This window comes from Homo sapiens, chromosome 6, assembly GCF_000001405.40.
Source record: "Homo sapiens chromosome 6, GRCh38.p14 Primary Assembly".
Classification (NCBI taxonomy): Eukaryota; Metazoa; Chordata; class Mammalia; order Primates; family Hominidae; genus Homo; species Homo sapiens.
Window position 1 is genome coordinate 68,582,464 of NC_000006.12, and position 1,065,895 is coordinate 69,648,358.

Genomic DNA, 1,065,895 nt, shown 5'->3' on the forward strand with positions numbered 1-1,065,895 from the left:
TGGCTGGATTGGCTGTATATATAAAAATTAATTAAAGGAATTATGTGGAATATAAGAAATATGCCTATTATTAAATATATTAAAATAAATTTATTAAAATATTTTTAAATATTTGTAAGTGTTAATACACTGACATATTCACATACCCTCAAATTTTTCCTTTATCTTACTTTCATTTATGTATATAGAATGAGAACATTGATAATAACTATGACTGTTGAAAGTTACAAAAAAGTTTAAATAACTTTAGCAGAAACTATTTCAAAAGTAAATTAAATACAAAAAGTTAAATTAAATTTGAACATTGTGAAAACATTTCAGAGCAAATTCTAATAACTGGGCATATGGTTTTCTCTGCTATTATGTTTGTTTCTTAACGTAGAAGGAAAGATTAAGACAGTTTCAGAGGCACATGAAATATAAAAGATTTACTTTAGGAATGAAATATTGCTTTAAAATAATTGAACTTGCAATTTCATTTCCTTAAATTTCTAGCTCCCAACTAAATATTTTAATTTATTAGTTGTTTATCTTTAATCATAACTTTATCCTTATATACCAGACATTTAGAATTTTTTAATGATTTTATACTTTTTTAATATGGGGGGATTTTATTTTATATACCAAGAAAAGTGCTAATTAAGTAAGTCTGGTTTTTAGGTTTCTGTGAGCACAAGTATCCCATAGTTGTGTGTGTATGTACATGTACCTGTGGTGTTTCTCCTTGTTTGTATGTAATCTTTAAATCCAACTTCTGGTTAGCTTTGAAATGAATGAAGAGGTATACTATATACTAATCTGTTCCTTTTTACAAGCCCAAAGCACAGCTGCTGTTGTGGAAGTAAAAGCTCTCACTGTGAGATCGGTGTGTCCAGGACGTGACTCCTACTGGGTAGCAGGGTTAGTTGGTTGATGATGTGTGTGAGAGATTTTCCCCTTCTGCCAACAGAGCTTCACATGGATTTCTTTTTTCTAAAACTAAACATATTATCAAAGACAATGACCTTCACAGATGGAGACAGACTTGCTTTTCAGTAAGGGACTGACAGCAGTGATAATTCCCTGACAGAATTTGTAAGCAAACTTATGAAAAATATGCCTGTGTTGGCAATCCAATAAAATAAAATTAACCAATTAACCTGTTATTTTGTTCACTATTGCTGCTTTAACATGTTACTACAAACATTGATGTGTTAAACAACACAAGCTTATTATATCACAGTTCTGGAGGTCAGAAGTCTGACACAAGTCTCACCGAGCTAAAATCAAGTCATCATTGGGCTTCAACAGAGCTCTGTTCCTCTGTAGAAGTACTGGATAGATCTCTTTCTTTGCCTTTCCCAGCTTCTAGAGGATGCCTGCATTCCTAGGCTTGTAGTCCCCCTTCCTCCATCTTCAAAGCTAACAAAATGTAATCTAGCCCTTTCCACATCGTTTCGCTTGGCACTCTTCCATAGGCATATCTCTGCTAACTCTTCTGCTGCCCTCTTCTGTGTCCTTTCCATCTTCCACTCCTAAGATCTTCTCTCTCTAATACATTGGGCCCACCTTAATAACCCAGACTAATCTCCCTGTCCCATGGTTAGCTGATTGGCATCTGTAATTTCACTTGTAACCTCAATTCCACTGTGCAGTGTCACTTAACATATTCAAAGCTGGGGATTGGTACATGAGTATCTTCAGGGTGCCATTATTCTGCCTCTGCTATGTAGCAGAAACTGATATTTCAGGAGACGTATAATACCTGCTCAAAAAAAGTTAATCTTCATCAATATTTAATTATTGTATTTACTTGTTAATTAATCAAATTTTATTTTAGAATCTTAACTGGAGGGTAACTGATATGCAGTACAAAGAAAATAAGCGTGTGATTTCCTCACTCTCTTAAGATCTACTGCCTACAGCAAGTTCCTACCAAAACAAAATAAAACAAAAAGAAATTCTATAAATGATTGCTATGTATCTTTACGTTTAATTTTGGAAAAATGATATGAAGTTTATAACTGATAAATGCTATTAAAATATTTCCTGATGTATTCATCAAATTTTGCTAGAATTTTACAAGGACCTTGTATCCTTCCCCCTACCACTACTGTCTCTCATATTCCAACTTATCTTCCACACTGCTCGTGAAATTATTTTCTTAAAAAGAAAATTCTATCATGCCACCTTTTTTTCTTACATTTGCCTTTTACTGCTGGATTTCTCAACTTGCCCTAATAGAGCCCAATGGAGAAAGAAACATGTGCTAATAACATATTCTCAAGGTAAGCTTATAAAGGTGTTTCTCTTTCAAACACTTCCATTCACTGAAAGCAAACAGCTTATAATGAATCTGTAAGTTGATAAATACCCATCTTGTTCTTTATTACAGTAATTAGCATGGCATGTAAGATCGGCAGAATGAATCACTTTTCTGTTTTAAATTATAAATATCTCCTAACATATCTGTGTCCCTTTCAAGGCAAAGGGTGAATTGGAGTAGACACTGTTATCTGACTCTGGTATGTATTTCCGCACCTGTCATTAAAACATGGCATATAGCATGATGCCTCAGCTTGGGAATAAGAATACCTGAATTTTAGTTAAGGTTCTGCCACTACCTATTTCTGTAATGATAAACAAATTGCTAACTTGTTCTTATTTATATAATAGGAATAATAATAGCACTCACCTCATAAGGTTCTATTCATAAGTAAAATAACATTTGCAAGATATAAAGTGAAGGGAAGTGGGGAGGGGGGATAAAGTAGGGATGATTAATGCGTACAAGAATGTAGTTAGATAGACCGAATACAATCCAGTATTTGACAGTACAACATGGTAGCTATAGTCAACAATAAGTTATTTTATATTTTAAAACAACTGTAAGAGTGGTATTGGACTGTCCCTAACACAAAAGAATAATAAATGCTTGAGGGGATGTATACCCCAATTACCCTAATGTGCTTATTATATATTGTATGCTTATATCAAAACATGACATATACTCCATATATATATATATACACATATATATATACACCTATTATGCACCTATATGATATAGTTTGTATATGTGTCCCTGCCAAAATCTCATGTTAAATTGTAATCCTCAGTATTGGAGGTGTGGCCTGGTGGGAGGTGATTGGAGCATGGGGTGGATTTCTTATAGATGGTTTAGCACTATTCCCTTGGAACTGTCCTTAGTGAGTGAGTTTTTGCAAGATCTGGTCATTTCAAAGTGTGTGGTCCTCCTCCCCACTCTCTCTCACTTGCTCCTGCTTTCCCCATGTGATGTGCCTATTGCCCCTTCACCTTCCATCATAATTGTAAAGTTTCCTAAGGCCTCCTTAGAAGCTGAGCAGGTGCCAGCACCATGCTTTCTGTAAAGCCTGCAGAACTGTGAGCCAATTAAACCTCTTTTTAAAATGAATGGCCCAATCTCAAGTATTTATTTATAGCGATGCAAGAATGGCCTTATACAGCACAATAAAAATGTAAATATATATATATATATATATACACACACACATACAGTGCCGGCTGGGCGCAGTGGCTCATGCCTGTAATCCCAGCGCTCTGGGAGGCCAAGGCAGGTGGATCACAAGGTCAGGAGTTTGAGACCAGCCTGGCCAATATGGTGAAACTCCGTCTCTACTAAAAATACAAAAATTAGCCAGGTGTGGTGTTGGGCACCTATAGTCCCAGCTACTTGAGAGGCTGAGGCAGGAGAATCACTTGAAGCCAGGAGGCAGAGGTGGCAGTGAGCCGAGGTCGTGCCACTGCACTCCAGCCTGGGTGACAGAGCGAGACTCTGTCTCAAAAACAAACAAACAAACAAGAATATATATATATATGTGTATATGTATGTATATATATGTGTGTATATATATATACACTCACTGTATATATATATATATACTCACTATATACACTATATATATATTCACTGTATATATATATATATATATACATAGTGCCTTTATCAAGGATTTTTTTTCGAGTTTCATGGATGAACCAACAAACAAATTAATACATGATGAAATGAACAATATTGACAAACTTTTAGCTAGATTACTAAAAAAAGAGACAAGACTCAAATAAATAAAATCAGAAATGAAAAAGAAGATATAACAACTAAGACAACAGAAATACAAAGAGACTGTTATAAAAAATTACTTGCAAACAAATTCGATAAGCTACATGAAATGGCTACATTCCTAGACACATACAACCTACCAAGCCTGAATCATAAAGAAATGGAAAACCCAAACAGATCAATAATGAGAAAGGAGATTGAATCAGTAAGAAAAATCTCCCATCAAAGAAAAGCCTAGACCTTATTTCTTCACTACTGAATTTTATCAACTTAGAGAATACTCAATCTAATAAAAATTATTCTCACCTCCTTCCAAAAAAGTGAAAAGAATGCTTCCAAACTCATTTTAGGAGGCCAACATCACCCTGATACCAAAGCCAGAAAAGGGTACTACAAAAAAAGAAAATTACAGACCAAATTCCCTTATGAATATAGATGCAAAAACATAACAAGATACTAACAAACTTAATTCAACAGCACATTGAAAGAATCATTCACCACATTAAAGTGGGATTAATTCCAAGGATGCAATGATTGGTCAACCTGTGCAAATATATAAATGTGATATACCACATTAACATAATGAAGGACAAAATGTATGACAATTTAAATGGATACCGATAAAACATTTAAGCATTTAACAAAATTCAACATATTTTATGATAATAACTCTCAGAAAGGTATGTATAAAAAGAATGTACCTCAACATAATGTTATATATGACAAACCCACAGCTAACATCACACTCAGTGGTAAAAAGTTGAAACCATTTTTTTCTAAGATCAAGACAAGGATGCTCACTCTTGCCACATCTAATCAACATAATATTGGAGGTCTTAGCTATAACAATGAAGTGAGAGAAAAAATAAAAGGCACGAGGAAGTTAAATTGTTGCTGTTCACAGAATTCACCAAAAAACAATTAAAACTAATAAATGAATTGAGTAAAGTTTCAGGATGTGAAAATGAGTAGCATTTCTATACCTAAGAGTGAACTATATTAAAAAAAGAAATTTAAAAATTACATTTACAATGGCTTCAAAAAATGATATAATTATGAATAGATTGCAATCTAAAAATCTTTAGCATAATAAAGAAAATGATCAACAAAGTGGAAACACAACTTACAGAATGAGAGTAAAGTTTACAAACTATACATCTGATGAGGGCTAATACCCAAATTACATAAGGAACTTAAATAGCTCAATAGCCAGGAAATAACCCTATTAAGAAATGGGCAAAGGACTTGAAAAGACTTTTGTCAAAAATATACGCAAATAGCAAGCAGATATATGAAAAAAACGCTTAACATCATTAATCATCAGGAAAATGCTAACAAAAAGCATAATGAGATATTACCTCACATTTGTGAAAATGGTTTTTATCAAAAAAACAAAAGATAACAAGTGTTGGTAAGAATGTAGAGAAAACAGAACACTGCTCTGTTTTCAATGCATTGTTGGTAATAATATTAGTATGGCCATTGTGAAAAAGCAATATAAAGGTTTTCTCAAAAAAAAAAATAGGATTACCATGTGATCCAGCAATGCCACTACTAGATATACAGTCATCCCTCAGTATCTGTGGATATTTGATTCTGAGATCCCCATGGATACTAAAATATACAGATATTCAAGTCCCTTATAAACATGATATAATATTTGCATATAACCTGAACACATATTTTCACATACTTTAATGATCTCTAGATTACTTATAATACCTAACACAATGTAAATGTTATGTAAATAGTTGTTATACTCTATTGTTTAGGGAATAATGACAAGAAAGAAACGTCTGTATGAATTTAGTGCAGACACAATTATCTTTTTTTCTGAATATTTTCTTTTTTTCCAACCTTTATTGTAGGTTCCTGGGTGGAAGTGCAGGTTTGTTATATGGGTAAGTTGCAGGTCATGGGGATCTGTTGTACAGATAATTTTATCACCCAGGTAATAAGCATAGTGCCTGATCGGTAGCTTTTTGATCCTCACCTTCCTCCCACCCTCCACCCACAACTAGGCCGCAGTGTCTATTATTTCTTTCTTTGTGTGAATGTGTACTCAATGTTTAGCTCCCACTAATAAGTGAGAGCATGTAGTATTTGGTTTTATGTTCCTGTGTTAATTTGGTTAGGATAATGGCCTCCAGTTTCATTCATGTTTCTGCACAGGACATCGTCTCATTCTTTTTTTATGGTTGTATAGTAATCCATGGTGTATATATATCAGGTTTTCTTTATCCAGTTCACCATTGATGGGCAATTACATTGATTCCATGTCTTTGCTGTAATGAATAGCACTGCAGTGAACATTTGTGTACATGTGTCTTCATGGTAGAATGATTTGTATTCCACTGAAAATAAATCCCAGTAATGGGATTTATGGGTCAAATGGAAATTCTGTTTTAAGTTCTTTGAGAACCGTCCAATGTGCTTTCCACAGTGGCTGAACTAGTTTACATTCTACCAGCAGTATATAAATATTTCCTTTTCTAGACAACCTCGTCAGCATTTTTTTTCTGTTTTGACTTTTTAATAATAGCCATTCTGACTAGTATGAGATGGTATCTCATTGTGATCTTGATTTGCATTCTTTTAATGATTAGTGATGTTGAGTATCACTTTATATGCATTTTGGCCATACGTATGTCTTCTTTTAAGCGGTATTTGTTCATGTCTTTTGCCCATTTTTTAATAGAATTGTTTGTTTGTTGCTTGTTGATTTGTTTAAGTTTCTTATAGATTCTGGATATTAGATCTTTGTTGGATGCATACTTTGAAAATATTTTTTCCATTCTGTAGCTTGTCTGCTTACTCTGTTGATAGTTTCTTTTGCTGTGCAGAAGCTCTTTAGTCATTAAAGTCCCATTTGTCAATGTTTGTTTTTGTGACAATTGTTTTTGGTGTTTTTGTCATGAAATTATTGCCAAGGCATATGCCCAAAATGGTATTCCCTAGGTTTACTTCTAGGATTCTTACAGTTTTAGACTATATATTTAAGTCTTTAATCAATCTTGAGTTGATTTTTGTATATGGTAAAAGGAAAGAGCCTGGTTTCAATCATTTGCATATGGTTAGCCAGTTTTCCCAGCAACATTTAATAAGGAATCTGTATTAGTCCATTCTCATGCTGCTGTGAAGAAATACCTGAGACTGGGTAATTTACGAAGGAAATGGGTTTAATTGACTCATAAATCCACAGGCCTGGAGAGGCCTCAGGAAACGTACAATCATGGCGGAAGGGGAGTCAAACATCATTTTTCACATGGCAGCAGCGGAAGTGCCAAACACAAGGGGGAAAAGCCATCATATCTTGTGAGAGGTCACTCACTATCACAAGCACAGCATGAGAGTTACCACCCCCACGATTAAATTACCTCCCACCAAGTCCCTCCCATGACATGTGGAGATTGTGGTAACCACAATTCAAGATGAGATTTGGGTGGAGACACAGCCAAACCAAACTATTTCACCCTTGGCCCTTCCCAAATCTCATGTCCTCACATTTCAAACATAATCATGCCCTTCCAACAGTCCCCCAAAGTCTTAACTCATTCGATCATTAACTCAAAAGTCCAAGTCCAAAGTCTCATCTGACACAAGGCAAGTCCCTTCCACTTATGAGCCTGTAAAATCACAAGCAAGTTAGTTACTTCCTAGATACAAAGGGGTACAGACATTGGGTAAATACACCCATTCCAAATGGGAGAAATTGACCAAAACAAAGGCCATGCAACTCCAAAATCCAATAGGGAAGTCACTAAACCTTAAAGTTCCAAAATTATTTCCTTTGATTCCATGTCACACATCCAGATCACACAGATGCAAGAGGTGGGGTCGCACAGCCTTGGGCAGCTCTGCCCCTGTGGCTTTGCAGGGTAAAGCTCCCCTCCTGGCTGCTTTCGCAGCCTGGTGTTGAGTGTCTGTGGCTTTTCCAGGTGCACAGTGCAAGCTGTTGGTGGATCTACCATTCTGGGGTCTGGAGGATGGTGGCCTTCTTCTCACAGCTCCAGTAGGCAGTGCCCCAGTAGGGACTCTGTGCGGGGGCTTGGACCCCACATTTCCCTCCTGCACTCCCCTAGCAGAGGTTCTTAATGAGGGCTCTGCCCCTGCAGCAAACTTCTGCTTGGACCTCTGGGCATTTCCACACATCTTCTGAAATCTAGGTGGAGGTTCCCAAACATCAATTCTTGACTTCTGTGTACACACAGGCCCAACAACACATGTAAACCACCAAGGCTTGGGTCTTGCACCCTCTGAAGCAATAGCCTAAGCTGTACTTGGCCCCTTTTAGCCACGGCTGGATCTGAAGCAGCTGAGACACAAGGCACCATGTCCCAAGGCTGCGTAGAGAAAGGGGGCCTTGGGTCCTGTCCATGAAGCCATTTTTCCCCACAGGCCTTCAGGCCTGTGATGGGAGGGACTTCTGTGAAAACCCCCAACATTCCCTGGAGACATTTTTCCCATTGTCTTGGTGATTAACGTTCAGCTCATCATTACTTATGCAAATTTCTGCAGCCAGCTTAAATTTCTGTCTAGAAAATGGGGTTTTATTTTCTGTCATATTGTCAGACTGCAAATTTTTCAATCATTATGCTCTGCCTCCTCTCGAATGATTTGCCACTTAGAAATTTCTCCTGCCAGATACCCCAAATCATCTCTCTGACGTTCAAAGTTAGATCTCTAGGGCAGGGGCAAAATGCTGCCAGTCTCTTCACATAGCAAGAGTGACCTTTATTCCAGTTCAAGAAAAGTTCCTCATCTTCATCTGAGACCACCTCAGCCTGGACATCTTTGTCCACATCATTATCTGCATTTTGGTCAAAGCCATTCAACAAGTCTCTAGGAATTTCCAAACTTTCCCACATCTTCCTGTCTTCTAAGCCTTCCAAGTCTCTAGTAAGTTCCAAACTTTCCCAGATTTGCCTGTCTTCTTCTGAGCCCTCCAAATGGTTCCAACCTCTGCCTGTTACACAGTTCCCAAATTATTTCCACATTTTCAAGTATCTTTACAGCTGTGCCCCACTCTGTGGTACAAATTTATGGTATTAGTTTGTTCTCATACTATGAAGAAATACCTGAGACTGGGTAATTTATAAAGGAAAGAGGTTTAATTGACTCACAGTTCCACAGTACTGGGGAGGCCTCAGGAAACTTACAATCATAGTGGAAGGGGAAGCAAACACATTCTTCTTTGCATGGTGACAGCAAGGAAAAATGTTGAGTAAAATGGGAGAAAGCCACTTATAAAACCATGGGATCTTGTGAGAATTCACTCACTATCATGAGAACAGCATGAGAGTAACCACCCCCATGATTAAATTACCTCCAACCAAGTCCTTCCCATGACACATGGGGATTATGGGAACTATTACTCAGTATGAGATTTGGGTAGAAACATGACCAAACTGTATCAGAATCCATTCCCCATTGCTTGTTTTTGTGACTTGGTTGAAGATTAAATGGCTGTAGGTTAGTGGCTTTATTTCTGTGTTCTATAATCTGTTTCATTAGTCTGTTTGATTTTGCATGAATCCATACTCTTTTGTTTACTGTAGCCTTGTAGTGTAGTTTGAAGTCAGATAGTGTAATAGCTTTGTCTTTTGTTTGTTTGCTTTGGATTTTGTTTTTTGTTTTTGATTTTGATATTTGTTTTTGTTTTTGCTTAGAAGTGCTTTGGCCATTTAGGCTCTTTTTTGGTTCAGTATGAATTCGAGACTAGTTTTTTTTTTCTAATTCTGTGAAAAACTGGGAGTTTGATAGGAATAGCATTGAATCTTTAAATTCTTTGGGGCAGTATGGCCATTGTAACAATATTGATTCTTCCTGTCCATGTGCATGGGATGTTTTTCTATTTGTTTGTGGTATATCTGATTTCTTTCATCAGTGGTTTTTAAATCTAGTTGTGGTGATCTTTCAGCTCCCTTGTTAGTACTCTAGGTATTTTATTCTATTTTTTTGTGGCTATCATAAGTGGGACTGTGTTCTTGACATGGCTCTCAGCTTGGATGCTGTTGGTGTATAGAAATGCTACTGATTTTTGTACACTGATTTTGTATCCTGAAACTTTCCTGAAGTTTTTTTCAAATCTAGGGGCTTTTGGGCAGAGACTGGGGTTTTGTAGGCATAAAATTATGTCCTTGGCAAAGAGAGATAGGTTGACTTCCTCTCTTCCTATTCGGATGCCTTTTATATTTTATCTTGCCTGATTGCTCTGTCTAGGACTTCCAGTACTATGTTAAATAGAATAGACAAGTGGGCATCCTTGTCTTATTCCAGTTCTTAAGGGGAATGTTTCCAGCTTTTCCCCGTTCAGTATAATGTTGGCTGTGGGTTTCTCATAGATGGCTCTTATTATTTTGAGGTATGTTCCTTCAATGCCTAGTTTCTTGAGGGTTTTTAATGTAAAGGGATATTTAATTTAATCAAACTCTTTCATGCATCTGTAGAGAAAATCATGTGGTTTTTATTTTTAGTTCTGTTTATGTGATGAATTACATTTATTGATTTGCATATGTTGAGCCAACCATGCATTCCAGGTATAAAGCCTACTTGATTGTACTGAATTAGCTTTTTGATGTGCTGTTGGATTCAGTTTGCTAGTATTCTGTTAAGAAATTTTGCATATATGTTTCTCAGGAATACTGGCCTGAAGTTTTCCTTTTTGGTTGTGACTTTGCCAGGTTTTGGTATCAGAATAATGCTGCTTACATAGAATGAGTTAGGGAGGAGTTCCCCTTTCTTAATTTTTGGAATAATTTCAGTAGGCTTAGTACCAGTTATTTTTTATATGTCTGGTAGAGTTTGGCTCTGAATCCATATGTCCCAGGGATTTTCTGGTTCATCACTAATTCAATTTTAGAACTAGTTATTAGTCCATACAGGGTTTTAATTTCTCATTTTTGTAAATTGATTTTGTATCCTGAAACATTACTGAAGTTATTTATCAGATCTATGAGCTTTTAGGAAGAAACTAAGGAGTTTTATAGCTATAAAATCATATATTTGGCAAAGATAGATAGTTTAACTTCCTCTCAATCTTGGAAGGTTTAATCTTGGGATTGAATCTTGATTCAGTCTTGAGAGGTTGCATGTTTCCAGGAATTTATTCATTTCTTCTAGGTTTTCTAGTTTCTGTTCAAAGAAGTGTTTGTAATAGCCTCTGAGGATTTTTTTGTTTTTATTTTTGTTTTTGGTATTTTTGTGATGATGTCACCTTTATCAATTCTAATTGTTTTTATTTGGATCTTCTTTTTTTTCTTTATCAATTTAGCTAGCAATTTATCAAACTTATTTATTCTTTGGGAGAAACAACTTTTGGTTTTCTTGATCCGTTATATGTTTTTTCTCATCTTAATTTGATTCAGTTCAGCTCAGCTCTGATTTCAGTTATTCACTTTTTTCTGATAGCTGTGAAGTACTTTGGTTTGACTTATTTTTCTAGTTCCTCTAGGTGAGATATTAGATTCTTAATTTGAGATACTTCTTAACTTTTTGATATGGGCACTTAACACTATAAACTTTCCTCTTAACACTGCCTTAGCTGGGTCCCAGAGATTCTGATATCTTGTATCTTTGTTTTCATTAGTTTCAAATAATTTATTGATTTCAGACTTAATTTTATTATTTACACAGAAATCATTCAGGAGCTGGTTTTGTAATTTCCATGTAATCCTATGGTTTTGAGTATCTTCTTAGTATTGATTTTTATTTTTATTGCACTGTGGTCCAAGACTGTAGTTGGTATAATTTTATTTTTTTTAATTTGTTGAGAACTGTTTTATGGCTGATCATGTGGTTGATTTTAGGTTATGTGTCACATGCAGAAGACAAGAATATGTATTGTTGTTGTTGGGTGGAGTGTTCTGTAGGTATCTGTTAGGACCATTTGGTCAAGTGTCAAGTTCATGTCCTAAATATCTTTGTTAGATTTCTGCCTTGATGATCTGTCTAGTATTGTCAGCATGGTGTTGAAGTCTTCTACTATTATTGTGTGGTTATCTAAATACCTTTGTAGGTCTCTAAGAACTTGCTTTATGAATCTGGTGCTCCTGTGTTGGGTGCATATACATTTAGGATTGTTAAGTCTTTTTTTTTATTTATTATTATACTTTAAGTTCTGGGGTACATGTGCACAACGTGCAGGTTTGTTACATAGGTATACATGTGCTATGTTGGTTTCCTGTGCCCATCAACTCATCATTTACATTAGGTATGTCTCCTAATGCTATCCCTCCCCCAGCCCTCCACCCCCTTACAGGCCCTGGTGTGTGATGTTCCCCTCCCTGTGTCCATGTATTCTCATTGTTCAACTCTCACTTATGAGTGAGAACATGTGGTGTTTGGTTTTCTGTTCTTGTGTTACTTTGCTGAGAATGATGGTTTCCAGTTTCATCCATGTCCCTACAAAGGACATGAACTCATCCTTTTTTGTGGATGCATAGTATTTCATGGTGTATATGTGTCATTTTCTTTATCCAGTCTATCATTGATGGGCATTTGGGTTGATTCCAAGACTTTGCTACTGTGAACAGTGCTGCAATAAACATACGTGTGCATGTGTCTTTATAGTAGAATGATTTTTAATCCTTTGGGTATATACCCAGTAACAGTATTGCTGAGTCAAATGGTATTTCTATTTCTAGATCCTTGAGGAGTCGCCACACTGTCTTCCACGATGGTTGAACTAATTTACACTCCCACCAACAGTGTAAAAGTGTTCCTATTTCTCCACATCTTCTCCAGCATCTGTTGTTTCCTGACTTTTTTTTTTTTTTTTTTTTTTCTGAGATGGAGTCTTGCTCTGTCACCCAGGCTGGAGTGCAGTGGCACAATCTCAGCTCACTGCAAGCTCTGCCTCCCAGGTTCATGCCATTCTCCTGCCTCAGCTTCCCGAGTAGCTGGAACTGCAGGCACCCACCACCGTGCCCGGCTAATTTTTTTGTATTTTTAGTAGAGACGGGGTTTCACCATGGTCTCAATCTCCTGACCTTGTGATCCGCCCGCCTCGGCCTCCCAAAGTGCTAAGATTACAGGCATGAGCCACTGTGCCCGGCCTTTCCTGACTTTTTAATGATGCCCATTCTAACTGGTGTGAGATGGTGTCTCATTGTGGTTTTGATTTGCATTTCTCTAATGATCAGAGATGATGAGCTTTTTTTCACACGTTTGTTGGCTGTATAAATGTCTTCTTTTGAGAAGTGTCTGTTCATATCCTTTGCCCACTTTTTGATGGGGTTGTTTGCTTTTTTCTTATGAATTTGTTTAAGGTTCTTTGTAGATTCTGGATATTAGCCTTTTGTCAGATGGATAGATTGCAAAAATTTTCTCCCATTCTGTAGGTTGCCTGTTCACTCTGCTGATAGTTTGTTTTGCTGTGCAGAAGCTCTTTAGTTTAATTAGATCCCATTTGTCTATTTGGGCTTTTGTTGCCATTACTTTTGCTGTTTTAGTCATGAGGTATTTGCCCATGCCTATGTCCTAAATGGTATTGCTTAGGTTTTCTTCTAGGGTTTTTATGGTTGTAGGTCTTACATTTAAGTCTTTGATCCACTTTGAGTTAATTTTTGTGTAAGGCGTAAGGAAGGGATACGGTTTCAGCTTTCTGCTTATGGCTAGCCAGTTTTCTCAACACCATTTATTAAATAGGGAATCTTTTCCCCAGTGCTTGTTTTTGTCAGGTTTGTCAAAGATCAGATGGTTGTAGGTGTGTGGTGTTATTTCTGAGATCTCTGTTCTGTTGCATTGGTCTGTATCTCTGTTTTGGTACCAGTACCATGCTGTTTTGGTTACTGAAGCCTCGTAGTATAGTTTGAAGTCAGTTAGTGTGATGCCTCCAGATTTGTTCTTTTTGCTTAAGATTGTCTTGAATATATAGGCTCTTCATCCCCATCAAGCTACCACTGACTTTCTTCACAGAATTGGAAAAAACTACTTTAAATTTCATATGTTAAGTCTTTTTACATTGAACCCTTTATCATTATGTAATGTCCTTCTTTGTCTTTTTTGATCATTGTTGTTTCAAAGTCTGTTTTGTTTGAAATTAGTATAGAAACACCTGCTCTTTTTTGTTTTCCATTTGCCAGGTAGATTTTTCTCCATCCCTTTAGTTTGAGTCTATGGGCTTCATTGCATGTGACATGAGTCTCTTGAAGACAACATAGAGTTGGGTCTTGGTTCGTTATCCAGCTTGCGACTCTGTGACTTTTAAGTGGGGCATTTAGCCCATTAATGTTCAAAGTTGGTGTGGATTTGGCCCTGTCATTATTTTTTTAGCTGGTTATTTTGCAGACTTGATTGTATATTTGCTTTATGGGGTCAATGGCTTATGTACTTAAGTGTGTTTTTGTGGTAGCTAACAGTGGTCTTTCATTTCCATGTTTAGCACTCCATTATGGACCTCTTATAAGGCATGTCCAGTGGTAATAAATTTCCTTAGCATTTCTTTGTCTGAAAAAGGTCTGATTTCTCCTTCACTTTTGAAGATTAGTTTGGCTGGATGTGAAATTCTTGGTTGGAATTTCTCTTTTTTAAGAATGTTGACTATAGACCCTCAATCTCTTCTAGTTTGTGCTGTTTTTGGTGAAAGGTACACTGTTAGTCTAATGGAATTCTGTTTGTAGGTGATGTGCCTCTTCTCTCTAACAGCTTTTAATACATTTTTTCTTTAACATGGACCTTGGAGATGACCATGTGTCTTGAAGATGGTCATCTTGTATAGTATCTCTGCATTTCCTGAATTTGAAAGTCAGCCTCTTTATTGAGGTTGGGGAAATTTTTGTGGACAGTATCCTCAAATATGTTTTACAAGTTTCTTGCTTTTTGTTCCTCTATTTCAGGAACATCAATGAGTCCTAAGTTTGGTCTCTTTACATAAACTCACATTTCTTGGAGGTTTTGTTCATTCTTTTTAATTCTTTGCTTTTTATTCTGACTCGGTTCATTAAAAGAACTGGACTTCAAGCTCTGAGATTCTTTCCTCAACATGTTCTATTCTGTTGTTAATCCTTCTGATTGTCTAATGAAATTCTTGTAGTGAGCTTTCAATGTATCAGTTCAGTCTGGTTCTTTCTTAAAATTACTATTTAATCTTTCGGCTTTTGTACTGTTTTACTGGATTTCTTAAATCCCTTGGATTGAGTTTTGAAATTCTCCTGAATCTCGATGATCTTCCTTCTTATTTATATTCTAAATTCTACACATGTTTTTTCAGCCATTTCTGTCTGGTTAAAAACCATTGCTGGGGAAATAGTATGGTCACTTGTAGGTAAGAAGACACTCTGGCTTTTTGAGTTGTCAGCATTATTATCTTGTTTCTTTCTTATTGTGGGGTGTGGGGGAGTGGGGCTGATGTTATTTTAATCTTTGAAGTAGCTGTTCTTTCTATAGGGTTTTTGATTTTATATTTTTTCACGACCTTGATGGGTTAACTGTGTTATAAGGTGGGTTCAGATGACAGGCTTCATTTCTGGAAGAGTGCAGGAGTCCAAGGCTCGGTTCAGCACTCCTGGGTTACATATTCTAATCCTACAGGGCTGGTACTATGCCCACGGCTTTGTTCTCCGGACACTTGTGGTTAAACACCTGCTGCCCTATAGTGGCTAGTGTTTTTCTGTTCCACTGGCAACAACATTCCAATAGGGAGGTGTTCCCACTTTTTGCTTTAGATTTCTTCCAAGATTATTGAAATGACCTTCAACATTCTGGTCTTCTCATTCATTTCTTATAGAAACCATGTTCCTGAAGTTTTTCTGCATCACATCTCTATAGAGAATCTTCTGAGAAAAATTAATCAAATACTAGTCCTCCTCACCAAAGTTCACTGCCGCAACTTCAAAGTCCACTGAGTCCTCAATGTCCTTGCAGAAGTTCCAGAAATTAGGATCCCTGGGAACCATTTTGGCAAGTCCCTCCCATGCTTCCTCTGCAAAGAACTGCAGGGCACAGGGCAATGGAGGCTGTGGCAGAACCACTTGGGCCTCCCAAACTGAAGAAGAAGAAGGAGCAGTGGAAACTGACCAAGCAATAGAATTCTGAATATTTTCAATCTGCAATTGGTTGAAACCATAGATGTGGAAACCACAATCTGCAATTGGTTGAAAAAACAGATATGGAAATCATGGTTACAGAGGGCCAACTCTACCAAAAGGATATCAGTATGTCAAAGAAATGTCTCCTTTTATATGTTCATTGCAACATTATTCACAATAGCCAAGGTATGGAAATAACCAAGGCTCCCATCAAGGATGAATAAATGTAAAACTGTGGCATTTATGTGCAATGTAAAGAACATTAAATTAGCCTTTAAAAAGAGTAAAATTCTGTCATTTCCAACAACATGGATGAACCTGAAGGACATTATATTAAGGTAAATATACAGTGTGCAGAAAGACAAGTACTGCATGATCTCACTTGTCTGTGAAATCTTAAAATGTTGAGTCATGAAAGTATAAAGTAGAATAGTAGTTAACAGAAGTGGTGATGGGGAGTGAATGGAAGGCACAGACAGAGAAAGGGGGCAAAGGTTCAGTTAGAAGAAAAAATTTCTAGTGATCTATTGCATAGCTGGTGACTATAGTTAATAATAATATATTACATATTTTAAACTTGTGAAAAGAGTAGATTGTAAATATTCTCACCACAAAAAACGATGGATATTTGAGGTGACAGATATGTTAATTCACCTAACTTGATCAATCTACAATGTATGTGTTATTTCAATATCACATTGTACCCCATAAATATATATAATTATTATCTGTCAAATAAAATCAAGCAATTAAAAAAAAAAGAAGCCAGAGGAAATGAATACATATATTGGCATAGTTCAGAACCAAGGCTCTCTATGTGAGAGAAAGACATAGATAAGGGATGTAGGAAAGAAAGAAGCCTGTGAATGGTTTTGGACTTTGAAATTCCAACATGAATACAAGGCTTTCTTAGCTCTGATCACTGAAAGGGCCTAGAAGCAATACCAATGAACATTCAGTGCCCATGTTTTGGTTACCTATCACTAAACAGGAGGACAAGAGGAAAATTACTTGAGAAATGGTAGAGTCCCGGACTGGTTTCTGAAAAGTGCAAGTTAAAGTAAGCCCGGAATACATTTTGGGCATGTAGTAGCAAGGAAATACTCTAAACCTGAAGAGGAAATATCACAGGACCAGAAGACAGCTTAAAGGAGTTTCTTCTGATGGCCCAATCTAAAGCATCAAAAATAATAATTATATCAATGAAATATTACAAACTGAATGTGTGTGTATGTACATGCTTATATGCAGACATTTGTGCAAGTGCTTGTGTGTGTGTGTGTTTTAGGAAAAGCTGTTTTTCTAAAAAAGAATCATGTATAATTAATGTAGAAGGAATGATGGATTAAAAATTATCTCTTGGAAATCACAGAAGTAATCATTGATGTAGAAAGAAATCATCAGCTGATGCAAAAACTAATTGTTGGGAAACAAGATATTCACATAGTCTCCATGATTTCTTATTAATATATTATTTATTAAAAATACAAAAAGATATGTCAACAATCAAGAAATCTGCCAGATGCCTCATTCAAGCCTTCGAAATTAAAAACTTCCAATATTAGAACACATCGACACTTTCTGCTGCCTCCAATGACACTGAGAAAGACACATCACCTGTTTAATTTTATTCCCCAAAATATTTAACTTGATATGATAATAAAATGTAATGACGAGGTACTATGATGGTTAATATTGAGTGTCAACTAGATTGGATTGAAGAATGCAAAGTATTGAGTGAGTCTGTAAGGGTGTTTTCTTTTTTTTTTTTTAGTTTTTTTTTTTAATTATACTTTAAGTTTTATGGTACATGTGCACAATGTGCAGGTTAGTTACATATGTATACATGTGCCATGCTGGTGGGCTGCACCCATTAACTCGTCATTTAGCATTAGGTGTATCTCCTAATGCTATCCCTCCCCACTCGCCCCACCCCACAACAGTCCCCAGAGTGTGATGTTCCCCTTCCTGTGTCCATGTGTTCTCATTGTTCAATTACCATCTATGAGTGAGAACATGCAGTGTTTGGTTTTTTGTCCTTGCAATAGTTTGCTGAGAATGATGGTTTCCAGCGTCATCTATGTCCCTACAAAGGACATGAACTCATCATTTTCTATGGCTGCATAGTATTCCATGGTGTATATGTGCCACATTTTCTTAATCCAGTCTATCATTGTTGGACATTTGGGTTGGTTCCAAGTCTTAGCTATTGTGAATAGTGCCACAATAAACATACGTGTGCATGTGTCTTTATAGCAGCATGATTTATAGTCCTTTGGGTATATACCCAGTAATGGGATGGCTGGGTCAAATGGTATTTCTAGTTCTAGATCCCTGAGGAATCGCCACACAGACTTCCACAATGGTTGAACTAGTTTACAGTCCCACCAACAGTGTAAAAGTGTTCCTATTTCTCCACATCCTCTCCAGCACCTGTTGTTTCCTGACTTTTTAATGATTGCCATTCTAACTGGTGTGAGATGGTATGTGATTGTGGTTTTGATTTGCATTTCTCTGATGGCCAGTGATGATGAGCGTTTCTTCATGTGTCTTTTGTCTGCATAAATGTCTTCTTTTGAGAAGTGTCTGTTCATATCTTTGCCCACTTTTTGATGGGGTTGTTTGTTTTTTTTCTTGTAAATTTGTTTGAGTTCATTGTAGATTCTGGATATTAGCCCTTTGTCAGATGAGTAGGTTGCAGAAATTTTCTCCCATTTTGTGGGTTGCCTGTTCACTCTGATGGTAGTTTCTTTTGCTGTGCAGAAGCTCTTTAGTTTAATTAGATCCCATTTGTCAATTTTGTCTTTTGTTGCCATTGCTTTTGGTGTTTTAGACATGAAGCCCTTGCCCATGCCTATGACCTGAATGGTAATGCCTAGGTTTTCTTCTAGGGTTTTTATGGTTTTAGGTCTAACGTTTAAGTCTTTAATCCATCTTGAATTAATTTTTGTATAAGGTGTAAGGAAGGGATCCAGTTTCTGAATTAATTTTTGTATAAGGTATAAGGAAGGGATCCAGTTTCAGCTTTCTACATATGGCTATCTAGTTTTCCCAGCACCATTTATTAAATAGGGAATCCTTTCCCCATTGCTTGTTTTTGTCAAGTTTGTCAAAGATCAGATAGTTGTAGATATGCGGCGTTATTTCTGAGTGCTCTGTTCTGTTCCATTGATGTATATCTCTGTTTTGGTACCAGTGCCATGCTGTTTTGGTTACTGTAGCCTTGTAGTATAGTTTGAAGTCAGGTAGCGTGATGCCTCCAGCTTTGTTCTTTTGGCTTAGGATTGACTTGGTGATGCAGGCTCTTTTTTGGTTCCATATGAACTTTAAAGTAGTTTTTTCCAATTCTGTGAAGAAAGTCATTGGTAGCTTGATGGGGATGGCATTGAATCTATAAATTACCTTGGGCAGTATGGCCATTTTCACGATATTGATTCTTCCTACCCATGAGCATGGAATTTTCTTCCATTTGTTTGTATCCTCTTTTATTTCGTTGAGCAGTGGTTTGTAGTTCTCCTTGAAGAGGTCCTACACGTCCCTTGTAAGTTGGATTCCTAGGTATTTTATTCTCTTTGAAGCAATTGTGAATGGAAGTTCACTCATGATTTGGCTCTCTGTTTGTCTGTTATTGGTGTATAAGAATGCTTGTGATTTTTGTACATTGATTTTGTATCCTGAGACTGCTGAAGTTGCTTATCAGCTTAAGGAGATTTTGGGCTGAGACGATGGGGTTTTCTAGATATACAATCATGTCGTCTGCAAACAGGGACAATTTGACTTCCTCTTTTCCTAATTGAATACCTTTATTTCCTTCTCCTGCTTAATTGCCCTGGCCAGAACTTCCAACACTATGTTGAATAGCTTACCAACCAAAAAGAGTCCAGGACCAGATGGATTCACAGCTGAATTCTACCAGAGGTACAAGGAGGAACTGGTACCATTCCTTCTGAAACTATTCCAATCAATAGAAAAAGAGGGAATCCTCCCTAACTCATTTTATGAGGCCAGCATCATCCTGATACCAAAGCCAGGCAGAGACACAACCAAATAGACCAATATCCTTGATTAACATTGATGCAAAAATCCTCAATAAAATACTGGCAAACCAAATCCAGCAGCACATCAAAAAACTTATCCACCATGATTAAGTGGGCTTCATCCCTGGGATGCAAGGCTGGTTCAATATACGCAAATCAATAAATGTAATCCAGCATATAAACAGAACCAAAGACAAAAACCACATGATTATCTCAATAGATGCAGAAAAGGCCTTTGACAAAAGTCAACAACCCTTCATGCTAAAAACTCTCAATAAATTAGGTATTGATGGGATGTATCTCAAAATCATAAGAGCTATCTATGACAAACCCACAGCCAATATCATACTGAACGGGCAAAAACTGGAAGCATTCCCTTTGAAAACTGGCACAAGACAGGGATGCCCTCTCTCACCACTCCTATTCAACATAGTGTGAGGGTGTTTTCAAAGGTGATTAACATTTCCGTCAATGGGCTGGGAAGGCAGATCCATCCTTAACTTGGGTGGGCACTATCTAATCAGCTGCTAGTGAGGCCAGGATACAAAGCAGGCAGAAAAAAAAATGTAAAAGCCGCAGTCTAGGAGGCTAGACTGGCTTAGCCTCCTAGCTTACATCTTGCTCCCGTGCTGGATGCTTCCTGCCCTCAAACACCAGACTCCAAGTTCTTCAGCTTTGGGACTGAGACTGGATTCCTTGCTCTTCAGTTTGCAGACAGCCTGTTGTGGCACCTTTTAATCATGTGAGTTAATACTGCTTAATAAATTCCGCTTGAAACTGTATATGTGTGTGTATATATATGTATACATACCATATATACAGAGGAAATATATATAAAGGATAAATATGATATATAAAGGATAAATATGATATATATATCCTATTAGTTCTGTTCCTCTAGAGAACCCTCACTAATACAGATTTTGGGAGCAGGAGTGGTTCTAGAGGAACAGAATATTAAGGATGGAGTATTTTCATTGGTTTTGGGGTTTCTGGAGTTGGCTGCTTAATATGATTAGACCCAAAAAAAGCTAAGGACTCTACTTCCAATAGCATGGAGAACACTGATAGTCCTTGGCATGAACTGTTTAAAGAGTTATGCAAAATAAATGCATTTGACAGTCTTGATTCACTGCTCATGAGAGGCAAGGAGTTTTGTGACTCTATACATAATACCTTTGACTTTACGTGGAAAGCCAAGGAACATAATGAAGTTGGTTGGTTGCTCCTAAGTTCACTGGACAAAGTGAGGAAAGAAAATTATGAACTCAGGGATTCTATCTCCTGGCTTCAGAAGCAGATACTGAGCCTCAAATCTGCTAAGATTGCCCTGAGGGAAAGTCTTATCACCTGTAGAGAAAGAGCTGAAATTGTGAAAAAAAAAAACAGACACAAGCTCTTATCGTGTGAGTGGCTAACCTGCAAGAAAAGGTGCATGCTCAGCCTCATCAGTTGTCTACTATTAAAGTGAAGGCATTGATTGGAAAAGAATGGGACCCTGCAACTTGGAATGGGGATGTGTGGGAGGGCCCTGATGAAGCTGTGGACACTGAGCTTGTAAATTCTGATGAAACTTATTTTTGCCAGAAGAAACAGCTTTCCCATGCCTAGTAGTAGCAACCACCCCTCCCAGACCTATGCTGCCATCAGCTTTTCCACCTTTGTCTGAGGGTATAAACCCTGTGCTGCCCGAGACAACAGTGGTGGCCTCCCCTGAGGCAGTTGCCAGGCAAGACAATGTTGATTCTCCACAGGACCCACCCCCAACAGCCCTGTTTGCTTCTAGACCTATAACTAGACTAAAGTCCCAAATTTAATGTTGCAGCTTGAGGAGTTAAAAAAATGTCCTAATAGTTTATTTGCTTGTCTAGCTGAAATATGGATTAAATGGTGTCTCACTGCGAGTGAGCTTAAAATGCCTGATTTCCCTTGCTTTAATGTAGAGAAAGGGATGCAAAGGCTTAGGGATGTTGGGACATTGGAGTGGATTAGTCACTTTAGACCTATTCATCCCAGCTGGGAGGGTCCAGATGATATACCCTTGACCAGTGCTTTGCAAAATAGATTTGTGAGGGCAACACCTGCATTTTTGAAGAGCCCTGTAATTGCTTTTATCTGTGCGTCAGATCCAACCATGGGGACCACGGTCACACAACTACAAAATTTAAATACAATGGGGCTGGTCAAGGTAGCTTATGCCTATAATCTCAGCAGTTTGGGAGGATGAGGTGGGCAGATCATTTAAGATCAGGAGTTTGAGACCAGCCTGGCAATATGGTGAAACCTCATTTCTACTAAAAATACAAAAATTAGCCAGCCATGGTGGTGGGTGCCTATAATCCCAGCTACTTGGGAGGCTGAGGCAGGAGAATCACTTGAACCTGGGAGATGGAGTGCAAGTTGCAGTGATCCGAGATCACACCACTCCACTCAAGCCTGGGTGACAGATTGAGACTTTGTCTCAAAAACAATAATAATAATAATAATAATAATAATAATAAATAAATACATACAATGGGAATAATTGGATTCCTAGGTGGCAGGGGCCAAGTGGCGTCACTCAACAGTCAACGGCAAGGTGGTTGTAGCTACCATAATGGACAGCATAGGCAAAGCAGCAATCAGAATGGTTTGACTCTTGTAGAGCTCTGGCATTGACTAATTAATCATGGTGTTCCTAGAAGTGAAATTGATAGGATGCCTGTTGCATTTCTACTTAATTTATATAAGCAGAAAACTTTCAGGTTGAATGGAAAAAAAGACTAATTTGAATTATAAAACAGAGTATAATGGCCTCTCAGTCAGTTTCCAGACTTTAGCCAGTTTACAGACCCAGAACCCCTTGAATGAAGGGGAGGCCGGGGTCCTCTTGAGGAAGGACCCCCTATAGTACCGACAATTTATGCTGTTAATCTTTCTTCCTTCCCCAAGAAGACCTCCAGCCTTTTACCAGGGTAACTGTGCACTGGGAAAAGGGAAATGATCAGACATTATGGGGACTGCCATACACTGGCTATGAGCTGACATTGATTTCAAGGGACCCAAAACATCACTGTGGTCCTCCAGTTAAAATTGGGCTTATGGAGGTCAGGTAATTAATGGAGTTTTAGCTCAGGTCCAACTTACAGTGGGTCCAGTGGGTCCCAGACTCATCTTATGGTCATTTCCTCAGTGCCAGAATGCATAATTAGCATAGAAATACTTAGCAGGTGGCAGAACCCCCACATTGACCCCTTGACTGGTAGAGTGAGGGCTATTATGGTGGGAAAGGCCAAATAGAAGCCATCAGAGCTGCCTCTACCTGGAAAACTAGTAAATCAAAAGCAAGATTGCATCCCTGGAGGGATTGTGGAGATTAGTGCCACCATCAACGACTTTAAAGACACAAGGGTGGTGAGTTCAACCACATCCCCATTCAACTCTCCTATTTGGCCTGTACAGAAGAGAGATGGATCTTGGAGAATGTCAGAGGACTATCATAAGCTTAACCAAGTTGTGACTCCAACTGCAGCTGCTATATGAGATGTGGTTTCATTGCTTGAGCAAATTAACACATTTCCTGGTACCTGGTATGCAGCCATTGACTTAACAAATGCCTTTTCCTCCATTCCTGACCATAAGGCCTGCCAGAAGCAATTTGCCTTCTGCTAGCAAGGCCAGCAATGTACCTTTACTGTCCTACCTCAGGGGTGTATCAACTCTCCAGCTTTGTGTCACAATCTTATTCAGAGAGGCCTTGGTTGCTTTTCACTTCCGCAAGATATCAAGCTGATCCATTACATTGATGACATTATGCTGACTGGATCATTGAGCAAGAAGTAGCAAACACACTGGACTGACTGGTGAGACATTTGTGTGCCAGAGGATAGGAAATAAATTTGACTAAAATTCAGGGACCCTCTACTTCAGCAAAATTTTTAGGGGTCCAGTGGTGTAGGGCCTGTTAAGAGATTTCTTCTAAGGTGAAGGATAAGTTGCTGCATTTGGTCCCTCCTACAACCAAGAAAAAGGTACAATGCCTACTGGGCCTATTTGGTTTTTGGAGGCAACATACTCCTCATTTGGTTGTGTTACTCTAGCCTGTTTATCAAGTGAACTGAAAGGCTTCCAGTTTTGAATGGGGTCCAGAATGAGAGAAGGCTCCACCACATGTCCAGGCTGCTATGCAAGCTGCTCTGTCACTGGGGTCATATGACCCAGCAGATCCAATGGTGTGTGAGGTGTCAGTGGCAGATAAGGATGCTGTTTGGAGCCTTTGGCAGGCCCCCCATAGGTGAATCACAGCGGCGGCCTCTAGGATTTTGAAGCATGGCCCTGCCATCTTCTGCAGATAACTACTCTGCTTTTGAAAGACAGCTCCCGGCCTGTTACTGGGCTTTGATTGAAACTGAATATTTGAATATGGGTCATCAAGCCACCTGAACTGCCTATCATGAACTGGGTGCTTTCTGACCAATGTAGCCATAAAGTGGGTCATGCACAGCAGCGTTCCATCATCAAATGGAAGTGGTATATACGTGATTGGGCTCGAGCAGGTCCTGAGGGCACAAGTAAGTTACATGAGGAAGTGGCTCAAATGCCCCTGGTCTCTGCGCCTGTTACCCTGCCTTCTCTTCCCCAGTCTTCACCAATGGTCTCATAGGGAGTTCCCTATGATCAGAAGGCAGAGAAAGAGAATGCTAGAGCCTGATTCACAGATGGTTCTGCACAATATGCAGGCACCACCTGAAAGTAGACAGCTGCAGCACTACAGTCCCTTTCTAGGACATCCCTGAAGGAGAGCAGCGAAGGGAAGTCTTCCCAGTGGGCAGAATGTCGAGCAGCACACTTTGCATGGGAGGAGAAATGGCCAGATGTGTGATTATACACTGATTAATGGGCTTTAGCCAATGGTTTGACTGGATGGTTAGGGACTTGGAAGAAGCATGATTGGAAAATTGATAACAAAGAAATTTGGGGAAGAGGTATGAGGATGAACTTCTCTGAGTGGTCAAAAACTATGAAGATATTCATATCCCAAGTGAGTGCTCACCAACGGGTGACCTCAGCAGAGGAGGATTTTAATAATCAAGTGGATAGGATAACTGGATCTGTGGATACCACTCAGCCTCTTTCCCCAACTACCCCTGCCATTGCCTAATGGGCCCATGAACAAAGCGGCCATAGTGGCAACTGTGGAGGTTATGCATGGGCTCAGCAACATGGACTTCCACTCACCAAGCTGAACCAGCTACGGCCACTGCTGAGTTTGCCAATTTGCTCAATTTGCCAGCACCAGAGACCAACATTGAGCCCTCGATATGACACCATTCCTTGGGGTGGTCAGCCAGCTACTTAGTGGCAGGTTGATTATATTGAACCTCTTCCATCATGGAAAGGGCAGAGGTTTGTCCTCTCTGGAATAGACACTTACTCTGGATATGAGTTTGCCTATCCTACACAAAATGCTTCTGCTAAGACTACCATCTGTGGACTCATGGGATGCCTTATCCACCATTATGGTATTCCACACAGCATTGCCTCTGACCAAGGCACTCATTTTACAGCTAAAGAAGTACAACAGTGAGCTCATGCTCATGGAATTCACTGGTCTTACCATGTTCCTCATCCTTCTGAAGAAGCTGGATAGTTAGAGCAGTGGAATAGCCTTTTGAAGTCACAATTGCAATGCCAACTAGGCGACAATACTTTGCAGGACTGGGGCAAAGTTCTCCAGAAGGCCATGTATGCTCTGAATCAACCTCCAATATATGATACTGTATCTCCCATAGCCAGGATTCACAGGTCCAGGAATCAAGGGATGAAAGTGGAAGTGGCACCATTCATGATCACCCCTAGTGATCCACTAGCAAATTTTTGCTTCCTGTTTCCATGAAATTATGTTCTACTGGCCTAGAGGTTGTAGTATCAGATGGAGGAAGGCTGCTACCAGGAGACACAACAATCATTCCATTAAACTGGAAGTTAAGATTGCCACCTGGACACTTTGGGCTCCTTCTACCTTTAAGTCAACAGGCTAAGAAAGGAATTACAGTGTTGGCTGCGGTGATTGACCCAGGCTATCAAGATGAAATCAGTCTACTACTCCACAGTGGAGGTAAGGAAGAGTACTCATGGAATACAGGAGATCCCTTAGGGTTGCTCTTAGTATTACCATGCCCTGTGATTAAGGTCAATGGGAAACTACAACAGCCCAATCTAGGCAGGGCTACAAATGACCCAGACCCTTCAGGAATGAAGATTTGGGTCACTCCACCAGGAAAAAAAAACCACAACCTGCTTGCTAAAGGCAAAGGGAATACAGAACAGGTGGTAGAAGGTAGTAATCAATACCAGCTATGACCACGTGACCAGCTGCAGAAACGAGGATTATAAATGTCATGAGTATTTCCTCCTTCTTTTGTTAAAAACATGTTTGTGCATGTATACACTTGTACTTAAAACAGCTTCATTTTATTTTCTTCTTCCTTTATCATGTGACATAAGATTTATTTATTTCACTTCAGCACTTAAGTATTGTTAACTTTATGGAATAGCATTTGATTGGGGATTGGTGCATTTCTGGTTGTACAAAGGAGAGTTGTATTAAGTTTGATGTAATTATGACATTATTGTCTTTATTTGAAGGTGATGTATGATCTCTGGAGATGTGCATGGGTTCAAGTTGACAAGAGGCAGACTTGTAATGGTTAATACTGAGTGTCAACTTGATTGGATTGAAGGATGCAAAGTATTGATCCTGACTGTGTCTGTGAGGGTACTGTCAAAGGTGATTAACATTTTAGTCAGTGGGCTGGGGGAGGCTGACCCATCCTTAAATCTGCACGGGAACCATCTAATCAGCTGCCAGTGAGGCTAGGATATAAAGCAGGCAAAAAAAAAAAAAAAATGTGAAAAGGCTAGACTGGCTTAGCCTCCCAGCCTACATCTTTCTCCTGTGCTGGATGCTTCCTGCCCTTGAACATCAGTCTCCAAGTTCCTCAGCTTTGGGACTCGAACTGGCTTCCTTGCTCCTTAGCTTGTAGACAGCCTATTGTGGGAATTTGTGATCGTTTGAATTAATAATACTTAATAAATTCCTTTATATCCTATTAGTTCTTTCCCTCTAGAGAAGCCTAATACAGGTCGTATTCAGACAAATTCAAGTATCAGACAAATGGTCTGAAATTTTTGAAAAATATCAACACCAACATCATGAAAGGCATAAATGGAAGGGAGTGGCTCTTCCAGATAAAAGGAGACTACACCTAAATTCTATGCTTTATATATCACTGAAGTCTGAATGTTTTATAAAAGTTATGAAGAACATTATTAGGAAATTTAATTTTTTCTCAAAATAAACTATATCTTACTGTATTATTATTAATTTCTTTTGGTTATTGTGGTGGAGTTATAGGACTACATTTCTCACCACTACTAAGTATTTTATGTTGTGTTTGTGAATTATTACAGTTCTGTCATTTTCTCAATGTGATCAATAAGCAAGCATTTATTTAGGGCCACAAGGGGATTCTGGGGCTTAATGACAAATCACAATAATTCAGAATTATATACCAAAAAATGGCAAATTCTATGGTATGACAAGTGCTTTTATATATATATACACACATATGCATGTCACTGGATATATGTGTGTGTGTGTGTGTGTGTGTGTGTGTGTGTGTGTGTGTATCTCACTGGAGATTCTATTAAAAGGCAGATTCTGATTTGGTGGGTTAGCAGTGGAGCCTGAGAGTCTGCATAATGTACTATGGGCCCTTGGATCGCCAGTTTAATAGCAAGGAGTACAGACTGAAAGAGCTCTAACATAAATAAATTATAAAGAATTGGAGTAGTTAAGAAAGCCTTCATAGAATAAAAGAATCTTGATATTTTTACTTTTTTCAAAAATGAAGGGGCAAGGTGTAAGACAGAAAGTTATAATAACTGTTCATTTCTTCATTCTTTACCTCGTGTATCTTCTCAGCAGCTGGCATGTAAAAGACACTATGTGCAACAGTGAGGGCAGTGTTTTGATTCATTTTAGTGTCTCTCACAGTGTTTTATATAAAAGATGAGTTCAGTGAATATATTTATTGAACCCAATTTAATTTATGGCTAGGGAATAACCTGGAAAGGGAATTAGAGAGAGAAATTATCATGATGCATTTGTGGGTTGGTAAAATAAATAGTTCCAACTCCAGAGAAGCTTAATGTGCCTGGAAGGAGAGGGTGAAAAAAGATTATGAAACGTCTTGAAACAATAACAGAGAAGTGCGCATTTTGTGTAGTTGAAGTTTTCTAAATTGCGAAATAAGATTCTAAAAATAATGTTATAGGACATTTATTCTGGCAACAAAAAACAGTCTTGATTGGAGAGGTGCAAAGTAGCCAATGGGAACCTGCAGCATAATCCAGAGCACCTGGCTCTCCTAATTTACCAGTCTTCTGGCTTCAATCATTTCCTTTGCCATTTTCTTTTTGGTCTATATCAAAGATTGAGGAAACTAAGTGTCTTCTAATTCCAGGACACTAGGTCATTAGTAAAGATGAGACCTTGGTCATCTTTTTTCTTTGTCCATATCAAAGCTCTTATATGCATAGCTGATATATTTTTAACCTTTTACAACTATCTTTTAAAATCAACTTCTTGTCTGAATTGTTGATAAAAATTCAAGCTGGGCAATTATTGAGGCTAGCCTTTTAGTTACAAACATTTAAAATCCTCCATGGGTTACATTTAAACCTGTTAGTAAATATTCACATGCAGATTGTGAATAATTTCTTCCTCTCCATGTTTGCATTTTCCTTTTCTGAACATTGTCTTTTGATGAACCAAATTGTTTTTAAGAATAATTTATCCACTTTTTATCCATACCCAATAAAATATTGGAAATTGTCTAGAGACTTTGGAAAGGAAAATACAGATCCTTCCCTAACAACCCTCAGAAGGAACCAACCTTGCCAACACCTTGATTTGAATTTGTATGCTTCAGAACTGTGAGATGATAAAGTTCTGTCTGTAAGCCACCTAGTTTGTTTTCCTTTGTTACTGCAGCCCTAGCAAACAATAAAATACAATTTGTGTGCATAAAAGAAAATAATGACCTAGAGAGATTAATTAACTCATCCAGGGGAATACATCCAATGATATCAGAACTTGTTCTCAAACTCATTTATCTCTGATTGTGAAGGCCTTGCCCTTAACCACTGTACTACATTGAAGAAGTGTAAATAGTTAATAAACACATGAAAATAAGTTAATCCTCACTAAATGATATTTTAAGAAATGATTTGTCTTAATTTCATATCAATAGAAAACTATTTAAATACTAACTACTGCTTGGTAGATGGTTTATTAAATTGATCACTATCTCTTATTGTTATTTAGAGTAGAAATTAACACAGACTCATTTATGGCATTTGATAAGTTGGCAATATAAATATATGAAAGTCCTTAGACATGTTTATCATTTTCACTCAGAAAGGACTTATTTTTAAATATCAGTAGAACTGGGTAAAAAGTTTATCACTGCAATATGGTTACTAGTACCAAAGTACTGAAAACATTCAAAATGATCACACATAGCGGAAGGTTTAAACAGATTATAGCACATTCATATGATGGAATTTTATGTGGCCATTAAAATGAAGATGTAGAAAAAAGTTTTTAAAGAAATACCAAATATATATATTTTTAAATGTTATTGGTAGAAAGTTTTAATTTTCATGAAAGAAGTGAGAAATATATAGTAAGATTTAACAGATGTTAAATTTTACAGTTTGAAATTTTCTAAATTGGGGAATAAGATTTTAAAAGTAATGTTTTAGGACAATTATTTATTTATTATTTAGTCTCAAAGATTATTATATCAAAAAATAACACTCAACGGATAGCTTTAAGAACATTCACACCACTCTCCTTTTTTCTGTCCTCCTTTTCTGGTGGTAAACCCTATCTTGAAACTGTTATGTTTGTTTTCTGTGTTGTATATATAAAATAATTTTGAATTTTAGGATTACATAAATGGTTTCATACTCTAGTATCAGCTTTTCTATTCAATTGCTTTCAAGTTGAAAGGCAAAATATATCACTTCAATGAAGCATTTAAATTTTCTTTTCCACTTAAGAAAGTATGTTACAAAATATATACAGGATGATACAACTGTGTACATATATTCTCATGTATTTATGCATAGGCAACAATATGAATAATTGTAAACAAAAATCTTATTTTGTTTAGTTCTGAATATTTTCTTCTTCAAACTATGAACTGTTCATATTTTTTAAAAACAAACATTCCTTGTGAAATTATATATATACATATATATGTAATTTCTGTTCACAACTCTAAAGAATCTCATTCATAAATCAAGAAATATGCAACATGAAGAAATTATTCACCCATTACTATTCTGTAGAAGAAAGTGATGCCTAAATTTTAGTCTCCAAAATAAACTTTAATTTATAAGCTGAAGTGATTTAAACATATATGAAACCTGTATCACCATATATCATCATAATTTATTTGTGGAAATAAGTTAAAAATGGGACACATTAGTCCACTAAAGAAATAGTTATAAAGAGAAACAAAATGTTCAAGTAAATATAAGGAAAGTATGGGCAAACCTAAAAAGTAATGTATAGTTAAGAGAAAATGACATTAAACATCTGACTTTATTAATAAGATAGTAAAATGTTTCAAAAGTGTCAACCCATGAACAGAGACTTGGAATAAGAAAATAAAATGATTTTAATTATCATGGTGTTTATTGAAATAAGATAGTGAGTTATCTGATAAATCCCAGAAACCTCTCATTTGTGTGGTAAAATGTAACACAATGGCCTGAGAAGAGCCTGCAACAGCTCAAGGAGTCTAGACGGCAGCTTTTAGGGCACAGAGCACAGTGGTGCCCTGGAGGACAAGGACAGTTTTTTTGTTTGTTTGGAAGCTCAGTGTTGGGCCACATAGTTCTCTCTGACTGTATCTTCCATCAACTCCCCTTTTCGTTCAAACTTTCTTGTACCAAAAACACAGTAAGCAAATGTCTATCTAGCTCATGCCTTGGCACTTATTATCTCTACCATTTCAAATACCTCTGGCTTCAGATACAAGACGGATTGAATTCCTTATGGTGAAGCAGGTTCACTGTGCCCCAGTATCAATTCCAGAGGAGGACTGTAAACACCTCACCAATACCATGGACTGGTTTTAATTCACTTGTGTGAGTTCAGTGGAACAGCACTCATACAAACAAGTTAAGTGAAGCAACTTCTCACTCACAGAGAAGTAGTAGGGGACAGTAAAAGCCTAAGACTAATGGCCAGCTGTTCAGGAAGGCTGTCCAGGGCAGATGGAGTCTTTTCTGCATGTGTCTCACATTGTGCTGCAGGTGAGAGACCCTGAAAACATTCCTCGCTGGGTTTTACACCCCAGAGTACCTTATGCATTGGGCTAAATTGTTCTGGGGGTACAGGAACAGAGCTTGGGCTCTTCCAGCCACTTCCCCTTATCTCAGGATGTTGCATCCACAGCATATTCTACAGTTATTCTACCAACTTCAAGGAAGAAAAAGGGTGGGGAGCCTGGTCAGCCAAGGTCACACAGAAACTGTCCTGCACTCACTACTTTGGGTCTCTTCTCAAAGACCACAGAGGCCTTTCTTGACCACTTGTAAAAAACAGCTGACCCCACCTTCTCCGTCACTCTCTACTCCTCTACGTGGGTTTACTCATAATCATAGCACTTAGCACCACATGGCATATGCATCTAGAGATCTGAGAACTTTTCTATTCTGTTCATTGCTGTATCACAGGACCTAAAATAATGCTTGGAACATAATGGATGCTAAACAAATATTATCAAATCAGTGGTGAATGTATAGGGTATAATAAAGGGAATGGAATTCTAAGTTAGATTTCAGTCTATTTGGAGCCTATCCATAGATCCCATGCTAAAGTGTCTCTTTTCCGAAAACAGGTATATTCTTTCCTATTAAAACATTGTATTTGGAATTTTTAATTATCTAGTAAAATAAAACAATTTAAAACATTTAAAATTTCGTATGTCTTCCAATGATCTCTAAACTATAAAAATGCAATTTGCATTTTATATTTTCAAGAGGATTTATAAATAGGACACATTTTTCCTAGTGTTAAATTACAAATTTATGAAAATATTAAATTAAGAATAATGTAGAGTCAGTGTTTATAAGAATTAGAATGTGGACAAAAACTAGCGAATGGACTGTAGTAACAGAAAAGGATGAATGACCTGGTTTACCTTCCTCAAAAGTAAATGCTATTTCAAATTATCTTATAAAAGACTTTATTATGGTATATTTTACAAATCAGTCTAAAGGACTTGTCAGCAGGAACAGGAATAATGAGTTTTCTTCAGATTACAATGAAAATATACCTAATGGAATTTACTATCTGAGGGGTCAAATAAACATAAGTTGTCAGGAGAGAAGGAAAAGGAAAGAAAGTCTCTATGTGCTATCTCTATCATGTCCATCTCAGACATTTGGCTAAAAGACAGAGTAACTTAGGCATATGTGGAACACTTGCTTGGTGATGAAATTAGGCTTCAGATTTCCAACAGTGTTGGATTCAGTGTGCTAGTTTCCAGCCTACTCTGCCTGCAGAATTTTCCATGTAAGGCTTTGTGGACCCTATAGCTTCTGTCACAAGTACTTAACTCTGGCTTGTAGCTCCAAAACAGCCATAAATAACATATAAGTGACTGGGCATGGCTGTGATCTGCTACAGTTATTTACACAAATATGTTGCTGGTCAGATTTGGCCCAAGTTTGCTAATTCCTAATCTATAAACCGGGAATAATAATGCTGTTCTTGTTTGTTTGTTTGTTTGTGTTTCACAGAGTTGATATAAGTGATCAAATACATGTGAAACGACTACTTCATAAACTATAAATTGTGAAACTCTAACATGATGTTCATTAGTATAAATGATGTTGTAACCTTAGACTTCATTACATGAGATATTTTTATGTTGAAACAATATTATGCTTCAGTACCACAGAAAATAACTTGACTTGCTTTCATGAGATCCCTGATTCTAAAATCTGTTCTATAATATCAGAATACAGAAATCTGGACTTCTAAATTTATCTTTGAGTAAAACTTTGATGCTTCAGTTATGGAGAGTATATGAAACAAACACATCACTGTATTTTATTTGGTTAATGAAAATCAATAAAAATGTAGGATTAAATTATAAGGAAAATAAAATTGATGACATAAAATTAATGATGTAAAGGATGACATACTTTTTTACTGTGCTACCTTAAGGAGATAGAATGTTCTGAAATGAATTTCCATCAAGTACTAAGAGATGATGCTATCCATTTAAATAGATTTTAATTCATTCTAAATTATAATTGAAATACAAAGCACACAAGATGACCACATTAAAGAGTCATTGTTGAGCAAGATGGAGCTTGATGGCAGTTTTGCTGTCTGCTTGGGAATGCTGAGCAGAGACAATGGCATTTCTGCTAGAAAATCTGGGAGAGCACATTTTATGGACATCTCTGAGGAGCAATTAAACTAACTGAATTCAATTAAAAATTGGCTTTAAACCAAGAGGATATGAACTTAGCCAGGAGAATAGAGTGATGTATTAAAAAAAAAATGAAAAACCCTAGACTTGGAGGCAAGATGTAGAGGATTGCACTGATTCTTTCAGATGCTATCTACAATAAGATTGTGTTATTGCTATAATAGCAAATCATTTTAATAAGCAAAGACCTTTAGGAATAATTTCCAGATCACTGCTTCAAGAGCTGAACTAAGGAGATGAGTATGAACGTAGCCAAAGTATTTAGTTTTGGAAATGGCTTTTGCACCATTTAAGTTATTCTCTCTTTCTGGTTACAATTTCTTTAACAGATGCTAGATATACCTTAATCTTTCTATATAATACATAGAAAACTACCTATAGTTTTCTAAGTTAATTATTTTGATTCAGTTTAATACCATAATTAATGTTTTCCTTGTCTGACTGCTCTTTGCATTAGCCTTGTCAAGATACACATAGTATAAATATGCAGTTGACCTGTGATCAACATGGGTTTGAACTGTGCAGATCCGTTTATATGCAGATGTTTTTTCAATAAATATATCGAAAGAATTTTTGGAGATTTGTGACAATTTGAAAAAAAACTCAGATGAACCATGCAGTCTAGAAATACCAAAAACAGTAAGAAAAACGTATGTCATTAATGCATAAAATATATGTAAATACTAGTCTATATGTTAATCAAGTGTGTATATAATCTGTAAAGATTCTAGTCAACAGTAGGTTATATTAGTAGTTAAGATTTGGGGCATCAAAAGTAATGTATGGATTTTTCACTGCTCTTGTGTCAGTGCCCCTAACCTGCACATTGTTTAGGGGTCCAATTGTATAAGAAACAGTAATCTATGAAGACTATCCCCAGAAGACTGTCCTCCTATTATAAACATTTAGATGCATGAGTAACAAGAATTACAAATTATCTTCTTTTTATGTGAAATTTACTACTAAATAATGGTTTGGACATCTAAAACCATGAAATGGAGAGTGTGTGTTTCTTACTAGATATTTTTAATTTATCTATTAAATAAATGCTAATGCTTGAGTTTGAACATGTGGACCCAGTAGAAATGCTTGTTTCTAGGATGGTTAATAATAAACTATCTGGTTTCATATTATTTGTAAAAATATTATTAAAATAATATAAATAATTATTTGTTAGAATTAATTGCTAGATATATTAAAGAGATACTGTGTATAGAAAAATGGTGTTACCACCGTTTATTGCTAATTGTAGTAGCAATAAAATATATTACTCACTAATGTGAACCATGAATTGTGTTAGCATTTTAGTTGCATTTTTTTCACTTATACATCATAATAAGTTTAGGAAGTAGGTGGTATTATTATTTCCATTTTATATTTAAGGAAACTGACTATGATTGGCTGGGATGGTAATCAGTACTAATACTCCTTACGATTAATTCCACAACAACTGTCCAATGTGAGGACTATTTATCCCACTCCACCTTACTGTTGAAGAAATCAAGTTTCAATAAAAGTTAAAAACCTTAAATGAGTAAGTGGTAATACTACAAATTAAACCCAGGATTCTAATTTCGGAATTAACCCTCTTAGCCAAGATGATACGCAAAATATAATCAGCAATATCAATACCAATGTTGATATTGATTTATTTATGCAGTATTTAAATTAATTATAGCTGGCGCCATAACGTTTCTCAGGGAGGAAATAAATATCTTTGGAAAAATGCATTAGTGGGTTGCTTGGCAGTGTGATTTGATGACAGAGGTACAAGGATTACAAGAGAAGATAAAATAAATTTTTGCTCATTTTTTCCTGGAGGAAATGAGAAGAAATTGGAGAAAAGAATATGGAAAAGAAAAAGGGCTATAATTAAAGAAAATTTTAGGAACATGAATGTCTAATGTGCAATGTCAAATTGTGTGTTGAGGGGTTTGTAATTTCCACAAGTATGAAATTGGGTTTTTTAAGCATTCTTATTAAGATATCAGGAGACATAGAGAACTCCTATTAATATCATTATCTATCTATCTATCTATCAACATCATCATCTAGATAGAAATGGAATGCTTATGTTAAAAAGAAAGAGTAAATTAAAGTGTCAAATTTGTCAAATGGATGATATAGGAATTTGATCAAAATTTAGGTTTGTTAAACCTAGAATCTGGTTCCATTTCACATTCCAACAGACATGAGGAAAATATACAAGTTGGAAAGAAACCTCTTTTGATATATTATTCCAGATCTTATATGCTGTTTAGGTATCAACATCAATTTTCTTTACCTAACAGGAGAGCTGATCTGATTCTAAAATTTCTATTGAATTCTAATGGAATTTCACAATTTTTTATGAACTCCATGGGCATAGATGTGAGAATTTGATGTCTTTGCTACATAGTGATTATTTACAGAGACTCAGAAGAATAAGATGTATTTGTCCCACAACATGTATAATCTTCTCTCCCAAAGTTTCCAGTCCTGTTTTCTTTTTGCATTAAAGTAATTGACAGAATCCACAAATTTTAGGAAATGAAAATACTGGTAGTTGTAACAAATTAACTCTTACACATAATAACTGCCTAGAAAGAATGTTGCAATTTAGTAACACATAGTAATGATCCTAGAACACCACTTAACACATTTTGAAACTTCAGTGCCTAATAACAGCTATAGAGTTTAACCTTAAATTTTAATTTTTATGATCTAAGTTTTTAATGATGATTACAATCTGCTCTTTACTGTAAGCACATGACAGAAATTTAATTTTCTAATTACTTGAGACTTACTACAGAAACACTCAATTATACTGCCAAAGTCATATGCTGTAAGTGTTTTTCAGAAGGTTAAAAGTAGTCTGACATTAGCTAGAAATGTTCACCTCAGAATAAAACTTTACATTCAATGCCTCTTTCAGCAAACTTTTAATCATGTAGATTGAAATAAACATGAAATTGTTATAGTTAACACATGTCTTGACTCCATTATTTTGCCACTCTTGAGAATTAAGGTGATTACTATTAAATAATCAAGAATGAAAAGTAGGTTTACAGATTCCAGTACTACTTTCTCATTTCTGTGAGTACTTTGATATTTAATAGATATTTTGAGTTTATTATTTCTATTTTCACAGAAAGAAATCAAATTTTGAATTTAAAATTCTAACATTTTTCCTGAATTATGGGCTAATTTTTCATTACCCAAGTTTGATTAAATAAAATTCTTTGACATAATTCGGGATATATCTGAATGCTGGTTTTATATGTCACTTATAACTAGGCATTATATTCAGAAATAAGGACAGATTTGTGTTTTAAATGTTACTTGTAAAATCATAAATCAACCCTATCATATACATAATATCTTTGAAATCAATTTAAACATGTTCAGAACTTACAGATAACCAGTCAGACTCCTGGTTATCTCTAAGTTCTGAAAAGTTCTCATAAAAGTTAGTGCCTCAAGACAACTGCTTAATGCATATATATATATATGCTCTTTTTAACTTTGCTGAGTGCTTGATATATTTGATAAGGCAAGTAGTGTCTAGGCTAAATGAAATGAAATGAAGTAGTGTCTAGACCATTGTTACTATGTGAAATATAGAACCATTTTCTTTCACTCCGCTCAGTGCTATCTCCAATATTTCAGATCAAAACTTTCCTTTGCCTTAAGAACAGGAGCTTTTCGTATTTGTCTTTACTTCCTCTGTGTTTAACCCAGAGTCATACGATATGCTTGTCAACAGCACTAATAGTTACCACTTCTTAAAGTTCCTTTGACTTCTGCCACTGTATTTGGCATTTCCTATGTTATTCTTAATCTTTATATTAATAATATAAAATAAGCAGTATTATCCTAATAATTCTTTTTTAAAAAATACTAAAATTTGGTGTAAAATGATTTGTCCAAGTCTACAAAGTCATAGGAGGCTGGGTCAGAATTCAAACTTTGGTCTGTCTCAAAAGCGATACTGCTTCACTACTGTGTTTTGGTTGTCTTTGCACTGTGGGCCATGATAATCTCCTTTGAGATTTCACATATGGCATATGTGCTGCTGGAACAAAAGCATAACACATATTCTTCTTAAATGAATGCATTAATAACATTTTATTAGTTCTATGAATAGCTCTTTCACTTCCATGAAGTCCATTTATAATTTTAATTAATTAATTTCAAAGGAATTAGATTGCCTCCCTGAGTATTCAATTGTACTCATCAACACTTCCAGTGGTTATAAGATGTTTGATCAACTCTCTATCTGGGCCAAGATAAGACAAGGTAATCAGAGTGGCTTCATATCAATTGAAGGGTGCCTACTATAAGCAGTTCTAATGCAAGTCCCAGGAAATAATGCCTATATCTTAACAAATAAGAAAAGATAATACAGCATAAATTTGTTCAAGTAATCTAATATAATGATTAAAAAAAGTACTCCAGAGAAAAAAATAAATAATTATCTCACTTAGGAATTTAAAGAAAAATATATCAAATATAAATGGTTTTGAAAATGTGAAAAAGTAACAGACCATCAAAACCTGGATTCTCATTTCAACTTGGTCATTACCTCTCTGGGTAATCCTGGGCTGTTCACTCTTGGTGACTTGTGTCTCAGTTTCCTTATCTATAAACCAAGGACCTGAAAGCATATCATTTCTCAAACTTGTCTGATCATAGGAATCACATGTGGTTATAGTTAAAAATATAAGCCTAAAAAGCCGAAAGAATCAGAATCCTCGTGGAAGGATGTCAGGGTGTGCATATTTTAGTAAACACACCAGTTTACACTGATGATGGAACAAGTTCAAGAAACACAGCAGTAAATTGTTGCTATAGAATGATAGAGAGTGGATAAATGGAATGATTCATCATTGCCAATATTTGGGCTTAATTTAGATTATTTTTCCTAATTTATAAGTTAGTTTTGAAAAAATTGGCTTGGTATATATTTCGTTGTTACCAAGGGCCCTGAAATGAGGACAGCATGCAAAATGAAATTCTGAGTCAAATTAAAATACAGTTGCATGTGTGAAACATGAAATTCTTCCTCTTTTATGCCTCCAGTTATTCAGAAGGTAACATTTGTTCAATGAGGATACTTCATTCGTAGCCTATGGGGAAACTGAATAAACTGATCTGGAGCTGCATTTTCTTATCTTAATGACAGATTAAAGTGAAGGTTTTATTATTTCTAATTCAGTTTGATTCAAGAGAGGCACAAAGGGAAAAGGATTAATAAAATGCATGTTGAATCCCTTTCCCTTTCCTATAACAAAGATGTGAAGATGCATTCAGATAATTGATATCAAATTACCAGTTTGTTTTTCTTTTTAAGTCACTGAGTAATTGCTTTATAGTTAATGTCCTAAGGATTAAGATGTCACCTGAGTGTTATGCCCGCAATCCGGGCAGCATCAACTTCGCAATAATACTTAATGGGCTCTAGGACATAAAGAAATTATTTCAGATGTTGACATTGAAAGAGCCAATTAAGTAGGTCAGATGGCTTTAAAATAAAGAACTTTTTGAGAAGCTATTTACCAATTTTCCCCTTAGGAAAAGCAATTAAGATCATAGAAAGACAGTGTTAATATAGAAATGACGAATCTGCTTGAGATTTAATCTTCAATAGTAAAATCAAAGAAAAACCTACTATAAAATTGTCTTCTCCATAATTGAGACTGTCAAATTCTCCATAGTATTAAAAATTAGGCATATATAAAAAGGACTTTGGTAAACAAATTTCCCCCCAAAAGGCTTGAAATTTTTGATAAAACATTTTATCTTAGGCCAGGCACGGTCTCTCATGCCTGTATTCCCAGCAATTTGGAAGGCCAAGGCAGGTGGATCACGAGGTCAGGAGTTCAAGCCCAGCCTGGCCAAGATAGTGAAGCCCCGTCTCTACTAAAAATACAAAAATTAGCCAGGCGTGTTGGCGGGCACCTGTAATCCCAGCTACTCAGGAGGCTGAGGCAGAGAATTGCTCGAACCTGGGAGGCGGAGGTTGCAGTGAGCCGAGATCACTCCACTGTACTCCATCCTGGCCCACAGGGTAAGACTCTGTCTCAGAAAAAAAAAAAAAAAAAAAAAAAAAAAACTTCAAGAAATTTTGTTTAAATATTAAAAGAAAATAAATTTCTGAAAATGCATAATATATATAAATCTTATTAATTATGATGAAAATAATACAAGTCATTTGTATCAGTAGAAACCCTTATTCTAAGATTTTTTAAAAAAAGGATATTAGAATGAGAGAAGCCCACATAAAGAAGGATAAAACAAGTAAAAAATTTCAAATGTGTAAAAATAACAGGAAGTGTGAAAAAAGTTCTGCCTTCATGGCACAGAATGTTTAATGATATAAGAAAACAGGAGGAAACATAACTCAGTTCCTGCTTTGATTCCATCTTCAATCAAAAAAGAATTATTTTTCACTTTGAAAGCATGGACCAACAATGTTTAAAAGTAAAATAATACCCAAGAAATCAAGAAAATGAAAGAATCCTTAGGTATGTTATCATTTTTTCAAATGTCCTGGTCTAGAAAAATTACATCACAGTATACTTAAAGAAAGTATAAGTGTTCTTATTAAAGTATTTCCAACTACGTTTGAAAAATCTTGGAAAATAGGTGGACACAGGAAACAAATAGTAGTAGGTGATAAATACGGGCTTTATTTTAAATGGGAAAAGGGGCTGAATTCTAGAAATCGTGCTTTATTAAATTTAATAAACTTTAAATTTAATAGTGGTCTCTGTAAAAATTATGGAATATGTTACAGAATAGGTGGTTTGTGAATTTATAGAAAACAAAATGGGGATAAATAGAAACCAGCCTGGCTATACTAAGAAATAATACTATTAATCTAACAACTACTGCTAGGGATGTCACAGAGCAGAATGTTGTAAGCATAGTACATATGCTTCTTCTTCTTACAAGGTATTTGAAATAATCTCTCATGTTCCTGAAGAAAGGAAAGATAAATATGGATTGTTTGATTAAATAACATTCTATAACAACTAAAAGGATCTCAATTAGTGAGCTAGAAAAACAATATTTATCAAGTGCTGTCCAAAGGCTGATATTATGGGATAAGATAATATTCCTGCCCTCTAGAAGTTTGCATTATAATGGAGAAATGTTTCTAGTTGTATGTCACTGACACTATGTTGAAACAGTGGCCACTGACTTGGAAATCACTTCAGATATGCAGATGTCATTGATTATGGAATAATACCTAACATATTGAATGATAGAATCCAGCAAGAAGATGTCAATGAACAGAGTGTACACCACATATCACACATTCTTTAATATTCCTTTCATTGAGAATGGTGACTACATTAAGAACTAGTGATTTTTCAGCTCTCTCCCTCCCAGCCCAGCCCCCCTCCACCAGCACCTTGAAGCTGAACAAGCTTAGTGACTGTTTGACTAAGAATAATGTCAGACATGAATCTGTACCAATTTACAGACCTAGGTCTTAAGACACTGACAGATTTCTTTTCCTACATTTTCGAACACTGACTTATGAAAGACAGCTGCAATGCTGTGTGGAAGAGCAAGCAGCCCTATAGAATGGCCTGTGTAAAGAGGTACTACATCCCCTGTGTTACGGCTCCTACTGAGCCCCCAGCCAATAGCTAGTGCCAAATGCCAGTCACAGGTGGAGCTATCTTGGACATGGACCCTTCACACCCAGTTTATTCAAGATGACCCTGAAAGACAGTGTCAAAAGACAAGCTATTCCAACAGAAAAGGACTCCCCAGATTGCATATTTGTGAGACAAATAAATTGTTATTTTCTGTCGCCATGTTTTGTGTGTGTCTCTCTGTGTGTGTCTCTCTCTCCCTTCTCTCTCTCTCTTGCACACTGTCTCTCAAGCACACACACACACACACACATTTAAGATCACAAATTCAATTGTATAAAGTAATAAACACTTAATTCTAAATATAAATAAATATCTAGATCAACGTATTTTAACTAACTGTCACTTGAATATGAACCAGCAGTGCATACAGCAGATTCACTAACAGAGACTCTTATCCAGATCCAGTCATTCTCCTTATACCTAACCATTGACACATTCTATTAATTTTGCCTCCAAAGGTCTCTTGGACACTTCTCTTCTTCATCCATACTGATGCCACCATTTTCACTTATGTAACAGTTTCCTGACTTGAATCTTCACATTCACTCTTACCTCTCTCAAATCGCTCCTCCGACTGAAATGAAAATTAGTTGTTAAAATGTGTAAATCTGAGTTAGTCTCTGTTTACAATCCTTTCAATCATATTATTATTATTACAAAGACTCACTGATTTTTTTTTTTTCCCTGAGATGTAGTTTTGCTCTTGTCGCCCATGCTGGCATGCAATGGCGCAATCTCAGCTCACTGCAACCTCCGCCTCCAGAGTACAAGTGATTCTCCTGCCTCAGCCTCCCGAGTAGCTGGGATTACAGGTGCCCACCACCAAGACCAGCTGATTTTTTATATTTTTAGTAGAGACGGCGTTTCACCATGTTGGCCAGGCTGGTCTCGAACTCCTGACATCAGGTGATTCACCTGCCTCAGCCTCCCAAAGTGCTAGGATTACAGGCGTGAGCCACCGTGCCCGGCCAAGACTCACTGATTTTTATCCTAATATTTAGCAAACAATTTATCAGAAATGTTGTCAATTGCCACTGACCTCTTTGTCCTTTTTATTCCCTCACCTTAACTTTCTTTACCTAGAATGTGTTCCACTTCCTTCTGCCTCAATTTTTTTGTACACTCTGTTCCCTTTGATGAGCATGACTAAATTTCATTAGTATCCTTCGAATTGCTGGTCAACCGTTACGTATTCAGGTAAATAAATGTTCTCTGCCCTTCCATACTAGGTCATCCCCTCTGTTCCCACAAACAAGACTCCACACCTCTCACAACTTCCTTTGTCTCTTCTCTGAGACATTTGACACACTTGCCATTAATAATTATCTGGTGGCTTGCTGTTCATTGGCTCTCACTACAAATACAAGGCATTCATCAGAAGGGCAGGGACTCTGTGTTGTCGTTTCAGTTTCCCAAACACCTTACAACTATCTTATATGGTGTAAGTGCTTATTAATTATGTGTTAAATATGTAAATGATCAGTTGACTTCAGGGATTTGAAAGCCTTATTCTCCTCATATGAGACATTCATCATTATAAATTCACAGTTTGGCTACATAGATGCTCCCTGTTTATTTCTCTGGATTGAAGAAATAAGGGTATTACAACCATGCTGAGCAGCTGAAATCTGGAGTATTTTGTTTAATTGTGGCATCAAAGAACTGTGACAAGCTAAGATCAATTGAAAACAGTCATAAAGATGAAAAGTCTGGAGACCATGTCACCTGAGAAATTTCTCAGGAAATCAGGAATTTGGTACAGGGAAGAGAGAACTCTAGCTGAGTTGTTATGCAGGAATACGTGAGCTGTTGGAATAGATATTTCTCCAATGGACACAACTAATACCCATATATAAGATTTACCATGTTGTTCAACCCATTTATTCACTAAAGACCTAGGAAGCACTCACCATGTGTCTTGCACTACTTTAGGCAGGAGTTTGTAATGATGGAGCTAACACACTCATAAAAAACAAAAAGATGAAGACCAATTAAATAAAAATTGGTAACTAGTATAAAACAGATAGGCCCCAGTGTGTGATGTTACCATCCCTGTGTCCATGTGTTCTCCTTGTTCAACTCCCACTTATGAGTGAGAACATGCACACGTATATATCTATGTAACAAACCTGCACGTTTGCACATGTATCCCAGAACTTAAAGTATATACCTGAGTAAAAAAACAAAACAAAGCAGATAAGTACCTTGAAAGAGAACATAAGGAGAGATCACCATAGATTGGGTGGTTAAAAAAAAAAATTAAAAAGCTCCAAAAAGGGAATTTTCAAGATGAAATCTGAGGCATGAGAAGCGGGCAGGTCAGGCCTATAAAGTTTCTCCTAGCAGTAGAAAAGGGGAAGTGTATTCCAGGTAGAATAATTCTGACATTGGAAGATTGTAAGGAGATAAAAATGTAGCGTCCTCGTGACTTAGAAAAAGGTGAATGTAGCTTGGGCATTATATGTAAGCAGAAGTGTGACACAAGATGAAGTTAGAGAGAGGAGCGAGAATCAGATGAGGTAGGGCACTGTCGGTCACGATTAAAAGTTTGGATTTTATTATTTGTGCTACGTGAGAAGTACCTGGAATTAAAATGTTTTTCCATTTGATTTTAAAGGGATACGTTTTTGAAGTATAACTTATTAGAGATAGATTAACAAAGAATATTGAATGCCAGGTAGAATAGACTAAGCAAAAACTACGTACATCACACACACACACACACAAAAGATAACAGTGAAAAAAGAAACAACTGGTTAGGTTTGAGATCTATGTATTGCAGTTATATCATGAGCTGAATTGTGCCCATCTCTGCACACCCCAACCCCATTTGAAGAGGCAGCAAGATGGCAGCCATGTGCAAGCCAGAGAAAGAGGCCCCAGAGGAACCAATCCAATATGGACCTTGATTTTAGACATCTAGCCTCCAAAACTGAAAAAAAATAAATTTCTGTTGCTTAAACCACCCACATTGTGGAATTTTATTATGGCAGCCCTAGGAAACTTCTACAAAGTGGAACAGGCAATATTTGTCAAGGGATTAGATGTAGAGTGATAGAAAATTAGCAGCAGGTATCATTCCCATGTTTGCCAATGGAATAACTAGGTGGATAGGGATGCCATTTCCTGAAACAGAAAGACTGAGGGAAGAGCACATTTCTTTGGAGTAATCAGGAATTTTTCTTCAATTACCCCAAATCTGAGATGACTGTGAGGCATATTTAGTAGAGATATAAATCACGGCAGCTGATTATTTAAAAATCTAGAGCTCAGAGGAGATATCTTTGTTAAAGGAATATACATGGGGTGTCTATTCATATATGTGTATGCATGTATGTACATATACATACTCATTAGGGAGTGGATTATTCACTCCCTATTATTCAATATTAGGGAGTGGATTAGATCACCGAAGGGGAGGTGGTAGAGAAATAAGGGAAGTACATCCAACACTTATCTCTAAAGCAGTCAGCATTTCAAGTTAATGTGGAAGAAGAACAAGCAAAAGACACTGAGAAGTGTCTCAGTGTCTTCACAGTGATCAGTGATGTAAAAGTACATCTGGGAGAGTATGATAAAACAGAAACAAAAATAGAAGTGGTTTCCAAAAGGAGGGCATTGCATTTAAAATGCTGCTGAAAGTTAGAGTAAGATGAGAAAAACATTTATCCCTTTAACTTGGCATCATGAAGGTCTTTAGTGATTTTTGACAAGATTTTTTTCAGTGGAATTGTGGGGGTGGAAGCCAGAATGGATTGAGATGAGAAATGAGAGGGAGTCAGGAAGTGAACTGAATGTGATTGCTTTTTAAAAAAAGATTCATTATGAAGTGTATCTGAGAAACAGGTTGTTGATCAGAAGTTTTTAGACAGGTAGTATTGCTATAAAATATGTATGCTGATGGAAGTGGTCCAGGAGAGAGGGAGAGATTATTGGTGTGAGAGCCAATAGAAGTAATATCCAAGTTACCTGTGGAGGGGATGGCTCTTAGATAAGAGCAGTATCTCCCTGGAGATAGGAAGACAGGAGAAAATGGGTGAAGGTACAATCAGTTTAATGAATATAAGATATTTTCCATCTAATCACATCTGTTTTATAAATAATGAATGAAAAAAGGTTATCACTTATCATTCAAGAGTTGAGGAGAAGCATTTTTAATAATCAGAGAAAAGTTACAAAATATTCATAGGGTGTAATAAGAGAGGGAGCTTATAAGTAACAGTCTGTGTGGTGAGATCATGAGAACCTGGTGACTATAACTTTACAGGGACATCTAACTGCCTGAGGGTGTGAATTTCTTCAGTAATGCTCTGCTGCATGGGTCCTGGATCAGGAAGGGCAGTTGTTCATCACAGTAAACGTGGTGATCCAGCCAGAAAAATGTTAAATAGCTGAAGACTGTTGTAAGTAAATTATTATAACAATGGGCGTGGAATCCATGGGATATACATTAGTTACCTATATTTGCATAACAAATTATCCCCAAATTTAGCAGTTGGAAGCCAAACATTCCTGATTTATAGTGTCTGTAGGTCAGGAATCCAGAAGCAGCTTAGCTGCTTGATTCTGGCTCAAGCCTGTCATGTAGTGGCAACCAGGATGTTGGCTGGGCTGCAGTCCTCTCAAGACTTGAATGAGGAAGCTTCCACTTCTGAGCTCACTCATGTGTCTTTTGACAGGCCTCAGAAGGCCAAACTCACATGGACTTCTCTATTTAGGGCTGTATGACAACATGGCACCTGGCTTACTGGCAAACAAATGCTCTAAGGAAGAGTAAAGGAGCTCCCAAGATGGAAAACACAGTCATTTTATATCTTAACATCCCATTGCTACTACCATATTCTGTTTGATAAAAGCAAATTTCTAAATCTAGCCCACATTCAAGAGAGAGACAATTACACAAGGACACACATATCAGGAAGTAGGGATCATTTGGGTCCATGTTAGAGGCTGCTTACCACAGGGTATAAGGAGGAAAGTGAAGATAAGAGCAGAAATTGGTGGGAATCACTAATAATAAAAAAAAGACCTGAATTTTGTGAAAGACTTGATTCCATGTGGTTACTTAGGAGGTGAGTTTATAAAAGCAGAAGGTTGTAATTGGAGAATTGAAACATTAAATTTTAAATACTGGAAGCAGTTTAGTCACTGGTTAGACTTTTTAGTTAAAGACCATAGGGAACCTAGAACTAGAAATACCATTTGACCCAGCCATCCCATTACTGGGTATATACCCAAAGGACTATAAATCATGCTGCTATAAAGACACATGCACACGTATGTTTATTGCGGCACTATTCACAATAGCAAAGACTTGGAACCAACCCAAATGTCCAACAATGATAGACTGGATTAAGAAAATGTGGCACATATACACCATGGAATACTATGCAGCCATAAAAAAGGATGAGTTCATGTCCTTTGTATGGACATGGATGAAATTGGAAATCATCATTCTCAGTAAACTACCACAAGAACAAAAAACCAAACACCGCATATTCTCACTCATAGGTGGGAATTGAACAATGAGAACACATGGACACAGGAAGGGGAACATCACACTCTGGGGCCTGTTATGGGGTGGGGGGAGCGGGGAGGGATAGCATTAGGAGATATACCTAATGCTAGATGACGAGTTAGTGGGTGCAGAACACCAGCATGGCACATGTATACACATGTAACTAACCTGCACATTGTGCACATGTAACCTAAAACTTAAAGTATAATAATTAAAAAAATAAAAGGAGGCCGGGCGCGGTGGCTCACGCCTGTAATCCCAGCACTTTGGGAGGCCGAGGCGGGCGGATCACGAGGTCAGGAGATCGAGACCATCCCGGCTAAAACGGTGAAACCCCGTCTCTACTAAAAATACAAAAAATTAGCCGGGCGTAGTGGCGGGCGCCTGTAGTCCCAGCTACTTGGGAGGCTGAGGCAGGAGAATGGCGTGAACCCGGGAGGCGGAGCTTGCAGTGAGCCGAGATCCCGCCACTGCACTCCAGCCTGGGCGACAGAGCGAGACTCCGTCTCAAAAAAAAAAAAAAAAAAAAAAAAAAAAAAAAAAAAAATACATAAATAAATAAATAAATAAATAAATAAAAGGAAATACACATATGCAAAAATAAAACATAAAAAAAAAAGACCATAGGGAAATGTGGATGAACTAGTAGGGAAACACACAGACACACACACACAGAAATAGAATGGAGAAGCTAGTATGTCAGGATAAGACATCTGCATGGGAGCTGAAGTCATGAGAAGAGGAATGGAAGTCAGGTAGACAGGAAAACTGCCAGCCAGCAGCTAAAAGATTCCATGAATGGAAACTATAACCTGGAGGAAGAGGTAAAGCTGCAAAGGCAGATGCCTTGGTCTCTACAGAAAGGTGAGCATGAAACTGAAATAAGGAGTACATATTTGAAACCAAAGGGGAGACTAAGGATACTGATTCTGCCACTGACCCATTTAATCAGGGTATGGAAGCAGCAGACATATAAATTGCATCTGTTTGACACGGTTGGAAGAGATGCCATGTCTTCATAAAAGAGCAGGCTTCAGTCAAGGAAGTGGGTAGAGAATATTCTTCCTCTTGTTTGTTGGTATAAAAAAGCATGGAGATCCAGAAGGCAAAATGAGAGAATCTGCCAGGAAGAGAAATGGTAGAGATAAGTGGATCAGAATTGGTAGAAACAGGACTGAACATGAATAAATGTTCAGAAATAATAGGTAGTCCATAGACTTCAATACCTGGTGTTGATAAAGCTCAGCAGATGTGCTGTTCCTGGCAGCCTTAGTTATTGTCATCATTAATGATAAAGTGGGACTTCTGTCAAAGAAAAAAATTATCAGAGTGGGAGAGGAATAAAAATGGAAAGGACTGTCTGTACCTCAGAAGATGATAGCAAGGGAGAAAGGCAAAGCTAGTAAAACTATGGAGGTTTTCAAAATTGTGATAGAATAGAGAGGCATTTCCAACCTGTGAGTGGGAAAATTGTGATTCTTTCTAGTCTAGGATTTAATTGCATTTTTCTCTCACTGCTTCCATTTCTTGTGAGACACCTTCTGTTATTTAGACTATGTCAGGAAGAGCCTTAGACATTATTCAATCAAGCTCTTTTCTGTGAGATAACTGAAGTCCAGAGAATTCATAGCTTCTTGTCCTTAATGAGGTATATACTTAGTGTCAGTTTCGTGAGTAAAAATGAAGAATCTTGATTTCTAGTATAATTGAAATTTCAGGGATTAAAGATAATGGTGTAAGTATAGTAACTTTATATGAGAAAATAACTAGCTGAAAAAGGTCAAATTTGGGGGTGAATGTATGTTCGATTGCAAACCCATATTTTGAGGTTTTAAAGTCCATATTTTCCAAGATACTTCTACAGCACACAAATATGACATTATGTGTTACCTACTTACAGCATTTCCTTAATATCACCAATGAAATCTTGAAAATTGATGGCCAAAAGTATTTACCGACTTTTTTTTAACTTGTATCGTTGTATAGGGAAATAATGATAAAAAATGGAAACCTGATGCAACTGGGATTTTTGTAACCTTGACTTTGCCTAGCATGGAATAGGACTACACTTGAACTAACCCAGGATAGCTGTTCTATGACATCTCCCTTAACCCCAAGTCTATCCCTTTATTTTTTAGTACTTCAATGTACTTTCTATTCTGGGATGTCCAAGTAGAAAATGACCAATTTGTTTTTTTACATAGAGACTAGAGGATATACAGCTTGGTTTCTGAGAGACTTCCTTTTTTAATAATAATAAAATAATGATAATAAACAGGAGACAGAGGAGAAGAAGTTGTTTAACTTTATAGTAAATATGCTAATATTAAGGATAAGTTCTCATAACAATGTAATCTTGTAATATTTTGATCATTTAATTAACATTCCAAAGCTTTGTGTATGTGTGTGTATATATATGTGTGTGTATATATGTATGTGTGTACATATATATGTGTATATATATATGTGTGCATATATATATATGGGAGATACTAAATACTAAATACTAAAAACTAAATACTAATACTAAATACTAAAAAATTAAGGCATATTTAACAAGAAATAACCTACAAACCTATCCATGCTTCTTAAAGCCTTACTGAAAATAACAAGTCACAGAGTTTAGAATGTGGTAATACAGTAATATCAGAAAAACTATGACAGAAAGAAGGAAAGAGAAAATACTTTCTAAAATTGAGTAAACATATTCTAGAAACATTCTTATTTGAGTATGAGAATTCTGCAAATGATACTGAATTTTAAGCAATGATCCTGGATTATAGGGTTATTCTCAAAGTGGAGGGACTAAACTTAGCACATACAGACAAAAAGATGAAACAGAAATAAATCACACTTATAACCTCATCATTCCAAAGTAATCTTAATAAAATAATAGCAGGAGAGATAAATTTGAAAGGCTTTAATATTAGATACCTGGGTCAATTTAAAATGCCATACCAGACTATATTTTGATGTGCTAACACTGACCTCTCAATAGTTCTTCTGTAAATCATCAAGGAAACTTATGTAATAATCAATTTATACAATTAATGTGGTAGTTTTGGAATTAAATGCATTACCTTATAAAAGAGAAATACAAAGCAATGTAGTGAAACTTCCCAAGCAAATATATGTGTATCAACTGAAATACACATATACATATCATATACATATATATACACACACGTGTATGTGTACTTACAAATAATGCGTGCATACATATACATATGTATGTATAAAATATGTGTATATGTGTTTATATATGTAAACATAAATATAGACATAGACTTGTGAAAGAGACCAATGAAAGCAGATAATTATAATTTGAAATGGTGATTTTAATATGTATTCAGTCATAAAAGTGGACCAACATCAATAGAAAGGAAAGGACAGAGAGCTGAGGGTGTGTAAACTGCTGCTCTCTTTTTGCTGTTGGGTCAACATGTCAGCAATGCTTTCATATGGAGCAGCTTGCAGACATGAAACAAGGTGGTTCCTCCTTTCTTTGCCTTTGGATTGTGCTGTTGTTAGTGTCCAGAGACCAGACTGTCCATATAGGGTTCTTTTTGTGATTCTTTATTATAATCCCCTGAGGAAGTCAGACGAGCCTGGGGTTACTGGAGACAGTGTCTTGCTTGGCGTAGTTATCATCCACAAATCATCTGCTATAAATATATCTCAGAAGGATCATCATCAGGCCAGCTCAGTAGCCTGCAATTTATGAAGGTTATGAGAAACAATGTGAAGGGTGAAGCGCTTTATTAAGGGTGGCTTTCTTTTCTGACCCTGCCCTGACTTCTACTTGAATATAAATGATCCTGGGAGTAAGTGAACCTTTCCATTTAGGATTTAGGCTTTTAAATTGTCCCTTTCAGCTGTTATTCTTATGCCACTGTGTCATGACTTTAAGAATTTCTAAGAAACATCAAAATCAGTGTTACAAGATAATATGAGAAATCACTAGATGCAAAATAGAGGTATAACTGAACCTCACATTACATTCTTTCCTTTTTATGTATAAACCATCCAAAGCATTTTTTCCTCCGTTTTTATTCCACATCTGTCATGCTTTTTTTTCCTCTGGATAAAGTAACAGAACTGACCAAATTGCCTTGCGAAAATCATAATTACGATCTCTAGGGAAGTTGAAATAAATAAAATGTTTTTCTCCTTTGTGTTGCTCAATGTTCTTTGTTTTTAAAAGAAAATGTGTTGCTTAAACGGTGTTTCAAAATTTGTTCTGGACATAAACCCTAATTATTTCCTTTTAACATTTCCTTAAATGAATAAAAAATATTGTAAAGAACCAAAATGACACAAAACCAAAATGCCACCCAGGCTGCTCTCTTGCCGGTGATTTGTTACTGGGAAAATAGTTAAAGCCTGCTGGGGAATTATTAACTGTTTCCCCTTACAGTGTTTATCCCAGGCATTCGTTTAAGACGGGAAAGCCTTGAAGAGGGTCACTCTATTAATATGCATTAAGAAGTAAAGGACCAATTTTAATATTTCAAACAACTCCAGTGGATAACAGACCATAAACTTCCTGTTTTCACTATCAATCTCTTTTAAAATGGTGTTCTTGGCTATCCATAATCGCCCCAGGGGAGAGAAACAAGCGGAGGAAAAAAATGCAAGAGTGAGGGGAACAAATGATGGAAAATTGCTTTATTCAACTTCACCTGCCGCTCGAGAAACTCACCCTTACGAAGATTCCAGCACTTTATATGAATTACCCATTATGGTTTCCTCCCACCACATCACTGCACTATTTTAGCACTTGTTTTGCAAACCACCAACTGCGTTTACAAGTAGAAACATAATCAGGAGGCGAATGACCTTTTGTAGCATGTATCTGAAGCTGGTTTATCAGACACTTCGTCAGCCAACTGTCCAGGAGGCAAAATGACTATCTATGATGATAGATAGACAGACAGATAGATAGTTAGATTAAAAGGTGGGGAAACATCCCTTTTCCCTTTTTCCTTTCTATATAATCTGGTTTTTTCTCTTCACCCCTTTTCTCGCTTCTTCCCACCCCGTCCCCAAACCTGTTACTAGGGAAACTTGAAAAAGAATCAGATACATTAAGACTACAAAACGAAACAAAAGTTTAGACCCCGAAACCATGATTCCATTGCCAAGCACAAAGCAATGCAAGAGCCCAACGTCGGTCGCCGCACCGCGATCCTGACAAAGCCTGTATGGAGCCAGAACAAATAAGATGTTAATTGCAGCCTCGCAGAGAAAAAAATACTATTGTTCCAGCCAGAGACACTCAGCAGCTCGGTAGCTGGGATGTGCCCCCTCCGCTGCGGACTGGATCAATTCTGAATCCCGGTACTGAAATGACAGCTCTCTGGCTGCGACAGGTCTGCGCTGAAAGAAAGAGAAAGACGATCAAGTCCAGCATTCACTTCCCACCCTTCAGAGTCGCCTTCCCATCCTCCGCACCCCCCTGCCTCGCCTCCCAGTGAGTTTCTCTTACAGTTGGTCGCCGCCAGCCCCAGCGGTGGGAACTGAGGATGCAAAAACCTCCCAGACGCAGAAAATACCGCTTTCGGGACGTGCTTGGGTTTGAGTAGCCGTGACGTGCAGGCGAACCGCGGCCCTGGCTGGAGCTCCGTGGAGCCCCCCTCCCGCCAGCCTCTCCCCCGCCCTCCCGCCGGGACTCCCTCCTCTCCCACCCCGCGGCTCCCTTCGCCTTCTCTCTCACACACCCGCCCGCGCCCCCGGCAGGCAGAACTCCAGGAAGTCGCAGCGGCCGCGCCGCGCGAGCCGAGCCTCTGGCGGGCGGCGGGGCGCACCGCAGCTGTGCATAAGAAGGGCGCGCGGCACCCGGGACGCGCGCGCACACGAGCACGCGGGAGGCCGCCGCGCGGACGCGCTCCCGGGACACGCGCACCCCCCGCGCGCGCGCCCAAGGGAGAGCGAGCACTGCGCGCCGGCGCGCACACCCGAGACAGAGCTTTACTATCTCGCTCCCTCTCGCGCCTCCCTCCTCGCTGGGCATTCAAACAGCTTTCCGACATCACCAGCCAAGGATTTTTTTCCCCGCTCTCCTTAGTCGCCGTCCGTCCATCAGTACCTGCAGGGGGGAGGAGGAGGAGGGAGGAAAGCGGAAAGAGGAAAAAGCATAAGCTTGAGCCTTCCGATCCGACCACGAATACTCCTGTAATAAACCCACCGCCCCAACAAATCTGCCATAGCAGCCGCCGCCGCCGCCGGTCACTTCTCGTCTCAGCGCTTTCTTTGCTTCTTGGTTTGTTGGGGGTAGCTTTTATGAAACAAATCTTTGCTATTAAGCCACTTACATTTTGGGGGGTTCCTTAGAGTCTCCCTTGGGGGGGCTTCTCCCTCCCTTTAGCCCCCCTCGGTTTGGAGGTTGGATTCAGTTGGATACGGCGCAAGGTTCTGGGCTCCTGCTGGCTTTTTTTTCCTCTCTCTCATCGACCCCCCTTTGGTTCCCACCCCCCACCTTTTGCTTTTCGTATGTATGCATTTTTAAAAATAAATCCTGATTTTGGAAGCTGAGCCGGGGAAAATGGGCAACGGTGATTGGGACCGAAGGGGAGTCTCTCCGTCACTGTTGCTGGGACGCGTGCCTGTGCTGGTGTCTTAGAGCAAGAGCCTCCCTGAGCTTTCGGAGTGGAAGGTAAGGAAGGGGGTCCAGGGGTCACCTTTTCTCTGCCGGGGGTCGCCACCGTGGAGCTTTGGGCTTAATGTTTGAGAAGGGAGGAAAATGAAAGGAAAGGCTGTTGCTGGCGGATGGGGAGGCTGTGAGCAGATCCGACTGTCTGCATTTACTTAAACGCCGCAGTTGAAAAGTTAGAGAAGTCTGGTTTTCAAGAGATGTGCTGGGTCAGAAGGAATAAGCGGAGAGACCTAGAAAATCTGGCAGTTTTGTGTGATTGGGGTAATTTTATGAGGGGAAAATTTTAGGTTAAAAGGAAGTTAAGAGAAGGCAGTGGGTCTTCTATTGGGGGGAAAAATCTGTGGAGTGATGGCGCCGTCTATGTTCGACTAAACTAAAGTGTCACCCAGAAAATCAGTTTTGAGAATAGCTAAACTCAATGCTGGTTTGCTTCTCAGCAAGAGATAAATAAATAAATAAATAAATAAATAAATAAATAAAACATCCTTGACACCTCCGTGGCCAGCCTTTGCCCCCGCCCCCACCCCTTCTTTAAGAGGGAAACACGGCTTTTTGAACGGGCCCTGCAGTCCAAAGGGGGGTGAGGGTAATGATTTATTTTTTATTATTTAGAACAAAATAAGACTGTGTACTCCAGACTGATTAAAAATAAAGAGCATTATATTGAGTGCGCTCTCTTGAGCAGGCATTAAAGTGAATTCAGAGCTATTTCCTCACTCTCTGATCATTGATGAGCACGGCATTGCAGACATGCACTGTCAAATAAATGAAAGCAAAAGTACCAATTTCATTAGGAAAAGACATACGACCTCTTTTTGAGTTCCTGATTATAAAATGAAGTCCCCTTTCATGGATGGAATTCCTAATTTAGACACTTATTGTCACATTGGCTCTCAACGCCTACACTCTATCCTGAAGAACACTGCGCAGACCTGCATTGCCTGCAAAGTGCAACACCAAAAAAAAAAAAAAAAAAAGGAAATTATTTCCAGAATTTCTTACAACTTTCTCTGTTTTTTTTTAACCTTTAAATGCTCATTGGCTTTATTTTCTCATGAAGAAAATGCATTATTCATTGAGCTATTTGCTTGAAACAGAGAACACTGTTTTGATGGTCCCAGCAGTTCTGATGTTATTTTAAACTGCTGCTATATAGAGATTTAGAGTTGGGGCTGTGTTTGCCTATATCAAGACATAGAATTTGAATTATAATCTGGAAAATGCAGATCTATCTTCAGGGACTTCGGTCACTGGATTTGGTGTGCATGCGTTGGTGTGTGTTATGCAATGGGAAGGAAGAGGGTTTTATCCTTTGATTCAGAGAAGACCCAGGCAAAGGCATGAAAACTCTTAACTATCTATATGTCTGTATGTCTGTCTCTGTTTACAGAACAGTGGAAGAGACTGCAGCCTAAAGACTTTTAAAATTAACTTGGCATCACTTTTATCAGCTCAAAGGCTAAACAAACAAACAAAAGCAGTGTCATTTATTCTAAGAAATAACTTCTTAAAGGTTAAAGCTGAAAAATATTCAAGTTATTTTTGGATAACAACTTACAGAGGTAAATATAACCAAGGACTACTTTATTATCCAAAGCCAGGGTTAAAATTAAAAAAGAAAAGAAAAGAAAAGAGGAGCTTTGGAGTTGTTGTTGGAAAGGGAGCAATTTAATAATTGAAATCTGCTAGGAACAAAAATGTTAATGTATTTTATTACCATGTGTAAGCCTTAAATTACAGTTGATAAGATAATTTTTCAAAAATTAAAAGACTGAAACCAGCTCAATTACTATGGTTCTGGATTTTTTTTTTTTTTAACTGATATCACCTTTGGATACAGATACTAATACAGTGATCCACTTTATGTATCCCAAAAGGGCATGTCACATTGAAATGACTGCCCTAAATCCTGGTTCTCAATGGTGATGTTGAACAACAAGTCTTCCCTATGTATTTATCCATCTATGCCCTTTCTCAAATGATGGTTTTAAAATTAACTAATCCACATGAATGCCCATGTTTTTGCAAAGGAATTTCTGAGCAGTTCACATGGTGGCCCCTGCAAAGGCAAGTGGGGCATTTGGGAGATGATGTTCCATCTGTAATAAATTATTATTTGTGCTTTTAAAATTGTGGCCATAATTTATCATCATTACTTTTCACGTTTAAGAGGAGAGAAATAATGTGATGACAGCTGTTCCCAGATTATCAGATTAGATTTTGTATGATAGTGTTTACCGCAGAGGACAGAGAGAGAAAAGGTTGTATAGACTATAGACTGATTAATACTATTTCGACAATTAACATTTACATTATGACGTTTTAAAACTCCATGTTTTCCCTTTTCATTCGATAGAATGATAATGGACGTGGAGGATATCCTAGTAGATAAGTTAGGGCATTCCTATTAATAATCTATTAAATGTTATTTTTAAATTGAATGTTGCGAATTTGACCATTGTGAATGGCCACATGAGGGCGCTGTTCACACAGCAACAGATAATTTTCCTGTGTTATAAAATAAAAATTACCTGCCCTTCTTTTAAAAAGGGCTTTTTACTGAAATCTTGAAAACAGCTGGCTGTAATATTGAAAGGAGTTTATTTTCTCAATGCACGTAGACTCCTACTTGCATTTTACTTTCATTGCCATTTTTACAGGCCAAATGACATAGGATGAAGGCTGTTCGTAACCTGCTGATTTATATATTTTCCACCTATCTCCTGGTTATGTTTGGATTTAATGCTGCCCAAGACTTCTGGTGTTCAACTTTGGTGAAGGGAGTCATTTATGGATCGTATTCTGTAAGTGAAATGTTTCCTAAAAACTTTACAAACTGCACTTGGACGCTGGAAAATCCAGATCCAACCAAATATAGCATTTACCTGAAATTTTCCAAAAAGGACCTTAGCTGCTCTAACTTTTCACTCCTGGCTTATCAGTTTGATCATTTTTCCCATGAAAAAATAAAGGATCTTTTAAGAAAGAATCATTCTATAATGCAACTCTGCAATTCCAAGAATGCTTTCGTTTTTCTACAGTATGATAAAAATTTTATTCAAATACGTCGAGTATTTCCAACTAATTTCCCAGGATTACAGAAAAAAGGGGAAGAAGATCAGAAATCTTTTTTTGAGTTTTTGGTATTGAACAAGGTCAGCCCAAGCCAGTTTGGTTGCCATGTATTATGTACTTGGTTGGAGAGCTGCTTAAAATCAGAAAATGGGAGAACAGAATCATGTGGGATCATGTATACAAAATGCACCTGCCCTCAGCATTTGGGAGAGTGGGGGATCGACGACCAGTCGCTGATTTTGTTAAATAACGTGGTGTTACCCCTGAATGAGCAGACAGAGGGCTGCCTGACCCAGGAGCTGCAAACCACCCAAGTCTGCAATCTTACCAGGGAGGCCAAGCGACCACCCAAAGAAGGTAAGTGCCAAAGAGAGGGGAAGGTGAGCGGGGGAGCACTTTTGGGGGATGGAGTTAAAACGTGCTGTTTCAACACACAGGCCTAATTATTTATCCTTTATTGTCACTTTTTGATTCATTTGATTTGTGCTATTCACTGATAAAGGTCTCTTGAGCTAGTTTTAGGTTTCAAGGTTTTAGAGAGGGCGGTGAGGACTGGATAGCTCAGCAGCATGCGCTGGAAGTGAGGGTGGAATTTTCAGGAGAAAGATGCAGAAACCTAGAGCCAGCATGCACTAGAGATTGGTGAGGAGGGAGAGGGGTTTCTTTATTCAGGCTGCAGCCCCTCATGGTGACACACACACGCCCCACATGTGAAGTGGATTTATAGACATCTCCCTTCTGTTCCAGCCCAGCAAAACGTCCACTTTACTTCCTCTCTCCTATCCCCACGGAGTCCTTCCCTCTCACTCCCCACCCATTTCCAGGTCTGATCTTGGGGCATCTTGACTAAAAGGTAGTGCAAACTTAATAGTTTGCCTGTTTGGACCAAATGACTTCCTGACACATGAAGGCAGGTGTACCCCCCTTCTCCCCTGGTCTGGAATTTTATTTGAGGTGCTTGCGCAAAAATCTCGCACGCTTGCTCTTTCTTGGGTCAGAAGGAACTCACTAGAAGCGCAAACTCTCCAGGTCTTTTGGTTCTGGAGTCACCTGAGGACGGGGTGGAGGGGTGCAATGAAAACACATAGTGATCCTTTAAGACCCCATCCTCCTCTTGAGAGTGAATTTTTGCCTTTATCTTCTTAGTCCCCGGTTGACGTACACGAAGAGAGGGAATGTCTCAGAGCTAGCTGGGGGAAAGGAGGGGGAGGAAGTGCAACGGAAATGCGGAAGAAAAAGAAAGTACAGGAATGATTTATAGTTTTCACCCAATCCCCAGTGGGGGAGCTACCAGAGGATTTGAGATTGTGATTATGTTTAATAATGCAAGACAGCGTGACATATTTTGAGAAAATGACTTTTGTTGTTTGGAAGGTTAATGGATGTTGTGTTCCACTCCTTTAAGGACACTGCTGATACATATTAGTTCTTGCTTCCCAATCCTGAAACCAGAGAGTGTGTTGATTTCTTATGCAGGAAATGTTTTCTGATTGCCACAAAGATCCCAGTCTGTGGAAAGGGACAGCCAAACTCCAGTCGCCAAGCTCCAGTCCCTCTTTCCTTTTCCTCAACCAACAGAAGTTGTCTTTGTGGCCAATATAAAATTGACACGTTGTTGGAGAATTTTCTTTAAGTGTAGCCAAGGCTTTGTAAGGGGAAGTGGAGGGATGGAGAACCGAAATAGCCTAATGCTATTTCTCTGCTGGCTGCAATTTAAGGGATGGGAATTATGGAAGAGCAATGGTAGGAGAGGAAAAGACCTGTTAGAAAATGAATGCAGACTAATGGCAGTGAGAGAGGGGTGAAAACCTTAAAGATTTCTGCAGGTCAGTGTTTCACTATCAGCTGTGACTGAAGAAAACAAAGTGGTTTTAAATTACAGGAGTTATTTTCTGTAGTAAAAAATCCCAGAGAAGCATTTGCAACTGCAGGGATGGTATTTAACACCATTTAAAACTAATTAGTGTCCCCTAGAATAAGAAGCTACAGTACACACAAAAAATGTGATGTTACAAACTGGCTAATAAACCATTAACATAGGAAGCTGGTTTTTGTTTGTTTTACTGTTGTTTTAATACAGTTTAGAAAATCTGTTTCTTCAATGGTTAAATTGAGTACTGACGACAGTGGAGAGTGAATTCAGTGTCACAACTCTTTTATATGAAAGGTGGTAAGTGACAAAAACAAAGTTGTTGTGTGTGCATTAAGCATGATTTTCAAAGATTTTTTGATCATGATCCCGAGATGTGGGTTAAGATAATGCTGGGATTTACAGAAGCTACTAGATAGCCATTTGTTTTGTAAGTGAAGACAAATAAGAGTGATTTTAGACAGCAGATGTATAAATCATGGGAGACAAATTGTATATTGTCATTAATTCACTGGCAAAATGAAAAAGAAATACCTTCACTGACAAATATACTTACATTTAAAGTGCAGTATGATGTTAATAGAGTTGAACTAGAAAAAGTTTGTATCATAGGGGAACAACATATGCTATGTCAGTAAAAGCACATAGTCTCTATTCTGTACATTCTGAATTTGTGTTCTTTGTTTAGGTATTCTGAGTTCAGAAAGGTAAGGATAAGTAATTACTGATGACACATTTGTAGGTGATGTATTTGTTAAGTAATTCTTACAAAATACATGTACCACTCTTTACCCCAGTTAAATAATCTCTTTTTGGCTAGGCTACATTGTAGGAAAGGAATGTGAAAATCTATTGACCTTTGATTTAATCAAATTTAAGCAAAGTATATTCTATCTTCAATATTTGATATTATGATATATAAAATACTAATAAATAATTATTTAATACCATTTTAAATAAACTACCATATAATGACATAGAGCTTGAGGTTAATCATTACATATAGCTGTACTAATCATATCTCATTTTATTCCAGAGTGTTATTTTATATGATAACATGAAATTCCAGCTTTTAAAATTGGGTTTTAAAAATTCCACTTATATTTTATATTACTTGGTGTTTTCCATTTCCTATTAAAAAAGGTTGTCTCTTAAGTCAGCAGAGGAATAAATACAAGATTACTCTCCTTTGACTCCCATTTTATTCACTAATAAATACTGACTCAGAAGGCCTGCCTTGAGTAGAAATATCTTCAACATGTATTGTACCATAGAAGTGGCACAAATTTGAAGAGTCTTCACACTTAGTAGATGTGATTCCAGATTGTTTTGTGTAATACTGATGGTGATGGCAAAGATATATCAAATGTTGAATATTGTGAGTGTGTCCACTGGTATTATGACATAATATTTGGTATTTAGTATTGAAAAACAATAGACTCTCAGGAGTGGGATGCCTACTTTGAGATAGGATTTATGCTAGAACCTTCTTTAATAATATATTCATGTACTGAAAAATTTCATAGCCAGAAAAGAACGGCAAGAAAACTATTGCTGTTTTTAGTGACACCAACAATTACAGATGTTATCTTGAATATATCATACAAAGTAAATTATTTGACTAATGCTTCATTAAAGTATTACATTTGAGTACATTTTTAAAATTTCTTGTTTAAGATCATATTTGACATATTTGGGGGTATCATGTGATTATAGAAACTCAGTTATTTCCCTAATTTTTATATGAAATTGTGAAAGCCAACTAAGTTAACAAAATGAAGCCTTTTTTTTTTTTCCAAATAAAAATGTCTTATTTCAGGCAGCTTTTTAAAAACCTCTTAACATATAATGGCTATAACTTAAAAAAAAAAACTCAAATAACATTATGGTTTACCAGTTTTTAGGTACAAGTCAGGAGAAAGACTGGTATTTATTAACAAAGTCATCTTTAATTGTCCTGAGGTCTTTACTATAGTTTATAGGACTCTTTTGCTGAAGATAATTCTGGACTATATAGCTGAGATATAAAATGTGGAATAAAAATATCTTATTTCTTACCACTTCATTTATAATAAATGATTAAAACAGTTTTGGCAGAAAAATTCTACACCAGGATATCTAAATCACATAATAAGCCTTAATGGAATCTTTGTTTCTTACTGACATCAATGGTGCTACTTATGTGAAAGGAAATTGGGATCTCTGTATAGATTCCAGGAAATCTGAACACACACACTCATTTGTCTTTCTACTCTGCCTTTGCTAATCCTTGATATTCTACTCCCCAAAGGAAGTCTCACCATAGGCCTGTGTAGACTTTAGTTCATGCCTGCGTGTGTATGTGTTGTCATTTTTAGGGACATATTTGCAATCTAATGTGATTTGAGTCTATGTCAGTTTAATTGTCCCCATTTCTTTTTACCTTTGTTCTGTTTGCCCTCAGATAACTTTAGGAGTCATCATTCACCTTTCTCTTTACACTCTTCATCTTCCTTTTTTTTTTTTTTTTTTTTTTCGTATGTCACTGCCAGGATGCCATACTCTATCAGAATGCAGAACGATTTACTGAATCTGTTGTTCCTTGAAGAAACAGCCTGACAGTTTGCCCTGTCCCTGTGCTGGATCCCACAGACCTTTGCACATACTGTACTTCTTTTCTAGCATTCACCATATTGCAGCGTGATTTTACATCAATATTTTCATCTCGGCTGGTCGCAGTGTCTTGCACCTGTAATCCCAGCACTTTGGGAGGCCGAAGCGGGTGGACCATGAGGTCAGGACTTCAAGACCAGCCTGGCCAAGATGGTGAAACCACCTTCTCTACTAAAAATACAAAAATTAGCCAGGCATGGTGGTGGCAGCCTGTAATCCCAGCTACTTGGGAGGCCGAGGTAGAGAATTGCTTGAACCCTGGAGGCAGAGGTTACAGTGAGCCGAGATCGCACCACTGCACTCCAGCCTGGGTGACAGAGCAAGACTCTATCAGAAAAAAAAAAAAAAATTCCATCTAACTCTACCAGACTGAGTTCTTCAAGTAAAATAAAAACAATAAACAAACAAACAAACAACAAACAAAAAAAAAACCCTGAGGCTTTCAATTATCCAGCACACTCTGAACATGGTTTTAGTAAATATTGGTTGAAATGAATGTGAAATAAATGAAACAAAAAAACTCAATAGGAAAGACAGCAATAAATAGGTTACAGTAAAAAAAAACAGAAGTACATGACTTTGGGAAAGCATCTACCTTTTACTTACACCTTTATTAGGGGAAGATTGCTATTATTTTTATAATTTCCAATTTTATTAATGCATTATTGATGTCAGTTCCTGATCTCCAAGGTGTTATTTTAAAAGTTTTTAAAATAACAAGGACTTACTAACAAATATTCTTAATTATTTATATGTTTATTTTAAAATGTCAATGATAAATAGAACTTGCTATGTATGCCCATCTAGAAAAAAAATGGTAAGAAAATTAGCCATTTTCTATCTCTTTATTTGACTTCATTTCTCTCTCTGTTTCTCTTTTCTGGCCCTAGCATTACTTGTACAGTAATGACATTTTGCAAATCCTCTCCTCCACACTTTGAAGATAAACATAAGCTGTCTTTCCAAGAAATAGAAAAGACTATTTATACATCAGTTTCAGTGTTACTGTTATTCACTCTTGATTATGATCTATGTTAGTGATGGAATATTATTAAAATTATAGGCCCGGTCAAGTATAACAAAATGCCACAATTATTCCGTTTGCCATCTTAGAATTTCACCAATTAAGGAGTAGTTCATGTATGTAGCAATTAAAGAAAGAAAACTCCATTACATGGTAGCATATTTTTTGTAGACAATAGATTTAACATATTAAGAGGGGTGCGAACACTTAAGTGCATTTGTTTGTATGTATACAATGTATACACACATGTGCCAACATATGTGTTTCAGAGGATTTTTACAACAGCTGTAGATTAATGTACTTCAAGTTCATTTTCTATCAAAATCGAGATAGGAATTTTACTTCTCTTAAAATCCAGCTTTTTGCATGTTTTCTTTTACTTCCTTTCCTGACAGAAGCAATTTTATTGTTAAGCTGATTTTTTCCATATATCTAATTTATAAATCATAGTTTTTCTTTAGGCTCAGTCTGGTATGTATTACCTATAAAAGCAGTCCGGCCCTTGGAAAAGAAATCAGTGTTCATTTAAAAATAAGATTTTGTAATTTTTTTTTTCTAAATTGTATATATTGGGTTTTAAGATCATGAACCAAAGAGAGCTGAGTTTTAATTTGCTGTTCCTTATAATGGCTACTACTCTATATTATCACTTTCTTCTTTTCAGAGTAGGCTAGTAATGCTTATTTCTCAGGGTACAGGAGGATAGGAAATGACATCATGTATGAAAAAAATTAATAAAATTAATGACTTGGAATATTTCAGTTCCTGTCAGTGCCTGTGGAAATTTCTTCCCGATTCAATTAACTAATAAGAAATCAGAGATAATACTTTTTTCTAGGTGTGTCACTTCCTTGAAATGAGAAGCATGATTTGGTATAAGAAAAACTTTGGTCCCTAAAATGACTCAGCCACTTAGTAGCACCTTTGACAAGTGACTGAGCTTGACTAATTAATAAACTGAGAATAATACCTACTGCAATGGAGTGTCATACTAAATGAGATTGCTTGTATGCTCAAGTTATGTTAGGCCCTCGATAAATGTCAGTGCTCTTTTCTTTTTTCTTTTTTGAGACGGAGTTGCATTCTTGTTGCCTAAGCTGGAGTGCCATGGCGTGATCTAGGCTCACTGCAACCTCCGCTTCCAGAGTTCAAGCGATTCTCCTGCCTCAGACTCCTGAGTAGCTGGGATTACAGGTGTGCACCACCACACCTGGCTAATTTTTTGTATTTTTAGTAGAAACGGGGTTTCACCATGTTAGCCAGGCTGGTCTCAAACTCCTGACCTCAGGTGATCCACCTGCCTCGGCCTCCCAAGTGCTAGGATTACAGGCAGGAGCCACCGTGGCCAGCCCAGTGCCCTTTTCTTTTCCCTCAAACTCCCTTCTTCAGTTTCTGGTAGATCAAAACAATTTCTGATTAAAACTCACATTCTATTTCAGACATATCTATATTCTTATGCAATTTTCTCATAAAATATTAAAAATTGTTTATCATTTGTATAAAATAAAATTACCCAGACATGATGACCTGTGTCCAGGATGGAAAAAGTTAACATTGAAAATGATAGACTTCCAGCTGGGCGTAGTGGTTCATGCCTGTAATCCCAGCACTTTGGGAGGCCGAGGCGGGTGGATCACGTGAGGTCAGGAGTTTGGCACCAGCCTGGCCAACATGATGAAACCCTGTCTCTACTAAGAATACAAAAATTAGCCAGGCGTGGTGGGGCATGCCTGCAATCCCGACTTCTCAGGAGGCTGAGGCAGGAGAACAGCTTGAACCCAGGAGGAGGAGGTTGCAGTGAGCAGAGATCGGGCCACTGCACTCCAGCCTGGCCAACAAGAGCGAAACTCTGTCAAAAAAAAAAAAAAAAAAGAAAAAAGAAAAAAAGATGGACTTCCAAGTGCTGGGGAATTGATAAAAATAAATAAATACAAATGATAACACTGAATTTTCATACTACTTCATATGTTTTTATTTGTTGTTTTGTTTGTTTGTTTTTTACCTTTCATAAAACTTGTGTATACAGGACTGGAGAACATTTTATTTTATTTTTTGTTTTGTTTTTGGGTAAGGAGAATGGCAAGGAAGAGAAGAAGTGACTTGAGTAACTATGTGATGCTACATAGCAGTTATATGGGTCTGCAAAGTTTTGAGAACCATTTGAAACTTTTAATTGTGTAAGAGTGTGTGTGTTGTGGAGAGGAAGGGTTGGTAACATTGGTTTAAAAACATATCTTCTCTGGTATTTTTATTATTATGCAAACATTTATTTATTTACTGATTAGGAATCTACTGAGTGCTTGATGTTTTGTGCATGGAATTCTTAATGAGTATAATCCTGGGGACCAGAGAAGGGAATTTGGGTTGGAAACTTTAAGAAGGATTTCCGTATTTCATGTGTGTATGGTTGAAAATATGAATGAACAAAGCAAAATTGAAATAAAAGAATACTGTTAATAATGAAGTTGTTGAGTGTGGAAGGTGTAGTAGCTCTCTAGAATGAGACCTGCATACATTAAGCATGGATTTCTTATAACCTCTTATCGTAATTGAAATAAATTTTCACTGAGGTATTTTTCATTATGTTTAAAACTGCTTATGTTTCTTTGTGAAGTAGAATTTTATTTAAGTATTATGTTTACACTTGAAACAGTTATAATTTTTCTATATATTTTTCATTATACGATGTCATTATATGGTATTTAATGTATCTAGTACCCAACCCTTTAAATTTTATTTTTGTACATTAATGTACATTAATATAAAATATTCTCTTCAAATCAGCACAGTTTTGGAAACTTTGTTTTTATTCTTATTTTTGGCTATAAACCATAGAGAATTGATAATCAATAATGATTTAGAGTGCCACTTAATTATTTGAACTTGACTATGAATTTAGAGCATTTAACAAAGGATCATAAAGCCATAGAGATATGTGTCTGTTTTGTATTAGATGAAGAACAGGTAACATCTCAATACCTTTGTGTTGATGAAGGCATGACTAATAATACACGACTTAGATCAAGATAGTGGTGTGTGCATCATCCTGGGCCTGGAAAGCTGTCCTTTGAATATCATTGCTGATCGGCAGCAAAGCTATTTAAGTTAAATGATTTCCGACTATTTTAATCTTTGCTGGATTCTGCAAAATGAGGTTTATGTTTTGAGATCTATTTTGAAAAGAAATTATCTTGAAATGCTAGTCCATATTTAAACACTTGGAAAAAAGGATGACTTAGCTGGAATTTCATTCAGTGAATTCTGATAAGTTATTAGAGACCAATGATCCCGAATATCCCCCCACAATGCTTACATAATTAGATACTAAAAAAAATCAAAAATGGTTAGCATCAATTTGAGAATTCTGATATTTTCATAAGGTAAAATTTAAAAATATCATCTATGAGACTCTATGAAATGCCACAGGCTCTACATTCAATTATCTTTCAACTATCCTCCAGGAATTTTGTGCACTTGCAGAGAATGACCTAGCTACACGGCTGTAAAAGTTTAATAAAGTATTTCTAGTGTGTATGGAAAATTCAATAAGTAACAAATGCACTAAATACATGAGCATGTAGCTGATTAACTCAAAATTAACTGAATGAATAGGAGCCTTCCTGAAATTTTAAATGTTTGCTGATGTGCATTTTTCCTATAACCAGTCCCTATCACACAATGATGATGCCTGAGGCATGTTATAAAATATGAAGGTAAAATGGTTACTGTTTGGTTTCTGTTTCTATCATGTAAAATGAAATAATTTACCTGCTAACTTAATCCTGGATAAATATTTTCTCAAATTATTTCTACTAAAAAACAAGTTTATTTGGGGAGTGTGAGTTTTTTTGTTTTTTTTTTCGAAAGAGAGCAAATATGGGCATGAGAAAGACATTGGAACGCTGATGGATCCAGATTGCAATATTTAGGATGTAGCAAATGTACTCAGACGTTAATGCTTAAAAATCATTAAGAAAATTGTGGAGTCAACCACGGAAGATTATGTAGGTAGAATTACTTCTTAACAACAGTTATGTTAAGGTAATAGAAATGTCACAGAAACATTTGCTTTCCTGGGTGGTTCATACTAGATGAGTAGTACACAATATTCATTTCATGACATTTCTCCTGGTGTTCCTTCTTTTTAAGGTGATTTTTAAAATTTTGATAATTTTTTTTTAAATTTCTATATTTATGTACCTAAACACTAATAATTTGTTCTCCAATAAGATGCATTTTTAAAGAGAATCTTTACATATCACCCTTAAGAAAATAAAGAACTAAAGCATTTAAATAAAGATTTCATAAATACAAAGAATATAATAACACCTATCATTCAGAAAATGCTTTCTAGTTTGCAAAGTTCTATTGCACATATTGTTTTGTATGGGCAATAACTGTGTCAGTTACATATTATCTGCCCCATTGAAGTGTCAATTATGCAGAATACTCTAAAAATCATGGTCTTTCTTTTTAAATAATTTTACTACAAATCAGATCAAATGAAAAGCTAAAGAATTTCAGAGCTATAAATTTTCTCACTCCCTCTTATGTCTGGAGTACTTTTGAAACTGAATCACAAATATTCAGACTTATAAAGATCTTTCAACACTATTTAGTCCAAATCTTACCTGATTAATGGAACCCTAATCTACAAATATGTAATGGGACCATCATTTCAGATAAGCATAACTCTTTTGGAATACACATTCAACAACATCTCTATAAGATAAAAGATGAACAGTCTAATTGACTGTCTAAATGACTATTTGATAAATCTAATCATTAAAATTACCTGATATTTATTCAGGACAATAATCAGACATTGTCTGATTGACATACTACTTAATGTAGACTAGTGTCTACAAATTAAAGCTTTCATTCATTAGATTTTTTGTACTATTTTGTATACATAATTTAAACAAATATGAGATAGGTCTCAAAAAAACGATTGATTTTTAGTCTAAGATTATTAAATTTAAAGAGCATGTATTTCAACTTCAGAGTCTGTATAGATTTACTAAGACAATCTATCTTGGATTTTTACTTTATTATCATTGTCTGGGGAAATCTATGTTTTGGAGAAATAATGTGCATTCTTGGTTACCTTGTGATACATTGAGAAATAGCATTGAAGGTGAGAAATGAGCAAAGTCAGGGTGTCTCTTTTTCTGGGCTTCTCGCCTTGCATTGCTGTGGGTTGGCTGCATGCCCCTGTCCTCTGTTGAAGGTTACAGCTTCTGTCAGGTGACCTCCCTCTTTGATGCTCTGGTGACCACGCGCCTTACTCCTTTAAGCCTATGGGCAGTAATGGCTCCCCACTGTTTCTAGCTCTGGGCACTGAACTATCTTTCCTTGCTTACTCAAAGCACTATTCATGCTGTTGTACTTGCTTCTCATAATACCTTGAGAACAACAGGTTTCTTACTGGGACCCTGACTAACACCAAGGTGTATAGTTGAGTTAGTGAGGTGATTTCAGAGTATATATAAAATAAATCGGAAATCAGTGTTTTATATTGTGGTCCTTCCATTTAATGTACTAAAGGTCTTATGTAATAATTATCCCTTTTGCAGATGGGCGCACAGAGTAGCGCAAGTGTACAGAGAAATAAATAACAATGAAGTATTGAAAATTAAAATATCAATATGTGTTTGTCTTAATAACTCTTCTTTGAGTTTAGGCCCTCTAGGTTTTTTTCGGTATTTATCTGTTGGTTTTTTTTTAATTGCATCACAATTTTTAAAAATTGCATAATACACATACGTTCATATACATCATACATAATATTTATTTTCAGTATTGATGAGACAATGGAACATTTGCACTGCCCTAGATGTTCAAAGAAATTTGTGTGAGCTGACAAAAACAAATTACTTCAAGGCTCCCATATAAAACATAAAAATTCCTGACAGATTAAGAATTTAGTCTAATTTTATATCATTTTAAAAATGGAAAGATGAAAATAAAAATAGAATTTTGGTTGCTGTTCAAGTTTCATTTTGCCTGTTGATCTCACTGTCTCAAAACAAAACAAAAACAAAACACATACACAAAATGTATTTTTGTGTATCTTCTTCGTTTTATTCCGGAAAACAATCAAGGCAACTAAGTTTTCCTTTATAATTTCATAAGGAAAATTACAGCTTTTTATTTTTCCTTTTTGTTTGTCCATTTGTTGCTTTTCACATCAAGAAAGGAGCCTGAGAGGAAAAGAAGTAACTGAAAAAAAATTAAAAGGCTGACTTTTCTTCTAGACTTCTATTGAAACAGCTTTATGATTTTTTTTGAATAGGCAATGCAAAACAGATATTTTATGTCTGCTGGATGTTTTTGGAAATACTTCTTATGTTTACTACTTATAAAAATTGTAATGTAAAAAGAGGGCAACTTGGGAAGACAAAAATCTGTTTACTTTATATAATCTTTCCACATAAATCTGGCAAACTTTCAAAGATCTGCCTCTGCACTGTAGACTGAGAAATGTCAGTTTATTTTGGCTTCCAAGAGAGGTCAGCTTCCTTTACAGATATGTCAGCCTGTGGTCAGTTCTCTTTGGCTGGCCTTGGTTTTTGCAACTTAAAGGGCAAACTGTATATTTTTTAAGTGCTGCTTGAGAAATTAGCCAATTGCAATGGCCATTTTATTTTTCAACAGGCTTTGCTTTCAAATGTGATGAAGTAAACAGCCGTGGAGCAGCATCATTTCACTTCCAAGAAAGAGAACATTTTAATACTTTAGCTTGTAGTATATTAAAAATCTACTCTTTTAAAAACATATGAGTTCTTTCTGTTTAGTGGTTTCCCTGGAATTTTCTAATGATCATACTTTGGTGTTCAATTGATAATAAAGGGTCACAAATGAATTCTAGGTATAATAAATATTACATGTGCTTGCCTCTGGCCTCTGTGTTCTGAGACCACAGAAACCACAAATATGGAGCAGTGGGAGTTTAGGAGAGCAGAAGTTGATCCACTAAATAAAGAACTGATTTAGGCAAAAGAAATAAGTAAATGGTAGGATGTGAATTAATACAACATTATCTCCCCTTAGCAGTGGAACCTTTTTTTCTAAATGGAAGCCAATATATAAGAGCCTTTTAAAAACAGAGCTGCTTTGGATGAAGTGGGCAGAAAGCCTAAAGCCGTGCCTAATTAGTCTCTCCTTTCTTCCTATATTGGTAGGAGAGGCAACTCCTCTTGAAAAACCACTGCAGAACTATAAATCAGTGTCTCCATATGTAGCCACATACAAGAAATTAATGTTTTAAACTTCCTTCCATTGAAAACTAATGTTTTCAATTTTATGGTCACCAAGTATGTGTAAGGACTGTCAGTTTGTTCCTACTGTGTTTTGCTTAGAACAAAATTCATAATTTATCTAGGATCCTATGGCCTGCATATCTATCTGTGCTTAATTTTTTTCCATACTCTGCTCTTCCCCACACAACCCAATAATTGAGTTTGCCTGAGTCTAACTCCCACCCCTTATGCAAGTCTTCAGCTTTCTCTATGGTGCTTCTCAGGTATCTTCAATGCCTGCTGGGTAGCGTCCGATAAGCGTTCTCTGTCACTTCTCTACCATGCCTCACCCTGTCTGGTAGGCATTTGCAATCTCCTGCCAGGACTCAGTGTCTCTGCTTTTGCTTAGCACAGACCTTAGTGTCATGAAGGCAAGCTGTCTTTAAGCCAGCAGTGAGACTCCCGCTTTCCCACTCTATGTCACACTTGTGAAATAACAGATCTGCTCATGACCGACCTCTTGCTCCTGGAACATAAACACTTTCTTCAGACTCTGTCTGGAGCGAGTTTGTCCTGAGGCCCCCTGTTGGACATCAAGACAGGCACCACATTTCTCCATCTTTCTCTCTGGTCATCTGAACTCCAGACCTCTTCCACCCTGGGCTCCCAAACAAAAATCCTCCTGCAAATTAGCTTACTCCAATCATGTGTTTTTCTCACATACTAGTTTAATTAGATAAATATGAATATTTATTTAGAATCCTTTAAAATTTTTAAGTACAATTGATAAATATTCAGAAGGCTTAATTTTAAATCTTTATAAATGTAATACATTTGGGTGGTATTCATTCTGCCTCTCCTTTATTGTTTTGATAACCCTCAAATATTTCAGTTTCAAACTCAAGTTTCTTGGAATAAGCTGAAGTTATTAGAGCAATAATAATTATGCTTAATTCCTTTGGTGTTTACACATAATGAATATCCTTAACCGAAGACATGTTAATAAAATAGCAACAAAAAGCTTATTAGCATTGACATTACTTAGATATCAGTAGATAATTGAGATGTCATGAATGTTTTTCACCAAATTGTTACAGACTCCTACCATTCTGGGTTTCTGTAGGAATTGTGTTACTGGCCTACTAATGGTTGTTTGGGGTTATATGATTGGCTCTGGCTAATGAGTTGTGAGCAAAAGTGACATTGCTCACTTCTGATCTGAGTCATTTTATTGCTGGAGTAAGACTGTGAAAGTGTCTTTGTTTCTAGCATGGATACCTGTACCTAAAGAGAAGGGGCTCCTCTCTCAGCTGAGTTCTTAAGTGACTAAAATGAGAAGAGCCTCTGCTCTAAGCCTTTGCCTGTCTATGATGACTGTGAGGCATGAGCAAGGAATAAAACTTCCTTTTTTGAGACGCTGAGAAGTTAGGGGTTGGTGGTGTCACTACAGCCTAATCTATCCTATTCTGACATATCTATAATGTCCAGTTGAGGTGGATTGGGGAACAGTTGTGGTGTGCTAAAACGTGATTAGTTACATTGGTGATGTGTTCTGTAATCCAGATGTAATAAGGTGATGGGCATGTCAGTAAATGATATTTTGGGGGAAGAATGTATGCACATATTCCACATTGTACTCTGAGGTAGCTGCATATATTACTAGCAAAGCACTCTAGAACCCATTTTAGGTATGATTTATCAAAAATGATCTTGTTTTAGCCTACTTAAAATTAATAAATACTAAAATAAGTACAGTAATTGTATATTTTTATAGGAGACTATTCTTTCAACATTTAAAGATACTCGAGTTTTTCTTTATTTTAAAACTACATTAGAGAGAAGGTTCTGTGGTCCTTTGTTGAACCATGATTGTTACAGAACTAAGAGAAAAACATTTATTCTAGCATGGTGGTTTTGCTGAAAGGTAAGAACTTGTCCTGTTCTCTTTTTGTCCTTCCTTTCCTTCCTGCCTATCTTCCTTCCTTTTCTTCTCTTGTATTCTTTCGTCTTTTCTCTCTTCTATTTCTCTCACAGCCCCTCCCTCCCTCTCTCCCTCTCTTCCTCCTTTGTTATTTTACTCCTTTTTTTTGATACATAGGCTATAATTTATAAATGTTGGTCTATAGGTTGGACATTGAAATAATTTGCACGGAATCTGTTATTAATATACATGTAAGTGTTTGGTAAACAAATATTTCTACAATAGGTCATGAGGAACTTGTAATCACTTAGTAAGCACTGCTTCATTAATCTTAACAATTTTCTTGTGAGGTTAATTGTGTAACAATAATTAACATCCCCTTTGAGTAGGTGGGCTTTTGTCACACTGAGAAGTATTCTTATCTCCCCTCAGAGGCGGGAGAGGAAAAGTAGGCTGTTGTAAACTTTAAATAAGACTCTGTGAGTTACTTAGTGGGGAGGAAATAATTCTTCCCAATGTGAGTGGTATGCTGGCAAGCTTTGTTCTACGTGGCTGTGCCTTCCATTTAATTTCCTGGCTTTCTTATTCTCAAGAAGTTTGGATTATGATATGCTCATTAATTATAAAACAGACTTCAGTAGTCAGAGAATAGTACACATAGGCCATTGAGCAAGTAGGAAATTAAAACAAAATGAAAAAATAAACACTTTCTGCTTTTTTTTTCTTCTTATGTATTGTGAAGAAAATCCAGGGATGGAGTGAATTATCAGTTTAGTTCCCACCTTTGTATATCTGATCTGTCACACACAAATCCACATATACACTTATATGTGAATATATGGCATTAAATGCTCACAAGCAGTCTATGCATATATTATTTGAAAAGATAATCATTTTTCAATAGTTTGAGAATATATTCCCTGTTAAACTGAATTTACTAACTAAATATTTACTAAATATACTCTTAACCAGGGTGATTTATGAGATCATAGGAATAACAAAGAATAAAAATACCTTCTGCAAAGGAAGCTTTAAATTTTAATTTGATTTGTTTGAAAATTCACATGAAGTCTTTGTAATCAATACATTCAGATCAGTATTCTACGAATCTTTCTGCATGTCAGAAATTAAAATTTTATTTAGGATTGAAGAGTAAATCATTTGCCAAGTAGGTTTCTAAAAGTGAAAACAAATGTCAGTTTCAAAAAAGAACAATTTAGTTTTACATTTCTGAGGAAGTCACATATATTATGTATTAATAAATTAACAGTCTCACATTCTCTTTGATCATTGATTGTTTCTTGGCAGTTTGTTACATACTAGATTCTACACATCTCACAGCTATAAATTCAGTACCAGAATTTAGGGAGATAATTTTAATGTAAAACAAAGATTGTTGTAAGAGACAACATGTCATAGTGTTTAAGGGTCAGACTCCCTGGGTTCCAGTCCCAATTTCCAGCTCTGTGGCATTGACACTTTTACACACTTCTCTAAACATCAGGGTTTTGTTTTGTTTCGTTTTTTTGTTGTTTCTGTTTTCTGTGAAGTGGTGATGATTTTAGTGAAATAATTGGAAGACTGAATGAGGTAATGCATGTAAAATACTTAGCATAATGTTTGGACTGTGTAGTAAAGGCTCAATAAATGTTAAATTCCATTAATTGGGTAATCCTGGAACTCTTCACTGCAATTAGAATTCTTTATTACAACAAATAAAATTTTGATTCATCATAAAAAGTAATCAATTTCTTTAATGGACCTCAGAGAAATTAAAATGCCTCCTGGACTGTTAAGTCCTCAGAAATGTATTGCATCTTTAATTCTTTATTTCCTCTGAATACTCATGCACATGAGAAAAAATTTCTAAGTTAAGACATGTCTATTCTCCTTTAGTCCTCATTTCAAATATCAACCACTGTTTACAGTATCACCACTTTTTCCTTTTAAAATGGACTAATCAGTTTTATTTAGAGATTGTTTGACAAAGGGTGATTGCCCCAAATGATGGTTTCCTGAAGACCAGGATATACCAACCAAGAAAAGGCAAGTATATTTTGTCCACCTAAGTAACTTCTTCTTCTGTGTATTTTTCTGCAAATATGGATGTTCCTTTGGACTAGTCCTTTCTCAATCATATTGAAGTTTAAATATATTTACTTTAATTGGTAAAATCAACTTAAAAATCTCTATTCTGATTTTTTCCTAAGGATTGGTATGCATGTTAAAAGTAACCAAAGTATAATTTATGTCTTGGCCTGTATTGAATGCCTTTTTCCTCCTGAGCAGAGTCAATTGAAAAATATCTTGCTTGCTGCCTCCATTTTTAACATTTATTCTTAGGCTTAATGTAGGAAACTAGCAATAAAATATAAATCCATATTCTATTTTTTAAAAGATCATACTGTTTTATTTTCAATTTTATGAAACTTTTACTTTTAGATATTACAAACAAGAGAATTAGAAATGTGACGTTAGACTTTTAACTCTCTGTAGTCCTTTGTATTTAGGAGAGAATTTGGATTAGAAAACCACCTTCTGGAGGAGATTTTGACATTACTGTGTGAGCAAATTCAGGCAAGTCACATAATCTCTTAGAGAGAACTTCAGTTTGCTCAGTTATAAAGATCAAAATAATCATCTGTAACACACTGGATTATATGGAAAGTGTAATATACACGAAATCTATTTAGAAAAGTGAAAACCAGCATGCAAAAATGTTGTTGTAATTATTATTATTGCCAACATAAACTTGTAAATTTGTTCACATTTATTAGTTTAGTTCATTGGCCTGTATGTATGTGAAATAATGGTCCAGTCCTTTGATGATAAATATCACAAATTGTTGGATAGATTTGCTGGGTTTGACATTTTAAATTAAGACTCTGATATTCTGTTAGGAAAACATTTATTTCTTTGGTTTTTCTTTTTACTTTCTATATCACTGGAAGCAATGAGTTTCGGCTTCATATTCACATATTTCAGAGTTCCACTCCCAACCCTGCTTTCCACTAGTATGACCTTTGGCAGTTTGCTTCACAGTTTGGTTCATAGAAAATATGAACTTTATTTTCTGCATCTGCAAAATAGAAATCATATCTATTCTTTCTTAATATAGTCTGTACCAAAAGCAATATTAAGATTAATGCACAAATAATGCAGAAGTGGGAAGTTCTCTTAATTCAGGTTTTTTAAGTAATCTAAAACGTTGTTTTAGGCTGCCCATAGAAAATGAAGTATAATGACTTCGATTTTATTCAATTCCAGTTTTACTCATCTGTAGATGAAGATCAGAAATATAATGAGTTGCTTTATAATAGGCTTCCACTCTTACATCAATCAGACAAGCAGCCTAAAAATAAACACATCCTTTCTGTCCTTGTGTTTCCTGGGAAAGTCAAGAGTTAGCATTAAAGGAAAATGAGTACAAATGAAGATTTATCAAAAAATTTCCCCAAGTGCTAAAAACAAAAATGGTCTGGGAGATATTGTAGTTTTACAGAACTATTTGTTTTCTGTAGGGGGCAAAGGCTATATATAAATAAGCCTAGGTCTCAGTGCCATGTCATGTAACTAAGAATTAAATGTATTAGTCTTTAAAGAATGCAAATGAGGTAAATTTTACATCAGTAAAAATTTTTAAACAGACGAAAATATGGAAACGTGTTAACAGAGCTTCAAAATTTTATGCTATGTTTTTGAATCAGTCTTGAAAATACTACAGATTGGTGTCTGTCCTCCTCTGCAGGTGATAGGTGGGACTATTTCAGAGGACAAATGTGATCAAGCAGCTGGCCATGGTTTTGTTCTGATGGGATTACTCAGCAAATTTAGTAGATAAACTAAACATTTTCCTATTACTTTCTACTTAAAATACTTACTCAACTTGTAAAGGGTTTTATCAAACCTTAGACTTTGTAAACACTTTTAAAAACACTCAGTTTTGTGCCTTTGAACAAGTGTAGCAAAATTAATAGGTGAATCTATATGCAAATTTGTATAGATCTTTGCTTAATTCAGGTAATATCAGCCTAATATATCTATTTTGATTAATTATGTATTTGATTAATTAAACACAACTGGCATTGCACAACTTAACCCCAAATGTATAAACTTTTCTGTTAACCTGGCATCTATGGGAAATGGCTATTTTAGTAATCCGTTAATGGAAATTTACCATCTGTAGTAGATATTTTGAGAATTCAAATGGAACAAACAACAGACTACTAAGCCCATACTTTGTATTTATTTATTTGTGTATTTCATAATCACAATACTAATGAATTATTCCTGTGTGTCAGATAAAATTTTAAATATTAACTCTTTCATTCTTCCTAAGAGCCCCATGAGATAGCTGTTATTATTACTTTTGTTTTCTGGATGAAAAGACTGAGACACAGAAAAGTTAAGTGACTTGCATAGTATCACATTGAGAAGAGGCAGAGCTGAATTCAAGTTCATTCTCTGAGCCCTTACACTATACCACCACTCTGTAAAGATACATATAACACAATATTAGTTAAAAACTCAAAAAGAACTTAGCTTATCCCATGTTTTGTAACTATAGGACGTTTCAAATAGAAAAATATATGTATTTTAAATCCTGCAAAGTACATCTCCAGATATGCTTAGTGGCCTCTGTCTGGTAATGTTTCTTCCACCTAGTGTTTTCCAAGCTATAGCCTGCATGTATCCTCACTAATAAAAGGACTTTCTTCTTTAACCAAGCCTATTGCTCAAAGAATTCTGCAATCTCATCTCTCCCAGGAAACCTCCAAGTGATAAAAAATGGAGTATTGATTTCGACCTGCTATGAGACATGCAAAGTTTACTTTTTACTCACTAATACAAAGTTTTTTGGATTGCTACATTTTAAATTAGTATACATATTTATTTAGATATAAGTTTAGTCTATGTTTAACATTTTGTTTTAGAAAAATTTAAATGTCTTAGGTTACAGGGGCATAGATGTTAAAGGCTTTGCTGTTTAATTACCTTGAACTTTACTTAGCACCATATTAACACAACGAGCTGCTTAATCTTTTCTGTAATTATGATTATAGAAGATCAAAATAAAACTAGAATTACAATTATCTTTTAATGATTTTAAGTTGGTAAGATGTCATTTCTACTAGACAAAAATAATTTATAGTTAGATTAAGCATCTCTAGTACCAGAAGATACAGGATACCTGTAAAAGAAAGAGAGGTGAAAAGTTCATTCCCTGGCTTAGAGAATATTTTATTTAATTTTTGTCTTTAAAATAATTTTCATAAGTTCTTTTGTAACTCTCAACTTTTATTTACCTGAGAACCAAAAATAAATATCCTATTAGAAAAAAATAAATCCTGATCCATTCTAACTAAAATAATTTTTTTGTGCTATTTTCTTAATTGTGGTAACACTCAATTACTGAAAATCAAGCTGATGCAATTTTTTTTAAATGATAAGTGATTCAATGTTTTGGGGATGTGACAGTTTCCTCAGAGGAACTAATCAAAACAAAATTATTTTTCTTGATAAAAAACAGCTACTTCATTTTTTCTAAAAAAAAAAGACAATTCAGAGAACTTATGTAGGTCATTGTCAGTAAAAAAATAGGAAGGAGAAAATATAACAAAATTAATTATCTGTAAAGTACATAAGATGATTTAAAGTTTCCTTTTTTTCTTATTTATTTTGTTTTCTTGAATTTATTTCATATTTATATATGCGAAGAAGCATATTTCCCCATAAATATATTTAGAATGACTTTTATTGATTTTTTAATGTAATTTGTAACTATTACATTTATATTACAACACAAATATATATCCTGTCATCTCTAATATGAATTATTTTTATATGTTATCTTTTTAAAAGTTGTATTTAAATTACTCCAGAATTCTTATATCATGCGAATTATGTGAAAGGACTTTAGGTACACGATTAAAAATATTCTAGCATTTGCATAATTTAACAGATTAAGAAGAAGAATTTAGAAAACCATTCTAGGGCAATTTACTTGTTTTGAACATCTGGTTAACACCTGGAGTAATGAAACTTAACACAGCAGTAACCATCTTTTACACTGATCCTCCATGCACACACAATTGCTAGGAAGGATTAACTACTATTAATTCTTGCTTTCTTTTGCCATAGTGATTTTCCTTGAAAAACAAATTGAGAATCCTTTACTGTAGAATAGCTGAAATTTATATGCATAATATGAATATCACTGATTAAAACCATACTTCAATTTAATATAAATGTGACAAAGAAAGCCGGTTCTTGAAGTTAATACAGATAATTATGATAGAATGTCCTTGAAATTCGTATAAGCACATTTTAGGCAATAAACAATATTATAGTAATAGCCAATGTCATATTCAGCAGAAATTAATGTTGAGTTGACTAGATAAAGACTAGGCTCACAACTTTTCAGATGTTTAATATATTTTTAGATTATATATTTTATAATATATTTCATATAAGTACAGTATTAAAATATATTTTAATATTATGTGTTTTTACCTTTTTTAGTGAATCTTTTTTATGTATCACTTCCTTTTTTTTTCATTTAGTATGTTGATACTTTGGGATACTTTCAATGGAAGGTGTTAAATGAGCCTGCATTCTCAGATCGCAGGGAAAAAAGTTACTTTTCTAAGTTAATTTTAAAAATGAATAATCATTATACACACAATTACCTTGTGTAGGCCATACCAGAAGTTAATGATGTGAATTCTCCTTTCAAGGTACAAATGATTCAGAGCCACTCAAATTGATATTCCATCCTTTTAAAATTTTACTTCCATATATCCAAATTTCTAGGTATATTGTAGGCTTATTTAATAGAATGACAATAAAGATAAGATTGAAACACTTGTAAAGTAAACCATGATGGACTTCTTTTAAAATGTCTCATCTCTAGCTAAATGCTTCAATTACATAGCAAGGGATGTTGTTTTATAATTACTCTTACACAGTAATTCCAATTTTTAAGATCTTATCAACAAATAGGATTGAGTTTTGCCATAAGTTTCTTGTCTTCAGCAAAACGTTAATTTAACTCATGCTATGTTACAATAGTTGTGGATGGCAGGCATGTACACAATTTATATGAAATAAGCTGGATAAATGGCTGTCAGAAAATCATGATTCTTAGTGTTTTCCTTCTTCTTAGTCTAAAATCATTTTGCAAAAATTATGTATTTGTATGTATTTATTTATAAATATATAATTACTAACATATATAAAGCATCACAGTGAAGTAGTATACTATGAGTTCAATGATTTTATATACAAAAAAATGTTTTTTGGACCTTAATTTTTCAAGAAGTGCCTCTAGGTATAGTATTACATGAGATAGTAATGGCAAACAGGATTTATTTGTATATTATATTATTAGCCTTCAAGTCAGAGCCACTGAATATAAATAGGGAATATATTTAATAAATACCCAAAATGAGAAGATTATTTAAGGTTTTTGCCATTATTGGGAAGAAACAAACATTATAGGTGGCCAAAATATATATATATATGTGTGTGTGTGTGTGTGTGTATATATATATATATATGTGTGTGTGTGTGTGTGTGTGTATATATATGTGTATACATATATATATGTGTGTATACATATATATGTGTGTGTATATATATGTGTATACATATATATATGTGTGTATACATATATATGTGTGTATATATATGTGTATACATATATATATGTGTGTATACATATATATGTGTGTATACATATATATATGTGTATACATATATATATATATATATATATATATATATATAGTTATGACCTATGGCTATTTGGATTTAGATTGGACTTTCAATGATTGGCAGGAATATAATTTGAGTGAAAGAAACAGCTTTAAATAAAGCTAAATAAATAAATACAGGCTAGGCGCTTTTGATTTTAATCTAATGGTAGTGGGGGAACTTCAGAAGGAATTTGTGATCAGGGTGGAGGGAGACAGGCAAATAGTTATCATGAAGGAGGTAGAGGTTGAGTGAAATTTAAGCTAGCAAAATTAGACTATCTGGGAAGGGGAATAGGGAACCAGATGCCTTAATGGGACCATGATGAGGCTTCTGCAGTAATCCAAAAATAAATTGATTACAACAGAAGTAATTGAAAAACAATGATGAAAAGCAGTGTGATCAGTTTGAGACATTTAAAGTGACAAGGGATCATAAATTTTTTAAACAAAGTACCAGAGGGAAATAAAAGGCTTCACTTTTGATGATTGTGATATTGGCACAAGTCAGGAATTTGCAAAGGGGAGCTGGTTCAAGTCGAGCCAAGTATGGTGCAGAAATGATGAGTGTGAGGTTTTGGCAGATAATTAAATTGGCAATGTCCTGTGTAAAAACAAATAGAATTTGATATTATAGCTCTGTCACTTAATGGCTATGGATTTACCACATAACAAATTAACAAATCTGAGCAGCTTAGAATAGTCCTTTTCATGTAATTTTAGTGCTTACTAATTTTGGGGAAAATATGAAACCATTGGAGAGGGGAGTCTAAGTTAATTTTCAGAGGTAAATTTATTTTACATTATCAATAAGAAAAATAATCTAAGATAAAGAGAGAATTTAAGTGAAGTTCCCAGGATAGGGCGAGATTTTGGGTATTATTCCAATTTAGTCAAATATTGAAAAGAAAAATCAGAATACTGAGGCTTAAGTAAGGAATGTTTTGTGAATAATTAAAGCTGTGGTCACAGGTCATGCGTTTTAGAAGTTGTATTAAAAATTATAAAAAAATTTCTTTCAATATCTGTTAAACAATTGCTTTAGGAGTCTGAGTTAAAGATAAAAGTTGTATTCTAGTGTCCGTACACAAAAGTGATAAATGAGTATATCTCAAAACAGTATTAGAATATAAAATTCATCTGCTATAGAAACTTTAGAACACAATGTATCATCTATAAAAATATTATTTGTAGCTTTAAAAATCAGTTATGCATATATGTTAATGTTATCCCAAGAGAATCATGAAAATAGTATTTAGTGCCTTTCTTTATTGACTCGATTTGACAAATTAACTACAAAACCACTATTTTGGAACTACTCACTTCTAAGGAAAATGGGAAGACAAAAAAAATTAACTCCCAAGGTTTCCAGAATTGCTATTATTTATATTATAATATATAGTATAAGTTTTTTTCTGATATTATATAAACTTTTTGGTTAAATAGATAATAACTTTCTAGTAAACCCATTACGTCAGCTTTCAACAATGTTATATGGAAGTCAGCTTTCAACAATATTATATGGAAAAGTAAATCGAAATACATAAGATAAACATTTAAACAACTTTTATTTTATTTTGACTTACCTCTGTTATTTCAATTCATTTTCCTAAAGTTTCATAAATAAATACAAAGAAGACTAAATTTTGAGTAAGAATTTTCATTGCATTTGTAAACAATAAATTATAGTTTGTGTTCATCATATAATTTTTAGTACTCTGCTCCATTAGACCCATTTTGAAAAGTTGTTGGAAGTGCTTCCTGATTTTTGAATCAAGCTTTCATTTAGATTTTAAAAATGTGTGATTTACCAAATTTGCATAATAAATCATATAAAATACAAAATTATATTCTAGTACTTGAAAAATATTTATATTTTATTAATTATTTTTGGAGTTTTAAACTTGAGATTAATAGGATAAAAATATACATTTGAATTTATGCAACCAATTTTGTACCTTTTTAAATTGTGTATATTTGCTTAGATCTGCCATTACTATCCATGTGTGTTTTGCCCATAGAAGGCAATGCATTGTAGAACTTCAGGGTTAATATGAAAGAAATATTTTGCTTTAAAGAATCGCCTGCTTCAATTTTTGCCTTCATTCCTTAGGAGCCATGAATAGAAACTTTTGAAGCTTTGAATAGAAATAATTTTAAAGTGGCAGAAATTCTACAACTATCAATGAGCAAGTTGCCTTGATTTCATCATGACTTAAATATGAAAAGCCGAAGAGAGCATTTGGCTTTCTACTGTTTCTTCTTCATCTAGAAACTTCGTTATTAAATATGTGAAAGTCAAATATGATTCAAGTATTTTAGCGTGCTACACATTGTGATCTTTAGAGTTACATTATCTATAAATTACAAGTAGCCCAACTAAAACATCTGCAGTGTGGTATTTTTGTGCAATTTAATTTTCACTAAAAGCATGAGAGTCAATAGGAAAGTCACCATCAGCAAAATTGAATTCAGAAATTTCATTCATGGGATAAAAGGATTATTTTAAAATGAGTCGAATATGCTGAATGATATTTGTCGTTTTTAAAATGATAAGTGTTCTCATTTGTCTTAATTTACTTTTATTTCTCATAGCATCCTACATTTTTAGAACGTAATAAATAATTTTAAGCACATTTTTTATGGTAACATCATTACTGAAAGCTGATGTACCCTCATTCTCAAATACCGATTTTTTTTTAGTAGTATGAAAATGTTTGAGATGTGTTTGATATTATATTTAGGATAAAATATTGTTAGAGATTGAATGTTTTTGCCATCCTTCAAATTCATATGTTGAAATCCTAATGCTAATGTGATGATATTTGGAGCTGGGGACTTTGGGTCACAATTAGTTCATGAGAATGGAACTTTCGTGAATGAGATTATTGCCCTTACAAGAAGAGGTCAAAGAGCTCGCAAGTTCTCTTTCTGCCATGTGAGTCATAAAGAAGTCAATGGCTAAGAACATGGAAGAGGGTCCTCACCAGAACCTGACTATGCTGACAACCTGATCTCAGACTTCTGGCTCCCAGAACTATGAGAAATACATTTCCTTTGTTTATCAGCCACCAAGGCTATTGTGCTCTGTTACACCTGCCCAAACTGACTAAGATAGATACCTCTGAATCCTACTATTTTTATGCTCTTCTGGCCTATATAAGAAAGTTGTGCAGAGAGTTAAGCGTGCCCAGGGATTCACAGTGGTAGAATGATGATTTGAACCCAGGCTGTCTCCAGAGCCTTCACCACTGTACTTTACTGCCTCCAAATATTTGTCTGAAATATTGCATAAGGGAGGGTGAAGGGGGCTTTTGGAGGGAAGTGAGCACAAGGAGAGTGTGGCTGACAGTGAGTGGACTGCAGCAGCTTCCATCAGAGTTTAGTCTTATACACATTCTTACTCAATCTTTGGGTGGGAGCTCATCTCTCAGTTTTTGGTGTTCATGTACTGTGTATGTAATTGGATTCGATTCTTTAAGTCACGAGATCTCTCCCCTCCCACCTTCACCAGGCTTCACCTTCAGCCTTCTTTACTGGCCAAGATACTTTAGGGAATGCTGTCCTTCTTGAAAGGTGAAGAGTGAAGGACCACTCTTTATCATCACTTCTCATTTCATGGTATTTTGTAGGTTCTCGGTGCTCTACACGTTCAGAGAAACTTCTCTAGTAACAAACTATAGAAATGATCCCTGAAAGTATAGTCTTGGTATTTTGTAGGTTCTGTAGTTTGTGTTTTGGGGTCATGGTATTTTCATTTCTTTGCTGTAAATGGATAGTTTTTCTTTCTCTTTATATTTGTTTTGTTGTGCCAATTGGGTTTCAAGAGTTGGAAGAAAAGATAAAAAAGATGCTAATTCTTTGAAGTATTTAATTGGAGTCCAAAATATATTCCTCAAAATAATTTTATCTAAATTAACATTATCGGACCTTAGGTATTTTGGTATAACTTGAATATCTCTGGAGGAAAACAACAACAACAATAACAGTGCCTATTGCACAGAGCTCTGTTGGGGTTTAATGGAGCTGACCAACATATGCAAAGTGTTTAGACAAGTACCACATACCATGATAGTTACACGATAATGTTAAACTATCATGAACATCATCATTGCTAATTGGGGCTTCATTTTTCTAATATTAAATATGTTTTTGCTTGGATATCTCTTTAAATTCTTCAAATTAATAACTATAAATACTTTATTCTGAATATACTAATTAGGGAAATAAAATATTTCCAATAATTTATACTTATGATTTGGATTATAAGTTAACACCTTTGTATTCATGTACAGAGCTCTTATGTTAAATACTATAGTAATATAAATGTATATCACATAAACATCCTATATTAGTGTCTAAATTTTGTAATCCCAAGATTAGCAGTGCAGTATGATCTCTTAGAAGTTTATCTAACATCAAATGATAAATAAACATAATATTTGGTTTTATATAGTGACATTTAACTATTTTGGTGTGCATTCCATTTGGAATATATTCATGGGATTTATTTACCTCTGACCTTAGGCGAGACACTTCCTATCTTTGAGTGTCATGTTCTTCATTAATAAATATCTCATAGACAAGATCTCGAATCACAAACTAGCAGACCTGAGTCTACCTGAAGAAACATTTTGATGTATTAGCTCAGTGTTTAAGGCATGTTTGAAACTTAAATGCTTTCAGTCAGGGCATGGTGTCACTAGTTCCTTCAGTCTCTGCCACTCAGAATTAGCTCATGTGTAGCCACTTCATACATTTATGCTAGTTGTGTGACCACGGAAGGAATTTGAGATTTTGGCTCTTGACCTATATCTCTATGTTCTCTTCCACCATTAAAGTTGTCTATTCATGTGACTGTTCCCATTTAGAAGAGAGTTGAACAAATGGGTCCTTTTTCAATCCACTTGTCCCTATCATTACACTTTTTGATGGATACCTGTAATTGTCCTAGTCCCCTCAGAAGAAATGCTTTCTTCTGTTCTGTTGACACGCAAGTTAGTCATAGGTCCCAGAGAATAACATTGTGGTTTTTGTAAATGCTCATTGTAAAGTCTATCAAGATATTTTGAGAAAAATTTTATTCTTAATTTCTCTGAAATTAAGAATTATAAATAAAGTAGCAAATTAAAATTCTACCTTATCGTCTAATTTTGTCATTAACTATTTTTATTTCTTCTTAGAATAATTTTTGAAAACTTATTAATGTCATAACTAGAACTTATTTTGAACTTAATAAATGTAGTTGGATGACTTACCCTAAAAAAAGAAATGATAAATGACCTTGATAAGAAATACATGGAATTTTAGTGGCCAATGATTGAGATAATGGGATAATTTAAAGGAAAGTGTTTTGTACTCTCTGAAAAAAAGTATCATATCCAAATTAATGTGGTTATTTTTAGTTCTCTACAAATATGAAGTTGACCCACTATTCTTAGTATTAATAATACTACTTGGAAAATTGTAGTTGTCATTCAGTAGTTGTAATGGATTACTGTATAGTCAAACTGCATTATAAACCATGCCAGAATATATAGAATTATATTATATATAGAACATAGAGCTGGTACTTTTTTAAACTTTAGGGGAAAATGTAATGTAACTTTTATAAAATATAAAGATCAAACTGGTATCATTGGCTAAGTTCAACTTATAATCATAATTGTAGAATGATTAGAAACACTCCCATTACTTAAAAGGAAGGAACTTGTAAGATTTACAAGTGATTATTTGTTCATAGTGCAATTCAGCTAGAAATTTAATGTTATAGATTTAAGCAAAACCATCAAAGCTACCTGGTGGTTTCACAGTTCTACTAAACCTGGATGTGCATGCTAAAATGCTAATTCATAGGTCTTCCCCTGCTTAGTGTCTATAGTTCTGTGTCTTCTCTTTAACCTAATATTATAATCTTGAAAGAAATTTTAGGAATGATTCCAGTCTGAATTTATATCCGTAGAACCTGAGAAAGTCAAACAATTTTTAGAATAATATGTGTTTCAGATAAATATTTACATCAGTATAATAAATAGTTCATTCATAAGAACAAAATTTCATAACTAACTTTCTTCCAGGAAAACAGAAATTTCTGAGACTCCAAGGTTTTTTTATACCTAGGATCCCAAGCTGCATGTTGTTATTTTTGCCATATTCTATTTGTCAAAATAACTATTATAACAAGGCCAGCCCAGATTCAAGAGTCAGTGAAACAGAGCTGTAAAATTTTCTTGCCATGTTTTCAATTAACTATATCATGTGATATACTTTGGCCACTGGTACACTGAAAAATGTCTGCGACTAGGGCTAGTGTTCTGGAAAATAAGAGACCACAGGAGAGAGGCCCCACATTTAGAACAATCCCAGCTACACTGAACAATTCCAGCCACACCAGCCTCGGACCTACATATATGACCATCCAGCCCTAGCAGAACATCCTGGGGATCAGAACCACCGAGCCAAGCCACATAACCTTGTGAAACTATAAATGTTGATTGTTTAAGCTACTAAGTACCATGTAGTATAAGCTAACTGATGATAATCCCCTTTCCTGCAAGTTAGAGAACAGGAAGTTACCATGTAGAATATTGGTTCCAAACTGTAGCAGCTGCTAGAGCCAAAAAACTGAAGCCTCATGCTAAATCTTTTCATAAGCATCAATAGTGGAATGATCCCCCAAAGGACAAAATGCTTTCATGGCCATCTTTATGGCAGAAAAAACATCTCTCTTTCAAATCTTGTATAACAGTGTCTAATAAGCTGAAACTAAATCACATCCGGAACCCTACCGACAGGGAAGTCTGCAAAATGTAGATTTTAGCCCTTCAAAATTGACAGCACAGGAATTCATATTAGGAAGCTATAATAGACAGTGAGCTCCAATCCATCATATCTGCTATAATCAGCACAAGTTCTTTTTCCTTTGGTAATTGTATTCATTTTTATGGATTTTGAGGATATAATTTCCTATCAGTTTAATGAAGAAATATGTCAAAACTCATATTCATAGTTTTTTAGATATAGGAAATAATTTATTTTCAAATTGTGAACTAATTAACTTGTATGCCAAGAAAGATGGTGTTTATTCTCTAGGACCAGAGTTCCCTGTAATTTTCTTAAGTTTGGAATGGTGGGAAATGCTCTTCTTTCCAGTCTTCATCCTCATCGCCTGCTAGCTTACTGTTACCACTTTTTAATGCTTTAAGGCCCATATATAAGCTATTACCTTTACTAGAACCTCGAGTTTCTTTTCTCTCTACCTCCAAAGTATAATTAACACATACCCATCTTTCACTTCTTACCCTAAGTATCACTTTCTGGAAGAGACTTCTCCGGACTCCCCCAAAGTTGATCAGGTTCTCTTGTTACAATAAGGAAAACTTTATAAAGTAATCATCCCGTAGCATTGTATATTTCTTCCTGTGGTCTGGTGAATAAGAGATGTCTAAATTAATTTTAGGATGGGAACACCTAACAAAGGAGCTAGCACTGAGAAAATATTTGTGAATGTATGTATGTATTTATTTTTATAATTTTTAAAAAAATGTGTGAGCGCATGGTAGGTGTATATATTTATGGGATTTATGGAATACATGAGATGTTTCCACAGGCATGCTATGTGAAATAAGGACGTCATGGAGAATGAGGCATCCATCCCCTCAAGCATTTATCCTTTGAGGTACAAACAATTCAATTACACTCTTTTAGTTTTTTAAAAATGTACAATGAAATTATTATTGACTACAATTACCCTGTTGTGCTATTTTATAGCACAACATCTGTTCTATTTCTTATTCATTTGTTCTAACTATTTCTTTTGTACCCATTAGCCATCCGCATCTACCCCTCAATCCCCCACTACCCTTCCCTGCCTCTGGTAACCATCCTTTTACTCTCTATGTCCGTGAGTTCAATTGTTTTGATTTTTAGATCCCACAAATAAGTGAGAACATGCCATGTTTGTCTTTCTGTGCTGAGCTTATTTCACATAACATAATGATCTCCAGTCTCACCCACGTTGTTGTAAATGACAGGATCCCAGTTTTTTATGGATGAATAATACTCCATTGTGTGTGTGTGTGTGTGTGTGTGTGTGTGTGTGTGTGTGTGTGTGTATACCAAATTTTCTTTATCCATTCATTTTTTTGATGGCCACTTAGGTTGCTTCCAAATCTTAGCTATTATAAACAGTCCTGCAACAAACATAGGAGTGCTGATATCTCTTCGATGTATTGATTTCCTTTCTTTTGGGTATATACCCAACAGTGAATATGGTAGCTCAATTTTTAGATTTTTACAGAACATCCAAACTGTTGTCCATAGTGGTTTTACAAACTTACATTCCCACCCACAGTGTATGAGACTTCCATTTCCTCCACATCCTTGCTAGCTGTTGTTATTGTCTCTTTTTGATATAAGCCATTTTAACTGGGGTGAGATTATATCTCATTGTAGTTTTGATTTGCATTTATCTGATGATCAGTGATGTTGAGCACATTTTAGTATGTCTGTTTGCCATTTGTGTTCTTTCTTTTGAGAAATGTCTATTCAAATCTTTTGCCCATTTTTTGATTGGGTTATTGGATTTTTTTCTTATATAGTTGTTTGAGTTCCTTATATATTCTGGTTATTAATCCCTTGTCAGATGGGTAGTTTGTAAATATCTTCTCCCACTCTGTGAATTGTCTCTTTACTTCATTGATTGTATCCTTTGATGTGCAGAAGCTTTTTCAACTGGATGTGAGCCCATTTATTTTGCCTTGGTTGCCTGTGCTTGTAGGGTCTTGCTCAAGAAACTTTTCACTCAGACCAGTGGCCACAAGATTTTCCCCAGTGTTTTCTTGTAGTAGTTTCATAGTTTGAGGTCTTAGATTTAAGTCTTTCATTCATTTTGATTTGATTTTTATACTTGATGAGAGACAGGGATCTAGTGTTGTTGTTCTGCATATGGATATCCAGTTTTCCCAGTAACATTTTTTGAAAAGACTGTCTTTTTTCTCCAATGGATGTTTTTGGCAACTTTGTTGAAAATGAGTTCAGTATAGGTGTGTGGGTTCTCTCTTCTGTTCCATGAGTCTATGTTTCTGTTTTTTATGCCAGTACCATGCTGTTTTGGTGACTATAGCCCTGTAGCATAATTTGAAGTCAGGTAATGTGATTCTTCCAGTTTTGTTCTTTTTGCTTAGGATAGCTTTAGCTTTTCTGGGTCTTTTGTGGTTCCATACAAATTTTTGGATCTTTTTTCTATTTCTGTAAAGAATGTCATTGGTATTTTGATAGGGATTTCATTGAATCTGTGGATTGCTTTGAGTAGTATGGACATTTTAACAATACTGATTCCTTCCATCCATGAACATTGAATATTTTTCAATTTTTTTGGTGTCCTCTTTAATTTCTTTCATCAATATTTTATAGTTTTTTTATGGAGATCTTTCACTTCCTTGGTTATGTTAATTCCTAAGTATTTAATTTGATGTGTGGTTATTGTAAATGGGATTACTTTTTAAATTTATTTTTCAGATTGTTCACTGTCGGTATGTAAAAATGCTACTAAATTTTGTATGTTGATGTTGTATCCTGCATCTTTACTGAATTTTTATCAGTTCTAATTGTTTTCTGGGGGAATCTAGGTTTTCCTAAATATAAGATTATATCATCTGTAAACATGGATAATTTGACTTCTCCCTTTCCAATTTGGATGTCCTGTGTTTCTTTCTCTTGTCGGATTGCTCTAGGTAGGACTTCTAATACTATGTTGAATAACAGTGGTGACAGTGGGAAACCTTGTTGTTTTCCAAGTCTTAGGGGAAAGGCTTTCAGTTTTTCCCCATTCAATATGATACTAGCTGTGGGTCTGTCATATATCACCTTTACTGTGTTAAGGCATATTCCTTCTATCTCAAGTTTTCTGAGGGTTTTTATCATGAAGGGATTTCGAACTTTATCAAATGCTTCTTTCAGCATCAATTAAAATGATCATATGGCTTTTATCTTTTATTTTCTTGTTATGATGTATCATATTGAGTGATTTGCATATGTTGAATCATCTTTCTGTCCCAGGAATAAATCCCACTTAGTCATGATGAATGCTCTTTTTAATGTATTGTTGAATTTGATTTGCTAAGATTTTGTTGAGGATTTTTCCATCAATAGTCATCAGAGATATTGGCCTGTAGGTTTTTGTTTTGTTTTGTTTTGATGCGTCTTTGTCTGATTTTGGCATTAGGGTAATACTGGCCACATAGAATAAGTTTGAAAGTATTTCCTCCTCCTCTCTTGTTCAGAATAGTTTGAGTAGGATTGGTATTAGGTCTTCTTTAAGTATTTGGTAGAATTCAGAAGTAAAGCCATGAGTCCCAGGATTTTCTTTACTGGGAGATTTTTAATAATTGCTTCGATCTTGTTGTTTATTATTGGTCTGTTCAGGTATTGGATTTCTTTCTTGTTCAATCTTGGTAGGTTGTATGCATCTAGGAATTTGCCATTTATTCTAAATTTCCCAGTTTATAGTCATTTAGTTGCTCATAGTAGTCACTAATGATCTTTTGAATTTCTGCAGTATCAATTATAATGTCTTTTTTCATCTCTGATTTTATTTATTTGAATCCTCTCTCTTTTTTTTTCTTAGTCTGGCTAAAAGTTTGTAAATTTGTTTAACTTTCCAAAAATCCAACTTTATGTTTGCTTGATCTTTTGTATTACTTTCTTCATTTCAATTCCATTTGTTTCTGATCTGATCTTTATTATTTCTTTTCTTCTACTAATTTTTGGTTTGATTTGCTCTTACTTTTCTGATTCTTTTTTTAATGCATCACTAACCGGTTTATTTGATGTTTTTCTTCTTTTTTGATGCATGCACTTGTAGCTGTAACTTTCCCTCTGAGTACTGCTTTTGCTGTATCTCATTGGTTTTTATATGTTATGTTTCCACTAACAGTTGTTTCAAGAAATTTTTACTGAGAAAATATTTAATAAAATTTAACTTAATGAATGGATAAGGCCCTTTTATATTCCAAGAAATATCTTCATATTTACCTTTGGTAGCAAAGATCACAGGGCTGCCTGGTATACAGGAGTGCGCAATATCTGGGTTGAGCTTACCTTGAAATGAGATTACTGTCTACTGCAGAGTTTGATAGTTAAGATTATGTGTCAAGTTGGCTAGTACATGGTACCCAGGTTTTGGTCAAACACTAGTCTAGATGTTGCTGGGAAGGTATTTTTTTAAATGTAATTAATATTTAAGTTAGTAGACTTTCATTAAAGCAGATTACTCTCCATAATATGGGTAGGCATCATCCAGTCAGTTGAAGCCTTCTGAGAAAAGACTAAGGTCTCCTCGCAAAAAAGTACTTCTGCTTCCAGATTGTCTTTGAACTGGAGCTGCAATATCAACTCTTCCCTGCATCTTCAGACCACAGGAATGCCCTGCAGATTTTACACTTGCTAGCCTCCACAATTATGTGAGCCAAAATTCCTTAAACTGAATCTCTCTCTCTCTCTCTCTCAGTAGGTGTGTGTGTATACGTATGTGTTTGTTTGCATCTGTCTGTGTGTATGTTTGTGTATGTTAGGTGCAATAATAATTAAATGACAAGAACGATTAAAGTCACCTTCAAGGGTTCGAATGGGTATAAAAATAACTGAAAATAAGTAGAGATTCTTATCCTTGGTAGATAAGTTCCCTCATTTCCCTTTCTGACTAATAGACAGCATAGAAGGAAGAGAGGGAAGTAACCTACCAAGTTCAAGAATCTTTATTTACTACTAGTTATTTACTTCTCATACAAACCCTGGGAAGTAAGTTTAATTACTATTGCCATTTAACAGGAGAAAAACTCACTCCCAGAAAAGATAATATGTACAGCAGTGTGTGGTATGAAGCAATGCTGAAAACTCAGTGTTATCAGTCTCCATAACCTCTGTTATTCTCAGATTATCTTGCTACCTGCTGTTTGTGAGAGGAATTGTTTGACTATCCTTGTATTAGCTAGAAAGAGAGAGCAGTGTGTTCCTGAAATAAAAGAGACTCTGGAAACTAGAAGAGGGCAAAAGATAAAACCTTAACATGTTATTGGAAACCTACATAATTGTCACTGGGGTTTTACTAGCAATCTTTATCCTGCTACTTCCCTTAATTTCAGAGATGATAAAACAATTTCCCTGGCTTTTTTTTCAGGGCTTTTTTCCAGACCCTTATTTTTTGTTACCCATTAGTGAACTTGGGAAGGTTTTTATTTCTAAATTTAGTGCCTAATTCTCCTGAAGCAGGTTTCACATTTGGATATTTCATTAAGATTGTCCTGGGACAAATCTTTGTCCTTCAAATGCAGAGGGAATAGGGACTATTTACTTCCTATTCTGCTATCTCTATGTGCCTTTGAGTGAGAACAATTACTGGAAGAGTTGCCAAAATTATAGTAAATTTAAGGAAATTTAAAATAATTAGATTTCTTATACTATAAAATAAGGGACAGCCTTCAAAGTCCAAAGCCAAAGTCATTTCTAAAGATCTCTATTATTTAGAAGTTCCCTGGAAAGCATCTCACACCTATTTTTAGAATCATAGGATATGATGACCTTAAGACACTATACTAGAGGCAATTTATCTGAGGCTGTCTGAGTGGTTGGCATCTTATACAGTTAGAGAGAGAAAGGATTTTCTGATGTTAATAGTGTGCTTTCTTTGATTGATTTTTGTTTGGAATGCTGTCAAAATATTTTAGGTAATAACATGAATTAGTTGCAACGTAACATGATTTTAAAAGCTAAAAAAATTTTAGACGGCATGAAACATTGTAAGACAATAGAAGGGAATTTTTTTGCCACAAATAGTGATAAAAATATTATACATTAAAAATGCAACCACTTTTACACAAACATGCATAAATAAATGTACTAGATGTCACAGGGGAAATTCAAATGAAAATCTTATTTTTCTATTTTTGAGATGTTTACCACTTATTAGGCGTGACAAAGCAAATACAAAGGAAATGTTAGAAGAACTAGAATTTAATCACAGCTTGAAAGAGCTATAAATACGGTACTACTCTTGGTTTATCATGCAAAGGGAAAATCGATTTCAAGTCCAGGTGACCTATGAGCTATACCTTGAAGGACATTTTGTATTTCAACATGTTTAGATGTGCTGAAACTCTTCCAGAAAGAGGTGCAGTCTATAGAGATGCAAAGAACAAAAGGAAGAAGAGAACGGCATTCATTTGAAGCCAACACAAAAGCAGTAGCTGAAATAATTTTTCCAGAGTGCCACAGCAGTTAAGTAAAAGAGGCAAAATTTAATTCAAAATGTTTCTAGTTCCAAATCGTATGTTTTTCTAAAACTGTATTGGGAGAGCAGAGGAACATACTCAGCGTTCATAGGTTCTACCTGGAGTATAGGGTGTGGATCAGTGTAAAATATAAGATAGGGAAGTTAAAGATTATGTTTTGGACCCTGGTTCAGGGGATGTCCTTACTGTGTCTAACTGATGTGTTTCAGGCTCTTCCTTCAATATGTATTGCGAATAGTGAGATTTATTACACAGTCCTAACATTGATGCAGTTTAGTTGCTTGTGGATGGTGTTGTCAGGAAAAAAGGTAATATTTTCTTCTGAACTCATGGTTAGAAAGGGCAGGAGAAGCTGGAAGTAAGATATCCTCCATCCTCCTTAGACATATTTACATCACCTCTTCCAGGTTTGCATATTGCTTACAATCAATACAGAGAAGAGAAAACAAAGGAAATATGTGATAAGTTGATAAATTACTGCTACAAAATTTAAATTCTGGCCCTAAAGCAATAACAAAGTAGAACATAGTGAAACAAGTACACAAAAGATTTAAAACTGGGGATACAGAAGTTCCAAAGCAAGGAGAAAAAAGGAAATTATTATAACTGGACTTAAAATTCAAAAAAATGGTATTTAGAACTAAGAAATTAATTTGAGTGAAATTAATGTTAGAATAAAAATAAAATTGAAATCAACATGAGGGAAGAGTCTAAAGCATGCATATATGATTGAAAGAGCAAGACAACTCACAGGAAAAGCTAAAAATCAAGTAGAAGCAAGATTTTGACTGGAAAGAAGCAGCACGAGTGAATGGATGGAAATGAAAAAAAGATCTACAGAGATATCCACTGCAAGAGGAGTTTTCATCGCCAGGGCACCAGCTTCTCCAGTTACCTTCCCCTGTAAGTGGGACCACAGGCCTTCCTGTGGAAGAGCCCTCAGTGACTAAGCAGCATACTCTGCTTTTCTCATTTCTCCCTAGTGGCGAAGCTTCAGACAGGGTCTTCAGTCATTCTCTTATTTGGAAACTTCTCCCAATCATCAAAACCCCAAATGAGTAGAAATTGAAGAATCCGCTTTTTATGAAACCACTGCTACTCTAATCTTTTTATTCTTGTATTTTTCTAATTACATATATCACTATTTACCTCCATTTTGTCTTTCACTTACAATACTATTTGCTTTTCTTTGCCTCATTTTAACATTTGGATAAAAAATTATTTGTATGTATTTACACAAAGTGCTTCAACTTAAATAGTACTGTTCTTTAAAAGAGAGAATGAGGCCTGGCGTGGTGGCTCACGCTTGTAATCCCAGCACTTTGGGAGGCTGAGACGGGCGGATCACGAGGTCAGGAGATGGAGACCATCCTGGCTAACATCACGAAACCCCGTCTCCACTAAAAGTACAAAATATTAGCTGGGCGTGGTGGCGCGTGCCTGTAATCCCGCTACTCAGGAGGCTAAGGCGAGATAATGGCTTGAACCGGGGAGTGGGAGGTTGCAGTGAGCCCAGCTCGCACCACTGCACTCCAGCCTGGCGACAGAGAGAGACTCTGTCTCAAAAAAAAAAAAAAAAAAAAAAGAAAAGGAGAGAGAGAGAATGAAGTTGACTTCAAAAATTTGGTTGGTTGTTTCTTAAACGAAAGCCTGCCATTTTTGTGGATGGTATTATCGTTCCAGAATGCTAATGCAATAACGACATTGCAATGAAGCTAATTCATAGCCAGAGAACTGCTGTTTAAGCGACTATGTTGTGAATCTCTTTCAAACTACATTTTTATGCACGTTGTTTTTGTTTCCTAATATTTCTATGGTCTTGCATTTCCAGCTAGACTGTGTAATCCCTTAGGACAGGGACAGTATATTTTATGTCCTTCATAGCTCTTTGTAGAGTGCTAAGTAAAATGACTTTTTAATGAATGTGTGGTGAATTAATGATACAGTTCTTATGTGCATATAACAGGACTCATGTGGCACCTCTAAGTTACCAAGGGTTTCAAGTTAACCTGCAGTTAAACGAAAGTGACTAGCTTCTTGAAAAAAATAAGCTTTTTCTAAATTCTAATAGTCCCTAATCAAATTTGCAAAACAGACAAGCAAAAAATAAAAAAACAAAAAATGAATAAAACACAGTTACTCAGGAGCCAGCCATTTCAGAATATTGTTTATTCAATTGCATTTTGCTGATTTATTCCAGAAATCTTAAAGAATTCCTGTGTAGTGCACATCTTTTCATTTTGACAGAGATATACATAAAGAGTAAGGATTCCATACATTACTATTTGGCAAGAATACGTACTATATTGGCGAGGTTCCGTTGTTTATTTTATTCAGATATTTGTATTTCTTAAAAGGCTTACATGGAATACTGTGTGTATTATGTAAAACTGAAAGTTCATTCTTCATGCTGCATATGGTTTTCTTTTCCTAACTAGTAAAAGATGTACTGTCCTCAGTGCATTTATACTGGCTCTGGTTCAATGCAAATCTTTGATAACTTAGTTTTCTTAAGAGTTATTTTAAGTTGTTTACTTCTTGTCACTGCAGACTAGCTTAGAATCTGCTTCTTGGGATCTCACTACTTTGCCATTATACAGTCTTTCTTTCCCCCAACTTGAATGTTTCAATGGATCATTCAGAATTTATTTATAAATAGTATCATAGGAATTTTTTTCTTTTTTTTCTTTTTTTCTTTTTTTTTTTTTTTTTGACAGGTCTCACTCTGTTGTTCAAGCTGGAATGCAGTGGCATGATTTCAGCTCACTGCAACCTCTGCCTCCTAGGTTCAAGGGATTCTTTCACCTCTGCCTCCTGAGTAGCTGGGACGACAGACGCGCACCAACACACTGGGCGAATTTTTGTAGTTTTTGGCAGAGAAGGAGTTTCACCATGTTGGTCAGGCTGGTCTCAAACTCCTGATCTCATGATCCAACACAGGGCTAATTTTTGTAATTTTTCATAGAGAGGGAGTTTCGCCATTTTGGCCAGGCTGGTCTTGAACTTCTGACCTCAAGTGATCTACCGGCAAAAGTGAGGAATTTTTAAAGGACTTTCAAGTTATGATCAAGTGGGTGCTACATGAAAAAGACATCCAAATTTTCTTCATTTACTTTATTCATGAATTTTTTTTTAATTTGATGAGATATCACCCTGTAAAAATAACCATCTTGATAATCCATTCATTAATAAAACCTTAGAAACTGCCACATTTCTTTAGATTATGTTAAGTCAAAAGACAGGCCAAAGTATCTGTGCTCTCTAATGATCTTGGTCTTTATTTTCTTCACCAATTTAAAATACACTTTCAGGGCCTGGGTACTGTGGCTCATGCTTGTAATCCCAGCTCTTTGGGAGGCCAAGGAGAGACTCTGTCTCAAATAAATAAATGAATGAATAAATAAAGCACTAGGCCAGCGTTTCCATAAGACAACATATGCAGCCTTATCCATCAGTATTAATGAATCCATCCATTTAAAACCTCAGTCTATACTGACCACAGTGGCTTTGATAAAAACAGGAAGGTCAACATTATTTTCAAGTGAGAAAAAATAAACAACAATCAACCTGAGGAGGCATAGCCTTCTCCATTTATCACAAGTCCCACCCTTCCCGGAAAGTATGATGCAGAGACCTTGTCCACCCCTTCAGCCCCTATAAACTGTTGAGCTTGTGATCCTTGCTTTAGAACATATAAAAGACAGGTGGATAGAATGAAAAACTGTGAGGGGTAATAGCTGACTTCATTCAGAATATGGGTGTAATCAAAGGAAGGTTGGATGAAGTAAATGATCTGAAATTGAGGAATATATCCAGGTTTAGATCATTTAAAGAATTCCTGCCTTTGGATCTAACAGCCAGTTTTGCATCTATTTGTGTGTGTGTGTGTGTGAATTGCTCATATTCATGTAATTTCACTTTGATTTTTGTTACGTAAGATTGATCGTATTGTTATAAAAATAATAACACTGTATTGATTCCAGGATTCAGTGAAACTCTTGAATTTAATAATTAAAATAATAATGCTAATAGTAGTAATAACAATATCAGAGAAACATTATAATGATAATAAAACATTTCAAAAAGGATATTACTTCAAGTTGTCCAATGACTTACCTGACATGTTTTGAAGTTATGCACACAAATACAAATGGTGGCTTTTTGTAATTCAATTTAAAAAATTTCTTATCCTATTTTACTGAGTTATTCTGATTTTTACATTCTATAAATTATTTCTCTTTCAGATATCTATCCTAGAATTCTCTAATTTCTAAATTATATAGGAGTCATTTGCATAAAATTCAATATTTGTTAGATATAAAAATATTCAAGTCTAGACAAAAAAAATCAAAATCAATTGTGCACTAGTTTGGGTAATGTTTGCTGCTGTAATAAACCCCAAACTGAACACAATAGAACTTTATTTCTTGCTCATGTAACAGTTCAGTGAACGTGCTCCTGCTTTGTGGGTGGCTTTTCTTCATTGGGTGGTGCAAGGATTCAGATTTCTTCCTTGTGGATCTGCACCCTTAAGGGACATAGGGTCTCTTGAATTCAAGTAGAGAAAGGGGAACGCTTGCACAGAAGGCACACTGGCTCATTTTGGAATGGAAGAGCCACTTCTGCTCACAATTTCATTGGCAAAAGTAGTCACATGGCCACACCTAGACACAAAGAGTATTGGTAAATAAAGTCCCTGGCTAGGTAGCTGCTTTTCAGGAAAAAAAAAATACATGAAAGGAGAAGCACAAATTTTGGTGGGCAACGTGCCATCCACCACAGGCAGTCTTATCTGCCAGCATTAATGAATCATTCCATTTGAAATCTCAGTCTATATTGAGGTTTAGACTGAGGTGGCTTAGGAAAAATAAGTGGCTCTGATAAGCAGGGCCATCTTTTTTTTTAATAGAGAAACAAGTAAACCAAAATACACTTTAGTGATATGTTCAATAGAAAAGCATCATTTAAAAATTAATGTAGTATATTTTTCCTATAGAGAAATAATTGAGAACAGTAAACACTTAAAAAATAGTCAAATAACAAAAAATGCTTTTCATAGGTTGCTATGGTCTGAATATAACCTCTTAAAATTCACATGTTGAAGTCCTAATCCCAACGGAAGGTATTAGGAGGTAGTGCCTTCAGGAAGTGATTAGGTGATGACAGTGGGATTAGCGCCCTTACAAAAGTGGACTGAGAGAGACTCCCTGTCCCTTTCACTATGTGAGGACATAGTGAGAAGGTGTTGTCTATGAACCAGAAAGTTGGTTCTTGCCAAAGAAAGGATCTACCTCGAAGTTAGATTTCTAGCCTCCAGAACTGTGAGAAATAAATTTCTGTCATGAATAAACAACCCAGTGTGTGATATTTGTTATGGTAGCCTTAACGGACTAAGACACAAGTATATTGTTGTCAGGTAAGTGTAGGAGGAGGAAAGAAGAATGCAACTAGAAGGAAAAAAAAACCAATACATTAAGGAACAGAAAAAAAAAGAAGAAAGCAGAAAAGATAGAGGCAGTAAAAATAGATCCGTACAAAGTAAGCAGCAGGGCAAGAGAGAGGAGAAAGAGACCAGTAGTGCACAGGGTAGAGAGAGGCAGGTTTTGAAGTGTGTGCTGAAAGGTAGGCCCAGCTATGCACTTTGGTAACGGCCTTTAGAGCATTTTGGACTCTTCATCTATTTGAACTGTGGTAGAGCTGGTTAACCTTGCTGAGAGCTCTTCAACCCCTTTAATCCCAAAGTCTTTGAGGCTCCACTCTGAATGGAATAACTAGAACAACCCAACAGGATAGAATTTAATTTCTAAACCTGGCTATCAGCAACCAGAAGAGCTACATGATATCAGTGGCAATTGGTCTTATAGTTAGTTCATTCTTCCTTTGAGGCATACATTCAGATAAGTAGGTAAATCATACACATGTATATAAAATAGGTAAATAATATATAAGTATTAAGATCTCTATTGGACTTGGAAATTAGATTAGTTTTAGAGCAGCATTAAACAAATACTCAAAAATCTGTCATAAATGTACTTAACTAACTAGCTTTTAAAGAAAAAACTGGATTGTGTGCCTCCATGTCTTAGTCTATTTTGTGTTGTTATAAAGGAATACTGGAGGTTGAGTAATTTATAAAGAAAATAAATTTATTTGGCTCACAGTCTGCAAGCTGTACCAGAAGCATGATATAAGTATCTCTTTTTGGTAAGGGCCTCAAGAAGCTTTCATCATGGAGGAAGGCTAAGGGGAATAGGCAGAAAGAAGAGGGCAAAGGAGAGTGAGCAAAGAGGTGTGTCACCTTTTTGAATAACCAGCTCTAACTAATAGAGCTAGAATGCACTCATTATGGTGGAGAGGACACCAAGCCATTCATGAAAAACTTCCCTTACAACCCAAATACCTCCCACTAGACTGCACCTTCAACATCATTGGGCATCAAATTTCAAAATAGGTTTTTGAGGGGACAAATATCCAAACTATATCATGCCACTTTATTTTATTTTATTTTGTTTTGTAGAGACAGCATCTCCCTTTGTTTCCCAGGTTGGGCTCAAGTGATTCTCCCACCTCAGCCCCCCATGCAGCTAGGACTACAAGCATGTGCCACCACATCTGGCCAATCTTTCTCATTTTTGTAGAGATGGGGTCTCGCGATGTTGCTCAGTCTGGTCTCAAACTTCCGGCCTCAAGAAGTCCTTTCACCATGGCCTCCCAAAGTGCTGAGATTACAGCAGTTAGTCACCACACCTGGCTCCATTGTGCCACTTTTAACTAAAAGGCACTTTTTTCTCAATATTTATATTCTCTTTCTTTTCAAACTACTAATCCAGGATTAGATAACTAGACTAGACTTAGACAAGTCTCTACACAAGCAAATCATAACAACATCAAAAACAACAAAAATTAGATTATAATAGGACTAGGCACTAGGTTAGTGTACTTTAGAATTTATTTTCATTTAATCCAACAGAGATTCAATAGCTGTTCATTCCAAATTTGATATCCATAAGTATATTTTTAAACTTAACCTAGGAACCTGTGCATTTTACTCTGTCTGGTATGACAACGGGATTAAAGTGTTGGCTCTAGTTGAGTAGGGAATGGGCAACAATACTATAAGTAAAGAGCAATGTGAGACAGACAGGTCAAATAATAGGAAGTTACTGGGTGATTTAGTTAGCCAGACAAGGGAGGTTCCACTGTCATGGTTGACCATGAATCCAGGATCCAAGGAAGAAGTCACTGGCCACTGCAATTGGGGAACCAGTTGCAGATGAGTGTCTTCCCACTCTACATTTACAGCTGAATCTTTCTTTCCAAAACCCACTGTGGGTCAGATATACCCTCACTGAATTTTAACTGTATTTTACAAGAATCAGGTAATATTTCAAACAATTTGAAAATAAAGCATTATTTCAAGTGTACAACTAACCCAGTCTGTTTTTACTTGAAGTAATTTTAGCTTATTTTGTTTTACCTCCAAATAGAGAATACCCTATTTGAAGATAAAAGCTGTTGTATAAATATAAAGCAAGATAACAATCAGGGTAGCCTGAAGGTTGAAATCGAACCAAAGAAAATAAATTCAGAACAACAAATTACTGTAATACTTTTATTTAATTTGATAACTTTCAATCATATAATGCACTGCACAAGTTATTTGGCAAGAACAAAAATAGTGTAGAAACTCATATCTTACCATATATCAAATTAAGTTTCAGAAATATTGTTAGTTAAAAGAAATAAAAAATTATAATTCTTCGTAAAATTTATCAGACTATGCTGTTAGCAGCAATAGCACTATTTATCATGAAAGTCAAAGGAAGGGACCATAATGAAATAACTATATTTGACTCCACACAATTAAAAATTTTGTATAACAAACACCACAAATAAAATGACAGAGGACACATAAGGAGTTGATGCAATGTTTTCTTTTTCTTTCACTTTTTTTTTTCTTTTTTTTTTGAGATGGAGTCTCCCTCTTGACGCCCAGGCTGGAGTGTTGTGGCACAATCTCAGCTCACTGCAACCTCTGCTTCCCGGGTTCAAGTGATTCTCCTGCCTCAGCCTCCCAAGTAGCTGGGATTATAGGCACCTACCACCACGCCTGACTAATTTTTGTATTCTTAGTAGTGACAGGGTTTTGCCATTCACTGTGTTGGCGAGGCTGGTCTTGAACTCCTGACCTCAGGTGATCCAACCACCTTGGCCTCCCAAAGTGCTGGGATTATAGGCATGAGCCACCGCGCCTGGCCAATTCAGTGTTTTCTTAAAAAAATAAATAAATATTTTTAAATAAAAATAGTTGATATTGGTTAGATTAATATACACATTGCTGGAAACATGTAAAGTTGGGTACATGTACCTATACATTTTTAAATAAATTGATTCATAATTCTGTTTTCAAGAATTTATTAAGCAAAAGTAATCTGAGATATTGATAAAGATTTACATGGTGCTAGTATTTATAATACCCTATTCTAGAAACTAAGCACCCAAACATCTGGCAATAATTAAATTATGATATCATAAGATAAGATGATACAGCCATAAAACAAAAATATTTTCAAAAATTTTGTTGATTTGGAAAATTTGTTTGCATCATTATTATTAAATTTTTAAAAGTTGGCTTACAAAAATTATATGTACTAAAAGCAACTAGTGCAGTGATTGTTTTAGACAATGGAATTATGAGTAATATTTTCCCTTTACATGTTTTCTATTTAATTTTTCTACAATATGTATTGCTTTATATTAAGGAAATGTTTATATGAAGAATATTTGATGGGCCACTGGAATCAAGATGAATTTTGTGGCCTATGAGCTGAGATTGCGTCAATATTGCCAGGTCTTTGGCTTCCATTTTTCCTGAGATGTAGGACTAATGGAAGATTGTGAGCAGAGAAGTGACGTCTGATTTAAGTTTATAAATACCTGCTAATAGTTTCCTTCATTATACCTTTACGGCAGTGTCCCTCTGTCTTTGCAAATGCCCCATATAAGGCATAGCAAATGCAGTGGCCTGCTTGGACCAAGCAGATACTTAAGTGGATAAACAGTGACAGATGTAAGTGCATAGGACTACCTACACTATGTGGCTGGTAGGAACACTAATAAACTATCTGAAGAGGACATCTGCTTCTCAGCTCCTCATGACTTCTGTCATTTAGAAATGTGGGCAAGTATTTCCTGACTTGATATGTTATTAAGAAAAACTGGAAATATAGATTTTTTATTAATTTTAAATTTTCTGAAATATGCGGCAACAGACACGGTATAAATCTAGCTTGGAATGTTAGTTTTCAATCTTTCTCTTGTTCTCAGTCATAGTGTCCTAGAATTTGTAATGTTCCTGTATAGTCTTGATAGCTCTCATGTCTGCCCTCTGGTTGTCCCTGTCACTCTGGATTTAATCTACTTGGTTTATCTACCTTGTCAGTCTTACATATTGATCTGAATGTTATTTATTTTTTTCCTGAGTCTACACAATGCCTTTCCTAGACATTTACTTCTTAGTTTTCATTCTATTGCATTGTTACAGTTTAAACTATACTTTTTTAAAGCTCAATTTCCATCTTTTTATAATAATCTTGCTAACTCAGAGGCAAACAAGTTACAAAAGATGTATTTTTTAGACAACACTTAAAAAATACAGAATTTGACCATTTCTTGAGATTTAATCTTACATTTTATAATGGGGTCACTGAAATCTGAATTGACATGTCTGGCCTACTTTTAATTAGGCCCTCTTTTAATATAACCTTTATTAAGAGGAACTTGATTTCCATTGGGAGAAAAATGAGTGCAATGTGATATAAAAATTGCAACTATGAGAGATTCTAATGTTAATGTAGGGAAAATTTCCAGAGAAATTTTGAGGATGTGTTTATGATATACTAGCTATACATAAATAGATTATTTTTAAAAATAGAACTGGAGCCATATATCATAAATTCATCTAATTTAATTTATAAATTATTACTAGTCACTCAAATCACCATATATTCCTGAAATCAAGTAATATTTAGACTTGGCTCCTGAGTATCATAAGAGCATGGGGTAACATGATGGACAAACTCGGTGGGTAAAATACTCAAAGAAAAAGGAGAGTATGCTTCATTTTCTTACTCTTCTCAACCCTAAATATTGGTACCATTTACCTTCAGGGAAAGACTCAACAGACCCTGGGAAACTCAGACTAAAAGTTTTCAACATATTTAAACATTGAATATCTCTAACAGAAAGCTGAATTTGCATTTCTGTGAAATTCATTGATTAGTTGTACCATACACAGACAGAGGTAGAGTTTCCAATCAACTTATTCATGTTTTACTCCTAAATAAGTTAAGGAATACCCATAAAATTAAGAATTTAAATAAAAGAGGTTAAAACTACCCTAAAAATGAAGATTTTCAGGGTGCCAAAGATAAATTTAAAGAAGTTATAAATTATTGTCCTGAATTAAATGTAATTGTATATTGTATCTCTGAAACAAAAAGTGAATTATATATTTTTAAAACTCAGAGAACAAGAGAGAACTTTGAGAAATTAAAAATATGAGAGCCAAAATAAAAGTTCAGTATATGAGGTGGAAATAGAAAATTTAAAGCAATAGAACATAGAAAAAATAGAAAGACAGACAATGGGGAAGGAAAGAACCAAAAATTAAAGTTCTTTAATATAAGGCAAATTCTGTGTTATTGTGCTGACTCAAACTTGAGAAAGTTATTCATTTTTATGTAGCAGATATGAAAGAACCACAAAAGTCTGTGGAAGAAAGGGAATTAAAAAAATAAAAATATACTTTGGGAGGCCGAGGCAGGTAGATCATGAGGTCAGGAGTTCAAGACCAGCCTGACCAAGATGGTGAAACCCCGTCTCTACTAAAAAAAATACAAAAAAGAAAAAAAAAAATTAGCCGGGCATGGTGGCACGCGCCTGTAATCCCAGCTACTCTGGAGGCTGAGGCAGAGAATTGCTTAAATCTGGAGGGGCGGAGGTTGCAGTGAGCCAAGATGGCGCCACTGCACTCCAGCCTGGGCGACAGAGCGAGACTCTGTCTCAAAATATATATATACTTTATTTCTCAACATAAGCTTCCTAAAGTGTAAGACGCTTTTGTAAGTGATGATACCAGTCCATTCCTACAGAACTGAGTGTTCTCGGGACTTAACCATGTCAATATAATCTTTTTACATTACTAACTGAAGAAAATATGTGTCCTTTAAAGGCTTTCTTAAGATTAGGAAGCAAAAAGAAGTCAGAAGGAGCCAAAGAAGGATTGTAAGGTGGACACCTGAAGATTTCCCATCAAACTCTTGCAAAATTGCCCTTATTTGATGACAGTAATGAGCAGAAGCATTGTTGTGTGGAGAAGGAGTCTCTGGTGAAGCTTTCCTGGATATTTTTTCTGCTAAACCTTTGGCTAAGTTTCTCAAAACACTTTCAAAATAAGCAGATACGATTTTTCTTTGGCCCTCTAAAAAGTCAATGACAAAATGCCTTGACCATCCTTAAAAACTGTTGCCATGACCTTTGCTCTTGACTGATCCATTTTTGCTTTGACTGGATCACTTCTACCTCTTGGTGGCCATTGCTTTGATTGTGCTTTGTTTTCAGGGTCATACTGGTAAAGCCATGATTATCTCCTGTTACAATTTTTTTTGCAGAGAAGCTTCAGGATCCTGATCCTACTTGTTTAAAATTTCCATTTAAAGCTCTGCTCTTTTCCATAGCTGATCTGGCCACAGTGGTTTTAGCACACATCAGTGGAGTTTGCTCAACTTTACTTTCTCAGTCAAAATCGGGTAAGCTGAACCAACTGAGATATCTAAGATACTGGCTGTTGTTGGTGCTGTCAATTGTCAGTCTTTCTCATTTAGGGCACGAACAAGATTAATTTTTCCTCACAAATCAATGTGGTTGGTTTCATTTTGAACATCACATCATCTTCTCCTTTCTTAAAATAAGTCATTTGTTTGTAAGCTGCTAATTTCTTTGGGGCATTGTCAACATTAACTTTTCATAAGGCATCAGTGATTTCAGATAATATATTGTCTCATTAAAAAGATTCTAGTTCTCAAGAAGGTATAACCTGACAATCTAAAAAGCTATTATATGAATTTTAAAGTGATTTTTAAAAATATGCTTTTTGAAAAACGTGCATTCAGTGACTTTAAGTAGTTTTGGGATATATATTTTTATTTACACACACATTTTGCCATATGTATATGGATCTTCTATGTATCATATATGGATATATACATTTATGATATATATCATATTTTTTCTCATATATAGAGAAAATATCTATATACATGTGGTAGAATTTCTAACAAAGCCTAAATATATTTTTAAAGTTCCTAAATATCAGGTTTGATTCAGAGAAAAAGATTCCATTATTAGTGTTATGAAGAAAGACATTTAAATTTCATATCACGTATTTTTCTTTTGAAAGTTTTATATATATAAATGTACACACATGCTCATATTTTATATACATGATCTTCAAAAAGTTCATAGAAAATATATGTTATGAAAAAACTATGCATGGATTTGCAATGTTTTTGCACCAAAATAAGCTTATAATAATTTATTATAACATGTCTGAACAGGATCTGGTTTGAGGCACCAAGAAGGCTAAGGTATCAGTTTTCAGGTATATGCGATGCATATTTTGCCATGTATGTTTGTGTCTAAATTTTGGAAATGAGCTAGGTATCTTCTTTTCAAATAAAAAAAATTGTGGCCATACTTGTTTCTATTGCCTTACATGAATTAAGCACATAATTAGCCAGCATTCATTCATTCACTCATTCATTCATGAATAATCAACAAACACTTACTGTGTATTTATTATGTACCATTCACTAGGAGCGTCACCTTTCAGAGGAAAAAAACAGAAATGTAACTCACACAGATAAATGTACAACTAACAATTCTGATAAGATCTGTGAGGGAAAAAAAGAAAGTGCTATGAGAATGAAAATGTACTTTAATATACTTTGTTTTCATGTGAAAAATACCTGCAAGTTCCCAAGATTATTTTTCTCCAGTGTTAGTATGCATAAAATGAGTTTTCTGTGGTACATTAGTCACTAAGGTACACTAGGTTTTAGTAGAAGAACAATATAATTTTTCACCATTCCTGCCAAACACATTCAGAAAGAGAGAAATATAATGTTATCTCTATGTGGCCCTTGAGGAAATTGAGTCAAAAGGAGATTGAGTAACCTGTCCAAAAAAATTAAGTCATGGAAGCTGGAGCTCTTTACATCCAGGCACTGTTTATAAGATCAAGTTGTCATGGTTGGCTTAAGATGGAGAAAGAACCTAAGAAACACAATGCCAACCCCATCATTCTGCAGATAATAAAATTGAGGTCAAGTGTCTTGCCCACTGCCACAAAAGTGCTGAAGCTTAATTAGCATGCAGGTGACTTGGTTCTGAGTCCCCTGTTCTTTTCACTCTGACATATGCCATGATCGATAAATTTAACATTAGTTTCAGCCTAATGTTTAAAGATTTTATTTTCTCTTTTAACTTAAATATTCTATATTCTAAGATATTATAATTTCCCCTCCACCAACCTAAACTTAGTTGAGTTGAATACTTGATATTTGCCCAAACATCAAGCATCTAGAGAAGATTCTACAAAACCCAAATATAAAGAATCCAAAACTCACCTTCACCACAACTGGATCTCAAATTACCCACGGCCATTGTTTAGCCACTCAGTAGGAGGGGAGAATGTAACAGGGATAACGTTTTCTTGGAAAGAGACAATGGTCTTTATTAATTATAACTGAAATATCTCATTTGTGTAAATTTTACAAAAATGAATTATCATGTAAACATATTTATTAGGTCCCCTCCCAGGGCCTTGGGAGTCCTCTGCAAGGGAAAGGTCCTGAAGCTTAAGCTTTGTTGACTTCACAGGAAATGAACCTCTTGTTTCTGAAAGCTTAGAATCAAATTTAGAACGCACCTTTAACAACAGACCACAGGACTTGATTGGAATGGATTTCTGAAGTCTAACATTTTCTCTGGCATTATTTAATCCTTGCATTAATGATTCCCCATTGTCCTAATCATTTCTTATTTTACTCTGTCAGATTATAGATTTCTTCCAAAAATGCCTTGTATTGGAGTTCCACCAAGACACAGATGACACCCTCCAAGGGTTTACCTGAGGAAACCCTTAGAGGGTGACTTAACTCTGACCATACGTCTGTAAATAGCCGTTTAAGGATAAGGACCTTTTACAGAGGTATGGTCAGAGTTAAGGGTGAAGTGCCCAAGGAAAAGCAACAGTGGGAAGTTGTCAGCTACCCAATGCCTGAAGAAGCAAGTGGAGAAAACTATGGTATCTGAGCTTGAAGAGAGCTCAGGGTCCTAAAGGGCAGGGTTGGGGGAGGGTAGGTGTCATTAGAGTCAAGGCACTGAGGCAGGCAGGCAGAGGACTAAGAACTCCCTCAGACCCCACCACTTCAAACTCCTGTTGGAGCCTCCTGACTCTGGTTGCTGCTAATATGAGCTAGGGGCCAAGGAACTTTAGATGGTGCAGTTCATAGGGTACAAAGCAGAGCAGAGAATGGCAGACCGCAAATCTAATGAGGGGAACAAACCAAGATTAACCGGCTCAGGCCTGAATACCCTTAAAATAAGGTCTAGAATAATGTAGATTACTATTTAAATACCTGGGTACAGGTTTATATTAATATTTAAAATTATGAGAATCTCTTTATCAGTAATTCAAACTCCATGAAAAAGAGAGCAAAATTGACATAGATTTTTGGTTGGTTGGTTGATTTTATTGTTTCTTCTGTTTTGTTTGTTTGTTTGTTTTTGTTTTTTTTATGATGAACCAAAAGAAAAAAAAACAACTTTTAAAAGCCGATAAGGAGCTGTTAATTTATGTAGTCATGTAATACTTACGAATTTATTACTAAATATATTTGTGAAGGGGACACATTATCAAAGGTGGATGAATTGTAATTTAAGTACCAAATACCTTATTCTGAAACAAAAGTTCAGAACAGTTTTCTTGACCCCAACATTTTCAAGCCTGCTGAGATTGTTTTGCCTGTCTCTTCACATATTTTGTCATTCTGGTCATTATACTCACAACTCCTGCATCAATAACTTCCTGGAAACCACTTTCTCTTTAGCCTTCTTAGCACAGTCCTTGTCCATTGTGTCTGTGGTTATAGGTGTAAGTGGGTGTGAAATTGAAGCACTTGGACTCCTGGATTGAAGCTGTGATGCAAACTCTCACTCAGGCAGTGAGCAAGTAGGGTTGTCTGCTTTCCTTTTCTGTCTTAGGTCATTGAATGTACAATCCTCTATGCAGTGAGTGATTAATGCAGATACAAAGCTTAGCCTTTACGTGCTACTGAGCTGCTGAGAACAATTTATAGGACTAACTACAACTCTAATGTGTGTGCAGGAAGTTTTTCCCTAAAAAGACTTGGAAATATTACAACGTACCTTTGTAGTTTGGGTGCTTTTGAGGCATGGAAACACAGACTAAAATATATTTAGGGATACAAGTTTCCCCCTTTCAAAATTTGTCACAGTAGGAGAAATGCCCTTTTTGTCACATAATAATAGATTTGCTATTGTCAGAATGAATGTATTCTGCCCCACTAGTATGATCTCCATGAACAGGATCAAATTTCTGTATATTTTAGATTTACAGAGAAACTAAGAAGATTAGTTTGCATTTCTTGCCCCTGACTACTATCCATTCTCCTGGGGTTATGGAAAGAACACAAAGTTTGACTTAGAAAACTTTGGGTTTAATTCACTTTACTAGTTTTATGAAATTGCTTAACCTCTAAGCCTAGCTTTCCTCATCTGTAAAACCTCAGCCATAAGAGATTGGATAACAGCTACCTACTATAAGGATTAAGTACAATTATATGGGTTAAACCTCTAATCTGGTATATAGTATATGACCATCACCCCAAATCCAACAGTTCTCATCTTTCATTTTATGCCATGCTTTATTATTTTATGTTTATTTTCCCATTTATTTCGTAGAGAACACATTTTGGGTTGCAGTTTTGTTAAGGAAAGGAAAAGACTATACAAATAACTTTTAAGGAATTCTAATAATCATTTCATTAAATCGGGCCAGTATTTTTTTTCTGACAACTGAACACTTTATCCAACAGTGCAACATTATTTTACACATATTAGGAAATTGATGATTGCCAAAAATACTTTTAACTGATTTTGTTTCATTTTTTGTTACTTCAGGACAAAAGTTAAAATGCATATAGGATCAAGTATAATTATTTGTCCATTTCAGTTCTAGGGGAATCAGTTGAATATTTGAATGGATCTTAACAAAACTGAATGTACTTTATAGAGTACATGACTTTTTTTCTTAATTAACTATCTGAATTGTGATAGACGTTGTGGTAAGTTTCTCATCATGTTTTCTTGCTTTTCTCTGAAATAGCTGCTGACTTTGTAAGAGTGCTAAGTCACAGCTGCATGAATATTCAATAGCCTTGAAACAAGGACCAGGCATTTGGTCGATTGATAGATGAATGTGTAGTGTCTGAGTTTTATTCCTCTCAGGGAAATTTTGAAATTGATGTGGCTATGGCTAGCGGCAACTTATATGCACTATTTGAAGCTCATTTATTACCTACTATCTCAGTTGAATCCTCTGATTGAAAATAGTGTATTTAAAATTATGATTTACTATGCAACAATCTAAATGTAACTGATTTTAAATGCATTGACTTTTGTTGTCACTATCTTAACCAACAATTTTAGATATGATTTAAGGATAATATATTATTTAATTCACATTTTCACATTCTTAAAATAAATTTTTTCAGTACATATGAGCATCAGGTCACTGATTAATTCAGTACCTAGCTACAATAGGTGCTAATGTTCACCACTAAGTAATAATTATAAGCATTTGTTAAAGTACCAATTTCTATTTCTACTCTACTTGTGAGTACTATCCTAATCCTTAATTAGAAGGACAATTATATATATATATATATATGTATGTATGCAATCGAGATACTTAATATATAGCCTCCATTGGATATCTGGATTGCTTAATAAATTTCAAATACATTTTATTAACAGGTACTAATGAAATCAGTGAAAGAAGCTTGTTTTTCATTCACAAATTGTTAGTATATTGAAGATTTACAAAAGAATGGCCATGTGTACACATTTTTTACTACTGTGCACATATATACTCATCTGCAAAAACCATTATGGATCAATTGCAGTACTTAGACATCACAATTATAAATGGAGGATTTTAATAATTATTTATAAAAATAATTTCAAATGTATTCCCTAGAAAATTTAGGATAAACATTTTCTAACATTTGAATCAACTATGCAAAATCACTTGCAATCAGTTTTTAGAGCCCATTAACTTTGATGTCATTTCAAATGCTGTTTACATATGGAATAACTACTTTGATTATCCCCTAGGAAGTTAATTTCGTGTTTAAAGCAATGAAATCTTCTTTCTTCCATATTTAAAATTACAAAAAAAGTAAAGAATAACAACACAGCAAGTGAGGATGCTGAACAAATATAAGTCATCTTGCTCAAAGTATATTTACTCTTTGATCTTGAACTCTTCCTTTTTATAATTTTTTCCCTAATTTTAAAAAGTGAGACAATGCATTTAAATTTCTGTATGCTACACCGTTTCTTCACCTTGGTTTAAAACAGAAAATATACCAGGGGTTACTTAAACCTGTACTCTAGGTACCCAAAGGCCCATGAAATACACATTTACTAGCAATGTTCAATAACCTCCAATAGGCAATATTAGTCTCAAACAACCACTTTAAAATATCCCTAAGGCTTCCTTTGCTGGTTTGATTTTAGCATTAATGTTGTACAAGTTATTTATATAATATAAAATTATATTTCTTCATCTGTAAAATTGAATTAATAATATCTTTTATTTGGTTTTATTGTAAGGATCAAATGGACATATAGAGAGGCAGATATAGATATAAACAGATATAAGATACATAGCTAGATAGATGATAGATATTAGCTGGCTACACAAATGCTATATACATGATAGATATAGATACAGATTCGTAAACATATGGTATTGTAACTATTATGGTTATATTATAATATATATTATAAATATTACCACTTATTTCAAATTTAAAACTAACCAATGAAATACAAATTATATTTTGATTTCATTGAATTGTCTTGCAATTTAGAACACTTTGGAACTGAATGTTTTTTATGTGGTTGGTAGTGTGGAAAACTGGGAAAGGTCAATTAAAACACAGAAATGCAAGGTTTAGAGAACGTTTAAATGAGGTAGCAATGAGGAATTGCTGTGTTGTGTTACAGTAATTTTGAAATTGATAGAATTTTGAAACTTGATATCACTGTTTTAAAAGTTTGCCTTTTAACTCCTACTCCTATTTTGACGGGTGGGAAAATAATTTTTCCTACAGCACAGGGGTTGTAAAGAGAAATGAAAATGGTAGCTACTAGTGTACACTCCTTAAAAATGTCAACAATGAAATAATGTTTTTAGAAGGCCTCTTAAAAATCAAAGCTTGAAAACATATACTAAAAAAGAAAGGTGGTTAGTGGGGCTTCTCTGATGACTCAGCTCCATAGAATCAATTTAAGGAAACTCAAGTTGAAAGCAAAGTGTCCTCAGTTTTAAAGGTAAGTGTGAGCTTAAGAAAGAAAATGATAGTGGGAAAATTGTTAAAGTCAAATAGTTTCTAATAAAATGTCTACTCATTTGTGGGTTCAGTGTATGCAGTTTTTTCTTGTATGTCCCTGTAATTCCAACTCTGGGTTTTAGGCTTATGAAAATTAACTACACAACCAACCAAATGAAATGAGTGAAATAAACTGTCAGGCCTGAGGTCTGACTATCTATTGACGCATACCGCAGTGTATCATGAATGTAGTGAAGAAAACTTTGCATTGGTATGTTTTTAAGCGATGGTCTTCAGTATTTAAGAATTTCAAATTTTTGAAAAGATAGTGGTAGAACCTTCCATATTATTCTATATGAACCAGTTAACTGGACCATGGCATATCCTGACTCCTTACAAAGAATTTTGGAGTTTCATAAAACTAAGTAATGCAAGGTATCTCATTCTCTTAGTGTTTCTTTTCTGTGATGTATATTGGTCTTTGATTTTCATGCATATTTATGAATTACCAAAACAATATTTTTCATTCTGAACTTATGATATCAGCAGGACTGGATGTTCTATACTAATTGACAAATTAGATGCATATTAATCACCAGGAACACATGGTGGCATCTACCCCCAAATTTGGAAAGCACTCAAAAGTGTCATTTGCAAATTTAGGACTGTTGACAAAATGGGCAGTTTTTCTTTATAGGAGGCATGATGCCAGGGGCCTAGTGAATTGACATATTGCACCTTATTATAAGAAAGTATACAGAGGATGAATATAATTTTATTTCCTAACTTGGTTAATAAGATGTATAGATCCATTTAGAACCACCAGCCATCCATTTGAGTGGCAGAAACCTAACTTAAGTGAATTTTTTTATATCCACCCCCACCACTATACTGAGATTTATCGAAGTTTGAGAGGGTAACTAGTATCAAGGCACTGGTATGGGAGTGAGGTGGGGGGAGGTGTGTATGAAAGGGCTAATTCACCTTGTTTTTTTAGTCTTCTGACTACACACACAGATGTCTGCTGAGATGTCCATTATCCCATGTGGCCCTCAATTATTTTTCCTATTGTTTACCTCAGAGGCATGCTGTGTTCCTCTCCTCCTGATCCCTTAAACTCTGGTGCTCTGTCCCTTTTTTGATGGTCATTCTCTTGTCTCCAGCCTACATTAGGAAAAGGAAATGAGTATTTTGAACTTTCCTAACTCCCAATAACTGCTCCTGTCCCTCATCTCTAGATTCTATCCCTTCACCACTATCTTCTTGCTCCCTAGGCCAGGGTTCCTGTCTTTGGAGAAAGCATCAGTCTTTTTAAACACCATTCTCCCAAGCATTGTGGTTAATACCTTGGACTTCTTTTTATGTCTCTATGGGTTTAGGGTTTTAGAAATCAAAGTCAGCAATACTCATCCTTTTCTGTATTGGGCCATTTTATATCCCCTCTTACGAGGTAATAGGCATCGTATAGTCTATTTTCAGTGATATCTAATAAAACTTGTGATGATGGAAATAGCTACATGTGGCAACTGAGCACCTGAAGTGTGGCTAATGTGACTGAGAGAGTGAAGTTTTAATTATATTCAGTTTTAATTATTTTAATTTAAATGGCTACATGTGGCTAGTGGCTGCAGTATGAGATAGCACAGATAGCTGCTTGAATGTAGAGAAATGACAAAGGGGAGCAATATGATAAAGGTGAGGCTTTTAAAAAATGGCTATAATTGAAAAATATCATCCAGTCCTGAAATCATATCAGAGAATTTCTTTTGACATCTGTATAGCATGCCAAAATTGAATTGAAATTACCATAACTCAAATTGCCTTAAAAAAATTGTCCCTCCTTCTGAGTGTAATTTCTTCTTGCACTCATTTACCACTAATGGGAGACAGGTAGCAGGGAGAAAAGAGGGGAACAAATCTAAACTTTCAGCAAAAGGCCTCTTCTGAGTAGATTACCAGTCTCTTATGCTAGTGTTTGCTTTCTCATTCCAAGATGGCGTCAGGATGTAAAAGAAAGCCTAGGAACATGTCTTCTTGTGATGGGGAAGGGCCCCCTGGATTGTGTGACATTTCCTCGGTTTCTTTTGGTCTCCTAAAGACTGGGACCGGACATGAGTGATGTCTGGGTAACTTCTTAACTACTGTTAAGAGTCCACAGCGAGTGAGACTTGCAGTCTATTCTTGGTGGGTCTTGCTGTTGCTGTCCTCTCCCAATCTGACTGCTACCTTGATGGGATCAAAATGCTGGCTCTGTCATACAACACATATAGGGATGACTGAGCCCAAATAGACAATCTCGGTGTCATTTTTCAGTGCTTTTGACCCTACAGAGGTAAAATAACTGCGTGTGACACATTAAATGTTGTGAGGCAAAGGAGCTGGATTCTCAGATGTTCTTGGCTTCCCCCATTTGCATATCTAGGATTTTTGTTGTGGATTTTCTTAGCGCCTTCCTGTATTTGGCTGCGACCCAAAGGGGGTAGTCTCTTTTCAGGTTCTGTTTATCTGAATCTCCCCTTCCTCCTCTCTGAAGGCTTTCCATTCGTCTTCTTGCCTGGCCAGAACTTCTCTGAAATCCCGTTATCAATGGTTTACAGTAAGCTTTTGTGATCCGAATTAGCCAAGATTAACACTTAATATTTAGAGGGAACTTTTGGAATTTCTCATTTTCTCTTTAAGTAAATCTTGGCACTTAAGATTATTGTGTCGCTGTGGAATCAAATGCTTATTTTGGAAATTAAAAGCTGAATGTATTTTTTTTTACTCTCTACTTTTCTGCATTAAAGATACAAAGGCCTATATAATAATGTTAATAAAGCCATCTATAAGTTGGATTTTAAATTTTTATAGTTTCCTGTATTTTTGAAAATTGACATTTGCCACTTTTCTTCTAAAAATTAAAAAAAAAACCTATGGGATTTTGCACAACCTAATTTGGAAGTAAAATCAAAATCACAACTGAATTAACGAAAGTTTTTGGATAAGGAAATTCCTGAACTTGATGTATTATTATTCTGACATGGAGGAAAATGTTCCTTATGAGCTCCTTCTAGGACATTTACATTTATAATATAATAAGAATAATTTTTTTCACATTATATGACAAATTTATATAATTTTTTCTAATGATTACCAGTAATTAAATGTCAGTTTCTAACTTGGCTCCAAATAGTTAAATTTTAAACTATTTTAACAATCATAAAGTGTTCAGGTCCTTTAGTCAAGGACAATTAACCATTTATTTTTATATTACAGGAGGTCAACATGAAGCAAATTTAGACAAATTGTAGTTAACTTTGCATAAGCATTTTCTTTAAAGAAAATCTGTAAACTCCAGACTACTTTGATTAATTTAAAAACCTTTCGTCCTCCTGTAAATTGATTCCATTGTGCAAATGTCTTGTACTGTGGTACTTCTTACTCTTAGAGAATTGTCACCTGTGCTATTCAGTCAGCTCAGTCAGTGAGAATAAAAAGACCTCAGAGAACCACAAAGAATTCTAAGAAGATGCTCTCTCTCTCTCAGGAACTGTGTGTTGGATGGATCAAACCTTGAAATCAAAATGTTCAACTTTGAGTTTATGTTAAAAAGAAAGCTTCCCATATTAATGTCTAGAAATAAGTTTTACACTGTTCTCTCTTGGAAGGGCATTATTTTTGCATTTTGTTGACAAAAGCAAATTTCATAAATAACTGTTTCATTTCAATTAACCAGTTTCTTTGGGATTTATTTTAAGATGGACTTCTTAAAGTAAGGCTTTTGATATTTTTAAACTTAGAAATTTGTATATATGGCCTGCTTTGATCATCATTGTTGATCAATGCTTATAATACTAGTCTAAGTGGCAAATGAATTTTTCTCTTCGAGCATGTAAACTCATTTATATACTTGTTCTTTTAAAAAAAATACATGGAATGCCTTTTTGTGCTGGATTTCTTTGTTCTCTCTTCTATTGCAGGAGGTTAAGCTTTTCATAGTAACATTTTTAGTGTTGACTCATACTACTTATCTTAATAATTTCAATCAGTCTAATGGAGTGACCTAGCTACTTGGTTCTGTATAATGATGATTCCTGTCTAGAAATCATCCTCAGACTTCCTTGTCTTCTCTTTTAGTGAAACAAACTGTACAGCACTGTCACTCATTTTAATAGGGGCAATGTCATTGCTTGCCACCTGTTATTTAATCTTTAGGATTTGGCAAAACAGACACCTTTCTTTTTATTCCACATTGCCCTGTTTACCAGATATAGGACTAGCTCTTTGCTGTTGAAGACTTTCAAAGGATTTGCATTTAGAGGAACTTGAGGTTGAATTCTGACTCCATCAATTAATAGTCAAATAATGTTGTACAAGTTATTTATATAATATAAAATTATATTTCTTCATCTGTAAAATTGAATTAATAATATCTTTTATTTGGTTTTATTGTAAGGATCAAATGGACATATAGAGAGGCAGATATAGATATAAACAGATATAAGATACATAGCTAGATAGATGATAGATATTAGCTGGCTACACAAATGCTATATACATGATAGATATAGATACAGATTCATAAACATATGGTATTGTAACTATTATGGTTATAATATATATTATAAATATTACCACTTATTTCAAATTTAAAACTAACCAATGAAATACAAATTATATTTTGATTTCATTGAATTGTCTTGCAATTTAGAACACTTTGGAACTGAATGTTTTTTATGTGGTTGGTAGTGCGGAAAACTGGGAAAGGTCAATTAAAACACAGAAATGCAAGGTTTAGAGAATGTTTAAATGAGGTAGTGCTCATTTAAGAATGTGTAAGATTGTAACACAAAAATAGAAACCAATGAGGAGGCACCAACAAGTAAGCACTTAAATCATACCATAAAGAATGGGAATGAGTTTTTCAAAATAAATAGGAACTCTTGATTCTTAGGAAGGTTCGTGTATTAATTGCTTAATTTTTTCAGTTTATTTTATTTGAGATTATTACATTCATTTTGTTCTATCTTTTAAATTTATTTTATCTCAGTGACATCATTGTATGTCTGCTGTATGACAAGCACAAAAGCATCATTCTTACCTTTATGAGAGTTAGTAATGAGCACAGGAGCCTTTAAAAAATGAACCTGGTAATTTAAAGAGAACATGGTTATTGATAATGAGATTAAAATGTGGTTTAGTGAGAGGGTGCTAGGAAAGCAAATAGAAAAGATATTTATTCCAGCCTGTGGATTTGAGGAAGATCTGCTAAATAGACGGTGTTGTGATCTGCTTTTTGTGATTTCTATGAAAGACACAGGTAATAGTCACAGGTAATGGAAGGATCAAATATGCTATCTTAGATGTGTTGATTGAAAATCTCTAATAGGTAGGTCTAGGCATATAGATTATTTGTACAAATTTTCCCAGGTGATTTTAATTTTTATCTATGATTCCTTTTACTTCAACACAGATTTATCTAACTTTTGTATAATTTTTCCCTGGAGGAAAATTAATAAAATGAATATTAAAATATTATTTTAAAATGAATCATTTATTTATACTGAAAACATTCCCTTAGCTTCTACATATTTTGGATCACAAATTGTGAAACACCCACTTCTACAATATGAATGGACATTAACTCTTCTGTATTTAACAACAATTAGAGAAACTTGTTCTTTGAATAATCACTTTACATTTTGCAGATACTTCAGGCCAATAAATTTGACCAGATGGGTGCATCTATTTGTGTAAATTACTCCTATTGAGAGAAAAACTAGCACGTAAATGAGGCAATTCTAAAGAGTAAATCCAGCTAATGTGTTCCTAGAATTTTTCAGAGATCAGTATTTCAAAGATCTTTATAAAATAAAACAGAAATAATTCTTGGGATGTATTAATTTGTTTTGAATACTGGCAGAAGGGGAGAAACTTTCACAGCTTGGGTGACAAATTTTTTAATATTTTGAGACATATTTATGAGAAACTAAAAATATTATCTGTAATAGTTGTTGGTACTTGATTGATTACATTTATTTCTACTCAGACAATCTCTTCTTTTAACATCTGATAGGTTCCTTTGCATTAAGAGAATCTCCCATTTGAGACCCAAATCAGGCCTGAGGGCATGGGCAAAAATCACAAACAGAATACAAATACCCAGAGCTCTTAGAGTGACATAATAAGCTGGGGAAATTTGATTGCGCATCACCACCGAGAGCAGTTCGACCAATTAGTGTGCTGGAGCATGCCCATTATGAACAACAGTCCTAGGGACCTCTTTCCCTTCACCCAAGCAGTAGGTGGGGGGCATGGACAAATAGAAGACAACCCTGCCTTTAGAGGGAGGTGTAGTAAGGGATTCAAGCAAAGGGCAGTCGTCCACACTGATATTTCTCAGGTACCTCCTATTTTCAAAGACATCTTCACTCCTAACTGTGTGACTCAAATCATTCCTTTATCATAGAATAGTGAAGATATATAATAACCATATTAGGGAATCTGTAAAACATATAAATGCACACACACAAACTCCTCCAGGGTCGAGAGGAGAAAAAGGGGTAAAAGAACAGGTAAATAAACACCATGTGGTCTTCACCTTAATGCAAATTTTGATACTTATACAAATAATGCAAAAACACATTCAGGTGCCTAGGTGGACCAGGGCAAAGGGAGGGACAGGGTCTTGAATAGGACTTTAATGTGGACACAGGGCAGAAGTTTCAAATCCAAACAAGAAATCTTTAAGAAGGCATTAAATAAGTATGCTATCAAATATTTATACTCCTTAAGGGCAAACATTACATTTTTTTTCCCTTGAGTAGATCTACTTTATTTTCAAAACACCTTTTTTTTTCTCACTGCAATCAATATAAGAGGAGGTTAAAAAGGAAATCTATAAACGGTTGGAATCAATTTAGCATTATCTGATCATAGAAAAGGGATTTGGAAAGTATAAATGAGATCTGCTGTAATTTTTCTCCTCTAACTTCTGCCATTAAAACAATACCAAATATAGTCAGTGTTATTTTATTTGTAATGTGTTTTCCCTTTATCCATCATAATTAAACAATTTCAGTATAGAAAAGACAAATAGAAACCCCTTTACAACTAACTTGTTAGTTGTCATGGAATTGAGGAAATTTTAGGTCTTTTTCTTCCTTGTAACTAAGGTAAAGAACCATCATTCTCAGCAAACTATCGCAAGGACAAAAAGCCAAACACCGCATGTTCTCACTCACAGGTGGGAATTGAACAATGAGAACACTTGGACACAAGAAGGGGAACATCACACACCGGGGCCTGTCGTAGGGTGGGGGGAGGGGGGAGGGATAGCATTAGGAGATATACCTAATGTAAATGATGAGTTAACGGGTGCAGCAAACCAACATGGCACATGTATACATATGTAACAAACCTGCACGTTGTGCACATGTACCCTAGAACTTGAAGTATAATAAAGAATAAAATAATTTAAAAAACTATAAAAAAATTTGTTTTGTAGATTTAGTCAAGGAATTTCATAGAACACATGAAAGACTTAAGTATCCTAATGAATATCTTTGATTCTATGCCGAAATTAGAGTAAATTTAATTTTAAATTATAAAAAGCACTTCAAAATGATTAGAATAATCAATGAAAGTTGCCACTATGAAACTGTCATTTATTTTTGTCAGCAAGAAAACGGCTTCTGACTAAATCTCGCAGTGTTGAAAATGGTACAATAGTAAAGCCAATAAATCAATTCCATTGCCTCGATATTTCATAGCCACTGACTGAAACATAGCCTCAGATTATTGTTTGGGACTGGGCTGACAAACAAGCATGACTCACTGTTAGTTCCCTCCATCCTTTCCAACAGTAGACATCAATCATTAGTCAGGCCTTCTTCCTCACCTGGTCCAAATGAGAATCCAGTCACACTCAATACAGGGCTCCAGGCTGTCACTACCAATTGATCTGAGTTAATATGTAACACGAAACCTATTCACCTTCTTGTGATGTATATATCTTTACAAGATAATTTAATCAGAGGAGAAAAGTTTGCATTTGCAAGTTGGTGTGGCTATTATTATAGCTCCTCCTCATGTCAGATTCATAGAGCAGCTTCTTGAAAACTTGCTTCTTTTATTAAATCTCATTTTTTGCCACATCTTGGTTCAAGGCTCTTTTGATTGATGGCTTGCAAAACAACAGGACCAAAACAGGTTCATTTTTCTTCTGTGCAGTGAAAAACATTTAAATTGGCTCTTCATTATTGTTGTTCTGCCTCAAAGAAGAAACTCAGAAATTTCCCACATCAAATGGCACAGTCGTAACACACCAGGAAACATCTTCCTTTTTAATATTTATCCACTATCCTAATTACTCTTTAAAGATAGAAGTGATGTTTATAAACATATGAAGATTTTAGATTTTTTTGGTGATTTATTTCAAGCTACGGGATACAGGAGTTATTGGACAAGCACAGTTTATTCTGGTTTGGCAGGTGTATTAGGCTGTTCTTGCTCTGCTATAAAGAAATACTGGAGATGAGGTAATCCATAAGAAAAAGAGGAGTAAGTGACTCTTGGATCTGCAAGCCCTACAGGAAGTATAGCAACATCTGCTTCTGGGGAGACTTCAGGAAGTTTCCAATCATGGTGGAAGACAAAGAGGGAGCAGGCATGTCACATGGCAAGAACAGGAGCGAGAAAGAGAGAGAGAGAGAGAGAGAGGAGAGGGAGGGAAGTACTACACTTTTTTAAATGACTAGATCTCATAAGTCACTCACTTTTGCAAAAATAGCACCAAGGGGATGGTACTAAACCATTCATGAGAAATCTGTCCCCATGATCCAATTATCTCCCACCAGTACCCACTTCCAACATTGGGGAATATATTTCAAAGTGAGATTTGGTGGGGACACAGATCCAAACCGTATCAGCAGGATTGATAAATTGCTTATGAGTCTGCAAAATTAAATTGGAAATATAGTCTTTGACTGCATTAATTCAATATATCAAATTATTTTTAGACTTCTTATTGACTTAAGTGTCAGTGAGACAGCCTACAGGGATCAGTTTCGCTGCTCTACAGAGTAAAGCAGGAAGGAGATAGGAAAGGATTCAAGGCCAAAAAGACAGAGAACTCAGCACTCTAATTATTTTCCTTTCAAATATTAGAGCCCCCTAATATTTCAGTTCTATTAATAAAAATGAACAGAAAAATGAGAGACTCTACAGTCAGCCAAGATAAAATAATCAATAAAAATCTTACGGTAATATTTTGGTCTTTTGGAACCACTCACAGTAGTTTCTGTTTTTCTGATCAGACCCTGGCTGATACATTCGACTGAAATATAAAATATGTAGGATTTGCTTTTGTTTTCTGGATACATATGTATGTGGCTAGAACTTGTACAGAATTCATGTGACTTTTGGCCATTATTGCAGGGTATTTAAAATAGACCTATGTTTTTCTAAATATTTTAAATTTGGCATTTTGGCTATTCAATATTGTTAACTTATGTTAAAATGCATCAGATATAAGATGCATTGATGGGTGGTTGGAAAGATTAATGAAGGATAGGTATTAACCAACAAGTATGGTAAAATGTTAGTAGTAAAATCAAGGTGATGGGTATATAACTGTTTACTGTAAAATAACTTCAACTCTACTGTATGTTTTAAAGCGGCCATAATGTTGAACAAATTAAATTTTGTGGATTTCAAAACAATCTTTTTTATCACTCAGAATTAATAATTTAGAGTTATAAATTAATATTTTTGCTTCCCTTAATTTGGTAAAAATTGAAAAGCAAGCTTAAATACAACATAAACACTCTCCCATAAGCTACTACCATTGTGTGGGTCAAAGAAGTATAATTTTGAAATTTTGAGCGTATCAATTTATAGTCATAAAGGTCAGATTCAGACTTGAATTTAACTATATATATGTTTCTATAATTTATACAATAATTCTACTCCAGAAGAATTATTTTTCAACACTGATTTTGTAAATTAAATTATGGCTCTACATAGGGAATTTTCTTTTTTCAAAGATTTAATTCATATGTTTACAAAATACCTAAAATATTAAATAAAAAGAACCCCATTCATTAAGATTTTTTTTGTTTGTTTGTTTTTGAGACAGAGTCTCGCTCTGTTGCCCAGCCTGGAGTGCAGTGGCGCAATCTCAGCTCACTGCAACCTCCGCCTCCCGGATTCAAGCAATTCTCCTGCCTCAGCCTCCTGAGTAGCTGGGATTACAGGCGCCCGCCACCATGCCCAGCTAATTTTTGTATTTTTAGTAGAGACGGGGTTTCATCGTGTTGGTCAGGATAGTCTCGAACTCCTGACCTCAAGCAGTCCTCCTGCCTCAGCCTCCAAAAGTACTGGGATTACAGGTGTGAGCCACTGTGCCCGGCCATTAAAATTAGTATATTGTCATTGATAGATGTTTCTGCAAAATTTAATTTTAAATGTCATCTTTGTATTTAAAGGGGGCTTTAGCATGAAGCTTACTAGTGAAAAGTTGTCAATATATTAGTCCCTAATACATGTTTATGACCTATTTGATTATACAGCATTTTACCATTGAATAACATTTTGACATTTTAAACATAAATTATTATGAAACACTGTGTACATTTAATTTGAAGGTTGTCCAAATTTATTATAAAATATGAGAAAGAAAACTGGACTATTGAGCAAAGCATGATGTTATTGAAGCATCTAGGCTTATTAACCTAAAATACTGTATCTTTGTTGTTTTAACAGTTTTGCTCTGCTTTTAGATTTGGGGCACTTAGAGAATAATGCCAACCTGATTATCATTCTCAAGTGAGCTTTCAAGAGTTCATTAAAAGTTAAGAAGAGAACAGCATGCTCTGGGAAGCAGCTATTTTTAACAGCAACAAATTTGAATTCACCTACTTTAAAGCTTTTTGCTGTTTTTAGAAAATATTTCTATCAATAACTTTGAGATTAGAAGTCTATTAAGGTCACAGTTCACAGTCTCATAACACAATATTCTGATATTTTCCCCTTCTGACTGAATTCATGAGAACCAAATTATTTTACTTAAGAGGAGCCTACATAAATAAGCAGAGTGTACATATTTGCTCTAAAAAGAAAACAAACAAGAACTTTGAAATGTCCAGTTTAATTGGAGTCCACAGGTATGTATAATTATGCTTTGATTTGATAAATCAGTGCTAAATAATCTGTGAAAACCTTGCTTTGTGGCAAAGGGCTCCTTTTAGCAGGTAAAGCTTGAAATTCCATCAATGAAAGTAAAATCCTGTATCATTAGGTATAGTTTTGTGTCAAATCTAAATGAAACAAACAGTCTTTGAAAGCTATAACATCTGGTTAGTAATTTAGCTATATCACAAACAATATTTTTAATTACGCTTTAAACATATCAGTCTCTATTTATTATAATTAAATATTTAGAGAAATACTGGGAAAATATTTTTTAAATTACAAAATGCATTTATAAATAGTTACCAGAGAAAAGAAAGCTACATTTTTGAAATGTTGTATTTAAAACAAATCACAGATTTTTGTTTTTCTAGAATGTTCTTGCTTCCTTTTTATTTGTCCAGCTACTATTTATTATTAGGCACCAACTTTGTAGTCATTCCCTTCCCTCTAGCTCATTACCCTAAACATGAAGAGTAGCCTAGCTATGTCATATTTTCAAATACAGCATTCTGTAACACTCAATATAATGTTTGCTTGTATGTTTTCTCCACTAGAATTTAAGCTCAAAGAGTGTAGGGACTGTGATTTCTCCAGTGCTTATCCATTGCTATTTGTGTTTTCAATTGCACAGAGTAAATGCTCAATAAATTGGAATACTTGACTTAAGTTCTGAAGCCTCTCTTCTCTAAAAGTCATTGTAATGTAAATCAGCATTTCAGTGGTCTTGAAAGGGAGATAACGCATTTCAGGATCTCCTCCTTTCCTTTTTAATATAAATGTGTGTTTGTTTGAAGAATCATGATGGAATCAAACAATCTAGGCTTCTAACTCTGTGTCTCACTCTGTGTCTGTCAGTGCCCCCGACCACACACCTTCAGAACCAGATGGACATGTGAAGGGTTTAATTGAAGAGAGTTTAACGAAAGGGTTATTTAAAGGTGTGGGCAGTGCTAAGTGGACTAATCTGAGATACGGAAACATTCAGGGACTAGCGCTGAAGAAATAATAGAGCTAGACTGTAGTTAAAGTGACAAGCACAGATTTTATTTAGGAGCTACTGCAATAGTGGAAAAGATACTTCAGCATAGTCCTGGAGTCAGTTCAAAATACAGCATGGGCAAGTGAGAAGTTACATCCAGACAGAAGGGTGGGAGTCAGTAGATAGAAAATTACAAAGAGGAAACATCAGGGGTGAGGAGTGATTCTGGCTAACCCAGCTTGACAGGATTCTTAGTGAAGGCAGGCCACGGTGATCAGATATCATCTAAAGGATGATGGTGGATGAGGAAGTTGATCAAATATTGAGGTGATCAAATACTGAAGTGGGGGGCATTCTCTCTAAACTGACAGGGTTTTTGCTAAAATTAGATGATGCAAAGGTTGTCACAGAGGTTGAAAGGTCTAGATGTAGTTGAGAAAAGCGTTCAGAGGAGGCTTGAGTAGAGTTTGGTCAAGGATAGAGTCTTTTTCACTAGCAAGAATGAGAAGCTGTTATCACCCCCAAAGGAGCAAAGAGAAGAAGGAACATTATAGGGTCTGGGACTTAGAGGAAAGCAGTCACTGCTAAAATTTTGACCCAGCAATGATGGAGCTGGCTGGGGTGGGGAAGACTAGGGACTGAAAAATAAGTACCTCAATTTGCCATAAAAGATATGGTGATGTGATTAAAGCAGCACACATTCCTTTTGGTGAACATAGGATTTTACTATACCTAGGCTATAAGAAAAAGCTTGTTACGAATAATGGAGGTGACCGTATGTGTATGGCACATATGTGCATCTGCATGTTTGTGTTGTTTCTGTAGCAGCAGCATGACTTGAGCACCAGCTCTGAGCCACGCTGCCTGTGTTCATATTCTGGCTCTGCCACTTACTAGCAATGTGACCTTGGGCAAGTTACTTAATATTTCTATGCATTAATTCTACATCTATGCAATGGGGATAATGGTATTGTCTGCTGTAGAATAGTATGAGACATACAAGTTCTGAGAATAAGTTTGGGACTTAATGAGAACTAATTAAATGTTAGTGTTACTACAGGCATATGTAATAATTTTTTTCCCAGTGCATATATAATATTGTAGTCTACCCATAGCTAGTCGTTTATAATTAAGATTGTTTTGATGGAGGCTGGGCGTGGTGGCTCACGCCTATAATCCCAGCACTTTGGGAGGCCGAGGCAAGCAGCTCACCAGATCAGGAGATGGAGACCATCCTGGCTAACACAGCGAAACCCCGTCTCTACTAAAAATACAAAAAATTAGCCGGGCATGGTGGCGGGTACCTGTAGACCAAGCTACTTGGGAGGCTGAGGCAGGACAATGGTGTGAACCCAGGCGGCGGAGTTTGCAGTGAGCCAAGATTGCACCACGGCACTCCAGCCTGGGCAACAGAGCCAGACTCCATCTCAAAAAAAAAAAAAAAAAAAAGATTGTTTTGATGGAAGGATTTGCTGACAATGACTATATCAGTGACAAAACAGATTTAAAAGTCATCTTTTCATTTTCGTATGGTCTATTTGGACTGATTGTCTAATGGATTATCTTGAAATTGGCCTCCAAATAGGCTGAAATCTAGTTTAAATCACATCTGCTTGAATTGTTGTGCTCTTAGATACGTTCCTTCTCAGCAGCACATCTGGATTCATCCAGGTACTTAAGAAACTCCTTTTCGGCAATATGTCCTGTTCTAGTGAGGTAAAACCATTTGTGTCTATCTGTGTTTGTGTGTGTATTTGGAAGGGAAAATATTCCCAATATATGCCATTTATTAGTATAAAATTATAGCCAATGAAAAAATGAGTTTATTTTTACCTATGTATTAGTTGCTTACATTTAACATAATTGACATAATCCAATCAAATGGGCTAAAGATTAAAATACAGTTTTCTGTATTTGTGAGATTAATTGAATAATTATACTTATAAATTATTGAGAAATAATCTTTGTTCTTATTAAAATAAGTTCATCAATTCACAGTAATCACAATATGAAGTAAATTGATGGATAAAATTGAGTGAATTATTTTAGAAAGAACTCCAGTAGTGTAAGAACTGTTAAGAAATTAGTTATTATCATTCCCCCTACTTTTCCTTTATTAGAAAACCAGTCTCTGCTCAGAGACTCAAGAGGGAAGGCATAGGTACAGCACTAACACAAGGAAGGACAATTAGACTAAGTCCATTAGCTTTGTAGAACTGAACGGGAAAGTCAGTGCCTCAGGGGCAAAGTTCCTGTGCAAGAGGATGGCTAAGCAGAGACACAAGAAAGTAAAGTCACAGAGAGACACAGACAAGCACCCCAGCAAGCTTGACGATTAACCAAGAGCAAAAAAGACAAAGACTATCTGGAGAATTTCCACTTATTCTGAGGCAGAATTTCAATTTGTACACTTAGGGTCCATGAAATTTTCAGGTAACAGACTTTTTGTATTTGAGCCAGGGCTGACCCATACATTCCTTGGCCAGAGGCAATTTTGACTTTGTGGTTTCTTGCTTCCAATAAAAATAATAATAATAAAATTATATTGTAGTGACATTAGTATAAAGAGAGATATAACCCAAGCTATATTATGTTCAACTTTTTAGTGAAGCAAAAGGTTCAAAATGTCCAGAACATTTTCTTCTTTTGATTTCACAAGAAATTAAAGCATTTCTAAAGACCTCAAAATGTATCTGGGGTCCTGGACCCTGTGCCTCCCACTGTGCCCAGTGGCTAAATTGGCCTTGACTTAGCCTTCTTTGAAAGCATTTCTATTCCCTGTCCTCGAGTAATCCTTACCTAAGAAAAATGACATTCTCCAGTGAAATTTCCTAAAGGGCCCAGTTCAAAGATACATAAAATCTGTAAAATTAACAGAAGTTTGAAACATGTCACGTGGTTAGATTTTTTAAAAACAAAACCGAAGACGTCCAATTAAATAGATCTAACATTTAAAAGTTCCTAACCACTGACGTCTGTGCTAAATATTGTTTAAAAATGTTTTGAATTATTTCAAGAGTAGCTAATTAAGAAGAAAATATCTTACTGTTGATCCATGTCAGATTTAAAGCTTCCTTTGATTTCATTTTTAAAATAGTTTTACTGAAAATTAAGTGAATATTTCATACTTGCAAATAGTATCTAAGGAAATTCTGAAAATGAGCTTTTGTTTTGATTTTCATTAATGTCGACACCTATTACCAATCTGTACCTAATGTCACTTTTTTTTTAACTTAATAACATTGAAATCAGAAAAAAAATCATTATATCTCACTAGGCACAATCACTGGGATTTTGATGAAAGGAAATGCATTTCTCATGCAGTCTTTTAGTAAGGATTTGTTTAAAATGCGGGTTGTTCTACTTTAAAGCTCAATGCTCTGGACATTTTGAACCTTTTACTGCATTAACTGCATTCATTCTAAAATACCTTTCAATTTAAAACAGAAGATAATTGTAATACCTTGAAGCAAATGAGATGTTATTGCAATAATTAAATCCAAAATGAGATGCAGATACTTTAGACCTGCTGCTATTTCAGCTATTTAATAGCGAATAGCTTTTCCATTGGTCACACTGATTTCTTTCTTTTCCGGTTGAGATGGAGTGCTGCATACTAATCATATTCTAATGCATTTTACAAGAGGTAAAATGTGTATTAAGCTCTATCACACTATTTTAAATTAATATAACTTTGCAAAAATTATAATACTTAAATGACATGATGTTTTCATCCCTCACAAAAATGCATCAGATTTAAGAAAATAATTTTACATAACAATAGGTAACTTGAATACTAAGTGGTTTTTCCACTAATGAATTTGCCAGAGGAATCAGGGGGCTTTTCTTATTAGTTTTCTCAAGCTTCAGAAACTTTCAGTGTTTAAACTGTGCCTCAACATTTCAGCTGGAGGTGTGGAGCTTGTCCATGTGATTGAATATGTGAATGGCTATACTGAGAGAACAAAGCAACTATTTTTTTCAAATAGTGTCATTTTTTTCTCTGGAAGGAATATCATTTCCATCAAGGACATAGCTCATAAATTAAAATATTAAACCAGAATACATTATTTATGTCAAACTACGTATGCAAAAGGACGTTTCTGTTTATAGAAATAACCTAAATATCATATTTCTCTTGAAGAACAACTTCTAGTAGATGTATTTCTCTCTTGGTGAAATAATTACGTGCTTCAGTGTTTGAGAAGCTGAAAACCACTACATTTTTGGCTGCCCCTCTTAGCCCTTGCCTGTGGCATTCCTTACTGCTCTTCTCTCCCCTTTTTCTTTAAATCTTACTTTAAAATAATGGTAATAGCTGACACATGTTAACACATATTGAGCACTTACTGGGCACTGGAGTAATCTGAGGTCCTGGAGCTAGTCTGTGGACAGCAAATGTGCACCTAGGTGGTCCAGCTCCAGAGCTCATGCTCTTAACTTCTCCCCATCAGGGGGCTACAGAGGCTGGCAAGTGGGGAGGATGGATAATGCTTTTGTAGAAAAGTGTTCTGAATATAACTTTTAACCTGAGATCTTAACAAAAGAATCATTCCCTGTAAGCCCTTTTTTTATCTGGTTCTCTGAATGTTATTACTTACTTCCACTCTAACTCTGGTGCTGTGGGTTTCTGTTTTCCTTCCCTCCGGCTCACCAGGCTCCCACCTCTTCTGCTGCAGCTCTTATTTTGGGTAGTTCTCACTCTTCTGCTCCTGCCTTTATTACTAATTTTTTTGTATTGACATTGGCATTTCTTAATGACAAATGCCATCTGTTATTTGGGTTTATCTGGTCTCTCTCCTGGCTGCAGATGTGCTTTTGCTGAGTGTTTAAAGAAGTCGGCTTCTGTTTCCTACATCTAAACTATTTTCATAATATTTCTAGTTTAAGACAGACCCTTCTCTCCTCCTGACACAATGACCTTGAGGGAATGAACTGGAATCAGTACCAATGCACCAGCCTGGCCTCTGCAGTGTATATCTCTACTCTGGCCTTCCTAAAAGGGATTCCTTTGTAGAAACTACTGATGATTAGCAGGTCACCCTGGCTCCAACCCTGATTTCAGAGCCTTAGATTTGGGGATTCCTATTAGCCCAGTGTTTCTCATCATTTCTTTGCCTTAGGTTCAGCTGGCATCTTTACGGGAATTGAACTCCTAGAGGTGTGTAGTCCACAGTTTTAAATCTCCCTGTGTTCTTGACTCCCACGGAAGTTTTCTTTCTGGGACCCCTTTTATTCCTTCTTTCCTCCCATTTCTTGAAATAATCAAAAGACTTTGGTGGGGAAATGTTCCCTTTAAAAGGGAAAAACTTTCTAGTTCCCTTGATCCCTTTTCACCCTTCAAACTCTACTGTGAAATTAACCCCAGCAAGTCTCCATTATGTATCAGTACATTCTTTGTTTTTCTACCCAGGCCAGCTCTCTCCCTGCCAGTTCTCTGCATCCTCATGGAACGAGGGCAATTGATGCTATCTTTATCTTTCCAGATCTCGGATTCATAAGCCAAGACCTTATTTCTTTTCTCCTACCAAGAGCGTGACCTGCTTGATTTTTCTCTTCTCTCTTTTACAGTTATTATAAAATTGTCTTGAATTCCTATTCCTTCCAGAATGCTGGAAAACTGATTTCCAATCTCTATTTTTACAAAGAAGTTTTCAAAAACAATATCTATTTTGCACAAGTGATTATGGCTAATTCATAAGAAAACAAACAGAATTTACGAACTTAGCAAATGTTGAGAATTATGAAAATGCCAGAAAAAAACATTTATATGCAGTTCTCTGAAGTCTTAATTCAAAATGAAATAGGAGCTAGGTTTGCTTTCTAGTATGCCTTTGGAAATTGTCCCTACCTTGACTTTCTGCATAAATGGTCCTCTGCCAACATCCGTGTTTTGTTTTGTTTTTCTTTGTTGGTTTTTGGCTGAAGAATCAGCTAGCCCAACAAAGCTAATTACATTTTAACTTCAGCAAAACTGAGGTTGACTTGACTGCTGGGTCTGCTGTTAGCCCATCCCTTCAAAAGCATGCTTGATGGTCCATTTCTCTTTCATTCTGTATAGATAAGATTGATTCATTCATACTCATGGCTTCAATCATCACTCAGTTTATATCTGCACAGTCATCACATTACTCAAATAAACATGTTTCTTACTCCTTAGCAAGATAATCATAATTAGCATGAAAATTTATCAACATACCTAAGCTCTATGTCAGTGACAATATCTTACCTAATGAGGTAAGACTGGGAGGTGTTACTTTTAGCAGAATGTACTTCATTATGAAGGCATAGGTTTAATGGGAATGTATCTTAAGGATTCTGTCTGTTCTTGCCTTGAAATATTAGGCTATGGAAACAAAAGATAACTCCAGGGTAAATATTTTTAAAAAGTAAGAATTAAATCTCCAAAAATAATGACTGAGGGCAAAATATTATTAATAAATTTATTGAATTTCAAAGTGCACTAAAATTTTTATGAAACAGGAGTTGGACAGAGGCTTAATTTATGCGTATAACATCATTTTGCAACTTATCTGAGTTCAGCAGAGATAAAATTCCTTTCATAAATAAAGAGGCGGCAATTTTTGGTGACTGAAAAAAAGGCAAAGGGCACAGCTATATTAGCAATTTTGGTCTTGATCGACACCACAGGCATTCAGTAGCTACTATTTCAAATTCATTTTAAACTCTTTTTTGCATTTTAATAGTTTTGCTTCTAACACTAGAATGCAAATGTGAATTTTTGCCTCTAGCGTGTTTTATTGCTACCTTGTCAAAATCACTAGAAATCTATATTATTCTAACACTACATTACATTTTTCAGAAATCAGAAGGAGAAATAATGTATGAGTAAAGTCAGAGGGTATGAAAAGATGTTTTGTGAAAAAAGGGACAGAAAAAAATGTAGAAATATAGGAGGAAGGACTAATAAATGGGAGACATAGGAGAGAGACAAAGAAAAACAGAGGGAAAAATATGAGAGAGGGGTTTGGTAAATTATGATCATGGATGTTGAGACCAGTTGAATGGATTTTGCTTTCCCTGTTTACTTAGATAATAAACACTTTCAATTTTTATCACTGTTGTTGGGAATACTCACTGTTTAGTAGTTAAGGATACTTCTTGCTTACTTGAAAGTAGTGTGACAGCTTTAGTTTTCAGAGTTCAAAGTTTTGCTTTCTTAAAAATAAACCTTATTAGATACTGATAATTTTACTAATTAATAAAATAATTTTTTTTATAAATTCATTTTGGAACTTTATAGATTTTGGTCAATTTAGTAGATGTGTTTAAATGCCTCTTTGACATTCAAATATTGACAGCAATTTTTTATTTATACAGCAGAATATTTAATGCTGCCTTGTTCTGAAATAGCTGAAGGTTATACTTTGAATCAGCAGATTTTTTTACTTCTCAGCCTTTTCTTTCAGATAAAACTTAGGTTTATGATCTAATTAGGGATACCATATGGTGTCATCAACAATAACACAATGACACCATGATGGAAATAAAATGGCTGAGAGATCAATGGATTAGGCACTTTTCCATGATTTCCAATTTTTGTGAACAAATTATTCAGATAATGTTCTTCTGAATCAAATAATCAAAGCATCTGCCATTTGTTTACTTGCTCTCATTGAAAATGCTTCATATCTGGACGATTCCAACTTCCATTTTTTTCTGATTTCCTGGAGTTGATGCTTCTTAATTCTTAGGCATAGTTTATATGGTCACAAAATCATTCCCAGACTGAGCATTGGAACCATTCTGTCCACTAGAACTTGATTTCTGCCTCCATCTTTGCTTCTCAGTCTGCCACTCTTTCCCTTTCTGACTATACATTGCTTTCTGAATCAACTGGAACTTTCATAACTCTATCTAACATTTTTATTTGCTTTTCCAACTTTAATTACACTTCCCTTTCTCATGTTATTTTTCCAGTGGTACCTTTCTTGTTAATAGATTGCCCTCTTTTTGCCCCTACATTGTAACCTCCCATCTAGTATCTTTTCTTTAGACTGAACACTCCAACAGTAGCGAAGTATAACTCCTCTCCTTTCATTTACTCACAACTCTCTCTATCTTTAAACCCAAGCTACAATTTTAGTTTTACATCTATGAATTTGAAATTAATATTTATTATCCCATGATAATTTATCTATTTATATGTATAGTTATGAAAGAATTTTATATAATCATTATATAGATCTTACAGATTTATTATCAAATTTAAATTATAACAATCTTTGGATTAAAATAATTGTTTATACATTATATATTATGCATTAAAATTATATATGGCATTTTATAGAAAAGGATTAGTATGGAATAACTTTATTCATGAGAAGGACAGTAAATAGTTGATGTTCTAAAAGAGTATTTTTTGGCAACATACAATCCAAGCACTTTGTACTCATTTTTTTAACTATAAAATGTAAGCTGTTAATTGCTTGAAAACTTTTATAAAATACTTGCATGCCTTTGTGGTATTAATTTGTACTTCAGACTTGAATCTCTGATAGCTTTTTGAATTTCAAAAGAAATCACTACTTATATATTATTTTAAAAACTTGTTGAGCTTTCATCAGGGTAGTCTGACAACCTAAGCAACATTTTAGTTCCAAAAAACAAAAACATATCAAAGAGACCATATCCAAAACAATAAGGAGATTTTTAATTAGTCAAATTTTTTTTTGTCACCATATGGTGACAGTGGGATGGCTGATGTGCAGGTGTGCACTAACCACAGCTAGGCTCATCTATTTATTTTGCCTAATAGCCGATCTGGAAAATAATGATGAAAAATATTGAGGAGGTAGAAAAAACACAGCTTGATTGAATATTCTGTGTACCACAAAACATTGGTGTATTGAAACATTGTGTTGAAAGTTGTTTTCAATCTAAAAAGTATATGTAATGAAGATAAAGGGAAAAATACTGAAGGGTTTGTAAAATGGTAAACTTGTGAGAGAATAAATTTTATAATTTGATATATGGTATATCTCAGGAATAACAGTGATTCATTTTCAACAGACTGGGAAATATAAAAGGCATTTGATTTTTATCTTAAAATATCTGCTAGTTTAATATAGTCAATGCTTAAAAATATATAGACTTTGGAATTACATCTGGAATTCCTTTTCTTTTCTGACACTTTGAGCTTTGTAACCCTTGGGAATTAAGTTCTCTGAGATTAAGTTACAGATGAGATTAAGTGATCTCATCTGTAAAAAAAGGTTACTATAATCCATGTCACATTTGAGGTTGTGAGGAGAATCAAATGAGTTAGTGCACATCAATTGTACTAGCAAAGAACACTACAGTGCATAGTAGTTATATTTATCATCATTACAGCTTTGCATTAAAAATAGCTTTGATTCATGACAAAACACAAAAGACTTTGAAACTATTTCTTTCATGGCAGAGGGCAGGTAGTACAGCAAAACTATAGTCTGATAAGAAAATAATTGGAAAGTACATTAATATTAATAACCATTATGGTTCTATATATTGAAATTGCATCAGAGACTTGACTGGATCGCTGAGGAGTATAATAGTTTCTATAAGCCTCTCGGTAGTAGCCCTCCAGATTGTGTAACGCACGTCTGCACTTTATTTTTATCCTGCTTCTGTCTGTCTCATTATAGGGGCTTGTGAAGAAGGTTTACTGAGGTTATATCAAATACCAAGTATCTGTGATATCTTTTCACTTATATTTTCTGTTTGCTCCTCACAATAATACTCTTCACTCAGCAATATTAGACCCTTTTCAATAAATGAGCAAGAGGAATGGAGAAGGGCATGACTTTGCCATAGTCATGTGTACCAATAAGTGATGTACCCATACTAGAGCCAAGGTTTTTCTCATTGCCTAGCTCATTCTCCCACTAATCTTCCATGATATTTCAAAGATTGTTATTTGTCCATATTTCAAAGTTTTGAAAGGAGGGAAAGAAATTGTTTAGTAAATGTATGGGCAATTAATATACTTTGTTTAAATCATTCCATTAGTTGCTTTACATACATGCTAATTCTTATCCTAACTTTATAAATCAGCCATTTTATTTTCCCTTGTGTCTATTAGGGTTCCATCGGCTACAATTAACAGAAAAGAATTAAACTCACAATGGTATAATAAAAAAGGAAACAATTTTACATAACAATGTGCCCCAAAATAAGAGCAGAAATGACTATTGAGCCCACAAATTGCAGGAACCACTACACTCTTTCTTGGAGTAGGTGTATTGGGGTGTATGCATCTGGTGGCGGGGGAATGCTGACCACCCTTGAGATTTAACCTGTCTAAACGTCAAAAAAATGCCAAATATTTGACTTACATTGTCTTATCAAGACTGGCATTATATAGATTAAATAAAGAAGAAATTGAACTTCAGCTATGTCAAATGAGTTATTCAAGGTTATACAAATCATAATTGGTAAACTGGGCATTCAAATCCAAGCTTTTCTAATTTAAATAAAATCTGTAGTTTCTTCAGTGACCACATTGCTTTTTTCATGTAAATGTCTGGGAATACCTGGAGTTGATCCATTCAGCTGCTTTAATTAAAATATAGGGTAGGTGTTCATGTGTTCATTTTATGTGGAGATTTATTTATTTATTTGGACAATATTTATAAGTGCAATCTAATTGGAAAGATTGAATTGTTATTATCCTGCCTGATTCTTGCAACTTCTTAGCATGTCCATGATCAAGAAAGAACCTTGAAGATATTAAAGTTCTCTTCAACTGTGGGCCCATGTTTTACTGGTTCTGTAATATAGACTGTATTTTCCATATTTATTTGGACCCGCTAAAATTTGCATCACAGCTCATTTTTTTTTTTTTTCCTAGAGTTGTAGGGGAGCAACTCAGAGCAACCCACAGAGCTAGCATTTCTTTCCAACTTTGCTTTCAGGAATATCACAGTAGTAGCTTGAAATCACCAGTGGTAGGAGTATTTACACCATAGATATTGACAAACACTGCAAATAAGAGCTCTCTCCTTCTTCCCTTGCCCACTTCTTACCTTCTGCCCTGAAAGAGCTAATTGTTAAACTTTTTTGAGTTCATCATTGCTCTTAATTCTTTTACCAGGAAGCTTGCTGACATATTTAGGTGATTTGTGGAGAGTCTGCATCCAGGCAAAATGTTTTATCCTCCTGTTCCCTAGAGATAAGCTCTGACTTCTGAAAATGATTTAGTTTCTATGAGCCTGTAAATTTAAGATTCAAATATTTTTTCTTTATTATAGGATTTATTAATATTCTCATGTTCTTTATTTTCCATGAAGAGACATTGTGATAAAGCCGGCTTTCTTCATTTCTCACGTAGGAGCTTATCTTTCTACATGGGATATTCGGCAGTTTTCAAGTTCTACTCAAGAATGTTTTGTTGAAATGGCCCTCTCTTTCAAAAAGTACCACTACATTTTATAACATATTTATCAATAAATTGCTTCAATTTGCCTTGAACAACCTTTCAGTAAAGGCCAGTTTTTAAGGGAAAATTTTACTTCTGCCGTATCAACAGTTTTAAGTGTTAAACATGCACAGTTCTTATAAAGGTTCTTATAGCAATATATCTATATATAATTCATAGCATTTTATAATAATTCCAAATTTAGAGCCACAGTTATAGATGCTAATGTCCCCAATTCAAATTATATTCAATAAAAGCCTTGGCATTAAAAACGATATGTTTTAGAATGTTACATCATAACAAATTTTAATCTAAAAATGTTGTAGGTGTCCAAAATGAGGAAAATAAAATGAAAGTTATTTTATAGAAAGTCTTCCTAAATGGGTAAAATAAACATGAGATTTTGTGTAGATAAGTGCAAGGTGATGCATTTAGGGAAAAGTGATTCTACTTATAAGGCAGTTGGCTCCAAGAGAGCTCCTGTACTGGGAAAGCGCTGGAAGCACCATTTTTTTTTAAGAATTTCATGTACTTCTATTGATTCAAGTGTTCTTCATATCACTAGCCATATTTAATAAAGATATAAAAATTAAACTAAATATTTCTTAAATTTTATAAATTAATAAAACATTATTTTCTATCTACCATGTTATGTAAGCTTTGTTAATGTGTCTCAAGAAAAAAATATGGAGAAATTTCAGTGGACAGATGATTTGTTCTAGAAAATGTGAGGGCAAGGATGTGAGTGAGAACAATGAAAAGAAATTGTATATTTTATTTCAGAAAGCTGAGGCCTGGTAGAAAGAATAACTGATGGATAAAATCTCAATGTTGAAACGATATAATGAACACAATCTATTCACTGAGTTGAAATAGGATAGAATGGGGAGGAACTTCTTGAAATCATATTAAACAGTAAATACAAAACTTCTAAAACCTTTTCTTGAAGAAGGGATAAAGTTTCAAAATGGGCTCAAAATCATTCTAACATTGTTCAGCCTTTCTTAAATGTTTTGCCTATTTTAAATGTTCAAACTCTTTACTTTCTCTTAAATTATTAAGGAAGGGTGTTTAGGGATGTTTTAAAAAACCATGGATGTGAGTGGTTCACAAATGTTCGTGTGTTCAGAGTCATAACAATGTTTGCTCAAAATGGAGACTTTTAAGCCCTACGACAGATCTACTGAATTAGAATTTTTGCAGATTGGAGCCCAGGAATCTAAATTTTAACAAATACCAGAGATGATATAGCTAAGCCATGGACCACTTAGAGAATTACCGCTTTTTGTTGATGTCAAGAAAAAACATCCTAGGATAGTTTTACAAAACATGACTGCCTCCTACTAACATATGTTCTAGTGCCTCTGTCAGCTCCACTTAGAGTGATCTGCCACTGACTCATTGAACAAGTCTTATGTTGTTACGCCTTTTGTATTTTCTCAAGTTGTTCCCTCTTGCTGAAATTCCCTTCTCTCCATATTTACTTATTGAGGTCATATTCATTTCTCAAGACCCATTTTATGTCTCATCTCTTCTGGGAAATCTTCCTCAGTACTCAGTCAAAATCTGTCTCTCAACCCTGTGTTTCCATAAGACTTTGCACGTACAGCATTTATCACAGTATACCTTGTACTTATACGGAGTTATTTTACCTACTGTGTAAGTGCTAATCTATCAGCTAGAGCAAGAGGTTGGCAAATTATGGTCTGCAGGCAAAACCTGGCCCACTGCCTGTTTTGTAAATAGTGTCTTATGGGAACACAGCCACGTCTATTTGATGACACATTGTTTAAGGCTGCCTTTGCGCTGTAACAGCAGAGTTGAGTAGTGATGACAGGGACAAATGGTCCTCAAAGCCTAAAATATTTACCATCTGGTTCTTTAGAGTTTGCTAGCCTCTGAACTAAAATGTGTGGTGTATTGTGTCCTAATTATGTACTAGCACTTAATAGAATGTTTTGTAGAGAGTTGGTACTCTTATAAGTTATATAAAGTAATTGGTGAAAGGATGAAGAATGAGTTGGAAATATATGTTTATTATGCCAACAGGGTAAATATAAACTCTTTTTCTATTCCTGCCTTAGTTGGTTTTTAAGTCCGTGTCCCTGATGTTATTAGTGCTTCAATAGAACCTTCTGTGATGATCTGTATCTATACTGTATTCTGTATCTATGCTGTCCAGTGCAATAGCCACTAGGCCTATATGGCTATGGAACATTTTAGGTATGACTAGTGTGACCGAATAATTGAATGTTAACTTTATTGAATTTTAATTAATATAAAGTTAGTTAAAATTTTGTAGTTAGTGACCACCATATTGGACAATGTAGATAGGGGCACAAATAATTACACCTCAAAACGAACAGCATACAATGAGAGTGAGAGCGTAAGATAAATTAATTTAAGTCATATTATAAATTCTATAAGAGAACTCTGATGCCTCTGTTTAATTAACAGTTACACATTGGAAAGATACTCTTTGTGATCCCTAGTTGTGTTTTGGCTAAGCGCTCAATGTTTAGATGTGAAGAAATTAGAAACCAGTTCCAAAAATTAGAAAAGCTCTTACAGATACAATTTCTCTTCTCCTATTTTCTTTTTTTTTCTTTTGAATCTATAGGAATCACAAAAACCTTTTTTTTAGTGGTCTTTCAACATTTCATTGATGATTTGGCATCAATTCAAAGAGCAAATGATACCAAGATAAAGTGAAAAAAAGGAAATTAGAAACACCCATTGCTTCACATAGAAATTCTATGTGTGAGTATGTATATGCTGAGGTTGGGCATGGGGGAGTGATAAGGGTCAGAAAGAAGAGAGAGAGACTGATTGACAGCTTTGGGTGCATTATCACTGGTAGTGATGAAAAGGAGGGCTTTCATGTTTCAACAACTCATTTAGGTAATTACCATTGTTCCACTTGCGTTTACTGAAATTTCATTAAACTTCTTTGTGCATATGAACATATTTGATATGAATCCTACAGCCGTGGAAAGTGCAAAATCAAGGAATCAACTATGAATTGATATGTTTAAGCCTATGGACCTGCTTTGGGGAAGAGAGTAGAGACCTAGCTTGCATATGATGAAATGGAGTAGTTTTTCTGGAAGTTGATTTTTCTGGTTCTTCAACTGCTAAACTAGAATGTATCCATAGTAGAAAGAGGTGGCTTCTTTAGCATCAACTGCTAAGACAGCCCTAAATTCATATGCCTGGTATAAATCCATGGCACACCTCCCTGATCTGCAAGAACACCCCTCAGGCTATGCATTTCTTTTTCATAATTGTATTTTTTTCTTATGACTAACCTTGGGCTTTTTAATTTTACCTGATTCGAGTTCAATAAAAATGTTGAAGAGGCAAGTACTCAGTGAAATTTGTATCAGAAACTCTAACCTCTGGAAGGGAAGTATGACTTATCAAAGATACAAGTGAGATTAATTGATTATGTTAATGCAGTCTCTTTATTCAAGGTGAGAAATGAGTGTTAGAATACTGAATCTATTACCATTTATAAAACCAAGTGCATTCTTTGCATAGAATAAAGTACAATATCTCAAATCAAGAAAAAATGAAAAAAGAAAAGAAATGACCATATGTGTTTTATTTTAGTCCTGCACTCTCTTCTTCCCACGGTTACCATAAGAATCCCACTGAATTTATGGGAAACACTCGCCTGACTTCTCCATGCTGCTGTAGACAGTGACACACACAGGGTGGAAGGAAGTTGTTTCTGCTGTTACCTTTCAGAGTCTGCAGAGCAATAAAATACCAGGTTAGATGATTATAATGATTGTTGTCTTCTTGTCACAGATAATCATTTTAATACAATGTTTAAGCTTTCTGAAAGTTTTTTGTTCTTCAAAATGGGCGAGATATACACCTAAATGGATGTGGAGAAATAGGAACACATTTACACTGTTGGTGGGACTGTAAACTAGTTCAACCATTGTGGAAGACAGTGTGGCGATTCCTCAGGGATCTAGAACTAGAAATACCATTTGACCCAGCCATTCCATTACTGGGTATATACCGAAAGGAATATAAATCATGCTGCTGTAAAGATACACGCACACATATGTTTATTGTGGCACCACTCACAATAGCAAAGACTTGGAACCAACCCAAATGTCCAACAATGATAGACTGGATTAAGAAAATGTGGCACATATACACCATGGAATACTATGCAGCCATAAAAAAGGATGAGTTCACGTCCTTTGTAGGGACATGGATGAAGCTGGAAACCATTATTCTCAGCAAACTATCACAAGGACAAAAAACCAAACACTGCGTGTTCTCACTCATAGGTGGGAATTGAACAAAGAGAACACTTGGACACAGGAAGGGGAACATCACACACTGGGGCCTGTTGTGGGGTGGGGGCAGGGGGGAGGGATAGTATTAGGAGATATACCTAATGTAAATGACGAGTTAATGGGTGCAGCACACCAACGTGGCACATGTATATATATGTAACAAACCTGCACGTTGTGCACATGTACCCTAGAACTTAAAGTATAATAAATATATATATATATATATATATATATATAAATTATCATCTCAACTTCAATAAGCTATAGATGTATGTATTTATAATAAAGCGCTCTGGTCTCCCCTAAATTATCTTAGCAGAGGAAAGGAAAGGAAAGCTCTACTTTAAATGGGTATATATGCCCAACAAGGTGGCAATCCCTAGTATTCAGTAAATTCTTCTTTCCCAATATAAAGATTTTTAAATAAGAGAAGGGAGAACAAGACAATAAAAATAAATGTTTAGAAATGTGGATTAAGCATCTTTTTAATGTATGATATTTAATTTATTAATGCAACTACACAATAAGTTTTCATTAATCATTTTTTCATTTGCATTTTATGAAACAATTTTCTTCATTCTTCTTATATATATATTCTACAGTTGTGTCTACATTATTCATGTTTTTTTAGTTATCTAACACAGATTTACAATATAATCATTTCCTACTAAATCATTAAAAATTTAGCACTTTTGAAATCTATGTATGATTTTATTCCAAGCCACCCATATGAATTTCCACAAAGTAAATATTTTTAAAAATTGATCTTGTGGTGTTTGGTTTTCTGTTCCTATGTTAGTTTGCTGAGAATGATGGTACACCACATGTTCTCACTCATAAGTGGGAATTGAACAATGAGAACACATGGACACAGGGAGGGGAACATCACACACTGGGGCCTGTTGCGGGGCGGGGGTTGTGTAGGGGAGAGATAGCATTAGGAGAAATACCTAATGTAGATGATGGGTTGATGGGTGCAGCAAACTACCATGGCACGTGTACGTCTATGTGACAAACCTGCACTTTCTGCACATGTATCCCAGGACTTTAAAGTATAATAATAATTTAAAAATTGATCTTGAGGTATATATTTGTGGCTGCCACAAAACTTCACTGACGCTTAAAAGATGAAGTTATATACCACCTTGGATATTGAGTCAATTTGTGTTAAATTTATTTCTTTTTCTTTTTTTTTTTTAACTGAATCTATCAGGTTACTTCTTTTTCCAAAACCATCATTTCTTCAGTACCTTTCAATTAGATATGTGTTCCTAAAAAGCACTTTATTTTTTTTAAATAATGTGATTACAGACTGTCCCGTAACATGAGACATGTGTGAAGACCCAAATAGAAATCAACTCTTTTTTTCCTAAAGGATATTTTAGACAGTGACTTCATTTTGTCTATATTTAATTATTATATAGGGTAATGTTCATTTTAAAATCAGATGAAGAGAACAAGCAAACAAACAAACAAACAAAAAAGGCAAAAAAATGAGAGGTTCCAAGGAGAAAAATACATTCAGCAAAAAGCCCACAAAGTCATGGTACACTCTGGAGGGACACTGTAGGGTTTTTTTACAGGCATTCTTTTGGTGAACTTGCCTGTTGGACATGGCTATATTCATATCACAATGTTTAAAGATAGTAAACATTCTGTCATATAGTGACTTCAGTTTGTTCTGATTTTCTGCCAAGCTAAGCAAACCTCTGATAATTTAGCTTTTCATGTAATTTATTTATGAAAACATAATATGAAGATGTGACTTGTAAAAGATAATGTGCCACATGGAGTCAGTTCTTAGATCAGCTGGACCCTACATTTTCCTCTATGCTTTTCTCTTTTATCTATTTTTCTCAGGTCAGGTGGTTCTTCTTTAACTGGTATCTTCTATCTTCAGCTGTTAATGGATTCAGTGAAATCACAGCCAAGGTTAGCCAATGTGGGAGACAATTGACCTCTTTAAGATAACTTTTTATGACTTCTGTCTTACCTGGTAAGCGACAGTTCGATAGGTTAGCTCACAGAGGGCAATCTTATTTCCCACTTGCACTAAGAGTCTATAATCCCTGAAGATGAGTGGTTATAAATTTTTTCTGCCTCACATAAAAAATTGTGTTAATTACATATAGAGAAGGAAGTCAAATGCTGTTGGTTCTGTAGGTTTTCCCAGGGGTGAGGATAATTTATCATCTATCAGCACTATGGATTGGATATACCTTGGGGCTAAGACATATTTGTAGAATTGCTGAGATAGAATACGACGTATAGTTTCAAATATTAGTATTTACTATTTTTTTCTAAAGACATTCTTTCAATACCTATTGCCTCACATTGTACTATGTGGAGACTATATAAAGAAGTATAAATCAAGTTGGTCGCCACTACAAACGGTGGTTCTCAACTGGAGATTATTTTGCCCCCAGCGGACATTTGTCAATGCTTGATAACATATTTGAGTGTCAGTATCTAAGAGGTTTGTACTGACATCTGTTATCATCTAGTGAGATTTAAGGATGTTGCTAATTATTTTACAATGCACAGGACAACCTTCCACATCAAAGAAATATACAGCTCAACAGTGTTACAGTTGAAAAACATTTACCTAGATGTTAAGACAAATGTAAATAAATTTTAGCATGACCGCAGGGTCTCTAATAAAAGTATACATGAAATATTAAAAAAAAAAACAACCTCAGTGGAAAGATTGTTTTTATACCATTGATTTTTAAATTTTATATGGTGCTTGTTATGTACTGGTCCAGAAATGTTGAAGTCCTGATAAATACTTTCCAGGGTCATGTAGAGGTCACGTTATCACATTAGAAGTCCTTTTAGCCATATTGCACAGATGCCAAATTCCTAACAAGAAACAGACTTTAACTGTAACATGGAGAATATGAAACTAAATAAGAGATTCTATGGACTGTTACTGACTTTTGGGAATGGCCAACATATAGGTCAATTGCAGGTCAGTTTCTATATTTCAATAGTTTATTGTCCTAGGAAGAAAGTTCTAATTTAATAAATTATTGCTTATGGTGAAAACAAACATTTCTGCTTCTTGGAGACTAGCAGCATCTTTTATAATTTAAGAAAAGCCCACAAAATTTGTATTAGAAGTAAAAAGAAAAATAAAATTTTAATCTGAATTCCTATGTAAAAAATAAAAGAGTTCACTACTGACTATGTTTCTTTGATTTTTAGAGATGTGATTCTGACAGTCTAAGCACAAAAACCCATATTTTTTTTTTTTTTGGTAAAAACTCACTTTTCCTGAAGATTCCTTATAAAGAGACCTTCCCATTCTTTTCTACTGATTTAACTTTTATCATTGGAAAAAGAAAATCCAAGAACCATTTACTTAATTCATCAAGCAAATGCTTAAAGCGGTGTGTTGGGGCACTGGGAATATAAATGAGAGCAAGACATGGTCTGTGCATTTGACAGAAATATTGTTACAAAGTTTATAACAAAGGCATGTTTGCAACTAGCGTACACACCAGAATTTCTAGAACTGTCTTAATGTTTATAATCTGGTCTGTTTTTTTCCGCAAATATATGTATATTTATTAGACCTGTGGGAATGCTACTGGGAGTCATAGAATTGCACCACCAACCACATTTGGGGGTATGAGAAGGCTTCACAGATTAGAAAAGCATTGGTATAGTCTAGGCGGAAGAGATGGGACATTCAAAGTCATTTTGTAGCGTGAGCATGCATCACATGTTTCTTAAAGAATAAACCTGTGCTCATCCCCTGGTTTGTTGGAGGAACAATGGGAGCCAGATGTGGGGCTTCAGTCTAGAATTTGAAGGATGTTAGAGGATATATTGAGAATTTTAGGATTTATCCCACATATAATATAGATCCCTAAATGTTTAAGGCAGTGAGAATCACATGATTAGATTTTTGTTGTAGAAAGAGAATCCAGGCAATAACCCTGAAAATTGGTTTGATAGAAGAAAACTAGAATGATAGAAGCTAATTAGGAGGCTAGTGCAGTAGTCCACATGCCAAAGATATGAAATAAGCCAGAAGATGATATTACCCAGAATGAGATGTATTCATACAACATTTCCACCACAAATCAAAAGGTATTGATGACCAGTTTGATGTCAGAGGTGAGGAAAACAAGAACTTGAGAATGATGCCATGGTTTTAGCCTGAGTAACATGGAGGTTGCTGAGTACACTGAAGAACTGTTTTGGGAGCAGGTGGTATTTAGTTGCCTGTACAATATTTAGGGAGCATAAAAAACTGATCTTATCTCAGGAGAGAGGTTAGAGTGAAAATCAAGATTTGAGCATTATTAGCAACTGCAAGTGGTGGTTGTGATTCTGAGGGTGGATGAGTCAACACTAGCACAGATCACAGAGTGAACAAGGGGGACCATTGACAGATGTTTAAAGGAGGGCCTAGGAAAAGGAGCCAAGAGCCTGAAATTAAATTTAATTAATTAAGGAAATACAGAGAGCTCCCAAGGGATTGTTGTCTTGGTAGTCAAGATTAAAATAGAGGAAGGGTGGAGGTGAACAACAGTGTCCAATTTTGCAGAACATAAAGGCTATTAAAGAGGTCTATGGATTTGGCAATGAGGAAGCTAATAATATTATTGGCTATAAAATTCCCCATATAATTTCTAGATAGACACCAGTTCATGCAGTTAAGTAAGTGTTGGAGGGTTACTGTTTACTTTAAATTTAGTTCTAGTGAAGATTATCTATCAAATATTGTATGCTGGAAAATTTTCTTCCATTATCTTTTTTCTGATCACATGACATTTTTTCATCTAAAAGTATATAAACCTGTGTAAAAACTCACTTATACCAGGGATATAAAAAGCAACTTTAGAGATTATCTTCTCTGCCTTCTCAATTCAGAGAGGAAGAAATTAAAATTAGAAAAGTTGTGCCTTTCTCAAGATGTGCACACAGTCAGTTGCAAAACCAAATTTGGGATTGATCTCCTGATTCCTGGTCTGATATGTTATCCATTACTCCATGAACAGAAAGATAGAGGTCATTTCTATGCAGAGAAAAACAAATGAGCTGTGTCATTGCAGAAATGTTCTGCATGGTTTGCTGCCATCTGTCTTAAAGCTCAATCTGGACTCCTAGGAATTGGGACTGCTGAGCTGCATTTAGATGGACCATGTGGACAGGGCACAGAAAATCCTTTATTTGGAGGGCTTGGTTATTTCCCTATATGGAAAATAAAGGATACAAAATATTTATGACAAGATTAAGAGCCTAGAGCTATAGAATTTTTGAGATCTGACATCCTGTTTTGTAAGATTCTGGCCCTACATGTCTTTTTGTTAGACTTGCTGTATTTTATGTTTGTTAAAACACAGTTGGAGAACAACAGTAAACATTGCTTTTGGAAGAAGAAAATTATAAAGCAGACAGGGCACTGGAATGGAAGTCACTATATTCTAACCCCAACTGTGATATATTATGTGCTTTTGGATGCTGCACACTCTGGGGGCTGCAGTTTCCTCATTGGATAAAATCAATGTTGGAAACTAAGATCTCTTGAAGCTCCCTGAAGATTTGCTCAGTCAACTTCACATGGCTTTTTGAAATTTAATACCTTTAATCAGAAATGCTCTCCCAGGTTACCTTAAGTCCTCTTGTCCAATATCCGTGTGGTAGCCCCTGTAAGCATTTGGGTTTGTGATCCCTGATATCCAGTTCCTTTTCAGCTTTGTCATTCAATGATGCTACAACAGAAGGATTCAGTGTTAGTAGCTTTGTGGAGCAAAGTTTTCAAAGTATTGATTTATTCTGTTGAAATTGTGAAAACAAAGGCCTTAAAGCTGTATCTGTGCAACAAAAATCTAATATAAACTCAGAATTCTTCTCTAGGCATATTGTTTGTTGTGGTAATGATATAGTTGAAAACTTTTGGAAAAATAATTTAAGACTAGAAATTAGGAATTCTTCAGGTTAAAGAAACATATGTCATTGAATGTAATTAAGGTTATATGAAGATTATCAGAAAAATTGCACCAAAATGTGATCAATAATAGCTTTTTCTTGGTTGATTGTTTCTAAGCATCCTTTCCAAATTATGTCAATACTGTTCTGCAAAGTTTGGAGAAAAACTAAAAGATGTATACCAAGAAATCCATGCTGGTACATTGTAATTTAACCTCCTATTTTTCCTGAAAAGTCACTCTTTAGACTAAAAAAAAGTTCATCATTGTGAGGCATCACTACAGTTTTATAATTTTTTTCACTGAGTCTTTCTCAATTTAATATTAAAGGGCTTTTAAGATTTATCCTCCATGTGAAATTTGGGGCTTTATATTCTATAGGCCTTTCTTGAAAATCCAAATTTCATATGAAAAACTAGAAAACTGATGTTGGGAATTATTTGTGTGAATTCAGTGAAGTGTACCAGTTGACAGCAAGTCATTCTGGGTGATATAATCGTTCTCATCCTCAATCAGCTGACATAAAACAATTCTTTGGAGTCCAATTGAACTCCTTCACCAGAGATGACTGTTGAACTTTTAATAGTTTCTGAAAATAAAATAATCAAGCATTTATTTCTCAGGAGCTTAATATAAATTTCTTCTGTTTTATTTTATCTAGGCATTTTTATTGAATTGTACTTGATTTGATTTTCTGACTCTTCTATGAGAATGGCTTTTTACTTGTAAGTTTCACTCAAATTGACATTTTGATAGTATAACACATTAATGAAATTCCTAGAACAGAGGCTATGTTCTTTGAAAAAAAATATTGACAGAGTACACTAAAGGGACATTTTAAAGTGCATTTGATTTCTTTTGCAGCTTGATAACATATTTGGTGATGTTTGGTAGCTCCCAAAGCTATACTTTCCAGTAACATGTCCAGATGAGATTTGACAATGTTGCAATACATCTTTCCATATCTAGATTTATGTATGCAAATTAAGTTCTTGGCAGTCTATGAAAACCACAAAACTCTTATCTCCCAGCCTAACAAAAAAAAAAGAAAAAGCACTTTTTGAAATAGCGAAGGAATCTCTTCCACAGCTACTGGAGTTTCCAGACCACACAGAGACTAATTTCCTTTAAAAACTATTTTTAAAAACACTCGTGCACACATATAAACATTTTTCTGGCACTGTTTTCTAGGCTTTCTTCTAAATTACACACACACAAACACACACACGTAATATGTAGGCATGTGTGCGTATAGATATATATACAGATGTAGATATAGATATCTTTATTTCATTCATCCTGATAACATCCTTATGATGTAGGGACTATCATTAGCCCTTTTTTGCAGATGAAGAAATCAATAAACACAAAGGTTAAGTAATTGCCTAAAGTCAAACAATCAGCAAGGAAAGGCAGAACCAGAGTTCAACAAAACATCATGGCTCCAGGATCCCGGAACCTTGCCAATAAACTGTATTATGTGGCCTTGATTTTAATAGGGAAAATATGATGTCAGAATGTATTGCCCATTCAGACTGTATATTTATCAGAAGTTCTTACTTAAGCCAAAATTCTTCAATGTGATTTTTTTTTTATTTAGAAGCATACATATACCTTTCCTTTTTCCACTTGTTAAAATCTAAGATAAGCCACTCTAACATAGGCAAAGAAATTAGAGGACATAAGATAGAATAATACAAACATTAAATTGGTAAGCAAATTGATAACATTTTTGTATTCTTATCAGGTTAATAAAAAGCATAATTAAAACGGAGATATAAGTCATCTCACAGGAGTTCTCATCCCTCTGCCCTGTTGCCCTTCTCTGGGCTGTGTGCTTAGATGGTAGAGCTACTGTGAAAGCTTTCCTTGGTAGCTTTCCTGATGTTACCAATGCTAAATCTAGAAGTCGATACCAGAAATACCCCTGGATAAGTAGTTAGGAAAATATGAGTTCTTTTTGGAAAGTGCAATCCTGGACATAAAATTCTTTCTAAATGTACCTTGACTATAGTACAGAAATGATATGCCATCTGATCCATCATCAAGATAAACAGAAAGAGTGCTACATCTCTTGCTGGAGAGCTTGATGAATACTGTGGCTGTAAAGTCAGAGCATGACGAGTCAGAATGATCAGTATGGATCAGATCCGGAGAGATTTCTCTTGCCCCATAGATCCATAGCCTGAATTTTACATGGTATATTGGTGCTCTAAGGCAGGCAATTAAGGGCGCTAAGCCACTTTTGGGTCCTATAAGAATCCCCAAGAATCTCTTTCCCAGGCTATTTACAGATTCAGGGCCAAAATTTCGATTATTGCTGGGTGGTTGTTGCAATTACTGTTGCTATTATGGTGACACTTTTCAGAACACTTATATCAGTGCTGTGCTGAGGGAAGCATAGTCAGATAATGGCTTTCTCTATGCTTTATTGATTCCCCATTTACAAAGACACATTTTTTTCCTATATTCTTACACTGTAGATCCTACTTCTGGACACCAAAAATCTCTTCGGCCAAGTTATAAACTGGCAAAGTACTCTTATGAGCTCTGGAGATACAAAGATGAATAAGAAACTAGCTTTGCCTTTGAGAAGCTTATAATCTGGTGGAAAAGGATGCTTGAAAAAAATAGTGTTTTGGAAATAAGGCTGTATTTTATTCAATCTGCTTACTTGCTGGTCTCCATAATTAAATAGAAAAATGTTGGAAAATAGGATAAAGGTCTTACTCATTTTTATATTTCCAGTACACATAGAAATCTGTTCAAAACTTAATCAGATGAATACTTAAATTCTTATATTTAGTTAAATGTACAGTAAATTAATATTTAAATTTTAGTGGATTTATATCCATAAACAATTATGTGACCTCATATAAGTACTTTCAGTTTTCTAGAACCATCATAAGAGGTTGATGAACCATCGTAAGAGGGAAAACAAAATAAATCCAATAAGGGGAATAACACTTTATGTATGTATAATATTTATTAATATTCTCAGTGCTATACAGAATCTAAAAACCATGAAACCTCATTCCTTCAGAAATTTGCATTTTAAGATGGAATTATGACACAAATCCAGGAAACATCTAATAAAGTTGATGACTCAGGCACTGTGGAGCCAGAAGAAAGAATGAGAAAATATGGGCACATAAATATTGAAATGATACACACGGATAAATTCATATGCAATTGACTCTTAACTATTAAAGAGTTGTGAATTATAGAGTATTTTTTCATTTTCCCCATGTTACTTCTTGCTTTTTGGTCGTTGCTAGGCTCATTCTTCTTGCAGTTACAGCAGAATAAAAGGAAACCAAAGACGGTAAAACTCAAGAGTCAATTCCATAATTTTCAACAACTCAGTTATAAAGAGATGTAGTCAGGGAAAACACTAAAACTAATGGTTTAAATGAGACTTTTAAATTATATGTAGCTTTCATTCATGCATGAGTATCCCAGTTTTCAATTAGCCAAAACTCTGTAGTTAGCTTTTATTTCAGACGTTAATCTACAGATTGAGAAAGTGCGCTGCTCTCTAGCACTGATGCCTGCTTGGATATCAAACACTGGCTTTCAGGGTTACATTCAGAAATGGAGGAAAAGAACTTAATTATTCAGAAAGTGAAAGAAAGCTTATTTGGGGAGAAAACAAAAAGAAATAAGGACTGCAGCCAAGCAACAAGCAAGTCTAATGTGTTTGAGTAGGTTTGAGAAAATATAGGAAAGAAATGCAAAAGATATATAAGTTCTTTCTTTCAACTATATTATAGGTTAAAGAAATTGAAGAATAATAATGATAATAGGACATATATAACTTACTATTTGGTAAATAATTCTATATCTAATTATTTTACCATGAAGAATGTTTACCTATAGATATCTTAATCCTCGTGTTACGGATTTAATACAGGTCAATTATATATTGTAAACATTTTTTTTCCAAAAAGTATTGATTTAAATTATTTATGTTCAATTCATTTACAAAAAAAATACATTGTAAGTTAATAAAGTAACAGAAACGAATACATAACAAGCTGAATTTCCAAATGTCAAAATGAGTACATAAAAAGTTACAAAAAAGCCCGTAGTTTCAAAATATAATTTTAGAATATGATCCAGAATGCTGATGGTTTTATTTAAAAGTTTGACATTTAGAATATAAATGTTTTCAAATATGATATACTTCAAATAAATATGTTTTTTTCACTTTTTAATAATATGATGTATCATTAATGGTCAAGCTCCTGTTTTATACTTCTGCTTTTTGCATTAGTCACAAACATAGTTTAAAACAGACAATGACATATGCCTAAACCAAAATATTTTTACTCATAATAAAATAATAAATCATATAATCTTAGTCACTGTTTTAGTGTAAGATTATATTTCACTCCAAGGATAAGAAAGAAATGATATATTTAGATATTAGTGATTTATAGACATGTGAATCATATTGTTACTGTACAAAAATGTATAATTGTTTTGTAAAGTAATGGGCTTGAATAAATTAAGAAATCTAAACATTTAAATATATACATTGATATACATTTATGCACATATATACATATGTCTTAAGGTTTGAGGTTGTTTTTTCTATTATTTTTTAAAAGGGTAAAGAAATGTGCAGTAGTACCTGCATGAGTATATTTAACTTATCTACTCATGAACATAATGCATGAATTAATTTTATTATTACATCTTATAATAATGAAATAACTCCTTATTAAATAATTGGTCATTTTAAACAATTTACTAGTCTTTAAAATTTTGTTCAGTGTAACTACTTAAAAATATTTTAAATATTGAACTATATTTTTAACTTTTAAGTTAAGGGGTACAAGTGCAAGTTTATTACATAGATAAACTGTGGCATGGGAGTTTGTTAGAGATTATTTCATTGCCCAAGTATTAAGCCTCATACCCATTAGCTATTTTTCTTGATCCTCTCCCTTCTCCCACCCTCCAAATACCACATGTTCTCACTTACCTATATGGAAGTTAAATGGTGAGAACACATAGAAACATAGAGGGGAACAACACACACTGAACTATTTATAAAGGAAAATTGTTTTGGTTATAAAAGCTATACAATTTGAAATTCAGAAATAAAGAAGATACAAACCCATTCCCTCATATCATTTGGCCATTGTTAAAATTATGGTATGGTATTGAAGATATGGTGAGAAACAGGAAGCCTGAGAAATGGTATGAAGAATTGGAAAACGGAAGTTTGGGATGACTTTGCAGAGCATTCAGCTGAGGTGGAACAATAGTCAGTTTAAAGTGCCTGAGATCGTTCTGCAAGGTGAAGGAGACCGTGAGACTCCACCCTCACTGTGTAGCAGAATCTTTGTGAAACCTGCAGACTCCTATCATGATATTGGGATTTCCATATTCTGTGGTGAGTCTTACGCAGGTATATTATCTAAAGGCACTCGGGTACTTTTAATGTATAGTCAGGATTAAGAACAATTATTCATAGTTCTCAAACTTTGAGCAGCATCAAATTTTCCTAGAGGGCTTGTTAAAGGTCCCTGGACCCCACTCCAGAGTTTCTGATCCAGTAAGATTGGAGCTGGACCAAGATTTTTTATTTCTAATGTCATCCAGCTCATGATGATGCTGTTGACTTGGGAACCAAACTCTGAGAACCACTATTTACCACCATCTTTATAATAATTTTGATTTTACAGTATGGAGATTTCTCAGAGAACTAAAAATAGAACTACTGTTCCACCTGGCAATTCCACTACTGTGTATCTACCTAAAGGAAAGGAAGTCAGTTTCCCAAAAAGACATCTGTATTTGTATATTTATTACAGCCTAAGTGCATATCAGTGGTGGATTGGATAAAGAAAATTATATCTATATATATATAAAATATATATATATAGGAATATGTATATATTCCATATATATTCCTATATATATAGGAATACTATGCAGTCATAAAAAAGAATGACATCGTGTCCTTTGCAACGTAGATGCAGCCTGAGGCCATTATCCTAAGTAAAATAATTCAGAAAAGTAAATAAAACACTGCATGTTCTCACTTATACAGTGTGAGCTAAACAATGGATATAAATAAAGATGGAAATAATAGACAGTGGGGACTTCAAAAAGGGGGAAGAAGGGAGGAAAGCATTGAAAACCTACCTTTTGAGTACTATATTCATTCCTGGGGAAATGCGTTCACTAGAAGCCCAAACCTCAACATTAGACAATATAACCATGTAACAAATCTGCACATGTACCTTACAGAGAGTAGAATGATGGATACCAGAGCTGGGAAGGCTAGTGGGGTTTGGAGGGCAGTGAGGATGGTTAGTGGGTACAAAAATAGAAAGAGTGAATAAGACCTACTAGTTGATAGCACAATAGGGTGACTATAGTCAATAAAAACATAATTTTATATTTTACAATAACTTAAAGAACGTAAGAATGTACATGTAAAATGTAATGTACGTGTAAGAATGTACATGACAAGAATGTAATGTTGGATTTTTTTGTAACTCAAAGGTTAAATGCTTGAGGGGATGAATACCCCATTCGCCACGATGTGCATTATTTCACATTGCATGCCTGTATCAAAACATCTCATAGACCCCAGAAATGTATATACCTGCTACGTATGCCTAAAAAAGTTTAAAAATAATAAAATATATTGAAAGAACAAAGAATGTTAATTTTAAGGTACAAGAGAATGTTGTTCAGCAACTATGGTATTTTTTTTCAAATCCTTTATGGAAAAATTTGGTATCATAAATATGTAAACATACATTTGAAGACAAAACAAAACTTATAGAAATATTTTCATACTATAAATAAAACTGTAGGGTTTTGTTTCCTTCATGAGACATGAGAAAGAAGGAACAATGAATTATGCCATATGTTAGAGGAATGTAGAATACAGGTGGAAAGGAGCAAGGACATCTCCCTTGCCTCTCCCAGGTAGGGTGAATTTGAACATTTTATTTTTTTAACATTCCTTTTCCACTTTTCCTTTCTGAGCACTGCAAACGTAAAGATTATCTTCTGTCAGCTTCTTCCTATTCATAACTAGGGATTTTTCCTTTTATCATAATGATGTGGTTCAATCTTGGGCATGCATATAATGGGAAAACACAGGAAACAAACATTGAATTTGAGGTCATGAATCTCAGAAAGAGCCGTCTGTATATTTAAATTTTACCCAGGGTGATGTAAATGTAGAAGAAAAACATATTGTGTAAAAACATTGAGAAGTATTGTGAACACTGGGAGGATGGTAATGAAAATGAGGAGAGGAGAATCTAAACCAATTACAAGGGCACTCCAGAAGGAAGCTACTAGGCAAAGTAGTTAGTGTGTCTCTTAGAAACAACAAAGAAAAATGAAGATAATTCTGAACTATCCTTTTAATGAAACATTTGGAAGAATGATAAACTCTTGAAAGAGTTTAAAGGAATGTGGTGTCATTCAGATGTGACAATTAAACTGATTTAATGAAAAGTAGGAGATCAGTTTGTGAGGTCATCTGAAAGGACCTCCTACTGAAAGAGTTTAACTTGGGTTTCTACTAGGGATTTCAGCACTTGAAGGAATAAAGTGAAGTGATAAAAACATAGAGATGACACAGGGTCAAATAATACTATGAAAATATGGAATACTAGTGCAAAGATTGAAGAAAATTTCTAATATTATAATAGCTTATGTCACTGACCATAATTTAAAAGCTATGTATTATTGTATTCTACATATATAAATATGTATTTTTATTTTTTTACTTGTAATGAGAAACCAAAGCTTTTAAATTAGGAGTCAATGACATAAGCATGATCAAAAATATTGTCGAATGAATGAATAATTAAGTTAAATTCCAGAATGAAGGTTACTTAAAATATAAAATACAAATAATTTAATCTAAGACATACGTGAAAAAATATGTTTGCCTATTTTCTGAAAGTTTCATCAGTGCTTGGAATAGCTAACATATTTTTAATTTTCTACAATAGAGAATAAAGTGATGATACAATTGAGAGGAATTAAATTGAATTAGAATTATATACTGTGTAAATATATATGATAGATAAGAATATAGGAAATCATTTACAAATTAGAAATAGAAAAGATATCTATTAATTTATTATGCAAGTATTTGGAAAGTACCAGAAAGATGATGTTGATTTAAGAATATAGTTGTGCTCATATATTGATAAATTTAAATTTGTCAAATTAAACTGATTAAAATTTTTGGAACTTTTTAGCATTCTAAGTTTTGAGGTTATAATGAAATTATGAGGAAAATGCTTTTAAACTGAATAACCCAGGGATTGTCTTTTTACCATGCTTGTGTGAGATCATTATTCCATGGACGCTTATGGCATTAGACTGAATTGATTTTATAGAGAAAAAGAACTCAAGATTGCATAAGCCCATATTAGCAGCAAATTCCTAATATCTAAGTTTCTTTCTGTCTTAAAATAGATGAATTTTTCCATTTCGATGAAAGGTTTTGGATGAAAAGATTTTGCAGTCTTTATAGAGCAGCAATCACTGAGTGCTACAAAATATTTTATTACATTTTTTTGCCTTGAATTTTGCATTATGGGTAAAGAACTGTGTGACTTAAAATAGCTTACCAATCTTTCAGGAAGTTAGAAAATATTTCATTGTTGTTGATTTAGAGACTGAGTCTTGTTCTGTTGCCCAGTTTGGAATGCAGTGGTATGATCATGGCTCACTGTAGCCTCAAGTTCCTGGGCTCAGGAGATCCCTCCTGCTTCAGCCTCTCCTGTAGCTGGGACTATAGGCACTTGCCAACATGACTGGCTAATTAAAAAAAAAAAAAAATTTATAGAGATAGGGTCTCTCTTTGTTGCCCAGGCTAATCTCAAACTCCTGGGCTCAAGCTATCCACCCGGCTCAGCCTCTCCAGTGCTAGAACTAGAGGCGTGATCCGCCATGCCCAGCCAGAAAATAATTCTTTAAAAATTTTACAACATAATTAACATTGAATATCTCTATTGTAATAAAATATAATAAACTGTATTAAGTGGCACTCTACTTATCTGCAATTGCTGATGTCAGTTGACAGCAAGGTTTGTTTTCCCACAGTGTGAGTGTCTCTACTAATTAGACTTAATTAAATGCAGATATATTACTGTTCTGTGTAAGATTTCAATGAGGACTTTGAGAAAAAGATCTCTGGATGGATAACAGAGAGAGACTGAAGCTGGAAAGCCTTGAAAAGTCCCCAAAACAAGACTAAGAAGCTTTTAGAGGACTTGTGCACTTAGAGATGACCAAAAGAGAATGAAGATTAAATTTTGCAAAAATAAAATGCTAAATATTGAATAAATAATTTTAGTTGCTTAGTTAATATAGTATCTTACAATTTTTCTATGTTCCTAAGGGAAGCAGGAACATATTTAAAATTATTATTTTTACATTTTTTAATACAGAAAAGTTTATCCCAGTACCTAGAAGCTGGGTCACTAATAATGACAACTATTAGTCACTACTAATAGTTGCTTTATTTTCTGTCAGTTTTTCTCTCTTTTTTAACAACTTGAATTAGTCATGTTTAGTATTTTAATATGTTACACCTTTTGATAAGGATATTTTCCCTCAATAAGTTGTAATAAACATTTTCCCATATAGTAGCAAATATTACTTACGGCTATGTTTTAATCTGTGAGAAAAGTATAATTTGCTTAAATTTTATTTGTGGTCATTTTTAGTAATGTTCCAGTATTATAAAAATGTTAAGAATAAATGTTTTCATGCTTAAATTTGTATATGCATCTTAGATTATTATTGCTCATCAGTGGAGTTACTGTATTAAGAGTTATGAATCAAGTATAAGAATTGTATCAAATAATTGTCCCTCTGCCAGGAGCCAGCTCTCCACATCCTTCATAGCACTGAGTATTTTGTGGTTTGTTATTTAGTAGGGAAAAAAGACATTCTTTTTTTGCATTTATTTAATTACTAGTGATGTTGCACATTTTTTCACATGTTTAAGGGATGTGTATAATTTTTCAATGGTATTTTTGTCATTACTTGATGTAAACCTCCATTTTGAATATAAGAACATTGTTTCTCAATAATAAGTGTTTTGATTCCTTTGAGCTGGAATCAGAATTGAAGTTCAGGTCTTCAGACTCCAAAATTGCAAGTTCTTGCCACTTGTTCCCCCATACAATAAGAATATTATTATCAAGCACTAAATAGACAACAAGAAGTGGAGTGACTGTAGAGACCCAAGATTGGAAAGTGGGTTCAGGAGAACTGTGGGCCCTGGAATAAGACAGTCCAAACATAAATTGTCCATGTTCCTTTATGAGCTTGTAATCTCGTCGTTCTCAATGATTACAAATCAGCTCAGCTTCCTATAAATGACTCTTCCAAAGGAAAGCCAAAAAAAAGGTTAGACTGAAAGTCTTCAACAATAAATATTTACTGAATTCTTCCTACCGGGCAGGTACTACTTCAGGGCCTAAGAGCACAACAAAGTAGCCAAGAAATACCTGCTTTATGAGAGTTCAGGGTTTAGTGGGTGAGGCCAAAAATAAATATGTTAATCAATTAAATCTATGCGTATAATCACAGTTGGTGAAGTGTTATGAAGAAAAATAAAGGAGAAAGGGAAAGGTGTTGCTAGGGAGAATGGACAAGTTTGACTAAAGTGATCAAGAAAGACCTTACTAAGAAGAAATTGAGAGCAAAGATCTGAAAGGGAATAAGGATGAGCCATGCTAATGTTTTGGGATAAGGGTTCTCATCAGAAGAAATGGCAAATGCAAATACATAAAACAAAAGCATTGCTGGGAATTTGGAGGAAATGCAGGAAAGCCATTGTGGCAAACTCAGGAAGCCATTGAGGCTTGTGCAAACTGATAGCAGATGAGATCTCAGTGGTGAGGAGAGAGAGAGCACTTGTATTACCTTGCAGGCCAGTATGAGGACTTTGGCTGTCTCTCTGAGCAAAATGGGGACTGACTGGAGGATTTTCTGTCAAAGAGTGACATTATCTGACATACATTTTAAATGGCCCATAGACTGAGAACAGCTGGGGGACAAAGCTAGAAGCAGGGAGATGAATTAGGGGGGAAATAAGTTGGGAGGCTATTTCTATAACCTAGGGGTGAAAATGACAGTGGACTGAACAAAGGTGATAATTTTGGCTAGAGGGAGAAGGTCGTGAAGATAATGAGAAATTATTTGAGTCTGGCTATGTTTTGAGGGAAGAACCAACAAGATTTCCTAAAGTATAAAATATGAAAATAAGAGTTATCAACAAAACTGACGTTAAGGTTTTTGGCATGAGCAATTTTAAGAATGGAGTTATTTTCTGAGATGAGGAAAAAACAAATTTTGCAGGAAGATTACTAGTTTGATTTGGGTCAAAGTAAGTCTGTGATGTATATTTCACATTCAAATAAAAAGTTTCAGAGGGATGTCCAAATAAAGATTAAAATATGGGAGCTGTCAGTGGATATTTACAGTTACAAAATTGTATAATCTTACCAAGAAAGTGATTGTAAATAGAGAAGGGGTCTGAGGATTATGATCTGGGTCACTCCAACAGATTGGGGACATGAAGAGGATACAGGAAAGGAGACTAACATGAACTGGTCAGTAAGGTAAAACACTAAGAATGTGATACCTTATATGTCAAGTAAAAGGAACAGGTGCAAGCAAATGTTTCAAATTCTGCTATTGGTCAACTAAAATGAGGACCAATCATTGACTACTGACTTAGAAACGTAGCGATCATTGATGATGACCTTACCAACAATACTTTACCTCTGGTGCAATTTTAAAAGGTAGAAGGCTGAATGACCTGAATGGATTGGATTTAAGGGTAAATACGAAGAAAGGGATCGGAAGCAATGAGTAAGGAAAGATCTTTGTAGGAATTTTGTTGGAAAAAAGAACTGGCAAATTAATTGTATATTGGCAAGGTATGTGTGGTCAAGTGAGGGTTTTGTTTAGTTTTAGTTGGGAGAAAGTTTTTCATGTTTTTATATGCTTACTAGAATTTCTGCAGAAATTGAAAAATGATTACATAGGAAACAAAGAGAATAAGAGCTTGTCTTTAGGTAGGTAAGAGGGGATGGGGCCTGATGCACAATTGGAGGGATTTTCTTCAGATAGCAGAATGAAGGGAGATGAGAGAAGTCAGAGTGCACAGGTCTAGATGCAGGTAGGTGATAGACATGATGGTGAGAGCCTTTGGCAACTCTGTTCTATTTGTTTACATTTTTTGAGAATAAACAGCTGAGAGTGAGGATAGCAGGTGTTTAAGATATGGAAAGAGAGGAGAAGTGAAATAGTTGACCAGAAAAGAGAGTTAATCTGATTTATTTTCTAAAAAGAAAATTACTGTGGTACTAAATGAAATCTACAGAATGTTTACATATTCAAATTGTAGGTTAATTATGAACACACATCAAGCCATCACATAGTTAGCTGTAGAGTTTAAGCCATCAATAGTCATTTAGTTTCATTATCTCACTTGTTTGGTTTTAATTAACTTTCTATGTTTTTGTTTAACTTTGTGTACTATTAGTATCGAAAGGTTGTAGCTTGTTAATAGAGATGCTTATTTAGCATTTTCAAGTGAAAAACAACATTAATAACAGGTACAACATTATTATTAATAATAATAATGCCAATTATTCAGAAGTGGCAGGTCTATACAAAACTCTCTGACACTCTATTTTATCAGTTATTTTATACTTGATTAGGCTTATATAACATTTTCTACTTCTGCAATTTTCTGATAATTAATAAAGAATTTCCTTTACACAAATCTCAGGCTTTATTTTAGGGAATGGAAGTCTGTGCTACTAAAAATTGCATAGTGTTGTGTGTCTGGGCAGGCTTTTCAAAGACCTCTGTTATCACTTATATCCAAAGTGATAAGTCTGGGCGTGGTGGCATAGGCCATAACTCCAGAACTTTGGGAGGCTAAGGCAGCAAGATCGCTTGAGCCCAGGAGTTGGAGACCAGCCTGGGCAATATAGTGAGACCTGGTCTCTATAAAGAAAAGAAAATGTGATAAATAGGAAACAAATATCAATAAGAAGCAAGTAAATATTCTTATGGGTAATTAGAGCATCTTTAAGAAAAAAACATCAATTTGTATCAATAACCTTGGATGAGAATATGGTAGAAGGGTAGATTTTGGACTAGATACAACTGTTTATTAAAAAAATTCCAATTTGGCTACTAAGAATGAAGCATATATTTCATAGGAATCATGTCCTTGTATGGGCCACAATGTCAGTGTTAATTTTTACATGTTATTATAATATATGCATGCAATGGTTTTAAAATTGTCCCTTAACAATATTATGTGTTAGTAAAACATAATATTTATTTATCCATTATGTTGTGCAAAACTACCTTTGGTGTATCTATAGAAGGATGTCAGAAATACTTTATAGGATTTAAATTGGGGCAAAACCGTTTGTTTCATTTCTTCTATTCCCTTAACAAAGATAAAGTGAGTTTGTTTGAACTGGAACATAGTTAAGTGTTGATAGGCCATGTCAGTCTTCTGTATGAACTCCTCACCCCCACCAACTTCCTGTTTCTCTGAAGTGCATGCATACAGTGATATATGTTTTGGTTTTCTAAGAAGGGAAAGGAAGCAGAAGAATACAGAATGAGCTTGTGAGTTTTGAAACTTTGGGACAAACATGGAAGTTGGTGAAAAACCATTTGTCAGTTTGCTTGACAGGAAAAAAAAATGAAACAAATGCATGCATGGACACAAAATGGTGTATCTAGTGTCTGCATAGGGCTTCCTATGTGCTAGGCACTATTACAAGTGTTTACATTTGTTAACACATTTAATTCTCATGAAACTACCACAACAAAAACTATTTTTATCCACATCTTACAGATTATGAAACTAAGGCACCCGGAGATAAAGTAACCTCCTAAAGGTCAAAGGTCACATAGCTATCAAATGTGAGAGCTGGTATTTGAATACAAGCAGTCTGGCTTTTTTTAAATTTTTTTTAATATTTTATTTTTGAGACAGGGCCTGGCTCTGTTGCCCAGGCTGGAGTGCAGTGCTGTGATCATGCCATCATGGCTCAACTGCAACCTCCACCTCGCCAGCTCAAGCCATCCTCCAACCTGAGCCTCCCGAGTAGCTGGGACTACAGACATGTGCCACTATGCCCAGATAAACTTTTGTAGTTTTTGCAGAGGCAGGGTTTCACTGTATTGCCCACGCTGGTCTTAAACTCCTGAGCTCAAGTGATCCTCCCACCTCACCCTCGCAAAGTTCTGAGACTACAGGCTTGAGCACTGTGCCTGCCCTGGCCTTCTTAACCACTGTTTGTTACCTTTTCTATCATAAGTATAGAAGAGTAATCTAATATCAAACTGGCTGATTAAGGTGACAGGTTGAATTATTGTCATCAGTTTTTTACAACCTAAACATTTTTGCTTCTGATGAAATGTTCTTTAAAAATTCTTTTCAGCATTCCTTTTTGCATTCTTCTTCTTATAACGTTTTAGCTAAATATGCAAATTCATTATCATTCACGAGTTCACATGTTGTTTAAGTAGGAAGGACCACATGGGAAAATTCATAAAAACTTTGAACACAAGTTTCTGTGTTAAAAATGCAAAGAACTGAATGTTCATATATCTTTTGTTTGAAGAATTTAGCTTAAAATATGAAGAAAACTACATGGAAACACTTTCCCTGAAATAAGTTAAAATTGTGATGTCATTCACTGACTATTATTGCTTTGCCACTGACTTCTGAAGAAATCCTAGGAGATAAATTGCTTGTGGTGTTTTCTCCCCAGTCTTATCACAAGTCATTGCTAATGAGTGGCTTCTTCATGATGTAAACTAGTTTCAAATTCAGCATATATTGTAATTCTTCCAGTTCTCATTAAGCACACTGTTTATATATTATGTCTCAACATAAATATATGAATGGAAATTTAATCCTTTCTATGACAGGTCATACACATTTTAAAGGAACTCTTATAGTTTTTTTTTTCTTTCTCTGGGTCTTGACTCTGACAGAGGGGAAAAAGAAAAATAAAAGCACTATCTATATTAATCATTCTCAGGAATAAGGCTGATTCTTTGAAAAGTGAGTTGTTATAGTTGAAAGGACAGGTTTAAAATTTGGATTAGAAATTGAAACCTGACTCCTCTGCTTCCCACATCTGCACCACCCAAAGAAGTCACTTACTCTCAATAAACAGAGAATAATAAATGCCTACCACATAGATTTTCTGTGAAGGTTAAGTTAGAATAAAGGAGAGGTGAATATTTCACCACAGTATTTGGCACTAAGCAGGGAATCACTAAATGTTAAATCATCCTAAAATATTAATTGAAGTCTTAAGAAATAATGTGATAATAAAGTAGCCACGTAAACTTCTAGATATTGTTTTTCCTCAAAAAGGAAAATAAACTAAATGGTGTGAACATTAAAACATCTATTAATATTTTATATAGTGGGATACATGTAATTTTAATATATTTTTTATAATTTTCTATTTTTTCCTAAATTTTATGTAATAAAGATGTATTTCTTGTATCTTTTTAAGCAACTATTTTTTCACCCCTGTTTGGAGTTCTATAGTACTTGTGTTTATTCTTACAGCTCAGTTTACCAGATATGACTAGGCATGCGTATACGTTTTCTGATATATCTAGGCTGGATTTCGTGAGCTCTTTCAGTCTATAGAATCACATTTCTTTAGCTCAGAAATTTGCTTCAATTAAATATTTAATTATAGATTCTTTCTCTGTTCCTTCTTTTATTGTTATTCCTATTACTTGGGTATGAGGTCACCTGAATATATCTGCCAAGTCTCATCTTTTCTCTCATGTTTTCCTTCTCTTCTGGATCATTCAGGCTACTGATTAAGATCTCAGCAATGACTGTGCTCACCTTCAATATATCTTCTGATTTCCTAAGTTGAGACATCTGAATCTTCTACTTGTTTTTTTTTTTGTGTGTGTGTGTATATCCAGAAATTCTTGTTAGTGGTAGATTTGAAAATGTTTAAGTGCTCCATTTTTTTTTTCTGTTCGGGAAGTTTCCTGACTTTCCAAATAGTTTGATAACCCATGTTTTCTTAGACATGTGTTCTATTTTTTGAGGCTGAACTTTCCTTCACTATTAATTGTGTGAGTGTATATATGCATGTTTGTATCTTCTTAAGTCAGCTCTGGTAAAGTTGTTGGGTTACACTAGACATAGACATTCTGAAAAGAGATAAGGAAATTCACTAAAAAGGAAATAGAAATTCCCCAAAATATGAGAAATAAAACTGACACTCAGAACTTGCCAGAAAAATGCAAATTAAAATGAAACTTAATTTTACACCAACAAGTAAATTTCTGTTGAGAAATTAAGAGAACTAAATAACAGAATTGTAGCAGTTTTGCAGAAACTGTTAATTCTGTTATATTGTTAATTTTGTAATTTATGTTAATTAAATAACAGAAATTAAGAATCATAGCGCTAATGTGTAGGGAACAGAGGACTGCTTAGAAACTGCTGGTGGAAGTGAGAATGGTTAGAGCCCTCCTCCTTTTTTTGTGAAACAATCTGGAGTCTATTAAAATTTAAAACACAATATATGTATATATGTATATATATTTTATTTGTAGAGTATCATACACTCATGGAAAAATGACAGGTTGTTTTCATGGGTAAAAGGTTTGTACATGAGTGAAATTTGACAAGTAGTGTTGGAAAGAGATGGGGAAGAATAGAGCTAAGAATGAAGGAAAAGAAGAAAACACACATTTTATTTTATCTTGAAGGCTTCTATTTTACTAATTGCATTTATAATACAAAAACAGAACTTTTTTTAATGAATAAATATATCAAATAAAAAACAGAGAGGATGTGAAGAAATAGGAATGCTTTACACTGTTGATGGGAGTGTAAATTAGTTCAACCATTGTGGAAGACAGTGTGGCAATTCCTCAAGGATCTAGAACTAGAAATCCCATTTGACCCAGCAATCCCATTACTGGATATATAACCAAAGGATTATAAATCATTCTACTATGAAGACACATGTATACATATGTTTATTGCAGCACTATTTACAATAGCAAAGACTTGGAACCAGACCAAAAGCCCATCATTGATAGACTGGGTAAAGAAAATGTGGCACACATACACCGTGGAATACTATGCAGCCATAAAAAATGATGAGTTCATGTCCTTTGCAGAGACATGGATGAAGCTGGAAACCATCATTCTCAGCAAACTATCACAAAAACAGAAAACCAAACACCACATGTTCTCACTCATAAGTGGGAGTTGAACAATGAGAACACATGGACACAGGAAGGTGAACATCACACACCAGGGCCTGTTGGGGGATATGGGGTTAGGGAAGGGATAACATTAGGAGAAATGCCTAATGTAGGTTGTGGGTTGATGAGTGCAGCAAACCACCATGGCACGTGTATACCTATGTAACAAAACTACACGTTCTGCACATGTACCCCAGAACTTGAAGTATAATTTTAAAAAATAGGAATAAACAAAGAGAAATATAAAAAGAACCCAATCTGAAAATCTAAGTAAAGCAATTTTGTAACAAAGCAGGAATAGGCCTCAAATACAATAAAAAAGATGGAAAGTGCCCCAGGTCTCCTATTACCTATAGCCTGTGGGTGAGTGGTTACACTATCTAAAAATCACTATGCTCCAGCAATCCCACTTTTGGATACACTACCAGAATAATTGAAAGCAGAGTTCTGAGGAGATATTTGCACATCCATGTTCACAGCAGCACTATTCACTGTAGCCAAGAGGTAGAAGCAACCTAAATGCCCATTGACCATTGACAGAAGAATAAACAAATTGTGGTGTATACATACAATGGAATATTTTTCAGCCTTAAAAATGAAGTAAATTCTGTCATAAGCAACAACATGGATGAAGCCTGAGGACATTATGCTAAGTGAAATAAGCCAGTCACAAAAATATATTGTATGATTCCACTTATATGAGGTATCCAAAGTAGTCAAATTTATAGCAACAGAAACAATGGTGGTTACCAGGGAATGGGGAAATAGGGAAGAGAGGAGTTGTTTAATGAGTATAGAGTTTCAGATTTGCAAGATGAAAAAGTTATGAACATCTGTTTCCCAACAATGTGAATGTAACATTTAAAAATAATTAGTAAAGTTTGTTATGTGTTTTTTACCTGAATTAAAAAATATTCTCAGTAGATATTCTGTTCTCCCTTCTGATCTTCATGAATTATATATATATGTCATATATGTAATCTTATTTATTTTGAAATAAATGTATTTTCTTATTTATATTGTATATTAATATGTATATTTGTATATTTAGAAATGAATTTAGAATGTACATATATGTGTATATATCCCCCCACACACATATTTAGTTATGGCTTTCCCTTTGATGTGAGCTTATCATTTATTTTGTTCTGTAGCTGACCTTTTCCACTTCACAATATAACACAGCTTTCCTTCCATGTCTCCTTATTGCGATTTGTAATAATGATACTGTTGATGATGATAACTTTACAATTATTGAAACCATAGTATTTGCCAGACACTGTTTCCTATTATTTTATTGATGGGCATATTTATTGCAAAATTGCTACAGTAAACAACTGTAAAAATTTTCTCATGGATGTATTTCTATGAGTAGAATTCTGCATCACAGATATGAACATTTACATTTTTTCCCATTTTTAAATGTTAGTGCTGCCAAATTAGCCTCCATAGAGCTTGAAAATATCCTTTCTGGTATACTCTTGCCAACGTTGCCTAATATAAATTTAAATAATTTATCTAAAAATTTTAAAATGTTTACTAATGTAATTTTTAATATATCACATTACTATTTTAATTTTTCTTTCTTCAATTCCTAGTGAGGTGAGAAGCTTTTCTTATGTTCATAGGTGATTTGTATGTTTTCTGACTACCTCTTGTTTGTATCCTTAATTTACTTATCCCTTTTTAAGTTATTATTTTCTTCTTATTGATTCACAAGAGCCCTTTCTATAACTATGTTTAGGAAGTATCTCACTATAAAAATGTTTATAATTTTTATATAATCAAATAAACTGGAATTTGTTTGAAATACATGATACTACATCATAATTAGAATCCTGTTTCTCATATCTTAATAGAATTCATCCCATTGTGACTTGTGACATGGCTGTTCTCTCAATGACCCTTTGTTTTTCTCTTTGCTCTTTCTCTTTTAATTTGTTCTCCTTTTTCACTCTCCATTTCTAATAGGGCCTTTTCTTATTTATCCTTGAGCTTTCCCTCTTCCCCTTGTCCCTGGTCTGTAGTTTTTCTCGGTCTCTCCAAAAACATTCACTTGATTTCTTTAGTAATTTTTTGGAGTCTCTAATCCTTTTAAACTAACATTTTTTTATTTTATTTAATATTGTTTGGAGATAATTTGATTTCTACATCCTCTAAATATTTCATTTCATGTTCTTAGTCCCATAGTCCATTTGCTTTCCCTTGTGGTTTTTTGTATTTGCTTAGTTATTGGGTTATTGTGTCTTTTGGACAGAATACATCCATCATAAAAGCAGCAGGCTCACAGTCATCTTACAGCTTCCATAAGTCACTACCTTGTTAAGGCAGCCTGCAGTAGTGAAGGCTTACACAGAATTAAGGTGAGGATGATAAGAGTCAGTGAGCCCCTTGGAAACTAGGAAATAAAATTACCTTCATTGAATTAAATTATATAATCACATGTAATGCATGAAATTATATATTCATTACAGGAAAAATATGCCTTAGATATAAAAATATTTCCCCTGAATAAAAAACAGTTTGGCTAAGACCATTTTCTTTCAGGCTATTAGCCTATCTGAATTAAGACTCAAGCTATATGGACAAAAGAATAGGCTTGTGTGTAAGCGGCCCTATGTGTTGCTTCTCAGAGAGCAATGAATCATCCATTAATGCATTGTCAGCAGCAAAGGTAGTGAAATCACTCAATACCAAACAGTTATATAGCATTCATATTTGTGGCAGAGTTTGTGCTAATGGATCAATTGATAAAGAACTTTTTATTACAGTCTGCAATCAGATAGCATGCTTAATTATTTTTTCCATCCATTTGAACCTATAGAATACATTCTCAAGTCCTGAAGCAATCTCCTAGACTTGACTCAGAATCTGAACATACTATTTCCATATACTTAGCATAATTCATCTAAGTACTTTAAGTGGAATCATTTCAGCCAATTGCATTTGCAAATTTGGCACTAAACATAGAGTAAGGAAGAAGATTGATATGAAAGTGTGAAATGGAAGAATCTTTGAATAGTTTATAGGAGATTATGACATCTAGAAAAAGTCAGAATTACCTAGTTGAGAGTTTTCTTGGGAACAAAATGCCCACAGCCCTTAAGTTATCATTTGGCAAAAATTCTCATTAGCAGTTGTATTAGTCGGTTTTCATGCTGCTGATAGAGACATACCCGTGACTTGGAAGAAAAAGAGGTTTAATTGGACTTACAGTTCCATATGGCTTGGGGGGGCCTCAGAATCATGGCGGGAGGTGAAAGGCACTTCTTACATGGTGGCAGCAAGAGAAAATGAGGAAGAAGCAAAAGTGGAAACCCAGATAAACACATCAGATCTCATGAGACTTATTCACTATCACGAGAATAGCATGGAAAAGACTGGCCTCCATGATTCAGTTGCCTCCCATTGGGTCCCTCCCACACACATGAGAATTCTGGGAGATACAATTCAAGTTGAGATTTGGGTGGGGACACAGCCAAGCAGTATCATTCCACCCCTAGCCCCTCTAAATCTCATGTCCTCACTTTTCAAAATCAATTATGCCTTCCCAACAGTCCCATAAAGTCTTAACTCATTTCAGCATTAACCCAAAAGTCCACAGTCCAAAGTCTCATCTGAGACAAGGCAAGTCCCTTCTGCCTATGAGCCTGTAAAATCAAAAGGAAGCTAGTTACTTCCTAGATATAATGGCGGTACAGGTATTTGTCAAATATAGCCATTCCAAATGGGAGAAATTGGTCAAAACAAAGGGGTTACAGAGTTCATGCAAGTCTGAAATCCAGCAGGGCAGTCAAATTTTAAAGCTCCAAAACAATCTCCATTGAGTCCAGGTCTCACATCCAGGTCACACTGGTGCAAGAGGTGGGTTCCCATGGTCTTGGGCAGCTCTGACCCTGTGGCTTTGCGTGGTACAGCCTCCCTCTTGGCTCCTTTCATGGGCTGGCATTGAGTGTCTGTGGCTTTTCCAGGTGCATGGTGCAAGGAGTCAGTGGATCTACCATTCTGGACCCTGGAGGATGGTGGCCCTCTTCTCACAGCTTCACTAGGCAGTGCCCCAGTAGGGCCTCTGTGTGGGGGCTCTCACCCCACATTTCCCTTCCACAATGCCCTAGCAGAGGTTCTCCATGAGGACCCCGCCCCTGCAACAAACTTTTCCCTGGGCATCCAGGCGTTTCCACACATCTTCTGAAATCTAGGTGGAGGTTCCCAAACTTCAATTCTTAACATCTGTGCATCCACAGGCCCAATGCCACATGTAAGCCACCAAGGCTTAGGGCCTCCACCCTCTGAAGCCACAGCCCAAGCTGTACATTGGCCCCTTTCAGCCATGGCTGGAGAGGCTGGGACACAGGGCAACATGTCCCCAGGCTACACACAGCACAGGGACCCTGGGCCCAGCTCATGAAACCACTTTTTCCTCCTGGGCCTCTTGGTCTATGATGGGAGGGGCTGCCATGAAGGTCTCTGACATGGCCTGGAGACATTTTCCCTGTGGTCCTGGGAATTAACATTAGGCTCTTTGCTACTTATGCAAATTTCTGCAGCCAGCTTGAATTTATCCCAGAAAATGGGTTTTTCTTTTCTGTCGCATAGTCAGGCTGTAAATTTTCCAAACTTTTATGCTCTGCTTCCCTTAGCTCTCCTTGCTCCTCAGCTTGCAGGCAGCCTATTGTGGGACCTTGTGATCATATAAGTTAATACTTAATAAACTCCCCTTTATATATATATATATGTGTGTGTGTGTGTGTGTGTGTGTGTGTGTGTGTGTGTATAATTAATTCTGTCCCTCTAAGAGAACCCTAATATATCAGTATTTGTATTTTATTGACAGTATTGCATGTAAATTTGTCCCATATTCTAATGTTGAATAAAAATGGTTTCAAATAACTGTATCATGATTAAGTTTTATGTGTGTGCATCTGTCCAATTACTCTGGCTGTCAAGAAAATAGTTATTAAATTTCATAAATCACCATAGTTTAATCACTATGATTGCCTATTCTAACATTTTCTCAGCAATAATCATAATACTGTTGCAGGATACACTTAAAAAAAGAACACCATTGCATTCTAAAGCAAGGATTGTGACTACTGAAGAGGAAGTCAAAATAGTCTGTATCTGGCATGTTAGGCAGAATTCTTATACGTCAATAAGTATATTGATGGTCATATTGATGACACTACAATAATGTAGGATCTTGAATTGTAATCTGAATCTATAAAATATTACATTGTTTATAACAAATGAGTTAACAATTTAATGTGGTCTTATTCATGGATAATAGGTAACCCACGTGTAACCTCTCTATGTTAATCAGAATATTTAGTTAGTGAACATCCATTTTGTGACCGTCCTTGATAATTGAAAAAAATACATTAGAATATCAACAGCTATATTATGAAACTGGGTGTATTGCAATTCAGCAATTAACATTGCTGCCATAAATATCAGTATCCACATATTTTGTAGTAGGAATAAAAAGTATTGCTCAAGAAAAGTAGTAAGTTTTAGAACATGATATATTTAAGTTAGTATTAAATCACAAGCTTTTCATTAAACACTTAGTTTTCTTGGGATCACTGAATTTTTATAAAAGCTTCATATGTTCTAAAATAACTGGGAATGTTTCAGCATACAATTACAATCTATGTGACTCGGGGATAGGGTGAATTTTCAGAAAAGGGCTAATCAAAATAGGACATATGTATTACTGACTGCAACAAGAATGATTTTGTATTGCTGGGGGTTTAGACTCCATGAAAAAAATGAACCTATTAATTTGAATAGGTTAGCTCTTTTTGCATGTTATCAAATGTAGTTCATCTATATATTTGCACTGAAGCAAAATATTAAGAAGTAATGGCTGATTAAATTTTAATTTTATTTTTGCCTACAACTTTGTTAGTAAATATTTTTTCTTTTTCTGCCATTTGCTAACTGTTTATTCTGCAAAGACTTCTATCCATGTCTGCTTTATTTTTAATGAGCTCTTTCGCTGTGTGTTTTGAAACCTACCATTGGCCAGTGAGGGTGAGGTGGGGACAGTGAGGGTGCTGGCTGAGGATGGGTGGTATGGGTTAGTGAAAGATGGGCATAATGTCATCCAGAAAAGTTTTAAAGCACATAACCAAATATTACAGACTTCAGTTATTAGCCTTTAATTCCTAAACAACCATTGTCTAAGTTACAACATGCCCAACTTCAGGAAGCTAGTCCTCTTTTAGGTTTATTTGTTCCTATGTATATCTGGGAGTCCCAAGGAGATCTTACCTTTTTTGCCCATCTGTCCTAAGCTTAGCCTATTGTTCCACTCTTCTGGGCTTCGTCTTCTATCCCTTGAGTGCAGGTTTCCTCTTCCAGGACACTTCTCCTCCACTTGTACTGCTGCTTCTGCAAATGTGGATGCAGGTTACCTGGTATCTCTCTGAGAATAGCTAAGTCCAGGCTCTACTACCTAACAGTACTTACTGAAAATGTCAGGCACAGACAAGAATGATTAAACTCATTTCTAGATATAACTGCTCTCATGCTTCATAACACAAAACTCCTCACTGGGTTCCTCACTGAGTTCTTATAGTTTAGACTTCTACCGTGTTTCATGGGCCAATTTATCCCTCTCGGTAAGAATATTCTTAACCAGGTCACTCGCAAACAGAATTTATGCCCACCTACCCTTTTCCCCCAACCCACTGTCCTTAATATGCTGAGTCCACACAGAGGAAAACAAGTTTCCATCTTATCTCCTTCTTTCCCAGTCACAGTTCAGTCTTCAAGTTAAATAAAATGAAATGAAATAAAACATCAGAGATGAAAGTTCATGGAGGAAGAGAGAACTCTATTTAAAAATTATTATTATGCAAATGGTTGTCTCTTAGCTATTATAATACATTTACATAATCAAAATCTTATTAAAATTTTCCCCATACCAAGGGAGCATTTTGCCCTCAAATAATTCAAAGGCAACCTGTAGAGAAATAAGAAAAGCTGATGTATTTTTAAAAATCCGTATACTATCCTCACACCCTCATCTATTTGTAGCCATCATAATTGTCAAAATTGGAATCCATTCAGTGCTAAAAAAATCCTGTTTCATGTCTATTGAGAACACAAACGCAAGGGGGCATACTGTAATTATTTTAATTAATAAGCATATGTGGTTATTTATTGAGCATAAAATTTGGGTGTGATACAACTATAAGCCCTCCATCTGTGTAATGTAATGTGCCCTGAGGATGTGATATAGTGATATTAATAACTGGGAACTCATTTTTATTTCCTTTAATTTTGTATCAATTCATTTCAGTTATCATTAGCTTACTATTCATCCCACATCAACTTATGTATGATACTGTGGGGGAAAAAAGGCATTTATAAGAAAAGCTTTTTAGCTTTTTGGAAACCTATGATTTAATTGGTAAAATTTAGGCATAAAAATTTGAGGTGATTTGTAAGCAATATATAAACAAATGCAAGAAAATGCACTTTAGGTATTACAAGAAATCAAAATTGAAATATGGAACTTAGTTACTTGGTTAAGATAGTATAGGAATTGATTTGGCCCAATAATGGTGATGGATTTCAGTTGTGGCAGAATATTCTTTTTTTTTTTTTTTTTTGAGACAGAATTTTGCTCTTGTCACCCACATTGGAGTGCAATGGTGCAATCTCAGCTCACTGCAACCTCCACCTCCCGGGTTCCAGCGATTCTTCTGCCTCGGCCTCCTGAGTATCTGAGATTACAGGCGTGCACCACCATGCCTGGCCAATTTTATATTTTTAGTAGAGATGTTTCACCATGTTGCCCAGACTGGTCTCGATCTCCTGAACTCAGGTGATCCACCTGCCTCGGCCTCCCAAAGTGCTGGGATTACAGGCGCGAGCCACTGTACCTGGCTAGTTGTGGTAGGATATTCTTGAAATATGAAGGCATACATTAGCAAGACTAAGAAGTACATAGACTGAATCAAGACAAATGTTTGAAATGAGAAGGTGGGTCCAGTTGATGTACACTCTTGAGTGTCAAGCTGAGCTGTTGGGGTTAAGTTCAAGAGGCAATGTTGTAAATTCTTGCTCCAGAGAGTGTTGGCATGTACATTACATATTTGGTTAAATGTTTGATTGATAGAAAGTTTTTTATGGGTAAATGTTGGTATACACTTGTGAGATATTTCAGTGATGGGAAAAATTGTAAGCAAACTAACTTCAAAAATTCAAGCAGACCTTGGGTCATAGAAGAATAGGGTCAGCTTTGAAAATCATTAAGAGATGGCTGAGGGAAAGTGAAGGAGTTTGTTCTGTTTTAACTTAACAAGCATTTGAGGTAGGGTACATGAAGCAGAGGTACCTGTGGAAGATGTTAATGACATGAGCCTGAATATAGGACACCACATCATCAGCATTTCCATCAAAAACAAGAAGAGCTGCTATGGAAAAGGTACCACCCTAGGCGATAGGGATAGTGTGGTATAATACACTATCCATGATTTTCAGGGAGAACAGAATTCATACACAAGAATATCAATGAATCTGTAATACTTAACTTGCCAAGTAAGTGTCAAATTTGGGCATCTATTCTCCATAGGAGATTGATTAGAAAGTCCTTCAGACAAAATTGGACTTCAGATGAGCCTTTAAGGAAAGTGGAAAAAGGGAAAAGAGGAAATTATCTAAGTCTCTTGGGTGTCTGCAAATAGCTAACGCCACAAGAATTAAGCCGCGAAGTAGTAGGTCATCAGATTGACAAGGGAGGCAAAGCAATTTGGAATTAGTCTCTCTGGCAAAGGATGCCTATGGAATATTTCTGAACATAAGGCTGATGTGAAAACAGTTATTTTGGGGAGTCATGGTCAAGTTCGCACTATGTAACAGGAAGGTAGAAACTAGGGGCGGTCAGGGGAGTTACTGCATCATTATAATATTCTAGGTGTGTTCTTTAATAGAGAGGGGCAAGTAACGGGAATATGAAGAACGTGACAGACTGAAAGGTGTCAGAAAAATAATGTCAGTAACTGACTGGAAGTGAGAGAGGCAAAAGTAAAGAAAAATTATTTTTTCCTAACCTGTTTGTTTTTGTGACATTGACAAAAATAAAGCAGCCTGGTGCTGGTTGGGGACGCTGGGTGTATTCGCAGGACACCATGACCAATTTGGTTTGAGGTCCTGGAAGAATACCCAGTTGAAATTTTTTTTCTAGACTATTGATATGCAATTTTTGAAGGCACAAAGTCATTTTAAAATGGACTTTTAGAAATTAAATCATTTGAAATAGTAGGACATGGGGATCTGGAAAGGCTGTACTATCCGTCTGAGGTAACACCTAGAAATATGAAGTGAATATAAATCCAGAGGGTGAGTTCTGTAAAAGAGCGGGTCCCTGTGGGGAGAGCTTAGTGCTACATTGTGATTTGGGTCCCTCATTTAGTTAGCAAGCAAGATTAACTTTTCTCCAAAGTTGAAGACTAAATCTAAGGATAAAAAATGTAGAAACTGCTTTCAAGTACAATGCATATTTGATCTTCATGTTTATCATGAGTTAGGCAGGATAGTGTTATTCCCCTGTTAGATTAGGAAAATTAGACTTTTGTTAGTCTCTGAACACTTTCCTTTCATGCCAGGCCTCTGGTCATAGCAGGGGAATTTTAGAAACCAAGAAATCAGAGGGGCAGGGAGTTTCAATAAAGGGGATCACCAAGTGTAACTGAAAATCAAAAAGAAGATAAACTTCCCTCTCTCTTGTTTACTATCATAACATGCTGTGCTTGTATTACTACACCATTAATAGCTCTGCCTTTTGATTGTTTCCTCTATGCTGGTGGATTCTGAAAACACACATTGTATATTATTTGTATTATTTTCTTGTTTTAACATAGCACCTGATAGGTGGTCAGTATATTTGTATTGAATGTTCATTACCAGGTGTTCTCCAGCAGAATTGGAAATAAGTGTGTAAAATACAAAATGTAGATTCTGAGCTCAGAAACTCATAAACTAAGTCTAGATGGGACTCCCTCCATTTAATATGTGCTTACATGTGGAAGTCATGGGTGGAGAATAAGGAAATTTAAAAAAAAAAACAGCATTAGAAAGGTTGAAGATATCAACATGTATGCTCTCACTGAGAATTTAGAGAAGACTGAAGTCTAACCCTTGCACAATATTCTGGAGTGACAGGGCTGTGGGATGAAAAAGGAAGCCATGGGGGAATTTCTTGAGCAAGGACACTCAGCCAGATGGACAAGCAATACTGTTGTTAGAGGAATACTAGACAAGCCAAGTATAACAGTGTCAAATGGAAGGAATATACTGAGAACTTGGGATGGGTGCATGTCTGCATAAATTTGTGTTTGCATGTGCAACCACATGTGCTTGTGGTTGAGCAAATCTATAAACACAACTTAATTTAGGCACAAACTAATGGAAGCAGAAGCCAGTTCAAAGGCATTAATGAAAGTAAAGCTGAGAGTCCTGGAATGGCTTCAGGGATGAGCAGCAGGATCAAATACATTTTGAGAAGAGATGATTATCTTCCCTCCAGAATATTTATAGATATGATTGTTTAAAGACATGAAGGAAGGAGCTAGGCAAGTAAAACAGCAAATATGCTGACATCAATGAGGATGATAAGTGAAAGGACCCCTGTCTCCAGAGGAGGTTGGAGGGGAGGTCCAGTGTCCGGACAGTTTTGACCTGACTGGGCAGGAAGAAGTGCCTCTATTTTTGGACATTAGAGAGAAGGATAAGAGCTAGTATGGATTCTGAAGTGAAGTGCAGTGCTATGAGCGTGCTCACAATCAATTTGATGGTTCTTCTGGATTTGTCTTGGGGAATTAGGAGGTAAGGCCACCTGTCGAGAATGAAGTTGACATAGACCTGAAAAAAAGAAAGGTCAGTTGAGAATAGTCACTCTATGGAAGGTGAACAATAAAAATGAATCAAGATGATGAGAGTTTGAAGGGAGTCAGAGATCAACCCAGGGGACTGTAACATTCTGTATTTGAAGGAAGCAGGGAAGAAACCACAAAGTGGGGAAGATTCAAAGTATTTATGACAGAAGATAGAGGAGCAAGAACTGAATGCTTTGGGTGCCAGGAAGTGGAGAGTCTCAAACACACGGGAAATATTTTCTTAGGAATATACTTGGGACATTTGCCTTGTAAAATTGCACCTAAGACTTCATGTTTTCTGATTAACAGTGTTTTGTTATTTTATCTCAACCTTCTTTGAAGACATGGTACATTTGTCTAGCTTTAAACAAAATACTTTTTTTTCCAAAATAAGCATATTTAAGGAAGATAATTCTTAGGTAGAGGAAAAAATGCTTCTGCCTTTTTCCAGGCCCTATTAGGAAGAGCTTTTAGAAAACATTGATATATGTGTTCTCTAAGTCTAGAGTTCTGATTAATGGGCACATTGGCATGTTTCTGCTTCCTTCACCTGCTAGCTAACTCGGCTGTGGGAAATTTCTTCAGGTCAAATTAAGGGTAGAAGACAAGAGTATAATGCCCCAGGAGACGGCTGTATATAACTTCCACTTAAATGCCACCAATGAAAAAATTGCCTTGGTATAATTTAAAGCATTTGTTTAAGAAGAGAGTAACTTTATAATTGAATAACGCTGCTTCCTTCCTATCAACCCCATGGGTATGAGAGTTAAGAACTAAAACAATTTAATAAGATAATATTTCAAGTGCATACCGTTCTTCCTTTTTCATACACAGAGCACTTTGAATCCAAGGGGGAACTGTGTGTGCACAGGCAATATAAAAAGCTAGGCTTGTGGAAGAAAGTGGTTGCCTAAATCCAAATGCATAGTATGAAATAGAAGCATGGGCTTCTTATTTTTGAAAATCTGTTTGATAAAATGACGATGGATTATTTTCCTGTAGTGCAGGTGCTCACTTTACTGCAGGCTATATTCAATACCAAAAAAAATGACGCGGGGCATGCCTGGGCTTCCTGTGCTACACAGAGACCAGATGGGAGCTCAGGGTTATTTTGTTTATCATACAGCCTCCAATGTTGGAGGAAGTTGCTGTGAGGAACAGAGACTATTTAATTCCAAAACTCTTGGTATTCTAATAGTTGCAGATACTCTGACTGCTTCTGCACAGAACACATTTTTACATTTATGGAGTGATTAAAATTGTTTACGTATAGTGTTTCCCCCAGTGTGATAATGGACATTTAATCACATAACATGTGCCTTCCATTTGTGAAATATCATGTAACATTCAGCAGAGTTGGCAGTGCTGTTACCAGATTCATTTCTCATGTCTGTGGCACTCCTTCACTTCCTCTAAATAGTGGTTACATGTCTTTCAGATCTTCCCAAATCCTCATACTCTCTATTCCACACTTCTGCTTTCCCTTTCTCTGAAAAATTAGAAACCATTTGTTGATAATTACTTCAACTTCCCTCCAATTTGGTTATAAATTTCCTTTATTCATCCCTCCTGTTCTTTTCTGTTCTTTTCTCTATCAGGAGCACTCAACTCCTTTCTGAGCATAAGCTTTTTTGACCAGGTCTCTGTCCTGCACTTAATATCCCTGTTTTCCACCTGTCCAGATATGTGAAAATCATGTCTCCTAAATTCCCTCTTGCTGTGTTTTGCTCACCAGCTAACACCACCCTCAATTTTATATAGATTAGCCATCTGGTGGTACTTTGAAACGAGATTGATTTAATTTTTGGACACTGTGCTTTTTTTGCTAAACATAACCTGTGAAGTCAGTGTCTAAATCCTGGCAGTTCCCTTTTCACAACCTTATTTGTCTGACTGACTTTTAGTTTAAGATTTATTTTCTACCAGACTATTGATTTGATAATAAAATACCTTTACCTTCCGTTTTTATTTTTTTGTCCAACTTATCTACCAGTGCTTTTAATGACACAGTTTCATTTCTTCAGTGCTGTGTCCCTTCATTTCCTATGTCTCCTGAAATTTTCTCTTCACTTTCTTATAATTCTTTTTCTGCAAGTCCCAAAGATGCTTGAGACTTTTATAGCATAATAAGCAAAACAGAAAAAAAATTTAAAACCTTACTTTAGTTTTGCTTTTCTCTTTCAAAATAATACCCATATCTTATTGTGTCCCTAGAAAACTCCTGAGGGCTTACCACCAATGTTTCAGCCCCTTGCAGCCTGGCTTCTATAGTCACCACTATGGAAACTATTCTCTAGCATTACCATTGACCTTTAAAATTACTGATTTCAGTATCTATTCACAGTATTTATATTACTTATTGCTTGATTCTACTTAAAGCTTTGATCAGAAACTCCTTATTACATCCTCTTGCCTTTTAGAGTGTGTCCCTTCCCTGTCGCTAATGGGAAGCACCACAGTGAAAGTCTAAATATATCAGCTAGGAAGCCTTACAGACCTACCTTCCTGTTCTGGCCTCTGATAGGATATAACCTTAGGGGAGCTGTTTAATTCTTTTAAGCCTCATTTATTCATCTGTGGGAGACAAATTCTCCTCACAAATTTGCTGTTAAGATTAGAGGTAATGAATATTAATGTTTAACACATTTTTGGTACATATGAAGAGCTCAATAAACAGCTATTTCCACAAAAGTTTCTAATATCACCGACTCCACTATCACCACTATCATCCCATCGTCATGGCCATTACCATCACTCACCACCAGAATCATTATCATCATCATCTCCTTCATTTTGGATCATCAAGGTTGTCTCTAGTCCTGTTTTTACTATTTCTTGTTCTACCTCATCTGTTTCCATTAACAGTAAGAAAACAATTCTAACAAACACAGTATCGACAAAGTTTCATTGTGTCCCTTTCTTTGTAAAAATTTCCAGTTGTACTGCATTTCCTCCTAATATGTCATTTGTGTCGTCTATGATTTTGTCTTATCTTCTAGTGTATTCCCCCATGTGTCCTATGGTTAAGTCCCAGGATATCACATACATTCACATTTCTTGATCACAGTTATTTGCCAGTGCAGAAAAATGTTCTATACACATGCAGTCCAGCTGAATTATTATCTCCTTCTTGAAGTCATTTTTATAGCCCCTAGTTGAAATGAATGATTAAATATTCCTCCCATAGTGCCCATTAAGCACTTTTTATAGCATATGGCATTTATGTTGTTCAGCTTTGTAGTATAACAAATTGCTTCTATGTCTGTCTGACCACCCTTCTCCCAATCCTAAAAACTGCTTTAGGATAACTACATTGTTTCATTCCTTTTTGAATTACAACCAGCTTTGTTCCTCAAAAGGGTGATTCCTGAGATTGGCAGTTTTATACATCCATGCATACAAACACACACAATTTCAAGAGCACTTACATTTAGCAGGTGTCCAGAATACGAAATGGTAGGCCATGAACTCTAGAGGGCTTGAAAAGCCTTCAAAGATCACCTCATCGGAAGAGGCTACCCATGATAAAGTATTTTAAAGCAAGCAACCTCCCTTGATAATCTCATTGCTTATGAGAAAATAGTAGATATTAAATTATAGAAGACATGGGATATTTAAATATGCTTTAATGGTTTGTGGCCTATTTATTATTATATAGAGTGTATACATAGCCATTCACTACCAATAAAAAGCATTTATTTTTCCATATATTTGAGGCAAATGAAAAGAAAATATAATCAACATATTCCAAATTATTTAAACTAATTTGCTATTCATTTATCAGTTCAAAAGCATTTACATAGTTTTGAGAACTTTTTTCTTTTAAATATTTTATTCAGTTCTTGAAAGATTATTTTACATATATTGCCTAACAAAATATGTGCTTCTCACTAATTATATCTGTTAATTCTTTTGTTTTAGTTCACTATTAATTCCTATCTTGGTCTCTTTATTTTTAATACAGATGCTATGTGTGTAACTTTAAGCCATTGCATTCCTTATTCTAGAAATTGCCCTTACATTCTCACATGGCCTGATTTTATATAAAATTGAGGTCATGTATTCTTCATATCAAATTGGTTCTTTTTTAATGCAAGATATTTCAAATAAAAGTTTCCTTAATGTGAATGTTTCTTAAACTCAAATAAAACTTAAATATAGAATATTTCTTGTGTTAATGAAAATCTTTCCAATATGTAAAAATGAAATTTCTTTCAAAAACAAGAAAGAAACTAAGCCAATTGAGAGGTAAAAAAATGAAAACTATAGATGAAGAAAATGGATGTTAATAGCATAAATTATTTCATTGGCATTACCATATATTGTAAAATTTGACCTAACAAAATCTCATAGATTTTTATTCATTAAATAAAATAATATCTTAATTGTTTGAAGTTATTTTAGTTCAGTTTGGGTATGATACTATATTTTTGGTTTTATTCTGGCCAATGTACCCTTAACTTGGAAAATTACATTTAATTACATAATTTGCTAGTTTGACCTATTTCTTTTATATCTTAAAAGCATAAGCAGATACAAGCAATTCAGTACTTCTGATCATTGTATAATTTACATTATGGTCAGCATTGCATAATGAAAATCACTTATTCGTTGCAAATGATGGTAGTTCCTTATGCAATCAAAGATGGAGGTAAACATTTAGAATGTGAATTATTTCTGAAAATGACAAACACATACACATACACACATACACACAACTCAAGGACATTTCTCCCCTAGGGGTGGTTGTCATATACTTCAGTAATGCAGATTAAATTTCTAGTAGCTAGTTGGATAGAGCTTTTCCTATCAGGGAAGCTAAAATTCATTAAAAACTAATTAGAAATGTATGGGAGGTTAATTTTCCACGTTAAGCCTTATGAAAGTGAGATAAGTAATTCATAAAGTATCAAAGGATTGCTCTGACCAGAACCAAAGAAAATGACATTACCAAGTATTGTTTCCTGATAAATCACAGAAGCTATGAAAACAAGACAAGGCAAAAACTCAGGTTCAACTCATCTTGCTTTTTGTCAGAGGAAAACAACAAACGTAATGTCTACACAATTCTATTAAATGGTGGTTCCTGGCAAAGAATCTGTGAAGTAGCAGCTGTCCACACAGGTGGACTGCCTCCATTTTAGTATTCTAGCTAGAGAAAATCATGCCATTTGCCAGAATACATTTACCCTCAGCAAAACGTCACTGGGTATGAATTCTAGCTAGATTCAATGTCCAATTACTGAGCCCACCACAGGACACTATAATAGCAGCATGTCCAGTTCTCTGAATAAATTTGTCAGCTGCATTCAACATGCAATTTAGATATGTGGCATATAGTGGAAACCAAAAGGAAATATTCAAATACTATAATTTTTCCTTTTGCTAAACTTATAATTTCTAAAATACATTGGTATCATTTTTAATGTTGTCTTCCAGTTAAATGGCTTGGGTTATTTCCATGCTGGAAAAATTAAGTTGATTCTGTTGATATCCTTTCCTGCTGCCTCCTCCAGCGGATGTTCTCACTCCTCCCTGGTGATCCTAAGAAACAGGACAGCTGCTGACGGTAGTAAACAGCAGTACAATTCCTGCAGTCCCAATTCGGATCACATACCCTGTTAAGGCAGGAACTCCCCACCTCCAAGTCTCCAGGTGAAAGGCAACAAGGAGAGAGGGAGAAATAATAGATAGTATGTAGACAGTGCCCTAAATATTTTCAAACAAGCACACTTGGATTTACATATTTATATAAATGACCTAAACTTCTTTATTTGTCCCTTTCTTTTGACTCACCTAGGTTTTCAGTTGGTAACTCCTTGCAGGCAGTCTCAGGCGTGACTAGTTAATTCCATGGTGCTACTTTGAACCTAAATTAGGCTTCTACAGTTACTACATATTTCTTTGTATGTGTCAGTGTAGCACAGGTTGTGCTTTGGTGTCCTCTGCAGGCTTGTTCAGTGTCGATGTGGTGCTTGCTTGGTTGACTTCAGTGAGTGCACAGAGTATTATGCTGCTACGTTCCAAAATATGCAGGCGCCAGACATGTATTTTCTCTTTTATTATATAGGCTGTAGGTGATGTTACATAAACCTGTTTTCTCATGCCCCGTTTCTTTAGATTCTGCTTTTTTGTTGTTGTTGTTTCAAACTTGTTTGTCCTCTGATCAAGTCTAAGGTTTTTAAACAGGACAATGCAAATATGTTTTACTATTAGGTTTTCTACTCATCATTACACTGTGTTCAAAAATGGTAATTGAAAATGGAAAATGGAAAATTGTTATGAGACCAATTAGATAATGTGCATGTCAAGTTCAAGTTTAACTGAGAAGTGTTGTATGTGACCATTATATTGTCTAGTATTTTCTATAAGAATGGCAGATTTTTATTCATATCAATCATATAATGATTTAAACCATATTATTACATTTAAAATCTACCTTAAGGTAAAATGAAAGTTTCGTGTAGTGAATATATACAAATATTCAGATATCAAAGAGATTTACAATGTCCCTGAATGGTAAAACTGAATAATTGTACAAATATTGTTTCTTTCCAAGGTATTTTATAGTTTTAATGCAGTATTTTAAAGGTCATCTTTTTCCACTCTTTTCTCCACCATCTCATCTTCTGTCTTGTTCAATCCCTTCTCTTTTCCCCCTTCTTTTTCTCCCTAACTTTCTCTTCTTTTCTCCTCATTCTCTCTCTCAGTTTTCTGATCCCCTTTTTAAGAGCTTTGTAATCTGGAGTTAAATGAAAATGTTAACAGGTGAAAATAACTTATATATTTTGTTAAAATAAGTGAGTAACGATGAGCAATTTGATTGACTAAGAGCTAAATCTTACTGTGAACTCACAGTAATTAAATTAGCAATTTACAGATAAAGCATCAAAATAAGACAAAATAGACATAAGTCCAACCATGAATATATATATATAGAGAGAGAGAGAGTGATAGAGGTGACCAAATAAATTAGTGAAACAAAGAATTGTTGAATAAATAGGACTAGTAAATTAATTATTTGAAAAGGTAAAAGAAAGTAAATTAAAACAATAAAATAAGTCATAAACATATTTGCTTAAATTATAAATGTCATACGATACTTAAGGTCAAGTAGCAAGGTCCTCATAAAAATAACTGATAAGTGGAACCTAAATAAAATTGTCAAAAAATTAGACTCATAATCATAAAAAGTAAAATAAGAATTATAGTAATAACAATAGCACCTATCATTTGCTGAAATTCTACATTCTCTCAAAAAACCTGCTAAGTGAATTATTTATAATAGCACACGTAACCATCTATTAATCACATTACTCTGTAAACTTCAAGGGAGGGACATAGGGTTTAAAGATTTAAAGTAATTTATTAAACTCAGAGTCAGAATTTAAAACTTAGCCTGACTCCATACATTCATTTAAAACATTCCTTGTTTGTGGTCATTTAGGTTGTTTTAATTAATTAATACTATAACAACTAGTTGATATTTCTGATACTCACAAACATACACATACATGTGTTCATTTAGGAGATAAATTTTTCTTTTTTGAGATGGAGTCTGGCTCTGTCACCCAGGCTGGAGTGCAATGGCACGATCTTGGCTCATTGCAACCTCTGCCTCACAGGGTCAAGCGATTCTCCTGCCTCAGCTTCTCGAGTACATGGGATTACAGGCGCCCACCATAATGCCTAGCTAATTTTTATATTTTTGTAGAGATGAGGTTTCACCATGTTGGCCAAGCTGGTCTTGAACTCCTGACCTCAGGTGATCCGCCCGCCTTGGCCTCCCAAAGTGCTGGGGTTACAGGCATCAGCCACTGTGCCTGGCCACTTCTTTTAACTGTTATACTTTAATCATTGAAAAAGACATGCTACTCCTATTTTATTCATTTAATGTCACCTTGGTAGGCATTCATATTGCTTATTGATTTTTCCCCTATTACAAATAAGTTAACATGAAATTTTAATATACCTATGTTTTGCTCATATTAAAGGCTGGTAGAATTACTGAATGATAAGGGATGCACATTTTAAATGTTAACTAGATGTTATCAGAAGTGATGGCGGGTATTTCTATCTTGTTTCTGAATTTAAAGGTAATGCATCTGAAGATTGACCATTAAGGATAATCACACTTTATATTTTTTTGTTTTAGAAGAGTTGCTATTTTTCTTTACTTGAAGAAATTTTCTTTTTTTATGTAATATTTTTAGACATGAGGCCGGTGCGGTGGCGGTGGTGGTGGCTCACACCTGTAATCCCAGGACTTTGGGAGGCCGAGGCAGGCTGATTGCTTGAGCCCAGGAGCTCAAGGCCAGCCTGGGCAACATGGTGAAACACTGCCTCTACCAAAACTACAAAAATTAACCTGGTGTGTTGGAGTGTGTCTGTAGTCCCAGCTACTCAGGAGGCTGAGACAGGAGGATCACTTGAGCCTGAGAGCCAGAGGTTGCAGTGAGCTGAAATGCACCACTGCACTCCAGCCTGGGTGACAAGTTGGGACCCTGCCTCAAATACATACATAAATAAATAAAATTTTTAGACATGAAATAGGCATTGGACTTTATCAAATTTTTGTCCACAATTACTCTCTCATGCGATCTCGACCATCAGTATTTAATGTTCTTGCCAAGATCTGGTTCTATTAAATGAGATTCCAGGACAAGTACAGACAGGAAATGCCAGAGTTTTGGAGAATATGAAGATACTGTTAGAAAAAAGAAATAAAGAATATGATGATTGATACCATTGATACACAGGATACCAAACTGACCATGACTACTATAAAAAATGAAGATGAAAAGAATAAAGAAGTATGTATGATCTTCTCAAGGAAATCAAAGGAACTTAGAACTGAAGCATCAAAATCCACTCAGCAAAAGACTGAAAGTGACCACTTTGGCTCAGGTGAACAGGAGATATCAGACTGCTCGAGCAGACTCTGAAAGTGAGCATGAAGTTTGAAAACCAGAATCATAAATAAAGACCGGATTATCAAGAGGAACCACAAAAGCAGCACCAGTAAAAGAAAATATAATAATGCACCATGTCTCAATGAAGATGAGAGTTTCACAGGAAGTGTGAAGATAGAGATGGAAGCCTTTTAAAATTGTCCTTTAAAATTATATTCTTTTTTATTTAATAGTTATCCTCATGTCAAAAATTTCTCAAATAATTTAATTTTCATCAGGATTGTGATTAGATTTGAATTCATTGATTAACTTAAATCAATTAATATCTTGAAATGTTTCAACATGGTGCGTGGCCTCGTTTATTTATGTCTTCTTTTATGTCCTTCAATGGAAATGATAGAAATGTGTAACTTCATTAACAAAGTGTTTCATATTTTGGTAAAGTTTATTTTGGAATATCTTAGGAAATGTTACTCTTTAATTTGCCTGCTAAAATTTTGATTTGGTAACTGCTGATATAATGTAATGTTACTGAATTTAGCATGTTGGCCTTCAATCCAGCAACTTCTTGCCTCTTAATAATTCTCAGAGTTTGTCTATAGATTCTCAGGGTTCATGTGAAGACCATAAATGTCTGTTTCCTGAATAATGTTTTAATTTTGAGTGTGCTTTATGACTTTTATGTTCTTTCTTTATTTTTACTATCTTTTTGCCCTCATTGGACCTCTTTATAATGTTGAATAGCAAAATCAATAGCAAATATTAATGTATTCAATTATGAAATGTTTATAAAATTATACCAATTATGGATGATGTTTATTTCAGGTCTGTCTGTTTTGTGAAGCAGAAAACAATGTTTAATTTTAAGGAAGTTACTTTCTACCCCTAATTTTTAAAATATTTTGTAGTCATGCATAGGCATTAAAGATCATCAAAGACATTTTATCCGCCTATTAACACCGATCGCATTTTCTGTTCTTTATGTGATGAAATTACATTGGTAGATTTTTCTAAATTTAGATCATCATTGCAAAAACCTTTCTTGTCCTGTATATATTCTTATAGACACACACACACACACACACACACACACACACACACACACCTGGAGCAGAGGGTTAATTATGCTTCTTAGTTCATAGTGTGCTATAATTATTGATCCCTGCAAGGGTCTTGTCTTATTATATTCATCTTTATTTATAAGTTTGAAAAGCTTATAATTTTATTCCCATGTGATACTATGCCTAGTCCTAAGATCAAAGTTATACTAATATCATAAAATTGGACAGTTTTGCCTCTTTTCCTATAGTATGAAATAGTGTGTATAAGATGAAGAATATCTATTTCATGAAATTATGAAAAATCCCTACAAAAGCTCCCGGACTAGGTAACTGTTTTTATTCTTGGTCAATTTTGGTAAGTTATGTATTTCTATATATTTACATGTGTCTGAAAAAAATGTTTTATTTATTCAGTTTTTTGAAATTTTTTGGTATACCTTAATAATAGCTTGTCTATTCTAAAATCACAAATTTATATGCCATTATATTCATTTCACATTTTTCGTATCATGCGTGGATGTATTTAATTTTTATATGGTCTTGCCAGATTTCTTTTAGGTCTTTTCCAAAAAGCAGTAAATTATTTTGGTTGGCCACCTCAATTGTGGTTTTTGTTGATAATTTCTGTTTCATTTATTTATGTATTTCTCTTAATTGTTACTTTTTCTTAAACTTCTTGTGTTAATTCTGTTTTTCTTTTTTAGCTTATTTCATTGAATGCTCAGATTATTTATTTTCAATGTTGCATGTTTTCTACTAAATGATTTTTATTTTTTGGTTAAACATTTCACTGTAGGTACTATACTAGTTCCTTCATACGTAGTATGAACTTTTTCAAGGACCATACGTATATTGACCACTGTTTTACAGAGGTTATGTCGGTTTATACACTCAATAGTTCTATTTATGAAAGTGAATGACTTTTACTACCACTTTATTTTTAGATCTTGAATTGCAGATCTTATGAACAATTTTAATTTAGTGGATAAAAATGGCATATTATTTTTGCTTTAATGTGATTGCTAAGACTTCCTAGATGAGGCTATTTTGAATATAATTTTATATTTACTTGATTTATGTTTTCTTGATTGTTTTAATAAAACATTTCCTTAAAAACTATTGTAAACATGTATACTAAATGATTCCAATTAGTTGTAATCTTACAACTTTTTTACTTCTTGTCCCACTCTTCATGAGAATTTACTAGTCAAACTTGAATAAACTTCAAAAGCTATAGCCATGAAAAATCATCTTTATAAAAAAGTTGCAGCTTATTTATGCTGCAAATATATAGTATCTGTATATGATTAAAAACACAACTAGTTATGTAGAGATTAAATCACAATGAAATTTGTTTATGAGACAATAATTCATTTGTAACATACTGGTTTTTCATCCATGGTTCTCAAAAAAAATTGTTATTACACTCTTTTTTGGAATTGCATATACATTTTGACTAGTCATGGTCGTATTTTCTCATGTCAGATTAAGTAAATTTTCTCTATATTTTTTATATACTTTATAACTCCAGACTTCCATTAAAATAAGCGTTCTTTTAAAGTGCTTTCATTTTAACTCCTTAATTGTATATTTCTAGAGGTATAAATCATTTGTATAAGTATCTTTATATTATTGATATAGAAATAGAGTAGGCCAAATCAATTTTTTAAGTTTTGTGAATTAGAATGTTCTTCCAAAGCAGGAATCTGCAAGTTAAGAAATTCCAGGGATTAAGAGCTACACAATTTTTTCTTTTAAAATAATACTGGCAAGCCGAATCCAGCAGCACATCAAAAAGCTTATCCACCATGATCAAGTCAGCTTTATCTCTGGGATGCAAGGCTGGTTCAACATATGCAAATCATTAAACATAATCCGTAACATAAACAGAACCAATGACAAAAACTACATGATTATCTTATTAGATGGAGAAAATGTCTTTGATATAATTCAACACCCCTTCATGCTAAAAACTCTTAATAAACTAGGTATTGATGGATCGTATCTCAAAATAATAAGAGCTATTTATGACACACCCGTAGCCAATATCATATTGAATGGGCAAAAGCTGGAAGCATTCCCTTTGAAAACTGGCACAAGACAAAGATGCCATCTCTCACCACTCCTGTTCAACATAGTATTGGAAGTTCCGACCAGGGCAATCAGGCAAGAGAAAGAAATAAAGGGTCTTCAAATAGGAAGAGAGGAAGTCAAATTGTCTCTGTTTGCAATGACATGATTCTATGTTTGTAAAACCCCATCGTCTCAGCCCCAAGTCTCCTTAAGCTGATAAGCAACTTCAGCAAAGTCTCAGGATACGAAATCAGTGTGCAAAAATCACAAGCATCCCTATACACCAATGTTAGATAAACAGAGAGCCAAATCATAAGTGAACTCCCATTCAAATTGCTAAAAAGAGAATAAAATGCCTAGGAATAAAACTTACAAGGGATGTGAAGGACCTCTTCAATAAGAACTACAAACCACTGCTCAAGGAAATAAGAGAAGACACAAACAAATGGAAAAAACATTCTATTCTCATGCATAGGAAGAATCAATGTTGTGAAAGTGGCCATACTGCCCAAAGTAATTTATAGATTCAATGATATCCCCATCAAGCTACCACTGACTTTCTTCACAGGATTAGAAAAGTCTACTTTAAATTTCATATGGAACCAGAAAAGAGCCCATATAGCCAAGACAATCCTAGACAAAAAGAACAAATCTGGAGGCATCACGCAACCTGACTTCAAACTATACTATAAGACAACAGTAACCAAAACAGCATGGTACTGTTACCAAAACAGATATCTAGACCAAGGGAACAGAAGAGAGGCCTCAGAAAAACACCACACACCTACAACCATCTGATCTTTGACAAACCTGACAAAAACAAACAATGGGGGAAAGGAATCCCTACTTAATAATTGGTGTTGGGATAACAGGCTAGCCATATGCAGAAAACTGAAACTGGACCCCTTCCTTACACCTTACACAAAAATTAACTCAAGATGGATTAAAGATGTAAATGCAAGACCTAAAATCATAAAAACCCTAGAAGAAAACCTAGGCAATATCATTCAGGACATAGGCATGGGCAAAGGCTTCACGACTAAAACACCAAAAGCAATGGCAACAAAAGCCAAAATTGACAAATGGGATCTAATTAAACTAAAGAGCTTCTGGACAGCAAAACAAACTATCATCAGGGTGAACAGGAAACCTACAGAATGGGAGAAAGTTTTTGCAATCTATCCATCTGACAAAGGGCTAATGTCCAGAATCTACAAGGAACTTAAACAAATTTACAAGAAAAAAAAAAACTCATCAAAAAGTGGGCAAAGGATATGAACAGACACTTCTCAAAAGAAGACATTTATGCAGCCAACAAACATACGAAAAAAAAGCTCATCAACACTGGTCATTAGAGAAATGCAAATCAAAGCCACAATGAGATACCATCCCATGCCAGTTAGAATGGTGATCATTAAAAAGTCAGGAAACAAGAGATGCTGGAGAGGATGTGGAGAAATAGGAATGCTTTTACACTGTTGGTGGGAATGTAAATTAGTTTAACCATTGTGGAAGACAGTGTGGTGATTCCTCAAGGATCTAGAACCAGAAATACCATTTGAACCAGCAGTCCCATCACTGGGTATGCACCCAAAGGATGATAAATCATTCTACTATAAAGACATATGCACATGTGTGTTTATTGCAGCACTATTCACAATAGCAAAGAGTTGGAACCAACCCAAATGCCCATCAATGATAGACTGGATAAATAAAATATGGCACATATACACCATAGAATACTATGCAGCCATAAAAAAGATGAGTTCATGTCCTTTGTGGGGACATGGATGAAGCTGGAAACCATCATTCTCAGTAGACTAACACAGGAACAGAAAACCAAACACCGCTTGTTCTCACTCATAAGTCGGAGTTGAACAATGAGAACACATGGACACAGGGAGGGGAACATTACACACTGGAGCCTGTTGGAGGTTGGGGGGTTAGGGGAGGGATAACATTAGGAGAAATACCTAATGTAGGTGATGGGTTGATGGGTGCAGCAAAGCACCATGCCACGTGTATACCTATGTAAGAAGTCTGCACCTTCTGCACACATATCCCAAAACTTAAAGTACACACACACAAAATAAATAAGTCTTTATTCTGATTAAAAATTTGAGATTCTTTAAGTTAAAAGTTTTAATCTTTTTTATTTCTTCCTAAACGAAGTTCTGAGAGAAAAATTGAAATTATTTTTATTAACTTTTTTCAAAAAATAATAGATATCAATCAGGTAAGAACTCATATCTAAACTCTGTCTCCTCTTAGTCAAAATGGGATAAGTTGAGGATTTAACACTGATGAATTTTCCAAATTGTTCATGACTTCCTGTTGAAATTAACTGAAGCTCAATTATTTAAAACATGGCATGGCATATTGTTATGCTTCCAATATTTTGAATTACTCTGGCTATCTTCATTTTCAACTGACAACCACTGTCTTTTATTATCTTAATAGAAAGAGAAAAAGAAATCTGTGTACTTTGTTTTCTGGTGTTTTATACACAAACCTCAGTAATTGGATTCTGATACTCCATTCTCAGTTTTATCCCAGGGCTCTTATTGATTATTTGGCCAGTGAGATAGGCACTCTGGAAGGAATACATTAAGGGAACAACAACACAGTCTGATAAGTGGTTGCCAAAATCACTGGTGTTGCAATTTTGGTAATGTACATCTCTGTCTTGAGATATAAGGTTGGGAATATGCAGACCCTCTTCTCGTCACTTTGCACATTATTTGTTGCCTTTCTGCATCTCATTAGCATCTGAAACCTAATGTGTGCCAAAAACACAAAGGCAACTAAAACTTTTGATAGAACAATTGGGAGACATGTCTGTTTTTTGTTTGATCCACACTACTGACACCATATCCACCAGCAATCTAGATGAAATAATTAATTTTCTCCTCATTCAGAGATTCTGTTACTCAAATGGGTTGGTGATTATTTTCAAGGAATACTTATACTCTGTTCTTTCTATCATTCAGACCTCTTCATTGTGTCCTAAAAGTAAGAGGTAAGGGTTTGTCCTCAGTTTTAAGAATATAGCATAGTATTATTTTTAGATCTTATTTTATTCTAACTAGAAGAGTAATTATAAATAAGAGGAAACTGAAATTCTAGAAATTTGAGGTTTGAGGTGGGGCTAATGCTGGATCCCATAGATTGTGATCCCTGAGAATTGGCACAGATAGTGGCTTCATGAGGAGAATTGAGTCCCACAGTCAGACACACCTGACTGCACATCCTTAATCTTTTGTTTTGTGACATTAGGGAATTCCTCATTTATTCAGAAAATATTTATGAGTTCCTTATTAGGCACTAAAAGTTAGTATCTCTGAGCTGCCTCTTAGCATTATTATCAATTTGGAAAAGTGGTATTGTGTAATGTGACTGGCACATGGCTGGCTGTTGGTAAATGCAATTTCTTTCTCTTAGTTCATGAATCCTATGTGAAGGTTCTCTCACCGAAATCAAATGATGAGTGCATCCATTAGTGGCTCATATTGCATTATGTTAATATTTAATTTTAAATTTTTGCTATGTAAACTTTTATTTTCATTATGGAATGTTTCAAATTCCATGACAAATTTGGGGACTACAAAAACAAAATTATTGAATGCACAGTGTTTTCTTCTTTTTTTTCATAAGAAGTTGAAAAGGGAACAATAATAAAAATTGAAGACCCAATGTGTGCACATAATTAAAGTTGACTCACCATTTATCAAACATCTATAAAGTGTTACAGACCATGCTATGTGTGCTAGGGAATATATACACACACACACACACACACACACACATATATGTATACACACACATACATATGTTTGCTCATATATAGAATTACCTTCTAATTGAAGAGATTTAAATGACATGTTAGCTGATCCCCTTTTAAAGACAATAGTCATATTCATTCATTTAATGAATATTTATTACCTACTGTGAGTCATACACACATTGTTCTAAATACTGACAATACAGCAGTAATGAAACAAAGTCCCAGTGCTCAGTGAGATTACATTCTAAAAAGGAGAGAGAAATAGGAAGCAAGCAAACAAGCAAGTTAGCAATATCATGTAATTTCAAATGTCATGAAGAAAAATATAGCAGCATTAAGGAGAAACAGAATGACATGTCCTGGGGGTGTTAGGTTAGATAGTGTGGGTAGGGAAGGGGTTTTCTGATCATCTTCTGTCTGACCTGCAAGGGGAAGGAAAGGTTGCAGAACAGAGAAAATATATAGAACTTGAGGGGAAATCGGTGGTTTTCCAGGTTCAATTGCAATCAGCCCGCACAGCATTTTGAGTGTTTGATAAGCAATGTGACCTTCTCTGGAAGTGGGAAGGCATTAACACCTCTACAGCTCTGCTTGTCACTTGCTTCTATTTATTAGAAGAGGACTACTTTGAGGAGAAGTTGTACTTTAACAATGGAATATTGCTTTACCAGCACTTAGTAGGAGGAATTGGAATGCAAAGAACCTAAACCAGGTAATCAGTTAGGAAGCTATGGCAATATCCTAGGGAAAGAGTAGTGAGATTGAAATGGAGAAGACTGCTGTGAAGTATTGCAGATGCAAAACTGAAAAGGCCTAGCAATTGATTGGGTGCACAAGGAAAGGTAGGTGATAGGGATAAAGAATGGGAGGGCTAGAGGTGAAACTTAGAACCTGGGTAAGTGAAGGGATGGTGAAGCCATTTAGGGAAATACAGAAGATGGATGGATAAGTAGATTTCAGAAATGGAGTCAGGTAATTTCAGATTTGAATTTTTGAGGTATTCATAGGACTCTGCTTGAGATGTTGTATGAGTCTCCTGAAACTGCGGATTGGGTTTTGGAAGGCTCTGTGAAATTCCAGTTGCAGATTTGGAAGCAAATATGTTCAGCTTTAAAAAAGCATCTGAGACTTATGCCTTAAAAAAGAACAAACTTGCCAGTAATGAAATACCATACCAGTAATCAATTCTGAGAAAAGTCTTATTTTGCCAGTACTCTAATGAGAAAAGTCAAGACATTTGAAACAGATTCAAGCTAAAGTATCATAAACATCTCGACACAAATTACTAATATTAATTACAAACACTACAGAAATAGCCTTTATACCTTGTAAAAACAAACAAACAGGCCAGGTGTGGTAGTTCATGCCTGTAATTCCAGCACTTTGGAAGGCCGAGGTGGGCACATCACTTGAGCCCAGGAGTTTAAGACCACCCTGGGCAACATGGTGAAAACCTATTTCTAAAAACAAACAAACAAACAAACAAACAAACAAAAAAAAAAAAATATATATATATATATATATATATATATATATATATATACATACACACACAAAAATAAAAAATAAAAATAAAATAGACAGGCATGGTAGTACACGCCTTTAGTCCTAGCTACTTGGGAGTCTGAGGTGGGAGGATCACCTGAGCCCAGGAGGTCGAGGCTGCAGTGAGCTATGATTGCTCCATTGCACTCCAGCCTGGAAACAGAGTGAGGATCTGTCTTAAACAAACAAACAAACATATTCTACAAACATTGCCTGTCTTATTTTTTCTCAGCCACAACTTATAGGTTCAATATTACTTTTTCATTTAACAAAGAAGTTGGGGTTTAAAGAAACTAGGCAATTTTCTAATGTTGCCCAATTTGTAAGTGGCAGAGCCAGGACACAAATCCAGCTCTTCTCACTGCTGTTTAACAGAATGAATGCAGATTCTTTCTTCTACCCTGTACTATGTGCGCAAAATTTATACAGTCCTAAAGAGCCCCAACTATCTGAATGAAGAGACATCAGTAAAACTAGTAAGAACTTGTAATGATACTCAGTTCATAAACCTTGAGAGAACCCATTATTAGTGCGTAGTGAGATAATTTGTGTTCATTCATGCATTCATTAATTCAACATTTATTAAACATCTACTAAGTGTTGGCCACTGTACTAACACTAGAGATTTAAAAATGTGATTAAGATAGAAATTTATGCTCTCTCCATTTGTCTGATGTTCAATGAAAGACACAAACAACTAAACAGGTAGTTACAAATACTGTGTAATAAGTTGTTGTGGAAAGTACATTGTGCTATGAGAACTCAGGAATAAGACATAGTCCAGATTTGGAGGATCAGGAAAGACCTCCATGGGAAGAGATGTATAAGCTAAGACTAGAAATGGGACCTGGAAATAAAACTTGGGCTCATTACGGTAGCAGCAAGACCTGGAGACTTAGATGTAAGATAGAAGAAGAAAGGCTCCTTGAGAAGCTTAAGGAGACTTAGATGTAAGATAGAGGGAAAAAGAAAGCCTCCTGGAGAAGCTTAAGGAGGGGCATGGGATGCATAATGGGCAAGGTGGGGCTGTCCATGTATTAACTAAGAGGAGAGCTGGAAAAGACGATGAAGGGCCTTGACATCTAAATTACACACAAACATGTAAAATTACATGCAATGTATTTTCTTTGCAAAGAAGACAGAGTGATGTCTAATATATTTCAGATTTCTGTCATAAAAGCATTTTAAAAGTTCATAAAACTTAGTATTTAAAATGTTATTTTTTTTTTTAGAAAATTACCTTGTGTGAACTTAGGTATTCCTGAATAAATGAGGCTTTCCTGTGATTCCTCATATTATCAAGTCTTTGGTTCTAAGAAAGGAACAAAGGTAGTGTAGGAAGCAGGAAAAAATTTGATTAAATAATTTTAATAATCTATTTTATGCAACCTAATGTCTTTTTAGGCAGATAATACTGAATCTTCCACTATGCCTATTTTTTTTTTTTTTTTTGGTGGGGGGAATATGAAATTCCTAAAGTTTTCACGGTATTTTCTAATAATGGTCTTCTTGGAGTTGTTCCAGGAATATATGTGTTTAGCTTTAATAACCCCCAAATGAAACTAGGTTAAATTCCCCTCAGTTTTGCTTTTGTAATTACACATATTTTCAGGTACTTTTTATTACAGGAAACCTATTATGGATAGTAGGTATTAGCATGCTGCCTTTTTATATTTATTGCTTTTTTCTTTCTTTTTTCTTTATTTAGTGATCTTTCTGTTCAGAAGAAGGTAATGCTTCAGTTACTTATTTGTTTCTAAAAAACATCCAAAAGATTTGAAATAGAATAGGAGGCCTGGGAATCCATTCCATTTGGCTTCCAAAATATGTTATTATAAAACACTAATTTTCATGTGAATGGAGTTTAAAACAGTAAGATTCTATCAATAAGTCTATCACAGAAATAAACACATTTCTAGCAAAAAAAAATACTCAGGATTCAACAGATGTATTTCAGCCACTATGCAGAATACTGCTCTATAAATATGCTTTCGTCCTGCAAGGTTTTGGAAGGAGGAGTTCTGGAAGACAACATTTTATTGAGGCAAAAGGCATTCTAGTTGTTTAAAAGACTAACCTAGGCAGGGCATAAAGAAAGGTGAATGGCTCCTGCCTGTGGCCTTAGAGTGAAGATAAGAAGAACCTTTCTTGTGAGGATTAAATAAGTTCCATCAAACCCTTACTTCCATAGCTCTGACAAGCTGCTTGTTAAAAAAAAAAAAAAAAGTCTTTTAATGTTAGTTTTCTTGTGACTACCCACTTCAACTCCAGTCTGCATTTCCCAGTGGCTCCTGGCATGGGAGGAGTCAATGGGAGTCAAGATGAAAAAGGACCCAGGCAGGAAAAGTTAACATGAGTGAACACTACCGGCTAGCTAAGGAACAGCAAATGTGGCTGCCCCGTGCACCAAGGGCCATGTGTGATCCCCAGGCTGCTGTGGGTCACTAGACGTGGTTATAGAGAGTGAGAACTGGACAGTGTCTTTTTTCAGGGAGAAGACAAGATTAAGGCAGGAATGTCAATTTCTCTGTGCAAGACTTCCAGATAGCAGCTGGCCAGAAAATGTTTTCATGCCATACTTCCAAAGAGGGGCCCAAATCTCATGCTTGTCCTTTATATCCAAGGTTAAATGAGTTAATACTTATAAAGCACTCAGAATGGTGACTGGCCTAGGGTAGGAACCCTGCAACTGATTCAAAAGTTTCTTCTCTGAGATTTCAAAACAACAGGTAAGAATAGCAAGACTCCATTTTGTGTTTTACGTCTCCTTTTATCTGACCCAGTCACAGGCTTCTTTGCTTCAGTCAACACAAATTATGACCTAGCCATGAGAAATTTCCCCTCTTCTCCTCCTTAATTCATTTTGAATCCAGGCAGCCTGGCTGCCAAAAGTATTTTTCTTTTTCTTTGTCTTTTTTGGTTCTTTCTTTTTTAGAAAAACATCCAACTGATTTACTATAAAGCCATTGTATTCATATAGCATTAATTAAATACTACATTGTGTTTTTGTTGCTTTTAGAGGTATCACAAATAAGAATTTGGGGAGTCGATGTAGAATTGTGCTGTGTCATTTCAGCATCCATTAAGGTGACTGAGAATTTTCCTTACATGCTTTTAGTGCGTAGAATGAATATTCTGTCATGATCCAGAGACTGTGACAAACATAGGCTCTGTTTCTGCAACAGCTTCTGCTTATCCTACTTCCCTAATATATTGGCCATTTCACTGCTTAATAGCACTCAATTTTTAGCTAGGTATGAAAATTAATGAGGTAAGGGACTGAGAATTGCCACTTTATTTCTGGTCAGAGACTCTAATAAGAGCCTTAGTTCAAAAAGTCATGATATTAAAAGAAATCCTTGCAAATTTAATTCAGACATAGACGTAGACAACTGTGGTGGGGTTACATATGATGATTCTCAGAAATAGAATAAAGTTTCATATGCCTTGTGGCTGAGGAATAAACTAGGAACCTGAAGTCTGTGGCATGAATGGGGTATGACCCCTCTGGTTTTCCTTCAGTCCTTTTATTCCATAATTTGAATGCATAATTTCACATGTATTTATTCAGAAATATGTGCACCCAGACTACTTTCTGCTAAATGCAGACTCCCACTCTTAAACATTGGTGAGAGAAGCCTGCTAACTGACATTTGCAATTTCAGGATGGCACCGTGTGGGAGAGAGAACTGCCAATCATTTCTGCCAACATCACTCTCAGAGGGAGTCTAAACGGAGCTAGCATGGTCCAATTAAAAGAAGCAATTATGAATAATGGAAAGTAAACAAATCTAAGAAAAATGATATTGCAGATTATAGTGGGTATTCACAATGAAAAGCTGTAGTCTGTGTCACCTTTGTTTCTAAAGCTATTAATCTTCTTTAATTTTCTTGAAGATTTTTACATGAAATAATCAAAAAGGAATCCTTAAACCTCATTTCATAACTAAGCAAAATTCACCTTAGTAGAATAATTTAAAAGCTCTTTACAGATCTTTAATTAGGTCAAATTTTTACGTGGTCTTTGGGTTAGGAAAAATGTATAAACTATTATACTATGACCCATTTAGCTGCTTGATTATAGAAAATATTGTAAAACAGCCCTTTTAAAAAACTGATTTAATATACAATGTGCAAGATTTGCTTCTGTGGTATAATACAATCCAACTTTCATAATTTGAAGTTTGATAAGCTGCATCTTGATGCCTTCCCCTGTGTGCAAGGAATATAGAACCCCGCACTGTAATAGCATGTAAGTGTGTGTTCTTGTCTCTGAAAGCACAGTGATATAACCTTTTGCCATTGCCAACAAGCATCATGTTAAATTAATTGACCTTGGTTCACTTGCACTATGATGCAATTAGCAATTATCTTCAAACGTCAACATTTTGGTTACATATCCTAAATAGAAAAAGATGCCTGACCCAAAATTCTGCTAGGAATGTAGAAATATATTTTTTTTGGCAAATTATTTTTCCTGCTGTGAATATCTCTATACTTTGGTTATGCAAGATAAATTTGTATTAGAGAGCCAAAGTAAAAACCCATATTAACGACCAGTAATAACCAGAATGATCAGGGATAAAAGGCACAGGTGTAAGGGAAAAATATCTTTGGACACATAGAAAGTTATAGTGAATGGCTAAAATAAATATGCCCTTCTTTAGTACTAAAAAAAATTGCTAATGGGACCAAAGGGATTAGGAAGCAATCAATTGATCTCTCTGGGATCTAAAAAAAAAAAAAAAAAAAACGACTACTAAACATGAGCAGATATGCTAATATATATCTGTGGAAAATATTTTAAATGATCTCTCAAAGGTGTTTTAAGCTGACTCCCAACTGAGAAGAGATGAAGGTCCAGAGAATTCATGCATAGACATGTACACAGGGTCTGCCACAAAAATACCGATTTGATAGCTGATGGCAAGTTTTGTTTCAGCTGATGTTTGAAACATGCTGGAAAATGCAATCTTGCTAAGCAAGGAAAGCAAAACCATCCCGATCTAGTAAGCTAGAACATCCTTTAAGCAATGAACCAACAAAGCCTGTTGATGCCAATGTAGCATTAAGTTTCAGTATGTAAAAGACTACAAATGTTGACTCTACTTATTCTTGTCTATGGAACTGGCCTTTTAGCCAGTCACAGACATCACATCAGGCATCCTGAAGTAGATGCTATTTCATTAGCATCACTTTCTGCCAGCAAATGACATTGTCTTGGAGCAGAGCCAGACTACAGGCATGAGCAATGTGTTAGAGATTCTGGACTGGATTTCTCCAGGGAATGGGTAAGGTTATCTAGTCTAGTACATGGTGAAGGCTGCTATAAGTGACAAGTGGAAAAGCTTCATATACCTTATGTTGTTGGAAAAACTAGATCTTTAAAATCTCTTTATATCAATTCTTTATAGCTTGTTCATGTACATGTACACATTATCTCTTAATTCTACCAGCAATGTATTGTCATGCCCACTTTCCAAATGCAAAAGTTAAGACAATTCCTCGCTATGAAACACAGGTATATTTAGAATACTAAACAAATGCAGATAGTGACTATAACCACAAACTTGAACACACTGTATGTTTTGTAGATGTGTTTTCAACTCTTCCAGTGTCATGTAGCACAGACTTGTTAGTCATCGGCATAATTTTAATTCAGGCAGTTCCAATTGTTTGCTTTTTTCTGAACTTTGCAGAGCACTTGTGATGAGTTTTTACAAAACACCTACACTACATTTCTCACTGAGCCAACCTGCGTGTTTGTCAGTTTTTCCCATTGCAGAAAATACCAGAACTATATACTTATATATCCAAAATACTACCTCTCTCCAGTCCCCATTTTCCCCCATTCTGATGCAGGATTGCCATCTGGTGGAGCACAGAAGGCACTTCTGGTTTGGACTTAACCCAAACAGTATGATCATTGTTTCTCAGTTAGGCTTCCAAGGATCAGTGTAGCAAATGGGAACCCTGTTTCTGGTCACAAATGAAGATGAGCCAACCGTGAAAAAATAAGCCAATGGTAATGCAGCAAACAGTCACTGGGAGCTGCAGCGATTTTAGTGGGTGATGACTTGGCAAGAAGAAATCACCTACTCTCAGCTAAAGAAGAGATCACCCACTTTATTAACAATGATTTTTTAAAATTATATACACGTACATATTACGTGTGTGTGTATACACACACACACTCACACATATATACATAACAGAGGCATGATACTGCCCATATATGGCTGCCTGGGCAACATTAAGTCTCCAGACATTTTGTATTGTATATATGTATATATTATGTGTGTGTGTGTGTGTGTGTGTGTGTGTGTAACAGAGAAGGTAAATAAAATCACAATTAAAACAAAGTGGCCTTAGAAAGCTATAGCAGATGTAGCAGAGTTATCTTTCCCCCCTCATTCTCCCCACAAACATGCCCCTTCCCTAGAGTCCTGAAGAGAAGCACACAGTTTCCATATGATGCTGCCTGGGCAACATGGGGTCACTGAAGATCTGGAAGCCCTGTTACAGACAGAGATTATGTAACCATTGCAGAAGACTTACACTGACATACCATAAACCACTACTGCAGGGAGGATTTAACAACGTTTGGCATATCAAATCATCAGTGGAAAGAAGGCAGGTCTTAGTAGTATGTCTGCCTCCGACTTTCTAGCTTTCAGAAAGAATGGAGCTTTTCATATGCCAAGCACTGTGCCAAATTAATCTAGGCTAATCACAGACATTAAACATTAGGTGTTATTTTTTAAATCTGAGGCTTAGAGAGAGGCTAAGAATTTTCTGAGAGTCACACAGCATTTATTCATGCTACAGATGATGTGCTCCTGACAATGTTTTACATACAATGGAGGAAATGAGAGAGAAAGAGAGTGTACTGACTTCTTTATTTCCCTACTTCTTATTCTAGCTATTCCTGTGTGATGGGAAGAATGTTTCAGCAGGAAATAAAACCACAGAAGAAACACTTTTTTTATCCTACAGAGAAGTTTCCCTAAGAGTGTATTTTTCTTTGAAAATAATGACTTTCAGCTTGAAGAATTCCATTTAATCAGAGAAAAGTATACATATATTTGTTCCCATCTAAAGAAAGTGAAAACTGGTTGTTTTACATTGCATAGCCCCTTTTCACTGTTAGATCTTAGAATAAGAAATCATCCTGAGTAACTGCAGGGATATTCATACTCCGAGTGGAATCCCCTTTAATAGATTTAGAAGTTCATTCCCTAACAGCTGCATCATTGAGAATGAAACTGCTATTTGTCCCACTATTTTCTTCTTTGTCTAGTCTCAGACAAGCTATACATGTAACCCAAGAGGAGATATAATGGGACGGTGACCAGTGCCTCATGGTTAATTCATAGATACGTTGTTTGTTATTTTGAAAACTGATCTGTGGAGGATTTGGTAACTAGTTGTCTTTGTATGTTCATCAGAGATGACTAAACCTTCAAGCAGAAGTGTTTAGGTTATTTGAAACTCATGGCCAAATGAGGAAAGGATTAGAAAAGAAGATAGAGCATCTCCCAAAGGAAGTCAGGAGGAAAATATTACAATCAATCCAATGCATACCGCTTGAGAGTACATGTTTGTGGAGTGATTAAGAAATGGATGAGCACCTTATTTATATAGCCATGTAAGAACTCCATTTTCAGTTTCACGTAGACAGTCCTTACGAGGCTATAAACTTTGTACTTCAACTTCTTAATAGATTATTTCTGGTGTGCTAAGCACAAGGGTTTTTTTTAACTTTTTATTTTGAAATAATTTTAGATTATCCAGAAGTTGTAAAAATAGTACAGAGTTCCCTTGTATTCTTCACCCAGTTTCCCCCAATGGTAACTAACCTTACATAACCAGAATATATTATCAAAACAAGGAAATTGTCAGTGGTACACATCTATTAACTACAGACTTTATTTGGATTTCACAATTATGTAGCTTCTTAAAAAATGTTATTTAAAATGTCTTAATCACTGTCTTGATTAATTATTTTATTCTGTTTTAGATAGCTGCTTTATATCTCAAGTCAGAACTAAAAATATTACTTGAAAATTGGATGTCTTAAGCGAAGCTTTTATGTTTCATTTTGTTTTGTTTTATCCTCAAGTTGATAATATAACCTGCAACTGCATGAATTCGTGTACAGTTTAATGTGATTGCTCATCTGCAAAATTAAAACTTGAAGCAAAGTCTAGGTTGGCTGTCTTCCAAGTAGTTTCTTGTCTTCAGCGAAATCATAATTTTCACCATTTATATCAGGATCTTCTGACTTATGAGGTCATAAAATTTCTGCTATGCCAAACGCAGTTTTCTCTTGGACTTTGTGTTTCCCTTTAATCTGCCATGTAAATTACAGGCATGGTGTCATTGGAAGACCTTGTTATCTTTTAGCACATTGCTACTTTAGACCAGTGAAGCTAACTTGTTCCTTCACAATTAAAAATATGAAGAACAAAAAAAGTATTTGTGTAATAATTTATAGTTTCAAAATGCTTTTATCTGCAGGATGCTCCTTGATCTTACACAACCCTTTGAAAAAGAGAAAGCTAATAATTTTGTCCCTACTTAAACTTTGTGGGCTCCTAAGAGTAAAGGTCTCATTCATTCATTTAAAAAACTGGATTCAGCTGGGAAGATATATTCATACCAGATAAATCAATAGAGGAAATTTAATATGGATAATTTAATATGATGATTACAATTAGATAAAATAGCTCAAAAAAACAGGCAGGGGAGGGTGAGGCAAACTTAAGGTTAACCACCAACAGAAGCTGCCTACCTGCTTAGAGCTGGAGGGACAAAGAGAAAAGTGGGGCTCCTGGATCCCAAGAAGCTGAGGTACCTTGTTAGATGAGCGCCTCCCACTCACCCAACCTAGCTGGAAGCCTAAAAGCCAGGGAGCCAAGAAAACATAGCTTCAGTGTACCACCATAGGGTATTACAAGCGAAAGAAGGGAAGTGTAGGTAATAAACCTCAGTTCAAATGTGCCAATCATGTTGTGCCAGGTATACTCTTTTTTTTATTTTATTTTTATTATACTTTAAGTTTTAGGGTACATGTGCACAATGTGCAGGTTTGTTACATATGTATACATGTGCCATGTTGGTGTGCTGCACCCATTAACTCGTCATTTAGCATTAGGTATATCTCCTAATGCTATCCCTCCCCCCTCCCCCCACCCCACAACAGTCCCTGGTGTGTGATGTTCCCCTTCCTGTGTCCATGTGTTCTCTTTGTTCAATTCCCACCTATGAGTGAGAACATGTGGTGTTTGGTTTTTTTGTCCTTGTGATAGTTTGCTGAGAATGATGGTTTCCAGCGTCATCTATGTCCCTACAAAGGACATGAACTCATCATTTTTTATGGCTGCATAGTATTCCATGGTGTATATGTGCCACATTTTCTTAATCCAGTCTATCATTGTTGGACATTTGAGTTGGTTCCAAGTCTTTGCTATTGTGAATAGTGCCGCAATAAACATACATGTGCATGTGTCTTTATAGCTGCATGATTTATAATCCTTTGTGTATATACCCAGAAATGGGATGGCTGGGTCAAATGATATTTCTAGTTCTAGATCCCTGAGGAATCGCCACACTGACTTCCACAATGGTTGAACTAGTTTACAGTCCCACCAACAGTGCAGAAGTGTTCCTATTTCTCCACATCCTCTCCAGCACCTGTTGTTTCCTGTCTTTTTAATGATCTCCACTCTAACTGGTGTGAGATGGTATTTCATTGTGGTTTTGATTTGCATTTCTCTGATGGCCAGTGATGATGAGCATTTTTTCATGTGTTTTTTGGCTGCATAAATGTCTTCTTTTGAGAAGTGTCTGTTCATATCCTTCGCCCACTTTTTGATGGGGTTGTTTGTTTTTTTTCTTGTAAATTTGTTTGAGTTCATTGTAGATTCTGGATATTAGCCCTTTGTCAGATGAGTAAGTATACTCATTTTTATAGACATACCAAGTGATAACATATGAAATGAGATGAAATGAACGTTAACTCCGCTGTGGAAAAATTGTCATTTTTAAAGAGGTGACCATCATGTAAACAACAACCACTGCCATTATTGCCGCTGCTAATGCTTAGATTTACTACCAGCTAATATTTATGGAGTAATAATTATATGGCAGGAACTGTAATACATTGTTTAAATATAGTTTATTATTTAACCCTCTGAGTCCGGTTTGTTACTCCTATTTTACAGATGATAAAATTGAGACTTTTAAAACTTAAGTATAGTGCCCACGGTGACAAGGTTGAACAGCCAAGATTCTGATATAGACCATCTGTCTCTAAAACCATGCTCCTAACACTGCCCTATATTGCCTCCCTAAATATATATATATATATAACATACATATATATAATATATATATAATATACATATAATTAATTCTAAAACTTACATGTATATATGTAAGTTTTAGAATTAATTATATGTCTAGGCTATACTGCAGTAGCCAATTCCTTCCAGGGAAAGGGGAAACTATAGAAGAGACAACACTACCCTCAAGTTGAACTTGAAATATGAGACTCTCTCTAGGTAAACAAAAAGACAAGGGCATAAGGGCAGAATATCAGTATCAACACTGTATGTTATTTTCTAAGAGCTTGGGAAGCGTGGCTATCTAGCTGAAGGTAATTCAGATCTGTTGGAGGGATAGTATGGGAGGGGGAATTTTCATAAGAGAAAAGCCTAGGAAGACAATCAGAAGGCACATCATAGTCAAGAGATATAAATAATTCACACTCAAGAAAATGGGAAGCTGTTGATGATGGTGTGCTATGGAGAGTCCTAATCAGTTTTGTTTTTGAAATAATACCCAACCTGCAGAATTAGGTCACTATTATGACATGTTTGTAGAGTGCATGATCATTGTTTAGGAAACTGGATGAATGCCAGAAGGATGCCCTGAAAAAATGGATGGGAGTTTAAATGTTACCTTCGTGTAGTAGATGTACCATCAGCTGCATCTGACCTCTTACTATTCTTTAACTTCTCAGTTACTGCAAATCAGTGTTCTTAATAAGAGACTGGAGATATTTGAGAGGAAGATTTTTCTATAAATGCTTGATTGGAGCCCTTTATTCATTTGGCTCAAAATTAAGACAATGATATCTGAATAAATGTAGTTCTATAATTATATACTTTATTATAAAACTTTCACATATATTTTCACATATGATACTCAAATAACCTTATGAATTTAGTAGCATAGCTGTTTTTTGCTACAATTTGAATATGAGAAAAGAGAGCAGTAGAAAGGTGAAACTGTTGCCGTAAGTCTACTAAATGGCAGAGCCAAGACCTCAAGTGGGCCTCTTGTGCAAACCACTGTTACTTTTACACTTGATTTAGCCAAAAGGCTGAGAAGCGATACCAGTGTTACTTTTTTCTATGCTCACATATCACCTTGATCTGAGACAAATTATCTCTCATTGTTTTGTCACAATTATGTGATATACTTTTATTTAAAGAATTAAACTGCTATATAATTCCTATTCAAATTTTCTATATGCTATTATATTTTCCTTGTATATCTACATACTCTTTTATTACTTCACAGTATAAACTTTCTCATGTATATACTTTTTTTCACTAGCAATTGTCTACATCTCAAAAATTTCACCTGTCAAGTGTATAAATTTCCTCAGTAAATAAAAAGCTGCTGAATATTTTTATATGAGCTTTAAACTTAGCTTCACCTTGTTTCCATTATGCTGCAAGGTGCTTTAAAGGTAGAAATGCATTTCTGGTCTGCTCACAAACAGATGAAAAATTATTTTCCTGCCTTCTTTGATTTTACTTTCTCGTATGCACTCATTTGAGTTATATCTCATCTGTGTTAAAATGGAGGTAGCTGTATATCAGCAAAGTAGAAAGAATTCTTGATACTAAAGTAGTACATTTCCTTGCCTTGTTTTCTTTTCCTTCATAGAGTTTAGTAGTGTTCATTTTATTTATTTGAATGTCAAAATTCTCAGATTACTGCCAAATATTGTGATTATAGCAGTTTAGGTGAATAAAAACAAGTAATGGCTGAATTTAATTATGGATAATAACCATATGAGAAAGGGATGAAAGAACCCCTGAATCTCCTAGAGCTTCATCATCACTATTTATTTTGCAAAATAATTATTTAGAATTAATGAGCTTATATCAGAATTGATGTATGACTGATTTTACTTTATTTTTTAAAATTTTATTATTATTGTACTTTAAGTTTTAGGGTACATGTGCACAACGTGCAGGTTTGTTACATATGTATGCATGGGCCATGTCGGTGTGCTGCACCCATTAACTCGTCATTTAGCATTAGATATATCTCCTAATGCTATCCCTCCCCCCTCCCCCCACCCCACAACAGTCCCTGGTGTGTGATGTTCCCCTTCCTATGTCCATGTGTTCTCTTTGTTCAATTCCCACCTATGAGTGAGAACATGCGGTGTTTGGTTTTTTGTCCTTGTGATAGTTTGCTGAGAATGATGGTTTCCAGCTTCATCCATGTCCCTACAAAGGACATGAACTCATCATTTTTTATGGCTGCATAGTATTCCATGGTGTATATGTGCCACATTTTGTTAATCCAGTCTATCGTTGTTGGACATTTGAGTTGGTTCCAAGTCTTTGCTATTGTGAATAGTGCCGCTATAAACATACATATGCATGTGTCTTTATAGGCACATAATTTATAATCCTTTGTGTATATACACAGTAATGGGATGGCTGGGTCAAATGCTATTTCTAGTTCTAGATCCCTGAGAAATCGCCACACCAACTTCCACAATGGTTGAAATGGTTTACAGTCCCACCAACAGCATAAAAGTGTTCCTATATCTCTACATCCTCTCCAGCACCTGTTGTTTCCTGACTTTTTAATGATCGCCATTCTAACTGGTGTGAGATGGTATCTCATTGTGATTTTGATTTGCATTTCTCTGATGGCCAGTGATGATGAGCATTTTTTCATGTGTTTTTTGGCTGCATAAATGTCTTCTTTTGAGAAGTGTCTGTTCATATCCTTTGCCCACTTTTTGATGGGGTTGTTTTTTTCTTGTAAATTTGTTTGAGTTCATTGTAGATTCTGGATATTAGCCCGTTGTCAGATGAGTAGGTTGCAAAAATTTTCTCCGATTCTGTAGGTTGCCTGTTCACTCTAATGGTAGTTTCTTTTGCTGTGCAGAAGCTCTTTAGTTTAATTAGATCCCATTTGTCAATTTTCGCTTTTGTTGCCATTGCTTTTGGTGTTTTAGACATGAAGTCCTTGCCCATGCCTATGTCCTGAATGGTATTGCCTAGGTTTTTTTCTAGGGTTTTTATGGTTTGAGGTCTAACATTTAAGTCTTTAATCCATCTTGAATTAATTTTTGTATAAGGTGTAAAGAAGGGATCCAGTTTCAGCTTTCTACATATGGCTAGCCAGTTTTCCCAGCACCATTTATTAAATAGGGAATCCTTTCCCCATTTCTTGTTTTTGTCAGGTTTGTCAAAGATCAGATAGTTGTAGATATGCAGCGTTATTTCTGAGGGCTCTGTTCTGTTCCATTGGTCTATATCTCTGTTTTGGTACCAGTACCATGCTGTTTTGGTTACTGTAGCCTTGTAGTATAGTTTGAATTCAGGTAGCATGATGCCTCCAGCTTTGTTCTTTTGGCTTAGGATTGACTTGGTGATGCAGGCTCTTTTTTGGTTCCATATGAACTTTAAAGTAGTTTTTTCCAATTCTGTGAAGAAAGTCATTGGTAGCTTGATGGGGATGGCATTGAATCTATAAATTACCTTGGGCAGTATGGCCATTTTCACGATATTGATTCTTCCTACCCATGAGCATGGAATTTTCTTCCATTTGTTTGTATCCTCTTTTATTTCATTGAGCAGTGGTTTGTAGTTCTCCTTGAAGAGGTTCTTCACATCCCTTGTAAGTTGGATTCCTAGGTATTTTATTCTCTTTGAGGCAATTGTGAATGGGCGTTCACTCATGATTTGGCTCTCTGTTTGTCTGTTATTGATGTATAAGAATGCTTGTGATTTTTGCACATTGATTTTGTATCCTGAGACTTTGCTGAAGTTCTTATCAGCTTGAGGAGATTTTGGGCTGAGATGATGGCGTTTTCTAGATATACAATCATGTAATCTGCAAACAGGGACAATTTGACTTCCTCTTTTCCTAATTGAATACCCTTTATTTCCTTCTCCTGCATGATTGCCCTGGCCAGAACTTCCAACACTATGTTGAATAGGAGTGGTGAGAGAGGGCATCCCTGTCTTGTGCCAGTTTTCAAAGGGAATGCTTCCAGTTTTTGCCCATTCAGTATGATATTGGCTGTGGGTTTGTCATAGATCGCTCTTATTATTTTGAGATACATCTCATCAATACCTAATTGATTGAGGGTTTTTAGCATGAAGCGTTGTTGAATTTTGTCACAGGCCTTTTCTGCATCTATTGAGATAATCATGTGTTTTTTGTCTTTAGTTCTGTTTATGTGTTGGATTACATTTATTGATTTGCGTATTTTGAACCAGCCTTGCATCCCAGGGATGAAGCCCACTTAATCATGGTGGATAAGCTTTTTGATGTGCTGCCGGATTCGGTTTGCCAGTATTTTACTGAGGATTTTTGCATCGATGTTCATCAAGAATATTGGTCTAAAATTCTGTTTTTTGGTTGTGTCTCTGCCAGTCTTTGGTATCAGGATGATGCTGGCCTCATAAAATGAGTTAGGGAGGATTCCCTCTTTTTCTATTGATTGGAATAGTTTCAGAAAGAATGCTACCAGCTCCTATTTGTACCTCTGGTAGAAATCGGCTGTGAATCCATCTGGTCCTGGACTTTTTTTGGTTGGTAAGCTATTGATTATTGCCTCAATTTCAGAGCCTGTTATTGGTCTATTCAGAGATTCAACTTCTTCCTGGTTTAGTCTTGGGAGGATATATGTGTGGAGGAATTTATCCATTTCCTCTAGATTTTCTAGTTTATTTGCATAGAGGTGTTTATAGTATTCTCTGATGGTAGTTTGTATTTCTGTGGGATTGGTGGTGATATCCCCTTTATCATTTTTTATTGCGTCTATTTGATTTTTCTCTCTTTTCTTCTTTATTAGTCTTGCCAGCAGTCTATCAATTTTGTTGATCTTTTCAAAAAACCAGCTCCTGGATTCATTAATTTTTTGAAGGGTTTTTTGTGTCTCTATTTCCTTCGGTTCTGCTCTGATCTTAATTATTTCTTGCCTTCTGCTAGCTTTTGAATGTGTTTGCTCTTGCTTTTCTAGTTCTTTTAATTGTGATGTTAGGGTGTCAATTTTAGATCTTTCCTGCTTTCTCTTGTGGGCATTTAGTGCTATAAATTTCCTTCTTCACACAGCTTTGAATGTGTCCCAGAGATTCTGGTATGTTGTGTCTTTGTTCTCGTTGGTTTCAAAGAACATCTTTATTTCTGCCTTCATTTCATTATTTACTCAGTAGTCATTCAGGAACAGGTTGTTGAGTTTCCATGTAGTTGAGCAGTTTTGAGTGAGTTTCTTAATCCTGAGTTCTAGTTTGATTGCACTGTGGTCTGAGAGACAGTTTGTTATAATTTCTGTTCTTTTACATTTCCTGAGGAGTGCTTTACTCCAACTATGTGGTCCGTTTTGGAGTAGGTGTGGTGTGGTGCCGAAAAGAATGTATATTCTGTTGATTTGGGGTGGAGAGTTCTAGAGATGTCTATTAGGTCCGCTTGGCGCAGAGCTGAGTTCAATTCCTGGGTATCCTTGTTAACTTTCTGTCTCTTTGATCTGTCTAACGTTGACAATGGGGTGTTAAAGTCTCCCATTATTAATGTGTGGGAGTCTAAGTCTCTTTGTAGGTCACTAAGGACTTGCTTTATGAATCTGGGTGCTCCTGTATTGGGTGCATATACATATAGGATAGTTAGCTCTTCTTGTTGAATTGATCCCTTTACCATTATGTAATGGCCTTCTTTGTCTCTTTTGAACTTTGTTGGTTTAAAGTCTGTTTTAGCAGAGACTGGGATTGCAAACCCTGCCTTTTTTTGTTTTCCATTTGCTTGGTAGATCTTCCTCCATCCCTTTATTTTGAGCCTATGTGTGTCTCTGCACGTGAGATGGGTTTCCTGAATACAGCACACTGATGGGTCTTGACTCTTTATCCAATTTGCCAGTCTGTGTCTTTTAATTGGAGCATTTAGCCCATTTACATTTAAAGTTAATATTGTTATGTGTGAATTTGATCCTGTCATTATGATGTTAGCTGGTTATTTTGCTCGTTAGTTGATGCAGTTTCTTCCTAGCCTTGATGGTCTTTACAATTTGGCATGTTTTTGCAGTGGCTGGTACCAGTTGATCCTTTCCATGTTTAGTGCTTCCTTCAGGAGCTCTTTTAGGGCAGGCCTGGTGGTGACAAAATCTCTCAGCATTTGCTTGTCTGTAAAGTATTTTATTTCTCCTTCACTTATGAAGCTTAGTTTGGCTAGATATGAAATTCTGGGTTGAAAATTCTTTTCTTTAAGAATGTTGAATATTGGTCCCCACACTCTTCTGGCTTGTAGAGTTTCTGCGGAGAGATCAGCTGTTAGTCTGATGAGCTTCCCTTTGTGGGTAATCCGACCTTTCTCTCTGGCTGCCCTTAACATTTTTTCCTTCATTTCAACTGGTGAATCTGACAATTATGTGTCTTTGAGTTGCTCTTCTCGATGAGTATCTTTGTGGCATTCTCTGTATTTTCTGAATCTGAATGTTGGCCTGCCTTGCTAGATTGGGGAAGTTCTCCTGGATAATATCCTGCAGAGTGTTTTCCAACTTGGTTCCATTCTCCCCATCACTTTCAGGTACACCAATCAGACATAGATTTGGTCTTTTCACATAGTCCCATATTTCTTGGAGGCTTTGTTCATTTCTTTTTATTCTTGTTTCTCTAAACTTCTCTTCTCGCTGCATTTCATTAATTTCGTCTTCCATTGCTGATACCCTTTCTTCCAGTTGATCGCATCGGCTATTGAGGCTTCTGCATTTGTCACGTAGCTCTTATGCCTTGGTTTTCAGCTCCATCAGGTCCTTTAAGGACTTCTCTGCATTGGTTATTCTAGTTATCTGGTCGTCTAATTTTTTTTCAAAGCTTTTAACTTCTTTGCCATTCATTCGAATTTCCTCCTGTAGCTCAGAGTAGTTTGATCATCTGAAGCCTTCTTCTCTCAACTTGTCAAAGTCATTTTCCTTATCACCAGGGTATCCTTGTTTCTGCCCAACAGAGACAAAATTGCTAGCACAGCGTCCGAGATCAAACTGCAAGGCAGCAGGGAGGCTGGGGGAGGGGTGCCCGCCATTGTTGAGTTAGTTGTTTGTTTAGGTAAACAAAGTGGCCTAATCAAGGAGGCCTGCCTGCCTCTGTAGGCTCCACCTCTGGGGGCAGTTCACAGACAAACAAAAAGACAGCACTAACCTCTGCAGACTTAAATGTCCCTCTCTGACAGCTTTGAAGAGAGTGGTGGTTCTCCCAGCACGCAGCTTGAGATCTGAGAACGGGCAGACTGCCTCCTCAAGTGGGTCCCTGACCCCCGAGTAGCCTAACTGGGAGGCACCCCCGAGTAGGGGCAGACTGACACCTCACATGGCCAGGTACTCCTCTGAGACAAAACTTCCAGAGGAACGATCAGGCAGCAGCATCTGCGGTTCACCAATATCTGCTGTTCTGCAGCCACCACTGCAGATACCCAGGTAAACAGGGTCTGGAGTGGACCTCTAGCAAACTCCAACAGACCTGCAGCTGAGGATCCTGTCTGTTAGAAGGAAAACTAACAAACAGAAAGGACATCCACACCAAAAACCCATCTGTACGTCACCATCATCAAAGACCAATGGTAGATAAAACCACAAAGATGGGAAAAAAACAGAGCAGAAAAACCGGAAACTCTAAAAATCAGAGTGCCTCTCCTCCTCCAAAGGAACGCAGCTCCTCACCATTTATGACTGATTTTTAAAATATCTTATATTGCCACTGTGCCCGTAATTTCAGCTACTTGGGAGACTGAGGAGAGGATCGCTTGAGGCCGGGAGTTTGAGACCATCCTGGGCAGCACAGTGAGACCACATCTCTTAAAAAAAAAAAAAAAAAGTCTTGTATCTTTAAGTGACAAATTACATACTTAAGTGACAAGTATCCTTAAAACAACTTATGTCTTTACCTTCTGAGTTTCCTTAGCAATATCTTTCTCTAACTTATCAGTAGGGTTTTATTCAGAAAAAAATGTTAAAATTATCAGTATAATCATTCTAAAGGTAATATTCATTTATGTCCTCTCACACCTGTGCCCATATGCACGTAATTACAGAGTGATTCATGACCATGCAAGTGAATATTAGAAAATGTTGCTTTTAAAACAAGTATAAAAGTGTGTGTTCATACAATATAGGTATATGCTACATAAGTATAATAACTATATGCATTATAGAAGTGTGAAGAAAATTAGTGGAACGTTTCTTTTATTGCTTTTTATTTTTGCTCTTTTTCTTGTTGTTTCTGTGGAACTTGACTGTTTAGGAAAATTCAATTTCCTCCTGGGAAAAAAAAATTCGGTGCTGGTTATTGCAGAGACACTGCAGATTGTCTTAATCGGCAAACTAGAACTTCACTTCTAACTGTGTAATTTTAACTTTCAATGGTTTGCTGACTTTGAAGGAGGAAACTATGCCTCATTTGCCATATATGTAAAAGTGTGACCACATCTTCACCCTCTAAAAAGATCTTCTTGAAGATAAATTAAAATATAATCCACAAGAGATGTTGATGAGCAAGGTAAAGGTATTATTCAAATTATGTATTTGAAATTATATTATGTTTAAATAAAGTAAATTAAAAATCAGTTCAATGTGACAATATAGAACATTTTGGCCAAGCCAAAAATATAATAATGGTTGTAGGCAAATCTAAGTTGTGGCTTGGCAAGCATGAAAAGACAAGTTCTAGGGATGAAATCAGAGTCCAAAATCTATGAAGGTTAATGCAGGATTGAACAAGTGGTCAGCCAGGGCAGTGTCAGTATAACCTGTAGTTTATCCAGAGAAAAAATCTTTGTTAAGAAAAAAATTGGTAAAAAGATGGAGATTGCTTTCCTCTTTTTACCATCTCTATGTTTTAGAATCTTGACTAGAACAGTTAAAATACAGTGCTCCTACACCAGGTTTCTCTATAGATTGTTTTACTCACAAATTTCAAAAGCTAACTGTATTTGTGAGAATGACTGATGAATTCTGCAATTCATAAAGAAGTCTAGGTATAGACATCTTTAATGGTCAGGAATCCACTTGTGTCTTCCTCACTGAGGAACTAGCATGACACTAACCTAAAAGTAGAAAAGTCAAACCGAACAGTAGAGAAGTCATCTGGTTAAAGATTCTAACAAGCATTTAGCATTGCTCCTGTCCTATGAGCATTAATGCTTGGCCTTGTTTCAGGGCCATTATTGCTAAATAACAGTAGGTACTTAGTTTCTTGCTTAAGAGGCCTTTAAATTCTGAGTAAGGCCTTGGTTTTCCTTCTCTTACAAGTGCTTGTGGCCCTATGACTCTGCAGGCTTCCCTGTCTCTGAGCTGAATTCCTTCATGTTGGTATTTGTGTTGTCCTGGAACATACTTCAGGAACATATTTCCTCCTTCAATCTACAATCTATTTACTCTGCACTATCAGCATTTCCTTTCACTGTCAAGAGATGTGGCATTTTCAATCCTATTTGTAAAAACCAGTTGTTTTAATATACGGAGTCTAAATTGTAATTTTGTCTCTGTTGGGCAGAAACAAGGATACCCTGGTGATACTTATTTTTTATCAACAGTAAACAGCCTTCCCGCCGATGTCCCCAACTCTTATACTTCAGATACTGGAGCAAATGTCCAGGATTACTCCATGGACACTGTGTAATATTTACATGATCTACAGTCTCAGCAAAGTTAACCCCTGGTCATACACAGTTGTTTAACTTCAGGAAGCATATTTCTGGCCATTTTTGATAGCTACTTCATTTTACTGTTTGTTTGTCTGTTTTTTCGGCACTTCCTGTCATCAAGCATTCAGAATTATTTCTGGTACTTTTTTTTTCATTTTCTTTATGTCAGGGAATTAAAATGTTTAGCTTTTTGATTCAGTTTGCGATCCTGATAAACCTAGGGCAAGACATTGCAGGCACATAATTGTAACTAAGTAGACTGAAATAGCACAAGTTCGTGTACATGTCCTGTAAACTGTTCGTGCATCTCAGGGTTACGCTGGCATATTAATTCCACCTTTGTAAGTTCATATCTAGATTTTCACCTTTAAAATATTCTGCTTGTTACTGTAACTTAACAAACCAACAGATCACACATTTTGTCCATGTACTCAATGCTTTACCAAGTAATGCTATTCTACATCTTTTGTATTCTTCCTGTGTGTGCATGTGTGTATGTGTATTACACATATTATTTATAGCTACAGATCATATCTTTATATCCTTTCTAGTGTGAATTATTTTGTCTTTGTGGATGAACTTGTTTTTATGACATTCATAATTTTCTTCAAGGTTATATTCTATAATGTATCTATTTATTATTATTATTTTTTAAGACGAGTCTCACTTTGTCACCTAGGCTAGAGTGCAGTGGCACGATCTCAGCTCACTGCAACCTCTGCCTCCTGGGTTTAAGTGATTCTCCTGCTTCAGCCTCTCAAGTAGCTGGAAATACAGGCGCGTGCCACCATGCTCGGCTAATTTTTTTATTTTTAATAGAGACAGGGTTTACCCCTGTTGGCCAGATTGGTCTCAAACTCCTGACCTCATATGATCTGGCTGCCTGCTCCTCCCAAAATACTGGGATTACAGGCATAAGCCACCACGCCCAGCGTATATTTAAAATTTTTAATTGGATAAAATTATCACCCCATTTACAGATTATATAAGTTACAAACTCAGTCATCATTGAAGCATTTTTTGTATTAAATCTGCAAACTGTATATATTTAACATATTATTTATTACCCTTACATCTGTGACAAAAAGAGACTTTCCACTGCTGCTTTCTCAAGATGCATGTAAAGCTGTCTCATTAGAACTCTAAATGTTAAAAATTTCCTGTGCAATTTTGGACTTGTATGTGTGAAGCAGTATTTCAGCTCAAATATGTGCTTTCATACTGTCTATAATATAACCAAATCAACATTGGAGCTCGTAGTAAATAAATTGCTTATGTATATTAGCACATTTTATGTATCCCTTAAAATTTGGAAATGATACAAAGCTATAGCCAGAGCAATCATGTAAATCCAAATATAATCCTTTATAGGGAGAGCCATGTGATGTTAAGCTCTTCTTAATATTTTGAATATATATATATATAAAATACACACTTTACATATATGCATATATACATAATTCATACTAGTCTCTAAATGCAGAAAAATAAAATATAAGAATTATTAAAGCTATGGAATCAATTTGAAATGCAAGCCAATTCATTTTGCTCTTCTGCGATCTGAGATGAAACTGGGGGAAGAAATTTATGCTGTGGTAATAACTGTAACATATTGAGCTTATATTATATACCACTTTATATGCCTACCTAGTTAATATTCACAACAACCCTTTGAAGTATTATTGTTATTCCCACTTTACATATAAAGGAATTAAGTAATTTACCCAAGATATGACAATTACCACCTTTACAATCTGGTACTCTATTTTAGTTGCTTTATTCCCTTTGTAGTTTCAAAGGAAATTAGAGTTACAGTATAATAGACAGAATCAGGGTTTTGAAATTAATCTTTTCTGAGAGATTGGTATGCAGAAAGGATTTTGGAAGTATTTGACTTATGTCACTTATATCCAGTCTGATCTTGTCCTGTATATGACTATTTACTGTGGTCAGTTTAAAAGTTTCAGTACCAGGCAAAGGTGGAGTCCTAAGATGGCAAAACACTCTATTTCCTCCTGCAATCTGCATAGATAAATCAGAGTATTTTTGATGAATTTACTGGAGAAGTTCTATATAAATTTTTATAAATACTATTATTTTTAACCATAATTGTTTTTGCCAATTTTGAGATGATCTAAAATACACACTAATGCCATATATACACAGGAGAGCCCAAGTAATGAGGCTTTTAATTAAAACTTACATTAAAGTGAAAGTGAGCACATACATAGCATTTAGGAATCCATGTCCCCAGCAGTCCATGTGGTCAGTGATATTAGCTATGTGCTGGCATTTCATGTATATGTCACTGGAAACTTATCACTTTAATAATCACAAATCTTCAGTCTTGTAATTAGTGTCTGGCATTTCTAAAAAAAAAGAAGAAAAAATAGAAAATTAAAGTTATCTTTGATAAACTATAGGTAAATGAAATTATTCTAAAGAAAAACTGTATCTTGAAATAAAAGAAAATATGTATTATAGAAAAGCACAGAAATCTCAGACAAAAGTGATCTTTTCCTTTTAAATAAAGATTGATTACACATTCAGGAAGCTAAAGGTTACTATGAAAAACACAGGAACAATTGCAGATTTCTCCTTAACATAATCAGATGCAAGTGTACAGTGATAAAAATGCAAATCTTAAGGTGCTCTTAGCTGCTAGAGGTCAAATCAATGTTTTTCCTCAAATCAAAACATCAGAATTTTCCCTCAGTCAAGTTTTAATTTTTAAAAGTTGAATATTTATGGGGACTCTAAAAGCAGAAATTGTCAGAAGTCTTTGAAAAAAGGTTAAGCTAAGTAAGAAGTAAACACCGAATGTTCATGAATGGGATTGAAGGTCACCTTGAATTTAAAATGCAAAGCATCCTGAGGAGGAAGTTTGTACTTTTGTCAGATTTTGAACAAAGGCCACAATTTCTTAATAATTATTTCCCTAGAACAGCATTTGTTTCATTTTAAAAAGTTTTTTAAAATCTGTCTATGAGCTTGACTGGCTTGCAGACTTCATACTTACTGTGTCTTAATGATTTTATATATAAATTCATGGAATCTTAGACTCGTAAAATTTCAGGTTCCAGCTTTGTGAATCTTTTCTGTTTTGCTGCAAAATAAATGATAACCCTGTGCTTAAGAATCATTGATGTGAAAGAACAAAAAAAGCTTTAGAACCAAGTATATTTTAGTTCAAATATTTCTCTGCAACTTGGTTTTTGAATTTCATCCTTTGCCTGTAACAAAGAAATTAGTACATCACAGAAATGTATTGAATTATATGAAAATAATATATATCTATAAACCACCTGGCATCTAGATCGAGCTCTATATTGATCCAAAGTATTCCATTCTGTGTTTTACCACTTTATCAACATATTTTTTTATATACTGTACTGACTGGAATCTGCCTAAATGTCATTTTTTCTCCAGTGGTTCTATTTTGAAGCCTTGTATTAATATATTATATGTCTAAACCCTCTTCTACCTAACAATTTCTCCATTCTTTCTGAATATTCTGGGGTTACAAGTATCCTCATTATCTTTGTCATTCTTTTGAGATATTCACATTTTATGCCAGAGTCTCTATAGTCATTCTGCCACCAGTCTTTCGAAGTGATTTCTGACAATTTACTATTTTGTCTCAAAACTTCAGTTAAAGCACTTTCTGAATACAGATCTTCTAGGAATATGTTTGCCCATCTTTGAGGTTCACTGCCTAGGTCTCTGTTATCTTGGTGACAGTGCTAAAATTATGACCCAAGTTCCGAAATCTGTGCAATGCAATGTTTGCTTCTAAAACTTCTGGTGCAATCAGTCCGGGAACTGTAACAACTTAGGCACAATTCTTTCTGGAAATGAAATAAAATAGAATGAGTTTGGCAGACCACAGGTTGAAACTTCTTAGGCGCCTATTGATAAGTAGCCTTTGTGGAGGAAAATGTCAGTATAGGAGAAAAAGACTAAAAGACTCAGGTATACTTGTCTCTGTGTTGTATATCCTACTTTGCAAAATGAAAGGAAGAGAATCTCAGAGGTCCTGGTAAAGCTATTTGAAAATGCTTCCAGAGACATGAAGTGTATTTGTTTTCCTAATTTCCTAAGGATTAGTGGTGGTGGGAGAGGGCATTCTATGGTTAAAATGTCTACATTTCCTTATCACAAGGCATAGCTAGCAGCAAAAGTAAGCCATGACACGGAACTGAAGGAGCCATGATGAAAATTCCTTCTGTTTTTCATCCCTGTATTCATTCATTCTGCACCCATGCTTTAAGTACCTTGCGTGGGTCAATCACGCTGATAGTAGCTTCTGGTTCAGAGAAGAGGAGAACACGACTCCTGCCCCCTAGCAGTTCACTGCCCAGTGAGAGGAGACAAACAAATGATCTGTGGACAACAAACCACATGCAGAAATATTTAATTCTGTCTAGGACAGTAAGAGAAAGCTTTTTTGGAATTTGTTTTATTTGAGTCTCAGCAGGTAAAGAATGGAGACAGGATAAGGCATTTGAAGCCAAAAAAAAAAAAAGGATGTACTTGAAGAAGGTAGAGAGAGAGATGCTGGCACACCTTGAAACCTGTCCGCCATCCAGCCCAGGTGGAGGGCAGGGCACTTAATCCTAGTAGCAGCATCTTTGGAAAGTAGGGAAGTCCAGAGTCATTTTTCCATCTTACAGAAGAGAGAGTGGAGGTTCAGAGTACTTAAGGGTTAGGCCTGGAAGCTCCTATTTAAGGAGCTAAATCACTGACCTTGAACTGAAGGCTTCCAGCTTCTGGTCTAGGGATTTAACCACCTCACCAAATGCTTCTTTTTTCTTTGGCTATGTAGAGACAAAAAGAGACAAGACGTCATCCCCTTCATTAAGTCCTCTCCTCAGATTTTTATTTTTCTTTTTTCTCCTCAGATTTTTATTTTTCAAAAGTCATGTGTGGTTTTACCTTTGTTGGACAGTAGATCTTAAGTAGGGAAACTAAAACCATATAATAATTCTTTTGCTTTATTAGTAAATCATGTTAAAGTATTTCAGTTTGACTCGTTCTAACTAGTTACCAATGAATATAGCTGTGGGCATTTTCTATTCTTGTCATGCTTTCATTCCTCCAACTTATACTTTTTTATTGTGACACTCCTATTGTTCAAATTTCTAATTTGAAGGAATTCATTACCAGATGAGTTTTAAAATGAAAGAATATCTTCCTGCTATCCTCTCCTCAGCAATAAAATTATTTTTCAAATCAGAGGATAAAGGACTTAAGTAAAATTTAAAATAAACTTATGAAAACAGTTGGTTTATTGAAAAGCAACTAGCCTATATGTAACATAGTTTATAGAAGTGTATTTTAATTCAGTTTGGCAAATATTCATGTATTCATAAGCCTTCTATGTGCCAAGTCTGTTCTGTATCTTCATTTAAAGTATTAAGAGATGAATAAACACTGTGCCCTTCTTTAAGGAGTTATCAGGTTAGTAGGGGAGTCAAATATGTGAGCTAATGCAATGGAATACTAAATACAGAATGCAACAGTAGAAGCACATTTAAAACGTAAAGCTGTTTGGTTTTCTGTTCTTGTGATAGTTGGGTGTTGAACTATGAGAACACATGGACACAGGGAGGGGAACATCACACAGTGGGGCCTGTCAGGGGGTGGGGGGCTAGACGAGGGATAGCATTAGGAGAAATACCTAATGTAGGTGACAGGTTGATGGGTGCAGCAAACCACCATGGCACATGTATACCTATGTAACAAAACTGCACGTTCTGCACGTGTACCCCAGAACTTAAAGTATAGTAAGAACAAAACATAGAGATGACACTGAAGAGACAGTGACTCAGTCTGGAGAGTAAAGAAATGTTTTCTGAAGAAGGAAATGTCAAAGCTGTGACTGCAAAGGAGTTTTCCAGAAGAAGCAAGTTAGTGGGTTCAGGCTACTCACAGTAAAAATACATTGAGGGGGACATGCCGTGGATCTCCCAGAAAAGCTGAAGTCCTTCAACCATATTATAGAAGCTTCACGAGTGAAAGGACAATGGGCAGAGGTAAGGTTGAGGACCCTGGCAAGGTTATGGGTGAAAAGACAGCAAACTGATTGCTTAGATTTCACCCTCTGGGCTACAGAAGACAGTGAAAGGTTTAAAGGAGGAGAGATATTTGAACAGACTTATATAATAGAAAACATAAATACCTTTTCGTTTAAAGAATAGATTGGTGAATAGAGGGAGGGGAGGGAGTACACATTTAGATAAGGAAGACAAGATAGGAAATAAGTACAAAAAAAAGATAATAAAATATTAAAATACAGATCTGCATACACTCACAAGCATAAACAACATTACACTGTAACAGTGCCATAAGGAAGGGAAGAAAAAGTTATTTAGGAGGGAGAAACACTAAAAGTTATTGGCTCATTGGATTTGAGTAGTGAGAAACACAGAATCTTATATTTCTTCCCAGTTTCATAAAAAGTGGTACCACCTACCATAGCAGGGAATAAAGAAGACAGAAGTTTGGGGAGAAAGAGTTATTCATTCATTCATCAAAAATGTTATTATTTACTATATTCCAATTTTTTTAAGTACTGTGTATACAAAACATAAAACAAGTTCTCTGTTCTTAGATACAAAAATGTTATTATTTACTATATTCCAATTTTTTTAAGTACTGTATCTACAAAACATAAAAAAAAGTTACCTGTCCTTAGGTAGTGTACATTCTATAAAGGAAATCAGATCAGATATAACAAGAACATATAATCTTAGGTGGTGTGAGGTGCTATGGAGAAAACTAAAGCACATGAGGAAATAGATAAAGGCCATGGTTAAAAAAGATCCCTGTGAGAAGGTGATACTTAATTGAAGAAATAAATGATGCAGATGTTCATATGATGATCCGGAAGAAAAATGTTCTAAACAGAGAGAAAAATAACTATGCACACCATGAAATAGGAATAATCTTAGCATGCAGTAGAAAGGGCCAAAGTGTGAAAATAGGGTAGAGGAGTGATAGGAAATGAGTTTCAGAGAGGTAGGAAGTGACCTTGAAATTCCTGTTTTATGCCATTTGAGATGGAAACCCTGATAAGTTTCCTGACTATCAGAGTGACAAAGTCTGATTTATGTTTTTAAAAGATCATGCTGTCTGTTGAGTTTATAGAACCATGTGTAGTAGGTAAGAGTGTACCCAGAGAGACTTGAAAAACCACTGCAGCGGTTTATGAGGGATATCATGGTGTCTTGGACTAGGAAGATAGTGAGGAATTGAAGAGTGGTTAAATTCAGTATATATCTCACTATACAGATGTATAGATTGATTAGTTTCAGTGTACAGAAAAAGAAGAGGCAAGGAGGATTAATAAATTTTGGGCCTGAGCAATTGAAGTATGGGAAGAGCAAAGTTCTGGAGGAATATGGGGAAGAACAAATCAAAAAGTTGTTTTTGGATATCTTATGCTTGTGATACATTTTGGACATTCACATAAAGATGTCTGTCAGATGTGTGTTTGACTGTCTTCCTCTGGAGTTATGAGAGAGTTCAGGCTGGAGCTATGAACCTGGGAATCATCAGCATATATTTAGATGAGATCTCCTAGACTAGAGGAAGACATAAGATGGAGAAGGAGCAGAGAGGTGTTGAGACTGAAGGTATACTACAAAAATATTCAGGACAAGGAGGTCACTAGCAAAGGAGAAGGGGAATAAACTGGAAGAGATTGCAGGGGAAATCCTATCTGTGAATTTCAGTGACATAAATGGTAATAGAAAGAGGGTCAACTATGTTAGTTGCTGCCTAAGGTCGTGTAGGCTAAGTATTGAGATTTTTCTGGGTTTTAAAAATTAACAGCATTCTGCCTCTGAATGAACTAGTTCACAAATTAGGAGTTAAGATGCATACCGATGAAATTGTTATACAAAAATAAAAGCATTAATATTATGACTTAAGACAGGTACAAACAGCTGCTGTGGGAGCACAGAGAAGGAGAGAAGTCTATCTAAATGGGAGGAGGAAGGTAACAAAGAAAGCAGGTAGCCAACTTCAGAGCCAGGGTGCCCTTGAACAAGTAGCTTTGCTTGTACCTTATAAACTGTTTAATATAAAAACTTTATTCTAAGACATAAAAGAAAGAGATTGCATGATCATGAGATGATGTCCAAATTTAATTTCTCCAGCTCCATTGGCCTATGTTTGTAGGCTTAATTAATATGTACAGCATTTATTTCACTGTTCAACCTGCTTGATGCTCATATATATAATGGAAAAACTTAGTCCTCCTCCTCTGTCCTGTGTTGTTTCTAGAAGTTTCAACAACAAACTTTCCTTGAATCTTCTGTTCTTAATAGAAATGTTTCTCTTTCCTACTTAGTGTCATCCTTTACTCTTAGAGGCTGTAAGTATCTCTTTCATTCAGTTTGGGATTACAGCCTCTTTTTCAACAGACTTGAAACCCAGAAAAAAGAGAGTCTCTATCCTGTCCTTTCCATTTTTTAGTTCCCCAACACTTCTTAAATCCCATATCCAGGCTGGGCGCAGTGGCTCATGCCTGTAATCCCAGCACTATGGGAGGCCGAGGTGGGCAGATCACTTGAGGTCAGGAGTTTCAGACCAGCCTGGTCAACATAGCGAAACCCCATCTCTACTAAAAATACAAAAAAATGGCTGGGTGTGGTGGCAGGTGCCTGTAATCCCAGCTTCTTGGGAGGCTGAGGCAAGAGAATCGTTTGAACGCGGGAGGCAGAGGTTACGGTGAGCTGAGATCCTGCCATTGCACTCCAGCCTGGGCAACAAGAGCGAAACTCCATCTAAAAAAATAAAAATAAAAACAAAAATAAAATAAATAATAAATCCTATATCCAGATACCAAGAGCTCAGTGCTCTCCTCTTCCTTATTAAACAAATGGAAACTCCTATGAAATGCATAAATGAAGGCTACTCGTCTCCAGTATGTTCCACTAGCTTGACAAGTATGTACAGACATGGCTGAACTGCAGAAATGGACAAAGCCTAGATTAAACTGACCTCTTTCCCACATAGACTGTGGGACTTATGAGACTTAGAGGAGATTGAAAGCACATAATATTGAAGCTGACCCCAAAAAATTGTATCATAGAACCTTCTGCAACAAAAAAGAAATATTCTAACTCCCTTATTCTTCATTTGAAGAAACTGAAATAATATAATTTCAATGGATACACCCAAGGGCACAGAGCTCAATTTTGTAGAACTCAGACATAAACCCAAGACTCTCAAATCCCAGGCTATTTCCTTTTCCAATAGAGTAAAATAAATGCACATATGCGTGTGTGTGTGTGTGTGTGTGTGTGTGTATGTGTGTGTGTGTACCACAGTAACTGAATTTTGAATACAGTCTAATTCTTTCCATTGAGTAGGTGGATTAATTTTATTATACTCTTGGAAACAAGAGCAGGATTTGAGATGGGAAGCAAACACTATAACATGTTGGCAATATAAAATGTTATATTATAGATATAGAAAGAAAAGTACAATACTAGGCTAATTTATCTTTGTGTTTCCAGTGTAAAGTTTATTCACTGGTGTGATGTAGAAGCAATAGTTTTGACTACACCTGCTTAGAGAATAGGGAACTCAATAAATATTGGTACAGAGTATAAACTCAATATTTAATTTCTGAATATTCATGAATCTTGTGAAGAATAGCATGGTATAACAAACTTCAAAGTGTATGTGTTTACTGAAACAATTGGTCAGTTGAAATGCAAAACCAATTAAGCTAATCACTTGCTTAATGAATCCATTTAAACAGTTGAACTCATGGTCATGTGTAGATAAATTGTGTTAAGTTTTTAGAACTTCTTTATCTACACAATGCCATGGATTCATCATGGGAACCCAAGGAATTAGATTTTCCAGGTAAGTGGTTAGATAAATACAGTCTTCACCAATCCAATCTTGGTTTTGTATTTTTGCCAGTTGTTTTTGTAAACATTCCAATTAATTCAATTCCTTTATTAAAGTTATTAACAACATTCTATTTACAGAATGGATTTCAAACCTCTTCATATGGCATTTAAGGTCCTTGTCATCTACCTCGACTTATCTTTCCAATGTTGTCACTGGCCCCTGTCCCTCATTATCTTTTCTAGCTATATGCTTTGTGTTTCTTGTTTTTAATATTATACTATATACCATATATTGAATAACTACCTCAAATTTCTATTGTCTGTATATATGACACATTTTCTCATCCCTGGACCTTTCTTTAAGTTTATTTATCTTACTGGATTGCCCTTCTAATCCTTCTCTACTGGTTTGATGACTTCTTCAAAGACCCAGATCAAATGTCAACTAATGTAACAATCCAAGAGCTGGGCATGGGCTTCACAATTCATAATTTCTGTATTTACAGGACCCTCCAGGCTATCCACCTGTTCCTTTTCCTCTCCAGAGTTCCATATTTTTTGCATTCTCCAAAGGAGACAATTCAAATCTCACCATTTTTTTCAACCCTCCAATCCTACCACTGTTACCTATAATTCAACAGGCTCACTGAAACCAGCCTGTTAACTGTATAATCTACTCAGTGGAATTGCTCAACCTCCAAATATATCCACGTCTTCACTCCAGCTTTCCTCTCCCACAAAGAAGTATCACCTTACAAATCTTCTACCCATGTTCTTTTCACATTCCCTTCCCAATCTAGACTTTTGCCATATGTTTCTCATACCTTTGACTCTTCTTTTTCACTATCCTCTTCTTGTCAGCCTACAATATACTTGGTTTTATAATTTCCATTTTACATAACATTTTCCAATATTCCTGCCTTTTCCTCAAACCAATGCCATGTTGCTCATTGCTTGCTTTTTATTATCTAAACAAATCTGTGGGTTCGTCAGTTGATGCACATGCCCTTGCTTCATTTCTATTTACCTTCAGTTCAATACATTTAAGTGTTAACTTCCACTGCACTACGGAAATGGTTCTGAAGTCCAAATCGATTATTTTTCTTTGTCTGAATCAATGGTATTTTTATCTTCATTCTCATTATCTTCACTTTTATCCAACATTCAATACCATTGAACATTTGCTCTTTCATGAAATATTGCTCACACTTGATTTTAAGGATATGGATCATCCAGTACCTTCTCCACTTTTTTGACTGATTGCCTGTTTCCTAGGAGCTCAAGGTCTAATTGGAGAATAGATCCAATCATTTCACTCTCTTTGTGAAGTATTCTCAGTAGCTTCCCATTGCCTGTGATAAACTCCATGGCCCTTCACAGTCTTAATAGAATCCAACTTTTGCATAACTTTTGTAGTAACTACACCAGAAGGCCTTCAAAATGTCATGCACATTTATACCTTCGGGCCTTGGATTATGCTGTTGCCCTCTGTCTGTAATGCTTTTTTACACTTTTCATCTTGAGAAAGTCATGCTTATCCTGCAAATTATCTCCCAAATGTCAATCTGCTGTGTCATTTGCTTTCCCTAATTGTGACATGGAGAATTAGTAACTGCTTCTTGTGTTGCCTTTGCACCTTGTATGTGTCCTATAAGTTTTCAGTAGTACATGCAATGCATTAGAAGTATTTTTTTTAAAAATTCTCTATTTCTTATTACACTACTTGTTCAGTTATGTTAGTCTATATTAATTAATCTTTACATTCACAGTTCTCAGCATATTATAAGTAATCACTAATTATTAATTCATTTGATAAGATTCTGTCCTCCATGAAAGTTCTTTGGTGAGAGAAATTCTGTAATATTTCTCTATCATGTGAACCTGGAAAATAATGAAAGAAATTGAATAAATAATTATTTTTGCAATTTAAATGTTGAATTTGCACTTATGAGGAGAAAAATGTAGACTTTTCTTCTTGTGATTACTAAAACAAAATTAAATATTTAAATCAATATTTAAAATATTACAGTTCTTCAACATTTATTTTATATATCAGATCATTCAAATTCAATTAATGCTTGTTAGAGCTCCATTTTTTCATATTTCATGGTATCTCTGACTTTTCTTTGGTTTCCCACAGTATTTTTTTAATTGTATTTTTATTTATTTATTTATTTTTTTGACAGGGCTTCACTCTGTTACCCGGGCTGGAGTGCAGTGGCATAATCATAGTTGACTGCATCCTCCAACTCCTGGGCTCAAACAATCCTCCCACCTCAGCCTCCGAAGTACTTGGGACAACAGACATGCACCATCATACCCGGCTATTTTATTTTACTTTTTCATGGTAGAGACAAGGTCTCACTAGGCTGCCCAGGCTGGTATCTATCTAATTCCCGGCCTAAAGTGATCCGACTGTCTGCTTTGGCCTCCCAAATTATTGGGATTACAGGTGTGAGCCACTGTGCTCAGCCATTCTAATGTTATTTTAACATATTTAAACCACAGTTCTGAAAATAATGCCATCTTTAGATGAATCTGTACTACAAAGACATTACAAAATATCATGTGAACATTTTATAAGTTCTTAATCTCCCCCAAATATTGATTACTCATCTGGTAGTCCATTACTCTTCTCAGTCTATTTTTACATTATTTACTTTATTGAGCTTCATCCTGCTTAGTGAATAAAATTGAATGGTTCAGTGAGCCCATTATGAGTCGAACTTTGTCTTATTTTACCTTAATCCATAAAAGAATCTCCTATCTCTCAAAGGAAATTCTGGTATTCTTCTGATCCACTTAAGGCTTTTGAGACCAGAGATGAAAGATCCAATATCTACAGCTCTTGAACTGTCAGAGAGGGTGTGTGGAGCCTGCATTCACCAACCAGGTCATACTGTTCAGTTGGCAGGGATGATACTTTATATGGCACATAAGGCTTGCTAATATCCCAGAGCCTACCATAATGGCTGTATGTTATAGGTGTTTATAAATGAATGAACAATACCTATAGTATTTATATGTCACACTTAAACTTATTCCATTATATTTCCTATGTAGTTTTAGGATTATAAGGGTGTTTGCAAATAAATGTTTAATATTTGATACAACACAATGTATTAAAAAGTTAAGATGCATGAATTTTTAACTCCCAAGAATTTATTTTTGTCTTAAAATATATATACAGTCATTATAGCATTGCCTGGAGGCATAACATACCATGTGATTGCACTTGTTAACTTTTAATCTGAATACTGTGGCTCACGTAGTCACAGCCAACATTCTCCCTTTGTAGTCAATAGGGATCTCACTCATTTACCAGATGTTTAGAAATAAACAACTATTGAATGTGTGAAATTCAGGCAAGAAGGTAAATGGTTTGATTAAGATGGTTTGATAATATTTTTAAAATACAAAGCAAACAAGATAAAAACAATAACCTCTAATAATTCCAGAATGTAGTAAGTCACTGAGATTTACTCTTCATGCTCCATTCCAGATAACTTTTATAACACTAAGCTGAAATCTTAACATATCTTACAATTTTGTATTCTGTGTATTCACATATTGCCAGACAGAATTGTCTCAGTTGTTAAAATATTTTAAATTCTTTTTAATGGTTATATAATGGTCTAGAGATTTGACAGTCTAAAATTTACATAATACTCTGATTATTATTCACTTATTTATTGAAAAACATTTCTTGAGTTAATTATAAAGCTATAAATCAGCAAGCAATTGAATTAAAAAGAAAAAGTACTTATAATTCCCCTTCTCAGAGACAATAACTGTTAATATGTTGAAGCATCTCTTGAACATTTTAAATATCTAGCTATTTTTCTTTCTGATTTTTATATAAATATGTGAATATAAATATATATTAAGTAAATATTTTAATGTGACCGTATAACACATAATAAGAATATGTATTTTACAATGAGAAATTTTATTAAAAGTATATATGACACTCTTCTTAAATATACAGTAGAGTTATCTGCATGGTATTACCTTTTTGGACTGTTGGAATATATACCATAATTTTAGAGTAGTTCCTATACTCAACTTTTAGAATATATTTACTTTGTTGCAGTTTTAGCAATGCTACCATAAGCATTCATATTGTTACACAGTTGCCTTGTCAGAAACCTCGGATAAATTCTTAAACATGTGTTAAAGGTATGCATATCTTTAAGGCTTTGATACGTATGGGCTGGATAACTTCAAGAAAAGGTTATGCAAAGTTATATTGCCAACAGCAATGATGTAACACAACTTAACTTTTAAAAATATTTTTGAAGTACTTATTTGCATGAATTACCGAATTTGTAAACCGGTTACAAAATATCTTATTCAAGTAAAGCCCAATTTTAGTTATAGGGAATGTGAGATAATGGTTTTATTGAATATATTCCTTCTATATCACATTAAAATGGATGTTAATTTTTCTTTTTCTTTTTTCTTTTTTCTTTTTTTTTTTTTTTTTTTTGAGACAGAGTCTCGCTATCGCCCAGGTTGGAGTGCAGTGTGGCGCGATCTCAGCTCACTGCAGGCTCCGCCCCGCGGGGTTCACGCCATTCTCCTACCTCAGCCTCCCGAGTAGCTGGGACTACAGGCGCCCCCCACCTTGCCCGGGTAATTTTGTTTGTATTTTTAGTAGAGACGGGGTTTCACCGTGTTAGCCAGGATGGTCTCGATCTCCTGACCTCGTGATTTCCCCGCCTCAGCCTCCCAAAGTGCTGAGATTACAGGCGTGAGCCACCGCGCCTGGCCGGATGTTAATTTTTGTTAACACGACAGTGATGAGTGATATGTTTTCTGCTTGTCACTTGATCATAAATTCCAACATAAAAATAGAAGCAGTACGATAATGATACATAGGCAGTCTCATTCCAATTATCAGTAGCTTACAGATATACTTATTTCAAATTAAGCATTTGAAAATGTTTACATATATTATACTTAAGTGAGAACTAAAAAAACTGTGAAAAAATACTTTTCTTATTTTTTTCTAGGAGATACTATGCCACTTTATAAGTAGAACCACAGAGAATAGCTCAGTTGGTTAAATTTATCATCAGTTAGTTAATACTGTAGAGAATTTAATGAACTGGGAGATAAGAAAACATTTATTACGTATTTAAATCCCATTTGGTTTTCCTAACTTAATTTTTTTCCCAGGGTGTCTCACTTCAGAGATGACTTTCCTAACTTTAATATCTTTTTACAATAACTTTGTTATGCCTTTAAGAAAGGACTAAAATATTTGTAAAATTAGTTCAATAGGAATATTTCCAGGTCAAATGGATCCAATTTCCTCTTACTCCTGAAAAAATAAAGACAAATAAAATTATTTTTATTTTACAATGGATAAATCTTCTTACACAATAGATTGTTCCTTTTTTTATTTTACAATAGATAAATGTTCCTACACAATAGATTCTGATCTGGTATTTAGTGATGTCAAATGTATAATCAATAAGAGAAGTAATATCATCATCATGTTTTGGTAATATCATCCACCACCTTATCAGCTGAATACAAAGTAGTGATTTTTCTTCTCCCTCAGATACCATCGGAACAGTTCTCGGACTCACAGGCTTGTTACCTCTTTACTCCAATAAGAAGGGGGAAAAAAGCAAACCTCACTTTTCAAGACCTTTTTTTTTTTTTTGCTACCTCTAACTATACATTTACTATGTTTCAGTTATTTTCAAATCTAATCCATTTTCAATACACTACCAATTGTATATTTTTTCATAAAACTGATTTGTACATAAATAGTATGCTATGAATGGATAAAATGGAAACACCAAATTAAATTTCAGATATAATCATTACACATTTCATACTATCTCTTAGAATGTTTTGAAAAATCCAAGAAATACTACACAAGATAACTCATAGCAAGTACATTCTGTATATATTCAATGGTAGATATCATAAGGAAAGAAGAGGAGGAGAGAAAAAAGGAGGAGGAAAAAAGGGGGAGAGAGTGAGTGGGAGAAAGAAAAATAAAGATTACTAAGTGAATGAAGGCCTTTGCATAACCAGCTGTTATCAGAAAAGTATCTACCATGGTCAGAAGACCACCTGTAAAAGAGTAACACTGCGTGTTGTTAAAAGTAGATTTCTGCATATTGCCTCATATATACCAAGTCAGAGTCCTTTGGGATGGGGCTCAGGGATCTGTATTCTTCAGTAGCAACAAAGATGAATTTTGTGCCCCCTGAAATTTAAAATATATTAAAGTGTAAAGTTATTTGAACATTCCAAACCCTGGCCTGATTTTTTTAATTGTGCTGGTTTAAAAAAAATTTTTTTGCATTATGGATTGTCATTAAAGATTATGAAGTATATACATTCTGAGAGCATTCTAAATAAATAAACGTTTCTAGAGCACACATTGGAAAGCAAAACCTGCAGAGGACGTACTCACTCTGTTCTGTTCACTGCTGTTGAAAGGTGCATTTGTTTTTCTTACAGAGTATTTTTTTCAGAGATAATGTGATGAAGGTTCAAGTAATAAAATAATTAAGGTGCATAGGTATAACCTTTCTGTAAATTACTGAAGCACACAAATTATTTTGAGAATTTGAATACCAAAAAGTTTGCATGCCAACATATTTACTATAAATCTATCGATGTTGGAATGTATTTTGCCCAGGCAAATATTGCAAGTACAATCTAAATAATAGACAATGGTGGCTGATTTGATTATTGTTAATAGTGGTTTTCCTAAAATTATAAAAAGCATGTATCTTGGGACATGCTTTCTTTATGTCTTCTGAGATTATAAACATGTTTCTCTACTTACATAGTTTAAATAAGATTTTTGTCTAGTGAAAAACTTAGCATAGGAAAAGCAAGACATGAGTTCACAATCCCCAAGGTCAAGTACTGATTTTGTATTTCCTTCATTTTAAAAAATTGCCAATATTGATGAAAAAGTGATTAATTATTAATGAAAAAACACAGGTCCTGTGGATCTCTTTTTAACATGTGCATTTTAATTTGTGGTAAAAACATATTAGTCTCTGCCTTTTTTCTCTCCAATACGTAAAGCTGAATTACAACACAAGTATATTATGCAAATCAAGACAGTTCTTTCCAAGTCACTGAAAATTTAATGTCAGAAAATACATATTTTAGCATACATTATTTAGTGAAAAGTTCATTTTTACTTTTCTGCAAAAGTGCTCTAAGCTTTGGAGTAAGAGCATTTTGTGGGTTCCTGGTAATACCATATGTTTTAGAGGTTTTAACTTCCTCATGGGTATCCAAAGATGTTAATATTTGACTTTTCCTGACATTTCACTGATTTCATTTTCTTACTGTTGCTGTTGTTGCTGCCTTTGTTATTATATATGAACATAAATGGGAAATTGCTCAGTTGATAAGTGATCAACAGCTACTTTACTCCTGGTATTGACCAGGAGTGGCTGCTTTGGGAAGCTGTGATTCCTTTCGGAAGTGAGATATGTCATAATCCTTAAAAATGGAATAAAGTCTATAATTTAAAGTATTCCACAAATCCTTCTGGAAACAATCACCACCAACCCCAACCCAAATGAGAACCATTGCCCTGGACACTATCAACAATGGCCAGACCTTTGGTGAACTACCTATCCTGGACAAGGCCTACCACAAAGTAGGTGCTTTTCAAAATATGGTTCAGTCGTTGTTGAGGCTGAGCGAACAGATGAAATAGTAGAAAACCACTGTGGTGAAACTTAGGAGGCTGGCTTCTAGTCAGCAATGTCAGTAACTTCTTTGAATCAGAGGAAGTCAACGGATCTTTCCAGGTCTTAGTTTTCTCCTTTGAGAAGTGGTTTGAGGTAGACGATTTTGAGTGTTCTTTATGGTTGCACAATGCATGAGATAAGAAAAATACAAAATACATGGTGGTGAGATAGACAACAATTAGGTCACAATGAGGTTAAAAGTAAATAAAAATGAAAAAGCATAATTAGAAAAATAATATAAAAAAGTGAAATATGAAGCATGTTTGGGGTAGAAAGAAAATTATTAGAGCAAGAAAAATAGGAAAAATAATTATGAGTGTATCTTTAAAACACAAGGCAATGGACACTGGTAGAAGGATTTGGTAAAAATAAAAAGTAGCAGTATTATTTGCTAAACTTGCAAGTAATTAGGAAATACATTTTTAAATGATATAAAATGATATAAAGTGATATAAAAACTCATCTGCTTTATGAATTTGAAACATGCTTTTTGATTATTTAACATAAAGAACAACTATGTGGCTTCATTGTTAAAAATTGTTTACCCTATGGTTTTATGAGGAGATATATATATATATAGTCTTCCAAAGTTGATTAAAAACATACAAACCCATTGTACTTCAGAGTCAATTGATTTTAATGCCTGAACATACCCACTATACACTACCTTGATATTGACTTAATATCTATTTCTACTTCTATTTTTTAAGCCACAGTTTTTATCATTATGGTAATCATTTGAGATGACATTTTAATTCTTAGGCACTTGTTTTTTCTGTATAAATCCATTGAGATTTCTACATGCATATTCAAACAAACAAAAGTACCTAAGTTTATATATAACATAAGCAATATGATAACAAAAATAAGGTTTATATTTCATGTTATTTTATTTTTATTACTTAACATTGCACTATTCTGTCAGGCCAAATTAATGAGGTAGATGATTCTTGGGGTTCGTTTGTTTGTTTGTTTGAGACAGAGTCTCACTCTGCTGCCCAGGCTGGAGTGCGGTGGGATGATCTCGGCTCATTGCAGCCTCTGCCTCCCATGTTCAAGCAATTCTTCTACTTCAACCTCCCAAGTAGCTGGAATTACAGGCATACACCACCATGCCTGGCTAATTTTTTGTATTTTTAGTAGAGACAGGGTTTCACCATGTTGGCCAGGCTGGTCTCAAACTCCTGGTCTCAAATGATCCACCCGCTTTGGGCTCTCAGAGTGCTGGGATTACAGGCATCAGCCACCGTGACCAGCCGAGGTGGATGATTCTTAAAGCAAATACAGAACATCTGAATGGACATGTACTTTCTAGATGTCGTGGGAGAAGTGTCATATGATAGAGAGATATAGATAGATACATATACACTTATATACACACAATTAATACATTTTTAAATATATGAAAATGTGATCAAACCAGAAAATACCCTAAAGATTTAGTGAGGTAGAGAACACAGAGTTTTTAGTTGTAGTAGATGAAGACAAGACTATAATGCCACATTAGAATTATTTAACCAGAACTTTTATGATTCTCAGAATTTGAACAGGGTCACAGAGGTGCAAAGAGAAAGGCATGAGTAAAAGCCTAAGTTTGTGGTATGTAATGTGTTCTTAGGAGACACTGAGTCGATGAGTAGATTAACCTGATTACTGCAGAGGCCTAATATAAGAAGTGTATATGTGGGTGTGACCCATTTATAAAGAGCTTGAAATGCCAGGCTAAGATAGTTTGAAATTTATCCTGTAGGTGGTAGAGAGGTGATGGATAATAGAAATATTTACATTATTCATTGTGATTAAGGATAGTTTAATATATCTTTTTTTTTATTTCTGAGTTAACATTTTTAAAGGAAACCCACTTTTGAATATGTGTATTTCAGGGAGCTTAAGTACTTTTTTACATTAGATAATTATATGACTTGCCAATTGTAACAGAAGAATTTAAGTGTTTTAATAATACTTTATAGATAATAGTAACACTCTCTTAGTTATGTATCCATTGTGCCTTGCTAATGTTACCATTTCCTGTGGGGATGACTGTACTAGACAGTGATATATATAAAATGTGAGGACTTATTCTCACAACAGTTTGATTTATTAGGTGATTAACTGTGAATGTTGCTTCTACTAATGTACAAAGATTGCTACTGTAAGTTCTTTTTTTTTTCTTTTTCTTATACTTTAAATTCTGGGGTACATGTGCAGAACGTGCAGGTTTGTTACATAGTTATACACGTGCCATGGTGGTTTGCTGCACCCATCAACCCGTCATCTACATTAGGTATTTCTCCTAATGCTATCCCTCCCCTAGCCCCCCAACCCCCCACAGGCCCCAGTGTGTGATGTTCCCCTCCCTGTGTCCATGTGTTCTCATTGTTAAACTCCCAGTTATGAGTGAGAACATGTGGTATTTGGTTTTCTGTCTTTGTGTTAGTTTGCTGAGAATGATGGTTTGAACTTTAGGAATTTTAATGTTCTTTGAATCTGATATGGTTTGGCTGTGTCCCTTTTCAAATCTCAACGTGAAGTGTATCTCCCAGAATTCCCACGTGTTGTGGGAGGGACCCAGGGGGAGGTCATTGAATCATGGGGGCCTGTCTTTCCCATGCTATTCTTGTGATAGTAAATAAGTCTCACGAGATCTAATGGGTTTATCAGCGGTTTCCACTTTTGCCTCTTCCTCATTCTCTCTTGTGGCTGCCATGTAAGAAGTGCCTTTGACCCTCTGCCATGATTGTGAGGCCTCCCCAGCCATTTGGAACTGTAAGTCAAATTAAACCTCCTTTGCTTCCCAGTCTCAGGTATGTCTTTATCAGTAGCATGAAAACGGACTGATACAGAATCCTCAAGATCTCACACTATTTTTGTACTCACTGGGCTACATTGGGCTTGCAAGTGTTAGCTAAATACGTTAATAGTAACAGTAACAAACCAGCTTTAAAAAATAACATATTAGACCTAATATTACCTGTAGCAAGTATGTAGGCTCACATTAACTTAGAGCATGCAGGAACAGTGAAAGGAATTTGACTTATTATGAATAATGGAATGCTTTTTTTTTTTTAAGTTTTAGGGTACATGTGCACAACGTGCAGGTTTGTTACATATGTATACGTGTGCCATGTTGGTGTGCCGCACCCATTAACTTGTCATTTAGCATTAGGTATATCTCCTAATGCTATCCCTCCCCACTCCCCTCATCCCACAACAGGCCCCGGTGTGTGATGTTCCCCTTCCTGTGTCCATGTGTTCTCATTGTTCGATTCCCACCTGTGAGTGAGAACATGCAGTGTTTGGTTTTTTGTCCTTGCGATAGTTTGCTGAGAATGATGGTTTCCAGCTTCATCTATGTCCCTACAAAGGACATGAACTCATCCTTTTTTATGGCTGCATAGTATTCCATGGTGTATATGTGCCACATTTTCTTAATCCAGTCTATCATTGTTGGACATTTGGGTTCATTCTAAGTCTTTGCTATTGTGAATAGTGCCACAATAAACCTACGTGTGCATGTGTCTTTATAGCAGCATGATTTATAATCCTTTGGGTATATACCCAGTAATGGGATGGCTGGGTCAAATGGTATTTCTACTTCTAGATCCCTGAGGAATCGCCACACTGACTTCCACAATGGTTGAACTAGTTTACAGTCCCACCAACAGTGTAGAAGTGTTCCTATTTCTCCACATCCTCTCCGGCACCTGTTGTTTCCTGACTTTTTAATGATTGCCATTCTAACTGGTGTGAGATGGTATCTCATTGTGCTTTTGATTTGCATTTCTCTGATGGCCAGTGATGATGAGCATCTTTTCATGTGTCTTTTGGCTGCATAAATGTCTTCTTTTGAGAAGTGTCTGTTCATATCCTTCACCCACTTTTTGATGGTGTTGTTTGTTTTTTTCTTGTAAATTTGTTTGTAGATTCTGGATATTAGCCCTTTGTCAGATGAGTAGACTGCAAAAAGTTTCTCCCATTCTGTAGGTTGCCTGTTCACTCTGATGGTAGTTTCTTTTGCTGTGCAGAAGCTCTTCAGTTTAATTAGATCCCATTTGTCAATTTTGGCTTTTGTTGCCATTGCTTTTGGTGTTTTATACATGAAGTCCTTGCCCATGCCTATGTCCTGAGGCCAGCAACATTCTGATACCAAAGCCTGGCAGAGACACAACAAAACAAGAGAATTTTAGACCAATATCCCTGATGAACATCGATGCAAAAATCCTTAATAAAATACTGGCAAACCGAATCCAGCAGCACATCAAAAAGCTTATCCACCTTGATCAAGTGGGCTTCATCCCTGGGATGCAAGGCTGTTTCAACATACGAAAATCAATAAATGTAATCCAGCATATAATCAGAACCAACGACAAAAACCACATGATTATCTCAATAGATGCAGAAAAGGCCTTTGACAAAATTCAACAACTCTTCATGCTAAAAACTCTCAATAAATTCGGTATTGATGGGACGTATCTCAAAATAATAAGAGCTATCTATGTCAAACCCACAGCCAATATCATACTTGAATGGGCAAAAACTGGAAGCATTCCCCTTGAAAACTGACACAAGACAGGGATGCCCTCTCTCACCACTCCTATTCAACATCGTGTTGGGAGTTCTGGCCAGGGCAATCAGGCAGGAATGCTTTGTTTCAAGGCAGTTAGTTTCCCAGTCCTTCGCGGCTCCTACTCAGCTGCTTTCTTTGAGTGTTCAATGGGGAGTTTAAATAAGAATTTAAACTGCAGTTCTAAACCTTTTCCTTTGTTTATAGTACTCACAAACTAAATACTGAATCTCAAAAGATGGCCTTATTTAGTTTTGAATTCTTATATAAGGTAATTACAGTATTGACGTGATTAGTCAGCAGGCTGAAGTTGTCAAAGTAAACCAAAATTGTCTAACATTTATGAAAGAAGTCAAACAGTCTTTTGGTAAATTTATTGAGTTAGATTCTCTAGGAGGCCCTTATTATTAACATCCCAAAGGGAGAATTTATTATCTTAATATAATTTTTGATAATCCAGGTATACTTTTAGTAGTGAACATTCAACTTTCAAGATAACCAGAGTAATTTGATTTGACCATCAAAAATTGTGTGTGTGTGTGTGTGTGTGTGTGTGTGTGTGTGTGCATGTAGATCTCATTTGATGTAATAGTTACACAAAAACTATTTCTGAATTTTGAAACTCAGCCAAAGCAAAAAATCATTGGCCTTCAATACATTTTACATACACAATTGCACGAAATAAATTTATATTAAAGATAAACAAAAATATTCAACATAATTTTAATATTTGCATTGCTTTAGGATTCATTCAGGATATTTCAGCTTCTTTTTTTTATTTGTTGGGACATATGTATTTTTGATTTTACACTGGTTTTAATAAAACTTTATATCTTAAATGAAAATCCTCAGTAGTATAGGCAGATATGGGGAAGGTATCTTACAACATACTTTCTTCTGTCTTTAGTTTTCAAAGGTCCCAAAGAAATCAAACAAGCATCCACTCCTGGAAGAAGAATGGAATTAAGTTAAAGATCAAATAAAATTAAATACAGTGGACAAAAACTTCTATTTGGAAGAATAAAAATTAGTTGATATTATATGAAAGGGAAATAATATTATTTTGTTAATTTCAAATTTAAAAATAAATTACGTTTACTTTGAATAATTAATATAAGCACTGATCCGTATATGAGATACACTGAATCTGAAACCTACAAATATTTAGTTTGGAACAAGTAGCCAATGCTTATTGGAATAAAAATTATCATTATTTATTATCATGAAAATGATTAAGAATCTGTACTGAGTTATGACACTGTTAAATGTAGAGTTATTAGAAAATATAACTGAGTATTTATAACTAATTATATAAAATTGATTTGTAATTAGCTCTACAGGGGTGCAAAAATAATTTCTGCAATATTAATGACAACTAGATTAAAGAGAAGAGCTTTTTTCTCCTTATTCTAATTAGTTTGGTAGTTTGATTTACAAGTTCTTATTTATGAAACAAATATAAATTTATCTTTCTCTAAATGCCTTTGGCTCCCAAGCTACCTTTTCTAATAGATGTTTGATTCCTTCTCTTTACTTTGCCTTAAAATTATTAATGTAGTCACACTGGCTCCCAAGCTACCTTTTCTAATACACTAGATGTTTGATTCCTTCTCTTTACTTTGCCTTAAAATTATTAATATAGTCACACAAAGGTTATAATTAATGAGAAAAAGAAAAAAAATAAGAAACAAGCAAATGAAAACCTGGATCCAATCCTAAGTAAATGGGCAAATCAGGAAATCTTTGTGCTTTTAAAATTCCTTTTAATGGATTCTATTCCATTTTGTCTCTCCAGACTTCTTGCTGGGAATCCACTAATCTAATATAAATCTACTAGGTGCTATTCTCCCAACTATTACTTGGGAAATATGTAGAGAAAATGTCCTGTCATAAACAGACTTGTTAAGCCAACCCCCAGGTTTAATCTTCACAACATTTGGTATTTTTTATAATATAAACTTGTATTTCATGCCCTTCTTCCCTGCTAGACCAAAATTCCTGAGTGTAGAAACATCTGTTATTGGCCTCTGTATTCCTCAGGGACTTACTCAGCACCAGCACCCTATGCCTGGCCATTGCTGGTATTTTATAAATACAAGTGTTTGTAGAATGAATGTGTAGAAGAAAAACTCTGTATCCTGCTTGACATAAATACCAATAATCAAGGGCCTGTTTTATCAATTCTGAATTAATTAATAGTGAAAAGGTATTTATTATTCCCTTTTGTCCATGTATATATATATATATATATATATATATATATATATATATATATATATATATATAATTTCTGACTGTTTCTTTTAAAAGGCATGACTTTAAGGCATGAGTTTTATTACTTATGATATTCATTAGATATCTAGTTTTTTTTCACATCTAAGCACTCTTTACCACCTGGTACTCCTGTAAAGTATAAAAGCCTGTTTAATGGTTTAATGTAGTATGCCACTAGAATGCTAAAATAGTACTTTTCAGTGAAAGTGTTACAAGCACTCATGCATAGAACATATCTAGTGAAACCCCAGCAACAACCAAATGCCTCTGTAAAAGCAGTCTTGTAATAATCTGTAAGGTTGTTGTAAGATTTGGTAAAAATATCTATGATAGTACCAAGCACCCATGATAAGCCCTCAATAAATTATAGCTATCATTGTATTTCTTACTGTTTTTCAAGCCAAATTGCATTTGTGAGTAGCGTAGGGGCAACTAAAAACAGTGGTATTGTACATGTAGAAAACTTGTATGGTAGAATTTTGAGAAAAAATTAATGATCTCTTTTCACCATTTTTCTTGCCAGCTTCTTGCTCATTTCTGTAAAATAACTTGTGTTCATAGTTTACATATTTAGTGTTGTGATTTGCATCATTTTAGAAACACTTGATTGACGAAATTGAGAAATACATCTGTAAGTTGTGGTGAAATGGGATAGAAGTGAAAGTGAGTTACTTTGTTTTTTGTGTTTTTTCAAGCCACCAAAGTTCAGTGAATAAAGTGGCTTTAGGTTCTTGTAGCTGGGACCAAATCCATCTCAGTTTGCTATATTAGCTGAGAAGCTCAAAGAACACAGGCTGGTAGAGCAGAAAGAATGTAAACCACATGCATGGTTCTATGTGCGCACCGCCTTCTCCACCTGTAGACTCTCCTTTAATTATGCGGGAAAACAAGCCATAGACTTGAGAGTTAGATACAGTTTATTTGCTTGCACTTTTAACGTCACTATACTTTCATAAGGATGCTCATTGCCCACCTCCATTAATGAGGATTGAGGGATCCCAGAGCTGAAAGCATTTAGCACTATGCCTGGCACACAGCAGATCCTCAAGATCTGCTTTCCTTCCTTTCCCCTTCCCAACCCTCCATCCAGTCTGGTGTGATATATGAAAGCAATGTTGAAGAATGAAACAGCTTGGTGTGGTAAGAAATACTGAGAAGGAAATTTTCATTTAGATTTAGTGGTTTAACTAGCATGAATTTTTATTGGAAAGGGGGAAAAAAGGTGCTATTCTGGCTGTATCTTACTAGCAATATAATCTTGTGCCCTCAAAAGTTTTCTGAATCTCATTTTTTCTCCCACAAAAATGTGGTTTTAATTATTTATCACATGCAGCTCTAATTATGTACAGTTCCAAAATGAACTATCCAAGCTTCTTATCCTTAGATAGTCCCAAAGAAATGTTATTATATTTTGCCAATACAAAAATCTGAAATACAGAAAATTCAAGGACGAGAAAGCAACTCTATTTTCTATTTAATCTTGTAGTCTTTCTCTCTTTCAAATTCAGAAAGAAAAGCAACTCCCTGAGGAAAGATCAATTTCAAAGGAATCTTCAGTATTTCTATGAAAGATTGATAAGTACATGTTTCACTGTGTAACATTTGAACTGAAAGGAACAATGCACATGGCAGATGCTTCTTTAACTTGAAATTTTACAGCTGTCATCTGTTGCAGCAACAATGGTTAAATGAATGGAATATTGTTTATTCCACGGAGAAAATTATCCAGCCTTTAGTATATAAATACACCTTTTATTTTTTCACCTTTATATATGAAAGCAATGATATGCACCTATCCTCATTTATAACTAGTTGCTTGTTAGTTAGATGTATCCTCCATCACACTCACACACCCCTTTAATAATCTGGTTCTCACCCTTTTCACTCCATTGAAACTGCCCATTCTTATTGCAGCCACCATCTGACTGCCTGACCATTTCTCATCGCTCTCCTCCTCAATCTCTCTGCACTATTTGGTATGTTTTATGGCACCTTTCCACCATACACATGTTCTTGAACTCCTCTGTACTATCTTGCATTGCCCCTCCATTCTGTGTCTTCTTTATTAGCCTGCCTTTCTTCTTTTGTCTGCAACTAGATTACATGCTCAGATGAGTGCTCTCTTTCAAACTCCCTTGATTCATTCATTCCCATAAATTGAGTACGATTGATACCTCTAGGGACATGAATCTCAAATCTCTATATGTAGGACTGACATCTTACATATATATGCAGCTGCTGCGGAGTATTTCTTCCTGGAAGTACCAGTGCACACCTCAAAGTCCAAAGTTCCAAGGCAAAACTTACTATTTCCCCATGGAAATGTACTTCTTCTTTTATTCTCACCCTGTTGATAGATAATAGTTAAAATTGATAAAAATAGATAAGAAATAGATAAAATTGTATACAGATAAACAAAATAGATAAAAGAGTTAAATTAAAAAACAACCACTTTGTAAATCTTCTCTTTTATTTTGCTGTTCGTCTGCTTTGTGCTGTGGAAGTTTCATCCATGATTTTTTTAAAAGTTACATCTTATTTCCCCGAATATCATCAAATACTTTTATTTCCATTAGCCTGAGCTATTTTAAATAACCTTATCATTGGTTCCACATAATCTCTTTTTCTATCCCAATCTTGCCTATGTCTCTGCCCAAGTAGACTTACTAAATATTCGTACTGATTGTATTTTTTCCTCAAAGTAGCTTCCATTGCCTTCTGCATCGACCTGGTACCCAAGGCCCTCCACAGAAACACTCTGATCTACCTTCTACTGGGTACTCACCTCCATATTACCTGTATTTAGACCAATTAACTTGATTACATCTATACATATCTCACTGCACTTGCTCATGTTTTCTCTCTTTACAAAACTCTCCTTCCACTGTTATAATTTATTAAAATAATTTTCTTTCTCCCTCCCTCTCTCCAGCACTTTCTGCCTTTCTTTCTACCTTCATTACACTAATTTTTCTTTTGTTAATTTAGTTTTTCTTTAATTTTTAAGAGTATATAGTAGACATATACGTATATGTATTTATGGGGAATATGCAATGTTTTGATACAGATGGAGAATGTGTAACGGTCACACCAGGGTAAGTGAGATATCCATCACCTCAAGCATTTACCATTTCTTTGTATTAAGGACATTCAAATTGCACTCTTTTAGTTATTTTGAAATATACAATAAATTATTTTGACTATAGTCATCCTGTTGTGAATATCAAATACTAGCTCTTATTTATTCTATCTAAATATATTTTTGTAGCCATTAACCATCCCCGCTTCTCTCTCCCTCCACCGTCCTTCCCAGCCTCTGGTAACCATCATTCTACTCTCTATCTCAGTAAGTTCGTTTTAGTTTTTAGCTCCCACAAATGAGTAAGAGTATGCATGCATGTATATTTTTACTTGCTACTTGTCCGCTTATTTAACAAACTTTTTTAGAATCTTTTGTGTGCCTGGAATAGTTCTGGATACTGAGAATAGAATAGAATGTTATAACAAAACAAAGACCATGTCCTATTGTCCCTCTGGTCTAGACAAAGAGACAGATAATATTCAAAAAGTCATATACACTGTGTCAGTAACATGAAGTACAGAAAAGAGCACAAAGCCGTCCTTGACAGGTCTGGTCTGTTATTCAAGGCCCCCTTCAAATGTCACCTTCCTTAGGAGTTTCTTACCAATCGTTTACCCAGGATGTAAATTTTGTACCTTAATAAAAATGAAACTTCAGAAAACAAGGATTTTTGCCAGTTTGTTTTCATATAAGCCAAATACCTTAATAACAGGACATAGAAAATACTTTATAAATATTAATCAAATAAACAACTTTGAAGCTCTTACTTCTTTGTTTTTACCATGTCTTGCAGCAGTTATATTATTGCTTTTCATATTCTATGTTTATTTGCATAATTATTTTTATCATCACTTCAGTCTAAAAACAGCAAAAAGTCAGGGATTTTACATAAGCGTAAATTACTTTACATAAGTACAATGTAGATTTTACTTTTTCTTCTATCCTTGCAATGCTTATTCCACTGTACACTACTCTCACTTATCAAACAGAATAAGCAACATACATTCAAAGACATCCTAATTAATATACATATTGCTTAAGTGCTAATGTTAGTCAAAAGTTGTCTCTAATTGACACTGGTCTCATTTTGCCACTTGGTAACATATTTTGCAGTGGCATTCCTTAATGGCCTCACTTGTTTATTATTTGTTTCTATAAAAAAAAAATTTGAGTTTTGAGTGAAATGGATCATGCGTATAATTTGCCTCTTTTTTTTTTAGTCTTTCTTGCATAGTGTCATATAAATCTGAAGGGCTTGGAAAAGAATTTTTAATTTTAATAAACTCATCTGGTAGCAAAGCTGCATTGTTCTATTTAAACTTTTGTGGTATTAATTAATTTATTTACACATTTCTTACATGTATTTTATTAAGAAATAAAAGGATTTAGTTCCATGATGCAACTGGAAATTTGCAAAACCAAATATAATACTACTTAAAATGTGTATTATACATAGTATGCGTTTGACACTGTTATTCAGAAGGATATTAATTCATTTAATATTTTACAAAATCCACGGAGGTAGGTACTATTATTATTTGTATTTACGTAAGAAGAACCTGAAGCATCCAGAGTTTATATAAATTGTCCTAAGTTATACAGCTAGTAGGTAAGAGTTGGTACAATCAAATTCAGTAAGCCTAGGCCCAAATTCAGTGCCCTCAAGACTGTTGCTCTACTGTTCCTCCTAGATATGTATGTGCCTATGAAATGAGTAAAAAGAAAGCGGATGACATTCGGAAAATAAAGAGAAGACAGACTAATCTCAAATATGTTCCTACAAATATAAAACAATTTAATATATAGCTTTTTATGTAGGCAATCCCATAACTCCAAAAGTGAAGAATAATAAAATTATTGAGAAGGCCTAAAAATAGGAAATTAGGGTGAAAGGAAAATAACTATTTATAATTTGATGCATACAGGTCTAGATTTTATCAAAACACAGTGATCAAAAGCAGTCTGGTGAGAATCTATTTCTGTTTTGGCTACATCCTCCTTTTCTCATATTTTGTTCCACTTGAAATACCTATTATTTTATATATTTGAGATGCATTGTCATAGTAAGAGTAGCTTAAAAGCTGTCTTCAAATAGAGTTATTGTGTTCTCTGAAGGCCAGTATTCCTATTGTTTAGCACCTTTTCTTATTAGAATTCAAAAGCTACCATTCAAGGTCCACCTGATATCTATTTGAATCACCAAATCTCACATAGCAAAGGACTATAGCTCAACATTCAGATTTTTAAAAATCTTTCATGTAAAGCTTCAGTTTTAAAGCCTTTTACTATAGCTTCAGAAACTCTGTAGTGATCTTAAGAAATAGAAATCGTCATTCAAAAATTTTATGAGCCACTTCATTTTAGATTCGGGATTCAATGATTCTCTAGTCATGAATGTTAGTGGCAATTTCCAAAGGCTTTGCTGCAATTCAGTTAAGAATCTTTGGAAGAATATTTTCCTTTTACATCCTACAAGCTAGAGATTAATTTCCAAGCTAAAGAATGTGTCATTTCACTTCTAGGAATGTAGATGGCAGAAATAAACATAAAGCACAAGAAGTTTCAAGCACAAAGATGATTGCTACTTTCAAATAATTCACAGCAGCAGAAGACATCTACACAGGAAAGGAAGGAAAATTTTGTACATTCACACTGTGGAATATTATGTAGCCACTAAAAGATGCTTGGTAAAGGTACTAATAATGTTAATTGAAAGGTTTAGAACAAAGAAATTCTATAGTCAGTAGGATCATGATATTTAAAAAATTGGGCATAGGAAAAAATAAAACAAGGCTAGTAGGAACACTTGTCATACTTTTCTGTACATTTGCTATTTTTATATTTTGAATGAGAAAACAATGCTTTTATGATAGAAAAATTGAATTTACTTAAAAAAATGTAAAAATGTTACAACAAGGTTTCCCATCATATGTTTTGGGAACTGACAGACTAGATGGTAAGTAGATACATAGATAGATACATATATTGATTGATCAATAACTAAATAGATACTAATATTCTATTATTTATTATAACAATGTAAATGCTTACTAAGGTAATGCAGAAGATAATATGTTTTATTTCCTTCATGTTTCAGACATAAAACATGATAAATACGAATGATATTTTTCTGTCATGGATGTTTTTTCCATTTGCTCATGGAAAGATGTCTTAGAACTGTTCTATTTTGGTTAATAATCAAGTCAGTGACTAACAATCTTGATGCAAAATGACTCATGCATGATATACTCTGTTAGATGGTGCTAGTAGATGGTTCAAAAGATACTTAGAATATGGGGGTCATGTTATAAAATAATAAATGAAGTTCAATAGCTTTATTAAGCTAAATAATCATTGCTTCTTGCATAAAAATTCTTCCTTCAAGTTAAAAGTGTCATCGGTGAATATCTATAAACTTTGTCTGGTTTGTATAAAAATGTCATAGTAATTATCTCATTGTTGAATAATAATTTAGTTAAGTATTCCATTCCGTTATTTTTTCTGAGAACTTCAGTTTTTATTTATTCTTCAACAATTTTTAACATTGCCCTGGTATGCTGAAGATTTACTGCTACGTGCATCGCTGTGGAATTCTTCATATTTGTCTCACTTGTGCTTACTCTTGTCTGGTTAGTGATTCCTGAATCTGAGGCATGTCCTTCATCAATTCTGGGAAATTTTATCTATTTTCACTTTGAATATGTCCCAGGTGCATTGTATCTATTTTATGACCATGAAACTTATATTAGATCTAGATGAGACTTATTCTATTTGCCATGTCTCTTAAACTTTTATTTCTATTTCTTTATATCTCTGTGAAGAGTTTTGATTTAGTTTTGTCTTTTAGGTCAGTACTCTTCATGTCAGATCTAATCCACTGTTTTTACCATCAATTGCATTTTAAATTATAATGATTATGTTTCACTTTCTATAAAATATTACAGTTATCTTTACTAAGGTATAATTTACATAAATATATAATGTATTTAGATATATTTACATATAAATACATACATATTTACATAAAATTAATTTCAGTGACTTCAAGGGTACAATTCATCGGATATTTATATATTTCCTATACATATAATATATATTATACATATTTCATGATTATACATATAATATAGCACAATATGCAATATATGTAATACATATGTATAATCATGCAATATTATATATCATAATATATAATATATTATATATGTGTTATATATTATAAATATATATGTGTAATCATGCAACCACCACCACAGTCTTTGAAAATATTTGTATCTGTTCTTCTGGGAATTTTTCCCCCTAATCTTCTGTCTCATCTTTTTTTATAGTATCTTGTTGCTTTCACATATTTACATTTATTTTATGTATTCTATCATTTAAAAATATTTATGTTATAATGTGCATCCAGTAAATCTATAATCTGAACCTCCTTTTTCTTTTTGAGACAGAGTATCACTCTGTCGCCCAAGCTGGAGTGCAGTGGCGCGATCTCCCTCACGGCAACCTCCGCCTCCCGGGTTCAAAGAAATTCTCCTGTGTCAGCCTCAGGAGTAGCTGGGACTTCAGGTGCATGCCACCACATCCGGCTAATTTTCTTTTTGTATTTTTAGTAGAGACGGGGTTTCACCATGGTTAGGCTGGCTTCGAATTCCTGACGTCAGGTGATCAACCCGCCTCTGCCTCCTGAAGTGCTGAGATTACAGACTTGAGCCACTGTGCCCCGCCAATCTGAGCCTCTTATGGTCTACTTATGCTTTAATTTTTTTTTCGTAAATTAATCTCATGGTTGCTTCTCTCCTTGAATGTTTTGTACATATGTACTGTGTCTGCATATTTTTGCACATTTTCATCTGTGACAATTCTGTATGGCCTTTATTGTAGGTATGTCCTTCAAGAGAAGATTGGCATTTGCTTTTGCTAGATAACTCACAGGTACCCAAGAACACTTAAAAGTTTGTATTATGTAATGTTTCACACATAAACAGAATTTTCATTTATCTATATAAGGGAATGCATACATATATGCATATGTGTCATGTGTAAGTAAAACAATAAAATAAATGCCTCTTCGATACCGACAGATTAAGAAACAGAACTTTAGATGAACACTGATATGGTTAGGCTTCGTGTCCCCACCCAGATCTCATATTGAATTGTAATCCCTATAATCCCCATAATCCCTATGTGTCAAGGGAGAGACCAGGTGGAGGTAGTTGAATCATGGGGGTGGTTTCCCCCATGCTGTTCTCATGATAGTGAGTGAGTTCTCACGAGATCTGATGGTTTTATATGGGGCTCTTTCCCCTTCACTGGGCACTTCTTCCTCCTGCTGCCTTGTGAAGAAAGTGCCTTGCTACCCCTTTGCTTTCCGCAATGATTGTAAGTTTTCTGAGGCCTCCTTAGCCATGCGGAACTGTGAATCAATTAAACCTTTTTCCTTTATAAATTACCCAGACTCAGCAGCTCTCTACAGCAGTGTGAGAATGGACAAATACAACCACTTTTTACAATAACTTCTTAGGACCTAACTATCCACTCTGGTGTTCAGTTTCCTCCCCATTTTTTTTTTTTGTACCTGAAAATATTTCTTTTGAATAAATCATGCATTTCTTTATATATTCAGCAGATATATTTTGAATACTGACTAGGTGTCAGACATGATTCTAAGTGCTAGGAACACAAAAGTGAGCGAAACAGACAAAACCTCCTGCTCTTAGAAAGTCTCCATTTTAGTAGGGGCAAGATAACAATTAAAAGGAATAAGTAATGCATTTAGTATACCAAATGGGAATCAATGCTACAGGGGAATAAATAAGGAAAAGAGTATAGAGAGTGTCGGTATGGGCAGAAAGTACACCTTGAAATGGGAATTCGAGGAAGGCTTCACTGAGAAGAAAGAATTGAAGAAGGTGACCAGTGAAGTTGTGTGGAAGCTGGGAACAGTAAAAACAAATGCCCTGAAGTGTTAGGGTATAGATAAATAAAAGCAAGGGAGTCTGCTTGGCTGGAGCAGAGTGATCATGGTGAGAGGAGCTCAGAGCTATAACAAGGGTGTACTATGTAGGCACTGGAAGAAATTTGGCTTTTACTCCAAGTGGAACTGGAAGCCTTTGGAATGCTTCCAGAATAGAAGTGATGTCATCTGACTTATGTTTTAAATAGATCAATCTGGATGTTGTGTTGAGATAGACTGGAATTGGTCAAAGATAAAGCAGGGACACCCCAGGAGGCTATTATAGCAACCTAGATGACAAAGGGTAGTGGTTTTCATCAGAACAATAGCAGTGGAAGTGACAGGAAGTGGTCAGGTCAGATTCTGGAAGTATTTTTAAGGTAAAGAATACAGGACTTGTTAATGGATTGTATGTGGGTGTGAAATAGAAGAGTCAAGAATGACTACATTGTTTTGGCCTGAACAACTGCAAGGATAGATTTAATATGAACTGAGAGAGACTAGGATGGCCAGAACTTGGAGAGGTCAGTTTTGAGATGTCAGTTTGGAGATGCCTATTAAACATCCTAGTGTAGGTTTCAAACAGAAAGGTAGTTCCAAGGGAGGGCAGGACTGGAGATATAAATTTGAGTGGCATAAGCGTATTGATTTTATTTTAAGAGTTGACACCTGACAAGCTCCCCAAAGTAGTGAGTAAGAATATAAAAGAGATAAATTGTAGGGATTGAGTCCTAGGGAGCTCTATATTGCGAGATTTGGGAGATGACAGAAAGCCAGAAAGGCAGATTGATATTGAACAGCCCTTTAATTAGGAGAACAACATGTTAAGTGTGGTGTCCTGGAAGTTATGAAAATTATGGAGTGATCAAGTGCCCTAAGTGGTACTGATAGTATCAATTAAGATGAAGACTGTAATTTGACTGCAAAAAGGGCAGGAAAGGCTCAATGGAGTAGGTTCAGGAGATAATGGGAAGAAAGGAAGTGATTTTTTAAAAAAATAATAATAATAAATGAGCAATGGGGCCATCGGTAGGTAGGGGAGCAGCGATAAAAGAGATTTTTTTTTTCAGATGGTAAACATAACAGCAGTTTGTAGAGGGAAAAATCTGAAGAGAGAGAAAAACTGATAATATGGGAGAGAGAAAAGAGAACTGCTGGGATTTTGCTCCGGAATAGATGAGAAAGGATGAGATCTAATGTGTTATAAGTGGAGGAGCTAGTCTTTGTTAAGTGCCAAGAGAGCTTAGGATTTAAAAGGATGTTTATCTTCAGGGTTTTTTTTGGGGGGGAGGGGGTTCTATAGTTGTGGTTTGGGCTTTTAGGGGTATGATGTCTACAAGATGGTCAGAAGTGGCTATTTTCACAAATGTAGTGCATCATCTTTGTTAGTGTAGCCCAAAAGGCCTGCATAATCTAGCCCCTTTCTCTATGGCTGAGCCACAGTGGCCTTTCAGTTACTGAAAGTCCACTCCTACTCATCACAGGGCCTTTGCACATGCTCTTACACTCGTGTCCAATGGAACTTACCCCATGGTTTCCTTCAGGCCTTCATAGCACTTCTCACAGATCCAAGTTTCCCTTTATTTTGAGTTCATCTGATTAGGATCCATCTTTACCATTAGGACTTAATCTCTTAGGGCTGGAACCAAGTCACTTAAAAATGCACAAAACGCACATAGTATACACTGAGTAGCTACGTGACATTCATTGTTTTATGAATTGATAAGCCTATTATGAACTAAAAACATTTTTCAGTGTATTTAACTTAGAGTTATGTGGTACAAAGTAAATAATACAGGTGCCTTTTTTTTTTCCTCAATTTGGCTGCCTAAGTGCAATACATTAAGAAGGTTATTGCCATAATTTTACTGTGCTGGCTGGATAACATATTTTAGTAAGTAGAATGTAATCTCAATATGCCAGTAAGTAGTTTTGCCTCTGAAGAAGATGTTCTAGCACATTTTCCAAAAAGGACAAAATGTGTTCATACAGAAAATGTTATTTAGACATTCAAAACTAAGCTTCAATTTGGGAACCTTTAATGGTGATTCTATAGCTTTGAGAGAGCACTACCTCAAATATTTATAATATTTACTCACCAAAATAAAATGTTCACTGGTCTCTAAAAGTGTTTAGGGTAGTGTGTTGAGGCTGATGATTAAGGTTGGTCAGGGATGTGGGAGAAGAGGTTGGATATCAAAATTAAAAAACAAATTGAACTGGAAACTCCATGTACATACAAATATACATATAAACAAAGAAAATAGTAAAACAATGTGGCTAATATTTTCTTGACACTTAGAAGCCAGGAGACTTTCAACACTAATTAAAACCTAGGAACATAAGCTACTCAATCAAATTAGGAATTAAATTAAATGTATGATTTGGTTCTGATTCTTGCTACCTGGGTGATTATCAAAAGGGTTTTAAATCATATAGACCTTAATTCCATAACCACGGGATAGAGTCTGTAGTATTCTTTTACATATGCCCACTGTATGACTGGAGTTTATGAGACAGAAATATAAAATAGCATATTAATTTTCACAGAAGGAAATTAGCTATTATCTTATAATTTTTAAAATTTTCCATCAGTTAAATATGCTGCCTTGAGTCTCATAATATCCTGTTAGCTAATGATTCAAGTATCCCATATCTCAGAGAAAACAAATCAGGTTGTTTTTTTTTTAATAGCTGTTTAAGTAACTTTTTTTTTTTTTTTTTTTTTTTTTTGAGATGGTGTCTTGCTCTGTTGCCCAGGCTGGAGTGTAGTGGCACAATCTCGGCTCACTGAAACCTCTGCCTCCTGGATTCAAGCAATTCTCCTGCCTCAGCCTCCCCAGTAACTGGGATTACAGGCTCCCGCCACCATGCCCAGCTAATTTTTTTTTATTTTTAGTAGAGACGGAGTTTCAACATATTGGCCAGGCTGATCTCAAACTCCTGACCTCAAATGATCCACCCACCTCGGCTTCCCACAGTGTTGGGAATACAAGCATGAGCCACCGCACCCAGGCATGTTTAACTAAATAACTTATAAATAACTGTTGTGTTATTAGATCATTGCTGTAGAACCAAAGCAAAATTAAGTCCTAACAGTTTTTAGCATCAAATAAGTGGAGAATTTTCTGATACAAAGTCAAGAAAATGAAGGAATTAAGGTGGCATGAAGGGTTACATAAAACTACTTAGATTCCTAATGCAATACTTTGAATTATTAAATATATTTTTAACAAAACCATATTATTACTCAAGGTCCTGATTTTTATAAATGTAAAACAAAAAATTTACAAATACATTTAGAAATTTCAGGTAATTATTTTTCTTTGGATCTGCTTTTGAATTGAAGCATAATTAAAACTGTTTGCTTAAAAATCAAATTATTCAGGTTATTGATTTTTCCACATTTATCTAAAATGACTATCATGTAACAGGAGTTCTATTTTCACTTTGATTATAATAGAAAATGCTCTAAATGGAATTTACTATTATTAGAAGAGGAAATAAAATAATCTCATATAAGATAGAACATAATGATAAAAATGAGTGTTTGAAATAGATAGCTGTATCTGCTATTCAGACATACCAAGTATACTAAATTATCAGTGAGTAGAAATATACTTTGTTTAAGGGAGGCAATAAACAGCTAAGATTTTACAATCAAAACAGATGTAAAAAGCACCATCCAAGTTTTCACTTTCAAAAAAATAGTGGTAGCTGAGGCTTATTTTAAGAAAAGTCTTGATTTCTTATGAATCATAAGTATTTCCATAATCAGGGACTGTTAACGGTCTCCATTAGCAAGTATTATTTTTGACATTTTCAGATCTCTGATGGTATCAGATCTGGAAATATCTTGCCTTTTACTGTCACATGGACAATAAAATGCTAGATCAAGGGGAAGAAAAGAAGAAAATTTCAAAGTAAGCAAAGTTTCATATTCAGAAATGGAATTTATAATGTGAACCACCTTTTTCTGTAACCAAGATCTCTCAATTCCAACAAATTCACTGTCCAAAAGCAATATATAGAACTTGGAATTTCTGTCCTAGTTCTTTCTTCTATATATTATTTGCATTCAGACGTTTGGCAATAATGTTTTTTAGTTTAAATTAAAATAACTAGTATATTACTATTTGGAAAAGTAAATTCCTTTTCTGAACTTTTCTTAATTTCACTGGCATTTTTTATTGTAACTGGCCAGAAATGATATATTTTAAAATACCATGAAACTGAAAATGTCAGGAATTGATTATCCAGCAGAAGAAGTCAAGGTTATGAGAGAGGAAACTAAGTTGATATAAAATTAGTAATGAAAATATGGGCTTTTACTACTTGATTATATTCATTTTATCCATCTGTACAAAGGCATGGAAGATGAAAGATCGTAGTGAGCCGAGGGTGGTAATCTTTACTCTGGAGCATGGGTCAGGGAGTGGGGAGGGAAATAAGGGACAGTGCTAAAATCATGGTCTGCCACCTAATTTCGAAGTTTTGGGAAAACCCCACCTGCCACACACACTGTACTAAAGAATTTGGAAGTCATCAAAACATGTATGGCAGAACAACTTAAAAAAAAAAAAAGAGAATGCTGAAAACAAATGGGTATAACGTGATCTAACCTACATTTAATGCTGAATTTTAATAACATTATAGAAGGTGAATTGAGAAAGGAATCCTGGAAATACAGACAAAGTGGGAAACTCCTGCAATAATCTGTGTGAAAGATGACAAAGTGCTGCATTACGGTAGGGAAAGGAATACAAGAAGGGGCACATTTGACAAAGCTATAGAGACACAATAAAAAACGTGGTGATGAACTAGATATGAGTACAAAAGACAGAAAAGAAGTCAAAGAAGAGCCCAAGGCTACTCACTTAGGCGGCGGGAAAATGGTGAATGCAAAGGTGGAGAAGATTAAAAAAAAAAAAAAAAAAAAAAGCTGATTTTACTGGTTTTGGACATGCTGAATTTGAAGTATTCCAGATTTTTATGGACTTTTTAGGTGGAAAAGTCTTTCAGCAGTTGAGAAAAGGAGTGTAGAGCTTAAAAGAGAAGACTGAGTTGTATTTATCAGATTTCTCAGAACAGTTGTTTTCTCCCTATGAGATATAGAAGTCTGTTTGGTTGGGGTTTCACAGTCATTCAACTTAGCTAGTTTTGAGCACGGGGTAGTGAATGAGAACTCTGAGAGAGAGCTTGTGGGTGAGGAAACAAGATGATCGAGTGTGGAACCTTAGGAAACTCATCATCTGAGGTTGCCAGGAGAGGTAGTAAGAAAACCAGAATGGAGTGGACACCTGGAAGTCAACGTGGAAATAGTTTTAAGAAGGAAATAGTCAAAAGGATTAGATTCTCCAGAAAGTCAAATGAAATGAGAAATAAGTTGTGCCCCCAAAGTTTGGGAACATAGTTATATCTTGAATTACATCCTCTGCCTTAAATAGCATTTTCATCCTTCCTTCATTAGAGTGGCAAAATCTGTTTCAGATCACTCCTAAATTTGTAGTTTCATAATATGTAACTCTTTTGACTCACACGACAATGATCCGAGCCCAAATGGACATGCAGACTTAATGATGGCATTGTTAATAGCATCGTGTGTTATCACTAAGTATCAACTTAACAGCTACCTTTTCTTTTAAGTTCCAACATTAGGAGTTTAAATAAGACTACTTCATTTTAATTACTTGTACATATTTTAAAGCATACATTCTGAATTGAACTTTGTATCCAAAGCGTGAATAATCTAGTAGGATTAGACAAAATTAATATAAAACTCTTAAGATTGTTGACATAAACATACTTGTGTAGAAAGACATTCAGAAAGTATTATTAAATAATATTAAGATGTTTAAATCTAACACAATTCTTAAAAATAAATGTGCTTCTATAAACCTGAGAAAGGTATAATGTTGATTTGTCTCTGTTTATTTAAAAAGTATGTCATAGTCTTAGTAAAGACACTTATCATTTTTTTCTTTGCTTCATAATTATTTGACTACTCATTTCACCTCCTCGACTAGACTCTTAATTTCCATAGTAAGAGGGTTCATGCTCATTTCTGAGTTTCCCACATTAATTTGCCTCTAGACCCAAAGTCTAAAATTAAAGATATAGTGAAATATTTTCCCAGTAAATCATATCAACAAAGATGATACGTTACTGCCTTAATTATAACAGCATGCATTTTCATTTTTCAATGTATCTTTTTTATCTAATTTTTTCATTGCATCATTGTTATTAGATTGGTTGGAGTATGATACTAGAAAGATCAATTAAGGGTTCAAATTCTATGTGGGACTTTTACTTGTCTTTCTCATGGCCACAAATTCACTCTCCACTTTGGCCATATTTGCAGCTGTGCAATATTGGTTAAAAATAAAAGAGAGTGGGTGGACAGAAGTAGAAATATTATATGAATTCATTTATATCTCTGGAAAATAAGTTTGGAGAACACTATCTGTTCTGTCTGAATCAGAAGCATGCTTGTTCTAAAGGAACAGCACAACATTTACTTCTGCCTGCCTGGAAATCTGAAATTTCTGTTGATGATCCTCCCATTTTGACATGTTAGCATCTGCCCACTGTGTACTTTTCTGTGTGCTATTACCAGCAGTGTGCTCAGAAATATGATCAGCCCATTTAAGACAAGGTTGTTGCAGGAAGACTTTTTAAAAGACCTGTTCCTTTCAAAGGTTCATGATTTTAAACCAAAATAACCACATCCATTCTTTATAGGAAAGATCATATGTATACAATTGACAATGTCAAGATACCTTAATGTTTCTTGATTTCATTTCATACATGTAACTGTTCATGGTGAATTATTTTAATAAAGTTATTTTTAAATAATACAGATTATTTCATCCAAGATAGAACAAGCATTTTTTATTAAAAAGAATCTTAATGTATTATATATAAAATAAGATAGAAAAAATTATGTGACTAGGAGAGAAGATATTACAAATATTATAGTTCTTTAATGTTATACTATTCTTGGTAATATAAAAGCTTTTTGGTATCAGAGCAACACAATATATCGAGTCCTTCAGTTTGTGGCTTTGGTCAAGTTTAAAATTTGAAAATCGAATCATTGAACTAAAATGTTATTACACTGTTCATATTATCAAGCAGTTAAAAAGAAAATCAATTTCCTTATTGTTTTAACTGGATAAGTATTCTTATATTAAAGAATGAAGTATTTGAACTTAGAATCTTCATTATCTTCTTGTTTTACTGAGATCAGTAAACCAATTAGCTACATATAATTTAACATACTAAAACAATAAAATTCATTAATATTTTGCAAATTTGTTTAAAATAGAAAAAAGTTGCTATTTTCTTAACAATCACCACTAAGGGCAATTCATAACTTACACATCATTTAACCCTATATTACAGGCAAAACATTCATAATGATTACATCCAAAAATAATCCAAACAAATATATTTTTCTGGAATTAGAAAAGATAAAATGATGGAGATTAAAATGTCAATTTGTTTGCTGTGATAATCAAGTTAAGAGGAAAATATTTTCCTTTGTTATAAAGTGTAAACTCTATACAGGAAGGTTTTTTTTTTCCTTTGCTCTCTGCAGTGTCCTCAGCACCAAGCACAGTGCTTACATATGTGAGTAATTTATAAAAATTTTTAAATGAATGAAACATGAATCTGATAATCTGGAAACCAACTTCTGTTTATAAATCAACATAATTGTGCTATGCAAAGAAAAATAACATGCAAACCTAGTCTAAATGGTAAACTCTTTTATATCATTCTGTGCAACTCTGCAATTTTTCAGTCTATATAATACCCAAAATCACATGACATCATGTCAGTTTCTTGAGGTTCCCAATGCTGTGCTGCACGTAATTCTTACTGTATAAAGCTCAAAATTTACATCAGCAAGAGTGTATGTGTGGATCAGCACAAGGCTAATAACCCTGTAAGAATAGTTACTTAAACTTTATGGTCTCCTAAGTAGAGAACAATGCTGTAATCCAGAAAAAATGGGATATTATTAAGAGAATAATGGTACTATGCTTAGAATTTCATGTGTGTTTATATAATTTTCTATAAAAAATCTAAAATATAAGTGATTTAAGGTAGTTTGATGATTCCCCTCTGTGACGAGTTGAGCTAAATTCAAAATTATAGAACAAAGCAACTTAAAAAAATAGCCACTTTTTGTGAAGGATCAGAAATCTAGAAGATTGCAGCCAAGTTTAAATTCTTTAGGAGAAAATTTCAACTCGATATTTCTCCAGCCTTTAAATTTTGAGTTAGTTTTGCTGGGTTTATTTGTGGATACTCCATCTGTTCAGTGCTGAGACGGGCTGGAAGAATATATTATGGATGGCCACTGACTCCAAACTGATGAGTCACTAAAGCAAGAAAGTACGAGGATCATGACTGAATTCAGCAGGACATGTGAATATACTGTTTATAAAGTAGAGTTCAAGATTTCGCTTTGAAGAATCTGGGTCAGACCCCAAGCCTTTAAGTTTCGGTCAAATTGAATGTAAGTATTTTTTTTTTCCTCAAACTAAGTTACTACCTAGTATAATTGAAAATATGTGAGTTAAAAAAAATCCAAGCATTTAAAAACTATAGAACGTATTTATTTATATAATATCAATTCATAAAATATTTGACATACACTATTAGAGGAGAATTGTAGGAGAAAGTTTTTTTGTCAGAAAATATTTTTGTCAGTTTCAGAACACATTAAACTTTGACCTTACACAATGGGACTTCAAGATATGTTTGGGTGTTATGTTTGCTAAAATAAGGAGGCATTATTTTAAATACTTTCCATATATTCGCTGCATTCTGGTGGGGAGGCTTTGCTGAACCTCACAGAGGGTCTAGGCGATTTGACTTGTCATGATTACACCAACACTGTTTTCCTTATTTGGCTTGAATTTATATCACTGGAATATTTGAAGTAGTTGATCGTCTTCTTTTTGTGGAGTTTGTAGTTAGACAAAATATATGCAAATGATGTGTGCTGCTTCCTTGTTCTCTTATTTGTATAATAAAGAATTATGTGTATTTTTTTCAATTATCCTAGAAAAAAATTTATCCTAAATGCAAATGCAAACAGTCTACATGACTTATTAAGGAACTAAGTTACACCCCAAACTCACATAAACATGATATATGTTCCTATTATCTTTTTTTCCTTTTCATTTTTACCCTGACTCTTCCAGCTCAAATTTCATCTCTTGTGTTTTCCTTTTGGAGCCCTTACATGTTTTTTTTAGAGTTCTTAGATTAGAGAGGTCACAACATCTATAATTTAGATTCTTAAGGAATCTATTTATAGTTTTGTCTGCTTTACAGTATAATTTTTCTGTTATGGATTCTTCAACTGGTTTTTTTCTCATATTTTTCTTGTAGCATTGTTTTTTGCTTTGATTTTGGTTAAAAGCAGATTTCCTTCTGAATATCACTCATTGTTTAGTGGATTATTTATTTTCCCGGTCCCAGCAATTTTTTGAAGAACAATGTTGGGATATAAGCTAGTGGGCTATTAGCTGGTGGATCCTGGGACTAGGCCTATATCAAGACCTCCACTCTACAAGGAGACCACCTCTACTCTTGGCTAGCGGATCTGCTTGGCTAACATGCTTTGCATTTCTAACACTCTGCATATCACCAGTTCTGAACATTGCACTTCTTTTCTCTAGTATATCGAAAACACAGCTGCTGAGTTGACTTTTGCTCTTCCATGTGGCAAACTAAAAGCCTGAGTTGTATTAGAAATGCCATGAAGCTCTTTCTCACTTGGCCCCAACCTCCCTGCTACCCTTTGATAAATGACTCTGGAATCTAGTGCACTCCTGCCCACACACCTAGATCTTGTCTTTCTAGGCAAGGGGCGCTGGTGTGGCACTGAAGAGTGTATGTTACCTGAGAGATGCATTGGAATGGGTTCACTCTTTACTTCTTCCCTGCACCATTTTTTCTGCTTTCCGTAATCTGTTTTCCTAGATTGTGGTTCAGGGTTTTAGCTGTTTTTTAGTTTCAGCAAAGATGGAGAAAACTCCTTATTTCCTGCATTTGTATTCTTGTTGGTTAGTTTCAGAAAGAAGATTCAAGCAGAGACAGTCTTACTTCAGCATCTTCAACTTGAGGTTCCACATTACATTCAAATGTGGTCAGTGCCCTCTGAAATTCTGATGAGCTGTCTGCTGCAAGTATGGATAGATGTTTAATCTGGTATGGAAAAACGGCATTGCCCTGTTCATTGTAGAGAGCAACAACACATAATTTCTTATCTCCCTGCCATATATCTTACTTAGAAGTGAAACGTTGGCTGGGTGCAGTGGCTCAAACCTGTAACCCCCAATACTTTAGGAGGCTGAGGCAGATGGTTTGCCTGAGCCCAGAAGTTTGAGACCAGCGTGAGCAACATAGTGAGACTCCATCTCTATTTTATTTTTTTTAAAGAGTGAAATGTGAAGGTGGAATGAAGTTATTCATGAAAATATGATGCATGGAACTTCAGAATTCATTTGTATTTGATAATGAATTTAAGGTATTAAAAATCCATATGCCTTCAAAAAAGTAACCTGCCTTTTGAGGATCTTAATTTACAGAATATGAAAAACTGTTTAGCTTTTTCTTTCTCCAATTCTCCACTCATCAGTCTAACCTCTAGCCCTCTCAATGGGCTCTGTCCTACTCAAATATTTTTGATAGAAAGAAATATATTAATTTATTAAATCATGCACACCCCAAACCAGGAACTGCATACAAAACAAAAACTAAAGAGCTTTTCTCTGTAAGTAACTTGCTGGCTGTTAGGCTTACCTGAAGTATAGGAAATAATTAAATCTGGGTTCATAAACCTGCTGCTTTTGATACTTGCTATATTATGAGATGTGTGAGACTATAAGAATAAATAAAGATGCTAACAATTTGTACTATCAATATAATGTAAAAAGTGAAAAGTCAACAATAGTTGATATATTCTTCCATTACAATTAATTTTTATGCTATAAATTTATTTTACATTAATCATAGCTATAATTGTTATTTGTGCAACTGTTCAAATATCTTTATAGATAATATGGAAAAATTCATTTGCCATTTGTATGATATAACATAGATAAATGTAAAGATTTCTGTAGAGTATATATCCTTTAAAGCAAAAGATTTTATCAATAAAAAGTTTCATTTGCTCTTTTTAAAGACTTGAAATAAGATAGAAAGTGATTTGTATCATTCAGGGATCATTGACATACCTAGCTGAAGAAATAGATATGGGCTTAAAGATGATCTTTCCAATAAGAGATTATAGTCTTTCTCACTTGGAAAATTGGTTTGTTGATCTGGAGGGGAATGGGGGGCTATTTCATGGTTTCTGAAGGCCAAGATTCCCTCTGAGTGGATTTATCGTTTGAGCCACCTGTGTACTTAGACTCCCACTCACTTTCTTCAAGGAGAATCCTGCTGTCTATGGATTTAGCCAGGTTTAAAATATATTTATAGTAGGAACTACCAAACATTATCTCAAGCTGAGCTATAAGAAAGCCCATCAAAGTTAACTTCCAAGGCATTCTGATAGTTATGCCTTGATTCTGGATCTTGATTTTCCCACACTTCTGTTTTCCTTTTTATGTGGAAAAAAAAATCAGAGGAAAACTCAGTATTCAGAAAGAAAAAATGTACAGGAAAATACCAGCCTGGACAATGATAGGTAAAGGAATGCCAGGAACTCTGCCAACTGCTACCAGGATGACAGAATCTAGCTTCAGAATCCAGTTGCTGGAGGCTTTCTCTTAAAAGAGCTTAATAGAACCTTCATGCATTATCAACGCTCATTTCCCAATGTCTCCTCAAATGAGGAATTAATGTTAACAGATCAGAGGGACACCCAAAACTGACTAGATGAGCTTACTGTGACTGTCCTCCCTTTGTAGCTCATTTATAAACTGTAAAACTCGCAGTAATATAGCTCCTGAGGTTATATGCAGCAATTTACCTCATTTTCTTTTCTCACTCATAATATAGTATTAAAAAGAAACAAAGAAACAAAAAACAAACTTCTATTCCTGAATTTAGCTGGATTTACTTTGCTTCCCCTTTGTGCTTCCCATTCCACCATTGCGTCATTTTTCAAATACTACAAATTCAGATTAGATGTCATGACAAGTGATACTATAATTAATTTATTTGGTAAACTGTGTTGTTAGCAAAATAAATTGTTGTAGCAAAGTCAAATGGGATGCTAGAAAGCACATTGGTTTAAGTAGGTGTTGGGATCCTAAGTTCAGAGTTTTAGAGCTGTTATTTATTTAGTGACTTAGTTTATACAAATTGCTTTACCTCTCCATGCTTGATATGCTGATATGCAAAGTGGATATGCTGTTTCAGCTAAATTCAAGTGTTGTTTTGGAGATTATTTCATGTGTCAGTTTGCATTTATTTGTTTTTCTTCTGATTCATTTCAGAATCTTTTTGAAGTGGCTTACAGACACATAAAATATAAACAGACAATTAAAACAAAATTAAGTCAAGACAAACACTAAACTAATAGTGAAGCCAAATTGGCTTTCAGTTCCAAGTCAACACAAAAACACAAAAAGAAAAACTAAACTGGTTACATGACCTGAGAGGAACACATTTGCCCTCTCTCTATCTCTCTTTCTCTCTCTCTTCCTTCCTCTCTCTCTGTCTCTCTGTCACACACACACACACACACACACACACACATTCCCACATACACACATTAGACCTTCCTATAACAAGTCATTAAGTTGTCTAAATTAGAAATGTGGTCCTCATTGTGAGCTGCTATAGAAATGCAGATATCTTTTCTGTCATCTTCTCTTAGGAATTGCAACAACATCTAGCTTCTCACAAAATCAGGTAAAGTTGTGTTCCTCTGCCATTCCTCTGCTCCAGTGTTGTAATATATTTTAATCAAAATGTATCTAAAACTATGAACTTCAAAATACATAGCTTCTCATATGGTGACTTCATTATGTAGTGTCAAAAGAGCCGTATGCCAAAAGGCCAATTTTACCATTTCTATGTGGACAATGCTTACTTTTCTGGGAAGGTTTGCTCCATCATTCTCCCAAGTATCCAGAGATAAGACTTTTTGATGACCAAACTTTACATAGATGTCACCTTATAGGAACAAATTTCCAAACTCCTATTGGCCATGTGGACTCTGTCTGTACCTAGCCTTACACTTCTGCTCCTCACTGGCCATTAGAAAAGCAAATGGAGGGAGATGGAGAAAGATAGCCAAACAAAAGCCTCTACTGATCATCCTCCTTGCAGAACCACCAAATGTAACACCTATTTACACAAAAAAGAGCCCTTCATAAGAAGCAGAAATCAGATGAGCAATTATAGTACCTGGTTTTAAGTTCATATTACTGAAAAAGGCACTGAAGACAGCAGGAAAGACAGTCTTGAATTGCCCATGCCAACCCTCCCCTGTCTTATGGCAGCTGCAGTGGGGCATGGAAACAAAATCTTGTATGCATAGGGGAGGGAGAGCACAGTGATTGTGGGATGTTGCATTAAAGCTTAGTCCTTTCCTTTTACAGTGGAAAGCAACACCAGACAGAAATTGGCAGGTGCCCATAGAAGCAGCATTTAGAACAGACCTACCCAGAGGGGAATCGCCCATCCCAATGGTCAGAACGTGAGTTCTGGCAAAACTCACCACCACAGGCTAATACTCTGGGATTCTAAATAAAATTGAAAGGCATTCTAGGCCACAAAGACTGCAACTCCTAAGCAATTCCTAGAGCTGTTCCAGGCTCAGAGCAAGTGTATTTGGGGGACACGTGAACTAGTAAGACACCAAGCTGGGGTGGCCAAAGATGTTGCAGCTCTGAAAGAGACTCCTTTCTTTTTTCTGTAGAAGGAGAGGGAAGAGTAAAGAGGACTTTGTCTTGCAACTTAGATACTACATCAGGCCACAGTGGGGCAGTGGAGTAAGGCACTGGGCAGTCTTTTTTTTTTTTTTTTTTTTTTTTTTTTTTTTTTTTTTTGAGACAAGGTCTTTCTCTGTCACCTAGGCTGGAGTGCAGTGGCACAATCACCTCTCACTGCAACTTCTGCCTCCTGGGCCTAGGCTCAAGTGATCCTTCCACCTCAACCTCTCAAGTAGCTCGGACAGCCTGCCCCAAGGGCCTGTGCTGGTGGCTGCCATGGGGAGACTCCTCTGCTTTTGGAAATGGGAGGGAAAGACCTTGTCTTGTGGGTTGGGTGTCAGCTCAGCTGCAGGTTAATAGAGAACCAGGTAGATTCAAGAGGTAGGGAGGATCACAAAAACAAACAAACAAACAAACAAAACAGAAATTAATAACAAAAAGGCAGGAGTAAATCCTTACTTATGAATAATAACATTGAATGTAGATGGACTAAACTCTCCAATCGAAAGACATAGAGTAGACAAATGGATAAAAAACAAGACCTAATGATCTGTTGCCCACAAGAAATACACTACACCTGTAATTAAACACATAGACTGAAAATAAAGGGATAGAAAAGATATTTCATGCCAACGGAAACCAAAAATGAGCAGTAGCTATACTTACATCAGAAAAAGTAGATTTCAAGACAAAAGCTATTAAATGAGTCAAAGAAGATCATTAGATAATGATAAAAGGGATAATTCATCCAGATGATATATCAACTGCAAATATATATGTACCGAACACTGAAGCACCCCAATATAGAAAACAAATATTATTAGAACTAAAGGGAGATACAGACCCCAATACAATAATAGCTGGAGATTTCAACAACACATTTTCAGTTTTGGACAGGTCATCCAGTCAGGAAATTAATAAAGAAACATCAGATTTACTCTTCATGATAGAACACATGGACCTAATAGATATTTACAGATCATTTCATCTAGCAGCTACAGAATGCACATTCTTTTCCTCAGCACATGGATTATTCTCAAGGATAGACTATATGTTAAGCCACAAAACAAGTCTGGAGACATTCAAAAAATTTGAAATAATATCAGGTACCTTCTCTGGCCACAATGGAATAAAACTATCAATAGAAATAAATAACAAGAGGAATTTTTCAAACTATACAAGCTCATGGAAATTAAACAATATGCTCCTGAATGACCAGTGAATCAATGGAGAAATTAAGAAGAGAATTTAAAAATCTCTTTAAACAAATGGTAATGGAAACACAACATACCAAAATCTATGGGATATAGCGAAGCAGCACTAAGAGGAGAGTTTATAGTTCTGAGTGCCTACATCAAAAAAGTAGAAAAACTTCAAATAAACAACCTGATGATGCATCTTGAAGAACTAGGAGAGGAAGAGAAAGCCAAACCCAGAATTAATAGAAGAAAAGAAGTAATAAAGACTCACGAAAGGAAAGACTTCACATGTTCTCACTTATTTGTGGGAACTGAAAATTAAAACAATTGAACAAATGTAGATAGAAAATAGAAAGATGGTTAACAGAGGCTAGGAAGGGTAGTGAGGGTGTGTGTGTGGCAAGGAGTGGGATTGCTTAATTGGTACAAAAAATAGGAAAAACAAATGACACCTAGTATTTTAGCACAACAGGATGTCTATAGTCAATAATAATTTAATTGTATATTTTAGAGTAACTGAAAGAGTATAATTGGATTTTTTGCAACACAAAAGATAAATGCTTGAGGAAGTGGATACCCTATTTACCATGATGTAATTATCATACATTCCATGCCTATATCAAAGTATTTCATTTAACATATAACTATATACATCTACTAAGTACCCACAAAAATTAAAAATCAAAAATTTAAAAATTAATTAAATTGAAATGAAGAAAATAATACAAAAATCAATGAACCAAAAAGTGAGTTCTTTGAAAAGATAAATAAAATTGACAAACTTTTAGCCAGGCTAACTAAAAAAAATCCAAATAAATAAAATTAGAGATGAAAAAAGGAGACAATACAACTGATACTATAAAATTCAAAACATCATTAGAGGCTAATGTTAGGAACTATATAACTATACACCTATAAATTGGAAGACCTAGAAGAAATGAATAAATTCCTAGACACATGCAGCCTATCAAAATTGAAATATGAAGAAATCCAAAACCTGAATAGATTAAGTAACCAGATCAAGGCCATAAGAAAAGGCCTCCCAGGAAAGTAAAACCCTCAACTCAATGGCTTCATTACTGCATTTTACAAAACATTTAAAGAAGAAGTAATATTGATCCTACTCAAACTAGTTTTGCAAAATAGAGGAGGAGAGAATACTCTCATACTCATTCTGTGATGCCAGTATTACCCTGATACCAAAGCCAGGCAAAGACATATCAAAAAAAAGAAAACTACAGACCAATATCCCTGATCAACATTAATGTCAAAATCCTCAACAAAATACTCGCAAACAATACACTCAACAATACATTAGAAAGATCATTCATCATCACCAAGTGGGATTTATCTCAGGGATGCAAGGATAGTTCAATGTATGCAAATCAATCAATATGAAACATCATATAAACAGAATGAAGGACAAAGCCTATATGATCATTTCAATCGATGCTGAAAAAAGCATTTGATAAAATTCAATATCACTTTATGGTAAAAAACATAAAAAAAGCTGGGTGTAGAAAGAATGTACCTCAACACAATAAAAGCCATATACAACAACAAAAAAAAAAACAGGAAATGTCGTACTGAATGGGGAAAAACTGAAAGCCTTTCCTCTAAGATCTGAAACATGATAAGGATGCGCACTTTCACTACTGTCATTCAATATAGTACTGGAAGTCCTATCTAGAGCAATCAGAAAAGAGAAAGAAATGGCATCCAAATTGGAAGGGAAGGAGTCAAGTTATCCTTGTTTGCATATTATATGATTTTATATTTCAAAAAACCCAAAGAGTCTACCAAAAACTATTAGAGATAATAAACAAATTTAGTAAAGTTGCAGGATACAAAGTCAACATATAAAAATCATTAATATTTCTATATGCCAACAACAAACAATCTGAAAAAGAAACCAAACAGTAATTCCAGTTATAATAGCTACAAATAAAATTAAATGCCTAGAAATTAACATAAGGAAGTGAAAGATCTCTACAATGAAAACTATAAAACATTGATGAAAGAAATTGAAGATGACCCTAACAAATGGAAAGATATTCCATGTTCATGGATTGGAAGAATCGATATTGTTTAAATATCTATATTTTCCAAAGCAATCTATAGATTCAAAGTGATCTGTGTCAAAATACCAATGACAATATTCATAGAAATAGAAAAAAAAAATCCTAAAATGTGTATGGAACAACAAAAGACTCAGAATAGCCAAAGCTGTCCTGAGCAAAAAGAATAAAACTGGAGGAATCACATTACCTGACTTCAAATTAAACTACAGAGCTATAGTAACCAAAACAGCATGGTGCTCACATAAAAACAGACACATAGACCAATAGAACAAAATAGACAACTCAGAAACAAATCCATACACCTACAGTGAAATCCTTGATAACACAGCTGCCAAGAATGTACATTGGGGAAAAACTATCTCTTCAATAAATGGTGCTGGGAAAACTGGCTATCCATAGGCAGAAGAATAAAACTAGATTCCTATCTCTCACATATACAAATATCAAATGCAAATGGATTGAAGACTTAAACCTAAGACCTCAAACTATGAAACTACTACAAGAAAACATTGGGGAAACCCTCTGGGACATTGGTCTGGGCAAAGATTTCTTGAATAATACCCCACAAGTAGAGGCAACCAAAGCAAAAATGGACAAATGGTATTACATGAAGTTAAATGATTCAGTACAGCAAAAGAAACAATCAACAAAATGAAGAGACAACTCACAGAATGAAAAAAAGAAAAATATTTGCAAACTAACCATCTCACAAATGATTAATAACTAGAAAAAAGAGCTCAAACAACTCTATAAGAAAAAAAATCCAATAGTCCAATTTAAAAATGGGTAAAAGATATGAATAAACATTTATCAAAAGACAAAATACAAAGACATCCATTATGAGAGAAATGTGAATGAAAGCTGCAATGAGATATTATCTCACACAAGTTAAATGGCTTTTATCTAAAAGACAGGTAATCACAAATGCTAGTAAGGATGTGGAGAAAAGGGAACCATCCTGAACTGTTGGTGGGAATGTAAAGTAGTATGATCACTATGGAGAGCAGTGTGGAGGTTTCTCTAAAATAATAGAAGTACCCACTGCTAGGTGTATACCCAAAAGTAATCAGGATATGGAGGAGATATTTGCACTCTTATGTTTATTGCATTACTCTTCAAATAGCCAAGATTGGGAAGCAACCTATGTGTCCCATCAGCAGACAAAAATGGATAAAGAAAATTTGGTACATGCACAAAATGGAGTATTATTCAGCCATAAAAAAGAGTGAGACGATGTCATTTGCAACAACAGGAATGGAACTGGAGGTCATTAGGTTAAATGAAATGTCAGGCACAGAAAAACAAACTTCACATGTTCTCATTTATCTGTGAAAGTTAAAAATCAAAACAAATGAACTCATGAAACCACAGAGTAGAATTATGGTTACCAGAGTCTGGGAAGGGTAGTGGGAGGTGGGGAGGGAAGTGGAGATGGCTAATGCATACAAAAAAATAGAAATAATGGATAAGATCTGGTATTTGATGGAAAAACAGGGTGACTACAGTCAATAATAATTTCATTATACATTTGAAGTAACTAAAGACTGTAACACAAGAAAGGGTTAAATACTTGAGGTAAATGGATATCACACTTAGCATGATGTGACTATTATACACTGTATGCCTGTATCAACATATCTCATGTTCCTCATAAATATATAGATCTATTATGTACTGATAAAAATTAAAAAGAAAGAGTGGAAGACACAGAAGATAAAACCATTTGATGATAGAGGCAGAGATTGGAGTGATGCATCTATAAGTCAAGGAACACCAAGCACAGTGACAGCCCCAGAACCTGGAGAGAGGCATGGGACAGATTATTCTTCCAGAGCTTGCTGAAAGACCAGCCCTGGGGAAATGCTGATTTCTGATGTCTGGCTTCTGTAACTGTGTGATATGGTTTGGCTGTGTCCCCATCCAAATCTGAACTTGAATTGTATCTCCCAGAATTCCCACGTGTTGTGGGAAGGACCTAGGGGGAAGTAATTGAATCATGGGAGTAGGTCTTTCTCATGCTATTCTTGTGATAGTGAATAAGTGTCACGAGATCTGATGGGTTTATCAGGTGTTTCTGCTTTTGCTTCTTCCTCATCCTTTCTTGCTGCCACCATGTAAGAAGTGCCTTTCACCCTCTGCCATGATTGTAAGACCTCCCCAGCCATGTGAAACTGTAAGTCCAATTAAACTTCTTTTTGTTCCCAGTTTCAGGCATGTCTTTATCAGCATTGTGAAAATGAAATACTACAGTAAATTTATACCAGTAGAGTGGGGTGCTGCTGAAAAGATACCCCAAAATGTGGAACTGACTTTGGAACTGGGTAACAGGAAGAGGTTGGAATGATTTCGAGGGCTCAGAAGAAGACAGGAAAATGTGGGAAAGTTTAGAACTTCCTAGAGACTTGTTGAATGTTTTTGACCAAAATGCTGATAATGATATGAAAAGTAAGGTCCAGGCTGAAGCAGTCTCAGATGGAGATGAAGAACCTCTCGGAAGCTAGAGTAAAGGTGACTCTTGCTATGTTTTAGCAAATAAACTGGCAGCATTTTGCCCCTGCCCTAGAGATCTGTGGAACTTTGAACTTGAAAGAGATGATTTAGGGTATCCAGTGGAAGGAATTTCTAAGCAGCAAAGCATTCAAGAGGTGACTTGGGTACTGTTAAATGCATTCAGTTTTATAAGGGAAGTAGAGCATAAAAATTTGGAAAATTTGCATCCTATGTGATAAAAAATAAAAGCCCATTTTTCTGGGGAGAAATTCAAGCTGGCTGCAGAAATTTGCATAAATAGCAAGGAGCCTAATCTTACTCCCCAAGATTATGGGGAAAATGTTCAGGCCATGTCAGAGACCTTCAAGGCAGCCCTTCCATCACAGGCCCAGATGCCCAGGAGGAAAAAATGATTTCATGGGCAAGGCCCAGGGGCCCCATGCTGTATGAAGCCCAGGGATTTGGTGTCCTGTGTCCCAGCCTCTCCAGCCATGGCTGAAAGGGGTCAATGTACAGTTCAGGCTGTGGCTTCAGAGGGTGGAAGCCCAAAACCTTGGCAGCTTCCATGTGCTGTTGAGCCTGCAGGGGCACAGAAGTCAAGAATTGAGGTTTGGGAAGCTCCACCTAGATTTCAGAAGATGTTTGGAAATGCCTGGATGCCCAGGCAAAAATTGCTGCATGGGTGGGGCTTTCATGGAGAACCTCTGCTAGGACAATGTGGAAGGGAAATGTAGGGTCAGAGCCCTCACACAGAGTCCCTACTGGGGCACTGCCTAGTGGAGCTGTGAGAAGAAGCCCACCATCTGTCAGACCCCAGAATGGTAGATCCGCTTGCACCATGCACCTAGAAAAGCCACAGACACTCAATGCCAGCCTGTGAAAGCAGACAGGAGGGAGGCTGTACCATGCAAAGCCACAAGGCTGGAGCTGCCCAAGACCATGGGAACCCACCTCTTGCATCAGCATGACCTGGATGTGAGACGTGGAGTCAAAGGTGATCATTTTGGAGCTTTCAATTAGACTGTCCCACTGGATTTCTGACTTGCATGGGCCCTGTAACCCCTTTATTTTGGCCAATTTCTCCCATTTGGAATGGCTGTATTTACCCAATACCCATACCCCTATTGTATCTAGGAAGTAACTAGCTTTCTTTTGACTTCACAGGCTCATAGGTGGAAGGGACTTGCCTTGTCTTAGATAAGACTTTGGACTGTGGACTTTTAGGTTAATGCTGAAATTAGTTAAGACTTTGGGGGAATGTTGGGAAGGCATGATTGGTTTTAAAATGTGAGGACATGAGATTTGGTGGGGCCAGGGGTGGAAATACATTGTTTGGCTGTGTCCACATCCAAATCTCATCTTGAATTGTATCTCCCAGAATTCCCACATGTTGTGGATGGGACCTAGTGGGAGGTGATTGAATCATTGTTGCCGGTTTTTCTCATGCTATTCTCATGATAGTGAATAAGTCTCACAAGATCTAATGGGTTTATCAGGGGTTTCCACTTTTGCTTCTTCCTCTTTCTCTGTTGCTGCTGCCATGTAAGAAGTGTCTTTTCGCCCTCTGCCATGATTATGAGACCTCCCCAGCCATGTGGAACTGTAAGTCAAATTAACCTCCTTTTCTTCCCAGTCTCGGGTATGTCTTTATCAGCGGCATAAAAACGGACTAATACACTGTTAAAGAATAAAGTTATGTTGTTTTGTTGTTAAAAGAGGTGGGGTCGGGGAAAGAAGAGGAAAAGCAAATGAAATCAAAAGGAGTAAGTAAAATGTAGAAAGTAAGTTCAGAAGGAAGTAGTAGAAGATTGTTTTTTGAAAAGAAGGAAGGGAGACACAAAGGAAAGGAAGGAAAAAAAAGAATAGAAAAAAAGAAGAAAGTGATATCAACTAAGTACAAATTTATGAACCTGAGTCATACAACTGAGAAATTAAATCTAAAAAAAGACGTCAACATAAAATCATTTCTACAAATCTAAGATTTAAACTAAGTAGAATTAATATTTGTTAATCAAGCATAAAATTAAAATCAGTCACTTAATAAAAATAAAAACAGTTTATAATTTTAAAAGGATTAAAAACTTTTAAACATAAAAATAAGAAATTGTGACTATTAAAAAGTCACTTTTAAAAAAACAATGAAGAGGTAATAGTAAAAGCATAAATCTTTCATACTGGTTATTCAGTCCAATGATCTATTAATTTTATCTTGCACTCTGGTAATAATACATGAATAAAACACAATCTATTATCCCTATTAATAGCAACAATAGCAACTTCCCATCTACAAATCAAAGGGGAAATGCTAATCTTTGCTCTTAAGAAATGCTAACTAAGAAACTAAGAAGCTAGGTAAAACTCAAATTTTGAGTGTTTTCATTTAAAATGAGCTTTTAATTAACATACTTTGACTTGGGAGTGAAAAGTCATACAAAAAGCAAGTGGCTATGATTCTGCATTAATCTAACAAACTAGCTTTTGGGTGTTCTATTTAGTTTTTTAAAATATCTCTTCTTTCTCAGACCAATCACATATTTTTACTATGTTTTACATAATTCTATTTAAATATGTTTAGCATTTTGTGTTATTAAGTCTAAATTCTAAAATTTCTAAATTTTATAATTTCTAAATCAATAGAGCAAAGGAAAATTTTGACAGAGGAACAAGTAACGTAAGCATTGTTTTTGTTTCTTTTGTCAAAATTGGTTCACCTTATAAGTCGTTATTCTCTCAGGTACAGTCCTATCAAAATTTAACAAAACCTAAAAAATATTTCATTTATACTGACATTAAAAATTTTCCTAAGGCGGCATTAGCATTCGTTGAATTTTCCATTGATTTTTTAACATTGACAATTCAAAGACTAACTTAATTTTTAATGTATCTTCTCAGTTAATAAAAACACCATTCCTGAAATTGGAAGGAATAAAGGAGGAAACAAAAGAGTACATATAAGATTGATTAATTTTTTAGGAAAGGTTAAATGCTCACCCAGACTTGGATGATGGCTGAAATGTTTGAGTTGTTTATTCGGAAGGTTTTGAAAAGGAATAATATTTGCCTTAATCGCTAGGTGAGAAATGGTTCTTGAATCATGAAAAGAGATATAAGAAAACATCAGTTTCCTTCAATAATCATTCCCAGTGAAAGTACTTCCTAATATATTTGTATTAATACGTTTAAATATATATGTGTCTGCTTGAAGGGTTTGCAGTAAAGTCTAAGGAATGACCACAATGTAGACTAGCATCTAAGCTACACATTTAAGTTAAATTCTAATTTACAATTCAAAAAAAAAATCACTGAAAATTTAAGTAATCTCTTATGTAGGAGAGGAAATATTGAGGGAAGAATAAAATGCATGCACATAAGTGTTAAACACTGAAATTATCTAAATCAAACTTGTGAAGTTCAATTAGTATTCAGCTACTGAAAATAAGATTATTACACCTTTTTAACACACTTGCTTCCAATTTTTAAAGAAATATATTTTATTGTTTTAGGCAAAATTGCATATCCTTAAAGAATACAAATAATACTGAAAATTAAAGATGAAAATTCAAATTCTACCACTCTCAAACTCTCATTTTTAGCATTAGCTGGACACTATCTCACCCAAGTCTCAATGTCACAATTCACCTCTCTATGCAAATATACAGATAGAACTTCCATCTGTATCTTCTAACTTCTTAGATAGATGTTTGGATGGATAGCTGGATGGAAATAATTTATAATAGGGGAACCATAGTATAGAAGTTTTTTTCAATCAAATGTGTCAACTTTAGTTTCATTTGAACTTCATAGCAGAAAATAAACCAATAAGCTTAAAGAAAAAGTGAGAAGATAATATAAAAATCTTTTACAATAGAATGATTTTTTAAATCACCTTCTTCAATTTTAACTTTATTGGATTCCTGTTTAAAATATGTGTGATATTTTACACATATTTAAAATATGTGTAATAGTGGTATTACCACTTTTACATCTCTTCATTTTAATAAGGCATGTTATCGTTTACATTGCTCATGTTTAAAACATTCACATTTTGTTCTGTAACCTCAGGTCCCATAGTTTTTTTATTAATAGTTATGTATATAACTGGATTCAGTGTGCCTCACCATTTCATTTTACCATGGATTCTCGATTGCTCTGTGTTTTTTTTAATTTATCTTTTAATTGGACATACTTGATGCTCAAGCTTTTTTACTTTTTTACTCAAGAAGGGCACCTGAGTATAGTTATCTTAATTCATTCTTTTTTGATAGCACCTATAGCCTTTATCTCTGAATAACATCTTGAATGGTGATAGAATTATTGGGTTACATTTTTGTTACTTTAGAGGGTGCAGACGTTGTTTTATCACCTCTTGCATTGTATGTTGGAAATGTCTGCAGCTACCCTCATGTTTTCTCTCCTGTTAGGTGACACTTTGTGGGAGGGTTGTGGGGATCTGAATAGTCAATAGGTTGAGTAGGCCATGTCTTATTGTTGACTATGTCAAGTTTACTTGAAATTGTATACTTCTGATGTTCAGATTAAGTTACTTATTTGGGAAAATAATATTATAGATTCAACATGCATCTTCTCCTACGTTTGTTGAGTCTCTACTTCACAGACATGAATTATTGTTATGCTGTATTACCTAGTCTCACTTCCATATCTACTTGTTTTTCTTTAATCATTTTAATCCTCTTCATTTACAATGAAGCAGCATTCATTATATAAACCTCAACATTTTTAACAATATCACTTATTTGATTTCTAGTCAAGTCAATTTTGTTTTCACTATTTCTGAATTATATATTGTTACATAATGGTGGAATATTGATCCTCAACTTGTGTTCATAAGTCTGATAGACATTTTAATCATGTGTACTTGTTTCTCACATTTGAGCTCATTTTTGAAGAATTTACATTCTCAATGTGTTATTTAATAATATGAAATAATTGTGAGTAATTCCATTCTGTTCCATCAGTTACTTTTCTTCCATTTTGGACACTTGGCTTTGCTTCCTTTCTTTGATCATTTTGGGAGTTCTATAAAGTTCTATCTGCTCTGATAAAACATGGGTAACGTGTTTAGCCTCTTCCTACTATACCTGATACCAGTTAATTTTTCTTTCAAGGCTGCAGTTTGAGCTGCATGCATATTTTCTTTCTCTTCTCTCTTTGCCTCCTTCTGTCTCTCTCTCTTTCTCTCTGTTTCTCTGCCTCTCTAGCTGTCTTTCTCTCTAGTTTTCAAATATTATAGTATCGTCTTTCCTTTTCTGGACACTGTTGGTAATATTTTTCTTTTTACATGACAATTTTTGCTCATTTTCCTAGGTATCACTTAGGAAAATTCTAATACTATGAAGATATTTTAGCTATTTTAACCAAGAAGTAACTATTTAATCTTTAAAGTTCTGCATATACATTATCAAATGATTATCCAAACATCACATGTAATTTTTAATGATCATTACATTATTGAGATAATTATGCTGCATAAACTATGGCATTTAGGAATAGAGAGAGATTTGTTAAATGATACAAAATTACCCTGATCTGATCACTACAAATTATAAATATCAAAACATCATTATTTACCCCATGAATATGTACAAGTCTTATTTGTAAAATTTAAAAGAATCCTACGGTTTTTCAATCTATCATTTTAAATTTAATCTTTCAATCTTTAGTGATAGAAAGTTTATCATATTGTATCGGGATATTCTTTAAATATATTCCTGAACTACTTTTCTTGTGATTATTTCAAGTAGGTAAAATGACTTTTGGAAAGTTTCAGGAGGATAAATAAAAGTTACACTAAAGATATAGATTTCACGGAGACGGTGATATTTCTGATATTCTTGACTGATTCATGAAATCATAGGCAATTTATTTGCATTGTGCAATGAGCCAAGTTTTATTATATGAGAAAGACACAAAAAAAGTTTTAAATCTCTTTATATATTATTCATTTCAACGTTGTTTACTATAACCTATTGTAGGTTTATAAGTCCTTGCACTTTATTCCAGTTGTTACTATGCTTCCTCCCAAATACATTTACAATTTATATTTCCTCTTTCTTTGTAGAATTTAGATATTAAAAATTATTTATCAAATACCACATACTTACAAATACGTTTTAATCATGAGTGTCCAGATTTATCCATTTATCTTAATGTAGCCTTGAATGCTGTATAAAAAAAGATTTATGCTTCATGTCTTTTATTCTTAATTAGTAAGGGCTCCACAGATGAAAGCATTTTTGTAATTGGGCTCAGAAGTGTTTAAATTGCTAAATTAGCATATATTGAATACATTAAGTAACATTGAAAAATTATAAATACATGGTAATAGACCTCTAACAAAAATGCTCAAATTATTTTATATGATTAGTACAAAACTGTATTATTATACACACAATAACTTGTATATCGTTAAAGAGTATAGACAAACACTTTAGCTATAGCTGAAAAGCTCATAGAGGCCACCTGAAATTGTTTTATCCCAGAGGTAAACAAATGTATTTTGGCTTCATTAAACATTTTGATATTTAAAAAAAGCTCCACCATTTGTGCCAACACTATCAGTGGCATCTTTTTAATAGGATCCTTCTAGGAGGAAGAAAAAAGCTATATAAGCATATTCTATCTTTCTTATAAATGCTCAACATTTTTTCTTTTAAAAAATTGTAGTCTTCAGTGCTGCACACTGTAACAATGCAGGCTGTCAAAGACTAGATAACTAATTTAGTTGGAAATGAATTAATGCTGTCCTCATCTCACATTAATTTTGTTAGAATTTTGTTTTAAGTAGAAAATATTGGCTCTGAGTATGGAATAATGAGTTACTTCTTTAGACTCAATAGACTAAAATGCCAGGAATGGAAACAATGTCACCTTTGTGACTAGAATACTAAATGATGAGCCATATATACTGCTCAGCAGCAAAAATGTCCTCAGTGCAGACTTGATCCATTTGACCAAGGTCAGCATTTAATTTCATACCTGAAATATCATATAGTTTACATTGTATGTATTCTAGAGCCTAGATTTTATTCCATGAAATTCTCATTCATTAGTGTCTGTAATTTATTTTTACCCATGAGTAAAGCTTTAATCTTTTATGCAATCATGACAAGCCAAAGCAGAACAAATTATGATATATCTTTGTACAATAATATCTGACAGAAATTGCCCACAGTAAATATAAAGAAAAATGCATTCAGAAAAAACCAATTAACATCTTATAATTGAGTAAAGATTTCATAACCTGTATTGTTTTCAAAAGATTTTAAAGCTTGATACTTAATAACCATAAGTTGAAATAAATGAATGGTTTCATTCATTTTGTGGCAAACCATTTAATAATGCTTTTCATCCTGTAGTGATTCTTAGCTGTCTAGGTAAAAACAGGTTTTCATTACTGGAGAAAATATGAAATCTGAAATGTTATTACACAGAGAAGAAAACATGTAGGTATTGAGAAAACAATTAGAATTTTAACTATTTCTGTCCATATTTTGATTAAGAATATAACTGTATAGGATATATTATACATAGCTCTCTAAGGGGTGCAACATTATTTATCTGCTCAATCTGGGAATATTTTCAGAATTTGTCCATTTGAAATCTATCTGTTTAAAATGTCTTTGGTAGTAACTGAAGAAGTTGTTCTAACTTACTCAGACTTGCAAAAAAAAAGTAAAACCTAAAAAGATGTGAGAATGATTGAAATCACATGTCAAATGTATGGTTTACAATTTATTAGAAAGTTCACTTAAACATGAATAAGGGTAACATAGATTATCAATATTATGGTTTTAATTTTACTTCCAATCTTTCACTACAAAGGAAGCACTAAAATCCTTAACCATGCATGTGCGAAGGGAATTTTCTTTGACCCAGTCCTGTACAGATCTTTTATTAATCATCTTAATTCTTAATTCTGCACTGCCTGCTCATTTCTTGCTGTGATTGTTTTGTAGTGATCTATATAAAAATGGCTACTACCTCCTATCCAGACACAGTCTCAGGATTTTGTGTCGTTGTTTTTGTCTTTTGTTGATCAAAGGCTCTATGTGCACAGGCTCCATCCACTCTCTTTCTAAAGCATTTGTCATTTCCTTCCATTAGGTAATCTCTGCAGTTCTCTGGCTATGGCTGTTAAATATCTGGAATTAGTTTATCTATATTGAGTTTGCCTCATTGCAGGTTCAAGAGCTTGGCTTTACTGTTAAATAGGAAGAATAACATCAAGAGATTTATTATATAGCATGGTTTCTATAATTAATAATGATATATTGTATTTTAGAGAAATGCTAAGAAGGTGGATGTATTCTCGCCACAAAAATGATAACTATGTGAGATAATGTACTTGTTAATTAGCTAGATTTAACCATTCTACAATGTATATGTACTTTCAAATATCATGTAATACACAATAAATAGATGCGATTGTATATATAAATTTTAAAAATCTAAAAAATTTTTTTTTGGAAAAAAGCTTGTCTTTTTTTTGGAGCTTTGCTAGTTGGTGCAAACAAGTGACCAGCCTATAAAAAACTGTCCTCATCTTAGCAAAGGGTTTGGCCATAGAGAAAAGAAATGTCCTCCCTGTGCCAGCATTTTACAGATTTAGTGTCTGAACTTCTAGATCTTATCCACTGAATACCTCACTCTAATCATTCTCTGCACCTCTGACTCTAGGGCACAGATTTCTCTCTGTGTTTTCCTTGCCTTGCCTTTCTGCCTTGATACCTGATGCCACAGTCTATCCACCTTGGACCCCAGCTGCAGACTTCAGAGTCTCTCCCAGCATTGCCTTTATCTCTCTGGGATGCTGGCCAAAGATATTCATGGAGATCCTATGGAGTATTACTACTGCTGCTTAATCCTGCCCCAAAAACCCATCCCTGCACCTGCTCCTACATGCAGCTTCTTACCACTCCTTGTCTTTGCCTAAGGAGTCAGACCTAGGCACGACAGCTTTTATCAGGAAGGAACCTGCATCCAAACTGACTTGAAAAGAGCTTCTTCCAGGCCTAAGTCTTTTGCTGCATTTTGCATTATTACATTGTCCCTTTATGAAAATCAAGTATTCTGTTTTACTCTTTTTTGCCTGTTTCTTAGTAGATATCAACTCCAAATATCTTTTAATATCTACAGCAATGGTGATTGTTTCCCAGGCCTTTTAAAGACAATAAAAACTCTGATGTTGAATACTTGCAAATAGCAAATATAGCCTCAAGTTATAGTGTCTTCAAATAGTTTCCTGTCCACTGTCCTTATGACAGTCTACCAAGACATGAGCTTTGTGATCCATAAAATTAATTTAAACACTTTAGGGGAAAAAACTAATAGCATTAATTTAATTTAATTTAATTTAATGTAATCATGTGTTGACATAATTTCTAACAATGAATTTCTAGGTAAAATATTTATACTGTTATATAATATATGTGATTTATTAAAATATATATAACACTAAAATATATCCTTTGATATTATTAAATATTTTAATACCTCACTTTGCACCAGTATTAAACAAAATCATTTTTGTAACACATGTTAGATGATTAAAAAACTTTACTCTTCAAAGAACAATAGAAAATCATTAAATTATAACTCATAGATTTAATTGTATTGCCCAATATTAAGAATGTACTGGATTAGTAATAATTCTAGTCCAGGGGGCACTGACTCATGCCTGTAATCCTAGCATTTCAGAAGGCCACGGCAGGAAGATCGCTTGAGTCCAGGAGTTCGAGGTCAGCCTGGGCAACAATAGTGAGACCCCCATCTCTACAAAAATTTTCTTTAAAAATTAGGCAGTGATATGGTTTGGCTCTGTGACCCCACCCAAATCTCATCTTGCAGCTCCCATAATTCCCAGAACAAGGTGAGAGATGGTTGAATCATGGGGGTGGGTCTTTCCCATGCTGTTCTCATGATAGTGAATGGGTCTTACAAGATCTGATGTTTTTAAAAATGGGAGTAGACCTGCATAAGCTTTCTTCACCTGCTGCCATCCACATAAGTTGAGACTTGCTCCTCCTTGCCTTCCACCATGATTGTGAGGCTTCCCCAGCCACATGGGACTGTGAATTCTCCATTAACCCTCTTTCTTTTGTAAATTGCCCAGTCTCAGGTATGTCTTTATCAGCAGTGTGAAAACGGACTAATACAGTAAATTGGTACCAGTAGAGTGGGGCATTGGTGAAAAGATACCTGAAAATGTGGAAGTGACTTTGGAACTGGGTAACAGGCATAGGTTTGAACAGTTGGGAGGACTCAGAAAATGAGAAGAGGTTGGAAAGTTTGGAACTCCCTAGAGACTTGTTGAATGTTTTTGACCAAAATTCTGATAGTTATATGAACAATAGGGTCCAGGTTGAGGTGGTCTCAGGTGGAGATGCAGAACTTTTTGGGAACTGGAGCAAAGGTGACTCTTGTTATGTTTCAGCAAATAGACTGGTGGCACTTTGCTCCTGCCCTAGAGATTTATGGAACTTTGAACTTGAGAGAGATAATTTAGAATACCTGGCAGAAGAAATTTCTAAACAGCAAAGCATTCAATAGGTGACTTGGAGGCTGTTAAATGCATTCAGTTTTAAAAGGGAAACAGCGTATTTGCAGCCTATGTGATAGAAAATAAAATCCCATTTTCTGGGGAGAAATTCAAGCTAGCTGCAGAAATTAGCATAAGTAATGAGGAGCTGAATGTTAATCCCCAAAACAATGGGGAAAATGTCTCCAGGGCATGTCAGAGGTCTTGACAGCAGCCCTTCCCATCACAGGCCCAGAGGCCTAGGAGGAAAAGATGATTTCATGGGCCAGGCCCTGGGCTCTCCTGCTCTGTGCAGACTGCAGACTTGGTATCCTGCATTCCAGAAGCTCCAGCCATGCCTAAAAGAAGCCAAGGTACAGCTTGGGTTTTGGCTTCAAAGGGTGGAAGTCCAAGGTATTGGCAGCTTCCATGGGGTGTTGAGCCTGCAAGGGCACAGAAGTCAACTATTGAGGTTGGGGAACCTCCACCTAGATTTCAAAAGATGTATGGAAATGCCGGATGACCAGGCAGAAGTTTGCTGCATTGGGGGCCCCTCATGGAGAACCTCTGCTAGGGCAGTGTGGAAGGGAAATGTGGGGTTGGAGCCCCCACACAGAGTCCCTACTGTAGCACTGCCTAGTGGAGCTGTGAGAAGAGGGCCACTGTCCTCCAGACCCCTGAATGGTAGATCCACTGACAGCTTGCATTGTGCACCTGAAAAAGCTGCAGACACTCAATGCCAACCCATGAGAGCAGCTGGGAGGGAGGCTATACCCTGCAAAACCACAGGAGCAGACTGCCCAAGACTATGTGAACCTGCCTCTTGCATCAGTTTGACCTGAATGTAAGACATGGAGTCAAAGGTGATCATTTTGGAGCTTTAAGAGTTGACTGTCCTGCTGGATTTCATACTTGCATGGGCCCTGTAATCCCTTTGTTTTGGCCAATGTCTCCCATTTGGAATGGCTGCATTTAGGCAATGTCTCTGTACCTGCATTGTATCTAGGAAGTAACTAATTTTCTTTTTATTTTACAGACTCATAGGCAGAAGGGACTTGTCTCAGATGAGACTTTGGACTGTGGACTTTTTGAATTAATGCTGAAATGAGCTGAGACTTTGGGGGACTGTTGGGAAGGCATGATTGGTTTTGAAATGTGAAGATGTGAGATTTGGGAGGAGCCAGGGGCAGAATTATATGATCTGACTCTGTGTCCCCACCCAAATCTCATCTTGTAGCTCCCATAATTTCCACTTGTTGTGGGAGAGACCCAGTGGGAGATGATTGAATTATGTGGGTGGGTCTTTCTTGTGCTATTCTCATGATACTTAATGGGTCTCATGAGATCTGATGGTTTTAAAAATGGGAGTTACCCTGCAAAAGCTCTCTGCCTCCTGCCATCCATATAAGATGTGACTTGCTCCTCCTTGCCTTCCACCATGATTGTGAGGCTTCCTCATCCATGTTGAACTGTGAGTTCTCCATTAACCCTCTTTTGTAAATTGCCAAGTTTTTGGTATGTCTTTATCAGCAATGTGAAAATGGACTAATACAGTCAGGCATGATGTTTCATACCTGCAGTCCCAGCTATGTGAAAGCTAAGGTGGAAGATTTGCTCAAAACCTGGCCAGGCACTGTGGCTCACGCCTGTAATCCCAGCACTTTGGGAGGCCAAGGCGGGTGGATCACAAGGTCAGGAGTTCAAGATCAGTCTGGCCAACATAGAGAAACCCCATCTCTACTGAAAATACAAAAAATTAGCCAGGTGTGGTGGTGTGTGCCTGTAATCCCAGCTACTCGAGAGGCTAAGGCAGGAGAATTGTGTGAACTCAGGAGGTGGAGGTTGCAGTGAGCTGAGATGGAGCCATTGCACTTTAGCCCAGGTGACAGTGCAACACTCCAAAAAAAAAAAAAAAACACCTGAGGTTGAGGCTGCAGTGAGCCATGATCATGTCACTGCACTCCAGACTGAGTGACAGAGTGAGACCCTGACTCAAAAAAAAAAAAAAAAAAACACAGCATAAATACAATTTTACAGTATTCACCCAACTAAAAAGTACATCAGGGAACACAGCCATTTAGAGCCATTACCTTTGATAAGAGAATGGCTTGGGGCTTGCACCCTCTGAAGCAATAGCCTGAGCTCTACATTGACCCCTTTCAGCTGCAGATGGGACACAGGGCATCAAGTCCCTAGACTGCACACAGTGTGGGAGGCCCTGGGCCTGGCCAACAAAACCATTGTTTTCTCCTGACCCTTTGGGCCTGTAATGGTTGGGGCTGCTGTGAAGATCTCTCACATGCCCTTGAGACATTTTCCTCATTGTTTTGGAGATTAGCATTTGGCTCCTTATTACTTATGCAAATTTATGTAGCCAGCTTGAATTTCTCCCCAGAAAATGGGATTTTATTTTCTACTACATCATCAAGCTGTAAGTTTGCAAACTTTTGTGCTCTGTCACCCTTTGAATGCCTTGCTGATTAGAATTTTCTTCCACCAGATATACTAAATTATCTTTCTCAAGTTCCAAGTTCCACAGATCTCTAGGTCAGGGCAATATGCTGCCAGTCTCTTTGTATAGCAAGCATGATCTTTACTCCAGTTCCCAACAAATTCCCCATCTCCATCTGAGACCACCTCAGCCTGTTATTGTCCATATCACTATCAGCATTTTGGTCAAAGTAATTCAACAAATCTCTAGGGAGTTTCAAACTTTCCCACATCTTCCTGTCTTCTGAGTCCTCTGAACTGTTCCAACCTCTGCCTGTTACCCAGTTCCAAAGTCTCATCCACATTTTTGGGTATCTTTTCAGCAACACCCCACTCCTGGTACCAATTTACTGTATTCGTCTGTTCTCACACTGCTAGTAAACATGTACCTGAGACTGGGTAATTTATAAAGAAAAGTTTAATGGACTTACACTTTGACATTGCTTGAGAGGCCTCACAATTATGGCTAAAGACAAAGGAATAGCAAAGGGATGTCTTACATGGTGGCAGGCAAGAGAGAACTTGTGTAGGGGACCTCCCCTTTATAAAACCTTCAGATCTTGTGAGACTTATTTGCTACCATGAGAACAGCATGGGAAAGACCCACCCCTAGGATTCAATTATCTCCCACCAGGTCCCTCCCATGACACATGGGAATTATGGGAGCTACAATTCAAGATGAGATTTGGATGGGGACACAGCCAAACCATATCAGTGTTTATTGAGTAGCTATGATAGGCCAATAATTCTCAAACATTTTGGTCTCATAAATTATTGAGGAGCCCCAATATTTTGTTGTTTACATAGATAATATCTATTAATAGAAATGCAATTGAGAAAATATAGAAATATGAAATAATTCATTTAAAAATAAAATAATTATTCCATAACATAATAGTAACTATAGGTATTTTATGAAAAATAACTATGTATATTTTCCAAAATAAAATATATAATGAGAATACTGGCATTGTTTTACATTTTTGCAAATACCTTTAGTGTCTGTTTATATGGAAGACAGATATATTTCTGTATCTGCTTCTGTATTCAGTATGTTGTGTTATGCTGTTCTATATATGCATAAAAAGAAAATCAAGCCTCACACAGATATATATATAGTTCAAAAGGGGAAGAATCTTTATTTTATTTTATTTTACTTTTTATGGATTCAGGGGTTACATGTGCAGATTTGTTACATGGATATATTGTCCAATAGTGACATCTGGGCTTCTAGTGTACCCATCACTTGAATAATGAATATTGTACCCAATAGTTGATTTTTCAACTCTAATACTCTTCCCACTCTCCCATTCTGGAGCCCCAGTGTATATTACTTCCCTCTCTAAGTACATGTGTTCTCATTCTTTTGCTCCCACTTATAAATGAGGATAAATGATAATTGATTTCCTGTTTCTGAATTATTTCACTTAGGATAATGGCCTCCCACTCCATCCATGTTGCTGCAAAAGCCATGATTTCATTCTTTTTTATGGCTACATAGTATTCCATGGTGTATACCATATATATATGCCACATATTCTTTATCCAGTCTTTCACTGATAGACACTTAGGTTGATTTCATGACTTTGCTATTGTGTATTGTGCTGCTATAAACATAAGAGTGCAAGTGTCTTTTTGATATGACAATTTTTTTTCCTGTGGGGAGATACCCAGCAGTGGGATTCCTGGGTCAAATGGTAGTTCTATTATTCTCTGAGAAATCTCTATACTGTTTTCCAAAGAACTTGTACTGATATATAGCAAAAGGGAAGAGTTTTTTAAATATGCTTTTTTTTTAAGAGCAGTGGATATTATTGGGGCTACTCTAAAACTCAACCAGTGGTAGTTTGTTAAAAGTTAGTTACAAAGTGGAATATGAAGCCATATTGACACACATTTCAGACTCATTGCATTTAAACTCATCGATCTATCTTGCACCACAGATGGATCTTATTTTTCACCTCATGGACCCTGGAGAGAGTCTTGAATTTCTCAAGAGATTCCTGGGCCACTGTCTGAGAACCACTGTGCTAGTCATTGCTTTTGCAAAACAAAACACAGCATGAAATAAACCCTATTATCCTCAGTTTGCAGATATGAATTCCACTCTAGTAGAGTGGATATTTCCTGGCCTCTATAATCCACCTGGCCTAGGTTTGCAACCCAACTTCACTATTTACCATCTGTCTAATTAAAATATTCTGGGAGGGCACGGTGGCTCACGCCTGTGATCCCAGCACTTTGGGAGGCCGAGGCAGGCAGATCACAAGGTCAGGAGACTGAGACCACGGTGAAACCCCGTCTCTACTAAAAATACAAAAAAATTAGCCGGGCGTGGTGGCGGGCACCTGTAGTCCCAGCTGCTCGGGAGGTGGAGGCAGGAGAATGGCGTGAACCCGGGAGGTGGAGCTTGCAGTGAGCCGAGATCGCGCCACTGCACTCCAGCCTGGGCAACAGAGCGAGACTCCATCTCCAAAAAAAAAATAAATAAATAAATTCTACACACTTGTCAGTATACAACAGTTATGCAAATATGCAAATCTGTACTATTTTATTTTCAAGAGACCATAGCAAAATTAACTGCCTTCAGTTTCCAAATTGTAGGTTATTCTTTTTGGATGGAGTCCTGTCTTCAATGACCATTAGTCTAACATAATTGTTAGAATTAAGTAATCTTGGAGTCAAATGTTATCTGTTCAAATTTATGTCATTTTCTGTCTGTGCAACCATAGCATGCTACTTACCTCTCTGTGCTTCAGTGTCCTCATGAACTAGATAAAGTTGTGAGAATTAAATGGGGGTAATATATGCAAAGTGCTTAGAACAGTGTCTGACATTTTATAAGAGCTAGATTAGTTTATGGTATTTTTAACCATTATTGTCATTATCATTACTATCTATCCTACTGTTCTTGCCCACTCTTGCTTCTCGGGAGCAAGTCAGACACTGTCCTGTCCTGGATCCCAACTTCAGAGCTCTTATTTCAAACTTTCCAACTCATCCTGTGGAAACTTTCCTCACTATGTTTAAAGAGGAGGAGGGACCCCCCCCCCCACCCCAATTCAGCAATGCTTTCTCCTTATGGGCATAAAGACTCACCATTACTCCTTTCAAAGAAGTCTTCACAAACCTCCTCTTTTCCAAAATCTGACCATCTTTGATATCTTTGATGTAGTCAAAAGTTGTGACATTAATTTTTGTTATTGTTTCTTCATAAAATCTGTCTATGGGGAGATGTCTCTCACTCACATTGGTATCTGCAATCTATCTGACCTACACCATGGGTGCACCAGAATGGGAAGTGTTTCATCCTTAATGTTTCATTACACAAGCAATAACAGTTCAGGAGGAAGTGCTTATGTACAGCAAGTGGTACAGACTCTTCACAAACATACTCTCCTGCAATCTTCATAGTGATTTTGTGAAGAAGGTACTATATTTTACAGAGTTGGGGTCAGGGGGACCAAGTCTCAGGGAGATTAACTTGCCACAGATCTTACCAAGTATCAAAATGTGACAATGTCCTTAGCTAAGTTTACTTAGTTTTATGTATTAAATTTCTTTTCCCTTATTTTCTTCACTTTTACTTTTAGTTTAAAGGTCTGATATATATGAGAGATTGTTCATAAAACAATGATCCCTGCTTCCCTTTCTTTTCCACTAAGGCTATCACTTTTACTTCTTTTGGATGATTGTTTTAGCATTTATCTTCTTCATATTACATATTTCTATTGCTTCCTCTTGATTACCAGTTTTAATAATGGTTTCTTAAATTCCCACCACAAATGATCAAGATTTTTGTCTCTTTTCTTTCCCTTCCCCTTCCAATTGTCGTCAATAGAATTGAGTTATAACTTTGGTATAGGTAAGTGCTAAGCATTTGCATTACTAACATTATGAAAATGCTATTCACAGCTATGATTATTTTTCCTTTTATGTACTACTTTTTGTTTTCCCTGAAGTTAATAATTACTATATTTTTTGTTTCTTTAGTTTTGTGCATACTTACCAATATTTCAGTCCCAAAGTGTTTGCCACTTATCTAAATGTTCTCATAAGACATTCTATATGTATGTGTAAATAAAGGAGTAGTTTCCTTTTCATTAATTTTAGCACTCTATTTGCCATCTATTTGGATTTTCAGAGATACTTTATGTTATTCAAATTCCTGAGTACAGACAAAAGAAATGGTCAAATATATTAGAGAAATTCTTAGTAAAGTTACCATATATATGAAGTAATATGGACCATAGTGTTTCTCATCACATATTGACTGCAATTAAGTTTAAGTTAATTGACAATACTTTAGCAATTATAATAAGATAAATTATAATGTGTTTGGGGTAAAACTGATACATTTTATTAAAATAATCATTTAGTATGATTTTAATAAATAATTTATTAAAATATCATTTATTATGAATCATACTTCTTGATATTCAATAAAATTTACAAATCCTTTTTAAATGATATCCAATCAGTTTGCAAACTCACACATTTTGAAAAACTGTATGTCCAAGTACAGTACATAAAAGGCATTTATTGATGAATACACTTAAAAATATACATATGAACACACTAAAATTAAACTCTCAGCTTTTAGACTACTTAGAGAATGGCTTTTATTGGATAGCTAAGTTTTCCAAATGGCTGATGATTATTGCCTGTAAGCTCAGAAATCAGCCTTACTTAGGCTCTCTCAATATCCGTTACATTAAATCATGCCTTTCTTAAAAGGTCATACCCTTTTTTAAAAACACCTAATGAATTGCAATTAATATCCCGGGGATATTTGTGGGATAAAGCGATAAGTAAATGGCATATGCATTATACTAAATTATTGCATTTATTCTAGATCTCTCTGCTATTGGAGTTGTGTCTTTTTCCTAATTAGATTTTCTTTCAGGGTACCAAAGATCATTATAATTCAGTATTTATACCCCTATCAATTCTTCTTTTTTATAATTTATTTCTTCTCTTCAATTACAGGCTTTATACCATCTTATCAAAATTATTTGATCAGGGAAAAAACAAATATTTCAGATATGATGCAGTCTTATATGAATAAAGTTCACCAAGTTTAGTGCATGGATTTGTAATACTTATTGGACTGCCCAGAATATATTTTACTTAATTTCTTGATATGGCTATATCTATGCACAGTTAAGTTATGGCACTTATAGTTGCCATATAAGTGATGTGTTAGCAACTGCTAGTTCTAATAATCCCCTGTATATCCTCTCCTGTAATAAAGGAACTTTCATTTTGAGCTGAGGTCACGGTGGCCAGGAAGTTGCAGCAAATTGACTAAGTTCTGGGCAATGAGTTGGAGGAAAAGTGTGCCATTTTCAGGCCATAGTCTTAAAGGAAGAAGTGTAGTTTTTCTGCTCCTCTCTAAAACCTGTTGCTTGGATCTCAGACATTCTTGGATAGGAAGAGAATGAGAGCCACACCCTAGGGATGATGGAGCAGAAAGCTGGCAACGGAGTCACTGAACTGAAGACAAAATAAACGACTCCTTTTGTGTAACCCCCTGTTATTTGGAGGTCTATGTTATGTTTCTGCTAATTGATACTAATTACTACAAGAAAATAGCTAATTGTGTGAAAACAGCATCTCCTTTGCTCAAGTTACTGGCCAGTTCATTTGTTCTGGGAGCTCCTGGGTTGAGCTAAAATCCCTAGTATATTAATCCCACCTGAAAATTCTGGGGCTTGAAGCATTAGTGTTTTCTGAAGATAGTTGGTTGTCTCTAGGTTATTAATTTGTAAGACATTATAAATGTAGCAAGTAGTATCTGAATAGATTGTTGATTACAGCAGGGCCATTTTTCTCAGTCTTCTAAGGTTTACACTCCACCTGAAAGACTATACTATATCTCTTAAATTCTCGTTGTTTTGACCTGTTGAAGAATTTGAAGGAATGATGAAATTGCCTGCTTTCTATACTGAAGGCTAACTCTTGGTCTGCAAATTTATTTGTATCTCTGGTTCTAGCTTCCTCTTGTCCAGACATATATTCAAAAATATAATAAAATAAATACCAACAGAAACCTGAGTCTTGTTTCACCCCCAGTTTATGAGGAGTTTCAAAACATATTTTGCTCATCCTCAGACCCTCTCCTATCCCCCATTAATATTTTGGATATAATATACATTTTTTTTCTGTGATTTTGATAATGAAAAGTCCAGTTCTGATAAAAATTTAATCCCAATTGATTAAAATTACATTTTCTCTTTTTTCCCAAGCACAAACTTATCCAAGGCTGAGGGATCTGAAGTTATAAGGGAAGGGAAGGATCTGTCTTTCTTGCCTCACCTCTCTCTTCAGGGTTACCTTCTCTGCAAGGTGAAGAAGAAATCCTGATTCTCTCATGGGGTACATAGGTGCATGCTTTGAAGGGTCCTGTGGGATCTTCCTGCTCAGTTACCTAGTGTGAAAGTTCAAGATCATACTAAAACATTAGCCCTCAGCCATCTTCAGCCCTCATCATGGGTGGAACACTCCATGCTGTAACTGCAGGGGTCCCTTTATCTGGTGGACAGCTCTTTTGGGTGGACTATCAGCAGAATGATTCAAGTTCTCCATTCTCAAAATTCTCATGGCCATGGAAACTCATTCATTTTCCTGTACTGAATGCTGGGTATGTGTGTGGTTTAGTCCTGCACCTTCTGTCTACCTTCCTGCTGTCTCTCTGCAATTCCCTTTTTGCTCAGAGACCTAAGCCAAATCAGTAAAACTATTACCCAAGCAGATATCCAATGAAGCAACAGAACAATAGCCTTCTTCCTCCTTTCCACCATGGCCAGGAGAAGAAATTGCGTCTTACCAGTAACAAAATTTTCACAAGACATATGATTCTTACACTACCTCTGTTTTTCACCCATATATTTGCTAGACAGAGATCAGAGTGGTTCTGTAATCTCTTGAGACTCAGAGAACAATGAGGGAGGGATCTGATCCCAATTATGGGTGCCTCACTTCAGAAGGTGGGTTACTTAAAACTTCTTTGTGTCAGAATTTGGCACTAAGTCCCACTCAGCAAGTCACATGGTTTGGCTCTGTGTCCCCACCCAAATCTCATGTCAAACTGTAATCCCCACATGTCTAGGGAGGGACCTGGTAGGAGGTGACTGGATCATGGGGCCAGTTTCTCCCCTCCTGTTCTCATGATAGTGAGTGAGTTCTCAATGAGATATGATGGTTCAAAAGTGTGTGGCAATTCCCCCCTTGCTCCCTTTCTTTCTCCTGCTGCCATGTAAGACATGCCTTGCTTCCCCTTCACCTTCTGCCATGATTGCTAGTTTCCTGAGGCCTCTCCAGCCATGCAGAACTTAGCACTTTTTCTTTATAAATTACCCAGTCTCAGTTAGTGCTTTATAGCAGTGTGAAAATGGATTAATACAGAAAAGTGGTACCACGAGAGTGGGTCACTGCTATAAAGATACCTCAAAATGTGGAAGCGACTTTGGAACTGGATAACAGGAAGAGTTTGGAACAGTTTGGAGGGCTCAGAAGAAGAAAGGAAGATGAGTGAAAGTTTGGAATTTCCTAGAGACTTGTTGAATGGTTTTGACCAAAATGCTAATAATGGTATGGACAATGAAGTCCAGACTGAGATAGTCTCAGATGGAGATTAGGAATTTATTGGGAACTGGAGCAAAGGTCACTCTTGCTTTGCTTTAGCAAAAAGATTGGCAGCGTTGTCTCTGCTCTAGGGATCTGTGGAACTTTGAACTTACAGGAGATGATTTAGAGTATCGGGCAGGAGAAACTTCCAAGTAAAAAAGCATTCAAGATGTAATATGGCTGCTCCTAATAGTATATAGTCTTATGCATTCACAAAGAGATGGTCTGAAATTGGAACTTATGTTCAAAAGCAGAGTATAAAAGTTTGAAAAATTTGCAGACTGACCATGTGGTAGAAAAGAAAAACCTATTTTATGGGGAGAAATTCAAGCCAGCTGGAGAAATTTGCATAAGTAAAGAGGAGCCAAATGTTAAGACAATGGGAAAAATGTCTCCAGGGCATTTCAGAGCTCTTCATGGCAGCTCTTCCCATCACAGACCTGGAGGCCTAGGAAGGAAAAATGGTTTTGTAGGCTAGTCCCAGGGTGCTGCTTCTCTGTGCAGTCTCAGGACATGGCACCCTGCATCCTAGCTGCTCCAGCTTCAGCCATGGCTAAAAGGGGGAAGGTACAGCTCAGGCTGTGGCTTCAGGGGGTTCCAGCCCCATGCCTTGGTGGCTTCCATGTGGTGTTGAGCCTGCTGGTGCACAGAAGGCAAGAGTTTAGGAAACTTCACTTAGATTTCAGAGGATGTATGGAAACACCTGGATATCCAGGCAGATGTCTGCTTCAGGAGTGGAGCCCTCATGGAGAACCTCTACTAGGGCAATGTAGAGAGGAAATGTGGGGTTGGAGCCCCCACACAGAGTCCCACTGTGGCACTGCATAGTGGAGCTATACAAAGAAGCCACCATTCTCCAGACCCCAGAATGGTAGGTCCACAGACAGTTTGTACTGTGCTCCTGGAAAAGCCACAGACACTCAACACAGCCCATGAAAGCAGCCGGGAGGGAGGCTGTAGCCTGCAAAGCCACAGGGGTGGAGCTGCCCAAGGCTTTGGGAGGCCAATCTTTGTATCCGCATGTCCTGTATGTGAGACATGACGTCAAAGGAGATTATTTTGGAGCTTTAAGATTTAATGACTGTCCTGCTGGGTTTCAGACTTGCAAGGGGCCTGTAGACCATTGCTTTTGGCCAATTTCTCCCTTTTGCAATGGCAGCATTTACCCAGCGCCTGTACTCCCACTGTTTCTTGGAAGTAACTAACTTGCTTTTGATTTTACAGGCTCATAGGCCAAAAGGACTTGCCTTGTCTCAGATGAGACTTTGGACTTTTGGGTTAATGCTAGGATGAGTTAAGACTATAAGGGACTGTTGGGAAGGCATGATTGTGTTTTGAAATGTGAGAAGGACATGAGATTTGAGAGGTACTAGGGGTAAAATGATATGATTTGGCTCTGTGTCCCCACCCAAATCTCATGTTTAATTATAATCCCCATATGTCAGGGAAGGGACATGGTAGGAAGTGACTGGATCATGGGGGAGGTTTCCCCTATGCAGTTCTGGTGAGAGTGAGTTAGTTCTATGAGATCTAATGGTTTAAAAGTGTGTGTCATCCCCCACTTGCTCTGTCTCTCCTGGTACCACGTAAGGTGTGTCTTTCTTCCCATTCACCTTCCGCCATGATTGTAAGTTTCTGAGGCCTCCCCAGCCATGTAAAAGTGTGAGTCAATTAAACCTCTTTTCTTTATACATTACCCAATCCCAATCTTCTTTATAGCAATGTGAAAATAAAGTAATGTAACATGTTGTTATCTTTAGGAAGATTTTTGTGCTAGGAACCACAAACCATTTTATATATAACACTATAATTTTTTAACCAAATCCACAAAACTGGTTTAAGCAACTATACAGTAGTTTCACAACATACATTTAAAGCAAACATTTATTTTTCTTTGCTCCCAAAATACCTATTTTGAAGGGAGCATAAAATAATGCTATTTATAGATTTTATTTTGGGAAAAAATCTAGTTTTAGGAATTGTCATAACCTTGATAACTATTATTATCTTTCTCTGAGATGCTTTGAATAAATATTATGATACACATTTGTGCAATATTTCTGTGTAGACATATGCCAGATGTGTGATGACAAGCTGCCTTGTAATACAATAATACAAACTCCTGGAAGTGTTGGAACCAAAAAGTATTTAACATGCTGAATATGATTCTGGAAATAGGACTTCCAGATAATGATGTGTGTGTGTGTGTGTGTGTGTGTGTGTGAGTGTGTGTGTTTAAACTTAATCTTAGCATCCTATCCAGCTTTAAAATTCTGTGCTTTTGTTTTGTTGATGCTCCCTCAAAGCAAAATGAATACTTTCCAGGAGATGCCAATGAAATTAATGAGTTTAACCTCAAAGATTTTATCCTTCTCAGCAGTCAACTGGAAGCTAAAGTACATTAGAGAGAAATTAATTACAAGATGCTTGCATTTCAATTATTCTGCATTTATCACTGCAATTATTCCATGCATCTATCACTTTCTAAATATAGGAAACTAAAACCAAAGACTCCCAAGTTTTTAATCCCTTCAGAAATGTAAATAGCCTCTGGTTGATATAGAAACTTTTTAATGTATTTACAATTTTAACTATGACTAAAGCCATAGTTAAAATTATTTATAGAGATTTTCTAAAATAAGAAATTCAAGGAATATCTTTAGTTGTTTTGAGTAAGCCAAATGTATGGTTCAAATTTAGAGTGATAATTATATCTACAGAAGCTTAAATTTTCTGGACAGAAAAACCTAGGAGAGAAATCATGCAAGAACATCAAAGATGAGTTCAAGCATTTATGATGCAAATAATGCTGACAAATTTTAGCAAGCAACATTTGTAGAGCCAAATTAGTTAATTCAAATCATAAATACAATATAAGAGCAAATGTCTATTCCTAAGATAAAATGAGAAAAAGTCTATGTTTCCAATTTATTTGTAGTTATGGACTCTCACATATGAAAAATTAAAAGTGTTATTTTAAATTCCAGTTTTATGTGAGGCCTGCATACATACATAACTTTGAATAAAAGGCAACATTCTTTTATTTGCAGGGGAGGGGGGCGGGTGGCGGGGAGACAGAGTCTCACTCGCTCACTCGGTCACCCAGGCTGGAGTGCAGTGGCACAATCTTGGCTTGCTGCAATCTCCACCTCCCAGGTTCAAGTGATTCTCTTGCCTCAGCCTCTCCAGTAGCTGGGATTATAGGCACAGGCCACCATGCCTGGCTAATTTTTGTATTTTTAGTAGAGACGGGATTTCACCATGTTGGCTAGACTTGTCTCGAACTCTTGATCTCAAGTAGTCCGCCTGCCTTGGCCTCCCCAAGTGCTGGGATTACAGGTGTGAGCCACTGTGCCCAGCCGAAAGGCAACATTCTTATAATGTGGAAGCCAAACTTATCTTTCCTAATATAGTTAGCCACATGATTTTTACTGAATATCCTATATCAGAAACCAGTAGCATTATTTCGCATGAAGACTGGCTGTTAGATATACTGCTACATGGATATTATAGATGAGTAATAGGGCAATGACTCTGAAAAAATTCTTAGAACTCATCTGGTTGAGAAGTCACCAACTGGTGGCTCAGGAGCCGCATTAAATCACAGTTGTACTTGGACTATTTAGTATTTTAATCATTTGGAAATTTTACATAGAATTCTTTATTATCAGCATGTCTTGAAAAATCAAGAGGAGCTTGGAAATACATTGGTCTTATCTAGCCATTAGTTGTTTTTTCATCAAGTTTCCACAGCTCCTATTATCCTTTTTATCTCAGACCGTTTGCTAAATTTATTTACTACCCTCATAGCATCCAAAGACATTTGAGCTTTTGACCCTTGAGTTAATCCATCTTTCACAGGTGAAAACATTGAGTCATTATTGATCCCCCGAGTTATCCGACAATGAAGTGTAGTGGTTAAAGTGTTGTCTCTGGAGTCAGTCTGCATGGGTTCAAATCCCAGCTTAGCCACTTGCCCACTCTGTGATTCAGAGCAAGTTATTGAACATTTCTGAGATTTAGTTTCCTCATGTTTAATATGAGGAGAGAAATAATACCTGCCTCGTTGGGTTTCATGAGGCTAGACCAGTAAATATCTGTGATGTGTTTAGAAGAATGCCTGGCAAATTTTACACTCAGTCTGATTGCTATGTTATTAAACCACTCTTTAGAAGGTGAGATGCAGAGTAGCCTGCTCAAAGGATAGGTCCTTCTGTGGCTTGACACTAATCTAGCTTCTGCTTATAGAGCCCTATTCATTTAATTCTTCATTTCTTTCTAAGTGTTTGAGTGAAAGTCCCTGCAACTTCGGCTTTTGTAAACTTACCCTTCTCTTGGACAACATGGTCTTGAATATGAGGAATGTACTAAGGCGGATGGAAAAGTCAGTCCCAGCATATAAAAGATCAGAGACAGAAATGATAAAAAAAGAATTGTTTTATTCTTATGAACAACTTTACTTCTTTAAGAACTTGTGCAGATAGAAAAAGCATTTAAGATTTCCATCCTCAGTTGTCTATTACAAGGAGGATGAAGAATTTATTTTTTTCCATTTATATTTGAAAAATGCTTAATTAACATTAACATTTTGAGAAGCTAGAAACAGATGACTGAGGGGAAATAGGGGTAAAGTGTGAAGACTTGCATTAATTCCCTTTCAAAATATTATTTAACTTAGGCAAATTTAATGGTCTCGTTTAGAATTGTGCTGATTGCATGGGGGAATAAAGATTCCCTTTTTCTGATTGTTCATATAATCAATTTTGTACTCATTAAAAAAACTCCTTGTGAATATAAACAAGCATTTATAGCATGTTTTTCTTGTTGATAAGCTTATTTGCCACAAAGTTTAACATGTGTGTTCCCAAATGTCCTTTTTCCATAATTTGTATTTTAAGTTGACTTGACTCCCTGCACCAACTAGGAAGCTCTCTTTCTCTAAAAACATTCTTCCATTTGAAGTTTTTAATAAAGGATTAAGAGAGTTATTCACTTGCATTAGTCTATTTTCTGACAAAAAGGGCTTTAAAGTCATACATAAAAAGAAATATTGAGCATATGTCTTAATCATTAATGACATTAATGAGGGTAATAATTTATTATCCTCTAATCAAATTAAATGTTTTATCTCCCTAAAATCTACCTAAAGGCGAGAAAGAACATTTTTGTGGAATGAATAATATTTCATTGGAGTTAAGTCTATTCTTTCTTTGATTAGGTTTATTTCTTCATAAGGTCATCTTTGATACTTAAACTTTTGCTAAAATTTTGTGTAACAAATATTTTTTCATTGATATGACTGTCTTACGGTTTTTGTGATTAAGTTATAAATTAATTTTCTCTTGCTGTAACTTTCAAATAAATAAAGTGTGTAAACAGACATGTAAGACTTTGAGATTTGGAGAGCAGTTGGAAGGATGGAAAGTGTACCATAATTCCAAATATTGTACAGGCAATGTTTACAGTATTTGCAACAGCTAATTACTCCTGTCAGGTTGTAGAAAATGATAATTTTTTTGAAGACAAGTCTTTGCCAGCCTTAGTTAGCATTTGTTTGCCTGCAGAAATACTGTGTAGTGACTTGGCTACCTGTTGTATTTATTTTACATAATGCAATAGCTAAGTTTTTATTAAGAAGAAAAATAGAAAATATGGGGAAAGTGAAGATAAAAATTGTCAAAAAAGGTATTATTTGATGAGGAAAAAACAACTAAAAGTGATTTTTAAAAAGGAAACGTATAAGAAGAAAAACCAGAAATTGAACAATTTGTTGAAGAGCTGGTAGTAATTTTTAAAATGTTTCATCTTTCTTCAATTCCCTTAAGTAATAGTGTTATTAAATTCTCCAGATGAGAGTTTGCCAGGATTTAATGTTTGTATGCAGTATACACCAAAATGATTGGCCCTTGTGAATGGGTTTATTAGTTCTGTGATTTCTTTTATCTCATTTGAATTCAGTATATAATTACTGAAATAACACATCCACAAAAACTGTAGTACAAGCTTGTTTTACGGTTTATGTGGCTATCTTTGCCTTTAAATGTAACCCTAAATAAGACTTCAAATAAACTGCCTAGTGCTTAGCTGCTCTGAACAGGAAAGACATAGTAGTTCTGGGTTCTGTGTCAGTGGCCCATTTGGAGACACCTGGAAAATATCTAGTTAAAATTTTAATGTATTTTTTTGTTGCTGATCAAGCTCAAACACTCTAGGACCATTTTACAAAATAACAACAAAATGCCAGATAAAGTGGAGAGGAGAGAAATGTATTGAATATTTGGCTGTTTAGATTCATTAATGTAGAGTGGCTACATTCTTCTCCAAGTTCCACAAACCCAAAAACCACACACGTTCCTCTCTGTAACTTAGCAATTGGAACATGTGATGGTTTTAGGAAAACAGCATTGCTGAAACCCAAAACTGAGATAGCCATTTATGAATTAAGAGTTTGCAATTACTAAAATTGTAACAAATCCTTCAAGATGTCTTAAAATAGGTGGTATTAATATGTAATATGATAAACATGCTAGCATTGTATAATTCCAAGCCAGTCTCAGCAAAAGCAATGGATGACACTCATTTCTAAATAGCAGGTGAACATACTCTGGTTTTAGGTTTGGCTACTTCCTGTGAGATTGCAGTTTGGATTACGGCCATATTTCATGTATTTTTCTCCCTGAAAGCTAATGAAAGTCCCCTGGATGTAATGCCATTAATCCCTGGGGAAGAAATAACTGGGGCAAAATTTAATATAACAGATGTGATTTCTATAAGTGCTAGTGATAAGATAGGAGGCAGTGCATTAGCAAAAAGGACTAGATAAGGAAAATTAAAAATGGTGAGTAAAGATTCTGCTTATCCTGAGGGAAATTTCATGATTAACCAATGCCTTCAATTGTTATTTTCAATGATATAAAGTAATAATATGTAACATTCAACCTTAAATTATTGACTATGAATTCCAACAATGAAAAGTGTACGATATCATTACAAGATGATCTAAGTTTCTTCTCCAGTATTGACAATATATTCATTCTTGGGGTGAGGGATTAAGAAGGAAAGTAAAATTATGATAACTTCATTTTACTAGGAGTTTGTATTAAATATTTAAAATGCTTATATTACATATCCCTAAAGGTAATTCTGTATGCCTGGATGAACATTTTATTTTATAAAAAAATTAGCATATATTCTTTCTTCTCTCCAGATTAGTTAACATAACTCAGAAAATCCTAAATATTAAATGAAAGCTCTAAATTTATATTAGTTGTTAAATAGTATAATTATAATGATTGAACACTGAAGATCTCTGGATGCTAATATTCCACACATTACAGTATGTGCCAACTCTAAAATTTGACTTTTAGACTTTTAGGAATTTTTATGATATATATTTTTCACACCGTATGACACTGTTGATAGTATTAGGATTTTCTAAAATGATGGGATAATTTTACCTATGATAAATGCTACCATTTATAAATGTGATTTCGGTATGCATGAAATGCACGATTTTGCATATTACTGCTGTAACTATTATCTTAAAATATGACCTTCTGGGAAATAACATGTTATGACCTTATAATTTATTATTACATTCACAGGTAACTCCTCAAGTATCTAGGCTTGACTGTTATAATTATACATTCTTCATAACTATGAATTTTGAATTATGGGTTAAGAATTATGAATTATAGACTCAAACACACTTTAAAACATTCTTTTATCAAAGGGCATTTAGTGTGGCTGACACTCTGGCCTTTTAGAAGTTAATAATAAATAAAATTGTCATTGTTTCCTGAATTAGCTTTAAGTGAATCCATGTGTTAAGCTTCAAATTTGGTAAAATGCTATTTTACTAAATAGCATTTTTGAAAATCTTATTTATATAGCTTAAAGAAAAACCATATGACTTTAAGAAAACTAAGACCAATGTTAATATTTTAGTAGCTTAAACATATAGTGCTGGATACTGTCAGAATTCCATACATGGAATTCAAGTAAAGCCACTACTAATTAATTTTAAACACTGATGACTGTGTATCAAACTCTTCGCTATTTTCATGGAATTTGCAACTAGATTGTTCAGTTAAGCAGTCTATATATGAATATCTTTATAATTTTAAAATCATGATTCACAGAGTAAAATTTTGGGTATTTGGCTCTTCAAAAACCTGAATTTAAAGAGTGCTCTAGTAGTAGGGCAAATGCTCTGGGTGCAGATAGCTGTGCCTCACTGATATCCCCTCAATGCCTTAATGACAATCCACCACAAGCATCAGTTTGGGTAAAAATGAAGCATTTACTTTCTTTCTTTCTTTCCTCCTTCCTTCCTTCCTTCCTTTCTTTCCTTCTTTCTTTCTTCTTTCATTTCTTTCTCCTTCCTTCCTTCCTTCCTTTCTTTCCTTCTTTCTTTCTTCTTTCATTTCTTTCTCCTTCCTTCCTTCCTTCCTTCCTTCCTTCCTTCCTTCCTTCCTTCCTTCCCCCGGCCCCTCTCCTTCCCCCTTCCTCTCCCCCTCCCTCTGCCCTCCCCTCCCCTCCCCTCCCTTCCCCTCCCCTCCCCTTACCTTTCCTTTCCCGAAACAAAATTATGAATAGAATGTTGGGTCTTAACTTCCTTTCATATAAATACTTGCCTAAATCAGCTGATATATTTGGTAAGGTTAAAAGGGAAGCATGAAAGTGAGCCATTGCAGATAGAAACAGATGTTTTCCCCTAGCTAATTACTAATAATGTGATCTTAAGATCACATCTAGCAACAAATGCACATGCCTAGTTAAAACTATAAGAAATAGTTTAAATTTTAGTACTGGACTTTTCTTATTCCTGATGTATGACTATTATTTACTGAGATTTTATTTTGTTTCATTATGCTGACACAGTATTACTAGGATAACGGCATTATTATTGCCATTTTAAGGATAAGGAAATGAGAACGGTAACCAGGCCTTGTAGATCCCAAAGTATTACAGTATTTTAAATATCAACTATATTTACAATATTTTAATCACATAAAAAAAATAAAAACAAATGACCTTACTTCAAGTAAATAATTTTGGTGTTAAGAAGTGACACCTTTTCCTGAGAATGTATTATTAGAGAGGAATTTTAATTTTTTAAAAAACTTACATAGAATGAGAAGGAGAAAGCCTATTAATGTATACCATATTTCCCCCATATGATTATAAGTGCTGTTGTCATCCATATACTGTATGTTTAAGATTAATTGTTAGTGTTTTCAATTTAATGCTAAAGCATAAACTAGAATGAATCTTAGTGGGAGTTACTTGGAATATAAATATTAATTTTTATTATAAAACATTTATATTCATATATAATTCGGCTACTCTTAATTTTAAATATAAATAATTTAAATACTTATTCAATCAATAAATATGTATTAAGGATACCAATCAGACAGACACAGTCTCAGCTCTTAAGGAACGTCCTGTCTAGTTATTACTATACACATATACAAGATGACTTACAGGTAAAAAGATGTCAGACAGAAATGTGAACTGCTGCCTTGTGAAGGACTCCCTACGGGAGCTGTGTCTTGGTGGGATAGATGGAGCCTTCTTTCTAAGTATTGAAACTGAAGCGTATTAGTCAACAAAGAGATGATCAGGCTGTGATTAATAGACTCATTTAAACTAAACTCATAAGACCAAAGCACAGAAGTGAAAGCAGTATTTTGTTGATTTCTGAAAGGTGACACTAGTCCACGCTTTCATAGAAAGTGCCTGGGACTTGAAATTATTACTAGAAGATTTTGCTAAATATATAGTCGCAGCAAAAAGGATTGCTAGATTGTGTGAATGGATGGATAGTTTACTTTTCTTATAGGAAATCAGCTCTAGTCTATTCCTAGAATGGCTTTTTTGACCAAAATATTTTGTTTTCCATATATTGTTAGTCTTTATGGTCAATGATGAATAAACAGTGCTAAATACTTTCTTTTTATGGATGTACCAAAAGCAACATTTCAATTCATTAAGTAAACAGTTACATTTATGTATTGTCTTTCTCTGGTTACATCCTAGTCAACTTGATTAGAACTGGGTATTTATCTTCTGCAAAATATTTACAAACTGTTATGTATTTTTAGCATATGGCCATGTTTTCTTTTTATTGATGGTTTTAACTAGTTTACAGGTATGGCTCTTACTGATTTTTTTCAAAATTATAAATATTTTGTACACACCCATAATGCATTGAAAAAACTAGGGCTCAAGTGGCTATATGTTAATTTTAAATGTTTAATCAGCAAATAAATACTTCAAACATTTTATTTTGAAACACATCTTATAAATCATCTTTTTAAGTTTTATTACTAGTATTAGTATTATTTTGATCCACATATCTCTTGACTTTTTTCTTTTAAGTCCTTGATAAAATATTCATTAATTACTTAATGGGTAGCCTTTATAGTTCCCTTCAGAAAATATTCAGCAAGATAAATTTATGTGTAAATTAATGGGTAAAATTATATGATTGGATTCTTTATAAATAATCTACGTACTTTTTTTTTGTTTCTAGACATTATTAGTCTATACCCAACTTTAACCTTTAGGTGGCAGCATTTGAGAACAGTTATAGATACTTGCCACCATTTAGAAAAACAAGATGAATAGTGTATATGTTCAAAATAAAGAATTTAGGATTTTTTTTTTATTTAGACTCAGAACAATCGCTTATCAAGCACTGCACTATCTCATAATTTGTAACATTAAGAAGTATTTTCATATTCACATAAGGCTACTTTAGGTTTATAAAAAGTCCATCATTTGCATGGCCATTTGTTCACAGTTATACTTTCATTGAAGGCAGGGGTTCTTCCAAATGGATATTCCTAAAGGACCTTTGTTCTCAGCACATCTCCAATTTTAATGGATCTGGGCTAATTAGACATATCTGAAAATCTTTTCTAAAGTATTGAAAACAAAGACATTATCTTTCTTCTTGCAATTTATTGGTTTAAAAATACTTTACATTTATGTATAGTGAGAGATGAAAGGGCAAGTACAATATAAAACCAATTTATATCAAGGACTTTTTTTAATAGTCCATCTTAGTTGCTAACTAGAATAATCATCACAAAAGATACATTTTGCTGAATAACTGACCGATTAGTCTGATCTATCACTCCTATCTTGTTTTCTTTTTTTAAAAAATGAGGTCAACCAATTTTGCTTCACTAGCCAAGTACCTAATCAAGATCAGGCCATATATGAATAACTTCATTAAGATATATAATCAAGGCTAGAATCTATTATGTTTAATGGAATATGAGTGCTTAACTTTTACAGAGACTCATGTCAGCTTTTCTACAACTATAATTCCTGTTGCTGTATGATTAACTTTTTCATTATATTAAACTTAAAATTACTTTCTTTTATTTTTCTCTATTTGGATTTTAATATAGTTAAATAAATCTTTTAGGATAACTTTTTAAAATACTTCTTTTTCTTTTTATTGAAAAATGTTCCAATATTTTTATCCTGATTTCAGTTCAGAGGATTTTATTTTGTGTTTACTTCATTATTATAAGAAAGACATAAAATTTCAAATAACTTATTTAAAACCATGTTTATATATAGCTGATCCTAAAGACTAATGTGTATTTGTTCATTTTGGCCCTATAAAATATTAAATAGTTTTGCTAAGGAAAGTATTTGCAGTGATTTTTACTGATGGCAAAATTGTAAAAAAAAAAATTAATACCTAGTTATCATTTAAATAATTTATATTTTAGACAGGATCCAAAGTATACAACATGCTTTGTGTTTTAGACATTTGTGTTTGTGCTATTTACATTAAGAAAACTTGATCAGTATCTATAAACATCCTTTCCCTATAGAGAAATGGATAATCTGTTAATTTGTGTTGTAAAAGTCATGTAGTTCCATGAAGACAGTATCCAAAAGTATGGGTACTCTGTGACCATTTCAGTTTTTGTCACATTTTTCTATTTGCCTGAATCCCTCAAAATGGCATGTATGTCCATTTTCACACTACTGATAAAAACATACCTGAGACTGGGCAATTTACAAAAGAAAGAGGTTTAACTGGACTTACAGTTCCATGTGGCTGGGGAAGCCTCACAATCATGATGGAAGGCAAAGAGGAGCAAGTCATGCCTTACATGGATGGCAGCAGGCAAAGAGAGAGCTTGTGCAAGGAAACTCTCATTTTTAAAACCATCATATCTCGTGAGACTTACTCACTATCAGGAGAACAGCACAGGAAAGACCTGTGCCCATGATTCAAGCATCTCCCACCGGCTCTCTTTCACAGTGCATGGGAATTATGGAAGCTACAAGATGAGATTTGGGTGGGGACACAGAGCCAAACCATATCATGGCATAAGCAAGATAAATGATTTATTGACCAATTAACTGAAATTTTTAGAGGCTTGAATGTCTGGAAATAGGTGCTCCAATAATGTCAGAAGTCTGATTCTCCATTTCTCTTTTCTGCTTTACTTTTTGTCGCTTTTTTTTTTTTTTTTTTTTTTTGACAGAGTCTCGCTCTATCCCCCAGGCTGGAGTGCAGTGGCAGGATCTCGGCTCACTGCAAGCTCCGCCTCCCAGGTTCACACCATTCTGCTGCGTCAGCCTCCCCAGTAGCTGGGACTGCAGGTGCCCACCACCACGCCTGGCTAATTTTTTGTATATTTTTTTGTATTTTTAGTAGAGACGGGGTTTCACCGTGTTAGCCAGGATGGTTTCGATCTCCTGACCTCGTGATCCGCCCACCTCGGCCTCCCAAAGTGCTGGGATTACAGGCGTGAGCCACCGCGCCTGGCCTACTTTTTGTTGCTTTTTATTCTCAGTAAATGTTTTCCCCCAACTGGTAGCAAAAAAGGTTTCCACCACTCCTGACCAGCATGCCTGATAGAAAAAAAGCATGTGTGTGTGCATCTTTCTAGTGGTCTTGGGGAAAGTTTCAGGGAGAACTTTCTTTGTTGCAACATGAGTCACACCCCCATACCTGAGCTTATCATTTTAGGAAGTGCACTCTGGTCTGTGATTTTTCAGATCAAATTGCTTAGATCCCAGTTCCAACCAAGGAGGGCAGAGTTACTATAAGCCTCATGCCTTGACAGACATTTTAGCTGATGCCTCATCCAAGTCATTTGGCAGCATCAGTTGATCTTTATGTTCAAAAAGATTCTGAACAAATGAATCAAAGCAGATATGAGGCTTTCACTCTTTCCACTAGCACTTTAACCCAGACCAATTGCATCAAAATGTGTCTATATGGCAGCCAAATAAATTGTGAGACATAAACCAATTTTAATAAAATAGAATTTTGTGTGTCATGACACCTTGATAATAATAGCGAGACATGGTCAGATTGCTTGCGAATTGTTTAAAGTGGAGAGATTACTGAATCAGGAGACAATCCTGACTTCTGACTTCGGATAAGGCAGCCACTGCCTGGGATAAGGGGAGTGTACTGCAGAGAACTGGCTGATGGCTTTTGGTCAGTCAGCTGGGCAAGGGTGAATCAGAATTACAGTCTGCCTCCATCTGCTAGTAATTCCTGCAGTTAAAGCCAGGCATGACAAGTTGCAGTGTTACAGATGGCCTATGGTATCAGTTTCAAATAAATAGCTTCCTTCCTTTCCTATACAACTATATGCTACTGTCACTTTAATAAAGGAAATAACATGCAAGTCAAATTTGTTTCTTAAGTGTAAAAACTCTTAGACTGACAAAACTTCTTTTGCAATAAGTTTAAAAAATTACCTTTTTTGCCATCCCACCCTCCAAAACATCCCTCTCCATTCCATCTAGCAACACTCCTATTCAAGCTTGCTGGATGTGCTGTGAATCCTGAGGGACTCCTGAAGCTAATTCATACTACAGCGTAAATAACTTCTGGGTCAATGCTCCCCAAGGGGTTTGTACTTTATAAGGAAGTCATTTATGGAAGGTGCCAGAGGGAACTTTGCAATTGAACTTTGCAATTCAAATGAAAGGTGGGGCTTTTTTCCACAGAGCATCTCCAGGAAAAAAGCCAACAGAGCTATTGTCCCCCAAAACAAATTAATATATATAGTTCATTCACAAATTCATTCTACAAATATTGGCTGCCTATCATATTCTAGTCATTGTTGATGTTTTTCTTTTTCTCATATAAATGTATTTCTTACTTTAAAAAAGAGGCCAAGGAATATAAAGGAATATAAAGCTAATAAAAAATTCAGCCCTATTTGTATAAATTTTACAAGTCATTAAAAAGTCGGTGAGAAAAATTTTATTTTTTATGTTTTTTTAAGTGGTCATTTGTTGGTTGGAAACTATGATTAGAAACAGTTTTCCCTCTTTGCCAGGTAAGTACTATGCTCTAGGAGGGCTAATAGGATGGTTATATTGCCTAGTGAAGAGATCTGGGGCAAGCAGCTTAACCCAGGTATACCCCCAGGTTTTAAACTACCATTCCTTATAAAGTTTTTTTTTTTCAAATAAATACTATACATTGGATATTTTACATATTTAGCATCAAATCCACAGTTATGTGACTGATAAAATACAAATCTTGCCTCCTTCTCATATTTTCCGTGTGTTGCAGAGTGATCTCTCTCAAATGCCAACCTATTTATTAAGTCTTGTATCTGATTTTCCACCTTCAATATATGCCTTTTTTCCACATTTAGTACAATGCTGGCATGTAGTAGATGCCCAGTTTGTAGATATTGAGTAGCTGAACTATATTCAATTCAGTATATATTCCCTGAATATACATTGGCATGCAAGGCAGTGTACTCACGAGTACACGGATGACTAAGACACATTCTTTCTCTTCTTGTAGTTTTGCATTTAGTAAGTGTGGATATTTGGGGATAAGTCATGACAAAAATCCTAATAAAAGCCAACCATTCAAGCCAAAGAGAGTCAGTCGGGAACAAGTGGCTATGGGAATTTAGTCTCTGACACCAGAAATCATAGCCTCTCAGAAATTACAGTTCACTGTGGAACACTTTAGTGTTTTGGAAGGTAGCTCTGTCTTTCAATGGCTAGCTTTTAATCAGCTTTTTGAAATAAATGAATAAAACACCCTTTGTTTCATTTATGTGTGTGCTTCAGTTTAAAGTAGTAAAAACAATGATCATATTCATCTGTTCCATACAAGAGTCGACAAAATATTGGATACATATTTAAGTATTACCATAATTATAGTTTTTATTTCATTAGGCAACTTACATCGAGATTTTTATGTACACAGGTCTGTGACTATAATAATCCATTCCTAATTGCTTATGTGGAATCTATGAATCCTTCCTTGTACAGTATTTTGTTCTCCTAGGTGTTGATAAACTAGAGCCGTTAGCAAGCTTTTATGTTCTCTTAAAGGTTATTTGACTTTGATTTAGAAATGTTACATTCCCATTCATTTCATGAATATTCTCTAATGCTTTTTCTAAACCTGGGACATAATATGGATCTTACTTCTACAGAAAATTATGGAGATTATCAGTAATTGCTCTATTACAACCACAAGGAAAAATATATTTAGATTGTAGAGTCCCAAGGTATTTCAAAAACATACTTTGAAGTAGTGACTCAATATTGGTAATGTATGTAGTTTGCATACAAATAATAAGTATTATACTTTCATGTATAACATTTAAACCACAGGATACTGAAGTTCTCATTTCCTGTTGGGAATTTTCCATGTGAATATAGGACTGTTCCTCTATCTGAAGAGCTAGAGATTTCCCTTTTATCATATTGAGCATACAATGAAATGATCATGTTTTGATTTTTTTAATTATCATCTCAAAGGTTTTAAAAGAATTATATGCTTCCTTTACATTGCATTATCTGATTCTATCCAGTGATAATGTCCTATATAGTTATCTCTCTAAATTGAAGGTGACTGAATGGGATGATTTTCTTTTTTGTAGTGGCTCCTAGACTCCTCCCTTAAGTCCTGGCATGCAAGTCCTCAATCATAACTGATACCAATTATTTCAGGGTATTCTCTGTGGCAGTACAGATTTCCTCCTCTTCCCTACTTTTATTATAAACAGTTTATACAACACCTAAAAAGCCCTTCTGAAATAATGTGATATGAAAGAGTCCCTTAATGGTTATTTCCCTGGAAGACCAACTAGGTAAGCACATAGTCCCATTTACTACCACTTCTATTACTAGTTTTTTTTTTGTTTTGTTTTGTTTTTTGAGACAGAGTCTTGGTCTGTCGCCCAGGCTGGAGTGCAGTGGTGCGATCTCTGCTTACTGCAAGCTCTGCTTCCTGGGTTCACGCCATTCTCCTGCCTCAGCCTCCGGAGTAGCTGGGACTACAGGTGCCCGCCACAATTACCAGCTAATTTTTTTGTATTTTTAGTAGAGACAGGGTTTCACTGTGTTAGCCAGGATGGTCTAGCTAAAGGATTGTAAATACACCAATCAGCACCCTGTCTATCTCAAGGTTTGTAAAGGCACCAATCAGTGCTCTGTGTCTAATCTGGTGAGGACTTGGAGAACTTTTGTCTAGCTAGAGGATTGTAAATGCACCAATTAGCACCCTGTCAAAACGGACCAATCAGCGCTCTGTAAAATGGACCAATCAGCTCTCTGTAAAATGGACCAACCAGCTCTCTGTAAAATGGGCCAATCAGCAGGATGTGGGTGGGGTCAGATAAGGGAATAAAAGCAGGCTGCAGCACCAGCTGCGGCAATCAGGTTGCGTCTCCTTCCACGTTGTAGGAGCTTTGTTTATTTGCTCTTTGCAATAAATCTTGTTGCTTCTCGCTCATTGGGTCTGTACTGCCTTTATGAGCTGTAACACTCACCACAAAGGTCTGCAGCTTCACTCTTGAGGTCAGCGAGACCACGAACTCACTGGGAGGAGTGAACAACTCTGGACTGGAGGAATGAACAACTCCAGAGGCACTGCCTTAAAAGCTGTAACACTCACCGCAAAGGTCTGCACCTTCACTCCTGAAGCCAGCGAGACCACGAACCCACCAGAAGGAAGAAACTCTGAACATGTTTGAACATGAGAAGGAACAAACGCCGGACACGTCACCTTTATAGAACTGTAACACTCACCGCCAGGGTCTGCGGCTTCATTCTTGAAGTCGGTGAGACAAAGAACCCACCAATTCTGGACACAGAAATACTGAGGCAAGATAGTTACAACTATATGTATCTCATCAATTTAATTAAAATTGGAATTAATAAGGCTTGAACTTAATAATTTAAGGGTACTTCCAAGGTTGCTGTCCTGTCAATGGATATTTGTTTGATGGTGTGAACAAGAAAGCAGAATTAAAAGATATTTTAAAAAATGATTTGACTAGAATTCAGAGTGCTTTGTTTGGCACTAAATGTGACACCTGAGCTCCTTCTCTCTCTTGCGAATGAGATCATGGCTTTGGTTTCCATGATTTCCAAGGTTCATTTATTTTTTAAATCGACTTACTTTTAGATTCAATATAGGCTTTAACATATACTCTTTCACTTCCTTAGTAGGTACTTTATGAGCACTTCGTTCATGTAAGGCACAGTGCCAGGCACGGGGATGTGTCAGGAGAGTGAAGAGCTCCTTTGCTCATGGGCTCAGGGTTTGGGGGAGACAAACATTACATAATTACACAAATAAATAGAAACTGTGATAAGCGCTGCAAAGACATCATGGAGGGTGTCAGGAGATAAAATAATAGATTGACCTAAATTGGATTGAGAGTGAGAACATGTCTCTCAGAGAGTAAGAGCTTTAGGCTGAAACCCGGGGAGTGAGAAAAAATTAGTTGAAAAATAAAGCATAAGTTAGTATTTCAGGCAGAGGAAAAAGTTAACAGAAAACCCCTGAGACATGAAATCACCCAGAGTTTAGGACATGGTCTGAGATGAGGTTGGAGACAGTGGGCAGAAACTACATCATGGGAAGCCTGAGGTCAGAGTAGGGGCTTTTATCCTAGATACAACGAAAATCTGGCAGTGAAAGAGATAGAGAAAAACAGGTAGGTGTGGGGAGGAGTTGTGCGCAATACACAAAACATAAGATGCTGAATGGGTGAGAGGTTTGGCTTTCTTCATTTTTGTGTTTTGTAAAAATTTGGCCTTTTTGGAAAGGTCAGATTCTTGGGAGATAATTTCAGACAACAGTACATGTGGAATTTGAGCATCTTGAAAATGTTTTTTAAAAGGCTTCCTATACCTCCTAGAAGTACTCATACATCAATTTGAAGATCACTGATATAAAACCCAGTACCTAATCTTAGGAAGTTGGTAATATAGGTAGAGAGATAAGTCACAAGCATATGAAAAGTTAATCATAAAATATTTAAATAACAGTTCAATACAATAATAAACTATAATAAGCAAAGTGTATGAAATTGCCATGTTTAATTGCTTAATTAATTGTGCAGAAAATGATTGGTCAGAGGTCCCCAGTGGTCAGGGCATTTTTTGGGGATCTTATAAAACTGGGAGAATTTGAATGGTCTGAAGGAAGGATTTGTGATATTTCAAGACTAACAGTAATATTTATTGAGGGAGAAAATTGAAAGATGTTTTTGAGTGCCTACAATTTGGTGAAATGATTAGAAGATAGTTTGATTACAAAGAGTATGGAATGCGACCTTCTCCAGGTTAATTTTTTTAATTAAAAATTTTAAATAATATTAATTGAACATATTATGTATTTATGGGGTACAATGTGATGTTTTAACATATGTTTACATTTGTGGAATGATTAAGTCAAACTAATTGACGAAAATCTATCACCACACATACTTGTTTCTTTGTGGTGAAAACATTTAAAATCCTTTTAGTAGTTTTGAAATAGACAGTATATATTTATCACATGCTCAGTAAAATGGCGAGGCACAGAAGGACAAATGCTGCATGATCTCACTTGTATGTAGATTCTTAAAGTGTTGAACTCATGGAAGTAGAGTACAATGGTGGCTACCAGAAGCCAGGAGTAGGGGATTGGATACAGAAAGGGGAGATATTGATCAAAGATACAAAATTTCAGTTAGCCTTCAGAAATTGTACTACACTTTGTGGGTCCTGGGTATCCACTGTAGACTTTGGAGTAGGGAAATACTAGGATAAAATTGACATGTTAAACGTATCCAGGGAAAACCTGACAAAGGGATTTGAAAGAGGAAATGGTCAAATTTAGAGGCTTAGAGTCAAAATCCTAGACTAAGGCAATAAATAGCTTATGTAATGGATATGAAAATGGAAAGAAGGAAGGAATATTTTTGAAACGTCCAGTGAAAATAAAACAACACAAAACAAAAAGACAAGATTGGGTAATTATTTGGATATAGACCCTCAAGGAAAAGTGAAGAGTCCTAGAAAACAATTTTGTGCCCTATAAACGTTAGGAATGGTTTTTGTGATTATTTAATCAATTTGCTTGTTACAGTAATAGTAGTGTTAGCAGTGGAAATCTCAGAACCAGGAGCTGAAAGTACCTGTATCTCCACTGTTGTCAAATTCTGGTATTTAGACTTGCTTGTACTTGCAAGCTGGTGTTTACCTTGCTGGACATTATTTAGTCACTCTCATTAACCAATATTTTACCTAAAGTACAGTACTCATTACCAAACCTAAAGTATAGTACTCATTACTTAGTGACCAAACTTCTTTAATGTAATTCTTCATATGTCTCTCTTCTAACAGGAGCAACTTGGGCAATAATGACCCCCATTAATGCTGTAACTTTTCTCTATCCAGAAAGTAAAAGTAGAAAATTAGCAGAAATATGGACTGTCTCACATATACTTCTTCTTTTTATTCACTAACAGCTTTCCAATATCATAGATACACCTAAGCACAGTTCATTCCCAAACAATGAAGTATAATACATAACCTCCAACCAGAATATTGTCTTGTTTACTTTTTAGGCAATGTTTCAAAGTGCTGTTTAAATACATATTTTAGCAAAATGAACCCAGATTCAGAAAACTAAAGAGCAAAAATAATTAGATTAAGAAATCATCCTTAACTGTAACATTCAAATAGAACCATTGTTCATGTTTTACCACATATCCTCTCAGCTTATTTTCTCTGTGTATACATAAAATATCACTTTTGTTATGGAAATGAGATTTTATGTCTAAAAATATAATCGCTTTATATGTACTGTTCTGTGACCTGCTTTTTCAATTCATTATTTCTGTGAATGTCTCCTGAATTAATAATTGTAGAATAACATCATCCCTATAACTTCAATGAAAGTTCTAGTAACCTTCTGGTTTTGTAAGTCTGGGTGGTTTGCAATATTTTATATTATAAATACAATTATCTAATAATATTTGCATACTCACCTAAAAAGATATAGGAATATTTTATAACTCTGTTGTAAATATATATATATACACACACACACACACATACATATATGTGGGTATTAACGCAATTCTTTATCACCTTAGAGTAAGTTTCTAAAAGCGATATTGTTAGTTCAAAGTTGTGCAGCTTTAAGATTTAAAAATATTTTCAAATTGCCTTATATAGTTCCATTTTTTCTCCCCCCAACAGGATATGTAAACACCCATCCCCTCACTCTTTCAACAATAGAAAAAATGGGCTTAACCATTGATACGTATCCTTGCAGTCTATTAGCTAGTACATGATATCTTTTGAGTTTTGGCTTGCATTTGAGGGGGAATTACTTGTAGGTAAACATTATTTTATGTGTATTGGTTTTTTATGTTTTTACTTTTTGAACTGCCTGTTCACATTCTTGGCACATTTTCCACCAGAGAGGTCAAACTAATTTCTTAAGTACTATTTTCCGGTTAGCAGACAACATAACGAGTTTCAACAGCTTATTAAAATAGTGGAGTTTCTTACATCTGCTATTATAATGGAAAAAAATTTCTGTGCCATGATAAAAAATCAAGATGCTAAATATCTAGTGTTGTCTAACTTTAATATTTCCAATTTGACTTAACTCTTTGTTTAATATCTGTTTTACTTAAAATGAGTGATAACATTTATCAACATTGTCTTATGTAATTTATTTTTTTATGAGGATTATATTTTTAAAAACACCTAAAATATATTAAAGGGAAGTGTATACAACAAAATATTTCTTGTGAAAGCCAAAAGTTAAGTGGCTGCCCTATATTGCCACTAAAGGTGAACCTTATTTTCAACTGTATCAGATATGTGGCACAATGTGGAAAATTTCCAAGTTCGTTATGAACAATCATAAAACCCAAAATCCCCACTCACACACTTGATGGCTGACAAGAGCTGAGTTTTCACCCTTCTCATATTGGTGCTCCTTTCCAAGTATTGTGCTTTCTGCCAAAGTAATGCTTTTTCATTTTAGTACAAAATCTTAGTTACTTAAAGAGTATAAAAACCTATTCCTCTCATAGCTAGAGGCTTATGTGAAAAGTAAAGGATGAGGGACAATTTGAGATTGACAATGGGAGATCAGATTGCAGTGGAGCTCATGGAACAATCAAGTTAGAGTCCTCAAGAGAGGGTAGGAAGAAAATGTTTATGCACAGCACTGATAATCACCATTCCCAAATGTCTACAGAAGATCCATGACAACAGTGACTTATTAATGCAGTTCAATAAATGTTTTCTTATATTTATAATAAGAGATACGGTAATAGCATTAAATAATTTGTTTCGTAATGGACGGTTGAATTCATTCTTGTATTTTTCCCATATAATTGTGGAAGAGAGAGAAATCACAAGTGTCTGTGCATTTGATCATATAGACTTGAATTGTCCTATAGGATAAAATTGATATTGTGGTCACATTCATTTATTCAATTTATGTTTATTTATCACCAGCATTTTCAGTTCCTTTTTTGGGTAATAGATACACACACACACACACACACACACACACACACATAAAAAAAACTCCTGCCCTCCAGCTACCTTCTAATGAAAGAGATTGGTAACAAATATATAATTATGGAATATAATGAGAGATAATAAATGCAATGAATAAAAATTATGGCACAATAAGGAGATAGGGAAATGGAGGCTTATTATATAGGGTGGTCATTGAAGAAGACTATGAGGAAATGACATTTAAGTATGGTCCTGGGGGACCTATGCAGCAATCTAGAGTTAAGAGTATTAAAGGCAGAGGGAAAGACAAATGGGGTGGTCCTGAGACAGGAATGTGCTTGGTCCTCAGCATGTTCAAGGGTTATTTAGAAACTTATGTCACTTCTTTACTTTTCTATTTTGATTTTTTTCAAAGTTAACACTCAAATCCATTAATTGACTCAGATGGCTAGAAAGTGGGAAACATAAAAGTTATGTTCACTGATGTATTTGCTTTCAGACATACTTGTGTTTTGTCATGTTAGAAAGTACTTAAAGACAAAGGCTGTAAGAGGTGGATGTCAGAGGAAAGACAGGATCAATCAAGATAGGTAGAATAGTGACACAAAAGTATAAATTGTTTTTGTAGAAATTTTAAGAATAACATTTCAGTGGTGTTACTAATAATTTGTAACAATGACTAAACAAATTCACATTGGTTTACGTCTCCAAATATTGAAATTCAGACTTCATTTAATTCAGCATTTTGTTTGCCATGATTGAAGTTATGACTGAAAAAAACAAGGTAGCATCTTAGAACAATATTGCTTCCAAAAGTTGTGTCCACATTTGGTTCCTGAATTTTGTTGATGGCTGATCAACCTGAGACTATGAGCTTGTACAGTGGCACCTAATGAAATTGGTAATATGTCCACATTTTAGATTATATTTCATTTGTTGCTCCAGTCTGACATTAAAATAAATATTCCTTTTTTTTCTTTTCTCTTTTATTTTTTTTTTTTTGAGACGGCTTCTCGCTCTGTCCCCCGGGCTGGAGTGCAGTGGTGCAATCTCAGCTCACTGCAAGCTCCGCCTCCTGGGTTCACACCATTCTCCTGTGTCAGCCTCCTGAGTACCTGGGACTACAGGTGTCCGCCACCACGCCTGGCTAATTTTTTGTATTTTTAGTAGAGATGGGGTTTCACTGTGTTAGCCAGGATATTCTCGATCTCCTGACCTCGTGATCCACCTGCCTCGGCCTCCCAAAGTGCTGGGATTACAGGCGTGAGCCACCATGCCTGGCCTAAGTAAATATTCTTAAACGAGCAATAGTGACCACAGAGAATGGGTTTGTTGATAACATTTGCAAGATTAACCAAAAATTGTGAAGTACAACTTTCATATTCCTTTGTAACTACATATATATTTTACATATATCATTATATAGGTATATAAAAAGTAGTGAGTACTGTTGTAAAACTCTATACATGGCCAACAATTAATTTTGAATTTCAAAATATTTCAAATGATTTCTCAAAAGTATATGCAAATAACAAAATGTCAATATTTTCTGTACATTGTATGATTACCCGATGAAGGTATTTTCTACTTGAAATACCTTTTAATAAAGTACCAAGAAAACCACAAAGCACTTAATGCATCAAAGATGTTATCTTATCTGTTCTTCACTTTGAAAGCCATACTTCATCTTGAGCTAAAGAATTTGAGAATTGAAATCTTGGCAGAGGTTAACTTACAGGTAAGTACAATCACTTGAGAATTTTACTCATGATGTTCAATTTAAATCCTTCAAATACTGTTGCCCTAACAAAATAGAACATTTTATGCTTCTTTCCACAGGTAAGAGCAATCCATCTGAGGGACTACAACGTGACTGAAGACCTCTGTCCCAAACTTTTTTAAAGGAACTTTGTTATACCACAGTTTAGCAATCTTTAGAAAGATGTTACACTTATTTTGATATCCAGATAAATCAAGAGAGAGTATTTCCTTATAGCTGCAATGAAATCTGTAATGAATTTGTGGTTATTTGTTTATTTTACTTAATTAAACACATATGCCAATTGTTGCAAGGGATATAAATTTGTGTACACTATTCTTGATCTTAGAGGTTAACAGGTACAAGACATTAATAAAATCTGTGATGCAGGGTGGATAGTTGTAAACTCAAAAAACAAATACATAAAAGGAAGAGGCAGAGAGAGAGATTTTTAAAAATGCACTAAGAATTAATGAAAGAAAATGCCTAGTATTGAATCTCAAAGATGACCTCATAGAACATGTAGCATCATAAATGCCATAAATGGATCTTAAAGGAGAGTTATGACAATCATAGAGGGAGGTGGAAAGTTTAGCAGGCGAAAGAAAGATAGTATAAGCTAACTTGAGGATGGAAATGCATGGGGCAGCTTTTTGGAATAGCAAATGAACTAAATGTAGGAATAGTGTATTAGTCCGTTTTCATGCTGTTGATAAGGACTTACCTGAGACTGGGAAGAAAAAGAAGTTTAGTGGACTTACAGTTCCACATGTCTTGGGAGGCCTCATAATTGTGGCAGAGGACAAGGAGGAGCAAGTCATGTCTTACATGGATGGCAGCAGGCAAAGAGAGAATTTGTGCAGGGAAACTCCTGTTTTTAAAATTATCAGATCTTGTGAGACTTACTCACTATTACAAGAACAGCACGGGAAAGCCCAGTCTCCATGATTCAGTTATCTCTCACTAGGTCCCTCCCGCAACACGTGGGAATTATGGGAGCTACGAGATGAGGTTTGGGTGGGGACACAGAGCCAAACCATATCAAATAGGGAACAGTAAAATTAGAAATCCAACATTATTTTATCATAATACTGGGAAAGCAGTATGTATATTTGAGGACCTTGATTTAAACTTAAGACTAATGTAACAATGCTGGTCTGGAATGAATTTTATTAAGGAAATTATAAGAAAAGGCTAGACAAGAATTAACTAGGTAAATTTAAAAATGAAAAGTATGTGAGACATTATGATGGTAGATTATGTATGATCAAACAACTTAATGAATGTCTGAGTCAGAAGGAAGGAGTCAGATGACTTCAAGCTGGTGACTAAGAGACTAGTAGTGCCATTAATGAAAATAGAGGGTTCAGGTTTAGTTAATACTCATGAGGAAAACAAAACACTTATGAGTGTCTTGAATTTAACCCACCTTCATAATAGCTCTATGAAGTTGTTCAACTGGCTCCTGAAAAGCTGTGTCTGGAGTGGAGGAAGAGGAGAGGGAGATGCTGAAGGGAAAGGAATTAGAGAAGTGGTCATAGAATAGTCAGGAAAGTGAGGAATGAAGATGACAGAGCCAAGATCAATCTTCCAGCTGGTAGTTACTGCAGAAGGGTGGAGGAGCCGAAGAGTGGAGACCAAGAAGATATGGGTGATCTGCTAGAGCAGCACTGTTCAGGAATATGTCCCTGCACTGATGAAAATGTTCTGTCCATACTGTCCAGTCTGGTTTCCAGCAATCACATGTGACTATTGAGGAACTATATTTTTTATTTTATGGAATTTTAGTTAGTTTAAATTTAAATACCCTCCTGCAGCTAGTGGCTACAGAATTGATAAATGCAGCTATAGAGAATTTTAAAACACCTTTGTCTCACTGAAATCAATTTTCCACTCAGCCATCAAGTGTCATCTCTAAACTATAGTTTGGAACATCTCCTTCTGCTTAAAACTCTCCAGTGGCTTTTCATTGTTGAGGAGTAGGATCCAAACTACTGAAGCATAGCAATAACAAAGCATCTCCAGCCTCACTCCATCCATCTGAAGCCCTAGCCACAGCAGCCTCTGAGTTTCCCCAACAGGCTGAACCTTTTCCTGGTCAAGGCCTTTGTGTTCTTGTTCTTGCTTTTCATCTTTCAGGCCTCCAGTTAAGTGTCACTCCTCAGAGAGGTCTTCCTTGAGCCCCTTATGTAAATTAGCCAGCTCATTGCTATTAGTCTCCAACTCAACACTCAATTTATTTCCTTTATGGTATAGATCATAATTTCTATTTATTTATTTATTTTCCTTGGCCTCCACCACTGGATTGTAAACTCCCTAAGAGCAGGGATCATGTGTGTCTTAACATTTCTCATACCTCTCAGAGGGCCTGGGTTGTGCAATAAATATTGGCTGGGTGTTGATAAATACCAATACGAATATGTAACTACTAAGCAGAAGTTTCCATAAGCAAGTTTGTTGTTATCAGTATATTTCGGCAAAAAAACACTCGGAGAAACTTATATAGACAAATTGGCAAAATATATACCTCAAAAAGTTTATTAAGACAGAAGAAACTGAAATAGTATCAGTTGAAAGATGCAATTTGGATAGTACTTAATGGGGAAGAAAGTTACATAATTTTTGTACTTTATAAAGCCTCAAGTAGAGTCCCCAGCCTCTCAAGTTCCACCTGACTTCTATCTACACCAGAGGAATAATTTATTTCTTAGCTGCTTCTCTAATGCCTGCCTTAGTTTTATTCTTTGGACCTCTATGACCCTTGAAAACATTGGAAAATTTTTGCTCAGGGTATTTTCTGGAATTTCAGTAACAATATGAAATTAACATCATTATCATTACTATATAGAAAACAAAATCAAACAAAACTCTCAGATTGGCAGTTTATTAGAGAAAGAGAAAGGATCTGTTATTGCTTGGAAATGCAGGAAAAATAAAGACTATTACCCAGAAAATAGTTGTTTATTTTCATAGAGTTTGTGAAATAAAGCAGCTGGCCTATCAAATTGCTTTCATTACCTAAGTAAGCAGAAAGTGATACTTTTAATAAAATTGTATTTCACTAGGAATGAAATTGATGGTGCAATATTTTTAGGTTTTTAAAATAAAAGACCTTGTCTGAGACATATCTTTAAAGTTAAATATAAAAAGAATTATATATGAAAGCCAGTATTTTTCCTTAGCATTCAAAATGAGGGTACATACCTACTGATAAAGAAAAAAAAGAAAGCCTGTCTCCAGGACAACCAACTCTTTTTTTTTTTTTCCTTCAGTGTTATGCTTTCTGTCCCACTGCTATGAATGATTTAAAAAGAAAAAAGAAACAAAGAGGAGGAAAGAGAAAAAAAGGACAATAGAAAGGAACACACTATAAGTATTATGCTTTTATGAAACAAAGCGAGCATATTTTAACCTCAAAGGTATCAGTTTAATTAATGCTAACTTATTTCCAAATATAAGTTAAAAATTACATTCCATGTACTTAAGTTTTTTGCCAATATATAGTTTTTGTAAATATTAAGGCCCTGGAAAATAACATTGGAATTTATAAACAGATTATAATTCTAACCCTAACTTTATTCAAATACTGTACTTATATACCTTTCTTCCTCAAATACTTAATCTGGTATTTAACTTCATCACTCTCAAAGTCAGTTTGAAAAGCATAAAATTTCTTAAATGAGCATAGATGATATATGTATCAATAACATGGTTTATTTTTAGATGATATATTTTAATAATATAAAGTTAATCTTTAACTATAAAAAGTAATCCTGCTACAGTTTTCTCCAAATGTAGATAATCTTATGAATAATACTATGAAATAACATTTATTTCAAAATCCTTTTTTAATTACTTCATCATCACGTAGAATTAAGCATAGTTGTTCCATGACCCATTGCTTGGCACATGGTATCTATTGAATTTGATAACAATAATACATCCCCATGTAGGAATACATTGCTTCCTGACCAATGCTCCACATTTAGAAAAAGCAAAATGGTGCTTTATTTTAGCTTCTAAATGATAAGATGGATATAAAATATGGGCATATTGTATGAACTGTGTAAAGTTCTGCTGGTTTAATTGTTGAACTTCCAGAACATCTGTTCTGCAGAATATTCCTGTTCTATATGAGTTACAAGGTATATGTCAATTTCTTTCTAGACTATGCCTCTTTAGATAGAAGATGTGAGAAAATCAAAAACAGATAACTCCAAAATGCTGAAAATTATGGAATGAGCCCTCAAAAGACTGCACTTTGTTCCCTTTATCTGCCTCCCTTGCCCAAAGGAGTATAGTAGAAAGTAGATAATTACCTTATGAACTCATGTTATATACACAGGTGGATTGGTTAGTATAGAAAAAAAATTGCATTCATGGCCTGTGAAATTCAGATGAAGTACTTATTTAGATAACTCCATCAAAACACTAACTCTTTCTGATCTCAGAAATTTAAATGAGTCTAAGGAACATGCGGTGAGCCCAGTAATTTTGGCATAAACATTTCACTTAAAATCATGAGTTAAGATACAAGCTTGATTTGTTACTTCAAATAACTATTAATCCTCTTGCTATGTGAATGAGCTATTTTTTTAAAATTCAGTGTTCAGTGTTTATAATCAGACAAGATCCCATTATCAGTAGGTAATCCCTAACTAACTGCATGCTTTTGGTTATCAAAAAGCATCATAGTTGAAAAAAAAAGTCTGCTTTTGTCAAAATCAAAATCTCATAGATAAAAGCAGTTAGTGGAGAAAATTATTAAGTGGTATTAAATATACTTTTTAAACACAATAAATAAAAATTCTAGAACGTATTCTTTTCTGAAGATGATATTCATTAGTATAATAATCCTTCCCCAGATTTAACTTTCTTTTGCTATCTCCTTCAGTAGTTCAATATTGTACTGGTTTCATAAGCTGCTGAATCTGCTGAGACTAATTTTTTTTTTTTTTTAGTTCAATGCTGTGAAGAGTACACTTCCTGTTGAAGTCTTTGAAACAAGTCACACTGACTTGAAATATAATGTATTTAGCACTTGTATTTTTCTTTGCTTTATTTTTGCAAGTCTTGAAAAACATGTATTTAGTGTACAGGATTTTGCAAAATTTTGTGATGACATCTTTCTAGGACTGGGGTTCTAGCCATACACCAAGAGGGTGGAATTGAACAAATCTGTTTGTGCACTATTTCATAGACTGACCATGTGCTGTGTAGAACAGTATTTGTCATATGCTCTGATTAAAGAGGAATAAACTCTCTTACATGAAAATATTTCATATCTTGAAACATGAGTATATAAATATAAATACCTACAGTCTTGAAACTTGATATTAGTGAGGGATTACTGTATTATACAGTGTGCCAATTGTTCAGATCAATGTTTTCCAATGTTTCCTGATGAGCAAAATCACCAAATAACTTTTTTAAAGTACAGAATGTTAAGACTTATAGCAGATCAATAAATGCCTAGGAATGGAAACTGGGAATTCACATAGTGTTTTTTTTTCCTCCTGAATTGTCATTATTGTGTATATTCTTGAAGAAATAACTTATTTTTTTTAAGTTGATCTGCACTAGCAGACAAAAACATATAAAATATCAAAGTATTAACTGTTAAAAACAAAATTTATGATTATTTATTATTAAAAATATGGAGTAGAGAGTGAGAGGCAAAGCAAAAAACAGTGGTATTTCTTTGTGTGGGTTACAATTTCACATGGGGAAATTAAAATTTTGATAAGAACACAAGCCAGAAATGAAGTTAGCAATCACTTTTTGTGCTGTTAAAAAGTAATGAAACTGCTTCCTTTAAGAAGAACATACACACTTGGTAAGGAGTAGGAGGATAGGAATTTAGGTACAAGTAGTACTTGAAAGTTAGACTTCTCTTAGAACTTGTTGACCTGACAGCTAATAATCACGTTAGGTTTTGAAAAATATATGTAAGAGAACTGGAGATTTTATAATAGTTTCTGTCTGTCCTCTATGCCCTGATACATACTACTATGTAGAGGGAATACCAAATGAAAAATCCAAAGGACCTGGGGACCTGGATCAGAGATTGTCAGGAAGGGATGCAAAAGTTTCTCTTCTCTCTACTCAATATAAGACTATTCTCAGTTATTATTTTTTATAGAGGAGAAAAATAGCTGAAAATTTTCAAAAGTGGCTACTTTAAAGTTATGAAGTAATTAGAAAATGCCGAGAATTTTGCTTTAGTAAAAATCCAGTTCTTCTCTTTTTGATTGACTGTAACTTTTCTGAACTACAAACTTTCTGTTACATTAAGCATAATTGCAAAGGTAAAATCTGGTAGATATGTTAGTTTCACTGATGCAAAGCTGTTTCTTGCTTGAGAAGCAGAAAGCGTATGGGGAAAGGAAAGAATCAATTAGGGGAAAGAGAAAGGAGTTGGAGGTTGAACATAATGTTATACTAGGAATTTTAAAGAAAAGTAGCATTCTAAATCATCGCCTATCCAATTTGATCATCAAAGATAAAAATACCTGTCTACTGGGCTAGACACCTTCATTCTGTTGCCACTCACAATAATACTCTTTCCAGGGAGAATTATTTCTAACACCTGATTTGTAGAATCAGAGCCTATAACTTTAAACAGACTAACCTAATTCCCATAGTATTTGAAAACCAGTAAATCTCTTGGCCCCTCGCTACACACAAAAGCCACTCCCAGCAGCTCCTCTGGGGGTTACAAGATCAATCTTAGACTTCAATCTCAGTCCTATTGTAGTCATGCTAAGGCACACTTAGGGATAAACCAAACAACTGATCCAAATCGGTGTTCATGTAGCTGGTGGGAGAGTGGTTAGATAAAGGGAAGATATTGCAGAAAGGAGAAGGGATGAAGATAATTTTATTGTGAAACAACACTTCAGGTTTTATTTGTCTAATACAAGAAATACAGAGAGGTTTGGGTGTGGTGACTTAGGCCTGCAATGCCAGCATTTTGGGAAGTCAAGGCAGGCAGATTACTTGAGCCCAGGAATTCAAGGCTGCAGTGAGCCATGACAGCGCCACTTGTATTCCAGCCTGGGCAACAGAGGTTATTTCGTCTTAAAAGAAAAAGAAGGAAAGGAAGAAGGAAAGAAAGAAAGAGAGAGAGAGGGAGGGAGGGAGGGAGAAAGGAAGGAAGGATTGAAGGAAGGGAGGGAGGGAGGGAGGAAAGGGAGGGAGGGATGGAGGAAGGGAGGGAGGGAAGAGGAAGGAAGGAAGGGAGGGAGGAAAGAGGAAAGAGGGAAGGAAGGAAGGAAGGAAAGAAAGAGAAACAAGAAAGAAGGAAGGGAGGGATAGGGGAGGGCAGGAAGAGGAAGGAAGGGAGGGAGGGAGGAAAGAGGAAAGAGGGAAGGAAGGAACGAAGGAAAGAAAGAAGGGAAAAAGAAAGAGAAACAGAAAGAAGAAAGAAGGAAGGGAGGGAGGGATAGGGGAGGGCAGGAAGAGGAAGGAAGGGAGGGAGGAAAAGGGAGGGAGGAAGGAAGGAAGGAAGGGGGAAAGAGAAACAGAAAGAAAGAAGAAAAGGAAGGAAGGAGAGAAAAAGAGAAAGAAAGAAGAAAACAAAAGAAAAAAGAAAGAAAGAAAGAAAGAAAAAAGAAAAGCAGGAAAACACATTATTATTAGGATTCTCCAGAGAAACAGAAACAAATATATATATATAATATAATAATAATTATATATAATATTACATATTATATATATAATAAAAATGTATATATATAGAGAGAGAGGGAGAGACAGAGAGAGAGACAGAGAAAGAGAGGTTTATTATAGGAATTGTCTCATAGGATTATGGAGGCCAAAAATTTCAGAATATGCTATCTGCAAGGTGGAGAACCAGGAAAGCCTGTGGTGTACTTCAGACCAAATCCCAAGGCCTGAGAACTTGGGGGGCCACTGGTGTAAGTCTGGAAATCCAAAATCCTGAGAACCTGGAGCTCTGATGTCTAAGGGCAGGAGAAGATGGATGGATGTCCTAGCTCCAGAAGACTGTAAATCTGCTTCTCCTTCCCCTTTTTGTTTCAGCTAAGCCCTCAATGAATTGGATAATGCCCACTCGAATTGGTGAGGGAAAATCTCTTTACTCAGTTTACTGATTTAAATGCTAATCTCTTCTGGAAATTCCCTCACAGACACACCCAGAAATAATGTTTCGCCAACTATCTGAGTTTTCCTTAATCCAGGCAAGCTCATAGTAAAATTTACGATCACAACATTATAGCAAAACTTCAGAGTATTTGCTTTGAGAGAAAAGGTATTCCTGGCACTATTTTAAAAATAATGGAGTTAGAACATGACTCCCCAACCCTTAGACATGGACTTCACATAGTGAATTTCTTCCAAAGAGTACAGTGTGGAAAAGGGGAAAGTAGAATAACTTTGCAGTCGAGAAATCAGTCAAATGCCAACTAAAACAGGTAACTAAGCTATCAACAGGGATAATTCATGTTCATTACATGTACCCTTGATGTGATGTGATGAGAATGATCTTCCTCCCAAAATCCATAACCTCAATCTAATCATGAGTAAAATATTAGGCAAATTCCAGTTGAGAAAATACATGACTAGTGCACCTCAAAACCATTAAAGTCATCAAAATGAATGACAGTCTAAAATTTGTCACAACAAGATTTAGAAGACATGAATACTAAATCTAATGTGATAACTTTATTGAGATATTAGAACAGAAAAAGGACATTGCGGAAAGTCTAAGAAAATCTAAAAACAGTATGGGCTTCAGTTAATAATATCAATATTGGTTTATTAGTTGTGACAAATATACCATAGTAATGTAAGATGTTAACATTAGAGGAAACTGCTTGTAGGTTATATGGGAACTTTTTGTACGATTTTCTCAACTTTTATGTGAATGTAAGACTAATCTAAAATTTCAAAAAATTTAAAAAATTAGTTGACAACTACCAACAAATTAATATCGAAAGCCTTTGGAAATAGTTTTGACAGCTAGAACTATTTCTTAGATAAATTATTTTGCCATTCTTTTTTTTATTATACTTTAAATTTTAGGGTACATGTGCACATTGTGCAGGTTAGTTACATATGTATACATGTGCCATGCTGGTGCACTGCACCCACTAACTCATCATCTAGCATTAGGTATATCTCCCACTGCTATCCCTCCCCCCTCCCCCCACCCCACAACAGTCCCCAGAGTGTGATATTCCCCTTCCTGTGTCCATGTGATCTCATTGTTCAGTTCCCACCTATGAGTGAGAATATGTGGTGTTTGGTTTTTTGTTCTTGTGATAGTTTACTGAGAATTATGTTTTCCAATTTCATCCATGTCCCTACAAAAGACATGAACTCATCATTTTTTATGGCTGCATAGTATTCCATGGTGTATATGTGCCACATTTTCTTAATTCAGTCTAGCCATTCTTATATAGTTGTTATCATATTTATATACCAAACTGTAGGCCAAATGGACTAAAACATTAAATATTAATTAAATATTGCAATAATAAGAATATATATTATGTCTCAGCAGAGAATTTTTCTAAGGTTTAATGTGGTAAAAAAATAATAAAAATTACTAAACAATGTGTTAGATAACTCTATTAAAATTTTTAAATACATAAAGAACTCTAATGAATTCATATTTTAAAATCAGGCGTTCAGTAGCTGACTGAGAAAAAGGCATGAGTAATATACCTGAGAGTAAACAACAAGCAAAAAATACTTACATTTTACCTTGAGGGTAATCAATAAATTTTTTTAATGAGACATTAAAGACACTGTCTTGTACACAGTAGTTTCTCAGTAAATAGCAGTTAAATGTATTGACTATGTGTATGCATACATGTATAATTATATATAAGTATACATTTAGAAATATGTAATAATAGGATGACAGTCAAATGAATATACTCTTATATTGTTGGTGGCAGTGGAAAAACATGATAGCAATCTGAAAACAATTACTAAAACTATAAAAATGACCATTTATTTTGATCTGTTACCTTATTTCTGAGAATGTGCTTACATACAGTTGTTATATATTGCTGCATAACCAGAAGCACAGGTCTGTAGAGATTCAAAGGCTATAAGTAAATAGTTGGCTAGATATTCAGGGGCTCATAGGGAACATGACAGGGAAAGTAGCCACAAGGAGGCCTGGGGAAAAGATATGTGGATAGACCTCTCCAAATAGGCAGCTATCTGAAGATATCTGAAGATATCTAGCTCATCAAAGATTGACTTCAGCAGAAAAAGAGCATTTTATTAAACAAGTAGATAGGATGACCCATTCTGTGAATTTCAGTCAGTGTCCTTCCCCAGCCACTCCTGTCATTGCCCACTGAGCTCATGAACAAAGTACCATGGTGACAAGGATGGAGGTTACACATTGATCAGCAATATGAACTCATTGACAGCAATCTGGCTGCATCTATTGCTGAGTGCCCCATTTACCAGCCTCAGAGACCAACACTGGGCCCGTGATGCAGCACTAGTCCCCTGGAGCATCAACCAATTGAACCATTTCCATCATAGAAGGAACAGTGCTTCTCCTTACTGAAATATATACTTACTCTGTATATGAATTTGCCTTCCCTCCCTACAATGCTTCTGCAAAAACTATCATCTGTTGATTTATACAATGACTTATTTTGATATTTCAAGGATAATAACTTCTAACCAAAAAATTCATTTCCCAGGAAATAAAACATGCTAATAGTTCCATGCTCATGGAATTATTGTTCTTACCATGAGCCCTACTTCTTTTCCCAAGTCTATATTAGTTGTTTATATCTAAATAACAAATTACCTCAAATTTAGCAGTAAATAATAACAAGCATTTATTATCTCAGTTTCTATAAGCCAAAAGTAAAGTTCCTAACTTAGCTGCATACCTCTGCTTCAAGGCCTTTCAAGAGGTTGCCTTTGGCCAGAATATGGTCTTATCTCAAGACTCAGCTGATGTTAGTGGGTGGAGGGGGGTGGGGTTCTACTTCCAGGCACACTCATGTTGTTATATGCAGGCCCTGGCTCCTTGCAACATGGGCCTCTCCATAGTGCCTCAGAACATGATAGCTGGCTTTTTCCGGGACAAATAATTCAAGAGACAGTTAGAGAGAACATTCAAGTCAGAAGAATCCACAGTCTTTTTATAACCCAATCATCATTACCTCTGCAATACTCTTTTTGGTACAAGTGAGTCACTAAACCCAGATGCTAAATCCAGGGGATTCACACAGGGTGTGAATGTCAGGATGTGGAGGTCATTGGGAACCATCTTAGACACTGTTTATTTGCTACACTAAGTAAATTTTAACAATTAAAATATTTCTTTTGTCATTATCTATAGTACCAGTGTATAATTTTAACAACTTAAATGAGAAACAGTAAGGAAAAAAGTCATACATTAAAATATTAGATAAAAAGTCCTTAAAATAGCTATATATACTACATGGCATAATGAAAAATTCTTGTAAAATAATCTTAAACAGAAAAGCAGAGAACAAAATTATGCAAATACAGACATAACAATGAATACTAGTAGGGAAGACGCAAAAAGTAAAGCAATGTTGTCAAGGTAGCATGATATAGTTAAGATTTGTTTTTTTCAAAAATGTTTAATATTGTTTTTAAAACATTTGTACATTTTTTAAATGGGAGAAGTGGTGACATTGGCAATATTTAATTTATATTTTTTAGCTGGAAGCCGTCTTGTTCTCAATAAATGAATTTGTGTTAAGAACTATTATGAAATGGGCATGACAGAGTATGGATCACTCACTCCAAACCTTTTATCACTAGTGGCATTAGGTTTTTAATAATATCATCTTGGTGTATAGAATGCACAATTTTGTACCTTATGTTTTATATATATTCTGAAACCAGTGTGTGAATAACGAGGTATTCACACTGTTACTTCTGATTCAAAATGGCAGGTCAGCCATACATATTGAACTATTTTATTCAATGAAAATTGTGTCTGTTATCACACTAAAAGTTGTACTAACAATAGAGACGTTCTCTGAAACATTTTTAAGACAATAAATCAAGCCATCTGTAGTAATTTTTTTTTCTGCTTAGGGAATGATTATTAACACATGGTAGTGTCAAGTGATTTTCATTTATCTTTCATTACGCAAGAAACAGTAGACTAGAAACTGATTTCTTCATTATGAATCAATAATTAAGGAATATTGACTGCTGTCCTCTATTATGCTAGAAAAATTTTAAAATGCCCCTAAATAAATATAGAATAAGAGGATTTAAAGAAAAACTTAACAGGTAAGATACTATTAGTTCAGATTTCAACACTAAAGTTGTGATTAATATAGTTGGTTGTTTGATATTGAAAAAGGCCATAAAAAAGCCAATAATTAAGGCCTTATAGGGACTATAACTAGCTATAAAAGTGAAAAAAATACATGTAACCACATATAATCATGTGATTCTGTTTGCATTTGTATGATAAACTGAAAAAAAGCTTTACCTAATGATCTTGACACTAGCACTGTTAACTTAAACTCTGCATGACTGAGTAGACTAAAAGGACTAGACACTGATTAAAAGTCTTTCTCACCTCACATATATGATTTTGACATAATTTTTAAATTGATTAATATCACGTTTTATTTCATTGCAACTTCTCTGGTTTCTGTGAAAAGTCTCTGATTATGGAATGTAGAAACAAATATCAATCCACCTGTTTTTGTATGTATGAATTGATTACAGGCATAGACTATTTAAAATGAGACTCCTCTAGATATGTAGAACATGTAATTTAATCTAGGACAAAGTTTAATAAACTAGCTGGTCCATGATTTACACTTTTGACTTGAGCTCACTAGCAGCAAGCATGCTGATCAAACAATAAAACAAATCTTTTGTGAAAAGAAGGTAGATTATTTAGGTAGGCAAGGTGCAACTCTGTAAATAACAGTCAATGACGGGACAAAATTAAACATTTCAGGATATAAAATTATGAATAGGAGATCATGCATTATTGTATCTCTAAATCTCTTATTACTTAAAATTGAGAAATATCAAAATGACCTATTTTAAATAAAATACCATTATAAAAACCCGACCTCATATTTCTTAATGAATAGAAAAAGATTACAAATTTAGTGATAATATTTCAAAATATTATAGCTTAACCAACACATATTTATTTGTCTCAGGATATATTTAGTTTTCCAGATATCAGATGAAAACATAAATGAACTAATAACACAATATCCCATCAGAATTTTTTAAATATAAAATTTTGCTTATACTTGCAACTGAATTGCTGCTATTTGGAACTCAAATGAAAATATTGCCTATAATGCTTATAATATCTGTAACACTTATAACACTCTAAGAGCAGTAGCAGGCCTGCTCCTGTGCCTAACTGCTGTCATCTTAGACACAACCACCTCTGATGCTTTCTAATTACTAACCTTAAGAGAAAATGGGGCCAGGAGCAGTGGTCATGCCTGAAATCCCATCGCTTTGAGTGGGAAGCCGAGGTGAGAGGATCGCTTGAGGCCAGGAGAGACCAACCTGGGCAACATAGTGACACCCTGTCTATTAAAAAAATAGCCAAGTGAGGTGGTGCATGCCCATAATCTCAGCTACTCAAGAGGATGAGGCAGGAGGATTACTTGAGCCCAGGAGGTTTAGGCTGCAGTAAACTGAGTGTGCCATTACACTCAAGCCAGGTGAGAAAGCAAGACAATATGAAAAAAAAAAAAAAAGGGGAGAAGAAGAGAGAGTAAACAAGGAAGGGAGGGAAGGAGGGAAGGAGGGAAGGAGGGAAGGAGGGAGGGCTGGAGGGCGGGAGGAAGGAAGGAAGGAAGGAAGGGAGGGAGGGAGGAAGGAAGGAAGGAAGGGTGAAAGGGAGGTATTTGGGCATGAAAATATTCAAATTTGTAAAGGCTATAAACTTAACAGCAGGCTACTGTACTGTAGGCAATTGTAACACAGTGGCAAGTATTTGTGTATCTAAACACACCTAAACATAGAAAAAGTAATGCATTGCACTATGTAATGACATATGTCATTACAACCCTGACAATATTGCTAAGTGACATGAATTTTTCAGTTATAATCTTATGGGACCACTGTCATATATGTGGACCTCATTTAACATCATTATGTTGCATATGACTGTATGTTGACTACACACTTTGCTACTTCTCTCGTTTGGCTTTGCTACAAAGACGTAACCAATTTTAAAAGTTGATGTAATTCTTTGGAGACATTTCTATGTTTTTAGAAACATTACATATGTTTTTAGTGAAGGTCTAAATAAATGGAATCATTGCTGATTATCTGATACTATTCATTTGAAAATTTACCTTGGTGATTCTTCCAGGCCAATACACATAAATCTGACTCATACTTTAATCCATTTAAAAGGTTTTATATTTGGATATTATAATTTATGTAATTATTGCTTATTGGTAGATACTTAGGTTGTTTCCATGGAGATGCTTCTAACCATGGGCATCCAGGAATCCATTGGTTTGATTTTCTCCTTTCATATCTCTCTCATGATCTTGTTTCAAATGCTGAAACTAGCTCACAAAGGCATTCCTTCAATAAACACCCAATCTAATGAAGCTTTATTATGATTTTCATCACTTCAGTGGTTGTAGGACTTTCAAAAATGAAAATCTTTCTTCTTTCTTAATTTAACATGGAGCATGTTTATGCAATTGATTATGTTACTTGGGCATTGAATTTTACTCCATTTTTAAAGATGAATATGGCCACCGTGTGTGGACTGCCAACTTGGCTCATACTGGACAAAATCACAATGAAGAAAATGTATGTCTAGATTGTTGGGACTGTTACCTATATCTCATATTATCTGGCCAATATGTAGCATTATTGCATAAGTATTATATAACGATCTGTTTTAATAGTCCCCAAAAGTATATCCAAACCCATGTTGTGGTTTATTTGAGTTCTATTCCTAAAGAACAATTATTCAGGGTACACATATAAGGTCACCTAATCAATTCTGAAGTTTGCTTCGTTCGTGATAGGCTAATCCTTTTTCCAGCTGACATGAACTTCACAAAGCCTCCTTCCGAGCCTCTGGTGTGAAGAATAATTAATAAGTTAATTCTATTTCTTACTATATGAGACATCTCTTTATTTTCTATCCATCGGGATTGAGAAAAAACACTTCCTTTATTATGAACTAAAATTATAAAGTTACTTGCAAATAGATGTATTTTGTAGCAAATAGGCTATGATCTATTTTAATCACAATAGCAATGACAATTCTAGCAGGCGTCCCTTTCTGCTTGGTTGGTCAAGCAGTCAATTACCTGTGTCCTACTTCAAAGCTTACCTGCTGCAGGCTGGTCCATGACCTCCATCTTCAATTTTATCATTCTACAGCTCTAAGTAGAAATGGGATCATCCCCACGTCTCCTTGCTTCACAGCAGTTCGTTGATTGTCTTCAAACTGTAAATTAGTTTTGCAAATTAGGTTAAAAAGTTCCCAAATATTCACTCTACTCTTCCCTCTAGCTATTGTCCCAGTTTTCTCTCTTCTTTCATAGGGTTGTAGAAGGAAGGAACCTGACCACTGCCTCAGTTTTCTCACAACCTACTTTCTCCTCAAATACACAAATCTAGTTTCCCTCTCTATATTCTAGAGAGAATGTCCTGACCACCAATTTTGTTAAAAAAAAAGTTTCCTGCTTGACTTTTAGAATTACTGTATAATCCTTGTGGATAATCTTCAAAAGATAATGAATTATAAAGATAACATAAACTATAGCCTCATAGAAATAAATACCACAAGTTTCTTTTTTTTTTCTTTTTGGTTCTTTTCACTGTCTTTATAAATGTAGCAGGAGCTTTTTTGATTGCCATTAAAATATTTTGGAAAATGTTACTCAAATGTGGCATTAATTTCATTATTAGTAGTTGTTCCTTAATTTCTAATTCTTCAGTATATATGGTATATATTGGTATATAGCATATATATTGTTGCTTGTGGCCTACAAGCAAGAAGGTATACCACATATATTGGAGGTATACCATATATATTGTTGGTATACCATATATATTGAAGGTATACCATGTATATTGAAGGTATACCATATATATTGTTGCTTGTAGCCTACAAGCAAGAAGGTATACCATATATATTGGAGATTTTTCAATATATATTTAATCATACATCATTGACCATGTGCCATAGTGTTTTTAATCAGATAGATTCCAAAAAGTAGACTTACTGGGTCAAAGAATGTTGGAAATTTTAAAGTTGCTAATAAAAATGGTCAAATTGTTAAAAGACACATTTTACATAATTTAGAATCCAATTGCATTCTGAGTGCTCATTTTATGACTCTCTTAAAAGTATTGTTTATGTTTTAGACTTTTGCTAATCTGATAGATAAAAATAATTATTGCTATTGCAGTTTATGTTATTTGAATGGTTAATGGAATGAGCATGTTTATTAGTTATTGTTATAGGTTTGTCTGTTAATTTTGTATTCATGCAACTTTGCTGCAAATATTTTTCCTGGTTTGTTGTTAAACTTTAAATTTTATTCATAATGTTTCTGATGAGCAAAATCTTTTTATAATGTACTAGAAGCTTTCGACAGTAAAATCTATCACATCTATTAATATTTGCTTCTGTACTGTCTCTTCACATTTTTTGCCTTCACTATTTTCCTTTTTATCCTGCCACTTAACTGTGAGACATTAGGCAAGTTTATTCATCTTTCTAAACCTCAAATGAAAATAATATATATACAAAAGGATAACAGTAAGGAGTAAATAATATTCTGAAGCACTCAGCAGCATCTGACTCACTCAGTAATTCGGATTCAAATTTATAGTTATGCTCCCAATAGCTTTAGCATATTTATTTTTAAATTCACTGCTGGTCTTATACTTTGTTTTTACTAAATTTTTAGAAATTATTGTTTATAATTTATTATTGATATAGCAAAGCTGTTAATTTGAGTATTTTAGCACATATTCAGACACAATGAAATTATTAATTCTACTGGTTTTAAAATTGAGCTTTTATAACTTTATTGTCTACACATTTAAATGATTTGTTTCTTTTTTCATTGTTTGTTGTATAAATTCTTTGATTCTTATTCTGTTGGATCTACTTCCAAACCAGTGTGAAAGAATTATTGTTATAATGAGCATCCTTGATTTGTACTTTTTACTTCTGAGAATGCCTTTAGAGTTTCATCACTAAATTTGATAGAACTATGAGTTCGAGACATTTGTTATTTTTTCTAATTTTTTTAGGGATTCCTATTGTAAAATAATTTTAATTAAGTAGAGTTGATACATTTCAGACTTTACCAGGTTTATAGAAATTATATTTCTCTCAATGATTTCCCAATGTTAATACCTATCTTAATTCCTTGAATGGACCCTGTTTTTAGTTGTAAGCAATTTATCTTTCATGCACTAGTAATTTTATCCTAGTATTTTACTTAGTATTTTCAGATAAGTTATTTTGCCTTATGGTTATTTTTAACCATGTTTGCCAGATGTTGCTCTCTGTGTTGTCTTAATTTTCTAAAACACACTAGGTAGCTTTTCATCCTTTCCATTTCTGTAACATTTTATATGTATCAAGAAAGAACTTTAATATAAAAAATTTAAAAACAAACCCTTCAATGTCTATGAGTTTTGTCCTCATTTGTATATAGTTCTTTAATATTTTCTATTTCTTCTTTATTGAACAATGAAATATTTCTCCTGTTTCTTGCATTACCTTATCTTTTATGTTACATAAAGTTCGATGAGATCTTAATATTAATGTTTACAATAATATCAACTTTAATATTAAAGACAATAAATTATTTAATTAACTATTGCTGTCTTAATTTCTACATGGATTTTTATCTCTTCATTGAATTTGCTACAGTTTTTCTGCTACTCTCAAAAAGAAACATCTATTGGCATTATTGATCGATGACCAATTCTAAGGTTTCTTTTTTTCTAATTAACTTATTTCTTCTTTTATCTTTTTGGAAATGGTTTGATATTTAAGGGTCCACAATGACTACCTTGTCTCCAAATCTAGTAACCTTCTGAACGCCTAAGAGCATTTCTCTTATTCCTTGAATATGTCTCAGCTAGACCTCTCTGGTGAAACACTCTCCTAGTTTTTCTGTCTACTTTCACTATTCCTCTTCACCTGATTTCAAACTTCTTGTTTTCTCTCCTAATCTCAAAAGTGGGCTTTCTCCAAAAGCAGCCTGTAGGTCTTATTTGCTTTGTAGACCCTATCCAACCTCACCCAATCACAGTCAAAAGTCAGTAAGCCTATATCATCATATTGACAGTCTTAGTCTGTATTTCTAACTATAGGCTGAATATTTCCATTAAGAAGTTAAACTCTCAAAGTGAATTTGAACTCAAAGTGAAGTCACAAGCTTTCAAAACAAAGCCCTTGTTGTGACTTCCGTATTGCTATATAATTTCTATTATTTCTATATATTTTTATCTTGAAGTTATAAAAATCCTCATTCACTTCCCTGAGCTTCAGAAACTAATCCACTTCTGTATTTGTAGTTCACATGGTCTCACCTAAGCATCTCCTCTCTTCCGTATCTGACATCAGCCGAGCTGACAAGCAAGCCTTGTGGTTAAATGGACATCCAATCAGAAAAGTTTCAGTCTCCCTTAAATATATAAGTGATTCTCCTGAGACCCCCTCTTTTTCTTCTTTTGGATGAAATCCTGTCAATATCCTATTTGGGATGACCAATAAATGGTGCCCTTTTTTCCTTGGAAGACATTGGAGATTTTAATTAAGTAAAATTTCTTGAATGATGAAATCTTTGCACTATTAGGTAATGTGTGTTAACAGGTTCTCAAGAAAACCAAATAACATCTTGTTATATGTGCTTCCTCACAAAACACAGTCCAAAACTTGGAAGATAATGTTACTAATAATTTTTTTGGTAGTGGAGTTGGTGGACACATAATATATTTTTTCTAGCATTTTATATTTTCTATTATGAACTTGAATTACTTTTATATGAGAAAACAACACCCTGCCTGTGTGTATTTACTTTTAGTATCGTAGGACAAACAACATTGCTTTTAACACAAACATACTTAATTTTCAATCTGAGCTCTCTAATATACAGTGTAACTAGACACTATTACTTTATCTTCTACTTCCTCATCTCTACATTGGTGAAGAAATAAAAAGGTTTATTCCACAGAAATGTAAATAAGGCAACAAATTTTATCCTTCTACTAAGGCATAGTGGCATAGTCAGAGCTCATGAAATGTTGTTGTCACTTCAGAACAAAAGGAAGAAAATGTTGACAGACCTCTCTGTGACTTCTGAGTTTAATTTTATATGATCATTTGATAGTAACTTTGTCATGCATTTTTAGATATCGCTTCTTTGTCGGTCTCAGAGTGGGACTTAAATGGTTCCTATCACTCTTTTCCAAACAATCTACTGCTTGAAGCCTAAAAATATCCTTCTGTAGGTAGATGCAGTATGAAATTTAAAGGGTAACCCAGTCTATCATTGTTGGACATTTGGGTTGGTTCCAAGTCTTTGCTATTGTGAATAGTGCCACAATAAACATACGTGTGCATGTCTTTATAGCAGCATGATTTATAATCCTTTGGGTATATACCCAGTAATGGGATGGCTGGGTCAAATGGTATTTCTAGTTCTAGATCCCTGAGGAATCGCCACGCTGTCTTCCACCATGGTTGAAGTAGTTTACAGTCCCACCAACAGTGTAAAAGTGTTCCTGTTTCTCCACATCCTCTCCAGCACCTGTTGTTTCCTGACTTTTTAATGATTGCCATTCTAACTGGTGTGAGATGGTATCTCATTGTGGTTTTGATTTGCAATTCTCTGATGGCCAGTGATGATGAGCATTTTTTCATGTGTCTTTTGGCTGCATAAATATCTTCTTTTGAGAAGTGTCTGTTCATAGCCTTCACCCATTTGTCGATGGGGTTGTTTGTTTTTTTCTTGTTAATTTGTTTGAGTTCATTGTAGATTCTGGATGTTAGCCCTTTGTCAGTTGAGTAGATTGCAAAAATGTTCTCCCATTCTGTAGGTTGCCTGTTCACTCTGATGGTAGTTTCTTTTGCTGTGCAGAAGCTCTTTAGTTTAATTAGATCCCATTTGTCAATTTTGGCTTTTGTTGCCATTGCTTTTGGTGTTTTAGACATGAAGTCCTTGCCCATGCCTATGTCTGAATGGTATTGCCTAGGTTTTCTTCTAGGGTTTTTATGGTTTTAGGTCTAACATTTAAGTCTTTAATCCATCTTGAATTAATTTTTGTATAAGGTGTAAGGAAGGGATCCAGTTTCAGCTTTCTACATATGGCTATCCAGTTTTCCCAGCACCATTTATTAAATAGGGAATCCTTTGCCCATTTCTTGTTTTTGTCATGTTTGTCAAAGATCAGATAGTTGTAGATATGTGGCATTATTTCTGAGGGCTCTGTTCTGTTCCATTGATCTATATCTCTGTTTTGGTACCAGTACCATGCTGTTTTGGTTACTGTAGCCTTGTAGTATAGTTTGAAGTCAAGTAGCGTGATGCCTCCAGCTTTGTTCTTTTGGCTTAGGATTGACTTGGCAATGTGGGCTCTTTTTTGGTTCCATATGAACTTTAAAGTAGTTTTTTCCAATTCTGTTAAGAAAGTCATTCATAGCTTGATGGGGATGGCATTGAAACTATAAATTACCTTGGGCAGTATGGCCATTTTCATGATATTGATTCTTCCTACCCATGAGCATGGAATGTTCTTCATGTGGCACATATACACCATGGAACTATGCAGCCATAAAAAATGATGAGTTCATGTCTTTGTAGGGACATGGATGAAGCTGGAAACCATCATTCTCAGCAAACTATAGCAAGGACAAAAAACCAAACACTGCATGTTCTCATTCATAGGTGGGAATTGAACAATGGGAAAACATGGACACAGGAAGGGGAACATCACACACCGGGGCCTGTTGTGGGGTGGGGGGAGGGGGGAGGGCTAGCATTAGGAGATATACCTAATGTTAAATAACGAGTTAATGGGTGCAGCACAACAACATGGCACATGTATACGTATGTAACAAACCTGCACGTTGTGCACATGTACCCTAAAGCTTAAAGTATAATTTAAAAAAAAAAGGAAATTTTGAGGGTAAAGCCACAGGTCAAGACAGCAAACCACAAATCTAATTTAAATGCCTGAGTCATTAAATTCAGTGTGATGCTCTGGATACCAGCATGCTATGCCCTCTGTCTATATAGGAGGCTGTGTGTGAGAAAGAGAGGTTTAACAATTAAAAAGAAAGTGCACATTTAGAAGGTATCAAACCTGATTCAGCAGTGTTACAAAAGGGACGTGAAACTTAACATTTATGTTTAATTTGGGCATTTAACTCTACTACTTTCCATGGTCTTTGCAAAAATAAGTTTAAGGCTGGCAATTACTTTTTTAGCTCATGATGTCTTTTCATTTGGAAATTCATTTCTGGGAAAGTTTGAAAGTTGGCTTTTTGGAAAATTACTTTTTTTTTTTTTTTGCTACACAAAGGTCATTCCTAAATGTCAAACATCATTTGGTAGTTGTTTCTGTTTTTTTTTTTAATGTCTGGAAGGATATCTTTTGAGACTTGTTTTTGAGGTCAATCTAGTGTTTAAGGGAAGTGGAAAATTCTGATCTGTGAAACTACTGGGTTTGAGAAAAACATAGAGCACTGTTACACAGAAAAATAAAGTATTTGTATGATTCAGTTGTGACCTTTTTGAATGATTAACAGATTGCAAGCCTGGTAAAAGAGTTCAGTTCTTTCTCAGCCATTTACTAAGAATAATTGAGTACTGTTGTGAGAATTTTATTCTTTTATTAAGCTTGGATTCAGAAAACCTTTAGGGTCTATAGAGGACACCAAAATTAATGCCTTTCAGTCTCAGTAATTTGTGGAATGAATATATAAATTACTGATTTTTTTTTCTGTGCCTCTTCCAGAATGAATCTACTGTGGCCTAATATTAACACTTATTAATGCTTCATTAATAATGTATATTCATCTTCTTTTTTTATTATTTTATTTTATTTTATTTTATTTTATTGTTATTATACTTTAAGTTTTAGGGTACATGTGCACAATGTGCAGGTTAGTTACATATGTATACATGTGCCATGCTGGTGTGCTGCACTCATTAACTCATCATTTAGCATTAGGTATATCTCCTAATGCTATCCCTCCCCGCTCCCTCCACCCCACAACAGTCCCCAGAGTGTGATGCTCCCCTTCCTGTGTCCATGTGTTCCCATTGTTCAATTCCCACCTATGAGTGAGAACATGTGGTGTTTGGTGTTTTGTCCTTGCGATAGTTTACTGAGAATGATGATTTCCAATTTCATCCATGTCCCTACAAAGGACATGAACTCATCATTTTTTATGGCTGCATAGTATTCCATGTTGTATATGTGCCACATTTGCTTAATCCAGTGCCTCACTCGGGAAACACAAGGGGTCAGGGAGTTCCCTTTCCTAGTCAAAGAAAGGGGTGACAGACGGCACCTGGAAAATCAGGTCACTCCCACCCTAATACTGCGCTTTTCCGATGGGCTTAAAAAACGGCGCACCAGGAGATTATATCCTCCACCTGGCTCGGAGGGTCCTACGCCCATGGAATCTCACTGATTGCTAGCACAGCAGTCTAAGATCAAACTGCAAGGCGGCAGCGAGGCTGGGGGAGGGGCACCTGCCATTGCCCAGGCTTGCTTAGGTAAATAAAGCAGCCAGGAAGCTCCAACAGCTCAAGGAGGCCTGCCTGCCTCTGTAGGCTCCACCTCTGGGGGCAGGGCACTGACAAACAAAAAGACAGCAGTAACCTCAGCAGACTTAAATGTCCCTGTCTGACAGCTCTGAAGAGAGCAGTGGTTTTCCAAGCACAGATGGATATCTGAGAATGGGCAGACTGCCTCCTCAAGTGGGTCCCTGACCCCTGACCCCCGAGCAGCCTAACTGGGAGGCACCCCCCAGTAAGGGCAGACTGACACCTCACACGGCCGGGTACTCCTCTGAGACAAAACTTCCAGAGGAACGATAAGACAGCAACATTCGTGGTTCACGAAAATCCGCTGTTCTGCAGCCACCGCTGCTGATACAGGCAGACAGGGTCTGGAGTGGACCTCTAGCAAACTCCAACAGACCTGCAGCTGAGGGTCCTGTCTGTTAGAAGGAAAACTAACAAACAGAAAGGACATCCACACCAAAAACCCATCTGTACATCACCATCATCAAAGACCAAAAGTAGATAAAACCACAAAGATGGGGAAAAAACAGAGCAGAAAACCTGGAAACTCTAAAAATCAGAGTGCCTCTCCTCCTCCAAAGGAACACAGTTCCTCACCAGCAACGGAACAAAGCTGGACGGAAAATGACTTTGACGAGTTGAGAGAAGAAGGCTTCAGACGATCAAACTACTCCGAACTACAGGAGGAAATTCAAATCAAAGGCAAAGAAGTTAAAAACTTTGAAAAAAAATTAGGTGAATGTATAACTAGAATAACCAATACAGAGAAGTGCTTAAAGGAGCTGATGGAGCTGAAAGCCAAGGCTCAAGAACTACGTGAAGAATGCAGAAGCCTCAGGAGCCGATGCGATCAACTGGAAGAAAGGGTATCAGTGATGGAAGATGAAATGAAGGAAATGAAGCGAGAAGGGAAGTTTAGAGAAAAAAGAATAAAAAGAAACGAACAAAGCCTCCAAGAAATATGGGACTATGTGAAAAGACCAAATCTACGTCTGATTGGTGTACCTGAAAGTGATGTGGAGAATGGAACCAAGTTGGAAAACACTCTGCAGGATATTATCCAGGAGAACTTCCCCAATCTAGCAAGGCAGGCCAACATTCAGATTCAGGAAATACAGAGAATGCCACAAAGATACTCCTCGAGAAGAGCAACTCCAAGACACATAATTGTCAGATTCACCAAAGTTGAAATGAAGGAAAAAATGTTAAGGGCAGCCAGAGAGAAAGGTCGGGTTACCCACAAAGGGAAGCCCATCAGACTAACAGCGGATCTCTCGGCAGAAACTCTACAAGCCAGAAGAGTGTGGAGGCCAATATTCAACATTCTTAAAGAAAAGAATTTTCAACCCAGAATTTCATATCCAGCCAAACTAAGCTTCGTACGTGAAGGAGAAATAAAATACTTTACAGACAAGCAAATGCTGAGAGATTTTGTCACCACCAGGCCTGCCCTAAAGGAGCTCCTGAAGGAAGCACTAAACATGGAAAGGAACAACCAGTACCAGCCACTGCAAAATCATGCCAAATTGTAAAGACCATCGAGGCTAGGAAGAAACTGCATGAACTAACAAGCAAAATAACCAGCTAACATCATAATGACAGGATCAAATTCATCTTATTTATGTTCCATAAAAGAAATTTTGGTAGAGGCAAAATTTCAAAGGTATGTGGTTGTTAAGGGTGAAAATGTTAGAGAGGAAGCAGTATGATACCTTACTCATCATTAAAGTGATTCTACCTCATGTTAATGACTCCATAGGATTACATTCTTTTTAAATGTATCTTAATATCAATTCACATTGTGAGGCACTTAATCTAGCATATTTTGCTTCCCATAGAGTATCAAATAAAATCTACAAAACAGTTGAAAGGAACTGACAGCTAAGATTATAAAAACCCAGAGCATATATTTGCCTGATTCTCTGTTAATCATATTTGAGCCTTGCTACCATAATTAACACCATGAAGAGATGTCTGCAAATTTAGAAAAGTAAAGGATACAAAGGACATAAAATTAGTTATAATTTGAAAGAAATCTTAGTGGTCTTATTAACTATATGTCCTTATACTTGAGAGCATGACTTGGCCATCAATTTGACGCAATTTTTTTTGAGTCCCAGATCCAGCACATATTAGCTACGTAATGATGGACAAGTAACATAACCTCTTGAAACCTCATCAGCTTCATAAGTAAAATGAGAATAATAATAGGACCTAACTCATCCAGTTAGGCACTTAAATAAAGTGCCTATTTCATTGGAAAGAATTCCAGCCACATGGCAGGATGGGCTGATATTAATAGACCCAGAGCTGTTAAAAATTCATTAAAATGTTGGATAAAATGTAATGACAGAAAAAATGAGCCAAGCCCAAAAGAAAGGGAAATGTATAGGTGTTCATAAAATACAACAGGAACAATAAAAGACAAAATATTAAGGGTACGCTGGATGATCTTAATTATTTTAGACAGCTATATGCTCTAAATGGCTAAGAATTGGGATCTAAGTGTTGTTGCGTAGACAGGAGAGTGTCCTCGGCCTTTGTAGTTTTGGAGAACTAAAAGCAATCCAACTATAGAAAGTCTGAGGCTTCAGAAAGCTGCCCCATCTATCAGCAGAGATCTAGTAAAACTACTCAGTGGCCTGGGAAACAGTGAGAAGAAAGCTTGCCTTCTGTCTGGAGCTTTGAGTGGGAGGGGAAAAAAAAAACTACCCAAGAAAAAAAACAAACACTGGCACATACCGCACAGGTGTATGGTGTGAATTTATGCTGTCATGATTCAGTAACCTAAAACCAAAGAATTTACTGCTATGGAAGTTGTGGAAGGACTTTTACAGTCAGGCATTATATGAGTTTCACAGGGGAAAAGTACTGGGCAAAATGAACACTCAATAGAAATAAAATTAAATAAAAAATATAAAGAAAAATAAATTAAAGAAGGAAACAGAAAAATATGCAGAAGAAGCAGCAGATGCAACACAAGGAGCAAACCAAGAACTAGGAAAAAACCACCTTAAATAAACTGTGAAGGAGATATGTTTAAAGTTACTTTCCTAAGGAGTTGAAATCATTTTAAAACTATGAATAAGAAAGAATGAATAAGTAAAAATAGAATAAACATGAGCAGATTAAGAAAAACAGGACTACTAAAAATTAAACATACAATTACTAAAATTAAAAATTCTGTAGATGGGATAAACACTAATGTAAAAGGAAATGTTTGTGAATTGGAAGATATATCTGAGGAAATCACCTAGAATAAAGTGAGTAAAGTTAATATTATGAGATTGTTCAATGAAAATAATCTTTCTCCTTCCCCTCTCTCTCCTCTCTCTTTCTTTTCTCTCACCCTTCCAAAGTACTTTTCAGTTGCTTACCAGGCAAAAGATACAGTAATGGACAGTTAATATTCCTACTCCTGTGAAGCTCACAGTTCAGTGGTTTGGTGGATACAGCAATTTATTAAAACAAATGAACAAAAACCAAACAAAACACAGGTTGATGAGTTCTTTGCAAATAATTAAAATTTGGTCTTACGAAATCACTGTATAAGTACTTTGTATTTGATAGTCGGGAAGGGTCTCTTGAAAGGGGTGAAATTTTAGGTTAGATAAGAATGACAAGACAATCTGTCAAGCACAATTAGTTTTTCAGTTGAAAAAAATCAATTCGTGCAGAGGAGAAATGAGCTATGCATGTTGCAGAAACGAAAAGGAGGCCAGTATGGTTAGAGCATGGTATGAAAGATGCAAGATGGTCTTGAAGGTGTAGGCTGGGGCAGATTCTACTGGGCTTTTTCATACGAGACAGGGTAAAGAGTTTGGATTCTATTCTAAATACTGAGAAGTCATAAAAGGACTTTATATATGTTTTACCTTGTAAAGGATCTGTCCCTGTGCTATGTGGAGAATTCTCAGCAGCAGAAATGCTGGGGGTTGGGCGGTGGTATGATGTGAGCAGTTAGGAGACCATTACATTGGTCCAAGTGATAGAGGCTACTGGGATTTGGACTGGAGTGGTAGAGGCATCAGCTCTACCACTGATTTTACAGATTTGGAAAAGCTTTGGATAGGGATATGATGGGAATTTAAAATTGACAGGACATGGAGTTGGGAGAAAGATAAGAATCACAGTCAATTCCAGGAATCATAGATAAATCCATGTAAGAATTATGTCTACAATATTCATTAGTCACACAGCCACCATTTAAGCACTTCCAGTGATCAAAGGCTTGGTAGGTACCTCGTGTGGCCACTCATTCCTTTTCATGCATCCCAAATCATTAGAAAGTTCTTCCTATGGATTTGACCTACTTTTCCTTATAAACAATATAGTTGCCTAAACAATATAGTTGATTTATTTGTAATCTTTCTTCTACATGATAAGTTTCTAAATATTTGAAGATAATTACTATTTTTTTTCCTGAAGTTTTCTTGTTTCAAGTTAAAAAATCTCAGTTCCTGATTTCTGTTAGAATCTATGTGTATGTAGCTTAGGGTACTAATAACTCAATATTGAAGTTTGATTGTTTGGATTTGTCCTAGTTTTCTTACTGGATTTTATTCTCTAAAGTGCCTTATCCATTGGGCACTCAAAAATTATTTCCAAAATAAAAATTAAACTAATCTCTTTTTTTGAAACAATCTTCACTCTCCTTCTCACCTTTTTAATGTTCTGAGCACCTTTCTTTGCACACATTTTACTTTATCAATATGCCTCTTAAAAAATAAAGACCACTACTAATTGATATGCAATTCAAAAGTTCTGAATTCCATGCTTCAAAAATGCAATCAAAAATTAAATTTAGGTTTGGTATAGCTATCTTACAATGTTGACTCATTAAACTTTGGTTATCAAATAACCAATGCAATCATTTTAATATAACTTATTTTAAGTCAATTGTATCCCCACTAGGAGGATATACTCTTATACAATTTTCTGCCAAAGAAATAATAATCTACAGAATATACAGATTCATAGAGGGATTTTAATTACTGGAAAAATGTCAGGTAAAACATTTTTTTAAGAAACTAAAACACAATGGAAAACATTTTTCCTTCAGAGAAGCAAAATTGTAATGACTTCTACTTACTTCTTGATGAAAAAGTTCATTATAATTGGATAATTAGTGCTAATGTCTCCTGTAAAGGTTGGGATGTTGGGGGAAGAAAAACCTGTTAAGATGGAATAGGGAATAATTTGACATGTAAGAGATGCCGTCCCTAACCCCCTTGCCCATCCTTGGCCACTTGGTCACCAGCCTTGTAGAAGCACAGTCATATGATGATGAGCAAACTATTCTGGACTCCTTGCTAGATCATGTTAGTGTTCTCATATTGTTCTGAAAATACAAAATCACTGGAAGGACCATGTTTAATGGATATTACTAATATGCAATACCCAGATACAAGTAAAAGAATGTGAATTTATAACCCTAGCATTGTCATCAAGGTGCTCCCAAATTCTCTAGCCTTCCAAGAACTTATCTTTAATTTAGTATAAATTTTTAAACACACACTTGGCTTACCTTTAACATAATTTAGAGCTAGAAATTCAACATCCTCTTAATATTTCTAAAGATTCTTTGAGGCAGGGGTTGCATACATTTCTGCCTGTCCACTCATCCACTTATTTCATCCGTATTATCAATAACTGCTTTGCATTTTCCTTCTGGGGCTATTTTCTTTATTCTGTCTCCCTTTTCAACCTCAACATGAAACCAAGCTTTTTTTTCTTTAATCCCTTCCTTTTAAGTATCTCTAATGCAGGTTAAGTAGGCATTTAATAAAAGTTGGATGGAGTAGAGAGGGATTATATTTTACCGCAGCGTAGTATTTATTTCTATCTAAATATCACTATTATTAATAATTTATTTTTCAATTCCTTCCACAATGAATTTTTCAGTTTTTTTCCTCTGGTCTCATTTTCCCACCATTTTTCTGGACATGTCTTTTTTTATTCCTCTCCCAAGACTTCTTAGCCTCACTCTCCTTCTCTATTGTCCACAGTGAGCCTCACCTTCTCTCTCTGGAAGCCTCAGTAAACTTTAATTATTACTCTGCAATTATGTAAAGTATATGTCTATTCTATAGCCAGTAACTTTTCAAGCCGGCGTCCTATCTTTATATAACCAAATGGGTTCAGCACAATATTTTGATAAGCCTAAAACAGCTTTCTGCAGTATTTCTGCTCAAATTATTTTTAATTTTATATTTATTTATTCATCAAATATTTATTTTGGGCACTGTGTGTTTGTTAAAAAGAAATGCGAAATGTACAGCAAGGAGTAGGGTCTCCTAAGGGAAATGATTATTTCTTTTAATAAATGCTGTTAGCAAAATATTTATGAGGCACTTAGTGTAGGTGGCCTGCAAAATGTATATTGGCCGATGAGAGTGAGAGGGTGACAGTTATTTGCCTAAAAGCCATACCTGATCCTGTAGGAATGAGTGAGATTTCTGGGGAAGAGAATGTTGAGGCAGAACCTAAGGGAAAAACTCACATTTAGAGGATGAAGAGTCACTAAGGCAATGAAAGAGACAGAAAAGCAGAAAAAAGGAGGAAGAAAATTAAAATCCTGTCAGCCTTGAAAGCCAAGGAAGGTGAGCATTTCAAGAACGGTTGTGGGATGGGGAGGGCGGGATAATGTCAAATCCTGAAAGAATCATGATGAACGTGACAGTTCTTAAAAGGCAATTGACTTTCAAGAGAGCAGTTTCATTCAAGGCAGGAGGTTTGAAGTCAGATTATCTGACATTATTGGGTGAGTGGGAAGAGAGGAATTAGAGGATACTCTTTTGAGAGGTTTCTGTAACAAGAAAGTATTGTTCAGAGAATGAAATGGGAAATTATATATTTTGCAGTTACCCTTTATTAATCAAGAATCAGGGGCTCAATTATCATAGAGAAAATTATTGGAATGTGAGGGGGTTGAGATGGAAGCAGAGTACAGCTGGCGGTAACTCAGAGCATCCAAAACAAACGTGGAAGAAAATAAATTAGAAAGTTAGCTAAGGAGGAAAACATTCAATGTGCTCTGCTAGATAGCTGGTCCTTGTACTGAAGGGGAACACAGAGTACCAAGTAAACGAAATGAAAAACACGAATATCTAGACACACTGATAAAATTTCAAAGCTCCAAAGATAAAAAGTCCTAAAAAGCGGGGGCCAGGTGCGGTGGCTCACGCCTGTAATCCTATCACTTTGGGAGGCCGAGGCAGGTGGATCACCTGAGGTCAGGAGTTCCACACCATCCTGGCTAACATGGTGAAACCCCATTTCTACTAAAAATACAAAAAATTAGCCGGGCGTGGTGGTGGGCTCTGTGGTCCCAGCTACTCCGGAGGCTGAGGCAGGAGAATGACGTGAACCCGGGAGGCGGAGCTTGCAGTGAGCCGAGATCCGCCATTGCACTCCAGCCTCGGCGACAGAGACTCTGTATCAAAAAAAAAAAAAAAAAAAAAAAAAGTCCTAAAAATCTTCCAGGTATAGAAGTCGTTCTCTTATAAGAAGACTCGTGGGCAACACTGGATACTACGAGTGAGTAGAGAAGTATCTTCAAAGTTTAATGAGAAAAAAAACTTAACCCTAAATTTCTAAGGCTTGCCAGACTAACGTTCAAGCGTGTCAGGGTGAGGTAAATCAACTTTGGCCCATTCTCTGTGAAAGAATATATTGAACAAAATGATAAATGAATCCAAAAAAGAAGACAAATGAAGAAACTAAAAAAAAATCTAATAGTTAAATCTAAATTATTAAAGCACAATGTACAAATGTAATGGTTTGGTAATACATGACAAATGGATGTAAAGGAAGAAAGGGAAGTGATAGCAGACCCAAATTATTGTCTTGGTTGGAAAAGCCTATAGATGCTGATTAATTAAAGAGATTGACAGATTTTTAAAAATACGCTTTATGTATATGTAAAAAATTAGGGTATAACACTTTTAAATAATTAAATTAGGATATCTCGAGAAAAAAGTAGCAATGGCAATTCCTATCAATCCAAAAAAAATTAGGAAAAGGCAAAAAATAAACAGCAAGAAAACATGGTAAAGACAAACTCTAAAATAAGACAGAAGAGAAATGTTCAACATCGTAATAAATATAATAAATGTGAGTGGGTTTAATTCCCTATTAAAAGGAAGAGGGTCAGATGGGATTTTTAAAATCCGACTATATATGTTATGTAAAAGATACATGCTTGAAGCAAAATGACACTAAGGGGCTGAAAATAAAATACAGAAAAAGATGTAGCAGACAAGTGTATCAACAAGGCAGGAATAATAATATCAGACAAAATTGGAGTAACATGAAAAGCACAAATCAGAATGAAGAGAGATGTTGTATGTTGATAGAAATCAAATAGATTCAGATGAAGAAGAGTTAACGTCTGCCCTGCCAACACTACGTGTACTGAAATATGTCAGGATTAAACACTAAACACTTCGGTGGGGGGTGTGGAATGTGGCAATATCTAACAAAATTTAAATTGTGATTCCTCACAGCAAAACCACTTTAGGAGACCCTCTTCAAGTAGAAAAATCTTTGAAGACAACATATATGTCTAGCAATAGGGAAATATAAGGGAATGATGTAGTTCAAGTACATTTATATCTTCTTGGGCAGTTTTAAAAAATAAAAATAATAAAATATATAATATAAGAATAGAAGGATAGACTGATAAAGGACAGATATTATCTTCTGAGGTATAGAGAGACTAGATTGGTTCATAACAAAAAAAAATCTATTAAAATTAAAAAGAGAGAAAACTGTAAGCATAATACAAAGACCAGTAAGACCGCAATATCGTTTGTGTCGTAGTGACGTGGCTTTTGTGTCCACAGTTTTAATTTAAATGGTGCTTTAAAACAAATTTTGTGGAATAATAAAATGGATGAGATACGCACTTGGTTTTATATGAAGTACTCTATGAATGAAAAACTAAATTAAAAGTTAGTTATAAGAGAAATGTATATATAACTACTGCTAACCTTCCTAAAGCACTGGCTTGTTAATTTAATTTTCATTCAATATTTCATAAGCCTTTTATATCAGACTAGGGATAACAATAATGTTTTTCTATGAAAAACAAGATTTTTGTCTGCTATGTTCACAGCTACATCTCCAGTGCTGAGAATCCTGTGTGGAATGTAATGGGTGCTCATTTAATGTTTGTTGAATGAGTGAAATGTATTCATTCCCAAATGCCTTTGATAAAATTCCCCCTTATAAAAAAATTTCTGTCTCATGTGGATGCCAGCTACAGCATAGATGTACTTTTTAAAATAAGTATTAGGCAATCTGAGATTTCACATGCAAGGTAAACCTTGATTTAATGCTTAGATGTGGATCGAAATAACTTCAACCTTGAATGATTTGAGAAAATGTCTTGAGGAAACGAAACAACTCTTATGTTACTCAGACTCGTGCATGTGCACACATTCGTGTACAGACCTGTTCATCGAGCTTGACCAGGTCTTCTACAACTCTTGGTCTGCTGGGAGATAGCCTATATGTTCATGAATCAACTTTCAATCTGAGAAAAAAATGTAATTTTAGAGTATAAGGAGACCTTAGAGATCATGTTCCCGGTATCTCCTTTTGCAGGAGGAGGAAACAGGTGCAGGGAATTTAAGGCGTGATGCCCTGAAGTATGAGCTGCATCTCCTGATTGCTTATTTATTTTTCCACCCCTCCACGTTGAGCCTTAACCTTCATCCCAGTTAAAATGGTCTTAACTATCTTTAGTATGTAAAGCACAGCTTTGAAAATGCTAATTATTTGTAGATCTCTCTATAGAATACCACTTGTCCCTTAGTATAATAACGACTGATGAAAACAAGCTCAAAGATTAGTTAATTGATTAAAGGAATTTTTACGTAGTAGAAAAATACTGAAAATATTTTCCATGATCTTAGTTCATTTCTGAAAAATAAGCTAAAAGGTTAAGGGAATAGTTAAGATGGAATTAGAGTTATTTTAGAAATTATAAACGCTATATACATGTCTTAGTAGAATCATTCTTATTAAGAAAGTCAGGTTTGATACTTTTCATTAAATGTGTATAAAAGATACTATTTTAAGTTAAAACTTTTTGTAATAAACTAAAATATAGTGGTAGATAAATGGTAAAACATGACCAGAACTACTTTGGTATTTCTAGATTCTCTTTTAATAAAGCATTTTTATATCAATATAATAGGTAAAGTAAAAATATGTAAAAGACAGAAGAAACCCTTCTCCCTTACCTCCACGTACAAAAAGTAAGCCTTGAGATCTTTCAACTCAATTGATTGTAATTCAAGTACAATAAAGATGTACCAGAATTACCTAAATACCAGTGTTTTATGAAAAAAGAAGACATTTCATACTCCACTTATATTTTTTTGGTCAAGCAACCATTAATCAAATCTTTAACCTTCAATTGTAGGGTAGCATTTATTTTGTGCTAATAATATATTAATAATGTACCAATAGTAGTACTATAAAATAATGTACAAATTATTTTATGGAATATTTTAAGTTATTTCAGTAAATATGTATACAGTGATATTGCTTTAAGTTAAATTATTCTACACTGCACTGTTATAATAAATGATAATGAGCTTTGGTGAATTTAAAAGTACAATACTGGACTTTTAAGAGAATTGTCCATCCTTTTGGTAGCCCCTATTAAAATCTTCTCTGAAGACAGAGTGTGCATGTCAGAAAGTTTGGCAGAAAAGCAACCAAGCCATGTTCTAGTTTGGAAAATATAGAAATAACCATCCAGGGACAATTCAGTTTACTTTCTTATATTTCTGACTTTCTAAGATCTTGTCAAGAAACACATTAGCAACAAGGTTATTACAATTGTATGCTGTAAGAGTTTTAGTCTGCTGTAAAGGTGTTAACAATTATAGTAAATCATCTTATTTTGCCACTGGTATGCTAATGTGCTAAATTAAGGTCTGAAACAAATCGACAACAAAAAATATCCAACTGCTAGTACTACTGAAAGTAGAATTGTATTTGTCGTTTATGTGCTTCTCATCACCAACAAATAAAACATATTTTTAAGCAAACTATTACTGCTGATTTATAAGAATTCAGTAGTTGTCTCAGAAAGAGATATTAACATTCAATTGCATAATGGATAAGAAATAACAAATAATTCCTGCCTGATTACACACATTGATGAATTCTTGCATGGAAGAGTGTGTCCAGCTTACTAACATTTCCTGGATGGCAAACAGAATAAATATAAAAATAATGATTTAAGGGTTTATCCTCTGAATTTCCTGGAAACATTCTCATAAAATATTTCATTACATAATCTTCAAACAAATGTTTGAGGAGTTCCAAAAGAAAATCTATTATATGTAATTATTTCATCATTTTTACTTGGAGTAATGTTAAATAAATACAGCATTATTGTCTAAATATACCGAATATATTTGGTAATCACTTCTACAAAATGTTATAAGTAACATAATGTAACAACATTGAAAACTCTTGAACATTTTTAACTTTTCTATAAACATATTAGCAGTGTGCCCTTTGACTATTTCATGTTTTATCCATTTTTAGAAGTGCCCTAAAATTACTCATTTGCTTAACAGAGTTACGCCCAGCTACCCAACGAAATCATTTCTGTCGAAGTATTTCGGAAAGCAAGTTTCATTTTGTTACTGTAAGAAATAGCATTTTGGGCCCTGTAGCCACATATCTAGCTTTGGGAATGGAACCAAGAAATAATAAGAAAGAGCATCAGTTAATCTCTTAAATGTTAATGATATATTTATCAGATTTCTACTATTTTTAATATTGATTAATCTTATTTTATGTAAATATATCCCAATATTTATTAATTTATTATATAACTGTCATTATTGAATTTTGTAGAAGTTTTCTTCCCTCATCTATTGTGTTTTTTATGGTTCTATGGGGAAATGAAATTAGTATATTTATAATCAGTAGTAAAATATCCGTTTAAAAATTGTATTCAGTTCATGCTAACTGTAGAAATGTTTTTGATTATATAAACTCCAGTCTTTTCTCCTATCCTCTCTATCTTTTCACAGAACACTTGGCTATATAGGTACTAAAAAATATCAAATGAGAGAATACAATTTTTAAATCTGATAACATTTTTAAACACTATTAAAATCAAGGCAAACTCTTACAAATTAGAAAGATACCAAAATCCTGACAATCTGGGCTGCTCTTCACTATCAAAATATCTCCCAACTACAGTATGCAGGAAATATTTTCATGCAAAGTCACTGTGCCACTTCTGTTTCTAAATGACCAAATTTAATAATTTATATTCCTGCCTAAATATGAGCCTATAAGGCATTAAATCTAATAACATTTTTCAGAAAATATATGGGTGCTTCTCAACAGAATTTACTTGCCTACCATACCTTAAGCCAGTCAGATGATGGAATCTTTCACCTGTCAGCAAATCATATTTTAATATTCTTTCTTGTTAGGTTGTGATAAATGAGATACCACTTCTAATGTAAGATTGTATGGCTTGAAAGATTTAATTGTATTTCTCTTTGGCGACATATTAAAAGATTATTTTTATTTTCTCTTTGGAGACAAATTAGCAAGTCATTGTAGTTGAGGGCATTCCAGTATTTAGGAAATTTATATAAAAAATGAGTCTCAAATGTAGCTCAATAATATTTTGATTATAATAGTTTTATATATTTCAAAGGATCAGGCCATGTATAATGGATTTCCTTGAACTATGAGCTTTAGAATATCAGAAGCCATTTCTGATTCATCTTTATAACTTTGGTTCCTAAGACACTAATTAATAAATGTTTATTTAAAAAATAAAGCTTTGTTTCAGGACAGTGACACTTAATTTTCAAATGAAGCAGTATTTCAATTATTTTAATAATAACCTGAATATTTATGGATAATAACCTTATTGACAGCAGGAATTTTGACCATCATAATCATACATAACTAATTTTCAAGTACTTCACAGATAATTTTGTTTTTCTCCCCATTGAACTAAGCAAGTTAAAGAAATGGTTCTCGACATCTAGAAACTTGCACTTTGGAGAAACAATTCCTAATGCAAAATTTGTTTGTTTGATAAATAAATATTGAACTTCAGTTATGTCCAAAGCAGGAGGTGATTTTAAAATTCATAAGTAAAACTTCCTTTTCCTTAGAAGTTTTTAATCTGCTAGGAAGAGTAAGACAATCTAATAATTATAATGAAAGTCCATTTTTAATTCAAAGCCAAGAAAAATGGAAGTTAAGGAAGGCAGAGGTTGTTTATGTTTAGTTAATGAGGAGACAGTTCATGGAGGTGGTGCCATTTGAATTAGGCTTGGTGAGAGATTTACTTGCAGGCATCACTAGAAAAGCAGGTGTTTTAAGTTTAGGAAAATGTAAGAAACGGTGCAGTGGTTTTACGAATCCCATAGCAACAAGTAGTCCACTTTGGCCACACAATGTAAGTAGGACGTAACTCAAAAAGTTTATTGAGAAGCAATAATGGCCTAGGTGAGGATGACTTCAGTGGACACGTAAACAAAAGATAACTAACAATGTGAAGTAGTATTTCCATTGCTAGATAGATTACAGTAATGACTCTTATCTCCTCATCTATCGATGTGCTTGTCTGTATGTTTAAAAATACACATGGTAAAATAAGAAACGGATATGTGTTTGTGTTTTAACTTTTTAATGAATTCGATTTCACATTATTATGACCTTTAATTTCCAGACAAAAACTTTATAACTGATAATTGACTATCAAAAGTCAAATTTTAAGTCTATTTGTTTTTTAATGATCTACTTACATATTCCTGGATGGGGGAAGAAATGACATAAAATTGTACTGAAGGAAATTATTTTTAAAATTTTTCTTTCATGTAACTTTGATTGTATCTGACTTCCAGAGCCTATTGCTTTTTAGCAAGAAGCACAGTGAAAGATTGAGAAAATGTGCCTAAACATGGCAGTCATCTCTAATCATTTGGGTTTTATACATGAACATAGTTATTTACCCACCACTTCATTGATAACATCAACATAAAGATATAGGAAATAACCCTGTATATTCATAAACCATGTACCATGTGTACATACATAATGTTATGCTATACATTATTTCATTTGATTTCATAACTTGCTTTCCATTGCTTTCACCAAAGCAGATCATCTTTTTATTTGGTTATGTTCTTTTTCTCGTGTAACTAATGTAATATATTATCTTTGCCAACTAAGAATCATTTGAATATGAATCAACCACCCATGAAGAATTTATATTATTCAGAAAGCCTACTATGCTAAAAGTTTACCTCAACCCACATTCACCACATAAAATAATAGCAAAAATAATTGGTTTTTCCTAAGTTTGGATGATCCAATTGGCCTAAATTTTTATTAAAAGTGAAGAAGATAATGCCATCTTGAAAGACAGCACAAATGTTTTTAAAATACCCCATTGCAAGGTATGGAGAGAACCATAACATTATCTGTTAAATCTTACTGTTAATAGCAACTCTAAAACAAAGAAGATTTTTATTTTGAAACATGGGACGTAAACTTTGGCAGAAGAAACACACTTGGTTAGGTAATAGTTTATATATTTCAATTACAAATTTGAATTAAGTCTAGAACAATGGATGTGGAATATTCAAAAAAATACCACCATAGTGTTGTTTTCCCATCTGAAAAAAAAGAATGAATTTTTAATATCTTCTCTCTTATGAGGAATTTAGTTACATCAGGACCTCATATTAATTCTTATTTTTTCAAAATAATTTTTCAGATACATTATATTGTTGTACAACAATAATCAACAATTCCAATTCAAACTTCTGATTATGTAATAAGTTTGTAATCAAGTTCATAAACTATTGAAGAATTTCTTATCGCAAATATTGTGACATGATAAACTATCAGCACTAGTATTCATATAACATTGATTATTGATAAGTGGAAATAACTACGGTGTAGGATATTGAAATTTAATTTCTAGGATATTGAAATTTAATTTGCATTACACATATTTTAAGAGATGTAAATCACATTCCAACTAACAATATAAAATGATTTACTTAAATTCGTTCTATTCTTTAAAAAAATGAACACTTCAACTTGTTTTAAACTTAAGAAAGTGTTAAAAATTGAATGTGACACTTTTAAAATCATCCCAAGGCTGGCCATGGTGGCTCCTACCTGCAATCCCAACAATTTGGGAAGCAGAGGTGGGAGGATCCCTTGAGGCCAGGAGTTTGAGATCAGTCTGGGAAAGATAGTGAGACCTGCTCCAACAACAACAACAAAAACTAAAATTAGCTAGGCATGGTGGATGGTGCTTGTTGTCTTAGCTACTTGGGAGGCTGAGGCAAGGGAGAGGATCACTTGAGCCCAGGCGTTCAAGTTTACAGTGAGCTATGATTGCACCACTGCACTTCAGCCTGGGTGACAGACCAAGACCCACGGACATACTCAGACCTTCTAAATTTCAAGTTCATAGTCTCTATTAAAAATAAACCATTTTCCTTAGAAGAGAGATTTCAGCCTATTATCATGCTGCCACTGAGTTGAAGAATTACCTTCTACCAGAACAGGTTATACAGTTATTTACTACATAATTAATTTGTAGGCATGAAATAATCTTTTCAGCATTCTTTGCCTGCTCAGTGCCAAAATTACCTTAGTGTGAGCATCAGAGCCCCCAGATGACTTATGTAAACCTGTACTCTGACATAAATGCTGAAAACAATAGACATACCCGCAACTTAAAATACAAATTCAAGAGGAAATAAGGTGAAGCATACTGTTGATAAAAAATTACTACTAAATTCCGGTGCTATTTCATATCCAGAAACATTCTAATTGCATATAATATTTGAAAATATTGGATAGTCAGTCTAGATATAAAATTCCTAAATTGTTCATTTTCAAAATTGTTAAATGAGTGATTAGATACTTCTTATGGCCTGGCAAAACATGGTTTAGACACCACATACAGCACACATAACTGAATGGAATGAAAGGATGTTGGCGGTAATGGAAAATAGTGATGGATTTTACAAGGTCAAACCCACTGACATTTTGTTATTGATAAGCAGAATCAGCTACAGTGTAGGATATTGCCGAATTCTAAGCAAATGAATTTTTAAAATATATTACATAGAAGCTATTCTTTTACATTTTCTGCCTTGGATATTTTCTCACCTGACAAAAACAAACACACATTTAGATTTCTCAGATTTCTCAGAGGATGTTCTTTTGAGTAGATTATCTGTAAAAAATTTCTGACACATCAGTCAGGTGTCATGGTTTAATTTTTATGTGAGGATTTGGTAGGACAGATGAAAATGTGTGCTAGTCTTTTCTCCTTCCATACAAGAATTGGTAGAATTAGTGCTTACAAGATACACAGCTTAATTACACTATCTGCAGTGTCACTGGAACACACTTCACCCAGTCATCTTTGTCATGTTTAAGAGACCTGGACTTAAGGGCCTAGTAGTTTTCTTGATGTAAAAGATAGCAGCACAATTTCTTGCCCCTCAGTATTCCCTTCCCATATCTAAACTCCTATGAGACAGAACCAACAACTATTCCATATATTAGGCTCTGATTTTAGTAAAACCACTTTTCAGTCACAGTTCAATAAGCACAGATCTCTTGCAGAATTCTAAGAATATGAATTTTTAAAAATATGTTATATGGAAGGTATTCTTTTACTCAACTAATTTTTTTCTTTCTTCCATTTGTTCCCGAATTAGTACCAGACATTTTTTTTCTGCCTTTCTTGAAAGTTCTACTATCAAATAATCAAATAACAGAAGGCTAGAAACAATAAATTTTATAAATATAACTTTTAAAAGAGAAAATATTCTCTTACATGTGATTAGAAAAGGGGGGAGGAATTAATTGGGGCAGGGAAGGAAATAATGAGAATGAACAATGCCACTATATTCCATGAGCCTTTGAGAACACCAAGGGCAACCTCATCTTTGGATGAAAAAAAAAAAAAAGGTAGTCTATTAAGTGACTGGGTTTACCTTAGAAAATATAAGTTACAGGACTGAGTAATCTAGTAACAAGAAAACTGCTGACAAACTTCTGGGGGTGATTGTTGTTTAGCAAAGAAGCAGATGCAACTAAGTCAGGATTCTCTCTCTAAAAAAACAACAGTTAACACTGTGGTTGTATTTTTTTCTTATGTGTTACTTCAAAACCTTATCAGAAAAGAGTACAGTATCTCTGTTAAGTTCACTTAAAATCTGTTGTGTCATTTTATTGACTATTACTGTTTTTTGAAATCTTGTTCATGTTTATAGGTTTTCTGACTTGAGTTTAGAGATATTCCAAGCAGATTAGCCTAGCAAGTTTAGAATTGTGAATTTAATAATTATCTTCTAGGTATGTATAGGAACATATTGCATGAGACAGTAATGTAATTTGTGAGAAATGTCTACACACAAGCTTTCATATACCTTTATTCTGTCTTTAGAATTTGGAATGATGGGAGATCATACAATTAAAAGTCAGCGACCTCGATCTGTTCATGAAAAAAGGGTCCCTCAGGAACAAGCTGATGCTGCTAAATTTATGGCACAAACTGGTAATACGTTAGTTACATTTTTCTATTTATTGTTGTTAATTTAATGAAACCACTGCATGTTTTCATAATCTTTTGCTGCACATTTGTCAGTTTTTGGAGCTGATATTTTTTCGAGCCATTTTTTTTGTCACCAGTTAAAGTCCATAAATAAAGTAGCTGTGAATTGAAAAGTGCACAAAAATTATGTAAGAATTATTTTGCTTTCAGTATGGGACATTTAGGATTTACATAGTAGCATTTATGCTAATTAACTACTTAAAATGTATCATTAAACTTTTAAAGAAAGACAGCCAAAGTTATTTCTTCAATAATTGATTGACATAAGACTTTCAAAAATTAGAACTTTAAATGACTCTAGACAATGAAATTTATTTTAACAATATTGAATATATTGAATTTTTTCAAGTATGATCCTACTTGTATTAATTATTGTTAAAATGCACAGAAAATATAAACTTTTAAAAAATTTAATAATTTTTATTTGAAAAGAGTTTTGTTATATAAGCTAAATAATAAAAAGTTGAAAGTGTTAAGTAAGGTGTAACACACTCCATCTAATTAAATACCAACCTAAACTGACTTTCTACTTTATAAAATGTTTAATTCTAAATTAATTAGATTACTTTTAAAAACCTCCCTCCAAATATATCTGTAAATATTTGGAGTATGTATAATTTATGCCCATTATTTAGTTACAGAATTTGAACTAATATATGTATTCATATTTTTTCTTATCACAATAAATGGTCTAATTTCATCTGAGTACATTGCATGTAGTACATCCTTAAAAAGTGTTTCAACTTTGTTATGTAAATTTTCAATTGTCACCTTTATTTTGGGAAATTGAAAGCTAACAGTTTTATCTATGTCTTAAAAAATTGTATACATCTCAATGTTTTGCCATTAATACAGAAGTTTCAAGTACATGACCAGTTTCCTGACATGACATTTAGACTGATAGTGATGAAATTCCCCCAAGAAATGAATATTTCCTTCAGTTCACATGTTCTTAAGATAATAGTTTTTAGAACAGTAGATCTGAATCTACAGTATAAAAATGCAAATATTGTTAATGAGTTTTGCTCTTAATAAGGGGTGAGTAGAAGATTTTGATACATTAGTTGAGTTGTAAGGAGGTCAAATTTTCAGAACAAGAAGTTTAAAATAAATTTTACAAGGATTCACTTTTAGTTTTTTTGAGATATATATTGCAACCAAATACAGAAATGTAGAAACTTGCTTATCTGGATCCCTTTTTGTGCACTTTCTTGTTTAAGAAAAATTGATTTTTATTTTTACTATTTGTTTGAACAAGTCTAAAAGTGCATTATCAGGTTTAGGCAAATTTCCAAATTTCTAAATGTATTTCTCTCCTTTACAGGGAGCAAAAAGTCTCAACCACTGAGCAGAGATTAGAGACATTAAGTCAAGGCACACGGGCATGGGCTGACTACTCATCTTTGTCGGCACCATCTAATGGGGGCATTTCTGCAAGATTAAAAAAGGTGTATTTTATTTGTGCAAAAGAGATGGCAGGCATTGGTTTACTGAAGTTCCTAAAAATTGGAGTCAATAGGAAGTGAAATGGAAAATGATAGTTTTAAATTTCCAATAGCGTAACATGATTAGTTTATGTGTAAATATTATGCAATTTAGCCAAAAGTTTTTGTACAAGTTTTTTTTATTTGTCTGTGACATAGTTCAATTCACAGTTTTCAGCCAAAACCCTTTTGGTAAATTCAAATTTCAAGGAACATTGTGTTTTCCTAGTAAGGAATTACTAATTTCAAAATGATGAATAATAAATATTTATTCTTTTATTTTAACCAAATATAGTATAGACAAACATAAATACATGTATAAGACTTTTAACAGAAGACAATTATAATGTGAAAAAGAGAAGAATATTTTTCCTTAAATATTTTCCTAGATTATACTTTTTTAAGGTGTTAAGGTAGTCTGAATAAATACAGGTAAGTGTCACACAATAAAATTTTACAAAAATTAAGCTTTACTTATAAAAGTGTTCCCTGTATTTGTCTTTAAGCCAGAAAAAAGACTGTAACATATAAATAATATAAAATTTGTTAACAGTAATTTGAGAACAAAGAATAAGGCAAAAACATACATTTAAATAATAATAAAAGACAATATATTTTTATATTAATCATGGAGAAAAAAGCAAAGGCTATCACACTTTAATATTTAAGAATTACTTCTCAAAATGAGTAAACTGGCCTCTTCAATCAATATGATCAGTAAAAGATTGTAATTAAAAGCAATCTTTCTACAGAGTGATAAAGTGAGTGTGACTTTTTTAAAAAGAGTAACATTTGATAAAGTAGCATAGTTTGGATATAAATGATGGTGCTCTAATAGCCTATCATGCAATCTTTATTTATTATTAAGGAATATAAAATTAAATGATATCATATAATATATATATTTAATATAGACATCTAAATTAAATGCCAATAAGATGGCTTAAGATATCCTAGTTACATTTTCTTATGCTTAAGCATCATAGTCATCAATTAATTTATAAACATGTTTAGAAAAGCAGTCTTTCATTACCGTGAGGAAAATAGCCTAAATTTGGACTATGTAGCATTTTATCTAAAATTTTAAAAAATAAAATTAGGCTGGGTGCAGTGGCTCATGCCTGCAATCCTAGCACTTTGTCATTTACAAGGCGGGTGAATTACCTGAGGTGGGAGTTCAAGACCAGCCTGACCATCATGGTGAAACCCCGTCTCTACTAAAAATACGAAAAATTAGCTGGGTGTGGTGGCGCACACCTGTAATCTCAGCTACTCAGGAGGCTGAGGCAGTAGAATCTCTTGAATCAAGGAGGCAGAGGTTGCAGTGAGCCAAGATCACACCATTGCACTTCAGCCTGGACTATAGAGTGAGACTTCGTCTCAATAAGTAAATAAATGAATAAATAAATAAAATTAAAAGTACATTTCTAATTTCATGACTTTAAGATAATAGCAAAAGTTTATATTAATATTTTGTTCATAATTTAAAATGCATTCTCACATATTATCTCACTCAATCTTCACAGATTTTGAAGTAAATATAATATTCATTTTATCGAAGACATTCAAAGAAATAAAATGACTTTCTCAAGGTCACAGAGCTATTATTCAGTAGATTTCCATCAATCACAGGTCTTCTGACTTTAATTGCAATGCTTTTCCAGTTTCCTTTTGTGTTTCATGCTAGACTAAAGAGCTTTTAGTTCATACTATCTCCAAAGATACATATATTAAAAACAGTATACTTTGTCTTATAGTTTACTATTTTAATGTCATTGAATATTTTTAACATCTTTCTTATAATGTATATTAGTTATTCTCACAATGGCCTAATGTGCTTGACTAGAATGTTCTTCATACTTTTATAAATAAGGAAGTGGCAGCAGGGAAAAAAGAAGTATTTAGTGGAAATGTCACTGAAACTATGGGATTTGAGTTATAACAAGAACATTTTGATAGGTAGGCCACTATTTCACTGGCAAAATTTTAATTCAAAATCTGAAAGCCAATGTTTTATTTATTTACTTAGTTTATTTTTGATCAATGAAGAGAGAGGAAGAGTGACAAGACCAATTCTGAGCATTCATTATCAAACTCTCATGATCCAGTCACCACTGCTTAGCCTGTTCAGCATCATTGCAGTATCATACATTCAGAAGCAACCCAAATGTTTAAATACTTGTACGAAAGTAATTTAAATATAGGGCTTGATCTGAATTCACTGCTCAGTTTAGTTAAATTATGTTTTCTGTCATTATGACAGTGCAAGAGGAAAAGGACTGCTTTTATGGTAAAATAGAACTAATTTTATTCATAACCTTTATCATTTCACTTATAGAATCCACATTGTTCATAATTTTCTGACTTTTAATTAATAACATGCAACCATAATATTTATACCTCACTTAATCTCATCATAGTTCAGAACATCATTTTAAAAAGTGTATTATATTTTCCCTAACTTCAGCTTAAATTTTCTATTGCTAAATTTACATGCACATATACACATATATGTGGATTTTTTAACTATTATCCTTCTATTTGGTTTATAGAATAATGATTTTCAATCTTGATAGAGTATTCTTTAATGTAAAAGAACAAATTATGAAGCATGGCTTTAACTGTTATTCAAATAGTCATCCAAGGACATTTTTATGAAATTAGCAATATATAAATTTGTGAAGAAAAAAATTCTGAATTGATGAAGGGTTATCTATACATTATTTTCAAGTCACATTGATCACAACACTGAAAAGCAGTCCCATTTGATGTAATCTGTCATCCCAGTTACTATTGTCTGTGCCCTTACAATATATGTCCAGTTATAAACAGATGGTCATCTATGCCTCTTGGTGCATGATGCAGAACAATATAAGAGCAAATGCGTCATAATGGTACTACTCAAAGTGTGGTTAGTGGATCAGTGTTTGTCCGCAAACTGGCCGTTATGGTCTCTCAAAGGAATAAGCAGTTTACATCAGAATGTAAAACCAACTACTTCATCAAGCACAGGTTTTATTTAAGCTGACATTTCATTTTTAGAACAAATTTCTCACTGAGAAAATCTGTGTGTTGAATTACATTCTGGCCCAAACTCCTTCTTCCCTAGAGCACTAGTTTGTGGACCAGCTGCCTTGAGTAGCACTGCAAATAATTTTCAAGTCATTTACTAACTCTCTAGAAAACGATGGACAAATACATGATCATATTCTATCCTTTGAATTCTATTCCAAAGGCAAATTATAAACAGAAACATAAAATATTGTTAAATTGCTCTTTGATCTACTAATCAGTGATACAAAGTTTTCAGAAACATTTCACCTACAAATTTTTTTTCAATGACTAAATGGTTAACTTAAGTAGTTAACTGCTAGCAGCTAAATGATCCAGTGTGACTTTGGAGAAAACAACTGCAAATTTTCCAATCAATTTTTAAAATTCATCCTGAACATGATGCCATGACAGAAGTGTATTTCGTTGGTCATAGAAATGTTTGACTTTTGAGTCTCCTTGAGACATAATAAAAGAAATTCGACATAGTTTTATTGAGATGCTAACTCCAAGAAAATTAATGAATTTAGACATTCATTAGCTTTTTAGAACTCCATTTTAAATAAATTTTAATTCCATATCAAATTAATGAAAATTATCAAGAAATTTTTCTTTATTTTGAGTTAAAAAATCACTACTCTAGATCATAGGTGAAATTGTTAGCAGAAGGATTTAAATAAATTACCACAAAATAAACAGCTATCATAGTATGAAAAAGTAGGAACTGCACTAGTAATAAACTATAAATATCAGTACTCAATACAATATAAATTAGATGCGTCCAAGCTCCCAGGTTTCCACATCATCTAGCATTAGAAAGGGTGTTATGCAATAAAGGACTAAGGAGGAACACATCAATATATTCCTGCCGCCAAAGCCATAGAGTAAGCTTAGAAATATATTTTGCTTCCTTTTCCATCAAAATACAAAGTCTTAGATTAATTTGAAGAGAATCACCTCAACAAATAGTCACATTGAAAAATGCTCATTAGTTCCTTCATAGTGTCCATGGTACAGTGTAATTTGTGAAGAGTATTTTGCTAATAAGGTTATGGCAAAACTTGGTGTTTGCATCAGCATTATATGCATTCGTCTTTAAACTTCATTTTCTCTGAAATGTTTTCATGTACCTTTTGATGTATGGTCATATTTTTACATTTAAATTATTCTTGCATGTCATAATGTCAGTTTGGTATAATGCTTACTAGATGAATACTTAAGACAGTATTTCATGTTTATTTGTTGTCTTGCACGCAGGTGAATCTGGTGTGGAAGAGTGGTCCCAGTGGAGCACATGTTCGGTTACTTGTGGTCAAGGGTCGCAGGTGCGAACCAGAACTTGTGTATCACCTTACGGGACACACTGCAGCGGCCCATTAAGAGAATCAAGGGTTTGCAATAACACTGCCCTCTGTCCAGGTAGTGTTAGCAGCAACTACAACTGTGGATGTTATTGAATTGTGTCATGCTACGCATTTGGAACGATTTGTTATTTTCATATGAAACGGGTATAGGCATTTTGATTAGAGTGGATAAGTGTAATTATTATTCAACTGTAATATTTTAAGATGTCTGTGATTATTTCTGCTTTTAAAGCAGTCAGCAAATTAGGTAAATGGCTCCTTTCTTCACTGCAAATATCAGTTTCTAATCTGTGTGTATCTACTTCTAATAATATTTAAGGTTCAATTATCTTTCTGTGTTTTAGATGGTGAAAATGTTCAATTGAATGCTTGAGGAAAAATGTAATCTGCCTACATACTAAAAATATAATGTATATTCATGGCTTAAGGCAGTGGTTGACATAGTCTGTCAGGCAGTCAGCAGTTTTTCTATCACTTATCTGACCCTATCAAAGAAAAGAGTGTCCCTGACCAAATAACTTCTTGGTATTTTATTTCATTAAAGTAACTTTCATCATCAGAGGTATCCGCTGCTTTGTAAACTTAAATTAAACTTAATGAAGAGAGAGAGAGAGAGAGAGAGATCTTTAATGTTAAATGAAGCATAACAATAGCATGCCCACTTAGTGTCAGATTTTCCATGTTACATCACAATTTTGTTCTTCAGTTGATGCACGCATGCATATTATAGACATTTCTCCCTCCCAGACTACAGACTTTCATGTAAAAATAAGTAATAATAGGACTCTGGGCTTTGTTTCCAGAAGTTCAAAGCACATGATGTTGTGAATCTCCAGATTTATCTTTTTGTCTAACCATTTATGTGGTGGATGGGTGACTATAAACATATTGACAGCTGCAGTTGACAGTGGACTTGCATTCACAGCCTTTCCAGGGACCTCCAAAAGGGGATGGGTGTAAAGAAAGTGACTTGCACTGCGGCAGCCTTTCATCTGCTAGCTTGTGCTTAGAAGTTTCTCATTAAGTTCCATTTCTAGAGATGGCTGACTCCACAGTTGCTAAAAGCAAGAATAGAGAGTGGGTGGCACGGAGTAAGAACAGGAATAATGTCAGTTTTCCAGCAGAATATGCAAAGGGGTCCATTAAAAGACAGTCTGAGAGAGTTGTTAATGGGTGTAGAGTTTCAGATTTGCAAAATGAAAAAGTCTGAATATCTGTTTCACAACATTATGAATATAGGTAATACTACTAAGCTGTACACTAAAAATTGATTAGATGGTAAATTTTACATTATATGCTTTTTATCACAATAAAAAAGGACAGTGTGGAGGAAATAAAAAGTAAAGAGAGTGGTGGGCAGAAGGTGGAGGAATGATGCAATGAGGTGGGCGATCCCTTTAGAATAGAATTGGGAGGTTAACAAAGCAGTAGATGAAGTAGAATTAAAAGCTAAGCAGGGCAGAAAACTGAAACCTATGAGGAAAGAAAGGCAGAATTAACTGGCAAAGAGTAATAATTGCCACTAAGAACAAGAAAAATCAGTGAGGCTCAGTGGAAATCAAACTAGAGCAAGAAAAAAGCATGAAGTAAAAACAAAAAAAGATTCACAAGAAAAAATGTTTAAGGAGTTTGTGAAAGGGGGAAGATGAAAAATATGATTAAAAACAGAATTCATAGAGCAGACAGATTCTAGGTACATTTGGCAACAGAAGAAAAACAAGTAGAAGTAAGGACCAGGGGATTCTATTTTATTTTATTTTTTAAACTGGCAGGTAACATGTATGTTTTTATCTTGTATAACATGATATTTTGAGGTATATATATATATATATATATATATATATATGTTGTGAAATGGTTAAATCTAACTAATTAACAAATATATTACTGCATATAGTTATCATTTTTGTGCTGAGAACATTTAACATCCACTCTCTCTACATTTTTTAAGAATGCAATATATAGTCATTAACCATAGTCACCATGCGGTATAATAGATCTCTTGAATTTATTCCTCCTAGATAACTGTGATTACATATCATTTGACCAACATGTTTTAGAAATGAAATCTTCATACCACAAGGGTAGATACTTATTTTCATTTGGGTGTGGGTACAGTGGGTTTTCTGGGAAGAATACTTAAAACTGTTCCCTACTTACAGTATTGAAATAAGGAGATCCAGGATCAAGTTTTATGTCCTTGACAATGAGAAAAATGTCAATAAAGAATTATGCTGTACTTGAAATATAAATTTATCTAATCAGCCTGTGTTTGAATAGCCAAGACCCTTTCAACATACAGGGATAGTATTATGGCAAATGGATCTCCAAATGTGAGTCTGAGTGGATTGGAAAGTGTTCTCAAAAATTTTCCATTCAGAGTCTACTTCCCAGCCACTAGTTATGCACATTTATAAGGATGACATATGAAAGTTGCCTTCCTTCTACCAGAGACCACTGATTAATGCCTTCACAGAGAACATCTGTGGTGGGATCAGAGCGCTTCTCCCCCACAGAACTGCCAAATCCACCTTTGCACTGTGTCCGATGTCCAGAAGGCTAATATTCCATAACTTAAAGATTTTTAAATTAAAGTTTTTCGTCCCCATTTATGCCTGAGGTAGCAATTTTTTGAATTTGAAAAATCAGATCTTGGTGATGACCTTGAGCAGTAGAATATAAATAACTCCCACATGCTTAGTGTTCCAATAATGGAACACTAGGCATAAGTGACTCAAACCTTTTACCCTTACACCTACAGAACTGCATACCAATTACTAGCCCCTCTTCACCTTTATATGCATGAAGTCTTTTTCCTTCTAAATTTGATTAAGTAGTACCATTGAGAAGAAGTTTATCTTTTAATCATTGTTTTAGTTCAGAATGTTGAAGTAAAGAAAATGAGAAAAGTTTTATTTATTTTTAATTTTCCAAACATAAAGGATAATTTAGCAAACTAAAAATATAGAATAAGTGCCCCACTATAAGAATTGGAATTTTTTCATCTGGTTATGGTATTTGTTATGAAATATTTTGTGCTCAAATATTTTATGTTATTATTTGTTGTGCAGGTAAATATGTACTTACTTTGCAATCTAACATATCCTGAAAATAGTGACAAAAAGTGACTTTTTAAAATGTAATGTTTTAAACAATAGAAATGTCTTCCTAAAATAATAAATTCCTAAGAATAAAATTAACTCAGAAATCAGTAACTGATTTGTCACATTTTGGACACTCAAATGTATTTGGCATTTAATTAATGAAAATGACACAATAAATGAACAAATTGAATATTAAAGTCACTTTCCACAAAATGTGTGGAGTTATAGAATTAGAAGTTATATTTATTTGTACTATAAAATCTAATCAATAGTGTTATAAATTAGTGACCATTCACCCATATTCAAATTTCAGAAGTCTGCCTTAATTAAATTATGCAATATGTTACTTCAATATGGATCCTAAGGTATTTGACATTTAGCAGAATTTTTGCTTTGACATTGTACTCTCTTCAAAAGCCTTTATTACTCAAAGTAAAAAACAATGGACATAAACAAAGAAAATTGAGAAAAATAGAGCGCTACTTTCAATAGCACAATTTATTGCCCTAGTTGAATTTTATGGTTTATTCCAGGGCTTCTCAACCTCATTACTACTGACATTTTGACCCCAATAAGTCTTTGTTGGGGGAGTCCATCCTGTGTATTTTTTTAATGTTTAACAGCATACCTGGCCTTTACTCATTAGATGCCAGTAGCCCCCCGCTTTCCCCCAAGTTGTGACAACCAAATATGTCTCTAGTCATTGCCAAATGTCACCTGGGGAACAAAACTGCCACTGGCTGAGAGCCACTGGTGTACTCTTTATGTACTTTAATCCTGTAGCAGAAGTTTCTGCAGGCTAAGGAATGCTTTTGAACTTTTTTTTTTTTTTTTTTTTTGCTAAATGTATAGTTCTTATATTCATTTATTTCTTAAAAAATAAAACCTAGCCGGGTGCGGTGGCTCACGCCTGTAATCCCAGCACTTTGGGAGGCGGAGGCAGGAGGATCACCTGAAGTAGAGACCAGCCTGGCTAACATGGTGAAACCCCGTCTCCAGTAAAAATACAAAAATTAGCCAGACGTGGTGCCGCGCGCCTGTAATCCCGGCTAGTCAGGAGGCTGAGGCACGAGAATCACTTGAACCTGAGAGGCAGAGATTGCAGTGAGCCGAGATCGTGCCACTGCACTCCAGCCTGGGCGAGAGTGAGACTCCGTCTCAAAATAAAATAAATAAAATGAAACCTTTCACTTATTTTATGTACAGCTCAATCTAAATCACGAGAAAATTTATATATGTTTGTTTCAAAATATGGTTGAATATATTTTGTGTATGGCATATTCTTCATTTCGTCTCTAGTTATCACAAAAAGACATATAATAATACAGCTAATGCCTAAGCTAAGGAGGAAAACTATAAAAATGAAGGAATTTCATTTAAATATATTGGTTTTATTAGGATCATTTTAAATGAACTAGACCATTTATAGATTCTCATGTTTTGCTGCAAAATTAAAAAATATATAACAATTTGCCATTAAAATAAAAATGTCTAATCTTTAACATTGGTCTTATGAATAGCATCTATAAACATTATGTGGAATGTGCTATAATTTTCTACTAACTCAATAGTATCTAAAATAACATTGTTAGTGATTTGTATCCTTGTCAAATGAAAAAAAATCTTTTTTAAAATGATGTGAATGAGCCATGAACTTTTACCGTGTAGCCATAAAGACTGTTAGAAAGTATTAAGTAAGATTAATTTTCTGAAGATTCCAGTTTCATAATTTAACTAAGCCATCAAGGTTAATCAACATTTTTTGAGATTCATGGAGGAAAATATGCCAATTTAGCATCTTCCTTTTTTTCTGGGATTGTGCAATATAGAACAGTATGATTTGACAGAAAAAAAAAATGAGCGGAAGCAGCAATATGAATTTTACATAGCATCATTAACTTTTTATATAGGAGGAGAAAATAGGAGGAGAAAAGGTTTTTAAAATAGGAGGAGAAAAGGTTTTTAAAATTGGAGGAGAAAAGGTTGTTTTAGGAGAAATATTGGTAATTTGAAATAAATGCAATAGTTTATAAAAATATTCATTTAATATGCCAAAATATATTAATGTAAGTACTTTTAAACTATTTTGCCATAATTGATCATATATACATATATGAATATTTATATATGTGGGTAGTATATGCATCTTTTATATATATTTAATTTTATTAGAGCTAAATATAGACTTACTTTTATATATATATATATATCAATGGATATAAATTGGCTTTTGTTTTCCCAAAATTTTATGGGAAAAAAGTAAAACATCATATTTTTTGTCACCCTCTTTTTTTTTCCTACATATTATTTTAAAACTATATTTCCCAACAAGGTTCTCAGAATCTTAAAGAGATTTACATTGAATATTTCTATTGGCTGTTTTTTCAATATTTAAACATCCTATCACAACTAACTTAGGCAAATAAATAACACCAATAGAAAGGGATGGGGTATCTCACAATTAAGGTATACTATGTGTGTTTCTAAAGTAACAACTTGCTAAGCATACATATGAAGAAAATTCTAGATGTATTATATTTACTTGCGTATTTCATCTGCCACTTTTTATGAACCTGGGCTTACCCTTACCAATGTTAAAGAAAAAAATGAACTTTTTGGGGAGTCATTTTCCTCTATAAATTTCTACTCTCCTTAATCATATCTGTGGGTGTCATATCAAACATCTGGCCTTTTGAACTTCTAAGAGTATAGCAAGACTAGAGGTCCAACATCAAGACAGGAGCTTTTGAACAAAAAAGCACATTTTTTCTCATTCCTTTTTATTGATGTTGTCTATTAGGGTGCTATTATGTATTGTCTCAAGTATTAAGAATTAGGATGAGAGTGGTGATTTGACCATGCAGGGAAGGGATCAAACACTGAATATTTTTTTTTTTGGAAGATGGAGTCTTGCTGTGTTGCCCAGGCTGGAGTGCAGTGGCATGATCTCACTTCACTGCAGCCCCCACCTTCCAGATTCAAGGGATTCTCCTGCCTCAGCCTCCTGAGCATCTGGGACTACAGGCACACAACACCATGCCCAGCTAATTTTTGTAGCTTTAGTAGAGATGGTGTTTCACTATTTTGGCCAGGCTGGCCTTGAACTCCTGACCTCAGGTGATCTGCCCATCTTGGCCTCTGAAAGCACTGGGATTACATGCATGAGCCACCACGCCCAGCCTAAATACTGAATCTTCATGGTCTTTTGCAAAATATAACAATACTTATTCACAGTGGTTATTCTGAAAGAACACAAATTATGTTATTTAAGATCAATTGTGAATTCATTGTAGTAGTATGTTTGAAGAATTGATATATTCATATTTATGTTAAGCATAATTATTTTCTTTAGAAATTTATATAAATTAGTTAAATTTCCAGTTCTATCAAGTTGTTAGAGGAGGAAAAGCATCTTCTGGTTTCATCGTCATTAGAAAGAGATTATCGTATTTTCCATTCATTTTGAAACAGGGCAAAGAGGAATATTTTATTTGAGTAGACACTCTGTTTGAAATTCTTTTTATTCAAAATATGGTAACTTTAAACCCACATTTTTAAATGGCAAAAAATCTATTTTCTAAAATGTGATGTTAAAAGTTAATATGCACTCTCAATTTTCAGATTTTTTAAAATTTTCTAATATAATAGAAGTCATTAATCCCAAAATTTTATAAATGTTAGGAGAATTATGTTGGGCCTTGGCTATCTAAATAAAAACTGAACTCTAGGAGATTATCTCTGTTATAAGAGATTTAGTTTTCTATATTACTAGTTGATATTACTTCAACTTAAAAATAATTTGTGACTGTTTTACCATAAGGGAGAGAGGTGCATTTCCATTAAACACAAGGAAAGGTTTAAAATTTATGACATGAATTACTGTTCAAATGTAGAAAAAAGCACATGCAATTTTTCATTATTTTAACGAATTTTTAAATTAATAATTGTATTTTATAAAAAATAAGAATGTTATCTCAACTGAGTTTTAACATATCTTTACATTTGTCTATTTAATGAGTTTTGCTTTTTAATTATAAAGAAAATGATCTTTGATTTTACTGCTCTGCTTTTGTTGTTGAAGCTTCTTTGCTTTATTACAGTACACGGAGTATGGGAGGAATGGTCACCATGGAGTTTATGTTCATTTACATGTGGTCGAGGCCAAAGAACAAGAACAAGGTCATGCACACCTCCTCAGTATGGAGGAAGGCCGTGTGAAGGACCTGAAACACATCATAAGCCTTGTAATATTGCTCTTTGCCCAGGTGAGCCTATTCTGCATTTGGTTATGTTTGCATTATGTGCTTTTTATATGATTCCTAGTGTACACAAGAAATATTAAGAGTACAACCTTCATTCAGTCACGTTGGGAAATGTGTCCTTTTCATTGTATCTTGCCTAAAACTGGGTACTTTTCTTGATTCTATCATATGTAGTATTGTAGAATATGTCCTTTAGTGTCAATCAACATTTACCTTTATTATATTTCTACAAATGTGTATATTAATATTTTTCACTAAGACTTTTATCTGCACTTGCTTTTTCCTTCTGGGAAAATTACAAGGAATCCTAAAGACTTGAGATTAATTATTGCCTTCACACTGGAACTAGGGAGATCTGATTTAGAGCCAGTTCTTCCTATGTTATTCTCTTACACTTATTCAATTAGGGAGTGGCAATGTACCACTGACCATGTGCTAGGGAATCAGACTTTCTAGATCTCTTGCTGGATGCATAAAATGGCTAAATTGTAAACAATTTACAATCTTTATGGGATTATGAAGTCTATACAGTCTGTTCTTAGAGTGTATTTATGTTATCTTAAATTTTTAATTTTAAATTTAAATTTTAAAATTTTTCTTTCCTTTAAAATGTTTCTATTCTATTTTATCTATCCTTGATAATTAATTTCACCCATTATGCTAGAGGGAAGCCTTCACAATGCTGTCATTTAGTTTATTCCAACATCAAACAAATTCCTCCAAAATAAATAAGAATAATGTCCAGCTTCAAAGGACTTACAAGTTATAGAAGAAAATACACACACATAGATGATATAATCTCTCAGGGTTAGCAAAGACACATTTTAAAGAAAGAGATAGACATGAATGGATAATTGCAAAGGCTAAGATGGCAAAGATCAGTATAAGTAATCGCTCTCTTCTTGGGGAGATTTTCTCATTAGCCCATTTAGTCACATATTCTGCATGCAAGCAACATAGCTGGGATCCCAGTACTGTTGTCCTCCAAACATATCCTGAAACTCACCCTCAGTCCCACTGACCGTTTAAATACCCCCAAGTTAATGTCCTGAACTATGAAGCAATGCTTCAAAGTCCTTCTGGAAGTTTTAAATATATAAAACGTGAAGAATATGAAAAACAATCCAATGTGTAGATATGCAAAAGTCATCTAACAAACTTAATTGTTCCCTTCAGAGAAGGACTACTAGGTTCCTGTACTTAATGACTAGAATTAAAGATGAAGGCAAATAATTATAATTACATTATTTTACTGACTAATATAAATATTTCCTAAAATTTTATTAATTCTGTGAATTATGAGTGTAACTTATGAGTTAATATTCATACAATTATGAATATTAGATGGTCAAAACCATGATTACTTATTTGTTAACCAGTACTAGAAAATCTATTTATGAGATCAGTAACATTCTGTCTTATTTCTCTCTCTATAAACACACAGGCAGGCAGACACACACATATGTAGTGATGCCTTGTGCTTTCAACAAAGATTTGGAAAAATTTATACTTTTTAAATTTTTTTCAATGCTGAGCTGTAACATTTACATAGAATCAAATATAGTTTACTCTTATTTGTCCATGAAGTGCAAAGAAATAGACAATATGGAGAAATAAAAGACAAGAACTAACTATAGAAACTTTTTAAATACTTTTTTGTTACTTCTTTTATGTCAGCTGGACTTCATAAATACAAACATAAAAATGGCATTGATTGGTTAAAATATTGTGAACCAAGTTTCTCATAGTCTACTTTCCATTAACTTTTCTAGGAGCAAAATCCTTAGATATCAGTAGAGAGGCTATGTTACAGTTCAGATGTGAAAACTTATTTTCTTAAGTTGATATGGTTGTGGAACTTTATCACTCAAGTAGTAACACAAGTTTTTAAGCTACTTGGATATTAGTGGTATTATCTTATCATTGGAAGCACTCTAAGTCCAATAAAATCAGATGGCTTTCTTTCATGTAGGTCCTTTGTTTTTGTGCATTATGACTATATTATTTGTAAATGTAGCCTAGCTCATAGTCTCTCATAAGTGAACATATGGGCATATCCTTGAGTACTTAAACGTATCATGTGCCATTTCTGACTTCCGTTGTTTTCATTCTTGAATTTAGTTGCATCATAAAAGATGTAGAATTCTTATCACATTGTATCCCTATGAACTTAGTATCTGAAAGTGAACTCTAATAACTAGGATTTTTTTAAGTTTCCAGGCTGTGCCAAAAAAATCGACGTTATGATTTTAAAATATGTAGGTTTATTTGGTGGAAACATTTGAAATTCTCTTTAGAACTCATCATCTTATAGCTGAACTCAGGCACCTTCACTGGGTATGAAAGCATCATCAACTATCAATGAGATGTAAGGCACTGCTGAGAAGTATATATAGTCCCTGATTTCAAAAGTTTTCCTTTCCATTCAGAAGATTCAGACATAAGCATATGCAAAGTTGAATGCACTTCTGAAAACCTCATATAAATACGCTAGCTTCAATGAAAGATGGTAACTTGAGGATTCAGTGGTTTCAGGCAACATTTTTTCTAACCATACTACATGATATCCCTAAGCTATCATATTAAAGAATAAAGCTATGATAGGTACATCAGCAGTGAAGAATGTAGATCAGGACCTGCACTAGAGTGTGGACAAGAGGAGGACAGAAGAAACATGTAAAACCACAAACTGTGTCTCCCACTACTCACTACTTTTGCAGGATTTGACGGGGTGGGCTGTGGTAATAATGGGCAGTGACATTTTTGTGTGGGATAATGTTAAAGCATTATAGTCGTAAAGCTTCCTGCTTTTAATAAACTGCATGAAACCACTCTAGCGAAATAGACACTATGTAGGAATGACATGCATTGTTTGTATCAAACAATGAAATACTTTTATGTATTCAGAGTTTGATATATACCTATAAGTAGATAATATGCTATCAGATTCCTTGCTGAGTCAATGCACAACTTCCTCCCACTTCTTTTGAGGTGAGAGAAAACCATTGCCTGGGATCCATATAAGGAGGAAGGAAAATGAAGGTATAGTATTTCCTAGTGTGAGTTGTTAGTTACTAATTTGCATCCCCTGTCTGAGAACAGGGGGCTGATACTAATGAAGCAAGACAGGCAAGAGGCATAGAGCAACAAAAGGAATTTCCTGGCTCATAAACATAACGTGGTCTATTCCTTCTTTTGTAATCTATACTAATAATTAAAATATTATGGAAAGGTGCATGTTTGTGTGTGTATGTGTGTGTTCAGTGGTCTTTGTGGTCTGTTTTACTTATCTCACCAAAGTTCTGGTGGTCCAAACTATGTTTTCTATTTTCTCTGAATTTTCATTGTAGTCATTAATTGATAATTGACTTCTTAATGGTCAATTCTCAATTAATAATTTACATATTTGAGGATAAATAAATTTTCTTTTATTTCCTGTTTCTCTCTCCATGCAACTCTATATATACCTGGTGGAAACAAGAAAAATTACTATTAAGTGGACTTTCTTGACATGAACATATCCAAATTTCTAATATCCCAAAATTTAAAGGACATTTTCTATGTCTGTTTCATAATACATTGATATGATGGAGGAAAGTGATCTTGGACTTTTGCAAGAGAACACATATTTAAATTTAGATTTTTACCTTTTAATATAATTGTGTCACTCATCTAATCTTCAGTTTATTCATCTGTAAAATGGGGACAATAGTAATACCCACTTCATAGGATGGGTATTACTATTGTAATGCTATTGTAATACTATTGTAATGGGGTGGACTTTGTGAGATGCTGTAAAGTAGAGAACCTGATAGGGAGCAAATACTGTGAAAGTATTAGAAGTAGTATGTTAACGCCCTTCAACCAAAGTTCATCAGAATCACACCTGTAGCTGACCTAGCTGAATTTGTTACTCTTGAGAGTGAGGGGAAACTAACATAGGGAACTGTGGGGATCTCAGCAATGGAGTGTTTGAATTACTTAAGGGATTTGAGCTTGTGTTAAGTGATTTGGCAGAGGGTTTAAGGAAGCGAGCGGCCTTTGTTCTGAACCGGATGCTGTTCGGAAGGTGTGACAATTCTATGGTTGGATAATAAACCTTAATAAATCATCTAGGTGAAGGGAAGACCAGCCATAATTGGTAAAGAAATAGCAGTCACTATATTAGCTGAGAAAGAAGAATATTTGGTACTTTGTGAGTTGCACTGTGACCTTGTTTTTGTCTTTTAAGTGTCATCGTATGCTACTGATGTTTTCTGATATGGTTTAGGTCTAACTAGAGATAACAGTTTTTCTGTGAGCATCAGGCAAGCTGCTAATTAGGTCTAGCTGTAAGTGTCTTTTTATGGTGATTCCCCCTCTACGGTGATTTGATCACTTTAGAACCCTCTGTCCTTAATGGTCTTGATTTTTATTAATATTTAACAGGAGAAAAGTGTCGCACATAATGGAAAGTTGCATTTTCCAGTATGACTGCCATTAAAATTATATAGATATATATACCCAAAATAAAATTTATATAACCATTTCCAAAATTAAACACTTCGGGGAACATAAAAAGCTTAAGATCTTAGTTAAAAGCCTGAAGTTTTATGCTAATTTTCTTTATAGCTTTTTACTTTATAGTAATATTTTCCCCTAGTCAGTAGTTGAATATTAGAGGAGCTAATGATTTAAGTTTAGTTCTTACTGTTTTCAGCGTGGACACTTCTCAATCTGATATGTTTCCATGCAGTAGAGTATAAATAATATAGGGGACAAGGATAAATAGTAATTGAGTGACAGATTAAAGACTAAAATAAATGAAAGTTCTATTGGTAAATAAGTCTTCATTTGTATACTGACATATATATATAAATGGATTTAATTATATGATTCAGTGGGAAAAAAAGTGGTGTGTTATTCAGAAGATATGGATTAAAGTTCAGTCACAATCCTTAATTAAAATATTTACTTGGGCAATTTATATACTCTATTTTCCAATTTCCTTTTTTATGAAATGGAGTCAGTATTAATTACCCCTCTATATTACAGGATTGACATATTATTATAATTAGGTAGAAATACTTTGAATAGTAAAAAATCGATGTAGAGGATTTTTTAATGATTTATATGAATATATTACTTTAAAATTAAGAGATTTTGGAAGAAATAGGTCAAATAAACTAGGAGTATTATGATAATTATTGAGCTCTACTGTCTTAGTCATAGACTCAAAGGGATTCTTCTCCCAGGTTTTTGCTAGGAAGAAATACCCTCATACAAGCTGTGTCAGTCTGTTGAGCTGAGCAGTGTCACACCCGTCAAGCTGCATTTGAGAAATGCTTTCCTGGGAGCCCAAACCCTGCCAGAGGGATGCTGCCATGTTGCAGATTCCAGATATATTTCCTACTCTTACAAACTCTAAGAAGAGAGAAAGAATCACCTAAGAGTAGGGCCTCATAAACAGGTAGACCCAAATATTTCTGTTATATAGAGCGAGAGGCTTCAGTCTGCTATGAACCTAAAATTTTGGTCTACAGCATCTATGGGAGGATGCCCTGCCCTCAGTCTCTCTGCAGGGTGCCCTTCTGGTGAAGACAGTGAATGGAAAGATTCTCAACATTTGCTGGAACTTGGTTCAAAGGTCCCTGATTGTGTTTGCATGAGGTTGTTATAATTTGTAACTCAAATACTGCCTCATTAACCTGTTCTTTAATTGATATGGATTTTATCTTCTTAGCCTTCTAGCCTGTTGTATGACAATTATATTTGTTTTATGTCATTTTAGATTTTGGGCATTATTCCAGTGCTTTTTCAGTTCTTAGCTTAAAAGATTTTTAAATTAATTGTGTCTTTATTAATTTTGGCTTGCTTTCTTTTACCATTTAATATTTTTTTCTCATTCAAACTTTAACTTATCAACTTTTTTATCCTTCTTAGCCTTACCATTATCATTTGTTTATATTTTAATTCTAATTTTTAAAAATGATGTTGCATTTTTATTTTCCTTCTATGTAGTTTAGTATAAAATGGCAAATGGAAGACAGATTTTTGCTTCTCAACATATGCCCAAAGCAAGAGGTTGTACTCTGTTTTTTTAGAGACAGGGTCTTGCTCTGTTACCCAGGCTGGAGTGCAGTGGCATGATTTTATCTCATTGTACCTGGGAATCCTGGGCTCAAGCATCCTCCCACCTCAGCCTCTTGAGTAGCTGAGACTACAGGTGCGCAATACCATACCCAACTAACTTTATTTTTTATTTTTGTAGCAACACGGTCCCACTGTATTTCCCAAGTTGATCTTAAACTTATACCTCCAACTGCAAGTGCTTCTGATGAGAAAGAAGAGAAATTGAAACAGCCTAAGAAAGTGTTGATTCTGACCTGGCTACATATGAGAGAAGAAATTATGTATTCTAGTTCATTGTTTATTAAATGGTGTTCTATGAATTAAAAAAGAAGTTAGGTATTACATTTCAATTAAATTTGAGAAGTAAATTTTTAAACAAAGGTTATTTATTGCAGTACTCGCTGCTTTGTGTCTAAAATGGCATTCCAAATTTAACCTCAAAAAGATAGAAATTTTGATTTAAGGGCTATAGACACCCAGATTGTTGAACACTAGTCTAACCCAGTTCAATAAAATGATCAACCCTTTACCTATTTGATTAAGCCAAAATCCTAAAAGTCAACCTTAATTTTCTATTTTTCTGCACCCTACCACAAACCTGCCAGCTCTACATCCAGAAAACATTGTAAATTCATCCATGTTTTTTCTATGCCCACTGATGCCACCATAATTCAAGCCACCATCAGCTCTCTCTGGACTACATACAGTATAGTCCTCCAATATTTCACAGTACGCATTCTTGCCCCTGTACCATCCGTTCTACACAAAACCACAATATTAGGTTTTAAAATGTAAATTCTATCTTATCACTTCTTTTCTTTAAAATCTTTTCATACTTTGCATCTTCCCTGGTCGCATGGCCTATAGGGCCCTATAAGATCTGGCTTCTGCACAGCATCTGAACCCATCTCTTTCCACCTCTCCTTTTCCAGGATCCCCACAAGCCCCAGTCTTCTCTCTGTTCCTGAACACAGATCTTCACATGCCAACAGATATTTTACATGTAAAAGATTTTTTATTGCCAAAAATGAGACATTGTTTAATTTTTAATTTTTCTTTTCAGTGTTATTCTGGATTTTAAAAAAAATATTAGTGAATTTATTTTACAGTCCTCAGCCCCATAACATTTCTGGAAACACTAATGTCATTTTATTGAATAAGAAAAAAGTGGAGGTCAGGGAGGCTTTGGGGAGGTGGAAATTAAGAGTTGGCTCTGTCCAGTGATTCAGACTCAGCTCTAATATCGTCGTCTCCTGAGACTGCCTGAGCACTCCCTATCACATCGCCCTCTTTATCACGTTGTCTTCATAACACCTCTAGTGAAACGCTCTGGTTTATTCATTTACTCGTTTATCATCTGCCCCCACTACAGCCCCCAGACTACATGTTCATAAGAGCAGAGCTCAGCCAGTCCTTATCACCACAGCTCCCCCGTGGCGCAGTTGAGCAATGCCAATCACAGACTAAATTTTCTATAAATCTTTACTCCTGTGTGTGTTACGAGACTCCAGGAGGGATTGTGGAGTGTTTACGTTTTCCCAGCTTACCAGGGAACTCTTTTCTGACAGAATGCTGAGATGTGAATCAGTTTTCAATAGAAAGACAGTTTCAGAAAGAAAGCTTTGAGGTATTTTTAAATTCGTAGGTTTGCAATGACCCTGAGAGGTCCCTCTTACAAATATTGGAAGTAAGCCATACACAAGGAGCAGGCATTGAGTGGGGAGAGACATTGATTGTCTCTACTACCTCGCTGCTGAGCCCGGTAAAAAGTCAAGCCTGCCTGCAGGGTTGAAGGAGAAGCAGCTTCCTCACCACTTTAGCTCCCCAGTTAAACATCAGATAACAAGAAAAAAGCTGTTCCTTCACATCTTGGAGAACCTAGATGAGTGTTTATAAAAAAAGAAATAGAGATATATAATATGATAAATTGTTTTTATTTTTACATTTCTCTACATTTATCCCTAAAAGATAATGCACAAATTCTATCTGGAAATGCTTAAATATCCAAAACAGAACTCTTAATTTCTACCCCCCCAAAGCCTCCCTGTTCTCTATTTTTTTCTCATTCAGTAAAATGACACTAGTGTTTCTAGAAGTGTTATGGGGCTGCGGCCCATAAAACAAATCCATTAATAATTTTTTTTAATCCAGAATATCACTGAAAAGAAAAACTTAAAAATAAAACAATGTCTCATATTTGACACTAAAAATTATATATATACATAAAATGTCTGTTGTCTGTATATATGTATGTGTGTGTATATATTACATGTGTGTTTATATATATATAGTCTGTTGTCTAGTTTTTTAAGTTAAATTTATATATTCATCTCCTACCTGACTTTTCAATTATCTATTTTCTCAATGATTTGGACTTGACACACTAAAGAAATATTAGGCCTTTCCTCTTTTGTTTTTCATATCCAATGAGTTATTTTGTCAAGCCAATTCCTTCATAATAGTGCAATTACACCAACATGGCACACATATACATATGTAACAAACCTGCACGTTGTGCACATGTACTCTAGAACTTAAAGTATAATAAAAAAAAATTAAAAAGCTTGCAAAAAAAAGTGCAATTAATTTTCAAAAAGGATCTTTTGGTTCTCAGTGTAAAATAAAATCGCAAAAAATGCCCACTTGATGTATCTTCAATTTCATTATTTTCTCTGTTACTGACTTTGTGAACAAAACTGACCCCATCTAAAATACATGTTTTGTTGATGTTTATGGTAGCGTTGAACCTCAAATTGCTCCTCAGATTTCTAATATTAACACTCTTAAGCTTTAACATTAACACAGAATATGTACATGGTTAGAAAGGATTGAACAACTATAACTACAAATATATGAATTTAAAGTCTCAAAACATTTTATTATTATTGATGCAGTCTTATTTCAGTAAAAGCCTGAGGAGCAAAACACTTCACAAATAGATGTTCTCATTCTTCCTAATATCATCTCAGCAAGGTCCTTCCTAATTCTTCATAGAAATACAGTCCCCTGCCAAATTATCTTCTCTCTGATTTCGACATTTGACTTGCACATTCTAGATGCCACACTTTGCTAGACACTCTTATTCTCTCTTTGCCAGAAAACATATAACTATTGCATTCATAATAAATCATACTCAAAATTTACCTTAAAGCAGAATACTTAAGGACATCACATAGTCCTTTATTCTAGTCACTCAGCACTAAGATTAGCTTAGCAGCACCTAATTCACCTTTGTTAATGTGCTGCTTTCTTTCTGAATGTTCTCAATAATGTGGATAACTGTACATCCTTTTGCCAAATAGATTGTAAGGTGTAGGGCATGAATCTCTTTTTATAAACCCTTCTCAGAATGCTTAGGATGGTGAGGCTTCATACTGCAAGCTCAATAAATGTTATCTTTGAATAGAAAAATTCTGAAATGAAAAATGCACTCATGTTTAAAGCCAAAATAGAGGGGAAATAGATAATTTATAATATCCTATTGCTTCACTAGAATTTTCTTTTTAGTCTGGAAAATAGACTACATAACCAATATGATTGTATCAGGCACTTGTAATAAAGTGAGATGCTAAAATTACATTAATGGAATGATTAAATTGGCATTTTGTGATTTTTAATCTCATAAAGGGTTTATTAAGTACAGCTGGATGCCTGTTAAACAATCTCTTTTTAATACCTACATGTAAGGCTTGAAGTTAGATTGAAAGTACTTATTATATTCTGCCAGGCTTTCTTGTTTATTTGGATGGATTTTCATAGCACCATTAGCTTATTTTGAAACTTTAGATTTGTGGTGAATTCTCTTTCACCTGTGATCAAATTGACTAAGAACAATGAACTGATCTTGGAAAAAAGTAGACATCCACAGACTGATGCATTTATAACCTTTACATGCTAGTTTGCACATTCTAATCTAGAAAGTATTTTTGGTTAAATCCTTTGTTTATTTCTATTTTGTGGCATATGGGATTGTGCCTTTGTCAATGCTGACTTTGTCTAAATTGTCCATAACTCACCACTCTGTGTCTATTATAATTACATCCCCAGTAGATGCAGTATGTCCTCTGAAAGCCTAAATACTTCATGTTTCATGTTAAGATGGTATTGTCTTTAAACATTTATTTATTTATTTATTCATTTGCATGCAGAATGTCCTAAATTATAAAATTTTTGAGGTTAGGATTTATATTCTTTTATTTCTGTGTATCTTGTTAACACCTATCACAGTGTCTGATGACTAATAGATTCTCAAAATTATTTGAATGAATTAATACATGAATCTCAATTTGAATCTCCCAAAGATAAATCAAGCTGAACAGTCTATATTACATTCCAGTCATCAGAAAACAGCCATCTAAGAGTCACCTGGATCCTCTCTTTGCATCAGCTCCCATGGCCAGTTCTTCAGTTTCTTCTTACCACCCGTTCCTAGTAACTTTCTAATCTCTCCAAGACACTGCATCTGCACTGCCTCATCATCACAGCTCAGATCCTTCCCAACTTCTGTAATTTGTTCTCAATCCTACACTAGATCTGATCATAGTATTATGGTATTATGTATTATTTAAATCGTTCAATGGCTTTTTTTTTTTTTTGAGACGGAGTCTTGCTCTGTCCCCCAGGCTGGAGTGCAGTGACACAATCTTGGCTCACTGCAAGCTCCACCTCCCGGGTTCACACCATTCTCCTGCCTCAGCCTCCCGGAGTAGCTAGGACTACAGGCGCCCGCCACCATACCCGGCTAATTTTTTTGTATTTTCAGTAGAGACGGGGTTTCACCGTGTTAGCCAGAATGGTCTCGATCTCCTGACCTTTTGATCCGCCTGCCTCAGCCTCCCAAAGTGCTGCGATTACAGGCGTGTTCAATGGCTTCTTAAACACCTGAGAATAATATCCAAAATCCTTAACACAGCTGATGAAAGTTTTTCATAATCTAGCCTCTCTCTTTTTTAAAACTTCTGCAATCTCTCCTCACTCAGCACTCTAGATGCCTTTCACAATGACCTTCATCCAGTTCCTGGAAATGCCCATGATTCTTCTTCCAAAGATCTTTGTATATTCCTCTGCATGGAACATACCTTTATCCTAAGTATGTTCTCTTTATCCTTCAAGGCTTGCCTGAAGCCTCGGTTTGTCAAGAAAGACTCTCTGGACCTTCCAAAGTCTTATCTCACAATGTCCTGAAACTATCCTTTGCAACACTGCCATGTAATTGATTTATCTAGCATGTAATTCATGGTTTATTTCTAGGGGTTCTTTCTCTAAAATATGAGCTCGATAAGGTCTTGCTCAGTATTTAGTTTGTTCACTATTTCATGTACCCCATCTCCTAGCACAATGTATTGCATCTTTGAGTGATCAATAAATATTTTTGAAGAAATAAGTGAATCAAAAGATATACTGGAGGCCAGGCATAGTGGCTCACGCCTGTAATCCCAGCACTTTGGGAGGCCAAGGCAGGTGGATCACCTAAGGTTAGGAGTTTGAGACCAGCCTGACCAACATGGTAAAACCCTGTCTCTACTAAAAATACAAAAATTATTTTGGGGTGTGGTGACAGGCACCTGTAATTCCAACTACTCAGGAGGCTGAGGCAAGAGAACTGCTTGAACCTGGGAGGCAGAGGTTGTAGTCAGCTGGGATCATGCCGTTACACTCCAGCCTGGACAACAGAGCAAGACTCCATCTCCAAATGAAAAAAAAAAAGATATGCTGGATATATAAAATAAAATAAAAGTGGGAAAATAAGGTAATAATATTTGGGGAGTTAATAAAATCTCATGCTGGTGTGACCTTCCATTGTATTCATTCATAGTCCATTGATTGGGGTTCATCTTCAAGGGTGGTTTTACCAGGTACTTTCTGTACAGCTTGTCCTATTGGAAGATATCCTCATGCTGTCTCTTTTTCTGCTTTGGTAGTTGATGGACAGTGGCAAGAGTGGAGTTCGTGGAGCCAGTGCTCAGTAACGTGCTCGAATGGGACTCAGCAGAGAAGCCGGCAGTGCACTGCAGCTGCCCATGGAGGCTCCGAATGCAGAGGGCCATGGGCAGAAAGCAGAGAGTGCTATAACCCTGAATGTACAGGTAGGGCTTGATTCCTGCATATCATGGGCACTCGTACCATGTAAAGGGCACATTATAAAATGTGTCAGAACTATGCCAGAGGGTCATGAAAGAAGATAATCATTATATATATATGTGTGTGTGTGTGTGTGTGTGTGTGTATACATGTATTTATTAATGAAGCCGATTATACCAGAATTTATTCTAATGTATGCCATGCTAATAAAGTAATAAAATTCAGGAGATGAACTACGAATACATTTGAGGAAGTTTAGCACTGAGCTTGCACTTTTTACACTTTTTTACACTGTTCTTCGCAATGCTCTATATTTGACCTGTAAGTTAAATATTTGAATAAGGTTTATTCACAGTAGTAGATTAACAAAAATGGAAGGGGTAGTAACATTCTCAGATTTTAAAATTTTTAAAGGAGTGTGTGGTAGATGACTGACATTGACCATGAAACATTTCTTTCAGCCAATGGTCAATGGAATCAGTGGGGTCATTGGAGTGGTTGTTCCAAGTCCTGTGATGGCGGCTGGGAAAGGCGAATAAGGACCTGTCAGGGTGCAGTGATAACAGGGCAGCAATGTGAAGGAACGGGCGAAGAAGTGAGAAGATGCAATGAGCAGCGATGCCCTGGTGAGAATGAACCCAAATTATCCCAAAAGAAACATTTCATAACGTGAAAAAAAAAAGATTTAAAAATATTGTCATTGGTTAAGGGTCATATTCCTCAACTAAAGAACTACTAATGATAGGTGGCAATTTACTTGTTTCTGTACTATGTGGGGCATCCCCTGTTTATGTGTCATAGAATCGTTCCATGTGAAATATTTGTTTGTGGAGATTACAAAACAAGTTGCCTTAGGATATATATACTGGAAATGTAAAGACATAAGAAATGAATGAGAAGATAAAGAAGTGTCGCTGACATTCAGATGCTTTTAAGTTCTGTTGCTAATTACTCTGACCTTGATGTGTGACCTTGATTATCTACATTTACTTGCGTTTGCCCCATTTTTCATTGGCAAAGGAAATTCCTATGAGGAATGCATTTTAAAATGAAAGTATAAAGTCTTAATTGCTAATGAAAAAATGAAAGTCCTGCTACATTAAAAGATTTTACATATAAGCAGAGAAAATAATGAAAGGTCAGAAACTGCCCAGATTATACAGCACATATTTTACAGGATCATTTAGAACAAAAACTCCTTCCTAATCATGTGTACCTTCCATTAAAATATTATTGACACACTGAGGACTCAATAAGTAAGTGAAAGTCAGGATTTTAGAATGAGATCCTAAGAAAAATATTATAAGTATACTAAAGATGTGATAGGACAGAATTTTAAAATTTGACAATATAGTGCCAACGTGCTGAACCTAGAGAATTTGAAGACCCACTTAGAATCCTGTTGCTGCTAGTAACTCTGTGAGCAAGCTGACTGATCTCTCTGGCTGTCTGATTCCTGGGGGTACAGTGAGTACAGCTGGTTGTGAGATCTTTGAGGTTCCTTTTCAGTTCAGAATGCTATGAATTTCTGCCTTTATCTCACATGATTGTTTCAACTTAGAAGAACCAAGGTATTCTAAGAGCTATCCAGGAGTCAAAGCTTTGTATTTTTCCAAAGTTAGTATTATAAAGACTTCTCACAGTACAACACTAAGAATAACAACAGAACTGGATTTTAAGAGTAACAATATGTCAGTTGGAGTTTTGTGGGGGCTTAAAAAAGATCGAAAATTAGGGCCAGGCATGTTGGCTCATACCTGTAATCCCAGCACTTTGGGAGGCTGAGGCAGATAAATCACCTGAGGTCAGGAGTTCGAGACCAGCCTGGCCAACGTGGCGAAACCCCGTCTCTACTAAAAATACAAAAATTAGCCGGCCGTGGTGGCATGCACCTGTAATCCCAGCTACGCAGGAGGCTGAGGAAGGAGAATAGCTTGAACCCAGGAGGTGGAGGTTGCAGTTAGCCGAGATTGCACCACTGCACTGCAGCCTGCGTGACAGAGCAAGACTCTGTCTCGAAAAAAAAAAATCTAAAATTACTTTTGTTAATTCTTAACACCATATGAATTCAATATGATAAAAAGTAACCAGCATGCAGGGTTGTTAAGAGGATGATACCTATTCAGATTACCACTGTGAAATTCTTCCAGTGCTGCGTAAGAAGAATTAAGATGTATTAAACAAAAACATTTATTTTGCCTAGGGAGAAATTTCACAGAATAGTAAGCATAATTAAATCAACCCCTTCAATATTTGATGTTATCTAAACCAGTCTGGGCATACCACAGTTCTTAACTGGTCTTTTAAAATTGTCTTTCATCTGCACATATAGAGCCAAGATAGTACTGCTGCAATCAAATTTACAGAGATTGCCACCTGCTGTTTGAAAAACATTTTACAGATCTATTTATGAAAAAGATAGTGTACCTTATTTGCCGGGCTTGTTTGCTGGCTTTCATGACTTAAGGCAGGTTAAAAAAATATCACATAAAACTAAAAAAAAAATTATATACACTACACATTTTTGTTATTATTAACATTTTCATTTTACTCTTTTCAATTATATGAGATGAAAATAACCATAAATTACTTACAAGCATATAGATACCGTTTTCATAATTAAAAAGAATTCTTGAATCAGCTAAATAATTTAAACATCACTACTTATACAGGGGCAAAGAAAAATAGTGTGTGTGTGTGTGTGTGTGTGTGTGTGTGTGTGTGTGTGTACATATACACCAAGCTTTTGAATATATCCTTGTCTGGTGCATTTATATAAACAAAAATTGCATTGTCCATCAGAAATTGTGTGTGACTGTTAATTTCAAAAATACCTCTGCTTTCTTAGAGAATTTTTTTAATTTACAAAAGGGGTTTTTCTTTCATATTAATTATTTAACTTTTTATGTGCAGTCACATCATCCCCAAATTATTTTATCAAGTTTTTGATAACTGTTTTCCATATTGTACTTGATTTATATACTGGAGTTCCAACTCTGTTCAATGTCCTCTCTGTAGTCAATGTGTATTACTGTTGTGATTATGAGTATAGCGTTCCTAATTTCAGCCATTATATTGCTTCAAATTTACACACTGACAATATAAATTGAGAAAACTTTCAAATTACCATAACATTTTTCTAAGGCATCTTTGTCTTTGTGTTAACAACAAAGCTTCAACAATTTTTTTAAACAATATGCTTTTTCTAGTATTATTTTTAGTCTATTCATTCTTAATTTTTCTTCAAGTTGCTGAAAACAACTACTGTTTATTTTATACTTCACTTAATTTGGAGTCAAAACAAATTAATCAAGTTTACTAAGAGGCCTTTTGTTGTCAGGAAGGAGAAATATATATGAACATCTTTGTTTGAATAATTAATGAAAATAATGATTAATCATCTGGATCTAATCTAAAGCTGTTATGATGTCTACTGAAAATGAAAAATAAAACTATTTTCCCCTCAAGATTAGGATATTTCTTTGCTGGTAGATAGATTAAATAAAAGTATTAAAAGTGTCATCATTGATGACAAAAAATGTATTTCTTTTGTTTTCATAAAAAATAATTGTAGAAATAAGAAAACATTTTTTAAAAATAATGCTAGTTGGGCTATAGAATAGCTACAGGGAAGATAATAAGTGGTCCAATTTTTAAATTGGTCAGACTCACCAGATAATGGTTTCATTTATCTCAATCTCATTGTGTATCCTCAGGCTTTGAAGGTTAAAATGGTAGGATGGTAATAGCTCCCCTAATTTTATTAATTGCTACAATGTCATACATAATATTTTTTAGGTTTTTAGTTTGATTTTCACCCCAATATTCCCCTGGTTAATAATATTCAGAAAGCAAGTGTTACTGCTGGACTGTCCTAAGTTTACATTCTAGCTTCGTAGGAACCACTTTGCCCTGCTCCCAGGAGAAGGGCTTGCTACTTCTATAACTCCAATTCTAGGATCATTACTCTTTAGTCATTAACTGCTAAGTTGGAACCTACCATTTACAAGTAAAAATTACACTTTATTTATACATAAAATTTCGTTCTTGGAACCACAGCTGCTTTGTCTGTAAGTGGTGGGTGAGGCCTCCAGGTTAAATGTGCTGATAAACACTTGTGAAGTAAGTCAGCCATATCATAAATGTATACAATATTAGCAACTTAGACCAGAAATGTAGGAATTATTGTGATGTTTATCTATAAATATTCATACTAAAGGAGGGCAGCCGTAGTGTTGGTAATGCAAAATTTGTCTTGAACACTGTAATACACTTGTATTAGGATTTGGTGCCCTATAATATAGCGAATGTGATCCCCATCCCCACCCTGCTTACGAAAAATGTGATTCTGGAAGTGACGGTTCCTTATTTGTATAAGGTTGCTCTCCAACAGGATTATGCCTCCTCTGGAGACCAGGAGAGTCTTCCTTTGGTCTCTAAGTAATTGTCTTTTAACTTAGCTTCAGTAGGAAAGAAGAACAAAGCTTGCCTACTTTGCACTCCTATCTTCTTTTGAGTGCCTCCCTCATTGTCCAAAGCAGTGCTTCCCAAACTTCAGTGTACATAGGAATCATCCAGAGAGCTTGTTAAAACACAGATTCCTGAGCCAGACCCCACCAGCCATTCTGACTCAGTAGGTCTTGAATGAGCCTGAGAATCTGCATTTTTATGAAGGTCTCAGGTGATGCTGAAGATGCTGGTCTGCAAATCATCCTTTCAGTTGCACTAACTTATAGTAAAAATAATAATGATAAGGTGATAAAATTAACAAAGAAGTGGAATACAGTCCTCTACCTCTGTTCCACTGGAGAAAGTTGAAATATCACCTCAACAAAATTGCAAAATTTTATTTTTTTCATCCTTTTTCATAAACGATGAGGGATTCTTTCTGGAATTGGTTGATAATGAAAACACAATTCATTTTGAATGCCTCTAGCCAACTCATGTTTCAGCCAAAATAAGATCTCTTTACAGCAGTCATTTAAAGAAAAATAGGACTATTAACTAGCTGTTGTGCACAAAGAAAGATGGTTTAGTCATTATCCAACTCTCAGTTCTCCAATCCTCATTTTTCCTCTACCACGAAGAGCAGGAGAAACAACTTGGGTATCATTTGAACAAGTCTGATGTAAAACCAGGCACTGCCAGGACACAGATCTGCAGTCCTGATGTTGTCAGCCCCAGCATCTCTCTTCCTGAGCAGTATATTTTCCCTGCCTCTTATCCCCCACAGGTATTAGCTAATTAGCTAATATATACACATACACTTATAAAATACTTGGTGTGGGGATGGTGTCATGGAGGAAGATGAGGTCTTAGCTCACTTTGACTTATTTTCTCCTCAGGTTCCAGTTAGTAGAATAGTGAACTAATCACTACTGATACAAATATTTTTGTCTTTGAGACAAATTTAACAAGTTAGATTCTTCTAAACTAAACTCTTGAACCACTCAATTTTAAGACTGAATGTAATCATTATTAGAAACCCAAATATGTCAGCATAAAATTTACATTTCTTTTCTAAAGAGAAAATACACTACTCCATAATGAAATATTTGCATACAAATTGACACCTGCTTTACCTTGTTCATTTCAAACCAAGTTTAATTAAGCACAAACAGTACTTTTTAAAGCTCCTATTTCATTGGAATTTATATTATTTAATTAAGCACAAATAGTACTTTTTAAAGCTCCTATTCCTTTGGAATTTATATTATTTTCTGCTTTCAGATATTATCTGTATACTCTTTAAGGAATTATGTTATTACCTGTTGCATTCTTCAAAAGGTTAAAGCAAGTTTTGACTGCATATTTTTGGGAATAGCAAATTAGGCCCTACTCAAGTGTCCATACCAGTTGTTAACCTAAAACCAGCCACTGAGTTTAATGGTGACAGTAGGTGGCACTAGGTATTGACTTCTTTAATATTAAATGTTCTATTTGTTCTTGCCAAGTCACTTCAGATAAATAGTAAAAAGCAGGAAAATGAATTAGAACTTGAAGATATCCCATAGATGAGAGAGACCACCTGTTGCTTTTAATAAATACCTAAAATAGTATCCAATCTTCTCAAAAAGGATGAGTTTTACCACCTATTTTAGTCTACAGTTCTGCAGCAAATCAAGCTGAGTTGTATGGGCAGACTTGGGGAAGAACCGCTGAGATCTAAAAGAATTAATAACAGATAGTACTACTGTGGCTACAGTATGTATACCAGATGCCCATTATTCAAACCTGTTGCTATGGAGATAATTATTGTCATAATTCATTTTATCAGATTTTCTTCAGATGAGACTTTGATCAGACTCTTACAGTTTCTGCCATGAATTGCTTAAAAAGCAATTTTCTGTAATCTTATATTACCCTACCTTGTTCAATTTAGAAATATTTAGCAACATGCTGATCATTCTCAAATTGAAAAGAAAAATTTAAGCACCACCTTTTACTATTTTTTTATTTATTCTTTTCATCCCTTATTGTTTTTCTGGGAAAAAATAAACTTTAGGAACTGTTTAACAATTATTTTAAATTAAGAGATTTAAAATTACTTTTAAACCTTTTTTGAGCTTAATGTTTACCAAGACACTAAATCTGAATATTGGTCTTTGATGTTTCTCATCAACACTTATTTTTCTCACCTTGTGTATCCTGACATATGAATGACCTAAGACTGCCCCAGCACTCTTCTCTTTTGTTGATCTCTCTCTCATCAACTATAGCCTCTGTGAGCAACACCCATGAATGTACCTTTATGTCTAATCACTCACAAAAACCTGATAAAGCTTTCCTACCTGGGACTCAATTCAGACTCTGGGTAACTGGGGGAAACTTTTCTTTGATCACCAGATCCTCTGTGTCATCTGGAGTGATTCCTCATTCTAGCAATCCCTGTTCCAGATGGAGTCCATCATGGTATTTCTCTCAGTGGCCCTGCTTTCACTTCCTCCTGCCACCAGCTTCCAGTAAGGGAGGAGCAGTGCAGCAGGAAGAGCCTGAACTATGGAGTCCAACAAAGTACCGACTTGGGCCTTGGTGTCCTCATTTATAAAATAGGGATAATAATATGTGCTGCAGAAGATTATTTCAAGGATGAAATGCTGGAGCTAATTAGGATCATCAAGTGGCAGTTCATGTACTCTGTTACCCATATTATGACAACACCTGCCTTCTCTAATCTCTTCCACACAGATTTATCTGATTATTCTCTCTTCTTTATAGCCTTGTTCTTATGACTTGCTTTCTCAAAAACTTCTGTGGCTTTTCATTACTGGCCAAATTTCATCCTACTGGGATCCTTGAGATTCTAATATTTCTATCAGCTTCAATAGCTTTCCAATGTTATCTCATCCTACTCATTTATGATATATATTTTAATATACATTTGTTCATATGTGATAGAATCAAGCAGATGCAGCCTCTGGTTTCTGAATACAGGGGTGCATATTCTCCCCTTATGGTGCTGTTTGCACTGTTATTCACTTGGGCTCCCCTAATGTCCCTGTCCCCTCTCTTATCCTCATCTGTTGATAGGGGAGAATTTGGGAGCCCATCCATTAAGAGATGTCTGCTCTCCTAATAATTCTTTCTCCCACAATCTCATAAGTGTTCTTTCTTCTTTGAACCCCTATAAATTTGTTTGATATTTCCTTATTATATAGTATTATTATTATATGATTATATCTGTTGAAATTCCAGCTTATTGCAGATGAACTATCTGTTCTCAGCCTTCTGAATCCCTGATTCTTCACTGAGCCTAGTTAAATATAATAGGTCAAGCCCTTTTGAATGTTTTTATTTCATATGATAAAAGCTATAACTAATGAAAACATTTATATAAAAGCATATGAATAAAAAGTTTGCAATGACTCTGATGTTAGTGTCTTACATTTCATGGCCTTTCAGTGTTTCAAAAGTCTGTTCAATGGACTGATTTACTGGAAGAACATTTCTATCACATATATGATTTTTTATATTGTAGTTATAAATTGTGGTATGATTCATCTTTCTTTGGAAATAAGTAATTGAGATATGGGAGGTAGGAAAAATATATGTTTCTATAGCGAGTTGTTCAGTTTCCCCAAATCTCAGCCCAGCTTATTATTTTAAGCCAGAGCTTCTCAAGGCAGTTCTACCCTGTCATGGGAGGATTTGTCCCAGCTGTGCCCAAATAGTGGTTCCTAAAGCCTCAGAGCAACTGACAAGGCAGGAGACTGTGGCTAGTGGTCTCCAGTCTTCAGTAGCCTTGCCTACTTCTCCCAGTGTGCCTCCAAATACTATCATTTCTACATATGCTATGACCTAGAGAAGGCTAAGACTCACTGTCGTCTTTGGCTGTTCCTAAGGTAATACAGAAACTTAGTAAACGTAACTTTCCAGCAAAATGTTGAGCATACCCCAGTATAAAATTCAGTATAACTAAAAGTTAGTAAATAGCTTTTTAGAGTTATTCCTCAAAGTTAGTTAGCTAATTTTTTAATTAACTTTGTTATCAGGTTGAAACTAGAGTGACCTTGTCTGCTAAGTTTAAATATAAAATTATGCAATAATAATACAGAATTTGCTTATGAGTAAGTATATATAACACTGTCCACCAGGTACTTAAACAATCTGCAATATATACCATTTGCTAATAAATTGAAAGTTCATGGTTTGCTAACTTCCAGACTTAAAAACAAATATTTGCAAAATGTATAAATAACTTGTTTACCACCATAACAATAAAAAGACTCCTCTGCTTAGAGAAGAGGTAAACTTCTCTGAGAATGGACTCAACTATTTGATTGACCATAGGTCCATCATCTCTTAGCTTAGTGGCCTCAGGCTAAACACTAAACACTTTCTGTCTTGACTTCCTCATGTTTAAAATGAGAATAACAATTCTGTTCACAAGGTTATAAGAATTCTGTGAATTAAAATATATAACACAGTAAGAACAATAACTCATAATGTTATGTAAATATTGCTGATATAATTGTATGTTGTTTCCATTTGAGACAGATTAAAACCATTTCCTATATGAGGAATGCTGTTATGAAACACACTTCATAAACACTCTTCTTTTTCCCACAGACCTTAGCAGCAGCATGAATTCTTCACATGAGTAGGTACCACCTTGGAAATTAGAGCTGTAAGTCATTGAGCACAGACACTGGATCCGTCTTATTTTCCTCTGCATCCTCCAGCACAGGGAATTCCCCAAACACAAGAATTCATGAATTGCCAACAAGCGAATTTTGAAATGTGGGTTCTTGAGTAGTACATGTTTTTTTTTTGTGTGTGTGTATATCAGCTCTATAGTTTAGAATCAATTTCTTTTTAATGCTGAAATTCTAGCATATGGGGTAAAAACTAATTTTCCACACAAAATTGATTTAAGCCCTGTATCATTTCTGCTCTTTTTAAGAGACAGAAAATCAGTTTGAATAGACAGATTAACAGCTAATCACTAGGTAATTGCTACCTTACTTTAAGGGGCATGCTAACTACATACTTGTGACTTCAAGTATAGTTGTATCTTACAAATGGATTTTTATATCTTTGCACTAGTAAGAGCAAACAGTGAGATCTTTGAGCTGATGAACAAAGTTACTATTCCTTTTAGCTAAGGCATACAAAGAGAGAATCCTTCCTATTGCTGCACAATCGTATGCTTTTATGTTCAGTCTAGAGAGCAGCCTCAGCTAGTTTATTTTCTAATTTACAAAACACACACAAGTGCCATTAAACAGAAAAAATAATTAAAACAAATCTCTATCTCTAGCTTGTTTTCTTCTGGAGCTTGGATTCCATCATATATATCAATTAACTTTTTTATAATACCTGTATGTGCCTAGATATGTCAAACTCAAAACTATTTTCGGCATCTCCTCTCCCAAGTCATCTCTTCCTCACATGTTGTAGTTCAGGGTCTCGCTAGCACATAAGATATCCTTCCTGGAAACCTGAGTTCTGTGTTTTATTTCTTTATCCTCCTCACCTCTTACATACAATCAGCCATAGTGCTGAGCCCATTCTACCTCCTAAATAAATTTTGAATTAATCTACATCCTATGATTCTTCATCCCTTCCCTAATTACATCATTTAGATTGTGGTAGGCCTCCCTGTCTTCAGCTCTCTTTCTTTCAACCCTTTCTCCAAACTGCAGGCATAGCAAGCATTTAAAACATTGTCATAAATTTCCCTTGCCCCTAATATAAAGTCAAGATCCTTGCTTACCTCATCATATATTACCCCTCCTCCTGCTGAATCACCCACCTCTACTTATCCCCAACTTTACACTTTACCCTTTCTGAAACGGTCACCTTCTTGGTTATTCCCAGTTCTCTTTGCTCCCTGGATTTTCCCACATGTGGTTCCCAGGACACACTCTCCCCTTCTTCATTGGTGGAAGTCCTGCTTCTCCTTTACACCTCAACCTGGACATCCCTCTGGAAATCTTCCACTGACACACTCTTCCCTAAGGTACTCCCAGAGCAGCCAGGGCTTCTCAGCTTAGAGTGGGCATCCTGTGTACTGTAATTCCTCAAATTATCATCTTTATGACCATTTTAGGAGTCAAGAGACATCGACTATTCTTACTTAGCCTTTTCTATGTGTAGTATTTAACAAGGTGACTGGGATATGCTGGGTGCCCAGTAAATATTTGTTGAATGAATGAATTCTATAAGTGGCACTGAGAAGTACCTAGAAAGATCCCACTACTGGGGAATTCATAAAGATGAGATGGCAGAAAATCAATTGTTATTTTAATGTCTAAAGCTATTTTGCTTTTGGTATAAGCATAAATCGACCTATTTTCTGAGATAGACTCTTCAAAGAATGCCAAGTCACCTTTGATAAAATAGTTAAAGCAGCTGTACCGTTTGACATTACTACTAAAAAGCTGAAAACCCTGGACCAGTTTGCACCTGTGAATCTATGATTTCCCCTGCCATCTTCCTTTTTAAAAATAATAATAATTTGTGTAGTGGATTTCTGTCTCCAAGAAGCACAATGAATCCAAGGCTTCATAAATTTACTGTGGAACAAAACAAAAAGTTGTTGACATCTCTAGGTTTAAAAAATTATTGACTTTTGCTTTTCATTTTGTTTGGCTGTTTGTAGGCAGACCAAACTGATAGTCATTAAGAAGATAAAATTCAGTAATAGAAAGATGTGGTTGGTCAAAGGAAAACAACTATTTAATCAGCTTCTTCCTGAACCAGAGTGAGGATGTGTGTAGGGCACATTGGGGGATTCTAAAAAATGGTCCTATAGGATCTTAGTAAGTCAGATATAGCCCTCCAAGGCCAAACTTAGTCATTACATGATACCCTGGAAACATCTTTTGACTAATTTTTAAGGTAACTGTAGTAGCTAACCTCCCTATCTTTCTGCTCCTAACTGGACACGGCTATCTACTGCTAGAGGATCCACCCCCCACCTCCACCCCCGCCCCACACACAACGTCTACAGTATTTTTGCAAAATCATCTTCATTCTCTGCGATCTTAAGAAATAGGGTAATTCAAAAACAGATCTAGCCAAAAGAGAAAAATAAATCAGCTAAAAACATGTATAGATGTTACAAGGTGACAGGAAAGTGCTTTGGAGAAAGATAAAGGAGAGGAAGGGGTGGGAGTGTTTGAGGGGCAGTCAGTGGGGTCTGAGAATGTGAGGTTTGAGAAAAGATTGAAGGCGGGAAAGACATGAGTCATGCAGACATGTTTGAGGGGGAGGAAGCGGGGGATAGTCAAAGCAGAAAGAACCTGCACACAAGCTCTGAGGTTGCAGTCGGCCTGTAGTACTGAAGAAGGGTGGAGAAGGCCTGTGCAGCTGGTGGGAAGCTGTGACAGTGGAGCAAGGAAGAGGAGAGGTAAGCTGTAACTGATGCTAGTTTAATCATTAAACATTGTACTTGCATGAAGAGAGGACGTTTTATTTTTCCCCAACTATTTGCCTTAAAAAAAAAATGAAGCATTGACTTATTTCACATATTTACTCTTACTCCCCACCTTGATTTTGAACCCATCAGATTCCGCAGCCGGCCCAGTAAACATTTCACCCTACTGGCTCACTAGTGCCATCTAGTGGCTAAGGTTTGCAATGACCACATTTTCTAACTACACATTTGACCGTGGGGGAGGGGCAGGGAGCAACGAAGTACCTTTTGCCAGAATAATACTAAGTGTGAAAAACTTTCTGATACCCCGACAGGGAAATGAAGAAGTTCATGATACAAATTGAATCTTCGTTTTCTTATGTCACGACTGAATCAGGAAATCTAGTATTCAACTATAGCAACAGGTTTTATTAAATGTGTTTCAAAGTTCACCAATGGAACTAAAGGAAATTTGAATTTCAAAGCATTGAAAACCAAAAAGATAGTACAAGTGAAGCAAAAGTGAAAGATTATAAATGAAGAGATAATGAGGGAGATAATAAACAGAAGTGGGATGTATGGATGGAGCAAAAAGAATAATCAAATATGACAGTCAGATTAGATTAACTATTGCCATGTCATTATTAAAAACGGACGAGTCGTTGTATCTAGAATTCAATTATGTAATAACCTATTCATGATGTATTTTTTGAACTTTAACATTTGTCCTAATTCTCCTTCTTTTAGTATTCTATAATAGTTTTTGGTTGGCATTTATAGAAACATGAATATCATTTATTACACTACTGTCCAACATAGTTGTTATTTCAATTTAAATGTACATTAACTAAAATCAAATAAAATCCAAAATTCACTTCTCAATTGCACTAGCCACATTTTCCTAGCACCTACCATACTGAACAGTGAAAATATAAAACATTTCTATCATTGAAAAAATTTTATTGGACAGTGCTGGTATGTTATTTCCCCAGTAAAAGTGATTTCTTTAATGAAAGTGTTTTGAACACATACTGTATACTAGATACCACTGTAGTTCATTACAACAGATTAAAAAGATAAAGTAAAACCTGGCTAGTCTAAAAAGCAACACTGGGGAATTGGGGAGGTTCACAGATATAACCAAGTATTTTCAATCTGTTGTGAGAAGGGCTATAATATTCATATATTCAATAACTGAGATATTAGGAAAGAGTTATTGGAGAATACATCATTTAAGCAGCATTTTAAGGATAAATAGGAATTTTACCCCTCAAAATAAGAATATCCATGGGTTTCACATCTGTGGATTGAACCAACCACAGATCAAAAATATTCAGGAAAATTAACTGTGTGGCTGCTGCATAGGAGAGTAAATATGAGCCGTGATGGGAATGGTAGGCTACAGCCCTTATGAGCAGGGCCTTTGGATCACACTAAGCACAGCTATCTTAGTTCTTTCTGTGTTATCCTGTCAGTACTGGAGAAGCATGGGAGGGTTTTAAGCAGAAAATTGTGGGATTAAACTTTATCTTAGAGATTACTCTTTTGATGTGGCATGAAAATTGGATTAAGGGGGCAGATGGAGGAGAACAGTACCACTTACTACCCAGCTCCTCAACTCAGAAAGCAAGCATCATCCTTGACCCCTTTGTCTTCCTAAATTCTCACATAGTTTTGTCTACCTCTTCAATTTACCTTGTATCCACCAATTTTTCTCATCTTTAGTCTAATCATCCTACCTAAAGCCATCAATGTTTCAGGGTTGAAGCACTGCACTGGTCTCCTCCACGGCATTGGCCATCTATTCTACCCACAGAAGGCAAACTATCTTAAAATTTAAAATTGAATCATTTCACTTTTTTAGAACCCTTCAATGGCTGCCCATGTGGCCCTATAGGCTCTAATCATGGCCTCTCTCACCAGACCATTACTCTATACTTGGTCTTACTCTTCTCCTTCCAGCCCTGCTGAACTCGATGCCCCAAGCTCTTCCTTGCTTCAAGGCCTTTGCACAAATTGTTTCCTCTGCCTGGAGCATTTATTGTACCGCACACTGCCAGTTTTAATTATATGTCACTTTCTCCAGGAAGCCTTCCTTGATTCTTCAGTTTTTAGGTTAAAATAGCACCCTGTACTTACTATTTGAAGTGCTCATCATAATTGTACTCAAGTAATTTTTTGTTTCACCTTGCCTCCTCCCTTTGACTAAAAGAATGTCTAGGCAGACTACTTTTCTTTTCTTCTTTCTTTTTTTTTTTTTAAATGGAATCTTGATCTGTCACCCAGGCTGGAGTGCAGTGACACGATCTTGGCTCACTGCAAACCCTGCCTCCCGGGTTCAAGCAATTCTTCTGCTTCAGCACCTGTAGCTGGGATCTTCCTCCTTCTGCTTCAGCACCTGTAGCAGGGACTACAGGTGCACGCCACCACACCCAGCTAATTGTTGTATTTTTAGTAGAGATGGGGTTTCATCAGGCTGGTCTTGAACTCCTGACCTCATGATCTGCCCGCCTTGGCCTCCCAAAGTGCTGGGATTACAGGCATGAGCCACTGTGCCTGTCCCAGACTGCATTTCTTATGCACCATTGGTTCTTCTAAAGCAGGGCCTAGCACCATGTTACATTAACAGGGCCTAGCTCTAGCACATATTAGGTAAAAATGTAGCCTAGCACATGTTAGTGCTAGCACAGGTCCTAGGACACAGGCCCAACACATGTGAGGTAAGTGCATGAAATAACCAATGAGGTTGTTCCCCTAATTTAACCAGGACAGAATGAATGCCTGGGTGAGTGGTGGAGGTAAAATCATGGAAGGTTAAGAGTAAGATAAGGATGACTAGAAGATGGATCCAATGGTTTTAGTTACGGGAACAAGATTGTAGTACCATTAGCAGAGTTAGGAATTTCAAGGAGAGGAAACAAGCAGCATTGTGGAGAATAATACTGGGAATTGAAGTGTGAGCAGCTTCACCTGAGATTTCTTTGGAATAGCCAAGTAAAAAATGCCACTCAGAAACTGGCTACGCCAGCCTAAACCCAAGAAAGATACCTGAACCAAAGAAACACATATAGTTGGCCGTCAGTATTCATGGGTTTCATCTCTGTGGATTGAACCAACCACAAATCAAATATTCAGAAAAAAATGACGTCTGTATTGAACATGTACAAAGTTTTTTCTAGTCATTATTTCCTAAACAATACAGTATAGCAACTATTTATATAGCATTTACATTGAGTTAAATATTATAAATAGTATATAGATGATGTCTTATGGTACAGTCATACCTTGGTTCCAGGACCCTGTGTCTACTAAAATCCTGTCTACTCAATGCCTGCAGACCACCCTGCAGAATCTGTGTGTTGGAAAAGTCTGCCCTTCTTAGATGCAGGTCTCACATCTTGCCAATATCGTATTTTCAATAAGTGTTTAGTTGAAAAAAATCCACATATAAGTGGACCCATGCAGCTCAAACCTGTGTTGTTCAAGGATTAACTGTGTACAGGAGGAAGAGCGTAGGTTTCAAATACTATACCATTTTATATCAGGGAGTTGAGCATCAGTGAATTTTGGTATCTGCAGGAGATCCTGGTACAAATCCCCCATAGATGACAGGGATGACTGTATGTGTTCCTAATACATAGTGGAAGTAGAAGGCATGTGTCCAGGCATGACTGCCATATAACAAGCGAAGTGTGGGATCAGAAACCAACTGATTACATACTTATTGAGGCTCCAACATTTACTAACTTTTCTTCTTTTCCACCGCTTCCCCTTCATTGGCATTAATCTGGGCACCACGAGTTTCATAGCAGTACCTTCCCTCACCACTGTCTGGTCTCTGGGCTTTGCCTTTTCTTCCTGACGCTGCTGCTGCTCTCCCTAGGAGACACTTCCAAGGACCTCTGTGGCCCGCTGGTGGGAGGCAGGATGGGGCAGCAGGGCCAGGAGCATGTGCTCTCCAAAGGGTGGGGCACAGATGCAACAGGCAGTGAAGTAGCTCTGGCTTACTAACCTTTGGGACCAGTGTGGGAATGTGTGGTTATTGGTGCTTCACTACTGGTGGCTGCTGTATCTCTTAGTTTATTTTCCTGTTGTTTCTATTCCCAAGATATTGAAGGAGTTAGCCCTACCTAGTGGCTGCCCCTACCCTCACTTGAGTTGTAGATTTTTTTGTGATTAGTTTTATTTTATTATTTTATATTTTTGATTTATGATAGGTCCTCTCCTACTCATCACCACCATTCCCAAGCCAAACTGTGACAAATCCAGTTCTTGTGTCCTGGGAAAGGGCCTTGCCAACCTCAGCACAGCTCTCCTGCCCCATTTAACAGCCCAGGTGCTTTGATGGAGCCAGGAGGGCATGGCCAGGCTCCCGAATGGGGAGGGTTTGGAGCACCTGGCAAAATGACTCCTCCCCATCCAACCTCCCCCTCCTGCACTCAGTTTCTCCTCTGGATTCAATATGTAATAAAGTTTGGAATTTGAAGAAGAAAAGTAGTTCATTTGCTTCTCTGTGCTTCTGTTTTCCCATGTGATAAATAAGGATCATAGTCACCTCTAACTCATAGGTGCTAACTCGTAGGTGGTTGGGAGAGAGCAAATGTGTCCATGCATGTAAAACTCTCCAAAAGGGCTTAATAAATACTAATATGATTATATTACTATTATTAATATGCTTGAAATTATCCAAGAAAAACACCTAACGTAAGGAAGAAGTAAGGTATGAATGATTCTGAGAAGGACACAAAGAATGAGACAAAGAAAGAATGCTCTGAGGGGTTGGTGGAGGAGTGTTGGAGAATGGCTTAAGATGCTGAAGAAAGTATTTCCAAGAAGGTGAGAAAAGTCAAAATATAGTGGTACAGACAAGGCCCAGACTGTGTGAGACTAAGATGAGGTTTGTTGGTAGATCATTGGTAAGGTTAGGAGGAGACAGCTTATGAAAGTGGGGCTGGTGAAGGTTGAATTAACTGCTAAACCCTCCACCAAGCAAAGAGGACACAAATTGAAAACATTGCCTATGTGTTTTAATGGGAACATGGAATAAATAAATGAATATATATTTACATATACTCAGAGGGAGAGGACTATCTTAAACAATTCAAGGTCATGAAGAGTATATGTGGGAAAAGAAAAGGAAGATGACTGAGGAGTGTGGATTCTAGGATCCAGTCCTGCTGACACCTCCACCAGCTCTGTCTCCTTAGACAAGCTTCCTCTTTTTGGGCCTTGGTGCCTTCATCTGTAAAGAGGAAGGAGTTGGAATAGTTGATCTTCAGTGACACTGTCAGCTTTGTAATACCCATGTGTTCAAACCATTCATCTTATCTTGGGTAATTATTTTTTAAATATTATTTCAAGATTTAATTTGTCAACTTGTATTCTTCCCCTACTGATAACTATAAGGTAATTTAATGAGTTCGTAAATTCTGAAATGGAATTGGTATCAGTAGAATGATGATTATCATGGATTAAATATTATATTATTCTGCAAGGAAGATGTTTCTCCCAAGAAATCACACTCCTGTGTTTATTTAGGTACTTAGTATTTTAAGATCCTCACTTATTTATCAAGGTATTTATAAAACATATATTCATTTATTTATTTATTCAATTTTGAGCAACTTCATGTGGCAAACACACCATTAGGTACAAGTGATACAGAGGTGAGTAGACCCAAACAAGATCCCTAGCAAATAGTGAAGACTGATATATGAACATGTAAATGACAATTTTGTATGAAAAGCACAACAGTGTGTGTGTCTAGAGAAGGGACTAATATTCTTTCACATGGGAGCAAGATGTCACTTTTAACACAATATAGATAGACCTCATTCTTTCACTACTATTTTGCATTTCATTATATTACAGTTAAACATCTGTTATTTTTGAAGTTATTTTTAATTTTCTTGCTCAATAATTAAATTGAAATTTTGAATATAATATGACAAAAAGATCAAATTGGTATATTTTTACTGCTATCATTGCTTTTAGTTGAAGAGGTAAAAAGTTACGTATTTTTACTCTTTATGCTTATTTATTTTTAACATTTAATAGTTAATAATTTTAATGTGCCTTTTTGTTTGTTGGAAGTCACTTTTTTGTATAACATCCTAAAATATTATAAATATTTTTATTGATATGCCTGAATATGTTCAACTTGTAGGCAAATCCAAATGACCTCTATAAATAGTCTACACAGTAAGCAGTTCAAAAAGAAATTACAATTCTGTAAATACTTTGTAGATACTAAAAGGAAATCTGATGGGTTTTTATGTATGTTTATGCCACTAACATTTCAGTAAACAATATACATTAAAGCAAATGAAAGAGCCTGTGCATGGTGGCTCAATTCTATAATCCTGGCACTTTGGGAGAAGCTCAAGATGAGCCTGGCAACATAAGGAGACCCTTTCTCTACGTAGAATTAAAACAAAAAATCGGCCAGATGTGGCAACACACGTCTGTAGTCCTAGTTACTCAAGAGACTAAGGAGGGAGGATGGCTTGAGCCCAGTAGTTTGCGGCTGCACAGTGAGCTAGGATCATGCCAGTGCACTCCAGCCTGGGCAACAGAGTGAGACCCCATCTCTAAAAAAAAGAAAGAAAAAAAAAGAAAACTAAAGAGCTCTGCAGTTAGAGAGGTGCCTTTGACAATTGTTTATTGCCAAAATTTTTTAAACACTACTGACATTCAAGTCCCTTTGTTTAAAATTGCAGCACCTTATGAAATATGCCCTGAGGATTATCTGATGTCGATGGTGTGGAAAAGAACTCCAGCAGGCGACTTGGCATTCAATCAATGTCCCCTGAATGCCACAGGTACAGTAGGATGACCCACCCAAACCCTAGTGATAATCCCCATCCAAGAACAGCATGCAGTGTTGGTTTATGAAGTCATGTTTTTGTCTTATATCCATAAATAAGTCTGTCCAATAAGCAAATAATGAAACAATTTTAGTAAAGTGCTTCATAAATGAAGCCAATGAAGAGATATAGAAAATATTGCTGGTGTAATTGTTTCTCAGTGTGACTAATATGCATTATAAAAATAATCAAAATATCAATTTCATGTGCATGTTTTTTAAAGAAAAAAAGTACAAACTTAATTTTTAGCCTGATTCCCAGCTAAGTGTGATGCCTTCAAACATCCCTATTATAAAGCTTCTCTCTGTTCTTTGTGACACACAGGCACCACTAGCAGACGCTGCTCTCTCAGTCTTCATGGAGTGGCCTTCTGGGAACAGCCGAGCTTTGCAAGATGCATATCAAATGAGTACAGACACTTGCAGCATTCAGTAGGTGCAAAGCCAGCTTTAGTACTTGCTCTGTTTATTTTTTGCTAATGATCACTGTGTGAGAATTTAACCTTCTGCTGTACAATCAAATCAGTAACATCTCTAAAAAAGAAATGCCTGAAGGAGAAAGCAATGTGATAGAAAGCTAATTTTTATAGGTCAGTGCTAAATTGTTTTGTTCCTAGGACTTGGGTTTTTATGGATCCTGCTATTTAAATGAAAGAACCCTTTGTCTAGTGGGGGAAAGGCCTGAGCAAAATCTGTTATTCAGTTTTACCTATAAAAGTTAAACATATGCATTATGGTTGGCTTAAGTCTGTGTTAAATACTTATTTTAAAATATCATACATTTTAAAATTAAATTATTTAAATTTGCAGTAGTTGGACAGTGATAAAGCTGTGTCACTTAGCTATCAAATTTCTCACTGCAGTTTGAGATTAAGACATTAAAATAAATGACAGTGTTATTGCACCAGAGAAACTTAATTACTCCCAAAAGATTACATGGGCCAAATTTTCCAAAAAATAGCTCTTCTTTTCCCACATATCATTGACTTATTCACAGAGTATGATGCATGAATATTTTGAGCATAGTTACATTTTGCTTGGTATTTTACAAGTACAAGTCATTGTCATTACTGCAGACTGTTGTCATTTCATCCTGACAGTCAACAGGGCCTCCATACATGAATAAACACTGTAGGGTGTAGAACAAAATATGAACATGAGCCAACTGGGAAGTTTAATCTTGGCAGGAGTGATGTTTACTTAAATGCCTTTATGTTTTGTTGTGCTTATATTTTCTTTTACTGTTCTTACTGTCACTCAAAAATATACATAACTTTTGTAAGAATCCTAAAGAGTATTCTTGCTTGTGGATGGAGAAATAGCTTATACAATAACAACCCCTATCAACTAATAGAATTAGTATTTGTTTCATTATCAGAAAAAGAAAAGCATTTTTTTAAAATCTGAAAGTCAAATTCTGTACAGCATGTTTCCTTATGAAACTTGGAGTTAAATTTATCATTATTTAACTATCTGGAGAATTATTTCTGTCATTATATATACTTATGTATATCTATATACAGTTGACCCTTGAATAATGTGGCCGTTAGGGGCGCCAACACCCAGGGCAGTCGAAAATCCATATGTAACTTTTGACTCCCTTCACATTTACTAATAGCCTGTTCTTGACCAGTAAGGAAGGCTCACCGATAACAAAAACAGTTTATTAACACATATTCCATATGTTACATATATTTTGTACTGTATTTTTACAATAAAGTAAGCTAGAGAAAAGAAAATGTTATTAAGAAAGTCATAAAGAAGATAAATTATATTTGCTTGAATAGTGGAAGTGGATTATTATAAAAGTCTTCATCCTCATTATCTTTAGGCTGAGAAGGAGAAAGAGGAGGGGTTGGTCTTGCAGGCTCAGGAGTGGCAGAGGCAATACAAAATCTGCATGTAAGTGGACTGCACAGTTCAAACCTGTGTTGTTCAAGGGCCATTGCTACAGATATGTGTATAGCAGTAATTGATGATTATTTGGCTATATACAGCCTTATTTCTGTTGTAAATATATACTTACAATATAGAAAAATATATATTTTTTTATATTTATCACATAAACATAAAGTTTTATATTTATATATCATATAATATGCATTATATTGATATAAATTCAAAAATAGAAATATAAATAAGATTTTATATTTATATATTATATGCAGATATATAAATATAAATATACACATGTATTTTTTATAGTCTTTTTTTGTTTCTATTTAGAGACAAAAATATATATAAGTGAGGGAATATAACATATAGCTTAGCTTCATAATATAAAATGTAAGAATATGAAATATAAAGCTTCTTTTATTAATAGCTGTCAATAACTCAGACCATTATATTTCAAAATTAGGTATAAGTAAAAATGTATAAATTAAATTTTAATGGATTTTTTTTTCTAATTTTAGTCATTAGACTTTGTTTAATTATATCCATATTCAGTTCTTGTTCAGTCGTGGTGATGAATGGGAATAATTACAGGGATTAAGTAAATAACAGAGCAATCTTTACAAATTTGCTAAGAATTAATAGTATCACTTTTGTTGCAGAAAATTTTCACTTTCCAAATGTACTGTTTTGTACTGCAACATTTAAATGGGGTTTCATTCTTGAGTGCAGGCCATCTGATAATGGATTAAGATAGATACACTCAGTGAAATAGAAGAAATGAAATCTCAAAGTGTGAATCCTGTTGAAATTATTCAGTCAATAATTGACAGCAAATATGAATATGCCCTTGTTGACTTGGGTACAATTATCAGGTGCATGATCTTGTATAGTAAAAAGCTGCCTCTGTTTATTCGGCTCCTACATAGTACTAGGCACTAGGCTGGAAACTTTCATAAATGAATCCCAGTCCTCACAAGAATCTGCAAGATGGGTGTCCATGCCGCAGTTTACATAAAAAGAATCTGAATATCTGTCGGGGAGCAGTCACTTCAGTGAGGTAAAGAGTGAAAAGTATGCCCTAGGCGCAATTGTTCCAAAACCTAATCTCTTTTCTTTAGGCCATTCAACCTTCTGAACTTTTGATATGAAATCATCTGTCTTATACTCTATTGCTGGGAGCAGTATTTTCTGCTTACATGTTCTTAGGAAAAGTCATATGATCACACTCAAGTCTTAGCTTGCTATTTACAAAATGGAATTGGTTCCATCATCTTAGCACCTGTGGAAGTTTTGGAATGGAACAAATGAGATATGTGGAATAATCATACATTGTGAAAGAGTTGTGTAACAATGGGCATTAATATTTCTGGGTTCAGAAAATTGATTTTGAGTTTAAAGTATTGTTTCAATAAGAATAAAATTTTGGAACTCAACATATTGTTAATTTGAGCTGTACCTGTAGAAAAGTATAGATAAATTAGATATGGATAGATGGTTGGATAGGTAGGTAGGTAGGTAGATAGATACATAGATAGATAGGTAGGTAGATACACAGATAGATGATAGAGATAAGATAGATGTTGCATATATTTTGGCATATGAATTATGCTTAAATACATGTATGAAATATACACACACATTTGTACATGCATACATACACAAATCTAGGGCTTGCCTAAAGAGCATGATCTTTTTACATGTTCAGTAAAGTATAGAATGAATGAATGTATGCTTTCAATAATGCTTATGTCACACATCAGCCTCATCATCCACACTCTGCATACTCAATTGGAAACAGAAATGAGATCAACATTTCTGCATAGGCTTACTCATTCTGTTGCTTTGCTAAGTCATGCTTTGTCTAAGTAGCAAAACTGGATAGTATTTGTGATATAGAACATTTGAGACTTCCTCAAATTCTTAAATTAGTTTGGAGACTGTGCATTTTTCTCCTCTAGTAGAGTTTATCATTTCAACATTTAATCCTTGAGAGATTTCATTTCCTTACCCTTCTATATTCTAAAAGTTCATTCAATAATAATTAATTATAATCTACTGTAGAAAAATATTTAAAATAGGGAGCTCTATGTTTTCCAACTATTTGAAACATAGATTACAATATATGTGTATACCTACTTTATAAATATATAGCAATCACCTAAATTTGAAATGAAATTTTATCATTAATAAACATTAGTTGTGTATGTTCTATGAACTCTCAATTATAAACCAGTTGAGGTAAACAAAAGGGCCATCAATAAGTTTAAGATATAAAATCACTAATCTGTCATGTTGGACATTTGGTTTTTTTCTTTTTTTGTAAATCTTCATTGCTATAGTCCTAACATAATACTAAGCATATACTATTAATAAATATTTCAAAGATTTTTGAGTAAAGCACGACTTTGCTACTTTTCTTATAAGTAGAAGGATACTAGCAGCTGGAGAGTTCTGAGAAGGTGATACACCAGACTTAATGTTTATGCATGTTAACCACATGAAAGGAACAAGTATAAGCCTTCATGTGCAATTTCTCCAGCCCCCAAATACCTAGAAATGTGTAGTGATTGGTGACATCACTTTATGAAATTATTCGGCCATTGTATAACAATTTCAATTAGTTAATACTTATGAAGTTTATTTGGAAGCCTTATAAGATGCAAAGTTAGACACTATCATATCAATGTTGTTTTTTAAAAAAGACACAAATACACTTATCCAATTAAATAAAATTGAGAATATGAGAACAAAGTGCTAAACGTTGTGAGATTCTTGGAAAGTTTAAATTTTTAATATGTTAATGTTTCATTTGATACTCTGGAGTATTTTTTGAATTGTATACCAGAAAAAGTAAACATAATTGCAGAATTCTTGAAAAATAGGCACAGGAGTCAAATAAATTAACAATATCATTTCTTATTACTTATAAGCTATTTGGAGAACATGACTAAATATTGTAGTCCAGTGGGCCAGCCTACACTTGAACAAATAGACTTATTTTGTCTTTGGTATATGTGAACAATCACAGGCAACATTCTCTTTCTCTCTCTCTTCTCTCTCCTCTTCCTCCTCTTCCTCTCTTTTACATACATACAAACACACACCTGGGGAGACAAGCTGTGTGTAATTGGCAGAATGTATGCCCCTGTAGGTAGACAAATCTAAAGCAAAGGGAGTTGATCCAAGCATACCAATGCTTTCTCCTAAATTTATTGGACAGGTATATCACTCCTCCTTCCCTGGAGATGAGTGAGTGATGAAGATGGAGAAAGGCTAAAGATACTACTCTAATGGAAGCTCTTCCATAGGGAAATATGAAGAGTTAGGTATAAATATCCCCTTTTAGGTTATTGTTCCTTAAAACTCTGTTTCTATGATTCAAATCTTCATTAAACAAACAAATACAAATGTTGGAGTGATTATTTAGTCATCTTTACCTAACATTTTTTACAGATGTTAAAGAACTTGAATCCCATTTAAGGACTTTATTTCTCCTACTTTCCTCTACTCTTATGGGTAGTTTATTAGAACAGATAGCTGGAGCTACAGACAGAGAGACCAAGAGAGACAAAGAAACTGAGACAAAGAGAAAGAGACAGAAAGTAGGAGAATATTTGCTTTCCTTTTTTCTCCCTACTTTCTCTCAAGTTAATGCAACAAAACTCCTCACATATCACACTTTTTTGGTCACCATCTGATTGCACAAATGCTCAGCACATTGCCTAAAAGACGATAACACATTTTATTACTTCAGCTTATTTGGGGGAAGAAAACAAAACAATACCATCATAGGTCTCGTTTACAACAAATATGTATTGAGCTAAAAAGTATGCCTGTCTTATTGTTTCTTCAATGAGCAATTAAGAAACCAGTAAACAAATGCCGAGGTTCAGCTGGTCATAGGAACTAGCAGATGGATTTAATTTTCAAGTATTCACCAATTAGGTGGGAGTGAGTGAGCCTGTGAGACAGGAGTTACCTGTTCTGCAAATTCTATGTAATATAATAAGGCTGGAACGTGACAAGTCATGGAAAAGCAGGGAGCACCTAAATCAGTAGTTCTTAATCCTGACAACATTATTATCACATGGAAGTTCTTAACCCTGAATCAATAAGAAAGTCACTCCAGACCAATTAAACAGGATTGTTACCAGACCGTAGTACACATTCAGTAACTGTTATTATTATTACTAATTATAACATTGATTTTTGCATCCATATACATGTATTTCTAACTACATGGTCCTCTCATGAAATCATGTGGACAACTTAGTACTCAAGACATAGCATTTTACTGCCTTTTAATTCTTGTCACCACGCTCCAAAATGTTGTGAGTACTCACTTACGGAATTCAAATAATCATTGCAGAACCCAACAATAACAAGGAAAAGTTAGAGTATTGCTCTCTCTAAAATGGGCAGAAGTCTCTTTATTTTATTCAGAACCTATCTGTTAGAATTTTGAGATCTGAGTTCAGCTCCACAGTTATGGAGTTTTTAACATGTGGTCTTGAATAAAATTATGTGTTCACTGTGTTTACAGCAAATAGTAATAGCTCATATTTATTGAAGCTGATGGGAAACAAACAAACTTGGAAGGGAGGTGTTACTTAAATCTTTCTTTTCTAAGCAATTCATATGTCAGAGTTTACAACATATTTCAGAAGTTCCTAATGAGTTTTCCATTATGCCTGTAAAACTTTCAATTGTATTGACTTTATGTATTGTATTATAAGTCTAGAACAGGGCTGGTGAACTGCTTCTATAAGAACAAGATAGTAAATACTTTAGACTTTACATGCCATATGGCTTATGTTGCAACTATTCAACTCTGCTTTGTAGTACAAGAGCACAGCTACAGACAGTAAATAACAAATGGGCATGGCTGTGTTTCAGCAAAACTTATACAAAAACAAGCAATGGGTTGGATTTGGCCTGCAGGCTGTAGTTTACTGACTCCTAGTCTAGAATACACTTTGTTTCTGTTTTTAAGATCACAACACTTTTGGGGTTCTCCAAAGAATGGACAATACCTATTTTGTTATTTATTTATTTATTTATTTATTTATTTATTTATTTATTTATTTATTTTAGACAGAGTCTCACTCTATTGCCCAGGCTAGAGTGCAATGGTGCGATCTCGGCTCACTGCAACCTCTGCCTCCCAGGTTCAAGCGATCAAGCGATTCTCCTGCCTCAGCCTCCTGAGTAGCTGGGATTACAGGCGCCTGCCACCACGCCGGGCTAATTTTTGTATTTTCAGTAGAAACGGGTTTTCATCATGTTGGCCGGGCTGGTCTTGAACTCCTGACCTCATGATCTGCCTGCCTCAGCCTCCCAAAGTACATTTATAACTCTAAGATCTGCATAATCTGTGAGTCTACTTTGCTTTTCTTTTTGTCTGTCGTATCTCCTGGCCACTTTTCATATCCGGTAATATTTTATTGAATGTCAGACATTGCATAAAATAAACATATGGGTTTCAAATCATACTGGCTAATGTATCCCAAAAAGTATCCTTCCTTTCCTTAGCTATTCAAATACAGTGAGGAGTTGATACTTTAATTCATTCGGAAATTGATCTGGGTCAGGGCTGTTTTGCACTTTTAATAAGACTATATCTGCTTAGGCTGCCTTTCTCCATGATGTTTGTAGAGCCTATATGTGCCCATCCTGTCAGCTCTGAGAGACAGAGGGAGATTCAGCTCAGCCTTCAGAAGTTGCTAGTTCCATGTTCTAGCTTTCTGCCCAAGCAACTTCAAAATCTATCAACTGTCTTGAGGGTGAGACCAGCTGGGTGCTTAACACTGGACTCTTCCCTAAGTTCCCAAAGCTCTTAAAGGAAAGGGAAAATTGCAATTCTGCATTTAAGAAGTCTTCATCCTATCTCCTCAGCTTTTTACACAGGGCAGAAGCTCAGCAAATGTTTCACGAGAAAAAAAATCTCAGCAGGATTTTTAGGGCCCCTCAAATTTTCACTATATTTTTCCATCTCTGGCCAACCAAATTATATTCATTTATCTTTCTACCCGAGAGGTGCTCTGCCTCACCCGTGCTTGACCCTCAATTCTTACCCAGAATTAAGAAACTTTCGCAGGAGAAAAAGAAATGAATTAAATATTTGGCTTACCTCAGAAAAGATCTCTACTTTCTGGAAATTTAGTTCATCTCATTCTCACTACTTACATAGCTCTCTGATGTCCTTGAAAGTGTCATTTTTGTAATTTATGTGAGTTTTTCTAGTTGCAATGACAAAATCATTGGTCTTATATAAGTGAGACATTATCCCAAACCAGTAAATTTAAATTGTATTATAAAAAAGAAAAATAATCTTTAGTCACATATGATTGTGTTCCCTTGGAAATTTTAAGGAAGCCTAATATGTATATGAAATATCTCTAATAAATATACTTTTTTTCTATTTTTAACCTTATAACTTACTACTGATTATATCACTAAAAGCTGAGGAGATTTTTAAGCTTCTCCCAAAGTATGCCTTTAGTGTGGCTTGGAGGATAAATGTTAGAGTCAGTTTTAGGCATTGAAACTTTTTGAAGTGTCTTCACGGCCATACCACTCTGAATGGGCCTGATCTTGTCTGAAAGTTTTTGAAGTGAAACTTATTTATAGGATAGAATATAATTGTATAGTATATAACATATATATAGTATATATATAATTGTATAGTATAATTGTAATTGAATATAATTGTATAGAAAAGTATATTTAGACTAATACCAAAGGGAAAAAAATTACAAAAGAAACTATACTGTGTTATTCAATCATTTATGTATCCATTCATCTACCCATTAATTCATTATACAAATAATCATTGACCTTTAACTATGTGCCAAGTAGAGCTCAAGGACCTGGAGAAGCAACTTGAATGTAACACACAATAAATTCAATGTAAATATAAATAGACAGGAGATGCGATTAAAAATAATTACAAATTCTTATATGTTAAAGGAAATTAGCAGGGTGCCAACATACAGAATAATGTTTGGAAACGACTTCAGATTAAAATAAAATAAAATAAAAAACAGTGAGGTCTCTCTATTTCTTCTTAGAAATAACATTTAATACTGTGACCTGAAAGATGAGATGAATGCATGAGATAAACATGTAAACGGTAGAGAGAATGACTATGTCAGGAAATGACAGCACATTCCATGTAGCGAAAATAACATATGGAAATACCTTGAGGTCTTTAAGAAAGCAAAAAGATCTACTGGCCAGAGGTAGTAAGCAAGAAGAGAGTGTCATGACATGAGGCTGGAGAGAGCTGTGCCTTAAGGCCTTTGCTAGGAGTTTGGATTTAATACTAAGTGCAATGGGAATGCATTGAGAAGAGGGATGGTTTGATTAGATCTAATTAAAGAGGGTCATATGAGGTTTCTATGGAGGATAGACCATAGGGTGGCAGGACTGGAAACTTTGAAACCTGCTGCAGTAATCCAGACGAGAGATGATGGTGTCTTTTATTAAGGTTAGTAATCACATTTGGCTGGTTATAATGTCATTTTTCTGAGGCAGGGAAGGCAGGGCCATGAGGAATAATTTGGGACAGATGAGGTTTTGGGTTGTCAAAGGTTGTTTCTATTAAATCTGGAGAATGTAATTGGATATGGGAGTCGGAAACTCAGATTCTAATTTCTGGACAGGAAATAATTTTGGAAGTCATCAACACAAAGAACAGGAGATTAGGAAGTAAAAAATGGTTGTGTATTTATCCCTTTCTAAATTTTGATAATGAATGAGAGCAGAAGAATAGGGTAGTAGTTAGGAGGATGTGTAAGGCCAAAAAAGGGTTTTGTATTATTTTGTTTTGTTTTAAATGAGAAATATTATAACATTTTTATATGTTAAAATAAATGATCCAGTAAAAATTTAGAAGAGAAACATGAAAAATTAAAGAAAACCCAAGAAGGCAAAAAGAAATGTTAGCCATAGCAAAAGTCAAAAAATTCACTTTGGTAGGAAAAAAGATACTTTCTCCTTTATAACCAGAGGAAAGCAGATGGGAAAGATGAATACAGTGAAAAGAGCTTAGTGGGTTTTGTGTGGGAGAGATTATGGGGTTTTCATCTGATGGATTTTTTTTTTCTCCATTTAGTATGAGGCAGGATCATTAGCTAAGAGTGAGGATTTAGGAGGAAATGTGTGTCTTTCCAAGAGAGATGAAAAGGTATAAAACAGTAATTTCCAGAAGGTTGAAAATAAGCCTATTAGAGAAATATAATAGGATTAGCAGGCTGCATTGTACAACCTGAAGTCTGAAATACAGAATTTAGAGTATAGCTGTCAGTTTAGTTATGATTTTTCTCCAACAAAGTTGAGCTACTTGTATGCAGGTGCAGGGAAGGTATTTGTTAAAGCCTTGCTATTCAGAATGTTTTCTGAGGACCAGAAGTGTCCGCAGCACCTGAGAGCTTGTTAGAAATGTAGCATCTTAGACTGCCCCAGACTTACGTTATCAGAATCAGCAACTTTGAAAAGTGCTCTTTGTGATTCACTGCACATTAAAGTTTGAGAAACACTGTGGTAGATTTTATCCAGCGTTGATATTTTGATGAATCAATCCATTGGCATTAGAGAGAGGCAAAGAAGTAAAATGACTGTTAGTTAGCATCATACCATCACAAAACATATTATATTAGGTGATATCTGATTTTCCTCTTCTGGGCATATGGGAGGATTGTACTTCCTCACCCCCTTGATGTTAGGTACCTATGTGACTAGTTCTGGTCAATTGGTTGTGCATGGAGGTGACCATTGCCATGTCAGGCCTGAGAGTGTCATTCATTGCCATTGCAAGGTCTTTTATCCTCCATCATCTCAAGCCCTTGAAGGACTGTAATAAACAGAGCCTCCCTGATGATGTGGGTTGCATATGCGGTGTGATAAATATTCCTTTGTGGCTTTCAGGTACTGAGATTTTGAAGTAGTTAGTACAGCATAATCTATCCTATTCTGACTGGTGTACAATCCCTAGAACCAGAAAAGTCAAGTAATGGAAATAGAATTGAGAAATCTACAGAGAAACATCATGTTACTTAGTGCTCTGCTTCTGATTGGGGAGGTTTCTAAAAGCTTGGGCACCAGTCTGTGGCCACTATACTGTTTTGAGCTCACAGAGCATGCTCTAGTTCCATCTGCTGGCTCAAAATATTTATGAGAACATCTAGATTTGTTTGATGTTTAGAAAAGACGTCTCACCTACATATGTCCTTTGCTCAGGATTGCAGTTTTGTCAAATTCTAGCCAAAAACTCTGAAATTAAAGCTATTCCTTGTTTATATTGGATAGGCAAATTTACTATGCTCTCATTCTTATTTTGGAAATTTCAGGTTTTACAGCAAAATATGCACAGTTTATACCTGACTCAATTTTCTCCATGGCTCAGTTTATTCCCAACAATAATTTTCAGTTCTCAAATTCATGCTGTCCAATCTCTCACTTCAGATATTCCTCAGACAAGAAACTGGGATATCTGAAGCACTTTTGGCCAAATGCTGTTCAACACACCATTCTGAGTTCTATGTGATACCTACATGATTCATGCAGTGAAATTCTGGACCAAATCTGCCCTATCATATCGTCTCCAGACAATGATTTTATTTTCAGACTTGATGTTTCCACTTTAGGGCAACTCTGAGATGAACACAAACTCTTCGTATCAAACATAGGGAAAATTAAGAAATATTCATTTACCAGAACTAAGGGTATACCTTCTTTTTCACATAGAATAATCTCTATATTTCCTGGAGACTTCAGGTAGATTTATAAATAATCAAATGCCATTGTCCAATGAGTGACTTTGGTCTTAGGAAATTACAGATTATGAACTAAATTAAAAGATGTATATTTAGATTGTTGCTTTATGAAAAAAGCTCTATGTATAATTATCTTTTAATTGAAGCCACTTAGAACTGTGAAAGCCTTTAACATACCTTGCAGATGGGCTGTAGGAGTTGATGCTGAAAATAATATATAAATATGTGATGTTTAAAATGTATCATTTGCACAGAGCAACTATGATAAACCTTTTTTTAATATTCACACAATAGCGGCAACTGTGGCTGGCAGTAGGAGGCTTGAAATGAAAAGAATAAGGTTATTTCAGAAACACACCTACTCTTTAAACCATGACCCTCTCCACATCTCTCTATAAAAAGAACAAGGAGGCTTAATCCAGAACTCTGAAGAGCAACTATTTTTAGACTCATTTTTCCCCCTTTCACTGTTGATCTTCTCAATAGTAGTAAATATGAATGACACAGAAACTTTTAAGACTTGTCCTTTGGAGCAATAATGCTCACAGTGTTGCAATGTGAGCAAGCATAATCACTGATAATTATAATTTTAAAAGGAAATATGAAAATTACAAAAAACCTTTCTGAATTATTTCCATGATTAAATTACAATAATCAAAACATGCTACCCAAAGGAAATGGAGTCCTTAAGGTAACCTTGGGTTTTATTCAACCTCCACTTGAGTAAAACTACCTACAAAATCTTCTATAGGTATTGGTAAATGGCTTTAGAAACGGTTACACATTATATTCCATAAAAACAACTACTACTCAAATAATTTTCAATACCTCAAGAGTCCGGTAAGTTGTTTCATGTCTTTTGTTTCTTCATATGAAAAAGATTGAATTTCTCCTTAACGCAAACATGGTTGATAATGATTTTTAAATATTCTGGACAGATTAAACATACGAACACATTTAAATATTGTCAAAATGCTTATTTTGACAATTTCTAATGAAAGCACCATATAAAACCTGAGTGAAGCATATAGTATTAGTTAAGCACATGAACTAAGGATCAGACTGCCTGGGCTCAAATCTCCATAGTCACTACTTAGGAGCTATGCAATCCTGGAGAATGCAGTTAACCTTACTAAGTCTCCACTCCTTCATCTGTAAATGTGAATCATTATGGCACCTCCAAGGATTGTTTTAAAGCTCAAGTGAGGTACCCCTTATAAAACATGTAGTCTCATGCTTGCGATATAATCAGAATGATAAATGATTGTTGTTATTATTTTCTAAAGGTAGCAAGTATATAACTGTAGATGTCTAAAATTTCTGAATTCATTTGCCTACTTATATTAATTGGATATAGTTTACAAAGCAATTCTGTCAGGAAGTGTAAAAGTTCTCCAATTATTACATATTTCTTTGTTTTGAATAATTATGGACTACTGCTTTTACCTTGCCAACATTTGTGGATTATAGTTGAAAGTAAAATAAAATCCTCCTGTAGTTTTAGTTCAATTCAGCAAGCCCTTTGAACAGGTACTTTTGTGTGTCACATAGCGTTTTAGAGATTATAGTGGAAACAAAGATGAAGAAGAAACTACAGGCTCTTTAGGAGTTTATGGTCTAGTGGAATGGATAAGATAACAACACAAACACTATAGTAATATAAGATACAGCAAGATTACTTCTATGAGCCTGAAAATAGAGATCATATCATGATTGCAGTTATCCAAAAAGAATTCGTGAAGGAGAAAAGAGAGAGAACAATTTAATGAGAGGATTTTGGGAGAGCATTTAAAGTGACAGAATAGCATGAGTCAGGGAGCAAAGACAGAATCCATGATTATTGCAGGGAGAAGTGGTGAGAAATTTAGACAGATTGTTACTAGGGTACTTGTAGTAGTCGTAATAGAACAGTGGGGTGAACCAAGCTGACCATTATAGATCATAATGACTTCTGCATAAACTATAGGAAGTATATATTTTCAAATATTGACTTATAGCTTCTCTCAAAAGAAAGACCTAGGAATCCTTAGGTATTGGAAATTAACGCAGGGGGATATCAAAGCCAGAACTGTAGGAAAAAGCTATTGGAGTGTTAGATCATACATAAGCCTTGGCTGCTGGAAGCTGAGGTCCTAAAGCCTTTGTGAGGATGCTAACGACACCTCTCACACAAGCAGCGATGCCCTTCCAAGCCTCCAGCAATGACCCAGCACTGTATTGCTGCTCTAGCCTCATGAAGTAGAAAAACCCTATGCATTCTCAGGCCTGCAATGTGTCTAAGAAATTTGTAATTCATACAGAGTTTCTTGGAGAAGAGGAAATAAATTGCCTTTCAGAAATGGAAACTCCTAGTCTGAACCAAGAACAGATGGAATTAACATCAAAAGTTGCATAAATTGATTCAGGACCAGTGAACTGCCTGAAGGCTCCACACCCAGAGAAATGCACTCAAAAGCATCTCTAACAACTGTTTCACAAACCAGGCACTTGGGGCTCCCAAAAGATAAATATATCCCATTGAATATAAGTTTACAATAATTATAAATATCATGAAGCAAAACATTATGAAGAAGAATCAGCAAATGCAGGAATCAGGAGACTCAGCAAAACAAGAAATTTAAAAGAATAGGAAATATTTTTAAAACTATAATATATTGTTTAAAATCGTTAAGACATGAAAGAACAGAAATAATTAAAATCATTAAGATGTGAAAGAACAGTTAAATAATTAAAGAATATGAAAAACTTTAAACAGAACTTCTATAAGTAAAATATTGTCATTGAAATTAATGAATAGAATAAATAGCCAATTAGATTCAGTTGAAGAAAGATTCAACCTTCTGGAAGTTAAGTACTGAAGACCTATACCAGGATCCATCTCGTGTCTATAGGAAAAGGATGGAGATGAGAAACACTATATAGCTAGCATTTCGAGAAATTGGATCTTGAATTTGGGAGAAGAGGAAACAGTCACTGAATGTCCACTTTTAACCTCTATTTTTATATTAACCCATCATAATAACAACGTGATTATTTTCTCCTTTTTACAGATAAATGAAATAATCCTAGGAGAGAGTTAAATAATTTTTTCCAATGGTTCTTTGTAATAAGTAGTAGAACCACAATTTAAATCTAGGTTTTATTATTACAACTGCTACTTAGACATGACATACTAACAAGATTTCCAGAAAGCATACTTTGTAGGTAACTGGAAATTTTAATTTAAAACTTAAAAAGTTGTTGGGCTCAAACCAAATTTTGTACCTCTGATATTGATTTTGAAGAGAACCAGGGAGAAAACAGTAGTTGAAAGGAAGTAGCAATAAGAGAAGTTGATATTTAAATAAGATATATGATATCAGGCAATTTTTTTTTGAGAGAGAAATATTGAAGAAGGGATTGGATGGGATTCAAAACCTTAGAAATAACCATAGAATTAAACCATAGAGATGACAACAAAGGAGGAGAAGTAGAATGCAAATAAAGGACAGTTTGAAACAAGGAAGAGGTAAGATGAGCAAACCCATTTATTCTCAACTTCATAATCCAGAAAGAAAAAAGGGAAAACAATCTAGCAGATAAACCTGGACATGTCATTCTAGGAAATAGGTAGTGAAAGGGTAGACATAAGGCAAAAAAAAGAGAACTCTTCACAGTATGCATGTGTTGTGGATAGAAGATCAAGAACTGGGAAATTGTCTTTCAACTAAATACGTTCTGGACAGAAACGTATGTTATTCAAACATTCTTTATACCCTGTATAAAGACAACGAATAGTCTCACCAGTGTGTAAAAATATTACAAGGTAGTTGTCCCGAGTGCTTTTCACCTACAATGCCAGGAAGGATGCTAATCAGTGCCAATTGTTAGAGCTGGTGTTGTCATCTGGGCACCTGTTTGCTAAGAGCTGGACTGACAACAACTCATTCTACATAAGCCTTCTAAGCAGCTGTCAGATGGCAATGACGTTAATTTACTACTGACTTGGGCCAGATTTGATGCTGACCCAGACGTGACAGACTGGCTTTCCTATTAGTTGAGCCATCCAGTGCCTTCTGTAACTATTTTTATTGCAAACAGAAAGCATGTCTAAATGTTTTATTTCTCAAGATTCAATTCTATGTTGTGATGTTTTTGTTTGAGGATATCTGTACAAGTTAAATCCCTCACAGGCACAGGTATGGGTTGCCAAAATAATAGAGAAAGGGCTGATTTGAGGCAGTCAGACATTAATTATTTACCGTGGCAACCATTGCTACATTCCATTCCTAATGGAGAACAATTTAGTCTTCTGCAGCTTTGAGTATCACAGCTGTGATTTGCATTGCCAGCACAAAACTGAGGACTGAATTTCATGACTTTTTTTAGGTTAGACTCTATTACCTTCATTTCTCTTCAAAACTTTCCTCACCCTTCATGCATATCCTGAGACACCCCTGTGCCTAATGTTATTGAGGAAGAGCAAAAGGACAAGTGCAGCTAGAGCACCAGACGTTTTTCAGCTCAGAAGCAGCACTACCTCTTTAAGTCAGGTAGTGTGTTTGTCTCATGCTATTTGTTACCAGTGTTTCCTATGGACTATGTTCATGAGTAAGTTACATCTTTCAAGTGTGCCTAACTTAATCCTATGACCTAACAACCTAAGCATAGATGGAAGTTGATTCAATAACCCATTCATTCCTTTAACTCATTCATTCAGTATGTTGAATAAGGTTCTAGATAATGGGAATAAAATAATAAACAAAACCTCCTCCTTCAGAAGGCTTATATTAATATTTTAATGGCACAGGCAGAAAAATGAAAAAAACAAGAAATAGAAGGCACAATGGCAGGTAAGGTTGAGCCTGATAAAGTCTGGGAGATGACTGAGAATGACACGGACTCCATTTTAGGTAGGAAGTCAGGTAAGACCTTTCTGAGAAGGCGACAAAAAGCATGTGAATGCTTGTGGAAAGACTATTCAAGGCCCCCGCCATCCCCTCGCTCCCACAAAAAAAAAAAAAGCAAGACAAAGGCCCTGAGATATGCATTTTCCTAATGTTATTGAGGAAGAGCAAAAAGACAAGTGCCACTAGAGCACAGCAAATGGCGGGGAACGGGGAAGAACTCCGCAGAAACTAGAGCATGTAGGGCACACAGACCTTGGGAAAGCAAGATGCTTTCGTGTATGCTCTAGCTTCTGCTAATTATCTTAGGCTTGTGTGGGTTGAATTGTGTTAAGAAAATTACTTTTAAAACATTTTTAATATATAGATCTATTTTTCAAATCTCAGAGGAAACATGGTAAGCTGAGTGTCCAATGAACTCAATTACATAAATAATAAGCTGCAAAGTTGAAACACAAACCTAGGCACACCTGGCTCTAAAGCCCATTCCATTATATTGCACCACAAAGGTGTACTTAGGGCATAACAACTGAATTCACTGCAACAAAATTTTGCTATGCTGTTTGCTAAGACTGTGAATAAGGCAGGGAGACTACCCTCAAGTTTCAGAAAGACTATTGGGACAGAAAAATAAGCAGATAATCACCATTCTCTGTGATAAAAGTCATGTCTGTATAAAAGATAACAAGAGAAGGCTTTGATTAACTCTGTTTAGTTATTTAGAAGAACAAGAACTAAATATGAGTGGTTTTTAAAGAAGAGACCATGGAAGAAAAGAGGGTAGAATATCTATTGTGAAAATCTGAAGTCATGAAACGCATGACCTGAACAGAAAATTGCAAATAATTACCAGTAGTTTAGAAGCAGCACTGGAGTTCAGCCTGGTGGTACAGCCTGGTACAAAGTAGAAACCAGCTGGCTTCTACTTTGAGGGTTCATGTCCTTCTTATTGGCCAGTGCCGTGTCTCTTTCATGAATAAATACGTAAATATCACTCCATTACCAGACAATTAGCACTGACACTACAGAGATAGGTAAAAGCCAGATTACTGATGCCGTGTCAGTCATTTGGGTTTTAGTCCATGGTTGATGGCAGCTACCAAAGAGAGATGAAAAGGAATGAAAGAATAGGGAGAAGTACCTAAATATGTTATGACTTTTAGCATAACACAATGGAAATAAAGTATGTCTCTAAAGATTTTATTTTACCAAAATTGTTTTAGACATCTTTACAGAAAAAGAAAAGTAAAATATATGAGATTTCAACACTTTCTGAAATATAATACTTAGAAAATTTATACTTTTTTGATTAGATCAGATTGATTGCCATACTTTAAAAGATTTGTTGGCACAGTTCTTGATGGGAAATTGGTAATTGCAATTAATGTACTTTAACCTTCCTATTTCACTATTTCTCTGGCCTGTTAATTATTGATTATTTCATTTTTTTTTAGTTAATTTTATACAAATTTAGCAAAGAAAAGGTACAGATTAAACTTTTAGTAAACAAGTAAAAGTATAATGGATTCCTGCTATTTCTTTACCTTCTCTTACCTTACTATTCTTTCGCATTATAAGATGTTTTTCCTCCCTTGAACTGTACAACAAGCAAATATAAGAATTGGCAGCACATTTCTCTGACCATCAAACTAATTTAAGCTTTGCATTTTAATAGTTCATTCTGTTGCTGAAGACCCAGCAGAGAGTTTTCAATTGTTTTTGCTGTTTTTTTTTAAAAAAAAAGCTAAAGCAATCTGGTTTTCAATCATGTCATAGTAAATCTCCAAAGTTTAAAGATATTTTAAGTAAATTTGTGCTGCTAATAACTTTCTTTGCTGCTCTATAGAGATGTGTTCATTTTAAGAGGTAAGGCAAAAGTTAATAAGCTCAGCTTGTTGGTAAAAATGGCTATTTTTGAAGTGTTTATAATCTCCCATCTCTGATCACACCTTACTAAACAGTCCCCCATGTTTACCACATGCTAAAGTATTTTTGATTTTTACTCCAATTAAGAACCTAAATTAATACACATTTTCCCAAATGTGTTGAATTGTGTGTTCTAACTAGAAATGGCAAGTTTGTCAAGCCTGCCGAAAAGTATACACTCATTAATTCTTGCATGCTGGATGTTTATCCATCTGAGTATGGGATACACACAATTTACAGTTTTCAAATCCTCCCAAGCATTGCAAGGCTATTTTAAGTTAATTGAGCAATTTTAAATAAAGTTGTTTGATGAAGTTATTCAGATAAATGGTAATGAAGATTCTGATGTTTGCTCTGTTCTTTTGACCATCACAGATTAAAGAGCACCTTGCTAAGGGGCAGCGAATGCTGGCAGGTGATGGAATGTCCCAGGTGACCAAGACACTGTTGGATTTAACTCAGAGAAAAAATTTCTATGCAGGCGATCTTCTGATGTCTGTGGAGATCCTGAGAAATGTGACAGACACATTTAAAAGGGCAAGTTACATCCCTGCATCTGATGGTGTCCAGGTAAGGGAGACAAGTTCGTGAAGGAAAGGGCTAGTGAAGATGCAATCAGTTTTTGGTCCCACGAAGCCAGTGCAGCCGTCTTGGAGGCGGACTGGAGGAAGATAATGCTCATCCAAGTTATGCTTAGTGTGAGCTCTGGAAATGACCTCAGTTCCCTTAGTCATTCTCCACCTCAATGTCCTCGCCCATAAAATGCATATATTACACCTCAAGGAGATACTGAATGAGAACCTGTATGAAGTGCTTTGAGCCCCCAGATAAAAGGCACTATAGCAAATTCAAGGTGGTATCATGGATATTTTATTCCCACATTTAATATACCATCTTGACATAGGAGACTATTAAAAATGCATTAAGCATAATGAAAACACATTAACTGTAACATGCAAAAAAACATAGTTTAAAGTTTGTTTAGGATTTTGCTATTAGTGGGGGAAAAACATATTTAATTTTATCAAACTATTCCCTGAAAATATAAGGCAAATAGAAAATTGTTCTAGCTAAGAAAATACGAAATTCAATAACTTCTCACAGCATATTTTTCTTGTTTTGGAAGACTTTTAGAACAACATCATTTATTTCCATAATAAAGTTTAAGTACTCACCCAATGTCAGTATTGCCTTTGCCATTAAAACAAAGCTTATTGAATGGCAAACAAAGCATATTTAATGCAACTACAGTTTGCGTTTCAGATTAACTCTTTTTATGCTGTAGATTCAAAGGTACTTCTACAAAGACTGCTGAGTTCATTTCTGCATTTTCAGCATAATGTTCTTACTGCATCTCTGCATAAAGTTCATTAAAATAAAGATTTGGCAAAACTCCCAGATTAGGTTTTGTGTTCCTTCAGCCTACTCTAAATTTGTAAGTTTATTGGTATTTCCCTTGGAAAATACAGGATTTGTTTTGTTTTGTTTTGTTTTGTTTTGTTTTGTTTTAATTAGCTATTGAAGGAAAGAGGAAAACAAGACTTTTTAGAATCATGGAGTCTTTCATAAATAATACTGACACCCTAATTTGTATAGAGGTACATATATTGCTAAAATCATATGCATATACTGCTGAAAGAAACTGCTACGAGAATTATTGGTGCTGAATTCTATATTAAATCACCACTGTCCGTATTTAAAATTATAATTGTAAAAGTACATTGCCTGGAGTGGATGGAAGATTATTATCTTTTGAACATTTCAAAGATGCTTTTCTCTTACAAAGATGAAACACTTTTTTTCCTAAGTTTTAAATGTTAATAAAGTAACCAAGTACTTTTCCCTGCAGTTCTGAAATGCTTCTATTAATATTTACATTAAAAATAGCATTTAAAGTCTTTGACACAAAATATAAGTTGTGATTTCAAAAAAATTCTCATAAACTCTGTTCACAGTTGAAACATTAGGTAAAGTACTCCATGAAATAATCTCTAACTCTCAAAAGTGTAGGGCTTCAAAATTCTTATGTGTGCAAGTTCAAGAAATTAATGTGACCAGTTTATATTTAGAACATATTTTGACTGAGCTACTTATTTGTGTGCATAAATTCAATGAAAAATTCCATTAACCAGTTGCTTAGTCATTGACATTAGCTGGTTTGACTTAAATAGAGCAATTTGGCTAATTATCTTGTTTCATTTTAGTCTAGTCAGAAATAGGTTTCTCTCTTTCCATCCTACTTCATCAAAGGAAGTATACACAAAGTCCTAAGCACGTTGGTGTCCTCGTCATTGCCTCACAAATGGCAGCTGCATTTTCCTATGTCATTAACTTTACTGTTGTCTTTTGGGGCATCTGGAATGCCCTCCTTATCTGAAATTCCTTCCTCTCCCATCTCTGCCTGTCATAATTCTAGCTCAACTCTGGTAAGTCTTTCTGAACTCCAGATGACCAACCCCCACCTTTATCTGAAAATGATTTTTCTCTTATCTGAAATTTCAAAGAATTTTTATCTCTTGTATTCTACTTCCCACAATTTTATACAAAGAATTTGCAAATATTTACTGTCTTCTTTACTTGATTATAAACTCTGGTTTATAATCTTCATCAATATTCTTTGAACTTCACGTTACTTTAGTTTTTGCCATGTCCAAGGGCTCTGGGCATTTCTAATTGGCTAGCAACTCAGGATTAATGTGGCATAAACTAATCTTAATTCCAAGTTTTCTTGCATTTCTCCACTTTTTAAAAATAGAATTAGTAGTCCCTAGCTAGAATTGAAATGCCATCTTGACTTTTTCCTTTTCTCTTTTCTCTTGGGTCTGCCTACTTAATGCCTCTTTCATCCATTCTTTCCTCTCTCTTTCCACTACTGTCATCCAGGTCAGCCTCTAATTACCTCAGCCTACATGATTTCTGTGGCCTCTTCCTTTTGATCCTCCCTCGCCTGTTTACCTACATCCCTAGCAATGTTATATACTGTGGTACTATAATTTATCATAGAACAGCTCTGATTATGTCACTGTCTACTCAAAAACCTTTGGTAGAGCTTCAAGTCTTCCCGAATGACAACTTGAAGTCATTATACTGCCTCCTAGTACACTCCACATATGTAGGTTACCTACCTTTCCAGCCTCATGTGTGGATTACTCTTTCTCCTCACAGACCAGCCACTTGAGGTAAATGAACCACTTCCTGATTCCTGAAAGCACTGTATGTTCTTGGCTCTGGGTCTTTGCTTCCTCTGTGTTTTCAGACCGGCTTCGTCTATCTCAATCTGCTGTTGAAGTTCTCAGGTCTTATGGGCCTGTGAACTCCAAGAGCATTTCCTCTTCTGCATCTCATCATATCTTGTAGTATCAGCACTAATTAGCAAATCTTCGGAAAAAAAGACATGTTTCTGATCCATCTTTGGACCCTAGCCAAGTGCCAGCCCACCTCCTGCAAATAAGATTTCACATAGAATCCTGTCTATAGAAGATGTTCAACAAATGTTTGTTGAATGTATTAACAACAAAAGTAGTGGTAATAATCACAGAGGTATCCATGAACTTTTTTCATCCTTTTTCCAGTAGAAAATGATGAGAAAAGATAAAAGAGAAATTAAGTAAAATTAAAGGGAATATATTCTTTTAAATGTAGTTATGTGCAAGGTATTTTATTAAAAATGGCTGGTAATGTTGTACTCAATTAAAAACTTGATTGGATATTTTGATGAAAGAGACATAGAATTGTCTACTATATACTAACTACTACAGACAGAATAGCTTATATTAGCAAGATCATAGGAAAAGTTTGGATATCTGGTTAGTAAATTATTGGAATGTACTCCAATAAACATACACAGGCACATACAAATATGTGCATATGCATATACTTTTTTCTATTGAAAATCAAATGAATTAAACCATGAAGACCTTGAAAACTTTTGAAGGCCTTTAATATGGCTGTGATGATATTGTGAATTAAACCAGGCGCAGTGGCTCATGTCTGTAATCACAGCACTTTGGGAGGTCAAGGCAGGCTGATCCCTTGAGGTCAGGAGTTTGAGACCAGCCTGGACAACATGGTGAAACCCTGTTGCTACTAAAAATACAAAAAAAAAAAAAAAAAAAAAGCAGTGCATGGTAGTGCATGCCTGTAATTCTAGCTACTCGGGAGCCTGAGGCGGTATCTCTTGAACCCGGGAATCGGAGGTCTCAGTGAGCTGAGATCACACCACTGCACTCCGGCCTGGGTGACAGAGTGACACTCTGTCTTAAATAAATAAATAAATAAATAAATAAATAAATAAAATTATGAATTAGGATCATAAGAATTGGCCTGATTCCTCCCAACACATGAGGTCCTTAAGTTAAAATGACTCCTGTTTTTAATTGTCATTATTATTTCTAAAAGGTAACTTATTTTTTGGCCTATGGAGGAAACTCATTCATGAAAAATTTAATTCAGCAGGGTTTCTAAATACCACTAAGACACTTTGTTCTTGTATTTGTATATAAAAACATTTATTTTTTATATTATCTACCTCTGTTCAGTAATAGTAATTCAGAATGTGAGAGATTTATGTAAGTATTTTAACTAACAAATCCATAGAATTGTATGAACCCTTAAAATTTCAAATTATATAAGTTATTATTGTTGTCATCTCCTAAATCAATTCACAACAAACCTATTTTTAAACGTTAGTACAATATTCTTCTTTCATTGCTTTAACATGTAGCTTGACAACTTCATAAATCAGAATATTGTATTCACCTTAAGAAATTAATAAAATTGTGAAGTTAATCTTTCCCCAGATTATTCACCTTACTGAGGGACAGCATTAAAATCACATGAGCCACTGCAGTTTAAGTTCTTGGAGTTAATGTCCTCTTTTACTAAGAGCAATAATTTGCTGCCATTGACAATGGAGAAAAGAAGAAGCAACATCTATAACCCCTACATTTTTCTTAAACCAAAAAAGTGTATAGCTTTTCCTTATTCCATCCTGATTATCCTGTGAAGATAATTAGAACTTATCAAAGTAAAAGAGTATCACTTCTATTTAGTTAAAAAAATATGCATGGCTGAATCCCAAAAGTATCACATTACTAAATCAACACCAAATTCCATTAAAATGGGCACAGTTACTTCAGTAAGGAACATGGGTTAACTACCAGCAAAGCTGTTTCCCTTCATTCATTACTCTGTCTGTGTGTAGCCACTTAACTCTTTGGCAACTGTTGCATACTATGATTAAGTCCATATCAAAGCCTATATATGATACCCATTGTTTATTTTTGATGCCAAAACTGAAATAGATCAGTAAAAAGAGAAAAAACAAAGGAAATAATTTATGACATTATCACCATTTTCAACTAGCCACTCACTAGATCTCTAAGAGGAGAAGTGAATGCAACATATGCAGCTGTACCCCGAAGAGGTGGTGCAGAGGCTTTGTCTGGTCAGCTGTCGGGTCATAAGATGAAGCTCCCTCTAAGATCCTATTCTTTCCTAAAAGTACCCATCTTTGGATACAACTATAAAACTGTATTTTATCCTGGCTTAGACAATATCACCTATAATATACACCTTTATTTGTGCCCTGTATGTAAGAAAAGCTGCTGTGTGTATACCTGTGACAATACTAAGCTGTCTTTCATTTTAAGTCCCAACCTTGATTTATGAGATGTTAAAATTGTAAAAACCTCATACAATAAAAATGTGCTTATATGTTTTGGAATGATAAGCCACAGTAATAATTTTATTTTGGAAAACTAGTAGAACATATTTCAAAAACTTTTCCCTTCAAGCATATTCTTTTCCAAACCTTTGGACTGTCATAACTCCAAGACTATTCATTAAAGCCATGTGGTATAGCTTTCCCTTTTCTTTTTTTTTTTTTTTTGAGATGGAGTCTCGCACTGTCGCCCAGGCTGGAGATCAGTGGCGAGATCTTCGCTCACTGCAAGCTCTGCCTCCCGGGTTCACGCCATTCTCCTGCCTCAGCCTCCCGAGTAGCTGGGGCTACAGACGCCCGCCACCACGCCCCGCTAATTTTTTGTATTTTTAGTAGAGATGGGGTTTCACCGTGTTAGCCAGGATGGTCTCCATCTCCTGACCTCGTGATCTGCCCGCCTCAACCTCCCAAAGTTCTGGGATTACAGGCGTGAGCCACTGCGCCCAGCCAGATTTCCCTTTTCTCATCTGACTTATGTTTCTTTAAGATCCAGCTTAAAGATATCTTTTGTTGTTGTTGTTCTCAAAAGTCTCACCAAATCCCAGGCAGATTAAATTTTTTTCTACTTCTGTGGGCTTTTGAAATCTTGTAAACATCCGTACTACAGAACTTTCACACACAACATCATAATTATTGTTGCTAGGTCTGCCTTCAGCAATATTTTTTAAGCTCTTTGAGAGATTATTTTGTCCCTAGGGCTTAGCTTGGTACTTGAAGCATGTAGACACTCAAATATTTGTTGATATAATTAATGAATAACTAAGGGTAATATAATAATGTTTGAGGAACTTACATTGTTTCACAAAATATTAGAAAACTGCTCTGAATATCTAATTCAGAGGAAAAAAAGAAAAAAAAATACTTGTTCATTTACTTTTTTTTCACCACTGAAATAATTCATTCTGAATCTTATTCTATCAGTAGAGGATTGAGTTGGCACTGCTTGCTCCAGAAACTTTAAGACTTAATAAAATTTAATCAGACATATTTAAAATCAAATTTCAGCCTGTCCAGCTATCTTAGTATCTTCAGGCATGTTACTTAATCTTTGTCTACCTTATTTCTTAGTTTCTGTAAAAAAAAGAAACAAAGAAGGGATAATAGTCAATTCATTGTTTGTGATAGGTATAGTCTATAACATTACAGCAGACACTGAATTAACAAATACTGAACCATTGCTCCAAAGGGAAATACAGGATTAGGTCCCTTTGAGAATCTGGTCACAACATTTTCATCAACCAATCAAAATGACTTTGTTTTATGTGCGTTTCAGTTAAAATACACCTTATTTAATGTATGTTGTTGATGCACTAACATTGAACTCATAGCCGACAGCACTTTATCTCATGCCTAAACAAGGTTTATCTAACATACTTATTTTCTATGTAAGGTATAGGATAACTTTGTTGTGCTTAAGATCACTAGATACTACTTCAGCACCATTCTGGGCTCATTTTAAGCAGTGAAATCAACAAAACAAAAAGCCCCAAAAGTATGAAACATGTGGCAATAAAAAGATCTGAAATGTATACTTGGTTATAATATAAGGGTTAAAACAAAAAGGCAGAACATCATCATGTTAGACCTCAGCTAGAAAAGTGCACATTGGCCAACTCAAAATTTTTACCACTTTGTGCATGTCCACAGTTGGCTATGATGGTGCTGTGCATTTTAGTTTCAATATTACAAATAAATTTTAACACATAGGTCGATTCAGAAATATAAAATCTGTGAATCATGAAGATTAACTGTTATCCATTTTTCAGGGATATGGTGAGGCTCAGAAATATATAACAGTCCATACATAATATTTGTTTATTACTTGGCACATAGTAAGTACCACATAATACCATTATTGCTAGTATTTTAATTACCAACATAGAAGAAAAACATGAGCCTTGGCCTCAAGCTGCTTATGATATCATTGAAGAAAAAAAAATAACTTGAATGAGGCTATACTGGAGTGATATAAGTATAGCATGTTCCACTTCTATGAATTTTCGAAAGAGGTCTGAACAACAGCAGTAAGTAAAGATGTCATGGTAGAATTAGAACTTAAGATAGAATCTGGAGAAGCAAGTTAGGTACAGAAATACTCAATAATTAAACTATGCAGTCAAAAGTACAGAAATAGTGTAAGAATGGCATGTCCATTAGAAAAACCTTCCTGTCTTTATGATCTGCATTTTCCACCATTCATCCTACTTTGGAAAATATTTTGGAAAATAGGGTGCATGGTGGAAAATGCAGATCATAAAGGCAGGAAAGTTGAGGCCACATAAAAGAGTTTGAACTTGATTCTCTATAAACAGATTTACTAAATATAAAGATTATTTTTAGAAAGATGGTCTGAAAAGGTAAATAACATGGATTGGTGAGTAGAGAAAGAGTGGGGAAGGAGGGGGAATAAGCCCATGGAGGTGCTATGGCAGTGACCTAGATATGAGAAAAGAAGAGAGCGTGTCTTAGTGACAGTGGGTCAGAAAAGAGGAAAGAAACATCTTCATGGAAGGAAAGAAAGGCCCTTGAAACAGTTTAGATTTGGGGGACAAAGAAAGAAAATATTGGAAAAAATACACACATAGAAATGTCCACAGGTCCTCACAGTGTACTGTGTTCCTGAAACTCATCTGAATGCAAGGACCAGTCTCTACCCAGGCATGTTCCTACTCATTGATCACACTTCTGTGGACCTAACAGAAGATCAGTGTTTTCCCAATGTTTTTGACTGTGACTTGCTGTAAAACACACAGTTACATTAACATGCAGTTGAAAACTAGAGTTTTCCAAAATAATATTTACCTCACTCTGTGTAATAATACACTCTGGTATTCTCCATTATTTTTTATTTCATTAAGAAAAATTAATCATGACCTTGAAACAGGTCATTACTCAACATTGGAAAGCTACTTGTTTATCTGATACATCCGCTAGGTTTAAGAAATTTGTTTCTCAATAGCTGAGATTAAATAGGAAGCTCTAACCTTAGTTTTCTGATTTCTTTTTTAAGTTCAGACTATATTCTAAACGAATGATCAGAGGTAGGTGATCAAGGAATTAAATTGAAAGCAGAAGTAGTAATTTCAACAAAACCAAGCATCTTTTATCTTTTTTTTTTTTTTTTTGATGGAGTTTTGCTCTGTCGCCAGGCTGGAGTACAGTGGCATGATCTCGGCTCACTGCAACCTCCGCCTCCCTGGTTCAAGCGATTCTCCTGCCTCAGCCTTTTGAATAGCTGGGACTACAGGTGCATACCACCACGCCTGGCTAATTTTTGTATTTTTAATAGACAAGGGATTTCGCCATGTTGGCCACGATGGTCTTGATCTCCTGACCTCATGATCCACCCACCTTGGCCTCCCAAAGTGCTGGGATTATAGGCATGAACCACTGCGCCCAGCCAAATCTTTTATCTTAAAACACTTGATGAGCAAGCAGATATGTTGCACCATGGATTACTCCCATGCTGATTATCAATAGATTAAGTCACTTGGTGAAGACCTTGGAGTATGGTTTCTCCATTGGTTTTAATGCCAGACACTATTGGCTTTTTTATATTAAAAATTGGGTTGATAAATTTGGAAGCAACTATTAATATGATAATATAATACCCTCATATAATGATAGGCCTCATCTGTAGAGGTAGTATAATTTTGTTGACTAAATAAGATCTGGGAAGGCTTTTCTGGGTTGGAATTACAGTACAACTCTAGCCTTCAAGACACAACCTGATACCTTGAGATCCTCTGCTCAAGAGGCATTGTGTAACCAGAAAGGCTAATAATTTTCTCAAACATCAGTAAGGGAGATAGGGAATGGAAGCAGGGGAGTAGGGTGTGATGAGTAAGAGTACTTGCTCTGACCTTCAAGATGTGGCTTTAACACTTGTTAGCTCTGTGATCCAAGACAAGTTATTCAACCACTCTATGCCTCAATTTTCTATTCAACAATATGGGATAATAGTACTTACCTTATAGGATTCATGTGAGGGTTAAACTTTCTATGTCAAGTACTTACTCAGTACCTGACACCTGGTAGGTCTCAAGAAATGTGGCTATTATTATCATCCAACAAGACAAAAATGGAACAAAAATTTACAGTCCTTAGAGCACAGGTAGCTACTGCCAATGCAGATATGTAATTGGTATCTCTCCTGCCAAGAAAGAAAGGTTGAATGTTTCTCATGGAACCACCTAAGGGAGTGTGGGCACTGCTTTTTTTATTTTTTATTTTTTTCACTTATTATGGAAGAAAAGGGCAGGGAATGTATCAGGGAAAATGGAAACAAAAAAAAGCAGCACTCATCTTTAAGGTCAGCACTGAAGGGCCATTTTGTAGTTAGAGAGCAAGGGGATAAGAAAAATTGCTTCAATCAATAGCCAGGATGCCTGGCTCAGTAGAAAATAAGCCAGGTACAGGACAGTAGCTCCCAGCCAACAATCACTCCAAGTCATCTAAATGGCTGCTGTTTTCAATGCTTAACAGCCTGAGAAGATTTCCTATTGTTTCTCTGTGGTATAGAAAGCCTAACATAACTAGCATCACTTCCTAGATAATATTTAAACCCCGCCCTTATTGTAAACATGACAATAAGAAATTTAATGGCAAATAACTTTCTTAAGTGGGTGAAATATGAAGCAATAGATCTTGCTTCACAACCCAACATGGTTAAATCCTACCGTGAACGAATCTGGAAGATAACTGGTAACTGAGGGGAACTAACAAGCTCCATAGAAGAGCCCGGAGTATGCAACACAACCACGTAGGAAGAGGAAGAGAGGTAAAGTAGTTTTAAGAATGTATGAAGTGCAATGTATCAGCTGGTAAATGCCATGTGCAGTAAATAAATTAGTTTGGTCGAGTTTTTAAAAAATACAATAAAACATGAGACTGCTAGTTTTACCTTTTCCGAAGCTCCTATTATTTTCTTCAGAGTCAAGAAAATATTGAGATTTGCATTAGTAAAAGTTACAGATGGTTTTATGTTGTGATTCCATTTATTATCAAATATTCTACTGTTTTAAAAAGTTTTTATTGAAGAATGTTTTGGTTTATTAGGGCTACCATAACAAATACCACAAACTGAGTGACTTAAACAACAAACATTTATTTTCTCACAGTTCTGGAGGCTAGATCTCCAAGATCGAGGTCACGACAGGTTTGGTTTCTCATGAGGCCTCTCTCTTTGGCTTGTAGATGGCTGCCTTCTCTCTCTGTCTTTTACACATGGTCTTTTTCTCTACACACTTGCATCCCTGGTGTCTCTCTGTGTGTTCTAATATCCTCTTCTTTTTTTTTTTTCTTTATCTTTTATTATACTTTAAGTTCTAGGGTACATGTGCACAACGTGCAGGTTTGTTACGTATGTATACATGTGCCATGTTGGTGTGCTGCACCCATTAACTAGTCATTTACATTAGGTGTTTCTCCTAATGCTATCCCTCCCCCCTCCCCCGACCCCATGACAGGCCCTGGTGTGTGATGTTCCCCACCCTGTGTCCAAGTGTTCTCATTGTTCAGTTCCCACCTATGAGTGAGAACATGCGGTGTTAAGGACACCAGTCAGATTAGATTAGGGCCCACCCTGATTCACTCTTTCTAACTTAATTTCCTTTTTAACAGCCCTATGTCCAAAGACAATCACATCTGAGCTACTGGGTACTAGGACTTTAACATAACGATTTTGGGGTTGGGGGGTGCTGAGATATAGTGAGCCTATAACAAGGAATCTTGAAGGACTATGAGAATTTTCTTTTATTGAAGGGGTCTGTGTCAGTCATCTTTCTTCAGGACTGGACCTGCTGTGACTACTGCCTGTAGTCTTGTAAGGGTCTAAACTTGTGATGTGTGCAGGCTTCTCTCACATGGTGGCCCTTAAGTGTATCAGCCAGGCCTACCAAACTTGAGGGATCACTCATTACCTTATTCCTCACTTAAGAAACATCTCCTTTCTGAACATGATGATGATTTTGTCACACTGAGTTATGATATTTTTATAACATTGGGTGTTCTCCCAGGCTGTCTCTGGGGAAAAAATCATATTTAATGGTGTTAGTATCATTAACTATTTTTACCTTTCATTTTTAAAAGGGGACTGTAGGCAATACTGAGCTCATGCCCCAAAGCACTAAAGATTGGATGACTTATTCTTTCCACTTAGCTTCATCCCATCTAGTATACCTCACAGCAGAATTACTCTGTTGCCTCTTGTTGGAGTCCTTGATCCTAAAGGTAACTCAGAGGTACTGAGAGCGTTGTATAAAAAATTCCCCATCTGAGCTATTCTGAGACTCCACAAGTTAAACTCTCTTACATCATGGCAAAGCAATGAGATTAGTATGAAAGACAATGATTCCTGGAACAATGTTCTTACGCAGTTTTCACAATGAGTCAGAGCTATAAGAAGTCTTTTTTAAAATGTGTTCTTAAAGACTTTTTTCACATGGTCTTTTGTGACCACGTGACTATTACAGGCGTACGCCACCATTCCCGGCCGACCTAGTGAGTATTAGGATATATTAGTTTCAATTATCTGTTCTCACATTCCTTTTGGTCTGGCAGGTTGCAGTGGGAAAGCAAGGACAGACCAGCCCTGCCATCAGAAGCCCTCTGAATACCACTGTCAGGTCAGGTCATCTGGCCTGCTGCAGACCCCACTATTGACCTTGATATCCTTGTCCTTCAGATGTCGCCCTATCTTTTGTCTTCCAGTTTTCCAGTGGCTCAGATTTTTGACTCTAGATCATATTCTTCTTATGCCTTGGTTTCTGAAACCTGCTAGATGGCATCCTGTATTATAATATTCTGCCTTTCTGAATCCTTGTTAGTTTTCAGTTGCCAGTGCTCAATTGATGTGCTGCTTGGATAAACATTCTGGATAAAAGGTCTCAACCATGGTATTGGGCCTCTTGGTCTTGCTTGATTAGGAGTTATTTTGCTTATTCACCTATTACCAAAAAAGTACCTAGAGCACTCTTTAGAGATTACTTACTATTTTTTTTTAAGAGCAAACTCAAGATGATTTCCATAATAATGTTGTTCTTACTTAATTTCATTTCAGTATACTTTCTTGACTAGAATAGGATACTATGAGGTAGAGTTGAAGCCATACACAGGGAATCTGTGATCCCTACTTTAATCTATAATATGGATGTATTCATGGTTTTATGTATCATGCATGCAAATGTTATCAGCCAAGTGCATCAGGGGAAAAAAAAACGAGATCTACTATTAGGTTGATGCAAAAGTAATTGCAGTTTTTAATGGAAAAAAAACCCGCATTTACTTTTGCACCAACCTATACACTGTATTTTGAACACTCTTTGGATTTTTACCTAGTTAAAAGAATGGTCTGTCTCCTCTGGATTAATCTCAGCAGTGGAGAGTCTTTTTTTTTTTCTTTTTTTTTTAAGATGGAGTCTCGCTCTGTCACCCAGGCTGGAGTGCAGTGGCATGATCTTGGCTCACTGTAACCTATGCTTCCTGAGTTCACGCAATTCTCCTGCCTTAGCCTCCTAAGTAGCTGGGATTATAGGTGTGCACCACCATGCCTAGCTAATTTTTTTTTATTTTTAGTAGAGACCGAGTTTCACCATGTTGGCCAGGCTGGTCTTGAACTCCTGACCTCAGGAGATCCACCCACCTAGGCTTTCCAAAGTGCTGGGATGTAAAATTTATATTATTCTGTTACCTGTCTTTCCTGCTTTCTTTCTTACTTCGTCATCTTTTTTTTATTTATTTCTCTTCTTATGAATTTACCTTCAATGTTTTAACCATGACTTCATCCCACTCAGCTCTAGTCATGATAATCTTAAATTTTTTTTTGACTGAAAAGCCTCCAGTTTAATTATTCACAAATTTTTACCTCTTGAGCTATAGGCTTGTAGTTAAACCTGCCCACTGGGTCTCTTTTCTTAGCTATGTTGTTGATCCCTCGTACTCAATTTGAACAAAACAAAGTTCACTTTCTTTTCTCAACACTGCTGCTTCTTATGTGGTAGCATGGCTAACTCATCATTCTCAGCTACCTGGGCTAAGAACGAAAGGCTGACTTTTGATTCTGTGCTTCTCCTCCCATGCAATCTGTCGTCATGTCATTTCTCTAAACCAAGCTGCCATCATCTTTGGCCTCAATAATTAAGACAAACTGAATTCTAACCTTCCTGTTTTTACTCTTACTCTCCTATACTTTATTTTCCACTCAGTGGCCAAAACTAGACTTTGATTTTTAATACAACTCATGTAATAGAACCACTGTGGGATCAAAGCCTCACTTTACCTGACCCCTGTGTATCATTTTCACCCTCTATTAATATTTTCATCCCTTCACCTCACCCAGCCCCCTCTTCAACTCTAGTTACGTTATCTTTCTTTCTGTTTCTCAAACTTGTTCAGACTGTCATTTACCCAGGGAATTTGAACATTCTCTTCCCTTTTCTTCTGGAACTCTCTTCCTCAGGTCTTTGTGTGGCTGTCTCTTTATTATTCTGGTCTCAGTTCAAATGTGACCTTCTTAGAAAGTTCTTTCCTGATGACTATCTAATCTAAAGTAATCTCTCTCTCTCTCTCTCTCTCTCTCTCACACACACACACACACACACACACACACACACACCCTGCTGACCTATTCAGTCTATTCCTATAACCTATTTTGTTTTCGTGTCACTGTCTCAGTCCATTTGTGATGCTATAACAAAATACCTGAGACTGGTTAATTGGTAACGAATAAAAATATATTTCCCACAGTTCTGGAGGCTGGAAAGTCCAACATCAAGGCACTGGTGGCAGGTTCAGTTGTCTAGTGATAGCTGCTCTCTGCTTTCAAGCTGGTCCCTTGTTGCTGCATCCTCTAAGAGGTGAGGAACCCTGCGTCCTAACATAGTGGAAAACAGAAGGGTGTGTTAGCCAAACACCGCAGGAAGCTTCTTTTATAAGGGCAGTAATTCCATTTGCAAGAGAGGAGCCCTCAATGGCATAATTACATTTTAAAGGCCCCAACTCTTAATAACATTACATTGTCAACAGCTGAATTTTGGAGGCATCATATTCAAACTGCTGCAATCACTGTCTGAAATCATCCTTTTAAATGTATTTGCTTACTTTTTCTTCTCTTTACCCACTAGAGCATAAATTCAACGAGGGAAGTAACCCTCATATGTCTTGTTCACTATCATATTCACAGCACTTAGAACAGAACAGCCAAATATAGAGAAGGCATTCAATGACTACTACTTGAATAAAGAAATACATTTCTGCTTAAGTATTTAGTATACCTTTCCTCGTTTTTTCATTTGCACATCCACTGTTCTCCTTTAGGCCTTAATAATCACTATTTTGGACTATTGATAATGATTTCTAGTGATGCCCTTTCTTCATTCTTTTTTCTTGCCAAAGCTCCCTGACTTTACTGTCTGGCTGATATTTTTATAACTTTCTTTATACCATTCCTTTGCTGAACAAAGCAGCACTTGTACTACCAAATGCATCTTGCCAGGAGCAGGGTAAGGGTAGTGATGCATAGGGAGAGTTCCTTGTGTTTGGCATAGGATGAACTGGGTTTTTGAAGTTCGTGGGTTTATGGAAGAAGAGGCCCATTCCTTGCTTGTTGCTGCATGTGAGTTTAAGGACCAGGGTTGAATATCCACAGCTGCTTCCTGTAGTCCTACAACTTCTCAAAAGTATGTATTTGTGCTCAAGGATGATGTTGAGTCTTCAAATGCTGTTGAAAATAAGAAGAGTTCGATCCCATATTTACTCAAGATAACTAGTTTTCTTATCTGTAAAAATAAGTGTCATCTCTTATTCCCTGGACATAAGGAGAGCCCTGGTAACATTAAAATCATCACTGGAAGAGGAGGGTGTTGAATCAAAAAAGAGGCAGGAAATTAGGTATAAACTATTTATTGTTTTCTATTAAAAAAAATCCATGAATGCTTAGCCCATTTCCTTACACACAGTGGGCATGTAATTCATCAGTTTTAAATAGTTGAGTATTTACATGCTGCTGTGCCTGATGTTGTACACTGGGGGCACAAGAGTGAACAAAATAGAAATAACTTGATTATAAACTAGTAGAGGAAAAAACCCTAAACCAATCATCATACAAATAAACCATAACCTTAAAATCCTATATACTTCCAAAAAAGGTCACACAGTACCACGAGAAAAAGAAAATATCAGACTGTATAACTGGGGAGGGGGGAGTGATGATCTCATAAGGCCTTTTGAGGAAATTGCATGTAAATCTGGACATAAAGGATAATAAAAGGTTGTCTGAGTATAGAACAGAAAGAATAGCAGTCCAAGAAAGCAAACAGCATGTAAACAGTTCTACAGGCAGGGCAGAAAAGAGTGTGGGATGCATGAAGAAGTCTAATGAACTTGGAGTACAAATAGAGTATGGGGCAGGATAGCATAAGATAAAGTTGGAGAGACAGGAAGTGGCTGGATCACATATGGCCTTGCAGCCATCAACTAGTTGATCTCTAGGTTGGGGATCAATGATCTATCCTATGTTATGCATCCTTATCCTAATGGCTTATCCCTGCTTCCTTGTTTGTTAAGCCTTTCTGTAGTTCACCCTATATTTCTAGTCAGAGTCACTGTAATTCTTTTAAACCTTCAGATCTACCTTACTAAATCTGACTCTTAGGGCTTGTCTTTGTCCCTTGATGTCCAACCACTTTGCTACTGGTTAAGATGGAGGAGAGCACATTTCCTGTGGCTGAAATTGCTAGCCTAATCTACAACTCTATTTCCATGGAAATAGGAATTCAGCAAAAGCAAAATGCTAAGACATATTTTAGTATATTTATAAAAAATTGTATATAATCCATGAGAAATCTGCCAAGTGGATGCCAGTCAAAAGTAAAAACAGAATTTTTTATTGCTTTCCATAAAATAAAGTGTCCTTTTTGTCTCGTATAGCCAAATCTAGGGCCTCTACTTTGAATGCCACAGAAGGATTTATGCTTATTTTTATAGCATACATTTATTGCCCTGATTTTTGTAATACTTCCGGCAAAGAAAGAATGATCATGCCTCTTTGACCTTTGTGTACCACAACCATTCACCATAATGCCTCTCACATAGTAGGTATCTAATACTAACTTCCCTGAAACCCTCTCCCACCAGAGCACATTCTTAGAAAGAAGAGACTTCTGCTGAACAAATTATGTTCCCCAGAGTTAGTAGTGAATCAGTTCTGTTCTGTACATATTGTTGAGAGAGGAAGAGACATTAAAGAGGATAGAGGAGAATGCTACTGGTTGTGAAAGGCTGTATCAGAATTATAGGTGCGTATTTGCCATAATGCGGCAATGAATACAAATCATGCAGCCAGTCATAAAAAAATATATAACATAAAGGGAATAAAATCATAAAGTTGCCATATATCAAGCACTTGCCATGCATCAGATACTGTGTTAAGAATTAACTCCAAGCTTCACGATAGCTCTGCTAGGTAGCTATTATTACTCTTGTATTACAGATTCAAGATATAAAGCATAGGTGGGCAACATCTGCCCATAACCATACAGTTAATAATTGATGGGGAAAATGTTAAACTGGGTCTGCCTCGTTCAAACTCCAAACAGTTCAGATTCTGCCAAGGACACTCAATTTTTCAAATCAGTCTAGGTCATGGAGATCAAGGCTGACTAAAAAAAAAAAAAAAAATCAAAAAACAAAAAAAAGCAAAAAAATGAGACAAAAACTTACTGTAAGGTGTTGACCTTTTTATTTTAGGGATTGACATAAGTGACCTAATCCATAAATCATCAAAAGAGAACTATTATCACCATTAATGGAGTTTTAAAAGAACACTGGCAAGTAGTGGCTCTGCTACCACAGAAGCAGCTTCATACTTTGAAAAATTCAATCATGCGGCCTGAAATGTCATGAGTCTCCTCTTCAAAGTGCTGTTCTGTTAGGTTTGGTTCTATTTATCAGTCTGATAGTTTAGTAAATGTCAAAGTGAATATATATTCAGTATGTATTAGTATGTGTATATATACATATATATGTGTGTGTGTGTGTGTGTGTGTGTGTGTGTGTATATATATATTCTATATGTGTGAGACAAGTTAGAGCAAGGCCAGCTGAAAGAAATGGTGCTAAATCTTTTTAGGAAAGCTGAGGCGCAAAATGTGGCACATGTACGCTATGGAATATTATGCAGCCATTAAAAAGAATGAAATCATGCCCTGTGCTGCAACATGGATGCAGCTGGAGGCCATTATCCTAAGCAAATTAATGCAGGAACAGAAAACCAAATACTGCATGTTCTCACTTATAAGTGGGAGCTAAATATTGGGTACTCATGCACATAAAAATGGCAAAAATAGACACTGGGGACTAATAGAGTGGGGAGGGAGGGAAGGAGAGGGGAAGGAGCTACAAACCTAACTACTGGCTACTGTGCTTAGTACCTAGGTGATGGAATCATTCATACTCCAAACCTCAGCATCACACAATAAACCCAGGTAACACACCTGCACATGTATCCCCTGAATCTAAAATTAAAGTTGGAAAAATAAAGAAAAAAGAAAGAGAAGCTGAGATATACTGACTTTGCAACTTAAATTTTGTTTTAAATTTAGGACTTTATTAAATATCTGCTATGAGCAAGTCATTATATACACTGAGGATACACTGATGAACAAGAAAGACTTAGTCTCACCATAAATGCTGCCCCACTGCTTGAGACATTCAGACTTAGCTCACTGTGCCCCTACATGGATTTCATTAGTCAGGGCGCTACTACTGATTATTCCAAAGTCTAATCAATAGTGAGAACAAATAACTTTATTCTGTACTGCCTTCCCACTCCGATTTAGTAAAGCCACATTTGTTGGCCTTGAAGAAGAGTACAGAATGCTTGAAGAATAGTACAAAATGCTATGTTTGGTTGGCCCAACATGTATTTTAATAATTTGTGTTTTTTATGTGTGCCCTTTGGTGATTTAAAAAAAGAACTGAACTCTGAATTTATTGTCTTCATCAAGGAATTTTGTGTATGCAGTGGCCTTCATGTACAGCAAGGAGTCACCGACCCACTGTCAGCAAAACATGCTTTGTGAAATGTTTTTTTTTGTTTTTGTTTTGTTTTGTTTTGTTTTCAGAAATGGAGATGCAGTTGCACAAATTGCTTCCTGTTCTCTTGGTGTCTCTTGTTAGCAGCAGCATGCATTTTGTATGAAAGCTGGCAGGGGTTAGAATGCAGACCGAGGTCATGGACCTCAGCACAGCTAACTGGCATGTACAGGGATAAAACCTGCAACTTTTGCCTCATTAGCACCATGTCCCCTACTGAGTTAACCAGTCACAGGCAATTGGAGAACTCTGAAGGTTAATTCTTTCTGACCATAGGTAGAGTTAGAGCTCAATGGACTAAGCCCTTCAAATGTTAACACTTCAAGCAGGAAATTTTAAGTGGAAAAAAATGGCTGGTAGTACAAAAAGGCTGAAAGAATTGAAAAACGGGTCTAAAACAGACTTGCAGGTTTTTTAAGAGTTGCATAAAATATTCTGTAACTTTTATAGAGGTTATGACTCAAACCGTGTTTCAACCATGTGATTGCCAGGTACTATTAAAACAAATAGCACAAATAGGGCAATTAAATATAGATACTAACAGCTTCAAACCACAAGAGAAGAGGAAATTAAGCAGCTTTGTTTTTCATTTAATAGCACCCAGGTGAGCTTCTTTGAAATTAGTGCAAATGCCTGTTTTGAGAAGCTGGATAGGGAGGAAGACTGATGAGACTAACAAGTTATGATTATTTCTGCCCTCAAGGGAGTCCTGGTCCAAGTTAATGTATCAGTATGAAGTAGTGCTACTGCTGACCTACACACAGACAGTCAGACGAGATGGGTTCTGAGAACACAGCCAAGCCACCACTGCCTATGCAACTTAAGATAAACGTCATGCCTTCCCTTTACACTTCTCAGGTCTCCTGTGACCCCCAAGTCACAGCTCGCCTTCAAAGGCACGCTGGTTGTTCTCTCCTGGTTCCTGTGTCTTGATGGCACAGTGTAGTGTGAAGGGAAAGAAAAGTCTCTCTCTGGTAAAAATCCTTCATGTGTGAAATGAGCACTTGCAAAATAGGACTGAACAGAGCCCTGCTCTCTGTCAATGTGTCCATTGTGAATGGAATATGAACATCAAAATGACCTTCCTGCATGAAAGAAAAACCAGAAACCAATGGGCACTGCTAGGCGAAGATAAAGCCAATAGGTCTTTAACAGTTAGAGACAAGAATGATGGCAAGGATGTTATATGTCTATTCATTCTCCCATGTTGGCTTGCTGGCAAAAGGCAGAGGAGTAAAGAGTAATAATTTGAAAACCTGCTCTTAGCATGTGTGATATGTCAGGAACTTAGAAACTTTTATTTAATATTTGCAATTGGTAGTTGTAAAAGTATAATGGCCAGGAAGGGCAGAGTCAAGATTTCAACTGAGGGAGCCTGTCTTGCCTCCACTTTGCCTATAGTCTTACTAGGGTGTTCTTTGAAACAACATTGCAATAACAACCACAACTCACAATTTAACAGGACAACTTGTAATGAAACAAATACAGATGACTTTCATTACAGACGGGATCAAACTTACTTGTATGGAATAATTACACAATGACATTACAGAGTGGAATATAGATACTATAATGGAACAAATAATTTTGAGTGAAAGTGTTTTCCCTATTCTGACCTCCTCTGAGAGTACAAAAATGAAGGTATATGAAAATCCTAGAATTACGGTTCTGTAAAAGGATCCTCAGTGATCTTCTAGAATACTATGTTAGGGTCATAAAGCAATATTGCAAAGTGCTTATACCTTTACCACGTAGTCAACCCAAATGGGTGTTATTAAAAAGTATAATTCTCTCATGTAATATTAAATCTTTTATCTAATTTAATTTACAGAACTTCTTTCAAATAGTTAGCAACCTTCTAGATGAAGAAAACAAGGAAAAATGGGAAGATGCACAACAGGTAAGGTTAGGGTTATTTCAGAACTTGAAGTTGGCAAAACAAAGTGTAAAAAATATGTGACTAAATTAATGGCTTGCTATTTCAGGAAAACAAGATATTTTTAAGTCAGTCTAGGTTATATCCTAGTAATTTTTGAGGAAACAAATGATCGTTACCATACCAGTCTGGAAGGAATATTTATACATGTGAAAAAAAGCTGTGCAAGTTTAAGCAACTTAAAACCTTAAGGATTTAATGTGTAATAATTATATACCTAACCAATAAGTTCCTTTTTTTTTTCTGTAGACCATGGGAAAAACAGCACATCTAAAAGTACATATTTCAAATGAAAGTATGGAGCTTTGACTAGTAAAACCATTTGCATTTACTACAATGCTACATATAATATGGATCACAGAGACAGTGATTTTGATTCAAAGCCAAGAATTGTAAAAATCAGGCCTCACCAAAAATTATGTTATGATTTTTTAAAAATCTTTTTGTTATGCTTTATCAGTGTAGCAAGTAACCTTGTTGGTTTAGATATTGTTTATAAATGCTTTGCATAGCCATTTGTGGTATCCTAACTGATAAGACAGTGACTAATTTGTTTTCCTCTGAATTACAGGAAAAGTGGGTTAGAAGTCTAGAAAGAGAGAAAAATTATGGTTTAAAAAATTAAATGTAAATTTAGTTTAACTGGATGTCAAACTTCTTTAGGTTTTCTATTTGACTCTTGTTAAAAATAAGACAATCTTGAAAAAAAAAGAATGAACATTTACTGAGGTTCGGGTTTTCCCTTTATAATCATATTCTGGGTCTTCAGGAGTAAAGCATGCCTTTTATCCTATTGTGACAGGAGCTCTAAAAATAGTCCAGTGTGGGGCTGCCTCATTATTAGATATAAATTTCATGCATCTGGACATAGCCAGAAAAAAAAACCCTTATTTTAATACTTTAAATCTATTTTTTTCTACCAATTTGAGTTACATATTTGTCCTTGGCTTTCTTCTAGAGGACAGCCTCATTCACTCACTGTAAGAAGATGGTGTCTTTCCTTAGAATACAGCTGCAGAGGCTAAGTACATCTTTCTAGGCTGCTAGAGACTATTAATTATGGATATATTAAGAAGAAATATGTAATATCCTATCTAAAACAAGACTGCAATTTATCAGATGCTGTTATTTACTGTGAGGTCCCAACTTTAACAAATAATGAATGGTGGCAGAACTTCTTGTCAATGAAAAATCCTGAATTCATAATCCATCTATTTCCTTGAGATTTTGAGTTAGCTATATTCTTATATTTAAAATATTTTTTCCAATAATAATGATCCTTAATGCTGTTTTTGAAATAACGATTTGAAGCTGAAAAAACAAAAACAACCCTGTTCTGCAGCTTTTACTAAAAGGCGGTGTCATAAATGCAGCCGTGTGGTGAATGGGTCTCTTGAGTTTGTGGCACAAACGGTGAACTTTGTGGAAATAGATGCTGTTTAAAATCTATCAAAGATAATCCTTGTGAGTCTCCTTATTTTTGAGTAATAGCCTCAACAAAAGTAAATGTAGAACAGACCTCTGTGTACGTTTGGAAAATGAGCTGAGTAAAATGGTGGCTATTGACATTGGAAGTTTTTTGCAAACAAAATTTACTCTTTCGAATAGTCATTTCAGAATTTGTTACCCATCAGTTCCAGTTATGAAGGATAAAACTATGTTTAGATAAAGCATCCTACTAAAAATGTAGTCTACTAAAGTTAAAAAAAAAAACTACATTCTATAGAGCACCACTTTACACCCTACCCATATGGCTGGAGTTAACAAGTCCGGTTTAGTCAAGACAAGTCATTTTAGTCATGTATTATGTTTGATATTTCGTCATTACATTGAAAATTCATATGTCTCTAGAGCAAGAGTGAGCAAACTGCAGCCAGTGAGCCAAATCCAGCTTGAGGCTTATTTTGTTAATCATATTTTGGAATATAGCCACACCCATTCATTTACCTATAATCTATATACGGTCGTTTTGGTGCGACAAGGAAAGAGTTGCATTTACAATAGAGACTTCATGTCCTGCAAAGCCTAAAATGTTTACTATATGCAAACAGAAAAAGTTTGCCAACCTTTTATAACCTGCTCTATAGCATTTGACTACACTTGGAGAAATATAATTAAAAACAAAATCTTTAGCCAACCTAAAAAATCTCTCCACCAAGGTAGAAGGGAAAAAAAACACATTCATTATTTAATAATCAGTAAACCAGAATGTAATGTGCATCATAGCCAATCCACTGCGATTACAAAGACCCTATTACATAGCCAAACAGTGTCCTCAAGGTAAACGGTAACTAGTTCTGAAGAGAACTTAAGAGCACCCTTTGTCACGCATAATTCATCCTAAATTCACTTGGTAATTGGCAGTGACCATCTTGTTACTTAATTGGCCTTATTCAAAGAAAAAATAACCTCCTTATATCTTTATGACTGGAAGTAATTTTGCCACTTGAAGCAAAATTCAAGAGGCCTCTGAAGTTAGGCTTCTACCTTTCACAGAAACTGAGAAAGAGGAGCACTATCTTTTTGTATATTTACCTCTCAAAGAGAGACATTCCTGGATCTTTAAGCTTGTAGGAGACTATTTAGCTTTTAAATAAATTGACATGCATTGCAAAGAGAAAAAGTGCTTACAATTACTAGTTTTCCAAAAGTAAATGTTCTTAGAAAAGGGAGAAGAGAGTGGGGTTGAGGGAGGGAGAGACTCTTCCCTTATTTTCAACACAAAAAAATAAGCCTCTTATTTTACTTTGTATTTATTACACTACACATACTCATATACATATGCACCTACACAAAGATAAGGGGAAAATACAGTAGTAGCAGGAAGCCTTGGTGATAACAAAAATCTTAGGCACATTCTTGAAAGTGGGATGATGGGCTTTCGAAATTCATGTTTAATGACTGAAAATGAAGCTAAGAGACAGGTTTTATCTCCCAAATCTTTCTAAAGTTAAAAATTGGAACTATCTCAGTTATACATGTCTAAGTCTAATATCCATCATTCATGTCTTCAAGTATATGTGAGTAAATATACTGTAGATACTGCCTGATTTTTAGACGGGCACAACCGCAAGCCCCTTTGAAATACACATGTGCCTGCTATCCCTTTCAGCTCTGACTATATGCTTTTCTATTATTCAGAATGCCTTTTCGTCTTCTGCACTAGTCTTTGCGATTACAAAGCAGCTAGAACTCTCTAATCCACTTAATTTTTCATGGCTAGAAAATGCAGTGGTGCTGAATGGCCACAAGAAATTAACCTGACTTCAAAAGATTTTCTGCTCTAAAGTGGTTATATAATGCAGGATGACTTTATAAGCTTTATGGGTTATACACATGAAAATTCATGTGACATTTTCAATAGCCTTTATGTTCCAAACACTATGAACTATTGACACAATCAGGTTGCCAAATAAAAAAACACTCGTCCATTTGTACTGTATGAGGTGCCATGATGTTGAAAAAATCACTTGGACCATGGAGGCAGATGGTCCTCTAGGTAGGCAGGTAGATAAGTAGGTAGATGGATAGATGGATAGATGCATAGATGGACAGTTAGGTAGATACTGCTTAGCCACTATTAAAGATACAATATGGCCTTAGGTATGCTGTTTAACCTTCTTGAGGTCTTGCTTCTTCTTGCCTAAAATATGGACAATAATCCCATAAGTGTGTTTTGTATTTGTACATGTAAAGCACATGCACTAGGGCTATTAATATTATTGTAATCCTAAAATTATTACCATTATTCTTACAGTGGGCATTATAATTATTAAACAATAAATGTTTCTCTGAAGATATTTATTATTATGCAATAACTTAATAGTTTGTAAATATCTTCATGGTGGCAATATTAACTCTTTTTCCTCTTGTGTTCCTCATATAGATGCCAAGCTAAACATGTAAAGAGCCCAATTTCAGTGTTCTATGTTTTGTTAAGTGATGAAAAGAGTTCATCAAAAGAAAAGTCGTCTATTTTTTGAGGAGACAATCTGTTAGATATTTTGAGTTTCCTTAGATTTATGAGGGATTAATCACTACATCATATTACTTCCAAAGTTCCTCCAATGTGACACCTGATGTCATTCTCAACTATTAATTTAAAAAATACAGCTATTGGCAGCTGTAGATTTTTTTGAAGTGAAACAAAGCTCATTTGTGATTTCATGTAGTTTAAAAAAATTCAGTTATATATGCCATTGTATGTATAGATTTTTTATTCCTTCTAACCTTTGCTTATTTTTCTAGATTTATCCAGGGTCAATAGAGTTAATGCAGGTGATTGAAGATTTTATACACATTGTTGGAATGGGGATGATGGACTTTCAGAATTCATACTTAATGACTGGAAATGTAGGTAAGAAATAGGATTTTCCCCCAAAATCTTTCTGAAATAAAAAAAAATTGCAAGTATCTACACCATACGTTTCCAAGTATAATATTCATTATTCATATGTTTAACTGCATGTGAGCAAATATATTTCTAATACTTGGTATCTGACTTTTAGATGGGCCTAAACACATTGCATTATATATATGTACGCGTATATTTGTATTTATCTTCATGCATTTGTATGATTGCTTGTAGGCCTATTTTTGTGTATCTTTACATGTATATGTAGGATAATATGTATTTATTTTTTCATTCTGCCAAATGCTCATTGCTATCTAATCTAGTTATGAATGTGTGTGTGTGTATACACACTAGTAATTTTGAAAAACAACATATTAGTCTTTATGATCTTCCGTACATTGTTCTTGAGGATGCCGAGTTACTTTCTCACTGATTGTCCCAGGCAGGAGCTGAATCTGTGTGTGGTAGAACACTTGAGAATAACTTCCAGGGTTAAGATGATGGTGCAACTGCTGCCAATGCAGTTTTTCTGAATATGTTCCAGTACACAGTGGATCTCTCAGGTCCCTCTGTAGTGGATTCTGTAATGCAACAACCATTATATTAACCAAATGACACACTTCTCTTTGTGGTTAAAAATTAACAAGCACAAAGAAATAGCCTTCTTAGTGATACACATTGAATTGATGTAGGCTTACAGTTTTCTCATTTCTTTAAAGCTTCTTCTGATAATGTTACTGTGATTCAGAATTATTTTCTTTCATTTGTCATACTTTAATACTCTTAACATAAAAACCACTGAACCATAGATAGAAATGTGTTTAAATAAAGATATTTTGCCCTATATTCGTATTCACAGATATTTATGCTTTAGTTTCTGGATTAGGAAGAGACCTACTTTGGTGGGAGAATTAACTAGGGAAGTTCAGCTGGTAGAGAACATAATTTTTTTTTATGATTAAGGCTGTTGGTGGTTCATTTTATACTTAATTTCTTCTGAAGGTCCCTAAGTCCTGCAGAGACTGATTTTATCCTAGGATATCTTCCACCAGGGTGACCTCAGATTACAATAGGTTATAGTTAACTACTGGTAATATTCTTCACTTGAGGAAAGTCTATGTAATGGATAGTTCAAACGTCTGGAGACATTTTGGAGCCCATATATCCTCTTCATCCAGCACAGGCCTTAATCAGAGAGTTTAACATCTTAATGCATCTTCTGAGCCTATTGGAGGGCCCACACTTTTCTCCAGAGTGGGTGTCCAGCAGCTTGTGCCAGTTCAGTAATGGAGGAAGCTGTACCTTCTTATGGACAATTAGAGTAAAAAGAGACAAAAGATGGTATCTTTGTTGAACGATGAATTCAGAAATCAGAGAAATTCCCAATTAAATGTCCATTATAAAAGTGGCTGGGCAGATAAAGGAAAGAAAGTCCATAGGAACGGTATAACATGTCTGTGGAAAAGGTTTAGCAATCACAGCTATGAGTTTTAAGGCACGTGGAAGGAATCTAGCAAGATTCCAGGGATGCTAGTCACCCAAGCCGGAACCACTTTCCTAAGGGAAGGAAATGAGTTATGAAGGGTCTTGGGGCAGATTGGACAATTGGTAAAGTAATTTATGAGTTAAAATGAGATAGAAAAACAGAGAACTATTGTTTTCTTCTTCTTGTTGTAAATGTTAACATCTAATCCTAAAAGGTATTGCTAATTAAAAGAATGCTCAGATCAATACATGGCATTTGTGCAGAATGTGTTTGGAATAAAAACTATAACAAACAAAGCCAATCTCAGAGTCTAGCAAACTTAAATTGGATTTAAACTTAAATTTGGATTTGTGTTTCAGAATCACAGCGTATCACATTCTCTATAGCTGTATTATTTGCTGTAAAAATTTCATAAATGTCCATAAATTACAATCATTTATTCATCTTTACCTTTCTTTGACTCACCAAGCTTGTATATTTGAAAATATTGTGTATTTTTTTGCAATAAGATTATGTTATCTAGGTTTACCTTCTTCCCTTAAATGTTATTAAACTGTAAGAGGTATATTAAGCATAACTCAAAGCAGTCGAATGCTGCAAATAAAGTCAATATCATCCTATATCATTGTCCATCTTGCCTGAGGATAGTGTGATTGTTCTGCCTTCTGATTGTTTATATAGCAACAATTATCCATATTAAAAGTTATGTTCTGTGAGTAAAAATTCTAAACATTATTTATACTGACTACCCAAAAGACATCTGATTTGTTGTTGATTTCCTCAAATGCTAGCTCAGGGACTGACTGACACTGTAGTTTGGTGACTAGAACTGAGGGTTATGCGCCATAGTATTCAGGAGTTTTCCAAATTGTATACACTAGTATCAAATTAAGTAATATGAATAATGATCTCTTACTATTAATACTTTTTATGTTATCCAATTTGATACTATATATGTAAAACATTATAATGTTTTGTCTGATATTTCCAATGTTTTTGAGCATGGACATAAATAGAGACTATTTTATAGTAGAAAGTTGTGAAACATGTGAATTGGCCCTCATTCTGTCTTACATTCTAAGTCCAAATATTAATTATCCAACAGTCTGCTCATTATATTGAGCAGACATATATGCACAAACACAGGCATGCACTCAGCATGTGAGAAATGAATAGAGACTGAGTAACTAAGAAAGTTTGTTCCTTATGGCCATTTTCTTTAGAATGTGTTGGATTAAGACTACTTAAAGAACTTCAAAAATCATAATGTATTTTAGAGAGATTATAAATTATTTTTTCATAAAGTCTATATGTATAGCTGCCTCACTTTTCTGACTATAGATAGTACACTCCTGAAGGAAGAAGGAGTTGAACAGTCAAATATGAATGCCAAAATGACCATGCAATTTAATAAAAGACTCTCAGAACTAATAGATTATTTTATTTCAACTTTAAATATAGTTTCAGCATTTCTGTTTTCTAGTTACTGGATTAGATAGAATGGGTTGGAAGCAGAAGCAGTGCTATTAGAGGCACATGTATAGCAAATAGAATAGATGAAATGCTGGAACAATAATAACAAAGAAATACTTTTTCCTTACTGTCATTTCCTAAAGAAATGACACCTCATGTCTCACCTTTGAGAGCATTAGTTCTAAGACTTAGGACGATAATTTATATTTAAAAGCATGGCCTTAATTCATCAAGATAAGAGTTCCTAGAATCTGATTAAAATCTCAGAAAAGGAGTGACATATTTTAGAAAGACTTTCTTCAAAAATAGTTCAAATGAAAAAGTTCGAAGCTTCTTTTTTTCTGAAAAATCTCCCTGTCTATATTGGCTTTTGATAAATGAAATGCTCTTATATGATAAAAAATTCTATGAACATTTTGGTATATATGTGTGCATGTACATTTTTATAGGGAGCATGTTCATAGCTTTGATCTTTTTCTTAAAAGATTTATGATCTCAAAACGTTTAGCAGAGGTTTGGAAAAAAACAGTCTACAAACAAAGATTTCAAACCAATGAATTTATAAAATAATCAAGCTTCAATATAATATTTAGTTTTCATTTTTAAATATGTATATGACATCTAAAATAAACACATGAAAGTTATAATGCATGAGTTAATGAGCATTTACTAAAGACTAAATGCTCTGCTAAATAGTTTAATTACTATATAAATGTATGAATGAATGTGTATGAAAGATTTCAATTTTCAATATGCCTCTTTTTAAAAAAAATTATATTTGAAATGTTTTAACTATCTGCATAGGTAAGTGGTTTTTGTTTTAGGAAAAGCATGTGACTTTTTCAATATATCAATAATTTTAAAAATGTATTAGTATCAATTAGGTCTGGAGGGCCATATCTTTATATTATTTAATATGAGATATTTTTAAAAAGTTATTTTTTCAACAAGACAGAAAGTTATTTTTCAATGAAAATATTATTTGAAGATTTATTTCAACTTGTTTTCTATACTTTTCCTCTAAACATTTTTCCTTAAGGACCTTGCAATCCTATTTCTCTTATTATCTTTCTGAAGCTCCTATTTGAAAAGCCTTCCAGAAACTCTAATTGCCAAATAAATCTACTCCCATTTTTCATCCTTCACATCCTTTGTGCTTTGCTAACCACTCTTTCTTGATACTGTTCATTCCTTTAAAAATTTTACATTAACTACAGTGTAAAATATACTCAAAGGATAAATCTAAACTCATGGCTTGAAAGTATTTGGATTTCTTTTGCGGTAATAGCATAAAACAAATAACATGAAGCCCTGAAAAGGATAAAAGTACATTATTTTGAGGTCCAGCTGTTTGCAGTTCCAAATACAAAATGGAGTGTATGAGATCTGACATGACTAGAATGACAAGGCAAGGGAATGGGACTATATTGTTCTAACGATTTGTCCAAAGTTACAGTGATGATTTATAGTTTTGGTTATATTTTCAGTTATATATTTTTATATATTTTTCACAATAGCTTCATATAGCATATTACATTTGCTTTTATTGATAAGAATATCCTATTCTTTAGAAATTAATTGTATTAGTTTAGAACCTAGAACTAGAATTGCATTCATTGAACTGAATTCAAGGAAGATCAGTGATGTGTCACATGTTACTCTCCCATTGACTATGTTCAAGCAAAAACAAAAATAATTTTTCTCTTACTGTAAGCAAAGCCTTTGCTGAATGACTCAGGTCATTAAAATAAATGTCTAATCTTCTAGCCTGCAAGAAAATTGCGGTCTAGTTGTAGACAGAAAAGAATTACATAAATAAATAAACATCAAATACACTTTGATATGTGTCACATAAGCCAAATGTTAGTGCTTTATTCCAGGAGATGTTGTTCTGTATAAGGATCAAGAAAAACTTCTTAGAGAAGGAAGCATTTAATGTAGACTTTGAAGAATGGCTGGATTATTGATAAGTCAACATAAAGAAGAGTGAATAGCAAATAGATGGTTACAGTCCAGAACATTCTTTTAGCAAAGATGATATAGAGATGTCAAAGTTGAAATTGTGCTTGGGGAAAAAAATGGCCTATTTTAATAGAAGCACATATGTATAGAAGTGAAGGAAGTAAAATCAAATTGGAAAGGCATGTTGATTCATGGTTCTGAATTCTAAAGATAATAGGGAGTCACTGAATCTTTACCTGACAAGAGTTGTGCTTTGGTAGAACATATGTAAGATGAGAAAATAGAATTGATTGAAGTTGGGAAACACCATCAACACAGTGAGTCCAAATGTAGATAGAAGGCTTTTAATAGTAATTCATGCAGGAGACAATGAAGACAGGAATTGCTGGTGGTAAGAATAGGAACTGACATGTGGGTATGAATTTGAGAGTCTGTCTGAGGCTAGAATTGATAGGATTCCATAACTGACTGGGGTGTGAGAGATAGTGGAGGGATTGATATTATGTTTATTCAACATAAATTTGTGAGTATTTTTGACATATTAATATTTAGACAAGTATAGCCCCCAAGTGAAAAAAATAAAATGAGAACTTGGATTTTATTAGAGGAGTCAAATCTATAAATACACATTTGGTAATCAACTACATAAAAGTGATAGTTGAAGTCATAAAAGTTTTTTTCAATTATCAATACAATAATAAAATAGAAGAGACGTAAGGTGATATCTACGTTAAAAACAAAGAATCAAAGTTGGTGTCAGAGTAATAATGATTAGAGGTAGTAGGTATAAGGAGTTCCAGGACAAGACAGTATAAAATCAGTGTCTTATAATAAAATGGAGAGAACGTTTCAAATTGATCGCTCTACTTAATATCAACTGCTAATAAAGTTCAGTGTCTTAAGTTAAGATAAACTTTATGGGATTCTCAATTCTGTAACATGAAAATTCTCAAGGAAAAGTGCAGACACAGTGAACAGGACCTAAATGTTCAAGCTCTTTATGTGGTTTCAATGGATTACACCCATAAAATTTTGATACAGTAATCTTTATGAATTTACTTTAGATAGATGAATGTTGCTACACCCACTTACAGCTATTTCACAACTGTTCCTTAGGAATTATTTGATGCTGAAAATATCAAATAAGAAGGGAATGGTTTTAGGCTAAATAAGATCTTCAAATACAGAATGCTATAATTATTAGTTGTTAGGAATTTCAAAAGTTCTGCTGATATATAAACCCTAACAGATACAAGAATCTAAAACATATCAATTTAGTTATCCAGTAATCCAATAAGGCTAGTGCCTTGAAAGCATTAAAGTAAGATATTTTTCTTTGAAAAGGTAAATATTACTGTGTCTTCTTGGTTTAGAAAATATTAAATATTAAGGCGACCGGGCACGGTGGCTCACGCCTGTAATCCCAGCACTTTGGGAGGCCGAGGCAGGCGGATCATGAGGTCAGGAGATCGAGACCATCCTGGCTAACATGGCGAAACACCGTCTCTACTAAAAATACAAAAAATTAGCCGGGCGTGGTGGCGGGCACCTGTAGTCCCAGCTACTTGGGAGGCTGAGGTAGGAGAATAGCGTGAACCCGGCAGGCTGAGCTTGCAGTGAGCCGAGATCGCGCCACTGCACTCCAGCCTGGGCGACAGAGCGAGACTCCGTCTCAAAAAAAAAAAAAAAAAATAAAAAATAATAAAATAAAATAAATATTAAGTTTGTCAGGATGAAAATTCATAGTTGATGTTTTCTGAAATTGAATCCAAATTCAACCTGAAAAATGGTGTGATACAATGTTGACATCTCCTTTCTCTGTGCAATGCCTTTTCATCAGCACCAAACCTATGTTCTTTCTTATATTCACTGGCAAACTTGATAATTTCATTGGTAGAATATCTTGTTCTTTAATAGAGAAACCAACTTTCAGTCTGACAATATTATTCTAAAATATAGTGGCTTCTCTTTCTAGGCTTTATTTTCCTTTGTGTCGCTGCTTAGTTTTGTGATTCACACATCCCCATCTCTTGTTTGACTTCCTTTCATTAAAAATGAGACACTTGTAGTCTGTTGACATCACGCCTGAAAAATACACAATTTAACTTTTTTTTTTTTTTTTGGTATGTTTATTTGTGGCACCTGACGTCAGTTCAGTCAGCTAGATTTGAGTCTGAATGTGCTAAGTTCTATCTCTGCCTTCTGGCTCTTTACCACCCTTGCTAAACACCTGAAGCTAGTGGGTATTTTTCTGTAGGTCAGGAAAAAAAATACAACAAAAAATATCTGTTTCTTTATTGTGCTAACATACTGGTTTCCTGAGAAAACAAGTAGTTCAAACATAGTTTTAAACTTTGATATGCAGCTGTAGAGTTCTTTGATTGCTTCTCATTTCATAGAAATTATCTCATGGTATTTACTAGGATCCTCTAATTCCACATGGTTGGGGTGGAAGCACTGGGGAGGGTGACATTGTGAAAGGCTATATCAGACCCTGTTAGGAGCAAACAAGACAAACTGCCCAGGTGTGTAATGGGCTTTCTTGCACACAACTGAACCCCAGGTTGAGGTGCTTCCTAGTGCTAGTATAATAGATTGGTAATGATTCATGGATTTAACCAGCTTTAAGAGGTCTCAGACAATTATTCAGTAAATATCTGCCATGTTTTGTCCTAGAAGATGTCTCAGTGAATGAATTAGACAAACCTCTTGCTCTCATGGAATTTATGTTTTGTGGTAGAGATACAGATGTCAAACCATGCCATCAAACATGCCCAGTGGTTATAATCGTTAAAAGAGGAATGAAGCAGTCGACAGGGTGAGTGGTTAACGAGTCAAGAGAGCAGTGTCATTTCAGGGAGGATGACCAGGGAGGGCCTTTCATCTGCAAAGCGGTATTTGAATATAGAACTGAACCTTTAGAGCATGAGATGCAGTGATATGTAGGGGCAGAACACTTCAGACAGAAGAAACAATAAGTAAGCAGAAAGGCCATGATTCACCCATGTGCTTCATATATTAGAGGAACTGGGGAAAACCACTAGTGCTGGAATAGCTGAGGGAGGAGCAGTGGGAGGAAATGAAGTCAGAAAGGGAGAGGGAAGTGAAGCTAAAAGGTATTTGTCTGAGGTCTGAAAGGAATGCAAAATGCTTAACAAGTATTTGTCACTTACCTAAGGGGATACATCCTAAGAAATGCATCCTTAGACTATTTTGTTTTGCGAACATCATAGAATGTACTTCCACAAACCTAGATGGTATAGCCTATTACACGTCTAGGCTACAGGGTATAGCCTATTGCTCCTAGGCTACAAACCTACACAACATGTTACTGTATTGAATACTGTAGGCAACTGTAACACAAGGGTAAATACTTGTGTGCCTAAACGTAGATAAGCTGTAGTACAAATTTGGTATAAAATATTAAAAATGGTACACCCGCATAGAGCACTTACAATGAATGGAGCGTACAGGACTTAAAGTTGCTCTGCATGAGTCAGTGAGTGAGTGGTGAGTGAGTGTGAGGGTGTAGGAAATTACTATTCACTGTTGTAGACTTTATAAACACTGTACTCATAAGCTACACTAAATTTATTAAAAAAATATTTTTCTCCAAAAATAAATTAACTTCAGCTAACTGCAACTCTTTTACTTTATAAACTTTTTTTTAACTTTTGGACTCTTGTAATAATACATTGCCTAAAGCACAAACATATTGTACAGCTGTAAAAATATTTTCTTTCTTTATGTATTTATTCTATAAAACTTTTTTCTATTTTTAATTTTTAAATTTTAGATTTTTAGTTTTTTTTTTGGTAAACCCAAGACATGAATTCACACATTAGCCTAGGCCGTACCCAGGGTCAGGATCATCAATGTCACTGTCTTCCCCTTCAGATCATGTCCACCTGAAAGGTCCTCAGGGGAAATAACATGCATGGAGCTGGCATCTCCTATGATAACACTATTTTCTTCCAGAATACCTCCTGAGGGACTTGCCTGAGGCTGTTTTACAGTTAACTTTTTTCTTAAATAGGAGTACACCCTAAAATAATGGTAAAATGTACAGTATAGTAAATACTAAGCAATAGAAATTTTTCAGCTGCATTATAATTTTATGTGACTACCATCATATAAAGGGTCCACAGGTGACCAAAACATCATGTGGCGCATGATTATCATCTGATGTAGGTACTAAAAGGATCATTCTGACTATGAGGTGGAGATATTATAATAGACTATTTGGCGCTTGAGTGAAAACAGGAAGAGCAGTGCTGTGCTTACTCAGGTGGGAGAACAGAGGTTTGGGTCAAGTGACAGTGGAAATAGTGAAAAGGGGTCAGATGCTGAAGATATTTTAGTTGTTGATCTGAAAGAGCTTACCAGTAGGTAGAAATAGAGTGTGGAAGAAGGAGAGCACTCAAGGAAATATATCCACTGCATCTCCAAGAATCCAACTACAGAAGCAAGACAGATTTATATCAAAAATTTACTTTGGCAGCTATTCGAATGCCTGTAAAGTTTAGAATTCAAAGCAGTCTTATTTTGGCTTTTTAAAAATATGTTATCCTTCCTAACTCCAACCCAAATCCTTGCTCCTGTGGTTTGAGCCCATTTGATTTTTACTATTCTCAAGGAGACTGAGCAATTTTATCCTCAGAAGCCATCAGCATTCTGTCATCATCCCACCATACAAATCCTTGGGCAAAAGCCAGAATGAAATTGTTCATTAAAATGACTTTGTAACTCATATTGAGTTGCCAGCTAACAAATGAAATAATTCCTACTTTCCCTACCACTTTTGTGTGACTTTTTTAATTGGAAGGTCCAGGAGCCTTTAGAATAGAACTCTTAAGGCTCAACCAAGTCCAGCAAGAAACTAGTCAGCTCCATTCTTTTGAAAGCTGTTTTCGGTTTTTTTGTTTGTTTGTTTTTGTTTTTAATAAAAACGTAAAAATAAGAATACCATAGAAGTTTCTTATCTAAGTTGGAAATATATTTGCAAAACATCTTCATCTCTACAGCTTTACAAATGTTATGTGTAATAGAACTAGTCTCATAGTTATAACCCTGGACTTTAATGTCGAAAACACTGATCATGTTATGATGTTTCAATTTATTAGTAGGGCTGCATTCTTTTAGAAGTTAACTGCTGTGAAAAAAAGAGTAATATAATATTTCTAAATTTATCTTATCTGTTTTATACACCCATGCTAAGACACAACTATTCATGGTGTCACTATTAAATAATGCTTCTTGTCCCTGAGAAACTTGAAAACGTTGTCAATACTCTTTCTTGTTGTGAGTAACCCAAATGCTCTAAACTTTCTATATTATCACATATTATGCCAATTTCTAGCCTTAAACTTCTGAACTTCCTTCACAAGTACCATTTGAGTACAACATAAAGAAAGATATTTTTATTTGTTTTTTCCCCTTTTATTCCTCAAGCTTTCTAAGAAAAGTTTTGTTACAGCATCATTAATATTTCATAGCATGCCCCAAATTAATGTTTTCACAAATATTCATGATACTATTTACTCCTCACAACCTTTCTGCCTGGGTGAGAGGGGTACCCACATAATTTGTCCTACATCAGTGCCTCCCATTCAGAGTGGGTGCATTTTTTTCCCCTTTACATCTTGGTAATTGAAAGTCAAAGATTTGTTTCATTTTCTTGCTCAGCCAACCACATTCTAACCTACTTCTGTTATATAATGAACTTCAGTGTAATTTTTTTATTATGTGACTCTAGGGAAATCATACTCATCTGTTCTATATTTCTACATCAAGGTAAAATGACTCCTGACCATTTGTTTTCTTTTGTGCTAATATTCTTCATATGTATCCACTTTATTTGAAAATTTGAAACTTTTTTTGGCTAATTACACAAGTTATGCTTTCATAAATCTTTTATACCATATCTTAGATCATGAAAAAGTGAACTTATTTGTTACTCCTTCAGTCTCCATCCCTTCAGCAACTGTTTAGGAGAGAGGGCATAAATAGAGGGCCAAACCTTTCATTCTAAGGCACATAATTTCTTTTGAATTTTTTATTTACTAAGAAAATACTCATAGTCTAAAGAAACCTAAGGAGGTCACATAGAATTAGGTTGCAAACGTATGATATATAGAATGCACATTAATGTGGAGCAGCATTGGGAAAATCAATAGGAAAAGTGGAGGAAAAGCTGACTTCTGCTGTAGCTGTACAATGTATGAGAAAAGAGCTTAAGGACTGAAGAATGAAATGACTATAACAGAGATAGTGATGGTGAAGGAGTGTGCTTGAGTAGTATATCTTTCTATACTGGACATGAATTGTGAAAGCTGTCCTCAAATAGAAAACCATAACTTCAAAAATTAAGATTTCCTATAATAATACAGGCCAAGAATTCTAGTTTCTTACATGTTAACACATAGAACTTAAACAAATTTACAAGAAAAGAACAAACAACCCCATCAAAAAGTGGGCAAAGGATATGAACAGACACTTCTCAAGAGAAAAAATTTATGAAGCCAACAAACATATATATATATATATGATATATAGAATGCACACACACACACACACACACACACACATATATATATAGCTCATCATCACTGGTCATAAGAGAGGTGCAAATCAAAACCACAATGAGATACCATCCCATGCCAGTTAGAATGGCAATCATTAAAAAGTCAGGAAACAACAGATGCTGGAGAGGATGTGGAGAAATAGGAACACTTTTACACTGTTCGTGGGAGTGTAAATTAGTTCAACCATTGTGGAAGACAGTGTGGTGATTCCTCAAGGACCTAGAACCAGAAATACCACTTGACCCAGCAATCCCATTGCTAGGTATATACCCAAAGGATTATAAATCATTTTACTATAAAGACACATGCACACATATGTTTATTGCAGCACTATTCACAATAGCAAAGACTTGGAACCAACCCAAATGCCCATCAGTGATAGACTGGATAAAGAAAATGTGGCATATATACAACCATGGAATACTGTGCAGCCATAAAAAAGGATGAGTTCATGTTCTTTGCAGGGACATGGATGAAGCTGGAAACCATCATTCTTAGCAAACTAACACAAGAACAGAAAATCAAACACCGCATGTTCTCACTCATAGGTAGGAGTTGAACAATGAGAACACATGGACACAGGGAGGGGAACATCACACACCAGGGCCTGTCAGGGGAGTGGGGGGCTAGGGGAGGGAATAACATTAGGAGAAATACCTAATGTAGATGATGGGTTGATGGGTGCAGCAAACCACCATGGCACATGTATACCTATGTAACAAACCTGCACGTCCTGCACATGTATTGCAGAACTTAAAGTATAATAAAGCAAAACAAAACAAAACACATAGACATAGCCACAAACATTTTGGGTTTGAGTTTTCTTTTCTTTTTCCTCTTCTCTTCTCTTCTCTTCTCTCTCTGTCTCTCTCTCAAGAATTCTAGAGTTTCTTACGAGTTAACACGTAGACTTAGCCACAAACATTTTGGGTTTTAATTTTCTTTTCTTTTCTTTTTTTCTTTTCTTTTCTTTTCTTTTCTTTTCTTTTCTTTCTTTTCCTTTCTTTTCTTTTCTTTTTTTTTTCCTCTTCTCTTCTCTCTTCTCTTCTCTTCTCTTCTCTTCTCTTCTCTTCTCTTCTCTTCTCTTCTCTTCTCTTCTCTTCTCTTCTCTTCTCTCTCTTCTCTCTGTCTCTCTCTCTCAAGAATTCTAGAGTTTCAGCCAGGCTTGGTGGCTTATGGCTGTAATCCCAGCACTTTGGGAGGCCGAGGCGGGCGGATCATGAGGTCAGGAGATCGAGACCATCCTGGCTAACACGGTGAAACCCAGTCTCTACTAAAAATACAAAAATTTAACCGGGCGCAGTGGTTGGGGGCCTGTAGTCCCAGCTACTCGGGAGGCTGAGGCAGGAGAATGATGTGAACCCGGGATGCAGAGCTTGCAGTGAGCCGAGATCATGCCACTGCACTCCAGCCTGGGCGACAGAGCAAGACTCCATCTCAAAAAAAAAAAAAAAATTCTAGAGTTTCTTACATGTTAACATGTAGACCTAGCCACAAACATTTTGAATTTGAGTTGTCTCTTTCTTTCTTTCTTTCTTTCTTTCTTTCTTTTTCTTTCTTTCTTTTCTTCCTCTGTCTCTGTCTCTCTTTCTTTCTTCTCTTTCCTTTCTTTCCTTTTTTTCTTTTCCTTTCTTTCTTTTTTTATTTTTTTGAGACAGGTTCTTAATTTGTCACTCAGGCTGGAGTGCAGTGGCATGACTTCAGCTCACTACAACCTCCACCTCCTGGGCTCAAGTGATACTCCTGCCTCAGCTTTTTGAGTAGCTGGGACTACAGTCATGCGCCACCACGCCAGGCTAATTTTGGTATTTTTGGTAGAGACTGGGTTGCCATGTTGCCCAGGTTAGTCTCGAACTCCTGGACTCAAGAGATCTCCCACCTTGGCCTCCAAAAGTGTTGGGATTACAGATGTGAGCGACTGTTCTGGCAGTTTTCTTTATTCTCTATGAAGAGCTTGAATTTCTACAAAAAAAGTTTTTGATGACCTGTGTGCCCTAGGGAAGGTATAAAGAGAAGTGTTGCGTAAAGGGGTTGGTGGTTTGCCTCAGTTCAAGAGATCTTCAGAGGACTTTAACTAGGAAAATTTTCTTAAAAATAGGATTGAGCAAAAAGACTGTTTGGGAAACTAGGTGGCAAGTGGCTTTCTATTTCCCTGGAGACCTTGTATATGAAAGATCTTGGAATTATAGGTCTTCCCCAGTTGACTTCATTGTTATTTCCGAGATAAACTCCTTCAAAATCTGGTAGAGTCACACCAATAACATAAATGGGAAGGTGAAATCTAAAGTCAATTGAAAACAAATTTTGAATTTTATAAAATATTACTTCTGATTTTTATTGGTTTTGTATTGCAATGATTTGAAATTAGTAAAGTTATCACGCTATATGCCTTCTTTTCAATTTTGCTCTACAAATGAACTAGAAGGATGCTGCTGTGAGTTTGTGTAAATATAAAAAACAATCCCAGTTTAACTGTTTCTATGGCAATAATTGCTCATCTCTATGGAAATAGTGGTCTGCCTATTTAACAATAACCCGTGAAGAGAAAAGAGGTATTGACTCCCTTTAACAAATTTTCATTCTTTTTCTATTTCATTTCACCTTTTCAAAAATCTTATTTTGTTTGGTTATACCAAGAAATCTGGACTAAATTATTCCTTTCCTCCTTTGCTTCCTTCACTGAATTCCAAATAAATAAGTATTCATGTGAATTTGAAAACTAAAAATTCTGGCTCAGATTGAAGACTGTGCTTTTATGTCAGTGCAAATAGGGATGCCCTTTTGTATCTTTTAAAACATGCTAGCTTTGGAGTTAGACATCTGGCTGCAAACCTTGACTATACCATGACTAACTAGCCTTCTGGAAGTTATCTCTCCTGTATAGTTGTCAAGATTAAAGGTAACATATATTTAGCACATACAAACACAAGGCCAAATATGGGCTGTGCTACTGATTTGATATGTGACTTTGGTTACTGAGTAGCCACTCAGTCCCTTGCAGCCACAGTCCACTCCTCTAGGGAACTTGCAGAGTTCCTACTTAAGTTTAGTATCCTACATTTTAAAAAATATATAAATATTATACTTATTGTGTACTTTACAAAGAAGACCCAGATCTCAGACTTCTAGGCAGATATTATGACCAATCTAGAAAACAATATGTGCTGTCTAGCTGTTTTATGGTTGTCTTCTGTGGTGTAATGGCAGTTAGGGCCCATGAAGATTTCAATGGCATTTGGCATTTTGCTATCTTAAAAAGCTATTCTTCTTTGTAGTTATTTGTCATTAGTCAGATCCTAGCTCTCTTGAATGATTCATACAAATAAATAGTTTCTGCTTTAATTTTGTATTTTTTTCCTTAACATATACTCCATCAACTATCATCTGCAAAATTTCGCCAATTATCTCTATAAATGCATCAAATAATTATGTAGTATTGCTACATTCTCTGAAATTTATAAATGAATTAGTTCATTTTTATCCTTAACTGAAGTCTTTTGAATAGTCAAAAATATTTTCATTCTTTTGCAATGCAATTAAATTTTCCATATGAACAGCTTTAACTTTAGAAATATAAATAATTTCTTATATGGCTAGTTTAGCATATTTTTTTAATTTGGTCTTTTGTTTTGACATGTGGCATATGTACATGAGAGAGCAGGTACAAATGTGTTTTTGTGTGTTTATCTTCTAAAATATTTATCAGTGTTTGAACCAGATATGCAGTTGTTTTAGATATCGTTAAAATTCATACTACAGGCTTAAGGAAAAGTTAGGTGGCTTTTTTCAAAGTTACATTAAAGAATGAAGATACGTTTTAATGAAAGTTAAACTGAATTGAGAATCCTACAATAACAAGATTTAAGGGGTTTATAATTGTCTATACTGGACAGTACTGTATTGAAGGCATAGCTGATGACTACAAAGTAGAAGCGAACTGTTCACAAGGGAGTGATTTATATTGGATAATAGGTTATATTCCCAAATATATATTCTGAATTCAGACAAAACCTGACTCATTGAATTTATTAACAGGGTTCTCAAATGAAGTGGGAATACATAATTGAGACTAAGATACTAAAGCATTTTCTTTATTACTATAAAATGTTTAGTAAGCATCTTCAATATCCATTTAGCTATAGTTTTCCTCTTTGAAATATGAACCTTCCTCCTTTTGAAGAATCTGTACTTTTTATTACAGAGTCTGACCTTCCTCTCTACTTTCTACATAGTCACCTTTTGCTTTTTCCAAATTAATTCCCTGATTGTTTGTCTTTTAATTTTCCCTAACTCCAAATACTTACCTTATTGCCCCCAAATAACATCTATAGTATTTAAAATGTATTCTGAAAATCTAAAATATCTTTAAAATCACAGAATTTTAGAAATATGGAATATTTATTTTTAAATAATTTCTTAACAGAGAAGCAAATGTATTATTTTGTAATATAATTTAGACTACATAGGTGAAACAAAATTATAATTGGTTGATATGCTCTTTTTAGCTATATAAAATTTATATAGCTATAAATTTATTTTATACTACATATAATTATATAAATTATATAGCTATATATTTTATAAATTATAGCTATATATAAATTATAACTATATATTTATATAGCTATAAATATATAACTATATGGTGAGAGACAGAGAGAGAGACAGAGAGGAAGACAGAGAGAGAGTGAGAGAGAGAACAACAGTACATTAACTTAGAAAGGGATAGTTTAATAATGAGAGGATGGTTTTAAAAGGAGTCAAAACCATCACTCATTTAGTGTTAGTGGAACTCAATTAGTGTTCACTGGTAAATTTTATATAGTTAAAAAGAGCATAACTATATAAAGTGAAATAGAACACTCAATTTGATCATAGAGTGTGTGTTTGTGGGGTTGGAGAGTAAGCTATTGTTTGTTTGAGGATTTGTTTGTTTAATAATCCAAAGACCAAAATTATTTTCTGAACTTTAGTGTCCTTAATAGTCTATTGCTTCATATGGGAAAGACATGATGTTTTCAAATATAGAGTTGATGTGTTAATTTTATTAGTCATCATCCTTTGTTTATAATTCCAATGATAAACTCATGAATTTCTACTATAATACCATTAAGATATGTTTTTGCTTCTTTATGATCCAAAATTAGTCTATAAAATATAATTAATTGTGCCTGGTTCAGAGTGTGTTGTGGCATCAAATGAGGTAATTCGCTGGTATGAGGATTTAAATGCTTAGTAAATGGTGTCTTCTATTGCTGCTATTGCCCCTTTTCTCTCTTCAAAAAATTACATTTGGTTAGGCACACATACTTCAGTTCTCCCTATTTTGAAAAAGGTATAGGACCTATGGGTTTTTTGCTTTTTTTGTTTGTTTTTGTTTTATTTTAGTAAGATGAAGTAAGTATCTACAGATCCATAAACAAGCCAGGACCTGATATAATAATTAGTCAAGAGAGGAGTTGGTTGAAATGAAAGACTGAAAGTATGACTGAAGAGTAATTGTTAATGTAAAAGGTCAAGAGCTAACATAGAGGAAGAAGTTAGAGACCAGGATGGGGAGACCCTGAAAAGGATTTCTTATTTTATACAAGTATAACGGGAAACCTGGGAGTAACATGATTCAATTTATACTTAAAACCTATGCTGACTGCATTGTGGAGAATGAATAGGAAAGGCACAACAATGGAAGCAGGGAACATAGTGAGTTGTTTTAATTTAGATAGGGTCTGATGGCCTAATGTGTGACAGTCAAGGTGGGCATGAGAAGACAACTTTAAGCTATGTTTTAGAAGTGAAACTGTAAGTACAATGATGAATTGGATTCAAGAAGTGAGGACATAGATATGTCAAGGGTAACACTGATTTCTGGCTTGAGTAAAGTCGATAGAGGTGCTATTTATGGAAATGGGAAAGATTACACAGGGAATGCATATTTTGATGAAGAGTGGGTGGAAATCCAGAGTTAAGCTTTGGATACATCACATTTGAGATGCCTGAAGAAATTCAATGAAAAAGTCCAAGTAGACAGTTTAGTATTAGGTCTGGAGTTAAGAAGAAAATGTCTTATCCCTATTATGGCCATACTTAAGATACTGTGTGAAGTATGTCTTTCACTACATTGTAATCTCTTTAAATGCAAGGACTCTTTCTTTCTCAATTTCGGATCTTCCACAGCATTTTATACAAGGCAGAGAATGGTTAAAGTGAAGAATAAAAAAGAGTTGGCATGAATTGAATCTGTGTACAAGGAGTGAGTTAACTGCCTCCAACTTAATCCTAATGAAAGGTTACTGATTTTTACAGATGGTCAAAGTGAACAGCAATTAAATGACTTGCCAAAGTTCACAAAGTAAATGGAAAACTAGTCCTGGTTGACTCCAGGGCACAAATTGATCATATTAAACTCACTGCCTCTAATTAAGCCCTTGTTAAACCTCATCTATTAAAAAAAATGTGGACAGTTATTGCACCAAACTCACTATATGCTAAGATCTTAGCACGTAACAATATACAGAAAAATGCCTATCCTTTTGGAATTTAAAGTCTAGCGTGGGAGGCAGAAAATGAGTAAGTCTATGTAAAAAAAAAATTACATAATAGAGAGAAATGGGGGCTTGGATATCTTTATATGGGGTAGTTAGGACAGACCAAGCTAAGGAAAAAATAATTTAGCGGAGACCCATGGATAAGTACAAGGAAAGAATGTTCTAGTTAGAAAGAAAAAGCCCTGTGGTAGAAAAGATCTGTGCATCTTAGTCATGGTCACCAAACAAGACAGCCATGCATAATGTGACCGCAGAGACGTACAGAGCCAAGCCATGCAGAGCTTTGTAGGTCAAGGCATAAAATTTGGATTTTTTTCTAGGAGCGCTGGCCAGCCATTGAATTATTTCAAGTAAGAAAAAGTCATAATCTGCTTTATATTTAAGAATGGTTTATGAGAGAAAGAATTTAGGGGCAGGAGTAGAATAAAGAAAGCCAGTCAGACAGCTCTTAAATTAATTCAGTTGAGAGATTCTGGTGGCTTTTGGCAGGTTATGGTATGGAGACAGAGGGAAATGCAGTGATTGGAGACATGTTCCAGAAATGACAGCAAGAAGACATGTTGATGGGTGGGTTGTAGGGGGCGAAAATATCAATAGTAAAGAATGACCCCCAGATGTGTGGTTTGAATGTCTGAGTACATGGTGGCACCTTCTAGTAAGATGGGAAAGACTGCAGAAGAAAGTGCTTTGGTAGTGGAAAATAAAGGATTCTAATTAGTAAACGTTTGTTGAATTAAAGAATCTCAATATTGGCTTTGCTTATATGATTAAATACCATATTTCCTTGCATGATCATTTATTTATGAATTGTCTGTGGCTGCCTTCACATCATAATTGCAGAGTTAGGTAGTTGCAACAGAAGCCTGATAGCCCACAAAACTGAAAATATTTCTGTTTTAGCTCATTGTAGAAAGGAGTTTGTCAACTCATGCTATAGAGCATGATTTAAACCTAAAACTAATTTTAGAGTGTGTTTTTCATTTTTTGAATCCAATGGCTGTTCTTCATTCTATATAATCCTTATAAAGCCTTTGACTTCTTATAAAACCATCCTCTCATTATTAAACTATCCCTTTCTAAGTTAATGTGGTGTTGTTGTTCTCTCTCTCTCTCTCTCTCTGCCTGTCTCTCTTTCTGTCTCTCACCATTTATTTTGGTGGTATCTTTCCCTATTTATTTCCCTTTATCCTCTAAAAGTGGGTCTTTCCTAAGTTCTTGCTCTATTGTGTCATTTTCTCAATATCTTCATAGCTTCCCACCTGACTTCTTTTAGGTGTCGGCACAAATGTCAGCTTACATGAAAAGCTTTCTCTATTTAGTATAGCTTCCCAAGCCAAATCCATCATTGTCTTTCATTTATCATTACTGACCTTCTATCTCATTTTGTTTATTTGTTCCTTGTCTGTGTCTCCCCAAATACTATGCCAGTCCATGAGGATGGAGACTTTTTTCACAGGTGTATTTGTTCATTTGTTAAATTCTTAATTGCTAGGATAGCCCAAGGAATACTGTAGGGGCTCAATAGAGGTTTGTTGGATAAATACATGTATAGAATGAATTCTTCTGTCTACAATGATCTCTTTTCCTTTGTTAAGTTATAACAGTTTTCATTGCCACTGCTCTTCTGGGAATGAGTGATTTGCTGTCTTGGGAAGCCCTTGTATTTTTGCCTCCTGTTGTTTTTTGCCTGCATTGGTGCCTAACTCCTCTTAGATTCCTGATTTATTTCTCTAATAAGGTTTGAACAACCTTGAGTATCAAATATGATATCATGAATACACAGACACACACACACACACACACACCACAGTGAGTTAATAATGCTGTATATACACAAGCTCTTTGTTTTGTACTTGGTTTATTATCATCTAATGCTCTTTCCTCTGCAGGAATGCTGTTCTTAGTCTTACTTTCTGAGGAAAGAGGGGGAATTTATTTCCTAAGGCATTTCCCATATTGATTTGTTTTTAATCTTCAGAGAAACATACAAAAATGAATTCTACCACATTTTATTTTGTGTTCATGTTTGGATTGAAATCATGAATTACTTGTGTAAAGAAGATGAACATTTACAAGGATCTGTTTCTAAAAGACCATAAAACTTACTCTTCTTGAAAACTAAAAGGAAGGTGCTATAATCACCTTACATTTCCCCATTATATTATGTGTAGCATAAAAAGAATAAGCATTCAATAGATAACAAAATAAGTGACAAAACTAAGAAGTCTTAAATGATATTTCTCTTTAAAGAATAATTATCATCTTCAAAAATAGCCTGTTCAAGGTTCAGTAGTTCCTTCTTATGTAAGGTTTTGCTTTACCTGGTTTCAATTACCCACTATCAACTGTAATCTGAAAATATTAAATGAAAATATTCCAGAAATAAACAATTTATAAGTTTTAAGTTGTGTGCCATTGAGTAGCATGATGAAATTTCATGCCATCTCACTCTATCCTGCCCCAAATGTGAATCATCCCTTTGATTGGCATGCCCACACTGTCTATTCTATGCCCCCATTAGTCACTTAGTAGCCAGCATGTTTATCAGATTGACTGTCAAGGTATAGCAGTACTTGTGTAAAACCCTTATTTTACTTAATAATGGCTCCAAAGAGTAGTGATACTGGCAATTGGATATGCCAAAGAGAAAGAACAAAGTACTTATTTTAAGGAAAAAAGTTAAAGTTTCCAAGGTAATAAGGAAAGAAAAAAAAAAAAACATATGTTTAGTTTGCTAAGATCTATGATAAGAATGAATCTTTTATCCTTGAAGTTGTGAAGAAGAAAAAAGAAATTTTATATATATAGTTTGGTACTATCCATGGTTTTGGAGATCCACTGAAGATCTTGGAACATATCCTCTGTGGATAAGGGGAGGGCTACCGTATGTCTAAGATGATGTAGGCAAGCTTTTTCTGTAAAGGGATAGATAGTAAATATCTTAGGATTTATGGGCCACATAGTCTCCATTGCAATTACTCAACTCTGCCATTGTAGCATGAAAGTAGACAGGAACAACATTGTCAATCTAAATAACAAAAAGAGAGAGGCTCTCTACAATAAAAATATTTATTCATGAATGGGCATTGCAATGAGAATTAGCATGCCATAGTAAACTATGTGCATATTCAGAATAGGAAAGGAAGATAATGGTTTTTAAAGGAAAAATGAGGAAGATTACATAATTGTTTTTTTCTTTTTTTTTTTTTTTTTGAGACGGAGTCTTGCTCTGTTGCCCAGGCTGGAGTGCAGTGGTGCAATCTCGGCTCACTGCAAGCTCTGCCTCCCAGGTTTACACCATTCTCCTGCCTTAGCCTCCCGAGTAGCTGGGACTACAGGCGCGTGCCACCACACCCAGCTAATTTTTGTATTTTTAATAAAGATGGGGTTTCACTGTGTCAGCCAGGATGGTCTCGATCTCCTGACATCGTGATCCGCCCGCCTCGGCCTCCCAAAGTGCTGGGATTACAGGTGTGAGCCACCATGCCCGGCCCTACATAATCGTTTTGAGATAATTATATTTATATATGAGGATCAATAATGAGAGTGGTGCCAGTCTGAGGTTAGACAGACAGTTGCTGGGTAGCTATTGTTGCAGCAGCATATTTTTGTGTAAAGTCTTAGTGACCTTTGTGTAAGGTTGTGGGTTTTGTAGGCTTTTGTGATTCTTCTTCTTATCAGGCATTTATGCATCAGAATCCTGTCTTCATCGCTTTCCCCCACTCTATTGTCAGGTTTTTGCCTTCCTTCCTTTCTCTGTCTCTTTCTTTCTTTCTTTCTTTCTTTCTTTCTTTCTTTCTTTCTTTCTTTCTTTCTTTCTTTCTTTCTTTCCTTCTCTCTCTTTCTTTCCTTCACGCAGGTGACTCCATTTCGATTTAGACAACTTTCACAATATGTAAGTGAATAGGTGTGGCTGCATGCCAATAAAACTTACAAGAGTTGGGTATATGGCTCTGGATTCACCCTGTATACCAACATTATTAAATGCTGAGAAAGTAGGAGTGGCCTGAGAGGAAGCCGAGGGAGTCCTCAATGGAGAGCACTGAAGTCTAGCAAAGAGCCCTTGAGCAAAAGGCAAAAATGTGCCCCACTACCCAGAGATGCCCAGGCTTTGAAATGACTGATGGACAAAAAAAAAAAAAAAAAAAAAAAAAAAAAAAAAACAAACAAGAATTTGAAGTTGATGAGTCACAAATAATTTACAAGTTTATTTACCATTTCTATGCTAAAAGGAATATGCAAAATAGCTAAGTAAAGTTTCTATATACATATTACATTATTAAAAACTAACAAGTTCAAAAATGAACACATAAAATGCTACATAGTTACTTTCTTGACTGGCCTTTTAGTCTGTGTACTTTTGAGTATCAAAGAATCTTTCTCTTTAAAAATTAAGTATAAACTCCTAAGGTGAAGAATGTTTCCCATCTAAAGCTCTGTGTGAGGATACTTCTGGAACTTGGAGATCTTAACCTATGTAATGGTGATGGTGGAGATCGAGCTGTTAGAACTCTCTCGGGCACTGTGGTCCTTGGAGATGCCCTCCTAAGCTGCTTTGTTTCCAGGGAAGTGATGGCTACATGTTACTCTCCAGCAATCCTATTCTTTTTCTCTGTCCTGAACATTTCAATCCCAGCCTTTTGGGAAAGAGATAATAATAGATGAGGAGAGTAGGGTGCAGAGGACTAGTAGAAATGTCTGTGTAGATAACTGAATGTTTCTTATAGATCACTGTTGCAAAATCCTAAAATACGATTTTTCATAGACATAAAGATTGTGCTAGGCAAATTAAACTGAGCATATATATATTTCCCCTTTTGATAACCACCACTCTTTACTGGTATAGTTATGATCTCCTGATTGATAAGTGAGAATTTTATTTCTCAGATGAAATCATTATGTCTGTCTTTTATACATAGTAGAAAATGTTACGAGGCAAAATAAATTTGCTGTCAATTTGATACATAAAATCACATTGCACCACACAGTGCAAAATCACAGTGTGCCTCCTCATTTGTAAAATGAGCATCTTGATAATAATGATAAAGATGTTGCTAATAAAGATAGCTCGTAGGAATTTTTTTTTTGAGAGTCTCACTCTGTAGCCCAGGCTGGAGAGCAGTAGTACAATCACAGCAGCCTTGACCTCCAGGGCTCAAGGGATCCACCCGCCTCAGCCTCCCTAGTAGGCTGTGTGTGCTGTGTGTGCAAAGCTATGCCTGACAAATATATATGGGGTCTCACTATGTTGCCCAGGCTGGACTTGAACTCCTGGGCTCAAGGGATCCTCCTGCCTTGGCCTCCCAACATGTGAGGATTACAGATGTGAGCCACCATGCCTGGCCATGATGTTTTAAATGTTAACTAAGTGATATAATTTGGCCATGTTCCCACCCAAATCTCATTTTGAACTGTAGTTCTCATAATCCCCATGTGTCCTGGGAGGGGCCAGGTGGAGATAATTGTAGCATGGGAGTGGTTCACCCCATCTTGTTCTCGTGATAATTAATTGGTTCTCATGAGATCTGATGATTTTATAAAGGACTTCCCCATTCACTGGGCATTCATTTCTCTCTCTGCTGCCACGTGAAGAAGGACATGCATGTTTGCTTCCCTTTCTGCCATGATTGTAAGTTTCCTGAAGCTTCCATGGCCCTGCAGAACTGACAGTCAATTAAACCTCTTTTCTTTATAAATTACCCAGTGTCAGGCAGTTCTTTATTGCAACACGAGAACAGCCTAATACACTAAGATATCGTGTGTAAAGCATTTGGCCAAATGCTGTGCTAGGAACAGTGCCTAGCACAGAGGAGGCATTTGGTAAATACTGTTGAATGAAGTAAGAAATGAATGAAGATTACCAGACTCATACAAGCGTTCAATAGATGTTAGCTATCCTTCCCTTCCCTTCCAGATGCCTTTAGTATTTTACAAGGTACTTAGCATTGCTATGTAAATATATAAGTCATGTTTTAAAAAGAAATTGTTAATGCCAAGGGGGTAATGCTACATGTAGATTCAGTTCAGTCCCTGTGTGCTTGGTATGGATACACTAACAAAACAAATAGATGCTTTTCTAACACACTGAGGCAATGCATCGTTCTCTCCTGACCCTATATTTTTCTTACAGAATTTCAAAACAGTACAGGTGACCATCTAGTGATATTGAGTCATGTTTTCCACAAGCAATTCCATTTTGATAACTGGGCAATTTTCTACTATTGATGAGACAAGGTTCCATTTGTAAGTTGTTCCCTCTGTATCAACATGAAAAATGATGCAAACTTCAAATATATTGAAAACATCAGTATAAGGCCACAATAAAAAGGACAGTTTTTAAGACAGCCTTTAAAGTTATTTTGTATCCCCTTCAACATTTGTTTATGGTGATGAGGTGCCATTGCGTGAGTGTTTCCTTTAATCAACTGAGTGCTGTGGAACTTGAGTTACTGCGTTTACCACTTAGTCTGATGCTTAAATGCAATCCTTTTGAAATGCTCTTTGCAGTTTATGGTCTTGGCTGCAGTGGAAATACTGAATTTGACATTCTTGATGCAGTGATTCTCTCACTCTATTGAGGCAAGATATTTTTTTAACCTGGCTGATCTTGTGTTCCCAAATAAGGCAGCCCCTTCCCTCTGGCAGATTCTATAAGAAAGAAAAAAGAAGAGACAAGAAAAGAAGGAAGGAGAAAGAAAGAAGAAAGAGAGAAAGAAAGGGAAAGAAAAGGAAAGGAAGAAAGAGAGAAAGAAAGAAAGAAAGAAAGAAAGAAAGAAAGAAAGAAAGAGAAAGAAAAGAAGATTAAGTAAAAAGGAACCCTTATGTAACTCCCAGGTGGTACATTTCAGTACTAAAGGAGAAGCTCTATTTATTTTTAGTGCAGTTCCTGCCTTTTGTTATATGAATATAATCAACATAAGTTTTGAATATATAATCTCATGCCTAGGATCACTGAAGGACAACCAAAAAATAATGTATGCTACATAGTCAAATATGTTATAATGATGTGGACATACTGTGGGGTAGTTCTCTTGGATTTGATAACTGGAAAACCTGCTCCAGTAATAATAGACAACAGTGACATGGGACCATTCAAGCACCAAACACTGTTCTAGGTGAACTATTCTCAGCTCTTGATAGTAACATTTTTACTCTCCAACAGCTCAGTGAGGTAGATAGATAATATTGTTCTCATGTTACAGAAAAAGACATTGAGACACAGAGAGTTTAGGCAATTTGCTCAGTCGCACAACTTATAAGATGAACATGGAATTTATCTTTCAAGCTGAAACTTTTGAGACTGATAGAGGATGCTATAAATAAGTATACAAAGCAGCAGGAGTAATTAGCCGGGCGTGGTGGCGGGCGCCTGTAGTCCCAGCTACTCCGGAGACTGGGGGAGGAGAATGGCGTGAACCCGGAAGGCGGAGCTTGCAGTGAGGTGAGATGGCGCCAGTGCATTCCAGCCTGGGCGACAGAGCGAGACTCCGTCTCAAAAAAACAAAAACAAAAACAAAAACAAAGCAGCAGGAGTAAACCAGAACAGATCTGTAAAATCTAGGATAAATGCTTACCCTAAAAAATCAGGGATTTGAATATTGGATCCAGATCATAAGTCTGTGTGAGCTACTCTAGTGACCACTGTTCTTATATTTTGGTCTTTGTCCAATTTGCTCATCCCTACAGCCTTCATCCCTCCACCCTTACATTCTCGCTCCTAGACTTTTTCTTTCACATGCCTTCCATTCTTCTCTGTAATGCAACTGATGCATCAAATTACCTCCAGTTTGTATGTGAACCACTCACAACCAGGATGAATAAGACAGACTCCTCATCCTCCAGGACCTCAATACAGCCAAAGGGCCAAAATTTCATTATTTCCCTCAGGGAAAAGGTTAGAATTATTATCCTGCTTTGATGTATCAAAGAAGTGCTCATTGGTTACCAAGAAAAACAGCTCATGTGCTTTTAAACCTATCTGCAAAAATTCCCTATGCTTTCTGATGAACAAAAATCTATACTGAACCTGAATCGTTTGAAAGTTTGGCCAATAAAAGACATGATGCTCTTAAAGGAATTTTATGCTGCCTATCCAAATTCAAAATGAAAGTATTAAAATTGCAAAATGGAAGTGCAGCTGGTTTTTCTCTAAGGTTTATCAGTGATGAGTCACCTATTTTTATTGCATAAGAAATCAAATCAAGTGTTGTAATGAAAACACGATACAGTGAATTTAGGATAATTCTTGTAGCACTCAAGATGTGCGTATTTGTTCAGGGACACTGAGTCCTTTGAGATTTATTTTAAGTACTTTAATATTCTGTAAGAAAGGCTTTTTTTCAATGTTTGAAGAAAGCTGCCCCATCTTCTAAACACCCACAATGACTGGTTTTAATTCAGGAATTGTTACAGAAGCAGGATATATAGATTATGCACTTATGCTTTTTATTTATGTCCCTTTATCAGCATGAGGCACATATTTACTTACATGTAGTTTAAGGCATTACGTTTTTAAATCTTACCTCTTTTGTATTCACTTAACATATGAGCTTCCTATTTCCCTAAAGATGTTAACAGCATCAAAATTTTACCTGAGTGTTTTGACAGTTAAACTCTGAAGAAGGAAAGGGATTGAAGGTCGGATTGTTCTAGTGTCTTGTACAAGAACTGGAAAAAGAAGTAAAAGTCATCTATAAATTACCTTTGCTACATGGAAATAGGTTTTCTCATCTATTACTAAGGGATCATAAAGAACCACATTGCTATTTTAGACATCTGCCTATCTAGCGTAGAGGTAAATATGTATAACTTTAAATTTCATATTTGTAAAAACATGTATATTGATAATTTCACAGATATAATTTGAATCTCATCAGTGTATGAAAGTATATACTTTTCATAATGGATTTATTGAAAGATTCATACTACTTTAAGAACTATTTTGCTAAGAGAGTAGATTTTAAGTGTTCTCACCACACAAAAAATGAAAAGTATGTGAGGTAGTGCTTATGCTATTAGCTCAAATTAGCTATACCACAATGTATACATATTTTAAAACAACATGCTTTACATGATAATTATACACTATTTTGATTTTCTAATTAAAAATAAAATGAAATAAAATACCTTAAGAAACAGACATATTTCAGGATCTTAGTTACCATCCATGCAGACATCTCAAACCACTTAGAATGTGTACATACTTATAATAGTAAAAACCTCCATTACATTCCTACTGTAGTTAATAAATACGTGTTTATTTTTGTGCACTTCTCACACTGAAAACTATGCAATTTAAGGGACTTATTGCATAAATTAGTGACCCTAATTGATTTTTCCATTCCTTTAATCTAGACTATGTTCAAAAGTACAGTCTAATTTATATAATCATAATTTAACAGCTAACGTACCTCTAATTGAAGAATGAGTGTATTTCATAAAGTAAGACCCATGCATGTACAACTATATCAATTTATGGATTTATGAATATGGTATTAGACGAGCATTTATTATGAGTAAAGTGATGTATGGTTCATACAGAATATCATCCACTGGTTATGCCTTTCTGTTTGTTTTTTGTTTTCCATCTAATGTGTATAGAGACAGAGAAATTATTAGACCTCAGGGTCGAATAATGTATCTTTTATTCTCTTTTATAATAGAAACTAATTGTATGGCAGTCAGAAAATCTTTATTTCTTTTCAGCAGTTTTTGGAGCAAAGAAGTGAAATAACTTTCCTCTAAACCCCAAGACATCAAAAGTTAGAGTTAAGGCATATAACAGTAGATACACGTGATTCTACACATTGAATAATGCTTAGAGGACTCAAGAAAGAATGTCCTACTAACTTGCTGACCTGCTCATCTATATACAGCAGGGATTTGGACCCTGCAGGAGAGATGAACTGGATTATTTATGGACAGCAAAAAGTATATTGTTTTAAAATTTAAAGAAACTATGTTAGAGCTGGTATCCCGAAACAGCATTTAACATCTATAATTTATTTATGTGTTACCCAGTATCTTCTTTCTTTTAACATTACTTACAAAGTACTTTTTAAAGCTTAGTATGTCATATTAGAGGATAAATGAAATACCATCCTATGCTGATAATGGAATGACTAATCACCTGAAAGAACTTTAATAAAGTACAATTTCACTAATGTGATATACTAATACATAACCAATTTAATTTGAAACTAAGTAGTGCAGTAATATATTTATACAACTAATATTGTTAAATTCTTAATTTTCATCCTCCTGATTTAAATTACAAATTTTTAAATGAAATTCACTTATGAGGAGTGTAATGAATTATTTATTTATTTTGAGACGCAGTCTTGCTCTGTTGCCCAGGCTGGAGTGCACTGGCCTGATCTCAGCTCACTGCAAGCTCCACCTCCCGGGTTCACACCATTCTTCTGCCTCAGCCTCCCGAGTAGCTGGGACTACAGATGCCCACCACCACGCCCGGCTAAAATTTTTTGTATTTTTAGTAGAGATGGGGTTTCACCATGTTAGCCAGGATGGTCTCGATCTCCTGACCTCGTGATCCACCCACCTCAGCCTCCCAAAGTGCTGGGATTACAGGCGTGAGCCACCGCACCCAGCCAATGAATTTTTACTTTAGCTTTTCAATTGCAATAGCTTTTACAATTGTCTGCATCATGTTTCCATATAAGTTCTCCAAGGGACACTTGAAAATATGATATAGAACAAGTGTGGACCTATCCAAAAGTTTTACAAATTACACTTCATTATTGAAAATGCTTATAATCTAGACATGCTGGAGTATTTATCATCATAGTTTTATTACACATTATAAATTTATATGTAATATAAATTTGTATATAACTATTAAATATAATAAAATATATTAAAGTATTACTAAACTTATCATTCATACATTTTCTGATATGTATTATAATATTTATTGGTATTAAGGACACAATTCTCTGTTTATATAATATATATTTATACACACACATTTTTACTTTCAATTTTAGAGAGAAGTTTTAAGAATTATTATTAATCTATTTGATCACTATTTCTACATATTATTTTGGTTTTGCAACTCTGACATTATTGGTACCTTTATTATATAGATTCTGACAGTTCTATCTCCCAAAGTAATATGGCTTTGTTCTCCATTTCTTCAGAGTACCCTATCTAATCCATGAAAAGTTTGTTCCAAAGACAATGTTCAAATGAAAATGCAGAAAATTTCTTCTTAAGACAAAATTCAGGTTTAAATGCAAATTTCAATCCATTAGTTCAAGTCTGTTAATCAGAATGTTTTTAAAAAATACAGTATGAGTTTCTAACAATTAAAATGGAGACCAACCATGAACAATCAATATAGCAGTGCCTGTTAATACTCTCAGAATATCCACTCCATTATTGACCACCATTGTATGATACCCACTGAAAGCAACAAAAACTAAGACTGATAAGTAAAATTCAGCAACTTTAATGAGAAATTTTGTCTAATAAGACATAAGTTATTTTGTTGCTCTGATAAATACAATTTTGACTTGAAATTTTATTTTGAATATACTGCAAGATTTACCTTGATCAACACTGATTACACTAAAATGTAAAGCAAGTTTAATTGAAATTATTATTTCTTTTTTAATAGTGGCTAGTATTCAGAAGCTTCCTGCAGCCTCTGTTCTAACAGACATCAACTTTCCAATGAAAGGACGGAAGGGAATGGTTGACTGGGCAAGAAACTCAGAAGATAGGGTAGTAATTCCAAAAAGCATTTTCACTCCGGTGTCATCAAAAGGTAAATATCTGAAATAATATGAGCTTGAACAAGACATTTTTGATAAGGTCATTTAATTAGAAATTAGGTATAAATCTTCATACATTAAACAGTTTAGAAATAGTCTGTAATCATTATTTTAAACTAATTTTCTAAATATGGACAACTTATTCTCGGTTTCAGAGTCTCTGAAAATTTACTGAAGAAAACAGTCTATTACAGTATGAAAAATATACAAGTGCAAATTATCGACCTGAGTTTGACATGGTCAAGTTTCAATATTCATGGTTTTATACCCGTATAAAGCATGTGGACTAATATTTTACCTTTAGCTATTGAAATGTGTTGTATTTTCCATGCAATGTCATTTTTATTTCTGCCTCATTAAAATTTGCTTCGGTTTGAAGATATTATTTTGGCATACAAAAACAAATTTAATACCTGGATGATAAAATAATCAGTACAACAAGCCCCCACGACACAAGTTTACCTGTGTAACAAACCGGCACATGTACTCCTGAACTTAAAGTTTAAAAGAAAACAAATTTGAGAAAAAATTAAGTTTTTAGAACATTTTTAATAGCCTTTAAAATTAATGGCTCCTTTCAAAAGTGACATCGTACTCACTTTTGCAGATGTCGACCTTAAAAGGTAAAAATCCAAAAGAGAATTGGCTCTCTTTTCTGATATCGTTGGGAAATTAAACTCTTAAATGGAGACTAAGGCAGCTTCTTGTCTCAACCTGGTAAAGGAAGTTTCCTTCGTGATGCAAAACTATAGAAAACACATCTTTGAGAGCTACCATTAATGTGCATGGTTAGGAATGCATTTCTTTTTACCAGGCTTTATCTTTGCCTAAGGAAGTACTGGAATTATCTTGTAATTAGCAGATTAAAGTTTTATAAGACATAGTATTTTCTTGCTGTTTGCTAATACTTCAAAATTTATTCTTTCTAGAATTAGATGAATCATCTGTATTTGTTCTTGGCGCAGTCCTATACAAAAACTTAGATCTAATTTTGCCCACTTTGAGGTAAGCTACAAAGTAATAAACTGTTGTAATTTTGTAAATTATTCCAAAATGTGATTATAGCTCATTCTATAAAAATAGTCAAACAAGCTGTGGTAATATGAAGGGATTTTTCTTAAATGAAATAGAAAATACAAATTTAATGAACAGGCTATTAGCAATTATGCATTTCAAAACAACTAGAAAAGATAATTTTGGTGTCTGACTGTAGCCCTGCAAATTCTTTTGTAACTGATAATGCCTTGCCTTGATACTGAAAGAAAAAAGAAAAGAAAAGAAAAATCACAAGTGTCTATAATAGAATGGGTCATTGTAAAATTGATCTGTCTTCTCCCTTTAGTTGTACTTAATGGTACTGTTCATCAACATGACGTGAAATTAAAGGAGTGTCATGATGACTGGGAAAACATGGTATTGTTTATTTGCACAAGATCTTAGTTTGCTTTGAAATAAATTTTCAATTACAGTTACATTTTTTTAAAAAATGCTGCTGTTTATTTAGAGGACTATTTCTGGAAGAAATCTATTAATTTCTTTCCTCCCAGATATTAAAAGCAATTACAAATAGTAATTCTACCAAAACTAACTTATTTGCTTTACTGTCTTATCTACTATACCAAATCTCACAGAAAACATCATTCACATCTACTTGGATTGTGATGTTATCACTCATAGTGACCTGTTTCTCCACATCACCTCGTTTTGGAAGATAGAGATAAAGTTGTTTTAGTTAAATACGATCACAGTTGGACTTCTTTGTTATACCCTCATAAATAAAGCTTTACATTTTTGGAGAGGAAAGAATATAAATGATGTGTGCAGTTATACTGCGGACAAAACAAATAGTCTAATAAATAAAAACAATTAGAGTTCAGTGCAGATGAAAAAAAAATCACCCAAGGAAGCAGCAGTGATTAGGCTTGAATCTTTAGAGAAAATCTTTCTACGTGAAGCACGTTATTAATATAGGTGGAGAGTCATCCAGAGCCCCTGTGGTTGTCATGCAGGGTCTCCTTCAACCATAGAGACAGCCATGGGAAGCTGAAATTTATTTACCTCCCTTCTCCTCTGAATAGAATTTAGACTTCCTCAATTTGGATCTATTTGTGTTTGTGTTTTGCTAAGAAAAAAGTTTGAAAACAAAAAAGTCTACTCTCAGCTTTTCCAGTGGTTTTATTAAAACTCATTGGTATTTACAGTTACTCACAGATAAAATTTAGTCATAGTTACACTGCCTATATCTTTGTGTTTGATGTTGAGGAGAGGTATGCTAAAGTTAAAAATGTTCAGATAATCAAAGTTAGTCACTTATTTCAACAGGGAATTCGTTTATATAAAGCTTATATTTTAAGAACTCTAGACACTAACTTAAAATCAGGTGACTTGTGTTTTCATTTCAATTAAACATGTTGAGAATTTTATAAACTTGTCCAGTCACTCAGTAATTGTGTGCCTTCAGTTCAACTTTAAAATAGAAATGTATTTATGTGCTACATTCTCCCTATTTGCTCTTGAGATACATAGTGAATACAAATGAAATATTCAACATAAATTTTTTAGATTAGTTTCCCTCCTAGATGTCCAGCAATGTTGCATTATGATAATCTTGTTCCATATAATCTCATAGCACTCACTCACCTACACAAATGAAGTCAGGTTATTCCAAGTTTTATAAATGTATGCAGTCAATATAATTGGAAATTTCCTCAGGAAATTTCCCAAGGGATCCCAGCCTTTTTTGTAAAATGAAAAAGAAACATTTAATTAGTGTTTCAACTTAAAAAAAATTTCATGACAGAGGCAGTTTGTCTCTTACAGCTTCTGGATAGATTAATGGATACATTATGGATGATTTAATGGATATAGTAGAGACTAGTCTTATGGACTGGCTCCCCTGATGCCACGTGTAACATAAAGGGATTCAGATAGACCACTGGGCAAGTCACTGACTTTTTTTAATAAGTAAAATGTGGTAATTGAACTTAAAATTTTTTTCACCTTCAGAAATTATATTTTCATTGCAGAAAGTTTCTACATATTCTTTAGATTGAAGTCCTTAATAACCTCTGTATAAGAATTACAAATTTGTTTACCTGTACATTCTTTGTATCCATAAAGTAATTTAGTAAATGTCTATAGGACAACTAAATAGTGCTTAGATCATTGACCAGATATAAGGACAATAGAATGCTCAGGATGAAATATTTGTTAAGTACTCTTAGAAAGGTGAAGTACTAGTGTTTACTTCTCATTTTCTTTTATCTCTTAAAGTAACATAATGTGACCACTAAGTACCCTCGAGCTTGTTTTTCTCCTTTTCAAAACATTCTTCCAGAAAGTCTAATGAGTAACTGCACCAATTATAGGTCTGCTAAATGAAAATATACTTCTTAATGAACAAGGGTGATTCTTTTTTCTACAGTCACTCAGCAAATATTTACTGAGCAGCGTCCCTGCTAACAGTACTGTATTAATTCTTTTAAACTTCCCCTGCTATCGCAACTCTCAGAACAGTTCTTAATAAATGGTCAAGGATTTTTTTCTGTAATAATTAATTTTCTTTTTTTTTGAGACGGAGTCTCGCTCTGTTGCCCAGGCTGGAGTGCAGTGGCGCGATCTCCGCTCACTGCAAGATCTCCCGGGTTCACACCATTCTCCTGCCTCAGCCTCCTGAATAGCTGGGACTTCAGGCGCCCACCACCACGCCGGGCTAATTTTGTATTTTTAGTAGGGATGGGGTTTCACCATGTTAGCCAGGATGGCCTTGATTTTCTGACCTCGTGATCTGCCCGCCTCGGCCTCCCAAAGTGCTGAGATTGCAGGCATGAGCCACCGCAGTAATAATTAATTTTTCTATCTGATAAAATATCGTATATAAGACATCTTTAAAAATAAGGCACACAGAAGTTTAATGTTTGTACTATGAAAATATTTTAGGACCAGAGGATTAAAAGATGTGTATTTTGTAATTTTACTATATGTTTGTGTGAATTGAACTCAATAGGAAAGATCTTCTTATTCAACATAAAAAGTACAAATTCATTCTATGTGTTCAGTTATTTACAAAGTTTTATAAAATATATTCCTTGTTGAGGATTTTACTAATTATCTGTTGAAATATGTGAAGCCACGTTTGTTATACACAGAAATAATAAGAGTAGTTTTGCTGTTAGGTTTCCAGAAATGGTATATTTTGGTATAATAATTTTCATAATTTTTCTCATAGAGACTATGAAGGAGGACTTGCTGTAATGCTTTGAATAAATATAGTTTAGAAATTGTCCTTCATACAAAGACAAAAATAATTTTGCATGTTGACTCTCTCTTTTATTGAGATATTTCTCTTCTTCTCTTAGCCCTAATATACATTCAACTGTCCCTTGAGCTGCAATTTTTATTTTACTATTCAATTGTCTTCCCTTTTAAAGTTAAGTAGGTTCAGATTGTTACTTCAACTGAAGGAAATATGCTTCAGATGAAGTCCATACTAAATATGTGTTATTCTCAGCCTCTCAACTTCCTTCTTCAGAATAATTTCTTATAGATAGAAAATATGGATGGGCCAGGCATGGTGGCTCACGCCTGTAATCCCAGCACTTTGGGAGGCCGAGGCGGGTGGATGACTTGAGGTCATGCATTCAAGACCAGCCTGGCCAACATGGTGAAACCCCGTCTTTACTAAAAATACAAAAATTAGCCGTGCATGGTGGTGTGTGCCTGTAGTCCCAGATACTTGGGAGGCTTAGGTGGTAGAATCACTCGAATCTCAGAGGTGGAGGTTGCAGTGAGCAGAGATCCCACCATTGCCCTCCAGCACTGGGTGACAGAGCAAGATTCCATAAAAAAAAATGTATAGAACCATAGGATATTAATGCTGTAAGGTCTTTTAGGGTTTAGTGTGAGCTAGAACTCTCATTTTATAGATAAGAGAACTGAGATCCTTATCGCTTAGGTGACCTGCCTAAGATTATATGTCCATTAGGTAACTGAGTTATAATACAACTTATCTTGTTTGCTAAAACCAGGACTCTTCTACTATATCTCATTCCCTCTATTCTGTTACTATTTATTATTTTAAGCAATACAAACCATAGACTTCCATGATAGCACATGAGTATATCTGTATCCATTGCAGAAAATCTTGTAAGAGCCAGAGTGGGTGGCTATGTGTGGGCAGTTTCAGGGAGCACTGGGGCTGGCCTGGTGGCCCCAGCCCAGGCTGTCAATACCAAGGCTTGAGTTTGTCACACCTCCCATTCCCCCTTGACCACTTATGTGCATGTCCAGCCCAGTTCAGAGGGTCCTTTGAGAGAGTGAGATATTGACACACAGACCACATTCACATTAAGGAATTAGAAAACATCCATATCTTGGCAAGCTCGTAAACTGCTCTGAGAATTTTAACTTACTTTTATAGCATTTTTGGAGGCCAATTTGGCAATACCAAGAGCCTTAAAAGTGCTTTGTCATTGATATAGCAATTCTACTTCTAAGAATTTATTTTAAGGAAATAATCTCTAAGGAAATAGAAAAGTATATCCAAGTATACCCTCAAGCCAAGAAATCAATAAATGGTTATAAACAATCATTTGTCTGATTCATTTAATAAGTTCAGCTTCCAATTTTGTGGGAAAGCCATGAAAGTTCTGAGTATGTGAGCAGTATGTCGTTATCCTGTTAAGACATGAAAAATGTAGTCCCTTAAAAAATGCATCTTATGTAATGATTAACATTAAAGACATTATAAAAGAACTAATAAAATTATATGTAAATTCCACTATAGTGGAATAAAGGAAAATACAGATGAATGAAAACTAAAGTGTCTTCATAAACCAAAAGTTATTACAAAATTATTTTTAAAGAAAGGAACAAATTTCAATAATGCAAAAATCAAATGAATTTCTTGTCAAGTACACTAACCTAATTAAGATAAATGAGGCTGAAATTTTTATATATTCAGGAAATTGAACTCATTTGAATTCCTAATGCTATAGAAATTAAAAATGAATAGAAAAATAATATTGGAAATAATAGAAAATTGAAGACATAATCACTTTTACACAAATGCACGCTGAAAGCAATCAACCTGAAGCAGTCAGCTCTCTCCAGAGCTCATGTCCTTAGGTTTAGGACCTAAACTTTGAATCTTCCTTTTTAATTCTCACTTTGCAATGGAATATTCTAGTTTTGTGACGTTCTGTACCTTTTTAGAATGTCTTCTCATGAAAACATTAGAAATTTAAATTATCTATGGAAATAACAAATTGGCGTAGCTTATAGTATAAAATATTGTGGTGTTACTTAGTGCGTTATTTTTTAAAATCTCGGTTTAGTTTGGTCAGATATTTTAAAAGTGAATGTAAATCTCTGATCACTTGGCATTTTTAAAATTCTAGATTCTACATATCTTAGCAACCTACAGTGAAATTCTAACTCCTTTCAAGCTTTAAGTAAACCCAATCCTACTTTGTAGCAGCTGTCAACTGATTTTAGTTTTAAAAACAAAGATATTCAGCTTTAAAATTTTGATAAAGTACCCAAATTCCCATACTATATGAAATCATCTGTTTTATTTTGGTCTTATTTAAATTGGTCTATTCACTTAAAACATTTATGAAAGTTTCATTTTTGAAGCTACATGAACTATAAATCTAAAAATGGAAAAGGACTATAGTAACTTTACTAACTTCCATTAAACCCATAACATCTTTTTGTTGTATCTTATCTGGCAATACTGTATGTGTGCTATTAGTTCTGCCATCTCCTCCATTGGTGATTTTTCTATAACTGCATTACATTTTTTATTGTGTTAAAAAAACATAAAATTTACCATAATAACTATTTTTAGTGTACAGTACAATGTTAACTATATGCACTTGTGTAACATCTCTAGAAACTTTTCATCTTGCAAAATTAAGACTATACACATTAAAGCACAACTCCCCTTTTCCCACTCCCTCTGACCCTTAGCAACTATCATTCTATTTTCTGATTCTGAGTGTGACTGCTTTAAATACCTCATGTAAGTGGAATCATGCAGTATTCATCTTTTTGTGATTGATTTATTTCAATTAGCACAATATCCTTTGGGTTCATTTGTCTTGTAGCATATGATAAGTTTTTTTTCTTTTTATACGGCTGAAGAATATTTCATTGTTTATGTATATACCACATTTTCTTCATCCATTCTTCCATTGATGGACAATCAGCTTGCTTCCACCTCTTGGCAATTGTCAATTACACATGATGAACATGGGTGTTCAAATATTTCTTTGAGATCTTTCTTTCAATTCTTTTGGACATATACTCAGAAGAGAGATCATTGGATTATTTTTTGTTTTTTCAGAAACTGCCTACCGTATTCCAAAGCAGCTGCACCATTTCACATTCCCACCAACATTGCATCAGGGTTCCAATTTTCCCACATCCTTGTCAACATTTGTTATGTTGTTTTTTTGTTTTTGTTTTTTTTTGTTTTGCTTTGTTTTGTTTTGTTTTGTTTTGTGCACACAGTCTCGCTCTGTTGCACAGGCTAGAGTGCAGTGGTACAGATCTCAGCTCACTGCAACCTCTACCTCTCCAGTTCAAGCAATTCTCCTACCTCAGCCTCCCAAGTAGCAGAGATTACAGATGTGTACTATCACGCCTGGCTAATTTTTGTATTTTTAATAGAGATGAGATTTCCCCATGTTGGCCAGGCTGGTCTCAAACTCCTGGCCTCATGAGATCGCCACCCTCGGCCTCTCAAAGTGCTGAGATTACAGACATGAGCCACCCCGCCCAGCCTGTCTTTTGTTTTTTAATAATGGTTATCCTAGTGGGTGTGAGGTGATAACCCATTGTAGTTTTGATTTGCATTTCTCTTATGATTAGTGATGTAGAGCATCTTTTTATATCCTTGTTGTCCATTTGCGTACCTTCTTTGGAAAAAATGTCTATTCAAGTCTTTTGCCCATATTTTAATTTGATAATTTGGTTTGGGTTTTTGTTGTCAAGTTTAGGAGTTATTTATATATTCTGGATGTTAACCTCTTATCAGATACATAGTTTGCAAATATTTTCTCCCTTTTCATAGGTGGCCTTTTCATTCTACTCACTGTTTTCTTTCCTGCACAAAAGTTACTTTGTTTTGTTTTTTAATTTGATGAAGTCCTATTTGCTCATTTTAGCTTTTCTTCCCTGTACTTTTGGTGTCATCTCCAAGTTCAATGATTTGAATGTATTTCTCTATGTTTTCTTTTAAAAGTTTTATAGTTTCTAGTCTTATGTTTACATCTTAATCCATTTTATGTTGTTTTTTATATGGTGTAGGCACATGGATATCCAGTTTTTCCAACACTGTTTGTTGAAGAGATTATCCTTTTCTCATTGTGTAGCCTTAGCACCCTTGTCGAGGATCATTTGACCATATACATGAGGATTTATTTCTGTGTACTCTATTCTGTTCTGTTGGTCTATATGTCTGTCTTGACACCAGTACCATACTTTAAAAATAATCATTACTGTAGCTTTGTAATATAGCTTGAAAATAGAGAATACCTTTCTTTCTTAAGACTGCTCCAGCTGTCAAGAATTCTTTGAGATTTTATGTGAATTTTATATTTTTTTCCATTTCTGCAAAAATACCATTTGGATAGATTGCTTTGGGTAATATGGACATTTTAACCATATTAAGTCATCTAATTCATGGACACAGGATTTCCTTCCATTTATCTGTCTCTTCCTTCATTTTTTTCAGAAATGTTTTATAGTTTTCAATGTATAACTCTTTCCTCCTTAAGTTTACTCATATTTTATTTATTTTGATGCTTTTTAAATGGGATTCTTTTATTAATTTCCTTTTAGATTGTTCATTGATAATGTATGGAAACAATTGATTTTTGTGCGTTAATTTTCTTGCATTCTGCAACTTCACTGAATTTGTTCTTTAATTATAACAAGATTTTTAATGTGTGTCTGTGTGTAATCTTTAGGGTTTACTACATATAAAGTCATGTCATCTATGAACAGAGGTAATTTTACCTCTTCCTTTCCCATTTGGATGCCTTTTATTTCTTTTTCTTACCTAATTGCTGTTTGTAGGACTTCTAGTACTATGTTGAATAAAACTGGCAAGAGAGGGCATTTTTGTCTTATTTCTGATCTTAGGGGAAAAACTTTCAGGGTTTTTTTGTTTTGTTTTGTTTTGTTTGTTTTACCATAAAGTGTGATATTAGATGTGGGTTTTGCATATAAGACCTTTGCTATGTTGAGATAATTTCTTCATATTCCTGGTTCATTAAGCGATTTTATCATGAAAGGGTGTCGAATTTTGTCACATGCTTTTTAAAAATCAATTGAGACAGTCATGCAGTTTTTGATCTTCATTCTGTAAATGTGATGTATTACACTGATTGATTCTCATTTGTGGAAACATCTTTGCATTTCAGAAATAAATCTCTCTTGGTCATGATATATAAACTTTTTAACATGCTGCTGAATTTGGTTTGCTAGCATTTTGTTGAGGATTTTTGCATCAATATTTATTAAGGATATTTGTCTGTAGTTTTCCTTTTTTTTATATATAGTATCTTTGTCTGATTTCAGTATCCAGGTAATACTGGCCTCCTATAATGGGTTTAAAAGTGCTCTCTGCTTTAATTTTTTGGAAGACTTTGAGAATGAGTTGTGTTTATTCTTCTTTAAATGTATCATAGAATTCTCTAGTGAAGACTTCTGGTCCTCTAGACTTTTGTTGAGAGGTTTTTGATTATTGATTCAATCGCTTTACTAGTTATGGGTCTATTCAGAAATAAAATTTCTGCATGCTTCAGTCTTGGTGTGTTATATTTTTTCTTAAAATCTGTCTATTTCTTTTAGGTTATCTTGTATGTTGACATATAATTAATTGTTCATAGCTGTCTCTTATGATACTATTTACTTCAGTGCCATCAGTTGTGATGTCTCCTCCTTTTTTTCTGGTTTTTGTTATTTGAGTCTTCTCTCTTTCTTTTCACTTACTCTTTTTAAAAAGGGTTTGTCAATTTTGTATATTTTTTCTCCAAAAATCAACTCTTAGTTTTGTTGATTTTTACATGGGTTTGCTATTTTCTATTCTGTATATTTCAGCTCTAATCTTTATTATTATCTTTCTTCATTAACTTTGGGTTTAGTTTATGCCTCTTTTTCAAGTTCTCTGAAGTATAAAGTCAGGTTTTGATTTGAGATCTTTCTTCTTTTTTAATGTAGGTGTTTACTGCTATAAACTTCCCTCTTAGTACCTTTTTGCTGCCTCACATATGTTATGTGGTATGTTGTATTTTCATTTTCACTTGTCTCATGATATTTTCCAATATTTCTTGTGATTTCTTCTTTGATCCGCTGGTTGTTCAAAAGTGTGCTGTTTGATTTCTACATATTTCTCAATTTTTCAGTGTTTTTCTTAGTATTGAGTTCTAGTTTTATTCCATTGTAGTCGGAAAAGATACTTGGTAAGATTTCACTCTTCTTCAATTTGTTAAGGTTTGTTTTGTGGCTTAACATGTGGTCTATCCTGGAAAATTTTCTGTCTGCCCTTGAGAAGAATGTGTATTCTGCTGTTGTTGTATGGAGTGTTCTGCATGTGCCTGTTAGGTCCAATTCATCTATAATGTTATTCATGTCATCTGTTTTCTTATTAATTTTCTGTCTAGGTAATCTATCTAGTTAATCTGTCTAGTTATTAAAAATGGGATATTAAAATATCCCATTATATTGTTACTATTTATTTCTTTCCTCAATTATTTCAATGTTTGCTTCACATGTTTGGGTGCTATGACATTAGGTGCACATATATTTATAATTGTTATACCTCCCCAGAGAATCAACCATTTTATCATTACATTGTGTCTTTTTTTGTCTCTTGAAACAGTTTTTGACTTGAAGTCTATTTTGTTTGATATAAGTGTAGCCAACCTCATTCTCTTTTGGTTATCTTTTACATAGGATGTTTTATCCATACTTTTACTTTCAGTCTATGGATGCCCTTATATACAAAGTGAGTCTGTTGTAGACAACTGAATTGTATTTTTAATCACTTTTTATACTCTCTTTAAGATATGGTTCATGTGCCTTTAACTTCTTAAGACTCTGCAAAAAAATGTGAAGATTAAGTTGGGTTACCTTTGAATGATTAATTCTATATATTTTGAAATGTTTTATATATCAACGAGCATAAATCTCAAGGACAGAAAATAATTTTATTATTTGAGTCATGAAATCCATTTGGCTGTCAGATCTGCTTTTCTAGCAGTGAATGCAAATGTGCAGCCAGCCAGGGAGCATTAGCAGATCACAAAGCCTGACATGGCATATCAGAAGCCAGCTATTCACTTGTGCAAATTAGAATAAATTGATGGAATAAATTAAAGACAATTTTGTACACTATACACTTTTTGAAAAGGAAGCCATTGCATAATGTAAATTTGCTTATTTATTTTCCTTTATTAGGCATTTAATACCATGATATTGGCATTACATTTTAAATCAACTTGTTAAAATTTTGACATTTTTGTTTAGTATTTGCTTATTAAACAAAACACTCAAACATGTTTTAAGTATTAAAATGTTCCAAAGAATAATACGAATGAGGACATATAAATGATAGATAAAAATCTTGCTCTCATTGAGCTTATTATCATATGGAAAAAGACATGCGTAGAATTGATGGATGCTTTCGTAGAGGTAGGTGCACGTTACTGTATTGGGGCACAAGGTGTCAGGGATTCACATGAATGGTATTAGCACACTGATATGCATGAATAAATTGACACATATCTCTTCTCAAATATATTCTAAATATATTAAAACATACACACATTTTCTTTCTCTCTCTCTCTTTCTCTGTCTCTCTCTCTCTTTCTCTCTCTCTCTCTCTCTCTCTCTCTCTCCTCCTCTGTCTCTCCTTCTCTCTCAGCAAAAGCCATAGGGTTGATTCTGTCCTCTAGGGAACTTCTCCACCAGGCCAGATGAGCAGCTGATGAACCTAACACAGTGTAATATACCCTGCAGAAGGCAACTTATTGTAGCTACTTTGCTCCTTACAGACCAGCCATTCAGGGCCAAAGTCTCCACATTCCCAAACACACAGGGAGCTTCATAAATATCTTGACAAAATTGCAATCTTCTTTATAGGATACCCACATCTGTGTTTGTTTTCCAGTAATGTATCCATTCATGGAACTTAAACATAATAGAGATACCTTTCTAATATAATAATTTAATAATAATTAAAATTGGTAATCATTGGGTTTTATTAAAAGCCGGTAACTAGGATTATAAAGAGAACCAGAATAAAGAGACAAATGGAATTTGAGTGAAGCATCAATATTTTTGTTTTGCAAAACCAAACCAGAACTTAAACATATTCAGGCTAATCCAAAAAAGGAACTTACATCTGTCTGTTCAGGACTGATTCTTCTCTGGGAGAAATGTTCATAATTTCTCTGGTAATGACAGGTGGATATTTCCCCTAACTCTAAGCTGTATACACCATTCTCTGGGAGGCCTGCCAGCTGTGCTAATATGATCAACCACCCAGGATCACCTCTCAACTTTGTCAATTTCTCTATTCTCACTTGGTTCCCTGATCACTTTTACTCACAGAAAAACATGGAAGAATAATTTGGCAAAAGAAGCTTGACATTTAGAGCTTAGTTTTCTGTCCTTCAAAATGTACTGTACCTTCAATTGACTCATTTATCATTTAATGAAAAAAAAAAAAGACTGTTAACCAGCTCTCTCTGTCTGCAACAATCTTCCTCTTAACAAAAACAAAATAGACTTATGCTTTGTTGTTTTTAACTCTTTACTCTTAGGCTGAATAGCTTCCTGAGTGTTTAAAAAAGTGTCATTTGACATTACTGCATACATGAGAAATGCACTTAAAAATGTTAACCCATGCGAAACAGGTGTATAGTTCCTCTGCTACTAGATATAGTAAATTCCTCCAACCACGGAATAACTCCGCATTTTTTTCTGATGAAATCTTGTGCCAAAAACCACCTCATTAGAGAAAAACAAATCTCAAAAAAAGCTAGGTTCAGCATGGTTCCACCGTATCAGAACTATATGACTTAAATGGTACAATCACTTTAGAAAACAATATGGGAGTAACATAAAATTAAGTATGCCTTTACAGCATAATCAAGGAATTCCACTCTCAGATATTCACCTTAGACATATGAAAATATATATCCATACATAAAATGTGTATGGTAATTATTTATAATAGCCAAATATCATTAGCTATTATTTCTAAAGGCTAAAAATCAGAAATAACCTAAAGGTTTTAACCTAATTGATAAATACATCAATAAATTGTGCTGTATTTGTACCATACAATATTACTCAACTGTAAAAGGAAACAAAATAGATGAATCTCAAAAATGTTATGCTAAATGAATTAAGTTAAAATTAAAACAGCAGCATGTCCGTGGTTGCCTGGGAGCATGGAAGGGTAGGGGATGAAATACAAAGGGACTTGAGAAAACTGTTTAGGGTAAGGGATTGTTTGTCTATGTTAAATGTGGTGGTACTTACATGGTAGTATATTATCCAAAGAATTAAACTATGTACTTAAAATTGTGAGTTTTATCTGTAAATACTACCTCAAAAAACAAAAAAGGAGAAAAAAATTAAATGATTTTGTCATTGATACCTAATGTGAATTCTCCAGAATAGTACATGACCGATGGAAGAGCATGTGGTTTATTATTTCACAATTCCAAACAGGAATATATTCACACATAAACACACACTCAAGTGTGTTATGAGTAAAATTAAATCATCTTTAAATCTCTAAATACTAGATGATCTGCAGCATTTTACATATTTTGTGTGAAAACCTACATATACTAGAAAAAGTTGGTTCAGTTTTATGTTTATATTGGTAGATAATTTCTTGTAAACTATAGATATGATTTTCTTAAAATAACTTAAACTTCTTTGTAAATGAAATATCTTGGTAAGATATTTCAGGCAAAATGTCTTTCTTAGATTGAGAGTATTGAGATCAAGCAGTGGCCTGTCAATCTCTATTGTCGAAATAAATTATGGTCAATAATTAGCAACAGCATTTATTTCTATTTAAACTCTGTTTGCTCTAATGTTACTCCACATTGCAATTATTTATTGTAATGTGTTTTGGGATAATCCATAAAACACCAAGACAGCACATTGCAATAAGAGTATTTGATCTCCGAGAGAACAAAACTCTTAGGTCCTCCTTGATATAAATGAATTATATTCATTTAAATATTGTCTGAAGGTTTGAATTCACAATCCATATCTCTTGTAGGTGAATCAGATTTAAGTAATCAAAAGCTTATCAGTGCTGTTGCTTTCTCATATTTTCTGCATCTAAAATGGTAAAATGGCCTTTTCTCCCTAAGTTTTCTGTTCCACATAAGGTTTCTTTACAGCAGTAAAATGTGTCTTTCCATGAATAATACTACGATTTATGTTTTTGCTTTGGATGCATTTATTTGAAACCATCCCAAAATGTATTGAGCAGTAGGAATTTATACTTTTCAGCACTCATTTCTCCTTTTAATTATAATTACTCTGTTGCAGAAATTATACTGTCATTAATTCCAAAATCATCGTGGTCACAATAAGGCCTGAACCCAAAACAACCGATTCGTTTCTGGAGATAGAACTAGCTCATTTGGCTAATGTAAGTACCATCCACTGGGCACTGACTTGCTTATGGAATTACCTTTCTAACAGTCATTCTTTCAACTGATAACACCAGAATACATTTTCTAGACTTTTATAGTTGCAAATATATTAACTTGTTATGAGTATGTGTATTATAAAGAAACAGAATGATTATTCTATGCTTTTTTCATGATAAAATTCTCTTCAATTTATCCAAATGAGTATATGTATTATAAAGAAACAAAGAATGGTTATTCTATGCTTTTTTCATGATAAAATTCTCTTCAATTTATCCAAATAATAGTTAATAAATCATTTATCAGTGCACACATCTTTACCAAGCTTTGTGCTAGGCACTGGAGAAGATGAGGTGAGTAAAAGCCTGTTAACTGTAGTGGTGCTTACATGGTAGTATACAATTATCCAAAGCATTAAACTATATACTTAAAATTGGTGAGTTTTATCTTTAAATAAAACTTGATCTCACTATGTGGTAGGAAAGAAAAAATTTAAGTTGCATGCCACAGTAAAAGTTATAAACAGTGCAGAGGGGAATGATTAATTCAGAGGAAGGGGGTGCTGGGTGGAGTGGGTAGCGTGTAGAAATACTAAGTCAAGGATCAGGGAAGGCTTATTATAACTACCTAGGTGATCGCATTGTCTAAATCAAAATCTTTCATCTCAGAATGAAAAGAACCCATTCTTAAATCTATCCAACTGCAGCTGAAATGCTTCAGATTTTGTTCAGTCCTCTGTACAAATTTTCAATGTCTACTTATTATTTAAATATTCACTTCAAATACTTAAATCATTGAAGTGGAGGAGCAAGGAAAGTGATCCCTATGAAAGTCTTCCTTATTGTACTTTCATAGTTCCTGTATTAAAATAAGTCAGTTTCATGATTTACTTGTACATATTTTTATCCTTGCAAAGTTTTTATGAAGTTGACCTTTCTTTACATTGAAAAAAAAATAAAGGAAAAAGTGATTAAGTCATTATCCCAAGCCCATATAGTTAGTGAATGACATAGCATAATTTAAACTCACATTCTTTTGGCTGTAAAATTTGTGTATTTTCTACTATTGTGTAGTTTCTGATTTCCTGAAAAAAATCAGCCTTAGTTTTATAGAAAAATGATAATCACCTTTTCTGTGAATCACTTTTTCTAAGATGAGCCAGGCTTCCTGGATTATTTAATAAAAATTTCAAATCTCTCTGCAATAACTTTCAAAGATCATTTGATATTTAAACTATTTAACTTTAAACTATTCTAAATAGTTTAACTATTTAAACTATTTAACTTTAAACTATTCTAAATAGTTTAACTATTTAAACTATTTAAACTATTAGTTAATATTTAAACTATTAGGTGTTTTCCTGCTTTTGTCAAAATGTGACCATACTAGTTCTATCTAACCTTAAGAACGTGTTTTAGTTCTACAATATCTACCTCCTCATACCTTAGTATAGCCCTCATCTCTTCACTGCACTGAGAACTGGGAGACATTTTTAACTTCTGAACATTTGCTTTTGAATAAAGAATTTGTGTATTCAAAATTTTTTACAAAAATATATGTTTTTATTGTTTTTCTACAGTTACAAGTATTGGGAGAATGTAGTAAGAGATTAATTCTCTGTATCAGATTATAGAATTACTGAAGAAGCACCCAGTATCAGAATGTGTACTCTGTTTCTTATGCAGAGAACAGTTGTGCAAATGAATCACGAGACTTTGATAAAGATGAAATCATTATTTAGAACTTAAAGGACATGTTAAAGGAAGCTTTTTTAATAAATTAAAAAAGAGTAGTCTCAAAAATAGTGTTGAAATAGTCTCACTATTTGAGTATAATAAAACTATTTGAAATGAACGTATTTAAGCTTTGAGTCTGTCTTTTATGTTCTGGAAATGTGTTTTGTCAGCTGATTTACAGAAGATATAAACCATGTACTAAAAATATTTTCTACATATGGAAAACAAAGAACATAGTCAACAAATTTTATTAAGCACCAGCTAGTACTGGAATGACAATGAAAGTCAGCATGTAAGAATGATGAGATAATTATCAGAAGTCACTTAGAATTAATTGTGTCTTTCAGTATTTTGAGTAAGTGAATTGACCAGGTTCCCACGAGAATATATCTCCACTCTAGAAAGCCCATGTTTAAAATGTATGTATACATGTAGAAATCTGTTACAAAAAAGTGGATGGGGAGAGGAGAATAGAAAGAGGAACAATTTTATGCTAGAGAAGAAAAAGTCTCTAGGCGCTCTTGTTTGGAATCTGCCCGCCGTGCACATCGTGCCTCTTCTCAGAGGCTCCTCCAGTTACTGACCACACAACTGAGCCTCTCTGGGCTGCTCTGGACTCTTTTATTTAAAATATCCATCTCACTGTTGTCTGTACAATATATACAGCCCTTCTACTTTAGTGTTTTGAATTTCTAAAGCTTATTGTATTTACATTTATTTTATTGCTAAAATTAGATTTTGTGAAATACTTTGGGAAGTATTACTGTTCACTAAGGGAGGGAATATGTGGTTTATTTATTGAATATCATAATATTATTACCAGTCTTATAAAGATATATTCTATGTACTGAGATTAGTTTATTTCCATTGAAGAGAAGACAAAAAAGATCTATTTTGAAATATAATGTTAGCTGAAATGTGAAGAAAAAATATATCTTAAATATGCAGACTGAAATTTATTAGAACAAGCCTGAACTTCATGTATATATATACACACACACACACACACACACACACACACACACATATGTACATATATTCAGTTGGCCCTCAGTATCTGCATCCGTGGATTCAACCAACCACAGATCAAAAATATTTGGAAAAAAATGAAAAATAACAGTATAACAATAAAAATACAAATGTAAAAATATAGTATAAAAACTATTTACATAGTATTTACACTGTATTATGGTATTAGGTCTTGTAAGCAATTTAGAGATGATTTCAAGTATACAACAGAATGTGCATAGGTTATATGCAAATATATATAAGATACTTGAGCATCCATGGATTTTGGTATCTGCAAGGGGTTCTGGAACCAACCCCCTGTGGATGACAAGAGACAACTAATACAAACACACCCATCCCCCCACCTCCAACCTTCACACATATACATCCACATATATATATTAATATATAGTTATATATATGCATGTATACACATATACATGCCCATATTTGTTGCCTTCAAATTTTTTTAGAAATGACACATCTCTAATATCAAATCTGTCTACTTTCACTTATTTTCTTATATCAAAAATATCCGTTATACTTTCAGGAAAGAATAACTTCAAAATTACATTTTATTAAAATGCCATGTGAAAAAAAAAAGGAAGAATGGGAATTAATAGTTACAGTGAGTTATAGTGAGTTAACAGGAAAAGCCTGTTAACATTTTCTTTTAAAAATGTGTCTCAGAAAGCTTTTTAACAAATAGCATTTACAATATGTTAAATATAATAAGGCTCTTGGGAACTGATAGGAATAGGTAATAAAATATGGAACCTAGCAATTCCAAATTCTGTTTAGCAAAGCCAATTGCAGCTTTAACCAGATTAGTCATTAATTAGTAAGACACTATTCTTAGTTCAGTTTTTCAGGCTGATGGCTTCATTGTCATGACCTATAAAGTTAGGGTATATGGTCTTTAGTGCTTAAGCATAACAATTAATTGCTTTAAAGAAATATCAAATTTTTTTCTCCCTCCAAAAATTTGTTTTTTATATCACTTAAGAGTGACATTTATACTCATCAAATTTTTAGATCCTATAATGCATAAGGAAAGTTAATCATCTTATTGAAAATAATTCTTGAGGGCCAATGAGTGCAATGAGTAGATCCCTATGTAGACAAACACATATGCTATTAGGATCCCTTGTGTCTGACAGGTCTGGGCCTACTGTGACTTTCCAAGGTGAATAACATCTTTATCTTTAAAGATGAGTCAGAAGAAAAAGAAGGTAAAATGCATTTTAGTTATCTCATGCTCTATCAACTTTGCAAGCCTGAAAATGCATACTTTTTCCAAATGAAGTCTTCATGTAGTTCCATTTCAAATGGAAAGATAGAGTGGACCATACCAGCCTGCAGTCTCATCTTGGCTTTTAAATTTTTTTTCCTCTGGGCATCAACTCCAAATGGTATAGGTAGGGTACTGCTGCTTTCAGGGTTGAGATAAATGCGTTATGTTTGTAGTTCTCAAATTGATCTAATGAAAATTTGGGCTTGTAGGTTTTGTTTTCTTTGCCATATTTGCGTGCATTCTAATAGCATGAAGCTAACAAATTAAGAAATTTGTTTTATGTGTATAAACCAATTTTAAATGAAAATTAACCATGACCCTATGACCTTTGTAAATCATAGTGGAAAACACAGTGACAACTGTAACGAATATGCTTGTTATCATTAGATAAGCATGAGAAACAATGAAAAGAAATTCCAACATTCATCAGTGGGTATTTTCATGAATATAAAGGTTAATAACCTAAGGATTTAAAAATCACTTGGCAAAACTTTGAAAAGTTCAGTGTGTGCATCCGTAATTTTCACAAAGGGCTGTTTGATATGCCTTTACTTTTTGAATTACTTTTCTGCCCTAGCTTTATCCATTTGGAAGTGGTTTCTGATATTTTGTCTGTTTACAGTTCTTGGTAACTTTTATGGAGAGTCTTGAAATGCTACTAGACAAGGAGATTAAAGGCTCTTCCAACAACTGAAATTGAGATAGAAATTGCTCTCTGGCTACATTTTTGGTTATAGCCTAAATTTCTTCAGTAGACATCCTTCTCATGTTTCAAATTTAGTTTATTGTTAATTATAATACATAATTGATATTCTTTAAAAACACTTTAGTATGATTGTGCTATTGTTGGAGCAGGGGGTCAGCAAACTTTTTTAGATAAGAGTCAGATCGTAAAGAATTTCAGACATGAGAGCCATAATGGCTTCTGTCACATCCACTGAAATATGGTGTTATAATCTGAAAGCAGCCATTGACAATATGAACCGATAGGTGTGGCTGTATTTCAATAAAAAGTAACTTACAACAGATGGCAGGTCAGATTTGGCTCATGGGCTATTGTCAACCCCTGTGTGATACGCAGAATAGTGACTCCTCCAAAGACGTCCACATCCTAATCCCCAGAATCTATGACTGTGCTGTGTTACAAGCCAAAAGGGATGTTTGTGTGAGTACATGTCAAAACGCATATGTGTGTTACATGTCTCTGCTATAACCCCATATAATTAGTATTAGGACATATCATTATATTGCTTTTGGACGTAAAAGAAAAAGACATAGGCTATATATTGTACCTATATAAAATCTAGTTATTTAATTAATCTATTTCTTTATTAAAGTTATTTGCTACTTTAATTAATATTAAATACTTGCACAGTTTTAACTCTAGAAGACCCATTTGCTTGCTGAGAGGTACACCAGACTTTGTGCAGCCATTATTGGAAATGATGTGATCACATGCAGGTAGGACACTCTGAGACATATATGTGGAGGCAATGATTTTCTTTGAAGCATATACATGTAAAAACGTCCTGATGATGGTTCTGCTTTTTACTGCTTCCCATATGACAAGTGGAAAGTATTCCTCTGGAAATAATGCAGGTTAGTGATATATCTCAGAAATTAGAGAAGCAAGCTGTCATCACATCTATAAAAATAGTGTCATGTGGTTAATGTGGGCTACTAACTGTATAGCAGAAGTGATATTAAATATGTGCCCTCTCCTTGTATTCCAATCAAATAGCTGCCAACTTTCTGTGAATAGCTATGTAACATAGATGGGACTCATTCTAATTAAAACAGTATTCTACATTTCTCACTTCAGTGGCCTTCATGTAATTCTGCTTTAGCTAAAGCCAATTTTTTTTTCATTCCATCTTAGTTTGTCTAGTTTTCAATGTGATGAGAATCCTCATAAAATCCATCCAAATTATCTACATCTCCAGCTTCCTAACAAATAAGAGTACAGTATTGTATTCTCAATGTGTCTTTTAAGGCTTTAGGTACACAGCAGCTGTCCCTTAAAAACTGAACATAAGACCCAGACTTAGCTCCTTCTAAGTATCATTTAAAATACTAAAATATGGAACAGTACTTATCATAACTTTGAGAACATATTGGAGAAGAACATCCAGGAGATTACTTCCTGTTGAGTTTTATATTGTATTTTTTCACTGCCTCATCCCCTTGCATGGTGTTTTACTCTTTAAGGGACTGTAGAACTGTTCATATGTTAAAAGACATGACACTGAAATGGGTCCCTCTCACTGATCAACTATTAGCGGACTGTGATGGATTTGACTGTGGAAAAATTTACGTCTACTAATGTCTTGCTTCCCTTAGCAATTCCTGAGATGTTTTTAATGTGTCCTTCTGAAGTATCATTAAAATTATGGGGAGGCTGAGGCGGGTGGATCATGAGGTCAGGAGTTCAAGACCAGCCTGGCCAAGAGGGTGAAACCCCGTCTCTACTAAAAATACAAAAAAAAAAAAAAAAAAAAAAAAAAAATTATCCGGACGCAGTGGCAGATTACTGTAATCCCAGCTATTCAGAAGGCTGAGGCAGGAGAATCGCTTGAACTCAGAGGACAGAGGTTGCAGTGAGCCAAGATTGTGCCACTGCACTCCAGGCTGGGTGACAGAGTGAGACTCTCTCATTAAAAAAAAAAAAAAAAAAAGAAAGAAAGAAAAGAAAAAAATTTATGAACAAAATATGAATTAGTCTTTTGCAGATCCAGTTAGGCAAATTGGAAATATTCTTGAGGAATCTCCAAAATCTATTTGGGTAGTTATATACAATAATAACAATCTTTAGTAGGGAAAGAGAGAGAGGATAAACTTAGCAAAATCCAGGTCATTTTAAAGTAATGCCTTGCCATCTAAAATTTAGGAAATTAAAGAGAGACAATACAGTGTCAGTTGAAGAGTCTTTCTCCCATTCACTCAACAGATCAAATGTCCAACTCACTGAACGATGTGACAGAAAAATTCATTCTGTAACATCTGACTCAGAGCACTGGAAATGTTCAAATAATTATGATGAAGTCACTGCCCTTCTTCATGCCCTTAGCTGCCTTGCCTATTTACTTGCTGTGCCTCCACTGAAAAGAGATTATTTTGTTTCAAGGAGGCTGTGAAAGGTACAAAAAAGTTCTGAAGTTTGAAGATTAGTAGTTTATTATGGCATATAACCACCAAGCATTCAAAAATCTGAATAAAAAATAGAGTAACCACTTTATTTCTTTTTTTAAGCAATTGTATTTGTAGTTTACAAATAATAATTGTATTGATCTGTGGGGTACAATGAGAGGTTTTGATATATGTTTACAATATAGGATTCTTAAATCAGGGTAATGAACAAATCCATCGCCTCACAAAGTTTCAGTAGATGCATGGGAGGAATATGCTTTAATGATCTATTGCACAGAATGGTGACTAAAATAAATAATAATGCATTGTGTATTTCAAAATTACTGAGTAGGTTTAAATGTTTTCAGCATGTTATTTCTGCCATGTGTATCATGAGCAGTGATTCTCTAAATTTGATGTGAAAAAAAATTATGGAGAGGCAAGAGTGCCATTATTAAAATGCAGATTTCTAGGTTTAGCCTCAACCTTAACATTCCTATAGCCAATGAATCTACATTTTCAGTATGCATCCCAGTTTATTCTGAAGTAGGTCTAGAGAAAACACTGTGAAAACATCATTAATATATCAAGAGTGTGATTAAGGTAGCATATGCATTGAATGTATTGAAAATTTAAAACACCAAGGAAAGTTTAAAGAAACTTGGTCATTTGTATTGTGACATTATTGTTATCTTTTCTGTAACCAACTTGTTTCAGATCTCTGCTCAAAGATAATCTTGCTGATGAAGCTTTCTTAATAGACAAAAGTACTATCCACTCTATTTTCCTAGTTGTACCTAGTCGTACCTCTCTCTCTCTGCCCTTCACTATGGTGAAATACATGAGGCAGGGACTTAGTTTTGCTCATCCTTGTATCACAGTGCCTTGAATGGTTCTTGGAATGTAATAGATGTTTAGTAAATGAATGCAGAATGGTTGCAGAATGGTTAGACTTGTTGTGATCATCTGCCTGCTCTCTCTTCTGACTTCTGCACTTTGTGAGGGTAATATAACATAGTTGAGTATTTCCTTAAAAAGACTTAGAAGAGAGTTTTGAAAGAATAAAATGAATTTCTAGAATCATTAAAAGTGAGGGCTAGAAAAGATGTCCAAATAACCTATTTTATAAATAAGAAAACAAAAGTTATGCAGTTCAACAAAAGAGAACTATCCATTGGAATGCTTTGGCAAAGCTAGTGATATATTCTACTGTCAAGTAAATATATTTGTTTGGTTGACGTTGGAACAGAGGAGAGAAGTAAAAGAAAATAGTGAAGTCACTCAAGAGTGGTATGTAGAACATCTATGGCAATTAGAAATTTGAGCAGTGGTGCATTTTTTAAATGCTTAAAAGTGAGTAAATAGAAACATGTAGAGTTCAGCTAGAGTTTTGAATGGAGCCAAGAGTGGCAGTTTTTGTTTGTTTGTTTTGCCAAAAACATGTTTGTCAAGAATATAATTTCCTTTTCTTTAGTTTCCAAATATGTGCAGTATTACCATTTTGTATGTCAACAAATACTATTTATTGATAGTTTGGTAAATTAATCTTCTTTAACCCATCTGTCTTGTTTACCTGAGAATTTTTGTTTTCTTAGTTTACTGCATTTGTTAAAACTACTTCTACAGATTAGTACTTAGCTTCTCTCTTTTCCTCTCACCGTGTCATTACATTTTGTTATATTGGGCTACTTCTCATTATTGATTTTCTGTAAATTCTTCATAACAGATCTTGTAGCAGAGTCCCTTTGAGAAAAGTAACTGAAAATTATAACAAATATTTTACAGGTACTTACTCAGCAAAACCTTTTAGCCAGCTTTGTTTTTTTTAATATTTAGAATCCATTCATCATTGGTTGCTTTGTTTTCCGTGTCACATTCTTATTATTTAAGTGACTAGTCTATTTAGGTACTAAGTTTTCTCTCATTTGTTTGTTCAGCTTATTTTTCTAAACTTCAAATGTTCGAACTATTGACCTTAGCTCACAGTCTCACATATTGGTGACTATACTAGAATAAATGTTTATTGTATACATCCCAGAATGTGTAGTGAAACTTAAGATTGAATGATGCATTTTGGAACCTATAATAATGCTCACATGTATGGTGTTTAAATTTTCATAACCACAAAAAGAAAGAGAAGCATGCAGCAGGATCTAAGAAGTAAGGGGTGAAGAACATGGAGAATAAAACTGAATGTTGACAAAGTCATGGAAAAAGATTAGAAGAAGCATTTCTCGTTTTGAAACCTTTTTTGAAGAATAAATCAGTTTCTTCAGGGTGATAAAAAGGAAAGAAGTATCCAAACAATTAAGTTTATGTGTTCTTTTCTAATTTTTTTTTTGTTGTGGCTTACTGTGAACAATCATTGTGAAATATTAAGCCTATAGTCCGTATCTTATATTAGTTTATATAAAGATTTAACTTAATCTACATTATACATCATTAAAATCAGCCAATTAGATTTAATGGATCTGTTATCTCAAGTTCCTCAGCTGCACTTGGTTTCTATATCCTTGAAATGCATACTCCCATACTCTTCACTGTGATGTTACAAGGATAATTTGTTTTCTATAAGGTTCTCTGAGCTCCTTTGAACAAAGCACTAGGTAAATATAGCATAACTTTATGACAGCATTTTGGCTATGCTGAGGATTTATCAGAAAGTCACAAGCTATATGAAAAATTCAGGTAAGACTGGACAGGATCTTATAAGATAGAGAAGAAACCAATTTAATACACCATTCCCCTTTCCTTCCATGGAACATCTGGATCTATGCCGTCTGTGAGAACCAGATAAGAACCCATTTCTTCTATGAAACTTGTGCTGACTAGCATAGGCCATGACACTCCATTCCCCCATTTGTCCTTTACTCAGTAAACTATGGCTAGTGATATTTATGTAAGCATTTTGCTTGGATTGTTACAGGAACATTCCATGTCTATGTTCCTCATCTACTTCTATAGGACTATGACCTTTTTTCAGGAAAGACAGTGTTATTATACTGTAGGAGCATAGTGTAGGGAGATATGAGCATTCCCTAACAAGTAAGACCCCACCTCATCAAAGGGCAGAAGCTGCAGGGAGGTAAGAAGTGCCCGGCAGGAGAGGCTCCAAGAGATGTGACTACCAGTGGGGCCCAGCAAGGGAGTCTCCTGAGAATCCACCCAAGTGCTGGTGATGTTGTAGAACTTTTTCCTTAGTTCAGCTAAGAGCCGGGTTCTTGTTACATGGCCATGAGAGATTAGGCTTGCAGACACTTTGAAGGGTGAGAAAAAAAAATGGAATTTACTGGGAAAAGAGGGGATGAAAATGAAACAGGGGCCCTCGGCAAAGCCAGAGTCCTGCTAGCTGGCTTCCCCCTGGCAGACTGAATTCCAGTTTCCACCCCAGGAGAGAAGGGGCCAGGCTCCTCCCCTGCAAATGTTGTGAACCTCCCAAGGCTCACCCAACTGCACATTCCTTATACTGCACAGGCCTTGGAAGTTCTGTCAGGGAGCCCTTCCCACCTGGCTGTCTCAGTGAGAAGAGTCAACTTAAATCATAAAATAGGGCCAGACTGCTCAGAGCTGACTTTGGACGTTAGTGGGCAGGTGAAAACCTTTTGCCTCCTTTACCTCCCCTCCCTCACCCCTCTACCACCCTGGCCACTGGCAGAGTCATGGCCGACCTCCGCCCCAGTCTTTCATCTGGAGGAGAGAAGATGATCTGACATTCAATCAGGTTCTGTGTTTTGATTATTTGTAACAGATCATTTTCAATTGCTAATGACATGACAATCGTGATTTAATGTGACCACCAAAGTCTATTATTTAAGAGTGGCTCAAAACTTCGGAGGTTTATTTTCAATTTATGACTAAATTTCCATCCAGAAGCAAGAAAAAGATCATTTTTTACTAAATAAATTTTAAAGGAAGAATGGGAAACAAAAACAAATGCATTTTCTGATTGCTTAAAAAAAAAAAGTAAGATACCTTGGATATGTGGCCTTTCAGGGAATTTTTAGAATAACTGGGATGCTGCAATATTGGAGTTAGTCATGTACCAATTAAAATGAATAATATGTAAGGTTTGAGTGAATTTCATACATTTTAGAACAGTAAGCTTACTATTTATTTCTAGCAAAAATTTAGAATGGACCTATCAGACAGCATTTACAAAGGCACACCTCCAAAAGAGCTTCTCTGGACTTTCAAAGATGTTGCTTTCCCAGATACACTCCAGTGATTGTCTATATGTAGACAACACTGAAGCCTGAGGGCTGGGTCATAGCTTGCTGGCAATGAGGTACGGTGTCCACCTGTGGAAGGAAGGCAGTGGCCTGTTTCAGGACTGTACTTTTTTTTTTTTTTTTTTTTTGAGACAGAGTCTTGCTCTGTCGCCCAGGCTGGAGTGCAGTGGCACGATCTCGGCTCACTCACTGCAAGCTCCACCTCCTGGGTTGACGACATTCTCCTGCCTCAGCCTCCAGAGTAGCTGGGACTACAGGCGCCTGCCACCACGTCCTGCTAATTTTTTTGTATTTTTAGTACAGACGGGGTTTCACTGTGTTAGCCAGGATGGTCTCAATCTCCTGACCTCGTGATCTGCCCTCCTTGGCCTCCCAAAGTGCTGGGATTACAGGCGTGAGCCACTGCGCCCGGCCTCAGGACTGTATCTTTTAACTGCCTTGGTCTGTTTATTATTATCAATGACCAGGTTGGATGAAGGCATAGATAATCATGTTTGTTTGTTTAATCCTGTAATGACACAAAACTTAAAAGCAATACTGAATGGGTGGGATGCCAAAATCAGGATTTTAAAAGCTCAGCAGAGATTGCAGTGTATGAGTAATACCTATCTAGCTCAGGAAGAGTCTACCCAAATATCTAATACAATCTTAGTTTGCATTATTAGGAAGAGAGCACCTGATTTGGAGAGGTAGTGGTACTGCTTTGCTGTGCACAAGTCAGACACAAGTGAATGATTTCCCTAAATACACTTTAAAAGTGTATGCTCCAGGAAATTAGTCATGTGGAGGATGAGAGAACTTGAAACCAACAGTATATGTTTAATGGATAAGAGAAGACTCTTCAGGCATATGACAGAATCTGTAGAAACATGTATCTAAATACATTAGAACTCTTCAAAACAGAAGCACATTGAATAATGCAGTGTGAAAAATCCATGGTGTTATCTTGAAGGTCACGGCAGGTACTCAATTCATAATTATTGAAGTAAATTTAAAATCTAGCATTTTCACTTAAAATTTCATTAGACATTATCCTATACAACCATGATATGCTAATTAAGAGGATATTGCAAGTTGACAAACTCCAGAAATGAACATCTCTTATCTCTAGGAAACATCAACTAGAGGCTGAAGAGGAGGTAGTGGTGGTGATTATACATGTGCATAATATAGGATATTTCACTGTGATTTCAATATTGTGAATACTGTAATCTTAAAGAAAGTAATCTAGCAACTAATGTTTTAGAGACATAAGTATAAAATCAAAATCGTCAAAATATGGACTTATGGTGTATGAGAGCCTTGCTTTTAACTTCCAGCAAAACTAAATACAAGTTAGAGTATTTGGAATAAAGATATTGTTTTCATAGAACTTTATAAAATGAGTCACTAAATCTATGAGAAACGAAATGCAAATTTCTTATAAATAATTAAAAAGAAATCATTAAAGTATTTCTTACCACAAGATAAGAAATCTTCCATTCTGTTTCTATTTCACATAATCCCTCAATCTTTTTATATATGTACTCAAGATATATGCATTCTTTCTCTGCTTTTTTTTTAGGGTACTTTGAATCCCTATTGTGTATTGTGGGATGACTCCAAAACGTAAGTGACAGATGTTTTCCTACATTACTTTGGGCTAAATTTTCAAAGCACATTAAGTTAGTTCAGCTGCCTGCTAGTTAACAGGAATATAAGTCAGTGGGATGTTGCATTCAGAGAAAAAAAAATCCTCTTTTTGAATCTTCAGGACAGCATGATGAATGTGTTTGTGTGTAATGATGCCATCAGGTTACATCTCAAGATAGTATTGCATTACCTACTGTGTAAGGCACATTGCAATGTGAATTCCATGAGGAATTTTTAAAAGCTCTGATATTTTAGAATTGATAGAAGCTCGAATGCCATCTTAACATCTTGTCCTAGTAATTCAGCTTAGCATTGCAGAATAAAATAGCAAGATCTATGGTCATTTAGCCAATATATTACTCACATGACCTTGAATCTATTATCAGAGTAATGCAATATTTATATGGTCCCTCCAAATTGTTTTGTGATAAAAACATTGAGTGACATTTAATTTTTTATTTGTATATTTTTGAATTCAGGCAGAAAAAATAATTGCACTAAATAAGTATGAGTAATTCTTCCATGTTATTTTTTTGTTTGTAGAAGTAATTGCAATATATCTAATCAAAATCACCTTTATTTTATTGATAATCCTGAGATTTTGATGTCTCAAAGAGCAGGAAAATCTGTAGTTAAGTCTTGGTTAGACTCCTATACTTTAAATACTTGTGTAGCTTATAACTTTTATTTTTTTGCTTGGTTTGATTTTGCATGAGGGGAGATAAATATCAATCAATCCCAAAAGTAATCCCACTCTATATATGCTGTCAGATGAAGCACCATATTGTTGGACTGTATGTATTCTAAGAATTTTCCTGGTGTTCTTCACCCCTGATATGATCTACATCTGAGGTTTTGTGATGCTACTTGTTTCTCACCAGAGAGTCTAGAAGAGGAGCATTTTTAGAATCTCTAGGAAAAGATTGAAACCTCGGACAATTTTCTCAGTCCTAGGATGCTGATATAATTTAAATTACAATTAATATTAAACATACTCTTTTGCTATAGGTTCTCATACTCTGGGTATCCTTTACTACTAGTCCAGTACAATAGTTAAGTACAGAGAATTCCAACTTGCCCTGTTGATAACATGAGCTGGATAGCCTTACTGATGTCATTATTATTTTTTTCTTTTTGGAACTTTACAGACAAATCCATGATAGTAAAATTTTTGCAAGCTTTCTCTCTCTACCAATAGCCAGAGAAGAATTTGGTGGTATAATCTAAGCTGCACTTAATATGTTATATAGCCAAGGGAAAAATAAAATGCTATAAAAATCTAGTTGAATGTTTTCGGCCCAAGAAACATGTGCTATCTTGAACTCCTGATTTTAGTTTCCATATCTCTGTGAATAATAAGCAACTTTGACTTAGTTTTATTATTATTATTTTTTTTTACTGGGTAGAATCTGCTTCTTTGTTGATCTAAACGGGGGAAAGTGTTAGTTATTCCAAAAGCCCCTTAAGACTATTAAAGGGACACTGCAACAAGAGATAGTTCCTTATTTTGTGCCTCCTGTTGGCTACTTTTCATAGACAGTATAAGGTGTTAAGTTGAATTTATCAAACTATTGGTTTCTGAGGTTAGCATTCACCTGAGGAATCAATCACACCTCCCTAACATCTGCTGATGACATGACTCTTATCTGTCACGAAGAATGTCTCAGCTTTACAACATTCAGCTTCTAAGTTGTCCTTGAAGAAAACTATCCAGGGAGAGGAAATGTGTTTAGTTGTCTTTCAAAGAAGATAATCTCAAGGGATTGGTGTAGTTCATGTTTTCTTGATGTATCCGAAAAGTGATCAAAAACCTTCCCATTGTGACAGAACTTCTTTCCCATCACAGTTTTCGCTAGATTGTTTCATTATTAAAAGTGTTTTTCTGGGTGAGCTTTAAACAATGAAGGTTAAGGCAACTTTATTTCCTTTCTTCACATTTGTTCTTCTATTTTGACTATATTTATATATACACAATAGTTTTATTGATGTAATCATATTGAATTTGAATATAGGTCCTCTAAATATAATTAATAGTGAAGAGATACTGCTACTTCTTTTTATACAGAAAACGGCTGTCTTAAATATTTTCAAGATTGCAGTAATAAAGTTCAAATTAGAAGTTGTGCTTTAATTTTGGTTTATCAAGTTGCTGTTATTTTTAATTTTTAAAAATTGATTTTTAATTACAAAAGCAATGCACGAGTATTTTTTACTTGTAAAACTTTAAGGCAGAACTGTTAATGTAAAGAGCCCCACTGATCATCACCATCTTGGGCCTCCACATCCACCCATATCTCTAAGATCATTCCTATTTACATTTTGTTGTTCATAATCTCATATATCCATTTATACATTGACGTGTATTCATTCATAGACATTCACACTATTTTTAAATAAATGTTTTCATATTGTATGAACACTTGACAATCTCAATTTTAAATTCAACAAATATCTTGGAAAATTTATTTTACACTACCTATATTTCATTCCTCGTATCTGCTGCATTGTATAGGTATATCAAAGTTGATTTACTATTCTCTATATTGATGACTATTGGCATGATTTCTAATTAATTTTAGTCTCTAAACTGTGCTTCTGTGTATCTCCTTGTACATCTCTCCCTGAGGATATCTCTGCTCACATAATCCAAAATGTTGCCCTGTTGTTCTCTTTATATAACCCCGTTTGATACTTTCACAGCATGCATTCCTTTTTCTTATTTTCGTTTGGTTACCACCTGTCTTCCTCACTAGAAAATAAGCACCATAAAAGAAATACTTTGTCTTTCTTATTCATCACTGCACTGTTGGTGCCTACTATACCTGCATATAAGATACATTCGATAAATATTTATTGGCTACTTTGGTAAAAGAATGAATGTTTGCATGTTTCGTAGGTACATTTTCTATCTAAGAATTATTCCCATCTCTATTTGATTTTATCAGTTGATAAATATTTCTAGCAATTATTAGAGCTAACATTGGAAATTTGATGGAAGAATGTTTCAGCTTGTTAAATAGTAAGATCCATTATAAACAATTAATTTTATTTCCAAGGGTAATCTATTACCCAGATTATCTCAAACAAAGGCATTTTATTTTACTATCATTAGACAAAACATCTTTAGACAATTTAGAAACATATTTGTTTTGTTCTGGCTCACTAATTAACAAGATATTGAAAATGCTTCATTGTATGTGACAGATGAAATAAATTCAAAGTGATTTTCTCACTTCAGACATAGGCTTATTGTAAATCGGAGAATATTTTTTATTCAATAGATGCAGAAAAGACCTTCGATAAAATTCAACACCCCTTCATGCTAAAAACTCTGGATAAACTAAGTATTGATGGAACATATCTCAAAATAATAAGAACTATTTATGGCAAACCTACAGCCAATATCATACTGAATGGGCAAAAGCTAGAAGCATTCCCTTTGAAAACTGGCACAAGACAAGGATGCCCTCTCTCACCACTCCTATTCAACGTAGTATTGGAAGTTCTGGCCAGGGCAATCAGGCAAGGGAAAGAAATAAAGGGTATGCGACTAGGAAAAGAGGAAGTTATATGTTCTTTTAAAGTGGCTTACAAAGTTATCATTTGAGTGATTGGTAATTTGCACATTCTTTGAGCTACTCTAAATTTGGATTTTGAGTATTAGATCATGCGTGGTGACTACATTTCCTGGAAAACCTATAATCCCTCCCTTAAATTAGCCTGTGGTCTTTCTCTACAGATCTTGTAACCATCCATCTAATACTCTCAAGTCTGTGAAGGACTACGTTTGTTTTCAGAAAGTGTTTCGTTAATCCATTTGTAATTTATTTACCTATCTTGTTGTTGAAAACAAAAGCTTCTAAGGACTAGACTTCCCTATTTTTTCTTCATTTCAAATTGATTTATTGGAGTTGGGAGTAGCAACAGTCACATCTTGACTGAGACTGACACTGGCTTGTTTTCTCTCAAAGTTAAGTAATTGAATTGAACTAATTTCTCTCCTTTGCTTCCATTATCCTTATTTATTCATAACCAGAATATCTTTCTCTCCCTTTGTCATTCATCCTGGAAGTCAAAATTTCATTTACCTCACAGTATAACTCCTAGCAAATATAAAACTAACACTTCAACCTCATCTTCTTATTTCAGGGAAGTTGACATCATTTTCTTTGCTCTGTGAATGATTGATATATCTATACATTAGGAAGACACAATATTATATGCCTTAAGAAAAATATGTTCCTCTTAGAAATTTTAAATACTTATACAAAGTGTTACTATTATTGGATAGCCAACCTTTCCCTGCAGGGAATAACCAAATGATAAAGCTCTTTTATATGGCTCTGTTCAAACTGGGATAGAGTGGGACCAAACTAAGATGAACAGAAAATAATCTTCTTATAAGTATGATACAGGAGCAAAAAGAACAAGAAAGAGGTCTTGTTGGAGACTTCATTTAAGCAATTAAGAAATAAACCAAGAATAGTAACCACGTAAAACAGCAATATCATGGTCTCATTGTTTGGAGAGAAATGTGGAAACATCTTCTACAGACTCATAATTACCTAATTGAAGCCTTTTCGTGAGCAGCAATGAAAAAAAAAAGTCTGTATTAAAAATATTTAACAATGTATAGCCATCATTCCAGTAGAAAACTATTTCTAGAATTTCCTGGTGATTCAATTAACCATAGACAGGAATTGAAAACTATTTAACTTCAAGAAGTTATGTTACCTTTGTAGCACAGGTTGGTCTGTTTAGTACATGTTAACATGTAACTGATTACATTATTACAGTCGATACTTTAGTAAGAAATCACAATTGTATGACAAACGTATGATGTTCAGTCTTCTAAATTAACATTGTTATGTGCAGTCTGTATGTCCAATATATGTTCTAGGTGCCAGCATGTTCCATTTTACTGGATAGTTCCTAAGGTCTTGTAGTTGTTCTTTTCTGTAGTTAGAAGGGTAAAAGAATAACTAATTTTGGCTGACACTTGTAACCTTGCCTCAGTAGGTATATTCGTAGTCAGTATGTTGCAGAACTGCAGAAGCAGATAAGTTAAATTTTTGGAATTTGCATCTAAGATGTTAAAATTCCATAGAACTTTCCATTATCCATTCAGGTCCAATCATTAATTCTCTAATATTATAAAACTATGTTATGCTTTTTGTCCCTTGATTATATTCACACTGAAAATACTGAAAATACTAGACCTTTACATTATCAAAATACTAGTCCTTATAAAGTAAAATTTACCTGATCTCCAAAAAATGAAATTTATATTATAGTCAAAGATGCTAATGCCAAACTTTAGAATGGTTCTTGGTTTTCAAATTTATTGTGGATAAAATGTTTGCTTCTGTTTGCAAAGCAACCCTGCTCTTCTAGAAATATTACAAAAAGCAATAGAAAAAATTTAATTTTCTAAGAAAATAGAAATACAATTAAAGATTTATTGGTGAGAAACTAAATGAAACTTTTACTTTTTGCTTTTCTGTTTATACTATACATTATTTTTTGAAGTTTTTTCATATTCACAATTGTGTGTTTTCTCATAAAGCCATTATAATTCAGCTTTCTTCAGGTAAATTTTTCTTTTTAATTTCTTAAAATTTAAAAAATTATCTTAGAATGTTTTAAGTTACATCATAGATTTTATGATTTTAAATCTTAAATGCTTAGTTTCTTAAAGGTGTATTATTAAATTTGTTAGCACATAAGCAATTCTTTTTTAACTGATAACGTTTACATAAATGCTTCTAATATTATTAGCAACCCATTATGTCCATTAGCGTGAGCTATAAGGTTCAAGAAATGCTGCATCATGCCCTCAACACAAATTCTCTGGTCTAACATTAGGAATCAAATGGCATCATGTATTTTTCATTGTAATTCTCACCTTGTCCATCTAACATTGGGGTTTGCACACTACAACCTGTGTCACAAATACAGACTGCTGCATGTTTTTGTAAATAAAATTTTATCAGACACAGTCATTCTTATTTGTTTATGTATTGTCTATTGCTTCTTTGGTACTACAACTGCAAAGTTGAGTCACAACAGAAATCATAATGTCTGCAACTCCTAAAATATTTACTATTTAGTCTTTTATAGAAAAAAAAATTGCCAGCCTCTGCCCCAAACAGTGCTTTCCAGCACTTTTTATATCTTGGCACACAGAAAATATTGATTATACATCATATTGAAGTAAATGAATGAAATATTTGCAAGCAGGGTAAGGGTAGGATGTCCAAGGCTAGAGAGGATCAATATCTCCATTAGTTCTGGAAATTCTCTCACTTTTTGAAATATAGATTCACCCATAATTTGTCTCATTCTCATCTGTAATACCGAATAATATTGTTTCCTATCCTTTTCATCTCATAACCTCTCTTCCATAGTTCTACTTTTTTCCCCTCTCAGTTATCTATTTTAACTTACTTTCAGTTCATTAATTCTCTCTTCAGTTTTGTCTAACCAGTTATTTAATTATCCATAGAGTTTTAAATTTGGGTTATCGTCATTTTTTATTTCTAGAGTTTCCATTTAATTACTTTTGATCTGGTAAATTACTTTCTAGGTTTTTCTTTTATGCATATTTTTGTAATCTGTTGTATTTCTTTTAATGTATTAAGCATAGTTATTTTGTAATCTGTGGCTGACATGTCTTATATTTGAAACTTTTGGGGTTTGTTTCTGCTCTCTTTTATTTCTTCCAATTCTCACTCATTGTACTTTATCTCTTAGTGTGCTAGGTTATGTCATGTTAATTGTCCTTAACAAACTATTGGTGAGAATTCTTTGAGGCCAAGGATAAAAGTGCATTCCTCCAAAAACAATTCGTATTTGCCTCTGCTTATTACTTGTTGATATTGCATTAACCTAGGATCCCTTAAGCTAAATAGAGTCTAGAGGTTCCCTGCATCACTCAAGTGTTGTGAACCCAAGCTGCAAATCCTAGCTGGATCGTTGTCACATTTTTCCACATATAGTTCAGAATTTATAGAAATATTCAAATGGGAAAGTTGATCTGAAAAAAATCTTATTGCTGGAAATTGGAAATTTAAATCCATATCTCCTCATATGTATAGTTCTTGAGTAATACATCTCACATCTCACAGCATGCCTGTAGAGAGTGCTGCCCTAAAAAGCTTTGTGTATATATCTTTTATAATCCTTATATTTTCCGCTTTATTTTGTAGCAATTTGATATTTCTTTTTAGACTAAAGTATTTGAGGACTAGAAGTGTGTCACATTCATTTTTGTAAATTATACTTTGTTTACTGAAGAGATTTGCAACTAGTTATCAGTAATGTGTTCATTCATTTGACAAATGTTTCTTGAGAACCTATTATTTGTTCTGCTGTTTAAGGTGTCTGGCACATATATCAGTGAATAAACAAAAATAACTTTTTTATGAGACTTAGATGTGGGAGGGGCTGGGGGATGAGAAGGATATAAACATGATAGATATACAAATTATGTAATGTGTTAAAGGGTAAGAATTTCATGGGTGGATAGATCAAGATGAGAATAAGTAATGCCATTTAATTCAATTGACTTTTTCATATTCCTTTGACTGACTTACTCCAAGATTCCACCATTCATTTTTACAATTAATGTTTACTTAGCAAGCATCGAAAATGTGTAAAGGATCCAGGATCCATCTCCAGCTTTCATGAGCCACCTAATTAACTGTTACTTTTTTTTTTTTTTTTTTTTTGAGACAGAGTCTCGCTCTGTCACCAAGGCTGGAGTGCAGTGGCACGATCTCGGCTCACTGCAATCTCTGCCTTCCAGGTTCCAGCGATTCTCCTGCCTCAGCCTCCTGATTAGCTGAGATTACAGGTACATGCCACGACACCCAGCTAATTTTTGCATTTTTAGTATAGACGCAGTTTCACCATGTTGGCCAGTCTGGTCTCAAAGACCTGACCTCAAGTGATTCACCCACCTCGGCCTCCCAAAGTGCTGGGATTACAGGCATGAGCCACTATGCCTGGTCTTAATTAACTGTTACTTTTGGTCATTGAGTTCTCTGTCCATTTCAGCTAGCTTTCCTCTAGTGTTTGATCTTTCATCTTTTGTCTGCTGTCTGCTTTTCCCTCTGGCCCCACGGTGATTGTTATCCCAACTATCCAGTTAAATTATATAATGCTTGAGAAGAGGTAGATATAAACTATGACATGAAAACTAAATATTTTCTGAAATTAAGATAGCTAAGAATTCTGGCCAAAGAGATCTTTATTTATTACAAAAGAAAGAAAAACCAAGGAGCCATGTGTGTTAAAACAAAACAAAGCAAACTACCAAATGTGTAGAATCTACTCTCTGATATTAATTTTCTAGCATGGTAATAAAATTCAGAAATGAAAACTGGCTTTGTTCATAGGTATTTCTAAATCCAAAACATTGCCAGTGATATCTAGATTACTATTTCCTATAGTCTATTATTTAGCATATGAATAATGATCTGGAAAGACAACAATTTTAAAATAAATAATATTTTTCAAAATTCCTCTCTATAGTTTACTGAAAATCTTATAGGAGATAGGGGCTTTCAGTTTGTCAGTAAACATTTTCTATCTATTTGAGGTTATGAAATTGAAAATTTGCATCAAATTTTTAATTAGTAATATGAAATAAAGTATGATAATAAAAATAATTGCAATATATCTCATCACTCTAAGCTCCAGATTACTGAAAACATCAAAATGGGCATAATATTGCCTATGGCATGGAGGTGAATGATAAGAATCAACAAAAAAGTTCTCTAACAATGCTTGGTCCAGTGACTAAAGTATGGGAGGTGCTCAATAAAGGTTTGGGGTATGCATGAGTTGTTTGGAAGTTGTTTGGTATGCATGAGTGGCTTGTGAAAGAATCTACCAAGGAAGGATAGTTATTCCTATTCTCTTGTTTGAAAAATGGGTCTTAGGTATCTTGAAAAGTTATTTTTTAAAGGTATCATATACTTTGGGAAGAATTTCCAGAGTGTAAAGGAAAAAAAATACCCTCGGTGAAAATATTGCGAAAGATGCCAACCAGAAGATTCCTACGTGTCATAGGAAGCTCTCATCAGTGTCTCTACTGTGTGAAATGTACACTTTGCCTCATCCATTTCTCCTTATTCTCAGAAAGTCATTGAAGTCGGTTTTGAAAGTATTTACTTAAACAAAGTGCTCTAAAAATCAATAATAGCAAAACTTGGAATTCATCCCATATTTCTCACCAATTTAGACTGTTCTCAGGGACTCTGGGATGATTTCAGGAGACCTTTACACAAGAATTTTAAAGTAAAATTATGTTATTAATATATTAATGGGTATAGTATTAATAAGAGCAACACAGAGCTGGCTGGTAAGGATAGGCCCCTGGGTAACCTCTCTTAATTTTCTAATGTCTGTGGTTCTATTTTGAAAAGACTTTATATTGCTGAGAATTTATATTAGGTAATTTTAGCACTGTATTTTTCCAGTCATTTGAATGACTCAGACTAATTTTTTTTTTCTATTTTAGCTTTTATAAACAAAAGACTGGACATTTTCCTTAATATTTAATTTGATATTTCCTTTTCTTATTTTAAACCCCCAATTCAGAATTGCTCACTTGTACTATAGTTAATAACCATTTTGCAGGTTTGGTGTTCCTCAGTAATTAAAGGTACCTAACATTGACTGTTTTAGACATTATTAACAAGCAATCTATTATGAATTTTCAAATATCTCCTAAAATTCTTACTAATATATTTATCTAATTATTTAAAATATAGATTTGAATGAACATCGGTAAAGATAAGATAAATTTAAAGAAAATTATTTTAAGGTTTGGTAATAAATATACAGGTTATTAATCCAACTTTGGAGACCATTGAGGAAAAGTAATAGAATAAAAATGCATGTATCAATAATGATTTTGATTAAAAAAAGAAACCTTCTGTTTAATGATTTTCATTTGATATAATGGACATAAGTAATTATACTTGAGGGTTGTAAATCAAGCAATAATATTTTAAAATTTATATTTGGAGTCAAATTGAGATTTTATTGCAGACAATATATTTTGCAAAGAATGAAAACTAAAGATGGCATTTAAAAATATACATAAACATGGTCTATAAAAAAGTAATTTGGAAATTTACATTTTAGAAGATATTAGTATCTTCAATATAATAATAAAGCACAATATTGCCACTATATAGTATATAGAAAGCTGTTTGCCCACTCTCTCTACTTTGTACAAGTGGTTGTTTTTCAGTATGAACTGGTGTTGTTCAGATGTTTTTTGATACTCTTAGTAGAACTGGGCATTGGCAAGAATTAGGCAAATTTCACTGCCCTGAATTTTCACTAGTGTAGTAAGCTAGCAGTAGTCCGAAATGTGATGTACTTTGTGGGCTAACTCAAAGTAGATGGCACTATTTCCTGCCACTAATACTTTACTTTGTCATTATAATCTTTAGCAGTGAGATTATGTTTACTAGGTTTTATGATACTGTGTTTGAGAATACAGCCAAAGGTTTGAAAGTTAGTGCCAAATTTTTTTTGGTTTGGTTGGGTCTTTTGGAGAACAGGAAGAGGGAAATAGGAGTGGCAATGAAGAAAGATTTCTAAAAAGTGCATTTTTGTTTGTTTGTCAGAAATTTTTATTTATTTAAAGAAATAACATTGGTTATTGATTAGACATATATCATTATGGTTTAGGGTATGAGATATAGAGTCCAATGTGGTATTATTAGTTTAATGTGTATCTTCTTGTGGCAATAGTGAACAGTTTCAAAAGATGAATACATATTTTAAAGGGGGAGAATGACATAGCATTTTTAACCTTTTCACGCCAGGAATTGCTGTGTGTGGATATCTGTGTGCTGAGTCAAAGAGGCTTAGGCTTTTTTGTTAGAAACGTAATTGTAATAAAGTACCATGTAGTCTCAGAATTCTGTCCAACAAGGTACTACTTGCTTAAGTCTATAACCTGTCAGCTTCTTTTCCAGAATTATACACACATATAGATCCTTTACACGTTCTAACTTGAGCCTACACTAAAATTGGAATTCAGAGAAACACCCAAGACTGCTCTGGTATCTGGTACCTACAAAAGGAATTGCATTTATTTTCTTTCATTGTTGTGAACTTCAAATCTCAGGACCCGGTAGTTGAGATTTAAAAGATAAAAAGTTTAACATTACTGTTCTAAATTCATTACCATTCACCTCTCTTAATCTAGAAACACATGGAAAATAGAAGAATATCTGATAATCCAAACAGCTTTGACATACTGAACTGATGTTAGTGCTATGGTCTGAATGTTTGTGTCACCCCAAAATTCATATGTTGAAACTTAATCCCCAATGCAGTGTTATGAGGGAGGGGGACATCTAAGAGGTGATGAGCTCATGGTATTTTTGCTCTCATATAAAAGACCCCAAAGAGCTTGCTTATCACTTCTGACATATCAAGAAACATAGAAGGCACTATCTATGAGGAATAAGCACTCACCAAACACTGAATCTGCTAGTCCCTTGATCTTGGACTTCCCACCATCCAATAAATTTCTGTTGTTTATAAATTACCCAATGTAAGATACTTTGTTATAGCAGCCCAAATGAACCATGAGAGTTGAAAAGTCAAAAAAGAATTATTTATGAAAAAAGAATAGGTAGAAAGAATTGGAAAATATCTTAGACAACTGGCATGTATTGCAGCTAAAAGAAATACAATACCTTTGTTTAGAAAGGCTTGACTACCCATGAGTCTACGTCACAGGTGAGCAACCATCCTTTTAGTAATTACTGTAATTAAAAGATATTTCATGCCTTAGCTTAATGTATTTCCCGTGTTAATAGATCTTTTCAGCCTGACCTGAGTACAGATCACAAGCCACTAATATGTATGGTCTGCTTCAAAAACTAAGGACAAGAAAATCTATTTTCTATAGTTTCAGGCATGCAAAACTGAACAGACTGTCTTAAATGGAATTGGTTTTCTCAGGGAGGTCTCTCCCTTTTATGGATTTCTTTGGATCCTTCCTATATGATCCATTTCACTTTTTCCAACACCTGTATAGTTCTCAGAGCAGAGTAGCTATGTAATAAATATTTACTGAATTGAAATGGAATGAAGTTTTTAATTTTATGATAAATTTAAATAGGTTTTCTCCTTGTCTTTATTGACACATATGTTATACAAAAAGTGTCAAGTTTTATGTATCAATATACGTTAAAAAAAACACAATTTCTGAGTTGATAGGTAATCTAGTTCAATATATACAATAAAGCAATCTTATGTGTTTCTTTGTTGTTGTTGTTGTTGTTTTTGTTTTGAGATGGAGTCTCGCTCTGTCACCCAGGCTGGAGTGCAGTGGTGCAATCTCAGCTCACTACAACTTCTACCTCCCGGGTTCAAGCGATTCTCCTGCCTCAGCCTCCCAAGTAGCTGGGACTACAGGCAGGTGCCACCACGCCTGGCTAATTTTTTGTATTATTAGTAGAGATGGGATTTCACCATGTTGGCCAGTCTGGTCTAAAATTCCTGACCTCAGGTGATCTGCCTGCCTTGGCCTCCCAAAATGCTGGGATGACAGGCATGAGCCACTGTGCCCGGCCAATCTTATGTGTTTCTGAAAGTTAAAATGTTCTTGCTCTTTTTCTTTTCTTTCAAGAGAGAAAAAAGTTTATTTTGCCACAGAAAATACAAAGTGATTCCGTGTTCATGGGAGGAATTCATAATTCAGGCTCTTATTTTCACACTGCCTTTCAACAACACCTACGCCACCTAGAATAATAATGTGCTAAGCTGCAGTGCCTGCAAAGTATTTCAATAAAAGAAGGAAATTATTTTCATAATTACTACTAAGTTCTTAATTTGTTCTGCTAAATGGTAAATCAGCCATAGTTAGTGAAAGAAGCAATTCTTGTGTGTTGATATTACAGGTTTAGAAAAGGAGGTTTGCAGTTGTCTTGAAATACTGAAGAATGATAATTTAATTTAAGAAGACAAAGGGTTAATTAGTGGAAGTTCTTTGAATCTCCACAGAGGAAGTACTGCATTGCTTTCTGATATTTAAAATGCTCAGTAAAGTCATTTACAGGTTTCTACTATTATTGGAAGTAGACAGCAGTATTTTCTAATGAATTGTATTGCAATGTGTCTGCAGGACAGAAATCAGTTCAAACTATAATTAAACTTGTTAAACTTGTCAGAAATATTAACATGAGATATATATTGAGACCTACTTTGAACACAGGCATAATTATTGACTTTATAAAGAAAGAGTACTATTTCAGATGTTTTCATGATGAATGTCAATTAGGTGCTCATAAATTGTATATTAAAGGGAAAATTTTTGAATGAGTGAATATTTATATAATTTTTTTCTGAGCTAATCTTTCCCTTGCAGGATACCTAGAAATACATGGACACTTCTTAGCCTCTATTGTTAGGGTTAAGTAAATTATTGATTCACTAATATATCTCATTATCCAGCATCACTGGAAAATAAAAAAATAAAAACTTATTGCTGATAAAGGAATTTCCAGTTAAGTGAGCTTATCTCTTTTATAACCACTTTACAATTCTACTTATTTAATTTATCTTTGTAGGATGTACTTCACCTCCTGTACTGTGAGCATGGTCCAGGCTGAGATAATGCTGCTGCCCTAGAGCTCTGGTTCTTTCTCTACCAAGTAGGAGCATCTCTCAATCTTGACACTGCAGGGTGTTAAGCAGCATACCTGGCTTCCACCCACTGGATGCCAGTAACTCTCCTGACCCTCTTAGTTGTGATGGCCAAACATGTCTCCAGATATTACCAAATGTTCGTGAGGGTGGGGAGAGGCAAAATCACCCCAGGTTGAGAACCATTGATATAGGGGAACTTGTTGAAAATTCAAATTTTTGCCCCCAACTTAGAATAACAACCTCTTGGAGCTATGTAAGTACTGTGTGCATTTTTGTTTTTCTATTTTATTTTGTTTTTTAGCAAGGTAAACTTTCCAAGTGGTTATAACACATTAAATTTGAGAATCATTATTCAAGTAGCCTTCTCTGCTTTTCATTTTCTAAACTTCTATTACCTAGGTGCAAATCAAATAGCTAAACTGAGTGTGTAACCTTAATATTACATGTATTTCAGTTATGTGGGTTATTCAATACCTCATCTCCAAGAAAGTGCCTGGACTATGAGGTCATCGCCTTCTTTAGTATCTCTGGGACCTTGTCTGTTGTTGAGCCTGTTTGGAAACTTGGCTGCAGTAAATTTGACTGTAATAATGTCCTGTGCATACCAAAATGATGAGTGATGTCATTGGACAGGCTATCCTTTGGCTGAAAGTGCACTATGGCCTTGCTTTCCAGTATATGTAATGAATTTTCCCAGACTAATCAAATAAATAACAACCATAGTGGATGAGGACATAGCCATTTACTCATTCACTTTTTCACACACTCATTTATTCATTTATTATTTGATTCTTTCATGCATATATTTATTCAAGAACCATTCATTGGGTACCCAAAATGTTGGTACTGGGGACACAAATAGTGAACAAGGTATAGGACTTGTAATCTGTAGGGGAAATGTTAGATATGCGGCCACAAAGTCAAATAAAGATCATGGTTTTCATTAGCAAAGGGCTATACCTGAGCTAATTAGCTATGAAAGGTTAATTAACAACTTACCTATTCAGCAAAAGAAATAATATCTTGATCGTTTGGATTGTTTGGATTGATTGCAACCATCATGCAATGCCTAATGGTTGCCCCAATCACAGTTAATGCTATAGGGGAAATAAGCTTTACAGTGCTATAAACATATTGCCCATATTCTCACTATTAGAAAGAAGAAACTTTCCTGAAATTTGATTAAATTAATGGTTTAATTTCAGGCATAAAAGTATATTTAAAAATGCCTTCCAAAATGAACAGACACTTCTAAAAAGACATACATGCAGCCAATAATCATATGAAAAAAGGTTCAACACCATTGATCTTTAGAGAAATGTAAATCAAAACCACGTGAGACACCATCTAACATCAGTCAGAATGGCTATTACTAAAAAGTCAAGAAATAACAGATCCTAGCGAGGTTGTGGACAAAAAGGAATGCTTATACACTGTTGATGGGAGTGTAAATTCGTTCAGCCATTGTGGAAGACAGTGTGGCAATTCCTCAAAGACCTAAACACAGAAATACCATTTGACTCAGCAATTCTATTACTGGATATATACCCAAGGTAATATAAATCATTTTATTATAAAAACACATGCATGAGTTTGTTCATTACAGCACTTTTCACAATAGCAAAGACATGGAATCAGCCAAAGTGCCCATCAGTGATAGACTGGATAAAGAAAATGTGGTACATATACACCATGGAATACTATGCAGCCATAAAAAAGAATGAGATCATGTTCTTTGCAGGGACATGGATGGAGCTGGAGGCCATTATCCTGAGCAAACTAACACAGGAACAGAAAACCAAATACCACAGGTTCTCACTTCTAAGTGGGAGCTAAAGGATTAGAACACATGAATACATAGAAGGAAACAACACATACCGGGGTCTTTTGGAGGCTGGCGGGTGGGAGGAGGGAAAGGATTAAGAAAAACAACAGTAGGTACTAGGCTTAATATCTGGGTGATGTATAGAATACAAGAAACCCCCATGATACAAATTTACCTAATTAACAGACCTGACTTTGTACTCCTGAACTTAAAATAAAAGTTAAAAAGTAAATAAATAAAAATTAACCTTCCATATAGTCTATTAATTTTAAATAAAAATCATGTTAAATGTTTGGAGTATTTTTGACATGATTAAAAAAATGTATAAAAATAACTTTTAATTATAAAGTTGGAAAATAATGTTTGAATGAGCCATCTGTTTAAGTTCCTCCAAAGCCTGTTTCTCTATAAGCAGTCTGCAAATGTGGCCCCTCTTCCTGAGCCCTAGATTTCCATTTTTTAAGCTTCATCAGAGATTTCAACAGTTAAACCTTTTCTCTCCAGCTTCTTCAGTCTTGGCCTCCAGAGACTTCTTCACCTTTGTTAGCAAAGATTCTCCAGTATCTCTTAAAAACAAATAGCCTCCTTTTAACCTATTTAAATTTTGTCATGATCTTCACAGGCTTGAGTCATCTGTCCTATTCTCTTTACCCTTCTTCAAGGTCAATGTCTTGCCTAAAGGAGTACCAGAAACATCTAGTGTTCAGATCATTTCCATTGTCTATTTTGGGGAAAGATAGAAACAGTAAACTGACCCCATATTCTTATTAAATTGTTGATTTGAAGTAACGTTCTAATTAACTTTTCATGAGTTTATGTCTTTCACCAAATAGACTGTAAATTTCTTAGAAATTGAGACTCAAGTTTTATTCATCTTCCAACCCCGTCCCCACCCTATTCCAAACCTGTACCTACCTCTGCACACAGAAAGTTATCCAAAAAGACTTTGGAGATTTGATTTTTTGATAATAATTGTAAGCAACATGTGTGAAAAAGATTTTGTGTGCAAGTTACTGGCTGGGCACTGAGGACATACATATTAATAAACACAGATCCTTCCCTTAAGAAGTTACAGTTAGTGATGAAAACAGGAACGTAAAGAGACGGTTACAGTTAATAAGCAAAAAAGTACATAGAAGGCAGAACCAATCAGACTAGGGGACCCAGGGAGGTCACTCACAAGAAATGATACCTGAATTGGTTTGTGAAGACATTGGACGATTAAATGTTAGGTGGGTGACTGGGGGAGGGAAGGGGGAGAACGTTTTCAAAAAAGAACAAGGAGTTTGTGTAATGGTACAGAAGGTGGTGTTAGAGCACTTACCTTGTTGAGAAAGGAGCCAATGTTTGGTGGAGAGGGGTGGGCAGCCGAGATTCAGGGGTAGAGCAGTAGACAGCCTAGGTTCAGGAGGAGAGGGAGTAGGAAGCCGACATTCAGGGGTGGAAGGGTGAACAGCCTAGGTTCAGTGGAGGAGGGGTGGGCAGCCTAGTTTCAGTGGACTGAGGAGGATAGCCTTGGTTCAAGGAAGAGCGGGGTGGGCACCCTAAGTTCAGAGATAGAGGGGACTGGAAGCCTACGTTCAGGGGTACAAGGATGGGCAGCCTAGGTTCATGGAGAGAAGGGTGGGCAAAACAGGCTAAGGGAGAGAGAGGTGGGCAGCCTGCGTCCAGGGAATTGAGGTAGCCAGCCTTGGTTCAGCGGGAGAGGGTTGGGCAGCCTAGGGAAAGGGATGGGGTGGGCATTCTAGGTTCAGTGGTAGATGGGTGTGTTTTCTAGGTTCCAGAGGGGAGGTAGTGGGCATCTTAGATTCAGGAGAGTCATGTAGCCTGGGTTCAGGGGAAGAGAGGAATGTGCAGCCTCAGTTTAAGGAGGAGATAGACAGCCTAGGTTCAAGGGATAGGGTTTGGGCAAACTTTGTTCATAGATAGAGTGGTTGGGCAGCCTAGGTTCAGGGGGATATGGGGTTGGGCAGCTTAGGTTCAGGGGGAGAGGGGCGAGAGGCCAAGGTTCAGGGAAAGAGAGGGATAGATAGCATAGGTTCAGTGGGAGATGGGTGGGGAGCCCAGGATCTAGGGAGTGGGGTGGGCAGCCTGGGTTCGGGGGGATATAGGGTGGGAAACCTACGTTCAGGGGCTAGTAGGTGAGCAGCCTAGGTTCAGGGAAAGAGAGGGTGTGACAGCCTAAGTTCAGGGGGATAGGAGTGGGCAGCCCAAGTTCAGCAGTAGAGGAGTGAGCTGCCCCAAGATGCAAAACTCATGAGAACTAGAGATGTAAGAATCGTAAGACCTGTGTTTGCTTTGCTAGGGAGTTTGTACTTTTTCCTAACAGTTATAGAAAGCTGTAAAAATTATTTAAATCAGAGAAAAGTACAAGGAATTATTGTTTTTAAAAATATAACCTTAAGGTAGTGATGGGGAAATTGAACTAGAGTGATTGACTGCAGGCTGGAAACTGTACTGATGCTCTTACAGGAATCCAGGAAGGCAGACAGTCAGCTGTTTGCACAGTGGAGGCAAGGTGAAGAGAGGTGGACAGGTTAGAGAGGTGTCTACTATGACCGAAACCAACAGACTTTGGTGGACAACTGGACATGAGGCAGAGGGAAGGAGAAAAGTTGAGAATGAGTCTCAGGTAGGTCTGATCAGAGGGTCTGTACAACACCTTCTCCATGCACACTCTTATTCTATTCTGGCAGGAAATTTAATTGGTGCATTTTGATTAAACTTCCAAATTGATGGCTCTCTTATGCTCTGACTTGTAATAATTGAAATGATTAAAGATGTAGTTTCTTCTTTCCAAAGCTTTTCACTTATCAGTTGCTCCTGTTTTATTGAGAAAGGTGCTTGTAGTGATGTTATATTAAGCCAAACTACTTTCTGATTTGGTTCAAACAGACTAACACACAAATGCTAATTAATATTTAGCATTTAGATATCTGTATCCAAATTAAATTGGCACCCAGAGGATGAAAGATTGAATTATTCAGCTGCTGTTGAAAGCTATATGTCATACCGTGTTTACAATTGTAGTTATCAGAAGTCGGCTTTCATTATTCTACCAAATGTGTTTATTTTCTCATAGAGCATTCAAATCTTCATGGTTGGCTATCTATATAGAAGATAATATTAAAGGTTTTAAACTTGAACAATTTATATAAAATAAAAAAATTAAAATCTCTAGTCAGATAATGTCATTTAAGGGCCATTTTTGGATGCCTTCCCATATGCAAAGATACTACCAATGTAGTATCTTTTGCATGTGTTCCCATATGCAAAGATCAACCATTTCTGAAGCAGAATGCTTATTTAGATCATTATAAAATGAAACTGCACACTTTTAAGATGGCTTAAAATAACACAAGTTACATCATAACTTTGACTTAAGCTACGTGAAGAGAACAAAAGATATGGACCTAATAGAAGGCATCAGTGTGACCTTTGTGCTTTAGGACTTTTTCAAGCACAGAACAATTTGAATCCCTCTTGAGTGTGTATTCCTTTGTTCCAATTATTCCAAGTCAGAATTAATAAACCCCAAGTAATTGAATGGTCTTATCATTTTCTGTAGGTTGCTTTTTACATGTGTCTCCCACAATGTCTGCAGGTTATTCTAACATTTAAAAAGCTGGATTAAATGGTAGGAATATGTAGAAAAGCAGCAGATTTACTGAATTGTTTTTGAAATTTCTAATTGTTTTGAAGTAGCAGCCACAATGGGAAAACTTGATCATGGGAGGCCTTCAACAGAAGAGAGTTCTGAACCAGATTTTGTAAAGATAGAGTGCTCTGTGTCCACACAGATGGAGAGGAGCATGGGGGGCAGGGGGCAGGGGGCAGGGGCATGGCTGGCAGTGGCTTATATGTGGAGGAAAGCATCATAAAGTTCTTTAAAGGCACACCCAACATATTTAGTTAGTGAAAATAATGAAAATGAAGCTGGTAAGGCAGGGAAGACTGGTTAGCAAATGATATTAAAGTCCAGGCTAAAAAGCTGGGGTTTAGCAATGTAAGATTTTTCCGTTTATCACGTGTTCTAATAACTTTGTCTGTCTGGAAGAAAATGCAGTGCTTTGGGATATTTTTACATTGTATTTCATGAGTTCTGTCGATATAAAAGACATTAAGTGACAAAGTAATCACAAAGTGGTTTTCAGAAATAGGCAAACTGAGATGCGTACTGAAATGTATTGCTTCAATATCACATGATAATACAACATACACACACGCACATGCACGCGTGCACACACACACACACAACCCTCTTGCTTGTTTGTACTGTTGTATTGCATATGAAATTTCTAAAATTTCTTCATGTCCTAGGATTATCACACTGGTTTTAACAATTTCTTTGATAATATTGTATAGGTTCAGAGCAGATATAAATAATGAGCAATAATCTAATGTAAGACCAGAGGCCTAGAATACCTTTAAAGACAATTAAAAATCAGCACTTTTATTCATGGTTCTATATCAGATGTTTCTGTGGCTTACATTTCATTTTTTTAGTGCAGATTTCCATTTCTTCCTGGAACTTTGAAAATAATTCAGTTGAAGTGTTTTAAAATGACAAGGTCTGGAAGTCCCTTTAGTTCATAAATGAATATTTTAGCTTTCCTAATTTTTCACCACTAACTGTTATATTCAAAGGTTTAAAATTTAATTTACCATTTTTATATTGTGATGCCTAAGATCAGGTTTTAAAACCAACCCAGGTCTCAAAGCTACGTGGACTTGCTTTAATTAAAGACAATTGTATTGTGTCCAAGAAAGAGGGTTTTTATTGTTTTGGGTTTTTTTTTTTTTTTGCTTATCTTTATTAAATGCATCATCTTCTATATGCATCTATTATGCCCATCCAGATTTTTCCTGAGATCAAGAAAACCATTAACAATTATGTTAACTATTTGATGCCACTAAAATACTTATAAATAAAAACTTCCCTGAATATTAGCTCCCCCATTGTCCTATTTTTAAAAGTGTCTAAGGAGTTACCTGGTTAACTTAAAAGTGGGTGTTTTTCCTGACCCCCAAGTCACTATAATCTTGCTCATAGTTTGTGCTTAACTTTTTTTCTTATCAAAATCTGTTTCCAGTTCTTTCTACTGATATGACCCTGTTCTCATAGCTGCTAGTCAGTTTTAAGTCACCGGTATACCCTGCCCAAATATGGTAGGTCTCAGCTTCACTGTAGAAGATGACAATACCTTTCTGACCTCTTTAAGTGCTTCATTTGATCTTGGGGAGCAGTTCAGGCATTCAGAGGTTTTTCTCATGTGTTTCAACCACACTACACACTGCATTTCAAGTGAAATGTGAAGTGAACCTCAAGGTCTCTCAGGAATCCAAATGGAATTTGCATTGAGTCTTTGAAAGAAAGTGAAATCACATTTTCTCTGTGAGTTAGCTATTTGAATTCCTGCTTTATATAAATAGTAGAAGCTGACCCTGATGTCCTCTAACATTAAAGTAAAAGAGGACATTAAGAAAGAGATTTCACTTTAAAAGCTGTAGCTGGTAATGAGAACTAAATACTACAGTCTGTTTCATTTTATCTTTGGGAATGTTCAATAATATTTAAAGAAAGGTCGTGTTGATGCCACTTATCACATCATGAGATTAGCATATCTATGACTCAGGTCGAGCTATACATGATGACCAACTTAATAAGAATAATACAAATGTATCTCTGGTTTTAAACATTTCCAATGAATGGCAATATTACTAAATGAACAGCTCTAAGCCACATGTCTTCACTTAAAGAAAGTATTTTTTAACTATCTGCTAGATCTTGGATGAATTAATTAACTTTTGCTGAAAGTATACTGCATTTTTGGTGATCTTTGAGGATTACAATTCCTCTGGTATCATTAAATAAGAAGGATTTTCTGGGTACAAATGCAATATATCTAACCATTCATGTCTAAGTGCTTGAGACAATTTGTCTCAATAGATTCTACTTTTCTATATGGTAGTAAGAATAAGTAAATTCCAAAGTCATCTCTAACACTAACATAACCACATGTTTTCCTTAAAGCTACATTCTGGAGCTATTGCATAATAAAATAATGAATATATATTGAATATACATATATGTATGTCTCTGTGTATATGTGTGTGTATATATGTGTGTGTGTGTGTGTGTATATATGGCTATATGGCTGCTGCAGACATTGGAAAAACCTAGACATATCAAACACTTTGGAAGTGATTCCTAAAATTATTTTAATAAACAAATATATTCATCATAGCTGGAAAATTATAGTCTTCCTTCAAGAGACACAAGGAAAATGGTACAGATTTTTAATGTAAACATTTATGAGTTATTTTAAATGAAAAGAAAAAGTAAAAACATAATTATGTTAGTATGAAAACCAGATATTCTGTGGCTCTATTTACACAAGTGGATTTAGATAATTTAGGTAAAAAATAGGTTATTTTCTTGAATTACCCAGTGAATGATTTCTGACAAACTGCCTCAGCATTGCAAGTAATTTTCTGATTCTCTGTTTCACTCTGTGACACACACATAAAACCAATTAAAATAGTGCAGCTTACCTGAGTTTTACTACTTTGATCATAAACTCCTGGCTTCAAGCCATGCTCTCTTCCTGCCTTGGCCTCCTAAAAGTGGTGGGATAACAGGTGTGAGCCATTGCACCTGGCCCTGTTTTACTACTTTGAATATCAGACATAAATCACCTACTTCAAGTATTATTAATTTGGGACTCTATGAAAACAGAAAAATATTTTTTGAGAATGAGTGAAGCCACACTATGAGCTATAAACTTATTATGTATTAACTTGAGATGTTATGGGCTCCCAACTAATGACTACTGTATTAGTCCATTTTTACTCTACTATAAAGAACTACCTGAGACTGGGTAACTTATGAGGAAAAGAGGTTTAATTGACTCACAGTTCTGCAGGCTTGACAGTATGCATGAATGGGAGACCTCATGAAACTTACAATTATGGCAGAAGGTTAAGGGGAAGTGCCACACTTTTAAACCATCCGATCTCATGAGAACTCACTCACTATCATGAGAACTGCAAGGGAGAAATAACACCCCATGATCCAAATGCCTCCTACCAGGCCCTTCCTCCAATTCGACATGAGATTTGGACAAGGACACAAAACCAAACCGTATCAATAAACTGCTTATTTTACTTAAAGAATCTGAAATAACACTGTATTATTAACACCAGGTCATTAAAGAAAGGACTTTTTTTTCATATGAAATGATAACCTTTTAAAATTCAAATAAAAAATTATTATAGCTATCTTAAAATGTCACGAGTTGTCTTAATTTTTCTGATTTTATCCCATTTCAATGAAAATTTTATCAGTGCCAACTAATTCTCTGAGAACTGGTATTTGAGAAGTTCTTAATTCTTAGTTAAAATTAATTTTAAATAGCTACCTCTATGAAAATATGTGTGTGAAATTTTGATACTAAAGTCAAGTTCCTTCCAGTGGTTCATACTGAGGGTGTTCATACTCCCCAGGGGACATTTACCAGTGTCTGGAGACATTTTTGGTTGTCACCACTAGGGTGGGGATGCCACTGACATTTAGTAGGTAGAAGTCTGAGATGCTGCTATCTAACCTACAATGTGTGGTCCAATTCCCCCACAGCAAAGAATTATCTAGTTCAAAATGTCAATAGTGAGAAGGCTGAGAAACTCTTTTAAACCCTTTTTAAAGTTAAACCTAAAGAACTGGTAAGTTTGTAAAGTCACATTGACTAAGAGAGTATCAGCTTCTGTTCTGATTGAGCCTAAATTTATCTGCTTTCTCTGTCTTCAGATCTCCTAAAACTTACCTACCTCCTGTGCTAATTTCCTTATATGTATGACAATTATGTGTTTCAGAGACTCCTGCTATGTTACTGTCAGCAGAAAATTCTTCTCATTTGCTTATGCATGAGTACAAAGTTTCTTTTAAGTGAAACCTCTATCCATAGTGTCCTAGGGAAGCCTTGGTCCTTTTCAACATCTTCTAAAAACACAATGGCCTTTCTTGCTCCTCAATGTGCTTCACTTGCTACTTACTATTAAGTGCTTGTTGATTAATTCTACCCAAAATATAAACACTCTGAATACATTTGCGTTTAACAAATGGGGCTCAAGATGAAAACAGACTTCCTTCATTCTCATAGGGCAGAATGAGGTCTTCATCACTACAGTGTAATGCTATGCACTGGGGCAAGACAGTCCAAGGGGTGATTACATTTAATCATTCCTCACCCAGTATTATGTAACCTGTACCAAGTGAGCCAGGCTTAATGCCATTACTCACAGAGATTTACATATAGAATATGAAGTTTTAAGTCCTTTGTTTCTTTATATGAATATTTGTGGCTCTTATATAAATATTCCTAAAGAACAAGCTCTGAAAAAGTGGAATAATTCCAAATGTTGAAAATAGTTTTGGACTCTATTTTGCAAGTGTTAACAGGTTTGGACACATCAGTCATTTACACTTAAACAAATTAACTCATAGTATTTCCTATGAAAAACAACTCCCACTGGTCTCTCTTTAGATATTATTTAACTTTTATTAGATGTGCCCATTTGCAAGGGAATATTTCTGTATGTGTTTCTTGTTTTAGTGCAGAATTTTCTGTAAATCATTCGGTCTACATCTATAACTTTTAAATATATTTTATATATTCACGCTTTCTATTAATCTTCTTACTTTTTGGTTTTGACTTTTTTCCCCTTTACATTTTGTGAAACACTCATATACAGGGTTATAACTGGATACAAAATAACTAAAAAATAAAAATCAAAAAACATATGTTCCAATCCATAAAATGTTCACTAGGAAAATATTGTCATGAAAATGAATTCTATAAAAGTTATAAGAGAGACAGAGATAAAAAGAGGAGAGGAGAAAAGCAAAAACTAAGTTCTCCCATTTTGTAATTAGTAACTGGAAAATTTTTACTCAAATGTAACAGCTGACCTTCTCCCATATTAAATGCTTTTTGGCTGTATGGGTCAATGGGAATACAAGAAGACCTAACCTTGGTCAGAGATTGGCTTTGTATTTCAAATAAGATCATGCCCTGATACTATTCCAATTGCTAGAAGTTTTTCAAAAGACAACTTAAAAATATGTATAATAATTCCAGAAAGGTAATTACTGTTAAATTTTTACCCTTTAAAGCCTTTAAATTCAGTTTTGTTCTTAGAAATAGGGTAGATTTAATAGACGGAAGGAAAAAAAAGACAAAGGAAGGAAGGAAAGAAGGAAGGAAGGAAGGAGGGAGGGAGGGAAGGAAGGAAGGAAGGAAGAAGGAAGGGAGGGAAGGAAGGAAGGAAGAAGCGAGGGAGGGAAGGAAGGAAGGAGGGAGGGAGGGAAGGAAGGAAAGGAGGGAGGGAGGGAGAAAGGGAAGGAAGGAAGGAAGGAAGGAAGGAAGGGAGGGACACTTGGAGCCCATTAATGTGCAGTTATGATCCTGGAAGCCATAGGGTAACGCATTTCCTAAATATTAAAATAAGATTTTATGTCCTACATTTTCCCCAGATTAAGAACACTTAACCTTACCACTCTTTAGTGGTTTCTGTGATGTCTAACAACCCCTGCCCAACCCCCAAACACAAGTAATAAAGTGCTTGTATAAAATGCTTCCAGAGTGAAAAACTGCTCAAATGAATAGTATGATTCAGTAAGGGTTAACGCATATAGCATGTATGGATTGCTGGTCTTCCGAGCTCTATAATGTAGTGAAATAAAAATTTGCCTAAATTTTATCTTAAAACAGTTCTATCTCTTTGTTTTTACTTAGACATTTATTTTGAGAAATGGAGTACTATTAAGGCTTTAAATGCAAATATTAGATACAGTAAGTATCGTGTGTGTGTGTGTGTGTGTGTGTGTGTACTGCAGAACAGTGAGCAAAAAAGGAGAATACAAGAAGCTGAATTGAATTTACACAAAACTGACAAACCCTGGAAATTGCTTAGTTTTTATTTAGGCTTTTATTTGCCATTTATATATTTCTTATAAAAATAGACTGTGAAAGACATAAATTTTAAATTATATTTACTTTTTTACCATATTATACAGAAACATTTTATGATATGTCCTATATACAGGACACTGTTCTAAATCTTTGTGTGTGTGAGTGTGTGTGTGTGTATGACATGTAATCTCATAAAGCCCTATAGGATAGTATCATCCCTGTTTTACACAATAGGAAATGAAGCACAGAGAGGTATAAAATTTTCCCAATACCACTAAGCTGGTAAGGGTAGAATAGGATTTGAACTCAAACAGTCTATTCTGGCATGAATACTATATTGCCTCCTAATATATTAAGACTCTCGGCCGGGCTCAGTGGCTCACACTTGTAATCCCAGCACTTTGGGAGGCTGAGGCGGGCGGATCACGAGGTCAGGAGATCAAGACCACGGTGAAACCCCATCTCTACTAAAAATACAAAAAATTAGCCGGGCGTGGTGGCGGACGCCTGTAGTCCCAGCAACTCGGAGAGGCTGAGGCAGGAGAATGGCGTGAACCCGGGAGGCGGAGTTTGCAGTGAACAGAGATGGCGCCACTGCACTCCAGCCTGGGCGACAGAGCGAGACTCCGTCTCAAAAAAAAAAAAAAAAAAGACTCTCCATCTTAAAAACATATAAATACAAAATTTGCATAGTCACTTTGAAACCTTTGCATCCCAATCATTTTAATTCGCTGTAGTGAACCTAGAAAAGTGAGCCCAAGCAGCAGACACATTTTCTGAAATTTTTATAAATAGCATTAAGTAAGTCAGTATGGTGAGTACCCTAGAATGAGCGTGGAAACATATTTCAAATATGTGTATGTTTGTACATTTTAAATGTTTTTAATGTACATCTAAAACTCCTTTTAAGAAAGACCAACTTTTATGTTTACTGTGTTTCAGCTTTTAAGAAGCAGCTGTTTAAATACATGGCATTAGGGATCAGGGGTTGCTGGCATTGTGATTGAGGCCACATTCCCTGAGCTAACGGGGAGCAGAGGCATTCATGTCATTCTGAGTACAGGGTGATGTGAATGGATCAGTGAGCAGCAGGGCCACCAAGGTAGAACTGGCGGAGCCCAAGTGAAAAATAGAGCATCAGTAATTTTATACTGATTTGTTGGTAGAAAAGAGTCTACCTAGTGCCACATCTGATTTATGGAACAAATTGGACTTGTAATGAGTCCAGATACAACTGACCTCTTTGAAAGGAAGTCACAACCTTTTTTTGATATACTTCATGTATATACTCATGAATACATTATCACTATGCAGCTATTTCATTTTATTCTGCAACTCATTTTTATGGTTAGAGTTATTCTAATTTTGTTGTAAGAATAGACAACCATAGAATCAAAAGTGTAATTTACTTCATTCTTTTACTGCTCCGTTCATGCTGAGTATTTTGTTTTGTATATTCCTTCTCATGACAACAATGCCAAAAGAAAAACTATGCTTGGAATGAACTTGTTACCATGGTAATCTCAAAATTAAAGTTTCAAAGTGTTCAAATGTTGCCCTCAAAAAAAAATCACAAATAAAAATCTACTCAGTTTTGTAAGGTGGATGGCATAACCCTTGTTGCAGCATGTACATAATGACATTCACCTATCTTGAACTTTAGAGAGAGTCCAAATGTTTCTGGTGTACTGAAATTCTGTTTAGTTCAGTTGAAATAAATGGGTTATAACTATGCAATTGCTACAGTATTTGCTGAAATGAAATACCATGTCAATATATAAAGAGAAGCTCATTTTCATCAAGCAAAGTAGACATCAAAAAAACTATTTTATATAGCATTGCTTAGACAACCAAATTAAACAAGTAATTTTTGTAGATTTAATTATGTATGTCATAACTAGAGTATGCCAACTTTCTGTCTCAATAATCACATTTTAAAAATATATTGATTAAGGAAAAAAAGAAGTCTCATTTGCCAGTGAACCTTTGGATATTTATTAAGATAATTTATGGCTTTAATCCAATTTTTAAAAATCTTTCATCTATCTTAAAGTGGCTTCAAGATTTTAAACTCTTTCCTGTGGCTTTTATCTTTAATTTTATCCTGTAGTGAATTGTAAAAGTAATGAACAAGGGCAATTGGATGACTCCTCTTACATATACACTCAGGAAAGCTCTCAGTCATCTATATATCCAAATTTGTGTAAAATATATTTGTTATTATATTCATTATTATAATATTATTATATTTATTTTATAAAGTCACATATATTAAGATAGAAGCATTTCTGTTTAAAAATTATCAGGCAGTGACAGTAGGAAAACTTGTAGGCAAGCTAATTAACAACTAGATCCTTCCTATCATTCAAGGTTTTCACGGATGCTCTCAGTATTTAAATTATACATTAATATTGTTAGGCACTGAATAATCATCTATTCTGAAGTTGGAATTTTTGTTTGTATCGTAGATTCCATTAAACTTTAGTTTTTAATTTTTTTTTATTATTATACTTTAAGTTTTAGGGTACATGTGCACATTGTGCAGGTTAGTTACATATGTATACATGTGCCATGCTGGTGTGCTGCACCCACTAACTTGTCATCTAGCATTAGGTGTATCTCCCAATGCTATCCCTCCCCCCTCCCCCGACCCCACAACAGTCCCCAGAGTGTGATGTTCCCCTTCCTGTGTCCATGTGATCTCATTGTTCAATTCCCACCTATGAGTGAGAATATGCGGTGTTTGGTTTTTTGTTCTTGCGATAGTTTACTGAGAATGATGGTTTCCAATTTCATCCATGTCCCTACAAAGGACATGAACTCATCGTTTTCTATGGCTGCATAGTATTCCATGGTGTATATGTGCCACATTTTCTTAATCCAGTCTATTATTGTTGGACATTTGGGTTGGTTCCAAGTCTTTGCTATTGTGAATAATGCCGCAATGGTTCAGGATAGAGCTTAACTTCTGCTTGTGAAATTTTAGTTTAGAATTTTTGTTTTATTAGATTTTTTCAACATTTTAATAAAAATGTATAGGCAAATGAAATCATGTAAAGAATATGTTGCTCTTTTCTATAATATAGTATGGGAAGCTGTCACTTCTAACCAACTACTTTTGTGGTAAGAAAACAAAGAGTAACACTGAAAACACAATATGTGTTTCAGTAAAAATTTTCCTATTTGCTCAATAATTCAATATTTATTATCATATTTCATGGTAATACATTTCTGGAAGTTTATTTAAAAATTTATATTTAAACAATTAATTTGTAGTCTGCTCCAAGGAAGTTTCAAAAACATATGTGTATTATGTTTTACTGTTTCATTATCATCTGTTCATTTTCATCCAAAAGATATTTTTCTTGTGATTGGGAGACACCGGATATCATAATCAACATACAAGTTTTATGCTTTTGATAATATTTGAAAAGTGTTTTAACATTGTAGTTTATAGCAAATGACTTAATAATTGATCCTCAAGTAAGTGAAGTGGAAGGTTACTCAATACTAATGGTAGTAGGCAATATAGAATGGATGTTTGGTAGATACAACTTGTGCTCCACAAACTCTCAATTGCAAGAAATGTTTCATCATTCATTTTTCTTAAAATCAAATTTCATCTGATTCTGGACGCTTATCCTAGTGAGTTCCCTGGAAATTCCATCTACCATTATTGTACCACCCTTCCCTTTCTCCCACCTTTCCCTCCTGCCCATTTCAGCCTCTAAAATTTCCAGGGATCTAATGAAGACACTTGAGGACTTCCACTGGTACTGACTTCACTTTGGCTGCCATGGATGAGTAGCAGTGCTTCTGCTGCTATTTTGCCCTCCTCCTGGGCATGGAAATTTTTCTCAGAACTTGATTCAGACACATTCGTGTACCATGCAGCTATTTCCCTATTTCCTGCCCTCTCCTACTGTCAGTGTGAGTTCCTCAGGCCTACATCGCCCTCTGCCTCCTTCCTTTTGAAAAGTCTTGCCAGCTGTCTAGTCCAAGCTCATAATTTATCTCTTTCTCTTACCTCTCCCCAAACTCCCAGCCCCGTTTCTGCCAGGGCTAGTATTGCTTCTCAATACTATTGCTTCAGGCTTTTATAAAAGAAAAAACATTTAATATCCCAAAAATCATATAATGCAGTTACTAGTTTTATCTCTCTTTTATGAATGAGGAAATTGAGGGCAGGGCAGATGGAGTAGCATGCCCAAGGCTACAAAGCTAGAAAGTGTCAGAACCCAGATGTGAACACAGCCTAGCACCAGGGAGATCCAGTTACCTTGTTGAATGGGGGAAAACAAATATTAGAATAACATGCGGTGGCTCATACCTGTAATCCCAGCATTTTGGGAGGCCAAGGCGGGTGGGTCACCTGAGGTCAGGAGTTTGAGACCAGCCTCGCCAACATGGTGAAAGCTTATCTCTAGTAAAAATCCAAAAATTAGCCAGGACATGGTGGCTCGTGCCTGTAATCTGAGCTACTCGGGAGGCTGAGGCATGGGAGTCTAAGACAGAAGAATAGAAGAATTGCTTAAACCCGGGAGGCAGAGGCTGCAATGAGCTGAGATCGTGCCACTGCACTCCAGCCTGGGCAACAGGCTTTTTCTGTGAGACTGCGTTAAAAAAAAAAAAAAAAAAAGAAAAGAAAAGAAAAAAGAAAAGAAACTTTGAAGAAAATAAATTTGTTATGTTATTTTATGTTATTTTTATGTTATATTTTTATGTTACATTTATTACTAGTATTTGGCTAAGGCATGCCTGTCCATTCCAACCATGCATTTCCAGGCATATGCTTGTAAAGGAGTACAAGCTGTTTAATTAAACGGTGGTGTATGACAGGTCTAGGTTGAAGTTATATTTCTGCACCTCTATTTTCATTAGGCCTTATTTTTTCTGTCCGTATTAGTACTAAAAATGTAAGAAAATGCATTCGTGTACCCTCCTCCCTTCCATAAGAAAGTAAATCACCTTTTGAAAAGTATCTAAGTAAGTAAAAGCTTTTGCTCCTCAACCAACTTATTTCAATTACCATCACTGGTCAGATCCATTTGTTCACCAGGAGAATTCAATGAATCCAGCAGTTTGCCAGAGGCTTTAATCGTATGCTTTATAGTAAAGCCTGAAAAGGCACTTTCCCCAAGGGACTTGTGTAAAGGACTGAGCTGCTGGGGAAACATTCATCATGAATTATTTGTTTACACTTGCAGTATTTGGTAATGTAGAAATGACCAATGTGCTATTGGCCATGTAAAAGACAAAGGGAATGTCTAAATAACTGAAGGCAAATCACAGCAGGATGTAAACGTGCTTAGAGTCTTCTACTAGGGCAGCATCACGGTGTAATTCCTGACTCTGTGCATATGCAGCATGAAAACCTGCCTAGTAGAAAAAGAAAAATGGAAGAAATTTTGGACCAGTGCCGTTAGTTCACTTGAATATAAATGTAGCCAAATCCTCCAGTCTCTCAAAACTTGCATTACTAGATTGAGGATCTTCATGCCACTATTTTATGTAAATGTATTTAATAACTATCTTCCAAAAAAAAGTCTAAGTAAATCTGTGATGTTCTTTCTAACCAGCAAAACAATAGCCACTATGACTAATCTTTGTTAAGCTTCTGTAAGAGAATTACATGGCATGCGTAAGTGTGATTTCTTATTAATTAGCCTTTTTTAAATAGAAAAAAATTATATTTCTACTTATGTATATGTGCAAGAGATTTTTAAAATCCAGTTTTCTTAAAATTGAAGTTTTTGTTTAGTACAATGAATGTTCAAATAAAGATCACTTTCAAACATGCCATTTTAATATCACATTAGATATACACTAAAATACATGAAAATCATTTATTTATCAAATATTTATTGAGTGCCTAATATGTGCAAATATTATGCAAGGTGCTAGGAGTAAAAGAGTTTTGCTTTTTATATTCCTTCTTTGATTGTAGCTTTCTTATTTAAGAAATCAACCAAGATTGTGTGAATTACTAGCAGTTACAAAATACACTGCAAGTTAGACATGTATTTTTAAAAAATCACTGAGTTAAAAAGTGGTAACCAAAGCATTAGTCACAATAACAAAGACAAGCAGTCAACCTAGGTGCCCATCAGTGGTGGATTGGATAAAGAAAATGTGGTACATATACACCATGGAATACTACATAGCCATAAAAAGAATGAAATCATGTCCCTTGTAGCAATGTGGATGCAGCTAGAGGCCACTATCCTAAGTAAATTAACACAGGAAAAGAAAACCAAATACTGCAAGTTATCACTTATAAGTGGGAGCTAAACATTCGGTACTCAGGGATATAAAGATGGCAACAGTAGACACTTGAGACTACTAGAAGGGAGAGGGAGGGAGGGGGCAAGCGTTGAAAAACCAACTACTGAGGACTGCGCTCAGTACCTGGGATCATTCATACCCCAAACCTCAGTACCATGCAATGAATCTAGATAACAAACCTGCACATGTCCCCACCTTCCGAATCTAAAATAAAAATTGAAAAAAAAAAAAAAGTCAGCCGAAGAAGAACGAACTCTCTTGAATGTCTGAATTATGGAGTAAGTCCTGGGAATCTTAGCTCCAGGTCACAGAAACTATTCAGTCTTTTTCTTTTAGGAGAGACTGTAAAGGCTAAATTTGGCCACGAGACTTCTTCAGTTTCATTGCAAATTCCTCATTGCTATTTCTCTCCCCTTTAAGATTGAGTACGGTGAAGTGGCTAAGGGTTTACCTAAGTTTTCAGATCAACATGGTACAGGCAAATGTGTGGGATATGGAATCAAATAAACTTGAATTTTAATATTAGCTCCATTTGTAAATGGCATGGCAAGCTTCTTGTTTTTTTTTTTTTTCCAAATCTCATCTCTGAAATAAGGATCAGAATGCCTATACAGTGGACTTTGCAAGATTACAAAGCGAACATTATATGCAAAATACTTAACTTCTTTCAGCTTGCAATGCAGGAGTGAGAAAGGCATACACTAAACACCTTATTTTGTGTGTGTGTGTTTGTATGTGTGTGTGATGGCAAATTGTGATAAGGACTAGGATGGTTAGGAACAAGGTGCTATAAAAGAGAAGAATGATGTGGAGATCAAAATTTAGTTTGGGGAATTCAAGAAGACATTTTTTTAGTAAGTAAAATCAGGTTGAGGCTTGGATGACAGGCAAGAGTCATCCAGGAAAAGATTTGGAAAAATGCTGGAAAACTTTTAGGCAGAAAACTGTGTAGTGCCCTCAAGAATCAGAAAAGCCAGTGTTATGGTAAAGACAGGCATGCAATGGGATGTGAAATGTATTGGGCCTCATTTAAAGAGTGATTACTTAATTTATATTCTGAGCTAGGAAACTTTAAGAGTGAAGGTGATAGGGAAGAGGTAATATTCACCATCATGCAAGAAGAATAGGTATAAACTGGAAGTGTCTTGGGCACACAAGGCTGCACCAACACCCTACTAACTGGTCATATCAAAGAGCTTGGATTTTGTTCTGAATGCAATAGGAAGCCACTGAAGGGCATTCAATAAGAGGGTTACAGTATCTGATTTATCTCTTAATAAAACTACCCACCGTAGTGGCCTATAAGATTCTTGGATTATGTTATTTCTCTTAGTATAAGCAAAATTAAGAATTTGATGACATTTTAGACAAGGTTGAATTTCTTTTGAAATTATAGCTCATTCATGAAATAAATGACAAAGGAGAAGTGTCTTTAGTAGTTTAAAGAGGGATGTAGAAGTTCCTTCACTGTTGTCTACTATTTGGGAATGTCCAAAATCAGTTGTCCTGGGGCAATGAGGGGCATAATATCAATATTATTTACCCTCCCTATCTCTCCCAGTCTTCCATGTCCTTTGTCCCTTTGTACCTAGGTATGTGGTACTAGTATGACTCAATAAAAGTAAATAGTAAAAATAGCAATGATAAGAAGTAATACTGATTACTAGAAAACATGCCTTCAACTTCACATTCATTGTCTTATTTAACTCAAATTATGAGGTAGGTATCAGTAACCCTATTTTACAAATGAGAAAATTAGCTTTATAGGAGTTAAGGTACTTGTCCAGCTTTACATAACTAGTGAGTGAAAAGTTGAAATTCCTCCAAGATTGTCTGATGGCAGAGCCTCTATTCTAACCCTCTATACTAGAGATGGCAGGTCAGTGACTATTCAGAACCCTGTTTTGGTGATGCAATGGAAGCGGAAAGGGGATAATATTAAATACTATTTGGTGGGCTTAGTGTAGCAAGTCTAGTCTCTAATATCAATAACATATGCAAAAAATATTTTGAGAAATTTCTGTTTTCAGCTGTCATTGTTATTATTGAGTATAATTAATAGCCATGATACTTCAAAAATGGAAATGATGCACTGGTACTATGATTGCCTTCTTTAATTTTTTTTTTTTTTTTTTTGAGATGGAGTCTTGCTCTATCACCCAGGCTAGAGTACAGTGGCTCTATCTCTGCTCACTGCAACCTCCACCTCCCGGGTTCAAGCGATTCTCCTGCCTCAGCACCCCGAGTAGCTGGGATTACAGGCGCCTGCCACCACGACTGGCTAATTTTTGTATTTTTAGTAGAGATGGGGTTTTACCGACTTGGCCAGGCTGGTCTTGAACTCCTGACCTTGTAATCCACCCACCTCAGTGTCCCAAAGTGCTGGGATTATAGGCATGATGTTATTTTTTTAAATCAGATGAACTATTATTATATTTTTGAGGTTGTAGTTTTAACTCTATAGTGTCCATGCTTACTATAATGAAATTAAAATATTCCATGTGCTGAGTTAAAGATAGAATAAGACTATATTTTGAACATAATATCTCTAATATTAGTGAACAATTTATGATTGCCTAGTCACTCTTTGTTGAAAAAGAAAACCACAATAAGTTAATTAGGAAACTGCTACAGAAAAACAGAACTTACTATAAAAAATGTTTAAAATTCCCTTGTGTAGAGGTAAAATGTCATTAATTGTTATAGAATTTATTTGGATAATGAGTATGAAATTGAATCCTTAACATTTCTCCTGAAAGTTGTTTCATCCTTATCTTTTTCCTTTTTCTGATTAAAGTACTAGAAGATAAGAAGTTATTTTAAAAATTAACAATAGTTTAAAAACTTACCTACTCTATAATAGTACAAAGCCCATCAGAAGCGGTGAAGTATAAACACGTAGCACATAATATTTTGGCTGTTGATGGAAACAGGGGTTTGTGAAGAAAGCAGGAAAATTAGCAACCTTCTTAAGGTTGATATTTGTTATCTTCAGCTTACATACGGTGAACATATTTAAATCTTGTTCACCTTCTTAATGGGATATGCATGATTAGACTTGCCATTTGTGGAAATATTCAATCTCAGAAAAATAGAGCCCATCTAGGAAAATCATGAAAGGAAATTACGTTTTTTCACCATTATTCAGAATATAAAATAAATTTGGTTTCTGATGATTTCGTTTTTAATGAAATAATATTGTGGTAAAAATAATTTTAGTTTTTATCAACAAATAGGTTATTCCTCACACAGAACCTTAGAATTATATCTCACTGAATCACATTAGAATCATTTAGGGACCTTCCAAATAAACTGAAATTGATATACGTGAAATAGATTTTGGATACAAAGCTTGTATTCTGTTCTTTCTGGGAATAATAGCACAACCATTCTTAGGAAAACCACTCATCTCCCCATATAAAGCTGTTTGTTTTGTGTGGGTATGACTTCATCCCTACCTAGAGCAACAGAATATGTGAACAAAACTGAATCATGCCCAGGTAAATGGTTTGCAGTAGGTACATGTCTTTAGTCTGTCTGATCTATCCACACTTCTTGGCTTTTCATGGAAAAACAAGACCCCCCTTTTTGTGGCCATGAATAAGACAGTGTGTAGCCCTGTTTGCTGCCTGTCATTATTTTATGACCTTAGGGAACAAGCATTTAGATAAAACTGTCAAGTACGGAAGCCTCATAGAGAAACAGAACAAAAGCGTGTCCTTGGTGACATTATGGAATTTCTGACTCAAGTCACTCCTTAGCTTAGCACTATCACCTTATTCTTCAGCTGAGTAAGCTAACATGTTTGTCTACTTTTTTAGTCAGTTTGAGTTCAGTTTTCTGGACATGAAACCAAGATAATTTCTTGGATATGAAACCAAGATAATTTTAATTGATGCAATAAACTATTTTAAATGAAAATATTGTTTCACCTTAGACTTGTGAAATGCAGAACAAATAAAACAATCAAATACATGTGAACCATCAGCTTAAAAAAACCCTTCTATGAAAACTTTGAGAGAAAATCTGAAAGAATTACTTTCTGGTTGGGTTGCATATTGGGTATCTGTTGGGGTATAGGTCATTTTGAGTTGTTGTGGGATAGTCATTTATAGTTCCACTAACCTGGAATTTTTGCATGGGCAGGAACTGTTTAATCATTTGGTGGCAGGAATCTCCTGATGGCAGATAGGCTCTGTGATATTTAGGGAATAGGCTAAGCTGGTGTAATAAATATCTAAAAAATCAAGGACACAATCAAGGAAGATTTTTTTCTTCTCACTTTACAGTCCATGCATAGGCAGGCCGTCCAGAGACAGGAGGTAGCGCTGGTCCTTGTGGTTACGTGAGCACGCCCCACCCAATGGCTGGTAGTGCTACTTTGTCATCTTCTACTTGGTTTCAATTTCTGGATCCAAGACAGATGTTCCACCTGTCACCCTTTGCCAGCCAGCAGAAAAAGGAAAGGAAAATAAGTGGAGGATAAACAGTTTCTTTTAGGAATTATGGTTTGATAATTGTTTATCCTGTTTTCGTTCACATCCTATTGACCAAAACTTAGTCAAAATCATATGACTCACCTGGTTGCAATAAAGGCTAGGGAATGTAGTCTCTGGCTAAAACTCTTTAGTGGCTTCATATTATAGAGATGAGAGCACTGGGGACAAGTTAGGTACGCTTCACAAGCACATTTCTCCATGTTTCTAGATCATTAATAAAAAGCTTTTATACCTATCTATATAGCTATATCAATGTGTGTGTATATATAGCAGGCCTTTCGTATTCATGAGTTCCACATCCATTGATTCAACCAACTGCAGATCAAAAATTAAACAAAAATAAAAATAAAAAAAGACAAACTCTAAAAACAATATAGTATGACTATTTACATAATCTTTACATTGTATTAGGTATTATAAGTAATCCAGAGATAATTTTTTTTTTTTGAGATGGAGTCTTGCATCATTGCCCAGGCTAGAGTGCAGTGGCACAATCTTGGCTCACTGCAGCCTCCGCCTCCAAGGTTAAAGCGATTCTCCTGCCTCTGCCTCCTGAGTAGCTGGGATTACAGGCAAGCAACACCACACCTGGCTGCTTTTTGTATTTTCAGTAGAGATGGGGTTTCACCATCTTGGCCAGACTGGTCTAGAACTCCTGACATCAGGTGGTCTGCCCACCTCAGCCTCCCAAAGTGCTGGGATTACAGGCGCGAGCCACTATGCCCGGCTGAGATAATTTAAAGTATACGAGAGGATGTGCACAGCTTATATGCAAATACTATGCTATTTTATATAAGAAACTTGAGCATCTTTGGATTTTGGTGCCCTTGGGTGAGTACTGGAACCAATCCCCTACAGATGCCGAGGAATGACTATACATATGTATATGTACAATATACATATGTATCACACATATTTATATGTACAATATACATATGTATCACACATATTTATATGTACAATATACATATGTATCACACATATATGTACCATATACATATGTATCACACATATTTATATGTGTATATGTATCATATATATGTATATGTATGTATATATGTGTGTATATATCATATATACTCCACACAGAAATACTTTCTTTAATTTTTATGTATTTTTACAAATTAGTGGAAACTCAAGTTCTAAAAAAACTAAAGTTATAATTAGTAACCACAGTAGACGGTATAATTGCAATTTCTTTATATTCTCAGTAAATTAAGTGGGAAAAAGAAAATTTCATTTCAATTGATCATAAATATTTATAGAAAATGACTAAATATATTAACATATTACCTAAGTTCAGAAATTTATATCATTTGTTACAACATTTCCTGGCATAAAAGTGTGAGAAAAATAAACTTACATGAATGAGGCAATTAGTCAATTATTTTCCTTCTGGGAAGTTATTTATTCAAGGCCTTTTCGTGAGTGGCAATGGGCATAATTTTTATTTTTATGACTTCTCTTAATAATGTTTTTCAGTATCAGATAATTGAATGACTATTACTTTAAGTCTGATTTAGATAGATATTAATGATGTCACCTAAGTCAGCCTGGGTGGCTGAGTTTATACAGCATGGGGGCTCTCTTTCAAATGCATATTAAAACAAAAATTTGCATTACCTAATTTCTTGTGTTCCCAAGGAATTACTAAGATGTAAGTCCTGCAGAGTTTTGGTGCCCAGGACAATGAATGGCCCAAAGAATGAGATTCTGGGAGGGCAAAATCGAGTATCCCAATAACATCTTAATATGGCTTTAGTAATTTTGTTTAAGCCACTACTCACTGAATACTCACCCTATCCCAGACATGTCCTAAGTCCTTCACATTTAAGCCTTTCAACTTCCCTTAGGTAAGTACTATTATCACCATTTTACAGATAGAAAACCTGAGGCTTGGAAAAGTGATAGGATGGTGCAAGACAAGACAAAGATTTTTCTTTTCTTTCACTCCAAACTCTTGAAAATTATACAAATCTTTTGAGAAGTGTTTGTTCATATCCTTCACCCACTTTTTAATGGGATTGTTTGTTTTTTTCTTGTAAATTTGTTTAAGTTCCTTGTAGATTCTGGATGTTAGTCCTTTGTCAGATGGATAGATTGCAAAAATTTTCTCCCATTCTATAGGCTGCCTGTTCACTCTGATGATAGTTTCTTTTGCTGTGCAGAAGCCCTTTAGATTAATTAGATCCTATTTGTCAATTTTGGCTTTTGTTGCCATTGGTTTTGGTGTTTTAGTCATGAAAGTCTTTGCCCATGCCTATGTCCTGATTGGTATTGCCTAGGCTTTCTTCTAGGGTTTTTATGGTTTTAGGTCTTATGTTTAAGTCTTTAATCAACCTTGAGTTGATTTTTGTATAAGTTGTAAGGGAAGGGGTCCAGTTTCAGTTTTATGCATATGACTAGCCAGTTTTCCCAACACCATTTATTAAATCGGGAATCCTTTCCCCATTGCTTCTTTTTGTCAGGTTTGTCAAAGATCAGAAATTTATGCAGCCAACAAACATATGAAAAAATGCTCATCATCACTGGTCATTAGAGAAATGCAAATCAAAACCACAATGAGATACCATCTCACACCAGTTAGAATGGCGATCATTAAAAAGTCAAGAAACAACAGATGCTGGAGAGGATGTGGAGAAATATGAACGCTTTTACACTGTTGGTGGGAGTGTAAATTCGTTCAACCATTGTGGAGGACAGTGTGGCGATTCCTCAGGGATCTAGAACCAGAAATACCATTTGACCCAGCAATCCCATTACTGGGTATATACCCAAAGGTTTATAAGTCATTCTACTATAAAGACACATGCACATGTATGTTTATTGCAACACTATTCCCAATAGCAAAGACTTGGAACCAACCCAAATTCCCATCAATGACAGACTGGACAAAGAAAATGTGGCACATATATACCATGGAATACTATGCAGCCATAGAAAAGGATGAGTTCATGTCCTTTGCAGGTACATGGATGAAGCTGGAAACCATCATTCTCAGCAAACTAAAACAAGAACAGAAAAACAAACACCGCATGTTCTCACTCATAAGTGGGAGCTGAACAATGAGAACACATGGACACAAGGAGGGGAACAGCACACCCTGGGGCCAGACTGGGGGATCGGGGGTTAGGGGAGGGATAGCATTAAGAAAAATACCAAATGTAGATGACAGGTTGATGGGTGCAGCAAACCACCACGGCACGTGTATAACTATGTAACAAACCTGCATGTTCTGCACATGTATCCCAGAACTTAAAGTATAATAAAAATAAATTAAATAAAGAAAGAAATAAATAAAATTGGCAAACAATAAATGTTTGTTAAATTAAAATGGATCATATACAGCCTTTGTGGCAGCCATGGAGATGTGCCACTTAAATTAACATGTTTCAAAGAATGCAGTTAGCTGATGGCTTCCCCATTTGGCATCCACTGCTGTATTTAAGCCATGCTTATGGTCTCCCAAGATGGTTCCCAGCCAAGGATTGAGCATGGCTGGCATATGAGTTAAAATAAAATAAAATAAAAAAGAAAATTATACAAATGTTGCTTACATCTAGGTAAAAGTGGGTGTATCAGTCTGGGTTCTAGAGAGAGAGGGAAAGACAAAAGCATTTTAAGGAATTGGTTTGCACAATTATGGAGGCTGGTAAGTCTGAATTTGTAGAGTAGGCTATCGAGCAGGGCATTCAGGTAAGAGTTGAAGTTGCAGTCTTGAGTTCAAAATTTTTAGGGAAGACCAGCAGACTGGTACCTCGGATAGGATTTCTATGTTACAGTTGTCAGGCAGAATTCCTTCTTCACCAGGAAACCTCAGCTTTTGTTCTTAAGGCCTTCAACTGGTTAGATGAGGCCCATCCACATTTTAGAGGGCAAATTGCCTTACTTAAAGTCAACTGCCTATAAATGTTAACCACATCTCCAAAACTCCTATACTACTGTTTGACCAAACAACTGAGCATCATAACCTAGCCAAGCCAATACATAAAATTAACCCTCTCAGCATGTTTCTAAACACTGCGCCCACACACACCTGTTTTCACCCCTAACCCTTTTTTAATGCAAAAACTCAGAACTAATACTAAATTAAACTGGATTTAGGTTTTCTCACAATTTGGATACAGCTATGAGGAGATTGGACATGAAAGTTATTTTTCAGGACACAGCTGGGATTTAAAGTTGTGTGAAATAAAATTTTCTTTGATAATATACATGTAAGCTAGGAGGGATCAGGAAAAATAAGGATTACAGAGGCATATTTTCACTGATTGCAGTAAAAACTGAAGGCAATTTCTTGCTCCAGGTAGTATTAAGAAGGTGGAGTTTCTGAAAGATACAATATTAACAACAGCTTTGCCTTCTTTAAAGTTAACAGTGCTAGGGTAAGAAGAAAGTATATGATTTTCGGAATAAAACTTTTATTAGCAAACCCATTATCCTTGGGCAGGTGGCTCATTGCCTGAGGCAGAGCTTTGTGAAGGCACATTATGAAAGTGGGCATGCAGGGCTTACTAATGTGCCTGGCTGATATGCATGCTTCATTAGTGCCTGCCAACGGGGACTCAGCACTGCAAGCCTGGTTCTTGGCTGGTGGGCCTCTGTGTGGCCAGCTTCCTAGATACCCCTTTCTTCCAGCTAAGCCCTGCTTACTTCAGAAGTTAAAGCCCTGAAGATACTTCCTCTAGTTCCAACTATTATTTTTTGTCTTATTACAAAAGTAATATATATAACTTGAATAAAAATTAGGAAAAAAAGATAGACAAAAAAGTATCTGTACTGCCACAATCCATGTTGATGTATATTTTTACAATCTTAAATTTAGAATAGATGTTAATGTGGATCTGGCTGTGGATACAGATATAATATAGTTACAAAAATGCTTTCTATAGTGCTTTATGCCCTGCTTTTTTATTTATTATGTCATTAATATAGTTGCTTGTCAATAGAAGTTCTACAAGTTTTGTTAGGACTACATTACTTTCTGTTATATTGACATTCTCAACAGTAGGTGGATTGAAAAGTATAATCCACTGATAAAGTTTAGGTATGTTATTCCACTAGAACACAGATTTCTGAGATTTTTGTGGCTCTCAGGCTATCAGGCATACATTAATATTTCTTTGTCTTTAAGCAGAAGGAACAGAAAAAGATACTCTAATACATTCTAAATCACTATCCTCTAATAAGTAATATCAGAGCCATATTATAGTAAGCCAAATTCTTGGAGGCAATAGGTAATACTTAGGAGTAAACAGGAGTTTAAAATGTAATTACCTCAACAAGTTTGGAAATATGAGGGATTAATCAAGGACAGTTTGTTTTTAAATTTTTCATTATTTTGAGCTTTAAGGCACCAGGCTCTAAACCCAAGACAAATTTTCAGTGCCTTCTAACTATTGTCTTATATTCCTGTGTCTGAGTATGATATGTTTTATTGAATTAGATTAAAATTAAGTTTTGGAGCTTATTACACAGTGGTCTCCAAAGAACACACTTTTTCTTCACTACTGCCTTTTCAAAGATTGCTAATATCCACAATGTAAAGCTGTACCACATTATTTCTGGAATGACTATATTAAAACGTGAAGATAGTAGCACTGTCTGATTGCAGCATTCAAGTTTTTCTCCCCTGTTTTTCTGCCTCTTCTACCAATATATGAATTTTCCAAAATCACAAAGATAACAGCATAATTAACACTTTAGACTCAAGTCTATGTTATATAATAAGAGCTGCTCTAGAAATAGTCATGAGCTTCTGGAGTCTAGGTATGGCCCTATTATCAATCAAATTGAGAAAGTAGCCGGTTCCCAGTTTCATCACTTGGAAAATGAGGTGGTTGAACTAAAGGATCATTGAAATTCTTCCAAATATAGTATAATTCTGGTGTAGTAATTCTTCTTGGAGCCCAGAGGCCTCTTCTAACTTATGCATTGATGATTGAGTACCAGTCCTGGTATTTTGTTGTTGTCAGTGTCAAAATGCCAAAAAACAATCCAGTCTAGCAAGTTTAATATATAGTATAAATAACACAAAACTTGGCCAGCCACTTGAGGAACTGATATTCCTTTTAGAATCAAGAAGATGCCTACAAGAGATAAAGTCTCAGGCTACCAGAGTAAAGGCCCAGGTACACCAGACAATATGGATGTCTGTCACCCATCTTCTCTCCTCCTTTACCTCAGTTCTAAATTCAGGCTTCAAGTAAGTGTATATGATTGGTGAAGCCTAAATTGCATTTAGAATCTTACTTCCAAGGGTCTCTGGGACATATCACATTTTATATTTTCAGTCTCTGTAGTAGAGGGTGTCACACTAGATAGAGGTTAGATTCGATGTTAAGGGAGTCAGATCACAGTCCCAGATGTTCTCAATATCAGGTTAGTACAAGAAACATAAAAAGAAGCCACTGCTTTACAGAAAAAAAAAATAAGAGCCTCCATGTCATAGTAAGTATATAGTCTTACTTTAAATGAGTTTACCCTATAAAGTTTTGAAAGTGATTTTTAATAATAAATAACCAAATTTATATTTTATCTATATATAGCAAAATTACTCTTTGGTAACAATATTCTAAATTTTTCCTCTTATAATGAAGAGTATATGATAAATATGCTGTAAAAGAATACAATATGAATTAAGCTGTAATTTTCTTCATATTTTATTTCACTCAAAAAGAATTAGAGCTGCTGTTATAATGGTGCTTTACATTACAGATTTCTCAAAGCTGACATTTGTTATTAGCAGCATTTCGAGTCCACCAATCCTCCAGTTTTTCACTGTCATGGAAAACCTCTGATTTACATAGAAGTCAGAAACTATTGACAATTGTAGTTATGTCTAACTGAGCTAAAGTTATTTTAGGGAGAGTATTGATGAATGGCTGATTCTAACATCAGTTCATTAGCATGGAATTTATCAGCCAATGATAAAATGTTAGATGAAGAGAATGAATTATTCATTCATTCAGCAAATATTTCCTTCTGCCTACTATGTGCAAGGCACATAGTAGGAGTTTGGAATACATCAGTAAGCATAACAAAGATCCCCGTTCTCTTGGAGTATATATTCTAATATGGGTAGATATATAATAAAAACCATAATAAATAAGCAGATTATATTATACAAGGTAATATGTGCTTTGAAAAAATAAAAAGTAGAGCGAGGTGATGTGTTAGGAATTGTGGTGGGATATGGTCAGCATAACACTCACTGAGATGGGTGATTTCAGCAAAGACTTTAAGGAAATAAGATCTTTTGTTTTTGTGTGTGTGTGTAATCACTTGAGGAAGAGCATTCCAGGAAGAAGGAAGAACTCTCCATTAAATTGGAGAGTGCCAGGCTTACACAAAGAAGAACAAGGAGACCTGTATGGCTGGAGTGCAATGAGCAGGGAAGACTTATCAGGAGCGGAGCATGGAGAGCTCAGAGAGCCACATCACATAGGGCTTTTAGGCTATTACAAAAACTTGGAAATGGGCTCTGAAAAAGTGAAAAGTCATTTCAGGGTTTTGAGCAGAGAAATGAGATAAACTTACATTTTAAGAGAATTTCACAATAACTACTGTGTTGGCAATGGGTTATTTAGAAGCAGAGAGGCCAGACAGGAGTCTATTTCAGTGAGCCAGATGAGAGATGATGCCATCTCTCTCAGGATGGTAGCAGTAGGGATGGTGAAAAATGGTCAGATTCCAAAGATCATTTGAAAAATTCGATTTAGAATGTATGGAAATAGGGGATTCATGAATAAGTTCAAAAACTGTGGCCTGGGCTACTGGCAGAATGATGTTGCCATTAAGTAAAATGGAAGAAATTACAAATGGATCAGGTTTGTGGGGTAGGAATGGGAGTTCTGCATCGCTTCTTTAAAGTCTGGAGGTTATGAATTTGTGTACTGCATTGCTTATTGAAATGTGGTCCCTGAATCAGCAGCATGAGCATCACCTGGCAACTTGTTAGAAATGCATACTTTGGGTCCCATTCTAAATCTATTCAATAAGGAGCTCTGGCCATGGGGCCCAGAAATCTGTGCTTTAACCAGCCTTCTGGGTGATTCTGGTACACACTCAAGTTTGAGAAACACTGTATATCATCTCCAAGGTATAAGGACCAGGGACTACTTTTCCAGAATGGGAACATCATGTGTTTGGAGATAGAAGACTAACTTGGGTCAAGATGGTTTCTCTATCTGAGCCTTAATTTTTATGTCTTTAAAGAGTGAATGGTAGTGGTACTGATGTCAATAATTGGCTTGAGAAGCCAAATCAAACAATGCATGTTAATAGCCTTGTGCAAATTAAGCACCCTGTAAGTACTAGAGAGGGGAGATGGTAGCCTGGAGATGGTAGGCTGGAGATGGGGATGGTGCAACACAGTTTACCTCTTTTTTTTGCTAAAATTATCTTGCTTTCAAAAAGAAATAATAATTACATGGAAAATCAGAGTTTTATTGAAGTTTTCCTCGAGCTTTAAAACATAGGTAATAAAGATGACTATCACAAAGCAGATTGATGGTACTATGTGTGTGACACAGTAGAAGGAGTGGCTATTTGAATTTAATAATTATTTACCTCACTTGCATGTAAAAAGAAAAGAGAAACATGTATTTTTACTACAAAATAGAAAAACTGTTTCGATATGAATTTGTTTCTCCAAGTTTATGCAGTTATCTTTTTTTTTTTTTTTTTTTAGTATTTATTGATCATTCTTGGGTGTTTCTCAGAGAGGGGGATGTGGCAGGGTCATAGGATAATAGTGGAGAGAAGGTCAGCAGATAAACAGGTGAACAAAGGTCTCTGGTTTTCCTAGGCAGAGGTCCCTGCGGCCTTCAGCAGTGTTTGTGTCCCTGGGTACTTGAGATTAGGGAGTGGTGATGACTCTTAACGAGCATGCTGTCTTCAAGCATCTGTTTAACAAAGCACATCTTGCACCGCCCTTAATCCATTTAACCCTGAGTTGACACAGCACATGTTTCAGAGAGCACGGGGTTGGGGGTAAGGTTATAGATTAACGGCATCCCAAAGCAGAAGAATTTTTCTTAGTACAGAACAAAATGGAGTCTCCTATGTCAACTTCTTTCTACACAGACACAGTAACAATCTGATCTGTCTTTCTTTTCCCCATATTTCCCCCTTTTCTTTTCGACAAAACTGCCATCGTCATCATGGCCCGTTCTCGATGGTCGCTGTCTCTTCGGAGCTGTTGGGTACACTTCCCAGACGGGGCAGCCTGGCAGAGGCACACCTCACTTCCCAGATGGGGCAGCGGGACAGAGGCGCTCCTCACTTCCCAGATGGGGCAGCGGGACAGAGGCACTCCTCACCTCCCAGATGGGGCAGCCAGGCCGAGGCACTCCTCACCTCCCAGATGGGGTGGCGGCCGGGCAGAGGCGCACCTCACATCCCAGATGATGGGCAGCCAGGCGTAGGCGCTCCTCACCTCCCAAGACGGGGTGGCGGCCGGGCAGAGGCGCACCTCACATCCCAGACAATGGGCGGCCGGGCAGAGGCGCTCCTCACCTCCCAGATGGGGTGGCGGCCAGGCAGAGGCGCTCCTCACTTCCCAGACAGGGCGGCCAGGTGGAAGCGCTCCTCTCATCCCAGACTGGGCGGCTGGGCAGAGGCGCTCCTCACATCCCAGACGATGGGCGGCCAGGCAGAGATGCTCCTCACTTCCCAGACAGGGTGGCAGCCAGGCAGAGACACTCCCCACTTCCCAGACGGGGTGGTGGCCGGGCAGTAATCTTAGCACTTTGGGAGGCCAAGGCAGGCGGCTGGAAGGTGGATGTTGTGGCGAGCCGAGATCACGCCACTGCACTCCAGCCTGGGCAACAGTGAGCATTGGGTGGGCGAGACTCCGTCTGCAATCCCAGCACCCTGGGAGGCTGAGACGGGCAGACCACTCGAGGTCAGGAGCCGGAGACCAGCCTGGTCAACAGGGCGAAACCCCGTCTCCTCCAAAAATACAAAAACCAGTCAGGCGTGGTGGCACGCGCCTGTAATCCCAGGCACTCGGCAGGCTGAGGCAGGAGAACCACGGGAGCCCGGGGCAGGGAGGCTGCAGCCAGCCAAGACCACGGCAGTACAGTCCAGCCTCAGCAACTGAGGGAGACCAAAGAAAGAAAGATAAGGGAGAGGGAGAGGGGGAGGGGGAGGGGGGAGGGGGAGGGGGAGAGGGAGAGGTGCAGTTATCTTTTTACAACTGTTTAAATTTTGTTTGCAGTCTCTAGGCTTGTTTCTCTTACTTCACAAAGTAGGGATGGGATCTCTGAGTTTTATAGAAGTCTGCAGATAAGTTAAAAATAAAGTTAGATGCAACCTTTGAGTCATTTCTCCAGGAAAACTGATTATTCTTTCATTTTGTTGCAAGAAAGGATATTCAAGCTATTTGCTAAGACCAAGTCTATTTTTTCAGCAAAAATATATATTTTTGCTAAAACATGGCCAAGAGGAGGCTTCAAACATATAAAATCAATATGGCAGAACAAAGCTGGTTTCAAACATACATACATACATACATACAACTTATTCTGTGACCTTGAGCTAGTTACTTCATCTCAGTGTCTATGTGATTCTTCATCTAGAAAACAAGGATAATAATAATACTTATCTATCTATATAGATATATGTATGTATATATATGTGTGTATATATATATACACATACGTGTGAGTGTGTGTGTGTGTGTGTGTGTGTATGTGTGTTTGAAGCCAGCTTGGTTCGGCCATATTTATTTTCAGACGTAAGTATCACCTAATAGTTAGCCATGTTGATTTTCATTATTATAGGTTTCTAATTGAGGAGCTATTATGGTCTACGTATAAAGGGATAAATATGCACAATATGGGTTAACACAACTGAACTGCAAAATTACAAATTTACTACCATTTTGTATTTTTATGCATTCATTAGGGAATTAATGTAATATAGGTGACTAAATATTAGAGTTAGAAACAGTAAAATAGAGTTTTCTTCACGTAAGTACAAATTAAGTCAAATCTCACCTGCCTTACAAGTTCAAGGGCAAGAACTTTTACCTCCTGCCTCTGAAATTTTCTGAAAATATTCTTGCAGATTGTTCAACATTTATTCAGCAAATATATACTGAGATTCTATGTCCCTGGCACCATTGTGGATTCTGGGACTACAACAGTGAACTAAACAAGCAAGCATCTTCACTCTCCTATAAATTATATTCCAGTGGATGGAGATAGATAATAAAAGCTGCATCTGCCATATAATAAATGCTATATAGAAAGATAAAGCAGGAGAGAAACGTATCAATAATGGGGTGATAAGAATAAGGCAATTTTATATACAGCACCTAGGGGAAAAATTACTGAGAAAGTGACATTTGAGAGTAGACTTCATGGGAGTAGGGGAGCGAATCATATATGGAGAAGAGAGTTATTCAAATACTTACTGCAAAGGCCAAGTTAGAACATATCTGGCCTTCTACAGGAGGAGTAGGGTGGTCAATGTGACCACAGAAGAGTGATAGAAATTTAAGAGATGAGGACAGTAAGATGAAAAACATACAGAGCATTATGGACCTTTATAAGGACTTAATTACTTGGAGTAAAGAACCAGTGGAAAGTTTTGGAAAGGGGACTTACATAATTTGGCTTCTTTACAAATATCTCTTCCTTACATTTTCACTTAATTAATACCTTACCTGAAAATACACTTGTAGGATGAAATTATCCTTCCTATAAACATTAGAGGCATCATTGACCCCAACCATGCAACATTGCATGACTCTGAATTTTTTTTTTGTAGGTGACATTTTTAACTCTCTGTAATTTTTGACGTATCTTTATCTTTATATTTTACAAAGATTTGTTGTCCAAATGAATGTCTTTTTTCCAAAACACCTGTTCATGTAGCTGAAGATTCTGATCTTTTTGTGTCCCATTGAAAATGCCATTATTTGTTTATTTCTCTTTTTATTTATTCTTTATTATCTCATAATTGTTAACACTTCTGTTACATGAATTGATGGGATTTCTCTATTTCCCATGCCTCTTAATTTTTAATTTTATAATTTCTACATATTTATCTTTTTCTGCACTACAGACTATCTGAGTTAGAATTCTGTAGCGGCCAACTTAATTTGCTCTGTGACCTTGAGCTAGTTACTTCATCTCAGTGTGTATGTGATTCTTCGTCTAGAAAACAAGGATAACATTAATACCTACATTAGAAGAGTGTTGTCGGGTTTACATACTTTATAGAGACTGACAAATTAATGTAGGCTATCTTTCAGGTCACTAATTCAGTATTCAGTCTTCTTCAGTCTATTATTGAGCAGATCTTTTGAATTTCTAAAAAGTTAAGACAATTATAATTTCAATTTCCAAGGATATTTTCTACTTTTTGATTTATTCTTTCTATATAGCATGCTATTCCTTTTTTCCATATATGCAATATGCTATCAAATATCATGAGGAAAACAATTAGAAAAATGTGAAGTTCTTTTCTTCACCAAATTAATTTTTTTTCTGTTTCCTCCAGAGTCTGCCATTCTATTTCTATTTCCTGGTATTTTCAGTTTTGCCATTTTTTTTTTCTTTAAATGCCTTAAGATGCTCAGTTGTCATTCCATATTTATGGATGAAGAATGTAGCTTCTTAACATATAGATGGCTGGCTCTGGGGGAATCTTATGTATGGTGGAAGTCTTTTTCTCCTGATATCATCCTTTTGGGTGGGAAGAATCACTGCAGGGTCTACATCACCAGGCAGAGATGTTGACAAGCAGGCTTCCTCTTAGGGTCCACGGGCAAGGGACAGGCAGGCAGACCAGCCAATTGCCAACCTAACATCCCTTTTGGACAGTGTTACCTTTCCCTGTTTGTGTAATCCTTTTATATCATTTGCAGAAGTCCAGAGTTCCCTTAGCCTCTATTCCTCTTCTTACTTCAGCTCCTAAGCACATACAAGGAGCCCTCCCCAGACAGATCAGCGCTTCTCTGGGAGATTTCTCGGGCTTTAACTCAATTGCTTTGTGTACAACTGCTATAGTCGGAATGTTTTTGTCCCTCACATTCATATGTTGAAATCTCACCCCTCAAGCTGAGAGTATGAGGAGGTGGGGACTTTGGGAGGGTTAAGACCTCACGATTGTGATTAGTGCCTTTATAAAAGAGACACCACAGAGATCCCTTGCCCCTTCTGCCATGTGAAGACAGGGCTGGAAGGGACTGTCTATGAACAGCCCTTCCACGTGGAAGCAGGCCTCCACAAGACGCTGAATCTGCTGTCACCTTGATCTTGAACTTCCCAGGCTTCAGAACTCTGAGAAATAAATTTATGTTGTTTATAAGCCACTCACACTATAGTATTTTATTATAGTGGCCCAAACAGGCAAAGCCAATGTCTAAAGTAAAGGGGAGATCTGACTAACCCAATCCACCCTTTATTTAATTTATTTAATGAATTTGAAAGTTCTGTAATGCTTTTTTAAAAACAACATTGCTTACCTCCCACTTTGAAGGCAATTTGTTCTGTTCTGGTATCTCTTTCAGCCATTTCCATCCATATCCATGTTCTCGAGATTTGAACTTGGCCCTTGATTCCCATTCTTAAGAATATGTTGTATGCCATTTCAGTGAATTGAGGAAGCAGTAATGGGATGAAGAATCTTGTGTTTTGTCCAACATTTGGGTCAAAGTCAAATCCATGACTTTTAATTTGTACTTCCTGTGCTTTTCGCCCTAGATACTGTTTCTGAATATGCACTAAGTATATTTCTGAATATGGACTAGTTACAAATAAAACCTAACATAATAATTTGTAATATAGTATGGTACATAATATCAAGAAATTCCCTTCCTTCTTGTATTAGATTTCCCCAGAGAAACAGAACCAATAGGAAATGATTGATAGATAGATAAATAGATACACACATACATACATACATACATACATACATACATACATACATACACACATAGATAAAGACATATGAGAGGAGATTTGTTAGGGGAATTGGCTCACACAATAGTGGAGAGGTCTTGCAACAGGCCATCTACAAGCTAGAGAACCAGGAACGTTGGTAGAGTGGCTCAGTCCAAGCCCAACGGCCTCAGAACTGTGGAAGCCACTGCTGTCGTTCTCAGGCCAAAGGTCTATGAACCTGGCAGGCTGCTGTGCAAGTCCTGGAGTTAAAAAGTAGGAGGAACTCAAGTTCTGATATCTGAGGGCAAGAGAAGACGGGTGTCCCATCTTTAGAAGAGAGAGAGAGAATTCACCTTTTCTGTTCTATCTGGGTGCTCAGCTTATTAGATGGTGCCTGCCAACATTGGAGGAGGGTGGATCTTCCTCACTCAGTCTACTGATTTAAATGCCAATCTCTTCCAGAAATACCCTCACAGACATACCTAGAAATAACACTTTATCAGCTATCTGAGTATCCCTTAATCTAGTAAAGTTGACACCTAAAATTAACCATCACACTTACCTTCCTATAGAGTTTGACCTTTCCAACTCTAAGCCGAATGTGCTGGATTGCTCTAGAGGGAACTCTATGATGACAACAATAGAGTTAACTCATTAGCTCCTAAATTAAAGGACTCTTTTTCTCCTCAGTCCAGACCCTCTTCTTCCCTAGTAGAATATGAGACAGAATTGCTTTGCTGGAATTTGTCCCCAGATATACCTAAGGGTATAGGAAATTGAGATTGGGTTGGAAGCTGGAGAGAGAAGAGAACTTTTGAGAATAGTGTGTGGGAAGCAAAAGTGAGATGTTAGACTTCCCTGTTCCCACCATGGGGATATGTGTTCAACATGTCTCCCTATCACACTTCAGAATTTCAGCTAACAATGAAGATTAGCATCCAGTTTCCTGACTAAAATTTTCCTGGTTGCAGGACCCCTTGATCCATTCTCAATTCTAAAAATTGTAGCCCTGAAGTGGCATTAAAACATTCATCACAAGCCCACCAAAACACTTTGTATTTATTATTTCTCTTATTTAGACTTCCAAACCAAATTATGTCTTCGTATATTTTAGGCAATCAATAAATATTAATTTATTCAATACTAGAGGGAAAAGGATGTCACAGAACTGTGGAATCATTTCCTGCTTATTGTCCTTTCTTTAATCACCAAGTGAGGGTGCGGTGGTCTGGCTATTTCTCTAAGTTTGAAATGACAAATTTAGCTTCAATTCCGATTTCTATTCAGTAACTGAGTGACTTGGGACATATCATTTGACTTTTCGGTGTCTTGCTTTTCTCTAAAAATGAGGATAAAATATAAATTACTCAAAGTATACTCAGTTTGATGTACAAAACATAGCTGGATCTTGGTGAGTATTCAAATAAAAAATTATCTTTCCCTCCTTGCCTTTTTTGCACCACAAAAATCCAGGTTTATTCCAAAATATACTAACCTCTTATTTAGGTGTGATTCGTCTTTTAAAAAATTCTGGATATTGAGAACAACTTGGGTGCAAGATAGCATTACACAACTGTAAATGTTAAAACTATACTACATGAATGTTCCCGTGACCTGGGAATTTGTATGAGGTGGGACCAACAGAGCAAAGCTACAGCCAAGATAATAGTTTTTTTTTTGTTTTTTTTTTCTGGCATGGCATTTGGACATAGATGTCTTTAAAGGTCTCCTTCGTACATACCCCACAAAGAGACACTAAAGCCATCTCTCTCGAGAGAAAAGAAATGAAATGTTAAGAGTCAGTATGATATGTTCACATATGGACAGATTCTTCATTTTGTAAAAAAATATATAGTTACTCTCTTTGCAGTGAGAAATTGTAGATGGGCTGTACCCAATCTGCGAAAGGTGCCGGCTGACTGTGAACTGTCTATACCTATTATCAGTATTTAGGACACCTCATCTTCTTATGTTCACTGTCACCTGTCTACTCATAAGAGAGTATCTAAGATCTATCCCTTTATTTGAAAGTCAAGTGTATTTCTGTGTCTTTGCCACATCAATTTTACTTAAAGACTTAATTCCCCAAAGCCAGAATGACAAAATCCACAGTTTAGAGTCATTTCTTAAAATGTAAAGCCTCAGTTTAATTGAAGAAAGCTGTTAGGGGATCTTGTGGTCTGTGACTTGAAGACAATTATTTTTCTGTAACAGTAATATCAATAACTTAAAATGTTGCTTCTCTGCCTGTAATACATAGTAACTGTAATCATAGCCTTTCTACTGAGGTCTTTTTCTGCCATCTGATAAATCATACAGTAGATATAAACTCACCCCACTCCAAAAGAAAAGAAAACAACTCCAAGAATCATCGATCCAGGCTCAAAGCCAAGCAATCTATTTTTAGTACTTTCTCAACGAGCCACACAATAAAAATGTAAATGAAATGGTACTATTTTCTCTTCAGACTCTTTTTCAAAATGTAGGTTTAGCTTTGTTAAACTGACTATTTTCAGACCATCTTCAAGGAACTTGGTTATTCCAGTCTAGGGACTTTCATATCCCAATTTCACATTAACTATAATTCCCATGTTCCTTATAACTTTAAAATAATTTGCCTGAATGAAAACCTAAGGATCAACTTAGATATATTGAATGTCTTCTCACTTCAAGTTGCAGAATTAGCACTGAGACAATTGGGTCTCATCTAAGTCTTCAGGCAACCGATAGACCAGTTCGTTTCAAGTTATAAGTCCTTTCCCCATGTGGTACGCATTTTAGTAAGCCTTTCTTAGGGTAAGTGATTTACTTTTCTGAAATATCACTAGAATGTAAATTGCTTTTGATACTTACGAACAGTAGCCATGTTTTAACCCTCTACACTCACCTTCACAGCTTAATGAGGTGGGCATTACTATTATCTTCTTTAGACACATATGTTCATTTGAAATGCAGAAGCCAAGTAACTTGGCCAAACCACACAATTAGTGTGTAAGGTAGCAAAAACTTCAGCTACTCACTAGTAGAGAGAAGGAATTCTGGGTATGTGCATGGAATTAAATTAATGCCTATGGAATGCACTGGAGCTTTTTAAAATTGCAGATGATGCACATGAAATAAAAACAGAAAAGTGAAAGACAGAATAAGGAAGTTAGAGAAGAGCATCAAAGAAAGAATAGGAATTAAGATGAAGAACAAAATAAGGTCAAGTGAAGAAATTAGTGACAAATAAGGAGAAAAGAGTTTAAAAGAGCTTAAAAAAACATAAGAACATTGGAAGAAGAGGGTGTTACATAGAAAAGTCATAAGAAAACATTGACTTTCTTAAGTCAATGGACTGGGAAGAATATCACAAATTGAAAATATAAAATTAAAACGTTTCATTCTTAAAATCGCTACACATATGCTATTACATTATTGCTTCCCAGGTTACACACACTGTAATCTCATCATCCCAGCCTTGGGATGCTGTTCTATGTGAATCAACATCAGACACTAGTTCAGGTCAGGTGTAAATGATGTAATTTCACTGAACTACAGCTGTTGATGAACTAATCATTGAGTCTTTACATTGCACAAAATAGAAAAAGAATTGTGTTGTATGAATTCTTTTTAGTGCAGAAATGTAGTATCAGTCCTCTCCTGGAATATCTTTCCTAGACTCTGTTTCATTACCTTTTCCCTTTCCAGTAAATAACCTACACTAATTGTTTATAACCAACTTTTATAGAATCTAGTTGGCTACCGAAATACTGGAAAATCCCTTGTCCTAGTCCATTCAGGTTGCTATAACAAAATATTATAAACTGGGTAACTTGGAAAAAACAGAAATGTATTCCTCACGGTTCTGGAGGCTGAGAAGTCCAAGATCAAAGAGCCAACAGATTCAGTGTCTAGTGAGGGCTACTTTCCTGATGGTGTCTTCTTGCTCTGTCCTCACATGGTGGAAAGGAAGAATGAGCTCATTTGGGCCTCTTTTGAAAGGGCACTGATCCCAATTACAACATCTCCATCCTCAAGACCTAGTCACCTTTCAAAGGTTCCACCTCCTAAAAATTATCACGGTGGCCATTAGGATTTTAACATATGAATTTTGGGATTATATAAGTATTCAGACTATAGCAGCTGTATTTCATTCTTTTAATGCATTGTCTTGGCTATCTTAGTATGCCCAGTTCTGAACACATTTTCACCCAAATCATATTTGTCAGCCCCCATGCAATTATCCCTCACTGACACTAGTATTCTTCCAAGAAAGAGGAGGATGCTATTTTGAATTGACTAAAGTAGATTTGGAAGCCCCTCAACTGGGCTTCCAAATCTACTTTAGTCAATTCAAAATAGAAATTCAGCCCCCCGACTGGGCTCCTTTTTTTTCCTCTGTTTCTTTATTTTGGATTAAAGCTTTTTTATTGTCTTTTTTAACTACACTGGTTTTAGTAGTTATGCATTGTGTTTCTTGGGGTTTTTTCTAAGTATTTAACCATTATTATTAAGTTGTAAACTTGATTTAACAAATTCCAATGTGGATCAGTATCTCAGCTTTTTTCTTGAATGACACAATGATTTCAGCTCTTTAATGCCTGTCATTATGCCCTCCTGGCATATGTAAATGATATTTGAAAGATATATCCTTTAGTGGTTCTTCCACCTAGCAAATCCTACCAGAGGCCTCTCTGAACATGTTTTTATTTGATGTTCGCTATTCAAATGATGAAAGACATAGGGGTTTTTGCTAACTTTTCCTCAAATTTTAATTACTTTTTATAAGAAAATCTCCAAATGAAAGTTAAGAACCACTAAAACAGAATAATACCTTTAAAAGAAGACATGAACTTCAAATGTTGGAATATAGCCATTAATTATTTCAGTATTAAAATCTAGTATAAGTTAGCTTGAAATAAAAAAAGAATGTTCAACTCAATACCCTTTCAGTATAAGATATTTAATTAGAAATCATGAAATTATTGCAGAAGTCAAAGCAAGTCATGAAAGCTAATATTGGAAATTGTCTTCAACTAAAACGGGATCAAGAAATGACACTGAAAATTCCCAGTATGTCTAACACCAAACAATATTGAAGAAAGTAACTTAGGTTTGAATACAAGTCCATGGTATGTAATTTCAATGAGTACAGTTTCTATGTGTGTCTCCACAGTTAAAGCACAAGGATTTTTTTTTCTTTCTTTCTGAGACCTATCTCAAGTTTTTGGGGTTCACACTGCTTCTAGTCATCCACCTTGAATGCCCAATCTTGAAATGGTTTTAATTGCATCGAAAATGGGGGATACAACAGTTTCAAGTGGCAAATACTGTATACTAAATACTATAAATACTATATACTATAAAATGAGCTATTTATTTAAATTTTATAACAAGTACATTTTAACTGCCTTCGTTTTTTATTTTTTTAATAATACTTTAAGTTCTGGGATACATGTGCCAAACATGCAGGTTTGTTACATAGGTATATGTATGCCATGGTGGTTTGCTACACCCATCGACCTGTTATCTACATTAGGTATTTCTCCTAATGCTATCCCTCCCCTAGCCCCCCACCCCCTGACAGGCCCTTTTGTGAGATGTTCCCCTCCCTGTGTCCATGTTTTCTCATTGTTCATCTCCCACTTATGACAGAGAACAAGCAGTGTTTGGTTTTCTGTTTCTGTGTTAGTTTGCTGAGAATGATGGTTTACAGTTTCATCCATGTCCCTGCAAAGGACATGAACTCATCCGTTTTTATGGCTGCATAGTATTCCATGGCGTATATGTGCCATATTTTCTTTATCCAGTCTATCATTGATGAGCATTTGGATTGGTTCCAAGCCTTTGCTATTGTGAACAGTGCTGCAATAAACATACGAGTGTATGTGTCTTTATAGTAGAATGGTTTATAATCCTTTGGGTATATACCCAGCAATGGGATTGCTGGGTCAAATGGTATTTCTGATTCTAGATCTTTGAGGAATCGCCACACTGTCCTCCATAATGGTTGAACTAATTTACACTCCCATCAACAGTGTAAAAGCGTTCCTATTTCCACATCTTCTCCAGCATCTGTTGTTTCCTGACTTTTTAATGATTGCCATTCTAACTGGCATGAGATAGTATCTCATTGTGGTTTTGATTTGCATTTCTCTTATGACCAGTGATGATGAGCTTTTCTCCATATGTTTGTTGGCCACATAAATGTTTTATTTTGAGAAGTATCTGTTCATATTTTTCATCCACTTTTTGATGAGGTTGTTTGTTTTTTTCTTGTAAATTTGTTTAATTTCCTTGTGGCTTCTGGATATCAGCCCTTTGTCAGATGGATAGATTGCAAAAATTTTCTCCCATTCTGTAGGCTGCCTGTCCACTCTAATGATAGTTTATTTTGCTGTGCAGAAGCTCTTTAGTTTAATTAGATCCGATTTGTCTATTTTGGCTTTTGTTGCCATTGCTTTTGGAGTTTTAGTCATAAAGTCTTTCCCCATGCCTGTGTCATGAATGGCATTGCCTTGGTTTTCTTCTAGGGTTTTTATGGTTTTAGGTCTTATGTTTAAGTCTTTAATACACCTTGAGTTAATTTTTGTATAAGGAGTAAAGAAGGGGTTCAGTTTCAGTTTTCTGCATATGGCTAGCCAGTTTTCTAGACACCATTTATTAAATCGGGAATCCTTTCCCCATTGCTTGTTTTTGTCAGGTTTATCAAATATAAGATAGTTATAGATGTGTGGTGTTATTTCTGAGGGCTCTGTTCTGTTCCATTGGTCTATATATCTGTTTTGGTACCAGTACCATGCTGTTTTGGTTACTGTTGCCTTGTGGTATAATTTGAAGTCAGGTAGCATGATGCCTCCAGCTTTGTTCTTTTTTCTTAGCATTGTCTTAGCTATGCAGGCTCTTTTTTGGTTCCATATGAAATTTAAAGTAGTTTTTCTAATTCTGTGAAGAAAGTCAATGGTAGCTTGATGGGATCACATTGAATCTATAAATTACTTTGGGCAGTATGGCCATTTTCATGATATTGATTCTTTCTATCCATGAGCATGGAATGTTTTTCCATTTATTTGTGTCCTCTCTTATTTCCTGGAGCAGTGGTTTGTAGCTCTCCCTGAGAAGGTCCTTCACATCCCTTGTAAGTTGTATTACTAGGTATTTTATTTTCTTTGTAGCAATCGTGAATGGGAGTTCACTCATGATTTGGCTGAAGAAGTTGAATCCCTGAACAGACCAATAATAAATTCTGACATTGAGGCAGTAATTAATAGCCTACCAACCAAAAAACACCCATGACCAGATGGATTCACAGCCAAATTCTACCAGAGGTACAAAGAAGAGCTGGTACCATTCCTTCTGAAACTATTCCAAACAATAGAAACATAGGGACTCCTCCCTAACTCACTTTATGTGGCCAGCATCATCCTGATAACGAAACCCGGCAGAGACACAACAAAAAAAGAAAATTTCTTTTTTTTTCTTATTATTTTTATTTTAAAGTTTTGGGGGAACAGGTGGTGTTTGGTTGCATGAAAAAGTTCATTCATAGTGATTTCTGAGATTTTGATGCGCCCATCACCCAAGCAGTGTACTGTACCCAATATGTGGTCTTTTATCCCTCACCTCCATCCCACCCTTTCCCTGCAAGTCTCCAAAGTCCACCATATCATTCTTATGCCTTTACATCTTCATAGTTTAGCTCCCTCTTATAAGTGAGATCATAAGATGTTTTGTTTTCCATTGCTGAATTACTTCATTTAGAATTATGTTCTCCATCTCCATCCAGGTTGTTGCAAATGCCATTATTTTGCTGCTTTTTATGTCCGAGTAGTATTCCATGGTATACATATACCTCATTTTCTTTATCCATTCATTGGTTGATGAGCATTTTGGCTGGTTTCATACTTTTGCAATTGTGAATTGCAGCACAAGGATTTAAATGGGACTCTGAGAATTGGTCCTCTTGAATATGCTTTAAATAAACACTCTCTCTACAAACCATCCACTCCATTCTTCCTCCCTTTTTAGTCACCATTTATGCCCTCTACCCTCGTCCACCAATTCAATTCTTAACCTTTACTGAGGGTTCAGGGTAAATCCTATTTTCTCCAGGAAGCATTTCCTCATCATTGTAACTTCCTGTATCTTTTAGAGCACTGATTGTTTACACTGGCCACCACACATTACATTGTTGTCTCAGCTAACTTGTGTATTGTTTTGCCAATTGCACTGTGAAAACATATTTGGGATTGGGAACCATAGCTTTTACTTCCCTGTAATCCCCATAGCACTTCATATCTCATATTGCAGAAATGATTCTTACTACCTTTCTTAGTTCAGTAGTAAAAGTTAGGCAGTTTGGAAAGAGTACAGGATGGTACAAGAAATTGAAAGGATGGTTTCTGCCTCATGAACTTAGTAAGGTTCTCTACTACTTCATAAAGTTACTGATGCTTTATGAAGCGGAAACATATATATATATATGAACCCTCAATTAGAGAACCTTAGGTGTGTGTATGTATATATACATGTATATATGTATGGTGTGTGTGTATATATATATACCTAAAATAATTGGAGAATAATTTCAACATTATATGCAATACATGAATAAAGGGAAATATGGAAATATAAGCTAGATGGCTATGTTTCAAAAGGAATTGAAGAGCAACATCTCCATAGAATACAGTAAGTTAAAGAAGGTTGATTACATAGGTTTTCATATGCATTTTTTCTAAATATAAGTGTCATTTGTGGTATAAAACAAACTCTGTTTTAGTGTTTTTTATTATTTTCTGGAAATATAATGTATTTTCACATTATTTTCTGAGGGGTATAAATTTCAATACATTGAGCATTTCATTTAAAAGGGACCCTGATGTACTCTATAGAGACATGAAGAATTAGCTACCCAAATGGATGTTAAAATAATAAAAAGAAGCTTTTAAAATTCCAAATAAGTACCAGAGCTGATTATGCTAAGTAGTGAGTTCATTGTCCATTATAGACTTCTTATCTTCTATTTTCTTCTAGAAGCAGCCTAACAGATGTAAGTACTATTCAGCAAAAATCACAACTACTTTTTTTTTTTTTAGTGGAGATTTTGATGCATTACAGCAAGCCTCTTTAAATACAGTGTTTACAGATTTTCACCTGGTGACGTTGGTTTCAATAGAGTCCATTAAGATGTCCTCTATAAGCTAATTTAATGCCAAGAAAAATGTAGTTACCTTTGTAAAAACCATGTTCTCTTAATTCATCAGAATAAATGTACTGTCGTAGTAAGCCAGGGAAAAAGCTATACATGCATTAATTTCTATGTATGATTTTTTAAGTACAGGCAACATGGCATTTATACTTTTTATTTCATTATTAAGAAAAATTTTGTCTCAGCTCAAAAAAGCCGGCAAGTTAAACTCATTAATTATTAGGAATTTGCAGTTTCCTGCATCTAAATCATACCAAAGGACCAATTTCAACTCTTAACTTGGAAAATTCAGCAACTTATGTTTTTTGACTTATGGTTATCAAAAGCCTGCCTGAAAATAAAAGGTTCATAATATCCAGGAAAACAGACTATAGGGATTATCAGGAGAACAAGAAAAAAATGCCAAGTGTTGAATTTGGAAAAGTCGTAACAAGTTAGTCTGTAGCCATAAACAGAAAGTAAAACAGAAAATGCTCCCTCTACAAAAGATTCCCTGTGTGATTGAAATGAAATCCAAGGAAATGTACGAAGACATAACTTTGATTTAGCCTTCACCAGGGAAGGTAGAAAATCTCAGGAACCAAAATTAAATAACTTGTGATATCTCTTTCCTAGGACACTCTTTACTGAAAAGCAGTAGTGTCAGAAATATACCCCTAGTATGAATATATGTATATGTACATATATAAACTTGTGTTTATGTATGTGGGTGTGGACATACATATGTAGGCATGGCTGTGTGTGTATATACTCAAATATATGTATGTAGTTGTAAATAGGATGCAAACTATAGTAGCCATAAAAAAATTTAGAACTTAAGAAATGTCATCCTAAATAAAACATTGGTTTATCTCTCTCATATTCTATATGTAATGCTGGCACCAAAAAATAATTTCTGAGAAGCACAGTTATAATCCATGATGATAACCTCAAAAAAATGAAAGAATGTATACTTACAACTTTTCTCTATAAATGTAGCACTTAAAATGTAAATAAGCTCTTCTTTATATGTGGAGCAGCCTGTGCTAAATGCTACTGATGCTTTATGAAGCAGAAACATACATCCTACTACACTGAAGAGTAATGAGTTTCTTTTATTTAATATTAAATTCATCATCTGCTTCTATATGTCTATATATTTGGCATTATATAAACAATCGATTTTCTTCTAAAAATCGCCTTCATGGTTGTTTTTCTTTGGTGATTCTCAACCCACCATTTTTTTTTCTTCTTCAAAATGGAGAATTCACATTTTCTTCACTCTTTAACTTTTTTCCTTTGATCATTTTAGTTCCTTTGCTTTGAAACTTCTTTATTTCCTTTAGTAGCCATAGCCATATTTAGAGCCAAGGACTTCCAGTAACAGTTTATTTTTATGCATATCTAGATAGAAGAGAAAATTTATCTTTCTACTTTGAATAGCGCCCCACTTTTTGTGGCACTTTCTGTTTGTATAAACACATTACCTACATTGAATACATAATATTTTCTACAGGGTCAGTGATGTCATTGAGTACAGAACCGATTTCAATCCCTCACTGGTGGTTTCCTCCTTTTTAAAAATCGTATCTTTTTCCAATAGAAAATATCTTTTTACTTCTCATCCCACCGATGCAGTGGTGTTTCTTTTCTTTTCTTTCTTTTTTTTTTTTTTTTTTTTAATGGTAAGATCTTTTTGAGCCTCAAATGTGAAATTAAAATAGATGACCAGTGTGGTTTCTTATAACTCCTGCATTTTGTGAGTTTCAACGTGGAATCTTAATGCAAACATTTATAACCATCCAAAGTTATTTCCTCTTGTCTTTATGCAGACTTGATTTACTCTCGAAAAACAGTTACCTTTTGCCCAGTAGGTTATATTTGAATACTTTTTCAGTGATGTTATTCCTTGCTAAATACCCCCATCAGTTCACAAAATGATAAAGTAAACCTATGAACTTAACATTTTCTGTGTTTTTTTTTTGGATCATCTGGATGGACCAGCTGATGCTGTGGCAAATCAAACACACACACGCAAAAACAAATCAATCAGAAGCTTAAAAGAGTAGTTTCCGAAACAAGAGAGTTCACTATATTAGTTACTGTAAGAAATAGCCCCTTGTCCAGGCATGGTGGCTCATGCCTGTAATCCCAACACTTTGGAAAGCTTAGGTGGGCAGATCACAAGGTCAGGAGTTCAAGAGCATCCTGGCCAATATGATGAAACCCCATCTCTACTAAAAATACAAAAATTAGCCGGGCATGGTGGCTGGCTCCTGTAGTCCCAGCTACTCGAGAGGCTGAGGTAGGAGAATCACTTGAACCCGGGAAGCTGAGGATGCAGTGGGCCAAGATCACACCACTGTACTCCAGCCTGGGCGACAGAGCAAGACTCTGTCTCAAAAACAAGAAAAAAAGAATTAGCCCCTTAAAGGTGTACGATGCCTAAACACAATAGATACCTTTCTCTGCCTCATGTTAACAGAACAAATAGGTGAAATGTTTGGCAGAATGGCCTTCTTCCGTGCTGTCATTCAGCAACTCAGTTGATAAACATATTGACACCTTTAGTATGTCTTCAGTTGTTGCCTTGGGGTCAGGCCCATTTCAGGCAACAGAAAGTACAGAATAACATGGAAGAGCAAATGTGGGAGATTTTAATTATTCAGACCTAGAAACGGTACCCATCATTTCCATGGACATTCTGTTGTTAAAACTGTATCACACAAAACTATTCTTAACTTCAAGAAAGAAGCCTGGAATATATGGCTTACTGTGTTCCCAGGAAGAAGAAAAAAATTTTGGAGACTAGCTGGCAGTCTCTGCCACATCCACTTTATTCAACAATACTGTTCCAGCATCAGAAAAATGTTGTAGGAAGACACTAGCTACAGGCAGTGTGTGGTTAACTATTTCAGGGTCTTCAGTGTTGCCAAAGTATATTCAGCTGCCAATTCCCAAGCTGTTTTGTGGCTCAGGCATAGCTATGTAATGACTCTGACATGGTACCATCATTTTATCATAACAGGTTACTGATAAACCTCAGTGGCAGCCAGTGTTCAAGTGTTCACCATAGAAATGTACCAAAACAAAAGTGAGATTTAAAATAAACCTTAATAACCCTCATGCTCAACATACCCATTTTCAAGTCATTTGATTCTTTCATAAATTATTTTCTTGGAAAAGGAAATTGGCTCAATGTCAGGTTCTTTGGTGGTTAAAATGAATTATCAGGTACAATAAATGCTTCTTTATTGGAGGTGCTATTTTTTTCTTTCCTGAATTTTAAATTAATGAGATTTACAATATTAAGTTTATAAAATGCTAGGTTAATGAATTATAATGAGAAATAAGAGTATTTCATTGTAACGCTGCCGTTGATACTAAAAAGAACAGCTAAATGAAGAAATTCACATCATAATTCAAATAACTAAGGGAAGCAAAGGTTATAAAAGGAATAATTTAATGTGAGAAAAATTGCTTTATGCCTGTCAAAAGACTCTAGAGGAAGATATTATTTGACTTTTAAAGTTAGCTAGTGCATGACTCTATTCAGAGTAAGTAGATCCTGGTTTTTGTGTTTACCCTAAGCCCAAGAATTTCTATTTAAAAACTGACCAGTACTGAGATAAATTACTCACATGAGATAATCTCTATGTTGAGTGTCAGCTCATGAGTTGTTCAACTCTATTTTCATACCCCTTCACCCTACCACCTCCCTAGACCAGGTACCTGGTCGCACTTGATAGTCCGGAGCTTTCCCAAGGTAGCGCTTTACCGGGGCTGCCCTTTTAGCTGGTCCAGTGCTGCTAATCTCAGCTCACCCATTTTCCTCTCCTGCTTTCAATGTTCATCTAGCCTGGCAGCAGTCCCATAAGGACTTGTCCCCTCATGCACTTAAATGCCAATAAATGCCTGTGTGACTCACTGATATTCAGACTGGTTGGTTCCTTAGTACCCTGTTAGTACAAAAAGTAACTGCTGATACAGGAATTTCAGGCATTCTGCTCTCAGTGAGAGATGTTATTGTGGGTGTATAGTCATTGTTTCTCAAATAAAGACATGTATCTGTTGGGTAAAGTTGCATTTTATGTGAGGAATGGTTTATGTTTATTCTTACATTATTAATGCAATGGAATTATTTATATACATAAACTTATATATAGAAAATGCAGAAAAGGAGATAACTATAGCAACCATTTTTTACTATTATGTGGCATTCACCTCTCCAAGTACTTTATATATTCCCTAAATTAATCCTCCCAAAACCTGTTTATGGATTTTCACCTTTGTTTGACAAATGGGGAGATAGGTTTTTAAAGTTATGTAAATTGTACAAGCTTACCCAACCAGTAAGTGGGAAATACACTTGGAACACAGATCTGTCTGTTGTCTTAACCACAACTAGTGTATCCTGACTAAAATACATATTTTTGCTTCAACTCTCAATATAAAGTGAATAAGTAAGAATATTTTTCTATTTTGAAGGTAATTTAGAAGTCACCTTATCTAAAGCAATTATTTTAATAAGACCTATAGAAATTAAATGCTCTTACTTCAAGATAGTCTAATTGCTGAACAGCATAGCACACACTAGAACTAGAGTCTGTATTCTTGTCTGCCACTTCCTACACTGTAGCCTAGATAATTCACTGAATATTCCATTTAGAAAAAAAATCTCTTACAAAACTTGTCATTTCAGCATCTTAGATGCAAGCATAGCATCTTGGAAAACTTGGAAAAATTCTAAGATTAATAGCAATATACTAATTGACAATATTATATTGGTAAGTTTACTCTGAATTCAAAAGTCTCTAATAACTGATATATAAGGTTAAATATGACAGTTCATGGGAATTGTCACTGAAATCAGCTTTTCAAGAAGAGCACAGGAAAGAACAAACAAAGAAAAAAATTGCAATCTTATATGATATACAATGACATGTATAGAACCATAAGTCATTTTGTTAAGTGAAATAAGCCAGGCACAGAAAGACAAACTTCACGTGTTCTCATTTATTTGTGGAAGCTAAAAATTAAAACAATTGAACTCATGAAGGTAGAGAGTAGAATGATGATTACTAGAAGCTGGGAGAGCTGGGAGAGGTGGTGGTGGGCGCCAGGAGGAAGTGGGGTGGTTAATGGGTATAAAAATATAATTGGATAGAATGAATAAGATCTAGCATTTAATCGCAAAACAGGATGACTATTGTCAATAATAATTTAATTGCACATTTAAAAAATAACTAAAAATATAGTTGAATCATTTGTAACACAAAAGATAAATGTTTGAGGTGATGGATACCCCATCTACCCTAATGAGATTATTACACATGGTATGCCTATATCATAATATTTTGTGTAACCCATAAATATACAAATCTACTATGTACCCACAAAAAATAAAAATCAAAAAAAGAGAAAGATATGAACAAGAATTCCTAGATAGAGTTAAGAGTAATTCATTTCACTTATTCATTCATTTACTCACTCAACAATCATTTAATAATAACCTGCTTGATTCCAGGCACTGTTTTAGGTATAGCAATAAACAAAATAGACACAAATCTCTCCCCTAATGGAGCTTTCAAGGGGGAAGGGGAGAGTAATAAGCAGGACAAATAAGTAAAATATACAATATTTGGATAGTAAATGCTAAGGAGAAAAAAAATGAAGTGAAAGAAAGAAGACAGGAAGTCAGTTTGGGGCAGGGATATTTCTTTCTTTTTTTTTGGGGGGGGCGGTGGGGACGGAGTCTTGCTCTGTCGCCCAGGCTGGAGTGCAGTGGCGCCATCTCGGCTCACTGCAAGCTCCGCCTCCTGGGTTCTCGGCATTCTCCTGCCTCAGCCTCCCGAGTAGCTGGGACTACAGGAGCCCGCCACCATGCCCGGCTAATTTTTTGTATTTTTAGTAGTGACGGGGTTTCACCGTGTTAGCCAGGATTGTCTCGATCTGCTGACCTCGTGATCCACCCGCCTCGGCCTCCCAAAGTGCTGGGATTACAGGCATGAGCCACTGCGCCCGGCCGGGGCAGGGATATTTCATAAGGGTGGCCAAAGAATGCCTCACTGAGAAGGTGATTCTTGAGTAAATAGTTAACAGAAATGAGAAAGCAAGCCATACAGTTATCTAGAGAGAGAAAGCATTCCAGTTGGTGCAAAGGCTGTTTTGGAGGGTACCTAGTGGGTATGAGGAAATATGAAGAGGTCAGAGTGACCTGGAGAGCAGTAGGAAGCCAAGTAGAAGGGGGAAGTGGGAAGCAGGCAGTCCATGTGGAACCGTGAAGATCATCATAAAGATCTAAGTTTCTACTTTGGATGAATAGTCTGGGAGGAACTTTGTTAACTGATGTCATGGGGGAAGATAGGCTGTGGAATTTCTGAAATTAAGAAATTTAGAAATTAGTGTATTTTAGTTATGACCAAGTTCAAGTGCTCCATTTTAAGATAAGAAAATAAAAGCACAGGGCAGCTGAGATTTGCCTATATGAAGCTAGTAAGAAGCAGGGTTGGGACTAGAAGCTAAATCTTAACTGAATTACATACATTGTCTCAAAGGGTCACAGACATGGCTCAGGATGGATTATATCTTAGCTGTAAGAAGACCAGAAATTAATATTGATGAGTTTAGAATCATAAATCCTAAGATGAGCAATCATTAACAAAATGATGGGGGAAAATGGAATTGTCTAACATTATACTTTGATCTTAACTTTGGCACTTTTTAAAAATATAATATCTTTAGTTAGAGTATGTTCCACAGGAAGATTTCAAGTGGTTAAACCGACCTGTTCCTTCATTTAAAAATATAATATCTTTAGTTAGAGTACGTTCCACAGGAAGATTTCAAGTGGTTAAACCGACCTGTTCCTTCATTTTCTTTTTGGAGGTTAATTTAGAATAGTCTCAAAAATTGGTTTGGGGACCTACAATGGTCCTCTGTGATTTGCATAATAAAAGTATATCTGTCTTTTGTGTACAGTTGTATATGAGTGTATGTGCGTAGGAAGGGCTTCATGCATGGCCATTTAGTTTAGTTGGTTAAGGCTTGAAGCTAATTAAGTTGAAAGCATGAGGTCTTCCCTATATGGACTTGTACCTTGGCCCTAACAGGTGCAGAATACATCCCACACCCTGACCAGCTGTCTTGCAAATTCATGTTTTTGGTTATAAGGTCAAGGCCACACAAGCCTATCGCTGAGGATGAAAAAGATTGCTCAAAGCATATACCATATTGATAGTATGTCAGCTGCATCCTTTTAATACATGGGCAACCCGCTGATTAGTCTTGAACTGGTGTAAGGCTGGTTGCTTCTCTGGCTCATGACAACAAAGGCAGATGAACAGCAGTTTTGTTTCTCAATGTGAATGTCTCCTCATGTCTGTGAGGGGTCTCTGCTGAGAGTTCCTCTCAGTAGGTCTCTTCGTATGGGAGTATGTACATATTCTAAACTTAGATCTGATCAAATAAGATTGCAATTTTTTTCTTTGTTATACTGCTTTCCTTTCTTAGGGGTATATGCCCAGGAGTGGAATTGCTGGATCATATGGTACCTCTTCCAAACTGTTCTCCATAGTGGTTATACTAATTTACACTCCCACCAACAGTGGATGAAGGTTGCCTTTTCTCCACATCCTAGCCAGCATTTGTTATTGCCTGTCTTTTGGATAAGAGATATTTTACGTGGGGTGAGATGATATCTCATTGTAGTTTTGCTTTGCATTTCTCTGATGATCAATGATATTGAGCACCTTTTCATATACCAGTTTGCCATTTGTACGTCTTGTTTTGAGAAATATCTATTTAGGTGTTTTGCTCATTTTAATTGAATTCACAGATTTTTTTTTTCCTTTAGAGTTGTTTGAGCTCCTTATATATTCTGGTTATTGATCTCTTGTCAGATGGATAGTTTGAAAATATTTTCTCTCATTCTTTGGGTTGTCTCTTCACTTTACTAGTTGTTTACTTTGCTGTGCAGCTTTTTAACTTGATGTAATCTCATTTGTACATGTTTACTTTGGCTGCTTGTTCTTGTAGAGTATTACTCAAGAAATCTTTGCCCAAAGAAATGTCCCCAGAGATTTTCCTCACAGTTTTTCTGTAGTAGTTTCAGTTTGAAGTCTTAGATATAAGACTTTCATTCATTTTGATTTGATATTTGTATATGCCAAGAGACAGGGGTGTAGTTTCATTCTTCTGCATATGGATATCCGGCTTTCTTAGCACCATTTATTGAAGAGATTGTTTTTTCTGCAATGTATATTCTTGGCACCTTTGTGGTAAATGAGTTCACTATAGTTGTATGGATTTTTTTCTGGGTTCTCTATTCTTCTCCATTGGTTTATGTGTCTGTTTTAATACCAGTACCATGCTTTTTTGGTTACTATAGCTCCGTAGTATAATTTGAAGTCAGGTAATGTGATTCCTCCAGTTTTATTCTTTCTGCTCAGGACAGCTTTGACTATTCTGGGTCTTTTGTGGATCCATATACATTTCAGGATTGTTTTTCTATTTCTGTGAAGAATGTCATTGGTATTTTAAAATGGATTGCACTGAATTTGTAGATTGCTTTGGGTAACATGGATATTTTAACAATATTGATTCTTCCAATCCATGAACACAGAATACCTTTCCTTTTTGTGTGTGTCCTCTTAAATTTCCTTCATCAATGTTTTATAGTTTTCATTATTGAAATTATTTGCTTCTTTGGTTAATTCCTAAGTATTTAATTTTATTTGTAGCTACTGTGTAGACTAATTTTAGCTATTGTAAGTGAAATTACTTTTTAAATTTCTTTTTCAGACCATTTGCTGTTGGCATATAGAAGTGCTACTGATTGTTGTATGTTGATTTTGTATCCTGAAACTGAATCCTGAATCCTGAATTTGTTTATTAGTTCTAATAGTTTTTTCATGGAGTATTTAGTTTTTCCCAAATATAAGATCATATCATCTGCAAACAAGGATAATTTGACTTTTTCCTTTCCAATTTAGATGCCCTTTATTTATTTATCTTGTTTGATTACACTAGCTAGAATGTACAGTATCATGTTAAATAACTGTGGCAAAAGTGGGCATCCTTGACATATTCCAGATCTTAGAAGGAAGGCTTTTGGCTTTTCCCCATTCAGTATGATCCTATCCATGGGTCTGTTTTAAATGGGTTTTATTATGTTGAGGTATGTTCCTTCTGTACCCAGTTATTTTAGGGTTTTTATTAAGAAGACTGTTGAATATTATCAGATGATTTTCCAGCATCAATTGAAATGATCATATTATTTTTATCCTTGATTCTGTTGATATAATGTATCATACTGATTGATTTGCATATGTTGAACCATCCTTACGTCCCCAGAAAAAATCCCATTTGGCCATAATGAATGATCTTTTTAATGTGTTGTTGAATTCAATTTGCTAGTATTTTGTTGAGGATTTTTGCATCAATGTTAATCAGGAACATTGGTCTGTAGTTTGTTTGAGTGTTCTTTCTTTCTTTCTTTCTTTCTTTCTTTCTTTCTTTCTTTTTCTTTTTATATGTCATCTTTGTCTGGTTTTGCTATCGGGGTAATCTGGCCTCATAGAATGAGTTTGGAATTACCCTCACATCCTACATTGTTTGGAATAGTTTGAGTAGGATTGATATTAGTGTTACAGGATCCTTTGGGTGTCACTTCATTAGCCAGCAACCTCTGTGGCCAGTGGCACCTTTGCCCGAGTTTTGCTTGCGCCCACTGGGCCCACTCAGCCTGACAAGCATACTCGGCTTGCACTTCTGGCCTGGATCCCATGCCTGCCAAGCATGTGGAGCAGCAAGGAGTGTGTGAGCAAGTGAGCATGGGGTCTGGTTACTGTGCATAGCCAGGCATGTTGGCTGCGGTAGGGTGGGCAGCTCCAGGCACTGGTATGGGTGCCGGCTCCCTGCAAGGCTGCAGCTGGACAAGGTGTCCCACAACAGCTTCCACAGCTGGCACTGGGGAATGTGGTGGCACCTGGAAGCTTGGAGACGCCAGGAACTGCAGAGCCCCCAAAGGGGTGTCACAGCCCTGGCTCAGGGAGCTCCTAGGTCTGGAACACCTGAAGGGCTGCAGCTCTTCTCTCTTCTCTCCTTTTCATTGCCTGCAATGTGGTAAGCAAGGGGCGTGTTTCAGCTCCTTTTGTGTTACAGCTCTTTCAGCCCTGGCATTCAGTGGGTCCCAAGTTATTGTCCCATGTCCAGGAAGAATGAGATATGTAGAGAAGTGGAGGATAAGAAAGATGAAGAGTAGCTTTATTGAGTGATAGAGCAGCTCAGAGGAGACCTTCAGTGGGTAGCTCCTCTCTGCTGACAGGGTATCACTGGGATACCCTGGCTGCAGAGAGGAGACCCTGGAGTCGGTAGCTCCTCTCTGCAGCTGGTCATCCTGACATCTGCTTAGCTCTCAGCAGAGAGGAGACCCTGGAGTGGTTAGCTCCTCTCTGCAGCTGTTCATCCCGACCTCTCTTCATGTCTGGCTGAGTCTGGGGTTTTATGCACTTCAGAAGGGAGGAAGTGTGTGCTTATTTGTTCATGCGCAGGAATGGGTGGACCTGGGAAAAGCACTATAAGTTCCCACTCCAGTCCACGGGATTACCAGCCCAGCCTCCAGGCTTTAGGCCTTCCCCAGCTTGAAAGTAGGGCTTCACCAGGGACCCTCCCTTTTCTGCCCAAAAGCCTACTTGCCTCGTACCACTTTTTATGGTGCCCAGGCTGTTAGTGCTAAGGGTCACCTGCAGGTGAGTGCCAAGCTGCCCTCAGCCCTCCCCTCAGCTTTACCCCCATGCTCATCAGCACCCAAAGTCTGGAGGGGTCTAAATTGGGAGGAGGCTGGCATGTCAGTGCTGCCCTAAGCATGAGTACACCTGGCCAGGTTGTGACAGTGCCCAGGCTTGGCTTCAACTTTGCTCAAAGATCAGAGTGAGCACTGGGAATGGGGAGAATCCAGACAGAGGAAACAGGCACTTCTGAGCCTGAGAAGGCAGAAGGCCTTCCTGGGTCTCTGAGAGTGCAGAGATGCCTGGGTCCACAGCCATGGCTGGGTGGCTGCAGCTGCACCTCAGAGGGTGGGGCTCCTGCCTGCTCCCAGCTCCCAAGAGCACAATGATGCCTAGGTCTGCAGCTGCAGCTGGGTGGCCACAGACACACCTGGGGAACAAGAGGCTTTTGCCCTGACAACTCTGAAGGGGGCAGGACTTCCACCTGTTCCCAGCTACCACTGGCTCCTTGGAGTGCACGGCCCTGGCTATGCCTCCCACACTGCAGCCAGCATCATGGCAGTGGCCACTCTAGATAGGCTGCAGCTGTGATCATTAATTCTTTAAATGTTTGCTAGAATTCAGTAGTGAAGCTGTCAAGTCCTGGGCTTTTTATTGCTGGAAGACTTTTTACTATCGCTTCAATCTCATTACTTCTTTTTTTTTTTTTTTTTTTTTGGTCTTTTCAGGTTTTGGACCTCTTCATGGTTTAATATTGGTAAATTGTATATGTCTAGGAATTTGTCCATTTCTTCTAGGTTTGCCAATTCGTTCATATATAGTTGCCGACAGTAGCCTGTAATGATCCTTTGAATTTCTGCTTATCAGTGGTAATGTCTCCTTTATCATTTCTGATTTTATTTATTTGGGTATCTCTCATTTGTTCTTAGTCTGGCAAAAGGTTTTTTTATCTTTTATTAAAAAAACACTTTTTGTTGCATTTATCTTTTGTGTTGTTTTCTTTCTACCAATTTTATTGATTTCAGCTCTGATCTTTATTATTTCTTTTCTTCTACTAATTTTGGATTTGGTTTGCTCTAGCTTTTCTAATTCTTTAAGATGCATCATTAGGTTGTTCAATTGATGTTTTTCTACCTTTTTGAGGTATGCACTTGTAGCTATAAAATTCCCTCTTAGTACTGATTTCACTGTATCCCATAGGTCTTGGTATGTTTTGCTTCCATTATCATTTGTTTCAAGATATATTTCAGTTTCCTTCTTAAATTTTTTATTACACACTGGTCATTCGGGAACATATCATTGCATTTCCATGTTTTTGTATAGTTTCCAACATTCCTCTTGTTATTTATTTCTAGTTTAATTCCATTGTGATCAGAGAAGACACTTCATATGATTTAATTTTTTTTAATGTTCCAACACTAGTTTTGTGGCCTAACACATGGTCTGTCCTTGGGAATGAACTACATGCAGAGAAGAAGAATGTGCATTCTGCAGCTGTTGGTTGAAGTGTTCTGTTAATATCTATTAAGTCCATTTGGGCTATATTGAAGCTGAGTCTGGTGTTTTCTTTGTTGATTTTTTGACTGGATGATGTGTCCAACGGTGAAAATTGGGTATTGAAGTCTTCAGCTATTATTGTACTGGGGTCTATCTCTCACTTTAGCTCTAATAATATTTGTTTTATATATATGGTGATCCAGTGTTCAGTGCATACATATGTAAAATTGATGTATCTTCCTATTGAGTTGTACCCTTTATTATTATATAATGACCTTCTTTGTCTTATAACTTTTGTCTTGAAATCTATTTTGTTTGATACAACTACTCCTTCTCTTTTTTAGTTTCCATTGGCATGCAACATCTTTTTCCATCCCTTTACTTTCAGTCTATTTGTGTTTTTATAGGTGAAGTGTGTCTCTTGTAGGCAAAAGATCACTGGGTCTTGTTTTTTATCCATTCAGCCACTCTATGTCCTTGAATTAGAGAGTTTAGTCTATTTACGTTCAATGTTATTGATAAGTAAGGACTTACTCCTGCTATTTGTTATTTGTTTTCTGGTTGTTTTGTGGTCCTCTCTTCCTTCTTTCCTTCCTTCCTGTCTTCCTTTTAATAAATGTGATTTTTCTGATGGTATTTTAAAATGTATTACTTTTTATTTTTTGTATATACATTGTGTGTTTTTTAATTTGAGGTTAACATAAGACTTGCAATAATGTCTTATAACCCATTGTTTTAAACTGATGACAACGGTGACTGCATAAACATACAAACTAACAAGAAAGAAAACACTAATAAAAACTCTACATTTTAACTTCATGTCCCTGCTTTTTAACTTTTTATTGTTTCCATTTCTATCATATTGTACTGTCTTGAGAAATTGTAGTTATTATTTTTGATTGGTTCATCCTTTAGTCTTTCTACTTAAGATAAGAGTAATTTACACATTGCAGTTACTGTGTTGTAAGATTCTGTGTTTTTCTATGTATTTATTATTACCAGTGAATTTTGTACCTTCAGATGATTTCTTCCTACTGATCAATGTCCTTTTCTTTTATATTACAAAACTCCCTTTAGCATGTATTGTAGGACATTTGTGGTGTAAATGAAATCCATAAGCTTTTCTTTGTCTGGGAAAGTCTTTATTTCTTCTTCATGTTTGAAGGATATTTTTACCAGATATGCTATTATAGGTTAAAAGTTTTGTTTCCTTCGGCACCTTAAATATGTCATGCCACTTTCTCTTGGAATGTAAGGTTTCATTGAAAAGTCTTTTGCCAGACATATTGGAGCTTCATTGTATTTTATTTGTTTATTTTCTCTTGTTTTTAGGATCCTTTCTTTTTCCTTGACTTTTGGGAGTTTGATTATGGTCTCAAGATTGCCTAGGTATCTTGAGACAAGGTAAATCTGTGAGATGTTCTATAACCTTCTTGTAGTTGAATATTGATATTTTTCACTAGGATTGGGAAGTTCTCTGTTATTATCCTTTTGAATAAACTTTCTACACCATCTCTCTACTTCCCCTTTAAGGAAAATAACTCTTAAATTTGCTCTTTTGGGGTGATTTTCTAGATCTTTTAGGCATGCCTCATTCTTTTCTATTATTTTTTCCTTTTATTTCCTCTGACTGTGTATTTTCAAACAGCCTGTCTTCAAGCTCACTAATTCTTTCTTCTGCTTGGTGAATTTTTCCATTAGTAGACTCTGATGCATTCTTTAGTATGTCAGTTGCATTTTTCAGCTCGGAATTTCTGCTTGATTCTTTTTAATTACTTCAATGTCTTTGTTAAATAAATCTATCATGATCCTGAACTCCTTCTCTGTGTTATCTTGAATTTCCAAGTTTCCTCAAAACAGCTATTTTGAATGATCTGACTGAAAGGTCCCGTATCTCTGTCTCTCCAGGATTGGTCCCTGGTGCCATATTTACTTCATTTAGTGTGGTCGTGCTTTACTGGATGGTCTTGATGCTTGTGAATGTTTTGTCAGTGTCTGGGCATTTGAAAAGTTAGGTATTGATTGTAGCCTTCACAGTCTTGGCCTGTTTCTGCCTGTCCTTCTTTGGAGGGGTTTCCAGATATTTGAAGGGACTTGGATGCTGTGACCTAAGTCTGGGTCACTGCAGCCTTATCTGCATTAGAGGGCACCCCACACAGAGTAATGCTGCGGCTCTTGCAGACCAACTTGGTGGTCTCGCGTAGCATCGGAGAGAATTCCCTGGGTTATTCTCTTCGCTCTCTTCCCCTTACTTTCACCCAAACAGAGTCTCTCTCTTTATCTCTCTCTCTGTCTGTCTTTCTGTGTGTGTGTGTGTGTGTGTGTGTGTGTGTGTGTGTGTGTGTGTGTGTGTTGAGATCCCTGGAGCTGAGGGAGGGGTGACACAAGCACCTCTGTGGCCACAACCACGGGGACTTCTCTGGGTCAGACCTGAAGCGAAAACAACAGCACTGTCTTGCCAAATGCTCACTGTAACCACTACCTGAATACTGCCTATGTTCACTCAAGGCTGTAGGACTCTACAATAAGCAAGTGGTGAAGCCAGTCATGTTTGTATCTTTCCCTTCAGGGAAGCAAGTTCCCCAGGTCCCAGTTGAGTCCAGAGATGTCATCAAGGAGCCAGGGCCATGAGTCAGGAACCTTAGAAATCTACCTGGCACGCTATTATACTGTAGCTGAGCTGCCATGCAAACCACAAGACAAAGTCCTTTCCACTCTTCCCTCTCTCTTTTAACAGGCAGAAAAGTCTTTCCCCACAAACACCACTGCCACAGGCCCACAGAGAGTAATTCCAGTCTACTGTGAATGTTCACTTAAGGCCCAAGGGCTCTTCAGTCAGCTTGTGGTGTATGCTTCCAGGCCTGGGACTCATCTTTCAGGTCAGTGCCCTACATCCTAGCCCAGAACAGGTCCATAAATTCCATTCAAGAGCCAAGGCCTGGAACTGGGGACCCCAAGAATGCACTTGGTGCTCTGCCCAATTGTGGCTGAGATGGTAGCTAAGCTGCAAGACACATTTCCCTTCACTTTTACCTCTTCTTTCCTTAAACAAAAGGAGGCTTTCCTTGTACCCACTATAGCTGGAAATATGCTAGATCACACTTGAAGTCAGCATATCTCACCCAAGGCCCAGAGTGTGTACTACCTGGTTATTGCTGCTGATTATTCAGGACCCGAGGGCTCTTTAGCAGCAGGTGATGAATCCTGTCAGGACTTAGTCCTTTCTTTCAAAGCAGCAGATTACCTTCTGGCACAGGGTATGTTTAGAAATGTCCTCTGGGAGCTAGGGCCAGGAATGGGGGCCTTACAATTTTGCCCACTGCCCAATCCTATTGTGGCTGAGCTAGCATCCAAGTTGCAAAACAAAGTCCACATTATGCTTTCTTCTCATCTTCTGAAGCTGAAGGAAGAAGTCTCTTTTGGAGCTGCAAGCTACACTGCCTAGGTTTGGGGAAGGGTTGGTGCAAGTACTCCTTAGTAGCCCCAGCTGGTGTCTCACCAGGTTGCATGCCCCACCAAGTCCACTGGCTCCAAGCCCAGCACACCACTAGGACTGGCCTAGGAGTTGCAGTTCTGTGACCTAGAATGCCTTTCAAGTTTATTTAGAACTCTAGAGCCCTTTATCCCAGAGTGTCGAGACTTGCCAGAACTCAGGTTCTGACTCCTGAGATGTATGATTCCCCTCCGGCCAGTGCTAATCTCAATGTTCCTTCTGTGGGCATCAGTTGAGTTTTGCCTGGTGTTGCTTCCCACTATGACAGGGTTCCATTGCAAAGTCCCACAATCACTGTGCTCCCCCATCCCCAAGCATACAGATTCTCTGAACCACATGGTTGCTGCTGGAGAATGGGGGAGAGTTGGCATCAGTCATTCAAATCTATCTTTTCTGCCCTCTTCAGTGCCTTTTTCAGTGATTTGAAGTTAAAACCAGGCACTGTGATCACTCATCTGATTTTTGGTCCTTATGAAGGACTTTTTTGTGTAGATGGCTGTTAAATTCAGTGCTCCTGCAGACAGGACAATCAGTGGAAGCTTCTATTTGGCCATTTTGCTCTGCCCTGTGATTAGCAGTCCTGTCCGTATATTTCTGATACCATAAATGGTTTTGCTATTTGTTTATATTATACAGAAAGACTTGACCAAAGCTCACAAGTTGATATGGTTTGGCTGTGTCGCCATCCAAATCTCATCTTTAATTTTAGTTCCTATAGTCCCCATGTGCCATGGGAGGGACCCAGTGGGAGGTAATTTAATCCTGGGGGTGGTTATTCTCATGCTGTTCTTGTGATAGTGAGTTCTCACGAGATCTGATGGTTTTATAAGGAGCTTTTTCCCCTTTTGCTTGGCACTTATCCTTGATGCTGCCATGTGAAGAAGGCCATATTTGCTTCCCCTTCTGCCATGATTGTAAGTTTGCTGAGGTCTCCCCAGCCATGCTGAACTGTGAGTCAATTAAACCTCTTTCCTTTATAAATTACCCAGTCTTAGTATGTCTCTATGTCAGCATGAGAACAGACTAATATACAAGTACATTTTATATTCTTTTTGGGTGAAGCAAGAAGTCTTATTTCTTTCAAGCTCTAAATCTAATTTTTATGTTTCAAAAATGTATGCATGATTCCATAATTAGTTCCTCAAATGGAATTCTCTTGTGGAAGTCATTGCTTCTGTAGTTTTCACACATCCAGAGAGAAACCTTGAAAATATGGTGTTTAAATTCAGGTCCCAATGTGACTCTTCTTAATGCAAATTGAGTATGAATTTATTAGAAATCATTAGTGGGATAAATGTTCTCCTATTATGTAAATCTGTGTCTTTAATCTGAAATGTAGAAAGCAAATTGCTTTCCAGAATATCTAATCTGCGATTCTGTAATTAGGTGAGCAGGTGGTTAATTACAGGTGCTGTTAGTGACTTGCCCCTCATCACAAGAACACAAATAGCTAATTCTATGTGTCCCAAGTCAGTCATAAGGGTAGTTGTGTTGGCTACACAATTTTTAAATCCACATGTGTTAAGTGCCTAAATACATAAGTAGAACTGAGTATATGCTACTGTTTTATAAATATAAAAGTTGATCCATCACAAAGGATGCACATTTAAGAAAATTTTTAGTGGCATTTTTCATTAATTTTATATACTACTTTACAACAGTCTTTGGTTGAATGTCCAAAAAGCAGATGAAAGAAATTGTATTTATGTATATTTTTATGCTGTACTGTAATAGTATGTGAAATGTCTAAATAAATTGTAAAAGAGGTTACTTATATCGCTATGACTAAATTGAGGATCCTGGAACTGCATTGATGTACTCAGTTTATGATCTCACTTATTTTCTAGTAACTGTTTAAGTCATAGTGTTAAGGAAATGATTACAAAACATGTGCAGGTGCTAAGCTTAGAGTCATAAGCAATAACATGTAGCTATAGAAGTTAATTTCACATGAAGCGTCCACCCAGATATTAAAAGGACTATATTTAAAATGTAGGAAACCTATGAAACCCTGCATGCAAAACAATTGGATTTTTAATTTTAAAATCTGTTAAAAAGTAAGAAAAGTTTTTAGAGAACATAGTATTAGGGCAGAGATTAACCCATGGCAGAAAAAAAGAGAACTATAAAGTTGTTCTTAAAAACTCATGAAGCCCCCGCACCACCCTTCTTCCTGCTTCTAAACACATACCTTTGAGATCCAGGGAGTTGTATTGTTGTCTCTTTTTCAAGCTTGATAATGTCAATGACTTTTAAAGATATACAAGCAAATGGAATAACAAAGGATAAAAGAGGTTTGGGGAAAACCTGAGAAGCATTGTAGAGTAATAGGCTAAAACTAAATGGAGAATAATAAGGGGTTGACATTTTTGACCTCCAAAATGCTATAAGTCCCTTTCACAGAAATGGGTAGTTCTTTTTCAACAAGGTATGACAGCATAGCCTTGGTCCTAAAGAAAAGTTCATCAAGCTTAATATTATGGCCATAAACAAATGTGGGAAATTTCAAATGGGATCCATCAGGTAAAGATCATTTACCTCTGAAACCTCTTCCCCCTAAAAAAGTTTCATATTAATATTTGGTAAGAGCCTAATTACTTTAGAAACATAAGAGTAACCTGTAATCCCAGCACTTTGGGAGGCCAAGGCGGGCGGATCACGAGGTCAGGAGATCGAGACCATGCTGGCTAACACGGTGAAACCCCATCTCTACTAAAAATACAAAAAATTAGCCAGGCATGGTGGCATGTGCCTGTAGTCCCAGCTACTCGGGAGGCTGAGGCAGGAGAATGGTGTGAACCCGGGAGGCAGAGCCTGCAGTGAGCCGAGATTGCACCACTGCACTCCAGCCAGGGCGACAGAGTGAGACTCTGTCTCAAAAAAAAAGAAACATAAGAATAAAAGTGGAACTTGCATAATTTTAATATATCAAAATGAGTTGAAATGATGCAATAATGAACCTGACTCTTGAAACCACACTTCAAAACTGGTATTTCGTGACTTTATAGTCAATTTCTATATATGCACTTCCTCTGCCCACAATTTCAGCTTATATATTGTCTCCATCACAGATCAATGTCAGTGTTTTAGGAGGGATCGTAGTTCCCATGTGATGATGAAAGATTTGCTTTGATAATCAATAATTGCAGTAGGAGACATAATTTGCCCTGGCTTTTGACTCTTAAATCTATCTTCACTTTCACTACCAGAATATTTTATCTTTTGGTTGTTTCCCACCTCCTCATTAGATAGAGTGCAGATTTCTCAGCATAATTTATGAAGCCCTCCATGATCCAGCCTCATCTTGCATCATTTTCTCTTTACCTTCTGTACCTCTGCCTTGTCATTACGGTAGTCAACCATTTGCAATTTTCCCAACACACCACACTGATTTGCACCTTCCTCTTTTTTGTTCCATCTGCCTAGAATAATTTTGTTCATATACTTCCTCCTTTGCCTGGCAAATTCAGATCACATCTCCAGTCTCTGCCTTCCGTTTTCCCAGAGCACCCTTTACCTCCCACATAGCACATGGTAATGAGCTTGTGTTAGTGTCAGTCCCTCTGCTAACGTATAGGTCTAATGGTCAAGATTTTCCCCTTCAACTTGATTTCCCCAGTCTTCACACAATGCCTACCCCATAGTAGATGCTGATTGTCTATTGAGTTGCATAGTATACCTTAGTCTGCACAATATATTTATTTATCCATTCATCTATCTATATATTCATTCATTGATTTATTCATTCAAGCAACAGTTTTTAATTTCACATTGTTTACCAAGGCCCTTGCTACTTGCTAAGATAGCATATTCTTACAAGTGAAGACTGATTAGCTTAAAAGTTTTAAAATTGCTCTGGCTTTGACAGTTTAAAAGTGATAAACTGAACAGAGAATATTGAAAATGCATTTTGCCCACATCTGATTATTTAAGTAGCAATGAAAGTCTTAATAGACTTTACAAGTATTCTAAAATTCAAGACTTGATTTATTAAGTTGGACTTGAGAGCTAATTCTCATACAGCTATTAACCTAAGGTGACAAATTGCCTCATATGGAGAGAGATGTCCAATATATCTAATAAGGAGAGAGAAAGGAATAAACTGAATATTTCATGCCGTGACAATGTTTGCCCTTCCCAGCCACATCTCCCCAAATACTACTTCCATTCTCCATTAACTTCAAGACAAGATAAACATCTACATCTACATTTTGGTATAGGCCACCCAAAAGGTTTTGTGTGCTTGTTTTCATCTGACAAACTAGAAAAAACAATCCACAGTGTTTTGTTTGCTTCCAAGAAAAGAAAAGAAATTTCAGGAAAATACAAAATTCAACATTATGCCATCATGTACCACAGGGAATACCTTTTGTTCTTTATCAAGATACTTTGCAAACTCTAGATTATTACAAAGTTTACCCAATAGTATTTTTAAAGGATAAAGGATTACTAGATGCAGGAATGAATTGAATCATCATAGAATAGGGAATTAAGAGCTGCCATTTATTACTATCAATCCCAATCAGTCAATCTACTGCTGCCATCTAATGTTGGAGCTGTTTCTAAAGCAGATGCTGAGTACAGGTTACCTCTACCATTTGAAAAATTTTTATAGGCCAGCGTATTTCCAAAAAATACACAAAATCAACTGCTTCCTAGAAAGAGAAGATAGTAGTTTGACAAAATGGAGAAATATTTTTTCTTCATTTAGAAGCTTCAAAGGAGAGAAATCATGTAATAGTAACCATTTGAGTACTAATATATTTTTTAAAAGGCGAACAAAAATTAGCCATTTTCACTGATACAGCAATATGACTGTGTCTATATTTGTTCTTATGTTTCTTATATATATTAAATGAAAGTTTAAAAATAAACACAAAATAATTATAATTAGAAGACTCATTAATTTAGTTTTACATATGCTCGTTAATTTAATTTAAAAATATTTAATTGAGAACCTAGTCTCAATTAATTAAGCCCAAAATATTATAATTGTCTTTTACATAAATGAGAAACTTTTTTTCAATAAAATGTCACTATTCCATATGTTGGCCCTGTAATGGTTAAAAAATGAACATGGTTCCTGCCCTCGAATTAATTAGCAAGATAATGGCAGAAAATGGTTAAATTATGTGAAGGAAACAGAGCAAGATAGTATGATAAAGAATGACTGTGTGAGCAGGGAGGCTCAGAGGCCCTGTGTTAGACAGCATGGTTAGGAAAACTGCTGTGAGGAGATAATATTTTAGCTGATATCTGAATGATGAGAAGGAGCCCTGTGAAGAGATGGGACAAAAATGCTTGCAGATGAGGACATAGCAAGACGATGGCCCTCAGGCAGGAAACAGCTTGATGTGGCAAAGAATGAGACAAGATTTACCTGGCTAGGTATATTTGATAAGAAAAGAGAGTTCATCTGGGGTCAGATCACATGGGGTCTTTAGGCCATAGTAAGGAGTAGGGATATGTTCAGAAAGCATTGAGAAGTCATATGAACCCATTAGCCAAGAGAACAACATGATGGCTGATTTGTTTGATTTTTTACACAATCCCTTGGGTTCCATGTATACAATGGATTGCAAAGAGACAAGAATGAAAACAGAAAATCCAATGTTGTTATGAAAATAGAAGGCTGACTTTCAAATTTTGCTAAAGCTACACCAGCTAATTGTCAATTTTATCACTGAATGTTTAAGATGAAAATGACCTTAGAAGTCTTTTTCTCTTTGGTTTACAAATGAAGAAACTAAACCTCAGGGATGTTGGGTAACACAGCTCACAACTTGATCAAGCTGATTCGTAGCAATATTTATTACTATTCCCAGTATAATTAGCCTTCCAGCAGGCCTGAGCTTGCAAGTCAGAGAAGACACTATGTTTCCCTAAGCCACTGAAGAAGTGGCGCAGCAGAATGGTGAAGGCATCCATGCTGGACGCAAACACCCTGATTTTCATACCATTCACGCCTTACTGGCTGTGCAACTGTGTGCAGATTACTTAACCTCAATGGCCCTCAGTTTCCCCATCTGTACGTAGAGATGATAATATCTACTTTATAGGATCAATGTGAGAATTACATGAGTTAAAATTCACAAAGGACTAAGAGCAGTACCAGGTAATTACTGTAAAATAGTTATTTAAAAAATAAAACAATAGGACACTGATGCATGAATATCGCAAGTGTCATGTGCCAAGAACCTAGGGACATAGGTGTTTGGGGAGCTTCTGTACCTACTGGAGCACTTGTGAGGGCATATTCAGTAGTGGAAAAGATGAAGGTTGTACATTGCTCAAAGAAATTACTTGATGGTGATATTTCCAAGAGCATCTGCTATTTGCTTCTTAACCAAGAACCATTTTTCTTCCTTTTCTTTTTTCTTGTAGACCTCACTCACAACAGAAGCTCAAATATCACATACATTCTATCCCAGACTTCATTTCTGGGTTTGGTCCTGTGATTCTAGAAAAGGCCTATGGGGAACATGTATGTGTGGCAGAGGGGGAGGAGGGGTAAGTTTCTAATAAATGATTAGGTTGGTGCAAATTTAATTGCATTTTTTGCCATTGAAAGTAATATCTCTCTGTAAAAAAAAAAAAAAGGAATACTCCTGAGACAATTCCCTTTCCCCTCCATGATTTTGGATATTTTGAAATGAGAAATTGATGGTTAGAATGGTGGCAACCAACTTATGACAATAAAAGAAGTCTAAATGTATTATAGAGTATAATAACAGTATGCAGAATGACTAGAGTTCTGCCATCATTGAGCTGCTGAATTATCCAAGTGCAGAACTACCTCTATTAAGAGTTGTTTTTAAGTGTGATTTTAACATAAATTCCTCTTGTCTAGGTTTCTTGGACTGGTATTTTGTTACTTGCAGTAGAATCATCCTCTCTAATCTACTCTCTCCTGTCATTCATTTTTCAAAAAGTATTAATTAGATCTATCTTATGCCAGATCTCCTGCTTAATCTTACGATACACATAAAAGATATATAAACCCTAGTAGCATTTATGATGATTTTCTTATTCATTGTTTACTTCTATATTTCTCCCTACCATATTGTAAATAATTTAGTTAGACATTTTTTTTATTTATTTTCCCCCTCACACCTACACAACACCTGCTGAAGTTCTTTGGGTACCAAATAAACTTGATTAATGTTTGTTAAATTGTATTAAATAGCATTGGATAATTGCATCTTCCTTCCCCCATCTCTCATAGCTATGACTCCATATAACCTAAGATGATTAAACTTAGATTGAAAAACACATATTACATTAAGTATTAATTTACTCACCCTCAGCTAAAGTTCAGCCAAAAAAAAAAATAAGAAATACAAAATGAGGCTTAAGCAGTCTCAGAATCAATGTAAATGAATGTATTACTCTAATTGAAAGACATTCTGGCTAAGAATTATGCTTCAGTCAAATGAAATATGGCTTTATAAAAATAGAAAATAAAAAATAAATTTTATTTCAAATGTACATTATTGATAAATGTTTATTATTAATACTACTCATTACAGGATATTGGGGAGGATGCCCTCATTTCATAAGTCTTTCAACATTATTACTAAAGTACCATGACAGCTGTCTCTGAACCCTGCTTGAAGATATTATTTTTTTCATTTGCCTCCACTCAGCTGTTTCTCATCTACTTCAAAGGGATCATAAGAGCACTTGAGGGAGCTGGTCTTCTTGCAACTCCAAAGTGAAGAATACAGTAATGCAGACTATAATATCATTTGATTATCACAATTTTTCAATCTTATTGAGGATCTGAATAAGTCAGAATCAAGCTCCTAGTTCTATATTTTATTATAGCATTATTCATCTTCTCTTATTTCCTCCAGCATCCAACGCCCCCACCCCACCACCTCTATACCATGCCTCATGAAATTATTTTCATATTTCATCAGGCGCAGAACACTGAGAAACTGTGGCTTTAGTCTAATGTCTGAAGTTTCTAAATGTCCTTTGGCTTCTTACATTGAGTCTGAAATGTAGACACTCATACAATTACTAGGCCTCAGCTCCCTCTAATATATTTACTTTCATTGTCCCTGAAATTCTTTTCACACTCCTCCTAATCTACTTTTATGTTTCACCTCCTAAAAAATGTCTTTCATTATTAAGTAGAATTTATGTGTTCCAAACTAAAACAAATGGCTTTCTCTTACATTCCATTTGCATTTTAACTGTCATCATACTCTTATGTATAAACTATAATTTATTTTTAAAATTCTTCATATCTTATTTCTTACCTCAAGTATTAGTAGAATTGATTATATTTATTAATTACAGATTGATTTTAAAATCAATAAAATATCTATTATCTGCCAGGTACCTGAAATGCAAATATGAATGTAAATGAACTGAACCCTGGCTCAGTGAGTTCTTCTAGTTGGAAAGAGAAATAAGCAAGCAGACAAACCAGGTCTAGCTGTTTGTCAGACATATAGTAAATATTTAATAAATGTTTAAAAAGGAAGTGAAGGAGTGAGAAAGCTCTAATGATTATATACATTTGTTCATGGAGTCCCATTGATTTTATCTATATTTGTTTTCTTAATGATCTCATCCAGTCTCATGGTTATAAATATTGTGTATAAACTGATGACTCTCCAATTAATATCTATAGCATCATCTGCTCCTCTGAATTTCCCTGGATACCTGATTTCCACATGGACATCTCTTGAATAGCATATATGCTTTATAAACTTAGCATTCCAAACGCAAATTCCAGAACCTATAATGCACACATTCTTTCCTATCCCAGTAAAAGATGACTCTATCCTTCCAGTTGATCACAGTCCAAAATGTTTTCTTTCACACTCCATGTCAAATGCTTTAGAAAATACTATCAGCTCTGCCTTCAAGATGTATCCAGAATTTAATCCCTTCTTAATACTTTCACTGCTATTATCATGGCCCAAACATTCATGATCAATTGTCTAAGCCCTAGATTACTGAAATAGAATTCTAATTATTCTGACAGGTCTTCCTGATTCAACCCTTGCCATATAGATTATTCATAACATATCAACCAGAGTGATCTGCTGAGGTAGAAATTAAACCATGTCATTTTCTCTGTTCAACACCCTTCCATGTCTTCCCATCCCATGCAGAGAAAAACTTACATTCCTTACAGTGGATTACAAGGTCCTTCTTGATATCTCTCCTCCTGCCTTTCATCTCTGCCCTCATGTGCTACCTACCCCTTCACTCACTCAACTCAAGCCACACATGTCTCTTGGATATTCCTCCGATATGGCAGGCACTCTCTCATCTCAGGACCTTCACACTTGCTCATATCTAATCATGACATTCACTTATCAATGCCACAAACTGCATTCCTAACCTAAATCAGGACTTTTCTCAAATGTTATCTTTCAGCGCTGGCTTCCCTAACCATTGCATTTAATATAATCTTTCCTTTATTGTTAATGCTATCATATCATCTTATTATCATCTAGCATAGCTATTCGTATTTTTCAATTATTTCTTTTCAGGCCTTTTCTTTCCCCAGCTAGAATGTAAGCACCAAAGCAATAATTTTTATCTGTTGGTTTGTTTGCTTTTCCTTCCAGTGCTAGATTTGTAATATCTGTAATGTTTATAGGCATATAATAAGTTTTCAATAAATATTTGTTGAATGAATAAATGAATGTATATCTCTTCTAGAGAGAGTAAAGAATAGTTTTATATAGGCAATTACCTCTGAACTTAGTTTCATGAAAGAGACCAAGATACATGAGAAAGCCAAGAGACTTGATTGAGAAAACTCAAAGAACTGGAGGCAATGTTCTGGGAGGCATGTGGCCCATTAGCTCAATATGCCAACTCAACACTCAGACTCATGTCAAATCTTAATTTTACCAGTTACTAGTATGGTAACTGATATCAGGCAAGTTAGTTTATCTTTCTAAAACTTATTTTCCTTAGTTGTAAAGTGGGAATAGTAATACTACCTATCTCATAGGGCTTTATCAGCAAATTCTTGTAAGATAATACATAAAATGGTTATAATAAAGCCTAATATGTAATCTGCACAATTAGTATCTATCATTTATTTTATAATAATGATTATTACTAAATTAAATAATAATAATAATTTAACAGCATTGTTTGGGCAGCTCATAAGACAGTCAGTGGCTGCTAAATCTTCCTCGACTGCAACTGCTGAAATTGGTTGGAATGGAGAATGCTTAGGGATGAATAACACTAGATGAGAGAACAAAGATTTATCAAAAAAGAACCATAGAAAGGACCTTATAGGCTTAGCTAATGGTTTTAGACTTCATTCTGTAAAGCAGTGGTTTCTAAACTTCAGCATGCATCAGAATTGCCTAGGAGACTTGTTATAACACTAATTACTGGGCCTCCCTTCTAAAATTTCTGATTCAGTAGGTCTGTAATGGATCTTAACAAGTTCCAGGTATATCCATTATCTATGGTTGCCTAGCTAATCATCCTCAAATTTACTGACTTAAAATAATGAACAGTTATTATCTCACAGTTGTCGTGGGTCAAGAATCCAGCTGCAAATTGCAATCAATGTGTCAGCTAGGGATATGGTCTCATTTGAAGGTTTGACTGGAGGAGGATTTACTTTCAATCCCTCATGACGTTATTGACATGGTTCAGTTACTCTCCAGTTATTGAACTGAGAGCCTCAGTTATTTACTGGCTGTTAACTGAAGACTTCCTCAGGTCTTCATCAGGTAGCTTCTCCATAGAGCAACTCACAACATGGCAGCTGGCATCCCTCAGAGTGAGCAAGCAAGAGAGTCAGAGATAGCCCCCAAAGTAAAACCCACAGAAATTTGGTAGCTTAATCTTGGAAGTTACGTCCTATTATATCTGTCACATTCTATTTGGCAGAAGTAAATCAATAAATCCAGACCACACTCAGTGGGAAGGGGTTCGATAAGATGTGAATACCAGGAATCAGGAACCATTGATGGCCAAGGTGATGGTTGTGGTGCTGGCTTGGGAACTATAATCTGAGAATTACATGCTATAAAAAATTTTGACATGGATGGTTCTAACATGGACTGGTACTGAAAATCAAGGTGAGACTAGTTAAGAAGTTCTTGCATAACGACTTTTATCTTTAGATAATTAAATTATTTTATGTTTACAAAATTAATACTCTTTTAATCAATATTTTAAAGTATCCCTTCAATGTTGTATATAAACCTCATCTAAAAATGAAATATTGGAAAGTAACTTAAGTTATATGAAAAAGAACTGTGTGGAGCTAAATTCCATTAAGGGTTTCAGTATGATATTGCCCCTTTGTTTAAAATTAAGCATGCATTTAGACAGAGAGAAGCGCAGCCTGGAGTAACAAGAAATATATTTTAGACTTCGCCACTAACTACATTTCATTCTGTAGGCAACTGGTGGTCCTAAATACATAAGTACAAACATTCAAATGCCTTTCTCTCTCTCTTTCTCTCTGTCTAAAAGCTTAGACCACCTAGCAAGTTAATAATATGGTCAAGGACACAATAACTTAAAGGTGCCAAGAGAATCAGCATACAAAATGATGCAACATTTTATAAAATGAGTGAAAATGATTTTAAGTTAAATGTAGAAGTAAATGATTTTAAAAGTGAGGGAAACTATGTAAAATAGATAGACTCAGACATTACTTTAATGGAATCATTATTTTTTGCATGGGAGTACATGGTGCTTTAATTATGTTTCTCAAAAGCTTGTCAGTCCAATTGAGACTCTGTATCAAGAAGCTGTCATCTTAGCAGAAAGGCAGCCTGCTTGACCCCATCACCATTCCCACACAGACCGTGGGAGCTGATGACATCTAGTTTCAACAGCAGGTTTCATATTCTTTGCCACAGAAGCAGGAGGCAGCTTAGCCTTTCCAGCTGTGGGGATTCTGTTCCCTTGGCCTGCTTATTTGTCTGAGTCAATTCACTTGCCTCAGCCTGCTCTTACCTCCTGTTTATTGATTTTGGCTGACATTTAGTTCAACATGTTATAAATTCTCTTAATCATCTCAAAGAGAGAGAAGGGAGCAGAGATGCCCTAACCACTACCTCTCACATCAGCCCAAGACAGCTTCAGGTCATCCATTCCCCAGACAGAAGCTCAAGTTGAAATGTGTGTTTTTCTTACTACTACTTTAGCCACAGCAACACCAATGGAAATGTTAGTTCAGACATCCAAAAGTATATAAAATATCTGATTCTTTACTTTAATTGGGCAGCTTTTTTCTACCTCTATTGCAACCAGGTACCCCTCTTCCTATATTACCATGGGACAAATGATTTGCTCTGCAAATTACAAATGGACATAATTTTGAAAAGGTTAAACGCTACTCAAAAAACCTTCAAGTAAAGCCATTCAAATTATGTGAAAAAAAATTAAGGCGGAGAAAAGCTATATTTTCAATTTGGTCTTGCAAATGCTAATCAGTTCAGATAGGAGATCATAGATATAATAAATTGCTTGGAAGTGACCCAAAGCCCAGGTGAAATAGGATGGGCAGGTAGGTGCCAGTCACCAAGATTTTCTAGGGATAGATTAAGAAGCTGGTTGAATTGTAAATACTGTACAACCCTTTCAAGGTAGAGTCCCTAGGTTTTGCAGTAACTACATTAAAAGTAATTAAGCAACCTATACTTCATACAGAATTATCTTGCATTCGTTCTATGAGAAAAACCCACTGATTCTTTGTATAATTGATTGCCTTTTTAAAATTTGCATGTTGCATTCAGAGTAGATCCTTCAGGTATTGCATTATTTAAACTATTTTTCAACCACGACTTTCTTCTAAATTTTATGTTAGTATTTCTAAGTGCCTGATGAGGCATCTTTCAGGTATGAGGCTGCTCCTCCTTAAAAATTCCCTGCCCCTCTTAATTAGCATTTGCAAAATCTTCCCTCTAGTGAGATCTTTGAAGGTGAGGTATTGTCTAATTCAGCTTTGTTTCTCCAGTATTTTTTTCCCAAGGTGAAAGGAGTCACCCTTCTCTTCCTCTGTTCGCATAACTGCTCTTCTGATCATAACTACTTGTCTACATGTATATTTGTCATCACAAGCTAAGCTAAGGACTGCCTGTGGGTAGGACCTGGCTCCCATTTATCTTTTTTCCCCCTACACCTAGCACAGTGCTGGCACATGGCAGGCACTGAATATATTTGCTGAATGAAGGGAGACAGGAAACCCAAAAGAAAAATAGGACAAACCAAACAATACTGCTACTATTTTTTTGTCAAGTTAGAAAAAAAAAAGCTTACAAAGGGGATAATTTAATGACTAAAAACATGTAGAATCAGCGGTAAGCAGATGTTATCACATATCCAGACATTGGAGTGATTTCATGAAGAATTTGAATAAATGAATTTATTACTTTGTAACTTGCAAACCTCAAGTTAGCATAAGATTTATCTCTGAGCAGGGTCTTGTTATTATTAAAGGTAAGAAGGCAAGCATTAGCACCAGCCTAGAAGCCCATGTAGGTAAGTTTACTGTCAGTAGAGATAAGCACTCATAAGAGGCCACCAGGCAAGGGACAATTAAGATATTCATTCTATTAGATAGGCACTAATTGAGCACTTCTTGTGGGCCAGTTAGAAGACAGTGAAATGAATGAGACAGCGTCCGTGAACTCTGGGAACCTCAATTTAAGGGGGAGGCACAGCAGTTACACAATCATAATTAGATAATTTTCCATTGTCTGTTTTCTCTATTAGTTTCAAAGCTCTTTAAGGGCTTTCTATTCTTGGCAGCTAGCACAGTGCCTGGCACATATTAAACATTTCACAGATCCTAATGGGAAGAACAAATCATTCTATACCAAATGGAGAGTAGACATTATCCTCTTTCTATGCCCCACCCCTCCTCCCTCAGACCTTTATTCTGCCTGGAGGCTTCACACAGTCTCCTTACTGCTCACTCCAAATCTCTTCCACCCGGCATTATTTCACATTGCCACTAGGAGGACCTTTCTAAAGCTAAACCTGATCCCATTTGAAATCCTTAACATCATCCTCAAAAACAAACAGTGGTTTTTCATTTTGACAACACAGATCCTTTTGAAAATCTATTAAAAGGCTTCGAACATTCTCCCCCACTTAAAATGCATCTACAACACAAGACTTTGTGCCCAATTTCTAGTTATTTATGGTCAGCTCAATAGAGGTGCAAGAACCCTAAATTAAGAATCTCAGGATAAAATCCAAAATATGTAGGACACAAGATATCTGTCATTTTTGTGTCATCCTTGGGAACTATCTTCTCCCGCGGCAGCCATCCCCCCCAACTTCACTTTACACCCCGGCAAAACAATTGTTTGGTTTACTTCCACAAACACACCATGCTCTTTTGGATGCCATGTATCATCCTGGAGTTGATTTTTTCATTTTGCAACCTCAAGCCTTTATCTAATTGGTGAATCTTAATCAGCCTTCAAAAACAAGCTCACATTCTGCCTCCTCCAGGAAGCCTCTCCAACTAACAAACCCTAATTAAAGTCATCCCTTATTTCTTTGGGTTATTTCTGGTTCCTTTGCATACTCTAGAGTTGCTTATATTAACTGTTTTTATAGTTTACTCACCTGTCTCTCCTCTAAATTCTAGTAATATTACTAATAATAATGGTTAGTATTTAATGAGATTTTACAAATGTATGAGACACTGTTCTAACCATTTTATATGCATAAGGTAATTTAAATCTCACAAATACTCTATAAGGGTATTGTTTTTATCTTTATTTTATAGATGAAGAAACTGAGGCACAAGGGACTAAATTTTAATTCTTCTGAGTTAAGAACTTTATCTGAAAACATGTTAAAATGAATGGAATTGAAATGCAGTATTATAATAGAAATATTAACAAATTATTGAAACAATACTTCTGATAGAACCATTTACTGAGCACTGACTACTCTTACCGTTGTACTCAGAATTTTACAATATATTATCACTAATATCCACCACATTTCAGCAAGGCAGGTATTACTTCCCACCATTAACAATGAGGGAAGCAGACTTCTATTTAATTTTTTGGTACCAGGGCAGCTTTCTATGCAATCTCAATACAGAAGAGGGAAGACTACTTAGAAGAGCTGAACTGTGAGTGAGTATGACAAAAACCACAGTTTCAGCAGGTTCGTAGCTCGAAGAAAGCATGCAATGTGATAGAGGTGTGTCATCTAGGGAAGACCACATGGCCTTTTAGAAGGATCCCCACATGAATAGAGCCTTGGTTGGTCACATTTTCTCACTCTGAGCTTTGTACATTTACAAGTTTGAATATTAGTGCTTTCAAGAATCATCAGTCTCTAGAAGATTGATTCAATTTAAATAAATTAACAAGAAACCAATGTATAAAATGTAGAATGATACTTTATAAATTCATAATCTATTCACTGATAGGTACATTCACTCCTTGTTGCCAAAGCTATATAAAAAGCTACATCATAATTAAAAGATTGCCAGGAACACACAGAATTGGAGCTGTGGGGGTTAATGAGACTTAATTTTCCAACAAATATTGAGTGCATCAATTTGCCACTCACTGTTGTAGGCACTGAGGAAATCAACAGTGAAAATGAAAAAACAAGGTCCTATTCTCACAAATATTAAATACTAGGGTTGCATCATTAGGCCTGGTAGCTGTATCCTTCCATCTTCATTAAAGAAACAACTTAATTATATGCTAATTGTGATTACAAGGCACTCTCTTTTGAGCAGTACAATGGACTCTCAGTCAATGTTTGCTCCCTAGCTTTCTCTTTTCTATCAATGCTCTGTCACTGATCTTTTTTTAATCTGCTAAAGATTTAAGAAAAATGTTTGATGATGTTCAAGTTAACAATTAGGTTATGCAAATCTTAATCTGATGACATTTTGTTCCTTTAAGAACATTTTGTACATCTTTGTTCTGCTGTATGTTTATTTAGAGTTTGACTCTCACAGAGCAGGAAGCCGTACTTCTCTCTTTCCAAGTTCTTGGGCATTTATTGCTCATCCCATGCATCACTTATAGAGAGCAGCCAGGGTAGAAGTATGTATGCTTCTCTATCTGTTTGCAAACTGTATAGATAATTGTGTTTGTAGCCTATAGTATAGAGAGAAATGGTCTAAAAATGAAGCTTGAAGTCTAACCAGAAGGATTTTGAGAATCAGTTTAAAGAATATGAACTTTATTCTGTATTATATATGGTAGAAAGTCCTTGAAGGTTTTAGAACAAGAAGTGACATAATTAGATATGTATATTAGAAGGAACACATTTCAGGGCAAAAACTCAGATATACATGGAAAAAAACTGTCTCTTCCTGAAGCTGATCTGAATTTCTATTCCATGCCTCCGTTCCTCTAACTTATACAGTATGTGTAGTCTCAATTGATTTAGAATTTTTCAGTGCTTTGTCCTAGATTTTCTCACCAAACATCTAAATTTAGAGATTTGGGTTTTTCCAGTTTTGTTTTTGTTTTTTTCTCACGCCAATTCTAAATAATGTCTTTCAGGGTAAGAGAATAATACACTTTCCCCAGATATATTTGCGGGTATAAGAGCAGAAAGGCCTTGTGCTACATTCCTGAAAAGAGTCCACAAAAATAACCAGACCCCAGAGTTCTCCTGCCCTCCCACAAGGTGCAGAAGCTGTACCACAGAAATAGCTGGTTAGCCTGTATTAGAGATGGATAGAAGGCCTAAGCCAACATCACAGAGCCCTTAGTTGCTAGTGTAGGGGACAAGGGGACTTGCACTGGGGTGGTTCATGTTTTTAGGCAGCCTCAATGAGTTTCCCACAACAATGGAATTTTTTCCTATGTGCCCAGGAACAAAGAAATCTCTAAAAGGAAGTTTTATTTACAGTTACCTTGCATTGCAAAATGAGAAACGATGTATGATCTCCTCATACTGGGAGATTATTTAAGTCTCTGGAATTTGGATGCAGAACGGAGACTCTTATTAGAAATTAAGTTTTAGAAAAGAAATTTACACATTGTTCTTACCTAACTATGTAACCTGAAATTCTGAGCTGGTGCATAGTTTAGAATCTAATAAATTATAAGAGTCGATGCCTACCAAGGAAAGTTACTTAATCAGTAGAAACGTACAGTATATCACCAAGTAGGCGAGAACAGGGAAAATGCTGGGTTCAATTTCATCAGCCGAAAAACGGTTTGGAGATAATGTGACTGTAGCTACCTGAATAATTAAATGTGGAATTAAAAGCAGAATTCTAGCATGGGAAAACAAAATCTATCAAAAAGCAACAAATAAAGTTAATTAACTAGTTAACGTAAGGTCATACTAATTACCTGAATATTTACTAAGTACCCAAGTGTGACATTGATGGAGAACTAAAGGTTGCTTTAAAGGAAAAATATTCTCCAATAAACTAATGTTTTCGAAAACTAGTCTCCATGAATCACCCCACATAATTTGCAGTAGCATTTATCCCCACCAGTCCAACCACAGCTTTTTATTAGTCAGTCTCTCACTGATTATGGCTTATAGTGGGTATGAGCCATAATTTAAAATTAATTTAAATTAATTTAAAATTTAATTTTAATGCAAATCAATTGCAAACTAAAATTTCAATTTTTGCAAGATGTGATTTCATAGTTTCTGTAAGAAATGTTGTAGAATTACTCATATCATACCAAATCATTGACAGAATATCATTTTGTCCTCTTTTAAATTTTAGTTGGAAAAATCAGCATGTAATTCAGTCTACAGTTCTAAGAATTGATGTATAGTTACACTACAAACAAAATTTTTTAAATAAAAGTAAACATCTCATAAATTTTTTTTACTAACATCTCAACTTATTTTTATTTTTTTATTCTTGCTTTATAATATTTACCATAAAAATTTGATGTGTTTTAAAGGGATTTACCTTCACTTTCAGTTACTTTTTCCAATGATGTAATGAATATCTGCTATTCTAAATGAAACAGGTGGAAGTTTATGTAGGAAAAAAAGATAGTTCCTCTATAGCCATGCTGCCTGGGAAACAGATATACCTTAAAAAAAGAGTAAATGATTGAAGAGAGAGAAACTATATCACATTGACAGATGGATTGGGAAACAAATGCCCACTTGTTATAAATTGTGATTATGCAATTTTACAACTGACTACTGAAAATGTTGTTTATTTTGAAATATGTAGCCCACATCTAGCAAGTATAAAGTTCTTCACAGTATGCATGCTGTGCTCAATATAACTTCGTATTAGAGTTTACTTACCTATTTTTTTGGCCAATTTCTCTTACTTATTTTAAATTTGTCTTACAGTGCTGTAAGCTATTTCAGAACACTATAGTTACAATGAGTAACTAATGTGTTAATGATATAAATTAAATAATATTTAATGATATAAAAGTAATTACAAATTATAATTAAATTATATAATTATCATAATTAAATTATAATATAAGCACGAATTGTGATTAAATTATCATTTAATTATAAATTAAATGATATAATTAAATGATATAAATTAAATAAATACCATAGGTATTGAGAATCTTACAAAAAGTACAAATTGAATCTGTTGAAGATAATAGTTTTGACCTTAAATGTAAACAAGATCTTCTGAGGAATAACTAAAGAATAATATTCTATAACTATTGGTTCCCAATTTAAGTGCTCAGGAATATTCAACCATTTCTAATGTTTTAATGCCCATGAACTTTTTTCCTGGCAACTGTGGCCCAATAGAGGATAGTTTATAGCTTGACCTTGAATTAGACTATCATGCATAGCCTCTATTTAGTCTTAACAGCTTTGAGGTCCTTGGCTATCTAAGTGCAGAAAAATAGAGTCAGCTAGAAGGCTCTCTGGAGCACTCTTGGAACCTAACAATTCTACCACGAAGTCAGATCGAGAAAACCATTCAGGCTTTAGGAAGCACTAGTAGTTCTAAGTACAATTAATGAAGGGAAATTGACCCTAAGGAGAAGTTTTGCATAGATTTTCTTTACTCTTGCTCTCAAGGGACCCCTGAATGCTAAAATGTCATGAACACTTCACTAGCATTTTAGACTGAACTGATTTGAGACACTCAGAAGTAATTTTCCAAATTTTTATAATAAGGCCAAGTCTGAGACTGTTTTTCCTTGAACCATTTCAGTTCAAGCATATGTTGAAAATAAAGCATTTGATAAAAAGCCTAGATCTAGACTGTTTGAATGATGTGGATTCTCAACAGCATACTCTTTGCTTTTATAGGAAGTATTCTTTTTCTTTACGGCACTCAACTAGTATTTCATCACTTTCAAAGCTTTCTTGGCCCTTGCTATTTCTCCAGGATTCACTCCATTATTTTCAGCCTTTCTTCTAGAATAGGCCTATCTGTCCCTTTTTGTTTTTCACAGCAGCACTATATATTCTCTCATCCACAGATGCTTTGCCAAACTCTTATCACAGCCAAGGAATTAAGGTAGAATACAAATATACAGAACCACCACATTTCCCCAGAAAAGAAAGCAGGAGGTCTATAGAAGTGTTAAAACATGTAAACAATTCACTCTGATATATAGAAAAGGTGTTCTCTGCCGTAAAACTGCACAGGTAAAGTCGTATGGTATTGGAGAAGAGGAAGATATGACTTCTCATTGTAAAGGAATCATAGTAAGTCTTTCTTGATGAGATGGCATTGGAGCAAGAGCTCGAAAGGTAAGTAAAGATGGGGAATTCAGATATGGAATTAGAGCTTATTAGTGGCACATAGTTCAATTTTGCTTGAAGGTAGATGAACTCAAGGTAGAGAGTTCATGTAAGGTGACATAGAAAGTGTTATCAATTAGTGCTGTCTAACTGAAATATAATGTAAGCTACATACATAATTTGCAATCTTCTAGTAGCCATACGAAAAGTAAAAAGAAAAAAGTTATTTTAAAATTTAGTAATTGTAACTCTAATAATATATTCATTCTAAAAAGATATTTTATTTAACCCAATATATCTAAAATACTAATATTTTCACATGTAATCAGTGTAAAATTTATTAAGAAGATACTTACATTCTCTTTTTCATAATGTCTTTGAATTCCAGTGTATATTTTACACTTACTGCATATCTCAATTTAGACTAGCTAGTTTTCGAATGCTCAATAGCCACATATGGCTAATGACTTCCATGTTGGCCAGCATAGTTGTTGAATTTGTATGGATTTTAGTTGATAAGAACAAGAAAAGAAGAAAATGAAGAAAATTAGGAGATGGCTCTCTTTTCACTCAACATGTATATGTGATATGATCTGAGTTGAGAAACATGTGCCACCAAAAATGGCCTGGCCAACTTCCATACCCTTGTTCTTGGTAGTTATTCTGATTGCCAATCAGGTATCCATAGCTCCTACCCGTAGTCCATTTGCTATGGGGTAAGGTAACTCAAAGTTCTAGTTGTATGAAGATGCATATGATTTATCTTAGTCTCTTCCCTTGGGTATAGTTGTTGATTCTGTTATGATCCATACAATTGGAGGAGACATTTTCTGGGAAGTATAAGAAAGAAACCCCCTCTCCCTATTTAGGAAACAACCTGAGGTGACTCAACCTCATTCCCTGTCTTCCCCTGGATGTGAACAAAGGAATTTTAGGCAGTCATCTTGCAACTACTTAGCATAAAGAATGAATACAGAGTCAAAAAAAAAGCCCTTTATTACTCCAATAAACTACAGAATCTAACTAACCATATATCCTGTGGAAGATGTTGCTACCCAATATCAATTTTTTTCTTCCTCAGTAATGCAGCTTGACGTTTGATTCTACATTGCCACACAAAATAAGTACCTCATTTCCCAGCCTCCTTTGCAGTAAGGTATGGCCATGTGACTACTTCTAGCCAGTGACATGCAAAGGAATTATTACATATGTCTTCCTGGAAGTATGGTACCTCAGCGCTGGTGCAATAGCAGCTTTCTTGACCATGGTGCAACTTTGTAGTTGGAGGTTGTGTGTTGAGGATAGTGGAGCAGAAAGATTGAAGCCTATGTTTTTAGATCATGGGGGCTATCATATGAGCTTTGACCACCTATCCCCCACATTTCTTTTATATGAGAGGAATAAATGTCTATTTGTCTACAACCACTGTAGACACTGTGTACTTTGATCTTTTATATTATAGAAAAACCAAACCTAATTATGCCTACCTCTGGTGGTATAGCAATGACCAATACAGACGAGATCCCTGCTATCGGGAGACATCTCTCCTAGTGGAGGGAAAGAGAGATAATAAAGAAATAAACAGGCCAGGCGCAGTGGCTCACGCCTGTAATCCCAGCACTTTGGGAGGCCGAGGCGGGTGGATCACGAGGTCAGGAGATCAAGACCATACTGGCTAACACGGTGAAACCCCGTCTCTACTAAAAATAAAAAAAAATTAGCCAGGCATGGTGGCGGGTGCCTGTAGTCCCAGCTGCTCGGGAGGCTGAGGCAGAAGAATGGCGTGAACCTGGGAGGCGGAGCTTGCAGTGAGTCGAGATTGCGCCACTGCACTCCAGCCTGGGCGACAGAGCGAGACTCTGTCTCAAAAAAAAAAAAAAAAAAAAAAAAAAAAAGAGAAATAAAGAAAAAGAAAAGAAAGAAATAAACAAGCAAAAGAGAGACTTCTTGTTAGAGACAGAAGCAATAAGAGGGGCTACTTTGTGCAGTCAGGGGAGGCCTTCTTGAGAAGCAGACATTAGAGACGTGGCCTGAGGACAACAAGGAGCCGATCACAGGAAGATTTGATCCAGGCACTCTGGGCTGAGAGAGCAGACAGAACAAAATGGCTGAAATGGAAAGAAAGAATGCTGGTATGTCTGGAATACACTGAGTGACAAAGTGGTAAATAAAGAGACAGGAGTTATAGGCAGGGCCTGGATCAGTCAGGGCCCTTTAGGCCAGGAGAGTTGTGTGGGGTTTTGGTTTTTGTTTTTGTTTTTGTTTTTGTTTTTGTTTTGAGACGAAGTCTCACTCTGTCGCCCAGGCTAGAGTACAGTGGTGTGATGTCGGCTCACTACAACCTCTGCCTCCCGGGTTCAAGTGATTCTCCTGCCTCAGCCTCCCAAGTAGCTGGGATTATGGGCATGTACCACCACGTCTGGCTAATTTTTGTATTTTTAGTAGAGATGGGGTTTCACCATGTTGGCCAGGTTGGTCTCGAACTCCTGACCTCAGGTGATCCACCCACCTCGGCCTCCCAAAGTCCTGGTATTACAGGCGTGAGCCACGGTGCCCAGCCAGGCCAGGCAAGTTATTTGAATTCTTCTCTAGAGAATTTTGAAGCCACTGATTTTTCTTTTTTAAACAGAAGAAAAAGTGGTCTGATTTGTGTATTCATTTTTATTTACTTCTGAATTTATATTTTTGTGGATCACTTAGTGGATAAGACAGGTGTAAGAAAATTATTTGCAGTAGTCTAAATGAGAAAGAATGGTAACTTGGAGTAAGATGAGAGTGATGGAGATGAAGATGGATATGTGCATTTTTACACAATTAAAGGCATTGGGTAAATGGAAAGGATATTATAATAGTCAATTAACCTTGTAGCATTGTTTTTTTTTTTTATCTTATTGTAAGTCATTACTACTCTTTGTCTTTATCCAGCAGAAAGCAGGACCTAGAGGGAATGGAAGAATGATGGATAAACAGTGACAGGTGGATAAAAAAGGTCAGAGAATAAGATTGTGTGAGAAAACTCAGGGCACCTAAAAAACATTCTGAGGATGCTGAGCAAATGAAACAATGATGGGAGCACCCCAAAGCGTTTTATGACTGGGTAGGAAAAGGACAAAGCAGAAAGTAATGGAGAACATGCAGGAATGGTAATTTGTTCACCTCAAAATCTTAACCAAGCTCTTCATGTAGAAAATACTTTAGCTAATAAGATGAACGTTTGAAGAAAAGGATCTTCCATTACTTGCTGTAAAGTAGTAAAACCCTCATTGTTTTAAAGGAAATTACTCATGTACTTTTTTCTTTTTTTAAGATAATTTTTAAAAAATAATTTCAACTTTTATTTTAGATTCAGAGGTACTTGTTCAGGCTTGTTACCTGGGGATATTACATGCTGCTGAGGTTTGGGGAATGATTGATCCTGTCTCCCAGGTACTAAGCATAGTACTCAATAGTTGGTTTTTCAGCACTTGCATCCCTCTCTTCCTCCTCCCTCTAGTAGTCCCCATTGTCTATTATTGCCATTTATGTTCCTGAGTACCCAATGTTTTGTTCCCACTTATGAGTGAAAACCTGCAGTATTTGGTTCCCTGTTCCTGCATGAATTTGATTGGGATAATGGCCTTCAGCTACATTCACGTTGCTGCAAAGACCATGACTTCATTTCTTTTTGTGGCAGAATAGTATTCCATGGTGTATGCATATGACATTTTTTATACAATCCACTGTTAATGGGACCTGGGTTGATTCCATGTCTTTGCTATTGTAAATAGTGCTGCAATGCACATATAAGTTCATGTGTCTTTTTGGTAGAACAATTTATTTTCCTTTGGGTATATACCCCACAATGGGATTGCTGGGTCAGATGATTGTTCTGTTTTAAGTTCTCAGAGAAATCTGAAAACTGCTTTCCACAGTAGCTGAACTAATTTACCTAATTTACATTCCCACCACAGTGTACAAGCATTCTCTTTTCTCCATAGACTCACCAACATCTGTTGTTTTTTGACTTTTTAATAATAGCTATTCTGACTGGCGTCAGATGGTATCTCATTGTGATTTTGATTTGCAGCTCTCTGTTCATAAGTGATGTGGAGAATTTTTCACTTTTTTGACCACTTGTGTGTCGTGTCTTCTTTTGAAAAGTATCTGTTCAACTGTCTTTTGCCCATTTCTTAAAGGACTTATTTGCTTTTTGCTTGTTGAATTAAGATCCTTATAGATTCTCGATGTTAGACCCTTGTCACATGCATACTTTGTGAGTATTTTTTTTCCATTCTGTAGGTTGTCTGTTTACACTGTTGGTAGTTTCTACTGCTATGCAGAAGCTCTTTAATTTAATTAGAACTCACTTGTCAGTTTTTGGGTTTTTTTTGTTGCAATTGTTTTTGAGGACTTTGTCATAAATTCTTTCCCAAGTTTGATGTCCAGAATTAACTCAATATGGGTTAAACATTTAAATATAAGAGCTCAAACTATAAGACTTCTAGAAGAATTTAGGTCTTACATGTAAGTGTTTAACCCATCTTGAGTCGATTTTTGTATATGGTGAAATGTAGTGGTCCAGTTTCATTCTTCTGCATATGGCTAACCAGCCATCCCAGCACTATTTATTGAATAGGGAGTCCTTTTCTCATTGCTTATTTTTGTCAACTTTGTTGTAAATCAGATGGCTGCAGGTGTGCAGCTTTATTTCTGGGTTCTCTATTTTGTTCCATTGGTGTATGTGTCTGTTTTTGTACAAGTGCCATGCTGTTTTGGTTACTGTAGCCTTATAGTAGTACAGTGTGAAGTCAGGTAATGTGATGCCTCTGGCTTTGTTTTTTCCTTAGGATTGCTTCGAGTATTCAGGCTCTTCTTTGGTTTCATATGACTTTTTGAATATTTTTTCTAGTTATTTGAAAAACTATTTGGTACCTTGATAGGAATATCATTGAATTCGTAGATTGCCTTAAGCAGTATGGCCATTATAGTGATATTGACTGCCAATTCATGAGCAAGGAATGTTTTTTCCATTTGTTTGTGTCAGCTATGATTTCTTTCAGCAGTGGTTTGTGGTTTTCCTTGTAGAGATCTTTCACCTCCTTGGTTAGATGTATTCCTAGGTATTTTATTTTGCAGCTATTGTAAATGGGATTGCATTCTTGATTTGGTTCTTAACATGGCAATACAAGTTATTGGTGTATAGAAATGCTATTGATTTTGGTACATTGATTTTGTATCTAGAAACTTTACTGAAGTTGTTTATCAGTTCCCAGAGACTTTTGGCAGAGTCTTTAGGGTTTCCTAACTCTAAAATTATATCATCAACAAAGAGAGAGTTGACTTCTTCTTTTTCTATTTGGATGCCTTTTATTTTTTTCTTCTCCCTGATTTATCCAGCAAGTACTTCCAGCACTATGTTGTATAGGAGTGGTGAGAGTGGGCATCCTTATCTTGTTCCATTTCTCAAGAAGGATGCTTCTACATTCTGCACATTCAGTATGATGTTAGCTGCAAGTTTATCATGTGTTGCTGTTATTATTTTGAGGTATGTTCCTATGATGTCTAGTTTCTTCAGAGCTTTGATCATAAAGGGATGTTAGATTTTATCAAGAGCTTTCCCATGTCTATTGAGATGATTATATGGTTCTTGTTTTTAATTATGTTTATGTGATGAATCTCATGTATTGATTTGCGTATGGTAAGCCAACCTTGCATCCCAGGAATGAAGCCTACTTGATCATGATGAATTAACTTTTTGATGTGCTTCTAATTCAGTTTGCTAGTAATTTGAGAATTTTTGTGTGTGTGTCCATGTTCATCAGGGATAGTGGCCTGCTGTGTGGTGTCTTTGCCAGCTTTGGTGTCAGGGTGATGCTGGCTTTGTAGAATGATTTATGGAGGAGTCCTTCCTCCTTGATTTTTTGCAATAATTTTAGTAGAATTGTTGCCAGCTCTTCTTTGAACATTGGTAGAATTCAGTGGTGAATCCATCTGGTCTGCAGCTTTTTCATCACGTTAGTTAAGTTTATTATTACTGATTTAATTTCAGAACTCAATATTGATCTGCTCAGGGTTTCAATTTCTTCCCAATTCAATCTAGGGACATTGTATGCTTCTAGGAATTTATCTATTTCCTCTAGATTTTCTAGTTTGTCTGCATATAGGTATTCATAATAGTCTTTCAGGATTTTCTGTATTTCTGTGGAATTGGTTGTATAGTCACTTTCGTCATTTCTGATTGTGCTTATTTAGATATTCTCTCTTTCTTTCTAACTTAGCTAGCAATCTGTCGATCTTGTTTATCCTGTCAAAGAACCATTTTTGGTTTTGTTGATTTGTTGTATAGATTTTTGGGTCTCAGTTTTGTTCAGTCCTGCTCTGATTTTCGTTATTTCTTTTCTTCTAGGTTTGGGGTTAGTTTTTTCTTGTTTTTCTAGTTCTTCTGGCTGTGATGTTAGATTACTCATTTGAAATCTTTTTAACTTCTTGAGATAAGTGTTTGGTGCTGTAAACTTTGCTCTTTGCTCTTAATACTGCTTTTGCTGTATCCCAGATATTTTGGTATGTTGTGTCTGTTTTTCTTTATTTCAAAGATTTTTTTTTTTATTTTTATTTTTTTAGACAGAGTCTTGCTCTGCCACCTAGGCTAGAGTGCAGTGGCGCCGTCTCGGCTCACTGCAAGCTCTGCCTCCCGGGTTCACACCATTCTCCTGCCTCAGCCTCCCAAGTAGCAGGGACTACAGGTGCCTGCCACCATGCCTGGCTAATGTTTGTAGAGACGGGGTTTTACCCTGTCAGCCAGGATGGTCTTGATCTCTTGACCTCGTGATCCACCCGCCTTGGCCTCCCAAAGTGCTGGGATTACAGGTGTGAGCCACCACGCCCAGCCTATTTCAAAGACTTTTTGCTTATTTCTGCCTTAAGTTTGTTGTTTACCCAAAAGTCATTCAGGACCAAGTTGTTTAATTTCCATATAATAGTGTGTTTTTGAAATAACTTCTTGGTATTGGTTTTCATTTTTATTCTACCATGGTCTGACAGTATGATTGATATGATTTCAATTTATTTATTTATTTATTGAGACTCACCTTGTGGCCAAGCATGTGGCCAATCTTGGAATATGGTCCATGTGCAGATGAGGAAAATGTATATTCTCTGGCTCATGGGTGGAGTATTCCATAGATATCTATTAGCTCCAATTGGTCAAGTGTCAGAGTTTAGTCCAGAATTTCTTTGTTAGTTTTCCTTCTCAAGGATCTGTCTAATGCTGTCAGTAGGATGTTGAAGTCCCCTGCTGTTATTTTATGGCTGTCTTTTCACAGGTCTAGAAGTACTTGTTTTATGAATCTGGGTGCTCCAATGTGGTATGCATATATACTTGGAATATATGCATCTTTTGTTGAACTGAACCCTTTATCATGATGTAATGCCCTTATTTGTCCTTTTTTACTTTGGTTGGTTTAAAGTCTTTTTTATCTGATATAATAATAGTGACCCCTGCTTCTTCTTTGTGTTCAGTTTTGCATGATAGATCTTTCTCCAACCCTTTACTTTGAGGTTATGAATGACATTACATTACAGGTGTGATGGGTCTCTTGAAGACAGTAGACAAATGGTTCTTGGTTTTTTTGTTTGTTTGTTTTATTTTTTAATCCAACTTGCCACTCTGTGCCTTTTATGAGGGACAATTAGACTATTTACATTCAAAGTTAATATTGACATGTGAGGTCTCAACCTATCATGAACTTGTTAGCTGTTTGCTTTGTGGTTTCTATTGCTTTATAGGGCCTATGAGTTATGTATTTAAATGTATTTTTGTGGTAGCAGGTATCATTCTTTCATTTCCATGTTTAGAACTCCCTTAAGGATTTCTCATAAGTTTGGTCTGACAGTAATAAATTCCCTTAGCACTTGTTTGCCTCAAAAAAATTTGTTTCTCCCTTACTTATGAAGCTTAGTTTGGCAGGATATGAAATTATTAGTTGGAATTTCTTTTATTTAAGAATACTGAAAATAGTCCCTCAGTCTCTATTGGTTTATAAGGTTTCATCTGACAAGTCTAGAGCCTAATGAGATTTCCTTTGTAAGTGATCTGACCTTTTCTCTAAGTGCCTTTGAGATTTTTTCTTTATTGTTGATCTTAGATAGCCTGGTGACTATATCCTTTGTTGATGTCTGTTTTATATAGTATCTCACGGGTGTTCTCTGGATTTGTCGTAACTGGATGTCTACCTCTTAAGCAAGATTAAGGAAATCTTCTTGAATTGTTATGTCAAGTATGTATTCCAGGTTGTTTTCTTTTTCTCTGTCTCTCTCAAGAATGCCAGTAATTTGTATGTTTGGTCACTTTACATAATCCAATATTTCTCAAAGAAATTCATTTTTTAAATGTTTTTTTAAATGAATTCCTCAAAGAATTTCATTTTTAAAAAAATTATTTTCTCTATTTTTATCTGACTGGTTTAGTTTGAAAGACTGGTCTTCAAGCTCTGAAATTATTTCTTCTGCTTGGCCCAGTCTATTGATAAAGCTTTCAATTGCATTTTGAAAATTTTTAAGTGAGTTTTTGTATTCTAAAAGCTCTGACTGATTTCTTTTTAAGGTGTGTATCCCTTCTCCATTTCGTAGATTGCTTGAAAAGTTTCTTTATGTAGATTTTCAACCTTGTCTTGGATCTCATTGAGCTTCCTTACAATCCTTGCTTTGAAATTTTAATCTGTCATTTGAATTTTCATTTTGGTTAGGGACCATTGCTGGAGAGCTCATGTGATCCTTTGCTGGCATCACTACATTCAGATTTTTCATGGTGCCAGAATTCTTGAACTTGTTTCTTCTCATCTAGAGATGCTGACACTTAGCTTTTGTAATTTTCTCATGTGGTAGCACTTTTTTTTCTAGATAATATTATTGCTTGTTTCTTCTTTCCCTTTCATTCCTTCCCTGGGGTGTGTGGCTGTAGAGAATGCTGGGTAAGGTTTTTTGGCTTGGCTTCTGTAGCCCTATGTACTTCTGTCAGCAGGTTTTATATTGGACTGTGCAGTTTGACTTACAAGCCAGTAGGTGACACTTATGGGTAAGAGCTGTCTGTGGCCTGTAATGACTAGGCATGTACTTGATCCTTGTTTACTTGGAGAACCTCTCTGTTGCCTAGGGCAATGGGCTGATTCATGAAGTGCACTGTGGTCTGAGCTCTCTCCTCAGCTTCTGGGTGCAGGAGCCAGATGGGCAGGGCCAGACTGGGCATGTCCACCTGCAGGTCCCCCAGTGGCAGGCAAAAGCACCAATACTGAGGGACTATCCAGTGGATGGCTATTAAGCATCCAGAGGTGTGGCAAGGCATGGAGCTGGGAAACCTCCTTGGCCCTGAGTTTTCTGTATGAGAATGGGAGCAACCTAAACTCCTAATTCAGAAAGCAGCTGCTTCAGGTGCCTGGAGATCTGCCTGGGTGTGGCGTAGAGCAGTCCCTTCTACATTAGGATCCCTGCACATGAATGGTGGGGTGGCTCAGACTATCAGTTTGGGCAAACAGGTGCTTTGAATGGTTGGAGATCTGCCTGGGCATGGAGCAGAAAGGGCCTTCTTGCACCACAATCTATGCAAAGGAAGTGTGGGGCAGTTTAGGCTGCTGATGCAGGTGAATGGGCAATCAAAATGCCTAGAGAATCTGTCTAGGTGTGGAGTGAAGACGTCTTCACTGTACAACAATCTGTGTCTAGGAAGGGTGGGGCAGCTCAGGCTGCTTAACCAGTTGAGTTAGTGCTCTGAATGCCTGGAGATCTGCCTAGGAATGGAGTAGAGAGAGCCCTGCTCCATCATTATCTCAGGAGAGCAGGCTGGGGCAGGCAACAATGACATACACAGACCAGTTCCAGGTTGCCAAGCTGGCCGTAGCTGCAAGTCTTAGTCCAGGAGAAACTGCAGTTGTAGCAGCTCTCCTTCTGCCTCAGGCCTGCAATGGGGAGAGCATAATTGTAACACCTACTGCTGAGCTGCTTTCCACAGTTCTGGCTGTGGAGGCCCCTACCCGACTCCAGAGTACGTACTCCATTTCTGGCCAAAGACTAAAATGCCTGCATGACCAGCCTGCTGGATCACCACAGAATGGCTGATTTTGTATGCCCCGGGATTAAAAATGGCGTCCTGCTCTTGCTCCTGGTTCTGGGAAAATCCCAGCAGCTTTTCCTGGTGTCTTTCCCTCACAGAGTACCCAAGCCTCTCTGCAAGTCAACTCCAGAGCTTGGGAGAAAAGAAAACGTACTCCCTCAGCCTACTGGGTTGCTCAGATCCCCAGGAGAAAAGTGAGTCACAGAGGGCTCTCTGTCTGTCTCACATACTGGGGCTTCACTCACTTTTATCAACTGGACGCCATCACAGGGGCTGTTTGCCTGCATCCTCCTCCTGAGATGTGGGGTGTCCTTTATGATTCTGGTGAATTCCAATTTTCCTTATTGAAATACAGCTCATAGAGTTTCTCTTTATGCACTATCTTTCTATTTCTAAGGGCTGAAGCATGCCTCTAATCACTATCTTGAAAAAAAAAATGTGTTAATGTTTTAATCATGATCTATGTCCATCACATTTACTTTTCCTCATAATATTCTTATTTTTTTAAAAAAATACATTATTCCAGTCAGACAGGTTGAATTCATAACTCATTTTTTTGTTTAAATTTCATTTTTAAAACCTATAAATGCACGATATATGCATTATAAAAACATCTGAGACGGTAAGACATATAGAATTGGAAATACTTATAATTATATTACCTAGAAGCTAAATTATCTTTGAATTTTTTGGAGGCTTTTATACATTAATATCATTTTTAAATGGTTTTTGCTTCTTGCATATACATTATCAAATAAACATAAATGTAAACAACATTCAGTTTCTTCTTTCCACCTTTTGCCTAGAATGTTGTCTTCTTAAGCTTTGCTTCGTCAATGATTACTATCTGCAAAAACATTTTAAACTATTTGGAAACTGCTTTTATGTAGCCATAAATATATTCTCCTTTCTTTGAAAGTTCATAGTACTATATTTGTACTTCTATTTTACTTACCTTATTTCATTTTTTTACTATAATCATTTAGTCAACTAGATTTTTTATAATCAACTAGGTTAATAATTTCTTGTGTTTGGGGATAATCTTAGTTAGCATTGTTTCCAATAACACCTAAAGAAGATACTCAATAAACAAGTAAATTGTATGACATTCAGTAGTTCCAATGAGAGGACCTTTATGACAGTTGTTCATCGCAAAAATTGGCTCACCAGATTTCCCAACCTCAGGACTTTTGACTTGGAAATATGGCCAAAAAAATCATTTATTTGGCAACAAAGACTGAAAATGGAAGGATGCACAGGCACACAGATGCACCCATGAGACAGGAGAGGATCTTATGACACACGTATAAAACTGGGTTATGAGTGATGCAAAAATCATAAGTAAACATAAACTATGGCATAGAGAAAAATTGCAGAGTAGAGTATGAAGAAACCAGTTAGTAATGGAAAGATAATCGTAGAGTTACATAAACAAAATCTCACAAATCACCACTAAAGAACTTACTCATGTAATCAAACACCACTTGTTCCCCAGAAACCTATGGAAGTAAAAAAATGAAATAAAATAAAAATAAAACAACAACAAGAAAAAAAAAAAAACAGAAGGCTAGTTAAGGTATCCTAAACTAAGATGCTACTTCTGAGGAACCTAGAGCTGCATTGGATTCTGAATCACTGACTTCTGAGTTGTCATTCAGTGATGGTCTTAATTTTTGATTATTTGTTCTGTTCTTCCCACTTGGCCTGAGACTCTAATCTTTGCTGAGAATTATTTTTTCCCTTATTTTTTTTCATCACTGCCATTATTTCTGCATTACTTGAGGCAAATTGAGTGAGTCCCGTTCCCTTAAAATTGAAAACACCTATCATAGAAGTAAATTGGATATAACGATTGGTAAGCTGGTAAATGTTAACAATAGACTCTCAAAAGGAAAAAGGCCCTAATTTGTAGCATTTGTCAATTTCCATGGTGTAAATATTCCTACCATGGCTGGTTTCAGGCTATCATCATAACATTGCTGAACAATAAAAAACTGGGGAGAGATATATGCACAGTTGATTCTTGTGAGCCTTTATGAGCAGACTCCAGTATACCACTGGATGAAATATTAAAACCAAGCATGTCAATCTTGTTTTTTTAACCTTTCCTCATAAAATTGAATAACTACTTTCTGAGTTATTACTTTTAAAATATGGCACTACTGTCACATGGATGTTACCCCTTACACACATTCTGCTGTTCTATGCCAACGAAGCAATTTATAGGACAGTTTAATTCCCTTTTATATTTTGGAGGATATACATTATTTAATTTTTACATTTTTTTCTAATATATGCACTCTACTTTTCACCATAGTTTTGGTTAAATTTGAAATTTCTTAGTGTATTTTGAATTGTCATATTATAAAAGCTGCTTTACTTCCTTTCAAATTGGAAGCCTTCAAATGAAATGGTAAAATCTATAAGTACTTCAATGACTTAAAATTGCCCTGCACTATACAAAGTGATTTGAAATTTTTGTGGTACTTTCCCTTTTGTTATAAGTGCCTCTTTTTATAAGTAGTGAAGACTGTAAACTTCCAAAGTAGAAATAATTTAAAATTATTGGAGTGCTTCAGGTTTTTAGGAGAACTTCATTCTTTCAAATTGGAATTCCAATTTCTGAAGTGCTCCAGTAACTTTAAATTGCTAAATGCTCTAGACTGAAGATTCTGGTACAGAGGTCCTTACCAAAGTACTTATAAAGCATTAAAAATCCTTGAACTAATTCTCAGAACACATGGCCAGATTATTGATTTCATTTTTTTTGAATCTTCAGTGAAGAACAAACTTAAATGATATATGTAAAAAATAAAAGTAAATCCATATGTTAACCTTAAATTACAAATTACATCTTTAAATTTTAACTTCTCTCAGATATGTAAGTTGATATCAGACTTTCTAAAACACTACAGGCTTGAAAAGATATGAATGTAAATTAATTTCATTGACATGAACAAACTCATTTTTATGGAAGAAAACACTCCAGTATCATGCTCTGTGTTTCCGGGACATGGACAATGCAAATAAATTAGTGTGTCCTTAATCTTCCTTGCATTATAATTATTATTATGGAAAGTTAACTAATACAGTAGTTTTATTCAAGCTGAAATAAAATAAAGTTCACAAAAACTCAAGTGTGATAACTTAAAACATGTTAGGATATGTAAACAAATGAGAGGGTAAAAAATTTTTAACTTTTATAACTCAAATAACAAGGCTGGTGGCCATGACATTTTATGTTTGTCTATCCAAAAAAGAAATGGATACATCAATTTTATGGCACCTTCATCTCGTCATAGCTGTAGCAAGTCATAATTGAAATCACTGACTCTTTATAGGCCCATCCATTACAATAAACAACAAAAAGTGTCCCCATCAGCTGGCTTCTAATGTCATTCCCATCATTTGGTACACAGGTGCCACAGAAATCAGACAAATGGGTGTGATAGTTAGCCTTTTCTCATATGACTTGAGAAAACATGCAAGTGCAGTTTTTCTTCCCTCCAACGCTAATAAAAGTCAAACCACCAACATAATGGCTGCCAACAACAAAGAAATAAGAAACAAAAAATAACTTAAAAGAAAAAGACCTAGGCAGAATATATCACTAATATGTACATGTACCTTGGTTGTACATGAAGTTTTATAATTTTCTGTGACATAAAATTTATCATCCTAAAACATGTATAAAATCCAAAAGCAGAATTATTTTTATTTTTACAATTATAAACTAGCTTAGCATTATTGCCCTACTGGAGAAATTGGACTTTTTAGAGATATTTTATTTTATTAGTGTTTTCAAAAGAGCAGGTGGCACATGGATCTCTGGAAAAAATAAAAGATACTTTCATATGAGCCCAAAAGAAAACCTCCTAAGGGAAAGGAAAATAAGGTAAATAAAAATGCTCTGAAAAAATATCCTTGGGGCAGAACAGTATCCTTTATGGGGCAGATTTGTTAGTGGAAAATAATGTGCCACAAAACTTACTTGCCGATTACTTGAGCATTCATTTTTTAAATGTCTGATTTGAAGATTTGAATCATTTTCTTCAAATGCAATAGAGTGAAGGGAAATTCTCTCTATGACAGTGATTGCTTTAAATTAAGCACAAGAGGCCATCCGTGCATTAGACACACATAGAATTAGACTTATCAAAGAGTTCACATCCTTAATTCATTATATTTTAATATTACATAAATTCTTCTATAATTTCTAAACTAGGATTAGCCTTCAAATTGCCTCTCTACAAGAAAATATCTTACGTTTTGTAGGAACAAGGGAAATAAGTATAACTTCAGGTGTTTTGAGTTTAATGAAAATTCAAAAACCTATACTAGTACTGTACCTATATCCTGCCTCCATCTAACTCTCATATTGAAAAAAATGCAGGTGACCTAGCTGAAACAGAGAAGAGTACAGCATAAAAACTCTCCTTGTAAATTTACAAAGTCTTATTTACTGATCTATTGATTAACAATTTTGGCCTTCACTTCTTTGGCCATTAGGCTGCTAAGAGAGTATATAAACCCTCCCACATCTTTCATGAAAGAAAAATGACTGTGTAACTGAAACACCAGATTAGAGCAGAGCCAGGAACATTTTCAGCACAGAACAGAACATGGCGTATTGGTACAAGTATCAGAGTACTCTTTCTTAGAATTTCTGTTTTCATTTTATCTACCACTATTCGTACTGTATGCCCTCTGAAGAATGAAATGAACTTTTTAAAGGACTACGTTCATTCTTATCACTTCTTTTTTAAGGAATACACATTGATCTTATTTCACCAGGCTCTATTTAGGTCTTGATTCATGTAATTGAAGAAAATAAAATATGTGTATGCACCTTATCTTTCAAAGGCAGGACATACTTATCATTGACTTTTAAGTTGCAAAGTATACATGATGACTTCTGTATGTTATGAGAAGCAATTAACATATTGTGAATTCCCAAACATTAAATGACAGCTTCGCATAAGAATCTGGTATCTAATTCATTTTGAATTTGTATTTCCAATAAAAAAATCTGTGTATTAAGTCTTTTTTTAGTAGTATGTATAAGTCAAGATACCCCAAATGGATCAAAGTGATCAATCTGAGTAAAAGAAAGAAAATCAGAGCTTTAGATTTGAAAACACACAGAGCATGCATGTGTGTGCATTTGTGGGAGCAGTGCTGGTAACCAATTAGCTTTGCTGGAGGTTTGTTCTGACATGGAGAATTGAGTAAAGCCTGCTCAGAGGGGTAAAAGAAACTGGGTATTCTCCTTTGGGCATTCAAGTAACTTTTCAAATATGCCACCAAATGAAATAGCAAAAAAAAAAAAAAAAAAAATTGTCAATTGGCCTGCAACCCTTTACTGAATGAATTAAACTTTCTATGTTATCTTTGTCCTTGGCCACAAATAAGCTAAAAGGCATGGTGCTCCTTATTTTAAGAGTAATAGATCTAAATGCATTTTATTTGTATTTTTCATAGAAGCAACATTAGAAGGCAGCATTGACTTTTTTCCCACTCAGAAATATATAATTCATTGCAAAGATGGAACATATGCTTATTTCTGTAAAGCCTTCCCTCCCCACCCAGCATCATTTATTCTCTACCAAGTATAGAACGAGAATACAAGTAATGCAGAAGCAGCAAATCTGTCTTCTGATTATTAACCCCCCAAGTACCTGAAAAAAGAAAAAAAAAAGAAGAAGAAAATAAGAGAAGCCTGGCACATAATAAAATCTCAGTCACTATTTTTTAGTACACGTTTGAATAAACCTGTGTTAAACAGAATAAACTAAAATCTCCAAGTTATTGTATTAACTTTGAACCAAAAATCTGCTTCCTCAAATCTGTCTTTCAGATATATACCAACACCAACCTGAATTTCAGTCTGTAAGAGTATGTAAAACCAGAGGTCAATGCTCAATGTGTGTCTGAATTTGTGTGTATATGTGTGTGTGTGCGCATACATTTTTTTAAATACAGAAGTACTATTACCAGTGCTTGGGCCTGGTAATAGTATATTACCTCTATACAGAGGTAAAATCCTCTGTATAGTCATAGCAAGGTTTTTTTTTTGTTTTTTGTTTTTTTTTTTTGACAACGCATGCAGCTGAATTGTTTCTTCAATGTATAGGTTCAGCTATTACACAACAATAATTGGAATGGTAAACATAACATTTGAAATGTGACAGTTTTCTTTCTGATTTCCCCTCTTTTTTTCTGAAATTATAAGAAACTCAAAAACAATGCTCACTTTATTATACTATTTATATTGCTTCATGTTTACAATATGTGTATGTTTGTGTCCATGGGAGAGAATGAAAGAGTAAGACCAAGAGAATGAAATTATTTTTGCCTTTAAAAACGTTTTTAACGAATTAATTTGAATAATAATTTTAAAATGTGAAAAATAACATATTTCCCTATAATATTGGATCTAAAGTCTTCCGGGCCAGACATAAGAATTTTGCCAGATATGAGGTTTAGGATGATAACAACTGCTATTGTTCGTATAAGACTTTCTGGTGATGCACTAAAATTACAATAGAACATCTGTAAAATGATGGTATCTGGCAGTACTACTAGACAATAATCTGTATTACAGGTCTCTGCTAAATGATGTTTTCATCTTCAAAGTGAAATTATGTGACTTCTGTGATATTTAAATTCAGGCAGAAATGTACCATCAATAATAATTTCATGGAGCAGTATTCATATTGTGGCTTATCATCCCCTTTGAAGTTGTTACGCAGTAGGTTTTGTTTCTTGGAGTTTAGGCAGCTTAAAAGCAGAATGGAAATCAATTACTTCTGTTTCAACACAAATCAGAGGATGTTTTCTAGGTAGATGCTCTGCATGTAGGGACTTTCAAGAACTCACCCATCTATGAAGCCTTCCCAACTTTTGACAGAGCTGGCTCTTGAAAGGAGATTGGAGGCACAGTGGATGTGAAAGGGAAAAGCAGCTAGAGATGCCATGAGAGCCAGGCATTGTCTGGTCACCAAGTCCTGCTTGTCCAGATAGTTCTAAAATCAGCAAAGATGGAGAACCTGGAGGCTGTCAAGTCCCTTTAATTTGGGGTCATTCTGAAAGTAAATCATTCTGTGACTTGTCCAAGTGATGACTAAACAGTTGATAAAATATTGATACTAGTTCTTTGCAGAAATCATGTTAAGATTTCTTTTGTAAAAGACATCTTAAACTTTTCTTAAATTTCTATTCTCAGATAACTGTTAGGTGATTAATATTGCCTTGTTTTAGATATTATTGGAGAATGGAATGAGGCCCAGATTCATAAAATTAATCATTCCAATAAAACTAAAAGGTTAATTTTTGTTTGTTTTTTGCTTTTACCCTGATAGGGAAAAGGACTATTCTCCATAAAATGCCTTTTTTTTCTGGGAGTTATTATCCAAGATATTTTCACTATGTCTCCATCCTGGAATTTCTTTTTTTTCTTTTTTGAAATGGAGTTTCACTCTTTGTTGCCCAGGCTGGAGTGCAATGGTGCTATCTCGGCTCACTGCAACCTCCACCTCCTGGGTTCAAGCGATTCTCTTGCCTCAGCCTCCCAAGTAACTAGGATTACAGGCACCCTCCACCACGCCCAGCTAATTTTTGTATTTTTAGTAGAGACAGGGTTTCACCATGTTGGTCAGGCTGGTCGTGAACTCCTGACCTCTGGTGATCCACCCACGTCTGTCTTCCAAAGTGCTGGTATTAAAGGCGTGAGCCACTGCGCCCGGCCCTGGAATCTTTTTTTACTAGCTTTATGTTTCATGACTTCTCACAACAGATTTTTTTTTGGTATCACTGCATGCTCAAAGCCTTCATATCAAAGATGAAAAACATTGAACTCATTTAAAAATATCTATGTGTCTGGGCTTAATATTTTTTTTAAATTCGTTAAATTATAACAGACACATTTGTTTGGAATGTGCACTCTGGAGAAATCCTTTGTCTCCATATATCTTTTTTTAATTTAATGTCTTCACATATATCTCTTTGGATGGCACAAATACTGAAATTTAATTATAAATGCCTTTTTATATGTATCTGCAGTAAAATAAAGTATCTGCGTAAAATAAAATAAAAATAATATCACAAATGCTCTTTGGTATTTTACAGTGTAAGAAAGATTTTTAAACTTAATTAAACAGGAAGTATTTCTATGTTCTTTCTCCACACAATCACTCTGTGAAATGATAACCAATGAATTTAACATCATTTCTTCTGGAACACTATGTGTACTTTCCAAACACTTAGAAATGAAAACGAAACTGAAGTTCCACAATCTGGGAATAACATATGAATGTCAGAAACTCTTAAATTAAGTTAGTTAATAACAGCATATTTTCTGTGGTGCAGTCACAATAGGAACTTGAATGTTCATCAGTATTTTTTCCAGTATTTCTAGGTCAATTCCTTTGGGAACTATTCACCTAAGGCTCATTATCAGTTCAACTATATTTTGATGTTTGCATTTATACCAGCACTTTCAATGCTGAAAATTTCTACTTTTGTCCACATTGATGCTGTTTCATATTAAAGATTTTGAATCAGTGATGAAAGATTTCTAGATTTACTATTGACCCGGCATGAGAAGATGGGTAAACATTTTTTATTATTGTTTGTTAAAAATGTTTTGAAATTATTAATGTGACTATGATTGGAGTCATACACATTAACATTCACTTTTATTTCTGTGGAAACGAATTCCGTCTGGTAAAAATGCCATCTAGTTCAATATGATTCTCCTTAGGGAGTCTCTCAGAATTATAAATAGGCACATCTATTATAATGTAAGCCAATTTCTGCTAAAATGAGTCAGCAGTTGACCTTAGATTGCTCATCAATAAAATTTTGTCTCTTTGCTTTGTGAGGTACACAGAGAACATTGAATTTTATTTACTAATGTCATCTAACCTTGTTTAAGAATAGAAAGGTCCTTTGCAGAATGTAACCGTAGTAATGTTGTATACCATTATGCCCAGCATAACGTTGTGGTCAATGATGGACTACATATACAATGGTGGCCTAGTAATATTATAATAGAGCTAAAAAATCCGAATCTCTTAGTTACACTGTAGCCATCATAACATCCTAGTGCAAGGCAGTATGTGTTTATAGGGATGCTGGTGGAAACAAACATACGGTATTGCCTTTCATATAAAGTAGAGCACATACAATTATGTACGGTACATAATATTTCATAATGATAATAAATGGCTATGCTACTGGCTTATGTATTTACTATATTGTACTGTTTATCATTATTTCAGAGTGTACTTTTACTATTTAAAAAAAAGTTAACTATAAAGTAGCCTCGGGAAGTCATTTGTGGAGATACCCAGAAGAGGATATTGTATAGGAGATGCCAGCTGTAAGCGTGTTATTGTCCTTAAAGACCTTCTAGTGAGACAAGCTGTGGAGGTGGAAGGCAGTAATACTGACGATCCCGACCCTGGGTAGGCTTAGGGTAATGTTTGTGTTTTTATCTTAGTTTTTAACAACAACAACAAAAATTTAAAAATAAATAAATAAATATAGAAAAGCTTATAGAATAGAGATATAAAGAAAGAAAATATTTCTGGGCAGCTATGTGTCTGTGTTTTAAGTTATGTCTCAATACGAGTCAAAAAGTTAAAAAATATTAAAAAGTTTGTAAAGTAAAAAAGTTACAGTATGTGTGTATAACTATGTAACAAAGTAAGGTTAATTTATTATTGAAGAAAGAAAATTATTTTTCATAAATTTAGCGTAACTTAAGTGTACAGTGTTTATATAAAATCTACAGTAGTATAGAATGGTGTTCTAGGCCTTCACATTCAATCACCACTAATTCACTGACTCACCCAAAAGAGCAACTTCCAGTCCTGCAAGCTCCCTTCATGGTGATTGCTCAATATATGTGTACTGTTTTTATCTTTTGTACCATATTTTTATTATTTTTTCTATGTTTAGATACACAAATACTTATAATTATGTTACAATTGCCTACATCAGTCAGTACAGTAACATGTTGCACAAGTCTATAGCCTGAGGAATAAGCTGTACCATATAGGTGTGTAGTAGGCTATGTACCCCAGGTTTGTATTAGTACACTCTATGAGGTTTGTGCTACAAAATTGCCTAATGATATAATTCTCAGAACATATCTTTATCATTACATTAAGTGACACATGACTGTATTTGTATGGTGTTGTTGAGTTTACAAAATGCTTTCATATACTAAATCCTATCTGATCTTCTCAAGTGTTACTGCCTATTGGCAGCCTCCAAATATTATGATTCTCATTTGAAATTACACATGTAGTTATAATAAATCTAAGACTAGAACTCATCACTTTGTACTCCTAGTTCAATGGTTTTTTTTTCCATAACAGCTTGCTGCTTCTACTTGTAATCAATATCAGCAACTTCAGATGAAAATAATGTGAGCCTTTTTCAATACAAAAGGATTTATTTCTAGTTGAAATTATATATTTTCATGGATTTTAGATAAAATATTTATTTTGGCAAACACACCAATACAGTAGTTTCATTGGTTCTTTAATTAGTGTTAATATTAAGAAAATAAAATTATTCACTTCTGATATAGTGAAGTCAAGAAGTGATTCAAATATATTACTTTTACATGATTCACAATTATAATTGTATTATTTATACCTATGGTTGCATAATAAATATGGCTTAAGTTATCTGAAATAATTATTTTGTGCTTATTATGGAATATAAATCTAATGGACAAAGCTTTGGGGATTACAAAGTTCAGAAAGAGAACTGCATTTGAAATACATCTTAATCCACTCAACAGATATTTGTTGAGTGCGTGCTATATGCCTGTCAGTTTTCTATGTGCTGAAAATACAGCTGTAAATAAGCAAGACAGAGCCTTGTCTGAGACAAAGAAATTTAGATTAAGTAGAGGGAGTGGGGGAGACCATAAAACAAGTAAAAAGTAATCACAATATATCAAGATGATTAGATAGTACAAGATTTGAGGGTTGGAAAGCAGGGTGCAAGCACTTCTGAAACAACCGTTAAGTGACTGTTTATGTAATTCTAGAGTAGGCAATTAAAAACTAGACTGAGGGGAGTGAAGGAAGGACAACTTGGAAGGCAAGGTCCTGGTGATCTAATAATTGTTACCCTTAATCTTTATCTGTGTGAATATCTGTGTATTAGTCAGGTTTCTCTAGAGGGATGGAACTAATAGGATGGAAGTATATATAAAAAGGAGTTGATTAAGGAGTATTGGCTCATACAGTCACAAGGTGAGGTCCCTCAATAGGCTGTCTGCAAGCTGAGGAGCAAGGAAGCCAGTTGGAGATCCGAAACCTCAAAGGTAAGAAAGCCAACAGTGCAGCCTTCAGTCTGCGGTCAAAGGTCCAAGAGTCCCAAAGCTGAAGAACTTGGAGTCCGATGTTAGAGGGCAGGAAGTGGATGCACGGGAGAAAGATGCAGGCTGGGAGACTAAACCAGTCTAGTCTTTCCCCATTCTTCTGCCTGCTTTTATTCTGGCCACACTGGCAGCTGATTAGATGTTGTCCAGCCAGATTGAGGGTGGGTCTGCCTCTCCCAGTCCACTGGCTCAAATGTTAATCTCCTTTGGTAACACCCTCACAGACACACCCAGGAACAATATTTTGCATCCTTCAATCCAATCAAGTTGACACACAATATTAACCATCACATTTTGTATATGAGCTTTTTTCTTATCTATAGTAATATAAAATGGTAAAATGGTTCTAAACTTTGAGTCTTGTAATAGTTTGTAATTCTTATTTCAAAGTAGACCAAACTGGGTTATCAGTTTTTGTGTGTATAGTAGTGATTTCTTCTTGTGAGATCTTGCTTATCTGTTAAGCATTATAAAACTTATCTGTGTTTTTATTCATTAAACATATATTTTTGAGGGTCTGCTATATTCTGCATTAAAGTAAGTGGAAGGAATACAACAGTGAACAAGACAAACATATTTCCAGCTTACTTAGAGCTTTTATCTACATATATTTATCACTATTTTTCACTGCTGACTACATTTTGCTACAAATTCAGTTAGTGTGAGGGGAAACATAAACTTGGCCAAGTTATTATTTTCCTAGGAGTTTTATATATAGGAGAAATCAAGTTGGTGGTCGTTCTTTTTCTTACTTTTCAATATCACGAGTCCTAAACTGTCAAGGTAAGTTACCTTTATCTATATTCCTTTTTGCTTTTAAATCAAGGTTTGAGATACTTGTATAGAGGATCATCTGCCAGTTTTTCATCAGGACTGCCTTCTCCTATCTTTCTCCTTCATCCTTTCCTCTCTTACAGTAAATTTCCCTCTCCAAGTGTAGTCATGCCTTCCTCTGACTCAACATTCCATCTTCTGCCAGCTCCTGCCTACTTCTTAGAGAGTAGACAGGTGTGATATGAAGCAATGTGATGGCTAGATGGCAGGTACTTGTCAGCAAGAAAATGATAACTAAAACAAAAACTTTTTTGTGATTCTTTTGAGCCTGTTCTCACTTGTTGTCTTGATGACAAATAATTTTATTCAGGGAAATAATATCTGTTAGTGGGTGTGGATGTGCTTCGGCATCTATACTTTTATTCAGGCCTTTCTTGTTACCTCAATCTCATAGGAAATGAGGAAGGCAGTGGCACAAGCTAAAGACATCAAGATTCTGAAAACTAAGAGAAGTAGACAATTTCACCTGTCCTGACACTATAACACCATATTAAATAACACATTGAAGAGGTAGCATCATGTGGTAAAAAGAACACTGAGTTAGAAATTAGAACACCTGGGTTCTATCACTAGCTGTATGACCTTTGGAAAACAACTTAACCCTTTGAATCTCAATTTTTTTTTTTACCTAGAATGTAAAATAATAACCTGCTTTAAGTATATCATAGGATTTTTCTGTAAACTAGGGGCAAGAAATATTATGTGAACTATAAGGCACAGCACAAATTAAGATGACATTATTTCAGGACTTGAACCATGAAAACCCAGGTCAAATCTGGTAGAAAAAAACAAAATAAAGCCAGGGCAAAAAAGTGAAGCTCTAGTTTATTCTGCTCTTTGGCTTTAATTTTTTCCAGCTACCATTTTATCCATCATCTGTCTTCTTCATCATCATTCATTTTCATTTTCATAAAGTTTTCCTCTCCCTTTCTCATCCTTCTCATCTTTCTCTCTAAATCCTTAAACTAGTGAGTTCCATTTCAGAATTTTCCTCTCTTATTTCTCTATTTACCTCCGGTGTGGCCATAAATTTCTAAAACAAAATAAATTTAAATTAATTTTAATTTTTTTAAATGTCATATGATAGATGCTGAAGGAAACCTTACCCAAAATAAAAAAGCACTACAATATAGCATCTCAGATAGACTGGAAATGAGAGCGTGTGGGGTTTCACTTAACTGTCCCTTGTACAGCAGGGACTTCTTTTCCCCACAGGGACTTCTACATATTGGGTAATAGTGATACTGGCCAGGTTTATACAATTGCTGAGACAGCTTTCATCTTTGGAACTGGATGCTATGGTTAGATGCTCTTCAGATTTTCCAGAAAATCAGCAGAATTTCTTAATACTTCGCTGGTTCCTTCTTGATAAGAGCAGCTTAAGATAAAAAGGTAAATTAGTAGTGAGTTCCTTTCTGTGTTGCCAAAATCAGTTTTGATTGCGTGAGAATGGGCTTGAAAGTGAGATGTATTGGCTTTTAGACCTGTTTTCACCATTTATATTATGAGTCATGTGATGGTTATCAAATCACTTTAACCTCTGGTAAGGTTAACCTCTTAATCTTACTTAACAAGGAATTTTGATGCTCAAAACATATATAAACAAACGTATTATTATTAGAGCCTATAGAGCTTAATGTTTAAGAGTGGAGCCTCCAGGGCTACTCTGCCTAGGTTTGAAACCAACTGTGAACTTATTGGCTGTGTGACCTTAGGTACTTAGCATCTCTTGCCACAGTACAGCTAAAAGTAGTAAGAGTCCAGGATTATGAGACTTTCATGTGCTATTTCATGTAAAGTGCTGAGAACAATTCCTGGTATATAGCAAGCATTCAATAAATGTTAGCTGCTAATATTTTTTATTTATCATATGGACATATGGCTAGAGATGGGTGTGTGTTTGTAAAGAAGTTTGAGTCGGCAGATACTTTGGTCTTGCTATTTATGTCCAGTGGTAGAAGTGGAGAAGAAGACACCCAAATATCCTAAGAATTCAAGGACAAGCTACTTCACTTATCCACTTGTCACTGAATTCATGTTGGAAATATCAGATTTGAATTCTTCCAATATTCAGAGTTTCGTTAATGGAAATATTTCAAAATTGTACCAATTGCAGATACTACTCTTAGAAGTTTAAGACACTGCATGATCTGGGCTCAGGGGCTCATGCCTATAATCCCAGCACTTTGGGAGGCCAAGGTGAGAGGATCACTTAAGCCCAGTAATTCGAGACCAGGCCTGGCAACATAGTGGACCCTATTTCTACAAAAAATAAAAATAAATAATAAAAAATAAATTCACTGTAGTCCCAGATACTTGGGAGGCTGAGGTGGGAGGATCACTTGGGCCCAGGAGTTGGAGGCTGCAATAATCATGATGGCACACTGCACATTAGCCTCAATGACAGAGTGATATCCTGTCTCAAAAAAAAAAAAAAAAAAAAAAGACACTGGAGTAATCTTCCTAGAGTATTGAAGCAATTGAAATCCCTGATTTTTACCATTATATTCTCTGGCCTTTCTTCTTACAATTTCTTTTTGTATCCTGTGAACAAGGGCAGGTTTTCATTTATTGCTTTTATATTTGGAGAAACCAATACACAAAGTTTTTTTTTTGTTTGTTTTTGTTTTTAATACACAAGGCCAGACTGAACAAAGTCCTGGTGGAATCATAGTCTCTACCTTTCTGTCTCTCTGGCCTATGCCACGTTTCTCAATATCAGTTTAAATCAATTCCTTTTTTTATACTACGCAAAAGCATAAATATGCTATAGCAAGGCCTTATTTATCTTTTCAGAGTTTGGAGTTTAGGAAACAACTATTGATTTTAAAGAAAAAATGAATAGTCTACTGATATCCATGAGCATAATAATTCATGGAAAGGACATAAATATCATATCTTAGATGTTTACAATTTACATTGCCACTGACTTCCACTCACCTGTTTTAAATGTGAGACTCCTGGATCCCTTCTGTCATCTATTTCTTGTTCCACAACTGAGACTTAGATAATGTTTGGAGTCAGATGTAAATTAAACCTTCATATTATAAATATTATCAAGTGTAGGTACTTTACTGAGGAATACATGGGTACATAAAGTCATATATTTTTACATAACAAAAATTTCCTTTCTTGCCAATTTCATATGAATTAGCATCCTAATGAGAGTTTTCCATGTAATAATAGATCTGTCAGGCTGGTCTTCATAAATTGGTAAACAGGCTGGCCTTTCTGTATTAGCTGGCTTGGGCTACCATAACAAAGTACCACGGTTTGCATGGCTTAGACAACAGAAATTTAATTTTTTCACACTTCCGCAGGCTGTGAGTTCAACATCCAGGTGTCAGAAGGTTTTGTTTCATAAGAGTCCTCTCTTTTGCTATCAGATGGCTGCCTTCTTACTTTATCTTTACATAGCCTTTTCTCTGCAAATGCATCCCAAATGTCTATCCTTTTTTCTATAAGGACACCAGCCCATATTGGATTAGGGTCACACCCAAGTTGTAACTTAACTTTTAATTCTAACTGCCTAATTTTAACTTAATCACCTCTATTAAAAATCTTATCTCCAAAATACAGCTGCATTTTAAGATTTTAGAGGTTGGGACTTCAATGTATGAATTTTAGGAGAGCATGATTCAGTCTGTAACACTTACATAATGAGAGAGCAGAGCAAGTAAGGTCTCTATTGTTCATTCGTTTTGCTTTTATTTAAAGAGGTAATTCCTTGATTTATCACAAAGGGTGATTTGTCATCTAATGAAGGCAGTATGATGTAGCAGAAGGAGCACAGGCATTAGGGTCAGACATATCAGAATTTGAGTGCATTATTGCAGGCAAGTTATTTTACCTCTCAGAGCCCTAATATGTCATCTTCAAAATGGAGATAATACCATCCTGCTCATTTGCTCTGAGAATTAGAAGTAATTGCACTTTACCCTTTGCCAACTATATCAATATGTATATGTGTGGGTGTCTATGTCTCTTATCATTATATTATTCATATTAATATCACAGTTTCCCTCGAGGGCAAGACAAAAGGTTTTTTAAAAATCTGCTAGTATATTTTAGTCTAAATTGAACTTTTACTGGTCAACTTACTAGTCCCTGCTTTCATATTTAATAGTGTTTTTATTGCTAGTTTATTTACCATTTTCTCAAGAACAAAAATACTTTAACTTTTAATTTTTACAAATGTATGTATTTTATATATGGTAAGTGTTTATAATGTTGCATATACATGTGTATTATAGTAACAGGATTTATGTTGGGGCCTAAATATTTAAAGCAAAGTGTGCTTCATGATTACTAAAGACTTTTTTTTTTACATTGTTGAATTTTTAAGTTACCTACTTAATTGAAAAACTCTGATAAAATATTCACTCATTTTTGGACTTCAAAATAAGAAAATGGATACAAACAGATATATCGATGAGCATAATAATTCACGGAAAGGACATAAATACCATATCTTAGATGTTTACAATTTACATTGCAACTGACTTCCACTCACCTGTTTTAAATGTGAGACTCCTGGATCCCTTCTGTCATCTATTTCTTGTTCCACAACTGAGACTTAGATAATGTTTGGAGTCAGATGTAGATTAAACCTTCATATTATAAATATTATCAAGTGTAGGTACTTTACTGAGGTAAGTATAATATCAAGCAAAGGTAAGAGGCTAAGCAATGTAAAGGCTGGAAGAAAAGACAAAGAAGGATTCATGAAGTATTTTGCAAAATATTTAATTTTATGTGCATGGAGCTTTTCCTCCCTTTGTGCCTATCCACTTAGTTCTATTCTTTAATTCCTGTCTCTTACTTAATTCAAGACTTACCTCCTTTCATTTCCTAATACCTTTATTCCTCTCTGAGCATTCCTTTATCTTTTCATACTATTTGATTCCTTTGTATTTATATGAATAATTTCAAGTTAATCAGGGTAAGTAAGAATAATATTTTCCACTTCTTGTGTTTTGAACCTCTTAATAGTGATATATACTGTAGGTATTTGGCTTATTAATTCATTACCATCTGATATAATAAAAATTATTCATTTGTTTTTGTCAGTCTTCCATACTAAAATATAAGTTCTGTGAGAGCAGGACTTTGTTGGTCTTACTCATAATTGTGTCACAGAATCTAGAGTAGTGCCTAAGAAAAACTAGGCACTCAAGACAAGCACCTGAAATGAGCCAGGTGCTGTGCAGGGTGATGGTAATAAAGGGATGAATGAGACTGATAAAGCCCCCACTCTCACGATTTTATATTATAGTGTAGAAAAATAGGAATATAAATACTATGCTATTAGTTAAGATAACTAGTCTGAAGAAAAAGTAGGGTGAAAAGATGGAGCGTGGGATGATGAGGTGATGTTTTGGATAAGGTGATGGGGAAGGCCTCTCAGAAGTGATATTTGAGCAGATACCTGAATAAAGGGAGTATCTGAGAATTGGAGAGGTCAAGTCATTATGACAAAGGTAGCAGCAACTACAAAGGCTGTGAGACAGGAATAAATTCAGAATGTTCAACAGAAAGAAAGCAAATAAAGGAACACAAGGAAACAGTTGGAAGAGACAAGTCTGGAGTGAGTAACAGGGGCCAAATCATGTAGGGCCATATAGTCATCTGGAGAGGTTAGATTTTATTTTGACTGTACTAGGAATCCCCTGAATTAATTAATAAATGAATAAGTGTGTCAATGATGCCTAAATATGGTGTGATTCCAGTACATATACTCAGATAAATTAATTGATTAATTGCTATAATATCATTTTCTACATCCTAATCACACCATCTATCAAAATCCAAAAGAAATCTGACCATTTAATATGAATCAAGCTCAAGTGCCAGGCTCGTTGGAGCAAATGATGAGACAGGCAGAGCAACTGAGCGTGTGGCTAAATGCAGGTCCATTACCTGGTTCTGTCAAAGCAGGCAAGGACACCAGTGGAGGTGAAGCAGAAATACACCAGATGATGATGGGCTTCGGAACAGCTATGGGTGTGGCAGTAAATATCTCTAGAGTGGATAAACTTACTCTGAAAACTTTATTTCCCTCACTTTTCTTTTTCATTGCTCAGCACATCTCTGTTAACACTTCCTTGGAGGCTACATTACTATTCTGGAGGAAAAGCTTTTCAATAGACCAACTGCATTCCAAGTATTTTAGCTGAGAAGGAGTACTTACTGAGGTTAACCATGCAGACTCTATAAGCAGACTGTTTTTGAAGTCACCTGGGTGACCTTGGGCAAGTTAAATTATCATTGCCAGCTTCCACATTGATAGATAGGGATAGTAGTAATAATCTGCATAATACCATTATGAAAATTAAATGAGATAACTCATTTAAAGCACTAGAGTTCCTGGTGTATGATCATTGTTCAAGAAACATAAGCTTTTCTTATTATAACTAAGAAAAAATGTAATTTTCTTGGCATTCAGCTTTATTATGATTACTTCTACAAGTTTCTAAAAGTTAAGTTGGGATTAGCCACTTTCTGAGAAAGAAAAGTATCTTTCTATTCTCACTTTAGTGGTTCAGGACAAAGTTTTATTGCAACAGAAGCCATAAATGTATCCCAAAACAGTAACACATAGCTTGGGGGTAATGTGGAATTATAGAAAGATCTTGAGGTTTGAACCCAGAAGCTCAGCTACCTGCTTTATGGATGAGCATTTAGAAATTATTTGAGCTCTCTGTTCTTCATGACCTTGGATTCAAACTGAGAGTAATAATAGTGACCCTCTTGCAAGGTTTTTCTAGAATTAAAAGTGATTATGTACATAAATATCCCTTAAAACCTTTATAGCCTTGTTCAAATGTTAGTTATTTGTTATTAAAGTTTTTGAGCCATTCAATGTTGATCAAAAAAAAAGGTTTAAGATGAAAAAGCACATCGTTCTGGCATTTGCTTTCTGAAGTAGAAGTAAAATATTGTTTCTCTATTAAGATTGCTAGAGCTTGATGTCATTGGTTTTCTGGTTTATGTATGTTTTTGTTATTTTTACCAGAAATAAAGTTTTAATTAAAAAAAAAACAGAGAAAACTCTATTGGGTCTGATATTCTCATTTTCAAGATGTTGTTTTCTAACATGAAGTTTCAAGAAAATGAGAGAGAAAAGCTGAAGGGTTACAGGGTTACCTGCATTTCACAAAAGCAACCATTTTGGTAGGGATAACTTGAAAAAAAAATTCTAGATATCATATTCTTGACATTAGTTTGGCAAGCATATAGCACAGATGTGGCAGAGAGAACATTAAGGCTAAATTTATAATATTAATCTGTTGTCATCAGTATACAAATAAAATTAAACCCACATTGACAGATAAAGTTAGTAAAGGGAGATCTGTGTCTTAGAAAGGAGCAAAGGCCTGAGAACATAAACTCTCATGACACCTGAGACAAAATGGTGAGTGTCAAAGTCTGGGACACCAACTGGGCATTCTCTACATTGCAATTTTTACTTGACTAAAGGTTCTGACCAAAGATATAATGTTTCTGTTCAAACCGAGAATCTAAGCATCTGATGGAAGCAGCTGTGAGATCTATGAAAGCCTCTGCAAGCCTTCTCAGCTGCATCTCCCTGGAGTCTCACATGGCTTTCACAAGTGACATTCCATGACTGTGCCACAGACCAAAACAAACCAGAAATCTACACGCAAGAAGCTTTTGGAAAACTGGAGGAAGCCAACTCCTACATCCCCAAAGTGGAACTTTTAAAAGCAGGGAGAAATAAAAGAAAAGGCAAAGAAGTTTTTTTTAAGCTGACACTGCTAGAACCATTATCTATCCATGTCAGAAGAAGCATTTAGAATCCATCTTTCTATCATTATTAATTTATTAAAGAAGTGCAAAAAATAAATTTATTTAATAAGCAACATAAGATGACAGAAATGCTTCACAGAGCCTATGACTTCATAGCTTTAACATAGAAATCACATTCTCATTGTATCTTTCCACCTGAGAACTTGCCCATAAATCATCCTTTACTTTCCCTGGTTCTTTAGATGCTTCTGTTTAGATTTTTCTCCCTCTGAAGAAACAAATAACAAAACACCATGATTATTTCCCTTTATCTTAAAATACTTCCCTTGTTACTCTTGAGCTAACACCTCATTTTTTGAAACACTTTATAGAAAAGTCTTTTCCACAAGATGGTCTACACCTGCTGCCTCCCCTCTCTCCCCACCTTGCCTGGATGTGACTTCCTCCTCTGGCTCCTAGTTCCCAGGACCTTGTCCTGGCTGTTTCTTCCTGAACTTCTTTCTGTTACATATGGCCCTTTTGACTACCTATCTTTCTTAAAATTCTCTATTGATTATTTCCAACTTTTTTTTATCTCTCCCTATTCTTATTTTCTCTCCCTCCTTCTAATTTTCTCTGCTTTCTTTGATTGTTTTGTTTCCTAACTCCTAAAAGTGCACATGTTCTAGAGTTCTGGGTTTTGCTTCATTCTCTTCTATATACTTACATTTTATTGATTCAAAATATCAAAAGTATATATTTTTATCTTCCTTATATGCCTGTGCTCTTAACGTCAGGCACTGTCAGCATCACTGCTCTCTTGTCTGTTCCAGGATTATAACCACATGGGTCTCAATGTTATTAGGTCTATCCTAAATTTTGTCTCTCCTTCCATGAAATTTCTTTTATAACAGAATTTTCATTATGACCCTATTTCCTCCCTGAATGGACTATTTCAACTACCTCCAGGATATTCCTACCCCTTTCTAATCCGACCTATCATTTCATCAAACTTAACATATCTTCTGTTGTCTACCCTTCCATTTAAAATGATACATGTTAAGTTTTCCAGAAATATGGCATCACCATCACTACTCAGACATCTTATCCAGGAAAAACTGAGCTCTTCTCTATAGCTCTTTGTATTGTAAATGATGTTCAGATTGTGCCATAGGACACCATTCCTGCATGCCAGCTTGCCTGCCAGTGTGATTTGCAGTCCTTCCTCAGTGTTCTACAGAACCAGAAGTTGAAGTCACTCTTATCTTGAAGATATATTGTTTTTGCTCATTCACAAATGTTTAATGAGGCTATGTTTTGGTCACAAATACCCTAATGTTGATAGGCAAGTTGTCTCATAAAAATGATGTTTTAGGTTTCCATTTGGCTTTTCAATATTAAGGACAATTCTGAGATTGAACTAATATTTAATTGAGAAGTTATCTATGGTATCTAGGAAGGGTTACTAAAACCTCTATACTTTTCTATATGCTGAAGTGGATCCTGACTGTCTTTCCTCTTATATTTAGGGCATTAACACTTAACCAGTTGCATTATTCCATTTATTATAAATTCTACATTCCAATCTGTACTACCCACTCCACTTGAAAGAGAGAGAGAGACGGAGAGAGAGAGACAGAGTTTTCCTCTGCTTGTCTCAAAATTGTCCTATAAACCACAACTTGCACCTGCAATATTAATAGACTTTTCACAGGTAGACTCGAATGTATTCTTCCATATACCTAAATAACACAGTCAAGTGTCCTAATTGAGATTTCAAGTAATATTTAGAACTAAGTTAATCTCCCACAGATAGTTGAGGGTTGACTATGTAGGTAGCTGAATTTTTATGAACAACATTTCTTATAACTACTGAATAAAGAAAAGCTGGGTATAAGAACAGAGGGCATTTGAGAAATCAGATACTTTATTGGCAGCTACCAGAAATAAGTACCTACTGGCTTCAACTTCCCTGGTTGAAAAAGTGATAAATTCCACAGAAGCCTGAGGAGTTGCCAGAAGAAAGGCTTTCTGGCAGAGCACGCAGGATGTGATCAAATGCTTTAGCAGAACGTTGGAGTTACATGACCTTTAACAGTAATAGCCAAGTAATAAATTAGTCTCCCCAGCTGCTAGTTCATAATCATAACAGCAAATATTATGTGAAAATTAAAACCATGGCAGATAGTAGTCATGGTAACATAACATAGTGATCACAGCCATTAAAGGATAGAGTACTGAGGTCTGAGAGAAACTCAGTTAAGAATACAGATATTTGATTTGAAAAAAACAAACAAAAAAGCTACTTTTGAAATTAGCACAGCATAATGCAGAGAGGTTGTGAAAACAGTTTTAAATCATACCTTAATCCTGGAAAGTACAACGGCATTGCCTGGTACATCAGATCATTACTGTGGTTTTATTATCATTATCATTGAGTAAGCTTTTAGCAACTACACCTTGTTATAACCCATTCATCAGCAAAACAGGCATTGCCAGGATTGAGTGGTGACCTTGGTTTCAGGGGCAAATAATAACAGAGCCCTTTATCTTGTTCTTCTTTCCTTTATTCCTTCTTTCTATTAGTCTCTCCATTGTTTTTGTTTTTTTTTTCTCTTACCCATATTTAATTATACTAAGGCTTCAGACATGCTATGAATTATTGGAGTTGGTAAGAAGTCATATCATTGTTTCTTAAAAGCTCTCAATATTGCACCATCATCCACAAGACAAAGGCAAGTCTTGAAAACGTGACCCTCAAGATTCTTTAGTTGGTCCCTGCCCTTTTCTGCAGCCACAATACTTTCTGCTTCCTGCCTCACACATTATTCTCTGTAACATCTACTTACTCTCATGTATCATTACATCTTTCTTCTAAACTAACAAATATGCATAATCCGCACAAACTGAGCCTCATTTGCCAAAGACCAGGAAATTCTTTTGAATCTCATGGTTTAATTGATTTCAATTGGCCACTAAAATTTCGTCTATGAGTAAATCTAGTGATCCTTCTGCTCTTATGTACAGAAGCCAAGAGGTCTGCTGCTAGATTTGTATATACGTGTGTCTTATTTCACTTCAGATTTTTCATTTGAGAGTGTTCTTAGTCATCCTTAAGATAATTAACAGCTTTGATAAAAGGAACAAAGCTAGCATTTTTTTTTTAACAATCCCAAAGCTGTGCCATGAACACATTTAGTTTTTAATAACTGGTATTTACCAACTGACTGGCTGACCAGTGATGCACTAAGAATAAGCACTAACCTTTCTTCTGGATACATTAACTTAAAGTTTCAAAGCCTCTCTGAGACTTGGCATGGCTTTCAAGCCTAAATGTTTTGTGTAAAATATAAAAAGCCCAAAGTCCTCAAAATGTTTTTCTCTTTCCATGAAGCAAAGTGTTTCCTTTGGACATTATATTTTTTTATTGATACTTAAATCACATTTTTTTTCCTGCAACACTAATAAAAACGATTATGTTGCCAAACATTAAAAAGCCCAAAGTATTTAAAGACCTGAATAACCATACAACATTGAACCATATATGTGCCAATATGGCAATTGAGTGTCTTCAGTTGTTTCTTGCTTTTGAGTTTGGTATTCTAAGGATAGTGATTAAGAGCCAGTCTCAAAAATCACTCATTTGGCTGAGTGGTTAAGGCATTGGACTTAAGATCCAATGGAGTAGTGGCTGTGTGGGTTTAAACCCCACTACTGGTATGTTTAGTTTTCATCCCTCCACTCTTTCCAATACCATCATTTGAAAAATACATGAAGAGCTGGGTTCATAAAATTAATTTGCCCTGCTCAGTTGCTTTGTTCATATTCTTATTTTTTACAAAACATTTTATCTAGAAATTAAAAGAATCATCTCCTATTGCCACCGTTAATTGTTGGGTTCTTTTTTTCTTTTTTTTAGCAAGTCTTTTAATCTCTCTGACCCCGTTTCCAAGACTGTAAAATTATGCAACTGTTTTAAATTGTTGTCAATTTATTTTATAACCCCAATATGAGTGGACAATGTTAAGTGGCACTTAAAAGTAGATAGTAGGTTGTATGTACTTTATAGGATTTTCAATTTCTGAAAATCATACTGTGCCTGTTAAGACATTCCTAATGTAACCTTCAGCAAAAGGCTGGATTCATTTTATATTAAGTTAAAATTTTTCCTGTAATATGCTCATACACTTTTTCCATTAAAAGTAAATGCTAAATAATTTGTAAAATGTTTAGCATATTGCAAACCCAGCCAGGAATAAGCTTCATTAAAATAGAACTGTGTAGCTGAAACTGAATATTGCTTAACACTCCTACTATCAAAATATTGACTTAAAAAGCTAATGTCCATTCAATATAAGGACATTTTATTTAACTCAATTCACCTGGGGTCCTCATTGCTGCGGCATTTTTCTCCCCTCTAAGAAGATGTCAGGAGAGTTTCAAAGCTACTCTAAAGAAAGAGAATCATCATGCTCAGTTATACTGGCCCTATGAATTGAAGACTGAGACTGCCACTGATATTGTCTTTTCTGTAGAATAAAAGACCTTTTTTTTTTTTTTACCTGAGAAGATAGCCTCATGGTTAAAACAAACAAACAACAAACAAATCAAAAAAAGTACAGTACCCAGTTTCTTAGTCAATTTTCTATACCTACATCAGAATACCACAGACTGGGTGATTTATAAATAAAAGATGTTTATTTGCCTCATGGTTCTGGAGGCTGGGAATTTCAAGAAAATGGCACTGGCCTCTAGTATGGGTGATCCCATGGTGAAATGTGGGAGGCAGAAGCTATTGTGCAAGAGAGGGCAAACTCTTGGGCCAAACATATCTTTTTATCAGGATATGTTTTACTCCTGTGATAACTAACTCACTTCCACAATAATAGCATTAATCTCTTCATGAGGGCAGAACCCTCATGACTGAATCATGTAATTTTTTTACATTATTTTTAAGAGATGAGTCTCACCTTGTCACCCAGGCTGGAGTACAGTGGTGTCATCATAGCTCATTGCTGCCTCAAATTTCTGATCTCAAAGGATCCTCCTGCCTCAGCCTCTCAAGTACCTGGGACTACAGGCATGGATCACCACACCAAGCTAATTTTTTTTTTTTACATTGTATTAGTCAGGGTTCTCTAGAGGGACAGAACTAATTAAAATATATATAGAGAGAGAATAATATATATAATAATGGTATATATATATATATATATATATATATATATATGAGTTTATTAAGTATTAACTCACACTATCATAAGGTCCCACAATAGGTCATCTGCAGGCTGAGGAGCAAGGACAGCCACTTTGAGTTCCAAAATTGAAGAACTTGGAGTCTGATGTTTGAGGGCAGGAAGCATGCGGAATGGGAGAAAGATGTAGGCTGGGAAGCTAGTCCAGTCTCTCTTTTCTCATTTTTCTGCCTGCTTATATTCTAGCTGCGCTGGCAACTGATTAGATTGTGCCCACCCAGATTAAGAGTGGGCCTCCCTTTCCCCGCCCACTGACTCAAATGTTAATCTCCTTTGGCAATGCCCTCACAGACACATCCAGGATCAATACTTTGTATTCTTCAATTCAGTCAAATTGACACTCAGTATTAACCATCACAAGTCCACCCTTTGTCAACTTGAACCCATACACACCTCCTGAGATTATACATAACCTTCAGATAAAGAGAATAATAAGGTCATAATTATGTCTAACATAATACAACTATCCTTCGTACAACCAGAAACGCACCAATCCCCAACTCAAATATTATTACCTAACATTAACAATACTTAAATGATGATGTGAAGTCAATAAATCTTATGTCACATGATAAAAAAGAAAAGAAATTAAATGAAGAAGGAAACAAAAGAAGGAGAAAATACTCATGAGAGTTACAGTCCTCGTTTCTGCAGCTGGTCATGTGGTCATAGCTGGTATTGATGACTACCTTCTACTACCCATTCTGTATTCCCTTTGCCTTTAGCAACCACCTCAGCAGGTTGTGATTATTTTTCCTGGTGGAGTGACCCAAACTTTCTTTCTTGAAGGGTCTGGGTCATTTGTAGTCCTGGATTGGGCTTTTGTAGTTTTCTATTGACCTTAATCACAGGGCATGTTAATACCAAGAGACACCCTAAAGGATCTCCTGTATTCCATGCATACTCTTCCTGACCTCCACTGTGGAGTAGTAGACTGATTTCATCTTGATAGTCTAGGTCATTCACGCCAGCCAACACTGTTACTCCCTTCTAAGCCTGTTGACTTAAAGGTAGGAGGAGCCCAAAGTCTTAACTTCCAGTCTAATGGAATTGTTGTGTCTCCTGGGGGCAATGTTCCTCCCTCTGGAACTAAGACCTCTAGGCCAGCAGAATGTAATGTCGCAGGAATGGGAAGCAAAAAAATTTGCTAGTGGATCACTAGGGGAGATGGTGAGTGGTGCCACTTCCACTTCCATCCCTTGATTCTGGACCCCACTCAAAACTGGCAGCCTTTTGGGTCAGTTGATAAATGTGCCAGAGTAACAAACCCAAATGAGGAATGTGTTTCCTCCAAAATCCAAATAGCCCCCCTAGGCATTGTGCCTTTTTCTTGGTTATAGGAGGGGCCAAATGCAGCAACTTATCCTTCACCTTAGAAGGAATATCTCAACAGACTCCACACCACTGGATCCCTAGAAATTTTACTGAGGTAGAAGGTGCCTGAATTTTAGTGAATCCTGTCTATAAGAGAAACAGTACCATATATTGGATGCTGATTCAGAGCATACATGGCCTTCTGGAGAACTTTTCCCCAGCCCTGCAAAGTATTGTCACATAGTTAGCATTGTAATTGTGGACTTCGAAAGGCCATTCCCCTTTTCTATCTATCCAGCTGCTTCAAGATGATGGGGAACATGGTAAGATCAGTGAATTCCATGAGCGTGAGCCTGTTGCCTCACTTTTTTAGCCATGAAGTGAGTTCCTTGGTCAGAGGCAATGTTGTGTGGTATACCATGACAGTGGATAAGGCATTCTGTGAGTCCACAGATGGTAGTCTTGGCAGAAGCACTGCATGGAGAATAGGCAAACCCAGTGGGGACAAATCTCTGCCCTTTCCATGATGAAAGAGGTCCAATATAATCAACCTGCCACCAGGTAGTTGGCTGATCACCCAAGGAATGATGCCATATCGAGGGCTCGGCGTTGGTCTCTGCCACTGGCAAATTGGGCACTCAGCAGTGGTCATAGCCAGGTCAGCCTTGGTAAGTGTTGACCATGTTGCTGAGCCCATGCGTAACCTCCATTCCTGCCACCATGGCCACATTGTTCATGGGCCCATTGGGCAATAACAGGGGTGGCTGGGGAAAGAGGCTGAGTGATGTCCAGAGAACGGGTCATTTTATCCACTTGATTATCAAAATCCTCCTCTGCTGAGGTCACCCGGTGGTGAGCATTCATATAAGATATTAATATCTTCACAGTTTTTGACCACTCAGGGAAGTCCACCAACATACCTCTTCCCCAAATTTCTTTGTCACCAGTGTTCCAATCATGCTTCTTCCAAGTCCCTGACCATTCAGCCAAACCATTGGCTACAGCCTATGAATCAGTATATAATTACACATCTGGCCATTTCCCCTTCCATGCAAAGTATATAACCAGGTGCACTGCTCGAAGTTCTGCCCACTGGGAAGATTTCCCGTCACTGCTATCCTTCAGGGATGTCCTAGAAAGGGGCTGTCATGCTGCAGCTGTCCACTTTAGGGTGGTGCCTGCATATCGTGCAGAACCATCTGTGAAGCAAGCCCTAGTCTTTTCTTCCTCTGTCAACTGATCATAGGGAACTCCCCATGAGGCCATCAGTGCAGGCGAGGGGAGAGAAGGCAGGGTGGCAGGAGTGGAGACCATGGCCATTTGAGAAACTTCTTCATGTAACTTACTTGTGCCTTCAGGACCTGCTCAAGCCCAATCACATATATACCACTTCCATTTGATGATGGAATGGTGCTATACATAACCCATTTTATGGCTTGATGGGTTAGAAAGCACCCAGTTCATGATAAGCAGTTCAGTTCACAGGGTAACATGATGACCCATGGTCAAACATTCAGTTTCCACCAAAGCGCAGTAACAGGCCAAGAGTTGTCTCTCAAAAGGAGATTAGTTATCTGCAGAAGATGGCAGGGCCTTGCTCCAAAATCCTAGAGGCCTCCACTGTGATTTACCTATGAGGTCCTGCCAAAGGCTCCAAACAGCATCCCTATCTGCCACTGACATCTCAAGCACCATTGGATCTGCTGGCTCGTATGGACCAAGTGGCAGAGGAGTTTGCATAGCAGCCTGGACCTGTTGCAGAACCTTCTCCTATTCTGGACCTCACTCAAAACTGGCGGCCTTTCAGGTCACTTGCTAAATGTGCCAGAGTAACACACCCAAACGAGGAATATGTTGCCTCCAAAATCCAAATAGGCCCACTAGGCATTGTGCCTCTTTCTTAGTTGTGGGAGGGGCCAAATGCAGCAACTTATCCTTCACCTTAGAAGGAATATCTCAACAGACCCCACACCAATAGGCCCCTAGAAATTTTACTGAGGTAGAAGGTCCCTGAATTTTAGTCATATTTATTTCCCATCCTCTGGCACCCAAATGTCTCACCAGTAAGTCCAGTGTGTTTGCTACTTCTTGCTCACTGGATCCAATCAACATAATGTCATCAATGTAATGGACCAGTGTGATATCTTGTGGAAGCAAAAAGCAATTGCAGTCTCTCTGAATAAGATTATGACACAAAGCTGGAGAGTTGATACACCCCTGAGGTAGGACAGTAAAGGAGTATTGCTGGCCTTGCCAGCTGAAGGCAAATTGCTTCTGGTGGGCCTTATGGACATAAATGGAGAAATAGGCATTTGCCAAGTCAATGGCTACATACCAGGTACCAGATGTTCTTTGGTTCTCCACATATGGTCAAAGCTATTATGTATAGAGTCACTAAACTTCTTGCCTCTCGACACGAGGGATGAATCAGGATAAATCAAATTCATTTATTTTGCATAACTCTCTAAACAGTTCATGCCAAGGACTATCAGTGTTCTCCATACTATTAGAAGAAGAGTCCTTAGTATTTTGAGGTCTAATCATATTAAGCAGCCAACTCCAGAAACCCCAAAACCAATGAAAGAACTCCATCCTTAATACTCTGCTCCTCTAGAACCACTCCTGCTACCAAAATCTGTATTAATCAGGGTTCTCTAGAGGGACAGAACTAATTGAATATATGTATATAGATACACACACACACTCATATATATCATATATTAATATATATCATATATATATATATATATATAAAGGGGAGTTTATTAAATATTAACTCATGATCACAAGGTCCCACAATAGGTCATCTGCAGACTGAGGAGCAAGGAGAGCCAGTTTGAGTTCCAAAACTGAAGAACTTGGAGTCTGATGTTCAAGGGCAGGGAGCATCCAGCATGGGAGAAAGATGTAGGCCTGGAGGCTAGGCCAGTCTCTCTTTTCACATTTCTCTGCCTACTTCATATTCTAGCTGTCATGGCAACTGATTAGACTGTGCCTATCCAGATTAACGGTGGGTCTGTCTTTCCCCGCCTACGGACTCAAATGTTAATCTCCTTTGGCAACGCCCTCACAGACACATCCAGGATCACTACTTTGTATTCTTCAATTCAATCAAGTTGACACTCGATAATAACCATCACATACATTTTAATTTTTTGTAGAGATGGGGTCCTACTGGGTGGTCTAAAACTCCTAGGCTCAAGTGATCTCCTGCCTTGCTTTCCCAAAGTGTTGGGAATGCAGACATAAGCCATCACACCCAGCCAATGACTTAATCATTTCTTAAAGGTCCCATCTCTCAACACTGTTAAAATGGCAAATAAATTTCAACATGCGTTTTGGAGGGGACGTTCAAACCATAGCACCCAGCTTCCCTGCCATTTTAATCTGCCTAGTCAATGAAATATAAGCAGAACGGCCAGGCATGGTGGCTCACGCCTGTAATCCCAGCACTTTGGGAGGCCGAGGCTGGCGGATCACGAGGTCAGGAGATCGAGACAATCCTGGCTAACACGGTGAAACCCCGTCTCTACCAAAAATACAAAAAAAAAAAAATTAACCAGGCGTGGTGGCAGGCACCTGTAGTCCCAGCTACGCGGGAGGCTGAGGCAGGAGAATGGCCTGAACCCGGGAGGCAGAGCTTGCAGTGAGCTGAGATCACGCCACTGCACTCCAGCCTGGGCGAGAGAGAGAGACTCCGTCTCAAAAGAAAAAAAAGAAATATAAGCAGAAGTTGTGTATGTGACTTTCAGGACATATTCTTAAGAAAAGGGAGAAAGTTCTCTTTGTTTTATTTTTCACTGTTTGCTGGAAGGAAGGTCGGCAACCTATAGCTGGGTCAGTCATCTTGGGGCCTGAATTGGAGGTCATGCGTGATAGAGCCAATAAAAGAAAGGGAATCTATACCCCTGATGCAGTGGAATATCATACAAGCTGTGGGCCATCTTTCTTCAGATTGTAGATGAAAGACAATAAGATTTGGGCTTTTCTGCCAAACTTAATCCTATATATCTTTAATGTGTTTGTTTGCGTGTGTGTGCATCTAGTGCCAAGTAACATCTAAAAAAGTTCCTGTATTATAATATTTAATGTGTTACAAGAACACTATCAGGTAGAAAAATATCATAAAAAATGTAACAACTGAGCTTAAAGAGGCCAACTCTAACAAGTAGAAGCCCTGGACCTTCCCTGTCACTATGTCCTTATCTTCCTCTCATTTATATTATATAAGATATTTATTAGTTTATATTATCATCTTCTTCTCACTCAAATGTATGGCCAGAGACTTTTACAGCTATATTCCCAGGACCTAAAACTTGACTTGGAATATTATTTGTTGAACACAAGAATAGACGACTCCATACCCATCTCCAAACCACAAAATTATACTGCTATCCACTGTTTCATCTTTCATAACCAATTCTATATGGATTACAACTGTGTGCATTACAATCAATTCTGTATGGATTACAACCACATGTATTTTACATAGTCTAGCATTTTTGATTATAAAATAAATGCTTAGATATTACATAATTCAGAGAAATGTACAGAGAGATAAGCTCAAGTTTATACTTTGTTATTTGATTTAGCAGACTGACTTTTATTCTCAAATTTATAAGAAGTTTAATATTTTCTGAATTCCATAAATTCTGATGCAAGAACATAATTAATTTTCAGTATTAGCATAATGAATTTGTAGGAAATCAAATAAGGTTACTGTAACCTCACTTTGAACAGTACAGCATTCGAAAAAACATCAAAACTCATTTTTGTTGCTTATTTGCCTGTGAAACGTGTTTTATGATGGCCTTTTCTAATATTGCCCTCTAATTAGCTTTCCTGAATTTGTGAATACATAAATCACACAGAACTACATTTTAAAAAATTAAAATGGAAACACAAGTTCAATTAGCCTGAAATAGGAGAAACATAAGACTGTTTAAGAGTATTTCAGACCGCACTATCGAGTTCCCATTTTATGTGGAGCACTGAATGTTTTTAAAGATGACCCAATAAAAGAGCTAAATTACACAATTTTCAAAAAGATTTTAAGGTTAAAGATGATTATTCATTGTATTTTTTCCATAAAAGTGTTATTTTAAAAGAAAAAAAAAATAAAGGATCCCCAGTAGAAACTGAAACATGACCTTTTCTTTTATTCCTCCAGACATTCATCAAATTGCACTGCTTGATTGTCCTGTTCCTTCCTTGATTTGGTAGGCAGAATATTTGAAATATTTAATTGGCCAGTTATTCCTATCTAAAATCCCATTGCAGACAATGAAACTACTGGTTTGGTAAGAAAACTTAATGCGTTAGAAAAGAGGAATGGGTAGTGTTTGATTAAGGGTCTTTGCATGTAACCTTTATCAGCAAGTCAGAACCAGCTTTTTATCTTGTTTATTGTAGAACTTTCTCGATCTGTGGGCCTGTGATACCTCTTTTCAGCAGTAGAAAGGTGATAGGAGGTAGCAGACATTATTTTAGTTTAAAGTGGATAAAGAGGAGTGATAGGAAAAAATATTATCTTTTGCAAGGAAGCTGATGCATAGCTTGACAAGTGTTCCTGTAATATGATCCCATAATGTTTCAGTTTAGCCCACAAATCTAATGAGATACATTAGTGCGGCTATAGATGAAGTATTCATTTTATAAAGACATCACTTTATTTTGTGAAGACTGTGAATACTTAGCACAAAATTAAAGTGCATGCACATGAACAAATTCAAGTACTTGTTCATATCTCACTCTCCCCACTTGGCTTCAGAAATCTTTCAAATGAATGTAATTTTCTTCCCTATAAATTCTAGAAATGAGAACATTCAACAAATAGGAGAATTAGTTTGCACTTCACTCTCACATTATATTTACCTTAAGGGTAACCTACCTATTTCCCTGGTTCCAAAGATGCTTTGTTCCAAAAATCACAAATGTAAAGAGAAAACTGGTATGTGCATTGCTTCAGTAAACCATGACTGGCAATCATTAAATAACTTTTGCATGATTCAGGATTATACCTGTATTTTAATTTTAGAAATTAATATTTGCTATACATTGGCTTTTGGGTAAGGAAATTCTCATGGAGAACATTCTCTTGCTATATAGCATAGTCCCATGGGTTTCCTGACATTTTGAAAACTATTTTTCCATATTTATCACAGGCTTTATTTAGACTCCATCTCTAGCAAAAGTACAGACAGTACAACATGCGTTTTACTTGATACACTCCTGGCTCCTTCCTCCTACTTCTATTTTTTCATATCTATTTTTGTTTAATATTATTTTTATCTTTTATTGTACATGTTCAAATGCCACCTTAAATCTTTCTGTAACTGGAAGGGTAAAGCTAGATTAGATAGATGGATCAATAAATAGATTGATAGAGAGAATGTGATACAGCATTTACTATTTTACTATATTCCAAGTTTGTACCTCCTTTGCTCAACGAACCCTCATTTACCACCCAATATGTTCAAAGTTATATATTGTGATTCCAAATAGAATAATATGGTCTCTGATGTTAAGGACCTAAAAATTGAGTAGGGGAGAAAGTGACCTCAATAACTAACCACTATACAATATGCTATTTATAAATGACATATAAAAATAGCTATCAGAACACAAGCAGCCCTGGGCATCCCTGGGTGTAAAATATTAAGGAAAGTTTTACAGAGAAGAGGGTATTTGACCTGAACTGGAGAAGAATATCCCATGCAGGGGTAGAGGAGAGGAACAAACAGCATTAGCAAAGGCACACAATGATGGACAGGAATATGCAGGAGGAATTTGAAAACTCGTTAGTTCCCTTTTTGTTACAATTGTCAGTTGGAAGTGGTGTCAGCTGGGTGTGGTGCTACCCTGAGGCATCAGCTTAGTAATACATGACTATATGAGGTACCTGATATGGCTTTTCAGCAGCCCTTGAGTATTGTAGTCAGTGCTGCTTGACCCACTGTAGAGTTAAAGCATCCTCCGTCTCTGCTGATTCAGGTCTATTTTATTTTCCTAGCAGGCAAAACAGACTGCAAAACATTTGGGGGACAGGTACTATATTAAAGAGCTATGTTTTATTAACAGAAGAAATTTCTGGCAAAGATCAACCAAGAAAGTGACTAAAACAACAACCAGACTGGTGATTTTAGCTGTAAAGACTAGATCCCCCAAATCTACTTAGGTTTAAAATTACGGTGAGCAGAGTCTTGTTGGACTGTGGATATGTGACTTTGAAGCATGCTGGGTATCAGGAGGGAATAAGAAGTTTTCTAGCCCTAAAAGAAATCCCCCACAATTGCCCATGTCTCAGTTTCTGTCAGGTTGGTGCAAACGTAATTGTGGTTTTTACCATTAAAAGTAATGGCAAAAACCACAATTACATTTGCACCAACCTAATTTTAAAAAGCTCAAATTCTTAAAAGAAAATACATCTTCCTAAAATATACTTTTTAAGTTACAAATTGAAAAAGTAGGGAAACCTGGGATCAGAGCTAACATCATCTAGTGAGGAACAAGACCTACGCATAGCATATACTTCCTGATACGATATTCCAAGAAAGGCAAAACATCACTCTCCATCTACTCTTGGGAAAACACATGCCGACCTAAATTGAGGGACATTCCACAAAATAAGTGGTAAATACTCTTCAAAATTGTAAAAGTCATGAAAGACAAAGACTGAGAACTGTCCCAGATTGGACATTGAGGAGATAACATGGCAATGCAGTACAGAACCCTGCAGTAGATGCAGTGTCACAAAAAGGACATTAGAGATACGATTGGATTTTGAAGGTTTAAAGATTAGTTAATAGTATGTGCTAATTTTAACTTTATAACATTAATTATACTGAGGTTATGCCAAATTAGCATAGAAGAAGAGCTGAGTGAAGGGGATATCTGTGTACTATTTTTACATTTTATGTCTAAAATTTTTTCAAAATAAAATGTTAAAAAGAAAATATATGTTCTAGTTCCCATTTTCTTTTTTTCTTAGTTGTAGCTTTAAAAAAGAAAGAAAAGATGACAAAATGAACAGAAACGTGTGTGTGTGTGTGTGTGTGTGTGTGTGTAGATAGATGTAGATAGATATATCTCTATAGATAATTCAGTCCTTTTATGAAATATCCATTGCTTTCAAAAGTGAAGTGTTTTCAGGAAAATATTAACTAAACTCAACCTTTTTTGCTTGAATAAAGAATTATAAGACCTATAAGAGATATAATGTAGCCTATCCCACAATTCTCATTAGAGACATTTCAAAGACTTCGGGGACAGGTTAAAAAAAAAATCATCCAAAGCCTATTAGTTGTGGCTTTGTCCATTCTCTCACAATAATATTCTTACAGCTGACTTAAAGATCTCCTCCCTTGGTTAAAACCAAATTTCTCTGGCTTGTTAGAGGAGGAGAAGAGTGGGTGGTTGTCTTCCACACAGTGAAATAAATTTCTTAGGCCCTAATAATCCTCAAACTGGATGTTGCTAACTCCTTTAATTCTTTTCCACAGCTGACATAGATAGTTAATATAAATTCAAATCTCCTATCTACCTTGACTACTTTCTAGGACACAAAGATGGTTTTTCGTCTTCCATTGGGATAGGAGATTATAATCTAAATAAGTGTGTATCCTACACAGCATATTTTTTGGCTGCTACTAAATACTGACTTTATTTTAAATATTATAATGGTTTTGGTGGCAGAGTATCATTTTCACCTTCCCAAAATCCTAGTAATTGCCTGAAAATAGGTAGGCACTTTATTTGTTAAGTGGATGGATGGATGAAAAGCTCTAGGCTAAAGAATGTACTTGATTGAAAGACCCTAATAGGTCTAAACAGAACTACTTTCCATCTCTAAAGACTATTGCTTGGGGCCACTTGCATTTGAATACCTAGAATTAGTGAGAAAATTTACCTAAGACTGATTTAGGATCAAGGTTTCTATCAAAAAGCCAAGTAATGTAATTTGAAGGGCTTTTAACACCTTGTTAAGGGAAAAGTTACCTACAGGCCCTGGTTGTGGTTATCAGAGGGTACTCCTGTTGCCATCGGCCCAGGAGAAAGGAAGCACAAATGTAAATAAGGCTGAACTAAACACTGAGCAACACCCACAGGTAAAACTAGGAGTGTGAAAAAGTCCCGAACCACAGAATCCACTGTGAGTGACCTGAGGAGGGAGAGAACACTGGGCTATCTCCAGAGCAAAGCCATTCCAAGAACACAGAAAATGAAGCCCCATGGGTTCAGTTCCAGAGAAACAGAAAAATAGCCTAGAGAGCTCTGGAAAATCTCCAAGGCAGAAAGAATCGGCTTGGACAGAATAACCAGAAAGAGGCTGACCATTGGTTGTAGAGTGACAGTGATTAGCTTTCAGGGACATGGGGTCCCAGTGGTGTTATTGTCTATTTTAAATGGTGGTCTTCAGTGGAATGATGAAATAATCTGTCAATCTGGATAAAGAGAGGAACTGCACGCATTCAGGTTTGGAGATGAAGAGGGCACAGAGCTGCCCACACAACTCTCACTCCTGAATGCTGTCCTACCTGTAACCTGTCTTGTCCAGAAACTGGGAAGGGGCTTATTGAGGAAAAAGGGAAAAGACATTTAGGAGGCATGATTCTTATTCTTGAAGCAATAGGGGTATATAAATCATCATGTTTCCTTTCAGCCACTCTGGAGCAAGTCCAACTGAATGAATGTGAGAAAAGGGACCTTCAGTTTCTTTGAGTCCTGAGTGGGTGGCGCAGATGTCTCACCCAAAAGAGTCGTAAATAAAGGTGAATCTGGAGACAAGAAAATGTGGTCCTTTTTAATAGTCGGTCATTTGGAGGCTGAGCTGAGGTCCTGGCAGTAGTCACCAAGAAGCAGAGAGTTCTTATCAGTACTTGTACTGAAGGAAAGGTCTGAGATACTGCCCTTTTTACCCCAAGCCTCTAAGATAAATCTGTATAATGATTGCAAATAAAACTTGTATGGGAGAAAAAAAAGATTTTTATGATGTGATAGGCAACATAGAATAAAACTGGCAAAATCTGGCCTTGAGCATCTGCTTTTCTGCCCCTTATTTCTGAGTGTTGCAGTCATAAATTATCTATAGTTCAGTAACATGGCTGGTAAGTAAGGCTGCGTGATATAGCAAGAATGCAGTGCTCTGTTCAAGGTGGCCTGGTTGCAAGGAAAGGAAGCAGGGTGTCGCCCAGCCCCATGGGCTGCAGCACATCTCAACTCTGGTTGGGCAGGGACTTAGATTTACCTGAAAGATGCCATGGGAGATTAATAATTTGATGTAAGCATGTTCTCTCCTTTGTGCTATAGGATGATTAAAAACCCTGATTTGCTTCTCTTCACAGCCCCTTTGGCAGTCAGATTGAAGAGCCTTCTGTCCTTGAGTCCTCCCTGACGTAGATCTGAGAGTGAGATGTGAACTGGACAGAATTAACAGTAATGTAACTATAGCATTTTTCCCCAGCTTTTTAGACAGACAGGTATTCAGTTTTAAAAAAAACTAAATGAGTATGATACAGGTGATGAGGAGCTCGCCTCACTCTTAAACAAGGATGCAAAGCTCTCATATCTGGGAGGTCTTGAGATATACATATTTTTGCATATAACATTAACATATTCTGGTGAACATGTAAAAGCCTTAACTCCAGCTGACAAAAAAAAAAAAAAAAAGAAGAAGTCAAAACCTTTCAAGCCTGCCTTACATTGCAAAAAAAGACAAAAAAAGAAGTTGTTCTTATATTAATATGAGACCTTTCCTCCAAAGTGGTCTATAAGTATGTACAATTGAATATGTTGAACCCATTAACGTCAGGACTGATTCTGGTACCAAAAGGAGCTACTCACATTTTAAATAACAGTCCAATCTTAGACTCTATTAGTAAATTTTTTCCATCTATAATGTCCCCCTCATATCATAATTTTATATAAACTGTAGCCCTTGGCAGATTCTGTCCAGTGTGGATATATAAATAGGAATCACTTCAGCCTGTACTTTGACACTCTGGGAAGAGGGAGAAGAAAAGAGAAGGTGCATAAATGTGAACAATAGTATTTTCTATATTGTCATGTAAGATATGAAAGAAAACCTAATTATTAGGGATACTAATAGGATAAGTTACTTTAATGACATCTGCATTAACAGCCTAAGAGAAATCACACCTAACTACTGTAATATACCCAGCAGACTGAAAAAGTAAGTTCTTCTTGTTCCTGTTCTTTGTGCTTGACTTTCTATAGAGAATCTGTTTGTTTTTATAGGAGGCTTTGTTCTGCAAGTCTGGTAGCAAAATGAGCCTAATTAGGTGAAGATACCTTAGGAAGAGAATGAAAGTTGTAGTCAGTAGACAAAATCGGAGCCAATGAGAATTTATGGGGTCATACACAATGGATTTTCTGTACAACAACTGAGTTCTTAAATATTTTCTCAAAAACTGCATTTATTTCATGGAATATCATCACTTTCACTTGTACCTGCCATAAATTTCTGTCAGTATTTCTCTCATTTGTAAAAAGGTACAGAAGCCACTTTAGTAATATAAAACTACTGCTCCACAATGTAGTTACTGTACTTCCCTTCCTAGGGCTGTTCTTTAAATCTCAGTCTGTCTCTTAGAGTGGCCACAGTTAAACTCTAGGACATTGAAAATATATAGCATAGCTTAAGTTAGTGAAATTTGAACATAGGTAGTTTGTTCCTTTATCTTGAAATTGCAAAGATGAAAATTGTTCTGTTAGTAAAGTAAATTTTATGTGCTACCCTGAGAATAAACAATCTTTGTACCGGTCTTTCTCAATGTTTCTTCACTAGGAAGAGTTTGGAATTCCTAGGGTTTTCTGTGTATCCTAGATAGTTGGCTACAAAAATTGGTTGTTTATATCCTGGAACATTGTATTGATGCCTGATTCTTTTTGGAGAACTTGGCGTCCTCTTCTCCAGATGAACTTTATATCAGTAACAGTCACCATATGACAACCATTCTTCATAAAACCAATCAACTAAATATGCTAGACATTTCTATGCTTTAACTTAAAAATACACACACACGTATATATATATATATATATATATATATATATACGTGTGTGTGTATATAGGTATATATGTGTGTGTACATATATACATGTGTATATATTCTTGGCTGTAGGTAAGAGAAAAACAGAGCTGAAGGACACAAGGAACACAACTGGAGTTTTCAACTTTGCTAAATCTTTGCTAAAAGATTATGTAACTCACAGGTAAATGTGCATGGTGTCCTTGGTTTTATGACTGAATCAGTAAGCAAAATTTAAAGTAGTGGTTGAACTACTTCAGTATCTATGTGGATTATTAATGCTCACATCTTAGAGAAAACTTGAGCTATGCATTCTTATCACCAAGAAATCAGTGTCAAAATTCCCTTACATTTTACATCCTTTACCTTAAATAATAATATAAACTATATTGTGCTATATGTGTAATGTACATTATAGTAATGGGTCTGCAGTAGTCAGAAATGAGTTATAAAGACAGGAGAAGCAGCCTGGGTTTTATATTAGTGATGCTATATTAATTATGACAGAGAAGGCTTTTCCATTATAAGCCTCATTTTTAAGATGCTTGAAGCTTTCCCACAGGAATTTTTCTCATGACAGTTTTTTTTTCTTCTTTTGCCTAGTAATGAAAATAAGGATATTGGTTTTTAATGTTTTTGGGAGATTTTCTCTGAGAATAAAAGTTTTTTTCTGTCCATTAGACCATTTTTTTAGGTACTTTGCTTTCTGAAATCTCAAAACAAATAGCTTTTTAATGACCTTTTCAAACTTGTCTCCAATGAAGAGGTTTCGTACCTTTGGTGTATTAGGCAAAGCTTGATTTGCAAATAATTAAATTACAAGTATTATCCAATACTTCTTCTGCAAATTGTTGTGTCTCCAAATAGCAGTTAGCTACTGTACCTTGCAAATAAGGAGAACTTACAATTACTTGGTCAGTTACTAAAAATTAGCCACTCCTGGATTATGACTGTTATGCGTACAGTTTCTGTGCATACCAAAAAAGAAACCAGAGCTGAAAGTAGTCATTGTACTCTGATGTGGTACATCAGAATACAAGTGAACTTTCCTAACAAAGGAGAGAGCAGTAGCAGGCTGAAACTGTGGCCTGTATGATCTATTGTTATTTAAAATCTCACTAAGATAGAATCACCTCATTCTCTGAGCTCAACAGATTGAGATCCACTCAGGAGACACACAGTTGAGATCCAAAACAGGAAAGGCCTTCACTGCTCATTAAAATGTTAATTACGCCATTGAGGGTTCAGCGCTGCCCTTCAAGAAATTTCAAACCACTTCCCTTATTAACATATTAAGAAGTAATAGTTCAAAGGAGTAACAGCATGATAGGAAGATAGAGTATATATTTATTTAAATACATGGCAATGCATATTTCTCAAGCTTTTTGAGAAATGGAATGATGCATTCTTCCCCTTTATCACTAAATCACTATCTACACCCCTTTATCACTAAATCACTATCCACACTCCTACAATTTCTGATTGGGTTGTAGGTTTCAGATTTCTTAATTGGGGTTGTCGGTGGACAAGCTGTATATTTGTCTCCACACCACACTTGAGCAAAGGGACTATGTTTATCTTCTAATCTATGCAATCCCAGTGTGCAGTACTGTCCATAGCACAAAAGAGGGACTAAAACATTTATATAAATTTTCAAATGTATGAGGTTAAAGCAAAATTTCCTATTCTTTAAATTATGATAGTCATTATTTTAGGCTGTCTAAATCAGCATCAAAAAAGCCTTAATTTTATCTACCCATACGTTCATAAAAGAATATTGCCCTTTCAGATCTTTTATTGGAATTTAAATATCAACTTGCACTGTATTTAGGAAATGCCATACTACAAAATTCATTTAAAGACACTCCTTCCTCTTTGTTTTCCTTTCAGCATGTGCTATTATTGAGGAAGTAAGCACAGACTTATATTGCTTTTCCACTGCTACTCTCTGGTGTAGTTGCCATGCAGCTAAAACAGTGAGTAGTCTGGCAAATGACTGGCTGGCCAGGTGGGTGATACAGGGTGTTCTGGAACCTTAGGACAGTGCTTCTTCTGTGAACGCTTGTCAACTGAAGCAGCTACTCTTCCCTCATTTACCTAACATCTTATTGTTTTATAGGCAGTGTGTAATTCATGGCCTCTTACAAAAGAGGTCCTTCTTCATATTTCCCCAAAGCCAGAAGTTTATAGAAATTACTAGTTTTGTGGAATTTCGTATATGGTTCTTTTTAACTATACTTCTCAGGGCACTTATTTTAAATACTCATAATTTTGAAAGAAGGTGTTCTTCTGAGTGGAAGGTTTCCACTGATAATTTCTTGGTAATGGTAGTGTTTAGAAGATAGGAAGATTACATTCTTTGCATTTCATGCCAGAATATATGAATTCTTCCCTTCGGTAGCATATAATTTTTCTGTTCATATTTTACTGGCCACCCATGACTTAATATGTGGTTTAGCTGATCCCAAAAGATTTGGTTATCCAGAGTTCCATTTAAACTTCTTAAAATCTTAACAGTAAGAAAAAAAGAAATTCATGGTGAAAATCAATTCATTAAATTTCTTTATTTCTTCATGAAATACATTAATTATTTTATTTCTCTTAAATTTGAGTCTTCCAAATCTGGGCTCAGGTATTCTCCTCTCAAACCTGGAAATGTTATGGTGCCAACATAAGAGGGATAATCCTTGATGGATAATCTTGTTCATGTCACTTAACCCCTCTGACATGGCTTTCTTGTCAAAAATAATTGTACATGTGATCATCGTGATAATATGTTGTATTTATATAGAACTTTCAATTTGTAGAGAAATTATTTTTGTCCCTACTAATAATGCCTTGTCCATACAACCACTAAATAAATAATTGTCCGGGATATTCATTATCTTGACTTTTATCAACACGATATTCCTATAAAGTGGATAGAGCATGCAACTGGCTAATTTTATAAATGAGCACACTGGATCCCAGGTTAGGCTGGTGATGTCCTGATGACAGTACTCTGGTTGTGTAGAAGCCAAGTTTCTTATTATCACATCTGGAATTTAAAAGTAAAATTCAACTTAAAGATTATATGCAGGACAAAGATGTTTATTTCATAGATCATATAGATCATGTAAAAAGGTAGAAAAATGGCAAGCTTTTTGAAACTGATCACAAATAAATCTAAAGTAATTTCAATTAGAGGAAAAAACATTGAAAAGAAAATATTATCTAATATTTATTGAAGCCATTATTTCAAATTTTGATTTGGTGAATGTACTTATTTCTATTATTGAGTAGGTACAAAACATTTTCAGCTGGCTTTTATTGAACGAGCTTTTTCACTTTGAACACTGCAATGCTGAAATATTGATTTTTAAAAAAAGAATTCAATAGTTTCAAATGAGTGATATTGGGATTGTTGCAAAATTAATATTAGTTTAGTATATATATGATTATGAACCACTTAGTTTAAGGTGAACAGATTATTTTCCTAGTTTACATTTTAATTGAATGCAGTTTTTCATATTTCTTTATTTCATTTAAAAGTGCTTACATATAGTAATATTTCGTGCAGCCACTCCACCCATCTCTATTTTCTCTCTACTACTAATATTTGAGTTCCCAACTTGCACATAGTACACTAAGGAAGTTAAAAAAGAAACATTGCTCTAATACTGAGGACTCCCATTTTCAAAATTATAAGAATATCGTTTCACTCAAATAGCTGTTTATATAAATGTCCAGTGAACCCTTATTTTTGCATTTTGTATGTAGGCAATGATGAATCATAATTTTGAAGTATGATTAACTCAAGAGTTAAAATTTCTGTTTTTTGAAACTAAAGACTCTGATATCAAAATCACATATTCCTGGCCCCATCCCAGAACTAATGAAGCAGAGTTTTTAGTGAATTAAGCTTAACCCTTAATTGATATCTCAGTTTGATGTCTCAACAGTTATTTTTAAGCACTATCCTTCCATTTTGGGGTAGCCTTGCAGGAATGTGCTCAGATTTTTAACTTAGAAAGCAAGCTGACCCATGATCCCATGCCAAAAGCATGACTCAGTCAGGTATAGCCAAGCCACACCATAATTATAATTTCAAAAGTAAAGAAAGGAGAAAAAGGTGTAAAATATAAATAGCTGTCTGTGTTAGTTTGGTATTATTTTACATAATTTTTTTGAATCTCTCTCTCTCTCTTTTTTTTTTTTTTTTTTTTTTGGCAGAGTCTCACTTTGTCACTCAGGGGCTGGTATGCAGTGGCATGATCTCAGCTCACTGCACCCTTGACCTCCTGGATTCAAGCGATCTTTCTACATTAACCTCAAAAGTAGTTGGGAGTACAGGCAGGCACCACCATGCCCAGCTAATTTTTGTATTTTTAGTACAGTCAGGATTTCACTATGTTGCTCAGGCTGGTCTCGAACTCCTTGCCTCAAGTAATCTGTCCACCATAGCCTCCCAAAGTGTTAGGATTACAGGTGTGAGCCATTGCACTTGGCCTTTTTCTTTTGAATCTCAAAAGAATTTTTTTTTTCAGATTGCAGAAGTAATATAGTTACACTGGAAAAATGGAGAAGTATAAAAATATAACAGAGCAAACAATAATACCTATAATTTGTCACCCTGAGATAATTACTCTTAATTATTTTTTCAATATATATTTCATGTTTTTTCATGTGTATTTTTCTAAATGTATCATATTTGAGATTAATCATTTTTAAAAGGTTTGTGAAGTAAAAGCCATTAGAGTCAGGAAGTGAGCTAGTTGATATTAAATTGGTGAGATCTTGGATGCACTATGTTATAAATTTTACAATGGTCCGGTCAAATCTCTGGAGTGGCTTTTTGTCCAGATCACTTGAAAACTAGTGTAGAAAGTAACATATGTTTAAATGTGCTCTATTTTAGTTAAATAATTCTGCTTTTTCAAGGTTGTGCATCTCAACTGTTGCAAATTATATTAGGCGAAAAATTGGTTCCTAGCCCAGACCAACAGTTTTTTTGAGGAAAAAATATACAAACAGAATGAATTATTTTATGGCTTTTAGATTAACAAATGATCAATGTTCGAGGCATTTTAAAGTATTTTGAAAAGAAATGAGAGAAAAAATAATTTAGGATCTTCCCCTACCTACACCCAAGAACAACCTTGGAAATCTTTTTTAATCTAGTTACATACAGAACTAAAATGTATTTTGATGTTTTATTAAACACATCACATATAATTGATCCATGAACTAATGTATATAGCAGTACTCTTCTTCAGTTTTATTCAAATTTCCATTTCTATTCCCTCAAATTGTCTGTTTTTTAAAATGTCTGCCGTTTTTTAATGGCTGAAGCAAATGTTTTGAAATTTTCTGAGAAAAAAATACTTAAAATTACATAAATTAAACTTTATTCTTGGATTTTCTTCCATCTCATTGAGAGCAATAATGATTTTCCCCTTGCAATTTCAATAGAAGATACTTTCTGTCTTTCCTTCCTTTTAATATTAACACTCTCATCATTATTCTGAATCAAATTATAAGATTATTTTCTCATCATCACTACATCCTGTCATGATCTCTGTCTCCTGGACTGTTTTGATCTGCATTGTAACCTGTTGGGAGATTGATCCCCACCTCAAAGTAAAAGCATACTTGACAAAAATATAATTTTTTGTGCTATCTGACTTGCATTCAGTCTTTTGACTTTTGTTGATAAACTCTTTGATATCACAAGATTTCTTTTTTTAACTTCTAGCAATCTAATTTATATCTGACCCCTCTGCTAAAATTATTCTTCCTAAGGCTCTTAATGGCTCAATGGCCTCCTCCATGCCCACCATGACCATCTCAAGCTTCATATTTTTATTTTCTTATTTGACCTTTGATCAATCACTTTTTAGTGAAATTCTCTCCACTTATTTTCTGTGAGATATTAATTACTAGTTTTCTTTCACCATTTCTGAGTACTCTTCCTGTATGTTCCTAACTTTGGCTGTGCTCTCTCACTGTGTCTAGTCCTCACTGAGAGAACAGGGTAAAGGGAATCTGCTCTGGAGTCATACTTGAGCTCAATTCCTGGCACAACCCTTTACCAGGTAGATGTCCTTAGGAAAGTCACAACCTGTGGGCTCCATTTATTTATTTTAAACATAAAATAGCACCACCAAAGATAGGCAGTCCAGGGCTTGCATGGCTATATTACAGAAATTGAGATATCCAGGCAACTTTTGCCTCTAGGCTGTTTCATCTGTAAGGTCCTCAAGATCCTGGATGGATGTGGGAGCTTAATTTATCTCCATTTTCCTATAGAGGAAATAACAATAATATTTACCTTGGTATTTAGTGTAAGAAATTTTTTAAAGTGTGTTATTCACCACAACACCTAACACTGACTGGACCCTGAATAAATGTTAGCTATTTTCACTAGTGTGATGATGATTTGCCTGTTGACTAATTAATGATGGCAGGTAGCATATTTTAACCGTTAATTATTAATAAATCATGCTGTAAAGATACTTATACATATTTATAACCCAGTAGATTGGCTTCCTTAATGTTATTTCTTACCATACTCCTTTCTACTCTCACTATTTCCAATTTAAAACAACAACAAAAAAAGATGTTACTGGCAATAAAACTGGTGCTACCATTCTTGTAAATAATGTTCATGACCTCAAGAGTGACATATTCTTGGTTTTAATGTGTATTTTATGACACAAAAGCAGTGACACTACACCTGTGAGATAATTTCCAGTGAAGCTCTCGAGCTCTGAAAAGTGGCCAAGTAGAAATCTAATATGTCTACACAATAACCTAGCACAGCACCTGCATCATATTTAATGATGAATAAATATTTGTTGAATAAATGAATGAATGAATGATGTAGGAAACTCCAACTATATCAAATCAAAATCTTTAACAGCTATTTATTCAACCAATATTTATTAAGCACCTACTATGTGTCAAGCAGTATGTTAGAATCAGGTAATACCAAAGTGAACATAACAATATACCTGTCCTCATGATATGTACATTCTAGTGAGCAAAGATGGGCAAAAATCAAATGGGAAAGTATATAATACATCAGCTGTGATAGGTGCAATGGGCAACAACAGATCAGAGTAAGGGCAAAGGGCACTTTGGAAAGTGCTTGTATTGTGTATCAGCTATTTTATAACAAGTCACCTCGAATTTTAGTGGCTTAAAACAACAACCATTATTATTTGATTTAAATGTTATGGCGTAGCTATTAGGTTGAGCTCAGCCAGTTAGTTTCATCTGGTATAATTAAAGAGGCTGCCATCTGGAAGCTTAACTTGGGGCTGGTTAATTGCGTATAACCTCACTAACATGTCTAGTGGCTGGTGCCAGTCTCTCATCCTCAGTAGGGCTAGCCTGAGCTACCTCACATAATAAAGCACTTCAAGATGATAAGAGTGGACACCATTAAGACCTCTTGAGGCTTAGGCTAACAAGTCACACATCATTTCCACTGCCTTCTTTTGATCAATTCAAGTCACCATACATATATCCAGATTCAGAGGAGGAGGTAATAGACTCCGTCTCTTGATGGGAAGTGTTAAATATAATTTGTAGCCATTTTTTACCTACTACAGATGGGAAGTTACTGATGGATAGTCAGTGATAACATCTCTGATAGGATGACATAAAAGCAGAAGCCTACATAATGTGAGGAAACAGGTAATGTGAATATTTTTGAAGAGTGCATTCTGGGCCAAGGGAATAGCTAGCACAAAATGCCAAGAAAGGCCAATAAGGAGCTCAGAGCAGTTGGGAGTGGTGGGCGAATATATGTGTGTTAGGAGATGAATGTGGGAAGCCAATGAGAGACCAGATAGTATAATTCCTTGTAGACCATTGTAAGGACCATTATAAGTAGACCTTTGTCTTTTACTCTGAGTGAGATCAGAAAAACCATTGATAGTTTTCAAAGGAGTGACATGATTTTTAGTGGAGTTTACATAATTGTCGACAGGATCTCTCTGGATTTTTATTGAAGTTAAACTTGAGGGTAAATGGCGAGAAACACAATGAAGAGATTATCCCAGGCAAGAGATGATGGTGGCTTGAAATAGAAGGGTAGGACTGACAACATTTTCTGGGATAATTTGTAGAACTGATTAGGCAGAAAACATATTATTAGATTGTGTATAGTCATCTGTCAGCTTCTCTAAGAAACTAACTACATTTTGTTCATGTGTCTTCTACTTCATCTGGTATTTGAAAAGCACCCACTAAATACATATTGACTGGTTAGTAAAGATTCAAGCCTCACTGTTGAATTGAACATAATCACCACAGGATGCTGAAATCCTACAGAGTTCATCATTAAATGATGTTTGAAGACTGTAGCAAGTAGAAGACCCTATTAAGAGCTATTGATACTCTTCAGATTACATGTCTGCTATATGCTAAAGGACTGCAAATGAATTACGACAAAAACAATCTGTCTAGATCAAACTCAGTATTAAAAGTTATCCATTAAAAGGTAAAAGATCATTACATGGGCCGGGTGTGGTGGCTCACACCTGTAATCCCAGCACTTTGGGAGGCCAAGGCAGGTGGATCACCTGAGGTCAGGAGTTTGATACCAGGCTGGACAACATGGTGAAACCCTGTCTCTACTAAAAATACAAAAAATGAGCCGGGTGCAGTGGCATGTGCCTGTAATCCCAGCTACTCGGGAGGCTGAGGCAGGAGAATTGCTTGAACCCAGGAGGCGGAGGTTGCAGTGAGTCGAGATTGCACCACTGCATTCCAGCCTGGACAACAGAGCAAGACTCCATCTCAAAGAAAAAAGAAAAAATCATTACATGAGCTGAACATTTATTATTAAGACTAGTAAGTGAGAAACAGTGTCAGGGATTCAAAGTCGACATAATATAGTTCTCAAAAGCACTAGTATTCTCATATGGCATGTAGAGTGTTAATTTTATAAATGAAAGAAAGCAAGGTGAACGTATCAACTAATATTATGATGTTGAATGGAAAGCATTAACAGGTATAGAGGAGCATGGGGGAAGATCTAAGTTTAGAGAATTCCTGGAACTAGCTAATTTTTAGATAACAAATTAGAACCTTGTTGTTATGGTATGAAGAAACTGCTGTTAACTCCAGGCCCAACATAGTGGATGACAACTGTCCTTTCTGGTGATGGGAAAGTACCTGCTTCTAAATCTTATCCAAGTGAATGAAGTGCATATATATGTTTTATGTTGGTGTTACTCTTTTTATCATAAAATATGTGTTTACAATATTAGATCTTTAAATCTTCTTATAATTTCATAGGACATGTTCAGTACATTCTGTTTTAAAACAGATTACAATAAAAGTTTAGCATTAAAATTCACCTGGAAATGAAAAACCCAGCTTTGCTTCTCACTCTGTGACTTAAAACAAGTTTCTAAATTCACTAAACTTCACTTTCTTTATCTATAAAACTAAGTGTTTGGAAAAGATCAGTGGTTCTCAACCCTGACTGCACACTAAAATCATCTGAAGGACATTTGAAAAAGTAATATCCCAAGTCCTATCATAGGGTTTAATTTTCAATGCTCTTCAGGTAATTTTAATGTACATTCAGTGTTGAAAATCAATGGGCTAGATGATCACTAAAGTTACTTCTAGTAAAACTTCCTGATTTTATGATTCATTGTATTTTGACATAGTAACAGCTGCTGAAAAAACAATGTTCTCAATATTTGCAATGTCTTTTAAAGTAGAAATTAACGTCGAAGAGTGTTCTTGCTCAAAATTGAGAACATTTTCACATCTAGACTAAAAATCCTTCTATATTATGAGAATAATTTATACCAAAAGCCATATATACATCATCATTTGGGTAAGGCATATGCACCAAAAGTAATATAGATTTGCCTAAATTTTAGAAATTAACTATTATTATGATTTGGAAAGCAATTACTTTCTGTCAGTACACATACAATGTGAGGGTAGTGTAGTTAGAAATTCTGTGTAAATTTAAAAAAATGCTGCTACAGCTATTTTGATTTTGAATAAATGTATTCCTAATATCCCAAGAGTTAATAAAATTCCTAAAGTGTATAACTTATTCATAATAAATAATTTACATGCTGATTTATTATGAAGAGAATAAACAGTTTTATAGAAGACTGAAGTAGAATATCTAGTTTTATTGGTATTTGGAAAGATCAAAAGTATGATTTCTTGAAACAGTTTTGAAATGTGTCACTATGAATTTTTGCTATCAGTCTTTTTACTAAATAGCTTTTCATTGGAGTAAGCTGATAACTTTTCTCTTTAATTTTAAATGCCAGAAAATATAAACACATGTTTTAAAACTTCATGAAACCAAAAACTCAACCAAATACTCAGATCCAAAAAGAAACCATGTAGACTCCTAGGAAACCGGGGAAAGGCATCAAGTAAATATTAAGCTAGAAAGTAATAGACTTTGTGTCTTATATTTTCACATCATTCTGTGTTTTTGAATATGTACTTTTGAATACTTGGGACAGGAAGGCTCCTTCTGTTAGCCAGGCTAATATGGAGAAGAAGAAGAGGTACAGTTTACAGCTAACAGCTAACATGGGTGAATGTAGGTGTAGTCAACAAAGAATGGGTTGTATGGAATTTCTGCAAACATAGTTACATTTGAAAACCATTTGGGAAAAAAATGACTTAATGCCCAGATAGGACACTATGAAAAGTAAATATGTTATTTTCAGTATGATGTACATGCCTGCATCATCATTCTGTTTTTGCTTCTGATATCATCAGTTATTCTTATATCTTTAATTTTCATGTATATTTCACTGTTTTTGTTTACCCTATCGATAACAAACTAGACGCCATAATTAAGAATAATGCACAGATATACATTTATTATAGCATGCAAAACTGTGACATTGGAAGAATAATGTGACTGCTGGAATACTTCACATGTTCAGAAATCTTGCCCTGTGTAGAATGGAGAAGTTGTTTTGCTTCACATTTGCTCTGCCACATATCAATTTGCTTTACAAGGCCTCCCTGAAATCAATCAGACATGTGTACCATGCTTTCAAAGAATTTTTTACAGTAGGAATAAGCTATGAAAAGTTTGAAAATACAGACTACACATACTATATAGTTTGTAATAATAGTTATATGTATGCTAGTGAGTTAAAAAAAACTCTCATGAGTTTTATATGATTTAAAAGTACCAAGAGGTTTAATGAAACAATATAAATTTTATCATCAGAATGATATCACACATCTTACTTATCTCTTGGGAGTGATGAAATGCAGAACTTGGTGGTTACCCACCCCCCTCCTCACCTCTCAAGGTTTTCTCTCCTACTTACCTGCTCCAGATTCTGCTCTTCTTGTAGCAGATGCAGTATTGTGTTTTATATATCTTCTTTTAAATTTGGTAAAGCACATTAAGCTGTACTCACTCACTCAGATGCTATTGTATGTTAGTTTAATCAGATAAAGTCAGTGAGGGGAATATAGTTCTAAAGAATGATAAGGACAGAGGTGATGTAGCCTAGAGAAAGTGTGCATGAAAAGGGCCCCAGTGAGAGTAGAAGCATTTCATGCTTGGAGTGAGTGAAGGACTAAAACATGAACATCGGCGTTACTTACTTCCCAGTTTTGCCTGGGGCTCGGCCAGGTCAGCAATGCAATCATTGCACAAAGTAAAGTAAATGGACTCACATTTCTAAACATGTCATATAAAATTTACATGATCTTCAGAATCTAGCAACATGATATTGAATATAGACTTCATATGTAACAGTCAAAGTTTGTTGATGCTAACATCATCTTGAGTAATGAAGTCTGATTACATGGATATAAGTATATAACTTTGTCTCATAAGAGACTTTATTTACATAAAGATTTTTCTTGTTAAGATATTGAATTGATTTATTGGGCATAGCTGCATAACTGAAAAGTGTAAGTACTGGACTCCACTTGAAAGCATATGTACTGCATTAAAGTAAAGCTGCCATCCAGTATGAATAATGCAGATGTTATGTTTTAAAGCATGTCAGATTCTCTTAAGTGTATCTTTCTTCTTTAAATTTTGATCAGCTGAGATAAATGCTTTTCATTTGGCCTTAACTGTTTGTCACAGGAAGATAAGAGACAGAGAGCTAATGAAGTAAATTGATGTGCTGCTACAGTTAGGGAGAATTGGAGTTTAATACTGTTGCAGTTGATAATATAACTGCTTTTTTAAAAAATTGGCATGGTTGCATGACATTATGAGAAAGAAAAGAGACCTAACACATTCAAAAATGGCCAATACTTAGAAGTATTGGGGTAAAGTTAGGTAGAATTTTTATCTAACTCTCTTCGAATACAGTGCATTTTCTTCTTCAAAAAAGTTGTAATTAAGAGTATATTAAGTCATAAATATTAATGATATCAAATCATGAATATTAAAAATATATTGCTGGTAGATACCAAAAAAGGATGGTGTGAATTATATTCTGTAGCTCAACTTGGAAGTTCAACTGTCACAAAGAAACCTGTCTCATTGAAATCTCTCTGAAATTGCATGCATATTTAACCCAATAGCTTCAGGCATTCAGAGATGGAGGAAGCAAAATCAAAAGCACCATATCAAAATTAACATCAAGCCATGTGTTTTTCTCTTAGAGTTTTGAAGTAATTTTTAACACAGATAGTAACTTGGTTTGAAATTTAAACACACACACATACAGGTTTGCTAGCTGGATAATTTCCATGCCTGGGGGAGGGGAGGTGACAATTGGTGCATTCAGTACAGAACACGTGTAATGATAATAAAGTTGATTGGTTGAGCTCTATAGCATTTTTTTTTTTTCTTTTTCTCTCTTCCTGTAGTGTAGTTCTGCTGGGGGTGGAAGGGTTCTCCCCCATCCCCCCCACCACGAACAAGACGTAGGTTGATACCATTTTTATTGTTCTGCTGGGGTGGGAAATAAACCATATGCTTTAGCATTTTAAATGGCTACACCAAAGAGAAAATTGAACCAGGCTCTCTTCCCTACTCCTACTGGACTTTGGGGTGGGGTTATTCCTCTGAATGTTCTAGCGGACTTGGGGTTAGCTTAATGCTTCTGCCCCAGGGCAAAGAAGCAGTTGAGGGAAAGAAATGTCAAGGACGTCAGAGGCGAGCTGGACTGAGTGAAGTGTGGAGTAGGAAGCTTAGGTCTGAAACCCACCCCTCCCCTGGATACCAGGCAAAGGCAATGAGAGTCGGAACCAGCTGATGCCGCTGCTGCTGCTTCCCGTTTCCAGGGTGAAATTTTCACAGCAGCTATTCTAAAAGGAGGAAAAATCCCTAACCAGCAGCAGAGAAGATCCTATCACCCAATCCAAGCTATGTAACCTTTTAGTCAGGCTTTTCAAAGAAATCCGCATTTTAAAAGCCAGCATTTATGGTCCAAAATATGGGACGGGAATCAGAGCTGGTAGAAAAATATGAAAAGCCTCTTTACACCCTGAGTATTTGAAACAATCCGATGAGCATAGGAAGTGGCTGCCAACGCTCTGGCGGCTGCTCGTGCTGCCGCCGCTGCCGCTGCTGTTCCTCGCATAGGGCTGGACAGAGCTAGTCCCGGTTTCAGCACCTCCGGCGCTGGACAGCTCTCTGCACGCCGCACCGCCGCCTGCTTGCTTTTTCCCACTCTCGCTTTGCATTACTGGAGATGCATCTAAATTACATCCTGTTCAACAACAAGTAGATTTTTTTTTCCTGTACAGGAATTACAGTAGACGACTCTCTCAATTAAACTGCATTTTCTTCTTTACGGATTTGGCTATCAGGCGTATTTATCCCGATTTCCTCCCCCCTCACTCCCCTTTGCAGGAACGAGTCTTTGGGAACGTGGTCCACCCAGGGATGTAAAACTGTGCTTACCGATGCATCCCATACGAAATGCTTATGTGATCGTCTCTCTACCTTCGCCATTTTGGCTCAGCAACCTAGAGAAATAGTAAGTAACAAAGGGAAAACACGGCTTTAACGCAAAGACAGGGATATTGTGGCTAGTGTTTCTCCAGGGAACTGCATTTTAAATGGGGAAATGGAAAATGTTGCAGGGTACAAAATTGGGTTCGTCTCCTCCTTAGCTATAGTAGCTTGGTGGAATGAATTCTAGTTGGTATTCTATAACTAAATTCTACTCAATTTTATGTCTTCTAACTTGAAATTTCTGCAGTGTAGTTTCAAGGATGAAGTCCAATCATGTCACTAATATGCTGCAAACTTTCAAATAAAAATAATTGTCAACTTAACCTTTATTTTAAAGCTGGAAAGATATTCTGGGGAATTTTAGAGGGTATTGTTAGTAGTAGAATGAAGACCCCAGACACTATAGTGAAACACATTGCATATCTGCATTGGATATTTTCAGTACAGGTTTTCTGGAAGTGTCCTTGGATGTAAATATAAATAAATAAATATATATGTTAATCAAATGAAGTTTTTGTGAAAGCATGGCTGTCAGGAACTGTAAAATTATTCCTTAATAGTATATAGTTTTTCAAAAATAGTTTCTGAAAGAGACAGCTGTACATAACTGTCTGAAAGAAAAATAATATTCTCATCAATTGTATTTTGAGGAAATATAACTCAGAATGAATGCTGAACAATTATTATTCAGGTAAATGTGATATTCTGCCTACATTTGGCCTAAATAAGCATCACTCTTCTTACTAATTTTGATGACAAAAAACTAATACAATTTGATGTGCATATTTGAGGTTTTAGAACACGCTTAAAGTGTATTCCTTCAAACTCTCAATGTTAACAATGTGAAAACCAACAAATTTAATTAATTAACGTCATGTAAGTGTCCAAGGAAAGAAACCTTCCAGATCAGTGAATGCATGTAATCTTTACATATGTTTTAAAAGACAGAAAGCTTATTTTTCAAGGTCATGCATTTAGGGACTGATACTGGCATTGTCATAATTATCTCCACATATTTTGTTCATTGAAAAAAAATCACAAAATATACTTGAAGGTTTTAAATTTGACGTTTGATTTTCTTCTGTATCCTCAGAAGCCAAGCAAGTACAATTAAATGTGAGAATACTTGACTTAGAATAAAGTTGTCAAAAAGTCAGAAAGTTTGAAAAATCTTCAATATCTATATACCAGATATAGGTAACATAATGAGTTGTAAATAGTAGCATCTAGATAAATTTTACCAAGAATCATATTGTGAAATGACTAACCTGCAGTTAGTTAAAGAAAAATGAGTGATGCTTTAAATTTTAGGTAGAGAAAATTTAACATGTGAATGTTGACCAAGTTGTAGTTTTAAGGTCTTGATTTTCGAAAGTTATAAGGATGTAATATTCCATAGCCCACCATTTAAAACTCTAATGACTTTATTACTTCACAGTGGGAGAGAGGGGGAAGCTGCAATTAGTATTTTTAGAGGTTGAGAATGCAAGAACAGAGTGGATTCATGGGTAACTATCTGGTAACTATAACAACTATATAGGCTATTTTTGAGTGATAGGTTAGCTTTGCTGAGTCTAGAAGTTATTTTAATTTATTAAAAACCAATTTGTTTCTTTTTTGTTTTGTTTAATTCACAGATCATGGAATCCTCTGGCACACCTTCAGTTACCCTAATAGTAGGCAGTGGTCTTTCTTGCTTGGCCTTGATTACCCTAGCAGTTGTCTATGCAGCATTATGGAGGTAAGTAATCAATTGATAGACCTGAAATGCAATGCTTAGTTGTTCATAGTTAAATCAAGGAATGTGATAATTATTAAATGTCTCCTGTCTTCTTAATTTACTGAAAGCAGTATTTTTACAACAGAGTTATAATTGGTGTGATTGAGCTTTAATAAATGAATTATGTTTACCTAATTTTCCTGTATATTTGCCTGAGTTAAGAAAATAAACAGTACACACATAAACTTTTATTCTCATTTCAAATGTTAGTAGCCTTCAACAAGTTGCTTACCCCAAGCATAGTACTCTTACACCACAAGTTCAATCTATTTGTGGTTTCTATTTATCCCAATTGCTATGGAGGCTGTGAGTCTAACTGGTACAGTCAAATTAATTTATCTGTTATAAAAATATGATCTCAAGTACTTAAGTTTCAAACACATGCTTTCAGTATGTCCCAGACAACTAGTGAACCCTTCTATGCTATTGAAGCACTAACATAATACCAATATATTCCAGAAAATGCCTGTTGGTTGAGTGTGTCCAAGAAGTCAGACTTTGACAAATTGATTAAAAGAAGTCATAAAAATACATAAACAAGGGGAAGTTATTGAAAAATTTTTTTCTACAATAGTTGAAATCACATCTACTGATATATGAAAGCCTAGTATTTTTTAAGACTTGTTTTTGATTGTGTTACTAAGAATTAGACCTGTGAAGTTTATCGTCTACTCACATATTGATAAAATATATAGACATATGGCCAAAGTACTGGATTTTTCTAGTGGATTTTTAAATTTTTAAATGTTAAACATTTTTATATCCACTTTTATTATTGAAAAATAATCTAAATATTTTTAACTATATTAGTATATAGAAAATTACCTAATATTTTCAGAATGTTTGTAATATTAGAATTGCAAAAGTAGATATTTCTGCCTCAGAAATCTTAATCTTTATTCACTTAAGATAAAAAACATTCAGTTGAAAAATGAATTACAATTTTATTTAAAAAGACCATTTTACTTTGTTCTTTTAAGAAAATGTATTGTTCTTCATTATAATTTTTACTCTTTTGAGAGCAAGAATTAATTGTCACATATTTAAATTGTCAAAGTTATGAAGAGTTTTTATGCTTCATACAAAAGTAAAAATTATGTATCTCTTGACCCATTAGCACTGGTACATGACAGAAATCCTTCCTTCCGGTGAAGGAATTATCTAGTAGTGAGAGACACTGACAAAGTGGGACAATCTGATAAAATATGTCCAGCTCTAGGAAATGAAATAAATGCTTAGTTTAAACATGACATTGTAGGCAGCAGAATCTTGGGTTCAGGGCTCACTCAAGCAGACATTGTCTCAGTAATGCAAAAGCAAGAAGGATAAACATTTGAAAAGTAGACAACTTCCTCTACCACAATTGTTTAAATAACAGTTGTTCAAAAATTAGGCAGCATTTAAAGACTAGGAATTTGGTAATCACAATAGTAACATAATTCATGCTCACTGAAGTATTTAAAACTAAATTCCTTTTATCAGCATTTAGGGTTCAGGCACCAATTCCACCTTCTCTTTATCCCTCAATACATATCACTAACACTAGCATATACATTGTCAGGATAGGTGATGTGTACATTTAATCAAGGAAACATACAATTAATTAGTCCATAATAAAGTTTTCTTTAATGCAGAAAGTTCAAGAAAGTCACTACTACAATAGTTTTCTAAGAATTACCAAAACAATTCAAAGGATCTGTTAACACTTGAGATGAACTTGAGAATTACAGAAGAGAGTACCAAGAAACAACACAAATCTAAATCCCTAAAAGTTAGTGGTCATCAACTCATTCTCTACAAATAGAATTGAAATAATATTCATAGTTTGAAAGAAGTGACAAGACTCCATGAATTATTAAGTGAATCTTGATAACATGATGAATTAAATGCAGTTTATAAGCGCCTACAGAAACACCAATAGAAACTTCGAGAACTGAAATTTAAAGCCCCACACAATTGTGAAGTATTATCCTTGCTTACTAGAAGGATGCCATTATACATGTAGGGTATATATTGTGTACTGTATAATATTACTGTATGCTAATAAGCATGTTAGGTTCCTACCACCTTTTATTCTCAGTAAAAAGTTTAGAAATTTTGATTTCTAAGGAGTTGTAATGTGTACAAGCATCTCAAGTATTTTATACATAATAGGCTGTTTTTAAATTTGGTGGCGTTGCATGTAGTTCATCAGAAATGTTCACCAAAAATTTAATACATTAGGTTATATTCTCTTCACCTATAGATAAGTTTGGCAGAGTTACATTTTTACATGAAAAAATAATGAAGCATGTCCTTGTCATCACTGTATTAACATAAAGCATTCTTAAATTTTGTTTAAAAAATCTAACATGGTAAAGAAATTTGTGAAAATTGAGACATTTCATAGCAATTATGAAGGCAACAATAGGGCTCAGTTTTGATAAAAATAGAAACATATAAAAACTTCAGCCTAGTCAATTCTGGATATTTCATTATCATATTTTTGTCTATTTACAGAACAAAAAGTTTCACTAAAACCCTTTTCATAATGTCATCTGTGTGTTTGTGCTTCCATGGAAGCCATTAACATCAAACAAAGGGTTAATTTTATGAAGCCCCTTAACTTTTTATATTATATTCCCCACCCACAAAAAAGAGACAATTAATAGTTGATGATGTCTTCAGCATCTCAGTGTGTGGTTTATTATATTGTTTGCCACTGATGATACAGGAACAAGGTTCAGCAACCCTGAGGCCATTTTGTGTTAAGATTTGATCTAAGTTAGTCCCATTTGAGTTTGTTTTGTGACCAAAGGGAATTTCTTTTTATATTACAAAAACTCCTTTGTGTATTTTATTGTTATTCTTACTTTTGTGTTCTTTTTGGAAATGTGTGATAAAACGTGGGGGTTCTACCTTGATTGTCCTCAAAGACAGGGAGAGAGAGAGACAGACAGACAGAGAGAAGTTTGACAGATTTTTACCTTCCAGAGTGCCTCCAGATCATTGGCACTCCTGTCTAATGCTGCATAGAAAAGCTCATGCCTGCTGTGGAATGTGATTCCACGTTATAATACAAATTGAATGGGCCTAAACACACAGCAAATACAACAGTGTCTTTTTGTTACTGTCACTCAGTGATTTACCACAGAATGCAGTGAAGCAAAATAGCTGTTACTCTTTCAGGGTAAACAGCTGGTAGAACATTTGATTCTGAGCAGTTTTCTCTATGGCTTACATTCTTGGTGCACTTAACAACTATATAACAGACTGTATATAAACACTTCTTCATAAGGGTAAAATATGGCAGATGTCAAGTGATTTTCCAGCCTAATAGTGAATTATCATTTGTGGATTGGATTTATTTTTAGAAATAAAGATTCATTTTTTTGAACAATTATTCAGGAAAAATATAAAGAGTAGCAGCCTAATTACATTCAAATGCTGGAGTGGATAAAAGTGTTCACAGTTTCATGAAAGTAATGGTATCCTTCTAGTAAATAACAATAATACTTCACAATTTGAGTTTTTTCTTTTTGGTTCTCAAAGTTTATATTGGTTGATTCATATGATAATGCTAAACATACATACACACATACACACACACGTATATAAAGGTATTATACTAATTGATATATTTCCAAGAAGCTTTATATGTTTAGTTAAAAAAAAGTGTATCATGACAACAGATGGGCAACTTAGGCTCTATCAGAAATGCCATACTGTCCCACCAATGTCTAAGAAAAAAAAATTCTAAAGGACGCTTGCACATGCCATACCACTGTAAAATTGGGTCTCTAAAAGTAATTTTTTATTTTAGAAACTATTTTTATATTTTTTATTTTTGTAAATATTCCTGTGCTACAGTACTTATTTTTCCAGATGAATGCCATCAGTTTGCACAATATATAATTCTTCATCTTTCTGTTGGATTTTAAAGTTGGGTAACTTTTCTCTCTCTGGCTAGGTACATACGCTCTGAGAGATCCATAATACTAATTAACTTCTGCCTGTCTATCATCTCATCCAATATCCTCATACTGGTTGGACAGACTCAGACACATAATAAGGTATGACTGGTAATTATTCTGATTCTTTTTTTGTGTTTATATTTTGGCATATTGTTAGTTATTGATAATCTAAACATTCATTCTAAAATGGAGAACTTCTGACAAAATTATATTTTAAAGCAAAATTTTGTTATTGGTTTATGAATAAAAACATTGTCTATTCCAGTTCAGAATGTATACCCTTGATTTAATTCCCTGTGGGTTGAGAGGTTGTTCATAAGAGTAAAAATGTATGTTTATTAAACATTATATCAAAGCTCTATGAGTTCAAAGCTTTGGGACATCAAAGCACATATTTTGATTCATTAGTCTAATTGTAAGAAGATCTAATTGTAACAGGATAGAAGGCTTTTGTTTTGGTCTAATTTATTAACATATTGATTCCTAAAAGGTAACTATAAATTGCTTACAAGTGTAACATCTCTCTTGAAAATCCACCTGAAAAATATCCATAGGCAATAATTGAAGAGAGTGTTAGATGAAAGCTACTTTAGATTTTATGCCTTTCAAAATTTTTGCTTCACCTAAAGGTATTTTGATACTTAGCAGAATGGAAAAGTGTATTTTCTGTTTATATGAATGAACCAATTTATGAGTTGAATGACCATGTTTTTTCCCCCAGAAATGATTGTCTTTACTATTCTGAAATGTATTTTAAGAAACCCATAATAGCAATTTGAAGTAAACTTACCCCTGCCTCAAAAGGATTCTGTTAAACACCACTTTGATAACTTATTTGTCAATCGATCACATGCCTGCAGGCCTGTTATTTTTCATTTTTTTAATTTTCAAATACAAAAGCGAATAATTAAAAATTTTCCCATAAGCCATCATTTTAAAATAATCATATACACTTTGATAGGTTCTTTTCATGTATTATATATTCATAGGACATGTATTAATGTCAAGGATAATGGATAGTCTGTTTATTTTGCTAACCTACGTTCCTAAGACTGGTGATTTCCACCAAAAGAGCCCAATTCTAGGTCCGGGTAGGACCTAGGAGGCTGCTTTAAGTGATTCTGATAAATGTTTCTTCTTGGCCCACATTGCCCTAGGCCAGGGGAAGGGCCCAAGGGGTAGGCCACTAATCCTGAAGGAAAAACAAAAATGACAACCCCATCAAGGGCCCTGTAGAAATAAAAATTACTTTCGTGTCTTTGAGTGTTTAATTTTCCTCCACTTATTTCCTGTATCTTTTCTTCTTAAAGAAAGAATCCGAAAGAAAGTAAAGACTATTAAAATATAGTTCAGGTCCATGTTATAAACATTTAATACAAATTTTAAAAGGAAATACAAAGTAAAGAAAAAAGAGAGAGACAGAATGACTAAAGGTGAGAGGGATGCCAATCAGAATTGGGAGACAAGAAGGTACAAAATGACCAACAGAATAAAAAATGAGGGTAAACATGGATGTAAGTGAAAAGAAAAAGGGAAACAAAAAGGCAATGATAGGAAGGAAGTAGAGATAAAAGGGATGAGATGGGACCGTAAACCTTAAGGAATTATTAAATTACTCATGTCATTCTTTCCTTTTTGCTTGTTCACTTGGGCTGGGCCTCAGATCTCTTAGAAATGTTCATACACTGGTTAATACCTATTCCCAATTTTTTAACTACTTGTCCTTCAACCTCCACCCAGAAAAAGAGAGCTTTCCTCTGAAATAGGAATTATTTATTGGGATCAGGAACCAGAAAAAGTCAAGCTAAAGCCAGCTAGAGCTCAGAGTTTAAGTTTTTTTCACAAAACATTCTTCCTTTTCTGCCATTTTTTACTCTCCAAACACTCTTGAGTTATACCTCCCCTTAGACTAGGAAAACTGCATGATCCACAGTACAAAATATGCTTTTAAAACTGTTTCATGCTGCTTGGCAAAGTTTTGATAAGTTCTGAGCCAAATGGTACTACAGACATTTCTACAAGGTGTACTTCACATCATAGTGGTTATGCTCTAAATCACTGATGTACAATAGAAATGCAATGCAAGACACAAATACAAGCCACATATGTAATTTAAATTATATTAGTAGCCACATTAAAAAAATTTAAAAACCCGATGAAATTAATTTTAATATATACTATTTACCTCAGAATATCCACAATATTACCATTTTAAGACATAATATAAAATATTAATACAATATTTTACAATCTTTTTTAAGTCTTAAGAATCTGGAGTATATTTTATACTTATGATACATCTTAATTTGAACTAGCTACATTTCAAATGTCCAATGGCTACATGCAGCTAGTGTCTACGACGTTGTGTAGGTCTAAATGCCAGCTATATTCAGAAACTAAAATTATCTCAAAAAACTACATTCTGTCTGCCCAGTTTGACCTTCACAGGTTTTCAATGTCCTCTTTGTTTTGTAATAATGTCTTTTAAGATCTGCAAATATGAATATCAAAGACAAGATGAATTTGGTTTACTTTTCATTTCTTATTTTGAGGAAGGGCTGGTATTGACTTACTACCAAAATATGAGTTTGATGTAGCTTCTCCCCAAGTAATTAACTACAGAATAGCTTCTATGTAGTTTTGCAACCAAAGTGGTTTTGTATCAGATTGACTAATGCTAATTTTTGCTACTATAGTTATTGATGCATTCGGGGAGGAGTGGGTGGTAAGTGGTAGTATTGATGAAGAAAATAAGAGATTATTAGTTTGTTCTTATGCTATATTAATTTTGCTTTACTAGCTCTTAGTAGATGTTCTTACAAGCCTGGGACAATTCACATTAGAGTGATTAGAAGAGAAAAATACAAAACACTGGAATTTTATTCTTAGTCACTCAAAACAATATCACATTTTCTAGGGGAAATAATCTTGTGTTTTATTAGTTGAATTAGATGGACTCTATTTGTATTTATATATGAGAATTTGGTATGTGAAAGGCTACATCTGTTTGACTGTATTTGGGATTAATGGTGTCTCAAAAAAATAGAAAAGTACAAAGTGTGTTGTCTGTATAAACTTATGATGTGCATAAACTACAAATAACTATTTTTTGAAAATGTAAAATATTGTTCAATAACTAAAGTATTTTATTTTGGTTTTGTATAGGATCCCTTTGCTTCTGTGGGGATTTTTTAATTGATCAGATTTGTATCTTTGACTTCCCTGATAAGTTTTAATTGATGCTTTAGTATTCCCATCTTAGAAAGTATAAACATCCGAGAGAGCTTTTTGATGAAGAAATTATTTGATACTGCTTCAGTGAGTTGTCATGGCTAGTTTGTATGAAAGCTGGTATCTGATGTTGATGTACAGAATAGTTTTGAAGTGTAATATGAGGGCCTTTCTTTGAATTGCTTATTGAAATATAATTGACCTGATTATCTTGCTACTGAGTATCTCTGCTTCTTTTTGAATTGAAATGTAAACAAGCTGAAATAATCCATTGCATAAAATAAATGTATTCAAATTTTTTGACTGTATATTCAATTACTGGCAACAAAGTAAGGAACCAAGTGCATTTTATTATATCTTTTCTTAAAATGCAGTTGTAATATTTAATTATAACCCACTTCATTATATTTTGAGTTTTCTCATAAAGTGATATTTCCCTTTTATCTCTTTGTGCATTTAAACTTTCAACCAGGATGTCTTTGTATTGCTCAAATGTTATTTATTTGTAAAGCATTTCCTTTACACCTTTAAGTATGCATTTGTGTTTTTGTTGTTGTTGTTGAGCTGAGTAGACTATTTTTGGTACTACTGTTTTGCAGAAAGCAAAGATTATTTTGAAAACATAAATTTAGAGAATAGTTTTTCTTAATGACAAAAGCATGTATTGCTTTTGCTTCAAAGGACTTTAAGGATTTAAAGAATTTATCATATTGAAGATTTCATAGCACTCTTTTTAACTGATAGAAGACAAATCTGGCAAAACTCTTGGTTTTTTGGTTAGATAAGGATAACCACCCAAGAAGTTCAAAGTGGTGGGAGATAGCTTCTCTCTCTCACAAGCTCACTACCAGGTTATAAAAAAAAGCAAGTCTAAGTCCAAATTTTATCACACATTTAGATATTTATTAGATAATCCCTCATTAGCAAATCAGGAACAAAATCTATTCAGGAAGCTCAATGAGGGCCTAGGTCTTTGACCTTTTAGATACTTTCACCCACCCTGTATGTAACATTCAGTGAGGTGGACATAGCAACATTCTAGGAGCAGGATTCTGTGACCTTTAGTCAGTGTCATTCAGTCAGAAATCCTCCTAATCCAATGTCTGGACACAGAATGATTATGGATAAAACCGTGGGCCCCATCGCTAAAAGATATGGGATATAGGCCACAATGGAATCTTATGTACAGTTCATTTAAGAGTAAGAAGTGTTTAACTGTTTTAGCCAATACACATATCTTCAATGCCTTTACTTTCACCAAAGGGAATCCATTAATACATTCATTATAGTGATTAACCAGACACTAGTTCACCAATAAAGACTAATCTTTTATATTTAGTTTGATAATGAGTAAAGTGTTGATTGTGGCTAGATGTACCTCAGTAAGAAGGACCTGTAGTTGCCCTGTATGGGCCTTCTAGATATAAAGCCAACTGACCAACTAGTCTGGGCATTCTTGGACTCCTCCTAGAATTACAGGTTAAACTAACTGGCACATATATAGTATCATACTGAAAATAACAAAATATTATAAAATAAATTGTAGATATTATAACAAGCCTACAAATGTTAATATTTTGGGAACTACTAGTCAATTGTGAGAGAACAAAGAGATATTAGCTTGAGTCTTAATTGACCTAGGAGTAAAGCAAAAGTTCTCATTGATAGATAAAGGGAAGTTTCTAAATTATTTGGGGTGGTCAAACATTTTCTTAGCATTATTTAGGAGGAAATTGTCTCATGGTTCTTTATGTGTGGAGCATTGTATTACATAATGGGCTGTGTCTTTTAATTCAGACTTGCAAAAGATACAAAAATTCTCTGTCTTAAAGCACTTTTAAAAGTCCCGTTCTCTATTATGTTTTCTTCTACTTCATCTTGTGGTTATTTACCTTTTATAAAGATGTTATATTTTTGTTCTGTAGTTTGAATAGAGAGAATTAGAAAACATGGGCCAAACTAGTAGGTTATAGTCACTCTAATGGAAGATTTTTTTGTTTTGTCAGAATTGTGTTTTTTAAAAAGTAAAACCTCGAATTGGAATACCTTAACTTGGGTCAAGCACTCTCTAATTCAACTATTTGTCCCATGACTTTCTTTTGCCAATAGTCCCAGCTTCTGCACACATTTATGTACATGCCTGACCTCTAAATATCTATGTGTTTTCGACTTCTGAGAAAAAATATTGAACATGTATTTACAGCTATCCATTCAGTTCTGCCTGATACCCTTTGAAGCAGACTGCCCCCTGCCCCAGAGATTCAGTGTTCTACATGCTTCTTTGGGAGATATCAGTCTCAGATGGGGATGGTTAAGAGAAGGTATTGTAAGCCAGGTAGATTTAAATATCCCAAATCTGCCAGTTCTCCTAGTTGTGTGATCTTAAGCATGACACCCTGCATCTCTAGACCTAAGCTTGTTGTCAGAGTTACATGAATTAGTACGTATGGAGCACTTAACCCAGAGGCTGGTATCAGCACTTAACCCAGAGAGTGGTATGTTTAAGTGTAAGTACCACTTAAACAGTAGCTGTAATTATGGCAAAGATAATTATGACACCCAGATATACATCTGATTCTGTCCTTCTCTTCATACCTTCATATTTCCTCATGTCCAATTTCCTGCTCACCACTAAATTCACCATTTCTGTCTCCACCCCAGTCTTTTGCATTCGGAGGCAAAATTTAATGCCTTTTCTGTAGTCTCCAACTCAATTACATAAGCTAGAACTCTGGAAGTTATCCTTGATGTCTCCTTCTCGCTCATGGAGTAAATCTAATAAATCATCCACCTATGACAATTTAACCCTCAAATATTTCTCAGATCTAGTTTCTTGTCTCTATCAGGTATTGATCATACTGCTTACAGTATTATCAATCCCATTCTCTATTCTGTAGCCCACGTGATGGAACAAAAATTCAAATCTGACCACTCGATTTCTCTATGTAACATTTATTGTTGTCTCATTTCCTACAGAAGTAATTTTCAAATTGTGCTCAGACACAAGCATTGAAGCATATTTTGTTTATCTGTGAAGATTTTTTTATTCACTGCTTTTCTTGTAATAATATATTGGAACTCAGGAATAAATCGTACAAGAGAAAAACTTCTGGAGCTTGTAAAACCTGAGAAAAAGCAGATCTTAAAAATGGCCCATGCTGACCTCTCCATACTGTTTCTATTTTACTGACTTTTGTTATACCAGCAAGACCAAACTTCTAATAGTTCATCAAAATTAATCTATTTTTTTTTGTTTCATGCTATACTTCATCCTGGGGCACTGTTCCTTCACCCCAACCCCACCTGACTTCCTGTCTTTATTTGTCTCAAGCTCATTCTCTGACACTCTGATGAGTTTTCCCATTAGAGAAAACCCTGCTTATGCACACCTGCTCTGGGTTCCAGGATTTCCAGTGCATACCTATTCTCTTGTATTATATTACCTGTTTATAATCAGACTATACACTTCTTAGGGCAGGACTAAGTCATACTCATTATTAAATCTCTTGCAAGCACATTGTCTATGTATAGTAAGTAAATAATAAGTATTATTAGATGAATGAAATAAATTTGAATATATTTGTGCTTATATCTATGAATCTAATAGCTGTTGTTAGTCTTACGAAAAGTAGAGTCCCCCACCCTAGACAGGATCTCAGCTAATAGTGATAGATTATTTTTCTAGGGCCTGTTTTAGCTCTAAGTGATTGATGGCATGCTTTAAATGTGATCTGGCCCCTGGATTTTAGTTAAGGAAATGCTGAAAACTAGCAAAAGTTAATCTTTTTTCTTCATAAGAATATAATGTTCATAGCCTTAAAAAGAAATGTGCGTAGTTACAATTCTTCTCATTGGAGACATATCCTGCCAATAGTGTCCCAAGTGTAAGTCTATTATGCCTCAAATGAATGTGTGATTTTAATGGTCGAGGCTAACACCTATTTAGATTCATTAAAATCTAATTTGTTGACTTGCTATGACGTTTGTAAAATGATTTGAAGGTAATAAGCTTATGTGTAATTAACTTGGTTCCGTTTTGAAGTATCTTACTAACTTAGAGTTATTCTGGATTCCTGAAAACCTTCATCAAACCAAGGAGCATAATGGTTGGCTAGCTTCTTGATTTCCCCAGGCTCCCAGCAATAAAAGATGATTTCCCAAAACAGATTCCCAGTGAAGTGAGAGACAGTGAGATAGCAGAGACTCTGTTGTCCTACTATAACCTCCTAGTCCCTTGATTATTCATTTCCAGATTTGTGTGGTAAAAGCCAGAGACCACATTATTGTAAATAGGGCAAAGATCAATATGAAGGATGGGCTCAGGGCAAGCAAAGAAGATGAAAGTGGAATTACTTGACAATAGGATTACTGAAACGATTGAGATGTCAAGAGCCAAATGACCTTGAGGGACAAGGAAGCAGTTTGGACATTCAGTGAGTATTCTTAGCTTCAACTTCAAAGCCGATCAAAACTCCTGAAGAGTGAGAACTCACTCAACAGGGAAGAAGCAGAACACGAGTCTCAGCCTAGTGTGCAGGTGATTGCTTTGAGAATGTCAGGCCTACTCTCATTAATTTTTGTTCATTTGTGCTGAGGGAATTGTACAAAAGCCAGACAATGCAAAGAAACTCCATGACTTGATCAATTCTACTCTCCATCCCCACCACCCCTGCATTAGACTTGGCCTTCATGATTTCTCACTTTGACCACTATAACATTCTTCTAACTTTCCTCTGCAACTAAAGCCTTTCCATGAGCTCATCCTCCATATCACTTTGAGAAATATCTTAAATTTAAAGAAAAAGAAATACCTGATTGCGTAATTCCCCTGCTGCAAACTGTATGATGGGTCTGTAGGGCTTATGAGATTAATTCCATGTTCTGCATATCACCTGCATTCAGGGCTGCCTGAAGTACCTAAGTTGACTTTGTGGGAAATAAAAAGGGCACTCCTTCAGGGCAGATGCGGATGAGTTATAAAATCATCCTCTCCCTCCAGACTGATATAGCCTCTAGCAAGCCTTCTGGCTTGGCAACAAGAGCTAGATTTCAGCATTCCCTTTCTGTTCCCTCCTAGGGACCGTGTCTGTGTGCATTCCAGCTTTCTTATGGCTATGGGAGTTCCTCTTGCTTGTGTGCTTTTGCCCTTGCTTTTTACTCTGTCTGATAAACTCTTACCACACTTCAGAGTGGACTTATGAAACCATTTTAGCTCCTACAACACTCCTTTCTGCTTTCATAGCATGTGATACATACCTCTATTGTTAGCACCAATCACCTTATTCTATAAGTTATCAATTCCTGATCAACCCTGCTCACTGTATTGTGATTCTCAAGGGTAGTATGTCTCTCTTTTTACTGGATTTAAAAACCATTAATACTAGTACTTGTTTTATATATGGCGTGAAATTAATAAATGTTGAATGAATGAATGAACTTATGGCTATACCTATTGAATGAGGGATAATATAATAGGAGTATAGCCACTTCATTTTTGGGGGCCCCATTTGGAATAATTATAATGGAGGTCAATTTTTTTTTATTATTGTTGTATTGTTGCCATTTTATGATGATATAAGGGAGTTGAAGAAAATACTGAAGACTTACAGAATGTTTTTGAGACCCTCCTTTGATGAGAGATGGTTGAGTTAAATCAGATCTTATCTTTATGCAGAGATATCCAAAAGAGAATTTGAGAAATTGAGTGTCCTTCCAAGAGTCTCACAGAAAGGTTAAAGAATATCTGCTTTTCTCCCCTGAAATCAAACCAGTAGAGAAATTACAAATTTCTCCCTATGTATTATTTTTCATCTTTCCCCTTCTTGGGACATAATATGAACTGGTCAGAAGTTTGGCTAATGTCAATAGAAGAATCATGTTGGAGTATAGCTGATAATGTTTATGAGAATTCTTAATACAATGTAAAATACTGAAGTACTAGATAAACATCACAGAAAGTGAATTACTTTAATTTACAGATATTCTCACAAAAAAAATGAAAAGCCCTTGAGATAAGATTACAATAGAATTTTCAATGGCCCATGATATGAACTTTGAGACTATGTCTCTCAGGGTGAATATGAGGTGAAGAGAGTAGAATTTAAGTTATCACTAAAGATCTGTTGACCAAAGTAAAATTTGTCTCAGTACGACATTGGAATGGTGTGAAGACTGTAGGAGAGAACTCCTTTGACAAATGCTCCATAATGTAATTCAGAGGTTGGCAAACTTTTGTTGTAAAGGGCCATATAGTAAATACTTTAGGCTTTGTAGGACATATGCTGTCTGTTGAATCTATTCAGTTCTGCTGTTGTTGCTAGAAAACAGTTATAGAAATAAAGCAATGGATGTGACTGGATTTGGCCTGGGACCTAGCCTTAGGCAATTTTGAGCTTTCTAGAAGTATCTTATGTGCATACCAACAGAACAACTACAATGTAAGGTGAGGCCAGCCTATTTCTGGGCTGATGCTTTATGTAAAAATAACCTCCAGTTCTGACGTGTCTACCCAAGGGTTAGCCTGTGTAGCCTGCAGAACTGGAACAGAGGGACCTTGGCAGTTTTTGAAAAGGCTTCTGCCAAGATGAAAAGGAGTGCAAAACACTTTGAATTTCTTCTTCTTCTTTTTCTTTTTTTTGAAATGGAGTTTTGCTTTGTTGCCCAGGCTGGAGTGCAGTAGCGCGATCTTGGCTCACTGAAACCTCCGCCTCCCGGGTTCAAGCAATTCTCCTGCCTTAGCCTCCTGAGTAGCTGGGATTACAGGTGTGCATCACCATGCCCGGCTAATTATTGTATTTTTAGTAGAGATGGAGTTTCACCATGTTGGTCAGGCTGGTCTTGAACTCCTGACCTCGTGTTCTGCCTGCCTTGGCGTCCCAAAGTGCCAGGATTACAGGCATGAGCCACGGCGCCCAGCTGAGTTTCTTCTTTGGAGCACTCTGGAACTAATCACAGAATGCCTTCACTTATGATGCCGATTGGTTACCAGTGTATAAAACTATGGAAAAAACCATGAATCAAATCCCTCACAACCAAGCTGGACATTTTATAAATTGAAGAAGTTAAAAGTAGCTAACAAATACCCAGTGCATGAGACAACAAAGCTGGCTGGCTTTGTAGAAGAAAACTTCTTAATGTACAGCAGTATTTGTTAAAGCCCTTATTAGAGAAACTCTTTCATCTGACAGTCTTGGGCAGAGAAGTAACATCTGAAGCAGAAAATAGAGATGGCAGAGTCAAGCTAATTCCCAATCAAATTCATGCATAGACAGAGTTCTCTTTTTACCTCTCTACCTCTATCCTATCTCACCCTACCCTAAAATTTGGATTGTTATTATGTATATCAAATCATAAGCATTGCTATGGCAAATCTTGGAACTAAAGTCCAAACACTAATGCCTATAATAAAAAAAAATAAGCAGATTAAAGTTCATTTTTTACTTCTTTTGTGGTAGCTAGTCAGTTAATTTTAAATCTTAAGCCTTGAAGAAAGAACTAGGCATATGACTGAGTTGAGTCTGGGTCTTGACTATGAAATTTAAGATGTATGAAATTCAAAGTAAGTAAATTAAAATATTTATAGTTATCTTAGGCTGCTAGTGGATTGAATCAAAGATTAAGACTTCAATTGTAATGTGAAGAAGAAATGACTAGCTTTAACAGTAAACACATAAGCAGAAGAATTTTAATTTGTTAATATGTGTGATAAGGGCCTGTGTAAGTGTTCTTTGTTAAACTACAATACACATAGTTTTCATATATCTCTATAGATGTGTCTTTGGTAGATGATACATCAGTATATACATGCAATTAGGACTACAGAAGGTTTTGAATGGATCTTATTTGTATCTGTTTTGTTGCCAATTAAATTCTATCTGTATTTTAAGGTGATTTTTCCTAATGAATAGAAAGATGTGTATTGCTTTTACAAAATACAAATTAGTTCTGCTTTTCTTATTTACTTATTTTTGTTTATTTTTATTAGAAATAAGACCACCTATTTCTTTGTTTAGAAATTTGTTATATATTTTCAAAATCTCCAGAATAAAGCTAAAAGGTGAATTCTGTATGCCTAAGAACAGCATCCTTTATTACAATGAAAAGGACAATCTGTACCAATTATCTATTGCTATGTAACAAATTACCTCAAAGCTTAGTAGCTCAAAACATATTTATAATCCTCACCATTTCTACAAGTCAGGAATTTAGGAGAAATGTAGCTGGGCATTTCAGGCTCAGGGTCTCTCATGAGACTGCAATGAAGATGTGTCGGAGCCACAGGAACCCAAGGTTTGCTTGGAGCTGGAAGGATCTGCTGTAAACTGACTCATCATTCCAGGTGTAATGGAAGCTTCACTTATTCTAACTGAAGTACTTTAAGCTCAACCACTTCCTGGGCATGCACCACTTGTCAAGTTACTTAACCATTCTTCACTCACCAGCCTAGTGTTCTTTTACAGTTATAAATCATATCGTGATTTAAACATATGTCTGTTTAAAACCCTTTGGTGAAAATAAGTGAAGCTTCTATTATTACACTTGGAATGAAATCCAAACCACATAATATGGCCCACAAGCCCCAACATGACATGGGCCTATGTACTTCTTTCACCTCACTGCCTCATATTCATTACTCTTTTCTTTCTGTATATTTCTGTCACACTGGCCACCCATTAGAAATGTTGTAGGGGTCAATAAGCCCTTAGTCAAGTGACCATTATTCTGGTTTGTACCTGTTGCCCTGGTGCAATTACTAGCAAGACCAGTTTCAAAAGCGTCTCATCAATTACATGCTTTTCCTAGCATCCAGCTCTTTTCTCTGCCTCCTAACTTTTTTATATTCCTCCCTTATTAGTCTTCTTCCAGCCTTGGGCTAGCCTAGTTAACTTATATTAACTTACGTATGTTCTGCAGATAAAATACAATCGTCTTAGAAAAGCTTTCCCTAAAATCCCACTCCTCTGAAATGAGCACTCTCATGGTTTTTCCACTAATCTGTCTAGGAACCCATTTTTTTTTTACAGCCATTACTTTACTTTGTAATCTTATTTTAATTAATATCCAGAAGAGAAAGAACATTATCTGTTTGATTTGCACTGTATAACCAGTGCTGAATACAGTGCCTGGCACATAGCACACACTCATTAAATATTTTTAAGTGAATGAAGAAAATATCTAAGCCTCAGTTGTTTTTAAATCTAGAAGTAGGGAGGAGATATTATAAGAATCAAGTAGGATTGCACCTAGGACAGTATCTGGCACACAATATACTTTTTTCTTATTAAAGTATAGTTAACAAAAAAATGCACATATTTCAGACATACAACATAGTGTTTTGATATAAGTATACTCTAATGATTCCCACAGTCAAGTTACTTAACATATCCATTACCTGACATAGCTACCCTTTTTGTTTATTGTTTTCAGGATACTTCAGATTTACTCCTTTAGCAAATTTCAAATATGCAATGCATTATTATCAACTAAGTTACTGTGATGTACATTAGATCTCAAGAACTTATTGGTCTCATAACTGGAATTTTGTACCCTTTCTAATTGAAGTTAAATGTATATACAGTGAAATGCACACTACATACATAATATGATGAGGTTGGACCAATATATACTTATGTAACCAATACCTGATCAAGATATGGAACGTTGTCATCACCCTAGAAAGTTCTCTCTTGTCTCCTGCCAGTCAATCCCCATCCCCTCATAGGCAAGCGTTGTTCTGATTCCTGTCATCGTGAATTCATTTTTTCTGTTTCAGGATTTTATACAAATGAAATCATAGCATGAGTACTTTTTCTTCTGGCCTCTTTTGCTCAATATATTTTCTTTGAGAAGCAACTATATTGTTGTATGTATTAGTGATTAATTATTCTTTATTGCTGAGTATTATTTATTGTATGACTATATCATGATTTGTTTATCCAGTTTCCAATTGATAGACATATGAATTGTTTTTAGTTTTTTGTTACTATGAATAAAATTGTTTCAAAATTTTTGTAAAAATCTTTGTATGGACATGTATTTTCATTTCTTCTGGGAAAGAAGCTAGGAGTAAAATTGTTGGGTATAAAGGCAGGTTAGATTACTTTTAACTTAAAAGAAAAAATACAAACTGCTGAATGGTTTTCCAAAATGGTCATACCACTTTGTACTCTTACCAGTAATCTATGATAATTCCAGTGTTACATATTCTTGGCAACATTTTAATTTACATTCCTCTAATAACTAATAAAGTTTAGCACCTTTTCATGTCCTTATAGGCCATTTTAAATCCTCTATTGTGATGTGTCTGTTCAAGTCATTTCTCTCTTTTTTATTTAGATTGTTTGGATACAAATCCTTTGTAATTTATAATTTTTCCTATAGCTAGTGTTTACACTTCATTAATGGCATCTTTTGCTGAGTAGAAATTTTTGTGAAGTTCAGTGTATCATTTAAAAAAATAGTTTGTGTTTATGACTCCACCATAAAAGATCTTCATTACTCCTCTAGGTCATAAAAATGTTTTTCTATATTATCTTATCTATATTCTAAGTTTTCCCTTGTCATCTTAGCTTTTATGTAGATCTATGTCTCGAACAAAATTAATTTTTGTGTGTTATATGAGGTAGGTCTTGGGGTTCATTATATTCTACATGGATATCCAATTGTTCTGGTACTGTTTGTTCAAAAAATTTCCTTTTCCCATTAAATTGCTTTGGTAGCTTTGCAAAATCAGTTGACTGTATGTGTGGATCTGTTTCTGGATTTCTCCATTGTTTCTGTGATCTATCTTTCCTTATGTCGATGCCATAATCTTTACTACTATAGCTTTGTGTTAACTCTGGAAATCAAAGAGCTTGAGTTCTCTAACTTCATTCTTCCTTTCCAATATTATTTTGCTTAATCTAGGTATTTTGTCTACATTTGTCTAATCTAGGTTCTTTGGGTATTCAAATACGTTTTAGAATCAACTTTTCAATTTTATACAAAAAAGTGTGTTGCAATTTTCTTAGTATTATATTGATTGAATCTTCAGGTTAATTTAGGTAGGGACCAATATATTCTTTTGATAACTTATTAATCATCTAATGGCAATGGGTATGAATTGGCTTCCTGAAATAAGATCATTAGGATCATTAAGTTGTTGTGACCAATTAGATGAGGATGCTGAGAAAGAAAGGACATCCCAAACTGCAGTGCTTTTGGACTCTTATATAATGCTCATTATTAAACTAGAGAAGAGTTGAAGAGAAATTAGGAGTTTATGGAGAGAACTATGCACTGCTCTAGGGCAAATACTCTGCTCCAAGCAGTTGTTTCCTTGCTCTTATTGTCTTTCAATACTCTGTCTTTTGGATATTTTATGTGATTGCTTCCTAAATATGTTTTCTAAAGCAGAGTATTTTCCTTCCAAAGTACTATATATTTTCAATATATCAAACAGGATGCAATTATAGATTGATTTATTTTCTTTGAATTTCTTCACCTTGTTCATTATCAGATGAGGGCAAAAATATTTCTGAGATCAAAAACTCATGAGCCATTTTTTTCTTTAGGCATATAGAAGGGCATGCCATTTTGACTAAGCACAAATAGAATATTTGTAGAAAGTTAAGAAATGAGCAGCAATATTCCCTTCCAGGCAGTCAGAAGCTTGGTGGCACACTTTTTACATGGAAGCAAAATATTTCTGAAATTAAAAAAGTAATTTAAAAAGAGCACAAGGACCAGAATGTATGCCAAGCAAACACCCTTTAACTTTATTTACAGTAAATGAGAGCAAGTTTTAAAAGCCTTTAGTGAATATTCTGTCTAGAAACCATTTATGTTTAAATTTCACTGATTAGATTTTTAAAAGTAGGTAGTATTCTGTATTTAGCCCCTTTTAAACTGCTCAGCATCAAAATATCTGAAAACAGTTGCTCTTTTGCCTATTAATTCAAACATAAATGCTATTATTCAAGACGTAAAATAAGACATTTACCTATCTGTTATTAATACAGCCTGGTCCTTTTTACTAACACAGTAATCGCATGAGCATGCCTATTACTTTTTTTTCCAATACTAGAAAGGATTCTATTATGTATAATTTGTGTTTTACTCTTAGAGAACTTTTTCATTTATCCCTGTGAGGCTGTTTCAGCGATATGAAAACATGAGTATGTAGCATAACTATCTTTATGTTTTTTCTTTTATTTTTTATACTGTCAAGAAAAAATGATGCATTTTCTTTATTCATTAAATCTCGAAGCTATAAATCTTCCAATTATGTTTAGATATATCTTATTGATTATCTTTCCTTATTCAATTAGAACTGATTTTTAAAAAATGCCTTTGTATTTCTTTTTTTTTTCTTTTTTTTATTATTATAATTTAAGTTTTAGGGTACATGTGCACAATCTGCAGGTTAGTTACATATGTATACATGTGCCATGCTGGTGTGCTGCACCCACTAACTCGTCATCTAGCATTAGATATATCTCCCAATGCTATCCCTCCCCCCTCCCCCCACCCCACAACAGTCCCCAGAGTGTGATGTTCCCCTTCCTGTGTCCATGTGTTCTCATTGTTCAATTCCCACCTATGAGTGAGAACATGTGGTGTTTGGTTTTTTGTTCTTGCGATAGTTTACTGAGAATGATGATTTCCAATTTCATCCATGTCCCTACAAAGGACATGAACTCATCATTTTTTATGGCTGCATAGTATTCCATGGTGTATATGTGCCACATTTTCTTAATCCAGTCTATCACTGTTGGACATTTGGGTTGGTTCCAAGTCTTTGCTATTGTGAATAGTGCCACAATAAACATACGTGTGCATGTGTCTTTATAGCAGCATGAGTTAGAGTCCTTTGGGTATATACCCAGTAATGGGATGGCTGGGTCAAATGGTATTTCTAGTTCTAGATCCCTGAGGAATCGCCACACTGACTTCTACAATGGTTGAACTAGTTTACAGTCCCACCAACAGTGTAAAAGTGTTCCTATTTCTCCACATCCTCTCCAGCACCTGTTGTTTCCTGACTTTTTAATGACTGCCATTCTAACTGGTGTGAGATGGTATCTCATTGTGGTTTTGACTTGCATTTCTCTGATGTCCAGTGATGGTGAGCATTTTTTCATGTGTTTTTTGGCTGCATAAATGTCTTGAGAAGTGTCTGTTCATGTCCTTTGCCCACTTTTTGAGGGGTTGTTTGTTTTTTTCTTGTAAATTTGTTTAAGTTCTTTGTAGATTCTGGATATTAGCCCTTTTTCAGATGAGTAGGTTGCAAAAATTTTCTCCCATTTTGTGGGTTGCCTGTTCACTCTGATGGTAGTTTCTTTTGCTGTGCAGAAGCTCTTTAGTTTGATTAGATCCCATTTGTCAATTTTGGCTTTTGTTGCCATTGCTTTTGGTGTTTTAGACATGAAGTCCTTGCCCATGCCTATGTCCTGAATGGTAATGCCTAGGTTTTCTTCTAAGGTTTTTATGGTTTTAGGTCTAATGTTTAAGTCTTTAATCCATCTTGAATTAATTTTTGTATAAGGTGTAAGGAAGGGATCCGGTTTCAGCTTTCTACATATGGCTATCCAGTTTTCCCAGCACCATTTATTAAATAGGGAATCCTTTCCCCATTTCTTGTTTTTGTCAGGTTTGTCAAAGATCAGAGAGTTGTAGATATGCGGCATTATTTCTGAGGGCTCTGTTCTGTTCCATTGATCTATATCTCTGTTTTGGTACCAGTACCATGCTGTTTTGGTTACTGTAGCCTTGTAGTATAGTTTGAAGTCAGGTAGCGTGATGCCTCCAGCTTTGTTCTTTTGGCTTAGGATTGACTTGGCGATGCGGGCTCTTTTTTGGTTCCATATGAACTTTAAAGTAGTTTTTTCCAATTCTGTGAAGAAAGTCATTGGTAGCTTGATGGGGATGGCATTGAATCTATAAATTACCTTGGGCCGTATGGCCATTTTCATGATATTGATTCTTCCTACCCATGAGCATGGAATGTTCTTCCATTTGTTTGTATCCTCTTTGATTTCCTTGAGCAGTGGTTTGTAGTTCTCCTTGAAGAGGTCCTTCACGTCCCTTGTAAGGTGGATTCCTAGGTATTTTATTCTCTTTGAAGCAATTGTGAATGGGCGTTCACTCATGATTTGGCTCTCTGTTTGTCTGTTATTGGTGTATAAGAATGCTTGTGATTTTTGTACATTGATTTTGTATCCTGAGACTTTGCTGAAGTTGCTTATCAGCTTAAGGAGATTTTGGGCTGAGACAATGGGGTTTTCTAGATATACAATCATGTCGTCTGCAAACAGGGACAATTTGACTGCCTCTTTTCCTAAATGAATACCCTTTATTTCCTTCTCCTGCCTAATTGCCCTGGCCAGAACTTCCAACACTATGCTGAATAGGAGTGGTGAGAGAGGGCATCCCTGTCTTGTGCCAGTTTTCAAAGGGAATGCTTCCAGTTTTTGCCCATTCTGTATGATATTGGCTGTGGGTTTATCATAGATAGCTGTTATTATTTTGAGATATGTCCCATCAATACCTAATTTATTGAGAGTTTTTAGCATGAAGGTTGTTGAATTTTGTCAAAGACCTTTTCTGCATCTATTGAGATAATCATGTGGTTTTTGTCTTTGGTTCTGTTTATATGCTGGATTACATTTATTGATTTGTGTATTTTGAACCAGCCTTGCATCCCAGGGATGAAGCCCACTTGATCACGGTGGATAAGCTTTTTGATGTGCTGCTGGATTCGGTTTGCCAGTATTTTATTGAGGATTTTTGCATCAATGTTCATCAAGGATATTGGTCTAAAATGCTCTTTTTTGGTTGTGTCTCTGCCCAGCTTTGGTATCAGAATGATGCTGGCCTCATAAAATGAATTAGGGAGGATTCCCTCTTTTTCTATTGATTGGAATAGTTTCAGAAGGAATGGTACCAGTTCCTCCTTGTACCTCTGATAGAATTCGGCTGTGAATCCATCTGGTCCTGGACTCTTTTTGGTTGGTAAGCTATTGATTATTGCCACAATTTCAGAGCCTGTTATTGGTCTATTCAGAGATTCAACTTCTTCCTGGTTTAGTCTTGGGAGAGTGTATGTGTCAAGGAATTTATCCATTTCTTCTAGAGTTTCTAGTTTATTTGCGTAGAGGTGTTTGTAGTATTCTCTGATGTAAATAAAATATCTCTGTATTTCCTGTAAATAAAAAGATGATGTTTGAGGTAAACAAAATCCTGTTTACCTATTTCCACTGCTAGAAAGTGATGATAAACTCAACTAAGAACAATTGGAAAAAAATACGTTACATGGATGGGGAAAAAAGTTAATTATTTTGCATTTTGTCTTCTGATCATCTTCAAGATTTAGTTGACTGGTCTGCATTACTGTCTCAAAGGGAGATAGCATGAATTTTGTGAAAGAAGTGTGTTTTCAGTGCAGATTCTCCCCTGGATACCCACTTGTAATTTCTTTTGGTGATAATAGATCTTAGCTATGCACATCAAGGGAAAACTAGATTCTTCAGGGTATCATGCAGTGTAGCTCATCACAGTATCCTCAGTGCTTGTTGGCAGACCTGTCTATTTGTAGAAACGTGGTTGTTATCCTATAGTGGAGATTGTTGGAGTGTATTTACGCAGCTTTCCCAGTCTCATGTCCAGATATAAAGAGGATCCTTGTTAAGCTTCCAGACCCCATTTGTCAGGAAAGAAGGGAGAATTTGAATGAAATCTCTGCAGCTAGCGATATAAAGACGAATATCTTTAAGCTCTGTTTTTCAGAAATGAAATGGTATTCGCAGAGAAGGATGAAAAAAATGACAACTATTTGTGTCAGTAGGAAGAATTATAAGAAAAGAAAAAAATTCCTAGAGATTAGAGGAAATCTAGCAAGGTACAGGATTGAAAATGATGAAGAGGAGCAGATTTTTATGCCTGTAAAATCTCATTTGGCCATGATTATTTCTGTTTTGTTTTTGGAACTTGGAAAGGACACAAATAATGTGTAATGTTGGTGTCATTTCCATAGAATACTGACAGAGACTTGTCAACATAAGAAATATCTGCATATTGAATTCACATGTATATAGAAGTGAAGAACGGTTGGGAATTGTACTGATTATAAAAACACTAGATACAGTTAATGCATTCAGCAAAGGGAAAAACTGCAAATTCGTTGCAGAAATAAATTACCTTTATGTATTTAAAATGTTAGGGCTTACAGCCATTTTTCTAATGACAAAATGGTGTATAGTCCAGAGCTTCAAAGTAGGAATTATTCAATTCTTACAATGAAATGTTACAAACATTTTTAAAAGGGTGACTTATAATGGGAAATATATTTGAGAAATGAAGTGCACAATATGGAAAAGTATACCAAGACAGTAGTGGTTCCCAACAAGAGTAAAAAGAGACAGGACATTTAGAAAAACCATCTGGAGAGTTTTTTAATTCACCTTCCCCACACCCTCTCCAAATCCTGTTATACCTTCAGGAGTTGAACGGATAGATTAAAAATGCTCCACAGGCGATTCTGATAGACATCTCGTTAGTTAAGAACCCCTGCCACTGGAGACTGCAACAAAAAACAGAAAGCTAGATAAGAAATAGAAGGCTGAAGTTCACCTGTCAGTACTTCTCCTGTGTTGGTCTATTCCACGTAATCTTCTACTTACCTCAGTTTTACTGCATGTCAAATAAGGATAAGAATATACCACAGCAATATTATGAAGATTAATATTAAACACTTTGACCTTCCTGGAGAAAAGCACATGATATTAAAAGACAGGAATCCAGCAAAGCCAAAAATATATCCTTTCGAATTTGCTTAATAAGAAAATGAGTCAGTACGGTGTAAATTAATGCAAGTTCTCAGCTCCAAGGAGATGAGATTCAGCAAAAGCTGGGCCTACAAGAAGGATGATTTTAAGTAACATGGAGCTTAAAAGTCTTCAATAATTAACCTTGTTGCTGCCAATTCTGTCAGCCTTCCAACTACATTTCTTTAATATTTTCTCCCGTGTTGGTGTTCAATAACACGTAGTTAGTTTTAACCTTAAAACTTCTAAAATGGGCTGGGCGCGGTGGCTCACGCCTGTAATCTCAGCATTTTGGGAGGCCAAGGTGGGCGGATCACGAGGCCAGGAGATCGAGACCATCCTGGCTAACACGGTGAAACCCAGTCTCTGCTAAAAAACGCAAAAAAATAGCCGGGCTTGGTGGCGGGCACCTGTAGTCCCAGCTACTCGGGAGGCTGAGGCAGGAGAATGGCATGAACTCGGGAGGCAGAGCTTGCAGTGAGCCGAGATGGCGCCACTGCACTCCAGCCTGGGTGACAGAGCGAGACTCTGTCTCAAAAAAAAAAAAAAAAAAAAAAATTCTAAAATGAAAATGTTTGTGGTTTTTCCCCTTATTCTCTATTCGCAATAAGATCTTAGCATTTAATTCAACAAATATGTAAAATATTAATGGACTCAGATATAAAGACATTGGATATATCAGAGAATAATAAAATAATAATAATTGAATTCTTTAAGCTGTAAGCTTTCCTTGTAGGTTATAATAAGCCTAACTACAAAATTACAATTAACAACAGGAGAAAAGTTAGCCAAAAATTTTTAAAGAAAATTTTGTTTAACACAAATTCATGTAATCAAAAACCATTTTTACATAGGGATACCTTGTGTAAAGTCTGTTTTAATACGCAAAATTATGTGTGTGTGCACATGTGATGTGATTTGTGCTCAGTTATAGATTTTTAATTTTGGTAATTCTCCATTTTATGATGGAATCGAAGATTTGAAGGAGGAACACATTAACAGTCAATTTTCTATTAAAAATTAATTTATTATGTCATTTGAATGCATAGTAGACCAGACTGGATGAGAATGGCTTTTGGGTAAAGTATTTTGTCTATGATTTTACATGGTAAACCTATATACTTTCATACATTTCACCAGGTTATAGGGTCCTACCTTCCAGAAGTCAATAATTCAGACACAAATAAGTAATAGATCTCCCTGCTGTAAGTGTATTTACATTTCTTCAAGCAGTGTGAGGGAAGTGGTGTCCCTCATTGGAAGCAGAAATAAGTATTAAATTTGTATTAATATTAGGACTTCCTTCTAGACGCTATTTCAGAGTCAACTTGGCATAGCAAAAATGGTTCTTGTCTCAAATCCTAACTCTGTCACCAGTCAAAAGATGACTTGGGCACGTCTTCTAGCCTGTCTCAACACCAGTTTTCTTAAGAGTGAATGGAAATATGTGGGTATATATTTGGTGTCTGGGGTGGAGTATGAAAAGAGTTGGACTCTGCTAGTAAAGGTTAAATAAAAACCATCTTTAGTTCCCATATAGCTCTACGATTCCAGGATTCTTACTTAGGGAGAATCCTAGAATTATTATTTATATTCTCATTTCCTTATGTCCTGGGATTAAAATATGGACATTAGCATTTGCCATTGTAGTTTTTCACAGTTTATTGATGATACATTAATATACTAAAGATAGGAATTGTTTTGTTTATTATACATCTAAACTAGTCTAAACTGTATTTAGGAATATTATCTCTCTGCAAATGGACCAAATCTGCCCTCAGTCTTTTACACAAAGATCCTTCCTAATGGCAATTCTCAGTAAATACAATGAAGAACAAAATTATTTCTAAAATCATAGCAGTTCATTTGCTTTCCAATGTTTTTATCATCACCTCCACATTTTTTTACTACAGGCTTTTGTATTTGAATAATTATATGCAGTTGCACTATTGAATAGAAAATTGTCACACACAAAAATACAAGGAAAATGGTAGCAGCAAGGCTAATCTATAGCTGCGGCCTTTCTTAATGAGCGTTGCTGGGAAACTTTTCAGAACCCTGCAGGGAAAGGCATGTTTTTGTAAGAAAAAGGTCTCAAGCTGTTAGAACTGATAGAATTTCAGAAATGCCATAAGTTCAGCTTGCAAGAGATTTGTAGGTTTTATAAGCAGAATGAAAAAACTTCAAGATACTTCTTTAGAATCTAAGTTTATATAGAATGAAGAACTATCAGATGTAAGAAAGGGAAAATAGGTTTCACTCCAAAATACGGATACAGGGGCCACTGAATGTAATGGGAATTGTTATATAAATATACTAATTTCTGTATATTTAATTTCATCTATTTGAAAATTGTAGAGCCTCAGTAAAATTATTCAAGTGTTTGATATGACATTTTTTATACTTTTTTTCAAAAACATTATAAAATAAGAAAGTCCTAAATGAATAAATGTATGCATAAATATGAACCTGTGTCTCTTGGGATAGAATTATCTTCTAAACTATTTTGTGCAATAATATGTAACATTTGGGTATTCATGGTAAATATTTGGTTTATGTTATATAGTACTTATTTCAGTAATCCAAATTGTAAATGAAGGCCAAAGCATTTTTACATTTCTGAGCAAAGGAAAGTTTTATGGTAGATACCGAAATATGACCAGAAAAACTAAAGGTTCGTTAAGAATTCCAATGGATATTGGTATTTATTTATTAATACTAGAATAAAAATAGGTTTATATAATATTTTGTAAAATAATTTAGGTCTAATTTATGATTAGAGGGTCTGTCTTTATTAACAGGTTACAAGCATAATCAACATTAGCATGCTTTGCCTTTAATGAATTCTGTATCTCTTGTGAATACATACATATGTTTTTGGAGAGAAAGGCATCTTAATGTATCATAAAGGACAGAAAATAGTCATCCCTATCTTGTCTTTGAATCAACACACCTTGAATGAGGTCCAAGCTATACTGGCTTTATATCAAATTCTGGTTTGTGCTATAGAAAGCAGTACTTAGAGTATCACTATGGTTCATAGCGATCACATCTTAAAGGAAAAAGCATAATTTTATTTGCCTGCTTATTTTTAATTCTTCACTTTGTTTCGTTTTTTTCTAAACATATTTCAATTTTTGACACCTTGGACTGAAAGTCACTCAGTAAAGAGATAGGCAAACTTGAAAGCATGTGAAACTCAAATACTTTTGAGAAGGAGGTTTTATTTTTTTCTTCATCCTTGTTCCCTTTGCTCTTATTAGTAACAATTCCTTCCTTACTAACATAAATGCTTTTCTCTCAGTGGGTGGTTAGGACCACAGTCATGACATGTTACTTCCAATTCTCCTATGTTTTCAAAAACCTATCATTTATTGGCAATTTCTCAATATTTCTCTCCAACCCCATATGAAAATTCTAACAATTGTGTTTCAAGCATGATACAATAATTCCCTCTTTTGTCTCTGGTTTTACTTTCTGCGGTTCCAGTTACCAGTGGTTAAAGTAAGATATTTTGAAAGAGAGAGAGAGAGAGGAGACCACATTCACAGGAATTTTATTACAGTATATTGTAACAATTCTTCTTTTATTTTATTAGCTATTGTTAATCTCTTACTGTGCCTAACTTATAAATTAAACTTTACCATAGGTATGTATGTGTCATAAAAAAAAAATATTATAGATAGGGTTTGGTAGTATCTAGGTTTTCAGGGATCTACTGAGGGTCTTAAAACATATTCCCGTCCCATAAAGGAGGAGTACTGTAGTGTGTTTGAGACCTTACATATAGCGTTTTCTAAAAATAGATGTTGCATTTCCGCAAAAAGGAACCATTTTAAATTTGCTTCACTGGAAAGAGTTCAGGAATCTGACTCTTTATTGAAAAGTAAAGGTCAAAATTGAGGTTACCTGTAGGTATAATTTATCTTCATTAAAAAGTGGCTCTCAAGAGATATTAAAGGAAGCAATAAACACCACTTTGTTATGACTTCCTTCAGTTCACTGTCTGTAAGACAAAGACATGAAGGAACTCCGTCTTTGTATGTTAATTTTTGCAGAACTGACACTGACATCAGTGAATGTTTTTTATGTTAGTATTGATGTCCACAGGGAATACAAATCCTTATTCTCATTCATATACTATATTTCAGATATATAATTGGTGATGATACAGAAAATTTCTCTCAAGTTTTTCTTCCAAAAATCATGATGGTAAGAAGAGATATTTTCGCATGATGGCACCTAAATGACTTTTGCATTTTGACACAAGAAAGTTGATGACTCATGAGTGCAATCACTGTCTTTGTTAAGCATCATTCAGGTTTCCTAACAGCACAGTGTTGGACAGTATGCTCTGGAAGCCACAATAATCTAACAGAAACACGTGTCATATTTGCCTCATGTGCAAGTCTTGCATATGTTAACTTAATGCTTAGAAACTGAGGCTAAATTTGAAAACTGCAGCCCTTGAATTTCCAAGTCTGTCTTAAATGTGGGAGGGTCAGTGTTTGCTTTTGGATTAATTTGGGGAGGCTTCATGGGGAAGTAAAATTTCAGGCAGATCAAATGCTAAGGGAGACATGTACTATCTCACAGTAACTCATATAATGTTGTTGGAGGGAGTCTTAATGATTAACTTTATTCACACCTCTCATTTTACAAATGAAGAAACTGAGACATAGAGGGTTGATCAAAGCAAATACAGTGATTAGCAGCAGAGCCGAGCAAAACTCAGCTTCCTCCAGTTATTTAACCCTCAGGTAAACTTCATTTCAATATGTTCTATATACATTTAACATACTCCTTCTACTCAGTACATATCCTTACATCTCATAATAGGTAGTTTAATTCCAAAGTCCAAATTCTAAAAGGATAAAAGGACAGAAATGACTCATCCATAGATGGATACATGTATTGCTGTCCTTATTCACTCCTTATCCTCATTTTTTACCAAATCAAAGATAGACACTAGGAGAAAACTATATCCAATTAAAATTTCTTGAAAAAGACAATTTACAAGGTGAGAAGGAAACTCTCTAGGGAAATTTATTTCACTTGAAGCATGAAAGTTAAATAAAACTAGGATATCTGTGATCTACAGACTAAGGAGATTTATAACTAGAAACCGCCATGGCTATTTCAAGCCCAGCAGGTCTTTGCTTTCACGTGCTAAAAAACTATCAGTGTGATCAGTTTTAACCTGACCTGCCAGTCTTGAAAATCTATTCTTTCTAATTCCTCCTCTGGTTTTATTACCCTGTCTTCTTAGCTATATCTTTTATACTTTTTTTTTCTATTCTTCTTTATGCTAAAACCTTCTTTCCCACTAGACAGGCATGTCTTTCTCATCTCCTTTTTTTTTTATTTATTTAGATTTGTGCAATAACTTGAGTATTTGACTACCAAAGCTATTATAGTGCTGCACATACTATCTGATTATCCTCCTTGGACTCAGACTTGCATTCTCGCTCTAGGTCTTCTCAGAAATATACCTATGAACGAGTCTCACCCAAACTCACTCCACACCCCCACCAACTTATCCTATAGAATACAGAACAACTTCAGAAATGAATTGTAATGAGAGTTCTTTTCAACATTACAAAAACATATTTACACAGTTACTGAGAAAAAAAAAGTGTATCTATTTGTCTGTAAACCAGCTATTCTACAATACTCTCAGGGTTTTGTTCATTTTTGTATTTTATTGATGCATTAAATTTCTGGAAAGTCTGAGTCATTGTTCAAGAAATATAGTCCCATTGGTTTATTCCCAAGAAAGATCACTGTTCAAAATATTAGCCTTCTTTCTCTCTCTCTGTTTACCTCCCTTCACATGCCCTGAACCAAGACACACACATACGTGCAAATTCTCTTACTGAAATCTAGATAATAACCTTTAGATAGGAACAAATAAAGTGGAACATTGCCTTATACAGTGGTTCTCAATCCTGGCTGCTCATCAGAATCGCCCATAGAGCTTTTTAAAGCTGGGAGTCCTGAAAATCAACCATGAAATTCACTGAATTAGAATTTTGGAGGGTGAGTTCAGGGAACCAGAGTAGTAAAAATTGTCACAAGTGATGCTCATATGCAGCTAGAATTGAGTCACAGAGCTTGTAATAGACCTTACAAGGTGAACAGGGATGATTTGACTCAGATGAAATAGCTATTTTTAAATGTAAATGTCTTTACATAGCACCATCCCACCCCTAGCCCCCGTCCACAAGAAAACTCTTTATTAGTCTGACTAAAACTGATCCCACATTTAAACAACCTTGCAGGTCCTGTTCTTATCCCCCATGTTCCATATGGGGAAGCTGCCCAACTTTATATGATTTTCTTAAAGCACCCAAATCTCTCAATTTGATTAGAATTTAACTTAATTGTGAAAGCCTCTAAATTGAATTTGATTTAGATGGAAAGTTACCAAATTACGTGTTCCAAAAATAAAGAAATAATTTTGGTCCAACTTTGTAAAAAATCCAAAATACTTCTTCTCTATTGTAATATCTTAAAGTCCTGAGGTCATTGGCTAATTTTAGAAATAGAATTGCTCCTGGCCACTTTGTTTCTATCTTTCTATTTCCCCCAAATGCTGTCTCTACATGTGTCCTGAAGCATATTTTCAATTAGCTTAACCCAGATCTGTGATGGACTGAGGTAAGCAAAATGCCCTCCCTCAGTAATAACTTGCTCATCTGTAGAAGACAAATGACTCTTTCAAGGAAAATGTAGTTTGTTTACCTCAGTCTCTGCTTCATCCCATGCTCATTCTTTACATGCTTACTAACTGAAAAAAAATTACAGAAAAGATTCAAATCACTCGAATTCTTTCAGAAAGTGTATTAAGATAAAGGAGAACTTACAAGAGCTTTCTTACAGTGTTGTGGGATTTTATTTGTTTGTTTTTTGAAAGGGCAATGTTTTATGTCAATAAGTTTTATTATTTTGGTTTTATTCTGCTTGATAATTCTTTAAAAGGAGTAAAGAAGAAAAATATGGTTCACAGCCAGTAACATGAAATATTTACTTAATAATTAAAGGTAATAATTAGATATTTGTATATGTATCGTCAAAGGATGATGTAGGGTGTTAATTATCTCTTATTGACAGTAATGGACAAAGAACAAAATCTGCATGTTTTAGCATGGTTTCTTTAGTTCAAAGGAACCTATGTTAGTATTTCAATGTTTATGTGCACTTTGCCAGAGTTAGGGAAAATAGCCTCAAGTCTCTTGAAGCTTCAGTTAGATATGGATAGAAAATACCCCTTGAGACCTAATACAAATTACTATTTCTAGAGAGTTAGCACAAAAAGCTAATCTCTGTCCACAAAAGATTTATTATGACAGATAATAAGAGCCATTTGTACTATTTATTTAGGGTATTAATCTGTTCACCAGTTTCAATGTTATAGTTTAGTAATATACCCTATAATCTTTTCCTATTAGACTATTTTAAAAGCCACTTCACATATCTGTATGTGTGCATACACAGATATATACACACATACATACACACAAATATATTGATTATATATAAATTGTCTACCAAAACAACAAACAGAGAGAGACTATGTAAAAGAAAATGATGTTTATTTGGAGATAGAGCATTGCAATGGGAATCTGCATGCCATAGTAAACTACATGCATATTCAGAAAGGTAAAGGAAGACAAAGATTTTTAAAAAGAAAAATGAGGATAATTATATAATTGTTTTGAAATGATTATCCTTGGCTACAAAGATCAATAACAAGGGTGATACCAGTCTAAGGTTGTACAGATAATTGCTCCGCAGTGTCCTTGCAGAAGTATTTTTTGTATAAGGTCGTGATGCCCTTTGTGCAAGATTATGATTTTCAGAGTCTTCTGTAATAGTTTTTATTAGGCATACAAGCGTAAGAACCCTCTCTTAATAGCTTTCCCCAACTCTATTTGTCTATTTGTCAGGGCGAGGCTTTTTTTAAATTTTTTTGTTTTTAACATTTGCAACTCTACATTGATTCTGACAATTTTCACATTTCCCCCTTTTGATCAAGATCTTTCTCATAAAGCATCACTGGTCAATCTTGCTGTTGTTAGTTTCTGATGTTCCACAGTGCTAAGATGGACCTGTCCAAATTGTTGGTCTTGTCCCACATTATGGGGAGTGATTGACAGCTAGGAGTCAGTGTCAAAACCCTTTAAGCCACATTTGAATTACAAGACAGATTTGAAGGGAGTGGTTCTCAGGCTACCCGGAGTCCATTATTAATTTCAGTATTGTGTGTTCCATAGTCTTCTCCCATCATCAAAAGTACTGAGCTAGCATTAGTCTGTTAAAATCTGTGCTTCTGCAAAAATCTAACAAGTAAAAGATGCAGAGTTTAAAAAGGGAAAATACAAAGTAATATTAGCAGGCAATCCCAGTTTGTCTAACAGTTTTGAGCTATGAACCTAGGCTGAAAGACAACCAATTGAACAAATCAAATGACCATAGGGAATTAGATGAAATCTGTTATAACCATGTGGCCTATTTTCTTATTCACCAATGGATATCAAAGTACCTCTTGGTCAGGTTGTTTCAAGTTACCAGCAGAAGCTACTAATTACAAAATTTTAATTACATTACCCTGCCAAGTGAAGAAGGCAGGTATTCAGAGGAGTAAGAGACTTATGATATTGAGTTTTTTCCCGACATCTTGGGAAAAGCTGTCTACAGAGCAAAAGCATCAGATTTCCCTCCCGGTTTCCAGTTTCCTGTTTCAATGGCTCTGATCATGACACCTAGCAATTCAGTGAACTTTTTGTGTGGCCCACATGTCAGGCACGATTTGTTCCTTAAAATTCTTCTAGTTTCTGCTTATAGGGCTTTAAGAGCAGAGGCATTCCCATATTTATTAATTTTGTGGAAAAAAGCTGGATTGAAGAAACCTAGAAAAATTCAGCATGTATTCTCGTCTATAGAAAGATAATACAATCTTGAAAACAATGCACAGGGAATTGAATAGTACAGTGATAATATTTGGATAAATAATTACAGAAATTTGTCATATAATTTTTCCAATGTGTTTTTATAATGTGCAAGTATAATATTTTATGTTTTCGTAATTCACAATTATAATTTTGAAATCCAAGTTAATAATAGAATTATTTGAAAGCTAAGAAATGACTATGTGTTATTTTCTTGGGCATTATTGCTGAGCTAAGTCCCCTCAAAGAACCTGCTTCTTTTGGGATGAGTAGGAAGTCAGATCCAATGTATTACATTAAACAGTTTTGACATTATATCCAGTTGAATTTATTGCTGTTCCTATTAGACTTCTCTCTAAGCAATCACCGCTTTGACAAGATGACCTCTCTAACATTTTAAGGCAGCCAGAGGGATGATTTGCTTTCAGGCTCCTAGGGCATTTAAGGCATCTACACAAAAGTATTGACATACTCTGGCCTGGGGGCCTGAGCCCTTTACTTCTCAGGCCATAAGACCCCTTGTTCTCAGCATGGAAGCAGTTCTTTGGGTAGAAACTTCACATTGATTTTCTGAGAAATCAATCAATTCATTTAACTTTGCTCTTCTGTCATTCATGATTACTCTCTGTTCATTAGAGAAAAGCCTCTTTTCACCTTGACTTTATCACTACTTTCCCTGTGTTGCCCACTCCAAAATGGGCTGGCCGGGTCTAGGGGCAGGACTGGTTAATGGCTGGAGTGCTTTCTTTGGGCCTTGATGTTTTCCCCCATAAAATGAGGTGAGCAGATGATCAAGGAGGTTCTTTTTGGTTCAAATGTTTCACAAGTGCACTTTGGACTACTGCTACTGCTACTTCTACTCTTTATAATAATCATCATAAATATTATTCTTTTATTTATTATTTATTGAGCATTTACTTTGTGCAAGACACTATACTAAGCATTTTATATAAATCATCACATTTACACCTCAAAACAATGTAATACAGTTGGTTCTTTCATCCTCCCCTTTAGAAACGCAGAAGCTGAAACCTACAAATGTTAAATATCTTGCCCAAGGTCATATAACTAGTACAAGTCAGAATCAAGTATTGAACTTAGGTTTGTCCAATTCCAGAAACAACATTCTTAGTTAAAACAAAATACAGAGGTGTTTGTTCAGAATGAAACCTGAATAAAGACTTCATTGAAAACAGGTGTTTTTTGATACTTCATTTTCAGAGAAAAAAACATTAAAAATTTCAAACATTTACAAATGTGTCCAATGTAAAAAAAAATTATCTTAAAATGATAATATCTCCTATAATTTGAGCTAAGCTTGTATGTTTATTTTAATAAAGTGGTTTGTGCTTGTAGTTGCATGTTCAAAATTAGTTATACTTCAAGTAGTTCCCTTTAATCAGAATTTGAATTGCATAAATGCATATCTATCAAATAATTTTTTTATTTCTTTTGTTACCAGTAAGCCTTGTTATTTCTAAGGGAGTCAATGCTAACACTAAATTCTTTACATTTCAAATAAAATAATATCGTGACTGATGTGCCCACAGCAATAATTAGTTTATAATATCATATGATTTCATAGGTAACGACTAAAACGTGAACCAAGAAGTGAAATTTATTATTACCATATGGTTTATTTAGTTTGCCTGTCATACTCTTGATACTTTAGTTTTATCAAATAGGATTTCCTGTATCATAATTTCCTTTAGAAATTGAAAAACAAATTAAATATTGTAAAAGCTACCTTATACTTTACTGTCATACAAAATCCTTCTTCCATCAAATATTACAAACATTTGTAGTATTAACACATTAGTAAAAATGTAAAATTAGATACTTGAAAGCAATTTCATTAATTAAGGGAAATATTTTTATAACATAAGTGTATAAAGTACAATGTTTCTCATCTTTATACCTTGGCTCATCAGAGTTGCAGGCATGGCTGTGGCACTTTTTGGAGTTTGTGGGATGGGTTTATTTCAGTTAATGAGCATGGTTTCTCCACTATGGCTGACATTTTAATATTAGACTTCCAGCAGTGAATTCTCGTCAAAAATGGTTTTTAGATCACCAGGCTTTCCATGACTAGAGCTTTTGGTACAGAATGTCAAGTACATTTATCATCAGTTAAATGAATTAATTATAAATGAACATACTGTTGGTAACACAGCAACAAGAAGAAAGGATGTCACAGAGAGAAACACTGGGATTTGGTGTACTTCCTCTGCTCTTTTAAACATCAGTTCTTATTTGGCCAGTGTCTCTCATGTGAATTTTAGAGAGCTTAGTTTCAAGAGGAAACTTGTAAGCATGATTAAAATGAAATTATAAATATTTTAACTATAAGACTTACCAGTCTATAAGGCTTTAATATTGAGAAAAGAAAATAACACTATATACTATTTTGAAAGAATCTATAAAAATAATCAAATTGTTCTTTTAAGGAAAATGAAGCTGATTAAATACATTTTACTGAAGAGGAAATTAAAGTCTGTAAAGACTGAGTAAAACCTCAAATATATTGAGTCAATCAAACACATAGTCCCCTTAAGTAACGATTTGTACCTTAAGCCATAATCATATAACAGATCACAGAGGCTGGGATCTCTAATTCTACTCACTACCCTGCTGTTCGATTAAGAATGACATTTTCCCCAGGTTCATTTAATACAACACACAAATTAAATCAGTGATATGTATAAATTTAAGTTGATTTTCCACATATTTTTGTTCTTGTTTTTATACTATTTTATGGTATATGTGACCAGCAATATTTTAAAGGGAAAAACTTATATAGAATAAGCATTTTTTTCAAACAACCCATTGAATTGGTAGTATGACAATGTGCTTTTCATTGATTTTAGATCAGTGGACAATATTCTCCTTTAAATGCTCAGTTACCATAAAAATATAATAATTTGCATTAAACTGGGAAAGTTATAAAATGTGTCATTAGTGGAAAAACTCTCCAGAATTGTTCTGTTAAAAATAAGAAAAGCAGTCTTTAGCCATAGGATGGAATAACTGTGAGAATATGTAAATATGAAACAAAGCTGAACGATAAGGAAAGCAGGGCACAGTTAACATGGTTTTCAGGATGGTGGTTACCACAGGTTGAGAGAGCTGAGAGGACTGGTTGGCAGAGGACAGATGGATATATATAAGATATTTTCAAGGCTCTATTTTTTGTATCAGGTGGCTGAGTTGTGGGTAAATGAATGTTACATTATTACATTCAATAAATGAATGGCTCAGTGAATTAAAAAGAGAGTGATGCATAGATCAATGATAAGATAGTTTCATAAATGAAGTATTAAGATTAATCCAATATTGATACACCTAAGGTCAAAAAGGAGAAAATTAAAGTTTTTAAAATGCATTCATCTAGATTTTTTCTGCTTACAGATAATATTTTTGGTAATGTGTTTGTAAATCAACCAGTAGGCATCCAAGTTCCCTTAATTATGTAGCATGTTATTCTGAATTGTTTTCTATTTAAAGATATCTCATTTAAAACATATTGTCTAACTTGTTCTAAGTCAGAAATGTAAACATACTTAGTATCTCTCTCTTTGTCTCTTTCTCCCTCTCTGTATCTCATTTGCACTTGAAAGTTCATGAAAACACACACACACACAGACACACCCCTTTCCAATTACAGGATGAAATGTTATAGTTAATATTTGTTTATTCAGATTTTTTGTTTTAGCCTTATTGTTTGTTTTTTGCTTTCTTAAATATAAAAGTTTATTTCTTCCTTAGTAAGTACAGCATATTAAAAACATACGAATTTTTCCTTGCTTATAAAATTGCAGTGTAGAAAGGTACCATTTCTTATTGTTGTATACACCATCCATCTCAAATTATCTGAAAAATAAAAAGTAGCTCACAAGAAAATTCCAAACACATTAGGGCAAAAAATAGTTAAAAATAACAAAGAATTTAACAAAAATGATGTAAAACAAAAGAGCAAACATGCAGATTCACACATGCACACGCTGCACCCACACATACCTCCTGGACAATTGATAGGCATATAAACAATTGGTCCTAATAGTTGTAGAAATTTCCATCTGCATTTGGGATAGGTCCTGAGATTTATTTTTGTAACTCCTCTTTCTTTCATCCCTTGCCCCTCACAAGGTGCTAGGGGTTCAGAAACAAATCGTTTTCATTCCCTGCCCTGGAGGAGATGGGCAGGTCAGCAGATAATTAGAATGCAGTGTCGTGGTTATTGTCCAGCTCAAGAGAGAAGGAAGGAAATAATTCTGCACAACAAAAGAATGGAAAGGAAAAGTTAGAGAAAATTTCATGGAGGACATGAAATTAGAAAAGTATTTGACATATAAATAAAATTTGCCCAAGTGAAAAAGACATAACTGGGTAGACAATAATTAGCATTGCAGTGCAATTCCAACACAAAATGTATAGGGAAAGTAAAGGAGGAATCTGGAATTGGATTGAGATGGGCCTTAAATGTTATAGTAAAAAAAGAAAAATGTTGGATGAGAACTCTACTTTAGAAACACAAAATTGACTAAAATGTGAGGAATGAATTAGAATAAGGAGAGATTAGGGATAGAGAAACAAAGTATAAGTCTGTTACAACAGACACAAGAGATGATGACTTCTCAAGTAGGGTAGCTGTAAAGGGATTGGTGCTTTTGGGCAGCAGAGAAAGGCTTGCCTGTTCCCTGGCAGCTAGTCTGAGCCAGGCCTATAATAAATAAGTTTTGAATAATTCCATAAGTCTGAGATGTCTTTATCTATTTGCTTTATTACCATTTTTGTTTTGTTTTGTTTGAGATGGAGTTTTGCTCTTTTTGCCCAGGCTGTAGTGCAATGGCGTGATCTCTGCTCACTGCAACCTCCATTTCCCAAGTTCAAGCGATTCTCCTGCCTCAGCCTCCCGAGTAGCTGAGACCACAAGCCCGTGCCACCATGCCCGGCTAATTTTTGTAATTTTAGTAGAGACGGGGTTTCACCATGTTGGCCAAGCTGGTCTTGAACTCCTGACCTGAGGTGATCCGCCCGCCTTGGCCTCCCAAAGTGCTGGGATTACAGGTGTGAGCCACTGCGCCTGGCCCTATTACCAGTCTAAATTCTCTCCCATAAAAATTCACTTCTGTGAGTGTTAGTTCTAGTAGGGTTCTGCTAGCGGAAGTTTACTGTTTGCAAATGGGAAGGCATCTAAATTCCATATATCAAAATCACTTCTCCTGTCTTAAAAAATGTGGCCATGTAGACTAGTGATTTTATTGGCCACACACAGCATGGTAAAAAAGACAAATTCATGCAATCTAGTAAATGGAAAATCTGGCTCCAAGTAGATTATATTATGGATCTGGAAATCCTTTGTGTTGGCTCTTTGTAGTTCTCAATAATTTTAAAACTCATGTCAACAGTTAGGACTGGGTGTGAAAGGATAAAGTCTGGAATTGAGATTAGGAACTATAAGAATCAAAAGCACTTTCATCCCTTGGTTTCCATCATTTTCTTTGTAGGTCCATTTTGGGAATGTTTACATGCTAAACACTTAATGATGTAGCAGCTTTCAAGTTTCTTTGTGTGCCTCCGTAAAACCAGTAATGCCGAGGAAAAACAAGACAACCTTGAACAGTTGTGGAAGGTTTACAGGGACTTCAGATGCAATGTGGTTCTACTGCTGCTAGTGGGAGAGGGGATCTGTGGTCTACTGAGCTTTCCTCTATGTTTCCGCCATATGGACTACTATTCTAGAAAACAATCTGTCACTGGGGGTAAATTCTCACCAGTCAGCAGCCACCTGAGGTGTAGTTAGAAAAAAACAAAACAAAACAAAACACTGGAATAAAAAGAATAGCTCTGGAAGCTGATCTGTCTATATGAGAATTGGTGTGGGAGTGTGGTGGTAGTGGATGTCTTCAGGAGGTAGGGGAAAAATGTGAATAGAGACATCCAAGATCAACAAATCTCTATTTAAACCTAAAAGAAGCTGAAATAGGCATTTTGAGCAAAACAAGCTAAAGAAGATGAAAAGATTACCTATACATTGAAGTGTTCTCAGTTCCAAGTTACACTTTAAAATTTCTGAGAAGGAAAAACAAAAATCAATGTTTGCTATGCCGATACACAAACCTTTCACCTCTGGGAAAAGTCTTTGGGTTCTAAGCCAAACCAATTTTGTGAGTTTTACCCTTCAATCCTCAGGTCACAAACAGCTAAACATCTTACCTTTCAGTGTTCATGCCAAGAAATAAAGAATGTTAGAGTTCATTACCGAAGCAGCGGACAGCACGTGGCAGATAATTTGTACTGAGAAAAAGGTTGTCTCTCACATTGGTGGTTGCATTTCCTTCCTTCCTTCCTTCCTTCCTTCCTTCCTCCCTCCCTCCCTCCCTCCCTTTCTTCTTTCCCTTCTTCCTTCCTTCTTTCTACCTTCCTTCTTTCCTTCCTTCCCTCTTCCTTCCTTGTGTCCTTCCTTTATTCGTTTCCTCCCTTTTCCCTCCCTCCCTCCCTCCCTCCCTCCCTTCCTTCCTTCTTTCCTTCCTTCTCTTCCCTTCTTCCCTTTCTTCCTTTCTTTTTTCTTTTTATTCCAGTGAAAACAGAAAGTTAAGTCTAGTGGGAAAAATGAGGCTGCACTGAAAGACTGGCTCTGAAAGAAGCAATCAGGCAACAATAAGGTGCTTAAAGGCCTTCTTACCTCTTTCTTTCCATCTGCTTCTTGCTGAAGGAGGGTCTGTGCAGAACGGCAATAAAACATCAATGGAAACTTGGCCAAAGAATGAAACTGAGTCTTAGAAATGTACTGATGTACTATTTGTGCTTCCCCAACCCTCCTCATCCCTGTTTAGGATTTTTCATTTGGTGGATTCTATTATTAAATATTACCCATCCTCTTGGTTTAGAGGAGAATTGTTTGGCCCCCTACCACAGCCCACCCAAGGAAAGATAGAACAGAAATTTTTAAAGGGAGCATTTTGATATAGCATGGCTTTGCTGAGGGTTAATATCCCGTGCCTCTAGTATATTTTCCAAGTCTATGATGTAGGGCTGAGATGCTGAGAGCATTGTGATCTGACTAATATTACCCCTTCCCAGAATCTCACAGATGGACTACAATGAATAGGTTCAATTACTTATTTAAAATTCAAAGGTACTTCACAGTTTGAATTTTCATGACTTTATAGTTTCTTCTTTCATCTTTATTCCAACTAAAATTCTTTAGAAGAAAAATATTTGCAAGTCTAAGATTATTTGCATTAAAAAAACTAAAAAGAAAAATAGGAAAGGAGGGAGGAAGAAATGTTACAGTATTAGCAACTGTGATTCCTCATTGGCCTAGAGATTTTAACTACAGTTTTTATGCAAGGCGTTTTTTAACTTCACTGTTTTGGAGGAGGCAGTAGCTGAGATTAATTATGTATAATTATATTATTATTCCTCTTTTCATCAAGACATAAAAATACATATTATATAATCATAATATATGATCCAGACACCAGTATAATACACATGCAAAAAAGTCTCCTATAAAATAAATTCAATGATCTGTTATTGCATCATTTTTTAAATATATTTTTGTTATAGAGGACATAATATAAAAAAAAAACATTATATATCAAATAATGCCCAGTACTAGGTATAATTCTAAAAATTTTATTAGACTAGTAGATATTTTCACAGTACATGGGAGTATGTGAAAATACTTACTTATGATAGCCTCTTGAGTGTTTTGAGACTAATGGAATTTCTCTTGAATTTCAAGGGCCAGTTCTTTCTGGAGGAAAGGAGAATCCATCAGATATTTGTTTTTTTAAAAAAGCCATGTCCAAACATACATGCTATAAGGTGGCTCTAGGCCTAGCCATTCTCCTCTTTTCCTTTAATTGCTGCATCTCCATGCAACTAAACATTTACTAAGTTCTTTGGATGTTATTAAATAATAAACTTTTCACTTCATTCAAACTTGGCATAAACTTTGGGCTTTCTCATAAGGTAAAAAATTCAGCAAGACTATAGAAAGAATAATAATGAATTACTTTGGATTGCAAAGAGGATTCTCCTGGAATTCTACAACATCTGGAATTTAGCGTATTTCTGTGAAATGTCTCCATTTATGCTTAGGAAGAGAGAGTGGATACCATCAGGAAGTAGGAAATTTGAACCATGTTAATCACATCCACAAATGACATTTAGTATCCAGATATCAGCAAAAGGCCAAATAGAGAAGAAATTAAAATAAGCAATCTTATGAATTCAGTCTGTGGTCAGGAGACATTCCAAGAAGTTTTTAACAGGAAGCAAATAAACAACCTCTCAAATATAAGTCATTCCATATCTGAATCAATCTAAAATTAAAAATGCTACAGGGCAGGTGGGGAGGAAGGAAATCCCTGCAAGAAAGAAATGATCAAATAAATTCCCATCAAGGTTTTCCACTTTTTGTTTCTTTTTTTAAATACACATTTACAATATGTGAAGTGCTTCTCATTTTGACCTTTTTTTCCCCCGGGCTCAGGAAAGGGCTTTCCAAGGTCTTCATCAGCCACCAGTGGATGATCTCAGGGCTTTTCTGAGAATGAATAAACGAACAGGGTGCAGATAGTGTGAAGTTAGCCCACCTCTCCTTTCCTCCTTTCGTCACTTGCCATTCTGAGTACCTTTTGGCCTTATGGAGCATGCTCCTTTATAGTACAGATGTAAGAGGAAACTTTTTGAGGTGACGGATATGGATATGTTTATGGTGTAGATTGTGGTGATGGTTTCACAGTGTATGCTTATCTCCAAACTCATCAAATTGTATACATTAAATATGTACAGCTTTTTATTTGTCAACCATACCTCCATAAAATGGTTTTTAAAAAAGAACACAAAACCATTACTATAGTCTTTCTTTTTTTTTTTCCTTTTTTTTTTTTTAGATGGAGTCTCGCTCTGTCACCATGCTGGAGTGCAGTGGCGTGATCTCAGCTCACTGCAACCTCTGCCTCCCGGGTTCAAGCGATTCTCCTGCCTCAGCCTCCAAGTAGCTGGGATTACAGGCACGAGCCACCATGCCCAGCTAATATTTGTATTTTTAGTACAGACGGAGTTTCAACATGTTGGTCAGGCTGGTCTTGAACTCCTGACCTTGTGATTTGCCCACCTCAGCCTCCCAAAGTGCTGGGATTACAGGTGTGAGCCATGGCGCCTGGCCCACTCTAGTCTTTCTTAAGCCTCTACTCCATCTCTTCACTTAAAAATTGACTTTTTGCAATGTGGCTCTACACTAGTCAACACCATTTCTCTCATGGGTAGCATGACCTGCTGCTCTGCATTTCATATGTATCCAGCAGAAACACAATGTGGTACACTGGTAAATACAGGACACCAGATTGCATAAAGTCACCAGGGAGTTGGCACACCCTAAGGAGATCCCATCGATTTGTAGAGTCAGCACTCCCAAAGGACTTCAGAAGGTGTGCAGCTGTCATCTCAGTTGCCACAATGTCAGCTTTCAGGTGGCATCATTGGCTGCATTTTAGAGTTATGATCTGCTGCTATGGATTTCTATAGAGCTAATGCTTCTCCCACCTCCAATTATTATTTGTATTATCATTATTGTTGTTATTATTAAGAAAAAAGAGAAATGGCGATTAAGAACACAAGCCCAGTAGTATAGTTCCCTGACTCCACCACTTGCCCACAGACTTTGGGAAAATTACTTGGTCACTCTTGCTTTAGTTTCAGAATCTGTAAAATGATAATAGTACCCACCTTATAGTCTTGTTGTAAGTATTAAATGATATACTACAAGTGAAATGCTTTGAAAAGTATCTGGCACATGGTAAGAACTTAAAAGATATTAACTATTATTATTGTTACTGCTATTTCATTACTGCACTCTATACCGTGAATAGTGTTCTGAGCTTGGAAACACTTGCACTTGTTTATACTAATATTCTCCTTTGCACATAAGGTGCTTTTCTTCTTATTGATTCTTTCTGAACATGCCTTTGAGGGAAAATATTTCTTCAAATAATAGGGCTTTGAGATGCAAAATTCATACTTATAGGATTCCAGTGTCTATGCACACAGAGATACACTTAGTGATCTTTAGCATTTTCAATACAACAAGGCATCTTGGAAAAAAAGTTTTAATCTTTTCACACAATAAAAGTATTCATACATTCTGATCGTTGTTTTCATGAGAAAGCAAGAAACACTTTGCCATAACTTCATCCTCCCTTCATCAAGACATTAAAAAATGTTAATTATAAGATAACTTAATTCAGTGAGCCCTGATAACTCCTTATGATGCGTAACAGCAGTATATTAGGGGTGAATTAATTCAATATGACAATTGAGATATTAGTATTCCTCTGTTATCTTGTACATTATTCCCCCCCATTGTTTATGATATTTTCATCTCTTCATATTGCCCAATGTGTATTTTTATGAATAGCATTGATAGCTAACCTAAGCATAATTTCAACAAATTCTATATTAACCCTTTTGAACCTGTGACTCTTTTGGACTTAAGACATTACAAGCATGTTCAGGCAAAAATCAGTGAACATTTATTCATTGTTTGCTGTAAGAACCAGAGCAGTGTCCTGGTGAAGACCATGGGTTCCAGGTTCAACTTCCTGACTCTATGCTTTTCTATCCTTTCTGATTTGGTCTCAGTTTTGTTTTTGTTTTTGTTTTCTGTAAATTGGGAGTAATAATATTGTCTTAGAAGGTTATTCTGAGAATTAAAGATAATACAAAATATACATAACCAATACCTGGCATAGAGGAACATGATCACTATATTTAAACTATCATTAATATCATATTTAGATATTAAAACCATGTAAGAAAATTCATGGAATACTTGAAAATGAAAGCTTTAAAAAAAGTTTTGATCTTTGCATTCCTATAACAAGAATTCTGTTTCAAGAATTCACTTCTCACTTCCTCAACACCTCATATGGCATATTAAATACATATGTATATATATATATATATATATATATATATATATATATATATATATATATGCTCCTCAACTTATGATGGGGTGATGTCCCAATAAACACATTGTAAGCTGAAAAGATCCTAAGTCAAAAATGCATTTAATACACTTAACCTACTGAACATCATAGCTTAACCTAGCCTACCTTAAACGTGCTAAGAACACTTACATTAGTCTACACTTGAGTAAGATCATCTGGCAACACAGTGCACTACGGAGTATCAGTTGTGATCATGTGGCTGACTGGAAGCTGCAGCTCACTCTTGTTGCCCAGAATGGTGGGAGCATTCCATTTTCTACCCAACATGTATTGTTTTCACACCATCGTAAAGGCGAAAATTTGTTAGTCAAGAATGCTGTGTGTGTGTGTGTGTGTGTGTATTTACCTAGCTATTTCTTAAGTAATGATGCTTTCTTGCCTACATTTAAAATTTTACTTCAGTTGATTCTGCACTATCAGACTGTAATTATACATATATATATTTGTACTCTCTAGAATAACTATTTTTGAAATTTTTGAGAAATATGCTTCATCCTGACATTACCATTGTCAAGATTAATACCTGTTGGCCTAACCAATCCACATAAAATGTAGACCTCTTTTGGCCTGATATGCCTGATTTCTAAGCCTATAGAATCCAGCCCGTTAATGAGAGATGCTAGGTTTGTCCTCAGCCTAGAAATTAAGGAGGGAGATACTGGGAGGACCGAGGAAAAACCTGTTCACTTGTATGAAACTGAAACTACCCTCACATTTCATCTTTTTATACTAGGTAGCCAGTACTCCTTCTTGGTATCTTGTCTGTCTAACAAAAACCTCCAACAAGAAAAAAAAATGTATTAGAGAAAAGCCTCCTACTGCTTTCAGCTGCTGTAGTCAGTCATAGGCCTCCCACGGTTGTGAGGCGTCTGCGCTCCTGTTTTCTGGCTGGGCTCCCTAGTCATCGGCAGGAGCTACATTCCTCAAAAGAGAGCTGACAGCCAGAGCAAGGAGGAAGGGAAAGAAACTGAGACTTGCAAAAATATATGTTTCTGGTTTTCAAAGTTTGCTCTCTATTCTGCTGTATGCAGGAGAATATTCCTCATTATAATGGAAGCCCAAGGCCAGATGGCCTGTGGAAGTCAGTGGACAAAGCCACAAGGCACTCGGGACTTGTGGCTATCAAGTTTTAAATCATCCCCTCATCTCACGAGGTAGAACTGACCTGCGTCCCATTTGTCACCCCCAACCTATTGTGGAACCTGTCTCACTGCCCTACATATATTTGATTTCAGTCTGTGTCTTCCTGAGAGGCAGTATTATATTGTGGTTGAAAGCAAAGACACCAGCCTAAGACTGCCGAGTTTTGAATTCTGGCTCCATCATTTCTTATCTGTGTGACCTCGGGCAAGTGTTTTAACTTCTCTGTGCCCCATTAGACTTATACATATAAAGGGAATAATAGTAATAAATAGATAATAATAAATCTACTTCACGGCAATATTGTGAAGATTAAATGAGTTAATGTATGTGAAGCACTTAGAAGAAAGCCTGATACAAACATAGCAAGTGCCATCCAAATATTTTCTTTTATTTCTTAGGAGTAGGGAACAGGTTTTAATCAATTTTTCTAATTCCAAAACCTCAGCACAATGCCTGGCACACAATATGTAACCCAGTTCTCAAAGACAAAGCTATCCTGTAGCTCTAAACAGTAAACACCTCAGGCAGGCTTTAATGGCAAAGCAAAATTACATGCTTCTGTAACTACAAAAAAATATATATATATATGTAAGGAACATAATACAAAAGAAAAAAGAAAATACCTAATTCGCTGTAACAGGAAACAGAATCTCATTAGGATCTGCTTTCTATCAAACTAAAATGTCCTAGTAACCAGTCTTTCAGAATCCCCTCCTGAAATACAGCAGCAGGCCAATTAATTAGTATGAAAGCTTAGTCAAAAGGACAATACTACCTGGAGAACTAAGCAATTCAGGCAGCCTCACAGCATTTAATTGAGCCACAGACCATAGAACAACTTTGTTTGGTAATTTAGAGCATACATTTCCACTGGAGCATGTTTTCTGATTCAGGTCTTCTTTGTGGTTGCTTTTCTGCTGGTCAAATGTGTCCTGAAAGAGTGGTGAAAACATCCTCTGCCCACACAGTGGGTACAACAGGGATAGACTATCAGGCTCTTGCCCACATTTATTAGAAAATTTGAGCCTATCTTCAGACACAAATACTGATTCATAGAACATTAGTGTTTCTACTCATTTTCCAGGAAACATTCAATAGACTAAGTAGGAAGCTGGAGGAGGGAAACCTTTGGTGTTCTGAGAGACCCTTAAACAATTTGACACCCAATCTGAATGTAATGCTGCTCATAGAAACCCAACATAGCAGAGATGAGCCATATTACAGAGCAGTTGCCCCTCTTTCTGCAAATTCTAGAGGCCTGGCTCTGGTGGATCAGGAGGGTCTAAGCTTTTAGCCCATCTGCACCTGCTGCACCTCAGCCTACATTGCTCTAAGTTCTCTCAAATATGAATCCCACATGGTACTGGCAAAACTGCTCTGGATTAGAGCACAGTCCATCCTGCCAAGATTCTGGAGGGATTAGTTAAGTGAGGCCATGGAGAAGGATTCCTTTGGGGAGAATCCACTCTTTCAGAAAAACACAAAAGCATTACTCTGTGTTGGGTGCCAATTGAAATTACATAATAGATAGCTATGACAAGGAATTAAGTAAAATTCATTAAACTCAGCACAGTATATCATAACACTGGAGGGAAAAGTAAATCCCTGATGTCCAGGCTAAACTAGCTTTTTTCAGAATTTATTGTCATCCTGATTTGGGCATGTCAGTGGGAAAGGGAAAGACTAAAGCATCACTGGGGTATCTCTCAAGGTAATTGACTACCTTGCAGGCTCATAAAGATAAAAGTCTGGCTCGCATTGTGCTCTCACCAAAGGGCTGCCATGCGTACCAGGAGCTCAGAATGAAAAGGTGTTCCCCTCCCAGTCTCTCAGGGGGTTTTGCTTCCACATCCCACTCTGTTTTCTCAAGAGCAATGTCTCCAAATGAGAATCATTTGGCAAATAAAATGAATATCAGGATTTGAACGTCTGATTTTAAAAGCTGCTTACATAGAAATCCACCCACCGTTTTGAAAAGGCATAAGATGCTTGAGGCTTATTCCCAGAACTAAATGATGAGATGGGCTTTGTGAGACTAAAAGGATAACAGACACCAAATAAAAAAAGCAGTACAAAAATGCCCCAACCTATGTATAGCCACCAGTTCATAAAAATATTTTTTTAAAAGAGAGACAAATTTAATGAAGGCACGGGAGAGTCTAAATTACTTTTGTCAAAAGTGAATTGAAATATACTTAGGTCACTCCATCTAAGTAATATGATTCTTCAGAATTTGATTTTTAAAAATTCTCAGTTTCATAAAGTACTTATAGGACTTATGTCAAAGTTATAAGGAGTTTGTTGTTTCGTTTGTTTTTTTATTAAGGACAGGTGGTGATGTTGGAAAATATGTAAAATGATTAATAATGAAACTACTGAGGCTTAAGCTAACCAATATTTATTGGGTGACTATAAGCTTCTTAGAACAAAACGTGAATCTATGGGGTGGGAACATGCATAACAAGTATATTACACATTAAATCAATACTCGTAAATCACTAGGTACCATGTAAGAATTATAACAAATGAGCATAGAATAATTTCTGCCTTTAAGTAGCTTAAAATATAGAAAGACAGTCATGTTATCATACAAAGCTTGATAAGATACCTGAAAGTCAGGAGGTTCTGTTAAAATTCTATGAGAGTAGAAGTAGGAGTGTGAGAATAGATCAAGGACATTTGAGCTAGCATAGACAGGATGGATAGAAAATAAAAGAGATGGGCCATGAGGAAGTGAACTAATGAGAAGGCAAAGGTGCAAAGGAAAAAACCCAAAGAATTTACAGAATGATTGTGAGCAGTCCAGTGGCTGCTCCAAGCTCAGGATGTCAGAAGTGGAATAAAAGAAGATAAGCCTGGAAAAATAATTGGAATTTTATTCTCTAGGAAATTGCCAAGGGGACTGGGAGATATATTAAAAGATATTTGTTTTTGCTTCTGTTTTGTAACAGGGTAGTGACACAATTAGAAAATGCTTTGGGGAAGAGATTAGATTGTAATGAAAATGAAGTAAGACTGATATGCCCATGATACCCCAGAGAGCAGCCCAGACCTGGGGCCTGCAGACAATTTCATGCTTCACCCTTTTTCTCAAGGATTGGAGAGGGAGCTCCTGCCTCCCAGCTGATCTTTTAACAGTTGCCATATTTTTGGGTAGAGGCCTTTCCACTCTTGGATAGGGGAAGACTGGGCTTCTTCACTCCACCAGGCAAGACTTCCCAGAGGAGTTAGACATTGCTTTGGCTCCTTGTGCTGGGATCTGTATTCAAATTGTGACAGCGTGAACTTTGGCAAGTTACCTGATCTCTCCATACCTCAGTTTTTTCCTCTCATGAAAAAAGCTTAGCACATTGGTTGGCTTATGGAAAAAAAAAAGCCATAACTAGCAGCTATGATTACAAAGAGTCATAAAAAATTGGTTCACTTTGGTTCTGTGAATATTCTTTTCAGTAAACCAATGTGTAGTCCACTTCATTTGATATGCAATCAAATAGATTTGCAGATAATCTAAGAAAAATCTCAGTACAAGCAAGTGCGGCATTAGCATTTTGAACTGTGATGCTAACAGAACAACAAAGCATGTTTAGGCAGCGGTGTCAATTGAATGGCTGAGCTTTGTACTTGTACATATTCCCCCATTAAAATACAGCAGCATGAGAAGTTACTATACTCTGTAAGCTCTTCCCTGAAAAGAGGAAAAACAACCGTGACTCATGGGCTGCTAGCTTATTCCACAAAAGGGGCCCTGGAACGATGCCTCTTTCTTTTACCCAAAATTACGTTTGCTACTGTTCTATAAGGTGATAAAGAAGCTCTAATTCTCATTGTTCTTGAGATTTATACTTGGAGTCATGTCAGAAACAGAGTAGAATGGATCATCTATCACCCTTCACCTTGCCTGGCAGTGCTGGCCTGAAGCAGAATCCTCAGATTTTTCTTTGTTGCCCCTCATCCCCTTTTACCTTTCATCTCGTCCCTCTGGCACACCACCTTGATGCGTACACTTTGCACATAGTCATCGTATTTTTTCCACTACATTTGTAGTCCAGGCTTCCTCTTGAATCCATCAGACAATGAAAATAATTGATCCCTGTTGTGTTCTTGGTAAAGGTCAGAGATACAATCATATCAGCCGACTTGATCTGCTTGACTACCGGCATTGTGATTTCTACCGAGGCAATTTAAAAGCGTTGTAAACTGTCAGACTTAAGACTGTAAGCTTGGCCAAGCACTCAACAAAGATCCCAAAGGCATCACATAAAATTGGGCAAGGAGCCCTGGTTACTACTTTTCAACATCTGGCCCTTTCTCTGAATCTTTCTAAAAGGACTGGAAATGCAAATTGAAGCAGGACTTTGTTTCCCTTGACATTATGTATTTAACCTAAAAAAAACCTTGATTTTAAGTTGATTTATTATGAATTTTGCCACTTAACCTGACAATTGACTGAAGGTGCTTCTCAAAATGTCTAGTTACTAATATGTAATTAATTTGTTTTGTTCTCCAGTTTAATCCTCTTTATTAAAAACTTTGAGGGAACAAAAAAAAAAGATTATTGTAATGGGCTTTCTGGTAGGTGCAGAAAAACAGCAGGGAAGATTGAGAAGTACAAGAAAAACACATCAGAAATAAAATAAAGTTTGGATTTAACACATAAAATTGGCAAGATATTCCAGAGAAAAAAGCATTAGGAATACAGCTATTCATCAAGAATGAAAAAATGATTAAAGTTGACAATCAAAAAAACACATAACACCTTTGTGGAGTTATAAGATGCTCAAAGAATGCTTTAGAATATATCGGTTCCTACTTCAGGTTTGTTTGTCTAAGAGGCATAAATGTTTAAATAATCCATAGGGATTGACAGTAGTAATAGTTCCAATGATCAAGAAGTCTAAAGAGAAATTCTGCAAAAGGAAATAGATACTATACACTGAGTACTTAAGAAAGAGAACAGAAACTAGCCTATGATGCTGCCTCTTGATAAGTTCATTTGTAGTCTAGTCTCCCTTACCTCTGTCTCCACAAACCTGGCTCACTGCAACAGCCTCAGAGCTTCCTCTACTTCTAGTCGTCCTCCACCTGATTTCCATAGTAATCTTTTAAAAATAGTACTGTCAGCCAGGTGCAGTGGGATTACATCTGTAATCCCAGCACTTTGGGAGGCTGAGATGGGAGGATCAGGAGTTCGAGACCAGCCTGGTCAACATGGTGAAACCCTGTCTCTACTAAAAATACAAAAATTACCTGGGCATGGTGGTAGGTGCCTGTAATCCCAGCTACTTGGGAGGCTGAGGCAGGAGAATTGCTTGAACCCGGGAGGCAGAAGTTGCAGTGAGCCAAGACCACACCACTGCACTCCAGCCTGGGCAACAGAGCGAGACTCCATCTTAAAAATAAATAAATAAATAAATAAAATAGTACTATCATTGTGGCAGTCTCCTGTTCAAGAACTACTTGCAACCCTCTAACTATATTTGATATTCTGCATGCTCTCCTACTCTGTACCCCTGTCCAGCCTTAGCTCAAACTCTTCCCAGCACAGACCTTCTGCTTGACTCTGGCCTCTCTTCTTACTCATAACCTGTAGACAGATGCCAGTCTAGTGCTTCTACCAACATAAGTCTACCTGGCTTTAGGTAAAACAAAAGGTTTACTGTAATTAAATGTTTCTCTGATTAAAGGAGGCAAAGGTTTCATGCCTGTGCTTTCCAATACAGCCCCCACTCATACTGGGTTTGTCACTTTTGAAACTTGGGCCTTCTAGTTACCTTAGACCATTCTTGTTCCACTTCTGCTTCTACAAAATAGTCTGCTGAATAAGGAAGAGTAGATAAAGAAGACAATTTTCTAAGGAAAGTCTGGCATTGGCTACTTTTTCCTGACAGTTCTCATTCTTAATTATTTTTTTTTCCTGGTTCCAGGCACCTTTCAGAAGTATATCCCTAATTTCTAAACTTTGTGTTTTCTCATTTCTCTTGAATATTTGCTTAATCTCTCTCTCCCTCATCTGATCTGCACTCCCTTCCCTTCTCTTTTCCTTTGCTTTAATATTCTCCTTTCCAACTTTTCCATCCTACTTTCTCCCCCCTTAATCCTGGGCCCTCTTGCTTTCTACTTTCAACTGTTCATGTCTGACAGCAGTGTGAGAACCCCAACTTAGAAAGAAGATGCTATTTACTTGTGCCTTTTAAATTGTCATATCAACAAAGGTTCTGTGTGCCAGACATTGCAGGTGCAGCGAGACCAGGCTGGCAGGTGATGCTAGAATGAGCAGTACATCCACAGGTCCAGAGGAAGGCCTGCCAAAAAATGACTCCGGATCCAAGTAGAGAATGCAGCTGTTGCCATCCAAAATATTAGATCAGGGAGAAACTGTCTTGGAGTCTTTTCAAAACTAGAAACTTGAATTAAAAAATAATATGGTGTTTTAAAAGTCACCATGTTTAAATCCACCTGGGAATCCACCTAACTCTTAGGAAACAGGCTATTGTAAGAAAAGAAAATGAACATTCCAACTGCTAAAAAAAATAAAGTTGTAAATTCTTCACATGCTATTGAGAATTAAATTACTATATAATTCCACTGCTGTTAAATATGTAATGTTAGTGTTCAACTATTGACCTCTCTGATGAGTTTAATGTTAGTGTAACTAACACATTGCTGATTTTCTCTAATCTAATATTTATCAAGTGCCTGTAAAGCATGAAGCTTTGTCCACTGAACCATTTCATATGAACAGCTATTTCAAACTTTGCAGCTCTAGGTATCCTATATTCACATCATATAATGTTTTGTATTGCACAAACATCTTAAGTTGGTGTAAAGAAAAAATGAAGACAGTTTGAAGGTCAGTTTCTTGAGTCTGTGCATGCATGTGGTGTATGTGTTTTTTATGTGCATGTTTTACCTCTGCCCTTCAAGTTTATGCCACTTGTGTTCAATTTCTGAGTCCACTCTGTACCTGTTTTTTAATACTTACCCACAGAGCAAATAATAACTACTAAGTGAAAAGTGATAGCAAAATCTCTTCAGTCTCCAGAGGAATTGAGATTTCCTCAAGATTGAGAGGACAGTAGGAAAACTCTTTACATGTGAATTTTATTTAAAAAATAACTTACACCAATGTTCAACACCATTTCTCATGGAAGGAATGATTGCAATGAGAAAAAGAAAAAAAACTGAATCTACATGTAACAGAAAGGAAAAAAAACAAACTGAATCTACATGTAACAGGCATCAAACTAGGTATCTTCACAAATATTGATTTATTAAAACTTCACAAGAACCCAGAACCACTGCAATGTCCCCATTTTTTCACACTTGAGGAAACTGAGAACCACGAAGGTTAAGCTCATGGAGAGAAATGAAAAATGATAGAGCCAAGATTTAAACCCAGGTGCCTGGGACACCACATCTCATACTCTTTCATTATACACATCTTTTGAATATGAATTTGCCTCAATTCCTCCTCTAGTAATGTCATATCGAATTGGTCTTGTGGAAGAAAAGTGACTTACGTAAATTACCTGAATTTTAATTTGAATCTTTTCCATAACTGAGAAATTCTGGTGAATATATAATATCTCCAGGAATCTCAATAGCAGTCCTTCTTGTTTTCTTTGTTCAGATACAGTTACTTTAAACTATGTAGGAACTTTTAGAAATCTACTTTAAAAAATATGGATATTTGAATTCTCATTTTGTTTTGTTATGTGGGTGACTAGAACATGCAGTAGCAATAAAACTTGTTTCATTTTTTTTTTGACACTAATTTTTTTTATTATACTTTAAGTTCTGGGATACATGTGCAGAACGTGCAGGTTTGTTACATAGGTATACATGTGCCATGGTGGTTTGCTTTACCCATCAACCTGTCATCTACATTAAGTATTTCTCCTAATGCTATCCCTCCCTTAGCCCTCCACCCGCTAACAGGCCCCGGGGTGTGATGTTCCCCTCCCTGTGTCCATGTGTTCTCATTGTTCAACTCCCACTTATGAGTGAGAACATGCGGTGTTTGGTTTTCTGTTCCTGTGTTAGCTTGCTGAGAATGATGGTTTCCAGCTTTATCCATGTCCCTGCAAAGGACATGAATTCATCCTTTTTTATGGCTGCATAGTATTCCATGGTGTATATGTACCACATTTTCTTTTTATTGCAGCACCGTTCACGATAGCAAAGACTTGGAACCAACCCAAAACTTGGTTTCTGACAGTGCCTTTTGTACTGAAATTGAAACATTTTTCTGTCCTTCAAGTTTATTGCTTACCATTCTCCAGAAACTGAAATGAAATTTTACTCAACTCTTTTTATATTGTTACAGCTTGATAGAATTTTAAAAGTTTCAACAATCCAATCACAATTCTTGCAGATGTGTCTCCCCAAGGGAGTTATTAGCTTCAACACTGGTGTACTTCCTGGGCAGGTGTGTGGCTTTGGCTTTCACAGTGTAGGTGTTTATTTTTAATTAAAGGCTTTTCCCTCAGGTCTTCTAGAAAATTTCTGTTGATAACAGTGGAATCTCTCTGTGTGGAATGGTTGAAAAAATGATTTATATCAACTTGGTTTTCTTATATGTCAAGGTGGTGTTATTGGTACAAGCAGAGCCAACTTGCAAAGGAACACGCTTCTCTTTTGTACTCCATACTTCCTTTCCCATGACATTCCATTTGTGTGTACACCCCCAACCCTCCCCCAACCCAATAAACCTGGTGTTTATTCCCTTTGTGTTCTATTTGCGTTATAAAAAGATAGCTAATGAAATAATTGGAGAGAAGGGTCCCTATCCTGAGGCTTTTTAATACAAGGACTTTTCAGGGGTGATCTCCTGAGAGCGTCCAGTTTTCTACCCAAAAGAATAGAAGTAATGGTAGAAATTTTAAAGCAATTGTAAAAGAAGATGGCAGCACATCACAGAATAAAGAGATAAGTTTGAAGTGTTAGAGTCTTGAGCTGCCTCACACATCACATCTCTAAGACAGTCACCTAAATAATACCTTCACATACAGGAGGCCCTAACACAACTTTCTTCCACTGGAAGAGAAGATGTGTATCTCAATAAAGGTAAAACAACCAAAAATGTGATTGTTTGGTTGTCAAAACAACCAAAAATCTCACTTTAGCACTTTTCATAGAACTCTGATCCAAGAGTGGAAGGAGGAGTCATTGCCTCCACACCTTCACAATTCAACAAGGACAGATTTAATTTCAGGTGTTACGGTTTTGCCCCAGACTTTCCTTTGCAATCACACCTATTTCACCTCCAGCCCACTAGTTACATGGCCCTATTTTATGCCTCATCCACACCTGCATGCCCATGGCACCAAAGAAAGCTTTAGCTAGGTGTCATGAGTATGACAAACCTGGACCAAGGCATTTGATCTTTGGCAAATGAATGCGTGCTTTTCTGTTCCCATAAACATCCTTGGCCCTACAGTTTCACCTCCACTACAGACAGGTGCCTAAATAGGCTGAGCCAGGGAAGCAGTCTCTCTGGCTTTCCGCTGGTTTTCCAATTGTGTTCATCACCGACTAAGGTGCTGCACTCTGCCACATCTCGTTTGCCGCCATATCACAGAATTGGCACACTGCGGTGATGTGAGTCAGTGTGTGGCACAGCCATTAGAGAATCACCTCTTCTCAGAAGTGTGCACAGCCTCTCAGTTGTGAGGAAAGGAGGATTGGATACCCACAAACATTGGATTTTCTTAGTGGAAGCTTGTGTTTTCACTGGTTACTGATGCACACACACCTCAGGACCAGAATTGTGGCACATCTGGCTGCAAGTAAGCCATTTCAGTTCAAGTTGCTAAGCTCAGAGGATTAATTGTGAGGCATACTAAAGGAGAGTGGTGGGGAGGGTTTGAGTCATCCTCATCATTAATATAACTGAGTGATTATAGACCCTTCCCTGGAGAAAATCAGACAGTAACCGGCCATTGAAATATAAAATAGAATTCTGAAGAAGCCTGGCACAAGATCTGTGCTTTGTAGCTAAGAATAGCAAGGTTAATTACAGAAGGGAGTGACAGAAACAGGAAAGCAGCCATCGCACAAAGGAGAAGTTGCTGCAGTGGTAGATCTAAAATAATTGGTAGCAGGAGCTGGTCTCAGAGTTGGCAAAACATTAACCCTTGAGGGATGGAGTTTGGAGCGGGGAGAAATTGAGACTGAGAGAGAGAGAGAGAGAGAAATAGAGAGAGAAACATACAAGCACAGGTCACTTGTGGTTTCAAATAAAGGATAGCTGCTTATCAACCCAAATCAGTTTCTAAGTCTTTAATTATATTTGTCAGTATATGACTAAGCCTCCTTGAATTCAGAATGTGTGATTTTACATACTCATATAATTCTATCACATAGTTTTTCTCTGGCAAACCCCAAATACAATAATAAAAGCAGAGTGTTTATGTCAAACAAATAAGTAAATACATTTTACCCTAGCTAATAAGTTTTCTAGCCATATGTCTATCATATATAGCAGTATCACAGACAGAATGAAACTACTTAAGAAAATAATAATTTTTAAAGATATGTTAGTGTTTCAGTTAACATGAAAATCTCTGAAACAAGTACATAAGGTCAACCTTTACTCAAAATAAGTTTTCTAGGCATCTAGTATTTTTTCCTTATAATTCTAGGCCAAAGATAATTACCTTTATCAGAATAATACCTGCTGTTCTATTTATATTCAGCTTTCGCTTTTAGTCATATCTGATTATATAGACAGAAAATTTGAGTTCAACCATTAAGATCAGCAGTGAGGAATAAAATATTTAAAACTGGAAATGGGTTTCTAAAGGAAGCTTTGTCATCCTTTTCCTAATGCTTCTTGGATTAATTTTTTGAGATTTTTTTCATTTGCTTTGCTGAGGAATAAAAGTGAGGGATAATTTAGCCCTGTATGTGCCCACCTTCATATAATTCTCGGAATTCCAATAATGCTCACTTTATTATTATTACTGTGATTATTATCATCATTATTATTAAGCATTACTTGAGCATGTACTATATGACAGCCATGTATTAGAGTATATAAACGCATGAATTATAACTTGTAGCTAAGTATGTTGATACTATTATTCCTATTTCAAAGAGGAGAGCACTAAGGTGAAAGGAGGTTTGGTAATTCACTGAAAATGTATAACAACCATTAATAAGCAGCAGAACTAGGATTCAAAGGTAGAATCTGTAGTTTTCCCAAAACACCTTGCTGTTTCTTATTTAAGCTTTTCATAATTATTACAAATTCTAACGCCCTTAGTATCATTAGCAGTAAGTAACTGCATTTATTTTTAATATTCAGAATTGGGTTACTCATAAAAACATTTTCTATATTCCTTAACCTGAAGCCCAGTTTAGGGAAACTGTCTGATTTTATATATATTGGGGTTTCTTCAATAAGGAGAGCCTGTGGCAGACCCTAACCTCATGGCAAATGAAGGGGTTCAGGATACACTACCCCCAAAATATGGTACATTGGCATATTAACTATTTTACACTAAAGGAATTTGATAAAGAGCACATGCAGGAAGGACTTGCTAACCTTCTCCCCACTCTTCTTCCCTGAAGCAGATCATAAAACCTAAGAAGGATTTTCTGACCTTGCCCTGAAACAAGTCATAAGACCCTCATGTGAGAGGTGCCCTCCCTATACCGAGAGGAAAGGAATATCCTTATCCCTGAAGATGAAGGGTCACAGAGAAAAATCTGAAAAAACAAGCCTTGCCAAGTTTTCTCTAGTTTATTACCATTAGATTATACTGTTTCCTGCCCTGTCAATTTCTCCCTGTCTACTTGTCATCAAACCTCGCATAAAAATCTATAGGTTTAACTATTTCTTTACATCTTAATTTCCTTATGAAGACTCCCATGTCTTGTAAAACTTATATTAAATACATCTGTATGCTTTTCTCTTTTTAAATTTTGTTTTAGATGCCTCAACCATGAACTTCCTCAGGACAGATAGAAAGATATTTTTTTTTCTTCTGCACAAACATTTCCTAGAGATAATGGGATGAATAATTACTATTAAGAAGTATAGTGAGGGGCTGCAAATTACCCCCCAGGTCATCCCAATTCTCCTTCCCTTATTTGGAAAATAATTGATATATAGGACAAAGAAAAGCATCCTGTATATTCTCCTTTCTCAGAGTTCCTGAACTAGATAAAGTAGCACTCAGCAGAATGCATTAGTTTGTATATGAATGCATTTGTTGATATATTTGTTTTATATGGCATTCCTTGTCTGTCCATTCTTACTTCCTTCCACTCCCCACCCCTTTTTCTGCTCTGCTCCAGGTCATAGGAAACTACATTTGTCAGACTCTGCTGCCTGTTGGCTTCTGGGCAGGTTCCACCAATGAGATCCACTGTAGGGAGATATGAGGGAGGAAGCAATGAGAAGTCAGAGTACTTCTCTCAACCTCTTTCTTTTTTTTTTTTATTATTACCATACTTTAAGTTTTAGGGTACATGTGCACAATGTGCAGGTTAGTTACATATGTATACATGTGCCATGCTGGTGCGCTGCACCCACTAACCCGTCATCTAGCATGAGGTACATCTCCCAATGCCATCCCTCCCCCGTCCCCCCACCCCACAACAGTCCGCAGAGTTTGATGTTCCCCTTCCTGTGTCCATGTGTTCTCAACCTCTTTCTATGCTTAGAGCAGCTGCATCTCCTCTGTGATTCTGGTTCCTGTTGGACTGCCCCTCCCTCCACTGTCACATTCCTACCTGGCAGCTCCCCACCATGGGTCTATCTCCTACTGCATGGCTCCAGCTGCTGGACTTTGGCCAACTTGTTCCAACATTTGCAGGCCCCAGGGGGCAAGGGGACAAAAGAAAGCCCATACATCTATGTCTCATGTTTAAAAGTTATAAATCAAATACAAATTGTTAAAAGTATTTTCGATTTTTTTTTCTATTTTGATAAACATTTTTATAATGACATTTAAAAAAATACCTTGCTTGGGAATCCATGAGACAAACACCCACTTTCTCTTACTTATTAAGGAGTGGAGGGGAGGGTAGAGGTTCTTATTTCCTAGACCCGAGGCTTGGCTACTCATTACCTTAGTCCTCTCTAAACACCTCTGTCTGGGAACTAAAAGGATTTTCTGAATGGGGACACTAGTTCAAACTAAGAATTCCCTGTCCACAAGTGCTTCCAATTTCACAACGTGGCGGGTGTTGACCCTTTACGTTTCTCAAAGAGAGCTAAGGCTGCAAGTCCAGGTTCAAATTTAGAATTTTCAGACTCAGGTTTCAGGCTTGTGGCCCATACCTATTCACTTTCTCTTGGCTCCATTTCGTTCTCTAAAGAGTCTTGACTGCATTCACATGGACACTACAGATCTTACATTCCAAGCCCTAGCTACTCCCTCCCCATTTGTAAACAGCTACAGCCTCTTGGCTACCTTGTGGCTCTGGGGTTCTGTGCTGATAAAGTGACGATAGACTCAGGGAAAGTGGATGAAGTCTGTCATCCACTTGGGTAGAGAAGGCCGGGGACCTACCCACCTGGAGCACAGTCTGGAAGGGGGTGGGGGGATGGGATCTGGGTGTTTATGTCTTCTTGACCCAGGAGTTTCTTCTGTCGGAAAGAACATAGACAGGAAGGAACAGAGTAGGATTTTTTAAAACGTGGAGCCCAGATCAGAGTTCCTCCTTTTCCAGGGGGGAGGGTAGCACAAATTTTGAGGGTCTGCCAAAAATGTTGGTGGTGGCATCTTCCTCCTATTGCTAATCTCTTGGATGTATCACTGTTCCCTCTTCGTCTCCTCAGCCTTCTCTTACTTGCTTAACAAATTCCTTATAATAAAATTCCATGCCTCAAAACACCTGGAGAGGTTTCTGTTTTCTTGACTGTATTCTGATTGATATAGCTTGTTTAATTTTTTTTTTAAGTGTTAGAATGCAGTGATGTTTTCTGTACATTGTACGTTGGATTTATCTGAACTAAAGAGAATAAGCTCTATTACAAAGATAGATTCAGAGGTATAAAATGTTTTCTGACAATCTGAATCTTTTTCTAACACATGCACATTTCATAAGTCATATTTCAAAAACTATTATATATTTAGCTGTACCTAAATTTGCATGTGGAGTTACAAGGTAAATAGGACAGATGGAGAAAAATAGAAGTGGAATATTTCAACATGCCAAGCAGAGGGGCAAGAAAGTGAAAGTGATTCAACTAAATGCTGTCTCTTACCTAATATAGAGCCTTTGATGGCAAGCTGCAGCCTTTGGGTTCTCTACAATTCGCTCCGACACTTCCCACATTGAATCTTTTTCACGTGTCATTCTACTAGGACAGTGCACTGTTAGCTCTTAAAATAAGACTTACACATATGGTACTTATATAATGAAGATAAAATCCGTGCAGTGGGGCTGGAAATGTTCACATTTGGTTTCTTGATAACGCTTGATGAGAGATACTGCCTGGGTTATATAACAATTCAATTCCTAGTTGTTTTTTTTGTTGTTGTTGTTTGTTTGTTTCCTGGAAGGTGAAACAGTTTGACATATATCTGAATACCAATCTTTGTCCCTTTTTGCTAATAAATAAGATTGTGTGTTTTGAAAATCCTGATTTCAGTGATAAAACTTATATTCCATATTTTCATATTCTATATCACCTTGTTCAATTCATCATGGATAACATCATTACTGAGAAAAATCAGGAATCTATTTGGTGACGTTCTGTCATTTCTGTTTCTGTGCCTTTGCTTATAACTCTCTCTCACTGCAGCAAGCCTGCTCTGACTGACCTGGTAGACACTGCCAACATTTGGCAACAGAGGGAAAGGGAAGGTAATCAACTTTACTGCCTGATGTTACTAAAAACCACAGCCAAGTTTCAATTATCCGTGTCAGTAGATTCGGTGATCTTTGAATCCATATCTAATATATAAATAACGAGGTAACAAGAGAAACAAACAATGGAGCTTCATTTGATCAAAAGTTGCTGTATTTTTTAGTCATGATTTCTAAAGTCATCATCATACTGCCTTCAATTGAAAAACCGATTCAAGCCTTAGGCTAGGACTATGGCTGGTGGAACTGAATCAAGGAACTTGGCCTTCATTTTTAGGTAAATGGGCATCCTGCTTCCCCTACCATTTCCATATTAAATTTTCTAACTGCCCCCACCCCACAATTCAGGAAGAGCAGCTGAAGGACCTGAGACTTCACACCATGAGGCCAGGCTGCCCAGGATATTGATGGAAAGCACAGAGAGCCTCCTCCAAGGGCTGAGAAGAAGGTCATACTATCTGGGAACAATAATGTTTTTATACCATAAACCCACCCAATAGAGGAAGGAGAGAGTGAGAGGTAACTGCACATGTCACTACCACCTCTACGCTGGTGATGCCTCATGCAAACACCAAGGGAGGAGATGCAGTTCCCACAACTCTTGCACCTGTGCTGTTAAAGATGTGCAGTAGTCTACCTTTACTTTTGACAGTCACTGAACCATTCTTAATGGAGTCAGAGAAGGAAAGTCAATAACCTGCAAACCATACAATCAACCTCACTGCCATGAATTGAAGAGGTGCTGGTTCATATTTGTCTCCAATTGTTTGTTGTCTTCCAAATGTTGACATTGCCTTCTTATTCACATAGCAGAACCAGACTAGAATATGTCTATGAATCAGGAAATCTTGTTGACTTGGGAGAGAACCTGAGAATATATATTCTACTTGGTGGACTAGTAACACTATATTTGCATATGAAGAGTGGTTTATAATGACTTCTAGCTTGTCTGTGGAGTTATGTTATCCTATTGCTTCTGTTGGCATTTAAACTAAACAATAAATTGTGTTTTACCAGTGACTCTCATCAAACATGGAACCTTTTATCATAATAGCCATATTAACTAAGTTGATGAATATCCAAAGTGAGATAGGCTTATTATTGTTAATAGCTGCAATAAGTACAATTGACAGAATTGCAGTATGAATTTCAAGGAGTTAAATAGACCCATGAAGGTTAATCACAGTGAAAAACTAGCTTGCATGGTGATTTCCTAGCTATGTTGCATTACAAACGAGAGGCTCAGCCATGTTTTCATCTCATTATTTTTACTCATTTTATCTTTGCTTTCTTATCCCACTTCTCCCTATCTCCCAAATGCATATTTCGGGACATGGCAATATTTTTCTAGTGTTAATATGAATTGATGTCTTCCTTAGAAATAATTAGAGCCCTACATGTCAGAAAATTATGAGACAGAGTGTCTTTCAGCTCAAGTAATGTTCCAACACAGGAGGCAAAGAAAACGCATTATCTGAAAATTACTCCGTATAAAGTGAATAGTCATGTTCTCACTTGAGTTCTTTGGAAACAGATGGCCATTCTCTTAGTAATAAAAATAATTCTCCTTACTTACCAAGCTTTTATTTCAAAATATATTCCTTTGAATTATGTCATGTTATCCTCATACCATGTCTATGAGGGAGATAGAGACCAAGACATGATAGTTCATAGAGCTCTCAGCAGAAAAGTATAAACCCAGTCTCCAAACTTGTCATCACCTCCCAGGGATCTCATGACATATCTCATTCCATACTAGGATTGAGACTGATCCATTTATGTATATTGCTTTTCTGCTTTTCTAGGAGGAAACTTGCTACTGCCTTTTAAACCAATGTAAAAGTGTATGTCAACAGAGTAAAATCAGAGTTTGGTTATGTTATAGGCTTATATTTCAGTTTTGCCACTTTGAAGCATTAGTTGGCCAAGTTCTCATCTTTCTCAGACTTTTACTCCAGGATAAATGCAGCCTAACTGATGCACAACTGCATCGATAATGGAAACTGCATAAGAGTTTGGTCAGCAACCTTTGGTGCTATGAGTTTCATCATTGCAGTGATAATGGAAGTCATGGTTGTTTCCAGTGAAGGTTGTTTGTTAATATGTGACATCAATAGAGCCAATATATATCAGCCCAATAAATGCTAAGGGATTCCACTATGTAAATGACTTTCTACTTTCTATTAGTTCCATACCACAGACCACTTAGAAAAAATTAAGGACACTTCTACTGATATCTCTCTCTCTCTCTCTCTCTCTCTCTTTCTCTCTCTCTCTCTCTCTCTCTATCTCTCTCTCTCTCTCTCTATATATATATATATATGCTTTGAGGAAGCCTTTTGATGTTAAGCTACTAAAAGTATCACATTTCTATCATTGAGCTATGAGGGAAGCAAAGGTGATAGCTCCAAGCTTTTCTTCCTCAGCAATAAAGTTGCTACAGCTGGGGATTTCGGTGGGGGAGGAGGAATATTGGTTGTCAAAGGTCTTAAATGAGAGGAGAACAAAAGATTTCCAAAAGATGGTTCATAAATCATACAATGTGAAATGAACGCAGAAAGAAGGGTGAATATGTTGGTAATTTGCAAGGTTTTTTTAAATGGAGAAGTAGCCAAGCAAATGAATACTAAAAAAGCACCTATAGTTGCACTCAAAATAGAAAATCCAATTTTGATTATGATACATGTTTTATATAAGAAAAATACATTTAAAATTGATCTCTCTCCAATTACATTTTTACATAGCTCATTTCTGCCATTCATTTTCTCCCTTACATAGAGAGAGAAAAAACTTGGCCTTACAAAGACAGAGCTGATGGTTTGAAATCCTACTCTACTATGTACTAAGTTTGTTTATTTTTGTTACTTGGCCTCTTGGAGTTTTCGTTCTCACATTATTCTTGAGTTATTATTAGAGTAACATAAAAACGCACATGCAGGCACTCAGTGGTACTAAATTACTTTTCCTTATAAAAGAAAAATTGCATGGAACACTTGTTAAAGATGGCAAGGAAGACTTTTCATCTAAATAGGGGAGAAGGACTATTGCAACAGGGGAGAGAGATTGAACGCAACTCTGCAGAAACAAAAAGTGAATGCTGAGGTGAGCCAATGGAACATTGCTGGTCATAGAGGGAGGTTGGTCAGTGTGATAGGCCATCTGTGTCTTGCTAACTGATAGACTCAGGCCCTCCCACAGAGACTAGAAATAGGGGAACTATCTTCTTTATTCTTTTTTTAAGTTTTAATTTTTACGTATATATAATAATTGTATATATTTTCTGGGGTACATGTGAATTCTACTCTTCTGGTTTTTGAAATATACAATAAATTATTGTTAACTATAATCACTCTGTTGTGCTACTGAACACTAAATCTTCTTCCTTCTAACTATATTTTTGGGCCATTAAGCATCTCCTCTTTATTACCCTCTCCGTATTAGCCTGCCCAGCATCTCGTAACCATCATTCTAATGTGTGTCTTCATGAGATCAATATTTTTAGCTCTCACATTTGAGTGAGAACATGTGATATTTGTTCTTTTGTGTCTGGCTTATTTCATTTACCATAATGTGCTCTAGTTCCATCTATGTTGTTGCAAATGATAGGACTTCATTCTTTTTTGTGGCTGGATCATATTCCATTTTGTATTAATATGACTTTTTAAACTATTCATCCATTGATGGATACTTAGGTTGATTCCATATTTTGGCTATAGTGAATAGTGCTGCAATAAATGTAAGAGCTCAGATATCTCTTCCATATACTGTTTTCCTTTCTTTTGAATATACACCCAGCAGTTGGATTGCTGGATCATATGGTAGTTCTATTTTTAGTTTTTTAAGGGGCCCCCATACTGTTCTCCACAGTGGCTGCACGAATTTACACTCCCAATAACACTTTAAGAAGATTCCCTTTCTCCACATCCTCACCAGCATTCATTATTGCCTGTCTTTTGGATAAAAGACATTTTAACTGGGGTGAGATGATATCTTATTGTAGTTTTGATATGTGTTTCTCTGATCATTAGTAATGTTGGGCAGATTTTCATACGCCTGTTGGCCATTTTTTATGGTTTCTTTTGAGAAATGTCTATTCACATCTTTTTTTTCACTTTAATTGGATTATCTTGTCTTTTGGGTTTTTTGTTTTGTTTAGTTTTTGTTTTTGTTTTTGCTATTGAGTTGTTTGAGTTCCTTATACATTCTGGTATGGGTAGTTGGCAAATATTTCCTCCCATTCTTTTGGGAGCTGTCTCTTCACTTTGTTAATTGTTTCCTTTACTTTAGAGAAGCTTTTTAGCTTGATGTTATCCCATTTGTCTATTTGCCCTTACTTACAGGGTGTTAAGAAATCTTTACAGGTCAAGAAATCTTTACCCAGAGCAATGTCCAGTAGTTCTATAGTTTCGGGTATTACATTTAAGTATTTGATCCATTTTAATTTGATTTTTGTTTATGGCAAGAGATAGGGGTCTAGTTTCATTCTTCTGCATATGGGTATCCAGTTTTCCCAGCACCATTAATTGAAGAAACTGTCCCTTCCCCATTGTATGTTCTTGGCAACTCCATCAAAAATGAGTTTACTCTAAATATATGGATTTATATCTAGCTTCTCTATTCTGTTTCATTAATCTATGTGTCTGTATTTATGTCAGTACTATGATATTTTGGTTACTATAGCTTTGTAGTGTCATTTAAAGTCAGGTAGCATGATACCTCCAGCTTTCTTCTTTTTGTTCAGATTTTTTTTGACTATTCTGAGTCTTTTGTGATTCCATTTAAATTTAAGGATTTCTTTTTCTATTTATATGAAGACTATCATTGGTATTTTAATAGGGATTGCATTGAATCTGTAGATTTATTTGAGTTGTGTGGACATATTAACAATATACCAAAAGTAGAGAAAGACTACAAAAAAAGGAAACTACAGACCAATGTCTCTGATGACTATAGATGCAAAAGTTCTCAAAAATACTAGTGAACTGAATTCAACAACACATTAAAAAATGATTCATCACAATCAAGTGAGATTCATTCCAGGGATACAAAGATGGTTTAACATACACAAATTAATAAATGTCATACATCACACAACAGGATGAATAACAAAAACTATATGATCATCTCAATAGATGCAGAGAAAACATTTAATGAAATTAAACATTCCGTAATGATAAACTCTCAATAAGCTGGATATAAAAGGAACATAGTCCAACACAATAAAGGCCATGTATGAAAAATTCACAGCCAGTATCATACTAAACAAGGGAAAACTAGAAGCATTTCCTCTAAGATCATGAAACAAACAAGTATGCCCACTTTTACAACTTTTATTCAAGATAGGACTGGAAGTCCTAGCAAGAGCAATCAAAAAAGGGAAATAAATAAAGGACTTCCAAATTGGAAATTAAGAAGTCAAATTATCCTTATTTGCAACAGATTATATCATCTTATATTTAGAAATATCTGAAGACTCCAAGAAACTATTAGAACTGATAAACAAATTTAGTACAGTTGCAGAATACAAAAGCAACATTAAAAACCAGCAGCATTTACATATGCTACTGGCAAACAATCTGAAAAAGAAGCTGAGAATGTAATACAATTTACAATAGCTACAAATATTAACAAAATGTCTAGGAATACACTTAAACAAAGAAGTGAAAAATCTCTACCATGAAAACTATAAAACATTGATGAAAGATATGGAAGAGGACACAAACATTGAGGAGATATTACATGTTCATGAATTGTCACTATCATGATGATTACATTTCAAAGTGATAAGATCCTTGAGAAGGACATTCTTGGTTTATAGAAGATTTACATTTCAATGGTGCAGAGATGTAGGAAGAGTTTATTTATAATTGTAAGTTTTCTAAAATACAATTGATTCTTGAACAACATGAGTTGGAACTGCACAGGTCCACTTATAAGTAGATTTTTTTCAATAAACATATCGGAAAAATTTATTAGAGAGTTGCAACAATTTGAGCAAACTTGAAGATGAGCCACCTAATCTACAGATATTGAAAGTATTAAGAAAAAGTTAGTTTTGTCATGAATTCACAAAATATATGTAGATATTAGTCTATGTTATCACCTCCTGCCATAAAATGTACACAAATCTATTATACAATTTTTAAATTTATCAAAACTTATGCATACAAACACAGATTATATTCACTGTCGAGAGAAATATAAGTATTCAGTATTAAATTCTAACTGCAAAAAGTTAACTGTATTACCTACTGTGCTACTGTAATAATTGCATAGCCACCTCCTGTTGCTGTTGCAGTGAGCTCAAGTGGTACTAGTATCTACTGAAAACAGAATGTGACTCTGATCATCTCAGAAAACTAGTTTTATCTCTCAAGTAAATTGCATATTGCATAAAAAAGTGATTTCTTATGGTTCTTGCATATTTTTCATCATGTTTAGTGCAATATTGTAAATCTTGAATAACACCATGGGACCCATACAAAGCACCACTAGTGATGCTAGGAGAATAAGAGAAAAGTTATGACATTACAAGAAAAATTGAATTTCTTGATATGTACCATAGATTGAGGTCTGTAACTGTGGTTGCCCACTATTTTAAGATAAATAAACCCAGTAATGACCATTGTAGAAAAAGAAAATAACTCATGAAACTGCTACTGTGACAATAGGCACCAAAAAAATCAGTTTTTCACAAAATATTTTTTAATCTCATAGTGAAAATTCAGCTTTTATGTAGATGCAGGATTTCTATAAGGAAAGCACATCTATGGACTCTAATATAATTCAAGAAAATGCAAAGTCATTGTATGACAACTAAAAGCAAAAAGAAGGTGAAGGATCTGAAGTTGAATAATTTAATGTAAGCAAAGAATGGTTTGATGCTTTTAGAAAGAGATTTAGCTTTAAAAAATGTCCAGATAATAGCAGAAGCAGCTTCTGCTGACCAAGAGGCAGCAAACAAGCTTTTGGAGACCATGAAAAAACTCCCTGAAGGAAAGAATATCTGCCTGAACAGGTTTTTAATGTAGATGAAAGTGTCCTATTCTGGAAAAACAAAATGCCATGAAGGATATATATTAGAAAGGAAAGGAAGCAAGCACTTTTTAAGTGCTCTAAGTGATAGGCTAATTCACCAGTATTGCAAATGCAGTTAGGTTTATGATCAGGACTGCCCTTTCTATAAAGCTGCTAATTTCCTAACTTTGAAGGGAAATTATAAACACCAGCTGCCGGTCTTTTGGTTCTGTAAGAAGAAGGCCTAGAGAATGAGAACATTTTTTTCTGGATTGGTTTCATTGGTGTTTTGTCCCCGAAGTCAGAAAGTACCTTGCCAGTAAGGGATTATCTTTTAAAATTCTCCTGATATTGAACAATGAACAATACCCCTGGCCATCCACAACTCCATGAGTTTAACACTGAAGGCATCAAAGTGGTCTGTTCATCCCCAAACATAACGTCTGTAATAAGCCTCTAGATGTAAGAGTCATAAAAATATTTAAAGCTATTACACACAGTACTCTATGGAAAGGATTTCAACATTACAGAAGAGAACCCTGTAGGAAAGGATTGTCGACTTTATGAAAGAGAACCCTGTAGAGAGAACATCGTGAAAGTGTGGAAGGATTACGCTATTGAAGATGCCATCATTTTTATAGAAAAATCCTTGAAAACCATTAAGCTCTAAACAATAAACTCCTGCTGGAGAAAACTGTGTCCATATATTGCACATGTCTTCACAAGTCTTCACAGGATTTATGACAGAGCGAATCAAGGAAATCATGAAAGAGACTGGATGTGGCAAAACAGGTGGAGAGTGAAGAATTTCAAGATATGGATCTTGGAGAAATTTCAGAGCTGATAGACACCACTCCAGAGGAATTACATAAGACAACTTGATGGAGATGAGTGCTTCCAAACCAGTGCCAGACAATGAGGAAGAGGACGTAGAAGCAGTGCCAGAAAACAAATTGACATTAGACAATAATTGATATTATTTTCACAATTTTGCCAGACTGAATGTAGCAGTTAATAGTACAAAACTTGGCAGAAAGTTTCGATTATTCCACACTGCTTTTGGCTTCTTTTACAACATGGATCCTTATATGAGATGAACACTGAAACTAAAGCAAATGGTGGAAGAAAAACTGGTGCTGTATAGGAACATTTTTAGAGAAATAAAAAAGCGAAAAAAATCAGACAGAAATTATGATGCATGTCCCTAAAGTTACACCGAGTGTGCCTGCCTCTCCTGCCTCTCCTTCCACCTCGTCTGCCTCTTCCATCTTGGCCACCCCTTACACAGCAAGACTAACCCCTCTTCTTTCTCCTCCTCAGCCTACTCAACAGGAAGACAACAAGGATGAAGACCTTTATGATGAGACACTTCCACTTCAAAGTTTTTCAGGCTGAAGGGAAAGTAAAGCCATCTTGGTCACCCTTCCTCTTGCTGGCTATGTCCTGCATTCCCGCACATTCAGCAATTTTTTTCCTGACAGTTTTGGCATCTATTAAGTTCTTTGCACATCATCCAGTCCCTTTAGAGTCCGCCTAATCTGAAACTTAAAAAAAAAATTTTTTGCTCATTTTTACTCTATGTCTTCTCTCCTACACAATCACAGATATTATTTAAAAATTGTGCATAAAACTGACCTATCTCTAAAGAATTCTGTTTTCAGTGGAATGTCTGGGGAAAGTGACTTTTATTTCTTAAGAGTTAGGGATTTGGTTTAGTAATTAAATAGGATTTCATGTGTAGCATAATAGTAATCACCTTCTGTGAAGTATGATTCTTCTCTGAAAGATATTTTCCTTGACCACAGAGTGCTTTCTAGAACTCGAAGCCTCTTTATTCAAATAATAGCTCTCAAGGATCCAAGTCTATTATAAGACCACCTTATACTTTTAATTGCTTTCATCATTTCTTTCTCTTTTTCTTCTTCCAATAATCTTATTCTAAGCAAAAATTTCAACCAAAATACAAGGGTTTTTTTTAAAAAAAAGAGGTTATATAATTATTTTCTAATTTCCAAGTTGAACAAAATTTTTATCACTCTTGGTTTATAACTGACTAGTAAAGAAACTCAGACTTTTTAAATATTTGGGTTGCTGATATTGCAGGTTTTCCCCTAAAAATTATATTGAGTGAATAATTAAATCATCATGGAAAACTCCGTTTGTTTCCTACAGCCTTAGAATTAAGACAAAAATATAACATCCATATGACCTGAATACATTCAATAAGTTCAAGTCCCTGATTCTAGGACTTTGAAGACTTGCAGAGAAACATAAATTTAAAAGTTCTCTCCTTTCCTGTATATTTCTCAAAGTCTGCCTACTAGTAGTAAGAATATAGTAAAATTAGAATCCTAATTAAAATGTAACTACATAGCTTAGATGCTGCAATTTTCTGTCTTCTTTATGTTTTAATTTTAGTTAGCTACATTAAGCATAAGTAAGTCATCCTTTTGCTTCTTTGACAGTTATATTTTGTCAGTCTCTGTATGTCAAAGTTATATGTCCAATTGTTTCTTCTACTGCTCTGTTTTTGCCATATTGTATGCAGTAGTTAACAGTATAGAACTTGGTGATAGATTATATTCTTGACTCCTTCTCTGACTTGTGTCTTCAGAGACATAACCTTTCTTTTCTCAGTTTATCTGTCTCTAGAGTAATGGTAGTTATTTCTATTGGCATTCTTTGTTTTCAAGGGAGGTACTAGTGTTTCTATTTTCTAAATGGTTTGCAAGCAAAGGTTTCTGGCTAATAGCATTTTCTGGTCTCCAAATCTGTGGTGCACCATTAATGAATCTGTAATTTTCAAACATTTAGGATGAAGTTTAGAGTCATATAAGAATATGGACTAAGGAGCTCAACATGTCTGAGTGTGAATCTCAGCATGGCTCATTACATTTTACGGGACCATGAATATGTTACTCTATTTGAGCCTCACTTTCTTCCCCTATATATAGTAATAATAACACATGGTAGTTCTTCCTAGAAGGACTATTGTGAAGGCTAGAAATAATACAGGTAACACTGTTAGCACAGTGCCTGGCAGATGGCAGCCACTTAAAACAAATAGGAATTTTATTATTGAAAATGTAATTTTCCTGAATTATACTAATCCTAAATATACTTAAGCAGATTTACTTAACACAAAGTTAATTCTTCTGATTCTGTTAATCATATGGTGTTCAAATTGTTACAGTGCCACAAAGCTGTTATTACTCACAGTGATTATTATTGTGTGACAAAATATACTTTTTTGGCTAATAGAGATTGTTGATTTATACAGTGTGGATTATTTCTTTGTTGGAATCATGAGATAATTTTTCATTATATTAAGTTGCCACCCATCTGCTATGAAGGAGATAATCCTGACTTACTTTGAATATTTTTTCTAGGATTAAGATTAGATTTATACCCTTCTGCATGTAAGTCCCTTCACACTTATTCTGGGACCAATTAAGAGTAGTATATCTGAGTTCTTGGTGGGGAGTGGGGGAGAAAAAACACAGTGAAAGCAAAGAGTCAACACAGGGACCAGACCTACAGCCATGGTGACGTTTGTGGAGCTCTAGCTCAATAGGCTACCTGGACTCAGGCTCATGGAAATAATCCACACTGGGCTCTTTTTGTGACCACAGAGCCTTCTCTTACTGTTTAAGCCCTCGAATATTCTATTATCATTGATTCTAAGTGCAATCAATCTTCCATATACATATGTTATGCATTCATGGATTAACAAACTGAAGATTAAAAATACCCCTGGGAAAAATATTCTGCAATGTTCCAAAAACCAAAACTTGAATTTACCATGCATAGAATACTAGGTTGAATCCAGGTGAATTAAGTGATGTGTAGGCATTGTATTATATATTGTAAGTAATCTAAAGATGATTTAAAGTACATGGAAGGATGTGCATAGATTATATGCAAATACTATGCCATTTTATATAAGGGAGTTGAGCATCCCTGGATTTGGGTACCCATGAGGGTTCAGTAACCAATCCTTCATGGGTGGGGGGAAGCAACTGTATATGTGGTGTTGGGGTGAGATGGGAGTTAGTAAGTTACTACAAATTTTCTCTTATACTGTAGAAATTTAGAACATGTCAACAAATAACGCATCACCATCATAAAATTATCAACATAAGCCCAATGTTGTCACGATATATTGCCATATAACATGTAACTTCTTAAAAATCAAGACCACTAACATTTTTCTCTTGTTTTGCCTTTAATTCAAAGTCTTCAATCTCTGTCATACATAGCATAATGTGTTGCCTCTTCTCATTAATAGAAAAAATAAGAAAACTTCCTAAATCATGGATTCATTAAGTTGATAACCTATGTACTAGGCACAATAACACATAGAGAAATAAACTGGAAATAGATCTTTCTTGGGAAGCTTACATAAAGGGAGATAAGCCAGGTACATCAATAACTATAAATACTGCAATACAAAGATAGAAAGTGCACATTTAGCCAGCAGTTTACTCATTTGCTTAGCAAGTAAGTGTTTTTATTTCTGACTACAGGTCATACTCACTACCTAATTCTGAGATTACAATGAACAGTGACCACAATAATGGCAAATGGAAAGTCTGCCTTTAGTATTTAATTCCTAATTTGTATGTGGTGGGGAGTGAGGAGTGTGGACAAACAATTTAAAAAACTGTGATAATACAGTGTGAAATGTACTAATGGTATTTATGGGAGAGGACAGGGCCCATTGGAACATGAAAAGGTGTATCACAGATTTAAGAGAGCAAGCAAGATTTCTCAGTGTATTTCATCATATTTGTTCCTATTTACCTTGAGATCATAGCCTCTTATTATAGCCCCTAACACATTGCATTGCAATTCCTGCAATGCCTGGTTTACATGCCTGCTACACCCTTACTCTCCCCTCTCTGTGTTTTGTGCCCAATACGTTATAGTAGCTTCATTTATAAAAATAGCTTTTTTTTTTGCTTCCAACAACTTTCTTGCTTTCTCAATTATGCTTATATTCTAGTTTCAAACTAGAGTAAGAAGTACAGTTGCATTGCATTCTCAGTAACTGCTCCTTTTCGTTGACTGTTTTATTTGACTCTAAAAATCTACCTGATGTCATTGTCTTCTATAAAGTTATAGTATTAAAGAACCAACCACATTGCAACCGACTTAAAGAATGTGTTGTAGTTAAATTTCTTATGTATTTCAGAATCACATTTATGCCACATGCTGTATTTTAAGCAAAGATAATTATTTCTATGTTTACGTGTTCCACATTAAATATAAATCAGGTTAGAATATGAAATTTCACAGTCTCTGGCTTTTGACTAATTTCAATATTGGTACATTTTGAGTTCTTGCAATATCTTATTTGAAATAACAAACAAGGAAAAGTTTCATTATAAGCATAGCTCCTATATTTCTTTTCTTCACCTTTCTGTGACACTTTTGGAAATTCTGGGCTTGACCAGGTCTTGTCTTGATTTACCTGTTTCTCTGTATTCCTTTCAAATATCTCTTCTTCTTTTTATTTTTTCAGTTTTAAAAATTTGTACTACAAAAGGTAGGACTTTTTTTTTCTCCTGAGCCCTCCCATGTCTTGGGTTCAAGATCTTTAATGAAGACACCAGAAGAATCACATGTCTAGTTATCTAGTTTACTGCAGTAGCCTAGGCTGACTGGGCATCTCTGTGGAAGAATTAGGCAAATGGCTAAAGGGTGTGACTGGCACAAATGTGACTCCATCTTTTCCACAGAGTCCCCATTCTCATATAAATGGATGAGGTGGTTCGATTCAAGTTATGTATTAAATGTAAAACTCAAGAGTAAATTCTGGTGACAATGTTATACCTAGACAACATGAAGCCTAGGAATCTAGACATGAATATGCCAGAAAGGCAGCAAAGAAAAAGGTGAGAATTTTGTTAGTAAGAAGTTTTAGATGTCTAAGATCTGCTCCAGCTTAAGAATTTGAGAAGATATAGACTTTTTTCAATTTAAGCAGATCCACTAAGACCATTTGGTATAAAACAAAGGAAATGAGACCTGGAATAAATCAAACTGCGTGAGTTTGAGTCCTGGCTCTGCCTCTACAGAGTGACTTTGGGAAGGTTATCTAGTCTCACTGGACATGTTTTATTCATAGTGAAATCTAAATAATAGTAATTACACTTACCTTTCCTGTTTAGCACAAGGATCAAATGAGGTACTAGGTATTAAATACTATGTAAAATCCACCACAGTTTACAAATATCGTTTATTGCTAAGTTAAGGGAGATATGGAGGAATTGAGGAAGATATGGTTCAGAGTTCATTAAATGAAGTATAAATATTTGGATTAATTTCAGAGCAGGGAAATCAATATAATTTATTCCAGTTGGTTCGTACTTTGCATTTCCTAAGCACAGCATATGATAGTTTATCAACTAAAAGCATAATAATATGTGTCTGTCTTCTGTGTATTAATACCAAAGGTAATATTTAGGTTTAATTTTGACTGTTAGTTGTAGGAAAATGCGAAAGAAGAGTAACATAGAAAAGATAAAAGAGTGGTAAAGAAAAAATAAAGGTTTATTTCATTCTCACATAAATGTGGGTAGCTCCTGATCATTAGGAACTAATTTCCTTCTAACTGATTTTTTTTTCTGCCATACTAAATTTTCAATGTCTACCTCAAGATTCAAGATGGCTGCTCCTGCTCCAGCCATCGTGTAAACATTCCAGCTGACAACAAGGAGGAAAATAGAAAAAGAATATTATCCAAAGTTTTACACACTATTCTTGCTTACCTTTCATTGGCAGGAACTTAATCATATGACCTCAGCTAAAACCAAAGTTGGGAAATCCATTCTTTATTCTGGTGCCCCATGTGCCAACATCATATTTGTTACAGTTCTGTTATGAGAACAAGGAAAGAACAAATATTGAGGGAAGCCAGTCATCTCCACAACAACAGTGATTGGTGAACTCCCCTCACTTAATTACCAGTAAGCAAGAGCATGTATATTGAAACAAAATTCCCATTGATATTATTTATAACAGAGTTATTTTCTTTTCACACAACAAATATTTATTGGATAAAACCTACATGTCAGATATTCCACTGGACCTAAAAGAAGGAAACAATTTTCTTCTTAGAAGCTATATTCTGCGAGATAAGAATAAAAATGAGAATTTTCAACAGATAATGTGATGATACAAGACAAAGTGATTTTGAATTCATGGGAGAAAAAAGTAAGTGTTGTATTATTATGAGATGCAATCCTTATTTGCCGTAGTCATGCATTAAATTGCATCCTAGAACCCTGGAAGAATGCATCTTCCTCTCAAAGTGCTTCATTTATTACAAGGGAATATTTCATGCATTGAGAGGCTGTAATTGAGAACTGAATGTGAATCATAATCTGATTTCTCTTTGAAATATACACTTAGTATATTCAAGCTGAATTGAATAAGATAGATAAGTAGGGCTTAGACAAAGACAGATATTATTTATATAATATTAACTTGATTTTAAAGTATTCAGTTATTTATATGGTATTTGGTTCATTTGAATCAAGTAGATTATGTATCAAGGGTTCTCTTCCCTGTGGAATTCTGGCATTAATGCATGTGGTCATAGAGGGAGGACAATTTGTTAGACGTAATTGAATTCTCTTTCTTCTCTCTTTCTTGCTCCAATACTAACTTTGACTACTGCCACGCTTCACCTCTGAAGGCAAAAATGTGTGGAAAAGAAGATAAGTAGGCAAGGCTGGAGGTGGGGTGAGAAGAATAATTTTCATCCACTTTAAATGAAGGGAATAAAATTATAGCTCTCCAGAGAAGACCCAAAAACACATTTCCCTTCCTTCTCCACCCTTCCCCACCCTGTCTTCCTCAACCTTGGCCCAGATCTCTCCTTCTTCCTCTACACAACTTTTATGTTTGTGGGTAAAAATGAAGGGAGTTTCTCAGCTCATCCACATTACTTTAAACTGTATAATTTAAACTCACGACATAAGAATAAAACACTATACTTAAAATATTTGGTAAGATCTATTTTTGACTTAATAGTCTTTCGGATTTTGCTTCTCTTTTCTTGTTGGCACTTTTTTCCTCTTCTGGTTTCAAATGAAAATTTAAATATGATAAGACGAAATGGTATAATGCATGACATTTCATACTGAAGCCAAAGGAGCTTAATAATAAATCCTTGGCTCAACCCAGAAAGACAGATTCAGCTGTCACCATTTCTAAACAAAGTTAGAGGTTATTGTGTAATATACTGCTAATTTTTCATGCTGTGAAAATTAAGTAAAATGGTGTTTGACTTACTTCCTGTTTTCAATCAACTTTATGGTAGTCCCTTTTAGGACTCAGATTTAGAAATGAGGTATAGTAATAAAATTTAGCTACATTCTGGGCTGACAAAAGGAATTGGTAATTTTAGAATGTTTTAAACATATAAAACATAACAGCAATGTAAATTCAAAATTGGAAGTGTTCTTATTATCTTCTTGGCCTTGCTTATTCCAGTAATCCATTCTAAACACAGGTGTATGCCATAATTTCCGGTAGATGTTTTTATACTTACATAACTTTAAAAATGTTCCTGTGAAATGTTTATAACTTGCCTGATGTAGGATTTTCTTACATTGGATACTCAGTATTTTGACCCTGAATTTCTCAATGACAAAAGCTGTAAGGAAACCATGGTAAAGAAAAAGACCTCCTAGAGTTTTTCTGGACTGAGCTATTTTTTTCCAATAGATAAATATCTTCCAAAAATGTATTTATAGTCATTACTTATAAAAGTAATATTACTAGAAATAGTTGGTTTTGCCATCTGTAATTTCGGCCCAATATAGACTAAAGTACCCTGACCATAGTTATTTTTCCCACATGCTGAGAAACTGAGAAACTAACCTGGTAGGGTTCCAAACTTTCAAAGGTAATTGTCTATTAAAACAATAACAGGTAGCTTGAGACGTATCTTCAATCTTGCTTCAGAATAAGGGATTTGCTACAATGTGATTTCAGTATTTCTTAACCAGTGGACTGAAATTTTTATTTGCTTCTCGCAATAGCATGAATTGCTTCCATAGAGCTACTTTGTCTATTCTTATGTTACAAGGAGTGTGTCACAAGAAGTCAAACAGGGAAGGAGATGAAACCATAAAATGGGATGGTGCATTCAAAGAAGAACCAAGAGAAAACCCCAAACAGAAAAACAGCAAAACCAGTATTTCTGTATCGTTGCAGAGGACTGGAATATGTGGTTTCAGAGTTGGAAGGGAGTCTGTGGTATAGGTCATCTGTTTTTCCGATGGTAATGAGCTGGTAAAAATACACGGTCACTTAGCTAACAGAGGCTTCAATGCTTCTTAGCAATTCCACATTATCTAGCTCTTTAATTCTTGGCAAAGAGAATTTCCAGTCTGCTCACAGGTACTCAAACCTCTGATCTCCCTAGGACATCTTTAACTTTTGCATCTGACCCAACTGTTATTCCAAAAAGAATGTAGTAGCCATAACAGACTGAGATTATCTCACCTTCCTACCATAAAATATGCTAATTTATTTACATCAACACCCAGTTTTTCTTCCTTTCTACCTGTTTCAAATCAAGAGGGGACCCTTCTTTTTATTAAATTTCAGTCCTTCTCATGTGCTTTAGATTTCATTTCCATACGACATCTCCAAAACTTGATGCAATCAATTGTCTCTCACTCCTGATTCATCAATTTCTCCATGTGATTCTTCTTTTAGTATTTAGACATGTTTTAATATTTCCCATTGTAAAAAACTCATACCTACATCCTCTTTTGCAGCTTTAATTTTAAGATACTGATAACTACTGCTCATAATTATTGAGAACTTAGTATATGCCAGACATATTCTATGACCTTTCTTTTATCAACTTCTTTAGAGAAAGGTGAGGGGAGCTCACTAGGAGCATGCCTACCTGTGGAGCTTCCATTTCACTTCTGCCAATGGAAGTGGAGCCAGCAGAGGGCTGACTCCCCACAGGAATCTCACTCTTTCCCTGATAATCTGGGAAAGAGTGAGCGATGGCACCAACTAGGATCATGAAAATGGAGAAGTGAGTGGAGTTTCTATATCATTATTAGATGCAATCAAATAGGAATTGGTGATTGACTGGATGTGAGGGAAATACAAGGATGATGTCCAAGTTCCTGGTGGGAATGATAATGTTCTTTCACTGATAGCAAACACAGAAGGAAGAACTTCCTTAAGGAGAAAGGCAGAGTTCATTTTTGGAGATAGTAGGCTTGAAATATCTGAGGTTGGATAGCTCAGAGATAGGCAAATAGGGATTTGAAATATAAGCACAGATGGAATCAACCAATCTCAGGGTTGATTGGTACTTTTTTATAGAAGTCCTTTGAAATCTCCATGAATTGTCACACCTAGAATTCCGTAACAGGTCCAGTGGTGTCATTTAGTGTAATTCAGTTGTAGTGGTTGTTTAAAAAAGGAGGCATTTTTCTCTTAGGTATGTAGAGAGGTCTGAGGACAGGATTAAATGATAGCCTGCCTTCTTCCTGCACCCCACCATGGCAGCATTACTTTGTTTTTGCTTAAAAAAATACATTTTATTGTTCAAAAGTTCATCCTAAATATTAATTATCTGATATCATTTTCATAGCAGGTTCTATAAAGAAGTATATTAGTTCTAATATCATTATAGATTACACACATGAATGCATAGCAGAATGTTCCATGTGTGTTATTCTTTTGAGAACTTTAGGAACTGCCTAAGTCTAGATAAATTACTGTAACGGGTTGAGAATATGTATGAATTGTTATTGTTGTTAATACTTTTGAGATTTGCCAAGAACTAAACACTTTACACTTATTATAAGCAATTTTTATAGTAATCCTACATTGTAGGTATTTTTCATTCCCATCTTACAAATGAAAGATTGAGGGTGTGAAAAGTTTGATAATTTGCACAAGGTCACACATTTGGTAGCTTTAGTTACCAGCAGTCAGTCCATGACTGTCTGAATTGCTTATTCTAAATCCTGGATGCACATTAGAATCACCTGAGGCACCTTAGCAATTCTATGCTTGGGCTTCGCCCTAGACAGATTACATCAGAATCTCAGGGAATAGCACTAATAGATCCATAGTTGTTAGAGCACCCCAGGTGATACCAATGTGCAGCCAACGTTGGGAAATACTAGCTTGACTCAAAAACCTATGATCTTTTTATACCAGGATGCCCCTAAATCAAAAATTGTTTTCATTCCACATTGAAATAGTTCTGTTATACCAACAAGACCATTGATCAAACATGATAAACAGAATAAATAAATGTCTTCTTGATAGGAAAGCATTATCCTCTTCTGCCTTCAAAGTTATACAAGAAATATTTTCAAGGCCTAGGAATCTCAGCATCAGGGCTGCAAGATTTTGTTTGCTTTGCTTGTTGCAAGTTGAAAGCAATTTTATATTTGCATTATTATTATCCTTGGTTTTGAGTGCCTATATATGGTGCTTGCAAGCTGGGAAAGGATATCTAAACACACCTGAGGGCACAAACCTACTGAAAAAGGATTTCCTCTACAGATAAAGAACATAGTGTAAATCAGTTTCTATCTTACAGTTTACAACATGGTTTTTACCCTTTGCTTATTTATTTAAATTGACAGATAAAATTGTATGTATTTATCATGTACAACATGATGTTTTGAAATACATATACATTGTAGAATGGTTACATCTAGCCAATTAACATAGGCATTACCTCACATAGTTATCATTTCTGTGGTGAGAACATTTAACACTTTACTCTGGTCTCTCCAGACATCTAAGAGAAAATGCTTCCTTTTTATGAACAACCACTGTCTTAGCATTTTGAAGTTTCTAAATTATTAGTAAAGCTTTCGTTGAATTCTTGGCCTTATTTAACAAGTGACTTAATTATATTTCATTTTGAATAAAATTGTTATTTTTTTAAGCCTGGAGATAACAGTATATAATGAAGCATCTGCTGTGTATGATGTACAAGTGTTTGAATTCCCACAGCTCACATTTCAAAAAATCAGATTTTCCTGTTATGTGTGACAAACTTTCCAAGATCTTCAAATTATGAACATGTTTTCCACTAGATGACATCTGTGGAACAGATTTTTTTCTCTGCTGACATATATCTAACACTTTCTTTCTTTTTAATAGTGATGCTTTATATGAATATGAAATTATAAAAATTTAGCAAATGATAGTTATTGTTTGAGATACTCACATTTAGAAATTGCTTTTATTGCTCCCTCATTCATCAGTCATTTTGTATCTCACATAACTTTATATTGACAGTTTCTTCTGTTCAGAGTTAGTCTTGTAACAGATATTTTAATTATGTAGAAAATAACCTGCTTCAAAATTTTCACAAATTGAAGGTTGTGTAAAGGGTTGAAGAGATGATGTTTCCTCATCATAACCTTGTGCCATACCTTGTAAGCAAGTACTGTAACTTGTATTTAATGATGAACCAAGAGTTTTCAAGAAAGAACTAAAATCCATCATATCTTTTCTACTGATATTTTCCATAACATCCAAGGGAAAGAAAGCATGGGCCAAGTACTTGGGTCTATGAGAGAGGTTTTTCAGCTGTTTACAAATGACACTGCTGTCAATGTAGCATGTCATAGCAGCTGTGGAAAAAGGGAGGTTAGGTGAAGTGATAATAACAAAAGGCTTCTGATTCTATTTTTATTGCCACCAAATTTTTCATTTAATTTTATGAAATGAACCTTGTCTTCACAATGCCTATTGGTTTTAGTGACTCATTTCATTAGTTGAGGTGCTTTATCCAGGTAACCTCAATTTGCACGTGTTGATGGAGTTTATATAACCAAAAATATATTTGGAAATGGTTTTGGAAATGGTGCATTTCTCTGTTTTAGTTGGTGGTGATTTGAACAATAAAGGCTCATGATTTAATATAATTTTTGTTTATTTATTATAACATCTATTTATTTGTCACACACATACTTTTTATTTGAAAAAGAATAACAGTACTGTTAAAGAATATGGATAGTCATTAGAAAATTAATATTAGAAAATGAGAACCCTTTAAAGCACAAGGCAACATGTTATAGTGGAAAGAGCACATGTGCTTCTTTATTTGCTGAGTGTATAACTTCAGACAAGTTATTTAAACTCTCTGAGCTTCATTTTCTCCTTTGTAAAATATTTCCTCTACAGCATTGCTTCAAAATTAACGTTTAAGCAGAGTAGGTGCTTATAAGTTAGTTTTCTCATCATGTTTTAAGATGCAGTCAAACATCTTCAAATGTGCTTATTTTGCCAAATAAAAACTATCATTTATCAAGCACTTACTATGTGTAAAGTTATGTATTACCTTTGTGCAAATCCCTGTTTTAGCCATTATCTTATTTCATCTTCATAATAATTTATTTTTAGTCTGCAAGAACTGTGGTCTTCTGAATAATGTAAATATGCAGTTATTAGTGCAGCTTTTAAAGAACTGCCTTTGAAATCACTGTGGTCGTCACCAAAATTTCTTTCCATAGCATAATTAATGAGTAAGCAGTTACCGGTGTGTCCAGAATTATATTGTAAATGCCTTGTACATATTTTATTCCATGTGAATAGCAAGATATATGTATTCTTAATTTATTTATTATAGGCAAATCAGGATGTGAATTGATGAAATTATCTAAACAAATAATAATTGCTTTATATGTAGGAATTAGTTTAGTTTGTCTTATATTGTTGAAATGTTACTATAATTGCAAATAATTATTGATTTCTTCATAAATACTGTAATTACAGTGTGCAAATATTGATACTCTTTAAGGGTTTCTAAATAGTATACTGAAGTGCTTCGCTTCAGTATTCTGTTTTTCATTTTTTCTAGCAATAGCACAATTCTCTATATTTTATATCCCATTAATTTTTTTATATAATCTTTCTGTCATAACAAACATGTTCTCTTTTGCTTTTTGAAAAACTTACAAGATGTGTATCTAATACTGCTTATTTTTAAGATGCTAACACCTTTAGCTCATTTATTTGAGTGTTGGAAATAAAGTAAATATAGTATTATGTATATTTTTCTGAAATTATTGAAACCTTGCCAAGCAAAAAGCAGTAAATAGTTATATTTCATACTCTAAGAAACTCATCACTGTAATAATAAAATAATATTTTTTCAAAGTGAAATTAAAGAGTAATGTTTGAAAAATTTAATAAGACAGACTGATGGAAAATAGGAAACATAGACAAGTAACATTAGAAAAGGAAAAATGTATTTCTTAAAAGGTATGAGAGAACATTACACACAATCATATATTGACACATTGAGATATATAAGTGAAGTGGATAATTTCCTAAGAAAACACAAATTTTCAAAATTAATTTAAAAAGTGAATAGCCTGATGAGGGCTTTAATTAGAGAATTCTTGTTATTGTAGAATTTTAGATCTAGGAAAGCCTTTCACAACTGTATAATAAAACTCCCATAATTTGTAAGTGAAAATATTGAGGTCCAAAGTTTTTGTGGCCTGCTGAAAACATCCTATTAATTAGCTTTGGAAATTAGGAGGTCATGGGTGATCCCTGTGGGATAAAAGCTTAGGGGAGATGCTAGACGGCAAGAAGAAAAGAGGAGAGCAGGTAATATAGAAGTTGAAGTGTGGCTTAATCTTTCAAGAAGTTTGACCACAATTGGAGAAAAGAGAGAGAATAAACCAATGAGAACCAGTGAAAACAAACCAGAATACTGGACGGTTGGTTGGTTGGTTGGTTGAACATAGAAACTTAAACAGATTCGTAGGCTAAGAGAGTGAATACATAAGATAACTAAAGGAAGAGAATGTAGAGATACTAAATATGGAATCAAGCGTAGTTACTATTTTTTGATATTAGATGTGAGAATAGTGGTTATCTTTGGGAAGCTTTGGGACTGGCAGGATGGAGATGTTCTAAATTTTTATCTTGATTACAGTTACATAGGTGTATGTATTTATACAAATGAATCAAGTTTTATTATAATATTTATTGTGGATTAAAAAGCATATTTATTTGTAAAAATTTATCACTCTCTCTGCATGGGTGAGTGGGCTTTTGAAAGGTAGCCTTCACAGTACGTACATCAAAGATGAACCAGTATATGAGAGTTTTTTCCCTTTGGGGGAGAATATTAATCTCTGACATTCTGAAAGTAGAGGTGAAGGAGAAAGGAGAGGAGGAGGGTCTTATGGTTTAATACATACACTTGTTCCTGCTTGTACACCTATCCACTAGTGAGATTGGTATCTGACTTCAGAAACCAACCCATTTGATTTCTCCAGAAACTAATCTTCCCTGTGACAATGCTGAGCTGTGTTGGCTAGAGAAGGAAACACAAAGTTTCAGCTATTCTGTACGTCGATTTTTCAACCAACCATTCTTTTTCAGCCCCATATAAAACTGCGTAAGCCTTCTGTTTCTGGTCCCCACATTCAGAAAGTCCACAGAGTGAATAAGCTTTATTACAAACAACATTTCTATTACCCACGCCCTGCCCTGCCACCCTATAAGCAGGTAGGCTATAACTTTCTCTACCACTCTTTGTCAGTTAAACCTTCTTTCCTCAGAATCTTCTGAATTTGTCAACACCTTGAGTTCATGGTGTCTACTGCCTATTATTTTTTCTTTGTGACTTAATAATTTGGTCATTTTAGTGTGGTTTGGGAGGTAGAAGACAAATCGGTAATGTTTAATTAAAAATTTTGGACTACATTTTCCAAATGACATTGTTGCTAATATAGAAAACTTAGATTAGTTTATTGATCTCAGTGTATAGGAAATAAAATTTTATATGTTGATCTTGCATCCAACTAGCCCGTTGATTCTTTTTACTATTTCTAATAGTTTAAAAATTGATTATTTTTGGATTTTCTAATAAGGAGATATATTATCTGCAATGACAACAATGTGTATCTTTATTTTTGTCTTTTCTTGTATTGTTTTCGTGAGAAACTCTTGTACAACTTAGAATAATAGAAGTGATGGTAGACATCTTCCTTTTTTTCATGACTGATGGACATTAATCTAGTATTTTACTATTACAGATGATTTTCAGTACAAGATTTCAAAAGATGATCTTTATTAACCAAGAATGTTCACTTCAATATATAATTTCCAAATAACATTTTTTAAAATTATTATTTGGGTTCTGAATTATATCAAATGCTTTCACGTTTATTAATGTGACCATATGATTTCTCTTCTTTAATCTGTTGATGTAATAAATTATGGGGAGGTCATTTTTGATGTTGAGTCACCCTGCATTACTGGACCCACTCTGATTTGATACTGATTTATTATCCTTTTACTGTATTTCTAGACATAATCTTTTATTTTGTAATTTCACATTTATGTTTGTAAGTGGAAGTGGCTTACAGCTTTCTTGCTCATTTCGATATCAATGTCATGCTAGCCTCTTTAAAAAATGAGTTGGATACTTCTAATCTTTCTCTTTGACCCGGAAATGGTAATGTGAATTTGGATGTTGCTTACATTTGTTAGAATTTGCCTGTTGGTGTATGGAAAATGATACTGAAATGATACTGAAAATGATACTGAATTTCTACTTTTTTTGAAGGACTACTTCTTCCATTATGACTCCATTTTATCTGTTATTAGTTTTATCTCTCATAATTTATGTTTTACTAGAAAAACGTCCATTTTATGTAGCTTGTCAAGGGTGTGTGTATATATATATAATATGTATAACTGTATATATATATATATGTATGTATAACTATTTTCATTCCTAAACTTATTTATTTTGCTTTTTCTCTCACCTTTAAATATCATCACAATGGCCAAGGTTTCGCTGCTTTATTGGTCTTTCAGAGTCAGCTTTGTCTTTATAGATGAATTTTACTGTTCTTCAAATTTTCTGGTTTGTTAATTTCCGATTTTATCTTTTTAAAATCTATTCCTCTTGATTTCTTTAAGTAGCCCACTAATTTTCATCTTTCTCTTGTTTTCTATCTATTTAAGTCTAAAAATATTCTATTATCATAGCAAAATTTCACAAGTTTTCATATATATGCTGCCATAATTGTTATTCAGTTCTAAATAGTTTATAATTTAGAGTTTTAGTTTCTCTTTAATTGATTATTTAAAAGCTTTTTCCTCCAAAAGGTGCAGAATTTTAATTTTGATTTCTAATTTTATTAAATTGTGGTCTGTGAAAATGTCCTGTGTATTATAAACTTCTTGAATTTATTTTATTTCACTTTCTATCCTAAGAGGTTCCATTTGTATATTAAAAATCTAGACATGCTCTGTTTTTTTATGTACAATATTACAAAGAAAGAATGTTAACCACTTTTATTTATTGCATTATAATCATCAATATTATTATTTCCTCCATTTTTGGTTACTTTCTGAGAGCTGTATGTTAGGTTCATCATTATAATTTTAGTTTGACAGTTCATCCTTGCAGTTTTCTCAGTTTTTGCTTCATATACTTTGAAAAATTATTATTGTTTTTATAAAGATGTGTTCCTTCTGTATCTTCTTTGTGCCTTGCTCCTTTTATTAGTATGAAAAGTCCCTCTTCATCTTTTTTATTTTTCTCCCAATACTAACATTGTGACATCTGGTTTTTACATGTTAGTATTTGCATAAGCTAGCTCTTTTCATCTCTGTTCTCTATTTTCCTGTGTCAGTCTTTGGGTTTGAAGTATGTCACATAATTACATTACTGGAATTAGACTTTTTTCATCCAATATGAAAGTTTCTAGCTTTTAACAAGTAAATACAAAGTATTACCATTTATTGTGATTTTTGATGTTTGGAATTAGTTTATTTCCTTACTTTATTTTCTATTTCTCATGTTTTCTAGTTTGTTGTCCTCTTGCTTACCTTTAATTGAACAGATAGATTTTTCTTAGTTCAATTTTTTCTGCTATTTTACAAATGTATTGTTATTATTTTTTGTGGTTACTGAACCATTAACATAAATGTTCAAGCGTATTTTTCTATAATCTAGAATTAATCAGTATCTCATCCCTGAGAACATCTTAAAAAAGAGGTTTAGAATACTTTTATGTTCCTCTACTCCCTTGCAACTCTAATCTCTCCCATCTTTGAACCCTTCCTGATATTATTTTCAATTTTATATCTTCATGGCTATATTTTTAAAATTATATAAATTTATGTAAAATAAACATTTATTTAGACTTATTATTTTCTTTTTTAAACTATTTATGTATTTATTTATTTTTAACTATTATTTTAAGTTCCGGGGGTACATGTGCAGCTTTGTTAGACATGGAGACTTACCACTTTCTTTGCTATCCATCAGTTCTTTTATCTTATTCCCTCCTCTTGGACTTCTTATTGTTAGTGGTTTATATTGTCTAGCAATTCTTTCAAAGAGGATCTTGAGGTAATTAACTTCAAAATTTCTTCCAATTTAAAAAATATCTTTCTTTATGCCTCTCTCTTGAACAGTGGCTTGGCTGGGTGTAGAATTCTATCTTCAAAGTTACTTTCTCTTAGAATGTTGAGAATCTCTTTCTACTGCCTTCTTGTACCCTGGGTTGCTTGCAAAGAACCTGATGTCAATCTGATTCTGATTTCTTCGTCAATATCTTTCTTTTTACTCTGATAGCTTTTAAGATTTTTCTCTTTATTCTCTGTTTTCAAAGATTTCATCAAAGTATATGTGCTTGTGCATGTGTGTATGTGTGTGTGTGTGTGTGTGTGTGTGTGTATCTTTAGTCTCTCCTACGCCGGGAGAATTTTTACAGTGTTTTGAGAAAATTTTCTGTAATATATCTTTAAATGCTACCTTTCCCCCAAATTTCCTGATTTCTGCCTTCTGGAAATACTTTTAAATAGACTTCAGAACTTCTGTGTCATCCATGCATTATGACCTTTCTACTTCCCATGTCTTCATTCCTGCTCCCAATACCTAATTTTGGGCTATGGTACATATTGTCAATTTGTTCTTTATATACTTTTGTTTTCAAGGAATTTCTCACAGTCTCTAGTCCATCACAGTTAACACTTCTTATTTTTTCCTGTTATTTTAAGCAATCTCTTCTATTGTGTCTAGGAATTTGGTGTGAAGGATGTACATGAGAGTGTTAGGTAAAAACAGTGCTCAGTTTGACAACTTAAATCCATTTTCAAGTTTTGAAATGTTTGCCAATAACATTCATCAGCTGTGACACTGATGAGACCAGTTAGGGGTTTGGCAAGGCAGGAAAATCAGAAGAATTGAATGATGAACTTGAAATGCTAGTGAGTCTCACATTTGGAAAGGTGAACTGTGAGGCTTAGCCATAGTGGAAGTCGACACATGGAGACATTTGAATAAAGAAAAACTGTAGGACCAAAGTTCAAAATAGTGAGTCCAGTGATAGTGATAATTGAACAGTTGCCAAGATATGAACCTCGTCATGGAAAAGGAGATTCAGGATTTGAGGCTTGTAAGTGAAAAAACCCTAGTACTGAGGGGATCTAAGGGATGATTGATCACTGGGGGCTTACTGATGTGGATTTGGGTTATGTAAGAAAAGAGATCAAACAATCCTGAGACCTGAACACTAGAAAGGCCAGTTTTATGGAAGCTGATGTGTCATTTGTGGAAAATAATAAAGTTCATTTGAAAATTGCTATTCATAAAAGTTATATTGTAAAGACTTTTGCAACTTAGCCAATATGACATATAAGTAGAAAAATCAGTGTGTGTTTCCTTGTATGGAGTGTTTGATTTTCTTTTAACTTTTAAGTTCAGGGGTACATGTGGATGTTTGTTACGTAGGTAAATGGGTGTTATGGAGTCTGGTTGTACAGATTATTTATCACTTAGGTATTAAGCCTAGTACCAATTAGTTATTTTTCCTGATCTCCTTTCTCCCTCCCTCCACCCTTCGATAGGCCCCAGTGTCTGTTGTTCTCCTCTGTGTGTCCATGTGTTCTCATCATTTAGCTCCCACTTATAAGTGAAAACATGCAATATTTGGTTTTCTGTTCCTTAGTTTGCTAAGAATAATGGCCTCCACCTCCATCCATGTTCCTGCAAAGGATATGATCTCATTCTTTTTTATGGCTGCATAGTATTCCATGTTGCATATGTACCATATTTTCTTTATTCAGTCTATCATTGTTGGGCATTTGGGTTGATTCCGTTTCTTTTCTATTATGAATACTGCTGCCATGAACATACACCTGAATGTGTCTTTATAATAGAAAAATTTATATTCTGTTCGGTATATACCCAGTAATGGGATTGCTGGGTCAAGTGATATTTCTGTCTTTAGGTCTCTGAGGAATCGCCACACTGTCTTCAACAATGGCTGAACCATTTACAATTCCACCAACAGTATATAAACCTTCCTTTTTCTGCACAACCTCAGCAGCATTTGTCACTTTTTGGCTTTTTACTAATAGCCATTCTGACTGATATGAGATGGTATCTCACTCACTATTGTTTTGATCTGCATTTCTCTTAATGGTCAGTGATGTTGAGCATTTTTCATACACTTGTTGGCCGAGTGTTTGATTTTATACTAATTCTTCACATGCTGAAGCAAAGTGTAGCTCCTTTTTTTCTATTTTTCAAGATCATAGTTTTTGCGATGCTCTTTATATATGGTTAGTTTTGCGACTTAAACCTCTTTAGTCCACATGTACACATTCCTTAAGTTGAGATAGCTTACCTCCATACTTGGAGCAATTTAAGGATAAATAGTTTATCCAGCTATTGTAGAATACTATTGTCTGAAGACATAGGCCTTATTTCTTTAGCTACAACACATTTCCCCATAGTCTGTGACCATATTATTGTACGAAGAGGCATGATTATTGAAATAAATGTCAGTGGCTCAAAATTACATGTGCTTCAATTTGTATTAGAATTAAAGTGAATACCAGGGAGATGTGAAGTAATGAACACAATATACAGAAAGTAAATGTTAAAATCTCTGTACTCAGACATTGAACATGTCATTATTTCTTATAAAATTTCAGTACACCAACACTTAGGGTCTAACATTTCAACATATTTACAGTTTGGTATAACTCTTTATTGACAGTTTAAAAATAGAGATGGACTAGCTTTGCTAGTGCATACAATTTAGTTGAAACAAACGTGGAGGAAAATGAAAGGGTAACTAATGACTTAGAAAGGTTATCTAGTCTTTGGATAGCAAGTGGAAGAGTTGTCTTTGGAATTCAAATGGATTGGTGACTATAGATCAAAAATAAGCAAACTAGTCAGCCTGCAGATATTTAAACCGTAAATTGGAAAAAATAAAAGTCTTAATGTGTCAAGAATAGGAGGAATTACAATTGGTTAAAGCTACTGCATTATACCTGAGACTAGAGTATAGGTATGAGGAAGTTTTCAAGTATTCCATGATTTTATCATTTTTATAAGCAGAAACAAGTACTAAATAGGTTTAAGTACTACATGAAACAAAGATTCACATGCTGAAAAATTGTTTTGTTTTACTACTGCTTATAATAATGATGATAATAGTTATATTTGGTTGGGCACTTGCTGTATACCTAGCACAGTGCTACTCAGCTTCTTAACATTATCTGTCATCATTTACACAACCTGGTGGATAAACATGCTGAAGTTCATTTTATAGGATTAGAAGAACTGGCGAACTAAGTCAACATCTGGTGAAATTTAATAAAATTAACAAATCCTATGAATAATTTGGGCCAAAAAATTCTAGTAAGATATTCTGCATTAGCAGTGGATGGTGGTAGAGATGAGAAGATATGGGTTATAGTTTTATTTCTTTGTATTGGTTTTTTTTACAATTTTTAAAATTCTACTGTCTTTGTTTTGCCATTTTCCGTTTTTAAAAATGGTAAGACTGAGAATGACTGACAAAAGAACAAATTAGTCCTGTTGTTGGTTCTGGTTTATAAAGACTTGCATTTCAACAAGATTTATAAAGCAATTATACCAACAGTGAAAAAAGTAGCAACCTTTACCAAAATGAAGCTGCTGATCTTTTGCTGATGAGTCACAACTAATGATAAGCACATTCAAGGTGATTAAGTTACGTGAAGAAAAATATCTATAAAATCTTAGCCCTGTACTGCTGGTGACATGATTAGCTTTTCAAAATTACTTGATGAGGACACACATTGCAAAGTAATAGTATAGAAGCATTGTATTAAGTACTTTAAAATACATATTTTATTTTTGTACTATGTTATTAGCCAAACCTCATTTTGTACTTTGCTGTTACACCTTGAATATCATGCATGTATAAGAGCAAACTAATCTTTTTCTTTTGAAAGGCTGTTACTCTTACAGATATAATTTTAACATCAACACAGATAAAACAACAAAGAACGATTATCTGTTAAAAGGGAAGAATAAAGAATGTAGCCAAACTAATTATGCAAGATGTCTGTAACAAATTAAATCAAAGAAAAGAGAATTTTCATAATTATGTTTTAAAAATTCAAGTAAAACAATAATTTTAATCTCCCTTGAGTTCAAATTTACATTCAGGGTTCTTCTCATAAAAAATTAAGTGCAAAAATGAAATTAGACTTTTTTTTTCCATTGTAAATACTGTATAGAGCATAAAGACTATAGGGTTTATAATTTCTGTAAATAATTACTCTTGTCACTGAGGAGAAGTAGATATTTGAAATAAAAGCAATGAATCAGAGATTAACAATCCCCTGAAGAACATATCATTTTCCCTCTCCCAGGTTCAGTGTGAGTCTTTTTGTTTGTTTGTTTCCACAGAGTATCTGCACAACCACCACTGCATTTTTGCACTTTTTCTTCCTGGCTTCATTCTGTTGGGTTTTGACTGAGGCGTGGCAATCATATATGGCTGTAACTGGAAAAATTAGGACACGGCTTATAAGAAAACGCTTTTTGTGCCTTGGATGGGGTAAGCATATTGATATACCGTTTCATGCTCTTCTCAAAATGACGTTGAACACACATTAGAAAGCAGTCATGAGTGATTAGACACAGGCTACTTTGTGTCTAATTTAATCTATGGAAGTGAAAATACATGAGCTGGTCAGTTTTGAACATTCATTGGTCATTTGGAACTTTAAAAGGAAGTAAGTATTGAATGCTCATTTAGCTAGTCAGTTAACATTCAACAGTGTCTAGATAGTATGAAATGAGACCCCGAGATGCCTACACACAGAAAAACAGTGCTCTCTGTTAATATTTTCTGAAAGTGCAAAATACCTTAAAATTTTCAAGGCCTAATGTGTGATGGTTCACTAGGCATGTACTCCCACCAAGAAAACTTAGAAGATTTCATTTCAAGAAATCTCAAAGCAATTAAAGAATAAAAGCGATTCATTTCATAGGGAGAACACCATCTAGAGAATTAATGAAACCTCACAGCTTGTTGACCTGGTCCTCAAAAGCAGAAACAGAATTGCTGACAGACTGAGAACTAATTCTTTACTTGTGTTTATTAAGAAGTTTCTCTCAAATTGCCTCATGACATGGACATCTCAAAGATCTATATTATAGGGCCAATTCTAATGATAGCCTAGTTAATTTAAGAAGCTACTTTTAGAAAAAGCCCAAATATACAATAATATCTACTGTATTAGAAGACTGGCATATGGGATGCTAGGAGGAACCTGGGAAATTACAAATAAGTGTGCTTATAACAATTCCAGAATTATTTAGGCTGGAAAAATATGATCAAGAACACGTAAATATTATTCATTAGGTTTCAGCAAGGTCTATTATGTCTAGCTAATAAATTAGGACTTTATCCACAGACAAATGGAAAAGCAATTAATAAGAAGTTGAAGAGTAGGCCAGACATGGTGGCTCACGCCTGTAATCCTAGCACTTTGGGAAACCAAGGCGGGTGGACTACCTGAGCGTGGGTGGACTACCTGAGCGCGGGTGGACTACCTGAGCACGGGAGTTCGAGATTAGCCTGAGCAATATGGCAAAACCCCATCTCTACCAAAAATGCAAAAAATTAGCCGGGAGTGATGGCACATACCTGTAGTCCCAGCTACTCGGGAGGCTAAGGTGGGAGGATTGCATGAGCCTGGGAAGTGGAGGTTGCAGTGAGCCAAGATCACACCACGACACTCCAACTTGTGTCACAGAGTAAGACCCTATCTCACACCAACACAAAAGTTGAAGACTTTGTTCTACTTAGAATTTCATCAAATTTTTGTCTAAATTTCCTGACAAAGGCCTTCTAAAGTTGAGATAGTATTTAAATCAAGGGACACTTTTGCCATGAATTAGTACCATTCTAAGAAATACAGAATACAGGTAAAAGAACACATTTTTTGATGAAGAACAAAACATGGTGATTTTCAAGATTAGTGACTACCTTGTTTAAAATTATTACTAAAGATTTTGAGGAGAGGGTTCACAGACAGTCTCCGTATTTACAGCTAATATTAAACTACTCTAGGTAGCAAAAACCTGAACTGATGGTGCTAAAGTATCAGAAAGTTTATGGGTTGGCAGAATAGTGGTGTGTGTGTTTCATTATGAACAAGTACAATAAAATGAATCTAGAAAAAATTTAATCTAAATTGTATGAAATAAATACTATTAATTCTTCAGTTATAACCCATGAGGAATTTTTTTTTCCTAATGAACTTGGTCCAGTCAATCAAAAAAAATCAACAAATGACATGTGTGGAGGAAGAGGAGAAGGAGGGACAAGAAGAGGAGAAACAGAAGGAGGAAAGGGAAGAGGAGGAAAGGGAGGATAAGGATGAGGAGGGGACTATATATTTATAATTTTATATACATATATGTATAGTCACCAGTGTTTGTTTAACACTATGGTGTGTCCTTCTGAGATGTTTTCCATAGTTCTTGTCATTAAATCTCATGAAGGAATGTGATGCCACTAGAGAAGGCTCACAGAAGAGAATAGCAGGAGGTATGTGAAATGATAGTAAGAAAGAAGACAGACAGAGGACATACAATAAAATGATTAGATGACGGATTTTTCAACCGGAAAAGGCAAACATGATCTTCCTGAAAAGAAGGCATAACCAAAACTAAAAAAAAAATCTTTAAACAGCATAGACTAGAGACTCTACCAAAATACAGGGGGGTTCTATTGAACTTGAATGAGGTAAGTGTAATTCCCATAAACGTAAACTAAAAGAAGATGCTAGCTCAGAATTGGAGCAGGTATGTAGGTAATTGAACTCCCTGTTTCTACATTCTTGTTATTATAAGCAAATTATAAAGAAAGTGTTAACTCATAAGATGTATGTTTTTTTCTGTCTTATTATAAGTACAGCTTGATGTGGATCAATATGTGGCCAATGGAATGTTCCACTTCTCCGATATTACATCATACCAGAACATCCAGTTTTTGCCTTTCTGATTTTATAACTATAAATTTCCTTTATAACAGTGTAAACCCCTAGGGAAAAAAATAACTTAAAAGATGTACTAAATCTCTGTTATTACTTCCATTTAAACCCGTGTCAAATGTGGTGGTAACCTAGCAACACCAGAGAAGTGCAGTAAGTTAAAAGCTCAGGTACCTCTCTCATATTTTTCAACTTGAAAGAAATCCTGTAATAGAAACATACCTTGTGAAGTGACTCATCCAAAGATAGTTTATCTAATTTGAGCACCTGGAGTTTGTTCTGGCTTTTCTTAGACCAGTATGCATAGTGGTTATAGCTAAATATGAATGCGTGACATTGCTTTTCTTGCAGGTTTACCAGCATTAGTAGTGGCCACATCAGTAGGCTTCACCAGAACAAAAGGATATGGCACTGATCACTAGTAAGTCCATCCACAGAGATAAATCATGTTTATAATTTAACAAATCATCAAAGAGTCTTGGTTGGCACTGCTGATGGCTTGCAGTTTATCATGGAATCATTAACAATGGTAGAAATTGCATTAGTAAGGAACAAAACAAGGTAGCTTAAATCTACAAAGGTTAAGAAATAAATGTTGTGGCACTATTCAGAATCTTTGTTTTAGTTTCCCATTTCTTAATAAGACCAGCATATTTGGCTTTTAAAATATTTCAATATTTATTTTGCATGCCCAATCTCAAATAAATTGAGAACTGGATAAGTCTTGACATACTTACTTTTTAGAACGTGGTGCTGCTATGAGCTTCTAATTCCATTGATGATAATGTGTATTGTTATTAACCAAGTTTTGTCATGTTAGTTCAAGTTTTCTTGCTATGTTAGGGTAATGCATACTAAAAATTATAGATCAAGGGAACCAATGGATTTTACATTAGAAAATACTTGGACCGTGGAAGAAATTAAAAGGGAGAAAAGGTATATGATATCAGCTTATTTTATAGTGGTAGAGCTGATAAATTCTGTGAGAGAATTTGTGTTTGAATTTAACATTTTAAATCTAAACAGTGCACTTTCATGTTTTATTTTATCTGCATCCAAGTTGAGGAGGCAGTTAAGAAGTGGGGAAAGAAATGTGCATCTTATTAAAAGCATATGTTTTAAAGCATGATGTTCTGTTTAATTATTTTGGGTTTGAGGTAGGAATCACTGCCAATTAGACCCTCTGATAGGTTCGTACAAATTGTAAACATACTGAGAGATATTATTTCACCTGTTTATCCTAAAGAAACTTCTGAAAAGTTTAAGACGCTCCTGTCATCAGAGCATTTTTGTGCCATCTATAGTATTTTTAAAAATTCTGATAGCATAGATGGCACAGTACTGGTTACTACAGCACTAGCACCTTAATTTATTACTTTTTACAATAGCATAATTATTGGTATACATCTATTTTTGGAAAGTCACTGTATTGAGAATATGGGAATAAGTAAGGTTATATATGTGATGGTTCCTACTTTCAAAGAGTTCATAATTAAAGTCCAATACAATACAATAAGTAATGCATTTATTTTATAGCCATAAGTTTTTATAACAGTGTAAACCCCTAGGGAAAAAATAAAAGATATACTGAATCTCTATTAGTATATCTTGAAAGATATACTGAATCTCTATTAGTATATCTTGAAAGATATACTAAACCTCAGTTTGAAGATTAGTTTACATAAAATTACAGTGGGAATTTAGTGGCAGAGATTAGTTTACACAAAAATACAGTGGGAATTTAGTGGCAGTCTTAGAGACACAATCTAAAGTGTTCTGTCAGACTAAGGTTTTTTTCTCCAGGTATTTTATTTAAAAATAGATATTAAAGTGGAAAAGTACGGTTTTATCTTTCTGCTGTTATGTCAAGGAGCAATAACTAAATGCAGGCTTTGAATATACATACACATATTTGGGTATATCTATGCTGATATAGTATCTCTTTGTGTACATATATAATTACCTTACATACTAGGTAAATATGTTTAAGATATAATTTACATAGAGTAGCATTCACCCTATTAAGTGTATAGTTCTGTGAGTTTTGCGAAATACATAACTCGTGTAACCACCATCACAATTAACATAGAGCAGTTTATTGTTAGAACAGATATAGAGCAGCTACTGTTCATTGTTACTGCTTTTGAAGGCAGCATGCTGATGCTGTAAGCTGAGAAGAAATAGTTAAAGGGTCAAATGTCAAAAAACTGGTGCATGAAATGGTGGCCATGACTTTTTGCACCAGCAGCCCCTCACACTTCCCTCATTTTCACTTTCCTGGATTCTGCATGAGCAGATGTGCCACCCTGCAAAGCATCCAGTGTCAGCCCCATTCCCTCTGCATTTCCCTCTGCTGTGAGAGACTGTTTCTCCCCAAATGGATTATCTTGTCTCTATCAATGCAAACCTACATCTCTTGGTGAATTTAGGCATTGAAACAAACACAGCTGCACTTATTTTTATTCAAAAGCTTATCTTTAGAGAATTTTCTTAGTAGTTTGGTGAAAAAGTAAAATTAGAAGAAAAATAGCATGCAAATGTAGCTTATCCATTCCCTGCAATGATGGCTTTTAAACCAATTTCTCCCAATATTTCAATGACCTCGAGGAAGAGCAGGTAAATGGCACGTCTAAAACTCTAAAAAAAAATACACTGGTCTTGCTTTAAAGTACATTTGAAAAAATCCATAATGGATATAAAGCAGCATTTTATAAAATGTAAATAATACTCAACTTTGTAATGACAGTAAATATAGAAACCTCATTGCAATAGTAATTTGTCTAAAATGTTTCAACTGCCTGAAAGTAAAACCTTGTAATAAAACTTTCTTTTGAGTTAGATATATATAGTATTTCTTACTTATGAAATGATATAATTCTAGTTTTTTTCTACATCTTCTATGTATTTTTTATTACAAATGTTTAACATGTGCCAAAATTCCAAGGCAAAATGTATAATCTAAGTTGTTTGTATCACACGTTAGTGGTCTAATACTTGTCACTAATTTTTGTTAGTTCTTATCTAATGTCATTTTCAGCTGCTGGCTCTCTCTTGAAGGAGGACTACTCTATGCTTTTGTGGGACCTGCAGCCGCTGTTGTCCTGGTAAACATCAAAATCAACCTATTTTGTTTTCTTAGGAAAAAAAAAAAAGACTACTTTCTTTCAATTAGAGTGGCAATTTTGATAATGTAGTTCTTGTGTAGAAATTTTAAAGTTCAATGGACTATTATTCTAATTGAATATAAATTATTATTCAGCCCTTTATTATTCTAAAATATTCTTATTTTGAATACTGAAGAATATTAAACTGGGAGTGTGGTATTTCTCTTACAGTAATTTCAGATTTGTGAAAAAGTTTGAGTAAGTTTTAATGAATTCTTCCTCTTTAATGTATAGAATCTCATCATTTACCATAATTTCACCTTTACACTATTCTGTACAATACATATGGTTATTACGTATGGTTATTAATAGGGAAATCTCTTTAATGCTGCCCCTATCAAATATCTAAAGGAAATATATTCTCGACCTCAGTGATACTGATATTTTGGATCATATGTTTGTTTGTTGCAGAGGCCGTCTTATGTGTTTTACCAGGTTCCGCAGCATCCTTCTTCTCTACCTACTACATACCAGTAGTACCCCCTAGTCATAACACTCAAAAACATCTTCAGACATTTTCCAATGGTCCCGGGGGGTCAAAATCATCTCTGTTTAAGAATCATTCCCATATGTTATAGATAAGGATTTTAAATTTCTCTTTTGAAACCACAAAATAATTGTTTAAAATTTTAAACTACGGTAATGTGAAATATTTCCTTCCAATTTGCCTTTCTCTTTCTCCTTTTGGATTTATTGATTACAAGTTTTTCTTGCCCAATAAATCTTTAAAGAAAATAAGGGAGGAAAGAAACTGTCTAAATTAAATATAAATATTCATATTGCTATACAATTATATTTCTAATTGGAAAGTTACTCTTTGGTTTCTTGAATGACTCATTCAAAAAATTGGAAGGTAGTGACATCCTACTAATTCTGATATGTCTGTTTTTTTCTCCCTTTAAGCTTGTTCTCCCTCAACTAAGCTGTAACAGGGAGCAGAAACTGTCTATAATTTGCAAGAAAAATAAAATCAAGGCAAGAATCTTAGTGCAAAGGGAAATCAAAACTATTAGACACCTTTTTTGTCTGCTGCTTTGAATTTTTATTTAATCAACTGAACTATTTCCCTAAGCTTCTAGGTTAATGCCAATATAACACTAAAATGAAGAAACACAGTGTGTATATAATTGAAACACCAAAGTATGGTCTTTGGAGGGGTGACAAATTCCCTTATGATTAAGTTGTAGATTACTAGAATCCATAGAATACACTTTTTCTCTTAGTTTAAATGAGAGGTACATAGATGAATAAGTATTCTCTTGATTAAGTGGTATCTTGTCAGGAAACTATGAAGAGTGACTCTTCCTAAGTCCATACTTAATAGGTATGTTTTGCATCTTCCTTACGTTAGCAACTGGACACATTTTAGCTTTATATTCACCATCTTCATTGGCAGCAGGGCAGGGTTACACCAAGATTGGAAAGAGGCCAGAAAGGCAAAAAGAAGAACATATTTTTCATTTACTCATTGGACTGGATTCCTTGATCAGAAAGTGTTGGTAGATTAGAGAACTGTCGGGGCTCATCATAAGCTGGTACAAATAGACATCTATGCAGTTTTTACAGTTTTACTTGAAAAAGGAAAAATATGTGTGATTTCATTTCATGTATCATGCAAAAGACCTTTTAAGTGAGAATAAGAAAGTCTTAGAAAGAAAATGATAGAACTGTACACTAGAGCATATTTTAAAAATTGGCACTAGTGTCCATTGTGAAAAAGATTCTGGTGAATTGAATAGGCTTTCCTTTCTGCTTAGAAAAGCATGGTACATCAAAATGCTCCCCTTCCACAGAAAAGAATAACCACACAGCATGAGGAATTTAAGCATTCTGTCCTCTGTGTTGGGAATAATGACAAATCATCAGCACCTTTTGCTGCCAGGGCTCACCCTAACCTCATACTCTAAGATTCAGAATCTCCTGGCTCATGGGCATAGGGTAAAACTGCTTTAGCCAAATGATTTTACTCAGGGTTGACTCAGACAGAAGAATGCCAGATTGGCATAGTATGGTACCATTTAAAATTCAGGCAATTGAAGGTTAATTTCCCCAGTGTTAACTGCAAAGCATGGAAATTAAATGAACTTAATGTACTTTACAACTTTAAAGTAGCACACCACTGTTAAATTGTTCCGTATGCCTCTGCTCACTTATAAAATGTTTGAGAGTGCTTCATACCACTACTAGTGATACGGTGGTTATGAATTGATAAAAATAGGATTTTCAGGAGAAACAGGGACCTGATTCCCTTCAATATCATTGAAAGGTCAACTTTGTTTCTGTTTGACAGGTCAACATGGTGATTGGCATTTTGGTATTTAATAAACTTGTTTCCAGAGATGGAATCCTAGATAAAAAGCTCAAACACAGAGCCGGGTAAGCTGCAATTGGTGGATTTTGAAGGTTATTTATCAGTGAATCCCATACTCCAATTTCAGACCATCACTGACTGCGTTTGACTCTGCCTTGAATTTTGTTATTGATGTACTAGTGTGTCCAGTAGATTCTGCTATATAAAAGTTTCCAATGTGCTATTTTTAAGCAATACGACCAAAAATCTAAAACTACTATAACAGACCATGAAGAAATTCGGAGTGTACTTGTGCATATTGCCTGCTTGTCAGATAAGAACGTTAAACATTAAGGCTTTACTTGCAATAGTTGTCGTTAGGTAAGGGTTTTCAAAGCCTTCCTGGTTTTGGTCACAAAGAACAGGAGGTAGATTGAACACAGTGTTGGTATGTGACAGAACAGAATCAGAACAAGCAAACCTAAACAGGGCAAAATACTATATTTTCTTTGACTAATTGTATATATCAGGAAAAAAATCTTCACTTGGAATAATTACTTATCAAGCACTATTTAGGTCTTATATTTTCATTCTTTATGACATTTTTAATCTAACTGGCTAAAAAGAGTTATTCATAATTTTCACACTTTAACCTCATAAAATTTAGAAAAGCATCTCCTTTAATTTTACTGTTATTATAATATATAAATATCTGATGACATATTATATATTATAATATATATCTGGCCGGGCACGGTGGCTGACACCTGTAATCCCAGCACTTTGGGAGGCTGAGGTGGGCAGATCACGAGATCGAGACCACAGTGAAACCCCGTCTCTACTAAAAATGCAAAAAAATTAGCCGGGCGAGGTGGTGGGCGCCTGTAGTCCCAGCTACTCGGGAGGCTGAGGCAGGAGAATGGCGTGAACCTGGGAGGCGGAGCTTGCAGAGAGCCAAGATCGCGCCACTGCACTCCAGCCTGGGCGACAGAGCGAGACTCTGTCTCAAAAAACAAAATAAAATAAAATAAAATAAAATAAAATAAAATAAAATAAAATAAAATAAAATAAAATAAAATAAAATAAAATAAAATAAAAAATATGTATATATAATGACAGTAACGTCTCATATATAGATTGTTAGTAGCTTTTTAAGGTGACATCATCCTTTATCATATAAATTTGTTGACACTTGAAGTATTAATGCCTTTGTTTTTTCTTTGTGTCCTTCCCTATAGAAAGTTTACAGCTTTCTCCTTTCCATTGAACTGTAACCTCATTCAAAACTTACCCATGTAATATTCTTTTCTTCCATAATTTGTGGTATTATTTAATAGTCCTACTAATTGATCAGTTACTTATGAAATTTTAAGTCCTTTGTGTTCTTATAACCTATGTAATGATTTATACAATAAGATAATCTGGGTATTTATTTTCCCTAGCAAAAGACTAAATTTAATGGTTTTCAATATAAAAATTTGATATCATTTATGTAAAACATTAGAAATGCAATAGCGTAATAAAAACATGACTGAAAGTTTCTTCCTGAGCGGGGATCACTTCTCTCATTTAGAGGCTTTTTTCACTGCAGACAAGTTTCTGTAACAACCTTAAATATGTAGACTTGAACGTAGTACAAGCACAGCTTTCTAGATCATTTGAACACAAAATTTTCACACAATTACTCTTGTTATTACGCCACATGTGGTGGAAATTGAAGTAAGCTTCTTCAGTTATTTCTGTCCAGATTAATCATGTAAGAATATACTGATCAGACTGAGTACTGGGATAGAAACTCAGTTCTGCTGCTAGTAGTATAAACTTACATAATTTAAACAACATCGACAATAAAATGGGACTCTTTAGTGGTTAAGATGAAGCTCTGCAATTTACTAGCTGTGTCTATGTGCCTTTGGGTGTGTTACTTTTTGCAACTCAGTCTCCTCATCTGTTAAATGGGGAAAATAACCCCTGCCTCATAGAGTATATGAAAATATAATGTGTATAAAGCACACTTTAGAGTATCTAACATATAGCAAGCATTCACTCAACAGTGGCTGCTCTTCTGAGAAGCCAGCCTGAACAGATTAGGTTGTTTTTGAAGGTCTCTAACTGTCAATCAAGAATCCATGATTCCACCATCCAAGACATGAAGGTCATAAAAAGAGATGAGATCATTGAAATGAATATGATATTGAGGATTTAATTAAAAAAAAATTTAATAAAAAATTTAAAAAACAAGTGAATACCCTTATTTTTTCTTATTTAATTATTTTATGTGTAAAGCCCAGTTTAATTCATATAGCTCTTTATAAGAGATCGTATAGGTTTAGAAGAAATGACAATAGTGTCTTATTATGAATTTAGAAATTATCCATTCCAATCTACATATTAACAAATAAGTTATTCTAAACATATTCTTAGAAGTTACTTATGTTTCACTGGCAAAACTGAGTGGGTGTTTTTCTGGTTCAAAGGCCACTCCTAGAGAAACAGAAATGTTAACTTATGTTATAAAAGCAGAATGTTGGCTACTGTCCAAAGCAGAAAAGAACTATTAACAAATTAATTACTTTGGGTTTTCAAATTATATTTCTAATATAAAGTACTGTTTTAGCTTAAGCAAATATAGATTGAAATTTGTACTCCATTCCAAAGTGTGATTGAAGGAAATTTTTGGAAGCTATAGAGGTTTGAATAATTTTAGTTCACAGAAAAGTAGTGAGGACAGTGAAGAACAGTCCCCAGTGAAGAAGAAATAATCAAAATTAACTAAAGAAACATTAAGCAGGAAACTAATTGGTCGACTTGACAACCAATCCTCCTAATTGTAAAAATCATTTCAGCTTATTTGAATATACACATATATCAAGCATTTGTTTTACAACTAGGTTGTTATTAAAAACCAAATATTGTACCAAGATGTTCCTTCTCCCATTTTTTCTGTTTCTTTGTTCCCTTTCTTCTTTTTTATAATCAGTTATTAGAAACAGCCAACCATATAGTTTGTGCTCAATAAATATTTATAAGGAATTAATAAGTGAATGTTTAATAAATAATACAATAGTTTAACAAGTTTTATAATACACAAACTATATTAATATTTTTTCTACTGAAATTCTTTTTTCTTTTTTCTTTTTAACTTTTAAGTTCAGGAGTAGAAGTACAGGCTTTTTACACAGATAAACTTGTGTCTCAGGGATTTGTTGTACAGATTATTTTATACTCAGGTATTAAGCCTAGTACCCATTAGTTTACCAAGAAGGAATTTATTGTAAATACAACACATCTTAAATAAAATGATAGAGTGAATAAAATCAGGATTAAAAATGGCATGTATATTTTTAGAACATCTTAAGCAGAAAATTTAAGTTTCTCTATTTTTCTGCAGTGGAATTTTCTTATCTACTGCCTTAAACGTCTTTGTCTTATGTACCTGAAACTAAGGAAACTATGACTTACTAGTACCCTTTACAAATTTCATGTGATTTTTTTTTTTTAAAGAGAGGCTGGCGCATTTCCTTTCCAGGGAATATTTTATGTTATTAACAATAAATCAGTCAGACTTTTTTTCTTTAAAGAAAAAGGAAAAATAACATGGAGAAGGGAAACTAGAACTTGTAGATTTTAAGACCCACAGTAATAACTGGAGCAGACAGAACTACCTGAAGAGTAATGTGTGTAAAGTTTTTCTATTTAATGTGACTTTGCTTCTATAATGTGATCCTACCCTGGTGCCCTGGTGGGTATATTGGTTAAATTTAGATGTATGGACAACTCAAGGTTTTTTTTACTGTTTGAACTTTTAATTTTATAAATGAATAATTTCTTCTATAATAAAGAAACAAGATCTCATTTTTCAATGCAGCAACTCAATTTAGCATCTAGACTATGAGTTTTTCATATTATATTAATTTCTATAGTGGTCACATAAACTAGGAAAAAACATTACATGTCTCTAGGTAACTTATCTTTATTCTACTTCATGCACATCCAGTAATAGAATGCCAAAGGTGTCCTACCAGTTAACATCAAGCATAGTTTTTAACAGTTAGCCCTGACTAAGGGAAGTAGGCATAGGTCTTCTAGTTAGACTCAAATAAATATCAAATAAAGACAAATAAGCATTTTAAGTAATGGCTTAAAATTTATTTTCAGACAGGCCCATACTTAGATTAAATCACAGTTTTCAGGTCTAAAATACTTACACTATGTACTTAAAATTATTTTTTAGTAATATTTGGCTTTCGATCTTGTTTCAGAGCCTAGAGGCAACATATTCTTAGATTAAGAAAGACAACTGCATCAGTGTTTGAAGTGTGAACACCATACAGCCTATCTTCTGTGATAAAGGAAACAATATATAACTAATCCATGCCTTTTTCATATTAATCTGATCAGATTTAACAAGATTAAAGAAATGCAAATGTTTAGTTAGAGAAGTGGTACTTGTTCCTGTTTGTTCATCAGCATAATCTATGGAGCTTTAAAAAAAGCAGATGCCTAAGTCCTATTAAATTAGAGTCTTTGTGGTTGGGGCCAGATAGACAGCTGATGTGCAGCCACTGTGGAGAATACTAGGCTATGTACTCCTTTGGGATGTACACATCGGCGTGTCCAATAAGGCATTCCTAAACTAAACTGGATAGACTAATGTTTACATATTATTTTGAAACATTTGGACACATTTGGCAACTACATGTGCCCTGGAGTGGATCAGTAAAGCGAGGGATTTAGTGTCATATTCCCCACCCCCACACTCATGTCTGAAAGCTTTGATTTTTCTCACAGGATCTGCTGATCAATCTACTTAATTAATCACTTTCAGATTTATTATCTCATATCAGCACTATTCACAAGTGAGTACCCTTATTTAAAATAAACCAGAGTTCTAAATTATGAGCATCTTACAACTTTCTCTCTTCTGCCACTTTTTTTATACACATAGTAATGCAACTCCGCTATAAGATTCTTTAAGAAAACCTACAGAGTAATCATTTTAGACATAGATACCACATAGGAATGGACTATGCACACCTCAGAGCATTATTCCAAGTTGTTTGGAATTTTTAATTCAAGTAATTTCTTTTTGGTTTTTCCTAAAAGGTTTATTTTCTAATAAATCTGTAATTTTCAAGGTACAGTTTTCTAAAGCAAAATGTGTGTAAAGTTTTTCCATATAATGTAACTTTGCTTCTATAATGTAGTAGATGGAGTATGAATTGTTTGAATCTGAATTTATGTGCAAAATCCTCTAGACAAGAATAGACCATTTAAATACTAGGAGGTTGGAGTCTATGACAAATGTTCAGAAATAATATTTTGAACTTAATGACTATGTTAAATGTGTTTTATTAAAGCAGAAAACTATCACTCTTTTATTATCAACTAATATTTCATCAAATTTCATCAGCCCCTATATTCAGATCATCCTAAAATGTGGACGATACATATTATAAGAAATTTCAAAATATGAATCTGTTGAGAAAAAAATTACATCTTCAACAAATAATTGAAGACTCCTAAAATCCATTTCTTCCTATGTTGGACTTCTGAGATAATTATTTACATTTCAGAAGGTTTTCACAGATATATATGCCTTCTGCAATTAACAATGAACATCCTCAGGGCTAGGAGTCCTCACATGTTTGATTATTGGGGTCTGAATAAAGGGTTTTCACTGTATGTCTACAGAAGCACATGCTTATGTTTAACTCAGTGTATTGAGCAACTTTGATCAATAGACACAAGGGCCACTTATGGTGTAATGATGGAAATATGTTTTGCATGCAACAAAGGCCCATATTAAAAGGTAAATGTTACAAAGATAATTTGTAGTATAAATGCATCTTTACAACAACCTAGAGCATACATTTTTGATAAATATACTTTTCTGCATGAAATCGTATTTAAAAGCTAACTTGAAGCAGCAATTTTTTTTTGGTGACAATTCAATATTTTGTTCTTTTTGTGGGTGTTCTGTTTGTTTGCAGTCAGATGAGTGAGCCTCATAGCGGTTTGACGCTCAAATGTGCCAAGTGTGGAGTAGTTTCAACAACAGCTTTGTCAGCCACCACCGCCAGTAACGCCATGTTAGTCCCAATCATTTACATCTTCTTGTTACAAATCTTTTACAGTGCATGTGAGAAAATGCTATGATGAAAAAAAATTGTGTTTTCTAATACAAGACCAGAGAGTATATTTAAATATTTATAATTGGCAACTGTCTTTATAGCTATTGTGGGATAGTATATAAAAAAAAAAATAAGACTCTCAAATGTCATCTGCTTTGTGGTTTCCAAGTTAATGGTCTTGGAACCACATACAAAAATGCTTTGTTGAATGGGGGTTTGGCTATGGCCTGGGGTGTGATGTATAGCTACGTAATGTTACTTTCTTGGTCTCAACAGGGCGTCTCTTTGGAGCTCCTGTGTGGTGTTGCCCCTTCTGGCTTTGACGTGGATGTCTGCGGTTCTGGCCATGACAGATAAACGCTCCATATTGTTTCAAATACTTTTTGCTGTGTTTGATTCATTGCAAGGCTTTGTTATAGTCATGGTCCACTGCATTCTTCGGAGAGAGGTGAGAAGCATTCTTGTGATAGAGAACAGTGATGGTTGGAATGGTATTTCCTTGCTAAAAAGAATGATCTTTTAATATCTTGATGTTCAGATTAAAGCTGGTCTCCTCCATTGACAATCACTTGGGAATCAAAGCTGAAGGAATGCTTTAAGACACAGCTTGGGAGAGCCCCCAGCACTCTGAAAGTGACAGATTAGAACAGATGGGACTATGCCAGGAAAAACACAACCAGAGGTGTCAAAAGCCAGGAAGAATAGATTTAAAAGAAGCTACATGGAGTGATTTGTATAAATAAGTCTTGTTAGAAAAACTAGTGAATAAGAGGGCATAGAGGCATAAGTTTTAAAGACACAGTTCATGAGCATAATGCAGTGATAGTTCTTAAGCTTATTCCCTAACTCATGTTTCTTCACACAGCACACCCTCATTGCATATATTAACTAATACTATTTTAAGCAGAAAGCATTGAAGATGAATGCTTAGATCTTTTGTCTCTATACTAAGTTTTGGTTATGATTGCTATGGATTATTGCTTTTGATATGGATGTTTACTCTTAGAAAAATACTAAAAATGTATACAGTGAGACATGATAGGCAGTGATTATCTCCAAGAACTGTAGAGGTATTATCATATCAGCATTTCTCTGGATCATGATTGAGGTTTATTGTCAGTAGTAGGGGAAGAAATAAGTCATATTTCATGAATGCAGACACTAACTAGCACCAGATCCATCCAGGACAGTGAGAGATTTCAGACTTGAGTTGTTTAGAAATAAAATGTTGTTTTCCAACCTGTGTGAAAATTATTTTGAATGCTTGCAAGCACTGAGAGTATTTATAAGGTTTATGAGTCATTTTAGCATTTACTCTAGGGATGACTGGTGACAAAAACACACATGACATAGTGCCATGCTAGTCACTTTGAGAAAACAGTCTACTCTGTCATTTTGCATTATCTAGCTTGTTTGAGAACTTTATTGCAATGTGCACATTGCAAAAAAACACATGTACGTATGAGTATAAACCCTATAGTTTTGCAGTGATGTGCAGAGATAACTAGAGGCTTTTACCTGATTTATCAGATGGGAAGAACAATATTTCTGAGCTATTTTATTTTATTTTTTATTATTCTTTAAGTTCTGAGATACATGTGCAGAACGTGCAGGTTTGTTACATAGGTATACATGTGCCATGGTGGTTTGCTGCACCCATCAACCTGTCATCTACATTAGGTATTTCTCCTAATGCCATCCCTCCTCTAGCCCCCCACCCTTGACAGGACCTGGTGTGTGTTGTTACCCTCCCTGTGTCCGTGTGTTCTCATTGTTCAACTCCCACTAATGAATAAGGACATGCAGTGTTTGGTTTTCTGTTCCTGTGTTAGTTTGCTGAGAATGATGGTTTCCAACTTCATCCATGTCCCTGCAAATGACATGAACTCATCCTTTTTCAATAGCTGCAGAGCATTCCATGGTGTATATGTGCCACATTTTCTTTATCCAGTCTATCACTGATGGGCATTTGGATTGGTTCCAAGTTTTTGCTATTGTGAACAGTGCCGCAATAAACATATGTGTGCATGTGTCTTTATAGGAGAATGATGTATAATCCTTTGGGTATATACCCAGTAATGGGAATGCTGGGTCAAATGGTATTTCTAGTTCTAGATCCTTGAGGAATCATCACACTGTCTTCCACAATGGTTGAGCTAATTTACACTCCCACCAACAGTGTAAAAGCCTTTTTATTTCTCCACATCCTCTCCAGCATCTATTCTTTCCTGACTTTTTAATGATCGCCTTTCTAACTGGCATGAGATGGTATTTCATTGTGGTTTTGATTTGCATTTCTCTAATGACCAGTGATGATGATCTATTTTTCATATATTTGTTGGCTGCATAAATGTCTTAATAAGATACAGATGTCCATAATAAACCCACATGTATTCTAAGAACATTCTATGTAGAAATTCAATGAAAACCAATTAACAGTAACTTCACATTGCAAGGGGAGGAGAGTATTTTAGCATTTAAAAAGTCTGATGTCGTTTACTGTTGCCAAGCCTTACTATTCCCTTAGCAAGTTTCTACCTAGAATATCAGCATTAAAAATCTTCCAAGTATTGAATTATTTATAGACCAAAGGAGTAGAAATTAAGAGGAAATTGAATAATAATTTAGCTTATGTTCTCCAACTATAACTATCTTATGGGTCTTCTATATTAATATTATTGCTAATAATTAAGTAACAAGATTGTTCTAAATGAGTAGACACATAATATGTTTTTGATTGATGATTAAGGATGAAGTATTTCAGGCTTTAAGTAAGATACATGATGATATACCTACATGCAGTTTTTAGAAGATACTAATACCTTAGGTGTTTAGGAGTAGAACAGTGCTGCGTCACTATATAAGCTTCTCTTTTTCTTCAGAATAAGCTTGATAGATAGTTTTAAGCTATCATCAAAATATGCAGGTTTTAAAGTGGCAGATATTATGATGGCTAATTATCAAATGTTTGCTGTTTACATGAAGAAAAATACTTGGCACAAAAATTCTACATTTCCCTCAGAACTTTTTCGTACTTGCTAATTGGACTATTAACTGTCAAAAACAATGATTTACAAGTAATTAAATCAATCATATAATAAATGCTTCTGCTAAAGTAGGTGTCTCTAAATACATGTTTTCTGTACTAATGGAAAATAAAAATATGGATACATCTCTGTTGTTGCATTTTCAATTATTAGTTCAAGTTGAATAATTTTATAGCAAATAAATTAACAGCAGAGTGTCATAACACTCTTTAGCTCCATCACTGAAATGGCAAATCACATATTTCTTTTTTTTAATTGAACCTTAAAAATACCCTATAACATTACTGTAAATACACAGAGCAGATTTCAGGTATAGGGCAAGTCTGCTTCAGAATTCCTAGAGGAAGATTTCATTTAAACACCTTATTTAGAAGGATTTTACAGATCCCAAGGAAGATATCATAGGAGGCCTCATTTGGAACACCAAAATTCTTTTTGACCTTCTAAAGGTATATTGCCTGACACTAGCAATGGGTATATCTCAGATTACTTGTGATCACATTGCCCTGACATTACCATGGTCCAAGAGAAGAGAAGTATCTTCCCATATCCTCTGTGTCTCCACTGAACAATAATTTCATAAAGACATACCAAAGAAAATGGAATAGATAGCTATATGTAAAACATTAGGTAGTGATTCATATCTATTAATCTACTTGATAATTTATAATTGGATCCTAGAAATACAGTTTTATCTCTACTGCTCTTCACTTTAAAATATTTGCTTCACTAAAATTCCTGTGGACTTTTCTTTCTTAAAATATATAAGCAATGTAAAATATATATTTTTTAATTTAGAGACTGGATATATATATATTTCTATTTCTATGTATTTTTGACAGACACTAACATAATTTGGTCTCTAATGACTGTCCCAATATGAATTCAGAAGGCTTTACCCATATTTATTATTTCTGTGGAGGAGGTGGATCTACACAGGGGAAGAATATAGCCTTGAAGTTTAAGAAGGAGAAAATAAGTGAAATACTATAACTGTGATATTTTTAATGTGTTGTGTATGGAGCCTAATTTATTTTATTTTTTTTATTTTTTTTTATTTTTTTTTCCTGCCTTTGTAATTCTTTTTTTTTTTATTATACTTTAAGTTTTAGGGTACATGTGCACATTGTGCAGGTTAGTTACATATGTATACATGTGCCATGCTGGTGCGCTGCACCCACTAACTCGTCATCTAGCATTAGGTATATCTCCCAGTGCTATCCCTTCCCCCTCCCCCCACCCCACCACAGTCCCCAGAGTGTGATATTCCCCTTCCTGTGTCCATGTGATCTCATTGTTCAATTCCCACCTATGAGTGAGAATACGCGGTGTTTGGTTTTTTGTTCTTGCGATAGTTTACTCTTTTAGTGGGTCCAATTTTACACTCATTTCAAATCAGAAGAAAAGGGAGAAATGATTTACTCTGTCCTGCCAAATCAATTATATTACACTAAAAAAATTTGGAATGTTTGCATAACTATTTGTTCTGACCTTCAGACCTAAAATCTTAATATTTAAACTTTATAAAATTTATATTCTTGAAAATACAGTTTCTTCTTCTGGAATAACTTTTCTTTTGAATTACTTTACTAAATCTCTCTGGAGAAAAAAACAAAAGACAAAAAGAGGAAATAAGAACAAAAAAAAAGAAGCCATCTGATTCATCACAATACATAGTTTTAGCAACAGAACCTAAATCTTAGAAGCTAATATGTTTAACAGCTAATAAGACAGAATTGAATACAATGAGTATGGAGGTGTTTCTTCATTTATCCATCATTGGTTGATTGGAATTTATTTGAATTAAACAGATAACAAAATATACTATTTACTATTCCCCGCATTGCTATGGAAATGGAAGGACACAAGAGTTATGAAACCTTTGAAATAGTTACTGTTGCTAGGAAACCACTTTCTTGGTGCCTGCACATTCTTCTCATCTTTCTGTCTCTGGCTGTGCCTGGCTCTAAGACAGTCTTACAGCTCTATGTCAGAGGGGGAAAATCACAAGATCGTGATACAAAACAAGCTACAATAAAACTCTTTCACTAAATGGAAGGATAAAAGGAAAGTGCTTAAATGGATAATTTTGTTATATCAGTGTGTGAGAATCCTGTGGCTGTTCTGTAGCATCACTAACAGGGCCAAGCTCCTCTTTTCTCTTTCCCAAGCACTGGCAGGAGGTCTAGGCTGCACCAGATGAGGTCCCAAAATCTGTATCCAAACCTGTGAAGTCATTTTGTAGTGAAATGCTTAAAATAAAAAACTTTTCTTTCTTCCCTCTCCCACTCGCACCCTTTTTTAGCCTATTTCCTATTTAGTCTTATTATTTCCACAAGGCGTACAGATAAACAAAATGATTTACATGCACATGGCAGTGAATATGTAAAAAAGACAAGCATCCTTACCTGTCTAATCTAAAACCAGTAATATTCCAAAGTAAATCATTATAAAAATGAAGCCAGTAGTGATGAAATAACTAGACAACAATATGTAAAGGGTCCATATTGCATATAATATAGTTCAGATGGAGAGTTACATGAACATCCAGGTTTGACTACTTACAGGGAAATTGAGTATGACTCATTAGCATGGAAGGGTATATCTGTGCCTTCCTTTACTGCAGGATGGGTCAGCTGTTTTAGTTGGTCTTTGAAGAGGAAGGAGGAGATGATAAAAGACTTCAAAACTCATGGGTTCCTAAGGGAACAATGAGGTTGGAAGATTAGGGAAGTGAAGGTTTCTGGTAGAGGAAGATGGAGAAAGGTTACTGGGCATATGGTTTCCATGGAGTGGGGCCTGTGGTGAATAGCAGAGAGTTTGATTCTTCTCTGGGACCATATGAAGCACATGGAGGCATAAAGCAAATTATGTGATCCTGGACCCTAGTGATTTTTTTTTTTTTTAGAAAGCTATGACTGAAGCAGCAAAAGAAAAACAATACTGATGACATTTGAGGACAAAGCATTGACTAAGTGATGTTTTGTGCTTTCTGGTCAGAATGTTCAATGACCATGATAAGTGGCCATTATGAGTGGTCTCGTAAAGAAAGATAAATAGATTTCAAAGTTCATAAGTAGCTCAGGGCAGGGAGGGTCAGGGTACTGATTCTAACATTTTGAGCTTGCTTAGAAGGTGGTTGTACTGATTCTAACATTTTGAGGTTGTACTGATTCTAGCATTTTGAGCTTGCTCAGAAGAAAACTTCAGGCCAATTTCCCTGATGAATATCAATGTAAACATCCTCAATAAACTACTGGCAAACTGAATCCAACAGCACATCAAAAAACTTACCCACTTTGATCAAATTGGCTTCATCCCTGGGATGCAAGTCTGGTTCAAAATACACAAATCAATAAATGTAATCCATCACATAAAAAACAGAACCAATGACAAAAACCACATGATTATCTCAATAGATGCAGAAAAGGCCTTCGATAAAATTCAAAACCCCTTCATGCTAACAATTCTCAATAAACTAGGTACTGATGGAACGTAGCTCAAAATAATAAGAGCTATTTATGACAAACCCACAGCCAATATCATACTGAATGGGCAAAAGCTGGAAGCATTCCCTTTGAAAACTGGCACTAGATAAAGATGCCCTCTCTCACCACTCCTATTCAACATAGTATTGAAACTTCTGGCCAGGGCAATTGGGCAAGAGAAAGAAATAAAGGGTATTCAAACAGGAAGAGAGGAAGTCAAATTGTCTCTCTTTGCAGATGACATGATTGCATATTTAGAAAACCCTGCAGTCTCAGCCCCAAACCTTCTTCAGCTGATAAGCAACTTCAGCAAAGTCTCTAGATACAAAATTAATGTGCAAAAATCACAAGCATTCCTATACACCAATAATAGACAAACAGAGAGCCAAATTATGAGTGAACTCCCATTTACAATTGCTACAAAGAGAATAAAATACAACTTACAAGGGTTGTAAAGGACCTCTTCAAGGAGAACTACAAACCACTGCTCAAGGAAATAAGAGAGGACACAAACAAATGGAAAAACATTCCATGCTCATGGATAGGAAGAATCAATATCATGAAAACTACCCGAAGTAATTTATAGATTCAATGCTATCCCTATCAAGCTACCATTGACTTTCTTCACAGAATTAGAAAAAACTACTTTAAATTTCACATGGAACCAAAAAAGAGCCTGTATAGCCAAGACAATCCTAAGCAAAAAGAACAAAGCTGGAGGCATCATGCTACCTGACTTCAAACTATACTACAAGCCTACAGTAACCAAAACAGCATGGTACTGGTACCAAAACAGATATATAGACTAATGGAACAGAACTGAGGCCGACCTATGGAATGGGAGAAAATTTTTGCAATCTATCCAACTGACAGAGGGCTAATATCCAGAATCTACAAGGAACTTAAACAAATTTACAAGAAATAAACAACTCTATCAAAAAGTGAGGAAAGGATATGAACAGACACTTTTCAAAAGAAGACATTTATGCAGCCAACAAACATATGAAAAATAGCTCATCATCACTAGTCATTAGAGAAATGCAAATCAAAACCTCAGTGAGATACCGTCTCATGCCAGTTAGAATGGTGATCATTAAAAAGTCAGGAAACAACAGATGCTGGAGAGGATGTGGAGAAATAGGAAGGCTTTTACACTGTTGGTGGGAGTGTAAATTAGCTCAACCATTGTGGAAGACAGTGTGATGACTCCTCAAGGATGTAGAACCAGAAATACCATTTGACCCAGCAATCCCATTACTGGGGTACATACCGAAAGGATTATACATCACTCAGCTTGCTATAAAGACACATGTACACCTGTGTTTATTGCAGCACTGTTCACAATAGCAAAGACTTGGAACTAACCCAAATGCCCATCAATGATAGAATGGATAAAGAAAATGTGGCACATACACACCATGGAATACTACGCAGCCATAAAAAGGATGGTTTCATTTCCTTTGCAGGGACATGGATGAAGCTGGAAACCATCATTCTCAGCGAACTAACACAGGGACTGAAAACCAAACACTGCACGTTCTCATTCATAAGTGGGAGTTGAACAATGAGAACACATGGACACAGGGAGGGGAGCATCACACACCAGGGCCTGTCGGGAGGTGGGGGCCTAGGGGAGGGATAGCATTAGGAGAAATACCTAATGTAGATGATGGGTTGATGGGTGCAGCAAACCACCATGGCACATGTATACCTATGTAACAAACCTGCACGTTCTGCACAGTTATCCCAAAACTTAAATTATAATAATAATAAATAAAAGAATTAAGCAAGGTGGGAGTTGGTTGCTAAAAGCTTTATCCTTGTCAGCCTGATTGAAAGTTCAAAAAGAAACACATTTCAGATTTTTTTGTTGTTTCATTTGTAATAAAATAGGATGTGGGGCCAGGCACAGTGGCTCATGCCTGTAATCCTAGCACTTTTTTTGGGAGCCAAGATGGGAGGATTGCTTGAGGCCTGGACTTTTAGACCAGCCTGGGCAACACAGTGAGACCCACATCTCTACAAAAAAAAATTTAAAAAACATTTAGCCAGGTGTGGTGGTGTGCACCTGTATTACCAGCTATTCAGGAGGAGAAGGTAGTAGGGTTGTTTGAGCTCAGGAGGTCAAGACTGCAGTGAGCCATGATTGAGCCACTGCACTCTAGCCTGGGTGACAGAGTGAGGCCTCATCTCTAAAAAGAAAAAAAAAATAGAATGCAGTACCTTGAAATGGGATAATGTCTGCAGGTATAAAAATAAACCTGGATTTTACCAAAACAGAGAATGAGGCGCACAAAACTGCTTTTAAATAAGAGCATGGGCATCACACAGGCAAGGACAATATGCTCATATTCTTATATACCTTTCCAAGAATTCACCAACCTCATTTGACCCAAAAGTCATCCCACTTCTTAGGCAGGGAAATGTAAATTCTAATTCTCCTTCCAGATTAACCTTTCCTGACTTAGCAAAATTGCTATTATATTATGAATATTTACATCAGTCTTGATTTTCACACATGGTTCTCCTAGTCCATGCAGAGATTTAAGGGGTTAACAAGAGTATGAAATAAGATGGGTGAGATGACATCAGTAAAAAAGCTCAGACAGAGAGTTTGTAACAGAAATTGACAAACTCTGTCATGCCTGCCGTTAACATCAAACCATTGCTTGCTGTTACCCACAGCTCTTCTGCAGGATCCTCACACTGCCGTCCCAGCTGTTCCCTACTCTGGGTAGCAGCATGGTGCTTCTGTCTCTAGTCAAGAAGAGTAGGCTGGGCACAGTGGCTCACGCCTGCAATCCCAGCACTTTGGGAGGCTGAGGCGGGTGGATCACCTGAGATCAGGAGTTCAAGACCAGCCTGGCCAACATGGTGAAACCCTGTCTTTACTAAAAAATGCAAAAAAAAAAAAAAAAAAAATTAGCCGGGCATGGTGGCAGGCGCCTGTAGTCCCAGCTACTCATGAGGCTGTGGCAGAGAATCACTTGAACCCAGGAGGTGGAGGTTGCAGTGAGCTGAGATTGTGCCACTGCACTCCAGCCTGCATGACAGAGCAAGACTCTGCCAAAAAAAAAAAAGAAGAAGAGTAGGTGGACACAGACATGTGGATATGTGGATGGACAAATTTCACCTTTCTCTCCTTGCCACTCCTAGATTGTCCTTGCAATATTGTTAAACTAATAACTGGAGGTTCAATATGTCTTAAATAAAGGTTCAAACTGAAAACTTATTAACTCATGTCTTATTTTTTATCTAAATCATAAAAGGTTGGAAATTATGGTACAGCCACTCAATTTCTGACCAGTTGGAGATAATTGTTTTGGTTTATTCCTTCACTTAAACTATCTTATGCTTTGTTCAGTAAGACAATAGAGTGGTACATTGGAATGAAGACTAGCTTTCAAGTCAAGTGACCTGATTCCATTCCCAGCTCTGCTACTTGTTATTTTTATGATCTTGAGCAAGTTACTTAAGCTCTCTAAGCTTCAAGGTCCTCTTCTGTGACACTGAAATAATGTCTGCCACAAAGGGGATGGCATGAGGCTGAAATGAAATATCACCTGAGAAGGCATGGGATCCTGGTGTATGACACATAATGTCCCTTTCCTTCCTTTCTATTCTCATGCTGAAGAAATGCTGCTACATATTTTTCAGATCATGGACATGACATATAATTTAGAGAAGCTTATATGACCTCCTCAAACTGATATAAAAAGTAATTTGAAGGTAAAGAGGTATAACAATTTTAGAGATTAAGTGATAGATCCTTTAGATATTAAGGGATTCTAATAGAAAGTCATTGGGACTGAAATTTGCATCTGGAATGCATCTTTTTCTTTCATTGTATAGTAAATGGCAGATTTTCACTTTTTGTTTATTGACTTTGCTATCAGCAAAGTCATTTAATATATTAATAATGTGAAGTCACTCATAATTCATTCATGTCAATTGTCATATCAACTATCATAATACATATGAAATTGAAAAGTCTTTCATTTCATAATTAGATTGTATAGAATTTAATGATTATGAAAAGCTGAGCTGTTTGTTAAAATATGAAACAATGGTAGAAATGAGATTCAAAAAATAAAAGGCCACATAAGAAACTCTTCTCCCCCGAAGGAAAAATTACAAATAATTACAAGAATGTAACTTTACTTATTTTCCTGGCTTAGAATGATCCTCTTGAATAGGAAATCAAGAAGAATTACTGTAGGTAAAACTGTCTTCTTAAAAGTGAAGATTCAGGGTCTGATTTGCTCAGTAGCTAAATACAGAGCCCGTTTCAAACTGTGGAGCTCTTTCCTGTGAGGTTTGTCTGAATTGCAACACTGCCAAACATCGCTCGGTGCTCTTCCCTAGCAGTCTCTAACTCTGGCACCAGCTTCCACAATGACGCGCTACCAGCTGCCTTCAGAGCGAAGACCAGTCCAGAAGCTCTCAGCCTGCTGCTGTTGATATAAAGTGAATCCCTCTCCTGGTTCAGAAGACAAGAGCGAGACACACCCCTGCAAACCTCTTTGAACTCATGTCTCATCCAAAAATCCATCAGCATTTATAGCTTTTTCAGGAGTTTTTAGAGCAACCCCCAGCAGGAGCCAGTCAAAATAACTTTGGAAGTGCATGGTTAGATTCTTTTCAGGAGACAACCTTGATAGCTTATTGTTTTTTCTTCACCTTATTGTGTGATGTTTCTCGCCATTCTTTTTTTTTTTCATTTTACAACATGCCATTAGATTGCCTTAAAGTCTCCTAAATATCCCAATATTAGTTACATATCTGTTCCTTGCTACTCCTGCAGATATTTGACCCTCTGCCTATCAATTCAGGTGAAAGATCTATTACAGATTATTATAAAAAGAAAAAATTTGAAGTCTAGATTTTAACTGTGCCATAATTTATCTTAAATATTAAATTGTTTCCTATAGGTTTAGTAAAAAAATTGCATTTACTGGTATCAAGTAATTTTTTTAATGTTAATTTCACAAGAACTCAAAGATGCAATGATTTTAATATCTAATAAATCTTAAATTTAGTTGTTACCTAAAATAAGTGATTTTCCAAATGGTAAGTCAAAGAATAATATTATTGCCAGGCATTAGAAATATGACTGTTGGCACAGAATATTTTAATATTCTGGTTGAGAAAGCAAGATCTAGAATCTGTCTTATTTTATTTTATTTTTTTTATTTTTTGCGTTTTCTGCTTGTTTGAAACATAGACTTGCTTTTTACAAAAACTCAATTATTCTTCATCAGCACAATTCACATCAATTCACCAAAATCAAGTCTCTCTTAGTTTACCAGATACAAAATTCAATTAATTATCCAAACACGTTCAAATAGCTGTGAATGCGTTTTCCAGATACCATCTTGCCTGAAGTATTCTATTCTGTGATAAGAAATGTGCACTATGAAATCTAATCTAATCATTCTTTCCTGACAGTGTTGGACAAATATTTAAGACTAATATAGACTAATTCATCCAGATTCCCTAGATACTTTTTTTTTTTTTTTGAGACATAGTCTTGCTCTTGTCACCCAGGCTGGAGTACAATGGCACAATCTCGGCTCACTGCAACCTTCGCCTCCCGAGTTCAAGCAATTCTCCTCCCTCAGCCCCCAGGTAGCTGGGATTACAGGCACCTGCCACCACGCCCTGCTAATTTTTGTATTTTTTTAGTAGAGATGGGGTTTTGCCATGTTCGCCAGGCTGGTCTCGAACTCCTGACCTCATGTTCCGCCCGCCTTGCCTCCCAAAGTGCTGGAATTGCAGGCATGAGCCACCACGCCCTGCCCCCAGATACGTTTTTAAGATTAAAAAAATAAATAAAATGGAGCATTTAGAATAAAGTAGAATTTCTTATGCAAATCTTTCTAAATTAGAGGTATCAGAGGCACTAAAAGTGTCAGAGAATCTAGCACTTAAATTGTGACATATGACCATTAAAATGACCTTGAATTTACTGGAGAATATTTATTCTTTTTTGATTTATATTTCTTCTGAATAGCATTTAATGATTCATGAAGCTGACATCATCATTCAGTGTAGAAATGCCCTTAATCTATTGTCCCATTTGGGAGTTTGGTAGTGAAAGGTATTGATTTTATATGTGTGTGTGTTCTGAAAAGACGTGGATTTCTTTTACATCTCCTTCAAGCAACTAAGAGTTGATTTTGAAAAGAAACCTACAAAAATTGTATTTCCATATTTCATAGTCAGCCAAAAATATTGGTAACTATGCTTTGAAGGTCTGAAAATTGGGAGTGGTTAGCAAGGACCATTCAAATTAATCTTTGGTATTGCCAAAATATTTCTCATTTTATATATGCTGACCTAGAAATATGTCTGATAGAAATCTTCATGAGACAAGCTCCCAGAAGGCACCATTGCTAACACAGTTTATCTTCCTTTGTAAAATGTCTTTCTTTAATAGTTGCCTTGAGGTGCAAACAGAAAGTTAATATGTACCTATTTTTCTGACATTGGTTTCTAGGATTTTTTTTCTAAAAACAGATATACTTTCTTAATGGTTTCCCCAAATCAAGTGTCTGCATAATAGAAAAAGTAATGATCTGACAAAGACTCATTACCAATTTTCGATTACTAATGTCTCTCTTTAGAACATACAACAACTTCTTAATCTAAAAAGGAGGAGCTTGAAAGCCTTCACATCTGAAAAATCTAATTTTATCCCAGTTGTGTCTCCTTTACCAGGAAAAGCTAGATTATTTAGTTATAAATATTTATTCAGTTCTTCAGGAAAAGATGATCAGACTAGATTTCACTACGTCTGTACTTAACTGATGTGTTTGAAAAAGGAAATAAGAAATTACCTTGCTTGGTATCAGGTAATGCATTCTTTTTCAAAGAAATTCTAAATTTAGAAATATTAGAGTAATAGAATGGAAGACAGGTCAGAGAACACTGAGTCTATCCCCATTCCTTTACTTCACAGACATTATGGCCACATCAGTAGGATTAGGACCGGAGGTGGAGAAATAGAAGTGGACAGAGGTCTCATTATTGGGCCAGTTGGCCAGTCTTTGGTTGTGATTAGACTTAGTGTCAGTTTCCAAATCCTGCAATGTGGCAATTTAGGAGAGAGGCTACTAATGACTATGAAATGAGTGAGAGGACAAGGAGGAAGCTAAAAACAATGTAATAGGCTCAGTTTTGTTTTGTTTTGTTTTGTTTCCTGGCCAACAGGTATATTATGAATATCTCACATCAAAATGGTGACAAGAGATCTTATATCACTGCTTCTCAAAAGTGAAAATCTCTATATGTTAACCTTATTAGTCCCTATAATGATGCATCAGTAAAATAGGGAAAACATCATCTATGATTTGTTTTTTAATCCAATAAAACAGAGTGTAATAAACAAGAAAGGGAAAGTCAATAATATGAAGTTAGAAAAACAAAGTAGTGAAATGACATTGACATTGACTTGGAATAAGTAGCTACTTGGAAAGATGTCCATCAACAGCTCGTGGGGAGCTTGATGAACCTCTGGAAGTGGAAAGAACAGGCTGATGCTGAGACACTGTAAGAACAGAATAACTATCAATTGCTTTTTGTGTTTGTTACTCAGCTATTCATGTTCCTTGACTTGTTTTTTAACAAAAGAATTAATGTAATGTTCTTAGAACTTTCGTGAGATGTGTTTGTTCTTTCTTCAGAATTTGATTATAAATGGATATTTGGATATTAAGGAAGTTTGGCTTTGCAAAGTGACTTTATTGGCAAGTCAGTCCACCAGAAGTAGTGCTGTTTTGTTTCCCTTTTGTTTCATTATGTTTTGTTTTAAATCAGGGCACATAGTACTTGAAGGGAGACAAGAGATAGTCTACTCAAAGATTTCTTACATGAGACATAAAAAGAAACATCCCAAATCAATTTCAGTCAAAAGATCATTGAATAATCTCATTTTTCGTAATATTTAAAGCTGTTATGAAGATAATGCCATAGCAAATAGTAAATCTCCCTTAAAAGACACACATATTACGTACAACAGTGGAATAAATCTGCCTTCTGGCAAGAATTATTAGTGTTGAGCCAGATATAGCTATTTTGATAGCTAAGGAGTTCCCAGCACTTCCCTCTATAGGTTATGGCAAGCAATAAATTTCCTTGGCATACAGCAAAAGTCCAGGTACACCAGCATTTGTATTAAAAAGTAAACAAGGCAGGGCACGGTGGCTCATGCCTGTAATCCCAGCACTTTGAGGGGCCGAGGTGGGCAGATCACCTGAGGTCAGAAGTTCGAGACCAGCCTGACCAACATGGAGAAACCCCATCTCTACTAAAAATACAATATTAGTCGGGCGTGGTGGTGCATGCCTGTAATCCCAGCTACTTGAGAGGCTGAGGCAGGAAAATCACTTGAACCTGGGAAGCGGAGGTTGCAGTGAGGCAGGATCGCACCATTGCACTCCAGCCTGGGCAACAAGAGTGAAATTCCATCTCAAAAAATAATAGTAGTAATAATAATAAGTTTTTTTAAAAAGAAGTAAACAAAATCAGTATAAGATAGTAAAATCAGTGATAACCACTGCCTCAGAGCTGATTGCCAAGATAGACAGTATCTTGTCATTATTAAGAGAGAAGAAAATTAATGTGTTCCCCCTCCCCACAGGTTCAGGATGCATTTAGATGCCGATTGAGAAACTGTCAGGATCCCATCAATGCAGATTCTTCGAGTTCGTTTCCTAATGGGCATGCTCAAATCATGGTGAGTTTTTATTTTTCCCCGATTGTTAATTAACTCATGATTTCTCAAGGGAATAAAAGAAATCCTTATGAGTAAAATAGTGTAAAATTTTCATTTTGATTGACTTTGGCTTCAGTTCATTAATAGACTGTGAACTCTGGTACCACAGAAGTATTATTTCCAGATGGCTTCAGAGTCCAGGACATGTTGTTGGCTCCCTGGGGTGTTGAGTGTGGGAGTCCTATGCAACACTGTGAAGTATGTTCCTCCTTGCGTAGAATTAGGGCTAATGATTTATGCATAGGATCATGTGGATGTCTTTTACAGATCAGAACACTATGAACCTGCACTTCTAGTCTTAAAGCAGTGGTTCTTGGCCTTAGTGAAACATTGGAATCATCAGGGGAGCTACACCACAGACCAATTAAAATCAAAATATTGGGAGTAGGACCTAGGTATTGGTGATTCCAGTATGCAGCCTAAGATGAGAACCACTGTTCTAAAGTGTAAGGAGTAGCCACTCTTTTAGTGAAAGACCAGTTATTGTACATGAGCTCTGGTTATTATTGGAATCAAAGTGTACTTTAGGTATAACCACTTTGATGTATTTTAGAAATAAGATGAGATTTAAACTCTGTCATTTAAAGCAGGAATTAAATAGGACAGTTTTACTTTTACAGTATATTCAATTTATTATTAACTTTTTTGAACTAGGCAACAATAATAAACTAGATGATACATTAGTAACTAAGACTTTACAAAGAATAATCAACTCCTTACTAAAAACAAATAGATAGCCAAAATCTCTGATTTAAAATATTAATAGGGAAAGGCATTTGATTGGAAGACCCTGATCAAGATAATGAAATTTTATCATTTCAAAACATTAATTGATTTGCTTAAAATAAAAGTTTTAGGAAAATATGAGGTCACAACTAAACCCCAGAAGGTTCTCGACCAGATGAGTATGGTTTAATCTTCAGTTTTAAGTCCTAAACCTGAAAGCTTTTTGCCACATTTGAGTGAAAATGAATCATTAGAAGAGCCTAGTTTGAGCCTAGTTTAACCTAGTTTGACAAAGCTGGATTCTAAGATGTTACATTACAAGCAATATATTCAAATTGAATGTTTAAAAATGCCAATAACAAACATAATTATTTAAGAATATTCATAATAATTCACATTCTGATGTCTTTATTATGGTTAGAGAATTGCCTTAAAATTCTATCCTTCTAATATATAGTAATCAGTTTCCAGACTGAAGATGACACTGGGTATTGTATTATCTTATTAAAATTGTGTGCTATGTTTCCTTTGATTTTATTTAACATTTGGGCTCTAGAAAACACTGTTGAAAACAATCTAATTATACATAGAGAAATTTCCTATGAACAAAACAATAAACTTGTACTGCCAAGTTAGATATCTGTAAACTTCAGATAATCTGATTAGTAAAAGACACTTGAGGTCTTCATTAAATGATGGTTCTATGTCTTATTATTTATTGTTACAGACAGACTTTGAAAAGGATGTAGACATTGCCTGTCGATCAGGTAAGAATATTTAGATTTTGAAATCTAATCAGTAGGGATGTTCAATCATTTCTATAGATTTTAATTTTAAAGAAAATGCTGTGGTTTACACATTACATATTGTTCTGTGAAAGGGCTGTATATGTAAAGCAGCCCCCAAATGCCAAAGGAGCTGAGAAACCAAAGAACGAGGCAGAAAAATCCAGTTGTTGGTAAAAGGTAGGATATTAGGGAACTTACAGACAGGAGTGTAGTCTTGGGCAGCAGCAAGACAGATAGATCCCCACACAGTTACTCTTCAGACACAGGGTTTATATACCATAGGGAAAGGGGAAACATGCTGTATAGACAATTAAAGGCAACCCTCCAGAATGGGCAAGAGTGCTATGTGCCTCATAGCCTATGATTTGTACAATAACATCAAGGTTGCTTTGATCTACAGGCAGAATTTGTAATGAGTACATGTTCTTACATTAAGCACACTAAATAAAGTAAGAATCAGGAGGCATTCATAGGACTGGGGTTATTGAGAAATCAAAATGGTGGATTAGCATTCAAGATGGAGTCACTGTCTCCATATTTATGTGTATGACAAAATAGAATTCTTAAAATGGAAGGACTGTAATAATGGAAGTGTGTTTGTGGAGGAAGAAGGAGAGAGAGAGAGAAAAAGAGAGAGAGAACAAGAGAAATGAGAGAAAAACTAAGAATGGTTCATTGGAAACACCATGACAGCAGAAAAACTTTCACATGGAGACATAAGATTTCCATTCCACCAAGTAATGGTTGTTGGGTGTAAGGCCAGTCAATTTAACCTTTCTGTGCCTCTATTTTATCAAGTACGGAATATGGGTTATTGTAAAGATGGAATTGCATTGTCTGTATGTGTATTAAGGTTGTTGTGGTTTTAATTTTACAAAGGGTGAAGAGAAGCTCTGCAGCACGTCCTGTTTAGAGGGTTGTATGCCATAATCTCCCAGCCTGTGGCTAAATTCTCACCAGAGTAGATGGCTCAATAGTTTTAAAGGAAACTATATGTTCAATTTTGGGGGATAGTTCCAATTGTTGGAATATGGTCCTTTGTAGGAACAGAATATGCCTCATTTTACCTTTTATTTGTTGATCTTGGTGCTGCCTTTCAAAACAACAGTGAATATCTACTTCATCTAAATATCCAACTATCTTAAAGCAATTATCATTTAGCCCAATCCAAGTATTTTTTTCTTCAGATTAAACAAGCCTTGTTTCATCCTTCATTTCTTGTAGCATTCTCTGAGGCACGATGCCCAAGGTAGCCTCCGATTTATCAATAATTTTAAATTATCGTGCTCAAATATATACATGTTCACCCAGCATTTATCACAGTGGGCTCTTTACTTGTATTAATGATTTGCATATGATTTCTATTTCAGTACTAGTGTCAACTTACCTGAAATTCCTAAAACTTTTTGTAGAAGTTGTCAGGGCATCCCCAGTCTTATTTGTAAAGGTTTTGTTTTTGGTATGTTTTCCTTGAAAAAGAAATTTGTCCTTTGCAGTTATGTCTATTTGCTATTATTTTACCAATTTCAGGTTAGCATACTATCCATTTCCATTGTTTGGTGACTAAAAGTTTTATAAGACTACCTTCTAAGTCTTTATTCAAACTGTAGTTAAAAGAGTTGAATGGCATGAAACCTAGTAGAGAAACCTGCTATATTCAGTAAGGCACCCCCTTACTGCCAGCAGACCTCCTCTACATGGAGCTTTCAGATTCAACTCAAAACCATTAAACATCTGTACAGAATCTCAGGTCCTGTCATGATCACAAGAATATGAGAAACTAATCTCATATTCTCATTCCTGGATTTAATCTAAATACTCTATGTAGAGTATGGTCATAGCAAAACAGTAAGGTAACTATCATGATTTGGCAACCTGTAGTGGACCTGCACTGGGCATTAGAAATCACTATCTCCTGTTGAAAACCTAACAAAATGTTGTCAGGATGCAGTCTCACTAGTGCTTGGTTTCCAGAATTGATCGTTTTCCTTTTTTGGATAATTGATATAATATTGTCACTGTGCTCCATCCACCTGCCATAATTTCTCAAAAATCACTAGCCATGGTGCCAATTTCCACATCTATGTTCCAAGATGGAATGTGATTTGTCCGGGTTTAGAAGCTTGAATTTATTTACAATGAATAAGTATTCATTTAATTCCTAATCTTCCACCTTCAGTGTTGTTTTTTTCAGCCTCATTTGGTGTACTCATTACAGTTCTCCTTGACAGAGAAGCAATATAAGAGCAGACAGGTTTGTCTTTCCTCTAACAGCTGTAACATTAAACCAGTGGTTGTCAAAGAGTGGTCCCTAGACCATCAGTGTTATCATCACCTGAGAACTTATTAGAAATGCATATTTTGAGGCCCTAACCCAGGCCTTTGGGGTCTGAAACTGGAGGTTGGGGTATAGGAACTAGTTATAAGCCATCCAGATAATTTTGATGCATGCTAAAATTTGAGTACCACTGTATTAGACCATCCTCCTCAAGCTGTGATCTCATCTCTGCAGTATTTATCTTGTTCTCCTTCATTAAATTACAGATTTTTCCCGGGCCTCATTGTATGCTGGGATTTAGCATCCCTAATACAGGCCAGTGCCATTATTTTATTAGAAAATAATTTTTCTAATGTTTTCATTTGTTATTGGTGCCCTTTTCAGTTGAGCCCATTAGGATCTTTCTTCTGAGTTTATCTAGAGTTGTCTGTCTATGTTGAAGCGTATTCATGAACTCTGAATAATCTTTCTTTATACTGAGGTGAAATTCACTTCCCTAAATGGCAGCATTTCCATCTGATCATGCCAAATATTCAGTTGCTTTATATTTTGTTTGAAGTTTGTGTTTCACTACTTGATTAGTTTCTCTCGAAAGTCCCATCACTTTAACATCATGTTTTCGTGTGTAGGTGGTATGATTTGTTTATGCTGTATATTCAAAACTTGGATATACATTTTAAGTAAGTCTAAGAGGCAGGCATTTCTCTCGTATAGAGCAGCCACTACTGCAAAAGAAGAATTATCTTTCTTTACACACACACGTATATATATATATATTTTTTTTCAGCAAACACAACTATATCACTTGATTGAAATGTGTTGGCTATAATTATAAATCATATTACATTTGTGCAAAACTTAATGTATCTTGTACGAATTTAAATTATAGAGTCAATACACAGTACCAATACTTCCTTTATAGTTTTTTAATAAAAGATTAAACTTATCTATATATTTTAATGAAACAAAATAGGTTCCCATATATTTTACTGCTATAAATTTTGGAATTATTTTTATATACAATTAAGGGTTAAAAGTGTTCCTTACTGAATTTGGAGATTTTTTTTAAGTATTTATTTACAATATCATTAAATCATTACAATATCATTAAATTTAGCATACTTTGCCCCTTACTATGTCATGTATCATTACTCCTGGAAATTACAACTCATTATTGATCTATTATATTAAGACTTTTGGAAATAACTTTTTAAAACTGAATTATTCTACTTTTTATTATGTATAACACTTAATTACATAAAAAGGCACAGCAAAATTGTTAATCTTAAAAAAAAGATGTAAATTTAACATGATTTTTACTGCCTAAGATAAAGAGACAATAATACAATAACTAGATATAATATCTTTCAAGATAACAGATATTACATGAATGATTCATGTTTTGAAATAATTTTAAAGTCTTGTTTCTATGTAACAGGGAAAGACATAATCTTTTTCAACTTCTGCTTTAATGAATAATAATTATGATTCTACTTGAAAATTGGATAATAATGGAAAAAAATCAGTATATCTGAAACTTTTTATGAGGAGACAATAAACCAGACTTTTACAGTCATCTATGCCTAATGAAATTTTAAATGATGATTGCTCTACTTCGTAGGTAGGTTAGCACCAGATGTGCATGTTGAACCAACTTCGCACAGCGCTATTCTGTGTGCTTTCAATTCCAAAGTTACAAAAATAAGTCTTCAGAATTTTATTCATTTGTATCCTCAAAACTGATGATTGTTCATAACTAAGCATGCTTTGTGTTATTCTGCCCTATTATCCCCAAAACATGGCTTTCTTTTTATACAGAGGCAAAAAGAGAAAAAAAAACTAAAATATATTTTAATAAAGAATTATTTACTCTTTTGTTGATTGTTTTTGTTTGGTTTGGTTTGCATTTTTGTTTTGTTCCCTTTCATACTACAAGTTATCATAGATTTTTTTCCCTAAATCATTATTCTTAGGCTTAAAGTGGAACAAAGATTTTGGAGGTTCATAAAGTGTTTTTTTCTTAAACTCAGCTGGCAATTTTAATATTCCCGCAAGGGCATTCCAGCTTATAGATTAATTTTTTAAATTTTCTTTCTTCCATATAAAACTGAATATGATAAATACTTTTGAATATTGTATCCACCTTGACCATATGGACTTCAGTGAAAAAATCCTCATTAATTTTCAATATGCATAATTTTTGGAGGGATTTCTGATCCAGTAGGATGAAGTTCCCATTAATTATCCCTTCAAGAAGCATTTTAATGAGCGTAACTTCTAGAACACATTGGAGGGAAAGCCATTAAGAAAAAAATCAAATTTGTATGAATATGTTCATAATTTTACAAAAATCCTTTGGAGCACATTGATGGAGAAAACTTCTCTGGTAATCTCCTATTTCCCTGAAAAGTTATATGGAGTTGTTTAAGGACAGGGTACTAAGATTTTTGAAAGCCCATTAATCAACTTTCAGATTTGCTTTAGCTATGGGCTACCTGAGATCTATGAGAGCATAACAGAATCAATGAAAAGTGATTGAGTAATCTCTCTGGACCATGTACAAACAAATTGATATGTATTTTTTTTAAATAACATACCTACCAAATAATATATCTTTAATGTTTAGTAGAAAGCGAGACAACATAATATAATAATGAAAAATAAACACACATTAACTCTCTTTCTTCAACTTTACATTCCTACTCACAGTTCTTCATAAGGATATTGGTCCTTGCCGAGCAGCCACAATAACAGGAACACTTTCTAGGATTTCTCTAAATGATGATGAAGAAGAAAAGGGAACAAACCCTGAAGGGCTAAGCTATTCAACATTGCCTGGAAATGTCATTTCCAAAGTCATCATCCAGCAACCCACAGGTTTGCACATGCCCATGAGTATGAATGAGCTTAGCAATCCATGTTTGAAAAAAGAAAATAGTGAATTGCGGAGAACTGTGTACTTATGTACGGATGATAATTTGAGAGGGGCTGACATGGACATAGTCCATCCTCAAGAAAGAATGATGGAAAGTGACTATATTGTGATGCCCAGAAGTTCTGTAAATAACCAGCCTTCAATGAAAGAAGAAAGCAAAATGAATATTGGCATGGAAACCTTGCCGCATGAAAGGCTATTGCACTACAAAGTAAACCCTGAATTCAATATGAATCCCCCTGTAATGGACCAGTTCAATATGAACTTAGAGCAACATCTCGCACCCCAGGAACATATGCAGAATTTGCCCTTTGAACCTCGCACAGCTGTGAAGAATTTCATGGCCTCTGAGTTGGATGATAATGCAGGACTATCAAGAAGTGAAACTGGATCAACGATATCAATGAGTTCTTTAGAGGTGAGCCACAGAAGATTAAATTTTTCCTTGATAGTTGAAATATGAATAGATATAAATAGAGATATTGATTGATTGGTTGATTGATTGATGTGACACTGGTGTGGGAAGAGAAGATTCACATTAGCTTTTGCAGTTTTGTATCATGAAAATTTCTGGCTATTGAGATTCAGTCTCAATGTAGGGTTTTCTCAGTAGTGTATTATCATCCCCTTATTCAAGATAATATTTGAAAAGGAACCCATTATATTTAAAAAGATACTAATCAGTCATAATTCTGTCATCATGGGAACTAAGGCACTCATAAAAAATAAAATAAAATAAATAAATAAATAAATAACAGGATTCTTCTGATGTTTCTCAGGTACCACAGGTCCTTTTGGTGCACAGTGTCTACGTGGCATTACAAACTTAAACTGAGATCTGCACTTTCTGTGTAACAGCAACTGTTAAAAATTACAAAATTGGAATATTTCTCTAAATGTTTTACCATTATACTGATGAAAAACTAATTATTATTACAGTAGATCAATATTATTCAGAGTAAATATTTTGCTCTTAACTTACAGAATAATGACCATTAAAATTTTGCATCTTAGACTGTGAATTGTCAGGAAGAATGTAATCTGAGCATACTAACAGGATTCTGAGGTCCAACCACATGGCCTTTTTGTTTTCATAAGGCCACCAAAAGCAAAGAGTAAACTCGTCACTGCTTATACAGTGAAAAATAGCTGTAAACCTGTGGTTGACATATATATTCATATACGATGCAATACATGCATACTTTTATATGATTGCCACTTGTTTTAGTATAATAGATTATTACATAAAACACTATCTACAGAAAGGCACTATAATTAGTTGCCTGCCCTTTCCAACCCAGTTATGCTGATAATTGTATGTTCAAGTGTCCAAAAGTTCCCAGAGGCAATTGTTTCATGCTTCTCCCCAAAGCCATTCCTTCCACTAGGTCAAAATGAAGAGGCATTCTGAGAGTCTTAAAAAATGCGATGAATAAGGTAATTTTCAGGGTTTTCCCAATTGATTGAGAAAATTCTAGACAATAAATGGTAATGTGAATAGAATCTAAGATAAGTCCCTAAGTTCTGGATCACCCTCAAACTGAGTAAGGCTTCTGAGGATAACTAGGTCAGAATCATTCTTCAGAACCAAAGGCATAGATAGGGCTTCATTAGAAGCCAAGTTCAACTCCAGGGTGACTGAAGCTCCCTTCTGAACAAAAGTATTTCATCCTCCTGAATTAGCAGAATAGCTGCAGTTTCTTTATTTGTAACTTGCATATCCCAGAGACTTCCAGGTTTGTAATAATGACCACATAAGAACAAACTACAAAATATTTATGCAAAAATCACAGAAGTTTTTAAAAGGATTTTCAGTAAGTGTGCATATAATAACATAACATTATAAGTAATCATAATGACTATATGGAAGTTTTCTGTATAGTGTGGCTCTTTTAAATGTGTTAAAGGGGGTTGAATGGAACTGCATGAAAATATTTTGGTTGTTACAAAAATGTTTTACATCTAAAAGCCTGAAAATTTTGCTGGATTGATATTGTACAGGTTATCTGTGCTTGAACAATAGACTGTATTTCCAAGAACTTCTTTCTTCAGTTTGTAATTTTTCCAAATTTCCGTATCCTTATTATTAAGTGTATTATATATAACTGTGATTCAGCCAAAAGACCTGCATTTAAATGACTTAGAGATCACAAGACTTACATCTTGAAAAGGAAGGAAATTTGGAATTCAGAATGAAAATTTGGTTCTTCATTTTCATTCTTTAAATGAATTTAATAGTAATTGCTTAGGGTGACTATTTTATGAGATAGCAGAAAGAGAATATATAGATGTGGGAATGAATAATAAAAATTAGCATTTATATAGCATCTTTCATTAGCAGATCCTCAAATCACTTTAAAAACAGGAATTAATCTTCACAACACCTCCATGCAAGGGATAAGTTGTTATAATCCTCAAACTAGAGTCATTTGTTCAAGGTTATAGAGCAAGTGCATAGCAAATCTAGGAATAGAATCTTTCTGTCCTGATCAATTTTATGCCATCTAGAAGAGACAGTAATGAGCCTGAATATTAGCATGAAGGTAACTTTAAAGTTCTTTCTAATCCTTGATAGGCATTTGGTCTTATGATTAATAAAGACATGAAATGGGTAAAGCCCTTGTCCTTTAAGTGTGTACAACTAACACATTTTGGAAATGGGGCTGTGTTCATGAAGATAAAGTTTTTGGTCTGGCTTTCTTCTCGGGCAGCATGATGCATTGTCAAGTAGAATTATCAGCTCTGCTAGATTGCGTATGCAGGGTCAACTGGTGAGGGAGATGCTATTCTGACAATAATAAAGGAAAAGCAGAAAAATGACCTGAGTATCTACATAGAGAGTGGGATTAACAGTAGTCAGGAGGTGTTTTGAGTCTTAGAAGATAATGTTAAGGTGAAAATGGTAAATAATGTGGATCACATGAGGCCTAAGCAATAGGACAATTTAAGTCTTTTCTCCCTGTAAGTAAGAAGGAAGATTAAAGCCATAGAGAACATCCAGCCTGGGCAGCTGGCACAGCAGAGGATGGCCAAGATCCTCAGGATACTTTCAAGGATATAATATAAAGACGCTCACATTTTACCTCCAGAGGAGTCAGTTTTCACAAACTGCCAGCATGGAAAGTGCTGAAGGAAAAAACAGAAGAAGGTAAACACTGCCAGTTGTAGAATAGAATTTGATAGAAAGTGGAAAAGAGGAAAAACGAGAGTTGAGGGAGGAAAAAAGAAAGCCAAAAAGAGTGCAGAGGGTGAGTGGGTGGAAGTATTTATTCAAATAAGCAAGAAGCAACAAAGAAAGAAGGAGGCTCCCCAACCCCGAAGTCAGTGCCAGCACAACAGCTTCCAGCCTTCATGGGAGTTTGTTCAGCTAACCACCAATTATTGGATATAAAAAGTTCAATAAATTCATGAAGTTTCTTGGCATAAAAACATATCTAGATTTTCTCTGAGCCTAATAGTACCTTGTTTCTTTCCTTCTGGTGATATGTTCTCTTTCTAACTGTAGTCATTCCCAAATGAACTTGTTAAGCAATTCTGAAAACTTTAGATACAGAGCTGCCACTATTATGGAACAATTGCAATACTAATATACTAAGATTTTTCACAACAATGGCTCCAGCCCTAAATATCCTGTAACTGCTTTGCTTAAGGTTAAGAAGAATGATATTGTTGTCAGCACTTTAGTCATTTACCTTCAATTAATGAACAAAATGTGATGAGTGCATGGTGTATACATAGAGCAAAACAACAGCAACAACAAAAAACATACTAAGATTTTGCTTTTGAGCAAGAGGGGACAAAAGAGATATCATGGTTCTCAAGCACTTGAGGACTATAAAATCTAATTTAAACCTTGGATTGTTCTTTATTTATTTCCTGAAAAATTATAGTTGTAACATTGTAGAGAGACAGGTCAGTGTTTGTTCTGAATCATTGAAACTCTGGTATTTACTTTAGCAGGTTGTAGAAGTTAGATTTAAATAGTAAGCATTTTTTCACTCAAGAGTCTTTCCAACTTATGTGCACATCTTGGACATGTTTAGCACATGGTCCATTCTTCACTCTTTTCCCTGTATCATTCAAGGTTAATTTAGGTTCTTGAGTCACTGGCTTTTGGCTGGGTTCTACCAACAGGAAGCACTGGTGAGAGAGTAGAGGTTGAGGAAAAGAGGGAAACCTGGGATCTTTCTCCCTTACTCTTTCTGCTTTTGGAAGCACCTTGTATGTCTGGTGTAGTTCCCACAGTGCTTCCAGTATATGCCAGGTGCTGCAACCTCTGGGCTTAAATCACTCTGCCCTCTCTTTGTATCTGTCCAGCCTAGGAGGTACACTGACCTCTTCTGCGAATCCCTGGGTTACTACATGGTCCCCTATGTGGCATCTCAGTTCTTCTATCATTTGAATTTTTGTGGACCATCTTGCTGAAATGTAAACACCTTAAGTGGTTTCTGTTGTTCTTGCCTTAATTTTTCTTATCAATAAAAAACTTAATAACTGATAACAGTTAGATAGTACATTACAAAATGCTTACCCAAAATAGAAGATTTTGTTGTTTTAGCTTGTCTATTTGTGTATAAGCTTACCTATATGTCTGAAACCAAATAAGTCTCTCTCAATTTGTAATGGCCAGAAAGGACACCATTCTAGGCTAAATTTTTATACACCAGTTTTTCTCTGGACATGAATTATAGAGCTCTCAGCATAATGGTTTTTAAAGGTAAAATATTTTAGCAATAATATCACATTACAGGTGCCTCCCTTACAGCTGTTGTGAGGATCAAATTAGATAATGTACATGAAAAACCTTTGAAATTGTAAGAAGCACTTTAGATGTAAGATTATGTTATTATTATGTCATTACTGTAATGCCCTGAATTTCTGCAAAGAAATTTGAATGCTGAGTTAAATCGATATTCACAATATTAGAAAAAATGTTATGGCCTCACTCAGGAACTGGGGCACTCTGTCACTAACAGAAACCATTATAAAATTGACCATGTGCAGAAACAACTTTTTCTTTTTTACATTTTTTTCTCTTTTACATTTTTTTTCTCATGTAAGTCTGATGAAAGGAAAACTTGCCCTTTTTTACTGTTTTGCTTTTACTCCTGGATTACAGAATTTTGTCTCTCTTGCAGGCGTACAACAAAATTAGCTTGAATAAAAGTCATTTTTAAAAATTAATTATTCTCAGGTATCATTTCTGCAGCTATTTTTAGTGGATTTGCTACCAGAACTTTCTCCTTGCAAGTAGGTTTATTGGTCACTTTGTAATAGAAATTTTAATGGCATATTGCCATTCATTAGTCAGTGGAATTTATTACTTGCTGTGAATCTTCTAGTATCTTGTCCAGCTTAATTTGCAGTGACGAAAATAATGAAGTATTCCCTTTGAGAAATTATTCATCATTCTACAAGACTTAGATGTGGAGAAATGCCTCTATGCATACATTCACTAAGTATTCCTTTGAGTAGCTTCATACTGTTGTACATTTTCTCACTTTTAAATCATCGTAAAGAATTTCTCCTTTCTATTAGTGATAGGCCTTCCTTCCTGCAAATTGTCTTGATTCTCTTAGCTGTCAGTTGACCTGTTCATAATGGTTTTCGTTGTGTGTTTAGTCTACCTGCTTAAACAAATTCTCTCAGAGTATGCCCAAGCAAAGCAGCAACAACAAAACAAAAATAAAAAGTCACATTCTTTTGAACACTTTTGGCTGTTGTCGTGCAGCTCTTTTAATCATTTACCAATAATTTTGTGAATGTCTCCTATTGTGCCATGCCCTCTGCTAGATGCTGCGGATCTAAATGTAATCAAGATAGAAATGGATCTTGCCCCTGTGGAGAATACACCCTATGGCAGAGACAGACAACCATTAAACCAATGAATGAAATAGTGTGCAGTAATGGGTAATAACTATGGAATGAAAGGGAGAGATTTCTCTAGATAAGGTGGTCTGGGAAGCATCTGAAAGTGTCATTTATTGTAAGAAATAAAATTGAGAAGTAATGTGGCTTGCAAGGAGCTGAGGGAATTTTTCAGGCAAAAGAAACTGTAAGTGCAGTGATCCTGAGGTAGAAAAGAGTTTTGGCATATTCTCATAAGATCACAATACCTGTGTAGCTAATGTTGAACTCCTTAAGATGAAGTTAAAATGCAAAGGAGAGACCAGACTTTGCAGAGTCTTGTAAAGCAATGGAAGCAAATGAGGACTGTTAAGCAAAAGATTGTCACAATGTGTCTTTATAGCAGCATGATTTAGAGTTCTTTGGGTATATATCCGGTAATGGGATGGCTGGGTCAAATGGTATTTCTAGTTCTAGATCCCTGAGGAATCGCCACACTGACTTCCACAATGGTTGAACTAGTTTACAGTCCCACCAACAGTGTAAAAGTGTTCCTATTTCTCCACATCCTCTCCAGCACCTGTTGTTTCCTGACTTTTTAATGATTGCCATTCTAACTGGTGTGAGATGGTATGTGATTGTGGTTTTGATTTGCATTTCTCTGATGGCCAGTGATGATGAGCATTTTTTCATGTGTTTTTTGGCTGCATAAATGTCTTCTTTTGAGAAGTGTCTGTTCATGACACATGCACACGTATGTTTATTGCGGCATTATTCACAATAGCAAAGACTTGGAACCAACCCAAATGTCCAACAATGATAGACTGGATTAAGAAAATGTGGCACATATACACCATGGAATACTATGAGGCCATAAAAAATGATGAATTCATGTCCTTTGTAGGGACATGGATGAAATTGGAAAGCATCATTCTCCGTAAACTATCGCAAGAACAAAAAACCAAACACCGCATATTCTCACTCATAGGTAGGAATTGAACAATGAGATCACATGGACACAGGAAGGGGAATATCACACTCTGGGGACTGTGGTGGGGTGGGGGGAGGGGGGAGGGACAGCATTGGGAGATATACCTAATGCTAGATGACGAGTTAATGGGTGCAGCGCACCAGCATGGCACATGTATACATATGTAACTAACCTGCACAATGTGCACATGTACCCTAAAACTTAAAGTATAATATTAAAAAAAAAGATTGTCACAATGATTTTTCCATCGATTCAACTATCCATCCGTCCATTCATCCATAACTTTGGTTGTTCAGAAAGCAAAGGATTAGAAGCCAGAGGTTTTAGGAGAGGAGATAGAACAGAAAGTTGGATAACAGTCAGAAAGCTGCTGAAGTAATCCAGACAAGAGATAACAGTTGCTTTGACTGTGCAGGTGAAAGTGGAGATAGAAAACAGTGGGCAGAACAAGACGTATTTCAGAGATAGAACAGATGGCACATGCTGGTGGATTGAATGTGGAAAACGAGGGACAGAAAGGAAGGAAGGGTGACTCCTGAGTCTCTCGCTTGACCAATTAGAAATCCAGCATTTTCTATCATGGGAAAGGCAGGAGGAATAAAAGATGTTTGGAACTTAAAAGATGGTATTCAAAATCATGGGAATGAATTATGGTATCCAGAAGAGAATAAGAGAAAGAAGAGAGCCCAGGAACTCAACATTTAGAAGGCAGGGATATGAGAGAGCCAACAAAGGGGACTTCAGCATAAGCTGCAGCAAGAAAGAGGGGGAAAAATAAGAAGACTGAGAGCTGATGAGTGTTTTCATGAGAAAATTATTAACTTTCAAAAGCTTCTGAGTGTCCAATAAGATGGACAGAAAATTGACCTTGGAATTTGACCAGATGGAGCTCATCAGAGACTGTCAGCAAGAGGAATTTTAATGGAGTATTGAGAATAGAATACAAGTTGAGATGAGTTCTAAGTGGGAAATTAAGAAGAGGAAACAGCATAGAAATTAGGAAGAGGAAAGAGCATAGAAGGTTTCCATTACCTACTTTGAGAAAAAGGATTATTTACGTTAGGTTATTTGCAAAATTGGAATATATGTACAGAGGGATTTGTATCTTCATTAAATATTTCAATATCACCTATCCCTGGCTTATATTAAATTTACATGTAGCATTTTTAAAAGTTATCAGATTATCAGAAAAATTGTTATGGCTTGACCACTTTTCTCAGTTGGTTCTTAATTTAAAACATACATAACAATTTCCAATCACTTTCTTCTCTGGAATTAATATTTTAGAGAGCTCAGAAAGACATTTGAATAAACATGCAAGTCAGTTAGGGTTTCAATAAACTTCAATACTTTGAAAGACTTTCCAATACACTGTATGTATACCAACGGTGGAAACAGACCAAAACTGAACAGAATTGAATGTTCTTATTCTTTCTTTACACCATCAATTTCCCAATGCCCCATGCCCCTTTAAGATAAACTAAGGCTGGGGTGGAGCCTCACGCCTGTAATCTCAGCACTTTGAGAGGCTGAAGCAGGTGGATCGCTTGAGCCCAGGAGTTCAAGATCATTCTAGGCAACATGACAAAATCTTATCTCTACAAAAAATGCAAAACTTAACCAGGTGTTGTGGCACATGTCTATAGCCCCAGCTACTAGGAGGGCTGAGGTGGAAGGATCACTTGAGCCCTGAATGTTGAGGCTGCAGTGAGCTGTGATCATGCCACTGAACCCCGGCCTGGGTGACAGAGCAAGACCATTTCAAAAAAAAAAAAAAAAAAAGAGAGAGCGAGTCATGTCTGGAGGTGGAGAAGTCTCCTACTGTTTGTTATTGTATCATTGCTTATAAATGATTGCACATTAGAATGATTTCTAAGTTATTTTACTCAACACAGATATTTTCTCAAATATGTAAATATCAAATTGCTAGGTTTTTTTTCTCCTTCAAAATGCAATTGACAAGTAAAAGTTAACCTGCTTGACCTTGCTTTATGCTTAGAAAGTCAGACTTGGACTGACTGGCTCATCTATTGTTATTTTTGCTGAGTCTGGTAACAATTAGCAAAACATCACAGGCATTTTTACTGTAACATATCACTCCTGTATTACTGAGAAGACAGCAAGAGATAGTAAATGAAATGCTGCGCTTGTAGTCAGAAGTCCTGAGTTTGAATCCCAACTCATTTGCTTACCACACAGGTGAAGTGGGCAAGTAATTTTAACTCCACTGACCCTCAATTTTTCTTATTCATAAAATAAGGAAAATAAATAATATTTTATCCGACCATCCCACTGGTGGGTAGCATGTGCAAATGTGAAAGTGCTATATAAACAATAAAAGGTTGAAACACTTGGTCAGTATTGTGGAAACCTGAATAACTTTACACACATTTTTAACTCACTTGGACTGTAAAAATCTGTCATTTTTTCCCACTCTCTAATTTTTAAGGCTTTACTGCTTTATTTTGCATCCACTCCAAATCCCACCACCATCTTTAGGTTCTTTTGATTAAAATCTGTTTGTTTGATTTGTTCATTCCTTAGTCTAATCCTTCAAGACTGCCAGTTCTGCTATGCCTTATGTTAGAATTTAATTTTAATAAAATTAAATAGGAATGAGATCTACTTGTATGAGTGTATCCATTTTCCTTCCATATTTCACATTGACATACCTGCTCTCAGAAACAGAATCTATCTCTGGTGATCTAGGTTCCTGTCTTTTGCTCTTGCTTCTAAATCTTTTTCACAAAATGTCACTATTTAATTTTCAAATAAAATGCAAAGCTCATGACTAATGTTTTATAATTATTGCTTAAAACTGTTTCCAGCCTTGAATTTTGCTGTATTAAGAAAGAATCTTGCTTAATGTATACTGACAAAAATGTCCTGCTTAGTCACAGTGCCAAGAAAGGTATCCAAGAGCAGAATGGAAGCCCTGACATTTAGTCTAGCATATTGCAGCAAAGTGTGGTGCAGTACACTGGAGCCTGGTTTTTACACAGCACAGTTAGATAACAATAGTGGCGGGGAGATGGCAAAAGAGGGCTGGGCTCAATGCCTGGATGTCACCACGGCGAGGCTGAGGTGCTGTTGGAGACAAGAAGAAAGTGAGATCAACCTGCTGAGTTTTTATTTAATAAAGCAGTCTCCTTTCAGCCCTCTCCTTGATTGTACTTGAAGACTGCATTTTCAGTCTTAAGCAGCTTCACTAAAATAAAATTATTTCAGGAATTTTTCACTTAAAACATGAAACCTTTCTTTCGGCATGTCCCCTTCTGTCTACTGAAACGTGGTTTGGGGATTAGGTATACAGTGAGGTTCTGATTCTGTAATGACAATTTTAACTGTAGCTGCAGAAATTTAATCATAGTTTTCAAGAAACTACATTAGTGCTTCTTTTCTGTCTCTCCTAATGTTCAAGAGTTAAAATGCAGACTAGAGTCTGCTACCTATCTTGGGTATGATTTCCTATTAAATTATTGAAGTTTGTAGGTGTTGGGATGGGAGCACGGGAAAAATAAAACAAAATTTTGCCCAAAGGTTTGTATATTTTTCCAACTGCCTGAATATTACATGCTTTAATTGTTTGTTAATTCTCCCTGTTTCATTCCCTCTCTCATCAAAAAATTCTAAATTTAAAAAATCTGTACTAAAAGTTTGCTAAGAATACTTTATACTAATATCATGAAAATCATATCACATGAAATATATTAATTTCATTGTAATCCTGTTTTCTGGTTGTATCAGTCCTCATTATTTTATTAATGCATTTTATCTGTAACTAGATTTCAGAAACTGTTTAACAAAGGTGGAGCCACAGAGAAACACTGTGAGACATTTACACATACATCTACATTTTACTGGGGTGCGGAATAGTTTGTTTTGCTGAACTAGAACAAATACGTTAGTTCCTTAGGACTAGCAATGAGAAGGACTTTTCTGTCATGGAGGACTATCAAATTACAAGAAATATGTGGGTGAGACTTATGAAGAACTTTGGGACTTAGAGGACTGGTTAGAATTTGGTAGGAAGGAAAACTAGAAGTTGGTTGAAGATGTCGAGGTAACTAGACAGTTTTTCCTATACAACTTTTAATCCTGTTTGTCTGTAGCTTTGCTGTAGTAAGCCTAAAGTCTCTTTCAAGATTGAAATGTCTGTTTGAGTTTTCATAGGAACATTTTCTCCTTACTAAAAATTAGGGTTAAGAGGTCAAAATGAGAAATATTCTGTATTTTTATATTCTCCAATTTTAAAAGAAGTTCAAAGTGAAAATAGAAAATTGTGAATGGAATATTTTGAAATCATAAAATTTTTCATGATTCATGAAATTTTACATTTTTCCTTATGTGAAGGAAATATGTATAAAACAAGCAGGATTATCTTTAATGAAAATGATGATTTTTCATTTTGTTTGAATGACTAAACATAACTTTATTGGTTTTTCTCCTTCTTTTTAAAAATATATCTTACAGAGAAGAAAATCACGATATTCAGACCTTGACTTTGAGGTAAGTTTATATGAATTATTTTAGAATTGTAATTACTTGAATTCAAAATAGATATATAGTTACTTAAAAATTATTACTCTATGCAGCCATGTAAGGGTATTATGTACTAATTTAATTAAATAAGTCAAACATTTTTAATTAAAGTTTATCCTGTATAGGATGAAATTTTTAAATTTTGAATTACTTCAAGTATTTGCTAAACTGAGATTTTCTGGACAAGTGAGGAATTTGTTTTATACATACTACGATAAGTGAACAATTTATGTTAGGAGTTGAACCTGGTTGATTCAGTTTGTAGGGAGGGGGAATGTCAGCTTCCTGATTTTTATATTTAAAGCAATTTTCTTGGTTTTACTTCAGTGACTGCCTGAAGAGATCCTGTGAGTATGCTTAGGCTGGTTAGCTAGGCTTTCTCTGAAAATTACTTGTTTCATGTTCTGATTCCTGCTATTTAGGTTCTCTGCGGTACATTTGATGCTTTTTTTTTCAGTAGAAACTATTGATTCAATGTGCTCCTGTGTTTAGTAAACGCCTTTTCACAGATACAAACAAGATGAAAATTTTCATTTTCCAATTTACATTGAATTTATATTGATGCTGTAATATGTTTACTCGAAATTACTGAAATCATACCATCTGAGGAGGTTATGCTAAATACAAAATTAATGACGTTTAAGCACCACATAAAATGTACTTATGTGTATTGATAATTGGATATGATTCATAGTCTGCTAACATAATTGGATATAATACATTATATATTTCTCCAGTATATTTGTACCTTTGTGATGCATACATAGAACTCAATACTCTTAATTGATACTCCTAAAATTACAGAAGCCTCCCAGAACGTGCTAACTACTCCTAATTCAGTCGTTTCATTTATGTAGATCAATGTTCTAGCTCTACAATGTACATCATGTGTCAAAACTAAGACTTGTTTTTATTTACTGCAATGGTCAACAATGGTTTTACCCTGAATGGAGTCCAAGGATAATTGGTTCTTTTCAGTAACATTTCAGACTACAAGATACAAAGTAATGATAAGGAATCTTTTATCTACGATTAAATAGCAAATTTTAATACTGATGCAGCCTCATTGTAGTAACTTAGCATTGAATATATATTTAATTGTATCCAAAGTTTTTAGCATAAAAGTATCAAGAATATAAATCTGAATAGACAATATTCAGCAATCTTTGCCTTCAGATTTTTTAGTGCCTTTGAAGAACAGATATTTTATAGCTTTTTAATATTAATTCTTCAGGTAGCCAAAAATAGAGGATCAGACTGTATATATTCATGTCTAAAAGCAATAAATTGTTATGTTAGTATAAAGGAAAGGAGGAAGGAATTAACCCACTAGGCATCAGCGGCAAAATATAGTAAAAACCTAGAACTAAAATTAAGCCTCAATTAAACCAACCTAAGTTATGTAATCACAAACACTGAAAAGAAATCTAATCATACTGTGTCACTTGGAGCATTAGAAAAACTGTTCTTTTTTCATCTATTCTCTATGGCAACTGGTAGCAGATTCCTTAAGCTGATACTTACTTCTACGCTTATTATTCCACCCATAAAACCATGTTGTTAGTAAAACTTTTGCTGATAAATAAGAGAAATTGCAACACAAGAACCCCGGACATGTCTTTAGCTCTTTAATTGCTGTAATCACTGCATGATTACTACAGGTGTCAAAATTTGGTGGGGCAGGTGGGAACTTTGAGACATTACTTTTACTCTACAAATTGTTTAGAGCTATTTCCCTTAGTCTCATGTGCTATAACAGGTATGTGGCAGATATTTCGTGGATTGAGTTTAGAAAACTTATTGCCAAGTATAAATGCGAATGAATTGTGATACAATCTATTTATATTTTGTGGGTGGTTCTTGAGGGAAAGTCCAAGTTGTCCCCCTCTTAATTCAGGCTAGCTTAATTAAATTTGTATCAAGCTCCCTGACACTCCTGCTCCGCCTGCAAGCTTTATCATATAATGGCCAGCTTAAATATTTTGCCACTGACAGACTGCTTCTTGGACTTCTTAAAACATCTTTGCTTCAGGCTTTAAGGCTAACACACTCCCCAGAGTCCACACACTATGATAATATTCTGCCAACTCATATATCCCTAAAACTCTTGTGGCTAGTTAATGTCATACCAGGGGAATAGCCCTTTCATGTAGCCAGTCTCCAGAACAGCATTGCATTTCTGGATTCTTGCTTTCTGGAAACTATACAGAAAATACTGTAGTGATATTCTTGTGTTCTGTAACCAAATGCCTTATTGAAATTGTATGCCCACCTCCAGAGATCCTAGTACCTAGTAAGCATTCAGTAATTTTTTTAAAAGAATGGTGAAAAATTGAATTATTTTTCCATCCAGTTTGTTTAACAAAATGTTATTGGACACTGTACCTGAGTTAAGGCAGAGACTAGTATAAAAAATGACAACTATGGAAGAGACGTTTCAAAGATAGCCACACTGAATTTCAAAGATATCCACATTAGATATAACTCAAGGAGATAGAAAAATGGCAGGTAGAAATTCCAGGAATAGGAAAAGGCATGTAGGTTGGCTAATCTGTGGCATTCTTAAGAAACAACAGGTAAGTCAAAATTTACCTAAACAGGTGTCTATGGAAGAAGAGACTAAAGTGAGTAATTTAGAAACCATGCCTTATAGTCCAGGAGGGATTTTTATTTAATTTGCTACTAAAAGCTGCTAAGCTTTTTCTATTGTATTTTGTTTGCTTGTTGTTGTTGCTGCTGTTGTTTCAGCACAGAATGATTTTTTATACTCTAGGTTTTAAAAAGATGAGTATGTCAGGTTTTAAAAAGATGAGGATAGATTGTAGCAGGGTGAAAGGTGAAGTAGAAATACCAATTAGGATTGGCTAGTATAGTAGGTAATGAAAGTCCACTTCCTGGAGGTGGTAGGAAGAGAAAGCAAAGAGAAGACTCTGCAGAGGCAGAATCTATGGAATTTGGTCCTTAACTGAACATAGGGTGAAAGGGTGAGGGAGCAGAAAAAAGAAGACTCTTCAGTTCTGAGCCTGAGTTTTTGCTAGTACCAGTAACAGAACCAGGGAAATCAAGAAGATATCTAGTCAGGGTGAGTTCCATTTTAATATTTTAGAATAAAGATTCCTAATGTGATGTTAAAACAGACAATTAGGTAAGTTGTTCTAATCGTCTGTCTTGTGTCGAGATTTGGGCTCTAAGAATTCCCAGAAACACAATTACAGGCATTCATTCTGAAACGCTAATAGATAACAGTATCCATGCCATGTTAAAAATATATGGATAAAGAAGTATCCATGAAACCCCATCTCTACTGAAAATACAAAAATTAGCTGGGCATGGCAGTGCATACCTGTAATCCCGGCTACTTGGGAGGCTGGGGCGGGAGAATTGATTGAATCCAGGAGGTGGAGATTGCAGTGAACCAAGATCGTGCCGCTGCCCTCCAGTCTGGACAACAAAGTGAGACTCCATCTCAAAACAAAGTAAAAACAAACAAAGAACAACAAAAAGAACTGTATCCATATACTTGTCATACGGATATGTCTTTTTTAATCTTCACTTCCAAAAATGCAGAGATAAAAATTTTCACAGTTTTCCATGAAAATTATGTAGCCTTTTTTTTTTTTTTTTTTTTTTTTTTTTGACAGAGGCTGGCTTTGTTACTCACACTGGAGTGCAGTGGTGCAATCTTGGCTCATTGCAACCTCTACCTCCTGGGTTCAAGGAATCCTCTCATGTCAGCCTCCTAGTAGCTGGGACCACAGGCATGTGCCACCATGCTTGGCTTACTTATATTTTGTTTTGTTTTTTGTATAGATGGGGTCTCACCATGTTGCCCAGGCCAGTCTCGAACTCTGGGGCTCATGTGATCCCCTTGACTCAGCCTCCCAAAATGCTGGGATTATAGGCATGAGCCACCGTTCCTGGCCTATGTAGCCTTTTAAAAACATTTTAGGATATTTCTCTGAGTTTTTAATGAGCTCCATACTTCCACTATTTTCATATTTCTCAAACTGGGAGACAATGATGGTGGACAGAGGACAAAAGAAGACACAGACACAGGGTAATCACAAATCCCCATTTTCATGGGGGCTTGAGTTTTTACAAGGAGATTTGGGGGATAATAGAAGTAAGAGATCATTTTATATTAACTCAATATCACTACAAACACAGCTAAATTGTGACATAGAAATCAAAGTATATTTCAATTTCTAAGTATAAGGCATAAGATTTCAAAGAAATGTCTTGTTCATAACAGACTTCTTCCTGCGCCATCCCTGAGCCCCAGCAGTAAGTGCACTCCATTAGGCAATCTGGGTACTTTTAGAGGAAAAGTTTGAGCAATTTAGTCCTAGACAATAGCCATCTTTTTTTATATTACTAAATTTAAACTGTTGCAAAATTATGCATTTACAGCAAGTATACTCATGATTGACAGTGGCAAAATAAAAAAATATGCAACTAATTTTTGCTGTTTTCAGACCCTGCATCTAGTTTCTTTTAAACTCTGGCATCATATTTATTCAAACAGAAACATATTTGAAACATAGACACTAAAAATGGGTCTACAAGTTCCATGTGAGGGATGCATTGGGACTCCAGCCAAGGAAATCATCCCCCTTTCACAACACACTTTAAGAACTAAGCTAAATCCCTGTAGTGTGCATTGCTTCCTTAATATGAGTTTTGACATTCACTTTAGGCTAATATTCAACAACCTACTCTGGAGAGAGGAATACAGGGCTCAGAAAATGGTAGCCCAGAGTATGGTGCTTTGGCATACTGAGTGCTTTGAACTAAGAACATTGAAAGGCCTCAGAAGCAACCTCAGAATCAGGATCTCTCTGATCTTCTCTTTCCCTCCTGTCAGTGGCCCCTTATTCTCCTCCAAAGTAAGTCATAGATACCAGAATTCCTCTTCACCAAATTGGATCATAGTAAGTAGAACTTCTTTTCCCCAAAGCAAGCCAAAAAACTTAAAAATATTACTCTAACCTTCCCTTCCCTTTTCATCTAGAAGCCAGCCATAAAGGACTCATGCAAACCAGTAAAGAAGAAGAACCACAGGTTCATCTTAGCCGATATGGGCAACGGCATTGTAGGTGTATAAAGTTCTAAGGCTGGAAAACGTCATTCACAGAAACTGGTTTCTAATTCCCATCAGCCCATGATTTCCAGACCTCATACTATAATGTTTATGGTTAGGAGATTCTCCAACTTTCTCTAACAATTTATTTCAGCTTCTAAAAGTCTGTATACAGTGAATACCTCTCTGATATATAATTCAGACTTAAGCATCAACTCTGTGATTCACACTTATGAATTAAAGTGAAAATCTGTAAACAGTTTTTTCTAAGCCCACCTACAGGTCATTTACAGGTCATTTACAAGTCATTTGTATTAAAAAGAAAGGAACACAATAAAATCAGAATGAGGAGGCAAAGCTCCTGGTTGGGACAAGTAAATGAGCCATTCTTCCAGCGGGAAGACCTCTTTTATAGAAGAAGAGGACATTTATAATGGCCTTCCATGTGGCAGTCGCCTTCCCTGGCCTATATGTCTATGCTGTCTTGTTCATTTAAGGTATTCAGTATACATTTATTGAGCACCTGCTGAATGCCAGATGCTGTGTGCTAGGTGCCAGTGATATACAGACGAATAAGCAATTGTCCAGGAACTGTTCAGAGACAAAATATGAAGACCAGCCATTAAAAATATAATTGCAGTACTATGAAATAGCTGCAGGGTGATCAATATCCATGGAGCTTATGGGCTCACTACAGAGGGCACCTAGCCCATCCTGGATTGTTTTGTCTCATTTTCCATTTTAAAAAGACATAATTACAAACCTGAATAGTCTAAAGAAGAGTGCTCCCTGAATCTATGAGACACATCTAAGATAGCAACAAGCAAAGAGAATTGATGTGGAATTCAGAAAGAATTCCAGCTTGCTCACTACTTGTGTGAGCTTGGGAAACTTACTTAGCCTCCTTGAGCTTCAGTTTTCTAATCAGTAAAGTGGAGATAATGGCTTTACCTCCCAGGGTTATTGTGAGGATTAAGAAAGATAATAATGGCTGCCATTTCTTAAGTGGCTCTTATCTGTGTGGCCCAATGATAAGTGTTTTATATCCTTTTTTAAATCTTCAAAATTACCCTGCAACGTAAGTCTGATTACTGAAACTGGGGCTAAAAGGAGATTAGATTTTACACTTCAGACCACACAACTTAAAAGTGATACAACTGAGGTCTAAATATACATTTCTCTAGATCCAACTTGGAGAAATATGCTATCAGACTTGGCATATTCCAAGTATTTTAAATGGTCTAGGAGAGTTCTTGGGATATAGCAGGTACTCCAGACATACAGGTGGCTTTCCATCCTCATTTTTCTCAAATATCTGAAATATGATGAATGTGCTTCATTTTATAGAATCACTTTTTCTCTAATATCAATAATTAAAGGATTGCAATGACTAATTCTCTTGCATTTAAAATGTATAAAAAGAAAGGGGTCTTTTGAAATAAGCTACTCAGGAAAGCATATTTCTTGTGCAGTTAGATTGGTGGTCCTCTCAGGATGGGGATTCATATACAGCTTCAAGAAATGTTGCGTGATAGTAATATGAATGCAAGGAAACATTATCATGCTCTTATCTTTATTGCAAAAGATGCATATAATATTTGACAGCCACCTGAATTCTATAGATGTGTAGATATTGTCAATCAGAATATATCTTTATTTAAATAGAAAATCCACAGATTAGAATTTTCTCATTATTACACATTTTGAAAACTCAATTCTAAGTTCAGTTTTTGACAGCAGTTAATTTCTTTAAAAAACGGGTGCTTAAATTAGAAAAGAAAGAAAAAGGCAATCAGATAAACCCTAATGTCACTAAACATAAAAAACAGCTAAATGAAATAGACCAATAGATTTATAAGCATGAAAACTTCTAAGCAAGTGGCAACTCATTAGAAGCATCAGTGCTACAAATAAATACTCACACAAGTAAATAAATAAGAGGAAACCTTTAGTACATGTGAAAACTAAAACGACACCTAAGTTGTTGCCCCAGAATATTGTTGGGTTATAAACTTTCCAATGTTCACTGTGAAGCTGGCATTCTTATCAGTGGACTCTTCTTTATTTTAAAGGCTGGACGATCTACTTGAGTCTATGAACAAGAAGAAATCATGCTTGGACAATCAAACTGAGTTCATGTCAGAGACATGAGCTGTCAGTGGCAGCTGTTATGTGATACTTCTGCCAGAACTCCAGGCCATCATTGCTATGGTTATTTCTGGCAGTGCCAAGGTGGCAGTTTCAAATTAGAATGAATATTTGGCATGAGGAAGTATTTGCAATTAATGTTTCTAGGTAACAAGGGCCCCATATTTCAGCATACAAATTTTTCATTTGTTTCCATATTCATTTCAGCGTCCTTCAGCTTTATTATTCAGAATAGCTTTAATAAACCCAGGTAGAAAATACCAAAATGTTTTTTAGTTACGTAATATTGGTGACCAGCATAACTTTATATTTTTCCTGTATACTTTTTAGACTTTCATAGCAATCCAATTCTTTGAAATATGATCCACCCAGTTCTGAATTAGGTACTACCCATTCAATCAGAATATAATTATAAAACCTCCAATCAGCTAATGTATATTCTTTTCCATGGAATGTATTTGATGCTTGGTTTGCTTCTTAAAAATGCTTTATCTGGTGTAAGTATTTGGCTGCAACAAACATTAGGTGACTTTGACTAATGAAATAACTGTTGGAAGGGGATGGAATAATTCACCTCTTGGCCAGAGAATAGTAGGAATATCAATGGACATTTCCAGCAACATGGGAAGGATGGGAAGGTATAGTTCCCCAAGGCAAAGTCAGAATCCTCACAAGATGAAGGATAATTGGAGACTTCACAAACAAAAATTATCAGATGCTCATCTCAAAATAAGGGTGCCGTGCCTTTGGCATCAACTCTCTTAGAAGAGAATGAGTTTCTTGTACTTGAAAAGGAAAGATCCCATTGAAGGGAGGGGATTCCAGCATAGAATTAAAAATTGAGCTAGAAATTGTCTGAATCCTAGAAAATGGAAAAGAGAGGATAGACAAATAAGACCATGGGAATAACTAATTTGAGGAATTTCAAATTAAATATGAATATATGAAAATGAGGGGATTGCCTCACTTGGATTTATCTTAGCAAATTATCCTATCACTTTCATAGCAGTACCATATGTTTTCTTTATCACGCTTACAGTTTTACATTTATTTGAATTATTATGGCTGTGTCCTCCATTAGACTTCAAGCTACCAGAGATCAGAAACTCAATCAGATTTTGTGCAACATCATTACCTGAGCATCTAGCACAATATGTGATGCTTGTAAGCATGTATTAAATGATGGAATAAAATATCTCAGAAAAATGTCAGTACATCACCCCACTGTGCCATAGAAGAAAATAACTCTATATTATAAGATTCATTGCTATGAAAAATGAAATTTGTAAGTTAGAAGCACACCCAGTCTTCTAACTACAATAGTTTTTTTTTAAGTGTTCCTTATGACACAAATCCATATTTTCATCAGTATCTTAGAACCTGGTACTGCATGAAAGTGTTTGTCTCCCAAAGGAAAGAATGTGCTACTTTATGTTTGCCAGTGACAGGGTCCTCAAAATCTCCCCATTGAGTTGCTTATGCAAATCCTCTCTCTCATAAATCTCCACAAGCCATCACTAGTCAAATTATGTTTGCCTGGTGTTTCTCTGTTAATCCTGCAAATCCGTTTTGTATATTCCCCCCCAAACTGATGGGAAGTTAATCGCTCTATAATTGCTTGCTATGTTTCATGTCCCTATCATGAGTAATGTTGCCATGTTCTTGTCCTCAAACACCTGATTCTCACACAGCCAACTCCTAGAGCCAAAAGGAGCAAAGACAGAAACTGATTGTTGCAAGACATAAAATGGCAGAAATCTCTCACATAAAAGTAGGCTAGTGAAAAGGAAAGAAATGAGCTAAACAATGTATTGCCTAGATACATATTTATTAAATATAGGAAATTAAAGCTTGCATAGGAGAGAACAGACTTTTTTAATGTGTTAAAGATTCAGTTGTTTTTGTCTTTTGTCCTTTTCCTTTTCCTCAAGGAGATAAAGTGCTTCTCTGCAGTGTCTTTTAGAAGGAATTAGGCATTACAGCTCTCCCAAAGATATATTTCTTTTTCAAAACAAATCCTTACTTTTGAAAATATTTGCTAGTTGAAACAATGGACCAAATATTCAAATTCTAGCTTAAACATAGATATAATATACCTATGCAAACCACAGGCACAAATGGTAAGTTATGAGGCATATGCTTAAAATACAGTAAAATCTTACACAAATATGAAGGCATAGTCTTGGAGAATCACCAAAATATTGATTTTTAACTTTTAAAAATCAAAACTGAGGAAGACATTTTCTCCTTTAAAATAACAATTACAAATACAGGGCACTTATTATCTAACTCTTCTTCGTTAGTGCTCTTAAATGATCTGTAATTGAACAAGATTCAGCCCATGATACTTACCCCAAGGCCATTTTTATTTGACTCCATTTGTTGAGTTATGGTGAAGTTGAGAGAAAAGGGTGTAACCAGGGATGAGGAGTATGAATATATTTGTATCTGTGATTTTAGAAGCAGATCAGCTACACAATTTATGCTCTGAACCCTAATTGTTAAGAATCTATACCATCTCCTAAACAAATGGATGAAATCTATGGGTCAGATTTTCCCCCTAAGAAGCTCAATCATTATGCACATGGAAAATGCAAGGTTTTACATCCCACATATATTTCAGACACTTTAATGCTTTGATTCAGCCTTAATGGCAGGGCTTGGGATTTTGTTCCCACTTTAGTACAGCCAGCTAGGATTTTAGTGTTTATAGAAATAAAGCATAAAAAAGTAATATTTCCCATGACAAACATCAGGGACTGGGTGCTTTACAAGTTTAAGTTTTTAAACATTTTAAAAATATGATAACAGTTTTTGTAAAACAGTTTTAACTTTTGAATAATGAAAATCTTACTCAGAAATGACTGGTACATTTTTAATGTACCCACAACAAAACCTTTTTTTTGTAGTCTTGTAAGTGAAAGAAAAAGCCAATTCTTAATGTGTAAGAAGTGCTGAATATGAGACAATGATTTGCTGCAACTTATTTGCATTTGTGCATCTTATAGGACCTCCTGGTTCCTGCCAAACTTGATTACCCTTATTATTAAAGCAAAAATATTAAATCTCTCTTGTTTGAAAAACATACATCAAGTTGGGGATGAGAGCTATCTTGTTCTTTTTTGCAGAAGGTCATGCATACAAGGAAGAGGCATATGGAACTATTTCAAGAACTAAATCAGAAATTTCAAACTTTGGACAGATTTCGGGATATACCAAATACAAGCAGTATGGTAAGTATGCTTTGCTTCAATGCCTGAGTAGAAGATGCATCATGTCAGATATTATTCCTGCCTTCCAGGACCTCCTAATGGTGGGAACATAAGATGAGTCTACATAGAAAAAAAAAGTATAAGCCCCCAAAACATACTTTGGAAAGTCTACCAAGACAAATTAGGAATGACAGAATCTTTAGGCATTTTATTCATATTTCAAATATCCTCATTTATAAGCTTTCATTAGAGTTAGTTTTATATCAAAACTATATTGGCTTCATCTGATCATTTTACTGTCAGAGTTAAAATTAAAATTAAGTTTCTTTTCAAATATCCCTTTGGGTTAATATTTCCATTTTCATTTGAATGTCTGACATAAATGTAATTGTTTTATGTATATGAAGTTGTAACCTGAAACCAGAGTGATAGATTTTTGTCTCCAGGAGATTTACTTATTTTGTGGTAAGAATTTTCGTACACACATCAACACTGGGGACTCTGGTTATTAACTGTGACCATTCTCTTCTCATTCATTTACATTATTATAATCTTAGTACAGGACTTCATCAAATAAAATAACTTTGTACAATTACTATGTTTATGGCATAATCATAGCTTCACAGAAGTTTATGTAATTATAAGAGCACTAGACCAGGACTCTAGAAATCAGTATACTAGTCGAAAGCTCAAAAGCTCAATCAAGAACTATCTGATCTTAAGCAAGTCACCCAACTCAGGTTTCTAAACTCCAATTTCACCCTCCTAAATGGAGCATAGAAAATAGTAATTAATGTATATCTTCCGTCATTACAACACTTTCAAAAGCAAGTAGGTTAAGAAGCACCTTATAGGCTAGGAAGCTGAGGCTCAGCTATAAGACATAGAGCTGGGACTGCCATCTGACACCAGCTCTTCTCCTTTGCCCAAATATGGGGCTCTTTCTTTGCCTCATACTCTTTGCGGCCCTTGGATGGTCCTTCTTCTTTTCCAGACATCAATATTTATATTGTTCTAAAGTAGATGACGTTTGGTCACCTTCTTAATCTAGTGATTCTTCCATATATATTTTATGAGCCTTAGCCCTAGCTTCCTGATTAGTAATGTTAGCTTCGGAAGAGCTGAAGAGTATCTTTTATGTATCTTTATGTTTTTCTTTTATTCCTCTCAGTACTAGTACAATTCCAGTTGTGATAAGTTATCATGGCTTCTATTGATTTATAGCATGGCTATGATCATTCAATCTGTGTTTGTTAAATGAAGGCTATGAGAAATATACGCTCTAACTCTTAATTGGTCTCTTAATAGTTTCATGTTCATCAATTTTTCTCCTTAAAGTAGGAATCATGTATTATTTGTTATCACCAATCAAATGCTAGGCATATAGAAAACACTTCATTCATAATGAGTGGATCTTCCTCTTCTACTCCTCCTGATAGAAGGCTATCAATTTTTAGCTAGCATGCAAGTGAGAATTACACCATTGAGATTAGACCTAAACACATTACCTACTCATTTCGAAATATTGAAAGATAACATTGAAATAATTGAAGAAACTTCATTACTTAAAAAAGGAGAGGGTTATATTTACAAATCTAAAAGTCTTATGCAACAGATACAGCTGGCTAACTGCTATAATATGATTGTAATTTCCCCTTGTTGTATGGTCTGGGTATTAAATCATTAATGGCACAACTATCTGTATCTCAGTTTCCTGACAACAAAAATAGTCTACTAATTACACCACATCTCTGCAGCAGCGTGCCTTTTCTAGAAGAGATTTATAAATATTTACCATTTGGAAGGTTAGGAGTGGGGAGGATAGAGTTGTCATTGCTGCTTGACTGTCATCCTAAATATCTGAGAAGAGAGAGAAAAAAATGCGACTTCCTTATTCAGTTTTTATTAATAATGAGCATGAGTGAGTTCATTATCTTTAATTTAGTCACATAATTTGTAGTGGCACATTATTAATGAAAAATTGCATAATTGGGTGGAGACAGACTTTTTTAAAACCTCAAATAAAGGGGTTTTTCTTTTCTTTTCTTTTTTTTTTTTTCCGGGCTGCTGACTCACAGCACCTGCCTGGCACTGCAAATGATGGTAATTATGTAGAATAATAGAATTTGGGGAATCAAAGGGAAACCAAAAAACCATTTAGTCCATTTCCTTGCTTCCAGGCAGGAAAACATTTAAATCACACTAAAAAAGAGAAGGCACTGATATCCAGAGAAGAAACTATTTTACTCTGTGTGTGTTTCACAAACCATTCAGTTAAGATCTCTTTCCCCCAAGTAGCTTTTGCAAATTCTTACTTTTTAAAAATAAGCATACTCTTTTTTGCTTCGTACCTAAATATTGGTAGGTTGAAAGAAGGAGGGAAAGAAAGAAGAGAGAGAGGAATCAAAGGAGAGAGGAAGGAAGAAAAAAAGGAAAGGAGAAAAGAGAAAAGGATAGATGGATGGAGGGAGGGAGGGACTTATCCACAAGTGGACAGCCAGTGTGCTCTGGATCCACGAACTATGGGAAATGCTCAGGCAGCCCTGCCATATTTTTGGGTGGCTCTGAACTCTGTTTACCTAACATTCTATTTCTACTGATGCAGCTTAAGACCAAATTAGCATTTTGGGAAGCTTCGTGCACTTTGGCTTATATGGAATTTATGATGTTTTAGCCTTTAACAAATATGCATCTGTTTAACTACAGCTCCTTATTCTGTACTCAAGTGCAAAACATAAATTAACAAACACAAAACAGCAGCATAAATTCGGAGACTTACACTAACTTCGAAGTTTTTATCATAAGATTCACACCTCCATTGAAACCTTTCCTGGCACCTACAGCTCTCATCACCAACTTCAGTGATCCCTTTGGACAGCTCCACGGTTCATCATTTACTTGGACAATTGACAATATTACACTTTTCAGTATGAGAGTCTATAGGCTCCTCTCTTATCACGCCCAACACGCAGGACGATGAGTCGCTCCTGGGTACCACACACTGACAACAAAGTCTCTCCCTACTCCCTGCAGATCTTGTTCCCACTCTGACTTCTGAGTGCAGTAGTTTTTTACCACTAAAGAAGCCTCTGACCTAAAGGGCATCCACACATTTGTGAACAATAATGAGAACACCAGTTGAGCTGGGAGTGGCTTGGGATGCTAAAGATTAGTAGAAAGCCAAAATTAATGAATTATGAATTAATGTATTACCCACTAATAGAACCTCTCAGGAATTCAATAGGTCATGTAGTGACAATAATAGCATTTGAAATTAGAATATAGATTTTCTGACAAAGTTTAAAATTGGCCATTTTAGTTCACATATCCATAACAGTTGATCTTTGAAATCATATCTGTTCCAAACATAATGGAGCCCCTATATATTCCAAGCAAATGAACAAATACTTGGAATTACATACTCTGAATTCTTTCAGGATTGAACTAATTGGACTTTCTTTCAAACTAAGGATTCCCAGAAATCTCCTTTAGACACAACCCTCGTGTATGATAAATGAGTCCACTGTGGATCTGATTCAGTAGAATTCGAACCAGTGAGCCTTTCAGTTGATGTTTGATGATTCAGGTCTCACCATAGTGCCCCTAAACGTTCAACATCTCCCTATTGCCTACAAAATAAATTCCAAATTTAGTAGCCAGGCATTCAGAATCCCTTATGATCTGGCTTCCACTTCACCATCTGCCTGCTTTTCTGCTATTCTCTTTTATGCCAACTAAAATAGATAGGTCCTGTTCTCATGGCTTTCCCGTCTCCGTGTTCTTTGGATTTTTACTTCCCAGTGTGTCATTCAGCCACCAGACCTCCAACCACACATATGTGTTCGTGGCCAAGCCCATCCCTCTATTCTGGCCCTAATGTTACTTTTCTCAGAAAGTTTTATGTGTTTCCTGTATAAAGAAGCCATCTCTCTATCCTTCTCTGAATTCCCATAGTACTTTTCCTGGATGATAGATATAAATATTAACATGTTTTAACCTCCATTTAACTATACATTCTTCTGTAATAAGTATAGCTACTATATATTGAGTGTTTATTAAATTCTCCAGGCATCATTCCAGGTTACCCCACTTTTTTATTTTTGCAACCCCATAAGGTAGGCATTGATCCACACGTTCTGCCAACTCCTTGGCCCACAATATAAAGCATATCGCTGTTTTGCAGATATTCAGGTTGAGGTTCAGAAAAATGAAATCAATTGTTTAAAATCACATTCATCTGAAGTGGAGGAACTGGAATTTGGACCTGCATGTATCAGGCTTTAAATCTTGAGCTTCCTAGTGGACCATGCTGATTATGACTTCATCCTCCCTGGTAGCTAATATGGTGTCTGGCACAGAGCAGCTGATAAATAAATATTGATTGAAGAGAAGCAGAGAGGGAGAGAGGAAAGAAAGGAAGGATAAGGCAGAGGTAGAGCTACAAGACTGTAATTCATGAGACTTTAGAATATTTGACTAAAGCATAATTAATTAATTCCCTCCACACATCCTAAAAATTAACCTTTCATTAAATGTTTACTATTAACCTTTCTTCCCCATATATTCTCAGAAGTAAGGTTAATCAGTGCTGAAAACATCTAATGCATTAAACATTTTATTAATTTAATTTCCAGTTATGGTAAGTGTTTTTGTTGTTGTTTTGGTTTTTGGTTTTGGGTTTTTTTATGTTGCCCAGGCTGGTCTCACACTCCTGGGCTTAAGCAATCCTCCTACCTCAGCCTCCCACGTAGCTAGAATTACAGGCACACATCACTGCACATGGTTTAGGTATGATAAGTATTTATACAGATTGCCTCTCTTTCTTTAGCCATAGTTTCAGATGATGTTTAATATATTGAGTGGAGTTTGGATAGTAATTCAAGTACCTATTTTCTGTTCACTTGGTAATTGATTATAATCAGTTAAACGCCAGATTTGGGGAGCAGGGAAGGCTTACACTCGACAACTATAATATTCTCACTAAACATGACATTCTATAATGAAAAATAAAAAGGAAATTGGAATATTGGGCTTCTAAGATCATTTTAATAATTCTGAAAAAATAGAAATTGAGAGCTAATAGAAATTAAAGGCAGTGATTTTCAAGAGGGAAATATCTTTCAAACTTTATAGAATTTATTGGTATACAATTACAAGTTTAAAAAAGTATTTAGATAAACAGTTAAATTTTATCTCATAATTATTAATTTTAGTCAATCTGTATTCTACAACAAAAAACTCATAAAACAAGAGAATATAGCAGCATTTAAATATTCTAAAATGTTAATTTCTTGAGAAAAACTAGGCATAGTGATCTAAATTATTTAATGGAATTCTGTTACCTTGAGTAACTTTTTATTATCAAATAATATGCCCCATAAGACATTCTCAAATCTGCTAATCTCACCAAATTTCTGTCACAATACTTACATTTTCTACATTTAATCTTAGTGGTGACTTAACTCTCCTTCCTACTTCAACATATGGTCATACTGACAATTCACAACATGCCCCAAACAAAACATCGCCTACTTTGCCTTCTATACTACTGTTCACTTCCTTTGATTCCTAGAAAATTGTTGGGTAACTAAGAGAAGGTATTCATCAGTTTGTTCAATGAAATAAAACTAAAATCAAAACTATTTCCCACAGTTGGCCGTATTTTCAAGTCATCTCTGCATCACAGAAACTGGATTAAGATTACAAACACGCTCTCTTCCTGGAAACTTCAACTAGCGGTGATCCTGGTCATCACATAAATGACTCTCTTTCCCTCTCTTCTCAACAGGAAAACCCCGCACCAAACAAGAATCCATGGGACACTTTCAAAAACCCCAGTGAATACCCGCATTACACCACAATCAATGTCTTAGACACAGAGGCAAAGGATGCTTTGGAACTGAGGCCAGCAGAGTGGGAGAAGTGTCTGAATTTGCCTCTGGATGTGCAAGAGGGTGACTTTCAAACAGAAGTTTAAAAAAATCAAAATGGACTAAGGTAGAGACAAAACTTTATTGCACTGACACTTAAGACTTGGGAAGCCTGACATTTCTATCTGGACAGTGTGACTATCTTATGTCAGGACCTTCATGTGCCAAACGTCAGTGGTGTTTTCATATGGTAACTTCTCACTAGTCAGGCTAGTGGAGAGATGACCAGGTGTACAGTTCTGACCATCCTGTGTTGTAAGTACCCGTGGAATGGATTTGTAAGGTAATCTTTATAGATAAACCTCAAGCAACGATTCATGTTGTAACCGCTTCATATGGTTTAGTTTTCAAAAAACTTCACCATGAAGCACAATGTATATATTTATGCAGTTTTTAAAGTTTATAACAGTCTGTTTGGCCATTACTACACTTTTTACTTTATAATATAAAAGCAAAGTTTTTGTCATTAAATGAATGTTTGTTGAGCTACATTCTTCATTGCTTTAAATGCAATAAAGTAATAATCTCACTTTTATATGAATAATATATTTCACATCTTTATTATTGCAGTTTTCTCTAGAAAGCTCTGAGAAGCTTTCTCTGCTGCAGCTGTGTATAAAATATTTAAAATGTTGTATGGTGTAAATAAACTTTTGTCTACATATCAGTTTTTTAGTGCATTTTATTTTGGATTTGTTGACCAGAAATTTACATATTTATAAAGTTTTTTTTCAATACAGATACTAAAAATGTATTCACGGTTTTAATAGCATACTATTATTACTCCTTTGAGGCTAATGATTTCTCAAATGTAATAATAGGTTTATATAGTGCTTCTGTATTTTCTACTCAAACATTCTTTGGAACGATGTACCATGTAAATGGGGCTTGTCAGAAATCTGCTGCCATCATACTCTTACATAAATATTATGTTTTTTTCTATCTTGTGGCAAACAGATAACTAGTAGAAAACAGTAAGTTTCCATACAGAAAATAATACAGGGAAAAATGTTAATTTTAAGTAATGAAGTCCACTGCATGTTTCACAAAGGAAACTACTCATACTACAGTTATTCATCGCATACAAAAAAAAGAACTTCTTCAGGACTTTAAAAATTTTTATCTATATAGTCTCTAGCAAAAGGAAAAGGGGAGTGGATGTATTTGATTAAATGATTTGTCTCTGGTTTGAAAGTGGAAGCCTGAGTTGAGCCAAATGCACAAACAGTCCCTAGTGTCTTCTCTTGTGTTAACGCCACACTGGAAATTTCCCTCGCTCCCTCAGATACACATTAAAGGAAATACCAGGGGGAAGGATTTTAGCAGTTTCTTGGTCATTTCAATGATTTGAGATGTGGTTTTTTAGTCTGAGGCAAGTGAGGGGGGTGGAGAGGAGACTGGGTTCTTCAAAGTTCCTAAAATGTGTATTTAGATGAGTCTGTGGTTAAACCTGAGCTGTGTGGTCTTCTGTGGTCTGCCCCAAACTCAAGTGAATCAGTTCCTGCTCTTCACGACCTTGGGGATCCGGCACTCAGGCCATGAGGCAGAGACTACGGTGCTTCAACATTCAAGTGCGCCTCTAAGCTAGAGCCTTAAAAACCACACAGCTCAGGCTGAACTCCTGTCAGATACTTATAATGTTCTCAATGTCAAGATGTTAAAAGTATATTTTTCATCAGATTTTAAAAATAAAAGCAACATCGTTATGCAAAAATATAACATAACTAAGGACTGATTTTTCAATAAAATAAATTTTATGCTAATTATAATGTAATTGTATAGCCTATTTATAAGATGACTTTTTGCTGATAGGAATAATATTTGGCAAATCTCTCCCTCTTAGTCTCTGTTTCTCTTTCTACATATATACATATATAATATACACATATGTGTATGTATATATGTATATATCTCTATATATGTGTATCAATCTACATATATATATATAAATCCATAATGCTCAGTTTAATCTCCGTTACCTATAACTGTGAATGCAGACCATGTATGTGGTCACCCATTCCGCACTGTAAAATCTTGAAGGAAAAGAAACACACTAAGCATATGTTTGAAAAAATACAAATTCAATATGTTTAAAAACATATAAATTCAATACATTAGCTAATATTTCTTCTACAGATTCACTACCGTAAAATAAAATCTTATTTTTTTACTTTGATTTTTCTTTAGTTCTAGTAACTCCATATTAGATGTATATGTGAAAGCTGTCCAGAAATTGCACACTTAAGATTGTTAGAGTGGATTTTTTGGCTACTCTAAGAAGAATGGCGAGTTGTGGCGTGGTGTTTTTTGTTTTTTAATCTACAACAAAAAATGCAGGTGAATAAGTCTCAAGGAATGATAATTTTAAGGAGGCCGTTTTCTGCTCCATTCCTTTTAAGTGTTCCCTGAACTCCCTCTCTCTCGTGCACCCACAAACACACAACACCCGCACACATACATGCACACATTCTTCCAAAGCTGAGTCACAGCTGTCCCCTTAGGCAGGGGGGCATATATATTCCAGCCTGGCCCACTGCACTCGTGACTGGCCAGAATCTTTGTGCCCTTCCACTAGAAGTTCTTCTTTTTCCTTTATGTCTAAATTTTACTTGTGCTTTAAGGGACAACTCATATTTCATTTCCATAGTTTTTCATAATTTTCCTCCAAGCTAGAAATAAGTTCTCCCCTGAACTCTCATGCCACTGTTTCTGTACTTCTCTTAGGACTTTTCAAATATTCTATCTTGTTATTTACATGCATTTCTGATATCCTCTGGTGGACTCTAAGTGCCTGGAGGGCAGGAGTCATGTCTGATCCATTTTATATTTCTTAAGGGACTTAGCACAATAATGTTCACACAATAAATGTTTGTTGAATTATTTGTGGAATTTATTTTAGTATTGCTTACAGTGATACACATCAAGTCACACACTCATAGGTATTTATTGAACAACTATTAAATTAAATGTTTATTGCTATTTTAAGCAGTTAGGGTACTATAGAGTCTCTGAGGCAACTCTCAGTCTATTGAAGATATAAGATACATATGTGAAACAAGTAATGTCCTTAAAATATGGAGTAAGATTAATTATTCTAACGAAATGGAAGCTCAGAAGAGTTTAAGTGTCCACCAAGGATCACCATAAATAAATGGCACGCCAATATTAGAGCCCAGGTCTCGTGACTCCTACCCTAGAGATATTTTCATGACAACATGGTGCTTCTACTTGTTCCTTTTGGATTATTAAGTCCCCAAGTCAAACAATAACAAGTTATATGGAAACATTCTCAGGCAAGGAATAGAGGCGTAAAATTGAAAACATGCATCATTGTTCATGGTGGTGGTGAGGCTAGTGGCTGATTGTAGCAGAAAAGCATAGCTAATCCAATATAAATTTCAAGCCAACTTCAATTTTCAGATTGTCTTCAGACTGTGTAAAAACACAGCCAATTTTTTTTATTATTATTATACTTTAAGTTCTGGGGTACATGTGCATAACGTGGACACAGGAAGGGGAACATCCCATATCGGGGCCTGTCGTGGGGTGAGGGCAAGGGGGAGGGAAAGCATTAGGAGATATACACGCAGCCAATTTTTTAAAAGTCAGTCAAAAAATCATTGCTTTAGAAAGTTGAATCTGTAAATTTTGAACCATTCGCTGCTTTAGTTTTCCAGGGTTATCCATGTCTCTAGCATGTCAATTTACACAGTTTTTCATGGTGACAAAATCATCCTGCCCCTGAGATGCTTCTGTAGTTAGATTTGTAACTGGGGTAGTATGGCAGAAAAAGGCTGTCAGAACCAAAAACTGTAGAATGTAGAGATGAGAGAAAGCTTGGCAATCAATGAAAATGGTGATGATTTTCAGGTGAAAAAAAAAAAAATCCAAACTTAGGGAAGAAGAAATTGTATTTGAAAAGACTGCTGCAATAGAAGCGGGTATTGCAATAGGGAGTGCACTCCGACTGTAATATCTACAAGCATCTCCGAGTTCAGGCAGAAAGGCTTTTCTTTAATACCGAGGTAAACAGGAAAAGAAAAAGCTGGGTACCAGAGCATTGGGTGAGTAGGTGTGGTGATCAGGTATTTGAGCAGGAAACGTCTTCTTTGTGGTTAGCCAGTTCTGAGCGGTACGGTGAGGGGTGGTAGCTCTACTTTCCAGTGCTTGGTTAAGCTCCCAACACTTGTTTAAATTCAAAGGCAGTCCAAAGTTCTAAGTCCTGGTGAAAGCAAGAAGCCTGAATTAGGTTTGGTCAAGTTATCAAATATTATTTTCAGATTGGTTAGCAGGGACAAACAATTCAGCTAGTAATTTCCAAGATAAAAAATAGGAATTTGGAAGGTTTGTGTCTCACTTTGTTATAGTGTTTGTAAACAAACAAGGGATTCATCTATGAGGTTTATCTAAGTAATATGGAGAAGAATGGGTGTTTGTAGTGAGTCATTTCTGGAAACACAAAAAGGTGGGAAGTTTTTTGACCCTTGCTGCTTTTCAAGAACACAGGTAAAGTTCATTATCACAGGTGAGTCCACTGGAATAGGAAGAATTTTTCAAAAATTGTCATTGGTGTTCAGCCAACAGTGATTACAAGAAAGGATTTTTCTCATAGTAGACAAATAGTAGTGGCTTTTTAAGCAGAAATAACTGCAAAGTAAAAGTGTAAATATTACAAGCTAGATGAGAACATTTAATTTTAATGCTGAGCTTGCCAATCATCTCTTGGGTTGGACTCCTGCTTATAAAACCTGGCACTCTGGTTTGTAAATTTGTCCTTAAAATGTCATAACATGAGTCCATAAGCCTGGTGCCAAGGGTCAAAGCAAAAATTGCACTGGACTTGGCTGGGGATGTTGGCTCACACCCGTAATCTCAGCACTTTGGAGGCCTAGGTGGGTGGATTGCTTGAGCCCAGGAGTTCAAGACCTGCCTGGCCAACATGGAGAAACCCCATGTCTACTAAAAATAGAAAAATTAGCCAGGCATGTTGGTGCACAGCTGTAGTCCCAGCTACTTGGGAGGCTGAGGTGGGAGGATCACTTGAGCCCAGGACGTGAAGGTTGCAGTGAGTGGTGATAGTGCCACGGCATTCAGCCTGGGCCACAGAGAAAGACTCTGTCAAAAAAAAATGCACTGGACAAAGTTACACATGCAAAGAAGACTTTTAAAAGCCAAATGCAATAGAGGAAAGAAGCCAGAACTCAGTCTGAGCTCTAAGAGATGGAGAGGTTTTAAGAGCTGGGAAGAGACTAGAGGATTATAGGTCACCTGTGTTTGTTCATTGCCCTAACCCAAAACAAGCATAAACTTTCAGGTATCTTTATGATAAGAGGTAGTTTTACTTTTGAAGCAAGTTGCCTGCAGAAGTTAGGCACTTACCCTCTTACAGAAACTGGAAGATAAGGACACGCTTCCATGAAGATTTCAATAGAGATGGCTCCAAGGTCCTTGAGAAAGACTCCTGGGCTATAAAAGTAGCAAGGAGTTTTGGATTTTTTGGTTTTTGTTTGTTTGTTTGTTTGTTTTTGTTTTTGTTTTTTTAATTACATCTCAAGGAGGCAGATAAAGATTTGCAAGTTTTCTAAATGAACAGCTCTAAGAAAAGGGAGGTCAGGAAGAAGACTGTCTAAAGTTTAGTCAAGTTGAGGAGAATGTCAAAGCATTCTTGGCCACAAGTAAGCTAATAGACTGGCACCTCAAAACCAACTAAATTGATAAGACCCATCCATGGGCTCAATCAGCTAGAGGACAGTCACCTGTCCCAAAACACCCAGCCAGAAACATCTGGCAAATCTTACCCTTACATAAAAGCAAATGATTCATTGTGAAAATGATTCTCTCTTAGCAACCACCAATGTATGAGTCTCAAAAGCCTCTTGAGGGGTTGCTGAGTACACCTCCCTTCCCACTATCCACTAACCTCCAGGAAGAAAGGCGAGCTCGCCTTTAAAAAGGGATTTTCAACAAAAGAGAATAATCTCAGTAATTAGAGTCGAAGGTTAGCCTTTCAATTTCTATTCTTTTATTTTACCAGCTACAAGTGTGTATCAATTTTTCAGATTAATTCCTAAACTAGCATTATCCTGTTTCCCCTCTCTCAAAATTAGAATTTCACTTCTAAGATTCATAATGAATTTTATACATAGAATGGAATATAATTTTATGTAGCAATTATGTTGTGCTTTATCCTAAAGTGGACTTGAGGTGGTTTATAAAGATACATACTTTTTTAATACATCCAACAAATATATATTCAGAATTAGCTGCAGTCTAGATACTGTGTTAGAAGTGGGTGATGTGATATTGAACAAGACATGGTTCCCATTTTTAAGGGACTTAGGGTCTCTGAGGTCATACAGACTGACAAATCAAACTGTAAGAGTTTGATGGATTTATGTGGAAAATAAATAAGGGCGTACTTATTTATTTCCAAGAACGGGCATTGATACAGGTTGCTAGAAAATAATAGGAAGGACAATCAAGGTGATACAGAGGCTAATGTAGTACCTAAAATGTATGCCTCGAGGTCTTAGACTTTTCCCTGGAGCTTTGCCAAGTGATGACCTTGAGCTTCCTAGCAACCAATGCAAATACGGAAACTACATTTAGTTGTGTAGTTCACAGTGCCTCTAAAATAAAAGCCAACATTTCCTCTGTAGAAACAGAAAACCAAGAGGTGCCTCTTGTTAACCCTCATGCTTCATTCCACGGTAAATTTTTTATCAATAACATTCTTATAAAATCTCAGAGTTTTATAGAGATGCTTCTTATGTTCCTTCTTGAAGGGTAATGTGGTGGTGTATTTATGTGTCAACTTCACAAGGCCACAGTAGCCAGATATTTAGTCAAATAGCATTCCACATGTCACTATGAAGGTATTTTTTAAGATGAGACTAACATTTAAATCAGTAGACTTTGAGTAAAGCCGATTCCCCTCAGTACTGTGGATGGCCTCATCAAATCAGTTGAAAGCATTAGGAGAAAAACACCGAGGTCCCCTGAGGAAAAAGGAATTCTGCCTCCTGACTGCCTTCAAACTACAGCTACAACAACCACCCTTTCTAGAGCCTCCAGCTGCTGGCTTGCCCTGCAGATTAGGGACTTACCAGCCCCTACAATCACATGAGTCAATTCTTAAAGATACATCTCTTTCTGTATATATGCACTTATCCTATCTATCCATGTTTCTCTGGAGAAACTTGGCTAATAAAATTAAAGGCTTTACATCCAAGTACCATCAACAGAAACAGTTTTTCACAGGGTCAGTACAATGTGCTACATGTATAAAGCTCTCTCATGGTCTGGCTGAATAAAAGAAAAATAGTAGAACATCTATTCTACTTCAAGAACTCACCCAAGAATAGGATTTCTCAAAACAGAGGTTTAGGTAACAATTTTAAGCTTTCTGAGTGCTTGTAAATACTTTCTTTATAAATGTTTATTTAATCCTCATAAGAAATCTATAAGGCATATTCTATCATTATTTTCATTTTACAAATAAAGAAACTGAGGTACATATCTTCTCCAATATCACACAAGGTAGCAAATGCCAGAGCCAGAATTCATCCTCACTGCTTAGTTTTACAGTCTAAGTTCTCAACTACTCTGCTGAAGAGTGAATAATTTTTAGTCTGCAGAAAGTTTAAGGTTAAATTCACTGGTCTGGCAGGTATTTGGATTGAATTAAGATTAGATCTGCATGCCTCATTGTCTGCAGAACCTTGCATAGAAACATGGTATCCAGAAGGCCTCTCCCCCTCCGTGGAGAAGAATGTTGAAGAATTGCCAAGAACTTCCTCAGAACACAAGTTTGGGTTTAGTTCAACATATAGGAGACTGAGATCCCAAAGTTGTGCATCATAAAACATGGAAAGAATAACTTTTGCTTAGAGAATATGATCTTCAGTTTACTAAAGCATGCTGTGTCCACAGAAGTGTTCTTTTTAATTTCAATATTCATGAAACATCTAACTTTTAAGTGATGGAATTTTCCAGTGACCTGTATAGGATAAACTGGCTGCAAAATATAATCCAAAGTGACCAGTATTAATTATCCAATTAGATATGCACTAAAAATTATGATTAGAGCTTTGAAATTGTGAATTGAGAATCATACATCCAGATAATGATTATATCAGAGGATAAGATATGTCATATGGCTCTATTATTTCATGACCATAAGATCATGTTATAAGAGGAAGGATGCTACAGGAGATATGTTTTTCTTTCTCTGAGTTGTGGTGAGGAAGCTAATATATCCAGCTCATCAAGAAGTAGTAGCAAGTCATTAATGGGAAGAGAAGCTAAAACACAGCTTTGTTTTGTCTCACTGTGAATTATCCAGAATTGGCCCCTTGGAGGGATCATTACCACAAACCTGGACACTCAAGGTAAGATTAAGACATAGGTTATGTATAAGCATATAAGCTGGAGAATCATAAAGGTGAATAAAAGCTGCTGATAGTCTTAGGTTTTTTGGTTTTGTTTTTTGTTTTCCCTCATAGAATTTCCATCAAAGTGAAAAAGAGCATAATAATAATCAAAGAAGGATTAGCTGTGTTCCCAGAGCTCAGTAGCATTCTTTTCAAATACTGTCCTGAGAAGCCCAGACTTGATTTTTTGTCACTGTAGGAAACCACTATGAGTTTTGGATGAAATGTCTCACAACTAGTGAGTAGTTGCAATTTTAAAAGGAGTAGCATGCTTCTAAATTTTTTTATTCTTAAAAATAAATTTTATTCTAATAACTTTTTTTTTTTTTTGAGACAGAGTCTTGCTCTGTCACCAGGCTAGAGTGCAGGGGCACAAGCTCAGCTCACTGCAACCTCCACCTCCCGAGTTCAAGCAATTCTCCTGCCTCAAGCTCCCGAGTAGCTGGGATTACAGGCAAGCACCACCACACCCAGCTAATTGTTGTATTTTTAGTAGAGACGGGGTTTCACCATGTTGGCCAGGATGGTCTCAATCTCCTGACCTCTTGATCCACCCGCCTGAGCCTCCCAAAGTGCTGGAATTACAGGCATGAGCCACTGCACCTGGCCCATCTAATAACCTTTTTCAACATTAGCCCTGAGCAGGATTAATAATAATTCTGAGGATACAAATGTCAAATTTCTCAGATATGTTTACAGATAAAGTTTTGTATCTTATATAGATTTATAGTGTATAGTTGTCATTTGAGTTATGTAATCAGACTGATTTGAATGGTTTTAGATATATTTCTATACAAGCTCTGACCATCTGATGCCTTTAATAAGAACAGCAAAGTCTATGCCAGGTGGTTCTTGTGCCTAGCCTGGGAGGGATTTCACATGGTTGCTCCTTCCTGATCCTCCTCTTCATGAGAGCAGAGGGACATTGAGCACGGGAATCATCTGTTGGGGTCCTTCTCTTGCTGTCCAGCCTTCCTAGTGACTCAAGTATCAGGAAAGCTGAATAAAGAATGGAGCAAATTCATGACAGGGCCTCCTCCTCTCTTAGGGTCTTCAACCACCTCATGACCTCCATGGACAGATTCGGCTGCCACCCTTTCCTAAAAAGAGGGATACTCCCACAAGTCACTTTCAGCAAACAGCCTCCACAACAAGGCAGTTCTGCTGGAAACTTTTCTTCCCTTTTGTTTCAGAATCTTGGAGCATGACCAGCTTTTAGGCAATTATCCATTTCCTTTTCACTTCCGGAGTTCTTTATATCCATCCTCTACGCAGATAAATCATATCAGATGACCCATCCAATTGGAGACTTTGGATAAAGCAGTTTATTTGCACAATCTCACTCTTGGTCATTCCTCAGACAGGTGAGAACTTGACCCACTTTTCTTCATGGAGAGATGCAAGTATAAAACATGACACTAATTATGCTTTGAACTGAGGCTCTCCAATTATGATCATGTCTCCCAATTTTACTAACCCATGTACTCATTTGGCAGGAAGCCTGTTTGCTAAGCTCCCTTGAAGAGAAAAACATGAGGGTGCATATGAAGCTGTACTGGGGCTGGTTAACTCAGATGGTGTGGTGCTCATGATGGAGCACCAGCCTCAGTATGAGCCCAGCGCTATTCTCTTGCCGCAGAGAAAAGGCATGGAGGAGAAGGCCAAGACAAACCTCTATCCCTGCCAAGTTCAGCAGTGAATCAGAGAGTACTTCATAGAAATCCATTCTGTGGCCTCCTGAACAGGGACCAGGCATTCATAATCAGCACAGTTTATTTTAATTGAGCAGCAGATCATTTATCTGATGACAAAAATTTTATTAGGATTTTCAGAATGCTTGAATTATAAGTACAGTGTGGTCTTTTTTTTTTTATATTTTTATGAGGGTATCAAAAGCATCAGTTCCTAGAGGTTGTTATATATCTATCTATATATAAATTTTTTAAAAGGTAATTCCATGAAGTGTGCTGCTATTATTGTGGAGTAGCCAAGAAATTGTTCACCAAGTATACAGATTTCTCAGGAACCCAAGCACAGACCCTCTGCCTGAATATTTACCCAGCATGTTTTCTAGGACATCACAGAGCTGAGGTTGCTTATGTTTCTGTTGACATCAACATGATGACCATGTGTTTATATAGCAGGATGCTAGCCCTTGTCCACAATTTCAAATGCTTCACTCCACCACAGCTGTGCAGAGACCTTCCCTATTATAATGAGTATAATTAACTTCCAGAGTTGTAATTCTAACATGGTAGATTTTTCAGAATTTATCAGTTGACACTAAAAAATCTGCATATTATTTCATTCTTAGGGGAAATTATCTTACTTTCTTTAACTATGTATACAAGAAAAGATAGTAGGCCTTCATGGGTACTTGCCTAGCTGTATAAAGTATTCCTGGCCAGGCACGTTGACTCATGCCTGTAATCCCAGCACTTTGGGAGGCCGAGGCAGGTGGATCATGAGGTCGGGAGATCCAGACCATCCTGGCTAACACAGTGAAACCCCGTCTCTATTAAAAATACAAAAAATTAACCAGGTGTGGTGGCGGGCGCCTGTAGTCCCAGCTACTTGGGACGCTGAGGCAGGAGAATGGTGTGAACCCAGGAGGCGGAGCTTGCAGTGAGTGGAGATCGCACCACTGCACTCCAGCCTGGGCGACAGGGCGAAACTCCATCTCAAAAAAAAAGGAAATCTGTTGAACAAAAAAATATATGGCAGAGAAAAAAAAAGAAGAATGGGGAAAAGAGGAGGGGGCATTTCTTTATGAACACACTTGTCTTTTTAGTTGTGTAGGAGGTGGGCCAGCAAAGTAGGACTAATAACTTTACTGTCTGAAGACCACTGTGTTGAATCTGATGACCTGCTGAGGTCTACACTAACTTAAAAAGTCTATGATTCTGATGAAGGATTTTGACCCCCAAAATGTATATACATTATAATTAGTTATATTAGCAAAATACATAAAGATAATATTGGAGAAGTATCTTCCAGTGACGAGACCACATGATTCTGTATTCCCAAGGCAGAAGTTTCTGGAATCTAAATTCTCCCCATGGAATGCCATGTCATTATCAGCCCTGGTTTGTAAGTAATATAAAAGTGTTCCATGTCCTGTCCTGAAGGGAGAAGGTCATGATGTGTGCCTCATTCTGCTATTTGGCAAGGGCTTTGAATATTTGCAGCTTTTTTTTCTTGTAAATTTTTGTTTTTAATGAAAGTAAAATCACATGTGCATCCAAACTCAATTGAAAGAAAAGAGTTGTTAGCACTTTATAATAATCATCACACACCATCACGCTACAGGAAATAGCATGTAGTCCATTGTTGTTTTGGTAACATACCCTGGTACATCATCTGATAGATGTCATATTAAATGCTTTCTTTTTCCAGGGGAGAGAAAGAGAATATTGAAATATAAGATTGACCTGATGCAGTATAAATACCCATTTGCCCCAATAATTTATCCTTTTTTCTGAGGACAAAGAATTTTTTTTCCTTTTCTGACTAGGACAAAAGCAATTAAGAGCTAAGTTATTAAAAAATCCATTATCAGATAGCAGAGTCATTTACTGATATAATCAGAAAAACTAAAGGGCAGTTTGAGATGTCAATGAGGAAGAATTTGAAGAGAAAGAAAGTCATACACTGCTAATATTGGTTGGTAACAAGGTGCACAAACTCTGGTGAGTTGTGGCCATTACTCAACCTTATTCATAAAAGCATTTTTCCCTCTTTGATTCCAAGCTGAATCTAGCTTCTGCAGTCAATTTTCTAATGTAAACGGCGAGTGTTCTGTATAGATTATTTGTTTATTTATTGCCCCAAGTCAGCTCCTGGTGAGTTGAGCCTTGCTTAAACTTACTTTCTCTTCCTCTGCAGAGTTATAAGGCTCAGCAGGGCCATAGCTGCAGTCTCCAAACCTTGCCTGACCTTGAGCTTCACCTTGTCTACTATACCAATTTTAGGAACATTCTAGAAAAGCTTCTCCAGGGCAGTGACTAACCCCAGGTACCCCTCGCACAATGGAACATTTGCAAACCTTGCAGCAATCACATCTGTTTTGTTGACCTCAGAGACTGATCTATCATTTCAAAAAGAAACACAAGAATCTCTTATTCCCTAGAAAAAGAACATTGTACAAAAGAAAAATTTGCCAGGTTTATTTGAAAATACACCCATAGGTAGGCTTCTTGGACCTTGAACTACTAAAGTAATGCAGAGAATTCTCTTCACTTACTTACGGTCCTACAATGAAAGCTGATGATGACCTTTAAAAATGTTATCTCACCACAGAATAATAAAAATTATTAAAATAGCTTCAACATCTCTCCTTGTATGTAAAAAAACACACCACTTTACCTGCAGTCTAGCATGTTTTGGAGCATTTTGAAAGATTTTCAGACAATAGAAATTTTTTACCCCAAGTTATGGTTACATAGAAGACAGGTATTCAAATTACTTAAATTATTAAAATAGAGTAGGGCACCCTGCCTATGCTGTCACTGTCAACAGCACTGAGCATTGGAGTAGATAACTACTGTCACAAAGCAATGTCAGTCTCTAGCCAAGCATGTAGGAAGATGGACACATCTTAAAAAAAAAAAAAAACAAAGTCAGGTGGGTTGGCTGTAATCCCAGCATGTAATCACGCCTGTAATCCCAGCACTTTGAGAGGCCAAGGTGGGCGGATCACGAGGTCAAGAGATGGACACAATCCTTGCCAACATGATGAAACCCTGTCTCTATTAAAAATACAAAAATTAGCTGGGCTTGGTGGCGTGTGCCTGTAGTCCCAACTACTCGGGAGGCTGGGGCAGGAGAATCGCTTGAACTTGGGAGGCGGAGGTTGCAGTGGGCTGAGATCAGCCACTGCACTCCAGCCTGATGACAGGGCAAGACTCTGTCTCAAAACAAAACAAAACAAAACAAAAAAAAGTGTTGGATATCTCATGTAATTTATTGCATACTCTACTGAAAATGAAAAAGAATAGTCGTAAGGTACTCATGTTTTGTTTTCACACCATTATACAGTCAAAAAATCCTAAAACAGGCTGGGCGCAGCGGCTCATGCCTGTAATCCCAGCACTTTATAAAAATAAAAAATAATAAATAAATAAATAAAACCTTGGTCTTCATTTGTTCAAGTTGCTTTTCATCAAATGGTTGAAATTAGGGCTTCACAGAGATCATTTCATTACAGTTTTGCGGTCAGTGTAACCCCACATTTAATACTCCCATTTTTGAGAGAAGATAAATATTTTCATTAAATAACTCAAAAAGTTAGCTGCACAACTTGTTTTAGAACAAAACCTTTTCATAGCATGTGCCCCCACCTCCCTTTATCATCACCCAAGTACTTGAAAAATTACAAGAAGAAAGAAAACATGATGACAAGAAAATTGCTTCTGAATTATCATGTTCTACAGAAAGAAAGGTATTTAAGAAAACATTTAAAAGATAATTAAAGGCTAAAAAAAAGGAGTTTTGTGGCAAAGGGATTCAAATTTCTGTTGTGCTTCAGCTGTGGAGCTGACCCATGCCTGTTTTCTGAGTATTTGATCCATGCGAAGCACAGCCAAATGGGACACCTGGTGCTGTGGTTGCCAGCAGTGAAGCGGACATGTATCAGGGTTCTACTCAATATGCAAACCATTTTCAGACTTTATAGTAATTTAAAAGTTCCTCTTAAAGTATCCTTTGTGTGTCAACAAAAAAGAACCAAAATGCTGTGTACAGAGCTTTCAGGGGGGTAGAGATTGGATGCTGTAGGCTGCAAAGTGAGACAGCCATCCCCAGTTGTCCTATAGCACAGTGATTTCCAAACTTTTCTTGGGATCAGGACTGCTTTACACCCTTGGAAATTATTAACTATCCCAAATATCTTTTCTTTGTTAAAATATTTGAAATATGCCTATTAGACATTTAAAATATCATTTTACATTTATTTTTCTATTTAAAATAATAATAAACTCATTGTCGGTTAACAAAAAAAAAAGTTTTAAGGAAAAGTAACGTATTTTTCAAAACAAGAAAATTTAGTGAGAATAGCATTGTTTTACATTTTTTGCAAATTTCTTGAATGCCTGGCTGACTTGAAGACAGCTGGATTCTCTTATCTGCTTCTGCACTTCATGCGTTCAATTCAACTATATGAAGTATGTAAAGAAAAATCTGGGTCCACAGAGATATTGATCATAAAAAGAAAGAATCTTTTCATAATCTTTTTTAACATTATACATTATTCTTTGATGCTACACCAAAACCCAGAGCAGAAGTTTTTTAAAAGTTAGTTGCAATGAGGAATCTGAGACCATATCAATAAACTTTTTATCCTCTTATATTAAAACCTAGTAGTCTATCTTGTACTTTCAATGGATCTTGTACTCTGCACAATTTTGTAATATGATCATTAACCATTTGAAAAATATCGGCTGAGTTATGCAGGTCTTCCAAATGTTAAAATCTTTCATTTATACAATATCAAAAAATCATATTCATTCATATCACCACTAATATCATCAGAAAAGTCTTTAAGTATTGGGAAGTGATCAAGCTCATGGTGGCAGACACGTTTTCCAAAATTCTGATTTTCATTTGAAAGCTCGAAATTTATTATTGGCAAAAAAATACCATCTATTGATTTCCTTTAAGTGGCAGGCTCACACACTTTGTACTTAGGAGGCTGAGGCAGGAGGATCATTTGAGCCCAGGAGTTTGAGGTACAGTGAACTATGATTACACCACTGCACTCCAGCCTGGTGACATGGCAAGAACCTGTGTCTAAAGAAAAGAAAGAAAAAAAAAAAGGAAATGTCTTTCAACTGCTTATTTGTAATTTGTTCTCTCCAGTAAGAATTTTGCTTCCTGAAACAAGTAGCTAGTTCAGATTGCAACTCAATTACAAAATGTTTTTCCCTGAGATAACTATAGTACTTCAGTAGCGGAGGAAATGCTTTTTTAAAACCTCTTATTTCATCATCTGCAATATTGAAAGAACATATACTTAAGGACTGAGATTTAATACAATTAATTTTCACTGATTCACTAATGCCATTCGTATGTGAAATTGACTTCGTGCTGTGTTTTGCTTTTGTTTGCTTTTGTTTTATTTTTCTACTGAGAGTGCTTTGAAGTGAAGAGCTACAAGATGACTTTAATGGTTTGGTGCCACTGTTTTTATTTGAGCTAAAAAGTACCAGAAGTTTTACCACTGTTGCTTTTGTACCATTAATGTGCAAATAGCAACACAGTGAAAAGCCAAATAATATATCGGCATTGTTGGGAAAGCAGTTATAGCTTTGTGAACTCCTGCAAGAATCTTGGGGACCCCCAAGGTCCCGGCATGACACATTGAGAACTACTGGGATATGAAAACCACCCCACAGAAATAAAATGATAGAAATTATCTACAGAGATCAATTATGAATAAGATTTATGTAGTTATAATAATGGAATCATTAATATTGATCTAAATAAAATTACCATATATATCAGGAAAGGGGAAGAGGATAATGTGTGTTGATGGTGGATACAAGGAGGTGAAAGAGTTAAATTCTGTCATCTAAAATGGGAAGTAAATACATAAATTACCTAAAAACCTAAAAAACAAAAAAAAACTCACAAAATCATTAATTCACAATATATGGTAACTAACAATAGAAACTACTGCAAGAGTTATATATAAACTGTTGTCCTGACTTCCAATGCTTTACATGATTTGCTCCTCCCTTAGCTCTGTTCTCATGGCTTACCTTACCTTTGGCTGACTCCACTCCAGCCATACAGGCTTTCTAGACTTCTGTATACACACCAAGCATTGCTGCTTACTTAATTCTTCTGTGTTGTCAGGTCTGCCTGGACCACACTTTGCCCAGAAATGTGCATGGTTAATCTCTCATTACCTCAGGTATTTTTAAATAAGGCTCATGTGACTACTCTATCTCTACATCTTTCCTGTGCTCATGATTCATCCCCTCTTGCTCTATTTTCCCCCACCATTCCTAGTACAATCACACATACTGTATACTTTATTTAGGGTACTTATTGTCTTTTGTCTGTGCCTTCCCACTCTGATAGAATATAAATTCTATCTAAGCAATTTTACCTATTTTATTCACTAATGAATCCCAAGCACCTACAACAGTGTGTGACATATAGAAGATGCTCAATAAATACTTGTTGAACATATGTTTGAATGAGGAGCAGAAAATGGTGAGGTAAAACAGGTAAGAGTCTGCTATTTCTCATAGGAAACCTTATAGAACCATTTGACTTTTCAATGTGTGCAAGTATAACTTCAATAAAAATAACAGACAAATTTATGGAAATAAATATATAACAGTATCCTGTCAGAATTAGTAGAGACTGTAAAATGTAAATTTAGGAGTTGTGAGAGAAAGGAGGACAGGATGGGAGCTGAGAAGAAGAACCAAGAGGAGTTTGAGGAAGGTAGGGAGAACAAGACAAGGCTTGCTGAAATGTCGTGGTTGGAAAAAGCCTTATTGAAAGTCCCACAGGAGAACAGAACACAGTCTACAGCACTGCCACTGGCTCTTATAATCGCTTCTTTTTTAAGGGGCTTATTAAGATATAATCAATATATAAAAAACTACACATATATGATGTGCATAATTTGATGAGTCTAGACATATGGATACACCTGTGAAACCATCACCACAATAAAGGCAATACATGATACATCCACTCCAAATTTTTTTTGTGCCTCCCCCGCACTTGGCCAAGTGTTCTTGTGCAAGGAAAACCCTACATCAACCATTCACAGCAGCTCTGATAGAATGAGTCCTGGCAGAAGTCAGTGACAACAGGACCCATCCTTCTCTTCCTCAACAAACCCCTAGAATGAGTTTGCAGCAACTCTAGCCCAGAAATCTGCCAGATCCCTCCTAGAAGGAAGCTCAGAAAAATGAAAGGCAAAGAAATTGAAAATGACTACCATCAGAATCATATATTTTAATGGAGGGAGATAGATACTTAAAATGGGAAAGCCTGAAGGTGAGAAGGTAAAGGGTCAATACCAAGGAGAAAAAATGGCACAGAAAGCAGAGACTGATGATGAAAATAAGTGTGAATATTTGGTGTCAGGTGCTTTCCTGTTTTAATGGAAAGGAAAGAGTTTAAGAAAAGGGAGCAAAAAAGACTGCAACCAAGGCATCAAAATGAAACAGAAAGGGCACAAAAAGCTCCATAATTTGGCTTAGAGTCAACTCTGTTTTTCCTTGATGGCCTGTGAACAAATAGAAGCCACAACAGACATGCCTTTGCCCATAGGTACATACAAAGCGCAGCTCAAACCCATAGGGCCAGTGCTGCTTCACCAGGTTTAGAAGATTTGTTTAAACCTCATCTGCATCATTAAAAAGAGGCATCAGTCTTTAAATCCTCCATTCATTTATGGAATGGTTATTGAACGCTTCCTATGGGCCAGGAGATATTCTGAGTACTGGGGACACAATGGTGAGTGAAAAGAAATGTGATCCCAGATCTTGTAAAAATTCCTATTAATCAGGATTTCCTGAAATAAATAAGTCCTATGGAGGAGAGAAATGCTGGCGTGGACTGCCGTGAGAGCACATAAGAGGAGAATTTAACCTGGTTGCAAACTTTGGTATCATGTCCATAAATAGTACGATTGACCAGTGATCTGAAGATGAGTAGGCATTATGTGGGTCAGTACATTTTAGACATAATGTAGGGAATGGGCTGGGTAGGGGTAGATGGAAAAGACAGTTAAGAGGTAAGCAGGGTAAGTGAAAGTTGATAGTCACCCGAGATAATATTGTGCCTGTAAAGATGGAGAAAACTGAATTTAAGTGTAACTGAGGTGGTAAAGTCAATAGAACTTATGAAGGGTTGGAGATGTGAAGGTAGGTATCAAAGATGATGACTTGATGTTTAGATTCTGCAACCAGATGGATGGTGTTGGCAACCATTGAATAGGCAATATCTGAAGAAGACTTTAAGATGGAGGCAGAAATGACAGGCTGGAGATCATGAGTTTAATTTGGGACTTATTAAATTTGAGATGTATTTGGGACTTTCAACAGAAGATATTGGACAAGGAGATGAGTAAGTCTACAACTCAGAGCAAAGGCCTGCATGGGAGAAATGCATGCATCAATCTATCCATGGGTGGCAATTGAACCTGTAGAGTACATATTGTCTCTTAGAGAGTAGAGTCAGGGGACAAGAGAACCTACAAACTGTTACCTATAATATATAATGAGGAGGTAGCAGAAGGAGATCCCTAATAAACCCAGAGATAAAACAGGCAAAGAGAAAGGAGAAAACAGCATGCTGGGCAGCACCATTCTATACGACAATTTTATTTTCAGATGGGAGGATAAACTATCCAGCATATTTTTTTCCACATAGGAATTGTATTAAGTTCATGGAAGATGTATTAATATCTGTAAGTGAGATTTTAAAAGTTGTTTTTCTCTAATGACTTTTTATTGGGATTTACCAAATCCAAACAGAAATTTCTTACCTCTCAGCGATAGTAAACAATGAATAACTCAAAGTAAAAATTAAGTGATTCTTGGTCACCTCCAATGTCCCTGACTCCTATGAAAGATTAATGAACAATCCTGAGAAAAGTTGGAACTTACATATTCAAAAATATTCTGTGATGAGCTAAGAAGCAATTATGAAGCTGGGCATGTTATGTGAATAAGCATAAGACTATAAAATTATTACTCTCAAGTTCAAGAGAACAAAGCTGTTTAAAATTATTCTTAACTAAATGGTATTTCTGATAAGTATAATATGAATTCAGGAATGACAATATGGCAAAGATGGCTGGTAGTCTGCCAGAAATTTATTCTCCTTTTCTTTCTCAAACTATATTTTTAATGGTAACAGTTAAAGGACTACATGCCCTGGTCTCTCTTATAGCTGAGTGGCTGAGTGCCTGTGTGATATGATAGAAGTACTATATTGCATAGGGACTTCTAGAAAATCTCCTTAAAGGGAAAGGTTGCCTGTGGCCACTTTCTCATTCCTGTTGAATGAAATGAAAAAGTGAAGGCTATCACTGAAGCAGCCATCAAAGGCCATGAAACTAAATGCTAAGAATAATGGAGCAGCAAGAGAGAATGTGCCTTCATCCCAGATGACTATGGAGCTACCATGAGTCCTCACTCATGACTGGACTTCCTTCATTTATGAGAACTGTAAATGTCCAGCTAGTTTAAACCATTGTTTTGATGGGCTTCTAGTATATGAAACTAAACCTAGTCCTGAACAACTTAAGGTTGTGACCATGGAAGAAATTACAACAGAGGTAAAATCCAGTTGAGACTTTAAGAGTGAGGAGGGGTAATGGAGAACAGCAGCTTTAAAGAATAATGTTATAATAGAACATTAAATAAAATAGATTCAGGATTATCAATTAAGATGGCAGAGACGAGGCAGGACTAGCTTGCAGCTCTCACTCGGATGGACAGAGCAGCAAGTGGAGACTCACATTGTGAACTTTTGCTCCAAGAACTACTGCATGAACATATCAGGAAAGCCAAGAGAATCCACAGAACCTTTGAAGAAACTGGATCAATGCTGTAGGCTCCCTGAGATGCCACGAAACTGTGAGTCTGCTTGATTTCTCAGTGGGGGGGCTTGTGGTCTGGGGCAAGTTCTCAATCCTGGTCGCCAGTTGCCTGCAAATAGACTTGGTGCTGTTGGGGGAACAAAATGGGAGTGAAATCAGTGTTTAGGACTACGGGCTATGTGAGAGCAGGGTGAGGCCTGTGACTGCCAGCTTTCCTCCACTTCCCTGGCGACCCATATGACTCAGCAGAGGCAGTCATAATCCCCCTGGGAACATAGCATAACTCCATTGGCCTGGGAACCACACCCCCATCCCCCACAGCAGTCACAGCAAGTCCTGCCTGCCAAAGGAGAATCTGAGCTCAGACACACACCTATCCTTACCCTCACCTGATGGTCTTTCTCCACCTGCCCTGGTAGTCAAAGACAAAGGTCATAATCTCTTGGGAGCTCTATGGCCCTGCCCAATGCCTGAGAAACCTGATTACTTAAGTGGGTGTCCTTAGGGCAAGTTCACATCCTTCCTATACTACAGCAGCTCATGCGTTCTTGAAAGTGCCACCTCCTCGCTGGAGGCCAACCAACACAAAACCAGTGCACAACACAAAAATATAATCAAGGACCCTTACAGAGTCCATTTCACCCCCCTGGTACCTCCAGAGCAGGTGCTGGTATCCACAGCTGAAAGACCTGAAGACAGATCACATCACAGGACTCTTTGCAGACACTACCCAGTAGCAACCTTGATCCCAGTAGCTCTGGCAGGTGACTAGACCCAGAAAAGCAAAAACAATCAGTGCAGTTCAGCTCTCAGGAAGCACCATTCCTAAAGGAAGGGGGAAAATATCACATCAAGGGAGCACTGTGTGGGACAAAAATTCTAAACAGCAGCCCTTGAGTCCCAGATCTTTCCTCTGACATAGTCTACCCAAATGAGAAGGAATCAGAAAACCAATTCTGATAACATGACAAAACAAGGTTCTTTAACACCCCCAAAAGATCACACCAGCTCACCAGCAATGAATCCAAACCAAAATGAAATTTCTCGGTTGCCAGAAACAGAATTCAGAAGGTCATTTATTAAACTAATCAGGGAGGCATCAGAGACAGATGAAGTCCAATTTAAAGAAATAAAAAACATGATTCAAGATATGAAGGGAAAAATCTTCAGTGAAATAGATGCATAAATAAAAAACAATCATAACTTCTGGAAATCAAAGGCACACTAAGAGAAATGAAAAATGCACTGGAAAGTCCCAGCAATAGAATTGAACAAGCAGAAGAAAGAACTTCAGAGCCCAAAGACAAAGCTTTCAAATTAGCCTAATCCATCAAAAATGAAGAAAAAATATAATAAAAAATGAACAAAGCCTCTAAGAAGTTTGGGACTATGTTAAGTGTCCAAACCTAAGAATAATTGGTGTTCCTTAGAAAGAAGAGAAATTTAGAAGTTTGAAAAACTTTTAAAATTTTTCAAGGAAAGCTCCCTGAGCCTTGCTAGGGATCTAGTCATTCAAATACAAGAAGCTCAAAGAACACCTGGGAAATTCATTGCAAAAAATCATCACCTAGGCATATAGTCATCAGGTTATCTAAAGTCAAGATAAAGGAAAGAATCTTAAGAGCTGTGGGGCAAAAGCATTGGGTAACCTATAAAGGAAAACTTATCAGATTAAGAGCAGATTTTTTAGCAGAAACCCTACAAGCTAGAAGGTATTGGTGTCCTATTTTTAGCCTCCTTAAACAAAACAATTATCAGCCAAGAATGTTGTATCCAGCAAAACTAAGCTTCAGGAATGGAGGAAGGATACAGTCTTTTCCAGACAAACAAATGCTGAAAGAATTCACCACTGCCAAGCCAGCATTACAAGAACTGCTAAAAGGAGCTCTAAACCTTGAAACAAATCCTTGAAATACATCAAAATAGAACCTCCTTAAAGCATAAAGCATAAATCTCACAGGATCTATGTAACAATAACACAATTTTTAAAAAAAGGTATTCGGACAACAAATAGCATGATGACTAGAATAGTATCTCACATCTAAATGCTAACATTGAATGTAAATGCCCTAAATGCTCTGCTTAAAATATACATAATGGCAGAATGGATAAGAATTTACAAACCAAGTTTCTGCTGTCTTTGGGAGACTCACCTAACACATAAGGACTCACATAAACTTAAGGAAAATGAATGGAAAAAGATATTCCATGCAAATGGAAACAAAAAGCAAGCAGGAGTAGCTGTTCTTAAATGTGACAAATCAAACATTAAAGCAACAACAGTTTAAAAAGACAAAGAGGGACATTATATAATGACAAAAGGACTAGTCCAACAGGAAAACATCACAATCCTAAATATATATTCACCTAACATTGAAGCTTCCAAATTTAGAAAATAATTACTAGTAGACTTAATAAATGAGATAGACAGCAACACAATGATAGTGAGAGACTTTACTATTCCACTGACAGCACTGTCATCAAGACATAAAGTCAAAAAAGAAACAATGGACATAAACTACACCCTACAACAAATGAACTTAACAGATATTTACGGAACATTCTACCCAACAACTACAGAATACACATTCTATTCATCAGCACATGGAACATTCTCCAAGATAGTTCATATGACAGGCCACAAAACTATTCTCAGTAAATTTTAGAAAATTGAAATTATATCAACTACCCTCTCAGACCACAGTGGAATAAAATTGGAAATCAACTGCAAAAGAACCCTCAAACCATGCAAATACAAGGAAATTAAATAACTTGCTCCTGAGTGATCACTGGGCCAATGATGAAATCAAGCTGGAAATTGAAAAGTTCTTTGAACTGAGTGATAATAGTGACACAATCTATTGAAACCTCTGGGATGCAGCAAAAGTGGTACTAAGAGGTAAGTTCATAGCATTAAGTGCCTATTTCAAAAAGTCTGGATAAGCACAAATAGACAATCTAAGGTCACACTTCATGGAACTGGAGAAACAAGAACAATTCAAACCCGAACCCAGCAGAAGAAAACAAATAATGAAGATCAGAACAGAATTAAATGAAATTGAAACAAAAAAAGTCTCAAAAGATAAATGACACAGTAAGCTGGTCCTTTGAAAAGATTTATAAATTTTTTTGGCAAAAAATGCCAAAAATTTTCTCCCATTTTGTAGGTTGCCTGTTCACTCTGATGGTAATTTCTTTTGCTGTGCAGAAGCTCTTTAGTTTAATTAGATCCCATTTGTCAATTTTGGCTTTTGTTGCCATTGCTTTTGGTGTTTTAGACCTGAAGTCCTTGCCCACGCCTATGTCCTGAATGGTAATGCCTAGGTTTTCTTCTAGGGTTTTTATGGTTTTAGGTCTAAAGTTTAAGTCTTTAATCCATCTTGAATTAATTTTTGTATAAGGTGTAAGGAAGGGATCCAGTTTCAGTTTTCTACATATGGCTAGCCAGTTTTCCCAGCACCATTTATTAAATAGGGAATCCTTTCCCCATTGCTTGTTTTTGTCAGGTTTGTCAAAGATCAGATAGTTGTAGATATGTGGCGTTATTTCTGAGGGCTCTGTTCTGTTCCATTGATCTATATCTCCGTTTTGGTACCAGTACCATGCTGTTTTGGTTACTGTAGCCTTGTAGTATAGTTTGAAGTCAGGTAGCATGATGCCTCCAGCTTTGTTCTTTTGGCTTATGATTGACTTGGCCATGCAGGCTCTTTTTTGGTTCCATATGAGCTTTAAAGTAGTTTTTTCCAATTCTGTGAAGAAAGTCACTGGTAGCTTGATGGGGATGGCATTGAATCTATAAATTACCTTGGGCAGTATGGCCATTTTCACAATATTGATTCTTCCTATCCATGAGCATGGTTCTGACAAAGGGCTAATATCCAGAATCTACAATGAACTCAAACAAATTTACAAGAAAAAAAAGAACAACCCCATCAAAAAGTGGACAAAGGACATGAACAGACACTTCTCAAAAGAAGATATTTATGCAGCCAACAAACACATGAAAAAATGCTCATCATCACTGGCCATCAGAGAAATGCAAATCAAAACCACAATGAGATACCATCTCACACCAGTTAGAATGGCAATCATTAAAAAGTCAGGAAGCAACAGGTGCTGGAGAGGATGTGGAGAAATAGGAAGACTTTTACACTGTTCGTGGGACTGTAAACTAGTTCGACCATTGTGGAAGTCAGTGTGGCGATTCCTCTGGGATCTAGAACTAGAAATACCATTTGACCCAGCCATCCCATTACTGGGTATATACCCAGAGGACTATAAATCATGCTGCTATAAAGACACATGCACACGTATGTTTATTGCGGCACTATTCACAATAGCAAAGACTTGGAACCAACCCAAATGTCGAACAATGATAGACTGGATTAAGAAAATATGGCACATATACACCATGGAATACTATGCAGCCATAAAAAATGATGAGTTCATGTCCTTTGTAGGGACGTGGATGAAATTGGAAATCATCATTCTCAGTAAACTATTGCAAGGACAAAAAACCAAACACCGCATATTCTCACTCATAGGTGGGAATTGAACAATGAGAACATATGGACACAGGAAGGGGAACATCACACTCTGGGGACTGTTGTGGGGTGGGGGGAGGGGGGAGGGATAGCATTAGGAGATATACCTAATGCTAAATGATGAGTTAATGGGTGCAGCACACCAGCATGGCACATGTATACATATGTAATAACCTACACTTTGTGCACATGTACCCTAAAACTTAAAGTATAATCATAATAAAATTAAATTAAATTAAAAAAATACAAGTCCAGGACCAGATGGATTCACAACTGAATTCTATCAGACATTCAAAGAAGAATTGGGACTAATCCTATTAGTACTATTCCAAAAGATAGAGAAAGAAGGAATCCTCCCTAAATCATTCTAAGAAACTGGTATCACCCTAATACCAAAATCAGGGAAGGAATTAACAACAACAACAAAAGCTACAGACCAATGTCCCTAATTAACATAGATGCAAAATTCCTCAACAAAATACTAGCGACCCTAATTCAACAGCATATCAAAAAGATAATCCAAAATGATCAAGTGGGTTTCACACCAGGGATGCAGGGATGGTTTAACACACATAAGTCAATAAATGTATTACATCACCTAAACAGAATTAAAAAGAAAATTCACATGACCATTGCAATATATGCAGAAAAAGCATTTGACAAAATCCAGCATCGCTTTATGATTAAAACCCTCAGCGGCTGGGTACAATGGCTCAAGCCTATAATCCCAGCACTTTGGAGGCTGAGGCGAGCAGATCACAAGGTCAGGAGATTGAAACCATCCTGGCTAACATGGTGAAACCCTGTCTCTACTAAAAATACAAAAAATTAGCCAGGCATGGTGGCAGGTGCCTGTAGTCCCAGCTACTTGGGAGGCTGAGGCAGGAGAATGGTGTGAACCCAGGAGGCAGAACTTGCAGTGAGCCAAGATCTCTCCACTGTACTCCAGTCTGGATGACAGAGCAAGACTCTGTCTCAAAAAAAAAAAAAAAAAAAAAAAACCCTCAGCAAAATCAGCATAGAAGGGACATAGCTTAAGGTAATAAAAGCCATCTCTGACAAACCCACAGCCAACATTTTACTGAATGGGGAGAAGCTGAAAGCATTCCCCCTGAGAACTGGAACAAGACAAGGATGCCCGCTTTCACTACTTCTATTCAACATAGTACTGGAAGCCCTAGCCAGAGCAATCAGACAAGAGAAAGAAATGAAGGGCATCCAAATCATTAAAGAAGAAGTCAAACTGTCAGTGTTTGCTGATAATATGATCAAATACCTAGAAAACCCTAAAGACTCATCCAAAAACCTTCCAGAACTGGTAAATGAATTCTGCAAAGTTTCAAGTTACAAAATTAATGTACAAAAATCAGCAGCTTGCGACATACCAACAGCAACCGAGTAGAGAATCAAATCAAGAACCCAACCCCTTTTACAATAGCTACAAAAAATAAAATAAAATACCTAGGAATATACCTAACCAAGGAGGTGAAAGACTTCTACAAGGAAAAACTACAAAACACTGCTGAAAGAAACCATAAACAACACAAACAAATGGAAACATATCCCATGCTCACGAATGGGTAGAATCAATATTGTAAAAATGATTATACTGCCAAATGCAATATAAAAGTTCAATGTAATTCCCATCAAAATACCACCATCATTCTTCACAGAACTAGAGAAAACAGTCCTAAAATTCATATGGAACCTAAAAAGAGCCCACATAGCCAAAGCAAGACTAAGCGAAAAAAACAAATCTAGAGGCATCATATTACCTGACTTCAAACTATACTACAAGGCCATAGTCACCAAAACATCATGGTACTGGTATAAAAATAAGCATATAGACCAATGGAACAAAATAGGGAACTCAGAGATAAAGCCAAATACTTACAGCCAACTGATCTTTGACAAAGCAAACAAAAGCATAAAGTGGGAAAGGACACGCTATTCAACAAATAGTGCTGGGATAATTGGCAAGTCACACGTAGAAGAATGAAACTGGATCCTCATCTCTCACCTTATACAAAAATCAACTCAAGATTAATCAAATGCTTAAATCTAAGACCTGAAACCATAAAAATTTTATAAGATAACATCAGAAAAACCCTTCTAGACTGTGGCTTAGGCAAAGACTTCATGACTGAGAGCCCAAAGCAAGTAGGAGAAAAACAAAGACACATAGATGGGACTTAATTAAACTTAAAAGCTTCTGCACAGCAAAAGAAATAATCAGCAGGGTTAACAGACAGCTCACAGAGTGGGAGAAAATCTTCACAATCTATACAGCAGACAAAGAACTAATATCCAGAATCTACAAATAACTCAATCAGATCACAAGAAAAAAACAAACAATCCCATAAAAAAGTGGGCTAAGGATATGAATAGTCAATTCTCAGAAGAAGATATGCAAATGGCCAATAAGCATATGGAAAATTGCTCAACATCACTAATATCAGGGAAATGCAAATCAAAACCACAATATGATACCAGCTTACTCCTGCAAGAATGGCCATAATCAAAAAAATTAAAAAAAAAGATGTTGTAAAAAGGGAACACATATACATTGTCAGTAGGAATGTAAACTAGTACAACCACTAAGGAAAACTGTGTGGAGATTCCTTAAAGAACTGAGAGTTATGTACCATTTGATCCACCAATCCCATTACTAGGTGTCTACCCAGAGGAAAAGAAGTCATTATAAGAAAAAGATACTTACACATGCATGTTTATAGCAGCACAATTGGCAATTGCAAAAATGTAGGATGAGCCCAAATGCCCATCAATCTATGAGTGAATAAAGAAAATGTGATATAGATATAGATATAGATATATATACACCATGAAATACTACTCAGCCATAAAATGGAACAAAATAGTGGCATTTGCAGCAAACTGGGTGGAATTTGAGGCTATTATTCTAAGTGAAGTGACCCAGGAATGGAAAACCAAACATCATATATTCTCACTCATAAGTGGGAGCTAAGCTATAAGGATGCAAAGGCATAAGAATGATATATCGCACTTTGGGGACTTAGGGGAAAGGGTGTGGGGGGGTGTGAGAGAAAAAAGACTACACAATGGGTACAGTGTATACTGCTTGGGTGATGGGGGCACCAAAATCTCAGAAATTAAAAAAAAAGTAAATAAATAACTAAAATAGATTCAAAGCATTACTCCATTTACTATAAAATTAATCAAATTTGGGGTGTTAAATTTAATATAGGTAGATGAAATAACTTTTGTGTTACATGTCCTTTTTTATTTGTTTTCCATAAAATTTAAGAACTTCTCATTTTCCCTAATATTTCCTGTTTCAAAGAACAGAGTTAAGATAGCTTCTGAGGTTAGTAAGAAAATTCAGAATTTAGATTTCAGAAGAAGTGAGGTGAGAAGATGGCGATAGACTACCCAGTCCTGTAGTTGGACAGAAGCCTCAAGGAACACATGAATGGTGCTTAGAAATATTGAGGAACACACAGAAGTGAACTCAGAGCCTTTCTGTGTAGTCACTGAGGAATAACAGAGTCTGGGAGATGTGCCAGGGGTGAAATGGGCAAATGTCCCAGAAATTCTAGAAACTATAGATCAGTGAGCTTAACCTCCATCTCCAGTAGAATTCTGGAATGTATTACTAAATAAATGGTTTTACGAGCATTTTAGAAAAAAAAAAGGTGGTGGGGAGAGAGAATGGAATTGATTCCCCTCAAGGACCAGAGTAGAATGCAGTAATTCCTTCTTACTCTCATCTGCCAGTTCTCTTCCATGTGTAGTTTTGTTTACCAGGATTCAATCATCAAGTCTCTCTCTACTGGTTGTACATGTCCTCATTAGGCTATCACATATACATTCATGGTTTTATCTACCACTATTCATGGGTAGCCAAAAAGACAAGTCAGTAAAATCCCAGAAGTACAAGAGATAATGAAATATTTTAATACAATCATGCAGGAAGCATTATAGTGTGCAAATATAAGACCAGTGGGGGTAATCATTTCTAATTTGGACACAAGTGGGAAGTTAATCTGCCCATGAAAAAGGGAGGGAATACTTTCTCAATTCTCTACTTAATATTCTTTAGCTCTTCTGTCTTTCCATCTCCCCTTGGGAGTGAATACAGAGCACACATTCAAGGGTAAAATGAAGAGAAAGTAGTAAGGTTGCAGGAGAAGGAAGACAGACCAGTCATATGGGAAAAGGAGCAATTCTAGGATTAAGTAATAACTGAGAGCACATGTTTAGTGCAAAGCTTTTGAAATAAAGAATCTGAATGCCACACTAATTCCCTGTTTTAAAATTGAAATTTGAGCAATTGCAGATGAATTTATGGACAGTACTTTCTGGCATAGGACAAAAACAGTATGGAATATAGAATACGACCAGTAGAAGCTGAGGAAAAGAAATAATTATCGTCACCACATCTGATTGAAGACTTTCACATTTCACAATAAAAAAAATCTGCATTTGTAAATGATTGCGCCCCACTGATTATTTTGCAGAAATGTTCCATGATTGGGTTGAACGAAATTGAATTTATTTCTTATTTCCTAGTGTAGGATCAGTTATCTTCAGGCATTCTTGTATTATCTTCCTAAAACCCCGAGGAAAGGTCCCTGTAGGTGTTGTTCTAAGTAGAGACATCTAGATAAGGTAGACCCCCCTCCTGATAACTGCAGTTAGGATCCTGCCACCAAGAGTGCATAAGCCAGGTTAACAGTACGATTTCCAGAATGCTACCTTCCAAAACTCATTCTGCTTCGCTTTGATAACTGTTATATCCATTCATAGATGTACCTCTTTCCCATCCTGAATTCCTGACTGCATTTATATCAGTCTACTACAAATTTCTCTCACAATGTCACAATGAACAGGATTGAAGGCCTTGTCTTCCCTAGCACCATTCTTTAACTTAGTCAGTGGTACCATCATCTCCACCCATCCCGTCTAATCAACCTGGATGCCTCAGTTGCCCAGCTTTCTTCTCTTATACCTCCTCCCTGCCATTTCCATCAGCCCCCAAGTCCTGTTAATACCACTTCCAAAATCCTCATGAATCAGTCAGTTCCATTATCTCCTTTCCCCCTGCCACTGTCCTAGTTCAGTCTCTTATCCATTCTTGTCTGCAGTTATCTTTTTTTTTTTTTTTTTGAGACAGAGTTTCGCTCTGTTGCCCAGCTGGAGTGCAGTGGTGCCATCTCGGCTCACTGCAAGCTCTGCCTCCCGGGTTCATGCCATTCTCCTGCCTCAGCCTCCCGAGTAGCTGGGACTACAGGCACCTGCCACCATGCCCAGCTAATTTTTTGTATTTTTAGTAGAGATGGGGTTTCACCGTGTTAGCCAGGATGGTCTCGATCTCCTGACCTTGTGATCCGCCCACCTCGGCCTCCCAAAGTTCTGGGATTACAGGCATGAGCCACCGCGCCCAGCCTGCAGTTATCTTTTTAAAACAAAAATCTAATTATTTCACAGCCATATTTTAGAAACCCCGTAGTTCTACTTTGCCTACTGGATGAAGCTCAGCTCTTATCCTGGAAGGAAAGTGAGATGAACAAAAGCAGTGACGAAGAGAAGGAAGTGGCATGGTTCAGAGGAGTGGTGGTCAGGAGGCTTGCCTGGACTGAAGAAGGCAGGAAATGCTCAGCCATGAGAGCCAAAATTGGCTACTCACAGAACTGATCTTCTTAGGGAGTCAACCTCACTGCTAGCTATAAACGTTGTAAAATCACCAACATCAATAATTCAAAAATAGTCAAGGCAATATAGAATGCCTTTGCTTAGCTTTCTTTGTTATCTCCTTCTGGTAATAATAATAATAATAATAATAATAATAATAATGTTTTTCTCAAGGGAAGAAGAGAATATACAGTTACCTAATGTCTACCAATCACTGTGCTGAGGCACATTAAAAAGAATTATCATAGTTAATTCCAAAGCAGTCCAACAATGCTGTTATTATTATCCCCAAGTTAATGATATGGAATCTAAGGTAACTCAGAGTTTAACCAATCAGTGACAAGGTCTTAGGCCAAATCTCTCTGTCTTCAAAACCTGTTTTCAGGAACATTGAAGTGAAGCCCAAGTACAGAGGAAACAGTAGAACCTCTGTGATTTAGTCAAGTCCTGGCCAAAGTGCCTTTCTCAATGCCTATTTTACAGTTTAACCTCTGAATATGAAATAAAGAAATGGAACAAATCATTGTCTTTGTTCATTCCTACTGCTATAACAAAATATCTTAGGCTGGGTAATTTATAAACATTAGAAATTTATTTCTCATAGATGTGGAAGCTGGAAAGTCCAGGATCATGGTGCCAGCAGATTCAGTGTCTGCTTCCAAGATGGCATCTTCTTGCTGTGTGCTCATATGGGGCAGAAAAGATGGAAGGACCAGGCAGTTCTCTGAAGTTTCTCTTATAAGGGCATGAATCTCATTCATGAAGGTGGAGCCCTCAGGACTTAATCACTTTCCAAAAGACTCCGTGTCTTAATATCATCACCGTGGGGTTTAAGTTCCAAAATAACTTTGAGAGGACCACATACACTCAAACCATAGCAACCATTTACAAACATTATCTCTTCTTCTATTTCCTAATGATGTTATTGAGGTAAGCTACATTGTTCAGTCATATGATGAGGGAAGAGAGGAAAGGATGGGGCTCAAGATGAGTAAGGATGGATATGAGTTAAACTCTGTGCTTTGTAAGCTTTCCTCCATGAGACATTTGATGTTACTTTATGTGGGAAATGTGGCAAGAGGGTTTGCCTTAGAGTGGGCATGTCTGAGGCAAAATATAAAACAAAACAAAATAAAACAGATCATTTGAATAGGAAACCAGAAAGCTGAATTGAGTCCATTTCTCAAAGACGACATTCCTGCCTATCACTGGTAATGTGCACGTTCTTAAGTAACTCACATGTTTCTCCCTCAGTCCTTCCGTATAATTTCTACCATATCTACTTCCAGAGCCTCTGTATTTTAACCTTCCTTTCAGAAAATCACTGGTAACCAGAAGCCAGCCACTCTGGCTATAATTAAATATCCAAACTGATTGTATTTGAACTGTCTCATTTGGGACCATGTTTAGGAAATTATCATAAAGTTGGTCTATTCTCTTAAACCATCAACTTCTCAGAAGCTAAGTCATCATTTTTCTCTAGTATATATGTAAGCTCTGTTTCCATGGTGGTGGGTGGGTTATATGGAAAACATCATCCAAAGCAGACATACAATTTCCCCCAAAGTAGAATATTTATTCTACAAATCTTGCAATCTGTTTTCATAAGAGATGATACAAGGACTAAAGTGCCACTTCATTGATACTTACTTCATTATTTTACCAGAGGATGAGATCAACTTAATAGAAGATAATTACATTATTGGCTTTGGGGCTTCAAAGAAAGAAAGAAATCAGTTTTACATTTGCTCCTTCTTAATTCCCTAACTCTTCTTGGGACTTTTGAAAAGATAATTGCCTGTAATTCAGAAAAGTTCATGAACTAATTTACTTAAGACCCTAGAAACACACATAAGATCCAAGGAAGAACTAAGAACACCATTTTTCATCTTTTCCCTAACAAGATTATGGAAGACAGGATGATTCTAAAGATGCTGTGCTAAAATAATATGACAAATTTTTTTCAGTTTGTGGATGTCTGTACAAAGCATAAATAAAGTAATATATTTCATAGTATTATTACTAGGCAACATGTGTTTTAGCATTTTTATTGTAAAAGTAATATATGTTCGTGATTTTTTAAAAGGCAAAAGTGTTTACGGTAAACAGCAAAATCCCCTTCCCTGACCCACCTCTGAATGTATACTAAAGTTTTTCTCTAAAACGAACTACTATAAAAGCATGTATCCACATATAAACACATATATATCCTGGATTTTGGTACACAAATAGGGTTTTATTTACATTCTCTTGTTTAAATGTTGTCTACTTCACATATCTCTTGGATATATTTCTTGCTAAAATATACATCCATAACATTATTCATAATGGATATAGGTATCATGGATATAAAGCATATGGCCCAGCTAATAAATCTTAAACATACATATTATACCTGACTCAGCAATTCTGCTAGTAGGGTTGCTATGCTCTTTTATGGCTATATAATAATTTATGTCACTAGTATCCTATTAATGGATATTTAGGTTAAAATGTTTTGCTCTTATGATCAATATTGCACTTAGTGTTGTTGAACCTGTATGTTTCCATATATCAGGAGCCTACTATAAAATAAATTCCTACTAGTAAAACTGCTGAACCAGAGGATATATGTATTTTTTAAATATGCTAGTTAGACCGTGTGCATTATGTCCATGAATATGAATGATTAATTTCTAGATGAAATTCATAGCAAAACATAAATTCAATTCTATTTGAAATGGGACAGATGTTATAATTAATGATTGGCTTCTAAAATCTGAGGGATCTCAAAATAAATTCTTTATTTTACTCTAAAACAAAAGAGTTTACAGTTCCTTGTTTGAACATTGCACAGAAAGATTGCCATGCACTGAATTTATTTAAGAGACATATTTTGAATGGTGCTCCATGTTTACATATTTCAAAAACTCCAGAAACTAAATCCTGTCTGTGAAACAGTGTAGAAAAGAAATACTTCACAAGAGTTAATTATTTGGGCCACAAAATATAAAATAAAATCTCTCATTTCCAGTGGATGAAAATTGGCGCTTCTAAATCAGAGTGCTAGTAATGTTCAACAATTTGAGCACAACACATGATTGGCTGTGAAACAGTGTACAGAAACATGTAGCTCCACCTGTTCAGATATTCAAAAGTCATTTCATGGTTATTATAAGATAAATTTATTTGGACATGCCTAGTCATGCATGCATTAGACATGTGTCTCAGCCAAAATAAATTGCATTTCATTATAAAATGGAAAACCAAAGCTCACAATAGGTCCATTTTTCTTATTTTGTTCTTTTTCAAATCAATTATTTTACTTCCTCCATTCTCTGTTTTATTTATTTGTCTTTGTCTTTCTCTATCTCTGTCTCTTTTAATGTAAGAATATCTTTAAGAAAAGTTTCTAACTATACGTTTCTAATTATACATTTAAAGACAGCATGTATGTGCATACATTCGCACACACATTTTATATATATACACACACACACACACACATGCTCTTTAAATGTTAATAATTAATCACATAACCCTCCTTTTGGTGGCTTTGGTCTCACTGTCAGAATTGCTAAGTAGGAAGGTACAGGCAGCCAGTGATGGCTCCCTTGTCAATCTCAGTGAGCCTGAGCAGTCGCTGGAGCTTGCAGTATCAGTTGCTAGGCAACCTGTTCATCTGCTGTGCCTGATATTTCAATTCGGCAGCAGTAAAGGTCTGTTATGTTATGGCCTTTCAGAACTACCTTCATTACATAATATCTACCATTATAATAAAGGAGCTTTAAATGTTTAGGGGTGTGAGAGTAGCAAGGAAAATCAGTGCAGCTGTGCCACTCAGATAATGTCAAGGTAGACTTTCTGCATATAAAAAAGTATAAAATTATGACATATTTAACACTCAGTCCTTCCTGGCAGAGAACTAAAAAAGCATCCTACCAGACTATTTACTTGATGATATCAAATCAGGTCTTGTTACCATTCTAGAAAAGTTTCTAACTGCTGCTATAATGAAGGTAAAACAGCAATGGCCTACAGAAATAAGAAGAATATTAATGTTCTGGATATAATAAATGAGGCTAGCGTGTCTAGCCAAGTATTTGTTTAAAGGGCACTTCTTGAGAACAGACTTTTTTTAAGTCTGAAAAGCAGCAGCTATGTAAGTATTCCAGGTTGCCAATCTTGCTAAATCATTTTCCTAAATAAATGTCTGGGATTCTATGACATTCATTGGAAATGATTTCAAATAGTCTACTCTTTACCCTTGAGTTTATTTTAGAAGAAGCAAATAATCGTTGTAACAAGATGGCTTGAATCACAGGTTTGCTAATTTATCCACTCTTGTCCAAGTTTTCTGTATTTATAAAAATAGAACTTGTCTTTGTATTCGGGCTACAATAACAAAAATATTATGAACTGAGTGGCTTATAAAGAACAGAAATTTATTCATTACAGTTCTAGAATCTGGAAAGTCCAAGATCAAGATACCAGCAGATTTGATGTCTGGGGAGGGCCAATCTGTTTCATACATGGTGCCTTCTATGCATCGTCATTTGGTGGAAGGGGTGAACCAACGACCTCAGGTCTCTTTTACAAGAACACTTATCCAATTCATGAGGGCTCTGCTCTCATGACTTAATCAACTCCCAAAGCCTCCACCTTCAAATACCACCACCTTTGAGATTAGGCTTCAACATATGCATGTAGGGTAGGGGGAACACAAACATTCAGACCATAGCGCAAGTGTACCAATTAGAATATAGTTTTAGATCAGTAACCAAAATAATCCTAAAGATACAGTGTCTTAAACAATATAGAATCTTATTTTTCTCCCACATAATAGTTTCAAAAGTTCAGGCTTAATATAGTCCCTTCTGTTTTTCACATTGCCATCTTCAACTTGCAGTTTCTATCTTGTGGTCTAAGATGACCATTGAACCTGGATTCTTGCCTAAGCAAAGTGCATCTACACTCCAAACCTTTGAGAGAACGGCTAGTAGTTGTACTTATTACTTCTACTCACATTCCATTGAACAGAACTTGGTCACGCTTAACTGCAAGGAGACTGGGGAATGACATTGTCTATTGGGGGGGCATTTTCTGTCTGGCTAAAACTCTGGGTAGCTATTACAAAAGGAAAAGTAGAAAAGTAGATTGGAGGACAACCAGCTGTCTGCAATGAGAGGAAGCAAGAGCAATGCTACTACATAATACTTAGTAGTGTTGTGTAGAAGAAGTAATACAATTGTCTTAAACTGTACAAATAAAATTCCTTTGAGAAATTATAACACCCCAAGAATAGAATGGGACACAGAGGATAACAAAAAGCATTGAGTTCAATCCTCTACGTCACTTCTTTCAGAAAGGGTCCAGGACCCTGAATGGGCTTGGAGACCAAAAACAATTTGTGAATAATAGATATGCTTATTCTCTTGATTATGGTGATGGTCTCACTTGTGTATGCATATGTCAAATTTTCACCAATTTTACATTTTTAAAGATGTGCAATTTATTGTATGCCACTGATACCACAATGAGCTTTTTTGTTTTTTAAGGAAAAAAGAGCATGGAATGTGACACCAGCATTTGAATAAATGCCATGTCTTTCCCTAGAGAAATAGCTGCCAAGAGGGTTAAAATCAAAGAATTCAAGGTGATGTTCTCATCAATACAGTTCTCTAGTGAAGCAGAAAAACAAAAAAAGTGACCTTTTCTAGGACAACAGTACAAAACATATGGGAGAAACCAGCAGGAGGATTTTAGCTGGAAATGGATTACTGGGAACACTAGATTTGTTTAATAATGTTTTGTTCATGATCTTTCCTGAGTATCAACATGAGAACCTGCCACATTCAGACCAGAGTCAAGGTAATTGTGATAAAGTATAGGAAGAGCAGTCCTTCCGGGGGCTGGGCGGGGGGCCGAGGGCAGGGGGAACATGAGAATATGCTTTCTTTTCAAACAGGAGCCAGAATCTCCAGGCAGCAGACAATTGGCAAACAGAAGAGGGAAGCAAATAGGCTTTATTTTCCTATGAAGATAAATATTGGAAGAAGGAAAAGCAGGGAGACGAAAACCTTCCTGTCTACAGTGACTCTCATTGAGAAGATCTGTTTGTAAAGGGTTGCAAACTTACTGACTCCTTTGCCTGTTGCCTACACTTTTGTTAATCCCAGTCATTCTTATAAATCCTCATCTTTACAGATTTTGTGTTTATTCATTCATTCGAACATTTTTTAAAGTACCTACTTTCTATGTGTCATAAACTTTCCTAAGTGGACAAAAAATAAATAAATTCAACTCCAAAGGAGCTCCTAGTATGGAAAAAAGAGACAGGTAGAAATCAAATCTCTCCAGTTCAGTTTACCCATTTATATCTGAATTTTTACTATGCCATTATACAGATATATGTGTTACATATTTTAAGCAAGCACAGAAAAGGCAAGTGGTAAAATAGTGGCCAAAGACTTCTTTCTGTCCTAGAACACAGGATTCCTTTCTTTTTCACATCATCTGGAGTTATTTTTCACCTGTATTTTGGAATACCAAATTGGGTGGGCTTGCCTCTACAGATCGTTGGCATTCCCTCTTTTCATGATATGGTAATATAAATAGAAGAAGACAGATTGAAGAGTAGTGAGGCATGCATACATTTCAAAAGTAAACTAAAATAAAAGCTAAAACCTTTCTCTTAGAGCCAGGGGCATAATGAGATTTTATGTTGTAGAATTGTCCATAAACTAAAAAGAAAAATAAAGATTTTAATCTTACACTTCACATCATTGTTTTCCATGTTGCTTTATCTTTCATCTTATATCAATAAACAGATCTGAAATGTAATTACTCTATTAGGAGGCTTGTCTTTAAGAGCACTGCATCTTTCCAAATATAAACCTATCTTTTTTTCAGAGGGGCTAACAAAGTTGTCCTCAGGGGAGGGGATGAGCTCAGCGTTGATATTCTTTGCTTCTTAGTCATGTGTCACATTTGGATCCATTACATTTGGATGAAAGATGAACGTGTGGGCTTGTGAAATGGAGTAGAGGCAAGCTGAATGCAAGGAGAGCATCTAAATGTCAACGGTGACAACTGTCTAGGTGAAAATAGTCTTATGTCATCCTAGTCAATCCATATTAAGCCCAAGATTTTACAATGTTAATTAGCTAAATTAATTTATGTAAAAAAGGTGATTCACGGTTTAATTTTGTATATCTTCTTACCCTTGGTACACTTTCTATGTTATCAAAAATTTTCTAAACTCTTTATAACCCATCATCTACTTGGTGCTTTGTAATGACCTTATCAGTTCTTGATTGGACATTTTATGTTCATTTTAATACTTCTATTGAACCAACAGTATGTATTAAAATAGTTTCGCTTAACACAGCACATTCATAGTAGGCTGGAAGACACTCTCACACCCCAAAAGCACTTTTCTAATGAAGTAAAGCAACTGAATTATAGATTAAAGTAGTCACTATGCCTCTGCAAACAGGAAAATCTGACGTTCATAGGTGCTACCTTCTGTCCATCACTCACATAACAGAAAACGCAACTGGAGTGCTCCCAATTTTCTCTAAACTATCAATGCTGCCATGAGAAATTCAAGCATCCAAGGAGCGAACACAGCTTTCAAAGGCAAAAACAACCCCTCGCACCATCTATCAAAACCTCACCTTCACTGCCTAAATAAAATTTTCAAGAAAATTAACTATAAAGGGAAACTAATAACACAAAACTCCAGTGCAGCATGGATACTGCGATTTATAATTTTTCTTAAAATGATAATGATTATCTTAATTTGTAATAAGAGCTAAATCCTCCCTCTCCCCTTGATCTGTGGTCGTTATCCCAAAACACAGCTGTGGATTTATAAAAGAAAAAATGATGCCTACGGTTACTATTTTGCAAGTTCTATATTCTTGAATGTGTGTAAAACACATGTGAAGTCTTTCTCCACAAAGCTGCAGGTTTTCAAGTGTTTTAGAACCTATATTAAAATGTTACTGTGGAACAGACCAGAGGCAAACATTGAGGGTGGATATCTTTGCATCTCAATCCAGGCTTTCTTGGGAACTAATTTCAGCTATGGTGATTATTAACAGTCAAAGTTTTATTTGCATTTTAATAGGAGATTCTTGAAGAAAATCCTTCGATTCAAAAGAATGAAACTAAAATGATAGATTAGGATTGATGTTTTAGGGACATTTACTAGATATACCTCAATTAAATCACAGAGATGCTTGTTTAATCTCTAACGCGTGGAAGAAAATGTGTTAACTGAAATTGTATATGCCTATAGGAAAATAGTTTGTCCAAATAATTCCCAAGATTATAGATTGTATTTTTTCAAGATCTGTGTTCAGTGTTGCTAGAATCCTGCATGTTATCAACCCACCTAAATTATTTTAAAGAGTGGCTTATTCAGAGATAACCATTGTGTCATGAGCTATGCAAGGTATTGGGACTTCCACAAGTCCCAGAAAAAGACAGATATGCTCTTTCAGGCCATTCTAGGAAATAGGCAAAGAGCACAGATTTCTTAGGGAAAAATGGCCAGGGGAAAAAGGCCAGAAGAAAAGCCTAATCAAGCAGGCCATAAGGAAATGTAGCTTGACTTATCAAATAGAATAAAGTTGGTAATTACTGAGTGGTTGCCCCAGCTAAGGCAAGTTTATTCCTAAATTTTTGTCAACCTATTCCTGTCGCCAAACTTTTACAAATATATGGATGAATTTTAAATCACATAACAGATGTTTCTTAAAATATACAGAATGTGTCTTATTCAATGGCAGTACTATTGGAGCTCAACCAAGGTTAAATAATAAACAACACATTCGGAGCCGTTAATCTACTGAACCAACACTTGTCAAGCAAAACGATTGTATTTTATTATCTGGGCTGCTAAAAGTGTCATTTGTGAAGATTATAAAATTATATGATGAAGTTTAGAAACTGAAAGTCCTTTATAAGTCCTATTACCTTGCCCCACGCATGCAGGCTGGAAGCCTAGGGAATTTTGCAGTGTTGCTCAATTATCCAGCAGGGGTGCTGTAGGGAGTTCTCACACAATTTGCTCTTAATTTACAGGCCTCCAAGGACAAGAAATTCAAATATGTCCTTTAACATTCTTTGAAGCTGATGAAGCAGGAAAGATTGGTCACTTTTTGGAGAGAATATCTCCTTCCTTATAAAACTGGGGACAACGAGGCTGTCAAAATATCAAGGTTCCCTGCTGAACAGTTTTTGTCTAGTCGTAGGAACTGGGGAAGTTAAAATCAGTCCCTAGTATCCCCAGAGACTACTAGCTTTTTCTGAAGCTCAAGAGTCTTGCTAGGTGGCACACAATGGTTGTTTAAAGGCAGCCTACCCAGCAAAGTGGCTGCAGGTCAACAGAGTGAGCAAACAGACATACAGGATCTAGAGACAGGGCTGCCTTTATGGTTGTTGTCCTAACATAATTACTGCTAGTGACTTCTTTGAATTTCTAAGGTTTTCTAGTTTGGAAAATAAGTCATACAGTATCCCTATAACTAGAAGGAAGAAGGCTATTGGCCTCACCCCATTCAAGGCCATTGGCCTCGAAACATCTGCAAAACAGGTATTTAGGAGCAAGAGCATACTCAACGGATCTTTCTTCCACTGCAAAAGGTTGCTGAGTGAAACTTGCTATTGCATGCCCATTGTGGGCAGTGGAACTTTTTCATGCATATAAGGAGTTGGTAGTCATTTTCATAAGTATCATTTGCGAGCATGAGGACAAGCCATATCTTCAATCCCCATATATTGCTGTTCCCTAGAGAAGGAAAGCTCCTTGAGGACAGGGAATTTTGGTGTTTATCACTGTGTCTCTACTGCCTAAAATGGCATTTGGCACAGGACAAATGTTTAATAAATATTTTTTGAATGAATAATTCCAGAAGTCAATGCTGTCCTTCATGACTCTTTAGAGAACATGTTATATATGAATGCATTATTAAGGGAAACTATATTTCATTTACGTGGTTGTTGCTCCCATTGTAACACCCAATTGACCCTGTTGCCATTCTTAACTTCAGGAAATCAAGAATCCTTTCCTCTGATCCTCTTCTCTTTCTCACTGGTAGGTCTTTGTCTAGAAACCATGAAACTTCCAAATAGCTAATTTACTGCAAGAATAACATCATTTTTCATCAGAAAAATAAATTACATATAATTAAATGTGAAGACCATGACGTGTCCCTTTCCTTTCGTTTAATCGTTTGTTTGAACTGACACTACGTCTCTTTTCCCAGATGGGAGAGAAATCTGGTAACAAAATAAAATGTGTTAGTGATGCTCATTCATTTTTATTTACTAAGACTCGGGCTTATTATCTCTGCAAATTGCAAAGCTGTGACCTTAAATACTCGATGTAAATGTGGTTCTTTAGAAAAAAGGGAAATTAAAATATGAACATAATTTATTTAGCTAGATTTTCCTTTTTCTCCAAAAGGAAAAAAAAATGTGTAGTCCAGTTTATATGCTCCTGGAGTGCAATGGCGCAATCTCGGCTCACCACAACCTCTGCCTCCCAGGTTCAAGTGATTCTCCTGCCTCAGCTTCCTGAGTAGCTCGGATTACAGGCATGCGCCACCATGCCTGGATAATTATTATTATTATTATTATTATTATCATTATTATTATTTTACTAGGGATGGGGTTTCTCCATGTTGGTCAGGTTGGCCTTGAACTCCCGACCTCAGGTGATCCACGTGCCTTGACCTCCCGAAGTACTGGGATTACAGGCGTGAGCCACTGCACCCAGCCACTCCTTACTTTTCATTGTGTTTATTCTATGCAATCCCTCTAAGGATGGCAATTCTCAACAAAAGGCATTTTTCATTTATAACATATTTCCAAAGTTAACACATAACTGGAAGATCACAGAAAGATCACGTACAGGTCTTAACTACATGAAAGAATGGAAATTTATCAAAACTACAGCTCATAGCCAGGCCAGAAGGGTCTATCTTTTCCCTTTCCTGTAATCCTACAACCAGAAACACCATGTACCTTCTTTTCTGTGGTCTGGCCCCCAAAGACTGGATGGAGACCAGCAGAAGAATGTGGATACATCTATCAGTTTGGAATATTTAGTTTGCATATGACTGAAACCCAGGTGGAACCAAGAAAATAAGATGAACTAATTAATTCTCATAATTTAAGGAACAATTGAACAGCCAAACTCTAGTCAGGACAGTAATGTGTGAAACCTCAGAAACACTTGAGACCAGGGAATCACAGTGGAGACTTCAGGGCACTGTCTCCATTTCTAACCTTGCTTTTCTACATATTGGCTTCATTCTTCTTTCTTACCAAGATGTTTTCTCTACACAGCAAAAAGCATGACTACTGGAAGCTCTAAGCTTAGGAACAAGAGCAGAGAGAGATGGTGTCTTTATCTTTGTCACCTAAATATGAATCCCAGGGAGTGATTTTGATATATCTGAGTCACATGTTCACCTTTTGAGTGAATCATTGTTGCCAGGGAAATGGGTTACTCTGGTCAGATCCAGGTCTCTTTTACATGTTAATCATACCTCAAGAAAATGTTTCATTTTGTTTTAATGAACTCATTTCTTATTATGGGGTTAGGTGAAGAACAGGCTTTATAAAAGCTGAAATTTCGGATGGAAAAGGGAAAACTTTAAAACAAATTATTTAGTAGATCCCAATCTCAATATGCAGTCAACTGTAAAGAATGAAGAGTATAAGAATGAGATTAAGATTGGAGAAGAATAGAAAGGTATGTGGACATCATCAACAATGTGTCCATGATCTTTTAACAATGTGCCCATGATGGTTGCATGAGGAAAGGATTGCTGAATGCATTATGATCCAGCTAAGATCAGGCCACGTGAATTGATGATGGAACTGGCTGCATCCTGACTCTGAGGGATGATGCTATTGACATTATTATGACACCATGCTGGATAACGGTAATTTATGCATAAGTTTAAGATTAAAAGATAATATTTATTTTCAAATTTGAATATTTGAAATGTTTGATAAGGTCAATTTCTATTACTGTTTCTTCTGAAACTGTGCCTCATGTATTACATTTTAGGAACAAATTCTGTTATACTTTTTTCAACCTAGTATATCACAAACCCTGCTATGCTACTATTTTCATTTTTTAATCTATAAGATTTTCATCTGATTTTGTAGATTTAATGAGATGCAGAGAGTTGTAGAAATGTGCAAATGTGTAAAGTATCCAAATTCCAAATATTATAATATGAATCTCATCCTATCAGCCTATATGATTGGGTCTTGTTTAATGTCTTCAAAAATGAGCTCTGAGTTAGAGAGAAGAAATAGATGAAGATTATGATAACATGATTTGACGTGGATTTATTTAATTGCCATTCAGTCAGACTTCCTATAAAATGCACTTTTATCAAATTGCCACTAAGCATATGTTAACATGCATTAGGCAACATATTAAATCAGGAAGATTTTCTGCTTTGCTAGTGGCTAGAGAAATATATCAGTTTCTTAAATCACATATATATTAAGTTGAGATTTTTTATTTTCCACCCATAAACCGGAATATAGATGTCATGTATTAATTGATACTATTCAAATCTAAAATCTAGTGTTTAATACTAAGAATTCAGCCCAATAAAGACTTTAAAACTTGCTTAAATCCATAAACTGTAAGTTCTTTTTTTTAATTTTCATATTTTTATTTTTTTATTTATTTTATTTATTTTATTTTTATTTTTATTTTAGTATTTATTGATCATTCTTGGGTGTTTCTCAGAGAGGGGGATGTGGCAGGGTCATAGGATAATAGTGGAGAGAAGGTCAGCAGATAAACACGAGAACAAAGGTCTCTGGTTTTCCTAGGCAGAGGTCCCTGCGGCCTTCGGCAGTGTTTGTGTCCCCGGGTACTTGAGATTAGGGAGTGGTGATGACTCTTAACGAGCATGCTGTCTTCAAGCATCTGTTTAACAAAGCACATCTTGCACCGCCCTTAATCCATTTAACCCTGAGTTGACACAGCACATGTTTCAGAGAACAGGGGGTTGGGGGTAAGGTTATAGATTAACAGCATCCCAAGGCAGAAGAATTTTTCTTAGTACAGAACAAAATGGAGTCTCCTATGTCTACTTCTTTCTACACAGACACAGTAACAATCTGATCTCTCTTTCTTTTCCCCACATTTCCCCCTTTTCTTTTCAACAAAACCGCGATCGTCATCATGGCCCGCTCTCGATGGCCGCTGTCTCTTCGGAGCTGTTGGGTACACTTCCCAGATGGGGCAGCCTGGCAGAGGTGCTCCTCACTTCCCAGACGGAGCAGCTGGGCAGAGGCGCTCCTCACTTCCCAGACGGGACGGCTGGGCAGAGGCGCTCCTCACTTCCCAGACGGGGCGGCCGGGCAGAGGCACACCTCACCTCCCAGATGGGGTGGCGGCCGGGCAGAGGCACTCCTCACCTCCCAGATGGGGTGGCGGCCGGGCAGAGGCACTCCCCACCTCCCAGATGGGGTGGCCGGGCAGAGGCGCTCCTCACCTCCCAGATGGGGCGGCCGGGCAGAGATGCCCCTCACCTCGCAGACGGGGTGGCCAGGCAGAGGCACCCACTTCCCAGACGGGGCAGCCGGGCAGAGGTGCTCCCCACCTCCCAGACAAAGGGTGGCCGGGCAGAGGTGCTCCTCACTTCCCAGACGAAGGGCGGCCAGGCAGAGGCGCTCCCCATCTCCCAGATGGGGCGGGCGGGCAGAGATGCCCCTCACCTTGCAGACGGGGTGGCCAGGCAGAGGTGCCCACTTCCCAGACGGGGCAGCTGGGCAGAGGTGCTCCCCACCTCCCAGACAAAGGGTGGCCGGGCAGAGGTGCTCCTCACTTCCCAGACGAAGGGCGGCCAGGCAGAGGCGCTCCCCACCTCCCAGATGGGGCAGGCGGGCAGAGGCGCTCCCCATCTCCCAGATGAAGGGTGGCCAGGCAGAGGCGCTCCTCACTTCCCAGACTAAGGGCAGCTGGGCAGAGATGCCCCTCACCTCCCAGACGGGGCAGCCGGGCAGAGGCGCCCACTTCCCAGATGGGGCGGCCGGGCAGAGGTGCTCCCCACCTCCCAGAGAGGGTGGCGGCTGGGCAGAGGTGCTCCTCACTTCCCAGACGGGGTGGCAGCCGGGCAGAGATGCCCCTCACCTCCCAGATGGGGCAGCCGAGCAGAAGCGCTCCTCACCTCCCAGACGGGGCATCCAGGCAGAGGCGCTCCTCACTTCCCAGACGGGGTGGCCAGGCAGAGGCACTCCTCGCTTCCCAGACGGGGCGGCCGGGCAGAAGTGCTCTTCACATCCCAGACGATGGGAGGTCAGGCAGAGACGCTCCTCACTTCCTAGACGGGGTGGCGGCCGGGCAGAGGTGCTCCTCACTTCCCAGACGGGGCAGCCGGGCAGAGGCGCTCCTCACTTCCCAGATGATGGGTGGCCAGGCAGAGACACTGATCACTTCCTAGACGGGGTGGTGGCTGGGCAGAGGTGCTCCTCACCTCCCAGATGAGGCAGCCGGACAGAGGGGCTCCTCACATCCCAGACGATGGGCGGCCAGGCAGAGATGCTGCTCACTTCCTAGACGGGGTGGCGGGCAGGCAGAGGCTGTAATCTTAGCACTTTGGGAGGCCAAGGCAGGCGGCTGGGAGGTGGAGGTTGAAGCAAGCTGAGATCACGCCACTGCACTCCAGCCTGGGCAACATTGAGCATTGAGTGAGTGAGACTCCGTCTGCAATCCCAGCACCTCGGGAGGCCGAGGCGGGCAGATCACCTGAGGCCAGGAGCTGGAGACCAGCCCAGTCAACACGGTGAAACCCCGTCTCCACCAAAAATACAAAAACCAGTCAAGAGTGGTGGCGCGTGTCTGGAATCCCAGGCACTCGGCAGGCCGAGGCAGGAAAACCACCGGAGCCCAAGGCAGGGAGGTTGCAGCGAGCCGAGGTCATGGCGGTACAGTCCAGGCTCCGCAAGAGAGGGAGACCATGGGAGAGGGAGAGGGAGAGGGAGAGGGAGGGGGAGGGGGAGGGGAAGAGGGGGTCATATTTTTAATAGAGATGGGTTTTCACCATGTTGGCCAGGCTGGTCTCCCATAAATTGTAAGTTCTGAGTCCTATTTTGCTTTTTATATCTCTAAATCTAGTGAGTTAACTTTCCTGGGTAAAAAATGAAGCTTTAAAATCTGAAGAGAATGTCTAGACTTTGAAAGGTAAGGTCTAAATTTCCTCAATAACCTAAAGAGCTTTATTAATTCAAGTTTTGAAAAGTTGAACCTAGCTAACATCAAAGAGTGTTATTTATTTTGTAATTTTCACTGTGACATTTTCTTTTTCTGTCTCATAGTAGAGTTGATCATTAAATAATGTAATAACAACCTAGTTGGTGACCACTACTATGGAGGAAAGAGAAAGTACTTTGGTTTATGAGAAATATATACATAAAACCACAGCTACAATTTAAAATCTGCCTTCATTGGAAATCAGAAAAATCCCAAATAATGATGCAGTGTGACTAATATTTTCTAGAGAAGCCTATAAGACGTCATTTAAACATCATGGATTTCATGAATTTTGCTTTATTTCATATGAATCCCAGGGCACAGCCAATGCAAGGGATAAAGATATCATTCATCATGATCTAGCATCTAAATAAAAATGGTTTTACCCCACTGCCAACACCTATGTTTATTTAAATTTAAAACTGTTGGCCAGGCGCGGTGGCTCACACCTGTAATCCCAGCACTTTGGGAGGCCTGAGGTCAGGAGTTCAAGACCTGCCTGGCCAACATGGCAAAACCCCGTCTCTACTAAGAATACAAAAATTAGCCAGGCATGGTAAAGAGCACCTGTAATCCCAGCTACTCAGTAGGCTGAGGCAGGAGAATCACTTAAACTCGGGAGGCGGAGGTTGCAGTGAGCTGAGATCGGCCACTGCACTCCAGCCTGGGTGACAGAGTGAGACTCTGTCAAATAAATAAATAAATAAATAAATAAAATAAAACTGTTATGACCTTTTCTTGCAGTTCTCTTCCTTTAAATTCTAACTTTTATTGCAGTTTGTTTTAATTTAAGCTAACCAGATTAAATTCACTGGAATCTGAGAGGGGCAATTTTAATTAACTGTTCCAAGGAAAAGAACTATTGCTGTGTGGAGATTTCTGCATGAGTCATTTGGGTCATTGTCTCAGTGCACAGCAGCCAGCGATGTAGGAATAATTGTCCTGCGTTTGGAGCAATGGTTTAAAAAATTACATCAATTGAATAGAATATGGCCTCAAAGGGCACAGATTTGCCAAATAAAAAACAAATCTGGACTTAGGTAAGGAGAGACTATTCGAATGGATTATTGCCAGGGGTAGAAATGAAGAGGCTATTGCAATAGAAAGGATGTTCTATCTGTGTTAGGCATCTCTAATTAGGCAGAAAAGGGCTTTTTTTTTTTTAATAGGAGGAGTAAGCAAGGTTAGAGAGAACCTGGTGTAGGAAGTGGGGTAAATTCAAAGAAGGGGCGGAAGTGGCAGTGACAGGACAGTAGATCAAAGAATGTTTTGCCCTGAACTCAGCCTGTTCTTCGGAAGGACTGTTAAAGAGTGGGTATATGCTGACTCAGACTAAGGGTGAATCAAAGTTCAGGGGTGTGGAGGAAGGAGAAAAGCTTAAGTAAAATTTGATCAAATCATATTAATAGGCGTTTTCCTCCATTTGGTTAGTGAGAAAGACACAGTTAATCTAATCATTTATGAGGCAAAGAACAGAAATTTTGGAGGGTCTTTGACTGGCCTTATAATAGGTAAATAAGAGAGGTGCCCCTTCATCTTATCTAAGTCATTAGATAAGACTGTCTTCATTGGAAATCTAAAAAAAGATCCCAAATAAAGATGTAGAGGAGAAGCATTTCTTTGCAGTGATCCACTTCCTGGAACACAAAGTGTGGAAGGATTTCTTAGCCATTGCTATTTCCAGGATCACAGGGCTTAGGTGAAGTTCACCATTGTCAGTGTGCACATGTCACAATAAGAGTTTTTCCCCCTCTATATTATGTGTAAGGCAACAAAAATTTTATAGAAACTTCTCCTACCACGCAGTAGGCAGAATTCTAAGATGGTCCACAAGATTCCCAGCCCTTGTTGTACACACTCAACATAAATGCCTCCCCCTGAGTGTTAACAGAATGGTGACTATGATGGAATATCATATTCACAACTATGGGCTAAAAGATTTTGCAGATGTATTAAGGTTCATAAGCAGTTGACTTCTCTCCAGCAAAAAGAATCCAGAGGTCTTTCCATCAATTATATTTAACATAAATCTGCATACTAAGCAGATCCCTCTCCATTTGTCTACTCTATGGAGCCCAGATAGCACAATAGAAATACTCATTCAGCATTGTAAGAAACTAAATTGCAAGCAGAGGTTGAAAACGAAATGAATTCCTTGTTTCACCCAGCAATGAAGAACCCTACTCTGAATTGGCACTGGCCCTTTTGTATCATTGAACTGCATTTCTTTTAATGCCAAATAAGATTACATTGTCTCGAGTTTTTTGTTTTTTGTTTTTTTGTTTTTTTTTTTAATGAATGAGATATGTTTTTAACGTTCTTGAGCATGGAATTACCAAACATAGGAAATAATGGGAATTGAGTGTGGCTGGTGGAGTGCAGGTTTTTCAAAACCTTCTTCTCAGGCTGTGCATCTCTGGGCAAATTCTGAACTTCTCAACTCCTCTCGTTTCTCATCTACAAACTAGGAATGACAGTACCGTCTTCCCATGAGATTATAAAGAATAAATGACATATTCTATTTCTATGCATATTTATAATGCTTAACTAGCATCCATAGCTGCCAGTTATTATTATACAAAGAAGTATTATAAAGAAGTGATAAAGAATATTAGTTTTATTTTTCTGATTTTAAATTTTCTCCCTTGATTTGAATGTTACCTTAGTTAAAATTCTTAATGTTTTGTTGTTGTTTTCACTGGTGGTGGTATTGGCTGTTTTAACTGGTTAGTTTTGGATTTTGTTTTGTTTTACTTTTTTGCTTTCATTATTGTTTTTTAATTCCAGTAGAGGCATAAAGAAACAGATTTTAGAGAGTTAAAGGTTAACTTTTAAAATCAATTTACTAATAAAATGCTGTTTTATTCAAGAAAAAAGAGGGCAGCCTTTGTTTAGAGGTAATAATGAAACAACAAATGAATTTGTCAAGTTGCTGAAGAGATGTATTCTGAGGTAAAAAAAATATAGAACAAATCATATATTAGAACAAAACATATTTGAAGGGATTTAAATGCCTTGTCTATTTTATTTTGCTAGGGCAAAATAGACATAATTGCTCTTATAACTGCAATTGGAATGACCTATGAGTACAAAAGTAAAATAATAAAATTAAGAAAAGTTTTTTCCATAAAGACCAAGTAAGAAAAAATTCACCTTTAATTTCTATTTCTTTAGCTAATAATGCTGCTTTTTTTCCTAGGAGTCAGTAGCCTAGAAAAGCCTTTTAAAGTGAATTTGCGGGCTCCAATTTATTTTCATTAGCTTTGATGTTCAATTAAAAATTATCTGTCCATTCAATTTTTCAAATGAACATAGGAGTAATTGTGTTAATGCTAAATTTTAGAAAATTTTTTGGATTCTTTATTTCAGTATTAAATAACAGCTACCACCAGCTGGTAGCTAAAGCTAAAGCCTAGGAAACCCCTCTAATTGAAAACCATCAATACTGACACTCCTTAAATTAATCAGAGAATTGAAAAAAATCCAAAAGAGAGTATTCAGATTAAAAGTGGTTAGCATAATAGAAGTAATTTGGATATCCAGATGTATGGGGGGAAAAACAACACAGGAGCAAAGAAGAAGGAAGGAAAGAAACAACGAACTAATCCTCAGGAATTTTCTTGTTTAAGCCATGCAACTTTTCACCCATCCTAATGGTAAAACCTCTTTCAGGCTATAACCTGGGAAAGTACCTATAACATCACATTCTTTATTTGTACCTAGGATCAACCTACAGTAATGTACATTTGTGATTAGAAAAAGGAAGTTCAAGGTTATTTCATAATTGATGGAATTTTTATTGCCTTTGTTGTCACATATTTTTATGCGCATATTACAATATGTGATATTCCAGCCACAGAAATCAAATCCAGGCAATCCATTCCAGTACTTTCTTCCTACAGATGGGATATGGGTGTAGACAGGCAGAATAATTTACTGGGGATGACAAAACCCTGATGACAACTTACAATGCCCAAGTTTATTGTCTATGCAGGCACCTTTAGTTATTATTATGCAATTTCAGAGTACTTTATAATTGAGTTTCTGATTAAAATTCATGCGGGAATGATTCATCATCCTACTGAACCAGATTTCTATTTTGCTTTTTTCTTTTATTTTTCTCACTATGGTTCTTCAGTTTCCATCTACTGATATTTTATTATATTCCCTATTGCTATAAACTAGTGCTCCTAGTTCATTTCTCAGCTGTTCCACTAATTTGATATTTACTCCTATTCAGATTCCCTAATAAAAATGCTAACTATGATCATATCTAAGAGTGACTGCTGTGGCACCCTACAAGATCCTTCCTACCTCCAACTGGACCTACTCACATTTATCATCAAGCTTTGATTCTTCAGTCAGATTGCAATATTCCCAACTACCCTTCTTTAAGCCTGCTAAACACAAATTGGCAAATAAATCCAATTTGAAGCATACTCTGTCAATTATTCTAGAAAGCCTCAGATGCAGAGCCACCTTCTCATTTACTAATGTAATACTAATGACAAAGAAAAAAGTTGAAGATAAAATAGAATTTAAACTTACCTATTCTCATAATTGCTTATCTTATTGTTTCTATGTAATAAACTTTTCTATAATTACCTCTCCTAATAGTAAAGACTTTGTACATTTACCTATCTTTCATGACGTGCAAATAATAATTCTATGCTTCATGGAATTCTTGCCTTTTGTAATCTCTAAAATTGATTTATAAAGTGTGTTAAAACATGGACCTTATCTCCTGACTCTATTTTGGTATCCTTGAGCATTCTTATTATTTTTACTAAAAGCTATTTTGACAAATCTATTCATACTATAAAGTAATTGTTTAAAACTATTTTTTGCTTATTGACTTAATGAGCACAACCCACTTGCTTTTTAAAAATCCTCATGTTCACCACATAGTCTTCACCTTATTTGTGAGCAGCTTTTTTCTTTCAAATCTTACTTTAGTCATCCAGACTTTATGTTACCACTAAATATTTTTTTTTCAATATAATAGATTTTATTAGGGCTTTTAGTAGAAGCATGCTATTTTCTACCATGCTTATAATTCATATAATAGATATTTCATAGCTTTGTGGAATTTTTCCTTGATCTCATTGGGAATATTAGAAAATTAATCTCATTCACCAGAAATATTACCTGAATAATTCTTTTTTTTTATGGTTAATAGATTTTTTTTAAGTTTTTTTTCTTTTATTATTATACTTTAAGTTTTAGGGTACATGTGCACATTGTGCAGGTTAGTTACATATGTATACATGTGCCATGCTGGTGCGCTGCACCCACTAACTTGTCATCTAGCATTAGGTATATCTCCCAATGCTATCCCTCCCCCCTCCCACCCACCCCACAACAGTCCCCAGAGTGTGATATTCCCCTTCCTGTGTCCTTGTGATCTCATTGTTCAATTCCCAACTATGAGTGAGAATATGCGGTGTTTGGTTTTTTGTTCTTGCGATAGTTTACTGAGAATGATGATTTCCAATTTCATCCATGTCCCTACAAAGGACATGAACTCATCATTTTTTATGGATGCATAGTATTCCATGGTGTATATGTGCCACATTTTCTTAATCCAGTCTATCATTGTTGGACATTTGGGTTGGTTCCAAGTCGTTGTTATTGTGAATAATGCCGCAATAAACATACGTGTGCATGTGTCTTTATAGCAGCATGATTTATAGTCCTTTGGGTATATACCCAGTAATGGGATGGCTGGGTCAAATGGTATTTCTAGTTCTAGATCCCTGAGGAATCGCCACACTGACTTCCACAATGGTTGAACTAGTTTACACTCCCACCAACAGTGTAAAAGTGTTCCTATTTCTCCACATCCTCTCCAGCACCTGTTGTTTCCTGACTTTTTAATGATTGCCATTCTAACTGGTGTGAGATGTTATACCTCATTGTGTTTTTGATTTGCATTTCTCTGATGGCCAGTGATGATGAGCATTTTTTCATGTGTTTTTTGGCTGCATAAATGTCTTCTTTTGAGAAGTGTCTGTTCATGTCCTTCACCCACTTTTTGATGGGGTTGTTTTTTTCTTGTAAATTTGTTTGAGTTCATTGTAGATTCTGGATATTAGCCCTTTGTCAGATGAGTAGGTTGCAAAAATTTTCTCCCATTCTGTAGGTTGCCTGTTCACTCTGATGGTAGTTTCTTTTGCTGTGCAGAAGCTCCTGAGTTTAATTAGATCCCATTTGTCAATTTTGGCTTTTGTTGCCATTGCTTTTGGTGTTTTAGACCTGAAGTCCTTGCCCATGCCTATGTCCTGAATGGTAATGCCTAGGTTTTCTTCTAGGGTTTTTATGGTTTTAGGTCTAACGTTTAAGTCTTTAATTCATCTTGAATTGATTTTTGTATAAGGTGTAAGGAAGGGATCCAGTTTCAGCTTTCTACATATGGCTAGCCAATATTCCCAGCACCATTTATTAAATAGGGAATCCTTTCCCCATTGCTTGTTTTTGTCAGGTTTGTCAAAGATCAGATAGTTATAGATATGCGGCATTATTTCTGAGGGCTCTGTTCTGTTCCATTGATCTATATCTCTGTTTTGGTACCAGTACCATGCTTTTTTGGTTACTGTAGACTTGTAGTATAGTTTGAAGTCAGGTAGTGTGATGCCTCCAGCTTTGTTCTTTTGGCTTAGGATTGACTTGGCGATGCGGGCTCTTTTTTGGTTCCATATGAACTTTAAAGTAGTTTTTTCCAATTCTGTGAAGAAAGGCATTGGTAGCTTGATGGGGATGGCATTGAATCTATAAATTACCTTGGGCAGTATGGCCATTTTCACCATATTGATTCTTCCTACCCATGAGCATGGAATGTTCTTCCATTTGTTTGTGTCCTCTTTTATTTCATTGAGCTGTGTTTGTAGTTCTCCTTGAAGAGGTCCTTCACATCCCTTCTAAGTTGGATTCCTAGGTATTTTATTCTCTTTGAAGCAATTGTGAATGGGAGTTCACTCTGATTTGGCTCTCTGTTTGTCTGTTATTGGTGTATAAGAATGCTTGTGATTTTTGTACATTGATTTTGTATCCTGAGACTTTGCTGAAGTTGCTTATCAGCTTAAGGAGATTTTGGGCTGAGACAATGGGGTTTTCTGGATATACAAACATGTCATCTGCAAACAGGGACAATTTGACTTCCTCTTTTCCTAATTGAATACCCTTTATTTCCTTCTCCTGCCTGATTGCCCTGGCCAGAACTTCCAACACTATGTTGAATAGGAGCAGTGAGAGAGGGCATCCCTGTCTTGTGCCAGTTTTCAAAGGGAATGCTTCCAGTTTTTGCCCATTCAGTATGATATTGGCTGTGGGTTTGTCATAGATAGCTCTTATTATTTTGAAATAGGTCCCATCAATACCTAATTTATTGAGAGTTTTTAGCATGAAGGGTTGTTGAATTTTGTCAAAGGCCTTTTCTGCATCTATTGAGATAATCATGTTTTTTGTCTTTGGCTCTGTTTATATGCTGGATTACATTTATTGATTTGCGTATATTGAACCAGCCTTGCATCCCAGGGATGAAGCCCACTTGATCATGGTGGGTAAGCTTTCTGATGTGCTGCTGGATTCGTTTTACCAGTATTTTATTGAGGATTTTTGCATCAATGTTCATCAAGGATATTGGTCTAAAATTCTCTTTTTTGGTTGTGTCTCTGCCAGGCTTTGGTATCAGAATGATGCTGGCCTCATAAAATGAGTTAGGGAGGATTCCCTCTTTTTCTATTGATTGGAATAGTTTCAGAAGGAATGGTACCAATTCCTCCTTGTGCCTCTGTTAGAATTCGACTGTGAATCCATCTGGTCCTGGACTCTTTTTGGTTGGTAAGCTATTGATTATTGCCACAATTTCAGATCCTGTTATTGGTCTATTCAGAGATTCAACTTCTTCCTGGTTTAGTCTTGGGAGAGTGTATGTGTCGAGGAATGTATCCATTTCTTCTAGATTTTCTAGTTTATTTGCGTAGAGGTGTTTGTAGTATTCTCTGATGGTAGTTTGTATTTCTGTGGGATCGGTGGTGATATCCACTTTATCATTTTTTATTACGTCTATTTGATTCTTCTCTCTTTTTTTCTTTTTTGGTCTTGCTAGCAATCTATCTATTTTGTTGATCCTTTCAAAAAGTCAGTTCCTGGATTCATTAATTTTTTGAAGGGTTTTTTGTGTCTCTATTTCCTTCAGTTCTGCTCTGATCTTAGTTATTTCTTGCCTTCTGCTAGCTTTTGAATGTGTTTGCTCTTGCTTTTCTAGTTCTTTTAATTGTGATTTTAAGGTGTCAATTTTGGATCTTTCCTGCTTTCTCTTGTGGGCATTTTAGTGCTATAAATTTCCCTCTACACACTGCTTTGAATGCATCCCAGAGATTCTGGTGTGTTGTGTCTTTGTTCTCATTGGTTTCAAAGAACATCTTTATTTCTGCCTTCATTTCATTATTTATCCAGTAGTCATTCAGGAGCAGGTTGTTCAGTTCCCATGTAGTTGAGCAGTTTTGAGTGAGATTCTTAATCCTGAGTTCTAGTTTGATTGCACTGTGGTCTGAGAGATAGTTTGTTATAATTTCTGTTCTTTTACTTTTGCTGAGGAGAGCTTTACTTCCAACTATGTGGTCAATTTTGGAATAGGTGCAGTGTGGTGCTGAAAAAAATGTATATTCTGTTGATTTTGGGTGGAGAGTTCTGTAGATGTCTATTAGGTCTGCTTGGTGCAGAGCTGAGTTCAATTCCTGCGTATTGTTGTTGACTTTCTGTCTCGTTGATCTGTCTAATGTTGACAGTGGGATGTTAAAGTCTCCCATTATTAATGTGTGGGAGTCTAAGTCTCTTTGTAGGTCACTCAGGACTTGCTTTATGAATCTGGGTGTTCCTGTGTTGTGTGCATATATATTTAGGATAGTTAGCTCTTCTTGTTGAATTGATCCCTCTACCATTATGTAATGGCCTACTTTGTCTCTTTTGATCTTTGTTGGTTTAAAGTCTGTTTTATCCGAGACTAGGATTGCAACCCCTGCCTTTTTTTGTTTTCCATTTGCTTGGTAGATTTTCCTCCATCCTTTTATTTTGAGCCTATGTGTGTCTCTGCATGTGAGATGGGTTTCCTGAATACAGCACACTGATGGGTCTTGACTCTTTATCCAATTTGCCAGTCTGTGTCTTTTAATTGGAGCATTTAGTCCATTTACATTTAAAGTTAATATTGTTATGTGTGAATTTGATCCTGTCATTATGATGTTAGCTGGTTATTTTGCTCATTAGTTGATGAAGTTTCTTCCTAGTCTCGATGGTCTATACATTTTGGCATGATTTTGCAGCAGCTGGTACTGTTTGTTCCTTTCCATGTTTAGCGCTTCCTTCAGGAGCTCTTTTAGGGCAGGCCTGGTGGTGACAAAATCTCTCAGCATTTGCTTGTCTATAAAGTATTTAATTTCTCCTTCACTTATGAAGCTTAGTTTGGCTGGATATGAAATTCTGGGTTGAAAATTCTTTTCTTTAAGAATGTTGAATATTGGCCCCCACTCTCTTCTGGCTTGTAGGGTTTCTGCCAAGAGATCTGCTGTTAGTCTGATGGGCTTCCCTTTGAGGGTAACCCAACCTTTCTCTCTGGCTGCCCTTAACATTTTTTCCTTCATTTCAACTTTGGTGAATCTGACAATTATGTGTCTTGGAGTTGCTCTTCTGGAGGAGTATCTTTGTGGCGTTCTCTGTATTTCCTGAATCTGAACGTTGGCCTTCCTTGCTAGATTGGGGAAGTTCTCCTGGATAATATCCTGCAGAGTGTTTTCCAACTTGGTTCCATTCTCCCCGTCACTTTCAGGTACACCAATCAGACGTAGATTTGGTCTTTTCACATAGTCCCATATTTCTTGGAGGCTCTGCTCATTTCTTTTTGTTCTTTTTTTTCTAAACTTCCCTTCTTGCTTCATTTCATTCATTTCATCTTCCATTGCTGATACCCTTTCTTCCAGTTGATCGCATCGGCTCCTGAGGCTTCTGCATTCTTCACGTAGTTCTCGAGCCTTGGTTTTCATCTCCATCAGCTCCTTTAAGCACTTCTCTGTATTGGTTATTCTCGTTATACATTCTTCTAAATTTTTTTCAAAGTTTTCAACTTCTTTGCCTTTGGTTTGAATGTCCTACCATAGCTCAGAGTAATTTGATCATCTGAAGCCTTCTTCTCTCAACTCATCAAAGTCATTCTCCATCCAGCTTTGTTCCGTTGCTGGTGAGGAACTGCATTCCTTTGGAGGAGGAGAGGTGCTCTGCTTTTTAGAGTTTCCAGCTTTTCTATTCTGTTTTTTCCCCATCTTTGTGGTTTTATCTACTTTTGGTCTTTGATGATGGTGATGTACAGATGGTTTTTTGGTGTGAATGTCCTTTCTGTTTGTTAGTTTTCCTTCTAACAGACAGGACCCTCAGCTGCAGGTCTGTTGGAGTACCCTGCTGTGTGAGGTGTCAGTGTGCCCCTGTTGGGGGGTGCCTCCCAGTTAGGCTGCTCGGGGGTCAGGGGTCAGGCACCCATTTGAGGAGGCAGTCTACCCCTTCTCAGATCTCCAGCTGTGTACTGGGAGAACCACTGCTCTCTTCAAAGCTGTCAGACAGGGACATTTAAGTCTGCAGAGGTTATTGCTGTCTTTTTGTTTTTCTGTTCCCTGCCCCCAGAGGTGGAGCCTACAGAAGCAGGCAGGCCTCCTTGAACTGTGGTGGGCTCCACCCAGTTGGAGCTTCTGGGCTGCTTTGTTTACCTAAGCAAGCCTGGGCAATGGCGGGCACCCCTCCCCCAGCCTCGCTGCCACCTTGCAGTTTGGTCTCAGACTGCTGTGCTAGCAATCAGCGAGACTCCGTGGTCGTAGGACCCTCCGAGCCAAGTGCAGGATATAATCTCATGGTGCGCCGTTTTTTAAGCCCGTCAGAAAAGCGCAGTATTCGGGTGGGAGTGGCCTGATTTTCCAGGTGCCTTCCGTCACCCCTTTCTTTGACTAGGAAAGGGAACTCCCTGACCCCTTGTGCTTCCCGAGTGAGGCAATGCCTCGCCCTGCTTCAGCTTGTGCAAGGTGCGCCCACCCACTGACCTGCGCCCACTGTCTGACATTCCCCAGTGAGATGAACCCAGTACCTCAGATGGAAATGCAGAAATCACCCATCTTCTGCGTCGCTCACGCTGGGGGCTGTAGACCGGAGCTGTTCCTATTCGACCATCTTGGCTCCTCCCCCTGAATCACCACTAAATTTTTTTAAAGTATGTTCTATTTTGGCATAATATGTAGACCCTGAAAAAATAATTTACTGTACTACAAAAGAAAAATAAGTTATGGAAGAAAATTTTAATGTAATCAGCCTTTAACATTGGATTGTTGAAATCAGAGTATCTGTACTTTTCTTATGATGTTCAGAATCACCCCACCGTTTTTTCCAACTATTTTCCTTCTTTCCTTCTCATGATTCAGAGACAAGCAACTATTTTTATTGCCATAAATACATCAATCAGCTTACTCTGATGTCAGTTTTGGTTCATATAAGCTATAGTCCACGTGTGTATCATCTCTATTAATGCAACTCAATCTTTTGAATTGTACTGCCACAAAAATTATTTGTTCTTCAGCTCACAGCTACTGATAAAATAATTTAGAACAATTATGTCACCCGAAGTTTAAAAGCAGCTCCGATTTTTCTACAGACTTTTGCTTCCTCTTACCTAAGTTTTGAGACCATAATTTTGATTCAGAACCTGTTCTTCTTGCCTTGCAAAAATTCTAGTTGCTACAGATTCATTAAATAACATCAGCCTGTCGATAATACCATTCAAATTTTAGTTCCCATGGCATATTAACTGTGAGTAATCACATAAAGTGCTTCACTGCTAGATTTTCACTCCACAAATCACTAGGTGCATCATGATCCATGACCAATCATGTCACTTTTATCAAAGTTTATTGGTGATTGTTCATTGCATAAAAATTCAGTTCTGACATAGCAAAGCATGTGCTTATGTTGCCTACTTGTCTCTCAGTTTTAAATCCATGAGACATATTACAAAAATAGATACTAGAAAGAAAAAATTGGCCAACAAATATGGAAGTGCACCAAAGAAATCAAGAGTAATAACACTGGGAGTGAAATCTGAATCAAACTTGAGTGGACTCATCAATAATTGTAGGAATGTTGCCAATGCCACCTTTAGGAAGGCTCTAGATGTGAAGCCAGGAAACATACTGAAAAATGACATCAACAAAATTGCAAAGTAGGAGTTCTCTGGTTTCTGTTCCCCACCAAGAAAATAAAACTAGCAACTATCTAAAGTCAAGATTACCATCCTGAATATCCCAGAACTTCGAAGTAAAGCTGTGATATTCCCTTGGATCAATGGAGCCAAGAAAAATAGCAATCAGAGAGTAAGGGAAATAGTTCTCCTTAATCATCACACCCCTCCTCTAAGCACATACAGTGCCACTTGTGGAGAATTCTTCTGGACTGACGGTGGTTTCTACAGTGGAAAGTGTAAATTGGAGAAAGACATTTGACTTCCTCACCATTCTGTGACACTTTACAGGTGGCTCGCTCTGGAAATATTGGGAATGTTAGCAGGGCTAGTCGACCAGGAGTCAATTCTAAATGAAGAATGGGAGTGGGGCCCACAGCAATCAACATGTGAACCTTGCTGCTGGCCATAGCAGATGCCGGTTTAAACCACTCTCTAGTGCTACAACGGCTATGGCAATGATAGGCTTGGAGACCAAAACAAATGGTCTGCTCAAAGTTTCTAGTCAGGTCTACTGTAGAAAAGTAGTCACAGACAGAGGCAGGCTGCAAAGATGAAATAAATACCCTTCTATTCAATGTGCAGACATCTATGAAGAACCAAAAGTATCAGGAACAATGAGGGAAATATGACCTCACCAAACGAAATGATATGCCAATGACTGACCCTAAAGAGACGAAGATGTACAAGCTGCCTAACAAGTAATTCAAAATAACTTTTTAAAGTAAATTCAGTAAAGTTCCAGAAAATATAAATAAAGAATTCAAAAATTTATCAGAGATATATAATAGAGACTGAAATAATAAAAATATCAAAAAGAAATCCTATATATGAAAAAAATACAATGAACAAAATAAAAAATGTAGTATATTTCATTAATAGCCAAATTGAGCAGAAGAAAGAATCAGTGAGCTTAAAGATAGACTATTTGAAAACAGACAGGGAGACAAAAGAAAAAAAAATGAAAAGGAACAAAGATATCTGGTGGGATTTATGGGACAACACCAAAAGAGCAAATTTTCTAGTCATTGAGTTCAAGAGAGAGTGGAGAAAGACAAAGGGGGTAGAAAGCTTATTTAAGGAAATAATAGCAAAACTTTTCCAAATCTGGAAAAAGATAAATATCCAGGTATAGAAATGTCAAAGACCATCAATCAAATTCAATTCAAATAAAGCTACTCCAAGACATGTTACAATTAAACTGACAAAACTCAAAGACAAAGAAAGCATCCTGAAAGCAGCAAGAGAGAAAAACAAATAACGTGTAGAGGAGTTCCAATATACCTAGCAGCATATGTCTCAGCAGAAATCTTACAGCCCAGGGACAGGCATGGTTACTCATGCCTGTAATCCCAGAACTTTGGGAGGCCAAGGTGGGTAGATCACTTGAGGCCAAGAGTTTGATACCAGCCTGGCCAACATGGCAAAACCCCATCTCTACTAAAAATAATTTAAAAATTAGTTGGGTGTGTTGGCATATGCCTGTAATCCCAACTACTTGGGAGGCTGAGGGACAAGAATCACTTGAACCTGGGAGGTGGAGGTTGCAGTGAGCCAAGGTCACACCACTACACTCCAGCCTGGACAATAAAACGAGACTATCTTTTGCAAATAAAATAATAAAATAAAGAAACCTTACAGGCCTGAAGAGAGTGAGATGATATAGTCAAAGTCTTAGAGGCAAAAAATTGCCAACAAAGAATACTGTAAAGCAAAGCTATCCTTCAAAAATGAAAGGGAGATAAAGACTATTCCAGACAAACAAAAGCTGAGGGAGTTCATCACCATCAGACCTATTTTCCTATTTTACAAGAAATGCTAAAGGAAGCTCTTCAAATTGAAAAAAAAAAAAGCTAACGAGTAACATTAAAATCCTTGTAAATATAAAGATCACTGGTAAAAGTAAGTACATGGTAAAACTTAGAATATGCTAATATTGTAATTGTGTTATGTAAACCACCTATCTCTCTAGTATGAAGATTAAAAGATAAAATATTTTAAAATAATAATAGCTAAAACGAGTGGTTGAGGAACGTATAATATAAGAAGTTTGTAAATTGTGACACAAAGAATTCAAACTATGAGAGGGAGTGGAGTTAAAGTGCAGAGGTTTACTTTTGTGATCAAAGTTAAGTTGTTACCAGTTTAAAACAACCTGTTATGTTTTTGGTAAACATAACAGTAACCGCAAAGCAAAAACCTATAATAGATACACTGGAAATAAAAAGCAAGGAATCAAAACATACTACTAGAGTAAATGACTTAACCACAAAAGAAAATAGTAAGGGAGGGGGGAAAAAAGGATCTAGAAAACAACTGGAAAACAGTTAAAAAAATGGCAGTGATAGGTCGTTACGTATCGATAATTACCTTAAATGTAAATAGATTAAATTCTTCAATGAAAAAGCGTTAAGTAGCTGAATAGATTAAACAACAAGACTCAAATACAGGTATACATTGCTTCACTGCACTTAACATTTTGCACTTTGCAAAATGGACCAATCAGCACTTTGCAGATATTGCATTTTTTACAAATTGAAGGTTTGGGGCAACCTGGCATTGAGCAAATATATTGGTGTCATTTTTCCAACAGCATGTGTTCACTTTATATCTCTGTGTCACATTTTGTTAATACTTGCAATATTTCACACTATATGATTATTATTATTATATCTGTAAGCGTGATCTGTGATGAGTGATCTTTGATGTTATTATTGTAATTGTTTTGGGGCACCATGAACCACACCTATAAAATGGGGCAAACTTAATTGATAAATATTGTGTGTGTTTTGACTGTTCCACCAACCAGTCATTCCATCATGTCTCCCTCTTTTCAGACCATTCTATTCCCTGAAATGCAAGATAATTGAAATTAGGTCAATTAATAACACCGTGAAACCCTGTCTCTACTAAAAACACAAAAAATTATCCAGGTGTGGTGGCGGGCACCTGTAGTCCCAGCTACTCGGGTGGCTGAGGCAGGAAAATGGCGTGAACCTGGGAGGCGGAGCTTGCAGTGAGCCAAGATCACGCCACTGCACTCCAGCCTGGGTGACAGAGCAAGACTCCATCTCAAAAAAAAAAAGAAAGAAAGAAAGAAAGAAATTAGGCCAATTAAGAACCCTACAATGGCAGCATTATGGAGAACAGTATGGAGATTGCTCAAAAAATTAAAAACAGAAGTACCATAAGATCCAGCACTCCCACTACTCAATATATATGCAGAGAAAATGAAATGAGTATGTTGAAAAGATATCTGTGTCACAAGATCCTTGGGGTGTCACTTCACCAGCCAGAAAACTTTGTAGCTAGTGGTGCCTTTATCCAAGTTTTGCTCAGGCCCACTGGGTTTGCTCTGCCCACTTGGCCCGGCAGCCTGTGATCAGCTCACACTATTGGCCCAGATCCTATGCCTGCCAAGGGCAAGCCAGGCATGGAGTGGCAAAGGCGCAGTGCGTGAATGAGCAAGCATGGGGTCTGGCACCTGCACACAGCAGGCAGATCCAGGCGCCGGCACGGGTGCTGGCTCCCTGCAAGAATGTGGCTAGACCAGGCATATTCCAAGTGGCTTCCACTGCTGGCACTGGGGAAGGTAGTGGTGCCTGGAAGATTGCAGATGCCAGGAACTGCAGAACCCGAAAGAGGGCGTCACAGCCCTGGCTCAGGAAGCTCCTATGTCTGGGTTCCCAGAAGGGTCACAGTTCTCTCCTTCTCTCTTCTCTCCATCTTGTCACCTGCAAAGTGGCAAGGAAGGGGGCATGTTTCAGCTCTGTTTGTGTTACAGCTCTTTCAGTCCCACCATTTGGCAGTGAGAGGTGAAGCTGCCTGGGCTTCTGTGTCCGGTGGGGACTTGGAGAACTTTTCTGTCTAGCCAAAGGATTGTAAATGCACCAATCAGCACTCTGTGTCTAGCTAAAAGTTTGTAAATGCACCAACAGTGCTTTGTGTCTAATGGGGTAGGGGACTTGGAGAACTTTTCTGTCTAGCTAAAGGATTGTAAATGCATCAATCAGTGCTGTGTCTAGCTAAAGTTTTGTAAACACAACATCAGCACTCTGTAAAAACGGACCAATCAGCACTCTGTAAAATGGACCAATCAGCAGGATGTGGGTGGGGCTAAATAAGGGAATAAAAGCAGGCCACTTGAGCCAGCAGAGACAACTGACTTTGTCCTCTTCCACGTTGTGGAAGCTTTGTTCTTTCCCTTTTTGCAATAAATCTTGCTGCTGCACACTCTTTGTGTCCATGCCACTTTTATGAACTGTAGCACTCACCGCAAAGGTATGCAGCTTCACTCCTGAAGTCAGTGAGACCACGAACCCACCAGAAGGAAGAAACTCTGGACATGTCCCAACGTCAGAAGGAACAAACTCCAGACACACCATCTTAAAGAACTGTAACACTCACTGCGAGGGTCTGCGGCTTAATTCTTGAAGTCAGCAGACCAAGAACCCACAAATTCTGGACACAGTAGGTCCTACGTTCTTGTCCCACGTGCAGGAAGAATGAGGTACACAGACAACTGGAGGGTGAGTGAGACAAAGAGATGTTTTATTGAGTGACAGTACAGCTCTCAGGAGCCTTTCCACAGGCAGGTCATCCCTATGTCTGCTCAGCTCTCAGCTGAGAGGAGACCCACAGTGCCTAGCTCCTCCCTGCAGGCAGATTGTTGGGATGTCTGCCAAAGTTTGGCTAACTCTGGGCTTTTTGTGAGCTTCAGAGGGCAGGAAGTGGGTGCTTATTGGTCCATAGCTGGCCATGGACAGGCCTAGAAAAAGCCCCATTAAGTTCTCACTCTGGTCCAGGGAACTGGCAGCCTGACCCCCTAGGTTTCAGGCCATCAGTCCTAGGCCTGAAGGTGGGGCTTGGCTGGGACCTGTCCCTTTAAGCCCAGGAGCCTTTCTGCCTCTCACTGCCATCAACCTGTCATCCCCAGTGCCCAAACTGTTCCTAACAAGGGGTACCTGCAGGCCTGTGCTGAGGCACCATCAACTCCCCCTTTGCCTCCGTCCCATGCTCATCAGAGCCCAGAGCAGTGACGGGGTGGGGCCACCTGGGCTTCCTGGGTTGACTAGGGTCTCAGAAAGCTGTGAAACTCACTCATTTCCTGCATCAGGGCTTACTTCAGTCCTGGATGAATAATATTGAAGATATATGCTTAAAAAATTCCTAACACCAGGATTTGTGCATGTGATTTCTTCCCCAAGAAAGCTATAAACAGTGAAAATTTTGCTGTAAATTTCTCTGTGTCCCCCCCCGGCCTTCCTCCTCCTCTGAAACTAAACTAAAAAGAATGTTAACTGCCTGTTTTTCTGTGACCAGTGGACTTTATCTATCATCCCAATTCCAATTCCTTGAAAACGTACTTTGTAACAAAGTCCTGTAAGATCCTGTCACCATTGCCATGCTGCTGCAAGGTCATAAAGTAGATAAAACCTAAGTTGCAATTCTGGTTTTCCTCAAGATCTAAGACATGTCACAAATGGTTAATTGCCTTTGTTTCTCATTCTGGTAAGATATTCCTGCCCCACGTATTTCCCGCCTTAAAAAGTTTACAAGGCAGTCATATAATCTAACTCTGGCTACCCATTCTGGACCCCTTCCACACTATGGAAGCTCTGTACTTTCACTCTGCTCAATAAAGCCTACAGCTTTTTCTCTCTATAGGTCCGGGTCTCCATCACTCGCCATGGTCAGCCGCCACACCAATTCTATGGTGTGGCTAGGCAAAAACCTTAGGCGTTACCTCAGCACTGTCCCAAGTGTATGGACAAGATGGGTGGCAGGACCAGGCATTTCTGAGTCTGTGGGGGCAGGGGGGTTTCCCAGGCCCCCAAGAGCACAGGAAAGCCCAGTCTGCAGCAGGAGCTGGGTGGCTACAGCTGTGCCCAGGAGGGTGGGGCTCTCACCCTCACAACTCAGAAGAGATCGGGGCTTCTGCTAGCTCTGTGGAGCTCGCAGCCCTGGCTGCACCTTCTCCACTGTAGCCAGCATCTTCGCAGTGGCCACTGCAGACGGGATGCTGCTGCCATCATCTGCACTATCTAAGTTTATTTCAGCAACATTCACAATAGCCAAGATATGGATTCAACCTATGTATCCATCAACAGATGAATGGATGAAGGAAATGTGGTTATACGTGCAATGGAATACTATTCGGCTATAAAAATGAATGAAATCTTGCCATTTGTGACAACCTGGCTAAATCTGGAATACATTATACTAAGTGAAATAAACCAGGAATAGAAAGGCAAATAGCACATGATATCACCCATATGTGAAATCTAAAAAAGTTGATCCCATAGAACTAGAAAGTAGAATGGTGTTTATCAGAGGCTAGGGTGGTTGGGGGACATGAGATTGCAGAGAGGTTGGTCAAAGGATAGAATAATTATAGTTGAGAGAAATAATTTTTAAGAAATCTAATGTATAGAAGAGTTAACTATAGTTATTCGCAATATATTTTATTCCTGAAAAATGTAAAGAGAGCATTTTTTCACATGCTTGTTGGCCACGTGTATGTCTTCATTTGAAAAGTGGCTGTTCACATCTTTTGCCCACTTTTTAATGGGGTTATTTGTTTTTTTGCTTTTGAATTTGTTAAATTCCCTATCATGGATATTAGAACTTTGTCAGATGCACAGCTCTCAGAAATTTCCTCCCACTCTTAGACTGTCTTTTTACTCTGCTAATGGTTTCTTTCACTGTGCAGAAGCTCTTTGGTTTAATTAGGTCCTATTTATCAATTTTTGTTTTTGTTGCAATTGCTTTTCAAATTTTCATCATGAAATCTTTCCCCAGTCTTATGCACAGACTAGTATCTCCTAGGTTATCTTCCAGGGTTTTTATAGTTCGGGGTTTTACATTTAAGTCTTTAATCCACCTTGAAATGATTCTTGTGTATGGTGTAAAGAAGAGGTCCAGTTTCAATCTTCTGCATATGGCTGGCCAGTTATCCCAACACCATTTGTTGAAGAAGGAGTCTTTTCCCCATTGCTTGTTTTTGTCAGCTTTGTCAAAATCAGATGGTCGTAGATGTGTGGCCTTATTTCTGGGCTCTCTATTCTTTTCCATTGGTCTATGTGACTGTTTTTATACCAGTACCATAATGTTTTGGATACTGTAGCCTTGTGTTATAGTTTGAAGTCAGATAATGTGCTGCCTCCAGCTTTATTCCTTTTGCTTAGGATTGTCTTGGCTATTTGGGCTCTTTTTTGGTTCCATGTGAATTTTAAAATAGTTTTTCCTAATTCTGTAGAGAATGTAATTGTTAGTTTGATAGGAATAGCATTGAGTCTATAAATTGCTTTGGGCAGCATGGCCATTGTAACAATATTGATTTTTCCTTTCCATAAGCACGTAATGTTTTTCCACTTATTTGTGCTATCTCTGACTTATTTGAGCAATGTTTTGTAATTCTCATTGTACGTATCTTTCACCTCCCTGGTTAGCTGTATTCCTAGGTATTTTATTCATTTGTGGCTATTATGAATGAGATTGTGTTTTGGATTTCGCTCTCAGCTTGGATGTTGTTGGTATATAGGAATGCTACTGATTTTTCTACATTGACTTTGTATACTGAAACTTTGCTGAAGATGTTTATCAGATCAAGGAGCTTTTGGACTGAGACTATGGGGTTTTCTAAGTATAGAATCACATCCTCTGTAAACAGGGATAGTTTGACTTCCTTCCTTCTTATTTGGATACCTTTTATTTCCTTCTCTTGCTAGAATGCTCTGGCCAGGACTTTTAGTACTATGTTGAATATGAATGTTGAGAGAGGGCATAGTTGTCTTGTTCCAACATCACTAATAATTAGAGAAATACAAATGAAAACAACAATGAGACACCATCTCACATCAGTTAGACTGGCCATTAGTAAAAAGTCAAAAAAATAAGAGATGTTGGCAAGGTTGCAGAGAAAATGGAATACTTATACATTTTGGAAATGTAAATTAGTTCAGCCATTGTGAAAAACGGTTTGGCAATTTCTGAAAGAACTTAGAAACAGAAATACCACTTGACCCAGCAATCCCATTATTGGGTATATACCCAAAGGATTATAAAATGTTCTGCCATAAAGACACATGCACGTGTATGTTCATCGCAGCACTATTTACAATAGTAAAGACATGGAATAAACCTAAATGACCATAAACAGTAGACTGGATAAAGAAAATGTGGTACATATACACAATGGAATATTATGCAGCCATAAAAAAGAATGAGATCATGTCATTTGCAGCAACATGAATGGAGCTAGAGGCCATTATCCTAAGTAAACTAACACAGGGACAGAAAACCAAATACCACATATTCTCACTTGTAAGTGGAAGCTAAACATAGGGTACATATGGACACAAATAAGATACCAGGGCCTACTTGTGGGTGGGAGGAGGGTGAGGATCAAAAAACTACCTATCAGGTACTATGCTTATAACCTGAGTGATGAAATAATCTGTACACAAAACCCCCACAACACGCAATTTAACTATATAACAAACCTGTACAAATATCCCAAAACCTAAAATAAAAGTTAAAGAAAAAAAAAATGTAAAGAGAGTCTGAATGTTAAGTGCTCTCACCACAAAATAATATCTATGTGAGGTAATGCATTTATTAATTAGCTAGATTTAATCATTCCACAATGCATGTGTACTTCAGAACATCTTGTTGTATACCATAAAAACATGTAATTATCTGTCACTTTAAAAAATTTAAAAAGAGAATATAGTGAAGGTGAAGCTATGGACATACATGAGAAAAGTAAGATGATGATGTCTCAGAGGACGTCATGCTGTCAAGCACTTCCTATTAAAGGAAATCTTGGTGACATTTCCAACATTAAAAGAGCAAAGGATAACGAGTTGAAAGCTGATCCAAGTAAATCTAAGGAAAGAAATATGACAATTGGCTCAGGCATAGAAAGTTGTTCACTTTATATTATAAGTTATATAATGACAATAAATCAAGCAACACAGTTCAAACTACCCTTGATAAACTTTTTACAAAGAAATGAAACATGTTAATTATTAATGTTCCCAATATTATAGATTGTGTACTAAGTAAATATTAATTTTATTATTTTTAAAGAATTTCCCTAGAAACTTAAGACCAACAGTAAGAGTGTTTCCAATGCTTTGACAACAATTTCTAATGGTCACAGAACATGATAAAATTTCCCATTTATTGTTAAGATTCCTTTGTGTGGTTTCAGTATGCATGGCTGTTTAACGTTCCTGCACTACTGTGCAAAGCAAAAACTACCTGTAATAACATTTTTTTAACTTTAGAAAATAAATAGCTAAAAGTTGCCTGGGATTATCCACTAGAGGTTTATTTCCAAACTATGCAGAGAGGAAAGAGGTTTACTTAGGCATTATGCTTTGATTTCACTGTCCCTATGGATATTTAATTTTAATATTTCAGCACAAAATAAATTGTCAGCTTAATTTCCCACATTTTCCACCAGAATCTTCATCTAAGTGCTATGCATGTTCTGATTTTCTTCCTTCCTGTACAGAACTCAAGTAGTTTACACTTCTGGTAACAAAGTTGTATATTGTTCTCACATGAATGCAGATGTCTACATCACCCAGGAAACCAGAGATGTGATTCTAAAAGGAGCTCTCGAGGGCTTACAATTGACTGAGTTCCATTGGATGCTGGTGCTGAATTGTGCCAAGAGAGCTCTATGTACACACTTTTGAGCCCAGTCGCGGCTGTGGAAAGACTGGCACAGCTTTGGCCAATTTGAAAGGGTGAAAAAAGCTCAGAGGGAATTGATAGAATCTTTTTCTCAAATTTGCAGATTGTCTAAATTAAACTTGCCACTCAAAATATGAACACAGTTTGTCTCTTGTTTGTTCAGAGACTTACAATGGCCCAAAAGAGCAAGTGATTGCCAAACGGACAGAGTGACTAGAACAGAACGAGAAGTCCCCATCTTACAATACATTTTATTCCAAAAAATTGTTATTTGTAACTCCAAAAGCATTTTCTTCTACATTCAGTGTTACACATCATGGACAGGCCAGCCACAGAAAACTATTTAACTCAAGGTGAAGCTTTTCTGTAGTGCTAATCATTATGTGGCAGTAACCCTTCATTTTTTCTAAATATTGTTTATTCAACAAGCTCAAAACAGAAAATATAGCCAGAACACTGGAGGAGCATGAAAAGTCTACAGAAACTGTCTTTAACTTTTATTATTTTGATTAAGAAACCCACATAAACAATAAAATGTATCACTTGTAATTCTATCACCCATAGGTAACTGTGTTTAACATTTTGATGCATATTATCTGAGACTCGTTTCTATACAAACATATATATGTATGAATATGTATAATGTTATTTTTAACAAAACTGATTGATTGTATTAGGCATATTATTTGAAAATCTGTTTTGATTCACTTACATCACAGATATCACGGCAAAAACATTTATCTATATTGTTATTGTTAATGGCTTTACTCGTTATATAAATAAATCACACCTTGCAAATCAATCTGTATTTTGAACATTGTTGTGGTGAGAATGTGACCCCCGCAAATTCATATGTTGAAATAGTAACTTCCAAAGTGATGGTATTAAAAGGTGGAGCCTTTTGGAAGGCTCTCAGGAAGCAGTCCTTCTTCTTCCACCATGGATACAGCAAGAGGCGCTATCTATGAGAAAGCCTGATCTCACTAGATGGTGAATCTGCCCCTGCCTTGGCCTTGGATTTCCCAGTCTTCAGACTGAGAGAAATCAGTTTCTCTTGTCTATAAGCTACCCAGTTGGTAACATTGTCTTTTGTTACAGCAGCCTAAATAGACTAAGAAAGGCATTTAGATCGTTTCCTTCTTTTCGTATTATAAGTATACATATGTATACATTATTGAATATCTATCTTCACACATTTGTTTATTTTGTATATACCCCTAAAATTGAAATGCTAAGTCAAAGGGAATGCCATATTAAATGATTTTGATATAAATCTTCACAAAAAAAATAGCCTTTTAGAAAAGTTGAACTATATTGTATGTTAGCCCAGGTTCCCACGTCACTATAAAATTTTTTTTCAACTTTATAAACTTCCTAATCTGACAGTCATATAATGGCATCTCATTTGTTTTCAGTTGCATCCTTTACTGCTGTTGAAACTGAATATTTACTATGTTTCCCAGACATTTGTATTTCTTAATTTGCAAGTATTTAAATTCTGTCCTTTGCCCATTTTTATGTTAGAATTTTTACAGTTTTCCAAACTGATATCTTTATATTAAAACCAGTAACACATATATGCTGCAAATACTTTTCCTGGTTCATAATTTGTATTATAATTTTTAAAAGTATGACTTTTATAATAAAATTATTTTTATTTTGTGAAAACTTTCACTCTTTTTTTTTTTTTTTTTTTTTTTGAGACAGAGCCTCACTCTGTTTCCCAGGCTGGAACGCAGTGGCGCGATCTTGGCTCACTGCAAGCTCCGCCTCTCGGGTTCAGCCATTCTCCTGCCTCAGCCTCCCGAGTAGCTGGGACTACAAGCGCCCGCCACCAAGCCCGGCTAATTTTTTTGTATTTTTTTAGTAGAGACGGGTTTCACCGTGTTAGCCAGGATGGTCTCGATCTCCTGACCTCGTGATCCACCCCCCTCAGCCTCCCAAAGTGCTGGGATTACAGGTGTGAGCCACCGTGCCTGGCCCACTCTTTTTTTAAAAAATAGTTTCTACATTTGGGCCATGTTGAGAATGGTCTTCTCCACCTCAAGAAAATATAAATATTACCAACATTTTTGTGTGTTATTTTATGGTTTTACTTTAAATATTTTATAATGTTATATGTTTATACATCAAAATTATGTTTTAACATTTAAATCTTATGTCCTGGTACAAGATGTCAGGTAGAAGTCTATTGTTATTTTTCTTTTCAAATAATTAAACAGTTATTTCTATTATTTATTAATAACGCAATTAATCTTTGATTTTAGATATTGTATATTTTTAGCTCTAGAATTTCCATTTGGTTCCTTTGTTGACTTTCTATGTCTCCTCTGAAGTTCCCCAAATTCTTCCCATTACTTTCATCTTTTTTAGTAGGTTTGTTAACAAATTAATCGTAACTATTTTAAAGTCCTTGTCAGCTAATTTCATCATCTGATTGATCAGTCATTCTGTTTCTATCAACCATATTTTTCTCTTGGCTATGAGTAACACTTTTCTGTTTCTTCAGATGTCCAGAAATATTTTACTGTATTAGATAACACATTGCAGAGTTGTTAAAGCCACTGTCATTTTGAGGTTAGCTATTTTGGGTTTTGTTTTGTTTTGCTTTTCTGGTAAATACAACTGAGCCAGGTATTAATGAAATATGTTTATTTGGGTTTGTTTCTGCACTATTTCATCTTATTGATCCATTTGCCCATTGAGCTTCCAGCACAAAATTCTCCTGTCTTTCTCAGACAAGTACGAAGTTTTGTTCTAGCAGACAAATTAGTGGGGGATCAGATTACTGGTATGAAGATGTAGTGTCAGGCTGTTAAAACAAATCCATTTCCATTTTGCCCTTATACCTGAGATGTGATTCTTATTTCTAATCCATGGCCTTCTGGGTTCCGTGAACAGTCTGAGATGTTTTCCAAATATCATTAAGCTGATGGGAATCAAAGTCCTAAACTCTATCTTCCCAATATCCATGTAGCTACCAAGATCTTTGTGCAACTTTTTTTTTTTTTTTTTTTTTTTTTTGCTTTCAAGCAGCTGTTGCTCCCCTGGGTTCCTTGGAGTCTTGCTCCCAACATGTGCAGTTCTAAGTCAGACAAGGCTTTGAAAAGAGTTTGTACACAGAATTTGGAGCTCTTCCTTACTTCTCTCTTCTTTCTAGGATTTCCTACCCATGACCATACCTACCAGTACAAAGGCAAAGGAAGATCTTTATTCCAGGTGGCATGTATTCAGCTAACTGGTGGTCACCTTTAAATTTCAATTGTATTTTAACATATATTTCTCTATCAAGGTAAAAAAACATTTATTGACATCCACATGTAAAGAGAAAGATTAATATACTTTTAACTCCTTCTTTACCCCATCTCCAAGTTTTTGTAAAGTAATGTCTTTTAAAAAATCTAGAATGTAATTTTCTTTATTTTCTTTTTGTATATTACGTATCTTCTAATTTAATATGTTATATTTTTGACATTTAAATTAAGGTACATTAACATTTGTTCACATTTTTCTTATTTCTAATTTTAAAATTTTTTATCTGAATTCTTTATTTTTAAATTATAAAAGTTGTAAGATTATAGAAGTTTGGAAAATAGAAAACTCCAACAACTATTTTATTTTTTGCATATTCATTTTAGTCTTTATCTGTTGATACTTTTAGATTTCCCCTCTTTCTACCTCTCATTCCCACATCAACCAGTAGATACCTTTATAGTCTAGATTTATAGAAGTTTTAAAACTCTGCTTAGGGACACCAACAAATGATGAGATTAGCCAGCGATCTATAGTTTGGGACATCAGTCATATGGGCTGCTCTATTTCTAAAAATCCTTCTCTCTGTCTGACACCATGACAGGGAATCTTCCCTTCTATTCCTGCTCTGCAGATACCCAATGGACAGAGTCCTTGTCCAAGTCCTGCAGGTCAGTTAGTGTCTCCTGCTGTACATTTGGGAAATAATACTCCATAGGCTTGGCTCCCATTTGGTTTTATTTGACATGGTGAGCCAGTAGCAACTCCATTTGGCTTAATTGGCCACCCTTAATTCTTTAGCTGTCATATTGTCCAGTGTAATGACTGGCAGAGACAATTCTTTCATTGTTGGTTAAACTCCAGTTACTGATTTAGAAAAGGGTTTCTCCAAAGATGTATTATTCTTTTTATTTTGTGTGTGTGTGTGTGTGTGTAATTTCTACTTTTATTTTAGATTCAAGGGGTAAATGTATATACCCAGAGGAAAATAAATCCTTCTACCAAAAGACATCTGCACTCATCGCAGAACTATGCACAATAGCAAAGACATGGAATCAATAAATGCCCATCAACAGTGGATTGGATACATACCAGCAAATGTGGTATGTGTACACCATGAAATATACACATCCAGTAAAAAAGAACAGAATCATGTCCTTTGCTGCTACATAGATACAGCTGGAGGCCATTATCCTAAGCAAATTAATGCAGGAGCAGAAAACCAAATACCTCATGCTCTCACTTATAAGTGAGAGCTAAACGTGGGGTATACATGGACATAAAGATGGCAACAATAGATACTGGGGACCACTAGGTGGGGGAGAGAAGGTGGGAGCAAGAGCTGAAAAACTACCTATTGGGTACTAAGCTCACTACCTGGGTGATGAGATCATTCCTACCTCAAACCCATTTCTAATATTTAATTAACATTCATCTTTATGTAACAATTTCAGGAAAGGTAAGCAGATAAAACTCTTTTTGAGCTTTTGCTTGTCTGCAAATGCCTCTAGGTTGCTCCTGCAATGAACAATGGCTTATCAGGAAACATAATTTCTTCTGCCATAACTCTGTTGACATATCTTCTTTGTCTTCTAGCATTTGGTTTTACAAAAGTATGGCAATGACTCACAGTCTTTTATGAGAACCTCTGAGTGGATGCTAGAATAATTTCCCCCTTTTGTTCTGAAATTTGATTTACTAAAATATGTCTCTTTTTATTTTAATTTTTGGTATTTTATGGGTCTTTTTATTGTGAAGACCAAGTCTTCTTTAAACCCCTGGAAATGATCTTTTGTGATTTTTTAAAAATTTTAAATTTTCTTTTCAGGTTCTCAGTTTTTTTTCCATTTGTGGCAGTGTTTCCCAAAATTTCCTTATCATTAAAAGCATTTAATGTTTATATTTTGAAAAATAAATATGCCTAAATTGAATCCCAGACATACTGAACTTGTGTCTCTGGGGAGAGACCAAGGACGCAGAATTTTAAACAAGTTTGTGGGTGGCTGTTATACTCATATGGTTGGGAAACAGTTTTATGTATTTGTTATTCTGCCTAGATTTGACTTTCTGGCTCTATTCTCTATGTTGTATATGCCCCATTCCTTGTAATAACTCCTCTTTTTCTTTCTTTGCATTCTCTGATCATTTCTTGAACTGCTCTTCCAATTCACTGATCCAGTTTTCTGTGGTATCTGATGTTGAATGATTCTATTGTTTTTATGGGTCACCTGAAATAAGTTTTTCCTAATTTCTAATTCCTCTGGTTATATAAATGCCAGTTCTCCTTGAATCTGGTTGAGTTTTTTTTAAGAAAAACTGTCATTTCTCCTAAAGATGTCAGATCCACAGGAGCCATGTCTGACTTGTCTTCTTCCTTTGAATTAATGAATAATGTCACCTGTACAGTGATTTTATTGTAGTTATAAGCCATTAGAGAAATTAACTTTTCAGCCAGACATGGTAGTTCATATAATTTTTCAATGCTGTAATTCCAGCGTTTTGAGAGGCCAAGGCAGGAGGATCCCTTGAAGCCAGAAGTTCAAAGCCACTTTGGGAAAAATAGAAAGATCCCCTCTCTACAAAACTTTTTTTTACAGCTGGGTGTGACGGTGTGCACATGTAGTCCCACCTGCTAAGGAGGATGAGGTGGGAGGATGACTTGGGCCAATGAATTAAAGGCTACAGTGAGCTATGATTGCACCTTTGCATGCCAGCCTGGACAACAGAGCAAGACCCGGTCTCAAAAAAAAAAAAAGAGAGAGAGAGAGAGAAAAAAGATATAAACTTTTCCACTGTTAGAGATATGTTCATGTCTTTATTTAGACTAGATGGGGAAAAGGAAATCTTGGTGTTTCTATAGGTTTTGCCTGAGTCGTATAAAAGGAACTTCAACTAAATAGCAAAGACTAGCTATGAAGAAAACATTTTAATTTTTTTAATATTTGTTTAGCATCTCTAAGCTATCTGGGTCTGCAGCCCTCCTTTTCAATGAGGGTCCACTCCAAGTGCAACCAAGTAGTGTGAGTGCTTTTACTAGTTGTTTTTTGAATAATTATGCTTTCTATAAATATTTAACTTTAACCATGTGAAAGTATATAGATATACACTATGTAACAGGATCTTGAGAATATAGCAGTAAAATAAAATAAATCCATTTTCATGGCTTCATGAAGCCTACAGTCTTGTGAGAAAAATAGATATTACACTAATAACTACCTAATTATGATTGTGATTATCACAATAATAAAAAGTTACATTATACATTAAAAGCATTTTAAATTATATTTTATTCTGTCTAGGGGATGAAAAAAGGTTTTTCTAGGAATGTGATACTGAAGTTGAGACTTGAAAGATCTAAAAGAGTATTTGGTGTGAAAGGAGCACGTGTATTTGATCGTGCAAATGAAATATCATAACCAAAGGCGAGAATGACTCAAGAGTTGACAAGAGAGACAGACAGGCTCTTGTCAGTCATGCTAAAAATCTTCACATTTTTCCAAGAGCACCGAGAAGCTAGAGGAAAATTTTAGAAACAGTGACCCAATCAGTCTGGGGTTTGCTGGTACTTTCTGAAATCCTGATAGAGTGAAGTATGACCCCTTCTCCCTCACTGAGCACCCATGACTCCCTCTTACTTCCAGGCATGGCCATTCTCAGAGAGGGGAGACGTTGAGATTACTATGAGAGATGGCATTAACTTATGCCCAAGAAGGGCCTTCCTAGACATGTATTTTATTGTGCGCTATTTGTTTTCCTCACTCTGGCCCTCTCTGCACAGCATCTTGAAGACACATGACTTATTCTCAGTCAGCTTTCCTGTTTTCCAGCTCCTATCATAGTTTCTTCAATGACTTTTAAATATTTCTTTCATTATTTCATGACAGTTGGTTGAGGGGGGTGGTCATTAAACATACAGTGCTTAAATCATCTTGAGATGAAATGATTTTTTCACAGACAATATATTATTTTTAAATGTGGTAATCTGGGTGTCTGGTAGTTATCTGCATGCTCATTCCACTACAGGCTGACTGGCAGTAGCAAATCTGAAAGGAATAAGGAATTTACCTTACAAATTTACTTGCACACTGCAAAACAGTTATTTATTGCAACATTGTAAGAGCAAAAATTGGAAACAACTCAAATGTTCATGAATAAGGAAAATTATGCTACACCGACACAATGGAATACTATACAACTCTTTAGAAGGAAGCTCTCTAAATACTGACATGGGAAGATCTCCAAGATCAGATTCAGTGAAAAATTCAAGATTCAGGTCAGCGTACATAAGCAGATGAGAAAATAGACATCCATATTAGGGTTTCATTGTATCTGCATAAAGAATGCTGAAAGGATACACACACATACACACACACACACACACACACACACACACACACACACAGAAAAAAATGGTTACTTATAGGGGACGGAAAGAAACAAGTAGGAGCAAAACTTCTCAATGTAAGCCTCTATATTATGTTGATTTTTGAGACATTATTTATTAGAAAAATGAATAAAATAAATATTAAAAAGCATAAATATTTAAATAAATGAAGTGGAAGTACTAAGGGAAGCTACAGGAAGCCTACATTTTTTAAAAAACTATTAAACATATTATCTTTAGCAGTGGAACTAGCTGGCCATTCAATTCTCGTTTGTTTAGGATTTCTAACTGAAAATCACCTTTTAAATAAGAGTTTCTAACAATTCCTTTAGGATTTTACTCTAATGTGTTAGCTCTTTATTAAAGTAACTATGCAGTACCTGCATCACACTCCGGTTTCAGAAAAGCAACAAGATTAGGCAAAGGAGAATCAGAGAACTTGATCAATACACTGCAAACTTAACAACTATACCAATTTCTAACCTCATGTTTCCTAATGAAAGGCCATATATATATATGTGTGTGTGTGTGTGTGTGTGTGTATATATATGTTTTATTATCACTTATGCCAAGTTTCACACATCATGATGGAATTTCCAAATAGTCATGTACCTTCTTAAAAACAACTTTGTCCAGATAGCAGTGTAATTCAGAGACATAAAGTCCTATCTTGGTTCCAAACTATATAAATTAAAGGAATATCGATCTTGAAATACTAGTACAGTAAATAAGTGAGGCTTTAGCCAGCATTGCCACAGGCATTGTTAGAACTTTTGTCTTCATAATGGTCTCCCAAGCAAGCACTTAAATGGTGAAGCCCATTAGCTTTATAGAAATCAACTTTGTCAACTTATTGACAGATTTCTTTAAGCACAGATCTCTTTCTTGAGTCTGATTACTTGCCCTGGCATAGTGATGACAAAGTGCACCATATTATCAAAACACTCATTTAAAGTAGCTATAAACACTCACCTACAAAATGGATGCAGGTGCAAAAATAGTACTATTTTCTAACTGCCTCTTTTTTTCTGTTATGCACACTAGCCTGCAGGCAAAAACAGAGTATTCCTTGAAGAAACGGCAGAACATGAATTCACTAGTATTAATTGCCTTACTACCAAGAACACCAAGGCATTTTTAATTGACAAACAAGTTGAAAATAGTCTTCATTGTATAAAAGACTCTTGCACAGATAGTATTTTAAAGAAAAAAAATGGAACATGACATTGGAATTCTGCAGGAGAAGTAGTTATAGCCCATCCTTGTAGAAATATTTGCAGATTTAACGAGACGTTATTTTCATAATGTGATTTCAATGAATACGAGATGAATTACTAAATATTTAGCATAAAAAATAGTTATTTTGATGATGGAAACTTTCTCAAGATGATCTTTGCAATGGATGAAATGTTTGTGTCTCCCCAAAATGCATATGTTGAAATCTTAATTCCCAAAGCGATGGTATTAAGTGGTGGGGAGTTTGAGAGGAGATTAGGGCATGAGAGTGAAGCCCTCATAAATGGGATTAATGTTTCTATAAATGGAACCCCAGAGACTTCTCTGGCCCTCTTTCTGCCATGTGAGGATACAGTAAGTCTGCAGTGAGTAAGCTAAAAGACGGCCCTCACCAGAACCTACTATGCTGCCACCTTGATCTCAAACTTCCAGCCTCCAAAACTGCGAGAAATAAATTTTGGTTGTTTATAAGCCACCCAGTTTATAGTACTTTGTTATAACAGCCTGAATTGACTAAGACAATCTCTTTATTCAGAAAGAGCATTGGTCTAGAAATGAGGCCAAAACAAAACACCAAGCAGAGTATCTGACACCCAGCAACTTAGTAAGTGTTCACTGAATTAAAATCAGAATTGTGTTTTGAATCTGCCACTCACCACTTTGTGAGCTTGGATATTTTGTATCTGTATCACACAGCTTTCTCATCTAATGTAATGCTATCTGCCTCATAGAATAACATGTTACAATGTATATAAACATTTGAATTGTTTAAAAGGAACACATTATCTCAACATTTTACTAACACTTAGAAATTACAGTTTTATTTTGAGATGTCAGAGAACATGTTGGAATGAGCCCAACAGTTAGCTATTTGCTTTAATTTACATGCTTGTGTGGACAAAACATTAACATAATTGATAGGATTTCACCATTTGGCATTATGTAGATAGAACTAGAAAAAATAAGCTGAGTTCCATAATTTTCTGTTTATCCCAACAGTCTTAAGCTCTAAGCAACAAAGGGCTTCCTCATGTCAGTTCAGCCCTCCCAGCACCTCAGCAAAATATTAATCGAGGGATCAAAGGTAGTGTTTCTGCTGGGATCTAGCTATTCCTCAGGTGGGTTCTGAGCATCCCATATACACCAAACTGAATCGTCCTTTTTTATTCAGTTCTTCCTCATGACTTTGCCTTGATTTTCTGAGTGTTTTTCAGATTTTATACTCTACTGCAATCAGTACCTACCCTGTGCCCCAGTTTTGTTTTGTTTTTCCCAAGATGGAGTCTTACTGTGTCGCCCAGGCTGGAGTGCAATAGCATGATCTTGGCTCACTGCAACCTCTGCCTCCTGGGTTCAAGCGATTCTCATGCCTCAGCCTCCTCTGTAGCTGGGATCACTGCAACCTCCACCTCTTGGGTTCAAGTGATTCTCCTGCCTCAGCCTCCTGAGTAGCTGGGATTACAGGCACCTGCCACTATGCTTGGCTAATTTTTTTTGTATTTTTGTAGAGATGGGGTTTCGCCATGTTGGCCAGGCTGGTCTTAAACTCCTGACATTGTGATTTACCCACCTCGGCCTCCCAAAGTGCTGGGATTACAGGTGTGAGCCACTGCACCTGTAACCTAATTAAGAAAACCTGTAAGTTTTCTTAATTAGGACCCTGATGCCCTGCCTAGTTCTTACTAGTAACCTCCTGGCAAAATTTAGAGTCAATTCTCTCTATCTATGTCCCCCTACTCTCATTCCTGTCATGTCCAGGCACTGGTGAGAGAGCTGATTCAGCATGAACTAACCTTTGAAGAGCTATAATATCACCACTTGCCATACTGAAAGGTGACAGCACGCTGGCAGCCCTCACAGCCCTCGTTCGCTCTTGGCGCCTCCTCTGCCTCGGCGTCCACTCTGGCCATGCTCGGGGAGTCCTTCAGCCTGCCACTGTGCTGTGGGGGCTCCTCTCTAGGCTGGTTGAGGATGGAGCCAGCTCCCTCAGCTTGCTAGGAGGTGTGGAGGGAGACGCATGGGCAGGAACCGGGGCTGCGCCTGGCGCTTGCGGGCCAGCTAGAGTTCCAGATGGGCGTGGGCTTGGTGGGCCCTGCACTCAGAGCGGGCAGCCGGCCCCACTGGCCCCGGGCACTGAGGGGCTTAGCACCTGGGCCAGCAGCTGTGGAGGGTGCACTGGGTCCCCCAGCAGTGCCAGCCCACCAGCGCTGCACTCAATTTCTCACCGGGCCTTAGCTGCCTCCCTGCGGGGCAGGGCTCGGGACCTGTAGCCCGCCATGCCTGGGCCTTCCTCCGCCCCCACCCTGCCGTGGGCTCCTGTGCAGCCCAAGCCTCTGCAGTGAGCACCGCCCCCTGCTCCACGGCGCCTGGTCCCATCAATCACCCAAGGGCTGAGGAGTGCAGGCACATGGCGCAGGACTGGCAGGCAGCTCCACCTGCGGCCCTGGTGTGGGATCCACTGGGTGAAGCCAGCTGGATGCCTGAGTCTGGTGGGGACTTGGAGAACCTTTATATCTAGCTAAGGGATTGTAAACACACCAATCAGCACCCTGTGTCTAGCTCAGGGTTTGTGGATGCACCAATCGGCACTCTGTATCTAGCTAATCTGGTGGGGACTTGGAGAATCTGTATGTCTAGCTAGGGATTGTGAATACACCAGTTGGCACTCTGTATCTAGCTCAAGGTTTGTAAATGCACCAATCAGCACTCTGTGTCTAGCTCAAGGTTTATAAATGCACCAGTCTGTGCTCTGTGTCTAGCTGATATGGTGGGGACTTGGAGAACCTTTATGTCTAGCTAAGGGATTGTGAATACACCAATTGGCACTCTGTATCAAGCTCAAGGTTTGTAAATACACCAATCAGCACTCTGTGTCTAGGTCAGGGTTTGTAAATACACCTATCAGTACTCTGTATCTAGCTAATCTAGTGGGGACATGGAGAACTTTTGTGTCTAGCTCAGGGATTGTAAATGCACCAGTCAGCACCCTGTCAAAATGGACCAATCAGTTCTCTGAAAAACAGACCAATCGGCTCTCTGTAAAATGGACCAATCAGCAGGATGTGGGTGGGGCCAGGTAAGAGAATAAAAGCAGGCTGCCCGAGCCAGCAGTGGCAACCCGCTCGGGTCCCCTTCCGCACTGTGGAAGCTTTGTTCTTTCGCTCTTTGCAATAAATCTTGTTGCTGCTCACTCTTAGGGTCCACGCTGCTTTTATGAGCTGTAACACTCACCACAAAGATCTGCAGCTTCACTCCTGAAGCAAGTGAGACCACAAACCCACCAGAAGGAAGAAATTCCAAACACATCCAAACCTCAGAAGGAACAAACTCCAGACATGCCACCTTTAAGAATTGTAATACTGACCGCGAGTTTCCATGGCTTCATTCTTGAAGTCAGTGAGATCAAGAACCCACCAATTTCGGACACATTTTGGCGACCCAGATGGGACTATCACCTATCACTGAGCAGCGAGACAGTCACCTATCACCAAGTGGTGAGACCATTGCCTATTGCTGAGCAGTGAGACTGTCACCTATCGCCAAGCAGTGAGTACCATCGGACTCCTTTCGCTTACTATTCTGTCCTATTTTTCCTTAGAATTCGGGAGCTAAATACTGGGCACCTGTCGGCCAGTAAAAAGCAACTAGCATGGCTGCCAGACTAAAGACATGGGTGTCAGGCTTTCTGGGAAAGGGCTCTCTAACAACCCCTGACTCTTCAGAGTTGGGAGCATTGGTTTGCCTAGAACCAGCTTCTGCTTTTCCTGTACTTCCGGGCTGAGCTGAGGGTTGACAGAGAGGAAAGCCATGCAGCTCCCGGGTCCCAACAACAAGTTGGTTGACCCTGCAGCCATGAGCAGAACTCTCAAAGGCATGTCACCCAAGAGAGACTCGCCCATCTATCCTATCTATCCTGACCCTTGACCCTGGGTCCTAATGCCTGCCAGACAAACTTCCTCTCGCCTCTCTTCTCTGAGGCTAGTCCCGCTTCTAAAAATCACTCCCTGTCTCTGGTGCTTTTCTAGTTTCTCCTATAATGACTTCTAGTATAAACTCTGTTACCTTCTTTAGGCACCCGGGCTCACCAATCAGAAAGACATAATTTTTGCCCAAAGCCCCATCGTAGTGGGGACTACCTGGAATTTTAGGATCCCTCCTCAGACTAACAGGCCTAACAAAACCTATTCCTGAAGCTAGGATATGAGGAGCCTCAGGAATTGTATCCTTCCTATTCATATAAGTGAGGACAAAAGGTGTCACTCTTCCAACCCTGGAGATCCCTTCCCTCCCTCAGGGTATGGCCCTCCACTTCATTTTAGGGGCATAACATCTTTATAGGACAGGGGTAAAGTCCCAGTACTAACAGGAGAATGCTTAGGACTCTAACAGGTTTTTGAGAATGCGCCAGTAAGGGCCACTAAATCCGACTTTTCTTGGTCGGTCCTCCTTGTGGTCTAGGAGGACAGGCAAGGGTGCAGGTTTTCAAGACTGCGTCAGTAAGGGCCCACTAAATCCAAGCTTCCTTGGTCCTCTATGTGCTCTGGGAGGAAAACTAGTGTTTCTGCTGCTGCGTCAGTGAGCGCAACTATTCTGACCAGCAGTGTCCAGGGACCGTTGCAGGTTCTTGGGCAGGGGGAGAAACAAAACAAACCAAAACTGTGGGCAGTTTTGTCTTTCAGATGGGAAACACTCAGGCATCAACAGGCTCACCCTTGAAATGCATCCTAAGCCATTGGGACCCATTTGACCCACAAACCCTAAAAAAGAGGTGGCTCTTTTTTCTGCACTATGGCTTGGCCCCAATATTCTCTCTCTGATGGGGAAAAATGGCCACCTGAGGGAAGTACAAATTACAATACTATCCTGCATGTTGACCTTTTCTGTAAGAGGGAAGGCAAATGGAGTGAAATACCTTATGTCCAAGCTTTCTTTTCATTGAGGGAGAATACACAACTATGCAAAGCTTACAATTCACATCCCACAGGAGGACCTCTCAGCTTACCTCCATACCCCAGCCTCCCTATATCTCCCCTTCCTATTAATGATAATCCTGCTCTAATCTCCCCTGCCCAGAAGGAAATAAGCAAAGAAATCTCCAAAGGACCACAAAAACTCCCAGGCTATAGGTTATGTCCCCTTCAAGCTGTAGGGGGAGGGGAATTTGGCCCAACCCAGATACATGTCCCCTTCCCTCTCTGATTCAAAGCAGATCAAGGCAGACCTGGGGAAGTTTTCAGATGATCCTGATAGGTACATAGATGTCCTGCAGGGTCTAGGGCAAACCTTCGACCTCGCTTGGAGAGATGTCATGCTACTGTTAGATTAAACGCTGGCCTTTAATGAAAAGAATGCAGCTTTAGCTGCAGCCTGAGAGTTTGGAGATACCTGATATCTTAGTCAAGTAAATGATAGAATGACAGCCAAAGAAAGGGACGAATTCCCTACCAGTCAACAAGCCATCCCCGGTATGGATCCCCACTGGGACCTTGACTCAGATCATGGGGACTGGAGTCGTAAACATCTGTTGACCTGTATTCTAGATGGACCAAGGAGAATTAGAAAAAAGCCCATGAATTATTCAATGATGTCCACCATAACTCAGGGAAATGAAGAAAATCTTTCTGCCTTCCTCGAAGGGCTACAGGAGGCCTTAAGAAAATATACTCCCCTGTCACCTGAATCACTCGAGGGTCAATTGATTTTAAAGATAAATTTATTATCCAATGAGCCACAGATATCAGGAGAAAGCTCCAAAAGCAAGCCCTGGGCCCTGAACAAAATCTAGAGGCATTATTAAACCTGGCAACCTCAGTGTTCTATAATAGGGACCAAGAGGAACAGGCCCAAAATCAGAGAAAGGCCACAGCCTTAGTCATGGCCCTCAGACAAACAAACCTTGGTGGTTCAGAGAGGACAGAAAATGGTGCAGGCCAATCACCCGGTAGGGCTTGTTATATGTGTGGCTTACTAGGACACTTTAAAAAAGATTGTCCAATGAGAAACAAGCTGCCCCCTCATCCATGTCCACTATGCTGAGGCAATCACTGGAAGGTGCACTTCCCCAGAGGATGAAGGTTCTCTGAGTCAGAAGCCCCCAACCAGATGATCCAACAACAGGATTGAGGGTGTCCAGGGCAAGCGCCAGCTTGTGTCATCACCCTCACTGAGCCCCGGGTATGTTTAACTATTGAGGGCCAGGAAATTGACTTCCTCCTGGACACTGGCGTGGCCTTCTCAGTGTTAATCTCCTGTCCTGAATGACTGTCCTCAAGGTCCATTACCATCCGAGGAATCCTGGGACAGCCTGTAACCAGGTATTTCTCCCACCTTCTCAGTTGTAACTGGGAGACTTTGCTCTTTTCACATGCCTTTCTTGTTATGCCTGAAAGTCCCACATCCTTATTAGGGAGGGATATATTAGCCAAGGCTGGAGCTATTATCTACATGAATATGGGGAACAAGTTACCCATTTGTTGTCCCCTACTTGAGGAGGGAATCAACCCTGATGTCTGGGCATTGGAAGGACAATTTGGAAGGGCAAAAAATGCCTGCCTAGTCCAAATCAGGTTAAAAGATCCCACCACTTTTCTTTCTCATAGGCAATATCCCTTAAGGCCTGAAGCTCATAAAGGATTACAGAATATTGTTAAACATTTAAATGCTCAAGGTTTAGTAAGGAAATGCAGCAGTCCATGCAACACCCCAATTCTAGGAGTATAAAAACCAAATGGTCAGTGGAGACTAGTGCAAGATCTTAGACTCATCAATGAGGCAGTAATTCCTCTGTATCCAGTTGTACCAAACCCCTATAACCTGCCCTCTCAAATACCAGAGGAAGCAGAATGGTTCACAGTTCTGGACCTCAAGGATGCCTTCTTCTGTATTCCCCTGCACTCTGACTCCCAGTTCCTCTTTGCCTTTGAGGATCTCACAGACCACATATCCCAACTTATGTGGACGGTCTTGCCCCAAGGATTTAGGGATAGCCCTCATCTATTTGGTCAGGCACTGGCCCAAGATTTAGGCCACTTCTCAAGTCCAGGCATTCTGGTCCTTCAACATGTGGATCTTCAACCCATATCTGCCTCTCAGACAGTTTGCAAAAAATAACAAAATCTATCCTTACTCTACAATCCCAAATAGAGTCTTTGGCAGCAGTGACTCTCCAAAACTGCCAAGGCCTAGACCTCCTCAAAGCTGAGAAAGGAGGACTCTGCACCTTCTTAGGGGAAGAGTGTTGTTTTTACACTAACCAGTCAGGGATAGTATGAGATGCCATCTGGCATTTACAGGAAAAGGCTTCTGAAATCAGGCAAATTTCAATTTCTTGCCTTTCAAATTCTTATACCAACCTCTGGAGTTGGGCAACGTGGCTTCTCCCCTTTCTAGTTCTGTGGCAGCCATCTTGCTGTTACTTGCATTTGGACCCTGTATTTTTAACCTTCTTGTCAAATTTGTTTCCTCTAGAATCGAGGCCATCAAGCTACAGATGGTCTTACAAATGGAACCCCAAATGAGTTCAACTAACAAGTTATACCGAGGACCCCTGGACCGACCCACTGGCACTTTTACTGGCCTAGAGAGCTATCCTCTGGAGGACACTACAACTGCAGGACCCCTTCATCGCCCCATCCAGCAGGAAGTAGCTAGAGCGGTCATCAGCCAAATTCCCAACAGCAGTTGGGGTGTCCTGTTTAGACATGGGATTGAGAGGTGACAGCGTGCTGGCAGCCCTCACAGCCCTCGCTCACTCTTGGTGCCTCCTCAGCCTCAGCGTCCACTCTGGCCATGCTTGGGGAGTCTTTCAGCCCACCACTGCACTGTGGGGGACCCTCTCTGGGCTGGTTGAGGCTGAAGACAGCTCCCTCAGCTTGCTGGGAGGTGTGGAGGGAGAGGCATAGGCAGGAACCAGGGCTGCACGTGGTGCTTATGGGTCAGCTAGAGTTCTGGATAGGCGTGGGCTTGGTGGGCCCCTCTCTTGGGGTGAACCCATTTCAGAGCACCCTGCCCTTCACAAAGAAAAGAGAACTCTCCCCGGGGCTCCAGCTGGCTTCTCCGGGATCAGTCACGTTACCACACTGTGGAAGCTTTGTTCTTTCACTCTTTGCAATAAATCTTGCTGCTGCTCACTCTTTGGGTCCACACTGCCTTTATGAGCTGTAACACTCACTGTGAAGTCTGCAGCTTCACTCCTGAAGCCAGCAAGACCATGAAACCACTGAACACATCTGAACATCAGAAGGAACAAACTCCGGACACACCACCTCTAAGAACTGTAACACTCACCGCGAGGGTCCGCAGCTTCATTCTTGAAGTCAGTGAGACCAAGAACTCACCAATTCCAGACAAAATACTATTCATTAATTGATCCATTAATCATCCCAAAGTCCTTTCAGTTGTTGTGAGTACTATTTTACTGATAAAATTGAAAGAATTAGAAGAGAAATTCCAGATCCCTAGCTGCATCTACATACACATGCTCTGCCTTCTTTTTTGTTGCTAAAAATGAACTACCCCTGCAACCATCTAAACCAGGTCATCCACGTGAGCACTGGATTCCATCCCTTCTTTCCTAGTCAAAGATATTATTATAGCAATTCTCTTCCGTCTCTCCTATGTCAACATGTATTTACTAGTTTATTAGCATACAAATGTATAAGTATTCCTTCCACATTACAAAATAACGAGCAAATTTTCCTTCCTCTCATTGCCTGCTTCCTTTTTCTCACTCTGCTGCTTTGCTTTCTGTATAATAGGAAGAAAAAAGAAAACTTCTACTATACTATCAATGCTCTCCATACTTCACTTCTGACACCAGACATGTGTGATTTTTCCCCATGCATCAATCCAATTCAGCAGAAAAAAAAAAACTGGGTTTCCTGTAAGCTAACTAAATTCTGACATTATCTGGAGATGGCATCAGATCCCACACGTTAAGTGGTCAGTCCCACAAGACTGTCCTCCACTTCAGACATCAGTTGCAAGCAGTAGGTCCACAGATTCTGTACAACTTTTGGCCAAGTTGGCTACAAACCAGAGGTTCTTAGATACTCCCTTCTTGAGTTCAGTCATTTGCTAGAGTGGCTCACAGAATTTAGGGAAAACATTTACTTAATAGATCAGCAGTTCATTAAAAAGGATATAAATTAGGAACAGCCAGATGGAAAAGATGCATAAGACAAGGTCCGAGGAAAGGGGCACAGCACTCTGTGCCCTTTCTGAGTGCACCACTCTCCAGGAACTGCCTCCCCAACCATGTCCAGCAATCTGGAAGCACTCTAAACCCAGTAGGTTAGGGATTTTTATGGAGGCTTCATCACATAGGCACAATTAAGCTGAAGAGGAGACTCCTGCTCTTCTCTCCTTCCCAGAGGATGGCAATGATGCTGACAGTTCCAGGCATCTAATCATGGCCTGGTCTTTCTTGTGACCAGCTCAAATCCAGAAGCCCATGAAGGGTCACCTCATTAGAAAAAAAGTAATACACTTCTATTGATATGGTTTGGATATGTGTCCCCTCTAAATTTCATGTTGAAATATAATCCCCAGTATTGAAGGTGGTGCCTGGTGGAAGGTGATTGGGTCATGGAGGCAGATCCCTCATGGCTTAATGTTGTCCTTGTGATAGTGAGTGAGCTCCCATGTGATCTGGTTGTTTAAAGTGTGTGGCTTCTCCCCCACTCTCTCTCTCTTGCTCCTTCTTTCACCATGTGACATTCAAGCTCCTGCCTTGCCTTCAACCATGAGTAAACACTCCCTGAGGCCTCTCCAGAAGCCAAGCAGATGCTTGCACCGTGCTTGTACAGCCTGCAGAACCTTCAGCCAATTAAATCTCTTTTCTTTATAAATTACCCAGTCATAGGTATTTCTTTATAGCAATGCAAGAATGGCCTAACACAGCTATCACCCAGGAAATTCCAAGGGATTAAGAGCTCTGTTTCAGGAACTAGGAATGAAGATCAATATGTGTACTTCTTATTTTAAAGTACAATATCACACTTTCCTGGCACATAATGTCTTGAAAGCATTGTGTTCACCCACTGTCTCCAATTATTCTCTTCCTATCCTCTCTTAAACCCACTCCACTGTGTCTGTGTCTTTTTTTCTTTTTTTTTTTTTTTGAGATGAAGTCTCACTCTGTCACCCAGGCTGCAGTGCAGTGGTGCGATCTCAGCTCACTGCAACCTCTGCACCCCAAGTTCAAGCAATTCACTGCCTCAGCCTCCCAAGTAGCTGGGATTACAGGTGAATGCCACCAAGCCTGGATAATTTTTGTATCTTCAGTAGAGACGGGGTTTCACCATCTTGGCCAGGCTGGTCTTGAACTTCTGATCTCATGATCCACCCACCTCAACCTCCCAAAGGGCTGGGATTACAAGCATTAGCCACTGCGTCCGGCCTCCACTGTGTCTTTTACGGTGAACTTCACCAAATTTACTCCTCTCTAGGTCACCAGTGACATCCACATTGCCCATTTTTGTTTCTCAGTCCTCATGCTCCTTGGCCTCTGGGCAGCATCTGACATGGGTGAGCACTCTTCCTCCTCTATACACTTGGCCAAGCTTCTCCTCCAGTGGAAGAGTCCCCCCTTCTCTGCAACACTTAATCCAGGAAACCCCTTGGCTCTGCCTTTAAAATATATCTAGGATCTGACCACACTCACCATGTCCACTACTAATACCTGGAGTCACCATCATCTCTCTCTAGATTATTGTGTTGACGTCCTAACTAGCCTTTCTGTTTCCACCCTACCACATTAGAATCTCTTCAACACATCACCCAAAGCAATTCCTTTAACATTTAAGTCAGATGATGTCTTTCCGCTCATGATCTTCCAAAGGTTTTCCTTCTACAAGGACTTGCAGGATGTGATTGCCAATTCTTTCCCCTGAAACCCTCTTCTCATGGTTCTGCTCCAGAACATGAGTCATGTTAATTTTCTCAAACATGCTCCCAGGAGGCTCCTTCTCACCTGTGGTGCCACCGTGTGTTATTGCTCACTTCTGCCCCCAAGTCTTCTGTGAATATATCTGCATGGAGAAACAGAAACACACGTAGAACCCCAGCTGCAAGGGAATCTTAATGTTTAATTTGTAGCTGGCCAGCTTCTGAAATGTAGGGAGGCCATCTAGAAGGGGAAAGAAATGGTGCAGAGTAGGCCAATCTGATTGATATGCCACAGGAATCGTATGATAACTAGAGTTTCATGAGAAAGAAAGTTAGTGGAAATTAATCATAATTTACTTCACATTAACACAAGAAAACAGAGAGGCTGCCTTTGGACACAAAAAATCAATAAAATAGCATGCATATATTACAAACAATAAAAATAAGTTTTACCTTTCTGTATTAAGACTTTTTTTCTGTAAGCAACATTTCCAGATTGCTTTCAGGTAACAAATAAAATAGATCATTCCACATAAACTGGCTGTTCATTAATTATACATCAAAAATTTGAATAGTATAATGGATACATCTGTGAGTTATATATGTGAAATGCTAAACTTACTAGGTCCTTTATATATATGTACACTGCTCTTTCATCATTCTCAAAGGTGATTTCTTATTTCAAAATCGCACAAAATTGCAAGAACTTTCTCTGAAGAAAAAAGTTGTGCTTACCTCAGGGTGTGTAACAAAGAGATTCGTAATGACTGGCTCCATGCTACATGCACAACCATAGGTAAATTCTAAGAACTTGGTATCTCTATTCATAAGATTATTCTGATTCACATTTAAATGGAAAGTATATGGTTGTTCACAACAAGGTGCTTGTTTTTCTTAAGCCTTCTTAAGCAAGAAAAGCAAGGTGTGCTTTTCTTACACTTATTGAATGGAAGTGGGCAAAGTATTTTGTATTTTATTCATTTCCTCATGGCGGGTTTTATAGTTCAATAATTCCAAGATCCAACAGTAACATCAAAACACTGACTTGATATTACTTTCTGCTATTACTGCATTTCTTCCACACCACCACACCAGTCTTCCTGGATTCCATTCAATCACTGATGAGACTGCCAACACAGCTCAAAAATGTTTTGCCATTGGATCATTTCCAGGACTGTTGTGGTACTTTCCTTGGAAATAGGTTTGTTTCTCTCTCTAATATTTCTCACACATTTCAGATATCATAATTCACAATACTTTACCTCCAAGTCATTTCAAACATTCCTTTTTCTGGGACCAGCAAAAAAAAATGTAACTAATTTCTCCATCATTTTCTATAGGATAGGCTGGCTGCCTTTTTTGCTGTCCTTTCTTCCTAAATGCTATTTTACTTTATTTTGATAACTTTGTAGCTTCTTACTTTTATAATTTTATTGCTTCTTTATAGTTCATTGAATGAATAAATATTGATATCTATAATGGAGAAACTGAAGTAGATTGCTTCAATGGCTTCATTGAAGAAGAGAGCCTCTAATAAAAATGATAAATTTTTAATCCCAGGATTAGCTTCAGTCTAACAAGTAATGTTCCAAGGAGTTTTCTCTACTTTGTCACCTTTTGACAATAGCTGCTGATTGTTAAAGAAAGCAATTGGCAAATACTTATTATGCATTTACTAAATAACAAAAATATTTTGGATAATAAGAGATGCAAATAACAGTCATAATTTTTGTTGCAAATTATAAATATATAAAACATTAAATTATGCCTTTATATCTTAGTGCTAATTAAAAGTAGAACAACTAAAAGGAATGATATACAATGACCAAGTAAGATTTATCTTAGATAGGCATAGCTAGTTCAGCTTTCAAAAATCAATCACATCAACAGCCTAAAGGAGAAAAATCATATGATCATACCAACTGATGTGGAAAATGCATTTCAAAAAAATTCATCACCCATTCACAACACACACTCTCAGCAAGCTCAAAATGAGGGAGAATTACTTCAACTTAATGAAGAACATCTATAGAAACTATACAGTTTTTAATATATTATGCTTATTGGGAGAAACTGGATACTGTCTTATTAAGGTTAAGAAGAAGTCAAGGATGTCTTCTCTCATCATTCCTATTCAACATTGTACTGAAAGTCCTGGCTAGTATGATAAGATGAGAAAAGGAAATAAAATGAACACAAATTAGGAAGAAAGAAATAAAACTTCCTTTTCACAGATTACATGGTTGTCTGCGTAGAAAATCCCAAAGGATTGACAGGAAAATTCTTGGAATTAATATGCAATTATAGCAAGGTTGTAGGATACAAAGTTCATATACAAAAGTCTATTGCTTCCCTACATACTAGAAATGAACAATTAGAATTTGAAATTGAAAATACAATATCATTTACAATAGCACCCCAAAAATGAATACATCAAAATATAACCAGCAAAATGTTCAGGCTTTTCATGTTGAAAAGTGCAAAACTCTGATGAAGAAAATCAAAGATATCTAAACAAATGCTGAGATATTTCATAGTCATTTATTAGAAAACTTAATATTTTAAGATGTCAATTTCTTCCCAATTTGACCTATAGATTCAAAGAAATCCCAATCAATACCCCAAGTAGCAATTTTGTGCATATTGGCAAACTGATTCTAAAGTTATGCAGAAAGACAAAAGATCTCAAATAACTAACACACTCCTGAAGAAGAACAAAGTTGCAGGACCGACCCTTCTCAACTTCAAGACTTCCTAAGCTACCATAGTCAGAACAGTCTGGTACTGGTGAAAAAATAGGTACATATTAATAAATCACTGAAAAAGAATAGAAAGCCCGGTAACAGATCCACACATGTAGAGCCAACTGGTCTTTCACAAAAGAGTAAAGGCAATTCAAAGAATCATCTTTTCAACAAATGAAGTTGGAACAAAGAAATTTTAGATGCAATACAAAAGTATCATCTGTAAAAGAAAAATGCGGGACTCTATTAAAATTAAAAACATCTTCTTTGTGAAAGACAGAAGAAAATCAAAAGGCAAGCCCCAGTCTGAGTGATAATATTGGCAAACCCATATCTGATAAAGGACTGCAAACTAAAATATACAAAGTACCCTTAAAACTAACATGCAATTATAGCAACATTAAAAAACAAACAACCAGTTAAAAAGCAAGCAAAAGATCTGAATAGACACTTCAATAATGAAGATATACAGATAGCAAATAAGTGTATAAAAAGATGTTCAACATCAGTTATCATTAGAGAATTGCAAATTAAAACGATGATATAACACTACATTTCTATTATTAGAATGGCTAAAGTTCAAAAACCTGACACTACTAAAAGCAGAAAGTTATATATTGTGAGAAATTAGAGACAAATTTCTTACAATTCCCTCTTCCAATAAGTAATCTTTAAGAAGGGGCTGAAGAAGGAACTTATTGATAAAGACTACTTTCCTTGAAATGCTTTAGAAAATCTTTTCTATCTAGGGAACAAAAGTAGATGTGGAATGACTTTGTTATAATGCTGCGTAGAGAACACACACATACACACACAAACACACACAGTCTCTGCATGTCTAATGTGGAAAATAGGATTTAAGCAACATCTTATAGGTAAAAGTGGCAAATAAACAGATACGGCTGAGCTATGAGAAACAAAAAATTATCAGGCCTCCTAAAGCCAAAACTCTCAGAAGACAACATGGCCAGCCATTCAGAATATAAAATGTGACAATGTGCATTATATGGTTATGTGACATGGACAAAGTATCATAAAATCATTTACAGTTCTCCTCTTTTCTTCCTTCTAAGGTATCATCTTCATTCACACTGTCTGGGCCCTTTATTTTCTTAATTAGTCTGAGGAGTAGAGAAAATTGGAATATAAATTTAGTAAGTAGCTTTATATGTTAAAAAGACATGGAACACTAGATAATAATATTATTAAGAATTTCTACTCATCAGAAAAATACTAAGAATAAAAAGGAAGCACATGGAGTAGAAAAAGGTATTAATAACACATATATGCAAAAAATTCTATCCTGAATATGTAAAAACTCTCATGAATCAACAGGAAAGGACACACAAAGCCAGCAAAAATTGGGTAAAAATTTCTGAACAAGGGTGGAGCCAAGATGGCCAAATAGGAACAGCTCCAGTCTACAGCTCCCAGTGTGAGCGACGCGGAAGATGGGTGATTTCTGCATTTCCAACTGAGGTACTGGGTTCATCTCACTGGAGAGTGTCAGACAGTGGGTGCAGGACAATGGGTGCAGCCCACCAAGCATGAGCCAAAGCAGGGTGAGGCATCGCCTCACCCAGGAAGCACAAGTGGTCAGGGAATTCCCTTTCCTAGTCAAAGAAAGGGGTGACAGACAGCACCTGGAAAATTGAGTCACTCCCACCCTAATACTGCAATTTTCCAATGGTCTTAGCAAATGGCACACCAGGAGATTATATCCCACACCTGGCTCAGAGGGTCTTATGCCCAAGGAGCTTCACTCATTGCTAGCACAGCAGTCTGAGATCAAACTACAAGGTGGCAGCAAGGCTGGGGGAGGGGTGCCCGCCATTGCCGAGGCTTGAGTAGGTAAACAAAGCAGCCGGGAAGCTAGAACTGGCTGGAGCCCACCGTAGCCCAAGGAGGCCTGCCTGCCTACCTCTGTAGACTCCACCACTGGGGGCAGGGCATAGCCAAACAAAAGGCAGCAGAAAACGCTGCAGACTTAGATGTCCCTGTCTGACAGCTTTGAAGAGAGTAGTGGTTCTCCCAGCACACAGCTGAAGATCTGAGAATGGACATACTGCCTCCTCAAGTGGGTCCCTGACCCCCGAGTAGTCTAACAGGGAGGCAGCCCCCAGTAGGGGCAGACTGACACCTCACACAGCCTGGTACTCCTCTGAGACAAAACTTCCAGAGGAATGATCAGAGAGCAACATTTGCTGTTCACCAATATCCGCTGTTCTGCAGCCTCTGCTGCTGATACCCAGGCAAACAGGGTCTGGAGTGGACCTCTAGCAAACTCCAACAGACCTGCAGCTGAGGGTCTTGACTGTTAGAAGGAAAACTAATGAACAGAAAGGACATCCACACCAAAACCCCATCTGTACATCACCATCATCAAAGACCAAAGGTAGATAAAACCACAAAGATGGGGAAAAAACAGAGCAGAAAAACTGGAAACTCCAAAATTCAGAGTGCCTCTCCTCCTCCAAAGGAACGCAGCTCCTCACCAGCAATGGAACAAAGCTGGACAGAGAATGACTTTGACGAGTTGAGAGAAGAAGTCTTCAGATGATCAAACTAGTCCGAGCTAAAGAAGGAGTTTCAAACCCATGGCAAAGAAGATAAAAACCTTGAAAAAAAATTAGATGAATGGCTAACTAGAATAACCAATGCAGAGAAGTCCTTAAAGGACCTAAAGGAGCTGAAAACCAAGGCACGAGAACTACATGACAAATGCACAAGCCTCAGTAGTCAATTCAATCAACTGGAAGAAAGGATATCAGTGATGGAAGATCAAATGAATGAAATGAAGCTAGAAGAGAAGTTTAGAGAAAAAAGAATTAAAAAAATGAACAAAACCTCCAAGAAATATGGGACTATGTGAAAAGACCAAATCTACGTCTGATTGGTGTACCTGAAAGTGATGGGGAGAATGGAACCAAGTTGGAAAACACTCTGCAGGATATCATCCAGGAGAACTTCCCCAATCTAACAAGGCAGGCCAATATTCAAATTCAGGAAATACAGAGAAGGCCACAAAGATACTCCTCGAGAAGAGCAACTCCAAGACACATAATTGTCAGATTCACCAAAGTTGAAATGAAGGAAAAAATGTTAAGGGCAGCCAGAGAGAAAAGTCGGGTTACCCACAAAGGGAAGCCCATCAGACTAACAACGGATCTCTCGGCAGAAACTCTACAAGCCAGAAGAGACTGGAGGCCAGTATTCAACATCTTAAAAGAATTTTCAACCCAGAATTTCATATCCAGCCAAACTAAGCTTCATAAGTGAAGGAGAAATAAAATACTTTACAGACAAGCAAATGCTGACAGGTTTTGCCACCACCAGGCCTGCCTTACAAGAGCTCCTGAAGGAAGCACTAAACATGGAAAGGAACAACCAGTACCAGCCACTGCAAAATCATGCAAAATTGTAAAGACCATTGAGGCTAGGAAGAAACTGCATCAACTAACGAGCAAAATAACCAGCTAACATCATAATGACAGGATCAAATTCACACATAACAATATTAACCTTAAATGTAAATGGGCTAAATGCTCCAATTAAAAGACACAGACTGGCAAATTGGATAAAGAGTCAAGACGCATCAGTGTGCTGTATTCAGGAAACCCATCTCACGTGCAGAGACACACATAGGCTCAAAATAAAGGGATGGAGGAAGATCTACCGAGCAAATGGGAAACAAAAAAAGGCAGGGGTTGCAATCTTAGTCTCGGATAAAACAGCCTTTAAATCAACAAAGATCAAAAGAGACAAAGAAGGTCATTACATAATGGTAAAGGGATCAATTCAACAAGAAGAGCTAACTATCCTAAATATATATGCACCCAATACAGGAGCACCCACATTCATAAAGCAAGTCCTTAGAGACCTATAAAGAGACTTAGACTCCCACACAATAATAATAATGGGAGAATTTAACACCCCACTGTCAACATTAGACAGATCATTGAGACAGAAAGTTAACAAGGATATCCAGGAACTGAACTCAGCTCTACACAAAGTGGTAGACATCTACAGAACTCTCCACCCCAAATCAACAGAATGTACATTCTTTTCAGCACCACACCACACCTATTCCAAAATTGACCACATAGTTGGAAGTAAAGCACTCCTCAGCAAATGTAAAAGAGCAGAAATTATAACAAACTATCTCTCAGACCACAGTACAATCAAACTAGAACTCAGGATTAAGAAACTCACTCAAAACCGCTCAACTACATGGAAACTGAACAACCTGCTCCTGAATGACTACTGGGTACATAAAGAAATGAAGGCAGAAATAAAGATGTTCTTTGAAACTAATGAGAACAAAGACACAACATACCAGAAACTCTAGGACACATTCAAAGCAGTGTGTAGAGGGAAATTTATAGCACTAAATGCCTACAAGAGAAAGCAGGAAAGATCTAAAATTGACACCCCAACATCACAATTAAAAGAACTAGAGAAGCACGAGCAAACACATTCAAAAGCTAGCAGAAGGCAAGAAATAACTAAGATCAGAGCAGAACTGAAGGAAACAGAGACACAAAAAACCCTTCAAAAAATCAATGAATCCAGGAGCTGGTTTTTTGAAAAGATCAACAAAATTGATACACCACTAGCAAGACTAATAAAGAAGAAAAGAGAGAAGAATCAAATAGATACAATGAAAAATGATAAAGGAGATACCACCACCGATCCCACAGAAATAGAAACTACCATCAGAGAATACTATAAACACCTCTATGCAAATAAACTAGAAAATCTAGACGAAATGGATAAATTCCTCGACACATACACCCTCCCAAGACTAAACCAGGAAGAAGTTGAATCTCTTAATAGACTAATAACAGGCTCTGAAATTGAGGCAACAATTAATAGCTTACCAACCAAAAAAAGTCCAGGACCAGATGGATTCACAGCCGAATTCTACCAAAGGTACAAGGAGGAATTGGTACCATTCCTTCTGAAACTATTCCAATCAATAGAGAAAGAGGGAATCCTCCCTAACTCATTTTATGAGGCCAGCATCATCCTGAAACCAAAGCCTGGCAGAGACACAACAAAAAAAGAGAATTTTAGACCAATATCCCTGATGAACGTCGATGCAAAAATCCTCAATAAAGTACTGGAAAACCGAATCCAGCAGCACATCAAAAAGCTTATCCACCATGATCAAGTGGGCTTCATCCCTGGGATGCAAGGCTGGTTTAACATATGCAAATCAATAAACGTAACCCAGCATATAAACAGAACCAACGACAAAAACCACATGATTATCTCAATAGATGCAGAAAAGGCCTTTGACGAAATTCAACAACACTTCATGCTAAAAACTCTCAATAAATTAGGTATTGATGGGATGTATCTCAAAATAATAAGAGCTATCTGTGACAAACCCACAGCCAATATCATCCTGAATGGGCAAAAACTGGAAGCATTCCCTTTGAAAACTCATATAAGACAGGGATGCCCTCTCTCACCACTCTTATTCAGCATAGTGTTGGAAGTTCTGGCCAGGGCAGTCAGGCAGGAGAAGGAAATAAATGGTATTCAATTAGGAAAAGAGGAAGTCAAATTGTCCCTGTTTGCAGATGACATGATTGTATATCTAGAAAACCCCATTGTCTCAGGCCAAAATCTCCTTAAGCTGATAAGCAACTTCAGCAAAGTCTCAGCATACAAAATCAATGTGCAAAAATCACAAGCTTTCTTATACACCAATAACAGACAAACAGAGAGCCAAATCATGAGTGAACTCCCATTCACAATTGCTTCAAAGAGAATAAAATACCTAGGAATCCAACTTACAAGGGATGTGAAGGACCTCTTCAAGGAGAACTACAAAACACTGCTCAATGAAATAAAAGAGGATACAAACAAATGGAAGAACATTCCATGCTCGTGGGTAGGAAGAATCAATATCATGAAAATGGCCATACTGACCAAGGTGATTTATAGGTTCAATGCCATCCCCATCAAGCTACCAATGACTTTCTTCACAGAATTGGAAAAAACTACTTTAAAGTTCATATGGAACCAAAAAAGAGCCCGCATTGCCAAGTCAATACTAAGCCAAAAGAACAAAGCTGGAGGCATCATGTTACCTGACTTCAGACCCTATTACAAGGCTACAGTAACCAAAACAGCATGGTACCGGTACCAAAACAGAGATATAGACCAATGGAATAGAACAGAGCCCTCAGAAATAATGCCACATATCTACAACTATCTGATCTTTGACAAACCTGACAAAAACAAGAAATGGGGAAAGGATTCCCTATTTAATAAATGGTACTGGGAAAACTGGCTAGCCATATGTAGAAAGCTGAAACTGGATCCCTTCCTTACACCTTATACAAAAATTAATTCAAGATGGATTAAAGACTTAAATGTTAGACCTAAAACCATAAAAACCCTAGCAGAAAACCTAGGCATTACCATTCAGGACATAGGCATGGGCAAGGACTTCATGTCTAAAGCACCAAAAGCAATGGCAACAAAAGCCAAAATTGACAAATGGGATCTAATTAAGCTAAAGAGCTTCTGCACAGCAAAAGAAACTACCATCAGAGTGAAAAGGCAACCTACAGAATGGGAGAAAATTTTTGCAGTCTACTCATCAGACAAAGGGCTAATATCCAGAATCTACAATGAACTTAAACAAATTTACAAGAAAAAAACAAACAACCCCATCAAAAAGTGGGTGAAGGATATGAACAGACACTTCTCAAAAGAAGACATTTATGCAGCCAAAAGACACATGAAAAAATGCTCATCATCACTGGCCATCACAGAAATGCAAATCAAAACCACAATGAGATACCATCTCACACCAGTTAGAATGGCGATCATTGAAAAGTCAGGAAACAACAGGTGCTGGAGAGGATGTGGAGAAATAGGAACACTTTTACACTGTTGGTGGGACTGTAAACTAGCTCAACCATTGTGGAAGTCAGTGTGGTGATTCCTCAGGGATCTAGAACTAGAAATACCATTTGACCCAGCAATCCCATTACTGGGTATATACCCAAATGACTCTAAATCATGCTGCTATAAAGACACATGCACACGTATGTTTATTGCGGCATTATTCACAATAGCAAAGACTTGGAACCAACCCAAATGTCCAACAATGATAGACTGGATTAAGAAAATGTGGCACATATACACCATGGAATACTATGCAGCCATAAAAAATGATGAGTTCATGTCCTTTGTAGGGACATGGATGAAGCTGGAAACCATCATTATCAGCAAACTATCGCAAGGACCAAAAATCAAACACCGCATGTTCTCACTCATAGGTGGGAATTCAACAATGAGAACACATGGACACAGGAAGGGGAACATCACACACCAGGGCCTGTTTTGGGGTAGGGGGAGGGGGGAGGGATAGCATTAGGAGATATACCTAATATTAAATGAAGAGTTAATGGGTGCAGCACACCAACATGGCACATGTATACATATGTAACAAACCTGCACGTTGTGCACATGTACCTTAATACTTAAAGTAAAATAAAAAAAAATAAAAAATAAAAATAAAATAAATTTTCTTTAAAAAAAGAAAAATTTCTGAACACTTTACAAAAGACAATGCTCAAAAAGCCAACAAAGATAACAAAGATATGAAAAGGTGTTCAACTTCATAGTTCATCTCATAAATGCAAGTTAAAACTACAAAAAGGTTTTATTACATGCTTACCATAATGGTAAAGAGGAAAATAAACAACAACAGAACAAAAATGGAAAATAAGTGTTAATAACATCTTACACACTTATACACTTCTCCTGGGAGAGTAAAATACTACAATCACTTTGTAAAACTTTTTGGCAGTATCTACTAAAGCCACCCATGCTGGGAAGAAAGAGTTCAAGTAGCTGGGTTTTAATTCATTCATTATCCTCACAAATGGAAGCCCTTGGGTGACAGAAAGGCTCTTTAGTCCATCCACTCTAATCTTCATAACTGGACCTCCAAATAAATAGATTAATAATATTTGCTAGGAAGAAGTGACTTTATCTCCAAAATGTCCCTGGCAGGATGTCCTGGTTCAGGATTACCTATGAAAAACAAACCCAAGATATACAAGAAATGGCTCTCATGAGAATGTCATTTAAGTTACATAATTCTTTGACTTCAAAATTTTTTGACTTCCCAATTTAAATGCTCCCGCTGTGTGAAATGGTGCTGCAAACTTAATATAGAGGTCTCATCTTTTATTCTGAGCCAGAAAGACATGTCTCACAGAAGAAAACAGAACCTGGGAAGCCAGCCTCAATGCCCCTATCTTATCTCTGCTTTTTCTGAAATGATTGTTTTCAAATTGAAATTAATTAGTAAAGCTTGCTAAGGTGTAAGATCTCTGATATATTGAGTTTGTTTTGATACTTTTATTCTGTGTCTTAGCTTATATGTACACAATAAGACCCAACAATTCTACTCTTAGGTAAATGCCAAACAAATCATTCACTGTGCTCTGCTAAACCTTGGAATTGTTATATTCATAACAGCACTATTCTTAATGGTCTCGAACTGGAAAATATCAAATGCCAATACAGAAAAATGAATAAATTGTGGTATATTCACACAATGGAATTCTATTCAAGAGTTAATGGCTTCAACTTGTTAATGTGTAAAGACTCAGATATATTACTATGCATGTTTCTATTTATATAAAGCATAATCAATATATGATACAGACAAAATGCAAACTAGATGTTGAGTTATAAAATTCATTGTTGCCTCTGTAACAGGCTTCTGAAGACATGCATATAACCTTCTGTGTTTTTTAAAGTCAGATAATGTATCTGTTCAATGTGACAAAATGTGGAGATGAATGATGAGAACAAAAACATACTAGGATTATAATTGAAAAGGAAAAAAAAACTTGTCAAATAGATAAAAACTTTGGAGATGACAAGTCATCTAATTGTTAATAGTTCTAATGCTTTTTACTTGGCTTTAAGAAAATATCCTTGCATGGAGTTTTAATGAAATATCAAACTGTTATATTTTAGTGGGGTTTTTTTTGGTTAAGAGTATGTAAAAAACTGACTCACATTGCTTTACTGCCACCTGATGGGAAGAACTAAAATTACAGGCACAGGAGATCATTCTTTCACTAGTTCCATCACTAGTTTATACTCATTTATTTTCACTAAAGTTTTGAAAGGTAACACTTATATATAGCTCACATGAATGTATAACTTAGGAAAAAATATTTCACTCCATATTGTCAATTTCTTAATTTTTTTCTAGTGTCATTGAAGAACCTTAAAACATTATCACTTAACTAATAATTCCAAATACATATTCCTACCTTCTGAAATGATGAAATTGGTCATGATGGTGTTGGTAATAATTGTAACACCAAACACCTTAAGCCCCTATTCAAAACATACTATGCTAAACCCTCTAATACAGGACATTTTAACTCAGATTTCAGTAGAATCTAGGAATCCATATGTTTGAATAGGAAAAATTACATCATTATTTTTACTAAACCTTAACTGAAATTTATCATTTCTTCCAGTAGAATTCTATTATTTCCCTCTATAGAAATAACAAATTATTTTCATCATACATTATACTTACAACAACTATCTCTAAAAACTTGTTTATGTTCATTACTACATTGAAACTTTGTTATTTGACTCATGATTAAAACTTGTTAATGTGTAAAGATTCACATATATTACTATTTCACATGATCTTTAATATTTTGATAACTATATTTCAATATAATTGAATATAACTGGTTTTCTCTATAACTCTATATATGATATTTTCCAATTATACCAAAGGCTTCTATGACCCTCCAAAATTAAGAATCCCTGAAATATCTCATTTACTCCTTATAACATCATGTCATTGACATTATCATCCCCATTTTAGAACTAAGGAAAATGAAGCATGTAAAGTTAAATGACTCTCCCAAGTTCACAAGACCAGTAACTCCCAGGGCTAGGATTAGAACCCAAATCCATCTGGCTTCAGAGCAGGATTCCTTAACCACCGGTCTATTGTGGCCTTTGGGAATTTAAAACCTGGGAGAGTGACTTTCACACTTATCTACAGAGGCCTGGGGTTCTTTGTATGTGCTACATTAGATGTAATGGGAAGCAGGAGGAACCATATCACAGGCAGATCAGTCCCTCGTTGATAATTGGAATTCTATTTAAAATTTTGTTTTACAAACATACATCCTCTAATATTTTTTTAAAAAAGAAGTTCCAAACTGTTGCCTAAAATGATAATGGACAAGTCTTAGTCATAAAACATACTTCTAAAAATTAGATATCAGACAGATAATTTCATTATCAGCCATTTCAGTAAGCCAATGCCCCAAATAAATTATTTTACTGGTAATTTGATCCTTCAAAATCTTAATCTGAGAAGCAACTAGGTTTTTACAGATGTAATAGAATATCCCCAGTTCTGACTCCTCAATTTCAACTATAGAACAGAGGAAAAATCACAGTACATCTCAACATTACATCCACCCTATGCATCCCCAACACTAAGCCCCTAAGTTTATTCTATAATTTGTATAAGACTTTAACTTTTTAAAATTTTAAGTTCAAGGGTAAAAGAGCAGATTAGTTACATAGGTAAACTTGTATTATGGGGGTTTGTTGTACAGATTTTTTCATCACCCAGGTATTAATCCTAGTACCCATTAGTTATTTTCCCTGATCCTCTCTCTCTTCCTACCCTCCACCTTCCAGTAGGCCCCCATGTGTGTTGTTCCCCTCTTTGGGTCCATGTGTCCATGTGTTCTCATCATTCAGCTCCCACTTATAAGTGAGAACATGAGATATTTGGTTTTCTGTTCCTGTGTTAGTTTGTTATGGATAACTCCATGTCTATCCATATCCTTGCAAAGGACACAATCTCATTTTTTATGGCTGTGTAGTATTCCATGGGGTATAAGTTCCACATTTTCTTTATCCAGTCTATTGGACTGGGAGATATGCTGAAAATATCTGATGACTGTCAACACGCTAGACATGGCTACAGTATATGTTTAATATACAGTCACTCAACCTCATTTCTACCTTATTTTTGTTATTAAATTAAACTGCTTGGCTTAATTGCTTCCTGTGGAATTTCTGTGTGTTTTCTGGAACAATTTCAAGATTATAGATTAAGCAGAGTTTTAGCTTTATGAGGATATCTTGCATGTTTGGAAATGCTACCTATTCAATTAAGAAGGCTTAAATTGAGGCAAGAAATCTTTTTTTTTAAGCATTTGATTTTTCCTTTCAGAGATCTTATTAGAGTTCACAAGCAGTAGACATGGGTTAGGAAAAAACTGATGAGTCATTTTTAAGGTTCACCCATTTTGTGTTGAGTCAGAAAGAGGTGCAGGAGCTGCCTAGGTCAGAATAAAAAGCAGAAGTTGATCCAGTATCTTTGTTTCTGTCATTAAATATATTACAGTGACCAATAGGTATGTCATTCAGCACTATTAGATTTCCCAGAAAATATTAAACTGATCTTTGAACATTATATTCCAGTGTCCCAGGATATAAAGAAATGAATGAAAAATAACTTGAAACACAGATGCTGCTAGATGAGAGAAAGAATATGATAAAATTGGAGGAAAATAAAACCATAGCTGTGGAGTATGTCTGCCCAAAAATCTTGTGAGTAAAATAGAGCGTCTCTGCACAGACTTTTCACTGATCCTAGATTTCTTAGAACTGCAACAAGGAGAAAAGCCTTCTATAATCCCTGGCTGGCCAGTAGCTTACACATCTGCTTTCAGATGAAGATCTCATTTCCTTGTAATCTCTCCTCTCCACCCCCAAGTCCCTGCAAAGCAACACAAAGAGCATGTAACTGATGTACATGTAGCACTGCATATATTACATGGCACTTTAAGTACAGACTAGTCTTCACAAACTGAACAAATGCTTATTGTATAAACAAAAACTTCATATGGAGTGGATTTGATTACCCTAGTATTCTCTTTTCTTTTATAGATTACCTCTAATCAATAATTACCAACCTTAAGAACGGGTAAATCATTTCTTCTTCCCTCCCCCAACTGCCTGCATTAAAATATCAGACAAATATCAAAGGACAGAAACAATTTAAGCGAACATCCAAGCCACAGTGAGAGGTCCAATAAGTGCCATAGGCATTAGTGATGGACAAAGGAGACAGGCAGGGCCAGAGGCAGAATTGCAGCCATGAGACAAGGAAGCAAAAACTGAAGTTGCTAAAGGGAATATGGCACAGCAGTTCAAGATTTCAAGGAACAATATCTCAGTTCTCTCTACAACATAATCAACATTTTGACCTCTCACATGATCTACCTCACCATCTCGACACTGAAACTTTTTCATCCCCATCTTTCCATTTTCATGTTTCACCAGCATGTGCTCAACACCAAACTGCCACAGAGTAAAATACACACCTTATTCTTTGAAATAAAATCTCTTTGTTTGCTGCGATAGCCCCAGAGCCTAAAACAGTGCCTGGAACACAGTGCATTCTCAATATGTATGTTAAATGAATGAATGTTTTACTAGTCATTCGGCAAAACTTGTTGATTCTCAAAACATTCATATTTATATAGTATATGAACCCCACAACCACATACAAATATGTATTAAATGAATATATGTGTAGGGAAATTTATGTGGATGGCAATGTTAACATAAAGGCTTTCATCCAGGGACTTATAACCTAGATGGAGGGAAGGATACACGTATAACAGGTTAAACCATGCAATTCAGCATGTGATATTTGCAGAAATAAAGTTATATGCTCTTCACATGCTTACAGAGAAAACTATCACAGTTAGAAGAATCCAGAGAGGAAAACTTCATAATAAGAATAACGATAGCCATGCTTATTCAGTTTTTCAGTAAGTGCTTTATGAATATTATCTAAGATAATTCAAATTATTTCCTGCTACCTTACAAAGTACCTACTCCTGTCCATTAGACAGATGAGGAAGCTAAGGTTCAGGCTGCTTAAGGAACTTTTCTCAGGTCACATACCTAGCAAATGTGGACCTGGCATTAAAGCCCATGCTCTTACCTAATATGCTGTACATAAAGAATATAGGCATATGTTTATTTCTAATAATAAAATGATAAGTTTTAATATTTAGTGAGTTCTTCCTATGTGCTATGCACTATAGTAAATGCTTTATATATATTTTATTTAATTCACACAATTCTATGAGGTAAATGCAATCATGATGCCCACTTTACAGCGGAATAAGCTAAGACTTTGAGAGGTTAAGTAATGTGCCTAAGTTTCACAAGTAATGATGAAGCCAGAATATAGGGTGACTTAGCCTAGTTGGAGACCCTGCACACTTAACCAATACACAACAGAGACAAGTCACACATGGCAGGCAGCTTTAGAAATTAAACCATGGAGTGGCAAATAATAGAATTCTACATGAGCATTTAAACCCAACTATATTTTCCACCTCTTTTAAAGAAATGTGAACTCTCTGAAACTTCTGTTTGAATGAAGATAATCTTCTGCAAGGGAAAGTGACTTGGGGCTGTTGAGCAGAGATCTATTCGATACAGAATTCATTGTTGTAAAGAGGTTGTTGCTGCAGAGTTCTGAAATCTGGTCCAAGGTTGGTCACCAGAAGTACCTTCACAGAGCAACATGGATAGCCTTCGAAATGGGTGCTGTAGTCCCTGCTTATCCACAGTTTCAGTTATCCGTGGTCAGCCAGGGTCTGAAAATATGTACAACAAATTATTTTGAGAGAGAAAGACCACCTTCACACAACTTTTATTCCACTATACTATTATAATTGTTCTGCTTTATTATTGATTGTTGTTAATCTCTTACTTTGCCTAATTTATAAATTAAACTCTATCATAGGTATGTATATGTGAAAGGAAAATAAAAACTTGGGACCCCAATTTACTATGCCAAAAGGAAAAAGTTAAGCTGAAAACTGAGTCATGCAAACAATTGCCTTTCCTTTTGTTCCTAAGCAGATAGCTACAGATAAAAGGTTAAATATCTCCACACATACCTACTCTGTGTTCATTGCATCTTATGTAAAATGCCAATTTATTGAGTATGAGATGAAAACATAATTGACTATTACCCTACCTGCTCTTTTTTTCGGACAACATGTGGATTTGGTAACATGACCATGCCCTCCCTTTTTCCCTTCCAGCCCACTTTTTCCCTTTAAATACTGAAGCCCTCAAAATCATCTTTGGAGAAATGCACAGACCTCTCTCCTGGGCATGTACTTAACCTTAACAAAATATAGTTCTAAATTGATTGAGACCTGTCTCAGATACTTCTTTGTTTACATATGAATAGGAAAAAAAACATAGTGTATACTTCAGTACTATCTGGAATTTCAGGCATCCACTGGAGGTCTTGGAACATATCCTCCATGGATAAAGGGAAAGTACTGTACATGTCAGCTAAAGAAGTAAATGTTCCTCTTGTGACATGTACTAGTATGGTCATGTCAGAAATAAAATATTGCAACGAGATGAAATGACAGTCTAGTCAGCATGAAAAGTAGAGCACGAAAAGGCTTTGTGATGACTTCCAGTTCCAAAATAGTGGTGTAGAAACAAGTTGGCTTAACTCCCCCACTCCCCACAGAAAACCAAAAGCAAATATATAGTGCTTAAATTATCGCCAGAAATAACCCAGAACTCAAATATGAGGAGGAAACATTTCCCAGGGTCACAGAGAAATGAAAAAACTCCAAACAGATAATAAGAGAATAAGACTTCCATGTCTGCAATGCCTCTATCCCCAGTCTGCCCAGCACTAAATATGCAGAAAATTTCCCTCTGACTCATGGTTTCTACACTGGAAAAAGTGAGATTGAGGTAAACAGCCAACTTCCCCATCATCTTGGTTTCCCTACCAGAACCTGTGTCTGCCTCAACCTACAAGAAGTATCAGGAGTGCCTGAAGAGAGAAATGTCCCTGAGGACAGCCAGAAACAAACAGGGGTGGCAGGGCAACCATCCCTAGACCTGGAAACTCTGCCCTGTTACTCGGTCAAAGGAGACACCAAATCAGAGTGGCTGTTGAGCAGCAGCATATTACTGCAGGAGGTGATTCCACAGGTCCCCTGGGCACTAATCCCTAGCTAGCCTTCCAACACTACTGGGACATCCTTTTTGGGACCTCCCTCTTTGGGGACAGACAGCACTCTGTTTACTAGAACTGAGGCAAACAAAAAAAATCTCTAAGCATCACATTAAAAATAAAATAAAATAAAACGTGCCAGATAGAGAAGACTGGACAAAATGACTAAGCATTCAATGTAAAGACACTCAAAACAAAAAAAAAGGAAGAAGAAAACAGAAAACCATGTCTTTCCAAACAGGCAAAGGAACCAGTGACTGACTCTAAAAGACTACAATATGTGAACTCTAACCAAGAATTCAAAACAGCAGTTTCAAGTTTGAAGGACACTCAGTGGTCACCAAAATAGCACAGAAAAGCAATTCAGAAATTTATCAGAGAAACTTTTAAAAGAGATTAAAATACATAGTCCAAGGATACAAAAGAAAAAATAAAAAGGAACGAAGATGGCCTATAAAATATACCTAAAAATTACAAAATTATATAATAAGTTACCTTAAATAGCCAAATCTAAGAATTACTGTGTTCAAGAGGGAGTTAAGCAAGAGTAAGGGGAGAGATTGCATTCAAAGAAATAACACAAAACTTTCCAAAACTTGAGAAAGAGGAAAATATCCAGGTACAGGAAGGTCAGAGAATACCAAACAGATTCAACCCAAATAAGACTACCTCAAGGCACATAAAAATTAAACTTTCAAAGGTCAAGAAAAAGAAAGGAGCCTAAAAACAACAAGAAAAAAGAAGTAAATAACATGTAAAGGAGTACCGACTTATCTTACGGAAACCATACAGTCAAGAAGGGAGTAGGACAATATTTTCAAAGTGCTGAAAGAAAAAACCTGCCATCCAAGAATACTGTATCCAGTAAAACTATCCTTCAAATATGAAGGCAAGATAAACTCTTTTCCAGAAAAACAAAACAGAGAATTTTCCATTCTTACAAGATGGCCTTGTAAGACCCATCTTACAAGAAATGATAAAGAAAATTTATTAATCAGTCTAAAAAGAAAAAACACAAACATGCTAAAAGAAAACACTCAAAGGTATAAACCCCCCTGGGTAATATTAAGTACATATACCAACCTAGAATACTCTAATAGTATAAGTATAGTATGCAATCCTTTTATAACTCTAGTGAAACCCAAAAGTCAAGTCTATCTAAAATAATAATAGCTACAGAAACCTTCTAAGAGAAGGCAGTATAAAAATATGCAAAATGAGACAACTAAAAGTCAAAATATCTGGAGGTTAGAGTGAAAGTGTAGAATTCAGGGTTTTGTCTTTGTTTCTGTTCTTTTCTTTGTTATCTAGTATAAGCCATCTCTTTAAAATAACATTTTATATCTATAAGATATTTTTGTAAGCTTTATGGTAAGCACAATGCAAAAATTATATTCACTAAAAGTAATAAACAAAGAATTAAGAGGGAGGAGCAAAGATGGCCAAAAAGGAACAGCTCCTGTCTACAGCTCCCAGCATGAGCGACGCAGAAGATGGGTGATTTCTGCATTTCCATCTGAGGTACCGGGTTCATCTCACTTGGGAGTGCCAGACAGTGGGCACAGGTCAGTGGGTGCGTGCACCGTGTGTGAGCCGAAGCAGGGCAAGGCATTGCCTCACTTGGGAAGTGCAAGGGGTCAGGGAGTTCCCTTTCTGAGTCAAAGAAAGGGGTGACGGACCCACCTGGAAAATCGGGTCACTCCCACCCGAATACTGCGCTTTTCCAACCAGCTTAAAAAACGGCGCACCACGAGATGATATCCCACACCTGGCTCAGAGGGTCCTACACCCACGGAGTCTCATTGATTGCTAGCACAGCAGTCTGAGATCAAACTGCAAGGTGGCAACGAGGCTGGGGGAGGGGCGCCTGCCATTGCCCAGGCTAGCTTAGGTAAACAAAGCAGCCAGGAAGCTCGAACTGGGTGGAGCCCACCACAGCTCAAGGAGGCCTGCCTGCCTCTGTAGGCTCCACCTCTGGGGGCAGGGCACAGACAAACAAAAAGACAGCAGTAACCTCTGCAGACTTAAATGTCCCTGTCTGACAGCTTTGAAGAGAGCAGTAGTTCTCCCAGCATGCAGCTGGAGATCTGAGAACCGGCAGACTGCCTCCTCAAGTGGGTCCCTGACCCCCGAGCAGCATAACTGGGAGGCACCCCACAACAGGGGCACACTGACACCTCACACAGCAGAGTATTCCAACAGACCTGCAGCTGAGGGTCCTGTCTGTTAGAAGGAAAACTAACAAACAGAAAGGACATCCACACCAAAAACCCATCTGTATATCACCATCATCAAAGACCAAAAGTAGATAAAACCACAAAGATGGCGAAAAAACAGAACAGAAAAACTGGAAACTCCAAAAAGCAGAGCGCCTCTCCTCCTCCAAAGAACGCATTTCCTCACCAGCAATGGAACAAAGCTGGATGGAGAATGACTTTGACGAGCTGAGAGAAGAAGGCTTCAGATGATCAAATTACTCTGAGCTACGGGAGGACATTCAAACCAAAGGCAAAGAAGTTGAAAACTTTGAAAAAAATTTAGAAGAATGTATAACGAGAATAACCAATACAGAGAAGTGCTTAAAGGAGCTGATGGACCTGAAAACCAAGGCTTGAGAACTACGTGAAGAATGCAGAAGCCTCAGGAGCCGATGCGATCAACTGGAAGAAAGGGTATCAGCAATGGAAGATGAAATGAATGAAATGAAGCGAGAAGGGAAGTTTAGAGAAAAAAGAATAAAAAGAAATGAGCAAAGCCTCCAAGAAATATGGGACTATGTGAAAAGACCAAATCTACGTCTGATTGGTGTACCTGAAAGTGATGGGGAGAATGGAACCAAGTTGGAAAACACTCTGCAGGATATTATCCAGGAGAACTTCCCCAATCTAGCAAGGAAGGCCAACGTTCAGATTCAGGAAATACAGAGAACGCCACAGAGATACTACTTGAGAAGAGCAACTCCAAGACACATAATTGTCAGATTCACCAAAGTTGAAATGAAGGAAAAAATGTTAAGAGCAGCCAGAGAGAAAGGTGGGGTTACCCTCAAAGGGAAGCCCATCAGACTAACAGCGGATCTCTCGGCAGAAACCCTACAAGCCAGAAGAGAGTGGGGGCCAATATTCAACATTCTTAAAGAAAAGAATTTTCAACCCAGAATTTCATATCCAGCCAAAGTAAGCTTCATAAGCAAAAGAGAAATAAAATCCTTTACAGACAAGCAAATGCTGAGAGATTTTGTCACCACCAGGCCTGCCCTAAAAGAGCTCCTGAAGGAAGCACTAAACATGGAAAGGAACAACCGGTACCAGCCGCTGCAAAATCATGCCAAAATGTAAAGACCATCGAGACTAGGAAGAAACTGCATCAACTAACCAGCAAAATAACCAGCTAACATCATAATGACAGGATCAAATTCACACATAACATATTAACTTTAAATGTAAATGGACTAAATGCTCCAATTAAAAGACACAGACGGGCAAATTGGATAAAGAGTGAAGACCCATCAGTGTGCTGTATTCAGGAAACCCATCTCACATGCAGAGACACACATAGGCTCAAAATAAAAGGATGGAGGAAGATCTACCAAGCAAATGGAAAACAAAAAAAGGCAGGGGTTGCAATCCTAGTCTCTGATAAAACAGACTTTAAACCAACAAAGATCAAAAGAGACAAAGAAGGCCATTACATAATGGTAAAGGGATCAATTAAACAAGAGGAGCTAACTATCCTAAATATATATGCACCCAATACAGGAGCACCCAGATTCATAAAGCAAGTCCTGAGTGACCTACAAAGAGACTTAGACTCCCACACATTAATAATGGGAGACTTTAACACCCCACTGTCAACATTAGACAGATCAACGAGACAGAAAGTCAACAACGATACCCAGGAATTGAACTCAGCTCTGCACCAAGCGGACCTAATAGACATCTACAGAACTCTCCACCCCAAATCAACAGAATATACATTTTTTTCAGCACCGCACCACACCTATTCCAAAATTGACCACATACTTGGAAGTAGAGCTCTCCTCAGCAAATGTAAAAGAACAGAGATTATAACAAACTATCTCTCAGACCACAGTGCAATCAAACTAGAACTCAGGATTAAGAATCTCACTCAAAACGGCTCAACTACATGGAAACTGAACAACCTGCTCCTGAATGACTACTGGGTACATAACGAAATGAAGGCAGAAATAAAGATGTTCTTTGAAACCAACGAGAACAAAGACACAACACACCAGAATCTCTGGGACAAATTCAAAGCAGTGTGTGGAGGGAAATTTATAGCACTAAATGCCCGCAAGAGAAAGCAGGAAAGATCCAAAATTGACACCCTAACACCACAATTAAAAGAACTAGAAAAGCAAGAGCAAACACATTCAAAAGCTAGCAGAAGGCAAGAAATAACTAAAATCAGAGCAGAACTGAAGGAAATAGAGACACAAAAGACCCTTCAAAAAATTAATGAATCCAGGAGCTGGTTTTTTGAAAGGATCAACAAAATTGATAGACCGCTAGCAAGACCAATAAAGAAAAAAAGAGAGAAGAATCAAATAGACGCAATAAAAAATGGTAAAGGGGATATCACCACCGATCCCACAGAAATACAAACTACCATCAGAGAATACTACAAATACCTCTATGCAAATAAACTAGAAAATTTAGAAGAAATGGATAAATTCCTCGACACATACACTCTCCCAAGGCTAAACCAGGAAGAAGTTGAATCTCTGAATAGACCAATAACAGGATCTGAAATTGTGGCAATAATCAATAGCTTACCAACCAAAAAGAGTTCAGGACCAGATGGATTCACAGTCGAATTCTACCAGAGGTGTAAGGAGGAGCTGGTAGCATTCTTTCTGAAACTATTCCAATCAATAGAAAAAGAGGCAATCCTCCCTAACTCATTTTATGAGGCCAGCATCATTCTGATACCAAAGCCGGGCAGAGATACAACCAAAAAAGAGAATTTTAGACCAATATCCTTGATGAACATTGATGCAAAAATCCTCAATAAAATACTGGCAAAACGAATCCAGCAGCACATCAAAAAGCTTATCCACCATGATCAAGTGGGCTTCATCCCTGGGATGCAAGGCTGGTTCAATATATGAAAATCAATAAATGTAATCCAGCATATAAACAGAGCCAAAGACAAAAACCACATGATTGTCTCAATAGATGCAGAAAAAGCCTTTGACAAAATTCAACAACCCTTCATGCTAAAAACTCTCAATAAATTAGGTATTGATCGGATGTATTTCAAAATAATAAGAGCTATCTATGACAAACCCACAGCCAATATCATCCTGAATGGGCAAAAACTGGAAGCATTCCCTTTGAAAACTGGCACAAGACAGGGATGCCCTCTCTCACCACTCCTATTCAACATAGTGTTGGAAGTTCTGGCCAGGGCAATCAGGCAGGAGAAGGAAATAAAGGGTATTCGATTAGGAAAAGAGGAAGTCAAATTGTGCCTGTTTGGAGACGACATGATTGTATATCTAGAAAACCCCATTGTCTCAGCCCAAAATCTCCTTAAGCTGATAAGCAACTTCAGCAAAGTCTCAGGATACAAAATCAATGTACAAAAATCACAAGCATTCTTATACACCAACAACAGACAAACAGAGAGCCAAATCATGAGTGAACTCCCATTCACAATTGCTTCAAAGAGAATAAAATACCTAGGAATCCAACTTACAAGGGATGTGAAGGACCTCTTCAAGGAGAACTACAAAACACTGCTCAAGGAAATAAAAGAGGATACAAACAAATGGAAGAACATTCCATGCTCATGGGTAGGAAGAATCAATATCGTGAAAATGGCCATACTGCCCAAGGTAATTTACAGATTCAATGTTATCCCCATCAAGGTACCAATGACTTTCTTCACAGAATTGGAAAAAACTACTTTAAAGTTCATATGGAACCAAAAAAGAGCCCGCATTGCCAAGTCAATCCTAAGCCAAAAGAACAAAGCTGGAGGCATCACACTACCTGGCTTCAAACTATACTACAAGGCTACAGTAACCAAAACAGCATGGTACTGGTACCAAAACAGAGATATAGATCAATGGAACAGAACAGAGCCCTCAGAAATAATGCCGCATATCTACAACTATCTGATCTTTGACAAACCTGAGAAAAACAAGCAATGGGGAAAGGATTCCCTATTTAATAAATGGTGCTGGGAAAACTGGCTAGCCATATGTAGAAAGCTGAAACTGGATCCCTTCCTTAGACCTTACACAAAAATCAATTCAAGATGGATTAAAGACTTACATGTTAGACCTAAAACCATAAAAACCCTAGAAGAAAACCTAGGCATTACCATTCAGGACATAGGCATGGGCAAGGACTTCATGTCTAAAACACCAAAAGCAATGGCAACAAAAGACAAAATTGACAAATGGGATCTAATTAAACTAAAGAGCTTCTGCACAGCAACAGGAACTACCATCAGAGTGAACAGGCAACCTACAAAATGGGAGAAAATTTTCGCAACCTACTCATCTGACAAAGGGCTAATATCCAGAATCTACAATGAACTCAAACAAATTTACAAGAAAAAAACAAACAACCCCATCAAAAAGTGGGTGAAGGACATGAACAGACACTTCTCAAAAGAAGATATTTATGCAGCCAAAAAACACATGAAAAAATGCTCATCACATAACTGGCCATCAGAGAAATGCAAATCAAAAGCACAATGAGATACCATCTTACACCAGTTAGAATGGCAATCATTAAAAAGTCAGGAAACAACAGGTGCTGGAGAGGATGTGGAGAAATAGGAACACTTACACTGTTGGTGGGACTGTAAACTAGTTCAAGCATTGTGGAAGTCGGTGTGGCGATTCCTCAGAGATCTAGAACTAGAAATACCATTTGACCCAGCCATCCCATTACTGGGTATATACCCAAAGGACTATAAATCATGCTGCTATAAAGACATATGCACACATATGTTTATTGTGGCATTATTCACAATAGCAAAGACTTGGAACCAACCCAAATGTCCAACAATGATAGACTGGATTAAGAAAATGTGGCACATATACACCATGGAATACTATGCAGCCATAAAAAATGATGAGTTCATGTCCTTTGTAGGGACATGGATGAAATTGGAAATCATCATTCTCAGTAAACTATCGCAAGAACAAAAAACCAAACACCACATATTCTCACTCATAGGTGGGAATTGAACAATGAGATCACATGGACACAGGAAGGGGAATATCACACTCTGGGGACTGTTGTGGGGTCGGGGGAGCGGGGAGGGATAGCATTGGGAGATATACCTAATGCTAGATGACAAGTTAGTGGGTGCAGCACACAAGCATGGCACATGTATACATATGTAACTAACCTGCACAATGTGCACATGTACCCTAAAACTTAAAGTATAGTAAAAAAAAAAAAAATTCCAAAATAAATCCAAAAAAAAACAGAAGAAGAAAAAAAGGAAAAAAAAAAAAGAATTAAAACATATTACCCGAGAAAATCGTCTAATCACCAAAGAAGACAGTAAAACAGGAAGAAAAGAGTTACAAGAAAACAAGCAACAAAATGGCAGTAGTAAGTCCTTACTTATCAATAACAAAACTGAATATAAATTGACTCAATTCTCTACTAATTCAAAGGCATATAGTAGCTTAATCAATAAACAAGACTCAGATATATTCTACCTACAAGAAACCTACTTCACCCATAAATGCACACATAGACTGAAAGTGAAGGGGTGGAAAAAGACATTCTATACAACTAGAAACCAAAAAAGAGTAACAGTAGAAGTAGCTATACTCATATCAGATAAAATAGACTACACATCAAAAATTGAAAAAGAGACAAAGAAGGTCACAATATAATGATAAAGGAGTCAATTCAGCAAGAGGATATAAATTATAAATATTCATGCACCCAACACTGGAGGTCCAAATATATAAAGCAAACAGTAATAGATATAAAGAGAGAGATAGACTGCAATACATTAAACTACACATTAGCTCTAATGGGGCTGACAATTATAGAACATTCCACCCAGTAGCTACAAAGTACACATTATTTTCATCAGCACATGGAGCATTTTTTAGAATAGACCATATGTTAGATGGCAAAATAAATAACAAAATCAAAAAAGTAGAAATCCTATCAAGTAAATTTTCTGACCGCTCTGGCATAAAACTAGAAACCAATAACAAGAGGAACCTCAAAAAGTACATAAACAAATGACAATTAAACAGCTTGCTCCTGAATGAGTAATGGATCAATGAAGAAATTAGGAAGGAAGTTTAAAAATTTCTTGAAACAAATCAAAGTAGAAATATAACATACAAAAACCTATGGGATACAGCAAAAACTGTACTAAGAGGGAAGTTTATAACAATAAATGCGTATATTAAAAAAATAGGAAGACTTCAGATAAATTATCTAACCATTTGCTCAAGGGATGAGAATAGCAAGGACTAACCAAACCAAAGTTAGTAGAAGGAAAGAAATAATAAAGATCAGAGCAGAAATAAATGAAACAAAGACTAAAAAACCATATAAAAGATATACCAAACCAAATGTTGGTTTTTTTTGAAAGGATAAGCAAAATCAATAAACCTTAATTAGATTAACTAAAAAAGAAAGAGAGGAGACCCAAATAAATACAATCAGAAATGAAAAAGAAGATGTAACAACTGAGACCACAACAATACAAAGATTCATTAGATACCATTATGAACAACTATATGACAAAAAATTGGAACACTTAGAGGAAATAGATTCCTAAACACATACAATTTTCCAAAATTAAACCATGAAAAAATAGAAAACCTCAACAAACTAATGAGTAATAATATTGAAGCTGTTGTAAAAAGTCTCTCATCAAATAAAAGTTCAGGACCAAATTGGTTCACCATTGAATTCTACCAAACATTTAAAGAAGAAATATTACCAATTCTACTCAAACTCTTTGAAACAATTGAAGAGGAGGAAATACTTCCAAATTCATTCTATGAGGCCAGCCTTACCCTGATATCAAAAGACAAGGATACAATAACTACAACAAAAACCTCAGGCCAATATTTCTGATGAACATAGATGCAAAACTCCCCAACAAAATACTAGCAACTTAATCCAACAACATATTAAAAAGATCATTCCCCATGATCAGGTGGGATTCATTCCAGGAATGCAAGGATGTTTCAACATATGCAAATCAATAAACATGATACATCACATTAACATAACCAAGAACATAAGCCATATAATCATTTCAGCAGATGCTGAAAAAGCATTCAACGCATTTTTCATCCCTATTTGATAAAAATCTTCAACAAATGATACATAGAAGGAACATACCACAACCTATTAAAGGCCACATATAACAAACCCACAGCAAATACCATACTGAATGGAGAGAAATTGAAAGCCTTTCCTTTAAGACCTGGAACAAGACAAGGATGCCCGCTTTTGCTACTTTTATTCAACATAATACTGGAAGTTTTGGTCAGAGCAATTAGGTAAGAAAAAAAAATAAAGGGCATCCAAGTTGGAAAAGAAAAATCAAATTAGCCTTTTTTGTAGACAAAATAATTCCATACTTAGAAAAACCTAAAGACTCCACCAAAAACAAATCATTAAAACTGATAAACAAATTCAGTAAAGTTTCAGGATACAAAATCAACTTACAAAAATCAATAATATTTATGTATGTCAACAGCAAACAATTTAAAAAGAAATCAAGATTGCCAGACACAGTGGCTCATGCCTGTAATCCCAGCACTTTGAGAGGTCAAGACAGGCAGATCATTTGAGATTGAGACCAGCCTGGGCAACACGGTGAAACCACATTCTCTACTGAAAATACAAAAAAAAATAACCAGGTATGGTGGTTCATGCTTGTAATCTCAGCTACTAGGGAGGCTGAGGCAGGACAATCGTTTGAACCTGGGAGATGGAGGTTGCTGTGAGCTAAGATCATGCCATTGCACTCTAACTTGGGCGACAGAGCAAAATTCTGTCTCAAAAAGAAATAAAATCAAGAAAGTAACCTCATAATAGGTACAAAAAATATAAAGTACCTAGGAATCAATTTAACCAAAGAAGAGAATGATCTATACATGAAAATCTATAAAAACACTAATGAAAGAAATTAAGAAGAGCACATGAAAAATGGAAAGATATTTCATGCTTGTGAATTGGAAGAATTAATATTGTTAAAATGACAATACAACCCAAAGCAATTTACAGATTCAATGTAATCTCTAGGAAAATATCAATGACATTCTTCATAGAAATAGGAAAAAAAATTAAAACTTTTATGGAACTGCCAAAGACACCAAATAGCCAAAATAATATGGAACACAACAAAGCTGAAGGAATCACACTACCTTACTTCAAAATATATTATAAGGCTATAGTAATGAAATCAACATGGTGCTGGCATAAAAACAGACACACAGACAAATGGAACAGAAACAGAGTACCCAGTAATAAATCTACATATTTATAGCCAACTCGTTTTTGACAAAGTCCCAAGAACACAGACGAGAAAAAAGACAGTCTCCTCAATAAATGGTGATGAGAAAACTGCATAGCCATATGCATAAAATGAAACTAGACCCTTATCTTTCATTATATAAAAAAATCAAACCAAGATGGTTAAAGACTTACATCTGAGACTTGAACCTATGAAATTATTAGAAGAAAGCATTTTAGGCTTTCCACCCACTTTGGTGAACTTTCACACACATGCCTTGACCTCTCAACATAATATTGACAAAAGATCACCAGAAATGTTACACCAGAGTAGTCTCAGTGTCTTCCACTAATTACTTGGCTTTATATGTATCATGGTATGAACCCTAGAAAAAAAAGATTCCCCCAGATGACCTCTCCCTACATTACGGAAATTTCAGAGTCTTGTGAAACTCTGAAAAACTTTGGGTTCTTTTCCATAAAGGGAGTCTGAGAAAATCTGGGAAAGAATGTGGAACACGGCCCTCAAGGCTTCAAAGTTCTGAGTAGCAGACATGACTTGGGGACACAAATGTTTTTCAAGTCTTCTTCCATTGTAAATATGCTGGTTAATTGTATATGTCAACTTTTTGGGCCACAGTGCTCAGATATTTGGTCAAACAGTATTCTGGATGAGGGTGTTTTTTTAGACAAGATTAACATTTAAATTGTATTTTGAGTAAAGTAAGTTGCCCTCCATAATGTAGTGAGCATTATTCAATTAGTTAAAGGCCTTAATAGACAAGAGTGTCCTTTTCTAACCAAGAAGGAATTGTGCCCCCAGTCAGCCTTCAGACTTGAAATGCAGCTTCCACTTTTCCCTGAATCTCCAGACTGCCACCCTACACCTGAAGATTTTGGACTTGTCAGCCTCCAGTATCACATTAGCCAATTCCCTAAAATAAGTTTCTCTGGATAGATAGATAAGGTAGAGATAAATAGAGATAGAGTTAACGATAGAGACAGACAGATAAATAGATAGATAGATAGATAGATAGATAGATAGATAGATAGATAGACAGATAGATAGATAGATAGGCACATATCCTATTGATTCTATTTTTCTGCAAATCCTTGGCTAATCTACTAAAAAATTCATTATAAATGGAATGAAAGCAATGGAAACAGAATATGTGTGTTTTTTAATAAAAATTTAGGCATTGGAATAATGGACTTTTGGCAAGAGACAAATTGTCTTGTATGAAGTAGAACTAATATATGCTTGACAGGAAGCTTGTTGATATAAATAAGAGAACTCTAAATGAATCAAAGAGGTGAGGGAAGTGTGTGTGTGTGTGTGTGTGTTATATTCCTATTGGTTTTATGTGTGTGCATGTATATTACATATTCCTACTGGTTTTATTAATTAGTACCTGCAGACTGAATTTTCAAATGGTCCTGCTGAGTTTGTCATTTTAGTTCACAATCTGAAAGATATGAGAGGACAGGGTTTTAATCCTACTTCAACTGCTCATTTCACTCAGGTTCCTAATTTCAACTGATGGCTAACTCATTTTCAATCCTCTGTACCCATATTCTTCCTCCTGTGCTGCCATTTCAAGAGCTATCATTTTAATAAATGCATTGTCATCCTCCTATGTTACACTTAACTCCTCAATTTCTCATTTACTGTATCCCATGTTCAGTGGAAGAATTATCATAAAACTAATAATGCTTAACTTTCAGGGCCCCTCACACCCAAGGGTCACTTTCAAAACATTTAGCAGAGCCTTAACAATGATTTTGTGAGATTTGGAAAAATAAAGTATTTTGAAATTCTTTTTTTAAAAAAAGAGTACCAAGAAATCTACTGAGTTTCAGATCTTCATATACATGGTATGCTTCTGCCCCAAATGCAGGCTTTTAATATGTCCATGCATTAACTGACACTGGGTAGGATATTTAATTTATGACCTAGTGAAATTGAGAACTTAGAAATCTTCAATTTCCAAAAGAATGAATCAACATCACAAGATTAATTTATAAGAATCAATGTAAAGCCCTAATATTCATTTAAATTAATCAGTTTGTTGGATACAGACTGGAAAATGAAGGTTTGAGAGCAGCTCAAAAGTCCTAAGATGGTAGCACAATCATACTAGGAGCTAACAGTATGACACAACTGCTATAAACCCAAGGCAAGGGCCCGGTACAGTGGCTGTGCATGTAATCCCAGAGCTTTGGGAGACCCAGGCAGGAGGATCACTTGAGGGCAGTAGTTAAAGGCCAGCCTGGGCAATACAGTGAGATCCCCATCTCTACCGAAAGAAAAAGTGTATTAGTTAGGGTTCTCCAGAGGGACAGAACCAATATATATGAGTCTATTAGGGAGGATTGGCTCACATGATTACAAAGCAAAGTCCCACAATAGGCTGTCTGCATGCTAGGGAAAGAGAAATGCTGGTAGTGTGGCTCAGTCCAAGTCCAAAAGCCTCAAAACTGGGAAAGCCAGCACTGCAGCCTTCAGTTAGGGGCCGACAGCCTGAGAATCCCCAGGAGGCCTTTGGTGCAAGTCCCAGAGTCAAAGGCCAAAGATCCTAGAGTCCGATGACCAAGGACAGGAGAAGAAGCCAAGTGTTTGGCACAGCATGGGTAGAGAGACAACAAGAAGCTTTAGCAAGCTGCTTACCCCAGTTCTTCTGCCTGCTTTGTTCTAGCAGCTCTGGCAGCTGATTAGATTGTGCCCAGCCACACTGAGGGTGAATCTTCCTCTCCCAGTCCACTGACTCAAATGTCAGTCTCCTCTGGCAACATCCTCACAGACACACCCAGAAACAATACTAGCCATCTAGGTATCCCTCAATCCAGTCAAGTTGACGCTTAATATTAACCATCACACCAAGGTAAACTTAGATTACAAACACTATATCCTGATCAAGAAAGATTAAATGTCCCTATTCTTCTTTATGCTTGGCAGATAATAAAATATCAGATTCAATTCTAGTATCTCCAACCTGAGTAGGTGGTTACCACGCAAGGATATCAGGATAATGCGCTAGACAAACTGATAATGCTGAAGAAAGAAAGTCTGTTTAACTTGGATAATACTTGGATAAATGAAGAAGGACACAGGGATTGCATTCAAATTATTGAATAAACATTACATAGACTAGGAAGTAGATGTTTTCTTCACTGCAGAAAACCAAAGTAGAATCAATAAGTAAAACTAAATTAACAAATATGTTCAATAATCAAAATGAGTTGCCTCAATAAATAACTAGTTCCATTTGGCATAAGCAGAAGCTTTAGGGGCTGTAGATTGTATTTTAGTTTCTAGTGTTTTGCTCCTTTCCTGAAAGAAGATTATTTATCCCTACCAAGGGCCATGTGACTTGCAGTATCTCTCTGTGGGTGTGTACTTCCTTGACCCATATGGGGTTTGTCCATGTGAAGTGCTTTGATCAATGATTGTCAGGGCCTGTTTACATGCCAGTTTTTCTGAAACTTTAATGTGTTTACAAATTACCTGAAGATCCTGCTAAAATGAAATTCATATTCAGTAGGTCTAGATTGGGGCCTGAGATGCATTGCAGTATATCTAACAAGCTACCAAATAATGTTGAAGCTGCTAGCTATCGGGACAACTTTGAGTAGCAAGGATTCATACTACAATTAAGGTTTAAGAGGCATCATGACTTTCACATATCTCTCTTGCTTTTTCCCCCTGCCACAAAACCAACAAGTCCTAAATCTATGCTACTTCTTCACCTGGGTCCTAGAATAAGATATGTGGAGCAGGGCCACAGCTATCAATATTAAAATAAACAGGAAATATATGTTTGGGGATTATTTGTTACTTCAGCAAGGCTGACTAATACAAGATCCATCTCTGAGCAGTCTCATAGAAGGCATTCCTGAAATGAGAATGCATGTGGACTTAATTCCATGTGTCTTTAGAAATCTAGAATCTACATTTGTGAATTCTGGCTCATACTACAGGTAAAGATAGTTACACTTCTGCAAACCGTTCATAGATTACAGTTTGAACAGGTTTATGTGCACCAACCATCAGAACCTTAATAAAATATTGGGGCTGACATTTTTCACTCCCATATATCCCATAGCTGATATATTTGAACATTTGAAGGCCTCTTAGCACTTCAAACAGAAAATGCACTTGGGTGAATAGTAATCATGAAGCCTAATTTTCCAACACCATGGAAAGTGCCTTAGGGAAAGGAGGCTGGTGTTTAGTTAGGGGGAAATGCCCCCTCACACTTTTAAATAACATTTTCAGCCAGTTACTAAAGGTTTAGGGTGAGAGACATTCAGGATGTAGCCCTGGGAGAGGGAGGATAAAAATAAGGACTTCAGATGAGATAAGTCATGTTCAGAGTGGTAAAGGAGTAGATTTTAGGTACTCTTGCCACACACAATAAAAGGGTAACTATATGAGATGATGGATATGTTAATTTGCTTAACTATCTATAATGACCATTTCACTATGTGTATATCAAAACATCATGTGGTACACTTTAGACATATACAATAAAAAGTCTTCAGAAGACTTCAGGTCAAAAGTAAGAAGCTCTCCATCCTGTGGCAAAAATCGTGAAATGTTTAGTGTCACATGAGTCTAGGTCTTAGATAAGCAACATAGGTATGAAGTTGAGATGGTAACTGTGGGACTTTACCAGTCTCAAGAGGTTTAGGAATGATTGTCTTAAATACATAGAAAAATTGCCTGAACAAGAGGAAAGCACACCTTCCTCAAGGAAGCCTGAAAGGAAAACTCCCCACATTCAGCTATTCTAAGCTAGCTGACAGACACCCTCATGAGATTACGATTTTGGCAGGATAAAGGAAGAGTTGTTGCCAACGTCATAGCCAAACCATTTAATTAATGTTGTTTTATCTTAATTAAACTTATTATTATAACCATTCACTAAGTGTAGCTTTCCTGTCTTTCCAATATTCTCAGGAGTACTAGAAGAACAAATATGCCAGCCCAGCAATATTCCATGAAATTGATTACCAAGGGAAATCTGTTAAATTGTACTCTAACACAGACGCTTTTCTTGGATTTACTCTTTGAATTTTAGGGTTTGTTTTAAAATTGGTTGGAGCAGTAGTAACACATATTTAGGAAAACAAACCCCGAATGAAGCCCCTACATGAAAACCTATTGATTTAATATTTAATGCATTAATAATCAACTCATCTGGCTCATCAACTTTAGAGGGTGATCATCAGTTATCAGTCTCATGAAATCTTCCATTGCCAACCAAAAATGTTTTATTAATATTTTCCTTTTTCTATGTTGCAAACCCTATAATTTTTAAACAGACTTCTTATATATATCCCTGAGTTGCAATATTGCTGAATGATTATTGACTGTATATCATAAAACCTGAAAAAAATCACCATTTTCTTCTGAAATGTGATGATCTGCATTTTAAAATGTTCTAAGAAACCATATTTTTCAAGTTTATGCAAATTGGTAAACTTCATTATTAAGAATGGCTTTTACTTTACTGTGAACATAACCGTGCACATGCTCTTAATGAGCCATACATTTACATTGGTAGCTGTATTACCCGCTTCATCATCATAAATGAACTTCATATTTCTAGAGCATTTTCCCCCAAAGCTAAAGATATTTTATATGTGTCGTGTTATAAACTAAGAATGCCTAAAAGTTACTTAGCAACAACCATCATCATTGAACTACGCTCAAGTAAATCAAAGCTAGGGGTAATAAGAAAATTATGGTTAAACTTGGTGAATATCCTTACTTATGATAAAGTAAATGCTTTATAAAGTTTAACATCATAGTTCTAGAGTTCATTCATCTTTGTGTTTCTTTGCTTGTTTTTTATTTGAATTTTTTGATTCGTTTACTTAATTAGCACTTAGAGACTTAGTTGTGTAGTAGCCTAGCAAGAGAACAGGAAAAAGAACCTTGAGTTTTCTGTGCATCCTAGGTAATGACTCACCATTTGACTTTGAGCTAAGGTTCCAACCAGCACAACCCTCTACTTGGTCAAGATTACTCCTCCAGAAGAAAAATAATATTTATTTACTTATCTAGAGAGCAACAATTTTTAATTAATGTTTTTAAAGAGCTTTTGACCTCCTTAAACATGTACTAGCCTTTGTGTAATGATCTCTATTTTTGGTTTGGTCATTATTTTTTGAATCACATTTAAAATGACTTCCAAAAAAGATATTGGAATAAAATGTTAGGTAAATTAAAATTAAAAGAAGACTACTCATTTTTAATGTTAGACTATGTTACATTGCACATAAGGGAGAGATGCTCTGTGACCTTCAATGAAGACATAATAGAAACCTAAGAATTCCACCCATTTGAAAAGAGAATATGGCTATCACCTTGGCATTTCTGTAGAGCATTGCTCTCTGTGACAAGAATTTTATCATTACCAAATCAACAACAGAAACAACTGAGTCCCAAGGTATTTTTAAATGCACACAGCTACTACCAATTAGCTAAAATCTGTCATGAAGTTTAGTCTTAACTATTGCTGCTTCCCTGTGAGAATTTAAGAATTGAAACAAATTCCTTATCCTACAAATTCATGATGTGAGCATTGGTTTTGGACCTCATGTCCCAAAATGTAAACCCATCATTTTAAAAGACTGGTTTCCCTAAAATTATGCCTTCCTCATTTTTTCCATTTCAAAGGCAATATCTACCTCAAAAAATTTTATCTCTAAACCTCATGTAATTACTACTTCATGTTTTATTGTCTTAAATAGCTTGTCTTTTATATCTTTCTAAATGTTATGAAACACAAGCACAAACTGAAATTACAAATAAAACATGCAGCTTTAATTTTAAATATATGTATTTATATAAGTAATATTAAAGGCAGCATAGCCTCAGCTACTCCACCAGAGTGCTTTTGCCAGTGGCTACCACCATAGCACTTTCTCCAGAGACTTCCACCCACTCCCACCAGAGTGTGTTTGCCTGCGACTCTGCAACCTCCCTACCACCGTGCTTGTCATCTGCAAGGCCCCTGTTGCCCCTGCCAGAGCAATTTTTTCACACAGTGCCTCTGCCACCCCTGATAGACCACTGTTGCCAGTGGTCTGGCAGGACCTTGGCCCCTCCATCCCAGCTGGGGCTAAACCTCGAGAGACAAGAACACAAAGCCATGGGCCTGGTCCCAGCCACCCAGGGTTAGAGCATACAGCCTAGGAGTGCAGAGCTAAGCCTTGGCCCTCTGAAAGCATCCAGAAACAAAAGTATTCAACTATACCCAACTTGTACCACAGTCAAATATTTAAGGGGAATAAAGAACATAAAAACAAAAAGCCCTATCCAAAGAACAGTAACTTCAAAGGATAAAGGAACATCAACCCACACAAATGAGAAAGAACCAGTGCAAGAACTCTGACAACTCTAAAATCCAAAGTGTCTTCTTACCTTCAAATGATCACACTAGCTCCCCAGCAATTGTTCTTAACCAGATTGAAATGTCTGAAAATTCAGACATATAATGCAGAATCTGGATGGCCAGGTAGTTCATCAAGATATAAGAGAAAGTTAAAACCCAATCTGAGGAAAACAGTAAAATGACCCAAAAGTTGAAAGATGACATAACCTTTTGAAGAAAGAACAAAACTGAGTTCTGGAAATGAAAAATTTACTCCAGAAATTTTTAAATATAATTGGAAGAATTAACAGCATAATAGACCAAGCTGATGAAAGAATCTCAGAAGCTGAAGTCCACTCCTTTGAAGCAACACAAGCAGAAAAAAAAAGTACAATTTTAAAAAACGAATAAAACCTATGAGAAAAATGGGACTGTGTAAAGAGGTAAAAAGACCAAATCTATGACCCATCAGCATTCCTGAAAGACAATGAGAGAGAACAAACAACTTGGAAAACATATCTGAGAATACAGTTCACAAAAATTTTCTCAATTTCACTAGAGAAAACTTGCTGATATGGATTGGCTCTGTGTCCCCACCCAAATCTCATCTTATAGTTCCCATAATTTCCTTGTGTTGTGGGAGGGAGCCAGTGAGAGATGATTGAATCATGGGGGCCGTGCTGTTCTCGTGATAGTGAATGGGTCTCATGAGATCTGATGGTTTCAAAGAATGGGAGTTTCTCTGCACAAGCTCTCTTTGCGTGCTGCCATTTCACATAAGATATGACTTGCTCCTCCTCGCCTTTAATCATGGTTATGAGGCCCCCCCCAGCCATGTGGATCTGTAAGTCCAATCAAACCTCTTTCTGCATGAAAATGGACTAATACACATGCAAATGCAGGAAATGTGTGTGTGTATATATATATATATATATATGCACACACATACACACACCGGGGGTCTATTGGGGTCTCTCTCTCTCTCTCTCTCTCTCTTTCTCTCTCTCTCTATATATATATATATATAAAATATGTATATAATATACACTATATATAATATGTATATAATATACACTATATATATTATATGTATATAATATACACTATATATATTATATGTATATAATATATATACATATATCTCTCTATTTATATATGTATACACAATCCAGAAACAAAAGTATTCAACTACACCCAACTTGTACCACAGTCAAACACTCGAGGGCAATAAAGAACGTAAAAACAAAAAGTCCTATCCAAAGGACAGTAACTTCAAAGAATAAAGGAACATCAGCCCTCAAAAATGAGATAGAACTAGTCCAAGAACTCTGACAACTCTAAAAATCAAAGTGTCCTCTTACCTTCAAGTGATCACACTAGCTCCTCAGCAATGGTTCTTAACCAGATTGAAATGGCTGAAATACACACACATACCCCCAATGTTGGAGCACCCAGATTCATAAAACAAATTCTTACAGATCTACAAGGACATTAGACAATCACAAAATAACAATGGGGGACTTCAACATCCCACTGACAGCATTAGACAGATTATTGAGGCAGAAAACTAACCAAAAATATCTAGGACTTAAACTGTACAATTGATGAATCAGACTTGAAAGACATCTACAGAACACTCCATCCAAACACAACAGAATATGCATTCTTATCTGCACATGCACGCACTCTAAGATTAACCACATGCTCAGCCATAAAGCAAGTCTCAACAAATTCAAAAATATTAAAATCATACCAATCACACTCTTTGACCACAGAACAATAAAATAGAAATCAATACCAAGAAGATCTGTCAAAACCATACAATTACATGGAAGTTAAACAACTTGGTCCTGAATGACTTTTGGGTAAAGAATAAAATTAAGGCACAAATCAAAAAAATTATTTGAACCTAATGAAAACGGAGACATAACATACCAGAATCCTTGAGACACAGCAAAAGCAGTATTAAGAGGAAAGTTTATAGCACTAAATATCTACCTCAAGAAGTTAGAAAAATCCTAAATTAACAACCTAATGTTATGCCTAGAGGAACTAGAAAAACAAGAGCAAACCAACCACAAAGATAGTAGACAAAAAGAAATAATCAAAATTAGAGCTGAACCAAATGAAACTGAGATACAAAAATGCATACAAAAAAATCCGCAAAACCAAAAGTTGTTTTTTGAAAGATTAAACTAGGTATATAGACTGCTAGCTAGATTAGTAAAGAAAAAAGAGAGAAGATCCAAATAAACACAATCAGAAATGACAAAGGGGTCAATGCAATCAACCCCACAGAAATACAAAAAAAAAACAAAAAAACAAAAAATAACAACAACCTTAGAGACTAATATGAAATACAAACTATAAAACCTAGAAGAAAAGGGTAAATGCCTGGAAACACACAGCCTCCCAAGATTGAACCAGGAAGAAAATGAAATCCTGAACAGACCAATAATGAGCTATAAAATTAATCAGTTACAAAAGGCCTACCAAAAAAAAAAAAAAGTCCTGGACCAGATGGGTTCACAGACAAATTCTACCAGGTGTAAAAAAAAAAAAAAAAAAAGAGCTAGTACCAATCTTACTGAAATTATTCCAAAAAAAGTCAAGGAGGTGGGACTCCTCAGCTCATTCTATGAAAATAGCAACATTCTGATACCAAAACCTGTCAGAGACACAGTGGAAAAAAACAAAACTGTTGGTCACTATTCCAGATAAATATAGATGCAAAATTTCTAAACAAAACAATAGCAAACTGAATCCAGCAGCACAAAAAAAAACGTTAATTCACCATGACCAAGTAGGCTTTTGGTTCAACATATACAAATCAATAAATGTGATTCACCACACAAACAGAATTAAAATTTAAAAAACCACATAATTATCTCAAGACATGTAGAAATGGCTTTTGGTAAAATTCAATGTCCCTTCATGGTAAAAACTCTCAACAAATCAGGCATTGAAGGAACATACCTCAAAATAGTTAGAGCCATATATAACAAAGCCACAGCCAACACTGCACTGAACAGGCAAAAGCTGGAAGCATTTCCCTTGAGAACTGGAATAAGACAAGTATGTCCATTCTCATTACTCCTGTTCAACATAGTACTGGAATTCCCTGCTAGAGCACTCAAGTGAGAGAAAGAAATAAAAACTATCTAAATAGGAAGGGAGGCTGTCAAACTATCTCTGTTTGCAGACAGTATGATTTCTACGCCTAGAAAAACCCCATAGACTCCACCGGAAGACATCTAGATCTGATAAATGACAAAAATCTATAAACCTGAACCTTGTAAAGTTTCAGGATACAAAATCAATGTACAAAAATCAGTAGCGAAGATGGCCAAATAGGAACAGCTCCGGTCTACAGCTCCCAGCGTGAGCGACGCAGAAGACGGGTGATTTCTGCATTTCCATCTGAGGTACCGGGTTCATCTCACTAGGGAGTGCCAGACAGTGGGCGCAGGCCAGTGGGTGCGCACACTGTGGGCGAGCCAAAGCAGGGCGAGGCATTGCCTCACCTGAGAAGTGCAAGGGGTCAGGGAGTTCCCTTTCCGAGTCAAAGAAAGGGGTAATGGACGCACCTGGAAAATCGGGTCACTCCCACCCGAATATTGTGCTTTTCAGACCGGCTTAAAAAACGGCGCACCACGAGACTATATCCCACACCTGGCTCAGAGGGTCCTACGCCCATGGAATCTCGCTGATTGCTAGCACAGCAGTCTGAGATCAAACTGCAAGGCGGCAGCGAGGCTGGGGGAGGGGCGCCCGCCATTGCCCAGGCTTGCTTAGGTAAACAAAGCAGCCCAGAAGTTCCAACTGGGTGGAGCCCACCACAGCTCAAGGAGGCCTGCCTGCCTCTGTAGGCTCCACCTCTGGGGGCAGGGCACAGAAAAACAAAAAGACACCAGTAACCTCGGCAGACTTAAGTGTCCCTGTCTGACAGCTTGGAAGAGAGCAGTGGTTCTCCCAGCACGCAGCTGGAGATCTGAGAACTGGCAGACTGCCTCCTCAAGTGGGTCCCTGACCCCTGACCCCCGAGCAGCCTAACTGGGAGGCACCCCCCAGCAGGGGCACACTGACACCTCACACGGCAGGGTATTCCAACAGACCTGCAGCTGAGGGTCCTGTCTGTTAGAAGGAAAACTAACAAACAGAAAGGACATCCACACCGAAAACCCAACTGTACATCACCATCATCAAAGACCAAACGTAGATAAAACCACAAAGATGGGGAAAAAACAGAACAGAAAAACTGGAAACTCTAAAACGCAGAGCGCCTCTCCTCCTCCAAAGGAACGCAGTTCCTCACCAGCAACGGAACAAAGCTGGATGGAGAATGACTTTGACGAGCTGAGAGAAGAAGGCTTCAGACGATCAAATTACTCTGAGCTACGGGAGGACATTCAAACCAAAGGCAAAGAAGTTGAAAACTTTGAAAAAAATTTAGAAGAATGTATAACTAGAATAACCAATACAGAGAAGTGCTTAAAGGAGCTGATGGAGCTGAAAACCAAGGCTCGAGAACTATGTGAAGAATGCAGAAGCCTCAGGAGCCGATGCGATCAACTGGAAGAAAGGGCATCAGCAATGGAAGATGAAATGAATGAAATGAAGCGAGAAGGGAAGTTTAGAGAAAAAAGAATAAAAAGAAATGAGCAAAGCCTCCAAGAAATATGGGACTATGTGAAAAGACCAAATCTACGTCTGATAGGTGTACCTGAAAGTGATGTGGAGAATGGAACCAAGTTGGAAAAGACTCTGCAGGATATTATCCAGGAGAACTTCCCCAATCTAGCAAGGAAGGCCAACGTTCAGATTCAGGAAATACAGAGAACGCCACAAAGATACTCCTCGAGAAGAGCAACTCCAAGACACATAATTGTCAGATTCACCAAAGTTGAAATGAAGGAAAAAATGTTAAGGGCAGCCAGAGAGAAAGGTGGGGTTACCCTCAAAGGGAAGCCCATCAGACTAACAGCGAATCTCTCAGCAGAAACCCTACAAGCCAGAAGAGAGTGGGGGCCAATATTCAACATTCTTAAAGAAAAGAATTTTCAACCCAGAATTTCATATCCAGCCAAACTAAGCTTCATAAGTGAAGGAGAAATAAAATACTTTATAGACAAGCAAATGCTGAGAGATTTTGTCACCACCAGGCCTGCCCTAAAAGAGCTCCTGAAGGAAGCGCTAAACATGGAAAGGAACAACCAGTACCAGCCGCTGCAAAATCATGCCAAAATGTAAAGACCATCGAGACTAGGAAGAAACTGTATCAACTAACGAGCAAAATCACCAGCTAACATCATAATGACAGGATCAAATTCACACATAACAATATTAACTTTAAATATAAATGGACTAAATTCTCCAATTAAAAGACACAGACTGGCAAGTTGGATAAAGAGTCAAGACCCATCAGTGTGCTGCATTCAGGAAACCCATCTCATGTGCAGAGTCACACATAGGCTCAAAATAAAAGGATGGAGGAAGATCTGCCAAGCCAATGGAAAACAAAAAAAGGCAGGGGTTGCAATCCTAGTCTCTGATAAAACAGACTTTAAACCAACAAGGATCAAAAGAGACAAAGAAGGCCATTACATAATGGTAAAGGGATCAATTCAACAAGAGGAGCTAACTACCCTAAATATTTGTGCACCCAATACAGGAGCACCCAGATTCATAAAGCAAGTCCTGAGTGACCTACAAAGAGACTTAGACTCCCACACATTAATAATGGGAGACTTTAACACCCCACTGTCAACATTAGACAGATCAACGAGACAGAAAGTCAACAACGATACCCAGGAATTGAACTCAGCTCTGCACCAAGCGGACCTAATAGACATCTACAGAACTCTCCACCCCAAATCAACAGAATATACATTTTTTTCAGCACCGCACCACACCTATTCCAAAATTGACCACATAGTTGGAAGTAAAGCTCTCCTCAGCAAATGTAAAAGAACAGAAATTATAACAAACTATCTCTCAGACCACAGTGCAATCAAACTAGAACTCAGGATTAAGAATCTCACTCAAAGCCGCTCAACTACATGGAAACTGAACAACCTGCTCCTGAATGACTACTGGGTAAATAACAAAATGAAGGCAGAAATAAAGATGTTCTTTGAAACCAATGAGAACAAAGACACAACATACCAGAATCTCTGGGACGCATTCAAAGCAGTGTGTAGAGGGAAATTTATAGCACTAAATGCCTACCAGAGAAAGCAGGAAAGATCCAAAATTGATACCCTAACATCACAATTAAAAGAACTAGAAAAGCAAGTGCAAACACATTCAAAAGCTAGCAGAAGGCAAGAAATAACTAAAATCAGAGCAGAACTGAAGGAAATAGAGACACATAAAACCCTTCAAAAAATCAATGAATCCAGGAGCTGGTTTTTTGAAAGGATCAACAAAATTGATAGACCGCTAGCAAGACTAATAAAGAAAAAAAGAGAGAAGAATCAAATAGACAAAATAAAAAATGATAAAGTGGATATCACCACCGATCCCACAGAAATACAAACTACCATCAGAGAATACTACAAACACCTCTACGCAAATAAACTAGAAAATCTAGAAGAAATGGATACATTCCTCGACACATACACTCTCCCAAGACTAAACCAGGAAGAAGTTGAATCTCTGAATAGAGCAATAACAGGAGCTGAAATTGTGGCAATAATCAATAGCTTACCAACCAAAAAGAGTCCAGGACCAGATGGATTCACAGCCGAATTCTACCAGAGGTACAAGGAGGAATTGGTACCATTCCTTCTGAAACTATTCCAATCAATAGAAAAAGAGGGAATCCTCCCTAACTCATTTTATGAGGCCAGCATCATTCTGATACCAAAGCCGGGCAGAGACACAACCAAAAAAGAGCATTTTAAACCAATATCCTTGATGAACATTGATGCAAAAATCCTCAATAAAATACTGGCAAAATGAATCCAGCAGCACATCAAAAAGCTTATCCACCATGATCAAGTGGGCTTCATCCCTGGGATGCAAGGCTGGTTCAATATACGCAAATCAATAAATGTAATCCAGCATATAAACAGAGCCAAAGACAAAAACCACATGATTATCTCAATAGATGCAGAAAAAGCCTTTGACAAAATTCAACAACCCTTCATGCTAAAAACTCTCAATAAATTAGGTATTGATGGGACGTATTTCAAAATAATAAGAGCTATCTATGACAAACCCACAGCCAATATCATCCTGAATGGGCAAAAACTGGAAGCATTCCCTTTGAAAACTGGCACAAGACAGGGATGCCCTCTCTCACCGCTCCTATTCAACATAGTGTTGGAAGTTCTGGCCAGGGCAATCAGGCAGGAGAAGGAAATAAAGGGTATTCGATTAGGAAAAGAGGAAGTCAAATTGTCCCTGTTTGCAGACGACATGATTGTTTATCTAGAAAACCCCATCATCTCAGCCCAAAATCTCCTTAAGCTGATAAGCAACTTCAGCAAAGTCTCAGGATACAAAATCAATGTACAAAAATCACAAGCATTCTTATACACCAACAACAGACAAACAGAGAGCCAAATCATGAGTGAACTCCCATTCACAATTGCTTCAAAGAGAATAAAATACCTAGGAATCCAACTTACAAGGGATGTGAAGGACCTCTTCAAGGAGAACTACAAAACACTGCTCAAGGAAATAAAAGAGGACACAAATAAATGGAAGAACATTCCAGGCTCATGGGTAGGAAGAATCAATATCGTGAAAATGGCCATACTGCCCAAGGTAATTTACAGATTCAATGCCATCCCCATCAAGGTACCAATGACTTTCTTCACAGAATTGGAAAAAACTACTTTAAAGTTCATATGGAACCAAAAAAGAGCCCGCATCGCCAAGTCAATCCTAAGCCAAAAGAACAAAGCTGGAGGCATCACGCTACCTGACTTCAAACTATACTACAAGGCTACAGTAACCAAAACAGCATGGTACTGGTACCAAAACAGAGATATAGATCAATGGAACAGAACAGAGCCCTCAGAAATAACGCCGCATACCTACAACTATCTGATCTTTGACAAACCTGAGAAAAACAAGCAATGGGGAAAGGATTCCCTATTTAATAAATGGTGCTGGGAAAACTGGCTAGCCATATGTAGAAAGCTGAAACTGGATCCCTTCCTTACACCTTATACAAAAATCAATTCAAGATGGATTAAAGATTTAAACGTTAGACCTAAAACCATAAAAACCCTAGCAGAAAACCTAGGCATTACCATTCAGGACATAGGCGTTGGCAAGGACTTCATGTCCAAAACACCAAAAGCAATGGCAACAAAAGCCAAAATTGACAAATGGGATCTAATTAAACTCAGGAGCTTCTGCACAGCAAAAGAAACTACCATCAGAGTGAACAGGCAACCTACAACATGGGAGAAAATTTTCGCAACCTACTCATCTGACAAAGGGCTAATATCCAGAATCTACAATGAACTCAAATAAATTTACAAGAAAAAAACAAACAACCCCATCAAAAAGTGGGCGAAGGACATGAACAGACACTTCTCAAAAGAAGACATTTATGCAGCCAAAAAACACATGAAAAAATGCTCATCATCACTGGCCATCAGAGAAATGCAAATCAAAACCACTATGAGATATCATCTCACACCAGTTAGAATGGCAATCATTAAAAAGTCAGGAAACAACAGGTGCTGGAGAGGATGTGGAGAAATAGGAACACTTTTACACTGTTGGTGGGACTGTAAACTAGTTCAACCATTGTGGAAGTCAGTGTGGCGATTCCTCAGGGATCTAGAACTAGAAATACCATTTGACCCAGCCATCCCATTACTGGGTATATACCCAAATGACTCTAAATCATGCTGCTATAAAGACACATGCACACGTATGTTTATTGCGGCATTATTCACAATAGCAAAGACTTGGAACCAACCCAAATGTCCAACAATGATAGACTGGATTAAGAAAATGTGGCACATATACACCATGGAATACTAGGCAGCCATAAAAAATGATGAGTTCATGTCCTTTGTAGGGACATGGATGAAGCTGGAAACCATCATTCTCAGCAAACTATGGCAAGGACAAAAAACCAAACACCGCATGTTCTCACTCATAGGTGGGAATTGAACAATGAGATCACATGGACACAGGAAGGGGAATATCACACTCTGGGGACTGTGGTGGGGTGGGGGGAGTGGGGAGGGATAGCATTGGGAGATATACCTAATGCTAGATGACGAGTTAGTGGGTGCAGCGCACCAGCATGGCACATGTATACATATGTAACTAACCTGCACAATGTGCACATGTACCCTAAAACTTAAAGTATAATTTAAAAAAAAAAGTCAGCTTAATCAGCTCTTTACAATGTTTATATAATTTAAAGGGAACTCAAAGAACATCTCACTCAACATCTTACTTTACAGAATAAGAATTGAGCCTCAAATATAGTCAATATTTTCCCCAATGTCACAGAATCAGGGTTTCTGAACCCACTAAAGCAAGTTGGCTTTCCTAGCATGTCCGAGAAGTCAAGAGAAGAAAATCTGTAGTCTTAGCTATGAAGCGCTGTGAGCAAGAATCACCGGAGTGCTACTTTTAAAAAACATAACCTGTTCCACCAATGTGATTACAGATGGTCTGAGAACATCTCAGATTTACCCAGATTCAAGGCAGTAGACCTTCCAAAACAGGCAAAGCCTTCTAAATCAATTCAGGGAATAAAGCCAGACATGCATACTCCCTAAGAAAAAATACTTACATACAAGCATCTTTTCTAACTAAAAAGAATATTCATCAATTGATTTGAATATGAAAATAGGTTTTTAATAAAAATTTACTCTAAGAATAAGGCAAAAAAAAAAATCAGTAGCATTTCTATACACCAATAACAACCAAGTCAAGAGCCAAATCAAGAATAAAATGCCTAGGAATACATTTTACCAAGGAGGTGAAAAATCTCTACAACAAGAATTACAAAACATTGCTGAAAGAAATCAGAGACAATACAAACAAACGGAAAAACATCCCATGTTCATGGATAGGAAGAGTCAATATTGTTAAAATGGCCACTCTGTTCAAACCAATTTATAGATTCAATGCTATTCCTATCAAACTACCAATGTCACTTTTCACAGAAGTAGAAAAAAACTATTCTAAAATTCATATGGAACCAAAAAGGAGCCCAAATCACCCAAACAATCCTAAGCAAAAAGTACAAAGCCAGAGATATCTCACTACTGAACTTCAAAGTATACTACAAGACAACAGTAACCAAAACAGGCTACAGGTATGACAACAGACACATAGAGCAATGGAACAGAATTAGGAACCCAGAAATTAAGCCACTTACCTACAACTACCTGATCTTCAACAAAATTGATAATAACAAACAATGAGAGAAATAATTCACTAGTCAGTAAACAGTGAATTTATTGAAATGTTATATCAACAGGCTAGCATATGCAGATTGGAACAGTTCCCTTTCCTTTTATCATATACAAAAATTAGCTTAAAGACCTAAAACAACAAAAAACCCTAGAAGAAAATGTAAGAAATACCATCATAGACATCATCCTTGGCAAATAATTTATGACTAAGTCTCCAAAAGTGGTTGCAACAAAACAATAATTGACAAGCGAAACCTAATCCAACTAGTTTCTGCACAGAAAAATAAACTATCGGCACATTAAACAGACAACCTACAGAGTGGGTGAAAATGTCCACAAACTATGTAACCAACAAATGTCTAATATCTGGAACCTATAAGAAACTTAATTCAACAAACAAAAAACCAACAACCCCATTAAAAAATGGGCAAAGGACATGAACAGACACTTCTAAAAAGAAGACATACATGCAGCAAACAAATATATGAAAAAATGCTCATCATTACTAATCATTAGAGAAATGCAGATCAAAACCACAAGATACCACCTCACATCAGTCAGAATAGCAATTATTAAAAGTCAAAAAGCAACAGATGCTGGTGAAGTTGTGGAGAAAAGTGTACACTTATACACTGTTGGTGAGAATGTAAATTAGTTCAGCCACTGTAGAAAGCAGTTTAGAGATTTCTCAAAGAACTTAAAACTACCATTCAGCCCAGCCATCCTACTACTGGGTATATACCCAAAAGAGAATAAATTGTTCTATCAAAAAGACACACACATTCGTATGTTCATCACAGCACTATTTACAATAGCAAAGATTTGAAATCAACCTGGCTTCCTATCAATAGTGGACTGGATAAAGAAAAAGTGGTACACATACACTATAAAATACTCCACAGCCATAAATAAGAACAAAATCATGTTCTTTTCAGCAACATGAACGTATCTGGAAGCCATAATTCTAAGCAAACACAGAAACAGAAAACCAAGTACTGCATGTTCTCACTTATAAGTGGGAGTTAAACATTGAATACACATGGACACAAAGATGAGAACAATAGACACTGGGAATTACTTAAGAGGGGAGGTTATAAGGGGGACATGGTTTGGAAGGCTATTGACTACTATGCTCACTACCTGGGTAATAGGATCATTTATACACCAAGCCTCAGAGACATGCACTTTATCCATGTAACAAACCTATACATGTACCACTGCAATGCAAAATAAAAATAGAAGAAGAAAAAAATAGTAAAAATCATTTGGAGAAAAAATATTAATAATACTAAAAATTAATTAGAAAATAATTCTATTGCTTAAGTCAACTAGACAATACCTGCAATTTACTAGTCTTAATCTGCAAATTATACATGCCCATGGTTTTTATTATACTGTTTTCAAATGATGTTTAATTATGAAATACATTAAATATACGTAAAAATAAAGAGAAAAATAACAGGAGATATGTATGTACTCACTTCCCAAAGCCAGAAAATATTAATATTCTATCATAATTTCCCAGTCAGATTTTCTCCCTGCCTTCTGAGAAGTTGCCACCACTGTGAAGTTGTTATACAGCCTTACCATCTATATACTTACGTTTGCATAAACAATAGAAAGCAGATGATGGCAAATTATAACCTGTGTGCCAAATCCAGCCATGGCCTGTTTCATATGGCCCATAAGTCAGCATAGATTTATATTTTTAAAATCTTGAAACAAAGAATAATCTATGTGGGCTGCAAAGCCCAAAACATTATCAGGCCCTCTATGGGATACTTTATTGATCCCTGATACTGAGTGTTATTTTATCTGTTATCAAAATTTATATAAATGGTCTCATAATAAAAAAGCCTTACGTAACTTTCCATTTTTCACTCAACATTGTTTTTGAGAATTATCAATGTTGATACCTGTAGGTCTAATTCATTTTTACAAACTGCTGCATAGTTAAAATACCAATGGAATAGTCACAATTTATTGTATAATGTGCCTATCAATAGACATTTAGGTTGTGTACAATATTTGTCCATTAAAAATAAATCTGTGATAAATATCCTCATACACATCTCCTTGTGCTCATGTGCCAGATTTCTTCCCTTGTATGTACCTAGAAGTAGCATTGCTAGCTATAAAATATACACATCTTCAGCTTTGCTCAAGGTTGTCAAATTGCTATTCAAGATAGCTTTGTTGATTTCATTATCACCAGAAATGTATGATTGTTCTTACTCACATACTTGGTATTATCACTTGTTTAATTTTTGTCATAGATATCCTCTTGTTCTTCTGTTTGCATTTTTCTGATTAACAGTGTTAATTTGATTAAAGCTATCAATTTACTGATTCTTGGGCTCCAAATCCGCCCTTCTTTGTCCTGTTCTGTCATACTGGAACAAGACTCCATAAACATCTGTCCTTTTATGTTAGTCCCTGTCAACAGAGGCCACTGAATGAAGTGCAAAACCATAGCATAAAGGGGTTTCCTTTCCCCAATCCATAGTGCTTTTCCTGTTCAGCATAGTAGCCGACAAATTGATGTGCAAGAGGCCTGGTAGCAAATCCACCTCAGCGGTATGCATGGTCCTTCTCCAACATGCCCATGCCCTCTGGCAAGTTTCTCAGCCAACTGGCTGGAGGCACCTATGGGCCAATTCCAGCCCATGCCTTCTGGTGAGTTTCTTCTTCCCACTGGTAGATTTAGGGGAGGGGGATACCAGAGTATTCTAAATTCTTAATTCCTTTCTTGTTTATTCCCCTGCAGCCTAGAAGTAGTAGCTATTTTCTGTATTTGTTACTTCTGTATCCTTAAGGGTCCTTTTTAACTTCTTTTAGTAGTTAACCACTTTTTACTAGTTAATTCTTTACGTTAAAGTTTTCCTGTTAAAATTATTGGTATTGTTATTGTCTCCTGAGTGGATCCTGACTGGAACAATCAGTGAGGCTGAACATATTTTCATGTGTTTATTCAGCCTTCTTCCCCAAATCATAGGTAAGGAGGTGGAAGAATGGATTGATTCATGGATGGATGGATGGATGGATGGATGGATGGATAGATGGATGGATGGCAAGATTAGATAGATGATATACATGATGATAGATGATAGACAGATGATAGATAGATAGATAGATAGATAGATAGATAGATAGATAGATAGAGATATCCTTCTTTTAATGAAGGTGTAGATTTTGTTTATGTGTTTTGGATTCTAAACCTTTATCAGATCTATTCCTAGCAAATATCTTCTCCAAAACCTGTGACTTTCTTCACACTCAATGATGTCTTCTGTCACAAAGAAATTAAGCAGTATTTTCATTTGTGGTTTGTACATTTGTGTCTTATTTAAGAAAGTTTTCATTATTCTGATGTTATAAAGATTATCTTCTATTTTTCTCATGGAAGCTTTAGAATTTTGGTTTTCTTAATATTTGCATTTAATACATCTGGAATTTTTGTGTAAATAAAGTATAAGCTGGGAATATTATTTTACTGTTTTCCATAAAAACAGTGATTTTATCTGAGCACCATATATGTAATAGTCAACTTTTCTCCACTAATTTATAGTGAAAACTTATCCTTCTACAAGTTTTATAAACATGGAACTTTTTCTGGATTTTTTATCCTATTCAATTTGGCCTATTAACCTAATCTAGTACCAGTATTCACTGTTTTAATTATAATAGTTTTATAAGTATTGAAATCTGGTGGGGCAAATATATACTCCATTTCCTTTTTTTCTTCGCCTTTAAGTTTGTCTTGACTGATCTTTGCCCTTCACTCTTTCATTCTTCATAAGTTCTAAGAAAAGCACTTTTAGATTTATTAGAATAGTATTGAATTTATTAATAAATTTGGGCAAAATAGAAACATTTTCTATGTTGTCTTTCTACCCACAACACTGTATGTATTTCTCTCCATTTACTTAGGTTTATCTTCAGTAAAGATATAAGATTTCCTCAAAAAAAAAAGAATGACTTTTGTGATATTTATTTCTAGATATATAGATTTTTTTCTCTATTAAATGAGTTTCTAAAATCACATATTCTAATTGATTTTAATGGTATATATAAATGATATTGATTTTTGTGTAATGATTGTAATATTCAGCAAAGTTACTGATCTAAATTCTAATAGTCTGCCTGTAGATTCTCTTGGATTTTCTATGTTGTCAGTCACATCATCTGTGACATTTTGCTTTACATTATATTTCGCATAGAATATTGGAACATTCCTAAAGACTAAGGTAGTTAACCGTGAAAATGGAATTCACTAAGTACTAAGGAAATATTCATGTTCACATCTACTCTAAAAAGAAAAGTTTTAGAAATGAAGTTTAGCAGCATTGAGAGCCCTCGTGTGGAAGCAAGTCAAGTAAAGCTTCTATTTACATTTTGTTTTTGTTTTTTTTTTTAACTAGATCAGCTCAGACATCAACTGATTTAATCACCCTTGTCAGCTTCTAATTAAACTGACAACTTCTGAAACTTAATTTACCTATGTTTTAACAGAGTAGCAGGTTGCTGTGGCATTGGCTAATTGTACTTAATCAAATATATAGAAAGAGAATACTTCCTTTTTTCTTATTTATCAGTGTCTCTAAATCTCTATCTAAAGGCAACTAAAGAAAGATTTCAAAAATGGTCACCCAGACCAAAATAAAGGAATTCGAAATTATCAATAGACACATAAAAATCAACTTCATTAGTAATGAAAAATGAAAAGGATTTTTACCCATATAAAATTGTTATAGGATTTTGGTTTGGGTGTTGGTTTTGGTTTTTTTTTTGAGGAGAAAGAAAAATAAGAGTGTGTGTGTGCGTGTGTGTGTGTGTGTGTGTGTGTGTGTGTGGTTTGGATGTAAGAAAGATGTATTTTCATAGATTTCCAATAAGACATATAAATTGGTGAGCAATTTTGCAATATTTACAAAAAAATCTTTAAATCATAAATGCCGTTTGACTAAAGAATTTTCAATGTAACCTTTATTTTAAAGAATGAGTCACATCTGTGGTAAAAATGGAGATAAAAGGAGATTGATTATGGCATTATAGTGAGAGAAATTACACATCTAATAAAAAAGAGAATGTGTTAAATAAATTGTGATACATTCATATGACAAATTCCATCTAGCCATTTAAAACCATATTGTAGAATATTATTTGATGAACTAGAAATAATTTTCCTGAAATATTGGTGAAGTCTAAAAACCCAAATGTATAGTACAATTTCAATTTCAAACTACATGTACATAATAAGAATAATAGCTTTTACTTATGATGTGACAGGCATACATGTGTATACATTTATTTAATCTTTACAACAATCCTATTTGCTACTATTTTCACCATTTTATAGATCAAGCAACCAAGGCAGAGGGAAATTCAGTAATTTGCCTAAAATTAGACAGTAAATGGCAAAGCTGGACACATACATGCACAGCTTTATGCCAGAAAATAATACAATAGTTATCTTTGAGCAATGGGATTATGGGTTATTTTTATTTACATATCTGTGTATGTTTTGTCTTCTCCAAACTTCCTGAAATGAGCAGATATTAACAAATCCAAAAAATTATATAACTGTTAAGATAAATATTAATGTTTCTTGTGATAGCAGAAGGAAAAATGCCTACTTAATCATAAGTAAGGCGAAGGCGTATTAATCTTCTACATGTGTATATTTTTGTACCAAATTCTGGACACTTAGCCCAGGTTCCCTATTGATATGTATTTTGTTGTGCAGATTAGTTCTGCAAAAACGAAAGCAAAAAAACAGTAAGCCATCCCCATGTAGCAGCTTTATTCCCACTGTCAGATATGTTTGATGCTGGGGAAAAACTTCCCACCCCTCATACCTTGAAAATAACTGATGTCAGGCTCCATCTCTGCTGTGTACACTCATTACCCTTAGCGAGAAATCACTGGGCTCTGTAAGAAAAAAATATTGCCCCATTAAACAAAGTGTCATCATTGAAGAGCAATTATTCTTTTTTATTTTTCCAGTGAGGTTATCTTAATAACTCACTCATAACAGTTATCTCCTAGGAAACATCTAGTTCATGGAGTAAGACTGTTAAACAATATGAATCTGGTACAAATAGCACAGGACAAATGTTTCCAACCATGAAGCATTTATATTTATTAAAAATCAATACAAGGCAAAGACCACTGCAAGCTACTGCCTATTGTTGGTGGAAAATTAAATTATTCTTACTTTTTGTGGGCTTTTTACTCCTCCATATGCAGCTTGTCATACTAGAAATTATATTTCATCATACCCTAGAAAGCTAAGTAAAAGCTAATTGGCAAACCGAAATTTTTATTTGTTGAGACCCAAGATTTGTGAGAAATCAGGGTAATTAGGCAATCATCATTTTAGTATCACCAGACTATAATTCTGTATTGGAGGTGGAGGAATCCCCTTTATTGCTTTTCCTCCAACATGAGATGTGAGGAAAAATTTCTAAGGACAATTACAATGAAATCTTCATAAAACATGAATTCTTTTTGCCATGAGGATTTCCCACACACATGCATGCATAACTGCCCACAGGATGGATCACTGGCTGAAGGTACTTAGGCCCAAAACCATCTACACTCTTGTTCTTACGTTGTTTTCTGCTTAATTACCATTTGCCTGTAGTATAAACCTACCGACAGAATTATCATGAAGGCCAAACACAAATTCATATCATTTGGGGCAGAGCAAAAAGAAAACACTAATGGAAACATTTACCAAAACTTGCCACCTGACACACCCTGAGCATAAGGCTCAGTGCATAAAGCTTGAAATAATTTATGCTGGAAACTTGTAAAGTCACTACATTTTGTTTTTCAATCCAGTGCTAGTCTTCCATTTCATTTTCAAGGAAAAGGTGTTCTTTTCTTCAATCTTGAAAAAGAAAGGAGTGAAATGTCATACAAAGCAAAATAAATATCTAGGTTGCTTATTAATACCTTGTTCAAGGTGGTTATTATATTTTCCAGAGTAAGGTTGTATTTCATTTCTTAATTTTTTATTCATGTTAAAATTAAGACTTGCTTTAATTATCATAGTTATCTATTGCTGTGTAACAAATTAATCCCAATATGTAGTGTCTTAAAACAACAAAATTTAATATCTTCATAGCTTCTGTGGGTCAGGAAACCAGATGCAATTTAGCTGCATTCCCTGCTTCAGTGTTGGCTCACAGGCTGCAATCAAAGCGTTGGCTGGCTGCAGTCATCTTAAGGCACTTCTGGGGAAGAACCACTTCCAAGTTCATTTATGTGGTTGATGGTAGGATTTAATCCTTGTAGGTTGTTGGACTGAGGGGTTTAGTTCCTTGCTGGCTGTTGGTTAGAGGCCGCCCTTATTTCTTGCCACATGGGTCTCTCCCACATGGTAACTTGCTTCATCAAAGTGAGAAAGCCAAGAAAGCAAGAGAGTCTTCTAGCAAGAGAGAGCATCCTACAAAGATGAAAGTTGAAGTCTTTGGTAACTTAATCATGGAAGTTAAGTCCCATCACTTTTGATGTATTCTGTTCTTTAGAAACAAGTCACAAGGTCCAACCCACACTAAAGAGGAGAGGATTACACAAAGGCATGAACACCATCTTAGAAGTCTGCCTACCACACACAGTAACACATTGGAAATTAGAAGCATACTCAGATTGAGAAGTATTACAAACCAAATCTTTATTTGTCTTGTTTCCAATCTTAAAGTAACTTTTATCAACGGTATACAGTGATTCTAAGATATTACACAGAGAGAGAGAAAGAGATTAACTTGGAATTTAGAGTTCTAAAATAAGAGCAGAATAAAGCTGTTTTAAAATTTTTTAATGACACTTAGGATAGAAATAGCAGCTGTCTGACGTTTATAACTGCTTCCCTCTCTCTGCCCCAGCCAGGTACGGTCATCAACTGGTTCAGGGGGTGTAGTCACACTGTGATTGATCTCCTTGGTTGCCCCATCATAGTTGCTTCCCAAATTCTCAGAACTTTACATTCCCCAGGGTACAAGGCAACTCCATGATGGGGATGAGGTGAGAGAGTAAGGATGTGGGCCTGAGTCTTTTTATGGCCAACCCTAAAGAGTTTTTAAATCTCTTCTCCAAGTGGAAAAGGCTCCTGGTCTATTTTTTTTTCCAGTCTGTTGTTCTGTGGAATAGTGGAAACCACAGAGTGGAATCTGATAACCTTTCTTTCACAAATATGGACCCCAGTATTCTTAATCAAGGGTTTGAGGTTTGTTTATTAAGTGGTTTGTTTTGGAATTCAAAACCACAATTTTGTTTTTTGAATTACTGTATCTGCTTTGAATTCAAACAATCCATGTAGGGCTTCAAGTGACTTCTTTGTTCTGACATCTGTGGGTGCTCACCTGCGGCAAAGTCCACACCATGGTCAAGAAAATTAAAAAAAAAAAAACTGCCATCAGTACATTTTTTAAATCTGGCACATAGGTTTTGGTTTGAAATGTTAAGATCATTTTTAAACTCTCCAAGTGATTCTGATTCACAGCCATGCTTGGGAATCCCTGATTTTCAGCACCTATTCTGTAGCTAGTGTAGTGGGTAGACATTTGGGTTCAGATCAGTGTCACTAGCTGAGTAACACTGGGCAAGTTATTGCTTTAAGCCTTAATTTTCTCATCTGTAAAATAAAATTATTTTATGTAACTTATACATAACATCTGTTATTAGAAGTGAATATGATAACACTTATAAAGCTTTTATCTCAATGCCTGAAACATTGTAAACACATAATAAGGTGAGCTGTGTTAATAATTACAGCCATGCATTAAAACATAATAAACATGAAATATTGGTCATCACTGAATCTATTCAAGTACATAATATATCCCTGTCAACTTTCCAGGTTTATTTTTAGGATATTTTCTTAGATTGTTTTGAGGATATATGTCATAGCACATTTTAAATTAATCAAGTACCACATAAATATAAGGGCATATTTTAATTTTATTCTTTCATTCATTTGAGTGCTGTTCTGGGCACTGGAGACACAGCAGTGAACCAGACACACAGGCCACTGACCACAGAAAGATTGCACACTAATGTGGGCAATGGACAATAGATATAAAGCATTTATAATATGATGTCATTAGTGATCATTTAAGCCAGGCAGGGAGACATACAATTGTGAAGTTGGGAATGGAAGGCATTTACTTTAGAGGGGATGGGCAAGATGGGTCTTTCAAGGAAGACAACAACTGAGCAGAGATTAAAGAAAATAAGGGAGTGAGTGATGGGAAATTCCGGGGTGGGGAAAGCTTTCTAGATGAGGGAACCACAGGGCAAATGCCCCTGAAGAACAATGTGAACCTACTTAAAAGACATCATGGGGGCAAATCAGGGCCCACGGAGCAAGAGCAGAGAGTGGTGAGAGGAAAGGCCATGCACCACACTGTGGGACATGGTAAAAAATTTGAATCTTTCCTAAGAGCACAAGAAGACCATTAAAGAGACTTTATGACAAGCCAAATAATCTGATTTACATTTGTATTGTAGCAAATAAATATAACATAAAATTTAGCATGTTAACCATTTTAAGTGTACAATTCAGTGGCATTAAGTAAGGTCACAATGTGGGACAATCAACATCACTATTTTCAGAACATTTTCACTATTCCAAACAGAAGCTCAGACCCATTGAACAATGACTCTCCATCCTTCCCTCTCTTCGCACCGGTTACCACTAATCTACTTTCTAGCTCTATGACTGCCTATTCTAGGCACCGCAGATAAGTGAAATCATTCAACAACTGTCCTTTTGTGTCTGACTTAGCACAATGTTTCAAGTTTTATCTATGTTACATTATGAATCAGAATTTCAATTTACATTTTTAAAAGATGATTCTTGCTGTTGCCGTTATGCTAAGAACACATAGTACAAGAGTCAAAACCGAGAGAATGAGACAGAATGCTGTAACCTGGTGAGATGGCACCAGAAGCAATGAGGAGAAAGGACCAAATTTGGGATCTGTCTACCTATCTACCTATGTATCTACCTCTCTCTCTCTCTTTCTCTCTCTCTCTCTGTGTGTGTGTGTGTGTGTGTGTGTGTGTGTGTGTGTGTGTTCATGTGTATGTGTCTTGGATGGCCAACAGTAATGCATCTGGCCCAGGCTGTAGGCAAAGTTGTGATTGATTTTCAGTGAACTTCCTCCACCTTGTACTGCTGTAACAGCCCCTTAAGCTGAAATCACAGACATCTGTAACCATCTGCTAAAGCCCAAGAAGCAAGTATTAATGCGAATTTTTTTAATGTTATCAGGAAGAGCAGCCACTTTGGAAAAGGTGTGGAACCTTCTAAGATGGCTGCTTTGTAGGACAATACGCAACAGGATGTTTACTTCAGGGTTTTGTTTAAAACACCAATCTCCTTTCTTTATTTAGACAGAATTTATGGCACAAACCCTTCTCTGTTCACCTCCCAATGAGCACTTCCTTGTTCACTTAGATGTCCAGCATTCTGACACTCATTGTGAGTGGTTAAAAAACTGTAAGACATGGTCTTTTCCCTTTAATCTAGTTTGGGGTATAAAGCATGCACAGCATGAGTCAATGAGAAAATAATTTATGACCAATTTAATATTAAACACAAAACATTGAACTATAAACCAGGAGACCCTGTGGTTTATGCCAAAGTGTGGTTAAAGTAACAGTATGTTGCAATCAATTATTAGTTTCATTCAAAGTAAACTCGATTTTGACAGATTATATTTTCTAAAGATGACTGCAGCAATACCTCCTATCCCATAAGCTCTTTGAGAATCGCCAATGACTATCCAGAGGTAGCATTTACATCCCTGCCCTTAAACCTGGGCAGGCTTTTGAGACTGCCTCAACCAATAAGTAGGACAGAGTGACACTATATGATTTCTGAAGCAAGGTCATAAAAGTGCCGTGTATTTTGGCCTTGTTTCCCTGGGTTGTATCCTCTTGGAAACAAGTTATGAAGAAACCCAAGCAGCCTGTAGAGAGGCCCACATAGAAAAAAAGCAAGACCTCTACCCACCAAGCCCCCAGCCTCCAGCCAGCAACCCCAGCCCTGGCTGAGCTTCCAGCAAGCAGCCAGCACTACTTTGCATCGATGGATGTGAGTGATCCCTCTTTGAAGTGGACCCTCTCGCGCCCCCACTGAAACACTACTACTGACATTGGACCCACCTCTCCAAGTCATGTCCAACTTGCAGATTCGTGAGAAAAATAAATGTCTTTTTTAACCCACTAAATTTTGGCTAGTTTGTTTCTCAGCAATAGGTCACTAGAACACCCCATCATGACAAACTTCACTTTTACTTGTATTCAGCTAGGCGTTCTTAAATAGGAGAGAAAAGGATGAAGTTACATTAACATCCTAGAAAATGAACATAACCCATAACCTGTCTTAATTAGGCCCAGTTTCACTAACAGTAATTGTTACCAGTGTGCCATTTATAGTTATTCAATACACATAAAATGATTATACAAATACTATGTAACAAAATAAGTTTGCAGATCCAGAAAATGCCTCTATAGTTTTGTCAAAATCTGAGTGGTCTTGAATGTTAATAATATCCATCTTGCTGAACAGAAAGAATAGACTTTTTGTGCCAAAAGCGTTTGGAGAAGGGGGAAATGAATAAGAGTTGGGGTAGGAAGACATCCTTGGTCCTTTGGCTATGGTTGAAGAAAGAGTGACATTTGGCAATTGACAAGGTTCAGTGTATAGCAAATAAGGGAAATAACACACACAGATAGATACCACATGTTGGGATACAGGCCCAGTTTCTTTTATGGACCAATTTAACTAGAACAGAGGAGAGATCTTAAGAAGGAGTAAATGAAAAAGTGATGCCAACTTGCTGACAAAGCTACAATGTAAAATCCTTTAGCATTGGTTTTAAATCTACATGGCAGCTTTCAGTAATTGCTGACGATTTTCCTATTGTATTTACATGCATTAATTAGGAATCCAAATAAATCTCTTTTTCATGGATTCTTCTCTCACTCTGTTTCTGAGACAAGCAACAGAACACCTTTTATTAAAAGGAATTTAACTTTATTTTTCTCAAACAGCTCCTCAGAAGTTAAATATATATATCTTAGTTATGCTTCTTCTTTTGCAAATAAATTCAATATTTCTGTAAGACAAAGAGATTCATGGTACAAATTAAATTCTCAGTTGTCTCAGTATTTCTTATTAATCCTAATAGCTTGAGTAAAAGCCATTGACAACTGTACGTGTCAGCTGATAGGCAGTTTCAAAACTGCAGGAATGTAGCCCCAGTTTAGGTGAAGTCAACCTACCTGTGTCTTCCACCACCATTTCAGAATCCTATTCCCATGCTTTAGTATTTACATATTCATTAATTCACCCATTAATTAATATGTTCTAAGCACTCTTCCAGTCTCTAATGTCTATGGCTAGGGAGTCTCCAGGCGCACTTTCAAGCACTTAAGTCTCCGAAACAATGACTTGTCCGACTCTGGAAACAGATAGCACTTCCCAAGGTCATTGAGGTAGCCTGATAAATAGCTCTCCTCTTACTGTGCAAATTTTAAATCAAATAAGATTGTCGGTTGCAAAATATCACTCAGATAAAACTGGGTTGATGGATGTAGTTTATGTCTGTGGACAAGTGACTTTCCCACAAACTGAATCCCAGAAATCAACAGACATAACCTGTGTTGAACCAAAGATAGCTTCCTGTTCCTGACCCTGAAATTGGCAGAGCATCTCTGTAGGGGAAAAGAATGGAATGTGCTCCTTTCTCCTAATGATAAGGAAGCAAAAGGGTTAGAGCTACATATGCCCAGTTTCTCTCTTCAGATTCCCAAACAGGATAGGAATGTCAACAGAGGTCAGAAGTCTTATTGCAAGAGAATCGCTTGCACACAGAGCAGGAATGGGCAAATTATGGTCCACTTTAGGCCATAAAATGGGTCACTTTATGAAAAATTTGGCCCACTCCATGTTTTTGCACAGCCCACAAAATTAGAATGGTTTTTACATTTTTTAATGGTTGAAAACAATCAAAAGAAGAAGATTTCATGACACATGAACATTATATGAAATTCAAATTCCAGTGCCCATAAATAAAATTTTATGAGAACACAGCCATACTCATTTGTTTACATATTGTTTATGGCTACTTTCTCACTACAATGACTGAGATGAGTAGTTATCACAAAGACCCTATGGCTCACAAAGCCTAAAATATTTGCTATTTGACCCTTTACAGAAAAAGTTTGCTGAAACCTACATAAAAGAAACACCTGGGTTGAGGAAGAAGCATTCTCCCTGGGATTATTCTGGAGACAGAATCTCCCTTTATCGTTTTGTCTTTGTTGTAGGACCACCATTCTCTCAGCTCCCTACCCCTCGCCCTCACTCAAAACCAGGCAGGAACTTTATGACTTTCTTTAACCCCTTATTTAATTAATTATAATTTGTTTTCTGTTTATTTGTTCCTTAAAAAGTCTTCAAATCACACCAGGATCCCAATAACAATTTTCCAATTAGTTAATTTTCTTCTTCTTTTTCTTTTTTTGAGACTGGGTCTCACTCTAGCCCAGGCTGGGGTGCAGAGGCGCGATCAAGGCTCACTGCAGCCTTGAACTCCTGGGCTCAAGGGATCCTGCCATCTCAGCCTCCCGCTATTAGACGTCTTAATTCTCATATCTCTATAGTCTTTTAGAATTGAAAATAACTTTTGAGAGTTTCTGTTCAATCCCATCATTAGCAAAATGAGGAAACCTGTAACTTTGTGAGGCAAATGACTTTCTCCAGTTTGTAAATCCCATTTTTGATCAACTAGAACTAGACTCTCTCCCAAAAAATAGCTCAGTGATTCTTTGGTCATACTCATAGCATACTCTCTCCATATTGTATGCATTATGAAATTTTCAAAGATTCCTATTGATCAAGTCAAGTTTATAATTTAGGCTGTGAATCAGAGAACTAACTATAGACTGTGGGACAAATTTTGCTCGCTATCTGCTTGTGCAAATAAAGTTTCATTGAAACTCAACCACAATCATTTACTTACTTATTATCTATGGCTGCTTTTGCACTGCAATGATAGAGTTGAGTAGTTGCACGAGAGACTGTATGGCTCACAAAGTCTAAAACATTGACTAGCCTGTTCTTTCCAGAAAAAGTTTGCTTTTCTGATCAAGAGCCCTGACCTAGACCACTCAAAGTATTCTATCTCATTCCTTATCACTTTCTGTGGCACTGATGGCTTGTTGTTTTGTATATCTACTCTTACTTTCTATAGCAATAAAACCTCTGATTATTTTAACCAAGCACATGGCAGACTGAACTGAAGACTACATTTCTCAGCTCCCTTTGTATCTTGGTGTGGTCAGTGGGATAAATGGGATGTCAGTGGACTTGTACCTGCAACTTCCAGGAAATGTCCTTACAGGAACACTTTAAGGAAAGTATACTCTTCTCCTTGGTATCCTTCTTTCTAGCTAGAATGATGACAACATAACTGAAAAGTCATCTCACATATGGATGATCTTGGACCTAGAATTAATACATGGTAGAGCAACAAGATGAAAAGATCCTGGATCCTTCACATCAGAGTGTTTCTACCATCCTCAAACCACATACATCTGGATTTTTACATGAGCGAGAAATACAATTCTGTGTTAAACAAACCTCTGCCAGTTAGGATTTTTCTGTCATTTGTACTTAATCCTAAGTGATACGCTTCATAATAGAAATTTATTCTTCCAGACAAGCCAATATCTTTACAGTTTGCTGAACTGGCAATGCTTATTCCCACACCTCTATTCGTTTGCTCAGGCTGCTAGCTCATGCTGGACTGCCCCCACTTTCCTCCTTTCTTTGGCTACATTTTACTAATTCTTCAAAGCAGTTGAAGTCCTACCTCCACTCTGAAGCACTTTACTTGTTTTTTCCCATTTAGAGCTAAGCACAATATGTTTGGACAACTGAGACTGCACACTGAATTACATTATTTGAGTTATGTGTTTTGCTTTTTTTTGCCGAATGACAATGTATACTTTTACAGGATTGGGATCATTTGTTTTATTTTTGTTTCTGGTGCCCCAATACTGTAGTTAACCACAAAATATTTGTTAAATTTATTTTAATAAATTTGGGCAAAAGTAAGCCAAACCTAGCCATGAGTTCACAGGTTCTCATACTTTAAACTCAGATATGTTTTCAACATCTGAGTCATGATGTGTAAATCAACCAAAGGGAGATTTGTCCCAGATGAGGCCATTCAAAACAGCATATGATGGACATTTAGGCAAAAAAAAAAAAAAAAAATTATGTGCTGCCTAGTAAAGCCACCATGAGATAATTCATACTACTGTCACGTATGGTAAATTAGACAAATATGCCACATATTCTGTTGTAGTCCATTCCTGCTGCTAAAACAAAACACCATATACTGGGTAATTTGTAAATAATAGAAATTTATTTCTCACAATTCTGGAAGATGGGAAGTCCAAGATCAAGGTGCCAGTAGATTTGGTGTCTGGTGAAGGCTACTTTTTTTCTTTTTTTTTTTTTAACTTTTTAAAAAATTTTTCCATAAGTTATTGGGGTGCAGGTGGTATTTGGTTACATGAATAAGTTCTTTAGTGGTGATTTTGGCACACCCATCACCAGAGCAGTATACACTGCACCATACTTATAGTTGTTTATCTCTCGCCCCCCTCCCACTCTTCCACCCAAGTCCCCAGAGTCCATTATATCATTCTTAAGCCTTTGCATCCTCATAGCTTAGCTCTCATGTATCAGCGAGAACATACGATGTTTGGTTTTCTATTCCTCAGTTACATCACTTAGAATAATAGTCTCCAATCTCATCCAGGTCACTGCAAATGCTGCTAATTCATTCCTTTTTATGGCTGCATAGTATTCCATTTTATATATATATATATATATATATATATGGCACAGTTTATCCACTCGTTGATTGATGGGCATTTGGGTTGGTTCCACAATTTTGCAATTGTGAATTGTGCTGCTATAAACATGCATGTGCAAGTATCTTTTTCAAATAATGACTCCTTTCCCTCTGGGTAGACACCCAGTAGTGGGATTGCTGGATCAAATGGTAATTCTACTTTTAGTTCTTTAAGGAAACTCCACACTGTTTTCCATAGTGGCTGCATTAGTTTACATTTCCAACAGCAGTGTGGAAGTGTTCCCTGTTCACCACATACACGCCAACATCTACTCTTCTTTGATTCTTTTACTATGGCCATTCTTGCAGGAGGAAGGTCGTATCGTATTGTGGTTTTGATTTGCATTTCCCTGAAGGTGAAGGCTACTTTCTTTTTCCACAATGGCCACATTCTCTGGAGGACAAAGGCTGTGTCCTCACAAAGCAGAAGGAATGGAACGGCAAAAGGTAGGAGGGCACTTCCTTCCATCTCTTTCATAAGAGTACTGATTCACTTATGAAGGCAGAGCCCTCATGACTTAATCACTTTCCAAAATACCCACCTCTTAATACTATCACATTGGGTATTAGGTTGCAAGGTATGGAATTTGGAAGGACACATACATTCAAACCATAGCACTTTCATTGCAGTAAGTGGGTATAATTCCACATTTAGTTTTCTCCTTTATTATTTATGAGATCCTTTGTAGCCCTGGAAGCCAGCCAGCCATACCTTTTGCCTAACTGTAATAATAGAATATTAGATAAATTTAAACTAAGGTCAAAAAGCTAGTAAGATACTGTTTATACTTGTCCCAGTTCATGAAGCAAACAGAAATATAGTGGCTTGTCAAGAGTTTGAATGTCAGTGCTCAAACATTTCCTAAATCTACATCCAAGCAGTTTGCCCCTGTGGAATGGTACATCTTGTTTATCTACAAGGCATAGGATCATTTGTATAAGCCCAGCCTGCAGTTCTTAAATGGTGATGTGTACTCTGTCTATTCACATTAGCTTATGGCAGAGTTCTTAGAACATTCTTACAAATGAATTGATTACAGTGTCAGCCAAAGCCTATCTACAGCCAAGTGCCAGGAGCTGCTGAAGAGAAAATTGAGTTAGAGCCATATGGGCACTGATGTTTTTGAGAGCATGAAGGTTGCTTGCCCCCAGTTCCTTGCACTTACAATTTGAGGTAGCTCTATGACCAACCTCCCTTGGGGAGGCAGACAGTTGCCTATCTGCAGAGGAAAGCGAGATCATGGAAGAAGAGAAACTTGTCAGATGGCATGGGAACAGAGGGTGGCTCTTGAGTTTTTTGCTTGTTTTAGCCATATTTTTCCTGTGCATATCCTCAAAAGCTTGTTCTTCCAGTTTTACTGAACATTTTGTTCATCTCCTTGATCTCTTGTCAGTTATTGTTTCTTTTTTGAAGTCTTTTTCAGAGTTTTTCTTTCCCTTAAAGAGAATATGTCGTTAAGTTATGTATGTTCGCATTGTTTTCACCATTGTTGGTTTGGGAAAGAAATCTTACCCCTTCACCTTGCTTCATGCCTTCAACCCAGCCCTGCCTGCATTAGGAAAGCCATATCCCACAGAAATCTCTTACATTTCCCTCAAATGAAAAGTAAATACGGAAATAAAAAGTAGGTGTCTTAGCTCACCTCTAAATGTCTGCCCTATCCACTCTTATATTCTAACCCCGTCCATTCTACCCCATTTCTCCTCCCCATCTTCTTCAGGCCTTTCTCCAATCAATTAAATTTCTCTTACTTATAGTAAACACTGTTTCTTCCTTCACAAATCCTCCTTAACTGATTATGTCGGGGAAATATAATTAACAACAAAATCTTCTCCCAACCCAGAAATCCTTCACAAAGGTAGTAGAGAACAAGAAAATAATATTATTTTTTGACAAAGCATTAAACCAGAATGTCGTGTGTGTGTGTGTAATTTTTTTTTTTTTTTTTTTTTTTTTTCTGGAGATGGTGTCTCGCAGTGTCGCCAGACAGGAGTGCTGTGGCGCGATCTCAGCTCACTGAAACTCCCTGGTTCAAGAGATTCTCCTGCCTCGGCCTCCTGAGTAGCTGGGATTACAGGCACGCGACACCACACCCGGCTAATTTTTGTATTTTAGTAGAGACGGAGTTTCGCTATGTTGGCCAGGATGGTCTCAATCTCCTGACCTCGTGATCCACTCACCTCAGCCTCCCAAAGCGCTGGGATTATAGGCGTGAGTCACCGCACCTGGCCCAGAAGGTGATGTATATTATAGGCAATGTGCTAAGAGATTGTAAAGACAGAAAAAAATCTCCCTTTTTTTATTCAAGTAGATACAACCCATTACATGTATGTTTCAAAATAAACAATACCCAGTCTTTAAGTAAGAGGACTTGACGGCACAATTTGTCCCACATAGCTCATCCTAACTTTAATGGGTAATTGGGGTGACCATTTGTTTTAGTTAATTGGCTTTATTCAGAGGAAAAATAAACTTCTCATATCTATATGACGAGGCAGTTTTGCAACTTGGATCAAGGCACCCACTAAGGTGCCACCTCTCAAAGAATCTGGGAGACAGAGGTGCTCTCTTCCTTAATGCTTACATTTCAGAGAGATGGCGCCAAGGTCCTTGAGAAAGACATTGCTGGATCATAAAGCTGAGAAAAGCCCTATTTAGTTTTCAAAAGGACTTACGTATGTTTTAAAGAGAGCAGAAATAACATAAAATTTCAAGTTTCCTAAAGTAAACGTTCTTAAAAAAAGGACGGGGTAGAAGTTTCTTCCTCTAATTTCTATAGGGAGAATTACATTCTTATTTTTCATTTGTGTTTGTTCTTACAATGATACATTAACTTTAGCATCCTTGTTCTACCTAGTATAATGATGTGTCATGGGGCAGGAGGAAAGAAAGGTCTGGAGGCCAGTAATGAAAAAGCGCTAAACAGAGGGAAGTGGGGAGAAATCAGGAAAAGCACAGGCATAGACTTTGCTCTCAAGTAGGAGATAAATATAGTTCTTGGATACAATTGAGAAACACTTACTGATTGTAACTAAGGGGTGATATTCTTGGTGAGGATTCTTAGGCCCCATCTCAGACATCTCATTCAGTAACTTCTAAGAACTTAAGTTTCATTTCCAGAAGATATAATTAAAGAAAAAACTTTCCCAAATGATTTTGCTGTGCAGCCAGGTTTAGGATACACTGACAGGATGTGACGATGTGAGCATCTGTCTAATTTTCCCTTGAGTTAGTCCTAGAGAATCTGGCCTAAGATCTTAATGAAAAGAAAATAGAAATAAATAAAATAGGTAATACCAATAGTTTGTAAACAAATAAAGAAATAAGCAAAGGCTATTCCTTTTGAATTTTTTAAAAGGGAATTAAAAAATCTCCTACCATAGAAAAAAGAACAGCTGCTGCAGACGATTCCTACCTCCCTCCCACCTATGACATGGGGTTTGAGAGTTGGGTGTCAGAAAAGGTTCCAGGGCTTCAGAGGAGATGAAGATGGTAACTACAGGAGTCTCATAAGGAGAGGATACTTCCAGGAGATGGGAGTGGGAAGGGGACATCTGGAGATCTCTAGAGACTCAGATCAGCCTGCCATTACACTTAACTTCAACCTCCTGACTATCTTCTTTCAGACTCAGGTTTATAGATGAAAAGCCAAAGGTGAGTGCACCACTTCTGCTGACAGGTGACTGACAGAAATAATTAAGCACAGAGCTTGGCTGAGGGCTGGGTTTTCTGAATAGCATTAGGACCCTTGGGGCTGAGAAAATATGAATTTCTTAGAATCTGCACATATACTGGAAAGCCTACAAAAGATGTTTTCGAGATTTCCTGGTAGGTGGGCAGCACTGTTTGGCAGCAGGGTTCTGTCCAAAGAACAGCTGGTCTAAAAGTAGTGTCTTAAGCACAATGGTGGTAGATGGAGAGATTAAAGCCCAAGATAAAAGTGCACTGGAATATTTTTATAAAGCAATATCATTTAATAAATAGCAAAGGGGAACAATAAAAGGGATGTGATGTCTAATAAATAAAAGGATTTAAGATGCAAGATGGACTGCGATCAGACATAAAATTAAACATAAGCTTTTGGGAGAATACCACAGATGATATGAATCTTTTAGATCCCTACCTACAGAAGAGAAATATATGCATCCGAAACCACAAAATTTGAGCAAATACCAGCTCACATCACTGTGGTAATGAAAATAAAACAAAAGAAATGAGAATGACTCCTATTCTCAAATGAAATTCAGCCTCATATGATAACTATTAGGGAATTCAGTTTCTCAGTGACATCACACTGAGTAGATGCCATAACAAATACCGTCATTTGTTGGTTACCTACTGCATGCCAGGCAGGAGGCTAAGTATCCCACACATATTGTCTCAGAAATGCTCAAATTCAAAGAATTAGTTATTATTTACATTTTATGTATATGGAGCCTGAGTTTCTGAGAAATAAATTGCCCAGAGTATACAACTAGGAAATGGTGGAAGCAGAATTGAAACTGAGGACTGCTGAACACAGAGCCCTTTGCATTTTCATACTGGTTTCTACTATAGAGTCTGTGGATTATGTTTCTCATATGATTCTACTCTATAATTAGATTCCAAATAGTCATGAGACAGAGGAGCACTCTGACCAGTCCTTTTGTCATTTAACATGCAATTCCTGAATGACTCTAATCATTATCTACCAAAAGGTAATCTCTCATTCTAACCTCGAATTTTCTACTGAATCAACAGTCTTCAAGTTTTTTCTATAATGTTCTTCTACTAGTACAAAAATCTTCATCACATAGTCCTAATATGTGTATATTTATTTATGTATAATTTTACGTGACTATATTGCATACATTATAACATTAATTCAAAATAGAATAATATGAACTGAATACTATTTTTAATATAATATTGAATACAATATGGTTGAATATTCTGTCTTTTTGAAATTTTGATTTAATGTCTTGTTATAGAATAGGTTCTAGGTCAGATTCTAAGTTCAATTTATTTTGATAGCTATATGAAGTATCTTTCATTTGGTTATGGCCATCATTAAAAGAAAATGTTCATCTAGTAAATACCCATTTTCTCTGATGCCAAACAGTTGTCATTGAAAACATATTAGACCATGTTGCTTGATTATATTTTTAACAAGTGGGTTGAAGTAACCACTAAAGTATGAAATATTTTTAACCAGTTTAGAAAATTCTGTTTTCAAGATTCTTAAATGTATGTGTGTGTGTGTGACTCTTTAACAATGGCACACTAAATACATTCATTATTGAAACAATGAAAAGATTTCCAAATGTCCATTTTCTTTATTTTTACATTTATTTTAGGTTTGGGGGTACATGCGCAGGTTTGTTATTTAAAATATAGGTAAACTTGTGTCATGGGGGTTTGTTGTACAGATTATTTCATCACCCAGGTACTAAGCATAGTACCTAATGTTTATTTTTCCATTATAGCCTTTGCATTGTTATTTTGTCATTAGCCATTAATACAAAACTTACAGGTGGATAATTGTGAATGCATTTGGCAAACCTTGTCAGATCTGAGTAGATAATCATCGTTTTAACCATGTAATGTGGCTGAAAAAGCTCCTAATAGGAGAAGTGTCAGCTCTAACACTTTCTTATGGTGCATGTGTGCTCATAAATATTTTGAACTATAATCCCCATATTAATATTTTAGGCCTCTTATCCATTTCCCAGGCTACCTCATTTAGTTAAAACTCAATAATGAATCCTGTAAATTCATTTATCCAGTAATGTCATTGTGTAGCAGAGCCCTGATTAGACATATAAGGGTACCACTGTCAGCCCATACTTGGTGCAAAATTAAACTCTTGGTGCAGGAAACCTCCTTTTCTGTACATAATACATTCTGGTACAAGACAGGAACCACATGAGTCAGCCAGAGCCACTCATCCACAGGTGATGAAAGGTAAAGCTTGTTTTCTAAAAAATAAAATGAAATACAAATAGTAGTTCTAATATTTTCTTCTCTCAGGATAAAGAGGGCCCACACCTCTCTTGGGAGACCAAGAAATAGCGCACAACTTCAATCAGATGCACTACCAACACCCCCAAAACAACTTATGCAAAACAGAATGCCTCTCTTTATTTCCTGTTAAAACCCAATATTCATCTTTTCCTGTGTCCCTATCTTTTAATGTTAAAAGAAAAATGCCAAGAATCAAGAAAACTTTGTTGACACTGGGCTAATACTTGTAATCCCAGCACTTTGGGAGGCTGAGGCAAGAAGGTCATTTGAGGCCAGGAGTTCGAGACCAGCCTGGGCAACATAATGAGACCTCATCTCTACAAAAAAAATTTTAAATGAGGTAATGTGCACCTGTAGCCCCAGCTACTCAGGAGGCTGTTGTGGGAGAATCACTTGAGCCCAGGAGGTGGAAGTTGCAATGAGCCAATATTCAGTCAAAACAAATTCTGAATATAAGTGTATACAGTGTTTGAGTTGGCTGAAAACCCAACTACATGGCCTAAGCAAGACAAAAGTTTATTTCTCTCACTTAAAACAGGTACAGAGGAGATATGGCAACGTCAGAGACAAGAGTGACCCAGCTCCACCAGTAGAATATGGCTTTCTTCCTCAGGGGTCACCTCATAGTCCATTCTATCTGCATTCGTAGCAGGAAAAGGATGGTAGAGGGTAGGTGAAGGATACATCTCCTTCCTAGTTGACTCAGCCCCCTTGAGGAGCTTTCCCGGAAGCCCCACCCAACATATCACGGCCACCACCATCTGCAATCTGAGAACTGGAGTCTTTAGTTGAAGTAAATTCCAGGTTTTCTTCTGTGGAAGTAGGAAAGAATGGCATTTGAGTAGGCAATTAGCAGGTAGTGTTGTATTATAATAATAAAACTACCCTTAAATTTTTTTCTTTAAAGTGTAATAGTGTCAGAACAATAACAACAACAAATCTGCATGAGACAAAAAGAATGAAAGAGAAAATAGGAGATGTAGATAAAAATTAAGAATCACAGAAATAAAATAGTATGCTGACTCTCATAAGAGGAGGAAAAGAGGGCTCCACAATAGAGTCAATTATAAGCAGAGCAAGGTTTCAAATAGACCCCATTCCACTTTCCAAAAATACATTTAAATAATATTGAGTTGAAAAAGACAGAATTATAAGATGGACTATAAATCCAACATGTTATTCATTCTTTCTTATCTATTTCCAAGAATACCAGGAGTTAAAGTGAAACTGGTAAACAGAATAGATATTGGCAATTGGAGTACGGTCCTTCTGTTTCTCCCCATGTAAAACAGGAAAGGCTAGAATTTCCTTAATGTGTGATGTATATCCAGAAGACATCTGTTCTCCTACTCCATGAAGTTAATATGTCTATACAATACTTGCTGCCAAATACATTTATTGTTTTGTGCATGGATGTGCTACATAAACATAAGTAATATTGAAATGTATGTGCAATATAGATATAGATGTATGTTCTTTAGCCATAATGAGTCATTCTCTACAATAATCTCAAGGAGGGCTTATTCTCAAGGGTTTATTAGGAAATGATAAAGACAAAAGAATTTTCTGTTCATTTTGAATATAATAGCTACACTTTATATCAGGAATATGATTTTGGAAAAGTTGGAGCATAGGAAGTAACAGAAAGCCTTAGAATCAAGTCAACATAAAGAATTATCCCACTGTATACAGCTGGATAGCTGAAGAAATCAAGAAAATAGAGGAACTTCCCATGTAAATTGTAGATTAGCTCATTGCAAGACCTTAATATTTCTAATTGAACAGGATGATAAAAATATCTTAAGAGAATTAGATAACTGGGTCTAAAATTGAACCACAATGTTTATTCTAAAGAGAACAATTAGAAGATGCTCAAAATTAGAACGTGAAGGTCTTCTACTTCTGCAGAGCTAAAACTTAATATATTATCATGATATTCCCTCTCATACCATCCCAATGTTTTGGGTTTCTTCTTTTTTTATTTGAGAAGCACAAAATTGTGTACAAATTTGCAGAGAGCTTATTTATTTTGCAAAGGAAAGATAGAAATTAAAATGTCTGAATAGCTGCCAATAACATTTTATGTTCAACAAAGGGTCTTCATGCTGCCCCCTAAAAGTGAGAGTCCCTTCCCATTCTGTTCTCAGAAGTCCCTTTCTACCACACATTCTTTTGATACTAAGTAATACAACGTTGTTAATCACAGGAATTTAATTCCCCCGCTTAATATCAGCAGTAAATTTGGCTAAGGAAAGGCAATACCATTACTAAAGAACAGTTAGCAGATCATTTAAAGCCTGCTAAATTATGCCATAGAATCACTGAATTTATTACTGCTGTGCTTTCTACTGACTCATTTATCTGACGTACTGGAAAGCTCATTTCTGAATCCTTCTTACCTGGTCATTCGGAATCACGCAATCGAACAGCATTTATCAGAAGCCTTCAGGCACATTGTGTAATGTTGGGAATTTTACCAAGAGACTTCTTTTTAAATGTGATCCCTGACCTCTGGAAATTTTGTTTGCAAAAATAAGACCTTGCTAAAATTTTGAGACGAGAAAGAGTAATCTTAACAGATGTCTATTGCTGTATATTACTCCTTGTAACAAATTGTACTAAAAGTGTTGCAACAACCCAATGAAGTAGGCAAAATCATTACCTTCATTCTGCAAATGAAGAAACGCAGTCAGAGAGATAGGCAATGGGCCCAAGATTAGAAAACTAGTAATAAGTGACACCAGTTTCAAAAATAATTTAAATGACAATATTGCCCTGGGCTTCACATTGGACCATAAAAGATATGGCACAACTACTGTACACTTTAAACTTTACTTTAAAATGTAAAGTTTATATGTATTTATATCAAAAATGTGAACATAAATATAAACATGCTTTATAGCTATATGCAAAAATAAAACAACAAAAGCAAAAAACAAAAAAACTTAAACTGAAATAAGTCCACATCGATCAACTTTATTTGATCAACTAAGTTAAGACAAGGTTTTGCTAGTCAGTGTTCAATAATAGATACTATTATTATCATTATTCCTCTACCTGTACTTTAAGGGGTTTTTCAACAATATGGAAAGCGAGGACAGAAGGGCTTCATGATTGGGTGTTACTCTCTTTGTCTTAAACCCAAGCTTCAAATCCAAAATCTATGATTTTTCCTTCCTAATGGATAAAACCATGTATCTAGAAGTTATCCAACCCTGATTGTCCTCCAAAATATGCGTAAAAACTAAAATTAATAAAATCAATCCTCATTCTTTACTATGAGATAGCCAGATATGACAATGTCAGCTGTTAATGCAAGAAGGTCTTTTCTTCCCTCAGTGCTCCTAATACTGGACTAATTTTCCCAAACCCAGGAATGAAATTTCTTAGGAGTATATCCCCATCCTAGGTAACTCACCTCCCGGGTCTCCCTGGGTGAATCCTGGCTGTCTCTACTGCAGTGTACCACAGTCTGCCTTAAAGAGTAGTTAACACTAATAATAGATTAAGTATTAAGGAAAATATATGAAAACATTGATGTTATCTCTCATGGGATTAACTATATTCTCTGGGTCTGAGAGCAGCTTTACCAACAATCTTCAGGATACAAAAGAAAGGAACTAAGCTATATTCAACATTTTCAAATTATAGCATTCATCACTAATGTAAAACATTCATCTAGCTTAAATATTCTTCATAAATAATCCTTAGTAACAATTTCCAAAACAAAAACAAAAGGCAACTATAGCCTCTAGTCTGAATTTATGGTTTGTCAGTGTCCTAAGATAAGAATGTATCCTGACAAATTCTTGAATTTTCAGTTTATTATACTGCTGAGCCTTTCAAGTAATTTATCTTCTGGGTATAAAGCCAATATTTGCATTTTGATTTATTTTTATAGCTACATTACTGGATTCTTATGACCTAGGATCTTGCATACTGGTATAAGAAGAATAAACTCTTTTGGAACCTTGTAAATATTTTATTTCTATTCCTTCAGAAAAACTACTACAAGGTGCTAATTCTGCAACCTTTCTTTGTACAGTTCAAGTCACGCGTTCCAAATTAGAACGCCAAAATGGATTAAAATATTTTGGAGTACATACACCAGAAACAGCAAAATACTGTGTTGACCACGTTTATATGTTTTACCTATTATATTATTATTTTCCTGCGAAAATATTAATATTTATGTTTAAAAAGACAAAATTTTAAAAATAAGCTTGTAATTGTCAACTTACACCAAATGATTATAATTTAAGATAAAAAGAGGCTGATTTTATAATATATTCGGATTCAACTATTTAGATTTAAAAACATTTGATAGCTACTATGTCATTAGTTTGTATCTTGGCCAATACCTTGATACTTTTAGAAATAATATATGAAAGAATATTTGCACTTTATAGATACTTTCAATTTTATAGGCACTATATTTTATAATAAGTAAGATATATAGGACCATTTTCTTAAAGAAAAAAGATATGAAAGGGTTTTAAATAAAAATATAAAGTAAATTCAGTTTTCTTAGATTTGATAATAAAAAGGATTCAACTTTCTGATTTATACTTACTAAATCTTTCTTTTATTAAGATCTAACTCTAAAAACTTAAACACCAACAACATGGAAATTAAAATTCTTTAATCTCTTTAATAATTCATGAGGGCAATGTAGTGGGATAAAGAAACAGATCATAACTTTTAGATTTAAACAGACCTGGAGGGAGGAGATAGGTACAAATAGATGATGGATGGATAGACAGATAAATAGATAGATAGAATATATTTTGTCATTATTTTATGGATTCTACGTCTTCATTTTTCTCTTTGATAGACCTTTGATTTATGATTTATTCTTCTCAGTTTAAACATAGTTATATTAACATCTTTTGTTTTCTTTTTTTTTTTTTTTTTTTGAGACGGAATCTCGCTCTGTCGCCCAGGCTGGAGTGCAGTGGCACGATCTCAGCTCACTGCAAGCTCCGCCTCCCAGGTTCACGCCATTCTCCTGCCTTAGCCTCCCAAGTAGCTGGGACTATAGGCGTCCGCCACCACACTCCCTAATTTTTTTTTTTTTTTTTTTTTGTATTTTTAGTAGAGACAGGGTTTCACTGTGATAGCCAGGATGGTCTCGATCTCCTAACCTCGTGATCCGCCCGCCTCGGTCTCCCAAAGTGCTGGGATTACAGGCGTGAGCCACTGCACCCGGCCCATCTTTTCATATTGCTCTATTATTTTCTGTTCTTTGGGAGTACATTCTTCCTCTCATGGTGGTGGATTACGTGTGTGCTTTGTAACTTTGTCTGTGAACTTCTCTTTAACAAAATGCACATTCCAGATTATGGAGGCTTCCCTATTACCAATTTCATGCTATTTTTTAAGCTAAGGTACGATGTATATACAGTAAAATACACAAATATGAGGTGTTCAGCTTGACTAATTTTTGCATATGTATATACCTATGTAACCAGCATACAGACAAAGATACAGAATATTTCCAGCACTCTCCTGCCTCCTCCTAGTCAGTATCTACTGAAAGGTAAATGCTATAAATTTTTATATTTGGTAGTATATTTTTCAGTTTTTTTCCTTTTTGGAAAAGATTGCCTTTCCTATTCTGGGTCCTTTAAATTTCCATATAAATTTTAGGGTCAACTTGGCAATTTCTACCATAAAAAAGTTTGTTAGCATATTAATTGTGACTGAATCTAATCTACAGATCAATTTCAGTTTTCTCAAAATTGACCTACAGATCAAATTCAATCACATTTTGATTGTGACTGAATTCAATCTACAGATCAATTTGGGGAAATTTTATATCTTATCAATATTACAACATCTTATCAATACTACATTTTTTAATCCATGAACATAGTATGTAATTTTATTTATATTGGCTTTTCTTAATTTCTCTCAGCAATATTTTGTAGTGTTTTGTGAACTTTTACTAATTTATTTCTAGCTATATGATTTTTTGATGCCACTGAAAATGATACCACTTTCAAGTTAATTTTTAATTGTTTTTTGCTTGTAAATAGAAATACAATTGTCTTTGTATATTGACCTTGTATTAAGGAGCCTGCTAACTTTATTTATTTCTATTATTTTTGTAATTTTTAAAGATTTTCCAAGAATGTAATCATGTCACTCTCTTCCTTCTTCCTTTCTAATCATTATATGTTTCCTTTTATATTTGTTTTATTGCATTTCTAATGTAAATGCTAAATAGAAGTTATAAGAGTTGACATCTTTGACATTTTTCCAACATCAGAAGAAAACATTCAGTATCTCACCATTAAGTATGTGGCGTTCTGTAGGATCTTAAATAGATACTCTTTATAAAATTTAGAAAATTACCCTTTATTTCTAGTTTTCTGAGAATTTTTATCATGAACATGTGTTGAGTTTTAGCAATATTTATCTACATCTATTGAAATGGTTGTGCTATTTTTATCCCTTAATCTGTTACTTTGGTGAATTCTATTTATTGATTTAAAAATATATTAAATCACACTTGCATTCCTGGAATCAACCCATATGGCAACCCATATTGTCAAAAAATTAACTCTGTTCATAGCCCTATAAAGTTTAATATTTTCAGACAGTTTTTATATTACTATCTCAGCTTAGGATTTTGACACCATGAGGAGAGTCCAAATAAGAATATAGATATAAATAATCTAGAATTATTCTGGAAGTAGATAGGTGAGTAATGCAATGAATTTATATTACTCTGATTATAACTAACTTCTCTAAACAAAGGTAAGGAGCTCAATAAAAACCAAATAGGCAAAAAAGCAACCAAAATAGATTTAAGTGTACTCAAATCTATGAATTTTTTGTTGGTGGTGTTGTTTTGGTTTTGTTTGGTGACAGAGTCTCACTCTGTCACCCAGGCTGCAGTGCAATGGCGCAATCTTGGCTCACTGCAACCTCTGCCTCCCAGGCTCAAGCAATTCTCCTGCCTCAGCCTCCCAAGTAGCTGGGATGACATGTGCATGCCACCATACCTGGCTAATTTTTGTATTTTTTGTAGAGATGGGGTTTCACCTTGTTGGCCAGGCTGGTCTCCAACTCCTATCTTCAAGTGATCTGCCCACTTTGGCCTCCCAAAATGCTGGGATTACAGGTGTGAGCCACCGCACCCTGAGGAATCTGTGGGTTTAATAAAATTAAGTTCCTTAAGCATTGACTTAGTCTGATGAGCCCAATGAGAAATAAGCAAATGAAGAAGTTAAGAAAAAAGTTGCGGTAAGGAACAGGGTAATAAGGAATATTGAAAGCAGATAAAGGCAAGGGTGCACTCCCCTGTGGCCCTCTTGTGGAAAGGTCAGAATGCAAACTTTTCATAGCTTCTGGCAGGTAGGCCTCACATTGCTCTAGTGTAGTACAATAATAAATGTTTATAATGTTGATCCTAAATCATCTAGAAAAGATCAAATTATACTTGGTTTGATCTGATTAAGATGAAAGATTTGTTTCAAAATATTTTATGTAAAATGGTTGACATTCTAAGTCTGAGAGGCAAACATGTAGCTTTATATATAAAGTTATATATAATTATATAGCTATTTATACAGTATATATAGAGTAATATTTAGTTATATATATTTATTTACATTGTTATATACTTACCTAGTTATATACTTACTAGACTGAAGTCCAGCTATCTAGGATTCAGTCCCTCAGCCTATAGGATAAGTGAAGTTTAACTTTCCTATGACCACTAACTCATTATTTGCCATTCTATTCTTTAAAAAAAAAAATGCAATGAACTCACCAGCTAAGATATTCTACCTATCAAATCATTTAAGTTATTGTTTAAATAAACAACAGCTGTCACAATGTCATCAATTTACCTGCTCTTTCATTCTTGCATCCATAAAATTATTATTTTACACAGAAGTGTACTAAGAAATAGTTAGTGTTTTCAAAAATAATTTGAAGGTATAAAAAATTGCTCCAAAATGCTAATTGTGATTACTATTATAATAGCCAACAGGAACGAAAAATAACGCAGTGATCCTAATTGGTGACTTAATAATAGAGAACACGTCCTTAACCAGGAAAGGGGGAAAGAAGAAAAAACACACACACAGATACACACACACACACACACACACACACACACCACACCCTCTGTGCCCAACAGCAGAAGTAAGGAAGCAAATGAAAAATTGATGAGGGCTAAAAACTTTGCATTGGAGAATGCTACTTGAATTCTCTCTCACTTTTTACCTGGCAGAACATCATCTTAAAAACCTATTAAGTCTTCTGTCTTCAAATGTATTCTGATATCTCCACAAATATCTGTTTAAGTTAAATCTGACTAAGTACTAATGCCCATTCTAGAGTAAAAGCTAAAGCTTATATTATCTGAGACATCAAAGATGGCCAATTTAACTTTATGGTAAAATATATTTGATTTTATATCCTGCATATTTCATAACCACAGAATAAATGTATGTTGTATTATGTATGTCTGTATAAATATTTTATATACCATCTATATGTCAATAATTTCTATCTATAACTCAGACATTTCCTCTGAACTCACATATTAAGCAACTATTAGACATCTCCATTTGGATATCTTACAGGTATTTCAAATTTCATTTTTCTAAAACATACTGCCTATTTTCTCAATACCCCAACTTTTTCCCATTTGCCCAGTTGCTCAAATCTGAGAATTGTTTTTGATTCCTCATTTTTTGCTTATCACTTATATCTAATCCATCTCCAAGTCCTGTCAATTTAACTACAAACATATCTTGATTTCATTCACTTCTCTTCATCTCAACTGCCATTGCCATAATGAAATCCATCATCACTTTTTGCCTAAATAATCATATCTGTTTATAATTCTGCCTATTTTACCTCATCAATTTTAATACAAAGGCCAAGGCACTCATTTAAAAATATAATTCTGGCCATGCCAGACACCTGCCAAAAACCCACCAGTCACCTCCTGTTTCACTTAGAATAAAATAATTTTAAAAAAATATGGTCTAGAAGGCCCAATGTGATCTGGCCCAGTTTCATGTCTCACCACTCTTATCCTTAAGCCCCATGTTCCAGACACACTGACTTTCATTAACCTCTGAAACACACTAAGCTTTTTCCTTCCTTAAAATCATCACAAAGGCTCTTCCTTCTAACTAGAACTCTTTTCCCTGAACGCCAACTTCTCTAATTCCATGTCTAATCTCAAGTATCACCTCCTCCTAAAAACTTCTGTTATCATTCTGTCTAAAGTAGTTTTCTCGCCCCCCTACATTTCCATGCTGCACATTGCTATTTCCCCTTCATAGCACCTACCACAATTTGTAAGGTACTTACTTGTTTACTTACTTTTCTTTTTGTATTCCACCCCAGTTAAACTAGAAGATCCACAAGGACTGGGACCATCACTATTTTGTTCACAATTATAAACACAGTACCATGTAGTTGTAGAATGCATGTGTTGGAATGCTGATGAATATGTGATTTTAAAAAGTATAGACTCTTCTGTTAACTTGCTTTTCATTGCACTTAAATCAGAGGCCTACTCCTAGGTGGGGAAATCAACAATGGGAAGTTAGAAAGGGTTGCTGGCATGCTTTCTCGTGGGCTGAATATTCACCATATGCTAAGTCTCCTTTTCACTTTCTATAGTTCTCTTTTCACTTACTAAATAATCAGTTCTTCTTCCTTTGCTGCTGCAGAAATTATCTTCCTCCTCAAAAGTTCAGTGGCACTCCATCCTATATTGCCAATCAGTCTGAGTGTCCATGTTACTCTTCCCACCCCGCCTACCAATATCACCTCCATCATTTTTTCCACCTGCTTCCAACACGCTATCAAGAAATACCACTCATCTTTCCTTCTGCCTCTCTCCTTCTATAGATGCTTTACAGGACAATTTATGCTATTTCAGAAAGCCAGAACAAGCTCCCATCTGCCATCTGTTAAACCATCATTTCTCCTTCATTAAAAATCTTCCTAAATTCAAGCTCATTTCAGAAAAAAACAGGAGTTTGGAAAGGAGTGAGATACCTTACATTTAGATTCATGTGTCTGAGACATACAATGCTCTGTATATCTACCTGGATTTCCTTAATAAAAATAATATGAAAAGTAAAGTCCAGAATAGAAAAAGCAAAATCATGGTATTTATATATTTAAAATACATATGACTATTTGTGTCATGCTGCAATTTGGCAAAGTGATAGGACATCAAAGGGATAGTAATCTAAAGATTCACAATAAGCACACAAATATATTAATATCATAAATACAGCTGCATACAAATTATCTGTGTATATATGTACATAATATAATATATATATGAAGTTTGAAAAGAGTTTCAGGCTGGAATTTTTTGACATAACCACTGGCTTTCTTCTACTTATTAAGAAGGTATCTGTGATGGTTAATTTTAGGTTCTCATTTGACTGAATTAAGGTATACCTACAAAGCTGGTAAAGCATTATTTCTGGGTACGTCTGTGAGGGTGTTTACAGAGGAGATTGGTATGTGAGTTGGTGGACTGAGTGAGGAAGATCTACCCTCAACGTAGGCAGGCACTGTTCAATCAGTTGGGGGTCCAGGTAGAACAAAAAGTCAGAGCAAAGACAAATTCTTTCCCTCCTGGAGCTTGGACAACCTTCTTCTCCCACCTTTAGATATCAGAACCCCAGGCTCTCTGGCCTTTGGCCTCTGGGTTCTCATGCCTTTGGCTTCAGACCTAATGCTGTTGGGTTCCCTGGTTCTGAGGCTTTCAGACTTGGACTGAGCCTTGCTCCTGGCCTCCCAGGATCTCTGGCTTACAGAGGTCTACTGTGGGACTCAGCCTCCATAATTGTATGAACCAATTCCCCTAATAAATCCTATCTCATCTCTCTCTCTCTCTCTCCCCACCCCCTACCCCACCATTGGTTCTGTCCCTCTGGAGAACTCTGACTAATACAGTATCTTTACATCACAATATCAAGTGGACTGAAATACAGCTTTCCTTTTCCTGAAGTATTTAAACATTTAATGTTCTTAATGAGGCCATCTACACCAAAGTAAAATAAATAAATTTGACAGTTTTCCAACAGTGGTACAATATGTTATTCATGTCAGGCTGGAAGAAAAGGAAGATTTCTTGCCGGTTATCTCTAATCATTTGTGTCCTAAATCAAACTCAACTAATTGTTGAAGACACTAGGTAGACATTGAGACCGCATATTTTTAAAGTTGGAAATGATAACAGATCATGAGTTTGTTATGAGTCAGTAATGGGTTATTTTAAACCACAGTTGGCTAGATGAGAACCAGCAATGATACCCTTTACAATCATGCACTATATAACAATGTTTCAGTCAAAAACAGACACATGTATAGTGGTGGTCCTATAATATTATAAGACTGTATTTTACTGTATCTTTTCTATGTTAGATATGTTTACATATGCAAAGGCTTTCCATTTTGTTACAATTGCCTACAGTATTCAGTACAGTGACATGTTGTACGGTTTGTAGCCTAAGAGCAATAGGCTATACCATATAGCCTACCTGTGTAGTAGGCTGTACCATCTTAGTTTGTGTAAATACACTCTATGATGTTTGCACAACTAAATTGTCAAATGACAAATTTCTGAGAACATATTTCTGTCATTTAATGATCCATGACTGCACTTGTATAAGTTTAATGTTGATTTCTGTATTTTAGGAGCAATTTGGAGAATTTTTAAAAAGACTCTGGAAAAGGCAGGCCAAAATGATGAGTAGAATGGTAATAAAACATGTTAAGAAAGAATAAAGTGAGGTTATTCAATCTGCTGAAATGAAGGTTATGAAATGACAACTAATTTTAAAAGTATATAATTTTTATAAAAAGGGTACTTCCCAGCTTTTCTCGTACTCTGAGACCTACATAAGGGGGGAAAACAGGTTTAAGTTGTGATTGAAAGGAGATTTACACTAAAGATAAAGGAGGTTTGTTTAGAGATTCTAATATTCAGAAAGAGGCTTCTGCAGAAATGAATACAATCTCCACCCTCAGAGAAGGTGAGGCCTTAGAATAGAATGCATTGTAATCTATCTGAAGTTGCTTTGATATCAAAGCAAATTGTCCAGGCAGTTTGCACATAAGGGGTCCCTTAAGAATTAAGATTCTCCATGGTGTATATGTGCCACATTTTCTTAATCCAGTCTATCATTGTTGGACATTTGGGTTGGTTCCAAGTCTTTGCTATTGTGAATAATGCCGCAATAAACATACGTGTGCATGTGTCTTTATAGCAGCATGATTTAGAGTCATTTGGGTATATACCCAGTAATGGGATGGCTGAGTCAAATGGTATTTCTAGTTCTAGATCCCTGAGGAATCGCCACACTGACTTCCACAATGGTTGAACTAGTTTACAGTCCCACCAACAGTGTCAAAGTGTTCCTATTTCTCCACATCCTCTCCAGCACCTGTTGTTTCCTGACTTTTTAATGATTGCCATTCTAACTGGTGTGAGATGATATCTCATAGTGGTTTTGATTTGCATTTCTCTGATGGCCAGTGATGATGAGCATTTTTTCATGTGTTTTTTGGCTGCATAAATGTCTTCTTTTGAGAAGTGTCTGTTCATGTCCTTCGCCCACTTTTTGATGGGGTTGTTTGTTTTTTTCTTGTAAATTTGTTTGAGTTCATTGTAGATTCTGGATATTAGCCCTTTGTCAGATGAGTAGGTTGCGAAAATTTTCTCCCATTCTGTAGGTTGCCTGTTCACTCTGATGGTAGTTTCTTTTGCAGCCATAAAAAATGATGAGTTCATGTCCTTTGTAGGGACATGGATGAAATTGGAAACCATCATTCTCAGTAAACTATCGCAAGAACAAAAAACCAAACACCGCATATTCTCACTCATGGGTGGGAATTGAACAATGAGATCACATGGACACAGGAAGGGGAATATCACACTCTGGGGACTGTGGTGGGGAGGTGGGAGGGAGGAGGGATAGCATTGGGAGATATACCTAATGCTAGATGACGAGTTAGTGGGTGCAGTGCACCAGCGTGGCACATGTATACATATGTAACTAACCTGCACAATGTGCACATGTACCCTAAAACTTAAAGTATAATTAAAAAAATAAATAAATAAATAAATAAATAAATAAAAAAGAATTAAGATTCTCTAATTCTACTTTCAGTGACTCTGGGAAGCTTTTTTCTTAATAATAATGACTTTATATTTCAACAGTGTATGGAATATTGGCTATTTTAAGAAACAAGTATTTATTATTGAAAAACCCTATGATGTGAAGAGAGAGCAAGATGTGAAACCAAAGCGTTGATAAAAGTAACTTTTCTACCTTTACAGGTTAATTTGAAACAAGCACATCTCTTTCTCATTCTTTCCTCTCTAATTCTAAAGGTCACTTCTCACACAGTACTGGATCTCAAGAGTGAGTAGTTACGAGCAGCTATCACTAAATTTAAACTCTGGGGAAACTTAAAGATGGAGAACTTCATAAATTGAATGTGTCACAAATATTGTATGCTGAGAAATTGGCATTCATTACCCACAGAGGTGTCCTCATTACCAATTTGTAGTATCATTCAAGAGTGATGGTGTCACCCCTATATCATGGATATAAATTACAGTATTCTCTGTCTGGTTCTGACATTTTTCTTCCACATAAAGTGCATGATGGCTCAGTTTCATTTTGACCTTTGTCTTTCCTGTAATGGAACACACAAAATTATATCTGTAATAGCAGCAGGAAGTTCCTGAGCTTGACTTTTACCTATCACAGGAAGGAGATTATAAGAGTACTATTTGCAAAAATGTTGATAAACTTCTCGTTGTGAGTTCTGAGTTGATAAACCTCCCATCCATACACACAAACAAAAATGTTGTTTCAGGCTATGTCACTAAGTATTATAAATTTCATATAAAATCTAAATAATGGCTCTGTCAGCAGTAAACGTGTACAATTAGGCTGTTTCCAAAAATTTTACCCTATTTATAATAAGTATTTCATAATTATAATCAGAATGGGTGAAATAAAACAAATGCATTTATCTAGTTAAGTTTTCAACTTTGTTTATCTTCAGTTTTTCAAAGTGGGAATTTATATTAGAGCTGATTTCTAAGATCTTTCCAATTAAAAAACTAAAAAGCTCAATTCAGTGATTTCCTTTTGATTAATATAATGAGCCTAAAGACTACAAAGTGGCTTCTTTGTTAATGCTTCTTCAAGTGTTCTTTCTGCTTGCTTTTAGCCAGAAAAGTTCACTCAGGGAACTGAACTGTAGGTCAAACATTGTAACAATCCAAGAAACTAATGTCACACATATCCTCATCACCATCACCTTCTCTCAAAATCGGGGTCTTCATCCTGGACAAAAAGGAGGGGAAGAAAGAGAAGGTAAAGCAACAAAAAAAATGTATCTCACCTGGCTTAAAATTTGTAGCAATGATAGGAGGGGTTAAAGAATGATTGAGAAGGAAAGTGTTTGAAAAATATAGTTATGTACACTATGTGTATATATATATCTGAATTTTTAAAAACCAATTTGACTGTTATTTACAAATTTTTGGTCATATAATATTGTTTCTGAAAAAGTACAAATAACTGGCTGAATTAAGTTGTTTTTACCTGAAATGATGAAGCCAATGGTTTAAAGATCATCTGTGTTTTTGCTAATTTATTTTAATTATTTAGCAATAACTAAACATACTCCTGCCTCTTTTATAAAGAATTGCATAAAATTGCAATTTAACAGATAAAGCTTGAATAATGATTACCTGGATTGTCGATTAAAATATCTGAAAGAAATAAAACCAAATTCAAAAGAACATGCTATTATTCATGCCAACTCAACATTCAAATATTCCCAGATAATGTACTAACTGACCTTCAAAACAAAGTTTATGATTTTTTAACATAGATTTTTATAAAGGAGAACTGTGGGTGCCTGGAGTTAGTGTTGCAAACAAGTCAGGGACAAAGAGAAGAGGGACTGGGAAATGGAGATAAGGCTCTGTATTACTTAGAACTCTTGGTGCCAGGTAACAGAAACCAACTCAAACTAGCCAAAGTGCAAAAGATATGCATTGGCAAAGATAACCAAGAAATATTAGACCCATTTTAGGCATGGCTGAATCCATGTGCAATATCTTCATATATCTGAAGCTGTATCTATTTCTACACTCTGATTTCCTCTGTGTTTGTTTTATTCCAGGAAGAATCCAATTATATAATTGCAAAGATGATCCTCAGCAGCTCCAGGGTTACAGCTAAGAAACCCAGAGAAAAGAATGAGACACACTCTCTTCCCCAGTATTCTTATCAATCTATATCAATTATGTCTTTATCATTGAGCCAATTACTTTGTCCAGAATCATGAGATACACTGGTTAGCCTATGGTATATGCTTCCTCTGTTTCAGTGAAGGTGGGGCTGGGTGTTGAACTCTTTTACCATAATCACAAGAATTTGGGAATTAGTAGTTCCTAAAAGGAAAAAATACAGAATAGACCACCCCTTCTTCTTTACCCATACACCCTCAACACACACAAACAGGTGATCCTGCAGGTCTAAAGTATGTATCACTCTATTATTTGCTTAGAGCTAACTTGCTTCTTCCTTTCTTTTTTCCTTCGCTTCCCTGCCCTTCTCCTTCCTGCCCTCCTTCCCTCATTCTCTCTCTCTTTCCTTCCTTTCCTCCCTGCCTGTTTTTTTTTCTTTTTTTCTTTTGTCTTTTTTTACTTTTTTCTTTCTTTTCTTTTCTCCTCTCTCCTTTCTTATCTTCCTTCCTTTCTTCCTCTTTTCATTCCTTCTTTCCTTCCCTTTTTTGGTTTCAAAATAGTAAAAGTATACATTTTAAAATCCAAATATTAATAAGCCTTACAGCAAAACAAAACAAAAAACAGTGTTAAAGTTAAGAAAAAAGTATCATCAGACATAATGACCATTATTAGCCAGGAAGAGTGAGGCCTTAAAGGGATACTTGAAATATCTTTAAATTATCTAGGTGGCTGGCAAGATGGCCAAATAGAAACAGCTCCAGTCTGCAGCTCCCAGCAAGATCAACGCAGAAGGTGGGTGATTTCTGCATTTCCAACTGAGGTACCCAGCTCATCTCACTGGGACTGGTTAGACAGCAGGTGCATCCCACAGAGGGCGAGCAGAAGCAGGTTGGGGCATCACGTCAGGGAACTCCTTTCCCTAACCAAGGGAAGCCATAAGGGTCTGTGCCATGAGGAATGGTGCACTCCGGCCCAGATATTACACTTTTCCCATGGTCTTTGCAACCCACAGACCAGGAGAGTCCCTCGGGTGCCTACACCACCAGGGCCCTGTGTTTCAAGCAAAAAACTGGGTGGCCCTTTGGGCAGACACTGAGTTAGCTGCAGGAGTTTTTTTGTTTTGTTTTTTGGTTTTTTTTTTTTCATACCCCAGTGGCACCTGGAATGCCAGTGAGACAGAACCATTCACTCCCCAGGAAAGGGACCTGAAGCCAGAGAGTGAAGTGGTCTTGCTCAACGGCTCCCACTCCAATGGAGCCCAGCGAGCTAAGATCCCCAGGCTTGAAATTCTCGCTGCCGGCACAACAGTCTGAAGTCAACCTGGGAGGCTTGAGCTTGGTGGGGGGAGGGGCGTCCACCATTACTGAGGCTTCAGTAGGTGGTTTTCACCTCACAGTGTAAACAAAGCTGCCAGGAAGTTCAAACTGGGCAGAGCCCACAGTAGCTCAGCAAAGCCGTTGTAGCCAGACTGCCTCTCTAGATTCCTCCTCTCTGGGCAGGGTATCTCTGAAAGAAAGGCAGCAGCCCCAGTCAGGGGCTTATAGATAAAACTCTCATCTCTCAGACACAGAGCACCTGGGGGAAGGGGCGGCTGTGGGCACAGCTTCAGCAGACTTAAACATTCCTGCATGCCAGCTCTGAAGAGAGCAGCAGATCTCCCAGCACAGTGCTCGAGCTCTTGCTAAGGGACAGACTGCCTCTTCAAGTGGGCATGACTCCTGACTGGGAGACACCTCCCAGCAGGGGTCAACAGACACCTCATACGGGAGAGCACCGGCTGGCATCTGGCAGGTGCCCCTCTAGGACAAAGCTTCCAGAGGAAGGAACAGGCAGCAATCTTTGCTGTTCTGCAGCCTCCACTGGTAATACCCAGGAAAACAAGGTCTGGAGTGGACCTCCAGCAAAATCCAGCAGACTTGCAGCAGAAGGCCCTGACTGTTTGAAGGAAAACTAACAAACAGAAAGGAATAGCATCAGCATCAACAAAAAGCATGTCCACACAGAAACCCCATCCGAAGGTCACCAACATCAAAGACCAAAGGTAGATACATCCATGAAGATGAAGAAAAACTAGCACAAATAGGCTGAAAATTCCAAAAACCAGAATGCCTCTTCTCCTCCAAAGGATCACAACTCCTCACCAGCAAGGGAATAAAACTGGATGGAGAATGAGTTGGAAGAATTGACAGAAGTCGGGTTCAGAAGGTGGGTAATAACAAACTCCTCCAAGCTAAAGGAGCATGTTCTAACCCAATGCAAGGAAGCTAAGAACCTTGAAAAAAGGTTAGAGTAATTGCTAACTAGAATAACCAGTTTAGAGAAGAACATAAATGGCCTGATGGAGCTGAAAAACAAAGCACGAGAACTTTGTGAAGCATACACAAGTATCAACAGCCAAATAGACCAAGCAGAAGAAAGAATATGAGAGATTAAAGATTGACTTAATCAAATAAGGTGTGAAGACAAGATTAGAGAAAAAAGAATGAAAAGGAATGAGCAAAGGCTCCAAGAAATATGGGACTATGTGAAAAGACCAAACCTACATTTATTTGGTGTACTTGAAAGTGACGGGGAGAATGGAACCAAGTTGGAAAACACTTCAGAATATCATCCAGGAGAACTTCCCCAGTCTAGCAAGAAAGGCCAACATTCAAATTCAGGAAATACAGAGAACATCACAAAGATACCCTTCAAGAAGAACAATCCCAAGACACATAATTGTCATATTCACCAAGGTTGAAATGAAGGAAAAAATGTCAAGGGCAGCCAGAGAGAAAAGTCAGGTTACCCACAAAGGGAAGCCCATCAAACTAACAGCAGACCTCTCTGCAGAAACCCTGCAAGCCAAAAGAGAGTGGGGGCCAATATTCAACATTCTTAAAGAAAAGAATTTTCAACCCAGAATTTCATATCCAGCCAAATTAAGCTTCATAAGTGAAGGAGAAATAAAATCCTTTACGAACAAGCAGATGCTGAGAGATTTTTGTCACCAGCATCCCTGCCTTACAAGAGCTCCTGAAGGAACCACTAAATATATAAAGGAAAAACCAGTACCAGCCACTGCAAAAACATACCAAATTGTAAAGACCATCAACACTATGAAGAAACTACATCTACTGATGCGCAAAATAACCAGCTAGCATCATAATGACAGGATCAAGTTCACAAATAACAATATTAACCTTAAATGTAAATGGTCTAAATGCTCCAATTAAAAGACACAGACTGGCAAATTGGATAAAGAGTCAAGACCCATCAGTGTGCTGTATTCAGGAGACCCATCTCATGTGCAAAGACATACACAGACTCAAAATAAAGGGATGGAGGAATATTTACCAAGCAAATAGAAAGCAAAAAAAAAAAAAAAGCAGGGGTTGCAATCCTAGTCTCTGATAAAACAGATTTTAAACCAACAAAGATCCAAAAAGACAAAGAAGGGCATTACATAATGGTAAAAGGATCAATGCAAGAAGAAGAGCTAACTATCCTAAATGTATATGCACCCAATACAGGAGCACCCAGATCCATAAAGCAAGTTCTTAGAGAAATACAAAGAGACTTAGACTCCCACACAATAATAGTGGGAGACTTTAACATCTCACTGTCAATATTAGACAGATCAATGAGACAGAACACTAACAAGGATATTCAGGACTTGAACTCAGCTCTGGACCAAGCAGACCTAATAGACATCTACAGAACTCTCCATTCCAAATCAACAGAATACACATTCTGGCTAAGCACCACATCGTACTTATTCTAAAATTAACCACATAACTGGAAGTAAAACATGCCTCAGCAAATGCAAAAGAATGTAAATCATAACAAACTGTCTCTCAGACCACAATGCAATCAAATTAGAACTCAGGATTAAGAAACTCACTCAAAACTGCAAAACTACATGGAAACTGAACAACTCCTGAATGACTACTGGGTAAATAACAAAATTAAAACAGAAATTAATAAGTTACTTGAAACCAATGAGAACAAAGACACAATGTACCAGAATCTCTGGGACGCAGCTAAAGAAGTGTTTAGAGGGAAATTCATACCACTAAATGCCCACAGGAGAAAGTGGGAAAGATCTAAAATTGACACCCTAACATCACAATTAAAAGAACTAGAGAAGCAAGAGCAAACACATTCAAAAGCTAGCAGAAGACAAGAAATAATTAAGATCAAAGCAGAACTGAAGAAGATAAAGACACACAAAAAAACCCTTCAAAAACTGAATGAATCCAGGAGCTGGTTTTTTGAAAAGATTAATAGAATAGATGGACCGCTAGCCAGAATATAAAGAAGAAAAGAGAGAAGAATCAAATAGATGCAATAAAAAATGATAAAGGGGATATCACCACTGATCCCACAGAAATACAAACTACCATCAGAGAATACTATAAACACCTCTATGCAAATAAACTAGAAAATATAGAAGAAATGGATAAATTCCTAGACACATACACCCTCCCAAGACTAAACCAGGAAGAAGTTGAATCCCTGAGTAGACCAATAACAAGTTCTGAAATTGAGCTAGTAATTAATAGCCTACCAACCAAAAAAAGCCCAGGACCAGACAGATTCACAGCCGAGTTCTACCAGAGGTACAAAGAGGAACTGGTACCATTCCTTCTGAAACTATTCCAAACAACAGAAAAAGGATGGCCTCCCTAACTCATTTTATGAGGCCGGCATCATCCTGATACCAAAACCTGGCAGAGACACAACAAAAAAAGAAAATTTCAGGCCAATATCCCTTATGAACATCGATGTGAAAATCCTCAATAAAATACTGGCAAACCAAATCCAGCAGCACATCAAAAAGCTTACCCGTCATGATCAAGTTGGCTTCATCCTTGGGATGCAAGGCTGGTTCAACATACGCAAATCAATAAATGTAATCCGCCACATAAACAGAACCAGTGACAAAAACCACAAGATTATCTCGATAGATGCAGAAAAGGCCTTCGGCAAAATTCAACAGGCCTTCATGCTAAAAACTCTCAATAAACTAGGTATTGATGGAACATATTTCAAAATAATCAGGGCTATTTATGACAATCCCACAGGCAATATCACACTGAATGGGCAAAAACTGGAAGCATTCCCTTTGAAAATCGGCACAAGACAAGGATGCCCTCTTTCACCACTCCTATTCAACATAGTATTGGAAGTTCCGGCCAGGGCAATCAGGCAAGAGAAAGAAATAAAGCGTATTCAGATAGGAAGAGAGGAAGTCAGATTGTCTCTCTTTGCAGACGACATGATAGTGTATTTAGAAAACCCCATCATCTCAACCCAAAATCTCTTTAAGCTGATAAGCAACTTCAGCAAAGTTTCAGGATACAAAATCAATGTGCAAAAATCACAAGCATTCCTATACACCAATAACAAACAGAGAGCCAAATCATGAGTGAACTCCCATTCACAATTGCTACAAAGAGAATAAAATACCTAGGAATATAACTTACAAGGGATGTGAAGGACCTCTCCAAGGGGAACTATAAACCACTGCTTAAGGAAATAAGAGAGAACACAAACAAATGGAAAAACATTCCATGCTCATGGATAGGAGAATCAATATCGTGAAAATGGCCACACTGCCCAGAGTAATTTACAGATTCAATGCTATCCCCATCAAGCTACTTTGACTTTCTTCACAGAATTAGAAAAAAACTACTTAAATTCCATATGGAAACAAAAAAGAACCTGTATAGCCGAGACAATCCTAAGCAAAAAGAACAAAGCTGGAGGCATCATGCTACCTGACTTCAAACTATACTACAAGGCTACAGTAACCAAAACAGCATGCTACTGGTACCGAAACAGCATGGCACTGGTACTAAAACAGATAAATAGACCAATGGAACAAAACAGAGGCCTCAGAAATAACACCACACATCTACAACCATCAGATCTTTGACAAACCTGATGAAAACAAACAACAGGGAAAGGATTCCCTATTTAGTAAATGGCATCTGGAAAACTGGCTAGCCATATGCAGAAAGCTGAAACTGGAACCCTTCCTTACACCTTATACAATAATTAACTCAAGGTGGATCAAAGATGTAAATGTAAGACCTAAAACCATAAAAACACTAGAAAACCTAGGCAATACCATTCAGGACGTAGGCATGGGCAAAGACTTCAAGACTAAAACACCAAAAGCAATGACAGCAAAAGCCAAAATTGACAAATGGGATCTAATTAAACTAAAGAGCTTCTGCACAGCAAAAGAAACTATCATTAGAGCGAACAGGCAACCTACAGAATGGGAGAAAATTTTTGCAATCTATCCATCTGACAAAGGGCTAATATCCAGAGGCCACAAGGAACTTAAACAAATTTACAAGAAATAAACAACCAACCCCATCAAAAAGTGAGCAAAGGGTATGAACAGACACTTCTCAAAAGAAGACATTTATGCAGCCAACAGACACATGAAAAAATGCTCACCATCACTGGCCATCAGAGAAATGCAAATCAAAACCACAATGAGATATCATCTCATGCCAGTTAAAATGGCAGTCATTAAAAAGTCAGCAAACAACAGATGCTGGAGAGGATGTGGAGAAATAGGAACACTTTTACACTGTTGGTGGAAGTGTAAATTAGTTCAACCATTGTGGAAGACAGTATGGCGATTCCTCAAGGCTCTAGAACCAGAAGTACATTTGACCCAGCAATCCCATCACTGAGTATATACCCAAAAGATTATAAATTCTTCTAGTATAAAGATACATGCACACGTATGTTTATAGTGGCACTGTTCACAATAGCAAAGACTTGGAACCAACCAAATGCACATTAGTATAAACTGGATAAAGAAAATGTGGCACATATACACCATGGAACACTATGCAGCCATTAAAAAACGATGAGTTCATGTCCTTTGCAGGAACATGGAAGAAGCTGGAAACCATCATTCTCAGCAAACAAACACAGGAACAGAAAGCCAAGTACCGCATGTTCTCCCTCATAAGTGGGAGTCGAACAATGAGAACACATGGACACAGGGATGAGAACATCACACACTGAGGCCTGTCAGGGGTTGAGGGGCTAGGGGAGGGATAGCATTAGGAGAAATACCTAAAGTAGATGACAGGTCGATGCGTGCAGCAAACCACCACGGCACGTGTATACCTATGTAACAAACCTGCATGTTCTGCACATGTTTATCAGAACTTAAAGTATAATAAAAAAATTATCTATTGTGAATTTTCTGTAGAGTAATCTGATGGGAACCTAGTCATTCATTGGGGGAACCCAGCTACAAGAAAATAGATATTTTCTCTTGGAACGAAGAGATTTCAAAGACAGTAAGACAGTCTCTTACTTGGAAGGAGATGGATACAAAAAGCCTGGTATTCTGGTTGCTGAGATAGGGGAGAATTTTGTTGTGGATGTGGTTGTCTCACCATTCAATGCATATACTTTCACTGACAATTCAAATTTTCTGTTCAGTGTCTCTTCTTTCCCCTCAGCTGTGCTTTCTGCCCCTTAGTCCAGGGCTTCTCAGGGTCAATTGCTTAAAGAACAAGTGTCCTGGCTTTAGCTGGAAGAGTTGCACATCTATGTGAGTGGTAGAGGTCACCTTTTGGCCTTTGTACAGATTTTTCAAAGTGCCTGTTTTCTACTCCACCTTTCTCCCCCACTTTCAAATGTGTGTGTGTATATATATGTATATGATATATATATATGATATATATATCATATATATATGATATATATATGATATATATATGATATATCTATGATATGATATATATATGATATATATGATATATATATGATATGATATATATATGATATATATATGATATGATATATATATGATATATATATGATATATATGATATATATATATGATTGATATATATATCATATATATGATATATATGATATATATATCATGTATATGATATATATGATATATATGATATATATATATGATATATATATATATATCTTAAATTGTCAAAACCTGAAAGTTCTGGGTTGGTAATGCCTTTGTTACATGTTGTTAATACTTCAGAGAGGAATTGCTTTCCCAAGTGTATTAGTTAGCTAGGGCTGACATAAGAGTGTATCATGAATTGAGTAGCTCAAGCTCTGAAAACTAGAAGGCTGAGATCAAGATGTCATCAAGATTGTTTTTTTTTTTCTGAGGTCTGTAAGGGAGACTCTGTTTCAGGCTTCTTTCCTAGTTTCTAGTGGTTTTCTGGTGGTCCTTGGTGTTCATTGGCTTGCGGAAACATCATCACAACCTCGGCCTTCATCTTCACACCGCATTCTCCCTATGTCCAAATTTCTCCCATTTATAAGCCCACAGGCATATTGAATTAAGGCCCATCCTATCAGCCTCATCTTAACTTGATTATCTCCAACGACCCTATTTCCAAATAAGGGCACATTCTTAGCCACTGGAGGTTATGACTTCCACATATGAACTAGAAGTTACACCATTCAGCCCATGCCACTCACTATATCATCATGATGAGAAATAAGAAAGATTGGTTATTTGATAAGGAAAGTGGAGCAGACTTGTTCTAGAAACTTCTTATAAATGGCAGATCTAAAGGTAAGCATTCCAGTGAGAAATTCTAGCACCTTGGGTCATAGAGGAAGAAAGCTTCACTAGAAATAAGGAGGAGAATAACCAAGAGGTGGGAAAGGCTGATGTTTAACTCTGAATATGATGGGATTTTACAGGGGATGAACCTTACCGTTATATATAGTTTGTCTCTTATTTCAGGCCTGACTGTTTTATTATTTCCTTTTTCCATGCTTGACTAAATAACATCATCTTCTCCCCACACAGAAGCAATTTCTCTCTCACACAGAGTGAAAAAAAGTAGAACTCAAATGTTACCTGTTTCTTTTAACTACCTCCTGACTCCTGGGCTAATAGGTAGTGTGCTATAGCAAAGGATCTGTCACACCCACTAAATTCCTTGTGCCAGACCTGCATTAGAATAGAAGCATCAATTTCACCTAAGAATTTGCCATCCTATTCTTCCCTAAAGCAATCATTAGATTTAACAATTACCTTCCTTGTATGGAGGGCTGTAATTTATTATCATTTTGGTCCCAGTACAGAATCGATGCTAAAAGCAAAAACCTACCTAGTACATTGGATTATTTGTCATGTCCAATTCTTGACTTTTTTCCAATGTATTAAAGAGGCCACATTATCTCTACCCTACATTTAAATTTTCTTTTTATCAGAATTCTGGTATCCATCTAGGTAGTTCTACTCTGACTGCTTCTGCTGGTGTTGTAAGTTAATAGTTACATAGGTGCAAATAATAATAACGTAAGTAAGAATAATAGCAATAGCTCAAAAGTTAAAATAGTAGTTTGAGTTTTACAGTCGAGTAGCAAATTATTAATTGTTGTTACTACTGATAAGGAAGAAAAGCAGTAAAAAGAGCACCTATCCATAACAGTGAGAGCTGAGAATGTCTATAATCCACATTATTCAAATTTATTTTATTTATGCCATGCCTTTCATTGCTACTCCAGATATTGCTTCCTTTTTTTCCAAGTTTACAAATCTTAACCTGTGAGTCAACCTTCTACTTTCCTGAGAAAAAAATGAAGCTAACCAATGTGACTTCTCTTTTCTCATTCCTTTTGATCGCTGAACAGGAGTGGCCTAGCATGGTAATCTGGCTTAAAGGGAGGACTAAGGGACAAATCTTGAAACTGCCTTTGCAAGCAAGCACATTGGTTTCAATTGTATCATAATATTTTGGATCTATAATCATAGAACTTTGTAAAAGTCTATTTACACAAATTTTACATAATATTAACAAAAGCAATTACTCATTTTAAAGATTTGTTATTATTGTTTATGTTGCTTTTGGTGGTACTTCTAGTGGTTAGGAGATGAGGTGAAAACTACTCCAACCCACTGTTGCCATCATCCTAACATTTTTGTAGGCCTCTCCCTTTCTCTTATTTGTTTCTCTCCCAATGAGCTATATCGTGCTTTCCAAAGTTGTGTTCTTAACATCCTATCCTATCTCTACAGAGAATTTGACCCATAAATTGTCCCCTCTTTCATACTTTAAATATATAATTTTAAACATAGTCCATTAACCTCCTCTGGTAATTCTACAAATAATTGTCTTCTTGAAGTTTCCGTAGAGGCAAAGGCAATTAGTAGATGTGTCAGAAGGTGACTGAAAGGGTTCCATCTAACCCGTCATCCATCAACACTCTCCACAACAGTAGACAGGATTTTATACATCTTGAGTTTGGAGTTTCCAGCACTTTTATTTTTTTAAGAAATTTTCACTTTTAGAAAGGATGTTAAAGAAACTCCTGGCATACTAACATGTTTACATCTTCTATATATTCTTCTCTGCTTAACAAGATTTAACCATTAGGAGCTATCTTTTACCTTGCATTTACCTCCAAATGATCAACAGTCATTGATCACCCTCTGCTACTACTATTACTTGCTCTTCCTTCTCTTCTCCTTCTTCTCTCTTCCTCTTCCTTTTGTCTCACCATCTTTTTCTTTTTTCCTCCTCCTCTTTCTTTTCTTCCCTACTTTTCTTTTGTTGTGTCTCCTTACAGGAATATAAGCTCCATGAGAACAGGGATTTTGCTCTGTTTTGGTTACTGCATATTACCCAATGCTTAGAATGTAAACTGGCACAAAGTCAATACTTACTTGCTGAAAAAATTTTTTAAAGTTATATAAAGAATAGAAAATTAGATAAGCAGAAACAAAAAGAATTTTTTAAAGGATCACAAATAACCTCACTATCAAAAGTGATCATCGTTAACATTTTAGTGAGATCTTTTTCTCTGAGTTATAAACCACATATTCCTCAAGAAGCTCAACAGTCTATTTGAGGAGACAGAAATATAAATTACAAAACATCACAGTAAGTGCTATGACTAAACATAATGCTATGGTGCAGAAAAGATAAGTAATTCTGCCTGGCAGAGTTAGGGAGTATAATAAAAGCTGAAATTAAAATACAAGTAGAATTTGCCAAATTGCTATGTGAAATTTTAAAGAAAATTTCAAACTTCCTGTCACTCTGCTATATGAGTTTTTTATTCTTATTAGAGTAAATAATAATAAATAGATGACCATCATTCCGAAACAGAGCATGTCAAAAATTACTTCACCCATTATTTTCTGTGAGGTGTTTTGTAAATTCCTCTGCCTAAGGTTCCTTTTTCCAGGAACTTGGTATCAAGGTCCCCTCTAGCAGTTTAAGGATTCACTTAAATCTTTGCCTCCTGATAGGAGTTAATGGGATTAACCCTCAAGAAGGATGTAAATAATTTCATTGGCAGCCACAACATCGGCCCTTTTATGCTCCCCCCGCCAAAAAAAAAATGGAGAGAGAGAACCAGGACATCACCTTCATTTGCTGGAGTTGAGGGCCTGTAACTCCCTGTGTGATGGTTAATATTGAGTGTCAACTTGATTGGATTGAAGGACACAAAGTATTGTTCCTGGGTATGTCTGTGAGGGTGTTGCCCAAGGAGATTAACATTTGAGTCAGTGGACTGGGAGAGGCAGACCCATGCTCAGTCTGGATGGTCACCATCTACTTAGCTGCCAGTGCAGCCAGGATAAAAGCAGACAGAAGAATGTGGAACAGCTAGACTTGCTAAGTCTTCCAGCCTTCATCTTTCCCCCATGCTGGATTCTTCCTGCCCTTGAACATCAGATTCTAAGTTCTTCAGCTTTTGGACTTGGACTTACACCATGGTTTGCCAGGGTCTCTCGGGCCTTTGGCCACAGACTAAAGGCTACACTTTCAGCTTCCCTACTTTTGAGGTTTGGGGACTCAGACTGATCCACCACTGGCTTCCTTGCTCCTCAACTTCCAGATGGCCTGTCCCAGGGCTTTACCTTGCGATTGTGTGAGTCAATTCTCCTTAACAACTCCATTTCATATATACATTTATCCTGTTAGTTCTGTCCTTCTAGAGAACCCTGACTAATACACCCTGCTTCACTGTATACACTGAAGCAACAACAGATCTAGACCTAGGATGGTTTCATTTTCTACTCCTAGATGGAAGACCAAGAATATGAGAGTAATGTCTAAATATGGTGATGGCATTTAGTTAAAGAAAAACAAATGGACAAATGGGCATTAATGAAAAACAAATAATGAACAATGGACATTAATGAAAATGGGCATTAATGAAAAACAAATAAATGGACAAATGGCCATTAATGAAAAACAAACGGACAAATGGTAAAAACTCATTGACCTTAAAGAATTTCTGATCTTGAACACCTAAAATTTTCAGAGCATTGAAAATAAATTAATTAAAGTGATATGTAATCTGGGCCATAGAGTGGTGTCATCTCAAATTTGGAGCAGATTAAAAATTAGAGATGAATAATGGTGAATAGGGAGTACCAGGTAAAACAAATGTATAGAAATTAGACAAAGCTGATTGGGGAAGAGTGTGAGGATCACTGTGGCAGAAGAGAACACATAAACAGGAGAGGATTGAAAAATGACATAAGGGTATGTTGTGGCAACATTGTGAAAGGCATTGTATGCTAATATAAGGACTATGAAATGTGTATTATACATCACAATGCTGTTTAATATTGCTGGACAACAAGTTGGCATTTCAAGAGGTTTTTATTAGGTGGTAATGTAACCCAATAAAAGAGTTAAAGGTATTGATACGTGCTGAGGAATACATTTACTGGGACCAATCTCACTTCCAATTCTTCCTTTACACTTGATTAAAGTCTGAGTGAAGCCCCAATATTGTTTTGAAACAAATATAGATAGAAATTGGAGTGAAGGGCATATCTTAATAAAGTTAAGACAAAACTGAAAAAAAAAATTGCAGAGCAGATATATGCAGATTAATAATTTGGAGGAAAAACTCCGGCTGACTAGAAGAGAGCAAGTTGGCAATCCACAACATTTATTTTTCTAAATTAAGAACAAGATATTATGATTTAAACAATTAATACTATGACTTAGCGTTCAGCAAACCTTTCAGTAAATAGCCAGATAGTAAATGTTTTAGACTTTGAGACACATATGGTCTCTTTTGCAACTACACAGCTCTGCCATTATAGCAGAAAAGCAGCCATAGACCACACGTAAATCCAATATGACTCGATTTATGGACATTGCAATTTGAATTACGTATAATTTTTACATGCCACAAAATATTATTCTTCTTTTGTTTGTTTTTGTAGCAATTTAAAAAGGGAATAAAATTTCTTAGCTTCTGTGTAATTTGTAATTTGGCTGTCTGGGGAGGCCTGCTATAGGGGACAGTAGATGAGGATACTTAAACAATCCCCTTTCTGCTCGGCTCCCAGCTCTTTTTCTCTGCCCTTAAAGGTCTTTTTTTTCTTCTAAACCTGAGACAAATATAAGCGAAAAGTTTAAAGAATCAGAAAAATATATAATTTGTATTATATATCTGTTTTCTTAATATAGTATAAGAGGCAAAAGGGATCTTTTACAAAAATTGAAAGGGAAGGTTTTTAACTTCAAAAAAGTAGATCCTCAATCATGATATCTTTTAAAAAATTATAACATCAGATACCTCTTTAAAGGAAATATACATACATATACATACACACACATATGTGTGCACATATGTGTATATATACATATATATGTGTAACCCTAGCAATTGTTTAGATTTTATTCCATGGTATTATGTAGCCCTTATCACAGGAGCATTCCAAGGCCAGACTGCAAATGGGATTGGCTGAATATATTCTATTTTAGTTCAGCAGGAGGAGGCAGAAATGTCCCAGTTTAGTCAATCTCATTTTTTATTTTGCAGGTCACACACCAGTCCTTCAGTTCATTAAGTTTCTCTCTATTTCTGGAATAAAAGCTTCCATTGCTTGTAGAGCACTTCAGCCATGTCAACTGTGCGAGGAAAGGGCTGATAGGACTGATTTCTCTGCTGGATGTTGTGAGTGAGACAGCGTAAAACTCCAAGCTTAAGGATTCAAATGAAATATCCCAACCAATTAAAGTGTGGTTGAAATGCAAAGACCAGTACCACTAGCTACATATATATACCAAGAAAAGAGAAAAGGGCATAAATGGGACCGATGTCACACAAAAAAACAATTTCATGAATGAGGAAAAAGTTTCAAATGAGGAGTTTTCAGGTTAAAAAAAAAAAGGAGCGTATAGACAACAGGATGGTGATGAGAGGTAACATAACCCTGCAATCAACACAATACACTCCACTAATGAAACAGAGCATTGCAGTATTTAGGGTGAAAAATTTCCAATGAGGATAAGAGGTAAAGAACAACTTCTTTATAAGATTGCCTGATTCTTCTCAAAACAATAGTTTCATTTTCCTAAACTCATCAAGAGCTTTTTAATTTTAGTATATTTTACCTCAAATGAACACAGCTTCTCTCTCTCTCTCTCTCTCCCGCTCTTTCTTCTTTGGATGGGCCTATTTGTCCTTTTTAATTACTTGCAAGAATATGAGAAGAAACCAGTAAATAAGCCCTATTTAACAGTGTAGAGACCAGAGTATGATAAAATGCCTCATAGAAAGATCCAGAAAAGGCAGCAGTGGTGAACAAAGCCAGTGGTACTGGGAAGATGTACATGAATAAAAGATCTTGTAAGTCAGAAGTCACAAAATGATAGCAATGGGCTGTGTTCAGTGTGCAGATATTTTGTCTTTGGACTGCATTTTGTTGAGTCACACAATATATAAAATGTGTCTGAATTAGTTGGCAACATTAACAAATCTAGAGATTTTATGTAAAAACATAATTTTCTGATTCACTTGGGGTTCTGAAGGTCTAATTCAGGCTCCTCTAGCTGAATGACCTTTGGCAAGTTGTCCTCTCCATGTCTAAATTCCCTTACATACAATATAAAACAGGATTAGCAATATATTATTAGATTAGATTATATATGATATGCAATTTAATAATAATTATAATTATATTATAATTAAATATCATATATTACATATAACATATCATATAAAACTGTTAATAATATAACTTACTTTACAGAATTTTGATATTATATTAATATATCATATATTGTATATGACATATTAATTACAATTATATCATATATTATGTCATATAATATAAAACACCATTAATAATATAACTTACTTTACAGAATTTTTACGAGGATTAAATGACAATGAACTGGAATTACCTGTAACAATACTTGGCACATGTAACTACGTAACACATAGCGGATATTAGGACTAATAATACTTGCTGTCGCATTTGACAAACTGATGCTTAGAATCATGAGGCAAGTATCAAAAAGAGCACAGGAAAATGTCTTAAAATTGATCCACAAAGCATATTATGAAATAGGTACATAAATACCTTATATAAATAAGCTTCCAACATGATTTGTTCTAAGAGAGTATTGTACATGTACAATTGCATGAAGAATGATCTTTTGAAGCATTTTTCAGTTTCAAAATTGTATATAAATAGAAGTAATTGGGCACAAAGCAGCAGAATTCCTAAAGAAGCATACTTCAAAATATAGCAGTCTTATTTAAGTTACTTAATAAAAGAAATCATCTGAAGCAATATTATGGAGATAAAATATCCTTAATGCTTTAGTACAAGTTTAAGAGAATAGAACTTCCAAAGCTTACTTTAAAAAATGTAACAAAGGGATTTACAATGATACTAATTTTAAAACGTATTTCAAAAAATGTATCACATATTTCAAAAAATGTATCACAGCCAGGCGTGGTGGCTCACGCCTGTAATCCCAGCACTTTGGGAGGCTGATGCAGGCAGATTGCCTGAGCTCAGGAGTTCAAGACCAACCTGGGAATCATAGTGAAACCCCTTCTCTACTAACATACAAAAATTAGCCAGGCATGGTGGCAGGCGCCTGTAGCTACTCGGGAGGCTGAGGCACAAGAATCGCTTGAACCTGGGAGGCAGAGGTTTCAGTCAGCCAAGACCGCACCACTGCATTCCAGCCTGGGCAACAGAACAAGATTCTGTCTCAGGAAAAAAAAAAATATATATATATATATACACACACATATATATATATATATATAAATTTTATATATATATATAAATTATATATATTATATATACCACAATAAATTAATGTCCTTTTTAATTATATTGTTAATTAAAATCTAAAATAAAATAATACATGAATAAGCATTGACATGTAAGAAAGCAAAATGATGTGTGTGTATATACATATGTAAAAATCAAGTAAAAGTACTATATATATACATGTGTCAGTATATACATATATAAGCAAAATTCAGAAGAACGTTTGGATTATTGAATATTCAGTGTACTACATGACATTCAAAGGATAAATATCCTTTATATGCAATGAGCTCTTATAAATCAATAATAAAAAATCAAACAGCACAAAATTTTCAATGATTTAAGTGCACATTTTCTAAAAGAATAAATAAAATAAGCAAAAAAAGTTTAGCCTCATTCATAACCAATAAATGCAAATTCTACCACCAATGGGATCATATATTTCATCTACAAATTGATAGAGATCTTTAATATGAATGCTCAGTGTTAATAAGGGCTCTAGGAAAGAGGATGTCATCTATTGTTGGTATCAGTTTTCATAAGTTATGGAGGGCACTATATGAATAGGTATCAAATGCCCTAAAAATATGCCTATTATTTGATCCAAAATTCTACTTTTAATAATTTTCCTGAAGAAAATCAGCCACCGAGTGGGCAAAATATTGCATGTACACACATCTTATATGTACAAACATCTCCAATATTGATTGTAAAAGCAAAACCTTGAAAACAATGTAAATATTTAAATAAAGAGATCAGTTAATTAAGTCATAAAAGACCATATGCAGTTACACTGTACAAATGTTAGATGGTGCCAGGGGAAATGAGCTAATAATGTATTTATTATATTATGGAGCTTTTTTGATTTTCAATTTCCTAAGATTATTTTAAATGATTTTAACGTTTATTAAGTTGAATGGTTTTTTTGTAAAATATCACAGTAAAGAACAAAGGAGTTGGGGACAGAAATATGAGAAAATTTGAGCAGGGAAAAAACTTGCTCATAGCTCAATGAAGCAGTTCCAAGAACAGAGTGTCCATGGATTAAAAAAAAAAAGAAAGAAAGAAACTTAATGCTCACATCAGGTCTACTGGGGTAGAAAAGAGACATGAGCTCTTTTTTCCTGTATAAGACATATGAATCTATCTTCTTTGATATACTTGCTCAGTACTGCAGAAATCCCATCCAAGTACTCTGTATTTTCTTTTCCAATCTTCTCTTCAGTAAAGTGAGCAATAAACATCACAAAATCTCAAGAACACTAATAGTACCAATGCGCTAAAAGACACTTTATTTGATAAGCAAAGTGAGGGACATTATCTATTTTTGCCTATATCTACAACAAGAATGTAAATTAAAGATATACAAATATTTTCCATACATACACTCCAAAAAAGAGATTTTCACATTTTACTGAAAGTTGCTGGTGTGCCTTGGCAAACTTAGAAATAAATTCTAATGATGAAGACCAAAATGGGAGGTTACACCTAATGGCCCATGACTTAGGCCACCAGCAAGCATCCTTGGTCTAGAGAGAAAAGCTCGAAGTTCACTCCCATGACAGATGTGACAATAATTGCCTTCCTCTTTAACCTTTAATAACCTTTAATCTCCTGGTTAGTTGCCTTAAAAGCTATTAAATTGTGATGGATCACAATCAGAACTCGAAAATCTTTCTTCTAACCCTTGATTCTCTTAAACACATTCCTCAAAAGCACACAAAAGATCCAGAGAACAACAGATGTGACCTACTCTCAAGTCCGTGACTCGAAAAAGAAATCAGAAGCCAGTAACAAAATCCAGAAGAAATTAACCACATAGCAACTTTAAATGTCTAGATCACACAAACAAAATTTATAAAAGATGTAACAGACAGATGAAGAACTGGAGAAAATATGTTTACCACACGTGTCAAAGACCCAATATTCTTAATATCCAAAAGCTCTTACAAATCAATATGAAAAAGACCAAACCCCAATTAAAAATGGGAAAAAGACATTTGTTGACTCTTCAAATAAAAAATACAATTTTTAAAGCATATCAAAAGAAATAGACCTTACTCATAGTTAAGTAAATACAAATTAAAATCATGAAACACCTTTTTTCCCATCTTAGACTTGCAAAGACAGAGTTTGACAATCTTTTGTGCTAATAATAGTGTGTTCATGCAGAATCTATTCCACATCATTGATGGTTGTACAAGTTGCTACAATATCTAGGGGGTCAAGTGAAAAATGCTTTGATTTAGCAATTCTATTTCTAGGAATTGATCAACAAATATACAGGTACATAAAGACAAAATTATTCATTGCGACAATGTTTGTAGTAGTAAAATACTGGAAACAACCTAAATTTTCACTAGCAAGACCTTTAACATAAACAATACTATATCTATACAATGATATATTATGAAGTAATTTGAAAAAATAAGAAACATCGATATATACTGATACAGAATGATCTACATCATTATTAATGTTTTTAAAGTGGTACAGAAGAATATACACACTTTGCTTCCATTTGTTTGCATAAAGCACATGTGCTTTTGTCTGCATAGACGATCTCTAGAAGTATTTACAAGAAACTTTTGCTAGTCACAGAAATAGCTAAGTTTTACAGCACACTTACAATGAACTAGGCATTGTTCTAAGTGGTTTACTTATTTTGTTATCGAAACAATTCATCTGTTAGGTATAATTATTATCCCCATCTGGAAGGTGGGGAAACTGAGGCATAGAGCATTTAAGTGATTTGCCTAGGGTTCCACAGCTAGCAATTGCAAGCTGTAATTTGAATCCAGTCATTCTGTTTCAAGAGCCAGTGTTTTTAACCACCAAGTAGTTCACCTTTGGCAAAGGAAAACTGGGGATCAGGATTGAGAGAAATATTTATTTTCCACCTTATTTTTTTTTCCTTTTTACCATGTGCATGCATTAGTTTTTTAAAACACGCAAACAAAAATTATTCAAATATTCCATAAATTCCAAAGTGTTATCTGGAAAAACAGGAGGACAAAATGCTCGACATTTTGATAATGACTAATGCAGAAGGATTGACCCTACCAGATGGTGAAACCTGCTATAAACATAGAAAAACAGTGAAGAACAGACAGAAGAACTAACAGAGCAATCAGTGCAACAGAAAAAATCACTTAAGATTCAATCTGAGCAAAATAATATATGATATCAAAAACATGCAAAAGTAAAGGGATTATTCATTAATGCCATTGAGTAAATTGTAAGCTAATTATTTGGAATAACATTTATTTAAGATGTTATCTGACATCATATGCTAAATATATGACAATTAAATTGAAGAAAGAGATGTAAAACTGAAGAATAAAAATAAAAAAATACGTATCTGTGTGTGTCTGTTTGCATGTGTGTCCGTGTGTGTGTGTGTGTGTGTGTGTGTGTGTGTGTGTGTGTGTTTATCTGGGAGGACCTGATCCCTGGTTAAGGAAGGACTTTTTTCACACAAGGCACAATGGAGGAAATAATCTGGGGAGGATGGAGCAATTTTGTCAGCAGCATCAAAATTCTAAAAGTCCACTTTTAAAATATAAGCAAAATGCAAGACCATGAGTTTTGAATAATCATCAACAACAAATAAAACAAGGAGCTATTAGCATTGTATACAAAACACAATTACAAATCAATAAGTAAAACATTAAGATGTTAAATGAAAAACAGCAAAGGAAATGCACTGACCACAGGAAAAAAAGGTAAAGCACACATAACTCATTTAATTATATCTTTGATGCATATATAATTTTTCCCCAATTTAGAGATGAAAACTGACACTCAGAGAAAATTAGTAGATTGCCCAAGATCAAAAAGCCAACAAGTAGTAAGCTGAGATCTAAACTAAAAATTTAGTTTACTCCAAGCCTTATGTATTTTTAGATACTGTTGTGTATCTCTACATAAATATATAATATAGCAGTAAGAGTATGTCACTACCAAAAGTAAAATTGAAGAAAACTCTGTTTTACGCAAGTAATTGATGAATTGATGTAGCATTTTTCTGAGTTTCCTTTCTAGATTAGGTCATTATACCTAATTAGTTCAGAGCATATTTTTACCACTTTTTGCTAGTGAAATAGTCCAATGTTACCCATATGAGAGTTCATGTTTTGACAGTGCAAATGGAAAAACAAATGTAAATATCTCAGTGAGAAAATACTAAATGCATTATTGCATTTGAATATTGTTTTATCCTATATAGCACAGTTTATCAGGAAGCCAGAAATCAAGTAGCAATAACCACCTAAAGAATTCTGAACTCAGGCTGGGTGTGGTGGCTCATGCCTGTAATCCCAGCACTTTGGGAGGCTGAGGCAGGTGGATCACCTGAGGTCGGGAGTTCGAGACCAGCCTGACCAACATGGAGAAACCCTGTCTCTACTAAAAATACAAAAATTAGCCAGGCATGGTGGTGCATGGCTGTAATCCCAGCTACTCGGGAGGCTAAGGCAAGAGAATCGCTTGAACCCGGGACGCGGAGGTTGCGGTGAGCTGAGATTGCACCGCTGCACTCCAGCCTGGGCAACAAAAGCGAAACTCCGTCTCAAAAAAAAAAAGAAAAAAAAAATTCTGAACTTACGAAAGTACCACTAGGCATGTATTACTACCAAGAAGAAACTGAAATTATAATAGCATTAGCAATATCTAATTTGAAATTTTGTTTGCATTATTTAAAATAATGTTATAACCATATAAAATCTAAAGATGTTTCTATTTAAAAGTTAATATGTATATTCTAGTTAAATCAGATTCCTCATCAAATTGTAGGCCTAAAGTGCTATTACTGCTGAAGTTAACTGGAATTAACCGACTGCTAGAGAAGAAAAGATAATGTCACTTTGGTGAGAGAGGTTAACTCTGAAGCTTTTATAAATTCTTGACAAATCCAAGATCTATTTCAGTTTTAAGACATCTGTTACTCTGCAAATGGCCTCTCTCCTCCCTCTTCCTCCCTCATTTTTCTAGAGTCACCAGTTTACTTCAGCTGAGAATTTTCATTAATCCTAATATTAGTGCTTTATGTCTCTTATTGCTTTCTTCCGAAGCCTCACCCCATAATAATACAACATCTTCTATTCCAAAATTTATAGGCAGTGTTGAAAGGGGTAATTATCTTTACTCTAGAGTCTACACAATCACTATCTACAAGTGAGGGAAAGAGAGAGAGAGAGAGAGAGAGAGAGAGAGAGAAATGTGGGTGGGGTGGAGTGGAAGAAGGTGGTGGTGGAAACAAGATAGAGGATGGAAGGGAGAAAAACTGTGGTTGGTTGAACTGTTTAAACCTATCCACTATAGCTCAGGTACATTTATTTGTGGATGCATGTATAAATGGAAGGGGAGGAGAAGATGAGGGTGTTAAGTGCCAAATTTCAGCTTCAACAATAAGCATTTCTGCCAATTGGCATGACTTCAAATATCCCCTCATCAAACAGATGGCATGCAAGTTGTATCAGTGGAAAATATGACACTTCTTTAAAATGCATATAATGAGTTAGATGTTATAAGGTTGAAACTGAAAGTTTAAATTGGTTTTATCTTACACTTATACCTCTACTAATAAAACTCTGCAGAATATAGAATATTATTAATACACCCACTTAGACCACTTTAGCTCAGGCTCCTCAAATATACTGTGAATGAATATGATATTTATTTCTATGGAACAAATATGCTAATATCATCTAAATAAGAGCTCAAAAAATAGAGAGCCACGTTGTATTTATTATTGCTCTGGGTGCTAGAAAAGTTTTTAAGAATGGAAACATAGAAATTATGGGGAGCATAGGCATTTTAATTATTCATCTAATGCATAGATATGCATCTCACTAAAAGTCACATAAGTATTTTCTTTTCTCTTAAGTTCTTGAAAAGATCAAAGTCCAAGTGCTGTTTGACGAGCTGTAGTTTACAGGGCCTTTAAAAAAATAAGCATATTGCACCAGAATTTTTCATCTTTTTATAAATATGAAATACAGTTTTCTTCACTGCATATATTCATAGCAATGTCTGTCACAAGAAGTGGACAGTAGTTGCAGCAGTTTAATATTCCTAAATGATATCCTGGATGTCACAAAATGGTCTATTTCAGAAGCACCAATGAATTACGACAACAACTGAGTCCCCATCACTGGGGATTTTTATTTGTGCACACTTTATGTTTTAAATACACACCATTTGTAGAAACACTTACAAATGGTCATACTCTATGCAGAATAGTAAAACAGATGTCGCTGCCATCTCGCAATATGCCAAAATATACTTGGTCCAAGGAACAAGGGCCAAATTTCACCCTGGAAAGTAACAAACTGCAGGGTCTCTAGTATTTCAGTAATCACCAAGGCTAATTACTCCATTTCAATTCCACATTCTCCCAAACGAGGAGTTTTGGAGATTATAATTCTCATCATGTTAAGGCTCAGGTAAAAAAAAAAAAAGAAAAGAAAGAGTAAACGGAGCTTAAAAAAAAAACCAGATACTTAGTGTTAAAGATCATCATGTTAAAAGGTGCTTTTCATTTTAAATTTACTTTTTTAATATAAAATTCAAAATATTCAAAAGGTAATAGGAAAAAAATAGCCTCCCCTGTCCCCTAGCAGGTTTCCTTTGACAAAGCCATCAGTTTCTTGTGAATCACTCCAGAGACATTCCTATGCATAAGCAAGCAAATATATGCTTCTCTCTCCCTTTTATTAAAGTAAATGAGGCTCACTAAATGCATCATTCTACACCTTGCTCTTCTCAATTTATCTCAGAGATTGTTTCATGTCAGTACATGGGGAAAATCTTTTTTGTTGCATAATGGTCAATTATATAGGTATCCAATTAATTGTTAAAATTCCCTATTGATGAATATTTAGATCCCTTCCCATCTTGTACTATTATAAACAAAGCTATATAACATATATATATTATGAACAAACAAAGCTATATATATATATAATACTTCTAGCCTAGGACTCTGCTTAGATCCTAAACCCTCTAATTATTTACTATATTGGTTGAAATAGCACAGAAGCACATTGTCATACTTGAGACCATTTCATCTGGTGATTTTACCCCTTACAATCCTTTCCAACTCCAGTTGCCAAGTATAACAGTAGGTTCTTGGTGAAGTGTAATTAAGGGTGATGTGGCATATTAAATTTCATCAAAATTCTAAATGACATTACCAATATTCAAAATATTGCCTTTATTTGAGGATCTGTTTGACCCTAATTAGTGAACTCAACTTGGCTTTCTTTGTCTTTTCTAGGGGAAGAAGAATCGGAAGGGAGTAAACCACATTAATTATAGATTTGTGGCATCACTTATGACCTTTCTTATTTCAGAACTCTTGGAGCATCAATATTAGGCAGATTAACACTTAACTTCTCTATTTGAGAGCACATTTCAGAGACCTTTGCAAACTATAATGGTTCAACTATGGTTCACTTAGGCAGCAAAAGAATTACTAGAAGGATATTGGGAGCCGATAAAAATGTCTAGGGGCTGCCAGGCGCGGTGGATCACGCCTGTAATCCCAGCACTTTGGGAGGCCGAGGCAGGTGGATCATGAGGTCAGGAGATCAAGACCATCTTGGCCAACATGCCAGAAGCACCAATGAATTATGACAACAACTGAGTCCCCATCTCTTGGGATTTTTATTTGTGCACACTTTATGTTTTAAATACACACCATTTGTAGAAACACTTACAAATGGTCATAATCTATGCAAAATAATAAAACAGATGTCACTGCCATCTCACAATATGCCAAAATATACTTGGTCCAAGTAACAAGGGTCAAATTTCACCCTAGAAAGTAACAAGCTGCAGGGTCTACTAAAAATACAAAAATTAGCTGGGTGTGGTGGCACATGCTTGTAATCCCAACAGCTACTCGGGAGGCTGAGGCAGGAAAATCGCTGGAACCAGGGAGTCGGAGGTTGCAGTGAGCCGAGATCGCACCACTGCACTCCAGCCTGGCAACAGAGTGAGATTCCATCTAAAAAAAAAAAAAAAAAAAAAAAAAGATATCTAGGGACAAGGCTTGGAAAACAGAATGGAACTAATGCAACTCCAAGAGGGTCAGGAAGCAGAACATCTGAATAAGATACCACCTCAAGTCATCCAGAAAAAAATGTCTGTGGGACACGATGGCCACTGTCACTGAAGATTCTTGCAGTGGCCACCAATGAATCTCTACCATCCCTCAGCAGTGTTTTTCAATTTTTCTTATTTTTGTCCCACATTAAGTAATATATTTTGCATAGTATTCAGAGCATACATACACATGTTTTACTAAACCAATGTCATTAAATAAAACGACTCATTCCTATGTGCAATGCATTCTAATATCATATGTTCTCTCCTACTTTTTTTTTAATGCTGGTTGCAACCTGCTAAATTGATTTCAATACCCACTAATAGGTCAGGACCTGCAGTTTGAAAAACACTGCTCTAGAGAGATTGATTTAGAGCGCAGTGTCACAGCTAATAAGTAAAATGATCAAGCCTGTGGAGGAGGTAAAGAGTAAAGAAAGTAGAAGACCATTCTGCATTTGGAAGGGGCAGGGTAGAAAGAATGGAATATGACGCTTGCAGACACATCCTTTATCAGCAGAATGAAACCAGCATGACCTCAGTTTAATACTAAACGAATGATCAACCCACACACATCACCACTTAGCAGTGTAGCAGTACAAATCATGGCTTTTCTGACAAGGAAAGAAGGAAAGAAGGAAAGAAGGAAAGAAGGAAGGAAGGAAGGAGGGAGGGAGGGAGGGAGGGAGGGAGGGAGGGAAGGAAGGAAGGAAGACGGGAGAAAAAGGGAGGAAGGGATAGAAGAACAATGGAAAGAAGGAAGGAAGGGAAGGAAGAAAGAAGGGAGGGAGAAAGGAAAGGAGGGAGGAAGAACATTTTAAATGTTTCTTTAGTATGTAATCCAGCAGCGAATTCAATGTAATTGCTATGAAAAACACCCATTTATTTCAGAAGCAATAATTGCTTTCCTGTGTCCTTTTGAGCTTAATTACACTAGTTCCTTTCCCCCACCATTACTTAGGCTGGAGTCTGGTTGCCTGATATGTGTTGTCAACACAGTAAGACTCATAAAATGAAAAAGAGTCATCTTGCAAGATCCAGCTGCTTCCATACACATTCACCTCCAGATTGTAGGCTAAATTCTGGCCACGTTGCATGCCATGAAATAAATCCAGACTCAGTGTTGAAGTTATGTGCTGAGACCCACAACGTTCCTAATGTTGTACTCAATTTTGTGAAGTCTGTGGTTAGATGACATTCTCCTTAGTCTCTCCCTCTTGTTCTCATCAAGTGGCAACTACCTCTTTTCTGGGAACATTCCACCTTCCTGCAAGGTTTCAGCCTTGGCATTTATTCCTTCTGCAGTTCTAAAGTTAGTAGAGAACTAGAAATATTTCATTTCCTTGATTATGCCTCCACTCTTTCAAATCACTCCCGGGAAATGTCAAAACCAGAAGAGAGATCTTGTAGATGGTGACTGAATTGAAATTGTGCAGAAGAGTGGCCTGTCTTAATGAAATAATCCAGGACACCCACATTAGCTGGTGAGTCTCTCAGCCGAAGGAAAGCATTTCCTCACTGGCTTTCGTGCTCAGGGGATAATATAACCCTCACTGGCTGTCTGGAAGGCCTCAATAGTCCAGGAAAGGCCAGCTGGAATCTCCAAGCTAATTAACCATGCCCTGCGTGGCAGATGCTCCTCACTGTGATTTCTTCAGCTGCAGAGTGAAAACCAGGAGTTCTATTTCTATTTTTAGTCACGTTTGTAATAATGAAATGAAAAATAAGTGACTTCTTGAACTCCTGTTACATGTCAGTCAGAGAGAGCAAATATAGCTCACTGTGACAGTTACTGAGTTAGAGCTAAAGAATTTCTCAGCAGTTCAGTGGTGTGAATTTGCACATTCTTAAAGCTGGTTGTTTCCTGGATGCACTGTCTCTGCAGATAAAATGTGAAACGTGGTGTGGAAGCATATTTGGCATTCACAGGTGACAATCAGATTCTTCTAAACCTAATTATAGCATAAAAGATGATCAGCAAAGAGCTGGATTCCTAAATGTGGTGGGTGGTGAGGCCGTGTCATTACCGCGAGACTTCCCTCTCACTTCCTCTCAGCCCCAGCCTCATAAACCTCAAAACCACCATGATGGAGAAGGGACAGTATGTTATATAAAATGAAAATTATCAGCCACTGGGGTCAAAAAGAAAATCTAAGACAGACAAGAAGTGCTTTTTAAAAAGCAGGGGAAATAAATGCAAATTGTTTCTAAATGTTACTTTTGATCCTTCTGGTAATTCATAAATAAAATATTACACCTGTTGTTTCCTGATTTGATTTTGTCTATTATTCTTTCATGTTGACATCCTAATCAGATTTTACTAAGGATCAGTTCTTTAATTTAGCAAATTATTTGGAAAGAAATAACTCGATAGACAGCATTTTAAAAGAATCATTCATAGCTCATAATAAAGTTTCCATTTTATGTCAGGGAATACCTAACTTGTAAAGACTACTTTAAGTTACTTCTATTATAGTGGCTTAATGTTCAATGTTCCATAGTACCTAAAAGATGATGCTCATACCATATCTTATATACACATACCTCTGAAGACAAGAGTAAAGCAAAAGAATTGGTTGTAAGACTATTTAAGGAACAAATCCCCAGTTTCCTTCCCTAATTGCAGCCAACCAACTGCTTTTCTCTCACCCAGCAGTAAACTAGAGGTTTCCCCCCAGAAAAGGTAAAGCAGACGACTGGACTGGCAGGTGCCAGGAACTGTTGCGAATGGGAAGATGGTACCTAAAACAAGGTTAAGAAAAAAATAATGTGTCTACCAAGTTCTCTCTTCTTCAAGTTATGTGCCCAGGACAGTTCATCACATTCTGATTAGGCATACTTTTAAAATCCAACCAAACTTAAAAAAAAAAAATTGGTAGAATCCAATAACCGGAGAGAAACAACTTTAAAACTTTACAGGTCATCCTAAAAAGAAACTAGATCCATAGAAATAATTAGTAAGTTTTGTTACACATTAAGCTCAGTCTCATGCTATATAAATAAACTATTCCAAACTGTTGGATTTTTTTAAGCATGCAGCTTTTTAAGTTTATCTTACCATGCTGGTGTAAACTAAATAACAACACCTATAAAATACAAAATAAAAATAAAGCTACAGTTCATTTTCACCATAAATACATTTATAAAAATAATCATAAAATACTATTAAATCAAATTCAGCCATTGAATGATATTCAATGGCAAGTAGAGGGAAAGCAAAAAATGGCTTAAAATAAGAGATTTATTAATAAAATATACACTATTAATAGGCAAAAAACCACCTCCAATTATCGAATTGGGTTAACAGATATCTGTAAATTATCTGCTAATTTTCAACAAATACTCCAGATTTTAAAGTAACAAAATCCCTAATAAAATAAAAATGACAAAATACTTTCTTAACATAATAGAGAAGACATATTTTAATGAAAATCCAATCTCATATATTACTGAGAAACATTAAAGGAATTATTCTAAAGTGAGGAACAATGCACACATAAAATGCATATAGGTACTGCTATTGTTTGACATCATCTGGAATTTCTGATTGATGCAATAAAAAAATTAAATCAAAATTATAGTAATTTGAAAGATCATCCATGTGCAAACTCAAATGGATCAACTGAGGAATAATTTTAAAGTATCAACAGAATACATACATATGGCTGTTACAAAAATGATAGCTTGCTTTTTTAAAGACCAGGAATATCCGGTTAGAAAATGTAATGAGATGAGAGTTTATTAAGCACAAGAAAATTTACTATCTCTAGGAATAAACATCTGAAAATATCTGCAGGATCTATAGAGTAAATATTTCTCAGAAACGTGAGAAGAACCTGACTAAATAGGAAGACAATATGGTAAACATTGCAATTCTTCTCAAGCTAATTACTGTTGTAATGACTTTCAATTTAAATATGGATTAAGATTTTTAAGACTGTAAAAATGATTCTAAAGTTCATATAGCTGAAAGAATAAGTGGAATGGAAGAAGTCAAAAAAGTTTATATAAAATAACAAGGGAATTGTTTTCATCAGTTAAAACGGAGTACCTTAAACTACAAAGCATAGTAACCAAAATAGCATGGGACCAGCATAAAAATAGACACATATAGCAGTGGAACAGAATAGGGAACCCAGAAATAAATCCACACATATACAGTTAACTCATTTTCAACAAAGGTGCAAAGAACACGCACTGGGAAAAAGTCTCTTTAATGAATTGTGCTGGGGTACCCATATGAGGAAGAATAAAACTGGATCCCTCTCTCTTATCATATACAAAAGTCAAATACAAATGGATTAAAAACTTAAATATAACACCTGAAACTATGAAACTACTAGAATAAAACAATGGGGAAACACTTTAGGACATCGGTCTGGGCAAAGATTTCTTGAGTAAGCCCTCAAAAGCACAGGCAACCAAAGAAATAAATTTAAAAATGGGATTACATTAAGCTTAAAACCCTCTGCACAGCAAAGAACACAATCAGACGACCCACCAAATGGGAGAAAATATTTGCAAACTATTCAACTGACAAGAGATTAACAACCGGAATATATGAGTAACCCAAACAACAACTCAATAGCAAAAAATAAAAATAAAAAAGTCTGATTTAAGAATGATAAAGGATCTGAACAGACATTTCTCAAAGGTAGACATACAAATGGCCATCAGGTATTTGAAAATATGCACAATCATTAAGGTACAAAAATCTCCTTAGAAAGGAAAATAAGATGTAGTGTTCAGTACCACAATAGGATGACTATAGTTAACAATAATTCATTATATATTTCAAAATAACTAGAAGAGTAGATTTAGAATGTTCCCAACACAAAGAAATGATAAATGTTTGAAACAGTATCTCATTTAACCAGATTTGGTCATTACACATTGTGTGTTTGTATCCAAATATCACATGTACCCTCTAAATATGTACGACTGCCATGTATCATAAAAATAAAATTTTTAAATTTTCTAAAATACTAAGATTTAGTGAATAACATGAGAACAGTCAGAATAAGTGAAGTATCACAGAAAAGGCACAAAGAGACACTAATGTAAATCAGAATTTAGTATTATAACAGTAGAATTGTGTATCAGCAACAAAAAGATTGTCCTATTGATAATGCTAGTATAATTGCCTAAGTGTCTAGAAATTTTAAACTAGGTCTTCGGCCGGGTGCAGTGGCTCACGCCTGTAATCCAGCACTTTGGGAGGCTGAGGCAGGTGGATCACGAGGTCAGGAGATCCAGACAATCCTGGCTAACACGGTGAAACCCCGTCTCTACTAAAAATACAAAAAGTTAGCCAGGCGTGGTGGCGGGCACCTGTAGTCCCAGCTACTCGGGAGGCTGAGGCAGGAGAATGGCGTGAACCCGGGAGGTGGAGCTTGCAGTGAGCCGATATCGCGCCACTGCACTCCAGCCTGGGCGACAGTGCGAGACTCTGTCTCAGAAAACACACACACATACACACACACACACACACACACACACACACACACACAAACTAGGTCCTCACTTTACACTCTTATCCAAAATATACTCCAGATGAATCAGTTAGAAGAAATAAATGAATAAACAAATAAACTATAGAAGAGTCAGGTGAAAATGTATGTGAATATGCACAAAGCACAAAAGAAGACAGGAATTTGTCAGTAACTTAATTGAAGGAAGGAATCCTAAAAGGAAAGATTTGTAGACTCCACTACAAAATAATCAAAATCTTCTTTATATCATGAGCCTTTATAAATAATAAAAAAGACAGACAACTAAAAGAGACATATGCATCAGGCAAAGTGTAAATATTTAATTTATGAACACTCAAAAGACAAAATAGCAAATAAATACATTTTAAAAAGGGATCATGGACACAAAAGCAGAAATGTAAATGGCCAGTAAACAAATTTTTTTCAACACTGAAATACTAATTTGGTCTATCAGATTTGTACCAGCTGTATATCTACCTAGCCATCTATCCATCCATCTATCCATCTGTCTATCTACATCCAAGATTTATAGGAATGGAGGGAAATTTGTACTTGTATAATCTATTTAGAAAGAGTATTGTGAATCTTTTCTGTCAGAGACTAACTAGTAAATATTTCCAGCAGGTGGGCCATGTGAGTCTCTGCCACAACTACTAAATGCTGCTGTTGTAGCATAAAAGCAGCCATAGACAAAAGGACATGGCTGTGTTCCAATAAAACTTTATTAGCAGAAACAAGCTGTGAGCTAGATTTGGCCTGTGGGCCACAGTCACATACCCCTAATTTAGAGGAAAAGTTGCAACACTTTTGTAGAATGATTTGTCCAATATATATTAAAAGCTTTAAAAAAGACTTATTATTTGACCAAGCAATTCCCTTTTAGGAATGTATTCTGTAGAAACCTTCAAGCTTATGAGTGATGATAATTATCAAAGAATTTATTTAATGTCTAATCATAAGGTTTTATATAAACAAATTATGCTGTACAGTGGATAACCATGCCATATTCCAAAATTATGTCATAGAAAAAAATGACATCAACAAATATTTATAACCAATTGAAAACAGCAGGTATCCATAGAGCATATATGACCCTACATTCCTAACACATGCATGTACACACAACACAATAGAGGTTAACAGAATAGAATTGCAAATCAGACTGCCTGAGTTCAAATTCAGGCTTCACAACTTTCTGTATGAATTTGATCAAACCATTTAACCTTTCTAAATCTCATTCTCTTAATCTGTGAAATGGAAAGACTAATTGCACTTAGCTCATGGAAGTGTCATGAGAAGTAAATAAGATAATACATATGATAATACTGTCTTTGTTCATTCAGGCTGCTATAACAAAATACCACATATTGAGTAGTTTATAAACAACAGAAATTTATTTCTCACAGTTTTGGAGACTGAGAAGTCCAAGATCAAGGTGCCTGCAGATTCGGGGTTGGGTGAGGTTCTGCTTCTTGGTTCACAGATGCCTGTTTCCTCACTGTGTTCTCACATGGCAGAAGGGGCAGGAAAGCTGTCTGGATCTCTTTTAGAAGAGCATTAAGCCCATTCATTAGTGCTCTGCCCTCATGACCTAATTAGTTGCTAAAGGCCCCACCTCCAAATATCAACACATTGGATTTTAGGTTTCAACACATAATTTTTAATGGGACACAAATTCAAAATACAGCAAATACTTAGAATGACTCAGTAAATGCCATATCTATACATATCTAAAATATCTAGTATATTTATAATCTTCTATTATCTTCTTTGTGCTTTCATATATCTTCTAATGTTCATACAACATATATATTATTTTTTAATTGTATAAAAAAAGATAACATTTTGCATTTGACAATTTCATAAGCCACTTTCAATCTCATTGTAAAGTAAAATTATCTATTGGTAATAGCATTTTTTTTTTTTGAGACAGGGTCTCACTCTGTTGCCCAGACTGGAGTGCAGTGGGGCAATCTCAGCTCACAGCAACCTCCACCTCCGAGGCTCAAGTGATTCTCCTGCCTCAGCCTCCCAAGTAGCTGGGATTACAGGCACATGCCACCACGCCCAGCTAATTTCTGTATTTTTAGTAGAGACAGGGTTTCACCATGTTGGCCAGGCTGGTCTTGAACTCCTGCTCACCTCAAATGATCCACCTGCCTTGGCCTCCCAAAGTGCTGGCATTACAGGCATGAGCCACCGTGCCCAGCCTGGTAATAGCATTTTAAAGAATTCAATAAATTCTGAGGAGTACTGAACTGGCCCCCAAAGCAGAACCTATGTTTGATCTTAAAGAAGCAATTTCACAGCTTGCTTATACCCTTTTCCCTCAGAGAAAGAAATTTAGGCTTTTTTTTTTTTTTTAATCTCAGGTGAGACAGACTTGGATTTTAGGCTGGTAGAAAATTGTCTCATTGGTAACTAACAGTCACAGTGACCTGGCCTAAGGCAGGAAGATGAAACGTTTACCCAGTTTCAAGAGCACGTGCCCTGGCAGGAAATACCCCTTAGAGCAAATCCATGTGACCCTTACTTATTCGAATAAATCAATAGATCCGAACACATTTCCTCTAGGATTTGAGTCCAGAAATGTTCTCGATGTATAGCAGACTCATTTTCTGCTCCTAAGTACGCTCTTATTTAAAATCAAGCAATCCTCCTCCCTTATCCTTATGGGGATTCTGAGGAATAAGCCATTGAAATCGAAGTAAAATTCAAGGTGGAGCAAAAATTTTCTCCCACTCTGTAGGTTGTCTGTTTACTCTGTTGATAGTTTCTTTTGCTGTGCAGAAGGTCTTTAGTTTAATTAGATTTCATTTGTCAATTTTTGCTTTTTTTACAATTGCTTTTGGCATGTTCATCATGAAATCTTTGCTTGTGCCCATGTCCTGAATGGTATTGCCTAGGTTGTCTTCCAGGGTTTTTATAGTTGTGGGTTTTATATTTAAATCTTTAATCCATCTTGAGTTAATTTTTGTATATGGTGTAAGAAAGGGGTCCAGTTTTAATCTTCTGCATATGACTAGCCAGAAGACAATGTGGTGATTCCTCAAAGACCCAAAGACAGAAATACCATTTGACCTAGCAATCCCATTACTGGATATATATACCAAAGGAATATAAATCATTATATTATAAAGACACGTGCACACACACGTTCATTGCAATACTATTCACAATAGGAAAGACATTAAATCAAACTTAATGCCCATCAGTGATAGACTGTATAAAGAAAATGTGGTAAATATACACCATGGAATACTATGCAGCCATTGAAAAATCCAGGGTTTAAATCCAAATCTCTCTGCGGAGCTCATATGATTTGACTCTGTGTCCACACCCAAATCTCGTGTCAAATTGTAATCCCCATGTGTCAGAGGAGGGATCTGGTGGGAGGTGATGGGATCATAGGGGTGGATTTGCCCCATGCTCTTCTAGTGATAGGGAGTGAGTTCTCACAAGATCTGATGGTTTAAAAGTGTGGCATTTCCCCCCAACTCACTCTCTTCTGCCATCTTGCAAAGAAGATGCTTGCTTCTCCTTTGCCTTCCACTATGATTGTAAATTTCCTGAGCCCTTCCCAGCCATGCAGAATGGAGAGTAAATTAAACATATTTTCTTTATAAATTACCCAGTCTCAGGTAGTTCTTTACAGTAGTGTGAAAACAGACTAATACAAAAGGCTAAGTTCCTAAACACTGCATAGCAGCAGAATCTGGAGATGTCATTTACTCATTCAGTGAATAGTTATTGACACTGACTCTAGTAAGGCCTTGTGCTAGGGATCCTGATCATTCAACCCACAAATACAAGAAGTCAGGGAAGTAAAGCCATTGCAAGTGACTTCAGGCAGAAGTGGGGACTTGACATGAAGACATACACAAGTAAACGTTCCACACATACAAAGGAATTCAGTCGAACCAAACATGTTCATTGAGTGCCTGTAAGCACCAGACACTCTGCTTGGAGTTGGAGATGAAAATCCAGTTCTTGCCAGTGTCCGTTATATTTACTCACTGCTGTGGCCTCAGCACCAAACCTCAAAAGTATTTGTGTGAGGAAGAAAGAATGCAAAATTATGAGTTTTATTTCAGGGTAATGAATAAATTCTGTGCAGAGGGCATCAGAAAGGGAAAGTGGGAGGTCAGAAATACTTCAAAGAAAAAGTAACTGAGCCTTGAAAAATGAGTAAGTTTTTATAATGAGGTTTTTAGACCAATGTGCCCCAGTTATCCTACTTGAATTTCTTGTCACAATCCTGTGTTTTAGGGGTTTCTTAAGGCTCTGAATCTATGAATACAATTTTAGAAATGTAAAGGTGAATGTTGCTAGATTAATCTTCCAAAACTGGAAATTCTTATTTATATCTTCCACATATTGCTCCAGTCTTTACATAAAGTACTTGTTTATACATGATCTCATTCTATGAAGCTTCAATGTATTTTTGTGTGTACATATATATGCACACAAATCTATGTATGTGTATATATGTATAGGTATATATAGTGTGCATGCATACATAGATGCATACATAAAATCACCCCACATACATATATATGTACAAATCACACAGTAAGAAAATATATATATACACACTTATGTAAAATCACCTCAAACTCAGCATTTTGCAAAATAGCATATGATGTTAATAACATCAATATTAGTGCTAAATAGACTCTCAGAATAGTCAAATTGCTCCTCCTATCTGCTTCCAGTCTTGGTGCCTTGATGCAGGCCCTGCCCCATTGCTAGTCTAATCCTCTCTAGCCGACATGCCCTTTTCAGTTTCCTCCACTTTAAACCAAATCCTGGTAGAAAAGGATTCCAATAAGCCGGTGACTCAGAAGCCACAGTGAAAGACGAGCTTTCACACACACATACACAAAAATCGTTTTCATGTTTGCTTTGGGAAAATGTATATTGAACATATTTTTCATGAAATCTACATTCTCCAAATCTTAGATTTTTTACTTTTCTCACTCTGGTTAAACACTGACTCTCAAGGTTACTAAATTCATAGATGAGAAAAATAACATTTTGTTTGCTAAGATGATGTTCTATTTGAAAGATACATGCTGTTAAACATACCCAACTTTATTTTTTTTTTACTTTTAATAAATGGAGCTATAAGAACTAGTAAGAACTTAGTCCTCAGTATTTTTCCTGTTCTATACTTTTATGTTGATATAAAGGACTAGTGAATTGATTTTGTTAACTCCAGAAAACCCGTTGACACGCTTTTTTATGAAACTCATGATTCTTTGAAAATATTTCTCTCCATCTTACATTTTATTAACAGCAATAAAACATTACTCAGACATTTGACCCATCACATGTTAATGACTCATATTTTTATACTAGAACCTGTCACTTGATGTTCCTCTATGTGGAGTATCTGCGGCTTTGATAAGTGTATGGTTCTGTAGGTAAACTTGACCTGGAAAAGACACAAAGATGACACCAGATTGTAGAACACCTTGATAATGTCAACAATTTTTGCCACAAAGGTCAACATTGTAAAACAGACATGAGGATGTGAGACAGCTTATACCTACCATCCTTCAGCTGCAATAAGGGCCAGTCTGGGAATAGTTCCACCTTGCCTAGTTTATTATTTTGTTAGGACTGCCATAACAAAATCCCATAAACTGAGTGACTCAAAAACAGAAATGTATTGTCTCACAGTTCTGGAGGATAGAAGTCTGAGCTCAAGGTGTCAGCAGGGTTAGCTCCTTCTGAAGGCAGTGAGAAAAGGATCTTTTCAGGCCTTTCTCTCAGCTTCTGGAACTTTGTAGTCAATCTTTGGTTTTCCTTGACTTCTTTTGTATCACCCCAGTCTCTGCCCTCATCTCCACATAATGTTATTCCTGTGTCCAAACTTTCTTTTTCTATAAGGACACCAGTCAAATTGGGTTAGAGGCCCATCCTACTCCAGTATGGCCTCATTTTAATTAATTACATCTGCAATAACCCTATTCCAAATATGATCACATCCTGTAATACTGGCGGCTCAGAATTCAACATATAAATGTTTGTCATTGCTGTTGTTTTTGATATTTAAATTGAATTTAATTAAATACAAATGTCACCCACTACCACCATCCCAGGAACAATTGCTTCATCTTTATTAAGAAAGTGGAAACTAATGATGACTTAAGATTTCATTCTGAGGAATGTGTTTAGACAAGTTTAGGCAAACAGCAAAGACTGAGAAGTTCCACCACCAAACCTACAATATTTTGAAAATGCTTGAAACTTTAAACTCCATTCTCCATCTAGCAGTTCAATATGACCTGCCAAAATTTAGTCCAATTAGTCAATTCCAAATAATGTAGGCTCCTTGGGGTCTATAACTTTGGGGCTGTGACAGGTCTGTCACAGTGGACCAGGATACATGAGCTTCTCCCTCAGATTCCTTCACAATTCAACCCGTAACACCTAGGAATAGAACTCCTGGTCCAGACAAAATGTCTAATGGATAAAACATGGATGCTGACTGTACTTTTTAATTGTATGAAGGAATCTTTGGCCTACTGTCAGGAAGCCAGCTATAGTCACACAAAGGGGAAAAAAAAAACCGGGATTCTGAGGCCACAGAGCCCCTATCGTTAGAAATGCATGGCCCCTGTCAAAGTGCAGGCAGATGAAAGAGTATGTAGACAGTTTGGTAGATACCATTATCATTATTAGAAATACCCAAATGCATGCCCATCTGAAGTGGTTCAGACTCCTTTTGTTTACAAATAGAGAAATGTTATTGTTGCACAGGGAGTGGTAAAAGTCTCCTGATAAAGATGTGAAGAAGCCATTTAGGATCCCCTGGAGCCATGTACTTGTTTGACAATGATAAATGGAGATTTCTGCCACTCTCTCATCTCAGTGTCCAGGAAAAGGATCTCATAAGTGAGGTCAAGAATGTGATATAGAAAAAGACCAAAAATTTCTCTTTGAATTCCATAGACTTTAAATGTACCGAACTGTATTGGTTTTCTATTGCTGCATAACAAATTATTGCAGCCTTAGAGACTTAAAACAGGACTCATTTACTGTCTCACAGTTCTGTCAGCCAAAAGTCCAGCACAGCATGACTGGATTCACTGCTTCGGATCTCACCACACTGTCTTAATCCATTTTGTGTTGCTGTAAAGGAATATCTGAGGCTGAGTAATTTATAAATAAAAGAGGCTTGTTTGGCTCCTGGCTCTGCAGGCTATACAGGAAGAATGGCACCTGCTGGCATCTGCTCAGCTTCTGATGATGGCTTTTGTTCTGCATCAAATCATGGCAGAGAAGGTCAAAGGGCAAGTAGGCATGTGCAAAGAGGGACCAAACCTGACAGATGTCCTGGGTTTATAACAACTCACTCTTACAGGAACTGATCCATTCCTCCAGAACCAATCCAGTCTCACAAGAGGGAGAACTCACTCAGTACCTTGGGCACCAAGACTTTCACGAGAGATCCACCCCCATAACCCAAACACCTCTCACTAGTCCCCACCTCCCACTACCACCACACTGGGGATGAAATTTCAGCATGAGATCTGGTGGGAACAAACAAAGCATATTCAAACTGTACATATACTAAAACCAAGGTATCATCCAGGGCTACAATTCCCACCTGGAGCTCACTGGTTGTTAGCGGAATTCCTTCTCAGACTTTCCACATGACCCCCTCCACCTGCAAGCCAGTAACACTGCATTGGATCCTCACTTGAATTCCTCTGGCTTCCTTTTCTACTTCCTTTTTGGCTTTTAAAGAACTCATGTGATTACACCAGGCCCACCCAGAAAATACAAGATAATCTTACTATTTTAAAGTCAGCTTATTAGTAACCTTAATTACATCTGCAAAGTCCCTTCACACCAGTAATTAGATTAGTGTTAAATAGAATAACCAAGGAATGGGAATTTGGGGTGGAGGGGGGTGGCATCTTTGGAAGTCTGCCTACTGTAAGATCTAAAACCTCAGACTAAAGGCATTAATATGTAGATAAGTTATATTCAAACATTATTTTAAGCAACTAGGAAGAAAGGATAAAACATTATCCAAAAAAAGTAAAAATACACTAACCATCTTAAATGTTTTTGCCATGATTCTGGCTTTAAAATTAAAACCTTAACTGATGGAATAAAGGTGAGATGGGAAGAGCTGAGGTCTGGGACTCTTAACTCCACAATTAGTGGTGATGTTGGGGTAGGTAATAATTCAGCCACTCTCAGGCTCCATTTTCTCTCCTACCTGTGTCATCATCACATAAAAAGTGAATAATATTAATGCTTTGTAGGGTTGTTATGAGAATCAAATGAGATAATTTCTAGAAAGTGCTTTGTAAGCTGTGAAGTCAAAAGCAAATGTGAAATGTTAAAATTGTCACAGAAAGTTTCTATTTCAGAAAGAACAAGAGAACCCAATTACTCCTTCCTTCAACAAAATAATTACCCTGGGAGAAAAATGTATTCTGACAAGCAAGAAATCCAAACTTCAGTAGAAGCTTATCCAGCATTCTTGCTAGGGGGTATTCCTGTATATGCATGAATGTGTGTTTCAGGAGGATGCACCATGTAAAAATTGTATCATACTAATTCAATGGGCAACATCATAAGGCAAGGTCCCATTCTGATGAAAGGAATCTAACACCAAGACCTTAGAGAAAAATCTGAAAGACTCTCCTAGAACCAAGCAACAAGAAGTGAGGCCCTAACAGAGGAAAGAAAAACAAAGTATTTTCATCACTCAAGAAAATAAGCCATCTGTTGTCACACTGTGCCTGGAAGATCTTTGCAGAATTGTCTGAGTGGTTTAGGTCAGCAAATATAAGTAATCTCACAAGTGTTCAGGCACCTACTATGTTCCTATTACACCTCTAGCCACTATCTCTCTCGGAACATTATCACTAACATTTATTTCTATGAGAATTATTTTGTTTATGCACTTAACGAACATTTATACATCATGAAACGTGTGCAAGGTACTATTCCAAACTCCTTATTAATATTAACTCAAAATGATAACTCATCTTTATAACACCTTATAAAGTTGAAACTATTATTATTCCTATCTATAGAAAAACCTAATTATAATAATTTATTTCAAAATATTTTTCTTCTAAAACAAAATAGGGCTTTTTTTCCCCAAAGAGCTTCCTCTCTTTATTTCATCATTCTACAGTTTACATCAAGAAAGAACTGGAAATGCAATGGCTAAAGGCTTTATCCTAGTACAAATGACAAAACAGACTGATTTCAGTCAAATCTTTGAAGCAAATGGATTAGCCCTACACAAAATGCTCTGTTTTTAGAGATGCCCTTGTGATTTTCTAAATAGCATAAGTTTTAATGAAGGAAAGCTTTCTCTCCTCAATACAAAAGGCACCAAGTTTTTTGTTTTTGATTCACTATGTCTCTTGAACAGTGTACTTCTTTTCTCTAGTTTCAAAGTGTAGACAGTTAAAAATACTTTGATTTTATTCTTACCACTTTCTAATAAACAAAATGAAAATGCTCCATTCCCTGCTCTTAGCAGGAAAGACATGTTCTTGATATATTTTCTCACACTTTATTTCTCCAGGAAAATTTTCTAAAATTTCTCATTTTTCTGTTTCAAGATTTCTCCAGGAAATTTTTCTAAAATTTCTCTTTTATTTTTCTTTTTCAATGTTAGGCCAAAAAAAGTTTTGGAAAAAATATTCCAAAGTGGTAAACTGTTCTGCCTTATTCACACCTTGTAAGGCACACAATTAACCCAAGTGTGATATGGTCTAGTAAACTATGCCTAGGTTTGTTCTGAAAGTTCATGGGTGCAAGTGACAGAGACAGAAAAGGGCCAGGAGCAGGACTGATGTTCCTCGTCTGAGCAGAAAGGTGAAAAGTTTTGTGAATTTAAGTTTTATTTTGTGTTTTTATATTTCAAGTTCTAGCTATGTACCAGATGCTTAACATTCATATAAGAATTGTCATCAGGATTAACCAGCAGGCAAAAGTTTATTGTAGGCAAGGGCATATGACATTTGAGACCAGATCTCCTTCTTTGAGAAGTTAATTTATCTGGTACTAAAATTCTATAAAATTTCATTGAGTTCAAGGGAAAATAACATTGAGAGCTAAGCTGTCAACAAATATGAACATGTTATTAATTTGCCTCTCACCCTAACACATTTGAGGTTGTTCTTTTAGCAATATCTAACAGCAAACACCACCACGGTCCCAAGACAATTAGCCCCAAGCGCTTCAGCCTCAAGACCAGCCCCTGAATTGTGTGTGCTGAGGGCCCAGAGGAAGATAACCCTTAATGTTTGATTTGAGAATTCATTCATTGAGCCCATTACAAACCAGGCTTCATGTTTTCTGATAATGTAGGCATTGTTTTGTAAACTTAAGGTGATATAACTGCAGAAATAGAAATAACAGCTACTGCTTGTTTCACGCTTCCTATGTTCCAGACACTCTAATAAGCATTTTTCAATTATTAATTATTATCTTTGCTTTTTTTTTTTTTTTTTTTGAGAGAAGTCTTGCTCTTGTCCCCCATGCTTGGGTGCAATGGCTGGATCTCGGCTCACTGCAACCTCCACCTCCTGGGTTCAAATGATTCTCCTACTTCAGCCTCCCAAGTAGCTGGGATTAAGGGGTCTGCCACCACGCCCAGCTAATTTTTGTATTTTTAGTAGAGATAGGGTTTCACCATGCTGGCCAGGCTGGTCTCGAACTCCTGATCTCAGGTGATCCGCCCTCCTTGGCCTCCCAAAGTGCTGGGATTACAGGCGTGAGCCACTGCACCCAGCCTAATTATTATCTTTGTTTTAAAAAATGGGAAGAGTGAAGCCTGAGAGCTTGAGCAAATTGTCCAGGGTAGCAAAACTAGTGAGAAAGTAAGGACTGAAATCCTGGAAGTCTCCTTCAAAGATCCATATCTTAACCACACAATTGTGATCAAAATCTTATTTCTAACACAGATAATGAGACCTCCCATCCTTAAAATGGATACCCAAACCTCATCCATGCTGTTTGTAGCAATTCTTAACAAGCAGTTCACCTCTATATATTTATGTGTTAGTTGTATATTACCAGGTGGTTCTGGCTCAAGGTCTTCCGAAGGCTTGACTGGGGCTGAGGATCTGCTCCTAAGCTGGCTCATTCACACAACCTTGGTTCCTTGCCACACATACCTCTTCCTAAGGCTGCTAAGTCATCTGGCAGCTAATTTCCTCCAGGGCAAGTGATCCAAAAAAGAGAGCAAGGCAAGCTGGGCGTGGTGGCTCATGCCTGTAATCCCAGCACTTTGGAAGGCCAAGACGGGCAGATAACCTGAGGTCGGGAGTTCAAGACCAGCCTGACCAACATGGAGAAACCCCATCTCTACTAAAAATACAAGATTAGCCTGGCGTGGTGGCGCATGCCTGTAATCCCAGTTGCTCAGGAGGCTGAGGCAGGAGAATCACTTGAACCCGGGAGGCAGAGGTTGCTGTGAGCCAAGGTTGCGCCATTGCACTCCATCCAGCCTGGGCAACAAGAGAGAAACTCTGTACCGAAAAAAAACAAAAAAAAAAGAAGAAGAAAGAAAGAGCAAGGCAGAGCCCCATGTCTTTTCTGACCTAACCTCAGAGATCACAGGCAATTGGTTCTGTTTTATCCTGCTCATTATAAATGGATCACTAAGTCCAACACAATCTTGGGGAAGAAAATTAGTCTCTACCCTTGAAAAGAGTGTCAAAGAATTTTGGGCATATTTTAAGCCTACCACAACATTTAATCCAGTTCAGCTGGAGGAATTTCTGTTTTTCATTGTCCAATTGTCTATTACCAAATTTTGATTTTATCTTACAATTCTCAAAACTGTCTACTTACTTACATCTTATCTTACCCCCGGTATTCTAAACGATTCTGGCTTTATGTCATCCTTTCTTTCTGCTATTCTGACTCCATTACAATGTACCCAAACATGCTGAGCTCATCAGGGCTGGAAACTGATTGGCTGTTGTTAGGTCTAAATGTCAGGGTCAGGGTCCTGGTCCGGGTCTGGGTCCGGGTCCAGCTCATGTTGAAATCCGAGGGGAGTGAGTGGATGGGTAGAAAGAACACTCGGGGGTCCACAGGCAGGTGAAATGTAGTTTTATTCAGTAGTTTTCTCATTAGTAGTTTACTCCCATTAGTTCTTTCACACTGTCGATCTTTATCTCGGCTGTTTGCTCCGACTCTGCGGCACCGGCCACCGCCACGCCTGTAGCTGCACTGCCAGCTCTCCCTTGTCTTCAGGATCAGTAGTTTAACTCTTTCTCTCTCAGGGCACTAGTGTGAGTTGTGTTGTGGTTCACCTCTGTCCATCTGTAAGATGGACAGTTTTGGCTTTCTTTCTTTCTCTGGACACTAGTGTCTGTACCAAAGAGTCATGTTGAGCCCCGTGCACAGTGACAATAGGGCAATTATACCTTTTACACACAATAGTGGTTCAGAGACAAGTATGAACTTACACAAACAGGTTATGTAACAAATGGAGGTGTGTGTCTTTGTGTCTAACTTGTTGAGACATATAGGCCTGGATATCCATCTCAGTCTATTCTTTAACCAAAGTACATCTCTGAACCTTGCCGCTGTGTTACTGAATCAAACTTGGGTCTGCCTACCTGGCATAGCAAAACCAAATGCTGACAATGGGAATGCAGTGAGAGAAGGTGGAGCATTTATTGCAGGGCTCCAAGCAAGGAGAATCAGGCAGCTAATGCTTAGACCCAAACACCCCAATGGCTCACAGTAAAGTTTTTAAAAGCAGGCAGGCAGAGGTTACAGGCAGCATCATAAACCAATACATGGAGGCTATACATTGGTTTGACTTAAAAGGTGGGACATCTCAAAGTGGGGGCCCACAGGTCACGGGTGGACTGAAAGATTTCCTGATTTGTGATTGGTTAGGGAAGCAAAACTTTGTCTAAAAATTTGGAATCAGCAGAAAAGACTGCTAGCTCCGGCCCGTGGGTGTGACTTCCTCCAGGCCTCTCAGGAAAACATTTAAAAGAAAGAACAGTGGTCTTCAGTTCCCCCTTATCAGAGGTCTATGTGCCAGTGAATCCATTTAGTGGGGGTCCAGGTTTCTGAAAAACAACTTAGGGACATACGTTGTCTTTAGTTTCTGCAGGGAAGCAGACATCTTGTGACCTTAACTGTTGTTTGAAGCTACTTACCTTCTTGCTTATAAAGTTGCTCATTTACTTCTCAGGGCTAGGTGCCCGGAATTTGTCTTGAAGGAACTCAAGATTTTCCTTTATTTTCATCTTTGGGCCAGGAGGCCGGCAGGCCCCTAAGAGGCATCCCTGTTCTGTCTCAGCTTTTCCAAGTAATCATTCATCCCTATGGTGAGGCTCACCATCAGAAGAAACACGAAAATAGTCTCTTGCCTGAGCCCTGCCCTGTTGCCATGTGATTTCCTGAATATCCTGTTCCCATTACTTTGACCAAATTAACAAGTAAACAAAGTTTGTTTCAGACTCCGATAGCCAGCACTTCTCCTTGGATCACAGGCCCCAATTCCCCACACAGGTGTGCCCAGTCATCAGCTGGCCTTTCCATCTCTTCATCCTCCAGGGCTATCTCGTCAAAACTTCCCTGTCACCTGGATCTAATGGAATAGACTGAGTCAGTCTAAGCCACAGTTTGTCTACCTCAGCACTATCCACACTTGCTGTTGGATGATTCCTTGTTGGAGAGGGCCATCCTGTGAGTTGTAGGATGTTGAGCAGCTTCTCTGTCCTCTACACATGAGATGCCATTAGAACTTCCCAGCTGTGACAAATGTGTCTCCAGACATTGCCAACTATTCCCTGGGGTGCAAAATTATCCTAGGTTGAGGACCACTGATCTGAGATATTATGACTAAAATTGGCTGAGTAAAATACGTGAGACTTACCAGATAAAACATATGCAGAGATGTTCAATGCTTCATCTAAAAGAGGTAGTCGATGATATTAGGAGATGAGCAAGAAAGATTTCTGTAGGATGCAATTATTTAATTTAGGTGGTTGTCTCTTCTGCTGCTGTTTGTCCCTTTTTTGTCCACCAGCTGATTTCTGGGAGAGCAGAGGGGCTCTGCACAGCAGGTTAAGTTTTATTTTCTCAAAGTTGCGAATACTTGAAGGATCTGGAACAAAGTGGAGGAAAAAGAAAACAGGGTAACTAGAATGGGACAGTATAAATAGTAAACTTTTTTTATGTTTAAGTTGTTTTAGAGTATCTAAGGGATGTTAATCTTTCTTTTTTCTTTTTTGAGACAAAGTCTCACTCTCTCACCTAGGCTGGGGCACAGTGGCCCAATCTTCACTCACTGCAACCTCCGCCTCCTGAGTTCAAGCAATTCTCCTGCCTCAGCCTCCTGAGTAGCTGGGATTACAGGCATGTGCCACCACAGCCGGCTATTTTTTTTTTTTTTTTTTTTTTAGTAGAAACAGGGTTTCACCGTGTTGGCCAGGCTGGTCTCAAACTCCTAGCCTCAAGTGATCTGCCTGCCTCGGCCTCCCAAAGTGCTGGGATTACAGGCATGAGCCACCACGCCTGGCCTAGTCTTTATTTTTTTAAGTTAACCTTTACTGAGTGGTAACCATGCACCAGTCACTTTGAGAACATTTTGTCAAAATATTAACTCATTTAATCTTTGTTAACAACCCCATGCCATAGATACTATTATACTCCTTTGACACATGAAGAAGCTGAGACATAGTGATATTATCTTGTTAAATAACTAGTCAGGGAAAAAATGCTTTCAAAGATATCTCTCCTACTCCATGCTCCCTCAGGGCTTTGTTTTTGTTCCTCTAGTACTTCTCACTTTTCTCTACACTGATTCATGCTAAGCATTGAAGACTTGAAAAGAATCACACACACAGGTACATCTAGCTCTCCATTATCTGAAGGGAAATAATAGAACCTAGAATCAGGAAGAAAAATGAACTAAGTAGAGATGCCAGCACTTCAGTGAGTAGGAAATTGGCCCCGTCTTCAAGGGGGTTGGGAGGAGATAGGGCTAAGAGAAGCTAGCAGGAGATCAAACTAGAAGGGATCAAAATTGGAGGGTACCATAAGATAAAAGAGGTATTTCTTCAAGAAAGAGATAAATATATTTAAGACAAAATTTGAATTTGAGTAAAAACTTGGCCTAAGGCCTTGCAGAAAAATAGGAATCATCTTAAAAAAAATAAAACCATTGTTAGCATTAAAATGTACCTAAGAAAATGTAATTCATTGATTACTGCATGAATAATTATTAAGTACCTACTTTTGGTGTCCAGCCTTGCCCAGTGTATCACCCTGTTCACCAGCCCACCTTCTCAAAACCCTTCAGCAGATCTCTGCTGCCTCCTTAGCCTGGTAACAAAGGGCTTCTCTTGTCTGACCCCCATCCTGCCTTCTCAGCCTCACCTTTGCTCTTGATGCACAAAACCAAGCTACTTGTATTTTCCCTGAAATGCCTTTCCTACTTTTCAACTCACAGTTTCCTCTGCTTAAAATGCACTTTTCCTAGTATCCTGCTCTATTAAAATTTTACCATCCCCCAAAGCTCAGATCAAATATCCTCTCCTCCATGACCCAATCTCTAATTCCGATTGGAAATAGCCTCTAACTTTGATATTCCACAGTACCCAGTTTTGCCTCTCTGAGGAACTTTGGGAACTTATCATGAATTATAATAAGCTGTATATATGTTTATCTAGCTACTGAACAAACTCCTTAAGGGGAAAGAACAAGTTTTATTCATCTTTGCTCTACAAACTTTGAAAATCATGTGTTCAATAAACATTTGGTGACTCAAGTTGAAATTTGAGTGCTCGACACCTTCGTTTTTAAACATGAAGTAAAACCTAAGCCAGCATAAAAATTTCCACTTTTTGATATATTCTGCCAAAATCTTAATAACATTGGCATTTGTAGAACACTTTTTAATTTCTGAAGTGCTTTATAAATATGCTCTAATTAACCCTTCAATGGCACTGACCTTATGGTATCAGGTAACGGGGTGATGATTTCATACCCCATGGAATAATACTATAGAAACTTTCCATAAAGGGGCAAAGTTAGATGCTTCCCAAAGCACAGGGAAAAGTGGGAAACCAGCAGGTTCCAAACCAAATGGCCTGCCAGTCACCACAGGAGGGGCTGAGTTGGAGGAGGTAAACATTATGAACAGCAAAGACTTTCTTTTCTGTTGTGTTTTTTTTTCTTGTTACAATTGATGACATTTTATCCCTACTTCTAAGTGCTAACTTTCACAAATTCTAGAATATAATTCAAGTCTTCTATAGTGTAGCATCATTGTGTATAAAGTAAATATCCCAAATTCAAAAATATAAATCAGTGTATATCGTTGTATTCAAGAGAGAGAGAGAAAAAAACAAACACCAACCTTGTTCAATGCATTGAAGAGCATAATAAAGAGGTAGCCAACTTTAGGCCAAACCATTATGTATACATTTAGATTTCTGTACAGACATATTAAAAAACCAATTCTTCATTTTAACACAAGGAGTTACTAAGGTTTTTCTCTATATATTACGTTTAGTATATAATTCACAAAAACTTTGGTTTCACATAACTTTTTAGGAACATACTTACTTACTAAATTCAGACACATCTGTACATAGGTTGTAAGAAGTTCCCTGACCGAACAGAATCCTTCATACATCCACAGCGTGTCTCAGGGCTTGTGTTTGACATGATCCACAGCTGCAGCAGATCCTTTTTCTTGGGAGCCTCCATTCCTGGCTTCAGTCACACTGTTTCCCTTGTGGAGTTCTTGCAACTGAAGAGCTTCAGGGTCAGGTGCTGCATAAAATGTTTACCGGTTCTCTCCCTATCCTATTCACTCACTCCTCTAGGATATCATAGAATTGTGTTTAACACAATTTATTTCAACATTAATTGAACACCTACAGTTTGCTAAACACCATATCTCCTTTAAACATCTATGGCATTTCCTTGTATTATAGTTAAACGTGTACAAAAGTGTTTCTAAAAACTTGTGGGCATTTTGATCACAGAGATGATATTATTATCAACATATCTGTTAAGGAGTTTCATGCATACTAAACCCTTTGTTTAAATTTGATAACACTTGAGCACATTTTCCCACAGAAGCAATGTTGAACCCAATAGCTATGCTCTCAGGTCAGAGAATAAGGATGTATTCAGTTGGCCAAGAAAGGTAATTGAGCTATCGCATTAAAATTGCTTGTGGCTTTCTAAACTGCTTTTTAAGAAAGCATCTGAAGGAGAGCAGGATGGTGCTAATCAGAGGCTGATGGAGTGAGGTAAATGGGGAGATAGTCAAAGGGTAAAAAGCCTCAATTAGATTTTTATTTCTTTGAGATATATTGTGCAACATAGAGAATATAGTAAATAATAATGTCCTGTGAATTTCAAAATTGCTGAGAGTAAATTTTACCTGTTTTCACCACAAAAAATAAATATTTGAGGTAATAGACATGTTAATTTACTTGATTAAATTATTTCACAACAGCTATAATTTGTCAAGTTACAATTTAAAAAATGATATTTAAAAAAAACTAAGCTGGGCATGGGGGTGCAATACTGTAGTCCTAGCTACTTGGGAGGATGAGGTGGGAGGATTGCTTGAACCCAGGAGTCTGAGGCTATAGTGTGCTATTATGTCTGTGAATAGACACCGCACTCCAGCCTAGGCAACATATCGAGACCATCTCTAAAAAAAAAACCTAACACAACAACAACAAACAAACAAAAATCTGAAGGTGATTTCACGATATGTACATCATCCCTATAAGATAAAGATGCAAATCAGTTTTTGTAATGATATCAGACTTATGTATAGTGGTAAAAATTAGAAACAACTATGTGTCCAGTAATAGAGAATTATTTATTAAATGTACCAATAGTTTATATTTTAGTCATATGCTAGGATACCATTCAACCATTAAAAATTGTGTTGTACATGTACACAAGGAGGAGAACATCATATACCAGGGCCTGTTGGGGGTGGGGTACAAGGGTAGGGAGAGCATTAGGATGAATATCTAATGCATGCGAGGCTTAAAACCTAGATGACAGGTTGATGGGTGCAGCAAACCACCATTGCACATGTATACCTATGTAACAAACCTGCACATTCTGCACATGTATCCCAGAGCTTAAAGTATAATATTTTTTAAAAAATTGTGTAGTAAAAATTACTGTATTGTTATGTAAAAATATTGATATATATCATTAAGTGAAAAAATTAACATTTTATAAATTTGCCTCTCACCCTAAAATATTTGGGTTTCTCTTATGACAATATTTAACAGGTAATCACCCCTATGATCCTAAGAAAATTGATCCTAACTGCTGTGGTCTCAAGACCTGTTTCAGTATGTATGTGTATATGTATGTATATGTGTATTCATATGCATATGTGTGTATGTGTATGTGTATGTGTGTGTATGTGTATGTGTATGTGTGTGTGTGTGTGTGTGTGTGTGTGTGTATGGCCCAGATCATTCTTTAATGCTTGATGGGGAATTGATTCCTTGAGTTCCTGATAATGAGAAAAAAGTTATTTGTAGACTTAAATCAGGAAGCTAAACAAACAAACGAAAGAAAAAGGACACAGAGAAGGACAGAAAAAGTGAAAGACCCCCAAAGTTAGAAAGGATAACTTAAAAGGTAAAAAAAAAAAAAAGCAGAAATAAAGTATTTTTTTAATTGAAGATTTTAAAAAAGCAAAAAATCAATTTTTGGAAAAGCTAATGAAATTGGTAAACACCTGGAAAAAATGATCAAAACAAAACAATAGAGCGCGAAGGCATAAATTGCTGATTTTAGGAATTTTTTAAAAAGGAATTCACTAAAGAGCCTACAGATATTAAAAAGATAATATTAAATGAACAAATTTCTTTACAAGTCCAAATTACCAAAACTAACACAATAGTGAATAGAAAATCTAAATACTCTTATATCTATTAAAGAGTCCATAATTTAAATAGTCCATAATTTAAAACCTTTTCACAAGGAAAACCCCAGGGCCAGGAGAATTCCTTAGTGAATTCTTCCAAATATTTAAGAAAGAAATAACACCAATGTTAAACAAACTCTTCTAGAGGTTTTAAAAGATTGTATACTTCCTAATTATTTTGCCAGGCCAACATAGGCTTGATACCAACACTGGTAAGAATATAACAAGAAAGGAAAATTCAAGTATAATTTTCCTTACATCTTAGATGTAAAACATCTAAAAATATTAGTAAATCAAATTAATAATAAATAAATATCATGATCAAGTTGTATTTAGATAATTATTTTTTAAATATAAAATTAATTAATATAATTAACCACAACAACAAGATAAGGAGAAAAACTATTTGGATCATCTAAATAAAAATATTTAATAAAAACTTAAAATTTGTTACATATAATTTTAATAAATTAAAAATGGAACAGAAATTCCTTAGTTAATACAGTCAGTGATATATATCATTCATTAAAAAAGACTGCGTAGCAAACTTCTTACTTACAGTTAAAATATTGTAGCTTTATCCTCTGGTATTAGGAAAAGGATGTCTGCTATTATGACTTTATTCAACAATATAATAGACGTCCTCTTTGCCGTATAAGGCAAGAAAAACAAAGAGAATGTAGAAGGGCTAGAAAGTGAGAAATACAAATGCCATTTTCACAAATGATATGATTGCGTATATGGAAAAATGTAAAGGATCTATGATAAATTATTAAAATTAATAGGTAAAATTAACAATGTAACTAGATATAAAGGCATTATAAAAAATTGGTGAGCAATCTGTACCTTCTGCTCAGTTCTGTTGTAAACATAAAACTACTTTTAAAAATAAAGTCTACTAAAAAAGTTTTATTCTTTGTAGTAGCCAAAAACAATTATCAAATGAACTTTAAAAAAGTATGTTAACATAAAATATATTAATTACCTAGGAATTAATTTATTGAGAGATACACAAAATAACTATACAAAAAAAATAAAAAAACAAATTAAAGACCAAAATAGATGAAAGGATATACCATATTCATGGAATATAAGATTCAATATTTTTAAAATATCAGTTTCCCCTAATTTGCTCTATAGATTCGGTGCAATTCTATTCAAAATTTCACCAGAAATTTTTGTGAAGATTGACAAACTGATTTTAAATTTTTGGGGGGAATTTAGAGGACCAAGTATAGAGAAGACAATCTTGATGAAAAATAAAATTAAATGACTTCTACTACTAAATATGAAGACATTACACTACTAAACATTAAGACATTATAAAGCTTCAGTAATTAAACAATGTGATATTATTTAAACAAATAAACCATTGGAATGAAATAAGAAGTCTAGAAACAGAGTTTAAATAAATCATCACCCAATTTTCAACAAAGTTGCTACTGCAATGCAGTAGGGAAAGGAAGGACTTTTCAATAAATGGTAATGAAATCCACATGAAAAATATAATGACGCTTAACTCCACCTCAACTACACACAAAAATCCATCTCAAATGGATCATAGACCAAAATATGAAAGACAAAATAGTAAAAATGTTAGACAAAAGCACAGTAAAAAAATGGCTTTATAAGCTTGAAAAAGTAATGTTTTATTAAGAAAAAAGCAATAACAATAAAGTGAAAAATTGATAATTCAGACTTCCTTTAAAAGTACACTAATTCGTCAAAAGATATCACTGAGAGTGTAAAAAGTCAAACCAAAGTTCCAATGTTTAAAGAACTTGGAAGTCATCATCTCCATCCTTAAACAAGAAAAAGGCGAATAAACTATATATCACCAAATTTTCTTGAACCCATCAGAGAAATTGGATAGCAGGGCAAATTGCCACTCCAAAATCTGGATAAACAGAACCAGGCAGAGAGATACATTACCTGAGATGTGTTTTCCTAGAGCAAAAGTCATTAGAAAAGTCACTGGAGCCATAAACTTAAATGGTGATTGTGACAAACTGATGGATTGCAGACTGTCACAAAACAATTTAACTGTATTACCCATGTATGAAACAGCCTTACTGAAGGAGCTGGGTGCTGAAATAAGTATCTTTGGAAATGAGTGAAGTCTGTAATACTAAAGGCAAAAGAAAACGTGCTCTATTTGATAAAGTGTATGCCACAGGGGTAACAAGTTAACAACTCTGATATCATATTTACATGTATATTGGAATTAAACAATTAAATAAATGGATAGCAGGTGGTAGAGCCTGCTTTCTCACTGCTGGAGTAGGAAGTTACTGACAACCCAGTGGAAGAAGCTAGAATGATCAATGTGGTAATGAATTCAAGTGTGAATATGAACTCATTTAGATGAGTGTGAACTAATTGGTATGAAGTCTTTCATGTCACAGATACAAATGTTTACACTTGGAAATATTTATGGATAATTGTGTATACATAATTGATATGGTTTGGGTCTGTGTTCCCACCCAAATCTCATCTCGAATTGTAATTCCCATAATCCCCATGTGTTGAGGGAGGGATCTAGTGGGAGGTGATTGGATCATGGAGGTGGTTTCCCCCATGCTGTTCTCATGATAATGAGTGAGTTCTCACGAGATCTGATGGTTCTGTGTTTGACAGTTCCTCCTTCACATGCTCTCTCTCCTGCTACCTTGCGAGGAAGGTGCCGCTTCACCTTCCACCATGATGAAATTCCTGAGGCCTCCCCAGCCATGTGGAACTGTGAGTCAATTAAACCTCTTTTCTTTATAATTACCCAATCTTAGGCAGTTTTTTATAGCAGTGTGAGAATTAACTAATATAATAGGTTACTATATACATATATATTTATTTGCTGTGTCAGCTAAGAAACCTGGGAGCAAGCATAGAAACCCAGATCTTGGTTTCTAATACCATTCTCTAATAAAAGGTCCTGGAGAAACGAGCGATTCCAGGACTTGGCCAGGAAATATACGAGCTGAAACTGGAGCATCTTTGCAGTGCCAGAAATTAAGGGAGTGGTCAAACAACAACAAAGCCCATACAACTGGGGGCACTTCAAAGGGACAGGAGACAGCTGAAAGGCTCCCGATCGCCACAGCTGGAACAATTTATGCAAAATAATAATAGTAATAATACTATTGGATTGTAATCCAAAGTATAAGATAAATATCTTTAAGTTCATATTGATATTGATTGAATAAATTAATAAATGAGAGACAAGAGACAATTATCCCATGCAGAAGAATTCCAAATAATTTATGTTGATACTCTACCCTCAGAGATGGAAGCATAACCCTCCACTCCTTAAGTGTGGACTGCACATAGTGACCTCCTTCCATAGTGTCCTCCTTCCTAAGGGACAAAGCTTTACAGTGGAGAAACCTGACAAACACTACCTCAACTAGGTGATTAAGGTCAACATCAACAACAACAAGTCATGTTAATAGGAGGTGTTCTTGATATGATGTGTTGAAAATGGCACTATCTGTGTAGTCTTCCTCCTCAGTCTAACTATGAGAAAAACATCAGACAAATTCCAGTAGAGAAGCATCCTGCAATATATGTAACCAGTAGTATGCAACTCTCTGGGTCATCAAACACAAAGACTGTCAGAACCAGGAGGAGCCCAAGGACACAAGACAGTTAAATGTAATGTTATAACCCAGATGCGACTCTGGAACAGAAAAAGAACATTAGGTAAAAACCAAGGAAATTTGAATGAAATATGGACTTTAGTTAATGTTTATGTATCAATATTTATTCATTCATTATAACAAATGTACTGTACTATTATAGGATGTTAATAATAGAGGGAACTCTATGTAGCAATATATGAGAACTCCATGCTCTGCAATTTTTCTGTAATCTTAAAATGCTTCTAAATAAAAGTTTATTTTAAAAATAATTTACAGCACAGGACAGAGGCAAATATTTGCAGTACCTATATTCAGGAAAGAACTCATAAAGAATATGTAAAGAACAGACCTGCATCCAGAATATATAATGAAAAAGACAACTTGCTGAGGAAAAATTGTCAATTTGAGTATTTCACACAGAGGATAATGGTGAACAATCATATAAAATGTGCTCAACATTATTATTCATCAAGAGAAAGTAAATTGAGACTATAATAACAAATCATCTCACAATCACCCACATGGATATAATTTTAAAAAACAGAAGGACAGAGTGTTGGTGGGGATGTACACATACTGGAAGTCATCATCACTGCTGTTGTCCCAATAGCATATCAGTACAACTACTTTGGAAAATTAATTATTACCTATTAATGCTAAACATCCTTGTGTTTTAAGATTAGTGTTATTCATAATAGTCCAAAAGTAGAAACAACCTAAATGCCATCAACAAATAAAATGGATAAATAACTTTCTGCATATCCACATCATGGGATATTATACAACAATGAAGATACTTTTTTTTTGCTACCTAAACATGTAAATGAATCTCACAGACATAAACAAAATGAGCCAGACACAAAAGAGTGCCTACCATATGATATCATTTATATAAAGTACAAAAAAATGGCAAAAAGAGTCTGTGATGACAGAAGTCAGATGAGTATCATTTAGGGAGAGGTAAATGAGTGGGAGAACAGGGGAGATTTCTGGGAAAATGGAATATTCTGTCTTGATCTGGGTAGTGAATATACATGTGTTTTTACTTTGGAAAAATTAGTGGGGTTCTGTACATTAGATTTGTATACTTTTCTCTATGCATGTCATACTTCAATAAAATAATTTACAGAAATAAGTACACTGAGATATTGTTTTTCTCCTATGTTTTGTCAAAATTCAAAAGTTGGACAATGTACTATGTTGGTGAGGCTGTGGAGAAAGGGGCCTTCCCAAGCAGTGCTGGTGGGAATGCTATATGTCTCAACCCCTTTGGAGGAGAATTTGTCACGATCTGTTGTGGGCTAAATTGTGCACCCCTACAAACACACCCCCAAATTCATTGGCTAAATCCCTAGCCCCTAGTACCCCAGAATGTTTGTATTTAGAGATAGGATCTTTCAAGAAGTGAACAGGTTGGGCCCTAATCCCATCTGACTGGTGTCCTTCTAAGAAGAGAAAATTTGAGAAACACTGGGGGATGTGCCCAAAGAGGAAAGACCATGGGAGAACATTGAGAGAAGGTAGCCATCTGCAAGCCAACGGGAGGCCTCAGAAGAAAACAAACCTGCAGACACCTTGATCCTGGACTTCCAGCCTCTAGAACTGTGAGAAGACACATTTCTGTTGTTTAAGCCCATCCAGTCTCTGGTATTTTGTTATGGCATCCCTAGTAAACTAATACACAAACAAAATTACAAGGATGTTCCAGAAGTGTTAGGGCAGTTAAAGTGTTGACAGTTTCAGAAGTATACATGCAAAAGATTACAAAATAATTTGAATGTTTATATTTCTTATATAACCACTTAGCATTGTAAAATTTAAATAATTTTTATTTACTTTTTAAGCCCTCCGAATAAGGTGAGCATTTACTTAAAATTTAAAATTAAAAATATTTATTTCAAACTCCTCAAAATTAAATAATTAAACTGGCAAATGGTATGGTTTTGTAAGTTTCTAACATTTCTATTGTTGACATTAAAGCTTAAAACATACTAAGCTTTCTGGGATGCTTTGTATATACATTTGCCCATTGACTCAGCAATCCCACTTCAAGATATCTATCCTAAGTTAGACTGGCAAAAATCTGAAAAGATAAATCTACAGGCCTTTTTATGTCCGTGACATTTGTTGTAAAGGAAACAGGAATAGAAGCTAGACATCTTTGAATTTACCTTGTGGGTACATTTTACTTTGAAGCCATGTAAATGTTTTACATATTTAAAAGTCCAAATTAAATTTCAAAAGAGCAATCCCTAAAAACTGAAAGTAACATAAAAACATACTGTGTATCCAGTTGATGTAATAATCATACTAAGAGGGACTAATCCAAATGACTTTAGTGCATAGTAATTTGACTGTATATGCCTTGTAGGATATACCTTTTTGAATGAAAAAAAAATAGTTTAACTCTTATGGTAATCATATTTAATTATATTTCCATGGTAGTATTGTTGTTTTTACCCTGACACTATTGTGTTGGATAAAGAAAATGGATAATTATGTACAATGAGAACTGGGAAATGGGGCATGGAAAAAAAGAAAATGCAGATACAGCATCAACAAAGTTAAGTTAAAACCTTGTCATTCTGAATTTGAATTGGAAATGTCCGTGCCAATTTATTATTTAATTTTAAATGTCCACTGAAAACCCCTGTTGGTGTAGGTATCTCATGGTTCTTCACATCTTATGAGCAGAGGAACTGACTGCCTTTTGTTCCCAGCTATCATTTCAAGGATATTTGTACAGAGAACAGCCTTGGAAGATAGACATGTTCTCCCTTCAGAGCAAAGGGCAGGCATGCTTATTGCCCATGAGAAAACATTCAGATTCCTAAAGTCAGGGTTCCTCTCCTGTTCCACACTTACTTCACGTGCAGGTATCACTGGCCTTCTTCGTAACACTTCTGGTAAATGAGGTTTGAGATACTGATGCAAAAATTCTCACTTTTGGCTACTTTCAGAGTAATAAATTGTTTATCTTTGGCCAGGAGTCTCCCATCTTCCACCAATATCTATGAAACTGTGGAAAGCTAACTTATTATTAATATCTTTCAGATGGGTAAAATATCAGACCTTTCATAATTCTTAAAAATATCTTAAGAAATGTGATAGCAAAGAATAACTCTAGTGCCCATCTTGTCGTCTCTAAATAACATTTCCACTAAAATAAATCAGGGATCCCTGGGGAAATGGTTTGTTTCAGGTATGGGGCTTGAAATGTATTAGAATGGTGTTGGAACATCTTGGTATCCTGGGGGGAGGAAAAAAGAGGTAAATAAAAACTACTAGGATCATGTCAAAAGGACCCCAGCGTCAATTTTGATAGACTCCCACTGGGACAGTTAGAACATCAATAGGGATACTAACCACAATAGATTAAAACACATGACATACATTTAAATCTATGGGTACATAATGATAAAGTTAAAAAATTCTCATTGATCTCCTTTGGAGTATTGCAAAAATATATATTTTGAAAATTGGTAAATAAAGTGAAAGAATCTCGCATTTTTGTGCTTTCCTCTATATGTACTATAGCTCAGTATAAGCAAATGGCTAATGAGAAGTTCCTCTTGATAGAACTGTTCTAGCTATTAAATGAATTTTCATATCACTATTTCACAGCCCTATTTTACACCTACTATGACACAAACATAAACAGTCAGACTTGAGATTCTTCCTGATACAAGTACACATCACCTATGAAGTAATTTTGCCAAAATAATTAAGCCTAACTCTGATGAAGCCTCTAGCTCTACCAATTTACAGAAAATACGGGACAGAAGAACATGACAAATGATAATGCAGGCATGCAAGCAGCAAATTTTATTGGACAAATACCCAGTTTATTAACAGCAACAACAAAAAGTAAGTTAAAAAGGAAGAAGGAACGGAAGGATGGGATGCTGACGCTGTATGTAACTTCAGCCCCCTTCCATAGTTGGGACCAGAATCCTAAAGTCACACATTTATGTCCTTGCCTTTGCCACAGGCCCCACCCAAACCTTTTGGGGTAACTGGCTATGTCCAATTCACAGGGCTATCCCTGCACTAGAACCCCCAAAGTTTGTATTCCTTTAACTCTGACTTTAGTGTAGGCAAAGGCCTCATCCTCTATTTCAGACCAGTCCCAATGGGCCCCCTTCTTAAGTAAGTGGTTTAGGGAACTCGAGGTGGGCAAATGGGGCATAGAGGGATGCCAATATCCTAGGAGGCCTAAAGGTTTGCAACTGCTTTGGAGTGGTAAGACGTGGGTAGGCCTGCACCCTATCCATAACAGCATACAAAATGACTTTATTCTTACCCAACCAGATGACACCCAAATATAATGTTTGACTAACAAGCCTGGACCCTGGACTTTCTCTGTGTTGACCTCCCAGCTTCTGTTTCCCAAGTAAGAAAGTAAAGAGGGAGCTGCAGTTTATAAGCTGGAAAAAGACTCAGAAATTAGCATGATATCATCAATGTAATGTAAAACATTGATTACCCCTCTCAGGTGGTCCATCAACTGAGGTCTGCAGCCACTAGGCCATGACAGATAGTGGGGCTGTGTAAATATCCCTATGTCAAGACAGAAAAGATCCATTGTTCTTTTTCCCAGGTGAATGCAAATTGGTCTTGACTCTCTGTGGCAATGGGGACATTGAAGATTGCTTTCACTAAGTCAGTAACAAAACGGTATGTGCCAAGCACCTCTCCTACCCTCATCAGAAGGAAGATGATATTGAGAATAGCTACATACATTAAGGGGAACATCTTATTTAATTACTGGTAATCTACCATCGTTCTCCATGTCCCATCAGGCTTCTGCATGAACCACACAGAGCCATTGTATAGGAAATGGTCTTATTCTGCCTACCCTGGCTAATTCCTTAACAACCCCATGATTTATTTCATCAAGCACCCCCAGCATTCATTATTGCTCCAGTGCTACTACTCACTGTGGGGCTGGCAACAGTACTGACAGACAGGACTAGCAGGATTTCCTAGGCCGACTAAGAATTCCTAAGCCTAGCTGGGAAAGGTGACCGCCACCCACTTTTAAACGCTGGGCTTGTAATTCAGCTCACACCTGACCAATCAGGTAGTAAAGAGAACTCACTAAAATACCAATTAGGCTAAAAGCAGGAGGTAAGGAAATAGTCAAATCATCTATCACCTGAGAGCACAGCGGGAGGGACAATGATTGGGATGTAAACCCAGGCATTCGAGCTGGATCGGGCAACCCCCTTTGGGTCCCCTCCCGTTGTATGGGAGCTCTGTTTCACTGTATTCAATCTTGCAACTGCACACTCTTCTGGTCCATGTTTCTTCCGGCTGGAGCTGAGCTTTCGCTTGCCGTCCACCACTGCTGATCACCCTTGTCCAGACCTGCCGCTGACTTCAACCCCTCTGGATCTGGCAGGGTGTCAGCTGCGTTTCTGATCCAGCAAGGCACCCATTGCCGCTCCTGATCGGGCTAGAGGCTCGCCATTGTTCCTGCATGGCTAAGTGCCTGGGTTCATCCCAATCGAGCTGAACACTAGTAGCTGGATTCCATGGTTCGCTTCCATGACCCACAGCTTCTAATAGAGCTATAACACTCACTGCATGGCCCAAGGTTCCATTCCTCAGAATTCGTGAGGCCAAGAACCCAGGTCAGAGAACAAAAGGCTTGCCGCCATCTTGGGAGTGGTCAGCCACCATCTTGGGAGTGGTCAGCCACCATCTTGGGAGATCTAAGAACAAAGACCCGCGGGTAACAGTACCAGTGGCCATTTTGCATTCCCCTGATCACAAGTTTCACCAGCCTCTGTTGAAGTTCCCCAGCAAGTTATCCGAGGGCTCAGGCCTGATAATAAATTCATTCCCAAGATATATTCCAGGATGGGAGCTATGTTTTCTAACCAGGATTTTGGTGGCAGTCTTCCGGCTTGAAATACTAGTCCAACCTGTCTGACTTTCATGCCCCACCTCCCCATAACTACCTTTTGCTGTTATAGACTCTTGGGACTAATGAACGTCACTATATATGACAGTGCATTTGGCTCCAGTGTCCACTAGGGCAAGCATAGTCTGTTTATTCCTTGGTAACCAATATCAATAAATAGTTAGCTCTACATGTAGCTTCTGATCCTGGCCACGCTGACCACCACTGCTCTTATGGGAATTCCAAGGCCTTGGCTTTTATCTTAGTCCAAAGGGGTTGGTACTGGCTGTCCATCAGCAGGAGAGGTGGTGGGTTTGTGAGAAACAAACTCACCCATCCAAACCCAAAGAATGGACTTGGAGACCCAGAGAACAGTGAAAGTGAGACTTTTAATGACAGTCTTACAAGATTGGGTGTTTGACATGCAGGCACACCCAGCACAGTTTTAACAACGAATTTATATTCCCTAGTGCACAGGTCCCTACCCCAGTTCCTTGTTAGCTGAGTACTATGGGGTTACAATCTTCCTGGACATTGCCTATTGGTAGTTGGATTAAGGTTTTAAGTATGTTCTTTAGGGTCTCTCTGCTGCATTTTATTGCAGCCCACCATGCATCGTGACTGTCTTAGGACTTTCCATATATTTGACTTCTGGCCATAGCGGCTGCACTTAGCTGATAAGAAAGGGTACAATTGGCCAGGTGCTGTGGCTCATACCTGTAATCCCAACACTTTGGGAGACCAAGGCAAGCAGATCACAAGGTCAGGAGTTCAAGACCAGCCTTGCCAACATGGTGAAATCTCGTCTCTACTAAAAATACAAAAATTAGCTGGGTGTGGTGGCAGGCACCTGCAATCCCAGCTACTCAGGAGGCTGAGGCAGGAGAATCTGAGGCAGAGGTTGCAGTGAGCCAAGATCGCGCCATTGCACTCCAGCCTGGGCGACAAGGTGAGACTCCATCTCAAAAAAAAAAAGAAAAAAGAAAAAAAAGAAAGGGTACAATTATTTATGTTGCAAGCTAGCCTAAACTAAATTCTTTGGTGGGGTGGGGAGAGGGTAGTTAAGAGGGACCTGACCGATAGACACCTGGCAGCTGTGTGAAAGGAAAGCAGGAAGGAGAAGGTGGGGTGGTGATGGCTCAGTACACTCTGCTTCTTTATTTTTATTTCCATGTAGCCTGCTTAAACCTACACTAAGGCACTTAGAATTGAAAATGGACCACCACATATAGATTATTTTCTACAGTTCCCTCCTCTTTTTCTTTTTACCCTCTCTGGTCTCATTTTTACTTAAATTACTTTGTTTTTTAAAGTGTTCTAGAAGTTGTTTACTTTCTTCTTCATAGGAGGATGAGTTTACTTTGGTTCCTAGTAATGGTAGAATGTTTTGTTGGGTTGGGTCATTAGGGGCATCTGCTTACTGATAGCTGTTTCAGTTAACCTTAGTGTTAAACCCCTCACACAAGGAATGATACAACATCCTATAGATGTTAAGACCCCCGCCACAATTATAAGAGATGTAAGAATTGAAGCTACCATTTATTTCCATTTCCAAACCAATTTTCTACCAATCAGTAAAACGGTCATCTATTCCTGCATTTGCTGCCAGCTCATTGGCCAGAGTTGTTAGTCCCTGTAGTGCCCTTGTAATAGTTCCATCTGGGGCAGTATTTTTGGGAATGAAAGTACATTTTTTGCCCAACATAACGCATACACTACCTTTCTCTGCTAATATCATGTCTAATGCAATTCTGTTTTCCCAAGCCATTTGGCTGGTGGCATCTAGTTGGCTGGCTATACCCTTAAGGGCATCTTGAGTATAACTGATAAAACTTTGTTGATTATAATATATGTAATCCATTTATTTTACATTTTTGTTAATAGTGGACCACCAGAAAAGTGCTGACTCAAATCCAGCAGCTATTTGGTTTTAAGCCTTAAATTTATTAGGCACTCCTATGGATTCATTCTGAAATATAAAGAGGTGAAATATGTCTGGAATTTTTTTCAAAGTAATCCCACATTGGAAGAGGAATAAAGACAGAGAGCAAGCTGTGATAATTGGTCATGGGTATATGTGGCTTTATTATGTAATTCTCTACTTTTGTGATTGTTTTGTATTTTTCACACTGAAGAGTTTTTAAAAACAGGAGTAAATTTTTTTCAATGAAAATAATGATGATGAAATAAACAAAAATGAATACCTAAGGGGAAATACACACTGAAGTATGGATTTCTCAAGTATTCAACTCTACATCTACAATAGACAAAACTTCCCCATTTTTAGATGATGCTAAACACAGTCCACTGAAATGAATTAGTCTCTTTAACAGTTTGCTTGCAGCATTTAATTTTATATATTAAAAAAACCTGCTGATGTGAAACACTGCTCCAGCATAATTCATTTTACAATTACCCAGGAGCACTTCATAGCCCAAGCTAGTCTAAATTCATAGGAATAAGTTACCCAAGGAATTAATTACCATTCAGTTTATTACTCCTCATATCATCTAAGCTTCTGAAGAAACTGGTTACCTGGAAAATTATGTATTTTTTGAATACTTGTCAAATTTAATTTGGTTGAATTGTAAGGCAAAATTAACAAGCATTTTCCTATTTCTTGTGCCTAAAGAGCCACAGGTGTGTCTTCTACAGGACAGTTGATTGTAACGTGTCAGAGTAATCCTACCCTCTCCAGCTGTGCAGTCAAGGCTACCAAAATTTAACATCTCGAAGGACATAGCTGCAAAAATATCTACTGAACTTAGCAGCTATCAACAGCTAATTGCCTGGTGGCATACCTGGTTTTCTAACATCACAGCAATTGATTTGAGATTTGGACTGGTGCTTGATGTATTGCATCAAAGGTATATGCATTCTTAAAAAGTAAAACCCGTATTAATGCAAAATCAAAGTCTTTTTTCATTCGCTTTCTTTCTCAGTTTGATAGGAATAAATTTGGCTGTCCCAACACCCAGAAAATGATTTCAGAAGTCTCAAAAGTTACCTTTGTGTTTTATTTCAAAGTGTAAGTACTGATATTTAAATACTATCTTCTGATTTCCCATTAATTATGCCTCATCCAAGCTTTGCTCTCCCTATGGCTGCCAGGCTGAGTAAATAAAAATATAGGACACCCAGTAAACTTGAACTTTAGATAAACAATGAATGGTTTTTCTTTGTTTGGTTTGGTTTGGTTTGGTTTGGTTTGGTTTGGTTTGGCTTTGAGTATAGGTATGTCCTTGGCTATTTAGTGTAAGTGTGTCTCATGCAATAATTGGGGGTGTTAACCTCCTGACACACTTATACTAAAAAAAAAATTGCTAATTATCTGACATTCGATTTTAATTGGGTGTCCTGAATTTTATCTGGATACCCTAGCCCTCCCCAACATCAGCATTAGAGACACTGCTTCTGAAGCTTACAAAAGAGCTGAGCCTTTTTACATCATTTCAGTTACTTCTATTTTTGCCAAATGGAAAACTGCAATATTCTCATGCAATGTCTCAAGGGGATTGTTGTTAAGAGATACTCAGCTACACACATTCTCCAACATCAAGCTCAAGAACAAATTTTCACCTGAAAAGCAAAATCAACAGACAGAACAGCTTAGTTGATGTTATAAGTAGATTTATTTGGGAAGAAAGTCATTGGGAAACTTGACATCCTATTTCAAAGTGTGTCACTAACTTTTCTCTGTGACTTGTAGTAACCACAATCTTGCTGAAAAAAAATCAAAGTAACCTTTACTAGAGAATTGCTTCTCAAACTTTAAAAATATGCAAATCACTTTAAGATCTTGTTAAAATGCAGATTCTGGTTAAGCAGGAATGAATTCTGCATTTTAAACAAGCTCCCAGGTGATTCCAACACTGCTGTGGTCCATATACCACTCTTTGATAAGCAAGGAACTGGAGTAAAGCAATCCATATTAGTGAATCTGTGCAAGGTTTGATACCAAGAAAAGTTGTTGAATGTCAAGGACTCAAGTCTCAGAAGAGCCTTGAGAATCAGGTAAGTGAATTATGCTTAAACTGGGAATATAGCCAAAATTTGATTAAGCACTGACTGAGAATATACCGAAACTGTTTCTAATTGTACATAACCTTTGCCTGAAATAAGTAATAAAAACCTAGGTCAAAATATTGGTATTTATAGAAAACAGTTTTGAGGCCAGGGGCGGTGGCTCACGCCTGTAATCCCAGCACTTTGGGAGGCCAAGGCGCGAGGATCACGAGGTCAGGAGATCGAGACCATCCTGGCTAACACGGTGAAACCTCGTCTCTACTAAAAAAATACAAAAAATTAGCCGGGCGTGGTGACGGGCACCTGTAGTCCCAGCTACTCCGGAGGCTGAGGCAGGAGAATGGCGTGAACCTGGGAGGCGGAGCTTGCAGTGAGCCTAGATTACCCCACTGCACTCCAGCCTGGGCGTCACAGAGTGAGACTCCATCTCAAAAAAAAAAAATGGTTTTGAAGCAGCATTGTCGTCTGGGGTAAATACCTGAGGAGTACATGGACACAAGAAGTGGGTTTAGGAGCGGAGGTTTAACAGGCAAAAGAAAGAGAAAGGAGAACACCTCTCTCTCTTGCAAAAGAAAGGGGTGCCCAAATGGGAATTCAAGCCTGCAACAGAGTTCACAGGATTTTGTAGACAGGCTTGAGGAGGCAGTGTCTGATTTACATAGGGCCCAAAGATTGGTTGGACCAGGTGTGATATTTACATAATGCACAGGGAAGCTGGCTGCCCCCACCCTAATCTTATTATGCAAATGCCTGGCTGGTGCCATGTTGCCTGCTCCTTACTGTACACGTGGCTGGCAAAGAGAAGGAAAGATGAAACTGCCATTTTGAGCATGCCTAGTCCCAGGTGGCCTTTTCCTATTGACACAACTGCCGGCATCCACCCAGGCAAGCTTCCAACTTGCTTGTCTATGTTTGCAGCTAAATTTTACAGGCTGCTTTTTGTTAGAAAAGAAAATATTTTGGGGGCTGCTTTTTACTAAAATAAAACTTTACCGAGAACTCCCAAACCCTCACTATCTGCCCAAATAATTTCTTCTTAACTCCTATATCAGTTTGAAAGCCAAGTAACCCACACACTTATCTCAGACTATGGATCAGGAGCCCGTGTCTTGAGGCCCATTGTGCCTGAATGGTCTCCAAATAGATTTTTGGAGAAGCTCAAGAATCTCCTGACCCTTTACACACAATTGGACGCTAATAATAAGATAGAATAAGAGTGAAACGTGTCTCCTCCTTCACATTGTTTTTCCTTCTTTTCACAAAACCCACACTACTACCTAACTGACACTATACCTGCTGATCCTGAGGCTCTAGTTACACAAAGAAAATAGTCCTTTTTCTATGCTTTCATAATGTTTAGCTATGCCTTTTACTTAAAGAATTCCAGAAACTGGCCTTAGGAGATCCAAATATTGAAGCAAGGTTTCAGGGTCCCACCTCGGGAAGGAATGCTGCAATTGATTTACAGCCTTATTGCTTCTGGTCAGACCACCAGGTGGCCCATTACTCAAGAAAACCATTGCAGCCAAGCCGGCACACCTTACTCCTGATGTCAATTCCCTCACTTTGCCTAATGAAAAATTCCTATTGGTTCTTTTTGGACAGCCAGCCAAAAAAAATCCTTGTACCTCTGCTGTCTCCCTTGTGCTTGAGCACAAGCCCCACAATAAAGCCTTGTCTGGGAAATCCAGTTGGCCCTGCATTAATTTCCATTACATGGGGAGCCTAACAGCCTGTGGTCTGTAACAATAATGCAGGGCTGATTTTTAAAATATTTAACAACCAGTATGGCTCAGATATCATCCAGTCAGAATGTATGCCTGATCGGTCTAATCAACTGACAGCCATTATGCAAACATGATGTGCCCCAGCTAAAATATCATGAGCCTGTTTCCTCCAGAGTTTCTTTAACTTTCATCAGATTCTCAAAGGAGTCAGTGACCCAGAAAATGTCCTGGACCATTGTCAATGGATCATATCAGACAATGGAAACCCATGCACTTCAGTAACTAAACATATTTAGTGATTGATAAGTGTTATCATTGTTTGGTTATGAGTATTATTTTTTCAAAATTGCTTTCCATGAGTTAAACTTTAGAGTTAAGATATCAAATTGTACTGAGAATTGACAAGAAAGAGTCTCACGAAATCAGTTATTGGATTTTCCTAAAGACCATAGCTATTAAATCTCACTGTTTGGCCTACATAAAACAGTTATAGATCAATTCACTGACAGTCAATTCAAGAAATGTCTAATTTGCAAGATAACTTGCTTGTTTAACTGTTTAGCTTTCATTTACCAGGTTTTATTTCATGTTTGTTTACAAAATTACTATAAGAAATATTTCTATTGTCTTCAGCTTAGTTCCCACTGTTGTAGAGGATTTGAGGATCAGAGAGTGGAAACACTCAAGTTTGGAGGGAGGAAGACTGAGGAACAAGGAGAGGGGAGAATGTAGGGCATACAAATACATCCTTGGAACTGCAAAGCTACTTTAAAAAAACATAGGGGGAAATCTCTATGGCATTGGTCTTAGCGATGACTTTTTTTTTTTTAACATGGCCCCAAAAACACAGGAAACAAAAGCAAAAGTAGACAAATGAGATTATATCAAATTTAAAAGTCTCTGCACAGCAAATGAAACAACCAACAAAATGAAAAGACAACATATGGAATGGGAGAAAATATTTGCAAACCATACATCTGATAAGAGGTAACTATGCAAAATATATAAGAAGTTCAAACATATCAATAGAAAGAAAACAATATTATTGAAAAATGAGCAAACTTGAATAGACATTTCTCCAAAGAAGACAAACAAATGCCAAGAATTATATGAAAAAACACTCAACATCAGTAATCATCAGGGAAATGCAAATTAAAACCACAATGAGATATTACCTCATATCTGTTAGAATGACTATCATCAAAAAGACAAAAGATGGTAAATGTTGAGAAAATAAAGGGCTTCCCTTTACTTCACATCTTAGTACAGCCGTTATGGAAAGCAAACAGAAGGGAGTTTACTCAAAAAAACTGAAAATAAAACTGTCACATGATCCAGAACTTCCACTGCCAGACGTATATCCAAAAGAAATGAAATTGTATGCTGAAGAGAAATCTGTATTTTCGTGTTTATTGTAGCACTATTCATAACAGTCAAGGCATGGAATCAACCTAAATGTCCAACAATGGATAAATGGATAAAGGAAATGTGGTAGATAGATACAGTGGAATACTATTCATCCATTAAAAAGAATGAAATCCTGTCATTTGTGACAACATGGATGAACCTGGAGGACATTATGATAAGTGAAATAAGCCAGGCACAGAAAGATAAATAGCATATGATCTCACTTATATGAGGAATCTAAAAAAGTTGAACTTACAGAAGCAAAGAGTGGAATGATAGTTACCAGGGGTTGGAGTTGAGGGGAGGAACTGAGGAGATATTGGTCAAACATACAATATTTCATTTAGACAGAAGGAATAAATTCAAAGAGATATATTGCGCAACATGGTGACTATAGTTAACAGCAATGTATTGTATACTTGAAAATTGCTGAGAGTAGATTTTAAGTATTCTCACCACAAATAAACGATAAAAGTATGTAAGGTAAGGCATGTTACTGGGAAGTGCAGGGATCCTCAGTTCTTTGTCTTATTTGGAGAAAGCATTCTGCCAAGCAACTGATTTAGCCAAAAAGAGAATTTACTGAAGCAAAATAGAGAGCAGAGAGTTACTTACAGAGACAGTACATTCTGCAAAGATGAAGCAGAGTGGGCAAATGAAGGAGGTAAGCCAGCAGCAGCTCGAGAGTTCTGCCTTGGATTTTTATTGTGTTGGACTCTTTCTTGAAGTTTCTGCCTCTGTCTCAAGTCTCTACCTTTTTTTCTTGTCTAGGTTTCCCACGCCTGTCTTAAGTCCCTGCCTTGTCTCCACCTAGCTCTTATCCCAGGTTTGTGGGACCCTCCTTTATTGTCAGTTGGTGTGCATGTATGTGCCCCGTGCTGGATACAAATCCTGCCCGATGGCAGCCCTGCTCATTACCACCAACTCAGGAAGGTTGTATTGCAGCCAAGTCTGTATCTATTGTGCCTGCATCTTTCTTTGGAATTTCTTTTTCTGCCCTAGTCTGTACTTATGACACCAGGTTTTTCTTAGGAATGTCACCCTTTGCCCTTCTTATTAGCATGTAGCTAGCGATTTTTTTTTTTTTTTTTTTTTTTTTTTTTTTTTTTTTTTTTTTTTGGCGGAGTCTCGCTCTGTCACTGGGCTGGAGTACAATGGCGCAATCTCGGCTCACTGCAATCTCCACCTCCCGGGTTCAAGCAATTATCCCACCTCAGCCTCCAGAGTAGCTGGGACTACAGGCGTGCGCCACCACACCCCACTAACTTTTTTTGTATTTTTAGTAGAGACAGGGTTTCACCATGTTGGCCAGGATGGTCTCGATCTCTTGACCTCGTGATCTGCCTGCCTCACCCTCCCAAAGTGCAGGGATTACAGGCGTGAGCCACCGTGCCCAGCCTGTAGCTAGCAATATTCTAACATTTTAACTGCTGAGGAATGATTATTGGGGCATCTTAAGAGGCGTCCCTTTCTGCATAGGTACCTCCTCTCCTTCCTACTCACATTTGACTAAGAGCCCATACACTCTAGAATTAGAGAAGCTACTAGTGTGCGAATTCTGGGTGGTCCCTCAGGCATTAGCCTTCCCAGACTCTTCCCTTCTCAGGGGCTCCTTTCTCCTGCCCATGTCTGGATATCTGCCTACTCTAACACATGTGTTAATTAACTTCATTTAGCCATTCCACAGTGTACACATATTTCAAAACATCATGTTGTATACCAAAAATACAAATTTTATTTGTCTATTACAAATAATTTTTTAAAGAATATGTTCTTGGAATATATTCTTTAAAGTGTTCTTAGAAACATTAATGTTTAAATGTTACATTTAAACATTAACTGTTTAAATGTTCTTTAAAAATGTTCTCAGAAAATGTTGCAGAACACTTATGAATATACCATTTCATTCATTCCTAAGACTGCCTCATGGTCAAAAATGCATTTAAGACTCTATTCGGCTGGGCACAGTGGCTCACACTTGTAAACTCAGCATTTTGGGAAGCCGAGGCTGGCGGATCACCTAAGGTCAGGAGTTCGAGACCAGCCTGGCCAACATGATGAAACCCCCGTCTCTACTAAAAATACAAAAATTAGCCGGGTGTGGTGATGGGCACCTGTAATCCCAGCTACTTGGGAGGCTGAGGCAGGAGAATCGCTTGAACCCAGGTGGCGGAGGTTGCAGTAAGCTGAGATCATGCCTCTGTACTCCAGCCTGGGCGACAAGAACAAAATTTTGTCTCAAAAAAAAAAAAAAGACTATATTCAAGAATACACTGGCCACTTGACAAATTGACTTCCAATAAACTGGCTTACCTTCTGTGAGCATGTGTAAGAAACACCCTTCAGAGTTAAATTGTATGGTAACATTTATTTCTCTTTAGGACCAGTTATACTATATCCTAATGGGAAATAAGACCTCTATAACAGATTATGTTTACCCTTTTACTTCTGTTACCAGAAAGTTTAGAGCCAAATTTGTGACTCAATTATTGTATCTCATTAGGAGGTATTGATCTTTATACTCGTATTCTATTTCCTTCTTTGAATTACACTTTTTGGTCTTACTTCAAAGCACTGTTGTAGTTTAAAACTCTTTGACTGAAAATTATAGAAGACCACTTCAAATTTTGAATGTCTCTTCAATTTGCTTACAATATCAGAAGAGTGAACAGGGACACTCTTACTATATGAAGATAACATATTACATGGAATTCCGAAAATGTTGCAAAACCTTTCATATTATTACCTTTGCAGACACTTATCCAGAACATACCTCAAAAGGGTATGTATCACTGGTCTTGCTTTTGATTTTTTTTTAATCCCTTCTTTTCTGTCTCTCTGTCCTCTTCCCCATCTCCACAACCTGGCTCTACATCCTAAAAGAGAGCCACAAAGTCTTCATCATGTTCCAGACCCAGACTAGAAATGCAGCTGATGGAACCGTGATTTTTGTCTCTCCTATCAATCAAAGGGGGCCCTTGAATCTCTCCAAGTTTTGAGAAGAAGCATCTACAAGTCAAATTTCTCTTGCTAATGTTGACCTTCTTTTCAATGCATAACTATTGCATCATTTTGTAAACAAGGTTTTCAGCTCTATTTTCTGTCATACTAAAACTCTTCTAGAGATTGGATGAAGAAGGGGGAGGAAAGAAAACCCCATCCTGCCACATGTGTCAAAAATGTAATTTGTTAGACATATTCCAAAGTATTCCATGTAAACCCAGGAATTGTAGGAACTTGGACATACAGTCTCTCACTCTGTGTGGTTGTACCAGCTTTTCCATATTGGCTCCACATTTGAAATATAGTATATCTTTAATCTGACTACTTCTCACCACCTTCTTCATAAGCATCCTAATAGGAGACACCATCATCCCTAGACCAAAAGCCCATGATAGCCTTCTTCCTAGTTTCCCTGCTTCTACTGCTCCCCACCCCTCTCCCCCACCCCCCATCCACTTCATGGTCAATTCTCCATAAGAGAAACCAGAGTGGTCCTTTTAACATAAATCTGATCATGTTTAAAAGGTGCATAAAACTTGTACTTGCACTTCTGGGAAAATGCAGTAAACAAATTTTTTTCCTATTCCCCTACTAAGTACAACTAAAATCCCTGTATGTTATATATATTAAAACTTAAGACTGCAAAAGATGGAGAGAAGAAGGTAGAAAGGTTAGGGGCCTTGATTTGAAAAATGAATTAGTGGTAAGTTCCCTGGATTTTCCTTTTGCCTCATATATCCTAGACTTGGTGCTGAAGAAGCCGGTAACTCAGAAATGCCGTAAGCTGCAAACCAAAAAAAAAAAAAAAAGGAGCCTGCTTCAAATAGCCAGTCTAGGAAGACAGAAAACTTTCAGACAATAACTGTTCTACTTCAGGCAAGCACCACAGGTTAAACATGTATATATTTATATCTCCCTACCTCTACTCACTCAGCAAGAACAAAATGGGAGCCGGGACTTCTACCCTCAAAAGGCTATCAACAAGACTTCTCAACAGTCCTACTAAGATTTTATAGAGAAGGCCTACTAGGGAGCTAGAACTTTTATCCTCATCATCTGGTAACAACCCCCATTTCATGGTATCCATGGAGAACACTTAGCAGCTTGGATTCCACTGCCTCCCAGCAGTAATGAGGGTTCATCCCTCCCTTCTGGGAGGTATCCTTGCTGGGGGGTGTCACAGGAGGCTTGTAGGAGAGTCAGGAACTTCAGCATTGCCCACTGATAGTGCAGCCAATGCCAACATGGCATCAGTGGGAATTACGTGGAGGCTGGAACTCTTACCCTTGTCCAACACTAATGAGGAGCTCCTGCTTCAGGTGTCAGTGGAGACTGAATGGGATACCTGGACTTGTGATCACATTTGGTGACAGCATTCTCCTCCATTCCCCCACCACCCACTTCCTCTGCCATAGCAGCATCAAAGAAAGCCAGCTCAAATGAGATTGAGAGTCTCATAACTTACTACGAAAATGTCCCAGTTTCAATGAAAACTCACTTGTAACAACAAAGAGAAAGATCTCTAGAAGACGTAAAGAATAACCAAATAGAAATTTTAGAAATGGAAAATATAATAACCAAAATAAAAAGTTCAGAGAATGAGCACAACAGCAGAACGGAGGGGAGAGAGGAAAGAATCAATGAGCTAGAGGATACAAGAATAAAAATCGCTCAACATGAAAAACAAATAGAAGACATAAAAAAAAATAAGTAAACTGGACCAGGCGCGGTGGCTCACGCCTGTAATCCCAGCACTATGGGAGGCCGTGGTGGGCGGATCACGAGGTCAGGAGATAGAGACCATCCTGGCTAACACGGTGAAACCCCGTCTCTACTAAAAATACAAAAAATTAGCCGGGCATGGTGGCGGGTGCCTGCAGTCCCGGCTATTTGGGAGGCTGAGACTGGAAAATGGCCTGAACCTAGAAGACGGAGCTTGCAGTGAGCCGAGATCGCGCCACTGCACTCCAGCCTGGGCGACAGAGCGAGACTCCATCTCAAAAAAAAATAAAAAATAAATAAGTAAACTGATCCTCAAAGAACTGTGTGACTATTGCACAAATAAAAGATTTAAAGATAAAAGCTCTAACATTTGTGTCATCAGAGTCCTGGAGAAAGTAACGAAAGACGGGGCTAAAAAAACTACTCAAACAAATAATGGCTGAAACCCTCTTAAAGTTGGCAAGGGACATTAACCTACAGATTCAAGCTGAGAAAATTCTAAAAGAATAAATCCAAAGAAATCCATACCAAAACACATCAAAATTAAACTTCTGAAAACTAAATATGAAGAAAAACATCCTGAAAGCAGCCAGAGAATAATAACACCTTACTTACAGGAGAAAAAAAATTTGAATCAATGACAGATTTCTCATCAGTAACCATGAAGACCACTCGGAAGTGACACATTTTTCAAGTGCTGAAAGAAAAGACATTTCAACCCAAAATTCTACATTCAGTAAAAATGTCTAGTTAGAAATAGACTCCTGAGTTCTGTCCTGGACTAAGCAAACTTACTGAATGACAGAGAAACATATCTCTATTAACACAATTCTTGGCACATAATGAGGCACATCTTTAAATCTGATGATGAATTAATTTTCCTAGGGCATCAGAACTTTTTTTTTATTATACTTTAAGTTCTGGGGTACAGCATCAGAACTTTTTACCATTTTATCTTTAAAATAACTTTAAAAAGATATACATTGGTAATATGTATATCTTGCTGGAAGCAGGGCGACATAATATAAGTCAAAATTTTGTAAAGATATGTGGTGATAGTTTGTCTTGAAGAGGAAATATTTAAAAGTCCATTGTTGCTCATAATTAAACAGGGTGTTTGGTCCTCTTAGCAAACAACACAAGCAAATTTCAATATAATCAGTTCAGGTCTTTGATTCAGCAACATTTTGATGACCAGTAGTTGAAGCCAAAATATCTTGGCATAGAACACTAAGATAATCAAAAGACATCAATGTCAACTATACAATCCAAGGATTCTCCATATTGTATTCAACTTTTGAGAATTCCTTTAATTCCAGGAATATGACAACTCCAACCTGTAGATCTGTACTTTAGAACTATCTTCAGGGTTTTCCTTGTGCAAAATTAAATAGGCAATGTTAAACTGGCTAGTTGCTCACCAACCGCTTTTTTTTTTCTTGGGCACTCAACTAGACTACATTTCCCAGCCTCTCTATCCATTATGCATGCCATGTGACTGGGTTCTAGCCAACAGAATGTGAGAAAATGTGATGTGTGACACTTCTAGTCCAGAATCATAAAAGCCCTCACACTTGACCCTCCAGGTTCTTGCCCCTCCCCTGGCTTGATGGAGAGGAACTTAGAGGCCACACATTAAAGGTGGTAGACCACACAATTCAAGGAGTCTAGGTTCCTGAACTATAGCTTAGGAAGACAGCTGCTTGCCAATCAGAAATACTTGTTTTGGACTTCCTGTGAGCAAGAAATAAGTTTTCTTAGGATTAAGCAACTGAAATGTATGGATTTATCTGTTGTAGCAACAGGTAATACGTTAATTAATGCAGTAGGTTTTGTCACCCATAACTGCCTCCCAAAGCCCCACTCCCTACCCACCACTTTATTTCCTCTCTTCAATGACTTCTTTCTTCCCTTTATTCCCACACACATTTCACCATACAGTCTCTAGATCCTGGGCCTAGGGCAGGCTTGAGGGCAATGCCCCATCAGTCCCTACAGAGAGCTATCCTTTTTCAGCTTTGCACACAAGGCACCATTTAGAAGGAAGAGGACTGATTGAGTCCTTGCTGAGGGAGAATGTGAGCCCAGCCTGAACTCCTGGGAAGCAAAAAGTGGAGCAGAAATGGAAAGGGTGATGACCCACGTTCTCATTTGCTCACTGAGGGCTGGAGGCCGATCTGCAGACATTTGTGGCTGCAGTACAAGCTCTGCAGGGAGAGGCTTGCCAAATCATCCAAGAAAAGAAAAACCTCACTCCTGTGGCTCAGATCTGCTTCTTAAGGTGAGGTTTTGTGGTTATCTCTGCCCAGGGCTTGTGATTACTGCAATTTCTTTGTTCTTTTCTTTCCAGGAACCATCTGGCTCACCTCCTTTTTGTGAACCTATGAAAAGAAAAATCACAAAAGAAACAAACAAACAAATGAGAAAACACACCTCTTTGCTACAGGGTAACCTAGTCAACCTTTAAATTAAAAAGCCACGAGTTTCCAACGATCTGCCTCTGACTATTCTGCATGCTGCCTGACTCCCTGCTGATAGCAGTGATTCAGAAACTTCATCTTAAGAAAGAAGGGCCTGGAACCAAAAGCAGCAAGGGATACAGAGAAAACACAGCAGACCATGAAAAGAAGTTGAGATAGAAAAAGAGGAAAGATGCAGGCTTACTTGTGTCACCCATGGAGATGCAGGAAGAGAAACCAGCTTTGAGGTGATGTGACTGTTTTTAGTTGTTTGTCAGTAAATAGCAGACATCAGCTTGAATGCAGTTGTTCAGTCATAGTTTTGATAAAAAGGATGATGTGTGCTTCTTTAAAGAGTAGCTGTTACACAGTAGGTGCTCAACAGATTATAAATGAAGGAATATAAAAAAGAAACCAGGGTAATATTTTAACAAACAAAAAAACAGAATATGGCTACTGATCATATGACTTCAAGATTTTCTTTAAATTCTTGGAAGAGGGAGGCCAGTAATATCTTTTTATATAAAGAAATCTCATTAAGCCATGTTCAATATAGGCAAATTAATTTTAGTGCCATTTAGTTCATTAATCAGAGGTTGGGCTGGCATAGAAGGTGATTCAAAATTCATAATTAAAGCAGATCTGGCCAGTTACCATGTAGACTGAATAATCTTCCTTTCCTCATATAACTAAAATAAAAACGCTTTTGGTCTAGTTTCTAACATTTTCTCTTTGGTGCTTTGATTGGGACCTAGTATTGTTTCTCCTGTTCTGTCTTATAGTTTCTTACCTGGCCTCAACCACTTGGAATATAAACCACCTTCAATCTAAAAGAAAAAAAAAAATACAACTTTGACCAGTCAAGGGACAAGAGCCTCACTTTTGAAGAAACAGCGCAGTGTTCCAGTCCATGTCCAATCTACGTCACAGGTGATGCACTAGTACCAGAATTAGCATTACAAACAAAAGAAAAGGTAGGCTTAGGCAAATCCAAAGCAGATGGCTTCTGCCATGTTTGTCAACTGAGAAGGACCACTGAAAGATGAATCATTAGTTCTGGATACTAGTGCTGCATCTCATGCTAATTTAAATAGTTGTGTGGCCTTGGGTTAGTTAGGTCTCTGGGCCTCAATTCTTCATCTGTTTCTAGGTGTAAAAAGTCCCTTCCAGTGAAAAGAGCTGACTCAACCCAATTTGGAGTTTCCGAATCTTTGCCTAAAATAGTAATATTGATTCAAGCCTTGACATATGAAGCATTTAATTTGCTTGCTCAGGATACCCAAAACCAGATTTGGAGCTTCCAGAGTATAACGAGTCATTAAGAGAGATTTTTAAAAAACATACAATGGAGGAGGCAAGCATGCACATTCTCTCTGCATTGTGATTGTCTAAACTGACAACATTGGAAAAGTCATATTAAATATTTTTATGTTAGTTCCTTTAATCAAATAATATAGCACTCCAGTTTGCTTTCTCCCTTGCCTGTCCGTTCTCCCTTATATAATTACTTGTGACTAAATTTTACCTTTCTCACTATGGAGGAGACCAAAAATGATTTGGATAAGAGTTTGCCTTTAAGATGCTTAAAGTTAAGAAGATTATATATATATATATATATATATATATATATATATATATATGCATCTTATATATGTATCTTATATATACATGTAAGACCATATATATATAGTATATGTATTGTGTGAATATATATACACATTATACTTTTATATATGTAAGTATTTTTCATCTAGTAAATACATATACACACATATGTATACACACACACCAGGTAAATACATAAAGGTAAGAATAAACCAGCATGTGCCAGGTAAATACAAATATATATATACACACACATATATATAGTGTGTGTGTGTGTGTGTTTCCAGGTAAAGATAAAGTGCTTGTGGCAGAAGAAAAGAGAGTCAAAGTGGTTTTTATAGAGAAAATGGCTTTTAGCGGGATAATGGGGGATGAATTTTTTTCCATCTGTGGAGATATGGGAGAAACAATATTTATGATGAAGTACTGGGACTTACATTGACTTTATAAGAGCTTTGTTTTGTAGTGAGTGAGGAGTCACAGGTAACTTTTAAGCAGGGCAAGTAGCAAGCTTAGGGCCATGTTTTCAGATCTTAATCTATCAGCACTACACAGGGTAAGAGTAGGAAGAGATTAGAGACAAGGAAAGCAAGTAGGAAGTTATTGCCAGGTGAGGGGTGGAAAAGGTTGTAGATTAGCCCAGTGACTAGCAATGCAGATGGAAAGGCAGATAGGAGGACAGACTCAACAGCATTTGGCCTCTGTTTAATCCTAGAGGAAAAGTGAATAAACTTACAAGGATGATGGAGTCACTATTGGCCCTAAGGAGGAAGGTTAGGTTTAGAAGGCAACATGGTGAGATCTCATCAGGGCTAGCATATTAGCACAATTGATCGAAGGCACAGAGCCACTCAGAGTGACACAGAGCTGAGCACTTCCACGCCCCCTCCCCATTTGCTAGTATATTACAACATGGACAAATATCAAAACAGAACATAGTTTAAAGTTATATGATATATTAATGCTTTTCATAAACACAAACACAAAATCACATTGACTATTTGTACAGCCTTGGAGATAATGTCAGAAAAGTCTAGATTTGTAGACCTTTTTGAAAAGGAAGCCCATAGTCAATTTTGTAAGCGGCTAAGAATGAAAGCCAGTATGTGATAGAGATTAGGGCTATGAGAACCAACAAGGAATCAAAGCAAGAGAGAATGTTGTCTGATGACTTGGCAAATAAATACTAATATGTTACTTTAGTGGTTGTACTGTAAGTGTTTAAAATAACTGGGAATAGGTTTAAGATAAATTGATATTATTGTTAAATGTTTCATAACTTATTTTTAAATGTATTTGTTTTATCTGTAAATTACTTTCTTTTATTGGAATATGTATGTTTATGTTGTATATAAAACACTTACTTGAGAAGCATCTTCTAAAGACTTTTACACAAGATAATAATCCCACAAATGCATGACATAAAATAAGAAATGTTATTGTCGGCCGGGCTCGGTGGCTCACGCATGTAATCCCAGCACTTTGGGAGGCCGAGGCGGGCGGATCACGAGGTCAGGAGATGGAGACCATCTTGGCTAACACAGTGAAACCCCGTCTCTACTAAAAATAGAAAAAATTAGCCGGGCGCGGTGGCGGGCACCTGTAGTCCCAGCTACTTGGGAGGCTGAGGCAGGAGAATGGCGGAACCCGGGAGGCGGAGCTTGCAGTGAGCCGAGATCGCGCCCCTGCACTCCAGCCTGGGCGACAGAGCGAAACTCTGTCTCAAAAAAAAAAAAAAGGAAATGCTATTGTCAAATGCAGTAGAGACATACTGCAAATTATACATCAGTCTACTGAAAGTTCATAGTGCCCATTGGATATCAAGGATCCTGAAAATTCTACCATTTTTCAAGCTGATGCTGTGTGGGGCTCATGCTCAGCCCCTTATCTCATCTCATCCCCAGAACAATCTAATGCCACAGGTGAAAACTATCTCTATCTTTCAGATTAGGAAATTGAGGCTTAGAGAAGTCAAGCAAATTGCCCAGGTTCCAAGGTCATTAAATTGACGTGAAATCTTTTTTCTCTGAACAAATTCAAAAGGCAGACACTTTGGGAAATGTTACCCTGAGCAGACTGGTTTTCTTAACCCAAAATCACTTACTCCTACTTCTCTGTGCTGATTCTCATCCCAGATAGGAGGAAGTGCTTTTTCTTCTTCTCCTCCTCCTCCTTCTCCTCGTTGTCTTCCTCCTCTTCCTCTTTCTCCTTCTTGTTTCCTTTCCTTTTCTTTTGGTAGTAGGCATTAGGAAGGTCATAATGCGAAGAAGACACTAACTACTTCCTTAAATCTTTAAATACCTAAATCCTAAAAAGGTGATGCAAATGTCAACTTGAATTTCCTCTTCTCTATTAACACACTCTAGGTTTAGACTATTTCTGACTAACTGTATACAGGCTCACCACTTTCGATGCACCCCAGTTCAACAATTAGAATAAAAAGATGCATTAAAAGGGCCCATGCTTGCATTTTTCTAGCAAACTGAACACATAAAAATAATTGTGCCTGCTGGAAATGACCAGACCCTATGTTCAAAGAGGAAGATTAATGAATTCTCACTTTATAGGAAAAGTATAGGAAGTCCAAGCAAGACTACCCAAATCCACACTTTAATTTGCAGACAACTAATTAGATAACAATAAAAAGTGTCCTAAGTCCCCACTCTAAAGCCCAGCTGAAACTACCAGCTAGCAAATGATTCTAATTATTCTAGAGAAAAGAGTAGATGTTTGTGTATGTGCTCATAGCAGAACAGGAAATAAGCCCCTGATCAAAAAAGAATTTCTAACAACTCAGAAAAGTGTATAGGATCCCTATGATGAAAAGAAATATAAAGGAAGATGTAGTTTTCTCAAATCGTTGTCAATATCAGAGAGCAGTTGCTTGGCAAATGCTAAGACCTGGGAAAAGAAACTATTCAGCTTTTAATCTCTATCTTCTTATTTTCTCAGAATCTATCAAAATAATATATTGTTTTATATTGTAGAAAGGTAGCTTCTTGAAGCCTTAAGAAGAATTTTAAAACTTCGGTATCAAACATCTCATTAAAGACAAACTTTTACTTACTTCCAGACAATAGAATAACTTGTAAAATTGGAATCTGGTATTTTTATAAAGAAACTGCGGTCTTACACTTAAATCCAAAATAATAAATCTGTCCTATACAATAAAAATAAATTTTATATTTTTGAAAAGTATTTTTACACTGTAATTATATGCATAATTGTGAATTTTAGAAAGTTGAGTCAAATTGTAGGCTGACATTTAAAAATATGCATTATATACAAATTGCAAGTAGAGTAACATGTACACTTTTGTATTTATTGAACTATGGTCTCGTATTTTGGGGTAAGAAATGTATTCATGTGTCGTTAAAGAATACCATGTACATTGTCCGTTCTGAAGATATAAATACTGCGCACATTTATACCAAAGTTTCATTTATATTTGACATTTTTGGTTTCCCAAGATTTCCTGTTCTAGCCACATTATGTTTTAATTCCTTGGCAAGATAATGAACATTTGGTTCTATTTTTTTGTAACTCAAGGGGTTTAAAATATTGATAATTAATGATATTTGTGGATCATTATCTTTGTTTTTGTCTTACTCTGACTTCAAGAATTTTTAATCCTCTTTGCTCCATCCCACCTCTCATGCTTATCTCAGGTGATCCCACGGCTTGATGAACACGTGATTCTTGGCTTCTGTGGCTATTGTCCTTATGACCTATAGCCATCAATTGTGAAGGATGGTTTCTTGTGTTTATCCAGTGAAAGAACAGTAATCCCAGTACCCAAATAGATTCCTGAAAACCCCTAAATTAGAAGACAGCAATAGTAGGGTTTTCTTGAATTTACTTCCAACATCAGTCTCCTGAACTGATTTTGGAATTGAATTCAACATCAGCGGTCTGCTGTTTGAAGTGAATTCAAGAACTATTTATTTTAACTAAATATTTATATTAACTAAAAAGGCAAAACAGACCCTTCACACAAATTAACAATAGGTCTGTACAATTGACATCCAATTTACCATCCATTGTTAAATTTTAATCTTCTTCCAATGTGATGTTAAGTAAAGTGGTATTTGGGGCTGGCTGCTGCAGTGTATATGTATACACACATATGAGAAACTATAGTGTTTTTTAAAAATGTATATGCTCAAGTGCTTTTATTTTACAATTGAGAAAAATGGATAAAATCTAGGTATGTGTGCATCATTGATCACTGGAATGGCATTCTACAATGTATGCTAGGGCTGCTGGAAATTTAGTGGATTTAGTGCTCGACCTGATGAGAAGTCATTAGCGAATGTCTAGAGTAGAAGAGGCCAAGAAAAGACAGCTTTCATCTCGCTTTGGGGAATATGAAAGAATGCTACAAAGGATCCTAGAGGACTCTGCTGCCTTCTAGTTGTTAATGAAAAAGGAGACCTGGACATTAATTCATGGGCGTGCTAATTAATTTAGATGACATCAGTGTCCTCATCAGGACCTTGGAAGAGCCTGACCATCCTCTCCTGAAGGCACTGGGCTTCCTTGGATTTGTCCTTTGAAAAATGCTCATTCTGCTAAGCCTCGAGGAAAATCTACAGGACATTAGGAAGTTACAAGAAATGAGTTTCAATTCTGAAAAGATGGAATCCAAGCTATTAATTTAGATAGTCAAAGGTAGTCCTGGATTCAATGTTCATAGGAGGTTTGTAAAAGAACATTCCAAGAGAGTCAGTCACCTTTTTTTAATCAAACGTAATGTTGTACAGTGTAAGACAGGCATTAATAAAGAAGAAATCCCAAATTAGGACCCCAAACTGAAGGATTTGACAAATGTTCAGTTTAAAGTCCTATAACTAAGCTACCAACTCAGCCAAACAATTTGTTATATATCTTGATGCTAGTTCTGAGAGCTTAGGGACTAGACTATGTCAAGACATTGAAGTCAAGAAGCCTATAGCAAAACTGATGGGCATGGTGGCACACACCTGTAATCCCAGCTACTCTGGGGGCTGAGCTGGAGGATTGCTTGAGTCCAGGAATTAGGGGCTGCAGTGAGCTATGATTGTACCACTGCACTCTGTCTAGCCTGGGTGACAGAGCAAGATGTTGTCTCTAAAAATAAAAACAAAAAACAAAATAAACAAAACAAATGAACACTTATTAAAGACTTACTATTTGTCAGGCACTCTTCTAAGCATTTATACATATTAAGTTACTCAAGGTGTTTAATCCCCACAACGAATCTCTCTGATCCCATTTTACCTGTGAGGGAATTGATACATTCAGTTACACAACTAGTTTGTAAAGGAACCAACATTCAACAGCTGTCCAGCTCCAGTGCCCAGGCTTTTGGTCAATATACTGTGTTTCCCTAGCTTTTGCCAGGAAAAATTATGTATCTAATACAGAAGCCAGATACCCTGTGAGTATATCAGAGTTCCTGGCTTTCACTGACAGTTTGAGTGAGGGGTGCTGTTCTGGATCTTTCATTAGCTCCTCCAGATCCACTTTATCCTGTTTGATGCCTCAGCAGGCTCCCCTGCCGTCCTGAGATCAGGAGGCAAGAAAAGAAGGGTAAGGTATTCTCCTCCACCACCTCCACGCCCCCCTCGCCATGTCCCTGGAGGTCAGCTACTTCTCTCTAATGAAGGCCTCAGGCACTGTCAGGTTTCAATGACCATTTCTTTGTGCCTTCTTGCCTGGGGTGGTAATGACAGGTGTGGTTCTCAATCCCTGAGCTTCTACCACTCCTGTTGCTTCTCTTACATATGGCCCCCTTCTTTGTGAAGAATTCCCTTTATTAAGCCATTTTCATCAGGTTCCTGCAAGAACCCAGACAGATGCAGGGGCCTTTTGATGGATGGAGTGCCAGCAGCCCACTTCTCTTTGTATTTACCATTTGTGAGGCAGCAGTGAGGAGACACGGCATCTAAGTGCTCATCTTCACTAAAGGGTCGTGTTGATGCTCTTTCCTGACTGTATCTCCAGGCTCTCAGGATCATCTGAGTTCTCCAACACATAAGACCTCACCTTCTATGAGGTGGGACAGAAAGGTTGTGACTATCCTCATTTGTTCACTTATTTATTTATTTATTCGTGCAAAAATATTTTCTGAACACTTACTATGTGTTGGGCATTGTGCTAGATGCTGGGGATACAGCCATAAACAAGGCAGATTAGCGCCCTGCTCTCATGAAGCTTACAACTTAGTGGGCAGAGACAGAAAATAATCAATAAGCCTAATAATTTTGATAACTGCTATGAAGACTATAAATTAGAATAGTGGTTACAGAAAACAACTCGCTGCTGGGTGAGGAAATGCTGGTTTCAGTAAGGTGATAAGGAAAGGCTTCTTTGAAGAGGTGACAACATGATGGGAAGGATATAGTCATGTGAAGAGCTGGAGACAGCATTCCAAGCAAAGGGACAGCAAGTACAAGATCCACGAGGAAAAGTGACATTTTTGAGGAAAGGAAAAATGGCCAATGTGGCCCAAGCAAGGTAAGTGATGAGGTAGGAGACACAGGCAGGAGCAAAATCATGTAGGGCTATTAATTCTACAATGAATGTCAAGTCTTTCACTCTGGGCAAATTTGAGATCCTCTATCATCAATTTTACATAAGAGGCTGTGAAGAAATACCCCCAGAAAGAACCCAGCTAAGGGGAGTCATCCAAGAGAAAGCCAGAGAACTCTAAGCAGAAAAAAATAGTTTCTTTTTCCCAAAAGCAGCAAAGATTTTGTTTTTAGTATGTTATAGACCTAAATGATCGTGGAGATTTGGAAGGATAAGAGCAATGGTTTCCTCCAAAAGTATCATCTCATGGTCCTGAGAGTTTTATATGTGGCTCTGGCCATCTTGGAGACAGAGAACTATACAACTCATGTCTCTCAAACTTTTTTTTTTCTTTTAACATTTTGGATCTAAGACAAGTGGAACTTTTAATTCAAAATAAAATACATACTGAGAGATATTTTTTCTGTATCTGGTTCTACATACAAACTTGCAATTTCTTTCTGATTTGATGTCTTAGTTGTGAACTCGCTTTTCCTCTACACAAATTTAGCATCCAAGATAAAGACCAGGAAGAGGGAGGATTTCTGGCTGAAGTTCTGGTGTAAAGGAATAAGGATGTTGCCAAAACTGAGAGTGGTTGACCAAAACCTAATGAGAACAGGAACTACGAAGGGAAATTTAAAAGCAAAAGTGGTCATGGTTTGAAAGGGCCTATGGGAATTTTGCTACCTGCATGAATTTTTATTAATTTACTGACATCTTTAGGGGTGAGGAGTGCCTGTCCCAATGGTCAAATATAGGTACCACTGGGAAAATGAACAAATAGTGAGATTATTGGGGTAACATTTTAGATATTCAGGATATTTTAAGAGTTATTTCTTGAGGGTCTTCTGTAAACCCCAGGGTTATGTAGCTTAGCTGTCTCCGTGAAAGCATCCTAGCAGTACTGTTAAATCTAAGTTCTAGGACCTTCAGCTTCCTTCATCTTGCCAATATTTTGTTAAGGGAATATTTTTTCTTCTTACCATTTGCTTTATTTCTATTTCCTATTCATAAATTTTCATTCTTCTTTTCCTGTTTATCCCCAAAGAGTGATGAACTGTAGCCAGTGCTGTTAAGGGGCATGATTTACTAAAGCTGCACAAAGTGTAGTTTTGCATAAGGAAACCCACTGCTGTAAGGAAGGTGGTTTATAGCTTCTTATAAATGATAAACTAAAACTTCCTATAAGAAATCTTCTTCCCAATTAATTACACATTTAGGAATTCCTCAATTTTGTTTACTCTTTCCATTCTATCTAAGCTGCCCCTACCAATATGTGTAAGTACCAGAGGTTTCCTAGCTTATTGATACTTGATGTCTTTGATGTGCACATTCATTTCTATGAGACCCATTTGCTTTGGCCCGGTGTGGTGATTCACAAGACCAGGTCAGCTGAGGTTGAGATAGGCACAGCCTCTTACAGACATCATTATTAATGAGCACATTATCAATCACTTAACTCCCATTCTGGCCAGGAACGGTGGCTCATGCCTGTAATCCCAGCACTTTTGGAGATGAAAGTGGGTGGATCACTTGAGGTCAGGAGTTTGAGACCAGCCTGGCCAATGTGGTGAAACCCCATCTCTACTAAAAATACAAAAATTAGCTAGGCATAGTAACTTACACCTGCCGTCCCAGCTACTCGGAGGCTGAGGCAGGAGAATTGCTTGAACCCAGGAGGCAGAGGTTGCAGTGAGCGGAGATTGTACCACTGCACTCCAGCCTGGGTGACAGCGTGAGACTCCATCTCAAAAAAAAAAAAAAACAAAAAAACCTCCCATTCTGAGGTTTGTCACTCTCTATCTCTCAACTCTTCATACCTTTTTTGCTATTTTGCCTTTACTACCCATCACATCTTTTAATAGATCTATTCAAGATCCCTGTCATGCCTGGCCAACTAGTTGACATTTTTAGGTGACCTGATTCATGTATTTAGCAGGTAATGTAGCTTAGTAGATTTAGTAAACCTTTATTTCATTGCTCCTGGACGGAAAGAAAGAGGAATCTAAACACCAAAATTTGATCTTGGTTAAAAACTTATTTAAATGAAACATTGAAATGTTGTTTGAAGTCACAGATACAATTAGAAAGGGCTTAATAACGTTTGAATTACTTTGTTGAAAAGTACTCACCCATAAAATTTAATCCATTTATTCATCAACGAAGTAAATTCAACAGATTATAAATGGGAACATCGAAGATGTGGCTTTGAACTATTCTGAACTATTTTTAGCAGAACAGTTTAACAACAGAAGTAAGGTTGGACTAAAGACACCTTAAAAACCAAACTGCGTTTGAAAACAATAGACAAATGTTTTCCTTCCTTACATGTCTGGCTAAAGTAAATTTTTATATGTGGAATTTATTTTAATAGCAAGAGCCACCTGTATAACTTAAGACCAGGCCATCAATTTCATTTCAGATAAGTCACTGGACAGGAACATGCAACCCTGATTAATTTAGTTTCTTTGCTCCAAGCCAAACACTTAAGAACGAAGTTGTTTAAACGAACAAATAGAATATTCCTCTGGTATTATCAGACAAGCAGGAAATTTAATAAAATAAACTCATATCCATTTTGAAGAAAAGTCAAGTAAGTGGACATTTTGCAGGTACAGGGCAGGTTTTTATGCGTGGTAACTTGAGAACATCTACTGAGAATAATCTAGTTTCCAAAATAAGTCAACCTTCATTATTTAAAGGGTATTTTTTAGAATACAGAATTCAAAAATTATCATAATAAATAATAATATTAGTAGAACTTGTTGGAAGTCACAGGATGCTGATTGCTCTGTAGGAAAGTAGCCCTACCTTAGATGGGGTTGGAAAATTTCAGGGATACACAGCAAAAAGAATATTGTTTCTTCAAGGGGCAACCATCCTTTTCAAAACATTGAAATATTAATATAAGGTTGGGGAATTGTCATGTTATGCAGATGTGGATTTCTCAAAATAAATAAACACGCAAAAACTATAGATAGCTACATCTCAGTTCTTGCCTTTAAAAACCATATATGACTGCAAAATAGCTCACACAAAGACTGTTTTCAACAGAAACACAAAGCTCCATCAGTTAAATTCAAGGTAGTGTGAGTAAACAGAAAAAAATAATCTGGATCATCAAAAAACTTGTTTTTCACTGCAATGTTCTGTCTATACTAAAGCAGAACAAAACTGCAGGAGCTCAGAGATAAGCACACCCCAGAAATAGATTTGCTGCAAGAAAATTTTAGAAAAGGTATAAAATCTATTCTCAAAAAGATAAAATGGGACAGACTATTAAACAAGAACAGTTCAGGATAAAATAAAAACAAAATGAAATCCACAATAGACCCACTAAATTTGTTGTTGAAAGCAGCCAAGAGCTGGTTATTATGAGAAGCTGTTAGATGATGGTATGGAAAGAGTGTGGAAGTCGAATTCTGACATACTTGAATTAAAACTGATTTGGTTATTTATTCACTATATGATCATGAAAAAATCCATCAACCTCTAGAGTATAAATTTCTTCATATGTAAAATGAGGTTAATGGTACGTTCCAGGGTGGTCAGAAACATCTCATTGTACATCCCTGAGAAATACAAAGTAGATGGTGCCCTCGAGTTGAATAACACAATAGGCTAAAGTCCTACCATGAAAAAAAAAATCTATTATATACCTATTCCTAGCACATAGTAGGCACTTCAAACACGTTCATTTCACTTGAAACATAAAATGCACTTCACATATAAACATAAAATTTCACTTCACATAAAAATGCAGGCTTTAAGACAAAACACTGAATCAGCAAATAGAAGACAAAAGTGACAATCATATTCTGGTCACTGAAGGAATAAATATAAATATTAAAAATTTGCAAAAGATGTCAATCAAGGAGGGCAAATCATAGTAATCTAGCCTACAAATAACAACATTGCAAAGAACACAGAAGGAACAGATGTTAGGATCACTGATAAAAAGGTAAAATAGAAAAAAGCTCTAAACATAAATAAAACAGCAACTAAGATTAAAAATAGGCATCACCATGTATCAGGTTTTAAAAAATAATTGGCAACAAGTAAAAATGATTTTGCAAACTTACAATCTGAAATGAGCATTATATTTAAAGGGAGAGAAAATGAACAATCAGAGACATTTTTTCTCCTCTGGATGAATCAAGGCCAGAAAGAAGGAGTTATATCTGAAGCAATCTCTCTTATAAATGGTCAAAAAGAATGATTCAAGACATTGATTATGTGGAACGTCACTTAAATGAAATTCCTAGATCTCCAAAATATCTGAAAATGTATTAACCTTCTCTGAGGAGCCAAGTGAAGATAGATCTCAGAGTAAAGATTAATTTTTGAATGAAGATGACAGCATTGAAAAATTATAATTGTGCTTATATAAATTAAACTTAATGGGAAAAAGTGGGACACATAAATTATAATTATTCAAAAGGATAAAAAAATAATACTAGACCCTGGGGTTCCAGGAAGATAGTGTAGCATTCTTCGTCTCCTGTACTAATTCCAATCACTCTGCTCCACTTGAGTCAAATAGCTGCTGATGCCAAGAAAAAACCAAATCCAAGTGAAGCCTCGTGCTCAGTAGACATCCTAGGTGGAAGAAGTGGTATGGAGCTAACCCCTGAAGTCGGAGTTAGTTCTGGAAACCAGCATCAGCAAGCCCCAGGGAGACAATCATAACGAAAGTTGTTTCTGAATGCCTGGTGGAAAGTTTGATGCAACCCTGGATGAGCATGTGAAGAATCTCTCTGGCTCCAAAGAGACCAAGGAGGAGCTGCAATGGTGGACTGGGTCCTTTTGGCCCTGGAGCCTGGAAGAGTATAAGGAGACCAGAAAGTAGAGAGGCTTCCTCCAGGTGTCTTGGCTAGAACAACCCCTTTCCTGCTTCCAAACAGTTGGACCAGGGAGAGAGACAGCTGTACTTCCCATACCCTGCACAATTCCCAGTGGGCTGGCAAAGAAAAATAGTACCACATCACATAGGGCCGAGCAACCAGAAAGAGGAATATTAGGCAAGACCGGATACACAGTAAAAAAGGCATACAACAACATAAATAAAACCATGAGGACACTCAGAGACTCAAGAATACATAGAAAAAAGATTATGGAGTTAAAAAAAACATCACTTTACTAGCAGACATGAAGAAGAGGCTAACATTTTTGATACTCAAATTAGAGGCATGAGTGATCAGTACATAAAAAAATTTCAAGCCACAGTTTAAAAATATAAAAAGATAGTGTATCAATTTCCTATTGCTGCTGTAACAAATTACTGCAAACATAGTGGCTTAAGGACACACAAATGTATTTTACAGTTCTAGAAGTCAGAGGTCTAAAAGTAGTCTGCAAGACTGTGTTCCTTCTGGAGGCTCTAAGGGGGAATGTGTTTCTTGCCATTTTCATCTTCTAGAAGCCACCTACACTCCTTGGCTCATGGCCCCTTCCTACATCTTCAAAGCAGGTAGTGTAGCATCCTCCCCATCTTCCCTGATATCCTGCTTCCCTTGTAAAAGGAAACATCCCTACAAAAGAACCTTTGTTATCACCTCAACCCACCTAGGTAATACAAGATAATTCTCCCATCTCAAGATCCTTGATTTTATTACATCTGCAAGGTAGCATATTCTCAGGTTCCAGGGATTAGGACCTGGACATCTTTGAGAGGAGCAATGGGAAAGATAAGAGAGTTGGATGATAGAGTCAAGAGATATAACATGAAAGTAATAAGAGTTTCCAGTAAGAGAAAAAAGAACACATGGAGGATAAGAAATTGATTAAACATGTAGTAAGAAAATAATTATCCAAACTGAAGAAATTTTGAATTTGCAAATTCAAGTGACTTGATGAGTTCCGGCAAGATGGTGAAAAAGACACACCTAGGCATATTTTGGTAACTTTTAAGCTATTAGGAACAATAAATAAAAACCTTTAAACACAATAGTAAGTTACTTAGAAGAGAAAAGACTCATGTTAGCATCAGATTTTCATATATAACATTGGTAGTCGGAGAAAGCAATAAAATAAATCTTGGCTCTGAGAGTCCACATCTTTCCTATCACTAGTGGCGCTTAAGAGAACTCAACAATAAAGTGAGTTTTAAACAGACTATGGGAGACTAATGAGAGAAATGTACTGCAATCCAAAATTCTTTACCCGGCCAAAAAATTATTCACCAGAGAGCCTGAAAGATATTTTAGATATGCAAAAATTCAAAGAACAGATCACATACCCCAACTAAAAAAAACAAACAAACAAAAAAAAAGAAAAACCTTCACTCAAACTAAAAACTGATGCAAAACAGAGACCTCAAAGTGAGCATTGATGAGAAAGAAGGAAACAGTAGAGAAGATAGGTAAGTCTGAATGGATTTGTCTCTTAGATTTTCTGAGAAAGTGTTGTTTAAATGTATGTAATGTTATTGTATATTAAATAATGACATTATTGTTAATGTTATTTAAATGTAAAACAAGCATCTAAAACAGAGAAATTTCTGATAATCTCAATGGAAATTCCAATAATGACCTACACCTAAAAAATACTAAATTAGTTTAGCAAAATCTAATAATTGATACAGCGGATATGGAAAGAGGAAGATAAAATTTTTCCACATGTAGTTGAGAGTGAGGTAGACATCTATTTATAGAATAGGTAGACAGAAACTAAGTTTCTTAATTTAGAAATTAAGATATTCTAAAGGTCTCACCTAATAAGAGTGGGAGCAGGGGAAAATAGAATAACTTGGAGGGTAATAGAACACCTCAGATTAAATAACCGCTAATGTATTTTTAAATAATAGCAGAAAAATAGATGGAAGATTATAAGTATATAAAAAAGTAAGGTAATAATTAATGGAATAGAAAAGTATAGTTGTTTTTCCAAATTAGCAAACAAAAAAAAATGAATCAAACCATACATGATCCAACTACAAAAATAAAGCAAAGAAAAACTGAGGGAAAAGCAACAGAAAACAAATCATAAAACAGAACAAATCATCAAATAACATATTTCCATTCTTAGGGAAAAAGCAAATAAAATAAATTGCCTTTAAAAATAAATGAATTGTCAGATTTATTTAAAAAAGAAACCCAGGTGAAGTATGATTTATAAAAACCACAGTAAAAACAAAATGATAAAAGATATACAATCATATGTCACTTAATGAGAGAGATACACTCTGAGAAACATGTCATCAGGTGATTTTTGTCATTGTGTGAACATCACAGAATATACTTACACAAACCTAGATGGTATAGCGTACTACACACCTGGCTGTATAGCCTATTGTGGCTGCAAGCCTGTACAGCATGTTATTGTACTGAATCCTGTAGGCCATTGTAACACAATGGTAAGTATTTGTGTATCTAAACTTACCTATACATAGAAAAAATATGGTAAAAATACAGTATTATAATCTTATGGGATCATCATCATATGAGGTCTATCATTGACCAAAGTATGACTGTATTACAAATAAAGAGGTAAGTAAAGAGATCTCCATCATATGCAACAAAAATAAAGTAGTTATTATATTAATTTCAGACTAGGTAGAACTAAAGTTTAAAGGACCAAGCAGAATCAAAGGACACTATAAAAAAGTAAAAGGCACAATTTATAAAGATGATACAATAATCACAAACTGATACATACCAATTTATATACAGTTCTAAAAATGCAAGAAGAAAGTCCTTGCATGATCGGGGCCCTGCATTCCTTTTCACCCTCATCAGAAGCCACTTCTCCACTTACTGACTGTTTGCTTAGTTATTAGAACACCCCCTCTGTTAGTCATTAGAACACATCAAGTTCCTTTCCATCCCAACCCTTTTTATTTGCTGTCTTTCATGTGCTTTCACTTACGGTTAAGGGAGGTTAAATGTCATTTTTGAGGTCACTTCTGCCTCTAAGTCATACTAACAGGGACCATATTTACCCTTCTACAGAGATGACTAAAAATCAAAACAGACAAATTAACATTGGTTTTTAAGGTATTGGTTTTAGGTAATGAAAGACAGCTATCTCTGAAAACCAGAAAACGAATGGAGATAATTGAAATCGTCCCATCTCACTTCCTGGAGTTTCAAAAAACAAGGAATGAAAATTTTCTAATGAAATTCAAACTCAGTGTATAGGTCGAATAAATTACACCTGGATGAAGACAAAATTAATAAAGGTAAATAATGAATCTGGAGAAATTATCCAGAAAGAAGCTCAAACAGATGAAAAATATGAACAAAGAGATGTAAAAACATG

The 1,065,895-nt window shown here is 35.9% G+C and overlaps 2 protein-coding genes, 2 long non-coding RNA genes and 1 pseudogene across 4 annotated transcripts, besides 21 other annotated features; 2 read left to right on the plus strand and 3 right to left on the minus strand.

Annotated features, from left to right (window-relative positions):
• Positions 1 to 50,199: 50,199 nt before the first annotated feature.
• On the minus strand, positions 50,200 to 51,861 carry ADGRB3-DT (ADGRB3 divergent transcript). Its single transcript, NR_125872.1, has 2 exons — positions 51,722 to 51,861; positions 50,200 to 50,593 (listed from the first exon to the last, which is right to left on the minus strand). It is a non-coding gene; the product is annotated as an ADGRB3 divergent transcript (long non-coding RNA).
• Positions 52,558 to 52,767: a silencer, noted in NCBI's record as "silent region_17313". NCBI's record gives its function as "represses an Ori minimal core promoter by ATAC-STARR-seq in GM12878 lymphoblastoid cells {active_cell/tissue: GM12878}" and the evidence as "EXISTENCE:reporter gene assay evidence [ECO:0000049][PMID:35858748]".
• On the plus strand, positions 52,819 to 807,043 carry ADGRB3 (adhesion G protein-coupled receptor B3). The gene is made up of 32 exons (NM_001704.3): positions 52,819 to 53,537; positions 54,928 to 55,099; positions 56,198 to 56,969; positions 348,096 to 348,206; positions 354,056 to 354,217; positions 361,367 to 361,531; positions 373,561 to 373,725; positions 374,182 to 374,346; positions 392,300 to 392,401; positions 392,771 to 392,877; positions 411,305 to 411,499; positions 431,575 to 431,643; positions 435,928 to 436,036; positions 465,722 to 465,871; positions 466,808 to 466,883; positions 480,471 to 480,573; positions 493,532 to 493,575; positions 650,827 to 650,953; positions 652,569 to 652,672; positions 656,661 to 656,763; positions 742,409 to 742,559; positions 745,357 to 745,426; positions 748,043 to 748,109; positions 750,460 to 750,545; positions 756,453 to 756,551; positions 756,870 to 757,041; positions 771,770 to 771,865; positions 773,358 to 773,397; positions 778,406 to 779,049; positions 789,943 to 789,978; positions 800,368 to 800,472; positions 806,240 to 807,043. Exons 3-32 carry the CDS (start codon positions 56,213 to 56,215, stop codon positions 806,426 to 806,428), a joined length of 4,569 nt encoding a protein of 1,522 aa, NP_001695.2. The 5' UTR covers positions 52,819 to 53,537; positions 54,928 to 55,099; positions 56,198 to 56,212; the 3' UTR covers positions 806,429 to 807,043.
• Positions 53,427 to 53,504, plus strand: LOC127898563 (uncharacterized). Its single transcript, NM_001414704.1, has one exon. The coding sequence runs from the start codon at positions 53,427 to 53,429 to the stop codon at positions 53,502 to 53,504; it is 78 nt and encodes a 25-aa protein (NP_001401633.1).
• Positions 67,198 to 67,699: an enhancer, noted in NCBI's record as "NANOG hESC enhancer chr6:69359553-69360054 (GRCh37/hg19 assembly coordinates)". NCBI's record gives its function as "activates a minimal SCP1, AML or CMV promoter by ChIP-STARR-seq in primed H9 embryonic stem cells {active_cell/tissue: H9 hESC(primed)}" and the evidence as "EXISTENCE:reporter gene assay evidence [ECO:0000049][PMID:30033119]".
• Positions 74,974 to 75,268: an enhancer, noted in NCBI's record as "tiled region #12523; K562 Activating DNase matched - State 5:Enh". NCBI's record gives its function as "activates a minimal TATA promoter and a strong SV40 promoter by Sharpr-MPRA in K562 cells {active_cell/tissue: K562}" and the evidence as "EXISTENCE:reporter gene assay evidence [ECO:0000049][PMID:27701403]".
• Positions 82,665 to 82,782, minus strand: LOC124901511 (uncharacterized; annotated as a pseudogene).
• Positions 111,856 to 112,408: an enhancer, noted in NCBI's record as "OCT4-NANOG hESC enhancer chr6:69404211-69404763 (GRCh37/hg19 assembly coordinates)". NCBI's record gives its function as "activates a minimal SCP1, AML or CMV promoter by ChIP-STARR-seq in primed H9 embryonic stem cells {active_cell/tissue: H9 hESC(primed)}" and the evidence as "EXISTENCE:reporter gene assay evidence [ECO:0000049][PMID:30033119]".
• Positions 137,314 to 137,608: a silencer, noted in NCBI's record as "tiled region #12937; HepG2 Repressive non-DNase unmatched - State 24:Quies, and K562 Repressive DNase matched - State 8:EnhW". NCBI's record gives its function as "represses a minimal TATA promoter and a strong SV40 promoter by Sharpr-MPRA in HepG2 and K562 cells {active_cell/tissue: HepG2 | K562}" and the evidence as "EXISTENCE:reporter gene assay evidence [ECO:0000049][PMID:27701403]".
• On the minus strand, positions 138,083 to 144,784 carry LOC124901492 (uncharacterized). Its single transcript, XR_007059925.1, has 2 exons — positions 144,582 to 144,784; positions 138,083 to 138,390 (listed from the first exon to the last, which is right to left on the minus strand). It is a non-coding gene; the product is annotated as an uncharacterized LOC124901492 (long non-coding RNA).
• Positions 286,832 to 287,001: an enhancer, noted in NCBI's record as "experimental_94316 CRE fragment used in MPRA reporter constructs". NCBI's record gives its function as "activates a minimal promoter by MPRAs in K562 erythroleukemia cells, with activity observed for both the introgressed and non-introgressed 6:69579272 variant alleles {active_cell/tissue: K562}" and the evidence as "EXISTENCE:reporter gene assay evidence [ECO:0000049][PMID:34662402]".
• Positions 385,614 to 385,908: an enhancer, noted in NCBI's record as "tiled region #12106; HepG2 Activating non-DNase unmatched - State 12:CtcfO, and K562 Activating DNase matched - State 5:Enh". NCBI's record gives its function as "activates a minimal TATA promoter and a strong SV40 promoter by Sharpr-MPRA in HepG2 and K562 cells {active_cell/tissue: HepG2 | K562}" and the evidence as "EXISTENCE:reporter gene assay evidence [ECO:0000049][PMID:27701403]".
• Positions 597,314 to 597,608: an enhancer, noted in NCBI's record as "tiled region #1724; HepG2 Activating non-DNase unmatched - State 13:Ctcf, and K562 Activating non-DNase unmatched - State 13:Ctcf". NCBI's record gives its function as "activates a minimal TATA promoter and a strong SV40 promoter by Sharpr-MPRA in HepG2 and K562 cells {active_cell/tissue: HepG2 | K562}" and the evidence as "EXISTENCE:reporter gene assay evidence [ECO:0000049][PMID:27701403]".
• Positions 597,972 to 599,171: an enhancer, noted in NCBI's record as "CDK7 strongly-dependent group 2 enhancer chr6:69890327-69891526 (GRCh37/hg19 assembly coordinates)". NCBI's record gives its function as "activates an origin of replication core promoter dependent on BRD2, BRD4, P300/CBP, MED14 and CDK7 cofactors, with strong dependence on CDK7, by STARR-seq in HCT116 cells {active_cell/tissue: HCT116}" and the evidence as "EXISTENCE:reporter gene assay evidence [ECO:0000049][PMID:35650434]".
• Positions 633,351 to 634,325: an enhancer, noted in NCBI's record as "OCT4-NANOG hESC enhancer chr6:69925706-69926680 (GRCh37/hg19 assembly coordinates)". NCBI's record gives its function as "activates a minimal SCP1, AML or CMV promoter by ChIP-STARR-seq in naive and primed H9 embryonic stem cells {active_cell/tissue: H9 hESC(naive and primed)}" and the evidence as "EXISTENCE:reporter gene assay evidence [ECO:0000049][PMID:30033119]".
• Positions 650,434 to 650,728: a silencer, noted in NCBI's record as "tiled region #3236; HepG2 Repressive DNase matched - State 9:DNaseU, and K562 Repressive non-DNase unmatched - State 12:CtcfO". NCBI's record gives its function as "represses a minimal TATA promoter and a strong SV40 promoter by Sharpr-MPRA in HepG2 and K562 cells {active_cell/tissue: HepG2 | K562}" and the evidence as "EXISTENCE:reporter gene assay evidence [ECO:0000049][PMID:27701403]".
• Positions 650,561 to 650,726: a silencer, noted in NCBI's record as "fragment chr6:69942916-69943081 (GRCh37/hg19 assembly coordinates)". NCBI's record gives its function as "represses an EF-1alpha promoter that drives an FKBP-Casp9 reporter gene in an ReSE screen in HepG2 liver carcinoma cells {active_cell/tissue: HepG2}" and the evidence as "EXISTENCE:reporter gene assay evidence [ECO:0000049][PMID:32094911]".
• Positions 826,068 to 827,267: an enhancer, noted in NCBI's record as "BRD4-independent group 4 enhancer chr6:70118423-70119622 (GRCh37/hg19 assembly coordinates)". NCBI's record gives its function as "activates an origin of replication core promoter dependent on BRD2, P300/CBP, MED14 and CDK7 cofactors, and independent of BRD4, by STARR-seq in HCT116 cells {active_cell/tissue: HCT116}" and the evidence as "EXISTENCE:reporter gene assay evidence [ECO:0000049][PMID:35650434]".
• Positions 849,273 to 849,782: an enhancer, noted in NCBI's record as "NANOG hESC enhancer chr6:70141628-70142137 (GRCh37/hg19 assembly coordinates)". NCBI's record gives its function as "activates a minimal SCP1, AML or CMV promoter by ChIP-STARR-seq in naive H9 embryonic stem cells {active_cell/tissue: H9 hESC(naive)}" and the evidence as "EXISTENCE:reporter gene assay evidence [ECO:0000049][PMID:30033119]".
• Positions 862,302 to 862,811: an enhancer, noted in NCBI's record as "H3K4me1 hESC enhancer chr6:70154657-70155166 (GRCh37/hg19 assembly coordinates)". NCBI's record gives its function as "activates a minimal SCP1, AML or CMV promoter by ChIP-STARR-seq in naive H9 embryonic stem cells {active_cell/tissue: H9 hESC(naive)}" and the evidence as "EXISTENCE:reporter gene assay evidence [ECO:0000049][PMID:30033119]".
• Positions 862,812 to 863,319: an enhancer, noted in NCBI's record as "H3K4me1 hESC enhancer chr6:70155167-70155674 (GRCh37/hg19 assembly coordinates)". NCBI's record gives its function as "activates a minimal SCP1, AML or CMV promoter by ChIP-STARR-seq in naive H9 embryonic stem cells {active_cell/tissue: H9 hESC(naive)}" and the evidence as "EXISTENCE:reporter gene assay evidence [ECO:0000049][PMID:30033119]".
• Positions 932,392 to 933,128: an enhancer, noted in NCBI's record as "NANOG-H3K27ac-H3K4me1 hESC enhancer chr6:70224747-70225483 (GRCh37/hg19 assembly coordinates)". NCBI's record gives its function as "activates a minimal SCP1, AML or CMV promoter by ChIP-STARR-seq in naive and primed H9 embryonic stem cells {active_cell/tissue: H9 hESC(naive and primed)}" and the evidence as "EXISTENCE:reporter gene assay evidence [ECO:0000049][PMID:30033119]".
• Positions 932,392 to 933,864: a biological region, named in NCBI's record as "Sharpr-MPRA regulatory region 1352".
• Positions 933,054 to 933,348: an enhancer, noted in NCBI's record as "tiled region #1352; HepG2 Activating non-DNase unmatched - State 24:Quies, and K562 Activating non-DNase unmatched - State 24:Quies". NCBI's record gives its function as "activates a minimal TATA promoter and a strong SV40 promoter by Sharpr-MPRA in HepG2 and K562 cells {active_cell/tissue: HepG2 | K562}" and the evidence as "EXISTENCE:reporter gene assay evidence [ECO:0000049][PMID:27701403]".
• Positions 933,129 to 933,864: an enhancer, noted in NCBI's record as "NANOG-H3K27ac-H3K4me1 hESC enhancer chr6:70225484-70226219 (GRCh37/hg19 assembly coordinates)". NCBI's record gives its function as "activates a minimal SCP1, AML or CMV promoter by ChIP-STARR-seq in naive and primed H9 embryonic stem cells {active_cell/tissue: H9 hESC(naive and primed)}" and the evidence as "EXISTENCE:reporter gene assay evidence [ECO:0000049][PMID:30033119]".
• Positions 1,049,560 to 1,049,609: an enhancer, noted in NCBI's record as "active region_24725". NCBI's record gives its function as "activates an Ori minimal core promoter by ATAC-STARR-seq in GM12878 lymphoblastoid cells {active_cell/tissue: GM12878}" and the evidence as "EXISTENCE:reporter gene assay evidence [ECO:0000049][PMID:35858748]".

Excerpts from the sequence above, each read along its gene's own strand:
- LOC127898563 (NM_001414704.1), top strand. The coding sequence starts at position 53,427 with ATGGGCAACGGTGATTGGGACCGAAGGGGAGTCTCTCCGTCACTGTTG.
- ADGRB3 (NM_001704.3), top strand. The coding sequence starts at position 56,213 with ATGAAGGCTGTTCGTAACCTGCTGATTTATATATTTTCCACCTATCTC. Across the intron at positions 392,878-411,304 it reads ACAGACACTTGCAGCATTCA|ATTAAAGAGCACCTTGCTAA; the intron begins GTAGGTGCAAAG and ends TGACCATCACAG. Across the intron at positions 465,872-466,807 it reads CACTCCGGTGTCATCAAAAG|AATTAGATGAATCATCTGTA; the intron begins GTAAATATCTGA and ends TATTCTTTCTAG.